General features: G+C 52.7%; 341 protein-coding genes and 6 non-coding genes across 347 annotated transcripts; 186 read left to right on the forward strand and 161 right to left on the reverse strand.

Moving 5' to 3' along the window:
* Positions 1-1,002: 1,002 nt before the first annotated feature.
* Positions 1,003-3,009, forward strand: ATEG_06241 (hAT family dimerization domain-containing protein; the record flags this gene model as incomplete). Its single annotated transcript, XM_001215419.1, has 3 exons — positions 1,003-1,452; positions 1,520-2,324; positions 2,384-3,009. The coding sequence occupies 3 exons, from the start codon at positions 1,003-1,005 to the stop codon at positions 3,007-3,009; spliced, it is 1,881 nt and encodes a 626-aa protein (XP_001215419.1).
* Positions 3,010-10,665: 7,656 nt separating this feature from the next.
* ATEG_06242 (ankyrin repeat domain-containing protein) lies at positions 10,666-11,619 on the forward strand (the record flags this gene model as incomplete). Its single annotated transcript, XM_001215420.1, has 1 exon — positions 10,666-11,619. The coding sequence occupies one exon, from the start codon at positions 10,666-10,668 to the stop codon at positions 11,617-11,619; it is 954 nt and encodes a 317-aa protein (XP_001215420.1).
* A 968-nt stretch (positions 11,620-12,587) lies between these two features.
* ATEG_06243 (uncharacterized protein) lies at positions 12,588-14,446 on the reverse strand (the record flags this gene model as incomplete). The annotated part of the gene is made up of 4 exons (XM_001215421.1): positions 12,588-13,060; positions 13,258-13,882; positions 14,066-14,116; positions 14,183-14,446. 4 exons carry the CDS (start codon positions 14,444-14,446, stop codon positions 12,588-12,590), a joined length of 1,413 nt encoding a protein of 470 aa, XP_001215421.1.
* Positions 14,447-19,476: 5,030 nt separating this feature from the next.
* ATEG_06244 (putative secretory lipase) lies at positions 19,477-20,826 on the forward strand (the record flags this gene model as incomplete). The annotated part of the gene is made up of 1 exon (XM_001215422.1): positions 19,477-20,826. The coding sequence occupies one exon, from the start codon at positions 19,477-19,479 to the stop codon at positions 20,824-20,826; it is 1,350 nt and encodes a 449-aa protein (XP_001215422.1).
* A 519-nt stretch (positions 20,827-21,345) lies between these two features.
* ATEG_06245 (uncharacterized protein) lies at positions 21,346-22,641 on the reverse strand (the record flags this gene model as incomplete). The annotated part of the gene is made up of 3 exons (XM_001215423.1): positions 21,346-21,660; positions 21,726-22,212; positions 22,307-22,641. The coding sequence occupies 3 exons, from the start codon at positions 22,639-22,641 to the stop codon at positions 21,346-21,348; spliced, it is 1,137 nt and encodes a 378-aa protein (XP_001215423.1).
* A 2,064-nt stretch (positions 22,642-24,705) lies between these two features.
* On the forward strand, positions 24,706-26,514 carry ATEG_06246 (GMC family oxidoreductase; the record flags this gene model as incomplete). Its single annotated transcript, XM_001215424.1, has 1 exon — positions 24,706-26,514. One exon carries the CDS (start codon positions 24,706-24,708, stop codon positions 26,512-26,514), a length of 1,809 nt encoding a protein of 602 aa, XP_001215424.1.
* Positions 26,515-27,024: 510 nt separating this feature from the next.
* Positions 27,025-30,209, forward strand: ATEG_06247 (glycoside hydrolase family 71 protein; the record flags this gene model as incomplete). The annotated part of the gene is made up of 4 exons (XM_001215425.1): positions 27,025-27,224; positions 27,296-28,795; positions 29,034-29,330; positions 29,423-30,209. The coding sequence occupies 4 exons, from the start codon at positions 27,025-27,027 to the stop codon at positions 30,207-30,209; spliced, it is 2,784 nt and encodes a 927-aa protein (XP_001215425.1).
* A 737-nt stretch (positions 30,210-30,946) lies between these two features.
* Positions 30,947-32,020, forward strand: ATEG_06248 (uncharacterized protein; the record flags this gene model as incomplete). Its single annotated transcript, XM_001215426.1, has 1 exon — positions 30,947-32,020. One exon carries the CDS (start codon positions 30,947-30,949, stop codon positions 32,018-32,020), a length of 1,074 nt encoding a protein of 357 aa, XP_001215426.1.
* Positions 32,021-33,647: 1,627 nt separating this feature from the next.
* Positions 33,648-34,484, forward strand: ATEG_06249 (uncharacterized protein; the record flags this gene model as incomplete). Its single annotated transcript, XM_001215427.1, has 2 exons — positions 33,648-34,023; positions 34,081-34,484. 2 exons carry the CDS (start codon positions 33,648-33,650, stop codon positions 34,482-34,484), a joined length of 780 nt encoding a protein of 259 aa, XP_001215427.1.
* A 1,172-nt stretch (positions 34,485-35,656) lies between these two features.
* ATEG_06250 (uncharacterized protein) lies at positions 35,657-36,452 on the reverse strand (the record flags this gene model as incomplete). Its single annotated transcript, XM_001215428.1, has 2 exons — positions 35,657-36,073; positions 36,321-36,452. 2 exons carry the CDS (start codon positions 36,450-36,452, stop codon positions 35,657-35,659), a joined length of 549 nt encoding a protein of 182 aa, XP_001215428.1.
* Positions 36,453-37,978: 1,526 nt separating this feature from the next.
* On the reverse strand, positions 37,979-39,016 carry ATEG_06251 (intradiol ring-cleavage dioxygenase; the record flags this gene model as incomplete). The annotated part of the gene is made up of 2 exons (XM_001215429.1): positions 37,979-38,337; positions 38,395-39,016. 2 exons carry the CDS (start codon positions 39,014-39,016, stop codon positions 37,979-37,981), a joined length of 981 nt encoding a protein of 326 aa, XP_001215429.1.
* Positions 39,017-40,603: 1,587 nt separating this feature from the next.
* On the forward strand, positions 40,604-42,127 carry ATEG_06252 (uncharacterized protein; the record flags this gene model as incomplete). Its single annotated transcript, XM_001215430.1, has 5 exons — positions 40,604-40,611; positions 40,780-40,897; positions 41,175-41,373; positions 41,444-41,757; positions 42,065-42,127. 5 exons carry the CDS (start codon positions 40,604-40,606, stop codon positions 42,125-42,127), a joined length of 702 nt encoding a protein of 233 aa, XP_001215430.1.
* Positions 42,128-42,787: 660 nt separating this feature from the next.
* Positions 42,788-42,866, forward strand: ATEG_10469. Its single transcript has one exon. It is a non-coding gene; the product is annotated as a tRNA-Arg (tRNA).
* Positions 42,867-44,086: 1,220 nt separating this feature from the next.
* ATEG_06253 (uncharacterized protein) lies at positions 44,087-45,165 on the forward strand (the record flags this gene model as incomplete). Its single annotated transcript, XM_001215431.1, has 4 exons — positions 44,087-44,136; positions 44,195-44,388; positions 44,569-44,899; positions 44,949-45,165. 4 exons carry the CDS (start codon positions 44,087-44,089, stop codon positions 45,163-45,165), a joined length of 792 nt encoding a protein of 263 aa, XP_001215431.1.
* Positions 45,166-46,938: 1,773 nt separating this feature from the next.
* On the reverse strand, positions 46,939-49,010 carry ATEG_06254 (uncharacterized protein; the record flags this gene model as incomplete). The annotated part of the gene is made up of 5 exons (XM_001215432.1): positions 46,939-46,961; positions 47,073-47,076; positions 47,174-47,179; positions 47,237-47,249; positions 47,662-49,010. The coding sequence occupies 5 exons, from the start codon at positions 49,008-49,010 to the stop codon at positions 46,939-46,941; spliced, it is 1,395 nt and encodes a 464-aa protein (XP_001215432.1).
* Positions 49,011-49,496: 486 nt separating this feature from the next.
* On the reverse strand, positions 49,497-50,863 carry ATEG_06255 (uncharacterized protein; the record flags this gene model as incomplete). The annotated part of the gene is made up of 4 exons (XM_001215433.1): positions 49,497-49,547; positions 49,725-49,814; positions 50,068-50,288; positions 50,350-50,863. The coding sequence occupies 4 exons, from the start codon at positions 50,861-50,863 to the stop codon at positions 49,497-49,499; spliced, it is 876 nt and encodes a 291-aa protein (XP_001215433.1).
* A 315-nt stretch (positions 50,864-51,178) lies between these two features.
* On the forward strand, positions 51,179-51,927 carry ATEG_06256 (uncharacterized protein; the record flags this gene model as incomplete). The annotated part of the gene is made up of 2 exons (XM_001215434.1): positions 51,179-51,611; positions 51,668-51,927. 2 exons carry the CDS (start codon positions 51,179-51,181, stop codon positions 51,925-51,927), a joined length of 693 nt encoding a protein of 230 aa, XP_001215434.1.
* Positions 51,928-52,211: 284 nt separating this feature from the next.
* ATEG_06257 (uncharacterized protein) lies at positions 52,212-52,974 on the reverse strand (the record flags this gene model as incomplete). The annotated part of the gene is made up of 3 exons (XM_001215435.1): positions 52,212-52,377; positions 52,434-52,849; positions 52,918-52,974. The coding sequence occupies 3 exons, from the start codon at positions 52,972-52,974 to the stop codon at positions 52,212-52,214; spliced, it is 639 nt and encodes a 212-aa protein (XP_001215435.1).
* A 495-nt stretch (positions 52,975-53,469) lies between these two features.
* On the forward strand, positions 53,470-54,272 carry ATEG_06258 (uncharacterized protein; the record flags this gene model as incomplete). The annotated part of the gene is made up of 2 exons (XM_001215436.1): positions 53,470-53,888; positions 53,948-54,272. 2 exons carry the CDS (start codon positions 53,470-53,472, stop codon positions 54,270-54,272), a joined length of 744 nt encoding a protein of 247 aa, XP_001215436.1.
* A 1,464-nt stretch (positions 54,273-55,736) lies between these two features.
* On the reverse strand, positions 55,737-57,687 carry ATEG_06259 (Dyp-type peroxidase; the record flags this gene model as incomplete). Its single annotated transcript, XM_001215437.1, has 5 exons — positions 55,737-55,981; positions 56,038-56,391; positions 56,588-56,703; positions 56,914-57,576; positions 57,644-57,687. 5 exons carry the CDS (start codon positions 57,685-57,687, stop codon positions 55,737-55,739), a joined length of 1,422 nt encoding a protein of 473 aa, XP_001215437.1.
* Positions 57,688-58,810: 1,123 nt separating this feature from the next.
* Positions 58,811-61,153, forward strand: ATEG_06260 (putative galactose oxidase; the record flags this gene model as incomplete). The annotated part of the gene is made up of 1 exon (XM_001215438.1): positions 58,811-61,153. One exon carries the CDS (start codon positions 58,811-58,813, stop codon positions 61,151-61,153), a length of 2,343 nt encoding a protein of 780 aa, XP_001215438.1.
* Positions 61,154-61,836: 683 nt separating this feature from the next.
* ATEG_06261 (uncharacterized protein) lies at positions 61,837-63,225 on the forward strand (the record flags this gene model as incomplete). Its single annotated transcript, XM_001215439.1, has 1 exon — positions 61,837-63,225. One exon carries the CDS (start codon positions 61,837-61,839, stop codon positions 63,223-63,225), a length of 1,389 nt encoding a protein of 462 aa, XP_001215439.1.
* Positions 63,226-64,221: 996 nt separating this feature from the next.
* Positions 64,222-67,455, reverse strand: ATEG_06262 (uncharacterized protein; the record flags this gene model as incomplete). Its single annotated transcript, XM_001215440.1, has 4 exons — positions 64,222-65,482; positions 65,558-66,563; positions 66,627-67,148; positions 67,377-67,455. The coding sequence occupies 4 exons, from the start codon at positions 67,453-67,455 to the stop codon at positions 64,222-64,224; spliced, it is 2,868 nt and encodes a 955-aa protein (XP_001215440.1).
* Positions 67,456-68,171: 716 nt separating this feature from the next.
* ATEG_06263 (uncharacterized protein) lies at positions 68,172-68,565 on the reverse strand (the record flags this gene model as incomplete). The annotated part of the gene is made up of 2 exons (XM_001215441.1): positions 68,172-68,322; positions 68,375-68,565. The coding sequence occupies 2 exons, from the start codon at positions 68,563-68,565 to the stop codon at positions 68,172-68,174; spliced, it is 342 nt and encodes a 113-aa protein (XP_001215441.1).
* A 2,594-nt stretch (positions 68,566-71,159) lies between these two features.
* ATEG_06264 (uncharacterized protein) lies at positions 71,160-72,422 on the reverse strand (the record flags this gene model as incomplete). Its single annotated transcript, XM_001215442.1, has 2 exons — positions 71,160-72,144; positions 72,205-72,422. The coding sequence occupies 2 exons, from the start codon at positions 72,420-72,422 to the stop codon at positions 71,160-71,162; spliced, it is 1,203 nt and encodes a 400-aa protein (XP_001215442.1).
* A 1,029-nt stretch (positions 72,423-73,451) lies between these two features.
* Positions 73,452-74,008, forward strand: ATEG_06265 (uncharacterized protein; the record flags this gene model as incomplete). The annotated part of the gene is made up of 2 exons (XM_001215443.1): positions 73,452-73,934; positions 73,970-74,008. The coding sequence occupies 2 exons, from the start codon at positions 73,452-73,454 to the stop codon at positions 74,006-74,008; spliced, it is 522 nt and encodes a 173-aa protein (XP_001215443.1).
* A 540-nt stretch (positions 74,009-74,548) lies between these two features.
* Positions 74,549-75,723, reverse strand: ATEG_06266 (uncharacterized protein; the record flags this gene model as incomplete). Its single annotated transcript, XM_001215444.1, has 5 exons — positions 74,549-74,670; positions 74,705-74,958; positions 75,161-75,327; positions 75,372-75,473; positions 75,535-75,723. 5 exons carry the CDS (start codon positions 75,721-75,723, stop codon positions 74,549-74,551), a joined length of 834 nt encoding a protein of 277 aa, XP_001215444.1.
* Positions 75,724-76,482: 759 nt separating this feature from the next.
* ATEG_06267 (uncharacterized protein) lies at positions 76,483-77,700 on the forward strand (the record flags this gene model as incomplete). Its single annotated transcript, XM_001215445.1, has 3 exons — positions 76,483-76,510; positions 76,578-76,582; positions 77,152-77,700. 3 exons carry the CDS (start codon positions 76,483-76,485, stop codon positions 77,698-77,700), a joined length of 582 nt encoding a protein of 193 aa, XP_001215445.1.
* Positions 77,701-78,230: 530 nt separating this feature from the next.
* On the reverse strand, positions 78,231-80,077 carry ATEG_06268 (uncharacterized protein; the record flags this gene model as incomplete). The annotated part of the gene is made up of 3 exons (XM_001215446.1): positions 78,231-78,315; positions 78,520-78,629; positions 79,241-80,077. The coding sequence occupies 3 exons, from the start codon at positions 80,075-80,077 to the stop codon at positions 78,231-78,233; spliced, it is 1,032 nt and encodes a 343-aa protein (XP_001215446.1).
* Positions 80,078-80,985: 908 nt separating this feature from the next.
* On the reverse strand, positions 80,986-84,793 carry ATEG_06269 (uncharacterized protein; the record flags this gene model as incomplete). Its single annotated transcript, XM_001215447.1, has 9 exons — positions 80,986-81,342; positions 81,403-81,786; positions 81,865-82,489; positions 82,554-82,822; positions 82,882-83,138; positions 83,203-84,164; positions 84,221-84,383; positions 84,442-84,469; positions 84,560-84,793. The coding sequence occupies 9 exons, from the start codon at positions 84,791-84,793 to the stop codon at positions 80,986-80,988; spliced, it is 3,279 nt and encodes a 1,092-aa protein (XP_001215447.1).
* A 1,632-nt stretch (positions 84,794-86,425) lies between these two features.
* On the forward strand, positions 86,426-87,229 carry ATEG_06270 (uncharacterized protein; the record flags this gene model as incomplete). Its single annotated transcript, XM_001215448.1, has 1 exon — positions 86,426-87,229. One exon carries the CDS (start codon positions 86,426-86,428, stop codon positions 87,227-87,229), a length of 804 nt encoding a protein of 267 aa, XP_001215448.1.
* A 625-nt stretch (positions 87,230-87,854) lies between these two features.
* On the forward strand, positions 87,855-88,737 carry ATEG_06271 (LysM peptidoglycan-binding domain-containing protein; the record flags this gene model as incomplete). Its single annotated transcript, XM_001215449.1, has 3 exons — positions 87,855-87,939; positions 88,030-88,263; positions 88,457-88,737. The coding sequence occupies 3 exons, from the start codon at positions 87,855-87,857 to the stop codon at positions 88,735-88,737; spliced, it is 600 nt and encodes a 199-aa protein (XP_001215449.1).
* A 296-nt stretch (positions 88,738-89,033) lies between these two features.
* Positions 89,034-90,438, reverse strand: ATEG_06272 (uncharacterized protein; the record flags this gene model as incomplete). Its single annotated transcript, XM_001215450.1, has 2 exons — positions 89,034-89,516; positions 89,593-90,438. The coding sequence occupies 2 exons, from the start codon at positions 90,436-90,438 to the stop codon at positions 89,034-89,036; spliced, it is 1,329 nt and encodes a 442-aa protein (XP_001215450.1).
* A 767-nt stretch (positions 90,439-91,205) lies between these two features.
* ATEG_06273 (MFS transporter) lies at positions 91,206-93,266 on the forward strand (the record flags this gene model as incomplete). Its single annotated transcript, XM_001215451.1, has 11 exons — positions 91,206-91,437; positions 91,552-91,592; positions 91,650-91,870; positions 91,932-91,988; positions 92,047-92,227; positions 92,281-92,504; positions 92,555-92,701; positions 92,755-92,811; positions 92,870-93,003; positions 93,079-93,151; positions 93,203-93,266. 11 exons carry the CDS (start codon positions 91,206-91,208, stop codon positions 93,264-93,266), a joined length of 1,431 nt encoding a protein of 476 aa, XP_001215451.1.
* Positions 93,267-94,234: 968 nt separating this feature from the next.
* ATEG_06274 (GMC family oxidoreductase) lies at positions 94,235-96,511 on the forward strand (the record flags this gene model as incomplete). The annotated part of the gene is made up of 8 exons (XM_001215452.1): positions 94,235-94,597; positions 94,650-94,702; positions 94,848-95,358; positions 95,415-95,525; positions 95,576-95,723; positions 95,797-96,222; positions 96,283-96,417; positions 96,468-96,511. 8 exons carry the CDS (start codon positions 94,235-94,237, stop codon positions 96,509-96,511), a joined length of 1,791 nt encoding a protein of 596 aa, XP_001215452.1.
* A 996-nt stretch (positions 96,512-97,507) lies between these two features.
* ATEG_06275 (type I polyketide synthase) lies at positions 97,508-102,981 on the reverse strand (the record flags this gene model as incomplete). Its single annotated transcript, XM_001215453.1, has 2 exons — positions 97,508-102,796; positions 102,859-102,981. 2 exons carry the CDS (start codon positions 102,979-102,981, stop codon positions 97,508-97,510), a joined length of 5,412 nt encoding a protein of 1,803 aa, XP_001215453.1.
* Positions 102,982-104,168: 1,187 nt separating this feature from the next.
* On the forward strand, positions 104,169-105,510 carry ATEG_06276 (uncharacterized protein; the record flags this gene model as incomplete). The annotated part of the gene is made up of 3 exons (XM_001215454.1): positions 104,169-104,260; positions 104,496-104,946; positions 105,001-105,510. The coding sequence occupies 3 exons, from the start codon at positions 104,169-104,171 to the stop codon at positions 105,508-105,510; spliced, it is 1,053 nt and encodes a 350-aa protein (XP_001215454.1).
* A 1,103-nt stretch (positions 105,511-106,613) lies between these two features.
* On the forward strand, positions 106,614-108,134 carry ATEG_06277 (cytochrome P450; the record flags this gene model as incomplete). Its single annotated transcript, XM_001215455.1, has 3 exons — positions 106,614-106,989; positions 107,054-107,474; positions 107,528-108,134. The coding sequence occupies 3 exons, from the start codon at positions 106,614-106,616 to the stop codon at positions 108,132-108,134; spliced, it is 1,404 nt and encodes a 467-aa protein (XP_001215455.1).
* Positions 108,135-108,638: 504 nt separating this feature from the next.
* On the reverse strand, positions 108,639-110,671 carry ATEG_06278 (uncharacterized protein; the record flags this gene model as incomplete). Its single annotated transcript, XM_001215456.1, has 2 exons — positions 108,639-108,663; positions 108,705-110,671. The coding sequence occupies 2 exons, from the start codon at positions 110,669-110,671 to the stop codon at positions 108,639-108,641; spliced, it is 1,992 nt and encodes a 663-aa protein (XP_001215456.1).
* A 2,121-nt stretch (positions 110,672-112,792) lies between these two features.
* On the reverse strand, positions 112,793-114,648 carry ATEG_06279 (terpene synthase family protein; the record flags this gene model as incomplete). Its single annotated transcript, XM_001215457.1, has 4 exons — positions 112,793-113,944; positions 114,042-114,130; positions 114,337-114,508; positions 114,559-114,648. 4 exons carry the CDS (start codon positions 114,646-114,648, stop codon positions 112,793-112,795), a joined length of 1,503 nt encoding a protein of 500 aa, XP_001215457.1.
* Positions 114,649-115,637: 989 nt separating this feature from the next.
* ATEG_06280 (uncharacterized protein) lies at positions 115,638-116,126 on the forward strand (the record flags this gene model as incomplete). Its single annotated transcript, XM_001215458.1, has 3 exons — positions 115,638-115,684; positions 115,725-115,895; positions 115,955-116,126. 3 exons carry the CDS (start codon positions 115,638-115,640, stop codon positions 116,124-116,126), a joined length of 390 nt encoding a protein of 129 aa, XP_001215458.1.
* A 1,400-nt stretch (positions 116,127-117,526) lies between these two features.
* On the forward strand, positions 117,527-119,262 carry ATEG_06281 (uncharacterized protein; the record flags this gene model as incomplete). The annotated part of the gene is made up of 5 exons (XM_001215459.1): positions 117,527-117,586; positions 117,804-118,319; positions 118,377-118,619; positions 118,646-118,831; positions 118,939-119,262. The coding sequence occupies 5 exons, from the start codon at positions 117,527-117,529 to the stop codon at positions 119,260-119,262; spliced, it is 1,329 nt and encodes a 442-aa protein (XP_001215459.1).
* Positions 119,263-121,217: 1,955 nt separating this feature from the next.
* Positions 121,218-123,222, forward strand: ATEG_06282 (MFS transporter; the record flags this gene model as incomplete). Its single annotated transcript, XM_001215460.1, has 5 exons — positions 121,218-121,509; positions 121,639-121,738; positions 121,793-121,805; positions 121,856-122,073; positions 122,124-123,222. 5 exons carry the CDS (start codon positions 121,218-121,220, stop codon positions 123,220-123,222), a joined length of 1,722 nt encoding a protein of 573 aa, XP_001215460.1.
* An 891-nt stretch (positions 123,223-124,113) lies between these two features.
* ATEG_06283 (uncharacterized protein) lies at positions 124,114-125,312 on the forward strand (the record flags this gene model as incomplete). Its single annotated transcript, XM_001215461.1, has 4 exons — positions 124,114-124,294; positions 124,520-124,587; positions 124,637-125,010; positions 125,066-125,312. 4 exons carry the CDS (start codon positions 124,114-124,116, stop codon positions 125,310-125,312), a joined length of 870 nt encoding a protein of 289 aa, XP_001215461.1.
* A 1,711-nt stretch (positions 125,313-127,023) lies between these two features.
* Positions 127,024-128,736, forward strand: ATEG_06284 (uncharacterized protein; the record flags this gene model as incomplete). Its single annotated transcript, XM_001215462.1, has 6 exons — positions 127,024-127,172; positions 127,222-127,330; positions 127,360-127,580; positions 127,626-127,810; positions 127,868-128,252; positions 128,304-128,736. The coding sequence occupies 6 exons, from the start codon at positions 127,024-127,026 to the stop codon at positions 128,734-128,736; spliced, it is 1,482 nt and encodes a 493-aa protein (XP_001215462.1).
* Positions 128,737-130,063: 1,327 nt separating this feature from the next.
* Positions 130,064-130,937, forward strand: ATEG_06285 (pectate lyase; the record flags this gene model as incomplete). The annotated part of the gene is made up of 3 exons (XM_001215463.1): positions 130,064-130,421; positions 130,477-130,814; positions 130,872-130,937. The coding sequence occupies 3 exons, from the start codon at positions 130,064-130,066 to the stop codon at positions 130,935-130,937; spliced, it is 762 nt and encodes a 253-aa protein (XP_001215463.1).
* Positions 130,938-131,384: 447 nt separating this feature from the next.
* Positions 131,385-132,288, forward strand: ATEG_06286 (enoyl-CoA hydratase/isomerase family protein; the record flags this gene model as incomplete). Its single annotated transcript, XM_001215464.1, has 4 exons — positions 131,385-131,594; positions 131,661-131,720; positions 131,775-132,127; positions 132,177-132,288. 4 exons carry the CDS (start codon positions 131,385-131,387, stop codon positions 132,286-132,288), a joined length of 735 nt encoding a protein of 244 aa, XP_001215464.1.
* Positions 132,289-132,445: 157 nt separating this feature from the next.
* On the reverse strand, positions 132,446-134,315 carry ATEG_06287 (sugar porter family MFS transporter; the record flags this gene model as incomplete). The annotated part of the gene is made up of 2 exons (XM_001215465.1): positions 132,446-133,638; positions 133,691-134,315. The coding sequence occupies 2 exons, from the start codon at positions 134,313-134,315 to the stop codon at positions 132,446-132,448; spliced, it is 1,818 nt and encodes a 605-aa protein (XP_001215465.1).
* A 2,491-nt stretch (positions 134,316-136,806) lies between these two features.
* ATEG_06288 (uncharacterized protein) lies at positions 136,807-139,151 on the forward strand (the record flags this gene model as incomplete). The annotated part of the gene is made up of 6 exons (XM_001215466.1): positions 136,807-137,612; positions 137,663-138,419; positions 138,471-138,552; positions 138,602-138,742; positions 138,794-138,929; positions 138,995-139,151. The coding sequence occupies 6 exons, from the start codon at positions 136,807-136,809 to the stop codon at positions 139,149-139,151; spliced, it is 2,079 nt and encodes a 692-aa protein (XP_001215466.1).
* A 1,889-nt stretch (positions 139,152-141,040) lies between these two features.
* On the reverse strand, positions 141,041-142,148 carry ATEG_06289 (uncharacterized protein; the record flags this gene model as incomplete). Its single annotated transcript, XM_001215467.1, has 3 exons — positions 141,041-141,380; positions 141,428-141,717; positions 141,771-142,148. 3 exons carry the CDS (start codon positions 142,146-142,148, stop codon positions 141,041-141,043), a joined length of 1,008 nt encoding a protein of 335 aa, XP_001215467.1.
* Positions 142,149-147,125: 4,977 nt separating this feature from the next.
* On the reverse strand, positions 147,126-149,327 carry ATEG_06290 (transcription factor domain-containing protein; the record flags this gene model as incomplete). The annotated part of the gene is made up of 5 exons (XM_001215468.1): positions 147,126-147,485; positions 147,536-147,890; positions 147,950-148,523; positions 148,573-149,123; positions 149,176-149,327. The coding sequence occupies 5 exons, from the start codon at positions 149,325-149,327 to the stop codon at positions 147,126-147,128; spliced, it is 1,992 nt and encodes a 663-aa protein (XP_001215468.1).
* Positions 149,328-149,549: 222 nt separating this feature from the next.
* On the reverse strand, positions 149,550-151,372 carry ATEG_06291 (uncharacterized protein; the record flags this gene model as incomplete). Its single annotated transcript, XM_001215469.1, has 4 exons — positions 149,550-150,632; positions 150,684-150,994; positions 151,041-151,116; positions 151,166-151,372. 4 exons carry the CDS (start codon positions 151,370-151,372, stop codon positions 149,550-149,552), a joined length of 1,677 nt encoding a protein of 558 aa, XP_001215469.1.
* A 604-nt stretch (positions 151,373-151,976) lies between these two features.
* Positions 151,977-153,059, reverse strand: ATEG_06292 (threonine aldolase family protein; the record flags this gene model as incomplete). The annotated part of the gene is made up of 1 exon (XM_001215470.1): positions 151,977-153,059. The coding sequence occupies one exon, from the start codon at positions 153,057-153,059 to the stop codon at positions 151,977-151,979; it is 1,083 nt and encodes a 360-aa protein (XP_001215470.1).
* A 1,224-nt stretch (positions 153,060-154,283) lies between these two features.
* ATEG_06293 (SDR family oxidoreductase) lies at positions 154,284-155,524 on the forward strand (the record flags this gene model as incomplete). Its single annotated transcript, XM_001215471.1, has 2 exons — positions 154,284-154,703; positions 154,757-155,524. The coding sequence occupies 2 exons, from the start codon at positions 154,284-154,286 to the stop codon at positions 155,522-155,524; spliced, it is 1,188 nt and encodes a 395-aa protein (XP_001215471.1).
* A 775-nt stretch (positions 155,525-156,299) lies between these two features.
* Positions 156,300-156,844, forward strand: ATEG_06294 (uncharacterized protein; the record flags this gene model as incomplete). Its single annotated transcript, XM_001215472.1, has 2 exons — positions 156,300-156,708; positions 156,810-156,844. The coding sequence occupies 2 exons, from the start codon at positions 156,300-156,302 to the stop codon at positions 156,842-156,844; spliced, it is 444 nt and encodes a 147-aa protein (XP_001215472.1).
* Positions 156,845-157,694: 850 nt separating this feature from the next.
* ATEG_06295 (uncharacterized protein) lies at positions 157,695-158,741 on the reverse strand (the record flags this gene model as incomplete). Its single annotated transcript, XM_001215473.1, has 4 exons — positions 157,695-157,941; positions 158,142-158,206; positions 158,423-158,646; positions 158,717-158,741. 4 exons carry the CDS (start codon positions 158,739-158,741, stop codon positions 157,695-157,697), a joined length of 561 nt encoding a protein of 186 aa, XP_001215473.1.
* A 2,487-nt stretch (positions 158,742-161,228) lies between these two features.
* Positions 161,229-161,847, forward strand: ATEG_06296 (uncharacterized protein; the record flags this gene model as incomplete). Its single annotated transcript, XM_001215474.1, has 2 exons — positions 161,229-161,549; positions 161,668-161,847. 2 exons carry the CDS (start codon positions 161,229-161,231, stop codon positions 161,845-161,847), a joined length of 501 nt encoding a protein of 166 aa, XP_001215474.1.
* Positions 161,848-162,391: 544 nt separating this feature from the next.
* Positions 162,392-164,862, reverse strand: ATEG_06297 (Zn(II)2Cys6 transcription factor; the record flags this gene model as incomplete). The annotated part of the gene is made up of 7 exons (XM_001215475.1): positions 162,392-162,813; positions 162,937-162,953; positions 163,147-163,327; positions 163,376-163,568; positions 163,620-163,686; positions 164,083-164,616; positions 164,693-164,862. The coding sequence occupies 7 exons, from the start codon at positions 164,860-164,862 to the stop codon at positions 162,392-162,394; spliced, it is 1,584 nt and encodes a 527-aa protein (XP_001215475.1).
* A 658-nt stretch (positions 164,863-165,520) lies between these two features.
* Positions 165,521-166,128, forward strand: ATEG_06298 (uncharacterized protein; the record flags this gene model as incomplete). Its single annotated transcript, XM_001215476.1, has 3 exons — positions 165,521-165,743; positions 165,793-165,978; positions 166,010-166,128. 3 exons carry the CDS (start codon positions 165,521-165,523, stop codon positions 166,126-166,128), a joined length of 528 nt encoding a protein of 175 aa, XP_001215476.1.
* Positions 166,129-166,405: 277 nt separating this feature from the next.
* Positions 166,406-167,650, reverse strand: ATEG_06299 (CaiB/BaiF CoA transferase family protein; the record flags this gene model as incomplete). The annotated part of the gene is made up of 1 exon (XM_001215477.1): positions 166,406-167,650. One exon carries the CDS (start codon positions 167,648-167,650, stop codon positions 166,406-166,408), a length of 1,245 nt encoding a protein of 414 aa, XP_001215477.1.
* Positions 167,651-167,891: 241 nt separating this feature from the next.
* On the forward strand, positions 167,892-169,314 carry ATEG_06300 (acyl-CoA dehydrogenase family protein; the record flags this gene model as incomplete). Its single annotated transcript, XM_001215478.1, has 2 exons — positions 167,892-168,243; positions 168,305-169,314. The coding sequence occupies 2 exons, from the start codon at positions 167,892-167,894 to the stop codon at positions 169,312-169,314; spliced, it is 1,362 nt and encodes a 453-aa protein (XP_001215478.1).
* Positions 169,315-170,196: 882 nt separating this feature from the next.
* On the forward strand, positions 170,197-172,193 carry ATEG_06301 (transcription factor domain-containing protein; the record flags this gene model as incomplete). Its single annotated transcript, XM_001215479.1, has 2 exons — positions 170,197-171,994; positions 172,051-172,193. 2 exons carry the CDS (start codon positions 170,197-170,199, stop codon positions 172,191-172,193), a joined length of 1,941 nt encoding a protein of 646 aa, XP_001215479.1.
* A 529-nt stretch (positions 172,194-172,722) lies between these two features.
* ATEG_06302 (uncharacterized protein) lies at positions 172,723-173,661 on the forward strand (the record flags this gene model as incomplete). The annotated part of the gene is made up of 1 exon (XM_001215480.1): positions 172,723-173,661. One exon carries the CDS (start codon positions 172,723-172,725, stop codon positions 173,659-173,661), a length of 939 nt encoding a protein of 312 aa, XP_001215480.1.
* A 901-nt stretch (positions 173,662-174,562) lies between these two features.
* ATEG_06303 (DUF1349 domain-containing protein) lies at positions 174,563-175,255 on the reverse strand (the record flags this gene model as incomplete). The annotated part of the gene is made up of 1 exon (XM_001215481.1): positions 174,563-175,255. The coding sequence occupies one exon, from the start codon at positions 175,253-175,255 to the stop codon at positions 174,563-174,565; it is 693 nt and encodes a 230-aa protein (XP_001215481.1).
* A 641-nt stretch (positions 175,256-175,896) lies between these two features.
* On the reverse strand, positions 175,897-176,724 carry ATEG_06304 (uncharacterized protein; the record flags this gene model as incomplete). Its single annotated transcript, XM_001215482.1, has 3 exons — positions 175,897-176,227; positions 176,274-176,369; positions 176,420-176,724. The coding sequence occupies 3 exons, from the start codon at positions 176,722-176,724 to the stop codon at positions 175,897-175,899; spliced, it is 732 nt and encodes a 243-aa protein (XP_001215482.1).
* Positions 176,725-178,145: 1,421 nt separating this feature from the next.
* ATEG_06305 (2-deoxyribose-5-phosphate aldolase) lies at positions 178,146-178,931 on the forward strand (the record flags this gene model as incomplete). Its single annotated transcript, XM_001215483.1, has 1 exon — positions 178,146-178,931. The coding sequence occupies one exon, from the start codon at positions 178,146-178,148 to the stop codon at positions 178,929-178,931; it is 786 nt and encodes a 261-aa protein (XP_001215483.1).
* Positions 178,932-179,388: 457 nt separating this feature from the next.
* On the reverse strand, positions 179,389-181,117 carry ATEG_06306 (glycoside hydrolase family 43 protein; the record flags this gene model as incomplete). The annotated part of the gene is made up of 4 exons (XM_001215484.1): positions 179,389-179,948; positions 179,993-180,166; positions 180,212-180,668; positions 180,719-181,117. The coding sequence occupies 4 exons, from the start codon at positions 181,115-181,117 to the stop codon at positions 179,389-179,391; spliced, it is 1,590 nt and encodes a 529-aa protein (XP_001215484.1).
* A 507-nt stretch (positions 181,118-181,624) lies between these two features.
* Positions 181,625-182,757, forward strand: ATEG_06307 (isopenicillin N synthase family dioxygenase; the record flags this gene model as incomplete). Its single annotated transcript, XM_001215485.1, has 3 exons — positions 181,625-181,832; positions 181,883-182,257; positions 182,312-182,757. The coding sequence occupies 3 exons, from the start codon at positions 181,625-181,627 to the stop codon at positions 182,755-182,757; spliced, it is 1,029 nt and encodes a 342-aa protein (XP_001215485.1).
* Positions 182,758-183,570: 813 nt separating this feature from the next.
* On the forward strand, positions 183,571-185,756 carry ATEG_06308 (uncharacterized protein; the record flags this gene model as incomplete). Its single annotated transcript, XM_001215486.1, has 3 exons — positions 183,571-183,936; positions 183,982-185,022; positions 185,082-185,756. The coding sequence occupies 3 exons, from the start codon at positions 183,571-183,573 to the stop codon at positions 185,754-185,756; spliced, it is 2,082 nt and encodes a 693-aa protein (XP_001215486.1).
* Positions 185,757-186,336: 580 nt separating this feature from the next.
* ATEG_06309 (uncharacterized protein) lies at positions 186,337-188,603 on the forward strand (the record flags this gene model as incomplete). Its single annotated transcript, XM_001215487.1, has 3 exons — positions 186,337-186,418; positions 186,493-187,129; positions 187,247-188,603. The coding sequence occupies 3 exons, from the start codon at positions 186,337-186,339 to the stop codon at positions 188,601-188,603; spliced, it is 2,076 nt and encodes a 691-aa protein (XP_001215487.1).
* Positions 188,604-189,455: 852 nt separating this feature from the next.
* Positions 189,456-191,464, forward strand: ATEG_06310 (putative acyl-CoA dehydrogenase; the record flags this gene model as incomplete). The annotated part of the gene is made up of 3 exons (XM_001215488.1): positions 189,456-189,567; positions 189,627-189,906; positions 189,952-191,464. The coding sequence occupies 3 exons, from the start codon at positions 189,456-189,458 to the stop codon at positions 191,462-191,464; spliced, it is 1,905 nt and encodes a 634-aa protein (XP_001215488.1).
* Positions 191,465-192,116: 652 nt separating this feature from the next.
* Positions 192,117-192,899, forward strand: ATEG_06311 (uncharacterized protein; the record flags this gene model as incomplete). The annotated part of the gene is made up of 2 exons (XM_001215489.1): positions 192,117-192,745; positions 192,830-192,899. 2 exons carry the CDS (start codon positions 192,117-192,119, stop codon positions 192,897-192,899), a joined length of 699 nt encoding a protein of 232 aa, XP_001215489.1.
* Positions 192,900-192,989: 90 nt separating this feature from the next.
* Positions 192,990-193,964, reverse strand: ATEG_06312 (uncharacterized protein; the record flags this gene model as incomplete). The annotated part of the gene is made up of 4 exons (XM_001215490.1): positions 192,990-193,018; positions 193,239-193,617; positions 193,651-193,799; positions 193,844-193,964. The coding sequence occupies 4 exons, from the start codon at positions 193,962-193,964 to the stop codon at positions 192,990-192,992; spliced, it is 678 nt and encodes a 225-aa protein (XP_001215490.1).
* A 435-nt stretch (positions 193,965-194,399) lies between these two features.
* On the forward strand, positions 194,400-195,416 carry ATEG_06313 (aldo/keto reductase family protein; the record flags this gene model as incomplete). Its single annotated transcript, XM_001215491.1, has 1 exon — positions 194,400-195,416. The coding sequence occupies one exon, from the start codon at positions 194,400-194,402 to the stop codon at positions 195,414-195,416; it is 1,017 nt and encodes a 338-aa protein (XP_001215491.1).
* Positions 195,417-196,470: 1,054 nt separating this feature from the next.
* Positions 196,471-197,318, forward strand: ATEG_06314 (pectate lyase; the record flags this gene model as incomplete). Its single annotated transcript, XM_001215492.1, has 3 exons — positions 196,471-196,810; positions 196,860-196,942; positions 196,998-197,318. The coding sequence occupies 3 exons, from the start codon at positions 196,471-196,473 to the stop codon at positions 197,316-197,318; spliced, it is 744 nt and encodes a 247-aa protein (XP_001215492.1).
* A 709-nt stretch (positions 197,319-198,027) lies between these two features.
* ATEG_06315 (uncharacterized protein) lies at positions 198,028-199,129 on the forward strand (the record flags this gene model as incomplete). The annotated part of the gene is made up of 2 exons (XM_001215493.1): positions 198,028-198,226; positions 198,357-199,129. 2 exons carry the CDS (start codon positions 198,028-198,030, stop codon positions 199,127-199,129), a joined length of 972 nt encoding a protein of 323 aa, XP_001215493.1.
* Positions 199,130-199,391: 262 nt separating this feature from the next.
* ATEG_06316 (isocitrate lyase/PEP mutase family protein) lies at positions 199,392-200,467 on the reverse strand (the record flags this gene model as incomplete). Its single annotated transcript, XM_001215494.1, has 2 exons — positions 199,392-199,915; positions 199,981-200,467. The coding sequence occupies 2 exons, from the start codon at positions 200,465-200,467 to the stop codon at positions 199,392-199,394; spliced, it is 1,011 nt and encodes a 336-aa protein (XP_001215494.1).
* A 342-nt stretch (positions 200,468-200,809) lies between these two features.
* Positions 200,810-202,648, forward strand: ATEG_06317 (putative MFS transporter; the record flags this gene model as incomplete). The annotated part of the gene is made up of 7 exons (XM_001215495.1): positions 200,810-200,929; positions 200,971-201,037; positions 201,094-201,265; positions 201,319-201,587; positions 201,632-202,292; positions 202,379-202,514; positions 202,631-202,648. The coding sequence occupies 7 exons, from the start codon at positions 200,810-200,812 to the stop codon at positions 202,646-202,648; spliced, it is 1,443 nt and encodes a 480-aa protein (XP_001215495.1).
* An 823-nt stretch (positions 202,649-203,471) lies between these two features.
* ATEG_06318 (transcription factor domain-containing protein) lies at positions 203,472-205,270 on the forward strand (the record flags this gene model as incomplete). Its single annotated transcript, XM_001215496.1, has 3 exons — positions 203,472-204,045; positions 204,073-204,447; positions 204,504-205,270. 3 exons carry the CDS (start codon positions 203,472-203,474, stop codon positions 205,268-205,270), a joined length of 1,716 nt encoding a protein of 571 aa, XP_001215496.1.
* Positions 205,271-205,656: 386 nt separating this feature from the next.
* On the reverse strand, positions 205,657-210,558 carry ATEG_06319 (pleiotropic drug resistance family ABC transporter; the record flags this gene model as incomplete). Its single annotated transcript, XM_001215497.1, has 9 exons — positions 205,657-206,077; positions 206,134-207,223; positions 207,298-207,610; positions 207,662-208,588; positions 208,675-208,918; positions 208,977-209,320; positions 209,374-209,825; positions 209,884-209,966; positions 210,029-210,558. The coding sequence occupies 9 exons, from the start codon at positions 210,556-210,558 to the stop codon at positions 205,657-205,659; spliced, it is 4,404 nt and encodes a 1,467-aa protein (XP_001215497.1).
* Positions 210,559-211,365: 807 nt separating this feature from the next.
* On the forward strand, positions 211,366-213,382 carry ATEG_06320 (fungal specific transcription factor domain-containing protein; the record flags this gene model as incomplete). Its single annotated transcript, XM_001215498.1, has 6 exons — positions 211,366-211,397; positions 211,458-211,597; positions 211,843-212,303; positions 212,365-212,392; positions 212,426-212,525; positions 212,578-213,382. 6 exons carry the CDS (start codon positions 211,366-211,368, stop codon positions 213,380-213,382), a joined length of 1,566 nt encoding a protein of 521 aa, XP_001215498.1.
* A 478-nt stretch (positions 213,383-213,860) lies between these two features.
* ddiA (putative DNA damage-inducible v-SNARE binding protein Ddi1) lies at positions 213,861-215,156 on the reverse strand (the record flags this gene model as incomplete). Its single annotated transcript, XM_001215499.1, has 2 exons — positions 213,861-214,561; positions 214,616-215,156. 2 exons carry the CDS (start codon positions 215,154-215,156, stop codon positions 213,861-213,863), a joined length of 1,242 nt encoding a protein of 413 aa, XP_001215499.1.
* A 764-nt stretch (positions 215,157-215,920) lies between these two features.
* Positions 215,921-217,540, reverse strand: ATEG_06322 (uncharacterized protein; the record flags this gene model as incomplete). Its single annotated transcript, XM_001215500.1, has 1 exon — positions 215,921-217,540. One exon carries the CDS (start codon positions 217,538-217,540, stop codon positions 215,921-215,923), a length of 1,620 nt encoding a protein of 539 aa, XP_001215500.1.
* Positions 217,541-218,783: 1,243 nt separating this feature from the next.
* Positions 218,784-221,090, reverse strand: ATEG_06323 (putative salicylate hydroxylase; the record flags this gene model as incomplete). The annotated part of the gene is made up of 5 exons (XM_001215501.1): positions 218,784-219,727; positions 219,778-220,510; positions 220,659-220,733; positions 220,788-220,913; positions 220,971-221,090. The coding sequence occupies 5 exons, from the start codon at positions 221,088-221,090 to the stop codon at positions 218,784-218,786; spliced, it is 1,998 nt and encodes a 665-aa protein (XP_001215501.1).
* Positions 221,091-221,461: 371 nt separating this feature from the next.
* Positions 221,462-223,398, forward strand: ATEG_06324 (CocE/NonD family hydrolase; the record flags this gene model as incomplete). The annotated part of the gene is made up of 4 exons (XM_001215502.1): positions 221,462-221,658; positions 221,714-222,048; positions 222,099-222,361; positions 222,412-223,398. 4 exons carry the CDS (start codon positions 221,462-221,464, stop codon positions 223,396-223,398), a joined length of 1,782 nt encoding a protein of 593 aa, XP_001215502.1.
* A 529-nt stretch (positions 223,399-223,927) lies between these two features.
* Positions 223,928-224,239, forward strand: ATEG_06325 (cupin domain-containing protein; the record flags this gene model as incomplete). Its single annotated transcript, XM_001215503.1, has 1 exon — positions 223,928-224,239. The coding sequence occupies one exon, from the start codon at positions 223,928-223,930 to the stop codon at positions 224,237-224,239; it is 312 nt and encodes a 103-aa protein (XP_001215503.1).
* Positions 224,240-225,225: 986 nt separating this feature from the next.
* On the forward strand, positions 225,226-226,879 carry ATEG_06326 (uncharacterized protein; the record flags this gene model as incomplete). The annotated part of the gene is made up of 4 exons (XM_001215504.1): positions 225,226-226,187; positions 226,239-226,331; positions 226,384-226,499; positions 226,554-226,879. 4 exons carry the CDS (start codon positions 225,226-225,228, stop codon positions 226,877-226,879), a joined length of 1,497 nt encoding a protein of 498 aa, XP_001215504.1.
* A 479-nt stretch (positions 226,880-227,358) lies between these two features.
* Positions 227,359-228,329, reverse strand: ATEG_06327 (DODA-type extradiol aromatic ring-opening family dioxygenase; the record flags this gene model as incomplete). Its single annotated transcript, XM_001215505.1, has 3 exons — positions 227,359-228,081; positions 228,138-228,268; positions 228,326-228,329. The coding sequence occupies 3 exons, from the start codon at positions 228,327-228,329 to the stop codon at positions 227,359-227,361; spliced, it is 858 nt and encodes a 285-aa protein (XP_001215505.1).
* Positions 228,330-228,873: 544 nt separating this feature from the next.
* Positions 228,874-231,776, forward strand: ATEG_06328 (putative C6 and C2H2 transcription factor RegA-like; the record flags this gene model as incomplete). Its single annotated transcript, XM_001215506.1, has 5 exons — positions 228,874-228,949; positions 229,024-229,126; positions 229,325-229,410; positions 229,465-229,674; positions 229,741-231,776. The coding sequence occupies 5 exons, from the start codon at positions 228,874-228,876 to the stop codon at positions 231,774-231,776; spliced, it is 2,511 nt and encodes an 836-aa protein (XP_001215506.1).
* A 490-nt stretch (positions 231,777-232,266) lies between these two features.
* sit1 (putative siderochrome-iron transporter Sit1) lies at positions 232,267-234,521 on the forward strand (the record flags this gene model as incomplete). The annotated part of the gene is made up of 10 exons (XM_001215507.1): positions 232,267-232,473; positions 232,670-232,741; positions 232,912-233,016; positions 233,063-233,156; positions 233,209-233,531; positions 233,582-233,639; positions 233,687-233,780; positions 233,827-234,014; positions 234,059-234,118; positions 234,169-234,521. 10 exons carry the CDS (start codon positions 232,267-232,269, stop codon positions 234,519-234,521), a joined length of 1,554 nt encoding a protein of 517 aa, XP_001215507.1.
* A 1,435-nt stretch (positions 234,522-235,956) lies between these two features.
* On the reverse strand, positions 235,957-236,612 carry ATEG_06330 (EXPERA domain-containing protein; the record flags this gene model as incomplete). The annotated part of the gene is made up of 4 exons (XM_001215508.1): positions 235,957-236,027; positions 236,075-236,227; positions 236,283-236,477; positions 236,534-236,612. 4 exons carry the CDS (start codon positions 236,610-236,612, stop codon positions 235,957-235,959), a joined length of 498 nt encoding a protein of 165 aa, XP_001215508.1.
* Positions 236,613-240,248: 3,636 nt separating this feature from the next.
* On the forward strand, positions 240,249-241,506 carry ATEG_06331 (TauD/TfdA dioxygenase family protein; the record flags this gene model as incomplete). Its single annotated transcript, XM_001215509.1, has 3 exons — positions 240,249-240,931; positions 241,001-241,335; positions 241,394-241,506. The coding sequence occupies 3 exons, from the start codon at positions 240,249-240,251 to the stop codon at positions 241,504-241,506; spliced, it is 1,131 nt and encodes a 376-aa protein (XP_001215509.1).
* A 552-nt stretch (positions 241,507-242,058) lies between these two features.
* Positions 242,059-246,370, reverse strand: ATEG_06332 (putative non-repetitive nucleoporin; the record flags this gene model as incomplete). Its single annotated transcript, XM_001215510.1, has 5 exons — positions 242,059-242,667; positions 242,725-243,354; positions 243,410-243,498; positions 243,551-246,022; positions 246,085-246,370. 5 exons carry the CDS (start codon positions 246,368-246,370, stop codon positions 242,059-242,061), a joined length of 4,086 nt encoding a protein of 1,361 aa, XP_001215510.1.
* Positions 246,371-246,782: 412 nt separating this feature from the next.
* Positions 246,783-247,394, forward strand: ATEG_06333 (uncharacterized protein; the record flags this gene model as incomplete). The annotated part of the gene is made up of 2 exons (XM_001215511.1): positions 246,783-246,925; positions 246,989-247,394. The coding sequence occupies 2 exons, from the start codon at positions 246,783-246,785 to the stop codon at positions 247,392-247,394; spliced, it is 549 nt and encodes a 182-aa protein (XP_001215511.1).
* Positions 247,395-247,753: 359 nt separating this feature from the next.
* Positions 247,754-248,663, reverse strand: ATEG_06334 (uncharacterized protein; the record flags this gene model as incomplete). Its single annotated transcript, XM_001215512.1, has 4 exons — positions 247,754-248,050; positions 248,106-248,284; positions 248,349-248,463; positions 248,544-248,663. The coding sequence occupies 4 exons, from the start codon at positions 248,661-248,663 to the stop codon at positions 247,754-247,756; spliced, it is 711 nt and encodes a 236-aa protein (XP_001215512.1).
* Positions 248,664-249,339: 676 nt separating this feature from the next.
* ATEG_06335 (5-formyltetrahydrofolate cyclo-ligase) lies at positions 249,340-249,827 on the forward strand (the record flags this gene model as incomplete). The annotated part of the gene is made up of 2 exons (XM_001215513.1): positions 249,340-249,646; positions 249,712-249,827. 2 exons carry the CDS (start codon positions 249,340-249,342, stop codon positions 249,825-249,827), a joined length of 423 nt encoding a protein of 140 aa, XP_001215513.1.
* A 161-nt stretch (positions 249,828-249,988) lies between these two features.
* ATEG_06336 (small nuclear ribonucleoprotein E) lies at positions 249,989-250,399 on the reverse strand (the record flags this gene model as incomplete). Its single annotated transcript, XM_001215514.1, has 3 exons — positions 249,989-250,041; positions 250,111-250,201; positions 250,259-250,399. 3 exons carry the CDS (start codon positions 250,397-250,399, stop codon positions 249,989-249,991), a joined length of 285 nt encoding a protein of 94 aa, XP_001215514.1.
* Positions 250,400-250,885: 486 nt separating this feature from the next.
* On the forward strand, positions 250,886-254,396 carry ATEG_06337 (nuclear import receptor MTR10; the record flags this gene model as incomplete). The annotated part of the gene is made up of 8 exons (XM_001215515.1): positions 250,886-251,017; positions 251,122-251,214; positions 251,273-251,545; positions 251,659-251,749; positions 251,804-253,084; positions 253,135-253,560; positions 253,679-254,089; positions 254,236-254,396. 8 exons carry the CDS (start codon positions 250,886-250,888, stop codon positions 254,394-254,396), a joined length of 2,868 nt encoding a protein of 955 aa, XP_001215515.1.
* A 2,499-nt stretch (positions 254,397-256,895) lies between these two features.
* Positions 256,896-257,210, reverse strand: ATEG_06338 (uncharacterized protein; the record flags this gene model as incomplete). The annotated part of the gene is made up of 1 exon (XM_001215516.1): positions 256,896-257,210. The coding sequence occupies one exon, from the start codon at positions 257,208-257,210 to the stop codon at positions 256,896-256,898; it is 315 nt and encodes a 104-aa protein (XP_001215516.1).
* A 711-nt stretch (positions 257,211-257,921) lies between these two features.
* On the forward strand, positions 257,922-260,438 carry ATEG_06339 (putative C2H2 finger domain protein; the record flags this gene model as incomplete). The annotated part of the gene is made up of 1 exon (XM_001215517.1): positions 257,922-260,438. One exon carries the CDS (start codon positions 257,922-257,924, stop codon positions 260,436-260,438), a length of 2,517 nt encoding a protein of 838 aa, XP_001215517.1.
* Positions 260,439-261,084: 646 nt separating this feature from the next.
* ATEG_06340 (putative cytokinesis EF-hand protein Cdc4) lies at positions 261,085-261,694 on the forward strand (the record flags this gene model as incomplete). The annotated part of the gene is made up of 4 exons (XM_001215518.1): positions 261,085-261,271; positions 261,319-261,459; positions 261,522-261,614; positions 261,666-261,694. The coding sequence occupies 4 exons, from the start codon at positions 261,085-261,087 to the stop codon at positions 261,692-261,694; spliced, it is 450 nt and encodes a 149-aa protein (XP_001215518.1).
* Positions 261,695-262,618: 924 nt separating this feature from the next.
* On the reverse strand, positions 262,619-264,825 carry ATEG_06341 (M3 family metallopeptidase; the record flags this gene model as incomplete). The annotated part of the gene is made up of 2 exons (XM_001215519.1): positions 262,619-262,811; positions 262,865-264,825. 2 exons carry the CDS (start codon positions 264,823-264,825, stop codon positions 262,619-262,621), a joined length of 2,154 nt encoding a protein of 717 aa, XP_001215519.1.
* A 3,314-nt stretch (positions 264,826-268,139) lies between these two features.
* Positions 268,140-269,550, reverse strand: ATEG_06342 (stearoyl-CoA 9-desaturase sdeA; the record flags this gene model as incomplete). Its single annotated transcript, XM_001215520.1, has 2 exons — positions 268,140-269,269; positions 269,325-269,550. The coding sequence occupies 2 exons, from the start codon at positions 269,548-269,550 to the stop codon at positions 268,140-268,142; spliced, it is 1,356 nt and encodes a 451-aa protein (XP_001215520.1).
* A 1,071-nt stretch (positions 269,551-270,621) lies between these two features.
* Positions 270,622-271,374, reverse strand: ATEG_06343 (succinate:quinone oxidoreductase subunit C; the record flags this gene model as incomplete). The annotated part of the gene is made up of 3 exons (XM_001215521.1): positions 270,622-271,087; positions 271,136-271,217; positions 271,326-271,374. 3 exons carry the CDS (start codon positions 271,372-271,374, stop codon positions 270,622-270,624), a joined length of 597 nt encoding a protein of 198 aa, XP_001215521.1.
* Positions 271,375-273,387: 2,013 nt separating this feature from the next.
* On the forward strand, positions 273,388-275,235 carry ATEG_06344 (nucleobase:cation symporter-2 family protein; the record flags this gene model as incomplete). The annotated part of the gene is made up of 3 exons (XM_001215522.1): positions 273,388-273,479; positions 273,535-273,701; positions 273,749-275,235. 3 exons carry the CDS (start codon positions 273,388-273,390, stop codon positions 275,233-275,235), a joined length of 1,746 nt encoding a protein of 581 aa, XP_001215522.1.
* Positions 275,236-275,351: 116 nt separating this feature from the next.
* Positions 275,352-276,805, reverse strand: ATEG_06345 (MOSC domain protein; the record flags this gene model as incomplete). Its single annotated transcript, XM_001215523.1, has 2 exons — positions 275,352-275,452; positions 275,512-276,805. 2 exons carry the CDS (start codon positions 276,803-276,805, stop codon positions 275,352-275,354), a joined length of 1,395 nt encoding a protein of 464 aa, XP_001215523.1.
* Positions 276,806-277,091: 286 nt separating this feature from the next.
* ATEG_06346 (uncharacterized protein) lies at positions 277,092-278,473 on the forward strand (the record flags this gene model as incomplete). Its single annotated transcript, XM_001215524.1, has 5 exons — positions 277,092-277,134; positions 277,208-277,424; positions 277,472-277,530; positions 277,580-278,214; positions 278,282-278,473. 5 exons carry the CDS (start codon positions 277,092-277,094, stop codon positions 278,471-278,473), a joined length of 1,146 nt encoding a protein of 381 aa, XP_001215524.1.
* Positions 278,474-280,384: 1,911 nt separating this feature from the next.
* Positions 280,385-281,460, reverse strand: pre8 (proteasome core particle subunit alpha 2; the record flags this gene model as incomplete). The annotated part of the gene is made up of 5 exons (XM_001215525.1): positions 280,385-280,503; positions 280,560-281,165; positions 281,239-281,289; positions 281,345-281,364; positions 281,417-281,460. 5 exons carry the CDS (start codon positions 281,458-281,460, stop codon positions 280,385-280,387), a joined length of 840 nt encoding a protein of 279 aa, XP_001215525.1.
* A 591-nt stretch (positions 281,461-282,051) lies between these two features.
* On the forward strand, positions 282,052-282,907 carry ATEG_06348 (E3 ubiquitin-protein ligase MARCH; the record flags this gene model as incomplete). The annotated part of the gene is made up of 2 exons (XM_001215526.1): positions 282,052-282,708; positions 282,758-282,907. 2 exons carry the CDS (start codon positions 282,052-282,054, stop codon positions 282,905-282,907), a joined length of 807 nt encoding a protein of 268 aa, XP_001215526.1.
* Positions 282,908-284,048: 1,141 nt separating this feature from the next.
* ATEG_06349 (uncharacterized protein) lies at positions 284,049-285,474 on the forward strand (the record flags this gene model as incomplete). Its single annotated transcript, XM_001215527.1, has 2 exons — positions 284,049-285,418; positions 285,453-285,474. The coding sequence occupies 2 exons, from the start codon at positions 284,049-284,051 to the stop codon at positions 285,472-285,474; spliced, it is 1,392 nt and encodes a 463-aa protein (XP_001215527.1).
* A 590-nt stretch (positions 285,475-286,064) lies between these two features.
* On the reverse strand, positions 286,065-287,134 carry ATEG_06350 (amidohydrolase family protein; the record flags this gene model as incomplete). The annotated part of the gene is made up of 2 exons (XM_001215528.1): positions 286,065-286,779; positions 286,833-287,134. The coding sequence occupies 2 exons, from the start codon at positions 287,132-287,134 to the stop codon at positions 286,065-286,067; spliced, it is 1,017 nt and encodes a 338-aa protein (XP_001215528.1).
* Positions 287,135-289,011: 1,877 nt separating this feature from the next.
* On the forward strand, positions 289,012-290,179 carry ATEG_06351 (uncharacterized protein; the record flags this gene model as incomplete). The annotated part of the gene is made up of 4 exons (XM_001215529.1): positions 289,012-289,051; positions 289,134-289,413; positions 289,460-289,849; positions 289,909-290,179. 4 exons carry the CDS (start codon positions 289,012-289,014, stop codon positions 290,177-290,179), a joined length of 981 nt encoding a protein of 326 aa, XP_001215529.1.
* A 1,136-nt stretch (positions 290,180-291,315) lies between these two features.
* On the forward strand, positions 291,316-293,104 carry ATEG_06352 (bifunctional nucleoside/nucleotide kinase/histidine phosphatase family protein; the record flags this gene model as incomplete). The annotated part of the gene is made up of 4 exons (XM_001215530.1): positions 291,316-291,372; positions 291,696-291,768; positions 291,821-292,407; positions 292,460-293,104. The coding sequence occupies 4 exons, from the start codon at positions 291,316-291,318 to the stop codon at positions 293,102-293,104; spliced, it is 1,362 nt and encodes a 453-aa protein (XP_001215530.1).
* Positions 293,105-294,186: 1,082 nt separating this feature from the next.
* ATEG_06353 (putative vacuolar morphogenesis protein AvaB) lies at positions 294,187-297,491 on the forward strand (the record flags this gene model as incomplete). The annotated part of the gene is made up of 4 exons (XM_001215531.1): positions 294,187-296,698; positions 296,749-296,857; positions 296,905-297,387; positions 297,440-297,491. 4 exons carry the CDS (start codon positions 294,187-294,189, stop codon positions 297,489-297,491), a joined length of 3,156 nt encoding a protein of 1,051 aa, XP_001215531.1.
* A 248-nt stretch (positions 297,492-297,739) lies between these two features.
* ATEG_06354 (uncharacterized protein) lies at positions 297,740-298,048 on the reverse strand (the record flags this gene model as incomplete). The annotated part of the gene is made up of 1 exon (XM_001215532.1): positions 297,740-298,048. One exon carries the CDS (start codon positions 298,046-298,048, stop codon positions 297,740-297,742), a length of 309 nt encoding a protein of 102 aa, XP_001215532.1.
* A 333-nt stretch (positions 298,049-298,381) lies between these two features.
* ATEG_06355 (uncharacterized protein) lies at positions 298,382-300,928 on the forward strand (the record flags this gene model as incomplete). Its single annotated transcript, XM_001215533.1, has 2 exons — positions 298,382-299,630; positions 299,736-300,928. 2 exons carry the CDS (start codon positions 298,382-298,384, stop codon positions 300,926-300,928), a joined length of 2,442 nt encoding a protein of 813 aa, XP_001215533.1.
* Positions 300,929-301,240: 312 nt separating this feature from the next.
* On the reverse strand, positions 301,241-301,959 carry ATEG_06356 (uncharacterized protein; the record flags this gene model as incomplete). The annotated part of the gene is made up of 3 exons (XM_001215534.1): positions 301,241-301,414; positions 301,463-301,807; positions 301,873-301,959. 3 exons carry the CDS (start codon positions 301,957-301,959, stop codon positions 301,241-301,243), a joined length of 606 nt encoding a protein of 201 aa, XP_001215534.1.
* A 1,157-nt stretch (positions 301,960-303,116) lies between these two features.
* Positions 303,117-304,020, forward strand: ATEG_06357 (golgi SNAP receptor complex member 2 family protein; the record flags this gene model as incomplete). The annotated part of the gene is made up of 4 exons (XM_001215535.1): positions 303,117-303,119; positions 303,179-303,278; positions 303,337-303,518; positions 303,577-304,020. The coding sequence occupies 4 exons, from the start codon at positions 303,117-303,119 to the stop codon at positions 304,018-304,020; spliced, it is 729 nt and encodes a 242-aa protein (XP_001215535.1).
* Positions 304,021-304,628: 608 nt separating this feature from the next.
* On the forward strand, positions 304,629-305,995 carry ATEG_06358 (malate dehydrogenase; the record flags this gene model as incomplete). Its single annotated transcript, XM_001215536.1, has 5 exons — positions 304,629-304,694; positions 304,810-304,927; positions 305,002-305,151; positions 305,249-305,343; positions 305,402-305,995. 5 exons carry the CDS (start codon positions 304,629-304,631, stop codon positions 305,993-305,995), a joined length of 1,023 nt encoding a protein of 340 aa, XP_001215536.1.
* A 546-nt stretch (positions 305,996-306,541) lies between these two features.
* ATEG_06359 (ATP-binding protein) lies at positions 306,542-309,967 on the reverse strand (the record flags this gene model as incomplete). The annotated part of the gene is made up of 4 exons (XM_001215537.1): positions 306,542-306,700; positions 306,749-308,652; positions 308,708-309,771; positions 309,900-309,967. The coding sequence occupies 4 exons, from the start codon at positions 309,965-309,967 to the stop codon at positions 306,542-306,544; spliced, it is 3,195 nt and encodes a 1,064-aa protein (XP_001215537.1).
* A 610-nt stretch (positions 309,968-310,577) lies between these two features.
* ATEG_06360 (uncharacterized protein) lies at positions 310,578-311,254 on the reverse strand (the record flags this gene model as incomplete). The annotated part of the gene is made up of 3 exons (XM_001215538.1): positions 310,578-310,611; positions 310,668-311,059; positions 311,204-311,254. 3 exons carry the CDS (start codon positions 311,252-311,254, stop codon positions 310,578-310,580), a joined length of 477 nt encoding a protein of 158 aa, XP_001215538.1.
* Positions 311,255-312,044: 790 nt separating this feature from the next.
* On the reverse strand, positions 312,045-313,728 carry ATEG_06361 (putative pyruvate dehydrogenase complex, dihydrolipoamide acetyltransferase component; the record flags this gene model as incomplete). Its single annotated transcript, XM_001215539.1, has 4 exons — positions 312,045-313,109; positions 313,184-313,407; positions 313,496-313,545; positions 313,622-313,728. The coding sequence occupies 4 exons, from the start codon at positions 313,726-313,728 to the stop codon at positions 312,045-312,047; spliced, it is 1,446 nt and encodes a 481-aa protein (XP_001215539.1).
* Positions 313,729-314,272: 544 nt separating this feature from the next.
* ATEG_06362 (Arf family guanine nucleotide exchange factor SEC7) lies at positions 314,273-320,426 on the forward strand (the record flags this gene model as incomplete). The annotated part of the gene is made up of 6 exons (XM_001215540.1): positions 314,273-315,979; positions 316,030-318,511; positions 318,560-318,923; positions 318,974-320,011; positions 320,065-320,374; positions 320,409-320,426. The coding sequence occupies 6 exons, from the start codon at positions 314,273-314,275 to the stop codon at positions 320,424-320,426; spliced, it is 5,919 nt and encodes a 1,972-aa protein (XP_001215540.1).
* Positions 320,427-320,656: 230 nt separating this feature from the next.
* Positions 320,657-321,475, reverse strand: ATEG_06363 (bifunctional precorrin-2 dehydrogenase/sirohydrochlorin ferrochelatase MET8; the record flags this gene model as incomplete). Its single annotated transcript, XM_001215541.1, has 2 exons — positions 320,657-321,319; positions 321,380-321,475. 2 exons carry the CDS (start codon positions 321,473-321,475, stop codon positions 320,657-320,659), a joined length of 759 nt encoding a protein of 252 aa, XP_001215541.1.
* Positions 321,476-321,767: 292 nt separating this feature from the next.
* On the forward strand, positions 321,768-323,489 carry ATEG_06364 (ribose phosphate diphosphokinase subunit PRS1; the record flags this gene model as incomplete). Its single annotated transcript, XM_001215542.1, has 5 exons — positions 321,768-322,026; positions 322,087-322,096; positions 322,149-322,269; positions 322,347-323,401; positions 323,459-323,489. 5 exons carry the CDS (start codon positions 321,768-321,770, stop codon positions 323,487-323,489), a joined length of 1,476 nt encoding a protein of 491 aa, XP_001215542.1.
* A 4,261-nt stretch (positions 323,490-327,750) lies between these two features.
* On the reverse strand, positions 327,751-328,248 carry ATEG_06365 (uncharacterized protein; the record flags this gene model as incomplete). Its single annotated transcript, XM_001215543.1, has 1 exon — positions 327,751-328,248. One exon carries the CDS (start codon positions 328,246-328,248, stop codon positions 327,751-327,753), a length of 498 nt encoding a protein of 165 aa, XP_001215543.1.
* Positions 328,249-329,841: 1,593 nt separating this feature from the next.
* pldA (putative phospholipase PldA) lies at positions 329,842-332,888 on the reverse strand (the record flags this gene model as incomplete). Its single annotated transcript, XM_001215544.1, has 8 exons — positions 329,842-329,868; positions 330,107-330,655; positions 330,703-331,163; positions 331,208-331,468; positions 331,515-332,136; positions 332,182-332,334; positions 332,382-332,782; positions 332,840-332,888. 8 exons carry the CDS (start codon positions 332,886-332,888, stop codon positions 329,842-329,844), a joined length of 2,523 nt encoding a protein of 840 aa, XP_001215544.1.
* A 1,312-nt stretch (positions 332,889-334,200) lies between these two features.
* On the forward strand, positions 334,201-335,048 carry ATEG_06367 (DUF890 domain protein; the record flags this gene model as incomplete). Its single annotated transcript, XM_001215545.1, has 3 exons — positions 334,201-334,278; positions 334,325-334,588; positions 334,638-335,048. 3 exons carry the CDS (start codon positions 334,201-334,203, stop codon positions 335,046-335,048), a joined length of 753 nt encoding a protein of 250 aa, XP_001215545.1.
* Positions 335,049-336,031: 983 nt separating this feature from the next.
* On the reverse strand, positions 336,032-337,818 carry ATEG_06368 (uncharacterized protein; the record flags this gene model as incomplete). The annotated part of the gene is made up of 8 exons (XM_001215546.1): positions 336,032-336,265; positions 336,318-336,449; positions 336,551-336,750; positions 336,899-336,944; positions 336,997-337,173; positions 337,358-337,540; positions 337,592-337,654; positions 337,738-337,818. 8 exons carry the CDS (start codon positions 337,816-337,818, stop codon positions 336,032-336,034), a joined length of 1,116 nt encoding a protein of 371 aa, XP_001215546.1.
* A 1,438-nt stretch (positions 337,819-339,256) lies between these two features.
* ATEG_06369 (glycoside hydrolase family 5 protein) lies at positions 339,257-340,835 on the reverse strand (the record flags this gene model as incomplete). Its single annotated transcript, XM_001215547.1, has 4 exons — positions 339,257-339,916; positions 339,966-340,346; positions 340,411-340,675; positions 340,732-340,835. 4 exons carry the CDS (start codon positions 340,833-340,835, stop codon positions 339,257-339,259), a joined length of 1,410 nt encoding a protein of 469 aa, XP_001215547.1.
* Positions 340,836-341,500: 665 nt separating this feature from the next.
* ATEG_06370 (putative APSES transcription factor (MbpA)) lies at positions 341,501-343,896 on the reverse strand (the record flags this gene model as incomplete). The annotated part of the gene is made up of 2 exons (XM_001215548.1): positions 341,501-342,186; positions 342,237-343,896. 2 exons carry the CDS (start codon positions 343,894-343,896, stop codon positions 341,501-341,503), a joined length of 2,346 nt encoding a protein of 781 aa, XP_001215548.1.
* A 949-nt stretch (positions 343,897-344,845) lies between these two features.
* On the forward strand, positions 344,846-345,862 carry ATEG_06371 (uncharacterized protein; the record flags this gene model as incomplete). Its single annotated transcript, XM_001215549.1, has 1 exon — positions 344,846-345,862. The coding sequence occupies one exon, from the start codon at positions 344,846-344,848 to the stop codon at positions 345,860-345,862; it is 1,017 nt and encodes a 338-aa protein (XP_001215549.1).
* Positions 345,863-347,151: 1,289 nt separating this feature from the next.
* ATEG_06372 (putative glutamine-serine rich protein MS8) lies at positions 347,152-347,999 on the forward strand (the record flags this gene model as incomplete). Its single annotated transcript, XM_001215550.1, has 3 exons — positions 347,152-347,295; positions 347,452-347,837; positions 347,897-347,999. The coding sequence occupies 3 exons, from the start codon at positions 347,152-347,154 to the stop codon at positions 347,997-347,999; spliced, it is 633 nt and encodes a 210-aa protein (XP_001215550.1).
* A 2,907-nt stretch (positions 348,000-350,906) lies between these two features.
* On the forward strand, positions 350,907-354,277 carry ATEG_06373 (putative translation elongation factor eEF-3; the record flags this gene model as incomplete). The annotated part of the gene is made up of 4 exons (XM_001215551.1): positions 350,907-351,094; positions 351,155-353,892; positions 354,114-354,180; positions 354,235-354,277. The coding sequence occupies 4 exons, from the start codon at positions 350,907-350,909 to the stop codon at positions 354,275-354,277; spliced, it is 3,036 nt and encodes a 1,011-aa protein (XP_001215551.1).
* Positions 354,278-355,240: 963 nt separating this feature from the next.
* Positions 355,241-357,251, reverse strand: ATEG_06374 (uncharacterized protein; the record flags this gene model as incomplete). Its single annotated transcript, XM_001215552.1, has 2 exons — positions 355,241-355,413; positions 355,535-357,251. 2 exons carry the CDS (start codon positions 357,249-357,251, stop codon positions 355,241-355,243), a joined length of 1,890 nt encoding a protein of 629 aa, XP_001215552.1.
* A 1,562-nt stretch (positions 357,252-358,813) lies between these two features.
* On the reverse strand, positions 358,814-359,603 carry ATEG_06375 (uncharacterized protein; the record flags this gene model as incomplete). The annotated part of the gene is made up of 4 exons (XM_001215553.1): positions 358,814-358,855; positions 359,066-359,269; positions 359,324-359,462; positions 359,569-359,603. 4 exons carry the CDS (start codon positions 359,601-359,603, stop codon positions 358,814-358,816), a joined length of 420 nt encoding a protein of 139 aa, XP_001215553.1.
* A 925-nt stretch (positions 359,604-360,528) lies between these two features.
* ATEG_06376 (uncharacterized protein) lies at positions 360,529-361,289 on the forward strand (the record flags this gene model as incomplete). The annotated part of the gene is made up of 3 exons (XM_001215554.1): positions 360,529-360,579; positions 360,797-360,949; positions 361,002-361,289. The coding sequence occupies 3 exons, from the start codon at positions 360,529-360,531 to the stop codon at positions 361,287-361,289; spliced, it is 492 nt and encodes a 163-aa protein (XP_001215554.1).
* Positions 361,290-361,363: 74 nt separating this feature from the next.
* ATEG_06377 (uncharacterized protein) lies at positions 361,364-365,467 on the reverse strand (the record flags this gene model as incomplete). The annotated part of the gene is made up of 4 exons (XM_001215555.1): positions 361,364-361,608; positions 361,671-361,911; positions 361,974-362,074; positions 362,578-365,467. The coding sequence occupies 4 exons, from the start codon at positions 365,465-365,467 to the stop codon at positions 361,364-361,366; spliced, it is 3,477 nt and encodes a 1,158-aa protein (XP_001215555.1).
* A 1,414-nt stretch (positions 365,468-366,881) lies between these two features.
* Positions 366,882-368,192, forward strand: ATEG_06378 (uncharacterized protein; the record flags this gene model as incomplete). Its single annotated transcript, XM_001215556.1, has 5 exons — positions 366,882-367,301; positions 367,328-367,449; positions 367,513-367,802; positions 367,853-367,954; positions 368,002-368,192. The coding sequence occupies 5 exons, from the start codon at positions 366,882-366,884 to the stop codon at positions 368,190-368,192; spliced, it is 1,125 nt and encodes a 374-aa protein (XP_001215556.1).
* A 1,560-nt stretch (positions 368,193-369,752) lies between these two features.
* ATEG_06379 (sugar transporter family protein) lies at positions 369,753-371,378 on the forward strand (the record flags this gene model as incomplete). Its single annotated transcript, XM_001215557.1, has 3 exons — positions 369,753-369,947; positions 369,996-370,670; positions 370,737-371,378. 3 exons carry the CDS (start codon positions 369,753-369,755, stop codon positions 371,376-371,378), a joined length of 1,512 nt encoding a protein of 503 aa, XP_001215557.1.
* Positions 371,379-372,974: 1,596 nt separating this feature from the next.
* Positions 372,975-376,516, forward strand: ATEG_06380 (GPI inositol-deacylase; the record flags this gene model as incomplete). The annotated part of the gene is made up of 5 exons (XM_001215558.1): positions 372,975-373,568; positions 373,617-374,466; positions 374,516-376,098; positions 376,146-376,372; positions 376,432-376,516. The coding sequence occupies 5 exons, from the start codon at positions 372,975-372,977 to the stop codon at positions 376,514-376,516; spliced, it is 3,339 nt and encodes a 1,112-aa protein (XP_001215558.1).
* Positions 376,517-377,074: 558 nt separating this feature from the next.
* ATEG_06381 (DEAD/DEAH box helicase) lies at positions 377,075-379,256 on the reverse strand (the record flags this gene model as incomplete). The annotated part of the gene is made up of 2 exons (XM_001215559.1): positions 377,075-378,946; positions 378,999-379,256. The coding sequence occupies 2 exons, from the start codon at positions 379,254-379,256 to the stop codon at positions 377,075-377,077; spliced, it is 2,130 nt and encodes a 709-aa protein (XP_001215559.1).
* A 2,138-nt stretch (positions 379,257-381,394) lies between these two features.
* On the reverse strand, positions 381,395-381,484 carry ATEG_10477. Its single transcript has one exon. It is a non-coding gene; the product is annotated as a tRNA-Asp (tRNA).
* A 209-nt stretch (positions 381,485-381,693) lies between these two features.
* Positions 381,694-383,671, forward strand: ATEG_06382 (uncharacterized protein; the record flags this gene model as incomplete). Its single annotated transcript, XM_001215560.1, has 2 exons — positions 381,694-383,324; positions 383,461-383,671. 2 exons carry the CDS (start codon positions 381,694-381,696, stop codon positions 383,669-383,671), a joined length of 1,842 nt encoding a protein of 613 aa, XP_001215560.1.
* Positions 383,672-384,224: 553 nt separating this feature from the next.
* rscE (putative RSC complex subunit (RSC8)) lies at positions 384,225-386,372 on the reverse strand (the record flags this gene model as incomplete). Its single annotated transcript, XM_001215561.1, has 3 exons — positions 384,225-385,688; positions 385,735-386,322; positions 386,364-386,372. The coding sequence occupies 3 exons, from the start codon at positions 386,370-386,372 to the stop codon at positions 384,225-384,227; spliced, it is 2,061 nt and encodes a 686-aa protein (XP_001215561.1).
* A 546-nt stretch (positions 386,373-386,918) lies between these two features.
* On the reverse strand, positions 386,919-387,584 carry ATEG_06384 (glutathione S-transferase family protein; the record flags this gene model as incomplete). Its single annotated transcript, XM_001215562.1, has 1 exon — positions 386,919-387,584. One exon carries the CDS (start codon positions 387,582-387,584, stop codon positions 386,919-386,921), a length of 666 nt encoding a protein of 221 aa, XP_001215562.1.
* Positions 387,585-390,503: 2,919 nt separating this feature from the next.
* Positions 390,504-393,376, reverse strand: ATEG_06385 (putative sister chromatid cohesion factor (Chl12); the record flags this gene model as incomplete). Its single annotated transcript, XM_001215563.1, has 2 exons — positions 390,504-390,927; positions 390,981-393,376. 2 exons carry the CDS (start codon positions 393,374-393,376, stop codon positions 390,504-390,506), a joined length of 2,820 nt encoding a protein of 939 aa, XP_001215563.1.
* Positions 393,377-394,154: 778 nt separating this feature from the next.
* ATEG_06386 (electron transfer flavoprotein subunit alpha/FixB family protein) lies at positions 394,155-395,317 on the reverse strand (the record flags this gene model as incomplete). Its single annotated transcript, XM_001215564.1, has 3 exons — positions 394,155-394,735; positions 394,792-394,960; positions 395,024-395,317. 3 exons carry the CDS (start codon positions 395,315-395,317, stop codon positions 394,155-394,157), a joined length of 1,044 nt encoding a protein of 347 aa, XP_001215564.1.
* A 518-nt stretch (positions 395,318-395,835) lies between these two features.
* On the reverse strand, positions 395,836-397,102 carry ATEG_06387 (uncharacterized protein; the record flags this gene model as incomplete). Its single annotated transcript, XM_001215565.1, has 2 exons — positions 395,836-396,945; positions 397,034-397,102. 2 exons carry the CDS (start codon positions 397,100-397,102, stop codon positions 395,836-395,838), a joined length of 1,179 nt encoding a protein of 392 aa, XP_001215565.1.
* A 986-nt stretch (positions 397,103-398,088) lies between these two features.
* Positions 398,089-399,901, forward strand: ATEG_06388 (FAD-dependent oxidoreductase; the record flags this gene model as incomplete). The annotated part of the gene is made up of 2 exons (XM_001215566.1): positions 398,089-398,862; positions 398,915-399,901. The coding sequence occupies 2 exons, from the start codon at positions 398,089-398,091 to the stop codon at positions 399,899-399,901; spliced, it is 1,761 nt and encodes a 586-aa protein (XP_001215566.1).
* Positions 399,902-404,023: 4,122 nt separating this feature from the next.
* Positions 404,024-405,399, forward strand: sun1 (SUN family protein UTH1; the record flags this gene model as incomplete). The annotated part of the gene is made up of 3 exons (XM_001215567.1): positions 404,024-404,858; positions 404,915-405,297; positions 405,358-405,399. 3 exons carry the CDS (start codon positions 404,024-404,026, stop codon positions 405,397-405,399), a joined length of 1,260 nt encoding a protein of 419 aa, XP_001215567.1.
* A 2,309-nt stretch (positions 405,400-407,708) lies between these two features.
* fhdA (putative transcription factor Tos4) lies at positions 407,709-409,314 on the forward strand (the record flags this gene model as incomplete). Its single annotated transcript, XM_001215568.1, has 2 exons — positions 407,709-409,238; positions 409,288-409,314. 2 exons carry the CDS (start codon positions 407,709-407,711, stop codon positions 409,312-409,314), a joined length of 1,557 nt encoding a protein of 518 aa, XP_001215568.1.
* Positions 409,315-410,311: 997 nt separating this feature from the next.
* On the forward strand, positions 410,312-410,695 carry ATEG_06391 (uncharacterized protein; the record flags this gene model as incomplete). Its single annotated transcript, XM_001215569.1, has 1 exon — positions 410,312-410,695. One exon carries the CDS (start codon positions 410,312-410,314, stop codon positions 410,693-410,695), a length of 384 nt encoding a protein of 127 aa, XP_001215569.1.
* A 513-nt stretch (positions 410,696-411,208) lies between these two features.
* ATEG_06392 (regulator of nonsense transcripts 2) lies at positions 411,209-415,018 on the forward strand (the record flags this gene model as incomplete). Its single annotated transcript, XM_001215570.1, has 7 exons — positions 411,209-413,434; positions 413,484-413,775; positions 413,826-413,983; positions 414,031-414,309; positions 414,359-414,667; positions 414,719-414,860; positions 414,915-415,018. 7 exons carry the CDS (start codon positions 411,209-411,211, stop codon positions 415,016-415,018), a joined length of 3,510 nt encoding a protein of 1,169 aa, XP_001215570.1.
* An 826-nt stretch (positions 415,019-415,844) lies between these two features.
* On the reverse strand, positions 415,845-416,812 carry ATEG_06393 (coiled-coil-helix-coiled-coil-helix domain-containing protein; the record flags this gene model as incomplete). The annotated part of the gene is made up of 3 exons (XM_001215571.1): positions 415,845-416,010; positions 416,099-416,488; positions 416,607-416,812. The coding sequence occupies 3 exons, from the start codon at positions 416,810-416,812 to the stop codon at positions 415,845-415,847; spliced, it is 762 nt and encodes a 253-aa protein (XP_001215571.1).
* Positions 416,813-417,866: 1,054 nt separating this feature from the next.
* On the reverse strand, positions 417,867-418,553 carry ATEG_06394 (uncharacterized protein; the record flags this gene model as incomplete). The annotated part of the gene is made up of 3 exons (XM_001215572.1): positions 417,867-418,124; positions 418,221-418,475; positions 418,545-418,553. The coding sequence occupies 3 exons, from the start codon at positions 418,551-418,553 to the stop codon at positions 417,867-417,869; spliced, it is 522 nt and encodes a 173-aa protein (XP_001215572.1).
* Positions 418,554-419,098: 545 nt separating this feature from the next.
* On the reverse strand, positions 419,099-420,222 carry ATEG_06395 (uncharacterized protein; the record flags this gene model as incomplete). Its single annotated transcript, XM_001215573.1, has 5 exons — positions 419,099-419,564; positions 419,616-419,788; positions 419,841-419,987; positions 420,037-420,102; positions 420,160-420,222. The coding sequence occupies 5 exons, from the start codon at positions 420,220-420,222 to the stop codon at positions 419,099-419,101; spliced, it is 915 nt and encodes a 304-aa protein (XP_001215573.1).
* An 820-nt stretch (positions 420,223-421,042) lies between these two features.
* On the reverse strand, positions 421,043-422,569 carry ATEG_06396 (uncharacterized protein; the record flags this gene model as incomplete). The annotated part of the gene is made up of 2 exons (XM_001215574.1): positions 421,043-421,554; positions 421,732-422,569. 2 exons carry the CDS (start codon positions 422,567-422,569, stop codon positions 421,043-421,045), a joined length of 1,350 nt encoding a protein of 449 aa, XP_001215574.1.
* A 3,191-nt stretch (positions 422,570-425,760) lies between these two features.
* On the forward strand, positions 425,761-426,731 carry ATEG_06397 (uncharacterized protein; the record flags this gene model as incomplete). Its single annotated transcript, XM_001215575.1, has 3 exons — positions 425,761-425,788; positions 426,004-426,394; positions 426,455-426,731. The coding sequence occupies 3 exons, from the start codon at positions 425,761-425,763 to the stop codon at positions 426,729-426,731; spliced, it is 696 nt and encodes a 231-aa protein (XP_001215575.1).
* A 585-nt stretch (positions 426,732-427,316) lies between these two features.
* On the reverse strand, positions 427,317-427,788 carry ATEG_06398 (uncharacterized protein; the record flags this gene model as incomplete). Its single annotated transcript, XM_001215576.1, has 2 exons — positions 427,317-427,544; positions 427,711-427,788. The coding sequence occupies 2 exons, from the start codon at positions 427,786-427,788 to the stop codon at positions 427,317-427,319; spliced, it is 306 nt and encodes a 101-aa protein (XP_001215576.1).
* Positions 427,789-429,371: 1,583 nt separating this feature from the next.
* On the reverse strand, positions 429,372-430,786 carry ATEG_06399 (aldehyde dehydrogenase family protein; the record flags this gene model as incomplete). The annotated part of the gene is made up of 2 exons (XM_001215577.1): positions 429,372-429,998; positions 430,049-430,786. The coding sequence occupies 2 exons, from the start codon at positions 430,784-430,786 to the stop codon at positions 429,372-429,374; spliced, it is 1,365 nt and encodes a 454-aa protein (XP_001215577.1).
* Positions 430,787-431,644: 858 nt separating this feature from the next.
* ATEG_06400 (uncharacterized protein) lies at positions 431,645-432,776 on the forward strand (the record flags this gene model as incomplete). Its single annotated transcript, XM_001215578.1, has 3 exons — positions 431,645-432,033; positions 432,083-432,398; positions 432,609-432,776. The coding sequence occupies 3 exons, from the start codon at positions 431,645-431,647 to the stop codon at positions 432,774-432,776; spliced, it is 873 nt and encodes a 290-aa protein (XP_001215578.1).
* A 745-nt stretch (positions 432,777-433,521) lies between these two features.
* Positions 433,522-434,665, reverse strand: ATEG_06401 (uncharacterized protein; the record flags this gene model as incomplete). Its single annotated transcript, XM_001215579.1, has 2 exons — positions 433,522-434,009; positions 434,071-434,665. 2 exons carry the CDS (start codon positions 434,663-434,665, stop codon positions 433,522-433,524), a joined length of 1,083 nt encoding a protein of 360 aa, XP_001215579.1.
* An 807-nt stretch (positions 434,666-435,472) lies between these two features.
* Positions 435,473-437,311, reverse strand: ATEG_06402 (GMC family oxidoreductase; the record flags this gene model as incomplete). Its single annotated transcript, XM_001215580.1, has 1 exon — positions 435,473-437,311. The coding sequence occupies one exon, from the start codon at positions 437,309-437,311 to the stop codon at positions 435,473-435,475; it is 1,839 nt and encodes a 612-aa protein (XP_001215580.1).
* A 636-nt stretch (positions 437,312-437,947) lies between these two features.
* Positions 437,948-439,049, forward strand: ATEG_06403 (FPP/GGPP synthase family protein; the record flags this gene model as incomplete). Its single annotated transcript, XM_001215581.1, has 2 exons — positions 437,948-438,058; positions 438,132-439,049. 2 exons carry the CDS (start codon positions 437,948-437,950, stop codon positions 439,047-439,049), a joined length of 1,029 nt encoding a protein of 342 aa, XP_001215581.1.
* Positions 439,050-439,757: 708 nt separating this feature from the next.
* Positions 439,758-440,804, forward strand: ATEG_06404 (uncharacterized protein; the record flags this gene model as incomplete). Its single annotated transcript, XM_001215582.1, has 4 exons — positions 439,758-439,810; positions 440,036-440,289; positions 440,352-440,475; positions 440,540-440,804. The coding sequence occupies 4 exons, from the start codon at positions 439,758-439,760 to the stop codon at positions 440,802-440,804; spliced, it is 696 nt and encodes a 231-aa protein (XP_001215582.1).
* A 1,697-nt stretch (positions 440,805-442,501) lies between these two features.
* On the reverse strand, positions 442,502-443,562 carry ATEG_06405 (porphobilinogen deaminase; the record flags this gene model as incomplete). Its single annotated transcript, XM_001215583.1, has 2 exons — positions 442,502-443,247; positions 443,295-443,562. The coding sequence occupies 2 exons, from the start codon at positions 443,560-443,562 to the stop codon at positions 442,502-442,504; spliced, it is 1,014 nt and encodes a 337-aa protein (XP_001215583.1).
* A 410-nt stretch (positions 443,563-443,972) lies between these two features.
* Positions 443,973-445,595, reverse strand: cp8 (putative carboxypeptidase Y; the record flags this gene model as incomplete). The annotated part of the gene is made up of 4 exons (XM_001215584.1): positions 443,973-444,044; positions 444,102-444,565; positions 444,622-444,982; positions 445,032-445,595. The coding sequence occupies 4 exons, from the start codon at positions 445,593-445,595 to the stop codon at positions 443,973-443,975; spliced, it is 1,461 nt and encodes a 486-aa protein (XP_001215584.1).
* A 1,325-nt stretch (positions 445,596-446,920) lies between these two features.
* Positions 446,921-448,856, forward strand: ATEG_06407 (uncharacterized protein; the record flags this gene model as incomplete). The annotated part of the gene is made up of 6 exons (XM_001215585.1): positions 446,921-447,144; positions 447,195-447,216; positions 447,264-447,797; positions 447,859-448,218; positions 448,282-448,529; positions 448,598-448,856. The coding sequence occupies 6 exons, from the start codon at positions 446,921-446,923 to the stop codon at positions 448,854-448,856; spliced, it is 1,647 nt and encodes a 548-aa protein (XP_001215585.1).
* Positions 448,857-450,673: 1,817 nt separating this feature from the next.
* Positions 450,674-451,759, reverse strand: ATEG_06408 (uncharacterized protein; the record flags this gene model as incomplete). Its single annotated transcript, XM_001215586.1, has 4 exons — positions 450,674-451,035; positions 451,090-451,159; positions 451,214-451,459; positions 451,643-451,759. The coding sequence occupies 4 exons, from the start codon at positions 451,757-451,759 to the stop codon at positions 450,674-450,676; spliced, it is 795 nt and encodes a 264-aa protein (XP_001215586.1).
* Positions 451,760-453,289: 1,530 nt separating this feature from the next.
* Positions 453,290-455,371, forward strand: ATEG_06409 (threonine synthase THR4; the record flags this gene model as incomplete). Its single annotated transcript, XM_001215587.1, has 9 exons — positions 453,290-453,355; positions 453,405-453,491; positions 453,571-453,856; positions 453,935-453,975; positions 454,024-454,188; positions 454,238-454,493; positions 454,553-454,565; positions 454,631-454,803; positions 454,854-455,371. The coding sequence occupies 9 exons, from the start codon at positions 453,290-453,292 to the stop codon at positions 455,369-455,371; spliced, it is 1,605 nt and encodes a 534-aa protein (XP_001215587.1).
* A 186-nt stretch (positions 455,372-455,557) lies between these two features.
* ATEG_06410 (GNAT family N-acetyltransferase) lies at positions 455,558-456,069 on the reverse strand (the record flags this gene model as incomplete). The annotated part of the gene is made up of 2 exons (XM_001215588.1): positions 455,558-455,622; positions 455,694-456,069. The coding sequence occupies 2 exons, from the start codon at positions 456,067-456,069 to the stop codon at positions 455,558-455,560; spliced, it is 441 nt and encodes a 146-aa protein (XP_001215588.1).
* A 442-nt stretch (positions 456,070-456,511) lies between these two features.
* ATEG_06411 (gamma-glutamylcyclotransferase family protein) lies at positions 456,512-456,868 on the reverse strand (the record flags this gene model as incomplete). Its single annotated transcript, XM_001215589.1, has 1 exon — positions 456,512-456,868. One exon carries the CDS (start codon positions 456,866-456,868, stop codon positions 456,512-456,514), a length of 357 nt encoding a protein of 118 aa, XP_001215589.1.
* Positions 456,869-457,475: 607 nt separating this feature from the next.
* Positions 457,476-460,893, forward strand: ATEG_06412 (uncharacterized protein; the record flags this gene model as incomplete). The annotated part of the gene is made up of 2 exons (XM_001215590.1): positions 457,476-457,994; positions 458,050-460,893. The coding sequence occupies 2 exons, from the start codon at positions 457,476-457,478 to the stop codon at positions 460,891-460,893; spliced, it is 3,363 nt and encodes a 1,120-aa protein (XP_001215590.1).
* Positions 460,894-462,999: 2,106 nt separating this feature from the next.
* ATEG_06413 (uncharacterized protein) lies at positions 463,000-463,695 on the forward strand (the record flags this gene model as incomplete). Its single annotated transcript, XM_001215591.1, has 3 exons — positions 463,000-463,069; positions 463,202-463,483; positions 463,538-463,695. The coding sequence occupies 3 exons, from the start codon at positions 463,000-463,002 to the stop codon at positions 463,693-463,695; spliced, it is 510 nt and encodes a 169-aa protein (XP_001215591.1).
* Positions 463,696-464,542: 847 nt separating this feature from the next.
* Positions 464,543-465,601, forward strand: ATEG_06414 (alpha/beta fold hydrolase; the record flags this gene model as incomplete). Its single annotated transcript, XM_001215592.1, has 2 exons — positions 464,543-465,472; positions 465,572-465,601. 2 exons carry the CDS (start codon positions 464,543-464,545, stop codon positions 465,599-465,601), a joined length of 960 nt encoding a protein of 319 aa, XP_001215592.1.
* A 438-nt stretch (positions 465,602-466,039) lies between these two features.
* ATEG_06415 (uncharacterized protein) lies at positions 466,040-467,977 on the reverse strand (the record flags this gene model as incomplete). Its single annotated transcript, XM_001215593.1, has 3 exons — positions 466,040-466,727; positions 466,853-467,616; positions 467,669-467,977. 3 exons carry the CDS (start codon positions 467,975-467,977, stop codon positions 466,040-466,042), a joined length of 1,761 nt encoding a protein of 586 aa, XP_001215593.1.
* A 647-nt stretch (positions 467,978-468,624) lies between these two features.
* ATEG_06416 (thiamine diphosphokinase) lies at positions 468,625-469,619 on the forward strand (the record flags this gene model as incomplete). Its single annotated transcript, XM_001215594.1, has 3 exons — positions 468,625-468,745; positions 468,802-468,881; positions 468,942-469,619. 3 exons carry the CDS (start codon positions 468,625-468,627, stop codon positions 469,617-469,619), a joined length of 879 nt encoding a protein of 292 aa, XP_001215594.1.
* Positions 469,620-469,924: 305 nt separating this feature from the next.
* Positions 469,925-471,096, reverse strand: ATEG_06417 (uncharacterized protein; the record flags this gene model as incomplete). The annotated part of the gene is made up of 3 exons (XM_001215595.1): positions 469,925-470,627; positions 470,701-470,934; positions 471,017-471,096. 3 exons carry the CDS (start codon positions 471,094-471,096, stop codon positions 469,925-469,927), a joined length of 1,017 nt encoding a protein of 338 aa, XP_001215595.1.
* Positions 471,097-471,683: 587 nt separating this feature from the next.
* Positions 471,684-473,079, reverse strand: ATEG_06418 (putative mitochondrial carrier protein; the record flags this gene model as incomplete). Its single annotated transcript, XM_001215596.1, has 3 exons — positions 471,684-472,429; positions 472,488-472,785; positions 472,867-473,079. 3 exons carry the CDS (start codon positions 473,077-473,079, stop codon positions 471,684-471,686), a joined length of 1,257 nt encoding a protein of 418 aa, XP_001215596.1.
* Positions 473,080-473,829: 750 nt separating this feature from the next.
* ATEG_06419 (uncharacterized protein) lies at positions 473,830-474,933 on the reverse strand (the record flags this gene model as incomplete). The annotated part of the gene is made up of 3 exons (XM_001215597.1): positions 473,830-474,377; positions 474,441-474,664; positions 474,866-474,933. 3 exons carry the CDS (start codon positions 474,931-474,933, stop codon positions 473,830-473,832), a joined length of 840 nt encoding a protein of 279 aa, XP_001215597.1.
* Positions 474,934-475,545: 612 nt separating this feature from the next.
* Positions 475,546-477,227, forward strand: ATEG_06420 (putative C6 transcription factor; the record flags this gene model as incomplete). The annotated part of the gene is made up of 2 exons (XM_001215598.1): positions 475,546-476,018; positions 476,114-477,227. The coding sequence occupies 2 exons, from the start codon at positions 475,546-475,548 to the stop codon at positions 477,225-477,227; spliced, it is 1,587 nt and encodes a 528-aa protein (XP_001215598.1).
* A 590-nt stretch (positions 477,228-477,817) lies between these two features.
* Positions 477,818-478,885, forward strand: ATEG_06421 (aromatic alcohol reductase; the record flags this gene model as incomplete). The annotated part of the gene is made up of 2 exons (XM_001215599.1): positions 477,818-477,880; positions 477,941-478,885. 2 exons carry the CDS (start codon positions 477,818-477,820, stop codon positions 478,883-478,885), a joined length of 1,008 nt encoding a protein of 335 aa, XP_001215599.1.
* Positions 478,886-479,548: 663 nt separating this feature from the next.
* ATEG_06422 (uncharacterized protein) lies at positions 479,549-480,507 on the forward strand (the record flags this gene model as incomplete). The annotated part of the gene is made up of 2 exons (XM_001215600.1): positions 479,549-479,918; positions 479,996-480,507. 2 exons carry the CDS (start codon positions 479,549-479,551, stop codon positions 480,505-480,507), a joined length of 882 nt encoding a protein of 293 aa, XP_001215600.1.
* A 707-nt stretch (positions 480,508-481,214) lies between these two features.
* On the reverse strand, positions 481,215-482,556 carry aspB (septin AspB; the record flags this gene model as incomplete). The annotated part of the gene is made up of 3 exons (XM_001215601.1): positions 481,215-481,850; positions 481,909-482,375; positions 482,442-482,556. 3 exons carry the CDS (start codon positions 482,554-482,556, stop codon positions 481,215-481,217), a joined length of 1,218 nt encoding a protein of 405 aa, XP_001215601.1.
* A 2,466-nt stretch (positions 482,557-485,022) lies between these two features.
* ATEG_06424 (FACT complex subunit POB3) lies at positions 485,023-487,535 on the reverse strand (the record flags this gene model as incomplete). Its single annotated transcript, XM_001215602.1, has 9 exons — positions 485,023-485,313; positions 485,367-485,439; positions 485,489-485,722; positions 485,775-485,906; positions 485,957-486,196; positions 486,250-486,767; positions 486,846-487,068; positions 487,251-487,335; positions 487,499-487,535. 9 exons carry the CDS (start codon positions 487,533-487,535, stop codon positions 485,023-485,025), a joined length of 1,833 nt encoding a protein of 610 aa, XP_001215602.1.
* A 499-nt stretch (positions 487,536-488,034) lies between these two features.
* On the forward strand, positions 488,035-490,215 carry ATEG_06425 (tryptophan synthase; the record flags this gene model as incomplete). The annotated part of the gene is made up of 3 exons (XM_001215603.1): positions 488,035-488,170; positions 488,228-488,531; positions 488,580-490,215. The coding sequence occupies 3 exons, from the start codon at positions 488,035-488,037 to the stop codon at positions 490,213-490,215; spliced, it is 2,076 nt and encodes a 691-aa protein (XP_001215603.1).
* A 663-nt stretch (positions 490,216-490,878) lies between these two features.
* ATEG_06426 (Dyp-type peroxidase) lies at positions 490,879-491,826 on the forward strand (the record flags this gene model as incomplete). Its single annotated transcript, XM_001215604.1, has 1 exon — positions 490,879-491,826. The coding sequence occupies one exon, from the start codon at positions 490,879-490,881 to the stop codon at positions 491,824-491,826; it is 948 nt and encodes a 315-aa protein (XP_001215604.1).
* A 735-nt stretch (positions 491,827-492,561) lies between these two features.
* ATEG_06427 (YjgH family protein) lies at positions 492,562-493,038 on the forward strand (the record flags this gene model as incomplete). The annotated part of the gene is made up of 1 exon (XM_001215605.1): positions 492,562-493,038. The coding sequence occupies one exon, from the start codon at positions 492,562-492,564 to the stop codon at positions 493,036-493,038; it is 477 nt and encodes a 158-aa protein (XP_001215605.1).
* Positions 493,039-494,252: 1,214 nt separating this feature from the next.
* Positions 494,253-497,915, forward strand: ATEG_06428 (putative cellular morphogenesis protein (Rax2); the record flags this gene model as incomplete). The annotated part of the gene is made up of 2 exons (XM_001215606.1): positions 494,253-497,634; positions 497,689-497,915. The coding sequence occupies 2 exons, from the start codon at positions 494,253-494,255 to the stop codon at positions 497,913-497,915; spliced, it is 3,609 nt and encodes a 1,202-aa protein (XP_001215606.1).
* A 1,361-nt stretch (positions 497,916-499,276) lies between these two features.
* Positions 499,277-501,923, forward strand: ATEG_06429 (uncharacterized protein; the record flags this gene model as incomplete). The annotated part of the gene is made up of 6 exons (XM_001215607.1): positions 499,277-499,296; positions 499,347-499,471; positions 499,537-499,746; positions 499,842-500,409; positions 500,468-500,513; positions 500,574-501,923. 6 exons carry the CDS (start codon positions 499,277-499,279, stop codon positions 501,921-501,923), a joined length of 2,319 nt encoding a protein of 772 aa, XP_001215607.1.
* A 1,368-nt stretch (positions 501,924-503,291) lies between these two features.
* ATEG_06430 (flavin-containing monooxygenase) lies at positions 503,292-505,295 on the forward strand (the record flags this gene model as incomplete). The annotated part of the gene is made up of 4 exons (XM_001215608.1): positions 503,292-503,459; positions 503,553-503,931; positions 503,985-504,550; positions 504,618-505,295. 4 exons carry the CDS (start codon positions 503,292-503,294, stop codon positions 505,293-505,295), a joined length of 1,791 nt encoding a protein of 596 aa, XP_001215608.1.
* A 569-nt stretch (positions 505,296-505,864) lies between these two features.
* On the forward strand, positions 505,865-506,947 carry rrp3 (RNA-dependent ATPase RRP3; the record flags this gene model as incomplete). Its single annotated transcript, XM_001215609.1, has 1 exon — positions 505,865-506,947. The coding sequence occupies one exon, from the start codon at positions 505,865-505,867 to the stop codon at positions 506,945-506,947; it is 1,083 nt and encodes a 360-aa protein (XP_001215609.1).
* A 448-nt stretch (positions 506,948-507,395) lies between these two features.
* Positions 507,396-508,761, reverse strand: ATEG_06432 (8-oxoguanine glycosylase OGG1; the record flags this gene model as incomplete). The annotated part of the gene is made up of 2 exons (XM_001215610.1): positions 507,396-508,614; positions 508,667-508,761. The coding sequence occupies 2 exons, from the start codon at positions 508,759-508,761 to the stop codon at positions 507,396-507,398; spliced, it is 1,314 nt and encodes a 437-aa protein (XP_001215610.1).
* An 810-nt stretch (positions 508,762-509,571) lies between these two features.
* On the forward strand, positions 509,572-511,014 carry ATEG_06433 (splicing factor u2af large subunit; the record flags this gene model as incomplete). The annotated part of the gene is made up of 5 exons (XM_001215611.1): positions 509,572-509,713; positions 509,784-510,397; positions 510,447-510,708; positions 510,760-510,971; positions 511,003-511,014. The coding sequence occupies 5 exons, from the start codon at positions 509,572-509,574 to the stop codon at positions 511,012-511,014; spliced, it is 1,242 nt and encodes a 413-aa protein (XP_001215611.1).
* Positions 511,015-511,776: 762 nt separating this feature from the next.
* ATEG_06434 (uncharacterized protein) lies at positions 511,777-512,449 on the forward strand (the record flags this gene model as incomplete). The annotated part of the gene is made up of 2 exons (XM_001215612.1): positions 511,777-512,045; positions 512,143-512,449. 2 exons carry the CDS (start codon positions 511,777-511,779, stop codon positions 512,447-512,449), a joined length of 576 nt encoding a protein of 191 aa, XP_001215612.1.
* An 847-nt stretch (positions 512,450-513,296) lies between these two features.
* On the forward strand, positions 513,297-515,840 carry ATEG_06435 (bifunctional terpene synthase/polyprenyl synthetase family protein; the record flags this gene model as incomplete). The annotated part of the gene is made up of 8 exons (XM_001215613.1): positions 513,297-513,452; positions 513,535-513,585; positions 513,742-514,004; positions 514,071-514,677; positions 514,724-514,878; positions 514,931-515,094; positions 515,180-515,427; positions 515,523-515,840. 8 exons carry the CDS (start codon positions 513,297-513,299, stop codon positions 515,838-515,840), a joined length of 1,962 nt encoding a protein of 653 aa, XP_001215613.1.
* A 261-nt stretch (positions 515,841-516,101) lies between these two features.
* Positions 516,102-517,582, reverse strand: ATEG_06436 (NAD-dependent epimerase/dehydratase family protein; the record flags this gene model as incomplete). Its single annotated transcript, XM_001215614.1, has 5 exons — positions 516,102-516,173; positions 516,398-517,039; positions 517,075-517,132; positions 517,384-517,444; positions 517,501-517,582. The coding sequence occupies 5 exons, from the start codon at positions 517,580-517,582 to the stop codon at positions 516,102-516,104; spliced, it is 915 nt and encodes a 304-aa protein (XP_001215614.1).
* Positions 517,583-518,830: 1,248 nt separating this feature from the next.
* Positions 518,831-519,167, reverse strand: ATEG_06437 (translocon subunit SSS1; the record flags this gene model as incomplete). Its single annotated transcript, XM_001215615.1, has 3 exons — positions 518,831-518,871; positions 518,926-519,012; positions 519,083-519,167. The coding sequence occupies 3 exons, from the start codon at positions 519,165-519,167 to the stop codon at positions 518,831-518,833; spliced, it is 213 nt and encodes a 70-aa protein (XP_001215615.1).
* Positions 519,168-521,094: 1,927 nt separating this feature from the next.
* Positions 521,095-522,133, reverse strand: ATEG_06438 (S-formylglutathione hydrolase; the record flags this gene model as incomplete). Its single annotated transcript, XM_001215616.1, has 4 exons — positions 521,095-521,280; positions 521,341-521,535; positions 521,590-521,810; positions 521,875-522,133. 4 exons carry the CDS (start codon positions 522,131-522,133, stop codon positions 521,095-521,097), a joined length of 861 nt encoding a protein of 286 aa, XP_001215616.1.
* A 318-nt stretch (positions 522,134-522,451) lies between these two features.
* ATEG_06439 (uncharacterized protein) lies at positions 522,452-524,056 on the reverse strand (the record flags this gene model as incomplete). Its single annotated transcript, XM_001215617.1, has 1 exon — positions 522,452-524,056. The coding sequence occupies one exon, from the start codon at positions 524,054-524,056 to the stop codon at positions 522,452-522,454; it is 1,605 nt and encodes a 534-aa protein (XP_001215617.1).
* A 1,010-nt stretch (positions 524,057-525,066) lies between these two features.
* ATEG_06440 (C50 family peptidase) lies at positions 525,067-531,417 on the reverse strand (the record flags this gene model as incomplete). Its single annotated transcript, XM_001215618.1, has 2 exons — positions 525,067-526,649; positions 526,698-531,417. 2 exons carry the CDS (start codon positions 531,415-531,417, stop codon positions 525,067-525,069), a joined length of 6,303 nt encoding a protein of 2,100 aa, XP_001215618.1.
* Positions 531,418-531,844: 427 nt separating this feature from the next.
* On the forward strand, positions 531,845-532,430 carry ATEG_06441 (DUF5321 domain-containing protein; the record flags this gene model as incomplete). Its single annotated transcript, XM_001215619.1, has 2 exons — positions 531,845-532,172; positions 532,237-532,430. 2 exons carry the CDS (start codon positions 531,845-531,847, stop codon positions 532,428-532,430), a joined length of 522 nt encoding a protein of 173 aa, XP_001215619.1.
* A 745-nt stretch (positions 532,431-533,175) lies between these two features.
* On the reverse strand, positions 533,176-535,512 carry ATEG_06442 (citrin; the record flags this gene model as incomplete). The annotated part of the gene is made up of 4 exons (XM_001215620.1): positions 533,176-533,726; positions 533,791-533,953; positions 534,020-535,222; positions 535,333-535,512. The coding sequence occupies 4 exons, from the start codon at positions 535,510-535,512 to the stop codon at positions 533,176-533,178; spliced, it is 2,097 nt and encodes a 698-aa protein (XP_001215620.1).
* A 1,627-nt stretch (positions 535,513-537,139) lies between these two features.
* ATEG_06443 (putative MFS alpha-glucoside transporter) lies at positions 537,140-539,177 on the reverse strand (the record flags this gene model as incomplete). Its single annotated transcript, XM_001215621.1, has 6 exons — positions 537,140-537,171; positions 537,358-537,570; positions 537,612-538,074; positions 538,131-538,556; positions 538,612-538,911; positions 538,974-539,177. 6 exons carry the CDS (start codon positions 539,175-539,177, stop codon positions 537,140-537,142), a joined length of 1,638 nt encoding a protein of 545 aa, XP_001215621.1.
* Positions 539,178-540,026: 849 nt separating this feature from the next.
* Positions 540,027-541,934, forward strand: ATEG_06444 (glycoside hydrolase family 127 protein; the record flags this gene model as incomplete). The annotated part of the gene is made up of 1 exon (XM_001215622.1): positions 540,027-541,934. The coding sequence occupies one exon, from the start codon at positions 540,027-540,029 to the stop codon at positions 541,932-541,934; it is 1,908 nt and encodes a 635-aa protein (XP_001215622.1).
* A 1,625-nt stretch (positions 541,935-543,559) lies between these two features.
* Positions 543,560-544,647, reverse strand: ATEG_06445 (phosphotransferase family protein; the record flags this gene model as incomplete). The annotated part of the gene is made up of 2 exons (XM_001215623.1): positions 543,560-544,233; positions 544,281-544,647. The coding sequence occupies 2 exons, from the start codon at positions 544,645-544,647 to the stop codon at positions 543,560-543,562; spliced, it is 1,041 nt and encodes a 346-aa protein (XP_001215623.1).
* An 820-nt stretch (positions 544,648-545,467) lies between these two features.
* On the reverse strand, positions 545,468-546,560 carry ATEG_06446 (phosphatase PAP2 family protein; the record flags this gene model as incomplete). The annotated part of the gene is made up of 2 exons (XM_001215624.1): positions 545,468-546,462; positions 546,527-546,560. 2 exons carry the CDS (start codon positions 546,558-546,560, stop codon positions 545,468-545,470), a joined length of 1,029 nt encoding a protein of 342 aa, XP_001215624.1.
* Positions 546,561-548,044: 1,484 nt separating this feature from the next.
* On the forward strand, positions 548,045-550,119 carry ATEG_06447 (uncharacterized protein; the record flags this gene model as incomplete). Its single annotated transcript, XM_001215625.1, has 8 exons — positions 548,045-548,348; positions 548,403-548,455; positions 548,508-548,545; positions 548,606-548,805; positions 548,856-549,208; positions 549,268-549,615; positions 549,665-549,859; positions 549,925-550,119. The coding sequence occupies 8 exons, from the start codon at positions 548,045-548,047 to the stop codon at positions 550,117-550,119; spliced, it is 1,686 nt and encodes a 561-aa protein (XP_001215625.1).
* A 1,346-nt stretch (positions 550,120-551,465) lies between these two features.
* ATEG_06448 (N(6)-L-threonylcarbamoyladenine synthase family protein) lies at positions 551,466-553,768 on the forward strand (the record flags this gene model as incomplete). The annotated part of the gene is made up of 2 exons (XM_001215626.1): positions 551,466-551,816; positions 552,446-553,768. 2 exons carry the CDS (start codon positions 551,466-551,468, stop codon positions 553,766-553,768), a joined length of 1,674 nt encoding a protein of 557 aa, XP_001215626.1.
* Positions 553,769-554,191: 423 nt separating this feature from the next.
* On the reverse strand, positions 554,192-554,707 carry ATEG_06449 (uncharacterized protein; the record flags this gene model as incomplete). The annotated part of the gene is made up of 3 exons (XM_001215627.1): positions 554,192-554,283; positions 554,347-554,526; positions 554,566-554,707. The coding sequence occupies 3 exons, from the start codon at positions 554,705-554,707 to the stop codon at positions 554,192-554,194; spliced, it is 414 nt and encodes a 137-aa protein (XP_001215627.1).
* A 581-nt stretch (positions 554,708-555,288) lies between these two features.
* Positions 555,289-558,885, forward strand: ATEG_06450 (putative PHD finger domain protein; the record flags this gene model as incomplete). The annotated part of the gene is made up of 2 exons (XM_001215628.1): positions 555,289-557,750; positions 557,808-558,885. 2 exons carry the CDS (start codon positions 555,289-555,291, stop codon positions 558,883-558,885), a joined length of 3,540 nt encoding a protein of 1,179 aa, XP_001215628.1.
* Positions 558,886-559,480: 595 nt separating this feature from the next.
* ATEG_06451 (RNA recognition motif domain-containing protein) lies at positions 559,481-560,653 on the forward strand (the record flags this gene model as incomplete). Its single annotated transcript, XM_001215629.1, has 3 exons — positions 559,481-559,603; positions 559,807-560,134; positions 560,184-560,653. 3 exons carry the CDS (start codon positions 559,481-559,483, stop codon positions 560,651-560,653), a joined length of 921 nt encoding a protein of 306 aa, XP_001215629.1.
* A 2,911-nt stretch (positions 560,654-563,564) lies between these two features.
* On the forward strand, positions 563,565-564,150 carry ATEG_06452 (uncharacterized protein; the record flags this gene model as incomplete). Its single annotated transcript, XM_001215630.1, has 3 exons — positions 563,565-563,884; positions 563,936-564,012; positions 564,092-564,150. The coding sequence occupies 3 exons, from the start codon at positions 563,565-563,567 to the stop codon at positions 564,148-564,150; spliced, it is 456 nt and encodes a 151-aa protein (XP_001215630.1).
* Positions 564,151-564,384: 234 nt separating this feature from the next.
* Positions 564,385-566,150, reverse strand: ATEG_06453 (sugar porter family MFS transporter; the record flags this gene model as incomplete). Its single annotated transcript, XM_001215631.1, has 4 exons — positions 564,385-564,990; positions 565,051-565,563; positions 565,614-565,783; positions 565,829-566,150. The coding sequence occupies 4 exons, from the start codon at positions 566,148-566,150 to the stop codon at positions 564,385-564,387; spliced, it is 1,611 nt and encodes a 536-aa protein (XP_001215631.1).
* A 479-nt stretch (positions 566,151-566,629) lies between these two features.
* Positions 566,630-568,378, reverse strand: ATEG_06454 (cytochrome P450; the record flags this gene model as incomplete). Its single annotated transcript, XM_001215632.1, has 4 exons — positions 566,630-567,630; positions 567,687-567,939; positions 567,989-568,161; positions 568,225-568,378. The coding sequence occupies 4 exons, from the start codon at positions 568,376-568,378 to the stop codon at positions 566,630-566,632; spliced, it is 1,581 nt and encodes a 526-aa protein (XP_001215632.1).
* Positions 568,379-569,070: 692 nt separating this feature from the next.
* On the forward strand, positions 569,071-569,965 carry ATEG_06455 (uncharacterized protein; the record flags this gene model as incomplete). The annotated part of the gene is made up of 4 exons (XM_001215633.1): positions 569,071-569,217; positions 569,275-569,638; positions 569,701-569,818; positions 569,869-569,965. 4 exons carry the CDS (start codon positions 569,071-569,073, stop codon positions 569,963-569,965), a joined length of 726 nt encoding a protein of 241 aa, XP_001215633.1.
* A 1,478-nt stretch (positions 569,966-571,443) lies between these two features.
* On the reverse strand, positions 571,444-572,616 carry ATEG_06456 (NAD(P)-dependent alcohol dehydrogenase; the record flags this gene model as incomplete). The annotated part of the gene is made up of 3 exons (XM_001215634.1): positions 571,444-571,719; positions 571,768-572,300; positions 572,349-572,616. The coding sequence occupies 3 exons, from the start codon at positions 572,614-572,616 to the stop codon at positions 571,444-571,446; spliced, it is 1,077 nt and encodes a 358-aa protein (XP_001215634.1).
* A 1,736-nt stretch (positions 572,617-574,352) lies between these two features.
* On the forward strand, positions 574,353-576,865 carry ATEG_06457 (fanconi-associated nuclease 1; the record flags this gene model as incomplete). Its single annotated transcript, XM_001215635.1, has 3 exons — positions 574,353-574,807; positions 574,851-576,297; positions 576,350-576,865. The coding sequence occupies 3 exons, from the start codon at positions 574,353-574,355 to the stop codon at positions 576,863-576,865; spliced, it is 2,418 nt and encodes an 805-aa protein (XP_001215635.1).
* A 200-nt stretch (positions 576,866-577,065) lies between these two features.
* Positions 577,066-577,862, reverse strand: ATEG_06458 (40S ribosomal protein uS15; the record flags this gene model as incomplete). Its single annotated transcript, XM_001215636.1, has 4 exons — positions 577,066-577,286; positions 577,529-577,561; positions 577,612-577,682; positions 577,732-577,862. The coding sequence occupies 4 exons, from the start codon at positions 577,860-577,862 to the stop codon at positions 577,066-577,068; spliced, it is 456 nt and encodes a 151-aa protein (XP_001215636.1).
* Positions 577,863-582,663: 4,801 nt separating this feature from the next.
* Positions 582,664-584,382, forward strand: gprM (the record flags this gene model as incomplete). The annotated part of the gene is made up of 5 exons (XM_001215637.1): positions 582,664-582,739; positions 582,792-582,887; positions 582,934-583,088; positions 583,136-583,274; positions 583,322-584,382. The coding sequence occupies 5 exons, from the start codon at positions 582,664-582,666 to the stop codon at positions 584,380-584,382; spliced, it is 1,527 nt and encodes a 508-aa protein (XP_001215637.1).
* A 232-nt stretch (positions 584,383-584,614) lies between these two features.
* On the reverse strand, positions 584,615-585,856 carry ATEG_06460 (uncharacterized protein; the record flags this gene model as incomplete). The annotated part of the gene is made up of 2 exons (XM_001215638.1): positions 584,615-584,698; positions 585,569-585,856. The coding sequence occupies 2 exons, from the start codon at positions 585,854-585,856 to the stop codon at positions 584,615-584,617; spliced, it is 372 nt and encodes a 123-aa protein (XP_001215638.1).
* Positions 585,857-586,334: 478 nt separating this feature from the next.
* Positions 586,335-587,856, reverse strand: ATEG_06461 (uncharacterized protein; the record flags this gene model as incomplete). The annotated part of the gene is made up of 3 exons (XM_001215639.1): positions 586,335-587,135; positions 587,180-587,292; positions 587,340-587,856. 3 exons carry the CDS (start codon positions 587,854-587,856, stop codon positions 586,335-586,337), a joined length of 1,431 nt encoding a protein of 476 aa, XP_001215639.1.
* A 513-nt stretch (positions 587,857-588,369) lies between these two features.
* On the reverse strand, positions 588,370-589,796 carry ATEG_06462 (LysM peptidoglycan-binding domain-containing protein; the record flags this gene model as incomplete). The annotated part of the gene is made up of 2 exons (XM_001215640.1): positions 588,370-589,280; positions 589,328-589,796. The coding sequence occupies 2 exons, from the start codon at positions 589,794-589,796 to the stop codon at positions 588,370-588,372; spliced, it is 1,380 nt and encodes a 459-aa protein (XP_001215640.1).
* A 699-nt stretch (positions 589,797-590,495) lies between these two features.
* On the forward strand, positions 590,496-591,893 carry ATEG_06463 (glycoside hydrolase family 18 protein; the record flags this gene model as incomplete). Its single annotated transcript, XM_001215641.1, has 1 exon — positions 590,496-591,893. The coding sequence occupies one exon, from the start codon at positions 590,496-590,498 to the stop codon at positions 591,891-591,893; it is 1,398 nt and encodes a 465-aa protein (XP_001215641.1).
* Positions 591,894-591,926: 33 nt separating this feature from the next.
* ATEG_06464 (uncharacterized protein) lies at positions 591,927-593,032 on the reverse strand (the record flags this gene model as incomplete). The annotated part of the gene is made up of 2 exons (XM_001215642.1): positions 591,927-592,290; positions 592,341-593,032. The coding sequence occupies 2 exons, from the start codon at positions 593,030-593,032 to the stop codon at positions 591,927-591,929; spliced, it is 1,056 nt and encodes a 351-aa protein (XP_001215642.1).
* A 1,161-nt stretch (positions 593,033-594,193) lies between these two features.
* On the forward strand, positions 594,194-595,925 carry ATEG_06465 (sugar transporter family protein; the record flags this gene model as incomplete). The annotated part of the gene is made up of 4 exons (XM_001215643.1): positions 594,194-594,274; positions 594,327-594,500; positions 594,554-594,746; positions 594,802-595,925. 4 exons carry the CDS (start codon positions 594,194-594,196, stop codon positions 595,923-595,925), a joined length of 1,572 nt encoding a protein of 523 aa, XP_001215643.1.
* Positions 595,926-596,428: 503 nt separating this feature from the next.
* On the forward strand, positions 596,429-597,807 carry ATEG_06466 (uncharacterized protein; the record flags this gene model as incomplete). Its single annotated transcript, XM_001215644.1, has 3 exons — positions 596,429-597,142; positions 597,222-597,552; positions 597,737-597,807. 3 exons carry the CDS (start codon positions 596,429-596,431, stop codon positions 597,805-597,807), a joined length of 1,116 nt encoding a protein of 371 aa, XP_001215644.1.
* A 1,748-nt stretch (positions 597,808-599,555) lies between these two features.
* Positions 599,556-601,730, reverse strand: ATEG_06467 (uncharacterized protein; the record flags this gene model as incomplete). The annotated part of the gene is made up of 3 exons (XM_001215645.1): positions 599,556-600,493; positions 600,640-600,702; positions 600,752-601,730. 3 exons carry the CDS (start codon positions 601,728-601,730, stop codon positions 599,556-599,558), a joined length of 1,980 nt encoding a protein of 659 aa, XP_001215645.1.
* Positions 601,731-602,358: 628 nt separating this feature from the next.
* ATEG_06468 (uncharacterized protein) lies at positions 602,359-603,766 on the reverse strand (the record flags this gene model as incomplete). The annotated part of the gene is made up of 5 exons (XM_001215646.1): positions 602,359-602,409; positions 602,551-602,911; positions 602,965-603,372; positions 603,462-603,628; positions 603,698-603,766. 5 exons carry the CDS (start codon positions 603,764-603,766, stop codon positions 602,359-602,361), a joined length of 1,056 nt encoding a protein of 351 aa, XP_001215646.1.
* Positions 603,767-604,720: 954 nt separating this feature from the next.
* Positions 604,721-606,597, reverse strand: ATEG_06469 (uncharacterized protein; the record flags this gene model as incomplete). The annotated part of the gene is made up of 5 exons (XM_001215647.1): positions 604,721-604,782; positions 605,032-605,099; positions 605,154-605,549; positions 605,982-606,022; positions 606,235-606,597. The coding sequence occupies 5 exons, from the start codon at positions 606,595-606,597 to the stop codon at positions 604,721-604,723; spliced, it is 930 nt and encodes a 309-aa protein (XP_001215647.1).
* Positions 606,598-607,108: 511 nt separating this feature from the next.
* On the forward strand, positions 607,109-609,611 carry ATEG_06470 (uncharacterized protein; the record flags this gene model as incomplete). The annotated part of the gene is made up of 4 exons (XM_001215648.1): positions 607,109-607,409; positions 607,454-607,711; positions 607,760-609,410; positions 609,455-609,611. The coding sequence occupies 4 exons, from the start codon at positions 607,109-607,111 to the stop codon at positions 609,609-609,611; spliced, it is 2,367 nt and encodes a 788-aa protein (XP_001215648.1).
* A 607-nt stretch (positions 609,612-610,218) lies between these two features.
* On the reverse strand, positions 610,219-613,633 carry ATEG_06471 (Ran GTPase-binding protein LOS1; the record flags this gene model as incomplete). The annotated part of the gene is made up of 5 exons (XM_001215649.1): positions 610,219-610,245; positions 610,302-610,756; positions 610,802-611,821; positions 611,875-613,465; positions 613,622-613,633. The coding sequence occupies 5 exons, from the start codon at positions 613,631-613,633 to the stop codon at positions 610,219-610,221; spliced, it is 3,105 nt and encodes a 1,034-aa protein (XP_001215649.1).
* A 455-nt stretch (positions 613,634-614,088) lies between these two features.
* ATEG_06472 (xylulokinase) lies at positions 614,089-615,871 on the reverse strand (the record flags this gene model as incomplete). Its single annotated transcript, XM_001215650.1, has 2 exons — positions 614,089-615,300; positions 615,362-615,871. The coding sequence occupies 2 exons, from the start codon at positions 615,869-615,871 to the stop codon at positions 614,089-614,091; spliced, it is 1,722 nt and encodes a 573-aa protein (XP_001215650.1).
* An 839-nt stretch (positions 615,872-616,710) lies between these two features.
* ATEG_06473 (cation diffusion facilitator family transporter) lies at positions 616,711-618,201 on the reverse strand (the record flags this gene model as incomplete). The annotated part of the gene is made up of 2 exons (XM_001215651.1): positions 616,711-617,324; positions 617,388-618,201. 2 exons carry the CDS (start codon positions 618,199-618,201, stop codon positions 616,711-616,713), a joined length of 1,428 nt encoding a protein of 475 aa, XP_001215651.1.
* Positions 618,202-619,354: 1,153 nt separating this feature from the next.
* Positions 619,355-620,842, forward strand: ATEG_06474 (cytochrome P450; the record flags this gene model as incomplete). The annotated part of the gene is made up of 1 exon (XM_001215652.1): positions 619,355-620,842. One exon carries the CDS (start codon positions 619,355-619,357, stop codon positions 620,840-620,842), a length of 1,488 nt encoding a protein of 495 aa, XP_001215652.1.
* A 508-nt stretch (positions 620,843-621,350) lies between these two features.
* On the reverse strand, positions 621,351-621,551 carry ATEG_06475 (uncharacterized protein; the record flags this gene model as incomplete). Its single annotated transcript, XM_001215653.1, has 1 exon — positions 621,351-621,551. The coding sequence occupies one exon, from the start codon at positions 621,549-621,551 to the stop codon at positions 621,351-621,353; it is 201 nt and encodes a 66-aa protein (XP_001215653.1).
* Positions 621,552-622,245: 694 nt separating this feature from the next.
* ATEG_06476 (phosphotransferase family protein) lies at positions 622,246-624,315 on the forward strand (the record flags this gene model as incomplete). Its single annotated transcript, XM_001215654.1, has 6 exons — positions 622,246-622,400; positions 622,447-622,544; positions 622,600-622,751; positions 622,803-623,208; positions 623,261-624,069; positions 624,289-624,315. 6 exons carry the CDS (start codon positions 622,246-622,248, stop codon positions 624,313-624,315), a joined length of 1,647 nt encoding a protein of 548 aa, XP_001215654.1.
* Positions 624,316-624,437: 122 nt separating this feature from the next.
* On the reverse strand, positions 624,438-624,508 carry ATEG_10476. The gene has a single exon. It is a non-coding gene; the product is annotated as a tRNA-His (tRNA).
* A 138-nt stretch (positions 624,509-624,646) lies between these two features.
* Positions 624,647-625,312, reverse strand: ATEG_06477 (uncharacterized protein; the record flags this gene model as incomplete). The annotated part of the gene is made up of 3 exons (XM_001215655.1): positions 624,647-624,695; positions 624,777-625,078; positions 625,178-625,312. The coding sequence occupies 3 exons, from the start codon at positions 625,310-625,312 to the stop codon at positions 624,647-624,649; spliced, it is 486 nt and encodes a 161-aa protein (XP_001215655.1).
* A 633-nt stretch (positions 625,313-625,945) lies between these two features.
* Positions 625,946-628,003, forward strand: ATEG_06478 (HET domain-containing protein; the record flags this gene model as incomplete). Its single annotated transcript, XM_001215656.1, has 2 exons — positions 625,946-626,240; positions 626,304-628,003. The coding sequence occupies 2 exons, from the start codon at positions 625,946-625,948 to the stop codon at positions 628,001-628,003; spliced, it is 1,995 nt and encodes a 664-aa protein (XP_001215656.1).
* Positions 628,004-628,556: 553 nt separating this feature from the next.
* On the reverse strand, positions 628,557-629,208 carry ATEG_06479 (uncharacterized protein; the record flags this gene model as incomplete). The annotated part of the gene is made up of 3 exons (XM_001215657.1): positions 628,557-628,825; positions 628,880-628,988; positions 629,041-629,208. The coding sequence occupies 3 exons, from the start codon at positions 629,206-629,208 to the stop codon at positions 628,557-628,559; spliced, it is 546 nt and encodes a 181-aa protein (XP_001215657.1).
* A 921-nt stretch (positions 629,209-630,129) lies between these two features.
* ATEG_06480 (succinate dehydrogenase cytochrome b560 subunit) lies at positions 630,130-630,937 on the forward strand (the record flags this gene model as incomplete). Its single annotated transcript, XM_001215658.1, has 3 exons — positions 630,130-630,169; positions 630,227-630,317; positions 630,502-630,937. 3 exons carry the CDS (start codon positions 630,130-630,132, stop codon positions 630,935-630,937), a joined length of 567 nt encoding a protein of 188 aa, XP_001215658.1.
* A 2,922-nt stretch (positions 630,938-633,859) lies between these two features.
* On the forward strand, positions 633,860-634,797 carry ATEG_06481 (mitochondrial 54S ribosomal protein mL57; the record flags this gene model as incomplete). The annotated part of the gene is made up of 3 exons (XM_001215659.1): positions 633,860-634,268; positions 634,350-634,579; positions 634,642-634,797. The coding sequence occupies 3 exons, from the start codon at positions 633,860-633,862 to the stop codon at positions 634,795-634,797; spliced, it is 795 nt and encodes a 264-aa protein (XP_001215659.1).
* Positions 634,798-636,296: 1,499 nt separating this feature from the next.
* ATEG_10475 lies at positions 636,297-636,384 on the reverse strand. The gene has a single exon. It is a non-coding gene; the product is annotated as a tRNA-Val (tRNA).
* Positions 636,385-637,221: 837 nt separating this feature from the next.
* On the forward strand, positions 637,222-638,852 carry ATEG_06482 (AP-1 complex subunit mu; the record flags this gene model as incomplete). The annotated part of the gene is made up of 5 exons (XM_001215660.1): positions 637,222-637,260; positions 637,314-637,442; positions 637,608-637,837; positions 637,899-638,403; positions 638,454-638,852. 5 exons carry the CDS (start codon positions 637,222-637,224, stop codon positions 638,850-638,852), a joined length of 1,302 nt encoding a protein of 433 aa, XP_001215660.1.
* A 502-nt stretch (positions 638,853-639,354) lies between these two features.
* On the reverse strand, positions 639,355-640,414 carry ATEG_06483 (Rag GTPase GTR1; the record flags this gene model as incomplete). Its single annotated transcript, XM_001215661.1, has 2 exons — positions 639,355-640,162; positions 640,221-640,414. The coding sequence occupies 2 exons, from the start codon at positions 640,412-640,414 to the stop codon at positions 639,355-639,357; spliced, it is 1,002 nt and encodes a 333-aa protein (XP_001215661.1).
* A 1,042-nt stretch (positions 640,415-641,456) lies between these two features.
* ATEG_06484 (uncharacterized protein) lies at positions 641,457-641,768 on the reverse strand (the record flags this gene model as incomplete). The annotated part of the gene is made up of 1 exon (XM_001215662.1): positions 641,457-641,768. The coding sequence occupies one exon, from the start codon at positions 641,766-641,768 to the stop codon at positions 641,457-641,459; it is 312 nt and encodes a 103-aa protein (XP_001215662.1).
* Positions 641,769-643,562: 1,794 nt separating this feature from the next.
* Positions 643,563-644,264, forward strand: ATEG_06485 (uncharacterized protein; the record flags this gene model as incomplete). Its single annotated transcript, XM_001215663.1, has 1 exon — positions 643,563-644,264. One exon carries the CDS (start codon positions 643,563-643,565, stop codon positions 644,262-644,264), a length of 702 nt encoding a protein of 233 aa, XP_001215663.1.
* Positions 644,265-646,889: 2,625 nt separating this feature from the next.
* On the forward strand, positions 646,890-647,204 carry ATEG_06486 (uncharacterized protein; the record flags this gene model as incomplete). Its single annotated transcript, XM_001215664.1, has 1 exon — positions 646,890-647,204. One exon carries the CDS (start codon positions 646,890-646,892, stop codon positions 647,202-647,204), a length of 315 nt encoding a protein of 104 aa, XP_001215664.1.
* Positions 647,205-648,406: 1,202 nt separating this feature from the next.
* ATEG_06487 (URC4/urg3 family protein) lies at positions 648,407-650,012 on the reverse strand (the record flags this gene model as incomplete). The annotated part of the gene is made up of 3 exons (XM_001215665.1): positions 648,407-649,041; positions 649,115-649,604; positions 649,674-650,012. 3 exons carry the CDS (start codon positions 650,010-650,012, stop codon positions 648,407-648,409), a joined length of 1,464 nt encoding a protein of 487 aa, XP_001215665.1.
* A 2,414-nt stretch (positions 650,013-652,426) lies between these two features.
* On the forward strand, positions 652,427-655,118 carry ATEG_06488 (UBA/TS-N domain protein; the record flags this gene model as incomplete). The annotated part of the gene is made up of 2 exons (XM_001215666.1): positions 652,427-654,967; positions 655,017-655,118. The coding sequence occupies 2 exons, from the start codon at positions 652,427-652,429 to the stop codon at positions 655,116-655,118; spliced, it is 2,643 nt and encodes an 880-aa protein (XP_001215666.1).
* Positions 655,119-655,696: 578 nt separating this feature from the next.
* trm61 (tRNA 1-methyladenosine methyltransferase subunit GCD14) lies at positions 655,697-656,676 on the reverse strand (the record flags this gene model as incomplete). Its single annotated transcript, XM_001215667.1, has 2 exons — positions 655,697-655,716; positions 655,794-656,676. 2 exons carry the CDS (start codon positions 656,674-656,676, stop codon positions 655,697-655,699), a joined length of 903 nt encoding a protein of 300 aa, XP_001215667.1.
* A 604-nt stretch (positions 656,677-657,280) lies between these two features.
* On the forward strand, positions 657,281-658,437 carry ATEG_06490 (NAD(P)H-dependent flavin oxidoreductase; the record flags this gene model as incomplete). The annotated part of the gene is made up of 4 exons (XM_001215668.1): positions 657,281-657,323; positions 657,379-657,461; positions 657,515-658,243; positions 658,297-658,437. 4 exons carry the CDS (start codon positions 657,281-657,283, stop codon positions 658,435-658,437), a joined length of 996 nt encoding a protein of 331 aa, XP_001215668.1.
* Positions 658,438-659,010: 573 nt separating this feature from the next.
* On the forward strand, positions 659,011-659,659 carry ATEG_06491 (uncharacterized protein; the record flags this gene model as incomplete). Its single annotated transcript, XM_001215669.1, has 2 exons — positions 659,011-659,578; positions 659,646-659,659. 2 exons carry the CDS (start codon positions 659,011-659,013, stop codon positions 659,657-659,659), a joined length of 582 nt encoding a protein of 193 aa, XP_001215669.1.
* A 502-nt stretch (positions 659,660-660,161) lies between these two features.
* On the reverse strand, positions 660,162-660,739 carry ATEG_06492 (hydrophobin family protein; the record flags this gene model as incomplete). Its single annotated transcript, XM_001215670.1, has 2 exons — positions 660,162-660,286; positions 660,337-660,739. 2 exons carry the CDS (start codon positions 660,737-660,739, stop codon positions 660,162-660,164), a joined length of 528 nt encoding a protein of 175 aa, XP_001215670.1.
* A 4,108-nt stretch (positions 660,740-664,847) lies between these two features.
* ATEG_06493 (uncharacterized protein) lies at positions 664,848-665,759 on the forward strand (the record flags this gene model as incomplete). Its single annotated transcript, XM_001215671.1, has 3 exons — positions 664,848-664,937; positions 665,109-665,205; positions 665,260-665,759. The coding sequence occupies 3 exons, from the start codon at positions 664,848-664,850 to the stop codon at positions 665,757-665,759; spliced, it is 687 nt and encodes a 228-aa protein (XP_001215671.1).
* Positions 665,760-666,373: 614 nt separating this feature from the next.
* Positions 666,374-667,246, forward strand: ATEG_06494 (WW domain-containing protein; the record flags this gene model as incomplete). Its single annotated transcript, XM_001215672.1, has 1 exon — positions 666,374-667,246. The coding sequence occupies one exon, from the start codon at positions 666,374-666,376 to the stop codon at positions 667,244-667,246; it is 873 nt and encodes a 290-aa protein (XP_001215672.1).
* A 562-nt stretch (positions 667,247-667,808) lies between these two features.
* Positions 667,809-668,518, forward strand: ATEG_06495 (ankyrin repeat domain-containing protein; the record flags this gene model as incomplete). The annotated part of the gene is made up of 2 exons (XM_001215673.1): positions 667,809-668,031; positions 668,094-668,518. The coding sequence occupies 2 exons, from the start codon at positions 667,809-667,811 to the stop codon at positions 668,516-668,518; spliced, it is 648 nt and encodes a 215-aa protein (XP_001215673.1).
* A 183-nt stretch (positions 668,519-668,701) lies between these two features.
* ATEG_06496 (putative ceramide glucosyltransferase) lies at positions 668,702-669,940 on the reverse strand (the record flags this gene model as incomplete). The annotated part of the gene is made up of 1 exon (XM_001215674.1): positions 668,702-669,940. One exon carries the CDS (start codon positions 669,938-669,940, stop codon positions 668,702-668,704), a length of 1,239 nt encoding a protein of 412 aa, XP_001215674.1.
* Positions 669,941-670,825: 885 nt separating this feature from the next.
* On the reverse strand, positions 670,826-673,912 carry ATEG_06497 (H3 histone acetyltransferase RTT109; the record flags this gene model as incomplete). The annotated part of the gene is made up of 7 exons (XM_001215675.1): positions 670,826-672,392; positions 672,519-672,656; positions 672,876-673,214; positions 673,264-673,388; positions 673,434-673,575; positions 673,643-673,662; positions 673,754-673,912. 7 exons carry the CDS (start codon positions 673,910-673,912, stop codon positions 670,826-670,828), a joined length of 2,490 nt encoding a protein of 829 aa, XP_001215675.1.
* A 517-nt stretch (positions 673,913-674,429) lies between these two features.
* Positions 674,430-678,804, reverse strand: ATEG_06498 (uncharacterized protein; the record flags this gene model as incomplete). The annotated part of the gene is made up of 9 exons (XM_001215676.1): positions 674,430-674,942; positions 674,997-675,511; positions 675,564-675,807; positions 675,859-676,212; positions 676,273-676,515; positions 676,570-676,667; positions 676,717-677,335; positions 678,012-678,513; positions 678,587-678,804. 9 exons carry the CDS (start codon positions 678,802-678,804, stop codon positions 674,430-674,432), a joined length of 3,306 nt encoding a protein of 1,101 aa, XP_001215676.1.
* Positions 678,805-679,441: 637 nt separating this feature from the next.
* ATEG_06499 (uncharacterized protein) lies at positions 679,442-681,294 on the forward strand (the record flags this gene model as incomplete). The annotated part of the gene is made up of 4 exons (XM_001215677.1): positions 679,442-679,982; positions 680,043-680,431; positions 680,480-681,145; positions 681,202-681,294. 4 exons carry the CDS (start codon positions 679,442-679,444, stop codon positions 681,292-681,294), a joined length of 1,689 nt encoding a protein of 562 aa, XP_001215677.1.
* Positions 681,295-681,564: 270 nt separating this feature from the next.
* On the reverse strand, positions 681,565-682,710 carry ATEG_06500 (uncharacterized protein; the record flags this gene model as incomplete). Its single annotated transcript, XM_001215678.1, has 2 exons — positions 681,565-682,547; positions 682,608-682,710. 2 exons carry the CDS (start codon positions 682,708-682,710, stop codon positions 681,565-681,567), a joined length of 1,086 nt encoding a protein of 361 aa, XP_001215678.1.
* Positions 682,711-683,027: 317 nt separating this feature from the next.
* ATEG_06501 (mitochondrial 54S ribosomal protein bL19m) lies at positions 683,028-683,855 on the forward strand (the record flags this gene model as incomplete). The annotated part of the gene is made up of 3 exons (XM_001215679.1): positions 683,028-683,214; positions 683,282-683,490; positions 683,589-683,855. The coding sequence occupies 3 exons, from the start codon at positions 683,028-683,030 to the stop codon at positions 683,853-683,855; spliced, it is 663 nt and encodes a 220-aa protein (XP_001215679.1).
* Positions 683,856-684,631: 776 nt separating this feature from the next.
* ATEG_06502 (putative ABC transporter) lies at positions 684,632-689,553 on the forward strand (the record flags this gene model as incomplete). The annotated part of the gene is made up of 4 exons (XM_001215680.1): positions 684,632-684,759; positions 684,815-685,301; positions 685,351-688,585; positions 688,706-689,553. 4 exons carry the CDS (start codon positions 684,632-684,634, stop codon positions 689,551-689,553), a joined length of 4,698 nt encoding a protein of 1,565 aa, XP_001215680.1.
* A 322-nt stretch (positions 689,554-689,875) lies between these two features.
* Positions 689,876-691,870, reverse strand: ATEG_06503 (putative MFS allantoate transporter; the record flags this gene model as incomplete). The annotated part of the gene is made up of 9 exons (XM_001215681.1): positions 689,876-689,894; positions 689,950-690,135; positions 690,197-690,290; positions 690,345-690,892; positions 690,946-691,212; positions 691,266-691,296; positions 691,346-691,391; positions 691,443-691,544; positions 691,595-691,870. 9 exons carry the CDS (start codon positions 691,868-691,870, stop codon positions 689,876-689,878), a joined length of 1,569 nt encoding a protein of 522 aa, XP_001215681.1.
* Positions 691,871-692,659: 789 nt separating this feature from the next.
* Positions 692,660-697,194, reverse strand: ATEG_06504 (putative ABC transporter; the record flags this gene model as incomplete). Its single annotated transcript, XM_001215682.1, has 3 exons — positions 692,660-692,689; positions 692,749-696,773; positions 696,828-697,194. 3 exons carry the CDS (start codon positions 697,192-697,194, stop codon positions 692,660-692,662), a joined length of 4,422 nt encoding a protein of 1,473 aa, XP_001215682.1.
* A 4,151-nt stretch (positions 697,195-701,345) lies between these two features.
* ATEG_06505 (aromatic alcohol reductase) lies at positions 701,346-702,629 on the forward strand (the record flags this gene model as incomplete). Its single annotated transcript, XM_001215683.1, has 3 exons — positions 701,346-701,432; positions 701,505-701,789; positions 701,856-702,629. The coding sequence occupies 3 exons, from the start codon at positions 701,346-701,348 to the stop codon at positions 702,627-702,629; spliced, it is 1,146 nt and encodes a 381-aa protein (XP_001215683.1).
* A 630-nt stretch (positions 702,630-703,259) lies between these two features.
* ATEG_06506 (putative amino acid permease) lies at positions 703,260-704,927 on the forward strand (the record flags this gene model as incomplete). The annotated part of the gene is made up of 3 exons (XM_001215684.1): positions 703,260-703,272; positions 703,383-703,539; positions 703,598-704,927. The coding sequence occupies 3 exons, from the start codon at positions 703,260-703,262 to the stop codon at positions 704,925-704,927; spliced, it is 1,500 nt and encodes a 499-aa protein (XP_001215684.1).
* A 779-nt stretch (positions 704,928-705,706) lies between these two features.
* Positions 705,707-709,564, forward strand: ATEG_06507 (RNA dependent RNA polymerase; the record flags this gene model as incomplete). Its single annotated transcript, XM_001215685.1, has 1 exon — positions 705,707-709,564. The coding sequence occupies one exon, from the start codon at positions 705,707-705,709 to the stop codon at positions 709,562-709,564; it is 3,858 nt and encodes a 1,285-aa protein (XP_001215685.1).
* An 855-nt stretch (positions 709,565-710,419) lies between these two features.
* ATEG_06508 (putative clock controled protein (Ccg-8)) lies at positions 710,420-712,009 on the forward strand (the record flags this gene model as incomplete). Its single annotated transcript, XM_001215686.1, has 2 exons — positions 710,420-710,759; positions 710,811-712,009. The coding sequence occupies 2 exons, from the start codon at positions 710,420-710,422 to the stop codon at positions 712,007-712,009; spliced, it is 1,539 nt and encodes a 512-aa protein (XP_001215686.1).
* Positions 712,010-712,512: 503 nt separating this feature from the next.
* Positions 712,513-713,187, reverse strand: ATEG_06509 (uncharacterized protein; the record flags this gene model as incomplete). Its single annotated transcript, XM_001215687.1, has 3 exons — positions 712,513-712,573; positions 712,617-713,113; positions 713,164-713,187. 3 exons carry the CDS (start codon positions 713,185-713,187, stop codon positions 712,513-712,515), a joined length of 582 nt encoding a protein of 193 aa, XP_001215687.1.
* Positions 713,188-713,434: 247 nt separating this feature from the next.
* Positions 713,435-713,901, forward strand: ATEG_06510 (uncharacterized protein; the record flags this gene model as incomplete). Its single annotated transcript, XM_001215688.1, has 2 exons — positions 713,435-713,601; positions 713,676-713,901. The coding sequence occupies 2 exons, from the start codon at positions 713,435-713,437 to the stop codon at positions 713,899-713,901; spliced, it is 393 nt and encodes a 130-aa protein (XP_001215688.1).
* A 293-nt stretch (positions 713,902-714,194) lies between these two features.
* ATEG_06511 (putative carbonyl reductase) lies at positions 714,195-715,202 on the reverse strand (the record flags this gene model as incomplete). The annotated part of the gene is made up of 3 exons (XM_001215689.1): positions 714,195-714,442; positions 714,507-714,890; positions 714,950-715,202. 3 exons carry the CDS (start codon positions 715,200-715,202, stop codon positions 714,195-714,197), a joined length of 885 nt encoding a protein of 294 aa, XP_001215689.1.
* Positions 715,203-716,570: 1,368 nt separating this feature from the next.
* On the forward strand, positions 716,571-719,111 carry ATEG_06512 (uncharacterized protein; the record flags this gene model as incomplete). The annotated part of the gene is made up of 1 exon (XM_001215690.1): positions 716,571-719,111. One exon carries the CDS (start codon positions 716,571-716,573, stop codon positions 719,109-719,111), a length of 2,541 nt encoding a protein of 846 aa, XP_001215690.1.
* Positions 719,112-719,417: 306 nt separating this feature from the next.
* Positions 719,418-720,375, reverse strand: ATEG_06513 (Voldacs domain-containing protein; the record flags this gene model as incomplete). The annotated part of the gene is made up of 2 exons (XM_001215691.1): positions 719,418-720,033; positions 720,107-720,375. 2 exons carry the CDS (start codon positions 720,373-720,375, stop codon positions 719,418-719,420), a joined length of 885 nt encoding a protein of 294 aa, XP_001215691.1.
* A 454-nt stretch (positions 720,376-720,829) lies between these two features.
* ATEG_06514 (uncharacterized protein) lies at positions 720,830-721,421 on the reverse strand (the record flags this gene model as incomplete). The annotated part of the gene is made up of 2 exons (XM_001215692.1): positions 720,830-721,359; positions 721,406-721,421. The coding sequence occupies 2 exons, from the start codon at positions 721,419-721,421 to the stop codon at positions 720,830-720,832; spliced, it is 546 nt and encodes a 181-aa protein (XP_001215692.1).
* A 620-nt stretch (positions 721,422-722,041) lies between these two features.
* ATEG_06515 (serine/threonine-protein phosphatase 2B catalytic subunit) lies at positions 722,042-723,936 on the forward strand (the record flags this gene model as incomplete). Its single annotated transcript, XM_001215693.1, has 5 exons — positions 722,042-722,150; positions 722,222-722,553; positions 722,605-722,862; positions 722,921-723,825; positions 723,873-723,936. The coding sequence occupies 5 exons, from the start codon at positions 722,042-722,044 to the stop codon at positions 723,934-723,936; spliced, it is 1,668 nt and encodes a 555-aa protein (XP_001215693.1).
* Positions 723,937-725,274: 1,338 nt separating this feature from the next.
* ATEG_06516 (uncharacterized protein) lies at positions 725,275-725,634 on the forward strand (the record flags this gene model as incomplete). Its single annotated transcript, XM_001215694.1, has 2 exons — positions 725,275-725,490; positions 725,593-725,634. The coding sequence occupies 2 exons, from the start codon at positions 725,275-725,277 to the stop codon at positions 725,632-725,634; spliced, it is 258 nt and encodes an 85-aa protein (XP_001215694.1).
* A 338-nt stretch (positions 725,635-725,972) lies between these two features.
* ATEG_06517 (DUF3176 domain-containing protein) lies at positions 725,973-727,765 on the reverse strand (the record flags this gene model as incomplete). The annotated part of the gene is made up of 2 exons (XM_001215695.1): positions 725,973-727,263; positions 727,314-727,765. 2 exons carry the CDS (start codon positions 727,763-727,765, stop codon positions 725,973-725,975), a joined length of 1,743 nt encoding a protein of 580 aa, XP_001215695.1.
* A 1,752-nt stretch (positions 727,766-729,517) lies between these two features.
* Positions 729,518-730,734, reverse strand: ATEG_06518 (NAD(P)-dependent alcohol dehydrogenase; the record flags this gene model as incomplete). The annotated part of the gene is made up of 3 exons (XM_001215696.1): positions 729,518-729,664; positions 729,717-730,489; positions 730,593-730,734. The coding sequence occupies 3 exons, from the start codon at positions 730,732-730,734 to the stop codon at positions 729,518-729,520; spliced, it is 1,062 nt and encodes a 353-aa protein (XP_001215696.1).
* A 645-nt stretch (positions 730,735-731,379) lies between these two features.
* On the forward strand, positions 731,380-733,002 carry ATEG_06519 (aldehyde dehydrogenase; the record flags this gene model as incomplete). Its single annotated transcript, XM_001215697.1, has 4 exons — positions 731,380-731,855; positions 731,905-732,298; positions 732,353-732,795; positions 732,852-733,002. 4 exons carry the CDS (start codon positions 731,380-731,382, stop codon positions 733,000-733,002), a joined length of 1,464 nt encoding a protein of 487 aa, XP_001215697.1.
* Positions 733,003-733,582: 580 nt separating this feature from the next.
* Positions 733,583-735,606, forward strand: ATEG_06520 (uncharacterized protein; the record flags this gene model as incomplete). The annotated part of the gene is made up of 3 exons (XM_001215698.1): positions 733,583-733,925; positions 733,990-734,125; positions 734,172-735,606. The coding sequence occupies 3 exons, from the start codon at positions 733,583-733,585 to the stop codon at positions 735,604-735,606; spliced, it is 1,914 nt and encodes a 637-aa protein (XP_001215698.1).
* A 2,464-nt stretch (positions 735,607-738,070) lies between these two features.
* ATEG_06521 (DUF3759 domain-containing protein) lies at positions 738,071-738,665 on the forward strand (the record flags this gene model as incomplete). The annotated part of the gene is made up of 3 exons (XM_001215699.1): positions 738,071-738,086; positions 738,242-738,373; positions 738,433-738,665. 3 exons carry the CDS (start codon positions 738,071-738,073, stop codon positions 738,663-738,665), a joined length of 381 nt encoding a protein of 126 aa, XP_001215699.1.
* Positions 738,666-739,626: 961 nt separating this feature from the next.
* ATEG_06522 (uncharacterized protein) lies at positions 739,627-742,848 on the forward strand (the record flags this gene model as incomplete). The annotated part of the gene is made up of 6 exons (XM_001215700.1): positions 739,627-739,640; positions 739,700-739,754; positions 739,819-741,312; positions 741,476-741,506; positions 741,585-741,730; positions 741,778-742,848. The coding sequence occupies 6 exons, from the start codon at positions 739,627-739,629 to the stop codon at positions 742,846-742,848; spliced, it is 2,811 nt and encodes a 936-aa protein (XP_001215700.1).
* A 307-nt stretch (positions 742,849-743,155) lies between these two features.
* On the forward strand, positions 743,156-743,243 carry ATEG_10470. Its single transcript has one exon. It is a non-coding gene; the product is annotated as a tRNA-Gly (tRNA).
* Positions 743,244-743,691: 448 nt separating this feature from the next.
* ATEG_06523 (NmrA/HSCARG family protein) lies at positions 743,692-744,721 on the forward strand (the record flags this gene model as incomplete). Its single annotated transcript, XM_001215701.1, has 3 exons — positions 743,692-743,865; positions 743,923-744,334; positions 744,390-744,721. The coding sequence occupies 3 exons, from the start codon at positions 743,692-743,694 to the stop codon at positions 744,719-744,721; spliced, it is 918 nt and encodes a 305-aa protein (XP_001215701.1).
* Positions 744,722-744,999: 278 nt separating this feature from the next.
* On the reverse strand, positions 745,000-745,806 carry ATEG_06524 (uncharacterized protein; the record flags this gene model as incomplete). The annotated part of the gene is made up of 1 exon (XM_001215702.1): positions 745,000-745,806. The coding sequence occupies one exon, from the start codon at positions 745,804-745,806 to the stop codon at positions 745,000-745,002; it is 807 nt and encodes a 268-aa protein (XP_001215702.1).
* A 1,095-nt stretch (positions 745,807-746,901) lies between these two features.
* On the forward strand, positions 746,902-747,347 carry ATEG_06525 (uncharacterized protein; the record flags this gene model as incomplete). Its single annotated transcript, XM_001215703.1, has 2 exons — positions 746,902-747,266; positions 747,320-747,347. The coding sequence occupies 2 exons, from the start codon at positions 746,902-746,904 to the stop codon at positions 747,345-747,347; spliced, it is 393 nt and encodes a 130-aa protein (XP_001215703.1).
* A 1,989-nt stretch (positions 747,348-749,336) lies between these two features.
* On the forward strand, positions 749,337-750,149 carry ATEG_06526 (Bax inhibitor-1 family protein; the record flags this gene model as incomplete). Its single annotated transcript, XM_001215704.1, has 1 exon — positions 749,337-750,149. One exon carries the CDS (start codon positions 749,337-749,339, stop codon positions 750,147-750,149), a length of 813 nt encoding a protein of 270 aa, XP_001215704.1.
* A 499-nt stretch (positions 750,150-750,648) lies between these two features.
* ATEG_06527 (uncharacterized protein) lies at positions 750,649-752,643 on the reverse strand (the record flags this gene model as incomplete). The annotated part of the gene is made up of 2 exons (XM_001215705.1): positions 750,649-752,089; positions 752,153-752,643. The coding sequence occupies 2 exons, from the start codon at positions 752,641-752,643 to the stop codon at positions 750,649-750,651; spliced, it is 1,932 nt and encodes a 643-aa protein (XP_001215705.1).
* Positions 752,644-753,235: 592 nt separating this feature from the next.
* On the forward strand, positions 753,236-754,082 carry ATEG_06528 (glutathione S-transferase; the record flags this gene model as incomplete). The annotated part of the gene is made up of 5 exons (XM_001215706.1): positions 753,236-753,303; positions 753,353-753,506; positions 753,588-753,698; positions 753,745-753,936; positions 753,993-754,082. 5 exons carry the CDS (start codon positions 753,236-753,238, stop codon positions 754,080-754,082), a joined length of 615 nt encoding a protein of 204 aa, XP_001215706.1.
* Positions 754,083-754,716: 634 nt separating this feature from the next.
* Positions 754,717-755,430, forward strand: ATEG_06529 (seipin co-factor family protein; the record flags this gene model as incomplete). Its single annotated transcript, XM_001215707.1, has 1 exon — positions 754,717-755,430. One exon carries the CDS (start codon positions 754,717-754,719, stop codon positions 755,428-755,430), a length of 714 nt encoding a protein of 237 aa, XP_001215707.1.
* A 466-nt stretch (positions 755,431-755,896) lies between these two features.
* ATEG_06530 (uncharacterized protein) lies at positions 755,897-757,180 on the forward strand (the record flags this gene model as incomplete). Its single annotated transcript, XM_001215708.1, has 3 exons — positions 755,897-756,107; positions 756,165-756,596; positions 756,675-757,180. The coding sequence occupies 3 exons, from the start codon at positions 755,897-755,899 to the stop codon at positions 757,178-757,180; spliced, it is 1,149 nt and encodes a 382-aa protein (XP_001215708.1).
* A 264-nt stretch (positions 757,181-757,444) lies between these two features.
* ATEG_06531 (uncharacterized protein) lies at positions 757,445-758,159 on the reverse strand (the record flags this gene model as incomplete). Its single annotated transcript, XM_001215709.1, has 2 exons — positions 757,445-757,451; positions 757,513-758,159. The coding sequence occupies 2 exons, from the start codon at positions 758,157-758,159 to the stop codon at positions 757,445-757,447; spliced, it is 654 nt and encodes a 217-aa protein (XP_001215709.1).
* Positions 758,160-758,654: 495 nt separating this feature from the next.
* On the forward strand, positions 758,655-759,187 carry ATEG_06532 (uncharacterized protein; the record flags this gene model as incomplete). Its single annotated transcript, XM_001215710.1, has 2 exons — positions 758,655-759,132; positions 759,174-759,187. 2 exons carry the CDS (start codon positions 758,655-758,657, stop codon positions 759,185-759,187), a joined length of 492 nt encoding a protein of 163 aa, XP_001215710.1.
* Positions 759,188-760,126: 939 nt separating this feature from the next.
* ATEG_06533 (DUF3659 domain-containing protein) lies at positions 760,127-762,508 on the forward strand (the record flags this gene model as incomplete). Its single annotated transcript, XM_001215711.1, has 2 exons — positions 760,127-762,335; positions 762,390-762,508. 2 exons carry the CDS (start codon positions 760,127-760,129, stop codon positions 762,506-762,508), a joined length of 2,328 nt encoding a protein of 775 aa, XP_001215711.1.
* A 540-nt stretch (positions 762,509-763,048) lies between these two features.
* On the reverse strand, positions 763,049-764,512 carry ATEG_06534 (putative amino acid transporter; the record flags this gene model as incomplete). Its single annotated transcript, XM_001215712.1, has 3 exons — positions 763,049-763,837; positions 763,891-764,119; positions 764,181-764,512. The coding sequence occupies 3 exons, from the start codon at positions 764,510-764,512 to the stop codon at positions 763,049-763,051; spliced, it is 1,350 nt and encodes a 449-aa protein (XP_001215712.1).
* A 1,336-nt stretch (positions 764,513-765,848) lies between these two features.
* On the reverse strand, positions 765,849-767,989 carry ATEG_06535 (putative short chain dehydrogenase/reductase family oxidoreductase; the record flags this gene model as incomplete). Its single annotated transcript, XM_001215713.1, has 4 exons — positions 765,849-766,685; positions 766,933-767,457; positions 767,511-767,781; positions 767,817-767,989. The coding sequence occupies 4 exons, from the start codon at positions 767,987-767,989 to the stop codon at positions 765,849-765,851; spliced, it is 1,806 nt and encodes a 601-aa protein (XP_001215713.1).
* Positions 767,990-768,938: 949 nt separating this feature from the next.
* On the forward strand, positions 768,939-770,426 carry ATEG_06536 (DUF1479 domain-containing protein; the record flags this gene model as incomplete). The annotated part of the gene is made up of 3 exons (XM_001215714.1): positions 768,939-769,202; positions 769,256-769,737; positions 769,829-770,426. The coding sequence occupies 3 exons, from the start codon at positions 768,939-768,941 to the stop codon at positions 770,424-770,426; spliced, it is 1,344 nt and encodes a 447-aa protein (XP_001215714.1).
* A 288-nt stretch (positions 770,427-770,714) lies between these two features.
* Positions 770,715-773,683, forward strand: ATEG_06537 (uncharacterized protein; the record flags this gene model as incomplete). Its single annotated transcript, XM_001215715.1, has 4 exons — positions 770,715-771,274; positions 771,335-771,738; positions 771,770-773,580; positions 773,642-773,683. The coding sequence occupies 4 exons, from the start codon at positions 770,715-770,717 to the stop codon at positions 773,681-773,683; spliced, it is 2,817 nt and encodes a 938-aa protein (XP_001215715.1).
* Positions 773,684-774,199: 516 nt separating this feature from the next.
* On the reverse strand, positions 774,200-775,732 carry ATEG_06538 (SEC14 family lipid-binding protein; the record flags this gene model as incomplete). Its single annotated transcript, XM_001215716.1, has 4 exons — positions 774,200-774,733; positions 774,799-775,179; positions 775,267-775,408; positions 775,473-775,732. The coding sequence occupies 4 exons, from the start codon at positions 775,730-775,732 to the stop codon at positions 774,200-774,202; spliced, it is 1,317 nt and encodes a 438-aa protein (XP_001215716.1).
* A 624-nt stretch (positions 775,733-776,356) lies between these two features.
* ATEG_06539 (NAD(P)/FAD-dependent oxidoreductase) lies at positions 776,357-777,717 on the reverse strand (the record flags this gene model as incomplete). The annotated part of the gene is made up of 3 exons (XM_001215717.1): positions 776,357-776,491; positions 776,541-776,849; positions 776,902-777,717. 3 exons carry the CDS (start codon positions 777,715-777,717, stop codon positions 776,357-776,359), a joined length of 1,260 nt encoding a protein of 419 aa, XP_001215717.1.
* Positions 777,718-778,001: 284 nt separating this feature from the next.
* Positions 778,002-779,547, forward strand: ATEG_06540 (uncharacterized protein; the record flags this gene model as incomplete). Its single annotated transcript, XM_001215718.1, has 5 exons — positions 778,002-778,284; positions 778,343-778,548; positions 778,606-778,900; positions 778,984-779,050; positions 779,115-779,547. The coding sequence occupies 5 exons, from the start codon at positions 778,002-778,004 to the stop codon at positions 779,545-779,547; spliced, it is 1,284 nt and encodes a 427-aa protein (XP_001215718.1).
* A 109-nt stretch (positions 779,548-779,656) lies between these two features.
* On the reverse strand, positions 779,657-781,295 carry ATEG_06541 (fungal specific transcription factor domain-containing protein; the record flags this gene model as incomplete). The annotated part of the gene is made up of 2 exons (XM_001215719.1): positions 779,657-780,872; positions 780,937-781,295. 2 exons carry the CDS (start codon positions 781,293-781,295, stop codon positions 779,657-779,659), a joined length of 1,575 nt encoding a protein of 524 aa, XP_001215719.1.
* A 1,294-nt stretch (positions 781,296-782,589) lies between these two features.
* ATEG_06542 (putative transcription factor (Snd1/p100)) lies at positions 782,590-785,447 on the reverse strand (the record flags this gene model as incomplete). The annotated part of the gene is made up of 2 exons (XM_001215720.1): positions 782,590-785,103; positions 785,310-785,447. 2 exons carry the CDS (start codon positions 785,445-785,447, stop codon positions 782,590-782,592), a joined length of 2,652 nt encoding a protein of 883 aa, XP_001215720.1.
* A 540-nt stretch (positions 785,448-785,987) lies between these two features.
* Positions 785,988-786,785, reverse strand: sod1 (superoxide dismutase SOD1; the record flags this gene model as incomplete). Its single annotated transcript, XM_001215721.1, has 5 exons — positions 785,988-786,010; positions 786,064-786,160; positions 786,219-786,370; positions 786,422-786,601; positions 786,746-786,785. The coding sequence occupies 5 exons, from the start codon at positions 786,783-786,785 to the stop codon at positions 785,988-785,990; spliced, it is 492 nt and encodes a 163-aa protein (XP_001215721.1).
* Positions 786,786-787,764: 979 nt separating this feature from the next.
* Positions 787,765-789,066, reverse strand: ATEG_06544 (sedoheptulose-7-phosphate:D-glyceraldehyde-3-phosphate transaldolase TAL1; the record flags this gene model as incomplete). Its single annotated transcript, XM_001215722.1, has 5 exons — positions 787,765-788,385; positions 788,447-788,611; positions 788,686-788,804; positions 788,948-788,966; positions 789,028-789,066. 5 exons carry the CDS (start codon positions 789,064-789,066, stop codon positions 787,765-787,767), a joined length of 963 nt encoding a protein of 320 aa, XP_001215722.1.
* Positions 789,067-790,025: 959 nt separating this feature from the next.
* On the reverse strand, positions 790,026-797,878 carry ATEG_06545 (Beige/BEACH domain protein; the record flags this gene model as incomplete). The annotated part of the gene is made up of 7 exons (XM_001215723.1): positions 790,026-790,211; positions 790,279-790,491; positions 790,543-790,848; positions 790,903-791,057; positions 791,119-794,908; positions 794,967-795,325; positions 795,388-797,878. 7 exons carry the CDS (start codon positions 797,876-797,878, stop codon positions 790,026-790,028), a joined length of 7,500 nt encoding a protein of 2,499 aa, XP_001215723.1.
* Positions 797,879-799,360: 1,482 nt separating this feature from the next.
* Positions 799,361-800,975, forward strand: ATEG_06546 (S8 family peptidase; the record flags this gene model as incomplete). Its single annotated transcript, XM_001215724.1, has 3 exons — positions 799,361-799,729; positions 799,795-800,730; positions 800,793-800,975. The coding sequence occupies 3 exons, from the start codon at positions 799,361-799,363 to the stop codon at positions 800,973-800,975; spliced, it is 1,488 nt and encodes a 495-aa protein (XP_001215724.1).
* Positions 800,976-801,764: 789 nt separating this feature from the next.
* Positions 801,765-802,606, reverse strand: ATEG_06547 (putative ubiquitin conjugating enzyme (UbcC); the record flags this gene model as incomplete). Its single annotated transcript, XM_001215725.1, has 3 exons — positions 801,765-802,246; positions 802,329-802,455; positions 802,541-802,606. The coding sequence occupies 3 exons, from the start codon at positions 802,604-802,606 to the stop codon at positions 801,765-801,767; spliced, it is 675 nt and encodes a 224-aa protein (XP_001215725.1).
* Positions 802,607-804,930: 2,324 nt separating this feature from the next.
* ATEG_06548 (uncharacterized protein) lies at positions 804,931-807,614 on the forward strand (the record flags this gene model as incomplete). Its single annotated transcript, XM_001215726.1, has 7 exons — positions 804,931-804,993; positions 805,056-806,044; positions 806,100-806,169; positions 806,220-806,308; positions 806,367-806,545; positions 806,608-806,777; positions 806,838-807,614. 7 exons carry the CDS (start codon positions 804,931-804,933, stop codon positions 807,612-807,614), a joined length of 2,337 nt encoding a protein of 778 aa, XP_001215726.1.
* A 1,114-nt stretch (positions 807,615-808,728) lies between these two features.
* ATEG_06549 (putative ABC bile acid transporter) lies at positions 808,729-814,331 on the forward strand (the record flags this gene model as incomplete). The annotated part of the gene is made up of 2 exons (XM_001215727.1): positions 808,729-809,237; positions 809,396-814,331. The coding sequence occupies 2 exons, from the start codon at positions 808,729-808,731 to the stop codon at positions 814,329-814,331; spliced, it is 5,445 nt and encodes a 1,814-aa protein (XP_001215727.1).
* Positions 814,332-815,127: 796 nt separating this feature from the next.
* Positions 815,128-815,794, forward strand: ATEG_06550 (uncharacterized protein; the record flags this gene model as incomplete). Its single annotated transcript, XM_001215728.1, has 2 exons — positions 815,128-815,476; positions 815,547-815,794. 2 exons carry the CDS (start codon positions 815,128-815,130, stop codon positions 815,792-815,794), a joined length of 597 nt encoding a protein of 198 aa, XP_001215728.1.
* A 919-nt stretch (positions 815,795-816,713) lies between these two features.
* On the forward strand, positions 816,714-817,451 carry ATEG_06551 (ferritin-like domain-containing protein; the record flags this gene model as incomplete). Its single annotated transcript, XM_001215729.1, has 1 exon — positions 816,714-817,451. The coding sequence occupies one exon, from the start codon at positions 816,714-816,716 to the stop codon at positions 817,449-817,451; it is 738 nt and encodes a 245-aa protein (XP_001215729.1).
* Positions 817,452-818,144: 693 nt separating this feature from the next.
* Positions 818,145-820,364, reverse strand: ATEG_06552 (uncharacterized protein; the record flags this gene model as incomplete). The annotated part of the gene is made up of 4 exons (XM_001215730.1): positions 818,145-818,739; positions 818,792-819,806; positions 819,858-820,142; positions 820,193-820,364. 4 exons carry the CDS (start codon positions 820,362-820,364, stop codon positions 818,145-818,147), a joined length of 2,067 nt encoding a protein of 688 aa, XP_001215730.1.
* Positions 820,365-821,128: 764 nt separating this feature from the next.
* Positions 821,129-821,809, forward strand: ATEG_06553 (SDR family NAD(P)-dependent oxidoreductase; the record flags this gene model as incomplete). The annotated part of the gene is made up of 3 exons (XM_001215731.1): positions 821,129-821,186; positions 821,242-821,728; positions 821,761-821,809. The coding sequence occupies 3 exons, from the start codon at positions 821,129-821,131 to the stop codon at positions 821,807-821,809; spliced, it is 594 nt and encodes a 197-aa protein (XP_001215731.1).
* Positions 821,810-824,291: 2,482 nt separating this feature from the next.
* Positions 824,292-824,807, reverse strand: ATEG_06554 (uncharacterized protein; the record flags this gene model as incomplete). Its single annotated transcript, XM_001215732.1, has 1 exon — positions 824,292-824,807. The coding sequence occupies one exon, from the start codon at positions 824,805-824,807 to the stop codon at positions 824,292-824,294; it is 516 nt and encodes a 171-aa protein (XP_001215732.1).
* A 988-nt stretch (positions 824,808-825,795) lies between these two features.
* On the forward strand, positions 825,796-826,276 carry ATEG_06555 (uncharacterized protein; the record flags this gene model as incomplete). The annotated part of the gene is made up of 2 exons (XM_001215733.1): positions 825,796-826,034; positions 826,102-826,276. The coding sequence occupies 2 exons, from the start codon at positions 825,796-825,798 to the stop codon at positions 826,274-826,276; spliced, it is 414 nt and encodes a 137-aa protein (XP_001215733.1).
* Positions 826,277-827,649: 1,373 nt separating this feature from the next.
* On the reverse strand, positions 827,650-827,721 carry ATEG_10474. Its single transcript has one exon. It is a non-coding gene; the product is annotated as a tRNA-Arg (tRNA).
* Positions 827,722-828,442: 721 nt separating this feature from the next.
* Positions 828,443-829,974, forward strand: ATEG_06556 (putative neutral amino acid permease; the record flags this gene model as incomplete). Its single annotated transcript, XM_001215734.1, has 3 exons — positions 828,443-828,635; positions 828,695-829,124; positions 829,179-829,974. The coding sequence occupies 3 exons, from the start codon at positions 828,443-828,445 to the stop codon at positions 829,972-829,974; spliced, it is 1,419 nt and encodes a 472-aa protein (XP_001215734.1).
* A 1,004-nt stretch (positions 829,975-830,978) lies between these two features.
* On the reverse strand, positions 830,979-832,432 carry mpkC (mitogen-activated protein kinase mpkC; the record flags this gene model as incomplete). Its single annotated transcript, XM_001215735.1, has 6 exons — positions 830,979-831,096; positions 831,148-831,767; positions 831,817-831,916; positions 831,981-832,024; positions 832,078-832,324; positions 832,380-832,432. The coding sequence occupies 6 exons, from the start codon at positions 832,430-832,432 to the stop codon at positions 830,979-830,981; spliced, it is 1,182 nt and encodes a 393-aa protein (XP_001215735.1).
* Positions 832,433-833,782: 1,350 nt separating this feature from the next.
* Positions 833,783-836,474, reverse strand: ATEG_06558 (putative DEAD box helicase involved in nonsense mediated decay; the record flags this gene model as incomplete). The annotated part of the gene is made up of 3 exons (XM_001215736.1): positions 833,783-833,822; positions 833,891-835,597; positions 835,666-836,474. 3 exons carry the CDS (start codon positions 836,472-836,474, stop codon positions 833,783-833,785), a joined length of 2,556 nt encoding a protein of 851 aa, XP_001215736.1.
* Positions 836,475-837,289: 815 nt separating this feature from the next.
* ATEG_06559 (WD40 repeat domain-containing protein) lies at positions 837,290-839,059 on the forward strand (the record flags this gene model as incomplete). Its single annotated transcript, XM_001215737.1, has 2 exons — positions 837,290-837,329; positions 837,393-839,059. The coding sequence occupies 2 exons, from the start codon at positions 837,290-837,292 to the stop codon at positions 839,057-839,059; spliced, it is 1,707 nt and encodes a 568-aa protein (XP_001215737.1).
* Positions 839,060-839,693: 634 nt separating this feature from the next.
* On the reverse strand, positions 839,694-840,734 carry ATEG_06560 (uncharacterized protein; the record flags this gene model as incomplete). Its single annotated transcript, XM_001215738.1, has 1 exon — positions 839,694-840,734. The coding sequence occupies one exon, from the start codon at positions 840,732-840,734 to the stop codon at positions 839,694-839,696; it is 1,041 nt and encodes a 346-aa protein (XP_001215738.1).
* Positions 840,735-841,123: 389 nt separating this feature from the next.
* Positions 841,124-841,879, forward strand: ATEG_06561 (PRP38 family protein; the record flags this gene model as incomplete). The annotated part of the gene is made up of 1 exon (XM_001215739.1): positions 841,124-841,879. The coding sequence occupies one exon, from the start codon at positions 841,124-841,126 to the stop codon at positions 841,877-841,879; it is 756 nt and encodes a 251-aa protein (XP_001215739.1).
* Positions 841,880-842,737: 858 nt separating this feature from the next.
* On the reverse strand, positions 842,738-843,844 carry ATEG_06562 (heme-dependent oxidative N-demethylase family protein; the record flags this gene model as incomplete). Its single annotated transcript, XM_001215740.1, has 2 exons — positions 842,738-843,255; positions 843,310-843,844. The coding sequence occupies 2 exons, from the start codon at positions 843,842-843,844 to the stop codon at positions 842,738-842,740; spliced, it is 1,053 nt and encodes a 350-aa protein (XP_001215740.1).
* Positions 843,845-845,776: 1,932 nt separating this feature from the next.
* On the reverse strand, positions 845,777-846,873 carry ATEG_06563 (uncharacterized protein; the record flags this gene model as incomplete). The annotated part of the gene is made up of 4 exons (XM_001215741.1): positions 845,777-845,794; positions 845,849-846,364; positions 846,432-846,712; positions 846,762-846,873. The coding sequence occupies 4 exons, from the start codon at positions 846,871-846,873 to the stop codon at positions 845,777-845,779; spliced, it is 927 nt and encodes a 308-aa protein (XP_001215741.1).
* Positions 846,874-848,757: 1,884 nt separating this feature from the next.
* Positions 848,758-849,171, forward strand: ATEG_06564 (uncharacterized protein; the record flags this gene model as incomplete). The annotated part of the gene is made up of 1 exon (XM_001215742.1): positions 848,758-849,171. The coding sequence occupies one exon, from the start codon at positions 848,758-848,760 to the stop codon at positions 849,169-849,171; it is 414 nt and encodes a 137-aa protein (XP_001215742.1).
* Positions 849,172-851,973: 2,802 nt separating this feature from the next.
* ATEG_06565 (uncharacterized protein) lies at positions 851,974-853,900 on the reverse strand (the record flags this gene model as incomplete). The annotated part of the gene is made up of 3 exons (XM_001215743.1): positions 851,974-852,201; positions 852,253-852,806; positions 853,003-853,900. 3 exons carry the CDS (start codon positions 853,898-853,900, stop codon positions 851,974-851,976), a joined length of 1,680 nt encoding a protein of 559 aa, XP_001215743.1.
* Positions 853,901-854,557: 657 nt separating this feature from the next.
* ATEG_06566 (DNA-directed DNA polymerase eta) lies at positions 854,558-858,314 on the forward strand (the record flags this gene model as incomplete). The annotated part of the gene is made up of 3 exons (XM_001215744.1): positions 854,558-854,638; positions 854,840-855,946; positions 856,269-858,314. 3 exons carry the CDS (start codon positions 854,558-854,560, stop codon positions 858,312-858,314), a joined length of 3,234 nt encoding a protein of 1,077 aa, XP_001215744.1.
* Positions 858,315-862,388: 4,074 nt separating this feature from the next.
* Positions 862,389-863,383, forward strand: ATEG_06567 (putative transcription factor RfeG; the record flags this gene model as incomplete). The annotated part of the gene is made up of 3 exons (XM_001215745.1): positions 862,389-862,502; positions 862,627-862,671; positions 862,730-863,383. The coding sequence occupies 3 exons, from the start codon at positions 862,389-862,391 to the stop codon at positions 863,381-863,383; spliced, it is 813 nt and encodes a 270-aa protein (XP_001215745.1).
* A 1,361-nt stretch (positions 863,384-864,744) lies between these two features.
* Positions 864,745-865,735, forward strand: ATEG_06568 (uncharacterized protein; the record flags this gene model as incomplete). The annotated part of the gene is made up of 2 exons (XM_001215746.1): positions 864,745-864,969; positions 865,025-865,735. 2 exons carry the CDS (start codon positions 864,745-864,747, stop codon positions 865,733-865,735), a joined length of 936 nt encoding a protein of 311 aa, XP_001215746.1.
* A 901-nt stretch (positions 865,736-866,636) lies between these two features.
* ATEG_06569 (NADH:ubiquinone oxidoreductase subunit NDUFA3) lies at positions 866,637-866,977 on the reverse strand (the record flags this gene model as incomplete). Its single annotated transcript, XM_001215747.1, has 2 exons — positions 866,637-866,683; positions 866,794-866,977. 2 exons carry the CDS (start codon positions 866,975-866,977, stop codon positions 866,637-866,639), a joined length of 231 nt encoding a protein of 76 aa, XP_001215747.1.
* Positions 866,978-867,434: 457 nt separating this feature from the next.
* Positions 867,435-869,528, forward strand: ATEG_06570 (dolichyl-diphosphooligosaccharide-protein glycotransferase; the record flags this gene model as incomplete). The annotated part of the gene is made up of 5 exons (XM_001215748.1): positions 867,435-867,576; positions 867,629-867,739; positions 867,805-868,511; positions 868,570-868,994; positions 869,132-869,528. The coding sequence occupies 5 exons, from the start codon at positions 867,435-867,437 to the stop codon at positions 869,526-869,528; spliced, it is 1,782 nt and encodes a 593-aa protein (XP_001215748.1).
* Positions 869,529-870,057: 529 nt separating this feature from the next.
* On the forward strand, positions 870,058-871,562 carry ATEG_06571 (sterol esterase; the record flags this gene model as incomplete). Its single annotated transcript, XM_001215749.1, has 2 exons — positions 870,058-870,172; positions 870,259-871,562. The coding sequence occupies 2 exons, from the start codon at positions 870,058-870,060 to the stop codon at positions 871,560-871,562; spliced, it is 1,419 nt and encodes a 472-aa protein (XP_001215749.1).
* A 1,488-nt stretch (positions 871,563-873,050) lies between these two features.
* Positions 873,051-874,135, forward strand: ATEG_06572 (putative RAS small monomeric GTPase (Rsr1); the record flags this gene model as incomplete). Its single annotated transcript, XM_001215750.1, has 6 exons — positions 873,051-873,061; positions 873,140-873,171; positions 873,326-873,405; positions 873,460-873,482; positions 873,540-873,568; positions 873,750-874,135. 6 exons carry the CDS (start codon positions 873,051-873,053, stop codon positions 874,133-874,135), a joined length of 561 nt encoding a protein of 186 aa, XP_001215750.1.
* A 623-nt stretch (positions 874,136-874,758) lies between these two features.
* Positions 874,759-876,542, reverse strand: ATEG_06573 (putative 3-methylcrotonyl-CoA carboxylase, beta subunit (MccB); the record flags this gene model as incomplete). Its single annotated transcript, XM_001215751.1, has 2 exons — positions 874,759-875,050; positions 875,110-876,542. 2 exons carry the CDS (start codon positions 876,540-876,542, stop codon positions 874,759-874,761), a joined length of 1,725 nt encoding a protein of 574 aa, XP_001215751.1.
* Positions 876,543-876,890: 348 nt separating this feature from the next.
* ATEG_06574 (isovaleryl-CoA dehydrogenase) lies at positions 876,891-878,479 on the forward strand (the record flags this gene model as incomplete). The annotated part of the gene is made up of 6 exons (XM_001215752.1): positions 876,891-877,077; positions 877,149-877,236; positions 877,292-877,386; positions 877,452-877,687; positions 877,743-878,020; positions 878,071-878,479. The coding sequence occupies 6 exons, from the start codon at positions 876,891-876,893 to the stop codon at positions 878,477-878,479; spliced, it is 1,293 nt and encodes a 430-aa protein (XP_001215752.1).
* Positions 878,480-879,213: 734 nt separating this feature from the next.
* ATEG_06575 (uncharacterized protein) lies at positions 879,214-879,672 on the reverse strand (the record flags this gene model as incomplete). Its single annotated transcript, XM_001215753.1, has 2 exons — positions 879,214-879,528; positions 879,598-879,672. 2 exons carry the CDS (start codon positions 879,670-879,672, stop codon positions 879,214-879,216), a joined length of 390 nt encoding a protein of 129 aa, XP_001215753.1.
* A 505-nt stretch (positions 879,673-880,177) lies between these two features.
* Positions 880,178-882,511, forward strand: ATEG_06576 (acetyl/propionyl/methylcrotonyl-CoA carboxylase subunit alpha; the record flags this gene model as incomplete). Its single annotated transcript, XM_001215754.1, has 4 exons — positions 880,178-880,332; positions 880,396-880,594; positions 880,650-880,747; positions 880,801-882,511. The coding sequence occupies 4 exons, from the start codon at positions 880,178-880,180 to the stop codon at positions 882,509-882,511; spliced, it is 2,163 nt and encodes a 720-aa protein (XP_001215754.1).
* Positions 882,512-885,092: 2,581 nt separating this feature from the next.
* ATEG_06577 (putative D-arabinitol dehydrogenase ArbD) lies at positions 885,093-886,382 on the forward strand (the record flags this gene model as incomplete). The annotated part of the gene is made up of 4 exons (XM_001215755.1): positions 885,093-885,537; positions 885,601-885,670; positions 885,723-886,148; positions 886,202-886,382. 4 exons carry the CDS (start codon positions 885,093-885,095, stop codon positions 886,380-886,382), a joined length of 1,122 nt encoding a protein of 373 aa, XP_001215755.1.
* A 1,190-nt stretch (positions 886,383-887,572) lies between these two features.
* Positions 887,573-889,158, forward strand: ATEG_06578 (GATA-like domain-containing protein; the record flags this gene model as incomplete). The annotated part of the gene is made up of 4 exons (XM_001215756.1): positions 887,573-887,678; positions 887,734-887,906; positions 888,137-888,416; positions 888,467-889,158. The coding sequence occupies 4 exons, from the start codon at positions 887,573-887,575 to the stop codon at positions 889,156-889,158; spliced, it is 1,251 nt and encodes a 416-aa protein (XP_001215756.1).
* Positions 889,159-890,766: 1,608 nt separating this feature from the next.
* On the reverse strand, positions 890,767-892,672 carry ATEG_06579 (uncharacterized protein; the record flags this gene model as incomplete). Its single annotated transcript, XM_001215757.1, has 2 exons — positions 890,767-892,538; positions 892,657-892,672. 2 exons carry the CDS (start codon positions 892,670-892,672, stop codon positions 890,767-890,769), a joined length of 1,788 nt encoding a protein of 595 aa, XP_001215757.1.
* Positions 892,673-894,937: 2,265 nt separating this feature from the next.
* On the forward strand, positions 894,938-897,120 carry ATEG_06580 (putative transcriptional regulator (Cti6); the record flags this gene model as incomplete). The annotated part of the gene is made up of 4 exons (XM_001215758.1): positions 894,938-895,548; positions 895,739-896,017; positions 896,095-896,348; positions 896,411-897,120. The coding sequence occupies 4 exons, from the start codon at positions 894,938-894,940 to the stop codon at positions 897,118-897,120; spliced, it is 1,854 nt and encodes a 617-aa protein (XP_001215758.1).
* A 1,089-nt stretch (positions 897,121-898,209) lies between these two features.
* On the reverse strand, positions 898,210-900,474 carry hexA (putative Woronin body protein HexA; the record flags this gene model as incomplete). Its single annotated transcript, XM_001215759.1, has 3 exons — positions 898,210-899,245; positions 899,677-900,041; positions 900,469-900,474. 3 exons carry the CDS (start codon positions 900,472-900,474, stop codon positions 898,210-898,212), a joined length of 1,407 nt encoding a protein of 468 aa, XP_001215759.1.
* Between the last annotated feature and the right edge of the window lie 276 nt (positions 900,475-900,750).

The following is a 900,750-nucleotide window of genomic DNA, read 5'->3' on the forward strand; positions in this document are numbered from 1 at the left end:
ATTTTCTTATTACTCTAACTTCTTAATTTTTCTCCCCCTTTAGTAGGATATTATTACTTCTTCTCCTTACTCTTACTCCTTTACAGGTAAATATTAAGATGTCATCTTGTGAACGGGGTTCTAGTACCCTACCAGAGTCACAACAGTCTCTACCTTCATCTTCTGTTTATCCTTCTTCTCCCATAATCGAACCTGCTTTACTGCAGGAGGATCATATCAACAATTCGATTCCATCTGAGCTTGTTATTCTGCTTTCAGATACACGAAAAGAAGTGGTAAAATTTCCAGTTACTGCGGATTTTCCTCAATATGCTGGTGATTTAAAGCCAATAATTGAGCGTTTCTACTCATGGTGGAAGAATACTGAATGGGCTCAAAATCCTGCCAACAAAGTCTCTTTACGTCTTTGGGATCGCAAGGAAACTTCTTCAGAGATATGGCAGTATTGTGATGAGGTTGCATTAATCTCAGGACAACCACAGGTTCGATGCCGCCATTGTCATCGATGTCTAGGCCATCCAAGGCATAGACGAACAGGAACATCAACGTTATCAGCCCATCTACGTTCACAAAAATGTGGAGCTTTATCTACAGAACAGACACCCAACTCCGAAGCAATCAATCAAAAATTGGCTAGATACAGGACGAGTGAGTGTTTTTATTTCTATCCCAAAGTTAGATTTGGATCTAATTATCAGTATAATAGATTGGGGAATAATACTCTCGAGTACTCTCCGAAAGCTTTCCAAGAACAAATCCTTCGATTTATTATTGCTGGTCGCCTTCCTTTTCGAACTGTTGAGCATCACCACTTTCGCCGTCTTCTTCATATGATCGCTAGCCCTGCCTATCATCTGCAAATACCTTCGCGAAATACAATTACATCGCTCTTATTCGAGAAAGCTGGGGAAGCATACGAGAGAATTCTTCAGATGATTCCCCAGAATCGAAAGGTATCTATTGCATTGGATTGTTGGGACTAGTCCGGATCAGAAGCCATTTATGGCTATTTTGGGTTATTTTATCGATGACGATTTCCGTTATCATGAGGTCTTACTTGGTTTCCCTCCACTTCCTGGGTCTCATACTGGTTCTCAGCTCGCGTTAGTTGTCCAAGAGCTACTTCAAAAATATGGATTATCCCACCGTATTTTAGGTCTTACCACGGACAACGCAAGCAATAACGGAACTATGTTTGACGCGATGACTGCTCGCTTAAAGTCAGGGTTAGATGAGCCGTTACTTCTTGATGAGGCATTTGACGATGATTTCGCACGGGTGTTAATGAATAGCTTGCATCATTTCCCCTGTCTCACCCATGTTATCCAACTATCGGTTACGGCGTTTCTAAAACAACTCAAGATTACCCCGAAAAACGATGATCCAAGTCATGTCTGGGATGAGAAAGACGTGGAGTTTACCGAGCAGGGGATCCTTCGGACTCTGGAAAAGGTAAGTTTTCTTAATACTAATTCAAACCATGGGTAGATTGGCTAACATTATTGTAATATTATCTAAGGTACGAAGAATCACGCGTTACATCAATGCCAGTCCTCAGCGCCTACAAGCATTTCGCAAGGAACAGGAGCGATTTCATGGAAAGATTCTAAGTCTTTCAATCGATTGCCGGACACGATGGAACTCAACCTACAAAATGTTGCTCCGTGTTTACCAATTCAAAAGCGCTATTGAATGGTTTATCAAGCAGCAAACGAATGAGAAAATCAAATCCGCCTTGACTTTCCAGAAGTACGAATGGCGACATGTAGAGTATCTACTTGAGATACTCTATGAGTTTTCATTGTATACCACTGGTCTTTCAACACATACTGGGGTTACAGTCCATCAGGTTTATGATGTTTACGATATTCTATTCAACCATCTCGAAGAACACATGACCAAGATTGAACAAAAGCGAAGAATATGGAAGAAACAAATCTATCGCGGTCTCCAAGAAGCACATTCAAAACTCCGGAAATATTATGCTGATACCTACGGGTCTCACGGCATTATCTACGGTATTGCAATTATCTTAAACCCTTGTCGGAAGTTACAGGCTTTCAGAGGTCCAGCATGGGAGGAAAATGATGATCAGTGGGTGGACATTTATCGTGATTATCTGAAGAGAGTATTCGTCTACTACTCCTCGAAATATCCCGACACCAATGTTCCAGCAGAGGAAGAGGCTTCTACTCTCCAGGGACTAGATCGTCTTATTGATCGTGCTACGAAGCGCCGTCGGCTATTCTCTTATTCAAGTCGATCTTCTGGAGCAGAATCAGCACAGAGTCGTTTCGCTGAACTTGATAATTATCTCGATACTCGTGAGTTTATTCCGCGATCATTTCCTAAGTATACAATCTAACCATGGGTATCTTTTTAGCGGTTCTACATGCTCGGCGATGCCCTGACATATTGGCTTTCTGGAAAGATCATTCTCTTCAGTACCCTATTCTTTCTCGAATGGCACTTGATTTTCTTTCCGTGCCTGTGAGTGGGGTGGGTCCTGAAAACCTCTTCTCGGTCGCGCGGGATGTGTGCCATTATCGTCGCAATCGCTTAAGTGACCACACAATTGAGGCAATTATGGTTCAATTATGTGCGGATCGTTCTGTGATTGATGAAGAGTATCAGCAACTCCGTGAAGAGATAGATGGGATAGACGATCAACTATTATCTTATGATGATGATAAAGATCTAGATACTCTGCCAGAGGCCGGATATATTAGCGATGAAGAAGATGTGGTTGGAGACGATGAAGATGTTGAAGAAGATTATTTCAGATCAACACTTGATCCGGAATTATCTTTCCCTTCTCAACCTACTACAGTTGCACGAAGTTTGACACCTCCCTCACCCCCAGTTGCGAGTCAGCCTCAGGTATCAGTTACAGTTCCGATCTCTTATCCTCAAGATATTGAGCTGGAACATACTGCCGCCTACAGCACGCGCAACAAGAGACATCAGCTACCTGCTGGTTATTATCGGGATTTGCATAATGGCGCATAGATACAATATTAGTTTTAGTGTTAATGGATGCTATATTCAGTCTGATAAAATTACCCATGGATAGATACTATACTAAGTAGACAGAATAAGATATTATAGCTATTCTATAATGCTGGCAGCTAGGTTCTATACTCTGTATAGAATAAATGTAATTAGTTTGTATTATACACGGAATATCTATATTCCTAATAGTAGAACCCGCGCGGTGGCCCGCAAACCCGCGCGGGTCCTAGTATTAGAACCCGCAGCCCGCGCGGACTGTAGCTTTTACAACCCGCACCGCACCGCTGCGGTGTGGTGCGGTGGCCCGCTGCGGGTTGCGGTGCGGGTTGACATCCCTATATAGGACGAACAGAGATAGATCTTTCTATCTAAGCGTGCTGTATAAATAAGAAGGAATAGCTAAAGAGCGGGAAATCAAGTAGCGGTTAGATATTAATAAATAAGGGGAGTAAGGCGGTATATAATAGCAGAATATCTACAAGATTCTGCCGAGCTCTAGCCTACGGGTTATATAAGGCCTATAGGACCTATAAGGCCTGTAGAGCCTATAAAGCCGGTAGAATCTATAATAGGTAGGACTTCGCTGGAATCTATAGCCCTATAGGCTAAGTGTTTATTCTGCTATTATATACCGTCTTTTTCTTTTATTTGTTGATACCTGACCGCTGCTTAACTTCCGGCTCTTTAACTATTTCTTTTTATCTATACGGTATGCTTAGATAGGAAGATCTATCTCTGATTGTTCTATAATAATGGAGGTCCTTAACCTGGCCTTATGTTGCCATTAGGGCAGGACCTACTGTAGATAGGTAGATAGTCTTGTGACGTTCGGTAAGGTCTGACGTCAGGATTGCGAAACTGGTCGCCGGCGACTACCGTACCGTTCCGGTCAGATCAACCGTTCGAGCTCCACACCTTCTTCCTAATCAACTATCTCATTCCACACCGTTGTACGACAACACTTACCTGGCTATTGCCTATTCTAAATATAACTGTTATTAATAACTATATCGTTGTTACTGCTAGTATGTTTTATCTATATTTTTATTATATACAGATATATCTATCCTCTTAATCTTATTTCTATTTTTATTATTTTAGATATTAGAATTATTATATTAGTTCTTTTAAATTTTATTATTGTTATAGTAGCCGTATTACTTCTAGAATAAATATTGATTACTTCTCGGACTAGTAGACTCTAGTCACTCTTAAGCTTAAACTATAACACTAGCAGTTCGCGCAGCTTAGACGGATCCTAGGTAGAGTGGGCATGGTTAACCGTTTTATTAACCGTTTTAGCTAAAACGGTTAAAAAATACCGCCTCAGGTATAAAGTTTATAGCTTGAATATTAGGTATAATTAAATTTAAAATTGAAATTTATATATATATAATATTATTATATAATATATATAGAACTATATTACGTAATACATATATAATACCGTATAATACTCAACGGTTAAAAAATACACTATAAAAAAGGGTCTAAAATTGATTAGTCATGTATTATTTACCAATATAGTGTAATAGTGGTATTTTATTACGTAATTAAATATTGTATAGCACGTGATATCTGATTTCTTTATTATAACACTATATTACATAATTTTAGTGGGTTAAATACATATTATAAAAGCTCGGTAATTAACCTGAACGGTTAAGAATGCCCACTCTAATCCTAGGGTTTGACACTTATAATTAGTATTATATTTATTAGCGGAATTTAAAGTCGATTATCTTGAAATTTTATAGAGAATACTATAATAGCTAGAAAATAAATAGATAAGATTTTAGCGCGAAGTACTGCTGAAAAGTCTGGAAATATTAGATAGTAAAATATAAATCCGCCCTTTAACAGACCCTAAACCCTAGCGCTATATAAATATCCTAAACCTAGGGATGTCAACCCGCACCGCAACCCGCAGCGGGCCACCGCACCGCACCGCAGCGGTGCGGTGCGGGTTATAAATCCTTCAACCCGCGCGGGTTGCGGGTTCCAATAGTAGGACCCGCGCGGGTTTGCGGGCCACCGCGCGGGTTTTATTAATAAAAATATAGATATTTTATATTTATTATAAGTTAATTATATTTGTATTAGTTAGTGTATAGTACTGCATTAATTTAAACTAAAAAATAGTATAAAGTAGTGGTATTATTAGGGTTTTTTTTAATTAAAAAAACTACTAAAAATAGAATAAAAGTGCGGATTATCCGTAGTACGGACAATCCGCACCGCATATAGATAAAATCTAACTATAGTTAGTTTAGTGGCTGACATAATATCGCTATATTAGGTATAGTTCTATAAAATGCGGGTTGTACGGTGCGGATTATTCTAAATCTTTGCGGGTTGCGGTGCGGTGCGGGTTATTTATCTAGAACCCGCAAACCCGCGCGGGTTGAATTTTGACCCTGCGGGTTGTACCCAACCCGCACCGAGTGCATCCCTACCTAAACCCGATATTCGCTGCTCGAACTGGCCCGTGGGGCTTCTGGGGTAGATCCGAGCATACTAGCGACGGTAAACTAGAGAGATAACAGAAATCTAGTTGTGAGACTTACGTAGCTTACTCTTGCCTAAGAGGCAGCTATTAAAAACAACGGTAAGGGTTCGAATCTAGATAATCTAGCCTTCTTAGCATTAGTTAAGGTAAATCTTATAAAAGTAGTTTGTAAATTTATCTGACGCGTGTCCGCTAAGGCGCCTTCCTACATTAAAAGCTGCTTTAAGTTAGAGCTGGACCCAAAGAAGCCTATAATCCCTAGGGTAGCGGGGACAGAGTCGGTGGAATTAAAATCTTAGTAGGTAGTGGCTATTACTTAGATATAACGCTAAAAGATATGTCCTATTTATAGAGATATTCTTGCCAATGGCTGCGGGTTAAGGAAGACCCTAACTATACTAATCTATATCTATCTAGCACCGGCGCTGTTATCTACGGGCTAAACCTGCTGGCTAATTTTAATTGTATATTTCTCCGGCGTGTTAATTATTTAGGCTAAAGAGATTCTCCGCCGCTTTAGCAATGCTCTATCTCTGATTATTTTTTACAGCTGTAAGGTAATAACAGTCGATGTAGCGCTTAAGAGTTTTATTATAGATATGGCAGAAGCTCTCTAAGAGCGCCTCGCCGCCCTACTGTAAAATTAAAATAAAACAGTGCGGACGGTCGTGCTATTATCTTATATAATCTAGAGACTCTAAACTATTACAAAAGGCTTACTTAAGTTACCCTTTACAACTCATAATTGTTTCAGTTCCAAAATTTGGTTCTCATGCCGAGCTTATATCCCCAACAAGTATATTTTTACTAAAGGAACTAACATATAAAAGACGGTGCTTGAGTAAATTAATAACAGATTAAGTTAGTGTACTCGGTAGGGCAGTCACCTGTATGGCCAATATCGGATGAGAGGGCCCAATAGGAAGCGACTGCAGAAGAATCCACTACAGGGTAGGAACAGACTGTGGAGTGGACAACTACTACAAAGTGAAGATCCGCCACAGGGAAGGGCCAAATTGGATCACTCAAGTCTGAGTAGTAGGGATCGACTACAGTATGCTTGGCTAGTAGGAACGCCTGCAAAAGAAGGCCTGAAAACTGATCAGATGAGGGATAGACTGAATGGCAGAGACAAGGTCCGAATAGGGTGGATTAGGAGAAGGCTGAGGCATCCTCATTTGGGTCCCTGCTTCCAGAAGTGCTTACAACCCATTTTGGAGCCTGCTTTATCTCTCTATCTACGTGGCAATCTAGCTTCAGGTATATATGGTATAGCATGGCCAAATTGCATTTCATGATTGAGGTCGGGGAGCCACGTTCTCATATCTAAGGAAGATTTATCGGACTTATCGGTTTTTTAGTATTCATCTACTTATAAAGGGAACGTTGTTAAGTAAAGGGTCCCCGGAGCTCGTCCTCTACGAGGAAATTAAAAAAAAAAAAAAAAAAAAAAAAACCGAAAAGTTGTCACTTTGACAGCCGGCGATCCATGCGGGTTATCATAACGTCACGCAAAATGAGGGGTTGAAACCAATCATGCCAACGTAAACTTTCATACAGTTGATAAGGGCTCTAGTATTTAGCCATAGGCAGAATATTGGCGGGCGGCGACTCCCACTTGATTATGTTGACTCACTCGCTAGTATTGGTTGGAAGTACAATATGACTCATCGTTCTAATACTGCAAATATTATATAGAACTGCATAGAATTTCAGCGAAGTCGCCAACGAAGCAGGGTTTCTAAATGCCTCGCTTCACGCAGCTGTGCCCATTATTACTTTCACTACACCTTGCACCTGTGCAGCTCTCTCACTCTAAGTCTTCAGTGCCTGTGTTGCATTCTAATGGACAAAGATGGAGACTCCTTTTTCGGACAATCCTTCAATATTACCCTGGGAAAATCACGCTGCCTCTTGGGATGAACAGATGGGTGACAATGGAAACGATTATTTCTCTGCGCTTGAACTACCAGTGCTAAAAAGGCTGATTTCTCCACAGCCAGGGAACCGCGCCTTGGACCTAGCAACGGGCAACGGTCTCGTTGCTCGGTGGCTAGCCCATGAGGGCGCCTTAGTGTTTGCAACTGACGGCTCAAGGGCTATGATAGAACGAGCACGTGCCCGAACCCTTACTTGGTGCCAACAAGGGCGATTGTCTGAGGACAGAGTCTCATTTCATGTTTTGGATGTGACAGATCGATCTTCCTGGGAACAGTTCATCTCGAGGACTTGTCAAACAGTGAGTAGCTATGCCATTAATTTGCCTATTTGAGAGTCCACCCCACTTATGCGTCTGGGTCTTGTTCGCAACACAGGTGGATGGATTTGACATAGTAACAATGAACATGGCCTTAATGGACATTCACGATCTCGAGCCTCTAGCGGTATCAATAAAACAAGTGTTACGGTCAGGTGGTTGGTAAGTGTTGTCTCATTATATACTGTTATGATCTTTCATATGGCTGAATTCTCTACTATTAGCTTCGTTGCCACCCTTCTTCATCCGCTCTTCTTCACTTCTGGCGCGGATCGTCAAATAGTAGTCCGTGAAGATTCTGTGACTGGGGAACGTCATATAGATCAGTCCCTCATTCTAAGGCGCTACCTAAAAGTTCCACCGGCAAGACAATTGCTCTTCTCTGGGGACCTGGGATCAGAATCGCCGGTATGGAAATTGCATTTTCCTTTGTTCTCAGTAAAAGATCATTCATTTACATGAACGAAAACTAGTTCTGCTTCCACCGCCCATTACACGAGCTCTTGGCACCCTTTTTCCGTGCAGGATTGGTTGTTGACGCACTAGAAGAGGTGAACTTTGATGAAAATTTCAGAGATCCCATGCGCGATTATGCGGCAAGGAATTATTCACAGTTTCCCAAAATACTAGCTTTCAGAATGAGGTCCGCTCCTCTGAAATTTGAATGAATGATCCTATTTCGCTTGGACAGAGCAAGATCAATTATACGACTTGTGATACAGACCGCTGAAGCCCGTTGTAACAGGTGTCTGGCGAACTCGCAAGAGACAAGGACTGAACGCGACAGCAGCAACCCACATTTACACTACGGGATCATTGCGTCTAGGAATATGGTCATCAAACATGGGTAGACTCAGGAGAAGCCTAAGACACAAAACTCTATATGGGAAAATAGAGGTAATAGTAACAATGTAATAAAATACATTCCCAAAGCCTAAAATTTTTGTTACCAATGAAAGAAAGTAAAAAAAAAAAAAAAAAAAAAAAAAAAAAGAGAAAGAAAGAAAAGAAAAATTTTATCTGCGACTACTTATCCCTAAAGATAAAATATAGATATAATCTCACCAGGTCCTTTGTTAGAAACGAGTGTGGGACCGGCGGAGCCGTCCGTTCGGAGCACGTACGCAAGGCAACGGGAACACGGCGAAATATCAAAGCCGCTGAGTTCGTTCTCAGCAACAGACTTCTAGTAGAATAGAGATATATTAGGAGCGAGAAACTATTAGATTAGATTGAATAGAAGAGATGCCGTCGCTGCTAACAATTTAGCTGTCTTACCTAGTCTTATAAGGAGCGAGTTCGCTACAAACACTAAGCTAGGCCCCATAACCAACACTACTATTTCCCGGGGGTAAAACCCCGGTGCTCAGACTGCAACAAGGAACATCCTACAAAAAATCAGAGATGCTAGAAGCCTCTTAACCTAGAGTTCTCTTAGTAACCTTACCCAATCTCCGTGTCCTTAACTTAAATACTATAAGATGTAGAGCAGGAATAGAAGCTCTTATAAACAAGTCCCAAACAGCAAATCTCAACCTCCTCTCAATCTAAAAGCCCTCTATCTCCGCATACTATACGCATATCAACCACACCACCTAGTGGCTCTACCGCCTTACCCACACCTAGAAGGCCACGTGACGCGCGGTCTCCTTTACATGAATAAACAGACATCAACATCGTCGCACCTAGCTATAGATATACATTTGACAGAGGCTACTCTAAGGAACTACATCTGAAACATGCCATTATGAAGATTCCACTTTTCTATAGACATTAAACCACCACATCCATTCAGATAGGCGATCCTGTTGTTGGTTGGGAGAGCTTGCTTAATAGCTACTCCAAGAAAAACCAACACAGGTATGTCCAACGTCTCGTCACATTTCCTGCTCAACCCGTGATATTAGGTAAAAGAATGCGTAGAGTGCTACTAATTGCATTAGTCCCCATCATGGGATAACTAGTTAGATAGCCCAGAACCGCTTAAGATGTAACAACCCTAGATTGAGGTTGGTAACCTTAGGGATATGTGCAGCAAAGTTCTGCTAAACTCATCATCGGCCAACAAGGTCAATATTACGTATATAGGCTACGACAAAGTAAATAACACTGTACTCAGCTGTATTCCATGCATCGGTCTTTATGTCATCTTTTATGGGCACTTCGAAAGCGGAGGGTCGCAAGGCAGTATTGCGTACCCTCTACAACGATGCTACATAAATATGATTCTGGACTACAACACAGGCCCGGTGTTTGTAACCATATATTCCTATGACATATTGCAAATACCTTTGAGATGGATATTTCCATACTGATGGACGTATCCACCAGATGATCAGATCGTGTCTCACGGTTACAGCAACGCTTAAGTACGGCTCTTATGACCCGAATGCAGGGTCACCACGCACCTCCGATCCGGTAGAGGATGATGGTATAGAATCCACTTCAGCCAGCCTGGCATGCTGTGACATCTACGACTGACGATTTTGGACATGGGAGACAGTGTCTTTGGCAGAAATGGAGCCTAGGCTTTCATAAGGCTGTAACCTTAGATGTGCGTCAGACTTGAGGCACGCTAAATGTACTATCTAGTCCGCCATCTCCATTGCACCAATGCTGGGACATTACTTGCTGTTACCGTAGCAGTTAAGCTCCTGTGGCTGTCTTTAACTACAATGATACAGTTGCATTTGAATAAGAATGGAGACTACAGCGTCACTGATACCACAGTCTAGATACGAACTACCTAATAGCGCAGAGGGCGGAAGGACGACTATATAAAGAGTCCTCTTAGGCCCCAGAGGCAAATTCCATCAGCACGAAAGAAGTCTCGAATACCATTTAATTAAGGAAAAATCCAATCAACTTCTGAAAGTCTTATTTCAAAATGCGTTCCGTCTTCAGAAAAGGAGAACCAACTATTGTCGGAGAGTCTTCCAACAGTGCGGATGCCAATGAGAACGTCGACGCTTGCGGTGACCTGTTCAAAGCAGCAAAAGCAGGTAATGTGCCGAAGATCAGGGAGCTACTGGATGCAAACCCAGAAGATGTCGACAATAGATGCAAGGCATGTCGCAATGTTACTCCCGTGATTGTCGCCGCTGTCTCCGGCCAGCAACGGGCCGTGGAGGAGCTCTGTAACCGCGGCGCAAATGTCGAACTTCGGGACATCGACGGCTACACAATTATCAAATTGGCCCTTGACGCCGGACAGAGAGATATTGCCGAATATCTCGTCTGTCGTTACCCGGACATGACTATCACGGACCCTCGTCTCCCCAAGGGCGCACTATGGCTGGAAAAGGAATTTTGGAAAATGTCCAACAATATCTCGGACAAATCGAGCAAGCCTCCAAAGAATGTTCTGGATTACCTCCTTACTGGCGATGAAAAGCGGTACAAGCCTATCAAGGACCGGAACGTCTCCGAGATCTACTGGGAGCATATTCTACTTCGCTATATCGGCGACGTTCCATGTGATATTCGACGGAACTACTCTGACGAGCTAAAGATGGCATTCGTCGGGACATTTGATCGACTATTATACAAGCACTGCGGTATTAAAGAGTCCGCGAGACTACTAAACTGCGTGCTACCTACCACTGCATATGATGTTTACGGCACACATGTGGCTTCGGAACAGGGTTGGGTGACAGAACGTTGGAGGTATAATGACGAAAAGACCAAAATAACTGTTCCTGACGGCATAGATACTTTCTTGATCAATCCACAGGAAGGGAAAATCGTGGTGATGTTGATTAATTACAGGGTCTACAAGGATGGGGTATTCCTCGATAACCCAGACCACTGCAGACTCAACAGACCATGCGAAAGGGTCTGAGCGCACATCTTGGATCTACTTGCAATTGTCGACAAAAGTTGTGGAGCAAGGGGAAGTGGGCGTTAAGGAGGATAAGTTGGCATTGTGATTGTGCTTTTTAGTTCGGTCTTTGATTTTTGATTTAATCCTCTTTGAATATCGGCCCTGGTCCGTGTAATGTTTAATCAGAATTGTTTAATCAGAAATGTTCAATATGGAATGTATAATTAAAGAAAGGGTTGAGGTTGTCCCATAGACTTTGCGCTTAAAAAGTCACTATGAGTCAGGCTTTAGCAGGGTTGGCCATGTTAAAAAATTCTAGTAGGCAAGTATCTGGAACTTGACCTCCCACCAACCACCCCTCTCTACTTTCTAAATAGTACTATTGGATAGAGCTCGTTCTGCTGAATCTAACGATACTACTCTTCTTTTATATACTTGCTATAATAGAAGGTTATAACTATTTATCTATTATATAATTTTCGATTACAGCTTACATCAGCCTACAAAATTAAAAATCTAAATTAGATTAGTGTATCCAACGGCTTTTATATTAGTCTATCTTCCTCTCCTACCTAATCTAACCGTTTATATTAAATATATATCTCTATAACTACCAGCAATATCTATATATATCTAGAGTGGGTTAACCTCACCGTTGTACCTCACCATAACCTGACCATAACCGGCCAGGTTAGGTTAAGGTATAAAGAACCCAATAACCGGACCGGTACAATCAGGTTAAAGGTAAAGGTTCTACCTCACCGGATTAACCGGCCGGTGAGGTAGGGGAGGTTAATCCGGTGAGGGTACTAACCGCAGGTTAAACGGTAATTAATACATCTTGATTACCTTCATGGTTTACTGTATTTTTTTATTTCGGTATTAATACTCTTGTGATCCCGTGATGTAATTTACTACTTAGAATAAACTGATCGAAATATTCTGCTTCGAGGACACGTTAAAAAAAAATATCTATTATCTACTCTCTATTCTTTATACTGTCCCGGGCGTCGTTCATAATGTCGAAGGGATCGTGTCTCTTTAACAGTCCGGGTAGTATGCGGAGGTTCTGGCAACAATCCATCCTCCGGATCCTCATCCATATCATCCATATCCTCATTGTCACTAATATACAAAGGCGCTTCGGTTGTATCATCGTCTTCTTCCTTGTGTACAAAGACAATGGAGTCGGGGTTAACCTCATCAAGAATCTGCTGATATTCCTCATTGATGGTAAAGCGATCGGTACACATCTGCAGCATAATCGCCTCAATAGTATCGGGATATAACCGACTCCGGCGATAGTGACAGATATCTCGGGAGCTGTTGAAGAGGCGTTTAACACTGACACCGTTGGTTGCGACCGTAAGGAAGTCTCTTGCCATAGAGTAGAGGATCGGGAACTGGTTGCAGACGAGATTTCCAGTAGGCAATAATATCAGTTTAACCCAGTAGTGCCCTTATCGACAGTAAGCCAGAGTGTAGGCCTATTCAAAGTACGACTTACCCTTCTATATCAAGATAGGCCCTTAAGCTCCTCAAAGGTCTCTGATGAAGTGGCAAGTCTTCGTCGTTTCGAGAGATGGTAAAATGCCTTGTTCAGTCCAGATAATGGGTCTGAAACAGTCGATGGCGTGTTGACACTTGGATTCTGACTGCGGTAGAAGTGGAACACCTTCTCAAAAACAGTGCGATATTTTTGATACCAATCAGTGTCATCGTCCAGCCACGTAGCTGTTTTGAACTTCTCAAGCTTGGAGGTAGGATCAAGAATCGTTGCAATAGCATAGATATAACCCTCTGCTTGGTATGTTCGCCGATAGTATTTCCGGAGTTTCTTGTGGGCTTCTTCTAAGCCTTCAAGAATCTGTTGTTTCCACGAGGCTCGTTTGTTCCGAAGACGATTGATGGCAAGATCCAGATGGTCGAACAGATCGTTGTAGATATCATATACCCTATGGACGGTAGGGCCGGTGTTCTCCGAGAGGCAGGACGTGAAGATGTAAAACGGATATAGAAGCTCCAGAAGATATTCCAACTGTTTCCATTCTACCGGTGTAGGCCGCAGGTAGTCAAGCTTCTGACTATCCCAGTGCTGGATAAAGCTCTCGATTGGTTGGCGGAGCTTCAGTGCGCGTCGAATCATCAGGTAGGAAGAGTTCCAGCGGGTTTTGCAGTCGAGAAGAAGATAGTATACAGATCCAGATTCCAGACGCTGAGTAAGTTGAAATCTTTCACGACGTTGAGGGCTAGCGTTCACGAATTTAGTGATTTTTCGAATCTAGGGACATAATAGATATTAGTAAATGCTGGACACTTGTTTGAGCTATCTAGGAGGAGGTTGAGGAAGGCTTCCTCAGCATCCCCCTAGATAGCTAGATCTAAGCAATCTTTTCGGTCATGACCGAAAGGAAGCTGAGGAAGCCTTCCTCAGCATCCTCCTAGGTAGCTAGATCTAAGCAACCTTCTCGGTTATGACCGAAAGGAAGCTGAGGAAGCCTTCCTCAGCATCCTCCTAGGTAGCTAGATCTGAGCAACCTTCTCGGTTATGACCGAAATCTCGGCCAGCTGGCGTACATACCTTTTCAATGGCTCGTGAAATACTACCAGACGCTTTGAGCGTTTCATCGCTGTTCTCCCATATGTAGGAGACAGTGTTATTCTCCGCTGCGATCCGCAATTTATTCATAAAGGAGGTAACACAGAGTTGGATAACATGAGCAAGACATGGGATGTAATGCTGATTTCGAAGGATTTTGGAAAGCTCCGGGTCGGCGATAGTATCCTGAATCTGGATATTCGTATCAAGTTCATCGCGAAGTTGCTCTGTAAGGGAGGAGAACATAGTACTGTTGTTGCTCGCGTTGTCGGTTGTCACCCCTAGTAGACGATGGCATAGATTATGCTTATGAAGAACCGACAGAATAATGGCAGCAAGGGTTTCACCTGTATGCGAACCGGATACCGGTCGGAAGCCCAGAATAATCTCATGATAATCAAGATCGTCCGTCAAGAAATAGCCAGTAAGTGCAAGAAATGCTTTCTAATCCGGGCTTGTCCAACAGTCAAGTGCAATTGACATTCTGCCGGTCGCCGGGAACCGTGAGAGTAGCTGTGTGTGGATTTCATCCGATAACTCGATTAATCGTTCCTGGATTTGCTTTCGATTCGGAATGTGCGGTCTGCGAGATGATCCGACAGCGGCGAGATTGATCATTCGTTTAAATTGGACATGCTCGACAGTTCGAAAAGGTAGACGGCAGGCAACGATAAATCGCAGGACTTGGTCAAGGAATTCTTGTTCGGTGTAGATGGTTGTCGGGCCCTAAGAAATCGAAGCTCTTAGTATAAGATAAATAGAAGAAGGACAGACACCCTACCGGTTTTTCACTTAGCATCTGAGCTACTGTTCGTTTGGAAGGCACCGAAGACGACTTCTTAGGGCAGCCTTTTCGGACATGATAGGCCATTGAACTAGTCCCAGTGTGCTCTGTTGACGGATGTTGGAGCAGATGAGAATATGAGACACAAAAGACATAGGGGGTCCCATCCGGGAATTGGGCGCCTTCGTGGAATTTGTCCCATACAGATGAGTGTCTTTTAGGATTGAATCGAACTAATGGCTTTTTGGCTTCTCTCCGTTTCTCGGCCCAGGTAGTAGTATTCCACCATTCTTCAAAGATATGAATCTTTTCTTGCTCGGTCGGATACTGAATAATTTTGCGGCCTTTGGAGAGACGCAGAGAATCAAGCTCAGGGGGTGGAGAGAAAATAGAACAGGTATTAACCTCTGTCTGATTATCGCCATCAGTAAAGACTTGGGAGATAGAGGAGGATGGTGCAATAGTATCTTGTGAACATAGATCGAGGGGGTAGGATTGGTGTGCCATAATGAATAGCAAGGCTTCATTAATGGCATGGACACTGGAAGATAGAAAAGAGAAATTTTTAGAAGACATGATGTTGGTGGGTTGACAAAGAGAACGCGTCGTGTTACTACCAAAATATGATAGATCTAATAAAGGTTAGTGGTGGTTGGGATAGAACCCGTGATAATCTGGCTACCATCAGTGTCTATTACTATAAGAACACTAGAAATAAGGAATATTTTATAAGAAATATAGCATTTCTGTTGATAATAAAGATGTAGATAAGGATACTATTGCTCTAAATGATTAATATAATGGCTACAATAGAGATAATCTCTAAAATCTACTATTAATGCTGGTAATAGGAAACAAGGTATGTATTAATATATATTTCCATGCCGTATCTCTGGGTAACACCAACTTTTATAGAAAAATGAGAATTCTGCCAGCCACACTAGAGTCTAGGTATTTTTATAAAGATAATTTGAATAAGAGATATAGTTATTTATTTTTTAATATTTTTTTAAAAATTAAATAACGCTTCTATTATAGATTTTTAGAAGGGTTGGGTTAGAAACGGTGAGGTTAATGCGGTTAACCTGACCGGAACCTTAACCGGACTAGGCCTAATTAGGCAAGGCATATTGCTTTTAGCGCCAAGAACGGTTAATCAGGTTAACCTAACCTCTTTTTTTTATACCGCGGTCAGGTAAAAATAAGGTACTTAACCTCACCGTTAACCTGCGGTCAGGTTATGCTGGAGGTCCTTAACCTCCCCTCACCTGGCCATTGCCCACTCTATATATATCTCTCTCTTACTATTCTAATCTATTTTAATTATCTAATATATCTAACGCCTAGGCTATTATACGATTAAATAAATAATAGCTGCTCTACTAGATCTGCTAAACACCTATAATCGTCGAATTATTTTAGATAATGTTCGGATCGCCTCGAAGCTCGACCAGGGTCTACAGAGAACGTCTTTCTAAATAAAGGAGCCATCCGGTTTGCGCCAACCACACAGAGTAATCGCCTCCTTCCCGGGGAGCACCATCCCCAGGCGCTGCATCCCCCGGGGCTCTAGTTCCAGTCTCGGCGGTAGAACGGAGGGGGATATCGCGGGCCGACCGGTGCTAGTATCCTTGGTGTCATGGCTCGTTGGCGTTGGAGATGACGGGGGCGGGGTCGGCAAACACGGGCGATCTAGGGACACTAGTGTATGCGCCACACCTTCCTCTCTATCGCAAACCAGCCAAGCCTCGGGTGGGCTCGACATACGACTATCCCCCAAGAGGTCTTCTGCACGATTTTCTGGCTGTGTCCACACACTTCCCCCTTTGCACCACCAGTGGCACCGTCCCCGTTACCCGCACGCCGCCCACGACCAGTGAGGCCTCGTTAAAGCGCCCGGCTCGATGGACGACTGCAATATTTGCTGCATGTTCACCGTCTTCTTTTCTTGCCGCTATGCATACCCCCACGACGGCTGCACGCAGCCCACTTGTCTTGGTATGTATCATCTTGTGGCGCACGCAGAAGTACACGGACGTGCTGGTTGAGGTTTCAGGTCCGCCATGGAGAGCCCCACGCGCTTGTCAAAAGCGATGGCATAGCGCTATTCCAAACTTATTACGACTCGCCATCGTAGTGTCGGCGCGCGCGAATGACGCCTTTAAGCAATAGACACCGCGACAGGAAAAGCGCGTATTGAGTGTGCCTTGAGACCCTGGGCTACCATTCGCTTTACCAGCTCACCCGCGGCGGCGAGTCCTGCTCTCACTCTTCTAATGGATCCTTCAGATCATACCATTGTTCACAGAGCTCCTTCGTGAGCAGCGTCGTTTTGCGCCGATGATCCCGGGACTGTAAACGATGGCCGTGCATCTTCTACAGGAGCCTTAGTGAGCGGGCGATTGGGGAGAACGAGCGATTCAGGCGGTGGGCTGATGCTTGAATGCGGAACAGAAATTTCACATAGGTTGGCGCCGGTCGTGAAAGGCTGTTCTCATTCTCTTAATGACTGTAGGACACGTTGTAGGCAGTCATGGCTATGACCAAAGCAATGGATTTTGCAGATCTTCGAGCTGATGCAAGTAGATGTGTGATGTGAAGGCACTACTTCTATAATGCTGGGAACCAACTGAGGAGGAATAATTAGAATGCAGACATGCCATTTATGGGAACCGTTGGTATGGTTGACGACAGACGCTCGAGGTTTGACCGGTAGCCCATCAATTCCCCCTCCTTTGATTTCATCGTCTGCAGGCATTGACCCCCAACAGAAGATAGCCTGTCAGCCTAGATAATGACAACAACACGAAGGATCGGGGATGGCGAAAGAGAAGCGATAGCTTTGAGACGCTATTCCGCTGGTAACCGGAGCATACTCTTGCAATCTACCGCCCACCTCGCTCTGAAAGGCCAGCTAAGAATGGCCACGAGCCCCCACAGTCAATATCCAATGGTCCACTTGTGGTATTTCTGCCACTTAATCATCAGTTCCACGCCCTTCAGGTGTAGATGTGAAACTGAATTACCACGGGATCAGGTCATATTAAATTGATAGCCGATTCCCACATCCTTCTGATTCAACCATGGACGTAGTTTTGCTTGTGCCCTCCACCACCCGCTGGGTATGTCCGACGCTGATCATCCGTTTTGACTATCTGCCGAGGTCGTTTCTAACCTGCAGCTACTGGCTTCTCCCTCCGTTTAAAGACGATTTGACTTAACGTGGGCAAGTAAGAGAGAGTCTGTATTGAGATATTCCCATCACCTAATGTGCCAGCTATTGGCCAGTCGCACGGAACTTCTTGCTTTTTAACTATGTCGCGGTTGGTGCAAGACGACGGAGTTTTCGGTTGCTCAGAGACTAGGCGAGAAAATAGTAATGGCAGGGTGTGGAAACCATCGAAGAACCTACGCCCTGGACCGGTGCGAAGCACAGCGTAGCAGCCACGTGAAGGAATGGATGGAACAGTAAGTAAATATATAGTGGGGTACTTGCTATGTTGACCGGACGAGAAGTAAGCTCCGTGGGAGCCAATGCCAAGACCTGAAGGTGGGTCTATTTTGTTGCCAAAGAGCGAGGCAGTCAGCAACTGGAACCTCCTTGGACATTATGAACTTTTCGCACTTTTCGGCAACATATTCACCAAGCTAGGGCAAACAATGTTAAGTCTTAGTTCCAGTTACAACATTGACCGAAACATACCGCACAGCAAAAAGCTTGCGCCCCCGAACCCAGACAAGGACTGGTATAGAACTAGGGCGGGAGGTCGGGGAACGTAAGCAGTTGCTGTGTCCTGGAATATAGCACCACATACGTAAAAGTCAATACACAAGACAGACTTGTGACCGTGCAGTAGGATATTCTTCGTCAATTATGAGTCATTACAATTAAACAAACTCCACTGTGAATTCATCTGTAAACTTTTATCCCTGGTCGAATATAGTTACTCTTCCAGGTAAGAAGGCGTGTGAGCGCTAAGGATCGAATACGACGCCAACATCCGTAAGCTCCGCTTCAAACCACCAAGGCGTGGCTAGTACTTTCCGATAAACTTCCGGAACGTGCTATGGGAACAGCCGTAGGTAATCGGTAGCCGTGTGTACTTGTTGTTCTTTCTAGCTAGAAAACATGCGTGATTTAACTAGTTGTCACATCTGCCAGCCGAGGTTAAGCTGGCTGAATCCCGAATCTTCTGAACAGAGCTTGTTGCCGCAGTTTCAGCGAAATCCTCCCCAGAACGCATATTGTCTGTGTCCAATCAGACGAACAACACCATCATTTCATGTACTAGACCATGTTTTTCATAGTAGTTCTTGACTACTGCGCAAGGACAACTCAAGCCGAGGCAGGAATGCTGAAATAAGTCATACAGCAAGGTGCTGATTGCGGTAGCCGAAATAAATATATAAGGGTGTCGCCAGATGAGATCTGGATACGATTCGAAATCATAATCACCTTCAATCATATTGATTCTTTCACCCATTCTCCAACATGGCGAAGGAAGCCTTCATTCTTTTCCATTTTCTCCTCTTGACTCCGCTGTTTGTGTGGGCCATGCCCGCTTCCAGCAATGCCCCTCTCAGGCCAACTGAAGACGCGTTCTACAGTCCACCATCTGGGTTCGAGAGCATGGCGCCAGGAGCTATCTTACGTTATCGTACCCCGCCGTCGCCAATTGCAGCGTTCGGATTTGCTAGATCCAACCTCCGGTCTGCGTACCAAGTCCTGTACCGAACGACGGACAGTTTCGGCAACCCAATTGCAACAGTCACTACTATCCTGATACCTCATAATGCGGACTTCAATAAGCTTCACTCATACCAGGTTGCCCAGGATGCTGCCGACGCCGATTGTTCCCCCTCCTTTGCCCTGCAGCAACAGTCCACTGTCAGTGGTTCTCTTGCCTTGGCTATGCCCCAGATGGAGTATGTTTTCATAACAAGCGCTCTGGACAAGGGTTGGGTTGTCACGATTCCAGACCATCTGGGACCCAGTGCTGCGTTCTTGGCCAATACTTTGTCAGGAAAGGCCGTGCTGGACAATATTCGTGCGGCATTAGCGTCTGGGAACTTCACACAGATTGAGCCGACTGCGCGAGTCACTATGTGGGGGTATTCTGGAGGTAGTTTGGCTACTGGATTCGCCGCGGAACTCCAGCCGACGTATGCTCCAGAATTAACAATTGCAGGGGCAGCCCTTGGTGGTACAGTACCTAAGATCTTGTCCGTTATAAACACCGTCAACAAAGGGGTCTTTACTGGACTAGTTCCCGCAGGGATCCTTGGGCTCACAAACGAATATCCGGCCGCACGGGAAATCGTTCGTGATATAATCCTGCCAGAAAAGGCAGCTGAGTTTAACAAGGCAAAGCGTCTCTGCCTTACTGGGGCCTTGCGAGAGTACTTTGGCCAGGATATCTATAACTATGTCAACAGCCGCAATGCGTTTTCGAGTTCTGCGGCCCGAGCTGTACTGGACCCGAACTCCATGGGCCAGAATACTCCGAATATCCCGCTATTTATCTACAAGTCGATCAGCGATGAAGTCAGTCCTATTGCAGACAGTGATGAGCTAGTCGCGAAGTACTGCGAAGGCGGAGCCAATGTCGAGTACAAGCGAGATAGGCTATCGGAGCATGCAAGCCTAGAAGTCATAGGTGCTCCAGATGCATTTCTTTGGCTTATTGACCGCATGGCAGGGAAGCCTATCCACGCAGGCTGCACAAACACGACTGTGCTTACTTCTCTGGATAGCCCTAGGGCACTTGCTGTGTTTGGTGCCAGTGGTGTGAATGTTCTGCTGTCCATGTTATCTCTACCTATTGGCCCGCTTATTCCATAGGCCTTGTGTGTATCATGTCACGAATCATTCTCATCAGCCGACTCGCTTGTTACCTGAGTTATTGATCTTGAGTTTTCGATTTTTGGCATTCTCTATAATCCTGCGCTGCGTTTAGCAATTTAGCGAAATTATTGTAGTATCCTATTTTGTTATCATTCCAGGCGTATATATAATACTTCAGAATATATATTTCTGGTGTACCACAATATTAGGAGGTTTAGTTCGAAAGGTCAGAAGTCTGCATAATAGCGTTAACGCATCTTGATGATATCTAGTGGAATCGCGTGACCACTCCGCTATCTTTATAGTCTGTTTTGCGGGGTTGCTCATGTTTTTGTGCCTAGTCAATAATACTGGTCTTGACGATGTACTGGCCATTCTCACTAGACTACTTATCTCTCTTATTTGGAGCATTTTCTCCATTTATCTTTGCTCTCCCGCAGATATGGTTAGTGGGGTGTACCCCAGTCTCTAATAAAACATTAACCTAAGCAGACATGACCTAGAAGTCTTAGGCTTTCAAAACGCCCACACCACAGCAGGAATTTCTCCATCAAGTTCCTTCTCCGTCAGTAGCGAACCAAGAGTATCATCCATCTTGTTCCACTTGACTACCGATACCTTGTGGCTGTTCTGGTGTGCTATCACCACCATTCCTTCTTCCGCGGAAATATCGAACTGGCGCGGGAAAGACCCAAAAGATGGGTATAATCCCACGAAGGAGGTGGCGGAGGTTTGTGCCTGACTGCTGAGGGAGAACATCGCTATAGAGTCATTTCCTGGCCCAAAAGTGTTATCGTTACGATTCGATATCACGACATGATCATTGCCCGGCTATGGGGGAAAAGGGATGTTAGCACGTCTGGGATATTGACAATGATGAACAAAGATAGACTCACCGAGATAGCAATCTCTGCGGCCTTTGAGCCAGCTGGAGGGGTTGATCCGCCGTACGTGCTCCCTTCATAGAATTTCGAGAATACGATCGTGCCATTATTTGAATACGTCACGTCGTACCCCCTCAGGGAATTGTCAAGCTCTGTCACCAGATAGAATCGGACGTTCTTTGGTCGAATCAGGCCTGCCTTTCTAGGAACCCAGAAGACAGCATGTCTTGGACCAGAACCCGGAGACACAACCAGTGGCAGCTGCTCCTCTAGATGGCCTGTGGTTGGGCATATGCGAAAGATGCGGACAAGGTCAGCTCCTAGGTCCGGAACAAGGACAAACTGCCCGGACGGGTCGATTACGACTCCATGGGGATGTGGCGCGTCTTGTCGCCCAGGGACTGGTCCTGGGGCGGGCATGGTGAATGTGAACGATTGAGAGTGGTTGAAGTGACCGCTGGCAGGATCAACAGAGTAGGTCGTGACTGCAGACCCTGAGCTAAACGATGAATTTTAGTAACATGATCGATGAGTGACAAAGCCTTCCAGGCAAAGGAACTTGCTAGAAAGCAAGAAGATCAGAGGTTACTCACTAGTGTGCGACTGCAAAGAATCTCTGGTCTGGTTGTTGGACCGGTGTATAAAACGCAGACGCAACAGATCCTACCAAAGTCTGGAGTTGCTCAACCTTTGTGAAAGAGCCATCCGAGTTGAGCTTGAAGGATGACAGCGTGGAATTAGGGTGATCAATGCCTTCATCCAAACAATACAAAAAATCATTCTCCCTATCCAGCATCAACCACGAAGGGCTCGTGCCGCAGTGAGTTGTCTCAGAGAGCTTCGTCAATTGATAGCTTTCGCCGGACGCTGCCAGGCTTAGCGATGTCACTTTGCCCGCATATGACGCTGCGTAGAGTCGCGACGCCATGACATCGTTCTTAAATAGGAGAGCAGCTACCAGTAAAAACTTCATTGCAGCGGTCTCAAGTGTGCGCAGTTATGCTGATTGTCCAAGTCAAACGATACCGGTCCGTCCGGGGAATGGTGCCTGACGCGTTAAGTGAATTAAATAGCTGGCGGTCATCCTGTCAGGCACTCCACGGGAACAAAAAGAGTTCGCACCTTTGGTGCAGCGGAAATTATTGGGGCGAAGCTCCGATCCTCACAACTCTAATAAGCACTAGATTAAATGGGCCAAGACCATGCAGGATAGAGATCATGGTGGATCCCAGAGTTGAACAAAGACATAGATGGGAATTATATTGTCATATCTTCCATGGCACTAGCTTAGAAATGTAGTGAAATTTGTTTCTTTCGTATTTTCGACCGGCCAAAATCTGTTGGCTGCGGTCTGTCGGCTGCAAATACGGCCGAAAATATCACCAGATTCGGTATACGCCGAATAAAAGGTCCGACCGGGAATTTGTGCGTTCGCATGTAGTAATTGCTAGCACTTGGGATGGGTATTATTCCCTGAACAGAGGGTCCTCCGAATTTTGATGGACCAGCTGCCAGGTTCAGGCGTCACTAGGACATAGCATGGACAACCATCACGCCACATTGATATGCTTCAGCCGTGAACACGAGGGCTAAGGTTAATCACAGATACAACACTGACCTATCAATTAACTCCGTGCGTCCACGTTGGAAGGCTCAGGAGGTCCTCAGTTTCTGGTGGCTCATTAGATACGGTAAATGAGGTTATAGGTCCTCGGGACGCCTAGAGTGGGGCGGCTTCTCGGCATGCCGAGAATAGATGTCTATATCGGCGGAACACCCTAGAAATGATGGCGTGTAGAAAGACGAGCCAGGGCTTGGCGAGGGTTGTGTCTGATCCGACACTTGTACTAGCCGTTTCTTTGCCATATTGACGAGGGTTGATCCGAATTTCTCAGCATCTCGGTCTCGATCTCTTGATGACGATCTACGTGGGAAGAGCTCTGCAGAGTGCAATCGGAACGGAGCGTATGACGGTAAAAAGACGGCGTTTGAGATGACGGTAGGGGAGTGGTCATCTAGGAACTGGTCTATCAGCATTTACTGGTAGTGATGTCCTTTGGTTTTCATTTCCGCAACTGTTATTCAAGGTCGGATGTGGACTTGCCATTTCCCTTCCGCATACAATGTAGTCCATACCCCAGCCAACATGGCAATCAAGGCAATCCATCCCAGTCAGCATCCCGTCCCGTGAGGATAACTGGTAGGACATCACATTTGAGATATGTGCCTTACAGAAATCTCGGCCTTGGCTCCTGTGGACAACAGGACAGTCCACAGTCCCCATGCGCCAGTCAAACGTAACCTTTCATTACACTTAAGCCGAGCATCAAGCCTAGTCAGCTTCACCGGATACCAGACGCAATTAGCAAGGGGTCAGAGCTAGGTCGAGTGAGTTTGTTGCGTGGGGTTCTGCTATAATCGGGTCTCGAACGTCGATTGCTTCTCGCTTATAGCACGTTCTATTAAGAACGTGCTTTGGATAATGGAGCAGAATGTTAGCTCCTCCCAGATAACGCCCGTTCCGGGACCGGTGAGGGTAATCCTTACTTGTCGGCGCAAGGATAGTCGGGGTACGTAAACACGAGAACCAGAAAGCTTACAGTGTGTTCCGGTCCGTGGTCTACGAAGGATCTGCGCCGGTTCGCATGTTGGGTCTTATCATTGTGGAAGGCAAACAAGGTCGCGAACAGCTAATAGTACTCAGAGCGGTGGTAGTTTTGACCAACTCGACAATCTTCTTGTATTACATGTATGAAGACAGCCCAATAACATGTGCACCACTACGGCCAGGACGGTAATTAGATCTGGAAGTGGAGTAGTATCGCTGTAAATGTAGGTAGAACCTACCACAGTATATTCATGCTATAAATTGTCCCTCCCTCACCCCTGGCGATTAGGGGACGATAGCTGAAAACGCTGTGGTCATTTGTCATTGCCCTTCGTTCGTTTCATTTCCTTACCGGCCTCTCGCCTCCTTAAGACTATCATCGCGATGAGACATATTGGTTACTTTCTTTTGCCTCTGGCAACGGTCTGCGCTTACCTGGTGTCCGAGCAGGTTGACGTTCAAGCCAGTCTACTCACCAACCCGGAAGAGGTCGCCGACAAGAACTTCGATTACATTATCGCGGGTGGTGGTTTGACTGGTCTAACTGTGGCCGCCAAACTGACAGAGAACCCTAACATCGAGGTCCTGGTTATCGAAAAGGGCTTCTATGAGTCCAACGACGGGCCAATTATCGAGGACCCAAACGCGTACGGTCAAATCTTCGGCACGACTGTGGACCAGAACTACCTCACTGTGCCCCTTATCAACAACCGCACCGACAACATCAAGTCCGGAAAGGGCCTCGGAGGATCTACGTTAATTAATGGCGATTCATGGACTCGCCCTGATAAGGTCCAGATCGATTCGTGGGAAACGGTTTTTGGCAACGAGGGTTGGAACTGGGACAACGTATTCAAATATATGAACCAGGCTGAACGTGCCCGTGCCCCGAATGCTACCCAGATCGCCGCCGGCCATCACTTTGACCCTGCTTGTCATGGATTCAACGGCACCGTCCACGCTGGGCCCCGTGACAACGGCCAGCGTTGGTCTCCTCTGATGAAAGCGCTTATGAACACTACTTCTGCCCTTGGCGTTCCAACTCAGGTGGATTTCCACTGTGGCCACCCTCGTGGTGTTTCCATGATCCCTAATAACCTGTTGGAGGATCAGGTGCGCGCGGATGCAGCCCATGAATGGCTCCTTCCCAACTACCGCCGGAAAAACCTAAAGGTCTTGACGGGACAGCTTGTGGGAAAGGTCATCTTTGATCAGGATGCTCCCGGCCTGAAGGCGATTGGAGTGAACTTCGGCACCAACAAGGCTGTTAACTTCAATGTCTACGCCAATCATGAAGTTTTGTTGGCTGCCGGCTCTGCGATCTCGCCTTTGATCTTGGAGTACTCCGGTATTGGCCTGAGATCCGTCCTTGAGAAGGCCAACGTTCCGCAGCTTCTTGAATTGCCAGTCGGAATCAATATGCAGGATCAGACTACAACTACTGTCCGCGCGCGTAGCACTCCCGCTGGTTTCGGCCAGGGTCAGGCTGTCTATTTTGCCAACTTTACAGAGACCTTCGAGGAAGACGCTCCGTATGCTGCTGAGCTACTCAAGACGCAGCTTGACCAATGGGCCGAGGAAACTGTCGCACGCGGTGGCTTCCACAATGTCACTGCACTCAAAGTCCAATACGAAAACTACCGTGACTGGCTACTTAATGAGGACGTAGCATATGCCGAGCTGTTCCTTGACACCTCAGGACAGATCAACTTCGACCTATGGGACCTTATTCCCTTTACTCGCGGTTCTACCCACATCCTTAGCAGTGATCCTTATCTCTGGCAATTTGCCAATGATCCTAAGTTCTTCTTCAATGAACTGGATCTTCTGGGCCAGGCCGCCGCGTCCAGGCTTGCTCGCAAGCTCCAGAACAGTGGAGCGATGGCCAACTATTTTGACGGGGAGATAATCCCTGGCTCTGAATTACCCAACGAAGCAAGTCTGGAGCAGTGGGCCGAGTACGTCAAGGATAACTTCCGCGCTAACTGGCATGCTGTGGGTACCTGCTCAATGATGTCGAAGGATCTTGGTGGTGTTGTTGATGCATCTGCTAAGGTTTACGACACCCAGCGCCTTCGCGTTATTGACGGCTCTATCCCTCCCACTCAAGTGTCTTCTCACGTCATGACAATCTTCTACGGCATGGCTCTGCGCATTGCTGAATCCATCCTGGAGGACTATGCCAAGGCTTAAACGCGTCTCAATACATATCAAATTTCTTGATTGACAATTGCGCGTGGGCTTGGTGTGATGACCCGTTCCTCTCTGCTCATACCTTTGTAAATGGTCTATCGTCGACGTCTGGAGTCGGGTACTAGTGTTGCGCTAGGAGATAAAGGCTATCCAGCGGCATCGGCCGACGTTTTGTATCGTTTGTCATTCTGGGTTTGAGCTGGCAGCTGGCATGTTGTATTGGTCCATTTAGTCAAGATTAATTTGCCAAATATATGGATTCAGAAGTCCTTACGTATTTGATCTACTACTATTCCCTACGGCGTCGGTGACATTCGGCTTACATACAGTGCAGCTACAAGTACAGGCCGCGGCCGTCTTTGCGCATTTTATGGTTGGCACTCCGTATGTTCCGTCGCCGGATCCTCGCTAACGGGACAGGTCACCAACACGACCAACTATACTTCTGATGACTGGGAAAACGATATTCGTCTAGCGCAGGATGCGCACATCGATGCCTTCGCCCTCAACATGGCGTATGCCGACCCGACCAACCCGGATGCCCTCGCGGCGGCGTTTTCCGCCGCCGACAGTCTCGGCTTCAAAATCTTCTTCTCCTTTGACTACGCGGGCAACGGCGCCTGGCCCAAGGCAGACATGCTTGCCCTCATCCAGCAGTACAGTGCGCACGTGTCCTACGACTTCTACAAGGGACAGGCCTTTGTCTCGACGTTTGAAGGCCCCGCACGCGCCGACGACTGCCCCGAGATCAAGGCGGCCACCGACTGCTTCTTCATCCCAGTTGGTCCTCGCAGGGAGCCAAGCCGGCCGTGGCGACGGGGGTCATGGATGGGCTATTCAGCTGGGCGGGCTGGCCCTGGGGCCCCCAGGACGTGGACGCCTCGTATCTCCAGTATCTGGAGTCGCGGCCGTGCATGATGCCGGTCTCGCTGTGGTTCTTCACCAACCTGCCCGGGTACAAAAAAATCTGGATGTGGCACGGGGACCATCTGTGGCATGATCAATGGCAGGAGGTCCTGTATGTGCAACCGGAGTTTGTCCAGATCATCTCGTGGAACGACTACGGGGAGAGCCACTACATCGGCCCGCTATACGACCATGCCATGGAGGCCTTTGACATTGGCGCGGCCCCCTTCAACTACGCCACGGACATGCCCCACGACGGCTGGCGCGCGACGATCCCCTTCTGGGCCGACATGTATAAGCATGGAATGGCCGAGGTGACCGAGGAGACCATCATCGCCTGGTATCGGCTCACCCCCGGCGCGGCCTGTGCCAGCGGCCGCACCAGCAGCAACACGGCCTCCCAGCTGCAGGTCGAGTTCCCCCCGGCCGAGATGGCCCAGGATCGCATCTTCTTCTCCGTGGTGCTGGGCTCGTTCTCAGGCGCCGTCGTGTCGATTGGTGACTGGTCCCAGACGGTGGGCTGGTCCGATGTGCCGGATGATGATGTCGGCGTGTACCACGGCGATGTCGCCATCGGCGCCCATCGGGGCCCGGTGACTGTGTCTCTGGTGCGGGATAATGTGATTATTGCGACGATCGAGGGCAAGGCCGTCTCGTCGACCTGTGCATATGGCGTGCAAAATTGGAATGCCTGGGTCGGAAGTGCGTCGACAGGGGAGAGTGTGTCGGCACGACCCACCCGTCTGCTATCCGAGCAGGTCTGCATGAACGGCACCGGTGCGAATAACTTTGCCGGTCTGTGTGGATTTGCCTGTCGATATGGATACTGTCCGCTAGGTGCCTGCACCTGCACGCGCATGGGCATCGGCTACGAGCCGCCTAACGCCACGGGCGTTATCGGATACCCGATTGCGGGCGAAGACGCTAGTTACAGCGGGCTGTGCGCCTTTGACTGCAACCTGGGCTACTGCCCCGAGAATGCCTGCGGTACGGTCGAGGTCCCGCTGAGCACGCCGACCGTCTCGCCCTTCCTGCCCCCGGCCTGTGTGTCTGGCGCAGGCGAGGGCAACCTGGCTGGGCTGTGCGACTTTGGCTGTGTCCATGGCTTCTGTCCTATGAATGCCTGCACCTGCACGGGGCAGGGGGGCGCTGAATGTCATGGACCCCACGAGCGATGCCGTTGGGGCCGCTGCACCGGGCTTGGACGCCACCGTCTACGGTCCTCTGTGCGAGTACACTTGTGCCTGCGGATACTGTCCCGAAGGCGCCTGTGTCGTCGTCGAGGATGCGGGCTCTGGGTCTGGAAATGGACCGGGCGATGGCGAGGTCTACGAAGCCCCGTCGATCTGGAATATGCCCTCACCCGTCGTGCAATGTGAGCCTCCATGCTCGCTGATCATGCCGCCGCTGCAGCTGGACAGTCCATCTGTGATATCCATCCCTCCCTGGGAGAGCCCCGTCGAGCAGAGTTACTTGACCACCAGAACGACCACCTATGACGATGGAGTCGTCGAAACATACCATGGCTATGCGGTGGCTACCACCACTATTACGCTATCCTTCCCTCCTGCTACGTGTTGAGTCCCTCCTCGCTAATCCACCCTCACTGACAGTCCATCATCAGCGGTCGTCACTGAGATCCCTGTGTGGGGAGTGACCATCAATGCCAGCCAGGCGCAGCCCACAGAGTTGGAAATGACGAGCAGTATCACCCTGCCTTATATGGTGTTGTCGCTGCCCCCGTTCGACGAAGATCCCAACGCAACCAGCATGACGGGCACGGTCCTCCCACCCCGGTATCCATGGTCCCAGACCACCAAGGACCCCAAGCTCAATACTGCGACTACCACCTGGTCGTCCGGCAGTGCGACTCCAACGGCCAATAGTGATGACCCGGACGTCGGCATCCCGTGTGTGCCATTCTGCCATCAATGTCTCTGGTGCCCCCCGACTGGAGCACCGGCGGCGGCGGCGGCAGTGGTGGGGGCTCTGACGATGGCAGCAACAACAACAACAACAACAACAACAACGAGGACGAGGAGTGCAGCACGCGAGAGGCGGATATTTGCTCCAGGGTGTGTGTTGCCGGGTCCGGGTGTGAATTCGACTGCTCCACGACCACGGGCTGTTCCGTCACGGCCTCGGCCAACAGCACCGTGGGCACGCCCGCGCTCGCCGTGGCCATCACGCTGGAGCAATGGCCTGAAGCGACTGACGAACCCGGTGCAGAGGTGACCAGCATCGCCCGGTCTCTGGACTCCCGGCTCTCCTCCCTGTACGGAGACCTCACCGTCCTGACGGGATACGGGGATGGCGCCGCCACGCCCACCAGCACCAGTCGCGCGACCACGACGACCAGCGCGCCCCCGGACCTCCCCACCTCCCTCTCCAGCCTCCAGTTCGTGGTCTTCCTGCGCAAACCCGTCGACTCCCTGGACGACTGGACCTGGTCTGGCTACCTCCTCCCGTTGTACTACGACGAGGCGTACGTGTGCAACAACGCGTACGAGGTGGTCACAAGCACCAATTATCTCCCCGATCAGACACATGTGGACTCAGACTACGGGTATCCAACGTATCTGGGTCCGTTTGAGGTGCAGGATTTGAACTGCGGGTATGTGTCTGAAGGCCTGACGCCCGGCGACGTGCACTGCGGCACCCAGGTGGTGACGTGTCTCGAGCTGGATGCGCTGCATGCCCTGGGATACCGGGGTATACTTGGGCGGATACGGAGTTTTATATGCAGGCTTGGTGTCCGATGGGCTAAGGGCGGCGATTTTGTACCATAAGACTGAATATGATTTGTATCATCCGAGGCGTGTAGCGTAGGAAATTCGGCCTTATGTAAGGATTTCGCGAGGGAGCGGCCATATTGGCTGCGACAGATCGCAGCGAGAAGATACAAAGTCAGTAGTATGAAGATCAAGCTAGCCAAGCAAGGTTAGCTCCCATCAGATACCCACCCTGAGCGAGCGCAAGGCCAACTATAAAAAGGGCCGATCCCTCTGTACTTCATCTCCATCCTTTTTCTTCCCTGCCACCCCGAGTAAAGGACAACAGTCACCCATGTCGGCCGATCCGTATCTTTCCAGACAGGATGAGCGGAATTGAGAAGTGTCCTGCCGAGAGACTTGACAGTATCCTCTCGTTCCTCCAATTGCGCGATATTTGCAATCTCCGCCTCACGAGCCGCGACCTGGCACTCCGAGTCTCCGCAGCCCCTTCGCTCGCATCCCACCTGGCGCAAAGACAGGTCGACGTGACAGAACGCAGTCTCCGGGCCGTAGTCGAGACGACAGCAAAGCCAGGCCGACTAGGCTGCTTCATTGACGACTTGGTCCTGGTCGGCGTGGTGAACAACACCAAATTCCTCACGCAAGAGGTCAAATATGCTTCCGAGGGCACCGGGTCCCGCACAAAGGCACAGCAGGACCTTGAGATCCTGACTCGACGGCAAACAGAATATAACACCTGGCATGCGTCTCGCGGTGATGTTCTCCTGCTGAGTCAGATCTTTCGCAACCTCATGGCCCATGGGAGGCGCCGCGGTCTCCGCTCCCTTTCCCTGGCCGTCGTGGTCTATCGCGAGGACGCGCAGACGAGACAGTCCCCCGCCGATGGGGGCGGCTGGACGCTGATCTGGCAAGCGGCCGCCGACACGTTCCGGACGGCGCTGGCGGCGGTCGCAGCGAGTGGGATCGCGGTGCAGCGCCTCGACGTCTACAACAGTGTAGAGCGGTGTAGCCTGGCGTGCAATGTACCCAGTTCCGTGAACTTTGAATTCAACGCGCTAGCCACGTCCCTCGCGTCGCTGAAAACACTCGCCGTGAGCTTCTCGGATCGGATTATCAATCCACGGACAGAGGATTTCGGCCTGACGGGCGACTCAGCGGACGAGTGGGACGAGCGTTGGGAAGATAAGTTGAGGGAAACTGAGGATATAGAGCAGGAGGTGTATCAAGATTCAACGTTTAGTGGTCTTCCCGCCTTGATAAAACGTTGCCGGGGACTCGAGAGTCTCGAACTCCATCATTATCAACTTCAGGATCTGATCGTCTCGGAACTCAACCGGTACCGTGAACGGTTCTTCCCATCCATAGCTGAGATGGATCCGCTACCTCCGTTGAAGCGCCTCGTCCTCCGCGGATTACGGGTGAGATCAGCAGATATACTCGCCTTTCTACAAAGGCTACAGCCAACGCTGAGAGAGCTCTCGCTACGGAATCTGATTCTCCTCGACGGGGCAAAGTACGAGACCATCTTCGGTTACTGCACGTCGGAGGAGGCGGCCTTGGAGCGGTTGTACTTGGACCATTTGCTGGAGCCGGTAGTGACTGCCAGTGGCGCGTACAGCTGCCGCCGACTGGTCTATTTTACCGGGGAACCGAACCAGGAGCCTAAGCTCCGGCGCAAGGATCTCCCACGCCGCGGTAGTAACACGGTAGAAAGGATCGGTGCAGCACAGACCAGGCAGCCGATTCCGTACTTCTCAGTCTCGGTCCCGTTGAGAGAAAGGGGCAGTAGGCCTGCCTTTTCCCCGAACGTCAGGGCTCCCTATTCTCTGTGTCTTTATGGGCCGCATGATTATGGACCCCCATGAGTCGGGACAGTGGTGTGGCATGTGTGTGTGTGTGTGACTTATTAATATAGACTGCGGAGGAGGTTCCAATTATATTAGATAGGGTAAATATTAAAATTAGGAAGTAATAGTAGACAGTTAGCGCCCGTCACTTCCTACAGAAAAAATAACGTATAGAGGCAGCGATAGGCAGTATAAGAAAGCATATAATTAGAATATAGTATAAAAAGTAATAGGAGCAATACTAAGGTAGTTTAGAGAATGTTCTATACGGGGAATAGATAAATCAGGCTAGCGACGGGTAAAGTGCGCGACTCTAGCACTCTGTGTAGCTGGAGTTTGTATAGGCAGTGACGGTGACTTTGCGATGTCTATATGTTGGACCGCGTAGCTTTCTATGACCGCACCAACTCGAACTCGCTGGACGAAAGCCTGGAGCAGATTCATCTGGCTGAGTGCGGGAGGGATGGGAGGGAAAGCAGAGGTAAACAGCGGCCACAGAGTCAAAGGAATGCTCGCTCAGGAGGCGGCGCAATCGCCGCGCTGACCAGTTCTGCGTACATGTCATGAATGCGGTGGGGTTTAAGACGCCACAAGCTCACGGTCGCTGAATTGGTCGCGGGCTTGCACGAAATGGACCTGGCGTCATGTCATTGATCAGGAAGGCGAGACCTTCGAGTTTCGTGCCACCCGTCTTGTCGCCGTCGTTGGCACCCGGATATTTCTAAAGTCGAGTTCATGCCTAACGCGAAATCAAGTGTCAAATTAACGAGTCACGCGAGTTAACGGCATCCTGACTATAAGGTGTTACTCCTCTCTTCAGCCTATACTAAACTGAAATCAGTACATAACTGTTCCAGAAGATATGACGGCTCGAAGGCATTCAGGTGCAGTCAGTGAAACCCCCTGGTCTAGCCGCTCCCTCATGCGTGATCATAGCACAGTAAGACCAAACCATCGGCGCATCGCCAGGTGGGTCATAAGCCGCAACAATAATGCGATCATCGCCAGCCCTCCTGTTCCCTTGTGATCCAAAGACATTGCCGCTCCGCAGAATAGGCCACTCGTAGTTGATCGCATCTGGTTCGGCGCAGAGACCCGTCTCCAGAAGACTGACTTCAGGGTCTCCATTTGAGTCTCGATTCAAAAAGCGATGCGGATATCGGTCTGGTATGAGTGAGTTCATGCCCGGGTTTGGTGTAGGTAGGGTAGATGAGCCTTACTGCCCTCGCGGCTTCCCACCGTTGTGCCACCGATGATCTGAGCGACGGCCTCGTTTAGGGCTGCGTTTTGGTCATCTTCGGAGTACTGGTCTAAGCACAATTAGTGTTGGCGACCAAGGTAGGCAGAAATCAACTAAACGGGATGCATACGTCCGGCACAGTTTCGGCCATCAACACGGCGGAACAACTGTTCCTCGTTGCCATCTGGGCTGCGAGTGGCAAGAGACGCGCTAGGATACGCTGAACCAGAGCAATTATAGATTGATCCTGCTGGCTGGACGACATGCAGGCTGGGCTGATGCAAGTGAGCTAGCTACCTTTGACCGTGTCCCAGACGCCAGCAAATGACGTAATCTCAAGAGCACGCCTTAAATACTCCAACAGTCAGTCACCCTAACATCCGCATCAACAGGGATTCACGAGAAATGGACGACTGGGCAAAAAACTATCTTCGAACCTGGCAGTCTGATTTCGCCGACGAACCTCATGCCGAGCTCTACTTTCGTTTTTCAGAAAATGTCCTCTCCGACTTGCAGCGCCTTCCTCAGGAGGGGCCGACCAACGCAGACGCCATCTACGACAAAGTCTCGAACCCAATTATAGCCGCCATCACGTCGCTGCCACATCCCGATCTGGGACTGGAATACGTCCAAGACGTTCTCTTCGATGCGGCTATATCCTCCCCGGCTGGAACTAGCGCCCTAGCAAATGTCACGCGACTGCTAATAGATAACCTCCCGGCGCCTTCAAAGGAGAAGCTTGAGAAGGGAATCGCGTCGAATACGCGCGAACGATGGAATGGTATGTCAACTTTTTACCATGCGCGATTTAAAAAGGTACAGAAGTGACCGAAGAAAGGACCCGATAAACCCGATCTCGGAACGAAGATAACCGAATGTATCGAAAAATGGGTCTCTCTGAACATGTTTGTTGCGCATCTAACGCGACTGCATGCACCGCTGTGGGACTACGGGGTATGGACCCTGGATCGGGCATTCAACCCACAAGCTGGGGGTTACCGCGAGGATGAACGGGTGTATCATGTCCCGGCCGCGGCGGCTTGGATTCACGTTTTGGGTGCCGAGATCTATCGATGGTCACTGCAGGGAGATCCTTCAGGGGAGAAATGGGAGAAGTGGAAGTTGGGTTTTGAAGCGGTCTCCCAGTCTTCTGATGTATTTCCAGCGGATACGAGAGAGAAGGCACAGATGGCATTCAATAGCATGAGGGATATGGAGGGATCAATTGGGCCTGAAATATAACGAGGACTGTTGTTGGATGCCGCGTTGTTTGCGCTGTTAGTGACATGGTTTTGAGATTGTTCTACATACTGAGCAAAAATGGTCACTGACAGCCGCGAACCTACTACCTTGTCCGTATCAGACCTGCTTGGCCTCCAACTGCCAAGGTTCAACCAAAGTCAATCTCCCGGAGATACGATCTGACCTGCATTCGAGTAGATAGCTTGATAGGAATCTCGTACGTCTCAGCTCCATGACCATCCAGCGACTAAGCGCCCGGGCACGATATGATGGTGAGGGAGTCACCGCCCGGTGTGGTCGCCTGCTGAAGAGGGATATTCACGCGAGTAATTAATGTACTGGAATATAGACTTTCCAGCATTCTTTCGGAATATATAACGCGGGAAACTTCAGAGATCCAAGCCTACTCCCTAGGCTTAATTCCACCCTACCTTGGATGGATTTTCTCGCTAGCTGATTGGTCTATTTTTGCTTTCCGCTGTTTTCCCGCTACCTTTAGATACCGGTTCGAAGCAGATTGCTTTAGTTAAGGTCTCTCCCTTTTTAGATATAACAACTAAATATAATAGGTTTTCTATTGGGATAATTCGGAGAATAGCTATAGGGAGGCGCGTGGGAGCACATAAGAAATATTAAATCTTTACCAATTAGCGAGCATGAAAACGGAGATAGATCGACTCTATTTAACTTTATAGAATAGGGGTTCCAATCTTGTTCACCGTTAGACTAGACGGTTGATTGCCAGGCATCCTGACATAAAGAAGGACACGGAAGCTCTTCGCATACCCGAAGTCCTTCATGTTCACTAATTAGGGCAGTCGTTCTATTATTTGCGACATAACATGAAGTTTGTACTTTAATTTTTGTACACCCGAGGCCTATGTCGTCAGATTATTATGTGCAACACCTTAATTACAATTTTGTAGATCAATGGGAAGTTCTATATATATATATTTCTTATTTCTTTCCAGCAAAGCTAACGACCTTTCTACGTTGTATGTATATATTAGCGAAGATTCCTTTCGTTCATAGGATGACTTACGTCTCTTCTCTTCTCTTACCCCTGCTACTTGTATGTAAGCGGTGGAGAGTCCTCTGGAAGGATACCAAAGCCACAAGAGTAAATCTTCATGATCATCTCAGTTGCCTGAGCTCAGTAGGGAAGACCTTCCCTAGCTAGGTGAAAACATTGCCTTTAGCATCTGCGCCCGCTGATACCTCTTCAGCTCCCCGTCCTGACCCATGCGATATTCCCCACGAGCGCCATGTGCCCGCTGAACCAATGCGCCGATCGCATCGCACACCCCACGCCCCGTTTTAGGCGACACATGGACGAAGAGACCGCCCCGCTGGTTCGCAAACGCCTCGGCTTCGGCTGCCGACACCATGGGAGCGTCACCTTCCCCTCTAGCATGACCATCACTCCCACCTCCTATCGCAACAATCATCACTGCCGTAAATGGGTAAGGTGCCAGCACCGCATCTTCCCTGCGTCCTCGCAACCTCTCACAACCCGCGACCAATTCCTCCCACGACTCGCTTGTCCCCGAACTCGATGATGCATCGTATGTCAAAACAAGACAAACATGCTGCATTATCGTAAGCAACGCCAGATTCGGAGCCCACGGCCCTGTGGCGCTCGGAACGGGCGTGAAGCGGACATTGTACACGTGTCCATCACACACGTAGTCCGTTTCAAAGTCACCTGTCGGGTCGAACTCGCTGCCGTGCTTCGTTTCGCGCTGGAGGAGCTATATATATAGCTTATTGACATTGATTCTAATCCTGCTAGGCCGAGGGATGGATACACTGATGAACAGATGGACGAGTACATACCGAATAAAGCCCTAAGTAATCTGTTGCTCCCTTCGCATGCGCAACCATGACGGTGATGGACTGGGGTTCGACATTGGCCCGGCGTATGGTTGATCCCCGGTACGGCGACCGCTTCACCTCGCTGATGTGCATGGCGCGTGGGGGTGTGGAAGACGACAGTGAGGCGTTTATGGTGTTGCATTCATCATCCTCGGATGCTTCCCTGGCCGGCGCTGAGGTTGAGGAGGAGACGGCAGGCTCGCTGCCACCGGCCCGGCTACTCACCTTATTCCGGAGCTTGCGGAATATATTCATACTATCTCCAAGAGTATAAGTGACGGGGTCGGGTGTGGTAAGGCGATATGGGCCAAATGAGTGGATATAACTAAAGCTCGCAAGATGTCTTACATTAAGCCGAGGCACTACACCGTGGACGGTAAGGTGTGCACAAATAGTCCAGGCTGTAAGATTGCCAGACCAGAATTCTCCGCAATCCAACACCGGGAGCGGAGGTTACGGAGCCGATAAGTGATATTGTCTCACCGCCTTGACGGTTCGATCTGACAGGGGCCTTGGGCCGGGGAGCGGAGAGACCGAGACACGGAGACGGCGTTCAAATCCACTACGCTCGCTAAGAGGCATCGGGCGCCACTAGCTCTCGCCCGTTGAATCCGTCGCGTGCCTCAGAAAAGCTATGTTCGTCTGCACGTTGCCGACATTGAATGCTACCCTAGCATCGAACGGTCCAGTGTGAAGTCGCCGAAGGTGGCAAGATAAGCGGAGCTGCATGGGAGCAAGTATGTGAATACGCGACGACTGAGAGGGGCGAAGCAATGATAGGCAGCGGGGAGGCGTGCTTAATCCATCAGTTAGTAGAGCAATCGCAGAGTCTGTTTCCATCCAGGCCCTGGCACCAGGACATATGTTGACAGAGCAAGTGAAACTGAAAAGATATAAGAATTAGTGAGTTCAGAAAAAATAAATAGATTGGGGATGTTGACGTGCGCGAAAACGGCAAGTATGGGAGGCGAGAAGCAGGAAAACAACAACACATGGCACGTCTGGAGGAAGAATAGGGGTCGGTCGGCCTGGTAAGTCAGATTAAGTATAGAGCACATTATGACTCCTGGGAAGCCATTTTTGGCTCCCACCCTTCGGACAAGGCTGTTTCAGATCGACGCGCAGAGGATGCTGTGGCGCTGCGTGCACCGAAGTTCCGGAGGCCGTGGGAATTAGTATACGGGACGCCAAGGCGGAGGTTGGTTAGACGGCCGCGTAAAACGGCACCGAGTGTGGCCAAAAATGGCGCCCGGCTAACCGTCACATCATTAAATAGAGTTAAAGTTTTAATCTCCGCTAAATTTATATAGCTGGTTATTATAGAGCTCTCTAGGATATCTGTCGCCCCGCTCGCTAAAAAGTCGGATTTTCCATAATATTATAGATTCATTAACTGCTAAGTATCCTCTTTCTCCTACCGCATGTGCTGTAGGAATAAACAGTAACTTGTCTAGTTAATATCACGGACCCAACACCTCTGTCAAGATAGGCAATTCACAGGCAAGAGACTCAGGCAAGCCATAACATGTAGAATACAGTCCAAAGCCTATACACAATTTTTGTACTCCACCAGGAGCTCATTCTATAATAAAGACTATCCCGCCTCAACAGCAGGCCACTTAAGAGACACCGACGTAGTTGTCACCATACTCAAGAGCAGTGGTGTCAACACCCAGGGTAACGTATCCAATCATACCCTTAGTGACATCCTTGCCGTCAACGGGAACAACATCAACGATGGGGCTGTAGCCACCAGCGGTGTCGTAAGGGAAAACGGAGTCCTCGGCGTTCGTGGTGCGGTTGATTGCGGTGTGGGAAGCATAGGGCTCCAGAGCCATGATCTTCTCCTCGAGAGCTTCCTCAAAGTAGAGCTGGCCGGTGCTGACCTTGTTACCGGTGATGATGGTGCCGTTCTCACGTAGAGTCCAGTCAGAGTACACCTGGACATGGATGTGAATGGAACGTTGAACGTAGAAGCCTGGGGTATGTTAGCGGTTCACCCAATAATGAATGAGTGGGTATATATTAATCTTACCAGGGAAGATGGTCTTCATCTCCATTATACCGTTCTTGTCGGTGGGCCACATGCCACGCAAGAAAGTTGTCTTGTCGGTGTGCAGATCAGTAACACCGACCTGGAAGTCGGACTCATTGATATGCAGCTGCTTGAGAAGCTCCGGGAAGGGGGTGTCGGGAGAAAGACCTGTGAAACTGGAGTAAGATCCTGTAGCGTTGCAGTGCCACATATTGATTAGGACATCTTCTAGAGGCTCGCAGGTGGCCATGTTAAGGACACCAATATCCAACCACAGAGGAACACCCTCCTGGCCCTCGGTCATGTCCTGGCGCAGAGTCTGCGAGGGAGGGTAGACATAAGGTCCCTGAGTGACCTCGGGAGTCAGAACACAGGTGTCATTTTGAATGGTCTCGTAGAAAGGGGCTTCAGTGTGAATAGACCAGGTGGTGTTGTGTCCATGCCAGCGACGTTCAACGTTACGCTTGATGCGTCGTTCGTGGAACTTCGCAACGTTGTCACGGCACTGAAGGCCCATGAGTGAGCGACGACTGATCTCGCGACGGCTGATGTGTCCGCCGGCGTGGGCCAGAACAGAAGTACCCAGAGCCAGAAATGACAAAACTGCAGAAGAGAAACGCATTGTGGGTAACCGATGCAATTAAGATATACCTTTTCAACAGACAATGGCGGTGTAATAAAGGCATTGACATTTAACAGAGGGATAGCAATATTTATAGACCATTCTTCAGAATTCCAGAGTAGTTCTTTAGCGGAGACCCAGACGAGCCCGATAAATCCACATCACCCAGCGATTAAGCCAAGAACACGAAGTCAGAACCAGCAAACATAAGGGAACGGGTATTGAGGCTATATCCACTATACTCACTAGTACTACGCCTGGCCCGGAATTGCTATCTTTGGGGGTAGGACAATCTTCAAGCGGGCTTCTCGGTTGCCAGCCTATCAATGGGTCGGATTCTCAAACACGTTTGCCCCGATATCGACATGCGGGACCATTAAACCGAAGCCAAGCGTTGTAATTCCGATTATTGTGGAACTTGGCCTATGATATCTGCCATAAAAGTGCTTAACGACGGGGGAGTACGTGGCTACCGTGGATGTCACCATCTACGTTACTTTAGAACATTTCAAGAAAAACTCCCCCAGTTCACTCATGTGGAGATGATATTATGCGGAGGTCCGAGGACTGGACTTTTGACGAAGCACTCAAGTACACACCAACACTAGCTTTGGAATGGGGCTTATTAACTAGCCAGATTGATAATTACAGTACATGAAAGCATCAAACACTCGCTCACTCTTGTCTATTTGAAATGGCCAATTTTCCTTCGAATCCTCTCGAATTCTTTTTAAAGTTACTTGGCCTACTTGTGTTAAACCCACACCCTCTGATGGGGACGTCTTCCGCTGACCCAATGGGTGTCGGGGGGCGTGGGTGTCTTCCGCTGACTCGACGGGTGTTGGGGGTGGGCGTCTTCCGCTGACTCAACGGGTGTCGGAGGGCGTGGGCGTCTTCCGCCAACTTTAACGGGGTGTGTCGGGTTGGCAGGGCGCGTAGATATGTCAAGTTTCCCACGTGCTATGGCAAGCCATTGCGGCCACTCTGCAATAATTCACAACGCGTTTTTTTTTTTTTTTTTTTTTTTTTTTTTTCTGTCAACAGTATTTATTCAGAGATTCTATAGAAAATTATTCTAAAAGCTATGTTAAAGCTATACATCTCACTTGTCATGGGTGATCGACAAATACAGGAAAATTAGATTACTTATCCGTGTGGACCACTCACCTGTTGAAAACATTAGTTAGTTAGTTAAAGCTGCTTATGTAGCCACCAGAGCATAAAAAGTTGCGCCAGGTTAGGCTAATTTCTTAACTGGTACCCAAGTTATATACTTAGGAGGGAAAGAACATAGGGTACATATAGGTATATCTAGGTTATTCGCCTGTTTTCGTAATTCTCTTGCTGTCGAGATTTCATCGTAAGGTAGAACGGTGATCCTCGGTCAGCTACCTTCTAAATGCGAATTAATGTCGTGCAATGCATCTCGGAGGAACCGGTAATCGGCCTTTTGCTCTTTTACAAGACCGCCATTCGGACCATAAACGAGGACTTTCAATGCTTTCAAGTTAGTACACTGTGCCGCAACATCTTCCGCTCCACGGCCAGAAAGAACAGACATCCTGCATTCATTGATCTGATGCAGAGATGAGGGGGTAAGACACCCCATCGTTCACTGCGGCCCGTCCCCACAATAACCGCCCAGGTACTCTGGAGTTAGAAAGAAGGGAAGTAATAAAGGATGATAGATATGCTGATGAAATCTAGGTGAAGACTCTGATATAGAATAATGAAGGTATATACCTGTGTGCTTGATTGATTAGGAATACAAAAGGAGTGTGTGAGGGTCGGAATGGTCACGTGACTATGGCAAATTCAGGCCGCTTTGGGCACTTAAGGCGTCTATATATGCCTCAGGCACAAGTCCTTGCTGAGAGGAAGGTAAGTCCTAAAGGGGACTACCTACGTAGTTAACTACCAGGTACCTAGGTGATGTTTGTATCTTGTCATCCAAGCCAAGCCACATTGTTTCCTACCAATCCACCCACTACCATGACGCACTCATTATTGACTGTGCCTAAATTTCGCTGACCCTTCAATCGTGAGAGTCATACCCTACTTCTCTAGCTCACTGTTCACAAGATCTTAGCCTATCTGCTGTTAACCTCGCATCTCCCCGATTATTGCCATATACAAGCTTCTGCTTAATTTTAGGAAGATGTTCAACCCCGAGAAGATCTATCAATATTATGGCAAGCTTAACCATAGGACTAACTACTGTCCTAATGCCACTTTCTGCATTTACTGCAACAGAGAAGGCCACGGTATTATCTGTTGTAGGAGAGTCAAATGCAGACGGTGTGGAGCCAAAGGCCACCATCAGAGTATCTGCAAGGCTCCTCAGGTCTATAACTCTAGTAAGTTATTGCAAAGCAAGCTACCGTTAATACTATTAGGATACATCTTAATTGTATTGACTATCTACAGATATTGGCTGGGCTCCGTCTCCAGCGCCCGGTCCTTCCACTATAACCCATTTGTCAAGACTATCGCATTCTCAGGGCACGACATATCCTGTCCGTTCGTCTGGCCAGTCTCCGAACGTGAACACCTCTGTCGAATCGCGTAGACAGAATGCCAAAAGGCGTAAAATACAACCTTTCTCTGTCGAATCGCCTAGACTGAATGCCAAGTGGCGTAAAATGCAACCCTTCTCTGCGTCACGGAACCTGAACGTTACTGTTTACTCCTCTGAACACAACGAGGCCAAATGGCTAGCAACTGAACAAGATGTGCGGGATGTACGCAAAAGTTTTTCCTAAGCTATATCGGTGTATATCTCTAATATAGAAGCAGGATATTTCCCTCCAACCATCTTTTACCTTACCATGCCTGAAACCCTTTTTTAGCAAAATAATTAACTAAATTATTCGCGGTTAACTTCCTGGGTCTTTGTCGCCCTATTTCAATTATCCCGAGGCTATTTAGAACCACGGAGGCGTTAACAAGGTCACTAATAATCTTATCTAATGGATAAACCCTAGCCTCCGTCGGCTTGAAGGTAAGGAGATTACAAAAAGTATACTAGATGCTATCTAGGTTAAACAGCTTGATAGCGACAAACCTTGGAATATGCCTCTAGACTATACAGGTATTGTCGGCGATAATTGAGATCTTCTATAGTAGAGACTTTGCGTCGGGCAATGCTCTTTAGCCTAGAGAAGGGTAATCTGTCAACATGCCCAGAAGATTATAAAAGGCTCTATCGAGTCTCTTTTCTATTATATTCTTTAGCTTGGGAACGGACACCGATCAGCGGGTTTTATTAAACTTTAGGGCTGTCTTAAAGACATTTAAATTAATAACCGCTGGAAGACTATCTGTAATAACTTTCTTAAGGCTCTATTCTGTAGAGTCTATAGAATGTATTTTAGGTTAGTAAGTTGCTATAAGAAATAGGAAGACGGAAGAATGCTGCCTTTGAGCTTAGAATAGAGCTTTAATATTATGTCGCCGCTTGTACAGGGCAACTATGCCCTTACTTTAGAGGTGACTAATAGTGTGTCCCAATGGAACATGCGACCAGGAACCACAAGGATATATATATCTGTGGATCTCCCAGGTCTTCTACTCCTTTTCTTTTTCTTCTTCACATCTATTTCCATCTTCTTGTAGATCGTCGATACGGAAGTCCAAAATAGGGCATTAATTAAATTAGGACATCGCGTCCTCGCTTGTGAGAGGTCTAAGAGCCCCAGGTGACGGCTGCTGTTGGTGTGGATATTACTTTTCGATGTTAAGACAGTTGTCTTCGCAGCGAATTAACCGACGGCCCGGCTAGCTCAATGGCAGAGCGTAAGACTTCTATGTTGAAATCTTAAGGTTGCGGGTTCGACCCCCGCGTTGGGCTCTCACTTTTTGTTTTTTAGAGCAAATCTCCTAAGAATAAGGGAGAGGATTATAGCTGTAGTATTGTTTTGGAAGCCCGACTGCAGTAGTCCCCCCACGATTCAATGTCAGAAGGACCAGGAGGAATGCTTGCTCGATTGCTTGCTTGACTAGGAGGAAGATGATAATCAACTCTATCATACAAAACACTGTGGGGCGATCCCTTATCAACCCCTTATCGGCGTACTCACGTGGAAACCACGTGACATTCCCGCTCCCAGCCTCCCAGCAGTCAATATGTCAATTATGCAGATGTCTGAATTACTGCGTAATCTACCACCTGAATGGGACTGTAGCAAGGACTCTGATTGCGCTAAATCTACTAGAAAAGCGTCTCTATTTATGATCAATCTTGACCGCCATTTAGGGGTCATTTCCGGAGCTTTGCGGTCCGGTTGGAGGTCTAGGAGCGAGGTGCAGGGACTGTCTGACTAAGGCAATTTGTATGGGCGGTGAGGTCTCAGCACCCGATACGAGACGCCCTGGTTTGACACAATAACACCTGTACGGTGCTGCTACAGCTAAGCGATGTTATCCCAAAGGAGGACTTTCTTTTAAAGTGTATCACCGCAGTGCATGAGTCCGCCACCCTTCAAAGATCCTACTTATGGGAGCCAGGTGGTTTATCACAGGGTGGATGGACTCAGAGCAGAAAAATCAATACTTGGAGATTCCGGTAACCCGCTTTCAAAACAATTGACTAGCACAAGTGTGTCAGACCAGGGTTACCCAGGAAGCCTACAATTGTTAATCATCTGGAATAATTAACCCCAGAGAAGGGGGTAAATAACAGGTGCTAATCGCAAGTTATGTGTTTGCCTTTGCCCATCATGACAGCTAGTTGAAGCCGCATGCATGCATGCGGAATCTTTACGGCGTCAAGCATTTAGGCATACTGATTGCGCAATTTTGATGCGCTTGGGGCATTCTTACGCAATCCTTTCTACCCGTGCATCCTTGAGCCGGGAATTTTGCCCCTTCTGTAGTGGGTGAAATTGGATTCCTTGCGGATTGGTGGTTATATGGGGTATGAGCATGTTCCACTGTACTTCCGACGAGTAAGTATAATACAAGCGTTCACCTCGGTGAATCTCTCTTTTCTGCTCGCAGTAGTGCCCTAGGGACTAGGACGACCCTTAGAAACGTATCCATGGTATCTTCCATATCCAAACCACCGTCACCATGCGTTTGCGCACAGCGCCCTATAACGATGCCATGAGACTTGGCTCAGGGTGGGTACTTTGAAGTATCACCCAAACTCGAAGAATAAACGCTAATAAAAAGTCCTAGATTCAATTCTTATACCCAGCAGGTTTATGTCAATGATGCAGTGATCAAGGATAACAAATCTACGGCAAGTGAGAAAGACTTGCGCCCAAAAATGTCAGGTCCCCACAACGACAATGGGGTCAGCCAGCAGGTCACCTTTACATCCAGATTTATGGAGCATGCGAGTGATATCACAGATACAATGAGTATTAGCGGTTCGTCTCACCTCCGTCACTATCCAGCTGCGTTTTCTCCCATAGAAGAACTAAATTTTACCTACGCTCCATGCTTCAGGGTCCCTTAAAATCAAGTACAATGGTATCGGGGTGAAAGACTCCGGATGTAAAAGTCTGGCTTTCCAGGGCCAGTAATCGCTGGCTAATAAACACACGCAGCATACATCGACTCATCAAAGATCAAAGAGAACGACATCAACTTTTTCGTTCAAGTCAAGGTTGTCAACCAGCTACTAGTAGCCGAGGATATGACCCAGTTCAACGCAATCCCCAATTTGTCGGCCAAGGCCCAAAGCCCCTTCACCGAGGTCTATAGAGATAGTTTCATCTCTAGCTTTCTGAAAGGAAGCGAGTTTAATGCCCTCCTCTCCGTAAAGGTGATGGACAAAACAAAGATCAGCGACATCAAAGGACAACTGTCCCTAAATCTTTCAAAGGCAGGATCCGTGACGAAGGAGGAGCTATTGAGAAACACAGAGTCGTCAATCAGGTAAGCTACCGTACCCTCGCTAAAGCGAAAATGCTCACTGGCTTCGAAGTGTCTCCTGGACTGGTGGCGGGGATATTCAGTCTGACATCACGAGTGTCGCTTCCGGCAACGAAGATGCGACAAACGCTACCCCAGCTAAGACGAATTACCCTAATACTGGGGTCATTACCAACTCCAACAAGTCTAGACAGACAATTAAAACCATGGCAAAGGCAGCATTTTACTTCGCAGACAAAGTGCGCGTCTATCCACAGAGGACCCAGTAAGTCATATCCCATTAGATAAAAATCTGGAACCTCCTACCTTAACACATTGGACCGAGCCAGTGCGATTTTAACCAAATATACGGCTCTTCGGTCGTACCAGCTGCTGAGCAACAAAGGGACTCCACTAAACTACGAAAGCGCCGGAGTGTACACAAACGCTTTGCTGGAGAGCTATATGGAATATAAGGCAATCTGGAGAGAGATCCAACCCAGTAACACATCCCACTGAAGCGCAAGTTCCGACGGCGACTGACCCGGCTTAGTGGCCCAACAGATGTCGGAAGCGGCAACGACGCTGATTCCAAAACCTGAACAAGCGGAGGAGGAAATAAAAAGGATGAAGGAGGAATATGCAAAAATCATCAGTGAAGGCAACCTGAATCTCCCGGACCTGACCAAGAATGACTTTCCGCATATACCGGATAGCGTGTATGATGCAACCCTCTTAGGCTTGGAAAGAGCTCGTCTTCACTGTCGGCTTCAGATGGTTCGCATAGTCCAAGACGTAGTTGTCTTTCAGCGCTCACTCATATCCCTTAGCCTCTCCTAATTTTGTGTTCTCAGGTCGATGCCGTCGCGGAAGATCCACGGGTCGCCGTGGATCCGTACAGAGTCGGACAGTTTCTGAACCCTCTGATCTTCAAGCAACTTTTGCCGGTATGTGCCTAATATGCACACATCAAGATCAGAATCTGATAACCCCTCAGAGCCCTGCCCAAGATGAAAAACGATTGAACAATTAGTAGGTCGTCCATCAGGGTCGAGGAGTCTGATTTGAGATTCCTAACGGGTTTGCAGCTGCTGGAAACTCTTCTACATGAAGCACGAAAAGAATCTATGTTGCTACAAAACAGAGAAGCAGGAGTTTTGTTTGTTAGAAATAACCGTCTATTTTGTATTAGACAGGTAATGCTAACGAACGCAGTTCGAACAACCGAATGAAAGCTGTCCTGTGGGTAAATTGTGAAGAGCGATACTAAGTATCAGTATCACTTCAAAGATGTGACTACAGGTTGCTACCTCCGACGGGCTCTTGCACCAGGTTAAAATTTCTTGATCTAATGTTTGAAGTCTACTTCTAATCTCTACATAGGGAGCAATTCATCATCTGGCGGCCGCGCTTGTTGTGATCAACGCGATGTCTCTTCAGATGCATATTTTTCCATTACTCAAGAGCCCTACACTCACCTGTTTAGGTTCGTGTCCCTGAAGTATTTCTAAGGTCTCTTAGCTGGTCAATATATAACAATCGGGAGTTTCCAAAAAGAACATTTGGCACTAGAGCGTCAAGAGGGCAGTATTGGTTTTCGATCCCATTATTTGGCACCTGGGCCTTGTACATGGAACCTTGTGCCAGTGATAAAGTTATAAGACGTTGGCAAATGGTGTATAAGATATGAGGTTGACAACTATTGACGGGAGCCTATATACCTTATTTTGGCGATAGAGGACCCTATCAGACCTTAGGATCCATCTAAGCAGCGTGACCTGCTAGTGTTGTAGTTCAAGCATAAGGGTGACTAAAATCTACTAGCCCAAGGAGATAGCAATATTTATTTGGAAAAAACAATAACTTTGATATAGAACCAATTTTTGAAATTTCTTACTTTTACTATCTCTGTTTAATCTTAAATAGAGTAGGTAATGGTCAGGGGCCAGGGTAGGCCAGGTTAAAGACTTTCTTTATAATCTAACCGCAGGTTAACGGTAAGATTAAATACTTTATTTTTTTCCTAACTAAGATATAAAAAAGATTAAGTTAGATTACTTTGATTAACTGTTCTCAGCGCTAAGATCTATATATTTTATTTATTTAGGCTTAGTTTAGTTAAGTTTTTAGTTAGATTAACTATAGTTAACCTTACTATTAGAGTTGCATAACCTAACCGCTGTACCTTAACTATAACCTAACTATAACCACTCAGTTAGGTTAAAGTATAAAAATCCTATTAACCTACGCTACCGGCAGTTAACCGGCAGGTAGATTAGGTTATTAGATTCTTTATACCTTAATCTATCTAACCGGTTAAGGTTAGGTTATAGATAAGGTACAACGGTTAGGTTAACCTACTCTAGATGCAGATCTAGTTAGAAAACAAATAAGATAATGATTAACAATGCCTAAGTTACGTCAAGAAAATAAATCAAATGTCTTCGGACAGGTGGCCCGAGCATCTGCACTATAATCTGCCAACGAATCAATAGCCCGTAGCTGAGCATGCGTGAGTAACACCCGACTCTCTGTATCTGGGGGCGAAATAATCGGTGTCTGCACTATCTGAGCCTGGATAGCTTGAAAGGACATCTCGTCCAGCTTATCCGCAGAAAACGTTTCCCGGAAGGCGCCGCCCATTATGGCCTGACCAAGGACACGGACGGACAACTTGACACCTCTGACCTGAGACATAGAAGACGCTGGTAACTTGTCACCGAAGTATTCTGGCCTTGGATGGGTGAGCTGGATCAGGAAGGATAGGGGTAGAGGAGGCAACTTACGAAAGCACAAAGATAGGCAATGCCTCCGTCGCACGTGCGTAAGACTTGCGCTGGTCAATAAAATAAGACCTTTCAACGTAGCGAATCTGGTCGTCGGTGCTCTCATACAGAGAGTACAAATGGCAGTATAGGCTCTTCAGCTTTTTCCTCATGGGCTCAAGTACCAATGCAGGAAGGGCTGTCATCAATGTCTCGACAACTGGACGTGATTGTTCCCCGAGCGGTAGCTCCTGGTCTGTTATCGGGTCGAATACATGCGGCGTGACATAGAAGCGCACGAGAGGTTGGATGTCTTGAAAGAGCTTCGGTATATCTTCCACGTTGGTTAACGAGTCTACGAGAGCATACAAAAGACACATCAGTTGAGAACTCAGCTTAGAATGAGCAATGAGGAAATCTGGAGCTGTGCTGACTCCCAGGGGCTGCTTAGCGTCCACCTTTACGAGTAGCGATACAGCTTCAAGATATTCTGCGAGGCCAGCGTTGGCTCCAAGTCCCGGCAGCTTCGGCAGGACGCCAGTAAAGAGCGGGTCAAGGAATGGGGTCACCGTTGAGTCGCTGCCCTTCTTTCCAAGGATGTACTCATTAAGAAGCCTCGCTGCTGTACGTCTAACTGTCGGTGTCCAGTCTGGCATGGGCACAGTAGGGTTGCGAGAGAACAAGGGTATGATCAAGTGTTCCTGTCGCCACAGATCCATTTGAGCTTCATCATCCCAGATCAGACCAGCGCCTTCTGCGTTGGCTGGGTCAGCGCCAGACCATACCGCGCCGAAGCAAAACACTGGTACCGTAGTCTGGAGTGACTTGGGCAAGTAAAGCAGACATGCTTCGCGCGGGACATTCGTGATAACTGGCGTAAGAGAGGAGACAGGCCATAGAAACGCTAAGTAGAGAAACCACGCATAGCATACGCTAAGTGGAAGATAATAGCCATCGAATGTTAATTTCTCAGCCCCTGGAGCTGGCGTCGCAAAGCTGAAGACGTAGCCCAGTGCACTAGGAGCATCGACGATGGGAAGAGTTGCGTTCTGGGGTCCGAACTGAACTTCAACGGGGACTATCTGCCGCAGGGACGCAGGAAACCCTTGGCGAGAGTTGATTCGGCGTGGCTGAACTGGCTGACCTTCAGCTGGCACTGGTAAGAATACGTCCAGTACCTTCTGCACATCGTTGATCCGTTCAAGTGGAATGCCATAGTCCGCTGGAGATTGTCGTAAGTCGCGGATCCACTGACTGAATCTTCGAACCGCGGCTGGGTAATCGACATTGCCAACTGAGTCTAGAGCAGGCTTCAGCAGAGATGGGTTCAACTTTCCACTAAACGCCGAAAATGAGTCCCATGATGCCATTGTGATTGCGAATGGGGCCGATACTGGAAGCAGGTTCGATAGTGGTGACTGATGATGCAGCTAAGCTGGCTAAATAGGAAAGAGAACCGGATCACAACCTAGTGGCTGCGTGATAGGTCTGGTAGGATGAGCCAGACCTACGAGACTTTTGAAATAGGTGCACCGCCTAGACTGTGGGAACGTAATCCTAAGCCGCAGCTCAATGACGTTTCGCGGAGGGCCGATTTAACTGCAAAGTTAAGTTTACTGCAAAAATCATACGATATTGCTCATAACCAATCCGACCATAACACGAGATTGAAGACTGAAGAACAGGGATCCTCAGGAGTTACTCTCCGCCAAATACGGGGTAGAGGGTCTGGAGCTTATGCACGCAAGGGCCACGGCAATTCCAAGCGACCCACTTAACGGCTCAGATCGCTAGCAAACACTTGAATATACTGAGCCCTCCACCACGGACTGCTCATATCTCGATGACCGAACAGATCATGCATATCCATTGCTGTCGCTAGCCTTTTCCGCCTGAGATGGCATTCTCTATCCATTGTCATACACCTGTTAAGCACAATGGACCATCTACCAGACAACGTCACGAGAGAAGGAGATACGAACAAATCGAATCCTCCTGCACCTTTGCCAATTCCTGTTGCTGTTGACCTTCCAAAATATTGCACCTGGACCAACGACGCCACGGAGCTCGAATTGACCACTTACTTCGACCCAAATAAGCCGAACTTGGCAACCGACTTCGGGCTTGACTCTCTCCGTCCAGTCATACGAGATACTGAAGGAGACATATTTCTGCTACAAGATGGATCAGGCCGTTTCTACGAATGGAACTCCTGGTCCGGCGAGATGTGGTGGCTGCAAGAAGCTATCGACACTCAAGAGATTGTGACAGCAATAATGAGAGACAGTGGGATTATGAAGAAAGCACAGATTTGGAATTTGACGACGAACGAAAAGGTTAAACCGGATGTCAGAGTTTCGAAGGATTAGCAGATCCGGGGGTAGGATCCCGGTCCACTATCTCGATCACGTTGCTCTCATTATGTACTAGTTGAACATGTGGCAGGCGCATAGTAAAGTCAATTTCATACGCAGTTCGAAGATCCGTAGCAGTCCTTGGGGCGTTGACTTCCGTTCGTTCAGGCACAACGTAGAATGTTTTGCTGGGCCAGATCTGATATGTTGTCCGCGGAACTGGAGTGAAGGAAGCGTAGAGACCAACAAGTTCGTGTCCGGAGGAGCTGAGGCCGAGGCCGAGGATGAAGTTTTCTATGTCCAATTAGCCTCATCATTATATTTGGAAGGGTAGGAGATAAGTGCTTGAACTCACTGGCGGCAGCTTGCTCATACGTGAAATCCGCTCCGGTCTCGATGCAGAACGCGCCAACCTCTCCACGATCATCTGCTGCCCCCCCCCATAGGTCGAAGGAAGGGGTGGCTGAAGTCACTTGAGTCACACAGGTCGTGCCATGGCGCAGTGTGTCGGATGAGCCTGTTCCCAGGGAAACTTGACGGCGATCTAAGACACGAACTTGTACAGATCCATCCATGTAATTCGTGCCGCAGAGAGCGTAGAGCTCGGTGCGAGGCAGGGCGAGAAATGCTGTGCCAGACCCAGATGCAACTCCGTGTGCAACGAGAACAGCGTGCGAGACGAGTCCATGTGCGGGGGGATGGACAGCTGGTTCTTTGCAGAATATCGCGTAGCTCTGGCTGACACCGGACTGGTTCACAATGGTGAACGAGTAGGTTTCGGCGGGATCACCTTCCCGGGTCGTGCTGTTCACGGTGGAAGAAATGGTCGTGGCTGATGCTGCTGGAGAGACTTGCCGAGTTACGGTCATGATTTCTATGAATCGTTGGTGGGAGTCGAGGTTGGGGGAAGATGAATTCCAAAGCAAAAGAGGAGACCACACCGAGATGCATGTAAGCCAGCTCAGCTCGCTTGAAACTACCACAGTTTATCGTGTATCAGCCAGCCATTCCACTACAGTGTGCCAGAGGGGTTTTACTGTCCCATTCTGCCTCTTCTTGCTATGATCTCGACTTGGTTATATAAAGGACCTTGTCGTCTCTCATATCAGTAACCTCAGTCATCAGGTCTTTGAATTCAAGTCTATCAACAAATACTCTCAATTCGCAATCCCTTCATCTCCAAGATGCCTAACCAATACAAGATCACCATCGTGAACAACACCGGGGCTCCCCAGAACTACTGCTTCTTCTCTGCTTCCCCAATCGTCTCCGGTGGCTCCTCGGGCGAGATCTGGAGCAACATCCTCAAGGCAGCCAACAATACCCCAAATGGCGCAAGAGCGTCCCTAGACATCTGGGCAAACTACTACGCCATCTGCGGTAACTATGAGGGAAAGCCCGAGCAAGGCGTCCGCGTCTCCGTGAGCAAGTCGGTCCCTGTCACCCTGGGCTCTAAGAACTCCGGCATTGTCATGATGGGATCCACCGTTGCTCTCAATGTTATCGAGAAGGAGACCTGCGATCTCGGTCCTCCCAGCAACCCCGGTGGCGGCAAGATCGGCAACTTCCAGATGACTACCGCATCCAACCAATTTACCTACCAGGATGCTGTCAACAGTAAGCTAGAAACCTGTCCATAGCTAGATTAGGGATCAGGATATAACAGATGATAGGCAATCTCATGGTTGGTATCGCCAACTCGAAAGATGGCGACATCTTCCACGCCATGGGAACCTTCACCCCGTACCCCAGCTCGACCTACCAGATCCAGCCCCAGATGATCTACCATGTTGCCACTGGCTCAAAATTTGATGCTGGCCAGCTCGTCAAGGTGGAACAGCAAGGCTCCACCATGGCGGTTGATTTCAACCAGCGTGGTACCAACAACGTTGTTCTCGTTCACAATGAGCAGATGCAGTTCGAATTCGCTTAAAGTTCCTGATGTGCGATGGAACTAGAGCAAGGATACGAGCACAGAATGCTTGTTGTTGTTGCCTTCCTTAGTTTGTATTGAATTCGAATCAGATTGTTTGCTATATATAATATCTCGCCCCCATGTCCTTCCTTAAGCCCTCCACATCGAAACTCAATCGACAGTCCATAGACGACCTATTGTATTTACTCTTAGATAAGACGCCACCAATTGGGCTGGACCAAACCACATCGGATACGAGCACCCCCAGCTCTTCAGGCTGGCAAATGTGCAGAATATTCACATCAAACTGATCCAATCGCTACTGACGACCGTTTTATCAGATTACTAAGCGCTCTTTTCAGCACCAAACCCAGGGAGGCTACAGCCACAGGCGCTCCTTCTGTCTCGGAGCCAGCCACTTTCCAATGATTTGCCTTGTTGTGGTTCGTAGGCTGTGAATCAAACTTTCTGTCTACTCGTAAGGCAACTAGCAACTCCATCATTCCTAGCAATTATGGACTCACAGCTCAAGCCCCAACGCAGCCGCTTCACGCACTTCATCGAACCCAGCCGCGCCGATTTCCACTGCAACAGGAATCAGATTCATTTCGTGCGGCTCCAATCTCACCATCTCCAGTTCTCGTCCATCTACATTCCCCGGTTCCGACCGCGCATATAAGACCGTCCCGTCGCCGCTCTTGGTACGACGATCGATCACGATGAACTGCAGGGGCGAGAGGGCGCACCCGTCACCACAGTGCAGGTGCAGGAAGCGCGAGATGTCCTCCGGGCTGTACGGCACGAAGGGGTATCTGAGTAGTGGAACAGTCTCGGTTGGTGGGGTGTCGGGCGAAGGCAGGTCCAGGGATTGGATCACGTATAGGGCGTGCTGCTCTCGAGGGAGGTCCTGATATGCCTGTTGTAGGAGATGATTCATGTCCTGTTTGTTCAGTTGTAGGTGTTATTAGCGACGAGCTGCTTCCGCGAAACGTACATAGACATGCATACCGTCTCTGTGAACAGGAGAGTGGTCACGAATACGCCAACGAGGGGATCGAGGATCATAATGGCTGGTGGGTTGGTCCGGTAATTCTTGTACAATGTACCAGGCAGTTGACCTGAAAAAAAGTTCTATCTATTCAATCAGAATGATGACGGCGTAGACTCCAGTCCGGGCGAAAGTTGCATTAGAGCGACAGGTATTTTATATCAGAAGTATCGTCTGGGAACTACCATGCGCATCTCTCTGCTCGGCTGAACAAGCTGGGTGCCACTTCAGTCGGACTCACCAATGGAAGCAAGGCATGATCATCGGCATAAGTTGCCATCTCGCAGCTACATCCTTAACAACTAACTCCCCTGCCAGACGTGGGGATTTCACGCCAACAACGCAAGAAGAGTAAACCTAAGCGAAGTACTTTTGCAGCTGCTCACTCAGCCCAGCCCCTCTAGTCTAAGCTACAGAGCTCCAATGGCGAAGAAACTTAGAATAAATACCTAGTCGGTGTGTGCACCCACTGCCCCGGACAACTACGTTCGCAGGTCACTCCGCCTACTAGTATGGTTTCACTATTTCTACTCCTATCCTTAGCAATCCTCGTGCACTGCCAGGCCAACTTTGCCTGGAACTGTGCCAACAGCCGACAAGCGTGCATTAACGCCTGTTTCGCAGTGCAATGCGGCAATGCAAACCCCATCCAGACGCGCGGCCCACCTGGTAGCTCAACAGCCCAACGCAAGCGAGCTGGCTGCGCAGGCTCAATCTGCAATGCGTTGACTGCACCACACCCTGTTATCGGACCATCGTGCGACGAGTTCCCCTTCGCGAGCTCAACAGAGGGTGGTGACGGCGCATATCTGCGGTGTATCCCCGCGGCCGACAACTACTCGCAGGGGGGCCAGCTGTCAGGGTTCTTCGTTGTAAACGGAGTCGTGGCAGGGGGCCAGTATTATACTTTCATAACGAATTCTGTCGGGCTGTAAGAGTGATTATCCCTCCTTTATCAGTTTCTGAATCTAATACCGATGGCTCCCGCAGGCGTTATTGCGATGCTGCTGTGCCTGGCGGCTGCGCCAACGACGGTCAGCAATTCCACACGGTTCGCCTATTGAATAAGCGGGGAGTAGAGACGGAGATTCCAATGCTTGTTCCTGATCCGGTCGAAGTCGGGGTCCATGATGGGGAAGAACAAGCCTTTAATGTGACTCAGCCTTCTCCTATGCGCAAGTTCGTCACTTCGAATAATATTGAGATATGGCTGCTGGGTAGGGATGTGAAGGAGGATTTTATCGGAAAAGATATTTGGTTTGCGGCTGCTGAGAGGCCTGTTAAGATCCAGCGGGAGATACCTCCGAAGCCATGAGTTTCTGTTAACGGTCCCTCAGGAAGTGGGGAGGGTCATGATAAGAACTCCCTCTTACAACTCCCTCGTCCAGTCTGCACTTAGGATAAAATGACTAAATATTATACTGTGGTCCTGCCCATCGGGTCTTAGATTCCTAGTGCAAGTAGGCCTCGAAATGATCCGATTCAGGTTCCAAAGATCGGAACCTTGAACCTAAGCCTGAGGTTCTCAGGTTCTGATGTTAGGAACCTAAGTCGGGTCGCGGTTCTATCAGGTTCGACTCAGGTTCAAACCGGATGGAACCTAATTTGCATAATCTTGCCAAGTTTTTGCTAATTTGGATGAATAAAGTGATGATTCATCTAGCTTGTGTACTATAATTGACTGCTGTTCTAGTCACAATATGAATAAATATCGCAATACCACTGTGTATAGAGTATCAAGTCTAGGTAAATTATATAGAATCATGTTTAGCGGTATTCGGCTCCTCCGGCCCTTATTATCTAATTCTAGCAGAGGTTATGGTTGATATGGTATATAAAGTACAAAATATATATTCTTGAGCTTATACGGTACCATTGTCCTAATCAACATTTCCTTGAATATATTCCTCAACGTAAATTTGCTTATGTAGGCTGCCGGGAATACCATCATAGGCTTCAAGTACCCGCCTTTCTCGACATATCCAACGAGGCTCATTGACTGATGTATTCTTAATTTACAGTGACTCCTCCCCACCAGATCTTCCTAGCAATATTGACCGTCATGGCAGCAGAGCGGTGTAGGACAGCTCATTATCTTATATATACCTCCCGCCAAATCGAGGGTTGTACCGAGGTGTCTTCTGCGTCAAGTTGCGCGTATCCATCGGCGAGCATGCGTTTTGTAACCGTGGTATTTCCTCTTATTATTCAAGACCCAGACCAGAAAGGCTCCTCCTTAGCGCATCTACTTGTCGCGGCGCCCTATCGGCCATGATAGGTGGGTAGCTATCTACCACCTGGCATGCAAGCCAAGCTCTTTTTACGACGGCCTGGGCGATGCCCAACCAGGACTGACAGCCTCCTGACGTGGCTCCGTCAATTTGGAAATCATTATGTACCGACCGACATGACACGCGCGCGTACAGGACCTGCTTAACACATGGTAGTTGAGCAAGGAGGAGGCGGATCGAACAAAGCCGTCTGGTCCATCGTGTACGACAGCGCAACTATCACCCCCCAATACAAAACCCTGACCTACTCGAGAATGGCACCAGACAGCAGCGACGGCAGCGGCAGCAGCGTAACCTTCTCAGGAATAATAGGGGCTTCCAACTCGGAGTCAATCGAGGAACGATCGGCTACATCCTCTTCAACTTCAAGGACGCAAACGACAAGTGCTTGAATATCCGATCCCTGCGGGGGTAACTAGTTCTAATTCTGATGCTGAGATTTAGTTGATTGAATATGTACTCCTAAAGACTTGGTATGGCCGTATGGCCTACTCCGGCTCTTCCACCAACACTCCCCGCAATGCCTCCATTGACGGCGTGAAGAAATACTCTCCCCCGCGCTGGTCGATCCACGGCAGATAGCCCAATTTCAGCACACTGGGCTTGTCGCCGTCGTAGATGCCGAACGTGGGCTCCGGATGTTCGGGGCGGTTGCGTTGGCTGACGATGGGGTCCTGGCCAGGGCGCATCTCCCACCCCTTCTTTCCCGAAAAGACCTCGTTGCTGGCCCAGCCTGATGTTGTTAGGGCCGGACGAGCAGGCCAGGGGGGTGGGGCTAGGTGAACTTACGACTGGTTAGGAAGTTGAAGCCATTCCGGAGGTCGCCCTGGTAGCACAGGAAGTAAATGCCTCGCTTGGGGCGCTTTGAGGGGTCCAGCTTCTCTTCGCCCGACTGGACTTCTGGACCAAACGTGACGCTGCGACGCAGGATCACATTTGTGTTGTTCCAGTAGTTTTCCTGCGCAGAGACCTCCCCGCCATCTTTCGAGATATAGAGGTCGGCGCGAGGACGCATCTTCCGAATGTGCGCGGCAATCGGACACTTAATCTCACTTGGGTGGGAATATTGGTTCTTGAACTCGAAGTTGTTGGCAAAGGGATGTTGAGCCACCGAGTTCTCGGTGTCCAGTGCCACAGGGGACCCTGCACAGGCACCGTTAAACTTGCCCTCCTAGATGGGGGATAGCACCATTCTTACCGTTCTTCCATCGTCCAATCATATGAGCGGCCAGTTTCTCGCCGGTGCCGTCGTTAAAGGTGGTCATCTTCTTGGACTCCGCCTTCACGAATCTGTAGGGACCGTATCAGCCTAACGCTCACGCAGGGGACCAGAGCAAACTGTACTCGTTGAACTCGTGCACTCTCTCCTCGATCTCGCGGAAGACTAAAAAACTGCCATCTGTGGCCCAAGCCGGCGACCTGGTGTTGTCCCCACGGCGGTTGAGGAATATCACACTGGCAACGCGTCAGTACCCTATCTTTGATGGATGGAAAAGACTTCAACTTACCCGGGGGCAATAGCCTGGGGCTCGCCATCCTTGGGCGCTGGGTCCAGGCCCTCGATGGCAGGCTGCGAAATGTGGTCTTCGAATCCAAAACTGAGCAGAAGCAAGCCGAAAGGTCAGAGAGAAGGTGGTCTGCAAGATTTCCCAGGGAAAGACTCACTGTTCCTTGCCCCGGAGGTTCTCCAGGCGTTTCTTTGAGGGGTCCTTCTCATCGGGAATCAACCTCCGCTGCGCTTTGCCATCGGCATTGCGAACGTGTCCCTTCTTGATCAGCGTGATCTTCGCGCTGGCCTCCTTGGCGTCAACGGTATGATCGTCGGCGATGTGGAAGTAGCTCTTGAGGTCCTTGACCGTGGCCTCCAGGTCCTCTTCACGCTGGGCGCCGATGATGAACATCCCGTCGCACCGCCAGTCGTCGTTTTTAGCCGGCCAGCCCGGGGGCGGCCGGTATTCGGGGGCCAGGGATTCGGTCTCGTCGGGCCCTTCGTTGACCATATCCTGGTACATACCGCGCTCATGCAGCAGGTCCCGGAGCTTCAGGTGGTCATACCCCCCAAGGAGCTTGCTCGTACCCTTGCCGGAGAAGGTAATGTTGATCGCATTGAACGTTTCGCGATCCTCGGGACGAGTGTCCACCCTTTCCCGGGCCTCATTAACGCCGTCATGTCTCTCGAAATACTCCTTGCACTGGCTGCCAGTGGTGATCTTGCCGTCATCCACCAGCTTCTTCAAGTGTTCTTTGAACGCGGTGTAGTAGCCATCATCTTCGAGGTCTTTGATCTTAAAAAACAGGAAGCTTTCATAGTACCGTGGGAGACGGGGCCTGTCGATCACCAGTGAGCATGGGATGTAATTGTATGAGAGCTCGAGGGCATATGTGCTAAACTGACCAGATACTGCCCTGGATGTTGGCGGGGTTGACTTCAGAGGGCATGCTGGAGGTGAATGCCGTTCAAGATTGAGTCAGATTGTTGGATCTGTCGGGCAGAGACCCTGGCCTGGCCGGACAGAGGACTTCTTATGGCCGTCTCCTCTCGTTGCTGTGATGGACCAGCACAGCGCAGGCCAATTAGCACCATACATTGCTAATAGCTGAAACTCACATGAGGAACGGAGTACTCCGTATGCATGCCCGAGTGGACGCGACGCAGGAGGCGATATAATTTCTCAAGCCAGGTGTGGCAGATCGCGGTGCGAGGGCCCCCAGTGCACGCACTATTGGCTTTGCAGTGGTTCGCCAGAGGAGGTGTGGCTCCGCAGACTCCGCAGAGAGGCCCATGGTTTCCCGCGAATCTCAGCACGGTGGAGTCATCACCATGCAGGAATCTCGATCGAGCGTTCGCGCTCCACTCCCTCCTGGAGCGGAAGAAAGGGTCCACTGGCGGATCATCGTCAGATGATAGGAGCTACGGGCCCCGAGTAAGTACCAGAACGGAGCGTGATGAGGAGTCATGAAGCGCTTTTCAGCTTGAGAACTGGGGTGGAGAGGAGTGCACGGCCGGTAGATGACGAGATGCCTCACATTGCGACCATCGACGCCCGGTTGGAGCGCATGTCTGTCCTGCGTAGTGTCTGTAGTGTGCCAGTTTCGCAGTCTCCATCCTCATGCATGCCAGTTCGCTTCGATGGATGATATCTCTGGAAACGTCAACGTCAAGGAACGCCCCTCCCGCGGCCGGGTCGGATCTCCCGCTGGAACCGCAGCTCGGCAGTGTGAACCATGATCGACAGGATGATACTAATCGCTTTGTTCTTGTTGATGCTAGGAGGCCCGGTGGGTCCTGCGTGGGGACGCTACGCAGATCGCAATCTTGGATGGCTACCGGAGGGCATCCCAAGCTCCCAAGAATGGGACTAATGGACCACTTCAGCTGAACTACCTACGTCACAATATCTGCTAACGAATTCCAAATCTTCTGCATCATGCCCTGGCCTGTGCGAACGTCCTGCGGGAGGTGCTGGGGGTGGCCAGGCTGAGACGCCCGCCTGGTATTTCTATGGCCCATCCGCGCTGTCTCCCTCCAGACAGCCATCTTTATTTCATAGTTCTGTTGAGAATGAAGCTCCATTGGGCCTCGTGCCTCCTCCTGGGGCTGACCGCCTGCTCTGTGGATGTCAAAGCGGAGTCTCATAAGTCTCACATCCCATTTTCCACGGATTCGAGTCACATCGAGCCCGAGACCAAAGGGCCTATCGACCCCGAGGCCTACCTCTGGCAGGCCCGGCCTCATGGCGGCAAGCTGCTCCCCCGCAACCAGTTCACGACGCTCTGCTCTACTATAGCCGCGGGCAGCAGGTGCGAGTATGCCAACGACGGTCTCGCAGAAACCCACTGGGTCAGCGAGTCCCACCCTGTTCATAAGCAGGACGACCTCACCCTGGACCTGCACACAGTGCGCAACGTGAACGGTATCTCCATCCGTCCTCTCATGGGCGAGAAGGACCGCGGCCAGATCGCCAAGCACGAGGTCTATGTCAGCGAGGATAAGTCCGCTTGGACGAAGGTTGCGTACGGCACCTGGGGTTGGAACAAGAGCCCCAAGCTGTCCGCATTCGAAGCTATCAAAGCCAGATATGTCAAGCTTGTGGCCTTAAGCGAGGCACCACCGCCCAAGAATACTAGCCACAAGTATTCCGATGCCGTCACCAAGATCGTCGACGTCAACGTCTACACCACCAACGCGGTACTCCCCCACGAGCCCTCCAAGGGCGTCTGGGGCCCGACCCTGGACCTGCCCATCACGCCCGCGGCGGGCGCCCATGGCTTTGGTAGTAACGGACACCACAATATAATTCTCTGGTCGGCCTGGACCGATGACCGCTTCTTTGCGTCGCCCGGGGGCAAGACCTTCACGGCCACATGGGACCCGTACCTGCGGGATATTGTGCAGACCAACGTCACCAACACCTACCACGACATGTTCTGCCCGGGTATCTCGATGGACATTGATGGCAACATCGTCGTGTCCGGCGGTGCCGACTCGCAGAAGACTAGCATCTACGACGGCTCGGACTGGATCCCCGGCGGCGACATGAACCTGCACCGCGGGTACCACGCGTCGACCACGCTGTCCGACGGCAAAATCTTCACTATCGGCGGCTCGTGGAGCGGCGGCTCCAACATGCCCAAGGACGGCGAGGTCTATGACCCGGCGACCAAGCGCTGGCGCATCCTGTCCAACATCAAGGCTGATGTCATTCACACGGGTGACGTCCCATTGCGCAACGACAACCACGCCTGGCTGTTTGGCTGGAAGAATGGCACCGTCTTCCATGCCGGCCCGAGCAAGATGATGTTCTGGTTCGACACTCACGGTGACGGCATCGCAAAGAGGGCCAGGCTCCGCCGCAACGACCAGGACTCGACCTCGGGGAATGCCGTCATGTTCGACGCCGTGCGCGGCAAGATCTTGACCTTTGGCGGCCAGGCTCTCTACGACGGCTCGTTTGGCCACCGCAATGCCCATCTCATTACCATCAAGGAGCCCTTCGGGAAGGTGCGAGTTGATGTGGCCGGCCTGAACGGCACCTCGGGCATCACAGGCGCCGGCGGCATGTACAACCAACGCGTTTACCACACGTCGGTCGTGCTCCCGGACGGCACGGTGTTCATTACCGGTGGTGAGATCTTCGGCGTGCCCTTCAACGAGGACGAGCGTGACGTCCAGTTGACGCCCGAGATCTATCACCCCGAGTGGGACATTTTCCTGCCCCTGAAGCAGAACAACATTATCCGTGTCTACCACAGTCTGTCCATCCTGTTACCAGACGCCACTGTGCTCAACGGTGGCAGCGGGCTCTGCGGCAACTGCACAGCCAACCATTACGATGCGCAGATCTTCACGCCACCGTACTTGCTCCGCGAGGATGGCACCCCGGCCGAGCGCCCAAGCACACCGGAGATTGTCGGCAACTTCCACGTGCAGGTCGGGGCCAAGCTGGCCTTCCACGCGGATGAAGATATCAGAAACGCCTCGTTGATCCGCCTGGGAACAGTCTCGCATACGGTCAACACCGACCAGCGCCGCATTCCGCTGTCATTCACCCGGTCAAATGAGCCCGAAAATGGCCGTGCTATCTTCCATGCAGACATCCCGGATGATGCCGGCATTGCGCTCCCTGGGTACTACATGCTCTTTGTCCTGAACGACAAAGGCGTTCCAAGTCACGCGGCCACCGTCAAGGTCGAGTTGCCCACGACCTCGCACACCTCGACGGAGGCAGAGCACCTCGTCACTGGGGAGGAGGAGGATGAGGATGTTGCGGATGTCGAAAAGCCGGAGGCCGACTGCGGCATGAATATGGACGGGGAGGAGGCCCAAGGCATGATGAATGCGCTGTTTGCGGCCACTCGCAAACTCTGGAGCTGGCCCAAGTCGGGGCTGGTGCATCAGGCTTAGATGAGCTTGAGTCGAGTTCCGTAAATATAGTTGAGGACTGCAAAATATTGTTCCTCTAGTTGATTGAATGCTATCTATTAGTGGCATTGAAAACTCTGATATGATTAGTTTGTCCCCTGGTTGTCAGTTCTCCATATGGACTTTGATAGGCATTCGAGTATGCCTTGCCGAGGTATAGCAGCGCCGACTCCCCCCCATAGTTAAGGGTACGCGGCGCTTTTTAATTGGTGAAACTGCTAGTTATTTCTAATTCTTTCTATTTCTATCTAGTTAAATTTGAAGAGATTCGGCCTATAAATTCGAGAGCTTTTATAAAGGCTGGTTTTCTAGGGTAGTTTTTGTTATGGTACGCCTAGGGAACCTGTTGCCTAAGGCGTTAATTTTGCATAGTCCTGAGGCAGACAAGCAGGGAGGCAGGTCGTCTTCTCGCCGATGTGCATAATCTTCTCCACTGCCGCGGGTGATAGGCAGGCAGATAGATTGGTAGGTCGGCACTAGATCTTTTAGCGGGTACTCTGAGTTTTTTCCTCAATCACTTATTTCTAGTTATACACTAGGCCCTCAGCGGTATATATTAAAGAAAGCTATTATTGTCACCGACCCTGGGTGAGTCCCGTGCTGGACCATTAACCCAAGAGGCCAACACCCGCACTTCACTTCATCCTTCCTACGCCCAAGCCATCATGTCCAAGCAAGGCTGGCAACAAGTACGCAGCTACCCTGACCATCTTGGTCACCCCGTGGTGCTTGAACAGTTCATCGAGCCTGACTTTACTCCGGATCCCAGCGACCTACTCCCTATCCAAGTCTACAGCCTAGTGTCCTTGGACGAAGACCACCAGCAGCTCCGGCAGTACCTAATGCACAGTTTCATGCATGAAGAATCCAAGCCTTTGTTTGAGATTTATTCGTACTGCCCATCCGATGCCTTCGCGTGTATCGAACATAATCGCCGCGAAATCGCCTACCGCAAGCAGCAATACCGCTCGGGCGTCCAGAATCTACCCCCATTGATCCCTCAATTCTTCCGCCCTAGCGACGACATACCTGCTGGCTTTTGTGTTCTGCTGCGATCGTACAGTTACCGACTGGGCTACGTTGAGGACTGGGATGAGCTTGCCGAGGCGGGTGAAGGCCCAGACCTCCTCTACTTCAACCGCTCGTTTCCCAGCACGTATAGCGTTGTCGACAATATGCAGCGCTTGTCTGATTTTGGCGATCCCTCGCCGTATATATTTGAGTTATCCATTGAGCGCGTCATATGCCAGATCGACATCGGCCAGATTATCATGAACGATGTCTTCCTCAACGCTCAGCGCCCTTGGTTGCAATATGCCATGGAGGTTGACGAAGGCGAGCCTCCTGACTTGAATCCGCCATCAGAAGAGCAGATCCATAATCAGCTAGGTCATGAAATTGCCGTTAGCGGGTTCTCTCTCGGTCGGGCATTCCAGATTTCTCGAGATGCGGACATCGTGACAGTCACCAATGCCCCAGAGGGAACCAGTGCCGATATTCAATACCTCGTCTATGCGCTGTTTCTCAGCCATATCCGCGACACAGCAGGGCCCTCCTTGTTAGAACGCACAGCATGGTTCTTTACAGCGGCCATTGTCTCCCATCTCCCTGTCAGCACAACCCTTACTCTCAAGTTCGCTATCCCGGGCTCTTTGTCCTCCATCCGCCAGACCCAAACCGAGATCCTATCCCACCAAACGGAGGGCAGAGCCCCAGGGGTTTCCTTCACCATCGGTGCTCTGCACATATTTTCTGCAGGCGACGGACAGCCTCCCCTCGCACACCGCGTCACCCCCCAACAACCCAAAGACACTCTGATAGCAGTACAAAGAACACTTTGCACACCTTTTCGTGTCTTTGCAGTTGTGCTTGATCGCGTAAGATTTATCTCTGAGGCCGGTGTTTACTTTTATATGGCGGACTGGGATTCGTCCGGGGATCTGGATCCTGACCTAGAGGTTTGTCCTGATGATGCCCAGGTTTGGCGAGGGGGTGCCATCGGTGAGATTGCGCGACGGTTAGGGATGGTTGTTCTTGATGGACTGTCTAGCTAATGGGATTCTATTTTCACATCTATAGCCTACGCAGACTGTAGCTTTTGCAACCTATACTGCATCGCTGCGGTACGGTGCAGTAGCCCGCTGCTGGTTGTGGCGCGGGTTGACATCCCTAGCTTCGCGTAGGATTTTCGGCTTTAGCTTTCCGGAATAGTTAGAACCCTAGCATAGTATTGAACAGATGTTGTGAGAAAGTGGCTATGCACCAGCAGCGGCCACCAACTCCCTAAACCGACTGCCATCGAGCCCTTTCAGGGCCGTCGGATTCCCAACCTCCACCACCTCTCCGCGATCCATCACCACCACCCGGTCAAAGTCCATAATCATCTCCAGCCGATGATTCACCGCAATGATCGTGTAGTGTCTGAGCTCCGCCCGAATGATCTCTTGCATAATCCTCTCAGTTTCCGGGCCCCCACTGGAGCTGACTTTGTCCAGGAGAAGGATCCCCCCTGATCTTGATTGTCAGACCCCTCGTAAGGTGGGCAGGACGTGGAACGCTGGCGGGTTATTGCACGGAGAACCGCCCGCCCCAGTGAGAAGAGCTGCCTCTGCCCGGCACTCAAGATCCCTGCCGTGACAGGCTCATGCAGCCTCTGTGCCTGTTCCTGGACAAAGTCCCACAAACGGACCGCTTGGAGGACCCACTGGCACTCCACTGGGGTCGCCGTGTTGGTCGGGTCGAGGTTCGCACAGAAGGATGAGCCGTCGGGCAAGAAGACGGGGTCCTGGGGGACAGCGATGAGACGTTGGCGGAGGGTCGCGCGGTGAATGCGGTGCAGCGGGATGTTGTCGATCAAGACTGGAGGGTCCTGGTCCTAATTGCGGTCGGTTGAAGGCAGCGGCTCGAGCAGTTTCAGCAGGAGAGCGAGGGGTGGATTTGCCGCTACCGGTGCGGCCGCATATGGCGATCTTTCCCCGGGGTGAATGCTTAGAGTGATGCTCTTGAGGGGTAGGGGCGTTCCTGAACCAGGAACTACGGTTTCATCATAATCAAACCATATCATCCCAGTTATCCCGCGCATTACCACCAACTTCCTCCCAGTACGCAGCCATATTATCCCACGTAATGAGTTCCACAACCCGCCGTCTATCCTCTAATTTCGAACCAGATTCCATCACGTCCTCAAACATACGCTGCATCTTACGCCTCGCAAAACAACACATCATCGCGACATCATCCACGCTCAGATCTCGCCCATCCTCACGCACTGCCCACACATTCCCAATGTCACTATTCCAATCCAGAGAAGCCCAGCCCCATGATTCTCTGGAAGGATCCGTCTCAACCATCATAAACGCAGCGTTTGGGTTACTATCCGCCGTCATGTTCTCCTTCCATCCGGCCGGATCACGAGTAAACTCGCCATCATAATCCTTCCAGAACCTTATCGGCATCCCTAGACAGACCGATATCGGCGAGATAGATCCCTTGCCAAGGGCTATCCTATTTGAGCGGGTGACATTGACCCCTACGAAGGCATCCGACCCATGGAGGTTCACCTCTCCGTAGCAGCAGATCTTTACCCCGCGCACAGTGGTGTTGGCATGGTGGTGCAGGTCTGGGACGCTTTCACGAATATGGGTGTTTCGGTAGCTGACGAGGTAATCCATCATGTGGCGTAAGTCGGCGAGAGTGATATCGACGTAATCTTCGTGATGGATTTCCCGGAGGGCGATCATCGACCCACGGTATTCATGTGCCGGGATGGAAGTGCAGGAGGCTCGTACGCAGGCAGATATGCTGCGGTTCGTAGGCGATCCGTCTATAAGATAGGCTTCACGGTGGAGAACGGATATGCAGTGGCCTTGCTTGTGTGGAGCCCAGGCTGCGAACCCCGAGCCTAGGTTACGGCTTCGAACAGGGTTGTGTTCGATACGCATGGTCCCTTTTCGCGGTGAGTCTGGGCCAAGGTATGGGTGGTGATCGACTTCTGTCCACGGCCTAAGGTCGTCGTCGTCGCATTGGCGTCGACAGGGGACCCAGATCAAGCGTGGCTGGTCTTCGTCGACTGGGAAGAAGATAGCCCGTTTGTGTTCGGGAGAGGGTCGAGAGGGTTCAGTAGAGAGTTGTCGGCACAGATGCTTATGGGAAGCGTAGTCACTGCGCTGACAGTCTCGGGAACAGTAGTATGTGCTTCGACAGCGTTTACACAGACGTCCTGGGATAGTATGGCACATGACGCAACAGTCTTCGGGCTCGAAATTGTCCACCGGGCGGGGTCTGGGTGTTGTCCTTGGGGCGATTCCTTCACTTTTCGCCATACCATAGGCAGTTAGCTAGTCAATCGTGCAGTATGGCCTAGAAGACACAAGAAGCCAGCCTCACCGAATCATCAACTCGTTCCGATGAGCGTCCTGTTTATACTTGAAGGACTGTAGATCCTTCTCTCTCTTTTGCAGTTCCTCTAGAGTCGAGCGCGAAAGGTCGGACAGTAGGCCAGATTGCACAGTATTCACAGCTTGGCCTTTCTGCCTAGGGCGCACTAAATCGTCAAGGAACCCCTTTATGCGGCCTATGAGACTGCTCTCTAAGCGCTGAACTGCGAGCTGGATCGTATCTGCCGTCGAATCCGGCACGCCCCAGGCACGATAACAAACACCGTGTCTCCCACGTGTGGAAACCTGGTTTGGCAGAGCGTCCAGAACGGTCTCACAGAGCAAGCAGGTTTTTTTACTGCACCCGAAGTAATCCAGGGTAGGTGGTGGTGCACGTCTCTCTTCATAGTGTAGCACTAGCTGCATCTCAGCATGCAGAGAATATGCTTCTGCACAGGCCTTTTCGAATTTCCCGTTAAAGTGGTCGAGCTTCTGGATCACGCACTTAGGCGGCGATCCCAGACCTAGTTGTTCCCACGCTGTGAATATTCCTATGACGTATTTGGGATCTAGGGTCGTCTTCGGTTGGGAAGCGATTCGCACGATCTTGCACTGTCGAAGGTGTGGTTCCCGCGTCGCTATTAATGCCAGTAATCGGCAGTCAGCTAGAGGTCTTGCGAGAAAGTTCAACTTGTTCCAGAGCTTTGCAGCGGTCTGCCCTCCGAAGATGTCTGATAATGTTTGTCGTAACTCTGGTGTGTTGACACATTCATAGGCCTGCTGGACCATGAGGACTCTATATTTGGTGACACTCTGATCGGGATGGGGTTGTAGTATAAGATCCCGAAACATCGTCCAAGTACTCGCAACTTCCCGCCCAGGGGAAGACTGGGGAAGAGGGTGATGCTCAAGAACCGTACGTAGATCTTTAATCCAATGATCGACCCGACGGCCCGCGAAGTTTATCGCCTTCCGCTCGAATCTTTCCGGTGAAGTCGCAGTCACTCCCGTGGTACCTAGCAGTCACATTCACTCTGTAAAATCTCAAACCACCATCAACACACCAGTCGCGTACATACCTTCATTGCAACCAGCCAGATACCGCTCCAACCTTGTACAGTAACGACCCTCACGAGAAAGGAATTCATCATTACTGGCAACATCCACCTCAACCCCATCCTCTCCTTCCCGTATCGCTGTTGCAGTAACCCCATCCCACCCCTTACACGGCGACAGCAGCTGCGCAATACAGTCGAGAAATTTCTCACGAATGGACGCCCGAGGACTGGATAGAATCACTGTTCTTTCTGTCTCATAGTCGGTCTCATTGTCACTTGACTCATCTGTATCTCCGTCGTCGCATCCTGCGTTGTTTTTGGTGTCCTGGGGCTGCTTATTATGGCTTTGGGTCTTGGTGAGATAGAATAGGATGTGGGCCGCCCACATAATGCGTGCGATGCGTTCATCGTGAGAATGACTTGCTATTTTGAGGGAGGCGGACATCTCGTGAAGTAGAAGGTGGGTGTCGATGTGGAGAGCAGCGCTGATAATTCGAAATGACACCGAATCGTCCACATCGAAGTTGGGCACGAAAGGATCCCCTGCCATTAGCCACGTCCAAACGCCACTATGAATTACTGGGAGACATTGATTAGTAACCATCCCTAATGTTGACTGGTAGCTGGGTTCCTCTGTGGTTTGGATCATCTCTCTCATATTGGCTAAATCTAGGTAATGCACTAGCCCGCCACTGCTACGAGGTATATTTAGTTCCTGCTCTTGGATCAGAGATAGCCGACTTTTACTTCTCTCCGAATAATGCCTCTCACCAGCGAGGGTGAACACTGGACCACCACTAATACCGCCGTATTCGGACTTACGTATATTAGGCCCGCTTTCCTCGAGCATTGCGACATGGCTTTGTTGTTCTCCAGCTATATATCACGAGAACGTGAGATATGCCTCCAATTCTGCCACAGTTGACGTCCGAAGGTGGGTGACCGCGGTTGTATTTAATGGGTAAAGGTACGACAGGAAGCTTCATATCGGCGAGCTCGTCCATGGCCAGGCTCTCGTGAAGGGTTATTATTGCTCAAGTCGGTATTGGGTTGCGCAAAGAGTTGACGATCTCGAATTTACCAGCGGCTGGAACAAAGGAGTGAGGGGTAATTATCCGCTGGGAAGGTCACGTTCCCTGGTCTCGCCTGGCTCCGCGTCTTTCTTGAAATTTTGCAGATCTCACGCTGATATGGAAACATCGGGATGCACGATACGAGTACGGCGCCAATGTATGACCGAATGTGCCAATATTGTAGAGCCCGAGACTGCCGTATAGTGCACACTAGTATCTCAGGTAGGAAAGCAAGCAAACCTCAGTCGCCCTCCTATTCTACAAGTCTTACCATTGCACCTTCTTCACACCAACCTGTCATCCCGCTCTTTAAGCCTCACTAAATGTAAGACGTCCACCATAACGACATGTCTAACATAGTTGAATCACATAGCTCTTTTCTTGTTTATTACTCCCTAAGTAAACCACGTCTCGTGCTAACAACGCAGTTCATTTCAGTTTATAGCATCCAGCTATACGGCCAAGGACCCCTCTTCATATTTTCGCACTTCCATCAAGTCGTCCTATCGCTGACCTGGATTTCCACCGTCGGCTCAATTTTTAGGTGCAGGGAGTCTTGAATGTCCATAGCCTGCTCAAAAATATGTGCTATATCGAGAAGCTTCTGGTCTTCCCACCTCCTTGCCACCATCACAATGCTAAATCTGGTTGTCATCAGTCGTGTGGACTCTTTCCATATCACGCTTTGAGACTTACGGAACTCCAGGGGCTTTCTGAACGAGACCGCTAGCGGGTCTCTTTTGCACTGGGGTGTCTGGTGGAAATGTGCCGATGGGAATTGAGACCGTAGGATAGCCGCCGACCATACCCGGGTGCCATCCTGAGGCAGAACACAGGAAGATATCCGATTGGTATCGGTCAAGGAGCTCCTTTGTCTGAGCGCCCATGGCTAATCTGCGTGCTAAAGATATAGCATACTCCTGTGAGTCCGCACTGTAGCTTTGTCCCGTCTTTTCTGCCGCCAGCCAATCTTCCACGCCATAGTGTCTTCACCGTGTTCTTCAGGGTCCGTCATTGTGTAATTTATGAGATCGGAGAGGTTTTGCATGTTGTTGGAGATTAAATCGAGCGAACCTAGAAATTTGGCGATATCTAGTTCGCACAAGACACATTAGCTCAGGCTAGGCTATATCGATATGAGACACTTACTTTCCCTTAGCTGCACTCGAAAAGCAATGTTCCCGCACCCCTCTGTTCGTCAGTTTCCCATTCAAGAAACTTGGCATCTTCGACTATGGTAGCACCAAGGCCACGCATCACCTCAATTGCTTGTTGTGTGGCATTCCGTCTTACTTTATCCGCCTCCAAAAGGACTTCGGGAACCTGGTCCCAGTCAGTATTGCCCTTTTGTAGCCTTTTAGTGGCCTATACCGCAATTCGAACTCCTTCCAAATCGCGAAGCCCCATGGTAGAGCTAAAATCCGTTCCCTCCTTCGGACGATCTGCGTTCTTACCATCAAGAGGATCAACAAGGGTGAAACGATCGTTGGGATCCACTCCTAAGTAATATCAGCTGAGTTGGTAAACACGGTACAAGTATTCGGGAACAAACCAGCAATAGCAGTTAGGGCAATTGCGCAATCCTCGACCGTTCGACCATGGACACCGACCGAATCCTGATATTCGCTGATCGTATAACTCCCATGTCGCGAAGTGAGCCCTGACGTAGGTTTAAAGCCTATAACGGCTGACTTTTGGGCGGGATTTGTGATACTTCCCTCGGTCTATTCGGGCCTGGTAATCAGCACCGGGCCTGGATCACCAAGCAGGTGATAGAACTCACCTCCGTACCGAGCCCAAATGCGCAGAGACCAAGCCTTACAGAGACAGCGCTGCCAGAGGAAGAACCAGAAGGGTCTTGGTAATCGGCGTAAGCTGCTATGCATTGACCGTTGGATGAAGACCATCCATTCGGCGCAGTCTGCGCACTCCGACCATTTGACCACTGTGTCAATGCACTCTTTCCGAGGAGAATTGCTCCCTGTTCTCGGAGTTTCCTTATGACGGTCGCTTCGAATTTCGGCTTCGCTCCCTGTAACGCCTTGCACCCCGCTGCGTTTTTTTATATATATGTATTAGCATTTATCCAAAATCCCCTGGTCCAAATACTTTAATCTCTTTCCATACCGGTTGTTTGCAGGCGATCAGTTGTCAAGAACACATCCTTGGAGAGAAATGGAATGCCATGTAATATCCCTCTGGCCTGGCCAACGCGTCGCTCTTCATCCCGTTCACGGGCGATCTCAATGGCATCGGGATTGATTTCGCTGACTGCTCTGACGACCCCGTTGACCTCTTGTATACGGCAACATACGCCTGCACGCAACATTTCTCAGCTCAATTGTACCGGATAGTCGAAATTGACTTACTTCCACAAGAGGGACACTCGTGAACTCGCCACGTTGCAGTCCATCAGCTAACTCTTTAATCGACATGTTGATGAGCCTCATGTTCTTCGTTTGCACTTGTGGTACACCCGCTCTCAAGAGATTGCTGCGAGTGAGGAGTTGCTGCACAGCTAAGAGCCAGAGAGCGCCGTAAAAACCCGCGAGTATAAAGATAGAAGTTGTAGAATATTTTCTGTGAACTTCGCGTGGAAACGGCGACTATCCGATCAAGACTAAAGTGATGGAGACTTGAGGGCGGTTGGTGGGGGAATGAACGTCGGTGACTCGATGCCAATGTGCACGGGCTGCCTAGGATTACCCCTTAGCCGTCTATACTATTGGGCTGCACACTGCGTCCGAACAGCCCAACTCAACGGCCTCGTCCCCATAATGCTTGTAGCATATGGCGTGTCGTGTTCCAGGATACAAATGCCCGCATAACTTTACACAGCAGAATCTGATCCAATTTTACTTTTTCGTGAAATTAGGTCACCTGCACCAATTTGCAGCTGCTCAGTCGAGCATGATAAAACTGCCGGGTCTATTTAATATTTTGCTATTATCTAGTCCAAAGTAGTACTGCGGTCCATTGATAATTGGGGGCATCATAGCAAACTCATAGTGAAATTCCAGAAAGTGGGATAACAACACCAGGCCCAGGGTATAAAAGCATCTTGTGGCCATCTTCAAATCTCGTCTTCCAGGGATATATAAGTATTAACCGGTTAAGCTCTATGAATGATATGCAAAAACAAGGGATCTTAGCACCACCAAGTATGCGGGTGTTCATGATCCCAGACTTTTACGTCCTATTAACAACAACTGCTTGGAATCAGGAAGTCGTTATGTAACATTCTAACGATCTCTCCTCGACCTATACATAGACGGCCCGTAGAAACCCAGGACCAGCATTGACTCATGATTTCCGCCGTAGTCATTAAGAGCAGAGGCGCTCACATGCGCCTTATCCACAATATCCAGCTGGTGACAGTCTGTGCTTCCCCTGACTCCGTTGTTCGCGTTCCGAGTCCGCTTGCTCCGTCTTGAGCTCCTAGACACGTGGATTACAACGCAGTTATAGTCGAGAGATCCACCTAAAACTCCAGCAGAACTTGGGCCTCAGATGCTTCCAAAAAAAGGCGCCCACTATCAACAAAACCGCCGACAGAGCGCAGGAGAATATCTGGCGGAGTGCCTAGTAGTCCTGGTTGCCTTAATGATGGCCTCAGACTAATCTTGGCCCCGGGTTGCTGGAAAATGAAACAGTGACGCAAATCGGGAGGTGTTGAATCCGGAAGAGAGGATGATTTCAGCACTGCTTCTGCCATCTGAATGAGATGGCGGTCCTTTGTTTCGACAAGTGGGTAGCTCAGAATCCGCTGGCTCAGAAGAGTGTTCCCGTCGGACTGTAGCGCGACAGCGGCTTTCGTAAAAGGCTGAATGCCAGTCGCGTAATCTTTGCATGGGCTGAGAATCACATCTGTGCCTAACCTGAGTATATTGACGCGACTGCTATCAGACCCAGAAAAGGTGAACGAAAACGTCTGAATAATGATAAAGTCCCTCACTGCCTTGGCATGGTCTTCCCAGGGCTGTACAGCATCACCTAGCCGGACGCGTGCTGGCACTGATTTGATTGAAAACTGGTTAAAAGCCCGATGGACCAGTATGTTTCGATCAGAGAAATGGGTTGGCCCGCCATCAAACTGGAAGAGGAGTTGGCCGTTTTCACCGTTCAGAATCGAAATCGTCCCCGTTCCAACCCACCTCTCATTATCACTTAGCATCACAAGCTCATGCTGTTCACTTATACGTAAGAGTTTTCTGCAGTACCTATTATGGGCCCAGTTCCTCGGCCCAACGGCGGATGATTCGTAAATAACAGTAGGTTTGCTGGCTCGGAAGTCGATCCCAACAAGATCAAAAGTCTCACGGTTTGAGCCGCGTCTCGCGCAATGCAGTACTCTCCTCCCTATTAGGATCGGAGTGAGCTCGCCCGGAACACCATATCTCGGGTTGCTGTGCCTATGATCTTGCCGCCAAACAGTTTTGGCATCAGTGGGCGAATAGACAGCACTTCTGATCAACATCGAGAGTATTAGCTGGTCCGTGTTGTACTAGACAAATTTCCCCACATACCTAGCACGATCCTTCCCTTTCTCCTTGAGGCGCAGTAGTAGGATCCCCTCCTGGTTCATCTCAAGCAGCATCAGGTCGACAGGGACCCTCCAGATCTTCTTTAACGGAACTGTTTTGGTATCCACAACTGCGCCTCCGGGGGTAGCAAGTTTATGCCAGCATAGGGTGGGTTCTTCATGTTTTGTCAGACCAGCTACAAAATTCCCCACCATTGTCATGTTGTAGGGACTGTGGAAGTTGAATTCTTGTATTGACAATGGTTTCCCTGACTGAATGCAATGTTCTTGACGGACTATGAGTGAGGAGAGGCGAAAAAGAAATTAGTACGCGTTGACTTTAAGATGGTATGGACGCATCAGAGGACGCATCGGAATGTATGTGTAATAGACCAAACAAATACCCACCTTGGACTTTGAACGCCTCCCAGATTGCGCTGGTAGGCACTTGCGAGATGTCCCGTAATATATGCGGAAAATGGACCCGGAATCCAAATGCTGCTACCCACCAGTGTATGATCTCTCTCCAGCCTTTGCACACGCACTCACACCATGTAAGATCTCGAGGCGAGAGATAATGTAAGATGAGATTCACGACATCTCTATTCATACGCGCCAGAGGATCCAGACTGGGACTGTTTGGGGTGCGAGTACTGGAACAGCTATCATCGACAGCCATTCGCTTTGACCGGCCGATTCTCCCAACCTGTCCTGCTTCAGCTCTGGACTTCCTTTTCTGAGGCATGGTAGTGTATCTCAATTTCAAAAGAGTACAATATGCAATCGAGTGCCTTTTGTAGCCCTTTTCGATCCCACGGCTGTAAGGTGTCGTCGTTGGCTTCTTCTCAGTGACTCCCCTCAAAGTAAAAGCCCCTGAATGACCGACCTGGTTACTTTAAGGACATGCAGACCTTTGTTCCGTTCTTGGCACTCGTGTTCGGTTCTTGGCATCTCTTGCATGATGTTTATGCATAATAAGGTTTTGCTCCGTCTTTTCCACTGGTCATGTCTCTCGTCTTGTCAAGCATTCCGTGTTTCACTTGGATTAGTCTAAGAATGCCTCGTTTCTCCATCAATAATATATTCTGCCTTATACTAGCTCTCCTCTCCGTTTAGCCGGTTTTGCTAGGGCGTCGCGGATATACACCGTGGATAAAGTGGATTTTAACCATTTTGAGGGGTATAAGAGGGACACACGGAGCGCAACCCCAGTATGTCACAAATTCATCCACCGTCGGGCCAAAATCCACAATGCTGGCATCGTTCGTGGCCGTGGCGCTGAGCACTGCGTTAGCTGTGCAAGGCCAGAGCTTCTCAAACCCCATAATCTATGAGGATTTCCCCGACAACGACATTTTCCGGGGTCCAGATGGATCTTACTACTTCTCGGCATCGAGTTTTCACTACTCGCCGGGGGCGCCCATCTTGCAATCATGGGATCTTGTCAATTGGGAATTGATCGGACACTCAGTTCCCACCCTTGATTTTGGCTCCAATTACGATAGCCAGTCTGCATATAATCTGGGGACATGGGCGTCGACACTCCGATACCGTGAAAGCAATGATCAGTGGTACTGGATTGGGTGTGCCAACTTCTGGACCACCTATGTCTATACCTCTCCATCCGCCACGGGGCCATGGAAACAGTCATCCAGTTTCCAACCCTGCTTTTATGATTGCGGCTTGTTGATCGACGACGACGATACGATGTATGTGGCGTATGGAAGCAACAATGTTAGCGTGGCCCAGCTCTCTGCCGACGGTCTTAGCGTGGTGCGGACTCAGCAGGTATTTTCGTTTCCGTCTGAATGCCACAGCATTGAGGGCAACCGCATGTATAAGATCAATGGGTCCTATTATATTCTGGACGATTGTCCAAGCGACGGAATCACCGAAGTGTGGAAAGCCGCCAGCCCATTTGGTCCATATACTAGAAGGATCCTCAACAGCGGGGTTGCGTCGCCAGTGCCTGGCACCGGCACGCCTGTTCAAGGGAGTCTGGTCGAAACAGAAGCGGGAGATTGGTACTTCATGTCGTTTGCATGGAACTATCCCCTTGGCCGTGTTCCGGTCCTCGCTCCCATTACCTGGGACGAAGACATGTTTCCGATCCTAACGACTGTCAACGGCACATGGGGAGAATCGTACCCTTACCCTTTGCCGGAGCATCCAACACCCGCTTGGACTGGGGTGGATAAATTCGCCGGGGAGACGCTTGGCCCTGCCTGGCAATGGAACCACAACCCGGACACGACCAAATTCACCGTCAACAATCCCGGATTGACTCTGCACACCGCAACAGTGACAGATGATCTTTATGCAGCGAGAAACACGCTTACGCACCGTCTTCATGGTGCAAATCCGTATGGAATAGTGGAAATCGACTTCAGCAAAATGGCGGATGGAGACCATGCCGGTCTAGCGGCTCTCAAGGACGCGAGTGCTTGGATCGGAATAGTCCGTAATGGGACTGAGTATCGTGTGGTTGTCACCCACGGACTTACTATGGGAACCTACGGAGGAACGACAAGCACAGGCACGACTGTAGCAACGGTTCCGATTACCCAGACAAAGGTGTGGTTGAAGGTGAGTCTGGGTGCCGCCGCTGTGGGGTCTCACGAGGCGCACTTCTCCTACAGCTTGGATGGAAGCTCGTTTACCGAGCTGGGAGGCGCCTATACCCTTACCACCGACTATCTTTTCTTTATGGGATACCGCTATGGAATCTTCAACTACGCGACCCGGGCCCTGGGTGGTTCTGTTGAGGTGCTTAGTTTTGCAAGTGAGTCTAGCTAGGGGCCATTCGGAAGCTTCAGTCGGGATATGCAACTACCATTACGTTCTGTTATTCTCATCTATAAGACTAAATACTATGATGTCATATTGATATGAGAGCAAATTAAGACTGATAGCCGTGACATTACATCATTGTACGGTGTACATGAAATGGTTATACACACAAGGACGCCGTCAAGGTGACCGGCTGGGGACAGCCGTAGACCTTCTTCTGGGACGGGGTACTGTAGCAGCTGGCATCGTTGGCCGCGCAGTCGAATTCCTCGCAGCCTTCTCCGGGGCTCAGGGTGTTGTGGTTTGCCGCAAAGGGGTTACCCCATTCAGTGCTAAACTCATCTTGAACGCCGTTAATGGAAGAATTTCTAGAGAACAGACTGACATGATATACTCACAGTACGCATAGTCCGGGTTGGAAGAGAATGAATAGCCAAAGAATAGAGGCGTAGTCAGCGTTTTGGTCTTGGCGATCTTGATGGTCTGTCCATTTGGTTTTGTCAGTCTCTCTTGTTACCCCGGCCGGACAATGGGAGAAACATACCGATCCAGAGGTTCTGAACTTCTCGGAAAAGGTTCCCCCCGAGGGAACGGTGGTGAGAGGGCCGGGGGTGCTGCCATCGTAGGGGAACGACTGCACGTACACAGTGGTGCTACAGTCGTTATTGACGATGGCGTTCTGGGCAGAGGCCAGGCCGAGGACGGCGCTGAATGCGATCAGAGAGGCCTTCATGGTTAATATCTGTCTAGAGCTTCGCAAGGAACAATTAAAGTACCTGTTTCACCCCCGATGAGAGGAGGGGATGACCGGGCTTCATATATGTCTCCTTCTCAGACACCGCAGTACCCATGACTTACCGTCGAAAGACATCCAAAAGAAACATCCAAGACATTGCAGCGTCCTGGCCCATTCAACGCCCTGGATGGTCAGGCCACCGCTCAGGTATCCGTTTCCCCGCCAATCAACACGGGTGGCAGGTGAGACATGCGCATCATAGCCTCTGCATGTACTCCGCATCAAAGGCATTGCACAGGATACCGTTGCATTCAGGCCGCCTGTTTCTCAACATTGGATGGGCTTCCTGTCGATGGTGATCCACGTCAAGTAAGGATGATCTCAGCGGTGTGGAGAGTCTCCCGAATCAAGGAATCTGTCAGTCTAGAATCTCGGATCTGACGGGTATCTCCACTCGTGGCGGGGGCCAAGGGATTACTGAAGTCATCCGTCCGTTCCCCGCGCGAATACGATATTGTCGCCGTCAGACCCGCGGTTCCACGGGTATGCCACAAGGGATGCTTGTACTACAGTGTATAGAGTGCGGGAAGCTTTTTTGGGGATCAGGCATAACAATTAGGCCCCTGATCCATACGAAGGAGACCATACCAGTCATGTGGTCAACCTGCGTAGTTTGGTTTGTATAGTCCCTGGTGAGACAAGCTCGTATTAGAGAACAGGCCACCAGTGTCTGCAGGGGTGAAGGTGGATTTAACGATGGGGTCACTGCAGATACTCACTACCCGTAAGGCCGAATTTCTATCCGAGTTGAAGTCAATGAGTCGTGATATATATATATATATATCTAATAGTAAGTGTTTGAGAGAAACATATAAGCTTCCAAGAGCAGGAATGTGTTGACCCAGCGATCCAAAACCTTGCACCTCTAGACTGGCGATCTAAGAGGAATATATATTGTTGACCTCGCAATACAAACTGGGGGGTTTCTCATAAGTTGAGAATATGACTAATTCCTCTATATTTCGATGCTCTCCGACTTCACAAATCTACTTTTCCCCTACTGCTTGGCTACAGATGATACAATACATGCCAGTCCTTGTAGATCAAGCATAACCATAGAATTACCTAGGTAGTCGAGTTATACCACCTGTGTATAGCCGACTAGATAAGATTGCGGGAGAGTCCGATGGGACGGCCATGTCCGACCGATAAGTCATCCCCCCTCTCCAGATCGGTGATTTTAAAGATTGTGTTTGCCCACCGAATGATTCTTCCATGATCTATACTACTTCCAATAATAATCTAAGCCACCAGCCACCATGACAGACGCATTGACACTGCATCCGCCCACTCGGCTTCTGGACGCCCTGTGCCGCTGCATCGAGGAGGATATCCACCCACTCTCCGCAGTCGCGGTGGCCGCAGGTTCCAAGCTCTTTGGGAGCCGCCATTCTGCGCAAATCGGACCTGAGTGTGGTCTACGCCGACACCAACCAGGAACGCGGATCACCCCTATGGCATGGCGAGACCTGGACGCTGAAACAATTCTTTGAGATTCCTGCCGACCAACGGCCCCCCGTCCAGGACTGCCTCTTCTTGACCACCCATGAGCCGTGTTCCTTGTGCCTGTCGGCAATTCTCTGGAGCGGATTCGACAACTTCATCTATATGTATACGTATGAGGAAACCCACCATATCTTCGAGTGCCATGGGGATCTGGATATCTTCAACGACGTGTTTAACGTCCGCGAAGGGGAAGAGGCGCGACAGGCTAGCGTGGACGGCACGCAGGGCCAGGTGCGGCCGCAATATAAGTTGCGCAGCAAGCGACTGGTGGCGTTGAGCTTCGCTGAGCTTGTGGCAGCGATTGGCGATAAGTCGGAGCAGGAGCAGTACGTGGCCAAGGTCGAGGGGGTCAAACGGAGCTATGGACGATTGTCGGAGGCATATCGGCGGAATCTGGGGGTGGCTTAGAAGAGCGACAAAGCCTAACCAGAGATTGATTGACCGGATAAAGCCTCGATAAGCACCCTGCAATCAAGAGACACGTTTAAAGATCATTCAATTGTTTTGTTGCGGGGTGGCGGCAACTGCTTGCCGTAACCCTCGAGCAAACTTTTTAAAAAGATATAGACAGCAAACATTGAATCACCCCGTTCTCTTTTCCGCTCTGGGCCGTTGATGGTCACGCGAACACATTTGCGCACAACACCAGGGATCTCAAGTCACTCTTGCCTGCGGCGTACTAGGTACTGTACCGTGACCAGTGAATCTGTGGCCCCAGCAGGTCGAATCGCGGCCTACCTCGCTACGGGGCTTGACCTACAAACGCTAACCAACCTGGCCAATATAACTTTGATTATACAGGGTCCAGCGGATGAGTGATTATCGTCTAGATCTGAGAAATTCATAATGCTTCCCAGTAAGTAGGATTATGGGTAGCTCTATGCATTATTCCCTCCGCACAAAGAAAGTTTCGATAGTTATAATTAATGTCACGGCCCCTAACGGTACCCATACCTTTCACAGATGACAGCATTGTTTGGTATTTTCGGGTCGTAGGCTACCTGTCCTGCTCGGATAGCCAAACTAATTTTGTCATATAGGTATATCGCGCTGCATATGAGTGCGTATGCTATGAAGAAACACCCATACAAACAGCGTATCCTACCCATAAACCCTCACAATCTGATCCAATAGCCGGGTTCCACTTGTACAGCTCTGCGAACGTAATGCTATACAGGCTCTCGAGGTTCGTACACGAGTCACTGGCCAGAACAGTATAGCACTTACCGCAATTGGACGCGATGCCCGTCTGTGTCGGGATAGCACTTGTCATGGTGGTCGCGCACGCTGGGCCCTTGACGCAGTATGCTTCCTGAAGCCAGAGGTTTGTGCATGCACTGCCGACTGTTCACATCAGACAATGTCTTTTTCTCGTTTCGTCTGTCATAAAAATAGGGAGGGGGTTTCAGGGGGCATCCGGGAGAAAGTGGACGTACTGCTCGGATTCTATCAATAGAGCTCCACAAGGGTTATTCCGAACTTGGCCGTGATAGTCGGACAATCATCCCAGACAGCGATGCAGAATACCTGGCAGCCTGGCAGGGTGTCGCTGGGAGTTGGAGCTGCCGAGGTGCTCGGGCTAGTAGTCGTTGCAGTGTCAATCCCGACCTATCTGTTACGTTGGGAGTTAGTAGCTAGTCAAGCAAGTAGTAAAGTAAGCAGGTAAGCAGGTAGATAGGTAGTCAAGTAGTATGCGTATAGAGCTACCCGGATACATCTTGGCCCCCTATTGCATTACTCCTCATTGGCCCTCAACGCAAGCCGTTAAGCGTAGGAATACAACTTGTCGAATAATAATATCAGAAGACAGCTCCAAATAGAACAAGCATCAGATCAGTAGTTAAAACCCGAAGAAACCGATCTCAGGAGGACGTCTATATTCCCGCGACCAGTCAAAGCTATTGCCCATATGGGCGGAGCCTACGAGCTGAGCCTGGCCATAGCCTACCTTCATCCAGCCTACATCCTCCAGCGTGCACCCATGAAGTGGCTCAAAATCATCATCCTCTATCGGTTCGTCGAATTCCTCCCCACCCTGCAGCTCGGCCACTTGCCTGCCATTAACCAGAATCACAAACCCAGTGTGACTATATCCGTCCAATTCCTCACGTGGAATGTCCAGAACGGACCGCAAGGCCTCCTCATCCACCATGATACAGAGTCCGTACCGTGCCGTCGGCGACCACCGGGCCCGAGTAAACGGAACCCCTTGCTCAGCTTCACACGCCGTAGATGCCCACTCATTGAAATGATCCCGAACACTATACGGTGTTACCCCATCAAACTGCGTCTTGTTGTCCATCACAGTCGGCACGAATGAATCAAGCATGTCTAGGCCGTCGAGAGGTTCGAGTCTGCTCCGAACCTGATAAAGAACACGAGACATAAATTCCTCCCAGTCTGGATCACTCTTGTAGGTGCATCGATAGGTGACGAGGCCCCAGGTCCGGAACCCGCTATCGAGCATGTTCTGTTCGATTACATCGGCTTCATTGTAATTGAAGGGCATCCAGGGGGTACGCTTAGAATCTTGGTGACCCCTGGCATATGATGATGATGATGATGATGATGATGATAACGATAGCCATCTAGCAGGATATTGAAGTATTTTGTTCTTCACGTTGAGTTGTGACGTAATGTTGTGTGGTGATGGGAGGTGCATATTGCGGATGAGCCGTTGAGAGAAGAATAGGAGGGGTTTTATTGGGGTCCGGTTGGTGGTATGTTGTAATTGATATGTTTGCCGTTTGAGGCAATTCCTGGCACCCGGAGCGAATAGAGGCATGTTCATGCTCTTGAATTATAAGTTTTCTTCCAGCTTAGCTGGGATGAGTAGAGAGACTGTTATAGGAAACACAGGAGGTCGGAAGTTAATCAAAGTATGATAGGCCGTAGGGAGGAGTTCTGGAGGCTACGCTGGCCTGCGTAAATTGCATTCCTTACGTCCAATAGAAAAATTGACTAAGCGGACCCACCCTTTTTCTTATTTGTTTATATATACAGTGTACATACAAGAATGTCTAGCTAACGGATATATACAGACTGGTTAATTGGCCCTGCCCCCTGGCTAAATGACCGTGGGAGTCGGCCGCTTCTGCTGCCATATGAGGTATCATGTCTCTGTCTATTCTCCGGAGAGAATGGAAGGCCTAATAATGCCTAAATGTACTAATTGCTTCGTATACTTCAGTTAGAAGCCAAGCTGTCTCCTTAAACAAACCTCCGATAAATAAAACCCTAGATTATCCGCGTAGCGGAAGTAGTTCTTCTACAAGGCAATGATCTTTGCTGTGTATATCTTCTCTGATCTGCGCGGTAGCAGTAGCATCTGTAACCTAGACGGAGACTGGGCGGCTAGATAGCTAGTCATAGATCCGGGTGATTAAGCTCTTATCCCACCCCTAAAGGTGTAGATGCGAGAAAAGCCGCTGAGGATCCAGCGTCGAAAACCCCTTTGACATCCAAAGTGACGGTAACAGTCCTCAGTAGGTAGGCTTTGCCGTGTACACGGTGCATATTACGTGACTATCGACCGTCTTCCAAGAGGTTCATTTATAGCCAAAACAACAATAAATTTAGTATTTTGAAGTACAATACGAAAAAAACCGTCCCCACGGACCGAAATCTGCTATATGTATAACTCAAGTTTGTACATACTATACGCATGTCTAATGTGCTTTACACAATACGGGCTCAATCCGTAATTGTGGTCTTATCCGCGTTTATAGGGGGCATTTTCATCATGCTGACTTTGCTCTGGAACTCGCTCAGGGCCGCAACCACCACGTCGTTCGTCTTGAGATTGCGCCCTGCCGTGCGAGCCTCTGTGTAAGCTCCAGCTGCCGCCCTGATCGCTTCAGTAGTCCAGCCCTGTGCCGTTTTCTCGACGACCTGAAAGAAGTCCGGCGCCCAGACCCACCACCATTTTTGCAGATCGTTCACGCCAGTCACTTGTTCGACATGCGCCCATTGTAGGCCAACTTGCTGGAGCACGTTGTTCCATTGTCTGATGACCCGATAGTCGCGGAAGTACTCGAAAACGGCGAAAGGCTAGTATGTTGTCAGCCATCTCATCCTATACCTCTCCCAGTGGCGAAAAGAAAAACTCACGATTCGAACGGGCGTGAGTAATTTGTTAACTGCCTCGTCACTATCGGCTTCTACCGCCGCGGCGGCAAATTTTTCGATCGTTGCAATGCTGAAGGGAGCATTAAGCCCCATGATTTTTCCCTTGGCACCGTTAATAGCAGCGGCGGTGGCCAGGAAAGGCGCAGGAAATTTGGTTGAACCGAAGGCCTCCATTATTCGGGCGTTAGGAGTATTGGGCGAGGCACCGTCCGCACCCCCGACAGGAGGCATTGCCCCAAGAGCAGAATTTGCAGCGTGCCACACGGTTGTCCAGAATGTCTCCGATACGGGCAAGAGTCCGGCAGAATTTCCGGACTCGAGATAACCGGTTAGCGCAGCCTTGATAAAGGAGTTAATGACTTGTCTCTACACCTTGGTCAGCTGCCGTCATATATGCACATACACAAGTCGATAGGAGCCCAGGACAGGGAACAACAGGCGTACATCAATAATATGCTCAGAGTTCAAACCAGAGTAGAGAGCTTTGGCGACATTCCCAACGGGAAGAGGCGTCACCGACATGGCGCTGCTGGTGCAGTAGTCTTGATTAAGACGAAAGGCCCAGCGGGCAATCTGTCCGGCATTGGCGACCGTGAAAAGTCTTCCGATACTGGGGTAGGCCGCTGCAATGGTCTTAACGACCACATTCCGCACAGCAACTTCATACGTGTGTGAATTTCCCCTTTTATCGAACGAATTGAGATCGCTTCGTTTGCGGTATGAAACAGAGCTTTCATCGCTGCTATCGTCAGGACACCAGCCGGGAAACAGCCCGCACAGGTCAACCCCGCAAGTCGCCGGCTCACGAGCTGCCTTTTTCACGGTGCAACAGGCGACTCTCTCTCTTGCCCAGTCGCAGGCCGAGAATGAGTCACCGTACGTCGCCCTATCGATGGCTAGTTCTGTGGAGGCGCACTTGGCGTTTGCACAGTCATTTCCAGAGCTTCCACCAACCCAGTGGCAGTCAGTAAGATCAGCAGGAGTCGAACAACAGTACTTCTGGCCCTTAGACCAGCAGGTGTCGACTTTGACGAACATCTCCGTGCTGCCACTGGGGCAATCGCTGCCACTATAACCAAATCAGCACACTAGGACCGAGTGTCTACAGTTCTTCTATACAAGGGCTGACATACCAATCAGCATAAGCGCATCCGTCAATAACCTCATTATACTCAGGATCAGGACAGCAAAATACTTTATATCCCCGACCACACTTATCCGTGCTGCCGTCATTCGTGAAGCCGCCGCCCCAGGATGACTTGATGCCGGCGATGTTGATCTCTCCTGCTTGACATTGCGCACTGCAATCAGATCTTACGCCGGCATCACCGGTGTTATCACCCCGCCACATGCAGTTTTTGGGCGCGCTACTTGTTGGACAGCACACTGGCTTTCCACAGTGCTGACCATCATGTCAGATTGGGAGTAAATGTACAAGTCAGAGGGAAGAAGAGAACGTACACAATTCTTCTTGCCACATCCAGCATCGTCCCAGCCCACCACGGTGTATCCGCTGCCACAGGCATTGGCCATTGCGCTGTTATCGTTAAGGTTCACACAACTCCCTTCATATTTAAAACAGTTCTGACCATTGAAGCTGGCCAGGTCGTCGATGACAGATTTGGGGTTGGATAAAGCCTTATCAATAGTCTGCAGGGTAGGGTTGGTTAGAATAGTTTTGTTGATCAGGCCAGAGTGAGCTGAGTATTTATCGTCATCTATTATGTAGGTTGCAGCGTTAGTTTGAACACAGTATAGCTTCCAAGTAGTTCATTTACCTACCTAGATCAGAAGCCCAGATCATGGCTCCTCCCAGGCCAACCTCGTTCGCCCACGCGACCTTCTGTGCAAAGGTCGTTGCATCATCATAAGAAACCCATTGATCATTATCAAATGTGAAGTAGTTTACCGCATCTGTCTTGTCATGGACATATGTGATGGTGGTCGACCGTTTAGACGAAGTGCGTGCGTCATTCAAAACGTCCATAATCTCGTAATAAGCCAGAATACCACCTGTATTTGAGCAAGGGCCGGGACTCGACGCACCCTTGAACGGACATCCGGGCTTTGTACACGATTTATCAGCCAAGGTAAACGAGCGTCCGTAAAAGCCAAATCCCATAACAATCTTTTCTGGTGGAATATTCACTCTCCAGAATAGATCTGCCGCGAGCTTAATCTCCGTGAGGTTGGTATGTGCCTGGACAATACTTCCAATAGGATCTGTCGAGTCCCATACACCGTGAAGATCATAGGTCATTAAGTTAATCCAGTCTGCATATTTGATCATATTCGGAAGGTCAAACCAACGCAAATACCAGTAAGAGGAAGGGGCAGTGAAAGTAAGACCGAACTTGCTTCCGCTAGCGTTGAATGTCTCGCGCAGGGTCTTCAGAAGGAGAACATAGTTCTCTGTGTCTTTAGGACTACCGCCTCGGTCACCAGCTCCTGGGTATTCCCAGTCGATATCTAGTCCGTCAAATCCGTACTGCTGCAGAAAGTGGACAACGTTGTCTGCGAATTTCTGTCGCTTCGTTGCATCCGCCGCAATCTCGCCGTAGACAGGCTGTGTCGCGGTGTTGTTATCGGAGAAGGTCCAGCCGCCCACACTCACAAAGACCTTGATATCGGACTTGATTGACTTTACATTCGTTGTGTCCTGGAACAAGCTGGATGGTGTATCACTGTCCATTGTCACGATCTGGTACGATTCTGGATCGATATACGCAAACGCAAAGTTGATACTGTAAGGTGGTAAGTACGATCGATGCTGGAGTCCAATATGTGTTACAATACTTACTGCGTCAGCGCATCCAACGGTAGGTCGGTGGGAGTCACTTTATGGCAGCTTTTCCGAGCCATCCAAGATTCATAATATCCAATGACTTTATTATCTAGAATACCTACTGAAGCAGCACCAGCTGGAGGCTCGGGATCCAAGACACAGTTGCTCTGACACCCGGCTGGTTGAGGTTAGCTGTCGCCAGGAGATGTAATGGGTAAATACATAGGGATACTTACTCCCGCAAAAGTCCTTAGTAGTACCACACTAAGGCAGGTTAGTATACTTAAACGGAAATCGAATATGCATCTTTAAAGGGGCGGAGAAGAACAGAGAGGCTCACAAATCCGAACTCACTGCAGCAGACATTAAGGGGACATGCTTGACCAGGTGTGGCAGCATACTGGCCACACTGAGCTGTCGCATCACAGTTCGACAAGCAGCCGGTACCACAGTAGGTCGGGCCATAACCACAGTAGCCGCTCGCACCACAGCACGCTCCATTGGTACATGGATGCTCAGCGTCGCATGAGTAGCTATCTCGACGACCGAAAATGTGGGAGCTCCTGTCCTCGGGGAGAGTCCTCGCATGTTTAGCATGATGTTCAATATTTTTGTCATGCAGGAGGCGTCCATGCAAGGATGCGGCGGTGATGGGGGCAAAGGCAACGACAATCAGGAATGCTGTAAGAGCCAGACTGAAAAGCCTTCCAGTCGGATGTCCGGGAAAACCATCTATCAGTGCCATAATGCAAGCGCCGTCTCACCGCAACTAACTGCAGAGAAAAGCGCGGGAATTACTACAGGAGAAATAAGAGGACACAGCGGCTACTACTTAACTTCATATAATTGCCTACTAGCATAGTCTTAGTACTACTAATTCGGAGAATCTACAAGCTGTGACTCGCATGACACAGAGTTCAGTATACAAGGACCCCCGTGTCCACCCGACAGTGCATCGCCCTAAGGAAAGGTGGAAATGAGGTTTTGTCTGCCTAGGCGTGTTGTCCTCGCTTCTATATTCCCTCATTGCCGACTGAGGATGTAGCCTTGGGGCAGTATACTCGGTTGGCGCTTTGCTAGCTGCAGGTTGGGCCAGGCTTGGTATGGTCAAGCCTCTGCCCAGCCGGCGATTGGTCTTTAATCTGAGACATGGCGTCTATCTCGTTAAATTGGTGGCGTTTTGAGAATTCTTTGCCTACATTTTAGGAAAGTTCTGTCCGCGGGCATTTTGTACTCTGTATACTTCGGGAAAACTCCGGTATTGATTTCCTCCAATTCTCTGATGCCAGTGGACCCTAGTCAATAATGATGAAGGGGTGCGAATCCATAGTGCCTGACTACGGGATCCGGCACGATCCGGAAATTCTATCTAAAGGCACTAGTTGAGCACAGAAGTAGCGCATCACACCATCCATACATCAAGGTGACTGAGCAAACACCTCGATGCCCCATCACGATCCCATCAGGCATGTGTTATTCAAGAGGACCCCGAAACTGCGCACCATACAGTTAGACGACAGTTCACTCAGGGGTTCCATCTGGCTCCGGAATCCTCGTTACGGTAGTCCCTCGGTTGAGTCAACAAACCCAATCTTGCTCCCGTCTCGTGCAATTTCCCTGGGTGCACCAAGGCTAGCTAAATACTAGTGCTGCCCACCACACATCTCCCAGCTGGCCACGCAACTGAATTCCATTTTTCTGTCGTTTTCTTTCCTCTGAGCAGCAGCCTTCGGACTCAGTAAATCGTAATGGCAACATTGCGGATGGTCTTGAATGCTATCTTGGCAGTTCATTTGCCTCTATCATGGGCGCAGCAGTTCACCGGCACCCATATGTTTACTAACTATACCGGGCTGAGTATATTGTGTCAAGACGCTTTGAGGACTAATGTCACCTGCTCACCGTATCTCGGCATTGTTTCTGAGAGGTAGGTTCGCATGAAAGAGATGTGAATTCTTGAAAATAAAAATCACTGACTATCCTGGTAGCGATGGGGTGATGACAACAGATCAGGTTACCTCAGTGTGTCTCGACAGTTGCTACGCATCTCTACAAGCCGCTAGAGCCATTATCGCGGCTGCGTGTACTCTAAGCACCGACGTCATTGTGGTGCAGACGGTAGCGTATCCAGCTACGTTCATCGTTGACAAGTACCTTTACACATATCAGCTGTCTTGTAGAAAAGACAGTATCACTGGCGAATACTGTGATCCTTTAATCATGTCATGGTCAAACCGCACTCTAACCACTGACCAGCAGTGCTCCGACTGCTGGCTCGGTGGCCTTGCCTTGGAACTGGCTAGTCCCTTTGGCTACGATGACGTCCTTGCAAGCAACTATGCATCCTTGACCTCCAGCTGTAACGCCACCGCGTACACATACACCACTCCCACACAGTACGCAATCAATGCGACTGCAACAACCATCCCAACAAGTGTGACAGCAACCCTTGCGCCGACTTGCACTGGTTCCTATGCAGTTGGAGCTGATGATGACTGTAACTCAGTGGCACTAGCCTGGAATGTGTCCACGTACAGTCTGCTCTATATGAACAACCTGGATCTCTACTGCCAGAACTGGGCCAGCGTTTTGAATTCAACCCTGTGTATCCCACCACAGTGTGAAACCTACATTTGGCAAATGCAAGACTCCTGTGACAGCGTTGTCAGTGGGCTTGCCAACGTAACTGTTCCGCAATTCCTTGCATGGAACCCGAACTTCAATTCCCTCTGTCAGAACGCAGTGAACTACATTGGCTATGTTGTTTGCATAGGGTATGGGACCGTTCCTTCCTTCTCCAGACCTCTCTTGGAAGCCAAACGTGCTGATGTCATATGTAGCCCACCTGGAGGGTATCTCAACCACACCATAGACACGCCCGGTAATTCTACGTCCCCTGACCCAAGCATTATCACTACTGCAGCCCCAGTCCCCACAAATGCACTCAATGGATCTACCGCAGAGTGTGGAAAGTGGTACACTGTAAGTTCATTGCGCCAACATTATAGCATACCTATCCAATAGTGACATACAACAACCATCAGGTCGTGGAAGGTGACACCTGCAGCCTGGTATCTGTTGCCAATTCAATTTCTCTAACGGACTTCTACTTCCTGAACCCCGAGATCGATGCGAATTGCACAAACCTCGAGCTTGGCGAGGCCTATTGCATCGCCGCGGTAGGCGACATAAGCAGCTACTCCGGCTATCCAGTAACAACACCCTGGATCACCGTGCCAGTCGCCAGTTTCCCGGCAGTTGATACTTCGATTCCCACCGCAACCAGCGACCCCGGGTTCATCTACACGCCCAGGTACCTCCCTACTGCACCGGGGACCACTAAGGGCTGCACATCATATGTGAACTACGATAATACCACATATAATCTCAATTCCTGTCGATTTATCGCATACGCGTACGATGTCACGACCGACGACTTCCTAGCGTGGAACCCTAGTCTCGACACCAATTTGACCACATGTTCTTTGCAGTCGGGTTATAGCTACTGCGCCCTCCTAAATAGTAGTTACAGTGAGTTTCACTTGTTTATATGAATGATCCTTTTGACGTGTGGCATTTACTTATCTGGCAAACCCCCGAAATAATAGTAATCGGCAGCGGCAGCTACAGCAGCAGTGATAACAACCCAATGTGTTTGCCAATAAATGCCACCGAGTCCACCACAGTCTCGAACTGCAACTGTTTTACACAGGTCTATGGTTACATGAATGGCGGTATGTCACAGGGAACAATGAGGGGAGAAAAGAAAGAGGGGGGACACTACACGACTGTATACTGCTGAGCATACACTAATTCATATTTAGACTATCAATGTGACGATATCGAGTCCGACTGCGGTATCACGGCAACGGAACTGACGGCGTGGAACCCATGGCTTGCAGGCGATTGCGATGCAGCCCTTTACGCAAACATCACTGATAACGACAGCCGCGCCGTCTGCATTGGGGTAGGCTCTGAAACGTCTACTACTACTACGACCGCTGCCACGACTGGCTCTGCAACCACTACCACCTCCGCAGCCCCAACTCAAACTGGGGGTAATTGCTGGATGCCAGGAGTTCTTCACCGTCGAATCCGGAGACGATTGTTCGACCATAGAGGCTGAATTCGGAGTCTCTCTTACCGAACTATACGAGTGGAACCCAAGCAGTCCGTCCCCCTCCCTCTTATTTGCCAACTCCATATCGAGAAATCTGGAATCTAAAGACTAACATATCGGAATGGTATTAGTTGGCCCCACCTGTACGAATCTCTGGCTTGGATACGCGTACTGCGTCAAGGGGCCAGCGACAACAAAAACTACAAGCATAACAAGCGTTGGCCCAACGCAGACCGGAACGGCCGCAAACTGCGACAAGTACCATATGGTGGTCGACGGGGACTCATGTTCGGCCATTGAGAGCGAGTATGATATTACGTTCGCACAGCTTTATACGTGGAATCCGGCGATTGGGTCGGACTGCAATGCTCTTGTTATTGGATATGCTGTCTGTGTTGGTGTTTCTTCATAAACTCCATTTCTGGGGGGGTGCACTTGAAGACCTTAATATCATACTGGAGCGCCTGCTCGGACATCTAGATTGAATGATTACAGAGGGCTATGGCAGACTACAGAACTTAGCAGTTCGGCCTCTGGAAACCTTATTGGATACAACAGAATGAAAATTTCAGGATCCACTGCCCCAAGGGCATCACAAAAATGCCGATTTGTTGTATCGAGACGAAGTTGTTTGCTCCTTTAAGACTCTTCTGGAAGCTTTATGGGCCCTGCCAACAATTTGCGAGAGTGGACGCCCGAATACATGATTCAAACAGTAGATGTTGCCACAGGGAAGGGGACGGGCCCAAATTTGGGCATTGTCTCCCTAGCAGACGATTGCTTCTCAACAATGTCCGCAAAAAGGTTGACTGCATCCCTGTTCTGTTTCTCCAAATCCATTCCCCATAGCCAATCCATGCGGCCGTTCCACACCTCTCTCCAGCGCTGCGCGTCTCCGTCCACATAGCGGTCGTTGAAACAGAACAATCTCAGTGCATCGCGACTGGTGGCGACAACCTTCTGAGTCCGGCGTAGTCTGACATTGTTGTACGCGGCCAAGGCAGGCCTCACCAGTCCGGAGTGGGTGACCCGCTGAAAGAGGGTCGATAAGACCAATGCATCCTCGATTGCCTGCCCCGCACCAGCACCCTGGAACGGAGTGGTTGCATGTGCGGCGTCCCCCATTATCGCGACGTTGCCGGAATAGTAGTAGGGCGCTGGATAATGGTCCAGGATGGCCCACATCGTTGGCTGTTTCAGGAGCTAGATATATTCAACATGGTAGTTAACTAAGTCTGGCCGGTAAATAGGGTCAGCTGAGTTATACCTGAATGACTTTGCTAGGGATCTCTCCCCAGCCCATAAAATCGTTCCGCACTGTTTCCTCGTCCACAGGCCTGGTGTAGGGGGGACCGTCCCATCTTCCCTTGTCATTTCGGGTTCCAACCACATTCAGGGTCTCGCCGTGATCAATGGGATAGGTCATGACCATGCCCCCGTCCCCGCACCACATATACGAATTATCGGCAAATTCGCCAATGGCGTCGCGGGCGACATCCATCGGTATAAGGCCACGATAAACCACAGTTCCGGTGAACACTGGGGTGGCAGCAGGATGGCTTTCTCCGAGCAAATGCTTCCTGACCGAACTGTGGATTCCATCAGCGCCAATGACACAGTCGGCAGAGGCCGTCGTTCCATCTTCAAAGAAGAGCTTGTACTGAGCACCCCCGGACACAGGATCTTTCTGGATGTGGATGAGTCGCTTGCCGAAGTGGGCGATTTCCCGCGGAATGAGCTTAACGAGCTCGTCGAGGAATTTCGCCCGATGGACCGTTTGCTGGCCGGTCTCATTCTCGACTTTGCTGAGGACCTCACCGTCTTTTTCCCCGGCGTTGCCGTTCCGGAAATCAAACCAGACGTGTTCGAATTCCGGCGAGAGACTAGTCGTTGCGTGGATTCGAAATGCGTGCTCGGCGGCGGGGGAAATCAGGGCGAGAGCGTGTTGGGCATTTGGGCCCAAGGCAACGCCGGCCCCGATTTCGGCGAACTTGGGTGCGGTTTCGTAGATGGCGACATCCAGGTTTTTGTTCTGAAGCAGGCCGATGGCGAGGCTGAGCCCACCGATACCACCTCCAATGATGGCAACCGAAACCCGATTAGAGAAAGTCATTGTTGCTAAAAGTCGACTTAAGTGTTTGAAGGGAGCAAGCCCGACATGCGTTCTGATTCTATTATAGGTCACACACAAGACACTGCACTTTCACCAGGGATAGGTTGTATCGTATGAGCCCAGAGTCAGTTGCACCTCCTTAGGAAGGCTGTCGACCAATCCTGCATCAATGCAACATGTATACTACCTAGGTGCCTTGCCTAGGCAGCTCCAGTAGAAAGTGGTCCCGAAGGCGTTGCTCTTTTTCTCCTTGGGGCCTCCGCATCCCACGATTCCAGTAAAACCAGGAGTTTCTCGGCTAAACTCAACCGTCCATGTGCATCAGAAAGCGTTTTACGCCATATGCCAAGGACAGATTGCCATGTTGTTTCGATAAGGGTCCCAGAACATCGAAGTCAACATATCAGATTGTCATTGTTGGGTCCTTGATCTAGCCAATAACATACCAGCCAGTCACGCTAAACCGTTTTAGGAAATATCGGAGTGCTCCTTGGGGAAATGGTCTCAGGATTGCCTTTTTCGGTAATGATCGAGATCCTAACAGTGCGCTTGTTCGGAGAATCCGAGAGGGGAAGGACCCTGGAACCTCCATTAAGAACAGATTATTAACTGCCAGCTGCTGCGATGAATCTTCCCCAGCTAGGGCACTGGCCGAGTTCCGAAAGCTAAATCCTTTTTATTCACTCGTAGCCTTTACGTTTATCACCACGCCCAGGATCGCGATATCATTGTGAAAGCAAATCTTGAGCAATATCACCTACCGTGTAATGGCACCACAGCTGGCTGGAAGCAGCCATTCGAGCTCTGCCAGCGACCAAGCGCACAGGCAATCCTCGGATCCCGCGTTGGAGAGTGGATCCGACACGCATGTTGGATCTATAGCACCCAAGACCGAAACCGACTTTCTTGTGTCATTCACGGGCGATGATGATCCGCGCAGTCCTAAGCACATGTCGTCCGCGAGAAAGTGGCTGATTGTAGCCATTGTTTCCTCGACAAGTCTGTGTGTCGCCTGTACCAGCTCGCTCTACACGGGGACCTATACACAGGTTGAGAAGGACCTTCATGCGAGCGAAATCGTCGTAACTCTGGGGCTGAGTATGTTCGTGGTAGGACTAGGCCTGAGCCCGATGATTCTCGCCCCGCTGAGTGAGGTAAGCTACGATTCCACAGTCATTGACATGCGGCGATAGAGAGCTCACACTCTTCAGTTCTACGGGCGAAAGCCAGTTTACGTCGTGTCGATGTTCTTCTTCGTGGTCTGGATCATCCCTTGTGCCGTGGCCCGTAACATAGAGACCCTGATCGTGGCGCGTTTCTTCAATGGGTTTGCTGGGGCTGCGTTCTTGAGTGTTGCAGGTGGTACAGTCGGGGATCTGTTTCCGAAGAATAAGCTCCAGGCACCGATGATGGTCTATACAGCAAGTCCTTTGTGAGTACAGCCACCACTTGCAGGCTGCGCAGAACAACACTGATATATAGATAATCTGCAGCCTCGGCCCGGAATTGGGACCTGTGATAGGAAACTTTATCAACTCCTACCTGGATTGGTGAGTCCACAACGTTCCAGCTATGTGATATGTCGTGTAGTGCTAATGTATATTCTAGGCGATGGTCTTTCTATATTCTTCTGATATGGGCCTTTGCTCAATGGGTCTCCATCAGTCTTCTGGTTCCAGAGACGTATCACCCGGTTCTTCTCCGGCGAGAAGCGCAACGGCTACGAAAGGAGACGGGGGATGATAGATATTACGCTCCTATTGAAAAAATGGATCGGTCGATAGCTCAGGTGAGTCGTCGGTTCATTAGTGCCCTAGGATTGCCATACTGACACTGCAACAGACCATAATACGCTCCTGCTATAGGCCCTTTTTGCTTCTGACCCTCGAGCCCATGTGTCTGCTCCTCTGCCTCTTCTGCTCGGTGTTGCTAGGTGTCCTGTACCTTTTCTTTGGTGCTTTCAGTCTTGTATTCAAGGACAATCACGGCTTCAACTTGTGGCAGGTGGGCTTGAGCTTCCTCGGGATTACAGTGGGCATGATCATCGGCATCAGCACTAATCCTTTGTACGCGCCACCCTTCCTGGTCAATTACCAATAACTAACTCATGATGCAGCTGGCATCGGAACTTTATGAGACTGCTCCAAAATCACGAAGCCAAGACCGGTACTGTGGGCTCATCGGAACCGGAATTCCGCCTCCCTCCTGCTGTTGGAGGAGCTCCTCTAGTCACGATCGGCCTCCTTTGGTTTGCTTGGACGACGTGAGAAACCCTGGGATGTGCGGGTTGACAGACCTGATTGCTGATGACAATAGATATCCTTCTGTCCATTGGATTGTCCCGATCATCGGGAGTGGTATCTTTGGAGCTGGGTGAGCTAGGTGTTCTGGCCTCTGGCTGACCGACTTAGGCTAACGGGATACCCTGCAGTGTGATCATGATCTTCTCCGGCGTTTTTACATTCCTTGTTGATGCGTACCCGCTCTACGCCGCTAGTGCACTTGCAGCAAACAGCTTCTCAAGAAGCATGTTCGCTGCGGCTTTTCCTCTCTTCGGGCAAGCAAGTGAGTGTGCACTGTTTTTGGAACCCTCGATCTCATCGGTTATGATTTTGATGGCCGGACTAACACAGTACCTAGTGTTTCGGAACCTTGGATACCAATGGGCCGGGTTTCTGCTCGCCATGATCACCCTTTTGCTGGCACCATTTCCGTAAGTTGTACCTCATTCGTCCCATTCCAATAGGGTTGCTAATGTGCATAGGTATATTTTCTACCGATGGGGCGCAAAGATCCGCCAACATAGTAGATACGCCGGGGCCAAGTAAGGATCGCCGGAGTTGTTGATGGCCGAGGGCTTGAGGGGGCAGCGTTACGACGCTCAAGTTAGAAAACGCATAGGGAACCGGTTAATTAGAAGTCTTCAAATATCGCATAATCTCATTATATCAATCTAGCAGCAGAAACGCGAGCCATGTTTCATAAGCTTGTTACATAGTCATTTTATAACCAATGCATTGCCACGTCGTTGGTGTATTTCCATCACCATGCTGCGATAGATGACCAGAGAGTCCCGACTTTGTTGTCGAAGTAACTAGTCTATAAGTCCATGCATCTATATCCAAGGCTATAACCCCATAGTTCGCTGAATAGGCTCTAGGCTGTTCCTGGTCCCACCCCGACGGCAGCTTTCTAGAAGGAGACCCTGGTTTCCTTCCGAGCCGCGAAAAAGCAATCTCCACAACTCTGATACTCCTTCTGGAAATATTTCTCCCTCCGAAATAAGTACTAGCCAAATACGAGCAGTAATCCCTCACATCAAACACCATCTCTTGTAAAGAATCCACTGTTGGCCCTCTCCATCCCAAAAACACAACCCGTCAACATGACCTTGCGGAATACACGGCCATCCGGGGACTAGGTATACTATTGTTATGATGATGTGAGTAGCCTCTTTAGTGGTCATACCGCGGAGATCCGCCGAGCTCATCAGCAATGTGGTCGGAGTGTGCCCTCTTTTGTAAGATTATGGCAATCACCAGCTAATTCCGGCCTAACAAAGTGGCTTGCGTTCTTGGCTCCTCAGAGGACGAAGCGAAGGAGCTAGGCTGAAAGGCTGTCTTGGCCGTTTCGTGGAATGGATTTAGGTGAGAAAAAGAAAGGTGCAAAGTCCGCGCCGCGCCGTTTGTCTGAGGCATAAAAGGCCGCCCGCGCCCTCGAGAATGCCCATGGGCGAATAATCAAGGGAAAGACGAGTTCTCCATACTGGGACTCATTCAGTCGTCAATTGAACAGAATGCGCGTGTTTCCCACATACATTGCTGTCTCGGGCCTATTTGGTGGCGCCTTTGCAGCTTTTGGCGCCACCAACATCAAAGGCCAGACGAAGCTGTTTGGTACCTCTTTCGGGATTCTTGCAAAGAATGCCTCGTATGACTATGTCATTGTTGGAGGAGGCACTGCAGGCTTGACCGTTGCGGCCCGACTGGCCGCACAGCCGAATGTCTCTGTTGCAGTGATTGAGGCTGGAAGCTTCTATGAAATCGACAATGGAAACATCAGCCAGGTACCTGGATATGGAGCTAACTACTTGTCATTCAATGACCTGACGCCGAGCCCTGTGTTGGTGGATTGGGGATTGATCACAGAGCCGCAGGACGTAAGGACACCTCTGATTCATCGTGCGTATTCCTTAACTGACAGATTCCAAGGGCCTCAACAACCGTCAAATTCATTACTCCGCTGGCAAGACCCTTGGGGGGAGGTTGGTCAACACACCTGGATGTTTCGTTGGGAGGAAACTAACCGATTGACTTCCAAGCTCTGCTCTGAACGACATGATCTTCCACAGGTAGGATCTTCCTATTCATCAATCCATGGTTGGTCACTTTGCTTACGGAGATGGTTAGGGCTACAAAGGGTTCTTATCAGCGGTGGGCGGAGCTTGTCGACGACGACACCTACACGTGGGACAAACTACTTCCTTATCTGAAGAAGAGTGTGGACTTTACCAAGCCTAAGGATGCCGCCACTTATCCTTATGATGCCTCCGTCTACAGCCCAGAGGGCGGTCCTCTCCAAGTCTCGTTCCCCAATTACCGAGCCCCCTGTGATGACTTCATGGAGACGGCTTTCACCAAGTCAGGGCTCAAACCTATCAAAGGCCTTAACAGCGGGCATCTAGATGGCTTCGCACCGACTACATTTGTGATCAACCCTGCGGACCAAACAAGAAGCTCCTCCGAGGCAGCGTTCCTCCAGGAAGCTCTGGATACCACTGCCATGACCCTTTATCTGCGGACTTTAGCGAAGAAGATCCTTTTTGATACCAACAAGACTGCAAATGGGGTCCTTGTGGAGACTAACGGAGCAGAGTACACCATCTCTGCGAAGAAGGAAGTCATTTTGTCGGCTGGAGTGGTATGTGAACAAACCGAGGCCCCGACAGACTTCTCAGCTAAAGGAGTATCAAACAGTTCCATTCCCCTCAACTTCTTCTCCTCTCAGGAATTGGTCAAGCAGATAGCCTCGAGAAGTTTGGAATTCCTGTAATCTCTGATCTGGCGGGCGTTGGGCAGAACTTGTGGGTAAGTTGTTTGGAGACTCATTCTCAGCGCTAGACTAAAATCACCACTAGGATCACCTCTTCATCTTCACCAGTCATGAGATGAATATCACCACCAATTCAGGGGTTCTGGTCGACCCCGAACTGCTCGCGGAAGCCGTCGAATCGTATCTCAACCAGCAGACCGGTCCACTTACGGGCATTGGCGGTGGCGTTGTTGGTGAGTTACCTGCTCCACACGCCATTGTTTAAAGGGGTGTCGGCCTTGCTAACTGGATGATGGTAATGTATAGGATGGGAAAAACTCCCCAACCGGGTCAGCTTTTCCAACTCGACAAATGAAACCCTGGCCAGTTTCCCAGATGATTTCCCCGAAGTGGAATATGTGGCCCTGGCTCCTGGCTCCAACCCCGCATCCGATCCGCTTGCAAATCACTTTGCCTCCGTCACCGCTGCCGTCCAGAGCACCAGCTCTCGAGGGTATGTGAAGCTGCGCAGCGCCGATCCCCATGACGCACCCATCATCAACATCAATGCTTTAAGCCACCCTGCGGATGCCGATCTGGCTGTCGGGGCTATCAAGCGACTGAGACAGATTGCAGAGGCAACTGGAGTCCGCGTCAAGGAGGTTCTGCCTGGTCCAGAAGTCGTAAGCGACGCTGAGATCTTGGAGTGGGTGAGGAACAACGCCGTGAATGGGTATCACGCCAGCTCAACATGTATGGCTTTCCACCGAACCACTACACGCAGCAGGCTGTGGGCTGATCAAACATTTCTAGGTGCAATGGGCAATTCTTCGAATCCGGACGCCGTCGTCGATACTCGCGCCAAGGTATACGGTGTTTCGAACCTGAGAGTCGTGGATGCGAGTGCTTTGCCGTATCTCCCTCCGGGCCATCCGATGAGCTCCATCTGTAAGATGCCCTAAGGCTGTTCGATGAGTGTGGCTAACTCCACTATTTAGATGCATTTGCCGAATTGATTGCAGAGGATATCTTGAGTAAGTGAACTTATGGGGCTTTCTGAGGTGATGGGCTACTGCTGTACTGGAGCGTACACTCCGGGCTTGGGAGTGCAAATATAAGTGTTTATCCTGTCAGGTTATTATAAGCAAGCTCCGGTTTTACATGATCTTGTTCATTGTCACGATGTTTTATACTGGATCCGAGACTATCTCTGGCACACGTCACATGTACTGCCTGAAGAAGCTTACAGATAATGTACTAGACTGTCCACGCCTTAGTCGATGAATGTAACGTAGCAGTGGGAAGTTGTCCAGGCACCAGAAGATAGGACAGCCTGACTCGGTGAAAACTGCCTCTTGCAGTTCTCATCTCAGATTAACTTTCAGTGAGTGTGATATCTTTGCATGCTACAGTATTTAGCGAAGCATACGCATAGTTGATGCGAGCTGTTTAATACGACTATCTCAGTAACTAGAACCTATGTCTTCTTGATGGTATTCACGTTGGTATGATATATATAACACACACGATGCTCTACGGATGATGTTGAGATACGTCCGAATTATATCAATTGACGAGCCAATTTCTACAATACTGCGGTATGCGCATGTTCAAGAAACTAAATCGACTATTCTTTATTGCACAAGACAAAGCTCTCCGTCCCCAACACCCTTGGCTTGATGGGGGAACAATTGGGAACGCAGGAGCCTCAGGCCGTGAGCCTGCCCGTTTAGGCCTAGCGCATCCCCTGCTCCAGAGGCGTCTGCAGAAGGCCTATCCAATTCATCGCCTCTTCTCCAGCTTCATTCCTGCCTCCTTTCGCGCAAGGAGAGTATATATATATCCAAAAACATGACTCGTATATTGCTAATGGTCTCATACAAATTAATTCCAGTGACATATACAATCTCGTCAGGTTCAGTTGGCATAACAGTCTTGGCAAATTGATTCAGGGGAACACGCAAAGGGGGAAAGCAGAGACAAAAACAACAAATCTATATCAAATGAAGAACACATAAGGAGAAACCGTCAGCTCTACTCAATTTCCCATCTTTTCCAAAAACCATCCCACCAGATGTGACACCGTCGGGCAACTCCAGGTCAGTGTGGGTGGCACCTTGACCCCCAACGTCTTCTGCAGCTGACCTCTCAAGCTAACGGTCATGACACTGTCGACTCCCAGGTCACTCAGAGCGGCCTTGGAATCAACCTCGTCGCTGCTCCCCAGCTGAAGCACGCGGGCCACACAATCACGGATTCGCTCATCCAACCAGGTACGACGCTCCGGGATCGATTCCGGCATTTCGTTCGTCTCTTTCGGTGCAGCAGAGGGAGCATCCGCGGAGGAGGCGGAGCCAGCCTTGCGGACGGCAATATCCGTAAGGATAGGGGTGGGGAGGGGTTCATCGGCCTCGAAGGCCAGACTGCGCAAGACCGCGGCCTGGTCGATATCATATTTGGAAATATGCATCCATGCGCGGAATCCCTCGTCGCGCGTGATGTCAGTGATGCCCTTGCTGGCCAGCTCAGCGTTGATGAAGTCGGTACTGGCTGCCATGCCGAGGGAGCGCCAGCTGGTCCACTGCACGGCGACAGCGTTGTCTCCTTGGTGTCGGCGCGAGGTTGCGAATGCATCAAGGAACGCGTTTCCGGACGCGTAGGATGCTTGACCCGGGAAGCCTAGTAGCTGTCCGCACGAGGAGAATAGCATGAAGAAATCGAGGGCCTTGGGGGGGAAGACGGTGCCAAGGACCAGCGCTCCGGTGATCTTGGGCGCCAGCACGCGCTCGACAGAGTCTGACGTGGCGGAGAGGACCAGCTGGCTGTCCAGAACGCCTGCTGCGTGGACCACGCCGCGGACTGGGGGTAGCGACAGAGAATCAATGGCGACAGCCAGTTGAGGCGCTGCGTCAGGAGAGGAAATGTCCACTGCAAGAGTGTGGACAGTGGCTCCCTGTGCTTCAAGGGCCTGGATTGTCTCCAGCGCCGGCGCCAGCGAGGATGATGCATCAGCAAGGATGTCTGCCCACTCCCGGCGCGGAGGCAAGGCACGCCGAGAAACGAGGATCAATCGACGAGCACCCTTTTCCACCAGGAACTGTGCGACCTCCAACCCCAGAGCGCCCAGTCCACCCGTAATCAAGTAGGTACTTTCGGGTCGGGGGAGCAGGGAAGTCTGCTTGCTAGGCGGTAGGAGCTTGTCGCGAGGAAGCGGGCGCAGACGAGCAATTCTGGGTATGCCATCCGAGATGCGGATGTTGTCCGCCTCCTGCACATACTTCATCGTCTCGAGTGGGAACTGGCCCGGCGTTTCGACGTCAATCAGTCCGCCCCATTGATCTGGGTGCTCCGCAGCAATGATACGGGAGACACCGTGGATCGGAGACTGAGCGAGAGCCGTAGCAGACTCACTCTCGCAGACGCGGTCCGTAAGGACAAAGACCTTGGTGGGCAAAGAGCCATTGACAATGATTTTGACCAGGAGGAGCAATTCCATGAGGAAAGAATGGGCCGCAGTCGGGATAGAATCCGCGCTGTGGAGGGGACCGGGCACGTACACCACCGCTGTATCTTTTGCTTGCAAGACACTGCTGGAATCCTGCGAAAGGGAAAGCAGGTCGGCAGCAGCATCCAGCACCGTGATAGATGACACACGATCTTTCAAGGACCCACAGTAGAGATCTGCGACGTTCTTATCCCGGGAAACGAGGACGACATTGTTGATTGTCAGCGGCTTCTCGCTGTAGATCGCGGGAGGCCATGCGAGCTGATGGACAAGACTCTCCTCGCTGCCGTTACTGCCCGGCGTGCCTTCGATCTCGGAAAAGCGCATGGATTCGAATCGAGCTAAGACGGTTCCGAGCTCGTCGCAGACACTGACATGCACCGCCAGATCCCGATCGCCAGCCTTTTCCACGTACAGGTAACCCACCTTGAGAGGCGGCTGCGTGGTGTAGACTTGAACCCCGTGAATGTGAGCCGGCATGCGCAGGCGAGGCTGATCGAAAAAGAGAGTGGATCCCACTGAGGTGGCCGCATCGAGGATCGGGGCCCAAGAGGCAGCATCCCAGGGGAGTGGACTGGTCGCGGGGACGTCTGGCGCGACATCAACGCGAGCGATCATCTCCTGCAGGGTGCCGTAGTGCTCTGTAACTGCCCAAGGAAAGCCCATTGCTGAAACGCCAACCTTGTCCAAATAGTCGATGGAGAAGTTGTCCGCCAATTTGTTATTAGCGAGACGAGCCTTGATAGCAGCAATATCGAGTTGCGCCGGGGCGTTCTTGCTTCCACCAGCCTCCCACTGACCCGTAGTGTGTGTCAGCCAGGAACCTTCGTCTGCCCCAGAACCCGCCTTCTGAGTGAGACGGGAGCAGATCTTGATTTGATTCTGTGACACCACCACCTGGATGTCGCGCGGCTGGCTGATGGCCACTGGCACGCGAAGGGTAATGTTGGAAAGGGTGGTAGCCCCGGTGGCATGCAGGAAAGTGTTGACAAGGGCAGCAGCCGGAACAATCTCAGAGCCGTGCAGTGGATGGCTTCCTGGGAAAGGCTTGGTCTGGTCATCCATCTGGGTGGTGAACACCATAGTTGTTTCTCCCGCAACGGGAACGCGCTGACCCAACAGCGTGTGTTTGTCCACATCGTGCAAAGTCGAGGCACTGATAGGGCCAGTGTGAATATGCCGCCAGTAGGGCTTGTGGTCCCAGGTCGTCAAGGGCACATCCAGCGCCCAAGGGCCCGGCAGCTGCTTCTTCCAATTGACGACGGCGCCCCGACAGTGAAGCTGCGCAATGCTGGACAGAATGGTCTTGTCGGCAGGCTTATTGCGAGCCATGGTGTTGGTCACGGTGAAGTCCTCCACACCCAGGTCCAACATGGTCTCTCGGACAGAGTGGGACACAATGGGATGAGAAGAGACTTCAAGGAACAATCGCAGGCCATCGTCCACTGCTGCCTGCACTGCGGCCGTCAACCGGACCGGGTTGACCATGTTGCTGGTCCAGTAATATATATCCCGAGCAACCATACTGCGTGGGTCTTCTGCCGACGTCGAGTAAAGACGGACTCTGGGCTTGCGTGGCGACAGGGACCCTGCCATGGCCTCTCGCAAGGGCTCGGACAGTTGATCCAGCATCGGGTGGTGGAAGGGAATATCCGTCTTGACCCGGAAAGCGTTGACACCACGAGACTTGAGGTCTTCCACGAGTGCCAGGACAGCCTCAGTGGCACCGGAAACAACACATGAAGATGGCGAGGAGTCAATGGCGGCCACGAGGTCCGTCCGGCCTTGAAGCTCTTTCTCCATGTCGACAAATGGAATGTTGACGAGAACCATTGCGCCCGCGCCCATCACACGCCGATAGAGGTTTGCTCTGCGGGTGACAATCAGGGCGCCTTCTTCTGCAGTCAGACAGCCAGCCGCGACTGAGGCGGCAATTTCGCCAACTGAATGACCGATGACAGCCTGGGGCTCCAATCCCTTCGAGCGCAAGATGGCAGCCAGTCCCACCTGTACGAGATAGGTGAGCACTTGCACCTTGATGGACGATTCGAAATCGCCACTTGCAAGGGAATGCAATGCCGAGAAGCCCATTTCGCGCTCCACAATCGGGTCCAGACGGCTGATTGTTTGATAGAACACAATGTCTTTGAGGAGATCCGTAGCCATTGCAGTCCATTGTGCGCCATGACCGGAGAAAACCCACACCACGTCCTTGGAGCAACTGGCATCGAGAACACGACTCGACGTCGTCCATTCGGCTGCTTTACCATTGACAATGTCAGACAGTTTCTGAACAGCGTCATCATGGTTCTCTGCGATGATGGCAGCCCGGTAGTCATGGTGCCCACGACGAGTGCTCAAGGTGGTTGCAATCGACTCCAGGGTTCTATTTCTGCCCTCCGCGGCAATCCAGGAGGCCTGTGTCCGTGCCTGCAAAGCAAGGCGTCTCTCTTGAGGTGCCGACAGGAGAAGAATCCGAGGCAGAGGGTCTTCATCGGTTGTGTTGGTAGTCGGCCGCTGGAGCTGTTGCGCAAACTCCTCGATGATTGCATGGGAGACCGTACCACCATATCCGTAAGAGCAAACACCGGCTCGGCGGACGTCATCCTCATTGCCAGGCCATTCCAGTGTCTCCTGGACGACCTTCACTCCGGCTTGGCCCCAGTCAATGCGAGAATTGAGTCTCTTCAGGTTGGTTTGTGGGGGGAAAATGGCCTTTTCAACTGCCATGACTGCTTTGATGAAACCGACGGCGCCAGCGCCCGCTTCCAAATGGCCCACGTTGGGTTTGACAGAGCCAATGAAGCAAGGATTCCCTTCCGGTCTGCCTTTGCCGTAGACTGCTGAGACGGCGCTGACCTCGGTAGGATCGCCAAGAGGGGTTGACGTTGCGTGAGCTTCCACATACCCAACCGTCAGAGGGTCGACTCCGGCTGTCCGAAGCGCATTCCACGCCACAAGCTCTTGTGCCTTGGCGTTGGGAGCCATGATGCCGTTGGTTTTGCCATCCTGTGCTACGGCACTGCCCTTGATGATGGCGCGAATGTGGTCTCCGTCCCGGATGGCGGTGGACAGCCGTTTCAAGATCACCACCGCAGCTCCTTCACCACGGCCGTAGCCCTTCGCATCTTCGTCGAAAGAGAGACAGCGACCTTCCGTGGAGGTCGCTCCTGCCTTGTCGAGTACGCGAGTCAGTCCTGGCCCGCAGAGGGCGTTGACTCCTCCGACAATAGCGACTTCGCTCTCCCCTTGCAGGATGGCTTGTCGTCCGTGATGGATGGCAACGAGAGAGGAGGCACAGGCGGCATCAACGGCAGTGCTGGGTCCCATGAGGTTCAGGTGGTAGGAGATGCGGTTCGGGACTCCGCAGTACGCAGTGCCGATGCCCATCCAGGCCTCCACGTTCGGAATATCTTCCAGTAAGAGCTTGGAATAATCATCCGAATTGACTCCCATAAACACGGCTGTTTCTGAGCCGGACAAACTCTGCGGTGGGATTCCTGCGTCTTCCAGGGCCTCCCAAGTCACCTCAAGTGACAACCGCTGCTGGGGGTCCATCTGCTCGGCCTCTTTGGGGGAAACGCCAAAGAACGCGGCATCAAAATTCTCGACGTGGTCCAAGAAGTAGCCGCGCTTTGTCGTTTGATCTAGGATCTTGGGGTTGCGAATATCCCGACGGTAATACGGCTCCCAGCGCATGCTTGGGATCTCGCCAGAGGCATCCTTCCTGTTTAGAATGGACTGCCACAGTTCTTCCGGAGAATTATTGCCCCCGGCAAGCCGGCAGGCCATTCCAACAACGGCAACCTCATTCTGAGGGTTCTGAATGGTTCCCAAAGGTCAGATACAGTGCATAGAACGGTGGGGGAGCTAGCAAGACCCACAAGATTGAGATTCCCGATTTCTGTTCCGGGGGTCTCTAGTGGCCTCCGAAATCCACTTCCTGTCGACGGGGGAGTTGAGACGCCAGAGTCGACTGACAACACTTCATCTCCATGTACCTCCATGGCTGCTCTTGCTGATATTGGCTGCCTATGCGAGAGAAGCCGGTAAAAGATTTTGTCAATGGAGCATCAACTGATAGAGAAGAGAATTCTATAATGCCTGAAGAGGAGAGATGGTATGATAGGGAATTTCTTTGATTGCCAGTCCGCAAAATCTTTGGCGTCGCCTCTACATCTTATACTCGGCGGTATATGATGCACGCTGATATTACTTCAGTTTTCTGAATATCGCAAGGGATTTGACTCCTTCTGTCTTGATTCGCTTGATCACCATCTTCAGCAGTCCCACGCGAGGTATGGTGGATAGTGTTTCGAATCAGAATTTCCAGTGCACCTGCCATGTGCAAACAAGTCTTGGTGGATCTTCGTCAACACTTGCATCCCGCGAACAATTCGGGCATCCAGTCCCACGGAATCATCCCGGGACGTGCAGATAGGAGACTAGCGCCAGGAATTGGCGCCTGTCTCTCGGAGCCATGCACCACAGAACCCCTTTAGGTAAAAGGAATGATTAATCTGTGATGGCTTCTGGCGCTAAAACGTTGCAAAGTCGCATCAAGCAAGTGTGGAAGTCTCGGCGTCAGCGATGGTGAGAATTGGCATTCTTGGTATTCTTGGAATGGTGGTCTCGCTATGGGTCCTCATTCGCGGTTAGAGAATGATAGCCGAAGACAGTCTGTCACAGTGGGAACTGTGGATCTGTTTCGCGCCGTTTCCCCTAGCGCTTTGAGACCAAGGGACACCGTGCAGTAGCTCCCCCTAGCGACAGCCTCTTGCGTGTGCCGTGGTATGCTCCGTCCATCGTTATTGGTAGAGTTGGAGGTGCCAATCTGCTTGTCAGATTCTACTATTCCGTATATTCACGGAGCATAACTATCATCCGCTTAGGTCAATGTGCAGGGTCTTTTGCCTTTTTGGGTAATTGGGGCTCAGAATCTGCAGGTCTAGAATTTATCCCCGCCCTCTCCATCTTATCTATGTTTCTATCGCGCTACGTGTGCTCCATAGTATGACTCCTTTGAGTAGTCCGATGCGTGTAGATTAGATCTCGAAATCCACTGCTCCTTTTAGACATCCGATCACTAAGGGGAGAGATAGGCGTATGCACGCGAGGTGGATGTTGTGGCTGAGCCCATGGACACGCTACGTGCTTAGGCCATCCTTCGGGGTGGTGCCATCCGGCCTACTATATGTCTTCGTCCTCTATGGGTCATGGATGGTATAGCTCTGCCACGTTCTGGACTCTTTGGGACCTTGTTCGTTCTCGAACAGAGGACGACCGGTATATACATCAACCTACCTTCGACCGTGAAGCCCTAAAGGCGCGCAAAGTATTCCAACTTCGACGATTGACCACGAAGACATTGTCAAAATGGGTGAACTGTTCAAGTGGCCGAGCTTCTCGCCGTTCGTACCGTTTCACGTGTCTGCTGGGCAGACGGTGATCAGAAAGTGGGCATAGAAAGACAACCGTGCAATTCCTTAGTTAACAGATCAACTAATGAACAATGCGCTAGATTCGGCGGTCTGCTCACCTGCGAATTCCTCCCTCCCCCTCCGGGGCGGAGTTTCATGATGCGACAAACCTACCGCCACAGCGTTGAGGGTCCGATCCCGGAGAATCTACGCAAGCTGATCGAGAGCGACCACCGTCCGGATGGTCCGCCGATGCACTTCCACCAGTGGCAGACAGAATACTTCAAGGTCGAAGAGGGTATCTGTGTTGTGGAAGTGAACGGCAAGCAGACGATGCTGACCCCCGACGACGAAGAGATCTCATGCAAAGCCGGCAACATCCACCGGTTCTTCATCCATCCGGATTCTCGCGAGAGAATGACGGTGATTCTGAGCGCCTCGGATTCCGGCGTGGACTACCAGCTGGACAGAGTCTTCTTCGAGAACTGGTATGGATATTGGCATGACGCGTTGCTGTACCAGGGCGGCTTGGATTTTATTCAGACCCTTTGCGTAAGCCCAGATTTTCTCTACTTTCAGCTCTCGCTTGCTAACCAATCTATTTAGATCCACGATGCGGGTGACCACTACACGCCCGGGCCCGCCTGGCTGCCATTCCGCCGCTTCATCGGGTACTGGATGTGCGTGGTGATCGGCCGCTGGATTGGCGGCTTGCTTGGCTACAAGCCGTTTTTCCGGGAGTACACTACCGACTGGGACTTTGCCGTAACCAAGATGAAGGCTAATCCCTGGACGCGTCGGCTGGTGAACGACTCATACGCGAACAAGAAGTCCTGGGACGAGCAGGTGGAGCTGTCCTCGCGCCCCAAGGCCCAGAACGCGGACTACGAGCTGCTGGTGACTGACATAACCGAGGAGAACCGACGGAAGAAGGCCCAATGGAGCTACGAATGGACATGCGAAATTGGCGAATGGCACCGCTACCGGTGTGGCAGTCGAGGTGAAGGAGAATGGGGAGGAGCTCCGAAAGCGCTCCTAAGGGGTGAAGGGCTGTTATTATCTTATGTGCTGCTTGTCTGCTTGTTCCTTTTGTCTGCTTACTGTGATATGCGATGATATACGAATCTGGTTCTATATAGCCAAATGGATTGAGTGTGTGTATGCCTTCGAGAATATACTACCCTCGAGTAGGATATGTGGATTCAATGTACTTAAGTCTAGGTTAATAGTGCCAGAAATTCTGCTTGGAGTATCCTACCATGGTGCTACTGTGGCCACTGAACACTCCATATCCACAGTTAACATGCAGGATATACTAGGAGAGCATAGCTAGACTACTTGCCCACGCGAGAACGCAGGTACCAAGTCCTCCCACAGTCAGGCATCGATAAGATTCTATCACCCCACTGTAGCCTATCTATCGAGACCCTTAGTTCTGCAGTCGCTCTGCCAATGAAGGGGGGATTTTTAATCCGAATGCCCGGTTTCTGCTTGCATAACAACACGAGTTTGACGCAACTGGCCACTTCGTATACATCGGAGACGCCTAAAGAGGTAAATGAGACGGAGGTCTCCTTAGGGAAATGCACCACCGCGGACGAGCGGGGAAGACGCAGGCCACCTTTACCAAGAACAAGGATAAGGAGGGGCAAGTGTACATCCTTAGGAGCCTGGACCAGTCGTTCATATCGGGATTTCTGTCGGAATATTATCCGAGAGACCCAAGTTGGCTACCATACAACTCGGATTGTAATGCTTATGTAGTGCTTACAATCGCTGAGGGCAATATATATGCATACATGTATACATCTGGGCATGTTTCTCTGCTCATTCATACTGTACTTTCTCTTTGCAAGACTGATCGTGCTGCTGAATTAAGCCACAATAGACATGGCAACTCTTCCCATTCTGGACCTGTGGTCCACCAACAAGGCCCTCGTATCCTTGACCATAAGCGCAAGTCTTCTGCTCGTCTCACTTCTCGTGTCCTTGTTCCAGGTGGGACGTCGGGAACGCGGTCTTCCGCCAGGTTAGCTCATGGGCCCCAGAATACAGACCAAACGCACTGGCTGAAACAGCAGAAAAAATTGCAGGCCCTCCGACTCGACTCGTGCTGGGAAATGAACACGAGATTCCGAAAGCTGATAGCCACTTCCTGTATGCAAGGCACCGCATCTTTCGTGCGTGAATCGCGTCTAACCATGCTCTCTTTGTGCAGGATGTCCAAATGGGCCAAGCAATACGGCGGTATCTTTTCTCTGAAACGCTTCCGGAACACCACCATCGTTTTGACGGACTGGAAGATCATGAAGGAGCTGGTTGACAAGAAAAGCACCAACTTCAGCCACCGCCCCCCGTCCAAGGTAGCCGATCTCATCACTCGCGGCAACCACATCCTCATGATGCAATATGGCGAGACATGGCGGACAATGCGCAAGCTCATCCACCAGTACCTCATGGAATCCCAGTGCGAGAAGGAGCACTGGAAGGTCCAGGAGGCGGAGGCCGCCCAGATGCTGCATGATTTTCTGGTTGACCCAGAGAACCATATGAAGCATCCTAAGCGGTACAGCAACAGCATTACCATGTCTTTAGGTACGTTGCGTTCATCCCTTTTTCTAGCTCCTCGCCATCTGCAGCTGCTGAGCTGGATATGCAGTCTTCGGAATCCGCGCCAAGAGCGTCAATGACGAATACATGACCCGGCTGTACAGCCTCATGGAGAAGTGGTCTCTGGTGCTCGAGACCGGCGCCACGCCTCCGGTTGACTCCTGGCCACTCCTCCAATGGATCCCTGAGAGATTCATGGGCTACTGGCGGCGACGGGCGACCGAGGTGGGCGACCTGATGACGGGTCTGTACACGGAGGTGCTGCATGTCATCGAGAACCGACGAAAGGCGGGCATCTACAAGGACTCCCTCATGGACCGGGTGCTGGACAAGAAAGACAAGTACCGATTCGACGAGCACCAACTAGCATTCCTCGGAGGCACATTGATGGAGGGAGGATCAGATACATCTTCGTCACTGATCTTGGCCATTGTGCAGGCGATGACTCAATACCCTGAGGTTCAGAAGAAGTATGTCCCCAATTTCCATATCCCATTTCCGTTACTGATATAGACCCGTGTAGAGCACACGCTGAAATCGACTCTGTGATCGGCACGGATCGGTCCCCGGCCTGGTCCGACTTCCGCAAGCTGCCTTACATCAATATGATGATCAAAGAGGCGCACCGCTGGCGGCCAGTCCTGCCACTGGGGGTCGTCCATGGGCTAGCCACAGACGACTCGTACAATGGGATGCATCTCCCGAAGCACTCTACCGTGATCCTCAACGTGTGGGGCATGCACATGGACCCGGACCGATTCGAAAATCCCGACGCCTTCATTCCGGAACGCTATGCCAACTTTCCGGAGCTGGCGCCTCACTATGCCGCACTCGCAGACGGTGCGGCGCGAGACCACTTCGGCTATGGCGCAGGCCGTCGTATCTGTCCCGGCATCCACCTTGCGGAACGGAATCTGTTTATCGCCGTGGCGAAGCTGCTGTGGGCGTTTGAGTTCAAGAACAACCCCGCCGGGAAGAATGATGCGAGCGCGGAGACTGGGAGCAGCCAGGGATTCATGCATTGTGTAAAGGACTACGACGCGATCGTCACGGTCCGGGGGGAGGAGAGAAGACAGACTATTCTCAGGGAATTGGAGCAGGCGCAGACTGTTTTTGCCAAGTATGATTGATGAGTCGATTCAGATAGATATACTGAGTTGGGTGGAAGATTGAGATGCAGAAGCATTCCTCTATGTAAGTAATTTCAGCTGTAAGACTCAATTGCCGTATAAGAATAACTCAGATATCTAGATGTTGAACATGGCTCATATACAGGGTATCCCTCACTGTATTTCCTTCATCTCCCTATTCATGGCATCATTCCCGTCTCCCAGTCATTGTGAACCCACGATTGGTCGATCATGCCCTCCATCAGGTCTGTAGGCGAGGTCATGGGTATGATCGCCGGGTGTTCGTTCAAGAAAAACGGCGGCTGGATCTCAGGCGACTTATGGGTGCTTTCGGGTGACGTGCTGCCCGGCGGAAGACTGAACGGCTGCGGTAGATTGTCCAGAGCCTGCTGGAAGAGTTGCAGAGAATTTGATCCTTGCATGGGCTGCGATACCAGGATCGGCTGCTTCTGAGATGGTTGCGATAAGAACGACACTTGTGGCGGGGTGGCGAGATTTTGTCCGTCATCCAGGCTCCCTGGAGACGGCCCTTGACTCGGTTGTAAACTGCTGCGTAGGGACTGCACTAACAGATCGATCGAGCGATCGAGCTCTCTGGTCACTGTCATTGCCTGCGCGGCCCCTGAATATCCATATTGAGAGAAGATCTTGAACGATTCATTGGCAATGGCCGTGGCTCGTCGAGCAGAGAACGAGTGAGGGCACCCCGGGTGTACTAAGCGAAATCCGAGGACCGTCAGGGTGGCATCCCATGTATATTGAAAGGCTCGATTCCACGAGTTCAGGATATCTGTCTCTGTGAGCACCTGGTAGACGATGTTGATGGTCGCCATGGCATGGTTCAGGGCGCAGAGTGAGCTGCTGTCGGACGTATGCGACGCGGTCGGCCCGATGGCATGGGAGGTCACTGCTGATTGATCGGCGACTCTAATATACGGACGATATAATCCCATCACGAGGTTGTGATAGAGCAGTTCCAGGAGGACCCGCTGCCGTTGCAGCCAGAGGGGGGCATAGACATCATTCTCCAGCGGACAGCGTGCAGTGGAGAAGGGACTGACGTTTCCTTTGCGTGCCAGTTTGAGCGACGTTGGAACCTCCCGGGACCAAGCCTGCAATGCCTCCATGGACTTGTGCAGATATGAGACGCCTTTCTCAAGGGCACTGGGGTTCTCGTATATGGATGTTCCGCTGTGGCGAGACATGGCCTCACTACTCTTTTCGAATGCCACGTTGGAGATATGGCGCACCTTCGACGTAAGCTTGAGGCACTCGTCGTGGTAGCGGAGCCAGGTGATATCCCCAAAGGTGGAGACGGAGCGGCAATTCTCGATAATCCGGAGTTCCAGGGACCCAGACAGATCGACTGTGCCGTGGTATTCCGGCATTAGGTACGGCTGACCCAGCTCGAAGCTCATCTTAGAGTCCAGAAAGAAGAGCGTCCACCATATACGCTGTCGGAGGGCATGCTGAGGGCCCCGGGGATGTCCTTCGGGGCTGTGTGGCAGACCCAAACTAGTGGCGGTATGGATGGCGATACTGAGGACACGGTGCGAGGCGTTCAGGCATGAGGCGTTCATCAGATAGACCGCGGAGTGAATGTAAGTCTGCAACGTCGCCAGGGACAGCGTATCCTGGTCTTTCAAGAGCAGCCGCTGACATCTCTGGTATAGCCAATGGCCCGAGGCGTTGGTATCGTTGGACTCGAGATCCATGAGCTCGATATCTCCCGACGCCATCAGGGCGGCGCTGTATTGCATACAGAGGGCCAGGACGATATCCACCAAGGCCGATGGTCGCCGAGTGGCGCCCTGACCCGGCTCCCAGAGGGAACGATAGTGGGCGCAAAAGTCGTCTGCATCCACAATGGGGATGATGGTATGGTAGGACTGCCAGTACAGACTGAGCAGGTACTCCTCTTGCTGGCGCGTCAAAGTGCCTTCCGTCAAGTCGGCATCATCCATGGCGTTGGGAGACGGGGACGAGACCCGACTGCAGGTAAATGACAGCAGCGCATTTCCCAGCTGTGGTTGACCGAGTGACTCGTCGAGATAGATGCGCAACCGGTTGGTGAAATGGAGAAAGGAGCTGGGGCCGTAATACCGCGGTTCACTGTTCGTATGCACCGAGTCCACAATCCAAGCACCGGGCCAGCGCCACTGAGACGGCGATGGCGACGATGGCGACGACGAGGGGGTACGAGAATTCCTGCGCGAAGTGGTGGCTGCTTTCTCGCGTTCCTCTGCCCTTGCATTCCCTTGATTCGGCTCCATTTGCGCCCCTTGCGATCGGGCCCTCTCCGAAGCCGCCGCTGACGAGGAGGGCCTATTGTGCTCGCCCGATTTGCTCCCCTTGCGGCATCGCACTCCGCGAGTCCGGCAGTTCTTGCAAGGTTGGCCGTCGTCGCATTTGACCCGGTTCAGCCGGCACCAGTCACAGGCACGGGCCACCGTAGTCCGCTTGGGCCGCGACGACGGGGCGACCGGCGAGTTGGCGCTGCTCCGGTTGTCCATGGAGCTGTTGAAGGTGGCAAACATGGCTGGTTGAACAATAGCAGTCTGCTTGGCGAGGGAGAAGATGGAATGGAATAATGCAGCAAGTCCAAGGGCCGTCTGGCGCGCAACGGAAGAGAAAAGGGTTAACGGACAGTTCTTTGCATCGAGGAGGACCGGCCATTTAATCCTATATGGATTAATCCTGCCCTTGTCTTTCAACTCCTAGCTCCGATGGGGTCTTTTGCAGAGCTGTGCAGGACACGATGTTGCATCAGAGGACAACAGGTGGATATCATCGAGCGTCAAGCCGGTCTTGTCAATCTGGAGGGATCTGACGTGAGCACGTGCAGTGTCTAGTGTATTACTAGTGCTTACTCCACTGAAAATCTTCACAGCATCGCATTCACGAGGCTTCAAACCGGTCGTTTCATGAATGCTGTACTACTCCGTCCCTCACTGGCACCATCCAGGCGATCGGCGAGCCGATTCTGAAAGGACGGACAAGCACCGAGGCTACCAAGTGGAGGCCGGTCTCCATCCGTCAACTTTATCTTCATCGGCGCTGCTGCACCCACGGGCCGGTGAAGTTGCCACCGTCAGGGTCTGGATTTTCATCACCTCCGGTAGTGCATCACCGGTGCATGCATTCCTTCAATTTGTCGAGCTACGGTTCGCCGAGGATGGGATTCTATGGGGACCAACTCGGAGTAGTGGATACTCTCGCCTGCAGATATATATTAAGACCAGGGTTGAGGATAAATAATATCAACTTGGCATTAATGCGCAGCCTACACTTCTGGCTAAATGTCGGAGGATGACTGAAGACCCTGTGTTCCTGCCAAGCAAGCACGAAGCCACCATGATACCTATGGATGGATGTGTATTAACTACCGGTATGTATGTATGCCAGCGCAAGATAAGATCATCCGTAAGATCATCCACTCGCCATATGCCGATAAGAACAGAGTTTCTTCATGCACGGCTAGGTTCTCAGCACCTAATTCCTTTGGATGACTCGCCGTCCATTCTTAACCAATCGGTCATGTCGCTTGTGGTGACTCTCGGACGGGAGGAGGGTCAGATACTACTCCTAAGTAGTCTAGTTAGCCAGCCCGCCGAAGCCGAGGTAATGATGCTGGCGGGAGCACCCGAGTCTTTGGCGGACCGTCCGACTAGTGATCGGCAGGATGGTCTGAAACGATCTCCTTTTTGGCGCTGCTAAGCGAGAATCTTGAGGCTTCTCTCCACCAGCTCGGAACGCTGCTGTCTCGACAACGCCCACGATCACCTTCTATGGTATATACTATAGGCTGTCTCTGTGTGATTAGATGTGACACGAAGAATACGGCAGCCTATTTCCTCATTGATACCGACTGGAGCCGGCTTCGGCTGCTCCCCGGGCTGAGCATTCGGTCTCATCTATAGTGCCACAAGTCGAAACTCTATACAGAAAGTCTATCCCGACGAGATCCTGGGTTTAACCGGCCATCTTATGGGCTGCTGATTTCTGCACAAGTCGCACTACTGCAGCTATTACTCACACCGTCCGTCCCCATTTGTAAACATCGACGACGCCTGCAGTCAGCAAAGGGATGATCGCAGTTTGTTCAGCAGTTGAGCCGGCATCCAGGGGGGAGGACGGAACTCGGAAGTATACTCCGTACCGTCCCGTCGTACTGCATCGTACTTTGTGATTTTCCCGAACGTTCGATGCCGACATGCGTGATGCGGCCTCATTATTGACTCGGAGTGCATGTTGCCGGCCATCCGACAAGGGGCGGTTTGGGGCGGATTCAAACTCGCATGTCTCCCGATAATTCTCCTGCAGCTAGTTAGTTGGGCCACTTGCTAACAATAGCTCCTGGGCCGAGATTCTCGCGTGGAGTGGAGGGGGATTAAGATTCCCCACGTAGTTACTTCACAGGACGATCAATGGCTGATCCTCGAACATCCCAAAGTACCTAAGGTATTGTACAATTAATCAATCACTATAGGAACCCACCAGAGCTTTGAATAGGCATTGGAGGACCAGTCCCGGATTGGCATATGGGCGTATTACAATGTGCAGCTTACTCAGCTCTCGTATCTATGTTATACCCTCCATAATTCACAGCTAGACACGAACTAATTCAGCCGTCCAACCCAACCCCTGGCGCCGTCATCTCAGCCCGAACAAGAGATATCCCTCATAACATAAACATCGTTATAAATATCCGTCAGAAACAGATAGAATTCCAGCATCGTCAACACCTCCTCGCAGCCAGGGGACTTGTGTTCGGCCTGCAGCTCCCGTAGGGTCTCGATGCCGGCCACGCAACACTTCCGCTCATAATCGACAATTGGAGCCAGATGGGTCTTTCGGTCATCTTCCGAACTGACATGTCGAAACTCGGGGAAATCCAGTGAGTTCAAATCCCCCTCTCTCTTGTCTCGGGCGTACGAAGCCCGGTCATTCTCCAGTCGCGCTTTGTGACCAAGATGCATGCAGATATATTGAACCACGTAAGTCTCCTCTGGCATGAGTGCCTGCTTCTGCTCCCTGGACATGAGACAGAGGAGATAGGCCAGCGATAATAGCGCACATCTATGGCTGGATCCGGTGGTACGTAACCAGGTGTGGTATGAGGTTTGTGGGAGCCAGTCTCTGTCTTGGTCCGGCTGCGTGGCCTGTCGACTGTCCATGATTTGGGTGACATGGGCCAGCAGACATTCGCGGAGCTCGTAATGGAGCTGCTGCTTGTCGTAGGCGGTTGCCACGAGGACCCGCGGGTGATGGACAATGCTTGACATTAAGCTTTGCAGTCGATCCTTGAGAGACGAGAGAGCCGCTGGGAAAGTGGTTTTGTGAACAAGAATCGGCTCCGCAGCGCCGTTGACGTGGCCGTTCCCGGCTCCATTATGGTGTCCGTTCGACTGTGGATGCGGATCCTCGTTGGAGGGCTGAGCTGAGTTTCCCTTCCAATGCCCGTTTGTGTGGCCCTCGCTAGTGTGGACAGATCCCTTGGCCTGTGCTACCGCTCTCTTCACATTCCTCTTGAACCCATCGGGCTTGAAGATCCCCCTGATCACTTCCTTGACTTCGGACAAATTGCTCACGAGCTCCTTAGCCACGTCATGCTCCATGTACTCATCCCACTGGTACACACGCATGATCAACACCATGAAGTCGTGCAAAATGTCTGTTTTGATGAAGGCGCGTTGGAGGTTATTCGCACAGCAGACCGCCGACGGGGTGAACGCCAGATAATTGTCCTTCTTCATGCCCTTGCGATCAAACATGGCGGTGCGAGCTCTTTTGAGTCCACCAAGAAAACACTGCGCCTCAATGAGGAAGCCAAGAACCTCTCATGAAGGCAAGTCCTTCAGAGTCTTGAACGACGTGAAGACAGCCACGGACTGCTTCAGCACAAACTCCGGTACGTAAATTGTTCTGATCCTGTCGCCCATCGTATACTTGGGGTTTTTGGCCTTCAGCCCAGCCAACACATAGGCTTTGGAGATCTGTAGCGGTGAATACGTCGTTTTGGCAATGCATATGTACTCCACTTCGGACGCATCGCTTGCACTGCGGATATATGCTCGCGCCTGCTTGATCGCAGAGTCGACTTGGTCTCTTATCTGGGGAACAAGTGGCAAGGAGGCAAGATTGGAGAGCGCGATAATCGCGTACGATGTGATCTCACGTCACGGCGTTTCCCCATACGAACCATTATGGTTCTGCCTCTGGAGCGTCTGCATTAATGCTTGCCAGAGGACGAGTGGCACCTTTTCGGTGATGAGCTCCTCAGATATGTGCAGGAGGTGACCTTGGTCCCAGTGGTAAAGCAGCCGGACAAGACAGTCACACATCAGCATGATGGGGTAGAATTCCGACACGTTCTACGGTGCGTCAGACTATCTATTCGATATTGATGTATCGAGGTACTTACCCATTTATCGGCAAAGACAAGATCGCGGTCACACCAGGCAGCGGTAATATATCGCACTAATTTCTCGATTTGCGGGCCGTACGAGGTCATGTCTGGTGCCTCGAGGATGGCAGTCAATGAGTTGCAATGGTAGTCACACTGGGCTGTCGCTCAAACATGTGGGTCAGAAAGTGATTGGGGCCTTCGAACGTCGAGATAAGGCGCTCGGGCGTTGTTGATACCCCCAAGAGGTTACGGATAAAAATGCTCCTTGCTGCGGCGTCGGCGTCGCCGACGCTCTTTCTTGCTGGAAGAACGGTAAGACCTTATGGTGGCAGAAATATGGTACAGGACCTACAGGACCCGCTGACCAACCCCCGAGTGATCCATAGACCTCGTCAATAATGTCAATCATCGATCGAACACCTTTGAGTGTATCAACGTCGAACCCGTTGTCGAGAAGGGTGCAGGCAATCTGGATCAGTCTTAGCCGCTATAGTGCAATGCGCTAGGCCAGGCGACCCTCACCTACAAAACCTCAAATCCTGTCGTAGGATACATTCCCGGCAACCCCGGGAGACCCGCTCTCTGGCGCGAGCTGACCAGATTACGCAGGTATTCTTTGGCATCCTCACTCTACCCCGGAGTGTACATCAAGTACGCTGCGGTGGAAGAGGGTGAACTGCCCATTGCACCAAAGACCAGCTGATCAGCGAGCTCCGTGAAATTCATGTTGCCAGCGAAGGCCTCAAGCGAGTGGGTAATGGTCGTCTGGATCTTGCCAGACAGTCCTGGATAGCACGCATTTCTCCCCATCGGGAAATTGCTGCATGGTACTTTTGACCCATGTCTCCGCGCCATGCTGTCCAATGGCACGCCAAGTTTGCCTTCTGCAGACAGATTTTTCTAAGCGAGAAACGGTTCCTGAAACTAATGCACCTCCCTCGTGTTGGCCGTGCGATGTAACCTCGGCTATCATCTCGATCTGCCTACACTAGACCAGGGGATGATCTCATCCGTTCCATATCGGGAAAGACAGAGTATTGGCGGAATCCGGTCTTGTCCCCATTCTCCGGCCAGTAGCCGCTTCCCAAGGGTCAATGACAGCGCTCCAACAGTTTTCCAGGGATGGGACGTTCCTATCGGAGTAAGTACCCCATCGGCTGATTAGACCATAGCTGACGCAGAGCCCTGCAGACCCCGATTAGTATGAACATCTGGAACACGCACTACAACAAGGATTTCTTCCCTGGCCCCACCGAATTCTGGCCGGAGCGCTGGATGGGCGAAGGAACTCGGGAGCTAGAGAAGTATCTAGTTCCATTTGGCAGTGGATCCAGAATGTGTACCGGTCAGAAGTAAGAAACCCACTCCCATGCCAGAATACAGCGGAAGGGGGCTCACAAACGACAAACAGTCTATCCATCGCCGAGCAGGTTCTCACCATCGCCACGCTCTTCCGCAACTACGAGCTTGAGCTGTACCAGACCACCAAGAAAAACGTTGTGATGGCGTCATACTGCATGATCTCGCTGCCTGGATCTGAGTCGCCTGGTATTCAAGTGAAAGTCCGCAAGACGGTGCAATAGATAGACGTGCCAAACTGTGACGGCATGGGCCACAGGTAATAGGCGGGGTAGGAGGGGCAAACGGCTTGGTACGAGATTGTTTTCGTATTGAATTGGGATCATGTCTTCTAGTTCTTAGTGCAATCAACAACGAACATGGAGTTATGGTTCATCGCTTGAATATTCCTCCTGAGGCGGCATGTACTAGGTAGTATGCGGTGCGTAATCAGCTCGTTTACCCCTGTTGGGTGTTCCCGAGATTTGACCGAGTGTTGACCGTGCTTTGGTGGCGTCCTGCCACGAGTTATCAACATCTAGATTGGAAATAGCAGGGATCTTGCGCACAGGCATCAAAAGCCGAAGGATGTAACCGCCTAATCGATGCGGCACGCGCTGGCAAGGGTACGCTGCAGCCTGTATTTCACGATACCTTCATCGCCACGTGTGCTACAGGCAGATGCACGCCATTCGCTTATTCGAGTCTGCATGCGTAGGCGATGGACGAGCCGCCAAGCTACGGAGGACCGCTAGTGCATCTACAAGGCAAACAACACTACTGACAGGGGGGGAGATAGCGCACCAACGGCAGGAAGAACATGTCGTGCAGGACGCTGGGCCAAGAGTAACTAGAATTGGAGTCGAATGCAAAACACTAGCTACCTTCTTTTCGTGCTGAGGTTGGGGCTAGATTACCTGGTCAGATACTAGATTCATGTAATCATCCCTCACCTGGAAGTATCGTCCCAGGAGGATCAAGAGCGATTCAAGGCTTTGGACGCTATCGGGCCGTTAGTATGGCGCAAACGCGAGAGTACAGTTGCGGAACTGACAATGGGGAAGTCGACTCAGCAGCAATCAACGCATGGGCAATGCAAAACAGCTCTCCTGTCTCTGGAAACAGTAAGAAGCGGATATTTTGTCTTGTGATATGGAATTGGCCAAATACTGTAGTCAATCATCTTAGAGTACTCCTCGAATGTCGGGCACTCGCCCAAATACGTGGAACAGAGATCCATGCCCTGTCCTTGTAACATGACCGATACCCTCTGCTCGGTCAGAAAGGCCGCCCCATTTGGAAATGGGAATTCACGAGTAACAATGGACACCGCTCGCTTACTTTGCAGCTTGGAAGCCTCGTTAATCGACGCAATCAACACGTACGTGGACTAATTGATCGTCTGCGCAACCCCAAACACCCTATGCGTCGGACTGAGTTGTCTTCAATGTCATCAAACCTGATTGATCATTAACACACTATCCAAGGTGGTCGTGTGGGTTGTACATGAGAGAGGACGTGTGCAACAGGTCATCAACATTCTGGATGATCTCCAGTTCCGGCTGAGGGACCTTGAACCACTAGTTGAGCGCATCGATCAGCTTCTCCCAGACACCTTTGGAGGGCATCGATTTGATGTACTTGAATGGGGCGAGCACGATATGAGACTATCAAGTTATTAGACACGAGGGACCACAGGGAACTCGTTGGATACGCACGCTGTCGTTTTTGCCGTCAATGAGAGGCGTTTTCTCGCTGGCCAAGGCAAATCCATAGACCTTTAACCCGCCCAAATTGGGTCTATTGGAAGCCAACTCGAGGGGCGATTTGTACAACGTATTTGAGTCTCTCTCACTGCCATTGAGGCCAATATCCCTCCCCCTCGCACTTCCTAATGACCGACATACTTACTCTGGCTACAGGCAATCACGGTGTACCTTGGTTCAGTCGTGTATGCGTTATACCTTCACCCATTGAACAAGGTACCAGGCCCAAAGCTCTATGCTATCTTCCGCATCCCATGGATCCGAGATTGGCTTTCAAGACGGTTGCATGTCTCTGTGCAGCGACTGCACGAGAAGTACGGTCCTATCGTCCGAGTCGCGCCGGACGAGGTGTCATTCATCACTGCCGCTGCATGGAACGACGTGTATGGGCAGAAAGTGGCCAAGTCCCTTATCCGAGACGGCAAGTGGTATGCGAACCTCACCGAAGGGCAGGAAGTCATCATCGTCGCCTCGGAGGCGGATCACATGCGCTTTCGCAAGATCTTCGGGCCAGCGTTTGGCGAGAAGGTCTTGCACGAAAGCAGGTCGGTGATTATGAGCAATATCGATCTGCTGATTGCCCAGTTGAAGCACGAGCTCAAGAAGACGGAAGGGGTTGCCGACATGGTGAAGTGGTACAACTGGACCACGTTCGACATCATTGGCAGTCTGGTATATGGCGAGTGATTTGGATGTCTGCAGGGTGCTGAATATCACCCTGGGCTGAAGGTGGTGCTCCAGAACATCCGACTCAGCTCATATGGCGCGCTGATGGAGAGATATTCGATTTTCAAACGGCTGGTGATGGGCCTTCTGCCCCGTCATCTGCTGGAGATGCGAAATTTCCATCTGACGGTGATCCGGGACAAGATTGCGTGGCGGTCGGAGAAGCCACGTCTCATACCTGACGAGAGCGACCTCCCCTTGAGAGCGACCTCCCCTTATCGCCGGGGGAGTTGGAGGCCAACCTCGGTCTGCTGACCATGGCAGGCAGCCAGACATCCGCAACGGCGTTGTCTGCGGCGAGCTACTACCTCTGTCGCAACCAGGCCGCGGCGCAGAAGCTGCGAGAGGAGATTACCACCGCGTTCCAGAGCGAAAGTGACATGTGCCATGACACGGCGGTGATCCGAGAGGCACTGCGTCTCTACCCACCGACGCCGGTTGGGCTCCCTCGACGGGTGGTGAGCAAGGGGATTTTGTGGAGGATCTGTTCATTCCCAACAATGTAGGCCATTCATCCTTCCCTCTCCATATTCATGATTCATCATTAAATACGGTTGTATTATAGACGGTCGTGTATATCACTCAGTACAGTGCCTATCACTCAGCGCTGAATCTTCGAGAACGCAACGAGTTCCGGCCGGAGCTGTGGTTGGGGGATCCCTCGTACGCCTCGGACAATCTGTCTGTCGTGCAGACCTTTATTACGGGGCCGTATAGCTGCATTGGGAAGAGTCTGGCCTATATGGAGATCGGTGTGGTACTTGCCAAGATGGTGTGGCATTTTGAATGGGAGCTGTCGTCCTCGTGTTGTTTTGAAAAGGAAAAGGTGTATGCTCTGTGGCAAAAGTCGCCGATGGAACTCCGGCTGCGTGATCTGGTTTCGCAGTAGCCTGGAGGAATGCGTAGATGTTAGTGCACATGTCATGACTGTCGTATTCGTCTAGAGGACGTAGAATGATGAAATCGGTGGGCATGTCTGCTGGGCTTTAGGCGCTAAAGTTACCTCTTTAGGCCTGGTGCTAGCTGGCTTCTTAACCTCTTAACCAGTATCATTGCTTTCATCAATTTCCTAGTAATGTCATATATGGCCTATTATTTCCTCCGTATATGCTTTCAACTTCTGTGAAGTCTTAAGTCCTTAGGACCATTCTGACTGACAATGGTACCGTTTGTGCTTAAAGCCGACCACTACCCCGGTACGAAATATATATTTTGCATTGACATCATCAACAGACTTGTGCGGCCGCTAAAGACTTTCAAATTTCTCGGCTATCTTTCCTCCTTGCCGGGATATCGTCTAGCTAACTAGTTATCCAGTGGACAAGAAACAGAGTCATGAATGGATGGATGGTCTGATGGTCTTGGGGTGGTCCTAATGCCAAGACCGGGGTTCCACCGAGTGAGACCGGCCAGGAGGGTGACATATACAGAGGACAGAGTAGAGGATGGTTTACTCGGAAAGGAGTGCCTTAGACGATAATAATACCATTTACATAGAAGTAGCTTAAATCAAGATCATAAAACATATCTCAGAAGTACGGAGTACGGCGGAAAAAGAAGGGATGGCGGCAACATACCAGACAGGAGGAAAACTTTTCCCGTGCTGGCCAAACAAGAAATGGCCGGTGGGCCGATGCATTCGCTCGGCAGCTCGGGGTGGGGGTATTTTTTTCTTTTCTTTTTTTCTTTCGGCTCCGGCCGATTGTGCACACCAACACTCCTGTAGAAATTGATATATTAGTATAGTTTTTATAGTTTTCATCTTCACCTACTGCATCAGCCTATATAGTAATGTCTCTTCATAGACACAGGAACACAGGAACACTTACGTAGGACCAACCCTGATAGTTAGTTAACTAAGGCGTGATTATGTCATATGCGCCACCCGAAGAGAATCCGGTTGGACTCAGGGTCCACTGAATCTTGACCATTCAGGGCCGTTTATTATGATTACTCCTTGGCGAGCCCCATCGGCACAACGACTCCGATTGGCCGTGGGAGCCTCCATCTCGTGTGCCGGCCGGGAAGCTCAAGCCCGAGCCGACGGTGGGGCAGTCAGTGCCTGGAGGGACGGAGTACAGAGTATGGGAGTATACCATTATGGAAGAATACAGGTAGATAAAAGGACAGAAATTATTAGAATGTATATGTATAATCGGGAATCATCAGCAGAGAGAGTCATCATATTGTAAGTGTAGGGAGTAGGCAAATACCGTTGTGGTGATGGTGACAGTGACAGTGACGGTGATGGTGGATTGCCCGATCCGGAATCCCCAGTGGCAGCCTCATGGTTGGCCACCACCAACCCATTACTTAATACTCCGTCCCACGAGACTCCATTCTTTTTGAACGACTTCTCTCCCCCCCTCCTCATACTCCTCATCCTCCCTCACTCCTCCTCATACCCTCCCCTCGACATCCACATCGCCCCAACGTCGCAGGCTTCCAACTGCCCAGGCGATTCACTCACCATCCTCTTGTCATACCTCCGTTCGACGCCAACATCTCCCTGCCTACTAACCTCGCCATTGTCATATATAGACCCCAGAGTCAATAAAACTTATCCAGCCTCAACCCACCACCAATCGTCCACGTTTTGAGCGGAAGTAGCAGCATTTAGTTCCGTTGTTTCCGTCCTCACACCCGTGCGCCATCGCCCGATTGATCTCTCGCTGCCCCAGTGCGCAACACTTCCATCCGCAGTCACGACCGTCCAACAGCCACTTGCGCCTATAGCAGTTCCATTGCGCCAACCCCCCGGAACCATCCGTTTGCATGCCATCGCAGTAACGACACACTAAACCGCCCAAGCACCGGTAGCCCGAGCCCACTGCAGTCTTCACCATGGCCAACTGGAACTGGAAGGATCTCCTCACCAACCGAGACCGCCGCCAATTCCCAGAGGTGGTCGTGCCCCTCGCCAATGCCCCTGCGCCTGAAAAGCCGATTCCCGAACCCTATGCGGAAAAGAAAGCCATTTCCGACGATGACTCGAGCTCCAGCCTGGACCGAGCCTCTTCCCAAGAGCAAGGCACCGTCGCCGTGCCCACTACGTATACTACACTGACCCTGGAAGCCCTGCGTGCACAGGTCGAATCCGACGTCGCTGCTTCCGGTCATGACTCCGTCTATGACCGTACGTTTCTATCTCATCTGAGGCTCCCATTGATCTAGATCGGCCTTGTCCCTTCTGAGGGATGGCTCTATTCATTCAGACTGACCCTGGGCGTCTGTCGTAAGGATTGCACTTCTGACCGTCCTCTAGGTAAAGCCAAGGTGATCAACAAGGCCATTCAGGATATCGGAATGGGCCGCTACCAATGGGAACTGTTTGTTCTCTGCGGATTTGGCTGGATTGCCGACAAGTAAGCACCCCAACCAGAAGGATACAGACACCGACGCTAACATGCACTCAATAGCCTCTGGTTGCAGGTAAGGGCTTTGGCTCATCTATGCACTGTCGCATCAACTAACAGGAGTAGGGAGTGGCCCTGACGCTCACTCCGCTGTCCATGGAATTCGGTGTCTCGGAAACCAATTCTCGCTTTGCCACATGTGCCTTGTTCGTCGGTCTGATTATCGGTGCGTCCTTCTGGGGTATTGCCTCGGATGCCATCGGACGTCGCCCGGCCTTCAACATGACGCTCTTCCTTTGTGGCACGTTCGGCCTGGCGGCTGGCGGTGGATCTAGCTGGGTCGGGTACGTGCTCGCCCATCCCTAAGCCTTTCGCTAGTACTAATTCATCGCAGCACCTGTGCGTTGTATTCCTGCCTTGGTCTGGGCGTTGGTGGAAACCTTCCCGTGGATGCTGCAGTCTTCCTGGAATGTCTGCCGCCCGATTCGGCCAGTCTGTTGAGCGGTCTGGCCACCTGGTGGTCGGTTGGTACGCTGATCGCCAGTATGCTGGCCTGGGCCTACATCCCCAACTTCTCGTGTGAGAGCTACGCCACGTGCACCAAGGCCAACAACTGGGGCTGGCGATACCTCGTGCTCACGTTGGGGGCCATCACCTTTGCCATGTTCCTCTGCCGGTTCCTCCTGTTCACCCTGTACGAGTCGCCCAAGTTCCTGGTGTCGCGCGGACGGCAAGATGAGGCCGTCGCGGCGGTGCAGGGCATCGCCCACAAGAACAAGACCAAGACCTGGCTCACCGAGGAGATCCTGAACGAGATCGGTGGTTATCCCGAGGAGAACCCGAAGCAGGCTCTCTCTTACGGCGAGATCATCAAGCGGTCTCTGGAACGCTTCTCCTACCAACAGATTGCCCCTCTGTTTGCCAACAAGCGTCTGGGGATTTCCACCGTCCTGATCTGGTTCTGCTGGACCACCATCGGAATGGGCTACACGCTGTTCAACGCCTTCCTGCCGCAGTACCTGAGCGCCAACTCGTCCACCTACATCACCTACCGCAACTACGCCATCACGGCCGTCTGCGGTATTCCCGGACCCCTGGTCGCCTGGTACACGGTCAACCTGCCGTACGTCGGCCGCAAGGGTACGATGGCCATCTCCACCCTGGTCACGGGCGTTTTGCTGTTCTGTTTCACCGCCTCCAAGGATCCCAACGTCCAGCTGGTGTGTTCCGCACTGGAGTCCTTCTTCCAGATGGCCATGTACGGTGTCCTGTACGCCTACACGCCCGAGGTCTTCCCGGCGCCCAACCGCGGCACTGGGTCTGGCATTGCCAGCTGCTTGAACCGGATTGCGGGCTTGATGGCTCCCATTATTGGCGTCTACGCGAGCACCAACCCGGTCGCGCCGATTTATGCATCGGGCGCGTTGATTCTGGCGGCCTTTGTGGCGATGTGCCTGCTGCCGATCGAGACTCGGGGCAGGCAAGCTCTGTAGACAGCTGAACCAAACGCTGTCACTGGGTGTTGGTTGAGATGCGTCTGCGCAGACTACCGCATGTGCATGGACGCGATTGCCGGTCCAGACGGTTCGATTCAAATAAAAAGTGCCACCGCGTTTAGCTGTTGTCGGTTTCGAGATATCCACGTCTGTTGTGTTCTTTTTCATACCCAAAAACCCTATCGAGACGAGTGATGTACATATGAATGCTATATAGAATGACATTGTTGCATGCACAAAGGGCCTAAAATGAGGATATCGATGTCGCAGTCCAATTTCAGCTTGAGTGAAACATTATCGCTGCAGGGCTTATGGTCTGCTGCACTCCCCTGTGTCTCCTGAATTGCTAGCTTTTACTTCATACACTTCTGGAACGACTCCACCGCAAACTTTCTACGTGTATACTAGAAGCCTGCGAGTCCTTCCAATGGCGCAAACACAAAAAGGGGTGAGCAATAATGCTTCAGCCACGTTCGAATCTCCCTGTCCCATCCACACGTTTTCGAGAAGACCAGCAGATCAGGTCGATCCTGATGCGCCACAGCCCATTGCGAGTGCTGTGTGGGTAGTTGGAACGCCTGTCATCAACTAGTCCGTTGGTGGCTGCAGCCATGAGCCCAATCATCTCCCATTCCCATCACATTCGCGAGCCTTGTACTACGGGGGAACTCTATCGGGAACTAGAGAGCAGCCGATCTGTTGTGCTATCCCCATCCTGGCCGCCAACTCGTTTTCTTTGTCTACGTACGGCCGCCCCCAGACCACCGCAATGACCGACCGGTATATTTTGTCTCGCACATTCTTCCAACCCAGCCGGGAGGTTGTCTTTACATGTCTTCGGCCACCGAACTCGTGCCCGACGGGCAGTGTTAACCCCAGGGTCAAACCATGGCCCAGCATTATCTCCCACCGCCGCCCGGGGTGCATCCCAACCATGTCAACCCCAGCACCCAAGCTTCGTGGAGTTTATGGCTGAATATCTTCTTTTTGGTGCTGACCACGGTAGCTACTTGCCTGCGTCTGTATACCCGGCTGCGCATCTGCCGATTCCCGTGGGGAGCCGATGATTGTGAGTAAGCCCCTGCGTCGAGTGTGCGATATCGTTCAGAGCCACTGACTCTTCTGCAGTTTTCTGCACTCTGTCATATGTATGTGTTGATTTGGTTCTTGGGAGAGTGATCCGTCCGCTTACGCTGTGGCAGTTGTTCTTTGTGGCATACATAGCCCTCTTACTGAAAAGTATGAACGGCCTCCCATCCATTCGCACGCCACGACTAACTCCTGCGTCCATCAGTGCCATCTGCCGGAATCGGGCTTCATATGTGGGAAGTGCCAATTTCCAGCCTCTCCCAAGGTGCCGCCGTACGTATTTTGCCATCCTCCACAGTGGCCCAGCACTAACTGGTGATAGTACCTGGGCGTCGCCGATTTCATCCATCTCGCGCTGCTATCGTCCATCAAAATGACCTTCCTATGCTATTACTACCACTACTTCTGGCTGCATACGCCGTGTCGCCGGATGGTGATTGTCGGGATGGTCGTTGTCTGTGTTGCAGCCGCCGCCTTCACTACGACAGCTGCGGTGACCGCCATGCCCTCGCTGTCCCCGGCGGACAGTCGCACCGGCGAAAAGGGGATTCCGCACGCTGCACCATTGGCCTATGGAGCGGTGGACACAGCTACTAACATCTACATCCTCTTGGTCCCAATTCCGTGTCTGCGACAACTCCAGCTGGGGCCTCGAGAGAAGGTGAAGGTGGCAGTGCTCTTCTTTCTCGGAATCTGGTGCGTATATTAAATTCATATCCAATCAAGCGAAGGATCCAACTAACCGTCCCAGCGCATGCGCCGCAAGCATCGCCATACCGGCGATGGCGCCAAGGCTCTGGTCTGATCCGGATCTGACCTGGACGGTGGGGATTATGTGTATGCTTGGGTACGTCGATTTATGCACTGTGCGAGACGATCGCGGACGCTCACGGATTGCAGCGCGGTGGAAGCGAATATCGGCCTGCTGTGTGCCTGCTTGCTCCTTCTTCCGGCCTTTTTGGATGGCCACGGCCCAAAACGGATCGTATCCTCGATAACGGGATGCTTCAGACGTGCGCGCAGCGATGATGGCCCTCCGGTGTCTACTGACCATCCGTGTACGACGGAAATTACCTCCGTGACAGAGCTTAACCCTGCACCGCAGAGGGGACGGCACGATAACGGTGAATGCGGCTGATCGATGGAGTGCCCACATGTGCTAGCACCATCCTACACCACTCCCCCGAAGACACTGATCTCGCACGACGCCCCAGGATGATTCTCATATCCCCACTTCAGAGCACTGCCCCTACATACTGCCTCAGGTGGACTCATGTCCCACGGCCTGTCTGTGTGTTAAGTAAGAAGCATTCGGGGTCCCAACGTCCGAGTGGAAGCCAAACTCCGCTATCCGTCGGTATACCTGTATCCGATTGCTGGATAAGATCGGGGTATATCAAGAATCGAGAGCATTCGGAAACTCGAGGCGAATGTCTGTATATACCAGATTGCAGGAATCTCCTCTTTCAAGATTATAGCCACCCCGTGTTTTAGCCTCACCCTGGTGCTTCAGGGGCATGTAATAACCAGGGATCCCCTGCAAGCTGCTAGCATCGACAAGGGTCGTTGTTTGATTGAATTATCCCGGTCTCCCCAGAGATAAGGACTTTCCGCCCTGAAACTATTTCCAGTCCAACAGATCTGTACCTAGACCTAAGCGAATATGAATGCACAATCCACGTGGACTTTTCTACACCGTCAGCAAGTCCTCATCCCAGTCCATCGCCATTCCACACACACCTGGTGCAATCGAAGCTAACGATACCGAGCTAGGCGCTTACTCCCAAGATCTGCCAAGGGCCCTAGCCCCCAGCCAAGAGCGGACTGCGATGAGCGGACGGCCGACGACGTGTCATGTGCTTTTGGCGCTCGCCTAAATCTGCCCCGTCAGTTGGCCGTCAAGAGGAGGTGCAGGATCCCGCTGTTCGCAACCGCCACATTCAAGTTAAGGGAGATTCCTTTGTGGTTCCATCAGCAACACTGGTTCCCAGTCTCTTGATCAATCAAAGAAAGCAAGTCCAAGATCACATCTGTCTGACCGTACAGTCAGCATTATCCTCGCCAAGGAGTACCAAGATTCTGGGCCTGGGGTCCCCGCACTCCGCCCAAGGCACAGCAGGTTGTTGAGAGATGCGATCTCTCTCGGCGGACGCCGGTGGTAGGACCCCGAAGGAGATATCGCAAGCCACGATACGCTCCTCCAATGGCTGCCAGCCGGATGTAGTGCAAGCCCCCCGCTGAGAGAGACACGGCACAAGCCAAGTCCCGCCAGCGACATTGAATTCGGCGAAAATCCGCGTCCCATTGGCATGAACCGATGCTAGCTCGGCGTGCGCGTCCTGGTTCCAGGAGATCGGCCTCAACATGGTTACTCCCGGCGGGCTCTGGCATGAAGCACTGGCTGGGGATATGACACCAAGAAAAGCCCTCTCCCGGTCTAACTTTTTATGATCGTGGAGGAATCCTTTGGGATTTGATGCTCCCTTGAGCCTAAATCCTACTCGGTCCAACGGGGAATCTCAAGGAGTGGGCGTTGTGCTCTGACAGGGGGAGAATCCATAACGTGGCAATTCAGGTGCTGACCGCTGCTGACGGGACGTATAAATCCAGACCCCCTGCCGCTGTCAGTCGATTGAGAGCGGGGAATCTGGGGTCTTCTTGGTTGCGGACTTCTTTCTGCTTACTGTTACTTCTTATCGCATGGTCACTATGGACGACAAGAAGATTCCGTCTGAGAGCGCCAGCACCGCGTCGGAGAGTGGCGGGGTGCAGGCATCAATCTCTGATCCCAAGTTTACGAGAAAGTTGATTCGAAAGATAGACTACGTGCTCATTCCATGGCTTGCCCTTCTCTATTTGTGAGGCCACCAGTCTGCATACACACCGCCCTCCTAACACACTATACAGGCTGAGCTTTCTGGACCGCACAAACATCGGCAATGCCCGACTGGCGGGTCTGGAGGAGGACCTAGGGATGTCGGGTCTCGATTATAATGTATCTCCTCTTAATGACTGCGTATGTTCAGACACGTACTGACGGCTCAGGTCGCCCTTGCCATTTTCTTCCCATTCTACGTCGCCGCCGAGATCCCATCGAACCTGATGATGAAGAAATCCCGTCCTGCGCTCTGGATCCCGATTATCATGGTGGCCTGGGGTATATGCTGTACGCTGATGGGGACTGTGACCAACTACCCTGGGCTCCTGGCAGCTCGCGCTGCGTTGGGTATTGCCGAAGGTGGTCTGTTTCCTGGTGTTACCTTCTAGTAGGATCCCCCTTCCAGGCATCGTTCATAGCTGATCATCAACAGCATCACCATGTGGTATAAACGTCACGAATGCGGCTTGCGCATGGCCATCTTCTTTTCTGCCGCCACGGCTGCGGGTGCCTTTGGAGGCCTGCTGGCTCGCGGCATCGTCGAGATGGACGGCATTGGAGGGAAAGCGGGATGGTCGTGGATTTTCATCATCGAGGGTCTGGTGACTTTTGGAATTGGTATGTCATCATCATGTACTTACCCATACCCTCGAGCAATGTCTGACGCTGTCTCAGCTATCGCTGCATTCTTCGTGATGAACGACTATCCGGATACTGCCAAGTTCCTCACAGCCGAGGAAAAGCTTGTAATCCAGAAGCGATTAGAAGAAGATCGCGGATCCTTGGCGGACGAGTTCCGCATGCAATACTTCTGGGATGCCGTCAAAGATTGGAAGATCTGGGTACACATGTTTATAACTATAGGCATCTACACTCCCCTCTATTCCTTCTCGCTGTTCCTGCCTACGATTGTCAAGACTCTGGGATACACGAACGAGACCGCTCAGCTGATGACCGTCCCGCCGTATGTGGTTGCGTGTGTCTTCTGCATTGGGGGCGGATTCATGGCAGATCGGCAAAAGAGACGTGGAATTTACATGATCTGCTTCAACATCGTCGCGTGAGTCCTCCACAAACTCTGATGTCTGCCCCAAACTAATGGTCCCTCTAGAATCATCGGCTTTGTCATGCTCATTGCATCGGACAACCTGGCAGTCAAGTATGCGGGCACATTCTTTGCCGCAGCCGGCATCTATCCAAACGTCCCACAGGGCGTCGCATGGAACGGCAATAACATTGGAGGATCCGTGAAACGCAGCGTTGGAATTGCTATGCACGTTGGCTTCGGCAACCTAGGCGGTGCCATCTCCGGATTCATCTACCAGACCAAGGACTCGCCTAACTTCTATCCCGGACATGGAACGCTTATCGCGACCCTGTCCATGTCTACGATTCTTTGTATCTTCATGCACATCTACTTGAGACGGGAGAACGCGCGACGTGATAGGGAGTACGCCAAGGCGCCGGAGGATTACACTGATGAGGAGAGAAGATTGGAGCGCGAGAAGGGTGATTATGCCAGCTTTTTCCGATATACCATTTGAGGGTGGGACATGGGGTTAGATTTACGGCCGTTACATGGAGAAGAATTGTCTGTTTACTCTCACGTTCAACATATAGCTGCAGGAAAGCGCTATCGTCTAATCCAATTTGATGGTGTCAATCCCCTAATCAGTAGAGCCTGTCCCTTTGGAGACTGCGACCCCGACAGTCCTCGCCCATGTTCCCCCTTCGGAGTCAGTAATATTGACCTGCAAGTAACCGTACCTGCTTCACCAGACGACGTGTGCTTTGCTAAGCCAAGCCATAGATCGTATGTTTGATGGCTAGACGCACACGTATCTGCGCCAGTGCGACCACCCACCATGTGGCTCGACTGAATATGATGTCTATTAAGTTCAACATTCTCCCTTGCAGCCGGATAAGCACATCGACTATGCGCGGGTTCTGTCTGAATAAAGTCCGTTCCATCCTTGGAAGCACCTCAGGTACTCCACACGGTTGACCTTGTCCGAAGTGGGAAGAGGCACAGCACCCGCGGTACCTGTTTCATATCCCTCCTATATGGCTATAATTTCCCACTAATGAGCATGGTCTGATACACAATTCCTCGACGATCAACAGTGAAAGACATCCTTCTGAAACGCTCCGGCCTTGGCAAGAGGCTTGGCTCGGTGGTTGCTCTGTTGTGCAGTGGTTATTCCATGCTCTAGATGTAGTAGGAAGTCCCATAGACCTTATCAAGCGTCATCCCTGTTGTAGTTTACTGGATTATCTGCCTGCGTTTTATTTGGAACAAAGGTTCGCTGGCCGAAGATTAGCCGGTCTGCAACCCGCAGAATTGGAACCGACGATCTCCCAGGGATTCGTCGACGTGAAGCCGGCACTGTGGGCGATGTTGGAAAGGATCCTATTTTCCACCAGTCCCCCGTTGTTCCAGACTGTCTGTCAGTCTGCTGCAGACCTTGCCAAGCACGGAACTGTTTCTCCTCGAACAGCCTCCTGTCAAGAATTGATTATCCTTGTTGTGGCTGTGATAAGACCAACCCGCCGATCCCATCAAATTCCTTCCGTCTTGGACGACGATCGTGGCATGGTGTCCTTCGTCCATGATATTCGCACAAATCGCCTCCGTCCACTATCCTTGTATGAAAATCTTTCCTCATTCTCTCATCAAAACAAGGTTAAGCTATTGCACCGAATCCCGGGAATGAAACGCCAAGAGCATGTATTCCTCCTGTGTTTCAGCGCCACACAGTCTATCCGGCGGCTGGAAGAAGATATAAGTTGATCAGACGGTACGGCGTGTCGAGCAAGACGAAAGCAACAGACACACGACTTCTCTGATACTGACTTGGTTCACTCATCACCATGCACCACAAGGCCCTCCTTATCTCACTTGCCTCCACGGCACTTGCTCTTCACGGCTCCTCTTCCCACTCTCACTTGGGAAAGCGCTTCACCTTCCCCCTTCCCTCGTCCAAGGGCAGCGTCACCTTTGATGCACCCAAAATCATCAGCGGCAACACCACCTTTGATGGTGGCATGAAGACCTATGGTCGTGGAGTGGAGTGCACCGAGGGTGAAGGCGGCGACAGCGACGCGGTCTTCTGGGTTGAGAATGGAGGCACTCTCAAGAACGCCATCATCGGCGCCGACCAGATCGAGGGCGTCCACTGCATGGGAGCCTGCACGATCGAGAATGTCTGGTGGGAGGCCGTGTGTGAAGGTAGTGTCCCAACAAACGTATTTGATTTCAACTCTAACATATTTTTCTTCCGCAGACGCACTGTCCTTGAAGGAAGGCAGCGGACCTTTCACCGTCATCGGTGGCGGTGCCCAGGGTGCCGAGGATAAAGTGATCCAGCACAACTCGGGTGGCACTGTCAGCATTGACGGCTTCACCGTCTACAACTTCGGCAAGCTGTACCGGTCCTGCGGGAACTGCGATGAGATGTTCGAGCGTCACGTTACTGTGTCGGGCGTCACCGCCGTCCAGGGCAGCACCTTGGTCGGGATTAACAGCAACTACGGCGATACCGCCACCATCAAGGGAGACGTCTGTGCCACGGATGTTGATACCATCTGCCAGGAGTATGAAGGCAACAGCTCTGGAGAAGAGGTACGTCTTATCCATTTTTGCCTAGCTGGAACGAGTCAATCCTAACACCATCCATAGCCGCCGGAGACCGGCTCTGGACCTAGCTCTGCCTGCAAGTATTCGGAGCCTCTGCCCGCATGCTAGGCTGGACGAGAACTATTGCTTCTATGTCTGATGGGTATGAGTGAGGATGTCGGTCTTTTAGGTCCTCCTCCCTGAATGTATTCTACTTCTCTCGATTGCTGTGGTGGCGGGCTATTGAATATATATTTTGCTGTGTACATAGTGACTGGAAGTTGAATTCCCAACGCCACGAAAACATCCTGCAGTTCAGCCCATTCATTTTTGAGCATATATCAAACGGAATTTATAGCTGTCTCGGTGATTATTTTGTGCATCAAATATAAGAAACATAAAATAAACAGCCCTCTGCCTATGCATCATGTAACAAGACATACTCGGCTCGGTACTCGGGGATACCACAATGCGGGGTCAAAATCACCCTGCAATCGAGCTTAGTTTTATATAGCCGAGGAATAGTAGAACCACCTCGTACCCCGAACTTGAGTATTGTTATGCCTCTTCACCAAAATGTCTGAACTACCCAAGTTTCGCAACCTCTCCTTGGACAAACAGGGCAATGTCTTCATCATTACCATGCAGAAGCCGCCAGAGAACCGGCTGAACTCTTGGTATTGCCAGGAGATAATCCGGGCATTCCATACTATCCAAAAGATCTTGGGACCAGATGCAGAGGGTGCTGTGATCACTCGCGGGTGTGATACGAAGTTCTGGTGTACTGTTCGTGGTCCACATACGGAAGGAATCCTGGGGCAATTCTCGTACTCACATGGATTCTTTCGATAGGGATTAGAATTAGACGAAGCAGATACCAACCCCTTCGCAAATACTGATGGATTCTACCCGGTATGCTGCTCATGCATGCAGAAGTTATGGACCGAGACTAATAACACCAACCAGATGCTGCACACTATCCTTGACTTCCCATATCCCACCATCGCCCTGATTACCGGTCATACGTTTGGTGGTGCATGCCCGTTTGCCCTAGCTCACGACTACCGGGTGATGAATTCGAAGCGGGGGTTTTTCTGCATGCCCCCTGTCAATCTAGGATTGCACTTTGACGGCATCGGATCCCTGCCGCGCCTCAAACTTCGACCAACTGTTGCAAGGAAGATGCTACTCGAGGGACATCGTTGGACAGGCCGCGAGGCCTTGCAAGATGGAATTGTCGATGCAATTGCTGAGCCCGACGACATGTTCCGCGTAGCACTCGAATTGGCCAACAAGTGGGCCCCGAAGGCCAAGATGGGGTAGGTTTCTACAATACCCACAACTTGAATATACTAACACATAGAATAGAGTATACGGTCTGCTTCGCTACGAGCTCTGGGGTGACGCCATCCGGCAGTTCCAGCGTATCTCTTATGTCCACAGTCGTCAGACATCGTTGCCTGCGAGGGCTAAAGTGTAATTTTGGGTGTTACAAATGTTATCCATTGAATGGTCCCAAGGAAGTAGTGAATGAATGAAAGAATTCCTTGAGATCTAGTGATAAATATACATTTCCATGTGAAGGAACAGGAATGGGATGTCTACCTAGGTACAGTAGCTCGTTTGTGTTAACCCCCCTACGAAGAAGGAGCTTCAGTATCACTCTGGGAGCCAAAGTATTTGACAAGCTGCGAGTCCAAGTCCTGTCCCGTCAGCCTGGGCATCTTCAGACTTTGTTTCACCGGGTTGAGGCCCTCTGCATGGGCACTGGCAAACACGACATCCATTTCCTCCAGTGACCGTCCCTTCGTCTCTGGGAAGAAGAAGTAGACACAGGGAATGAGAGCCGCATTGAACACGGCAAATATGATATAGGTTTGGTACCCCAGGTTCGCGAAAGCTGGGGGCGTGATCATAACAATCAAGAAATTGGACATCCAGTTTGAACTAGTCGACAACGCGTTGGCCTGGATGCGAATGCGCAAATTGGTGATCTCAGCAGGGTACAACCACGTCATGCCCAGCCAACCAATGGCAAAAAAGGAGTTGAACACGAAGAGGAACACAGTGGCTGTAACACCATATCGCGTCTCCAATATTGGAGCTCCGTTCTCCCCCTCTGCCCCGGTCGACACGGTACCAGCCAAGACGGCCATGGATGTCATCATTCCAAAAGCTCCCAACAACATCAAGTTACGCCGTCCAGTTCGCTCGATCAGCGGCAATGCAACCAGGGAGGCCATGAAGTATTCCGTCCCATTACATGCCGCGAGCAGACGTGACATGGCTGGGCCAAAACCTAGTGAATTTTCAAAGATCATCGTAGCGTAGTAGGTGACAAGGTTGATACCGCAGATCTGTTGGAAGAACTGGGCAACCATTCCCAGCGTTGCACGGCGAAGGTTCTGCTGTGGGCCGTTGGTAAGAAGCTCCCGGTAGCGGAAAGGGCCCCCTTTGCTCTGGGCCTCCAACGCCTCGTTCACGTTGCGCAGTTCTTCTTCAACCTCCGGATGGTTGTCATCCTGGCCCAACAGCCGAGCGGTCACATCGCGAGCTTCCGCGTGCCGGCCCTTCATGATCAGCCACCGCGGCGACTCGGGAAGGTAGAGGAGGCCAATCATGACGATGATGGTGAAAAAGGACTGGAACATCACCGGGAAACGCCAGCGGACGGAGCCTTCCAGGAAGTAGAAGCCATAGTCAACCCAGTATGCGATCATGATACCTCCGGATATCAGCGCTCCTGATAACATGATGAGAACACCCCGCTGATGAGGCCGCGCGCATTCACTCTGCCAGGTTGGGATGGTAGAGGTGACCATTCCATTCCCTAAACACATTAGCCTGACTGTGGTGTTGTGTGTTAAGTGACGATCTCTTACCGATTCCACCCACAACACGCCCAGCCACAAAGAGGCCATACTCGAAACTGGCCGCCTGCATGATGGTGCCGATGATCATGATAAGAGAGCCCCAGAACGTGGAGGATTTCCGTCCCCATTTCTCCCCGTAGGCTAGGATGACAAGGGATCCGAGCCAACACCCAATCTGATAGATGGCAACACCGGCGGCTTGGGTGTTAGCATCGCCCTTACAGTTCGTCGGGTGAGGTCGGCTGCGATCTCCGTCAATCCAGCAGAGGTCATTCGATCTCTCCCGAGGAGTCATCAAAGAGAGAACCTCCTGGAAAGAGTCCAAGGTGAGTAGGGCGCTCAATACCCCCTGGTCGTACCCAAACATCAAAAACCCACAGCTCGCAATGAAGCCGATGGAGTAGTTCAATGTTCGGCCAGCCAGATGTTTGCCACGGACTTTCCATTCCGGCAGCTCACCCATCCAACCAAAGTACCTCAACAGCCTGGTGTCTGGCATGGATTGCTTATGCTCGTGCCGCATGCGTTCTTCTTTGGTCATGGACGGTGGCGACGTACTGGGGGCGTCCTGAACATGATGGGAAGTAGGGAGCACCCGATCATCATTCTTCTCGTTACTAGACCGTGTCGACATGTTGTTGACAGTGGTAGAGCAATGACAGGTATGCGGACAACGTTTTCATCGGATCTGACTGGGCTTCCCTGGGGTAGATCTACTTTTATAACTGGAAGGCCCCGTACAGCCCAGCCCGATGATACCCCGGATAGCGGTCGGGGCGTCGATATACATAGAACGAATTGCCCAGTTCATGGCGCATGATGTCACATCTTTCCTCTCATGCTCCTCGGGCTCGAGCATTACAGTGAGTGTGAGTCTGGTCCAACTGTGCCAAGACTGCGATGGGGGTTCCGCTGACCGATCTTGGCGGCCCCGGGGAGGAATTACTCTTTTGCGTAATTCCGACTTCCGCCAAGCCTTGGGAACTGTTCATTAAACCCAGATTTCCGCCCTGCACCGAGATACGCCCATGGCTGATGTCAACACTATCCCACCCAGGCTTGGCTGCGGTGGTTGATGCAGCGGAGCCTTGAATTGCATGTTCACGTCGCTCCGTCACAAGTCACCATTCGCACCAGCATAGTCTCGGCAGGTCCACCCGCAGCCTTAGTGGACTCGATACGCTGTGAGGCTGGGCACAGTGGTCGCTCCGGGAGTTACCTGGTATTTTGCCCTATGCTCATGATATGACGGATCAGGACGCGGCACACCATAGCGGCAACCTGTCACAATGCATCCCATTAAACTGTTGTGGGCGGTGGTGTTCCGCTCCTGTTATGCCATCCGACAACTGTACACTCTCCGGATGGGCCCGCTCGATGGTAAAACCACTACGTAAGGAACGTGGGAAGAATAGTAAGAATAGGGTTGTAACAGCATTCTTAATCTGGGATTTGACACACTCCAGCCCTGTCCCCAAACATTGCCTTATATGTGATCCATCGACGTCCACCACCTTGGATTTGACTACAGACCATTGTCAGTCCACGCAGGGGGCTCTTATGACAGGTTTTCGTAGGTCATTCGCTTCGGAGTGAAATATTCTAGTTCTGCTTATCGGGTCTCCGTGGCCCGCCTAACGCAATGTATGTGCACGCTCCACTCGGCCAAGGTCATCCAGCCGAATAAATCGGCTTGGGATCCATGCATCGGGCTCAGGCAGCATGAAAATCACTCGGCGCCGATATAGCCAACTTCGGGCAACAACCGGAGCAGCGAATCTGAGACAATCGTGGTTCGTAACTTATTCCGAACATGTTATCTGCCTCTTGTAGTCGTCTGACTTTCTTGCCACGCATACCAGCGACTGATCAAGCTTTGATGACCCTACTACTACTTATCCTTGTATAAAGTCTTCCACAACCGCTACGGTGTTGCAGGTCTAGCTATTGAGGCAATGCCGCAGTCATATGCTTGTCCCTTATTTTGAGACGTGACATTGGCGAATGACCATTGGCTGAGCAGTGCATCACGCTGGAAGCAGGAACATCTCGAAAGAGACTTCCGGGGCCCCTGCCAACCTCCTGAATATTCCCACGGGGAGAGGGACTGGCCAAGCGAAGTGCACATGGCTTAGATATCCCAGAAGAGGATAACCGATCGAGATGGATAACAGATGCCTACATTCCGGAGGTACCCACCACGGATCAATCTGAGCATTGCCCAGAAGCCAATACCCTTGTCTTCAGATTTTAAAGGGTGGACAGGCCTTGGGACTGCCTCAGGAATCAAGTACAGATGTGGTCATCAAAGTCATGTTGTCACAGCCTGACAACAGTCACTCCAATCGTATAGCTGTCCTGAGCGGAGCGATACCTCAATTTTCACGTCTATTAGAGCTCTAAACTGGAAGCTCTATTGCTGGACTTCCAAATCTGAACCTCTGGGTCGTCTAGGTAACTGTTAGGGAAATACTTCGGTCCCAATATTTTCTTCTGTACCTTTCCCGTGGCCGACTTTGGAAATTCACCTTCAACCACACGCAGCAATGTGGGCATCTTGTAGCCAGCCAATTTGCTTCGCAGGTCCTGTCGCAAAGTCGATGAAGATAGAGTTTTGTTCTTAGTATCCTTGAGGGTGACGGCAGCTCCCACTTCTCCACGCTGGTGTCGACGTCGCGAATGGCGATGCACGGCGGAGACCTATTCGCATAGCGTATAAGTTTCTCAATTCAAGGCATATGAGAAAGAATATTGTCTCCCCTATGAGGTGGGACAAGGAAGGCCCGGTCTCCGTTGGTCATCTTGGGCCTAGCTATTCTTGCAAGCTTGCAACAATGGTCCACGTATACCCATGGTCAATACCAAAATATTTAAGATGAACTGACCTTCGTGGAGTTTGCTTGAATGGCCAAAAGTGCACGGTACTCGTGATGTACCTCGCTGCATTCCGACAACCGAACCCCCGCCGGCAGTCGGTAACTCCCATAACGCCTGTACAGCACTCGACTAGACGACGGGCCGAGCTTAAGCAAAACGAGCTTCAGCCGAGAAAAGAACGATAATAAGAGGATCCTCTTCCAGTACTACAGTTGGAAGACATGATACCATCCTCAGGATCAGCGACCATGCGCGACTTCACAGATAACCTTCGTCCCAGCCAGCCAGCAGGGCCCGATATCCTGTCCCAGGAACGAGCGCAATCGGACCTCTCTGTTGAAGAATTAGCACACCATCTCTTGCACCACAATGGATTTCTCGAACGGCAGAGTCGTATCCTTCCAATCGTCCAAAATGAGCCTCTCCTGGACAAATCGCAACAGCAGAACTTGTCTCGACCTGACCTGTACAAACAAGCCCTCGCGCGGGCCAAGTTGCTCCGTCGGTTAGCAGATAAACATAAATGGGATCATGCGGATTACAAAATGGCCGAATACCTCGTGGACGATGTGTCTCCATACATGTTGCATATGGAGATGTTCAGCACGACTATTCGTGAACAGGCCAGCGACGCCCAGCGGGCATATTGGATGCCTCGGATCGAGAAATGGCAGATAATCGGAGCGTACGCGCAGACCGAACTCGGACATGGCAGTAATGTCCGGGGATTGGAGCTAGAGGCACGGTGGGACCATCAGACAAAGCAGTTTATCCTGCACAGTCCTACATTGACTGCGAGTAAATGGTGGAATGGCACACTTGGCCGCACTGCCAACCATGCTATTGTTGTTGCGCAACTTCTTCTGCCTCGGCCGGGCGCTTTCTCTGCCGAGAAGAATGTCGAGTATACTTCCCACGGACCGCATCCATTCATCGTGCAGGTCCGCGACATGAAGAGCCACCAGCCCTTGGATGGAATCGTGATCGGTGATATTGGGCCGAAGTATGGGTATGCAACGATGGACAATGGGTACATGCTATTTGACCATTTCCGGTACGTCAGTTGAACAATGCGCGACCATTCACTCATTGACATATCTACAGCGTCCCGCATTCTGCCCTTCTTTCACGGTATTCAGGCGTGGATCCCGAGACGGGGCATTACATCAAGCCCGAGAAAGCAGCGGTGGTGTATGGGTCATTGACAGCAGTGCGCGCAAATATTGTCCAGCATGCACGACTCGTTCTCGCGCGCGCAGTGACTGTAGCGGTCCGATACACCGCGATTCGTCGTCAGTTCCGGGACCGCGATGGAGATGGTAGTGGCCCTGAGCTAGCTGTGCTCGATTATCCGACCGTCCAAATTCGCATCCTGCCTTTGTTAGCCACTACGTTTGCTTTGCATTATACTGCATTGGCGATGCAGCGCATCTACGAGGGAACGCGGCGGGAGATCGAAGCAGGCAACTTCAACAGTCTGGCACACATGCATAGCATGTCGTCTGGCCTGAAGAGTTTATGCACCACGCTGGTTGCTGATGGAATTGAAACATGTCGCCGAGCTCTAGGGGGGCATGGGTTCGGAGGTGGAAGTGGCCTGATCCAGCTCAACAATGATTATCTATCGAAACCAACGGTAGAGGGAGACAACTGGATGATCAGTCAACAGACTGCGTCTTATATCATCAAGAAAATGACAACAGCTGTTGGGTCTCCCAATAGCCGATACAACGATGAACTTGATGGACAGTTTAAGGAGTATATCAGACACAAACAGGAGGGGAAACAGGAATATGAATTGGGCATCTTGTCCAATGATCAAGATATTGTCCGAAGCTTTCAATTGAGAGCTACTGCCTTGGTAGGTGATCGACTCTGTCTGCACAATCTAGTACGAGGCTGACATGCCTAGGCTTATGATGCCTACCAGGAAAGAGCTGTGAACAAGAAATCTTGGAATTCTCTGTTGATCCAACTGCACCGTCTCAGTCGCAGTAAGATAATTTTCATTGAAAGTGGACCAGCATGCTCTGACAGAACCAGCCCAGTCGCAATCGATCTTGGTCACGAAATTCTTCCAGGCCCTCACTACCGACAGCAGTCTTCCTCCATCCACGAAGGAGATCATGTGGGATCTCTTCCGTCTCTTTGCGCTGTTCACCATGGAGGCCGACAGTTATGAGTGTAAGTGCCCAGATACCACCAAATGGAGACTAGCAACTCACTACCGTATAGTCTTCAGCACAGGTGTAGTCAATCGCGAGCAACTTGACAAGTTGCCCGCGAGTGTTCACGATTTAATGACCCAGATCCGTCCTCATGCCGTCAAGCTGGTGGACTCCTGGATGATTCCGGACTATCTTCTGGACAGGTATGTTTCCTGTTGACCCTGAATATGACTACAATACCGCGATGCTAACGTTTGGTGATTTACAGTGCGCTTGGTCGATACGACGGGCGGGTGTACGAAGATCTCTTCAACAGAGCTCATCGCTTGAATCCCCTGAACAAGTTGACTTTCAATCCGAACTATTGGGAGAACGAAGTCATTATGGGGACTCCAGACCCGCGTCTAGTTTCAGCCAAGCTTTGAGAAGTACATTGCCCATGACGGAAGCTTCCAAAGAAGAAAGTCACGAGTTATCGGTGTTCATACTCCTTGAAGTCAACTGCACGAACTATATGGGCAGCCATGCAATGTGCAGCGTATCACACTCGGGAGCAGCTCTACAGCACGTCACCGCAAGATCCATTCAATATACCCGTAGCTTCCGTGCTGCCACCATTCCACACAATTCCCGCGTCCTAAGCAAGTCCCATTTCAAGCAGCAGATTGCCGAACTGCAAGAAGTAGTAATCGGCATACACCAGTCCGGTATTATTAGACCGACTGGAAGCATACTCATTATTGTTGATTGTCGCATTCATCAGGATGGTCTCCCAACCAACCGGCGAAAAGACCGGGCTGTCATTGTCTATCTCCACCGTAGCAGAATCGGCGAACGAAAGGTCGATAGTCTGCGAGACGATCTCCATTGCCTTGGAATAGTATGGAGACTGACCATGCAGGGCCTGATGGAGTAAGAGTAATCCATTAGCTGCGACCATTCCAGCTGAGGTATCTCGAGGAGGAGGAACCCCTTCCACCGAGGGCGCGTCGAAATCCCACAGTGGAACATAGGGATGGGTGTGTGTCGCCTTTGCGAGTCGTCCTACGAAGTAATCGGCTAGGCCTCGTGCTGTTTCCAAGAATACAGGGTCTTTAGTCCATTGATATGTCTGGGTGTACCCGACAATCCCCCAGGCTTGTCCTCTTGGCCCAGTTAGCGAAGTCGACAGAAGTAAAAAGGTGACTGAGACGTACCTGCTCCATGTCGACCAGTCCTTGTACCCCTGTACAGTCTCCTGGAATTTGATATGATTCGTTTCTGGGTCAATATTGCAACAATGAAACGTCGAGTAATCGTCTCGGACGATATCCTGTAGAACTGTGTGCGCATGTGTTGTTGCGATGTCGATTAACGTCTGGTTGCCAGTATGGTATCCCGCATAGTACAAGAGATCCAAGTCTAGATGATCAGACGATGCGTGCGGAGCTCAGGACAGAAAAAAGACCTACTGCACATGCTGTCTATAATGATCAAGAAATTTGTGTCTTGATCAGTAATATTGTGCCGCTTGTTCACCAAACTGTCCCAACTACGTATGGCGTCCACGCGGGAATCGTAGCGCGAGGCGAGACTGTGGGCAGCAGTGATCACGGATTGAAGAGTTGTGAGATTCCCCGTGAGCTCCCAGCTCCTTCGTAGCGCCGGGAGAATCAAAAATCCCATGTCGTGTGTGTCTGTGCGAAAGGCCTGCCCGTGCAGGGGATCGGACCAGGTCTGCCCGAGACTTCGCAATTGCTTGTATAGCCCTGCGTGCTCCCGCCCGGGAAGTGGAACATGACTGGGATATTTGATGCTGCGCTCTAGGAGTGCGTATAACGAGCCGGGAAAGAAACCACTGGTCCAGGCCGAGATGTCGCTAAACACATATTTGCCAATTCCTTTTCCAGTGCTCGGGACGTTATCTGGAAAACGATCGGGAAGCTTACTACTCAGCAATGGCCGATGATAGACATAGTGAACATTAGAGCCACATACCTGATCAAGAGAGCGAACTGCAGTGCGCCAGATCTTCGCTGTGGCGGTCTCCGAAAAGAGCTCGGGCGGAGGAACCCTCGTCTCTTTAGATCGATCTAAGGCCTTTCCAGAAGTTGTGGCGAAAGCCTGTGAGGCGGAGAGCAGCAATAGGAAGTTTAGATGTGGTAATCTCATCGCGGCAGGTGATTTGTATGTTTAAATCTTTCAGAGGTAGCAACACAGAATACAGAGCATAGCAGCCATATATAACAATGGTTCGGCAAAACAACGTAGCGAGGTTCCCATTTCCACCTATTATAGCTCAGAGATAAGTTCACCATGTAACCCAAGAGGAACGTCAGGCGTCGCTAAACGTCCATGCGGGGAACGCGGGGCTATCATCCTTTGCCGAAAGACCGAGAGAAGCATTCTTGCATCTTCCGGTGTTGGATGCTGAAAACATAACAGCTCCTCGCAGATATAGTTCATCGAGTCTTTTGCCTGCTGTGGTATTGGACACTGCGAGTCGAAGATAGTGCTGGGGATATGGACCCGTGCTATTCCGCCACACGTTGGTCCCGTTAGGATAGACATAGTTATATCCGCCATCATTGCCAAATTTGAAGATCCCACCTTTTCCTTCTACAGCATAGAGCACAGTGAGCGGGTCCCAGGAGTAGCGAGAGTTGTTGTATCCACTGCGGATCATCAGCATCTATATGGGTTCAGACGCCAGCAAACATACTTATACCACGTGTAAGCTGCTGCAGTTGGGTCATCAGAGGGTGCTTCCACCATAAAACGCGCTCCCGAGTACACATTCTCTCCCAGCTCAGCCCCTGAGAACACCATCACCCCGGGCCATGTGTTGACCACATGCCTGGTGGCCGCTGGGTCGTAGCCCCAAAAGTTGAACTCATGACCGGAAGGGTATCCTCCGCCCATAATCACCAGTTCACCGACTTTTGCAGCGACAAGCTCTGGACCGGAAAGAGGCGAGTATTCATCGGCCGAGGAATTAAGTAGGTTAGACAGCTGAGCAAGTTAGCGACACATCCATGGGGACCAAGAGATAAGGTTCGAGTTACATTGTTGAGAAACCCAATGCTGGCGATAGTCACACTTTTGTCAGGCTGCTGCGACAGAACGTGGCGATATAGATCAGTTGGATCCCACGTCTCGCTGACGTCCTTCCACGGAAGAGTAGATTGGTTTCGCCAGTGGTACGCTACCTTGCTGGCATACTCTCCGTGCTCGTAATAGAAATCGTCCAGGTAAGTTGTATCACTGTATGGTCCCGCAAGGCCGATAGGAACATGTGGATGGCCGTAGTGTCCTAGGACACTCGATACTGCCAGTGCCGAGTACGTGGATGGGTAGTTGATATTGACTGCGAGAAGATCCACCCCGGGCAAAGTGCAGGCAAGCAGTAATGCGCCAACATCGCTGTGGTACTTTAGACACATGGTAGAGTAACAGGGTGTGCACAACACTCACTCTACATCGCTGAAGAAATCAGTGTCCACTATGAGTTTCTTCGCGGTACCAGGACAAACTGTTGTCAAACCAACAAAGGCAAAAGCCAGAAGATGTACGCCAGGTAGCATATTCGATATAAACAGGAAGAGCTCCTCTTATTGTTCAGAAATGTAATGAAGAGGACGTAGATCAATTATAACAGCCCATTAGTCAGTGCGGCTGTGACCTCTGACGATACTTAAGGCTGGCTGGGAGAGCGGGGTAGTGGCTGGCTACGGAGATAACGACGATTTCAGACGATAGGCTAGACTTGGGTTGCTTTCTTATGAGACGAGCTCTGGAAAATATAGGATTCTGAACATACACAGAAAAATATGCTACGGTGGCTATTACTACACAGTTAGCTAGTTAAAAAGTAATAATAGATAGATACTATATCGGAGGAAGCGAAGTAGGCGCTACTAGCGCGGGAGATACATTAGAATTATTAGACTATTTTCTTTGCTAGCTTTAAACATAAATCTAAACTCAACTAAAATAGATAAAAATAAGCAAAAAGATATTGTGAAATCATTAAGATATTATTTATTAAGAACCAAAATTTTAAGCTCTAAAACGTATTTTTGCGTTGTTACTCTTTCCTCTATTTTCCCTAATAGACGAGCCAACATCCGAAAGAAGACGAAGCGCGGGCGCGCGCAAAGCGATAGTAACTATCACCTTAGTTCCCTATCTAAGGAGTCCACGGTTTATATGGGACGATGTGTTCCTGCGGGGACATGCGTGGGGAGGTTAAGGCCTCGTCAAAGCCTATTGTGATTATTTGTTCGAGTCTATGGCGCCGATCTGTTTAAGCCGCAGATAGTATCCCAGGCTCTTTCAACACGGCTCTCAATCTATCCAATAAACAATATAGATATTATGTCTTTTTTAGGCGTCCGCGCCTTATGTACGTGACTTCTAATTATTTCGGCTGAGGCTCTCTCTATTTAAAATAGCACAGTGGTGCTGTTTGTAGTCGCGACCTCCCCTTCTATCTGTTTTTCTACGCGTTCGACCTACGGGTAACTGAAGGGTACGAGGATATGTTTTCCGATATACTGATTCTAGATAAGCTTGGTTTTTTTGCTACAGTCTCTGGTCTGAATATGGCTTTTCCTGTTTATGTGGTACCTAGGTGCATGATAAGGCAGTTATTTCTTGCGGCTATGTTCTGATAACCACGCGCAGCTGCCGCGTGGTATAAGTATATTGGTTAACGCGTCTTCTTCCGTGGCAGTAGGATATAGGGTCGACAACTGTTGTTTTATTTCGCAGGATTACTTCGATAATCAGCTCGACTATCTTACTCGAGTAAATCTACAAATCAACAGTACTTGCGTTGTCTTTGTTTCCTTGACCTGAACACACGCTGATGCCTCGCCGAAGTCGGAGATGTCTTTTTGTATACTGTTGTGAGGAAGATGGGTCCCAAGCATGGTTCCACTCTACTTAGGGCATCGTGGTAAAGTCGGTGGAATGAGTACCGACTAACCCGAGATCTCGAAACGGTTATGGAGAGTTGGGAGGATGAAGGCGGGAGGTGAGCATCGTATTGAAGTACGCTAAATATTAATATTAGCTATATAGCATGCTGATTCGCAACCAAGGTTCGTAAAAATGGTGGATCTACCGGCCTGTCTGAAAACATCAATACCCACAGCATCGCCCTCTGCCCTTTTTGTATTAACAATGGAGTAACCTGCATGTTTCTGGGAACAGTCTTTCATCAGTATCAGTAGTAGTAGTAGTAGTAGTAGTAGTAGTAGTAGTAGTAGTAGTAGCAGTAGTCCTGCACCTGCGTCACCGGTTGGTAGCTGTCTACCTGATGCTTAGCCAGCTGTGGCCACAAGCTAAGCCTCTCGGAAGCCTCGGATCATATTTCCTTAGTTAGGATCCCTGATTCTGCTTATTTAAATGCCTTTACCCCCTGTTATTTCGCTTTCTTTGTACTTGGAGCGGGACCACCCGGAACTCTTGCAGGAGGCCCATTTCAAGCACGAAGTTCTTGACTAGCCTCACTATCTTGGGTTCGGAGACCACCCGGTTATAGCCGCACCGGTCAAAATCCTGCGGTAGGCTCTTCACCTGTCCACATTAAAGTAGTGCAGAGAAGCATATTGAAGGACACAAGAGCACTGTCAGTTGAAGCTGCCGAGAGTGATTTCCGCGTGCGTGCTACTGATCTGGCCGAATAGGATAAAGTGGGACTTGCCCCTTATTTTAAGGTAACAAGTAAAGAATACGAGGTCTGGTAGCTATACAATCCAGAAGCCCCTATTGGTAACTCGGCCTGTGATCGGCCTGGAAATAGCGATAGATGAAACGGAGCTATTGAGTTGCCATGAGAGCTATTGAGTTGCCACGAAATCCTCCAAAACCTACGTTAGATAGGCAATTCCTGTTGCAGGCCCCTTTGACGCCGGAGCTGACCAGAGCGGGCCATCGCTTTCCTCCAAGTGTTGTGAATCTTTTACTAGGACATCCAATGTCTATTCAACGCCCATTTGGAACATCAGAATGGTTCCCATACATACCAGAAATCAAGTAAAACGCCGCTTTGTTGTGGATATCTACTCCGCAAAATGGAGAGTTGAGGGTATGCCAACTTTCGACGGTTTGTATATAAACATCAGTAATGTTGTTGTCAATCTTGGTTTAGCACCCTCGTGAAAATACGAGGAAAATGGAGCTAGTCTTGTTGTTCCCTGTCCCTAATCCGCGAATTTTCACACTAAATCGGAGCACGAAAGCATCTCAAAAAAATACGAGGCCGCAACTGCTGTCTTAGATCCCAGAGCAAGCTATATAAACTTGGTCTACATCGCCCATGCCCTTCCCTTGAGTGCTTACTGCCAATTACTTACACAACTTGCGCGTCTGTCACTGTCCAGAATTGTAAGTCACCCCGAATATTCCCACAAATAGGAAGCAGCTCGTACTGATTTTAGAAGCCTCGAATCCAAGCGCCAACATGAAGCTCCCAAGCTATATTGCTGCCTTTGCATTCTTGGCTCTTCCGCTCGGGTCCATGGCCAGTACCTGCTATTACTGCGAAAACTACCCTCATGTCGGATCCGTCGCACCAACATACGATTGTGGGAAGCACTGCGGGCTTCATAACTATGATACAACCATCGATACCTACCACTGCTGGAAGGATAGCAAGGCCACCAAGTCCTGTTTCAAGAATTGTTGCAAAGAGGACGGAAGACGGTTGGGACAGATTTCTGGGCTCTAGATACGTCCACAAGATGATTTGTTGGATAAAACTCTGAAGGGGTGATGCAAGGCTTGTACTCAATCTTATAAGCCCCGAACTGTGTACCAATAGACAAAGAAGAGTTCCATACACATTGCTGTTGTCAATATGCCCCGGCCTCGTGATATGCACGTTAGAAAAGCTTCTGGTTGGGAAGGGGCAAGAAATAGAAAAGAAGTTATTCAGGCGTTCCTCATAGAGATACACAAAGAAGGTAGAGATCTGACAGGAGCGAAGTTCCGACGATTTTGGCAACTTTTTCCCTTGGTGCTCGCTCATTACAATCTGACTGAAGTTACTTATAGAGAATTGTGGTTGAAACGTCCGACTTCAGTAATTCCGGCCCGATCTTGATTTGCACCTCTGACTCACTTCAATTCGCGAGAGTTGTTTGTTCTGGTGGAACCCAGAGACTCCCAGGTTGTGAGACACCGTGATTGACTCATTCTGGCCACGTCGTATAGCACCGCCCTTTTAGCATGGTAGTTGCTTCTAGTCTCCAATGCTTGGGAATCAACGTCGTCATGGACACACTTCCTATGTGTGTGAACTTAGACGGTGTTTCGACTTTCAATGACCTGGAGCGAAGGCTGTGGGAGGCACGAAATTATCGTAACTATGGCTTGCTTTCTGTTCAGAAGAATGATCTCGCTGACAAATAGACAATGAAGCACCCGTAGGTCCGTCCTTTCCGCGTGACCAGGTTTCTTCATACGTGGTGTAGCTTCAGGCCTCACTAGAAGCAGCAGCAAGGTGGCGACAGTGATGTCCGCATCTAAGTCGTCAAGATCTGGAGCAGGTCCGACAGGAGTTATTCTACCGGTAAATATTAAAGGCCATAATGTGCTATGGGTACCAGGTAGCGAAATATGAGGTGACATAAACAACTTCCCATCGAGACTGCTGTGCGCGAGAAGCAGATGGAGCCTATCAGCGGAGGCAAGCGTGGAAGGAAGGTCTCTATGGCAAAATTCCATACTCTCTTGCGTACTGGAAGACGCGCGTCATGCATGCTGGATATGCCAGTGATTTGGTAGTATCATGCATTATCCATACTGCTGCACGAGGACCCGCGGCAGGAACTACACCCAGTCGATGATCCTATAAAGCATCCGGTATAGAGTCATGTATCACCCGTGCGAGATCTGTGCCTTCACGGAGTATAGGATGAAGACATCCGAGACACACGCCCAGTTTTATAACGCGAGGATCGCCATTGGCCTCGCGGGCGCAGGATACTTCGTCGAAGTAGGTAGCGCTGTATCAGAAAAGAACTTCACGCCCGATAGGTCTGCTTTACTGCATCGCGAGTGTATGTGCAAGAAGGCATCTGCGACCACTTTATCGCGAAGTACAAGGCCGCGTTGGACGAGCGAGCCAAGTCGATCGGCGACCCTGACGACCAGAACACCGTCATGGGCCCTCTTTTCAGCAACTCCCAGTTCAAACGGGTGATGGGATGCCTTCTGAAACACAATCGATGCCGCTTAGCGGGAACATGAGCACCGGCACGCATATTTCACATCGCTAAAACAAATCGACAGTCATGCAGAGTGGTCAGCCTCCAGCATATTGACAGAATGGTTCCCTCTCCATCAAGTCATTGACTCAGCGAGTCTCGCACCGGATATACTCAGCGAGATGCTGGGTTGGACTGGGGCATTCAACCTAAGCTCGGCCATGCAGAGTCAAAGCCGGTGTCGAATCCCGACGACCAAGCCTCGCTAATGAATGGCCATTGCAGCATTTCCGTCTCCAGATCATGGTGTTCGAATATTATGTTCTCGTTGGTGGGAAGTGTAGAGGATGGAACAGAATTCCTTCTTCGCGGATGCTGAGGCCCTGGTGTCTCCGAGGTAGATGTTCCATGCCTCGCAGTTAAAGTCTGATGTGCTCGAATATCTCCATATTCATCCAGAGTGCCTCCTAGGGCCAGGGGATTTGCGCCGTCAGATGAGCCAGCATTCTCTTGATTGCCCCTCGCTGTCTCATAGAATCTGTTGGCTTCTTGCACAGTCCGCCACTATTGACAATTAGCATGGCGATGGGGGGATAACATGATACGAGACCTACCCAGTTGTTTCCAACCGGCCATAATTCACAGAGGCGTTCAAGGTAGAAGAAATTGGCACTTTTCTCTTGTTCCGCTTTTTCTTGGCCTCCAGGGTATAGTCGAGGTGACACTGTGCCATACATGTTGATATGCGCAGCAACAAAGACACTAAATCCAGCGTACGGGGTGATGACCGGCGCCCCCGATGTTTCCAACGCAGAGAGAATCCCGCCGATATTTTGAGCTGCCTCAAATAGGTAGGCAATTGCTTTTTCTGCCGATGTTATCTCTTGGATATTTGGTGCCCCTTGCCCATGGTCCTCTGAGTGGACTTTGACACCCGACAACACTCGATCACGATACAAAAAGAGAACACTGGAGGTGTTGTCAGTGGATGACCTGAAGAACTTTTGGGAGTACAGTAAAGCACAAACCTCATAAAATATACAAGGTTGATGTATGCAAACAACTCGCCATGGCCCATGGCCACATGCACCTGCGCGGAGGTGACAGGATATTGCACGGTAGGGTCCTGCAATGACCTCCATTCGTCGAGTTCCTTTTTCAAATTCTGCCACGTCTGTTGTGTCGATGGTGTCACTGTCGGAGTTGAAAAGGCCTGTCCGCGGCGGCTTTCATTGGCGAAACGCAATATTCGCACAAATATATCAAAACCGCGTGTGACAATGGTGAGGCCATGGTCAATAGCTAACGTTGTGAATAACGGAGAGTCTCGACTCATGTCGGCAGGCATCCATCGCCTAGGGGGGACGTGGCCATAATTAAAGTCTCCATCACTGATGGGTAGCGGGACGGATATCTGGCGAAAAGAAAGCGCAAAATGTTGGCGAGCACCTGAGCTCAGTTCGCAATCCTGGGCAAAGCAACACCAATAAGTGCGGACCAGCTGTTCGTACTGGGTTTGGGAGGCATAGAATTCCTCCGGGTTATGCTCCATACTATCATCAGCTGTCTTCAAGAGAGACTGGATCATGTACGTTGCCATTCCTAGCCAGTCAGTCGTCATCAGAGTTCTCCTTTTGGGAGTCAAACGCACCACTGTACATCCAGGCCTTGTACGGTCGACCCGATCCCCACTCATAGAGCGCAATCATGACAAGTGATTGGGCAAGGTACAGGGACGGGCCCTCGAAAACGCGATGAGCCAAGTGATTGCGAGCATACTCGGCATAGGTCTCCCCTGGATGGAGATGATGGTCGGGCAGGAATCGAGCACACAACGAAAGTAACGAAGCCAAAAACACCGGCTCCACGGACGACAAGTTGGACGAAACATCGGTAATGAGCGACGGATAATGAAGGAAATTGGCGACCGGAAACTTTTTCCGATACGTGTCGCACGCACAGATGATGGTGGCTGGGGATAATGTTGCGATTGGGTCGAAGTTCAGCCCGCTAGGAGACGCCTGCGTGTTACTTCTTGGCTGTGATGAAGGCGAAGATCTAGCTGGCGTGCGTAATTGATGCTTCCGCGGCCTCAATGGGGATGATCTTGGGTCTGTAAGCAAACATGAGGCCTGGCGGTTGAGGCGTTGACAGCGACGGCAAGGCGGGTGGCCGTCATGGACGCATTTAACCTTAGCTTGCCTAGTAGAATAGTTAGTCAGACACTCAATATAGATAAGAGTAGTCGACCAACCGACAGCCATCACAGGAGATAGAAAGTCGCATAGTCTCCCGTGGGTAGTGGAGGTAGTATGGAAGGATGAAGTAGTTGGAGAAAGATAGATTCCCGAGCGAGCGTCGGGAAAGGAAAAGAGGGTATAGATGAGTCAGCCATTCATTATCCATCATTTATGCAGCGATATGTACACCAGCATGAGAGGTATGGGAGTATGCGGAGTGAAAACAAACGCAAATTTGGGAGCTTTTATTGAAGTGTGATATAAAATGCTTTGAATATGGAGAGGAGTCTTCTGAATTATTATTACAATCTAGAACTAATATCATGGTCTATAAACGTCGTTATCATTTCACCAGATGCAGAGGAAGACAACATTCCCCAACGCCTTTTTACCGCGTCTCCTTCTCCTCGTCGGTCACCTTTTCGGTCCTCAACCCCTGCTTGGACTCCAAAGCTCTATCAAGGTCATAATGCTCGGTCAGGAAACTCAATAACAGTGCGATACCACACACTCCGCAGCACACTGCCCACACAATGCGCAAGCTATCAGTGTATGCTTCCTTCAGATTCAGTTTGTCAACACCCGCAGGCATTCCTCGAATGACCTGGACCAGTCCCGCCGCATCCTGGCTATAGGCATCTGCCATTGGTGCCAGGCGCGGATATTTCAAGAGGTTCTGTCGCATCTGATTCTGAAAGACGACGCCTCCAATCGCAACACCGATAGCCTGCCCCAGAGCTCGGAAGAAACTGAACATGGCGACGGCGATGGCCAGGTTTTCATTCGTTGACGAGGCTTGCACCGCAAACGCAAGGGACGGGAAGAGGAATCCTAACCCCAGGCCTGCAATAAGGTTGAGGAAAACCCATGCGGGGATCGAGGTGTCGACCTTGATCAGACACATGATGCCCATCCCTAAGGTGGAGAGAGCCCAACCGGACCAGATAGCCCAGCGATAGGTACCCAGCTTCGTGATCGAGAAGCCAACGACCATGGCTGACGGGGCAACCGTGAAGGATTCTGGGAACAATGCAACACCTGAAATGATGGGGGAATACTCTTTGACAGCCAGATAATAGAGCGGAAGGTAGTACAAGGCACACCAGAGGACAAGGCCTTGCAGGACACTTCCAATGAACGAAGTGGTGGCCGTACGGTTCTGAAAGATGGTAGGAGGGATAATGGGGTCCGTCGCCATCCGACTCTCCCAGAAGACGAAGACGCCCAGGCCCACAACGCCGATGAGAAGTGGTACGAGCGTACGCCACGAGGACCAGGAGTAGAGGACACCACCCCAAGTTAAGGGGATGAGGAACGATGAAAGACTGCCGACAAAGATTATGGTTCCAATGTAGTCGATCTGGCGCAGCTTCTGGGTCCAGGATGTCGGGATGATATTCAATTTCAGGAAGAGAATGACGAGAACGATTCCAACCCCGATGAAGGGAAAGTTGATATAGAAGATCCATCTCTGAGGCTTGTTAGCAGCTGTGGTGCATATCTAGAAGATGTAGCGACATACCCATGTGACGTCCTGTGTAAACACGCCCCCAATGACAGGGCCAAGTACGCTCCCAACGCTCCACATTGCGCTAAAAACGCCAAAGTACTGGCCTCGGAGTCTCAGGGGCACAATGTCTGTGATGATTACCTCCGTTAGAGCAATAATACCACCGCCTCCAACGCCTTGGATCGAACGACCGACGAGCATGTAGGTGAAGTTCTTGGCCACTGCGGCAACCACGGCGCCGACGAAGAAGAAGGTTATGGCGGTGATGACCAGAGGGCGTCGTCCAAAGATGTTGGACAGCGAGGCAAAGCTAGGTTGGAAGACTGTGATGGTGAGCTGGTGGACTTGTAGCATCCACGTGGAACGTACCAGTCGAGCAGAGAAGAAAGGCCGTTCCGCTCCAGAACGCCTCAATCGCTGACCCATCGAGATCCTTTGAGATAGCCTAAATAGTGTCAGATATGACACCAGCTAGTGCACATGGTCGTACTCACCGGCAATGCCACCGAAATCGACGTTCCATCAAGTGCTGCCATGAGGGTGAGGACTGCCAGTGTTACGAACACCAGAATGCCTCTCATCCCCAGCTTGAATTCTTCCGTTGGGCTTTCATTCTTGATAGAGGACGATCGCGAGTCATCAGGTGCAGTATCCCTTGCCAGTGCAGCCTCCGGAACCGAATTCTCTGCCATGTCTGACATGGTGGTACTGTTGATTGCTTATAGATCCAAGTTTAGATTGCAATATAGATGTATATATTTCTCGTTGCGCATGCCCTCAACAGTAGAGGAATCCAAGACCGCCTTGAAATCACAAACATACCAAGAGATTCCATTCTTATATACACTAGTATAGCATATAAACCTATGGCGTATACCTTCCAACCGTAAGGTTCCCCCGAAGTGTACAGAAAGAAACATGTTTAGGCTGTGATGGATGTGCCAAGACTCGGGGCAACTTCCGTCCGGCCCGTATATTCGGGCTGATCCGGCCCCGATAAGCCTTTCAGAGCTCACAGACTAGTAGAATCACTGACAGAACGGCCATCAGCCGGTGTGTGAATTCCTCCGCCTTAACGCTGCTTGCATCGGATCATCTCATCCTTCCCGACGCCACCTTCTGACATTGACTCATTGAGTGTTATGATGACGTTACGTTGTTGCCTTACTCTCCTATCTCCTATCCCCTATCTCCTTATGTAGCTAATATGACCGAGAAGGTCTCTTATATTATCATGATTTGATAATTTGATTCTCTGGTAGTGTTATTATTATTATTACTCGCTGAGTAGCTTCTAGGAAAAGCTCAGCTGGTCGTCTCTATCGTCCACTGTTCAATAACAGCATTGAATTTGTCCACCTGCAACGCATCCGTCGCCCATGAAGTCACAATGCGCACAATGCATTCCCCATTCTCCAGCCGCTCCCACACATAGAATCGGTACCGTTCCTCCAACCGTTGGATTAACCGCTCTGGCAGCGTCACAAAGACTTGGTTGGTATCTGTGGTAGCCGCGAGTTGATATCCCAGCTTCTCAAAAGTGGCAGAGATCCGCTGTGCCATCTCGTTGGCATGTCGCGCCAAGTCAAAAAAGAGATTATCTCGAAACAGCTCTCGGAACTGGACTCCCATTACACGACCCTTGGCCAGCAAGGCACCGTGCTGTTTGAGATGAAAAACGAAATCTTCCGCCAGATGCTTCCCAACCACAATCGCCTCACCCAGCAGCGCTCCCATCTTGGTCCCTCCAATCCAGAAGATGTCGGTGAGGTCAACCAGGTCTCTCATGGTCAGATCGTTGCCCGGCGCGCTCAGAGCTACGCCGATCCGGGCACCATCCATGAGGAGCAAGAGTCCCAGCCGACGACATGTCGTGGAAAGCTCGACTAGTTCACGCTTCGTGTAGATCGTTCCCAGCTCTGTGGCGTTGGAGATATACACCAGTCGAGGTTTGGCGGAGTGAGGGAAGAACTGGTTCTGCCGTACGACGCGTTCCAGATTCTCAGGGACCATTTTGCCTCTTACTCCCGGGACTAGGATCGTTTTGTGTCCCGTGGCCTCAATGGCTCCGGCCTCTTTGCTCACAATATGCCCCGAGTCGACTGTCAGAACCGCCTCATATGGACGGAGGCAGCTAGCGATGCAGATCAGATTGGCTGACGTTCCGCTGGGCACAAAGTGAATGGAGACGTCGTCATTTGTGGCAGACAGTTTGGATAGAATGAATTGACGAGCTTCATTGGAGTATTCGTCATTTCCATAGGAGATCTGTTGCGTGGCATTCGTGTGCAACAGAGCTTCCAGTAGTTGGGGATGTGCGCCTTCACTATAGTCATCCATGAAACTGTACTGAGGAATGACCTCAGGCTCGGTGAGGGAGGAGGGCATGGTCAATGGCTATAATTGAGATGGTTTATTAGAGGTAGAAGAGAATTGGAAGGGAAACTATCACGCTGAAGAAGTACAGAAAAGAAGGAAAAATGCCGTGGTGGGTATATAAAACGGGAATATCGGGAATGACTCAACGGAAATAGCTATCGTGCAGAATCTATTCCCGACGAGACACAACAACCTCACCGTCTCCAGTCAATCCATTACCTAACAACCCGTCCATCACGGTCCAGAACCAATTCGACAGAGCCATTGTATCAACATTCACGATAAGGTGGACTCCACACACTGAACTCAAATCGATGGACCGGCGGACGCCTTCGGAGTTGCTCTCAATCCCTTCATTTCCAACCGTTTGACAAGTCCTACGTGCGACGTTATCATGCAAGAAGCAGAGAAGCGATACGCTGCGAACTTATCACTCGTTCCCAGGTATCGACCAGATACTTCCTCGGGGGCGGGTCTCGACTCAGTGGAGCCATCTTTATTCCCACAATGACCAGTCGCGAATAAAGCGAACAGCAATGTATCTGCATATAAGATTGGCGTCGTGCAATTCTCTCGGGTCACATACTGGCAGGCATGTCATCCGGAAAGATTCCCCATGGACTACTGTGTCACCCTGCCAGAACCGCAACACGTGCTCGACAGGTTTGCAATCCGACAAACGGCAATAATCGAGACCATGATTTGCGATGGATATAGAAACGAGATTCACCCCAGTCAAGTGTGATGCATCCGAACGCCAGCACGTACAGCTCGATCGCATAATCTAACCAATGATGCTGTTTTACTTTCATGCACGCATGATGGCGCTAAATATCAGTCCGTTAGCATCTCGGTCGGTTCCATTCGAGCGGGGTTGAAATCAAGACTACTGAACAAAAGACAACTAGTCGGAGGGCATGGGCACACAAGATCAGGATAAGGAAGCATCATTCCGTGTAGCCTACAAGTCAATGTCAGTGGATGAGAGGTAGGTCAACCAGCAGCATGGGAGAAGGCCAAGTATAGCAATGCGAAGCCGTGATCAATGTCCTTTTTGTCGTCTCCACTGATTCAGTACACGGGAAATTTTATAGGCAGATGTCACCCTCATGAACCCCTCTCTGCAGGTGCCCCTCCGTAAATAATAATAGTGTCATCCCTGGCCCTCAGACAGTCCTCCAAACCACTCGACCCTTGGCAACTTCACACGGAATTATCGGGAAAGGAATCACCATGGGGAGCATCGAACAACCCGGCCATGCCCTCGTTTTTGGTGCATCGGGAATTAATGGCTGGGCATTTGTCAACGCCATCCTCAACGACTATCCCACACCGGACAGTTTTGACCGTGTAACGGCGTTTACCAACCGTCCGCTGTCGGCCGAGGCATCGCAGTGGCCGCAATCCTACAAGCTTCACCTGGTATCGGGGCTAGACCTGATCAAGAATGACCAGGAAGCCCTTGAACGAGAACTGGTGCAGAAGGTCCCACAAGTCGACAGGGTAACAGCCCTGTACTTCTGTGCCTATGTGATGGACATCGACCCGGAAAAAGAGATTACTTTGAACATTGGCATGCTCAAGAAAACCATTCTTGCTATCGAGAAGCTGAGTCCCAGCCTTCGGGTTGTCGCGCTTCCCACCGGTGTCAAAGTAATAAATTCTCCAGGACATGGAGACAAAGCAGACACTAACAAGTCGTACAGGCGTATGGAGTACACATGCTGGACAAATTCCCCTTCAAGGATAATCTACCCCTGAAGGAGACACACCCACCAATTCCAGAACCATATCGATCCCAATTGTTCTACACGCACCAGTGGAAGCTGCTCAACTCCCTGTCACAAGGCAAGCAGTGGACATACTTCGACAGTAGACCCGACGTCATCATTGGGTTCGTCCCCAACAACAGTGCACACAACCTGGCCCAGTGGGTTGCGTTGTACCTGAGCTTTTGTCGCAAGCTCTATGGAGAGGGGGCCGAGGTCGTCTTCCCCGGTACCAAGAGTTGGAACATCCTCAGCAACGACAGCTGTCAGGAAACAATTGCCCGTTTCACCATCTACGCCAGTCTGCACCCAGAGGTCAGCGCAGGGAAGAGCCTGAACTGTTCCGATAACTCTAAACCCACCAGTTGGTCAGTGAAGTGGCCTATTCTCTGTGAATACTTTGGCTTGAAGGGTGTGGCGCCGACGAACGGACCAGGCCCCGACCCTGCCAAGTTCCTGCATGAACACCAGGTGGAATGGGCTGCCATGGAGAAGGAATACGGTCTTCAAACGGGACATGTTATTGGTGACAATACCAGCTTGCCACACGTCTCATACTTCCTGATGTCCCAGTTTGACTTTGATCGACAGGTCGACTTGACAGAGATGCATCGCGTCTGGGGCGAGGCTACTGAGGAGAGAGACATTAAGGACGCATGGTATACCGCGTTTGACCGGTTTAGAAAGGCCAAGATTATTCCCTAGGCGGTTGTACTGGTTTTCGCCGCTTTTCAGGCACGTGTACATACATATGTGTTCCAAGGTTGCGCAATGTTGCTTTCCAAAACATTGAGAATAGAATAACGCGCAGCCTGCGTATCATGGGTCTGGGAGACCGATTCATGGCCTGTCCCTTCAAGAATGTGGTACTTGCGAGAGCACTAGACTATGAACGAGGACATTCTACCAAAGCACTTAACATCACGTCAGGCCATCAACCTGACAATTGGAAAATAGACAATGAATTCCGCGTAGCTAAAACAAGTGGTAAGTTGGGTCGGACACTGTTGCGATGGGCCGCAGCAAAGGGACATAAGGATATTTTGTCGAGCTGCTTCAGATGCGCCGCAATCAAGGTAAGGGAACATAGAGATATCCCTCAACCTACTACCTCAGAGGCGGGCGAGAATGAAGATAATTTGGGCCGGGACACACACATGTTCAGGACCGACACACCATAAGAGTCCCGCTGTCAGACAGTTTCTATATTTAATCCGAAGGTGTTCGATACTAGCAATAGAAGGCTCTCCAAGAACAATTGTTGACTTCGGTTCTGACTGCCGAGAAGTCGCACAATGACCGTAGAGCGCATGGTTCCGTGTTCGTCACCCAATCCACAAAGTATAAGTTATGACCTCAACATGACGCCGCCGGCAATATGCTTAACGCCACTACAGCATAAATTAAATGATAATCGAGAGAGATCATGTTGGTTTCTTTGAGACAATCGGAGCCGACACCGTTAAAATGCAAAGAAAAGATGTCTCAGGAAGCTGATGATTATATTCAGTCACACAAGTTGCTGTCCAACTGGAATGACGAGCTGGAGTACTTGGGATATATCCTTGCGGAAATTGTGGATCCACATGGTCTCGATGAGCGAGGCTTCGAGTGGCATCAAGCCGCCGACCTTCCGGCGATCGAAAAGACAGTAAAGCAAGCATCTAAAAAGTCGAATGACCGACTGAGTGCCGTCCTGAGTAAAGCGCGACAGAAAGAGCTTATACGTCTAATGCGGGAATCGAGGGTAATTCGAAATGCCGTGGCTCACCATCACACACCATGCGAACAAGAAATGAGAGAGATGCAGCACACAAAGGACGAGCTCAGTGGTCAGCTGCAATCAACCATTGGCTTGATTGCTTCTAAATTCAACATTGACCATGTCAGTATGCACTGATGTCCAGACGTTCTGGGTTGTGCAGTGAAACCGCCGTCTAACAAACGCTAGAACACATTGACAGTGGTCTTTATATTATTGTATCTATAGCTAACAGCTTCTTGCTACTGATTAGCGGCGCTTAGGACGAGAACCAGATCTACGTGGGCGGTAGTATTTGTGGAAGGTCTTTCCTGGATTAAGTCTGGCCTATGCTCTATACTTGGGACAGTACTATTTACCGCGAATAAAACGGCGGCTATTACCCCTTACCTCTAGTTTTATTAGGTAATTCTCGCACAAGCATGTTTGTGGGAGATATTAATCTTTTCGTCGCTGGGCGAAGTTATCTCTTATATATCTAATGTAGTAGTACTTATCTTTCCGTTTTCTAAGGGCTTTGCTTTTAGTGCGGCCAGTCTCCTTACTGTATTATAAGTAATTACCGCTCACTCATAGATTCTTATCCGGAAGTTTAGTTAAAGGGATATTGTGCTTGCATATCCTATATACAAATTTTCCGTGTTTGACCCACTCTATTAGGGCTTTAGATGGCTTACCACACTTTTCGCAGTTATTAGGCCTTAAGCGCTGTAAGCCCCGCGACGTACTACTGCCGTTGTGAAAAAGAGGAATAGCCTTATTTAGCCGGACTGATTTGGTTGTAAGTCTTAGAGTTTGTAGGAGCTCTTGGATTGCTGTAAGCCCTCCTGGAGGGAGATAGATCTGTTGACTAGGGTCGACGCAGTTGAGAAGGAGCATCATAACGGTCTCCCTAAGAAGTAGCAGTTTCGGAGAAACTGCGTCCTTACGAACGAAAATTACACTTTGGACGGTGTACTTCGCACTCGACAGAATACAGTGAACATATTGGCTGATTCCTTTGCGCTGTATCTCATTGAAATACGTCCAGATTCTGCGGTAAAGTGCCCTTGATGAGCCAATATAGCATGCAATATCAGCGCCCAAAGTACCGATTAGGCCATAGATTCCTTGTTAGTTCCCTTTAGTGGTGACTGTGCGTGGAAGATATCGTGCTAGTAAAGTGGGATCGATCTTGGGCATGCCTAGTAATGCCTGGACTTTGGTATCGAACAGGTCCAGCACGAGTGTAACAAGTTCTCCCTGGGTGTACGATAAGAGCTTCTTGGCGACAGCGGCGCCATCTGAGGTGTCACTGAGAGCAAGCAGTAGCGAACAGATTAATTCGACGATCTTCTGGATGCGGTACGCGAAGGTGATTCTGTATTGCTCTGTTTTACTCTTAGTATCCTATGATAGAAAAGAAATTTGAGCTATAATCGGCCAAGGATTGTTATAGCGCAGTTCCTAAAAACGTGCATACTGTTAATCCAATACACTAAAAGTAAGCGGTTTATTCTAAAAAAAGTATGTGGGAGGTGAATAAAGTACTTCTCTGCTTGGTCCTCTGTGATATCCTACTGTGCCTTATGTTTGAGCCCTTGGGTGGAGGTTGTGCTATCGTTCCCTTTATCAACATTAAAACCCTTATTATGGTTAGTATTGTGATTTCGGGCATTGACCACTGTATACTGGTATATATCTCGTCGTCGGAGTCCGCAAGCTATTTGTCTTCGCTCTGGGGATCTTCGGCATCGTCGCTGTAGAGGTCGAGTTGCTTGTTACCGCCCACTTCGGTTACCGAGTCCTAGTTATCTTTAATGTCATGATTCTTAATACTGAACGTAAGGTTTAGTACCTACCTCTGAGGCGCTGTCTATTGAAATATTCTCTTCGTTCTTAGAGTGTTCGCCAGCTTCAGTTTCACTGGAGGATATGGTACGGTCGATAATGTCCGCGGCGGGGTTATCAAGCATTGCAGAAGTATCGTCTGAGGTAGAGGATAGCATCAACTGGCTTTGTACATTTGTAGCTGAGGAGCTCTGAGAAGCGCGGAAATAGTCTGTGATGGCTTTCTGTCTATATTCTAGTACTCCTGATAATTAGTAATGAGGTGGTTAGCGTATGGGTGCACGGAGCAGTTCAGACATACATACTATTCTTTCCCCGGCGTACAGGCATCTTGGATAACTTTCTGGCTATAGTTACAAAAATGCCTTTAAGTAGATTATTTTAAGGGAGATAGGCAAGAGACTTGGTAGAAGACTATAAGTGCTCTGGACTAAACTATAGGTTATCTAATAGTAAACATGGTCCTACTCTAGACAGACAGACTCTATTTGGCTTCTTAGCTATTATAATGCAGCTGTAGTAGCTATACAATTATATTTATATGAACAGTTATTTAGTAATCCTTAAATCTTTATTGGATATAAAATAAATATGTTATAGAATATGAGGATATATGTAGGGTTGCAATAATAGTACCTTTTACTTGATAGATAACACTAAGGTTGGCCTTACTACTCTCACTTTTTTAAACTTCTATTTTCTTTTACTTAGGACAGCTACTGATCTTAGCTTTATTATTCTCCTTTCTTAAATCTCTTTTTTTTTTTTTTTCGCTTCTTTCGTCTTTTATTGGATTCTTCTTTTTGTCCGCATCTCTTCTGCCTCGCAGCGCTGCCTCTATAGCCAATATAGACCTTAGTAGCGGCGAATTAAGCGAATTGACCTACGATCCTGATGATTTTTATCTCCTTACTGCTCTGCCTTCTCTTATTGAACTGGACTACGATTCTGAGGAATTTCGTCCCCTTACTGTTCTGCCTCCTCTTATTAAACCGAGCTATAATTCTAAGGAATTTCGTCCCAGATGGCCTGTGATTGGAATGCCTCCTATTACTAAACCGCAGCCAGATGATAAGGAGGAAGATAATGAGAAGGAAGGTGATGAGGAGGATGATGAAGACGAAGATGATGAAGACGAAGATGGTGAAGAGAACGATGATGAAGAGGAGGATGACGAAGACGACGAGGGTGCCAACAGCCTACTCTATAATATCCAGGATCTATCTACCGCCACCCTCACCGATGATCAGATCTGTTATTTAATCTATAAGCCGCGGGCTGTATAAAAGACATATCGTTGCTACTACAGAACCACCGGCTATGTAAAAAAGCTGATCCATTACATTCTATTCGAGCGGACTAGGGACGAAAATCTACGCCACCCCGAGCGTGTTCTTAAATCAAACGTCAGGAGATGGCAAGATACACTGAACTATTACGAGAACCTAAATACCTTCAGACAGCGGGGAGGGTCCGTTATCGTACAAAAAAAATAACAAAGCCTAAAAGAGGCGAAGATAGATCTTTTCTCCCTATGCCCCTGTACAAAGCCCGTTATCTCAACAACACTTAATAAAAAAAGAAGATTAAAATACAAGAAAGATAATTATATTAGTTTTTTCTAATATACTATTTAAAAATAAAATATAGAGTTAGATTTACAGCTATTACATAGTAAAGAATTATTTATTTACTTTTACATTTTCTTGCATGGTATGGCTAAAATGGGCGGAGCCTGTGCAGGTAAAAGGGTGCGAAAGAGGAGGATTGATGTGTAAGGCAGACATGACAGGATGGAATGAAATGGAACAGATGGGATGAGACGGGGAAGTTGGAGGCGATGCATAAATCAGGTATCACCGTCGATAGCAGGGGTTCGTGTGAGGCTGCGGCTGAACGAGAGGCTCTTGAAGGAGGGAAGGCTCCCTCAGACTACCTTAGATTCCTATAGTCCACTCTAGCCCCGCCGGCTGGGCTACACGCACGCCCATGCGACTCGTTCACCTTCCTGACGGTTCTTATCACTAACCCCCTTTTGATTTGGCGTTCTTTCATCCTACAGAAAAGCTGCGATGGAAGAAACATAATGCGGGGCTATACTGACCAATACATGGTCGGGAAATCCAAGTTGACCCCGACTTAGTCATGTATAGCATTATGGATCATGGGGTTGACTTCCAGGCTGAGGTTGTTGGTTGGTTTTCACAGGGTGATTCCTCTCGGGGCTTCCTGGCTGCGCTATCGATTGGTCCATGATGATTGAGACGAGCTAAGACAAACAACCAAGATGTATCATGTTCCAAATAAGCCCATCGCATGTGTAAAGACACTTGCTTCTCGGTCTTTTACGAAGTAGTCGAGCCCTTGGATGCTACGCGGGATAGCGCCACCGCTCGGCGTTATCCCATACACGGTAAACTGAAAGGAGTGACATGGAGGGAGTATCTCTATGGTTCTTGTCTCGACTGTAGATCAAGGTACAGGGAGATATTCCTCGTGCTAGCATGCCGCAACCCGCTTACCATCCAGGGTGACCAAAGGCTTGACTTGTCGTTCGGTACGCAGTCCGGCATATCTGGATCGCCGCACCCTAATGGCAGCGCACCTCCGCTACTGCCGAGCCCTTGAAAATACCTAGCCTATCCTAACACTGATCCTGAACAGGAAATTGTCACGCTCTTGGCAGATATTACAGATCACGGCGAGTACGACAGCACAGTACATCATCAATTTATATTAAAATGATATATTATCAATGGAGAAGCCTTAAGGCTCACAAAGGACACATACGACCGGACGCCTCTTTCATGCGCCTCAATGAAGGGATATAAGAATACTGGCCAGCTGGTTCCTGAAAGTGGTGCTGCAATTGAGACAAAGGATCGTTGGGATCGAACACCACTATCACATGCTGCGGAAGTGGGACATTGGATCGTTGCTAAAGTGCTTCTTGATAGAGACGCCGCAATGAAGACAGTGACCATTGGGAACGAACCGCACTCTCACGCGCTGCAAAGATGGGACATGAGAGTTATCAAGCTGCTTCTTGAAAGAGGCGGCGAAAGCGCAGCCGATGGACCCTTTATGAGATTCGATGTGCCTGGGACCGAACAATCCGATTCGAAACGGCCCCGTGTTGTCTGCTGTTGCTATATGTTAACCCGTCGATTCCAGTTTCGTCCCTGTAGCTCATTGAGGAAACAGAAAGTCAAGCGGACTACATGATGAAGCTGATTGACCGCTACCAAACGCACAGTACTTCCTCCTTCGCCCCACAGCCCGAGGCCGTCAGAGACTCCATCTTGTACAAGGACCACTTCATGAAAGGCACCGTCTGGGCCGATGCATGCCGGTCCTGGTACAAGCCCACACCGGACGGGCCTGTGACCGCGCTATGGCCGGGCTCGACATCGCACTATATGGAAGCGATGGATGAGGTGCGCTGGGATGACCGGAACGTGCGGTATCAGGGCAATCTCTTCAACTGGATGGGCAACGGTCGCATCCAGACAGAGGTTGATCCAACCGCAGACTTGGGGTATCGTATCCGGGATAAGGATGATGGTGAGTATATGAGTCGTGGGAAGAGACTCCGTGTTCTTAACAAGTCTGGCTCCAAACAGACACAGGAGTCGTCTTTTAGTGTTTTTGCTTCGAAGATCTGAAGTCCGTATGATACCTGATCCTGTTTCGTCGTTTGGCGGTTATGGAGATAGATTTGTTTTTTTTTTTTTTTTTTTTTTTTTTTTTTTTTTATCTGCATATCTCTTTTTTGGAGTAAATTTCATCATTCATATGTATGACGCATCATGCCGTATAGATTGCTATGTAGATGTTTTCAAAACGTTCCAAGATTAAATAGTCAAGTTTCATGTTTTTTGTGAATTCGGAGAATTGTCCTGTCACAAGAGCATCCTCACGCCTTTAATGCTTTCTGACGACAGTAGGATTCTGAAAGTTACAGGCGCTCCAGATAACCGCTAGAGGAAGCGGTACAGGGATTCTAGATTCTGCAGGTTGAGCGAATCTTGCGTTGGTCCAACCACATCCGATAAGTCATCGGCGAAATTGAACAGTCCGAACAAATCGCCTGGCGCCTCGAGGTCAGAATACGTATTCGAGAGCGTCGGTGTCAACATGCTGAGAGGTGCATCATGGTCCTGGGCTGCCCCTGTTCCATTAGGTGTAACAGCATCATTGTCAGTCTCATGGCTTTCACCACCACCATTTTCTTGCTGTGGTGCTGCATGGCCAGACGATGTCAGTACATCGGTCAGGCGGAGGGTACGAGCAGTTCCATCATCCAGACATCGGAAGAACAGATCCAAGACCCAATTTTCTAGGTCCCAGGATTTTTGGAGCTCCTGAAGCCCAAGGAGACACAATCTCGCACGGTGCTCGGCTAGTTTTCGTGTCGTGCCAGCGGTTCGGCGGCAATGGATAGTATGTATGCATAACGTGGAGAAGGCGTGCGTGATCCTTATAAATTAGCGGGAGGCCCGAGAAGCATGAGGGATTGACTTACAGATGTGTAGGGCCATGCTGTACAAGGTTGTGTGACAGCATATCTTCGATAATTCTTGTGCTTTTCGTGGCGGCTTCGAGTGCAATTCGGCCTAGCTTCTCCATGTGACTATTGGAAGGCCGTAAAAACAATGATCGATAAAGAAGTATATAGAGATTGCTTTATACCCAGGTTAGAAGTGGTATCGTGGGAGGGAGACAAGCAACACACCAGTGGGTCATATGCAGTAGTCCAGTTAAGAATAAACCCCTTGAGGACTCGGCATTGTCAAGCTTCAGTTCATGTGGCAACGCGTATTCCCAATCGCTCAGCTGTCGATGCAACTTCTCCCGGGATGAAGGATCGACGGCAGATTGCATAGGTAGATACTGCGTCGAGACGATTGTGCGTACTGAAACCGTTAGTGCAAAGTTTCGCATTGTTCATGAAGCTGACATACGCAATTTTGCGAGCTTGGCCATTTCAATCGGGTAGAAAACGTCCTCAATTTGTTGTGTGCCAAATATGTCTGGGGTTTCGACGGTTGCTTCATTCTCGCGTATATCGTCAGGTTCCAGCATAGCGACATCACAGTCCTCGTCTCGGATTCGAGGTGGCAGTCCCAGAGCCGCCGCACTTTGCTGGTCCCGGATCTAGAACTTCGTTAGTATGCTTCATTACAAAGCGCTCTGTGTGGTTCTTACATAAAGCGCCCACCATATCCGCTTCCATAGCTTTTCTTCATCCACGGACTGAAAGGAGAATTTTGACCTATAAGCGTCAACAGCTGCTGAGACGAGACTAAGTATAATACTGACATCACATGCATGCCGCGATTCTGGGCGAGGCTGATGGCGACCCCTAACCAGAACCTTGTATCCCTCTCTTCCGAAGGGCCTCCCCGCCAAAAGCTTAGCATAAATAAGGACTGCAGTTTGGTGGTCTTATTTGACTCCCAATCTGCGTCATATATTGCCTTGGCACGGCTGTAAAACAGAAACTTGGCTCGATATCGGACGGTAAACTCTGTTTGTGCAAAAGCTGCGTCCGTGCAGAGACTGACACCAATGAATAGCATGGACTGAAGAAGAAGAGGCGATATGGTTCCTGACGCGTATGACTGCTGGACCGAAGTGCGATCAAGGATTGGAAAGCATGGGGTGGAACCAGGTGAAGTAAGCATTCAGAAGCTTGTTACAGGTATCGGCTGGCGGATAAGAAAAGGCGCCATCTGCATTCAGCTGCATTTCCATCTTGGTTTTGTGTGCCTGCACAGCCTCATCGCGGGAACTATTCGCATCCAGCCGTTCAGGAATTGGGTAATGCAGGCGGGTCTTCTGCATGGCACTGGCGGGCCCCTTCTCGGGAGATCGACGACCTTCATCGACCACGCACGTCAGAGGGCTAGACTCCCCCAGAAAAACAGTCTGTTGAGCAACCCTGGTAGACTCTTGCGGAGACCCCCAGGCGGACCTCGGACTAACGTGCTGGGCCGCTGGCACGCCGCCGGGATGCCGCAGTTGCAGGATCTGCTGAGCTGCCTGTGATGCCTCCGATTGCGCATACGAGCTATCACATGGAGCGAACATGCCGGGACTCGGGGCTATAGATGACCCCGAGATTGGTGACGATGACGGCACTGCACCTTCATGTACCGAAGGGCCGTTGGTGATTTGCCGCAGTGACTTCTTGCGGGGATACCTGTGATAAGGCACGTTGGCATTACTCTATGGCAACAGTCCACAGGACCCATAATCCGTTCGATTGAATAACTTACTTTCCGCGTTTAGAGACCCCCACTTCACAGGGAACACTCATAGTCCGACAATTCTGACAGGGACGCATCTCGAGCACATTACAACGGATGCGGCGCCGATTACAGTGGAGACAGGCCTGACGGGCCCGAGTCCTCATGGGCCGGTGACCGGCATCGGCTTCTGAAGACATTGTATCTCACTGTTAAGGAGGTAACTGCGAGATAGTCGAGGGGGGTTGTGATCGTCCAGAAAACAGGGAAGAAGCCGTTGTTGAGCTTCAGTATATGCGGCAAATCGGCTATATGCTGAATGCGGGGCGGATCGGCGTTTGTGCCGAGTCACATGGTCATATAGCCGCTGGCCCAATCGGGTAAGAGCCACCAAGCCCTTGTTCCCCAAAATATATTTCCTCTTCTGGACAACTTGGAGTACTACGAAGTATGTATATCCTTAGGAAGGAGAGAACGAGTGTCATCCATACGTAGGTAGGTAGTCTCATCTCAAACGTCTTACGCGGTACACTTCTCTTTTGCATCCAAACATCTTTGCCTCGTGAATCCATGGACGTCCCTTTGCATTCATGACTCCATGTCATCTTCTGGACTCGCCCAGTGAAGTCTAAGACTATAGCGTCACTGCATCATAGCAGATGATTCAATACACAAAAGACATCACCGTCAGTCATACCTATCTCTTTTGCAGATATTTAATCTCCCTCTTTTCCCCTTCAACTCCTTGCTGAACATCATCCGCAACAACCATCACTGAAGCCATCAGACCCTGTTATAGCAGGTACCTTGCGCCCTTCAGCATTTTATATTGAAAAAATTGACCCTCATACTGGCAGGATGGCTCCCTTCTACTCCTGGGTCACCGGGGTTCTCGCCCTTTCTTGCTCCTTGGTGACAGCTTCACCTGTCAAGAGAGGCCCAGTCGTCAACGAACCCATCAATGCGGTCTCTACTCCATATGGGGAGGTGTCATACACTGAAATCCCGGACAACAGGAGTCAGCTTGATCTGTACACCGGCGGAGTCTACCAGGGGACGATATTGGCACACGAGAATGGAGGTATTGGATCCCACCCCTTCCACCTGAATGTCACTAAGTGTGTTATCAGCAAATGTCTTCGGTCCGGATGGTGTTGAAATCAACCTCAATACTGACCTCGTCACCATGACGGGGCCCTGGGAGAATTTCCTCCGTGCCATGGGGTGGCTAGCCATCCAGTTCGGAGTGAGTGAAGGCCGTCCGCTGGCTATTCTGCGTCGTGGTCACCAACAAAGCCTACGACTGTCTTCCAAAGGTATGCCTGTCTGTGTCTGTTAGATGAATAGGACTAATGATGCCTGGCTTCCAGTTCACCACATGCGGCCAACAGGGTATCTCTCCATACCAGTGTAAGGCTGGACTCGACTGCGCTGCAGATGCCGTCAACAAGTGTCCTATCTTGTGACCATGGGACAGAGGTACAGGCTCGTTTATGGTCTCTTGATACTGCTGCTATTTATCCCCCCTTGTCCTTCTCGTGGGCTTAATGTGAGCCTAGTCTATAATCTGTTTCGAGCGTTCTTGCTGGCTGTTTCAGCCTGTGGCAAGCATAGGGATACTATCTTAATGCAATAATCTAATGATCAAGCATACTTGTTTTATAAGGTCTAAGTTCAGAAATAGCGAGAGATGATCTCTATAACCCATATCACCTGAACCGACATAAGGTCACCATTTATGTCCTATTTTGACTCCTTCATACCCAGCTCAGCCAGAATCGACTCATTGTGTTCCCCAACAGCGGGAACAGCATCCATACGGGCAGCAAAATTCGCTGACGCATCCATGCCTGGCGGGAAGAGAGCAGGGACCGTACCAGCTGGCGTCTCGATCTCCGTCCAGCGACCCCGAGCTTTGAGTTGAGGGTGTTTCCAAACACCCTGCATGTCGTTGACACTAGCATTGGCAATTGAAGCTCCATCCAGGCGAGCAATCACTTGATCGGCTGTGAGGGAAGAAAACACCTCGCAGATGATGATTTTCAGCTCTTCGCGATTCTGTGAGCGCAAGGAATTGTTGGCGAACCGCGAGTCCGTTGCAAGCTCAGGTTTCCCAAGGACCTTGTCGCAGAAGTTGGTCCACTCTCTTTCGTTCTGAATCCCGAGCATCACTGATCCATCTCCCGTCTCGAAAGGCCCATACGGGTAGATCGCTGCATGGGATGCCCCTGTGGGTGTTGGACCAGGGGCGTTGGCGTAGGTGTAGTACATCGGAAATCCCATCCATTCCACCATACTCTCCAGCATGGAGATATCGATATTGCAACCGCGTCGTTTGGGATCCTTGTCTCGTTGGATCAGCGCGGCAAGGATGTTCGAATACGCATAGCATCCGGCGGAGATATCGGCGATGGAGATGCCAACTTTGGCGGGTTCCTTCCCCGTTCCTGTCACGGAAAGCATACCCGCCTCACTCTGGATCAAAAGATCATAGGCCTTCTTATCGCGATAGGGGCCATCAGGACCATAGCCGGAGATATTGCACACGATGAGTGATGGGTTGGTAGCTTTGAGATCCTCGTGCGACAGGCCCAACCGAGCGCTCGCTCCGGGAGCCAAGTTCTGCACCAGTACATCGGCCTTGCTCAAAAGGCGCATCAATACCTGGTGATCGCGAGGCTTCTTGACATCCAATGCGAGGCTCTCCTTGGAACGGTTTGTCCAGACGAAATGAGATGCTAGCCCATTGACCCGGGTATCATAGTTGCGCGCGAAATCGCCAACACCAGGACGTTCAACTTTGATGACTCGAGCGCCCAGATCTGCCAACTGCCGCGTACAGAACGGTGCAGCGATAGCTTGTTCGAGACTGACGACTGTAATCCCAGTGAGGGGCCCGGTCTTGCCGGCTTGGGTGGAGGTGTGTCTGCGAGTGCTGGGAGCCAGCGTCTGGGCCCACGCTCGCGCTAGGGGTCTTGAGAGCGACATTGCTGTTTATTGTGAGAATGGTTGCAAAATGCAACGGCGTGCAGAGTATTTATCGGTGACATAGGACGGCAGAGCTGGACATCAGATGGACCTCGGTGCTGCACGGTTACTCGACGGGTATATGGACGGCTATATGCAACAAGAGCTCCCCACCGCTACAATCGTACGATATAAGTGACGCATATCTGCCTCTATTCTGGTTGCGTTCGTCAGCACATCCCAGAAAATCCAATTGCTCCACATGTCCCCTGCATATACCAAGCGGAATCTATATCTGCGGCTGAGTCCGGCAGTGGCCCATGTTCGCCGGCGTGTTGCACCCACATCCGGCCCAACATGGCTCGCCGTATCAAAGTCTCGCGCATCACAGTTTTCCACCACGACAAAGCGACCACTCATGGAGCTGACCGGCTTCACTGAGGAGCAGTTGACCGTTCGCGAGGCAATTTCGGCGATTTGTTCCAAATTCCCCAACACATACTGGCAGGAGCACGACCAGACCGAGCAAGACCCTAAGGAATTCCATGCAGCGCTAGCGAAGGACGGATGGCTCGGAATTGCTCTTCCAGAGGAGCTCGGAGGTGCAGGACTAGGTGAGCTCTTCTCGGATATGGCCAAGCCTACACAATATGTACATCCTAACCGTCTATACAGGCATCTCCGAAGCCACCATGATGATGCAGACTATCACGCAATCAGGGGCCGGCATTGCTGGCGCCCAGTCCATCCACGCGAACGTGTATGCCACCCAACCGCTCGCCAAGTTTGGAACGAAAGAGCAACGGGAGGAGACAATCCCCAAGATCATCAACGGCACGTGGCGGACATGCTTCGGCGTGACTGAACCCAACACTGGACTCGAGACTCTGAAGCTCAAGACGCTTGCAAGGAAGAATGCGTCCCAGGACGCGTATTCAGTAACTGGACAGAAGATCTGGATCACTTGCGCACAGGTTGCGTCGAAGATGATTCTCCTCGCTCGGACCACCCCGTTAGAGGATGTAAAGAAAAGTACACAGGGCCTGTCGGTGTTCTGCATCGATCTCGATCGGAACAAGCCCGGTCTCGACATGCGCAGGATCAAGAAGATGGGTGGTCGCGCGGTGGATGCGAATGAGGTGTGGTTCGACAACTACCAGATCCCCGCCAAAACACTTGTCGGACAAGAAGGCGAAGGGTTCCGTATCATCCTGCATGGAATGAACGCTGAACGCTGTCTACTTGCCGGTGAGGCATTGGGTCTGGGGTATGCTGCGCTGGAACGCGCTGCGCAATATGCCAAAGAGCGCGTGGTATTCGGTCGTCCCATCGGCCAGAACCAGGGAATTGCGCATCCGTTGGCCGATGCGTACATGAAGCTCGAGGCAGCCAAGCTGGCTACGTACCATGCTGCTCGCTTGTTTGACGCCTCCAAGTCCGATGGATCCATCCCCGTCCAGTCTGTTGGTGTGGCCTGTAACAGTGCTAAGTACCTGGCTGCCGAGGCGGCCTTCACGGCTTGCGAGCGAGCTGTCCTAAGTCATGGAGGCATGGGCTATGCGATGGAGTACGACGTGGAGAGATACCTGCGCGAGTGTCTGTTGCCGCGCATTGCTCCTGTCAGTCGGGAGATGATTCTGAACTACGTCAGCGAGAAGGTGCTGCAGTTGCCGCGCAGTTATTAGTAGGTGGGATGAGTGGGACCTGTACATATCACTGGAACTTCATGCATCTTCGTACATAGATTACACACAACCGGGACTCGATGTAAAGCTCACTTGCGAATCTGCCTCGGTAATTGCCTGATCGGGCATTAGCAGCCTGATCTATGAGGCAGCAATGGTCTGCAAAAATAATATTCCAGCCCGTCTTTACGCCTGAGGCATGAATCGCCAGCACGCTTTACGAGTTCACAGCCACAAATCAACACACATGTCTTGTTCTGTTTGAGAATCCTTAGATCAGAGGAGAAATACAAATATGGTGGATATAGCTGGCAGAATCCCGTCAAGGAAACGAAAAGTCCCTAACGCCTGCCAACGATGTCGTCGGCAGAAACTCAAGGTGAGAGCTGTCACTTGTGTGCTCCATGCATTCCTCTAGACGCCACTAAACTCCTTCAGTGTGATATAAATCGTCCTTGTGCATTGTGTCAACGTGCAGGCGTAGATTGTCTGTCATGTCCAGAGTCACGGTGGAGGGTCTACCAACCATCACATCTGTGTACAGCCACACAATTGTCAAAACGCGCTCGTACAAACGGTGATGGCCATCAGATACGGCCAGCTACATCTTTAGGACCTGATCCTGGGACAAATGGGGCCGACAATGCTGATCCAGTGCAGCGTCCTCTGCATGGTTCGGCGTGGAACTCCAGCTCAACCATGTCACTGGTAGACGGCGTACGATGAAGAGATCCCACCCCCGTAAAGAGCAGAAACTAAAATTCCAAGGCCTTCCTTCTTCACAATTCTTCAACCGCTTCAGCGACTACTGCAATTCCCGGTGGAAAGCCTGAGTGGGATAGCGTCCGGGACGAATACACAAGAATTCCGACTCGCGCCTCGATGGGAAGGCCTCGCAACACCACCGCACCCAGCATGCAGCCGTTTCCTCAATCATCTCGTTCTACAGTGGGTGAGCTAGTAGAGCTACTCCCACCCTATGAAGCAGCTGCTCTTCTCGTCGACACATATTTTGACAGAGTCCATTGGTTTATGCTCATCTTCCACCAGGATGAATTTCGCCAACGATGGCCAGGACTTTATTGTTCCTCTGGTTCACAGGCACAGGAAGACGTCAGGGATATAGGGTTCCTAAGTACATTCTTGATGGTCATTGGTATTGGTCTGCAATATGCAGGGGGCTACCGCTGGCAGCGCTTATCGGATCTAGGGATTGATCCAGAATCCCTTAAGCAACGCATACTGTCCTCAATTAAGACGAAGCTACTCGATATCGTTTCATTGGGGAGCCTGGAGGTTGTGCAGACATGCATTCTGCTAGGGACTTATTATCTATATCACGGCACCCCAAGGCTTGCATCGCCTGTGTGTGGATGCGGCCTGCGAGTCGCCCAGGCTCTCAACCTCCATCGGCGGATGACCAAGGAACAGCTTTCGTCAGGCCATCAGCCTGACAATTGGCAAATGAAAAACGAATCCCGAAAGCGCAGCTGGTGGGCCATTTATGAGATTGAGACTTTCTCCTCGATGACCTACGGATATCCTCATTCGATCAAGGATTCTGATTACGACGTGGAACCGCTGAACCCCTCGGCCAAATTACAGGGATCCCGTCCACCTACATCGTTCAAGGAACCACTGATGGGTGAAGCGACGCTGTTGTCATACAAATATTACATGTCCAAGCTGTCGGTTCTCACCAAGGAAGCCCTGACTGAGCTCTATGGAATCGGGGGGCCAGCGGAAGCTACAAAGTCGATGCACTCCACCAAGCTGCAAGATACCATCAAAAAGACCACTGACTTAGATACCCGATTACAGGATTGGCACATGGAACTGCCGTCTAAACTCCAATGGAATCAGACTCCGGACGCAACCACTGCCTATTCCTCGCCGGATGAGCTCGACCGCGATGTTGGCGCGACCGGTCCACGCTTCGAAGATCATATCTACGAACTACAAGCATTGGCTTTGAAGCTGGCATACGAAAACGCCCGAATCTTGGTTCATCGTCCTCTGCTCTCATACAAGCTAGTTGCGACACCTTCGAGGTCTGAATCTAGTGCGGAAACAACCCGGCCTGGTCCCTTTTATCACGCGCTGGAGACATGTCGCCGATCAGCTTTACGCATTTCGGAATTAATCGACAGCCCCATCATGGATCTCGTGGGCGCAACCTATGCAGCTGCCTTCGTCAGTATCCATACGTTTGCCGCCGGTGTGCTCTTAGCTATCTTGAGTAGTATGGCTCCGCTTAGTCCCGAGTCTCGCGAGGCTAAGGTTGGCCTTCACCGGCTAATGGGTATACAAGAAAAGCTTCGGGACCGCTGTGTTCTAGCTGCACAAGGACTGGAGATTCTGCAGCGTCTAACAAAGCTTGTCATGGAGAAGGAGCTGAATACCATGCTAGACCTGCCGAAAACATCACAGACGTCAAAGGATGCGCATCCTCCCGATGACCACACGGGTTCCGAAAGTATGCCAGCGCCGGCCTATACTGAGGAAGCTCATCATTCGTTGAACCCCAATCAGGAGAATTCCACATCGCATCCCGATACTTCCCAATCCTCCGAAATTGTCAACCCCACCTACACTATCTCAGATGGCGAGAACCCCGATTCCTCTCTTCAATACATCGAAGATCCTGCTCTATCCGAGGCCCTATTCGATTTCGACCAAGGTATGGTGTTGCGGTTATTCGAAATGATCAATGCATAGCTAACTTAACTGTGTCAGCATTGCTTAATTTTGCCCCACGATCCGATTTCGATCCCAATGAACCTCCCTCTTCTCGCTTCCTAGCCGATGACGGTTTTCCAATGCTGGAACAGACTTGGATATGGGGTCTGGATAACAATCCATCGTTCGGTGGACCCTAGATATTATGCACATAAGATATTCGAAGCATTGGCAGCATATTCTAGAGCCAATTGGCACCATTATCTTAAAGAGATCCAATCCTCAAACCGACATTTCGGACGCTCCGCAGAGCTGGTGCGTAATAGGACTGGTGGAATCGATTCTTTGACTCCTCCCGCGTTATGGACCCAGGGATCTGCCCATGATCTTCGGGTGGGTTATATAAACATTCCGTCACGACCCCACTGACTTTATGCCACTGTAGTCGATATGTTCGGGAATATCAGTAATCATTCTGCCAGTTTTGTGTTGGCCTCGGCTTGCCACTACCTGGTTATCTGCTTATACCAACACTTGGGCTGGGCTTGAAGTTAACTAATCAAGTGACGCCTTCATTCACCTTTAAACCAGTGCCTCGATTTAATGGCCTATCCAAATCCAACGTTAAATAGCTCAGCCCGTCCCGTGCAAATCAATTCTTGTTAAACTCATGGTCTACTCACTCCCTGTTCTTACAAATAAGGGTCAAGGAGACAACTGGCGCTCAGGATGTCTTTTATTTTTCGCCAAAAGGTAACCTATAACCCTGACAAGGACATTCCAGACCTAGGGGGAAAGGTTATCTTGGTAACTGGAGGCAACAATGGTTTAGGTAAAGAAACCATCAAGCAGATGGCGAAGCACAATCCGACCAAAATCTACATGGGCGCGCGCAGCAAGGCCAAGGCTTCTGCTGCAATTGCAGAGCTGAAAGAACAAGTCCCTTCCGCGAACATCATCCATCTCGAAATCGACCTTGCATCGTTCTCTTCCATCAAAAGGGCCGCGGCCACGTTTTTGGCGGAGAATGACCGTCTCCATATCCTCGTGAACAATGCTGGTGTTTTCGCCACTCCGCCAGGGTTGACAGAGGATGGGTACGAAGTCCAGTTTGGCACCAATTACATGGGTCCAGCGCTATTTACCAAATTACTGCTACCCATTATGGAGAAGACCACTACCATTTCCGACGGCGACGTTCGAATTATCAACATCAGCTCCGAAATATATACGTTGGCTCCCAAAGGAGGGCTCCTCCTCGCTCGAGTGAAGACGCCGCTCACGGAGATCAGTACCGTGGCCCGCTATGGCCAGTCCAAACTTGCAAACATTTACTTCACCAAATCTTACGCCAAACGCTATCCCGCCATCAAGTCGGTAGCCTTACATCCGGGCCTCGTCCAGACTAATATCGGTGGTGACCTAAAGGGCTTCTCGATTATGTCCCTTCTTTTCGGCCTTCTCAACAGAGTCGGGTCTGTTGATGTAGCCACAGGGGCCCTAAATCAGCTTTGGGCGAGTACTTCCAATGCAGAAAAGGTCAAAAGTGGCGCATACTACATTCCTTTCTTCAAAGAGAGTAATAGGCGGGATATCTCGAAGGATGAGAAAAAAATCGGGGAGTTGTGGGAATGGACGGAAAAGGAATTCAAGGAGCATGGATTTTAATCATAGTTTACCCTACCTCTTCCCAAAATCAATTTATCGTTCTTTTTGATTGTGTTCTCCCCTCACCAACCCTCTTCTGTTGACCGGATTCGCGGATTTGATGCAGAAAGAAAGTCTTTCCTTTAAGCCCTAGGGGGGCAACGATCGTACATGGCGCCTCCTTATCAATTCAGAGAACCAAGTACCACCTCAAATGGCGGCATATGCTCAGAATAGAACTGCTACTCTTCCAAGCCCTACCGCTGTACATACCTCTCAGGATATTTGTAAGCGACCTTTGTCATTACATGTTGTCGGCAAGACTATTGCTTTGTTAACATTATCCGGATCTGATTAATCTGTCTCTGTGTAGGGTGTCATATACTCATATCTGTAAGCTAATTCTATTGCATCATGACGTTTATATAGTTGACAAAAGGGGTAAAGCCTCAATTAGGCATAGGGATTGAAAGACAGAAATCAATTGGAGCTAACTGTATGCGTCAACCGTTCTCTTAGAGGAAAGGTAAAATCGACCAATGCACTCACTATATTGCCAGGAACCAGTGGCATTGTATGGAGTGACGCATGGATGCTGTAATGGTTGTGGAGCACATGGGAGATAACCCGATTCAATCGAGGTGTGACACTGACATGGTGGAATATCTGCCGGATTTTGCAATATAATTGCAACGTTCACTAATTATCCACTACCAGAGACCTCCAAAATGATGCTGAGCTTATGCCTGTGGATCTACGCTCGACTTCCTCTGGCCAGGTAGTTATATCAGGAGAAACACCATCACAGAGTTCCAATTGACGGCTAGGGTTCAGTATTGAAATCGCAATCATCATCCTCGTGCCAATATAAGTCGCAAGATCATTCAAGACAGGAACATAGTCGAAGAAAGACACCCCAAATTCAGCTCTTCGTTTTCAAGCTGAACGCCTTAAATGTAACAGCAAGAGTATCGAACTCATGACCCTCTCCAGATTCCCGAGTTGGTTTCGCCGCATAAATTCCAACATGCATCTTCTCGGAGCAGCCTTCCCCAAAAGCCCATGTAACCTGCCGCAGAGCCCGGCGCGTGGTTCCCTCTATCGCATACACCCAAGCGTCCGCCCCATCACGAACAATCTCGATACTTGCGGTTCCAGTATCAGCGCCCTGCAGCATTGGGCTTAAGCTCCAGTCGGACAGTCTGTCGGTGCCGACAACGCCGAGGTAGGGCGCTCCGTCCGTAAACTCGACTCCTGCCTTGATCCACTGCAAATAGTTGTGTCCTTGTCGCTCCGGAAAAGTAATGACAAGGCCGCCTTGGTCGAAGAGAGTCTTCCAATCTGCCTGCACGGTGACTTTTACGCTCTCAAAGTTGGCGGTTGGAATGCTAGTGTACAGGTACGGTGCCGTGAAGTTGTCCTTCTCCAACGAAGGCCTCCAAATGTCGGTGTCTGGTGGAGTATGAATAGTGATGACCTCCCCGATGGGAGAGATGGCTGACGCATTGTAGTTAAGCCATTTCCACTGGCTTTCGGCGGATGTTGCGTGGGGTGTGGGAGCAAATGACATGGCCCAGAGGAAGATCTGACACAGCACGAGTCGGACTTGGAACATTTGATAGAAATTGAACAAACGGATTCACAAACAAATTGGCTTTCTGGACCCTCGTTGGGGTCCACAGGTACGGCCTTTATTTGGTCTAGGAAACGGGGCATGCGGTAAGAGGGGTACCAAGACGGACAATTATCGGCCGTTTTGGAAATATATGAGTCACAACCCCAAATCCGTGCATGTTTATTGTTTGTGCGGGTAGATCAAGATTTATGCAGCAAGTACTGCGGTTTTACTGCGAATGATGCCATCGTCAAACGCTCTTGACGAAATGAAGAAGCTCGAGAATTGAGCGTCCCTGTTTGCCTCATAGCCTCCTTTCTCGTTTGATTATAATTCAATTAACACTATCTAGGACAGGATGAATGACTGGATCCAAGAGAGATATACAGATCACGTAGAGCCGATGATGATAGCGGTGATACCTGTCCCCAAATCGTTTTGTCGATGCAAACATATATAACCCGTTACACCTTCCATGTCTTCCTCATTTTACTCAACAAATAAGTCGAGGCCCCAATGCCCAAGGATCCTAAAATAGAGATTGTCGACGCGAAAATCTGTAGCCCTGAGAAATCGGTGCTCCCCTGGCGGTTCAGAATAGCGCCCATTATGGGTAAACCGGTCAAACAGCTGGCTGCATGTTAGATCACTTGCTTTCTTGCAATTCGCTTCTCGAAATAATCATACCTAATGGAGATTACCAACTGGAACGTCCCAAAGCGCTGTCCTAGAGTGTTCAAGTCTCCGATCTTAGCCACACAGGGCATGAGAATAGAAACAACCGTCCCGCTGACGAAACCGTAGACCAAGGCAAAGACGATAATCCCTGCATGAGACGGATGATAGTTAAAAGGAAGCCAGAGGCACAGCATGGATACCCCCGTGCCCATGGCGCAAATGGTAAGCACGTTAAAGTGTCCTATCCGGTCCCCGATATGAGGGGGCAGAATTCGCCCTGCAATAGAGCTCGCGCTGGCACCAGTTAGAATATGCAGTACTTTGTGGTAGCCCGACTTACTTCATAATTGAGATCAAGTAAAGTGCAAGACTCGGAGAGAACCCGGCATTGATGGCCATGCTGCTGAGATAGTCGAAGGGCGCCCACAGCCCCCACCTGATGCTAGTGTCAGTAACGGCCACTCCGACAGTATACAGACCACTTACATAGTAAGGAATGACCCTACTGTGTAAATAGCAAAGGGCGTCTGTTTGAACAGCCTCATATCAATCCAGGCAACGTCACCACTCCACTTTCGCCGGGGCAGACGAGCGCGGACCAGAACACATGCCACCGCCAGAAGGATCCCGATCAACAGGGCCGCATATCGCACAGCTCCAAAGAAGCCCACTTCTTGCATCGTGCGGTTGAGGAAAATTGGAAAAATTACGCCTCCCAGACTGCTTCCGCTGGTTGCGATCCCCGCGGCCAGGCCGCGCCGACGGACGAACCACTGCCCGACGCACACCATGGCGGTGCTAAATACGCCGCCGGCGCCGATTCCGAAGCAGAGTCCCTGCGCCAGAAAGATCTGGTAGTACTGGTCTGCTAAGCTTGTCATGCAGAGACCCAGGATGCAGAGGATGCTGCACGGGTAGAGGATGGGAGCAGGACCGTATGTGTCAATCACTCTGCCATACAGTGGTCCTGGGGCCCACATCAGGGCGACTTGGATAGAAAAGATCCATGAAATATCTGACGGGGAGTAATCCTTTAGGAATGTCTCCTGGTAGGTAGTCTGAAAAACACCGATCCTGTGGCCTTTATCAGCAAGTAGCTATGGAGGAAGGTATTATAACCACCTACGCGTTGAGGAAACCAAAAGAACAAAAGAGGCAGAGAAAGGCGCCTACAACGCAGAGCCACCCTCTGATGCCTTCCTCTGGGGGCAAATCGTCCCCTCTTCTTGCAGGCGCCTCTGCTGACTCTACCGATTCACCCATTGCAAAAGTCCGATGCTTTGGTTCTTAGCTGGGGTCCCTTGCAACGATAGAGAGCGTCCCTGTCGGATTTCTAGAAGTCAAGCTTTTTCTACTCCAGCTGACAGCCGAAGCCGAGAGTGGTTTGTCAGCTTGCGGAGGCGGATGCGCCCAAATGTGACCAGGATGAAGATCCTCGCGATTAAAATACGGGCTGGAAACTATTGGATCAACTCCCGGATGGCTCCGCCCATGTTTTCGGATCAATCGACTGACGACCGGCACAAATCATATTTGCTATCGCCCTCTTATCCCGGCCGTCGAAGCGCAAGATAGGTGTGACAGGGCTTCTGGAGTCGGCGAGTTCCGGATGGTCTGTTGGAGTAGATTTCGTGGTCACCGCTAGTTCCTGGATGATAATTCGATGTCGGAACATCAGGAACCACTGGGGTATGCGGTCAGATATTATACATCATATGCAAAGGAAGATGTCCTGATTCATGCAAACCTTGTGGTAGAGGGCTTGAGATATATAACAACTCACTTGACAGGTGGATCCCACGGTGAGCAGGCAACTAGATTGTTCACATATCGCCTGCTGGTGCAATCTCCACCAGGGCAGGATGCGCATCACATTCCTGGATGTTATTCTGATAAGAGAATGGCAAGGGACATGCGTATAGCATGTTCCAGTAGAGCTACACCAACGCGCCCAGCATGTCCGAATGGTGTTTATTGCCAAACATGGTTAGCCAGTGCTGGACAGTTAGTAAGCAACTCTTAGGAGCAATCAATGCCGGTGGAATGAATTCCCTACTATGGTAATCCACCCGATAGACTGTTTCTCCCGAAAAGGAAATATATCCGCTCGTAAACGCCATATAAAATCACAAACAGGTCAGAGGTAACGAGCTGGATATTCTGCTATCACTCTGAATATTGGTCGGTGAAGTCACATCGAAGAAACTCCAACATGCCAGCCAATACCATCACCGTCTCCATACCTCAGCTCGCGAAGATGATCGATCACTCGTTACTACACCCAACCATGACCGACGCCGATATCATCGCAGGCCTAAAGATTGCAAAGGAACACAATGTTGCCACCGCATGCGTGAAGCCATATACCATCCCCCTAGCCCTGAAGGAGCTCGCTGGATCTGACGTCCTGGTGTGTCCGGTCATTGGATTTCCCCATGGGAACAGCACCACAGAAATTAAAGTCGCAGAAGCTACCGACGCCGCGAAAGCAGGGGGGAAGGAGATCGACATGGTCATCAATATCGGAAAAGCCCTGGGAGGTGACTGGGACTACGTGAGCGAGGAGATCCGGCAAATCAATGACGCAGTCACGGCGAACGACGCCATCCTGAAGGTCATTTTCGAGAATGATTACCTCCAGGCGGAACATATTGTACGACTGTGTGAGATCTGCTCGCAGATTGGTGTTGCTTTTGTGAAGACCTCAACTGGGTACGGATTTGTGAAACAACAGGATGGGTCGTATAACTACCGTGGTGCAACAGTGCAAGACCTTAAGCTGATGAGAGAGGCGTCCGGCGAGAAGGTGCAAATCAAAGCTGCTGGTGGCGTCCGAACTTTAGACGACTTGCTGCATGTCATGTCCCTGGGGGTCACTCGCATTGGCGCAACAGCTACTGTTGCTATTCTGGAAGAGGCGAAGAGACGTGGGATTGGAAACCAGCCTGTTGAAGTTGAGTTTACGCCGATAACAGATGCTAAGGGTGGTGCTTATTAGAGATTATCTGTACATATTGATTGAGCTTTATAAATACTTATTGCTTGTTAAATCTCTGTCACATACACGGTTGTATTGAAATACCGAGCAACCTATGACCCCGGAACCGAGCAGTTGCGTCAGGCAATCCTGACTGGGTTCCCAGACCCTTCCAGACTCAAAGGGCCCAGCCATGTTTGGCAGTGGACGGGATATCCAGCGGGGGCTGGCGAAAGCGTGGGGTGAGGAGCTTGAAAAGATCGGTGCTCTGAGACCGATACTATTGAGTGGCATGGAGGCTCTGGCTCAGATATACTGGTTTATTCAGGACATTGCGCCGTGGCATTTACTTGATCCAGATATCTTAAAGATCCGTCCGGCAGAGAAGTTACAGGAGGCGCGCAAGGAGGCAACAGAAGGTCTTCACAAGTATCTAAAGGACTGGGGGTTTAATGACTGTCCTGGGGGGCTTTTGAGCTTAGACTGACTCTTTAAACTCGGCGTACGAGAAGTCCGCGGGCACTAGACATCGTTGTCTTTCGCCAAACGAATACAATCCCAGCATCATTCCTGTGAATGGAGCTCCCACTGGTAGAGAAGCATTGGTGAAGTCGGTGTTTTTGGCTTCTCCAATCCATCGCACGGTGTCTGTCGGCTCGTCCACCTCCCTATAGCCAAACTTATAGCGATCACCACATTTGATAACGAAGATGACCTCTGATGTAGCACTGGATAGCTGTAAGTCGGTACACTGGCCGTCAGCGGACCGCCACCTCACCACGCGAGGACCACCCCATGCTGAAAGGCTGATACCGATGCTGCTGTAGGTCAAGTAGTTCCACCACACGACGGTCCCGGCCTCTGTATAAGGGGACGACGGGCTGAATGACAGTCGTGTCTCCCACGTACAGACGCGGTGTGTCTGTTTCCGCAAGAACAGCGTCGGACAAGTAGGGACGGAGAGGTTGTATGGTCCCCCATGGAGACGGAGATAGCCTGGGCGCTCTGTGAGAGAGTAATCCTCTTTCACCGGGGTATCTAACCAGTCAGTACACTTCAAGTCGCAGCTTTAAGCGTCTTACTCTTCCGATACCACCCGAGCTGGAGCGTTGGCTGGGAAAACTCGTCTCTCCAGGCGACGGGGTGTTCGAACTGATACAGATGCGGACTGTCGCCCTGGAGCGAGATTCTCTGCCCATTGTTGAACACCGGCCAGTCGTCCTTCCATTCAACAGGAACCAGAAAAGTCTCGCGTCCTGCATGCGTTAGCCCTATCCATCAATGTTGAGGAATATACATACCAAAGACAGACTCCTCCCAACCGGCACCTGTACGCACCGGTCGAACGCCTAGTAACACCGCCCACCATCTCCCCTGCGCATCCTCCACCAGATCGGCATGGCCTGTGTTCTGCACTTCGTCGTTGACTCCATTCCTCCATAGAGGATTGTTCGGACCGGTCTCCCACGGTCCAAACGGGCTCGTTTCACTACGAAACACCCACTCGCAATGGCCGCTCTCGGTGCCGCCCTCGGCGGTAAAGAGATAGTAGTACTTCCCTCGTTTGAAGATATGGGAGCCCTCTGCTACGCCGGAGGTGGATTCGCGGATCAACTTGGGCTCGGAGGTGGAGTTGCCGGTAGCCAGATCGACGGTGACGATGTGGACGGCAAAGTCTTTGAGATTGGCATTGGGGGTGCGATGGAGTTTTCGGTATGTGGATGAGAGGTAGACAGTGCCGTCGTCATCCCAGAATAGCTACAACTATATCAGTATACGCAATGGATAATCACAGTCACGCTACTTACATCCTGATCGAACCCAAGTTCATCAAAGTACACCGGATCGGACCACGAGTCCGAATCCCAGATGTTGGTTGTCTTGACATAGAACCCCCTCGGCCAGACACGATCATCCTGCTGCGGACGATACCGCGCAAAACTCGCAGCAGTGATATAGAACACCCCATCGTGATATCTCAAGGTCGTAGCCCAGACTCCCCCGCCCGGCTCCGGGGTATGGATCTGGATCTGACTGGGACGGGTCAGTGCATGGCCGATCAGGGTCCAGCGGATCAAATCGGAGCTGTGGTAGATGGGGGCGCCGGGGAAGTATTCGAACGAGGAGGTGACCAGGAAGTAGTCCTTGTCCACGCGAATGATGGAGGGATCGGGATTGAACCCGGGGATAACGGGATTATTGTACATGTTCTCGATGCATTTTACACTGACGGATGTGAATGGGCCTTTATAGATGAAGTGTTTGTAGGTGGGTTACGACGATTGGTGGAAAATATACTGCTGGGAGGACTATACGGAGAATACTTAAGAGGGGCACAGCCGAAGGATCATGACATGCCATATTTGAGGGAGTCGTCCTGGAGACATTGCAGTATTCTCAACATATTACCGCTCTAGACAAAGGACCGTATAGTCCCGTCCGTTGCATCCTTCACCTGCTGCAGCAAGACTGCTTATCTATCCCTGTATCCCCTCATCTCGGCCGTTGATTACCCCGCTTCTCCCAGATATCACAATCAACTTCGTCCAGCACATACTTAAGAAACAGACAGATACTCGACTCATGGCTCCCTTGCAGAGCTCGTCTACAGGCCTGCTATTCCTGCTCGTCGTCATCAGTTGCAACCAGCATCATGCCCAGAGCACCCCCCATCATCGATTTCGGAGGTATATCCATCCATCCCTTGAACCTGTATGAGCAGTCTAATGATTGCAGCGTTCTACACCCCCGACCCCAGCAGAAAAGCCGAGTTGATCAACCAAGTGCGCGACGCATGTCGGGACCACGGCTTCTTCCAGATCATCAACCACCGGGTGCCCTCCAGCCTCTGCGACAGTATTCTGCAGCAGGCGCAAGAGCTCTTCAGCCTCCCGCTTGAGATCAAGGAGAAGTATAGCAAGGGTATGCATCTGAACAACCACCATATCTGATCATACTGATAGAAAGTATAGACGCAGGAAAATCCAGCCGCGGGTACGAACGCCTCCGATCGCAGAATTTTGAGAAACGCGGGCCTGGCGATCTGAAGGAAGGGTTCTACTTCGGCAAGCATCTACCCGCGGATCATCCCTCCGTCCTCGCGGGACACTTCTTCCAAGGCCCAAACCAGTATCCGTCGGAGGTGCGGGATCCCCAGGTGTTTCGGGAGGTGATCGATGCGTACCATGCGACCATGACGGAACTAGCACAGGATATTCTGCGCGTGTTAGCGGTGATGCTGGACCTGGAGGAGAATTGGTTTGATGCGTTCAACGAGGAGCCGGTGGCCACTCTCCGACTGCTTCGATATCCGCCACAGACCAGTGACGAATCCAGCTACGAGCGTGGTAGGCCACGTCTACCCTCCACCATACAGCGATAGAACGCAGACTGACGAACAGGCATCGGCGCACACACCGATTTTGGGGCCATCACCATCCTCCTCCAAGACGACCATGGCGGGCTACAAGTGTGGGATCAGGAGTCGTCGGAATGGGCCGACGTGGTGCCGGTGAAGGATGCGCTGGTGGTGAATCTGGGCAACATGATGATGCGCTGGACCAACGACCGGTATCTGTCGAACCTGCACCGCGTGATCAACCGGAGTGGCGAAACGCGCTACAGCGTGCCGTTCTTCTATGATGGCAACGGGGCGTTCCTGGTGGAGTGCATCCCCAGTTGTTGCGGCGAGGGAGCCAAATACCCGGCTGTGACGGTGCAGCAGATCCTGGAGGGACGCTATGCGGACACGTATGGGATGAGTCCGGGGACGAAGCCGGGGGAGACAGGCCATGCGCCGGCAATGGGCGAGCTTTTGAAAGGGGCCGAGAAGGCGATAACCGGGTGAGAGTGGAGCTGGTATTTGATAGTACTATACTAATACTGGTACGCTGGAGATGAGGCCATCTGGATCTCTTCACATGCGAAGGACACCCATGTGATTGTCGAGACACACGTCAATCATAATAGAGCAGCTATAGCTCTGTCATTTAGTGCATGCTAGTTCCTTTAGCAGTAGTCCTTATCCTGATCGTGTCCTACTTTACTTCCCTGCCGGATTAGGGCATAACTGTATGATGACTGTATGATCGGCTGGTAATGGTACATCAGTCACACCAGGAGGCAAATTACAGATACTTGGAAGTGGAGATGCTTACCTGCTCTCCATGGGGAAAGACGCCGTATAAGGGGGTAATTGCAATAACTGGGGAGTCTGGGAGACAGCAATACACGATACTATACAGAAGCCATCAATAAAGGTACATAGACCTCGGCTCAACATCACCGTGATTATCTGATAACCAGCAGTACACTAATTACTAGTGGAAGTCAACCCTGCAGTAAATGCTTAAGAGACGATCTCTGCTGATTCGGCTTATTCGATCCCGACTGCTTCATCGGCCGAGAAACAGCGGGTCGTAATTTTGTCCATCTGTCCATACCTACTTACTGGTACACTGTCCTCCGTATTCGTCTACCATCAGGCACCAAGGCATCATCCCTTGAGCCGAGGCAATTGCTGCTTCAGGAAATCCTCGGCTTCCCCCGGTCCAGCACACCCACTTCTTTCTTATATTCCACTCTTCTCCCTGCTCTGTCTCCTTCCCCATATTCATTCATTCAATCCCCATCTATCTCCATTCTATCACCTCTACTAATCATGCCCCCTCCTCCCCCCGCCTGGGTGCAGGCGCTCAAGCCTGCGGGCCCCCAGGGTTCCGAATTGCTCGAGCAGGAGCGTGCCCAGTCCAATGTCAATGTCGACAAGTTGTCCGAATTGCTGCACACCAAGGAGGCCCTCGAGACGCAGGACCGCCTGGTGCGGATCCTCTCCTCCGAGCCGATCTTTGACAAGTCCGAGAACCACACCTCCGGCCGCACCGAGCGCATCCAGCGCGCCCTCGCCCGTGGCAAACGCCTGCAGCAGCTGCGCGAGCAGCTCCACTGGTCCGAGAAGGAGTACATCATGGCCAATGACCTGATCGGCGAGCCGACGCCGTACGGTCTGCATGCCTCGATGTTTTTGGTATGTCCTGTCGTGACAACAACGGTGATAACGCTAACCCGCTAGGTCACCCTCCGCGAACAAAGCACCCCCGAGCAGAAAAAGCTCTTCCTCGAGCCCGCCGAGAAATACCAGATCATCGGATGCTACGCCCAGACCGAGCTGGGCCACGGATCCAACGTCCGCGGCCTCGAGACCAGAGCCACCTGGAACCCCGACGACAAGACCTTTACCATCCACTCGCCCACGCTGACCGCGTCCAAGTGGTGGATCGGCTCGCTGGGCCGCAACGCCAACCACGCCGTCGTCATGGCGCAGCTGTACGTCGGCGGCAAGAACTACGGACCGCATCCGTTCGTCGTGCAGATCCGCGACCTGCAGACGCACCAGCCGCTGGAGAACATCTACGTGGGCGATATCGGCCCGAAGTTTGGCTACAACACCATGGACAACGGCTTCCTCCTCTTCAACCACGTCAAAATCCCCCACGTCAACATGTTGGCGCGCTTCTCGCGCATCGACAAGGACACCAACAAGTACATGCGCCCGGCGTCGCCGTCGCTGGTGTACGGCACCATGACGTGGGTGCGGTCCAACATCGTCCTCGACGCCGGCGGCGTGCTCGCCCGCGGTGTCACCATCGCCACGCGGTACTGCGCCGTGCGCCGCCAGTTCCAGGACCGCGACGCGACCGGCAACGTCGGCGAGAACCAGGTGCTGAACTATAAGATGGTGCAGATTCGCTTGCTGCCGCTGCTGGCGTCCATGTATGCGCTGCACTTTACCGGCCGCGGCATGATGCGTCTGTACGAGGAGAACCAGAGCCGCATGAAGGCATCGGCTGCGTCGGACCAGGATACTCGTGGTCCTGGACCGGAGCAGCTGCGCGCGGGCGCGGATCTGTTGGCCGATCTGCACGCCACCTCGTGCGGCCTCAAGGCGCTCGCCAGTACGACGGCCGGTGAGGGACTGGAGGTGTGTCGTCGCGCCTGCGGTGGCCATGGATACAGCAGCTTCAGCGGTATTGGCCCGTGGTATGCTGATTATCTGCCCACGCTGACCTGGGAGGGTGACAACTACATGCTCACGCAGCAGGTGGCTCGCTACGTAAGTTCCTACCACTATGATGCCTCCCTTTATAGGTTCATATGTACTGACCATCCTAGCTTCTGAAATCCGCCCGCGCCGTGCTCGAAGGCAAGGGCACCGCCAACGACACCTCGCAGATCCTGCAGGCGTATCTCGCCCGCCGGGAGAAGGGAGCGTCGTTCGACATCCTCGAGAAAGACAGCGACATTGTGGCGGCGTTCGCGTGGCGCACGGCGCACCTCACCTTTGAGGCGCTCAAGCTCCGCGACGTCGAGAAGCGCTCGTGGAACAGCCTGCTGGTCGACTTCTGGCGGCTGTCGACGGCGCACTCGCAGTATCTGGTGGTCAAGAACTTCTACGAGGCGGTGACGTCGGAGCAGATGTCGGCGGCGCTGGACGCGGAGACGCGCACGCTGATGTACAAGCTGTTCCGGCTGTACGCGCTGCACACGATGGAGCGTGAGGGTGCCGAGTTCTTTGCGTCGAGTGCCGTCACGACGCGCCAGCTGCGGCTGACGCAGAACAATGCGGTGATGAAGCTGCTGGACGAGATCCGGCCGCATGCGGTGCGGCTGGTTGATGCATGGAAGATCCCCGACTGGAAGCTGGACAGCAGTCTCGGTCGCTACGACGGCGAGGTGTATCCGGATCTGTTCCGTCGGGCCAGCATGAACCCGGTCAACGACCTGGTGTTCGATCCGTATCCGTGGAACGACGCAGTGCTGAAGAACGGGCCCAAGAGCAAGCTTTGATTTCATTCTTTTGTTTGTATATTGGACAGTATATAAAGGGTATAGAGATAGAATCTAGACTTCTACACTGTATACGGTCGATATCGTGACGTCAGTAGATTATTAATTCTGCCCTTGATCATGACCTCATAGTGGATAGTATGCGATATAAACTGAGTCAATTGATTCTCCTGGACGCCCTCGTACTGTACATACTATCGAAGGAGGTTGATGTACGACATAATGAAGGAGATCATCAACCTCCCCGGCCCAACCGCCCTCCTCCGCGACGCCCCCATCCCCTCGCCCAACGCCGACCAAGTCCTGATCAAGGTCGTCGTCAGCGGCAGCAACCCGAAAGACTGGAAGGTGCCCGAAGTCGCCAAAAACGCCGACAGCCCGCTGTTCGCCCGGTACGCGCATGTGCGCGACGGCGTCAACCAGGGCGACGACATTGCCGGCGTGGTGGAAGCGGTTGGGAAGAATGTGGTGGAGTTTAAGGTGCGTCCCTGCGCTGCCTTATCACTAATAGTTCCAACTGGATACAAGCTAATGTCCCGTATAGCCCGGCGACCGCGTCGGCGCATTCCACGAGATGCTAATGCCGGGCGGTTCGTACGCCGAGTATGCCCTGGCCTGGGCGCATACCACATTCCACCTGCCGAAGGAAACCTCGTTCGAGGGTGCGTCTTGCGTCTTGCGTCTTGCGTCTCCCGATCGAACTCGAGCAAGAACACGCTGACAAAAGCAGAAGCAGCAACAATCCCCCTCGCCGGGCTCACCGCCGTCATCGCGCTGTACCACCACCTCGCCCTGCCCTTCCCCTGGCGGCCCGCGACCACCGCGACCCCCCTGGTAATCTACGGCGGCAGCACGGCCGTCGGCGCGTTCGCCATCAAACTCGCCCGCCGCAGCAACATCCACCCGATCATCGCCGTCGCCGGCAAAGGTGCCTCGTACATCACGCCCCTCCTTGACGCCAGCCGCGGCGACGTCGTCGTGGACTACCGCGCCGGCGGCGAGGCGACGGCCAAGGGCATCCGCGCGGCGCTGGGGGCAGAGCCGCTGGAGCACGTGCTCGACACGATCGTCAGCGACGAGAGCACGCGGGTGTTGCGGGGGGTCATTGCGCCGGGCGGGAATATCAACTCGGTGCTGCCGCAGGAGCGCGATGTGGCGCCGGGCGTCGCTACGAACACGTGGGTGAGCGCGGCGCACGAGGCGGGCGGGCCGGACGACTGTCGCGAGCTGTGTTATCTGTTCTGTCGGTGGTTCTCGCGCGCGCTGCAGCGGGGAGAGTTCTCGGGGCATCCGTTTGAGGTGCGCCCCTGGGGACTGGCGGGCGTGCAGGATGCGCTGCGGGATCTGATGCAGGGGAAGGCTAGTGCGGTCAAGTATGTGTTTCGCATTGGGGATACGCCGGGTATAGTGTAGCAAAGTGAAGACATAAATGCATTCTATAGAGGGCTAATATCTATCGAGCGTAACTCATACCACGTACATACATCCAGTCTAGTCGAAAAGCGAGTCCTTGTACGCCGACGGCTCGATGTACGGGGTGCCTCCGCGGCGCGTGAAGCCCCAGCGGATCTGCGCCGCCATGGCAATCTCCACGTCCAGATGCTGCGCGAACGTCCAGGCGAGCCCCGGGTCCTTCTGGAAGCCACGGCCGACCAGCGCGACATCGAGCCCCTCCTCCTCGAGCAGGCGGTTCGCCTGCTTGCCGTTCGTGATGGCGCCCACCACCGCGACGAGCAGCTTGTCGCCGACGGCCTTCTTGACGGCAATCGAGAACGGCGCCTGGAACGCGGGGCCGGACTTGACCTTCTGCGCGGGGTGCCCGCCGCCGGAGCTGAGATCGATCAGATCGACGGCGCCCTGCTTGACGAGCTCCTGCGCGAAGCGCACCGTGTCGGCGAGGCTCCAGCCCTCCTCGGGCAGGGTGTCCTCGACCCAGTCGGTGGCGGAGATGCGCAGGAAGACGGGGACGGACGGGCCGACGGCGTCGCGGGTGGCCTGGGCGATCTCCAGCGACAGGCGGATGCGGTTCTCGAAGGAGCCGCCGTACTCGTCGGTGCGCGTGTTGGCGCTGGGCGAGAGGAAGCTGGACAGCAGGTATCCGTGGGCGTTGTGGATCTCGATGAAGTCCGCCCCGGCGGCGAGGGCGCGCTTAACGGCGGCCACCCAGGCAGCCTTGAACTCGGCAATGTCCTCCTTGGTCATGGCCTTGGGGGTGGGGAACGAGTCGGCAAAGGGGACGCTGCTGGGCCCCTTGACGTTGTCAGGCCAGCCGCCGACCTTTTCGGTGGCGATGGTGCCGGCGCTGGCCATCCAGGGGGGGATGGTGCTGGCCTTGCGGCCGGCGTGGGCGATCTGGACGCCGATCTTCTGGCCCTGGCTGTGGACGAAGTCGATGACGCGGCGCATGGGGGCGATCTGGGAGTCCTTCCAGAGGCCGACGTCCTGGGGGGTGATGCGGCCCTCGGGCAGCACGGCGGTGGCCTCGATCATCATCAGGCCGGGGCCGCGCTGGGCGATGCCGCCCAGATGGGCGATGTGGTAGTCGGTCATGTGGCCATCCTGGGCCGAGTACTGGCAGAGGGGGGCAAGGCCCAGGCGGTTCTGAAAGGTGACGCCGCGGATGGTCAGCGGTTGATAGAGCTTGGGGATGGGCTTGCCGCTGGTCTGTGGGTTGGCGGCAGTGCCGGCCGGCGGCGACTGCGCGGGCGTGAAGTAGGGGACGCCCTCTGCGGGGGCGATCTCGATGTCAGGGAGGTGCATATTGGTGTTGATGGGATTGATTGGGATGGAGCAGAGGGCGAGAAAAGGGAGGGATGGTATTTATGGAGGCCATATCGAAGGCTGTAGAAGGGATGGTGAAGCTGATTTCAAATCCGCGTGGAGCTCGAGTGGATCGGCTTTGTTAACATCGGGTAGATATTATTAATTCAGTGGAATGTCTCCGGGTCCACTCTTTTATGTATTTATTGCCAGTAGATAAGCTTATTGGAAGTAAAAGGAGAAGTATGCAGTATGTAGATGTAGATGTAGATGTAGGTGTAGGTGTATCGTATAGGCTATAAGTAAGAAGTTAGGGTTGGTAACCATTCTCAGGGTCTGACAAATCCATATTGCCAATCAATGTATCTCTACCTCCTCTACCTCGGAGACAGCTTAGGATTAAGTGAGTATCATCCTCTCTATCCGATATGGCTTTGAAATCCTGCTCGGTCATAAATATATGGGGCTATAGATGTAGAGTGTACATTGATCGGCGACTCTCGGCAGTCCCCGGCACTTTGCGGTGATACCGGGTCTCAATCTGAATAATAGATTACAAATTCTCCAACGGTATGCCTTAAAGAAGTCCTCACTTGTGGTGTATAGAGCAGCTAACGAGTTCTGTCCTAGCACCGTAGAATATCTATCTGTGCGAACAACCAAGACAGGGACCAACTGGGAACCAAGGATATACATACATCGACACCCAAACAGACACCACTCCATTACCCTATAGGACCCCCGGAACCAAGATGAAACCGCAATCAATACTCCATACTTTGTCTATCGGCGATCAAGCTTCCCCGCGTGGCGTCGATCATGCTCGTATAGCGTAGCCGAGGTTGTTCCTACTCATCCGCCTCGGACAATATAACGGCACCTCCAACATCATCCATCTTGATCCCTTACAACACTTCTCACAGCCCAACTGACATCGACATGTCGCCTGTCCGTGTAAATCCAGCGACCGCCCACACCGGCCACTTCACCCGCCCCGAACCCCTCCAGAATACATATACATCCGACGCCAGCCTGCAGCGCCAGCTGTCCTGTAGCTCTAGCCCCATCCTGATCGACCCTGATGCATATCCATAGCTAATAGAATATCAGGGTACATCCCACACGACACCCTCACGCACATCCAATCCCACCTCACCCAACTAGGCGCCGAGGCCATTTCCGACCAGATCCGCGAATGGAGCGCCAACGCCGAGCGACAGCAACCCTACGTCAAGAGCTACAACGTCTGGGGCGAGCGCTACGACTACGACAAGCTCGTCACCAGTGAGGGCTGGAAACAGCTCGGCCGATGGGGTGTGCGACATGGCGTGGTCTCCTTGGGATACGACCAGACCCTAGGCCCGGAACGACGACTGATCCAATATGCAGTGTACGCTCTCCTCCTCCCCTCTCATACGCAACCCTAACTCTCCAGAAACTACCTCTACGCCCCCTCGTCCGGGCTCTACTCCTGCCCCATCAGCATGACCGACGGCGCCGCCCGCGTCCTCACAAACCACCTGTCTGCCCTCCCCGCCGACCACCCCTTCCACGCCGTCTTCCAGAAACTCACTTCGCGTGGCGAAGACTCCTGGACGTCGGGCCAATGGATGACCGAGCGCACGGGGGGCAGCGACGTGCAAGAAACCGAGACATGGGCGACCTACTCCCCAGCCACACACACCTCGCAAGCATCCAACGGCCTCGACGAAGGCGACTACCTCATCAACGGGTTCAAATTCTTCTCCTCGGCCACCGACGCGAACATCGCCCTGCTTCTCGCCAAGACCGCCTCAGGCAAACTCAGCCTCTTCCTCGCGCCGCTACGCAAGACCGTCGTCGGCAGCGACGGCACCCCGCGCGAAGTCACCAACGGCGTGCGCATCCACCGGCTCAAGAACAAGCTCGGCACGAAGGAGCTGCCGACGGCGGAGCTGGAGCTGCGAGACATGCGCGCGCACCTCGTCGGCGCGCTGGACGCCGGCATCCCGACCATCGCGCCGCTGCTGAACATCACGCGCGCGCACACCTTCATCGGGTCGCTGGCCGGGTGGCGCCGCGCCATCAGCATCGCCAAGGCGTTCGCCAAGGCCCGCACCACCGTCGGCGAGCCGCTCTGGCTGATCCCCATGCATCTGAACCTGCTGGCCGACATGGAGATCCGGCACCGCGGCGCGATGAACCTCGGCTTCTTTGCCATTGCTGTCATGGCGATGACGGAGAACCCTGGCGCGGCGCCGGTGGCGCCGCATCTGCCGCGCGCGGGGGATGAGGCGGCCGTGGTGCTGCGCGCGCTGACGGCCATCGGCAAGGCGGTGGTGAGCAAGTCGGCGATCGCGGGGATCCAGGAGTGTCAGGAGGCCATGGGCGGCGTGGGGTATATGGATGAAGCGGATGAGCCGGAGTTCAACATCGCGCGCATCATGCGGAATACGATTGTCAACGCGACGTGGGAGGGGCCGACGGGCGTGCTGGCCAGCGAGCTGATCCGGTTCCTGCTGCTGGGGCGGAAGAATAACCTGGCCACGTTTGCTGGGTGGGTGGAGCGGGTGGTTGGGATGATCAAGACGGCTGAGCTGGCGGACACGCTGAAGGAGATCTGGACGGCGTTTGTGGCGCGGTTGACGGCGACGAAGCAGCCGCGGTTCCTTCTGGCGGAGGGCCATCGCACGATGTTCACGATGGCGTGGATCGTGGAGGGCATCCTGCTGGCGCTGGATGCGGAGCGCGACAACGACGGCGTCGCGATGGAGATTGCCCGGCGGTGGATTCTCATGGGTGAAGGCGGCGTCGGGGATATGGTCTGGAGAGATCTCATCACGAAGGGGAGCCATCCGTCTGGGGGATTGTATACAGAGGAGCATCTGCGCTGGGACTGCCGCATTGCGTGGGGAGTGGAATTGCCCGCGCGAGAGGTCGTCGGACACCGCTCGTTGCAGAGGCTGTGATGGATATGTACAAAGGATGGTTACTGAACATACCGTGATGCGTTCTTTGTTGTGAACAATAGTGCACGGTATCTTCCTCAGCTACAAAGACATTGTCTTGAATGAACAGGGATATCCCGCTGATACTCTCCGTTAACTATACAAAGACACTGTTCAGACAATGTATAAAAGCACGCATTTGCGCCTACACTCACCGTTATCATCTATACCATCACCCACAGCGACCAGCTACAGCCATCATGGACTCCTCTAGGCACCCCTCAGGGCTAACCTGCTTCTCCTGCCACCGCCTGATGGTCACCGACGAAGACCTCAAGTTCGTCCAAGAGCCGATCAACTGGACCTACCAGACCGACAGAAGCGCTGTGTGCAGCACCCACACCTTCGAGCAGCATTACTTCCGCGAACGCTATCTCTGGAGCAGCCCCTGTCGCGCAGGTACGTTCTCTCTCTCATACACTCGCACCCAGCTAACACGTCTCTAGTCTTCACCTTGAACAACTCCCCCAACAAGTTCGAGAACTTCCAGCTCTCCGCCGTCTTCCAACCGGTCCACTGGACCTCCGCTGACGACGGTACCCTCCACATCCCTCTCCCCACAGACATCGTGTACGCTGGCACCCTGCCTGCTGACTATCCCCCCACAGTGCCCATGCCCGCAGAGTCCATCTGGACCTGGAAGCAGAACCCATCCCCCTGGCCACAGTTCTGCGCTCTCTTCCACGAACGCTGCTGGAGCGTGCTGACACAGACTCTCCCAGGGCTATCTCACCATCTCGACGAGTTCATGGCGACACTGCACGCCGTCGAGCGCGAGATCAACTCACCCATCGCGCAGACACCCGAGAACCGCCCGCGCATCGTCCGCTACCACAACTACCTCACAAAACAGCGCGAGCTGGGCGCATTCATGCACTTCGACCCGTGGCGCATCCCCGAAGTCGACATCGCCGTGTCCAAGGCGCGGCTCGCGCGGCAGTGGCTGCGCGCCGAGGGGCCGTACCCGTTTGCCCTGCTCCCGCGCGTGCGTCTGCCGCTGGAGATCCAGATGCTGATTGTGGACCAGCTGCACGATGAGGAGGCGGTGCGCGGCGCGATGACCTCGTTTTACTGGCAGTTCCCCGATGCGTATTGGCGGGCGCGCTTCCCGAAGGTCGTCTTCGAATATGACGGCTTCAAGGACGAAGATTTGCACTGGCCGCTGCTGTACTACCATACGCAGCGGTTGATGCGCGAGTCGCAGGGTTTGTGTGCGCGCCAGCATATTGTCAACTTTGTGGAGTATGTTCGTCCGTGGTATGATGCGCTGGTAGCTAAGAAGAGCGGCAGTGATAACTGATGCTGATGCTTCAGGTTGACATACAGGTACCGTTCATACCGTACAGTACGGCAGTACACCTTCCTGACCCACTATGCCAAGAGCAAGCTCAATTAAGCGTAAGCAGCCTGCATTAGCGCCGGAGATAAGCAGAATGACTTCATTACGATTACGAGGATAGGGAGTTGGGTTGTTCTTCGTTCAGATTCATGTTTCATCCAGATTGATATCATGTACTACATCATCTCGTGTATTCATTCGTCCATGCGCATCACAAATATCGAAATATCAAATTCTCTCCCCGTTCCCTCCGCCATCGATTCGTCGCCTGCAGCAGCGAATGACACCCGCGTAGCGTCCACGGATACTTGCGTAGAAACTCCTCTGTAACCTCCCAATTCGCCGGGTCCGACGGCTCCCCCCAGACCAGCAGCCCGCAGTTCTCCGGTGCCATACTCCAGAACCCCATAATATCCACACACAGCTGCTCATCGTCGAAGCGATCCGCCGCCTCGACGAGGTTGTCCCGCATGCGCGGGTGCGGGAAGAAGTCCAGCCACGGGTGGTGCGGCAGTCTCTGCTGGAGACGGGTTGGACGGAGGGCGACAGGGAGGGCGGAGGGGTCGACGGGGCCGGGCTGGGCGGTGGCCCAGGGGGAGACGGCGTCGTCGTGCATCCATTCCGGGTCGGGGGTCATGCCCATGAGGGCCATGTTTGCGATGAAGGCGCGGAAGACGTTGACTTTGGAGAGGGTAAGGAGGTGGTCTGCTGTCGGGAAGCCGAGGATGTAGCTCTGGTAGGCGGTGGAGCTGAAGTGTTCCAGCAGGCGATGCAGCTCTTCCTGTTTAAGACAGCGACTGCCACATACTCTGAGGTCTGGAGTGGGCGGTGTGTGCCGCACAGCGAGGGCGGTCTCGCTGGGGTCGGAGGGGGCGGTATCATGGTCGGGGTTGGTGTGGTCGGTGGCGGCTTGGATGATACCTAGCAGTTGGGCTCTCTTCCGGTTGCCTAGATACCCTTGGATGAGTGTCGTCCAGCGGTATTGCGATGAGCGCACTCACGGTATGCGCGCTGGTTGATGCGGTTCTGGCGCCGGCGGCGCTCTTTCGGATCGGTCAGCCCTTTCCAGTCATCGGGCACAGATTTCCTCGTGGGAGAGTCCAGAGGGGGCGAGAGATCCATAGCAGCAGTGTTTGAGGGTGAAATGGATGATGAAGATGGAGCATATGGAATGAGACCATGCGAATCCGCTAGAAATGAGGGTCTTCTGCGTTGCTGACAAACCCAGTCGACTCCGGAGTTAAGTGGGGTAACGTTTGGTAATGATGTTCCACATACAGAGAATTACATACTGAGATACATGAAGTAGATCCACACGGTACTTCTATGTAGTATCCATCTATGCTCGAACCAGGCAAGAAGCCGTCAACATCCTAGAGATTAATGGACCAGAGGGACATGCCGCACTGAATATGTGCCATCAATCCCTGCTGCTTGCATACGGAGACCATCCGTGTCGAATGCAGTTAGCAACACTGCTCGGCTTCATAAAAAAGCCCTCTTCCCCATCCTAAACCTATGAGTGGTGCAGTGCCTTATCAATCCATTCACGACAGTATGTCAAAGTCAGCCATAAAAGCCATCTTTGGCTCCATGACCTTCGGCGACGAAGGTCTCGAAGGAATCCGTACCAGCACCGTCCAAGACGCCGAGGCCATCCTCGACGTCTTCCAGGCCCATGGACACGACAAGATCGACGCAGCACGGATATACGGTCTCGGGTCGTGTGAGACACTGCTCGCCCGAGCCAAATGGCAGGAAAGGGGTCTTATCATGCATACGAAGCTCTACCCAACCTACGGCCGAGCCATGGGCGCCGTCGACACATTGTATTACACACATAAGCCTGCAGACCTCCGACGAGGGTTAATGGACAGTTTGGAGGCGCTGGGAACAACCACAGTCGACCTCTGGTATCTGCACGGTCCAGACCGGAAGACACCATTCGAGGACACGCTGCGCGAGATCAACAACCTCCATCAAGAGGGATATTTCGCCCGCTGGGGAATCAGCAACTACATGTCCTGGGAAGTAGCCCAGATGTGCGAAATCTGCGAACGGAACGGCTGGATCAAACCAGCTGTCTACCAGGGGATCTATAATGCCATCCACCGCGGAATTGAGCCGGAGCTGCTACCGTGTTTGCGGAACTACGGCATCGCGTTGTACGTATTCCAGCCCCTGGCTGGCGGATTCCTCACATCCCGCTACCATCGGGACACGAGCGATGATGTCTGCGAGAGCGGGTCACGCTTCGATCCGAACCGGTGGCAGGGGTCGCTGATGCGTGGGAGATATTGGAATGAGGATTACTTTGGGGCGCTGGACATTATCCGGCCCGTCGCGCAGAAACATGGATTGACCGAGGCTGAATGCGCATTCCGCTGGCTGTGTCATCACAGTGGACTGTCGAGTGAGAAAGAAGACGCCATCATTGTTGGGGCAAGCAGTGCCGCGCAGTTGGAAAGCAACCTGGCGGACATGGAGAAAGGGCCTCTACCGGATGATATGGTGCAGGCTCTTGATGCTGCCTGGTTAAGGGTCAAGGGTGTTGTTCCGAAATATTTCCACTAGTCACTGCAGGGGTGTGGACATGCAGAAGACAATTCCATGGCTGCCACTATAAAGGGAAGCGAGGAAGTAGCATCCATTCCAATGTGCATAGGCTTGGCTACAACCGCTTCCATCATTGCTCTCAACAAAGCCTGGCTCCAATGATGTAAAGAGCACCCCGTAGAGCTAAGACCAGTTTCGTCTCTACGCATGTCCTCGGAAATGGCAGACTTTATGGCAATGTACGATGAAACGGGAATCCTTTACGCCAGTCCCACCGTATATCATGGCTAGCTGTACCGAAATGCCGGAAATCAAGTATCGTACCGATCAAATGTGGCGATTGGTGCGTTGGTTCAAACTGGGAGCTTATAGATGCCAGCTTAGTTACGTCTCTTGATTCGTGGACTCGAAGCTCTGCAGATATCTTTCCTGTACATGGCTTATGCAGGGGCTGTCCATGTCGGGTTAGAAACAGCTTCTCTATACCGCTGGTACATGTCCCTTCGTGTATTTGACGGGAGCAAGCTATTTAACATCTGTTGTATATGTACAACCCAGTTACGGCAAAACTTCGGATGGTCACGAAGATCACCCAATCCCGCCAGTCACGAAATTAAGGATACGCTGCGGCAGATATATCCCATCAATCAGGCTAGCCACGCTTGCACCGCCTCGTTCCACCTCATTTTGTCCACGCTGGAACACCGCAGCCAAGATGCCAAGCAGACGACGGAGGAAAACAGGACGTCTTGGCGGTTTTAGGGTGATGGGTGGCTTGTTTAGCTGCCAGTAATCCCGGGATCGTCGAGGGGGTTCCTGTATAGAGAGGGTCATCATTCTCCCTCCCCCAGGCTGTTTCATGTTGATCCTGTATAATTTGCTAAACACAACGGAGAAAAGACCGAAACATGCCAAGCAGATGGGAGTATTTCCACCAGATAAACCCGTCGATGAGGCCCCGTGTTGTCATCAGCTTAGATATATAAGTCGTTAGATGTCGACTGTCGCTGGTCGTTACAATCAGTCCCCTACTCCATCTCTTCCATTTGCTCCTCGGTAACGGCCCATCACCATGGTCCAGAAAAGCCTTCTCTTCTCCCTGCTTGCCTCTACAGCCCTTGGGGCTCTCACCAAGCGCTATAGCTTTCCACTCCCTGAGTCACAAGGTAGCGAGACATTCAGTGAGCCGTATGAGGTTGCTGCCGGCGAGACCTTCGATGGAGGCATGAAGACCTACGGTCGCGGCGTTGAATGCACCGGCCAAGTCGAGGGCGGAGAGGACGATACCGTCTTCATCGTCCAGGAGGGAGGTACCCTCAAGAACGCCATCATCGGCACCGACCAGATCGAGGGTGTTTACTGCCTTGGTTCCTGCACTATTGAAAATGTCTGGTGGGAGAAGGTCTGCGAGGGTAAGCAGCCCCACCATTCGGTTCTCAGTCGCCCCTAACGAGTCATTAGATGCCCTGTCCCTAAAGGAGGGAGATGGTATCTACACCATCAGTGGCGGTGGTGCGCAGGGTGCTGAGGATAAGGTGATCCAGGTAGGTGTCTTCTGGAAAGTGAAAGGTTCTCTAGGCTCATTGCTAACTACTGTAGCACAACACCGGAGGTGAGGTTATCATTGATGGATTCGAGGTCTACGACTTCGGAAAGCTCTATCGCTCCTGTGGCACTTGCGGAGACATCCAGCGGAAGGTGTCTGTCTCCAACGTCGTCGCCGTGTCGGGGTCCCAGCTCGTCGGGATCAACGAGAACTTTGGCGACACTGCCACCATCGACTCCTCTGTTTGTGCGACGGATGTGAATGACATCTGCGCGACTTACAATGGGACCGACGGCGACGAGGAGCCGGAGGAGGTCAGCACTGGCCCTAGCGACTACTGTATCTATACCGAGCCGATTGCGGAATGCGCGTGATGTTCTGGCTGCATGTAGAGGGAAATGTGATGGACGAGAAGGCCATTCCATTATTGCCAAGCTTGTATCTGGTATAACACAATCTCATTCAAAAGCCGACGAGCATCCCAATTTATGCTCCTTGAGAAGCGTCGTCTGTAGAGTCCACCCGCTGTCGTTCAAGCGGGTTACGCAGAATCGGTTCATGGTTGGTATTCGGGCATGATATACCATGGGTTTCGCAATACTGCGTGCGTCGTATCCCTCTTCAGCAGGAGATTCTTGTATGTTTTGTCACTGGTTTAGAAGGCTCTGGAACTAGTGCGATTGGTCCGGAGCGGCACTGGTAAGGGAGTGCAGCTCTCGTGTACGTCTATTTATAAGGTCTAGGGTAGAGCCAAGCTGGGCAGTGGGCTCTGTGAACTCTACTGTATGTTATTGCATCCAAGGCAACCGAGATTGTGCGTGGTCATAGTGAACATGTTTTGAATGAATCATTTGCAGGAGAGTGGATGAGGAATTACTTTCTCTACCTGTCTGTCACAGGGCATGTGCAGGATAGGCTCTTGTAAATCGACTCTCAAACCCCGTCGTGTATAGACTGAATCTGCCATCGAACATGAATGCTCAAAGGAAAGGGCGAGAGAACATGTTCAACTATCATCATTTCATCTTATCTGAATAGATAGCTGGTGTTCATCCAAATAAGCATCCACTCGTTGACTTCATCATGCGTCAATGGCGTTTTGCTGCCTGTGCCTACTCTGACTCCGCCTGTAACCATCACAGCATCCGCATTCTGCACCTTCCTTCTCCTTCTCCTGCGAATACAACCGAGGTAATTCTGATCGAATATGACTCTATTGTTCATTCCCCCCGGACCCGTTTATCCACCGCCACCTTGTCTCTCGAGCGGACACAAACGCGAAGTACGCACCGATCGAGAAGCCAAGTCCCCGAGAATCGTGCACCAGAAAACGATGGCCTCCTCGTCGCGCGCCAGCGGGTCCCATCAGCCGAGCATTCGTGGCTCTGACAGAGATCTTGAACGCACGACAGATCTGAATAAGGCATCCCAGCCTGCGCGCCTGCCAAGTGATTGGAGGTTCGATGACTCACAGCGCCATCCCAGACTGGTTCCTCTCTCTCCGCTTCTAAATGCATTCGAGTGCGAGGTCGCGAGTCTCAGGGCTCAGTTGTGTACTAAGGCCGCGATGGCTGGTAAGAAATTCTCAATGTGCAAACATCAACTCCTACTTTCCGACGTGCTGGATGTTCTTGAGACCGAAATGAAGGCTTTCCGTCTTCGCATTATTCAGCTGTCTACCGTCAACTACGAATCCTCTACGCCGGGAGCGGACTCTCAGGCTATTCCAGCCGAAGACCAGAAATATGTTTTGCTTTACAGTGCTCTAGAAGAATGGGCTTTAGTAGAGGAACATCTTCGCAAACCTATAAGGTCGGATGCACACAACCTATCACCTTTATGCCACGACCATCTTCGACTTGCCACGGTGTTAGACCACATACATGCGTACATGGGACTGTTTGAGCGTGGGATAAACTTTGAGGGTGATTTGGCTTTCAGGTTTCGAGGCCAGGCAAATCCGTCGTCTATCTATCTTAAGGGCAAGAATAGAATAGGCCAAAGCTTTGTGCAGACCAGTGACAATGAGCCACCAAACAGAGGTGCCCCTTATGTCCATCTCAACACGGGAACAAGCGCGGCCAGCCACTGTCACGAGTGGCACCTCACTGGGGCCCTTTCAGATCAGTCACCAACGCTGAGGAGGCGCAAGCCTTATCATCAGGTATCTGCTACGGAAATGTAGTAAACGAACGAACTCAGTTTTACTATGTTTGATTTTGATAGCATTGATACGGCTGGTTTTTTTACCCTTGATGATAAAATACCATTCACGATAATCCCTGGTCGGTATTATCGAACTAGGCAGAGATACCAATGCCTTGCTAGATTTTAGTCGAGACCGACTTCCTCCTACTCTTCGACTCACTTGCATCCATTCTGATCTTTAATATTGAACAGTTCGTTTTCATTGAACTCGTATCTTGTCTCGAGATCCTAATCGTCGGTCAGAAATGCCATTTTCTCCATCCACGTAGGGAACAGCTTACCCAGTACTTATTGAACCCAACACCCTCACACACCTCCGAATACCCCAGGATCATAGGTGGAGCTCCCGTAGTCATACTGCGTTTCAATCCATCCAGAGACTCGCGAACGCTCTTCAATTTGGCGGCTACCAGCGTCCAGGGGTAGGCAACAGCCGCATACCCCATGGCTGCAAGTTCTTTTGCAGAGAGATTCTCCGTCTTACCCCCTTCGATGATGTTGGCAAATATCGGCAGCTGTACTTCCGCGGCACACTTCTTCATAGCTTCGCGGTCAGGCAAGGCCTCGACAAACACAGCGTCGACGCCAATGCGTTTGAACTCTTTGACGCGGGTCATGGCCTCTTCCCACCCGTGAATCAAGGCATCTGTCCGTGCCAGGATAAAGATATCCTGACCCTGGTTACGTGCGTCCACGGCAGCTTGGATGCGCGCGTACGCTTCGCCCCGTGACACGACGGATTTTCCCTTGGTGTGTCCGCACCCTATGCAGGTGAGTAAGTACGGGGCCAAAGATTTTAGCTCTAAGAAAGATGGAAGGATGACATACTCTTCGGCCACGTCTGATCCTCAATCATCACTCCAGCTGCTCCAGCGGCAGCATAGCATTCCACTGTCCGCCTCACATTCATCGGACCACCATACCCCGTGTCACCGTCCGCCATGACGGGGATGCTCGTGACGCGCACCGCCTCCTGGATCTTATGGCATACATCTTCCAAGGCAATGTATCCCGTGTCTGGGAGGCCTTGGGCGCTCGCCATAGCGTACCCTGCGAGGAAGACAATCGGGAAACCCGCTTCCTCAACGAGACGTGACGACAATCCGTCGTAGGTGCAGGCGTGGGCGATGATCTTGTCCGGATCGTTGTGGGCCTCAAGCATCATTGTCCGCAGGCGAGAAGCTTGGGCCGATGGGATCTTCCCGCGCACATTCTTCAAGGCCAGGCTAACATCAGTGGTGGTGCCATCTTCACTCGATGTGGCAATCGGGGGAGTGTCAAACTGGAAGGGGTACGGGGTGCTTCCAACAGTCATGGTGATCAGTGAAGATCAAGTACGGTTAACAGTGGATAATATGATGTTCTGGACGGGTAATTTCAGGGCGTTGTCGCTGTTTATATAGCTTTGCCATCGTTGGTGGTGAACTATTTAGTGCGGATGTTGCGAGTGCGGATAATTGGCACTATCCGCCGTCCAAATATCCGGTAGCCCTCGTGTCGGCATGATCTCCTTTCCACCCACCCCATGGGGAATCTGGGGTAATGCGGAGTAACGAACCATTGCAAAGCTATAAAGACAGGGGGTTGTCCTCCTGTTCACCCTTATGCTCCGTACTGAGCATTGACAGGTCTGCGTTGACTACAGTCTGCTATCATCATGACGGACAAAGACACAAATGAAGCATGCCATATCGAAATGGCGCAGCCCGACCCCGAAGAGAAGACCTCTCAGAGGATGGTTGTTCACGCTGCTGACCAGAGCTCTATTCGTCGGAAAGTAAGTCGCCATCGTTTCGCTTGCAAGCCCACCGCTGACAGACCGAGTTCGATCGACGTGTCTTGCCCATCGTCTGCATTCTCTATACGCTCTCCTATCTCGATCGAGGTTCGTACCTCTCCTACCCTACCTATTTATGCGGTGTCTCATAACATGTCCCACAGGAAACATCGGAAATGCCAAAACAGCCGGGATAGACCGCGATCTTGGCCTGAATGACTACCAATGGTCGTGGGTGCTGTACTCCTTTTACATCTGCTATATCATGTTTGAATGGACCACACTTCTGTGGAAGCTCTTGCCAGCACATATCTATGTTGCCACGCTGTGTGTTTGGTATGTTGGTAGCCAGTCCAGCCCTATCCCAATCGTATACTGAGGCTCTACAGCTGGGGAGCTGCGGCAATGTGCAGTGGTGCCGTCAACAATATGGCAGAGCTGGTGGTCTGCCGCTGTCTTTTGGGCATTTTTGAAGCGGCCTTCGGGGCGGGTGCTCCATACTTCCTCTCGATGTTCTATCAAAGAGAGGAGTTGGGGTTTCGTACATCCATTCTACTGGGGATGTCGCCTGTAGCCAATTGCTTCGCCAGCGCATTGGCGTACGCGATCACCAGAATCAGACATTCGATCGCCCCTTGGAGGTTTCTGTTCATCATTGGTATGTATCCGCTGGTGTCCAGGATGAGAGCACGATCTAACCAGAGACATTCGTCACAACAGAAGGAGCTCCGACCGTGTTATTCGCCCCTATTGTCTTTTTCTTCCTGCCTGACTCTCCCGGATCTGCCAAATTCCTCACTGAGCATGAGCAGACCCAAGCTGTAGAGCGCCTCCACACCATGGACCGAACCGCCAAAAACCGTATGGAATGGAAGCAAGTACTCCGGGGGCTGACAGATTACAAAAACTACATCCACATGTCCATTCATTTCTGCTGCAATTACTCCTTCGCTGGGCTGTCCAATTTCCTCCCGACAATTATCGAGGAGATGGGCTACACTTCCATCAACGCGCAGGGACTCGCAGCACCGCCGTATTTCGCCGCGTTTCTTCTGTGCGTGGTGGCTGCAGTCATATCCGATAAATGGGGCAAGCGAGGTTTAACCATCACTTTCTTTGCGACAATGGGTATGGTTGGGTATTTGATTCTTGCCGCTGTACAATCTGAGACACAGCCGGGAGTCAGATACTTCGGTATTTGGCTCGCAACCTGCGGCATCTTCCCGTCCCTTTGCATCAACATCACCTGGTTGCTCAACAATCAAGGTGGTGACTCGAAGAAGGGAGCTGGAATGGCAATCCTGGCGGTGTTTGGACAGTGCTCCAGCTTTGTCAGTAGTTCGGCGTTCCCGGATGCTGAGGGGTATGTATCTGTTCCCACTCTGCGTGTGTCCTGTTTCCGTCTACTTTCAGAAACAGGTAGATCTACGGAGACTAATTCCTTGACAGGCCTTTCTACGTTCGCGGATGTGCAATTGGGTGTGCCTTGAGTGGAGTTATTGCATTGTTGGCACTGGGCCTCTATGCGAAATTGGCCCACGAGAACCGACGCCGCGACAGACTGTATGGCAAGGTGGATCAGAGTGTGCGTGTGGATGTGACAGAGGAAGGAGACCGTCATAATCAGTTTCGCTATTTGACCTGATTCTGTATGTAGTTGGATGTAGTATCAGAGACATTGAATTTATTGTACCAACATAGGTATTGCTTGCGCCATAGGCACTCCTTATATTCCCTAAGTCGGCCGAAAGCGATGCGTAGCGTATAAATAAGAAAGTTCTTTCGACCCCACATTCCCCGCATTTCCCCTTCAACTCCACATCTTCGGCACTTCGTCCCATTGACGCCGCATAAACCGCAGCTGGGATAAACGCAACATGCCTCGCCCGCCGCGAAGTCGGGCCGCATCAGATTACAGCTATCGTCGTGCATACAAAGCGTGCATCCCGTGTCGTCAGCGAAAGGCCAGATGCCAGATCAACAGTCACGGCGCCCCGTGTTCACGATGTGCCCAGAAACAGCTGGATTGCCGATTCACGGCAAAGAAGCCGTGGGCTCGCGAACGAAAAGGTCATCGATATTTCGTCTTGTTGTTTGATTATGATTAACACATCTCTAGACCAAGATGCATGCAGGATGCAGACATCGGATACTAGATCGGAGCCAGGTTCCCCGAATGGTGAGCTCATTTCTCTAATGCCCGCTCTGCCTAACAGTGCATAGAGTTGCCACATATATGTTATCCAGTTCCGGGAAACCTCGATACATCGGGACTTCATGGCATCATATCAAATACAAACGATGCCCTCGACATTCTGTTCCGCTCCGTACAAAGATCCAGGGATACATACACTCCAGCAACACCCAGCTGGCCGCAAGACGTACTTGCCCATCCAGAAGCCCTCAGGCTATGGAAGGCCTGTCGCTTCGTAAAGATGGGCTGGTTCACAGCGCAGGAGGCGATCAAACTGGTCGATTTGTTCGTACCCCACCCTCCCCCTCGGGACGAACGACTAACATGTACCCCAGCTTCTTCACCAACATGGCGCCCTACACCCCAATCATCACCGATTTCTACGCCCACCATGCAAACCATTACTGGCTCATAACCCAAGAGCCGACTCTCTGCTGCGTGATCCTCCTCATCTCATCCCGCCACAGCGTCCTCTCCAACGCAGGCGGCTCCTCGCGCGAGCAGTCCATCCACAACAGGTTATGGCAGCATTGCCAGCATCTCATTCTTAGGATTATGCTAGGGCAGGAGAAGCTATCCAAAGCCAAAACGCGAAATATCGGGTCCATTGAGGCGCTCATGCTGCTGGCGGAGTGGTATCCACGCGCATTGCATTTCCCACCGGAGAACGATGGCTGGGACTCGGATCTGATCCTTGCCGTTCCGGATGAGAGGGATCCGCCGTTGCCGATGGAAGAGACGGTCATGTTGAAGGAGAGGTGGCGGGAAGATGTGGTTGAGCCTGCTCGACGGGCAGATCGAATGGCGTGGATGGTTCTGAGCTCTGCGTTGGCGTTGAGCCATGAGCTTGGGATCTTTCGATCTACAACGGAGAATGTACCACTGACCAAGGATACTTCATTGGGGAGGACCAGTACAAATGGTTTGCAATTGGGGGATTCTAATCTAGAGTCAGTGGCGAAGACAGCGTCCGGTCCAGACGCAGAGCTCTACCTGGAGCACTTGGAACGCAGAAAGAGGAGACTCCCGCCATTGCTCTTTGTGTTCGTGAATCAGCTGGCTTCGAGAATAGGCTGCACTTCACCCATGGCGGTTGATTTAGGAGCGGAAGTGTGGGCACGCCTGATAAATTCAGCTGAAAACAGGGAATGGGTGGCATTCATGGCATCATGGGTGGAGCTGACCAGGCTGACGATGGGGATAATCAATCAATATTTTCCACTGGCGTCCACCGCTGGGGACCAACCACAGGGAGACGCAGCATCGCTGGGTCAATGGAGAGCAGGGTTAGCACGCTGGCAAGATAGACGACCGCGGCTCTCAGGTAACGTTCCCACAGAGACTTCGATTAACTATATTCAGTAGCTAACATCTACCCAGACAACCCACTAAGCGATATCCTGAACATCGAGTATCAGTACGTCGTTGTGTTTATCAACTCGATCAAACTGCAGTCAAAGGTCACGGAGCTCCTTTCGCATAGTGGACCCGAAGAACGACATCAGCTCAATTCGCGAGACACGGAGCCTGTCGAGCAGATCATGACAAATGCATGCTCCATTCTTCGATGGATCACAAATCTAGAGAAGCACATCCCAAATCCCATTCAGTACCTCCCGATCAGCATCTTTCATCGGGCGATCAGCACATCGGTCTTTCTCCTAAAGGCCCTTGCCTTCGGTGTGCGCACAGTCCAAGTCCAAGAATGCCTTGCTTTGCTGGATGAAGTGTCGGATATCTTGCAAGCCCATGCTCTAGATGATATCCACCTTGTTTCTCGATACGCGACCCTGCTGAAGATCCATCTCGAGAGATTCCGGAAGTCGTTCACCAATGCATACGTTTCTGAGCCTGACACAGGTGCGCCCGTCGCCACGTCACGGGAGAATGGAACTACAACGATGGCTCATGATGTAGACGCTAGTCGTTCTACTCAAGAGGTAGAACACGCTCTACCGGAACACTTGCTTGATCAACATATATTTGGCTGGTCTGACGGGATTGTTCCAGACCCCAGTGACTGGCTCTCGTTTGCGCTGGACCCTCTGATGGCGCCGTTTGGAACCTGGGATGGAACGGGGCAGTTTGACTCGGGCTTAGACTCGACTTACCTGGATCTGGACTTTATTTGGAACTTGCCACCATGATGCGCCGGGTTGCTAGGTGCATTTCCAATCAGACTAGATGGAATGGGAAGGATCCATATCGACTGTACGATACTCCGAGTCAGGATATGGGACTACGAGCTGAAAGAATTCCATATGCACGGCTCTATGCCGTGGTTGGAAACTGTATAAGTGGTTAACAATCACCTTTGCCCATTTAAAGCAATCAATCAATCAAAATTCTATTAAACGGTTGTAATCTATCTAATGAGCGATGAGCAATGCGGGCGTCTCGGCAAAGTAAGGACGAACCCAGTTCACAGTGCCGGAATCGAAGCCCACGACTTGCGGAAAAGAAATAAGAAACATCAAAAAGAGCGAAGAATTAAAACTTCCATCTGGCCTGCTTATCTCACCTTGAAACATCCCTATGCTGACCCTTTTGTCTTGTTCCCCTTTGGGACTCGAGCGAGCCAGTAGATGGAAATTGCGGCAACAATGTTGAATGCAATATACGCCCATATCAACCCGAAATTCCGCCACGCGTCACTCCAGTAACTGCTGACCTCGGCTAGAAAAACATCCGTCGTTGACATCAGGCAGTATTCGCAATTGCTGGTGGCGTTCCAGTTGATGACCGTACCGCCAGTAGCGTTAGCAAATGGACCTAGGTACTGGCCGCACGTTTCGGCGGAGGGAGGATCTAGTTTCAGCCTCTCGATCGTATCGCAGACAACATCAGTGCCGCTCACGGCTGTAGACAGCATCCCAGAGACCAGATAAGTAAACGGTGAGACACGGTACATGAAAATCCAGAATCCGGGCATTGCCTCAGGCGTGGACACGACACTATTTATCTTGTTAGTTGTATCGCCGAAGGACAGGAAACCCCAATGCAACCTTACCCGCAGAATAGTAGCAAGAGGGCAAATAGCAAGTTAGCAATATTTGCTCCTGTTTCCGCATTCTCAATTCCCGCAATGACCATGTGGGCAAAGGTCGATGTGAACCACATGAACCCGACTAAAAATAGGAACATCAATGCGCCACGTTCATGAACAGTGTCAGTTGGCTCCGCGTTCCGATATAGTCCAACCGGGTAATACCAGCAGAAATACATCAAAATCGCAACTAGAAAGTTCCAGGGTAGCTCGACCAGGATGTTCGTTGCCATGAATACACGCCAGGAATACATCTTCGACGGTCGTTCGCGCACTTCATAGATCGAGCGCTGGGTGACGAAATTGGGCAAAATCTGCTGAACCAGGCTGCCGAATATAGTCATCAGCATGAAGATGCTAAACATCTGATTCTGCAATCCTTGTTGGCTGTTCTTCGCGTTGAAAAACGAAAAGCCGTCGAATAGGGCGGTCAAAATCGAAAGAGAAAGCTTCGAGTAGATGTAGGATGGCGTCCGCCAATATTGTGAGAAGACTCGTAATACGCACTCCTTGAGCTGGACAACAGTCGGGGCCGCAAACTCGCCGTAACCATCCTGTGCCCCATTTTCCTTGGGTATATGGGAGAGAGTTGTCTTCAGCTCGGCGAGATGGGCCCGTACTGCTTGCTTCTCTTTGCTGTTATTCCATACTTCAGGCCAATCGATTTCACTGTGTGAACCTGGTGCAGCACCGATGACTTCAAGCATCCATTCCGCCGGGTTTTCACCTTGAGTAAGAGCTTTACCACCATTAGACATGAAGTAGTTGGCTAACGTTGAAGAGTCCTCTCCAATCTCTCCAAAATACACTGTTCTACCGCCCTTCGCCAAGAAGAGCAGTCGATCAAAGCGCTGGAATAACATGGCAGACGGCTGGTGAATGGTACACAGAATTGCCTGGCCATGTTTTGTGAGGGTGTCAATGAGATCAAGGATGGACCACGACGTCTGGCTGTCTAAACCAGACGTGGGTTCATCGAGGAAAAGAAGCAACTGTGGCTTGGCCGCCAGTTCCACTCCAATGGTTAATCGCTTTCGTTGCTCGACATTAAGCCCTGCATCAGGTTAGCACTACTCGTCGATAATTTATGACAATGGCTGCAGAGAGCTTTTATGAAGTAGAGAGTACCTTCCCCGGGAACACCAACAACGGCGTCAGCGTAAAGCTTCATATCGAGAAGGTCAAGGACTTCCTCCACGTAGTCCAACTTTTCTTGGCGGCTAACATGGGCAGGTTGTCTCAGCAGGGCACTAAACTGCAGTGCCTCTCGCACAGTCGCAGTCGGCAGATGCACATCTTGTTGTTGGACATAGCCGGTTTTCCGTTGAAACGAATCGTCCCGCGGTTGGCCATCTACCAGAACTTCACCGGTAACGACTCCCATAGTCACGCGCGTGGCGAGGACATCTAATAGCGTTGTTTTTCCAGCACCAGACACACCCTATCACAAATGAGTATAGATACTCGCCCCAAAGGATAAAGAAACACTTACCATCAATGCTGTTGCCGTTCCCGGTTTCACCCATCCGTCCACATGATCCAAGATGCGACGTTCCTCTCCTTTGATCTTGATATCATAACATAGATCTTGCCAATGGAAAATAGCCGTTTGACGCTGGATGTTGGCAGTGCTTTGTCCTGGAGACTTCTCATCACGGGAAACTGTCTGTGCTGGAGACTCCATGTCTTGAGCATGGTTTGGTTGGTGACCACGACGGAAAATTAGAACCTCTCCTTTGGACATAGCTTCGGAGATGAACTCAGTGCCGATAAGGTACAAGAACATGAAAAAGATGAGGAATGCAATGAGGATCCCAAAATTGCGCCACAAGTGGTTTTTTGAATATGAGTATGCCGTGAGTAGATAGGCGTCGCCATTGATGGTTGAAGAGCCCGGTGTGGAGGAAACCGTGCTGCAGATGCGGTTGATCGGATCCACATTCTCATAGCCTGGTCCGGACGGCACATAGGAAACACAATCAAACTCTCGGCCCTGGAACTCATTGACCATGAAGCTCTCGAAGGCGTATGAAATGGGATCGATGTAGTTTATCCATCGTGACCAGCCCAGCATATCCCTAGTCGGGATGACGAATCCGGTATAGATCACCAGGGCTAGGATCAAAATCGCAGCTGGGACAAGGGCCTGTGCTAGTGTTCGCGAAGCAGCCGCAATAGATCGGAAAATCATCGACATGGTAAGTGTAGTTGAAATCGAAAATAGCCAGAAAGTAAAAAACGCCCCAGGCTCTCGCCGTAGGTTGGACAGGAAATAGAGAGGAATATTGAAAGTGAAAGAGTTGATGATCTTATATGGGAGATCACAAGTCATCGACGCGATTGCTTCTGAAAAGGGATGGTAGAAAGCATATCGTGACTGCTTCTCCACGATAGGCCGTTGTGCATAGAGAGTCAAGATCTATAGAATCGTCGTCAGTTGGCTTGTATCTAAGGGCCATATGGCTATGGAGATGCTATCGAGCGATAGGCGTAGAAGTAACATACCTCAAGGGCACTGCTGAATGCAGCCAGTAGCACCGCATAGAACAGGAGAACACCACGGGAGTAGAAACTTGAAGTGTCCGCTGGGAGGTTGTAGAACACACTGCCGACGATCAACGAGATAAAGAAATTACCAAAGAGCGCTGTCATAGTCAAGCTGGTATCACCCTTCAAGCGTTGGAATCCACGAACGAGACACAGCTTCACCTGCTCAACAACAGAAATGGTATATGGAGACACAGAACGCCTAGGATGGGTCCCAGTTAGTCGGTATAAGCAGACTATCTCGACGTGTGTAGACTCACTGTTGTTTGGATTGTATCTGTCGGCGGGCCTCCTTGAACTCATCATACGCAGAACCTCCGATCGGATATTCCTGATCGAAGTTATCAATTTCTCGCATTAAGCGCGCATATTCCGGACTGCTTTGCCATCTCTTCGCAAATTCCGTCGATGTCCTCGGCACTTTGTCTTCGTAGCCGGGTCTCACCCGACGCTCGGAGGGACTGGTGAGTGATGTCAGGAAATCGCCGGTCGTTTGGCGAGAAGGGCACTCGAAACCCATGTCCACGAAGAATTGGCGAGCTTCTTTGGTCGGGCCAAAGTAAATCTGATGCCCTTCATACAGAACCACAACCTTGTCAAACACCTATAACAATCGTCGTCAGTCGAGGAAGCTAGACACCTAGACCTTAGGCTCACATCATAAGCATTCTGAGACGCTTGATAGATAGCAACACAGGCGGTAGTACCAGCATAGTTGCTCATCAGCCTGAGGTTCTTGCAGAATTCCAGGGCGTTTGCACTGTCCAACCCTCGGGTACTGTTATCCCAGCACTGCAAAGGTGCACCGCTGAGAATGGCCTCCGCTATACTGACGCGTTTACGCTCACCACCGCTGACACCGCGAATAAAATCATTGCCCACACGAGTATTGAAGGTGTGTCGTAGACCCAAAATTGTCATAACCACGTCACGAACGTGACATGCGTATTCCTTACGGCTCAGCCCAGGGAACCGCGTACGCGGTGCTCGCGCTTGAGCTGCGAAGGTTAACGTGTCGCCAACAGTAAGTTGCGGGAAATGCACATCAGTCTCAGCGCTGTAAATTGCCTCGCCCCGAAACCGCTTTCTCATATCTTGGGCAGATACACCTGAGAGACAATGAGTGTGTGCGACGTATGGCATAGAAAGCTATCCAATCAAACGTACCTTGGTAATTCATATAGCTATCGTCACTCACGTATATGCCGTTCATTTCTCCAGAGATTGTTTTGAGCAGTGTCGAACAGCCACTGCACAGGTCAAATATGAGAAACGGTCTTAGCACGGAATAAAGGGCAAGTATTTCACCTACCTCCCCGGGCGACCAAGTACAAGAAGCATCTCACCACTGCGGACGATACCATTAAAATTGTTGAGAATCTGCACTTTCTGAAGGCCAGTGCCGGTGACACGTCGCACAAGACCGCCAATTCCAAGGACTGAATTGAAAACATCTTTCTGATAATCCGTAGGACTGCCGAAACCATGGACATAGAGGTTCTTGAATGCAATGCCTGCAGTGGGTTGTCGGAACCGAGCGGGGTCTTGCGATTGAGCCGCAATTAGAGAACGAATCCAGTCTTTGATCTTAAAGGAAGGGCTATCGGGATGGATGGTGGACGACTTCGTGTCCTCTTCGAAAAAGGGATTCTTCGCGTTGGCGGCAGAGAAATGTGTAGATTGCCGGGTGAGCTGTCGCAACATCTGCTCAACCTCTTCCTCCATCTCCTCGCCCCCATCCTTTTGCTCCAGGGTGGCTTCGGTATCATACTGGCTGTCGGTTTCCGGACCAGGGGTCTTCTCAGCTCCATTTGGGTGTGGGATTCCTCCCGGGACTGACATGGTGAAAACGGCTGAGACAGTAGAGAGAGAGATGAATGAGCGACGTTCTCTGGCGGTCCTCGGGATGTGATTGCTTTCAGATATTCCTTCCAAACATCAGGGGCCTAGCCTACTCAGATCTTATATACCATGCGAATGGTGTGCGTCCCCTCAGGACAGGATCCTGCCCAATAAAGGAGCTTGCCGAGGGCAGCCGCAACTTATCCGTCACTCTGCTCAACATCATTTGTTGCATTAGAACATCCCGATGTCTTAATCGGCACGGCATCTACACAATCCGGCGCTCTCGGCGAAGTAGGAGCCCCCCGGACTTTAGGGCTTCGGATAAGCCCTGATGGGGCCGGTGGACCCCCAAGCAGTCGTTGTGAACTGGACCAGCCAGCTTCGATAAGATAAGGTGTTCCGTACGGTAAATTGTAGGAAACATACGGCCCGGAGGTCTGTCTGCCCGAGTGTAAAATTGTCTGAGCTGAGGAGGGAACGGCACCAGATAGGGTCCGCGTGGCAAATTCGGCAGTGACATGGGTATTAGTTTCCCCAGCTTTCATGTCGAAATACCGCAGCTGTTCTTCCTGTCCCAAGAGAGCATCATTGCGATGAACACGACCGAACGACATGGATCAGTTCCGAGCATATAGCCGGATGCGTGTGGCTAAGGTGAAATGTTTGAATCTTTGGTGCTTGCTCTGACTTACGCGAGATTGTCACCAGGCATGCCTATCATGTCGCCAGCGAAAAGTGAAATGTGACCGAGCCATTGGCGCAAGTAAGTGTAAGGCTTGCCAGAGGCGCCGCACTGAGTGCATCATGTCCGATGAAGCAATCAACCCTTCGAGCAGGTATGTTCCGACAGGGCGTATGTCAGTCGCTGTTCAACTCTCATCCTGGCAATGTGATAGTGCACCCCGGACACAGTCCCCATTGCACTCTGCACAAGGCCTCTCATGGTCCACACAGCGTTCCGAGCATGATGTTCTATCCGGGAGCCGGGATCAATGGATCTCTTCCGTACTCGACCGAGGGCTGGAATCCGACGTTGGTAGTTTCGGCCCAGATTCATTTGTGCTCCCGGAACCACGGGTACGGGTAACATCTCCGTCACACTCCCCATTCAGTAGGGCTTGCGAGCCTCAAATGGCCTTCGATGGCACATTGCAAGCCCAAGATATGCTGTTTGGCTCTCCTTTTTTCTCTCTTCCGCGATGTCTTCTTGGCCAGTCCGATATGGGTAACGCTCCTGACCTGTTCTACCCTCCCCCATAGCTGACACAATGTGCATCGCAGCTCCATCCGAGCTCAATATATTCTCCCCAGCTGGAATTCAATGGCTCCGGGAGAGAATCGGCAGCGCCGAGTTGAATCCGCTGACGTTCCTGGCCGAGGCAAGCCTCAGGAACGATCTCGGACCCCTTGCGGATGCACTCCGAAGGGCACCTTACCAGCCGTTGCCGCCCAAACACATCGCCCTGCGCCTGTTCAACAGATACTTCACGACAGTGAACCCATTGTGCCCATTATTCGACGAGGATGACTTCATGTTCCGCGTGGAGCAACAGTACCCCGTTCAACTACGCTCATCACTTGCATGGTGGACTTGCGTAAATGCTGTACTGGCTCTGGCATGTCTGACCGAGGAAGGATGCTCGTCCAGTGCGTGGAAGTATTGGAAGAATTGCACTATCAGCCTGGATAGCTTCTTCCTGCTGCCACCACAGCTCCTGTCAGCACAAGCGCTTCTCGCTATGGTAAGCTCTTCAATATTGTATTCCCTTACGTGACGCGTCTGGATCTCTCATCGCGAATCAGGCCTTATTTCTGTACGGTAATTTCAGTAGTAAGCCATCCGAAGCGCTGCTATCAATGGCAGCTCGCATTTTGCAGGCACTCGACTTCACAAAAGGTTGTCTTGGGCCGTCCGCGAATCTCAATACACGCATTCGTGTCATCTGCTATACCCCGGAAATTGAGTAAGTGTTACCATATGTATGACGAGCATGGCTCACGTTGTGACTGTAACAGCACCGCATTACTTTCTGGGACGCCACCGGGACAAAAGTTGGACATCACTACTTTGGATGGAAGAGAGGCGCAAGACGACCTCGCTTCACGAGATAAGGACAGTATCACCACCTTCGACATCTTCAACTCACTCCACGAACTTACGGCCATAAAAAGCCGGGTCTATCAGAACCTGTACTCGACATGTGCCAACGGGAAAAGCGACACCGAGGTCATATTGACCGTGGGCCAGCTCGATGATCAACTAGAAAGCTGGAGGAATGCCATCCCCGAGGACTACCGTCCTGGGACTAACAACCTTGTCGGGAACCTGCGGAATGACCCTCATTTTGGAGTGGCATATCTGCATTTCAGCTATTATTACTGTCTTTTGACAATCCACCGACGCGCAATGCCATTCACGACATGGCAGATGGACCTGAGCGGAAGTCAACAACATCTTCGCTCGCCCAACACCAGGACATTTCTCTCTAGACAGATCTCTGTTGCTGCGGCTCGCGCGACGCTGGATCTCGTCCGCCATATACCTGCCGAGAATATGCTGTATCCGGGCATTATAGCGCCATTTGTGACTTTTGCCATGATGAGACTCTCGACTTTGATCGTGGAAAACCCTTCTCTTGCCATGGCGAAGGTCGATATTGAACGCATGAATGGCGTTGACATGTTCTACTATACTGTCTCGATCAGCAGGCCTTATCCAGAGGTGTTCGGGATCCTGGAGTACTGCGCTCATTATCGCACACTCGCCGAACGCGCCATCCAACGCTCATTACGTTCTAAAATGGCTTTGAGACCGCGGTGATGCCTGAATCATGAAGTCAGCTGGAATGTCAGAAGTGTGCGAACGTTGAGTCAGCACTGTGCGCGGCGTCGATGCTTACCAAGCCACAATCACAAACGGGCTGTCTGACGATAGCCTTTTAAATGGGCTGCTGAAACCCACTTATTGTTACGAGGACACAATGGTCTGATCTATCAGGAAAAATCGGCCCATTAAGGCATCTATTGAGTTGTAGTATGTGAACACGACAATGGAGTCGAGATTCGCTGCCCTGCATGAGTGCATCTTTCGCTAATCCGTGATGCATACGCAGGATCGGGTTAGAATAGGCGACCCGATACAGATGGACAAAGCAAGCAGTAAATCGCGGAGAACGCCTTTCCAATGCAGATGTGGGTATCTACCCTCCCATGGGGGCGCGACGAGATGTGCGGTGACCACCTTCTAGTACTAGAACAGCAGTACAGGCATGGGTTTCATTAATGTTGGGCCTAATTGTTCAAATCAAGAATCCAATAGCGCCATCGAGGTCTCCATTCGCGGCATCCAGCGCCCGCATGGCTTCCTCGCGTGTGAATCCTAATTCGGTAATTTTCGCGATCGAGTCCTGCGGCCAACGCGACGACTGCGTTGGTGCTGGGCGAATATTAATGCGAGGGGCGTTGGAGGAAGGGGCTGGGGCTGACGATGGTCCGGCAGAACTGGCGCCACCTTGGTTAGCCTGGTGGGTGACCGCGCCCGTCCGAGCACCGACTTCCGCTCCATCACTGCCTTTCACCATTGGTTCATCCTCGAACTCGTCTTGGAGATGTTTGGGAATGTCGGCCTCCCCGAGGAACGGCACGGCTTGATCCTGGATGATGAGGGCGCCCCGTTTGAGATCGATGCAAGCCTGGTGGCGCCTCAACATGTCCAGGCCTAAAAGCAAATCGATGTGTTTACCTTCCATGACAGTGAAAGAGCAGGGAAGGAACAAACTCCCGATTTTGATCTGCGCGGAATGCACCCGACCAAGGATGTTGGCTGTTCCCACACCCTTTGCAATACCACCATATCGTTGATCGACCAGTCGCATAATATTACAGGCAGTTGCACATTCGGGGGACATGATCGTAACTTGGGCACCGGAATCGACGAAGGCATTGAGTCGGTGGCCATTAACCTCGACAGGGATGTAAAGCATCGTTACGCGACCGAAAGCTACCCAACCTAGTTAGTGCGATCAAGGGGCAACCAGGATCAGGGACCACCCACATTCTGGATGATGTTCCATGGCGTTATGGAGATTTTCCGTTACGGCATTCTGACGAATGATCTCCTCGATCTCCCGCTGGTTCTCTGGGTTGAAAGGATCCGCATTCAGCATGGCAATCCGGGCCTCCTTCTCCGCTTCCAACTGCGCTTCGCGCCGCTGCTGTGCGATCAGGACTTCCCGGAACCGCTGGGGGTCATCTGCAGCATTGGAGAGTTCTGGGTTCTGTCGCCGGACAGCTTCGCGAACTCGGGGGTCTCCTAGGATATGCAGTCGGATGGTCTCAGGATCTGGGCCCATAGCCTGTCGCCGCTGGAGATTCTGCTGCGCTGCGGCGGCACTCGAACCCCCGAGGGCCCGAGCGGGTTGCTGAGGGGTTCGTAGCATAACCTGGACACCCAGCATGTCACCCTCGCCGATGCCGACCTGCTCCAGGGTGCGAGTGTCATCGCCGAGAAGCTGGTTGTTGTAAAGGATCCGCTGGGCGTTCGGGGGAATGGAGGTCTCGCTTTCAACAATGGCCTTGAGGAGGTCGACAGTCATGTCCCCGCCGACTTCCAGGGAAATGATATCGGAGTCGGCCTGATCAGGTCGGATGACATTGACGGTGATACGCCTGGAGACGGTGGCCGGAGATGGGTCAGAGTTCGGGAATTGAGGTAGATCATCAAGGAAAAGATTTCCGCGCGACTTACATTATGGTCTTGTGCGGGGAAGATTTGAGGCTGAGATTAAGTGGTATGTGAGGGTTGAGCACCTAGAGCTAGGTTGCTGCGGGGAACAGAGATCTGGAATGTCGACGGGCGGAGCGAAGCGGGGACGAAGATATTGTACAGGAGGGTTCCGAGGGGGTCAGGAAAAGAAGTTGGAGAATGCAATCGGTCAAGAAACGGGTGATTTGGGTAACGAACAGGTGGTGAACAGAGGTTGTAAGCAAGGTTGGGGGCGTAGAAGAGAGAGACCGAGGGGGGAGAGGGTACGTCACGAGCGTTGCAGGGGGAGTGCGGGAGGTGGAGGGGATGGGGAGATGAGGAGGCTGGATGAAGGGATGAGGGGAACAAAGCAGCGAGAGCAGAAGATGAGAGGAGGGAGAGTGAAGAAGAGAGAGGAAGAGAAGAGAAGAGAAGAAAGAAGAGAAAGACAAGCGTCCAAGGTCGATGATGGTAAGTTAGTCAACCTAGTTAGTTAACGTTTTCCACAATCGAGCCGCGCCTACAACCGAGCCGCGCCCTTTCCACCAAAACTCCTATTTCCTAAGGCTTTTCAACCACCAACGCCATTAAATCTAACTAACTAAATACATGAAATTATAGCCATCTACTAGGGCAATTTCGAATTGTATGTCCGATTGTTCCACACCCACTACAGCGCTGCGGAGCTCGTCGACGAGGCGCTAGAGTAGATTCCGCAGGCTGCTCATTAAGCTGCGTATCAAGCTGCTGAACGCGGTTTTCACCTTCCTGCACATTAAGAAGGCGGTCATTACCTATCTCAGCACGTCTTCTTGCTTTTTTTTGACGTTGTCGTCCATTTTCAGCGCGTATAGCCCTAATTTCTTGCTGCAAAAGAAGGGTAGTTTGCATCGCCATTTGCGCTGCTTTCTCCAGATGTTGAATATGCGCAATAGGACTGCTAGAAAGCTGCCGCTTTCTATTAAGGCTATTCTGCAGGCTTCGAACCTTTCGATTCAGCTGGCGAGTATTCTGCGGAGTCTGAAAAGCAGAGGAAACTGAGCCTTCAACTAGTGGTGGTGTAGGCGTACGCAGTTGAAAGGTAAGCTTGGAAAGAACATGCTCTGGATCAAGCGGCTTAAGCCCTGCTCCTCTAAAGCCGCTGCAGATATTGGCCGAAGTAAAGATTTGCTTGTGGGCGTCCGGATATAGCGATAGGAAGTCTTCTTTATCAATATGGTTGTTGCCAGCAGCCATAAGGTCTTCAAGGAGCTTTCCGTACGCCTCTTTAAGCGGGCCAAAAACGCCCACATCAAGCGGTTGAAGAAGATGTGAAGTATGGGCAGGCATGCAGAGACATATTATTGCATTCTGCTTGCAGAAATCATCGAATTCAGCAGTCAAATGACTACTATGGCCGTCAAGAATAAGCAAGCGCTTTGCACCAGTCATATAGCGCTTAGAAAGCGGTTCAAAGACATTTTTCAGCCAGAGAAGGCCTATTTCATCAGTCGTCCAGCCATTCTGACTAGTAGAAATCCACCAGTCGCGAGGCAGCTTAGGTTCTTGGAACCAGGCAGCCTGTTGAACGCTTGCCTTTAATATAATGACTGGCGGTAGATATACGCCTCTTGACCCGATTGTTTCGATGATTGTAACCCATTCACGATTGCCCTGAATAACTCTGCGCGGTCGCTCGCTTCGCTCTACTGCAGTAATCACTTTTGAAGTAGAGCAGACTCCCATTGCAAAGCCAGTTTCGTCGAAATTCCAGATATCGTCTTCATGTATGCCGTGTTCTTGAATAGTCGCTCGTACGGTCTCAAACCACGGGCCTATAACCTTTGGATCTTCCTGCTTTGCGCGCTGATAGGTAATACGCCTTGTATATCGCGTACGGAGCTGAGGATGGCGTTTAACAAAGTTATAAGGCCAGTTAGTTCCGATAGCTGCGGTAGGGTCTTGTAAACGACTGCGAAGTAAAACCTGGGCCATTCCACGTAGAAATTCGGGTCGAATTGGAAATCCTCGCGTATCTGCATCTAATAATCGCTTTAGAAGTAATTCCTCTTCGAATTCGGTCAGTTTATGACCATTGGCGCGTGTTTCCGACCGTGATTTAGCACCATGAAGCCGGTCGCGTACAGTGCTTTCGGGGACAGCAAAAAGGGCCACAGCGCGTTTAATTGATTTAACCTGGCCTTTCTGATAAGCTGAAATAGCCATCTGAATGCGCGATTCTTTAGAAAGATGCATATTAAATTGTGGTGATGAGAAAAGACGCGTTGAATTTAGGAAGTAGGAGTTTTGGTGGAAAGGGCGCGGCTCGGTTGTAGGCGCGGCTCGATTGTGGAAAACGTTAGTTAGTTAGTGGGTTAGTCAGGATTACTGTCCCGATTGGGAATGAGGTTGGCCGTTTCTAGAACCTCCCACTATCGATTAATAACGTCCGTCACATACCTATTCAGAGGAGCTATGGAGCTCTATATAGGAATGAGCTTATAGACTTAACCGCGATTAAACCAGTACCAGCATTTTCAGTAATTTACAGCGTGTATCCTCCGTATGAACGAAGATGCGAAGACGTAGCGGGATGGTCCGATGGCCTCAGCCTGATATATATCACAACACATGTATGTATATGCAGGTAGCAGGTATACCTCGTCATCTCTCCAGCTTCCACACTCTTACCGAGTCCACTTCCTCTCTTGTCTTACTGCTCAGACCACTATTCAATCCTAGTCTGCTTCCTACCCCTCATGGTCTTTCCCCACTAGATCAATCGAGTGAGGCACATCCGACTACTGTCCGTTAGTGTCCCAACTAGTTCTTCCCAGAAGTACCCCATCGCAAGTCACCATCATCATCCAATAAGACCCCCAGACAATTGGCCTTCGGAATGCCTCAATACGGGTATTTCCGTCATCATGCACGTTTCTTGTGCGGGAAAATCCGGTGTCACCACGTTCCCGTCATCCGTCCGCCAACTTTCCTATACTACCCAGTGCTATATGCCTCCATGATGATCATCCCGGTCCGTCGCCACGAATGGTCTCCACTCCGCCTCAAATTGACGTCTGCAACTAGCCCAGAAGGACTGCGAGGATACTAGCCCCCCGCTTAGTGGCTTGACCTTGGGTCTAATCATGCTCTAGTGCTTAGCTGTGCCCTGTCATAAAATTGGAGATAGTCACATGCAGCCATACGTGTCCAACCATGAACATTATGCATGATAGGTGAATGGCCCTGGAAACCACTTCCTGCCGCTGATATCTGACATGGATGGATGCCGAGTTCAAGCCCTAATCTCTATGCCTCGTCATGGCGCGGAACCCGGAACGAACCTCTATACAAAATCAGATCCCGATGTCCCATGATCCATGCTGTTCCCGGTCTGACTTTCGACGATGGTGTTAGAATGTATAGGAATGATTGATATTTTCACGCCCCTCCTAAACCTACACAAATGCAGTAGTAATAGTCGTGACAATCCTTATCGCTACACGAGGCGTCGAGCCGTCGACACGTCCTGTACCCCCTCCCCATCAACCACCTTCGCCGATACGATCTCATCCACCGGGATCTCCGCGAGCCGTGAAATGACATGATGAAGCGTTGGGAGTAATTGCCAGTTCAGTTCCTCGATGTGAAAGCTGGCTTTGGTAGCCTTGCGCACTCGAGTGACTTTCGACGGCACGACCTTCGACTCCTCCGCAAATGGTACGATGACCGGGTACTCGGCCTCCGGCTGACCCTTGTAGTCCCGTCCGACCTGGGGCATGTATCTGTGGACGAGGACGCCGTCACTGGGTTCTCCGGTAATACTGCCTTGCTCACTCTCCACGTCAACGTCTGCTAGATCCTCCCAATGGAAGCGTCCCCATACAGCCCCTTCCCAGCTCGTCTCCAGATGGTAGGACTGGGACCTTTCATGCCCATGGATGGCACTGTACAACTTGGGCATTCCGAGCTCCTCTCTACCCGAAACGATTGGGTCGGCGAGACTCTCAAACAGAATCGGCATGTAAGTGCCCTTGACCACCTCGCCGTTGCTTTTCTTGCACTGCACTCCCTCGATATACAACCCCAGATGGCGATAGCCTCCACCGCCGAGCCAGTCCATGTTGTGCAGTCTCGTTTGTGAGAACGTTGCATAGGCGACGGTGCTGGGGCTGATGAAGCTGTAGGAATCGCTGGGGAACAGGTTTTGTAGGAGCGTTCGGCTGGTTTTGAAACGGATCGAGGCCGTCTGGAAAGTGGCCTTGAGTGATTTTTGCGCGCGATCATGGCCTTCGTAATCCTGCCGCGGACCAGGCATGGGTCCAAAAGCAATAGGCTGGCGCCAGTACTTGGGGGGCCCCTGACTCCACAGATGCTTTCGTAGAATCTGGGTGGAATAGTCGAACTCGTCGTGGCCGAAGATATAGACCGTCATCGCTTGGGCTGGGCGAGTTAGCATAATGAGTACTATGAAATCTCCAAATATAACTCACCCTGATCAGGCGGAAGGGGGCCGTGAGCCGAATCGCGAGTCATCTGCTGAACGATCGTGGCTCGGGTGTGACGAGCCTTCTCATACAGCTTCAACCGCTCAGGAACATCCTCCGGACGCGCCTTGGAGAGCATCACACCCAGTGACAGGGCGTCCTCGATAGCCATTCCGCCTCCCGAGCCGCGATACGGGAGAAACGGGTGGGCAGCGTCACCCAGGAGAGCCATTCGACCCTCGACCCAGGTGGGCAACGTGTCCATATCCAGCAAAGGCCAGACTTTTAGTGTTTGGGGATCCGCCTTGTCCAGAAGCTTGAGAATATTCGGACTATAGTCCTTGTATACCGCAAGCAACGACTCCTTGCTGATTTCCTGGTTCCAGTCCGCGTACTTGTCAATAGCAGACATGCTATCGGGATGGATGCACACAAAGTTCAGGGCCTCGTTATTCATGCAGGGGTAGATGCAAATTCGACGATCCGGCGTGTCATACATGTCAACGGCACCGCGATCCTGAGCGAGCTCCTGCGTCTCAGGGTCGTCCAAGGCCTGTTGGCGGGACATCAAAAAGCGGAAGGCATTGCGGCCAGAACTGAAAGGGACGATCTTGTTGGCGCCGGGGATTTTTGCCCTCGCAATTGAGTGGACGCCGTCTGCAGCCAACAGTACATCGCCCTCCACGACATCGCCATTTTCGAGGGTCACAGTGGCATTGATGGGATCGACATCGACTACCTTGCTGGAAGTGTGCAGTGTGCAGCCTTGCGCTATCGCCTCCTCCTTCAGAGCTTCGTGGAGATGGGCTCTGTGGACTAAAAGCCAACGCTGTTGTACTGATTAGGACCTGGACCGACGTGAAGCAGCCATTATAGTGTAGACTTACATGGCGCCAAAGCCCAGCGTGCTTCCGGACGTCGATGATGTGCAGGGGCTCCCCAGTCGGTGAGAATGTGCGCACCTAGATTGAGCGTCAGAATGATGTCCAAATAGATAGCATAGGAGAAGACAATACTTGTTCCGTTTCCACGGCCCCAAACTTGGACGCATCGATCCCAAGTCGCAGTAAGCAGGCAGTGGTGTTTGGCGACAGGTGAATGGCTGCACCGATCTCGTTTGCAAAGCGAGATCTCTCAAACAACTGGATGCTTGTGAGTTCATGTCAAAGTACATGGTAAGTATTTGGGAAATGACATACCTGGACGTTATGTCCTTGCTGCCGCAATGCGATGGCCGTAGCCAAACCGCCAATACCAGCACCCGAGATCAGGACTCGAAGACCGCCATGTCTCGATTCGGATGGACTGATGCTGCCCATAGTAAAGAACTTGGAAATGATGCCCGCGGAGAGGAATGTTGTGCACGTGGAGAAGATCAGACCAAGGCTTCCCTTCCAATATCACTAGAATTATAAATATTTAAACACTCTGGCCCCTCCTTCGGACCTCCCCCCATGATGCATAACGGCACGTCTTGGGGTTGTGCTATGCTCCTCGGCTCCAACTCTCCATTTCGGCTCCACGTCGGAACGATTTTAGGGCGCTTTTCGGTAGGAGACATGACGAATCCACCTGAGGGGAAGTCGGTTAGTTAGTTATTTATGATCGCTCATTTTGTCAAAGGGAATAACTTCCCATGATCTACCGTTACTGAATTGGTACGCGCGGTGGTCTATACCAGAACAGCATCATGCCGAACCCCATCCGTGAAGACATCACCATACGTGATGAAACATCTTTCCCCTACATCTTCGAGCAAAATGTGACGATCGCATTGAAGGACCACTCTGGTCTCGTGCGATGCAATGTCTATCGCCCTAAGGGCATCGACAAGGCCCCAGTGCTCGTCACCTACGGACCGTATGGCAAAGACATCCCGTATCGCGAGTATGTGGTCCGGCCGAATTGATCCGCGGGTAATATCCAGCTAACAATGAGTCAGTTTCCATCCGAAATCCTTCAGCGAGGTCAATCCGGAGCACCACTCGGAGCATTCGGCCTGGGAAACACCCGACCCGGGCTTTTGGACCAAGCATGGATACGCCATTGTTCGCGCCGACGAGAGAGGCACCGGCCAGTCGCGTGGAAAGCTCGATACTATGTCCAGGGAGACGAGCGAGGCATTCTTTGATGTTGTTGAATGGGCGGCTGAACAGCCCTGGTCCACCGGAAAGGTTGGCTTGCTGGGAATCAGCTACTACGCAGGAAGCCAGTGGAGAGTTGCTGCGCGTCAGCCCAAGGGTTTGACTTGCATGATTCCCTGGGAGGGAATGTCCGGTTTGTTCTCCCTTGAATTGCTGATTACGAGGGGGTGCTGACGTTTCTAGATTACTACCGCGATAGATGCCGCCATGGTGGAATTCTGAGCAACGCTTTTATCAAGTTCTGGTGGGATCGCCAGGTCGTCTCCAACCAGTATGGCCGACCTGGTCGCGCAGCAAGGAACTGGGGTCCTGACACAATCGAGGGGGACCTCCCCGAAGAGGAATTGGTTGCCAATCGCCAGGACCAGACCATTGACAATGCCAACAATCACTTCCGGGATGATATCTACTACGCCAGCAAGGAATACACCATGAGCGATATTCAGGTATGCGATAATTTCCACTAACTCCTCTGACAAAACTAATTCCTATGCAGGTCCCGTTGCTATCAGTGGCCAACTGGGGCGGCATCCTTCTTCACCTGCGAGGAAACGTGGAAGGCTACACGCAAGCAGGCAGCCAGCTGAAGTATCTGCGATTCATTACTGGCCGTCACGATCTGCCATTCTATTACAAGGAGGAGGTCGAAGTTCAGCGCAGCTTCCTCGATGCCTTTCTCAAAGGCGAAGATCGCGCCGGATGGTCTACTGGACAGGCGCCCAAAGTCGACTTGGTCCTCCGGAAAGGCGACGTGGGCTTCAACAACGCCGAAGCAGAGAAGCAATTTCCTCGGCGCACGGAGACCGAATGGCCCATTGCGCGTACCCAATACACGCGCTTCTACTTGACTCCGGATAAGGGATTGGTAACGGAACAGCCTCAAAATGTTCCCCCGGTGAAGATTACCTATCGCGCGCTGGGGACATTGGACAACCCGCAGCTGGTTCAATTCACCACCGCGCCATTCGAGAAGGAGACTGAAATTACAGGACATATCGTTGCCCATTTGAATGTCTCCATGAGCCCGTATCCCGGCTCTCCGACGCCCCGCGATATTGATCTTTTCATCACGCTTCGCTACATCTCCCCCGAGGGCAAGGAAGTCTACTACACAGGTACAGCCGGTGACCCCGTTCCTCTGTGCAAGGGCTGGCAGCGTGTCAGCCTGCGCAAGGTGAACAAGGAACACGCTCGACATCGCGAGTGGTTGCCGCATCGCGACTACTACTCGACCGATGTCCTCCCGGTGATACCGGGCGAAGTGTACCCCGTCGATGTGGAGGTGTGGCCCACCAACGTGGTGGTAGAGAAAGGAGGCAAACTCATTCTTGAGGTCGCCTCGGGAGATACTCAGGGAAGTGGGGTCTTCCAGCATAATTCCCCTGTGGATCGGTCGCCGGAGAAGCTGGAAGGCCAGAACCATATCAACTTTGGACACGGCGATAACTATGTCACGCTGCCCATTATTCCACCAAGGGAGTAATCCCACATATGAATAGATAGACAGATACTTGTGCAAATGGAAAGGGATTATGCAAGACCTATCTTTTCAGAGCCCACTGGTGACAGTATCCTCTCCTCCACCTCTCCCGATGTGGTCCCGAAGACTCCATGGGCCAGGAATGTACCCCCATACGGGACGCCATCCCCGCACTATAATAATTATCGCAATCTCAATTGCTTCCATAAAGAATTAAGCAACTCGTTGTTCTTGATTGAGATCGAACCCTTCAAAGATGTCATCCACCGAGTTCCCTCCCAAGACTATCCGCCCTCTCTCCCGCTTCATCACCACCCACAACGATGAAGGCAAAGCCATCTTCTCCAACGCCATCTCCGAGGAGATGCCCGTGAAGCAAATTCCAGACAGCGCTCACTTCAGTCTCGCATATACAACCAGTCACTTCCCCGCGAAGCTGAATGGCGACACCGACATCCCGGAATACAACGAATATCTCACCAACCCTCCTGGTCTGGTGATCCACTCCGGGACCGTGTGCCGCATCGTTGATATGCGTCCCTCGGCCGTGAGTCCAATGCACAGAACTACCTCGCTGGACTATGGAGTGGTCTTGGAGGGAGAGGTTGAGCTGATCCTGGATTCCGGGGAGACCCGTCTGATGAAGCGTGGCGACGTCTCTATCCAACGGGGCACGAACCATGCCTGGAGGAATGTGACGCCTCCGGTGAAGGATGAAAATGGGAACTTGGTTCCACAATGGGCACGTATGCTGTATGTTTTGCAGCCGGCGGAGGAGATTGAGATTGGGGGGAAGAAGCTGGGTGAGGAGCTGGGCGATATGGGTGTGAGACCAAGTACATGAAGGTGTTAGAGCTTTGTCTGTGATTCTAGACGTATGTTGTCTGAAAGGGATCAATCCTTGTCATGATATTACCATTGCATTGTAAGCCAGGGAAGCATCGATTCACTGAATTATCTGCGAAGAACGTTCAAGAACAAGACAACTGCTTCATATATCTATGATTCTGTCCGAATACAGTGACAAATTCACCACTCTCCACCCACATCATATCGAAAGATCCGATCGTTTATTCTTCCGCCCGTTGCGCGCCATAATTGAGCGGCCGTCTGACGTGCTGTTAGCATCCTGCCTGCACCCATATAGCAACGTTACTGACCGCATTCAACCACACCCCATGCAACATAACCTGGACAAAAATAAATTCGCCGGTATTGCTTCCCGCTGGTCTCTCATCCCAATTCAGATTGTGATTTATAGGACGGTAAGGCGGCACACGACGATGGTCTCTTGGCCAATTGGCAGGTTGTGCTGAAGATGCGACGTCCGGCGGCTCGCGGGAGACCGAGGATTGGACATCAGGTTCGTTACCGCTGTGATGAAGCTCGTAGTCTGCCAGTACAGACAAACTGCTTGTTTGGGATCGGGTGGTGGTTGTAGTTGACGACATGGTGTGGCCTGAAGGTTGGTAGAACGAGTACAGTCTCTCTGATGAATGCGCTGGAAATCTAGTACAACACGGGTATAAACCGCTAACGGCCTTCTCATCCGTGATCAGAATGATAGCCTCCTGTATCAGCAGACCATCTGATCATCCGGGTGTTTCCTCTCCACATCCCTCGCAGCCGAGATCGGGTGCACTGGGTTCCTCCACATCCCGAGACCATCATCCCCAGCTTCGGGATGTATCTGAGTGGCGGGCTATCACTACACAGCTAGGGGTTAGCTAGATTTTATGAATTAATCAAAAGCTGCGGGTGCTTCCATATCCCCGTTGAAGGCAGTCGTCGCAGGAGCCAACATACCAGGATCGGTATCTCAGTTGAACAATGGTCTCTTCACAACCATTTTCGCGCATCCTCTCTGCGGAGATTGATGGCCGGTGCCAGAATATTCGCTATCGTCAGAATCAGCTGCACCGTCTGCAGTCGGCTCTAGTTCAGCATGTGGAGGACCTCAGGGAGGCTATCCAGAAGGACAGCGACAATTCTACAGAGGAAATTCAGGCGGAGATTTGCCTTGCGCTTTCAGAAATCAGGACGCATTATCTCCCCTTGAGTCTGGAGAAAGACCTTGAGCAAGAATATCGTGTCGCACATGGCAAAGACAACGCTGATGGAAAACGTGGAGCGGGTGTTGTGTACATCGTGCCTTGTTCCCATACCATGTTCTATTCCATAATCTCAGCACTGAGCGCCGCGATTGCAGCAGGCAACTGTGTGATTCTTGAGGTTAGTAGCTCGCACGTCATTCATTCCCTAACGAGATCTGACGCCTCACAGCTGGCTCAAACGACGATGTTTCTGCCCCGTCTTTTGCGAAAAATCCTCACGCAAGCCCTTGACAATGACACCTTTGCTGTTAGCGAGGAGAGACCAGAACCTGCCTTCTTAGACCGCGTGCTCATGGTTGTGCAACATGATTCTGGAACCGCCTCCAATCGCAGTCTTGTCTCGTCCACAGGGCGAACGGTGGCAGTAGTCGATCGCACAGCCCATATCAACGAGGCCGCCGAGGCCCTGGTCACCGCACGATTTGCCTTTGGTGGTCGGTCACCATATGCTCCTGATGTTGTTCTAGTGCAGGAATTTGCTATGAAGCCGTTCGTGGAGTCAGTCATTCAGCATGCCTCGAAACTTCTCGCAGGTCAGAATGGAGAAGCCCGCAAGAAAGCTGTGAACTCAGGGCGATCTAGCCCTGGCGCATCACTTGTTGACCTCGCACGGAAGGATCCTAGTTGCCGGATCTTGGTTTCTGGTACTGGATGGGGGATTATCGAAGTGCAGGACCGGTATGTAGTCTTTTTGTGCGGTCTCATGGCGTCAGATGCTGACTCGAATAGGAAATCACCACTGCTGCAGAGAAAGGTTGACGAGAGAGTCCTTATCCTTCACCCCTCAACCAGCTTGGATGATGCAATTGATTTTAGCAACTGGTGGGTCTTGCATTGCTAAATTTGAAGACATTGCACTGACATTGAATGACAGTATGGGAACATTGACGGCGACATATGCATTCGCCATTCCATCGGCGGCCAAATACCTGACCCAGTTCATCGATGCCCATATTTCCTGGGTGAACCATGTGCCCCTAGACATGCTCAGTAAGCTGCTTTCTGTGGATCGGGTTAGGAAGTGACTAATATACGTTGAACCAGTTGGACCTGCACTGCCGGTGAACAGCGTTCTGAGTGATACGCGATATACCCCCGAGCTCCTGCAGGTTACTCGACCACAGTACATCACACAGAGTAGCAAGACAGCTCTTGTGAAAGCAGTATTAGACACATCAAAGAATGGTGACACGGCCTGGAAAGAAGCAATCTCCCCATTGCCGTCGACTAAGCAGCGCGCTGGTTTCCATATAGGATTCTTCGAACAAGGCATCATCACGGGAGGTCTTATCACTCTTTTCTCTTTACTGGCCACGGTATCAACCATTGGATACTATACATTTGTGGTTGTGAAGAGGGTCCGGTCATAATGGAAGACTCCTTAAAACACATACCTCTTGAGCTTGATCCTTCTTTTGTTGGCAGCTACTGTTAAGAATAAACTTGGCTTCGTCCCTCAATTTTTCTTTGGGAAACACTCCATAGAAGCTAGTTTGTCACTGGGTTACCCCGTATTCCCTGTTTATCACTCCTCGTTCGTTCGCATCAATGTGCCAATGGTTAACAACCGAGGCATTTCTTGGTACCATGCTAATGCTTTGCCATGGGACGAGTGTCATTAAGGTAGGTCCATGTCGCCTCAAGCGCGAGCCAGCCTGGAGCCTGGAGAGAATAGGCTGGGTTTTCCAGCTGGCTAATGGCTTTGGAGATTATGAAGAAAGTAGGGGAGGGATTTGTTACAAGCTCTTATCGCACCGGCCGGCTGGGCCAGTATCGTCGTGTAGGTAGAAATCTTCTAGTATTATCGGAGACAGAATGTACCGGTCAAAATCACAGTATAATTTGATATCTATACTGCCACTGCCTTCCACGAGCCAAGGGTAAACTGTGAGTTGCACATATTTGTCAACTCCCAATCCTCCGCCGGCATGACGGCAGCCGTCCCACTATCTTCAAAATCTCCCATTGCCCCGGCCACAAACATTGCAGCCATGAAATGATCATCCGTGGCATGTGCATCACGGAACCGAGGATGTTTCATCAGACGAGTCATTGCGCGACGCAGCTGCGGACCAGAGGTCTTCAAGATGACATCTTCCACCGCCTGGCGGAATTCCAAGGCCCAGTCCTCGGGCGGCGTCTCCATAGCGAAGTTATCACGGAACCGAAGCATCGGTGCCCACTTGTTACGGTACAAATTATGAACCGAGCCGCCCGTCCCAATGAGTAGATAGTTCTCCTTGCGCAGGGGGCGCAGGGTCGCGCCAACTTTCATGTGGTAGTGTGGATCGTAGCGGGCGTTCATGGAGATGATCGTAGTCGGAGGACAGCCGTTGGGAAACATGTGGATCAGAATCAGATAGACGTCGTGAATCCAGTCAAAGTTGGGATTGCCGTCAACGTTGAATCCCTCCTGCGCCAGCATGTCGATGCATCGCTGTGCTGTCTCCAGATCGGGATTCAGCTCGTAGTCCACATATTTCTTGGGGTCGACATAGGCGACAGGGCTTTTCGCGGGCTTTGGATTGGTTGCAACCTGGATTTTGTCCCCGAGACAATCCCAGTGGGCTCCCTTTGGCGTGGATGTAAGTATTCATCTTTGTCAGAACAAGCTTGTATCTGGCATACCATGATCACCACTCCTTTGATGTTCCTCGCCAGAGCCTCGTCGCCACATTTTCTCCAGTAATCGGCGGAATTGCTCTTCTCCCCGAGCATCATGGTAGACCCATGGGAGAAGAAATGGACTGGCGTGAGACCTGCGTCTTGTCAGATCGGGTTACCATGGTAGATTGGGGCTGACATGAAGTGCATACCCATTTTGTCGGAGGCTTCAATTGACGGTTGCATTGAAGATGGGAGGATATTTTCCGATCTCCATTACGCTCAACATTTATTGATGCAGCGATCCCGACTCATCGGCAACGTTGGCCTCCTTGTTGGACTGGTGTGAGGCGTCAAGGCAGGTTTCGGATACGATGTGGTCCACATGCCGATGATCTGCCTCGGCGGAGGATATGCGGACTTCGGCTGATTCTGGGAGTGGAGACAATTCGCGTATATAATGTCTCTAGGGTGATGGAGTTAGGGTGACGGTAGTTGGAATGAGTGAGAATATACCTTTAGGCCTGGATATCACGGTAGAAACAATACATAGACTGGCGACAGTAAGAGCAGTTCTCCCTAGACATAAAAAGCATAATGAGTACGATCACTAAGCATGGTATCCACCGAAGTAAATCGGCAGCTGCTGATTGGATTCCCCGCATTTTCCCCACAATGCACGCCTTCTCTTCGGGGTCCAGTTCTCGCCATCCGATAATTCCATCTTCCTCTTCATTCTCCCCTCCGGCCATGTCTCGAAATGTTCCATGAGTCTTCATCACATTCCTCCACCTCGTCGCCGCAGAGATCGGTGCGAGAGGGCTACTATCAGTGTAGTAACTGTCGGAAGAGCTACGCCCGTGCCGACCATTTGATCCGCCATGTCCGATCGCGTTAGTACTCCGTACAGAGCTTCGTTCACATCCAGGCGACGAGGCAAATTCGCTGACCATCACAGACACTCGTGAGAAGCCTTATGTCTGTCAAGTTTGCAATAAGGGGTTTGCTCGACCGTGAGTCTTCCTTCGCCTCTATTCAGCCTGATCCCCGCTCACCAAACAAAGAGATCTTATGAAACGACATGCTGCCGGTCATGGCAGTCCCCATAGTGGGAAACGCAAACGGCCCCATCCCAGCAACGGCCGAGTGTCCCAAGCTTGTGGGATGTGCGCCAAGTCCAAACTGAAGTGCGACGAGGAAAAACCATGTAGACGTTGCAGGGAGAAAGGCCTGACCTGCGATTGGCCATTAAGTGGCAATGAAGTGTCTCCCGAATCACCTGCAGAAGGTAGCATGGGTAGATTGCCCCATTCAATGTATCATGTCATCAGTCTCACTAATTATCGCCCAGGATTGATGGCGGACGACGAAGCTCAATACGAACCCCTCGAGTCCACCCAACCGCAAGCACCTTATGCCATTCCTATCGATCAGACACCAGCCTCCCGGTTTTCACAATCTTCACATGAGAATACGCGACTAAATGGGTCGCTACACAGCTACATCGCTGAGGAACGCTCAAACATACCGTCGCAGGAACCAACGTCGGTAGACTTCAATGGTAGGATTCGCCACGCTACCAGTTCCTGTCAAAGCGTACGCTAATCAAGGCACTCCGTAGATGCAGCACTCTCTCCGATGATGGACCGGGAAACTGGCAGCGGCATTTTTAGCGTGGACGGTACCTTCTTTCCGGATTTCATTCCAGACGCGTTGATCCCTACCCTCGCGCGAAACGACATCGACCCTTTTATTGCCCCCCAAGAGTACACGGGCACATTAGACCCAAACGTGACTTTCAACTTCGATTTCACCGATGTCGATTTCGGCCTCATCGACTTCTTCAACACACAGGGAGTTCAGCACAGCCACGCCGCGGACGTCCCAGATGGACTCGAAACCGACAGTGGTATTGCCCTTGGTGCGGAAGCTTACCAACGATCATCTTTGTCTGCGTGGAAGCCCGCTCACTCAGACCATGCGTTCATCGATGAGGAAGGGCTATCGGTGCCGAAATCAATTGACAGCCCGGAGACAAGTATGCGGTCTGAGCGACAGATGCTTTCTGAGCGCCTATCACCGGGCAGTCGGGACCACATCTTTGGTCTGGTGCTACAAACAAGCACGAAAGGAAATTTGACGCGGATAATGAAATCGTTCCCAAGTACAGAACTTCTCGACAGCCTCATTCAGGATTATTTCGAGATTCAAAGCCATCACATTGATTCTTGGATACACCGCCCGACTTTCCATGTAAATGAACAGAGCCCGGACATGCTCGCCATAGTCGCTGCGGCTGGCGCCGTACGATCAACGATCCCAACCCTGCGAAAATTGGGTTACGCCTTGATGGAAATTGTGCGTCTGCGGATGTCCGATAAGTATGAACGCGATAACACCACGACGCGAGACCTACGTGCTTCTCAAACCTATGCTCTTGTCATTGATATTGGGATGTGGAGCGGCGACCGACGCAGAACAGAGATCGCCGAGAGTTTCCAGCAACCTCTAGTCACCATGCTGCGACGCGGACTTCGCTTTCGACGTTCTCGGTATTCGTCCATTCTGCCAAACCCCGAGGATTCTGAAGAAACCTTGAATAGAAAATGGCGAGATTGGGTTGAGCAAGAATCTTTCAAGCGACTGGTCCACCATCTGTTTCTGCATGACGCGCAGTCAGCGATGATGCTGAATGTGAACCCTCTTTTCTCGTACGGCGAGATGGAACTTCCCTTTCCATTTGTCCGGTCGCTATGGGAGGCGCAGACCGCGACCGAATGGAGACACATTTATTTGTCCTCCGGGCTGACATCCCAGAGACTTCCCTCACTGGTTGATACACTGCATGATCTGCCGCAGCTGGCTGTGTTCCAGGGTTGTATCGACTTGCAGTTGTCGGCCTTTGTGCTCCTCCATGGCCTTTGGGCACTGATCAATGAGTACCACCGGCTCAAATTCATCTCCAAGGGCAGTTCCAAGCATTGGAATGCTTTAGTCATAAATTCCCGACATCAAGAACTAGCTCAGACCTTGCAACAGTTTCGCATGGTATCCCATGAGTTCACCACTAGCCCCAGCCCGGAGGTCCTTCTCGTTCACGAGATGATTTCAATGTTCCTGCACATGTCACTGGAAGAGCTGCAACTTTTTGCAGGGAAAGAAGATAAGCGAGAAGCTCGCCGAGTCTACCACAGCGCGCTCGAGTGGATCAATAGCATCGACTCGCGAAGAGCCATTTGGCATGCTGGACAGGTTATTCGGTTCGCAAAAGCCATCTCGCCCGGTTGCTTAACGGGATCCCTCGCCGAGGCTGTCTACTATGCCAGTCTGGCCTTCTGGTCGTACAGTGTCGTGTTCAAAGCGAAGAACGACAAGATGCCCGTGGGGAGTCCCCCTTCGGGGACGTCCTTTGTTGGCCGCTGGCCCACTGTTTTCCTCGACGGGGAAGAGACCACTGATGTACAGAAGTTCATCTCTTTAGGGTGCGGATGTCCTGCCTTGAAGGGGCTCCAGGGACCGGCGACTTTGGACGATCCTGGTGAGATTATGGACGTGGTGCAAAGTGTTCTGCGGGCGGAGGCTGCCCATGACGCCTTACCTCCTCTGGTGCAGACACTCTGGAATCTAATGGGAGGTCTGGGGAATGCTGCGCGTTCGAAGTGAAGAATCTTTGTGTAACGCTTATCTGATGTAACACTAATCACTCCGTCTGCCGGATCCATGGAAACCCTCGAGGTACTAAACCCTACGACTCGAGTAGACGACAGAAGGAATGTCTCACCACCGTCTTGGCATCACCACCTCACAGGACGCAGGAGACGACTTCTCCTCCTGATTGCTGAATACGAGGTCCACCCCCCACCCCAGTACTTGTCCTACACGCTTTACCAATCACCACCGGGCCAAGCGCCACCGGATCGTCTTGGAATTCCCACTTCGGCCAAGTTTAAGACCAATGTTAATCATGGAACCGTTCCCCTGCAATCAGATAAGATGAGGTTCCACGGGCCCATCAGGCGCGGAGCGACTTCTTCCGAGCTCATGATGACCTGCTTCGGAACTGCCAAATTTTCCTCCTTCTTCTTCCCTCTTGTGCTCGGTGTTACATTTCAATCTTTACTAGACAGTCCTCTCTTCGAAGACGAAGCTGATCATGGCTTCCCCGGAGATTAAGCAGCCGATCGCGCACGCAGGGCCTCCCCCTCAGGCACCGAATGCCGTGACTGACAGCCCTGGTGTCAAACGTATCGAGGTCATTTCGGCGCAGTTGCACTGGATTGAGCGTACCGTGCTATTCTTTGGCGTGTTTCTGATTGCCTATGTTTACGGATTGGACGGCCAGGTTCGCATCACTTATCAGGTATGTCATCAACCATCTGAACTGGGCTCTTATGATAACAAGGGATGGCAATCCTAGTCCATGGCAACTGCAGGTTTCGAGAAACATAGTCTCTTGGCGACAATCAATGTCCTCCGATCCGTGATTGCTGCAGCTGCGCAGGTTGGTTCTCACTCATCTTCTAGCGATCACCACAGATTCTGACTTTCCAACCCAGCCTACTGCTGCGAAGATTGCCGATGTCTTCGGTCGTATAGAACTCATCATCCTCTCGGTCGTGTTCTACACCGTAGGTCCGTATAAATTGATCGCCTTTTCTAAACCCTTTATTGACCTTGTCTAGGCACCATCGTGGAAGCCGCATCCACCAATATGCCAACGTTTTGTGCAGGCGCAGTTTTATACCAGGTATTCGATCAGGTTTTCCGTCGCTGAATATAGTAGCTCAAACATGGGTAGATCGGTTACACCGGAATCATCTTGCTGTTGGAGGTCTTGGTCGCTGATGTGACCTCGCTTCGGTCCCGACTGTTGTTCTCATACATCCCAGCGACGCCATTCATTGTGAGGATCTTTTCACCCAATGAATGCACACATGCTAACCCGTCAGATAAATACATGGATCAGCGGAAACGTCACCTCTTCTGTGCTTACCACGACAACATGGCAATGGGGAATCGGGATGTTCGCCATCATCTTCCCAGGTATGCCGCCTATACAGCGTCCATGATGAGACCCAACGGCTGATCGCCATAGTCTGTGCACTTCCTCTCCTTGGAACTCTCCTTTTCGGCCATTTCAAAGCAAAAAGAAACAGTCCCGAGGCCTATCTCAGCTCCCTTCCCAAGGTCGGGGCACTCCAGTTTGCCAATGAGCTGTTTTGGTATCTTGATGTGGTCGGTGTACTGCTGTTAATTGCACTTCTCGCCCTGATTCTCGTACCTTTTACGATCGCCGGAGCATCTGCCGAACAATGGAAAACTGCCAAGGTCATCGCTCCGATAGTCATCGGGCTTTTGCTCGTACCGGCGTGGATATTTTGGGAACGCTACAGCAAGCACCCAATGGTCCCGTTTCACGTAGGTGCTCCTTCGCATCTGTTGCCGAGTGCTTGACTGAGTGTGTGCAGTTGTTGAAAGATAGGGCCGTGTGGGGAGCTTTGGGAATTGCAATTATGCTAAACATGGGTATGTTGCCTGGATGATGACAACGTGCACGGCTGATTGGTATTTAGCATGGGTGATACAGGGCGAGTATCTGTATACTGTCCTTGTGGTCAGCTTCGGAGAAAGCATCACCAGTGCAACTCGTATCACTTCCCTTTACAGGTCGGTGCCGGATCTTCCATTCTGAATGCTTTTCTAATGTCTCTAGTTTCGCCTCCGTCATCACGGGATGCATCCTGGGTGTGATAGTTCTGAAAGTGAAACGGCTGAAACCGTTCATCGTGGCCGGAACGCTCCTGTTCATGGTTGCCTATGGAATTCTCATCTATTTCCGCGGTGGAGCAAGCAGTTCGAGCCATTCAGGTGTTATCGGTGGACAGGTTCTTCTCGGAATTGGTAGGTCGCTTTACCTCATTGAAGCGCTAAACTGACTGTAACAGCGGGCGGTATGTTCCCATATCCCGCCCAAGCCAGTATTCAAGCAGCAACGAAACACGAGCGTAAGTGAACACCTCATATGGCCACATCAGCAACGTTTAACATGGCATAGATCTCGCCGTCATTACTGGAATCTTCCTCGCATCTTACAATGTCGGGAGTGCAATTGGCAACACGATTGCTGGAGCTATCTGGCGACAAACGTTGCTCAAGGAACTCATTAAGAATCTGGGCGATGTAGACACCGCTACGACGGCATTTGGAGATCCCTTCACATACGCTACAGCGCATCCGATGGGGACCCCCGAACGTGACGCGGTCGTGGAGTCCTACAAACACACGCAACGGCTGCTATGCATCACGGGTATCTGCCTGGTGGTGCCGCTGATCGCGTTTGCATGCTGCATTCGTAATCCTCGGTTGACCAAGGATCAAAGCCTGCCTAATGCCGAGGAAAGAGATTGACCATGTGCCATCACAGCAGGATGGGGGGGCGGGGTTGCAGGGAATAAGAGTGAGGTGCAATAGAGTCCCTGGGTGGGGGGAGGAAAGGCGATCCAACGCATTTGTATGCGTACTAGGTAGTCAATCAACTTTATGCGACCAGTCATTATGAAAGAGGATATGCAGGATGTCGGAGCCTCAGGCCCCGCACCTGATATCTAAAGATCTCTTCTTCTTCAGCTCCACCTCTTATACTCTCTCGGACACAGGATTTGCACGCTATATGAGCGTCTGCCTGGTTCAGGACTTTGATACTGGGCGTCCTCATGCCCACCTCGATGTTGGGTGCCGGAGACTGCATGCTTGTGATCGCCTGGCCGTCGTTCTGGAAATTCACGGGGTATTAGGAACGGTCATCCGATGCTGACCAGTACTCTGTTCCATCCGAACGTAGAACGGGCGAAATTCGTCTATGAGGGAGAGAGAGGTATATATATATACCCTTCTACCACTACACAACTAGCGCAGGAAAGTAAAGAACCACAGCAATGAAGCATCCGAAGAGGGAACTGTTGCCCTGTTTATATATTTATATGTTTAGATCGCGAGCAGATTGGAGTAGTATCTTATTGTCTGGGTGTCCAGGTTTAGTTCTGGGACACTATTGATACTCGACGACTTGAGATTTGTTGAGCAACTCAAATCATTCAAGGCATGTAAGATTCATGACAGGTATTCTGGTGTGCTACAATTAACAGAGAGATGTTGAAAACAGATATATTCTGTATTCCCGTCCAGAGTCGGTTATGAGTCGATGTTGCAGCGTAGTAATATCATCACTCAACGTACCTCGATGGGCTCCGGAGGATGAGAGGTTTGGAAGGATGTCAAAGGTCCGGGTAAAATGTTGAGTAATGTTGAAGAATACTGACGGTAACCAGTGTACGTTACTCAGATATAGGTAGCTAGTCTGGTGCCAGGCGATCCGGGCTTTGCTTGTTCTGAATGTGGCAATTATGTCTCAATCATAGGATGCCACACCCTAGATTGTACTACGACTAGCTTGGCCATAGCTAATCTGTTAAAGTTCAAGAAGCGCCACTCCACTAGCGCGATCTTTATCCAAAAGCTCCGAGCATGGTCTTGGATGGATAGAGACCGTTTACCGCCCTGGGCTAGTAGACGCCATGGTTCTAGATTTCTATATGTAAATACCAGGCTGCGTGTGATGGAGAAGAGGTGAGGATGAGGGCCGAGGGAATCCGAGGGGATTAGGCCGGTTGCGCTGTTTGTAAGAAGATCCTTTGCGTGTAGTGGCGTGTGCTACGGTGTATCGAGTTCAACAGGGATTCATCGTATGACCCCATTGACCATGTGGTATGGGACAGAAGCCCTGGAACCCAAAGCAGCCATGGGTGATAGTGGCGTTGTCTGTGTCATATTTCAAGGAACGCGATCACTCCCGCTTGGTTTTCCCAAGAATCTGGCCACGCAGCCGCAAAAACATGTCCAATGCCATGAAGCCCCCTACGCCATATTAGATCGAGCTATATGGCAATTTATTATTGACCTACCGAGAGCGACATAAGGTGCGTACAACGACGTGAGCGTCTGCTTCTGACTTGTGGTGCGATCGTCCCAGGTCCAGACTTCGGCCAGACAAGCGATGGAGGTGACGAAAGACTGGACGCCGAACACGAGGAGATGAGCTGGGACGAGGGGGTGGTCTAGCATGCTCGTTAGCGGTGGCATATCTAAAGCGACTGTTGTAGATCTCCGGACCTCTCCACAATGCGCCGATGGCCCAGACACTCAGCGGGGCGTGGTAGACCAGCTCCATAGCGGTGAACAGGGTGAACCAGGCGGGCGCGGCCTCTTCAAAGAATTTATCATGGTAATTGACAATGTAATATTCGCGGAGAGTATGCGAGAAATCGGTGACGAGCCATGATGGCAAGAGAGGGACGGTATCCACGACTAGAATCAGATAGAAGAGTCAGATTGAGCTGTGATATTTGTCTCGGGGGTCGTACGGAAGATGATAGGGACATGGATGACAAAGAAGATGAAGTAGAGGAGGTCGCGTTTGCGGGTGAGGAGGGAGGAAGCCATGGTGAGATGTCGGCGGTCTTGCTGATGTTGATATTGTTGTTGTCGATGTGATGTTGATGTTGATGTTACTGAATCAGGCAGGTGCAGTCAGGTGACCGCCACCAACAACAGCAGAAAAAGCAAGCAACTCGTCAACGCACTGAACTCCTCTTAGTCTCCCCTCCGACCCGATGGCTTGGAAAGACTGTCGGCGATGCGCCCGCTTAGAGCGATGTTTGCTTTTTCGAACGCACGCGGTCACCTAAACATAGCTTAAGCTTAGCTGCGTGGATCGCGTCGGTTGATGGCTCGGTAAGTTCACGTTAGTCTGGCCTCACTATGGAACGCGAAGCTAATCGCTCTGTTTGCTTTTTCGACTCGGCCGGTCCTTGCATATTTACGATCTTATCATCATCGTCGTCATCCATATTGATCTATACGACTTCCCGCGAGACTAGTCTCACCACCAAGGTGCTTTGGCTGTCCGGAAGCAATCCGGCTGGATCGCCAGCAATAGACCTGGACGACAAACAGCATATGCGTCGTAAACTCGAGAGGCCGATATAGGAGGCCCTCACCGCAACTCTGCCCTCAACCCCCTTGTCCTGATCCCTCGAGGTGTTTGGGGGGTCGGAATCCAATGAAGACCCGAACGACTCCGCCGGCACTCATGACAGCCGCTGATCATTGCTCGGCCTCCTTCCTAGCCTAGGAGTCTGATGATTATCTGACTCATTCCGACATACACCTGCAAGGATGCGCGGGGCGGGCAGATATGGAGATGCTGCCACCTGCAGTAGATTACCACCCGATCCCTCAAGGGGGCTGACAAAGGATCGAGAGTGGAAAAAGTACATAGATTAAACAAGACGAAATTACACAACGCAGCCCAAAGGACCCAATCCAGGAAGTACCTTAAACGCCGGGGCCCATCAACGTGATGTATCTCTTCCTATCTCTTGATTTGGCCCGACGAGTCTCCGTCTCAATCCGTTGGCAAGGATGCAAAGGTTGCTGCATGCTCCAGCGCCAGACCACCGGAAGCCGCAACAATCCATCACACCGTACAGAATCAGATGCACTAGTCAAGGGCTAGAGTCGGCTGTCCCCAGAGAACCCGGATAACACCACCCAGGGGTCCCTCTTGGGATAGGTCATCCTACCCCGGAAGCTGAACCCAAAGTTTGACCGCTGTTAGGTGACCAAATAGTGTTCACTACTCTCAGCCAGCGTCAACCTTACCGATCTTATTGAAGTGGAGATGATTTCGTAATAATTAGCTCCGAGCGAGAGGAAATTTTCTTCCCCAAGGGGAGTGGTGGAGAGAAAATGGCCGGAGGTTTTCTCTGACCGACTCGGACGCCAGGAGAGTGCTACGTCTGATCTTCGCTATCACGTAGTTCACGGTGATAATGGACAATCGCACAACAATTAGGCAATTGCCGGATGCACGGATGAATTGAGGGAGCCGCCTGAATTGCAATTCGGCTTTTCCAGACTCTGTCCCCTGGAGCTTTTCAATGGGGGCTGCATTGGTGGACATGAAGGTGCATTATCAGCGCTCTAGTTGATCCGCTAGTATGGGCGGGTTCGGCCAAAAAGAATCCACCCCGATCTTTCGTTCGAGGCTTCGATCGGCTTTCCAAACACTCTTGGGAACATTCCACGACAGGAGGATTGTCGGATCCATCATCAACCGTTCTCGACGCTAATGTACCTCCTGTGGGGAATCGTGGATGACCACGGGCATTGGACCGCGTTCCCGAAATGAAGAGACCTTCGGAGGGTCTTGGCTCGAAACAAGCGCAATCAACTAACCTCCGGCTCTTACTAGACTCGGCTGAACTATTTCGAGCGAATGGCTGAACGGCTTCGACGAGCCCGCCAGGAGAACCGGCCGAGGAACCATGTGCCACAACCGTGGCCCTACTAAATCACACCGATGCCCGAAGCTTCCAATAGGCGCGAGACGAGGCCGCCGAGCGCCGCCATGAACAGGCACCAAAGAAATACGGAGAAGTCTCACTCGATCAGAAATCGAACGGTGTATCGGGGAAGATGCAGTGGCGTCCTTCGCCCCCCTGTTCCGCCCCTTGTTTCGCATAAACCGAAAAGAGCAGCGTTCGACATTCCGTCCGTATCGAATGAAGTTTATCAGTGTCCAGTCCAAAGGGTATCGTTTGGGTATCGTTCTTGAGAAGGGAAAATCCGACTACGAAGTTCCAGAAATCAAAATAAAATCGAAAATGCTACAAAGGGGGCGGCAAATTGGATGCTCCTGATGTCACACATTGCCGCACTGGCGTTATCAGCATTCAGTGCAATATTCCATCCAGTAAACAATGAGGCCACCTGCAGTGTCGCTTCTCAAACCTGGTCTACCGGCCTCCAATGCATGCAGACATCATAAAAAGAGAAAGGAAAAAGGATCCAATAAATCGGGACCTTACACTTTCCCTAGAATGCAGGGTAGATGGATGCAAGATAGCACCAGCTGCTCGACGATGCAGCTGTGTTGCAGACTACTGCACCATCATCTTCCGCGATCCCTCTCGGCAGGCGATTCTTCCCAGGATCCAAACAGACTCAAAGTTACCGATATTGGCCAACGTGCAGGGTGCATGGTTCCACTTCCTGTAAGCCGCTCGGCTTCCTTATCGTTCGTCCCGGCCTGGCGCCAGATTGAGCGGTGAAACCGCACCAGAAACAAATGGAATGAAAGGCCGCCATGGCGAGAGCCAATCCCCCGGAACACGGCGGGACAAGCGATGACCATCATCATCATCATCATCATCATCACCATCGCGAGGAGAGGGGCACAAGTAGATCTTTAGTGTTGCCAATGTATGGTCCATCGATCGTCGCCGCCATCCAGGATGATGGGCTGGGTCCAAACCGACTATCTGATGTGGGTGCGCGTTGATGCCCCATTTCGGGCACCTTGACCGCTTCTCTTTCTTTTCCACCAGAATTATTGTCTATCCGGACTCAACGGTGTCTCTCTTCTCTTTCACCCTTTTGGATGAGATCTGTCCAGCATGCTCTGCTGTGACTGGTCCATCAATCTGCCGCTGTCCCCTCTCATACACGCATTACTATCGCCCCTTATGACGACGGCAGTTCCGGGCCAATCTGTCGACACCCGCCGTCTGGCACCGACTCCTGTACCCCTGTCGGCGTCGAGGGGAGGGTTTTGTCCGCCATCAGTAGTGGTCTGCTGGCGTATCCCCAGCAGCGCAAGCTCCGGAGATGAAAGGATAGTCCCTAGTCTAGTTCAGGGTTAAGCGAAGACCCGGCTGCATGCCAGATCATTGGTGTCCATATCATCGACGAGTAGGACCGTTATCGCAGCAAGCATGCGATGACGATGTGGTAGCGGAGGCCAATCCCATACTCACGATGTTATTATTTATACTTACTTCTCGTCCTCTGGTCGACTCGTTCTTTTTTTCCCTCTCACGTCCTCCCATCACATCGTATCTTTTATAGTCCTTCCATCTAATAATTCTGATCTACTTGTCTACTTCTATTCCACTTCCTTCTTGACTCCCTCCCTCTTCATATCCCTTTGCGGGTGCTTCGACCTGGTCTACTGGCCTGGCAAAAAATATATACATCCTCCTAACCCACCGCTGAACCATCATCCTCCACGTCAACATGCCTTCCTCCGCTCCTGTATTACGGCCGAAGAAGGCCCAGCCCGTCAATGCCCACAAGGCCGAGGCTCCCATCAGCTACGATATCAACATCCCCTACGTGGATGTCAATTCGGACACCAAGGTCCGCACGCGGTATCCGGAGTATCTGCCCACGTGGGACAAGATGTGGTTTGACCCTTTGCCTCCGTTTGAATACGACGACCCGGCCCTCCGCGTCAAGGACAAGTCCAAGCGCAATCTGTTGACGCCGGACGCCAAGGTGACCGAGATCCAGCCGCAAATCGGCAGCGTCGTCGAGGGCGTCCAGCTCAGCCAGCTGTCCAATGCTGCCAAAGACGAGCTCGCCCTGCTCGTCGCCGAGCGGAAAGTCGTCGCCTTCCCCAACCAGGACCTCATCGATGCGGGCCCCGAGGCCCAGGAGTCCTTTATGCGCTACTTTGGCAAGCCCAACTACCAGCCCGTGTCCGGCACGGTCCGCAACCACCCGGCCTTCCACATCATCCACCGCGATGGTAACCGCGAGGAAATCTCGCGCTTCCTGGAGCAGCGCACCACCACCACCCTCTGGCATCAGGATGTCAGCTACGAGATCCAGCCGCCCGGCTACGTCATGCTGGGACTCCTAGAGGGCCCCGAAGTGGGCGGTGACACCGTCTTCGCCGCGACCGATATGGCGTACAAGTATGTTTTATCCAGCTCTCCAGCCCCCCGGACCTCGTCCCCATTTGAAACGGGAACTAATTCAAGCAGACGCCTCTCACCGACGCTCCGTTCCTGGCTCGATACCCTCCGCGTCACCCATTCTTCCGCCAAGATGATCAACCACGCCCGCCTAACGGGGAGTCTCGTCCGCAAGGACCCAGTCGACACCGTGCATCCGCTGGTCCGGGTGCACCCGGTCACGGGTGAGAAATGCCTCTTCGTCAACGGCGAATTCATCACGAAGATCAACGGCCTGAAGGAGCCCGAGCAGCGCTGGCTCATGGATTTCCTCATGCAGCACATCGTCTCCGGGCACGATTTCCAGGCCCGGGTACGATGGCAGCCCAAGACGATTGTCATGTTTGACAACCGCAGCACGCTCCGTAAGCCCTCTCTCATTCAGAAAAATTCCTGCAAGCTTGACACTAATGCGCCCGCTAGACTCCGCTATCGTCGACTACCTGGACGACGATTACGGTGCGAAATTGCGCCACATTTTCCGACTCATTGCGCTCGGCGAGAAGCCGATCCCCGTTTACGATCAGTTCGAGTAGAGAAAAGAAGTTAAAAGTGCACTTGCTTTTTTTCAGCGGTTCCTCGCCCATGACCTACCTAATATTGCAGCGTCGGTGTTTCTACTGCGATTCGCATTTGTTACGTCCATGTGCTGCAGCTTATTTCGTATTCTTCCTTGTTGCTTTTCTTATCTGCATCGTTTTATTGGTTGGCTGGTTTGATTTGATACCTCGGTTCGGTTGATAGACGCGTTGTTGGACTGACACGATGATGATCTTCCTGTCGGGATTTAGACGTGATGGTTCAATTCTGCTTGCTTGCTTGCTTGCTTGCTTGCTTGTTCTTCTGCACGGCTGTTCGGGTTCCATAGACGTGATTTCTTGTTGTTTGGCTTCTTCATTTTATTGCTACCTTTCGGAGATCATTTAATTAATAGTACAATTCAGAGAACTCCAGTGTCCGCCCCAAAAGGCTCGTACGACAAACAAAACATGCAAGTCAAGTCAAGATATGGGGTCTTGAAGATCTAGAAGCTGTAAGATCTAAAAGATAAGGCAAAGTTGTTTTAATTGCAACCGTCACTGCATGTCCTACCGCAATACATCCTGGATCCTCGTCCGCAGCTCCGTGGCAAGCTGCATCTGTTCCGGAGTGATGCCTCCCTGCTGCAGGAGAAGCAGCGTCTCGGAGATACGTTCCGCAACCACGTCACTCCCGAACACAGTTCCGCCGAGCCGGACGGTGTCATGGAACCAGTGGTCGATCAGATAAAGCAGGTCCTTGGCGATGTATTTCCGGTTGGAGCCATGGAAGGGCGCTTCGTCCGTGTAGTACATCGATTCGAGGATGGTGTAGATGGTCTCGTGCGCAATGCCCAGATCGAGGAACAGGTCCACCACCCATGTCGCCGGTCCCACGCCCCGCTGGTGCTCCAATGCATAGCGCTCGAGCATTGGCAACAGGACGGGGATCGGGAAAATGGTCTCGGACAGCCGCAATCGGCTACCCAGGCTCCTCACCTTGTCGATCACAGCTTCGTAGGGAAGCGGCTCACCCTTCTGGACCGTCTCGTCGTGCAGGTCCTGCAGCAGATGCTGCCACGTCGACCGAATATCTGCAGGATTCCGGTGGTCGGCCAGGTAGAAGATCTGTAAGCAGATATCGTAGTAGCTTGCCGGGTCGGCATATTCATTAAACAGCTAGTCATCGTCAGTACTCTAGCAATTAACAGGGATTGAGCCGTCTGGATTTCTTACCGTGCTGACGTCCTTGATCGGCCCATCGACGTCGCTAAGGACCTGGGCTCTCCGCTCCGGGACAATTCGCTTATCATCCTTCAGACGCTGGAGAAGGTCATCTTGGATGTTAGCGATATCGATCAAGGCGGATATCTCCTGCAATAACCGTTGCCGGGGCTGACGGCCGACATCGGGTGTAAAGGTCGAGGCGTTGGCTCTTGCACGACCCAGATATTCAATCCTACGACTGAGCGGGAGGGCGAAAGCGCTCTGCGCCAGACTGAACTGGACGTTGGCCGCTTTGAAAAATTGCTGTGACTGGGTGTAGTACTTCCACAACAGGTCCGCATGAGCGAGGTCATCTGCCGACTTGCGTTCCAGGTAGGTGACCACGAATGCAGAGCTCGTCTGCAGCAGTCGGTCGCTCCAACCCTGTTCCAAGTACCAATCGTACAGGCTGGTCAGGAAGACCTCGTCAATGGAATCGGAAATGACGCCATAGGCTTCGTTCTTGCGCTTGGCCACAAGGGTGAGCTGCCCATCGACAACGCCAGGATCGTGAGCGGCCAGGTCGTCGACTGCGATGATAACCTTGAAAATGAGGTCATAACACTGCTTTCTGAAGTAGAAGTAGTCCCTGCGAGAGTCCTTTACGGAAATTAATCAGTATCGCGCCGTGAAATATAACAGTGACGTGACTCACCGCCTCAGGACGTCCGTCAACGATCCAGGACAGCGCCATGTTGGCCTTGTCCGACCGAGCAGCAACATTGAGAGCAAGCTGGATGGCACCTGGAAAGAGTTAGATGGCGGCATTTTATCACGCGCGACGGTATGAGCATACCTGCGAAAAACTGGTTGGCAATGTAGCTTTCCACTGCAGAGACCAGGTAGTCCATGGGAAGATTCTCAGAAACCTGCTGGAAAAGATGGAGACTTTCGTTAAGGAGATTGCGACCGAGCTCGGAGCTGGAACCAGCTTCTGTAGCCCGCTTGAGCAGCTCCTGCGCCTTGAAAATGACGACATCTTCAGCACTGCAGAAGCTACCGCAGCGCCGCCTGAGAGCATCGGCCACCGTTTCCACGTTGGATCCCTTCGCAATATTCCGGTTCACAATCCCCTTGACAAGTTCCTTCGCAATGTCGTGGCCTTTGCTCGTGCTGAAGAGCTCCTCAAATGTAAGCTTCAGGAATCGCTGCTTCGACTCATCCGGCAAGGGAGCAACGATCTCATCGACTCGTTCGTCAAACAACACTAGCACAAACGAGATACCTTCAATGGTGTGAGACACTAGCTGTACAAGAGAGTGCAGCGCGCGATGTTCTGCCTGTAGTGCCGTTTCTTCTTGCTTGGTGGACACGCGTGCCAGCGCTTCCGGGCCACTCAGACCTTCGATGAAGCTCTTGTTAACCTTGAAGAAATCCTGAAGGGCAGACAGATCTCGCTGAATCGACTGCAACTTGGACGAGGGAACAGACGCAGAAATGGTCTGGGCTCCATTGGGTGAGCTCGAAACTGATGCGATTTCTTTCTTCCAGATCGAACGGAGCAGTCTAGAGATGTAAAGAGCGATGCCGGCATGTCTTGGCGAAGGAACAACCGTGTCAATCGCAGGCGTAGAGTTATCTGCCACTGCATTCTCATTGATCATGGGACGGCCACCATGGTCGATGAAGACCTTGCGAGCAAACTCCAGCACATCCGGGTCGTTGATTTGGGTGAGGCGAGAGTCAGAAGAAACTTCAACACCTTGGCCACATGCAACAGCCAAAGCTGTCGCAAGGGTCTCACTCCTACCATAAGTGCGGATGAAGTTCTTGACTTCGCCTTCCAGCCCTTCTTCACCGCTACCACCACCGCGAACCAGAGCCGCGAACATGTCTACGAGGCGGCGGCGGCGGATAACGTGAATGCCAGTGTTTGTCAGGATGGCAACTTCAGCAGCCGGGTTGTCAAACTGGATCGCAAGTTCATTGCCAAAACCTCCGGGGGTTGTAGAAGCTGCGGTGGATGGGGAACAGAGGCCAACATCCTCAGCTCTGCTGCCCAGGGAGAGCCAGATACCAGTCTCAGCAGCCTGTCCAGGGACGATATTCTCCTGGGAGGAGCGGGCGACACGGCCGGAGTCCGGGGAGGAAACGAAAAGAGCGTCGGTTTTGCGGCTGGGATCCTTGCATGTAAAGCAGAAGAAGTAGCCGGGTGGGTATCGGACGGTGAATCTCGTGGGATCCAACGTGTGAATGGGAACCTTCGATGCGAGGGATGCCTGGAAACGAGGTTGACCGGGGAATGCGGCGCCAGTTGGACTCGGAGGCGCATTATCAAACGGAGGAGTTTTCACATGATGGGCCTGCATACTGGTCGGGGCATTTTGACCGTTCGACGTCGCAGACCAGCTGTACGAACCAGTAGCACTTAGGTATATACGATATCCGGTGGCAGTAGTGGCCATCAGATGGTACCTGGATGCCTCGGCAGCAGGAATGGGGCTGATGGATACGATCGGAACTTTAGGGTTGAGGGTCTCGTTCGAGGCAATGATATGTCCAATGTTGGCATAGATATCCATGGCATGCTTTGTGATCGCCAAGGCGATAGTACCGTCCGGCTTCATGTGGAATACACGGATCGTAGACAGAGACGAGAGTGTGTAGATCAATCTTCTTGTATCATCGATCTCCATTTGCTCGACGTTCTCGAAGGGCTTGTGGCTGAAGCTCAGTGAGGGCGTGAATGCCGAGAAGCGCGAGCTCGTATGATTGACCTTAGCGCATCGACCCTGGAACCACCGTTCCTCCTGTTGGTAGGTGATTTCGTATACGTCGTTGTCGGCGGTGCTACCGAAGAAGATGCGGCCAGTCGCGTCGGAAGAAGCGAGGACGTGTACTTCTAGACCACGGATCGACGCCGACATGCCGGTTTGGAACAATGAGACCTGTCGCGCTCCATTGGCCGTGGTCTCACAGCCCATTCCTAATAAAATGATCTCGGCGGTAGTTGATATGACCAGCAGATGGGTGATCGACGGCAGGAATACGCCCGGACGCGGTTTGGCCAATTTGACGGCGTTGATGCTGTTCGGTTGGTCTTCGAAGCCCACCAACTGAGGGTTGGGGTGTGTGTAGTCCCAGATATAGAGCGCATTATCTATCGCAACCCAGGCGTGGTTGAGCTCTGCAAACAGACCCATACTCGTGGAGACTTGCGCTCGGTTGTACTGATCAAAGATCTGGTCGGGAATATTGTACATCTTCACTTTCTGGAAAGGGGCCCATGATGGCGAAACGGGAATATCGTAGTCGGACGAAAAGCCCTCTGAAGAAACCGGTCAGTCACACACCAGTCGAGAGGGATCATTCGCGTCATGGGAGACTTACGAGACAGGTAGTTGTCGAGGTCTGGATACCGAGCTTCCTGGGTAAGTGTATCATTTACCGTACGCGCCGCCCTTTCTTCTGTACTCAAGGTCTGACTTTGGGACTTCGAGGCAGCTGGGGGGAGCTTGGGGAGCGACGCCGGTGAAGCTTGCTGCGCGGCGACAGACGTGGTCGGCTTCGGGGCGAACACGGGTTGATTGGGAACATTGTTAGGGGCCGGCGTCTGAAAGAAAGCACCTGGAAGCGGTCTCTGAGGCGTAAGAGTTGGAAGGTTCGGGTAAGACATGATGGCGTCGTGAAGGTGAAGGTCGCGCTCCGCCAGTGTCGTAGGAGCGAACCGGTCAGCGCAGGGGCTGAGTGGGGATGAGCAAGGTGTAATCAATGAGGAGAAAGAGAAAGAGGCCAAATAAAGAGGAGGAGGAGCATCAATGGGAAGAGAAAAGGCCCCTGGGAAGAGGTGGAGGGCAGAAACACTGGGAGGATATGAAGAATAATGAACAGTCCGAACGAAAGAAGCTCAGGCAGGGAAACAAAATTGTGCACGGGCCGGCAGATCGTGGCTCTCCGCCTTTGCGGCTTGTTTTCTTCCTCAGCGCAACTCCGACTCCAATTCATTTCGCGCAATTGTCTCGTTCGGTTTTCTCTAATTATCCTGTACTTCAGCTCTTCAGGTCTATAATTTCGCATATTTCTCTATCATGTTCCGTCCCATGCGATTCCCCGCGCCTCGGAGCCTGCGTTCCATGCGATGGAACTCGACCAGCTCTCCGACTATGCCGCCGCTCATGGCCAAAATCAGAACGGATCTTAAGACGGCCATGAGAGCAAAGGATACTGCTCGGTAGGCGCATCCTACATTCGTGTGAATGGAAAGCCGCAGCCCTAAACCGGTGGAGTAATGCAGATTGAACGTCCTTCGCGCCCTGATCTCGGAAACCAACAACTCCCAAAAGACCTCGTCTCCCATTCAGACCGATCTCCAGCTCCTGTCGCTGATCCGCAAACGGGCTGCGGGCGCAAAGGAAGCCGCGCAACAGTTCGCCGAAGCCGACCGACCTGATCTCAAAGAGAAGGAAGACGAGCAGGCCACGATCCTCGAGGAATATGCGGGCCAGGTGGAGACCATGAGCCTGGATGATGTCCAACAGATTGTCTCCCAGGAGATCTCCAAAATGAAGGAGTCCGGCAAGAAGGTTGAGATTGGATCGTTGCTCAAGGCTCTCTTTGCTCCTGGTGGTGCCCTGGATGGCAAGCCAGCGGAGCGATCGGAGGTCGCGAAGATTGCCAAAGCAGCCGTTTCGGCAGCTTGAGCCTGCAAACTGATCACTGTATATTACTCCCACGTACGATTGTATAATAGATTGACGCTACAAAGGCCTCGACCTGAACACTCCGCGCTCAGTCTTATGGGTACCCACAGGGTAGGACGCGACATGGCTTTCCACAGGTTTTATATTAGAAGTCGCACATGTTGGTATCAGCAGGCAAATGAATACATTTGCACTGGAGCTATGAGAAACCCTTGTCAAGGAATGTTACATCTAAGCCCAAATGCAAGACATCCCATTTCAAGCGATGCGCATGTGTTTAATAGCCATCCGTGTTCAATCAAACGCCCTACATAAAATCAAATTTTCGATGCGCCTAAGCTGCCCACTGGTTCTTCCCTCTATGAGTAGATGAAGGTGAACCCACCAACGGCAGTCATGAATAATCCCAGCCAGAGCCATCGATCGGGGTTGAGGATCTCCTCTCGCTTGACTAGGTCTGTCAGGCGGAACCACCCATGGGTCTCTCGTGTGACATGACGTTTCTTCTTGCTATGAGATACAGGGTTCAAGGTTTCAGTGGGTAGCATCTGAGGTGGCCGGTAGACCAAATACATTGGGTGCATGAAGGAGTCGTCGAATTTCTGGAGGTCGAGTCGTTGGACGTTGTGATATGAGTCCACGTATACTTTGAAAGACTGGAGGGAAGTTAGTCTGCGAGCCGCTTGAGGTTGCTTCACGTATTGCACGCACATTGAACGTTTCCGTCTGGTTGTATCGGGTATAGATGCCCTTATCCGCCGCACATGGGTCTGACAAGAGCTGGCGACCATCCACTTCGATTGGAGTTAATCGAAGAACGCCACCACTGTCGACGACGTAGGAGCCATGTTGCCATTGCATAATTCCCCGTGGACACTCGGGGTTTGTCGCTGAGTTTCGCATCAAGAAGTCAGGTCATCATCCAGAGGCCGCCACGGGAAGGGCAGAACTCACGGTTGGCGAGAGCACGATAGTACGCTTCTTCGTAGTAGCCGTCCGCTGTGAATGAATAAGAAATCCCGGTGAGATTTGGCTCCAGTAGCTTATCCTGGATCGGATCATAGAAGCCCTAGAATTGTAACGCCGCATGAGCTCTCCATCGCAACGCGAACATCGGAAAGTAAACAACGATATCGACCCCAAACATACCGGACCTGTAAGGACATTGCGAGACTTGGTTGACCAAGTGCCCACTAGATCAGCGACATTGTTGACGGCGCTGACCGTCGTGGTCAACAGACCGAGGACGAAGTATCCTGCGTGCACCATGGTGGGACTGTGGTAGACGGAGGAAGAGAGCGACACGATGGCAGAAAGGGAAAATACGGCATCTTGCGAGGGCGCCGACGCGCAATGGCAACGTCGAAGCCCTTGGAAGCATTGTTGACGGGTTGGTTGGAATGTTGAACCATGAAGGTGAGCAATGAAAGGGCGTCGATCAATAATGCGCCAAGGCCGCGGCCATCAGAACTTCCCCCAAAAAGTACATCTCGTGTCTCGTACATCTCGTACACCACTGTCGCTCTTCGTTAGAAACCCTCTCCCGATTACTTCAAACATCTCAATCCTAGACTGAAGGTCTCTTGAGAACCATGATGGCGGGCCTTCAGACGGCGAAGAAAGAGCTTCGCCGAAACATGCGCGATGTTCTCCAACGAATCCCCGCGGAGTCCATCGTCAGCCAATGTCAGACATTCCTCAGCCATGAATGATCTACGGATTCACACTGACGTTACCAGCAAAAACTGCGACCAACAAGTTGTTCTCCTTAGCAGAGTACCAGCATGCCAAACGCATTGGAGTCTACCTCTCCATGCCGTCAGGTGAACTATCTACCACGGCAATCGTCCAGGACGCCTTATCAAAAGGCAAGGAAGTCTTTGTCCCCTATATTCACAGCGTGGAATCGCCATCACCATCGCCTACGCAAAAGAAGATGTCCATCATGGACATGTTAGCATTGGAGTCGATGGAAGAGTTCACATCCCTCGTCCCAGACAAGTGGGGGATTCCGTCACTTAGTGAGGCCCAGGTGACTAACAAGAAGAATTGTCTGGGAGGAGTCGGAGTTTCTAAAGGGAACACTACTCGGGATGATATCCATGGACTAGATATGATTGTGATGCCTGGAATGGCGTTCGACGAGGGGTTTCGAAGACTCGGTCATGGTAAAGGATACTATGATCATTTTCTAAGCCGATACGCCGAGGCGGCTGCCGCGACGACGACGACGAAGAAGATGCCCTTGCTAGGTACGACTAGCCCTTGTCAAATGATTCAATTATTTCCATGAGACCAGAAGCACTAAACCCGACAGTGGCCCTTTCGCTTCGAGAACAACTGGTGGCCGAAGTACCCGTTACGACCCACGACTGGCGAGTAGACGCTCTGATTGTTGGCGACAATCGGTGCCTTGTCCGTCAAGAAGATTGATTGCGCTATTTCCTATCCTGCACGGCCTGTGTGTTTCCCAATGTGTGGATGCCCTCTAGTAGTGACCGTAAATAGTTCTGATTAAAAGGAATCGATAATATCGTAACATGATGAGCGCCTGGAAGGGTAACAAAAGGACTTTTTTGTATTTCATGGAACGATCACTGCACGGCCTGGATGAGCGACACGTTGTCGCCCTTCAGCAATATCTGGCCTGGTAATTTGTTAGGATCATGATCATACGGTCATCGGATGTAGCTAGGGGGTGAGGGCGGTCGCATACCCAGAGGCCTCCGCTTCTCTTCGTCAGTCTTTGTCGCCATTCTCACTTCAACCGCGTCGTCGACAACTAGGTTCATGAATTCATCGAATCCCTATGACGGACAGGTTAGCCAAGACGCGATCGCACTGCCGAAGAAGAGCCAACACACCCTGATTTTTCCTTCTATCCGGAAAGCCAACTGTTCATAAAGCCAGATTGAAACCGTCGATCGCTGTTGAAGAAGCTTGAAGATGAAATGAATGGGCGCAAGCAGGGTCTTGCGAGCAGCTCCACCGCCTCGACCGGTCATGATGGATGCGCGACGTGCGGGAAATGGATAAAAGAGAAACTCAAAGAATCAGGAGGACCGTCGGTCTAGAGAGATTGAGGTCGAGAAAGATGCAAACCGAGCGGCGGAGGTGTTGTCTGAGGGCGTGTGGGTGGTAGATGGTTGCAGGATGAAAGTGAGAGATCCAGAAGAGCTTCGGCGAGGTTTCTCCCGCGCCGGAGCGCCTCACCAACTTTTCCTGCCGAATCGGTCGTCACAGTCACCACCGCCAACATCCCACCTTTCCCCTCCTGCTCCTGACGACATTTCCTCAGCTCCCTCTCTTTCCCTACTCGCGTGTGATCCATATTCTTTTCTCCCTCTTCCTCCGTTGCGCCCCTGCAATCAATCTAGTGAATGACAGTTCATGCTCAGTCTTCCTAGGTGTTAAGCCGTCTGGCCTGGCTAACCCCTCATCCGCCCGATTCTTCTATATCAACACCGAGAAACCAACCCTTCTTCCAGGCAATGGCCACCAAAGATGGAGCTTCTGGACAGGCCTTCGGCCCCGTCCTAGCAGCCGTTGCGACCATGCAGGGAAATGTTTCCCGCAGCGAGAAAACACAGGCTCATGAGTTCCTGGAGAAGTTCCAGAAATCTGTCGGTTCTTCCGCGACCCCTCCCTCCTTTTGCCGATTGATGCTTTTCCCACCCGCACCAGCTCTGACACACAACTCACTGACTGCGGTTATGACGTTCCTTAGGTCGAAGCCTGGACGATTACCCATGACTTATTGCAGTCTCCTGACGTACCCGTGGAAGCCAAGTTGTTCGCCGCAACCACCCTGAAGGGGAAGGTGAATACGCCATTTAGACACGTCGCTAGACACCGTCCTCCATACTGACGCCCATTAGATTATCTTTGACTTGGATCAATTGCCAGCTGAATCAACTGTCGCTTTGAGAGACTCGGTTATGAACCTCCTCGTCGCCTTCGCCTCCGGCCCTCGACCAATCCAGACGCAGCTCTGCGTGTGTCTGGCCAGCTTGGCTATTCAGATGCTTCAGTGGAAGGATGTCCTGGCCACGGTGGGCGCGGCATTGGGCAGTAATGCGGGCGACTGCGTCCTGGAGTTCCTGCGAATTCTCCCCGAGGAAGTCACAGAAGGTCGCAAAATCAATCTCAGTGTACGTTCGGCCGACTCAACCCACCCGTTCACCACCCGTTTCAACCCGATCGGCACTGTCTTCACTTCGGACTACCAGTAACCTCGGAATCTAATATATGTGGGCTTCATTAGGAAGAGGATCTCAACACCAAAACGAAAGAGCTCCTGGAAGACAACGCGGACCAGGTGATGCACCTCCTGATCCAATACGCTCAGTCGTCACGTATGTACAGTCTCTGACTCGGTGATATACAATGTGCTGACTCCCTTCTCTTAGCTTCTGCGGCGACCAACCCTCGTCTCCTGGACTGCATTACCTCGTGGATGCGCGAAATCCCCTCTGCAAAGATCGTCGAGTCGCCCTTGATGGACGTCATTTTGAAGGCTTTGGACGATGATCGCTCCTTCGAGTCTGCCGTGGATAGCATGTGCGCCTTATACAGAGACACTTCGGAGGTGGATGACTCCCTATCACTCATCCAAGCGTTATACCCTCGCGTACTGTCCTTGCGCCCCAAAATTGCGGAGGCTGCAGAGGCGGAAGACACGGACGCATTCCGAGGGATCACCCGACTATTTGCGGAAGCAGGCGAGGCCTGGGTGGTTCTTATTGCCCGCATGCCGGTACAGTTCCGGGGTCTTGTAGAAGCCGTCCTGGAGTGCTGTGCCCGTGACTGGGAACGCGACGCAGTATCTCTGACTTTCGTCTTCTGGTACGAGCTGAAACAATACGTCACGTTGGAGCGATACACAGAGGCACGGGCAAATTTGGCCGATATATTCTCCCAGTTGGTAGATATCATGGTCAAGCACCTCGAATATCCCCGTCCCGAAGAAGGCGAGACGGATCTGTTCGGTGGTGATCGGGAGCAGGAAGAGAAGTTCAGGCATTATCGGCACTCGATGGGAGACGTGCTGAAGGATTGTTGCTCCGTCATTGGCGTGGCGGAATGCCTGAACAAGGCTTACCAGTTGATACAGCAATGGATCTCCAAGTATGCCGCGCAGTCCAGCGATGAGCATGTGCCGAACTGGCAGGAACTTGAAGCGCCTCTCTTTAGCTTGCGAGCTATGGGGCGTATGGTGGACCCTGAAGAGGATTTGGTTCTCCCCCAGGTGATTCCGTTGATTGTGCAGATCCCGAACCAAGAGAAGATTCGCTTCCAAGCTATCATGGCTCTTGCGCGGTATACGGAATGGACGGCGCAACACCCCGAGACTCTCGAGGCTCAGCTGAATTATGTCATCTCGGGCTTCCAACACAGTTCGGCGGAAGTGGTACAGGCTGCGGCGCTAGCTTTCAAGTTCTTGGGGACGGATTGCCAGAAGCTTCTGGGAGGGCACATTGCACAGCTGCACACGTTCTACGAGTCGGTCCTTGATAAGTTGAAGCCGGCAAGTCAGGAAGAGGTGACCGAGGGAGTGGCTGCAGTTGTTGCAGTGCAGCCACTGGACAAGATCTACGAGACTATGAAGATGTTCTGTGATCCCATCATGAACCGCATTATGAACCTGGCGAACAACGCCAAGGATGAACAGGGTCAGCGGGCTGTTGCCGGTACGTGTCCACCTTCCATTCATGAACGCCTGCATACTAACTCGCTTTAGATCACATCCAGTTGATTACGACATTCGTCGTAGTGGTCAATCCCTATGTCGGGCCAAATCAAGAGAACCCCGCCGTCAAGTACTGTGGCGAGATTCTACCAATCATGACGACGATTGCCATGAACTTCACTTCGTCCACGCCCATCTTGGAGCGGGTTTGCCGCTGCTGGAGGAATATGATCATCTCCTACCGCACGGCCATGACCCCTCTCCTCCCCACCTTAGCTCACAGTCTCGCCAGCGGGTTTGAGGCGTCCCGAGAGGGCTGCTTCTTGTGGGCCACGGATGCCGTCGTTCGTGAATTTTCAGAAGGCGCCGAGTTTGTCGACCCAGCCACCAGCCTTGCCGTCTTCCAGTTTTACGAGCAACAGGCGGTTGCATTCTTGCGTACGCTGAATGACCTGCCTCCGGAGAATTTGCCCGACGGTATGTTCTCGGTCGATCCCTGTCTCTGTCCTTCTTTTCTTTTTCTATTGTGGATGGACTCATGCAGAGTGTAATACCAATAATTATCTCGATGAAACATGCTAACTGTGTCTATCAGTGATTGAGGATTTCTATCGCCTTTCTTCGGATGCTATGCGGTACTATCCCAAGGAATGCATCAACTCCTCTTTGGCGGTGCCAATCTTCACTGCCGCCCTCAGCGCCCTCACGTTACAGCAGGTCGATCCCCTCATGGCCACCCTCCATTACTATCATGATCTCCTTAGCTTCGCTTTCGACAAGCCTGCGGTTTCAGGATTCACTAGTTCTAATGGCGATCCATACACGAATCCGCCCGAGATCCGCGAGGCTGTTAAACAGCTCATAGCCTCGCAGGGTCAACTCTTGACGCAGCGGATCCTCACCGGCATGATGTTCTCCTTTCCCGGAGAATGCTTCGCTGACGCGTCAGGCGTGATGATGTCTATGTTCGAATTAATGCCACACGAGGCCGGGTCCTGGCTGCAGAGTACGCTTCAGATGCTCCCCGCCGGCACAATGAAGGCTGGGGAGGCTGAGCGGCTGCTGAAGGGGATCTCGGACAAAGTACAATCGGGCGAGATCCGGAAGGTTCGCGCCCTGCTCCAGGGTAAGTGAATTGCTTGTACTACGCAGGATGTGATATCATTGGGCTAACTCGACGCCACGCGCAGATTTTACGAACTCTTACCGGCGACGAAACGTGGCACCGCGAGAAGGTTTGGGCCGGCTCGAGGCCACGCGGTTCCGGTTTAGCGGATAGGCACGATCAAGAGCACGACCTTGAGGGGAACTGATGGACTGGACCCAGTCAGGAGCCGCTCAGCTGAGGGGGGTTTGGGGCCGGACGATGCCCATTATTCGCCTGTCTGTAGAGCCCTCCGGTGGCGGGTGTGGCCCATCGAGTGCATCATGCGACACATCCGAACCAACCGGGAGAGGAAGCCCGACAGCCACGACGTGTTAGGAGGAAAGCCAATGAAATTACCCAAGGCCGTCATCACCACCGCCCAGTCTTCGCAACGTCCGTCTTGCTCCTCCAGTAGTCGTTTCAGAAACCCACGCCGGTGTGCATGATGGACATGCGCCACCGAAGCAGGGCAACGACCGGGGTGGTTTCTTTTTCTGCTCATCACTTTTCGGCCCCAACTGTAATATTTATAGTTAGCAACCTAGAGTCATGCTTTTGAAGACCCGACGATCCAGGAGCCGTAGGTTTATGGAGAAAGGAGCTCGTCTACGAGTGATATCACGGCCGATATCGGAATCTCGCCCATCTCGGTAGCTACAACGTGCGTCAAATGATTTTATACTTGGGTGGATCGTGCAGTCTCCGGCACATTGACCAAACTGTTTGAGCATGATCGTTGGTTGATTTAGACAAGAGGATCGACGATCAGAGCGAGAAACCAAATCGCCGGGAGGCAGACTTAATTTCCCATGCTCCACCGGGCGATGGACATCAATCAGGCTAGAATAGGCAGAGTCAGGCGGGTGTTTGCACAAAATTACCTACCTAGCTTGGGAGTCATGTCTGGGTGGACAAGATTGCCTTCAATTGATGGAATCTGCCTGGCTGGGCGTTGAACCAGGCAACCGGAACATCTCCTACATGAGGCATTATACTGCAGGCAACATAGGCAATATCGGAAAGACTGAAATTGAGATTTCTGGTTGTTATGAGTGAATATTGGGGCACCTTCTATGCCGAGTCAATGCCACCCGGTGAAGTTGACCTCGTGATGAACGCGGAGGATCGCAACCGACATGGATATTCCACCTGCGGATCGAAAAGATCTTGTAGGTAAAAGTCAGATGTGGTGGAGGTTGATTTGCTTTTTCCGTCTCCTCCTGTTTCCACGGTAGAGCGGATGCTTTGTTTTTCTGGCCTCATCTAATGGACAAGACAGTAGTTGAGAAGAGTCGTCGATAGTAGGACCTTGGCAGAACAAATCATGATCGACGACATACGGGATGGAGAGCGGTTGTCGCGAGTGGCTTCCTCTAGCTGAAGGTCCGCCCCGATGTTAGGTTCGCTCGCTCCTCCAGAATGACGGACCCGGGAGGTCGGTACACGTCGGAGGTGGCCGTTGATATCGCCGTCAATCGATCATGTCATAGGAATAACCTCCGGACAGTTCCTATCAGATGCCTCAGCCGCCACTGGATTTCTTTCTCCCTGGCAAAAGCAAGATAGGCCATCTCCGCGGTTCATGATCTGGGGAACAGCGTCGGGGCCGAGAATGAGGCTGCATGATCATCGAGAAGACAGGAAGGCCGGTTCGACCAGGCGGGCGGTGGCGGTTTGAGGTTTCTCGTTGCTTTTTTTCTCTCATTTTCGTGGCCTGCGGTAGGATCTGCGCGGGAGGCAATCACCATCCCATCCTCACCGTCGTCATGTGTCCTCTGTAGTTCTGAGGGAGTAGTCGGCGGTGGTCCAGTCACAACCAAGATGGTCCCTCGCGGCGATCTTCTCCGCATGGTGCGCATGGACAGGACCAGGCGTTTCGGCCACGAGAGCTGGCATCCAGTGGAGGATTGATTTACCCGCCGCAGCCGCAGTGCAGGAAGGTCTCGACCAGCCATTTGCTCCGAAATTCAGATTATCCCCGACGTGTGTTCGGGATTAACTTTGAGATTCTCGTGCCCATGCAGCCTTCGTTAGTAGTTGGTAGTTAGTTGGTACTAGCTCTTTTCGGGTGGTCATGGCTGGTTTAATTATTCTGGTAGTGTCGCACGCATCGACATTCTAGCTGAATTCCGTCGAGCTTCGGTGCAGGGGGGGCATGTCCACGGGGAGATCTGATTGGCGGCGGAGGAGTGAATGGGAATGTCACTGCAATGCTCGGAGTGGACGAAGCAGCAAACCACCTGGATGGTTGCTTTTTTTTCGGCCGCTCGTGTTGGTGAAGTATACGGAGTATGGAGTACAGGAGGGAGGGAGGATGGGAAGTATACAAAGTCCGAATGGGGAGAAGAAATTCAGGGAAAAAGAAGAAAACGAATGAGGGGAACGAAACGAGGAGAGCCCCACCAGGTTGGCAAAATGAGGACAAGCGCATCTTCATCTTCATTCTCTCACGCTCTTCCTCTTTTCCTCTTCTCTTCTCTTCTCTACTCTTTACCTACTCTCTCGCTCTCTCTTCGCAGACGCCCTCTCATCACCCTATTTAATCCGCCTCCCCCCATGCCGTGACTTCGCTTCGCTGTGGAGAGAGCGGAAGAATTCTACACGGGTGTTCGGTCCCCTCCCGCTTCTGGTCAACCTCTCCGATCAGCCCATCAGCCATACCCATCTATCCTTTTTCACGCTCCTCTCCTTCACAGATCTCATAGTCGCTCGGTTCTCTGAGTCTCTTCCGCGAGGAGACAATATCCAGACTCCCAAACGAATCCCCATCCCGTTCCAGCCCATCCGCAGGTTCCTCCACGTCCTTCCCCACGGGGTTCCTCCGGGTCTCCTCCACCGACGCTCTGACTCCCTCCTGAACCTTCTCGCCACCAGCCAACTTCTCGAGACTGTCTACTTGCCCATGGATTGCTTCCTTGCTCTCCTTTCCATCCTTTGAGTCATCCACAGTTAGCGGCCTGACCTCCCCGCGGAACCACATCCCGCATCTCCACAGTCTGATGCCCACATGCGATAACCCCCAGGTCGTTGCTCGTCCGCTGGGTGTTGGCTAGTATCCGTGGGAAAGAATAACACAACTCAGGAGAGTGACTGGGAGTTCTCGAGACATCCCCGATCACTCACCAATGACCTCCGCGGTCAGTGCAGTCACGGAGCTGGGCCAAGCTCCAAAGTCCGGCTTTATCACCCAAGACCTAGAAATCACCATGGACCACGACCCCCTCCAGTCCACAATAAACGGTGGATCGCGCAAGCGAAAGCGCTCCCGGAAGGTCCAGCCTGATCGGAAGTTCGAATGCACCTTTGAGGGCTGCGGGAAGAGCTACTCCCGTGCCGAACATCTGTACCGCCATCAATTGAACCGTATGTCTATCCGTCCCGTGGCTCCCGTCCGAGTTACTGACTCTGCTCTTGCTCGGTTTTCTCAGACACCCCGAAGCAAATCTACCGGTGTGACTTCCCTGATTGTTACCGCTCCTTCGTGCGACAAGACCTCTGTATTCGTCACCGCGAGCGACACACCACCCAGGGTTCGCAACTGCAGAAGCGCGACCAGTTCGCACATGCAGCATCGACGACGACAAAACCCCAGATCCCGCAGAATGTCTCGCCAATAGGCCATCCCCCGACTACGGCTACCGCGACGTCTCCAACCTCTGTTACACTAAACCATCCCCTTAGCTACCAGCCCATGGTCCCACAACCTGTCTCCGGCGTGCCATTCTCCCAATCCCCTTCGAGCAATCATAGCAAAAGTTCTCCCCCGGGTCAGTCCACGACCTTCAGTCCGCCCAGAATTCCAGATGCGTCCTTTGCTCCGTTCAATGACCGCCGTTCAGCAAATGGCTCAGTCACCTCCAGTGACCTGGGCCACAAACCCCAGTCACGTCACTCCGTTTCCGAAGTGGCTTCGACCCGGTCCCAAGATGATGGGAGAGCGTTTTCAATTTCAGGCGAGATCAACGCATCGTCGCTAGCCAGCACGACACCATACGGGACTCAAGCGGGCCTACAAATCCCCGTGAGCTCATATTCGAATCTTCCGCTCGCTACGGCGACGTCATCGGTCCCGACATCCCTGGACCAGGCCGCGAATCTCGATGCCCTCGATACCTTGTCCGGGATGATGGCTGCGGGGTCTGGAGTTGGCGACCCCGGATTCAGCTCGCTGGGCAATTCCGTATACCCGGTTTTCGGCAGTGACACCTACAACCGATCCCCATTTGCGATGGCCGAAGATTTCACAGCATGGCTCTTCAATGAGCCGATGCCGGGAACGACCGCTTCCGTCGGCTACCCGTCTGCCACCAGCATGGTCCCGAACTACCTGGATCCCGGGCAACTACAAAATCAGTTTTTTATGGGGGATGCCGCGTATGGTGCTTTCTACAGCGGCGTGCTTCCGAATCACCCCATGAGTGTGACCAGTATCCTGGACCCCGGATCCCCCCGCGCAATTTTGTCGGAGGAAAAGCGACAAGAACTCATTCATCTGATGGCGACGCGATTTAACGAAGCGGCCTATTCAGCCGTGGCGAAGCGGAAAGATGCCCTGATGGAAGGGGACATCGACGATGACAACCACGTGCTAAGCCTGCGCATGATGCAGACGTACGTCGGGTCGTACTGGTACCACTTTCACGCACAGCTTCCCATCCTCCATCGGCCGACGTTCGTCGCCGACCAGGCTCCCAATCTCCTCCTCTTAGCCGTTATTGCCATCGGGGCCGCAACCCTAGACCGCATCCATGGACCGGAAATCACAGAGGCCGCGTCGGAGCTGGCCAATTTCATCATCTGGCATCTACGGTGGGAGATCTTCATGGACGCGGACTTCCGGCCGCCCGCCAAGCTCTGGGTCTTCCAAGCCCTGCTGCTGCTAGAGGTGTACGAGAAGATGTACTCCACGCGTGCCATGCATGAGCGCGCCCATATCCACCACGACACCACGCTGACCCTGATGCGACGCGGGAGCTCCCTCATCGGTCGATCCGCTTTTGATTCGCCGGCCAGTATGCGCGATGACCGGCCCGTTCGGTCCGCTTCTGGGTCCGTATCTACACCCGACTTCGCGGCCGATGAGTCGTGGACGCACTGGATTAAGGCTGAGGCGACGCGACGAGTGGCCTTTGCAGCCTTTGTGCTGGACTCCACGCACGCGACGATGTTCGGACACTCGGCCAAGATGGTGGCCCACGAGCTGCGATTGCCGTTGCCGTGCGATGAGGCACTCTGGTCGGCGACCAGCGCGTCGGAGGTGGCTCGAGTCCAGTCCAGTCTACATGCGAATGGGGTGAAGCCGGTGATGTTCCTGGACGGACTCAAACGCACGCTGAACGGACAACGCGTGCGCACCAACGCGTTCGGCCGCACCATCCTTATGGCGGGCCTGCTGAGCGTCAGCTGGCACATGAACCAGCGTGACCTGCAGGTGAGCTCGCTGGGCGTCCCGCAGACACTCGGTGGTCGAGACAAGTGGCGGTCGGCTCTCCTCCGGGCATTTGACAACTGGCGACGGGACTTTGACGAGGCCCTGGGCAGCGGTCAGTCCGGCAGCGCCAGTCCGCCGTTCCCGAATGGCTATCCGGTGCGGCATCTGTTGGATGACGACAATGTGTTCGAGTCCCGCGATGTGCTGCACGGACTGGCCCATATGGCCTCGCATGTGGACGTGGTGGACTGTCAGATCTTTGCGGGAGCCGGCCGACTGATGGGACGGTCGATCACTCCGCGCGACTACAACGCGGCGCGCGAGAAGATGACGGAACGATGGGCGACGAAGGCGTCGGCGCGGGACGCGACGTTCTACGCGCTGCAGTTCCTGTCGGAGTGTCTGCTGAATCACGAGTCGGCGGTGACAGACGAGGGTGAGCTGTATTCGGGGCGCGACGACTACCTCCTCAACCGACCGTGGGTCATCTACGTGGCCGCGCTGGTTGTCTGGTGCTACGGGTTTGCGTTGGAGGGCCCGATTCGCACGCCGGCGGCGCTGGAGACGGTGGCTGAACAGCGACGCGATATGGAACAGTATCTCCGGCGCATGGGGGCCGCCCGATCGCCCAACGACTTGGAGGCGATGAAAGGCCGGAATCAGTGTCTGGGTCTGTTGATGATCCTGCGGGATGGGTTCGTCAACACGCGATGGGAGTTGTTGGCCGAGGCGGCGAATCTGCTAGGGAGTTGCATCGACAAGTTACGAGGGCGGTAACTTTTGTTGCCTGATGTACTTTCTCTGATATATAGCTTTTGTGGATATATTACGATGTATGGTGTCTAGTCTATATAATGTACTGATAGCATTCGTACGGTGTTGTAGGATATATATTCCTAGTACTCTACACCTGACGGAAGCACTCCGGACGGGGACGGTGGTTACCCCAACAACGGGCACATTGACCACGATCGTTTCTTATCTGGGCGGACAACAACCTCACTCCATCCTCATTTCATCTCTCTGCCCTTCAGCCGTTGCATTCTTGCGCCCGCGATTCCAAGTCGATCCCACTTTGACCATTGCATCCAGTCAATCAATCAATCAATCGCCAACTACGTCCTCCCTCTCCGTCCAATTCCATCTTTCCCGTCATCATGGTACGTGGCCTGTCATGTTATTCAGAGTGTCAGGAGGGGAAGATCCAGAAGAGCGAGAAGAGAAGATCACGATAATACCGAGAGCGAGAGGAGAAGCGGTTGGCGGAAGTCTATCGAGGCGACGGCATTCCGCGGTTCTCCAATCCCTTGCCTCTGGTTCATCCCTGGCTCTCCTCACCACTTCGCCGTCTCTCCGTCTCTCCATCTTCCATCTCTCTAGACCGCATATCTTCACTTCCACTCCTCCCAAAACCACTCGCAAAATGCCTCGCTCGCCCGACTCTAACCATGACCAGGCCTCGACCAACTACAAGGAAGCCTTCTCCCTCTTCGACAAGCGCGGCACCGGCAAGGTCGCCCTCGAATCCCTCGGCGACCTCCTCCGCGCCTGTGGTCAGAATCCCACCCTCGCCGAGATTTCCGATCTGGAGAAGAACATCGGCGGAGACTGTACGTGAACTGTCTTTCCCTCGCCTCAGCCCGTCTAACGCTGGCAGTCGATTTCGAGTCGTTCCTGAAGGTCCTCAACCGTCCGGGCGGGTTCCGCGAACCGGGCGAACCCGAGGAATATTGTCGCGGATTTCAGGTGTTTGACAAGGATATGACTGGGTTTATTGGGGTGGGACAGCTTCGTTACAGTGCGTTTGCTTTTTTCCCGATTTCAACAGTGATGTGTACGGATGGATGCTGACGGTCGCAGTTTTGACGAACCTGGGCGAGAAGATGTCGGACGAGGAGGTCGATGAGCTGCTCAAGGCGGTTGATACCAGCTCCGGCGAGATCAACTACACCGGTATGTCTTTGTCACTTCCTATGTTGCATACGCATCCGACTAACGAGATAGACCTCGTCCGCACCATCCTGGCCAACTGATGATTACGATACCCTGATGTTCTACGATCTCGACGAGCGTGAGCCTAGCTTAGGTAGTTAATATGTATATCTTTTTTGCCATTCATGTAATGCGCGACATGATCGTAGAACCAACCGCCCAGCGACTACTCCGTAGACCTAGATTGAATCGCGAACCCATCCACTCCACGCCCCATCCATCGCCTTCATCTTGTCCTCCTCCCCCATCACCCCCGTCTCCATCACCGCCCCAGGAAGCACATACACCACCCGCGCTCCCTCCTCCTCGTCCTCGCGACCAGCACCCGCATCCGCATCCGCGAAATGCACCGGGTCCAGAAAGTACCCCACCACCACGCGACACCGTCCACACCGCAGAAGCAGTCTCTTCTCGAATCCGTCCTCGCGCCGGATCAGCGTCGGCTTGCGCTCCGGGATCGTCGTCGACAGGAGAATCGTGTAGTGTGGTTGTAGCTGTGGTTGTGTTGCGGCGGTCGCCTCTTCCCCTTCCCCTCCCGCCTCGTTGTGCGTTGTCCCGCTCTCGGCCTCGGCCTCGGCCTCTTTTGTGTTGTTTGCCGGTCGGTCGGATTCGGTCTCCGTCTCGTTTGTGTCTTTTGTCGGGAGGGGCAGGATGATCGCGGCGTCTTGCGCGGGGGCTTTTCGGCGCGGTAGAGCGGCGAGGTCGCGGGTTGTGGCTAGGAGGAGGTGGTTGCAGAAGCGGCAGTGGTGGGTGCGCACGGGGAGACGGTCCATTCTGCTCTGTATCTGGGGAGGGGATTTGTTTGGTCCGGTTGAGGAGAGGTTGAGGGTGGATTGGCTAGAGAAAGTACAGTACTGTAGCTAGGCGGTTGCGGTGAAGTCGGTGGCAGAATCGGTCGCTTATCGATAAGGTCATGCTTGTTCTTTTATTGAATGCCTATATCGATCTACTGCTGTATATTACTACTAGGCCAGTCCCATGTCCTTGTAGAACGCATCGGTCTTGGGTGGCCGGCCCAGGAACTCCGTCAGCGTCGTCATCTCGTCCTGGCTGCCGCCCTTCTCCAGCACCTGGTACCGATACCGACGGCCCTCCTTGCCGTTCATCGGGTCCGCCTTGAACACCGTGTAGAACATATCGGTCGAATATACTTGCGAGCTGCAATTTGTTAGTGATAATCATAGAGCTCAGGCAGGAAGGTCGTGTCATACCTCAGATACCCATAGTAGCCCGCGTCATAACCCCCAATCAAATGGCCAAAGGTGGCCTCGCCGTGTCCCCATTCATCTCCCAGGCCAGTGCTCTCAGGCCCTTCCATCTGCGTGATCTGCTTGCGCAGCTGGTTGTATGTGGCCGAGATGGGCAGCTTCTCGATCTCCTCATGGCTGGCGGGCTCGTGCACGGTCATGTCGAAGATACCAAAGTGCAGCTGGCGCAGGTTGAACAGCGCATCGTTGACGTGTTTGGTGCGGATGAGGTTGGCGATGATCTCGTCAGGAATCTGCGCGTCCGGCACCGGCTTATCGGCGCCTGCCTGCTCCTGCCACGCTGCGCGGTACTCGGGCGACAGGCTGGCGTAGTGGTGGCTCAGCGCCTTGAGCTGCGACGGCGTCCAGCACCAGTTCTCCAGCATCTGGCTGGGCGCCTCGACAAAGTCGCGCACCGTGTTGGTGCCGTGGAACCGCGAGTAGATCGTCTTGGAGACGAGGTCGTGGATGCCGTGCCCCAGCTCGTGGAACAGCGTCACCACCTCGTCGTGCTTCAGCAGACTCGGCTTCTTGGGCGTCGGCTTAGTGAAGTTGCACACCAGGGCCGTGGCAGGGTAGCGGCGCTGGCCATTAGCATCGATGAAGCCCGGCTGGAGGTTGAAGTTGGCCGCATGGCCGTACTTGCCGGGGCGCGGGAATAGATCCAGGTAGAGGTATCCGACAAAGCCGTTGCCCTCGGCGGCGTCGTCCCACACGCTGAAGATCTGCACGTCCTCGTGCCAGACGATGTCGCTACCCTTGCCGGTGGGTGCCACCTGCGCCCGGTCGTCACCCGTGATCTCCACGAAAACGAGTCCAAACAGCTCCTCGAAGATCTTCAGCATGCCCTCGATGGTCGTCTGCAGCGGGAAGTACTCGGCGATCTGCTGCTGGTCCAGCGAGTAGTCCTTCTCGAGCATAAGACGATCGTAGAACCGGTGGTCCCAGAGGTAGTAGTGGCCGTCGAAGCTCTCACCCCGCGCCTCGAGGTCGGCCTTCTTCAGCTGCAGCAGGCTCTGGATCTCCTTCTGACCGCCGGCCGTGAGGCGCGAGCGCAGGTCTCCGAGAAAAGTGTCGACAGTCTCCGGCGTCTTGGCCATCTTGTCCTCAATACGGAAGGCTGCGTGGTTCGGGTATCCGAGCAGACGGGCGGCCTCGTCGCGCAGGATGATGGCCTCGCGGAAGAGGGGCACATTCTGGTTGCACTTGTTCTCGTTCTCGATCATGACCTTCTTGCGCGTCTCGGGGTTCTTGGCGTACTTCATCGTAGGGAAAAGGTCCGGGTACTTGAAGGTGAGCCAGAGCTTACCCTCGTGCTCGCCCTCACCCTTCTTGAGGCCCGACAGGACGTCCTCCGGCACGCCCTCCAGCTCGGCCGGGGTGAACCACAGGCCGCCGTTCTCCTCGTTCAGGTTCTTCTGGAACTCAATGCTGATCTGACTGAGCCGCTTCTTGATCTCTTTGAAGCGGTCCCGCTGGGGGCCAGCGGGGAGACCGAGGCCGTTGCGGATGAAGTCCTTGTGCTCCTTCTCGAGGAGCCGACGGGATTCGGGATCGAGAGACTCGTTCTTGGACAGCACAGCGTCGACGAGCTTGAAGACATCCTCGCGCATGGCAGACTCAATGAAGAACTCGTCCATCAGCTCTTCGGCTTTGGAGGAGGCATCGCGCAGCTGCTGTTCGGTCGACACCGCCTGGTAGAAGCCGAGGATGTGGGATTCGAGAGCCATGACGTTCTCATCCTGCGCAAGGGGCTTGAGGACAGAGGCGAAGGAGGCCGTGTCAGGCTTCACGGAGGCAACGACATCGTCCTGGACCTTGCGGGAGGTCTCGATCAGGCGCTTGGCGTCGTCGACGATCGACTGGGCGGTTGCCGTGAAGACGGGCGGGGCCTGCGGGGGCCGACGGAGGTGTTGGGGGGCCATGCTGGCAGTGGTGAGAGACTTGCGGAGGTCAGTTAAGACCGGGGAAAGGGGGTTGACCGGCAGTCGGGAGCCTCGCAGATGGCCCAAGACCGAAGAGAGTCTGAAGGTGGAGGAGGAGAAGCGGAGCGGAGGAGCCACGGTGATGAGGACGACGCCCACGAGGAAGATGAGGGCGTGTAGGAGGAGGGAGCGGAGGGAAAGAATCGTGAGGTTGGAGAGGTCAGTGAAAGGGAGGGTCAATTCGCGAGAGAGATTGGGGAGTGTGAAGCAGTTGTGAAGGTAGTTGGAGTGTGGACAAGTAGAGGGAGATGGAGGAGCAGCAGGTGATGATGAGCTGGCCGAGGCTTAGTCACCTACCCCCGCAACGGGTCTTAGCTGCTCCATCAACTGTACAGTTCGACTGCGGAGTACACTTGGACTACCTGTGTTAGGAGGCATGGTGCCCATCTGATAAAAGGTTTCGTTCAATCTAATGGAATTTTGGCTATTTCTAAGCTTGGGCTGGCCAACTACAGCATCTACAACAGGAGGGTGGACTCGTCAAACATCCAGGTACCAACAGGTACGCGCCGTGATCTAAAGCGAGAACCAACGCCCCCAGAACCCCCTCGAATGCAGCAGAGGGAGAATTCGCACCACTGTCACCCACCAAAGAAGCCAAATACGTATCAATACTTGCCTTGAGCTGTATATCCGAGTGATCAAGTGGTTTTTTGCCTCTCTGAGGTGATGTGACAGCTTATCGATAAACCCGCTTAGACTTGGAGTAGTTCTTTAAGCGCCGTGATCCCCATTGCTTCAGCCGATCTCAAGCATCTCTTCTGGCTGTACCCAAAACGCCACCGAACACCATGGATACTACCTCAAATAGAGACCAAGCTCCCGAACAACCATTACTCCAACCCTCTCCAGTCCGAATTCTGGTCCAAACATTGACACACCTAGTACCATGTGATGACATCTGGCAGGGCAGTCCATACACGAACAGGATAATGACAATGTTCAACCGAGTCTGCCAGCATGTCTGGAATTGCGAATTCGATGAAGACGTACATCGATGGTACACGTGTGGCGATAATTTCGGTTACAACAATCGACGGTGCTTCTTTCTTGTCGATTATGGGACTTCTGCCAACGACGATGGTGTTCCGGTTTTATGCTACGACTGGACAGGTGAAACCTTGTACGTTATCCCGACTTGTGACTGGAGCTGTACAATAATGGTAGATACTGACAACTTACTGCAGCAACCCTCTGCCCCAGCTTCTCCAATCTAAGGAAGTCCAAGACGAGCTGAAAGCCACCCCCTTTACCCCCCGCCCATACGAGCCCAGATCACCGCCTCCTGTTCGGAGAGAAAGTACGAAAGCGGCTTCGAAAAACTCAAAAAATTATGGACAAGGACCTGGAATATATGAAGGAGCATCCAGGAGATATGGAATGGTTGCAAAAGAAAGTGAAACCTCGGTTTTCGAAAGAATTCCTAACCCAAATGGAGTCCCGGCCTAAAGAAAGAGAAGAAGAAGAAAAGAGAAGAGCCATTTTGGGCCCGATTGATGATCCTGCTGAGATTGAGCAGTTCAATCATACTTCATAACCGATCTACCAAGGCTGAGCCAACTTCGAAAACGACAGTCGCAGACTACCTTGCCTTGACTTGTCCTCTTCCGTTACATTCTCCGCAGGTGTGATCTGGATAAGCGGGGTTACGTCGTGACCCTCCACAATCATCACATATTTTATAAACGTCCCTGCGACCGATTCCGTGGCATTGCCAGCAATCGACCTCAGGCTAACTCCATAGGAGGAGCCTTATCTCTACTGGACTCTAGGCAATAGAAGTCAACGAGAAGAAAGAGCTCGCTTGAATCTTCATACACTGCTTTTAATACAACTATCGCGAAGCATATCCAAATACATATACATTTTCGGATCCCCTTGTTTCATAGCCCTATAGAATTGCCTATAGCCCTCCTTAACCAATTCTCTTGGAAGATATCAGTTTCATCGACGTATTCCAGCAAGTAGGTTAGAATGGCCATCCAATAGGGCTCACGGGGGCTATCGCGGTCTCGACAAAGCAGAAGAATTATAGCCTCGCAATACCGGACGGCACTTGGGATCTGTACACCAGAAAGGTCGGGAGGGAAGCGCCCTTGGCCGCGCCCCAGACGTGCAGGGGGAAGTCGAGTGTCGGCTGCCGACATGATATCTGCACACTTTGCATCAATCTCAAGATCAGGAAGATCCCAAAGCGTGTCGTTCTTCTTATGCAGCGATATCACAAGCTCGTCGTTGATATGCAGGTGTGTACCAGTCGCCAAACCCAGGATTTCGTTCGGGCATGGGCATTCTGGACCTTGTGTGCATGGGAGAAAGCCCGCATGGGAGAGAGTAGAGAGGCCAGTCTGGAGAAGTGCATCAGGTACAACAAAGGTAACACCCTAGCAGAGGATCAGACGTCTCTCAAACGATAATATATCTAGGGGAGACCGCTAATATCAACAATAGTGGGGATCCTGTAGACGGTCAATAGATAGTTGCCCCAGAGTAAATTAGGGACGCCAGCAGCGCTCAGAAGAGAAGATATCAATCCAATCCAACGAGATTATTGTCTAGATTGCGGTCACTGAAGATGAAAGTAGACATTATATCTTCGTCAGACTTCACTAAGTTCAGCAGTCAAACAAATGCACAAGCTGGAAGTATTAATTTTCCGGGAAGGAAATTATTACTTAAGTAACCACGTGACTACGCGTGGAGCGGCACATATCGCCGAGTCGACGACCTACATGCCCTATGATCCTTCTAGCAAGCAAGGAGAGCAGATTACCTGACTTATCTGGCTCACGCTCATAAAGCGGCAATGGCAGAAAGAGGAAAGCAAAGTCCCAATAGGTTTTTGAACGATAGAAATCCTGCCTACTCCGTAGATACATAGATCGGCGGGTCAGGTGGCCGCGGCTCAACGCTAAATCGACTCCCTACTATTTCGGCTACTCCAAATTTTCTCCACGATCGACTCAAAAGAATGTGCAGTCTGGATATCATCTGAATTTCGTCAACTACCGTGCATGGCGTCTCTATCTCCCTTCACTTTTTGATAATATCGGCAATGAACAATTTATCGCCATCGGAAAATTCTCAACCAACGCCCGAAACTCCACCATTAGAAGTGATAAAGACAACGTGGGAAACGCCCATAGTGCTAATAGAAACAGGGGGATGCGACGAGGGAGGCAATCACAAGCGAGTCGTACATCAGAAGGGCCTAAAGGCATGAACACAAAAGGAAAAGAAAGACATCGTCACGTTTATGCAGCATCAGCCGTGGGGATGGGCGTCGGGATCTTGGTGACCTGTTCACCCGCACGAATGACGCGCTGACCCTGAGCATCGCGAACGTACTCGCTGCTCTCCTTCTGGGCCCGCTTCCAGATCTCCACCTCACATCCACCACGGATCACACCCACCCGCATGGTGGACAGCAGGTTGTGAGCCGCGTTGGAGTGGTAGTACACCCCACCGTTGAACATGGCCGTGGCATCCTTGCCAATACCCGAGCTGATCATGGCCTTGCCACCGGGGTGGTCCTTGATGAAGTCGGTCACGTCGTGCACCACACCGGCGATGGCCACGAGGCCACGGCCGTTCTTGGCCTGCTCGACATAGTCGTCCCATTCCATGACAGGCAGCTGGTCGAGAGGAACACCCCAGTCGAGCTTGGCACGCTTCTGATCCAGCTTCTTCTGGAGCTGCTGAACACGGCCCTTCTCGATCTCGTTGGCACGGAACTGCTTCAGGTCATAGGCCAGGCCGAGCTGCTTCCAGATCCAGATGGACCACTTGGTGGGGTCGTACTGGTGCCACTCGATGGCGTTGCGGTAGTCAGAGGGGAATTCGTGGTGGAAGTTGTGGTATCCCTCGCCAAGGGTGACCAGGGCGGTAATGACATGGTCACGGGGAGAGTTGCGGTCATCGAAGGGCTGGTCACCGAGCCAGTGGGCCAGAGAGTTGACACAGAAGGTAGCCTGCTGGACGAAGAAGATGCGCAGGATACCGGCATAGACGAAACCACCCCACCAGTCACCCCAGCCAAGACCGGCCACCAGCATAGGCACAACCATGCCCATGAAGATGACGACCTTGAGGTAGTTGCGGTGTTGCCACACGACGACGGGGTCCTCGTTCAGATCGGAGATATCGGTGCGGCCGATGCGCTTGGGGTTCTGCTTCATGACCATCCAGCCGAGATGGGAGTAGAGGAGGCCCTTGCGGACGGAGTACGGGTCCTTCTCGGTGTCCGTGTAGCGGTGGTGAGCCCGGTGGTCACGAGCCCACCAACGGATGGAACCTTCGACGGCACCACCGCCCACAGCGGCGAGCCAAATACGCAGGGGAAGACGAGCGGAGTAGGCACAGTGCGCCCAGAGACGATGGTATCCTGTGGCAAAAGTGGTTAGTCTTGAACCGGGGGCGATGGGAAAGATGATGCTCACCTGCTGTGATACCCAGACCGGTGAAGAAGTAGTAGATGACGGCCCAGATGGCGGTCTTGAGCTGCAGAGGGACCCAGAGGGCCTGGATGCAGCCGTACACGGGGACACCGATGATGAGGGTGACGTTCAACCAGTTGACATGCTTATACCAGTTCTGACGGGTGATGGCGGTATCAGCGATATGGACCTTCTGAGGCCGCGAGGCGTCTGCCGGCTTTGCAGACATGATGATGACGGTCCCTTCTCGATGGACTTGACTCAATGCCAGAGATTGTCGTCGAGAAAAGAGAAGTAGGAGGAGTGGGAGAAGCGAGGGGCGAGTATATCCGGAAGAATGGGAAGAAGAAACGGAAGAAAACCCAGACGGGTGGGGACGGCTTATGAAGATCACAGAGACACAAACAGCAAGAGGGAAACGACGGTAGAAAAGGGACGAGGGAGACAGAGAGAGAAAGAGGAGGAAGGCAAGAAAGAAGAAGAAGAATGAGGATTATTCAACTCTTTCTCACCCCAGGATCCACTGGTTGGGGGGAGATCCGGTAAGGGAAGGGCAGGTTGGCGGGTGGTCCGATAGCAGAGGGCCGACTAAATCATCTGATTCCGAGGTACCAACGGAGATGAGAGGCAAAGGAGACTTTGTGCTTTCTTGTGCCCTGCCTTAGTCGACTGTCTTGAATTCCACAAACGGAAGCATCACTTGTTGGTCATGTCTCTCCGCCAATCAGCATCCGTCCTGGCTATCTGTTGAATCCCCAACGTTTTCGCGGGCGGTCAGACTTCCGCCGTGTCTCGTTGGTCAGCCTTATTTCTCGTGGCGGGATGACTCAGCTGCGGCTTTCTTCTCCGCAAGTATTGGCTGGCGGTATGCATTGCCTGAATGAAGTATGTTATGTACCTACATACGGAGCATGCACATCGAACACTGTAGAAGATCATTTTAATTACATCAGTCTCTCTATGAATAGAAAGGATCTGTACTTCATTATATCACACTGTATATCATACACATCCATATCCCGATCAGTCCTTTGTCCGATCGACTCCAGCCCTATGCTGAAATTGATCAACGTCTAACTAGTCGCCACTCCGGCCGATTCCTTTTCGTGGGTGACATCAACATCATCTCCTCTTGTCATCATCCTCCTCCATCTAACTGATGTCTAATCCATCCCACCTCTGGCCATCGCGACTTGTTGGTCGTGGTGTTACATCCCAACAATTGCATCTGATCGTATAATCCACCGACATGTGATCCGCCGAGGTGCCTCAGGCTGCCCTCTCAGCCACTTACAGTCTTCTATACAAACCACGCCAGCCCGGCCGCCGACACCACCGAACACCCCATCATCGCCCACGCAATTTTCGCCATCTGCTCCCGGTTGTTCAGCGTCCGTGCCGTCGCCGCAACCGTAAACCGCACGCCATTGAAAAAGTGAAAGGTGAACGGCCACGCGGCCGCAAACTTGACCGCGGCTTTGACGGCCCACGGCAGCGCCCCAAACGCCGTCACCAGACTGGCCGACGACAAGTCCCATCCCATCATCGGAGAAACCAGATACGCCGTGGCGAACAGGTACAGCGCGCCGCTCAACATGATCCCCGTGTTACGCTCCATCGCGGAGCTGATCATGTTCATCTCCCACCGGTAGATGGCGAGATGGGGGGAGACGGGCCTTCGCAGACGCTGCCGGGCCAGATGCTGCTGGCCCTGCTCTACCGTCTGGACCTGAAGTCGGACGGGTTTCGTTGATTGACTCTGCGGGCTACGGTGGTCAGTCAATTGTCATCATCGCATTTTGATGTCGTCATACCGGATCTGGGTTGCAACCATCAGCGCCTTGCCAGGGTGAGCTAGGCCTATCTGGAAAGGCAACAGACGTCGCGGTCCGGATACTGTCTCTGTTAGTTGGACTTATCTGGAGGAGCCTAGTTCCCGGTGCGGGAGTGGAGTCTAGGCCGAGTACGGAGTAGGTCGGTCGGCATGCCGATGAGACTACTTACCCATGCGGAAGGCCATCCAAGCACGAGGTGTCGTCATGTTAAGACTCATTGTATATTGGTGATTTCTGATGTTGAAACAGAAAAAGAGGAGGGACCATAACGAAGGGGGAATTTGTAGGGCGTAAGCGGTTATTTGGCAAGACGGCTATATGAAACGCGCCATGCACGACGGCTATATGCCTCAGCGGGTCTTGGTCTCTACGGAGTACTGCTCTACTGAGATGTTGGTGAAACCACAGAAATCGATGAGAAACGTATACTCAGCTACGCTGCAGTAGTTGAAAAACCATGGTTGCTGTTATGGGTGTTGCCGTGGATATTTATCTTGTATTGCGTTCCTGTTGGCTAGGAGTGATGACACAGAAGCAACAATAATTGGAACACTGCGACCCTTTCCACTGGCAACAGCCTCTACACTGCGTTGAAACGCCAAAGGACTGAAGCCGGATCATCGACGGGACGTGTGGGTCGTGGGCAAATCTAACACCCTTAACTTTATCCAACACCTCCACAGTGTACTAATACCAGTGGCCGCATTGGTCGTTAGTATGGAGTAGAGGAAGATACCTTATGGTGAGCGTCAATTCCCATTCTAACATTTGTTAATGGGTGGTACTTGTTGTTGATTTCTGGTTGTCGAAAGCCAAGTGTCTCAATTCAGATCGCAATGGGAGTCTTGACACTTCCGAGTCGGTCTCATGAGAGGTCATGTTCATAGGTACTCATCGAAACGGGGCATAGTGGCACCTTTAAACCAGCCATGTTTGACTGTCTTCCGACCATGTACATACTTCCATGCCCCTGATATATTTCCAATCCTTGAAGTAGGCCATTTCTGTGACCGGCTCGGTAGTGGATCATGGTATCGTTGGCCTATCACTCAACTCTTGTCCAATCGTTGTGCCCACTTTTCATATTACTATGTTAAAGGACTGTAACAGAGTGTATATGATTTAAACTACTGGGTCTCCACGATATTGTACATACATGGTCTATCTTCGCTAGTCTGGATCCATGCATTTGAGTTGTTTGGTCATGATGCAGAGATATAAAATCCAGCAGCGCACCTGCAGCTCTAGTACGTATACAACCGGACAATCGTATAACTCCCAGTGATATATCCTCATGAAACTCCATGCTCCAATTCATATCAATGTCAACAACAAAGACAGACTTGAATCACCTGCAATTATTCCATTGCCTAGGTAAAACGCAGACTACAGTAGGTATGTAACTATAGAAGAAACTGTTAGTCACAATAAACCGTCAAAAGAATCCTTCGGCCAATGGAGGATTTCTATGACTAACATTGTCTCGGGCTAGTCCCAAAGAGGCAACCGTCGCTCTTCTGGAAGACCGGCTTGTCTCCATGTGTCTCCATTATTTCCTCCAACGATAGACTCTTGATGCTCATGTTTAGACAGGGTTCGATAGAGCACATGTTGAATGCTCTGCTCTCTCGTTCAAACCTTCAGTTCACGAGCGTTTTTTTTTTTTTTTCGATATCTTGGCGGCTCAGCCCTGAGCCATCAGCCTCTCCCGCCTCCATACAGGAGTTCGGCGGTGCCCGTCAAGCAGACACAGATAAGACTTTGGGCTGAGTTCGTGGAAATTGGGGGCGTGGACACGCGGAAGCTCTCTTATCAGGGGGTCCACTGGAGTGCCGCCAAGATCCGACCAGCCATGGATCGCGTTCACACTAAACCCCCGCTTAGATGGCGATAGACTCGCCGATAATCGAATTATTCGATTGATTGACGCATCGCTGATAGCCATCGCCAGTCACATTATCGCTTCACCCTCCCGTCTCTGGTACCGACATGGCGTCCTCTTCATATAAAACACTTTCATGTCCTCCAGATCGAAGACCATATCCCCGCATCTCCAGATCCAATCCATTGCAACGTCCGTCGTGACACCGACTCAGATCCCTTGCAGCCGGTCGCCATCGCCGACTTTGTCCGAGTGACCGAATCGCTCTCTGACCTCCTCGTGAGGAGCTATTGTGTTCAAGGCTATACAGTCTTTGGAACTTCGTCTCACGACTTGCAACACTACCACGATGGACGGCCCAGATCAGATTGGCCCGGATTTTCGTCCCAAGCGAACCTTGGCAGACCAGGCTCGTCGAATCAAGAAGACTTTCACCACTCGGTAGGTGATCATTAGTGAATTGACTCCCGTCATGGCCATTGCTAATCCTCTACAGAGAAGGGTTACTCGGAGACTACGACTATGCCTTTCTCTTCACCCCGCGAATTCCTTTCCTGTCCAAAACCCGGAGTACAGCCCCGTTCTTCGGCCTGGAAGACAAGGTCCCGGTGTTCCTGGCCCTGCTCTTAGGCTTACAACATGCCCTGGCCATGTTGGCGGGAGGTGTGTCCTCCATCCATCCATAGCGTTGGTCCCGACTAACGACATAGTCATCGCTCCTCCCATCATCCTCGGCGGTTCTGGTGGTGTCAACTTTGGTGAAGAAGACTACCAGTACCTGGTTTCGGCGTCATTGATTGCCTCCGGACTGCTCTCCGCCCTGCAGATGGCGCGCTTGCACGTTACAAAAACTCGTTACTATATTGGAACGGGCCTTATCTCCGTCGTCGGCACCTCCTTCGCCACCATCACAGTCGCGACAGGCACCTTTGAGCAGATGTACTCGACAGGCTACTGTCCCATGGATGGAGATACGCGGTTGCCTTGTCCCAAAGGCTACGGTGCGCTTCTGGCCACCTCGTGTCTCTGCTCCTTGCTCGAAATCGGCCTCTCCTTCCTCAGCCCTCGCATTCTCAAACGTCTCTTCCCTCCCTTGGTGACTGGCCCGACGGTGCTTCTCATCGGAGTCTCGCTCATTAAGAGTGGGATGATGGACTGGGCTGGCGGCTCAGGAGGCTGTGGGGACGATCCCTCGGCGCGCAACCTGTGTCCCAGCGCGGACGCCCCGCACGCTCTCCCATGGGGCAGTGCCGAGTTCATCGGTCTTGGGTTCCTGGTATTCGTGTCCATCATCTTGTGCGAGCGGTTCGGATCGCCCATTATGAAATCCTGCGCCGTCGTGATCGGTCTGCTGGTCGGATGCATCGTGGCGGCCGCCTGCGGGTACTTTGATCGCTCCGGCATCGACGAGGCCCCCGTCGCCTCCTTCCTCTGGGTCCGGACGTTCCCGCTGCACCTCTACCCGCCGCTGATCCTACCGCTCCTCGCCGTCTACATCGTCATCATGATGGAGTCCATCGGCGACATCACCGCCACCTGCGACGTCTCGCAGGTCGAGGTCGAGGGCCCCAACTTCGACTCGCGCATCCAGGGCGGTGTCCTGGGTAACGGCGTCACCTGTCTGATCGCCGGCCTGGCGACCATCACACCGATGTCCGTGTTCGCGCAGAACAACGGCGTCATCGCGCTGACCAAGTGCGCCAACCGCAAGGCCGGCTACTGCTGCTGCCTCTTCCTCGTCGTCATGGGCATCTTCGCCAAGTTCGCCGCCGCCCTCATCGCCATCCCCAAGCCCGTCCTCGGCGGCATGACCACGTTCCTCTTCTCGTCTGTCGCCATCTCCGGCGTGCGCATCGTCTCCCACATTCCGTTCACCCGGCGGAACCGTTTCATCCTGACCGCCTCGTTTGCCGTGGGGATGGCGGCCACGCTGGTGCCGGAATGGTTCTCGTACTTTTTCACGTACGACGGCGACAACCACGCCCTGGAGGGTCTGCTGCAGGCAGTCGAGCTGGTCATGGAGAACGGGTTTGCTGTGACGGCGTTTCTGGGGTTGATTCTCAACCTGCTGCTGCCGGAAGATCCGGATGAGGAGGCGGCTCTTTTGGGCCTCCCCCGGAGTGATGCGGGTGACTCTACCGAGACCCCCACGCCTTTCAAGACAGACAAGGAGGAGACTCAGGTGCGGGCTGTATAGTTTATTAGTTTAATATCCTCTGCGAGGCAATAAGATACCCATCCATCGTACTCTATCCAGAAGTACTACCAACCAACCAACCAGTACATAGAAGCATACAGGATATAATACACAGGTCACACCCCCTCAACCTTCTCCCCCGGCGCAAGCATCTTGATATAAAAATGCTCCCCAGTCTCCAGCACTTCAACCGCATCCCCCACGCGCAGCGTAAACTCTACAAGCAGGTCAGGTCAGCACGCCACCACAACACAAGGGACCTAGATAGTTACTTACCCCTCGCCACAGGCACAAGCTGCATCCCCAGCGCCGCATTCGAATAATCCCCGGGGTCAATGCGGCGGTAACTCTTCAACGTGCGGTCCGGCTCCGCAGGATGTCTGACCCCGGTATCGGGATCGACATTGGGCAACTTACACCGCATCGTCCGACACGAGGCATAGATCTCGAGGCCCTCACCCGTTCCCACCACCGCCGGCCCACACACCCGAATCCGCTTCCACGCGTCCTCCGCAAACGCCGGCGGCCCCTGCACAAGCACATTCGCGCGAAACCGCCGCACACTCAACCGCGGGATATCACCGACGCAGCGGCGCGCGACGTCGCGCACGCTGGCCAGGTTGAGCAGATGCAGCGGGTATGCATCCGCGAAGGCCGTCACGGGCTGGAAGCCGACATCTTCCTTGCGCGGGGCGCAGCGGAAGATCTCGCGCGGGTGGGCGGGGTGCGCGCGGAAGAGGGTGATGGGGCCGCGGGTGCGGCCTCCGCTGTTGGCGGTGAGGAATGCGCGCAGTGACGGCGGGAGGTGTTCGCCGTAGTCCCAAGCTAGTGGGATGTCTTTCCAGATTTTGACCGCGGTGGAGGGGTAGCGGGTTGGAGACGGGGGTATGAGGGGGACGGTGAAGGATAGCTCCGTGGGGAGGAGGTGTAATGACGCCGCGCAGCGGAGGAGAAGGGCATGTAGGGTATTGCGGGGGACGCGCGGGTAGTGCACGATGAGGACGCCGTGAGAACGTACTTCGTCGAGATCCGGCGCGTAGTCTGGTGCCGTGGGATCGGGGACCCAGATCTCCGGGCGGATGAGGGCGAGCTTGCTGAATTCGCCGTCGCGCATGGTGCGCGCGGTCCAGTAGGGTTGTTGCTGCTGCGACGGCTGCGAGGATGGGGACGGACTCGGGGTAATGTACTCGGCGAAGCAGAATTGGCGGTCGTGCGCGAGTCCGGTTGCAACTACGTCGGCGACGTCGAGCTCAACCTCGGCGCAGCTTTTGATGGGGAAGGTGAAGAGCGCTTTGATGCGCCAGGCGGGACGGCCTTGTTCGTCTCTCTGTGTGGAGGGGACGCCCTGGGTGTATTTGGGGTCGTATTCATCGCGGAGATTGGATTGCGCTGGGGAGAGGCCCAGCTTGCGACAGCCTTGTGGGCGGACCTGCGGACGGTGGAATTGGAGCAGGAGGATGGCGACGGGCAGGATACTCAGCCAGTATATGGCTGGGGGGAAGGAGACGTTTACATGAGGGATGGATATGACGGGCAGTGAGAGATGAAAGGGGATGCTAGAATTGAACATGAAGATCCTGATAGTACCAGGTACCTGGTATGGAGTAGTGCAGGAGAATAAGCTTAGATCTGGCAGGGAAAATTCGATCTGATAAGCCTTCTGGACCCGCCGATTTTCCGAATTCAACTTCGCCTCACAAGTACGGAGTACGCCGTATTTATTATTTACCCTCCTAAGCCCCCCTACCCTCTCTCATTCTTGACCTATCCCATCCTCAAAATGAGGACATGGTCGCGTCGCAGTGCATCCGTCCAGCCATAACATTTTGACGCGACCCGTGGGAGTGAACCCCATCATGATCCGACAGGACTTCCTCGGCCTCTCCAGCCAGGAACCCCGTAAGTGGAGCCTCCGAACACCTTGCGAATTTACAATCAAGCGCCTACTGGATCGAAATGCTAACCAGTGCAGGTCGCGTGGTCTCCTTCCCGGCGTCCCAGTCTCTGCACGCGTCAACCGCGTCAACCCCGGGCGCCATCTCGACGGGGATTCCCCGACTGGACGAGGCGATCTGTCCTCGTTCTACAGATGAGACAGCATCGGACTCTGTCCCTGCGACGAAAGGCATCCCTCGCGGCCATGTGACGGAAGTCTTTGGGCCTCCGGGCGTGGGCAAGACGTCTCTCGCGTAAGCACGGCGCGTCGTAGATCAGATCATCAACTAACCTACCGTAGATTGAGCCTTGCCTGCAATGCACTGCAGGAAGAAGGACCAGGAAAGGTCGTCTGGATTGGTACGACTCAGCCTACACCAACATGTAAACCCCCTCCTAACACCGCCAGATACGGGCTCTCCCCTGCCCCGACCACGACTGCGGGAGATGCTCCTAAAATCCACCAACAAAACGTCATCCAAGCAAACGCCCGACGACCTCGCAAACAACCTGGTCTACCTGCGCGCCCCGACGCTCCCGCATCTCCTAGCTCTCATCCTCCACCCACCACAAGACTTCCCCCCAGAGGAAACCAAACTCCTCATCATCGACTCCGCCTCAGCGCTATTCCCACCCTACTTCCCGAACCCGTCCGAGCTGCGCGCCCGCCTGGCACAGTCCAAAGTCACCGACAAAGCGCAAATCCACTGGCTCACGAACCGCAAATGGAACGTGCTGAGCGAGCTGGCCAGCAGCCTCGTGCGACTGGCGACAACGCGCCGTCTGGCCGTCCTCACCGTGAACCAGGCGCACACCAAGATCCGCGGCCATCCGCGCGCGACGCTGTGTCCTGTTCTTGCGGGCGGAGCCTGGGAAGCGAGCGTGTACACGCGGATCGTGCTCTACTGGGATTTTTCGACGGGAGACGGAGAAGACGCGGATGGAGCGCCGCGTGCGACGCGGTTTGCCGAGGTGACGAAACGAGCTGGGCGGTTGTTGGCTGTTCGGGCGGAGGAGAACATTGTTCCCTTTCGGGTTGAATCGGTGCGTTTTATCTCCCCTTGCGTGATTGATTTGTGGGTTTGGGTAGTGCTTACAAGATGGTGAACAGGACGGCTTGTATGCATTGGACGAGACGCCGGCCCCTTGTGCGGTGGCGGACGAACCGGTTGATGTCCCCTCGGCTAACCAGAGGAAGCGAAAAGTTGACGAAATCGCTGATAGCCAGGATGAAGATGATTCGGACGGGGAGTTCGGGTGGACGGAGGGGGATGATGCCGGGTTGCTTGAGGGAGACGAGTAGCTGCATCTGAGCTTCCTACAACTCGGTCACCACGTGCAGTGAACTGCGGAATCGATCTGTCCAGTCAGGATAGTGATTTGTACTCCGCTTGCTGAATGTATATACATGTATGAATAGTGCAATCCCGCCCGTGTGCTCTATGGCCAGTGGGTATCTCTCGGCCTGACAGACTGCAGGTCCCGTGAAATGGAATACCGCGCTGTCGCCATCGGGATGCATGACTCGGTCTCTAGAGGACAAAGAGCATTTTCGACGACCATTGGCTGTCGGTGTGCCTGCACGACCTCGACGAGCTTGCTCAAGACGGCAAACTCCAGTTTGAGCTTGATGCTGTCGAACGTCGCCATTAGGGTCGTTTTCAAGTACCACAGATTTGCATATTCCAACGATAAAGTCGTCAAATCCATCAGAATCATGAGAGCATTGATCGCAATCAGTCGACGCATGATGCGGTAGCTCGACCGGCTGGGGTTGAGGCAAAGGAGCTTAATCGTTTCCCGGATATAGAGACTCGAAATGACGATCTCCTGTAGCGTAACGCCTGTCGCCGCAATCTTCCCCATCACCTTGTAGAGGCCCAAAAAGTGGGCCTGTCTGTCCGCGTTGGAAGGTGAATGGTTCTTGCTGTAAATATACGCAGATGCAACCACTGTGGCAGGGATCTCGAGCAAAAGGCAGGAGGCGACGATCATCAAGAGCACGCCGCAAAGGATGCATCTATCATATAGCACCAGATGCAGCCGGGAATACAAGACCAGCGACTGACCGGTGATCATGAGTAACATCGCGGGTGCAATAGCGCCATTGAATAGAGTGCTATTGGGGACGAACAGACACGAGGCGTTAGCCAACGCCAGGGGCAACACGCCTAGGCAATTCGAGAGGAGCAGACTCCAGAAATAGAGGCCTCTCCGCTGGCGGAAGGTAGATGAGAGGAGGACTAAGAGTTCGACCGCATTATAGCAGGATATGGCAGTCAGGATGAGGATGATCTCGTGCACAGCTGGCTGGGAAGTAACTGTGTGACTGTGAGGCTTTATGCTCGCGTCACCCACTTGCATCCTTGCAGCGGAAGGGGAGCCGGAAGATGGTTAATATGCCAATTCACCCAAAGTGTCGCCCCAATCGATTAGCAAAATTGAGCACCCCACAACAAGAGCGTTCAAAGTTGGTGTACCTGGTAGCTGATGGGGTGATGATGGCTGACAGAATGACCGCTAGACGAACAGATCTCCCATACTTGCTGTCTGAACAGGGGATCCGAAGGAGACACACATGGTACTTGGATGTAAGTTGAGGTAGGTCCACTGCGCTGCAGCCCGATTTCAGGTTGCACAGCTATCAAATATGATGATCAGCGGGAACCGTTAGTCTAATAAGGGATGTTGCACAAAACTAGTGCTTTCCAGTGCCATCCTTGTTCACTTTGATTGAGCAGTAAAAGGGGAAACCCGCGGACAAGTGTCTGGCGGTATGGATCTGGACTGGGATGGTGGTATCTGCATCAGCGACTCTCTTCGCATCAACCACGAGTAAGCTGTGAGAGAGTGGGGGCGTGCGTTGGGAACCCAATCTTTGGACAAAGATCGAGTCAGAACAAAGAAAATTGAGCCGACAGAGTAGTTAGATCGTCAAGTTCCAACCCCTGGAGCGGGCAGTGCAAAGCCGTACAATACGGTAGTGTCCTAGGTAGTACCGAAATAACAGGGTTCAATTGCATCTAAGACGTTTTCATTGCAGACGGTAATTTATTTATTTCACGAGCATTACTTGGCGAGAAGGGAACCCGCCTCGATAGTCATCATTCACAAGAGCCAAGCCGTGAGGCAAAGCGGCCATGTCGCGAAGCCTCGTCAGACCGCCAACGTCTATCCTGATCGAGGCTCACACATATCGCACATCCGTGCAGGATCACAGGTTGGTCAGGTAGTCCTCAATCTCCTCTTTGGTCAACTTTCTAAACCGGGGTCCCCGGGAGCCTTCGACGCCCTCGTAACCGAGCAGGTGATCGGCAGGAGGACCAACAATACCTAGAGCTGGTAAGTAAACCTTGATCACACAGACAGCAACGTGGACATGAACCTACCGATCTCGATGGTGTCACCATTCATCTCCCCCTCGATGGTCTCCTTCAGCGTGAGCAGAGCGATATGGATCGCGTCTTCCAACTCCAGCCCCTCAGTGTAACGTTTCTCAAGGAAGGTCTTTGCGCTTGTAGCATGCTTGCCAATGGCCGTTGCCTTCCACGGGTAATAGCTGCCGCTAGGGTCGACCTGGTACAAGCTCGGACCACCTTTCAGAATGCCACCAGTCTTTCCGGTTGCCTTTTTCGGTTCATCTTCGCCAGAGCCTCGCTGCGCCTGTTCGGACTCTGGCTCGACACCCTCGTCCCAACCCGCAATGAGCAAACTGACACCGTACGGTCGAACACCACCGGATTGTGTGGCCTCTTGCACAACGCGGGCAACGTCTTGCACTAATATCCGAGTAGGCGGGTACTCGTTGTAGATGCGCTTATAACCGGTGTGAGAGACCTTGCGGGCTTTGTCGACAAGGACGCGGTAGTCGGGGCCCATGCCAGCGTAGACCATACCAATGTCCGGCGTGATGAGGGAGATCTTAGAGAGGGAAGGAGGGTCGATCAGGGGAGAGGAAGACTTCTTTTCGGTGGCCAGAACAATGCCGTTGGTAGCTGATTATCAGGGGGAAGGTGTGAGTTGGACGTCCGTGTAGCTGAGATAGCTAAGGGCGATATGAGCTCATACCTTTGATTCCGAGGGCAGTGACACCCTGGTTGACAGCATTCAAGGCATATTCTATACATGTATTAGCTAAAATAGCTCGAAATACATTCGAGATAGATGGTCCTACCAATCTGGACCAGTTTCCCGCTGCATACAATGTTAGCTGACGTCGGAGAAAGCCGGTGGAGAGCTCTCTTACCTGGGGGAGAAGGTCGTCAGGGAGAAGGAATAACGGTCAGCCATGGAGTCGTCTGTTCAGCTCCAGTAGCTATGAGATAGACGGCAGGTGAGGTGAAAGATGGAGGAAGAGCAATGCGAGATAGAAACAGAGGAAGCGAAGGGAGGGAGCTGTGGAGGAGTTCCAACGTAGCAGGCGACAAGATGTTGACGCCAGCTGCGGTTCGGCCGCCAAGCCGCGGCTAAGGCGGTGACACTTAGACGAGCGGCTAGTGCGGTTCTTTCTCTCTCCTTCTTTTTCTCTCCACCCACACACATCCGGAGTTTTTTTCTCTTCCTATTCTTCCTCAGTCTCATCCTTCTCCCTGCCTCGTCTCATACCTTACCTTGAGGTATCGCTCAGCACTCACCCACCCACCTCTCAGTCACACTCCATTCCTCCAGGTCGCTGGTAGACCTGGTTTGTCCTATTATGACCTCCCCTAGGCAATAGCATTACCCTGCAGAATGGACTTGCACAGTGAGCCACTCTGGCAGTGGCCATCTGAATCTCCCACTACTACCCCAGACCCTGAACCAAGCCTAGAAGACTCAGAGCATCCCAATCACGCTCCGAATGAAGAACCGGAAGCTCCCAGGAAGCATTACCCACCTCGCATGTGTCGGATCTGCCTGGAAACGGTTCTGCCCACAGTGGTCCCTCCCTCCGAAAACCTTCCAGACTTCCTCCAAGCTAAGCTGAGAGTCGTGTACGAGTCGTCCGATCCGGAGCTCGGCCGACTTCTTCGTCCCTGCAAGTGCAAAGGGTCCTCGCGTTATGTCCACGAGGGTTGCCTTCAGGCCTGGCGCCACGCCGATCCCGGCTATGGGAAGAGAAACTACTGGCAATGTCCGACCTGTGGCTTTCAGTATCGACTGGATCGTCTGAAATGGGCGCACTGGATCGGTAGTACTCTCGCCCAGCTCGCCCTGACCGTGGTGATCTTAATTTGTACCGTATTTCTGCTTGGTTTTGTTGCTGACCCGATCCTAAACTATTACCTCGACCCTGTGGGAGCCATCTACTCGGACATTTTGGAACCCGACCCGGTGTTGCCGGCCGACGAGACCTCTTCCTGGGTCGAGCATTTTGCTAAAGGACTAGCCTCCCTAGGCGTATTGTCGTTCATCAAGGCCATGTTTGCCCTTTCTCCCTGGAACTTTTTCAACACTCGAAGCTCTGTCGTCTTCGGCAATGGCAGGACCACTGGCCGGAACCGAGTCGCCTCGATCAGTTGGATGGTCATTTTGGTTGGCGTCGTCACGTTCCTCTGGGTAAGTCATGTCCGTGGCCGAGTGGTGATCAGCGTCTAATGATCCGCAGACTGTATTCAAAGGAGTACGGTCCTGGAGTGGGAGGACGCTGCAACATGCTGGGGAACGCGTCATGGATGTCCCGCTGCCGGACGACGAAGATGAGGATGATGCTACTTCATCGACGGAAGATCCGCAGCAACGTAAAAAGGATGATTGATCTTGTTGTCTGTACTCGTGCTTTATTTGTGGCCGGGTGTCGCACAACTTTGAGTTGTCACGCTCCTTCAATGACGTGCCAATCAGTCAATGTGCGAAGAATGATCTTGACCCTTGCTAACTTCTGGATCTGTCTGAAAAGCCGGGACTTGGGACGGAGCGTTTTGTTCTGTCCTCAGGACCAGCTTTACTTCTCAGGCGAATCCAGAGGGAGGGTCGTGCTGCATAGTTTGATCAGTTTAGGCGCTTCAAGTAGTGAGCGTTTTGGATTGCATGCGGTACATGAAGCTTTAGTATTAGGAATAGGTAATTCAGAATGACCTCGCGATGGCCTTCGCGGTGGTGTAAGTTGAATAGGTTCCATTCCGGGTTGTTTGGTAGTGACGTAGGGTAGCGAAGCATCTGAAATGTTGTTGGCTGTTCCATACACATGCATTTTGATCTGACTATACTATACTGAAGCTATACCCGAGATGTTTTATATACTTCTGATCATGATCACTGATTGAGGCATCTATGCATCATGAGGAAGAGAATGCTTTCCCCTCCTCATGGGAAACTACATGAGGTCGAGAGTATCTTAGGCTGCTCTCATCCATACATCATCATTATGGTATAAGCGAGCAGGCTGACTTCTGACTGTCATCGTCTCCTCTTACAATATATCAAAACCACTGGCATCACCTACAGTCAAAGATAGGGTGGCATTCACGCAGCTTCTATATCCAGTCACGCTCATATCTCTCGTTCACGGCAAGATCCAATCTTTTTTATAGAAAGACCCGTGATCAGGACGTTCTGTTATTCACGGAGAGAGTCTGCGTTGATATCATGCAGGACAAAGACAGGCCCAGGCCACCAACACTGTGAGTGAAGAAGAAATTCGCCACCAATATATGTTGTATAGAGGCAGTCCCCAGCTTGTGAATGCACACTCAAGGTACGTATAGATCAGTGAGAAGATTCCAAATGCTTTATAACGACCCTGCCATGATCGACCTTTCTGTCTTCTTTCTCTCTTTCTCCCTCTTCCTATCTTCTGTTCCGTTACGTTGTCTCTTGCTACGCTCTACGTTGCTTTCGTGCCGTTGTCTCCTTTTGTGTATGTTTGATCTGATACTTGTAACGTGCGAGCTCACACAATGTCTGCGAACATCTACGTCACCGCTGGCAGAGTCCTGGCTGCTGGTGTTCCCAGATCCCCTCTTCCCTCCATTGACCCTCGTGTGAACCTAAAAAACATCCGTCACAATCTATCTAACCTCTACGCGTTCAGTGTGAACTGCCTCAAGGCCCAATCTCGACCTGTCAAAGAGCTCAAGCACGGGGACAGTGATCTTGATATCGGTCTTGGTATCTACCGGACAGATCAGGGAAAACTGGTCGACGCAGTCGCAGAAGCCATGGAGGAAGAGATGAACCGTGCTGAACAGTCTGACTCGGAAGACGAGGATGGATACGTCGCCAAGGGCTTTCCCTCGAGCTTCATCGGCACCTCATCCAGCCGCAGTAGCACTCCCACCCCGGCTCCCACCGCAGACAAGACACATGTCGAAGGCAGCTCCTCCGAGTCCAGCACCACAGAGCCGTTCCCTGACTACTACGAGTCCTGCGAAACGGGGGCCAACTTGCCAGACCCAGACTACGAGCAACAGTATGAATACGCGGTCTTCATGACGGCCCAGGAAGTCAACCGGTTCAGGGCCATCGACGCAAGAATCGCCTGCTGTCCCATCTACCTGCCTGAGTACCTCAAACTCCTCCACGGCGACAACGACATCAACGTCCCCATCTCCACTCTCGAGACAGAGGCCATTGCCCAGGGCGAAACCATCTACAAAGTCTGCAAAGGCACCTCGCCGCCTCCTCTCGTCGCACCCAGAAACAGCCCAAGCAGCGAGAACGACGAAGAAACATCCAACGCAGCAACCTCCTCCAACCCTACGTCCCCTCAGCCCGCGCGCGCCAACAGCCCGCGTAGCTACTTCAAATGGGAACCGAACCAGAACCCCGTGCCCGAAAGCACCAAGATCCAGCGTCTGACCGAGATGCGCCTCGTGCTCTGCCACCAAACTCTGAAGCCCGAGATCAGACTGCGCTTCCTCCAGTACGCCGAGGCCTTCGTGTCCATCGAGCGCACGCTCTTCGCCGACACCGAACTGAACCGCCGCGACTTCCTCGGCGCCGACGTGCTAGCGGAACTCGAAATCCTAACCCAGCCGCTGGTCCGGTACATCACGCACCTCTCGCAGGCGATCTACAAGGAGCACTGTGCAGCCGACCAGAACCGCGAGCAGGTGCGGCGCATCTTCCACGCGGACGCCATCCCCAGCTACCAGCGCTATGCAGACATCGCCGGCATCATGATCCAGTGCGTGCTGCCCCCTCCCCCAGCTCACACAAACACAGACAACACCCCACTAACCCGCACCTCGCACAGAAGCACCAAGGTGCGCCGCGACCCGGACCGCGAGCTGCTCCTGTGCACGCTGCGGCTGTTCGAGGCGCTCGTGTACGACGACTTCCTGATCGTGCGCCAGCACCAGAACCTGCACGACGACGACATGAACGTCTTCCGCGTCGAGCTGTGTCGCATCGTCGTCGGCATCTGGAGCACCCTCGGCCGCATCGTCATGGACTACGAGCGCTGGGTCGATATCCACGAGGACACCCACCGCCGCTACGTGGGCCCTGCCGCGGCGCTGGTGCTCAACCCCCAGCAGATCTGGGACGAGGAGGTCCGTCAGTATGAGTACGAGATGGAGCAGGCGGCGGCGGCGGCGGCGGAGAGGGAGCGCGAGGCGCAGGCGCAGATGGTGCGTGAGCGGGCTTATCTCCAGGCGTGTCGGCAGGTGCGGCGTCGTGCTTGAGGAGTTTGTGATGATGAATGGGCTTGACTGATGGAGGTGCGATATGCTTGGCTATTGATGGATCGAGAGGAACGGAACTATGTGCGCGCTGCCTTTACGATGTCACGAAGGAATGATAGATGATCGATACCCGTGCGCTGTGCATGCATGTATTAGGCAAGATGGAGTTATGGATGTTTACTTGACCATAAGGAGTTTACTTTTGAGTGGAAATGACATGCGTGGCGTGAAGAATACATGGTAAAGTGACAATCGTAGCAACATGAAGAGTAACATGACAACGCCCATCTATGCCTCGCTATCCTTGTACGGCCCCAGCTTGAACAGCTTCTTCGCGTTCTCGCGCCCGATCTTCAACCGATCGGGGATGTTCAGCTCGGCGTTGTCGAACCAGTCGCACGCATCGGAGAACGTCTCGAACGGGTAGTCGATGGAGAAGAGGATGCGGTCGGCGCCGACTTCGGCCATGCAGAAGTTGAGAGTGGTGGTGGAGAAGTGGCCGGAGGTGGTGATCCAGATGTTCTGGGCGAAGTACTCGCGGATAGTCTTCTTGCAGGTCTCCGCCAGGCCGAGGAGCTTCTTGCGGTCCTCGAACCAGTGGTTGATGCGCCACAAGTCAAAGGGGACGTGCTCGCCGAGATGGCCCATGATGATCTGCAGCTTGGGGTTGCGGTCGAAGACGCCGTTGGTGACCATGCCCAGGACGTGCAGCGAGACGCCGGCGGCGAAGGACAGCGGCGGGCCGACGAGCCACTTGCGGTCGGCCCAGAGCCGGTCGTAGATGGTGCCGGTGGGGTTGCGCGGGTGCAGGTAGAAGGGCACGTCGAGCTCGGTGCAGGTCTGCCAGAAGATGTCCCAGTCGGCGTTGTCGTAGAAGATCATTTGGTCGCCGTCGGGACCGGCGCGCTGCGTGTCGTTGACGAGAGCACCCTTGAATCCGTATTTCTCGACGCAGCGACGGAGCTCGTCGGCTGCTTCCTTGGGGTTGTGCATGGAGAGGGTGCTAGAGGAATATGTCAGTGGGTGAGTGGGTGGGAGACGTTGAAAGGTACCTACGCGAATGCGCCAAACCGGTCAGGGTTGGCTTTGACTTGCTCGGCAATATAGTCGTTGATCTCGACGGCCAGCGCCTGAGCCTCAACAGGGTCCCAAATGTCCTGGACACCGGGAGCCGTGTACGAGAGGATCTGGTAGCCGACACCATGCTTGTCGGCATGCTCGATACGGATCTTGTTGATGTCGGTGATTTCGCGGACATGGGTCTCCGCATCGGTCGAGAAGAGACTAGCCCACCAGCGAGTCTTCTCCTCGAAGCGGGGGAGCGCAAAGGCTTCCTCGAGCGCAATCTTTCCGAGCATGATGAGGGAGGTGAAGGTTAGGGAGATATGCAATGTGCGGGGGGTCTTGGGTGTGGGAAGGGAGGAATAGACATCTTGAGTGAGGAGGGAGATGTCCACGCTTTATACACAGCTGAGTGAGAGTGAACCAAGAATCTGGTGCCGTACTTCCGAAGAATCGAGACGTTGATCCGCTTCCTGGCAGGACTGCGGTTGTTGGAACATGGAACCATCACCATCCCCAGTTCCGACGGTGATGTGGGGAACGCAGGTGTCATAGTCCCTCAAACGGAGTACCAACATGGCAGGTTATCCAACAACGAGCAGCGCAGGGGTTTAGAAGAGGAATATTCCACTTATATCCCTTGCAGCTTTTCAGCAGCCTATACAGAGGCACGTAGTACAGACAATCGGAGCATTCTGTCGCATTCGTTGCGTCCCTCTGGCATGCGGGGAAGAAGCACATCACCGATGTTGAGACCGGCCTCGTTCACCAGATCGGGGCCGCAACATCCGACCGGAAGTCGCCCTGAGCCGCTGTCGGAAGATGAATAATAAAGGAGGCTGCACGCGGCCGAAGAGCATTCAGCCAAGTGGTACCAAGGGTGCGTAATCAGAGGTGCTGGATAGTATCCGACGTGCACGGAACGCGATCCGACGGTGGTAGAGGGACCCCGCAACAGAAGAAGTAGTAAGCGACGGCGATGATCTGGGGATGGAACCAATCCATCAGGCGGTTGAAGGGAAAGAATATTTATCATCTGTCATCTGGACAGGAAGGGTTCCATCGATATCCTCATGCGGAACTACAGATGTACTTAGGTGAGTGAGGATCTACTCCAAAGCTCCAAAGGTATAATCCGGCATGATGTCACCAGCAACGTCAAACTGACAAGACTGCAGCTCCCAGGGACAATGATAGCCCCATCCATACAGCCATGACAGCGGATCGATGTCGATGTCACCTTCCTAAAGGCAAGACTTACAGCAGCAGGTTGTGAGAAGTCAAGACATACGTGGGAGAAATTACGCGCAAAGCAAAGTTCGATGAGAATTTTCATTCAAATGCTAGGGTATATTCGATAACAAGAACAGGGAAGGGACACTTCGTCAGACAGCAGTTGGAACGATTGTTGATCCGCACGGTTTAAGCTCGGAACAGGTCTGTGTGAAATCTTGCTTCATCATTCGAAGTGAGAGTGACAAGGGGAAACAAAGGGATGCTATTCGGAGATCGCCATTTGATCTCGCGATAGCTTCAATTGTGTCGTAATATGGCGAAACGCGCAATTCAGAAAGCTACTCAGGGGAATATTGGATATCCTTCTGCTCTTCTAAATCGAGGAGACCATACTCCAGGAGAGTCTTGCAGCATTAAGCAATGACTTCTCCTGGGAAGAGAATGAAGCTGGGAAGAAAAGAGAAAAGGGGAAAAGAAAGAAAAAGAAAGCCGCCTTTTATAGCGGACGGAGAAAAATCGCATTCGCTAATGGACCAACCAGACAGCGGGCCTGTGGTTTGCATGGTTTGCGCGGTTTGCAGCGATAGCCCGCCCAGAAAAAGTAAACGCGCTTTTTTTTCTTCGACGCAGGCATCAGCATCAGTTTCGTGTCCAGAGTTTACTTGAGCGCTGTATTTCGCGATATCGGGGTTCTGGAGCCAGGAGTCAACTATTCATTTCCTCCCTACGTGATCAGTTTCGACTTTCACCACCATCCTCACCCTTAACTACCGCCGAATCGCACGAGGTAATGAACCACTACTAGTCCTGTCAAATTAGGAAACTTGTAAATTCTCCGAGCCAGACTGACCATGACCTTTCTCTGGAACAGTTTCAACCCCTCCGCACCTATCCTTGCCCTCAATTTTATACAGCCATCACCAAGCACATCGACACAATGGGTGACGCTCCGGAGAGTCCCATCCCGCAGCAACAGAGTGTGTACACCTTGGGGCTGCTCAATGGCTCTGGATCCAATATCAAACTTCAAAGCTTCATGAATCACTAATCTGCTGGTAGCACCGGTCAAGACCTTCCAGCAAAATGGTGTCAGAACGACAGGCCGTGCGTTCCATTCTCCCAACTGGCGCGTGAAGGGTGAGGAGAGCCCAAGCACTCCCTCCGCCGGCTCCCCAGGCCCCAAGACCAATACCTCCCGGGTCGCGTTCAGTCGACCCAGCCCACATGTTCCTCAGGCCATCTCCGAAGGACGACGCCTCTACGTCGGCAACATGCCCTACACCGCTAAGTCGGAGGATGTGGAAGCGTTGTTCTCCGCCGCCGAATTCCCTATGTATGGGTGAGAAGATTCCGTGTAGATGTGGCCCAGACTGAGTGCTTCATAGCGAGCGGATCGACATCGCGATCGATCCCTTCACCGGCCGGAACCCTTCCTACTGCTTTGTTGATCTGGAGACAAAAGAACTGGCCGAACGGGCCATGAACGAGCTAGACGGCCGGGACATTCTTGGCCGTCCGGTCAAGATCCGGCCTGGCGTGGTCAAGTCCTCCGCTGAGCGCTCTCAACCGCGGGCAGATGCCTCTCCTCGCAGCGCCACCAAGAACTCACCTCTTGCCTTCGACCGGTGGCGTCGCGATGACGGTCCCGTGTCCTCCCCGCCTCCCAAGGTCAACAGTGACCCCAGCCGTCGCCTGTACGTCGGCGGACTGCCCAAGGTGGTCGAACAAGAGACGCTCAACCAGAACATCACCGACTTCTTCAAGGGCTATAACATGTAGGTCCATTGTTGCCCGGTTACTGGTTGAACTATATCCTGATGGCCATGACCTTTAGTGAAAACATCAGCAAGCAGTTCACTCCCCACCCCGCGAAGCGGTTCGAGCCCGGTGACCACTACTACCTCTTCGTCGACTTCAACAGCGTGGAAGAGGCACAGACAGCAATGGATGCTCTGAATGGCAAGGAGGGTCCTTGGGGTGCCAGTCTGCGTGTGCAGAGAGCTCGCGGCGAGACCAACACCAACTCTGAAGAAAGAAAGGCCCGCTGGGGTAGCGCTCGTCCCACTGGCATCCCATCTACGAACGAGGTTGCGGTGGGTGTCTAAGTCAACAAGAATCTTGACGATATACACCCGTCAACCCCGGATACGCAACAAAAAGGAGAAAAACAACAAACCCCACGGCTCACCACCGGCTGTCCTGGCCAGGTGGGCTTTTTGGGAACGAGCCGAGACATACATGCCTCCGGATACTACCCGCATGTGACTGTGCTTTATCTGATGGGAAGATGATCCCTTGGGACGCCTGTCGACCGGGCGAACCTGGGAACCATCCCGAGAGTCCCATATAGCACGGCTCGAGTTGGATAATAGTTGACCTTTTGTGATTTGCTGGTCAATGGGAGATGAATCGACAGGATGATTAGTAAAATATCTACATAACGAGTATACGACGATAGAAAAAAAACAATACAGACAGGACCATGAATACGGAATGCAAGTACTCGCCGCTCGACCGAAAAAAGAAATTACTATTACTATTATTATTGGGAATCTCTGGTCACCAGAGCAGAAAATTGAGTAAGAAAATCCCTAAACTAAAACGCGGCTGCGATTTTACCCGACGAAAACGTAACCATCACGTGGGAGGATGGAAGGAGGCGTCCGATGGCCCAGCATCTACCGTTTACTTTCCCCAGAGGAATTGGATCGTTCGAGAGTCATTCCAACAACGCCTGAGGATTCCGTTCTGGCAGTCGTCCTGGAAGGCGGTTGTTTTACCCTTCGTCTACTCGGTCTCCTGGATTGCCCCGCGGCATGACGTCTGTGCTGGACTCCCACTTCTTCACCGCATCGCCCGATGTGCTAATCCCGTCACTACTACTGCCACTACCTACTACCGCTGCTATCGTCCCCGGCCAATTCCCCGTGAGTCCGCCGGGTCTGGCTCGCTCGTTCCCGACTAAAGACGCAACGCAGAAAAAGAAAAACGGAAAACAGAGATAATTGATTCTCGAGAAAAAAAACTGAAAAACAAACGAAAAGAAAAGACGCCGATTTTCACGTCTTGAGAATTATTACCCACCTTTTTCCCTCACTGACTCTATTACTTTCTGCCTAAGACTGCCTGCCCGGCTTCAGTCCGGTCCGACCACCCTGGCCGAGGTCTGAGTCCGTCCTTTCGTGCGCAAAAGTCCGATTTGACCAAGAGGGGAAAAAAGTCATTTTTTTAACTGCCCATCATGTCGTCTGGGAGTGCGATTCGGAAGAGTAATGGTGGTTACAACTATTATGCCAGCGTAAGTTGTTGGTTCTTCGATTTTGTGCCCATGACCTATTTGAAGACTGCTCGATTTTGAGGGTTTTCATGTCTGTGGAAGAAAGGAAGTTATGTCTCAACTGAAGTTATATGCTCTCTGTCATGCTCTATGGACATTTCTTTCATAGAGGATTGTGTATTTGTTTGGGGCGATTGAGGATTGCCGGTCTTGAAGCGATGTCGTCATTGCCTCTCTGTTCATACTGGCGGATTGCACCCGTTGATGGCCTCCCTCACCATCTCACATTTTAATGCAACTCAAACATGGATTCGGCGATAAATAACTGACAATGTGGCTTACAGTCAGATTCCACGAAAATATGTGTGGTCATGGTCGGTCTCCCAGCCAGAGGCAAGAGTCTCATCGCTGGAAAGGGTACGTGGTCCTCCCCTAGCTATAATTACTGGTTAACTAAAGTTCTATTTAGCCATGCGCTACCTAGCTTGGGTGGGTATCCCGGCTCGTGTCTTCAATGTGGGCAGCTATCGTCGCCATAACACGCCGCAGCCGACGGCGGCTTTCTTCGACCCCCACAACCCAGAGGGGGAGAAGATGCGACGAGCCGCGGCCGAAGAAGCTATGGCCGATATGCTTCAATGGTTCGCATCCGGAAAGGGAGTCGTGTCCATCCTCGATGCGACCAATTCCACCAGAGAACGCCGGCGTTGGATCTACGAAAGTTGCGCCAACGCCAACATCGAAGCGCTGTTCGTTGAGTCGATATGCGACGACGAGGACTTAATCATGAACAATATTCTCGAGGTGAAGACCACCTCGCCCGACTACAAGGGGCAGGACCCTGAGGTTGCGGCTCTTGATTTCCGCAACCGAATCCGCAATTACGAAAAGGCCTACGAAACCATTGACGATAACGAGAAGCACTATACCTATGTAAAACTCATCAATGTCGGATCCACTGTCATCATCAACCAGATCAAGGACTATCTGTCCAGCCGACTCGTCTACTACATTCAAAACCTCCACATCAAGCCCCGTTCGATTTGGCTTTCTCGCGTGAGTGATCCTAGCATGTGGATGGGGAGACCGCAAATCTAACATGTCACAGCATGGAGAATCGGAATTCAATCTGTCCGGAAAGATTGGTGGCGATTCCAATATTTCGGAACGCGGCGAGGCTTATGCGCGAGCCCTTCCCGGTCTGATGAAGAAATCCGGAGTGCCCCCCGATACGAAGATTGTCATCTGGACCTCGACCTTGAAACGCACGATCCAGACCGCTCGTCATCTTGCCGCAGAAACAGGATTCGAGAAGCTGGAGTGGAAAGCTCTCGATGAACTGGACTCCGGCGTTTGCGATGGGCTCACCTACGAGCAAATTGCGGAGAAATATCCGGAGGACTTTGCTGCCCGGGATGAAGACAAGTACAACTACCGCTACCGCGGCGGTGAATCGTACCGCGATGTCGTCATTCGCCTTGAGCCGATTATCATGGAACTTGAACGAAGTGAAAATGTCATCATCGTCACCCACCAAGCCGTCCTCCGATGCATCTACGCCTACTTCCACAACACGCCCCAAGAACAGAGTCCGTGGATGGAGGTGCCCCTCCATACGCTGATTAAACTCACTCCCCGTGCGTACGGCACGGATGAACAGCGATTCAAGGCCGATATACCCGCTGTCTCGACATGGCGTGCTAAGGGGACATCGGCGAAGCACCAGGATTACCCCACGGGGTTAAAAGCATGAGTTACGGGCTTGACGAACCACGGCGTATTCATATGTTCGGAGATGGGAACTCGCATCCAGGCCGATGGGGTTTTCGGTTTTTCTGCAGCGCGCTGTGCATTTTCTTCCCGCCTGGAGATCTCCGATGGCTCGGTACGCCCTCCACCTCCTGTACGACCAAGCATCAGAGGTGACCAAGAAAAAGTTTCGGGTTCGGTGTGGCTTCGGTGTCCGGTGTTCCTCCAGGTTGCATATCAAAAACTATTATCATGCATGGAAGTCACGGTGGTTGCGTTTGTTGCTGGTTAGGAAGCACTCCATTCACCAACAAACAGTCAAGAGTATCTTCACTCTGGCTGCTTTGCATGTCTGTTGTAGAGTCGATGACATCGAAGAGACAGTCCACCCTTGGGACCTCAGATGATGCCGCGCATAGGTTATTGGTTCTATACACAGACTCGCTCGCTCCAAGTATATAGCTAGTTTCTACTTCTATCTTCTTATTTAAGCAGCCCCGGCACAAGAACCGCTGCGGTGGTGTATGAGACCCTAGAATTCAACTTAGATCATATTAGTTGATGTACTGGACCCCACGACTCTCCAAAAAGGTAGGATATATACGTAGTAAAAGTAATGTAGAACCACAATACCTTCACCAGAAGGGCTGTGCATACCACGTGGTTAGGGATCCTTCCCCCTTGGTCGGACAAGCTGGTTCTCAGCAAACAGATAGTTAGATTACCGCTTCTACTTATACCACATGGCCAAATATAGAGAGATCCCCTTAAATATCCCCTTCCATTTTACTTCTTGATTTGTATACATGTTCTTCCTCTATCAATTGAGGCTGGGCAATCCCACATGTTGTTGGTAGGTGAAGTGAAGCGGCGGCGTCACATGAGGGCGGCAACGGGCGACGACGCAATAGGAAGAGCACCATCGCTTGGCAGCCGGGGAACTCCCTCTGGCGATCACGGCCGCAGCTCCAACCACCATGGGTAGTTGCGCTCTTCAGCTCCTATGATCTTCTCCCCTGGACATGCCTCTATCTGATCCGCTGACGCTGAAGAGGCGTGACCACCACGGAAGCTCGCCGCTAAGCCATGTTATCTGCCTTCACAGCTCGGCCCCTCGTCGAGCTCAAGCCCCGGGACAAATCGAGGATCGAATCCGTGCTCGCGTACGGGGATCGGCTCCTCGCCGGTCTGAACAACGGCAGTCTACGCATCTATCGTGTCAATGAAGTCTCCCACGATCCAAATGACGCTCCTCCCGACTCCAATAACCACCACGCGGCCGAAGGCGAGAATGGAGGAACACTCCGGAACGGGGACCGGGACCACGGGACTCCCGCGACGGCCAACGCAAAGCCCAAGCAGACCGACCTCCTCCGCGAGCTGGAGAAGTTCTCGCGCTACAAGATCGAGCAGCTCGCCCTGATCAAAGAGGCGAAGCTGCTGGTCTCGCTGTCGGGCGGCTACGTCTCCATCCACGACCTACAGACCTACGAGCTGCAGGAGCAGCTGACGCGAACGAAAGGCGCGACGGCCTTTGCGGTGACCTCGAACATCGTCAGCGACCCCGAGACCGGCGTCCCGTCGATTGTGTCCCGCCTGGCCGTTGCGGTCAAGCGGAAGATTCTCCTCTGGTCATGGCGCGACATGGAGCTGGAGAACGATACGGCGGAAATGAGCCTGGTCAGCGGCATCAAGGCCCTGACGTGGGTTTCTGGGACAAAACTAGTGGTCGGACTCGGCTCGAACTTCGTGATGGTGGATATTGAGAACAGCGCGGTGACGGAGCTGTCCGGACCGGGCAGCATTGGCGGTCTTGGAGGCCCCGAGACGGGTCGACTGACCGGCGTCGGGGTCGCTAGCATGAGCTATATCGGGATTGGAGGAGCGGCACCGAAACCGTTGGCGACTCGGCTCAGCGAGGGACAGGTGCTGTTGGCGAAGGATATTAACACGCAGTTTATCGACCTCGACGGCCGCCCTCTTGGACGAAGACAGATCCCTTGGAGTCATGCTCCGGCGGATATCGGATACACTTACCCTTTCCTGCTCGCGCTGCACGACTCATCAAAGGGTGTGTTGGAGGTGAGGAACCCAGAGACTCTGTCGCTACTCCAGTCGATACCATTGCCGTCGGCGAATATCTTGCATATTCCGCAGCCTACAATAAGCCTGGCGCACGCTGGGAAGGGCTTCCTGGTGGCCAGTGACCGTGTGATCTGGCGGATGGAAGCTCTGAGCTACGACACGCAGATCGACTCCCTTGTGGAAAAGGGATATCTCGATGAAGCGATCAGCTTGGCGGGTATGCTGGAAGATGCCCTTCTTAGGGACAAGCAAGGCCGGCTGCGTGATATCAAGCTCGAAAAGGCACAGGGGCTGTTTAGCCAGCGCAAGTATCAAGATTCCATGGACTTATTCACGGAGGTTTCGGCACCGCCAGAGATGGTTATTCAGCTATACCCGAAGACTATCGCCGGCGACCTCTCATCTATCCACGAGGAAGAAGAATCGGAAGACAGCAGCAGCGATAATCAGTCAAAAGCGCAAGACAGCCACACTCAGTTGGATGGTGCAAACTCGGAGGAGCATGCTGCATCGAAGTACGCCCCTTCTGTCAGGTCTTTTCTGCGAACAAAGACCGACGATATGAGTGATGCGGGTAGCGTTCGCGGGAAGCGCACTGAAGACGGCCATTGTGACAAACCGCTCCATGGCAAAGACCTTATTCAGGCCACCCACGAACTGCAGCGGTATCTCGCGGATGTTCGGCGGAGATTCCAGCGCTTCTTGAACCCTGACGGGTCTCTCAAGGTGATTGACCCGGTGAATAACGCGCCGAACGACGAGTTCACGGACTCGGTCATGAAACTGCTAGATGTCACGAAAGAGGGTGGCGACTATGACTTTGGCGAGAGATTACGGGAGAAGGCAAGACTCGTCGATACGACCCTGTTCCGAGCGTATATGTATGCAAAGCCGTTCCTTGCTGGCTCTCTATTCCGGATCGCCAATTTCTGCGACCCAGATGTGGTGATGGAATGGTTGGAGAAGGCCGGCCGCCACAACGACCTGATTGATTTTCTATACGGGAAGAAACTGCATCGCCAGGCCTTGGAGCTTCTCAGGAGATTTGGCCAGGCCGAGTCAGAGGAAGAGAACGGCTCACAGCTCCGTGGCCCGAAACGGACGGTTGGCTACCTGCAGAGCCTGCCGCCGGATAATATCGATCTGATTCTTGAGTTTGCGGAATGGCCCGTCCGCGAGGATCCAGAACTGGGCATGGAGATCTTCCTAGCGGACACTGAAAACGCGGAGACCCTGCCGAGACAACCCGTTTTGGGCTTCCTGCAGAAGATCGACGCAAACCTGGCCGTTCGCTATCTGGAGCATGTTATCGGGGAGTTGAATGATATGACTCCGGATCTCCACCAGAAGCTGCTCACCCTCTACTTGGAACATCTGAAGAAAGACAAGACCAAGGAATGGGAATTCTCCAGTGACGAAGAACGAGTTGAATGGCGAGAAAAATTCCTTGAGATGCTCAAGTCGAGCTCACAGTATTCGCCGGCAAAGCTGCTTGACCAGCTCGATCGGGATGGTAAGTCGACTCTGGAATGAGAATCGATGGGTTAAATTCTGACTTTGTAGACTCGGAATTTTTCGAGGCCAGAGCCATCGTCTTTAGTAAGATGGGACAGCATCGGCAGGCGCTGGAGATCTACGTTTTCAAGCTGGAGGATTATGCAAAGGCCGAAGAGTGTGTACCACTCCGTCTACTGCTGCAATGGGGCTGACCGTACGCAGGTACTGTAACTACGTTCACAAGACTGAGGATGCGGCCACCATCGAGGCGATGGCATCGCACTGTACAGCGACTTTGAATTACGAGGATAAGCCAACCATCTATTTGACACTGCTATCTCTCTATTTGACGCCACCGCATGGGTATAAACCACAGTATGGGCCGGCGATCGAGGTACTGGCAAAGCACGGTTCCCGTCTGCCTCCCAACTCGGCCCTGGACTTGATCCCCGAATCGCTTCCGGTGAAAGAGCTCGAGTTTTACTTCAAAGGCCGTATGCGGGCGGCCAATTCGATCCTCAACGAGACGCGGATCGTGGCGAACCTGCAGAATGCGGAAAATATCAAAACACGAGCGCAGCTCTTGGTGGGCGAGGGCATCGATAGCCGATCATCGCGATCGCGCCATGTCACCATCACCGAGGAGAGGGTCTGTGGCATTTGTCATAAACGGATCGGAGGCAGTGTGATCAATGTGTTTCCAGAGTAAGTGATCCGTCTCGGCTGTTGCATTGATCGCCGTTACTGACTGATACAGCAATACGGTGGTCCATCTTGGCTGTGCCAGTCGCGTTCCCGCGGGTATATGACTTTGATCTTGCAAATAGAATTTTTGCGTTTTTCATGTTCGGTTTTGTGTTGGTTTGCTTCGCGGCTTGTCGTTCTCGATATCTTCGCTCAGTGGTTCTGGTCGGTGTGTTTTATGGCGGTGACGGTGAGATGGTGCGTGCATCTGCGCTTTGATACCCCAGGATAGCGGTATTGTGCCAGGATCCAATAGTATATATGACTTCATTTATATCATGGGCCATTGTAGAAAGGAGCGACGGGGGCGAGATTATGCGTCTTCCTCGACGACCTCTTCTCCATAGTTCGCCTCCTCTTGGTCTTCCTTTTCGGAGATCTTGCGACCCTGGGCTTCTGCGGCCTTCTTATCCTCCTCCATCCGGGCCGTCAGGAAGACATTGATGTCGTTCTGCATGGTCGAGGCGAGTTTCCGCAGTTCTGACAGATAGGCGACCTTAGCTTTGGCGTTTTCTGGAGAAGCCTCGGACGAAACGGGAGGCGGCGAGACGATCTGGAGCTCGAAGGAGCGGGAAGGGGGATCTTGAGGGGAGGTGTAGACGGCGCGCAGAGAAGTAGACATGGTTTTTGTCGAGATATAGAAGCGGTAGACTGGAGAGGATGATCGCAATCGGTGAGGTCGAAGGGAGAAAAGAGAGTGTGGGTTAAAATGCGGCGGGGCGATCGGAAGGCGGCGTGGGAAAAGGATCGACGATGGGGACGAGTTGATCCCTTCAGTATTAGTTTGCCTACCTGTTTACACCGACCACGGCGACTTCTTCGTCTCCAAGGACCCTCAATTCTCTCCTCCGACACATCACCGTCGACATGGGCCTCCAGTCCACGACATGAACGCCGGATCTGTCTTAAATCAATTCCTCCCCGTTCTCCACTCGCCAGTCCTGCCGTCATCGTCATGTTGCGCTCCCCCGTCTCGCCCGACCATCCCTCTCCCTCTCCAGGTCCTCCTCCTCGCCACTCTTTCGACGACGAATTGGACCGTCCCGGCTCCTCTGGAAGTGATGCCTCGTCTATCGCCTCGGTGACCACCATCTCGGCCATCCCACCACCGCTTCAGATCACCAAAGTTTCGTCGGACCACGGCACAGCCTCACCTCGGCCCCCCCGGTCGACCAGTATCAACAGCACCGCCGCCCCGGTCAGCAACGCCATCCATCCCTCCTCCTCTGCGGCCACCTCTTCTTCTTCCATACGACCCGTTGCCTCCTTCATGCCGCATAATGATCCGTCCAGCAGACGACCGTCGGGTCGAGCGCACCCGGCGGATCTGCCTAAGCACCGCCCTCGACACCACTCGCAAGGGTTCTTTGAACCGTCGTTGCCGACCGCTTCCATGACCGATACGACACTGTCTGCCTCGAGGATCGCTGCCCAGGCGGCTATGCAGCAGCAGTCAACCGCGCAACCTGCCCCGAAGCGGTCGCACACCGTCATTCATAACCCCGACGATGGTTCCAAGTCACGCAGGGGCGGCAGCATCTCGCCTCCTCCCCCTCCGCCCTCCGCCAACCCACCGGTACCACCCCCGCCAGGCTCCGGGGGCGCCTCATCAGGTCAAACATATCAGAACGGAGGGCATGCTCATGTAGCGACCACCGCCGCCAACCTCGTCTTTCCCCGCCAGCCTACGTTGCAGCCTACGGGGACGGAACCACCCGCTGACCGTGAACATAAGCCCAAGAGTGAAAAGTCCAAGATGAAACTATTTTCCAAGCCCAAGCACATCGGCATCAGTCGGGATAAGGATCCCTTCGGGAAGGACCGAGGGTTGCCGTCCCCCAGTAAGATGGGGTTCGCGGGCGCCAGCGGGTTGTCACGCATCGTCAGTGCATCGACCACTAGTTTGGCCGAGACCTTTCCATCCAACAACTCGTCCATGTATAACCTGTCCAATGCGTCGGCGACTACAGTTGTCCCGGCGGATAAGCCGGCACCCAGCGAGAAGGAAAAGGAAAAAGAGAAGGACAAGGCCCACAAGCACCACTTTCTTTCGCGGCAGAAGTTGAAGCTGAAAGATCACGCCGACCACTTTAATCTTCCCCTCTCGTCGGCATCGAGTAACTCGAAGCCGTCGGATCCCAATGCTCCTCAATCGCTCTATTCCTTCACCCCCGCTTCCCCCAATGCAGTTGCGACGACCTTCGGTAAGTCAGTCAGTGGACTGGACCTGCTCCACGGCGGGCGCGCCCTACGGGAGAAGAAAAAAGAAGAGAAGGCATTGGCTGAGTCAGAGCAAATTGATTCTACAGGTACGGCAGGGACTCCGGCTGTCTTTCCAGGGCCCTCGTCCCTAGGGTCGACCGGGGTTCTCGCCGAGGCAGCTCTACGAGAGACCCTCCAAGGGTTCGGCCTCAATAACATGACCCCAGAAGACGCATGGGATTTTCTGAAGGCGAAATTGCTGGTGATTTTTGACGGCGAGGATGTTCGCATTGCCATCGAAGACCTCAACAAGTTGGTGTTGATCCACATCCAGCGCTGCGTGCAAAAACGCACGCCGACGGCCATTGTCGACGACCTGCGGGAGCTGCTGGAGACCGGGTTCATGTCCTTGAATCATACCCTGAATGGAGTACCCGACGAGAAACTTGTGCCCCATCTGGTACAGATCTGGATGCTGGTCTTTGGCACGATCTTGCCGTTTATCCAGGCCGTCTTTCTGCCCCTGGACCTGGAGTTCCGCGGATGCGGGTCGGTGATGAACCTGCGGGAGGCCAACGAGTTCTGGGCGTCGGCGTTGGAAGGGGAGTACCCCGGCTGTGAACTGGAGGTGCGCAATCTGGTTCTCATCGCCTTCCGCGACAAGGTCATCCTGCACCGCTACGACGGGCTGAAGGCGACCTTCTCTCGATTGAGTCTGGACAGCATCAATCTTGGCAACGCGGCGCTGAGCGTGACGACCAAAAGCAGTAGTAACAACGGACGCCCGATGACTGCAGCCTCGCTGGACGGTGGCTTTGGCAGTTACGGCTCGCAGTCCTCCACGCTGCTGACCACGGCGGACAGCTATTCGTCCGACTCGCTGAGCTGCAATCGCAGCCGCGCCGCGTCCAACACATCCTCCAACCCGGACCAGCTCATCTTCCAGTCGTTCTCCTCGCCGTCGCAGCGACCGACCATCCTTCATCGGGCCGCGTCGGCCGCGGATACGTCGCACGTCATCACGGAAACGGTCGGGCGGATGCTCCAGTGTGTCAGCGTCCTGGCCAGCGTGCAGACCGGCGATCGGGCGCAGGAGAAGATTGAAGGACTGAGCAAAGCGCTGAAGCACAATTGGCTGGGCCGGGGACGGACGGGTCGTGACCGACGAGGGTTTGTGGGGGCGAAGATCCGGCCGGCGATGATCTCGCGAGCGGACAGTGATGAGTCTGTGAAACATCTTCCGAACGGGGAGTCAAATTGGAGTATACGTGATGGGCGTCAGGAAATGAGCGTTCTGTAGGCGATGGTTGGTCTGTTTTTTCTGTTTGTCTGGTACAATAGATACCTTGGCGTGTATATGGAGGTTCTTTCGATATCCGGATAGCGGGTCTGATGTTTAGGTGGGTTTTCGGGAATGAATGAGAAATGATTATCTTAGTGATAAGCAGACTGTCAGGAAAATGGAGTTGCTCGAATCAAATGGATTCAATAGCTGTGCTATGGCATTTCTAGGTACATTTGCTGGAAGATATTTTCCTGATACCAGCGCTATGAGCGCGTCTTATCCACGAGTAACGAACCAATTCACGAGGCAGCCAATACAAATCGACCCTCACTCCTCAGTAGAGGCAGCGCCATTCTTCGAGAGCTCCTTGTACTTCTTCTGGAGGGTAGCAGTGGGATACTTGTCGCCGCCGTCAGCCTCAATGGCCTCAGCAAGACGGTGCCACTTTTCCTGCTCGAACCTCTCTTCAATGTCCTTTTTGAACTTGAGAAGACGGGCACCCTATACACCATTAGCCATGGAACCCCACGTCAGAAGCCATCTACTTACATCTTCGTCAGAGACAGAAGTGAAGTTGGCCTTCATAGTTGTGTACCGCATACGGAGGGTCGAGCCGCCAACCTGGGTGCCGGTGTACTCGACATAGGCCTTGGTGATTTCACCCCAGTTGCGATTCTCCTGGTCCCTCATGCGCAGTATCATTCGATCAGTCACGCCGGCAGCTTCGAAGCTGGTGGGGATAGGACCGAGGCTCTTCTTGGAGGGAGAAGCCTTGGTCTTCTTGGGGGAGGATTCAGGCTCGGTGTTCTCGTCGGTGGCGGTGGTGGCAGTAGCCTTCTTGCGGCCGCGCTTCTTGGGAGTTTCGACAGGAGTCTCAGCAGGAGAGACGGGCTCCTTGATGCAGTTAGCTCTGCTCGAGGGATAGGGTGGGGGATTGGGATGTGTAGGTTGGGGCTTACCTGAGCGGCCTCGTCTTTGACGACAGTCGCATCGGTGGTCTCAGGGACGATGAGGTCCATGGTGTCTTCGCTGTTGGGAGTGGACATGGCTGCTATGGCTTCTGCGCTGTTGATCGCAATGAAGCCAGGCATGAAATGGTGGGAGACGTAGGATGTCTTCTCTGATGGAAGATGTGAGGGGTAAGAGGGAGAGTGGAAGCGAGGAAGTGAGGAAAAGAGAGGAGGGGATGGGAGGTTTGTTTAAAAGAAGCAGAGGGTGGAAGAAACACTCGGTCAGTGGTTGGATGTGACCGAGTGAATTGAGAGCTTCTGTTACTCTCGGCCAATGCTTGCTGCTGACCCTGTTGTTGGAAATCTTTCGTTCCAGCTGGTCAGTCACGCCCTTCTGAGACTTTGCCTTGCTCCTGTCACTTCAGGCCATGTGGGAGCTTGTCATTTGAGTGAGATGAATTCCTAGTATAGCCTGGATGTGAAGTCCTCCATTGGACTATACTCCGGAGCTGTCTCCCTTGGTATCAGATTTTGAGATCGCAGAGGCCTAATGTCTGCCCCCTGATATGTTATTAGTTCTCCCTGATGCTTTTCAGATATACCTAGGTATGATCATGATGTTATTGTCTTTTAAGTTGAACTGCATGCACCATCTCATCCGCGTAGACCAAATGCATCTTCTGGTATCAGTCATGGTCCTCGCACACATGTTGTGTGACTCGCTTAAGGTAGGCTCGATAGCTTCTAAAGCATCTGTAGGACTGCATGTATCCAGATGCGGGATTGATCCTATATGAGAGACCTTATTTTGCAGTTACCTCTGTCGCGACTGGCTGTCTCCTGGTCATGGTTCTAGCTTGGCTTTGGCCCACAGCCTTCGCATTGAGGTCTCCTCCGAGCTCCTTGAATATCTGGCCTTACTTTTAGTATATAAGGCTCCAACTAGTGAACTAAGATAAGAGACAATATGAACAAGCAAAGTACTGCGCAGCCAGAGGAAGTAGTACTTACGTAGGTAGTGAAAGGCGGAGGCGGTCAGCAACGTCAGAATGGCAAGAACAACATGTGGCCTCGACTGGCGTCATTCAACCCCACGACAACACGTTGCAACTGTGCTCCCAACTGAGGTGCCTGGCGTGGTGTGGGATCCAGAAATATTTTCTATTCTTCCTCTACATCCTAAATAGCTTACATTCCGTACCGCGTCTGCATCCACGCATCTCGTTGCGCTCGAGCCGCGAGCTTCCTCCAAAATGGTATGTTTTTGTCGCACATCTAATCTTGTCATAACACAACCTGACGGCCGACCTTCCAGAATTCCCTTTTCAACTCCGCCCTGAAGCAGTCCTCGGCAATTCGCCGGGACCTCGACACCTTCTCCCAGTCCCCTGCGACGTCCTCCGCAGCTTTGCAAGGTAGGCCAAACGCATACAAACTCCCTAGCCTATAGAATAAAGACTGACAACTGCGCAGGGCAAATCGCCGCCTCCCTCGCCTCCCTCTCCCGAACCATCGACGACTACTCCGCGTTATCGAAGAAGGAACTGATCCCCGAGAAGCAAGAAAAGGCCTTTGAGCGCGTGAAGAATTTCCGATCAGAGCTCTCCGACTATCGACAGCATTTCGACCAGCTCCGCAAGGAGAGAGAGGAAGCGGTGAGTGCCCTGCACAGCACGCTGGATCAGACACCCGGAATCGCTGACGGGATAATAGCAATCGGTCACGAACCGCAACGAGCTGCTTGGTCGCCGTCCGCATCACACCGCGACCCCAGAGAACCCCTACGCACAACCCTCCCAGGCGGCTGCCGCGTTTGGTCCGTCGTCTTCCCGGCCGGGTCTGAGTTTCGGCGCCTCTCCGGCCGACTACAATCGGGAGACGCATGCATTGCGCGAGCAGACGTTCCTGTCCTCTACGAATACGCAGCTGGATGAGTTCATTGAACGGGGACGGGCCGTCCTGGGGGATCTCGGACAACAGCGCGAGATCCTAAAGGGCACACAGCGCCGACTGTACAGCGTGGCCAACACGCTGGGGGTCAGCGGCGAGACCATCCGCAAGGTGGAGCGACGCGCGAAGCAGGATAAGGTGATCTTTTGGGCCGGGGTGGTGATCTTCTTTCTCTTCTGCTGGGCAGTGCTGCACTTTCTGAGGTAGTCTTCTGTATGGCTGGGTCCTGCCGGGTTCGCTTTTTCCTTCGTGATTCTGGTAGATATGGGTTGGGTGTTTTCAAGCGGAGGCGTTCGGATTGCATTACGATATCATTGTTTCTTGGACATGGAACTCATTCATTCAGGTTCGTCTGTATGCTGTTGCATGTGAGTCCTACTTCGGGAGTACTTGGAAGTACCCTAGGGCCCGGGGTGGGTCTGCCCTGGGGAAAAGTACCGTGATGTACTCCATGACCGAGGTATGCATCGCCAGAAATTGGGCTGTCTAGTATAGAAAATAATAACGTCCAGCACATACCAATGTCTGTAGAATTTGTCTCCTCGCAAAGCAGAACCGCCAACTGTCAAAGCACTGCGTGGACTGGAAGATTAAGGTAACTACGTACTTACTCGTCGTCGTGGGGATCGGAAACGGAGCGATTTAGCCGCAGACCGAAACGAGCGGGTTCCTTCCTTCCCTCACCGGCCGCCTTTTCTCCCGCTTCTTCCCTCTTCCTCCTCTTCTTCTCTTCTCTTTTTCTCCCCATCTCCATCTCCCTCCCCAATTGCTTTATCTTATCCATCTCGGATCAGATCCCTTCCACATCTTTCACCATGTTCGCCGCTCGTCAGTCCTTCAACCTCCTCCAGAAGCGCGCCTTCTCCGCCTCTGCCAGCCAGGTGTGTAACTTTCTCGGCCCATCGGAGCTTTCTGGATTCCAGCAAAAAATAGCCTCCATCCATCCATCCTCCTCCCCGTGCGCCTCGCTGACCGTTGTCCTCTCGTTCGTCTCAGGCCTCTAAGGTCGCCGTCCTCGGTGCTGGTGGTGGCATTGGCCAGCCTCTCTCTCTCCTCCTGAAGCTCAACCCCCGTGTCTCCGAGCTCGCTCTCTACGATATCCGCGGTGGTCCCGGTATGTGGTCACACCGAGCGACCGTCGTCGCGCTGCAATCGAATCCTCCCCTTACTGACTGTTCGCTCCCCCAGGTGTCGCTGCTGATCTCAGCCACATCAACACCAACAGCACTGTCACTGGCTTCGACCCGACCGCCTCCGGCCTTCGCGATGCCCTCAAGGGCTCCGAGATCGTCCTCATCCCTGCCGGTGTTCCTCGCAAGCCCGGCATGACCCGTGACGGTATGCAGCACCACCCGATTTTCTCCCCATACGGCGCTAGCTTCCCTTGCCAGCTAGCATCATCGAAGTTCCGTGCGCTGATCGATCTTCTCACTAGACCTCTTCAACACCAACGCCTCCATCGTCCGTGACCTCGCCAAGGCCGCCGCTGAGGCTTCCCCCGAGGCTAACATCCTCGTCATCTCCAACCCTGTACGTTCAACCAGTAATCATCCATTTACTCCCGGGTCCGCTCTAATCCACCCGTCAGGTCAACTCTACCGTCCCCATCGTCTCGGAGGTCTTCAAGTCCAAGGGTGTCTACAACCCCAAGCGTCTCTTCGGTGTCACCACCCTTGACGTTGTCCGTGCCTCCCGCTTCATCTCCCAGGTCCAGAAGACCGACCCCGCCCAGGAGGCCGTCCCCGTCGTTGGCGGTCACTCCGGTGTGACCATCGTCCCCCTCCTCTCCCAGTCCAACCACCCCAGCATTGCCGGCAAGACCCGCGACGAGCTTGTCAACCGCATCCAGTTCGGTGGTGACGAGGTCGTCAAGGCCAAGGACGGTGCCGGTTCCGCCACCCTTTCCATGGCCATGGCTGGTGCTCGCTTCGCTGAGTCCCTCCTCAAGGCCGCTCAGGGTGAGAAGGGCGTCATCGAGCCCACCTTCGTCGACAGCCCTCTCTACAAGGACCAGGGCGTCGACTTCTTCGCCTCCCGCGTCGAGCTTGGCCCCAACGGTGCCGAGAAGATCCTCCCCGTCGGTGAGATCAACGAGTACGAGCAGAAGCTCCTCGAGGCCTGCCTGGGTGACCTCAAGAAGAACATCCAGAAGGGTATTGACTTCGTCAAGGCCAACCCTTAAATGTAACCAATAAATTCCGGCCGCTGCGGGCCGCCCTTCCTCCTTGTATAACAGTCTATTGTGTATCTTGTGCGTCTGTCATTTGGCCTACGTTACCCGCTTCTTGTATGCTTCCACTCCGCATCGACTTTTATATCCGGAGGAATGCCGCCGCAGTGTTTGGAGCATGAACCCCCCGAAGGAGGGTCTCGATAGATGTCATGTATTTTCCTTGACCCAAAACATTAATACATTGATTCCCCTTATGCTGGTTCCGTATTCACCGTGTGCAAATGTGTAATTCATCAACTACTATCCCGTTCTTGGTCTACTTTCCGTTCACCGACCACTATGTCTTTGGCAAGCATCCAGTCCCTATTTCGTCAGATGTCGTAATTCCTCGTCATTCATCAGCCAATAAACCCCAAACGTATCGTAAGTCGCGGAAACAAAGCCCAGGTCATGCACCACATTTGAAAATACCAAAAACGGCGGCAACAAATGCAAATTCGACGGAAACAAAAGTATAGCAAAACTCGCGGTTCAAAGAATAACAAGACGAAGAGGTCATGTGTAGCTTCTCATTGCATCCAGATATCCAGTACCTCCGCGAAGGTCATGGTCGAACGTCTCAGCTACGTCGAGAACTCGTTTGATATGTTCCATCGAGAGAGGCGACTTTTCGTTGACGGCGAGGGCTTGCGCAGTGCGGACCGAGTTTTTGATCTGTGGCATGTTAGTCATGAGTCTATTTCCACTATGTACTCGACTTACCTGACGACCGTTCAGGTTATGCCGCGCTAGAACGTCAAAGTCCTTCTCGGTGAACGTGGCCGTTTGCACGCCCTCCATTGCCTGCACACGCTCCAGGAACATCTTCCAGACGCTCCGCTTCGCCTTGGTGGTGAGGTCACCGTACCCGAAGAGCGACGTGAATTCTGGACTGGAAGGCATCGTCAAAAGGTCTCGACCCCGGTTGGTAGTGAGGAAGAGGATGCCCTGGAAGTATTCGAGGAGACGCAGGAAGATGCTGACCAGAGCATTCCGGTGAATGTCTTGGATAGTCCGCTTCTCGAGGAAAATATCGGCTTCATCCAACAGCAGTACGGCACCCCAGGAGTGGGCGATATCCAGGATTTTGTTAAGCTCTGCTTCTAGCGTCCTTGAATCGGTTCCAAGCTCGCCCGCGCTGACCATGTACAAGGGACGCTTGAGTAACTCGGCAATGCCCTCAGCGGTGAGGGTCTTTCCTGTTCCTGGAGGACCGTGAAGCACCGCAACGAGGCCCTTGCCCTTACCTTGGATGACATCGTCGATGTTTTGTGCGGCACAGAATGTGTGTGATTCGACCAGGGCCTTGACTATGGATTTCTGGTTGTCCGGGAGGACAAGCGAATCAAACGCATCCTCGTTCCACTCGATCTCGCTGATCCCGGAAATGCTGAATTCGAGCCATAGCTTCTCGCTGAATGCGAAACCCAGCACCACTGGGCTAGCGATGAGCAACTCCTCTTCAGTGAAGTCTCGTTGCGAGGGATCTTCGACCTCCTCCATATCTTCCTTCTGAATCTCATTTCCATTCTCATCCAGCTCAACTTCCACGACGTGAGGCTTCCCTTCCTTGTCCCGGACAAGCTTGTACCGGACCAGAGGGACATCTGAGTCGCGACGGTGATGACTGTACCCGTCGGAGTCAGAATCTGACGCGGCACAGCAGCAACCACCATCACTGTCGTCATCATCTGAAGCGTCTAGAAAGTCAGGGTCTTTTGGACGCACGGTGCTGATAGGGTAGTTTGGGTTGATCCGACGATGGATAGCTGGATCAATCATGACTCGTCCATTGATGTTGACCTTAATGACGGAGCGCTTCTTCTTGTAGAATGCCATGCCCTTGTGGAAGCGGTAGTTCATTCCGCGCAAAGAAACAAACTTCTTACCCCTTTCGACAAGTTTCTTCTTGACCTCTTCTGCCTCTCGGTGATACTTCAGCGGGTAGCAACTCAGACTAGTGATCTTGCGGGCGCCTTTGAAGCTTTCTACTTCAGCGGCCATGTTGCCCATCCCGAAAGTTTTCCCGTCATACTCCAAGTAGCGTCCTTCGATGCTGTACCATTGACCTTTCATGAAAGAAGACTCCTTGGTTGCGTATTCAATCTTGAAAGCGCGCGGCTCATCTTGATTTCCGTAGGTGGTGGAGTACGCGATAGTGTTGGGTTTGAACAGTGCCCAGAGAAGATCAAAAGTGATCATATTTGAGTTAAGCAGCGGGTAGAGGGTCTTCTTTGTCTCCGCATAGTCGATGTCCAGATACTTGATGAGAACCTTTAGATGGGCGGCCTTCAGGTTGGCGATCTTCCGGGCCTTTTTCTTCTTCTCGGTCTTCGCCTGCTGTTTGAGATCCTTCATGTATTGGCGGGTCTCTTCCAGGTACAGGAATAGCATGTTTGGGTCGACCACGGCGGTCTCCTGCACTAAGCTGACGCCTTTCACGCCATCCATAACCTTCGCAAGCGCATCGCGCAAATGCTTGCTCTTTAGGTCGACGACCGTCTCCAGATACTTGTTATCCCAGTCAAACTTGCGACGCACGGTGAAGAGGTATTGGTCCCATTCATTGGCTGTAGGGTCATCGACAGTCTCAGTGAGTTTGTAGTTATGAATGGTATTATCCCATACTGTTTCCGAAGTTAGTCGGATCAGCGCTTGAGATGGGGAGAAGAGTAGACAAACATTGGTCAACGCGCTTAAACGCCATCTTAGACGCAGCCCTCTTTCGTTTTCTCTTTTGCGCATCGTTGTTACTATCGGAGTGGCGTTTCCGGCGGTGTTTACCCTGACGACTCAATTTTAGTTTCGCGAGGCGCAGGTCCACGTCGTCCGAGTCTTCGCTCTCGTCATCATCTCCATAGGGGTCTTCGGTAGAATCCTCCTTGGAGCGGTTCTTCTTTGCCTTGCGAAGCTTGAGCATTTGAATCAACTTTTTGAGGGTCTTCTCATCCATGGAGGATTCATCCTCGTCGGCATCGGGGTCCGATTCCAGCTCGGAGTCGGACTGATATCGCGAACTGGACTTCTTCTTGCGACTATGTTTGGAAGCCTTCTTCTTGGCCTTGGACCGCTTCCTGTGATGCTTTCGCTCCACCTCCGAGGCAGAACTCGAGGCCTCGTCGTCGGACTCGTCCTGGTCAGAGGAGTCCGAGGTGCTGGAGCTGGAAGAGCTATCACTACTGGGTGTGGCGATCGATGAGGCCTTGCAGTTCTTCTTCTTTTTCCGAGCACTGGGATCTGATTCTTTGCCCGGGTGTTTCTTACATTGGGACTTCTTGTTCTCCGAGACGGGAACCGGAGGTGTGGAATCTGGTTTGGCGGGATTGTGGTTATTTTCAACGGACGGCTCAGCCTCCAGCTTAGAGTCAGTTGAGGACGAGCTCGTATTCGTGGCTGTGGCCGCGGGGGTGAGCGTAGAGGTTGTAGTTGGGGTAGAATCCGCCATAGTTGGAATATCGTTCCTCTGGGAGGAGGGGGAGGAGGATGGGAGGAAGGGGGAATTGGTCATGGCAGAGAATAGAGGAAGAGAAGCGGAGATGGGGAGGAGAAGAGGAGAAGAGAAGAAATACCAGGAAGAGCAGGGACGACGCAGGCAGGCGAGTGACTGCCTGGTTGTTCGCCTTACTTCCCGAACAGGAAAACCTATTGGCTGACGACGAAGCGCCGACTTCTGGCGGTGAGATGAGTTGGTTGTCTTCGCCTGACAACTTGCCTCGATATGCCTCTCGAGATACTTTTGCTTCACTCTGACAATCTTCTCCTTCAGCTACCCATTCACGCTGGGCAGGCCAGATCCATCCTCCTCTATATCATCCCTCACACCGGACTTCATCCACCTTCTGTCTAGACCTTCCCATGTCGATCTCGGTCTCACCGGATCATCGCCAGCATCACTTTATTGGAGGATTCACAACCCTGTCGCGTCCATGCAGGAGCATCCATGATGCATACGCAGCGATCAGATTTCCTTATAACCCCCCGTGAGCTCTCGGGGTGACTCACTGCACGCTGCCGATCCCAGACGAAATCCTCCCTCAAGACATATTCGCCCTACTTCTTCTCTCGAGCGTAAGTAAAACGAGGCAACAGAAGGCGACAAGAACCAGTCACCCGGATCCACGTCAGCCGCTGTTTGCTTGGGCGAAACACAAGGCCCCCTCAGCCAAGCAGATTGAAATCCGACCAAGACCCTGACCTGGATGTCCGATCTAGCATCCAAGTTGTTTGTCCGGTCTGTATTGTTTGACAGGTAGGTAAACCTTGTTTAGGGTGGAGCCTAGCAGCTTCTGGCCGCCGTATAGCCTCATGTTTCCTGATCTGGAAATGACCACCCTGAGAGCCTTATTTCTTTCCTTCAAGCTACTACATCTTTACTGCATAATGCCCGCAGGTATTCATATGACGGGATAGGTTCTGATACAGAATTAGGTAAATATATCAAATATTAACCCCAGAAGATACAATACAGTCACGTAGCGCCGACATGAAATCTAGGAAAAGTAAACAAGAAACAATCGAAAATCCAAGAAGAGATCGATCGCTGAAGGTCTGTTCACTTAGGAGGGTATTTGTTCTGGAGGAACCACCTGTTCATTGCCCACATTAGCTTATTTCCCTCACGCGCGATGCATCAAAAACTCACTTGCTCACAAAGTAATCAACAGCACCGAACGCGCCCACTGCGCCAGTCCACAGCCCAACCGTCTCCCATGACAGACTACCCTGGGCGTGCTTCTTGTACGCGCCAAAGCCCAGTCCCGCACCGACCAAGCCCAAGAGGACGGCATTGCCAATGAAGACCGGGTTGTCCTTGTTGCGGCTCACGGCGGACGACCTGCGCTTCGCCTTCGCCTTACGCTTCTCCTGTGCCTTACTCTCTTCCTCGGCCTGTGCTTCTCGCTCTAGGCGCTCGGCTTGTGTGGTAGTCTTGACTTCTTGGTTCAGGAAACCGGAATCGACGGACTGGACGTGAGGGGTGTCCACGTCCACTAGGGAAGCGGTGCTCTCGGATTCATCGCGATAGACTCTTTCAACCTGAGGAGCTCGACTGTATGGATTAGATGGTTAGATGATGATCGTGAGGTAAATCGTTGAAGTTTTAGTCGTGACTTACGCCTAGGCAAGGGTTAGCATGTTCCGGGTGTCCAGAAAAGTGCAGGTAGAAAAGAAAATTAATACCTCTTCAGGGGACTGCTTTGGTCCCTTAGCAGCAGCTTCAGCGTAAGACATCTTGTAGGATCGAGATCGGAGCCTTGCTGCGACGAGATCAGTTTGCGATCAAGAAACAGTGATCGGCACTAAAGAGACGAGAGCCAGTCTGGTATTGGATGAGTGCACCACCTACGGGAAAGGAACCACGGAGATGGGATATGAATGGGTAGATATAGTATTGTGTACGGGGGTGCAGGAGAAGAAGGTTTTAAGAGATGGTCATGGGGCTGGTATTTATAGCGAGTGAACCTGGGGGAAGACCTCGAAAGAATGACATCACGTCGCCCGGTAGGGTGGAGGCCATGGCACATGCGACTTGCTTGGCCAAGACCCGCACGAGCATCATTCCACTTCCCTCGTCATTGTGTTCGTTTCCAGCGATGGCCCTGTTGACGTGCTTGTATATTTCACATCGCAATTGAGATCGTCGTCAACAGTGAACGTGGCTTGCAACCAGCCTAGATGCGCGATGAAACCCCCTCTTGTTGGCCTATTCTGCAAACACACCTCCTACTTATATCTGCCATATTTCGACGATACCCGCCTATCCGCTAGCTGTAGTCCGCAGTTCGCAACGGTGTCCGTCCTGCGGTGTCTAGCTGTGGATTCATGCAAGAGATATACATATAACAGTCTTAAGAATAGTCTAAAATGCAGTAGATTTATAGAAAGCTGTACCAACAAAGATCGCAGAAACTAGCGTGGATTTTAATACATATTATCACACAAAGACCAAAGAAACTCCAATCGTAGATAGCGAATACACCGGATGGGTCGGATTAATGCATCAGCCAGCGCAAATCTACATTTACAGGAGCATCTCCAGGGGGTTCTCGACGACCTTCTTCAGCTCCTTGATCCACTCAGCACCAACAGCGCCATCAACGACCTTGTGGTCGAAGCTGCCGGTCACAACGATCTGGTCGTCCCACTCAACGGCAGTGCCCTCCTCGGTCTCGACGGGGACAGCAACCTTGCGGGTGGTACCAACCGCCAGGATACCGGCCTGAGGGGGGTTGATAACAGCGGTGAAGCGCTCCACGGCGGCGTTCATGCCCATGTTGCTGATGGTGAAGGTACCGCCCTGGTACTCCTCGGGCTTGAGCTTGTTGTCACGCGCACGCTTGCCAAGGTCCTTGATCTGGTTCGAGATGTTGGACAGACCAAGGCCGCCAACGTTCTTGACCACGGGAGTGATCAGACCGTTAGGGGTGGCCACAGCAACGCTGATGTCGGCGGTGTTGTGCTGGCGGATAACAACCTGGCCGTTCTCCTCGCGCCAGCTGGAGTTGACAGCGGGCACCTTACGGAGGGCGATGGCGCAGGCCTTGACGAGGAAGTCGTTGACGGAGAGCTTGTACTGGCCGTTGGAAGAGGCGTTAAGGGCCTGGCGAAGCTTCAGAAGCTTGGAGACGGACAGAGTGGTCGAGACGAAGTAGTGGGGGTTCTCGCGCATAGACTGCTGCAGGCGGGTGGCGATAGTCTTGCGCATGGAAGTGAGAGGAATGTCCTCGTAAGGAGCCTCCGCGGCGACAGCGGTGGGCTTGTACTTCTCGACATCCTCCTTGGTGATCTGACCACCCCGTCCGGTACCCTTCAGAGCCTTGATCGGAACACCCTTCTCCAGAGCGAGAGCCTTAGCAGCGGGGCTGATGGAAGGCTCACGGTCCAGACTGGGCTGGAGCTTCTCTCCATTGTACTCGGGCTCCTCAGCGGCCGGCTCGGGGGCGGGAGTGGGCGCGGGAGCAGCCTCACCCTTGGGCTCCTCCTTGCTCTCCTGGGCAGCGGCGGGCTTATCACCGCCAGCATCCTCCAGAGAGAACGACTCGAAGGGGGCGACATCAGTGCCCTCCTCCACAAGGACAGCGATGGGCTGGAAATGATCGGTCAGTAACATGCATCGGACAGAGAACCCAACGGTGAAAATTTTCGCGTGAGGCCACCTACCGAGCCGACCGCAACATCCTTCTCACCGGTCTCCTTCAGGACCTTAGCCAGAACACCTTCCTCCTGGAACTCAAAGTCCATCTGGGCCTTATCGGTCTCGATTTCCACGAGAACATCACCAGGCGCAAGGGTATCACCGGCCTTCTTTTGCCAGGCTCCGATGTTTCCGGCGGACATCGTGGGGGAGAGAGCAGGCATGCTGATGATGGTGTGAGGAGGGAAGGCTGTAAAGATGGCATTGTTAGAATCGGGTTTGCGACAGCGTGTTCGTGTAAGACGAAACGGATAGGAGAGGTCGGGAAAATGTCATACACTTGGAGGCGTAGAAGCGGGAAAGGGCGGAGAAGGCAGGCAATTGAGGTCTGGGACGAGAACAAAACGTATCAGCATATCGAATTCTCGGAGATTGGCTCGCAACATGGATCGGGTGCATCATACTGGATGGTCTCCTTGAATCTGTGAACGGCCTGCGGCCTCCTCAGAGAGGAGGCGCCTTTGAGGAACATAGCGCTGGGAGCGCGCATGCGGACAGCAGAGGCAACCATGGTGCCCAAATGCTGTGAATTCTAATAGAAAGGAAAGGCCCGAGGCACAATCGAGGAGAAAAGAAGAAGGATCGGGGTGGGTTAGAGGGCGTGGAGATGGGACTGGGAGGTGGAAAGGCCCGGTATATCAAACAGTTGAGGAGAACCAGCTCTAGGAAGTTTTCTGTTGAGCTTCCCGGTGAGCCATCGGAACAGTTCTCGCCGGCTGCCGCCGTCGCCCTAATTTGCGCGCTTACGTCAGCTGCGTGCGACGGGAGTGGTCCGTGTCGCCCGCCGTAGGGATGCCAACCGGGCTGAGTCAGCCGTGTGTACCTTTCTGGCATTCTGCCCGTCCGCGGGAGAAGACACGCAGCCATTCCAAAGGCGGCCAGACTAATCTCCATCCATACTGCGGAACTGACACTAGGCTGATACCTATACTCCCTCCCTCTCTCCTGCATTCACCCCTCCTCTCATTCATTCACTTCTTTCTCCTTCTTTTGTCCATGTGGACTCCTCGTCTGTTGCTTCCTTAATCGGTACTCCGCACGGGAGTCTCGCATAGATGGCGGAAGTAGAGAATGGCTCGGTTCATGAGCCATCCCAAACAGAAAACAAGGAGAACAGTGTCGACGTATCCACGCACCCCGAGTCCCCCGAAATTGCTCCCGAGGACAAACCGGCCTTGCCAGATGAATCGGAACGTCAACGAATTGAAGTCAGTGAAGTGACAGACGATACCGAAGCACAGAAGGAATTGGACGCTGCCGGTCTACCTCCGAGTCCTCCGACTGTTGCCGTCGAGCCCGCAGGGTCAGGAAATGAGCCCGAATCCCAGGCGCATGAAACGGAGGGTGATGCCGACAACTCCCCAGAAGCACAGGACCCTGCAGCTGAGAAGGACACGGCAGGCGACAGGACCGATGCGAGCTCCATACCCCCACAAGAAGAGCCTGTCCCAGATGTTCGACTGCGCTCGGATTCGAGATCCACGACAGCTACATTTGCTACGCATCGGTCCGTCACTGTGAGCTCGACAGTTTTCATTGTGACCGCTCTTGATACAATCGGACAATCTAGGGAGGCGAAGAAGAGTAAGGAACTGGATGATGCCGTCAAGAATGCCCTCACAAATGTCAAACAATCGGATCGGGAACCCATTGATCCCGAGATCATCTTCCGTCCTCTTCATCTCGCAACAAAGAGCTTCAGCATTCCACTTCAGGTCACTGCGCTGGACTGTATTGGAAAGCTAATTACCTACTCCTACTTCGCCTTCCCGTCGACTCAGGCTCCGGAGGCCCAGGGCACACCGGAACAGATCCCCTTGATCGAGCGTGCCATCGATGCAATTTGTGACTGTTTTGAAAACGAAGCCACGCCGATTGAAATTCAGCAGCAAATTATCAAATCTCTTCTCGCGGCGGTGCTAAACGACAAGATCGTGGTCCATGGAGCGGGTCTCCTGAAGGCCGTTCGCCAAATTTATAACATCTTCATATACTCCAAATCGAGTCAGAACCAGCAAATTGCCCAGGGATCTCTGACGCAGATGGTCAGCACGGTCTTTGACAGAGTTCGAGTACGGCTGGATCTTAAGGAGCTGCGTCTCCGCGAAGGTGAAAAGGGGCAGGGTGGTTCTTCCGACAATGTGACTCTCGAGCAGGGTGACAACCCCCAGGCAAATGAGGAGGATCCCGCGTCCGATGCTGCCTCTGCTGCAGTGTCAGACCAACCGGTTACGAAAGAGCCTATCGAGAAGCTCACGTTACAGAGCTTCGAGTCCAGCAAGGACGTCGCTTCTGTCCATGACAATGCCCCTACCACCGTTACTCGCGCCAAGTTAGACCAGACTCCGGCACGACCCTCGTCTGGTATCTCCGGAGAGGACACCGATCCTGCGGAAGACGACGACGATGAAGTCTATGTCAAGGATGCTTTTCTGGTTTTCCGAGCTTTGTGCAAGCTGAGCCACAAGATTCTCAGTCATGAGCAGCAGCAGGATCTGAAGTCCCAAAATATGAGGTCCAAACTCTTGTCGTTGCATCTCATCCATAATCTCATCAACAACCATGTCTCCACTTTCACGTCTCCGCTCCTGACGATCAAGCAAAGCTCCAACAGCTCGGAATCCATGACCTTCCTACAAGCTGTTCGCCCACACTTATGTCTCAGTCTCAGCCGGAATGGTTCCAGCTCAGTGCCCCGTGTGTTTGAAGTCTGCTGCGAGATTTTCTGGCTCATGCTCAAACATATGAGAGTCATGATGAAGGTCAGTCCCCCTCTTCTTCATCCAGTTGAATTTGATTTAACACCATGCAGAAAGAGCTCGAAGTGTTCCTGAAGGAGATTTATCTAGCGATTTTGGAGAAGCGGAATGCTCCCGCATTCCAGAAGCAGTATTTCATGGAAGTGCTAGAAAGACTAGCAGACGATCCTCGCGCTCTCGTGGAGATGTATCTCAACTATGACTGCGATCGGACGGCTTTGGAGAATATCTTCCAAAACGTCATCGAACAACTTTCCAGATATGCGAGCATCCCGGTCTCTGTGAATGCAGTGCAGCAACAACAATACCAAGAACATCATACGAAGATCTCACGCACGGGCAGAGATTGGCATCAGCGCGGCACTCTCCCTCCATCCCTCACGACCGCGAATGTTTCCAATATCCAACAAACAATCTTGCAGGGGGTACCTTCAGAATATGTCCTGAAGAATCAAGCGGTTGAGTGCTTGGTGGAGATTCTGCAATCTTTGGATAACTGGGCATCGCAACGCATAGCCGATCAAATGCCGGTTCCTAACATACCGTCGCATAAGTCGATGGATAACTCCAGAGAGTCTCTCGACACGAACGCAGGCATGTATTTGGCCTCGCCGCGCGTTGAAGGCGCTGACAGCACTGGGCGCTCCACCCCCGTGGCCGAAGATGACCCAAGCCAGATGGAGAAGGTCAAGCAAAGAAAGATCGCCCTGACAAATGCTATCCAGCAATTCAATTTCAAGCCTAAACGGGGAATCAAGCTTTTTGTTAAGGAAGGTTTCGTACGCTCGGAGTCGCCCGAAGACCTCGCAGCATTTTTGTTCAGAAACGAACGCTTGGACAAAGCAATGATTGGAGAGTATCTCGGCGAAGGGGACGCTGAAAACATCGCCATCATGCACGCTTTTGTCGACATGATGGACTTTGCCAAGCGACGCTTCGTAGATGCTCTCCGCCAGTTCTTGCAGCATTTCAGATTGCCTGGCGAGGCTCAGAAAATTGATCGTTTCATGCTCAAGTTTGCGGAGCGCTACGTCACTCAGAACCCCAATGCGTTTGCTAACGCTGATACTGCATACGTCCTCGCATACTCCGTCATTATGCTGAACACGGATCAACATAGCTCGAAGGTCAGACGTCGCATGACCAAGGAGGATTTCATTAAAAACAACCGAGGCATCAATGACAACCAGGATTTGCCTGATGAATATCTTGGGTCTATTTTTGATGAGATTGCGTCGAATGAGATCGTTCTCGACACGGAAAGAGAGCAAGCAGCCAACCTTGGAATCCCTACAGCTGCCCCTGTCGGCTTGGCATCCAGGGCTGGTCAGGTTTTCGCAACCGTAGGCAGGGACATCCAAGGCGAGAAGTATGCTCAAGCCTCTGAAGAAATGGCCAACAAGACAGAGCAGCTATATCGCAGTCTAATTCGAGCCCAGCGGAAGACCGCTGTGAAGGAGGCTTTGTCGCGATTTATTCCGGCAACGTCAGTCCGACATGTCGGTTCTATGTTCAACGTCACTTGGATGTCTTTCCTTTCCGGCCTGTCTGCCCCGATGCAAGACACCCAAAACTTGGAGGTCATCAAGCTTTGTATGGAGGGTATGAAGCTTGCCATCCGTATTAGCTGCTCTTTCGACTTGGAGACCCCCCGTGTCGCCTTCGTGACAGCCTTGGCCAAATTCACAAATCTGGGAAATGTCAGAGAGATGGTGGCCAAGAACGTGGAGGCTCTGAAAGTACTGCTCGATGTGGCGCTTTCGGAAGGAAACTACCTCAAGGGCTCTTGGCGAGAAATTCTTACTTGTGTCAGCCAACTTGATCGACTCCAGCTTTTGAGCGACGGTGTCGATGAAGGATCATTACCTGACGTTTCCCGAGCTCGCATCGTCTCCCAGGCATCTTCGGATGGGTCTCGCAGGTCTATCCAGAGTACAAGGCGTCCTCGGCCCCGCTCCGTGAATGGTCCTACTGCCTTCCGCACGGAGGTGGCCATGGAAAGCCGGTCGGCGGAGATGATAAGAGGTGTGGATAGAATCTTCACCAATACAGCCAATCTCTCCCACGAAGCTATCATCGACTTTGTCCGGGCGCTGAGTGAAGTCAGCTGGCAAGAAATTCAATCTTCAGGACAGACCGACTCCCCTCGCACGTACAGTCTGCAAAAGCTGGTGGAGATCAGTTATTACAACATGACGCGAGTCAGGATCGAGTGGTCGAAGATTTGGGAAGTCCTTGGACAACATTTCAACCATGTCGGGTGCCACTCGAATACCACCGTGGTCTTTTTTGCCCTCGACTCTCTGCGACAGCTCTCAATGCGTTTTATGGAGATTGAGGAGCTCCCAGGATTCAAGTTCCAGAAAGACTTCCTCAAGCCGTTTGAGCATGTCATGGCCAACAGTAATGCTGTTACAGTGAAGGACATGATTCTCCGATGCCTCATACAGATGATCCAGGCTCGTGGCGACAACATTCGCTCGGGATGGAAAACTATGTTCGGTGTATTTACTGTGGCTGCTCGCGAACCTTACGGTCAGTCCAACATTTTCCAGTTGTTAAGAGTATACTAATGTACAACAGAGGGTATTGTGAATATGGCTTTTGAACATGTCTCCCAGATCTACAACACCCGGTTCGGGGTTGTAATTACGCAGGGTGCTTTCCCCGATCTTGTCGTGTGCCTCACGGAGTTCTCGAAGAACATGAGGTTCCAGAAGAAGTCGCTGCAAGCGATCGAAACATTGAAATCGACCGTCACAAAAATGCTTCGCACCCCTGAATGCCCCCTTTCCGCTCGTGGAGCATCCGAAGAGGCGTACGAAGAGGCTACGAATCTCGCTAAACAACTTAGTCGACAGTCTAAGGAGGAACAGTTCTGGTATCCAATTCTGATCGCCTTCCAAGATGTGCTGATGACCGGTGATGACCTTGAAGTCCGATCACGGTAGGATCCCTTTACTTGGGATTTAAAGCTCATACTAATCGGTAAATCAGGGCGTTGACCTATCTTTTCGAGACATTAATTCGCTATGGTGGCGACTTCCCTCAAGAGTTCTGGGATGTTCTTTGGAGACAGCTCCTTTATCCTATCTTCGTTGTGCTGCAGTCCAAGTCCGAAATGTCCAAGGTCCCTAATCATGAGGAACTCTCCGTGTGGCTCTCAACCACAATGATCCAAGCGCTGAGAAACATGATCACCCTCTTTACGCATTACTTCGATGCGCTGGAGTACATGCTCGGACGCATCTTGGAGCTTCTCACACTGTGCATTTGCCAAGAAAACGATACTATCGCACGCATTGGTAGCAATTGCTTGCAACAGTTGATTTTGCAGAATGTTATGAAGTTCAAGCAAGAGCACTGGGCCAAGGTTGTCGGTGCGTTTGTTGAGCTTTTCAGCAAAACAACCGCCTACGAACTCTTCACAGCTGCGGCCACCATGTCCAAACAGGTGTCGCCGAAAACAGCGAACGGCGAGTCTGCTGAGGAGGGCACCGAAGAATCTCCTGACGTTTCATCAACTGCCGAAAATTTCGCCGATTCTGCGAAGACGAATGGCCTGCAGAGTATGGCCCAGGAGCACGAGGAAGGAGATATGCCTACTGCTGCGTCACCAGAACTCGAGGATTACCGGCCGCAGGCGGACTTGCAACAGCAGCCAGCGGCTGTCACGGTGGCTCGGCGCCGTTATTTCAACCGCATCATAACGAATTGCGTGCTTCAGCTACTCATGATCGAGACCGTTCACGAACTCTTCTCGAATGATAAAGTTTATGCACAAATCCCCAGCAACGAGCTGCTGCGATTGATGGCGCTTCTCAAGAAGAGCTACCAGTTCGCGAAGAAGTTCAATGAGGACAAGGAGCTTCGCATGCAGCTTTGGCGTCAAGGATTCATGAAGCAGCCACCGAACCTTCTGAAGCAGGAGAGCGGAAGTGCGGCGACTTATGTCCACATCCTCTTCCGCATGTATCATGATGAGCGAGAGGAAAGGAAAAACAGCCGCTCCGAGACAGAGGCTGCCCTCATTCCGTAAGAATACCTTTCGGCAATATTGGAAAAGAACTCGCTAACCAATGACTTAGTCTTTGTGCCGACATTATCCGCAGCTTTGTTCGTCTCGACGAAGACTCGCAACATCGCAACATTGTAGCGTGGCGTCCCGTTGTCGTGGATGTCCTGGAAGGTTATACCAACTTTCCCTCTGAAGGGTTTGATAAGCATGTCGAGACCTTCTATCCCTTGGCTGTTGACTTGTTAAGTCGTGATCTGAACCCTGAGATCCGTATTGCCCTTCAGTCTCTGCTCCGGAGGATCGGTGAGGCAAAACTTGGAGTGCCCGCGCAAGCTTCGAGCACTCCACGGGGCTCCGTTTCTCATCCCCGCAAACAAAGTGTGGGTCGGTGACTACATACTGCGCCTACTTTAGCTTTGCTTTTTGTTCTGAACTTGTTTTGGATATCCTTGCCCTTGAAGAGTTTACGGCAGTGACCAAGTGTAGAGTTAACTGCTTCGCTTCTTCTTTTGTTAGCATTCCGATTATCGTGAGCTGGTCTTTATATATGTACAAAATAGCACAATCATGAGAAGCGCCTATCTTTTCAAACCGGCCCTAGCAAATCGCAGACCAACTAGTCGTATAGTAACAGTGCACACGTTGACTACAAAGCAGACCCCTTAAGTAGACCGGATTTCGTCGAAAGCCGGGATTTTTCCAGATTCGTAATGGGCGAGTAGTTTCGTCATGTCTTCCTCATTCATCCGCACCAGGTCATCCAGACTCCATGACTCGCATACACCAGACATCCTAAACCACTGTTTAGAGTTGAATCGGGGAGAGAGGGCAGCATCGACATACCACTTCATTCGCTTGGGTCCTTCATGCTGATCAGGAGCAATTTCTCGAAGTTTCTTCCGCAACTTGCCCACATTGTCTATCGCCGCGCCCGTGTTGTCGGGAAGAGTCCCGGCGATCTTCTTTCGAATGATACTGGCAAGCTTGGGCCCATTTCCATTGGTGCTGACCATGATCTGCAATGGACCGTCTCGATGCACACTCCCGAAAAAGAAGTCACACTCGGGGGGTACATCGGCGATGTTGGCGGGGATCCGCTTTTCTTTGCACAGCTTCCATACACGCGTTGACGCCTCTGGGTCATCGATGGCGCAGAGAACCATGTCGGCGGTGTCTAGATCCGCCGGCTCGAAATTACGGTCGATGTGGGTGACCTGTCCCTCTGATACCCGAAAGGCCACTTCAGAATTGAGTCCCGAGGCCGGGCAGACGACCGTTACATGGGCATCTGCGTTAAGCGCATGAAGAATGCGGCCTGCAGCTACCTATTGGCACGGTTCAGCAAGAGATGGAATGTATATTTTGGCGTGGTGGTAACGACTTACCTCTCCACCGCCCACGACCAGAACATTTTTATTCTTTACCTGCCAGGCTACAATTAAAGAGCCTCCTCCCTGAACTTCTGGAAATTTCTGCGACATCCTGAGAAACGTATGGGGAGTTGTTAGAAGACCATCGGGACGAGGGGCTTGTGGTCTTATCTATCAGCTGGAGGGGCAGCACAACTACGGCGGCCCACAAAAACCCAAGACGACCTGCGCTTTTTTTCTGTTCCGACATCAACTACTTTTTTTTTTCTTCCCTTATTCCTTTCCCTGTTTTTTTGGCCGTGTGAGATGATTCCCCCAATCTTCTCATCTCCCCCGTAACCCCCCTCCTTTTTCTTCTTCACTCCCTCGTCCATGTCTTCTTTGACCACATAACTTTCTCATCATGCGTGGAATTCAGATCTTTTCTGGGACGTCCCATCCCGTCCTCGCAGAGATGGTCTGTGAGCGACTGGGTACTTCACCGGCCAAGGCAGACCTGGGGAAATTCGCCAACGGCGAGACTAGTGTGAATATTGGAGTTTCTGTAAGAAACCAAGATGTTTACATTGTTCAGAGTGGGAGCTCGAAGATCAACGACAGCGTTATGGAGCTGTTGATTATGATCTCGGCGTGTAAAGGTGGTTCCGCGAAATCCATCACAGGTAAGTTGGACAACCCTTTCTGTCCTCATACTGGATAATAGCTGACCTGGATCTCTCTAGCGGTCATGCCGTATGCTGCCTGCCTAGTTTGATGCCGCACAATTAATACTGACACGATCGAGGTACTTCCCTTACTCTCGCCAATCCAAGAAGAAGAGTCACCGTGGCGCCATCACCGCTCGTATGCTGGCGAACCTGCTTTCAGTTGCTGGGGTGGACCATGTGATAACTCTGGATTTGCATGTGAGTCAAAAGGGTCACCTCATGATGGGTTACATGGCACACATGGTTTGAATCAACTCTTAACCGGATCATTCTAGGCTTCCCAAATGCAGGGGTTCTTCGGAAAGCCCGTGGATAACCTGTTCGCCGAACCCTATATCGCCCGATGGATCCGTATGCACGTCCCGGGTTGGAAGGAAGCCGTTGTCGTGAGTAAGAACGCTGGAGGTACAAAACGGGTCACTTCGTTAGCGGATACGCTGAAGCTCAATTTTGGAATCGTCACAACCGACCGGCGCCGTCCCAAGGTGGCTATGGCTATGTCAGACAGCACTGTCTTCTTTGATTCTATCGAGGATGAGGCCACGCCCGTCCCTAAAGATCATGACCCCTTTGTTGTGCGGGTACAGGAAAGCACCAAAAGCTGCCAGTCCGACGAGACACCCAGCGATTCTGACAAAGCCGAAACTACCAAGATGGTTAACGGTCTCTTCCCTGAAGTCCCCAATGCCCGCCGTCCCTCCGAGCTGGAAGCTGCTCATGAATATACCGACGTGCGGGTTCAGGATGTGATCACCGGACGGCTTGTGCAGGGCCATCTCGTAGATGATGATTACCCGACGGCTGGCCCTACCTCGGCACCTGCGTCTGCCGATGCAGGCTATAGCTCTAATCGGGAGAACTCCGATAGTGTTCCCGATTCAATGGTGAACTCGGTCATCTCCAATACCCCTTCGCTCCCTGGGGATCATGCCCTTGGCGGCTCTTTTGATGCTGCGGAATCCTCTGATGAAGAGGGCAGCCATGGGCACATTGCCGAGCGGGAAAAGACTATCACCTTCGTCGGTGATGTCAAGGACCGCACTGTATTCATCGTCGATGACATGATTGATAAGAGCGGATCATGGATCGCTGCAGCGGAAACCGTTGTTAAGAGGGGCGGGGCAAAGACAGTGTATTGCATCGCCACCCATGGACTGTTTGGCGACGAGTCTCTTGAGCAGATGGAAGCCTGTCGCTGTATTGACTATATCGTCGTGACCAACACCTTCCCCATCTCACCGAAGATGATGCAGAAGTCGAAGAAATTGGTCGTCATTGACATCTCCAGTCTAATTGCGGAGAGCATCCGGCGTCATCATTATGGTGAAAGGTGCGTTTCCGAGTTCTCTTAGACATAACGATCGTGATATAAACTGACTGACGGCAGTGTTTCGACACTATTCCACTTCAATGACTGATGGCCCTTGAACCGGGCTCACCAGTGTGATGTGATTATATGCGACCTTGACGTTAAGAAGATGATGGTTAAAGACTGACGACAAAATTGATGACTCCGATTTTCCTGATAGGCGACCTTTCTGCTTCATTGCAGGCAGCAATTGTATACTGGCCGTACGTGCATTATGATACCTACCATATTAGTTCCAGCCGGCGATCAAATGGGACTTCCTTATGCAATCGCATCCTGCTACCCGATACAGGTAATGCAGTGGAGAACACTACGTGACAAAGTGGCGTTCTGCGCCGTCCTGTCGGGTTAACGGTGAGAGATCAGACAAGAATGAACACCCCTTACACCAGCGATGCAGTCCACTTTGGGTACTGCAGGAGCATCTTGGGAGAAAGGAGACTTGTCTCTGGACTCGCTCAACAAGGTGTTCTTAACGGAGCGTTGGAAGAGCATACATGGACTCTGTCAGTCTCTGTTCCTAGCACCGATTGGCGCGGGAATGGCGGGCTCCAGAGTTCTCGAGGAATGAAGGCATCATTCTCTGAGGGCCAGGTCTCCTGACTTGGCCCTCCGGCTTCGGCTTGTGGGAGTGATGCAAGAGAACATCTCGAACATTCATTATGTAGTGAAATATATTATTACATGTGTTTCTTTGTTTGCGACTGCGGGTCTGTCTCTGCAAGTATCCCTTTTATTTATGTACACGTATGGAGTTGATTGAGATCTTCGCCGGGTCCAAGAGACCAGCCCATCGGGTGACTATCAGACCCTGCGAGGATTGTATCGGTGTAGTGTCAATGTGACCGGGTCCTTGCGTGGTCGATGGGACTGCACAGAAGGTACTCGGTGATCTGCCTCGCGGGTTACCTCAGATACTGTCACATTGACGTCGCACAGCGGAAACGGACTGACAAAACGATGCCGTTGGGTGTTTGCTGTTCCGCGGAAGCTGGATATACGGGAGCATGGATCAATGCCAGTTCGATCGCCTCTGGCGGTGTGCAGCGCAAGGCCGAGTGACTGGCGGAGGAGCTCGAATTGCATGTCGAAGCTCTCGCAGAGACCTTCGGGGAAAGCACGTCGAGTCCGAGGCACCCCATTTATTCGCCGGTCAGAACAATGCACTGGATGCAGAGAATATCGTTGTTCTAGCCCTGGTCCGCCGGGGGGCTCATCTACAGAGCGCCACCAGGAGCCCAAGAAGGTGGACGACATACATCCATGTTTCTCATGCACTGGGAGGCATATCTTCTGCGGAAAATAAAGATGAGGCTTGTGGGGCATGACAGGAGACGAAATGATTTCCAGGATCTTCCTAGGGAAGAAAAGAAAAAGGGAGTGGCTATGCGCCCACACCAGCCGACCTGTCAACCGGCCAAAGTACCAAGTTGAGTTAACCAGCTCGGTGGAAACTTTAGCGGCGCAGAGACAAATGGATGCTTGGGGCAAGACTAGTATCTAGCGAGCCACCAGAACCCACCGTAAGGGGCTGTGACCGAGGGACAGAAATACGTCGCGGAAGGTCGTCCGGTAGATCGGATGCAAAAGTTCCAGTTTCAGCTGTGTCGCGTCGTCATTTCCGAATTAAGATAATGGACACGCGAATGGTGCGATCCCTATTCATACCTCTCTAACAGGGGCTCTATTCTTCCTCAGCATCATCCAAGCAGAAACCCTAGCGGTCGTCGGTCTGCTGCTGCTGCTGGAGACCGCACAGGGTTGATCGTGGATGGAATACGACGGGTCAAGTTACTGCTGCGAGCCGAACAGCCAGTAGAGACCGTCGATGAGACTCTCGCTTAGAGTTTTTTCTTGTCCCATATGACAGCTGAACGAGGAAGGGAGATGGGGCGTCGATTGGAATCCATACCCTTCCAGAGACAGCTGCCATGTGGAGATAATATTGGCCCTAGCGCCTGGGAGTGGACTGCGGGAGGTGGTACATACGGCCAAAAGGGCCCAGCGCGCCGGGCTCCTGTTTAGCTTCCCTGGGACTGGGGGCGTTCTCAGGACACCGGATGCACCGCGTGCTCGTTCTGAGTGGATTGCGAGGATCCATCCATCCTTTACCTAATCGGCGTTCAATCGCCTCGGAAACCGCAGCCAGGAGAGCCGACGAAGATGTGATTTGTTGGTGGATGCCCGATCTACTCTTTAGTGTTTGGACTACTGCGATTTAGTCAACGGAGACAGCTATAGAACCCCCTGTCCGTCTCCTCCGGGGCCTGGATGGAGGTTGTTCCGCTGAGGCACTAACCAGTCACCGTTCCAGAGTCCGCTGGCGCTGGTGAAAGATAGTGACCCGCACCGCCATGATTAGCCGACAGGTCGGCCATGCCCCCATCAAGCTGCGCGGCTTCTCCAGCCGATCCGGTATATCTTCATTGGGCGCTGTCATGCTCGGAAATCCATCATGGCTGACTGGGGGGGGGTGGGCTAGGATGGCCGTCAGGCGCAAACCCAGCCGGGTGAAAGAGAAACAGCCACTTGGGCCACGAACCTAGCTGGCGGATCCTCTGCAAAGTCCCGCCGCGATCGGCCCCAGAACCAAGAGACGGAAGCCGTATAGCCCTCGCCGCTAGTGGGCGAGAGTTTCAGTGGGATTGAAGCGACTAATTCCCAGTCGTGGGCATCACCCCACCGCCCCTCTTCACCCACCTCCCCTAGACTGGTGAAAATGGCGATTTGACATGCAACTGTGACAATAGTACATGATCTGTATGCCGAGTCCTGCACAGACCAGTTGGGATGCCGCGACGGTGAACCCTATGTTCCCCAACCTTCGAGAACGCTGGCCTGCGGCCTTCCTTGCTGGGCGGGATGTCCGGATGTCCCCTGGACAGTGTCCGACGGCAGCAGCAAACAGACGATCTTGGTCTAAGATTGTCATGGGGACCAGACATGACGTCCGATTGGTGTCTGAATGACGAAACTCGGGAGGGTTTCCGGCGTCCTCATTTGTGTCATATGAAACCGACCGCGTCCACAAAGGATAGGTATACCGATAATTTGTCACGGACGAACGCCGCAAGGAAGGCCCCCCCCCCTGGCTAAAATCAGACGCCAGAGGCTGAAGGCTCGTGATGGAGATCCGGGTGTCTATTATTATGATGATTGTTCTTGGACCCAAGGACAAGCGACTGCTGCACGATCTCCATGCCAGATCCCAGGACCGCCGAGTCGGTAAAACACGATGACCAATCGGGGGGCGACGATGGGCTGGATCGTTCCCAGATCCAGAGATCGGGGCTTGGGCTAAAATAATGGTGGACGCAGCGAAGGACGGCGGAATTTGGAAGTAGATAGGTACGGTTGAGCAGTCCAATCTATCTTTCCCAGCCTGAGTGGACAACCCTTATTGGGTGCATTGTGTGAATGTTATTGTTACATTATTGGGATATTATAGATTAGAGGATTATTATAATATTTTATTTTCTATTATTTTCTATTTTCTATTTTATTTATTTTCTTTTCTTTTATTGAAAATTAGGATCAATTGATTGTCGCTCCCCCAGAAGTATCTCCTACTTTTATTTATTTATTTTTCTTGTTTTTATTCCTATTCCTCTCCATCGATTCGGCCATCATCTAGATCAACCTCTAACTATATGGGGCTCTCCTTTCTTTTTCCGTCCCAGCAATCAGTCTCCCCTGGTCCATGTCCCTTCAACCTTACCTTACCTTTGCTTCACTTGCAATTCATCCTCCAGACGACGAGAAAAAAATAAAATCACCTCGAAAATACCTCCAGCTCCATCGTCATCGATCGGGTACGTGCAGTGCGATTGCCCTCGTCTTCCTGGTCTGGACCTCGCACACCCACACTGGGTCTGTACTTCCAGAATCAGCCCTGACTGACCATCATTCCGAAAGCTATGTATCCAATTCCCTGAGGAGCCCGGTGTTTTTGGTACCATTCGAAAGATTTCCCTATATATATACCATATATATATATGCTATGGAGTGTCCTCCCATCGCCTCTTGTTCCCATCTTCATCTTCAACGCTTCTGCCTTCTATACCAACTCGACCACTCCCACACTACATCCCCCAGCACCTCTGCTTCCGTCCTCATTCTTGACCTTCAATTCCTACGCCCTGCGTCTTGCCTCCACCTTCACCGTCCCTCGGGTTTCTCTCCCTTGCGCCAGACAAGGCGGTCGTTGCCCCTCGCCCTTTCCGAGCCAATCCGTGGATCAGTGTGATAGGCAAAGCTTCTTTGTGAACCCACTCAAACTTTTTCTTGACAGATTGAGGCAAGCCCACCCTTCAGACGACGGGCTTTAAAACAAGCCTTCTCTCCCATGGCCGTCCAGCTAACCTCCCTGGAGTAGCGTCAGAATGGCAAACCAGTGTTCCGGCCATGTCTTTGCCATTGTGCAGGCTACCAATGGCAACATCCTCACCTGGCGGTGTTCGGACTGCAACTCGGGGCCGTTTGTAGCCATCTGGCGCTGCAAAATCTGTGGCCATTGTCGCTGCAATGCCTGCCATAACGCCAAAGCATAGCTCGGCGACATTGGGAGTCCGCCGCGGTTGTTGTACACCGTCCGGTAAGTAAGTCGCCAGGTGCCACCGACAAGCCCATTGGTGTGACCTTGCAAGAGCGAAGCTGACGGCCGAGTCGAGCCATGTAGACCGCGCAACTCGCTGGAATGAGTTTCTATCCGAACGCCTCTCTGCAGCCCAATCGGGGCGGTCTGGCAGGATTCGTTCCCCTTCACCTGTCGCTTGGTTTTCCTCTCTCTTTAGACACTTCACATGCATCTTCGAATCGGTCAATCCGGAGTTGGATTTCGTGACATCCTGATCCAACCGGAAGGGCCCTGAGACGCCTTCGCTGGGTATGCGCCCGGGGTAGATATCCTCAGGCCTCGACTCTCTCTCTCTGTCTACTTTCCTTTATCTATTTGTTTAATGACGCACGACCCGGCCGAACGGCCGCATCATCCCGCGATCTGTTGTTTTTGCAGGCATTTCTCGGTGTCAAGGTTGGGACAAAAGTTGTCATTGTCGTGTTCTTTCGGGTATTGTTCTTCATTTTTGGCTTGCTTTTTCCTGGTCTCCCCCTCGCATTGTGTTCACCGTGCAGCGACTGGATAGAATATAGAATCTAATGCGGCAACGCGATATTATCTGTGCGACCCCCGGTTCAACCTGACCTGGCCTGACCATACCTCATTGTAGAACTCTGCTGTAGGGCAAGTTGCATCAGACGTACAATGCCAAGCTTCGGCCTAAACTGCCAGGTCCAGCTGACCGGGATGCGATTGACTCGGACGGTGTCGACGTACCTTGTGTCGGAATTGGCCCGGTCCGCTGCTACGTAAGTACCTGTTGGAAGTACCGATCGTTCCTGTATTGGATTGGACTGGATCCGGGCTTGTGGTATGCGAGCGTCTGTGCGCGACCAAGCGTCATCACATTCGTCTATCAACATTGCTTCAGAACGCACCATTGACGTCCCTCTCGTTTAGTCATAGAGTCAGGCACAAAGAATGCTCGTCAGGATCATGAGCTGGCGGGACGCATCCCACTAGGTACATGCTCTCGCAGCGATATTATCAGCCATCCCCGTTGGCAGACAGACGAAGCGACCAGACTGCGTGAGAAGTTACACCTGGCGACTCTTGCTCGCACACGGCTGTCTGGCAGCCGGACCGTCATGACATGGAAAGTTTGCGGCGGGGAGATAGGTAGGTCCAGGTACCTGTTGGGCAGGCAGGTACTCCATCAGACATCAGCATCAGGTGCCAGGAGGGAGCCGGCATTACCGCTACCGCAACCCCTACCTCCCTCTCTATGTGTGCGTCCATCGCAGGTGGACGTGGTGTAACCGGGGTGTTTCCAGGAATGGGGGAAATGGGAACAACGCATCGGCGGTGCGGAATGAGGTCAAGAGGCATCTGCAAGGACGGAGGCTCCGTGCTGAGACGAGGAATTTTTTCAGGCATAACTATAACCATAATGGCCTGAAGATTATCCCGGCTGGTGACCACTTCTATGTTTAGCGCCTGATATGTATGTCTGGCCCTCTTCACGTACTTCTGCACGAGACGATAGTACAAGACCACTTGGTGACTAGAACCTTCCCTCGTAGTCGCCCTACAGTATCAGCATCCCATGCATCCGATGTGCATACCAGCCAGAACGAACACGTATTCTGCCAGATCTGTCTCGGGATCTACATATCCAGCCGATTGAGTAGTGCCAAACAGCAAGGGATGGCTCCAACAAGCAACTCAGGGCAACGGCGATGATCGTTGCCGGACCGTCCTTCAAGGGATAAGAAGATTTCCCTCATTGACTCCATAACATGCGGATCTTGTCTTACTAGGGAGACAACGCACGCGCGATTTGCTAGAGAGCGAACCCTACATTGCTAATCTGTCGTTAGTTGTACGTCTCATTGGACAACTTGATATTCAACATGCTCTGCATGTTTTGGTTATCTCGCATGGTCTCCGTAACTTCATTTTGAGGCCCGCACACTAGCCCAACATGGCACTAAACAATCCAAATGAACCTAATATCTCCAAGGATGATATCATGCAGATCAGGTATAGATACTCTGCGAGATCCATTAGCATCAGCGTACGCACAACTTCAACGATGGACGCCTCACCTCGGTAATTTGATTCACCTGTAAACCAGGCTCCGCCATTTCGGCGTCTTTCAAAAAGTCCAAGGGCATCCACACCAGATGGCCCTTGATTTGGTCCAACTTTTCACGAACATCCTTGGCAGGCTGGTACGGATCGAACAGATGTCCCATCTTGCGACCCTTTGCGGGCCGGAAGTGATCGTATTCTTCAAAGTTCTTGATGTTGTCGTCCGGGTCTGCCCGGAACAATACCCGGTACATCTCGGTGTTCACGGTGGCCTGGCCGGTCCAGGTGTCCCACAATGCATCATTCAAGGGATCAGTGACGAAGTCGTTCTCCGGGCCCTCGAGAATCTGGTTCATGCAGACGTTAGGAGGCTGCGCGTTTGGATGCTGCGATGCATCGTAGTCTTGCGCAGGCAGCAGTCCAAGGTGTTCTCGCCACAGCTGGCGTCGGAGCGTCGCAGCCAAACGCGCCGCCTTGAACGGTTTGCCGTCCATCGTGCTGTCAATGAGGTCCTGATCTTCGACCACGATAGCCAGCTCGCTATCATGGTAGCCAAGTTGCGACTGTAGAATAGTTAGCTAGCGCAAGATGTTTTGAACACGAAACTTACTCGGTCGTTGATATTTGCGCTACCACAGATGGCGATCCTGTCATCCACGATACACACCTTCCCGTGCACGTAGAGTTCTTCTTGAACGAAGTTATCTTTCTCGGCTTCAGGGTCACCCTCCCAAGGCTCATCAGACATCTTGCCGCCGTTGAGCATAGTGGTGTGAGCGACAGTGTCTTTGCTCTTGTAGCCGTAGTCCTCCTGGTGACGCTCAGACTGCTCCTCATATCGGCGCAATTTGGCAAGGCGTTCCTCTCTTTCCTGTTGGGCGTTGTCGTAGTCAACTTCATTCTTGTCGCCCTCTTTACCTACGGCGGGATGAACACTATCGCTCATGATCGACTCAGCAATCCCGCGTTGGATGTCATTGTAGGTGACTCCGGCTTCTTTTTCCAAAGCCTCCAACGCAGGAGTCTTATTGATGCGGTCGTACGCGCGCAGGTTGAAGACAAAGACGTGTTCTGCAAAGTCAGTACTGGCTATTGATATGGTAAAGCACACTTACGTTTCGGATCCACGCCCTGGGCGGAAATTTGACCAAAGATCGAGTGCTCGCCGCGATTGATGGACTTATACTGGTAATCCATGATAGCTCTGGTGCCGGTAGCTTCATTCTGTCTCAGATCACCAGCAAATCCAGGAATGGCCGGGATGACAATGATGACGCGGAATTTTCTTCCCTCCTTGCCAGCTCTGACACAGGCATCAACAATTGATCGTCCAATAGTGTTGAGGATGGGTCTCTGCTGATCGCCGGTAGCAGTGACTAGTGCTGTTAGTGTATTGCAATGAAAACGCACGACATAACCCACTGAAGAATTGATTCTCAATGTAAACAAAGTGCTCTGCTTTGCTAATGATCTCCTTGTAGGCATTCTGGATGCTATGCTCGGTCAGGATTCCACTGCTCCAGTCGGCGCTGCTGCGGATGATCTGAGCTCGTGCATTGCCTTGTTTCCCAAGAGGCTTCGTGCTCAGCGGCTGGAAGGGGTGCTGGACATAGTCACCACAAGGGTACTTGGGACGCTGCACAGCGACAAGGTCTTCGTCGTCACCAAGGCGGCCCTCAAGAGTAAGCCAATCCACGCCCTTATCACGCTTGTACTTATCCCGCTTGATGAAGTTCCACCGAAGGACGAAGTGCTCCGCAATATCGTAGACACAGTCTCCCATCAAGCCCATGGCTACATCGTGCCAAGGCATCCGGCCATACTCTGCCTTGCTGAGTTCATTCGCTTGCCACTGGCCCACACTCTGGAAATCCATTATGCGGTTGTTATTGAAATCCTGACCGGGGAAGATCTCGTTCTTCATGTTCGAGGGGTGGACATCGGCCAACGGGTGCTGGTTAGCATCCCAGCGGCCAAAGCAAAGGTCGATTCCACCGATAAAAGCCAGGGAGTAATCGATGACGATGAATTTCTCATGGTGGGCCTACAATTGTCAGCAATGATATGCGAATTCGGCAAGCGTACTTACCCAGTACAATGTCATGTCCGCTGCATTCTCGAAGATGTTGTGGTCCGGATGACGCAGTATCTTGATGTTCCCATAGCCGGGACTACCTTCAGGGCAGAGGTTGCGCAAAGCATGTTTCGTATGTGCCGAGTTGCAAGTCAATGCTTGGTTGACCTAACACAGTCAGCGGATGGCTCATTTCAGCGGCGGAACACCCTCACCTCTTTATACACGATCACGTAGATCTTCACACCCGCTTCAGCACGACGCTTGAGCACCTGATCCAGTCGCCATTCCTGCGTCTCGTACGGAGGTCTCCGCAGAAACAATTCCGGAGAAAGCCACCAGTCCTCGATATAGATGACCTCCTTGGCCTGTTCGAGGGCAATAGAGACGGCCCAGAGATAGTCCAAAGCATCGACATACCACTTCACCTTGTTACCCTCGCGAATGGGAGCGAAGGATTGGAAGCGGTGGGATTCGGCGATTTCTGTCCTCTTCCGGTCGGTGGCCTGCTCGTGTTCTTCGTCATGGCGATGGTTGGGGTTGACGATGTTGAAGAACTTGCCAACTTTGTGCTTGAAGTGGTGGGCACCCTCTCTAACATCCTCCAGTTTGGTATCTGTGGCAATTGGCGTCAGGTTCGGCTCATGAGAGCTGGTGGATTGGAGCTACATACCTTTGAAATGCTCCTCCAGGCCACTGATTTTCTCCTTCCACTTGTCCATGCTGGGCGATATTGGTTGAAAGAGCGACGGAGGGACGGTCAATTGGGAAGGATACTAACTGACCGCGTGATGAGAACGGGGAGAGAGGACATTAAAAAAAAAACACAAAAAGGCCGGGACTCGGAAGAAGAAGAAGAGGGGGATCGACGCGTGTGCTCGGGGCCAATGACATCAGAGGGCTTTTTTTAGATTTTCCGATCATTTTTCAGCCTTATGGCCTGAGGTTTTGCTGTTCCCCTCCGATACCGTCACGAACATCAGCCTGATCTCTCCCCTCCTCCGGTTCCTGGCCTTGTTTCCAACGTGGTTGACAGATCTGATTTCCCTTTCCCCCTCATAGCTGGAACTCCGCCATCTGCCCCACTGCGCCCACGGGATACCTATTCAGGTACCATCCGGGTCCAGCCGACTGAAGGCTAAGAGGTCTACGACAATGAGGGCCGCTCGCAACATTTACAAGGATGACGTCGATTTCACAGCCTTAGCGCTGCAGTCGCCTGATTTCGCCAAATAGTGAGTGGTCCAAGACAGTCCGGTGTCATTCCCCGACTAACGGCGAGCCTAGTTTGAAACCGAACGGCCAATTGGATTTTACTGATCCCGATGCTGTTAGGTTGGTTGTATCCCTGTCTTAGCTCGCCGCTGTGGCTGACCTGAACAGGCAACTGACAACGAGTCTCCTAAAACGGGATTTTAACCTACAAGTTGAAATCCCGGACGACCGACTATGCCCACCGGTATGTGAACAATCTCGGTTACTAGAATGTGGCTAAGCATGCGTGATATAGGTCCCAAACAGGTCAGTGAACATTACGGCTGTATCAAATGTCTCTAATGCCTAATCATAGGTTGAATTATATCCTATGGATACAAGATCTCTTGGATACTACAGGCGATGAATATCGCGATGACTACGACCCTGACAGAGCTGTCGTGGGCCTGGACATGTACTCCTCCCAGTCTTCATCTGCGAGACACGAGCTAATTCGCGTAGAGGGACTGGATGTTGCAGCATCTATCCCCTTCTAGGCTGCGCCACACGACCACTGTGGAAGTTCTTCGCAACTGGTGAGATCATCTGTTTTACTATATGATCAGCCAGTGCTCACGACATACAGATATTGATGAGGAAAATGTGAAAAGATCCTCAAAGAACGTCTCTGAGAATGGCCTCAAAGATCGCATCCAAGTAGTCAAAACAGATCCCAGCGATGGCCTGATTCCGTTGCATACAAAACTTGGAATTGAAAGGTATGATGGCCTAACCACTGTCGACACAGCATACGCTAACTGCATAAGTCTCGACTTCACCATGTGCAACCCTCCATTTTATACTTCGCGCGAGGAGATGATTGGCGCTGCGCAAGCTAAAGAGCGGCCTCCATTCTCCGTAAGACACATCTACAGCCTTGTCAACCTACTACTAACAAGTCCAGGCATGTACTGGCGCAGAAGTTGAGATGGTCACTACCGGTGGTGAGGTGGAATTCGTGTCGCGAATGATCGATGAAAGCTTGAACCTTCGTGAAAAAGTCCTCTGGTACACCTCCATGCTTGGAAAACTAAGTAGCGTTTCCGTCCTTGTCGAGAAATTGATCGAATGCGGGAATCACAACTACGCGGTGACGGAATTTGTCCAAGGATCTAAAACGAAGCGGTGGGCAATAGCATGGTCATGGGCCGATCTGCGTCCAACCGTGGTATGTCCCTGTCATTTCACAACCAAAGCTACGATTCTGATGTATGCAGGGAGTCGCACGAAACATTACCCACTTTCCCAAACACCTGCTTCCATTTCCTTCAGAATACACATTTGAGGTCCCCGACGACACCATCGACGGAGTAAGTCAAAGACTCAACGATGAGCTCGTGTCTCTCCCTGTTCAGTGGACGTGGCGCAAAAACTTGGGTACCGGCGTTGGCTTTGCAATGGAGAATGTGTGGTCTCGTCAAGCTCGTCGGAAAATGAGACAAGCGGAACAGATGATCATTCCAATAGATGAAAGCAAGGCCGCTTTGGGTTTCAAAGTGCAAGTGAAGAAAACCGGGGGTCTTGAAGAGAAAGGCACTACAGTGATAATTCGATGGTTCAAGGGGGAAGATTCTGTTCTATTCGAGAGTTTTTGTGGCATGGTGAAAAGGAAGATTGAAGGGAGGTAGTTCCATAGTACTAAGGCACATGAAAGATGCTCACTACAAAAGATATACAACATTGACCTGGCGTAAAAGAGCCAGTTATCCCAATGCAATGGCCTCATCAGCAGGGTCCACATTTGGAGGTTCGGGGCTATTTGAAAGTTTAATAAGTTGAGTAGCAACATCCTGCAAATAGTCCTCGAATTCGGCTTGTATTCTATGAACGGAGAAACGTTGGGATGTTGTCGGGGGTGGTGGATTTGATGAATACCTAACACTTGATACCTAGGTACTTCTTGAATTAGGCGAACAACTGTCAGTTAGGCCAACTGCCAAGCTAGGGCTATCAAGAGGCCTCTTCATTCCTATGTATAGGGAAGCTAGCATCCTAGAATAAGAGCCCCATCTCATCCCCGTATGTACTCGGATCCACGTTTCTCGATCGAGCTTCTCCTTTACCGGACATTCATCCTGGTCTCTTAGATCCATACAAAGCTGCGACGAGAGCCTGCCCAAGTGGTTATCCAAGTCAGCATACATATGTCCATACCTCCTAGAGAGTGTGATATCTTTTGCGTTGCGAACGGTCGGAGCAATAATGATCGACACCGTTGGGACTGATGCGGGTCCCATCTGCCAATAGGAGCCTGTTTCAACCCAACAAAGGCGCGATATGATTGGCTAGCTTTATACTATGGGATTTGCGAGATACCTGACAGGCTATTAACACTTCATAGCAGCTTTAACATTTTGTATAGGGACACGATGGCTCTCGATTGAAACCTAAGTATATCTCAGACTATCCGTTCTCAACGAATTTTGTCCCCATGACACAACCTGCGCGTAAGCAGGTACCAGGTAGCTAAGTCCTTCCCCCGTCCTCGTAGGAACTTTTTCTCTTCCATTCTCCATCATCACCGCACCCTCCCTTCCGCTGCCAAAATCTCCACCATGACTTCTAAGCGCGAGAACAAGACCACCGCCGAGGGGGCCCTCCTTCAAAAGGATCATCCCTTGAAGGCCGAGTCGATCCACTCTATCCTCTGCTCTAGGGCGCCAATTTGTTCTCTTATGGCCTTTTTTTCGGCCTTGAAAGTGGCCTTCTGCCCTTTAACGGCTTGGAGCCGACCCAGAAGCTCATCCCGGTACAATCTCTGTCCCGGGATGAGCTCCTGGGCCGGCTCCGCGGCGGCAGGGGCGAGCTCATCGAGCTCAATATCAAGGTGGAGCTCTTTATAAAACTGCTTATACATTAGCAGCTAATATATATGTATAGTCCATAATACTTCATACTTGTTCGCGAGCTAGATGGTAGATCCTCTCAAATTCCTCCTTAGGGAGGGCGGGCTCGGCGGGCGCGGGGGCAGGACGAGGAGCAGGAGCGGCGGCGGCGGGCTTCTTATTCTTCTTTGTCTTCCGTCTCTTCTATGTTTATTGTGAGCATATTGTCAATACGGGCCTGCTTTCAGCAGTCGTTCTTTTTCCTCCTCATTACAGGTCTTCAGAGCCGACACGTACCACTCTACCCTTTCTTCTAGAGCAAGAATTTGCGCTTTCGGGGCCCGTTTTTCTGCCTTCGGGCTCGCCCTCTGGTCTTTCACTTCCTGGGTCTGCTCCGCGGCGGCAGGATCGGGCTCATCCAGTTCGATGTCTAGATTGAGCTCTCGTGATTCGATGCTCCGGGAGAAGTCCCGGGCAATGGCGCCCACCTTCTTGTCATGCGTGTCTAATGTATCAGCGCCGATGAGGTCGGGGAATGTGACCGATGCCAAACGACTGGAAGCACCGAAAGGTGCCCAGGCGGGAACAAGCTCCTCCTGATGGATTCGCTCTTGATCCGCCTTCGAAGGGCGAGGCACCCGTTTATGATTGACCGAAGGCAACGGAAATGGGTGGGCAGATGCCACAGATTCCGTAGACCTGCTTATACATTAGCAGCCAATATATATGTATAGTCCATAATACTTCATACTTTTTCGCGGACTTCGCGTCGTATTTTTTCAAGGACCTCCTTAGGGAGGGCGGGCTCGGCGGGGGCACGGTGCACGAGCCTTCTTGACCTTGCACTTCTGTAACTTCCTTCTCTTAGCTGCCGCAGTTGCTGGCGGCGCTGCTCAATCTCCATCCATAGTTCTGTTCGCCGCGCACTCTGGCTCCGAGGAGGGCATTAATCTCCTCGAGGCGCGCTTGCAGGTCCCTCTTCTGCTCTTTTATTTCGCGAACTTCAGGGCGCCGGCGGTTGAGTTCCATGCGCAGCTCCGTCCGCAGAAAAAAAGAAACAAAGACACACACAACACAGACAATCACTCCGACAAAGACTTCAACTCGCGCACTACCGCCTGAAATTCCCTCACTCTGGCCTCGAGGAGGGCATTAATCTCCTTGAGGCACTGCTGCAGCTCCTTCTTGTTTTCTTTTATCTGGCGGAGTTCGGGGCGCCGGCGTTCCAGCTCCATCCGGAGCTCTGTTCGCCGCGCACTCTGGGCTGGAGTGAGCTCCGGGGCGGCAGGCGGCACCTATAATATGTTAATATATAAAGCTTTAAACCGAGTTAACTATAGACTTACCAGAGTGCGGGCTTCGGCAGCCACGTTCTCTAGTTGGCGGCGGCGCTTTTGTGCATGAGACAGCTATATAGCTATTAGTTTTGTATGACGATAACATAGTGGCATGTCATATGTGCTGGGCGGGGGCCGGATGACACGCCTGACACCTGCTGCATAGAATGACCAGAGCTCCCCGTTAACTCTGGGTCGCTGGTCTTCCTGCAACAGAGCTCCAGAGCCAAGCTCATTGAAGACCTATATCTTGTTGGTCAATTCAGTCATATAGATAGAGATAAAGGAAGCTTACCTGGGCCTGCGTGTTGGCGGCCGCGGTCTCTATGTGACGACAGTGCTTCTCGCCTCGAGTAAGCTAATGGTCATTTTGGTTGACAGCTCCATATGACAATAGCGTAATGGGCTATTAGACAACTTGCTGCGGCTGCGGCTGTGGTGGAGAAAGATGGATGGGAGATGGATGGGAGGTGGGACGGCCTGCCAGAACCGCATCTATATAGCTCACCCATCAGCATGTGAATGGGACTAAGCAGGTATGAATATCTTGCATTAAGTCCATATAATGAAAGGGAGGTAAATTCTGACGGAATTTACTTACTCATGATCTTTTCACTTCCATACCGTCAGCGAGTGCACTGCTAGATGGTGAATTGTCTCTGCCTTCGCATGGGATGGTCACTCGACCAAGTGATTGGAGTGATTCTGTGTATACTGAAGCCAGCAATGAATAAGAGAATGAAGCACGTAAGTCCGTCAGTGACTCAACCAGATGCTATGCGACTTGGAGGCGAGAAACGGCCGAATCAAGGAGAGGACGGATGCCATGCAGGACAGAAGGGGGTCAACGGCGTTTAGTGTAGGACACCACCACCTTCCAAGACCAGGTCGAAGGAAAAGGAATTTGTACAGTGTAGCTTCCTTCTTTCTTTAGGAAGTTTTGTATAACTTCAAACAACGGTAACCGCCTGGCAGAAGAGCTTAAATGATTGAATGCCCTATCCAAGTAGTTGAACTTCTCTGTTCTGCCTAGCTGACCGATAAGAACATCGAGTCTGCATATATATTGTCTTCTCTTTAATGTTAAAATTTTTAATAGTGCCAATCCACCTTTCTGACCAACTATCAAAATGGCAAGGACTTCTGTCTAAGTTCAACGGGAACGACCGGGTTGGAGAATACATCATTGGCTTCTTCAGTATCGGGATATCACAAAGATCCTGCGTAGTGTCGATGCAAAAAAGATACAATCTCAAGTCTATATCTAGTCGACAGGGCAATGAATTGATTGGATTCCATTCAAGCAAATTGTATCCTTGATTTCTACAAGTGAACGCGATAGGATTAACTAGGTTTGACTATGCGATTCACACGGCACAGTACATCCAGGACATCATGGAAACCGAGCCTGTTGGGCTGGGCTAGGGGCTTACCTCCAAACAGAAGAAGCGCAGGGGAGGGGGTTCGAGGCCGTAAGCCGGCACCCGGAGCGAGATGCTGGCCTAGCAAGTCTGGTCAATTGGAGTAAGACGGACGGTCATCAAGGCCCAGTAGCAGAAGCTGGTGTGACCTGATCGAGGCTGAAGGAAATATAGGAGAAGAGAACGTGTACTTAGGTCGACGTTGGCGTGTTTTTCTGCCTAAGTTCTAGAATACACGAAACTACCCTCACACTCAGTTCTTAGCATGCTGTCGGAGAATCTCGTTAAGTCCTTCCCGCTGAACACATTGATCGAAATGGAAGCTACGCGCCAAAGCCTCCAGCTGTGCATGATCCATTCCACGGAATAACTCAGCAAACTCATCGACAAAGGAGTTGGCAAGGAACGTTTGGAACACATTGCGCAGTAAGTGACGCTCAGTCATCCAGGGAGTAGGGTAGGTCTCCTTGGCCTGAGGACAGACCTTGTCGATCCACTGAACCATAGGCGCCAGCACCGCTTCAGGCTCCTTCGATGGGCGTCTGCCCCAGTTATCAAGCCACAGGCGATGCTTCTTCTCTAGGACGGGTTGGATCGTCTTGTTCCAGGGGCTGTCGGGGTTGGTATAAATCATTCCTTGCAGACCAATATCCTTGTATAGCCAGATGGACCAGTGGATGTTGTATTTGTCGTAGATGTTCAGTTGCTGGCCGAGGAGGCTGTATCTCTCTTGGTTGATCGTCTCAGCATCTTCGTCGACTCGAGGATCAGCATATACGGGCCCAAATTCGCCGTTCCAGGTCGCCGTTCCGTTCTGGGTCATGAATTCCGCCTTCCGGAGGTACTGGCGCTCCAGATATTCATTCTGCTCCGCTGTCCCCTTGTATCTCTGTCCAGTAGGGAAGCCCATCGACTAGGCAGCACGTTAGCCAGATTCTCCATCTGCAGGAACATGAACATACCGCGTAGTCGTGCATAGCATAGACACAGTTTGGAAGAACCTTATCAAACCCCTTCCACTCCATCGCAAACGTATTCCCATCCAGCCACAAGATATGGTCGGGATCCACAGCCCTGATGGCCTTTTCGACGCGGTCGTAGAACGCTGGCAGCCGGATGTGCTCGGGGTCGCACGGTTCGTTGAGAGGGTTATAGCCTGCAACCCACGGGTTTCCTTTATACCGTGCAGCAATCTGTTCCCACAGCCAAACGGTGCGGTCCTGGTGATCCTTAAAATCCCAGAAGGCGGCATAGCTGGTCGGATTGTCAGAATGCCAGTCTCCGTTCTGACCCCCAGGGGCAGTGTGCATGTCCAGGATAGTGTAGATCTTTTCTTTCGCACACTATGAGATGGTTAGCGCACCATGGGGCTGACAAGTATCCTGATACGTGAAGAGAGTGACTAACCAGCTCCACGACCCGATCCAGGTGCTTGAATCCAGATTCCTTCAAGACGCGGGGGTTCATGTCGTCTTCGAAATGGCGGTAGTTGAATGGAATGCGAAGACAATTCAGCCCCAGGCCAGCAAAGAACTTGGCGTCGGCCTCCGTAAAGAAATATTCCAGCCACTTATCGAAGAAGAACTCGTACTTCTCAGGCCCCAGCACCTTGCGCATCGCGGCTCTGTGCTGCTTCTCATGGCCAGGGTATCCAGTAATGAAATTCTCCATGCTAATTTCCCCATCAATATCAGCTGCTGTGGCCATTCTGGAATCAATTGTACATACTTCATCCAGCCTCCAATGGCAGCTCCCCGAAGAAGAACTTCAGTGCCATTGTCGTCGACAACTTTGTTGCCTTCAACTCGAAGAATTCCAGTTCCGGCGGTCATTTTAGCAAGTTCTATCACGAGACTGCTAAGCGGTTGGTAGTACAACTTCCACTTATCGAAGTGGAATAGATTTGGTCCGAGGATCTAGCACCGAGATGAGGGAGATGGCCCTCTTATTAGAGGGTTCAGAGCAGCAGCCGGGAAAATACATCACGTTTTCTGCCCTGAGGGTCCTTGTGAGCAAACTCAGGTGGGGTAGACAGTCTGGATAACAATATCGGATAAAGGAGACATTTAGCCTGATGTTATGGGATGACCAGAAACAGCTAGAAGCCAAGCGCCTATATAGGCGTGGTTGAATCCTTTGCTTGGCTTCGGCGGAGAAAGAGGGGCAAGACGTGTTCAATTACAGAGTAACCGACGTCTCACAGGTGGCAAACATGTTGAAGAAAATGTTTGATACTATGCCATGATAAAGACAACATAATATGAGATTAGGGTATCTGCAAGTACAGACCTCGATGCGCAGAACATCTAACACAGCCCAACTGAAGCAAATGCCAAGATCCAACGATTGTACAGTATAAACAATAATCATCTGCACCAAATCCAAACAGCAGATAAAGACGAAAGAAACTCGCTATGTCGTACTCGAAAAGAATGTTAGGCCGAGCAGCCCAATCGTATGCATGTATGTACCTCTAAATTTCACAATTCGTGCGTCGTCACCAGTCTTGTCCGCGATCCCTCATTAGGATTTCGATGGCTTCATCTTCGGGGACTGGGTTATCATTGAGCTCCTGGACACACTGTGTCAAGCCCTCTGCAGCTTCATCGACTTGTTCTGCCGTCCAGCCCGTACAAGCCATCACCATTCGACGATAGTTCTGGCCCAACACCACGTTCTTGGACTTGAGGCGACCGACCTCCGTCAATATCTCCTCATTAAATTCTTGGTAGCATTGTATCAACTGCTGGAGCGTCTCGGACGGATAAAGCGAGTTTAGGTACGCAACCTGCTTTTCAGAAAAGCCAGACGCAGGGTCAAAGTTGTTCGGGAATAAAGCCTCAAATGCAGCAATGTCGATACCGGATACTTTGTCGGCCTCGCCGACTGTAATTACCTTCGCAGGATCGAATGAGCCGCCATGGAGGTTCTTCAGCGTCGTAAGAAGATCATCTGAAGACCTCTCGAGGTTTTTAAACCGTCTGCTTAGCTCTATACGATCGAAGGATTTGCGCTTCAAGTCGTCTAGTTGCTTCTGTTCGATCTGCCGAGCCTTTGCGGATTCGCGTATCTTCGAGTGCCAGTGTTCGAATTTTTCTTGTTTCTTGGCCAGGTTTGCGGCCAGTTCCTTGTCGATGCCGCTTATCGTCTCTTGCACAATTGAACTAATCTGGGACAGTGTTGCTAGAGCATTGTTAGTGACAGAGACCGTCAATCATTCGTGCGATCCTTACCATCTAAAATTTCCTTCTTTGTCTTGGCCAGCTGGTCCATAAAAGAATCGCTCTTATTTCCTTGGGATTGTGAGCCGCCGTCAACCATGTCCACCCCTACTCCGTAATCTGCAGGCCGAAGGCCTGTATGATTCGGTATGTGCGGATCGGCGCCTACTTCCAGCAGTTGAGGCACGAGCACCGAGCGTGCTCGTCCAGCCAGATTTAGCGCTGTGTCACCTTGATCATCCCTCAGATTTACAATCTCTGAGATGAACCGGCCTAGCGTTATCACTTCCTTGCCTTGAGTATGATTCGCCCCATTTTCCAGTCCATTCGAAGCCTCCTGGGGTACAGAAGAGCCACCATGACGGACTATGAACTCCAACAAAGCTTCAAGGTAGTGTTTTGCAGAAACATGACCACCGCCTCCAGTAGCAGCCATGACTGCGATATGATGAAGTATCGTTCGCCCACTATAGTCAACCATATCAATTGTGGGGGCCAAAACCTGCAATAGCCGCGGAAAACTTCGATAATCAAGATTGTTTCGTGTACCAACAGACTTCTGCAGTGCCGTTTCGCCTGCACCGTTCAGCCGATATATGCTCACACCCTTGGCAACTAGAGCGTGGACAAGAGGCATGCGGGCGAGCATCGCCGCCCAGTGCAAAGCATTGTTGCGGTATTCATCGAGTGGTATCTCCAGATCTTCGCCCGTAAGTTGCATCAATGCAGGGTGTGTAGAGAAGTCTTTCGCCTTTTTGTCAAGGAAAAGGGTCATTATGAGCTTCATTTTTTGGAATCGCTCTGGTGTCGTGGCAGGAGGGAGAGGTTCCACCCCGCGTTTGCTGTCGTCCATCACCGCTGAGGTAGAAATGTCCATATCCTGATAGAAAGAATCATTCGGTTCGGTAGGCGTTGGTTCTTGCATTGACAGTGTTGAAGCTTCATACTGAAGCCCAAATGAATTTGCATGGTTTGAAGAGGACCTGACACGCTTCCGTGGTGGTTCAGCGGGCTCTTCGTGCTCGAAGGCCATTCCATCTTGCCCGAATCGGCCATTGTTGACATTGCTTCCAAACCCACTGTCGGAGGTGACACTGTACATGCTTTGTTGACTGCTCAGGGCCATATGTGACTCTTGGCTGTTCATCTGGGCGGACGGTTTTCGAATAGTGCTCGGTCTTCTACCATCGACGCTTCGCGCGGCAGGGGACTCGAATCGGGCCTTGCTCATGGCGTTAACGGCGGTAGCGGCGGTGCGGGAGATGTTCTGGAAAAAAGTCCCTTGTTGAGGCTGCGACATGCTCCGGTTGTCCATGCTGCTATATAAACGTTTCCTTTGCGCTGCCATCGCCTGTTCCTTCGTCGGGGTGTCCAGAGAGTCTTGCGTAGAATTGGCGGTGCCGTTAGGACCCATATCGTATTCGAGAAGGGGCCTCAACAATTCCTCGACATGATATTCGCGACATAGGTCCACTCCCCTCTGGTAATTCACCCAGGTGCCTTGATACTTGCCGTAGCCTCCCTGCACCTTCTCGTGTTCGCCAGCAGCGATTTCCTTCTCGAGCGTTTTTGTTCGTCTGGCTTTGACAACACCGGCGACCTTCAATATCTGAGTGGCATTCAGCCAGGAATCCGAGCGACGTTTCATGACTGCGACTCCATTGACCTCCATCTCGTAGACTGACACGTTCGAGTAAACGGCCTATGAAGGAATTGAATTAGCGGATTGGCTGAGGCGGCCAGGAAGGGATGACGGACTCTGTAGATCTGAGGTTTGAAATCTTCTTTATATGGAACCATAGTTCCATAACCATTCATATCCTCGAATCCTCCGAAGCTACCCCTTGAGCTATGGTGCAAGCCATTGGTATAATTGAAGGACATAGCGGATTGTTGAGAGCCCTTCGGAGGAGGAGTAGCCCGAGGGGTGGAAGCGACGGACTGGGAGGCATTGAAAGATCCCATTTGCGACTGCGAAAACGCCATTCCATTCGTCGAACCGATGCTGCTTTGGGAGTATGACATCGGTAAGCTGGGACGCGGTGGTTGGTGGTTGTTGGAAGCCATAGCGGAGGTTCGACTTTTAGTGCCGGGGCTCCAACCCAGACACCATATACGCAACTGAAGATGGAAGATTAGCACACTCAATAAAATCGCAAGTAGATGGTATGCTAATCCTCAAGGGCGAGGAGAAAAAGACAAAGCGAAAGGCCGGAAGCATGTGGGGAAAGGCACCTGTTCTAGGATCTGCCGTCGCGCTTGGGGGCGAAGAGGCGCGTGGCTAGCGCACCGATCGCGAAAGGGATGGGTAAGCGGGTCGGGTCAGACAACCACAGGGGTTGAGGGTGTGGACATGAAAATGGAATCGAGAGGTGATGTATATGGAGACAGTCTTTCGTCAGGGGATCTGTCGTCTAACCTGTGTATGCAGAGGATGCAACTGGAGATCACGAAGAAGTCGCGGGGCTCCTGAAGGTCGCGTTTTTGGACTAGCGCTTTCGCGTAACCAAAGTCCAACTGGGTATTTCCCCTTTGGGCCGCCGCCTTCATTTTCCGGTCCGACCACCTTTGCGATCGGACTCGATAGCATGCCAGCTACTTCCCCAACGTGATTTATGACCATGCTTAGCCAGCATCACTTCGGATGGATCCCTTCCCAGCAATGGCTACATCTCTACCGATCCCTACTGCGCGAATGCTCCTACCTGCCGGATCCTATCGCACGTCCTTATATGCGCGAATATGTTGTCGACCGATTTCGACGATATGCTGACGACCGCAGACCCTCGTTCAATAACGATCTGGAGCGGCATTGCAAGCTCTACAAAACTGGACTGGAGAAGTTGAAGCTGTTGGAGCGCGCGAACCAGGGGTATTCGCGACAGCTGGAGAAGGTACTCCGATTAGCATATGGACGGAAAGGAAGGCGGCGAAAAGAGCTGTTGGATGCTCTGGTGCCCCCGGACGTCCCGGCGAACACGGCTGCGGTGGTGGAGCTTATCCAGAAGCCTCGCATGTATGAGGACGGCTGGGAGCCTCCCGCGATTCTTACGGACCTGCTGAAATCTCAGCATAATAATGGGGTGATATCCCAACTCAATCACCGTCAGGTGAAGCATTTGGAACCTGCCATCCCAAAAACCAATGCCTGGGGGCGTCCCGTCAACATGTCTCGCAGAAAAAATATCAGGCAACAATGGTACATGTCCGTACTGGACTCGCTGCTTCCTCCGCTCCCTGATGCTGAACTAGAAGTCCTAGAGGGGCTAGTATCCGGGAGATTGCAATGGAAGCCGCCAAAGAAGAGGTCTACCTCCGTCGTTTCTTCGTCACAGCTCAGTCTTGACACTGAGTTCTTAACAGACGGCCCACGGAAAGACCACACTTTTAGGGTATATGCCAACGGACGGCCTCATAATATCACGCGAAGGTTCATGACACGGCTCTGGAAGCGCGTGTCGTGCCTGGTTCCTCGCATGGTATTAGACCCTACGGGACGAAAGCACTTGTTCATGTGGGATACAATGAGGCCAATCCCGAGTCTTCACGCTGAGGTGAAAGATGAAAAGACCAACATATTTGAAGGAGTCGATCTGAAAGGGAATGCTACAAGGGAGAGAACCAAAGCAACGCTATGAAGTCCTTAACTCGACTTCCGTGGCCTCCATTTTGGTCTTGATAAAGTGGCCCGCAGGCATTATATCACCCACTCTATCACGTATGTACATATGTATGAGTAGCTGGTGTGGATTGATCACACTGATATCAATGTTAATATTAACAAGTAGCAGTAAGGCAAAGAAGAAGCTGATAACATGAAGTTTCTGTTTACCTTTACATTCCGTATGTACCATGCGTTAACTGAGAAAGTAATTCTTATTGTTTATGGGACATGAGATCATCGATGGGCTAGGTCTCGACACGCCGACCTCGATAACCAGAAGTATAGATCAGGAGACCGGCCGTCGTTCTAAGACCGGGAATTCTTACTTTTCCTACCTGTCACTAACATATTTTGGCAAGTATTGAGCCATGTGAGAGCTAGTTCACATAGTCAATAATCCAGGGAATTTTGGGGTTCTGGGAACAAGACTGCAGTTGGAGATCCAGTCAAAACCAATGTACCAGATTCAGAACTCCTGGCCGAATTCAGGTAGCGGCTACTCGGAAGGAGAAGTTCTATACATCGCGACTTGTCGCAAAGAGCCTCCGTACTCCTGATGAGGCGGGGGCAGGACCTAGACATTCCCTTTCGAAACGTGCTAAGGAGTCAGAGATACCACAGGCTGCTTCTGTATCATAAAACGCCTCCTGAATGTGATCACACGGAGTAGGCTCGTATAATTCTGGCGACTTGCACAGCCCCGAGATGATGTGGGATGATTGTGGCTGAGATGGGGCTGACGACCTGGAACACGATCTGGTTATGAATAGAATCCCTAAATGTCATCTCAGTATTATCTGCGTCTCTCTGCTGTGATTGCTCCGACCACACATCCGGGGTGGTCCGAAGGGGCTTGGGCACCCCACCATGTGGCTCATCCGGATGTTCTGCTTCGTCCCACCGTATGGGAAGTCCCTGCAGGATAGGCCAGGCTTGTTCATTCAGCTGAATGGGTATTCTCAGCGTGCGTCAAGTACAGCCACGAGTCGTCAGCGCGTCCCATCCGGGTTAGAGGGCCCTTTAGACTGATCTTCGTTTGATGAGGAGGGTGTTCTTTCAAGCCTTTAATTACCGAGAACCCCTGGAAATGGCGTGTCCACTGCCCCGCAGAGCCAGTCGTTGTTCTTTCTCTTCATCTGTCAGCCGTCCCTGATTGATAGGATTAATCACTTAAAAGCTGATCGTACCCCTCCTGGTCGTCCCCTCAATCTCTCTTGCGACCTTACCTCCATCTCACTCATTCCTATCTCTCACCCACTCATCATGTCTGACCCCTACGCAAACCAGCACTATAACCAATACGGCGGACAGCCCGGCTATGGACATCCCCAGGGCCAGCCTGGTGGTTATCCCCCACAGGGCCAGTATGGCCAGCCTCCGCAGCAGCAGGGCTACTATCCCCCAATGGTACGGACTTGACAAACCTTGTTCTTGCGCTGCTTGGAATGCATAGCTAGTCGCATGCACCCGCGGATAGCTGCAGAAGAGCGCGCACAAGCGCACCGCCCTTTCGATGCATTGTCGTTGTCTTCGGACGAACCGCTAACATGTAGTGTTCTCCAGGGCCAACAGTCTCCCGACCCCGGATACGGCGGTGCCCCTCCCTACGGACAGCAAGGGTATCCTCCCTATGGCGGACCTCCGCAGCACGGTGGATACCCCCAGGATCACAACTACGGACAAGACCGCGGACATTCCCCCTACCCTCCCCAGCAACAATCGCACGGCGGCGAGAGCGCATCGTACTATGGCGGTGCCGCCCCGTCCGGACACGCCCCCCAGTACGGCCAAGAGCCCATGCCTGGCGCGGAAGGCGAACGTGGCCTCGGCTCTACGTTGATCGGCGGTGCTGCAGGCGCGCTTTTGGGAAATAAGCTGGGCCACGGCAAGATGGCGACCGCAGGCGGCGCACTGGCTGGCGCTGTGGGCCTGAACATGGCCAACAAAGCGTATGTGGATTCTCTCCTAGTGGAAGGTATAGTGACTAACGGAGACTGACTCGGAACAGACACAAGAAGCACAAAAAGGGCAAGAAGGAGAAAAAGCACAAGGGCCACAAGCGCGGTGGTTCCAGCTCCAGCTCCAGCTCGTCGAGCTCTGACAGCGATTAGTTGGATGTCTCAACACCGGTTGGTCGACGACTTGTCGGTATGAATGATCACGACTACGATATCAGGATACCCAGTCGCAGGAGATGGTATTGACGTTTCGATTGCTGCATTCTTGTATTCTTAGTTCAGCCGGGTATGTCATCATGATATGAGATCAGATTGCGTTCAATCAGAACTAGGCATAGGACATCGTAGCCTCATGGTTTGTGAGGGATGACTCTGTCCGATGACTCTGTTCATCGTTCGTTGACTGGGGCAAACAAACCACCAGTACGATTCAGTCATTATGACTTGACTACCGGGAACGATAGACAAACGTTTATCCGAACAATATGGCTTCCGAGGTCGATAGGCAGATGTCGGGGTGGCAAATTGCGCCTCTTAGGGCGGCCTCACGGTTGCCTTTACCCGTGCCTAGGATCCACGAGTTGAATCGGATTGTAAGAGTAATGGATAACCTAGTGACATTGTTTTGGAAGATTCATTGGATGGAGTGTCGTCACGGGTGGCGATGGGATTCCCGAAGGGTAAGGCATCAACGAGCAACTGATCGCCGATGCTACTGTTCTCGGGGGATGAGAGTTGTCAATGAATCCAGGCGAGATGACATGAAGTGCATCGGACGAACCGCGGTAATCTCGTGAAACTGAATGTAGTACTAAATCAGAAGCGATGCCGTCCAGCCGACAATCACCGAACTATCGAGATGAAAAGGGGGAGACATGAGAGAGGAGAGGAAGAAAAGTTAATTTGATAGCCATGAACTGAGAAAAGTACGGAGCAAGGGATCCTTCTCGGACCTACAAAAGCAACCGATTTTTTTGGAGAAAAAGAAAAGAAAAAATAAGAAAACAATTTATTGAAGAATGCTTGTGCCCCGAACTCCATACAGTTAATGAATGCATGGTTAGAACTTTGACCCACCAATGAAGGGCTTAAATCCTTTTCGCTCGACTCTTGCCACCATCTCCGGCTTTTTCGCGGGGGATAAGGGGCAATCCGGAGAATTAGACTAGTGAAGCCAACTTGTGAAGGGCCCAACGCCAAAATCTGATGGTCGATAAGAGGATAAGCCCGATAAGGGGGACCAGGCTGGTCGATATCGCCCTGATCAGCAACGTTGCATACCGCGTACAGCCGATTCATGCACCGTCTGATGGAAGTACGACATGATTGAGGGCGCATTTGGCGGTGAGACCAAAAATGGCGGTGATGCGTCCTTCATGCCTCCCTGGACAGCCATCGTTTCAGCCCGGGGCAATGCGACGAGTAATCGCGCAGGTGTCTGGCGGTTGAACCCCGGCAGACATCCCTGTTCTCCCCTTTTTTGTTTTCATCCGGTCGATTTGGCTATCATCCGGGCTTGACGCTCGAACAAGGACACTTCCGGAATTGCCAAATCGGTTCTTGATATGGTGTCTGGAATCCGGGGAGGCCTCCTACCGAGACCCAGACTACGGAGTATGTATATGAACATGACCCCTGGAGATTGTGATCACCTCCGTGGACGAACCTCTCTGGTCGGGGAGTCACTCCCTGCGGCCTGAGCGACCTGATGCCCTGTATAACTAGTCGCATTGTTGCTGACGGCAGATCTTGGGGGACGGGCGAGAACGGAAAGGGATCGATGGTCGGCCATGGAACGTCGCAACTCTAACTTTTATTCGCTTTTCTTTTCTTTTCTGTTCTTTTTGTTTTTCTTATTTTGGAGACGAAAATTGTTTTCTTTGTCATTATTGGGGTTTATTTTTATTTACTCGTCGCTTGTCTTTCTAGACCTCCCAACGGGGGGCTGCGCCACCAGCCTTGGAGGGAACGATCTGACGGTGGCGACAGAAATAGCACTGGAATCTGCATACACGGGGACGGAGACTAAACACGGCGGATTGGCCGTGTTGTTGCATCCCCGGATTCACGCCTGTCAGGGGATAGGACTTATCGATAGTGAAATCAAGGGATGTCCGTCTGTGGACTGGCGATAGATAGGAGGTGAGATTCTGTAACGGCCGAAATGAAGGTCGACTAGGCAGGGATGATTTGAATTCAGAAAAACATGATGATGATGATAATAATTATTATTCATAAAAAATAAATCAAGCCACTCCTAAACAATAATTATCCAAGCGATCAGGGGAAGTTTTTGATGATATCCAACGATAGCCACTCATCACATCGGTAATCGCAGTCGCCTCAGGCCAACAAGTGCTAGGCGTCACTCATATCCAATAACGATCTCAGAAGTCCGTCATCATCACCGAGGCAATCACCACAAGACAACAAAAAGTTTCTTCCGTCGTAGTAGTGTCTTAAAATTTTCTTAGTACCTACTGTCCCTTCGTCACATCCATCTACACCCGACAGACGGACTTCTTTAGGAACATCTTACTAAGAGCAGTTGAAAATCATTTTCAGTTGAAGAACCGCCAATCAGCACTTCCAGATTGATCTAACGCAGCCACAGGCCTCATCGGGTTGGTTGCTTCGACCGCCATCGCCACTAGGCCAATTCCGGAGCTAGCGCGGGGCCAACTGAAGAAGAAAAAAAAATTTTCTTCTGGTTGTCGGGCGGCAAAAAAAAATCCAGGGCCACAAACTGATAAATATCTTTGCCCCCATCCACCTCTTCCCCTCCTTCTCCTTTCTTGTCCCTCCTCCATACTCTCTCCCATCTCTTCTATCCCAAGAGGTTTGGTCCTCTCTTTCTTTTCTTGACTTACCTTTTGTTTCTTTTTTGTCTTCGGTTTAGACAAAAAAAGGATAGAAATTCTCTGGCCAGTCTAGAGCGTCTTCTGCGTGATCATTTCGGACGCAGTTTTCGTGGGCCTTTTCCTCTTGATTGAGATACCCTCCTAGAACGTTCTTCCTTTTCTCTCTTACGGTCTCTTTTTCGACTTTTCCCTGTTCAAAATGCCTGCTGTTGATGTTTCCTCCGTTCCTGCGGTCTCCGGCAAGGAGACTGCCCAGGCCGTCGCCGTCCTCGAGGACCTGCTCAAGAACCTGAGCGTCTCCTCGTCTGCTGACGAGGCCCACGCCGCCAGCGACAACCTGGCTCACTACCTCAGCGGTCCCATCCCTGAGCAGACTCTGCCTCTCAAGTATGTGAATCCCAGCTTCAACGAAATTTTCCGATTTGCAGCCAAACTAACATAACCCAGGGCCGTCGACGCTTTCAAGAAGCAGCTCGCCAACAAGAAGGATGCCACTGCCCGTGAGCGTGCTTGCCAGGGTATCCGGGCCATCGCCTCCCACGCCACCATCGCCCCCGGCGTTGAGCCTCACCTTGTCTCTCTCCTTCGCCCCGTCCTTGCCGCTGTCGGTGACAAGATGGCTCCCGTGAAGCAGGCCGCCGAGGGTGCTGCTATCGCCATCGTCAAGGGCATCAACGGCAACGCCGTCAAGGCTGTCCTCCCCCCCATCCTCGAGTCCGTCACCGAGGCCCAGAAGTGGCAGGAGAAGATGTGCGCTCTTGACTGCATCAACAGCCTGGTCGAGACTGCTCCCGCCCAGCTCTCTTTCCGTGTTCCTGAGCTCATTCCCGTTGTCTCCGAGGCCATGTGGGATACCAAGGCTGAGATCAAGAAGGCTGCCTACTCCACCATGGAGAAGGTTTGCGGTCTGATCGTCAACAAGGATATCGAGAAGTTCATTCCCGAGCTTATCCGCTGTATCGCCAAGCCCGAGAACGTCCCCGAGACCGTTCACCTGCTGGGTGCTACCACTTTCGTTTCCGATGTCACTGGCCCCACCCTGGCTATCATGGTGCCCCTGCTTGACCGTGGTCTCGTTGAGCGTGAGACTGCCATCAAGCGTAAGTCCGCTGTCATCGTCGACAACATGTGTAAGCTCGTGGAGGACCCTCAGATCGTCGCTCCCTTCTTGCCCAAGTTGATGCCCCGTCTCGAGAAGAACTTCCAGACTCTCGCCGATCCTGAGGCCCGTGGCAAGACCAAGCAGGCCTTGGATACCCTCACCCGTGTCGGTGATGTCAAGGATGGCAAGATCCCCGAGATCTCTACCGCCGGTGACATTGCCACCGTTTCCGGTATCCTGAAGGAGATTCTCTCCGCCAAGTACAAGGCCCAGGCTGAGCAGAGCGAGGCCATCATCACCTACGTTGGTGCTATCGGTGGTCAGCTCGTCGATGAGAAGGACTCCGACGTCACCAGCTGGACCCAGAACGCTCTTCCCTACATCACCGCCATCGTCGGCGAGCAGGAGGCCCGCCCTATCGCCGAGGCTCTCCGCAAGAAGGCTTCTCCTGAGGCCGCTGCTGGCGACGACGTTCCCTCCGACGAGGAGGAGGGTGAGGATCTGTGCAACTGCACTTTCTCCCTCGCTTATGGTGCCAAGATTCTGCTTAACCAGACTCACCTTCGTCTGAAGCGTGGTCAGCGCTACGGTCTCCTCGGCCCCAACGGTACCGGTAAGACCACTCTCATGCGTGCCATCAACAACGAGCAGCTTGAGGGCTTCCCCAAGAAGGATGAGGTCAAGACCGTCTACGTCGAGCACGACCTTGACGCTGCCGACACCGAGCAGACTGTCATTGGCTGGACCATGAAGAAGCTCCGCGAAGTCGGTCTGGACCCCAAGCAGGAGGAAGTCGAGGCTAAGCTCGAGGAGTTCGGTTTCCTCCGTGAGCAGTTCGAGGGCCCCATCACCTCTCTGTCTGGTGGTTGGAAGATGAAGCTCGCCCTTGCCCGTGCCGTCTTCGAGGAGCCTGATATCCTTCTCCTTGACGAGCCGACCAACCATCTCGACGTCCGCAATGTCCAGTGGTTGGAGAACTACCTTTGCAACTCTCCCTGCACGTCCATCATTGTGTCCCACGACTCCAAGTTCCTTGACAACGTCATCCAGCACGTCGTCCACTACGAACGCTTCAAGCTCAAGCGTTACCGTGGCTCCCTGAGTGAGTTCGTCAAGAAGGTTCCCTCTGCTCGTTCTTACTACGAGCTGGGTGCCTCTGAGCTCGAGTTCAAGTTCCCCGAGCCCGGTTTCCTTGAGGGTGTCAAGACCAAGGCCAAGGCTATCATCCGTGTTAGCAACATGTCCTTCCAGTACCCCGGCACTCCCCGGCCCCAGATCCAGGACATCTCCTTCCAGGTGTCTCTTGGCTCTCGTATTGCCGTCATTGGTCCCAACGGTGCCGGCAAGTCCACCCTGGTGAACGTTCTCACTGGTGAGCTGATCCCCACCGCTGGTGAGGTCTACCAGCACGAGAACATCCGTATCGCCTACATTAAGCAGCACGCCTTCGCCCACATCGATAACCACCTCGACAAGACTCCCTCCGAATACATCCAGTGGCGTTTCCAGACCGGTGAGGACCGTGAGACCATGGACCGTGCCAACAAGATCGTCACCGACGAGGACGAGAAGGCCATGGACAAGATCTACAAGATCGACGGCACTCCCCGTCGTGTCATCGGTATCCACTCCCGTCGTAAGTTCAAGAACTCTTACGAGTACGAGTGCTCCTTCCTGCTGGGTGAGAACATCGGCATGAAGAGCGAGAAGTGGACTCCCATGATGAGCAACGACAACGCCTGGATTCCTCGTTCCGAGATCATCCAGTCCCACGCCAAGATGGTCGCCGAGGTCGACCAGAAGGAGGCCCTCGCCAGCGGTCAGTTCCGTCCCCTGGTCCGCAAGGAAATCGAGCAGCACTGCGAGCAGTTCGGTCTCGATGCCGAGCTTGTCTCTCACTCCCGCATGCGCGGTCTCTCCGGTGGTCAGCGTGTCAAGGTCGTCCTCGCCGCCTGCTCGTGGCAGCGCCCCCACGTCATCGTCCTGGACGAGCCCACCAACTACCTTGACCGTGACTCCCTCGGTGCTCTCTCCAAGGCCCTCAAGACCTTCGAGGGCGGTGTCGTCATCATTACTCACTCTCGTGAGTTCACTGAGAACCTCACCGAGGAAGTTTGGTCCGTTATGGACGGCCGCATGACCCCTAGTGGCCACAACTGGGTCCAGGGTCAAGGATCTGGTCCTCGTCTTACTGAGAAGAAGGATGATGAGGAGACATTTGACGCATACGGCAATAAAGTGCGTGACTTGCCAAACTCCCCTCCGTTGACGAGATATGCTAACAGCTGTTTCAGGTCGAAAAAGTCGAGAAGAAGAAGAAGCTTACATCTTCCGAAGCGAGAAAGAAGAAGAAAGAACGCATGGCTCGCAAGTCAGTATTCTGTTTTCGGCCGGTTTGATGATCTGAATGCTAACTTGTCTATAGGAAGCGCGGAGAGGAGGTCTTCTCCGACGACGACGACTTCTAAGTTGCAAAAGTTTTCGCTTATGCAGACATGTCTCAGTTGCTTTAACGCTGTTCATAGATTTAATGATCGAATGGATTTCAATTTGTTCAATTCATGCGAGCATTGGTGGTGTAGAAGAGTAAATTGTAGTTCGACATCCCAACGACATGAAGCTATACAGGAGCGGGTGGTTCCCTCGGGTAATTGTTGTTCCGGACCGACCCCCTCTGTTTATGATGACTCCGCCTCACCATCTTCCTCGACTCCCAACTCAACTCTTCCACACATTTCACATATTTCCGTCCACCAACATGTCGAATTTTCCACGATCCCTCGCGCATGTGTCTCTGAATACTCCTACCCTCTATACTGACATGTTGATATAGACTTTTGTCTCGGTCGTTAGACACTGTTAATAGGAAGAAACGCAGCGCGTATTCGTGACAATGGTAGATAGGACAAGGTACGACTACCATGTCTCTCAAAACAAACCATTATCTAACCTAGCGAACAGGGAGAGCTTAGGCAACAGGCAGAGCCCTGAATTAGTTATAGCTTCTGTCCTGTAATGCATTGCCGTCATGTCCACGTTACCTTATTCTGCCTGTTCATATTCTCCCCACAAATACAACTTGTTGACAACCTCATGAACTGATCTTGCATCAAGTAGAATCCCTAGCTTTTTTGGAGCTCATCTTGGTTTTACCATCATTTTTGGCAATTAACACCGGACACCGCGTGAAGGTGTGAGCATGTAGCTAGGACACATCGTCCGGCTGTTGCACCTATCGCACAACATCACTCTTGGTTCTCCTTCAACAGCAAAACCAAGAGTGAGGCGAGGTACGATGCACTCCTGTCCATCCTCAACGTCAAGCTCTTCGAACTCTCAGTTGGACCTCTGTAGCCTGTGGTGACATCTCGTCACCTTACCCATACCTCATCGCTTACCGCTCCGAGGACAGGATATTGGCTGTCCGTTCCCTAAATCTTACAAGACCTAGGTACTGGACGCTGCCCTGGCGCTGGGCAACCTGCGCCTTTGACACTTACTGCATAGAACGACACCGAGCTCCTCGTTAACTCGGTGTCTAGTCGAATTACTCGCATTAGGCGCTTCGACATTCCCGCAATCGCTGTTACCACAGACGATTGGCCTTTTGGCTGCGCGATCAGCAGCTATCTGCTTTCGCGCACGGGCGGCCCTGCAGACTTCGAGACTTCTAACCGCCTTATTCAGGCGATAGTAGGCATCACAGTCCATGCAGAGGAGCATACCAGTTGCACTATTTGCAATATGGTGACGCTGGCCTGCTACCTCTGGGGCCTTGCAGTGTTGATTCTCGCATAAAAGTTCACCACCTGCCTCCCGAATGGCGACAGATGTTTGAACGGCGAGTAACTGCTCTCGCTCCTTGGGTGTTCGCATTCTTCCATTTTTATCGAAGAAAAACCAACAAGCCTCACACAGAAGCTTTCCAGGGAGCTTTCCATGGATCCGGAATGTTCGCTGGTAATGGACTACCCGCCCATCCCTTAGAACACTGCGATGCAGTGGTAGCTGGGACTCCAACCGACCACAGTCTGCACAGGGCACGTCTGAACCCCCTCCCGCAGCCTCCCGAGCAGCCTTGCGTGCTGCAACCTTTGCAAGCACCTCAGCATCTGGGAGTTTCCCCTTGTGCCACTCCCGGTATCTACCGCAAAAGTCGCAGAGATATGGGCCAAGGGGATCGCCCGGATTTCCATTCTGGCGTACGTATTTGGGCGCACCTTCTGGACGCAACGCTTCGGGATAGGTCATCTTATCACAGGCCGGGTTACAGCACTGTGACATGGACCTTGCGACTTCGTTATAGAAACCCTGTCGCAGCGGCCAAGCCGCGTTCATCCCACGCCAAGGAACTGATGGAAGATTCAGAGATTCTCTGATCTCCTTAACCAGTCGATACGACGACCGTGTGGCCCAGGCCGAAACGTATCCAGGATATTGATACGTGTCGAAGAGGATCATAAAGATCCCCTCCAACAACAACAAATATCCCCCCGGAATTGGTGTCCCGAAGGCTGCACACCTCCGGAAATCCACCTCCACTCCCTCTCGACAGATCTGCCGATAATGGAAGCTTCTCTTATGGCGATCAGGCAGAGTCTGAACCGTGTAGTTCTCGGCCAGATTCGTATGACAGCCAGTCCGAGGTTTCAGACGACGCGCTGAACCAACATAGACATCCATGTCTGAAGGCCCACGCAGTGCACCCTTGGCAAAATCACCATAGATGCCCTGGCGTTTATCTGATCCCACCCGTGGAAAGGACGCAAAGTCCTCAAGTGACCATTCGCTTTTCGCAATAAGGTCTTGAACCTGGATAGGTATCGCGGGCAAATATAAGGAGACCAGGAAGTCGACAGACACCCGGCACAGCAGAGTCCAATAACCAAAGGTCATGGGTCTGTCCTTTGGGTCCAACTTATAAAAGTCGTGACCCTTTGCCCATTCCACTAAGCGGGTGACGACGTCGCGCAATATCTGTGCAAATCTGTCATTCACCTGGGTGGGGGGAGTGGGACTAGTCGTTGGAAGTACAACCTCCTCGGAGTCGTCATCACCCTCTTCAATGTCATCGGGACCGGGGATGAATTCATCGTCCCCAACTTCACCGATGTCATCGACAATATCGAGTTGAAAGTCCAGAATGGCATCAATCTCGTCATAGTCATCCAGCCCGAGTTCGTTGCCCTCTACAGAGGGAAGAACTTTATCAACCACCGAAGGACCCTTCAGCATTGACGGGCCGGCCTCTTCTTCGGAGTCGTCATCGGAGTCAACAATGACCCGACGACGTCGTTTCCGAGAAGTCAGGGAATGAATCGGACCAATGTCCTCTTCATTGTCCTGGTCCCTCAATGAGTCTTCATTGAGGCCGGAGGGTTCTCTCTGTGGGCGCTTGCCGCGCTTCACAGCAGAGTCCTGCTCGAGATTAGCCTTGGTCATTCTCGAGCGACACGAAACGAAAGAGGGAGGGAGGCGGGCGCGGAGGTTTGTGCTTCCTATAGAAGCAGCAGAGGAGGTTTGCAGGGACGTTTTTGAAGGACGGGGGGGCGCGGTGGAGGTTCGTGGTTTCGTGTCTGGGGAAGTCTCTCGACGCGAATCGACTGAGGATGCTATACTACAGCTCTCAACTCTCCGGGGGTACCCAATTCGGCCTAGGGCCACCCCACCACTTTTCTTCGCTCACAGCTTCATTCTGCTTCCTTTCACTTTACGGGACTCTTCTGACTTTCTTCATGTCTTTGAGCTACATCCGATTTATCGGTACAAAGCAACTCATTCGATCCAGCTCCAATTGAAGCAATTGGGCGATTCGTGAGAGACCGACGATCACGGACACTTCAGCGACAGTACTCACAGCCAGCCATGCATTCTGCCAGCTAAGACCCTCAAGAATCTTCACCTGCAATTGCGAAACTTGGGAACAGTACTAACTATGAAAATGTGGTACTTAGGATTCGTCTGAATTCAGCGTCAGGGATCATCTACACGTCTCAATGAGGCGAACGCAAGGGAACAAAGACATTATACTGGGGCATTGACGGAAGTTTCGACCTCTTCAGCTTGCAAAATTACTCTACAATGCTGGGATACGTCTTTCGGATCTCCAGCATAACAACATTGATAAATCCCGTTTCTTGTGGGAGATCTCGCCGGACACAATCCTTCACACGATTCTCTCAGAGACCAGATATCATTCAGTTCTAGTTCCTCCGTAGAGGCAATGGCCTATAATATTCGAGTTTCTGTGTCAGGGGCTGGGCTATTGGCGGGTTTCCGAGACTTGAGAGTGATGTCGAACGTATCCAGATGAATAACTTGCTGCCTTTCGTCTTGTTGTCCTCCTCATAACCCCGGGATATTTCAATCGCTTTATTGGCGTCTTTAGAATGCATCAATCTTCATACCTAGGAAACGCCGCTCATTAATCAGGACACGGGAACTGGGTGTTGTACTATGAGTCTCTAGCTGTGAAAAATCCCATCCGCGTGGCATTTGAGTCAGTAAGAGATCAACGACGCAAACGATGGGGATATCTTACCCGATCAGAATGCCTAACGCTCCCAGAGAATAGCCAGAATCGCAATCGAGTACGCATCAAAGTTGGCCACTTCACTCACCTACAATCATCATTGACAGCTCTCTTGTAAAGGTTGTGATGCATTTTAGGACACCATACTTACTAGACACGTTCTTGGAAAGACAAAGTTATCACCCGTCATATACGTTCCCCAACTCTTGGCGTAATGATTGGTGTCAGCCGATGTGAATCGCAGATGTTCATTGGCATGGAGGAATGGTGTCATCGGTGATAGTATATTCAATGAACATGTAAGATAGATGTTAGTACTGAGTATATAAGGCAGGAGTCGAATGGTGGTAATAACAACACTTAAGGACTACGGAGTAAGGCTGTGTTATTGAGGGTGGGTTGTTGCCATATCACGTGATCGACTCCAGCCCTGCTTTCAGCAGTCATTCTTTTTTCCTCCTCATTACAGACCTCAATTGCTGTAATAGCCACTCTGTTGGCTGCTGTAGAATATCTATTTGGAGCTCTATGTAGCTCTCTATCAGCATATATGCGATACAGTCCAAGGTAACAGTAATGTTTAAACGATGTGTCGACAGTCTGCTCCTTGATTGCCCTCTTCTTCCCCTTAAGCGTCGCCTTCTGCTCTTTGATTCTTGGAGCCGACCCTGGAGCTCATCCCTTCCTCCGTCAACTAAATTGACCTCAACTTAGAAACGATGACCTTGTAGTCCTCCTCACAGCCCTTAGTGGCCGAGCTGAACCTCTCTACTCTCTCCTCTAACTCCTGAATTTCTTCCTTGATGGCGCGCTTTTCAGCCTTCAGGTTCTTTCTCCGTTCTTTTACCTCCTGGGTCTGCTCCGCAGCGGCAGGACCAGACTGGGGGGCTTTATCCAGGTCGATGTTCAGGCCCAGCTCGCGGTACACCTACTCTTAGACATTAGCAGCCAATATATATGTACAATCCATAATACTTCATACTTGATTGTGGTCCTCATTGCGGATCCGCTCTACCTCCTCTTTGAGGAGGGGCACCCGCTCCTTCTCGAGGAGGGACCGCTGGGCGGGCGGCGGAGGTAGAGGGCTTTCGCGGGCTGAAGGGCATGATCTTTGGCTTCTTCTGGGTTTATCGTAGGCATATTGTCAATCAGGATTCTTATAGGAGAAGTGCAAGATCACGACAAAGGTCGCACAACAAGGGAGCAGTGGATTAGTGGAGTACTTACAGCGAAAGAGTCTTGTCCTTAAGCTTGGATGTCATGTCGACATTACTCCCTTCTGGGGCTCCTTGGACACGGAAGCTCAGAATGACGCTTCCCATAGAGAAGCAACAAGCTTCTTCTTCGCATATCGCAATGCACTGAGCATGGCTAGGAATGAGATAGATGTATACGGTATTGCCAATGCAAAAATGACCGCTAGGCTACCGAAAGTGTGAACAGACTAATGGGGCCCCTGTATGGTCTATATCTGGTTTGACAAGTATAGACGGGAGATAGATTGGCAGGAGTCAGGACCGCATCTATATACGCGGTCATCAGCATGCGAATAGGACTAAGCAAAGATAGATCTCTTATATTCAATCAGGATAATGCAGGGAAAGTACTAAGTAGTCAAGGATGGAATCTCCTTAACTCATCATCTTTTCACTTCCATCCCTTGAATGAGTCCACTACTTTACGGTCAAATGCTCACTCGACCGAGCAATCGAAGTGATTTGGATATACTTAATAGAGGTACCTAGGTAGTAAAGAACTACGTAATCCCATCAGGCCCTCGCCCAGAGCGACCAACTATAGCTGACCCGGAAAGGTACGATCCGGTGTCGCGGATGGTCGGGGGAATGATCGACACCGTTGGGACATGTGGGCCAATGTTCACCAATAGAAGCCCATATCCACCCACCCTTCCGGAAGTGATGCGATATGATTGGCTATCCTTCTAGTATGGGATTTGCGAGATACCTAGCAGGCTATCAACACTTCATAGCAGCTCTATACATTTTATATAGAAACGCGATGGCTGTCAATAGAAATACAAGTACATCTCAAATTATCTGTACTCAACAGGTTTTGCCACCATGACGCGTTCTACGCGTAGACAGATACTAGATAATAAGGCCCTCCCCCCTCGTTAGAATCTTTCAAGTCTCCTCCATTCTCCATCATCATCACATTCTCTCCACCATGACTCCTAAGCGTGAGAACAAGACCACCGCCGGTGACCCCGGCCGCTTCGTAAGTATTCCTACTACATTTCTTGCAATCTACTGTTCCCTTGTTGTCGTCTCTTGTTGTCGTCTCTTGTTGTCGTCTCTTGTTGTGACCTGAAATGCCTTCTACGAGTTGATCTTCTCTCCCGTGGCCTTATCATCTCAATCTTCTGATTTTACCCTTGCACGACCCGTTTGCGTTATTATCATCACGATTGACAATATGCTTACAATAAACATAGAAGAGACGAAAGAAGAACAAGAACAAGAAGCCCGCTGCCGCCGCTGCCCCCGCGCCCGCCCCTCCTCCTGCTCCTGCTCCGGCCCCCGCGCCCGCCGAGCCCGCCCTCCCTGAGGAGGTACTAGAGAGATTACGACGCGAGGCCCGAGAACAAGTATGAAGTATTATGGACTATACATATATATTAGCTGCTAATGTATAAGCAGGTGTATAAAGAACTCGACCTCGATATCGAAATCGATGAGCCCGCCCCTGCCGCCGCGGAGCCGGCCCAGGAGCTCACCCCGGGACAGAGACTGTGCCGGGATGAGCTCCTGGGTCGGCTCCAGGAGGTGAAAGATCAGAGAGCCAATCTTAAGGCGGAGAAACGGGCGCTCAAAGCCCAAATTCTTGAGCTGGAAGAGAGGGTGGAATGGTATGCGTCGGCTCTAAAAGCCTGCGATGAGAGGTTCAAGACTATTGTCGGGAATTTGAAAGCCCTCGAAAAATTTTAAAAAAAAAAATTTGTATGATAGTTGCCAGTCTGTTTTAATAAGACAGTGTGTCTATGAGCTCTAATCTATTCGTTCTATTGAAAAAGACTCCACTTCCTAGCCATCTCGATACCCTCTGCAAGAGCCACGACCCGCGTTTCAATGGCATACCCCTCATCCTGGAGCGTTTTCGACCGTGAAAAGAGCGATTTCACAGGAATCGTGAAGCACTCGATCAGCTCGTCCTCTTCCAACTGGGGACTGGGATTCTGATTCTCAGGCAGAGTCAGATCCACGCGCACGTAGACAAGATTGAAGTTATTATTACAGAACCCAGGGGCTTCAGTAATCAGCACGTCTCGAACAGAATAGATAGAGATAGAGACGGAATTCCACACTCACAATTGAACAGAATCCCACTCGTGCGATCCACCACCCCGACATACCCCGTTTCCTCCTTGAGCTCACGAAGCGCACACTGCTCGATGGTCTCACCAGGGTCAATCAGACCGCCTGGAATCTCGATGGTCACTTTGTCCAGGGCTGGTCGATATTGCTTCTGCAGGAGAATCTCCGGGCCGGTGTCTTTGTCGATGATTGCGACTATACTGACGCCGTCCACGGGGCTGTCGGCTGGTCTGGTCTGTCCCTGGTCAGAACCATCCTCTATAGGCATCTGAGGATTGCCATGGAAGGGGCGATTACCTGCATCTCTGCAGACTCCCATGTCCGCTGTCTACCCAGCGGGTCTAGATAGACCGTTTTGACTAGTCGTTTCCATTTGGCGTCTTTCGTGTCCTGGTCATCTGTTAGACACGTTGTATAAGGCTGTATGGCTGAGAGAGTACCAGGGGACAGCGGGAGATGATTGTCGGCTTTTGAAATGCAAATTCTGGCATGGTGAAGGTCTATATTGGTGGATTACAAGTCCAGTAACATCTGGACGTGGGGTTCAATTGGTGACGCTGTCGGAGTCGCCAAGGAATGTGGGGCATCAGTAAGCATCTTCTTCGCTTCTCACAGATGCTTCATCTCGATTCTTACTTCCACTTTACAAGTTAACGCCAGGAGTTAGTAGGATTTCCTTCGTCCCTGACCTCACCTCTAGTCTACGTCTTGGTCGTCATGTTACTGGAAGGATGAACGGCTGTTCCTAAGATTGGCTTGATGCTGCGTGCATTATACTCCTGGTTGTGGAAAGCATCATAGCTGGCGATTCAAGAATAATCAACAAAGGAAATACAGCTATACTCCAATTGGCTCATAAACATCAATGCACTGAGGTCTATCTACATTCAAGTCTATGTACTTCCGACTTCCGACTGCAACTCCTTCAATCGACTCCATCCTTCGCTATCCTCCCAGAACTCCTTACCCTTGCCCAGGATGCCACGCACGGCACTGCGAGCCTTGAACCGCCAATCCTTCGCAACAAGCTCCGCGTCACCGTCCGCGTTTTCCTGCCCTTCCTTGTCCATCGGGCCATACTTTGCGTATCCATCCCGAACCAACCGTTCCGTAGCGCGCACCACCTCCATCCATTTCTTCTCGTCGCCCATCTGGAACGCACCCTGCGTGGACGAAGCGACAGTCGCACGCCAGGCCTTCTCATGCGCCTCGAAGGCCTTCGAGGGCCGGCCCCGGAACGATTCCACGCGCGCGACAAGAAGCCACAGCGGAGAGGAGTGAGTGATCAGAGGAACGACGGAGTCGTCAATGAGCGACAGGATCTGTCCGGCGATGGTACCCTTGCGAACGACGTACTCCGGCGCGGTGGGAGAGCCTTCATTGACATTGATGAGAAGCTTGTCGTAGTCGTACGCTCTCACGAGATGATCCACCAGCATTCCCAGGACGGGGAGGTCGACAGCCTTTTCGCCCTTCTTGGGGCCCAGCAGCTCGATGACCTTTCTCTGGGCTGTGATGACATCACGGAACGGCGTGAACGGCGGGGGGATCGACGCCGCCACCGTCAACACATTGTCCCAGATCCGGGCGTCGGTGTTCTTCAGCTGTGCCGCGCGGTGGACCGCCGTGAGGGCCTCACGCTTGCGCTTGTACGGGTCCGCCGGGGCCTTCTCTGCGTCGCCTTCCTCGTCGGCAAGGGGCTCGCTGACCTCGGGGGCGGAGTTTTCGGGCTGAGGGGAGCGGAGGATGGCGGCGGCAAGGTTGCTCCATGCTTCGGCGTCGGTGTCATCCATCTGGACGGTCCGGCTAAACGACTCGATCGCGTCGTCCCAATGCTGGAGCTCAAGCTGCACGCAACCCAGAGCGAACCACGCGCCGTGGTTCAGGCGGTTGATATGCAAGCTCTTTTTGTAGGCCTCCTCGGCCTTATCCAACGCCGGGGGCTTCAGGGTCAGGTAGTGACGGGCCAAAGACCGCATGGCACGCGCATATCTGTTCCCTGAAACCTCCCATGCACGCTCGTACATGGCCGGATCGGTGTCGATATCACCCAAAATGCAAAACAGGCGAGGCGCGTCAGCCGGAAGGGGAGATAGCTCAGGTCCTTCGTACTTGTCGTTCTCATCTTCGACGTCTTTGTTGGTAGGCTCGTATAGTTGCCGGCGGACAATCGATTTGGCCTTTTCTTCCCGTTCTGTCGCGGCGTAGCAGAGCGCAGCCTCAGCCCACATCTGCAGACGCTCGTAGATATCGAGGGCGGTCCGTAGACCTCCCAAGTTCACCCAGCGAGAGGCCAATTCAGCCTCGAGGTCCCACCTGGTCGAAAAGTTGAGGATCCAGATATACTCCAGTCGCTCGGCGGCTGACGCGGACTCCGATTTCTCGGGTCGGGGAAGGAAGGTGGTGGGTTCCGCGACGGAGGCACTAGCCTGCGTATCGAGCGTGGCGGTGTCTGCGATAACCTGATCGACGAGAGCCTGCATCTGCAGGACAGATCGCTCAACGGTTCTGGATCTGAACCCTTCAATCCGGCTTCGAATGAGCAGACCCTGGGTGTAGATTTGCCAGTTGGAGCTACCACCCTCGAGAACGCGCGTGGCATAGGGATGGGTTTCCTCACGTGTCAGACCGTTATCTGGGGAGGTGTTTGTGATGGCGGATGCGATGGATAGGAGGATAGCGGAGTCGACGGGATCAAGCTTGGGTTGGTCGCCAGCGTCTAGAGACGCCAGAGCGGGGGGCAGTGTCGATTCGTCCTGTACAGTGACGGACTTTCCTTGGGATGGTTGGGCATCGTCCTTAGTGAATGAAATAGATTCCAAAAGTGTGTCGTCGTTGAGATCCAAGTTCTTCGGGCCTGAGGGCTGAGAATCTTGTTCTTCCTCCACCTTCTCGGTCGATTCGTTGTCAGCACTCTTGGCCAAGACCACGAGTTGACTGGTATCACGCTCCTGGAACTTAGTTCTCTTTCCTAGTTTTCCGGTAAGAGCAAACTGAAAGTTCCTTTGGATGGAGGCCTGCTCGAGATCCGCCCTCGCCTTGGCATCGAAGCCGTGGTGGGTGTGAATGGTAGCCCGTTCGATCAAAAACCTGCCCTTCTCCTGTGCAGTGGACTTGCCACTGAGGATGACCTTACTAATCTCCTCGAGATCATTGTAAATGGCGTCCTGCAGAGTTCCAGTAGTCTCGGACAGCATCTTCTGGTGGAGAAAGTTGACGCGTGTTCTAGCCGTCCTTGCAGCGAGGGGCCCATCCTCGACCAGAACACCCGCATCGACCAGGATAGCCTTCGCAACGGCAAAAAGCTCAACATTCGGAGTCAGTTTATAAGCAGCTTCACCGTCCACCGAGAGCTCGCGGATGATTTGGGCACGGAGGGCGCGGAGCTTGGCCGCATCGGGCCGCAGGGTAGGAGGGATGATGACCTCCGACGGATTATACGCCAACGGGGGACCCGTAACGTTCGACTGTAAGAAGCCGAAAAGTGCCGCCAGTCCAATATGGAGCAATTGGGAGCGTTTCTGCTCGGGCTTCAGCTCATCTTTGGTACCAGAGACAGCGGCCTTGGTCTGTTCAGCCAGAAACGTGGTGAAGGAGATTTCGCCCCGAGACACGCGATCGAGAGCTGTCTCGTCGGCACCGTGTCCAAATATCGATTGCGCTAAGGGCAGCTGCAATGTTGGGACTATTTCTGCATCGGCTAGCCGGACCGGTTCGAATTGTTCTCTTAGCGAGGGCTCTTCGAACAGAGTATTCAGAGACGCGGGGTAAGTGGGCGATGTTTCGGCCATGGTTGGAGGTATGATTGTCCAGTCGGAGAATTCGTAGGACGGGTACGATGTCAGGAAAGCAAGGATATGTCTATTCCACACCGACTTTCGTGCCGTTTCGGTGAGTTTGGGTATCAGGAGGTTGGTTCAGGCTCGAAAGCATGCAAGGGCGTGTGACATGGAAGTCCAATGCGAAGAACAGTGCAGCGTTAGCTTCACGAGGACATGCTGGATGCTCAATGAGTGTGATAGCAACGTCGGTCGGATCCTAATTGACTGGCTGCTCTTAAAAGGCAGACTGGAAAGAGATGGAGTCAGGAATAGATCTCACGATGCGATTAGATGACGATCAGGAACCCCGCCATTTTTTGAAATTCATTTTTTTCTGCCGTTATCGATAAGGCGGCTAAAAGGGCGGTGGTGGAGGTATCGGTGCGTGGGAATAAATTCGTGGTACAGGGGCTCATTAGTAATGCACATAAATCTGTATGAACACTCACCAATCTTTCAGGAGACAGTCGCATACAAGATCTAGAAATCAACAGTAGAAAACACCGCCGTCTAACCCTCAATCTCCTAGTCATAATGAATTGCGGCTTTACGAATCGCTTCTATCTTATCCTAGGCCCGTAAAATCTGGCCTACATTCTGACATGCATCATAGACTACTTGCAACAATGTCTCACTTATTGCATCCTGCTCTTGTATGTGAGCCTGAAGGACGGCTTGCGCATAACGTGCCGTAAGAAATGTATGTCTCAGATGCTACGCAGAATTTCAATAGACCGACGTAGAGTTCCACCTCAAGATGCATACTTACATAGGCGGCGTAGAACATGCCCACATATGGAGGACTGGGATTTGTTCCTATATACAACTTACCCTGCTCAGATACCAGGTCTGAATCAATGCACACACAATGTGGATTCAAAAGAATATTGAGGCTATTGCCTTCATATCGGGTGTTGTGACTCACATATTCTACTTTCGAAAAGGTGAACACCATCTCTATCCCTTCAGCTACCTCTATACCTATGTCGGGCTTTCTCTTACTGGAGCCGCGCTTCTTCACTATGATGCGGAGGCCTCGGTCATTGAGGCAACCAGACAAAGCATCTCCCTAATTTGCATCCATCTCCTCGGACTATACACTAGTCTTCTAGTATACCGTCTTTTCTTGCATCCCCTTCGACGATTCCCAGGTCCATTTGGTGCGAGAATCTCCGGCTTCTGGATGCCAATGAAGATCCGATATCAGCCTCCATATCAAATCCTCGAGGACCTGCACAGGAAATACGGCGACTTCGTCCGGATAGGACCTTCAGACATATCGGTAACCAACCCAAAGGCAATCACCGCGATTTATGGGTTGAAGTCCCGGTGCATCAAAGGCCCACTCTACGACTTCAATTACCCCGTCCTATCCATGCAGACAATGCGCTCCAAGGAAGATCACCATCAGCGGCGGCGAATCTGGAACCCTGGATTCACGGAGTCAGCGGTCCGCGGATACGAGAAGCGAGTTCGGCCCTATCGACAGCAGTTCATGAGCCATATCGCGTCGGCCAGCGATGACGGAAAGCCTCTAGATATTAGCGAGGTCTGTCAATGGTACAGTTACGATGTGATCAGCGATCTTGCCCTCGGGAAGAGTTACGGCGGCCTACAGAAGGGTGTCCGTGTTCCCATAGCGCAGAGCTTCATTGACGCGAACACGGGGTTGCGGAACATGTACCCTCCATGGTTCTATCGATTGATAGTGACTTCTCCGATGGGAAGCCAGGAATGGAAGGAATTCAATGATCGTATATGGCAGGATTTGATGGCAAGAATGAAGGTAACGTTCTTCGATCTTGTGCGAGGTAATACTGACCCTGGTAGTCGGAGCCGGATGTTCCTGATATTTATTCGTATTTTCTGGCGCCCCTGAAAGGACAGCAGCCAACACCTGACGATATTCCCCGGCTTCTCGGAGATGCACTTCTGCTTATTGGGGCCGGCGGGTAAGTGTCCTGTTCAGATGTCTCGAGTTTATAACTTTATACTCACCAGACCAGCGACACCAGCGGAATGACATTGACGGTTGCTATATACGAATTGGCCCGTCGGCCCGAAGAGGTTAAGAAGCTTCGCGACGAACTAGCTTGCTGCCCTCGGGAATTAGGCGGAGAATACGCTCACGAAAATATCGCCAGTCTGCGACACCTCAATGGGTTCATCAACGAAGTGCAGCGCATGCACGCTGGGGTGCCGTCTCAATTGCCCCGAAAGACGCCACCGGAGGGGCTTGACATCGACGGGACATATGTGCCTGGTGATATGAACATTCTTAGCCCACACAGAGAGATCGGGAGATGTAAGCCGTATTGAAAGAGTGATTGTTGTCCCAACTGACAACCCGTCCAGCCGAGGCCGCTTTCGAGAAGCCGCAGGAGTTCATTCCCGAGCGATGGTATCTATACCCGAACATGGTCAAAGATAAGTCGGCACATGCACCGTTCAGCACAGGTACGTTTTGAAGCCTGCAGCACCACAAAGCCACTAACCAGAACCAGGTTCCTACGGGTGCATCGGCAAGCCGCTTGCCTTGATGAATCTGAGGACCACCCTTGCTCAACTTGTCATGACCTATGAGCTTGAACTAGCGCCTGGAGATGATGGGTTCGCCTTGGAGAGGAACATGGACGAGCTTTTCTCTATTTACGTTCACAACCTTTATGTTGTATTCCGAGAACGGGAGCTATAGATCAGAAAGAAGCCCAAGATGGGAGCACCCTTTCGGTTGAAGACAACTCTGGTTATGTGAACGGGCTGTTGCACAGACGCTCTCGTGTCCTGGTTCAATATTGGGAGTTGAGCAGTCGTAGAGGTTTCCAAGGTTGTCTGGTTTCTTTACTCCAGCAGACTATCGGGCAGAATCGGGTAGAATAGTACCGTACGGTTATGGATATCCGGACTTTCTTTGAGATTCTTCGTGCTGGTTGGACCTTGGTTGGTTTGTGATTTGAGGAAGACCCCTGTAATGTTGTATGCCAAGATTGCGGCGGAGGAGTTGACCTCGTCGATGGAGGAAAACCGGCCCATCATGTGGTCGGATTTCAATACGAGAACACGGTTTCGGCAAATGAGCGAGAAGCTTTCTGGCCGGACGTGGCACCGGAGCCAAGGGAAGTCAAGAGACTCAAGCCTTCTGGGCAAGCCAAGCCGCCCCTCCCGTACATACGGAGTAGATGTACAATAGAGTTGACAACACGGGCGGCCCCAAAGGTTCACGACGGAAAATCTCCGTACTTCTCGCGTGGCACCACTATGAAAGTGTGACCATGAAAGTGTGAGTTATGGGCCCTGAAGTTTGTTCTGTTCGATCAAGTGCCATTCGGGTGGTTCTCTCCGATTCTGTGGGGGATAACACTGAGTCAAGCTCGGCCTTTGTCCGACCGACATCCACACCGATGAGGGTTTAAATTGCTGTGGCGAGAGGGGATGGAGCTCCCCTGAACGCCATTCGCCGACTGGTTAGGCCTTAATTGGATACGATATCGGTTGTTGGTGAGTCTAATGACCGTGCACTAAGTCATTAGCGAGTTACCCCGCGAGAGGACCATGGCTGGGGAATGCGATCATCGGACAGCCCGATCCCAGCTAAAGGATTTAGTCTGTTGACTAGCTGGCGGTCGGAGCATGAAAGGACTCGGGGAGGAGGTAAAGAAGGTGACATGAAGGATGAAGAAGAGTTGGGATCAATGTTGGAAGGATTGGAGTCACGGAGAGCTTGAACGAGTCCACGCGAGAGGAGAAACGCGGATCTGGAGAGAAAGTGGAGCGAAAGAAAGTTGGGTGGAATCTGGAGAAGGCCTTGGCACGTCACGGGGTTATCTCTGTAGTGGTTATAGCCAGATCAAATACTTTCCTCTCCTCATTGTAAAGAGGTATATGAAAGAATGAGAAAGTCAAAACTCTACAGACTTCGACTTCTCGTCCTGTGGATATCAGAGATTCCTGCAATCTGGTTCAGTTCTCTTCGGCCCAAAAAGCCTCATAGTCAGATATCAGCTTCGTCCCGTGGTCGGCCGCGATCGGCATCTACTTCTACTCGCCTTTGCGGGGCCTCCTATCTCGTGTCCGGTTGTGTCTTGATTCCTTGCTGGGGTAAGGGCTGGTGGCTTGCTTTTTCTCGGTCCAGGAGCTCCCCTCCTCACAAGCTTATTTATTCTCCTCCCATCCCCCCATCCCTTCCGCGTCTCCTCTCCCTCTTCCCTCCGCAGGATCTTCTCTATCTTTCTTCACAGCTCCCAGTCGCCGGAAGATGACGGACGCGACCAAGGGAAACGATGCCATGACGGAGCCCATCCGTTCCGTCGATGGGGACGAAACTCACCCCCTCGGGTGGGGAAAATACCTTCTGACGCGCATCCCGACGCTGGTGCCGCCGATGAACCCAGCTCCGAACCCTTTCAAAGCGCTGACCCTGTTGAATCGCCAACAATGGCTCTTCTTCCTGGTACGTTGCGACGGCCTGTACTGTCACATCCCCACTAACCATGTGTAGGTCGCCTTCCTCGGCTGGACCTGGGATGCGTTTGATTTCTTCACGGTCTCCTTGACCACCACCGAATTGGCCGAGCAGTTCGACAAGTCCGTCACGGACATCACCTGGGGCATCACCCTTGTGCTCATGCTTCGATCGGTGGGCGCCATCACATTCGGTATCGCCTCGGATCGCTGGGGCCGCAAATGGCCTTTCGTGGTAAACAATATCTTGTTCATCGTGCTGGAACTGGGAACCGGTTTCTGCAATACATACAAGCAATTCCTTGCCTGTCGCGCGCTCTTCGGTGTCGCCATGGGTGGTCTCTATGGAAATGCTGCGGCAACCGCGCTCGAGGATTGCCCCATGGAGGCGCGTGGTATCGTCTCAGGTCTGCTCCAACAGGGCTATGCGTTCGGCTACCTGTTGGCGACGGCATTCGCCCGCGGTCTCGTGGGCACGACTTCTCACGGTTGGAGACCCCTGTACTGGTTCGCCGCCTGCCCTCCTGTTCTCATCATCCTCTTCCGTCTGTGTCTCCCTGAAACCCAGGCGTTCCGTGAGCGCCAGGCGACTCGTGAGGAGGTGAGAGGTGGGGTGACAGGAACCTTCCTGACGGAGGGTAAGGTCGCGCTGAAGCGACACTGGCTGTTGCTGATTTACCTCGTCTTGCTGATGGCGGGTTTCAACTTTATGGTGAGCATAGCAAAGCCGACGCGACGAGTCCATGGTGGATCTCGCTAACATGCCTTCTTCTTTTAGTCGCACGGATCCCAAGACCTGTACCCGACCATGTTGGAGAATCAATTTGGCTTCTCGAAGACCGCCGTGACGGTAACCCAAGTCGTGGCGAACCTGGGTGCCTTGACCGGTGGTACGCTGTGCGGCTGGGCCAGCCAGATCTTCGGTCGCCGGTTCTCCATTATCGTGATAAGCATTGTCGGCGGCGCGCTCCTCTACCCCTACACCTTCGTGACGTCCGAGAAAGTGATGGCGGCGGCTTTCTTCGAGCAGTTCTGTGTGCAGGGCGCGTGGGGTGTGATTCCCATCCATCTGATGGAGCTGTCGCCGGGCGCGATTCGCACCTTTGCTGTGGGTACCGCCTACCAGCTTGGAAATCTGGTCTCGTCGGCTAGCTCAACGATTGAATCGACGATTGGCGAGCGCTTCCCGCTACCGCCAACGGAGGAGGGCAAGAAGCGCTACCAGTACGGCAAGGTGATTTGCATCTTCATGGGCTGTGTGTATGCGTACGTGATTATTGTCACGTTCTTCGGCCCCGAGCGATTGGGTCGGCAGTTTGATGTCGCGCATGACTCGGACATGGCGGAGGTGACGGCCCACCGCGGTACCGGCAGCAAGTCCGAAGATCCGGAGAAGGGCAGCGTCCAGCATGCACAGTAATAGGATGGTAGTATGACGGATGATGATATGATATATGAGTTGAATAATCAATAGGAATGTCATATATGAAGTGTAGAGTTTGTTGAATTTGGCCGAAGATGTGAATAAGGAGTCTATTTAGGGTTCATAACTGTTGCATAACAAGTAGCGCCATAGCATACAGTTCAGCGACGAATAAACTTATCAGCCTTTTTTCAATCTCATTCTACTGCCCACATGCCATATACTCCGTACACACCCCATTCCGGCTGCTCTCATCCCTTCTCTAAGGGTCTGGGTGAAATCATGTGACGTGTCATTGATTACTAACGCCGTGGAACGGTTGTGCCTGGCACGAGGGAATTAGTACTCCGCGTCAGTTGAATATTGACTGATCATGATCTCAGGAGGGAAAAGCATCTGAATCTGCTTAATTGTACGCGCGATATGCGATTGATGGATGATCATGGTTCTCACACCGAGGGTATCTTCATTGCAAGAGGAGAGAGAGTGAGGAAGAAAGGAAAAGCAACACTTACGGACTTTCCAGGGCGCTTTGAGACATGAACCTTGCTTGTGTTATTGCACCTTTATATACTCTGCGATGGAATGAACCCCGCATTGAGGATCGAATCAGGCGAGTCTTATGGCCGTAACACGCGTCCTAGCGTCTTGTCTTACATATGACATCCGGCGGTTATTTGCAGTTCTTCCTTGGGCGACGCTCATCATCCTCCTTGATTGGGATAGGATGGGCTCAAGATTACGTGCTCTCTATTATCCGCTCAATCAAGATTGTCCGGGATTAACCAACTAGTTCATGGTTCTTTCATAACTATGTAGCCTATCGTGCGATGACGCATGTTGTGTCGCTCAGGTTGAGACTCTTCCGCGTCAAGGGATGTACCTGGTAGCATTCTTATGTCGATATAGAAGATGAGTCGATATATAATGGTTATTCTCAGGATAAAGGGTAATACTCAATAATATGACCGTTTTAATATCTACAGTCGTATGCTTTGTTTTTTGTATACTTCGGGATACACATCCACCACGCCAAGCCATTCCGGGAGCGGTGGGAGGTCAGGGACTTGTCAGCGTCCAATCGACCATCATCAAGTGGGATCTCAACCGCCTTCAACCACACTTGCGTTGACTTCACATCTTCTCTTTTCTCTTCTCTTCTCTTCTCTCCTCCTCTCTCCTCTCCCCTTCTCCTCTCCGTCCCTGTCCACCTCCATCCTCCCTCGTGGTGTCGATCATCCTCCCTCTCCAATCGCTTCCACTTCCCGTCGCGACCGTTCCGTCCGTCGCCCGATCGGTCTGCCGCTCTTTCGTCCCTCTTCGGTCTCGTTTCCTAGGGGCCAGTTTAATTACATCCAGGGCACAAGAAAAAAGAAAAAATTTACGTGGACAGGGATCACACCGAACCCCCCGGTCTCTTCGCTCACCTCTCATCGGTTCCTCCTCCCGGATCAGTCTCTTCCAGTCCAATTCTCGGTCCAGCCATCCTGGTCACCTCCCCCTGATCACTCCCGCCGATTTTCCCTTCTCCGAACTTCGCGATCAACCCGTTCCGTACGTGCTGGATGAGTACTACAACCTGCGCCTCTTCCAATGCACAGACGCTCGTCTGGCTCGCCTGTCGAGGACGACGCTGAAGATCCTTTGATCTCTCGAACTCCATCCGAGCCCAGCGGTCCCAATGCCGTCGAACCGTCCGAAAGAGCGCGTCCGCAGGTAGCCCGCACTGGCACCAGCTTTGACCTGCGTCGAGACCACACCGGTGCCTCGACTCCTCGTTCTCGAAATTCGAGTACGTGGAGGATGCCGTCGTCCGCGACGACCACCCTCCTCCCTCCGGATCCGCGCTCCTCTTCCGCCGCCATGCCCTTGACCTCCCAGCGACTCCTCGCCGAGGCCTCCCCAGACGCTCAGTCTCGATCGCGACCCGCTCGCCTCCGCAGTCCATGGCCATGTTCAATCCTGACCGCACTCACTTCCCTACTCGCTTCCCTTTTTCTATGCGCCATCCTGCGGTCTTTCGCAGCTCGCCAGACGGGTGGAGACGGCTGTGGGATCCCCGTCATGAGTCCGGCTTTCCTCCATATGGCGGGGTTCGACACAGAGCATACGCGCTTCGCCAGTAAATACAACCTTTACCTTTACAGGGAACAGGGTGTGGATCCATTCAACCACGAAAACTTAGGGGTAAGCTGGAATGCGATACAATAGTCTGATTGGAGCTGACGTTCGCAGTTGAATGGTGCGCCAGTGCTTTTCTTACCCGGGAACGCCGGTAGCTATCGACAAGTGCGATCCTTAGCCGCCGAAGCGTCGAGACATTACTTCGAGGTTGTGCGCCATGATCAGGAGCGTCTCCGTAGTGGAACCCGGAGCTTGGACTTTTTCATGATCGATTTCAACGAGGATATGGCTGCCTTTCATGGTCAGACCCTCCTTGACCAAGCCGAATATGTCAATGAAGCGGTCGCATACATCCTGTCGCTCTACCATGACCCTAAGCGGTCCCGAAGGGACCCTGAGCTCCCGGATCCCAGCTCCGTCATCATCATCGGTCATTCCATGGGCGGAATTGTCGCGCGCACCACCTTAACCATGTCGAATTATCAGGCGAATTCCGTCAACACCATCATAACCATGTCCGCACCGCACGCCAAACCACCTGTTTCCTTCGAGTCCGATGTCGTCCACACCTACAAGCAAATCAATGACTATTGGCGCGAGGCTTACTCTCAGACCTGGGCCAACAACAATCCCCTATGGCATGTGACGCTCATCTCTATCGCCGGCGGTTCCCGCGACACCGTCGTGCCGTCAGATTATGCCAGTATTTCGTCCCTCGTTCCGGAGACACATGGCTTCACCGTTTTCACCTCTACGATCCCTGACGTGTGGATCGGAATGGACCATCTCTCTATTACTTGGTGTGATCAATTCCGAAAAGCCATTATCAAATCCCTGTTTGAAATTGTGGACGTCCGGCGTGCCAGCCAAACAAAGCCAAGAGCAGAGAGGATGCGGGTGTTTAAGAAGTGGTACTTGACGGGACTAGAGCCTATTGCCGAAAGAACTCTATCTCAAAAAGGTAAGTTGCTTGAAGACGTTTTTCTAGCCATTCCTAATCACTCGTTCAGAGCCCAACACGCTCCTGACGCTGGAGGACCAATCGAATACTATTCTCCCTCAAGGCCAGCGACTCATCCTCCGTGAATTGGGCCACCGCAGAAGCCCTAATGTTCACCTACTGCCAGTGCCACCCCAGGGTGTGGCGGGAAAGAAGTTCACCCTTCTGACCAACCAGCGGTTCGACAAATCGGGCGAACAGGGAACCCTTGAGGTTCTGTTCTGCAGCGTTTTTCCTTTGCAAAATGGCAAATTTTCGACGGTCTTTACGATGAATATGGACTTCTCCGGGGGCAATGTGGGCTCGACTCGTCTTGCGTGCAAGAATGCCGCCGAAGATGCGATTCATCTGCCAGCGTCTACGCACTTCTCTAAGCATCCCTATGACCGAGCCGAGCCTTTCTCCTATCTCCAATATGATCTGGAAGATCTCGCGGAGCATCAGTTTGTGGCCGTTGTGGACAAGGCTCAATCTCCCACTAAAGGCTGGCTGTTGGCCGAGTTTTCCGACAGTTCAGATGCTGTGATCCGGGCTCGCCTAGGTTTGGGTGGTCTGCTCAGTGCCGGATTGAAGATGAGACTCCCGGCCAACCGTCCCATGCTGACCGAAGTGAAGATTCCCGCTTTGTACTCCAGTCTGTTGGATTACAATCTCAAAATTGTTCGTCGGAACCACGGCAATCAACAGGAGCTTTTCACTCCCCTTTTACGGCAATCCATTCCGGATCCCCACGAGTCCAAGTTTTTCGTCAACGTGAAGGATGTGAATGTGAATCTGCATGGAGTGGCACCGTTCATGCCTCCGCCGCTTCGCGAACAGGCTGCAGTGGGTGGTGTTTCCTTCCAGCTCTGGACGGACCCGAGCTGTGACTCCACGGTTGATATTTCCTTGCATGTGGATATCGCTAGCAGTCTAGGCGAATTGGTGATGCGGTATCGTACTGTTTTCGCTGCCTTCCCGATCCTCGTGGTTGCCCTGGTCCTGCGTAAGCAGTTCCAGGTGTACGACCAGACGGGCTACTTCATCACCTTTACAGAGGGCCTCGATAGTGCGCTACGATCCTCTTTGCCGATGTTGCTGCTTGCCATGTCCCTCTTGGCTTCGTCTCTCGCAACATCTAGCCGGTTACCGCCCAGTGACGATCCATTCCATTGGCCATTAAACTCGACCGAGTCTCCAATTGACTTTACCAAGAACGATCTCCTCCTGGGCTCTCAGGATGCCTTTTTCTGGTTCCTAGTGCCTCTCTTTGGGCTAATCTGCGTGGGTGTCTGCGTGATTCTCAATTACATCGCTCTGGCTCTTTTGTCCGTCCTCGCTTTCTTTTATGGGATTTTCAAGAGCAAGTCGGGCTACATAAAGCGTGATGACAAGAGGTTGGTACCTGGCTTCCATTCGACGAGTGTCACTGTCACTAACGAAGCCAGTAATCTTCCTATCTTCTCCGCCCCGACACCCCGGAAACGTATGATCAACACGGCGATCCTCCTCCTTCTGGTGTCGACAACGATTCCGTATCAGTTCGCCTACCTTGTGGCCTGTATTGTGCATTTAGCAACGTGTGTGCGAGCTCAATGGCACGCAAAGGAAACCGTACGTCCACAAACATCGCCTCATCTAACCGGTACTAACTGCAGCAGAAATCCACGACGCATTACAACTTCTTCAACTATACACACTCCATTTTCATCTTGATGCTGTGGATTCTTCCGATCAACATCCTGGTTCTCTTGGTCTGGGCCCATAACTTGGTCGTCCACTGGTTCATGCCGTTCTCGTCACATCATAATGTTTTGTCTATAATGCCCTTCATCCTTCTCGTGGAAGCCATGACGACGGGGACGATGATCCCCAGGGTCACCACACGGTATGTCGATGCATCTGTTCCATCTTCAAGAGTCACCGCTGACGATCCACAGATTCAAGTACATCACCTCCCTCATCCTCTTCTCCATTGCCATCTACGCGGCCGTCTACGGCGTCTCGTACGCGTATCTCCTCCACCACCTAGCCAACATCTTCGCCGCCTGGCTAGTGGGCGTCTACTTTTTCAGCAGCGGCTTCTCGGTCCGACGGCTGTGGCGGGTCCTAGAAGGGGACGAAGGGACCAGCAATTCCGAACCGGGAAGCATGAAGAAAAAGCCATAGCCTCGATCTCCGTTTTAATGTTCCATTGTTACTATTTATATTTTCTTCTCTGTTGCATTTTCAGCTCGATCAGACATGTCTATACGGAGTTCTGTACTGGCGGTGTTCTGATTTCCTTACCGATGGATGGATCGGTTGTACAGGGTATTTCTTGTGAGTGTTTTGAGTTTCTTCATGTTGAGGATCACCAGTCTTGCATCGGACGGCTATTGTCCCTGTTCGATGACCAGAGCCATGTTTGAAGTTCCGTCTGTATATACGGTTGGATCTGGATATAGATTTGTGCCAGCCATGCCATGTGCGCAGATATAGAGGAGTTACGGATACATAATACATGTTGTCATATCCTACAAGCATATAATACAGCATAATATTACAGACGCACCCAGCCCGCCAGGCACGTCCACACGCATAGTACAACCTACCAACTCACCGGCCCAACCTTCACATCCCGCTTGGCCATACTCCCCGCCGCGCGCGCCTTCTCGTCCCGCATGCGCCGGGCCTTCATCGCCTCGAACCGCTTCTTCCCGCCAAAGATCAACTTGGTGATCATATCGGCGGCCTGGCCCCGGGTCAACTGGTCGAAGCGGATCCACTGCTTCCGCAGCTTCTGCTGGTTGAGGAAGGCGACCTGCGATCTGGAGGCTGGTTGGTGGCGCCAGGACTGGTCGGCGACGACGTAGCGGTTGTCGAACTTGGCGGCGGCGAAGGTGTCCGCGGCGTGGACGGCGGCCTCGAAGTCCGGGGTTGTCGCGATGGAGCGCGCGCGCGTGTACTTGACGGCCTCGGTGGTGGGACACTTGAATTTCGTGACGTGGCGGACGGACCAGGCCGGGGCGGGGGCGGTCGCGTCCGGCGGCTGGTCGGGGCTGTCGGCTTTCTCGATGGTGAGCCAGCCGGTGGCGTCGGAGAGGACGTATTTGTCTGAGCCGACGCGGACCCAGGCGTGGCGGCTGAGGGAGCGGATATGTTTCTCGGACTTGAGGTCGTGGAGGAGGTCGTAGATGGTGTCGTATTTGGTGAAGGTGAGGTTGATGCCGTCGAGGTCGTCTGGGGCGAGTGGCGGGTCGTCGGCGGGGGTGTCGAGCTGGCGCTGCTGGTCGTTTGCTTCCTGTCGCGCGCGCAGGGCGTCTCCGCTGGCGTTGGTGAGGACCTCGTCTGGATGCAGGCCGAAGAGCGTCGGGGTGGACAGCACGCCGGTGTCGAGGGTGGCGACCATGTCGATGATGTGGCAGTCCTTCTTACCGGGGTGCAGGCGCAGGCCGCGGCCGATCATCTGGATGAGCAGGTTGCGCGAGCGGGTGGGGCGGGCGAGCAGCACGCAGTCGATGTTGGGGATGTCGGTGCCCTCGGTGAAGAGGCCGCAGTTCAGGAGGACGGGGAACTGGTGGGCGCGGAAGGCGTGCAGCTGGGCGGCGCGGACGTCGCGCGGCGTCTTGGCGGTGATGTAGCGAGCGTCGATGCCGGCGTCGCGGAACGCCTCGGTCAGTTTGCGGGTGTGGTCGACGTCGACGCAGAAGACGAGGGTGGACTTGCGGCGGAGGGTATTGTCGTCATCGTGCGCGTTGGCCAGCCAGGCGCGGACGGTGATCTCGTTGCTGTGCGGGGTGTTGACGGCGCGGGAGAGCGAGCCCAGGGCGAAGTCGCCGAAGCGGTCTTTGCGAACGCGCGACAGGTCGGCTTCGGAGCGAACGGTGGTGAAGACGGCGTTCGCGAGCCATTTGTCGTCGATCATGTCCATGTAGTCTTTGTGGTAGACGATGTGGTCGATCGCGGCGCCGAGTTGGAGGCCGTCGGCGCGGGAGAAGGTCGCAGAGACGCCAACGAGGACCGGGCGGTCTTTCGGCTGCTCCTCCGGTTCTTCTGCCGGCTCCTGGTTCACGTCCTGTTCTGAATCCAGTTCCGACTGTTGCTGCATCTGCTCGTCGGCGCGCTTGAGTTGGCGTTGGCGTTTCTCCTTGTCATCCAGTCCGAAGTACTCCAACATGGTGCGGTAGGAGGGCGCGACGATATGGTGCGCCTCGTCGACGAGGATAAGCTTGTAACGTGAGGGATCGAAGCGGGCGATGCGGTCCTTGGAGGTGAGACTGCGGATAGAGGCGATGACGATATCAGCTGAGGCGTCGGCCTTGCTGTTCCCCATTTCGATGGCGACGGTGCGGTCCGGATAGGCGCGACGACAGTGTTGCGCGGCTTGGTCGACGAGCTCGCGACGGTGGACGACGATCAGAGTCTTGTCCGCGAATCCATTGCGAGGTGGGATACGTCCGATGAGTTGCGTGAAGATGACCTGGCCGACAGTGATCAGTGGGAGCGCTGGTGTATAGGAAGTTTGTACGAACCGTTTTACCGGCGCCTGTGGCGAGCGATATGCCTAGGCGTTGGTGGCCTTGGGCGATATGGTCCAGCACAGCCTGGATGCATTCTTCCTGGTAGTCGCGGAGAACAATTGGTGGTGAAGTTGGCGTGTGAGTTGGGATTGGAGCGAGTGTGGTGTTTAGTCGGTTCTGAAGCTGGTAGAATGTTGGTCTCCAGGGTATGCGGACGACGCGGGGCCTGGCGATGGTCAGGAAGAGACGCGAAATGGGAGAGAATCCCATTTTGCGCGCGGGGTCATGTAGGTGCCATGAGCGAGGGGTGCAGTTGACTGTACGGATGTTTTGTAGGTACGGAGTAGTAAGAAATAATGAAGTCGGAGTTGATAGAGCTCCAGGCTGCTTAGTAATGATCCTCTATACATGACCATTGTGCATGACAGCAACATATTACCGGCATCTCTTTTCTCAATTTATGGCAATCTACTTGTGTATCTGTAGTCTTATCGTGAGGATTTCTATAAATATATCGGAGTAATGCAGGAATTTGTATATTGTCCGACTAACGCTTCGCTATATATATTTGTAGATGTAGTGCCTTGAATAACCCCCGAAATCCTCACTGTATACTACCCGTCGGCTGGACGTCTTTCGCATTCCGACCCGTCAACCAATAAATCCCGTCAAATAAAAGGTGCCTGATCCCTAGACTGTATCTAAAGATGACATGGCATCTACTAGGTAGTCATTCCATCAGCATCACGCCGACCCTATAGAACACGTCTACTCACAACCGTCTCTAAAACTGCAACACCTGGAAACTCTCGACCCGGGCTTCGGCCGTGACCTTGCTGGAGGTGTCCGTCGAGAACTCCAGCTGCTCGCACTCGTCGTCGGAGAAGAAGAAAGCCCTCTGGCCCGGCAGGAGGCTGTCGACAGTGACGTTCCAGCCCTCGGGAATGGCGGTGGTGTAGCAATCACCAACCTCCGAGCTGGACCAATAGCCGGTCGTGACAGTCCAGGCGGAGGCAAGGGGGAGGAGAGCAAGAGCAGAGAACTTCATCGTGCTTGATTATATCTTTGACGGAAGAAAGGAAGAGTTGGATTGGGTTGATGGTGTAGGACATCGGACTTGGGATGGACTATTGTCCGCTTTATAGACCGAGTAGATGGTCTAGGTGTTCCTATGCAACCAGAGGTATGCCTGTTTCTGGGCAATATACATGTCGTTAGACATTCCGGTACGGAGGCATGTTGCACAGGGGATGTGTTCTGATGAGATTAGAACATCTCATCTGCGTAGAATATTGTTATGCAAGGAGTAGTTCATGCTGGAATGAGGTTGTTATGGACTTGAAGAACAGAAATTAAGGACTCCATGTACTACTGAGTATCATGCGCTGCAAGCATCTGATATATATCAAACAAGATCCCGCTGGTCGAAGGCCCCAACTGATTCAGCTCCGTGATCCCCGTCCCTGAGATGGGAAAAGGGAGCCTGGGATGCGGCAATAAGGACGGATCTCTCATCAGCTTGAGGATGATCACCACTGACTCCATCATCACGATATAGAAGGTACATAGTGAGGATCTGGTAATTGACCAATTCGCCGTCGGCATATATTAATGAGTAAGAGATGAGAATCATCAGACCGGCAGTACCGTACTCAATAATGAGCACCCAGCCGCTTGAATGCACAAGAATCCAACCCGGGAGTCAATACCGGAGACGAAAAAACAACTTGCGAGTAACCAGAGGGAATTTCACGCAATTATACGCCACAGTCTGCTCCGCCAACGGCTGGCGGCGTCCTAGGTAGAGCTGTAGATCAGACAGGGCAAAGACAGGAGTCTGTATCCATTACGATGAGAGCAGAATCCTACTGGGCAGAGGCAGGTACTGAGGAATGGTCGGCGACGGTCTTGCTCAGGCTCAGAGCTCCATCCACAATGCTGATGACGGGGTAAATAATCACGGTCAGAACGTTGATATCGAAACAAGCTTCCCAATCTGGAGGGTCTGGCAGATCTGAACTCGGCGGAGATGGACGGGAGGATGGGAGAATCCAGGAAGCCACTACTCTCCATCCATGGGGATATAAGACATAAATAAAGCTGATCAACCATGCAATGTGAGTCCCCGGCTGACCAGAAAGCTGTGAGGACACCGAACGGATGTATTGAACTTATACAGCGCCTTGTGTAGCGAAGCCATGGTGTGAATGACAGTATATTTGGTCGGCAAAAGATGGACTCATCCGTTAGTTGCCTTGAACTGAGGCTCAAGTGCTGTGTATTTGACCGTATGAGCATTGACAGGAGCACACTTGAAAAAAAAAAAAATAAAATAAAATCTACGAGTATACAAGGCATTGCTATATAGAAAAGACCAAGTGAAAAAAAAAAGTGAGGATAAAAAAAATCTCCCCGACTGGGAGTCGAACCCAGGTCTCCCGCGCTTGTTATCCGGTGGATTGACAAGCGGAAATCATGAACCGTTAGACCATCGAGGACTTGGTTAAGAAAGGCTCTTTATTCTGCTCTATCATCCACAAAACCAATGCAAACCATGCAAACCCTTATCATTTCTGATCCATCCAAAAAAAAAGTTGAGCTTCATCTTATCCAGCCATGACCCGCTAATCCACACCAGAGCTCATAAGGGGGATGTCCTCACTCCTCGTCCCCAATCTATGTCTCTCGTGTGTCTTCCCCTCCGACCATGAGCTCTTCCAGTCTTTACGACCCCGAGGAAGACGACGACGCATCTACATCTAACTCCGACATCGACATCGATCCCAACCAACACCACGCACCGCCAGGCCCGGAGCAACATCCATCCTTTCGCATCCGAAAACGAAAACGAGGCACCCGCGACCAAGCCATCGAACAGCTCTACCAATCCCTCCCGCGCCAATCCGTCGAGGCGTACGCCGCCCTCTTCGCAGAGAACCAAACCGCCTCCGACGATGCGCCGCCCGCACCCGCCGCCGTGCCCGCCACGGGCGAGAGCGAAGCCTGGCACTCCACACAGCACGGCGTCGTGACATGGACGTCGCGCGAGAAGGAAATCCTGCACCAGATCCTCGAGCGGCGGGGCGTCAACGGCGTCGCGGAGATCGCGCGCGCCGTGGGGACCAAATCCGAGCTCGAGGTGCAGGAGTACCTGCGGCTGCTGCACCGGGGCGTGGAGCGGCAGCACCTGCACGACCGGCACAGCCGCACCGTCATCCTGGGCGAGGTGCCGGCGGCGACGGAGATTAGCGCGCGGTGCTGTCGCGCGCTCGATCCGTACGCGACGCTGCTCTCGCTCGCGGACAAGCAGGCCGAGGACGTCGCGGGCCAACGGCGACACCACCACCTGTGGATTGTCGACCATCAGACCGCGGAGAAGGTGGAGGCGCAGCTGGACACGCTGCCTGACGGGGTGGCGGCGGGCGGAGATCTCCCGCCGTCGAGCGTGTACACGAGCGCGCGGCTGCTGAACATGAAAATGTGGGTGCGGCTGTCGGAGCGGTGCTTCATGAACTTCGGCGGCGACCGGCTGGACGACAACTGGGTGAATGTGGCGTATGCGGAGGAGACGCCGTCGCTGACGGCGGACGCGTTGGGCGAGTTCTACGCGCTGGCTGTCAGTCTTACGCGGCGGCTGGTGCATTCGGCGCTGTTCTTTGCCATGGCGCGGCTGCGCAACATGCGCGAGACGGGGAACCCCAAGGCGCAGGTGGTGCGGACGCGGGACGTGCATGCCGCGCTCAACGTGCTGGAGATGCGGCGCGACCGCGCCGACTACTGGGTTGGCCTGGCGCGCCGGTGCAGCCTGGAGGTGGCGGATCTGCGGCATCGGGTCGGGTGGGAGCCCGTGCCGCTGAGCTACGATGAAGTCGAGGGGATTCTCTCCGGGGAGATCCCGTTTGATACGGAGGCCGTGGCCGGGACGAGAAGCGCGTCCAGACAGCGGCGGCCCAGCCAGACAGACGATGAAAACGACGGCGAGGACACCGGCGAGCGTCACAGCGAGGATGAGTCCGAGCCGGGCTCGGAGGCGGCCTCCGTGCTGTCTTCGCCGATTGTATCATCCGACGAGGAGGAACTCCCCGCGGATCTTGAGGAGGAACACGCGGAGCAGGTGGACGAACAGGCCAGCCGGCGCGAAGAGCGACGTCTCTGGGAGATGATGGGAAGACCCGTGCCGGCGTCTGTCGCCGTCGAGATAAAAGATGAAGACGAGCTCGAGTCGAAGCTCCAGAGGCCGACTGGCGAGCGCAAAACGAAAGAGGATCTTGTCAGCTGGCGCGACAGAACCCTCTACCGCAGCGAATGGGAGGAGTACGGCCATGAAGTGTTCGATCTGTACGAGGAGATGTCCCAGGATCGACGCAAGAAGCGACGGGTCGCGGCCCCCGAGACCGCTACGACTGATCCCATCGAAGACTTCAACCCATCGCCGCAAGATCCAAACAAAGCTGATCCAGCCTCAAGAGAGGAGAACGATGGGACCGACGCTCCCGACGATGGCATGGATATCGACCCGCCGGAACCAGAACCGTCCCACGCCCACCCAGGCTGCGAAGACGAGCCGCACCACTCCTCCGCCAGTGCTGCGTCTGCAGTCGACTCGGAAGAGTCGAACCACCCACCCTTACAACCCAAACAACTCAGCAGAGTGCGAAAGACCGGAAACGATAATGAAGAACTGAGTTCCTCCAGTCAGGATGACCTCCTCCCCCCAAATCGAGCGAATATGGTTGTCCGAAGACAAAAACGACGACCAACCGGCAGCTAGTTGACTGGCCTCGTCGATTTCGATTATATGCGCGATACCTGCATTGCTGGCGTTTCATGATGTGACGATATGACTGTCTATACGGATGTTGGATCATCCTTTCCTGTACTATGTTATATAGATTCCTGTAACAAGATCCATTTATCTCAATCAGAACATGAAAGAAACCCGAGAACGACCCCGGCACTAAGAAAGAGATAGACACGTAAATAAGAAAAAGATGACTGAACTAACTCCAAACAATACGCCTTTTCCAGCTGTTCAAACAAGACGAACCCAAACCCCAGCCTGAACATCCATCCAACCGCCGCTCCTTCGGTCTCGTATCTCCGGCGCCTGAGCCTGCAGATAGTGTACAATACATGATGGATATTATAAAAGTAACCAGCTAACTCTCGCCACCTAAGTCGTAAGATGTCTCATTTTCTCTTTTGCACAGTGTAGAACGTGATCGTCTATTGCAGGCCTCACAGGTCAAGAGTCTTGTAGTCGGCACCCGTCTCGGCGCTCAACGGCTGCACATCCGCTCTCATATCGCCGACAGGTTGGAAGTTATAGCGGTTTCCAAGACCAGCAGTGGCGGCGTCGGCAATCATGTTGTTCGTCTCCTCGCCCGGACCTCTCAGGCTGACGCTCTGGAGGGTGTCCTGGACTTCCTTGACCCGCTTCTTGAAGGCCATGCGGTCGAGGAAGAGCTGCTGGCGCGCAAGCTCGAGCTCGCGGCGCTCGGCCTCGATGATCTCCTCCATCTCGTTGAACTGCTGCAGCTTGAGCTCGAACTTCTGGAGCGTGACGTTGACAGCGGCAGAGACCAAGCGAGTCATCTCGCGCTCTTCGTGGGAAGCGAGGGCACCGGCGCGTGCAGCAGAAGCGGCGAGAGCCACGGTGGGCAGAGACGCCTTGGGCTGTTTTTCGGCCTCCACAACCTCACCAGCAGGTTCCTCGCGGGTCGAGGCGTCCACATCCATAGAGTCCTCGGTCTTGACATCCGCAGTGCCTTCCTTCTCCTTGCCCTTCTCCTGACTCTTGTCAGACTCAGGGACCTTGTCGAGTTGCTTTCGAAGCTCCTTGCGGATTTCTTCCACAGAACGGCCAGCCGCCGCCGCAGCCACAGCGGGCTCGGCCATCTGCGCCAGGAAGGCGACCACCGACAGAACCGGGTTCTCGGCTTGGCTGATGGGGTCACGGCCGCCCGCCCGCACATCGGGAATGTCTTCAACATACTTGTCCTCGATTTCGAGTTGCAGGAACTTCATCACACATTCCTCCTTTGTCCGGGTGCCAACGTGGTTGGCAATCTGCTCCCAGTTATCGTCAAAGTTCTCCAGGCCTTCAAGCAGGAGGACGAGTTCGGAATCGGACCAGGGGGCCTCCTTATCGGAAGCGATCGAGTAGCCGCTATCTTCAAGCTTGACGAAGTCGGACGCGTTATGGCTAGAGGGCATCCGGCCCTGCAGGAAACAGTTCGGGCAAAGATCGTATTTCGAATCTGAGGCCGCGTTTGCGGTCGCCGGCGTCGACTTGGCGTAGTGGAAACGAAGGCGGGTGCAGTCGATCCCGCAGGAGAAACAGTTGAACTTCCTCTTAGGTTCCTTGGACGCGCTCTCCATCGCTTTGGTCGCCGATTCACCCGTGGTCCCGTTAGCAGGGGAACCATCTCCGTTCGTCTGCTTTTCCTTGTCCTCGGCGGCAGGGGTGACCTCCTTGCCCTTATCGTCATAGACGTTGCGCCGGATCTCCAGGTTCAGATCAGCCTTGGACGCGGGCGTAGCCGAAGCAGCACGGTCAGTAGCTGCAAGAGGCTTGCCTGGCTTGACGAAATGGTTCGGGCCAGGCTGGAAAGGCTGAAGACCGCGGGGAGTGTCCGCGATAACGCGAAAATGTCCAGTGAAGGGAGGTCCGATGTTGGATGGGCGCGTTTGGGGGTCGACCTAGATGGATTAGCCTTGGACTCGCAGGGAAGGTCAGGTCACCCACCTGATAGTTAATCAGACCCCATTGCTCAAGGAAAGAGTGGACACGCATGATCGCGCAAACATCTCCAGCCAGGTTACGGCGGCACGCCGTTACCGTCAGATACTCGATGGGGTTGAGGCGATAGGTGTTGATCATGAAGTCACGGTAATCTTTGTAGACCGCGGGGGTTTTGCTCCGGTTTCTGCCGTTGAAGAACTCTGCGAGAGCCTTCTTTTCGATGGGGTGGATGGTGTGCATATCGAACCACGTCGAGTAACTGGGCAGGATGATAGCATGTGTTTGCGAAACGAGATGTGAACGCGCGGAGGCTTCGATAGATGACTTTTGCGCGGGCTGGTCCTCGCCAGCTCCTTCTCCACCAGCAGAGGCAGCAGCACCATGGGTCGCCTCTTCACCTTCATTTTCCTTCTTCGTCTCGGTTTCCGTGCCACCCATCTCCTCGTCTTCGGGCTCGCCATCGGTGTTCTGAGGCTTCGGAGACGCAGGAGCATCTAGTGGATTATCAGTTCCCGAAACATTCTCTCCAGGCGTTTCTTGACGCGACTGCGATTCTGGATTTGTGATTGCAAATGTTGGCAAATCCCACGTCTGTCATGTCAGGGGGGAGATGGAAGGAGGTAAGGACCTACCAGGAGCATTCACGATATCACCGGGAGCATCCTGAGTCGTAGACGCCTGAATATCATCGGCAGCGCCGCTCGAGACCACCTGGTTCTCTTCCATTTCGGCGGAGGGATGTGAGCTGGTCGCAGGTGACGGCGAACAAGGGTCTGGGCTGATGGGCGAGGTCAACCTGGGGAAGGGGGTGCACACGCAACCCTCTAGTGATGGAGCTTTCGACAAAAAGAATCAGCGGCGATATCTGCGGGGAGAAAGGAAACGCGCGCGACCAGGAGGGACGCAATGGGATGGCGATGGGATGATGGGCTGGAGAGAGAGACAGACGGAGCGGGAGTCGCGACACGGACGAAAACTCGCGCCAAGAGTCACATGCCACTAACCCGATAGGGTTAGTCTAGTCTAGTCTTTCTCTTCCTCTGTATCTACCTACGAAGTACCTCCTTCCACAGATCTTACGTCGGATTATACAATTTAACCAGTGGATTTGAAATCATCAATTGCTGTCATCATGGCTATTATCGCTAACACAGGTTTCCCCTCGAACTTTCTCCCGAATTGCGTCCTTAGTGCGACTGGTTAGCAATGGCCTCCTCTCTATCTTTCAGAGCCTTCGCAACCGCAGGCCGCGCCTGCACGCGCTGCAACCAGGCGTTCAGGTTGGGGAAATCCTTCTCGAGATCAATTGCATCGCCGGTCAACCTCGGGACAATCTGGTACCAGGGCACGAAGGCAGCGTCGACAAAGCTGTAGCGGCCCCCAACCAGGTACTCGCTCTTGGCGAGGACGCCGTCCAACACACCGGACACACGACGAATCTCATTCAGATAGCGGTCCTTGGCGGACTGGACGGGTTCGGAATGGTACCTGGAGAACCAGACGAACTGGCCGAAATAGGGACCTTGGCCGCTCATCTGGAAGTGCAACCACTGCTTCGCCTGGTAGTATTCGGGCGAGCCGATCTGGAAGCTGATCTTGTTGTCCTTGTCGTAGGTCTCGACTAGGTATTCGACAATGGCGCCGGATTCCCAGAGGGTGATGCCGGTGTTGGGGTCGTGGATGGCGGGGACACGGCCATTGGGGTTGACGGAGATGAAGGGCTCCTTCTTGATCTCGGAGAAGTCGACGAACTTGTGCTCGTAGGGGATGTTGAGGTCTTCAAAGACCATAACCGCCTTCCAGGGGTTGGGGCCGGCGGCATGGCCGTACAGGGTGATGGGCTTCAGAGACATGATGGATGCGGTTGCTAGAGAAACGTGGACGGGGTATCAAAAGGGTATTAAGATTGAGCTTATAAGTAGATAGTGGAAGTTGGGGGTGAGTAGAAGCCGACAGAGGGGCACAGCTGGATGTTATATATCGCGGAAATGCAGTAGTACCATTCCGCATTGTGAGGAGCTTCCCCCACAGACCCATACTACGGAGTAGTTACTTGCCGACGCTGACAAATTGGCTGTCCTCGCTATCTCCGGCGCCGTTGTGTCTTGAGTAAGGAGTTGACCTTGCTGATCTTGTGGGTTGATCGAATGGGTTGGAATTTCGCGGATGTTCTGCTCGGTAATGCTTTGCTTGGTAATCCTCTCCACATGGTCAGTGGGCATTATTTGTACAAGTATGTCAGATATTATTCAGCACGAATATCCTCCGATCCTGCATGAATAATGCTGTCATGAGATGCTCTTGTCTGTTGGTATTTCTGTAGTGTTCTCTGATTCTAACAGGGTAGATTGGTAGTCAGGTTACCCTGTATCCCCGCGTCGGACATAGGGCAGAGCCGATGCTTACTATATATCCTGCGCACATCTGAGATATATAGCTGGTTCACTCCAGGAATGACGAGAAGCAACTTGGAGATGTCTTGGAATTTGCCCTGAAGACCCGACATGATTCATGCAGGTGGATCGTGATCTGGAATATATCTCAGCATGATCGACACATGGGCCGGGGTATGGCCCGGGTATCTCTATGATATATCAAGAGTAAGTATAGAGCGCCTACCATCGGAGTTGAGCATACCGAAATTCTTGCTTCGAGGCTGTGAGGTATTCCCTGGACAGAGTACTCAGAGTACTCAGAGTACAATGGAGTGAACTGACAATTGACTAGGTCCCGCCCTTATAACATCTACTCCGTCTACTCCATTCCGAATTATAAACCCTTCGACGGGACCAGGCATGCCGAGCTTCCTCCCTGTTCTTCGGAGTGCCATCGGGGTTCGGCGTGCGCCTTGGAGTCACCTCGAAATCACCGTCGAGTCAACCTCGGTATGCACTGGAATACTCTGGATACACAGGATGGAATGACCAAGCAATCTTCGCCTTTATCCCGATCAGGCGTTGTTAGCGATGGTGAATGTCGTGCTTCAGACTGGATTAATCAGCCTGTCGTGGCCATTGGCCCATCCACACTTTTCTGTTGCGGGAACCGACTTTGTGAGTCACGCTATAACACGCGCAGATTAATCTTGCCTGAACCGGAAATCCCCCCTCTGAAGGATCTCAGGCAAAACTCTCCAACAGTGGATCTATCTGCTATCTACGGAGCAAGTGCTGTACAGGCTAAAGGAGATGCAGGAGATGTCGTGGCAGCCGTGGGGCATCTATCCCTGCGCCTCCACACCGGGGTCCCAACTCAGTGCCCGTCTTAGAGCCGCCTGACGCAGAAGCCACAGTCACTTAAGGGCGCAGTGTTACGACAACATCTAGAAGCCTTGTCAGGCAGAAGAGCTTTCGTGGCATGTGTTCTGCCTAGCAATCGTGTGCTATTCCGTATAGGAAATGCCGCCAATGACATCCCCGTCGGGGCATCAGATGAACCCCCAGATGACAGACAATGACAGACAATTCCTCATCCACGGATCAAGCTTCGAAGGTCCAGAATTCAAGCAAAAACGAAGAAACCATCCGTTTGGACGAGCGCGGTCCGATGACGCTAGTCGAATCTTCCAGCCCTGATGATTGCAAAGCAGGCTCGTGTTCCCACGCCCTACGCTTCTTGGTATTCCCGCTGTGGCTGCGACACGAGCCCCTATTGCGGTATGGTGACTCGTTTCGCAGGCTCTCCAACGCTCTCTATACTCTTCTGGGACATCGACGGGGATGATTGTTAAGCATATTCTCGCGAGTGACGTATTTGTTGTGTCGAATGCGTGGGTCGTCGTGAAGAATAGTATTTTTTTTTACTCCGAATGCCGTTAGCACGGAGTCGGTGTATGGACGAGGGTACCTGTCCAGAGTCATCGCAATGACTAGGTCTGGATGGAGTCGTCTATATAAGACGTCTGTCGTCCGCTCGAATTGAACTGATCCATCAACTGATTCATTATTGTCTGATACTCTTCTATCCATCATCCCGTGGTCTCATTCCAACTACATACTTCACACTCATACAAACCTTGCAACCTTCCAACTACTCAAACAACCAACTAAACAAACAACCAATTACCTCCTCTCCTCAACAACATTGAAACCCTTCTTCAAACACCAGAATCCAATCTTCAAACCCATCAAAATGCTCTCCAAGTCCACCCCCGCCGACGCAAAGTCCACCTACTCCGTCTCCTCGACGGCAACCACCCTCAAGGGCGCCGAAGCCCCCTCGAAGAAGTGGTCTCTCCTCGCAAAGAAGGAACCCACCACGACGAAGCCCACGTCTCTCAAGACCGAAGCCGCGGCGCGTCATAACGAAGCCATCGCCACGTATCTGGCCTTCCGGTGATCGCATGACGGGTCTTGTCCGCTGCGAGGGAGCTCGCAGCAAGGGATACTCGATAGTGTCGGCGCACCATATACATATCTAATACGACATACTCCATGGACATGATATCACGGTCCCATCGTTATAGATGGTTGTTTGGTTATTTGTTTGGGTTCTTTTCTTTGGCACTGCTTGTTTTGCAGGGATGGAGTTGGGATAATAAAACATCAATGTTCTGGTTTTCTTTGGTTTTTGGTTCTGTGACTTGAATCTTTCATTATAAAATCTAATCTTGCTTCATCTTATTGCTCGTTGTCTTGTCGATTGGCTTCTGCAATTCATGCCAGCAGCTCTACAATATATTTATTAATTTACAAATGAAGTGATGCAAACTTGACTCCTTCACCGTAATTCCAGCGCTAGCATAGTACTCATTAGATAGAAACCATTATATACTAAAACCCAGCCAGTAACTCGCTCATCAAGATCGGCTTGCGCACGGCATTCGAAAACCCATCATGATACGTCACCCACGCCTTCCGGCCCGCCTTCGACGCCTCGCTCTGCACCGGAGTCTCCTGCGAGCTGTCCGGCTGTGGCGCCGGCTCTTGGACGATCCTCCCAAAGAAGTCGCGCTTCACGCCAGCCCCATATTTAGCCGATTTCTTCCCAGTCTCGTCATCCTGGCCATCCGCCGGCTTCCCCTTCGACGTCTTCGCGAGCTTGGACGATCCCAAGGCCTCAGCTTGCTTGCGCACCTTCTCCTTGCGGAACTCCTGGTCCAGGACCTGGCGGACCGCATACCGAACGGGGCCGGAGCTGCTACTGGCCTGTGTGCTTCCTTTCATCTTGGAGAAAGATATAAGGGTGTCTAACGGTCTGTTGCGGGCTATCGTTAGATTGTCTTCTCGCATCTTCTGGGTTCAACTTACGGTTCCATCCGGTACACCCATCCACCGTGCGCGCCCTCGTTTTCAACGCGAACGCGCTCAAACGTGACGCCTAGCTCTGTCATGACCCGCACTGCGGCCAGTACGAGAGCTCGCTCGCTTTCCTTCCGCACGCTCGCCACGCTCCGTTGTTCTCCAGCCCCACGAACAACCACCGGCTTCACATCAGGAGACAACATTCGCATGATGTTAGGAATGAGATCCGTGACGAGGCAGTCGGTTGACCGGAAGAGGCGGAGGAGTGGAGCAGAGAACGAAGACTGGAATCCTGTGAGAATGGCGCGGTTCTGCTTGAGGGACTCATTCGCTGTATATTCCGCTCTTGGTCCAGAGAACGGATGTTCTTCTTCTTCCTCGTCCTCAACTTCGTTGTGATTCCGCTTCCCGTGCGCAGATGCAAACAAATGATGGAATGCAACAACCGACTGACTGAGGTATGGGGTTAGCTCCCATTCCTGGTTCGAATAGACCTTCGACGACACAGAGTCGTGAAAGTGAAGCCATTCATAAGCGGCGTTCGGCTTGGAAAGGAACGTATCGTCTTGGAATGTTTGGAGAGGATACGAGGTAAAGCAATCAGTGATGCAGCGATCATGTTCGCCACTAGCGTCGACCATCTCCCGCAGACGGTTGATAGCATGACGCTTTCTCAGATCTGCGACACCCACTGGAACCTTTCCGCTGCCGTTATCGAAAGGATCAACAAACGTTTCAGTGCCAATGGAGCTGTCGCTGAATCCTGCTCCTTCTGCGAAAACCCTCTCCACAATGTCGCGGACGCCTCCACGGTTCAGCCCCTTGAAGAACGAACCGCTTCCGGTGGTGTCGCTGAGGACGCTTTGTTCTAGCCATCTTCTCGTCAATCGGCACGATTCCGCGCTTTCGTATTTCAGCTTGTGCGCCACCCACTCGGCTGCCACTAGGACGCTTCGAATATCGCCTTCTGCCGTGCCGCTATTTCTGGTGCCGCCTTGCTTCCGACGTGCAAGACCCCAGGAGGCCTCACATAGACGCCTCACTCCGTCATTGTCCGCTGGAATACCTTCCTTGGTGAAGATACTCCTCATGCGCGAAACAACATTCTCCAATGGGGCCTGGCGGACGTGGATCATCTCAGCAACACCAGAAGTCCGCAGCGGCCGTAGACTAGGGTGATAGACATCGTTGCAGACTAACACCAGCGGACGAAGGAATCGGAAATTGTCGCCCCTCTTCCTCCTGCCTGTTGGGTTCTGCTCAGCCGAACGGGACGAGTTCTTCTGATCGAGGAGGACGAGATCAATCAATGCTTTCATGAAACCTCCCTCACCACCACCTCCAGTTCCGCTGACAACCCCGTCAACCTCGTCGACAACCACGCACACAGGCCGGCCTGCTTTTCGCACTTTGCGATCGCCGATCTCCACATTCATGCCCTTGACGTTCTCAGTCCCAAGGGCGTCCCTGATTCTCCCTTTCACGACATCCTTACTCCGTTCGTCGCTAGCATTAATTTCGAGAACTTCGTAGCCGGCCTGCCTGGAACACACGTGCGCCAATGTTGTCTTCCCAAGTCCTGGTGGGCCACACAGCAGGAGGACCTTTTTGTGGATGCGCTCCTCCTCTTCCTGGTTATTGCCAGCCTTCTTTTGCTTCGACCTGGCTAGATTTGGGAAGACAATGGGTTCCCAGCCCTTCAACCAGCGTAAGACAGCCCGGTGCGTGCGTTCGTCCCCAATAAGCTCGGTGAACTTGCGGGCACGGTATTTCTCGGTCCACATTGCCGTGGCATGTTTCTTGCTTTTGCGATCTCCGCTGGTTTGTTCAATCGAAGGCTGCACAGCGGGTACATGAGGTCTGGGATTTGATTGCTGGGAATCCGCAGCAGCTTCGTCCAAGAGTCGATGGATATCGATGCCATAGTAACTTCGTTGAGCTCGTCCTGGGGCGGTGGTAGAGCGACTAGCGACCAGTCTCTCGTAGGAAACCGGCGCGGCAGCCTTCTTCATCTGAACGTTATGTGTCTTGCCCGAGCAGGTCTTTATTGGGATTGATAGGGGCAGCCTCCGCGATGAGCTGGGAAGGGTAGTTGTCGACATATCTGGAGCTGGATTGGATGCACCAGCAGATTGGGACGGGAGCTGCGAGGACTGTGAGAGTCGCGGCGATTCTGCTGGCCTTTGGGCGGCAAAATGTTCGGAGAAGTTGAAGTCGCTTTGTATGTGAGCATCACCGAAAGCCTCCAGTTCATCATCGTCGTCATCTTCATCCAAGAAACCACCCACTATCTTCTGGCGTTTGGGTTCCGAGTCCTGGGGTTGGGCGTCATTCTTGCGCTTCTGAGACTCTGGCGATGGCGCACTGGTCGGGAAGGCCACTGGAGAAGAAATGAACGGCATTCTTGCGATTGGCGGCGAAGAGGGCAGGAAGACCACCGACCGACCGGGGGAGGTGATGTTATCGAGCTTGAGTTGCTGGCCGGGCTTTGTAGGCGTATCTGCTTCAGCGTCAGGACATTCGCGGCTCCCTCTTCCGCGTCCCCAATCCTCGTACCTGGTCTGATATCTTCGTCGCTTCGAAAAACGTCGGACAAATTCCACGCGCGATGCTGGATGACGACTTTGTTACGGAGATTCTCGGCTCGCTGAAGGTGCAGAACCTCGAGTTCGTCCGAGAATGGCTCGGAAGGCGGTTCTGGTAGATCGTTGACTCCCTCGGAGTGCAGGTGGATGGCTGGATCGAACGAGGGAGGAACAGATGGGGGCGAGGTCTTCATTAAATTGGTTGAGAAGATGCTTGCATTTGCCGAAGTGGTATTAGGGAACTGGTGTATAGGTATTCGAGTGCATGTCTGTCATGTAGAGATCAGACTACCAGAGTCCTTCTATCAAACGGTGGACGCGTTGAGACGCGCTGCAGAGGGCGCGCTAGTCCCGATTGGGAGTATAAGGGTTTTAGTGGGGGAAATCACGGGATCTGATAGAGCATCGGCAGTATCAATGCGAGGGAACTGCAGCTCAAAGCTCGAGATTGTACTTGTAGGCTTGATGCCGTCTAATTGACGCTCATAAGATCGAATGTGTGGTATATTGGACCTTCGTCTAACCCCTGAAAATGACATCATATAAGGAATTCATGATACAAAAATGCACAAAAGAAAGATCAGTCAGAGTACATCTACGCCTGGCTCTTCAGCTTCTCAGTCAACTCCGGGACCTTCTCGAACAGATCTCCCACGAGGCCGACATCGGCGACCTGGAAGATCGGCGCATCAGGGTCCTTGTTGATCGCAGCAATGACCTTGCTGTCCTTCATACCAGCAAGATGCTGGATGGCGCCGGAGATACCCGCACAGAGGTAGAGCTGAGGCGCAACGTTCTTACCAGTCTGACCGACCTGCAGACTGTTGTCGGCGAAGCCACTGTCGACGGCGGCACGGGAGGCACCGATGGCGGCGCCCAGCGAGTCAGCCAGCGGCACAATGACGCGGTCGAACTCTTCCTTCGACTTCAGACCACGGCCACCGGAGACGACACGGGAGGCGGTACCCAGGTCAGGGCGTTCCGACTTGGTCAGCTCCTCGGACACCCACTCGGTCAGGGCGGGCGCCTTGGGGTCGACGCCATCCACGATCTCGGCGGAACCGCCCTCGGTCTCGACGCCCTGGAAAGCAGTGCCTCTCACGGTGATGACCTTTGTGGGATCGGTGGACTGGACGGTAAGAATGGCGTTTCCGGCGTAGATGGGACGGACAAAGGCTGTGGATACCATCAGAAACAGGCTCATCGAGTTCAACGGTAGCTGCAATACGTACTGTCCTCGCTCTCAATTGCCGTGATGTCGGAAATCTGCTGCACATCAAGCAGAGCAGCCACCCGGGGCAAAAGACTCTTTCCGAAGGCCGAGTGGGCGCCGACGACATGGGTGTAACCGCCTTGCTTGATGTTCTCGACAAGAAGAGGGGCGTAGTTCTCCGGCAAACCCTAGACGCGGACGTCAGCATCCAATCAGCCTCACCAGCACCCAGCGAGGCCGCGATATCCTACCTTCTCATAGGCCTCACTATCCACAGCCACCACTTTGTCGAGGCCCTTGATCTTCGCCGCCTCAGCGGCCGAGGAGCCCTTGACGGCGTTGCCGGCCACGAAGGCAGTCACGGAGCCTCCGAGCTTCTGCGCGGCGGCAATGGCGGAGAGAGACGAGCCTTGGAGCTTGCCATCACGCTGTTCGAGGACGGCGAGGGTGGAGAGAAGACGGGCGAGCGCGGACTGGTTCAGAGCCCGCGGAGCAAATTGCGAGCGGACCGCCCGCAGAGCGGTGGAGCGAAGCATCGGAATCATGGCGGCGACAAAATATGCGAAGTCGAATTTCAATCGATCAAGAGCGAGAGCGCTGGTTCAGCCGACCGGTCGTGGCGTGGAGGCGGAGGGTTGGAAGCGGACGTTCACGAGGGACCGAGGGAGAGCCAGTTGGGGCTAAAGTAGTCATCAAGACCGGTGTGCTTCGAGCGGGCCGTGGTTATCGTCGGAGCAGCCAAGCACCCGCCGATCCTCGGACAACTCGGTTAATCCGCCAGCGGCTTCTTCAAGTACCTGTACGGAGAAGGCATTCAGCCGGAATGACTGGTGATCTCTATGTACTATCGCATGGTTTCTATAATTCTGGAATGGATTCTTCAGATACTAACTTTTCTTCTATACAAGGGTATTGGAAACACTCCCTGGTCAACTACTATAAATGACACGTGACTGATTGCGCCGCAAAACCCAGAGACTTGCAATGGAACAGATACAATGAATCAAATCAATCCCCGTAGAACACCAAATGGACTTAGTAGTTAGGCTTGTCTTCGAATGCTTTATGAAGTCGACTTTCTCTTCTTCTTGCCGGCGCCTTGTTTGCTGGCGGGTTCCGCTCCGTCTTCCAGCGCCTTGGCCTTCTGCTTCTCCAGCTTCTCTTTTCTGGCCGCGACATCCTCGTCGTCCTCAGTCGCCTTGGCCTTCTTAGTCTTCTTGTTGCCCTCGATCAGCGGCTTCTCTTCGTCGGCGACCTGCTTGCGCTTCTTGTTGCCCTTTCCATCCTCAAGGGCCTTGGTGTCTTCCTCGACCACATCAGCATCCTCCACCCACAATTCACTGGCCAACCAGATGGGCATGGCCATGGTGTTGGCTCCCTTGATGTGGAGAGCCTTGATATTCCTCCATCCCTTCGTAATGAACTTGTCTGTGAGACCCTTGACAACGGCCTCCACGTTCTCCGCAAGCTGTTGAGGCGTGAACTTGGCCGAGCCAACGCGGATCGCCGCGGTGGTTGCGGGGGCCAGCTGCACCGGCGCACAGCCCAAGGCCTTCTCGATCTCCTTGGCGACGATGGCAGGGGAGGCGAACGCGCTATCATCGTCCTTGGACTTCGTCTTGGGGTCCTTTTTCACCTTCTTGCCATCCACCTTTTCGATTTCCGCGATGCGAATCGGGATCGGTCGCTTGCTCGACTTGTAGAACACTTTGCCCAGGGTGTTGACCAAACGCATGATGATGCGATCGTCAGCCAGGAACACATCGTGCTCGGCCAGGAGCTGTCGGCGAGTCTCAAAGCTCTGGTATCTCGCCTTCAGTTTCGAGTAACCGATCACACGGTCGATGCGGGAGGACAAATGTTTGGGGAAGGAGGGGTCGGCGACAATGTTCTTCACCGAGCGCTGGGGGTCGGCGGTGATGAGGCAGATGCTGAGCGACGGAGAGGAATTGAGCGAGTGGGGGATGCTGATCTTCCCAGGCTTCAGGCGGTTCTTGTCCACGACGTGCTTCTTGGTGGTGAGCACGAGCCAGACGGCTTCATTGTGGAGGGGCGCATCGTCGTCGGAGTCGTCATCGTTGTCTCCAATGAGGGTCTTCTTGGTCGCTGTCTTTTCCTTCTCGTCCTGTTTCGTTTTGATGTGCCGGAGGAGGGCCGTAGAAGCTCTGGTGACCTGCGAAAAAAAAAAAGTCAGTTACTACTCAACGGCATGATATTGACGACCACGACAATGCGCGAAGGACTACGGGATTGAGATGTACCTGGTTGTCGTCGAGTTGGTAGGGGGACCCAGAGGTCACCTTCGTAGTGACTGCCGTAGAAGACACCATTTTTGCTGGAATGCTTGGTCTTTGCAGAGTCTGGCAGTTTGTCGTGATAACGGAAATCAAAAAAATTCACGGGAAGGCGGTGGGCAAATTTGTCCGGTCTTGGCGCAAACCTAGACTGCTGAGTCATCGGCCTTGCCGAATGTAGTAACTAACTAGATCTATGGGTATCTACTGCCACTTCTTGGAGGTTTCTATCACCCCGGGGGGAGTATGTGGGATATTGAAGGATGTACCCCTTTGTAGTAGAGGACACAAAGGCGGGCCCTTCTCCGCGACGAGTTGTTGCTCCTCAGGCAGTTGCTATTCAATGACGGGGCGCAAAGACAGAAGTATAGCTCTCCAGGTCTTCCACATTGTTTCTGGACGATCGGTCCGGACCTTGTCTTCAACCAATGACCACGCCAATCTCTGATAACTACCAGGAGAACTCAGAGGATACCTGGGTATTGAAAGTCAGTCAGGTGAGTTTGATATCATGGTTTTGCATGCCTATGGAAATCCTCAGCCCCTGTGCACTGCCCGACGAGGCTCAGCAAAGCACCTAATAGGCAGCCATGCGCCCAAATTCCCCCGGTCAATCACTTTGTGACATTCGGAGCCACTATTGGGCACGGCAAGAGGTGAATACGAGCAATGATGTGAATATGAGGACAGAAACTTAGTCAGACACAATGGCCGTACATTTCGGATACGAGGCAGGCTGTGGCTAACTTTATCGTATCGCCCGAAGCAGTTTTAGTTCCACGTCCAGTAGCTGATGATGATTCATTGAACTAAGCTTATGCGAATTTTCATACCGATCAGATCAGCTGTACCGGTGATCTACCTCGTATGGCCGTAATAGGAATCCAAGCTCGTATGGCCGTAATAGGAAACCGCACAGTTAGTTACTGACTGACGCCCGAGGGCTTATATAAAGGCATATCGTTAACACCAAATTTTAACCCTCACACAAATATCATAGCTCTGCAGAGGCTATTCTCATCATGAAGCTTCACTTTCTACCATTCCTTGCCACTTTGGCATATGCGGGTCCGCACTCGTGTCGGTGTAGACCACATCAGCGCTGCTGGCCCTCACCCCAGGAGTGGAATGCACTGAACCGCTCTATTGACGGAAACCTCGTCCCAGTGCGCCCAGTTGCAGCAGTCTGCCACCCCGCCGAAGCAGACAGCGACGCCTGTAAAATTGTCACCGAGCAATGGACCAACTCGACCTGGCGAGCCTCGCAGCCCGGAGCGGTGCAATGGGAGAACTTCGAGGCATGGCCGGAGCATAACGAAAGCTGCTACATCGAGAGCCCTCCCAACGTTTCCTGCGGTCAGGGACGCATCTCGTTGTACTCCGCTCGGGTCCAATCTGCGGCGCACATCCAGAAAGCCGTCCGTTTCGCCAAACAGCGAAACATACGGCTCGCCGTCAAGAACTCCGGGCATTGTTTCCTCGGCCGTTCGGCTGCTGTGGAGTCACTGCAGATTCTCACCCACGATATCAAGGGGATTGAGCTTGTCGACGACTTTCTCCCCGCGGGGGCCCCGGCGGATGCGCGGGAGGGCCCCGCCGTGACGATCGATGCTGGAGTCAGTCTGCGCGAGATGTATACTGCGGTTGGAGCGGCAAACAGGACCGTCGTAGGCGGGTCGTCATTTACCGTTGGCGCCGCTGGAGGTTACGTTCAAGGCGGCGGACATTCGCTCCTGGGGCCATTGAAAGGCATGGCGTCCGACAATGCACTTGAATTCACCATCGTGACCGCCGAGGTATGTCTGTAACTGCTTGTCTACTGTGCCTTTTCGTCTGACCTGCGTCTAGGGAGATCTAATCACTGCAAACCAGTACCAGAACGGCGATCTCTTCTGGGCCCTGCGCGGCGGCGGCGGAGGCACATTCGGAGTCGTGGTCAATGTCACTCTACGTACCTTCGACGAGGTCCCCGTCATGCTCACCAGCTTCAACATCACCACTGCCCACGGCAATCCCAGCTTCTGGGAAGCGTTGACGCAGTTCCACGCCGCAATCCCGGGACTGAACGACGCCAACGGCTCCGGATACTACTGGATCACCCCAAACGTACCTCTAGGCGGGAACGTCAGCGCCGCAGCGCTAACCGCCGGACTGACCTTCGCCAACGAGACCGACCCAGCCAGAATCGACGAGCTCTTCCGCCCCCTCCTCGACAAACTCAACAGCCTTCCCGGCATCAAAACGGACTACGCGTCGCTCCCACTCCCCAGCGTGCGTACCGTTTTCGACAGATTCTACCTCCTGGGCGACCACGACTCCACCGGCACGATCGGGCTTCTCGGCTCCCGCCTCTTCTCGCGCGACCTCCTCGCCTCCGCAGACGGCGCCGGCAGACTCATCACCGCCCTGCAGCGCCTCGAGTACCAGCCGGGACGCGCGCTGATCGGCCACATGGTCGCAGGGGGTGCCGTCGCCGCCAACGGGGCCACCGTCGAGTCGGCGCTGCACCCGGCGTGGCGGAGGACGGCGGTGCATCTCGTGCTCAGCGCCACATGGGAGGCGACGGCGACGCTTGAGGAGCAGGAGTCTGTCCGCGAGAAGGTGACGCACGTGGAAGTGCCGCTGTTGCGGTCGGTGGAGGGCGCGGATGCGATGGGCTCGTATCTCAACGAGGCGAACGCGTACGAGACGGAGTTCCAGGCGTCGTTCTGGGGGAGCAATTATCCGCGTCTGTATCGAATTAAGCAGAGGTGGGATCCGACGGGGGTGTTTATTGTCCAGCGCGGGGTGGGGAGCGAGGATTGGGATGAGGAGGGGATTTGTCGCAAGCGTTAGGATGTTGTTTGTTGGTTTTCTGCATAGCTGTCGTTTCCGTACCTCGGCGAACCATGGATGTCAGCTCATGGCTCGGCAGTAGCCGAAGAATATACTCCGTAAGAATGTTTATCTCTGTTTATCTGCTGTTGAAGAAAAACTTCCGTCTTGACCCTCGAGTCGCCTGGAGTCACTCCCTCACTTCATACTAGATATGGAGTAGAAATCGTACCATACGCAATCCACCCCGTAGTGTCATCGCGACCCGCACCAGATCCCACCTGGAACACGTCAGGGCTGAGGTGTTGCATCCGTTCACCGCTTGGCAGTGCCAGGAACTCCACCGAAGGAAGCCAGCCCAGAATGGACGCGCGGAACCAAGACTTCTAACGAGGGTAGGTAAAGGTATCTACCAAAGGTTGGCGGTACTATACAACATACCCGGTAGGGCATAGTGCGGGAGCACACCAAGCCAGCCACCTTGCGATCCCATCTCCACTATAGTTTGTACACTCCTAGGCTGCCGTATTCAGTCCCTCGAGTGCATTTTCTCTTTATTTCGCACGGCGCAATCGAACAAGGGCTCTACTTGATACTTTCCGCGTGTAAGTCCCGGGACAACTAGGCGAGATAGAGCCACGCAAGCGCGCAGAGGGGGGTATGGATATGGAGCCGTGATATCCGAGATTGTCTTTGCACTTATTGAGTTGGAGGGTGGATTCGGGTCGAACGGTGGGTCGCTGATACTCCGTATGCGACGACCTGACGACCTGCGCTGTGCGACAGATGCCCTCCAAAGAGCAGTGGGACGTTCATTAAAGAGAGGGGGAATAGGGGTTGGGGTAGGGAGTGGTCCATAAACTGGACTACTCCGGAGTAGGTAGTTAGGTACTATAGAGTCGCAACATGAGTGCTGACTAGTGAAGCTAGTGAACTGAATTATTGCGACATTCGTGATCGGGGAGCTTAGCTCGTGCGATTCCATGGTCCAGACGCGGCGGGAGGAGGAATAGGGGCATAGTCTGTACGGAGTACTCGAGATATGAGTCTGTATTGTTATTTTGGTGTCCTATAATATTTGTCGAGCTTTTATACTTATTAGAACAATTATTACTATTCAGCGGATAGGATAATGTGCAGTCTACTCCAAGTATCTGCTTCGAATCGAATCGAATCGAACAAAGCAGAGTTTGAACGGACCTTTAGCCAAAGCTTGGCCAGATAGCCTGAGGCACTGACCGCCGGCCGCGGTCAACGTCGACCAGCCATTATTGTGCTGTCTTGTTACAGGTACAGCCCAAAGACATGAAACAAACGAGATGACATCACGGGAAATGAAACGACGCAGCCAGAACCAATGAGATAATCCCCGAGAGGCACACAACATTCAGACCTACAGATGTAGGTAGGTACAGCGCAGATGAGAAAGGTGGTTGGTCCAACAGATTTAAAACACCCAGCACATCGTCCGCCGGATACCTTATCGGTCTGTCTTGCCTTGCTCAACGGTGACCCCTTGGCCGCAGCCATGTCTTAAACCGCTGAATCGGCAGGGTTACAGATGGAGGAAGCTGGGAAGAATGAATGTCTAGGATCCCTCGTCAGGCGCAATATCACGAACAAAAGGGATATTCATTTTTCACGGTCCAACCCCTCCAGTTTCCCGCGTTTCCCCCCAGGAGGCTGGATCGGGATTTGCAGGTACAGAGTACTCCTAGAAGCCGTGCAGAACTCCAGTGTCAGCGCCGGATGAATCGTGGGTCTCGGTAATTCGTCCAGGTAGGATGGAGACATGTCAGTAACTTTCTTTCCATGTGACGGAGATTTTTGGTTGTAGCCGCCGGGAGATGGATACGAGATGTCGGTGGCCATTTTGACAACGCCGCAGATTCCCGCTGTTCTGTATCGACTCTGGGAGTATCTGTGTCGAAAACCGAAGACATGATGCACGTCTTACGCCAGGGGCGAGGATCATCCTTGTCCTCTGTAAGTTGGGATGTTCATGATAGACATGGTTAACGGCTGGGTGCTCCGCAATGCAGGTTAGACTTTGAAGAACGCTGGGCAGGTACCAATTGCAAGGCAGAATCGGAGAAAAAGAAGAAAAGGAAAAGAAAAAAGATTTTGCAGCCAGAGTCTGGTTCCAGCGCAGATCTCTGAGGACTTAGTGGACGCTCTCCCGCGGAGGTACATATGGAGTAGGTATCGACGGGCTATGGGAAAGTAACCGGGTTGGGTTAGTAGTGCGATCAAAGTACAGTGGTAATGTTTGTCCTGTACGGAGTACTCCTACTGTACGTGTATGTCTACAGAGTATATGTATACTCCGTACACAGGTACCTAGGTGGGCAGAAAACGCGCAGGAAGGCCATTCCGTTCTGCCCCTCACCCCATCAACCGTTGAAGATTCAGCTGAGCCCCATGAATCCTGCAAACACGAACGGTCTTAACCGAACGAACCGATGGAGCGTCTGGTCCAGTCATCCGACTTAATAACTTAAACGGCGGTATCCTGGTCGACCTCATTGGCATTAGGAGATGGGAGACCGTCCGATTAATTAACGCGACCTCCAAAAAGGAAGACAGAGAGAAAAGAGAGAACGAGGTGAGCGCCAGTCAGGGTGAAGCGTCTGAAATTGCTAATAATACACCGACCAGTTACGGCGGGATGGGAGATGAGACATTCCCCTTGTGGCGAAGAGTGGGCCCATGATCCACGCGTGATTGGTGTGCCTGGGGGGCCCGGGAAAGTTTCGTCCCCATAGCAGACTGCCAAGATGCCCGTGCTGATTGGCCAGACCGGGCTCCGATGTAATTTCGGCAGCCGCCAAGCTCGGGTTCAGGAACAGGAAACAGACAAACAAGGCATAGTCGGTGTTTTCCTCGACAGGGGGGTTATTCAGACAAAAAGAAAAAGATGTTCCACCCACGCTCTGGCCGGAGGTGGACACGTCGTCTTGTCTTTATCTTAGTACAGCGTCGTATTTATTCTGTAGAGAGTAAGTAGTAAGGTATTATGGTGATTCTGCCTACTCCAGCGAATTCATGGGCAACACAGCGGTAATGGGTTCCACGGGCACCTTGGAAATCTACCGAGGGTTCCAGATAACTGGAGTATAGGGTAGGTATCTATATACAAAAGACATACTGAAAGACAGAAAAGAAGGCTGGAGGAAGGGCAACACGTCCACGATAGCGCCTTGTGGGCCTCGAGGGCTTTCGGTGGTGCCTGACATGAAGCAACACTTACGGAGCATTATTATTATTACTATGATTATTATTATTATTATTATTATTCTTTGTTGTCTCCACTAGTCAATCAGAATTCCCATCGGCTGCCTTCCCCACTCCACCTCCTGCTGGAAGGGTCTAACGAGTCACTACTGCACGCTCGCCACGGCTTGTCCCTCTTTAGCCCCTGGACCGTCGCCTCCCTCTCTCCCTCTCGCTCTCTTTTCCTCCCTTTCCCTCTCTTTTTACTCCCTGCGATCTCCCTCCTCCTCCTCCTTCTTCTCCTCCACATTCTCCCCCCCAGAGCGTTTCATTTCTTTGGGCTTTGCTCTTTGAGATTTCCTATCCGACCTGAGGGACCCTGTTCTCTCTCGCACACTCTTTTGGGAACCTCATCCTGTGATTCCGCTCCTTCAATCACTTTCTTATCCCACCCACGCTCTCTCGCCCTGCTGCGACTGCCATTCAATTCCTGTACAGACTTCGAAAACGAGCGCGCGCGACTGGTTTGCCGTCCCGTTGATGTACGTCTTCCTCCCTCGACCGTGTTTCTGCCCTGTTCTATGCCCACATTCCTTCTCCTCTCCCCCCTTGTGGTCGTTATCGTGGTGCCTTGGTATGCATCGGTCATGCCCGTACCACGCCGCTAGGCAGTGGTTGTTGATCTCGTCCCAACCCTAAATACCTGGCCACATGCCGCCGGGGCATGTTGCAGCCTCAGGGGGGACCGATTCATCAACATCGACGACCACACCGACGACGACGACGACGACGACGAACGAGACCGATTCATTGTCCCTGCGAACACCATCCAATACCGTCAATCAATTGAGAGATGTATGCTAATTGCTGAATTTCCGGGTCTAGACCTGGATATAAGCGAAACCAATTCCCAGCTGAACTCCCAACGCCATGAAGCTCAACTCTGTTGCTCTCACCCTGGCCACCGCGGGCTCCCTCGTGGCCGCCCAGGGCCACAAGGGCCACGCCCACCGTCACCACCAGAAGCGTGATGTTCTGACCACCGTCGACGACACCGTCATCAAGTACGTGATGGATGGACAGTCCCTCTCCGCCGCCGAGGTGTGCAAGGGTATCAAGGCCGGTTACTACAAGTACGCCGACGCTGCTCCGGCCGTCGACGCCTGCGCCAGCCTGTCCAGCACCACCTCCTCGACCACTACCCAGGCCCCCACGCCTACCGTGGCTCCCGCCGAGTTCGTCGAGACCTCGTCCTCCTCCACCGTGGCCCCTCCCAGCACCTCGTCCTCCAGCACCCCGGCCTCCACCTCGGCGCCGGCTAGCTCTTCCAGCAGCTCCAGCAGCTCTTCCTCCGCCACCGGCCTCGACGCCTCCTTCCCCGATGGCGAAATCGACTGCGGTACCTTCCCCTCCGACTACGGTGCCGTAGCTCTGGACTACCTGGGCCTCGGCGGCTGGTCTGGTATCCAGTACGTCTCCTGGTTGGACGACCTGATCAGCGACATCGTCACCGCCGTCACCGGCGAGAGCTGTCACGATGGTGCCATGTGCTCCTATGCTTGCCCTCCTGGCTACCAGAAGTCCCAGTGGCCTACCACTCAGGGCTCCACTGGCCAGTCCGTTGGAGGTCTCCAGTGCAAGAACGGCAAGCTCTACAAGACCAACCCCGACCTCTCTGACAAGCTGTGCATTGCGGGTGTCGGTGGCGTGAACGCTCAGAACAACGTTGGCGAGACGATTGCCATCTGCCGTACTGACTACCCTGGTAAGTGGTTTTTCGTGAGGATTGCTCCCGGAACATCATCTAATGAGACGATGCAGGTACCGAATCCGAGACCATCCCTCTTGGCCTGGGCCACTCTGAGCTCCAGCCCCTGACCTGCCCTGACGGTGAGACCTACTACAAGTGGCAGGGCAAGACCACTTCCGCTCAGTACTACGTCAACCCCAAGGGTGTCTCGACCGAGAAGGGTTGCCAGTGGGGTGATGGCAGCGAGGCCATCGGCAACTGGGCTCCCATCAACCTTGGTGTTGGCCAGAACAACGGCAAGTGGCTGTCCATCTTCCAGAACAGCCCGACCACCAACCAGAAGCTCGACTACAGCGTCGAGATCAAGGGTGACAACCTCAGCGGATCCTGCAAGTACGACGCCACCAAGCAGAAGTTCATCTCGGAGTCTGGCGAGAACGACTCTGGCTGCACTGTAAGTATCCTGCGACTGTCCTACATGCATGGTTGGCGACTAACCGTTTCTTTCTCACAGGTCCAAGTCCTGTCTGGCAGCGCTACCTACGTCTTCTACTGAGGAGACTCCCCAACCTAGCTTCCCGTGCAGTGAGCGTGTCTGTGCAGGCCTTTCGATCGGTGAAGGCGGATTTCCATTTAGCAGATATTTGATACCTTTTCTTGCCTTTATGAATCGAAGTTGAGTGTGTTTTCCTTCTTCTGTGTATGTTAGTACATTGCCTTATGTGACTTGGGATTTACATTGTCACATTTGTAGTGTCTCTATCCGCTTTGGTGGGGGCAGTTGTGGTTAGATTTTACTTTCTCTGCTACAAAGTAACATGGTTTCTGTCTTTTATATGCATTGGATTTCGGCGATATCTTAGATATGATGTAATTGCGGTGCAGCGTTCCATGGCTGGTCCGATCCTCGAAGCAAGGTTCAGACAGACATCTGGGCTGAAACGGATGTGGTCCAGACACGGAGTTCATCTCCGTCCGAGTCGCTCATCGCACGAGAAGTGGCTTCGTCAATGCGGTCATCCCCGTCTGCACCAGGCGTGTCAACCATGCAAGGAGTTCGGTCCAATTGAACCTACTTGCCGCTCGGGGCTATACTTTCATTGCGGTTTACCTTTCACCCGTAAGGCGTAAGTAGACCGCTACTCCCGCCAGCACATTGTGACTGAGTTCAAGTATACTCCGTGCTTACGATGTCGGGGGAGTGGTGCACATCTTTTCCACGGACCTGATGACCCATGGTTGTTGCCCGCCCCTTCGAGGCCACGCATTTAAATACGCATTCTAGTATCTATGTTATGCGTGTATGTTTATGTTTATTATTCTTATTCATCACTGTCCTGTCAAGGGCAGAAGATTGTATATCAGGTTGATCCTGGGGCACAGAGCATATCATACGTGGTATGCATAGGTATATATCTCCGCCACCACGTCTGAAAAGTAAACCCACTCATCCACCGGGTGTTACCAATATAAATTTTTTCCCCTCATTACAATTGGTTGCGGCTATAGACGTAACACGTATGGATATGACTAAAGAGTGCTGTTTTCTCCACCTGCGCCCGCATGAAAGCATGTAAACTTTGCTCGAGACCAAACACCAAAACCCACCCATCTAGACCCTGATACTATAAAGCCACAGAGTTTCGTGTTGTCTGATGTCACGGAATGTGAGGACCGTCGGTGAGTTTCTGTACAGTGACGCGAAAGTGGGATGGCGGGAGGTCGCGTCGAGAACCGTCGGATATGCGGTTAATTGGGTGGGTAGGTAATCATAGGTAATCATACCTTAGGCAGGTTAGGTAGGCAGTATTACATGGGTATCTTGACGGGGTATTATTGCAGGCTGTGCAGGCCCGTCCAAGCAGGGTTGGTGACGAGGCATGTAGGGACATCGGGTTACAATGCAGGATCTGCCGTGGAGAATCCAGCGCGGGAGGATCGTGGCGCCTGGGACGTTGACGACGGTCCTCAAGTCTTGGGGAGATATGGAGATTGCCTAGCAGAAGACGCGGCCAACACGACCCTACACAGCAGTGAATCCTACCTAAGTAGTATTGAACATCATCAGGAGAAACGCACATTTGGAAATAGCCTCATCCTGTCACAATCACTGTGCATGGACGTGGTCCAATCAGCGACGAGACACCCCTGCATCGGGCACATGGCTTTGCTATTTTGGGTTAGACCGGTCGGCGCGTGAAATATCACGTGACCAGGAGCGAGTCACGGGACTCGAACCAAAGAACGCGGTTCACATGACTGGAGACGCGGGGACGCGACGTATACTTCATACAGTGTGCAGAAAGAAAGTGAAATTAGCAATATAATACGAATAACAACATCCTTAAAAGCTTTCACCACCATCTACTCGTTCTTCGGTCAGTTCCCACCCTTTTCTGCAGGCAAACGCAGAGACGGCGCGAGGTAAAGGTGGAGGCCTCGTCGGCGCCTATCGAACGCGTCTCGGGTTGGCAAGCGTGCATTTCCGCGCTGGAAGGACGAGACGCTCCGCTCCGGTAGGCATTCCACCACACACCACCACCACCATCTTTCACCCTTTTTTTACCCTTCGTCAATGCTTCCTCGCGCTTTTTTGTAGCCCCGGTTCCTTCCTCCCAACCTCCTTGCTCTTTCTTCGCGAGGTCGTCTCCATGTTCACTCTTTTCTCTTAACCTTGACCCTCGTCTTGTCTTTCTTCTCCCCTTCGCTCCTCGACTCGTGGTGCAGTCCCTATAGAAAAGACTCTGGGACCTGCCCTCGGTCCTGACGCGACCTTTCCATTGAAATCTCTGCCCCTCCCCTATCATTCTAGGTGATCTCGACTGAGCCTGCGGTTGACAGAGGACAGTCCTTCGCGTCATCACCATGGAGTCGTCGCCTCCGAGGAGCGGCCCTGCTGCTCCTGTGGCAGGTGTGAAGCGTCCGGCGTCCTTGTTGCCGGCTTTCGAGCCATTGAGCTCCTCCCCCTCCCTTCCTCGACCACAGAAGCGTGTAGCTCGCGATGACCATGCCATTGCCTCGACGTATCCTACTCCCGTCCCAACTTCGTCGACTCATATCATGTCCTCCTCCCCCCCTCGAATGGCCTTGTCTCGAACGGCCTCGCGTCGTACCTTCGCGTCCACCGCCTCGGAACGGACTCCGCTGTCCGCCGTCCCAACTCTGATGCTCCCAGAAAACGGGGAGCCCCTTCTCATGGGTCGATCGAGCGCGTCGTGCCATCACCAGCTGGCGGCCAACCGCATGATTTCCCGCGTCCACGTCAAGGCGACCTACAAGCCTGCCCCGAATCCCTTTGACCGGGATCGAGTGGAGATTATGTGTATGGGATGGAATGGAATCAAGCTGCATTGTCAGGGAAAGACCTACGACCTGGCCAAAGGAAAGACCTTTACGTCGGACATCAAGGATGCCGACATTATGATTGATGTTCATGATGCACGCGTTCTCGTCCAATGGCCGCGTAACGAAAGAAAGGACTATGCTTCCACAGACTCGGAACAGACATGGGAGGAGAACACGCCCACACGGAACAGCAAGGTCCGCCGGAGTTTGCATGAGAGTCCCAGTGCTGAGCGTCAACGCCTGGCGTCGCCCGTCTCTCCCTCGCCGGCGGTGAAATCGATGATCCCGCCCTCTTCGCCTCTGTTCACCCCGACTCGGACTCGGAACGCCGTGGTCGTCTATGAGGACGAGGCCTCCCCTACGCGTCGCACCCTCCCGTCGGACTCCTTGGGATCGGAGGATGCCCCGAAGTCCTCAAGTGTAGACGATCTGCTGCAGAGCTCCCAGTCCAGTGATCTCAGTGATTTGAGTAAGCCGGATGATTTGTCCGATCACGACGAGGAGAATGATCCGATCATCCACTCGTTCGGACCCTACGGCGAGAACCTTCTTCCCCGGTTGGCCTCCTTCTCTGCGGATGAGTCCCCCCTACGACCCACACGCCCTCCCAACCAGGCCGCCCATCAGCCTCTCCAACCAGCCCAGGCCCCCAAACAACCCACCAAGCCCGTGGAGGCGGAGACCCCAGAGCCCAGCAAGCTGGTGTTTGACGAAAGCTGGGAACGGGTGCAAAACCATGCGGTGAACCAGCTGGCCTTCTCCCGTCTCTCTTCTACTCCCTTCTCTACTATTGTGAGCAATCTTCCCCCGACTCTCTGGAAGCGTGATGGCCACACCAAAGTGGGGCCTTCTCGAGACGAAATCCGAACGATCCTCGACTCGACCAAGTGCATCGGCAAGGTCGCGCGCGAAGGAAAGGATGCGGCAGGCAAGCCACTGGAGAGCGAATATTACTATATCCCCGACTTCGATGACGACGAAATGCGTCGCGAGGCGGTCGTGAATGATCTGAGAAAACCCGGCCTTCGGAACTGCCGAAAGCAGCACAAGGTATGCTGTCTTGCTTCTGATAATACGCATCATTGCTAACCCTCGGCAGCAATACTTCTGGCGTAAACCCAAATAGATGGAGCACGCGGCTTTCTCATCCGATCATTTGAAAAGGATACCGTTCTTAGTAAATAGTTGCATGTCTTGTTCCTTTCGTCTCTTCTCTTGATGGACTCGCATAGCGTGGCGTGGGCATACCCTGTTTGATATCGTTTTGATGCTTCTGTATGTTGTATGATCTATGGTTGGCTGTGGTTATTTTCTTCCTTCTATCCTTTACGCCTTATTCTTTCCCGCCTCTGGAGCGGCGAGGTATCTATTTCTTGTGTCCACATGCGGAGTCTCCTTTTGTTCTGCTGATTGTTCGTCTTGTGAGTGACCTTGACTATGAATGTAGATGCTCACGACCTGTTGAGACCTTGTTGGATTGTCCTCGTCTGTTTCGTCAAGGTTTGGGTGATGCATGCCACCGACTTGAAAATATGATTGTATCTTAGGGTTTACAGATCCAAAAGCTTTGTTCTACTGGTGATTCTATTTCTCTTCAATAGATCTGTAGATATGGTCGTGGATGGCACGTGACAACCACGACAGATTATGTCATTCTATAGCCATCAAGTGTGCCTTTTGGATGCTCTCAAAGGTACGTTACCTATAGTCGTGTTGGCAAGACAGTCTAACAGGCCATTCACTTGCATCAATCTTTGATGGTATACCAAGCTCCTTCCGGGCCGAAGCTGTGATGTTCCATTCGTCCGCTAGATTGGCCGCGAACGAGAGTGTGGGAGTACCACCCGTCATGATCAAACCTAAACGTCAGTGTCGTTCGCCACTGTCTGCAGACGTGGGCTGATGGTCACTATAAGACGGAATCGAGCCCTGGAGGATTGTAGGTTCAGCGCAGGATTAGCACATTAGTCTTTTCGCCATAATCAGAGGGATCTAAATCCTCCGACATTGACCCATCTCGCGCAAACAAAGCAAGCACGCTTGAGCAACGATCATCTCATAAAGAGACCACATCCATCGCGAGTATTGATAATACTCATTACCTTTCGGCGCATACAAACACTATGTCCGCCTCTGACCATCAAAACGTATTCCCAGGGCCTCCCACCGGCTTCTCCGAGTTTCAAACCGTCGTGCGCCCGGGAGACGCATCGCGCCTCCGCAGGAGCGCGACCGACAGGCCCTATCCCTCGTCTTCGTCTTCCACCGACCCCCCCAAGACGGATAACGAGGAGATTGTGGAGCCGTGGAAGACGAACCTAACTCGACGGCAGACTTGGAACGACAAGTCAGATAGCGAGGAGATTGTGAAGGCGTGGAAGCCGACCCCGAATCGTCGGCAGAGTTGGAATGAGCAGGAGATGCGACATCAATTCCAGTCCCATCTGTTCAACCTGGAGGAGGGGAAGAAGACGGGGTTCACGGAGGTGTCGCACGAGGTACAATGAGGCAGCGGGATGAAAAGTGTGTTAATATAATTGTATGGGTGGCTGGTTCATGGGAGATTGTCGATTGTTTTTTTGTAGGAGTTGTCAATAGTTCGTTTTGGAAGTAATGGTTGATGAATGCGATGATGATACTCTTAAGACCGAGACCTGTAGAGGCAAATGGGCTAGTCCGACTAAGCAGCCGCCTTCGGCTCCCACCCTCGCCGCATTTGCTCCGGCTTCCTCGCAACCACCACACACCACTTCACCCTGGACGCACATCGCTGACGCTGACTTGCAAGACGGTGCGCGTCATTCCCCTCTACGCCATTTCACCAATGTGGCGTTCAAGTCACTTGTGCGCTTTCCTTTCCGACTCTTTGAAAGGACCCCACGACAGTTGATTTCTATATCGGGAGGACGAGATGGACCATCAGAGAAAGCGTACGTCTATCCCTCAACCGGGCTCTCACTCCCTCGCCCCCAGCAAGTAAAGCATATCTCTAACTCAAACAGGAGCCCTTCGCGATCTCAATGAGAAAGCATGGGCCGGAGAGAGCGGTAACGAACCCTTCCCTCGCCCCACGCACGGGGCTCCCTCTGAACAGAACAGCGTCTAACCGACTCCCCCGCGGCGAGAAAACAGATATCTTCCCCGTCAGCAAATCGCTCGACTCGGCCCTGAAGAAGAACACCGCCTTCATCAAGCGTCTGCGCACGGGCATCAACGCCGCCTCGCAAGCGACCTTCCTAACCGACATCCGCACCCTGTCGCTGCACAAATACCTGTCGGAGATCATCTCGGCCTGCTACGAGGGGCTGTGCAAGCTCAAGTCCCCGGGCGAGATCGCCACGGGCGTCGAGATCACCAGCGCGCTGCACCAGCGCTTCGGCCCCGCCGAGTTCACCCGCCAGATCGGCTGGCTGCTGGGCCGCGGCCTCAGCACTCCGGACAAGGGCCAGCTGAAGGCGCTGAGCCAGGAGGTGCGCGAGCGCGAAGAGAAGGAGCGCCTGTCGCGGCATCGCGTGCTGCTGCGCGTCGTCACCGAGCTGTGGCTGGTCGGGGTGCTGCGCACGCTGGATGACATCGAGCGACCGGAGGATGTGGGCGCAAAGGGCGTCAAGGACGGCGGCTTGGGTATCGCCGGCAAGGACGGTCCGTCCAAGGTGAAAGCGGCTGCGCCGTCGGCGCCCCGCGACCACGACAAGGACGCTGAGCCGTTTCCGCTCGAGGTGCTCAAGGACCTGCTCGGGCATGACCGCGACCATGCTAACCTGCCGCTGGCTGTGTTGTTTGTGAAGAGCTTCAGCTGGGATATTCTGGGTGTCAAGCCGGCGGACGAGGGCCGGAAGACGGTCGAGGCGGATGGAGCGACGACGTCGACGGACGCGGCGAACGGCGCAGGTGGAGAGGATGCTGCGGATGGGGCGGCAGTTGGTGACAACGACCCCCCGCTCACCCCGGAAAAGACCCAGCTGCGGTTCAAGAGTATCCTCAACCGGTACCTGGAGGATGTCAAGGCGCATGTGGTCCGCGACCAGAGGGCGTTGGCGGCGCAGAGCCGGCGCAACGCGGAGGCGTACGTGAAGAGCGGGGAGATATTCGAGGATCGCCAAGCCAACTTTGAGAAGCAGACCAAATCACTGGAGAAGCTGATCGCCAACACCCAGGTTCTGTGCGAGGCGCTGGGGGCGGAAATGCCCGCCCTCGCCGAACAGGAGTCTGCGGATGCTACGTCGAGCGGAGGGATTGGCCTGGTGAAGACGTCCGAGTATCTGAGAGGTCAGGGCGAGGGCGCTGGGATCTGGGAGGACGAGGAGGAGCGGCGATTCTACGAGAACCTGGTCGACCTTAAGGGTAAAGTCCCTGCGGTGCTGCTGGAGGACGGCAAGAAGAAGAAGGGCGAGGCGGACGAAGGCGCAAAGAAGAAGGACGGCGAGACAGCTGCGGAGCCTGCCGCAGAGAAGACTGAGCCGTCGGACGAGAAAGCGGCCGCAGACGCCGACGATCAATCTACGGCTATTGCGAGCAGGACCGTTGGCGCGCAGGTGGATGCGCTTCTGGCCAAACTGCCCGACCTGCAGACCAAGGACCAAGTCGATCAGCTGGCTCTGGACTTTTGCTTTGTCAATTCGAAGGCGTCGAGGAACAGGCTCATCAAAGCGGTATCGGACGTGCCCAAGGGGCGTATCGACCTTTTGCCTCTGTACTCTCGTCTGGTGGCAACGCTCGGCCAGTATCTTCCCGATATTCCCCAAGGGTTGACTACGTATCTCGACGAGGAGTTCCGCAGCCTGCAGCGCCGCAAGTCCAAGGAATTTCTTGGCCAGGTCCGCATGAGCAACGTCCGCTACCTCGCCGAGCTGACCAAGTTTGGTGTCGTCCCGGAGCATATCATCTTCCACTGCTTCAAGGTCTCGCTTGACGACTTTTCACGGGTGAACATCGAGATCATCGGCCATCTCTTGGAGAACTGCGGACGCTACTTACTCCGCAACCCGGAAACCTCGCCGCGAATGGCCTCGTTCCTCGAGACGCTCGGACGTAAGAAGACCGTGCAGCATCTGAGCCAGCAAGAGCGGATGATCATCGAGAACGCCGTCTACTATGTGGATCCGCCCCCTCGGCCTGCGATCCAGCAGAAGGAGCGCACGCCTATGGAATCCTTCATTCGGAAGTTGATCTATCTGGACATGAACAAGCGCAATTACACGAAAATACTCAAGTCGATCCGGAAGCTTCACTGGGAGGAGCAAGATGTAAGCCAAAGCTAGGCTGTGTCAGTGCACGGTAGCTAACAGTTTCAAGGTTGTCTGCATCCTGGAGCGCGTGTTCAGCAAGCCCGTCAAAGTGAAATACGGCAACATCCACCTGCTTGCAATCCTGGTGAGCGCTCTGTATAGGTATCACCAGAATTTCGTCATCGGTGTTGTGGACAATGTCCTTGAACAGATTACGCTGGGACTGGAGCAGAACGACTTCAAGTTCAACCAGAAACGTATCGCGGAAGTCAAGTACCTTGGAGAGCTCTACAACTACAAGATGATTGATTCTCCTGTGGTCTTTGATACGCTGTACCGCATCGTCACGTTCGGCCATGGTGGGTTGCATACAGGCAGATATGAGTTCGATTTACTGACAATGCTGTAGAAGGTGGAACGCCGATGCCCGGGAAGCTGAACCCGCTGGATCTGCCAGATGACTTTTTCCGTGTTCGACTGGTGTGTACTCTGTTGGACACTTGCGGACATTGCTTCGATCGTGGGTCTGCAAAGAAGAAGTTGGACTTCTTCTTGACTTTCTTCCAGGTATTTGTCAGTCGCCCAGTTGTGAAACTTGACGCTGACTTTTCCAGTACTATATGTTCACCAAGGACCCGTTACCTATGGACATCGATTTCCTCGTCAAGGACACATACTCAATGACTCGTCCACAGTGGAAGTTGGCCACCGATTTGGAAGAAGCCACTGCGTTGTTCAGTGAGGCTGTGGCCCAGAACTTCAAGACGCAAGACTCCGAGCGACCTGTGGAACCCGACGAAGACGACGCTGAGAGCAGTTCATCGGATGATGACCTAGAGGAAGACGCCATGCCCGAGGTAGACGAAGAGCAGGAATCCAGCGACGAGGCTGAGGTCGGTTCTTCTGCCCGGTGGATTAGTATTATGCTAAACTTATCTGCAGGCATCTGCCCCCAACGCCGAGCACAATGACGAGAGCGATTCCGAAGAAGAACAGATCTTCGTCACCCGCCAGGAAGAGGAGCGCGACCCGGAAGCCGAAGCCGAGTTCGATCGGGAGTTTGAGAAGATGATGTCCGAGAGTTTGGAGTCTCGCAAGTTTGAGCGCAAGGGGATTTTCGATATCCCGCTGCCAATGCGGCGCTCTGCCCGTGAGGGTAGCGCCGCCGAGAATCCCGCAAATGAGCAAGCCGAGGCACCTCAGAGGACCATGGCGTTTTCGTTGATGACCAAGAAAGGAAACAAGCAGCAGGTGCGTTTTCTTAACCCCTTCCAACTCACTGGAATGATACTGACTGTGTAGACACGTACCATCGATCTGCCGTCTGACTCCAGCTTTGCGGTTGCGATGCGCAGCCAGCAACAAGCGGATCGCGAAGAGCAGCAGCGCATCAAGAGTCTGGTCCTTAATTACGAGATGACCAACGAGACTGAAACTAGTGATGGTGTGTCCCTCCCCTCCAGAGGCCATCATATCGGACGATCACTAAACTGCTTAGGCCTCGAGAAACGCCCGGCACGGGATGCCCGCCTGGACAAATCTGGCGCCAACCGCTCCGCATTTCGTTCACGGAAACTCCAGCTCAGCGACGTCAACTGGTAGGACTGTTTTAGTGGCTGTGTTCGTTACATGATACCGACAGTATCCAACCTGGGTCAACCATTCGCCCATGGAGATCCGCGGCATTCGTTCTGATCTTGCGGGCTCACGGATAGCCACCAGCGTCCGACATCTGCGAAGTCAATGACACCACTGTTATGGCCGCGGATTATCCTCGCTGATAAAGCCTGCGGTTGCATTGCTATCGCCAGACACCGACAGGTTGAGCACCGCATCTGTGGATGTAGACATGCTCAATTGAAGTGGTGATCCGGACAGTACTGGGCATGAGCTGACCTACTTCACCGACTACGTCGTGGTCCGTTGCATCAACCGCGCGATGTAACGGATGCGGTAGTCCAGCTGGACCAGGATTCCCGATGCCGAATTGTATTGCCGTTAGATTTAGTGATAATGATCAGTTATGCTCTAGATCCATATGGACGACCGTAGTCTGTGACTGCATGGATATTATGATGCGAAAACGGATCTATTTCTATCACGTCTCAATCCACACGACATACACGTACAGGTAGTTACACATGCGATAACAAAGCAACATAAGGCAAGAGTGGGAATGGCTGCTCAAAATCAGACAAAAGAAAAAGAAAGCGTAGGAGATGCCATGAGACACTGTAGCTGTATAGAAGGGCAGGACATTGCCGGCGGGAAAACCAAAAGCAAAGAAAGAGAAGCGGCAAGAAATGGGCATATAAGTCTATAGTACACGGCCCTGCTCATCCATCTCTTCTAACCCGGACTCCGACGACCCCATTCATGAGCTTGCTTTTATAACCGACTGCTTCAGTCGGATCCGCGGGCGCATTATCTAGTTCTCGGACTTGGTCTCAGGCTGCGCCGCGGGGACAGGCTCTGCGGCGGGAGCCGGAGCCGGAGCCTCACCAGCCTCAGCGGGAGCAGCGGCGGCCTCATCATCATCCTCCAGCTCGGCACCGTAGACATCCGGGTACTGGCGGAAGCAATCCTGCATGCCCCTACACATCACACAACATTAGCATCAACCCTCCACACTCCATCATACCTCAACACCGTAAGGGTCAAGGGTCAGGGCTAAACACATACTTGAACTTCTCAATGCAATCCATACCCTTCGGCTCCTCGGTCGAATACACAAAGCAGCTAAACGCAGCCTTGAACTCCTCGCCGCACGGGCCGTGCGCCATGCCGCCCAGACAGGGACAGTCCCAGTTGATCTCGCCGGTTTCCGGGTTGAAGGCGGCTTCCTGGCCGGCCTCGTCCTCAAGCTCCTGCGCGTTGGTCAGGCGCTGTCGGGGGCGGGGGCGGCTTCCGCGGACTCGTGGGGGGGTTGTTGTTGCGCATCGAACTGGGGCTGGGGCTGGGGCTGCGCCGGCGCGGCGGATTCCTTCTGTGGCGGATCTTGGCTTGATGGAGTCGAGGGTTGGAGGGGGGTGTCGTCGACGGGGGCGGATTGGGGGGTGGAGCGGAAGGAGACTAGTAGAGTGTGTCAGTATGGAGGGATCTGTATAGCATTGCGTCTCCTCTGGTCTGTTTGATCGCAGCCAAGGCACAGAACGGTGCGGAAAAAATCATATAGTGTATCGGAGCGGACATACAGGAAGGCTGGTCGGCAAAGACCGGGCTCGTGTTGTAGTAATAGATGACTCCGCCGGCCAGACCCAGACGCAGGAGGCTGCCCTTCCAGCTGCGCGACTTGGTGTGCTCTGCGGGCGAGGTGCTTATCAATCGTCTGGTGGCCGGGCCACGGGCTGCGACGGCCGGGGCGCGGAGGAGAACTCGCGAGGCGGGACGGAACATGGCGGGCGGAAGGGGAGACTGAGGGAGAAAGAGGAATTGAGGACCGGACGGGGGTCACAGGGAGGCGAGACTCATGGACGGGGGAGAAACGAAGATGAGGCGGAGAAGCGAACGAACGTCCGAGATGTTGAAGTTTGCACGCCTGATTTGTCAGGAATCAGGTTTCCTGTTTGGGGATCGCGGTCACGGGGTCCGCAGCCAATAAGAGTGATTTATTTACAACTACCAAGTATACAGGTCTTAGGTACTCAAGTACTTTTCATTCCTCCAGAGAACTATTGGAAACAGTCAATGCTCATTATGGCTGTTTGGTTGCACATCATCCTAGTGATATGTTAGCTAGCTGTTGGCAACTGCATTGTTCAGCGGGCCTGTAGCGCCCTTGAACGCCGGAATAGTCATTGAGCTTCTTGTTTGCACCTGCGATACTGTCCACTTCGTCTTCAGATAGAAAGGCAAAGATGCTCATGTCTTAGGCAGTAAGGCAACAACCTCTATAATCCCAGCAAATTTGAACAAGAAAACTCCAAAATTGAGCGCGGGCCCGGGGATGAGCGAAGTATTGCTCCAGATTATTGAACGTCCACGTCGGTAAGTTAGTTGGTCTGGTAGATGTTGACCTCGTTGCGGTCCAGCGCGAGTCGGCAGTCCGAGCCGACCCAACCCTTGCTGGGACATTGATTGAGCTCCATGATTTCGGCCAGATTGTAGGCTGAATGAGCGTTGATGGCATACAAGAGACACATCGTCTGTTGGAAGAAGATGATAAATCGGGGGGTGGGGGCGCGGCCGACCGGCCGTTAACTCCCGGAACACACCCTCGTCGTCGAGGATCTTGAACAGATACCGCGCTTTCATGCAGTCGCTGAGGAGATACCACGCCTGCGCCAGGCGCGTCATCGGCACGAGATGACTTACCAGAGCCGAGAGATATCCTGATGGATCCTTGTTAATGTAATAACATCAGCTGGAGTGACCCCAAACTGGTTGGGATGTGACAGAATATCGTGTAGGCAGTTGACAATATCGTCAATGATGCTGTGCAGCAAAACGTTTATTCCTTGGAAGGCGGGTTGGTTGAGGACGAGTGATTGTCTGATTCTGTATCCGAAGCCTTGTCTGAGGACTTAGGCATAAGTGACAGAAAACCGGGTTTCCTAGGAGGCGCCTCATCGCTACTATACGTGGTCGAACGGTTGGTTGTCAAGGTCTCCAGATGCTCGTAACAGTTGTCCGGATCGACTTGGTAATCATATATCTTCAAGAGATTGGCAAACTCTTCCAGGAGATTCCGCGCTTCTTCACACTTATCCTATAGTAGGTATTAGTCAGGAGATAAATTTAACTAGGTTGAAATAGCTTACTTTAGTCTTGATTAACGACGCGGCAGTCTTCCCACCTGTCTTACCTTTACTTTAGGCTTCACGGCAGGTGGGAATTCTAGCGTCTGTGTCTTATGCATTGCTTTCTTCAGCTGTTTGTAGACAACAAGGGCAACCACATAGTTAAAATACCTAGTGGTACGTAAAATGTTATACTGAGGCAGCCCATGTCTCACAGGCGCCTCAAGCGGAAACAAAATGAAGGGTTGACTGTCGCTAAGAACATGGACACGATATGTATACTGCTTATAGTCGATGATATAGGCATTGCGATTTGCTGCCTATGTGGAACGTCTGTTAGCTATCTTCCCATGAATAGAAGTAAGACTTTGGTATTGACCCAAACTTACTATGCGCATGCTGTGTCCTCATAAGAACATATATAAATAAGGCTGGAGAATGAGGCAGGAAGGAAAACGAGAGAAGTAAGGCTGGAAGTCACCTCTTTATACCTTGACCTGACCTATTACTACTGAGGGAAGTGAATTAGGCTTTGTGCAGTTAATGATGCTCTCTACTGGCTTTTGGCAAGACAAACGACACATCTGTCGTAGTGTGAATTCTTCATACCCTGTATGCATGTGAATAATAACCATTGACTGAAGCTGGCTCCTACCAATACCTCCTTTATGCCCAAACCGGAGATTCAAGGTCAACTAGTACCTTGCACCACAGCAATTACACTGCCAAAGGAAGTAGGAGGTATACCCGTTGTAGCTGAGAGCACCTGCCTAGCTGGCGTTTACAACCAGCATCATAGTTCAGATCCATGGTACAGTAGCTATTCGGTTTGCTTGGGAGAGAAAGGCACAGAACCATACAGAATAGCGCTTGTCTAGTATCACTGATTGAATTAACTACATGCCATTAAATCTAGTTCTACATAATTCTACTTTGAAACTGTCTATTTACCAGCCCTCCCAAGCAAAACCTGCGCAACCTGTTCATAAACCGAAAAGACAATTCCACCGCTCAGAAGCAGCCGACCAAGTCTCATCGTACTGCCCTTCCAGAAACCTCTGACTCCGAACTCGGTCAAGACACTGGAGATGGCCTCGCCCAGTTTGGCTCCCTGAGCACTCTGCGACCTCGTTTTGACGACGTCAAACGGTTGCGTTGCGTAGACGGTGACCGTCCCGGCAATGGCGCCAATTCCAAAAGTCGTTACCGGGCCGGTAGAGATTTCCCGCGACTTGACTGTCTCTTTGAGGAAGTTGTAGGTGCCCATGCGAACGGCCGACGTCGCAGCCTGCTTCGCAGTCGTGGACACGGCGCCCCGGTACAAGGCCGAGATGCCGGACTCTTGGACCAGGAGCTTCGTGGCATGCAGCGTAGAGCGGAAGCGTTTGGGCCCGTTGGCGTCGTCAATCCTAATGTACGATTAGTCTGTCTTTCAATCCTGTACATAAAAGAGAGCATACAGTGCGGTCTTGACTCGCTCAGTGGGCGTAACAGCGAGAAGCGACTCTGTTGCGCCGGCCACCATGCCGGCCAGAATGCCTCGAGCGGCAGATAAGGAGCCGTCTTCGCGCGCAAGAAGATTCTTGATGGTGTCGAAGGACAGGAATCTCACGGCAGCTTTGGCGGTCGTACCCTGCAGCCCGGATAAGTTACAGGCCTTTTTAGGGGAGCTGTTCTATACATACTACGACAAGGGTGGAGCACCCGGTATAAATAGCGCCAGGGCCCTCATTCTTCACGACCTGGGCAATCAGCACCAGAGGGTTTTTGGGCGTCGGCGCGCCGGCGCGCGAAGAGAGCTGTGCCCGTGTTTTGGCGAATTCAAAGGGATACTGGAAAAGTTAGTGTAAGGCAAGACATGGTTCTGAGAGAGGAACGCACGGTTATCGTCGCTTCAATACCACCGGCAGTACCTCCAGCGATTAGAGACACCCATGGCGGAATGGCCTTTGCGGATACCGGGTTAGTGACGGTTAACGATCGGATAAAGGGGTCCTGCTATACCCGAGCTGGGCGTTTCTTTTCCGTCTCTGATGGAGTGGCTGGTGCGACTTTGACGCTGGCCATGGTGAATTGTGTATAGTAGAGTAAGAATCTTATTTCCTGAAGAGTGACATTGAATTTAATAGATCAATAAAGTCATGTCCATCCTAGCGGGGGATCACATTCCGACACGGGACGAGTTGCTCCGTGGCTTCTCTGAGCCGCGGAACTTTGTGGTGGAGATGCCTACAATACCCGCGGATTCACATTTGGAAGTGAATATGCGCCTGCAGCATCCGGCCATCTTGTATACCGAAAACATGGAGCAATCCGCAATTCTAAATGAATGAACATAGGTCTTCGTAGCTAACCCAAGACCTGGCAACCATGTTGGTTCCCGTTCTACCCATACTGGTTTCATCTTGAAGCAAAACGCAGGCCTGACATTGGGTTCTACAGTTGACATCTATTAGTTCCCGGAGGCACAGTGACCTCTGCTGCTAGGGTTGTCCTGCAATAGGATCAAACGTTTCTCCGTAAGTCCATCTTCAACACACTCTCATTGAAATGCAGCCGCCTGAGTGAATCTCGGCGAATCGTCTCCCACTCAGTATTTAGTTCATCCGAGGAATTATCATAGCGCTTCCGCTGGTTGAACGTCGGCCATTCACTGACGAGGACTAGTGCTTTCTTAAGAGACTGTGTCCAAGGCACAGATATGATTCGGTACAGTATCTAAAGCAGAGAGTAAACGAGGTGGCTCTTGTAGGATGTAGAATAGTTACGTAGAAGGAAGCCGCTTGGATAAGAGAATAGAAAGATTATATCTTTAGGCCCTTGGGATATGTGCAAGGGCTCGATCCTGACGCCTGCCAAAAAGAAGTCCAATGTCAAGCTTGGATGATCAATTTGGCAGCGGCTTAGCCACCAAAACAGCAACCTCATCATTGATCGCATGCGGACGATCCCTAAAATGCAGCTTCAAATGCGGGATTAGCGCCTCCTTCATCTGCACAAAATTTGGATCGTCCCTGAACCAGAAACCCGCCAAAACCTCAGCTGCTTTCTGGCATCTCTCCGTGAGATCTTCTTCAGGAAAGGCACAGTACGCATTGACACGAAAGACCTTAACATCATTAAAGCCGTACTCAGCAAATACTGTTGCCGCGGCGTTCAACAGATACCCCTGATGGTCAATAGCGGTGTTCTGTGCACTAAGGGGTGCACATATGTCATTCAATAAATTGACCACTTCATTATCCGGAGCGCCCTGAACAATGACAATTCGAGAACCTGGCCTGCTGGGGTCAACGACGCGTGCTATCTCCCGTAGTGATTTGTCGAGATCATCTACATAGTGAAGAATCCACATGGCGACGGCAGCGTCGAACGTCCTGTCGCGGAAGGGAATTTCCTCTGCTGAGCCGCTGCAAATTGTAAAACCCTGGGACTGAGCTTGTTGTATCTGTACCCTTTTCCGGTCTAAATTTGGCTCGAGGGAGTATGCTTCAATTCCGAGTTTCGCCATTGCGATTGGGAGTTCCGCGAACTGTTAGCCGGGAGTGTGCGCACATATCGGAAGGTTATACTCACTCCCATAGCCACTCCCAACATCCAAGACCTTCTTACTCCCTTTGATCACTTCCAACACTGCGTCGAACTCATCTCTAACCAGACGCTCTGCGAAAGGAGCCCAGGCAGCCTCACTGAGTGGATGGGGGCCACGATATGACGTCGGGAACGGATATGGCCCCAGAAGCGCGTGATCGACAACTTTCTTAGCGATAATCAAGTAGTGATCTTGGATCTCCTTGTCGTACGGGGGTTTTGCGTTGAAGGTAAAGGATCTTTCGAGCTGGATTATAAAGCCCGCAGCCCGGAACAACTCCCGCCATCCGTCCTTAGTATAAACGGTTCCGAGGAATCTCCTACCCATGAAGAGAAGATCGGCATGGCGGACAACCTTTCCCGAGGCATCATACAGACCCTCATCATCCACCAGGCTGGTGCTGGGTATGGTCCCCAATACGAGCAACCCGCCAGTCTTCAGCCACTCAGAGTACTTGTACATCATTGAGTATGTCTGACTGTGCGAGAGCTGGAACATGGAGAAGATGGTGAAGATAGCGTCATACTGCTTAGAGGGTTGGAAGGTCGTCATGTCTGCTTTCTCAAACCGGCCGATGACTTGGCGGGAGGCAATATTGACCATCTCCTGTGAGATATCGATACCGTGGATCTCATGACCAGCACGGGCGACGCGGGCTGCCACTGGCTTTCCAGTTCCGCAGCCTACATCGAGAACTCGGCTTTTTGGTGGGAGTTCCTTGAGAGCACAGTCAATGACCTCCTCAAGCCCAGCATTGTCGACGTATGACTCCTCGTATTGCTGACCAAGCCCATTGAAGAGCTCCTCCGCACTGACCGTCATTGTATTGATATCGCAATTAATTTGGGAAAAAGAAATGTGTAACTGAGGATTGGATTGTGTGATCAATAGAAAGAGATCCAGACTTAAATAAGGGAGCTCCGGGAGCTCAACTTCTGTTGCTTTGACAAAACCCAGGCCAACGCACTAATAACACCTTTTCGACCAGCCGAGACCAGCTCATCCTTGACCGCTACCCAAGGCTCATGTCTAGAGACTCATCGGCCCTCACTCGGTGCTTCACCCTGCCTTGCAGATGAGGACCATCAATCAATGTCACAAAATAGTCCTTGTATTTCAGGTGCCTTCAGCCCAGCCATTTTTCAGCAGGGCCATGTATGCAAGGGTGGGGGACCACATACCCATAGTCTTGGTACTCGATCTCAAAAAGCCGAATGATATGTGCCAGGCATACATACAGGCCGGCCATGGAAAAACTATCCGCTGCATGAGAGGCTGATGATGCGGTGTGACAGTTTTAAAAAGAGAGATCTGTTACCTGATTGCAGGACATTGCCTTGGGCCCACGGAAAAGGCAAGCTCCCATCTCTGCATCGTTTTGCCTCCTCGGATCCATCTTTCGGGACAGAAGTTATCCGCATCCTCGAATATATTCTCGTCATGATTGGGAAAATAATTACTGCTGTATACCTGTATCTTGTCCAGTTTAGCACTGCGATTCACCTCCAGATCTTGGATACGCAGAACGAAATGGAAGACACACTCCTGCAGGAACATAGATCCCAGCGATTGTCATCCCACTTGCGGGGGTAATGCGTGGGATACTGTACAAAACTCGCGCATTAGGAATATCCCCGCCTTGTTGAATGAATAGACAAAGGGTCCTTACGGCGAGACCACGACCCCTGTCATGCGCAGCGTCTCCTTGATCACGGCTGTCTAGACCCATGTCATCAGTCCACTTTACATAGCCTTCTGCATGCAGCCGGGAAACTCACAAAATACGGCAACCTTTCCAAAACAGACCAAGGTGGGCATTTCTGAGTGTGGTCTGGCCAGCATTCGGCCAACTCTTCCTGTAGTTTGGCCAGGAGCTGCTTATCCCGCATAATGTAATAGGTGGCAACGGTGAGCGTCGTTCCGACAGTATAGGCAGCAGAAAAAAGCATAGTGAAGGTGTCGGACATGATGGCATGGTAACTCAGCAATGGGACCCGACGATCTCTCTCGATAGTGGTTAGTGCTGTAAACAATGGAATGGGGTTTACTTGATCGCCTTTGCTAGGGTCGTCTGCCAAAAGCTTATCCAGAAAACCTTGTAAACCCTACAGGAGGTCGTCAGCATTGCACAAACTCAGAATATGGGGCCACGGACTTCCAGCCGATCGAATAGCACCCGGCTTCGTGGATAGAGAATCCGCAGGCTCCAGGGGCTGAAGTAGTTGGTCAGGCTCCGCAACCAGCTGCAGTGACCCTGCATCCAGAAACCTGCAACCAGAGCATCTACAGCTTTGAGGAAGGGACATCCGAAATCTGCACTTCCCAACGAGTCAAAGGTGAATCCGAATGCGTATTGTGTTGTGATATCAGATGCAAAGCACCGAAGCGCCATGTACATATTGATCGATTGCCCTCGTGATTCTGGCGCATGCAGCAGTTCGCAAAGCCTTTCAGCCTATTGGTCATCAGTGGAAGCTATTTCTAGACTGGGAAAGGAATCAGTCACCTGAGTGATGAGAATCCCCTCATTATTGAGAGTCGCCTTGCGTGAAAACATTTGCAGCATGGGCTTCCTATGTTTCCTGGCTTCTGCGTGGTCCAACGTAGCGAGGGTTCCACCAGGGACAAAGAAAGCATCGTAGAAGTTCGGATCCTTTCGTGTTTCTCTGGAATGGTAGACATTGAAGTATGCATCTGTGCTGGAAAAATGGACCTAACGAAAAGAAACTTTGGGGTCAGAGTAGAGGTGCATCAAGACCCAGATAAAGGGTGGGATATCAAACCTCATTTGGTCCTATTCTTACAGCAGTACCTATCATTGAGATGAGCATATACGTTACGAGTAGGTTCATGCCCATCCCTCACCGTATTTCTTGTGTAGAAACTTGAGGTGGTTGACCACGTCTCCTCTTCGAATCACACTATAGTAGAAGTGATAGAGACTTGTAATAGCCGCCAGCCGAGGTCCTGGTATCGTGGACAGAGGATGAAAAAAAAGACGGTGTATCACAACGCATAGGATCAAGCATATCGAGAATGGGAGAACAATCGTGATAACGGTGACTGGGAAGGCCATGTCGAGCTATCCGTCTCGGAAATGTCGTGTTGGCGAACTAGATCGAAAAATACGCCTAGAGGATATCATGTTCCTTTCAACAGAGCCTGACGCATGTATAGTTTCTGCTTTTTATAAACAGAAAATAGACAAGGCCTGGCCCAAACTACTTGTTATCCAGTCTCGTTCGCACAAGTAAGGAGTCTCTCCGATTCTTGGGTCCCTGGAGTTATGTGGGCTTGTGATGTGATGTGTCGTTTGAAACTACGGTGAGTAAATATCCAGCCACTGTGGATAACAAGACGTCCATAGTATAGATCGTATGTAACCGTGTCGGCATAGAGTGTCGAAGGTAGACGCAAATACCAATGGGGCTTATATATCGTCGTCGACGTCAACTTTCACACCTAAAATCTGCAATCTCAATATTATTGAATCTAGAATATTTCTGTTCCACCCGCGAAACCAATGGCAATCGACCTCAACTTTCTTGCGAGAGTGGAAGCTTTATCCACCCTCATCGCGCAAAATACACCCCGCGTAGCTCGGGATGTTCTACAATCGGGGTCTGGTACCTTGTCGGATAAAGAACAAGCTCGGATTCAGGTCATTGATGCATGTCAGGAGTTGACAGCTCTGTTGACTGAGCCACATGAATGGGTTGCAAACGTTGCATGGGGATATGTTGACAGTGTGGTGCTCTCACTTGTTCTGCAAATGAGAATCCATCATCATGTCCCCCAAGCCCCGGAAGCGATTTCACTCTTACAGCTGAGTGAGAGAACCGGCGGCTCTATAGATCTGATCAGTATTGACGTCCCCGACGCATTGTTCTGGAGTGTACCATACTAACATCCCTCAGAAAGGGTGATGCGGCAATGTGTGAAGCGATTCATTTTTAATGAAGTCGAACCACATGTATACTGCCATAATAGTCGCTCAATACGGCTTTTGAACAATGAATTCTCATCACTTGTTGATTACTTGTAAGTTCCTCAAGATTAAAGCTAAAAGTGAATCTTTCTAAGGTCTAAGGAATAGGACTGATGACGGGTTCACAACCGGAGCTTATCTTTCGCGCAGTCTCGCGCAGTCCAACTTTCAGATACCCGACAATCATCTCCAGGCGGCATTCCAGCTGGCCTTTAGTAGTACGTCAGGATTTCGCATAACTACAGTGCTATACTAATGGGTGATGCAGCTGACAAGACCTTGTACGAGTACTATGACTCTGTAGATATGAGACGAGGGGATCGTTTCGCGACCGCCATGGCTGGACACTACAACACCCCTCTGGACGACCCTATTGAGAGTCTCTACCCCTTCGACACCTTGAAACAAGATACACAGATCGTGGACATCGGAGGCGGCAAAGGGCAGCAATCGATCCGACTGGGAATGAAGTATGCCCGCATGTCCTTCATAGTACAAGACCTTGGCAGCGTTGTGGAAAGCGCGCAGGCCAGTGTGGACATACCCAAATCCGTCGCAGGACGGATCCAATGGCAGGCACATAACATCTTTTCTCCGCAACCGCTTCAGGGCGCCGATGTCTATTTACTGAGCCATGTTATGATGGATCATCCGCTCAGGTAGGAGATGTCTGCCACTTCTGATAATAATCCTAGCTAACAGCTTCTCACTGCTCACAGTGCCTGTGTCACTATGCTTCAGCACGTCGTCAAGGCGATGAAAGCTGATCATTCAAGAATTCTGATCCACGATTTTCTTGATCCCGGGAAGGAAGAATATGTCTCTCAATTCCTGAATGAGCTGGACTTTCACATGATAGCTAGCCTGAACTGCTTCTCAAAGTCCCTCAAAGGCTGGTTAAAGGTGTTTCGCAACGCAGACCCAGCACTTCAGTTGAAGAGAGTATTCAAGGGGTCGAAGAATTCAGTAGTATTTGAGCTTATGCTGGAAGGATGATGGAAAGTATATCTCATAGTCAGAAGATAGCGTGTGTGGGAAATGATGGAGCTGAAAAATATTGTTTGATGCACGTTAATACTATCCTGATGAAGAACCCCGGCAGAGCTCACTGAGCAGGAATGGAAGACGGTGACCGAGAATAACTCACTCTGCTATGGTCTCTCCGTTATTCGCCAGAAGCTAAAAAGCAACAAGGAAGACAATAAAGAGAGGTTTGTTGGTGTGAGCCGAGCATGTTACCCCAGTGAGGCCATCTATCTGTTGGGAGAATGAGGCCACAGGATGTTGACTCTGTCTAAAGCGTTCCATTGTTATTAGACAAACAGAGATGGAACTTTCTAGGTATCTATGCGTACCGTATAAACAAGGAATAGCTAAGGAATAGGAAATTGAGCAGCAGTCAAACTTTAATCAATAAGGAAAAGGCAGTGTGTGGCAGCAGAATAAACCCGTAGCCTAGAGAGGGATCCTACCAAGCTGCAGCCTATGGTTGGTGCAATTGCCTATAGAACCCAAAACAGATCTACAGTGTCTACATGGTTCAAGTCCGTATAAGCATTACATTCAAAGCCCCCTCATCATTCACTCATCGAATAGGAGTTCCAAAGCCGTGGGCCGGTCCTCGGGGCTCCACTGCAAGGCCATGCGGAGCCACCGCAAAAACCCTTCTTTATCTTCCCCTTCCACCTCTTCTCCCAGGCTCTCGAGCGTAATATCTGGAATAGGGGCAACATCTTTCCAGTTCCCCGACTCATCCCAGAAGGCCGAGCTGAGGGGTCTCTGTTCCCGGAATTCGGGGGGGCGGGGGCCCTAGCAGAGCAATCAGCTCTGCCATATGGACCCGATCATCAAATATGCCATCTGGGTTTTTGCCATTGATCAAAGTGCGAGAGCTAACAATATCCCAAGCCTAAGTATACTCTAATATTATTATTTTCAAGACAAGCAAAAAATAGGACAATTCTTAGGTACTTACAACCATGTTCCATATATCCACCTTGTAGTCCCCGCTTGACCTTAAAATCACTTCCGGAGCTCTGTGAACGTTCGACATAATGTCACCATTATGCTTTTCGCCTAATCGAGCTTCCCCGAAATCAGCGAGAATTGGCAGTCCGCCTGGAGAAAGAAAGCCTAAAGACTTATAGATTGTTCGGTCTTTGAGCTTCTTTCGGGGTGTTGGGTTTGCAACTTCACGCTCTTCGAATTGGGAAAGCTGGCTTGTCTCCGGTCCGGGAAGTAGTAAGTTCTTCAGCTGAAGATCTGTGATAACGTTAGGTTTGTGACTTAAGGTCTTCAAAGAAGGTGGTAGGTATATAACCTGTATGGATGACATGGCACTCCGAATGCAGAAAATCTAGAGCGACAAGTAGCTGTCGGATAGCAGGTTTCATAAAATCAAGGGTTTTGTCGTTCCGAGGAGCCATCCTGATTAGAAAGTCTGCAGTCATTCCGAGAGGCTCATGAACAAGACAGATATGACAGCCATGAGGGCTCTGGAGATAAAAATGATCGAGAAGTCTGCGAATAAAGTTTCTCCCGGGATGTTGTGATTTCACTGAATTAATATGCTTGTAAATGTCTAGTTCTCGCTCGAGATCTCGGTTTTGGCCCGTAACATAAACCTTTAGAACCACATATGTCGATGCACTGGTTCGAAGTATACCATTAGAATCTCCACCATTATTAGGGTCATGTTAATCAACTGTACATACACCAAGTCTTTCGCCAGCCAAACTGTGGAGGCGACCCCGTATCCTAGCTTAGCAAGGGTTTGATATCGACCATTAAATACTTCACCCTGGGTGACTGGGTAGTATTTCTCGGGTTGGTAGTTCGGCAGTGTCTCCTCGTCAAGTTCAGCGGACTGGTCCAGCAACTTGACTCCTGAGGTGGGAAACACTCTTGGGGTGCAGGTCCACTGCGCTGACGACATTACTGTTCGACGCGGCACCGCCGTGGGTCTCAGAGAAGACAGTAGGGAAGTTCGGCGACAGCAAGGAGTGGATGGTAGAGACGTAGCAAAACACCTGCGAGGCCCGGTAAGACGAACACTAGTCCAAGCGGCTCGCCCGGCTCGCTTCATGATGAAGTTAGACACAAAGAGAACGCCAAGAGGGATCGGAAGGAGAAGAGAATCCGCTTATTATGCGGCCCCAGGGGGGGAAATACAGCTAAACGGGTATCAGGATTTAGTATACAGGGCTCAGAGCGGCGCCGGAAAAACACCCCAGTAGGGCTTAGAGTGCCAAGATAGTTTCTAAGCCTTGTTACTCAACCTGCTCCACGCATAGCCTACTCTATATAACCCAGCTAGTTATCTACTGAGTGCTAGCTCACGGTAAGGATATCGGCTATAGAGCTTAATGATTTGAAAAGCGTACCTGCCAACCCTTTAACAAGGTTGCTCTTAAAGCCTATATATCTGTTCTCGTCTTACTAGATCATTCACAGGATGCTACTCCCGCAGCTCTTTGCATGAGTTCTAGACTAACAGCACATATTGTCATGCTCTTGGAGAGTCATACGTAGGGCAAAGAAGTTTCTTGTGTCGATATATATCTAGGAACCTAACTGCGTACCCAGATACGTGCATCATCCATACTATGTCCAAGGGCTGAACCCCAGATAAACCCACTAGAAGCACTTCTTCAACCACTGCGTCTGCGAGTTGCAGTATCCCAATAGTCCAGTCAGACCCCATTCAACACCGATGCCACTCTGTTTGTGCCCACCAAACGGCGCTGTAGCCGAAGCATCAAGGTGTGAGTTCACCCAGACCACCCCAGACTCCAATTGGTCTGCAATACGAGTAGCGCGCTCAAAGTCCTTGCTCCAAACAGAGGCACTTAAACCCGTTTCCAGTGCATTAGCCTTTTCGATCACATCCTCCTCATCAGACCACTTCATAACGGGGAGGATAGGGGCAAATGCTTCCTCTTGAACCACACGCGAGGTGTCGGGCGGGTCATCGACGATGGTCGGGTGGATAAAATATCCCTTTGACTCTTTGATCGAGCCGCCAAGGACAGTATGGAGCTTCTCTCTGGAGATAGAATGGAGGAGATCCTCGGCCTTTTCAAACTGCATCTTGTTTTGGACGGGACCGAAGAAAACATCGCCCTCAGTGCCGTCGCCAACCTTGAGAGACTTAACGAATGTCACGAACTTCTCCAAGAACTGGTCGTAGATTTTCTCGTGCACATAGAGTCGCTCTATAATCATGCAGATTTGGGAGCTGCATAAATAGGAGGTAATTCCGACCTAGAGATCACGTTAGTTGTATTCGTGGAATCTGACAGAGCAGGGCTTACTTTAGGGATTATTGCATCCAAATCTACATCGTCACAAATAATCGCCGGGTCATTACCACCCAGTTCAAGTGTCACACGCTTCAGGGTCTTAGAGCAGCTAGCCATGACTCTCCTACCAGTCGCAATCGATCCAGTAAACGAGATCTTATCAATACCAGGGTGCTCAGTCATCATAGGGCCTAGACTATCGTCTCCACTCAGACACTGTACCACACCCGGAGAGAAGAACCGCGTTGCTAGCTCCGCTAACTTCAAGTCGCAGTATGGGGTGAAAGGGGATGGTTTCACAATGACCGTGTTACCAGTATATACGGCAGACACGATCTTCCCGACAGCCAAGAGTACCGGGAAATTCCAAGGTACAATAGCAGCCGCCACTCCTATGGGGGTATAACGTTGAATAACTTTGCAGTCTTCGGTCTCTTCAATAGTGTTTGTAGGAATCTCAATGCTGCTGAGTCCCCGTATCCAGGTGCCCGCCATACGGACCTCAGTGGTAGATTGCGACAGGGGTTTGCCCTGCTCCATGGTGAGAGTCTTCGAGAATCCATCGATATTAGCTTCAATCGCAACAGCATAGGCGTGGAGGGCAGCTCGACGCTCTTCGAAAGAGCTTCTAAACCATGTCTTGAAAGCGGCGCGGGCTGCTTGGACTGCCTTGTCAAGGTCCTCCTGAGTAGCGACGGGGACTGCGGGATTGGGCTCCGCAGTGGCTGGGTTAACACCGCGGCGGGTCATGGCGGTCGAGGTCAATTCATTATTAATGACATTGTGGAATGTCTGCGCGAATGCTAATTAGACTATAGGTTGGAGGTCTGTAAGTTGACTATAAATGTTGTAGAACCTACCGTAAAGTCCAATGGACTATTCTTATCGGAGGTTGCCATTGCAATACTCCTAGCTTCCGAACTGGTTGAATGCGTCGTGAGAAGAATGAGACAAAATGGTGGAGGTAAAATAATGAAGAAAAAAGCGCTAGAGGGTTACGCTTTCAGGCCGCATTGCTATCAGGCAGGCCGCCGACTTTATATACATCCATTCGGCGGCAAGAGTCAGCCCCGGAATCAGCTGCCGTCAGACACTTGATCTAACAATCTCATCCATGGGTCTCTGCAGATCAGAAGCGTGCTTGACCATATCTAGCCACCCGCAGCCGCATATGTACGGAGTACGTCTTAGCATGGAAAACTGAGGAGCAGGGTGGAACGAATGTTGAATTTTAGTTTGGCAACCACGAGTCCGGGATAAATTAGTTTATATCATAGAGTAGCGAACTGAATGCACTGGAGCGACGCGTATCCAGTGAGTGGTATTCGGTGCGAAGAATGTATGTACTTTTCGGTCGACTGCCGGGGCCGTAGCTGACCCCGGCAGTCGTTCATCGTTGCGCCGTAACTTCTTGCCATCGTATCCAGACGTACCAGCGAACAGGAGCAGCTCCTAATGGCTGTGATCTACGTTGGACAGGCAGATATGACGAACGAACGGAGCAGCGGGGTATCTAGCAACAATACAAATAGGCTATTAACCTATAAGTGCACCAGAAAGTAGAAAGGAATCGGCCGGTTCTCATAACAAGCGGTGTCCGACTTAATAATGGCTACCTTGCAAGGAGAGAGTACTATTGGGTATCACGGCCTGGAGACGCAGACCCCTGATGCCGCTAAAATTGCCCAGATTGAACAAGTCAAAATCACCATCAAGAAATTCCTCGATGACATCCAGTTCGATCGGAGCACACCATTCATCAAAGACCGTGGTCTAGAAGCCGCAGTCTGGGACTACTTCTTGAGTTTGTCCATGGGCCAGGATATCGAGAGCAAAGTGCATAAAAGACTCAAGCTCTCCGTTACCCTTATCCACCAGGCATATACTTCACTCCCGTTTGATATCAAAGTCGCCTGTTCCGCTCAAGTTTTGTACATGTTTCTTGTGGATGATATTGCAGAGGACTTTATAGGGGATCTGCAAATCTTTAATCAGAAGTAGGTTGTGATGCCGTCTGTCAGAATATGCCCTAACCAAAACGTCTAGCTTCGTCCTGAACAAAGGCCACCAGCATCCTCTACTTCATCACTTCGACATACATCTCCGCGCGCTCTCTCGCTACTATGGGCCATACTGCCACTCGGCTATCCTGAAGTCGGTCTTCGACTACATCAATGGCCGTATTATCGAGCACAAAATGGAATACTCCTCGTTCCGGTTCCCCACGGATTCTCGCCTGATGCCCATGTTTCTACGCACTAAGGTCGGAGGTGCTGAGATCCTCATCCATATGCTCTGGCCAAAGAAGCTGTTCCCCGAGGAGCAGACTGTAATGCGATACTTCCCTGCCATCGCTGAACTGGTACTGTTCATGACTTTACCAACGATATTCTCTCATATTACAAAGAATTTGTCCTTGATGACGAGAAAGGGAATTTCGTGTCGAACTTCGCTATAACCCATCACATGCAGCACTCTGACGTCTTGAGAAATCTATCAGCGTACACTCCTGAGGTAGGTCTTCCTATGATTGCGTATTCTTACATGTGGTTAATTCTATTTGATACTCCAGGTTTTGCATTGTGCCTACGGGATGTTGGAGGACCACCAGGACCTGCGGAAGTCGGTGGCGCAATTTGTCCAGGGCTGGGTCATGTTGTGTACCGCACATCGACGATACCACCTTGTTGAACTCTTCCAAGAGGAGCAATATTTGCCGCCGTACGACGAGGACTCGTAAGTCACGAAAGGGTATCAGGAAGGGGATCACCGCGGCAATATCAAATGGCAGACCACCCTGCTGGGGTAGGGCTTCCCATATTATCCAGTATAGATGATTGAAACGAGCAGAGACGATTTACCATAGAAATATGTTTTTCTTTGATAGCTGGGGAGGGACCTCAGAAATTGCTGGCATGTTGATTGCGATGAACATGATTACGCTTTGGTGTATCTATTTGCTAATTGTTCTGTAGCTTTAAGCAGTTTATGAATTCCCGGCATCTACAAAGTTCCAATTCTTTGCGAGAACTTCCCGAGCCAAGCTTGTTTCATTCACATTCAGTATAAATGAATTTCTTGACAGTATTCCCTCGTCGATATTGAACATCCAACCTAGAAATGCAGCTGATTGATCAAAATCCAGAGCCTTCTGATGACGCCATAAGCCTGTAGCCTTATATTTAGTGCTTTCAAACTAAGCTCTACTTGCCACGAGTACGGAGTCGAAATGTTACGCTTTGCTCTTTCTGGTATGGACCCCGTTGCATCCAGTAGCAACAGATTGTATACCCAGCGCACAGTAGTTATTGTTCTTTGTCGGAAGCAAAATTGTTTGGCATTCCTATTATGCATACATTGTTGCCCCTGGGGAAAGCAGCAGACCAGATATAAACATATTCCATATTCAGTAGCAAGTGTGGAAGCACACATTCAAAGGTGGTCTTCTTTGCCGTGTAACATACTGGAGCGGTACCCAGTATGTATCAGAGAACGGGTACCTGTTCGCTAAGACAGGGAAGGAGGGAAATATTTGCTTCCAAAAGGAGAGAGTCCAAGAGCAGACCTTCAAGCTGCTTAATAGTTTCTTCCCGTGACCACAATGTCGTTATATTACCAAATTTGAGCTCTGCCAGGCGCTGTAGGTGAACAAGACAGACTGATGTCCACGATACGCTTTTTGCCCATTGAAAAAGCTGCAGAATAACCCCATCCGTATTATGAAAAGTTTGGCCCTCTAGCCCATCCAACAGGACTTTCAGCGGTAGACAAATTGCAGAACATTCGCAGTCGTAGCCGTCATCCGCTTGCTTAGGAAGCAAGGTGGAATTAAATGTATAGTTGTATGGCTCTTGAACATCACCTATTAACGGTTCCAAAGGGTCGGTGGACGAGGTGCTAATAAGAATATCAGAACGGTGATCAGAAGGTGACCCATCTGCTACCCGTGTGTTCTTTTCGTTCGAGGACAATGCTATGGTCGTCAGTATAAATATAGTAATAAACATGGCAATTCTGAAAAGGAGGCAGCATACAAGCAGAAGATCCCGTGGAAGATCTCGTGGAAGACCTTGTAGGAATAGATAAGGATTCAAGAGCACGCCGCACATCACTAGGCATCAGCGTGCGTGTCTGACGAGATCGCCGAGGTCTCTGAGTAATGCTCTCTTCCAGAAGTTCAATTGCCTCTTGCCTGGTTTTATGCTTGCTAAGGATGGCCAGTAAGAAAAGAAGGTGCTTGCTCCACGACTTAGGTGCCATATGCTGCGGCAGCACTTCAGCTACTGGCAATCCCCACTGATGTTGTATTGTCTCCATGCTCGAAAATTTCGCTCGATCTGATTTCTTGAACCTCTCAATAATTGGCCGGATAACTTCTCGGTAACTGATTAATTGGCGGTATTGCTGTAACGAGTCAAACCTGTAGGACCAGAGGTTTAAGCGACAAATATACTCCCAAGAAGTATAGACCAACTCGGCAAATCTGTCATCAACCACGGCGCTGCCGGTAAGAACCTCAGTAAGCAATTCTAACTGCTTTAGCTCGAGGAGGCCACTCAAAGCCTCTTCAAGTCTGTCTCGGATGTCTAGACCTGAATCATCGGTGGTGACGAGGCGGAATAGTTCCATGATGAGACCGGGCAAACGGGAATAGATGAGGACGGTACTAGTGGGAGGAGAAGATAGCTAGTATACCAAGATAAACAATTGAGACGGTCACATAAATCACCATAAAAATGCAAGCAATAGCTCCTAGACCAGGACACCCTAGCTTTTGCAGGCGTCAGAGCGATGAAGGGGCTCTATGTGTCATCCCTCATTGATAAATCGCGCCGTCTATCCTAGTTATAATGCTTTGTGATGACGCATGTCCAGGTAATTTGGCATATTACCAAACCTTTTTTTTTTTTTTTTTTTTGAAATAGTTGAATGAGTGGCATGGACTAATGTGGTTCAACCGAACGGGGCGACAACGACCTGCAACAGAGCTATGCGATCTTCGAATGTGGTCATGATGAAACTTTATACTTAACTTGATCAGATTGTGCGCAGATAGTTATGTATAAATCGACTTGATGAGGTGGTTGCGACATTTGCTTGATAAAGGCTGTTTTCATGCACGGCGCCTAAAAGGGGGAGTTGAGAGATACCAAAGGGAGGCGCCTGCCCTAATTTCGAACCGCTTGGCTGCAGGCTAAGGCGTCACGGAGCAAGCAGACCTCGAACCAAACGACGAAGACGACAGCTACAAGGGATCGTAGGGATAGGGGCAAGGTCTCGTCCTTACCAGTGACGCACGACCTAGGAATGCGGAGAGCATACGGCGAGGTGTCAAAAGGTCTGCCGAGTTTAAGATTGGGGTTCGGATAAATAAGATTCTTCTTCATTCGGCGCAGAGTCTACATAGAACATTGGCTAATCTTCCAGGACAACAAGTCATTCGCTGCAGTTCTGCTTGATGAGATCCGCGGCCCTCTCTGCGACTGCATACAGAGTCGCTTGTATGTTTCCCTGCGGCTCCAGTGGAAAGATACTTGCGTCGACGACCCGCAGATTGCGCGTACCATGCACCCTCAGTTGGTCATCTACAACGCCTCCCATGTCAAGTGGCATCATAGCACAAGTTCCCACTGGGTGGAAGCAAGAGAGTAACCGATCCTGCACTACTTGTTTGGCCGACTCTAAGTCTGTGAGATCCGCTGCGCTGGACTCGGGAAGACAGCATTGGGGCTGCACTACCATCTGAAACGGCTCCGTGTGAACGATCCTCTCAATGTATTGTGTATGTCGAGCAAGCAGTTCCAGATCCATCGGGTGTTCGAGGTAGTTGGGGTCAAAAGTCGGCTTGTCCCTGACGTCCCCTGACTTAATGTGGACTGAACCGCGAGAAAACGGATGGCTGAGCATCGCAACGATGCTGATGTAATTATCCTCAGTTTCGTGCTCAAATATATCTGCCATGGTCATCAGCCCGGGCTTGGTGGCCATCTGGAATGGAAGAAGGATATATTGAATAGTTGATTCTTGGTTGTCAAGGAGCATTTGACGATTGATTTGGGTTTGTTTCTGTCTGCCGGTCTGATGCTGATTCTGGCTATCAGGCAAATATGCCTCCACAAGGCTACGCATCTCATCCATCGGGACTTTGCCTTGATCGTTTACTGGTGGGAGAAATGCAACACTGATCGGAAGTCCCGCTAGAGGACCTGACCTGGTTTTCTCGTAAAGGTTCAGAAAGTCCTGTGCTAAATGCGGATCGCGCATGGCATCTGTAGAAATCTGACCTTTAGCAACTTTGTAGCTGATGGAACTGATACAGTGGTCTTGTAGGTTCTCACCAACCCCAGGCAGGTCGAGCATGACAGGGATATCAAATTGCCGTAACCGCTGCGCATCTCCAATCCCCGAGAGCTCCAGCAGCTGTGGAGAGTGTATACTGCCGGCAGAGAGAACGATCTCACGTCTGGCGGTTGCGGTGCGCTGGACTCCCAGATGATCCGAAATCTGCACCCCAGTCGCCAATAATTCGTTTCTGTTGTTTTTCGTGAGGTGAATCTTCTCAGCGCGTGCCTCAGTCCATACGATCAAATTGGGTCTTTCTGCCGGGCGATAGGAGGTCGCATATCCTCGTACACCGGTGGTTGGATCAACAGATAATTGGCACGTGAAGGAACCCGATTTATTCCCGGAAATAGGGTCATTTTTATCCTGCCAGCCAAGTTCTTCAAATGCTTGATTCCAAGCTTTGTTGAAGGGCCCATAGACTGCTGGGTGTCCGATGGGGACGGGTCCCTGAGAACCGTACTTGCTGGGGTCGGCGTCATGATCCAGGCCCAGGAGGTCCACAGTAGAGGTGGCTGGCTCCTTGTAGGTTTGAAACTTTCGCATATAAGGCGCCATGTGCTCTGCACTCCAGCCTTCGTTTCCTAGGGCAGACCATGCCGCCCAGTCTTGCCGAGATGGGTACACAACCACCGAGAAGTTGAGGGCGGATGAGCCTCCCAGAACTCGTCCTCGAGGCTGAGGGATTTGTCGATCTTTGACATGGGCCTGTGGTTCACTTAGGAAGTCCCAGTCGACGACCGAGTCACCAAATAATGTGGTTACTAGGCCCGGTGTCTCAATGCGAGGGTCCCCTGTTCGATCGGGGCCGGCCTCGATAAGGAGGACGGTTGTTGTAGGGTCCTCGCTTAGGCGAGATGCTACCACCATGCCCCCGATCCCTCCACCGACAACGATGTAATCAAACTGGCTGGACTGAGGTAGTCGCGTCATATTTGAGGAAGCGTGGTCTTCTCTTAGTAATATCCAAGACTAAAAGAACCGAAAGAATCATGCGATCTTAGGTGCACAGTAAGGGGTTTTAAATACTTCACTGGAATGGCTGCGATGTCGTCGAGGGCGGAGCAGTGAGACAAGCTAGATGCCGGCATGTGAGCTACCTACGTCAATGCTGTTTTACCTGCATCGTCTACTATAGACAGAAATTTTCTAACGGGAGTTATTGACGTTATGGGTTTCCCAATAGGGAAACGATTCTACACACGGGAACAAAAGGGAACCGGGTGTCCATCTCCCGTCTGTGGACTTGCTACAAACTCTCTTTATGCGTGTTGAGCTTTTTCCTGGCCTCATCTCCCAACATACACGCGTCGAGGCGGTGCAAAACTCGACCGTAAATAGGGGACATTTATGTACGTAACTATACTGTGAATGGACAGAAGTTACGACAGACTACGACTCTCCTACAAGTTGCAAGGAGACTTTGAAGTGGGGATGGCTGTTATAAGGCTTGTCATCTTTATGTGCACTGAGCAGCGAGCCATATAAATACTGCAATAGGTGGACACATTCACCCGAAACAAATCCATCCTGCTATACATTTGTGTTTCCAATGAACGACTCGCGATTATGGCAAACCATGAAAATTTCAAGAGTGTTCTGGAGGTCCTGGCCAATGAGATACAGGAGGATCTCTCCGAACGAAAAGCACCAAGTGCAATAAGAGATCGACTCCAACAAGTATGTTTGAAAAAAAAAAAAAAAAAAAAAAAAGCAGACTACGCAGCTTTCGTTGCTAACTTAGGCATAACAGTGCCTGCTTGCAAATACCAAAGATGGGAAACTCAACAGAGGGCTCACCGTAGTTGACACAGGCTGTACCTTATTACAACGACCTCCGACCCCTGCAGAGTTTCAAGACCTGAGCATACTCGGGTGGATGGTGGAAATGTTCCAGGCCTCGTACCTGGTATCAGACGACATTATGGATAATTCAGAGTATCGAAGAGGAAAGCTTTGCTGGTATCGTCGGGATGAGGTTGGTTTGACCGCCATCAATGACGCGGCCTTCCTCAAGTCATTGATGTTTAGTCTCCTTAAAAAACATTTTCAACATCACGCGGAATACGTCGGCATCCTTGAGCTTCTTAATGAAGCAAGTCACCGGACGGAATTGGGACAACTTAGCGACGCAGACATGGCAGTTAAAGCCCGTGGTCTGGATCAAATGACTGTGGAGGCATATTCGTTCATCGCCAGAAACAAGACCGCTTTCTACAGTTTTTATTTACCAATTGCACTGGCCCTGCACTATCTCCGGCTAGCAAACGAGAGCAACCTGAAGCAAGTCAAGACCATCATGCTTCCAATGGGCGAATACTTCCAGGTCCAGGATGACTACCTAGACTGTTTTGGGGATCCATCGGTGACTGGAAAAGTCGGTACCGATATAGAGGACCATAAATGCACCTGGCTTATTGTTCGAGCTCTTACGCTCTGCAGTGCCGAGCAACGGCAAGTCCTGGATTTTTCTTATGGCAGGCAGGGCCCTGTACATGATACTGCTGTTCGAACCATATTTCATGATCTTGGCCTCGAAAAGCTCTACCGAGAATACGAAGAAGAAATGGTCCATGAATCACAGAAGGCTATAGATCGACTTAGCGAGCAGAATGGGCTGAAGGACGTCTTTCAGGGCGCGCTTGAGAAGATTGCACGACGGGACAAATGAGCAGCAGATGGTATCTTCTCTTGTTAGAGTCACATTCAATACTTGACGTAAAGCGAGTGATTGTATTGGGGTTACCTCACAATGCATGTAGCCCAACGTGATACCTGCACCGACATTACCGTAGATTATGAAAAGTGCATATTGTTGTATATAGTTATCAACATAAGACACTGAGTTGATTTCACAATCCTGACTTCTGTTGGCATCCCTCCCTATTTGGGCAAGTGGAGACATTGACTTGATCTACATTCCTTCTCGCCATCCATGACTTCCAATGGAGTAGGAGATCTTCAAACAAGCCTTCTGAGGCTGATCGCTACTATATACCAATGGTAAATATACCGCGTGATGTAATCTAGAGGCCTAAACAATAAGCTATCTCCTTCAGGCTCTATGCAGGTATTATCTGGTTCCATGGAAGTAAGATGTAGTTGGAGGGTGGCGATCCTGCTATAAACATACGAAATCGAATATGCATATGGCCTCATTGTTTCTTCACTTGTCTTTCTGCAGATTTGTGCTACACAATGAGTCGATAAATAAGAAAATATTACGAACTCGAGACACTTTTTGCCTAGATGAAATCATCCAAGCAATATTTGTCGCATCCTTCAAGGTTATAAATCCTCCACTACCTTGGGGACTCACTCGACCGCAAATTTGTGAAGGCGCTGTTATCTATCAGATTATTCCAACCAAAAGAAAGACATGGCCGAAGAAGATAACTACATTTTGGGACGAGGCATGGCTGCCTCTATCGGGTTTGTATCCCTTTTTCTCTTCTATATTTCGCAAGTTCAGAAACAGCTTACCAGAATCAGATTGGATGCCCAGCATCTGCTTTGGAAACTCCATACTGGCTATGAGCTTCACCCGCAGATCCCGGTGACAAGCGACATGAAAATAGCGGAAGTTGGATGTGGGACAGCGTATGTATTCCTTCTCTATCAAAACCTCTCCCAGTCTGCTTCATCACTAACGTCTAGGAGGATGTGGCTATTTGACGTTGCAAGACAGCTTCCTCCAACAGTCCAACTGCATGGCTTCGACATATCCAACAGCCAATTTCCTCCAAAGGAGCTATGGCCCAAGAACGTGACGCTGGGCCTGCTAGACTCCTTAGTAGACCCTCCGACGTCGCTAGCTGGTCAATACGATGTGGTCCATCTGGGAATGTGGGCGGGTAACCTGTCTGGAAGTGATGCGTCGTCATTGATTCTCCATGTGAAGCGTCTCTTGAGTGAGTATAGCTGGGCTTTCTCATAATGGCCTCTTTGCCAAAGCTGACTATCGCACTCCTAGAGCCTGGTGGGTATATCCAATGGGAGGACGCGGACGTAGTACACCAGTTCGTCAAAGGCGTCAAGGCAGAAGAGTTTGAGCGCCGCATGGATGAGTTGTTCAAAAGTCTTAGCCTTGACTACAGGTGAGTATACTCTGTCTGGATAACTACGTAGCAGAATCCACAATACTGAGATATGCTTATGTAGCTGGGTATCTGATCTACCCAACCGCCTCCGACAAGACGACGACCTACACGTCCTTGATTTGCAGTGTAGCCGTTTCCAACCGGCCCTGGTACAACTGTGCACAAACACCTACCTTATGGCCCTTCGAGAGATGCTTCAGGGCGTGAAAAGAAGGCTAGCTCAAGGCTTGCTGCTTTCGATTAGTGAGCTTGAGCTTTGGGGAAACACGGATGGAATTATTTATAACTGGACCCCAATTTCACTAGTAGCACAAATGGGGCAGTGAGGACGCGCTTTTCCTGGCCTTGTGTGCTTGAACTATCCAGAATGCCAACGTTTAGTGTTCTGCATTTATTTCTGTCTCTTTGTTTAGCCTGGACACCAGCAGGTCTATGTAGCAATTGATTCCGGTCGCGATCAAAACTAGCTCATATCAATTCCCACTCAATTTTCAAGATTATATAGGATGAAGTGCCTGCTTTGAAATCGTTCGAGCTGGGAAAGATGGGGGCGTATGGAAGTGAAGCGGATGCGGATGAGGTGGACTTTCAACGGTCGTTTTTGGGGTCCAATTATCCGGATTTGTATAGGATTAAGAGATGAGAGATCCATTAGGACTGTTTATTGTTCGCAAGGGAGTGGGAAGTGAAGAGTAGGACGATGGACTTTTTCAGGTCTGATAGTTGTTATTCCTGTGCGTGAAGTCCTCCACCTGCGTGACATCTTCAGCAAACGTAGCCCCATCCTCTCTCGCGATCTGGATCTTCATCTCCGGATTCATCGCTAAACACATTCTGCCCAATCCCCTCGGCAGTGGTCCGGTACTCGCATACATTAACACCAATTTCTTTGATGAGAAAAGAAGAAAGATTGGTCGGAAGTGAGCAGCAATGGTTTGTTGGCAGGGACTTGATACGATGATGGCGACGAGTGTGCTGCTTAACCAGCTAAACCTCATGCTTTTAATAAGACTACAAACAAAGCAAAATACCAATGTCGAAGTGCATGAGCGTGTTCTCAGTGTCAAGCCGATGACCGTGTCCACATGTAGGGATTGATCAGTCGAGGGATGATTCCATCTTTGTCCTCCACACTTCAGTAGATAAAGGAAGCGTGATGATTGTTCATTGTTCCTCCTGCAACACAGCCCTGCTACTATATCTAGTTATTGGAGATATAAGACAATATAGGAGGCCTATTGCGGAAATATTGTTCTTGCTTCTTTGTTGAGGGTGTTTTCAGTGCAGTATAACTAGCTGTTCTTTCCTCCATATAATCTTAGCTCATGAACTTATATATCAAGAGTTAATTGAATTTACCAATATCGAAGAGCCGCAGATTGTGTAACCATGAAGATCTCCATGTTTACTATTCTTTGGGCCGCCAAGTAAGTGCATCAAAATAATTGAATACAGTGGAGGCAGGGGTTACTGATCGATCTAACAGCGCTGCAATTGTACGTGGCTGCAAATGCATGAACTACGATCATACTCCAAACGTCGAGAAAACACAGTACTGCTGCAGTCTCCTAATCGGTATCGGGATGATTGGCGATGATGCAAGTGCCAAGATCTTGATATAGCTCATGAGAAATGCTAATGGCTAGTGCACAGTGCCCTGCGAGTGAAATAAGCCCTTGGATGACTGCATTTGCGAGTTGCTGTTATGTGGCACACACATGCAGTGACTGCAAGCATGGATGTAACAAGAAGCGGAAGAGATGGGAGCTCCTGGACAATTCAACAGATCTCGATGATTCGCCGGATGTTGGCGATTTAGCGGACGTTGAGTAATGCTGTATGGAATGACACGGTGTTCAAGGAGTCTATCGGGTATTCTTTTGTTAGGATTCGTTCAACATTGATCTTATGTTGCCTTATTTAGCCTTGCATAGTTCAACTGATAGGAGAGTTTGGTAGTATACAGGTTCTGAGAAGAACAAATCACAGCGCATACTCATTGATAACTTCTAGAGAGCAGCAATCAGTCCTTGGGAGGCCGATTGGCATTGATGTCGTTTAGAATCTGCCCTGCGCCAGCCTTGACCAGTCTGGCCGCGAGTTCTTCTCCGAACGCCGCCGCTTCATCATCCGTCCCGACTTTCGAAGTGATACTGTCCTCGACGCACTGCGTGCCATCCAAACTGACGACAATACTGTGCATCCTCAAATCCCCAGAAGACAGCCACTCCGTTTCCACCCCAATGGGCACACTGCACCCACCCTCTAGCGTCTTCATAAGCGACCGCTCAGCGAGACACGCAAGAGTAGATTTCCTATCAGCCAGCTGACCCAGCAATTCCAGCATCTGCGCATCTCCCTTCCGAATCTCCAACCCCAGTGCACCCTGCCCGACAGCATGCAGAATACCACCGTCCCTGGAACCCAGGTACTGGTTGATGCGATACTGGAGACCCACGCGCTCGAGACCCGCCGCAGACATGATCATGCATGTGTACTCGCTCTCCGGATCGTCCACCTTCGCAAGACGCGTCTCCACATTGCCGCGGAGATTGGCAAACCGCAGATGCGGGTACAGACGGCGGAGCTGCGCCGAGCGGCGGACGGACGAGGTGCCCACCACCGCGCCCGCGGGGAGGCTCTGCAAGCTGGTGTACGGCAGACTGGCCTTTACGATCAGCGCGTCCCGCGGGTCATCCCGCGGCGGGATCGCGGCGAGCTGGCAGGTGTCGGGGAGAGTTGTCGGCATGTCTGGTGCTGTCAGCTGGTCTGCGATTCGGAGTGATGGCAGTGACAGGAAGAGGGACAGAATTCACCTTTCAGACAATGCACAATGACATCGAGTTCGCCGGATGTGAGCTTCTCCTCCAGCTCAGTCGTCCACAGGTTCTTGGCGCCAAAGTTGTACAGCGCTGTTTGCTTGTCGCGATCGCCCAGTGTGCGGAGCGCGACAATCTCATACGATCGGTCCGGGGCTACCTTTTGCAGGCTATCCCGGATACCCTCCGCCTGGACCATGGCCAGATTGGATCGTCGAGTGCCGATCCGGAGCGGAGGCTGCGGCGTGGGAGAGGTATCCACCATGTTCTCGAGGTGAAGAGGTTAAAGAGAAGAAAGGAGGAGAGAAAGGTGCAAAAATGGAACGTACTGTCCAACAACCCACAAAGCGAACGGCCCGGCTTAAGACATCCACATCCGGCGCTAAACGATTGTAACGCTTACGGAGGAGCGTCAAAGCGATTTACTGTAGTGCTCCATCCAGAACTTCGGCGGGTCCGGCGGCCTTACCCGACAGCTAGTATTAGTGTACCGAAATTACCTGAGGTGGAAGATGGAAGATATTCACAGTAACGTATCATCTGCTATTTACTTTGTCTGGATGGCGAGTATACCACTATTCTCCTCGAGGGCGTACTATTCTAGAGATTGAGTCTAACGAGGATGGACAAGCCGGTGTTACTAGCTGGATTTACTGCCTCATCCAAGGAAATCAGCTATGCAAAAGATGCCCCCGTAATCCACCGTAGCATGACATCAAACGCAACATCAGGCCGATCTTGAGGAAGCTGTGAATATCAAACATTAGTGTCTACCCAAGAACCGAGGTTAAAGATATGTCATACCAGATGGCCGGCCCCGTCCACTGTAACAAGAGCAAACCGCGACGCCTTCTCGCGGCTATCCATATGGCTTCGGACTTCTTTGGTGGTGCCGACAGTCTCATCGTGGCCGGTTACGTTTGAAGTCCAAGGTCGAAGAGGCTGTGCCGTGAACTCCACCTGACCTTTCCAGGGCAGCGAGTTAGCCCATCTCAGGGCTCCGGCTGTGTTACAAGCGAGATCGAGGTTCCCTTGATAGGCCAAATAATCTATCCCTTGGGAAAGCAGGGCCACGATCAGATCAGATGAAGAGGTCATGCCCTCGGCCGTGGTGTCAAAGGCTTGAACTATAGCTTCCGACTCGAAGCTATATTTCTTAACCTCCTTGGGCGGTGCGATGGCGTTCCATACGGCTGGAGTGTTCAGGTACTGTTCAATGCGGGTTACCTGGATATAGCACATCTCATCAAGCTCGCATGGGGCCGTGACTATTATGGAAGCATGTTAGAAATTCAGCACTCTGGCTGTCAGGTCGACGTCTTACTGTCGAAGCGGTTGCGGCCGCCCTTTCCCACTTCATTTTCAAAAAACCCCATCACGGTCTCGTAGCAGACAGAGCTCGCGGCTTGGCAGATAGCAGGATCCGGATGTTGATTGCAGGTCTCGGCGACGTCCATACACCGCGGCATGTTCTCGGCCATGATGTCGCATCGGGTTTTGTTGAACACTGGCGTGGGAACACCGGGGTTCGTGGTGCAGAGGGTCTCCCAGTACCCGTATATTGTGTCTTTAGGGGACATGAAGCCATTGCCTACGAGGCACGATTGCAGGTTGACCTGGGGCTCTGTGGGATATAGCTCGTTCTGGCGCAGGATCTCGGCCGCAAGGTACGGGATGTATTGTCCCTGCGTACGTTAGGCTAGAATATGCGACAAGAAGACAGCACCTGCTCACCGCATATGATTCGCCTGCAAGATGGACAGGAGATGAACGCTTCTGCGGGAAGACCTCGGACACAAACAGCTGCAGGAAACGATGCATGTCTATCCCGGCCTCCGCGGAGTCCACTGGAAGCGCATGACCCTCATCAATATAGGAAAACCCAACATCAACAGGCTGGTCGACAAAAAGCAAGGAGGAGTTCCGGGACCAAGCCCAGGGATTGTGCACAGTGCCATTGCCGTGCTCATTGATCAAGCAGGGACCGACCTCCTGGAACAGACCCAGCATGCTTGAGGCGCCCGGCCCACCAGTCATCCAGAGGGTGAGTGGGTCATTAACTGGATCGTTCTGGCTCTCGAAATACCAGAAGAACAGATGTTTGGGTCCGATGTCCAGCCATCCGGTGTACTGGGCAGAACCTGCGGCACAGACTGTCTCATCCTGTTGGCGGATGCGGACCGAATAAGCAGGCGAATATGAGCTCCGAAATGTTGTTAGAGGCTCTTCTGTCCGTAGAACAGTCTGTGTGGTGGCGTAGGCTACGCCAAATAACCCAGCACACCAGAGGATCTGCATTGTGGACGGGACAGAGGGACTTTGTGCTGGAAACGAGAGATGTTTGTTGTTGTGGCGGTCGTTCTTATATTGCTGGCGGTCTAGACAGTCATGTTACATCGCGCGAGACGCGAATGACAGTGATCCACTTTTGGATGACACACGTTACCTTGTTCTGTGTTCTTTGTTCGATATAAGCACTAACGATTTCGGATCGTTTTAGGCTGCTTCTTAGTTCCATTCGCGATTGCCTAGCTGTAGGCTTCCAACAATACCAGATTACCAGGTGGAAAGCTTGAAACAACCCGAGTTAAATTGTAGAGGTTTGTTCTGGTCATCTCGGAGGCACATATACTGGCGGAATATGGGTTGTCCTATTGGCTGTCTTTCCTTACTGGCTTATAATCCTTATAATCTGAGCAAGGTGCTGTTCGAAGCAGTATTTGGCACTTACATCGGATGTGCTGAGGCCCATCGTGCAGCAAAAGATATCCTTGTAGATGCCGGCTCTGATCGATTTGATCTTCCACCACCGCCCTCCTCGTCGGGGTTCCAATCGTGACGGCTCGACCTTGGATCTCGCCTTCCTTGATGGCTGATGGCATACCCAGAACGCCAGTAAGACCGGCCGTCGTGATCAGATTGCGTCCACAAGAATGTCCCAATACCGGAAGAGTGCCATATCTAAGTAGTCAGTGCTGGCACCAAGAGGTACATGTTGAATAAACATACTCCACGTTAGTTAATCGCAACGGCTCTAGAAGCCTTAATATTCGCTCCATTCTCCGGACCATATAATGCTTCCAACGCAGTTGGGAAATCATCCACTCCCCTCTCTACCCGAAGTCCATACTGCTCGAGGAAGTTGCTCAATGTGTTGTGTTTAATTTCGGGATGATCATGGAACTTGATACATCGTCAAATTAAAATTATGACGGTGTTATCAATAGGAATGGATAAGATAGCATACGTCTAGATTGTTAGTTCGGAGTTTTCGTCGGCGTTTCCAACAGCTTCGTCGGCCACCTTTTGAGATCATGGATTTGCCAATTTTCTTAGAGTTATTTGTTAACAGGAATCTTCCTCCAGTTGACACACCCCCTGATTAAGACAGATGAGCACATGTTTATACGTTTTCGTCCCTTCAGTTTCGAGGGGCGGAAATGCATATTGTTCCTTTCTCGGCGAAAAATCGCCGACACTGTGGAGATGCGGAAGTTTCCTCGGACTTCAACTCCGATAAAGAGCTGGCTGAACTTGGTATATGTGGCTACTGCACTGAATATTTTGTCTGAGAACAGGTTTGTGCCCTCACAGTGCACCACTGATCCAGAGTGATTGACATAATGACCGTAAACGAGGAGGCCGACGTCCCCATGTGGCAGGGGATCGTCGCCAGAAAACGCCGAGAGCAGCAGCAGGCGATCAATGAATTCACTTCCAAGTACACCGCAAGCACTGATAAAATTGATGGCGTGGCAATTTGTGATCTTCCGCATGAAAAACTACGCGAATTGCTGTCCGAGGGAGATCTTCAGGCTGAGACGGTGACCATTGCCTACATCACCCAGTAAGTGCACTCCCCGTCCGCCGTCACCAATCTCTGCTCACAGATCATAGAGCGATAGAGTCTCACAAAAAGGTAAACAGTCCCCTGGAAGTGAAGCAAGTCTAGCCTGACTCCCATAGACAAACTGTTTGACCGAGATATTGTTCGCCGATGCAGTCGAAAGAGCTCGTGAACTTGACAACCACTTTCGAAAGTTCGGCAAACCTATCGGGCCACTACATGGCATCCCCGTTTCCTTGAAAGACCAGTTTGATGTGCGTGGACTTGATTCATCCCTGGGATATGTCGGGCGCGCATTCTCTCCTCGCCGCGAGGATGCTGCGGTTGTGACTATAATGCGCCAACTAGGCGCTGTCATTATTGCGAAGACCAATTTGCCCCAAAGTATCATGGTGAGGCTATACCATGCACTCTTCGATTTATACGGGTCAAGGAGCTGGCTAACGAGAGGCTTCAAGATGGCTGAAACCGACAACCCGCTTTGGGGACTCACCGTCAACCCCCGCGACCCTTCTTTTACTCCGGGAGGCTCATCTGGCGGCGAATCTGCTCTCCTCGCATCGCATGGGTCTCTAGTTGGCTGGGGAACTGATATTGGGGGTTCTATTCGCAGCCCGAGTAGCATGATGGGATTGTATGGCCTCAAACCAAGTGTTCGTCACGATATCGCCGTAAAAGAAAGAAATGGCCAGGCATGTACTGATCGGCAAACAGCACGGACGTCTTCCCTATTACAATGTATCTGTTTCAACCGAAGGACAAGAGCACGTTCCATCGGTAGTCGGTCCCATGACGCGGTCTCTCTTCTCCTTGACAGAGGTCACCAAGTGTGTCATTGACAGCGAACCTTGGAGATTAGATCCTCGCTGTGTGCCTATTCCATGGAGACAAGAAATGTACGAGGACATGCTCTCGCGACCACTGACAGTCGGCCTCATCACTGATGATGGAGTCGTCCGGCCCCATCCACCGATTCGCCGAGCTCTGACTCTCCTCGTCGAGAAGCTCAAGCAGCAAGGCCACGAGATTATTCCTTGGGATACGACCGGTCATGCGGACTTTATCGCCGTTCAAGTACAGCCCCGTCGCTCATACTATCACCCAATGGATTGGGCCGATGAAGACTAACTACCACAGGATCAATACTATACCGCTGATGGAGGCGAAGACATCCGTCGCGACATCGCCGTCTGCAACGAGCCCTTCCTTCCCTACGTCCAGGCTCTCGTGGACAGAGGAGCCCCAATCTACGTCTACCAGTACTGGCAACTCAACCGTCAGAAGGTAGCTCATCAAAGATGTATCTGGACAGGTGGAACAGCACGTGCGGACCTTCTGGACGGAAAGTTGATGTGCTTCTTGCCCCGGTCATGCCACATCCGTCGGTACCTCATAATTCATGCCGGTTTGTTTCAAGAATTTCCATTGCAAGACGTCGACTGACAAGTATTAGATGGGTGGGATACACCAAGGTCTGGAACTTCCTGGACTATTCAGCCATGGCTTTCCCCGTGACCACTATTTCCAAGGAGACGGATGTGGTAGATGTAGGGTATGAGCCCCGAAATGCTACGGACGAGTGGAATTGGAAACTGTATGATCCGGAGAGAATGGATGGACATCCCCTTGGACTGCAGATTATTGCACGGAAGTTGGAGGAGGAGAAGGTTTTGGGTGCAGCGAAGGTGTTTGAAAATGCTTTGACTGCTTAGACATTTATCCTGCTCACGACACCTCATCAGGTTTCGTTCTGTCTTGCTGGTCGATCAGGCTAGCCCTTGGTTCTTAGCTATAATCGACAGGGGTTAGTCCCATGGCGTTTGTCTCTCGTAAGACTATGGTGTGCAGCAGCGCTTGGGATTTTGAGGCTATGTCATTCAACACTCATCAGATATGGCCTTGGTGAAAATGGAACCTCCGGAGTGACGCACAGCTTGTGAACTGTGGAGCTGCATTGTACGTTGGGGTGTCTAGGAATTTGTCCACTTTGTTCTGCTTAGTCGCTTGTAGGTATTCTGGCTGCAGTACATTAGCAAACAGATTCCACATCATGGTCATTCTCTCCTATTAAAGTATCCTCCTCTCCGAGCAGCCTCAGGTAGCTCCTTTGGCCGGTGTTTACCTTCGCCACTCGATCTCCACAGGAGTTGTGCCTGTTCACACCACCGAAAATGTTCCAAAAAGCTGTCTCGCGCATACACTTTATCTCGAGCCTCGAATGCCCATTTCTCGCCCCTACTGCCAATGATATCCTTTTCAAGAGCAAGTTGACACCCGGCACACGAAATTCCGTGTTCGACTATGCCAGTTTGTTCATCATAGTAGGGAAGTGCACACGACCCCATAAAGTTGAATTTTTTAGTTCGTTCTGAGCTAGCTGACTGGGCTTGCACCTGCGCATGCGGTTGCCGCCTGCAAGCCAAAATAGCCTGATGAAGAGAAACGATCGCAATGCGGGATTTTTGTATGGATTCCTCCATTGAATATATTCCAGGTAATGTCTTGAATGACCTCAATCGGTCCAACTCAACTTTAGTCAAGTGGAATTGCTTTCTGACGGCGGCAAGAGTCTGGACTTGGGTTTCTGGAGAGTCCTGGAGGCATTTGAAGCAGCATCGTTTCCAGGTTAGGAGAAATATAAACCCGCCAAATTCGCCGCAAAGAGCACAAGCTTCCGTACATAGTGCGTTGTAAAAGTCGAATAGAGAAATGTCGAGGGCAAGTCGTGTTCGTAACAAGGCGCAGAAAAGATTCAGTCCATTGGAGACTACCAACCAGTACTGTTTGAGAGAGTCCACCACCTGTCTTGACCTGACATTTATTTGTCGAAACTTGAATAGAGAATGCATATCCAAGCAGGACAAGATGTCATGCAAGAGCTCGAGGGGCAACCGATCCAGGGAGCCGAGTCCGGCATTCGAAGCTCGTTGGAAGGGCGTTGCTATTGTCGGGCGAATGTCGACGTGTTCATGTTGCGAGATCCAGATCACGGAGAGACAGTAGTCTTTGCGATGGTAGGCGGCGGTTCGAATAATGGCGTCAGTCTGTTCTTCGCTGAAACGGTATTCCGTGGCAGAGCGATATCTACGGGGCACAAGGGTAGCCATTCTTAGCCATTCTTGACCTTTGTCGGTACGCTGGAGTGGAGGAGGTAGATCTCGGTAGGAATCGCGTCTCTCCACTGTACGGAGTACCTGCCTGAACACCCGTGGACTCCTTAAAAGAGGTCGATGTATTGTATTTCCCGTACTTCAAGCCTAAGGCATTCACAGGAAAATATATCTACCGGTAGCCGTGCTCTGCTGATATTATCTCATGCTATTGCTCCCCCTTTCCGACACGTCGATGGCGGGCAACAGCTCCCCATCTGAACGCAGGAGAAGAGCGCACACAGGCTGAAGAGCGACAATCGACAAACTGTCTTCAAAGAAATTATGCCCCATTGCCACAATCTACTAGCCATTAAGAGTCAAAGCATCATCTCACTCAATTCATACTCTCCCTTGTGCTAGTGATTCGGTAGTTCTTACTAACACTCCCCCGTAGCACTCCCCCCAACACAGGGCGCGCCAGTGCATTCAAAGCCCCTGGGATCCTCCACATTTCCACACAGGTACTCTCCGGCAATCGTTCCATTCGAAAGCGTCAGGTCCGTATGAAAGAGCCCAATGTTGGTGCAGGGAGCAACAGCACTACACTGGAAACTGGCCACACTAGAGACCTTGGTTGTGCCGGTCAAGTTGGCCAGCGTGATGTCCCGAATTTGGAATTGCGAGTTGGTGCAGTTACCCTCTCCTGGGGCGCCGCTGAATCGCGTACACTGCGAAATCGAGATTGCAGACCCGCGAAGGCCACTGGCTCTGAGGTTCTGGAAGACCATGTCCGAAGCATCTAAGAGACGGTGGTTAGTTCGTGCATTGTATTCCTTTCGCCCGAGTGACTTACATCCAAGACCTCCGCCACCGCCGTTAGGGGGATATCCGTTTTGATCATCTGTCCATGTCTTGAAATAGACCTGTGATAGATCCAAGTCAGACAACAATTTCACATGTAATGCTGCCAGGCTTACCGCATGAAGGGTATTATGGTAGTCGATGTTCTTCACAGTGAACCGCTCAATGGTCTCGAATTGATCTTTGTACTGGCCGATGCTGCCCAGCGCAATACCAAGGCCGTTGTAGAAATGGGAGTTGGTGATGGTAATATCTGTGCTATTCCCTTTAAGGGAAATGCTGTCGTCCCCGTTATACACAGTCCAGTTATTGAAGGTAATGTGCGAGGAGCGGATCGTGTCAGCTCCGTCCGTGTTTGCTTCCTTCGTCAGTTTTAAAGCCGTGTTCTCTGTATTTGGATAACCTTACAGCTCGAGACCACATTTCCAGTATTGTTGACAAGGATACTGTCCAATTCCACGTGGTGCGAGTAGATGATTGACATAGTCCTATGGGGTACGTCTTCAGTCTCCCAGCTATTTCATTGTTGAGAGTTGAATACCTACCACATCTGGCTGCGTAAGAAGTTGAGTCCTCGCACGACTGAATTGGTGAGGCCGTTGAACGTGATGGCGTGTGGCCGGCCGGGGTAGTTGGATGTATTCGGTTGCTTTCTGATCCATTGGTACCAGGTATCACCATTACCGTTGAAGGTTCCCACACCATGACCATCAATCCTGACATTATTGCCGCCGAGAATGAATGCCGTAGATTGGTTCTGGTAACCAACAGGCAGCGAATGGTTCAACCAGTATTGGATGTCAGTTCCCCACTAGAACTATATTACTTTCTCTGTTGAAATAGTGGCGCAGGATGGGTGTAATATACCAGAAGCTCCCCTCTGATGTCAATATCAACATCTTCCAGCCCTGTGATGTTCATGACAGAGTTGACATGATACGTGGTTGGCTTGAATACCACTTTTCCTCCACGGCCACACCGCTGAAAGGCGCGGATAATTGCAGGAGCATCATCCGTTGCATTGGATCCGGAAGCAGGGACGACACAAGTATGCCTCGGCTCTGGGCTGGCAGATACGACGACTGTGGCAGCCAAAAGACATAGAACTCGAGGTAGATACATTGTGATAATTGCAATGCTAGTGGATGTCATGACAAAGTCCTTTATCTGAAGTATAAGCAGTTATATAGGGGAGTCTCATGCTATAGACAGGGTATTTCTCCGACTCCTTAAAGGCTTGGAAGGTTTTTGCACGAATAGAATCGTTGTATGCAGTATTCTGAAGCTCGGAGATCGGCATCTCGGCCTTGGCTGTGTGGAGAAATGCAGTAGATGCTGAGGATGCATTCACCTTCGGCATAATTCCCAGCGAGAGTGTTAGAATGGTATGATCATGGATAGACTCTACTAAATGCTTTTTAGTAGTCCACTTGTAGGTGATAAGTGAATTGTCACGAAAGTCGATATCTGCATCGGCCGTTGGGATATGGGGAAAACGAAAGTGATAGAATTACCAGCCTTTCTTAAGTCATCACTGGGGAAGACCTGCGATCGATATCAGGACTGGAATGATCTCGGCTCAGATATAGAACTACCGAGTAGACCGTCGAGCTCATTATATATAACCGTTGCGAGTGCATACTATACTCTACTACGAAACTTTCTCAGATAACCAGTCTTGGACAATGGTTCAATTCAATACAGGAGTCACAAAAACAGGGTAGCCACTGCTATAATCATTATTTCGGATCAATTCGATCACGTAGTCCTTCATTAACCTGGATGTTTCCATGTCATTCTGCCGGCAGATCGCACTGCAGTCGAGCGGTAAGCGCCGCGGGGTTCTGGATTGATAAGATAGGGCAACTTGGGCAGGCGGTGAACGGAGTACAACGTCCCCAACTCCCACTTGATGCCTCTCAAATATTCCTATTAGGGTGGTAATTCAAGAGCAGTATATAGTTAAAAATAAGCGGTTGACCTAAGCAAAATGCCCTTGATTCTACATACAATCATAAAACCAATACTCCCTGGCGAACTCCGATGACGGAGGCGTTTACCCCGGCTCGGCCGGACGATCGATCTTCCGGGCTGAGTAAGTGACTCACGCCGTTCCTTGTCCGAGGGGCAAAAACTTCCACGACAAGAGGGGCGTTAGACTGTCCAAGAATCAACACTACCATTGCAACACCATGGCTGCTGCTACGACTGCTACGGATTCGCAGAAGTACCTCTCTACCCGAGGTGGTGACTATGGCGTGGGTCCCAATTGAGCCTTACTCCCGCACAGCCCGCTGATCTCTATAGCTCTCCTTTGAGAATGTTGTCTTGAAGGGACTCGCCGCAGACGGCGGTCTATTCTTGCCTCATGAAGTCCCAAGCGCACAGGACTGGGTACGTACGCCCGATCTTTCGGCCTGCGGGACCGCCGCACGAGCCCCGATGCCGGACCTAAGCTCATCATACATCGCAGCGGAGTTGGAAAGACCTCTCCTATCCCGACCTTGCTTTCCAGATCCTCAGCCTCTACATCTCGCCCTCCGAAATCCCTCCCCAGGACCTGAAAGCCATCATCGACCGGAGCTACTCGACGTTCCGCGCGGACGACGTGGTGCCATTGACGCATCTGCAGGATAACCTGTACCTCCTGGAGCTGTTCCACGGTCCCAGCTACTCCTTCAAGGACTGCGCTCTCCAATTCCTCGGTAACCTCTTCGAATACTTCCTCGTACGCAAAAACAAAGGAAAGGTTGGAAAAGGTGTGTACACGTCTAGCTACTAGCTTCATACGAACCGGTGGCATCGCATAGTGGGTCATCGGGCTAACGAGTCCATAGACAGACACCACCTGACGGTCGTCGGAGCGACGAGCGGTGATGTAAGTTGACTTGAGCTTTTCTTGTAGAAGCTTGCTAACGAGTTATAGACGGGATCCGCAGCTATTTACGGTCTCCGCGGCAAGAAGGATGTCTCCGTCGTCATCTTGCACCCTAAGGGCCGCGTCAGCCCTATCCAAGAGAAGCAAATGACCACCTGCACAGACCGCAACGTCCACAACTTGGCTGTGACGGGGACGTTCGATGATTGCCAGGTCAGTACTGCGCACGTTGCTTGCAAGACTACTGGCTGACAATGAACAGGATATTGTGAAGGCTCTCTTCGGCGATGCCGACACCAACGCCACCCTGAAGCTCGGTGCTGTGAACTCGATCAACTTTGCCCGTATTCTGGCTCAGATCGTCTTCTACTTCTATGCGTACTTCTCGCTTGTTAGAAAGTCGGACTCGTTCAACCTCGGGGACAAGGTCCGATTTGTGACTCCCACTGGAAACTTTGGCAACATTCTTGCTGGCTACTTTGCCTCTAAAATGGGTCTCCCGGTAGACAAGTTGGTTGGTACGTTTAATCCTTTACTCGATTCTTTTTAACTTCCACTAACATGAAATATCTGATAGTGGCCACGAATGAGTAAGTGACAGAATGCCGTAGTGTCAAATCTTCGGGTCCGATCTACTGTGCTAACTCTCACTAAGGAACGATATCCTTCATCGCTTCTGGACGACCGGCAGATACGAGAAGAACCCCGTCGCTACGGAGACGTCTGATGGAAACGTCAAGGTTGACGCTTGCAAGGAAACCCCCAGCCCGGCCATGGACATCTTGGTTTCTAGCAACTTTGAGAGACTCATGTGGTTCCTTGCCAAGGGTATGTTATCAGATGCATGCAAACTTCGCTTCTTTCGCTGACAAGACCAGAATATGCTGCTGCTGGCGGCAAGGATGACCAATCGAGCAAGAAGCAGGCCGGTGAAGACGTTCTGGGCTGGTATCAGTCCCTGAAGACGACCGGCGGCTTCGGCCCGGTCAACAAGGATCTCCTCGAGAACGGCCGGCGAAGCTTCGAGAGTGACCGTGTGAGCAACACGGAGACCATTGAGACTATCAAGACCTGCTACCAGGAGACCAAGTACGTTCTCGATCCCCACTCGGCGGTGGGAGTCACCGCGGCCAAGAGATCGATTGCGCGCGTGGGCCCGAACAGCCACCACATCTCTCTCTCCACTGCCCACCCGGCCAAGTTCTCCGACGCCGTGGAGTCGGCTCTGAAGGGCGAGGCTGGCTTCAACTTCGAGGAGCAGGTTCTTCCCGATGAGTTCAAGGCATTCTCTTCGATGGAGACCCGCGTAACGACGGTGGAGAACTCGTGGGAGAAGGTGCGCGAGATTGTCAAGAGCAAGGCTGAGGCGGATATGGCTGCTGAGAGCAGTGCTTAGCCGAGATATCAGTGCCAATACGCCTTAAGTAAATAGTTGGAAGCGGTTGAGTTGATATATACGACCGGTTGGGTAAACTATACAAGAAAACCGCTGATAGAAATAGATGCCATATTTGTAACTAGTTTTTGTGATACCGCCTTGAAGAGCATATATTCAGTCGTCAGTACATCATCATGCTAATTCCTATACTGCGGATACCCTCTCCCCTTCCGCATCATCATAGCCATCCCCTCTCCGATTTTCGATTCCTGCACACTCATCCCCAGGATCTTCTCATAAAATGGCACCGACCGCATCCAGTCGCTAGTGAACAACATACTCCGTCGCAAATGCGGCATGGCATCGGTGACTTCGCCCACACACTCGACCAGCCAACTACCCAGGCCGTTGCCGCGGTGGCTCGCGTCGACATAGACATCAGTTATGTAGACGAATGTGGTGTAATCGGTGACGCAGCGGGCGATCCCGATGAAATCGAGGGAGTCGTCCTGCTGAGGGGGGTTGTGATAGAGGCCGAAACAGAGAGAGCTCTGGATTGTCTGCTGTAGGGCATCGAGTGGGAGCGGAGAAGCCCAGTATAGATCGTCGGATGCGAACCAAGCGTTGAGTTTGGGGAGGGAGATGAGGGAGATGTCTGTTGAGATGAGGTAGTCTCCTTTGGTCCAGGTTTGGGGGTGGGATGTTGGGGTTGTCATTGTGATTGTTGGATGTGTGGATATTGTTAATGGTACTTACTACCTGTTAGTGAGAGGGCTTATATATGTAGAAGATGGGTGGAAATGCTATCAGTGAGTCATACGGGATTCAATTGACTCTATGTCCCTTGGCCTGCTCGTATCTGCAATGTTGCATGTGCCTTGATTGGCAAGCATATCTTACTTGGATATTAGCATGGACAGAGTCCTTGGACGAGATTGACGTAGATGTAGACTATGCTGAAGGTCAACATACTAAAATTGATGGAATTGCCTGAAGCATTCGTGGGTAGTATGGCATGAGATGTTCTCATATGTAGCGTGCTTGCTTGTTTGTCTCGAGTCATCAACATTTCATATCATGTCTTCCTTTGGTATGAGTCGGCCGAGAGACTAGTGCATCAAACTCAGAGAGTCCCCTTACTAGTGTTGAGCTGCTTGACTAGTCGTCCGAGGAAGCCTTCCCCATGCGTCTCAGCCAAAGCTCAAGATCAAACACGCCCTCGCTGAGATCACGCCGATCACCAACAAATTTGAACGTGTACCCGTAGTCCTCGGCCGGTTCCTCCCCATCTGTATAGCGAATATGACAAGACTCGGCACGGTAGTGGTTTGTTTCGTATTCGGCAAGTCGTTCGCCCTCTTCCACCGTGCGCACGTTATAGACTGCTCCCTTCACCTCTAACCCCGGTGCATCGAGAAGGGCAGGATACTGTCCCCATAGCTTGCATTCGTAGCCGATCAGATAGGCTGGGCGGAGTTCTGGTTCGCTGTCTAATTCAAGGATATCACGGAGCATAGATGGATCGGCTAGAGTGCCGTAGAAGAAATACGGCCCTGTCGGTGCAGCGAGCAGATCAACCCGTGGAGGAGGGTTAAAGGTCTGGAAGAAGGTGCTTGGAGGGGCTGTTCGGAGCTTCCTCACAAGGGGGGAGATCTTTGAAGATGGGAGCTCACGGGGTGGAGGTGGTGGCGGGGATGTGTTTTCTTGCTTAGTTTGAGGGTTTGACATCTCGATTCAGGTACTTTTAGAAGGAGAAGAATGAAGTATGTGATGAATGCAGATGTAAAGTATGGACAGACTTAATGTGGAGTATGTAGCATGCAAGCGATACACCCCACTTCTATCCATGTATGACATTTTAGGTCTCCATGCCGTGATCTGCAAAGACTCTTTGGAAGGAATGAAAGCACAAAAGGCTGAGAAAAAGATAGATGCTGTACATAGGACTGTAATGGCGCCTAGATAGAACAGTGATTGGCCCATAATGTGATGCTCACGGCGGCTGAGCGCCACGTCACTTGGCCAGGGTTTGAAATAGTGAGCCAGCCCCTCAGTATGTCAGTCTGGTCTTCCAACCTCCTGGGAACGCTGGAGTTAACCTTCAATATTGTGCGCGGACACGATGCCTTCCTTCCGCGTCAAGGCCCGGTTCTGGAAAAGGTCTCGGTCAGATGGAGCGGCGCCTGTGGAGCGGAAAATCAGCCAACACGAGAACACCCATGACCAGCAGAAAGACAGTCATCAGCAGAGCAGCCATGCACTAGAAAAATGTCAGCAGTCGACATCGACTACATCGGACCCCCCAGATCTGTGGTCGGAGGCGGAGAAACGACTGCGCCAGGACGAAAAGATGAGCCGAGTGATGGACGAAGCCGTCGAGATTCTGGAGGAGTTTGGAATGAAAGTCGGATCGTACGCCACAGCGGACCGTCAACAGCTCAGCGAGTTTCTCGACACTAGGGTCGACGAACTGGAGCAGAAGAAATGGATTGTCCGGGTGGGCGGCCACAGCATCGGAGTTCAGGACCAGCTCACCCGGATATTCAAGAATGTTCTGGTGGTCAAGGACATCGTCACGACTGCGGCCGCTGCGAGTCCCCCAGCCGCCATAGTCTGTGCCAGTATGACAGTCAGCATACATGTAAGCTACCTCGCGAATAGCTGCAAACGAGCATAGCATCCTAACTCGCAATCAGCTTTACATCCAGGCGGTTGAGCAGCATGACCAACTTCTGAACGGATTAGAGACAGCGTCAAACCTCATACCCCGTCTCCACGCGATGGAAACCCTCTACTTGCATTCGAATGCCGTCCTGGACAAGAACTTCATGAACAAATTTAGGGAGAGAATGATTATCCTGTACTCCAAGGTGCTGGAGCTTCAGGCGCGGGCGTTGTCCTATCTAAGAAAGCGCTCGGTCTCCCGCATCTCCCGGGATATTCTAAAACAAGATCCATGGCAGGCGTTGTTGCAAGACATGAAAAATCTTGAACGCGAAGCACAGAATTTCACAGCCCTAATTGACAAAGCGGAGCTGAATGAAGCTTATGAGAAAGTCCACCGAAAGCTCCAAACGGCGGTGGATGGCTTCCAGGCGTGGCAGACCAAGTCAAGTCGTGACGAAAAGGTAAAGAAATTGTTCAAAATGCTCTATACCTCTCCGTACCGGGACCGGAAGGATCGAAACGCGAAGAATGTACCGGGGACATGCGGTTGGTTTACCGGCCATCCTCGATTTCGAGCCTGGATTGAAAGTGACCAGCAGAGCCTTTTGTGGGTGTCGGCAGATCCGGGATGTGGAAAGTCGGTCTTAACACGACACCTGGTGGATGAAGCCCTTGTAACCGCCGCCGGGGAGAGAACCATCTGCTACTTTTTCTTCAAAGATGATTTCGAGGATCAGAAAAGCTCGACCAGCGCAATCGCCTCTGTACTGCGGCAACTGTTTTTGGTCAAACCACATCTTCTGCCAGACTCTGTACTGGACCGAATTGATACGGACGGGGAGCGACTGACCCAGTCCTTCGACCAGTTGTGGAGTATTTTTGTATCTGTCGCCGCGAACCCCGATGCTGGAGAGGTTGTCTGCATATTCGACGCGTTGGACGAGTGCCAGGATAATGATCAGCATCCTGACCGGAGTCAATTCATGGAAGCTGTAGCAAAATTTTACGCAGACAGCCACCAAACGTGCAAATTAAAGTTTCTGATGACTAGCAGACCATATTGGGACATACGCGGCGCTTTCCAGGAGCTAGAAGACCGGCTGCCCACTATACATTTGAGCGGCGAAGGAGAGCCTGAGGTGGAGAACATCTCGCGCGAGATCGACCTTGTGATTGCAAGCAGAGTGCAAGATATCAGCAAGAAGAAAAGCCTGGACCTAGAGGAGGGGCAGTTCCTGCAAGAACAGCTCACAGCCAGGCCGAATCGGACATATCTCTGGGTCAGCCTTACCCTGAACTTCATAGAGGGGATTCCTGGGTTCACAAAGGGCAATGTCCGTCGAGCAGTGCATGATGAGATACCTGACACTGTGGACGGTGCTTACAACAAGATCTTGAATAGGAGTCCCGACAAAGCTAAAGCAAGACGGTTATTGCACATCATCACAGCCGCGAAACGGCCGTTAACTTTGCAAGAGCTCTCGCTGTGCATGGCATTGAGGGGAGAAAACCAATCCAAGCAGGACATCATGGACGAGACAGAGCCAGTCCACCGATTTAAGCACACCGTCAGAGACCTCTGCGGTCTGCTGTTGGCGATCGTCGGTGACAAGATTTATCTCCTTCATCAGACCGTAAAGGAGTTCCTGGTCCAGCCCCAGCCGCCACTGTCACAGACACTGTCGCAGAACAGTTGGAAACATGCGCTTGCACCAACAGAATCAGACAAGGTCCTCGCAGAAATCTGTGTTTGGTATCTTCTTGCTCATGTGGATGGGGCCGAAATGTACACGCTCGACGAATATTCGGCGCGCTACTGGCCAGCTCATTTCCGAGAAGCATTGATTGACAGTCAGGACAAGATGACCATACTAGGTGGCCGCCTTTGCACAACAGAGACCAACATCTACCATTTCTGGTCGGAGAAATATAAAGAAGAAATACTCTTTTGGGAAGAGTTCCCCTCTAATGCGACACCCCTTATCGTTGCAGTGGCTTTGAGACTTGAAGCGGTTGCTCGCCTGCTTCTGGAGACAGAACCAGCGAAGGCAGACTACAAGGATGCAGACGAACGGACGGCGCTTTCAAGGGCTTCTCAGTATGGACTTGAATCCACAGTCAATCTCTTGCTCAAGACTGAAAAAGTGGACCTGAACTCAAAGAACTCGTTGAACCGAACACCTCTTCACTTCGCTACATCAAAGGGGCATATATCTGTGACTAAGCTCTTGATTGAAACTGGAAAAGCAGAGGTTGACTCAAAGGATTTAGGCGGATATACACCTCTTCACTTCGCTGCGTCAAACGGGCATGTGTCTGTGGCTAAGCTCTTGATTGAGACTGGAAAGGCAGACGTGAATGTGAAGAATATACGTGGAGAAACACCTCTTCACTTTGCTTCACAAAAAGGGCATGTATCTATGGCTAAGATCTTGATTGAGACTGGAAAGGCAGACGTCAACTTGAAGAATCAACGCGGAGAGACAGCTCTTTTCTATGCTTCGATATACGGGGATGAATCTCTGGTCAAGTTCTTGATTGAGAGTGGAAAGGCAGACGTGAATTTGAAGAACCGATACGGACAAACACCCCTGTTCTATGCTTCGGGAGAGGGAAATGAATCTGTGGTCAAACTGCTGCTTCGCACTGCGGATGTGGAAATCGATTCCCAAGACTCTGAGGGTCAAACGCCCCTCTCGTGGGCCGCAGAGAACGGGCATCAGAGGGTAATCACGTTACTACTGGAGACGGGGGCAGTACAGATGGACGCTGAGGATGAGCTTGGTCAGCGTTTGCTTTCATGGGCTGTGGAGGAGGGACATGAAGCTGTAGCGCAGATGCTGCGGAAAGCAATAAAGACCCAGATTCACTGATATACCGCAAGGCGAATGGAGTTATTGTCATCAGTCACTGTACATGGAGTACGATCTTTATACCTACGGACAGAGTACTTCTAGACCTAATGTATAGGTAGTTGTCTAAACCACTACTAATCGGTCTTCGGCCTGAAACCACCCGGAGCTCTGGATTATGACTTCTAAAAAAGATATATAGCGTCGTGAACTGAAAGCGCCTCATGATATCCGAAGAATACCTAGGATCGTGAACAGAGAGACGAAATAGGCAAGGGAGTTAAATTAATCAGAAATCGGCCTTTCCAAGAGTGACACTGATCATCTTAGGCACCATCCAGTCAGTTGTACCAGGAAACATAAATCATAAGCGCCAGCAATTTGATTCAACTCGGAACATACTTTGTCCGTAAGGGGATTTATATACAAATATTGCCCTTCTTTACGCTACGTCCTCAATTCTTCCCGATACCAAAGATCTAAAGTCGTCGCTCCTGTCACAGATTCTCAAATGGGCCCCGCTACACCGAGCGAACGAGCCACTTGGGCTGCCAGGCGCGTGGCTGGTGCTGGCGAAGATGGAATAGATGTCGTTATAGAGTCCCAAGGGATCGACTTCGTTATTCGCGTTTGCCAACCACTGGCAGTCAAGGACCACGATGTATCCAAAGATGTAGGCCCGGACTATTGCCGCCGATTTGATGAAGTCTACCGGCGCGATGATTTCGAAGAGTGTGAACAACTTCTGGATGAACTCGGGGAACTCATCGTCGACCAATGCCAAGCATTCATTGGCCAACGTGGCCTGCAAAGGAGAACAGGGAGTAACCTTGGATTCTCATGCGTACTTTCCCCAGGCCGTCTTCAACTTGTTTCTGGGTGGGAAGCTCCGAAAAGTCATTGTAATGCCCGATCCTCCACGGCCAAGCATGCTCTGATCACCAAACAGCCCACTTGTTATTCCCATGATGTAAAATGAATGGTACGTACGTGCTTGTGTAACCGCTACTTTGCCCATGTCTGTCAGCAAGAAGCACCACCCCCTTTCTCCTCAGTGCCAGGGCAAGCGAGAAAAAGCCACAATATCCGCCAGATGAACATTCAACTATAGCGAAATGCACCAGAGCAACCATGTTAAAGCGAAAAAGTGTCCGTACTATACTGTACAAGGATATATAGAGAGAGCCCGCATAGACCGGCACGCGATTTCATAGATGAGAATTGGCAGTGAAAAAGGGCAAATATGGACTGAAGTCACACGTCGAATCGGGTAAATGATCTAGCTATTCCTACGGCAAATGGCATCGCTATTCGTGTCTCCATCGCGTAGAGCATGGGTGATATAAGCGCGGCACACTGAGAGACAGCCGAAGAAGTTCATGGAAAGGATTCTCGGTCGAAGCATCTAGTCAGTAAATCGGCCCAGGCCTGTAGTCGTTCTGTGATGCAAAGTGCCCGTAACCACTTTTGATCAGTGACTAGATATCCACAGCGAATTGAGTTCTTGTGGCCTGATAGGCGGTGGTGCAAGACGGGTCTATTCATGGCATGTAACTCTGCTGTGCTGAGGTTGCGTTAGCAATTTAAACCCGGCTAATAAGAGTGCCTTCGTCCAAGCCACCTCCCCGTAAACGGCCGCTGCTGGACACCCAAAGCAGTTGTTGTTCAGATCTGTATGTAGTTACGTCATCCTTCTATTTTAGCGACACTCGAGAGTTTCACAACAAATTCAATTAGAGTTTTATGTAGAGCCTGCGGATCTATTTCCGACATCGCGTGACACACGTCAACTGCGTAGTATTTGTCTAGACCACGGGACCTGCAGTGAGACAGGACCATAGTATATTTTTGTCTAGAACGTGTCTTCCCCCATACGGTCAAGTTCGGACTTGTGAATCGGGGGGTTTTATGACTTAGATCTGATTATCAATGACGCAGAATGATGTTTTTTCATCATGTTTGGAAAACACTATCTTGCTGTTATATTGTTGGTTATAGTCAGCCTGTTGAGTATATAAATAAGGCATTCACCTGCTGCCTGCCATTCAGACCTTTCAGCTATCCCTGAGTACAGCCGTGATAATCCACACTAGCTAAACCATTCTCACTCTGACAGACTATCGCAATATGAAGCCAGCATCGATTAAAACTATTCTCTACACTTCTCTGCTGTGTCTGAGCACTGCTCAGGCACAAAGTACAGCTCATATTACTTTTATTGGCGCAGGTGGCGCTCAGTTTACTAGAGATATTTCTACCAATGGGGCTTTCGTGGACATCTGTTAGGCCGCCCGTTTCATGCGTGGTGAACGATTGCTAATATGACCAGCTGATCCACTGAGCGTTTCGCACATCTCTTCCAGTACACCCAATGTTGCCTGCACCTTCTTCGGTATCGATCATAGTGTTACTACTGTGATCGGGGTAGGAAGTGTGGATGTTGGGCCCCCTCAGACCCAGGTCCGGGGCGCCTGCCGTACTGGAAATGTTCCTCCGACTGAACCAATCCAACCTCAGCCCTCAGAGGGTCGGGTCTTGATTACTTTTATTGGGGCTGCTAATGCCCAATTTGACCAATGGTTCCCTGTCAACGGTGCTAATACTCCAATTTGTGCGTATGCCTGGATTGCGGCTCTGGCTAGTGGACTATACTAATTTCTGTTAGCCAACCCTCTTAGCGTCTCCCATATCATGTCCAACACTGCGAATGTCAGATGCACGTTCAATGGAGTGGACCATAGCGTTACGGTTCTCAATGGCGCAGAGACAGTCGACGTTGGTCCCCCTCAGACCCAAGTCTCTGGGGAATGTCGCACGCCCTAGGGGACTGATGCGAACGGGGCAGAGTTCCGTATAATACAAACATACTGATGATCACAGTGCAGTGATATTTATTAAGATGCGCCTAAGGCTTTGTACGTTAATTTTGGTTGTATCAGTGGCTGGCAAAGTTTCAGAACAAAATAGCAAAGGAAAAACCCAACAATCGGACTCTGGTGGCGACGGGGGGCAAGTATTATGTTTTATTATTTTACTGTAATAGTGTTATATCTCAATCCAATCTCTCTGTTACTATAAAAATATAGATGTACCATATAATAGAATAGATTTCATAGATAATATTAGATATAATAACTTAATAAGTATCGAAAATATATCGATTAAACCTTTTCTGATTGTTTCTATTATTTTATTCCTATTCTAGTATTCTACCAGCTTACTAGCTAGTTTCTAGTTAGAAAATTTATTATTAAATTCGAGTTTTGTAGTACAGTAGCATACCTTTTTTTTTTTTTTTTTTCCAGCTAATTACGTTGGGTTAAACTGTTCCGCGACTGTGGTGCCCTTACCTTCAATGTTAGCCTTGGCGGCACCTGGGGGGGGGGGGGGAGGGGGGGGAGGTGCCGTTGCGACTATAGGTAGGCCGTATGTGCGTTCTGACGGGTTTCGGGGCTAGCCGTTGACCTACTTGTCCGGCATGGACTACTACTTTTATAGCGCAGCGCGGAAAGACCACGCAAGACCATGGTCTTTCTTGCCGTCACCGACAACTACTCCGTACTTATACAGACCCACTGGCACGTGGCGGCTCGACGATAAAAGATAAACCTCTATAAACCTCACTTCCTCCGCATCCAGACAGCACAGTCGCTCCTTTCTATAGTACACCATGACACCCCCATTGATTGTGCTCCCTCGCCCAGGGACCGCACTCACCAACGCACCACCCCTCCCCGCCCCATCCGAAGCCGCCTTCACCTCAACCTTTGGCACCCTTCTCCCCCGAGCATCCTACCTGCACACTCCCCACGGCCGCGCCGCCTACTACACCCTCCCACCCTCATCTCCACGCCCATCCCACCCCAACAAGAGCAAGATCTCCCGCGTCCTCTTCATACACGGTGTCCAAACCCCCGCCATCGGCCTGCACCCACTAGCCTCAGCATTAGCATCGCGCTTCCCACACGCGGAGTGCGTCCTCCTCGACCTCTGGGGCCACGGACTCTCCGAGACGCCAGTCCTCCCACACGAACCGAGCCTCTTCCACGCGCTGATCGAGGCGCTGCTCACAGAGCTGGGGTGGTCCGACGCGCATTTCGTGGGGTACTCATTCGGCGGCTCGACGACGGCAAGCTTTGCGGCTGTGCGGCCGGAGCGCGTAGCGTCCATGGTGCTTGTCGCGCCTGCGGGACTGGTTCGCGCTGCGCAGTTTGATGCTGTGCACCAGAAGTACCTGGCTCTGCGCGATGGGAGCGCAGAGGAAGAGGAGGCGGCGCGCACGTGGATCCTACAGTGGCTGGAGGACGGCGAGCTGGTCGTCCCGGATGATTGGGAGGAGAGGGTGGCGCGCAGGGAGGTCGTGGCTGAGGCGGTGCGGGAGTGGCAGATGCGCGAGCATGCGGGCCATCTGGCGAGTGTGGTGGGGATTGTGAGGGATGGGGGTGTGTTCGATGCGCATGGCGGGTTTGTGGAGGCGGTCAGGATGGGGGTTCCGTGTTTGTGTGTGCTGGGGGAGAGGGATGGGTTGTGTGGTGTGCGGGATTTGGAGGATGTTGGGATGCGGGATGTTGTGGTTGTGAAGGGGGTGGGACATGGGGTTGTGAGAGAGAGGGTGGGGGAGGTTGCAGACTGTATTGAGGGTTTTTGGAGAATGTTATGATGTAGTAAGCAGTTCATAGAGTATATAATCTTGGAATAGAGGAGTGAGGATGTATGTACTTCGATATAGATGTCCCAGAAAGGAAAGGTGCGTCGGTACAGACTAAACCCAAAGTGGTCAATCATCGCGATCTCCACTATCTCTACCTTAGTTTCCAAGTATATCATCAGCCTCAATACGAGACGGCGTCGCCGAAATTTCTGCCAGGGAGGGAGTCAATGAGGGAGAGGAAGGGTATATATAGGGTCAGACTCATGGTCCTCATGTTCATCTCACAGTACTCTCACTGTATTCTGTATTTCACTATCTCTCATCCACCATGTCCATCACTATATCCCCCCAACAACGCAATCTAGCCATCGCTGAAATAGTCCTCTTCTCCCTCATCCAACTCATCCAGTTCATCACCCGGTACCTCCAGGAATGGAAATACTGGCACCACGCCCGACGCAAGTCGCGTTCTCGCTGTATCTTCTACTCCTGGTTCGGACTGATCGGGCTCCTCGCTCAAGGTTGGTGCGGCACTATTCCGAACAGCCATACACCCTCTAACCATAGTACTCTCACAGTCCGCATAGCCGGTGCAGCAGTCGTGCTGTCCGACCCGCACCCCAACAAGTCCAAACTCATCGCCGAGATCTCCCTCCAGAGCATCGGACTCTCGCCGCTTCTCTTTGAAATGAGCCTCGTTCTTCTGCGAAGGTACCCCTCCCCAGCCCTCAACACTTGCAAGACTACATCTAACAAAGTAGTGGCCAAACCGGTCGATGGGGGCCCGGAAACTCGCGATATCCCAAGGCTACCCGCTTCGCGTTGCATTTCTTCCGCTTCCCCGTATTCTTCGGTATCGTACTCTTCATCGTTGCGGCTTGCACGGGCGTGCGCGCATGTGCCATCGCCGGGGCAATCGTGCTGGTGCTCGCCTTTGCGTTTGCGGTATGTCTGACTGCATGGTTGGCCGTCGGATATCGCAAGGTGTTGCCGGCTGCGGGCCGGCGCTGTGTTCTGCTGGTTTTGTGTGCGATTCCATTTTACACAGTCCGCATTGCGTATGTGCTGTTGGCAGATTTTGGCCCGGAAAAGTATAAGATTGGATCTGGGAACGTTGGGGTCATGGTTGGGATGGGATTGTTGATGGAGCTTGGTATCATTGCCTTGTTGTTCGCCGCGCGAGCGGTTGCGGAGCCGTTTTGGACTAGGAAGAGCGTCGAGGGTGAGGTGTTGCCGGAGTGAAGCATCAGACATCGGTTGTGATATGTGAGAAGATAGTGAGGTAATAGCAGTCGTTATATGAAATTCCGCGGTGCCAAAGCGCCATACCGCTGCGACAGCTTCTGTAACCACCCCTCGATCCATGTCTTCGTCGTGGCATCCCCGACTTCATAGGCCACGCGCAGCGGAAACGCCATCCGCGACGGCCCCAGTAGCCCGCGCGCGTTATACTCGACAGTCTTGCAGATCTGGTCGCGAAAGTACACCACATACGCCTCGTGGGTGCCCGGGGGTCCGAACCCGCAGGTACGCAGCAGCTCGTGGACGACGGTCATATAGGCATAGTATGCGGCGAAGACGGAGGCCGTATCCGCGCTGGAGAAGTGGAATACAGTCGGGTAGAGAGGATCGCCGTACGATGAGGGCACCTCGCTGGGAGGCGGGACCAGCTGGGTGAAACGCTCGTACCAGGCGTCGAGGTCGGTGCGCATGACGAGGGCCTCGGCGATGAGCTTGGAGATTTTGAGCCGGGTGATCGGGTCGGACGGGTCTGCGGTGCGGAGCTCGAACATGCCGTGGATCAGCCGTGGGATGGCCGTGAACGAGGCAAAGAGATCCTCGATCTGGTCCTGAACCTCGCCCGGGATGAGGTCGTCAAATTGCTGTCGCATCACGGCGTGCCACTCGTCTGTTGCGAGGAAACACTCTTCTCCCGAGAAAACCGAGTGCATGACGATCAGCCCCCGGGCCGCCTTGAGCAGGTTACACTCAAACTCTCCGCGATAGCGACCCGGCCTACGGAATCTGACCAACTGGCCCAATCCCTTGGCATGCGTCATCCAGGAGACCGAGTCGGAGGAATTTGCAAAAAGCTGCGCCCATTAGCGTAAGCAAGTCCTATTTCAGATCGGAGCGAGAACTCACCTCGTACGTGCATGACACGAGAACAGCACACAGCACCTCCGGACAAACAGACTGCACAGGATCATCCAGCGCCCTCTGCAGTGCCGTCAACGCCTCGACATACGCAGACCGCGCATACCGCACCGCCTGCACATTCTGCGTCATGCCCCCGATATGGTGCGCGACGAAGCAGCGGACGGTGGCATCCAGCGTCTGATTCCGGCCGTAGACTTCCGGCAGGAAGCGCAGCCATCGGGCGGCTGCGTACGCCGAGGTTGTTGAATACGGCCAGGAGAGGTCGTCGATGAGGTTTTGTAAGCTCTGCGCCATGTTTAGGCCGCTTGATGGTGTTGATGAGGGAGTGGGCGGGCTGCAAAGTACTACCGCCTGGCTTGCCTGGCCTCCCGACTGTGCATCCTTAGGACGACGCGGCGTGCGATAGGGCTTTCCAGCCACGAACTTGAACCCGCGTTCATACCCGGGACACTGTTTCCCGTATGTCTCGCATCGTGCGCAGCCGGGGAGCCGCTCATCGCACTGCTTCCGTTAGCGTGTGCTACAAGGTTACTAGTACACTCGTGGGAAGGTACCTTTACGCGGCGTTTCACACAGAGCAGACAGCCTCTGCTTCGACCGGCAGGCATCGCGAACGATGTGCATGATTCTTTTAGGGTGTTAGCAGTGGAATACGAGTAGAGTAGACAGCTGAGTTGATGACTAGACCGGCTAGCTCTTAGTCAGCCATCCCAGCTGGGTTCCCGACATCGTCGCCGTATCTGTTTGTCTGTGCCATTAACTTGAAGGCATTTATTTGCCTTATAGACCAGAGCATCTAGCATGAAGTCCGTGTTCTAAAACATCCAGCGGAATCAGACTTCTACACGAATGCGAACGACATCAGACAACACCCATTTATGCCCCATCAACCCACTATACAAGGCCACTGAATAAGACGGCCCTGACATCCCAACATCAAAATGCAAGACTGGGATCCCACGCAATTCTTCCGCAATGACGGTCCCCCGCACACCCCCTTCGCCCTTGTCATCCTCAACCAGCCCATCAACGAGCGCGCATATGCCGTGCTACGGAAACACGGTGTGCCCCTCCAACCCATGTATCCCCCGCATTCATCCCCACTAACCACCGACTAGCCTGCGCAACAGTCTGCGCCGACGGCGGCGCAAACCGCTTCTACGCAATGATGAAAGCGCACGGGACCGAGTCTACAGAAGTGCGCTCCCCCTTTACCACCATCCCCATCGTCACGCATGTAGCTGACGAAAGGAACTAGCTCCCCTCGCGGATAATCGGCGACCTGGACTCCATCCACGCCGACGTGCGCGCGCACTACGAGCGCCTCGGCGTACCCGTCATCCAGGATGACGATCAGTACAGCACGGATTTTACCAAGTGTCTGACGTATATCCGGCGGCATGCTGGTGATCTCGTCCCCTCAGCTCCTGCTGCTCCTGCTGCTCCTGCTGCTGCTGCTGCTGCTGGCGGTGCAGAGACGTGCCTAGATATCCTTATTCTGGGCGGTCTCGGCGGCCGCGTCGACCAGGCTTTCTCGCAGATCCATCATCTCTATCTCATGGCACAGGCGGAGGATCAGCGCGGGTCGCGCGGACATCTCTACCTTGTTTCTGAGGAGAGTATCACGTTCATTCTGCGTCCTGGGCGGAATGTGATTCGCACGCCGCGGGCGAACCGGCCGAGGGACGACACCCCCGACGGCGTTGGTGGTGAAGGCGGACATCTCCTCGAAGAGAATGTGGGCATCATTCCCCTGTCCGGGCCGGAGTGGATCTCGACGCGCGGGTTCCAGTGGGATGTGCAGGACTGGCGAACAGAGATAGGCGGGCAGATCAGCACGAGTAACCATATCCGCGCGGATGAGCTGGAGATCACAACGCGGGGGGCGATATTGCTGACGCTTGAGTTGGCGTCGAGGTTTAAACGGGATCGATAGCGGTGCCCGAGTTGCAGTGGATTAGTATATGTGTAGATAGATACTCCTAGACGGCTACTGTACGTAGTAGCATAGATTTCAAACAAGCAATAAATCACCGTTAATCGGAAATCAAAATATCCGTCATCACGCCGACCCGAAAGAGAGGATATCAAAGACATGGCTGCAGCCAACACCAAGCATCGCCAGCCGCCGAACGACCCAAGAAACAACCACAGGAATCCATCTACAAACAGAAACCAGCAAAACAAAGCCAACACGCAATTCCAACCCTACCAGTTCACCCTACACACACCCCCCATCCACTACTTCCGGAGAATCGCCTCGTACAAAGTCCCAATCACTCCGATGGCAGACCCGGTCAACATACCAGCCCAGTGACCCGGCACGGCAGCATTGACCTTCGCCACCGAGTACGTGCTATACAAATGCCAAAAGGTGAAGCGGTTCGCATACACCAGGTACGAGACCAGCGCCTTGGTGATGTTGAAGCTGAGCGGGTCAAAAGTCGTCTGCGCGGCGCGACTGCGGCGGGTATGCGCCGCCGGTCCGGAGCCCGTATGCGCCAGGCTGAGGTTGAAAAAGTACGCCGCGGTAAGGGGCACAACCACGCTGGTGAGCAGCCACAGCGAGAACGGCGCCCAGAAGGAGCCGTCAAGGAGCACGAACAGGTCAGGGACCTTCACGGCGAGCTCCGGGGTGTGCAGGACGGCCACGGGCGGGATGGTGGCCAGGTAGCGCAGCGGCAGGATCTGCCGGATGAGACCGTAGGCCTCGAGGGCCAGCACGAGGACTTCGACGGCCTTGACGCTACTCAGGGTCGCGCGCAGCGCGTTCGACTGCTCCTGCACGCCGGAGCCAGTCCACGCGTCGGTGACGCTCTTGCGCCACACGGCAGTTTGGCGGTCGATCGCGTCAGTCACGACGGCGGGCGACGGCGGGAGCGTTGGTCGGATGGCCACCATAGGGCGGAACGGTGTCTGCAGTGCATCCGCGTCGGATTCATCTCTATGTCGTGTTAGAGGGCATATGAAGCGCATTGCGCGCGCAATCCGGTGGGCAAATTTATATGACAACATACGTCGGCTCGACCTCCTCCTTGGCCTTGGTCTGTCTGCGACGCGCCGACCGGGGCGCATCGCTCGCGGGCGTGTCAGTCTTGGGCTCGCGCTTGATGGGAGACGAGCGACGCGGGGTCGCCGAGAGACGCTTGTAGTATTCGGCGAGCTGGTCCTGTTTGGCGAAGATGGAGCGATTTGCCTGGAGATGCTCGTCTAGCGCAGAGGCGAGTTCGGGCTTGTTGTACTCCTCATAGCTGGAGACGGGAGGCGGTTAGTCGCGGGGAGAGTGGAGTGCAGACGGCGGACCCAAGGAACGATTAGATGCGATGAACATACTTGTGCAGATCAGTGGCCTCAGCAAAGTCCGCGAGTTGGGACTTGCGCAGTTTCTGCAAATACGGCAGTGCGTTCGACATGATGCGCGGGAGGATCCACGGGAGACGACCATGCGCGAGACAGGAGCAAGGGGGTGAAAGTAACTTGAGAAGTGTTGACGTATAATCAACACGATCAGAAGATGTAAATAGATAGATAGATAAGCGGTAGATGGTAGATACGAGATGGGAGCGTGCGAACCAGAATGGTATATCGAGAGAAAGAGAGAGAAAGAGAGGTGAAGTCCGGGTGGAGGGTGTTAATGAATGTCTTGTTGTTGTTGGGGGGGCTGCGCGGGAACCCTGCGGGAGCCAATCAGCGGGCGCCCCTCGACCGCTTTGTTTACATTTTCGTTATTTCCATGATTTTCGCGAGTATGAGTTAGTACGAGGGTGGATCGTCATTGTTCTCTTTCGGTCTATTTATACGTACCTTCCCAAGGAAGACCCAAGTCTATCATACATAGAATTAGCCATGTCTAGTCTATCTCTAATCGTACATCCTCCGCAACAGGGTGTGTATACACAGACCAAGAAGTAAAGAAAACAAACACAGCCCTGCCAAAACGCCATTCCACATAGCCATCCATGGGTGCGCATGCTCATGCATATCTACAAGATCCAAAGACCTATAGGGGACCCGTCTCCCCCATCGTCTGCCATGTCTCCAGCTTCTTCAGCAAATACTGGTACATAACCAGCATCGTGCCGCTCTGAATGCTGGTCCACACGCCGCGAGGCCCAACCCCGCGGAACCACCCCGCGATCCCTTCCGTCTGGTAGATCATCTTCAGGCCCGTGAAGAAGGACGATGTGTCCAGACGGGGCGCCCCCGGCGGAGCCACCGATGTCGAAGCCCCAGAGGTCGAGATCGGTCGCGAATGCGTGCGCAGAGTCGACGTCGTCTGCGATGCGCCGTGTGCGCGCGGACTCTCCTTGATCGAGGCCGGTTCCGTCGAGGACTTGGGCGCCGCAGTGTCCGGGTTCTGCTGGGTCTGGATGCGCGTCTTCACCACATCCATGGGGCAGGTAATGACGCCCGCCATGCCACCGGCCGTGGCAGCCGTCAGGATCTCCAGGCCCAGTCCGATATCCCTCGACCCCACCCAGTCGATCGCCATCTTGTGTTCCTGTTCGTAGAATGCGAATTGCAGCGCGGAGAAGGGGAGGTCGCGGAAGATGGTCGCCTTGTAACCGTAAAACAGAGCTGAGAATCCTTCCTGGCGGACAATCGTGCGCAGTGCATCGGTGGTCGAGCGGTAGTTATAGCCCGAATTGAAATGCGGGTTGTTGTAGCGGCCCTGCAGCTGCAGGCGCGTTTTCAGAACTTCGGACGGGACGTAGACGATCGAGGCAGCGAGATCCGCAAAGAATCCTAGAGACCATCCATCAGCTCCTGTCCGATACTCAAATCCTCCTACGAAAAATCTTACCTCCCGACAAGTACGCAATATTGGCATTGATCCCAGCATCCAACATGCGACGTTTCGTAAACTCATACACTCCAAAGAAGATCACTGTGCCCGGGAAGGATCCGAAAAGCGCGGGAGTAACGCCTCCGTATAAGCCTCGGAGAACACCCTCCTGGCGGTATATGGTCGCATATGACGAGGTCATGGACGTATATTTCGGCGGGATGTGGGGGTCGCCCTGTTGTCTCGTCTTGACGGTATCTAGCGAATGCATCAGCATGTCGCCGCATGTCCCGCCGGTACCGCCCGCAAGCATAGCCTAGAAACCCATTCGGTCAACAATGAACGATCCACACAACCCGGTCTGCAGCGGACCGGCCATTTGTTCCGGCAAACATACATGGAGATACGGAGGCCGCGGCTCCTCTTCCTCGTCGATCGATACCGGGGCATTGTGAACGGAGGAGTCGGCGCCGGGCCTTATCGGAGACGGATGAAAGACATGGTCACCGGTGCTGGCGGTCTTGGAGTAGGCAGCGGTCGACGCAGTCGAGTCCACGGGGGAAGAGTCTGTCGTCGAGAACAGGTTGAACACGCGCGTGGTCAAGCTCATTGCAAGAACACCGCAACCCACCAGGACGTGGTGCGGGCCTAACCACGGGGGTTGGGATGCGGCGGAACGGCTGGTTACCGGAAGACCGCCACCGGAGGATGACGGGGAGGGAAGAAGAGAGTGAGAGGAAAGGGGAAATAGAATTAAAGAAGGTCAAGAGATCTATACAGTCGCCAACGAAAGTCGGGAGGGAAAAGGGCACATTGCACCTCTCGATGAGAAGGAAAGGAATTCGGCCAATTCCCAAACGGGCTCAAAATTTCGGTCGGTTTTCGTTTTCTCCGCGTCCGAGACCGAGTGGCCTCAGGCTGCAACGGGTCGCCACAGCACCGCCTACTGGGTCCTACATCTACATCATCAAGAGACTGCTTGGTAATACGGAAATGTTCATAACTAGTACACGTTGTGTCATTCAAAAATCAATAGTCGTGAATGAAGATGCATCTCGCATCTCCAATCTTGTCCTCCGCATTTCTCCCATCCAACGTCGTCCATCATACATCCCGCATCCAACTCCGTCCGTAAAACATACACCCCTTCGTCATGATTTTCCATCTCCCCGTAATGCCGGGAACAATGGTACTGAGGTCGTTATAAGCTTGTGGTAGCCAATGAACCAGAGGGGCCCTGTGATCTTGTCGAAGCGCAGGTCCCGCAAAGACAGCCGCAGTCCATCCAAATCTATCACGCTTTTTCTTGCAGCCGTTCGCCATAGATCCGGGGCGCCATCCCTAGCGAAATCGCCCCCGCTTACTGGGGCTTCTTAGCCGCGCCGGACGTGAAGCGGCTCATGTCCGTGGCCTCGTAACCCTGGCGCACGAAACCCTTGAACGTGTCCCATCCCTGACGCACGGCGGGGGGAGTGCTCTGGTGGGACACCGTGGCGTCCACTCGGGCAGTGAAGTGGCGGACAGCCTGCTGGACGAAGGAGCTCTGGGTGTATCTCGCGCGGAAGAAAGCCAGGTAGATGAACAGGAGCACAATGCTTCCCTTGGAGAAGGTGACGATCGACAACGCCAAGCGGAGCAGGAGGGCCATCTCCAGACCGGCGACAAGGTCCATGCTCGCATCGTAGTACTGCTTCACAAAGCGACCGATGGTCTCCGCCAATGCAGACTGCTTAGGCGCCGGCTTGGGAGAACCGGGGGAGGTCGGAGACGCAGCAGCCTGGGCGGGAGGCTGCAGGGTAGGGATCAGATGAGCGCGAGAGTAGGTCGCAACGTGGAAAACAGAGTACACGCTGAAGGGGAGAAGGGCCAGAGGGATCTGGCGCGAGTAGAGCCAGACCAATGCCATGCCTAGGATGGGGGGTCAGTCCGCTGCCTCCACTAGAGCCCCGATCCAGTCGCACGACCACTTACCGAGGTACTGCACATTCTCATCGCCCGCAAGCTTCAACGCAATGCTGGGGACGCTGCCCTGGAGACGACCGCGAGCAATGTGGCCCTTGTACACCACGATACCATATGTCACAGCGGCGGACAAGAAGGCGAGGCGGTATGATACTTGGGCGGTGGAGGAGTAGTAGTTGAAAGTGACGTAGGAGAGCAGATAGCGAAAGACGGACACCAGCAGGGTGACGTGCCTATTGTAGGTTAACCCGATATCTGTGGCATCACTCTGGTGTGAACCTCGCAATGGCAGAGAAGGTGTGAAGGTGTCAAGTCACAGGGGCTGGGTTGTGAGAATCAAACGGGACGTACCCAACAAACCAGGCGAACCTATGAAGAGCGATCGGTCAGTACTCTATCCAGAAACCAGATCCCATCCGGAGTATAGAACATACTGCAATGTCTGGGCGAGAGCCTTCAGCCTTTCGGCCAAGGGCAGGTTGGATGGAGGAGGGGGCGCCATGGAGCAAGCTGAGGAAGACCTCGGGTGTTGTGGGTAGGCGGAAGTCGGGAGGAGAGGTAAAAGAAGAAGACCCCGAGGTGGTCAATGTCGGGATGAGCGGTAATGTGGGAGAGACAGGAGGTCAACAGAGGAGAGGAGAGTGGAATGGAATGCGAGAAGTGAAGCTACGCTGCTTAGCTGATGGAGGTGAAGGAGGCTGGGCGGGGAAGGAGGCGGTGGACGGATTTTGACCGTCATGACCACCTCCCACAAACTCCCCATCCCGATGACGTCTAGCATTGTCATTCTCAAGAAAGCACTAATTATACCATTGCTAACAGATCACAGGTATGGGTCGCTACAAGGCTCCTAGCTTGGAGGTCCTAAGAATTACTCGCAATGCCTCAGCTAGCTCCTAGCTACATAGCCAGGATTGCATGCTCCATCGGCGCGTTCGTCTGACTATCTGACTAGGCGAACCAGTGGGGGCCACATGCATCTCAAAACATTCTGATATGTCGTCAGATTACTAGGTCTCGGTCTACATCAGGGAGTGTATGGAAGCCGAGGACAACTCGACTCCTGTTCATTCCTACGGCAGTAAGCTCTGAAGCCCATAACTGCCTGCCAGTCATGTCGACAACAAACGCCAAGCGCAAGCGGGCGAGAAAGGCATGCATCCCATGCCATCAGCGCAAGCGAAAATGCGACACCGTGTATCCTTGTGACATGTGCACCACTTACGGATACAACTGCAGGTACACCGACGACAGCACCACTGGTACTGTGGACGGTGGCGAACACCCTCCTCCAACCAAGCGCAGCAGCCTCGGTGAAAGCCGTCTGACGAGCCGGGCCCCCATGGAGCGAGACCGCCGCGAAGGCGACGCTGACACGGGCATCTTCGACGAGCAAATGTTCCGATACTCCGGGGCATCGGCGACCATGGCATTTCCGCACATCTTAGGCATGGCTCTTGGTGCCGACAGCCCTCCCAAGATCCAATCGTTCGCCTACAACTTTGGCATCCGCCCCGAGGAGGCATCAAATGCTCACTGCTTTCTGGGAAACCTGATCTCGGAGGAAGACCTTTGGCTTCTTCTCGCGTGCGTACTTCTCGGGTCTTGGGGCCCATCGTCGACGTGATGGACCCCAGAATCTACGCCCAGCGATGTCAAGATTACTATCATGGTTCGCGCAGCAACGGTGTCGCCTTTGCTGCCGTGGCTGCCGGCGTTTCTGCTCTCGGATCTTTCCTATCTCCCAATAGGCACACACGGGAGTCGGACCTGGTGCAATACGCCAAAGCTATCCTCGACGATCCGGCCTCCATGTGTCGGCATGGTATCGACCACATCGTCGCATGGGGCATGCGAGTGATCTATTTACGGGCAACGACCCGGCCCATCAATGTGTGGGTCGCTTCATGCACGCAAATGCACCTCTGTGAAGCGATAGGGCTGCACGAGGAAGCTAGCATCCAGAAAATGGCGTCCATCGCCGGCGCCGCTGCCCTTGGGCATGATGCAGACCGGCTGAGGAGGATTTTCTGGATCTCCTGGGCAGGACATAACATGCTGTCCTACGAGTACGATCGGTCGCCTGTAGGGCTTCGGGCTGTGACCTGCCAGCCTATCGTCTCTGTGCCAGGGTCCGTTGCTGTTCGATTCGTACAACTGATTCAGATCATTCCATCGCCCAATTCTCCGTTCCAGCTCGAACCGCAGCCGGCAACGCCGAGTGAGGAGCTATTTATGCGTATCAAAGCGCTGGATGAGGTCCATGTTTCCCATCCTTTTCTAGTAGTGACCAAGGCGGAGATTGCGTTTTGCTTCTATCGACGCCTTTACCAGCTTAAGGTCCGCATGCCGGACGATATCATGAAGCTCCTCATTGATAGCGGCAACGCCGCCGTGGAGGCGGCCGAGCAGCAAGCCAGCCAGGGTCGTCTGTTCTGGAACGTGATCGGCAGCGTCTTCCAATATATCTGCATCCTGTTAGCCATGGACAATCCCGCGGCCTCGGCTCACATCGGCTCCGCATTCAAAAGCTTAGAGAACCTTGTCAAGGCGGCCGATACAGGACTGACGCGTGATGCGTTGTCGATGGCGCGGCACTTACTCGGCCTCCGTATGGCAAAGACGCGAAGAGAACTGGCACAGTTAGAAGCTGTCGAAGCGGGCTATGAATACTTTCCGGCACCGCCGGCATCCGAGGCCAACACCGCGGTGCCAGATATGGATTGGGGGTTGGACTGGAATCAGTTCTTCATCGAACCATATTACCCCATGTTCGGTCCTGGCGTCCAGTTATAATGATGCGGGTTCATTGACCTCGATATATGGGTTATCAAACTACGGAGTCTGGTGGTATCTGTGGCGTTTCAATGAACTGCAACTTGTACCTATGATAATATGATACATATTAACGTTGGAAAGTATCATACCTAACATTGGAAGGCAGTTTAACTGCACTTGACTTATGTCCGAAGGGAGATCATTAATGCTATGCGCCTCGCGGCTTTCTGTGCGGTTATTGCGGGTTTATGTTGCGGCAGCAGCGGAGAAGCGCGGGCTTATCAATCTCCGCCCATCGCGATCTTTCGTAACTCCTTTATCTCCGGGCGAGTCCAGTCGATATACCCTAGAATCGGGGAGACTCAATGTCCGACTCTCAAGTACGACCATATGACAAGGAAGTCGAATATACCCCAGGATCGGGGAGACTTAATGCCCGAGACTCTCAAGTATGACCATATGACAAGGCAGTGGGGGAGGCCGCACTCGAGACTAGGTCTGACATGTATAAATAGGCAGACGGGCATCGCCCTCTCTGGAGGGAGAGCCAGACACTTACCTCTCTCACCTCGTTGAACCACCATCGCAGCGAATAGTACCATCCCACAATGCCCAAGTACGCCAAAGATCAGCCCATCGGCTTCAAAAACGCCATCGAAAGAGTGGCCATCGTCGGCGCAAGTACACCCTTCAACAACATCACGCAACCAGCATAACTAACGCTCCCTTAGGCCGGAGGCACCGTTGGATGGCATATTACCAACGCTCTCCTGAACACCGGTCGACACACCGTCACGGCCCTTTCCCGCAAAGACAGCGGCAACAAACTCCCCGCGGGCGTGCGCGTCGCCTCCGTCGACTACGACGACGAGGCCACCCTTGTTGCGGCCCTCAAGGACCAGCAGTTCCTGATCATCACCATGGCCCCTACTGCACCTCGCGACTCCCACAGCAAGCTCGTCCACGCGGCCGCCAAGGCCGGGATTCCCTACGTGATGCCGAACGGGTACGGCATTGACATTGACGACATAAAGTTCGGCGAAGAGACAATGCTGGGGCCCGTGGCCAAGGCCAACCGGGACGAGGTCGAGCGGCTCGGCATGCAGTGGGTCACCGTGTGCTGCGGGTTCTGGTACGAGTACAGCCTGGGGGGCTCGGAGACACGCTTCGGGTTCGACTTCAACACGCGGTCCCTGACTCTCTACGACGACGGGAACACCAAGAACTCGACCTCGACACTGCCGCAGGTTGGGCGCGCCGTGGCCAAGGTCCTCAGTCTGCCTGAGCTGCCTGAGGACGAGCATGATCAGAGCCTGACGCTGGCGCGGTTCCTCGGCCAGGGCGTGTATGTGAAGAGCTTTGTGGTCAGTCAGAACGATATGTTCGAGAGCGTCAAGCGGGTCACTGGCACCACCGACGCCGACTGGAAGATTACCCATGAGGCGTCCAAGAAGCGATACGAGGATGGCCTGGCGCAGGTGAAAGCGGGGAACTTGGCTGGGTTCAGCAAGATGCTGTATGCCAGGGCGTTCTACCCGGATAATCCTAGTAATCTCTCGGTCAAGGCGCAGAATGAGCTGCTGGGATTGCCGGAGGAGAGCCTGGATGAGGCTACGAAGGCTGGAATTGATTTTGTCAAGGGGCTGGAGCTTCGTGTCGAGCGTATGGCGGCCTAGACACGACATATACATATGTCGTATAAGGAACTCGAACTGATTTACGTATGGATATTTGGCAAAGTCGCTATTTTAAGAATCTGATTCTTTGTATGAATACTTCAGTTCAGTCACGTGCATTCGGCCAAGGAGACCTTGTTCGTGGCAGTGAAGATATCAACAACTGTTGGACACGCATCCCCATCGCAGCAATGAGTTCCTCGCCCCCCACACCACCGTCGACGGGCGTAGATGCAACGCGGAGGTTCAATCCGATAACATTACCCTGTGAGTGGGTAGAGGACTACCGCCCAGGTGGTTATCACCCCGTCATCCTCGGCGACGTCTTCAGCAACGGCCAGTACAAGGTCATCCGGAAGCTCGGCGATGGCTCCTACTCGACGGTGTGGCTCGCCCGGGACCTGAAGTACGTTCCTCCACATACGCTGCACGTAATCCTTACTCATCTCCTCCAGAAACAGTAGATACGTCGCCCTAAAGATCCTTGTATCAAAGATCTCCGAATCAACAACCGAGCTAAAAATGCTACGCCACATCTCCCAAGTCGCACCAACAGAAGCAGCCCAGCATATCACGCAACTACTAGACGAGTTCGAGCACCGCGGCCCCAACGGCGTCCACAAGTGCCTGGTCTTTGAGCCCATGGGTCCAAGTGTAAACACCATGGTCGAGGAACTGCCGCAGTTCAACCCTCGAAGGTGGGAAATGAAGGTCCGCTATCCGCCGCCCATGGCAAAGGGCATCCTGAAGCAGTCCTTGCAGGCTCTTGCGTTTCTCCACGAAAACGGCATCGCCCATGGAGACTTCCAGCCGGGGAACATGCTCTTTACTCTGAACGATATCGATTCTATGCCCGAAGACGTGCTCCGGCAGGCGGAAGACGTCCAGGCCCGGTCGATCTCGCCCCCGGTCCAGCGGCTCGACGGTAAAGAGGATAAATGGGCGCCGCGGTATCTCTGCGTTGCGCAGCCGCTGGTGCCCTTTACCTGCTACGCCGAGGGGTTCAAGGTCAAATTATCCGATATGGGCGGCGGTGCGTCCCTCCCGTTTCCTTGCCTGTTTCTTTCTAACGAATATGTGTACCTAACTCATACCTGCTACCCTGAACAGCATATTTCTTTACCGACCCCCCAACAAAGCCCGTTACTCCCCGCGGTCTTCGAGCTCCCGAGTTGATTCTCACCGGAGCCGTCAACAATACCCTTGATGTCTGGAGTTTCGGGTGTCTTGTCTTTGAGCTTATCACTGGACTGCCACTCTTCTGTGTGCCATGGTCCGACTTTGAAGATGACGATCATCTTCTTGCCCTGAATGCCCAGATCGGTCCCCTCCCGGTCGAGCTCTATGGGCATTGGAAGACCTCGTCGCTCTACTTCACGCCCGAGAGGGAGCTCTTTAATTGTCAGCTTGGAGGAGTCGCTCCGGGGAAGGAACCACTTATGTTGGAGCAAACATCCGTGGAAGAGTTATTTGATCAGGCAGGCCCGGATCTTGATGAGGAAGCCCGCACAGTAAAGGCACTCATTCGATGGATTCTGCAATATGATCCTGCCAAGAGGCCTTCCCCTATGGAAATCTTGTCTCATCCGTGGTTCTGCGATTGGAGTCGAAGTGGAATATAGTCTAGACTACACGCGTGGTCGTGCTGTGGGAGACACGGGTCAGATTAATCTATAGCCACTACAAGAGCTGGAGCCACGGGCAGAAGCAACTACCGCAAGAAGGCCAAAGTTTGCGTCTTAACAACTGGCATTGACAAACAAAACAGCAACAAGTCAAAGAGAAAATGAATGATGGTCGGAGGGTGGGGGTTCTGACTAGAATAGATGCAGAAGACGTTCAGACACAAACAGTAAACTATAATCAAGAGTAAAAACCACACGGGGGAATAGGAAACACGCGGGAACAAGGTATAGCGTTCGGCAAAAGTACATAACAAGAAGTGAAAGAGGACAGAAGGTCGCCGGCCATGGCCACCCATCCGGATGTAGCTCTTGTGTCCCAGCACATCTCCTAGTCAACCCCCCAATTGGTATTAATCCGGCTGAGGAAAGAAAACGCGGCATTCTTTTTCTTCCATCCACCCATTAAAAAGAACAGGGACAAGCAGTCATTACTGGAAATCAGATACGAGAAGAAAAGAAGTTGAGGGAGCGTAGGGTGAGGGCACCAATAAACACAGAAGAAGAAATAGAAAAGAAAAAAAGATGGCAAAAGAGCGCTGGGTCAGTCAACAGTCGTGGAGAGTCAAACGTACAACAACCAACGGACCGCCAACGACCGTCCATCCCGCTGGGGGTCCATGGCATTCCCTCCCAAGGAGGCTCCTTTAACGGAGAGAGAATCCCTTTCTCTTTCCCTTTTCTTCGATCGGCCGGCCACTTTCGAGGCGGGCTTTCTTTTCCTCCAGCTCCTGGCGTTGACGTTCGAGCTGATCCTTCATCTCGCGATGTCGAGCGTACAGCTCGTCTTCGCTCTGTTTCAGCTTGCTCTCCTTCTCTGCCACCTTCTGCTGGAAGACCATCTTCATCTCCGCCTCCATCTTGGCGAGCTTCTGCTCGTGGAGGGCGCGCTCCTCCTCCTGCTTGACCGCCGGGTTGACCTCCTTGAACACGCTGGGGTCCTGGGCCACGCCCATCTGGGTAAGCTTGTCGGAGCGGTAGTTCTCGTACAGCATGTTGTTGGTGTGCTCCTTGAGCTCCTCCATGTGGGTGCGGATCAGCATCTGGCGGAGCTTGACGAAGTCGCAGTGTTCCTCGTTGTCGACTTCGATCACACCCCAGGGGTAGCTACGACCGCGCACCTTGCGGCCATCCGGGGTGGTGATCTCGTTGTTGGCGCCCACCACGGCGAAGGGAACCTTGGACATAATCTCCTGGTTCTCGGCAATCGTCTCCTCGTCATCGAGCTCGTAGCGGGGACCCTCGAAGATCTGGATGTTGTGGTGCTGGATATCGGCGAGAATCTTGGAAGGAACAGGGTTAGCATCATCCAGACCGGTCTAGAGGCAGGGCATATCGTACTCTCTGCTTGAAGAGGGAAATCTCCTCATCGGTCAAGGTATCGGCCTTGGCGATGACGGGGATCAGGTTGACCTTGGTGTGCAGGCGGCGCATCACCTCAATGTCGAGGGGCTTGAGCGAGTGGCCAGTGGGCTGAATGAAGTACACACAGGCGTGGATACGGTTATCGATAATGTTGGTGCGGTTGACCTTGTTCTCGGCCTCCAGGTAGGCATCGTATCTCTGCTCGATGTTCTCGACAATCGGACGCCACGAGTCGTCGTTGTTCACAAAGTCACCGAATCCAGGGGTATCGACCACCGTCAGGCGAAGACGCACACCGTTCTCTTCGATATCGGCGCTGATGGACTGGATGGACACGGTCTTGGGAATGATGTCGTGGCTGGGGCCGGTGCGTTCCTTAGGGGGGTAGAGGGAGGTGTTGAAAAGGGTGTTCACGAGGGTAGACTTTCCCAAGCCCGATTCACCTACAATCGTGTCAGTCAATGCCGGGTCCTCTTAACTCTCTGTTCATATCGAAAGAATTGACTTACCAACAACCATCACGTTGAAGTTGAATCCCTTGCGAACACTCTTCCGGTGCCATTGGTTGGGCAGGTTTGCAAAACCGACGTAGCCGGTGAGCTTGCGACGAACGACGTTCTTCATATCTGTAGCGGCCTGAGCCACAGCCTTGGGGTCTTTCGAGCTGACCGTCTGGGCGTTTCCGGAACCCATTGGGTTACTGCGCTCGACAAAAGGGGAACTGGGCTTGCTGCTGTCGGGCGACTCCACGGAAGGAGTGCCATTGGTGGGAGGAGGGGAGGCTACATCGTTGATAGAGTCAGCAACCGTTGAGGAATCTCCGTCCGTTTCGAAGGCGAGGGAGCCTAGGGTAAGCGACTTGGAGGAGGGCAAGGTGGATTCTGTAAGCGTCTCTGGGAGGGACACGTCGCGGGCCTTGGAATCCGACCGCGAGAGACGGTCCAGACTCAGACGTCCAGCACGTAACATGATAGGAGACCAGAGGCGAGAACTCGGGGGTAAGAAAGGCAGACGAAAGGGAAATCGACGAAGAATTGCGGCAGAAGGTTGGGAGAAGGGAGGAACGGGGTGGCACAGGCGACAAGCTTACCCATCGTAAGGTTCGATCTGGAAGCGAGCGTCGAGAAATTCGAGGGTAGCGAGCGTTTGGTCTGGTTGACGAGAAAAATCCCCTGAACAGGCAGAACCTGCTTTGATTAGCCCGGGAGACCCTTACAGGACGGAGTTAAGGAGAGGTTCAGGCAAGCCCATCCAGAACGGGAACCATGTTGTGCAAGGGGAGGATTTGGGTGTGACAGATGCGAAAGATGCCAGGATCCGTTGCATCCAACGGTTCATACCTAGGAATTCGACTGTACGGGATACCTTCGAAAAGGGTGGAAGGTTGAGTCGATCACCGCGCAGGAGACAAGTGAGACACTAAAGGGGGGTCAAGAGGAATCTCAGAGCACGACTGGGGGAGCAGCAGTATGCACGAGATTACAATCGAGACGGGAGAAGGTAGAGGGGGAGAATAGGGATAAAAAAACAGAAGCTAAGAAAAGAAAAAGGGACGTTGAAAGAGAGAAGAAAAGAATTGGGAAGAAGCGACAGGGGAACGACTGGAGCTGCGGAGTTGAGGGAGAGAGAGACGGGGAGAGAGAGGGAAGAGAGCGAGAGAGAAGGTGGTGAGAAAGAAAGGGGGGCTAACCTCTTCAGACCACACCCCAAATGGTATCTTCTTCGTCGGATTTCCTCACCACTCGACCCAGAATCCGTCGGGTCTGGAACTGAACTGTCAGAGATCTTTTGTTTAGAATCAATTGTGTTATTTGGATTTCCTCAATTGAGTCCGGTTGTTGTGACAGTTGTATGCCCCAATACCTACAGGTACCTTTCTACAGGTACCTAACTACAGAGTACCGACCTAGGTACTATACTTTCTTAGTAAGAGACAATCCATGGCTATAGGACTCATAGTAACAGGTTAAACATCATAACCTTCTGCAATCATCATGACGGCTATCCGTATCCTCCTATTCCATCTCCAGTGTTGACAATCTCACGGAAGAGCCCAGTGCTGGATGCATCCATGGATCGTAGGGAACTCCTGACCCATCAAGAGACGATCGTATCCGTGTATCGTACCTTACACCGATCTACACGGGACAAATGGCCTCATAATAGAGACCAGACAATCATGCTGATTTTAATCAATTCAAAAAGAGACTTTTTCGACAAGAATTATCATGAAGAATTCTTCAACTCGTCTTCGCTAACGCCTAGAATCAAGGTGGACCGTCCTGTCATCGATTCAGAGCACGCCACATCATCCATCCATGTATGTACCATACCGAGTCGTACAGTCCTGTCTCTCAGGGGATTCTTTTCGCCGTTCCGTCAGGGGCAGAAAAACAGTCCATCCGTCCAGCCAATTGCCCGATCTAATAGCATGAATAGTATGAATCCAGCAACACAAACACAGATGATTAATCCATCTCACATTAATCGAAATAAAAGACGTATATTGCCTCTATGGAGTCTATTGAGTACATTGTGGATAGGAATGTCAATGACCCTATTCACTGGTGACCATGGCCTTCTCCTGGCGAACACAATATGCCGTCCCCCCAAACCTACAGTAGACTGCATACCGTCGTGACATATAAACGGGTGTCACCCGAGGAATGTACTTAGGAACAGATGGCCAAACCCAGTCCACATCACAACTTATAAGTCAACAGCTTCCCAAACTACCGTAGAGAGAAATAAGTACATGAATTGTCCTCTGCACCGTGCATTCGGATCGACAGCACATATCTACCAACAGACGTACCATAGAACATCGACAGCCGCTAACGACGCCAGCATGATATTCAACTGCATGGAAGATCCGATAGTGCGGTCATTATCAAAGTTAATTCGCATAATGCCAGCCGATACATATGATGCATCAGACGTCCAGTCCCTCAGACAGGTAGAACTTACCCCCATATAGACCTGTGTGGCCTCAGGAATACAGATCGCGTCATACTGCCCTGTTCATTATGCAACTATGATCGTACAATCTCAAAGACCAATTCAGTCCCCTCCAACTGGGACAACGCCAAATCATTTCCCAACCTTCGATTTCTTCTTCGGGCGTTCCTCCTCCGACATGTCGACATCCTCGTCCTCCTCCCCTGCATCCGAAGCATCATCCATCTCCGCATCACTTCCGCTGCCGCTGCTTTCATGGGCAGAGTCATATTCCTCCGCGACGTCCGAGTCCGATTCGGCATGGAAGTCCTCGTCGACCGACTCCTCATCTTCGTCGGCCGAACCCCGGTCCGCACGCCCGCCGTCTTCGTCACTAGAGGCCATATCCTCATTGTCAAGGGCCGCAGCAATAAGCGCGGAAGTCTGATAAAGTTAGCTTGCCATTCAAATCCCCGCCAGTAGTGAAAGAAACGTACATCATCGGACATTTCGTTCTTGATCCGAATGTTCTTCGCCTTGAAGAAGTCTTCCAAAGGCTGTTGTTCCTCACTGTGGGCCGTTAGTACATGATAATTCTCCCCGGACATCTTTTACATACCGGTTGATGTTGCTGAACTGGTGTTCTCCCATTCCACCCTTCAGGCTCACCGTAATATCGAATGTGCGGCTCGCCGACACAGCACCGCCAACACGAGACATCGTGACCACACCGACGTTCTCAAGCTGGATATATGTGGCCGGCTTCGGGACGAAAATCAAGCTCTTATCCAAGAAGTACAAAAGGCCTTCATTTGCCTTGATAGAGCACTTGACACCGCTGTGGCCATGATGGCTATTATGTGGTCAGCACCCAAACAATCGATCGGGAACAGCGCGTAACGAACCTGACAAAGTCTTTAGAGGGCATGATGACCTTCTTGCCCGACAACCCGCGGAAGATCTTCGTAACGACCTGGTGGATAGGCTCTTCATAGCGAGGTTCCAACTTATCCTTGTAGCGAGTTTCCAACAGCTCACTGGACATTGTCAGTAAGGGAAATTAACCACGAAATTTCACTTGACTCACTCGGTCATGTTTAGCTCCAGACTAATCTCCTCGTCCAGCTTGAGCTGCATAACCAGGAAGGGGTACCGAGTCTGACCCTGCCGAAGGGGAGGCTCAAGACCCAGGACAATGAGTGTGTGGGTGTCGTCATTCTTCGGCAGAAGGAAGAACTTCTTGATCGATGCGTATTGAATCTTGTAGTCATATGTCTTACCGCGTAACCGGAAGGAGGATTCGTACATATCGATATCGAACCGACCTCTGCAGCAATGGTTAACGTGGCACAGACGGAGCAATGGGTACAGAATACGGACCTCGGGGTAAGATGGAGAACATCCAAGAAAGTAGCAAAGGTATCACCGGCGACGTCGCCGATCTCGGCCTTGTCCATGAGCGTTTCATAGAAGAGATTGGCCGCATTCTGTTCCTCGCCTTCCTCCTCTCCATTCTCCTGCTCCTCGCCATCCTCTTCCTTCACGCCCTTCTCCGTCTTGACGGCGGTTCCAGGGATGTAAAATCGCATCTCGACCAGCTCATCGGGCCCCGCAGCCGCCTTGCGACCCCTGTTTTTCGTGCTTCCAGCTGGCTGAGCGTTGGAAGTCCCATCGGCGGCCAGGTTAAACTCGACGGCGACTTCGTTCTTTCCCGCAAGGTTCGTGTTGGAGATTTCGGAGTAAGGGATCTCGAACGCTGGTCGGTTCTGGACGTTGAAGGATAACTCGGCTTTCGTGAACTCCGCCTTGCCCCAGTTCCATCCTCGGAGCGCATGTTCCTTGTTCTCTAGGTTGATGCCGTACCAAATCTTGAACGCCTTGCTGAGTCTTTCGAAATCCTACAATCGCGCCACTCTGATTAGCCATCTGCCCTTTATCGAGATCGCATCTTGCGCGAAAACCGGGATAACGCATACCTCTTGGTCAAATCCATCGAGCTGGATGACACCGGATGTGCGCGACAAGATCTTCAATTCATATCCCTTTGCAGCGCGACTCCATTGGGCCGCGGCGACATTGCTGCTATCCAGGGTGAAAGTGTCGCCGCCTCCGGAGGGCTTCCATCCCAGACCACTCTCCGCGAGCTTACATCTTCCGGTCTGCTTTGAGAGGTCGAGGTAAATGTTATCGAAGCTCTCCCTGGACGGGATTGTTAGCTGGGGACACGGAGGAACAGGGACGGAGGAGCTCACATGGCGGAGGAGCTTTAACGGGTGATTTTCGGAAGATGAGAGTGAGATAAGAGCGGAGACGGATTATTGCGATATCTGCGGAGTTCAGGTGGATGATAAGTAAGGTGGATGCGGTTATTGCTGGTGGACAGAAGGACAGTCTGCGGCGAAATGAGCTCTCCTAGTATAGAGCCAATTTTCTGGAGTCTCGCGTTGCGCGTGGCTACGCGGTCCCCTAGTCCTGATCGGGTAAGACCGCTTGAGCCACATTTCCATCCTAATTAGGACTAGTGTGGTATGGTGCCTTATGTGCCTCAGGCATGACAGTGACTTGTTGCATTTCTTCAGCATGTTAATAGAACTCAGCCTCCTGACTGAAGGACATGGACTGAATATACTTGGTACTATGGATGAAAGATAGCATACGGTCGACATGTATGCAATACTGTGTAGATTCAGATGCTAAATCTTACTGTCCAACTGCACACCGATTTCAGACAATATGACGATCCAACTCCAAGGACTTACCTGGGTAACTACCTACCTGATGTCTTCTAATTCAGTATACAGCCACCGACAGTATTAGCCATTGAAGTAGTCGTATGAGTCAGATATGTCTCATGGTCACAACGGTCCCAGTGTTCCAAAGCAGGATGACTTGTAAGCCACCTAATACTGAGGGCGTAGGTGGCTTGAGTACTTGCCGCTCTTACTATGTATGTAGCTTCATCGGTGGGATGGAAGCCTGGTTCGGACGTCCCGTGCCCGGTTTGACCTACTTATCGACCAGCAATTTATTGACTGAATCACACCTAGTAGTCTTCTTCCTTTACACGCTGGCGTACGCCAGTACCACCATATATATAGTTAGAGCAGGGTCAGTCTCTGGCAATGTACTCTTCAAACAGATTCACATACTACAACACCACAAAAAATGGAGCATCTCAAACGAACCTTTGCACAGGACAAACAGGGATCGCGACCTGCGTTGGTCACCTATGTTACAGCTGGCTTTCCGACTCCAGAGGAGACCCCAGGGATCTTACTGGGCATGCAGGCCGGAGGTTCTGGTGAGTTATTCCACCAAACCAAACCCCCAACCCAGAAGGACTGACGATAATATAAAGACATCGTCGAGCTTGGACTCCCTTTCACGGACCCAATTGCGGACGGACCAACTATTCAAAGGTCTAATTCGAAGGCGCTCGAAAATGGAGTCACGGTATCGTCAATGCTGGAGATGGTCAAAGACGCAAGAAGAAGAGGCTTGACGATACCCGTACTGTTCATGGGCTACTATAACCCACTACTTCGCTATGGCGAGTCGGAAATACTAGCTGATTGCAATGAGGCGGGAGTAAACGGGTTCATTATCGTCGACTTGCCGCCAGAGGAAGCAGTCAGGTTCCGCAACGGGTGTACGAGAACAGGGTAAGTAGTGAACAATTCTTCCGTCTGTACTGCTCCTGACATGGACAGCTTATCATATGTGCCGCTGATTGCACCCTCGACTACGGAAGAGCGCATGAAGCTCCTCTGTGGAATGGCCGACTCCTTCATTTACCTTGTTTCGCGGATGGGAGTCACTGGCGCCGCAGGTACATTGAACAATGAGCTGCCCGATCTTATCAAAAAGGTCAAGTATCTCTCAGGAAATGTGCCTATTGCGGTCGGGTTTGGGATTAGTACTCGCGAACAATTCCTCAACGTCACCTCCATGGCCGATGGCGCCGTCATTGGTAGCAAAATCATAACGACTCTTTCTGACGTGCCTTTTAGTCGGTCAGCAGAGGCAGTGGAAGAATACTGCATGGAAATCAAAGCCAGAAAAGCGAGGCAGCTCCCCGAGCCCCCGTTTCATCTGAACGGTGACACTACAGAATGCGCCTCCACAGAGAAGGCAGTCCCAAGCGCCGGGGTGGGCAGATTTGGGGGCTTTGGTGGCCAATATGTCCCCGAGGCGTTGACTACATGCCTAGCGCAACTGGAGAAGGAGTTCGATGCCGCTATCAACGACCCAGAGTTCTGGAACGAGTTTCGCTCGTACTATGAGTATTTGGGCCGTCCATCCAGCTTACACCTAGCAGATCGGCTGACGCAACACACAGGCGGCGCGAACATCTGGCTGAAGCGGGAAGATCTTAACCACACCGGGTCTCATAAGATTAACAACGCACTCGGCCAGGTGTTAATAGCTCGTCGTCTGGGAAAGACTGAGATTATTGCCGAGACGGGGGCAGGCCAGCACGGCGTCGCGACAGCGGCATTATGTGCCAAGTTCGGTATGAAATGCACTGTCTATATGGGCGCGGAAGATGTGCACCTGCAGACTCACAACGTCCTCCGTATTCGTCTGTTAGGGGCAACTGTTGTTCCTGTCGGGACGGGATCCCGTACACTCCGGGATGCGGTTAATGAAGCCTTTCGCGCGACTATCGTCAACCTTGACACAACCTACCATGTGATTGGCTCCGCTATTGGCCCCCATCCATTACCTACTATTGTCCGGACGTTCCAGTCTGTGATTGGGAACGAGACAAGGGCTCAGCTGCAGAGAAAGATCGGCCGACTCCCAGACGCTGTAGTCGCATGTGTCGGAGGTGGTTCGAACGCAGTGGGAATGTTCTCTCCTTTTTCTGGTGATCGATCAGTTGAATTAGTAGGCGTGGAAGCTGCCGGTAAAGGGCTGGATACTCCACGGCATTCGGCGGCGTTGTCTGGAGGCAGCGTGGGAGTCTTACATGGGGGCCGGACATACGCCCTACAGGACCAACACGGGCAGATTTCCGAGACGCATTCTGTGTCAGCTGGGCTAGGTTACCCTGGGGTCGGGCCAGAACTGGCAAGCTGGAAAGACAATGGGAGAGCGACGTACATCGCTGCCACTGATGCTCAGGCATTCGAAGGGTTCAGACTTTTGACTGAACTCGAGGGCATAATACCTGCACTAGAAACCTCCCACGCAGTGTGGGGAGCTGTTGAGACGGCGAGAAGATTAGGCCATGGGAAGGACTTGGTGCTTTGCGTAAGTGGACGAGGGGACAAAGATGTGCAGACTGTAGCGGAGGAGTTGCCCCAGATTGGTTCCCAGATCGGATGGGATCTACGGCTTTAAAATAGAAATCGACTGCATTCTGCATTTCCTAGATTCTCTTCTGTCTATAGTTCAATGACGGGTGTACTATGCGTTATGGTAATGTTGGTTGGGTAAGACTGACGCTATGACTGTGGTTGCCTGTCGGCTGCGGGAAATGTTGGCTGGCTTCACCAGGTTTGGTAACATCCACACAATCATCTGAGGAGTTTTGAAAATTAACAATCTGTATGAATCAAGAGTAAGGTGAAGGAAAGAATCAGGGCTGCAGTCAACACGTGATTGCCGACATACCCGGAAATGGTAGTTCATGATGTCACCATTTCAGGGCATTTGGTCTTTCATAGAAGGGAGTGTGAAATTAAAGTCAATTCATTGGATTCTCCATCTACATCCAGAGGATAACCCATGGATGACGAGTAGACTGCGGGTGGTAGACTACAAATAGGCACACCTATATCGTTGGCGGTGGTCCGACAACACAAAAGTGTCATGAGTGTCAACAGAGCCAGATCTATACTTCACAACATCTGCTTGAGTCGGTCGTTCTCCAGTGGCAGGAGTTCGAGTACTGGGCGAGGACCTGGATGGGTGGCTCGAATCACGGCATTAACACACCCTACACCACTACGCCACCACCAGATAAACACCCCGTTCAACACCAGGAGACAAGTAAGGGCAAATATGAGCGCTCGTGTTCCTATGACTCCCCAGCCTATCGATGCCCCTCTCACAGGATCGGCGACCTTCCTGGTCCTGTCAGTAAAGGACGACCCCGAAGCGATCCGGACGACACGCTCCGCCCTCGCGAGCATTGACGATCTCACGAAGAACGTCTCATTTCGCGACCTGAAGGCCTCGTTCGCATGCACCGTTGGCATCGGCAGCGACATCTGGGATCGCCTCACAGGTCTGCCACGGCCCGCGGAGCTGCATCCCTTCCGTGAGGTCAAGGGCAAAGTGCATACGGCAGTCTCCACGCCCGGAGACCTCCTGTTCCACATCCGCGCGGAGCGAAGAGACCTCTGCTTTGAATTCGAGAAACAGTTGATGGACATTCTCGGGGACGCGGTGACAGTCGTCGACGAGACCAACGGCTTCCGCTATTTCGACGTCCGCGACCTGCTAGGGTTTGTGGATGGCACGGCCAACCCCGTCGGCCAGGCCCTTCCGGTCTCAACTCTGATCGATACTGAAGACGCCTCTGCGACAGGTGGTAGTTATATTGTCGTGCAGAAGTACCTGCATGATATGAAGGGGTGGAGATCGCTGCCCGCCGAACAGCAGGAAGCCATTATCGGCCGCACGAAGCTGGACAACGTGGAACTTGAGGACGCTGAATCTGGCCAGCAGTCGCATAAATCGCTCAACACGATCGAGGATGACGATGGAAACGAGCTGAGTATCTTGCGGGATAACATGCCTTTCGGATCGCCCGGCTCGGGCGAGTTTGGGACTTATTTCATCGGCTACACGCGACGTTTATGGGTGATTGAGAAGATGCTGGAACGGATGTTCGTGGGTGATCCCCCGGGTTTACATGATCGTCTGTTGGATTTTTCAACGGCGAAAACTGGGACGACTTTTTTTGCGCCTTCTGCAAGCACATTGGCTAGCCTCGATCCTGATTGAAGAGCTGGAAGGGTGTTTTTAATGCGCTTAGTATTTATTCGAGCCATATAGAACTGAGTTGTATGATTGGGGTGGTATAGAAACATGGAGAGAAAAAGCGAATTAACTAATTGGCCTCATGCACAGTGATGTGGTCCTCCTTTGTAGGATGGCTGTTGTTACAACTTAATGGAACACAGAACTCGTCAGTCATATCGCCTACGGTAATGACTTCGGCTATACAGCTTAACACGTTAGCCTCTCTGAAGATGCTATACTTGGATTAAATTGAGTACGTCGAAATCACCATGACAGGCCTTTCATTACCACCGCACATGATGCCCTAAATATAGAAATCCGTATCTACGAGATACCCTGACAACTGTACATGCGTCAAGTGTTTATGCTCGATGATCCAATGTAAACACGCACGCTGTAAGGGTTAAACATTGGAGATGCTTTATCCTGCATTTGCATGCATCCAATGCACTCCATTGACCAGACAACAATACATGACGACACTCAGTTGTCTCCAATAATAAATGTACCTTACCTAGGTGGTTAGATTATGCCAAGATATAAACTATAGAAGATGTGGCTGAAGTATAGCTCCACGTCCCTCTATGAGTCACATGAGTCACACACACTTTACCTTTCTACAAATGCAATAGATTCGCATATACGTCGACGGAGTAGGTACCTCTACCACTTACCATCGGTGAGCTCATACCATCCAGGTCACACCGAACCATCACAATGTCCTCCACCGCAACTCCTCCGTTGGGGACAGTCCACTCCGCACCAAGCGGACAAAAGCAGTTCTACGCAACACCGAGTCCATTCGAACAACGAATTGGTTACTACCGAGCGGTCCGACACGGATCGCACATCTTCGTGTCGGGCACGACAGCGGTTGATCCGCAGTCCCCACCGACGGCACCGCAGATTCAGTATCCCGGAGACGCACGGCAACAGACTCGGGTTGCGCTGGAGGAGTGTGTCACGGCCGTGCGCGCCTTAGGAGGAAACAAGGAGAGCATTGTTCGGGTGCGGATGTTCGTGGGCGACCCGGCGGACTGTACGGCGGTGGGGGAGGGATTCCGTGAGGTCTTGGGGAAGCATGATAATGCGGCGGACGTGGGCGCGGCGGCAACGATGATTGTGGTGCGGAATGGGTTTGTGGATGAACAGATGTTGGTGGAAATTGAGGTGGATGCGGTGGTGGATGCATGAGTGGGTAGTCTATTAATAGGAGTCGCTTTCTGTTGTGTGAGGTCTGTCTACTTTGCGTTAGGATAATGTCGTGAGGTGGTTAGATGGTTACCTACCTTGGAGGCTGTGCTTTGATAGGTACGACTAGGTACTAAGGTTGGCGACCACGTTACAGAGTAAGACTTAGGTTATATTTCGGTGCAGATGTGGGCCGATTAGGTGGCAATTAAACGACCCTATTTCGGTGTGCATCTTCTATACCATTCATGGCTGGAAACTAGAAGCCGAGAATCTTCGGCATAGTCGGCTGGGGTAATACCTAGGTGGCTGGGACTTGGTTTCTTAAAATACCTCTGAGATGTATAACTGCATAGGTCCTAAGAAGGAGAGAGTACAAAGGGTAACTAGTAGAAATGAGGCTGGACTAGCGTGTATGGGTACCTACTGGGAATGCGGCAACGCGATCGGACGGGTGAAGTATTTGCAGGAACGCGACGGTGATGTAAGAAGTGCCAGGAGGATACTTAAGCTTGGAATGGAATGTGTCCGCCCGGGCGGGTAATGTGGATGACTATTGTATCATTATTAGTTATTAGAATATAGGTATAATCGGATCATAATTAAGAGAACAATATTGTAGAACAATAAGTAGAATCTAGAATAAGATGGAATAGAAGACTTTGAGTATTTATGAATACTGGCTGGTGCTAATAATAATAATAAGATTAGAGTGGAACCGCGGACGCACGAGTGGCTGGCGAGTCAGTAGCCCGTGCAGCCCGGCGGAACGATAGTCCGGGCCTCTGCTTTGCCGGTACAAACACCCACAGCCCCTGTTGTGCCTCTCTCGACCCATCATCCCGTCCATTCGTTGTCATCGTTGTCTGTTGTCGTTGTCGTTCCTTTTGATTTGTTCTCCAGTCACTCCGTTCGTTCCCAAGGAACGTCGAGTGTCAGTCACTCTTTTTTTCCTCTCTTTCGATCATTTTCTTTTCCGTCCTTCATTCTTCCGCCGGGTCTCCTATTGGAGGTCCTTTGGTTTCCTACATTCTTTCCGCACCTCCTGATTTCTCTCCCGCGCGTCTCTCCACGCTGGAATTCTTACAATAAGACTTTGACTTTTCGCTCTGCATTTTTTCACATTTATATCGCTCGGCTCTTTCCGATCAACTTCCCTCGTTATCTAACCCCAGAGTGTCGCCGTCGCTTTCCGCCTGTCGTCGCGCCCCTGGACAATGAGGTTCCCCTCACTGTTTGGGCCTGCGACGGCTGGCTTGTCGACTCTTATTCATCTCGCCCACGGCTTGTCCTTCACCTCCGTATCCCAGCCGGACCTCGACCTCGGACCCCTCGGCCAGGTCGCCCTTGCTGGTGACTTCGATGCGGCGACCTTCTACGCCTATACCGAACAGGCACACACCCCCTCCCCCGAAAATGACACCCAATCCCTCCTCACGCCTCTTCCCAACGGGATCATGACGACCCTTGCCGATTCCGACGCCGCCATCCGTGCGATGTGCCCTTTCACCAAGAAGGATGGTTCGTTCGCTGGTATCTTCATTGGCGGCAATTTCACTCGCCTGGGTGGAGTTGAATCTCCGGGCGCCGCATTGTTCAATCCGAACACGACCAAGGTGACGGCTCTCCCCGGTCTCACCGGCTCCGTATCCGCTGTTCTGTGCGATCAGGAGACGAACCGCGTCTATGTGGGTGGCCAGTTCCAGTACAAGAACAGTACCAACGCCGCCGTATGGGTGGTGGATCAGGGATGGTCGAGCTTGGAGTTTGAGGGATTCAATGGCGCCGTGACTTCGATTCTGAAGAATGACGATGGCCACATCATCTTCGGCGGTGCGTTTGATGGCATCGGTAATGCAACCTCCTCCGACAAGACCCTGCAGATCGTCAACCTCCCAAGCGCCAACATCTCCTCCGATGCGATCTCCTCGAAAAGCGGTTACGCCGATCCCCGGAACATCCTCTGCCAGACTAGCGGTGCCGACGGCGAAGGCAAGACCTGGCTCCTGGACGACTACTCACCTGGATACTGGAGAGCAGATATGCGGTACGAATTCTACCCCACCAAGCTTCGTTTATACAACACCCATCTGGAGGGAAGGGGCACCAAGTCTTTTCTCTTTAGACGTCTCCCGGACAATGGCATAATGAACTTGACCTACACCGATCCCGATACCGGTGACGATGTCTACTGCGACTCGTCCTGCCCCTTGTCCGACAGCACCGACGAGCTCTACCGCGATTTCAAGTTCGTAAACACCGTCGGCATGTCCGGGTTCATGCTGGAAGTTCTGGGCTGGTACGGGGCTGGAGCGGGCTTGAATGGAATTCAGCTCTACGACAATGAGACCGTCGCATATGCCATCAACGACTTCAACGAGCCAACTTGTGCCGGTATCGAGGAACCGTCTAAATCCTCCAACACTGGCTCATGGACCACCACTGATACGGACGAAAGCCAGTCCGAGTACTTGACAGCCAATGTGACCGACTCTACCACAACTGACACCTCGGTTGTGTTCATGCCAGATGTTAAGCGGTCCGGTAGATATTCGATCTTGCTTTGGACGCCCGGGTGTAGTCAGGATGGCACCTGCGAGTCTCGCGGCGTTGTTAATGTCACTGCGACTGTGTCCAGCAACTCTGATCCCGTCGAGAAGCGAATCTATCAGACAAACCTGTATGAAAAATTTGACGTCATCTACACCGGCCATGTGGACGCTAGCGATGAGTCCTTCCGCCCCAGGGTCACCTTGACCCCCGTGGCTGGCCAGGGTGATATCACCGTCGTCGCGTCCCGAGTCCAGTTCAATTTGATCCACGCTTCGGGAGGTCTGAGTGGGGAGCTGAATGGGTTGTACGACTTCAACCCTAACTCAAACAACACCAATACCGACCTCTCCTCATCTGCCATCAACAATGCTGGAACGAAACTGGATGAGAATGCCTCCGTTGAGAGTCTGGTCAGCCACGATGGCGTTGTCTATGTTGCAGGAAACTTCTCCGGCTCTGGCATCCAAAACATCATGTTCTTGAATGAGGATGGCAACGCCACTGCAATGGCCCAACAGGGCCTCAACTCAAAGGTGGCCTCGATGGCCGTGTTGGACAGTCTCCTCTATGTAGGCGGAAATTTCACGGACACGTCTGACAGTAGCAACAGCAACTTGAAGCATGTGGCGGCCTATTCGTTCAATGACAAGACCTGGACGGCGCTTGGAGGAGGAGTCAACGGCCCTGTTGACCGTGTCTTTGCCCTATCACTGAACGTTTCCGCCGACCTAAATGAGACCACGATCGGGGTGAGCGGCAATTTCGACCAGCTACTTGGATTTGACGATATACCGTCGAGCAGCGTCAACGGGTTTGCCGTCTGGCTGCCATCCCGCAAGAACTGGCTCCAGAATCTTAACATCACCCAGTTTGGATTCAGTGGACATCTGTCCGCCGTGACCAGAGCTGAAAACATCACCATCCTGGCAGGCAACCTTGCGTCGGGGGGTATTTCGGTCGGAAGCTCTGTTAGTCTGCTACACGAAGACGAATTGGGGCTGACGCCCTTGCTCCCCAAGTCGAACACTACCGGTGCAACCTACACTGGTGTCTACGATACCAGTTCCGGCCGCAATCTCACGATTCTCGGTGGCCGTTTCACCACTACTGCCAGCAATGGTTCCCAAATCCACAACCTTGCTATGGTTGATGGCAACGAGGGCACAATCAGCGGTCTGGGATCTGGTGTTGATAGCAACTCGACTTTCTTGACGTTTGTCGTTTCCGGTGACACTCTCTACGCTGGTGGCAATGTCACGGGACACGTGGGAGACTCAGCGCTTGGTGGTTTCGTCGTATATGATCTGGAGAACGGAACATTCGCTGAAACACAGCCCCCGCGCTTCACTGGCGAAACCGTGACTGTAAAGTCGATCGTCACTCGTCCGAACTCCAAGGAGATCTACTTCGCTGGTCAATTTGACAATGCTGGCGCACTTCCTTGCCCAGGCATCTGCTTTTATGATTCGGACGAGCAGCAATGGTCTCGGCCCGGTGCGGCCCTGTCTGGCCATGTGCTCGCGATCCGTTGGACGTCCAATAACAACATGATTGCCGTGGGCGACCTTGAAATTGAGGGGAACAAGTCCGTCGTTGCGACCTACACGACCAAGGGCCAGGTTTGGAAGTCGTTCGACGGAGCGTCGAGTTCTGATATCCCTGGCACTGTCACCGCTTTCACTCCCGCCAGCACGGACGTGTCGAAGTTCTGGCTCGCCGGAGTATCTGACGACGGATCGAGTTTTCTCGTCAATTACGACGGCAGTGGCTTCCGGTTTGCCGACAAGATCTTCGGTGACGGCACGGACATTCGAGGATTGGAAATCCTTCCTATCTCCAAGGATCACGAGAATGTTGACCTCCTGAACGTCGATCAGATGCTTTTGGTCACCGGTAAATTGGTGATCCCGAACTTCGGCCATGCATCTGCTGCTCTCTTCAACGGAACTGCATTGACTCCTTTTATCCTCACGTCGACGTCGGGTGGCCAACACGGTCGAGTGTCGCAGCTGTTCTACGAGAATAAAAATCCTTACACCCGGGAAGGTGAGTTTAAATAGCGATTACTGACGTCAAATGATTATGCTAACTCGACCCTAGGCGATCACCATTCCAACGGAATTGTTGTTTTGGTATCGTTCTGCTGTGCCCTCGGATGCGTGTTCCTGATTGTCATCGCGGGCGTGATCTTCAATAAGATTCAGCGTCGCCGTCAGGGATACGTGCCGGGTCCGCAAACCGACCGGTCGACGAACATGCAGCGTCTGCCTCCGGAGTATCTTTTCAACACGTTGAAGAACCGCAACCCCGCTGCGCCGACGATATAACACGGTCCAGAGCAATCTACGATCTAAAAAGAAGAACATTCGATCTTTGAATCTCCATCTCAGAACGGCGTTCTTGGGAAACAATCTGTCTTATACCCTTTATTAATTCTTCTCTGTTCTTGTTTGCATCTACCGTTCTATACTCCGGTTTGATATCCCAGGAGATCTTTTTTGCTCCATGAGTTTTTGCGCATTGATTCCCATTCTACTGTATGTGACGGGTACTTTCGTGTCGATATCGCCCGTCTTTGTTTATGAAATCCTTCGTTGGATGCGTGTACTATTGTGTATTTTGCGGTTGAGTCGATGACATGTTACCGCGAGGACAGACATGTACATAGCCCGCGCGAGATCGCGGTAATGACAATAATGTTGAATTCCTGACTGTCAGAATTGGTATCATCGTAAGATGGGGAGGATGCTGGTACCACAAGCGAAGCCCCGTCTGCGCCGGAGTGGATCCGATCTATATTAGTCTGGGTTGGCCGTGACTGGAGACTGGGGCCGGAGGGGATCTCGTCCCGAGCGCCTGTGAGATGTCAGGCTGTTCGCAAGCGAATAATGCAATCTGGATGAAGTCGAGGAAATCCACCTGGGAATGATTGTGCCGATCGTGAGGTCATGTTGCGTGGGGAGGGATCGATGGTTGGTGGTGGTCCAGGCTGGAGAGCGAATCCGGAGGAGACTAGTGAGGATCGGGGGGTGGGGAGTTACGGAGAGAGGTGCTCGCGGTGAGGGTATCGTGGATATCGACGGATGCGTGGATTGAGAAAGGGCTCGATAGCCATCTGAGAGAGTCACTGAGATTGAATCTCACCAGCGAAAGAAGTCTGCAGGGGGAAGAAGAGGGTGAGGTTCTCCGGATTTGTTTTCCCCAGAGCGCGCGCGGCTGAGTCAGCCTGCCCAGACTTTCCAACGGAACGGCATTATTTCCCCGCTTTCTCTTTCGGGGTGAACTTTTCGACTTCTCCATCCAGTTTCTCCTTTTCCGCTTTCTGGCGTCTAATCATGAATGCGATCCCGGTCGACGACACCACGCTGTTCGCTTTGATCTCCGATCGCTCTTAATACTTATCCAGCTGGTTTTAGACACGGTGTTCGGGGCCCTTCTGTTCTCCCGTTCTGCGCTCCTCCGCCTTCTTGAATCCCGATTAAACCCCCTCGCCTGTTTGCCCCCCTTCCAAGCATCTAATCATCCCCCCTTTCGTCTTGGTGATACGCTTCTCGGTGATCGGCTGGGGCAATCCCAGTCCCGTCTGCGACTCCTTCCCCTGCCTTTTTGATTCCTTTCGTTCGTTATATTATTGGTCCGAATCCCGCCTTTCGATGCTGCAGCTCAACCGCCATCGTTACCATCCGGTATGCGATCCCGCACAGGCTGGTACGTATTCACCACAACCACCACCACCACGACGGAAATACTCTGGACAGCCATCACCTCTTCTTCTGGACCTCTGTCTTGGTGCCACGACAACAAGGGAAGTATGATTATGGAACAAAACTGACCGTGCGTTTTGAACTACACAGTCTGACGTGCCGCACTCGCAAACTCAAATGTATGTCTATCGACGCCTACCCCACGGAATCTCGCCGAAGGATTATCGCTAAGGCCATCGCATAGGTGACGAGCAAAAACCGGAATGTTCCCAGTGTCGCAAAGGGTCCCGGGTCTGCCGTCCGAGTGAAGGTATCGTCTTTCGGCACCAGCAGAATGCCTCCATGAACAAGGATCTAGACGATCCGGAGAACGGTCGTGGGAGTCTGAAGGGGTTTTATTCGTACAAGAATACCTTCGATAAGGATAGCGTCTGGCTGGACATACCGAAGCACGGTAGGCATCACTCAACCGCCCGCGTGACTGGCGTGCTAGCCGAGGTTGGGCGAACCGGGCCGATGGACTAACGTTTGGGTGTCTCGATTGTGTAGTAATATTCGTCGATAACTCCGATCCGTACGCGGAAGACCTTGAGGCGGCTCTGGGAGAGTCCGAAGCCGCTATTCTCGCTGCCAGCCAAAACCGCGACTGGAGTCTGTCCCGGACTTCCCCCGCCGATGGCAGGACGCACGGCCTCGACGCCTTATCCAACGCGGCCGCTCACGATCGTCTGTCCTATCCCCCTCTGGGTGTCGACCAACAGGCTTTAGGGACCCCAGACAATAGCACGCCCTTTAATAGCATCCCCGCGGCCTCGATCTCATCCGGGCCTTCTCCCAACCAGGCGCGTACTGCGCTCCCCTCTCAGCCTTCCCCCTCAATCTCCGTGACCTCATCCAACAACAACAATAATATCAACTTCCTCCTTAATCCTTCCCAGTCGCTATCGCCCCCAGTCGACCCGAGCATGCAGCCACGCACGGAACGTAGAAGCTCGTCGTTAATGTCTCGGTCAGCCCCCTCCCGTCCCGCCGCGGAGGTCAAGCCCGAGATGCCGGCTGAGACGGATCATGAGGTGATGTTCCTTCTGCGACATTTCTCTCAGTCCCCAGGACTCTGGTACGTTGGGACGATCTCCATGGATACTAAATGACTGGTCCCGCTAATCGACGGATAGGATGGACCTGTTTGACCTAGGTACTTATTTCGCGTCGTACGTTCCGGTGCGTGCAATGTCGAATCCCTTGTTGAAACATGCTGCATGTGCATATGCGGCGAAACAGCTGGGCCGCGTCAAAATTCCCCAACCCCCTGTGACGGAGGCCGGCTTTAAGAAATGCAAGATGGAGACTCGGCCAGACGGGAAGAGCGTGGACTGGACCTATTCCGCCGCCAAGTATTATGAGAAGGCCATCCAACTTTTGATGAAGGAGTTGCAGCCCGACAAAGGACCCGCACCGTTGAGCACACCCGAGGCCTTTGGTCAGTGGCAGGCGGCGGAGCTATGTGAGGAAAATGACAACCCTCGAAAACGCCGACGACGCTATTCGGAGAGTCGCCTTTCCAACGGCGTCCATTCAGATGAAATTCTTGCCGCCACAGCGATCTTGTCGGTGTATGAGTTCCTCGATGCCACGGGTCCTGCGTGGAATCGTCATCTGAGCGGGGTGAAGTCGCTGTTGGATGTCGCTGAGGTAGGTATGATGCCGCTGGAACAACGTCCGTCCCCCGCCGCGACTCCTTTCCCGCCAAGGAAAAAGGGTGGACTGTCCAAGGCGCGGAAAGCCACGTTCTGGAACTTTGCTCGGCAGGATTACCTGGCAGCGTTTATCAACGATTGCCAGACCCGGTTGAATACGGACGACTTGGTGTTGTGGACTGAAGCTGGCCTTCAGATTGATAATATGGGCTTCGTACGCCCCAGTAATACGCATGCGGCGGGGTACCCGGAAGGTGACGATGTCATGAAGGAAGACCTAATCGGCAATGCTTTAATCTGGATCATGTCGAAAATAGTCAACTTCACCACTGCTGGCGATAACCTCCATTTGGAGCACGGTCCTGTCGATCCTGGTCCCATAGGTCTGTCGCAGCAGGTGCTACTCGAGCGGTGGTATCGTCTCGAGACCGAACTCGACGTCTGGTACAACGGATTGCCGGACACGTTTCGACCCTGCGCACGGTTGCCCGTCCCCAAAGAGGGGGAGGCAGATGATGGGTTTGCGTTATCGGAGATCTGGTACAGCCTTCCAGTGTGTTCGTCAGCGATGCAGCACTACCATATGGCGCGCATTCTTCTGCTCATCAATAAGCCACATGAGTCGACCAGTAGACGCAGCACAATCACCAATCGGCTCAACTCGTATCGCTCTATTGAAAGTGAGATCCGATTCCACAGTCGAGAAATTGTGGGCATCTCCATGGCACGTCCGGAGGGATCTGTCCGCATCAACTCTCTGCAACCGCTGTTTGTCAGCGGCCAGTGTCTCACTGATACCCGGGAACGACGGGTGGTTCTCCAATTGCTGCAGGGAATCGAAGACGAGCTGGGCTGGGCGACAGAGTATCGCGTCAAGCAATTGCTCCGTGAATGGGGGTGGAACGAGGGTCCTGCCGATGCGGGTGTTTCTTGACCTCGTGTCTAGGACGGATTCTTCGACGACTGCGTGGTCGAGTGGTCACAGATATGAAGATTTATACCCCGTCAGCCGAGGTAGCTCCATCTGAGCTCATCGCAACGGGACCGGTTCTGGGACGACCAGGACTCTCTTAACTGCCGTGTCTGCTGCGTCGTCTGTTCAGACAGGCCATGTATCCTGGCTATCTGGCGGATGTATCCAGAGAGGGTATGGATGCCCTCCACTGCCTCTGGAAGCTGGCTGCGGCGAACCTGCGCCGAGGCATTGCAGCCTCACCATTAGTTATTGTGATTCCCGATGATACCATGTGGTTTTGTTTTCGGTTTGGGTTGGTTTGCATTTAGCCTGCTCAGCAAGAAGATGATGCGGTCTAATGATGGTTTTATACACTCCTTCACTCGGTCATTGCGTTTGCATTAGCGTTGAATTGGTGTACAGCGAGTAATAGATGCGAAACGAGCTCTCCAGAGAGAATAAAAGAACAAGTGCGTTCTGCAGGAAAACTCGTAGGAAAAGTGCGAGCGAAAACTGGCGCGAGATCTTCATTTTAGGCGTGCAGAAGTTCATCAGGGCTCGGCTGAGTTGCCCGTCGTGGGGAAGCTTCACCCCAGCGCTTCTGCAGTTGTTCTGCACATCCCGGTTCCATCCCTCCCCACCGATGCTCCATCATGTCTATCCGATACGCCATGGCGGGTCTGCCAGCATTCCAGCAGCCACCAGACCCCATCAGACCTGCTGAACATCGTCCTTGATCGGTCGCAGGGCCCCAGTGACATCACAGGGCAAGTATTCCGACCAGCGCATCTTCTGTCCTGCAGATCCAGACGAAAATTTCAGGCTCCGTCGCCGTTCCTCGCCAGTCAGGAAACGTTGCAGATCTTCAGAAAAATGGGGCCGACATGGGTTTGGGCCGTTCTTTTCTCTTATCTTTTAGGGCTTGCTGGCGTGCTTCCTCTGCGGCAATTGTCCCGGTATGGAGTTCCACCCTTGATTGACAGACCGACCGAGTGGGTGGCGGAGTGTGGCTTTCCAAGTCGTGATTGTGACATCCTCGGCAAGATATGCGCATCTCACCCGCTCATGTTTACATGGATTGTTCTACACAGCGCTTCTGGGCATGGTATTGATCTCTCGCGCGAGGACTAGTCGGATTTTCTCCGACACACCACTGCAGGACCCCCGATGGGCTCGAGACGAGTTCAATGAGGGGTTGATTACCAACAGGGCTGGACCGAAGGATCAAATCGTGCTACCCCTCGGGATATGATGGTATAAAAACGCGGGGAGGACAAGTGGTTCGGTGGAAGCTACGGTCGTCTCTACGAAGTACAAACTGACATACCATCGTCCCACCCCATCGCAATGTCTGTTGACTCCGACGTGATCATCATCGGCGCCGGGTTCTCGGGCCTGGGCTTCGCCATCCAACTGCAGAAGCAGTATCCGCAGGCGAGCTTCGAGATCATCGAGAAGACGGACAACGTCGGTGGAACGTGGTGGGTGAATACGTATCCCGGGTGCGGATGTGATGTATGACCTGTCTATCGTCTGTTCGCTGCATTCACTTTCTTCCGGCTATTCTGCTCGGCGGTACACTTGATGCTCACGGTAGCATGCATCTAGGTGGCATCCCATTTCTACTCATTCTCGTTCGCCCTCAACCCGGACTGGTCCCGTAAATTCGCCTTGCAGCCTGAAATCGCCGCGTACTGTCGCACCGTCGCGGACCAGTACAACATCCCGCGTAATGTGCGCTTCCGGTCGACCGTGCAGGAGGCCGCCTTCGACGAGTTGTCCGGCACATGGCTGGTTACCGTGCTGGACCAGCGCAGTGGACGGGTGTACCAGCGCCGCGCGCGGGTGCTCATCTCGGCCGTTGGAGCGCTGTCCGTGCCGCGAGACTGCGAGATCCCCGGTGTGGAAAAGTACCAGGGACGGGTATTCCATTCCGCGCGGTGGGATCACTCCTTCGACTGGGCGGGGAAGGACGTCGTCGTGGTGGGTGAGTATACCACCCTGACGGACTCCACCTTGACACGCTGCTAAAGACGACAGGCAATGGATGCAGCGCGACGCAGTTCGTGCCGATTCTGACGGCCGGCCGGCGCGCCGCGCGACAGGTCGTGCAGTTCAGCCGACAGGCGCACTGGCTGGCCGAGCGCCCGAACCCGGAGTACTCCGCCCTGTTCAAGTGGACGATGCGGTACGTGCCGCTCGCCATGCGCGCGTATCGCTTTTACTTATACTACCTAATGGAGCGCGACTTCGCGGCGTTCTATTCGGCGACGGGGGCCGCCCTGCGCGACGAGCAGAAGCGAGTGCAGACGGAGTATATCCGGCGCACGGCACCGGCACGATACCGTGATGCTCTCGTCCCGACGACGGAGATCGGATGCAAGCGCAAGGTGCTTGACACGGATTACCTTGCGTGTCTGCATCGCCCGAACATGGAGCTGGTCTATGATGATCCCGTGCAGACCCTCACCGAGACCGGGGTGCGCACGGAGTCTGGGAGAGACGTGCGCGCGGACGCAGTCATCCTCGCCAACGGGTTCAAAACGCAGCAGTTGCTGCATCCGCTCGTCATTCGCGGCGAGAAGGGCGTTACCTTGAACGAACACGTACGTTGTTCCCTACTGCGCAATGAGTCTGATGAAGACAGAGGCTGATAAGAGCATGTATACACAGTGGGAGAAGTTCTCCTCCGGCTCGGCGCAGGCATACTACGGCACTTGCGTGTCGGGATTCCCGAATCTGTTCATCCTGATGGGCCCCAACACGACGACGGGCCATCTCTCGGTCATCTACTCGGTCGAATGCCAGACTAACTTTGCCCTGCGCGTTCTCAAACCGATTATGCGCTCGCTGTACCCGTCTCCACTGTCAATCCTGAACCCGTTCGCCGGCCGCTCCCCACCAGACACCGTCTCGGTGACGCCTGAGGCTGAGCAGCAGGACAACGCGTGGATCCAGAGCGAAGCGAGCAAGTTGGTTTGGGCCACCGGCTGCACGAGCTGGTATATTGATGCACGCACCGGCCGCAATACCATGCTCTACCCGGACTGGCAGTTCAAGTTCTGGCTGCGGAGTATCTTCTTCCCGTTCTCACGGGACTTTGTGTTCAAGTCGAGCGCTGTGTGGCTGCCGGGTAAGTCGCAACAAAGGGAGAGACGGAGCGCGGTTGGTACTGTAGTTGCTGTGTCGGTTGGTCTGGGAATGGCAGGTGTGGCAGCGGCAGTCTATGCGCATAAAGTAGATGGAGAGTCTGCTTCGCTTTTCGTCCGTGATGTGGAAGAAAAGGCGCTGGGGGTGCTTCGGTCGGGGGTGGATGGTGTTGTTACTGTGTGGAGAGATGTGATGGGTTGATTCAGGATTATACAGATACTGATCAGGACGCATAATTACGAGGCATATGACAGTTTCGGGGTTGGACATAGCTTTGAGCTCAGATATGGAACGGCGCATACTCTTCCAAGGGAATATCTCTTGCGCATCTGTATACTTCGGCACGGGAAATAGTTAGACCGTGGCTACATATGTAAGCACCCCGGACACCGATAAGCTGATAAGCCCGGATCATCGATTGTTCCGCGCGTCTCTAAATTTTTTGTGCTCGCGACAACAGAGTATTCTTTTGCACTACGTCTGTTGAATTATTTTCGATCCCACCTCTCATAAAGATGAGCAAAAACTCTTCTCGAGATTCCTCACCAGAGGAGGTCTCTCCGGACACCGAAACGCCCTCAACCACAACCGCCCCTAAGACCTTTCGAGAGCTGGGTGTGATAGACTCACTATGTGAAGCCTGTGAGGAGCTGGGCTACACGGCACCGACACCGATTCAAGAGCGCTGCATTCCCATCGCTTTGGAAGGGCGAGACCTAATTGGTCTCGCAGAGACCGGTAGTGGAAAAACAGCAGCGTTCGTGCTCCCGATGCTCCAAGCCCTCATGGACAAACCTCAGCAGTTTCACTCGCTCATTCTCGCGCCGACACGAGAACTGGCGCAGCAGATCGCTCACACGGTGGAAGCGCTGGGCGCCCGGATCTCCGTGCGATGCACGCTCCTCATCGGCGGTATGGATATGATCTCGCAGGCGATCGCCCTGGGGAAGAAGCCGCACGTCATCGTTGCGACCCCGGGACGACTGCTGGACCATCTGGAAAACACAAAGGGCTTCTCGCTGCGAACGCTGAAATACCTGGTCCTCGACGAGGCGGACCGACTGCTCGACCTGGACTTTGGACCCATCCTCGATAAGCTCCTCCGACTCTTGCCGAAGCGGAAGACGTATCTGTTCTCCGCGACCATGTCTAGCAAAGTCGAGTCCCTCCAGCGCGCCTCGCTGTCCGACCCGGTCCGCGTCTCCGTCTCGACAAAGAACCAGACCGCCTCCAAGCTCCTCCAGTCCTACCTCTTCATCCCGCACAAATTCAAGGATTTCTACCTGGTGTACCTGCTCAACGAGCGTGCCGGCCAGATGGGTATCATCTTCACCCGCACCGTCCACGAAACGCAGCGCCTGTCTATCATGCTGCGGAATCTCGGTTTCCCAGCTATCCCTATTCACGGTCAGCTGTCGCAGAGCGCCCGTCTGGCATCGTTGAACAAGTTCCGCGCGCGGTCGCGCAACCTGCTCATCGCCACGGACGTTGCAGCCCGTGGTCTGGATATCCCGGCTGTCGATTACGTTCTAAACTACGATCTCCCGCAAGACAGCAAGACCTACATTCATCGGGTGGGACGGACGGCCCGTGCAGGCAAGAGCGGTATTGCCTTTTCCTTCGTCACACAGTACGAGGTGGAGCTGTGGTTGCGGATTGAAGACGCGCTGGGGAAGAAAGTAGAAGAGTATAAGCCCGAGAAGGACGAGGTCATGATCTTTGCGGAGCGAGTGAACGATGCGCAGCGGGTCGCAGCATTGACGATGAGGGATATGCAGGATAAAGATAACAAGGGTCGCGGTCCCCGGAACCGGAAGCGAACGAGAGATGACCTCGATCAGGATGACGGTTAGAATGCGATACGGCTGCGAGACTTTTAGTGTGCAAAATGACGACTACTACAACGGGATTTGGACCTTGAGCGGCAGAATATGTCACTCTCCAGCGAGGCTGGCAGTCTTCCAGATTGATCTGGGTGACGATGCCAACGACAGCCTATTGACCTAGGGGTAAACTCATCGCCTCTGCGCCGGTCGCCTAGCCCACGTCGCCGGCGTTACTTAGATACTACAGTATGGACTTGACCTAGAAGCTGGTGTAATCCTAGATGGCAATTAGAAAGAAATACTGTCTATCATGCTGCGACGACCATCATTCGCTCCTGTCCACCTCTCTGTTCTAAGCTGGCCGTAATTCACGAGATACTGCCATAAGGCGTTTGTAGTGTATAATAACGGGTATCATTGTACAATGTAGAAGATATTATACATACATATCTATTCTATGCAAAGTAGTGTAAGTCTAGCGCTTCCGAAGACGCTTCGACGATCGCCTCGTCGTTTCAGTCGTCTCGATGATAGCTTTGACTTCGTCCTTCGTTTCATCCTCAGTCTTCACTCCATTCGAAGGCGCAACCCTCTTCACAGCAACGCTAGTCTTCGTCTCAACTTCTTCATCCTCGGTCTTCACCTTCACCTTCACTTCCTTCGACGCGACCAGCCTGTCGGAGAACGTCCTGAGATCCGCCGTGAAAAGCACGCTATGCGCCCAGCCGGCCTCCTTGCCCCAAAGCTTGCGGAAATGGTTCCCGACAGCGTCGTATGTAGCCTTGGTCAAGGACTTGTGCGATCCCTTGCCAAACTTGTAATCCCTCTGAGCGATTTGCCACACTGTCCATGTCAGCACGTCGCGCACATACCCGGCATCGTCAACAAACTCACCATGCGTATCCACCGGCACAGCTTCCCCCCATCCCAGCCCCATCAGACAAACACAATCCGCGACCTTCGGTCCAACCCCCTGCAACTCCAGTAGCTTCTCATGCGCCTCGCGATATCCCTGTCTTCCCTCCGGCCGCATCTCCACCGACTCCTCCGTGCCCTCCCCGGAACCACCCACCCCAAACGCAGGGGCCTCCGGGTTCCGCAGCGAATCCAACCACCCCTTCTCGCGCTGCTGCGCCACAATCACCGCCGTCTGGTAGATGTACTTCGCGCGGTACCCGAAGCCAAGACTGCGCAGACGGGGCTCGACATCGTCGCCGGTCAAGGCCTCCGGCGCAGGGAAGTCGTGGTACGCGCGGCCGTCGAGGGTGGCGATGTGCGGGCCGTAGTGGAGGCAGAGTTTCTCGACCATCTGAGAGATCCGCGCGATGTTGTTGTTGCTACTGCAGATGAAGGATACGAGCGCTTCCCAGGCGTCCTGGCGTAGGATGCGCACGCCTGTGAACTGGGGGGCTTTCTTGCGGAAGTTGGCGTCGTGAGCGGACCATTGCTCGTAGAGGGATGTGAGGTTTGAGGAGAGGTTGAAGTAGTGGGCTAGGAGGGAGAGGGTGGTGGTGTCTTCTTGGGTTGTTGGCTCGGTGGCGGGTTTGTCTGAGGATGGAGGTGTAGGGATGGGGCGTGAGGGTGCGGTGTTGCGGTAGGTTCGGTAGTAGAGATGCAATGGGTCTTGTTTAAGGGAGAGGAGATGTCCGTGGAGGACGCATCGCCATTCATCGGTGTCGGGGACTTTCTGCCATCTGGATATGAAGTTAGTAGGCGCTTCTTGCGCAGCCACGGGGGAGACTGTACCGGAAGGATTGCCCACAGCGGAGGGTGGTGTTGATGCAAAGTTCACTGAGGCTCACGGGCAGTTTTCGCCACTCGGAAAAAGCGCCCACTGTCATGACTCCAGAGAAATGAAGGAATTGTGAAGTATCATTGTCGTCTAGGAATTGTATGTCGGCGGTTTGGGGCGAGGCCCGATTCTGCCGGGCGGCGTTTGAAAGAGAAGGCGGTGGCGCGAGGCCCTGATCGTCTGCGAGTTTTCCCTCCGCGCAGCTTCCTTCATACCTGCAGCTCCTTCGCCATCTTCCTCATTGCGATCAGGGCGCGTTCTTGCTTCCTGTCACTTGCGGAAGTCGAACTGACAGTCGCCATTTATTCTTTTGATACGGGAGACGGAGGCACCAAGCCGATTGAGCCCAGAATGAACGGCGATACGTATTCTTCCAGAGGTGAGCTCACGCCTTGCGTGCAACCCAGGAGCGCCTTTATACTGACCATGTCGCTTCCTAGATTCGGGTCGCTCGAGGGACTACTACGTAAGTAATCAAAATTCTTTGAGCGACGAACCACGCCGAGGCCCAGCTAACACCGCCCAGCGCGACGAGCGACGGGAGCGCGGAGACAGAGGGGACAGAAGAAGGTCTAGATCTCCGCACTACAGTTCCAGAAGTTCCCGTCGCGATATTGAACATGATACTTACTCGTCCAGTCGTGACTACCGCGCTCGCGAACGGGAAGACCGCTACTCCAGCCGGAGGGACGACCGCGAGTGGGACCGAGACCGTGGCGACCGCCGCCGCAGAGAGTACGATGACCGATCTTCGCGCCGCGACCGCGACCGCGACCTACTCGAGGAGAGACCACCTCGCAGAGACAGAGAGCGCGACCGCGACCGGGACCGCGGCGACAGAAGGGAGCGTCGGAGGAGCATGTCCCCTCCGCGCAAGCGCGAGGCCACCCCCGACCTGACAGATGTGGTCTCTGTCCTACATCGGAAACGCCGTCTGACGCAATGGGATATTAAGCCACCCGGATATGAGAATGTTACGGCGGAGCAGGCCAAGTTGTCAGGTGAGATTGGACCCTTGATCCGGCTGTTGATGTTACGTTTTGGTTCTAGGATAGATGGCTCATTGGACAGGCATGTTTCCCCTTCCCGGTGCGCCCCGACAGCAGCCCATGGATCCCAGTCGTCTGCAGGCTTTCATGAACCAATCTACCACTGGGTCTGCAGATGCCGCCTCGCTGAAGCCGTCGCACTCGCGCCAGGCCAAGCGACTGTTTGTCTACAATATCCCCCCGAACGTCACAGGCGAGGCGCTGTTGTCGTTCTTCAACCTTCAGCTAAATGGCCTGAATGTCGTCCAGAGTGTGGATCCCTGCATTTCCGCGCAGGTTTCCGATGACCACTCGTTTGCCCTTTTGGAATTCAAGTCGCCTAACGAGGCTACGGTTGCCCTTGCATTCGACGGAATCACGATGGATGAACATGCTTCTATGGACGGTGCCGGTAAAGGTGAAGTCAAGGGCCTGGAAGTACGTCGTCCGAAGGACTACATCGTCCCCAACGGCAGTGCGGACCAGGAGTACCAGGAAGGAGTTCTGTTGAACGAAGTCCCTGACTCGCCCAACAAGATCTGCGTCTCGAACATCCCCCAGTATATCCAGGAGGAGGCTGTTATCATGCTGTTGAAATCTTTTGGTGAATTGAAGTCGTTCGTTTTGGTCAAGGACGCTTCGACGGAAGAGTCTCGGGTACGTCTATTGCCAGCTACCTGTCCCTGCGCCAGTCTGACTTTTCTAGGGAATTGCTTTCTGCGAATACGCCGATCCTACAGCTACGAGCATTGCGGTTGAAGGTCTGAACGGAATGGAGATCGGCGACCGTCCTCTCAAGGTTGTGCGTGCCAGTATCGGAATGACGCAGGCCGCTGGACTGGACATGGGCGTCAACGCTATGTCCATGTTCGCAAAGACCACGTCTCAAGATCTGGAGACCAGCCGCGTGCTGCAGTTGCTGAATATGGTGACGGCGGAGGAGCTGATTGACAATGATGATTACGAAGGTATGCACAGTGCTTCTGTATTGATGGGGCGTCGTTGGCTAACTTAATTAGAAATTTGCGAGGATGTGCGTGAAGAGTGCTCGAAATACGGTCAGGTCCTTGAGCTCAAGGTGCCGCGTCCCTCTGGTGGTAGCCGTCAGTCTCCTGGTGTTGGCAAGATCTTCGTCAAGTTCGACACGGTAGAATCGGCCACGAAGGCATTGAAGGCGCTTGCAGGCCGGAAGTTTTCCGATCGAACTGTTGTTACGACATACTATGGGGAGGTGAGTTTCCTAACATCCCTGTGATTATCAGTGCAATATCTGACTAGTGCCGCAGGAGAATTTCGACGTGAATGCGTGGTAAGGACGTGTAAATGGCAGGACAGAAAAATTGAGGATGAACTGGCACCTGCTTCATCTATTCCCTATCTCTGATGCTTTGGTTTTGTTCGGACGGTCGATGCTTTTGATTCCATGCGACTGGGTCGTCGTCGTTACTGGGTTTGTGTATCATAGCGATAAATGGACTTCAACTAATATTCCTAGTATGGTATGGTAAAAGGCATTCTTATCTATCATTTTGGTGCTAGAGCAGGCGATGGGTCTCCCACAACCGGGGGAGGTTGTGCATTCGACTTGAGTCTAGTTGCCTGCATAGCCCGTCTTTTTGGTGATGCCGCGTGGTCTACATGAAGGGCACTCTGGACCGAACTAGATCATGATTATCACGTCTGTCTGGGTCAGGATTGGGTAGTCTGGGTTATTCTAATGGGGTCTAGAAAGGCCGGCCATTTTACATACATTCAGCATAGTCACAACTAGTTGTCTGAAAGCCAGCAAACAGTATACCATGTACTGACATTTCAGTCTTCATCGGTGCTGTGCGCACCTTTCTGGCAGTGGCCTTCTTGTGCACAAGGCTCATAATGAAAGTTTCTTTGATCACGTTGGCGGTCATTGTTCTAGCATTGGCATTGCTCAAAGGGTCTGACCGACTTCAACGCCCCATAGCCCCGCAACCCTAACCTTCAAGATCAAAGGAGACTCATCCCATACCCAGCAGAGGTACCAGCTGGCCGTCCCTACTATGGCGCTTCCATGGTACATCCCGCTGTGCATGCACACTCCCCCCGGCAAGCATCACTTTCCGCCACTGGACAAGCCACTCCGAATCCAAATCGAAGGTCCCCTGGTCGCCATACAGAGACTCCTGCCAGACATCTCCTGGCGCCTGGATCTTCCTGACCAGACCTTCCCGCAGCCAGCGGGCCCAGAGCTAGCACGGCTGGCGTATCAGAAGATATACGGACGTGACGTTTGTCTAGAGGTCTCGGGTGATCTGCTGCTGCGGGATGAGTACTTGGGTTGTATGCCTGAGAAGTATCCGGAAAGGCAAGTTCATAGCATTCTTTATAGTGAAGACAACTATATCTGATCCTCATGAAATTGGCAGGGTGATTGACTATTATGGTGTCACATTTGACCATCTCGTCCCAGCGGATGATCCCAACCCTGAGGTGTTGCAGATCAACATCATTGAGATTGGAGATGATCACGGCATCTATGCAAACCAGTGGCTTCTATTTGCTGTCGATCCAGAGGAATTTATCGGGAAGAAGGTCCTCGCAGTGCCGAGATGTTGCCAGAAGAGAAAGGGGACCCAGGACCGCTGGCGAGTGAATGCGTCGGTGGACCAAAGGGTTAATGGGTATGAACAATTGAAGGGACCTGAAGATATCGAACGGTATCTGAAGACTTGAGATTCAGGTGATGGTTAAACAAGTGCTCTTAACTGTTTAAAAGAAGGCTTCTATGAGAAGTCTTCAATGTTGTTCGACACTAGATCTATATATTGGACAACGGTTTGCAATGTGCTTTTGGTAAAGCACAAGGGCTGGGTAGACAAGAATACCCGGCGATCCTAGAATTTCTAGCTTCTTGACATTGGCCATTGCACCAATATTGGGTGGAATGGTCTGTTTACTCTCCATCTCTCAAAGGTCTTCGAGGGGATTTGGTTGTTGTCCTCGCTGACGAGCAACTCTTGCTGTGTGGGTTGGAATGGCTGTCAACCAGCAGGGTCTCCGCATGGCGGTCCCCTGCAGGGCCTTCCTCTAGTGCAACTGTAACTGCTATGAACTAACCGCGTAAACGGTCCCTCGCAGAGATTTCATCTGGTCCAGCAAAGTGGCGCAGAGGAGATGACCAACCCAACGCTGACGATAATCTGCCCAACGAGACTGATATGCAAGCGGTCATCGGCGCCGTACTACGCTTTCCATTGCGACAAACTCCTTGGCTAGGTAGGTAGAGATACCAATGGAAGAGTCCACGACAGCGTACGTTCTCAGATAACGACTCCTCCAATTGGCGTCAGGGCTGCTCCCAGACGATGTTGTTTGCGAAGGACTAGGAACCTCAACCAGAAGAGGTCTTCTAGGATGTGATATCTCAGAGCATTCGTGCATGCCAACACTGAAGGGAACCCCGCTTCATGCACCTCGTATACGCCCGATCTCGTACTTATACAGCCTGCATTCCTGCCCAGGCTGGCAGGCTCCAAACCTTCAGACATCGCATCCTTCTGTAAGACCGTCGATCCTGACAATGTACACGCTCGATGACTACTCCTTCCAGTATTCGCGGGCCCCCGAGTCCAGCGACATTCCGGAAGGATATTTCCACATTCTCCCATTCCGCATCCCACCAGCCGTGGAGGGGATGGAAGCCATCGAACAGGCCAAGGCCGACTTTGGTCGAGCCGTGGGAAAAGAGCCGAATGTGTTCAAACTTGACGGAGAGGATGCAAGGAGTGTGTACTTCGTATGCCCGGAATGTCCTCCAGCGGCGTTCGCCCAGCTTCTTCGTTTTGCAACCATCCTTTCTCTCTGGGATGGTATGTCGCTCATTGGAAATCGGTCCAATTATATTTTCCATCATTACTTCTCTAACGCAAGAGACAGATGAGACGGACACGCTTGAAACTGAAAAGGCATTCTCCTGTGCTTCTGAATTCCACCCAATGTGGGATGACTGCTAACTGCGTCGACAGCACCAAGCACTAGTGGATGACTATGCACTGGCGATTGTGTCTAAGATGAAGCTCAAAAGCCCCATATCATGCGAGTTTGAGATGAACAAGCTCTATTTCGACACACTTATCAAATTACTGGAAGATCATGGCCCGGGGGAGGGCGAGTTTGAAACAACTCTGCAGTCGTTTGTGCAGTGCCTGCGATCCCAAACTGTGCCCCCTCTCAACGAGGTGACATTCGAAGCTTATAAAGACCAACGGACAATCAGTGTTGCCTGGCAGTAGGTTTCTCAAATTTCTATCTGGTCTGCGACGGAAATGCGGCGCTGAAGAACTGACTGTGACAGCATGGTGTTCGCCTTTGCGCCCATCATACACAACCTACGCATTAGCAAAAGCGACCAAGCGTCGGTCGCCTCAATGAGGGATCTTTGTAGCCTGATAATTGGGTTGACGAACGACTTGGAGAGTTTCAACAAGGAGTTCGACGAGCATTCCGGCAGTGGCAGCCTCGACGTGATTCACAATGCGATGGCCGTGTTGATGGCTAACTATGGGTACACTGAAGACGAGGCGCGCAACATCCTAAAGAGCGAAATACTATCCCTTGAGCGACGGCTTCTCGCTGACTACGAGGCGTGGAAAGCCTCCCCGTCCTACAAGTCAGATGACATGCGTCGCTTCATGGCTCTCTGTATCCTGGCCACCGGGGGTGGCTGTTATGCGCAGAGCATATTGACCAAGTATCATGGAGTCAAGCTGAGTACGACTGCGGAAGACAGAGCGCAGCTTGTGGGCCGGAGTAGGAACAGTTGGAGACTCCATGGGTATCCTCCACCCGCGTCGCTTAAGCAGCAGAATCCTCAGGCGACACTCTGCAGAGAGCCTGGCAGCGTCCCACCAAGCGGGCCTGCGGACATTCTGGCGCCATTTGAGAAGGCTGCAGCGGCGGATGTAAGAGCTCTCGTCTGACCTTCTGTATATGCACTGACAAGATCAGTTATGTATGGCCCCGTACAACTACACGAAGTCAATGCCAGGAAAGAAGACAATTGCACAGTTCATTGAGTGCCTTCGCTCTTGGTTTACGTTACCAGATGATTGTGCTTCCGTCATTGAGCGTGTCGCAAGCATGCTCTTCCACTCCACTCTCATGTACTATCAACTCTGATCAGCCAGTCCCACGATGCGTACTAATACGGGGTAGGATTGACGATATTGAGGATGATTCTACCCTCCGTCGCGGGAAGCCAACGGCGTATCTTGTGTTCGGCAAGGCACAGACTGTCAACAGTGCGACATATCTCTACGCAAGAGCAACCCGAGAGCTCGAACAGCTGAAGCATCCAGAGAGCAAGACAGCATTCCTGGGTACGTCTGCGGCTTTCTCCCCTTTTCCTCTCTCCCCCAGAGCATGTTTCTCGTCCTTGTCTCAAACAGTGCTTATGGTGAATAGACGAATTGGAGACGCTCGCGCTCGGGCAGGCCCTGGACCTGTACTGGAAATTCCACAAGACCTGCCCAACGACAAGCGAGTACCTCACCATGGTCGACAATAAGACTGGAGGCTTCTTCAGGATGGCTCTGCGCATCATGGAGCTCGAATCGGGCGCCACTCCGTGCCCCGACCTGACGCACCTCGTCACACTAATGGGGCGATACTACCAGATTCGAGACGATTATCTGAACCTAACATCAGACGAGGTAAGACAGACCGAGCCCTTACCCCGGATGAGACGAAACGGAAAGCAGGGGGGAAGGATCTGGTAAATAATACTAACCTGAAACCTGGCTTGTAGTACACCGGAACAAAAGGCTTCTGCGAGGACCTCTCCGAGGGCAAATTCTCCTTCCCGCTCCTTCACGCGCTCCAAAACAGTGCTTCCGCGGACATGATTCGCGGACTGCTATTCCATCGGGAGAACGGTCGCGAGCTCTCGCCGGATATGAAGGCGTACATTGTCGCTGAGATGAAGAAGGCGGGCAGTCTGGCTCACACGCGCGATACGGTGATGCAGCTGCATGATGCGATGATGGAGACTCTGGACAAAGTCGAGGCGGCTCTCGGTCGTCCAAATAAGCGTTTGAAGGCGTTTTTGCTTTGGTTGAAGCTCTGAGTACCAGTCTCTCTCTCTCTGCTTCCCCTTCGCCCTTCCCGTTCTCTTTGGAAGAATGCGTTTAGCGATGAATATAGAGGAGAGAATACAGATAATAAGAGAGTATAGCGCTACGTTTGTGGAAAATGTTACGCAGGTGGAAAAACCTCAGGGCACGGTTTGAAGATGGGATACTCCCCTCATCTCTTGGTATACACCCCAGTGCTCACAGCGTGATACCCTTTCTTGCCCACCTTAGTAGTTAGCTCACTCCTCCACTGCTCACCACGCGCCAGCCTCTCCAGCGTTTTCCCAAATGTATATTTCGGATTCCACCCTAGCTCTTTCACAGCCCTGCTGGAATCGTAGACTCGATCGATCCGCGCAAGATGCTTCCACCCTTTCTTCTTGAAAATGGCATCGACCTCGGGGAAAGCTTTCGCAATCACCTCAGCGGGATTCCGATTTAAGGCGTCGAGCGTGCTTCCATCGTTGTGGAACGGCGGCGGAGCGCTTATGATATACTTCCCCCACTGGATATCCCTGGCCTTTCTCATTGCGCAAACCGCCGCGCTCACAATATCTTCAATGTCGCATCTGCGGTAGGCGAGTTCCAGCACCTTCAAGTTCTCATCGCTCATGGCCGCACGGCGGTCTTCATCGTCGTCTTCCTCGGGGAAAAAGCGACTTGTCCGAAGCACGAGAACGGGCATTCCGCTTTCCCTCTGTACCAGCGCGCACATATCCTCGGCTGCGACTTTTGTCACTCCGTAGATATTCTTTGGCTCGGGTACGACCGACTCATCGATCCACGCGGCGGGGAAGCCCGGCTTCGGGTTCAAGGCCATGCCAAAGGCGCTGGTTGTGCTGAAAAAGACAAAGCTCTCGATCCTATCCTTGACCTTGGAAGATTCTTCCAGAAGAATCAGAGTGCCCGCAATGTTGGTGGAGATGAAGTCTTCCTTGGTATGGCTGCATACGTGCGGCTTATGCAATGTTGCTGCATGAAGGACGTGTTTAATGGGGTGATTGCGGAAAACAGATGCAATGAAAGCGCGATCGCAGACAGAGCCCACGGCTGTCGTGGTTGGAGAGGAGAGAATGTCGATGCCGAAAGGTTTGAAGCCCATCGAAGGCAGGCAAAGCATTAAAGCCGTACCCAGATGACCGGCTGAGCCAGTGACAAGAACATCATATGCTGAGGACATTTGGAAAGCCTTCTGGAATGATACAGTCCCAATGGGCAGTGACTTACGCCAGATGAGAGCGTAAAACTCGGTATTTGCAGAGAAGGATCTGTTCGGACCAAATCACTGAAGGTGGGTTACTATCAGAAACTTATATGTACGTATAAGCTATCTAGGACGCATCGGAATACGTGAGTCATTCGCAAGCCCTGTTGTGGTCCTAACTAGGACGCCCATAACCACCACCAAAAATACGAAAAAGACGGCCCAAGCGGGACGTCTCGCATATATGCTAAGGGTGAACCCTAAGCGAGAATCATACTGATTTTATGTTAGTAAAGGCATTCTGGAGTGACACGGACAGGAATGTTGCTTACACACTAGACCACCCGGGCAGATATAAATTACGCTGTGCATATTGTGCAACAAGTACCTTTCCTAACGAGACGTAACATTTTGTCATCAGTCTCAACATCTGTATGGAAATTGATTACCATGGTAGGCTAACAATAACTGCAAGCTTGTCCCACCCTTAGGGGTTTCACGCGCTGTGAAAAAGGCGAACAAGTCCTTCATGTTTATAACATTGTAAGAAGTACATCACTCCATTACTCCGGTAGAGATGTGTTACACCGTTTGTTTAGCATATCGAGCATCTGTCTCACCCTTTTTCTCGGAAGTCCTGTCTCCATTTGCTTAAGTACTTACTCTTCTGACGAGCCCCAAACGCAAGATGCGAATCACTTCCCTGCCATATCTGCGAATGGTGATCGTTGAATATTACTATCTCTGACATTACTATTGACCCGTGCATTGTTATTTCCAGTATTTGTTTGCTAGTAGAGAGGACTCTCCACTAGTTCTGGACTTGGGCTGGGCTCTTGTGGACAATAATACCCTCATATGCATCTTTATTATTATTACCGGCAGTAGGAACTGGGGCGTACAGGCGTAAAATGCTTTCACGTAGCGGATGCGCCGTGGAAGTTTGAACTAGATTGCATTTGCTTGCTTTATCAACGACAGGACGTGCCCTGGACCAAAGTATTTCGGTCCCTTTATATAGTTAGTCAAGGTTAGTCTTCAGTTTTAGATCCAGAATAAAGTCGCCTCTGCTCTGGAACACATCGCCAACATCCCCAGAATGGAGGACCTGATTCGGCCAAATTGTTCCCTCTTGTTCCTAGCTCGCAGAGGCAATAGACGAGAACTACATAGATCCTGTTCGAACAAGACTGGCGCTCATGGCGGACAGACGACCGTTCCATAACATCCAGTGCGCCGGGAGATCCTCAGGGATATCTGGCAGGAGAGACATGCCGGTTTAAATGCCGATTGGCAGACCTGTATCGACCGAAGAGGCGGATGGCTTCTATTGACGTAGGAGGGCCATCTCCTGAGAGCGTGTTGAGAAACCATATCAGCTTAATTCGCCTTATTGTTTGGCATCGGCGGGAAGAGGTATCTTGGAACCAGCGTGATTGCATGAATGAACTTGATATACAGAATATCCGGAACAAACTATTCAGGAAAGAACTGGATGTAGGTATCTATCGTCGACTGCCGAAACACCCACTCGGAGCTTGAACGCACATGCATGGAATGAATATTATGCTTCCAGAAAATAAAAGGACCAAGAAGACAAGTCAAAGAAACGAAGAACTCTCCCCGCGCCACTTTTCCAGCCTTTCTCCATCCGCGCGTTCGAAGGAGCTCGTGCTGGGCGATGTGCCGACAGCGGGGTCGGATCTCGAAGGGGGCATTCAAGCAGTCGGGGAGAGAGGGAAGGTGGTATCAATCCGTAACTCCAGAAAAACCCATCGATTATGCAGCGCCGACAAGCACGTTGTTCACGGGGATGTGCACTAGGGCGCAGTTAGTACGTCGACCGTGTCTCGCAGGTCACAGGGAGCGCATACCAAGCTTGACGATGAAGCCAATGCCGCCCATCACAAGGAAACCGACACCGACAGCCTGGCTGATCTTGATGAATTCCCGGCGGTCGGCTATGAAATGGTCAGCATGCGGCCGCAATTGACAATGGCTTTCGCACGAGTGATGCGACGGTGGACTCACGCTTCTGGCTGCGGTTGATGAACTGCATGCCATCCTTGAAGAACTCCCGGGGGATGTTGAGGATCTCTTGTACCTGGTCGGCCATTGTGACGATGTGAATATGGAGAGGAGAGGAATTGAGGTATAGAGTCGAGAGTCGGGGATGAAGGTGGATTATTGGGAAAAGGACAGATCGGAGTCTCCAAAGGCCAGATTGGGCCACCCGCTAGCTGTCCGGGGTGTCACGTGTTGTTACGGAGAAACCCTCCGCCGCTGCCGCCCCTTTCCCGTTTGGGAAGTATACAAGCATCCCACGAAGAGAACATCCATCCGATGCATTAACGATTGGTATACTGAATGTTAACCTCTCGTCCAGAGTACATGGTATTAAAATACAGCCTGGAATTCAAATAAAAGAAAAAAAAAAGTATTGGATACATTGCTTAGTAGCATTAGTTGGTCTGGAAGAAACTGTATAAAATCTATCTAAAAAGCGAATTCCAATTGCCATCAGTTCCACCCGTAGGCTAACATGAAACCCTAAAATGCGACAACCGAAGCTTTAAAACTGTGGCCTATCGCATCCCATTCAAGCCATCCTGCCACACCGTCCCTTATACTCCCCTAACCTTCGACTTCACCACTCGTCTTGCCTGCCGAAAAACCTGACGCACAATACATGCCACCAACCTAAGCCTTCCCAACAGCATCAGCATCGTAGCCCGACTTAATATTAATAAAAGGAGGCAGGGCTTGACATACTCCTTGGTAACAGTGCGCAGGGTCGCGACAGTCATCGTCACTCGAGCAAGGCGCCCTAGTGTTTCCCTCATTTTCATCATTCTCCTCCTGGTCGCCAACGATGACACCGTTGCGAAGCTCTGGTTTGACGACCTCTTTGGCGGAGTCGGGGTTATGGATTGCATGCTTGTCCTGCACAAGCCAAGGCGGGATGCCGACTGCGTGGTCTCGTTAGTACAGCCGCGGAGGGAAACAGCGGGAGTAACGGAACTGGCTCGGTCTAATGGAGTCAATATCATTTGAAATGGGCCAATCTCTGGGGATACTGACGCTGGTCACCGGGTTAGCCCAGAGGGCGAGGGCGAGGATTAGAGGGGTTCATTATTCTTGAGGGCCGGGGAGGGTTGACATAGATATGTCCAGTAGATAAGATCAATTGAGGTATGCACGTGGGAAGTATAGAAGGATTGTGAAAGGTATTTACGGCTTGTAGTAGTGAGGTATCCTATCAATGACTGCTTGATTGATATGCTATTAACTCCTAATCGTTCTATAGAACATCGTTATTCAATGGGATCGTCGGAAAAACCACACGATCTACATCCAAAGAAACAAAGAACCAGCAGGCAAAAATCCCACGACTCCAGCATCAGAACTAGTACGTATGAGGATCGTACGTAGCACAAACACCGCTTCCTCACCATCATTCTGTCTGTATGCTTATGAATCATCAAATCAAGAGGCCCACCGAGCATTGTCACGAATGGGACAAACACCGTTATACCCCGGAGATCTCGTTATCCGAGACCCTTGTGAAAATATGTCCCGTAGTGCACTCGGGTGCTAGAAGTCGTTATTGTTATTATTACCACCCGAGATAGTAAAAACAGCCACCCAGTGCAGGGCGAACCAGTTTCTCGTTTCATCCTGAAGACATCTAATGGATGTATTTTGCTGGAATATCAAATACCTGAGACACTTAAACCTTTATATCTATGGCAGGTACCACAAAAAGCTTGCATCTTTGTCGTGGATAACTAGAGCTGTTCAGATTAGGAATGACGATATGTTCGTTTGTTACATAGTGCCGTTCGCGGCCTCCCTAGGGTCTACGGAGAGAAAGAGATAGCATCGAATTACATATCAAATCTTGGACTTCTCCTGGCTACATAACCATCAGAAAATGCACTACAATGCAATCGCGTACCATGAACAGTGCAAGTTATATTCGTAGCGAGGATATTTTAAACATGAATAAGGGTGGAATATACAAGACTCATAGGAGGAACGCACTATGCAAAGAGATACTTGGCCGCATGCTCGATGTGGTCGTCCGAGAACGTCGCCATAAAGTAGTAGCTGTGGTCGTAGTCGTCGTGATAACGGACCTTGACGCCCTCGACGCCCGCCTCCTTGGCGGCCTTTTCGAAGTTCTCCGGAAGCAGCTGGCCTTGCTTGTAGAAGTTGTCTCCATAGCCCTGTCACATATTAGCCCTCAGTTCTTTCATCGACTTACGATACCCGGAAGCTGAACATACCACATCAATCAATGCATCCAGTGGTCCCTTCCACTTCTTCACCAGCTCCGTGGCGTCATGCTCCGCCCACTTGGGGTTCTTCTCGTCTCCACCAAAGTATCCCCCGAAAGCCTTCTTTCCCCAGGGGCAGTTGATAGGGTTGCAGATGGGCGCGAACGCCGACACAGACTTGTATTTCCCGGGGTTGCGGAGGAACTGCATCTCGTCAACCAATGCTGTAGATATTCAGCCGGAAATAACAGGACATACTAGAGTAAGAGCACCGTGACCACCCATACTATGTCCCGTGATGCTGACCCGGCTGGAGTCGAGCTGCGGGAACGCCTCAAACACGGTCTTGGGCAGTTCCTCGGTGACATAGGTGTACATGTTGTAGCCGTTGTTGAAGGGAGCCTCAGTAGCGTCGACGTAGAAACCGGCACCGGTACCAAAGTCCCACGAGTCGTTTTCACCCTGAATATTCAGACCACCTGTTTGCAAGGTTAGTTGGGTCTGTCGGCAGGTTGATCGTTGGTGTTATCAGTGAGTACGCACGGGGGCTCGTGTCGGGGTACAGCACGGCAATGCCCTTCTTGCTGGCGCCATGCTGGAAGAATCCCTTCTCCGAGCAGTTGTCGGCCGTGCAGGTCAGCCCGGACAGGTAGATGAGAACGGGGACCTTCTGGCCGGAGACAGCCTGCGGAGGGAGGTAGAGGTTGAAAGACATCTCGCATTTGGTGGAAGTCGCGGCATGGCTCAGCTTGAGCAATTTGCCGCCGAAGGAGGCGATGGTAGCCTTTGTGGTGACAGCCATGGTGACGGGGACAAGGACAATGAATCGCGGGAGGATGGTCTGGAAGAGAGAAGGGAGAGACGAGGAAGAAGACGACGAGATATTGACGGATGACGATGGATGGTGGGGGTGGGGAAGAATTTCCTCATGAGGGGAAATGAGGGGCATCCGCTGACTCAGTTGGTCTTCTCCTCATCGGGACTTTTTCTCCCGATTGAGTAATATCACAACAGCGTCTTGGTGTATGAGATAAGGAGAAAGAGAGCAGAGTGATTTCATCTACACGAGCTATCATACATGCTGAGCATCTCCTTCAAGAACACTCCCTATCATCACATTTCATCCCCTCCGTCCTCCCAAATACTGCAACAGCACGAGGGCAAGACCGAGAAGGACGAAACTCATAGCTCCCCACCAAGTCGCCCGCAACGCCTGCACATACAAACCCACCACCTTCTCACGGATATGGCTGTCGAATGACTGGGTGAAAGTTTTGCTGGCGCGAGCATAGGCACCGCCATGCGCGAGTTGAACGCCAACGGACGACCCCAGCTGCGCAACGTGACTGTCAACCGTCTGGTCGAAAATGATGGAAGGAACGGTCACGCCCCAGACCAGCGCAAAGCTGCGGAGATAATTGAAAAGAGCTGTCACGGACCAGACGTCATCGGCCGTAAATTGCGCCTGTAGGGCGGGCAGTAAGGTCGCCATAAGCAATCCGTTCCCGGCAGCTACAATGATCTGCAACACCGCACGGACTGCCGTGGCGGCACTGGCGTCCAACAGTTGAAACAGTCCCAATCCCAGAGCCATCAAGATAAAAGCCAGCAAATTCACTAGAATTGACCACTGTCCAGGGAGCATGGACCCGGCCATCCCACCTAAGATAGAAAAGACGACCATGCCGACAATGGTGGGCATCAGCTCAAACCCGGCACGCTGCGGGGACATCTCCATCACGGCTTGGAAGTAGATTGTCAGGTAGTAGTTCACCCACATGATAATCATACTCTGAATAAAGCTCTGCAATTGAAGAGAAAGTGCTGATATGTTCCGCAGGAGTCGCATGGGGATGAGAGGATGTACACAAAATCGTTCATAGACACCCATGGCGATCAGACCGCATACACCCAGCACCAAAGGCAAGATTATCCGGACAGACGACCACGCGTACATTTTGCCGCCCATGGTCAACGGCAGCAAAATTGCAAGAGTACTCGGTGGAAGAAGCAGGTTACCGACCCAGTCAAAGCGACGAGCGGTAGCGCCCAGCTGAGCGACAGCCTCGCGCTGCTCCTGCGTGCGATGACCCAAGACCGGAAACAGACACAACAAAGAAGCCGCAGCGAGCGGACAGTTGATCCAGAAGATCCAACGCCACGACGCGTGGTCGACGATGACGCCACCCAAGACAGGGCCTATAAGCAGACCCAGACACGAGGTAGCCATCACCATACCTAGCATCTTCGGGCGCTCAGGTAAGGGGACCATGTCGCTGACAATCAACTCGGCCACCAGCGGGATTCCGCCACCACCAATCCCCTGGATCAGCCGGCCGACCAGAATGACAGCCAGCGTGGGCGCTGCTCCTGATATACCGCTGCCGACGCCGAACAACACGATGTTCATCAACAACAGGGGCTTGCGGCCGAACACCTGGGCCAGCCAAGCCGTGAGGGGCTGGAAGACGGTCGAGGCGAAGGTGTAGGCATTGATCACCCAGACATACTCGGTGGTGTGCAGCGAGCGCGAGATGCTGGGTAGGGCTGTCACCACGATAGACCCTTCCATGGTGACGGCCAGGCCGCTGAGACAGAGCGTAGGGAAGACGATCCAGAAGCGCCAGTCCCGGGCTTGTGGTTCGTCTACCTTGTCCTGCTGGGAGCCATCTTCATTCTGTGTGATGTCCTTCTCAACGTCCGTGGTTGGATTTTCTGCAGTCATAGTATGGTTGGAGGGGAATGTAGACGGAGAGCGAAGGTGGACAGAGGCCGGGTGTCCACTCCCTTTATAATGCATATGAATCACGATCTGACAGTAACAACCAGGGAAGCCAACAGGATGAGAACTCGGGGCAACCCGGGAGCTGGCAGTATTTACCTCTCAATCATGAAGATGACAGGGGTGATGCGGTAGTATGCCTGGTCGTTGCATGGGTCTGTAAGTCTCGTGCATGGGGCGCTTACAATGGGACGCTACACTATATACTATCAGTTTACATCGTAGGAGACATACAGACTCTGATATTGCCGACTTTTATATCTTGTACCGTTCTCTGCTCGTTAGGAATAGCTACATCCAGATAGAATGATATAGAATGATCCCAATACAGGTACTATAGACACTTAGGTAGGTATACTTGGCGAGGTTTAGGATACACTCTTGGCAGCTACCACAATGTCTCCGAAATGTCTCCGGGCGAATTCTCGCACCCTACTATGACGCATACATCTCTGATCCTGCCGACTAGCTATGTCATGAGACATATATCCTCGAGAGCTAGTGATGAGCATACATGGAACTATTTCTCCTTCCATCCTACGCTGGTCCAGGTGACCAGGAAACAATCGAGAGCGGAGCGGATAATTTCGTTGGCCTAAGGCTCTAAATGCCATGCCTCTCTCTTGTTTTACATTCCTTTTCTGAAGTACATCGTTAACGCGCTATCGGAGTAGAGAGGTAACCTTGCTTCAAACTAGGATATGCATGTCTCGAGCCCTCCGTTGCCATTGTGTACGAATTTTTATCTAGTCAGACATCTCAAACGAATACTCAATGGTATCATTTTGCGCAGCGCGCCATTTCCACTACACAACATCAAAGCTCAAACCAAAAACAACAAACACCAGGCTATGCAAACCAAACTCCTATCTAACCAAACAACCAGTAGACTCATAATGCAGAGCGCCATCTGCATATATATACTCCCATGAGTGGCGACATGGCAATATTGTCTACTCCAAAAACACCGCAGGGATACCGTAGATCACCGGAGCCGCGCCATTCAAATACTTCAACACACACGCAGACCTCGACTGCGAAACAGCTGCGGCCAGACTCTTCGTCCCGGCCGTCGGCTCCTCCCCAATGAGTCCCCATTTCTCAAACGCCGATTTGGCGAACCGATCAATGTCCTTGTCCGTGACATCCCACAGTGTAGCGACCAATGCAGGACTGCCTGCGTGCAGGTAGTTCATCGGCGTACCGTATGGTTCGTACTCGCCGGCCTCGGTCAATGTACCGCTGCTGCAGCCCATGAGGAATGCGACGGCGCACCGATCCAGACGTTTAATTGTGCGGCCGCGTATGTACTGCGCGCCGCTTCCGTGTCCGAAGTAAAGGAACAGGCTGGACGATTCTAATCCGTCTTTGAATTCTTCCTCAGTCGGGACTCGATTGGAGATACCGTTCCATCCTTGTAGCTGCGAGAGGTCCTTTTCGAAAGTACTCTGGGTCGTTTGCAAATCTCCGGTAGGGTTCAGGATGTAGGTGCCCTTCCTCTTATCTATCCCCAAGCCGGACATAGCACCATCTGTACTGTCGCTGCGGAACTGAAGGATACGGTCGCGGAGACATTCTAGCGACGGTACACGACAAACCGGAAAGCCCTGCAAGCACGGGAGAGACTCCCAGGGGAACAGATGGAGCGATTTATCCAGAACCAGAACAGTGTGGTTGGGAGTTTGCCGGCCGCCGTCATTCTGTACCGACTCATGGTAGCCTCTCAAAGCATCCAAGGTCTCCACAACCATCATGTCGAAGTCAATCTCGTCGTACGCATTGCGTTCACCTTGGAACTGCAAAATATCCACCACGAAGTAGAGAAGGTCCATCAAAGTGTCCTCCGGGTCCTCTTGATTGTCCAAATCTTTCACGCCAATAAACAGCTCTAACACATTCTGGTGAAGTGTGAGCTTGGGACCATCTGCTTTTTTCCCCTTCCGACGAGAGGGGAGGTGCTTGTCCAGAACACCATGGAAGGCCTTTGAAAACCGTGCTAGAGAGGCGGTGTCGTGGGGAACGGGGGAGAAGATCCCTCGAAATCCCCCAAACCACACATTCTCAATATTCTGCAGCAGGGTTTCCATTTGACGGTCGAGGGCCTCGCGGTTTTTCCACCAATTCTTCTTGGACTGTCTGTCCGTTTGAGCTTTTGCGGCGTGTGCGCTCTCGTTAGCCAGCTTGATGAGCTCTTGCATCTCACTCCGTCCGTCCTCAAAGGTAAACTGGTCCTCCTCTTCATCCTCCGCGGATCCTCTTCGTAGGGGCAAACGGAGAAGAAACGGGGAGCGGTCCCGATGCAGCCTCGAGATGATAAACTCGTTGCGATCCGCACTCAGCGACAGGGAAAGAACATTCCAGTTCTCCGGTAGGATATCCACGTATTCCTTGGTAAAGTTGGTGCACAGATCATTGCTCAATTCCGCAGTCGATTTGGACGGAACAGGCCATGATAGGGGATCACAGAAGTCGGCCAGTTCCTTGTCGATCCCGATAGCAATATGTTCACGAGCGAAAGCACCAATGCGTCCAATTTCTAGAACAGTTAGATTATTGGGAGGGAAGGAGATCCTGGTTGACGTACCGTTAACGTTTGCAGGCGGCGGCGAGAGTGAGAGAGAACTTTCTGCGGCAGTTGCATGAGACAGCATGGATATCCGACTCATAAGCCGCGAGGCGGCATGGCTATCGAGTGTAGACCCTAAGGCTGTAGCCGTAGAAAAAACATCACCCAGACAATCAGCGGCCTTGGAGAGCATGGCAGAGAAATCATCGTTTGCCTTTTGACTTCTCGACCGTGCCGTCCTTGGAGCAGCCCTTGTCTTCCTAACAGTTGATGTTTTGCTAGACACCTTAGCCTCACTAGTAGCTTTGCTGGGAGATTGCAAAGATGGCAGTGAGATGGTTGATTCCGGGAGAACGCAGTATACAGCATGAGAAGCAAAATGCCGTATAGCATCCGCCAGAAAGTGCTCACTTTCGCCAATATGCAACGTGATCTTGCTGTCTCGAGAAAGAGCATACTGTCGGGCGTCATTAAGCAGCTCAGAGGCCTTGTCAAATTGACGCAGAGCTCGAGAACAAGCAGCCTGCTGTTGTAGGATATCACCTCTGAGGTGTGACAGAGAAGTGGACTCAGAGGGTGAATCGGAAGTCGTACTGGGCACTTTGGGTGCACTTTTCGTAGAAATGGTCGTCGCACGGGTTCTTCGAGTCGTCATAGTTGAGGTCGAAGCGGTTGGCTGATGTCTTGTACGACGACTGCTGGGACGAATGCGGAGCTTCTCCATCTTGTCTTCAAGGTCAGGAATGCTTGATGCTGTGGTCATCTCCGAGCGTAGGAACTCGCCCATCGTTTTCTCCGCTTGCAGAAGTGCACGGAGCTCCTGACTGTGTTGGCCTTGGGCCCTGTAGAGGGAGGCGAGGCCCATCTGTAATGAAACCATCTCAATGCTATTATCCAACTGTTTGGATGCCATCTCTGCAGCGGCAAGTAGCTCCTGACCTTCAGAGATGTGACCACCATAAATCCAGTGGGACCCGAGTTCCACCTGAGAAGCAACCAGTCTCACGTTGGCATTGAGCGTCTTGTTAATCTTGAGGGCTTGTTCGCCATAATAGATGGCATCTTGGAAGAGACCATGATGAGCAGAGAGACTGGCCAGGTTAAGAAGAGACGTGTGGTGGGAACCAATGTGAGGCCAGAAAGGTGCTCCTTGAGTGTATGAGCTCGATGTTGTCATGACGTGCGTTTGAGATACATCCAGCTTGGCTATTCCCTCAACAACAGTGTCAAGCTCCGAGTTCTCAGCTGCTGGCAATGCCTTGTCCCGGTTTCTGTGTGCAATGCGCTCAACCTTAGCCCAGATCCGGCAGTTGAGCCTCACGCTGAGTTTAGCGAAAAATAAGGCGTCGTTAATTGAGCCCTGCGCGAACGAAAGCCGGGAGCTCATGAAGGCCGCGTCAGCCACGAGTCGTTCCCACGAGATCTTGGTCATGACAGAGCAATTTTGCAAGTCTTGCTTTTTCTGGTTCTTTTCGTAGAGGCTCCTCGCGGCTGAGAGCGTGGCTGCAGCTTTGTCTGTCTCTGCCGTCTCCAGGAAATACCCCACCCAAGCCAACTGATGCGACAAGGTTGCAAGGCAGGTGACTTCTTTTGTGGCGAGGTACTTGTCTGCTTTGTCGAGGAGGCCACGGGCCCTGGTACAATATCCCAAGCGACAATACTGCAGGACCAAGCGAGACAGGATAATAGTGGCCTCAGAAAAGTCCCCAGTGGCTTGGAGTTCCGTAGTACGAAGAATAAGCTCAAGAGTGGAAAGCTGCAGATTCCAGAGTCCATGGATTTCCGTATAGTCGACAACTGCCTTCATCTGCAAAAGACAGTAATCAACATCGCCAACACGCGCCACGAGAGAGTTGCAGTCATTGCACTCGCGCATCATAGTATTCCAGGTAGAAATCACATGGTTCAGGTCGTCTGGTTGCAGGTCACCCTGATGAAGGCCGACGGTAAGCCGTATGGAGTTCTTCAGATGAGGCGCAAAATCAGCAAGGTCGGTGTCTTCGCTTAGTTCCCCGTCCGAGTCCATGCCAAGCACGCCTTCCTCGATCAGTTCCTGCAACAACGCAGGGTCCAGGCAGCCTGGGCGTTCTAATGTAAAGCGTAGACCAATCAAGACCGCCCGCAACCGTCGGACAGGGTGTGACTCGAACGTGTAAATGTCGAATAGCTTAGTCAAGAATGAACTAAATGCTGTCCGGAAAGCCTCATCGCTATGGGCATAGTAGTGTATGTCGGTCAAAATGCCCAGCTGCCACTCCAGAATATGGCCTCGCTGCAGAGCCGACATAGACTCGTCGTCAAAAAGGCCCTGGATCTTGGCAGACTTGCTGCGCAGGGTCATTTTCAAATAAGAAGAGAGAACACGCCCAAGCATGAATGCCCCAGATTTTGGGTCCTGAGAGACTCGATGAGGGAAGAGACTGGGACACTGAGAAATGGCTTCTTCCAAGGCCCCGGCGTCAACATGTTCGGTAATCGACTGGAGAAAAGCCTTCTCCGACTCAGTCACCATATTTGCATCCATGCACACCAGCGCCAGTCGTTCATTCTTCAAGGCGGCAAATCCGGTGATACGTTCACCAGGAGAGCAAGTGGAGAGTAGGTCAGTAGACTGCTTGAGAATGGGTAGGAGTTCACGGGAGCTTTTCCCTGTTTCCTTTTCCTTGAGATAGCGCGACCAGAACAGGTTTGACAACTTGACGAATGCCATGCCGACAGGCTCCACGCCGGATGAATCAAGCACCTCTTCCTCCCCTGCGACGTTCATGACCGTTAGAAGACGCTGGCAATCAGACAGGCACGAAAGAACATCCTCCCAAGCAGGTCTCTGAGACATGACCGATAACTTGCCGACGGCAATAGCGGAGTCGACTCCAGCAAGTACAATGCTCTTCGCAGCATTAACACGCTTAACAAACGACTCGTAGTCCTTTTGCTCGTCCTCATTCGACGGCTCCCTTCCGATGTAACGTCGTAAAAATCGAAGGAATGCACAGAGATATTCATGGATTCGAGACGGGGCGTCTTTCGACTCGCCGGTCTTTTTGCTGTCTTTCCCAATCACTTCACCAAACCAGCCCATAGCCAGTTTCTTGAGTTTGGCTGATTCAACCAGCAGCTCATCGAGATCGCTAGCGGTGCCTCTCAGTGGCATGCCAAGCGCAGCAGTGGCTTCAGAGACCGCGTCTAGTAGACCGGTTCCCGAGAATTTGCTGGAACGTTTCGCGGCTTGAAAGTGCAGTGACGCAATTCTACACCGCAAAGTAGCCAAAGGAAGACCTTGCGTGGCAGAAAGTGGGCTGACTGATTGTGTATAAAGCCGAAGTGCCTCGTCGAAACAGCCGGATTCTTGAGCGACCTGGCCTAGGATAGTTGCAATGCGGGCCACCGAAGGGTTGTCTTTGCTGCTGGAATTTGGATTTTTTGCCAGCTTAGAGACCGCTGACTGGAGACGAAGGATAGTCGTATAGATGGAGGCGAACTCGGTCTTCCCAATGTCTTTGGTTTGGTGAACAAAGTTGGCCAGGTAGCGCGCCAGTGGATCCCACATCTCCTTAACGTCATCACAAACATGGCCGGACATTTTCCAGCTCATGCAGCGGATCTCCATGGTGAGCAATTGCAGCGTCAGCGAGGTGACAGGGTTGAGCCGATCCTTGCCTGTACTGTTGGCAGGCGACGTGTGAACACTCGAGAGCGATAGTACTGTATTCGACAATAATTGGAGCTGAACCGCAGCTTTGTCCTTGGTGAGTGCCCCTGCTTCAAGTGCTGCCATGATAACACTGGCCGGACTACTCGGGTCGGAAACCTGCAGGCATGGAGCGACTTTCTGAATTGTAGGTGCCTTCTTCTCAGCCGCAATAAGACGTAGGGCATTGGACTGGAACGAAACCAATAAGCCAAACAAAGGTTCCGCCTGCGCAAGATTTGTAAAGCTCAACAAATCCGACATGCGTTCCTTCGCAGGCGCATCATCCACAGCTTCATGCGTCGTCCTGCTCTTTGTCGTCTTCTTACGGGCCGTAACCCGACTATCCAGGTACTGCTGAATCCTCCTTCTAAGTCCCCTAAGTTCTTTATATGCCATATCGTAGAGCCCCAGAGAGAGGTATCGTCCTGCGAGTACGCAAGCGCCTTGTTCCAGTTGCATGTTCGGGGCGCCGGATTCCGGACCAGTCTGTTCGGTCTTCAGTGTCCGCAAAGACCCCAGCGCCATTCTTGCGCACTCGGCGACGGCAACAACGCCTTCATCCTGGCCCATCAATTTCGTCTGCGCGCATGGGGAGGGTTTCGTTTTAGTCGGGGACATCGATCGCGGTGAGACGCTTGGTGCTGACCGGGCCCGGGTGTCGTCTCGGTTTGAAGACTGCAGCTTCGCGGCGTCTGACAGGGTCTTTAATGTCGTGTTAAAAACTTCAGTCGCGAGGACAAGGCGTTCCTGGTACGACGGGCGCGCAGCGTCTTGTTCTACCAGTGTGGTCAATGTCGTAGCTTGTGTTGAGGTCTTTGTTTTGGTCGAGCGAGCGGCTCGTGCGCGACTCGCCGCCGTAGTGGAAGACTTTGTTGTCCACGTGGTCTTCTTTGCAGAGATTGTGTCGTCTGAGAATGAGCCATTGGGACTGCGAAAGAGGGTTTGGAGGGACGACACGGTGGCATCGGAGCATGTTGATGTCGAGCGGACGGCCTGTTTCACCGATTCCACTGAGGAATCGGGGAGGAGAGCTGCAACCGTCATGGTGGAGAGGTGTCGTTATTAGATATTAGGGGTGAAATGTCTCTCCATTCGAAAAAGTGACGCGGGGATTGACGTTTTGCAGATAGAGAAGCGGTGATGTTCGATCTGGCATCGGAGTTCAATCACGGGTCTGAAGCGGCTCCGCGTTGTCGCAGCAACGGACAACCCGCTACGCTCTATTGGGAATAGCGGTGCCAAGCCTTCGACTTCCGAGCACCAGGGCGCTTTTCGCCGATAGTGGGCAGAAGTACTTCCTCACGCTGTCGCACCTCAATCCTCCCAAAAACTTATCACATCCTACCTTTAATACTGTCGCATAATGAGCTTCGCCCGGCTCGCCGTCCGCGCCCTCTCGCGGGGCGCTCCAATCCCCCGCACAATCCTTCCCACGCCACAAATCCGTCTCCAATCCACAGCCTCTCGAGCTATGCCACGATTAGCGCAGGCCTCAGTATGGACGTCGATGATTCCGAAATTCCTCCGAAATCGCGGAGCCAAGGGCGCGCAGACCGATACTCCCAAGTCCAAGGAATGGAACCCGGCGAGCTTCTACATTATCATCTTCGTCCTGATCGGATCGCAAGCCATCCGGATGATTGCGCTCAAGAACGATTATGCTGCGTACACGAGGACGACGGATGCTAAGATCCTGCTTCTGCGGGAGATCATCGAGAAGGTGAAGGCCGGTGAGAAGGTAGATGTGGAGCGGTTATTGGGGACGGGCGACGAGGCGAAGGAAAGAGAATGGGAGGAAGGTTCGTTGCTTTCTCTATGTTCTGCGGTTAGGGATCTGATTGCTGACTGTGTTTGCATCTATAGTTCTCCGGGAAATTGAAGAGGAAGACTCGTTGTGGCATAAGAAGTCTAAGGAGTCGGAAACCAAGGAGAATCCAGCGCCTCAGCCGGAGCCGAAGGAGGAACTCAAGAAAGATACGGTGGTTCCCGCAGTTGGATCTGGAACTGAAGAACCTCCCAAAGACGGCAAGACAAAACGCAAACTCAACTTCTTCTGATCGAATGCTCGCCTTGAACGTTGGTGTCTGCCATGGGTCTCATGCCCTCCATTGGGCAAGATGAATACTGGTAAAAGACTACAATCATCCAGGTGGGCTAGTTGCTTTTATAACTTTAGACGCAGACTGACTTGCGTCTAGATTTCCGATGCATATTGGAGTTGCTAGAACCGTCTAAATGTACATTACTTTGGCCATAACTTGTTTGAATATATGATACCCACAAGCCGCATTCACAGCCTGTCCTCTTGTAACATCTGCATCGACTTCCCATTAAAAGTCTAGAGAGATTAACTATGTCACCAATGCTCCTGAACAGCGATAATAATAGACAGAATAATAACACAAATAATGGGACCTGTACAGATATATCACGACCACAGGATTGAACATATGAAGCGACACATTGTACACCTCTAAGAGGACCGTTAGAAAGCACAAGCTCTAGGACGTCAATGCAAAACAGTTGCAACGGTGATCTTCCTCCACAACATCAAGTCTATCCGATTTTGGTACAAAAGGGTAAGAATGCGAGATTGGTTCTGTACGGAGATGGGAAAAAGAAACAGAGAAAAAAGGAGAAAGCGTGATCTTCGTCCCAACCCAACCAGAACCCCGAGAACCAGAAAAGGGGACGGATAAATGAGAATGGAAGGTATTTCCAAGTCAAGCCTGCAAACAAAACAAAAGAAACGTAACAATCAAAAGAAAGCCAACTCATCGCTATGGAACACAAGATGCATATTTATTGCTTCTGGCTTTGGAGGAACTTGGGCCATTGCTCAGTCCGGGGGATCGGAAGTCGGCCGATGTTCTCGTCCAGATCGAGAATCAGCTTCAGCGCGTTTCTCGATCTCAGGTAGGGCAGCGGGGCCTTGGCAACCTGCAGGCCGACGCCAGGCTCGACCTGGCCGCTGGGAGTGATGTCCTCATGAGACCCAGGCATCGGGAGCCACTTCTGCAAAACTTCGTAGGCCGCCAGAGTGAAACCGAACTGTGGAGACGACCGAATAATACGCGCAGGACCACCCTTGAAGAACGCCTTGAAGCCTTCCTCCTTCCAGATAGTTGCGGCGCAGTGGCGGAGGCCCGTGTAGTTGACCTCACCCTTGCGAGCTTCGACCTGCAGACGCGTCTTGATGACATCGCAGGGCGTGGTGAAGTAAGCAGCAGGCATACCGGCAATGGCACCGGCGGTGAGAAGCTGCACAACACCGAGCTTGTGGGTCTGTGATTCGCCGAAGAAGTCGGACTTGAGGTGAGAGTAGGTCGGGAAGTAGATGGCGGAGAAAGGAACTGTCAATGAAGGTTAGAAGGATCGCTTCGGGCAGGTGACACCAGTGCGGAAGTAACAACTTACCATCACGGAGCAGACAGGCGCTCGCTCCCTTGTACAGACCCATCAAACCCAGGTTCTTCACAATCCAGAGAGCAGAACGACGAGGAGCACCCTCGACGGTCTTTGCAATTTCACCTTGTACCTGCAAACGAATCTTGACGATCTCGAGCGGGTTGGTGAAGATCTGAGAGAAGTGCAGTTAGCATCCGCATGTCTCCGCATTACTCGCGACGGGACAAAATCAACTTACAACTTGACAAGCACCGGCGGCACCACCAGCCAAGACCTCGTGCGGGTACCAGATCTTGTGGGTCTCCTTGTTGGTGAAATGACCACGGACCAGGTCGTTCACCGTCAGCTTGATGGCCTTCTCAGGGGCAACACCAATCAGCTGAGGAACAACGCCGGAGTACAATCCGGTGAAACCCTCGTTGCGAATCACCTTCCGGAAGCAGTCGAGGGAGTTGTTGTACAGGCGTTCACCCACGCGGGAGGAGCGTTGGTTCTGCATTCGCGTCTTGACCAGGTCAATAGGGTAGACCATGAACGCGCCAAAGGCACCAGCAAGGGACCCCAGGGCGAAATGGTGCACAGACTCCAACACGTTGTACAAGACCGACTTCGTCTTTTCGGCCGCCTTGTGCGCCGTCCCCGATGCCGACTCGATGGCCTGTCCCGCAGCGGCGAGAGGCATGCGCCACGACGCATCAATGACCTTGGCGAAATCCTTCTGCGACAGTCTGCCGGACGGCGCATCCAAGCCCGCAAAGTGGAACAGGATGTCCGCCTCCATGGGGGTGAACAGGGAGAAGCGAGTGACGCGAGCGGCCTCGTTCAGAAAATCCGCACGGGTGATCTTGCCGTCGTCACTCTTCATGGTCGCCTCGTGCACGATCAGATCGATCATGTCCATCTCGCGCATCACATTCTGGAAGGCCCGAACCGTCGCATACGAGATCTTGGTGCCGGTGGAGATGTTGCAGAGACTGGGCAGGTGCTCGAGGACATAATCCGACAGCTTGTGTTTCGACGTCTCCAGGATGATGCGCTGGAAGTCCTCGGGCTCGATGTAGCCGTCTCCGTCCTTGTCAAAGACGTGGAAGGCCTGACGGATGCGCTCACCCTGGAGACCCCGCAACATCTGCGCAAACTGAGGGTAGGTCATGTCGTGTCGGCTTTTCGTGCGGCCGGTGTACAGGGACGCCCATTCTGAGTTCCAGTCGAAGGGGATGCTGTCCTTCTTCTTGTTCAGGTTATAGATGTTCTTGAAGGTCTCCCACTTGACGGTACCGGTGCCTTCGGTGTCGAACAGCCGGAACGCGATCTCATATTCGGCGTCGGGTTTGGCGAGGAGGTTCTCAAAGGTGGCCCAGTCGGACAGGGTGAGCTTTCCGGTATTGCGACGGTCTGCGACGCGGAAGAGGATCCCGTAGTGTTCCCGCTTAATTTTATGCTGCAGAGACGGAAGAAGAACTGGTTAGCTGGGGTATGAACCACGATGACACATCGGACAACAGCCAGACAACAGTGCCACAAAAGGATTGAATGCGCGCCAGAACTCACATAATCTTCATGTTTAGGGGCCACGGCGTTAATGAAGTCGTCTTCGCTCATGAAAAACTCCCCCGTGGCATCGTCTTTGCGGGCATGACGGAGGAAGTTGGCCTTGACCTGGTGCGAAGCCTGGGGCTCACTGGAGCTTCCCACCAAGGACTCTTTCACGGCATCCTTGACGCTGGTCATTGTGGGGTGTAATGGGAGTACCAGATGGCGATCAAACCAATGCCTCGAGAAAGCAAAGGGAAGGGAAGGAGGAGGGAAGGGGAAGGGGACTGGCTGGAGAGGAGGGATGCGGACTTATGAAGGGGTTGTTGGATGGGATAAGGAAAAATATGTGGAGAAGGGAAATTAAAATAATGGGGGAGGCCGTGACTGATAGAATCGATCGGTCGAGTATATAGTTACTTGGACTGGAAGAATGCATGGAATTGTGGAATCTGATCTTGTCTTCCTACCGATTTTTGCTTATTTTGTTATGTCATTTATCTATTTATTATAATCCATTCTTGTCTGATGGCGTTCTTCCATCAAATTTTTCCATACACAACGCTTGGCCGCCATGGACAGGCAAAATGGAAGAACTCAATCACCCATAAAATACCATGGAAAATACCAAGATTACCACAGGGCCACGAATCCCCGGCCAAGGACAGCCTCACCGCCCCTGATCCTGCGCGATTATTCAATCTTACCCGGTGAGTCTTGTTTGTTGCCATCGGACTTGATGCCGACTGCTCTCCGCATATCTAAAGGGTATCTCGTGAAGCGGATGAATGGATATCCTCTGTAACTCCAGTTGACTCTGAATAGAATCTGGATATCGTGAAAAGACAATACGAACCCTCACCGATTCCGGAAACTCAAGTGGATGTCCCGAGGCACGACCACTCCATAATCGATGTCAACTGGACGAGCCACGCGGTAAACTCCGGAACCCTCGCCATCCGCTCTGATCCCCCCCTGGCGATTGAGGAGAAGGCGACAAAAAAAAACCCCAGACCCCTGTCAGATTCCAGAAGGACATGGAAATTTTTAGATTCGAACACATTGCCACCAACAGGTCCTAAAAACAGGATCCAGAGGTAGTTATGCGACCGCATCACAGTCGAAACCAAGAGACCACGTCTCGTGGGAACGATCGGAACCCCAATGCTAGGCGTCGAATCTTCACATGATCTGACGGTCGCAAAAGAAAACCCAACCCAACCCAGACCAGGCAATCGAATCCAATCCAATCCAGAAGTGTCTGCGACCCCATTCGGGCCGATGGACGCGGGCTGAAGTCTCGTAACTACTCCGTACACCCGCGAATTGCGACGGGCGACTCCGTCTCCGGTGGGGGGTCCAGCGGGTCCAGAATTGGAGAAAATGGATGCTGATGGTGAGGGGAGACGGGCATGTCTCGTCCGTTGATCACGATGTTTGATGGACGCCTCGGGTCTCCTCCGATCTCCTCCGTCGATGAAGTGAGGCTCGGAAGGCTTCTTTCTAGCATTCCGAACGAGAGGACGATCGGTGAGGATTGATCTCGGCGAGTGATCAGTTAGTAGGGCTAGACTCGAAACAACATAACTACTATGGAGGTGGATGGACAATGAGTTCTTACCGCCATACCCCGTATGATGCTGCTTCTAAATAAAGTGTCCGGGTATTATGGTGTGTCACGTGATGTTTATTGAGCACGGCCTGGTCCTCTGGCCACGCACTGTTCAGACTCGAGTCATGATCTTGATTGTATCGAATAATAACCGTGATATAACGAATCAGCTAGATCGGCATTTACGGAGTGTTCAACGTTCTGGTTACGAGCTCAAAGACAGATACGAGGCAGGAGATCCAGTCCTGGACAAGTATCGCAGGCACTACTATGATATATATCTACACCGCTGCTAACAACATCAGACCCTATCATCATACCATCAGAACAACAGAACAGACTACTCCTCCCCACCGTCCTTGGAAATATCCTGATGTGAAAACTCTGCAATGAAGTTAGCGTTGGTCACGCAATCTTCCTACACAACTTACGATCAACGCGGGTATGCTTGAACTTCCTCGCTGGGACACCATTCTCAAACAACAAGTCAATCTCCCCAAAGGTGCGGTCCTTCGTCTCCGGAAGTCGAAACCAGCACCAGATATTACAAGCCAGATTCGTTCCCGCATAGAAAAGTCCCGCTTTGGCGCCCCAGTTCCAGGCTGATCCCGCAAGGGAAACGGACGTGTTAGCTGCATATTCACCTAGAAATCGCCGATGAACGCGTCACACAACATAGACTTACCTGTGGAAGAAAGCATGCGCGGCGTGACGCAGTTCTGGAAGATTCCCGTGAGATTGTAACAAAACCTTCCAATAACGATGGTCTTATATCGCAGTCGACCGGACGGCGTTTCGGCGACAATCGGATAGCACGCGGGCCCGACAGTGATCATATTGCAGAGCGTCGAGATCACCAGTAGAATTCCAATCGCCAGCTGGGCTTGTTTCCCATCCGCCCAGCCCAGCCCTCCGATCACCACCAGACAAACGAACATGAAGGACATCCCTCCCATGTAAATCGTGGCGCGTCCGACATGCGGAAAGAGAAGCCAGCAAATGACACCCCCGATGATATAGCATGCCGAGAGGGCGATATTCAGATCGAATGCCTGCACCTCTGAAAATCCAGCGGCTTCCAAAAACACAACTGCATAACCAAGAAGAGCGTTGCCGCACAGGATCTGCGCGGCCCAGACGACGCAGTTCTAGGATCGCGTTAGTGGGGACTGATTTGAAATGAGACATCGCCAGAGTAACATACGATCTCCGTGCGTCGCAAATTCGTTCCTTTGAAACAATCCAGAAAGCTGGCATTGGCGGTCTCCGACTTTTCCAGCTCCGTAGTGTGCTGGATATACGCCAACGTGGCCTCCACCTCCCGTTGTCTTTCCGGGGTATCCTGACGCAGACGCATCAGGCTGTGCCGAGCCTGCTCTATCTTCCCCCTTCTGACCGCGTTCCAGGGCGACTCGGGAGCGAGATATGCTCCAATGAAGAGAGGAAGTGGCCAGACCCATTGGAGCATGAACGGGAGTTGCCAGCCAAGGTTACCGTCGAGTGTGGTGACGGCGCGAACAACGCCGGAGGAGAGCAGAATCCCGGCGCCCCAGCACATACACACGTACGCTGTGACATACGGGCGAATCACTGTTGGGACAACCTCCGATGCGTACGTTGTGGAAAGAGTCTACGAGCTTTTCGTCAACTGAATAGTTACTCGATGGGCGGCAAGGGTGACAGACCTGGAAAACACCCCATGGGATACCGCACATGGACTCACCCCAGGCCAGGATAGACAGTGACGGCGCAAAAACCGGTATGAAAATAGCAGCGGCCATCCAAACCATGAAGAACATCAAAGTAGGCCGACATCCGAAGCGGTCCTGGGAGTATGCGTTGACGAGGAGCCCCCCAAGTTGTCCGACCAGCGACGAATTCGATAACCCCGATTGCCACGCCGCGGGGATTGCCTTCTCGCCGGTCTTCGGATTGGCGATTCCAAAGCGGTCCTTGAACTGCGTCTGCCCGTAGAAGGAGGTTATCTGATCACAGGAGGGCTCGTTAGCCGGACATCACGGGCAAGTTACAGCAGAGGATGACGGACAATGTTCAAATCATATCCCTCCATGATGAGACTGGTGGAGAGAAACATGGCCCAGAAGACCGCTTTCTTGTACTTTTTCAGGGCCTGTGAGATTGTCAACTGGCGGTCGGCCGTGTCACTCTCCTGCGCCTGCTGGATCAACTCTGCGATGGTGACATGGGTCTCGACCTCCCGTCTTTTGGGGATGACTTTCTCTGGCGACATTATGAGTTCTCAGATGACAGGTATCAAGAAGCAGGAGAGCTGAGCATTCATCACAATACTAGTATATGGATGATCTTATCCCAGGGCTGGACTCCACCGGGACACATCTATATATGAACAAGTCTATCTATTGCGTGAAATGCTTTCCCCGCCATTCGACTTGATTTTACCGAAGGCTTTGCTTAGGGACCAACCACCAGGAGGTCTAAGTTTCTTACATGCTCTACATCGTCGGCCAATATTCCGGCACTTACCCCGGCTTCCTGTGGGGATTTTTGCGGGGGTGGGCCCGTCCATCTGTCAGATTGTATAGACCAACATCTAGGTCTATCCGCAAAGCGTTAGATATGCCGATGGTCCTATTGATCGGCACCTGTTTGAGTTCCTGGAAGGCTTGTATGAACCCCCACGCGAGTCCAAACTCAGCAGCAACCACCGTCACTGGACACCCGGCTCACATTCCAGCGAATGGTAGCTGCAAGTTTTTATCCGTTTAATTACCCGAGACTTGTTATAAACAACCGAGGGAAGACAAGCTTCTCATCTGTGGCCTTAAGTGGTGCTATATGACGCCGGGAAATGCGATTTACTCCACTAGTCAAACCTAAGCTCATCGGCGCTCGACCGATGGACGGAACACAAGAGTGAACAATAATGCTTGTCGTTTTAGAGCAATTATCCGGCGGGCGAAGAGGGGCTCCCATTGCAGGATTGGAGAAAGGACCATGATAACCCTTCCCCGCTCCAACGGCGTTGAGTATATGATACTCCCCTCTCGCGATTCAGCTCATTATCCAACTCCTAGACACACCAAGACCATCCATACTGTCCCTCGCGCCCACCAACACGATGGCATTCACCCCAGGATCCGTCCGCGACGTGGCCATCACCTCGCCGTTTTGGTCTCAGATGCAAGCCTGCTCCCGGAACAACACCATCCCGGCCATTATCAAAGCCCAGAAAGAGACGGGACACTGGTACTGCCTCACATGGAAAGAAGGCCACCCGGTGAAACCACATGCTTTCTGGGACTCGGATGTCTACAAGGTGACGGAGGCAGCCTGTTACTTCCTCATGACACATGAGGATGCGGAGCTACGCGCGGAGGTCGAAGCGGCTGTGGACATGATTCGCAATGCGCAGCATCCCGACGGGTACATCAACTCCTACTACACCGTACGCGGGATTCAGAACCGCTGGACGAACGTCCGCGACATGCACGAGCTGTACTGCATCGGCCATCTCATCGAGGCGTGTGTCGCATACGAGACGCTAACGGGCAGCGGCCGTCTCCTGGAGCCAGTCATGAAGGCCATCCGTCACGTCGACTCCGTGTTCGGTCCCGAGGAGGGCAAAAAGCACGGGTACCCCGGACACCAGGAGATTGAGATCGGACTGCTGCGGCTGAACGAGCTTACCGGGGACGCGCTCCTGCTGAAGCTGGCCGAATATTTCATTCTGGAACGTGGCAAACGCGACGCGCAGGGCGAGAGCTTCTACGACCACGAAGCGAAAGCGCGAGGAGCAGACCCGTATGACGGCATGGGCACGGAAATGAGAGCGACGTACCGGTTCCCGCGCGATTATTCCTACCACCAGGCGCACAAACCACTCGTCGAACAGGATGAGATCATGGGCCACTCCGTGCGCGCGGTCTACTACATGACCGCGGCGACGGACTACGCGCGGCTGACGGGGAACCGCGCTGTGCAGGGGGCCGTTGACCGGCTTTGGAGAGATACCGTCGACACGAAGATCTACGTGACTGGCGGGCTCGGTGCCATGAGACAATGGGAAGGGTTCGGGCCGCGTTACTTTATGGGCGATGCGGAGGAAGGACACACCTGCTATGCGGAAACGTGTGCGTCCTTCGGCCTGATCAACTGGTGTTCGCGCATGCTGCGGTTGAAGCTCCACAGTGAGTACGCCGATGTGATGGAGACGGCGCTCTACAACGGGTTCCTCGGGGCTGTTGGTCTCGACGGAAAGTCGTTCTACTATGAAAACCCGCTGACGACATACACGGGGCATCCGAAGCCGCGGTCGACGTGGTTCGAGGTGGCGTGCTGCCCGCCTAACGTGGGGAAGTTACTGGGTTCGCTGGGGTCGCTGATTTACTCGTACCTGGAGAGTGACGATATTGTGGCGGTCCATTTGTGGATCGCGAGTGAGTTTACGGGCCCCAACTCTGGGACGGTCGTGTCTCAGAAGACGAATATGCCCTGGTCCGGCAAGGTTGAGCTCGCTGTGCGGGGCCCCAAGGCCGTGAAGCTGGCCCTTCGTATTCCGAACTGGGCCATTTCAGGATATACCTGCTCCGTGGCTGGAGGAGAGATGCGAGACGGTTATTTGTACCTCCCTGCGGTGCAGGATTCGACTGTCGAGCTTGACTTCCCCATCGAACCGCGCAAGGTGTACGCCAATCCTCTCACTGGGAAGAACGAGGTGGCGATCATGCTGGGCCCCTTGGTCTACTGCATCGAAGACGTCGATAACGAGTCTGTCGATGTGGATTATGTTGCGTTGACGGACGGACCGGTTGGCAAGGGGCCTCCGAAGAAGATTGCCACGGTGGAAGATGTCATTCCGCTTCACACGCCTGGCAAAGTGCTCGTCAACAAGCAGTGGTCCAGTCTGTACGGGTCGTCTCCGTGGCAATGGAGTAGCGAGACGGTCGATATGGTTCTCGTGCCGTACTTCTTACGAATGAATCGAGGTGGAAACGGGGGAATGAGGGTATGGAATAGGAGGGTGTGAGTATGATAAGGTAGTATAGATTGTCGTCATATTAATGGAGATTACACAAGTTGCTCTCGGAGTGTCTCCCAGGTAGTATAGATGTCGATGCGTCAAAGACGTGCGTGTGGCGCACTACTCCCTCTCCAGTTATGTTCACAACACATTGTATCTAGAGCGCACAACTCGGTGCACGCACTCAACACTGTTCACACAAACCGGCCCCAGTTGCCTACACTAGCGGGTATGCTCTAGCGGCGGAACCGCCCTACAAGCAGTGGAGACGACTGTTCCTGTTCGGGCATGTGCACCCGAAAATTTACTGCCCCGGATTATCCCCTGGGCGTTCCACAGCGCAGAGGCAATACAGCATATACAGAGTACGGAGTACTGCCTGGATATCACGATAGTACCAATTCGATCACCATATAACAGTAGCTTATTCATTATGAGTCGGTTTCATTGTTCCCTGAGGCCACAGTGAAACCTCAACATGCTAGTGAAATTCCCCTGCTTTGTTTCTATAGCAGCGACTGCCTTGAATCCAAATTTGGAATACAGTCGAACCCCAGTAGGCGAGGACATGACAAAAGCATCGAGTTCACTCTCGTCAAGAGTCCGGCAAAACATGTCCATAAGAGCAGACCCAACACCTTGCCGTTGGTAGTTGGGATCTACAGCCATGAAAGTGATTCCTAGCCGATATGAGAATGGCCCGATGTTGTTCAGGTCTACGGAGAAGTGACTTACGGCATATTCGATTTCCTCGGTAGGCCTCAAAGAAACTCTGCCTCTCTTCTCTCAGCCTCTTTGAGATATCGCGCCATGAAGACACGTCCAGGGAAGGAGGTATCTGGACCTTCTTTTTCATATCTACCTCGTCCCCAAGCCTACCTCGCGCATAATCTTGAATAGATTCGCTACCGTCGATCGTCTTTGTAGAGGCATCTGGACTGACAGTCCAGCCTATCAACCCAACAGGTAATCCATCTTCTCCGCAGGATTTGTACAGAATCTCATCCTGTTGTTGAACTGCTTGACGAAAGCCATCAGCTGTCATCTTGTCTCCGCTTCTCTCTCATCCAGCTGCTGTCCAGTTGACAAAGGGAACATCAGGCGATGGAGCGGGCCGCCTTGATGTGCAGGGAGTTCGACCTTTCGTACGAGCACATCCACATCGTCAGCTTGGACGGGCGATATCGAGAGTTTCATTTTTCCGTTGGGTGTTCTTCGAGACAATATGGTTGTAGTACAGTGGCCTGACATCCGCGGTAGAGGAACAAAGGCTGGCGAGGCTGTGTAACGCTCAGCCTGTTGCCCTGGGAGGGAAGCGGTGAGGAACTTGGGCCAAGCAGTTGACAGCACAGCGGTCTGGTTGAGAAGGGGGAGATAATTTGAGTCTGACAAAAGACTGCTCTCTCAGACACCCTTTGGTGGAAAGGGCCATTGCTTCGCAGCTTCTTGCGGTGACAGCTCCTCACTGAGAGTCTCGATGTACATGTCAAAGAGATACTCGTTCATCTTATTCGTCATTTCCCATCGGTCTACCGGGACCCAGCCACTGTCATCAGTGCAGAGCTGGGACTTGGCAATATCCCACAAGTATATCCTGTCTTCATAACGCTGAACCTGGTCGTGGTGTCGTCTTAGCTCTTCCTCGTAAACTTGAACGGACAATGACCAGGTAGGCCGAGAATATGCCAACCAAGGAAGATCCGGACCAAGGAGTCACGCAGTGGGACCAGGCTGCCATCTGAGGAAAGCTGCGAACATGTAAAGGGCTCCCATAGTCGTCGGTCAAGCTTCATTGTATCATAGACATGCTTGTTATATGCAAGACAGGACATCTCATAGTACTTAGACTGCGATGCCAGTTCATTCTCTTCCGTAGCTTTGGCCTTTTCATCCGCGTCTAATTCGTCGAAGTTGTCAGGCAGACTAGGGGCTGTGGCACCGGGGATATAGTTTCTCGGTGGTTGGAGGAATTCGGGAAATCGTGCTTGGATTAGCGTTGGAGCGGCTTGAGCGGACTGCCAGTCAATGATGCCGGAGATTAAGGTCGGCTCCTCATGGGAGACAAAGATATTCCCAAGATGCAAGTCAGTATGCCACAGAACTGAGGTCTGCGCTTGCGTCACGCGTGGGTCTTGCGATAGGACTGGCAAGATCTCCAGGACCTTTTGTAAAAGGTCTACATACTCGTCGACGGACTGATCGTCATTGAAACGAGAGAGTTCCGCCTGGACTTCAGCTCTTGAATGAGCAATGAGACGCAGTGCACGACGTGGCATAGATTCTGCAAATTCCAACATGTACAGCCCTTCAACGAGTCAGCAATTGCAGATAGCAGCGACACAGCAGACTCACAGGGTCCAGCATCTGGCATGCGCACATCAGCAGATCTCCTATTCCACACGCTTCGACTACAGGACGGTCCAATACAGAACAGCCCGTCCGGGTCCAAATCTGCCGGGAGTGCATGCTGACCAGTTCCATCCAGCAGCATCGAGTCTCGTAGATAGAGGCTTCCATAGGCTGGAAACGTCAATCCTGCCAACTTCTTCTCGATGTCCACAATTTGATCGATGAGTTTGTATCTCTCCAAGATGTTCATTTGCCCCCAACGTTCTGCAAGGGGAACTCCTTGTATCTTTTCCATAAGAATATACTCCGCGCCTACCGGGTTTTTCGGCTCTGAGCTCCAAGCGTATACGCCCGGAATTGGCAAAGCCATGCGAGATCGTACTTAGTCACAGCGTCAGTACCGCAGTCTTTAGCGACGCACCGATAACACATACAAAACTGTAAAGTGGCTACTTCGGATGCCGTTGTAAGTGACGGCGGGCTGGCATTTGGACAAGGGATTTTGGCTACCACCTCACTCCCGTTGTCCATAGAAAAGAGGAAAGCCTTATTATAGTTACCCTCTAGTTTGACAATACGCGTACATTGCGTTGCAGGGCTGAAGATGGACGCAGCCTGCGCGCATAGACTTTCAACGTTGAATTTGACCTAGCGTTGCTGGAGTTGGCGTTCCTCATCTACCAGCCATCGGCCGGATGTGTATCTGAACAGATCTTCTTGATGGCGTATCTTGCGCTCTGGTTGTATTAGCGACGTACATGGTGTAAAGAAACAGGCACAGAATGTAAACTGACTGGTCTTTGTATGGAAATACCGGCTCCAGGCCAGAGGGATGCATCGGCCCCTGCGAAGCGCGGTCCGAGCTCTATGTCCGATCAAGGGCTGTAAGGACAGTGGCCTCACATTATACATTTAAGCTAAAGGTCTTCTGGTTGCAAACTGGCGAAGCGCTATGATCTCCCGAAAGAAGGGATGAGAATGGAGACGGAGAGAGACGAACATGAGTTGAGTTGGACAGGGATGATGTGTCGCACGACTAACTACATTCGGCAATCGACCTATATCGATAATACTGAGTGCATGATCGACCTTCTTCTTGATGCACATAATATTTTCTATGGCAATTCATTATAATCTAGTGGTAGCAGAAAGTTCTAAACAAACACAACATTGCAGGCCACATGCCAACTCTACCTATAATACTCCGGCTTTTCAATTCGAAGCAAGCGGAAGAGAACTCGCTCCACCGGCAACAACACCAACATAGCACGGTTGAATCTATACGCCGTAAAAGTGACGCAGGCCCCAACCACAGCGTCGAGGATAAAGTGGTTCGCCGTCGCAAGAATAGTAAAGCCCATCAAAACCGGCCAGATCGGTGCGATCACACGCAGATACCAGTGAGGGCTGAACCTGAGCAGACAAAACGCAATGAACACCGAGTTACCAAAGTGCAGGGACGGCATCGCAGCGATTGTTAGCTGGAATGAGTTCTGTGTCCATGATGAGCCGCCCTTGTTGCTGTGAAGAATATCAGTGAAGCCATCGTCCTCTGGGAGGAGACGCGGTGGTGCGCAGCGCCAGAGGGTGAGGATGACGAAGGCGATGACATTTTCGAATGCCAGCGTTCGTCTAATGGCTTGGTATCTATTTGCTTGGAAGTATGTGTAGGAATAGACCAGGAATACAACCCCAAGCACGATGTGAGAGTAGTATACTCGGGCGAAGAGGGCCATCAGCCACGGCGCTCTATCGAGGACGAGTTTCTGTAACGACAGTTCGACGTCTATGTGTAGGTAGTGTTCTAGCGCGAGGACCGCATGCGCATGGCGTTCGGCTAGTTGGAAGACTTCTTCATTCCCGGCGATTGCTTTGGCGGAGAAAGCTCGTAACCCTTGATAGATCTTGTATACTATTAGAACTCTATACGGCGATGCTCGAGGGGCCACACATACCCAGTAGGTAAGAAGCCAGTACCATATTTCTAGTAGAAATGGATAGTATGCTAGGATGCGAGACAGGATGGTGTTCCGGTTCCGTTGGGTGATCTCGTCATTGTCTTCGTCGTGGTCGTCGGGCTTCTGGATCTCGCGATCATCGTTGAGTAAGGGCGTCTCAACGGATGGACGTCTAGCTGTCTTGCGGCGGTTGATGAGTGTTCCGATTGTGAAAGTGGCAACGATGGCTGGATAAGTTAGTCAATGCCGTGGAGGTTCTCTAGCCGGTGGTATCTGGAACCACGGACGTACCTCCAGGTTCGAGGAGATTCCGAAGGGCGCCCATTATGGTGGCGATGGGACTGCAATATGGATGAGAATCTTCTAGTGAGGATGTGTTTTAAGGTGTCAAAGGGGCGAGGGCAAGAAATTGGACGTTAAACCTTGACGTCAATGCTCAGAACCGTGCATCCGCGTGATGCCGGCATACGTACGTAGTCTTTCTCCACTGGAGGCTTCAGTCTTTCCGGTGGAGGACTGGCGAGACTTAGCGGTCAGAAGTCTACTAAATAGATAGTACCTAGATAGTCGATAGTATAGTACATAGTAAGTAGTAAAACGTAGAAGATGGAGACGTGGTAGAAGAACGATAGAGGACAAACAAATAAGCGCGATAGGGGTCGCCACTCGCCTGATATGCTTGACGATGCCGTAATAACCCCACAACTTCCTAAATCGGGATACTCCCGATGTCACTCGTACCTAGTAGTACTGTAGGTATCTCCTGGAGCCCGTTTAGCAACCAGCTGTATCCCCTTGGTTAATTAACGTATTTCGCTATCGAGTTGGACATATAGACGGCTCGGGCGCCTAATCCTGATCATAACATGAGGATGCTCATGATCATTCCCAGTCGAGTTCGAATGAAATACTTAAATTGCCAGAGATTGCAGATAGTTCAAGGATTCGGTTCCTCATCCATTCGTTGAAAGGCCGGCCGGCACCTTTAGGCGTACCTAGGAGGTACCGACCAACTATAGATATAGGAAATACCTACCGATTAATGCTGGCAATCAACCGGCCTTGAGCCAATCGTGAAGGAGTCTTCGCACAGCCTCGCCCTCCGTTTCTTTTCCTTTTTTTTTTTTTTTTCCCTCCTTTTTTCCCGGCTTAGCTGTGAAAGCACGGGTTCAAAGATGCGATGTGCGCAATACGATCCGGATCCAATGCACTTCTGGGCAGTAGCACTGATATGTGTCTTACAACAAGAGTATTCCTGTGCATGCCGTATGCTTGACTGGGAATTCACCGGGCCAGGACTAAGCGAAGACAATGGTGGTAACATCAATGTCTGCGGTCGTATTGCAGACCATTATGTGTTATGTGGTGATCGGGTGTCTCTCCTGCTGGTCAATATGGCTGAAGGGAGGATCTCGGGACAGCTCGATTGGCAATTGTGGTGGCTGTGCGTGTGCTTCGATCAAACATGGAAACAGAGGCATTGATTGATCAATAGCCAAACGCCACCAAGGCTCGCAACTAAGCACAAGGTAAACCTGGATTGAAGATTGCAAGCTAGAGCCCCATCATCGGACCTAACAGACGGCCCTGTGTCCGCAGCACAGCCAATGCTGAGTACGCCTAGCCACATGCGCCGCAGACGTACCAGCTCTCCATATCCAACATAAAAATCGCTTGGTCCTGTCCATCACCCCCATCGTGCCTTTTCTTGCTTTAACCATCGAGAATCCAGTCGAGCCTTTCATTCTGAACTTAGCCCAACACCCTCGCTCGCAGTCTGATTGTACCGATCAAGAACATCTAAATACCATGGAGCCAGTGGTCCCCGGGCTAGGAGAGGATAGCCAAGGCACAGTGCAGGACCCGATTAGCCTCATCCAAGGTGGCGGCGTGGACCACCATCAAATTCTTCGACAACTAGTGGAGATGGGACACGGAGAAGAAAATACCTCCACCGCTCTCACAATGAAATTACCGAGATCATACATGCCCGAAATTGATACGGGGAGACTTCTGCGGCTAAAGGCTGTGAGGCATTACATCCCTTCACTCCTTGACGGGGGATATAAAAAAGAGTTAATGCAACAAATTTGCTACTCTTTCGATGGACAGAGTAAGTGACTGACCACGCATCATACAATACGCACTAGCTAATCGATGCCCACAGAAACTGCCGAGAGGAGCTTGTTCCCCATGGATCTTTCAGATTGGGACGAAGGAGTAAGTAGCAGTTTCTTTTTCTTCTTGATTGATACACATGATGTTAATCCAGCAAAAGGACTTGGAGATGACGAACGGTATTGAAATATAGTAAGCATCCCATTTGACTGTCATACTTGGATGCTGCTAGTCTGACTGTAACGGCTTTAGTTCCTCTAGTATGGTCTTAGAAGTTCTCGCTGTAGCCAAGGAATTTTCGAAGATTGCCTCATTCCTCGGACTAGCTCCCTGCCTGGATTGGCAGATCGTCGAAAACGGACATTTTGGCCTTGGGAGGCGATTCCTCTCCATAAACAGCGATATCAAGGGGAAGAAAAGGCATGAGCCTAGGAAGAAAATTGAGTGCTACCGTAAGGTCCTTTGAGCACACCGGAAATTCGGAATCTGATTAGCGAGATAGACATTTGGTTTGTTCTGCCGGTCTCAGTGTTACTACGAGACAATGAAGACGAAACGCTGGGCCCTGAAGCACAGAACGCCTTCGACATGCGTTATACCCATTTTCCTATCATTCAATTGACCTTCCAGGACAGAAAGCTCTGCTTCTACATGCGATTCAACCTCCAATCTCGAAGTACGAGAATATTCAATAACATCGGTGACTTGGCAGTTGAAAAATTCTGTGAAGTTTGTCAGCAGGGCGTCCAGGAAGAGGAGTATGATCCATTCACATTTCTGTGCAGCAGTATTTCCGATCTCCTTCATAGTTTGGTGGCGCAAGGGGTATTCTATACCAGGAAAATTCGGGATATAGTAAATAGAGACACCTGCCTCCAGGCGTTTCATGATTTGCTAATACATATATCTGCCAGGAGGCCAAAGTGCTAGCCCTTGGACAAGCCTTTGAACGAAGTGAAAGGCCTGAATCCAAGGAAGCCCGTGAGATAGAGGGAGGCAATCTTGAAAACGCCCGAAAGCTGATGCTGGAGCTCCATGAGTTTCGCTCCTATCAGCTACGCCAGAAACGCAATGTCGAATGTTTATCTAACGTTGCCAACGAATCTGTGAAGGAACACCGTGACATGCGCGAAACACTGGGCATCAGTTCGACCGCATATCTTACGGTTCACAAGAATCTGTGCACACTTGCCTCTTGGCTTGGGAGTACGAAAGAGAACCTTGAGTCGGCTCAGAAAGTCACCGACAGCTGCTTATCCACAGTGAGCCTTATCCTTCAGCTCCAAGGGCATGGTGCTGACGTGACATCAGCTTTCTTTCTTACTGAATATGAGAAATAATCGCTCCGTCGAAGAAAACACGAAATTCCTCGCGACGATGGCAGAACATAGCAACGAAGAAAATCATCAAGTGAAAGACATTGCAGAAGCTAGTCAACGGGATAGCGAGGCTATGAAAACCATTGCCATTATGACTATGTTCTATCTGCCGGCGAGCTTTGTTGCAGTGAGTTGAAAATTACCCGCCAGGACGTAGAAGACAGCGCAAAGCTAATCCTCGGTGTTCTTTAGACACTGTTTAGTATGGGAATCTTTAACTTCGATTTTGAAAATGGGAGAAAGGGCACCATATCTCTGTCCACTTCCTGGTGGATATATGCTGTTGTGACTATACCACTGACCATCAGCACATTCCTTTTCTTTTGGTACATGCATGGGAGAAAGAATATTGAGACCAAGGAGACTGAAGCCAAGAGACTGGGATAGAAGAAGTTGCTTCGACGGACGACCATCGTTTACTGTATCCTTGTTTCCCTATTATTCTTTTGTGATCGATATTGGAGATTACTGCGCTATACAGTAGCCGGGGGTCGATAGGAGACCTCAGGAGATTGTTCCTTTCCTTTTCTACCCTAGTCATGTTGCCTTTCTAGGGCCTAAATTGTCTCTAATCTCGACGAGGCAGGCGCCGGTTAGCAATCAACACTCCTCTCTACTCTCAACGAAGCCCCTACTTTCTTAGCTCTTATAGCTAAGAGGACGCGAGGTGGTAAAACAGTACTTCGTGTTAGAACCGATCTTACAATCACGGGGATATCCTGTCTTATCGTTTCATTGCTTTCCTTACCTGCCAATTTCTCCGTACGTCCACGGCTTGACTCGCTTACCGAATAGGTTAACTGTAACTGATCTAGATCAGTTTTGTCACCAGCCTGCATGTGCGTTTCCATAACTCTGCACGAGCCATCCACCCTCATTTTCCCTCCCCACGAAGTGTACACCATGCATTGTTGGTCACATCATCAAGACTTTCCCTCTACAGCATTAATATACCTAGTTCACGGCCAGAAGAAAGTCCACTAACCATCCTCCAGTGCGACACAATGGGACCTGTGACAGTGTTCTGGTGAATGCGATTGTGCAGCTGCATTAGGTCTGTGATACACGTGCAGGATCGAGTGTCATTGGCATTGAGGATTCCCGTCGAAGTCTATCGTGCCAGCCATGTTTGGTGACAAAACTCTACTCCGTACGCCGTACATCCTGCAGATAGCCATCGGAGGGTCTATCGCCGATGATCATGCTTGATGGATCATAGTGGCTCTCGTGTCCCCTCCATCACACAATACACCAACCACCCTACTGCCGATAGCGGACGACGATTCGTCAGTTGGACCAGGCTAGGATGTGATAGTGCTGGGAGGTGCAGTGGCCGGGCGCTTAGACACATTATTGCACGCTATTGGACCACCCCCCACTGGCCGCCGTTGATGCTCTCGACTATATAGCCGCGCACCTCCTGCCCGGCATTCTTGCTCGTTGCCAGGACATTCCTCGCCTTTTTCTTTCCCTTCTCGTTCTATTTTCGTCTCCGAGTGTTTCGTCTGGCTGGTCCAAACGAGAGCTATTCTTTTGCCTCCTTACTTCTGATTTGTTTCTTGGATCCACCTCCCGACGTCAAGTCAATAATAATAGTATCATTTACACGCCTGGTTGCGCCAAAGGACTTTGTTGACCAACGTCCTGACTCTTCTGATTTCTTCCACCTCGACATCTTTCTTCCAAACCGTAACTTCTTCTTCTCTTCATCACTACGCAAAACGATTGTCATCATGTATCGTTCTGCTGCTCCCAAGCTGTCCCTCAGCATTTCTGCTGCGCAGAATGTCCGTCCTACGCTGTCTCTCAAGTCGCCGGGTCTGCCGCGGACGCCCATCTCCCCGTCCGCCGCCAGCCCGACCGCCAAGCGCTTCTCATCTCTCCAAGTGCCTTCGTACAATTACAGCAATTCTTGCACCTCCAAGAGCATTCTCAAGAAGCAGCCCAATGGACACAATGCGGTCCCGGAGAAGCGCATCCAGTTCAAAGGCACCCCCACGGTCCACTGCGTGACCCCCATCGAGAACCCCGAGGAGTATTACGGCAACTACGTCAAGCTCTCGCGCGAAGAACGTCGCTGGATGGTTCGGGAATGAAGTGATGTCGGATTCAGTCGTCAGTCGCGATGATTAACCCGATCTGTACAAGACTCTGGCTGTGACCGTCAGAATCACCTAAAGCCGGTCATCTCCAGCACACCCCGAGACCACCGGCCCCTCGCGATTCTATCTTAGGGGGAGGACCAGAGTGGCATGCGGATGCATCGAGAGGGAGTGAATGGAATGGATGAATGGTGGAACGGAAATCAGGATCCAATGTGTATATGAACCTATTATGTTTATGACGTGATGATATGACCCGGGTATAGTGGACTAGCACAATACACGCTCGTTACTACCCAATAAACCGATCGACTTGGCAGTCAGTTATCCAGATGTACCAGTACTCCGTAGAGTCAGGGAAATATATTACCGCATTGGGGCGTGCTTAGGGCATCCTTTCAGGGCTGGCTGGTCCGTGCGAGACCAGAGCTTTTCCAGACTGCGGATCGCCTCTCCAACATTCACGAATGCTCTCATCTCCATCCTCCCCAATGTTCACTCCGAGGGTCGCAGGATCGGCATTTCGCAAATCCATATATAGGTCAACACAATGGCGCTTGTTCCGCCAACGCCGTGGTCTCCTGACACTTGCGATCGAAACCTCATGGTAGGTCCAGTCCGATCGGCGACGATACAGCATCACTGACTGTGCCGCCGTGCAAAGCGATGATACGTCGGTCGCCATCGTCGAAAAAAACACCCAGAAGTCATCGGCGCAAATTCATTTCCTCGAGAATGTGACAGCCGACCTGAACGCGTATCGCGGAGTCCATCCGATCCTCGCTCTCGAATCGCATCAAGAAAGCCTCGCGAAACTCGTGAACAAAGCGCTGTCGCATTTGCCCGTCGCGTCGGGCGATACCACCACTGCCCATGGGACGATATCTTTAACAAACTGCTCGCAACCTCGTCGCAAACCAGACTTCATCTCCGTCACCAGAGGCCCCGGCATGCGCGCCAACCTCTTCGTCGGCTTGGACACCGGCAAGGCTCTGTCTGTCGCATGGCAGATCCCTTTCGTCGGCGTCCATCATATGCAGGCTCATCTGTTGACCCCCCGACTGGTGTCCGCGCTGTCGCACAATCAGGACAATACTCCCACTACAACCCCGTCGCCTATAACCCCCGAATTCCCCTTTCTCTCTATTCTCGTTTCTGGCGGACACTCCATCCTCGTCAAATCCGCATCCATCACCGAACATGAAGTCATGGCGTCGAGCGCAGACATCGCCATAGGAGAGTCCCTAGATAAATCAGCCCGGGAGATCCTCCCCGATGATTTACTCGCCAACGCCAAGAACACAATGTACGGCAAGATTCTTGAACAGTTTGCCTTTCGCAACGGCCCCATCGACTACGCCGACTACCAGCCGCCGAAGAAGCGCGGCGACGAGGTCGTCAAGCGTGAAACCCCCTGGGGCTGGTCCCTAACAACCCCCTTCGCCAACACCCGCCACCTCCAGTTCAGCTTTTCCTCGATCGCCAGTGCCGTCACCAAAATCGTCGCCCAGAAACAGAAGGCGGGTGAGACACTATCCCACGACGAGCGGGTGGACGTGGCGCGCGAGTCGATGCGCGTGTGCTTTGAGCATCTCGCCTCCCGCACCGTCATCGCGCTGGAAGCCCTCCGCGCCCAGCCAGAGAGCCAGGAGATCAAGACGCTCGTTGTCAGCGGCGGTGTCGCAGCGAACCGGTTCCTCATGACCGTGCTGCGCTCGTTCCTGGATGTCCGCGGGTTCGGACATGTGGACATTGTCGCGCCACCGCCGTACCTGTGCACCGATAACGCCGCCATGATCGGGTGGGCGGGCATCGAGATGTTCGAGGCGGGCTGGCGGACGGATCTGGGCATCCGAGCGTTGAGGAAATGGAGCCTTGACCCGCAGGCCGACGATGGCGGAGTCTTGGGACCGAATGGGTGGCAGCGGGTGTGAATGTGATGAGCGAATTCTGTACACTACTAGCTATGATCTTGTATATTTGTAAAAACACACTACTCCTGTATATTAATGTAATGCGATCGAAATCCTTTTCGGTTACTTGCTACGGGTACTCGCGTACTTCAGATGGAGCAATTATTTTCATTTCTTGTTACGTCATAGCGGCGAACATTCACGAGAAGCTAGAGGTTTTATACCCTTGGCTGCTTAAAATGCCCCGACTGACACCAGATTATGTTTCAAATCAGGAAGAGGCCGTGCCGTCCAATCGGCCAGCGACCAGGGAAATCGGTCTTCCTCACCACCGATTGTGAAAGCCACCCCCGATAGACCGTCGTCGAATTCGATGAGGAGAACATTTCCGCAGGCTGGCTTTCCGCAAGAATCGCCGCGAGTCATTTTCATGCCCGCGCGAGATCAACCACCCGCGACATTGCCTCCCTGGCGGAGCGCAGTCACCTGCTTCCGCAGCTCGAGGAAGAAATCCTTTCCGTTGGCCATGTTGTTGGCTGCGCTTTGTCAATATGTCGACCTTATGGGGAATTATAGGGCTGTGTTGGCGGATAACGTACGTTTGGAGCCCCAGGGTCCGCCAGCGCGGTTGTTGGCATCTTTGCCGCCGGGTCTGTAGAAGAAGGGCTTTTGCTCTGGAGTAGAATTAGCTGCGCGGTTCGCGTCTCGAATGCGATCGTCCGGAGTTTGGAAGGGATAGTTTACCTCCTGGAGCTGTATCGCAGGAACAATGTCAGTCGCTGTCCATGAACCCATAGCAATAGAAGTAACAAGCTTACCTCTCTTGAGAGCCATCTTCGCCTCAGCAGCGTTGAAACCGCGCACGGGAACATGCTGTTCCTGAGCTGGACCCGGAGAAGACTGTTCACGCGAATCTCCCCATGCGGCCTGTCCACTGCGAGAACCTCCGTGTGCGCTCATTGTTCTGGAAGAAGAGTGTCTCTGGGACGACTGGCGGTTTTGATCGTAACGACCCCCGCGCCACCTGGACGAATGGGTTAGCAAAGGAGTACGCAAAAGCTAAAGAGGCAGGGTCCTAGGCTCATACCGATCATCACCGTGGCCACTCATCCTGTAACTCGTCGAGGGCGTAGAGTTGAAGAAAGACAGGTTGTAGTACCACGGAATAAGTACAGGTGGAAAGGGAATGAATAATCACGGCCGCGGGTGGAGCCTCTCTCCGCCTTTGGCCCAGGGCGGTTAGTGCCGACTCATCTGATATCTCGCACGTCTGCGCGTTGTTGCCCCCTCTCCCCGTCACCTCTCGGCCCTCCTTATCCTCTGACCGGTCCCGTCTCGTGCGCTCTCCGATTTCGAGTCATGGTTGACGGCCCTGTCCACTACGATTTGGCTGGTTTGTGCTTCTCGGCGCAGCTTGGACCACGTTGATCCCGACCTGGAAGGGCTGAGCGGCAAGCTCAACAACAAGACATCTCACGCAACATTGCACTTTTCTACTCCACCCTCATCCTCATCTCGCTCATACTACGTGGACTGTCGAGATGGCTCCATACGCCTCACCCAAACACCGCTCCTCCCCCGCACGCCCCTTAAAGAACACCCCGAAAGCCTCCCTGAAAGGGTCGCGCAACTCAGACCCTGCTCCCATCGAGGGACCTCCTCTCAAGAAACGCAAATATGTTCCTGGTGGACCCGGTGGGGGAGGGAGATACATCGAGCTGGATGTGAGGGAGACGAAACCGCCGAAGCCCAAACCGAAGCCCTCTCCAGCGAGACGCAACTCGACCGCGACTCCTCGCACCCGTCCTCTCCCCGAACCCGCACCTCAGCCCGCACCTCAAACCGCGCCGCAACTCCCCCCTCCTCCCCCCGTCCCAACAACTCCTCCATCAGCGCGCGTGACGAGAGACAAAAGCCAGAGTCGCGGCGGCAGGTTCGGTTCCTCTACCGCGGCGGCCATCGCCCTGCAGCAAGGCGATGGGTATAAGCCCCGCGAAGAACGCGGGTGGGAGGAGTTCCACCCGGACCTGGACATCGACGCAAAGTTCGTGATCTTCCCGTCTGAGGAGGTGGACCGGCCGGCGCCTATGGGCCCGCTGGCGAATATCCTGACGCCGAACGGCGCGCTCGATAAGAACGCGGAGAAGGACCCCTTGGCGGAGCTGATCCGCGCCCATGCCAACGGCACATCACCGACGCCCATCAAGCGTCGTCCTGGACGTCCACCTCGCCGTCCGGAGGCTATTTTGAACGCTCTGGGGATCACGGCGCAACCGAAGGTCGTGCCCCCTCCGGGCCCAAATCCCCGCGAGAAGTTGACCCTGCCGAAGCCGTCGTTTCGCATCCGCGATCCGTTCATCTTCTACGACAAGCCGGGTGTCGGCCAGCAGAACTATGTTGACCGGACGATGGCTAGTGTCGGATACCAGGAAAGCGATTTGTTTGTTCGCCACGAGCGCCAGATGATCCGTATGCCGGAGGGTGCACAGGAGGACGACCTAGATGCGGTGAACCCCGTCGCCATCGAAGGTGAAGTGAACGCGGCTGTGGGGAGGGTAGAGTACGACATGGATGAACAGGATGAGAAGTGGCTGGAAGATTATAACTTGAAGCGCCGGGAGGACCAGCTGGAACCCATTAAACCGGCGGTGTTTGAGATCACAATGACAAAGATTGAAAAGGAATGGCACACCCTGGAGAAGCGCATTCCCAAGCCGAACCCAAAACCCCCGCAAACGCAGCGCCCTCGGTCAAGTTCCGCCGCTGCGGTCAATGGGGAGACATCCGCCCCCGGCGAGGAACAGGACACGAAATGCGCCATTTGTGATGATGGTGACTGCGAGAATGCCAACGCTATTGTGTTCTGTGATGGCTGCGACTTGGCGGTCCATCAAGAGTGTTATGGCGTTCCCTTCATCCCGGAGGGTCAGTGGTTGTGTCGGAAGTGCCAGTTGATCGGACGGGGGTCTGTGAGCTGCATATTCTGTCCTAACACCGAGGGCGCGTTCAAGCAGACTACCACGTCCAAGTGGTCGCATCTGCTGTGCGCTATCTGGATTCCAGAGGTGTCGATCGGTAACCCGTCGCTGATGGAGCCGATAACCGACATCGAGAAAGTTCCTCGCAGTAGATGGAAGCTCCAATGCTACATCTGTCGACAGAGGATGGGCGCTTCCATCCAATGCAGCAACAAGAATTGTTACCTCGCGTTCCATGTTACTTGCGCTCGCAGGGCTCAGCTCTACCTGAAAATGAAGTCCGGACATGGATCCCCCGCGATCATCGACTCACACCTCCTCAAAGCGTTCTGTGACAAGCATGTCCCACCGGAATGGCGACGAGAACACGGGACGGACGCGGCTACAGCAGACGCTATCGAGTATTACCGCGAAAATATGCAAGGGCGACGATGGGGCGACAGTCAGGCAGCTGCGCTGTCGTTGGAGCCGTCCAACCCGCTTGGTGATTATGACGGTGACGGTGCGCGTCCCCTTCACCCGCAGCGCATCACTCTTACAGTCGGTGGGAACAAGCGAAAGCGTCCGACAGCACCCAAGACGATCTGGAAATTGCCATCCGGCGCACCTGTTATCCCCCAAGTGGTTCTCAACTCGGTTGTGGCCTCGCTCCAACGGTTTGGGGTCCGGCAGAGGAAACAGTATGCCGAAGATGCATGCAAATACTGGACATTGAAACGGGAGGCCAGGCGAGGGGCGGCGCTGCTGAAGCGGCTGCAGCTCTCGCTCGAAACGTTCTCGTCGATGGAAATGACACGGAGAGACTACGTTGCTATGGGCGTTGCTGGCGGCAAGCGGCTCCAGCGACGGATTGAGTTTGGCGAACGTCTGTCCTATGACTTGGATCGACTGAGGATGCTCTGTGACGAGGTCAAGAAACGCGAGAGGGAGAAGTTGAAGGATGCGGAGACCCTCCGAAGCATAGTTGATACCGTTTACTTCCCCATCTTCCCTCTTCTCTGGCCCATTTTTGAGAAGGCTCAATTGTATGGACCTCATAATTCTGCAATGCCTTGCTACGATTCAATGCTAACGAGACACAGGTTGGACGGCAAGGGTGTTTTCAGGCAGGGCCTCTTGTCTATTAAGAGTAAGCTGGACGAACGTGCTTACACCTCGATATCGGCATTCTCCGCCGACCTGGCCAGTGTGTTTACCTCGGAAATAGGCGTGCAGCCTGCCGGAGATACCGCTGAACTCCAGATGCAAATCAGCGGCCGCGCCCCAGAGCTCAGTCTCGAGCAGCGCGAGAAGAGAAAACTGGCCAAGCGGATTATCAAGTCCATTCAGCCGGCCCTTGAAGACGCGATAAAGAAGGAAAGCGAATTGAATCGCAAGCCTTTCGAGCAGGAGCTCAAGGAGTTGGATGTCATGCTAGAAAACAGCGTCATGTCGCGACGAGGCTCGGAGGTTGAATACCCTGAGCTGTCTGGACCGGAGACATCAGAACTTCCGAATGGCACCGAGGAGAACGCCGAAATCGCCGCCAAACCAGAGGTTGGTGATGGGACAGAGGGTGTCGCCCCGGCGCCTGAGGCAGATAACGGCGCAACCAGTACAGATGCGCCTCATCGGGATGATAACATGGAGACTTCTACTGCCGAGGCTGTGCCTCCGGAGGCTTCCAACGCTGAGCAACCCGCTCCGACAGCTGAGACTGAAACTGTGTCCGGTGAAACAGACGCCTCTGCTCAACAACCCTCAGCTGAGGCACAACCAGTGATCAACGGCGAGACTAGCAAGACTGAAGGAGACGGCCTGAAACCTTCCAACCCGCTTGTTCAATCACACAAAGGGCCGCTCACACCTCCACCCAGTTTCAAAGGGGATCAACGGCTGCCCTTGGCGCAGGGAGGTATCCAGTGGTACATGCAGCCCTTTGACCCTGTTGGTACCACCATCCATGAGGAACGGTGGACCGGTCGAGATGTCATGCGCGGCATGAGCGAAGAATTAAGTGAACTTGATGAAGAGGAGCTGAAAGATCTGGTTGAGGATGAGCTGGAAACTGGGCCGATGGGGACATCCGACGAGACAAAGTCCAACGGACCGGACGCCTCCATGGGTGACCCAAATGTGAAAGTCCATCGGACTCGGCGACGCTGGCGTGGATTCAAATGAAGGATTACGAATGGTACTTGTTGAGATTGATGCTTTTGTGATGTTTTCTGCGTGGTTGGTAGCTTGGGTCAAGGACGGCGTTATGTGTGTATATGTCGGATAATACTGACGAGCAATTAATCTGGTATCAGTATCCATGCATTGGAGCAGCGCATAGTCGTGACATTGTTGGGAGGAGTTCAGAGTATGTAGACTGTAGTATCCGCGTAGATGGCGAAGCTGCTGAATAAGCCTCCGCCAACAGAAGAGCCGCGTCCCAAAGGGGACATGCGCCGTCGCCTTCTTTCTTCCCGATTTCTCCCCCTTCCTTCATTCAACCTCATCTCCTCCCATCTCCTTCATCTCCTCCTTTCCCTTCTCCTTGCTCGACGCCCTTCTTCCTCCTTTCTCCCTTGATTCTTCTTCACCGCGGTGTGATACCCGCGTCTTTTCACTCTTACCTCTTCTGCGCCGCTGAATTTTCTGAGCTTCAAGCTTTCAGCCTGCGCCTTGTGAACGTGCAATACGCGCGATCATTTTCATCTCGAATTCACTTTCGTCTTCTAATTTCCCTTCTGAAGCTTATCTCAAGCTCTCCTTCTTCAATTCAGCCATCATGTCTGCCGAATATGATCACGAAAATGGCCGCTACGACGGTATGTTTGATGGTTACATCAGCGCCTGCACCTCGACTCCTGGTCACACAATCAACGTGCTAATCTATCCCCGTTCAATCGATGTTAGACCGCGAGGAACCTCGTTACTCCCGCGATCGCAGCGCGTCGCCTCGCGATGAGCCCCGGGGTGATCGCACCCGTAGCCGGTCTCCCAATGGTCGCGCCGATGACCGGTATGTCTTCGCCTCGCGCCTCACCTGGATTTGAATGACCGACTAACGCCATCCGTGTTTTCAATTACAGTGCTCCTATTGACCCCCGTAAGCCCATCGATGATGATGAGGAGGGCGCCATCAACACTGGCTCCAACCTTTTCGTCACGGGTATCCACCCTCGCCTGACCGAGGCCGATATCTCGCGCCTGTTCGAGAAGTACGGTGATGTGGAGAACTGCTCCATCATGGTCGACCCTCACACCAAGGAGTCCCGTGGGTTTGGCTTCGTCAAGATGGTGACGGCGGAGCAAGCCGATGCCGCCAAGGAAGGTCTGCAAGGCGAGGTGATCGAAGGTCGCACTCTCAGCATCGAAAAGGCTCGTCGCAGCCGTCCCCGTACCCCGACTCCCGGCAAGTACTTTGGTCCTCCCAAGCGTGGTTAGTATGCCTTCATCTGAATCAACGTCCGCTCCATCGACTTACACAGCATCTGCAGAATTCCGTGGTGGACATGGCCGCGGCCGTGGTGACCGCTACGATGACCGCCGTGGTCCCTATGGTGGCAGCTGGCGCCGCAATGAGTACGACCGCTATGGCCGCTATGACTCCTACAGTGATCGCCGTGACTATGGCGGCCGCGATTACGGTGACTACCGTCGTCGTGACTACCGTGACGACTATGGTTACCGCGGTGGTGGTGGCAGCGGTGGCAGCGGCAGCGCTGGCGGTATTGACCGCTACGCCTCTGGCCGTGGTGAGGAGCGCTATGGCCGTGAGGACCGCCGGGAAGAGCGCCGCGACGACCGTCGTGGTGGTGGTGGTGGCGGCTACTACGACCGCGACGCCAACCCGCCTAGCTACGGTGGTGCTCCGCCTCGCGAGCCTTATGCCGGCGGCGGTGGCGGCGGCAGTGGCCGCTCTTATGAGCCTCGCGAAGAAAGATACGGTAGCAGGTAAGTGATGACAAGACATTGAAACCTCGTCATCATACACGTTGGTCTTCGTTTATCTCGTTCCTCCCTTTCCCCTTATCGTTTCTTCCACCCTTGTCATTTCTTTCTGCGACAAATCCGCCCGTCTTTCCGTGTCCTCTGGAATGATCTTTAATTCAATACCCACATTCGATTGGAGTCGACACCTCGACGACTCTGTGGGAACCGCATTATGTTGTTCTTTCGAGTGTGCACAAAAGTCATCTTCGCGTCTACATGTCATCTCGGCGAAATCGGCACGCCATCGGTTTGCGACGCGTTCAATGATTCAGCCACCCGCGGTCGCAGACGGGTGTTTTCTTATGTTAATTCGCTCGAAACTCCGGAAAGAAAATTGGCGGCAAGGAAAAGAAAGCAAGATATCTACATTAACGTTGTAATTCCTCGGATTGTCAGATGGATCAGCACACTTTTCAACTCTTCCGGAAATTGGGTCTCGCTAGTCAGCTGTTCGCCTTGTTTCGTCTTATACAACACTTTTCACGTAACGACTCGATTGTATTCGGCCAGATCAAAGCAAAGAAACCAAGCCAAACACTTAAAACCCCCAAGTCTTCCAGTCATCAGGCCTTTTCTCCCTTTCAACCTTGGAGTGGGGACGAGTGAACGGATCCGGACATCACCCGCCAGTCTTCCGCCATGGCACGATTGCTTGCGTGCTTGTAGTATCGCTGGGCACAAGCGATGTTATTGCCGCCATTAGAGCCCGGTTGACGAGACGCCATGCAACGTAATCCCGGACAGGACACGACTCCAAGGACTGCCGCTGACACTTGCGACAATTGAACGTAATGAACGTTCGTCGCTGATAAGGTAGGGTTTGGGGACTTATGTTGCAGGCTAGCCTGCTGCTTGGATGATCATGTATGGCAGATATTCGGCCATCTCTACGATCCTGTGCTTTTTAGTGATGGGTAAGTCTCCTGCTAACTGGCCAGGCACATTATGTACACAAGTATACAGGAACCGTCCCATGGGTCCTACATATGCCTATTACAATGGCAGCGTCATGCAAAGCGATTGTGCCACGGTACCTTGGTTGAGACCAACAAGACTTGATGATATATGACCAATCGTCGGAAGAATCTCCTGATTAGAGATCATCATCAGAACATAATTAATGCCAGTGCTTCACGAATGCATTCTCCCATACAAGGCCTCAAGTCAGTGTGACCCTGGTATGCGTACAGGTGGCAAAGTGCCGGATACTTGCACACACAACCTTGCAATAACCATTCCTCGGAGATACCTGAGTGTTACCACAAGCAGGCCACTCGAGATGAAATGAAGTAAACAATCGCTCAGTCACCCAAGCCAAACGGTCTTCTTGGCACGAGCAAAACAATACAGAATAGCCGAGATTGCTTGCAGCAAAGTCCAGTCGCGAGTCAGTTACTATGCCTTTTTTCAGCTAGTGCTTATGCTGTTGTCAACAACTTGCATTGAAGTTGACCTACGACGTACAACTACCGGAGGGACGACTGGCCTTTATTAGTCTACTCCGCATGGCTGGAGAGCGTCGAGGACAGAGATGACGTTCCATCAAACTCACTCTGCGTAATGATGTGCAGTGTAGATCTGATGGTCAGAGTGATCAACACTAGCCAATGATAATACACGTTGACCAGCGCATGAGCCTCTGATAATCGCAATACAGAGACTTAGGTGTTGCTGATGGTCGAAACCAGTCCAACTTCTTGTTTGGTGGAATACATACTTCTCTCGATTTCCCCGCTCCAAAGCCTCATCCTGGAGTCACCCTTGCCAACACTATTTTCCTCCGCATCTAGACCCATCTCCGCCACAACCAGGAACTGAATGCAATGCTACCTCGTATTCCTAGATGGCTGAGGCTACGTGGGTTCTGCAGGGTTTTCGGACGAGCCTCCGATCTAGGGTTAGCACTGTCAGGTGACTACCCCAGGTTCCAAGAGTGACCATTGTCTCTGATATGCGTCTGCATTTTAAACGTGAATGTTTTCTATGGGTTATACGAGTCTCCTGAAAGGCGTCGAATGTGAAGACGCCATGTATTCACGGCGGACGGCCCGGCCCTGCCGTCGAGATCTCTCTCTACATGCTCGAGCGTCTCTGCAACCCATGCGTGGATACGGTGTCTGCGCAGTGCAGTCCAAGGTCTAGCGTCTTTTACATTTTCATGATATTGTGATTCTCTTGGCTGTCGGGCTTGGAACCTCCGTATGCGGGGTGTTCATGGCCCCGCTGGTAGGATGTCACATTCGCCTCTCTCGGGATATAGAGGTGTCCCTTCTTTACTATTATACTCCAATTTGCTTACATTTCGCGTCATTATCAGCCGCATTTGGTGCCAGTGTAATACATTTATCTTGAGGGCTTCTCCGAGTGATATTATTAGAGCAGCACCTCACCTACTCAATTGTGCCTGATACAACGCCACCCCTTGAGATTGACCCCAACCCTCAATGTATATCATGGTTGTGTTTATCCTGTATGAAGCCAATATCACTACCTTTGCAGATACGAGGTCCGGCTTCCTTCCAGCGCCAACATGAGCTCCGGATGTGCCAATTGGGCGGTGCCTGTATCGTGGCATTGTCCGATATTGACCTGATCACACCTCACAGTGGCTGGACGGGATATCCCACGAACTACATTGTCTATACAGGACAGAACCATTCAGGGGTGCAATATGGCAGTTCGTATTCATCGTGAGTCTTGTGACTGAGCGATTTCAAAGAGGATGCAGCGCAGTCTGGATCAAGTCAAAACACTGTCGGAAACAGAAACTATAAGAAGGCACTTATCTCCCACTGCTATCCCCATTCCAACCTCACGCTCTCACTTCGCAATAATCCAATCCCAAGAACAACTTTGTCCAAATAATCAAGTCCATCATGAAGCTCCAGCTCACCACTCTCGCCGCCCTCCTCCTGCCCCTGGGCGCATGGGCCATCCCAACTGCAGAGGCAGCAGCCGCCCCAGCCCCCGTCGAGGAGGTCGTCTCCGTCCCCGTAGAGGCGCGCGACGTCTCCCCCGAGGCTCTCGGCCTGGTGAAGCGCAGCAGCGTGACCTGCAAGATCGTCAATTCCAGCTCGTCGACTGTGAACTGCCGGTCTGGACCGGGCTTCGACTACGCCACGACCTACGTTGTGAACGTGGGTTCGTCGTATGTGTTTAACTGCTACAAGTCCGGGGATTGCTATGAAGGGAACTGGTGAGTGATCTTCCTGCTGGGATGGGTGGGTAGGAACTGATTTTGGTATAGCACTTGGCAGAGGATCTCGTGGGACGGAAAGTCTTGCTATGTTAATGGGTATTATACTGATAGTCGGTGCACCGCTGGTATGTATCTGATCGAGTTCTGTGAGGGGATGGTTTAGGCTAATGATGATGTGGTTTAGCTGCTCTGGGGAAGTGCTAGAGGGTGGCTCTTGCTCGGCTCTAGCTGCGTCTGTCTCTGGTGTGGAGGTTGTTGCGTGATGGGCTGTTGGCTGGGGATGCGTGGAAGTGGAATGGGAGTGTATGCCAGAGGGTTGCAGGTCATGTTGGCAGGAGGATAGCAATGAAGTTATATGCCATGAACTGGTCTATCCCAATAGCATTAGCTGCAATTGCTGCGACATGCTCCGTATTTAGGTCCTTGGACGTGATAATTTCGAGGCTTGTATGCTAAAGAGCATCCCGCAGGGAGTCCACGAATGTCTCACTCCTGATCTACTCTCCCTCATCATCCTCAGGGTCCTTCGGAATCAAACACCTCGAATCCGCAAAATACCCCTCCAACCCAAACACGCGATTCATCTCCTCCAATGACCGATTCCTGGTCTCCACCAACGCAACCGTCACAAACCACAACGCACCCACGCAGATCCCCGCATACACCACATACAGCCCCCATCCGATGGCCTCAGCCAGCGGCGGCGACGCCTGCGCAACGACATAGCACATGGTCCAGTTCGCGGCGGTGGCGAGCGCATTGCCCCTGGCGCGCATCGACAGCGGGAAGATCTCGGACGGGTACGTCCACGCCGCGACGCCCCAGCTGACGTTGAAGAACACGTAGAACAGATACGGGAAGATGACGATGGCGTAGTTGCCGCGCGCGCCGGGGTGCGCGCCCGCGTGCCACTGCAGCACGGCGATGCCGATCATCGCGCCCGTCATCCCCACCGTGCCGAGTTGCAGCCAGCGCTTGCGGCCGAGGCGGTCGAAGAAGAAGATCGGGATCCACGAGCTGATGAAGAGGGCGATCCCGATGCCGCCTGTCGCGAGGTTCGCGGTGCGGGAGTCTGTGATGCCGCCTTTCTGGAAGAGGGAGGGCTGCGCGAGGGATCAGTTGGCGGTTGCAATGGTAGCCGGGGGAAGGGGGAGGGAGCGCACAGAGTAGTAGAGGATGGAGTTCGTCCCGGTGATCTGCTGGAAGGCCTGGATCCCGCAGCCCAGCAGGGTCAGCCGCAGGATCGGCCGGCGGAACATACCCCTCCACGATGCAGCGGTGTGTCTCTCCAGCCGCATCGTGTCTTGGATCTGCGCCAGCTCGGCGGCGGCGACGTCCGCGCCGTGCAGGCGGGTGAGAACCTCGCGCGCGCAGTCCGGCCGGTTCTGCGCGACGAGCCACCGCGGACTCGGGGGCACCCAGACCCAGCAGCCGAGGCCCAGGACGATGGCCGGGAGGACCTGGATGGCGAGCGGGATGCGCCACCAGTCGTTAGTGGGCAGGTATGAGAAGGCGTAGTTGAGCCAGAAGGCGATGAGCTCGCCGGTGCAGAGGACCATCTGCTCGATGCCGATGAGACGGCCGCGCAGGGTGGATGGGGCGATTTCGGACTGGTAGAGGGGGACGCCGGCGGCGCAGCCTCCGACGCCGTAGCCGAGGACGATACGGCCGATGATCTGGAGGTGTTGGGATTGCACGAGGTCTAGGCTTGGGGGTGGTAGCTTACGATCTGGACGATGGTGTATGATGCGGCTTGCAGGACGGCGCCGATGATGAAGACCGCGCTGGCTATGGCCAGCATGCGCTCGCGGCCGTACCAATCCGCCAGAATGCCCGTGGACATTGCGCCAATGAAGCAGCCGATGTCATACATGGAGACCACGGCTCCGGTTACCCCTATACGCCGTGAGCGACGGTCGATCAATCAGGCGGTGGCCATACACGAGTTCTGCGGCTTCATCAAGTCCTTCCACCGCTGGTCAGCCACGATCATCCCCATCACGCCCTGATCGTAGCCGAATAGCAGCGCTCCCAGCGAGACGAACGCCGCCAGCTTGTACACGTACCAGGGGTCTGTCTGTCGTGGCGCAGGGTCCCCTGTTGCTGTCGGCGGGCGGATGAGTTTTGTCTGTTTCAGGGACCATGTTGTCCAGGTATGGGGCAAGTAGGCCGTCAGAAATGTGACAGCTTCACTGACACGCACGTGGAATACGTCCCTATGCGGGCCCAGAGGGGTGTAGGACGCCCGTGAGGTGTCCTGCATGGTGTTGTCCGGGTTGGAGTGGGAGACGGATTAGAGTGATACAGGTGTAACATGATCTCCGCATTCCACGCGTGGCTGGCCCGAGATCGTCGCTCGGAGCTAAGTCCGGGGTATACTTCTAGATTCTTTACCATCTATATACCCAGAACAAACAAAAAGAGGAGAAAACGGTATAGATATGCCTCCGCTCCGTCCAGCCTAACGGTCCCTCCCAACTCTGGGCAAATATCCTCTATTCCTACCTACGCAAAAATTACCATCACAGTACAGGGAGACCTGCGCGGACTTGAAGCTGCTATTGTTTTGCATTATTTGCCCTGTCACTTCTTGCTTGGGTCCAGGATAATGCTCCAGGTACGGGCGACGAAATACAGTTGAAAACAGCCATTTCATTTATATATATGAACATTAAGCACAACGACAGACCGTGTTGATACCATTCCAGGACCGCTCCTCGGCGAACGTGGATAGAAACACCTTCACTTAGACCGGCGGGACATTCGCACGTACAATCCACTCTGCCGAATGAAAAAGCTGTTGTACGTGCTCCATTCGCGGTCAGGAGAAGCCAGTTCAATATCATAGCGCGATACCAGCGTTGCTAGCACCTTGTAGATCTGCACAAGGGCAAAGTTCTTGCCCAAACACACCCGACTTCCGCCACCAAAGACAAGGTCCGTATTGTTCATTCTTTGCAGGCGCTCCTGGTATTCCGCTTCGCTCTCGTGAGCGGTGTCACGTAGCCATCTTTCCGGACGGAATTCGTCAGGGCATTCGCCCCAGACAGAGCTATTCCGCGCCAGGATGTACGGGTTCATCCCAACAGCGCATCCTCCGGGAATGCGCCGACCGTCGGGAAGGACGAGACCCCCTTCAGGCACATATCTCTCCAGAGTCATCGCAACGCTAGGAAGCATGCGCATGGCTTCGCGGATGACCGCCTCCAGATATGACACGTCGTGGGCGGACTTGAAAGGAAGCACGCAGGCGGTGGCATCTTGTTCAACCTCCTGCATAGCGATCTCTTGCTGTAACCGGGCCCATACAGCTGGGTGCTTTAACGAATAGTACAACACCGCATTGAGTGTGCTGGCCGTTGTGTCCGCGCCCGCAATCATATTGATCATCAGCCAGGAGATGATCTGCCCATGGTCGATCGTGTCAGAGTCGTGCGCGGCAGCGTCAATAAATCTATCGAGGAAATCTTGGCTAGCACCCTGGGAGGTGCCGGCCTCTCTTCGCTGAAGACGGCTCATGAGCTGCTGAATGGAAATGGCGGTGATGTTGCCGAACGACGGAGGTCCGATTCGATAGACGGGGTTTTTGTCCAAGACATAGTCGAGGACCGGCAGCTGCGCCACAAGAGCAAAGTAGTCCATTGCCTGATCTGCTATGCTGATGGTGTTGTCGAAATCACACCCCTTTTGTAGGTAGCCGAAGGGGTTGCTGAACGTGGCTTTGCCGACCACGTCCCATGTGTCTATCAGCGAGGGTTTAGCTCTGACTTGCAAATCTTCGGAGAGTTACAGAACTGACAGTATCGCATCCACTCGCTCAGGTCACAGACAGAACCGCTCTTCGGTTTGGCGACGAATTCCTCCTCCAGCCGTTGGCAAAGGCACTGTATCATTTCGTTGACATGAGGTTCCAGAGTCAGCACTTCCGTCATGGCATAGTATTTAGCGATGGGCCGTTTCTGCCGAAGATGTTGTTCAGGACTCCGCTCGCTGAACAAGTTGTAGATGATCTTGCCGTTTGTCTTGGTGCTGCTGACATGGTAGAACTCCGTCTGGCGGGTGGTCAATTGAGGATGACCAGGAGACCATCGACCGACTCACCTTTCTGAAGTCCCCCTTCGCGTTGTAGATTGTCCTGACCAGATCCGGCAAGTCCAGGTCAAGCACCCCTGGTGCAATGCGGACCACAGGGCCATATTTCTTGTGAAGATTATGGACCACAACATGGATATTTCCTTTTCTCACATGATACATCCGCCAGAGATTCGTCCATCCTGTGAGAATCCGCCATCAGTACAACCCAGAGTCACACCAAAGCCCCTGAGTGAAGAGCTTACCTGCTAAGACTGGTCCGGGGAACTGGCGCAGCGGGGAAATGAGATATGCTGTCAGGTACCAGATTGGGACAGCAAATACGCAGGCCCAAGCGATCAAGCTCCCCATGTGAAAGCACCAATTCATGATTGAATCCATGTAGATCTGCTGTGTCATTTTGCTGCGAAGAGTGAATACGAAGCAGGGAGGACCAGATGATAGAGAAGGTCTCAGCTATATAGCGCGGAGTTGAGCCATCGTCCCGTGTGAGGGGTGGCTGCTCTGGACATGGTTAAAACGACGCCAAAATGTGACCGGCCCGTATTGTTGGAAGCCGGTATAGTGGGTGGCGTCTATTGCAGAGGTTGCCATTGGAAGCCACCGAGAGGGGATCCAGTAAACTTTGGCTCCTTCACGGGTTGGCGTCTACGGATTAGGAGATGGCACAATGCACAGACATGCACAGACGCCTCTTCCTGTCACGGACCTGTAGCTGTCAAAGATAAGCGCAGACGATGGAGCACAGACAAATGCAAAACCATATACCAAATGTCATGAATGTCGAGAGGTCCGATCTCTGCTCGTCTTTTGACATATCATCGCGGGACATCTGCAGTACAACCCGGGTGGTTAGCTAGTGAAATGAGGCTTGCGGTGGATAGCTACGTCGTAACTTAAACGACATTCATTGTATATGTCTTGCTGATCTGAAGAAATTGAACCCATAGGCGAATGTGCATCTATATAGTCTGAAGAACTCACTTGGATCTCGTCGTATCCATCCCGTGTTCTTCTCAGCGCTTGTCTGTTGCACAGATATCTCCTCATCCTCTCCTGTTAACGCGTGACAATAGTCCCACACTGCCAAAATGCTTGCGGGTAAAGGCTCAAGGACAGTCATTGTCATGTGGGTGATGACTGGGCTGGCGTTTATCTTCGTTCCCCTGCGGCTTTATACCAGAATTCGTGTCCTGAAAGCCCTAGGATCAGACGACCATGTGTTTAACTTAGCTTGGGTAAGCCTGAAGACCTTCTCGCATCTTGTTGGGTGTCTGCTAATAAAGCCCTCTCAGTTATGTTTGTTTCTCTACACCCTCTTTCTCACCATCGCTGGCGTGCACGGCTTCGGGCAACCCATTACCACACTTACAATGGACGAGGCAGTCAAGGCTATATATACCGAGATGATCGGTCAGACTTTCGCCGTGCTGGGCATGGCTATTGCCAAAGTCTCCCTTGGCATCTTCCTTCTTCGCATCGTGGTGGTCAAATGGCACCGGGTGACGATTTGGATATCGATCGTCAGTCTGTCCATAGTGTCAGTCATGACTGCTATCATTTTCTGGACCCAACGCATTCCGTCCACGTCCATATATGACCCGCGCGTTCCGGGCCGCACTGTTGTGCGTGTTACCCCATTCTCGATTCTTCTCGGATGTACGTCTCCCCTGCCTTCCTTTGAGAATGCTACATACCTCTAATGCTGCTGACTTGAACAGCTTGGTGCGCCGCCGTGGACTTCTATTTCGCCATACTGCCCTGGATTTTCATCTGGAAACTACAGATGAAGTTCAAAGAAAAGATGATCATTGCGTCCAGCTTGAGCCTTGGCTTCATGTAAGTAACTGGAGACACCCGTCTCGGGCCTGCTAACAGTGATCCCGTAGAGCTGGAATATGCGGTGTCATTCGAACCATCGAGCTAGGAGGCTTGTCCAGCGCCAACTACACAGGTACAGTTGCTCCCAACACCCTGCTTGATTGAAGTGGCAGAACAACCAACTAAGACGCTTTCGACCTTGCAGAAGATACAGTCAATCTTGTAGTCTGGTCGGCGGTCGAGCTCGCAGTGACGCTGATATGTGTTGGTATCCCAACTATACGGCCGCTCTTTCGCCATTTGATCAAGGGCTCAAGCTTCAAGAGCTCTAGCAATAAGTATCCTGCACAGGATACCGGATTCGTTCAGCTGGCCCATCAGCGTATGAACGGGTCCAAATCGGACGGAGGAAGCGAAGTCAACAACCAGTTTACTCCGCCTTGTAGCGCTTCCAAGGCTTATATCACTCGAGGGAAAGGCACAGAACCACTCCTGCCTGCATCTCCAGCATACAAAGAAGGGAATGATGTCGGTATCCATGTCCGCGAGGAAGTCCGTGTGGAAAGGGTCTAGGAAGGCTTGCAGCCTGCGTGGTCAAAAGTGTTGCAGGGGAGTTGTTGCAGAGATTCAAGAGTCTAGTTTAATAGGATGAACAAATTGTGCGCTTTGTCTGTATCTGCCTTTCTAGCAATCCCTGGTCTATGTCAATCCTGTCTGGCAACACAAACCAAGTCTTTAACTAGTCCACGGACAGAACGCGCAAGAGGCTTACTATAGGATGCTGCAAGCTGTGCAATACGAGTTCCTCCGCATTGGCAAAAACTTTACGATGTGACACCCCTCGTAAGCTCACATTAACGTCATGTATGTATAGGTCTACCTCCAGTGCCCGGGCCTCGAACTACGCTGGATTCGAATTAGCCACTCATCCTTTTCTCCAGTCTAGACACGCCTTAGTATCTTTCCTCAGGCCTGTACAGATGGATAGTTAAATAGATAGTGTCAACCAAAATGACCATTACACTACCAAAAATGGACAACCCACTTAGTGGTATGTAAGGTGTAATATATGGCTGTAGATGTGGTTTGACAGATAGGCACCTTAGACCACGCAATCCCCCTCGCCCACACCGTCCGTACCCAGTCCTCGCCGTGACTTCCCACGATCTGCCCCCACTGAGACAATTGCCCTGCAGTGCATGAGATTTCGCGCGTGGGGTCCTCGTTGGCCCGTATGCGGACGATGGAGCGGTTATGCTTGCGCGGCACCCCCCGCGAATGAAGATCTGCTGGCTGACATCTGGGGAGCGGACGTTGATGTGGCAGCTGGGTTGTTAAGCGGGTGGAATGCAGGTTTGTCAGGGTGATTACCAGCTGTTCCTGTTGGGAGGGAGTTGAGGGCAGACGTATTGTGTCATAGGGTCAGGTCTAGTCTGTCACTGTTGGACTGATATCTACGTCTCTCTCTGTCGGTCAAGGCATCATAGATCGAGCTGAGTTTCACGTATGCTGAGTACCCCGTTTCAGTACTAGAAATCATACTGCGCCCAGGTCAGTGTGTCGGCCAAAGAAAGCACTAGAGCAGGCATGGTGAACGAGAATTTCTCTTCAAACAAGTCTATATTGCCTATTTTCTATCTTCATTACTCATCGATGATCTGCACCTTGATCGCCTTGGACGCTGGGTTGCTCGCCGTCTCAAACGCCTTGAGCCCCTCCTCCAGCTTGTACCGGTGCGACACCAGCGGCTTCAGGTCGATCATGCCCGCCGCGACGAGAGCGATGGACTTGGGGTAAATATCGTGGTAGCGGTATTGGAAGCGCAGGTCGATCTCGTTCGCGGAGAGGTGCATGAAAGGGAAGTTCAGCATGTCCTTTCCGACGCCGATGACAAACACGGAGCCGCCAAAGCGGGCAGACTATCTCGTCAGCTATATCGTTCCTATATTCCCGACTTGAGAACTCACGTAGATTCCAGCGTGGATACTCGACTCCACGCCAGTGCACTCGATTACCAGCTTGGCCTGCTGACCGAGCGTCTCGACGATCCGTCCCGCGAAGGTCTTCGCGTCCTCGCCGAGAGACGCCTTCAGCGGCCGCACACGCGGCACGAGCTCCTTCGCCTTCGCCAACCGGGTCTCGTCCAGATCCGTGATGACGATGGGCTCCGCGCCCGCGGCATTAGCGGCCAACAGCGTGACCAGCCCGATGGGCCCGGCACCGCAGATGACAAGAGGGTCGGCGAGACGTAGACCCGACCGGTCGATACCAGCGAGGGCGACGGTGAGCGGCTCAAGCAGCGAGCCTTCCTCGAAGCTGATGTTGTCGGGAATCTTGTGCAGCCAGGCCTCCGGGTGGGCGTGGTAGCGGCGCAGGGTGCCGTGGTGCGGAGGGGTGGAGTAGAAGACCACGTCCGGACAGGCGTTGTACTGGCCGGTGCGGCAGAAGTAGCATGTTGGCTTGGAGCAGGGGATACCGCATTCTAGGGCGACGCGGTCGCCTATCGCTGATTAGCATGGGACGACTTTAACAGTGAGGATGTATGTACCTGGCTTAAACCGAGTGACTTCGCTGCCCACCTTGAGCACAACACCGGCGCTCTCGTGGCCCAGACCGTTGTCACCGGTGACGACCATAGGTCCAATGGCGCCATGCTTCCAGAAATGCACGTCGGAGCCGCAGATGCCCGTGGCACGAACGTGGACGAGACACTCGTGGGGTTGGATCTCCGGGATGTCCGATTCCACCAGCCGGAGGTCGTGGGCGGGACTGGTGTGAACGGCGTGGTTGACGGGTTTGCGCTCGAGAATATCCATTGCGAAGCTGATTTGGGATATGTGAAGAGTTTCTGACGTCGATGAGGGCGCTTCAGTTATATACCCAACCTATCGTGCGGGTGATTGCCCCGCGGCGGGGAGTCGCATTGGGAGATACGACCGTCTGCATAATGTTGGAGCTGATTGACAGCCACCGTGGATCGTCATTGACTGTCGCTTGACGCGGGTTGCATGCATCTCCAAGTCACACAATGCCAGGTCATCTGAACTCGGCTCGGCTGTAGGTCCGAGCTGCGTAGGCGACAGACGAGAGGCGATCGTCTCGCCGATCACAGATCCAGACTGACTGCTCGTCCCTGGGAGCGTCTGTCTCGATAAGCTTACTTGTAGGATTAACGCGGAAATATCATCCCAGGCGGGTTTAGATTGCTGGATTTGAATAGCTAGTGGGTATTATACAGCCACGGTCTCCATCTCGCTCTGTGCTGGAGTGGATCTGCAGCAGACAGTCATCAAAGGTACCTATGCCGCATGTTGGACTCTGTATATGTCCAATTGCACCGTCTTCGCGTCCATGGGCATCATAGTTCATCGGCCATTCGACGATCCAGATCACGTATCTGCCGCGCGCCAAACGATGGATGCTGTCACCCTTGCACGTTGGGTCAAGACAGCCGCACTGATGACAGAACGCGCAAAGTCCAAGCATCACGTTCAAAGGGCGGGCGATGATGTGGATATCCTTGATATTCTCCCTTATCGGTAGGCAATGGTGGAATCCGCCAATCTGGACCTTACTCTGGCGACTTGCCGGATGAACCACCACCTTCAACCTCGTTACTCTTCTGGATCAGAAACTCGCCCAGAGCGCGTAGGGGGTTCGCAGGTCTGACACCATCCATCAGTACAATATTCCGGTCTGGCCTCACAGCCCATGCCCACTTACTGCTCCTTGGTGACGGTCTTCATTCCTTCCAGCAAATACGGCACAATCTTCTCGTTCATGTACGCACGCACAGGCGCACCACCCGGTCGAGAGGAGAGGTTCGATTCGCCGGTAGGAGTGTGAGCGGCGCCGCCAGCGCTGTTGGGAGTGGACTCGTTGCCCATGTTGAAGGCGGATTTGTCGGAGGTTGGATCGAGTGGACGGTTGACTCCTGCGGGAGACTAAGATATGGCGATCGCGTTAGTGGGAGAAGAAGAAGAATTCAGGAATCAATCGATCGATTGAGGTAGAGCTGGGAAGCCGGCAAGCTAGGAGGAGGGAGCAAAGCGCAGGTAAGAGAGTTAACGAAGGCGGAAGCTCCACGTGTGGGGATCTGGAGATACTGCCAGAAGGGAGAGTTCTCACCGGGTGGTCAGCCATGGTCGATGGGGTATTTAAGCAGAGGCCGATTGAAAGCGATAGATGTCAACATACGAAGAAAGCAACGGATTGATTGTCTATGCAAGTATCCCTGCTCGATCGCGTTCTCCCATCTGGTCATGTGATCTGTCTTACCACATTGGGATAAAGTGAATGTCTGCTCTTTCAGTGCACATGTCCATAGCGCAGCGTTCTCTCCAATTGACCAGCTCGAAAGACTGATAACATTTCTTTATCCTCCTTCCACATTCACAATTGACTCAGTTTCCCAGTTATAGGCCCTTGGCGGCAGCAAACTGGCGATAACAATTACGGATGCAAACAGTCCAAACAGTCACCTGATCGCGCGTCGCGATGTCGTCGCGAGATATATATCTTGTCCTGCTTCACTCAATAACATGCATGCACCATGTCCCTCCTGGACTACTGGGATACTCACCGTCCCGCCACGAAGCGCAGGAAAACCACAGATGATGCTACCAGCCGAGATGCACCACCAGAATTATCAGAACAGGCTCTGGATGCGGATACGCCCATCGCAGCCCAGACTGACGAAGTTTCTCCAGACGCGGAACCTCCCAGCAGCCAGACAGAGTTGGAGTCCTCCCTACCAGAATTCCTAACGGATATACAAGCCATCGAGGAGTATGAAAATGCACGCGTATCCGAACTAGAAGAGTCCAGTCCCGGCTTGCATGAGCGCTTGCGAGATGGCAAGTGGCGAAAGGGGAAAAGCTCCATCTACGTGGACGCGTTCAATCTGGCGCTGGAAACAGTGCTAGACGAGGAAGCGCATCTATTCAGCGAGGCGGAGATGGAGGTGTTCAACCAGTGGAGGAAACTATCCTACGAGTCGCAGTACCTGTATGTTTCCCCTCTTCTCCTCTTGCCCCTCTAACGCGGATAGATACGTACGGCTGTTCCTCCGCAAGACGTCCGCGTGGCATCGCATCAACCGACTGGGTTACTACTCAGACATCTCCGATATGTCTGCCGTGGTCGATGAGCTTCAGCGCACCTGGACCCTGCCTCCTCCACCAGAGTCTTCTGCGGAGAACCCAGCTGGCCTGGATTCACCCGAGGAACGGGTACTCGGCGAGAGTTTCCGGTTCGCAGACAAGACGGAAGAAATCACGACATTGGAAGAAGCCTCTTCACTCCTCCTGCTCGAGGAACTAAAAACCCTAGCCAAAGAGGCCAAGGTGCAGGGAAAGACGAAGAAGGAGCTTCTCGTCGCCTTACAGCGCACCAGCCAGTCGCAGACTGGCCTGGACTGGAACACAGCAGCAGGTTCTGCCCAGCCAACGAATAGAGACGGCCACTTTGTACAGAAGATTTTGGACTATACGGGCGATTGCATTCGCCTCGCGGCGGGCCCGCGCGCGCTCTTCGAGCGCGTCCATCTCGTCTTCTACCGCTCGACTGAATGGACCGAAAAGTCCCTCACCACCATCATCCTCGCGAAGATATCGCGCCGGAATTTCCCCGAGTATGTCGTCTGCCGGTCCACCTCGATCTTCCCATCGCGGGCGTTCCTCCTGGAGTTTGAGACCGCGCTGCGGACCCAATTCCAGATCGACAACCTCCTCGAGTTCAACGGGACACCGACTACAGAGCTACTCCAGCAGATCAAGGACATCGCATACAAGGTGTATCCGCGGTGGAAAGCGCTGCTCGAGGAAGAACAGAGCAAGGAAGACTCGATCTACGAGTACGGCGAGGGCGCCTACCTCCGGCGTTTCTCCCCCGCGTGGGTCTACACGCGGATCATCCACAAAGGTCTGCAGCCGCTGGGTCGGTTCAAGGAGCACAGCGAGGAGCACCGGATTCTGTCTGCGCTGCTGGCCCAGCGTCTGTTCCACGCGGCTCGCCGAGGAGCTTGGTACCAACGAAAGGCGTTGTTAGAGGAACACTATATGTGGGCGCTGACGCCGAGTGACGGCCGCAGCGAGGACCAGCAGAAGAAACACTGGAAGCGCATCGCTCTGCGGACCTGCGAGGAGGGATTGGAAGACCCCTACTGCCATCTCATCTACCACTACGATCTCCAGAAGCGGATTACGAAGCTCGAAAGAGCCCTCAAGGTGGTGAAACGGGAGCAGCACGACTTTGGTCATGTCATGCTTGTCAAGCCGCAGGAACGGACCGTGGAGGGAATACGCATCGAGCGCGAGGACACACCTGTCCGCAATGGGTTTGGCCCAGACGAGTCGTCCCGCCGAGGCCGTCCGACGGTGTGGGTGGACGAGAGAGAGGACGGCGCCGAATGCCGAGTTGAGAGTATGTGTTTGAGCTGGTATCGAGATCAAGGGTGGAAGGGCTATCATGCCGAGGGGGGCATTGTGCGGACCTTGGTGCGTCATCCGTTCCTTCACTGCAAACTGCGCATGCACTGACATCGCATAGTTCGGATACCTGTTCTACGACATCCTGTTCACCTACGTGCCGAACGTCTTTCAAACGCCATTCCAGACCTGCCCGTTGGACCTGCACACCGACGCCTTTTACCCGTCGCGCGCGTCCGAGATCAACCACCGTCTTGTAGAAATAACGAACGGCGGCGCCGAGCGCATCATCCGCGCCGTGCATGCCCGCGAGTCCCCGAAGCAGACCTGCGCCATTGGAATCGACTGGTCGTTCGACCTCGAGGACCTGGTGGAAATCGTCCAATGTTTCCGCGGCGAGGCGCTCGCCACTATCTGCAAGGTTCTGACGCAGGAGTACCAGCAACGCGGTGGAGGCATTCCGGACCTCTTCCTGTGGCGGATGGACACGAAAGAGGTCATGTTCGTTGAGGTCAAGTCGGAGAACGACCGACTGAGCGACACGCAGCGACTCTGGATTCACGTTCTGATCGGGGCCGGGTTGCGAGTTGAGCTCTGCAATGCCGTCGCAAAGGAAGTCCGCAGAGTAGATACATAGATACATAGTTCTAGCAACCTGTAGATACTGCCTGCACATACACAACCCATCTACGCATGCACTATCCCGAACAGAAAACTTTTGAGTCGTAATTTTATTGACTATGGCGGCTAAGCACTACAACACCCATTTCAGAGAGTTGCAAACAAACCCTAACCGACAACCAGCCAAACCAACAACCAACACGACCGAAAGACCGCTTAGGCGACCAGGGTGCTGGCGGTGGCGGACTCGTATCTCCAGGTGGGGGGGAGGACACCGACGGACTTGTAGTAGCGGGACAGACGGTGGATACGAGACTCGATCAGAATCAGGCGGAACTTGCTGTCCTTGTCCTTGCGGTTACGCTCGAGGTGCTTGCGGACGGCAACAGCCTTCTTGATAAGGTGGTACAGATCCTCGGGGAGCTCGGGGGCGAGGCCTGAATACGAAAAACATCACTCTGTCAGCCGTTGTTCGACCAAGCAGAGGCATAGCGGGCGTGCAGTGTGCACTCTCCAGAGGAGCGCGCACAGGCTGCGGAGATTTGTATTTCTACAATCGGGCCCAGGGGGCGGCGGATGGGGGTCGGAACGAGGCCCGAGAAGGATTTTCTGGATCGCTCCTTGGGCCTGTTCTTTCGCCCTCATTGCGCGCGGGGTGTGAAGGGGAGGGGAGTCGTACCGCTGGACTTGAGAATACGGAGGATCTTGTTACCTGCGTTGTGTTAGCGGTGTGACAGACTTTGCGCCGCGAAGAGAACATACCAGTGACAGTCTTGACCTGGGCAACACCGTGGCTGTCACGGAGGACAACACCGATCTGAGAGGGGGTAGCACTGTTCGCCGTCAGATTTCGTTCAGACAAGAAGAAGTCGTCCCACGCACCCCTTTCTGGCGAGCTTGCAGATCTGGTCAACAACCTGCTCGGGGGTGGTTTTCACCCAGGGAGCAGGAGTGCGCGAGTAGGGGATGGCGGAGGACGAAATGCCCTTTCCCTTGGAGTGAAGACGACCCATTTTGCAAGGATTGAGGTGGTTGTCGGACGGAGAGGTTGTCGACGGTGGTTGAGCTGCGCGGAATGAAAAGGATCAAGCGGACTTTGACGATGAGGTTTTTTTTTGTGGTGGTGGTTCGGTTGTGGGTGGGGCACGTGTAGTCACGTGATGGATTTTCGCTTAGCTTTTAAGCCGTTTCTTTCGCTGTCTTTTTCTGCGGCGGATCATCACTCACCACTCAACACTCACTACTTTTTCTGCATCGCTCTGAGACGACGAGCTGATGTGCTCGGTTTATACTGACGCCGCGACTGCAGGTATCTTCCAGGTTAGTACTGCCTCTCCTTTCATTCCCTCGACTCAATGATGAAACACAACCTTTTTATTTATTTTCTGGTACCTCTTATGTCAGAAGTTGGCCCTTGTGGTCTTCTTCGATGATCTTAATGGACTTCTGATCCTTTCTCTCACTATGTTCTGCATCAAACATGTTGGGACGCAGTAGCTGACTGCGATCATAGGTGATTACAGACTTAGCGACGACATACCACCGATACAATCCCAGATAGTTACAGATAATGAAGGATTATTTACAATTTTCGTCTTGGTCGATTGGTAGACGCCGAGCGTAGTGTAGGATTCTGGCAGTTTCCTGTCTGTCGACCCATCGCAAATCACATCATGCAAGAGTCCTACGTACTTGATCTCCAGCCCAGCGAAGACAACCTCTCCGCTCCAACCACTAGATCATGCCCCAGACACATCACGCACCCGGTCAGTCCAGTCACTATTGTATACGACAGCTCATCACCGCTATTCAGCTCGGAAATGCCGTCCCGACGGACGGGAATTGGCGGCCCTCTGTACCACACTGGAATGGTACTTCTGCGTCGGGCGCGGCACCCCTCCCCTGCCGATTGTAGTTGGCGATCCTCGCTGGACTGGTGCTCTGTCGCCCTCCGTGGACTGCAGCTCGTCACGGAGCGGGTATCTACTGTTGCAGGGTGCTCATCGGGGAATGCGGACGTTTCCCGGGCGGGTCCAGACCGGAGACCGTGATGACGAATCGATGCTGAATGGTTGCATAGCTAGCGGTCAGCACGAGAGATGATGGGTAGTTATAAATAAGAATAGTAGGTTGAAGTTTGTATCCTGACGGCGAGTTAGGGTGGAGGTTTGAATGAAATGTCAATGCGGGTCTCGCATCGCAGTATCACAATCACACTGTGGCTGATTGTACGCCGTAGGACTCGTCACGTCCAATACCCCTCGCTGTCGTCTTATTGGGCTTCTGTGTGACAGTCGTGGACGAGAGATTGGAGGATGCGGACGGGATCGCAGAGGGACGCAAAGACACCCCCGATCAGCTGATTTGATCGCGGGACGGGTCGGATCAAGAGCAGAGGTCGAATTAAGTTGGACAGAACGTCCAAAGGGCCGTTCTCTGTCGTCATTGAAGCACCGCTGTGATCAGTCGAGAAGGAAAAGAGCCAGTGATCGTCAACGGCTGCAGGTACGAGGCTTCATTGGGCGGCGGCTGGAAGGACGCGCTTATAGACGGTCCACACAGCAGCATCAATTCCACCGCTGCGGTGAACGCCATCAATACCCTCACCTATCACTTCCTGCGGATGTCTGTTGGTCGTGATGTGCGGAGTACGATTCAGCTCCGTCAGATCAGGGCTGGATTCCCCAGCAATCCTCGTGATCCCGCTCTGATCATCCGCATCGGAGACCATGGACCCATTCAATCTATCTCCCACGATAGAGTGGCCAAACTGCCGGCGGATAGGCCATCCCAGGTCCAATGCGGCTCCATCAACCGCAAAGGAGTAATCCCGACCGACCGAATCGCCTTTCTGCGTTGTGGACGTCCGTCAATATCCAAGGATTTAGACAACCCTAGATCCTGGGCGTCCATTACAACCCATGGCCCATTGGCATGGCATCTAGTCGAGAAAAGAATCGACAGCGGCCAAGGATTCCGACCGGTCGAGGCGAGGGTTAGCTCGTGCAGGAAACGGTCAGGGTCACGTCAGAGGGAGCCGATGCTGAGTGCAGAACACTCCACCATTACGAGTTGGTCTTTCGCGTCGGCGTACTCCAAGCGATAACTGCCGTTCGAGGGCAAGAAAACCAGGAATACCCTGTCGTCTCCATGCAGCCGTTCCCAACATGACAGCTCGCTTAAACCCTGGTCAGGGGCCAACGACAGTGGCGAGTGCCTTGGTTGCCCACCACGCGGAGGACGCCGCCGTACTGTTTGTGCCGTGCCATGGTACGGTCTCTCCCTAGGCGAGTTCGCCAGCGACCACGCAGTACTAGTTGGTTGACAGATCGGCACTGATCCTACCGTAGCTCGGGGTGAATTGCGTTGCTCTGATATTGTTGGACCGAGTCGTGCCGCGACTAGTCCTTGGGAGAACTGTTGAGAGCGTCGGTTGTATTACCCGGCTATGCAGGTACTACCGTAAACCAGTGCGTCTGATGCAACCGAAGTAACGTGGCTGGAACAATGTATTGTCATCCTCATCATCATCGTCGTCGTCATCATCAGAGTTTGAATTCTTCGGAAAATAAACATCCGCTATGGGCATAGTGTGAGCGTCTTCTTAAACTATGGACTCCATGGAAAGTTCTACGGCCGGTTAAACTTTGGCGGTTCAGACGATTCCCTGGGACGAGGCGATCGGGGACCGGATGATGCCCAAACCGGAGTATGCTGTTCTTGATGGACAGACAACTGGGTTCGGATATTCACCGGACCAGCCTCGAGGTAAACTCAATTGACCCGACCGAACTTTGCAGGAGTACTACATAAGTCCATGGACGAAGGACAGTTACGCAGTGCTACGGAAGAGACCCAAAGCGTGCAGCCTCCGCGCCATATATAGAAAGGCCCCACGTGTGCTGGGCTGACATGAAACGTGCGGTCTATTCCTGCGATACTTACCGAGTACTAGTATTGTAGGTAGGAGATGCCTTGATAATGAACAATCATGTTGAGAGCATGATTTGGAATTGGAATTTGGATTGTCGAAAACAAGATTTGTTAGAACAGACCACCATCGTCGTGATCGTCGGATTGACTTCAGACAAGCCTTGCAGACTGGACTGGTGGCCTCCATGTCAATCAATACTGGATCGCGAAAGAGCTCGTACTTTCGGCTCTCGATGGGAAGTTCATGGCCGGATGGGGCCGCAGCACCCAACAAGCGACGGCCTCATGTCGATCGATATCTGCCGGAGGACGTAACTGGGAAAGGAAAAGGGAGGACGATGGGACACGGCAACAGGAGAGTGGTAACCCTAAAGCGGGTCTTAGAGCCGCATCGCCCACCACGGTCGAGGGAAAAAACGCAAGAAACTGAGCCCGTGGTGGTCAATGCCCCGAAACATATCGTGCACTGGCGAGCCGATCTCGATGGGCATCGAGGATCGATCTGGAATCGCTGATAGAGCGTGCCGAGTGAGACCTCGGTGGAGTGAGAGGAGTATAAAAAAAGCGACGACATGGAGGTACTGTAGTAGTCTAGACACTGTTTCATTCCTCCACGCCACAATGCCAATGTTCCTGGCATATCATCGAAGGTCAGCGAAAATTCGAATCCATTTCCCTCCTGGTCCAGTCAGGAGTCAGCCTGAATGGACAACCAATATTATTCCACACGAAGATCCATGCACAAAACGCCGGCGACAGGGGGATTCTGGACAAGGTGCAGGACACCGTCAAACTCAAACCCTTGAAAACCCCCTCCTGGACAGACACTGGAGGCCGCCCCTCCCATTGTGCGACTCGAGTTAGCACCACCAGGCCCCGCTGGGGCGCGGCATCTCACGACGAGGCTAGACTAGTTAGTTAGCGGGTGGAATGGATGCTGATCGGGGATTAGCAGGTGGTAGTCACCTTTACGTTCTGGGTATGTTCTCCGGACGAACCATACTTGAGGATTCGGGGTTCATGGTACTCTGTAGCCCGAGAAGATTGAAACGTGGTTATCCTGCATTGCAGCGAGGCTGGTAGAGCTTGAGCTACTCAATAATTGGGAGTGGTAGCCACGAGTGTCATGAGTGCCATGGATAGAAGAGGAGAGAGGAGAGCGTGGGAAGGTAAGATTGTAAGGTTGTACTCCGTAAAATTGTACGACAATACCACGCGGGGACCACTTTCATGGCCCACGTGGAGCGTCGGTAATTGTGGAACCAATCAGCCATTGAGATAGTGGTATCCATACGGTATCAAAGTCTGGGAACCCCCCGCCCTGCATACCATTTTAGGGCAGTCAACCTTCACTCTCTTACTCTCTCTCTCTCTTTCTCACTCTCTCTTACTCCGTACTCGGTCCTCTCCTGCCAAGCGACCTTGACTGCCATCCGGGGTGAACGGGCCTCTCCTCTCACTAACGATCCACTCGCTCACAGCCGACTGGGTCCTTTTCCTGTCGATTGGGATGATTCCCATGGGTTCTCTCCACTAGACCTGCACATCGCGTCGCCAATAATGTATATCTGACTATCCCCCCCAGTATCCCTCCTTCAACTTTCTTTCTCTTCTTCTCCCTCCCTTCCCTCTTCGTCCCTCTTTATGACTAGTTCGGAGTGTCTCTCATTATCAATCGCTCGGTCTGCGCGGTGGTGAGCCTCGCAGTGGGCTGTCACTCTCGGCGACATCCTTTCCTTTCCTTTCCTCTCCAACTGACGTCTCGTCCGGGTCGGGATATGACCGGCGCATCCGACCACACCTCGAAATCGCAATCGCAATCGCAACAGAATCATCAGATCGCAATTCAGTGAGAGTATCGTCCTGTCGTCTCTTCGCAACATGGCGAATTCCACATTACACGGCCTCTGTCCCGAACCCTTTTACCAGGAGTCCCTCTTTCCGTCGACCGGTGGATGTATGCGACCTCCCCATTCGTCCCCTCGTCTGTCGCTAATTGCCTGGTCTAGTCATCGGGGGACGGTATTGCCAAACCGTTCCTTTGGGAAATGAGCGTCTGTCATGCTGTCTCCCTTGTCCGCTGACAGAATGGACCTACGATGATCGTGAGTCATGGCGACGACTCCAACCTTCCAACGCTAACCCTCGCAGAATTGCTTTCCCAGACCAAAGTCGCGAGTTGGCTGGGTGTCGCCGTCCTTCCCCTCTGTATCTTCCTCCTCGTGTCATATGCCGTTCTTCCAGTGAAATACACCCATCGACACTATCTGAGTATCTGCTTCACGCTAGGCATCTGCTTTATGGAGGTGAGATCAGACCCCGTCCACTGCGCCAACTTGGCTGATCATTGCAGATTGCCTTTATCATTCCTCTGGGAGTCAAGCCGGAACAGTGCCACAATGCCATCACTCCCAATGACATGTACACCGACGTGTCGTGCGCCTTTACGGGGGCGTTGCTTCTCTTTGGCGGCTGGATCGTCGTCGTGTGGAGTATGTACAGTCCTCGAGAAACCGAGTCGACCGACTGACCAGACCAGGTTTTATCCGCACCGTCGCATTCCACCTCCAAGTTTGCTGGGAAGTGATTATTGGAAAGAAATTCATGTGGGGATCCTTCATCTGTGGCTGGGGAATCCCCGCTCTGTGCTTGACCCTCATGCTCATCTACACGGGTGTGTCCTACCGATTTGGCAACGTCTGCCACATCAATATCAAAAACAGTACCTCGGACTACTGGGCGCCGGTCATGGCCTTCTCCGCCGCCTCCCTCCTCCTCCACGTGGCCACGCTGGGATACTGTATCCATGTCTACATCCGATCCCTGTTCGATAGCAGCGACTCCACCACCAACAGCTCCGGATTGCCATCTTACACAGGCAGCGTCCGCACCATGACTGCCCGCCAGGCGTACCGACGGATCCGTCGGGTTCTCCAATTGCAATGGCGCGGCATCAGTTTGGTCCTCATTATTATCGGCAACGTGATCTTCTTCGCTGTCGTCTTCATCGATATGAACAATGAGCTGGCACTGACCCCCGAGAACATGGAGAAGGCCATCCCATGGCTCGCCTGCCTCATGGAGACCAAGGGCGAGAAGAATCGCTGCCTCGACCAGGCCGACGCCGTGCGACCGAACAAAGCCACCCTGCTCGCGGTGCTGATCCTTCTTTCGCTGGTTGGATTTTGGAACTTTATTCTCTTTGCCCGCCCGTCGATGTTCGTGGGATGGGTCGACCTCTTCAAGAACGGCTTTGGCGGTGGCGGCCCCCGGCGACACGAATTCGTCTCGGTAGATGCGCGCAACAAACGCCTGCCTGATACACGCACGTACGAAATGCTTACGAGCTCGGGCATCTCCAAAACCCCGGAACCGCTTGTGCGATCGCCCAGTCCGGCGCGCACGGCCGGCACGCTGAGCCCCGTGGGAGGCCACAACCACTACGGACGCGAAGCCCGCTACGTGCGCCCCTCGATGAGTTTCTCCGGCCCTCGACCGCCGGGATCGTCCCAGGGCCAGGGGCGGGACTGGGATCCGCAGGCGACCTTTGCGCGGGGCCAGTCCCCGGAATACCACCACCAACAGAATCTGTCTCGATAATCCCTCAACCAACAAAAAAAGAACAAAAACCAACCAAAAGTGTTGTACATCTATGAAGCATGATTGTATACCCTGTGTTTTCCTTTTGACATTATTTCATATTATAATCTATTCACCATGCGACCGCATGACGAATGTATGAACAATCAACCAGTTATCTTCTTGATACCCATTTATCGTATTGTTTTATTCGTACCTTTCTGCCTTCGTCCCCATTGCGCCACTGGAAACATCAGACCATGGATGCGTCTGGAGTATGGAGCCCCGCATCGTGAGACACAAACTTGGCCGGGGAACAGAATTCGGGGCCGACACGCTAAGCACTATGTAGTTAGTTGCTGATACTTCAGACATTGCGTCTCCAGACTCATCCCCAAGAACCGTCTTCGGCACTTGAGCCGCGGTTCCAAGACGACAATCCATGCCTAGGCAGGCCGTCGCAGCAGATTGATTACGCCTGCACGTGGAGTCGGTAGACGGAGCAAACCAATACGAACCCATCGCGAACCCGTCTTACGAACTAGCGGGAATAGAGTCGCGCTATATGGTATAGCATGTGAATCCCTCGGCCCCTGTCTCGCAGGATCCAGACCCGACCCTAACCTGCAAACTAGTCTACCGTTGGGTACCATAGTTTCGTGTAGTCGCTCGATAGTTGGCGATCAACTCGCCCGCCGCCGAGGATCAGCGGAACTATGGAGTAGGGTACTATCCATATCCTGTCACCACCTAGACTGTCTACAGCGTACTGATGTGGTTAGTGCGTGCGTAAGGTGCATCGGGTTACATCAGTCGAGGAGTTCACCGCAGGATCCGATCCTGGATCAACATTTGGGGTCACACATGCCGGAGGACCCGATATTTCCCCGCAAACCGGGGATCTGCGCGGTGCTGGTGTCATTAGACTGGGTTGAACTACCGAAGTATGGACATGGTGTGTGGCGGTCATCCTTGTCTTTGACCATGTGAACCCCTGGATTGACTTCCAACAAGGCTGGGTGTGTACGGAAGCAGACAGCAGACGGTGAATGCGTATGTGACGAAATGAATATGTATGGATTGCCTTCTATAACGCAGGATAGCACCCCGTTTCTGAAACGAGACGCCCAAGGCCAATACCTGAAACACGGCATTAACACCCATGGCTCCCCTCCTGCCCCGAGCTCTTGCATCCCCCCTTGCACACCTTAGGATGCCCAACAATCCCGGGGTTCTTGCAGTGGAAGAGAACGTTGTTGATATCCTCATTGGCGAGGTCTGTTCCCTTCAGGACGGCCTTGAGGTCGTCTGCCGTGAAGCCTGCATCCGATACAATATTAGCAACGTGGTGCAGCCACAAGTGTGAGGACGGGATGGTACCCTTGTCTTTTGTCAGGTCGCTGGCGCAGTAGTCGAAGCTGGGCGTGCAGGTTTTGTCTGCCAGGCCGGAGGCGGCGAAGGCGAAGATTGTGAGGAGGAGCGTGGAGGGTTTCATGTTGGTGGTAGTGGAGATGGTGTGGAAGTAGTGCAGGTGTAATCAGTGGAGGAGAGAGCGCTTTATATCGTGAGGTTTACATTCCGCGGTGGAACGACGGGGTTATTCACGTAGGAACTCCTGTCTGTGTCGTCGTCATTGGTATGTGGTTCATCCCTTGATCCTTTCTCCCTCTGGATTCATGTGAGCTGAGCAACATCCTTGAGCCATGCTCCTGGCATTCCACAGTGCTTGTCACACATGGATGACGTCGGGCTGCGCAAGCAGTTACTATGAGAGACAACCGATATGAGATCCGCGATGATGGCGCGGCTTTAAAGGTCATGTTAGGCGCTCTGCCACTCAGTCCTGCGTGGTGTTTTGCATCGAAGATAGACAGGTCTTGTCTGACCATGCACTGATCATTCTCTAGTATGAGATTGCATGGATGGACACAGACTACTAAACCCGAGAGACGTCTTATACTGTTGAACAGTGCCTAATCCCGAACAGGAAGATCCTGTCCCTTTCGCTTAGCAATCTCAACGGCCGCATAGTAACACACCTCTTCTCCAATCTCCTCGGCCAAAGCCCTAACATCAACTTCTTTCTCGTCCTTCTCGGCTTCCTCCAGCCCATCCACGATAGCCTCACAGTTCCAACACAGACAGAGATGGTACCGCTCGCCGAACCTCGCATAGAACAACTTCTGCGTCGTGTCGAACCCTGTATCCAGAACATTCTGTCCAAACTGATCGTCGTGCCGAATAAATCGCCCCGTATGCTCAACCATATACGCCTGGTACAGTGCAGCGCTACACTGGTGCGTATGCCAGGCCAGATCGACGTCCAATGTCGGAACGAGAACGGTGCCCGGGTAGAGCTTGAACAGTTGCACGAATTTATCGTACCGATCCACCGCCCGACACAGAGTCCCTGCGACGGCGGGACTGCATATCCAGAGCTGCGCGTGCATCTTGTCAACGAAAGAGGCCTGGCGTTTGACGTTCTCGACCAGAGGCGTGTTCTGCTTGGACTGTAGAGTGGCGGACTCGACGGCTTGGATGAATTCCAGCTCACGAGTATCGATATGGGTGTCGGAGGAGCGGTAGTTGGATAAGCCAGTGTTCGTACTTGCCGTCCCATATCGAGATAGTACAGCCCGCGCTGGGGACTTCGACTGCCCTACCTTCTCCAGGGCCTTGAAAAGATCTGGCTCCATTTTGCATGTCGCTAAGAGCCAGTCTGCGGTGGTGCCGGAGAGACTGTATGACCAGTTCTGAAAATCGATTGCTTCGTGCTGCTTGTTGTCAGCCGGGTCCATCCTCTGCGCTAGCAACTTACGACTTGCTTCCAGGGAAAAGGAATGTTCCTGGCGCATTCTAAACTGTTCGACTTGCAGTACTGTTCAAAATCAAGGGGATTCAGCAGAAACGCATGCCAAACCATCAACACGTCTGCCGAGCATTAACACCCATCTCGCATGCATCAACGACATACATACCAAGGGGAGGCAGAAACTCAATGCCAGAGCCCAGCTCCCCCTTCCACACGCCGTCAACCACCCGAATCCACGAGTCGAACCGTCCGGCCGCAATCTCCAGATAATACGGCCATTTTTCCTTCCTCCGGGCGTCCCACGTTGGGTCTCGGAGCTCAACAGGGTGTTTGCGCTCGCCCCGCCGGATTCGACGATAAACCGTTCGTTTCTTCGGTTCCACCCCGAACGCCGTATCTAGGTCTCGAGAGTGGATGATCCTGTTGCGCAGCATGTGGAACACTTCTAGCAGTTCGAGATGCACTGCGCATTGGCTGGGGGTGGGGAAGCCTCCTGGCTTCTCGATCTCGTTGCTAGCAGAAGATAGTGACTGGAAGAGCGATGGCGATGGGATGGTGGGTTGTTTCTTCGTGGAGGTCCTGTTTGTGTTGTAGCGGGTGGTGCCTTTCTGCAGTAACGCAGTGATCTGGTTATTGCTGGCTTTGTGGAGAGATTCTACATGTGCTATGTTCAAGCACGACATGGTGAGGCTTTGTCAGGGAGTTTTGGGGGTAGACAAGTCTACGCAGACGAGAGTGCAGTTTTGCAAGGCCATATATATGATCTTCGATCATTATCAACACGCTAGCCGCCGAGCCACCATCGTATTCTGTGCCCGGGGCGTAACCAGCCCCATGACGTGAATACGAGATTAGCTTTTGTTCAGATCCTTTTGAACATGGCACTTCATTTCTGCCTGCTATGCGGCTGCTGGAATGAATGAGCCTTGTTGGCCGTGGCTACCCAGTCTTGAGAATGATCGGTTGTTTGGGAGATTGTGAGACCATATCTAAGGAGTACACCCATCTTGCCATGTTCTACTATCTTTTTCTTTGTAATCTTCATTCATGGCAGAAAACAGCTGAGGACCCTAGGAAAGAGATGAATCGTAGAAAGTCAGCTTCACATCTACACAATGTACCTGGGAAATAAAACTAGCATAATGAGCCACAAATGCAGCCTTAAGCCTATCTCAATTACGCTAATGATTCTAGTATCAACCTTCCGCCGTATAATTCCACCCATGCAGAGGTGCAGTACAGTAAGTCACTCCCGGCGTCAGGCTTGCCGTGCAATTCGCAGGATCTAACGACGGGTTCGCAGCCAGAAAAAGAGTGCTAGTAATTTTATGTCGCAGGCAGATCTGAGCGCATGACTCGCCCTCCAGAGCTGTATGCCACTTCCAACACTCTTTCGTAGTGCCTTCTGCGAGTGTGGCATCCCTGGAGGGATCAACCATCCATTTTCCGTATCCATCACTTTCTGTGCCCCATGGATTGTGAGACGTGGCGACAACATCTGTCTCGGTAAGCACCCCTGCCTGATGAGAGAGACACAAGACCCTGCCAAAGGCCCAGGCGGTGCTTTGCAGATTGGTGCAGTACGCATTAATCCAAGGGTTTAACTGGCGCAGAGTTATAATCTTCTTGACTCTGAGGTCAAACAGAGGAAAGCCGTTCGCTCGCTCGATGCTAAAGCAGGTATCGTCTGGCTGCAGGACGTAGGTATGCTCGCAGGATAGCGGGATACACAAGACCTTACCCACGACGACCTGCTGACAGTCTCGGATGAGATCTTGGTTGCCCATGTAGAGGGCTGCGGATGAGACGGAGTACTCGAGAGCAATAGATGTGCAAGTGTCGCCCTCTTTCGTGGTGTACGTTTTACCGGACACGCACAGGGGGTCGTCTTCGGACGCAGTGAGGGCGAGATCTTCGGGAATGGTTGTGCTGGTGATGAAATCGCAGTTTCTCATTACAACCTCAAGGTTGTGCTGAAAGACCTTGTTGTAGTAGGAGTATGGGCTCGACTGCATCATTTGAAGCTTTGTCTTGTAGCAGTAGGAACACATCTCCTCCTTTGGCATGAGCTCAACCCTGGCGACGCGGGTGAAGGTGCTGATAATGTCTGATAGTTGAATTAGCCAATGCGGATGGCTAGGGCATGAGACATACCATTGCAGTATTGACCAGTTTGCGGGTCCTTGTAGCAAGTTTCATTCCAACCAGTCCACATGTTTCCTCCCGGAATAGTTACCGGATGATCGAAGAGTGTAGATCCATCGCAGTTCTTTTCGGCAGTGTTAAACCAATTGGCCAGCGACTTCCCGCAGCTTTGCTCGCAGACCATGTCTGTTAACGTTTCATTTCCCAAGGTGCCATGATATGCAGGCTCTCCAAATCGGAACACGGTAAGATCACAGTCGATAGTAGCAGTTAGTGCAGCAACGCATGCGTCCGAGAAAGTCGAGGGAAGGTCATCGCGCTCGTATATCGTGAAGCCAGGAAACTTGCTCTGATGTGTAGAGTCACTAGAGCCCCACGAGTTTCGAAAGACCCCCTGTACTGTTTCCCTGGTTGAAAGTGCGCCTAGCAATCCGAGGAAGACAAGTATACATGAGAATATCACCAGCGGCCGTATCATGGTGAGGGTATTCGGTGAAATAAATCCCTTCTTTGCCTCAGTCGTTCAGGAGTACATCCAAATAATCCGCTAAAAGACGGCCAACAAAGTAAAATAGAGGCTAGATGACAGTTGCGCAATTGGTTCTAGCTCCTGACTGCCAAGATAAGCTAGAGATGAATCAACCACGGTCCATGCTTTCAGGCTGCTGATAGTCAGATGGAGCTGCTCGGTTGGCATGGACTTATATACCTCATACAAGGACCCAGTAGGTCGTGACTTTGTAGGAATAGAGAAACACCACTGAGCATAGTTTCTCATGGCCCATATAATAATACTCTGGACGTTCAAATCTCGACTGTTGCGCAAATACATCCCGAGATATCCACATTGCTAGTGTATGGCGGACTGAGACAAGTCTAGCTAGCTTAAAGCCGGGGCCCATCGGCTACGCCCTTTTGGGCCTGAAGCGTGCTTAGCGATATTAGATGTCCAGACAGTTCTATCCTTTCTCCATGTTCATCTCGGTCCATGTTACCCTGTGGCGCTCAGTTAGCCTGCATTTGTCATCGGAATATTAATGATGCAAATGTGAGGGTACGGCTATTGGCAATAGGGGCTTTGTGTACAAATGGTACCAATACTCCGAGGAGACCGCTCATTTTGCTTACTTTTGGACTGGACTGAGCCGACTTCAGGGCTCAGAGGTATCTTTTAATCATGGGCATACACTCCTCTCGTCCCCAGAGATGCGCCATATTCTCTGTTTTATTATTGTTGCTTTCTATATCCCACACCGCAGCTCATGGCTATACAAGCAACTCCAATAGCGTCAGCTGTGCCAGAGTCTCGGAGGGTGAACCAGCTCTTACGGTCGACTGGTCGAAGGCATTATTTTGTTCGGAAAATGCTGTCGAACATAAGCGGGAATCCCCTAGAGTCGAGGACATCTATCGACCGTCCTGCAACAAGTCCTCACACAGCCTACAGCGTGTTGTTGGGTATTATGAAACCTGGACTATCCGACGCCGATGCAATGTATTCTGGCCCGAGCGGATCCCCCCAGGCGTTTATACACACATCAATGTGGCTTACGCTGTGATTGACCCCGACACCTTCGAGGTTAGGCCCAGCCTGCTGGCTGACATCAATCTCTTCACAAGACTCACCGATCTCAAGAGAAGTGATCCTGATCTAAAAGTGTTCATTGCCCTGGGCGGTTCGATGTACAGTTCCCCAGGCCCTACCGAACACACATTCACAGACCTAGCGGCCTCTGAAGCAAACCAGACGGCATTTATCAAATCCCTCACGAAATTCATGACTGCCTTCGATTTCGATGGAGTCGATCTTGATTGGCAATATCCAGGGGCAGAGAACCGCGGTGGTCGCCCGCAGGACTTTGCTAATTTCCCCCGGTTCTTGAAGAACCTCAAGGCCGCTCTCAGCCAGACTGGCGGGAGAGATGGTCTGAGCATTACCCTTCCCAGTTCATATCAATATCTCCAACACTATGATATCCAGAGGATAAGAAATCACGTGGACTTCTTCAATGTGATGACGTACGATCTGCATGGTACATATCGCAAGGGAGAAGCGTGGAATGACGAATCTCTCAACGCACATACCAATTTGACCGAGATCCAAGACTCCCTGGACCTGCTGTGGCAGTATGATATCTCGCCCCAGCAAGTCGTTCTGGGGATGGCCTTCTACGGAAGAACATTCCAACTCACGGACCCGTCCTGCAACACGCCTGGGTGCCCGTTCGCTTCTGGCGGAGAGGCACAACGCTGCAGTTACGAGGTTGGGGTATTGATGAATTCCGAAATTGACGATATCGTTGCGCGGAACAATCTCACCCCTATTCTCGACAGTAATGCCGCAGTCAAGATGGCCACCTGGGACAACCAGTGGCTTGCATACGACGATGTCGACACCTTTCAACTAAAGGCAGACTTCGCCCGCAGCCAATGTTTAGGGGGCCTAATGGTCTGGGCCGTGAGCCATGACCACGCCAGCGGAGCATACTCTCAGGCCCTTAAGACCGCAGCTCGGCGCAAGTTCGTCGCTCTAGCAAACGATGCTACGGTAGACGACACTATCTTGCCAACGTGAAGCACGATCATAGAGCGAAATATCAAATAGAATCTAGAGATCAGGCCAAACAGGCTTGTCCAAGTTTGTGAACTGCCAAGCAACAAGTGGTTCGGGCAGATATGTCTGTGTTTCGTTGACTTGGTGGAAATCGCGCCAGATCTCCTTCAGCGTAAATCTCCGTGTCGACATGAATTCGTAGAACCGGAAGAACACCTGGACTGCACTGATCTTGACTCGTCCATCATACCCGTCCTCGTCGGCGCCCTCACGAGTCCAATCCGAGTCGATTGCCCAGAGAAACTTGTCCCGGTTGGCTTGGCTGTACGATAGACGAGCGTCGTCTGTCACGAGGAAAAAGACGTTGGGGAGGACGCCAGGTCTGAGATGGCCTTGGTCACGACGTCTCCGAAAGTCCCTACGTTGGAATCAGCATCATCTGTAATGAGTCGTCTTGCAGCGACTCACTCTCTGAGAAAATTGAGTTCTCCGTGCTCGTTGGCCTCAAATTCAACGAATTCGGCCACTTTGGAATTTCCGATTTGATCCAGTCCGAGAACCAACAAGTCCGTCGCAAGAAGATCATTGAATTGCTTTTGGAACTCCTCCCAGCCTTTCTGTCCCTTGTGGTGATAGAATATGTAGCCCCAGCTCTTATCATCTCTATCAATCACGTTCTGGATCCATTCTGGGGGTAGGTGTCTCGGTCTCTGCGGTCCCCGTCTCCTCTGCCTCTCCTCATAATGCGCCTTTTCAACGAAGTAGGACACGTCTCGCAGGTTCTTTAAAGCGCGTGACTCCTCCAGGGAGAGGACCGCAGCACGGGCTTTTTCCCGTTTGGCCTTTAGATCAGGCCGCTCATGCAACCATATTCCTCGATCATTTTCATATTTAACGCGGTCTAGGATCTTGAGGATACGAAAGTCATCGTTGATGAGGCGACATTCGGAAAAAGTCAGAGAATTGGGGTCGGTGGCGGCTTTGTGGATCAGGCTTTCAACGGATTGCCCGAGGTACTTTTGAGTCGTGGCCTGCATCACATCAAGCGGCGGCCATTCCAGCAGTTGATGTTTTTCCTCTAGGGATATATCCTCTGGGCATTGTATTGCTTTGTCCCAGAGGGGCTCTAATTGAGCAAATTCTTCAATAGTGTCTGCCATTTAGTGAATAATAGAGAAAGCCAGGATGGATGGCGGTTTTAATATCGGTGGGTGCCGGTGCCAATGTTACCGCTAATAATTGGAAACGGCATTCCATTTGTTTTTTCTTACTCTTTTTCGTTTTACTGTAATCTAACTCATTGCATCTTCTAAAGGGGCCATCTCCATCGGCACCATTTCGTTCATCGCGTAGAAGTGATGGCCCAGAGGTCCATCATAAGTACCTACATTTACTTTCAAATAATTGGGTACTAGAGTAGACTTTCACAAGTAATGGTAAGATATGATATTCTCAGTATGTTACTAGGCTGTCATTGTCCTGAACTGTTTGATTTGACTTCCATTCCATGAGGTCTTGGATGAGGCCTGTTCTTCCGCGATGAGTTGTTAAATTATGAAGTTTTGACAACTTAAATCACGATCTGGTGGTAAAATAAAGAGCACAAGCCGAGTCATTGACTGCACCTGGCCAGAATTACACGCTTTGGAGCTGATTAAAGACCCTGGACATTCGGTCGATCTAGGTCCATCGACAATCCCCCGGCTTAGAATCTCCCCCACGCTACCAACCTTCACTCCATGCTTCAACTAGGGACAAACTAAGCCAGCAGAAGTACAAAGCAGCGAACGAGCCTATAGATCCCGTGTCTTTGATGCTATCGAAAGCCATGGAGCGGGGTTGCGGCCAATAGTGCCCTGGAGGTCTGTTCCCAGATATCCCCAGGATCGTCACTTCTCCGCATCTTGTCCCTTCTTCTGCATGCTTATCCTAAGCTTGTTGCGAAGTACATGTCCTTCTTAAATACACTGTACCTTTGGATACTGTGGTGTTCAGCGTCATTGCGGGATAGTTATCTCCATGCGAAACTATGTAGTTGCAGTATGAGGACTTTCACTGGACGGACATTCGCTCATGCCATCAACTCCGGCAATCAAGCATTACCATTAACGCCAAAGGCTTAGCAGCATCCCCAGATCTTGGCATGGGGGTGTTTGCCTCCTCTGGGTTGGTGTGCAGTCCTCTCCCCGCATTCTAGCAAACATCCGCGGTTGTTGAGGAGGTATATATGTAAGAACTGGTCTATCCTCGGGACATCGCTGTTCAGATCTCTTGTGTTAGACAGAATTCAAGCGAACAGACCCATCATAATGAGGAACCATATGGCTCTGGGGTGGTTCTACTCCCCCAGTCAGATCGGCCGGTATATTATCACTCGAGTGACCAGTCTGAAGCCTCCTCGGGTATGTCTTCAGGTAGATCTTCCTGCGAGAGCCATGCTAAGCGTGCCTTAAGCATAAAATCCGGAACCCTGTCGCCGTCCTCCGGGACCTAACGTCCCATCAATGGCTGATGTTCCTTGCCGGTTTTCTGGGCTGGACATGGGATGCCTTTGACTTTTTCACCGTGTCCATGACGGTGACGGAGATTGCGGCTGACTTTAACGAGTCGGTCACTAGTATCACCTGGGTATGTTGGGTGCCTGCGGTGTTCGCGGTGCACGGAGCTAACATGCAAGTTAGGGCATCACCATCACACTCATGCTTCGATCTGTCGGGGCCCTGATTTCAGGCGTCTTCGCGGACCAGTATGGTCGCAAGTGGCCCATGATTGTGTGCCTCGGGCTGTTCATTGTGCTGGAACTGGCCTCGGGGTTTTGCAATACTCTATCCCAGTTCCTAGGAGTTCGCGCGTTGTACGGCATTGCCATGGGAGGTGCGTTTCAATGCCACCAACCAACGTCTGTAGTCGAGATATCTGACATTTCTAGGTCTCTTTGGCCCGGCGGCCGCCACGGCCCTTGAAGACCTTCCACACGACGCCCGTGGAATTCTATCCGGCTGTTTTGAGATGGGCTACGCCGTCGGCTACCTCCTGGCCGCAGCCTTCTATCGCGCTCTCGTACCCACCACCTCCCACGGCTGGCGCAGCTTGTTCTGGTTCGGTGCTGGACCGCCCGTCCTCCTCATCGCGTTCCGCTGGTATCTCCCAGAGACCAACTACTTCCGCGTGATGGTCGCCGAACGCGAAGCACGAGCTCGCAGCGAGGGTCCCTCCTCGTCAGCACCGCCCACCCGCCTGGCGACCTTCAAAGCGTGGCTGCGCGAGTCAGGCTCCGCCCTGAAAGAAAACTGGTTCCTGTTCGTCTACCTAGTCGTCCTGATGACGGGGTTCAACTCCGTCTCGCACGGCTCGCAGGATCTCTACCCCACGTTCCTGAAAGACCAGGTCGGGCTCGACGCCTCCGACACCACGATCATCACCGTCGTCGGCCAGATCGGCGCCTTCATCGGTGCCAACTTCTTCGGCTACATCTCCACCTTCTTCGGCAGACGGCTCACCATGATGGGCACCTGCTTGATTGGCGGCGCGCTCGTGCCGGCATACATCTTCCCCCGGGACATGCGTCTTGTAGCTACTGTGTTCTGGGAGCAGTTCTGCGTCGGCGGCGTCTGGGGCCCCATCCCGATCCATCTCATGGAGGTGAACCCGCCGGTGATGCGGGCGCTGCTCGTCGGGCTGATGTATCAGCTGGGGAACCTGGGGAGCTCGGCCTCCGCCACGATTCAGAGTATCATCGGCGAGCGGTTCCCCCTGCCGCCCAGCGCGGCGGGCAAGAAGCGGTACGACTACGGGAAGGTGATGGGGATCTTCCTCGGCAGCGTGTGGGCGTTCATTCTGTTTTTCCTGTTTTGGGGACCGGAGATGTCGCCCGAGGAGAGGGCAGCCGAGGCCGAGGAGGCGGACCGGCTGGAGAAGCTGAGGCTGGATGGGGCTGATATGGCAACTATCGGGAGGGAGAAGGTCTTGAAGGGAGAGGAGGTGGGTGGTCAAGTTGATGATGGTGATGTCCCGGATGTTGAGAAGGCGAGCACCAAGCACCTCGGCGAGTAGGCAGGATTACGAGGCTCGAGAGTATTAGCTACAACCGGTTTAGCTGGCATGTCTAGTGCCTGGGGCGCAATTCCTTATGACTGTGAATACGAGGCCAGGCTGACATCGTTGATTCCACGCGGCTGGAATTCTCCTGTAGTGATGGATATTTATCTTGCAAAGCCAGGACTGGTGATGCGAAACATGGAGCTACAAGCGTTAGTCTTTGTATAGCGATCTACTTCGAGAACCCAACATGGGTTTGGAGAGCGCACCGTGGGTCTGGCCTCGCATAGCCTGTCTACTCCCCCTCGGGATCTTTGCCGGTATTCGATTGAGCACAAATTCCGACATGAACCCGTTGCTCTTGCAGGCGGGTTATCTCCGCAAGATCAGTAATGGAATGGTATTCCTACACGGAATGAAGACGGTCGATATCACGGTATGGCTTCTCCAAGATAAAGACACTCGACAAATACCAACGGATGTAGGCATATGTGCTTGTCGGTTGGAACGCAGCCACCATGTTCACCTGTCCGGTCCCACGACAGTATATCCTTGTTTTCGGGCTTGTCGACATCGCCTTGTCCATTTCCCTCGCGGTTGGTGTCGTGCTGCAGTCCAGATTTATCCCACACAGCAGGGCTGGCTGCAGGAGCGTTGAGTATTGGAGGCTGGGAGATACTGACACCATCAGTGACTGGTCTCTCCAACGTTCCTGTAGGAGGATGGTAGAGCGCTGGTCATTTGCCATTGCTGTGATGTATGTGAAATCTCCGTCTATCTTTAAATCTCGTCTCACTCGGGGGTACAGAATCATGTACTCCATCTGCGGTATTTTTACCGCTTACTTCGGCTACATTGGCATTTTACGGAAAAGAGACGAGCGTCGTGGCAATTACAACAAGACAAGAATAGGGACCCCCATAGCAGTGTCTCGGTTTGCCTTCCGAACCATCTACAGGATCATCCAGCAGATATTGCAGCGAGGAAGACGCTCAAAGACGTTGCCAAGCTCGATTCATATGAAGCATCGATTCACAATTGGAAAGCAGTCAAGAATCAAGCAGAAACTCCCAGCTGGAGCCTTGGGACGCATCTCTTCCTATCTGCATTACGTGGACCTCGTCCACCTGCAGCAGGCTTTACCGGAGATCTTCGTCACAAATACCAGTGAACAAATCCCACTGGAGAACCTCCAGACTAATGCCTGCAATGAGAACAAAACACAGTGCATGGTGTGCAAAATGATCATATGCGACGTATACATCCCGCGCGCCACCAGGCCCTCCAGACTGACACTAACATTCGAAGCAGGACTGCAGCCAGTCCGTGACTGTTGGTAAATCCGCAGTCCGCACGCACCTTGAACGCTGCGCGCCATATTGCACAAACTGCTTCTACGACCGCCACTGGGCCGTCACTGGGTCCAACAGTAGGTATCATAAGCGGAAGCTGGGCTGCGGCTATGATACCCCAGTTGAAGTAAAGGTTTGCCAGCTGTGTGTAGCCATGGACCAACGGAAACGAGAGAAAGTCCTCGAAGCGCAAGATCAGCTCCAGATAGACCAACTTGTCCGACAGCATCCCTTGGCTTGCACTGGGTGCCAGAAGACGCTTTCATCGTCTGGCCCCTGGTGGTGGGAATGTAAGTCCTGTCGTTCGGCGTGCTATCACTGTTCACATCCTGCTTGGGCTTAGTATATGTATTTGGTATGGATTTGCGTCATGTATATGGAATCACGTTGTTCGAGAGTAATTGTCACATTTCGTTTTGTCATATTATTGACAAGGCTTAACATAATTGGGACATTGCTACCTATTCACAGTAGCTACATGTTGGTATGAGTACGGTGGGTTGCCTGAGAATAGACTGATGGCAACCCAAAGTGACGAGCCGTAGGCAAGGTGGTCAAAGGATTAGAATGAATGTTCTCATAGATTCGAGGAAGATCACATCGGGTTTCCATATTTCAATGCTCGCGCTGTCTCATGGACTTCGGCTGTGGCATTGCAAGAACACTATTCAATAGTAGAAGAAGTCAGCTGTCATAGTACAATGCGTGAATCAACCATGATGTTAAATAAGGGTTGTAGAGTTAATACGTGTGTAAGACAGCCAGGTGAATTATTCTATACTATATACAAACCATTTCACTTAGGAATAGTACAGTCAGTGATCAACTCGGCCTTTGATATTAATAACAACCGTTTTCTAATGAAATCCACAGCCATATATAAAGTCCTCTTGTCTCCGGACTACTTGACCTAAGACCTTATCTTTTCAGATATCGCTTTATACAGCCCCAACAGGACGCTTGATACAAAAAGGAGCGTGAGCTCAAAAGCCTATGAAGTTATTGCAGCAACAGTCGCCAGCTGCAGCAAGATAGAGGCTTGCACAGACAGTCTCGCAGGGACGGAGTTGGTCAGGAAGCACTCTCCCGATTGGGAGACAGCAAGTACTCAAGTTGCAAGGACTACATAGCCCTCCTTTCCAGAACATGAATTTATCTTCATGAGAGTCGCTGCTTGACTGGGTGTTTGACCCGACAAACGGATATGTAACCCAGCCACAACCTTCAGTGGTCGAAGCGGTTTCCAGAATCCCACAGCTTCCAGCATATTGGCACCAATCGTCTTTTCCTTAGAGTACACCGTGAAAGAAATAGACGCACGGAAGTCTGAACTGGAAGGATGTCCGCAAGCAGCTTGATCGGTGCTTTTCAATGCAGCATGCCACTCGGCCAGTGAATGCAAGACCCAAGGCCTCAAGCACTCTTTGTTGTAATAGTCTTGGTCGGCCATCTTCTGCTTCATGTATCGTCACATATTAGCGTCTACCTAAGTGACGCACTGGGCCCAGTATGCGGCCTAGTACATCGGATCCGATTCTTGAGGCAGGCCAGCACCGTCGGGCTGCCCTGCTACTTATGTGGATAACAGTCTAGAACTAGGGCAAGGTTCTTATTAACCAAGTTGCTAGCTTTCATTCTGGTGTTGTTATTTAGACTGACGAACGGGTCACGCGGGTACGTGTGGCATTTCTAGGATATGGTACGTGGAGCTCAGCAGATGGGGCTAGAGTGGGCCAATAAAAATCTGGAGAAGCCAGAGGGAGCCCTCCCTCCTTTAGAGCCTTATGAATCAGAGTTCGCGAAAGAGGGTTATGAGAAATTGTGGGTGTGGAGCGTATGCCATTGCGAACTGTTGATAGTGAGCAAGAAAGAGCGGGAAACAATCGAAATTTCCTGCCTGCATCTGCCTTGATTGCAGCGCTATGGCAACTGTCATACTGTCCCCAGTTGAAAAATTTCGTACTGGCCTAAATCGAGCAGTTCCTCCTGTACAATGTCGTCCCGGCCCTATGCATGAGCACTAGCGTAAGTGTAGTTTAGGCATGAAATTGCGGTTATGAAATCAGGTAGCTTGACAACATCAGATATGGTGTAATGTTGCAAGACAGTCAAATTTCTCTGTGACTCTTATAGGCAATTGTCTTTTCCCATTGATTCCAGTCCTGTCCTCAGAGAAGAGCTCATTCGAGACAGTGCAGGCTCGATCATCCTTAATTTTCACTCATTACTCTAGGTGTCTTAAGACAGGATATACAACCCTCAGGAAATACAAATTAGGAAAGGAGCAGAACTATCACATCTTGGCCGTCCCCCTTTGCGGCCTCAGGATCGTCTTCTGCGTCATACTCGCCAGGAACCGACCATCCTCAGTGAAAACCCTCCCTTCGCTGAGCGCCCTCGCATTCCCTGCCCAAAAGGTCTGTCTCTCACTGACATGCCAATTTTGCAAATCAAATTCATGAGTCAGAATTCGAAGCGCAAAGTCGAGAGTTGCACAGGCACTGGCCTGGAACAAGCTATAACCGGAATGGTTAGCCGGAACGTACGCAAGTCCGCGGTCCATATAGAACGCAAGGGCAGCGATTCGGTTCGCCTCTGTATGAAGAGCTCCCTGAATACGGAACCGATCAGCTGAGACGATATCCGAGACGTCTCTGCCATCCAGGTCGGTACTGTGAGGGTGGACCTCCATCATCGTGTCGAGAATCCTGTAGAGTCCTCGTTCCTGCGTTTTTTCTGTTGCGGTTTCCACCGCTGGCGTTGACGGGACGAGGAGTTTTGGACGAGTAGAATAGTTCACAAGGTCAGCCGGTTCATCGATGTGGAAATCTGCCGTTGCGATCAGACACAGTTGTTCGATTTTTCCTTCGGGCTGGACGATGCGAAGAAGCCTTGTTTGGAACGTGCGTGTGTTGCGGATACGCTCCACGCGGCAGATGAGCTTCTGAAATGGGCTGGCGGGTCGCACGAAGTGGCCACTGATGGAGTACAGGTGCTGGCCTTCTGTGACAGTCGCGTAGGCGGCGTTGACAGCGACAGCTAAAATGTTGCCGCCGTAGGCCCAGTCGGCCAGGTCACCCATGCAGATGGGAGGAACAATGGAGCGGTAGCAGTCGGTGCCGATGGGCTCGATGGCAATCTGGTCTTCCAACTTGAGCGAGGCCATGGTGGCTGTGTGTTTGGTATCACAGTATAAAGGATAGGGATGCTGCCCTAGGACTTGATATCGGCCTAAGGGTACAAAGTATTGTAATCAAGTCCTAACCCAAAGATATTGTAATCGGCCAAAGACCCCGAGGTGCATTTTGGGCATAACCTCAATAACCGACCAGGTTATATATGACGTGGAACTCTCTTTGCCGAAGCTCGCAACGCACGCCTAACGTCCGTCTTCCTGAACCCAGGCGCACGGCCGAGGATGACGAGCCCAGAGAGAAGACCTGGAGTGGTCAGCAGAAGAACTCTCGCTGGAGAAGATGGGGAACTCACGTGAAAAGAATCCCTCAACATCCAAGACATAGGAAGGCCAGGTACTATCACTCTCTGTTTGTCCCCTGGGTATGTGCAGAGCAGGAAACAAACCCCCATCTACCTCCACCCCATGCAGTTTGAGGTAGCCCTCCACGTCACGACAATCAAACCAGTCACCTCCAAGCCCAAAGACTTCCAGAGGATCTCCACCTCCCTTAGTCCCTAGCTCCGCCCACGGCAGCAACCCCAAAATCCGCCGCGGCATCCGACTATTTGCCGGGTATACTGCATTACCTTCCCCGTCAACATCCGGGAAATGCGTGCCCGCGCCACCGATGCTGTAAAATGGCAGACCAGGTACCTCGAGAGAGTCTGTGCATCCGCCCAGCAAGAGTTGCCGGAATCGCGGCTGGGTCTTGTCCGGGTCCCTCACGCAGGGGACGAGGCGGAACACGCGGTAGATCTCACCAGGCTCTGAACTGGATTCTGCAAAGAGGCGATATGCGTGCTCGAGGCTGTATCGCTGTAATCTACGAGCGAAGCGCACTTCTTGGAATGCATATGTGTACTGCCTGGTTGGTAGGGGAGAGGGAAGAGAGTGATGTTTGGGCGGTTGAACTTGCGCATTAAACACCGGCCCACGATGTCGCGGCAAATCTGGAGAGGACTCGGCAGGGGAACCCCTTTCAATGATGATATTACCCTCAGCTAGGATTTCCTGAAGTCTCTTCAATCGTGCATGGAGATCCGGATGAGAGAGCTGCAGCTGCGCCTCTGTGGCGACCTCGGAAAGCCCAGCTGCTTCTTCAATGGCGGTGCGTATTTTCGCTTCGAGCTGTTCTGCCCTGGCAGTCGCATTTCGAAAAATGGCCTCCTTCTTCAGTCGGTATGTGCGCTGTGCGCGACGGACCTGGGTGCGACGATCGTCGGAGAGTATGGCCTCGCTGCTGCCGTCCAGGCGGGGGCGTCCTACTCGTTGTGACCGGCGAGGCGTCATCTTTGGGTATAACTCGGCTTTAAACTCTATAGTTACTGCCGTGCATGATGAACTGTATCGATTTAATCAAAGTTGCGTGAAATGCAAAATCGTGATCTTCAGATATTGTAATCAGTTAAACCTCGGCAATTCAACAAAGGTTGGGTCCACAGATTTGCTGACTCTAATAACAGTGCAGAAATTGCAGCTCCATACCTGTTATGGAGGGACCAATTTCCCAACATCCATACTTATGCATTCCCATCTTCACCCGCGGCCACGATTTATGGAACGGCTGTATGCACAAGATCGATGGAGCTTAATATATAGTTGAGAATCTAGGACCAAGATGGGATATTGTAATCGGAGACATATGACGAGAGAGATATTATTCTACGAGAGCAGACGCCCATTCTCCGTGAGCCAACTGGAGAGTTCACCAATTAAGTCGAGTATTGCAAAGCAGTCCCGCTTTAAATAAACCTATCCTTACACGAGCGTTGCTCTTAGAGCTGCGCTCATTGTTTTGATAATAAGAAGCTGACTGGATAATCCTGAGACCTCACATGCGACAGGAGTTCTACAAAGGTAACCTTTCGGATGATTCCTTTCCTTGCTTTAGCGCTCTAGCGTCCTAGGTATCATTCTATCAGAGGGCATCGGGCTTCTCAAAGGCGCCAGCAAATTCATGGAAAGATATCTACAATCATTTCAGGGCCGCTATCCTCGAACAACCATCATCCCTATAATCCCCAGCTTGGTGAATATTGGACCCTCATCTGAAGCCACCCGACTTTGCCTGGGAAAATGGACATGTGGCAATCCCTCTCGCCTTGATTACCTCAATATCGAGGTTCATCTCTTCCAAACCCTTTCCCTTCTGTCGTTCCGGTCCGATTGTGAGCAAGTTGTATCCTTGTGGCTGATACCGGTCTCCGCGCGACCCCGGCATCTTGCCTCCGAATACTCTAACCAACAACGCCGCGGGTCCCCACTTCGACCAGATGGTAGGTCGGATGTACCATGGTTGCAAGCCCATTCTTTCGAAGTTATACAATTGCGTGGCCGGGTTTGGGGTATCGTGTACGAGCTTGACGGCAAGGAAGGAGGGGCGCGGAAGGGCCAGGTATCGAAGAATTACCTTTCGTGAGTTTCGGATGAGGCTCAACACAAGGGAGAGAAGAACGCCGGGTGATTCAAGACTGGAGCCGTGAGTAAAGCACAGGGGTTACGGTGGAATGTGCGCAGAACTTACCCAAGGCTCGTCCTCATGACTTCATCCAAGTCGGCCCCCAGCATCTGTCGTACCACTGGTTTTATGCAGCTAGGGAGCGCAGAATCAACATAGACGCGGACGTATTGATTGTTTGTTGCCGTTGGTCGCGCGACTTTCTTTTCATAGGAGATTGTCCAAGCTCTCAGTTCTAACGCGAAGTGCAGGCCATCTTTCCAACCTTCTCTATATGAAGGAAGCACGTCAAATGGGATTCCCATATCTTCGCCTAAGTTCTTGTGGAAAACACCAAGGGCACATTTCTCAACGCCCGTAAGTTGTCGCCACTCTTCTCTCTCAACCACATTAAGGATCTCGGCAAGGCCATCGCCTAATGTGTGGAGGAGGTCATCATCGGTAATTTTATTGGCGCGGCGGTAGCGGGCATGGCTGAGCCGATGACAGAGTGGTTAGCAGAATGGAAGACTGCAACTCCCTTCACAATGAGGAAGGCGAAGCTTAAGGTATGTCCAACATACAGATAATTCATTCTCGCCACGGCTGACGCATAACGATCCGAATCTCGAAGCTGGGACTGCGACTCCCGCAAGAGAATTTCCGTGTCAACAGCGCGCTTGCCCGCATTGCGCCTGTTATTCTGGCCCGTAACTGCGAAAAGCTTTGACATTGTCGGGATACCTCCGGCCTGTTTTGGTAGTAAGGTAGAGAATTGTTTAGATTAAGCCAGTCAAATCCACATATGTTTTTATCGTACCTTCAGTAGAGCCATTCGACGAGCCTTGGCAAATGCGTGTGGAAACTCCAGTTCTTGCAATTGCGCCATAATTGCATGAGCTTCTTTGACTGTCATACTAGACAACGGCCTTCTGCCATTAGAAAATGGAGCCACTATGTCTGCCATGCGCCGGTACCGAAGAACCTTCACCAGTGACATATAGCTGATGAGAGCTAAAACTATCATCAAGGAACAATTGTTCCACAGTGTATGGAAAAGGTCAGCGGCGCCGGACATCCTATTACCAATCCAAGAAATTCTCGTTCTGAATCAGTAGAGTGATGAAGCAAGTGTGTGAGGGTTCTGAAATCTGGGTCCCCAAATGCAAAATAAAGGGGCGATGGCTAAAACGTGTTGTGCTCTGGGTTTGCCTTTAAGATGGGTTGCCAGCAAAGTATTCAATGGCAATCGACCTCATTTAATACGATCATGTTTAGGAACCCTGTCCCAACAGAATCTGAATTGCGAATGGTTGGGCTCAGAGCACAGCTACGAAGGGCCCAACTGTGACTAGAACCGAGATATTGTAATCCTGCCCCGGTATGAACCGAGGCGCTGGTCCAAATCTCACCCATCAAAGAACAATTATTCCCAGTGTAGGACATCATAACGATCAAATGCTCATAGTTTGTTAATATTTTTGGTACAATGAAATCCCATCCTGACGAACCTGCATATGTATGTGTCGAGGCTCGTATACACTCAAGCTTCCTGGTATGAGGTTACACGAAATTCCCGAATCTACCGTCGGTGATTGCGTTTCCCACCGTCTTCAATATGCTTGCTGCTACTGGGGGAAGAGACCTAATAGGAGTGCTGGGCTTTAGGGTAGCGTGGCGGGCAAGAGTGGACTACGAGTAGAGAAGCGGGCAGGAGGGTGATCATTAGATGGGCTATAGTTTATTGAGGTTACTCGCTCAGGGCACTCGGTCTCTCGCTCACCCCGTGCTCAGTGATTGCCTCAGGCTGCTCAGGACGTGCGCGGGGCGTGCTCAGGTCTACTCAGTGAGCACAAAGCGACGAAGGGTGAGCACTAAAATGGAAAGAGTAGGCCATCAACGCACCTAGAAAATCAAGTATATATGCGAACGACGCAACAAACTGACATTCAGGACGGGAGATCGGAGGTTCTCACACCTACAGAGGAGGTGGTTGAATTTGAAGAAAGTTAGCTTGCTGTGGCATCGCCTCGACTTCATAACTAACTTCTCTTTCTAGTCTGTAACCTGCTACGTGGTACAGGGACGACAAGTTTCCTGTAAATCAGATTGTCCGAGATGATCCGGTGGGAGAGGTAGATCCTAGGAGCTCACTTTGCGCGTTAGAAGGAATTAGCTCTCCACGGGGGCTTAGATCCTTCTCCAGTCTTGTCTCCTCCATCCTGCTCCTATAATCAATACCTTACTTCCTCCTCCCTCTCCGCCAAAAAACACACCCAACCACCCCCGCCACAAGAACCACTCCCCCACCAAGCCCAATCCCCAAGCCGAGGCCCAACCCCGTCCTCTCGTCCATCCCGCCCTGGTCCCCGGCCACATTCGTATTCGCATCATCGACCGCCTCCCCGGGGACCCAGTACCGGATGGTCTCGGAGGCGCGGAGGATAGGCGGCTGTGGGGAGAGGAGCGCGCGGTCGCCTTCTCTCCAGGTGATATGCCAGGGCGCGTGGAGGGCGATGCCGGATGTGAAGGGGATGGTTGGGCCGGTGCCGTGGGAGCGGGTTGCGGTTATTGTCGAGGATAGGGATGAGTCGGGGAGGATGGTGCGGATGCAGGGTTGGGTCATGTAGGGGAGGAGGGTATAGGCTGGATAGGGTTCCAGGGTGTAGCCGCTATATCCATATCCATATCCATGTATCCATCAGTATCACGGAGTAGCCTGGTGGGGTGACAGGAGAAAGAGTAAGTAGACGCACGTATGGCAGCACCACGCGGTAGTGACCGTCTCGGCTTGGAGCTCGGTTGTGGCGATCGACCATGCCAGCCAGTCCCTGGGACATACGGCGGGACTGTAGGAGAAGCGGCTGGAGGAGGGGGCCGAGGCCCAGTTAGAGGGTTGGCATTCTGTGAAGCGCGGGTCTGCAGGATCCGAGAGGAGGACTGGGACGGTTTCTGCGGTGGAGTACGAGGTTGTTGTGATTGTGGTGAGGTCTTGGATGCTGCAGTCTGGAGGGGGGATAAAGGGCGTTGTGAGTGCCATGGTGGCGGTGGTAACAAGGCCACCACGAGTGGGATTTCTGTTCCATTATCCACTTATGTAGTACTTTGCACTTTGTACTGTAGTATAGTATCTTTGGAGGCTGTGCTGCGGGGTTGCAGTAGACATATCTATATTTCCAGCGCTTCCATAGGTGGAATTTGTATATTACAGCTACATAGATACCTAGGTAGCATCCTTCAACGAGCTTCCTATTGGAGCCCTAAAGTAAAACTAAAACAGCTCTTCATCCTGGATCCAAATCCCCTGCCATTTACCTAGGGAGTATGGTCCTTGTACCACGAGTCTGACACGCGTACGTCGTGAGTGAGGACCGTCCCGTTAGCAAACACGGTTCCATTGCGCAGGACAGACTCCTTCCATGGACGGTAGTTCGCAGGAGGATCATCGAGCACAGTTCCGTTTGCAAAGATGATGCCATTCCATGTCCTCCCTGACGATTGCAGCAGCCCGTTCGTCCGGGTGCTCTCCGCCGTACTCCTAGCCAGAGGGTTCTTGACCGTACGAATGTCGCAATTCTCGCTGACCAGGTAGGGATTCAGCCCAATAGCCAAGGCCTTCAGTTCTACGCCCCAGTACTCCTCGTCGTACTCGCCCTGCAACCGGACACCGGCATAGTCCATGAGCATGACTGTCGGGAATCCGGTCGGGCTCATCTCCATCATGGATGGACCGGAACACAGCTAGTCAAAAGAGTAACTGAATCCAAGATTAGTGCAGGAGCCCGGTGCTTCGTGGCGACCTTACCGGATCAAAGTCGACAGCGTCAACAAGGATTCAAGGCCGGATCTTGACGGCCCTGATAGGCATCACAGATGGACGAAGACGGCGCCTTCCACGTAGAGAGAGGGTAGAAAGGCAATTCGGAACATGCTCTGGATTAATAGGGATGTGGAAGGGGAGCAAGTGTATCCAGCTCCCCGAAAACTGATTTTCATGGCCTTAGTCTATATAAGGGAAGGTAATGCGGCCGCTTTGTCCAACTAATGAAAAGCCAAGTAGATAGGTATAGATCAACACATAACTAGGTAGCATTAGCTGCTGCGCCTCATCCTTCTCCGGGTATGGATCTAGTCTCGGGCACGAGTGCCCCAACACGAGCTCGTCCACCACGTTATATAACACGACGTACAACCTTGTCTGCCTCAACGTCACCAGTCTCAGTCATCCAACATGTACAAACTGAAAGCCTTTAGACACAAGCCCTCGCCTGTTCAGTCTAATCCTGTGCCAGCTCGTCCAGACTCTGCCTGGGAGGCTATCGGACCAGCAAGGCTTCATCTAGAAGAGGAACTGGGAAAGCTGTACTGGGATGGGATCAAGCTCGAAGTGCAAAACATCATCCACACGTTGCATATCTGGCGACAGCCCGAATACGTTAGCATTCATGTGGACAACGACGATCACATCCATGGGTTCGATACTTTTATCGACCATGTAAGTCTGGAGGCGAGACAATACGCCATTGAATATGGTATGTTTTCCGTCGACCAGATTGGATACCACTAATCGTCACAGCAAACGAAAAGCAGAGCGGATCAACGAGCTCCTCCAAGGATCCTTATATCGCCTCTCTAGAGAATGTCATCCGAGACGCGCAGGCCGAGCGCTCCAGGATCAAAGTACGCACTGAACTACGAGAACTGCTACGAACAGACACCCCGAAATACACTGGAGTACACCACCTAGCATGGACGCTCCTCCAAGCAGCTGGCTTCCTGGACATCGACAAACTCATCGAGCATGTCCCATCTAAAGCCCCCAGCACTCCCCAACGTACGTCTCCCAGCGCCTGTCTATGACTCTATCTAACCACCATCTCAGTCAAAATATCCAGCATCAACAAACAGGGCATCCCGACATTCGCCCCCCAAGAATGCACCTCCTGCAACGCCATCATCCAAGGCAGCATGTTCACCAAGCCACCCGTCACAATGATCTGCGAAGACTGCTACTTTGCCCAACACTACGGCGACGCCTCCTTCACCAAGAAACACAAGTACTGCATCCTCGAGACCATCGACGCACCCATGAGCCAGCGTCTCTGCCTCTGCCGCGACGTCGTCCGCGTCGACTCCCAGGGCCGCATGCGCAATCTATTCCCCATCGCCGCGGGCGACAACCATCTCAACGTCGCCGGCGGACTAAGGTGTATGCTGTTGCGGCTGGGTGATCTCGTCACCCAAGCCAAATACGAGGGACTTCTCGCCTTACTGCGCCCCCCGCAGACTCAGACCAAACGCTCTCTATCGCAGCGCATCTCCATCCGCGGGCGTAGGCGTGAACCTGAGCCCTCGCGCCAACCCACGCCAACAGATGCGGACGTCGCCCAGCTGCTCAACGAGATAGAAGAGAGATACCCCGCGCAGAGATCCACGGCGCTTCGCGTCGGTCCAATTCTCGTCGAGATAGCCCACGGCAGGATAGTGATATCGCCGCGCGAGCCAGCAGTCTTCCACGAGAGACTCCCACCGTCCGCGCGACGCTATCTCGCCATCGCTGCGGACAGCACCCTGTCCCAACAGCAGCGGCTAGCGACACCAAAACGCACCCTCGCCGTGCTGAAGCAGGTCATCGGCGCCCCATTCACCAGTCTCGACGACAGCCCTCTAGAGACTGAGATCGTCAACCTCCTCGTCGCAGCCAGCGAGACAGACTCCCCGTCAGAAGACACCATACAAACCCTCCTCGACAGCCTGCACGCCCTGCTCAGCCCCCGACTGACAACCTACCTTGCCAGTCTCACCACCCGACTCACCGAATCCCCATCCCCCAGCGACTCCCTCACCTCCCTCCTCGACGCATCCCTCTTCGCGCCTCTCATCCCAAACACAGAACCAGAACCACCCCTGTACCTCCTCAGCTTCCTCTCCACCCCACCATCCCCCCGCCCCGTCCCGCATACCAAACACGACATCGCCCCAGGCCTCATAGAAACCTACCTCCGCGCCCCGCTCCACCGCTCCACAGACTTCCTCGACGCATCAACAGAATACTGGACAGACTGGGTTGCCCCGGCCCCCGTCCCAGACCCCAAAGCCACAACCCCCCTCTTCCCCTGGGACTGCACAGAAGCACACAACCCCGCCACCACCCGCTGCGGCAGCTGCCCGCTCTCCAAGCACCTCTGGGCATACCCGCTGGACGCATGGTCGACGCTCGCGCACCACCTCATACGCCCACAGTTCCTCTACCCGCCACAAAACAACAGCACAGACTGGGCCGTCAACAGACGCACCCTGCTCGCTGCGTCGGAAACGCTAGTAAAAGGCGCCGTGGCTATGACCCGCTCTCCGCGCTTTTGCGCCGCGACGGCTTGGCTATCGACCCCCGTCGACTGTGAGCATCGTCCTGCGACGCTGGAGCGGATCGCGCCGTACGCGCGGACGGGGGGAATACACTGTGCGCGGCCGCCGTGTCGGCCTGTGTTGCTTGCGCCGTGGGCGGGTCTTGACACCGCGCTGCGGAGGGAGTGGTATGTCCGGCTTCGGGAGCAGATGGTGCGGCGTGTTGATATAGGGCCTGTACTCGGGGAGGATGCTGCAAATGTTTATATGCGGGCTGGGAGGACTGCCACTACAGCTACTGTAGCCACCGCTATAGGAGTTGGTGTTGGGCTAGGGTTAGCGACTGTCACGACGGATGCGCAGATCGGAGTGGTCTGGTGCGAGGTTGATGGCGCCGGGGGTGGTGGTGGCACCGGGGGCACGTCGGCGTCGGCGCCCGCCAACTGCGGCTCGATGGGGTGCGGTTCTTCGTCGGCGTGTGGAGGATGTGGCGGGAGTGGTGATGGGGGCGGAAGCGGAGGGGGTGGATGCGGCGGAGGGTGTGGCGGGGGGAGCGGCGGCGGCGGCGGAGGAGGGAGTGGTGGGGGATAGATAGCATAGTATTTCTATAGTGTATGTTCTACCTCAGGTTACTCCGTAAGTGATGATCTTCTGATGCCTGCATTCTATATCACTCCAACTACCAACTACCTAACATCATCTCTACATCCCTGCCTCGACCAGACCTTTTCCATATCGTAGCGGAGTGAATGCGTCTTCGCTTTTCGTAAGGCAATCCAGTCAATCAATGCGAACGCCCGATCATGCAATGCCTCGCAAACTATATACTTTTCTTCTTTTCCTCTTTTCATTTCTTTTCTCTTCACTTCTTAGGCTTCCTCATCAGGGTGCAGGATCACATGAGAACATCACATCAGTCATAAATCAAACCGTGGGGGAATCTAAGTGAAAACAGCGAGAAGACCGAGAGCACAGGGAACATAAGGAAATTATAAATCATGCGCTCAATCGCTGGATAAAGGACTGCTGCCGTTAGTATATGGTCTCAGACGAATAAGGGGAAAAGGGGGAAGGCGTACTGGGAAGAACTGCCGGAACCCCTTCAGATCCAGCCGGCTTAAAGCACCCACGAACTCTTCCACCAGCTCCGCTCCCATGCCCATGCTGGGTAGTTCCCGGTCCCGGAGGTACTCGATATACTCCATCCCCGTCTTGCCGTAGATCGTGCGCTGCAGGCCACCCGCTTCCGCGAGCACCTGCTTGGCCTGCGCGTCCTTCGAGTTGAAGCTCGGCGTGGCCGGCAGCGCCCAGCACAGCGGCGACATGCGCGTGATCATGAACTGTCCGAAACCCGGGAGCGCCACCTGCTGCGCCGTTGCCCCGTTGGCGCCGTCCGGGGTGATGTCCGGCCCGCCCCACGAGCTGCCCATCTTCGACAGAAGCGAGAACGCCATCTTGGCCGTGGTGTAGTCTTCTACGTCCTTGGCAAAGTGTTCGATCGTGGTGATCACCGTGTCGAACATGGGTTGGTTTCCTACACACGTTAGCTCATCTTCCGTAAAACAATAGACAAACGTACTCTCACTGATGATCACCGCGCCCAGATCATTGTTCAACACCGCCAACAGGAAATTGATATACTCCCGTTTCAACTCCGCCAGATGGATCTCGTCGTCGGTACCAGTCGTGGGATCGGCGATTCCAGAAAACACCCGCTGCAGGAAAGGGGTCAACAGCGCATCCAAAATGCCGTAGATCTCGCCCTTGAAGCCAAAGATCACCTGATCCAACAGACGCAGGAAGAGCGCCATCTCATCCCGAGACGACGTCTGCGTCATCAGACCATCGATCCACCGCGGCAGCTGAGGGAGAATGCGCGAGCCCAGAACGCCGATGAGCCGGGAGAAGGCAAACCGCGCGGCCGTTCGCACGCTGAACGACCCTTTCAACGACTCGAGGGCGACCAGCGTCGCTTCGGACGCTTGGAGGAAGACCTCCGACACTTCAGCCGCGGGAAGAGAGGCGGGCGAATGAGTTCCTGGCACCCAGTCGGAAAATCCCTTGGCCAGCGTCCCCAGGGCCATGATGTCGTGGTGGATTTGCTGCACCGCGCGCTCGTCGTTGGCCTTGGCAGGGGCGAGGTTCTTCTCCATGTCCACAAATACCGGGCTCAAAACGGACTGCGCATACAGGGCTTGCTTGTCCGTTGGCACCGTCGGCGTCGAGCTAATGATGCCGACCGCCTCGAACAGATAAAGCTGGCTGGTAAAGACCGCATCGACGGAGCCTTCATGATCATCCGAGTCGTCGCCGTCCGAACCTTCGGAAGCCAGCTCCGCGCGGATCACCAGTAGGTCGCCCAACGCCCCCACGACATTCTCGGCGACGTTGCCGATATGTGCCCGAAGCTGCTTCACGAGACGCTGGAACAGGTACCACGATCTGGTCTTCACCTTCTTGATCGGGTGGTGGATGAGTTGGAGGAAGCTTTCCAGAACGCCGGGGATCAGCTGGGTGTGGTTGAGGAAGAACGAGCTGTAGCGCACACAGATCTCCATGTATCCAAGCTGCGTGGCGGGGTGGGTGAACGACCTGATATCTTTCGGGGGTTAGAAAGGCTTGACATCGCTATTAAGAAATTTAGCCACCTACCAGATTCGACCATGCGCATCATCATCTCGACGAGGCGCTCCGCTGCCGCGTTGTTGGGAACACCCTTGGTGTAAAGACTACCCGCCTTGACGGCAATATCACCGAAGAGGAACATCTCGTGCAGGGCGAGGTCCAAGTCACGCCAGTCGACCTGCGCGCCCGACTGGCGAAGATTTTCAAACGTAGTCCCCACGACTTCCGACACGGCGTCAATGTAAAGCTGCTCATTGACGGCTGCAATGCTCTGCTGCAACACCCCCAATCGCTTGCGGAGCTCCTGGAACTCAGCCTCGTCGGCTTGGTCGTCCTCATCACCCCAGGACGAGGTCTCGTCGTACCGCATCTTGGCGATGATCGCCTTCAGGATCGGGAGGAGGGTGGAGGAGTGCTGGGCGGCGAGAGCAGGGTTCGACTTGGCGATCTTGCGCAGGTACTGGAGCAGATCACTGACACAGGGGATGACGGTCGAACAGACTTCGTCGTATTCGTCGGAGAAATATCTCAGAATGTGCGGAAGGAAGGCCTGCAGCAAGCCACCAGCCTTCTCCTTGCTCTCGGGGGTGGTCGACTCGTTCTCGAGGGCGCGGATGATATCGCAGACGGTGATGTTGACCAGCTTGGCGACCGTCTCGGCCAGATCGGTGTCGTACTTGAAGGTGAAGCGGTTCTCGTGGAGCGGGGGACTGTTGGAGAGCTGGGAGACGATGGTGTCCAGGTTCAAGAAGATGATCATGTCGACCTTGTCCTCGGCCTTCATTTTCTTGCCGACAATCTCCGTGAAGACGTCGACGGCGGCGTCACGCACCTTGTCCTCCCCGGCACGGAGGTCCGCCTTCTGCGCGCGGGCCAGCTGCTGAAACAGCAGATCCAGCATGGTCTGGTTCACAACAAGCCCAATGTCGATCCAGCTCACCCAACTGCCCACCGCCTTCAGGGCCATCTCGACGATGATGTCGTTCCCATCGCGCCAGTCGGACAGGATCTCCTGCCACGAGCCGGCGATCTTCTGCATATCCCTCATCCGGATCAAGTCCTTGAGCGAGTTCGCCTTGTCCTGTTCGGCGCGGGAGCGGGAAACGAGGACGTCGCCGATTTCGTCGTGGATGGAGTTGATCACGCGAAGGTAGAAGACGATGCCGGGGGCGTTATCACGACCGGTGCTGGAGGGACTCTTGTAGGTGAGGCTGAGGAGGTCGTCGAAGAAGGACTCCCAGCCATTGCCGTACAGCGCGGAGAAGAGGAAGGTGATGGTCTGGGCGATCTTGTTCTGGATGCCGGGGGAGTCGGGCGTGGCAGTCTCCTGGGCGTAGACCTGACGGAGGTAGGCCATCAAGCCATCGCGGACGTACCCCAAGGCCTGGGGATCAATCAGACCGGCCTGCGCGGCACTATTGACAACCTCCAAAGCCACATGGCGCACGACTTCGGAGTGTTGGGGGGTCTTGGTGAAGAGCGCTAGACAGATCTGCCATCCCGAAGGATCGGAGCGGAGTTGGTTGACATAGTCGAAGGCCTGCGCCTTGAGGGCTTGGTCTGCGGAAGGATTCGAGGCGATCTGGATGGCATTTACGACCTGGAAGAGCGGGACCAGCTGTTAGGAACGTTGGAGAAGCATGGATGGGGGGATAATGGGATTGTCTGATGCAGCGGAGGGGCACGAGGGGAATGGTGGGGTGTTTGCTCATTTCTTTTTCCCCCATTCCCTGTCCTCGCTGCGGAGGAAGCTGACGGAAAGATGAAATCTTACCTGCTCTTCCATCTTCGACCAGCCAGAATGCCTTCGGAGCCAAACGGACTCAGAAAGCAGGCAAAGGGGGGTGGTGTAGGGGAGAGGGTCGATCGGTGGACGGGATAAAAATCAAAGGCGGCGGAGGCTCATGGGTATCATGACGAGGCTAGGGACCCGCTCGGTAATGAAACTGTGTGGGCCGCAATCGTCACTGACGAGGGTGGGAGTTTGCTTCAGCGAAGGATAAATGGAGGTCTTGAGATCCAAATAGCAAGATAGGTATGAGAGACGAAAGAAGAGGACGTTGAGAGAGAAAGGATAAAAGAGTTTAATGTTGTGCGTGTCCGAAAAGGGAAAAGCCCGACGTGCCGAGTGGCTGCCACGAGATTCAGGCACACACGACCAGTCTATGTATATTAACTATCAGGTTTTCTATCAATCCGAAGTCACTAGGTAATAACTATCATGACACATTATGTTCGTCATTATTTTTTCTCCTGCTGCAGCACCTGCAGCTCCATCTTCTCGAACCCCTCCACGGCCTGTCCGTACTTTTCAAACACCCCAGGCTGGTATCCATCTGCAATCTTCTCGATGAAGTCCTCCTCCTTCCAGCGCTGGCCGATCAGATCCTCAAACGTCTGGCCGTTGGAGCGCTCCAACGCCCAGACTGCCTTGTACGCCGCTCCCAGCGCACACGCATTGTCGCCAATCTCCAGCTTGTACACGCCCTCGCTGCCACCGAGGATCTCGCCGGCGATCTTGGCGATCGCCTTGTTCTTTGACCCGCCGCCGACGAGGTATACGCGGCGCGGCTGCGGGGGCTTGCCGTCGCCGGGACTGCTGGTCAGACCGCGCGAGCGCAACCGCAGCGACAGCATCTGGCTCTCGATGATGGCCCGCGCCTCATCCAGCGGCTGATCCCAGCCGGCGGTCGTCTCGTGCAGCGACCCATCCGCCGGGTTGTAATCGAAGCGCCACTGTCCCGAGCGCAGGTTCGGCACAATCTCTGGTCGCGGGAAGAACAGACCCATCTTCATGGGGTCAGAGTCGGCCTTCTGGCCCAGCGGCGGGGTCTGCAGCGCGGTGCGGTCAAAGTTCGCCCACACGTCATCGGACGAGCCCAGCTTGTCGTTGACAGCGTCGCGGATCTGTTCGCGGGCCAGCCCGCCGTTCTTGTAGCACAGCATGAACATGTACAGACCCGCCGTGGTGGGGTGGTTGAAGAAATGCGTGGCCGGATGGGGCTGGTAGCTCGGGGTAGACATGAGGAAGGTGGTGGAGGTGCCGAGGGAGACCATGGCGTCGGAGGGCCGCAGCGGCAGGGCTAGGATGGTAGCCGGGTTATCGCCCGTGGCCGGAATAATAGTGCAATCCGGGTTGAAGCCGTAGCGGTCGACGTAGTAGCGGTGGATGGAGCCCAGGTTGAGACCGCCGTCTTCGTAGACGGGCCCAAGCTTGCGCTTGAGGTCGTCGACACCAAACGACCCAGCGCAGAGCTTTAAGAGCTTCTCATCATAGGCTCCTTGCTTGATATTCCACAGGTTCATGCCGCAGACGTCGGAGATATCAAAGGGAGCGAAGCGGCCCAGGAAAAGCGAGGCCAGGAACGAGGAAACCAGCGAGATGCGCTGGGTGTGGCGATAGACGTCGGGGTATTTCCGCTGGAAGCGCAGAATCTGGGGGCCGGTGAAACGCTATATAGGTCAGTTGGATTTTCCTGGACGATCAGGTAGACGATGGGGTCTCGATACGTACGTGGTGCGCCTTACTCCCCGTCGCCTGCGCCAATGCCTCCTGACTCCCCAGGTAAGCGTCGAACTCGTCGCATTCTTTCTGGGTGCTCGCATCCTGCCAATTGGGGCTGTAGGGGTGGGAGAAGGCATCGCTGAGCTGGGCTTCCAGCGACTTGGAGGGATCCAGGTTCTGGAGGAGGTCCTCCGCCCGGTCGCCCCAGTAGACACTGCCATGCTGTTGTCCGGCGCCACTGATGCCCTTTACGCGGGAGAAATCGAGACCCTGCTGGCGCAGCCCGTCGAGGACGGTGTCGAGGGCCTGGAGCCACATGGCGACGGGGGCGTAGACTTCATGTTCGGCTTCATTGGTGATGACGCCCTTCTTGATGGGGAAGCCGCGCGAGTCGGCGTCAAAGTCGAACTTGGAGAGGTAGACGACCTTGAGGTCGGAATTGACGACCAGGCCCTTGAGCTGCTGGGTGGAGAGGTCGAACCCGATGTAGAGGGGGTTCTGGGCTGCACTGATTGCCATTGCAGGACAATTGACGTGAGATGCGAGAGAAGGGGATGAGGAAGAGAAGAAAGGAATGGAGGACAGAACAAAGGATGGGGAAGAGCGGTGGATGCGGGAAGTATATATGGAGAAGGGCGAGAGCTACACCGATCCGGCCATTCCATTTACCCTTCCGTCGGGAAACATCCAGAATCGTTCGAGAATAATATAGTATTAGCAGTAGTAATAATAATACGTCGCAATGAACAAATTCTATCCGCATGACAGCAACAATTACCCGATCGTGCTGGGTATTTTCTGGAGGCAAAAAAGAAACGAGGATGACCGGCCAGTGATGTCAACTGCAGCCATCCTTTGCTCCATAGTTGAAAAATACATTCCCCACCGCCGGGATTTTACCGGTTAAATCAGTTTATCCTAATTCAGTCTGACGGACACTGGATATCTTGTACATACATCACTAGATAGACACCTATCATTTAATAATATCCTCCAGCTATAGATAGATAGTAGATATGGTCTAGATGCATCCCCGTCTGCTAGTCGATCCTTGGCGATTCCAATGCGTTGGTAATTCGTCTGCCCGCACGGGCGGGCGTGTTCAGATGATCATCTCCTGATGAACACTCGTCGTCTCGCCCCTTCAGGCCTTCATTTACGAATCGTGACGAATTCCGCCAATTGCACTGCTGCAGGAAACCTTCCTCCCCTCCATCGCTTCCGCGGCGATGGATGATGCTGCCGGACACAGGGTATCACATGATCTTGGCTCAACGAAATAATACACAAACAAGTATATGTAGGGTGGCGGAGCGAGATCACCAAATCAACCGGCACAAATCCATCAATCATCCAGCTCAACGCCTCTTGCGTGTGGTCGAGTCATGTCCCGCGCTGTCCGCATCTCCGTTCTCCGGCTCCGGACTCGCTCGCGACGTCACCTCCGGGGGGATGAATTCCTCCGAAAAGGTCAACTCCTCCTGCTCCGATGGGATAAAGCGCACCTTCACCCGCTTCACACCCCGGACTTTCCCCCCAATGGCCGCCCGGACGGCTTCCTCGATCTCCCGCGACCGGCGGATGGGCCATGCGCCCGGCACCGCCAGCTCCACGTCCATCAGGTAGTTCTGTCCCGACTTCATGCCCTGGACGTCGCGGATGTGGATAGAGCCCCCGTCCGACATATTAGCGATCGCTTTGGCCGCCGCCTTCTCCACGGACTCCTTGATATCGGCGTCGACGGTAGTGTCGGCCAGTTCCAGCAGCGAGGTCGCCGTGTTGCCCCATCCGGCCTTGATGACCATCAACGAGATGAGCAGACCGCCCACAGGATCCAGCCAGGAGGCGTCTTGGAAGATGTACGTTCCCCCGATGGTAAACAACGCGACAATACTCGTGAGCGAGTCGATGCGGTGGTGGATGGCATTGGAGGCCAGCACGGACGACTTGCGCTCGTTGGCCACTTTCATCGCTGCATGGCATTAGCATGAAGTTTTGGGGGGTACCTAACATGGGATAGGCAAGGGATACGCACTCGCATGGTAGAGCCATTCCTTCACGACAATCGATCCGGCCGCCAGCCAGGCGGCGTGGATACTGGGCCCGAGGGACTCGACCCCATGGCTATGGGAATGACCGTGTCCGATGGCGGCCACATGCGAGAGCGTGGACGCGGCCTCGGGGTAGAACTGATCCAGCAGGACTTGACCGGAATTGAGTCCCATGAAGACGCCGCCGCACAGTAAGAGACTGCTCACTCCTAACGCGCCGATACTCTCGATTTTTCCGTATCCGTTGGGGAAGCGTTCGGTCGGGGGTTTCAGGGACCAGGCAACGGTGCCGAGGGTAAGGAAATCAGAGACAAGATCGGTGAGGGCGTGGTAGGCGTCGGCGATCAAGGCCTGGGAATGAAAGATGTAGCCTCCGATAAATTTCCCAATGGCCATGGCCAGATTGGCAACCAGGCCAATGCGCGTAATGCGGACCCCAGCATCGTCTTTGTTCGTGGAGGTGAGGTAGACATTTCCATGGTGATGGTGGTGGTGGTGGTGATGGTGGCCGTGACCACCGTGGCCTCTAGTTTGGCTGGCCATTTGGGGGACGGTGGTTCTGTGATGCGTGATGGTCGTTGTCTTGGTGGTGGTTATGGAGGAAGGACGCGGGATGACGAATCGGGCATTGGCGGAGGACAAGGTGGAAGGAAAGGTGTTCTTATGGCGGAGGGAGAGGAGAACGACGGAGGAGCGTGAAACACGCCAGCGAGAGGGCGACAGACGAAGCGTCGAGGGCGAAGAGGGTGAAGATGGTACTGGAGGGACCCTGCACCGCAGGGGCTGCGTCAGCGGCATCAGGCCGAGTACGTAAGGTCGCTAGTTCGATAATTAAGGAGGATCTCGCTAGCCAACAAAGAACAGACAAGTGGACACTGTGTTCTCTCGGTCATCACCCATTCTTCTTTGTCGGTTCGTCGAGAAGATGTTCGCTCTCTCTCTCACTCTGGGAATGCGAAGAGAGAAGAGGATTGAATTTGAAGACAGTCGGCAGAGAGAGTGCCGACATGCGCTGACTGACTCCGGCTCCGGATGCCACGCCGAGCCTCGATCCACCCGGGCTGCATATGCCCTATGACGGAAGCGCCATTACGACGCGGTGGGCCAGCATTCTACCAGAAGGATGGATCATAATAATATCGTTCTTGTTAATTTGATTATCTTTGCCTATTAATAAACTGCCTACGGAGCAGTAAGCTAGTAGTCACAGTAGTAATACTACAAGTGCTAAGAGTTTACGGATCATTCCGCGATTGATAATCTTATCGCGCCAAGACTTGTATACGTACTCAATGGCATTTTCCGCCTTCTGTCAGCAGTATGAGACAAAAGCTATAAGGGATTTCCGGTACATGTATTAGCCACGTGACATATACCCGGTATGCTGTAGAGGCATCTCCCGTACTATCAGGACATGGAGACATCCGATGGCATTTCTCTTCCTCTTCAGCACCTCGATATTAGCTTGTTAGCTTCATCGAGCACCATGTAGACAAACATTGTTTCAGCAACTGAGTTCTAATAGATAAGGGAGTTCCCGGTAATTATGCGTGTATCAATAACATAACCACCTAATGTTATGCAGGGACTTGCTTCTTAGAGGCATCCTCCGTGTCATCAGCCGGATATCAGATCATGGAATATACCTCGATAATTCTTGTCTCGTTCAATATGGGTATACCCTCAAGAAACATTCAGACAATGGACTTCTGTCAATGACGAGCTCTATATAGAAGGGAGTTCCCGTATATCTATAGCCTAACCATGGTCCTAATGTATAAGCTGTATGCTGATAGAGGCATGTCCCGTGTTATCGCTTCATCCAGCTCACGGAATATAGCTCCTACAATAACCTCAAAAGCTATATAAATCCAGCAACCTCTCGCGATGTGCTCTCAGCTTCCACTCATCCAAGTCAGTACGACCACTCCCACGGTCTTAAGCTACCAAGATGGCTGTCAACCTCCCAATCCCCTTCATCCTCCTCCTTCTCCTCTTCCTCCCTCTCCTTCTTCCCCTCCTACGTCGGAAGCATGACCTTCCTCTTCCCCTCCTGGGAAACCTGCATCAACAATCTTGGTCTGAGCCCTGGAAGACCTACAGAGAATGGCATGAAATGTATGGCCCGTTGATCTCCTTCAAAATCGGCCCGTACCAGGTCATCTCCGTGGGTAACCATCAAGTCGCAAAGGACCTACTGGAAAGACGCGGTGCCATCTACAGCTCACGTCCCGAGTCTGTCTGGAGTCAATACATGACCAAGGGTCTGCAACCCGTGTTCCAATCGTACACCAACTCCTGGAAACTGATTCATAAGCTGCAGATGCCTCTGTTGAGCACCGTAGCCATCAACGCGTACCTCCCCTTACTCGATCTGGAAACAAGACAACTACTAATCGATCTCCTGCTGCCGCAGTTCATCTCCGGCCCCCTCGCACGGTTCGCATTCAGTACGGCCTCGTGTCTCCTGACCGGCGAGCGCGTCAAATCGGCCGTCGCCGTCTCATTCCACGAGGCCAAGGACGTCATTGACGGTTTCTTCAAGGATATCCACTGGACGTACATCCTCCTGGATCTCATCCCGGGGGTCAAGTACATGCCCAGCTGGCTCATCAAGTTCAAGCAGGTAAGCGACGCCTTCTACCAGAACGCCGTGCGCACCTACAACCGCCTCTTTGGCCGCGCCATCCACCTCCGGGAATGGACCTGGGTGCGCGCCGTCATGAGCCACCGCGACGCGCAAAAGACTACCTGGGAGCAGATCTGTTTCGCGCTGGGCGAGCTGTGGACGGCCATGTCGGTGACCACCCCGGTCATGCTGATGGTCTTCACCCGCCTGAGCCTGCTCAACCGCGATAGATTCCTCCAGCTCCAGCAGGAAATTGACTCCGTGTGCGGGCCCAACCGCCTGCCCAGCCAAGAGCTCGTCGAGCACCTGCCCTACCTCAACGCCTACATCCTGGAGATATTGCGCCTCGACACCCTCATCCCGCTGGGCTTCCTGCGCTCCGTCGACAAGGACGACGAATACATGGGCTACCGCATCCCCGCCAACACCATCATCATCCCCAACACCTGGTGTCTCGACCACGACGAGTCGCTCTACCCGGACCCGTATGGCTTCCACCCTGAGCGTTGGCTGGCTGATCCGGATCTTCCGCTAGGTGCCTTTGGCTTCGGCCGCCGCAAGTGTCCCGGGCGTTTTCTGGCCACTCGGTCGTTACAGCTGGCAATTGCCCGTATTGCCTGGGCGTTCAATCTTGTCTGGAATGCGGGTCCGATCCCGACTTCCCCTCGGTATGCTGGGATGATCCTGCGTCCGCGTGATTTCTTGGGCGTCTTCCAGCCTCGCAGTCTGGAGCGCCGGGCGGTGATTGAGCAGGAATGGAGTGATGGGGAGCGCCTTGAGGATCACTATACCGATTTTCAGATGACCTAGTTTGAGTCTAGATTGCGTTGGATAGACTAGGAATAGACTGTTTTGTTTTTGGGGAGAGCTATTGTCGTAAATCTGTGTAGAGATTCTTCAATATGATTGAAGGATGGAATTTCTAGACAATCGAACCTTCTGGGTAGTACATAACCTCATTCCTATCCTTCTACCGCTTCCGCTGACTACATGAGAGAGAGATACCTGCCATAATGCTAGACTCGGTAGGTCGGATCGGGTCGGCTTTGCATATACTCCACAGTGGCCAACCCGGGGGCGGTCAGATTGCCTAAAGTAGAACCAGACCCCAGGGGCTGTTCTCCGTAGGACCGGGTTTCGCTCCGGCCCTCGCGGCCATCTGTCCGAATCGAAAATATAGTGGTAGTACATACAATCTCTACTCCGTACGACTAAGACACTTTTGAGAGATCTGATTTATGAACGTATGTACAAAAGACCCTACTCCGTAGAAATGAACCCGTCTATTCTATCGCCTTTTCTGTATACCCCTTCCATATTAAGCCGATCCGAGACTGGCCTTCTCCTTGCCGTGCTGGATGTGGTCGAGGGTCTTCAGGACGCGGACGTGTTCTTTCTTCAGGGCCTCGAAGCTGTCGTCGAGCTGTTTGTGCCAGGGATATAGGACGAACACTTGGAAGGCGAGGGCGGACGACGCCACGAAGAAGTTTGTTAACGAGATTCCGCGCGTCACGATCATGATGCTGTCCGGCCAAACTGTTAGATGGGTCTTCTTGCTGATGATATCGACTTACAAATGGGTCTGATGGGGAGGAGAGATTGCCTGAAGCCCAGGAGGGAATAGATAGATCCAAACGAAGGTGTACGGAGTAAGATCGACTAGGCTGTGAAGTGATGATTTTGATGTTGAAGTTTTCCTGGATGACTGGGCAAGGGTGGCATAAATACTGAATCTGTGGGTCCCAAAGTCTGTCTAGGTACCTGATTCATAAGGGTATAATGAGTCAAGTTATGTACTCTGTAAATGCCTCTTCACAGGCAAAAGCCCAAACTAGTATATGGGTATGCGGCCCCGTCGGAGATGGATCGTATCTTTCGGATCCGACGGATGGATTTGGTCTAGCGGGGAAATGGCAGTTGAACGGGTCCACGAGACCTCGGCAATAGATCTATAGTACTTCTATTTGTACCTTCTATACTTCTCACAAGCAACCCACATGAATTATCTCTCTACATCACCTCTATTATTAGAACAAGTCGCACTGGCAATGCTTGGACGGACGAAGTGTTGAACAAGAGAAGCCACTGGCGCATTATACCTTACCGGAAATATAGGTAGCATACGTACCTATGCGCCTCCGGGTTATTGTCTGTCCGGTCCCCAGGCCGCCTTATGTCACCATGCCTCAAGCCGCCTTTGTTGTTCAGCAACAATGAATATCGCACGCGTGGCCCGTCATCTTCAGACACATTCCATTCGGAAAATCCATACGAACCCCGTTGTTCCTCTCTTCAGAGCCACGGAAAATGGATCAGAAGAACCTATTGACGAGGCAGACCTCTATACATACCATCGATACCGGTGGCTGTATGTCACCTGTCCCCGTACCTATGCACCCTACTAATGTCTCCAGAGCCGGGGAAGATGAGAAGCTTGCAAGGCGCAATCGCAGGTTCGATTTGAACGCTCTTCTAGCTGCAGCTCGCCAAGTCACCGGCAACGACAGCAAATGTACGACAACCATCATATCATAGAGCAGTCCGTGTTCCGGCTGACCGAGACTCAGGCGTAAAGCTTGTCAAATGCGTCGAGGGCCAGCATAACAAAGCCTTCGTCCTGTCTATGGACACAGGCGAGCAACTCGTGGCGCGACTCCCGAATCCAAATGCTGGGCCAGCCTTTTTCACCACAGCCTCGGAGGTTGCCACGCGCCGTTTCGTACGCAAGACGTCTTACCGCAGCTTCTCTAGTCCGAGCTAATTTATAAAGCTCGGCGATATTCTGGGCGTGCCTATCCCTCATGTCCACGCATGGTCGTGCGAAACATCGAACCCAGTAGGTGCGGAATACATCATTGAGGAAAAGGCCCCGGGCATCCCGCTGGGCCATGTCTGGAATCAAATCACGAAGACAACACAACTCCGCATCATCGACCAGATCGTGGATATTGAAACGAAATATATCTCCGTCCACTTTCCAGGGCACGGCTGTATCTACTACCGCGCAGATCTGGAACGGAGATCGCAGCACTACATACCGCTGGATGGTCTTTTTATCGATAGTACCTTGCCAACAAGTTCAGACAGCCCTCTATCGTCTTTTGTGCTTGGGCCAATAACTAATCCCAATTTTTGGGGAAACGAGCGCGCGACGATGGAGTTAGACCGCGGTCCATGTACGGCACCCTCTCGTGCAATGGGTCCTCTTATCGTTACTGATTGCTCCAGGGCGAACCGTCACTGATTATGCTGTTGCCATTGTAAAAAACGAACTTGAATGGTCGCGATTACACGCAAAGCCGCGAATGAACTACCACAGATCGCTGGACCACCCCGAGACACCGGACGACTACATATCCCTCCTTGAGCGCTACGTCGCCGTTGCGCCATACATCACATCGCAGACTCAGGACCTACCCAACAGGATCGCGCATCCAGATCTGCATCTGGAGAACATCTTCGTTGATCCCGACACAAATCGCATCACCGGCATCATCGACTGGCAGCGGGCATCTGTTTCTCCGACGTTGTTTCAACGAGTATCCCCGCAGATGCTTGAGGTTCCACGCGGCGAGGCAGACGAGCGCAGACAGCGCGAGAAAGAGCTGCTGGATTATTACTGCCGCGCTGTCAAGGTCGCAGATCCGTTACGATGGGGAGTCGATGATGACCCGTGTGCTAGTCTCAAGCGACGCCTGCTTTCCTTGGTGCCTTGTTGTTGGGAGAATGAAAATATGTTTTCCCTCCGCAATACCCTGATTGAGGCTATTGCTCGTTGGGACGAGATCGCCGGTCACATGGGAGTGTCATGTCCGATACATTTTGCGGACAAGGAATTATTGCAGCATCAGGATGAGATGGAGCTAATAGAGGGTGTTTCGGCCGTCATGCGTCAACTAGACGACGCGGGCCTCATTCCCTTTGGTGGCATGGTACGGCGTGAAGACTACGAGCGTGCTAGACAAGTGAGCAATCACTTCAAGCAGGAGTTTGTCAAGTTGGCGGAGGATGACCGCCAAAAGGAGTTACATGCTAGGGTATGGCCATATTAATGACAGAGCACTGCTTGAGCCACTTTGTAGACAACGATCCCAGGTGCGTTGCCAGTCCTGCCCGTGTGGAAGAGCTAAAAGTGATGCTGAGTCTAGTGCGCTGCCAGTTAATATATCTCTCCCATTTATCATAAAATTCCAACCTCTATATAATTTAGGTCATTTATGCAATATATGCCCGTATGTATTTCTGCTGATACTTAGATGAAGAAAAAAAGGACCAACAATTAAACGAACAAAAAAAAAAAAAAAAAAAAAAAAAAAAAAAAAAAAAAAAAAAAAAAAAGAGAGAGAGAGAGATGAGCCGGTTTTTCCTACGTGAAAAAAAGAGTCCAAAAGATATGTAAAAAATGTGGCGCTGCCCGGAATCGAACCGGGGCTGGCACGGCCACAACGTGACGTCCTACCACTAGACCACAGCACCTGTTATTGACATTTCCTTTCTTTTTTGACTACATGAGGAGAAGTAAACGGCAACTAATGACAATTTATGAATTCATTCAAGCGACTCCACGACACGAACGATGTCCATGATCTTATGATATGACCAAATCGGCATCCTTCATCCACAAAGACACTCAATTCGCAACCCCAATCCCGTTGCGTTCCGACTAGGGATTCCAAATAGTAGGCATGTTACCTGATGCTGTAAGTATACTCACTCCCTCTGCCACATACTAATGGATACATACCGTTTGCGTGATCCGCTCGTGCTCTTGGAGGAACTAGTACCAGTCGAACTCTTCTTAGAGCTACCAGAAGAGCTCTTCTTCGAAGCCTTCGTAGAACTATAGCCCGACGAGCTGGTAGCCTGCTTCGAGCTCCCACCGGAGCTATAAGTCGACGTCGTCACAGTCTTCGAACTCGTACTCTTTGTGCTCGGCTGAGGCGCCGCAGCAACAGAAGGAGGACTTATCTTCGAACTGGCACTCGCAACCGGCTGAGCGGCAGTAGCAGCGCTCTGGTACGCCCTCTTCGCTGCTGTCGGGAAGTTCTGTCTCCGATCTTGCAGGTATTGCTGCTTGACTGCCGGTGAAGCACTGCGGTGCACACGAGCTGTCAGCGAGGTCAGAACCTAGAAGAATGTGGCTACTTGCTTTCCGGTAGCCACGGCGTCGGAGACGGCCAGTTGTCTAGGAGGTGTTCTGGACCTCGCGCCGGCGATGATGGCTTGTGTCTCGGCGTCGAATCTGTTCATCCGGTCGTCCGCGTCGCTTTTTCTGGGCATCTTGATGATAAGGCTGCTTCTAGATGATATTTTTTTTCGCGCTGAGATGTCTTCGTTCGAGCGAGGTCGATTTTCTGGAGATAGTGTCCGTCGTATTTATACTGCAAGTCCAAAAGCCGCATTTTATAACGGCGCCTAGAAAATGGCTATTGCTTCCGTGTGAGCATGAGCCCAGAGAACAATCTGCGTGACCACGGGAGGCTCAGCCACCAATAACATCGACCGTCACAGATTGCGAGCAGTAGAAATGGAGATGTGATGGTGAGGCTAGTTTCTAAAAGCAGGCATATCCATCCTGACGAGGTGGTCCCCGAAACAGAATGAGGCGGCGGCCGCTAGCTTTACGCCGACAGGAACTATACAGCCGCAGGATCAGAATGCCGTCAGAAGCTAGACTCGGGCAGCGCGTGGCACCAATAGGTAACCCAGTGCAAATGACAGCCTCGCGCCAGGGTTGGCAACAGCTGAAAGGCTGACATGGTTTGAGCCATGATAGCCTTGCATATCCGGGGAACTAGGCCTCGGCAGTGAGATAAGCGGGGACGCCCCCGTTCAACGACAGACCGCAATGGATGGAATGTCGAATTAATCATGTTATATCATAGCCAGAAATCACCCCAACCCGGCGATACAATGTCCCAGTCATGCGATGTCTGTCTCGACTTGAAGTATTCCGCTCAACGGGCGGGCAAACGACTCCCACACCTGGGCTTCACTCCTGGCAGGGGAGATGTTAACGTGAGATACCTGAAGGACATTGTGGCCTCACGCGAATGCCGCGTGTGTGTGTTTATCTTGGAATGTCTCCGATATTTTGAGCTTGAACTTGCATCCGACGACTTCGTCCTGCTTTGCATGCAAGAGAATAATGAAACCACGATATTAGACCCATTATCATACAGTACTGTCCAGGTCTACGCACCATTAGGTAAAAATCCATGGATATGCGATGGATATTTTAGCATACCGTTGCGAAGCTGAGGTTTGACAGGACAACCGCCTGCGTGGCAAGGCATCGTGACCGGCCACGCGCTCAGCACCCACCCGGATTCACAGGAAGCATACGACTTTATCGAGACATGCCTCGCAAGGTGCGAGCAACATCCAACATGCAGACCGACCTCCACTTACGTCCCAACGCGTCTGATCGACGTGGGCGTACCTGGAGACACCGAGGTTCGAGTGGTCGAGACGGTGACCTCCTCTCAAGACCGCTATGTTGCGCTCAGTTACTGCTGGGGAGGCCTCGAAACTATCAAGACGACAGCTTCCAATTACGAAGCCATGAAACGAGGTACACCAATCTCAGGTCTCCCACAGACCATCCGAGACGCCATCATCGTGACCCGCAGGCTGAAAGTCCGATACTTCTGGATCGACGCACTGTGCATTATCCAAGACTCGGCGTCTGATTGGGAAATTGAGTCGAGCAACATGGCGTCGATCTACCACAACGCCTATCTTACCATTGCAGCTGCCACCGCTGCATCTGTCACGGAAGGATTTCTTCAACGTGAGCACTTTGCCGCCGAGCAGAAACCTCCCTTGATTATTGAATGGGAGACCCAGACCGGCCAGCGCACGCTCTTGGGTGCACGAATGGTCCCTGCCGTGACAACCCACACGCTTGATCTGATGGACGATGACACCCCGCCGTTATGGTTCCGGGGCTGGACCCTGCAGGAGAGTAACCTCTCTACGAGGGTGCTCACCTACCACCAGGAGGAACTGTGGTGGTCCTGCCTGGGAGGGTCCGCGTGCGAATGCGGGATGCTTGACCGGGTCCGCGATGGAGGCAAGATCTTCTCTTTCCGGTCGTTCTACTCCATTACGGACCCGCAGGAGGCCTACAAAGATTGGCACGAGGTGGTCGACGAGTATACCTCTCGAGAGCTGACGATATCGTCTGACAGACTTCCAGCAATATCGGGCATCGCCCGGGTCGTCCAAGATATTACCAAGTCTAGGTATATTGCTGGCGTTTGGTTGGATAATCTATTAGCTGATTTGACTTGGCGTGCGGCGATGAATGATAACATCGAGGACAGCCACACGGTGATTCCTCTCGTTGAGTACCACGCCCCCACGTTCTCCTGGGCATCAATCGAACATACGGTCGTATATTCTCGTACAGAGGAGTGGGTTTCGGCGCGTTCATGCACGGTCCTCGATGCGGATTCCAAGGTAGCGGGTCAGAACCTCCTGGGCCAGACACTCAGTGCGCATGTGACGCTACAAGGGCTTCTACTCGAAACGACACTGGAAATAGGACCCAGTCCTATGAATTTGCCTGATAGAAAGTCGTATATCGTTGTTCATGGCTCCAAAACGCTCCGACCCAGTGTTGATTTGGCACTGGAGACTTTCCAGTTCACCAACGAAAATGGTGTTGTGGAGCGGTCCGTTCGTCGATCACCATCAGAATCATCGAAGAAACAAGCCGAGTCCAGGACACCTGTCTTCCTATTCTATATCGGGTACTATCGTGGTAGTCGTCTGCCGCAAAGAGAGAATTGCCAATGGGTGGAGCACACTTACCTCCTTCTTGGAAAGTCGCCGAGCGATTCGGCCAAGTACGAGCGGATTGGGATAGTCCCTGAGAGTTTTCTGATGGAGGTTGGAGCTTCGGAGGTATCCGAATGTTCTGAGGCGCTGGAGGATTTCTCGGAAGCGCTCATCACCATAGTGTAGATGTTGGTCTTGATCTGACATGTTGTGTATAATGGATGGCCTCTTTCTTAGAACCTCTGAGAATATGTAGATACATTATCTTATTCCCTATGCTCCACAGACTTGGCAAGTTGGATAAGCTTGTCCTGCATGTCACAAAAGATGTTTACTGCCTGGCTGATATTAGCATTACCCCTCATGATGCATACAATCCGAACAACCTACCTGCGTCAACTTCCCCTCACTCGCCCCGTGCATATCCCTCGAAAATGAGATTCGATAGGCAGATTCATCATTCACAAACGACAAGGGCTCAGATGGGAGCCCCGACGGTAGGCCCAAATCAAACAGTGACTGCATCTCTGGAGCCGAACCGGGCTGCGAGAGCTGTTCCAACAGTCCCGGCGCAATTGTGATATGACTCACACCAGCTAGGGCAAAGATCTCCGCCGTAGAGGTTAGACTTGCTGGAAGGACCAGTGTCTTAGCCTTCACCGACTCGTAGTACTTTTGAATGAGGACACAGAGGGGGAGGAGCTTGTTCGGGTCGGAGAAGCTGTGGTGGTTAGTCGGTCTATTCTTGCTGCTGAAAGAGTGGATAGAGAATGTACCCGGGCTCAAAGTGGACTTTCAGCTGATTGACATAGGGTGCAACATATGTACAGCCGACTTCAGCGGCCAGGACGGCTTGGGTCAGGGTGAAGAGAGTGGTGGCGAGAGTGTGGATGCCGGCTTGTTCAAGGGTGCGACAGGCCATCATTCCCTCCCAAGTACTGGGGATTTTGATGCAGATGCGGGACCGGTCGAAACCGGGTTGGAGATGTTGGAAGAGCTGGACGATTCCTGGTTTATGTGAGGCTTGGTGTATTGACGAAGTGGATGGTGGATTCTACTCACTTAAAGCGTTGATGACCGTCTGGTCGGTGGAGTATGAGTAGTACGGGTTTGTTTGGATGTGAACATGGCCAGAGATATGGGGGGCAATTTTAAGAGCTAGTTTCACCATCTAGTAAGTCCTGTTAGTCTTTAACCGCGCGAGCGTGGGCAGTCCGGAATACCGCAATCTCGACAGCAAGCTCTGATACAGGCATAGATGGAAGTCTGCCCCCAGCCAAGAGTTGTTTGGCTTCAGAGACGGAAGCAGAGAGTAGTTCTCCATGTTCTGGTTTTGAAAGCTCGCCGTATGCAATGGCTTGGTTGGAAGTGCAATCGTGAAAAGGACCCATGGTTTTGGCGACTGCGGTTGACAGTGAGGGATAAGTACATGTTTGTCTACAGGATGAGGTCTCCATTAGGTGTTGTTTGAACGGATAGTACCTTGCTCGTCCAGAGTATCACAGTCGACGACAGTCCTGGTGCGGAGAACATGTAGACCAGTTTGGGGAGCCATATTGACGACCGTGTCGATGGAAATGATGTGTAGGTATGATCCAAGGTGATTGAGGGTGGTTGCAGTTGGAGCTGAAAGGTAGTGAAGGTAAGGATAAGGGTAAGGGTAGGTAGAAGTAGTTGGAGTATAAGAGGATCAGATAAGACCCCTCACTCTCCATTCGGCCTGACATGTTCCGACTGAACTACCACGGAGCATCCCATCCCGAGTATTCGGTCCGATGAAATAGAGTAGATATACCCTCTGGACGAATATCCTCAGAAAGCTATATTTACAATACAAAACCTAGAGCTAAAGCTACTATGTAACCCTGATATGAAACCCTTTCCTTTCATGGACAGAAAGAAATGGGCGATTAACGACGGGCCAACTCCTTCTCGGGGGTCTCATAAAACCTCGGCGGTCGCGACAGAATGCCGAAACCAGTGAGGATAGCTGAGCACGTCAACATCATGAGGTGGTGGAGGACGTGAGCGGGAGTCCCTGGAGAGAAGAAGAAGAAAAGAGGAAGCAGAGGAAGAAGAAGAAAACAGAAAAGGGAAAAGCGAAAATGGAACGGAAGATGAATCTTCCGGATGCTAAATTGCCGGCCGTTGATTGGTTCACGTGACCGGGCCCTCACCCGAGGTAGTCCGTCCCGTGATTCCGAAGCGTTACGAGGATTCGGGAGTTGCTCTGTTCCTTCTGGATATCTTCATTGCGTTGACCCTCTCCTCTCTGCGCGCTCTCTTCTCGTCTGTCCGCCTCATCCGTCGCCATGATCTCTCAGAAGGTTGCTCAGCAGTCGCTGCGACGGCGTACGTCCCTCCACCCTGCGTTCGTTCTCCAATGGACTACCCGCTAATTTGCTACAGTCGCCGTCCAGCAGCCCTACGCCATGCGCTGGTCCATGATGAACGCGGCCTCCCCCGCCGCCATCGCTCTCGGTCGTACCGTGCAGAGGAGGTTAGTGACACCCAGAGATCCACGTTCGGTGGCCCTTGCGACAATCCGCTCCGGAGACATCTCGAGACACCCATACGTCATGGAGGATGGTCTACCGGATTCGACCACGCATTGAGACAACAGACCGACTATTCCACCAACTATCCACAAGATTATCCTCATACTAACTATGGACAATCCCCAGACAAGCCGCAACCTCCGCCAACACGGAAGATCCCACCAAGATCCTTGCGAAGCAGCGTCTCAACCGCCCCGTCTCTCCCCACTTGACCATCTACCGTCCCCAGATCACCTGGTACGCCTCCGCATTCAACCGTATCACCGGTGTCGCCCTCTCCGGTGGTATGTATGTCTTCGCCACTGCCTACCTCGCTGCCCCTCTGTTCGGCTGGCACCTCGAGTCCGCCTCCCTGGCGGCTGCTTTCGCCGCTCTCCCCATCGCCGCCAAGGTCCTCCTCAAGGGTACCATCGCTTTCCCCTTCGCTTTCCACTGCATGAACGGCGTCCGTCACTTGGTCTGGGATATGGGTCGTGGAATCACCAATCAGCAGGTCATCAAGTCCGGCTGGACCGTCGTGGGCTTGAGTGCTCTTAGCGCCGTCGTCCTTGCTCTTCTGTAATTTTCCTGTGTCATACCTTTTGAGTTTTGTGGTTTAAAAACGGTTCATTGTTCAATATATTTTTATACCAGACATGGCTTTCGCTATTTACCTTTCTGTTGTAGAATTGACACTTGCATTCAGATGCACTAACAGGAAGTGCATTGGAGCTATGGTTTCAGGTGAGTTTTGAAACATGGATATTGCCGACTATGGCTAACCCTGACTGCAGTCGTGTTTTCTATGCCGGTGACTTTCTCGTCGCGCAAATGCAGCATGGGAAAAGGGCCCCGGGATTCCTGAAACGGGGCGCCCACTGGGAAAGAAGTGATCTTGGGTATTGCGATGGACAAATCGAAGAGCCCGATGGGCTCCGACTCGCAAATGAGCAAACTGTGAGCGGTACACTAGCCCACGTCACCAACAGTGGTCTCGGAGCAGAACGTGGCAAATGGCGAAAGAAAGCCATTCGGAATTGCACAACTTCAACCGACACACAAATGGATATATTTTGATTCGTCTAGGAATATGCAACTGGTGTTATACAGTCTGTCACCGCCTCCTTCAAAATCGCCTCTGGAACATTCTATGATGGCCTTGTCTAACTCCGGGATATCATGCTCTTCCAAACTCTCATCCGGATATACACCTTTCCGTTCTGCTGTGTGCTCGTTGATATCGTCGTTTACAGGGGATCCCCCAAAGTTCCGTGAAAGCCTATACCAGTCAGCATTCGCTCAGTCTCGAATCGAATTTGATCATCTTACGTATGCGATCAAACTCAGTGAACCGAAGCCAGCCTAAGCAGGGCTCGGAGGTGGGTTAGGAGGGAATGGGCCCGGCGAGGGAGGATCTTGGACGGAACACGCGCTGTAGATGTCGTCTCCGTTTCCATTGCGGCCCTGGAGCAGAGAGTGTGCGGTGTTGAGGTTCATCTGGTTGCGAGTCGACGACATGCTTTCAGAGGTATTGGGAATACTGGTTGCTTGTGAAGGTCAAGCGCGAGCAGTGAGGTATGTTGATCGGCGTCAAGTGAAAGTTGCTTGATAGAAGAAGAGCTGTTATCTTTGGCTTGGCGAACAGGAAATGCACTTCCCAACGGCGGGAATTGTCAGTCTTTTAAAGACACCAACTCTCAGGACCGCACAGCTTCCCGGCATACTCTCCACCACCACGTCGTACATCGTCGCACACTGCCGTCCCGGTTGACGTCCCTTCACGGAAAGCACCCGCGTGGATATGGCCTTTCCGCTCTCCAGCAACGAGCTCCAGGACTGCTTCAGCTGCATTAAGGCCTTCGGACCGTTGCAGGACAGTCCGACGGAAGGTAGGATGTATTGAGGTCTGACAGCGTATGTGCGGTCGATCACGGTGAGTGGCCGTCACCGCTAGATTTGTTGGGCGTCCATCTTAATCCCCCCTTTTCTTTGCTTTGAGGTGCTTAGTGGCGGATAACGGACAGATCTCGATAGACTCCAACGTTCTTGCATTGTCTGAGCGCAGAGTTTCTTCAGCACTGATCTGAGACAACAGACCCATCGCTGGTGACACCCGCGGACTTTAGAAGGCGAAGCTCCGGTTTCTTGCAGCAAACTGAATCAAAGCCCCTACATCGTTGGTCCAGCACCTAAGCTTGAGTGTCAAATCGGATAGTCGACGGGAACATCCAGGTGGTGATGCTGTTCTAAGGAAGCGCGACGGGCAAGGCTCGAACCCCAGCGTATGCCGTCTTTCACGGCTGGACGGAATGGAGCAGGTCAAGATCTATGCAGCGGGATCTTTTATGCTTGAAGCAAACGGCGGAGCGCCAGGGTTCCAAACAGCGGCTCTGTTATTGGCTCAGAATGGGACGCCAGACCTCGAAGCATCGGCCAATTGCACCATCCCGTTTCTGCATTTAACCATGAGGATGTCCTCTACAGGGGTTCTTTTAGGTTGTCGAACGTCCTTCCAACCCTGGAGTTGCTCTGACCTGCTAGGATCCATGTCGACGACGGCTTCCAGAAAATGCGGTCTGACAAGCAAACATTCGAGATGGAGAAGTACCAGGGCAACCTCGCACAGTTCGCCTTGGGATTAAGGCGCTATTCAACAAATCCCAGCACGTGGGCTGCCGGACGGATATCGTCACACATCACTACACCTGTCCGATGAGCTTCGTCATCGAAGCCTCCCGGGGTTCTGTCTGCGGAAGAAATATGCTCGTGGCCAGAGCCAGCAAACCGGCTTTTTGATACCCAAATAACTGCCGACAACCGGATAGTCTCGACAACGAATGGAGTGATTTCCGAAGGCTTCTCAGGGGCAGTATCACGGCGCTTTCCTTGACCAGTCTGTCTCTTCCACGTACTAACTTCTATCTCTTCGTTACTCCTCTCAGGCAGCTGTGTTCGCCCAATCCCCAGAATCCGATGTGCAAGGAGTAATTTCCCGGCCGGGGAAATCCCTTGGCTCTGCTTCATCTATAAAATGAGAGGGCCGCCTGCCTGTGTCACCCAGCGTATACCGGCCGAATATTTGCATGCATAAGCACTTACCGCCAGTCCCATCGACGCAGACACCCATCGACAACGGATCTGCCAGCACTTGGTACGAATAGTTTTGTCTGGTGAGGGTTTGGTGCATGAGACCTTGCAAAGATGTAGTTTTCAGGGCAACACAGAATGGACTGACTCCATCCAAACTTTGACAAATAACCAATTCACCTTTAATAATTACCATAATTACCAAAGAAGAAAACGGTAATTTCCACGCATAAGTCGTAGTAAATAGAATAGAAATCCAGTAGAACTGCGTGATTAATCCTTCCTGAGGCATCAACATGTGGTTAGTCATCCCCAAACACGGACTAGCGCGGAATGCGGAAATTCTTCGCTTCTCCGACGAAGACCAGCAAGAACAGACGACATCGAACCCCCTCCTCCAACGTCTCCTCCCGCAACAATGGCCTCGATGCTCTCGACCCGGGCGCTCCGGAGCACAGTCGCCTGCTCCGCGTGCCGCTCACTCGCCGTCCCCAGCGCAGCGACGGCGACGGCGACTCGCTCCGCAATGCTGCTCCCCCGACGAGGCCTGTCCACATCCCCCGACCAGCCGCCGACTGACTACGCCGACAAGCCGCGATGGTCGTACACGCCGCCGCGCGCAAAGGCGCCCTTCAGCCTGCGCTTCAACTCCAAGAGACGCGAGTACCCCGTGAACGCGGACCCCAAGGTCCTCGACCAGTTCTACGTCCGAATGCTCGGCGCCGACGGCGACAAGGTGCTGTCCGACGAGATCAAGTGGCTGGCCGTCACGCACAAGAGCTTCGACCAGGGCCGGAGAGGGTTTAACGATCGCCTGGCGTTTTTAGGTGTGTATCCCCCGCGGCGCCGCCAAGTGATTGGGCTTGAAGATGCGGTGAGTGAGAAGGCTAATGCGAATGGGACGGCAGGAAAACGCATCGTCCAGCTCCAGGCGTCGCTGGCGCTGGTGCAGAGCCCCGGAGGCAGCGCCGCCAGCTCCGTCGATGCCTTTGGTCGGCGGCCCTTTGAACACCCGGCGCTGGATGGGCTGCCGAATTTGTCGCCGAGCACGAAGGAGCTGCTGCTGAGTAAGGCGAAGCTTGCGGAGCTGGCGCAGAAGTATGAGCTGCAGAAGGTGCTGCGGTGGAGTCCTCGGAAGGTATACCATCCTCTGGTTCATTCTTGTCTTGTGTTCTTGCAGAGCGGCTAATATCGGTGCAGCCCCAGAACCTCGCCAGCTCGGGCTTCGAACTCGTTCTCGCGCATACTATGTACGCTGTCGTTGGGGCTGTTTCGCTGGAGAAGGGCGGACATGTTGCGAATGAGGTGGCCCGGGAGCGGATATTGGCTCCGTTGGGGTTTAAGATGACGGCCTGATTGAGCATCTTTTGCGGGTGATTTTGTGACTTGGCGTTTACCATCTCGTGTTGTTTTTGCATGTGTTCTTTGGATTCGGGGCTGTCTTTGTCCTCCATATTCTGTATGTGTATTTTTACTTCGATCTAGATTTGTGTTATATCCTGGAGGGGATACCCTGAGAACAAAGATTCATGAGTCAAGACGGCCGACCTGCGGTATATAAACTTACGGAACACTTGCTAGATTGTGTGGATTCTCGGTGTGCATTATGCAGGGTTGAGTCTAACCAGGCTGTGATATATATATGTCTAACACAAGAAACCCCAAGAACCAACTATTTAGTCGTCCGATTTTAGGGCGAGGAGGAGGTCATTGGGTGTGCTTCTTTGTCGATGTGATGCCACTGCCATGATGCTCTCCCGCGCTACGTCAGTTGGTGGGAGCCAGACAGTTCATTGCAGCGTTCCCATACTGAGTCCCCCTAGATCTATGAAATCTCCAAGAAGTATAAAGGTGGCCTACCCCCGCAGTCTTCCCCGCAAAAAGGATGAGATGATCTATATTCTGGACCGCTCGGCTGTACAAGATTGCTTCGCCGATGTAATGGCTTTCCTGCTACATCAGGCATGGTAGGAGCTCCAGTACTCACGGTCTACATTTAGCATGTGTACCGTCGACGTTTCCACCAAGATCTACGAATGTGGGGATAGAACTATAAAGATCTCGAACAAATGCGCCTACATCACTGTACCGGTCTGTCCAACATCCTTGTATCACAGCACCGCCAACAAGGCCAACAACTGATGGATAGCTTTTGGAGGCGAAGAGCTCATCTACCCGAGCCTCGTAATCATTCATCTCTTCCATGGAGTTGAACGGTCCAGGAGACTTGTAGGGCCAATGGCCGGTCATGATCGTGTAGAATACCGACCCGAGACTGAAGATGTCCATAGCCTCTGTTGACACCCATGGCCTAGAAGGATTAAAAACCCCCCGAATCCGGGAGATGCCCACCGTCTATCTCCCTATTTGTTGATCTCCTAAAGTCACACAATAAAACATCGAGTTTGTTTTCGGCGTCTGCGTCTATCAGGTTTCTGGCTGGTGGAGAAAACCTTCCTGATGGACGGAGGCACTTTGCGGAGAAAGACGCTAACCGCTCCGTAAATGAAGTATCCTATTGCTGTATGAACAGCTGAGTAACATTTCCACAGGGTTGTCAACATCGTGCTATAGGGATCATTTCAGCAGGAACTTCGTGGTCTACAAAAGGGGGTACAGTGATACTATGTACATGACTGGAGGTCATCCTGATGTGACCCTGTAACAATATCTTTCGTTTCCACCTGTAGTCCCCTCCACCGCAGTCTTGATCCCCGCAAAAAGGACGCACAAGATTGCTTGGCCGGTGTACTCCGTAATAGCTGAGATCATGTTATACAGAACATCGGTCAGGTAAGGACCCACCAGCTAGGTGGTCTTCTATGTACTGTAGACAGAAGCAAAAACAAAAAGAGTAGTCGCGCCCGGGATCGAACCGGGAACCTTCTGAGGATCTAAGATCCACATGTGAATCAGACGTCATGACCATTAGACCACGCAACTCTATACACATCACGTTTCGTATTTAGGACACAAGAAGCAGGACCTAATTTGGCAGAATCATCCTCCACTCTCGAAAGTTTCTTCAATCACGTTGAATGAACACAATCAAGCTTGCATTGCTTTGCAGTTCTTGGGCCAGAATCCTCTGAACGTATGCTCACTCGACCTGACCGCAGCTGATAGTGATAGTGACAAGGTCGAACGAAGATCCTGCTGGCTGAGACGTAGGAGCCATGACTCTCAATGGAGATGGATAAGCATCTCCCACTTGCTCATTCTGTCTACAGTACAGAGTACACAATATAGTAGATAGGTATATCATAGTATGTACGGTTCCTCTGACACCGCCCGAGCAACAGTGCACAATGCCCGGCCAGCTCTTATGGAACCCTCGTAACGATGCCTAGTCTGCGCCCCTCTTTATCGCAAAGGAGTAATTTAAAAACCAGACACTGTCGAACAGAAAGTCCGACAGCGCTAGCAACCACAAGTGGTTAATACTGCATTGCACTGTCTGTTGGGAGCGGAATAAAAAGAAATTCTGAAGAAGAAAAGAAGAAGACGAAGAAAAGTGCGGACGACGAAATTAAATAAGAAACTGACGCATACGCGCTAACCCTATACATACTAGTGTTGCAGCCTCAGGCGCGGCGCAGCTCGAGGAGGGAAAGTTGGCCAGAGCCTCTCCTTACGACATTCTTGGGATCCATACTCCTACTCTCTCTGTATACACTCCGACTGCCTCCTGCGACCTCACCACTATCAACCGCCTCCTTTTTTACCCTCCTCCTCCATCCGCCCCCCTTCTTCTGTCTCCTCCATTTCTCTTCTTCCGACATGGCTTCGGCCGTGTTCTTCCTCGATTTGAAGGGCAAGGTACGTCGTCGGTCGCCGGCGCATGCATCCCTTGGTGCTCACCGTGTCTCTAGACCCTTCTGGCCCGAAACTACCGCGGAGACATTCCCATGTCTGCGGTTGAGAAATTTCCCATCCTCCTCAGCGATGCCGAAGAAGAGAGCTCCGCCGTGCCTCCGTGTTTCTCCCACGAGGGAATCAACGTATGTTGCCCAACCCTCGTCCCGATCCCCCACCGCATTCCCCGCAGCCCAGAGTCCTCCCCTATATCACCAGGGTCCAACCCTACAGAGACCACCATGACAATTGGAAATAAAGACGAATACAAACATCGCGAAGAGCATTGACTGACGAGAACTCTCCAATAGTACCTCTACATCCGTCACAGCAACCTCTACATCCTCGCCCTGACGAAAAAGAACACCAATGCCACCGAAATTCTCCTTTTCCTCCACAAGATCGTCGAGGTCTTCACGGAATACTTCAAGGTCCTGGAGGAGGAGAGTATCCGGGATAACTTCGTCATCATCTACGAATTGCTCGACGAAATGATGGACTTTGGGTACCCACAAACAACGGAAAGCAAGATCCTCCAAGAGTACGACCGCCCTTCGATCCGCACCCAACCACCAATGACCATGCTAATACACCGTGGCTAGATACATCACCCAGGAATCACACAAACTCGAAATCCAAGCCCGGCCCCCCATCGCCGTCACCAACGCCGTCTCGTGGCGAAGCGAAGGCATCCGCTATCGCAAGAACGAAGTCTTCCTGGATGTGGTCGAATCTCTGAATCTCCTCGTGTCGGCATCTGGCAATGTCCTGCGGTCGGAGATTCTCGGCGCGATCAAGATGAAGTGTTACCTGAGCGGCATGCCCGAGCTGCGACTCGGCCTCAATGACAAGGTCATGTTCGAGACGACGGGCCGCGCCACGCGCGGCAAGGCCGTCGAGATGGAGGACGTCAAATTCCACCAATGCGTGCGCCTGTCGCGGTTTGAAAACGACCGCACCATCAGCTTTATACCCCCCGACGGCGAGTTCGAGCTCATGAGCTACCGTCTCAACACGCAGGTCAAGCCGCTCATCTGGGTCGAGTGCCTGGTGGAATCCCACTCCGGGTCTCGGATAGAGTATATGTTGAAGGTCTGTCTCTCCGATGTGTGTCTGCGCATCGCGCGTGGGTGGTATAGCTGACAGAGCGACCCTAGGCCAAAGCACAGTTCAAGCGTCGCAGCACCGCCAACAACGTAGAGATCCTCGTCCCCGTGCCCGAAGACGCAGACTCGCCCCGTTTCCGAACCAATATCGGTACTGTTCATTACGCACCCGAGAAATCGGCCATCATCTGGAAGATCAAGCAGTTCGGCGGTGGGAAGGAGTTCCTCATGCGCGCGGAGCTCGGCCTGCCGTCCGTCAAGGGCGACGACGAGCACGGCGGCGGTATGACCGGTGGGTTTGGCGGCAGTATGGGCGGCGCCGGCCAGGGCAAGGCCAAACGGCCGATTAATGTCAAATTTGAAATCCCCTACTTCACCACAAGTGGTATTCAGGTCCGGTATTTGAAGATCACGGAACCCAAAGTATGTCGAATTCCTTTGGCCATCTGAAAGCAAAATGCTAACCTCGCCAGCTTCAATACCCGTCGCTCCCATGGGTTCGATACATCACCCAGTCAGGTGACATTGCCGTCCGCATGCCAGATGTACAATGATGTAAAGCGGTTTATAGTTCAATAGATTTCGCATGCTTTCGCTGATTCTGCCACTGCACGAGCTGTGTCGCTTGGCTGTCGTATATATATCTAATTCAAGACGAGAGTTTCCATGAGTAATGCTCGATCTAGGCACATCATGGACCACCTCCGACCACTCCGATTCAAACAGTATATGCATTCCTATTGCGCTTGGTTTCCAGGCTGATATTTCCAGTACGACAAGACAGCTGACATAGGCGATGCTAGGGTATCTCACAAATAAGGATAGACAGATGGATGGGAAAAAGTCGCAGTTCTCCGACCGGAACGCCGTCATCGCACGCAAATCCATAGACCGACACTACAAGGTAACCAACCGGACTCGACGGGGAAAAGAGACCAACCCTGGGCTCGTATCAGCCCCGCGCGGTTTGGCCATCGGGAGTGTCCGGCGCGGGGAGCGGAAAGCCGTCGCCGTACCCGGTGGCTGCGGCTTTGGCGAAGCCCTCGCGCGCCAGCATGGTGTTCAACACGGCACAGTTGTAGGCGGCTTCGCCGGGCGGGACGACAAGGAAGATGTACGTGTTGTCGGTGAAGCGGCCGAGGAAGACGTTGAATTGCGGGGTCTTGGTGTGCATGACGACGAAGCCGGCAGAGGCCGGGGTGGTGTGGGTGTTGCGGGCGGCGCAGTGCTTGAAGGCCTTCATGATGTTGGACAAGCGCTCGTGGCGGTCGTAGATGGGGTTCATGTCGCCGATGTCCGAGGCGACCGAGGTGACGGTCAGGAAGGTGGAGCGCTCGAAGAGGATGACTTCCTCGGCGTCGATGCGTTTGGCAAAGGCCTGCAGGAAGCGTTCGATGACGGTCAGGTTGGGGATCAGGCGGTGCACGATGCCCGCCCACGCCTTGTACAGCGACTGGTCCCAGATGCTGCTGCCGAAGGTGTCGATGGCGAAGTGGTCGGAGCGGCTGCGGATCAGCGCGGAGCGTTCCTCGTAGATGCGTTGGCGGTGCTCCGCCTGGATGAGATCCAGCTTGTGCACGAGACAGAAGACGTACGCGTTCGGGCTGTACTCCTTCAGCGCGCCGATGATCAGGTTGTACGTGTCCAGGTCGCGCTCGACCTCGCGGGACTCGATGTCGAAGACGTAGATGAGGACGGCGACGTCGGAGAAGATGTTGCCTCGTTGCGAGGCGAGGTAGGTCTCCATGAAGGCATCCTGTCTGATGGAACTCTGTCAGCTGCGATGTGTTTGTCTGGTCAGAGGAAAGACCGGCTCACCCTCCACAGTCCCACAGGTTCAACGTCAGGTTCCCCATGAACTTGACATGACTGTGCTCCACATCAATCGTAGCGCCCAGTCGGCGGACATCTTTGGCGACGTAGTTGCTGAAGATGATGGAGCGCATGGACGACTTTCCCGACCCGCTCTTCCCCATCAAGAGGACCTTTCTCTTCTTCTTGCGGACGTCCATGGTGATGTGTTACGTGGGTTGATAAGCCGGGCCGGATGGACGGTACCCCGCAGATGCGGGCATTCACAGGACGAACGACGGACAGCGATTCAGCAAGACGCTCACCATGGGGCCTGGGCAATCGTTCGCATTGAGGCCGGATGTTTGCAGGTCGAGACCAGGAATTCGCAGTGAGGTTGGTGGTGGTGGTGGTGGAATTGAGTTGCGGAGAGAAGTCGACGTCTGGAGCTCCAGCCTCGTCATTTCTCAGGGTCAACGATCTTCCGACTGGTCACGTGCCGCACATAGTTTGAGTACGGAGTAAGAGTCCTGTTCCTTCTTCCTCTTACCTTGGATCATTCATTTTGTATTCTGTATGTCTCACGAGGAAAGGCGTCGTCTTGCTATGATGAGGGTGATCATGATGCTCACGTGGAACCGACAACAGACGATAATCAACGGACCAAGGCGATAATCGGGTCCCGGTGTCGCTATATAACGCAATCGTGATGCCAAAGTGCAACAGTCAACAATGACATTGTACTCTGTACCATGTCATGACTTTGTATTGAACAGACTATGGGATATTCGGACTCTCATGATTGTCGTGACAGTTACGGCATAACCCGAGCTCTGTCTTCTCCATGGCTTCACACGATCGATCCACCCCGATAAATAGCTGAAGGCTTCTGAGTCGCCTCTGGAAGGTAGAATGGACACAAGCGGACGCATAGGCCGAAACAATGCCTGGACCTTGATCTCAGTTGATCACATTCCTATCACTCGATCCAGGGAGGCAACTAGCGCTGAGAAACTACACATCCTCGTACCAGCAGGCCGTGTCCACCGCACATATGATATATCGGAGCTAGCAGAAAAGACCCATGAATACGAGATGACTAGTCCGTGGATCGGCTGGAATTCGATCACAAATCTTGATCCTTAGCGTTCATCCACTGATCGCGTCCAAGCCGCTCTCTGCAGACGATCGTCACGCTCATCCTATGAGCTATCCTCGACTGAATCAGTCTCGTCAAGGATTGTAATCCTTCAAAAGGCCCATTTAGCCAGGAACAGCTCTAGGTATCTTGGTATCTGCCACAAGTTTTGCGGGCTTTGGCGCTGTCCGTATACAGACTCGGCAACTGTCCCTTAGACTGCGGGAATAGATATTTCCCTTTGCTTTTCCCGCGGATGTAAGCAGCATCCTCGGCGTGTACTGTTGAATGGCTTGGTATCGTGCTGGTCGGACATTTGTACCTCCCACGGTCTCGCGGAAGCTGGTCCCGGAGCTGGTCTGATGCACCCAAAAATTCCCGCCTCTTTCCGCCCATTCTGTTCCATCGGCAAGGCCGAACAGACATTTCTCGGTCATTGTGTATCGGACGCTAAAAGTGCGAGCTATCAATGCCCTACGAGTGATCAACCAGACGAATCGAACCGTCGGGTCACGAAAATCCTAGCAAAGTCAAAAATTCGGCCGGTTCTCTGGAAAAGTCCCTAAGGTCGTCGGAATTGTCAGCGAAGAGGCGTCGACAAATGCCGACGTCACTGAAGTAAGCTCCACAGCAATTTAATTAGACTTCTCAAGCATGCTGATCTTGCGATCGATCTAGTAGATCCTTTCTCCCGGGGGATCTCGGCGGAAGGGAATTCGTGTCCATTAGTAAGTAGGATTCCTACCAGGGGACGTTGTTGAGAGACATCTACCAGGGGACGTTGACGTCGTTGAGAGGCATAATAGCTGTGATATTGACTTGTCAAAGGTGGAGGTTTGCCCATCACGCAGCAGATAAAAAAAGGGACCTCCTGTCCCTGAATATCTGTCAGCTGGACGGATTATAATTCGCGCAGGAGAGGCCTGAGAAGCTCCATAGCGACAATCAGGATGCCTAGGTGGACCAAGCCTAAGATCACGATCGACAGGAGAGATACTGGGTGAACGCTTTGCTGGACAGCGGCCCCAGCAACAACAAGACCTTGGGAGCTGCGCTAGCTCATGATTAAGCGCAAACCCGAGTTTTAGCAGCAGAAGTAATCTTCCCTATCGACCATTCCGCTGGGTGCCCCGTCCAGGGATCCTATCAGTCTCGGCACCTGAGCAGACGGTCCCGGTGGGCCAGGGATCTTCCCGCGCTAGTTCTTCGGACATTGTCCCACCCTTGGAGCAGTTCATCTGACTGGCAGAGGTGCTCTGGGGACCATCGCCATTCCACCCAGAGTATCCGGCGGAGACAGGGCGAGATGGGATAGGAAACCTCGACGATCTTAGCAGCACCTCGCTGACTCGCTGAGAGCTCTCGAAAAATGGTTACTAGTGGAAATAGGAGATTCATGAACGGTCCACCGCTTGGTTGTCTTCCGGAAAACAGCACGAAGACGGATCGAGAGTCCAGTGTTTCCGGGACCCTCGCATCTTAAGCGGAAATGAGGGAGAAGAATCAAAAGCAACTTGTCTACACGTGTTGCGGTGGAGACAAGCACGCAAGAGCGGACACATACTCCGTACTTCCGGAGTAGGGTCCTGACAGTCCTCCGTACGACAGAACGGTATCCCGAAGTAAGATTGGAAGGTCGATCACTTTCGAATTCAATAATAGTCCACTGACGTTAATGCCGGTGGATATCACTATCTCAGGTTGTCTGCTGCAACGAGGACCGCGCTCCTTGCGTGAGTGTGGCTTCCATGTTGCTTTTCTCCGATGAAGCCGCTGTTAATTCTCCGGATATGGCACGAAGGCGTATACCTCCAGCAAAGGCGTTATGTCGCTGTCTTTATCCATCCCGTCTATGCCTGGGCTGATGGATTAAGCACGTAACGAGTACTCCGTACGGAGGACGTGGTCGACCCCCACCGGTGTATGGGGCGACTATTGCTATACGACCCATCTCTATTGCCTGTTCCTGCGGTGTAAAAACTTTCCGTACGGAGTATGGAGTACGCTGATGGAGCACCTAGGGTCTGGTAGGGCCCTGAACCACACCCCCTGTTGGGTTCCTGCATCTGGCTGCCCTGTCCTGCGATGTATAAAAGGACGCTCCCGGCCCCTCTTCCTGCTGCTTTCTTCTTATCATCCGTCATTCATTCATTCATTCCCTCTTTACAAGACTCTTCCTCACCACCAGTCATTCTTTCGGAGTCTTCCAGACCTCTCCTACACGATCCACAATGAAGTTCGCTTACGTCCTTTCTGCTCTGGCCGGCACTGCCGTTGCCGCCCCTCTCAACCTCCCCGTTGTGAACAAGCTCCCTGTCCTCTCCAACCTGGACGAGCTCCTCGGCAGCAAGCTGCCCATCGTCTCCAACCTTGGTGACCTCAACAGCGTCCTCGGTGGCCTCCTCGGCAACCTCGGTGGTGACAGCAGCCTGCCCCTGGGCAACGTGCTCAGTGGTGTGACTGGCCTCCTGGGCAACCTGGGCGGCAACCTGCCCACTGGCACCTCCTCTGGCGCCGCTGCCACCCCCTCCGCCGCTGTCCCCTCTGGCACTGCCTCTCTGGGCGGCAGCTCCGGCAAGGTCCTCCAGGACCTCGCCCCCAAGCTCAACGACGTTCTGACCGTCACTGGCCCCAACGCTAAGACCCTCCTCCTCAAGCTCTCTCCTGAGGTTGCCGGTCTCGTCTCCGGCCTTGGTCTCCCCCAGCTCGGCGTTCCTCTCGGTGGTGTTGTTGCCTCTGCCTCTTCCGTCGGTGACCTCGTGACTGCTCTTGGCCCCCAGGTCGAGGGCCTCGTCACCGTTGTTGCCCAGGGTGTTGGTGCTCTTGCCATCCAGCTCTCTCCTGAGGTTGCTGGCCTTGTCTCTGGCCTCGGCCTCCCCGGCGTCGGTACCTCCGTCGGTACCATCCTTGCCACCGTTGGCGACAGCCTGTAAATGTACGTTTTGCTTCTGGGGATGCCTTGTGGACGCGGCTAATTTGCTCCAGATATTCTTATGATTAGCCCCTTCTGAATTGCTCCAACTCGATGGACAGAAGCTGTATGGCGATGGCGCTCATGGAGTCTGAAAGGAAATCGAGATGGTCAGCTTTTGTATTTAGAGTCAACTAGAGCTTCTCATTCCGCATGTTGGCACTATTGTCCGCATGATACCAATTATACGTTTAACTCAGGTTAATGATTTGTAATTAGCAAGTTAATTGAGCCTTCTAATGTGTAATTCATTTGCAGATACTCTTTAAGACACCAATACTAAGGACAACGATGGATAGACTTGGAATCGTTTGCTCATTCAATGTGGGTAGTATTCCAGGCTCTGCAAGCTTGGAATTCATTTTCTGGCGTTTGCATTCCCTACAGCAGGGAATGTCGGTGTGAATACTAGTATGAGTTCACTCCCGGTCCTCCATTGCTCTTTGTTCGCAGAAATATTTATATACCCGCCGTTTCCCCCGACAGTTTCTCTCTCGCTCCCCCTTATATCTCCACGTCTTACAGTCAAGGCTATAATATATGTGGGTGATACAACACCCAAAGCAGCAGTCGATGTATATAGGCCTGTCTGGACCCTGACATCCGGTATGATGCCACATTCCAACATGGAGAATCGTACTAACTCATGGGTTTACTCTAGTTTACGTGAGAGTCCATTCCCGTCTCAGGACAGTCCACGATATACTCGGCGGGCCTTCAGCCCCTGAGCCATTGCTTCCGCACAGCCCTGAAGGGTCAAGACCGGAGACGCTGGAACAGGCACTGCTCTTATAATCGGGGCTTTCAGGTGCTCTGACAAGCATATTGATACTCGGTATACAACACGCATAGCGTGGACTGCAGAGTCCTTCGCTGTAGCGATCTTATATTTGCTAGGCCGCCCAACATGTTGCAGGCGTGTATCATGGGCCAATATAGAGGGGGCTAGAAGACGCTGATACGCCAGCCCCAATGATACGGGAGGACTAGTCGAAGATCGACACTCTGAACTGATCGCAGTGGACAAGCAGATCGCCCCATGTATGCTGGAAACGAGCACACAATGGCTCCCAGTCCTTCAGCGCCAACACGACTCTGCCTGGAGGCGCCAGGAAACGATCTGGAGGTCAGGAGATGCCAGGCCTCCATGCTTGCACCTCCATCCGAAACATTGGAATAATCGCTGCTATGGGTTGATGGGTCCTGGTCGAGATGAACGGTGCGTGGATGTCTCTTTCTATCTGTCACGTAGTGAGGCTAATATTGTGAGCAGGACCACCGGGACTCCCTGTTCGACTCGTCGATTACGAGGCTGCAATTGTCCTTTGAGTGAACGCGTTCGCGAAGGGCATGGCGGTGGATCCTCACGGTTCTACATGGCGATATCCCGTACTAGCGTTGGGAGTATGCAAACTATGTACAGCATTGTTGCTGCTGGGGATATTGTTCGTTTCTATACGATGAATTCGCAAAACCCTGGCAACACCCTCGCGCCGTTTACCGGAGGACGACCACCACGCCTGCTGAGCTTTACACTGAACAGGTTTAATTGATGCTATCCTGTGTACCATATCGGCGCAGGTCCGGAGCTCTGCGCCCGGGTTCGCCGCCGATCGGACGAAGATATATAAAACGGTCCAGAAAGGTGCGTACATGTGTACTTCCCATCTGCGTTCTTGCTAACACGTCTAGTCCTAGGGGATGTCTCGTTGACCTCGGTGGGCTAAAGTGTCCTCAACACCCTGGATCCCATTGCGAGGTCCCCTGGGAAGACGATGAGTTCGACAAAGCCATCGCACGATCTATCACGTCCTTATTAGTATTCACCAAATCTGCGGATGCAAAGAGCGTCAGGGCATTCCGAAGCTCACTAAATAACCTTGCCGCGGGGGAATCGTTTAGTATACCTGGGAACTATCCCGACTTCCCTAATTTTCCAGATAGGAAAATTCCCTGTGGACAAAAGAACAAGAAGCAAGGAAAAGCAAGTCACAATTGAAGGTGCAAGTGCCCTCCATAACCAGTTCCCCCTTTTCCAGGTGTCCTCCGCTTCCAACTACCTGTCGTCCATGTCCATTCAGTCCTTCAGAGTCCAATCGGTCTCGGTCAACTAGCCGTCGGTGCAGTGGTCTCCCTGTGAGCGGAGGGTGGCATCAGGAAGGGGCAGCGTACTTATAATTGTAAAACAATGTACTAAATAAAGGAATATGCTCGGCAAAACACTGTAAGTCATGTTGTAGGTCATCGGTTCGTCAAGATAGAAACCTGACCAAAGGATCTAAGCGTAACGGGTAAGGATATCAATCACTCTCTTGTCTCGCTCGGCTTGCTCCTTCAGTTCTTTGTTTTCGGTTTCGAGCTCAGAGACACGGTTAGTAAGATGATCGATTTGCTCAAGAAAGGTCTTAATGTCCTTTTAGTGGTCTTTTTTCAGCTAGAAGACTTCGCGTCGATGGATCCGATCTTGCTCATCCATTTCGGCTCGTAGATGTAAGTGCGACTCCATTGCTTCATCAAGTCGCTGCTGTAACCCGGGCTTTACCGCAGGCTCTCTGATGGGGTTTATTCCGAGGGCAGACTGTCCAAAATGTATGATTTCGAAACTATCTTTCCGATTCCTCAAGATAGTGGTAAATTATATGGAGTTGATGAGGCGGTCGAGGTAAAGATACAGGAGGAGAATACTGCCTTCCATAAAAGCAAGGTAGTATTCACCTATAACCTTAACAGAACCATGTTTTTTGTCCGCGATAATTTGGTCATTACTGGTAATGTCGAAGACGACTTTGACTTCGGTGAAGAGAAGAAACATGAGACTCCGTTCCAGTATTGTATCGCCTCGCCCTCTTACCAGAACGTCGCGAACCGCGGCCAGGACTGTGCGGCATTCGGTGGAGGATGAATGGCCTGCCCAGGGAGTTCTGAGGACATATTCGGAGACGACATACAGCCGGAAGAGGGCGACCATTCAGTAGAGGATGAACACTTGTATTATGCTTGTGCGTGATGTCGCGTTCAGTATTCATTATCATCCCTTTCGGGGCATCCTCTCTTTGGTATGTATATCCAAAGGCAGGAAGTCTTGAAGAGACCTTATAACCAGCGACCTTCGCTATCGCTATGGAATAGGAGTGAATTTGAACAGCACTTCTGGAAGACACCCAATCTCCGAGCCGAACGCAAGGCGACTCAGTGGACAAGATGCTATATATCACCACTATCACCACCATGCCACTTCCCAGCGAACAATGCCGGAGAGAACACAGTCAGTGACAGTCTATAGAGCCGTGCAGGACGCGCTCCCCAATCCGAATAGGGGTATCAATCATACCGTAAGCAGCGGCTTCACGAGGTCGAGTTCATTGCACGCCTGGCACCATGGGCCACATTGGTCGCGACCACCCCCCTGCCCAGAAGTCTTCGGAATAGGACTTAGAGATGCCTCTCTGCCTTAGTGCAAAAGGGCGAGCATTCTTTCAAGTGGAGACTGGGCCTACTATGCGAAACATATCTAGAGAGACTCGACCTGTTTCAGACATATCGTCATATTCCCTAAACGGGCTGTCTAAAGACGTCTCGCTTGGTATTGAAGACCCCAGCAACTGTACAGAGATAGTCCCCGGAAGAGAAGACCCCTGTTATGAGTAATTAAGTGGTATCGCAGCCATCTTCGTGCTTTTGATTCCATTGACAAAGCCCCAAGCCAACCACAAAAATTCAATACTTTTACCCCCGTCCGTGAACGTAAATAAAGAGTATACAAGAATCGAATAGATCATCACATCGCATCACTCCATAGACGAACATGACAGCTCTACATCAAACTAAAAGGTATATCTTTGGAATGACATGTAGTCGACGGAACCAGAAAGAAAAGACATGGGTTATCAACACGTAACGTCGGTCGTGAAAGTCGTAAGGACTGCGCATCCGGCGTCCATTCGGGCCCGAGACGCACAGTCAGGTATCCAAAAAGCGCACAAACGATAGGGTATGTAGGACGGTAGACATTAAAAGACAGTACCATCAGATCGGATCATAATCGGGGGTTCTTTCGTGTTGGGTCGGGAGACCTCGGCGATTTCACGGCCACCCTGCAGATCGTTAGTGAGACAGTCGAAGATCTTGCACATGACGGTAGAATACCTTCCAGGAGCCCGCTTCTAGCATTTGCGCGAGTGTTAGCTCCTCTTCGCCCCGCAGCCCCAGCTGCGAGTTGACCTCGTCCAGCAGGTCGTCCAGGAAGCCCACGGTGACGGCGCGCCATTCGACAATGACATCGTCGTCGGCCGAGAACAGAGGCACCACCTCCACACTCGGCTGGCCCTTGATCTGCGCATTCTCCTTGTACGCGGCGAGGCCCCGCTGCAGATCATCGTCCTTGAGTGTCAGCAGTCCCATGTCGATGAGGAGACCGCCGTTGCGATACTCGGGGAGACCGGTCAGCAGTTCGCTTCCGGCAAAGTGGATCTTCATCAGTCGCGACATGGGAACCATGATCGAGTAGCAGAGCCACTGGGTGAGCTTGTGGAACGGCACGATGGACTCCCATGGCTGCGCGGGCGGCGATTGCGGCATGTCGGAGCAGGGCCAGGCGTCACCAATGGAGAGGCCGTCGATTTGCGTGCGGGAGGGGGGCCAGATCGAGGACAGGCCGTCCATAAGGACGGTCCAGAGCGTAGTGATGGGGACGATAGGGACGGAGGACGCGAGGGTGGAGGGATGCGACAGGAGGTAGTCTAGTCGGTGTTTACATTAGTATGATTGGTCCTGGACTCGGCGAACGTGCAGAAGGTCGACAGGGGTCCTTACCTAGCAAATTCCCCGGGCGGGCATCCACACCAAAGAACTCCTGATTGTTCAGGGCCTCGGACAGACGCATGAGCAGCCCCGCACGACCCTCAATACCCGCCAACTGGTTGGTTTCCGAATGCTGCATGCCCTTGGCCAGCACTTCGACCGTGACCTTCTTGAGTCCAGCGCCGTCCACTTGACACGGCTCGGTGGGGTCGCTGCTGAACAGACCGGTCTTGAACATTTCGAGTGTGGCGACAGCCAGGCCTTCGCTACGGGAGTAGATCTTCCCAGACTCCTTGGACTTGTACGACCAGGTGGTGCCGGCGCCGGCGTCGAGGAGGACGGAGATGACGAAGAGATCGATCAATCGGCGGGTGCGTTCTTGCGCGTCGATGGTGCTGGGCCAGGATTGCAGGAGTTGGTTGACGCGGGGACGACCGCCGACATCGAAGTGTTGCCAGCGACCGTGCGGCGGGATGGACTCGTAGTCGGGAGCATAGTCTCGCTGAGGAAGCCCCCGTTAGTTGTCATCTTTCCTGGTCAATGACTGAAGAAAGAGGGGCGACTGGCTCACCTTGATCATGGACACGATATAGGAGGCCGTGGTGGGGAATTTGGTCATGTCAACGTCGAAATGATTGAGCTCGTTGCGTTTGGCCTTGTCGTAAACGATGCTCGTCCTTTCGCGAATGGCATGGATACTGCGCAGGTAGGCGGCGGGGTCCAAGGCGGGATCAGGAGGTTTTGCGATGGAGATTTCGGGGATCGAGGCCGGCAGGCCACTGCCCTTGTAGCCGGGGGATCTCAGGGAAGCCGAGGAGGTGCGAGCACTGTTGGCGGAGGCGAAGGAGTCCTGTTCATCGCGGTCACTCTGGATGGAGTTCTTGGAGTCTTTGCGTTTGAAGAGGCCCATTGTGGAAGATGGGAGGGAGGGAAGAGGGAAAGAAAGGAGAGGAGTGAGGAGTGAGGAGAGGTGAGAAGAAGAGAGGGGAGAAGTAGAGAGAGAGAGAGGGAGAGGGAGAGGGAGAGGGAGAGAGAAAGAGAGAAAATGAAGCGAAGAGGAAGCTTAGCCCCAAATAATAAATGGATGGATCAACGAATCTGCCACTTTACGGCGGACAATAAGAGTCATCAATAATTATAAATAATAGAATAATAATTATAATAGTAATAATAATAGTAAGGGTAATAATTCTGGTAATATCATGCTACTACTGGTCATAACAGTGATCCCAGTATTGTTTACTATGTACTTAGAGAGGGCTAGTTATCTAGACAATCCCATTATGAAAACATTTCCTCTTTCCAGCTCCTCCGAACCTGCCACCTCCCATCCTTCTCCAGCGCATCCAGCGGGTCCAGAATTAGAGGACCCAGTGCCACCGGTGGAGATGCACAAAAGAGGTCGAGGATGAGTCCACTGCTGACAGGATGCAGTCAATCTGCGTGCGTTCAATTTGCCTTATGACCTGATCCATACAGCTGCAGGACGAGACGTCCCCTGCATGCAATCCATGCCGACATGGATATATTATCTGACATGGACAGAAATTCTGAAAGAGACTGACAGAGAGGCAAACCAAAGCACGGACACGCAGGAGAACCGCGCACCGAACCACCTTTCATCGAAACAATCGATCTAGATTCGTCGGAGCGAGCACCGATCCTACGGTCCGTCTTGGTCTTGGTTCCAGCTAGTTATTCCATTCCTTCAATCGAGACACAGCTTCGGTCGACCTTTATCACCACCGTCACCCGCCGCGAATTTTTGAACACCCTGTCTCCTTGCTGGGAGATAGAGGGAACCCCTCTTCGCCCAACGCGCGGGCGTGCCACTAATGCGGGAGAGACGGTCCTCGCCATTGTGCTGGGACGTGTCTAGGGGGCGCCGTTTCCGACTGGCACTCGCTCGCTGGGTGTATTTTCCAGGCCAGACAGCGCGCTTTCCGTGCGTTCCGATCTCCTAGCTTGCATCAACAGGTCCCCAGTTGTCCTGTGCTCAACCATCTACCGCGCGGCTCGCTTTCCCCGACGCTCCGCTGCCCCTCTCGGCAGAGTCTCCGTGGCATTTCATCAATGTAACTTCACCCGGACCCATCGGGGCGTCCACTGTGCCGTCGCTGATTGATCCGCTCTGAGGCCCGTCCTGGGCAATTTCCCCAATCGACCTGGCCCGGCCATTGAGTTTTGCCGTCATGTTGATCAGAGGGCCCCCCTCTCTTTGGGGTGCAGGAGAGAAAGAGGAAAGCTCAGGAGAACCAGAACACGGGAAGAGGTTGCGAGCACCGTCGTGGAAATGCCTCAAAAATAACCAGCCCGCGATAAATCTCCGACGTTTCGACGATTTCTGCACGATGGAGAGAAACCCTGTCGTTAACACATGCCATCCGCGGCCCCTTGCCACTACAAGTATCTGTCCCGATTGGCGTAGAATTCTCGGTCATGCAAAACGCGTCGACTGACGGCACCCGGAGGTTGTGAGAGAGCGGAATGAAGTTGGGATCATTTTACACAGAGCTCTCCGGGACTTGCAGGTCGAGACTTGCCGGACGGAGATGCTATTGCTCGGACAACCGTCTAACCTCGTAATGCGACTACGAATAAGAATGGCAATAATAATAATAACAATAATAATAATAATAGAAACGATGGCCTCTGACTAGACGATTTAGCAGAGTTTTCTGCCAACACAAGCAATTTCTCGAGCTCCACTGCCTGCCTCTTGTGTGGTCATCCGAATGGAAGAACGCCAGAGGTTTGCCGACGGGATGGAGTAATACGGTAGTGGCATGGGGCTATGGGTGGCGTCTCGTAGTTCTCTGCCAATTTGGACGAGAGGTCCATCATCGAAGGCTTCATGTGAGGAAATCTTGACTATTGAACGACTATGTCACGTGATGCCGTGACATGTGAAGATCACGTGCATAACACGTGTCTATACCGCCACAGCCATAGTCACAGCCACAGCCACAGTACCGCCACAGCACCATGACGGCGTCCACCAAACCACAGCGACAACAGGGGAAGAACATCGCGATTCAACTCAGCTCTCCAACATTCCTTTCTTGTTCATTGCATTTCCTAGACTTCTGTTCTTTTCGCGATGCTGCTTCATTGATCGCATTGATCCTTAGCGACCCTGCCTACTCCCCCTTTATGCTCGTCTCTACCCCACAACGCTCAACTTATCGCCCCGGTGGCCGTTGATGGTGAGATCACATCATGGCAGTCCTCCCCCAACTATCCTAATCCCTCCTACCAGACACTCGCCTCACACTGCCTCTACTACCTCTATTACCTCCGCTACCTACACCCCTCACAATCTCCATGGATGACCTTAACGGTCTGAGTTGGTCCTCCAACTCCGCCAATGAGCCCCAGAAACCCCCGCCCATGAGCTCCGGTCTCTTTCCGACTGTCCGACGCGCTGATTCCTCCGGTCGATCGACTCCCCTGTCTGCCTCTGGTGGCTCGAATCCTCCGCCCACGACCGTCCCATCGGGCAAGGACAGCTTCGCCAACCTCGTTTCCTTTGGCTCCAGCAACTCCAACAAGAACCTCTCCCTTCTCGAACAGCAGAAGCGTCTCCAAGAGGAGAGAGCCAGGAAGGAGGCCGAGAACCGCTCGCGGTATGAGTCGCAATATGGCGGTCAGAACTCGCAGTTTTGGGACACCTTGGAGAAAGGAGGTCCCGGCAGGAGCGTCTCTGTGCAGAATGTGCAGCCCAACGAAGATGAGGAGGACATCCTGGCCGCCTTCAACGCCTCCGCTCCGGTAGACGCCTCCACTCATTTCCCCGTTCCCAGTCCTTCTCCATCGCCGCAGACTACCTCCAATGGCAATGCTTCCGCACCGCAAGACCCCATGGCGTTCCCCGACGACGACGACCCCTTCGGGTTGAACCAGTTGAAGCCGAAACAAGCTCCCACCCCCCAGCCTGCGCCAGCCGATGATGACGACTTTCTCGGATTACTCGGTAAGCCCGTGTCTGAAATCCCACGGCCGGAACCTCCGACGCGGTCACCGGTACCCTCCGAACCTGAACGTCATGCGCCATCCCCGAGACCGTCCAACGGCACTGATCGGGCCGTTGCGGAGCTCGTCGACATGGGATTCCCCGCAGATAAGGCCAGCCAAGCGTTGAAGATGACTCCGTCGGGTTCGGACGTGCAGGCGGCTGTCGGATTGCTCCTCACGCAGGCCCATGAGGAGTCTCGACAGAGATCCCGCAATCGGCCGACCGCTGAAGATCAGTACCCCAGCCCGCCGGGCCGCAGCAGAGATCGAAATGGAACCCCAGAGGGTGACGTTCCGTCGTGGATGCAACGGCCCTCGAGGGGTCGGAGCAATAATCGCTCACCTGCATCTGCAGAGAAGGACCCGTCGCAGGTGGCGGCAGCCTTCGGGAACAACTTGCTGAAGACGGCCAACTCTCTGTGGAAGACCGGGAGTAAGAAAGTCCAGCAGGTGGTGCAGGACCTCAATGCGGACCAGGATCCGAATCAACCACGGTGGCTGAGAGAAGCTGCGCTTCGAGAACAAGCGGCCAGGAGTCGCAGCGAGACCTCTCGGAACGCCCCAGAGCAGTCTTCTTTTACCAACGAAGCTCTCCTTCTTGAACCAGGTGCTGATCCTCGGCCTCAAAGACCAGCGCGGCCGCACGATGCTCTTCCTCCTCGACCCAGCAGTCATAACAGTCTCCGCAGTCAGCCTTCTCCTGCCGGTGATCCCCGGATGCAACAGCCAGCGTTCATGCGGCAACAGGCGCCCAGTCAGCGGGATCCCCGATCCCGGCTGACCAAGGGTGCTGCGGAGGAGCAGTCGGCGCAGGCATATGTAAGTCCAGCACGGAGGAAACGACCCACGGCGCCGTCGCCCGCACCCACCAATGTCGATCTTTTTGAGTCTCCCGCGCCTTCTGCTGAGAACCGTGGGAAAACGTCCCCATCGCCGGCACCGCCCGCACGATCATCGACACCGGCGAAGGCCCTGCCGTCGCGGCCTAAGGCTTCCCCACGGGTGATACCGCAAATATCCCCCCAGGCCCTGGCATCGACGCACCGCCATCGCGAAAAGGCTGCCGAGGCGTACAAACGAGGCGATTATAGCACCGCACACGAAGGCTTCACGTCAGCCCTCAACATGCTCCCGGACACACATCCGATCACCATCATCATTCGCAGCAACCGTGCGATGACGGCCCTGAAGATCGGTGAACCGAAGGTGGCCATCAGCGACGCTGACACCCTCCTGGAGTTGATTGGACCGTCGAAAGGAGATGGGGAGAGTATCGATCTTGGCAACGGCGAACCGAGTAAACCGATGAAGGATTTCTTCGGGAAAGGGTTGATGCGTAAGGCGGAGGCACTCGAACAATTGGAACGATGGGCGGATGCCGCCCAGGCGTGGAAATTGGCCGTAGAGAACGGTCACGGTGGCAGCACGAGTATTCAAGGCCGCAACCGATGCGAGAAAGCGGCTGGGATCAGCAAACCGCCTCCCAAGCCGTCCGCGCCAGCTCGACGCCCCCCAGCCCCGGCACCCAAGAAGACATCGGCTCTCTCTGACCTTCAGGGTGGTTCGGGCTCTGCAGGAGCATCGTCCGAAGCCGTGACGCGGCTCCGTGCGGCCAACCAGGCAGCCGAGCGCGCTGACGAGGAGAAATTCGCCCTCACGGATAGTGTCGACGCGCGACTGGCGGCGTGGAAGAGCGGGAAGCAAGATAACCTGCGGGCGTTGCTCGGCAGTCTGGATACGGTGCTGTGGCCGGAAGCCGGATGGAAGAAGGTCAACATGTCGGAGCTGATCATGCCGAACAAAGTCAAGGTGCAGTACATGAAAGGCATTTCCAAGGTGCACCCAGATAAGGTATGTACATGATCCTGGTATCGCAGAGCCGCGCTGACTGACCTGGAAGATCCCCACGACGGCGACGACGGAGCAACGGATGATTGCGGGCGCGGTATTTGGCGCATTAAATGAGGCGTGGGATAAGTTCAAGAAGGAGAACAATCTATGAGAATAGCTGTCTTCAATCCATGTTTATTACACATATACAATCTAGACCAATTCATATTACATCCACATGGCCACTGTATGGAGCCTTGAGTCCATGCATCATGTATCGGACAATGCACAAAACCAGAGGATCAGGCATCCTGGCGCTCCTCTTCCTCCCTCCGCTCCTTTTCCTCGCGCTTGCGCTGCTTCCTGCCCTTGGGGACCGGCTGCTCGACGACCCGGTTGGACGGCCACTTCTCGCGACACCGTCGCTCATCCTCGTCAGACCATTCCCGCGGCAGCACCGCAAACACCAGATACGACGTATGCGTCTTGAGGTCCATCTCGGAGCGATGCAGCAGCCGGCCCTGCGCATACGACGGCAGATCGGACTCGGCGGATTTCGTCGCGGCCGCATCCACCGGCTCACTCTCGCCTTTCTCCGCCTCCGTCTCCGTCTTGACCTGCTCGCCCTCGTCCGCGGCATCCTGCGCCTTCATCGTCTCGCGAAACAGCCTCGTCCGCTCCTCCAGCATGCGCATCCGCGCCACCGCCTCGTCCACCGTGCGCGGGAACACCACCGCCCCGCGCACCCCCTCATACTCCAGCCCCAGCCGCTCGCGCCGCACATCAATGCGCCGATGATTCACCTCGACCATCTCGATCCCCAGCCACCCCATCTGCCGCAACGTACTGATCGTGCGCTGCGCCTGCTCCAGACACGGCGAAAACGTGCAGATGTACACCGGCGCCGCGGCGTCGAGCGGCGAGTCCGCGCCCCCGCGCACCAGATGCTTCAGCGCCAGCCACGGCGCCGGCAGGTCCAGAAACACCGCGTTCGCCTTGGGCGACGTGCCGCGCCCCGGCTCGCCCAGACAGAACCCGTCCTCGTACACGTCGCGGTGCGTCACCTCCACCAGGCCGGAGAGCCCGTGCGCCTGCACCTCCTCGGCGATGCGGGCCGCGCGCTGCGCGTGGAACTCGAAGCTGCACACTTTGCCCAGCCGGCGGCGCTTGCTGGGCGCGGACGTTTCATTCACTGAAGGCTCGGGGTATCCGTTGAAGACGGCGCGCACGGCGGCGTGCGTGAACGAGCCGCTGCCGGCGCCGGCCTCGATGAGCGTCGTGCCCGGGCGCGCGCGCAGCCGGTGCAGGATGTAGCTGTAGTCCGGGGTGTAGACGACCTGGGTGCGGTGCGGGAGGGAGGCGGTCCAGAGCTCTGGGGTCGGCGCGAGCAGGTGCAGGAAGCCTGAGGCGGCGGTGACGGGGGTCTGGGGTGTCTGGTCGGGGTCGTTGGTGTTGTCGTCGTCATCGTGCGGGGCCTTGCGCTTCTTGCGGCCGCGCGAGCCAGTGTCGACCTTGGAGGCGGCGATTTGCGACCCCCACGGCTGGTGGACGAGGGTGCTGTGGGGGAAGGAGCCGAAGCGGGTGTTGGTGACGGAGCCCTCTTTGTAGCCGGTTTGGGTTGGGTCGGTGGATTGCAGGATGGCGGGGATGGTGTGGTCGCGGCGGAGATGGAGGAGGGCGAGGGAGTTGAGATCGGCGTGGGAGCCGGGGTGGAGGAAGGGGGAAGGCATTGCCTTGACCAGGAAGATGAAGATGTTGAGATGGAGGTATGGATGTATGGATGTCTGTAGAGATGTAGATCCGTTGAAATTTGGAGGGCTAGGCTGTTTTGGGAAGTTGTATAGGGCTTAGGGTTTGTGCCTGAGGAGTCAGGCATCTATCTGGTGATGATGATGATTTTCTATGAAGTATACAGGTGTACACGTTCTTCTGTCATGGATCATGGATCATAGTGCTATTGCCTCTAGTCTTTAGAGATAAACCCCGTGTTGTGCAAGTAGTAAGGTACCATAAGTACCGCGACTCTATATCGGAGTCACATGCTTGTATACAACTGCAACATCTCCTGACCACGTCTGCACACTCTCAACACGTTCCTCATCTCCGAGACTCTCTCCTAACCCCCCGTGATACTCTCTAGGGAATACCTCAGACATATCCAAAGACTGAAGATACCCCTCAGATAGAATAATCGTCCGATCGCCATCCGAGTAAGGCCGCGTGAACCTCGGCAACTCCGCTCCCCACAGCAGCTCCGCGGTAAGCTGCCATCAGTCGGTATAATAGACCGATCTCTCACTCAACTCTTCATCCACTCCATATACTCGAACAAACATGCCTTTCAACACTGCTTTGACGAGAAAACTGGGCATCTCCGGTACCTTCTCTTCCCTCCCCTATCCACCGTCTTCATCTCATACTAACTCCTGCAGTCCCTGTGGTCCAGGGTGGAATGCAATGGGTTGGATACGCCGAGCTGGCCTCTGCCGTGAGCAACGCCGGTGGACTGGGAATTGTACGTGAAGCCCAAACTGACCGAGGCTCATCCCCAGCTAACGAGCCCGCTAGCTCACCGCGCTCACGCAACCCACCCCGGAAGACCTGCGCAAGGAAATCCGCCGCTGCCGCAAGATGACCAACAAGCCGTTCGGCGTCAACCTCACGCTCCTCCCGGCCCTGGTGCCGCCGGACTACGGCGCCTACGCCCAGGTCATCATCGACGAGGGCATCAAGATCGTCGAGACGGCCGGTAACAACCCGGGCCCCGTGATCAACCAGCTCAAGAAGGCCGGCACCATCATCCTGCACAAGTGCACGACCATCCGCCACGCCAAGTCCGCCGTCAAGCTGGGCGTCGATTTCCTCTCCATCGACGGCTTCGAGTGCGCCGGCCACGTCGGCGAGCACGACATCACCAACTTCATCCTGCTCAGCCGCGCGCGTCAGGAGCTGGGCGTGCCCTTTATTGCGTCCGGTGGGTTCGCCGACGGCCAGGGGCTGGCTGCAGCTCTTGCGCTGGGTGCCGAGGGTATCAACATGGGCACTCGGTTCATGTGCACCGTCGAGGCGCCCATCCATACCAAGGTGAAGGAGGCGATCGTCGCCGCCGACGAGACCGATACCGCGCTCGTCCTGCGTCGCTGGAAGAACACCACGCGGCTGTTCGCGAACGAGGTCACCAAGGAGGCCGTCAAGGTGGAGAAGGAGAGCACCACCGGCGAGTTCGCCGAGGTCGCGCCTTTTGTCAGCGGAAAGCGCGGTCGCGAGGTCTTTATCAACGGTGACATTAACTACGGTGTAAGCTCTCCCCCTGTCATTTCCTCCGTCGTATGTGATGCTGATGTATGTAGGTCTGGACCGCCGGTCAGGTCATCGGCCTCATCCACGACATCCCCACCTGCGCGGCGCTGCTCACGCGCATCGAGAAGGAGGCCGTCGAGGCTATGGAGCGCTCTCGCGCGCTGTACTCGGCGCCGCAGAGCAAGCTGTGATGTATTGTGACGTTCGTTTGTTTTGTTGTAGAATTGGTCGGTCAGTTCTAGCTCTAGATGCTGGTGCATGTAAGGTAGATCCGTTTCCTGAGCAATGGACGATGCATGACTAGTTATAGTATGGTGCTAGTGTGGTTCCTTGCATGCGCAAGGAGTGTACTATTGAGCGTAGCGGCACGATGCATATCTATCTCGTGAGAACCGTCTCCCACGATCTATTCATCCCACGTTGTCGGAGTATCGGAGCATAAACACAAGCATAGCTCGTGGCATGTCGTATAGCCTCACTCCATCTCACGTACCAAGCCAATAACTACCAGACCATCCTCCGAGCGGAAGCAAGATACGCCCCTTGCAGCACCCTTGCGCCAAAGCCTATATCAATCACCCGCACGACCTCATCTCCACCACGCCACTCCTGTACCTCGTCCATCACCATCAGCAGCGGCTGTCGACTGCGCATGCTCATCAAACCGCACATAAAACGCGCCTGCACCCATCGCCTCACAATCCACCCACATACACACACACCCCCGCTCAGACGTGCCAAGTCCTCGCAACGTGCAAGCATCCATGGACCGCGTCAAAAGCCTCTTCAGCGGCTGCATGCAAGCCCGCAAACGCTCCAAAGCACAGTACCACGATTCCTGGCTTGCGCCAGCGCCAGCGCCCTGCACGCACCACCAGCCCTCCACCCCACAACAACCCACACAATCAAAAGGCCTATCCAAAACATCCTCCATCCGCATCGTCGAGTCCGACCCCGACGAGTCCTCCGACGGCCCCTCGCGACGACTGCGGCTTAGTCGCTGTGCGCCTGACGAGCCCGCCGACGATACAGACGAGGAGAGCCTGCACCCCGACGACGACGGCATAGACGAACCGCAGGCCCTGCCGCAGCCACAGTCATGGACGAGCCACGCCCTCACGACGGAGGTCAAGCGGCGGATAGAGGATATCCCCGAAGAAGACGAGGGCGATGAGCGTGTAGAGGTGCCCGCGACACCTGCACCTGCACAGCACCCGCGCCGCCGCAAGTCGCTCGTCGAGATTATCCAGCTGCTGCAGGCGACTACCACGGCTATCAAGGGCGCTGCGCATGGCGTACCGGGGAGGCCTCTCCTGCGGGGCCCGGCGGCGGGTGCGGGCAGTCCAACGACCTCCCTACCGTCCCTGGCGTCCAGTCTGAGCACTCATGACACGGATAGTGACGATGAGGTGAAGAGGCAGCGGCGGGTAGGGGCGATTGTGTTTCCGGCGGCGATGCGGCTGCGCGGGTGGACGGAGGGCCTGAAGAAGAGGCCGGTCAGTGTGGCTGCTGGGGCAGATGAGAAGGGTGTTTTTTGCTAGGCGTGGAGTTTGGGGGTCTGGCGTTGTGTTTTCTGGTGTGCTTGGTCTATTTCACGGGGGATTTGGGGAGTTCTCCGGGGTTTCCCGTTTGTTCGGTGGGAGCGGTAGATGGTGAACGTGTACTATACTTGTGTCTTCCCATGAGGAACTACTACTCGTCTGGAAGGAAGATCTAATGCATTAATATATGCCCCGTGGGCCATGCAGAATCAAATCAGATAACAGTCTTCTTGCTCCGAGCTGCCACGCGACACAAAGGTAATATTACACGAACGGTCAACAGGAATCCCATTTGCTCAACAAGATACAGCAGCCCCCGTTTCCTTCTGTTCGTCGGCGGCCACCTCTCCCGAGGAATACCAGCGCCACAGCGCTTAGATGAGGGAGGTGAGAGCAATGCAAGGCAGGTTGAGGCCGATGAGGGAGTTGTCGGCGCTGGAGCCGCTGTCCTGGCAGCAAGCAGCCTTGGCATCGCAGTGCTTGTTGATGAGGTCGCTGACTGTATGCTGTTAGAGAGGGGCTTCACGTCGATGTAGGACGGTGACTTACTGATCGGGATGATATCGAGCTTGCCGCACTGCTCGAGCAGACCGAGACCCTCGGAGCCGGAGCCAGCACCGCCGAGGACACCCTTGAGGGCGTCGGCGAGAGGGCCGTCGGGGATGTCGGTGGTGTCACCGGCAGCGGTCTCCTTGTTGCAGCAGGAGAGCTGCATGTTGTCACCGCACTTCTTGCTGGCCTGCTGGACGGTCATGTCCTCGGGGGCGCGGAAGCGGGTCTGGCTGTTGCCCTGGTTGCCAATGCCGTTGCCGGCACCGTTGCCAGTAGCACCGTTGGCGTTGCCAGTACCGTCACCCTGGGCGCCCTTTTGGACGTGGTCACCACCGTGGCCGATCTGGGGAAGGGCAACAGCCGTGGCGGCGAGGGCGAGGATGGTCGCAGTGAACTTCATTGTGACGGGTGGGTTTGGGTATGAACGAGAGTAGACACTCGGAGTATGTATAGAAGTCTGGGGGGAAGAAGACTGTACTCGGAATGAGAGAGCAGAGAATGAGAGCGGATTGGGATGGAGAAAGAAACGACTCTGAGCCCGACCAAAGCAACCCTTATATAGACGTCGGTGGAGGCCCCCCGACCCTCTGTCGTCCTGCGTGTTTGCCGAAAACAAGAGCCCTCGTCGGCCTTCCCTGGAATGCTATGCGCAAGGACTCATCATCCTTGGGTGCTTTCCGCGGGGCCTCCTGGATATCGCCTTGGGGCTAGAAGCTGCCCGCTGGCTGGCCGTGGTATGGATCAACCGGGTGGAAAATGCGGCCGACCTCAACACACTTTCCCCCGGTATGCCCTGCCTTGACCCTTGGATCTGCCGCCTAGTCGCGCGAGCGTTTTCTGCTCCATTCCAGGATTGCCCCTTTCCGGGAGGAGGACCCTATGCCGCGGTGGATCTTGTCGCTCTCGGGAGGAATTTGGTTACATAGTTCGCGGATACGACTTGCTCACGACGTTAGTCTGGCGTCAGAGACCAGCGGCGAGATGCGTAGTTCGAACCTGAAATTGCCTGCCAGCATAGTTACCGATCTATAGATGCGGGTGTGTCTCTTACTCGACGTCATGTATGGTCCTGATTTCGCCGAGACTTCGTGCGGCATGCAGGTGCAAGCACGGGCTGCATTTCTCCGCCTGGAACGAGCTTCTAAGGGTTGCATTTGCCGCGCATGCTTTGATCTGCAGGAATTCCTGACCTCCTGTTCGAGGGTTGGATCGCCATGTGTCCAAGGGATGGGCAGACGCGGAACAAGGGGCAGGGGCAGGCTCCCTTCTGGATTCCGAATGCAGGACCCTCCACGCAGGAGAACCGTTTACCCACTCAGTTTCAGCAGCACTGTGGATGCCCTGGATAAGGGTCCTCATGGTTGAACCAGGGTGTGGACAGAGCGGACTCTGGTTTCCGTTTTCGCGCAGAGTCGAACCTTGCCTGCACGGTTTTCTGCGACCCGTGCTCGTAGGTAAGGCGCATATGCAATGCACGGTTGCTGGGCACGAGGATGGGTGCCACGCACAAGGTTTCTTGGGTATTTGGGTGGCGTACGGAGTAGCAGCTACCGTTAGGTCAGCGGTTGAGGTGGTTGTGACTTCGCAGGTGTTCCTGTGCCTGTACCGGGGAGTATTATTAAGCATGTAGTATGGCTGATTGAACCAGTATATGGTGGATGATGGTGGATTATGGTAGTATTCGCGTAGGTCACGACTGATTGGGATGCTACTTTGTAATCGGGCAATTCAGAGCTTTCATTTTAAGAGTATCGGATCCATGGTAGATGAAGAGCTTGTGATGCTTAGCGAGCGTGGTACTTGACATCTAGATATGTGTATCATGGGGAGATATATATCTTCACATAACTGCTCTATAGACCTCCAACAATATATAGTATAGACGTTGACTTTCCTCATCGCACATACATACAGACCATATGAGACCGATCTGTATCTGCTGAATATATACAATTCTGCATCTCACTACAATAAATCTTATGGCATCGCCTGTGTTGACATCCAAAGTCACCAGCCGAAAACCCTAACAGCATGTCCGGAATAGGCACTCAAACACCATGGTAGCACTCCGTCTCTTACGCATCGATCCAGCCCAACGTTACAAATATCGCACACACATAATCAATATCATCATCATATCCAATCCAACCAGCCAATTGTCCCACGATTGCGCACGACTACTGGGATTTCCTGCTCCGGTCCTGGTCTACTCCCATCTTGACGAGCACCACAACGACTGGCCCTGTAGTAAGCAGCTCATGCATTCTTACGGAGTAGATCCCCTGTGCTTCGGGGTTCGCAGAGCGTTCTCCCTGGGAAAACGGCGTTTGTGTCTCACCCCTTTAACAGATCCCAAACACCATACTTCCGCAGGCATGCTCGTCACACATGACCTGTTCACTCATTTGCCATTGCCGCGGACATAGGGAGGTATCATTTCCTGTTCCTGAGATTAACCTGGTGCCTAGTAAGGTACCTGCATACCATCCGTCTGGCGTGTTTGCTGTACAGCGTAGGCGGTATGTTGGCAGCTTCCATGGTGGGATTGTCAACGCAGGGTGGGTGAGGATAGGGGCAGGTGGTATGCTGGGTAGCCCTACGTGTGCATCTCGAGGGAGATAATTTGCACGTGGAAGCTGTTTATTGTTTGTTGTGGTTGAGGTGTGTCCTGATGGATTGAGATTCGGGGTTGATTCGATGTCCCTCCAGAGGCTGGTGGCTAGTAAGGTGGGAGTCGATTCTGTGGTGGTTTCTTGCTTACTCAGATGAGTGCTTAGTAGTTATAGCTGTATTGAGAAGGTGGCAGAGACTGGTTCTAGAGTATACCTTCTATACAAGCATGAACAGGAGCTGATGCTAATGTAGTGTATATCTAAAGTAACTTGTGATCGATAGGTCCTGGATACGAGTCCATTTTCAATATCAAGAAGTAAAATCCCAGAAGTAGGTCTCTTCCATCGTCAAAGTGTGTACGCATATATATATATCTCTGTTGCCTGTATACTGATATATATCGGTCTATACTAGTGCCTCTACGGAGACACATGATGTAAAACTGCAGCAAATCTACTCGGATAAAACGTCCAACCAGACACTCTCTTGTTACTTAGACACTAGAAAGAATCTAGCTGCCCATAACAGCCTCATCTAGAGGTTGACAAATTGTCGTTGTTCAGCTGTTGTTGCTTACAGAAGCGAAGGCGAGTCACCGCCACATCCCTTGATAGCCCCTACGCACTGCAATATCAATCAACAGACAGTTCTAAGGCAACTTCTTCCAGTCTGCTCACGCACATGACCTATTTATCTCCGCTTCTATCAACTTATACGTCTTGAATAATCCCAGCTCACTTCAAATGCAACACCAGTGACACCAAGTATTTCACATCGACACCCTACGCCGAAACGCACCACCATCTCCTATTCCCGACTTCAAAACCGCACACTTCTCCATCGATGCAGGTCCTAGCCCAGCGACTTAACGAACATAATGACCCAGTACCTGGTGACCGTCTTCACACGCTGCACATGCCATATTCCAGTCAATGCACATGCGATGTCCAATACTGAACAGGATCAGCAACCGCAGCTACCCGTCGGGAATGAACTCCTCATGATCAGGGCCCAGGTATAGAGTTGTGATGGAGGACGGAATTGGAGATGCAGGTGTCGGTCTGCTCGTATCCAAACTCAAGGTTCAGCGACCGTCTAAGCATGACCCCAGCGCGTGCACCTACACCATCAAGAATGTGAGACTATCTGGGCGCCTGCCGCTGCCGACGCGTCGTCATAGGGGAAAGTGAATATCACGTTCATATGGAAGTTCTCCAGGCGCAGATCATGGTATACGGCAAAACGCTACTAATGTCGGATCGAGTATTCAGTCTCATCCTCCAATGGTGGCCCTAACAAGGGGTCCTTCTTGGACTGCCTCCTTGGTCGGTCAGTCGTGCAGAAAGTGCCAGAGGAACAGACAAGGGTGCCGATTGTTGAATGCGAGCCAGCCCACATATTGACGACATGATCGTTAGCTGCCTGGGTACCGTACTTATGATGAGATCTACGGGCTATTTACAGTACTGCAACGCCTCGGAATTGATCTCCTGCTCCATCAAACTCGCTCGTCTCTGGGTCCTGGGCTTCGAGCAGCCTCTGCATGTCGCCGGAGACGACGGACCTGCCGGCACGCCGTACATTTGAATTCTCCAAGGAATTGCGTGGTTCTGTAATTTAATCAAGACATGGAACCCGGGAAATGGAGATTTCATCGCAACCTCTTTTGCTCGGACATAGTAGACAGCCCCGCAGGAATACTATCGCAAGTACCGAGCTTGAAGATTACCCCACACGGGGTATGTGGGGTGGAATCTCTGGGGTTCAGCAACGCATTGTTGCTTGTTCGGACAGCTCCTAACCTCCTAATCCGTAGCATTTGTCGGGTATAATGAACGAGTACGACACAGAGCCTTCGATCCACGGCGCAACCCACCTAACCGGTTCTTTCAGCCATGAATCAGCGCCGATTCTTCAACGTCTGGACTCCGGAAAACCCCCGAGCCTCAGGACCTCCCCGTTTGATATCACATAGACAGCGTGGGGTTTGTCAGTCCAGCCGGTCGAATGGCAATGGCCTACTCCCGTAGACCTTCGAGGCTAGGGACATGAATAAATAGTCCCGAGATCTGGCCCATCTGGGGTCTGTATTCTCCGCATAACCAGAGAGCTGTCCTAGACCGATTGAAGACACACTAACAATGACACACGTACAGATCCGCCCTTCCCTTCTGAATACTCTGAAGGACAAAGTTGTTGTCCTCACGGGCGGGTCCACCGGCATCGGACGATGCGCCGTTGAGCAGTTCCACGGTCCGCAAACCTATCCTTTGGCGTTATCAGCCATACTAACCTAGAACAACTCAGAACATGGAGCAAGAGTCGTATTTGGCGACGTGTCCTTAGACGCAGGCCGTGAGCTGGCGACACGCCTCGGGCCAGGAGTTCGGTTCCTTCCTTGCGACTCCTCATCGTACACAGATCAACTGGAGCTCTTCCGGGAGGCAGGGCAAGCATTCGGCGGTGTGGACATCGTGGTCGCGAATTCAGGCATCGCCAACCACAAGGATATCTTCGACCCGTCGTGCGATATCAACGTGGAGCCGTCGATGAAAGAGATTGACGTCAACCTGAAGGGCGCATTGTATAGCACCCGCATTGGCCTGCATTACCTCCGGCAACGTAATGGTGGCGATGTGGTACTTGTGAGCAGTATTTCCGGGTTCAAGGAGTGTGTCGGTTTGGGCACGTACACTGCTAGTAAGCATGGGGTGGTTGGGATCGTGAGAGGACTGCACTTGCAGTCGATTCCTGAGAACATCAGGATCAACGTCATCTGTCCTTGGATGACTAGTGAGTGCTTCTAGTGACAACTTTTTGTTCATGGCTGACGCTGTTATCTAGAAACTAGTATGGTCAAGGGAATTGAGAAAGGCTGGTATGAACGACAGCTCCCCGCCAACGAGCCGAGTGATGTCGCAGAGAGCATTCTACTCTGTGCCACCGCCAACCGCGGCGATGGTGAGACACACAAAGGCGCTATGCTTCCCTTTGCAGGCAAGATTCTGTATGTGTCAGGTGGGAAGAGTTACGAGATTGAGGACCAGATCCAGCAACTGGAGCCTGCGTGGCTGGGAGAGGAAAACAGCCGGGTCCTTCAGGCGGGCCAGAAGTATCTAGCTTCGGCTGGTACCAGCTGGGATGTGACAAAGGGAACTTCCTGAGTCTTCTTGAAGGGTTGCTGTGGGTTGTAGTGGATGGAGAGGCGGATGGTTGTAGAAGTAGACGAGAGACCTTCCTGTTTGGGATGCGGAGCGTCTAGTCCCAAAACGGTTAGCCCAACACCCGCCATTCTTTCTATCGATAGAGAAATTACATCGATTCGATTCCACCACTTCCTCCTTCCTTCGCGTCCAGCGCTCCCATTCTCTGTCGTGCTCTCCACAAGGCCCAACAAGCAGCGCTGATTACTGCAAAGAAAATGGCTACGGCTCCTCCCACAGACGCCGCCGCCGATAGCCCGTCCGCATCTCCCCGGCACCCAGCTCCCGCTCAGGACCAACGCGAGGATCTCCAACCCCCCATGACCAACGACCAGCCCAGCAGCGACGACCGACACTCACAAGAAGAGGAGGAAGAGAACAGGACACAGCACCGCGGCGACCGAGACGATCGGAAACCCGGTGCCAGCGACGAGGGTTCGGAAGAAGGAGAAGCGGACGAGTCCGCACCACCACTCCCGGACGAAGTCCCTCCGCCGCTGCCCGACGAGGCACCTCCCGGCGAGGATGACGGCTGGGAACCCGTTTGGGATCCGAACGCCCAGGCGTACTACTTCTACAATCGCTTCACGGGGGTCTCGCAGTGGGAGAATCCGCGCGTGCCGGACGCGCCGGTGGCGGAGGGTAGTGCTCGCGGGGTAGAGGCGGAGGCTGCGGACACGTCGGCAGAGAAAGCTCCGGCAGTGGTTGCTGGTGGATACAACCCGGCCATCCATGGCGACTACGATCCGACTGCACCGTACGCCCAGCAGTACGAGCAGCCAGGCGAGGCGGGCGGGCCTCCTCCCGGAATGGACCCGACTGCGGCATACGCAGCAGTAGGTGCATTCAACCGATTTACAGGGAAATGGCAGACAGGCAACCAGAACCCCGAGTATCACGACGATGCGCACAAGTCATACCGGCAGATGAATGCGTTCTTCGATGTGGATGCCGCGGCCAACAGCCACGACGGCCGGAGTCTGCGGGCGGAGCGCAGTGCCAAGAAACTCAGTCGCAAGGAGGTCAAGATGTTCAAGGAGAAGCGGCGAGAGAAGAAGGAGGAGAAACGGCGAGCTTGGTTGCGGGACTGATGACTATGGGCTGGGTTGGGTACCTAGTTTGGGCTTTTGTTTTCGTTGTGATACCTCTTGAGTTACATCTGAACAGGGAAGGGGCGTTTGTAATTGCTTTGGGATGCATCTGATAGAGCGATAGCAGGTTCTTGAATATAAGCCGGTTTGGTGCTGTACACAGGTGATTGTTACAGGTGAACTTATTCAAAATGAAGGTATTGTATACCGGGGTCTGTAGATGTCGCGACTGATTGGGGTCCACCGGGTCACCTGACCTCCGCGGCATCAAAGTTTCTCGACCAACCATCGTAGATACAGCACTCACGTCTTCACGCACATTTCGCTCTCGACTGTCAATATCAGTAAGTGTGATTTCTTTGCTTGCGTCTATCGCATACTGCTGTATTACTGCACGACCTGTCGTCTCTGTGGGTGGCATCTGGAGACCTCAATGAGGGGCACGAAAAAGATGGACCGAAATAGATGAAATGCATACGCTCGATATGACCAAAACTAACCACCACAGACACACCCACATCACCACCAGTCCACAAAGACTGGCTCAACCCCCACAAACAAAATGTCGTTCCCCGTCCCCCTCACCGCGGACGCAATCGACGACCTGATCTACGACGCCCGCGCCGGCGATCTGGATGCCCTCAAGGCCGACCTGGCCAGCCTGAGCGCCCAGCACAGCTGCCCAGAGGCCTGGATCGTGGCGTCGGCCATCGACGCCGAGCCCGAGGCCGAGGGCGGCACGGGGTCATGTCTGCTGCACTTCCCCGCCGCCAACGGAAACCTAGGTAAGGTCCAATCCAACGTCCGCAGGCGTTGCGCGCAGCGCGGCCAGTGCTAACGACCACAGAAATCCTCTCGCACCTGCTCGCCGTCCTGAAGGATGCGTCGGCGCGGCTGTCGCAGGAGCAGGTCGCGGCCGTGGTGAACCACCGCAACCATTCTGGCAACACGCCGCTGCATTGGGCGGCGCTGAACACGCATCTGGAGTGTGTGAAGGTGCTGGTGGAGGCCGGCGCTGATATCGCGGTCAAGAATGACGCCGGGCTCGATGCGGTGTTCCTGGCTGAGCGCGCGGACTGGTCCGCCGAGGAGGTGAAGGAGGGCCAGGAGGAGGCGGAGGTTGAGGTCGAGGCTGAAGCTTCGACGGATGCCCCTGTGCCTGTGACCAAGGGTCGTCAGGTGGTGGAGTGGCTGTTGGGGTCGGAGAAGGGAGGGGAGCTGGAGAGTGGTGTGGGTGAGAGCGGCGAGGGAGAGGCGGCTGGTGGGAAATGAAGTGCTGAACTGGAGGTTGGTTTATGATTTATGGGTTTCATGGTTTATATTAATAGAGGTTGCGTTCTATGTCTATATTTGGATGATGGTATCTAGACAAAAGTTTCTTGCTTTTATGTTCGCCATGCAATGTGTATATGGGTCTATGATGTGTACGGAGGAGGTGTATGTTCGATATGTGCATTAGTCCTGCCGGACCTTGTCCCGATCTTCATGTCTGCTACCACTGCCCGTGAACTGAGACAGTCCACGGGAGTAAGACCCCTCCGACTGGATCGTCTTGTCGCAGTCGATCTCCCGCACCTTCATGTCGAGTCCGACGCGAAACCGTCGGTCCCGCCAGGTCACCGTCACGCCGCCGTAGAACGCCCACGCCCAGATCGGGAACGCAAGCATCTCGCGCCCCAGCCACGCCGCAAACCACTCGCGGAACGTGTGGCGGGTCGTTGAACCTCGACGTGGGGGCTGAGCGAACACCGGAGTGTCCTGGTCCAGCTCGACCGTCTTGGCCGAATGTAGCTTGATATACAACGTCCAGTCGACCAGGATCCAGGCCACCATGCTGAGAACGAAGAACGCGAAAAAGGCCGACCACGATGTCATGTATTCAGCGACTCCCCATCCCCTCCCGTGGAGATACTGCGCCAGCGAGGTCGTGAAGCCGTACGCTCCGTACAACGAACAAACGATGGACTCGGTACCGGGCTCGACGAGCGTTGCCAGGAGCACCGTGAACTTGCGAACCCGCAGCCACCGCACCCGGCGCGCCGTGTATGCCCGCACGCTCATATTGGCCACCGGCTGAAACGCAAGGTCGCCAAAGACCATGGCATGCTTGCCCAGACGCTCGCCGAGCTCCTTTTCCTCGCGAACACGGTTCTTCCACAGGAGATCGCCGATCAGATGGTCCTCGCAGATGTTGTCGGAGAAGTAGTCGATGCCCGGGCGGTAGTTGTGAGGGTCCCGCGGCGATGCAGTGGTGAGGTAGTCGAGGTGGGAGCGGCGGAACATGTTGGATTTGCCCACGATGCACGGGGCGATGAGCACCGTGTTGATGGCCGTGTACATCTTCGCATGCGACGACGACAGAAACAACTCTTCCAGACGACCTCCCCCGGTCGCCAGCGGGCTCTCGTGCTGTTCTTTGATCCAGAGGGCAGCCTCGTCGCGCGCCGCGGCCGTGCCCGAGGTCGAGTGGGTGTACGCATCCAACAGCGCCTCTCGTTCCTCCCGCAGACTGGCGGCCCCCGTCACATCCACAGCGACCGGGAGGTGGTGCACGAACTTGTATTTCTTTCCGGAACCATTGCCGAACCCGCAGAGCTTGTCGACCATGCGACCGCAGACGCCCTTCCCGACCCAGACGTTGCAGTCCATGATCCAGATGATGTCGCCCTGGGCCTCGCGGTAGGCGCGGCTCATGTTGCGGATTTTGGGATTTGGTCCCATATGTTTGGCGGATTCATTGCCGGCCTGGAGCAGCGGGTCGTCCTCCTCGATGTACAGACGTGCGTTGGCATGGGGAAAGTCAGCAAGAAGCCTCTGCAGGGTCGGATAGCCTGCATCAGTGCGGGACGCCACGCAGAAATGGACGGTGAGTTTGTCGCGCGGGTAATCCTGGAAGAAGGTCGAGGCCAGACATTCGTAAAGATGCGGTTCCAAGCCCTTGACGGGTCGGATCACGGTGACATGGGGCGCATCGGAAGATGAAGAAGAGACGGATTTGCGGGGTCGTTGCAGAAAATAGCGCCATCTAGACCAGCCGACGGTTATTTCCAGTCATTTTCACTCCAGGTCAGAAGGGGTCGAGGACGTACATCTGAAAATATCCCAGAATACACACAGCCACCACGGTGGTATACCAGATCAAGCAGATCCAACCCACCGCGGTCGACCACTGGAGTCCGCCATGGCGAATGGCCGGTCCAAAGCCAAGGGAATCCAAACGTGCCTGAAGCTTTAGCATAGGCGGACACGGCGGGAGAGAAAGGGGAACAGTAAGACGGAGACGGTGGTCGAGGACATTCTCTCCGGTCGAACCGTGGGTTGATTGATTCTATCCGGATGTCGCGGACTCGCGGATTACCTAAATGGAAGTGGAGGACCGCACAGCCTCACCGCGCCACATTCCACCCGATGTATACTATACAATACAACTGCCCAAGTATGTTGTTTTGGTTCCAAAAACAATAGAATATTCAGATTGACGGCATTCCGATACCTACAGAGCCATCCCAACCCAGTCGCTAAATGCAAAGAAGATCCCATCCAACTCCAATGTGCAGCAGACCACCCATTTCATGCTCGTCATGTTTTCTTCTTTTTCCGGATCAAATTCGCCTGAAGGACATTGATCCCCGATGGCTCAGCCGATGAAAGCTTGGGCTCTGGCGTCTGTGCATCCGACCTTGTCTGGCCCACTTCCTGTCTGCTGCCCTCCTCGGTCTCCTTCTTCCTCTTCCGCACGAGTCCGCTGTCTATCAGATTTGTAGTCGTTCCAGTTGAAGGTGCGGACTCGGCGCTGGCCATACTTCCGACCACTTGCTGACCGACCCAGAGCTGGTCAGCCAGAGAAGCGACTTTCTCCCCCCAACCCTTGGTACTGGAGATTGCAGCTTCCTTGTGATCGAAATCCTGTTCGAGGAGGAAATTGATCGCGGTTTTGTAGTCCTCCTCACTGAGGACCGCGTGTCCACGGCCAGTATCAGGCCAGAAGAAAGCATTGGAATCTGTAGATTGCTGAGACTTGGAAGGAGCCTGCGAGGAAGCCTCGTCACGTTGATCTGGTAAGGGCGCGTCGTTGGGTTCTGTGGTCGAGCGTGTCTTCTCCGTCGCAACGCTCTGCTCTTCTGCTGCATTCGACCCCGTCCCTAGCGCCTCCTTCACCGCCGAGGCCGGCGCCGGTCTGGAGCTAGTCATCTGCACCGAGTTCACGAGCCCTGGGGGGTTAATCACAAGCCATAAAAATCCCACTAACCGACCGGCCGAACACTCCTGGCGAAAGGACATCATCTCCCAAAACTGATCCAAAGACTTCACACTGCGCCACTGGCCCGCGTTCTCCGTCGCGCCGCTCGACTCCGTCTGCTCGGGCAGCTCATCGTCGAGGTCGATCAGAAAGCGCGTCTTCGGGTCATCGGGAAACCGAGGGATCAGGCACCGCGGTGGCGCGCTCGGGTTGTCGCACAGCTGGCGCACAGGGTAGCTATTCACCCAGCGCGGACGGTCCTTGTCGTCTGTCTTCGCGGAGGGCGGGAAGAACCCGCGCGTCTCGAACTTATCGCACCCAGGCACGATCAGGAACGCGGTGGCGGAGCTCTTCGCGGACTCGGCGGCCTGGTCGGCGGCGCCCTTGTCGTGCGAGCCCGACTCCGGCTCGTACTCGCGGAGAATGGGGTCGACGGCGCGACACCACCATTTGATCAGGCCGCGGTCGTCCAGGACGTGTTTCTCCGGGTTCTCGATGCTCCCCGGGAACAGGTACTGGTTCTGGGCGCGCGCAAACAGCGACAGCACGAGTCGCACACCCGGCCGCTGGCGCGTCTGCACCAGATACGAGAGAAAGGTGCCGGAGATGCGGCGGAGGACCGACGCTCGCGGGGGCAGCTTGAGTACATGCAGGTAGCCGGTGGAGTCGGCCTTGGAGACAAAGATCGTAGTCAGGTGTGTGGTGCTGTACACCAGCACCTCCATTCCAAAGACAATCACCTCAGCCCCATCGTGCTCATCTGACGCCGCTGACACCGAGAGAAAGTGGTTTTCGCAGAAGGTGGACTCGGACTGTTCGCCCGGCGGAGCGGCGAAGAGCGCTCCGCATGGCGTCGGAGCTGACGAGACATGGCGAATGGTGACCTTGGCCTCGGTGGGGAGCACCCTGGCCAAGAGATCTCCCAGATCAACGTCTGTCTTTGACATTCCGATCTGTGGAGGAGGCGGGTATTATGTTCATGTGAGATCAAGGGACGAGGCCAATTGAGGAGTTGAAGTTCTTTCGCCTTACTTGGAGTCGCGTCCTATTTCGTAAATCACGTGATTATACATAGAAACAACAAGCACATCGCATGTCTCGAGTAGTAGTAGTTTGAAAACTATATGACCAATCCCATTGATATGATCCAATAGAGGCGCATTGGCCCAGCTAGATCAGAAGTAATCCGCCGCCGCCTCGAGATCATCGGCATTCAACAGCGTCACTCCCTCCCGAAGCAGAGTCCTCCAAAGGGCATTTCGGGTTCGAATCGGATAATACGGAGTCCCCCAGTATCGCGCTCCAATTCCTCTTGCCTTTGCGTTCTCGATCTGGGAGCGGAGGGTGTCCAATTGCTTGGCGGTCAAGACATCATCATCTTCACCCAACCTCACTGCGCCAATGGCGCTGGTGAAGCTTGTAGACGCAATCGGGGAGATCAGCGATGTGATGCCAGAGTTCTCTGGGTTATCCAGAGTATCAAGGTGGGCATCGAAAAAGTAGTCCCGGTCTGCGACCGGCCCAACCATCTCAAGCGGCGTGTTTCCCGTCCCGATCACGGTCACGGCACCGTAAGTGATTGTCTTGTTGTCTTTCAGCGTCGTCAGATAGCCGTGATCACGGAGGGGCTGTAGGGCCGCAATGACGGCTTCGAACGTCTCTCGTCCTGCGGTCTTTGCGTCGATGAAAAAGTACAGTGTTTGAGAAGGGTCAGTGTCGAAGACACCGCTGTGGAAGTCAGTTTAAGCGAAGGAATTGAAGAAGCGTGGATCCCTACTTCTTGGTAGGTGATGTGACAAAGGGCGTCTTGGGGTTCTGCCATTTGAGGACATCCAGCATGGGGTTGATGTAGAGAGACTCCAGGGTCCGCTCTTCAGTCAGGGACGACTCGTCATGGCCAACCTAGTTGGGTGAGTACAGTTTTGGAGAGGACGCCTTAGTACTCACGTATAGAGTGCCGTCATACAGCCAGACATCGGCTTCTGTGGAAATGCATCCTTTAGAGAGACCTTGAGCGAGATCAGCAAAGTTCGGAAAGCCTAGGTTACAGGTCATACCGGTATAGAACGGAATGTCTCGCCAGTAATCGCTATCCCAATGTCAGTCGCTTGTTCAATCTGCCATCTAGCTCAGAAACAATGCATTAGGCAACTTACTTGTGAGAATGCACTGGTATCTAACACACGAACGTCAGATCACTCCATAGCACTCGCACTAGGTCTCGGATGGCACTCTGAGATGACCATCGAGAGCTCATTGTCACTCACTGGCATAATTCCGCGCGTAAAATCCGTCGGGTACTTATATTCGTCGCCGCGGTGAGTGTTCTTCAAAACACTCTGGAGCTCGGACGACATGCCAGCGGCGGTCCCCGGCAAAACCAGGGATGCGGCGGATGCCACCACAAGGAGCGATCGTAAGCTCATCAGGAACAATGAAGCGTGAAATGGCCTGTCTAAGGCAATTGAATATCCAGAAGACCTTCGGTCGAGATGTGAGGACTGAATGGCGGGGTGTCCTGCGACAATGTTGCTGTTTATATGCCGTGAAACGAAGTTCGGTGGGAGCCAATAATCGCCTCACGTGGTAAACCTGACATTGACAGCGTAGGTCGTAAAGTACACCCCTAAGGTACTTTGTTCATCCTTAATGATAGTGGGCAATTTCTCTCGATAAACTGGAATGACCATGTTGGAATTAAATCTAGAAACTATGTCTGGACAGGATGCGACTCCTTCGTATCCAGGCAATATATATACCACGAAAACAAACCCTAAAGCGTATACTACAAGGCGAGAGAATTATGCTAGTTAAGGATCGACCTCTTTAGGGGTATCAAGCCTGAGCCTTTAATTAAACATCAAGTGAAGAAAACTAAACGTGTTGCCAAAGCGACAACCGTAAGAGTAACGAACCGGCTCACTAACGGACGATGGACAGACATTACACCTCCCGAATAGAGGCTGGCCGAGAACTGCCCTGCGAATCTTGTGTACTGGTTCGCCGTAGGCTCAGATTCCCAATGCGTTGCACTAGGTTGCTTCCAACCGCATCAACTGCCCCCTTTGGCGCAAGTAACGTTGGTCCCTGCGCAGCAGCTTCTTGCACCTTGAACAGCTTGACCACCGTTCCATTCCAAACCCCGACCGTACCCGGTGTCGCCCCTGAGGCGGATCCGACAACCATCTCACTAGAGAAGATAAATCCCCAGAGCAAGGACTCATACCAGCCCATCGAGAGAGCGGACCATTCGAACGAGTGCACTCGGGGTGCAGAGGGCTCAGAGATAATGTTATGTATTGCGGGATCTTCCGTGAAGGAGGGAAGGTTGGCAATCAACGTGCGCGCTTCAGGCGAAGACGCGCTTCGGAAGGCGGACTCAGGAACATGAGGTGTGATGGCAGAAATGATCGTGAGAATGGTGTGTAACGGTAGCTCCGGGAGCCATGATTCGAGCTGTATGCATGGTTAGTCAACTGCCGACGTGAGGAAGTTTGATTTAGTACTCACCCAGGCGACAGTTGGCGTGAAACCAGAAGGAGACGTCAAGAGCGCCGCCGACATGCTGCTTTGACTTGTCATACTATTTTGCCTGGAGAACGAAGGCTGTCCAGCAGGCATCTTGCCTCGTGCTTTCTCAGACATTCCACGTATCTGAAGGGGCACACTCTCATCAACCATAGATGACATAGAGGGCCTTCGAGAGCTCTGAACGGACTGAGATGCCTGTGAAGGTGCCTTTTGCTCCTCTTCTCTTTCATCCTCAGAATCGTCTCCCCCAATAGAGAAGGGACTATTCTCTTCTGGGATACGCCCCAATGGGGACCGGGCGCCGGAGGAAGCGTGAGGGTCTTCTTCAGACGGAGATAAGACAGGACTGGAGGCAAACTCCTGAGAGTTACCTTCGGCCTTTCGTCTTTCGTTTTGTCGCTCGATCTCTTGCTGCCCGCTCTCAAGAGTGAACTCCCGGACTGCTTCAAAGCGCTTGCGATACTTCAGGATCACGTACACAAGGAACGGATTTTCTGCCCGTTGTCAGCAAAACATATGGCCAATACCCAGGCGCCCTTGACGTACCTGTGAATCTATGTTCCAAGATGGAATTAATAGAGTCAAGCACCGCGGCAAGCAGTAGATGGTTGGACTCGTTAGCTAGCAGGAAACTAGGCGCCGACATTGAGGTAAAAAGCTGAAGGATCTTTGAACATGCAGCTGGTGAGAGGTGCTCGACATAAGCTGCTATGTTGTTCAAGATGGCAAGCAAGGCCGGATACACAGCAGTTAGTGTGCCCTTGCTCGATGTGATCAGAGTGTGGACGGACTAAAGATGGACGTCAGTTGTGTTGTAATTGCACCTTACCAGGGGACGTACCATAATCAGATAATCCGCGTAAGACCCCTTGAAACCGGGAATGCGTATACTCTGCGGCAGAGTATCTTGTGCTTCAAATTCCATGTTCAAGCTCTTTCCGAAATTGGGCTTCACGCTGATTGTCTGCAAAATGAAGATGCACATTCTAACCAGGCCGTGTTTGGATGGGTCGGACTTGTATTCAATGGCGTAGAAAATGCAAAGGATCACAAAATCATGTGAGCGGTTCGAATCGATGATGAATGACCGGAATCGTTTGTTGCATTGCAATGCTTCCCAGAAAAGAATGAGCATCTCCGGCGCCCATTTGACGGTTTTCTGACTCCCGGGAAGGTATGTATTTGTCGCTTGCATCTGATAGTAGGAGCGTTAGAAAAGGTCATTATGGAACTCAAAAGAAGAAAGACGGCATACCGGCTGATTCAGGATCCTCGTCATGCCATCAACTAAGAATTGAAAGTCTTGCGGCCGATGTAGTCGACCGAAGTAGTGGCGGTAGTAGTTCTTCGGTGGGCTTCCTCGACCATCTTCTGGGACCGGGTATAGGAGGAGCACTAGTAAAAACTGCAAGCAATAGATGACCAAGATCTGCTTGGGATCCTTCCATACAACGTGATCGTATGGTACCCTCCAAGAAGCGGGATTGTATTTCACAGCCTATGAAGACGGTTAGCATCAGTTCCGATGACTGAGACCAATTCTCAAACGTACAGTGTTTAACAAAGAGCACAGCAACGTTAACACAGCTTGCTTGTCGGGGCATGTCGCAATGTAAGTGATGGCCTTGACGCCTTGCACGGGCAGCAGACCTGGTGACCGTCAGCTGAGTCCGACCAATCCATAGGCTGCAGCACTTACTCGATGGCATATACATCGCCTTTCCTGTCAGAGTCAACAGCAGCCGAAGTACCTCACAACGGTTGTTCTCCAGCTCCTTATTCGAGCCCATGGACGTGTTGCAGCCAACACCACTCTGCCATATTGAGTAGGAGACTTTGCTCTTTGCGGTCGGGAGTTTCGGAATGGTAAAGTCCGTGAAAAAGAGAAGGTCAAGCAGGGTGTCGATCAACTCCTCCGCTAACGGCTTCACATCCTCGTAGTCGCTGGCTCGGGGTGAGGCTCGGTCGCGACCTTCCGCCTGCGCCTCGTCGAACAACACCTCCGTAGCCACTTGGGCTTCTCTTGTCTTTCGTTTCCGACGAGCCCAAAAGAACTTCTCCTCCCATTCCTCCAGGTGTTCGGCTTCGTATATGAAGGGAAGGACACGGGTGAGAATGCGTATGCAGTTCAGCGCGTCCCGATCGGGGGCCAATTCGGGGTCGGGAAAGGACGGATGATTTTTCAGGACGGTCAAGCGTGATGTTATCGAGAGTAACAAGGTCTCAAAGTTTGATAACGCATGGTCGCGCGTGCGCCGTATATCCGCGGGGGTGAACAAGCTGAACACATCTTCTGTCGTCTCCGGGAGCTCCCAGAACTAACCCAACAGCGTCAGTCAAGGTTCTTCAGTTGTACGATAGAAAGAGAAACGGGGCGACTGACTCTCGCCCAGTAAGGGTCATCTGCAGGAATGTCCTTCTCCTCTGAGAGACGGAAGATTCCTTGCTTGAACACCAACTTTGACTCGGAAGCTCCCATAGTGAAGCCACGGACTGTTCACGGGACTACCGGCCTCATAAAGTGAGCTGACCCTTCAAGCACAGAGCCTGCGAGATGATCTCGTCCTCTTCCAAAAGAGTACTGAAGTGCCCAGCTAGAAAGGGATGCAGTGGTGAGGGAGGACTTGTGGTGATGTTGGCGTTCTGTGGTTGTTGAACGATAGCGGGAACTAGGCCCGCGGAGAGTTGGGGGAGAGAACCAAGATCCAGATCCCGGGGACTTGGCGGGACACAAAGAAATTAGCCCACCTGGACTAGTACGGACTAGAAACTAGGAAACTGAAAGAAATCTAGAATCATCCTGAATTGAAAAACTGGCTAAAATCACAAGTAGAAAAATAACAAAACACCCTAAAAATCATCTCCCACTACCAATGCAACCGAACACCATGAATATGGAGAAAAGAAGGGGCAAAATTCTTAAAGACTAGCATTGCTCGCCGAAAGCCGTCGACTCCGCTCATACAACCACTTGTTGCTTAGGCCGAGGCTCACACGCTTGCCTCCCATAGGAGATGGAGTGGCAGGCCCGATACTTGACTCTCGAAAGGGCGAGCTCCGATCGAACAGCGATGACGACCCGAAGCTGGGTCTCCGACCACTATCTCTTCCTCCGTTGGCAATCGCTTTGTGAAATAACGGGCTACTCGACGGGGAAAAGGACCCGCCGGACGATAACCGGTGCCCGGAAGCGCTGGCGCTTCTGGACAGAGGGGAGCCGGTTTTGCTAGCAGGGCTCGCCGTGCGGGAGGCAGACAACCGATACTTCGGTGGGGTAATGTATGTCGTTCCCGGTGTGACCGGAGGGGTAACAGAGGGATCCAGCCCAAGAAGCGAACGTTGTGTAGGCGTCAGAGGGATATCGGAGAGATCGTCTTTCGGTCGGAAGAGGGGATACAATGCGATGACGATGTTCATGACGAAAATGAGTTGTAGAATGAGCAGCGTCACGTCGGGGTAGGTCGCAACCTTGCTGCTCTTTTGGAGACGAAGTGAACTGTTCAGACGATAGGTCCCTGTTAGACAGATCCCCGCATGTCTCCTTTGGGATTCTCTTCCGCGACACTCACTATGATTTGAAGGAGTTTCCAAACACCCAAGTAGCAAACAGGGCGCCCCCATTCCACACCAATTTCTTGATGTTGCGGTCGCCGAATGTTCCAGCATTCTGTCGCCGGACAATCTCATCCATCTGAGGATGACGCCACTTCCCAGGTGTCCGAGATTCATCGGGCTGGGGGGCGGGCGCAGAGGCCGATTTAGGGGTCGAGGGAAGAGACTGAGCCATTGAGACAACGACAATGACAACGATGATCTCGGGACAACAACACAGAAGGAAAAAGAAACAATCGGACGAATAGCACTTCAAAAGGTTAGAAAATGGCCGAGTCGCATACCCACCGGACAGGGTTTGGGAAGAGACAGACTTACCTCGCTTGACAAAGAACTTCGTGGGACTTACCTTGGAGAGATTGAGAAGCTGGATGAAAGAAGTATTACAAACTCCCAGACAAAACCATGTCCGGAGGGAGAGGGGACGACACGCTCTGAACGAGCGGAAGAGGAAGTTGAGTTGATTGTTTTGGTGACCGAGGCGCCAACGAGGGTGATCACAGCAACCACAAGTGACCGCGGTTGTCAGCGCTTGTTTTGGCGCGAAGTTTTCCGCTAAGGCGGAAGCTCTCCCAATGACCTTGCCCCCACATAGCCGAACTGCCCCCCTCACGTCACTCGAGCTGGTCGATTGTTGTCGCCTGTGCCTTCGCAGCAGCCTACACTGAACTATCCGATTATCTTTCCGATCGGGGTTTGGTCATCACAGACCGATCTTATTTCTTTTCCATCGACGATCAGTTTCTTTCTTCTTTCCGGGTACATGACGACGAGATAGCGGAACCCTTCATCAGAGACCGGGTATACTAGCCATGGCTTCCGAATCGTCAGTACTGGCTCAGATCGACCGCGTAATCGGCGATGTTTTGGCCGACTGGAATACCTATACCACCCTGATCGCGGGCGCCCTCGTTGCATTTGTCATTGTCTCCTTCATTACGTCCAAAGACCCCGATATCCATCCCTTCTTACTGGCTCGCCAGTCCACTGCCTTCCCCGTCCGTCAGCCGGGCGAAACTTCCGCATATCGGAGTCTGGAGACTCCCCACGGTTTCCCGCTTCGCTCGGGATTGAATGTCAAGGATGCTGGTGCTCCGAAATGGACTAGTGGTCGGAGAGGTGACCTGCGTGATATCTGGAGAGCTGCGATGCGTGGACCCCTCGGAGAAGACGGACAACCATCTGGGCCACCAGGCAAGATCTATACGGTCCTTGGTAGGAAGGCTATAGAGCATTCCTTGGATCAGGTCACCCAGGAGATCAACGTCCTCGGACACCATCTGCAAGCTGCCAAGGCCAAGACCGTTGCTGTCTGCCTGACGGACTCGGTCGAACACTTGGCATCTGTCTTCGGTATGCCTATAGACTAGCGTGCTCCCTTTTGTAGGACTGCTGCTAATCAACATGGTGTAGCCGGCGCTTTCTACGGCTTCCGCATCATCATCATCCCCCATAACCTCGAACCGAAGGTGTTGTCGTCGTTATTGCATGATGCCCAAGCCGACGTCCTCATCGCCGAGGCTGGTGCCCTGGATCTGTCTTTTGTGGCTAAGAACAATGAGCAACTCTCTGAAGTTATCTGGGTGGCCAAACTCGGCAGTCGGCACATGGACTGGAATGACGTACCTCAGGATGTTCAGGGGCGTTTGAGTGTGACCGTGTGGCACGAGCTCATCGATGAAAAGAAGGACCTGGCAGGTCTGGATGTGCCTAGTTGGGATCCGACTTCGAGCACTCCATCGGTAAGCACCGTGTGGCTGTCTGCAACAGGCAAGGGTGAATTGGTAGAGTACCAACCGGAGGTATGTGTCCTTCCCTGGATTTGTGATCTAAGCTAACAATCAGAGTAGAATCTAGTTTCGGGTATTGCTGGCTTGATGTATTCACTTCCCCGGAATCAACGATTCAGTCCCAAGGATTTGGTCCTCTCGATCGACTCCCTCTCTCGGTCCTACCCACTTTGTCAGATCATGGCCGCGCTCTACTCAAATGCGTCTGTTGCTCTCAATTCTGTTGCGGGAGAAGGTGTGGATTTCGCACTGGCCACCGTTGGAGTTTCTCCCACTGTGATCATCTCCTCTTCTAGCACCATGACCAACTACCATGACAAATTCATGGCACCCCATTCCGGTTTGCTCCCCGCCCTTGCTCGCTGGGTTCACGCCCGGACGCTGGACGCTGGGCGCATGCCTTCTCATGGCATTTGGAGTCAAATTGCGAGCATTGGCCCGACCGCAGAACTGTCCCTCGATAATCTCCGCCTCCTGTGCATCTCACACCGCGCTGATGCTAACCGGGAAGCCTGTTTGACCTATGATCAGTTAACAGACCTAAGAATCTTCACGGGCGCTCGAGCGGTCTACGCCTTGACGGGTCCTGGAGTCGCCGGTGCTATTACCCAGACCAATGTCTTCGACTACCGCCGCAGCAAGGGTCAGAGCCACTTTGGCGCTCCTTTGAGCAGCGTTGAGATCGTCTTGACGGATGTCTCCGAGGCTAATGATCTGGAAGGCCAGGTATGTGAACAAGTCCCCTTGCCTTTCCCTGATCCGTTCTAATGGATAATCTGTAGATCACGGTGTCCGGCCCTTCTGTTATCTCAGGCAAGACAACCATTCCCGTACGGGCCCGCATCAATGACGATAGCACACTTGCATTGTGCTAGTTCCTCTGTTGGTAAAACACTTCCGAGCGTCGTTAGCGTTTGTTTCGGTATAGTTTGTGTATGTGTCTTTATCTTGGGATGGGATATCTGCAAATCAAATGGCGCTCACGCTACGGTTGCTTGATTGGACGTCTCAGCTGATCTCATTTTGAATGCGGTGGTGGGAAGACGATAGTGTTCATTCCTCAAAACGCAGATAACATACAGCTTCAGAAAATTCTAAATGGTAATATACAATTCATAGACAAGAGGGGTCGACCAGTCAACAGTCTAACCCTGATGGAAAAGCTGGCTTTGCTCCAAGCCCAGCGTTGGGTTTTGCTGCGCCCGTTCTGGCGCGGCCTTCTTCTGGTTTGCGATCAACATGCCCAGCTCGTTTACACGGGTCTTCAAGCCCGGGGCAATAGACTTGTCATTGGAGATTCCATTGACTTGCAGGGCCAGCTTCATGCCGTTGTAGATGGGCACGTTCTCCTGCAGCATGCGGTCGATGCTGACCCAGTCCTTGGCCTCGCGATCAAATGTGCCCAGCTCCCAGCTGCCGAGGAGGCGCCGAGCAAAGAGGCTAACATCACCCGTCTCATCCTTTCCTTCACATACATTGAGGGCCCGCGCAGCACTGAGCTCGAGCAACGTGCCGATGACGAATGGCTTCCGCTTGGGGTCTTGTTCCATATTATGTTCGACGTGCTCAGGCGTCTCCATCAGCGTGACAGCCTGCTTTCCCAGGCTCAGCGCCTTGGAGACGGCCGGGTCCTGGAAATCGCCCCGTTGTGCCTTGCGGTGGAGTTCAAAGAAATAACGCTGCACGACATCAACGTCGTTGAAGCGCAGACCCGTCCGCTCGACCTGCTTCGCGCACTCGAGCACCACGCCCAGAGCGTCGGACTGACCCGCCCGGCGGATCAGCCACTGCCACCGGTCCGACTTGAGGATGCGATGCGACATGCGCAGCCCCGAAAGGAAGGGGATGAGGTTCTGCCAGTCTTTCGTCGTCTTCATCAGGGCGATCAAGTCCACGGCTTCTTTCTTCGTCGGTCTCGATTGGGGGTCCATGGGCCGCAGGAGGAACGGCTCATCCTCGCCAATGGTCACGCTGACGGGCTCTTCGTCCAGTCGGTCGGCGTATTTCTGTCGGAACATCAGCTTCCGCTGCGGCGTGCCCAGCCCAAACGGTATAAAGAGCTCTTCGCGGAAGCGGTTGAGGGCCTGGTCCAGTTCGGGGGAGGACGTGAGGGAGAAACTAGGGATTGCTGGAGGGCGTCAGTTAGTCGAATAGGTGACAATGGGGGTGTAGGGCATTATGGACGCACCATTCTTCGAGTAGCTGCGCTTCTGTGTGAGAGAACCGATGGATTGGCGGAGAGTACAGGAACTCTGGCCGCGGAAGAGCCTGCCGACGGCGTTTTGCGCCATCCTCACGGTGTGGGAGAGTCGAGGGCGGAGGTGAAGACGGAAGAGAATGGATCCAACAGGAGAGAGGATGCGTAATTTAGTGAATTGCCCAGATCTCGCCCAAACAGACCAGCGTACGGAATATCGTCGGGGTTGACGAGGCGCGAAAGCAGAAAAGTTCCCGATGCTGGACGCCCGTCCTAATCGGGTAAGTAGAGGCTTGGCGGAAATTCTGCCGGTCCGAATCTCTCTCCGCCGATGATTTCTCCAAGTTTGTCAATACCCTTTCAACCCTCAATCGTCGCGAGTCCACGCCCTCCCTTTCCTTTCCGCCCGTCATGGCGACCTTCTCCCCGATAATGCGGCAGCTGGGCTGCTTCAGGTCGCTGATTAAACCCCAGCCCTGGCTGCAATCTCGGTCCATCTCGACCGCATACACTCCGAAGCCAGAGCCCGCGCCTCTTCCGACCAGACTGCCGCAATCGTTCCTGTCACAAATACCGTCTCGCCTGCAGCCGAATAATGGTACGTTGGATGTTGTCGATCGTGTCCTGCTTGGGATGGTACAAGAGTCTGACTCGTCATGGTACAGGACGCAAGAAGCTCAAGGTCTACCCTCCGCCGCCGACGGTCCGTTCTACGTGCAAAGACCCCGTGGGAGCAGTGACGGAAGCTCAGTTAGCGACTCTCGACCCCACCGGTGAACGTAAGGCGTTGTTCGACTACCGACGAAACCCCCGCAGTGTCAAGGTTGGCGACATCTTGCGCGTGACGTTCAAGAACGGAGATCCTTTCTCCGGCGTATGTCTGAGCATCCGCCTGCGCGGAATTGATACGGCGTTCTTGATGCGGAATGAACTCACCCGAGTGGGTGTCGAGATGTGGGTGAAGGTGTTCAGCCCGAACGTGGAGAGCGTGGAGATCGTGCAGAGGACGGAGAAGCGGAAGAGAAGAGCAAGATTGTATTACATGCGGTGCGTGAACCCTCATATCTGGCGTCTTTCCCCTATCCACTTCTTGTCGCATCCGCGGATGGAACTGACTTCGCTTCGCTACTCTTTAGGAAGCCCAAGCATGACATGGGCAGCGTGGAGAACATCGTATCCAACTACCTCCGGCAGAAGTCTGCTCTCACTGGCCAGAGAAGACCTGGACAGAAACGGTAATCCGGAATTGGTGCAAAGGCATTTGGTATTCATCTTTGGCGAATGTATTATTATCATCCTATGTATATGGAATTTGACGTCTATGTGTTTCAATGTATCCCCAATAGAAACCGACAGGGCTTATACTATTTCCCTCTGTGTTCATATTCCCATTCTTCCTCTCTGTCATCGTTGTTCTTCTGAAGGACACTGATTTGATATCTAAGGTCTAAGCCCCAACGCATGGCCAAGAATGCAAGCCAGGCCCAGTCTCCGAACCGAACCTCGCTTCGCACCCTGGTCTGCCATGTTTAATCTACGCCGCTAGCCACCATCGACCTGGGCAGTCAACATGACGCGTTGGCTATTGACCTTTTGTCCGATCCACGAGTGATCGCTTGCGCCCTTCAGGCCCAAAGAGAGAAGCGGGGCGGTGCGAAGCGATGGTGTCTGGGCGCCAATCCCTCTGCTCTTAGTCAACCTCGGACAGCCTAAAAATCCTGCTGCAATGGGGCAGTGATTGGTCGCTTGTTGATTACCTGTCACGCTAAAGGAATCGATCTCTTGGGGGATAATGCACCAGCGTAGGAGCCGGGCTATTTATGTGTTTTATGGCCCTTCCAGAAAACACGATGCCTTCCGCTGTATCGCTGTACCAACACGTTGGGGACACACTGAGTCTGACCTGATGCCTTGTCGCACAGCAGATTAACCCAGCTACTTTGTCTGTTATGGTTCTTATGGAATAAGTGCGATTCCTGCTATATCGCGGGCCAGGGTCAACATACAGCCAAAAGATGACGGTGCTTTTCCTAAGACAGGTCTGGACGTTAACCGTTAAGAACCTCCTTGTGGTTCTGGTTCGTCCATTCCTTACTACATTTCTAAGAGCTCTTCTTCTACCAGTGGTATTTATTGCATTCATGTGAGTTTACTCCAGTCTTGAGATTTGCTTCGGATGATGTCTAATGCAAGCACAGTTCCTATGCGCGGAATCTGTTTATCGAACCCGCCGTATATGGCATCGGTGATCCGAATCCACTGCGACCGTTGTCAGAGTCGCTGGGCCTCATGGATTCCACAAGGGAAAAGGTTGTTTTTGTCCATAATGGGCTGACCGGTGGTCCTATCGAACAAGTGATCAATCAAGTCGCGGACCCCGTCAGAGAGAGCCAGAAACAAGCCCACATCGTGTCGTCGGAGAGTGAACTCCGAGAGATATGTCGCTCGACTCTTCTCGGAGTATCGACATGTGTAGCCGGTGCTGTCTTCCACTCGTCGCCTACAGAAGGGCCGCACGGAGTATGGAACTATTCGATTCGGACCGATCTGGCTTTGGCGTCGGGGGTGAATGTCGATAAGGATGACAACACGCAGGAGGTTTATCTCCTTCCATTCCAACATTCAATCGACTGGGCCATTGCACAAACCAACACATCTCTGGATGATAGTCGTCTTCCCAGTGAGGTATACTTGTCGAACCTTGAGAATACCGTATCCCATTAACGTGATGTAGATCTTGGAGTACCCGTTTACATCTCTCACCCGGAAAGGGCGACAGGATCAAATTAGGACGCGATACATGGGAGCCATCATCGACATTATCGCCGTTGCCATTTTCATTGGAATAGTGGGAGTAACCTATCACTTGACCGGTCTGATTGCGATGGAACGTGAGTTGGGTATGAGCCAGCTCATCGACTGTATGATGCCGAATAACTCTCAGTGGCAGTCCCAAGCTGCTCGTTTCATTTCTGCGCACCTGGCTTTGGACATGGTCTACGGGATAGGGTGGATTGTATCTGGCGCGATCCTGAAATATGGAGTATACAGCAAGACCTCTGCCGGAATTACGGTTGTCTATCACATCCTGGCTGGCCTCGCGCTGTCATCCTTCTCTATCTTTGGGGCCTCCTTTTTCAGGAAGGCCCAGTTGAGTGGTATTTCGGTGGTGATCGCCTGTTTGCTCCTGGGTGTCATCGCACAGATGGCGCCCGCATCGTCCAATGGCTCCGTCGCTATTCTTGGACTCTTGTTCCCGTCGATGAATTATGTTTACTTTTCCATCTTCCTTGCACGGTGGGAGAGACAAAACCTAGCGGCGAACTTAACACAGGCCGCACCCAACAACCCATGGAGCCTTCCGGGGATTGTCTTGTGGATCTTGCTCATTGTTCAAATCATCGCATATCCTATCCTGGCTGCAATTGTGGAGCGTGTCCTCTATGGTACGACATCAAAGAGCCGCCAAACCTCAACTTCCGACTCTTCTACGGCTCTTAGCCTGAAAGAGTTTACCAAGTTATACCAGCCCGGTTGGTTTTACAGAAATGTAGCCTCGCGGCTTGGAAGCAATAGACGCACCGTTCTCGCAGTGGACAAACTCTCCATGGATGTTACGAAAGGCCAGATCATGGTTCTTCTTGGTGCGAATGGATCGGGAAAGTCTACGACTTTGGAGGCTATCGCCGGGTTGACGAAAATCTCATCAGGAGAGATTGATATCAGCTATGGAGAAGGCGGTGGGAAGTTTGGCCTCTGCCCTCAAAAGAACGTCCTCTGGCCTACACTCACAGTCAAGGAACACGTGAAGATCTTCAATAGACTCAAATCCACGGGCAAAGCGGATACTCAAGAGGATATCATGAAACTGATTGATGACTGTGATTTGGGCACGAAGGTCAACGCGCTTTCCAGAACACTTTCCGGAGGACAGAAACGCAAAGTTCAACTGGCAATGATGTTTACAGGTGGATCATCGGTGTGCTGTGTGGACGAAGTCTCATCCGGCCTTGACCCAATATCACGCAGGAAGATATGGGACATTCTTCTGGCCGAGCGAGGATCCAGGACTATTCTTCTCACGACCCATTTCTTGGATGAGGCTGACCTCCTTGCCGACCATATTGCTATCCTCTCAAAAGGTGTTCTCAAGGCGCAGGGCTCAAGTGTCGAATTGAAACACCGACTAGGCTCCGGATACAGGATTCATGTTCTCAATGTCCCAGGAAGCGAGACAAAGTTTAGCTCCCAGTTTGACGATGTACCGCACGAGGTGCATTTTGATGGGACAGTGTTTACTGTTCAGGATTCCTCTGAAGCTGCTCGATTTGTCGCCAACCTCGAACGAGAAGGAATATCAGAGTATCGTGTCAGTGGACCGACAATTGAGGATGTCTTTCTCAAGGTGGCCGAAGAAGTGGAACTCAACGCGTCTCAGGAGAGCGCAGAGGACGATCAAACCAATATGCACCCGAAAGGAGCTGGTGATTGGGACGGAAAAGGAGACAGCGGTTCACTACAACTTCTAACAGGTGAACGGATTGGGTTCGCGCTCCAGGCGTGGTATCTGTTCCGCAAGAGGCTGACCATCCTGCGGCGCAATCCTCTTCCATACGTCGCTGCGCTCATTATTCCTGTCATTGCTGCTGGCCTAGTCACCCTGTTCCTACGTGATATGACGAAAGCTGGTTGTTCTGATGAGAGCACATCGCGGACACCAAGGTCTAATTCTCTGGGTGCTCTGGATGATCTTCAAATCGTGCTTGGTCCATCAGATTTGCTGCCACCTTCTGCACTCGAGAGTTTTGCAAACTCCTTACTCGGCCAGAGTGCTTCCAACGAAGGAGTGTCTATTGATGTTCGAGCTCTGTTCCACACGGTGGACAGCCTGGGCCAGTTCGAACAGTACATACAAAACAACTTCGCCAATGTGACACCCGGTGGCTTCTATATTGGGGACTCGTCTTCTCCCACTACATTAGCCTGGTTAGGCGACAATGGCGATTTCCCACTCGCAGCCATCATACAGAATGCGCTCAATCGTGTTCTGACTGGGATGCCGATCAACACGCAATTCCAGTACTTTGACATCCCAATCCAACCCGATGCGGGCAAGTCTCTCCAGCTGATCGTGTACTTTGGGTTGGCCATGTCAATCTACCCTGCGATGTTTGCTCTATACCCAACGGTTGAACGGCTCCGAAACGTGCGGGCCTTGCATTTCAGCAACGGTGTACGGGGCACATCGTTGTGGTTGGCGTATCTAGCATTCGATTTTTGTATCGTTCTGGCTTCCAGTGTCCTCGCCATTGTCATATTCCGAGCTGTGTCCGACATATGGTACCATTCTGGGTATCTCTTTGTGGTATTTTTTACATATGGGCTCTGCGCGACATTAGTCTCCTACCTCGTCTCCTTGTTTTCCAAGTCCCAGCTCGCGGCATTTGCGTTCGCAGCTGGCGGGCAATGCGTCTTGTTCCTCATCTACTTCATTGCATATATGTGCGTATTGACCTACGCTCCCACGGACAAAATCGATTCTTATGTCAACATCGCACATTTTACTATCGGTATCATCGCGCCGTCGGGAAACCTTCTCCGCGCCATGTTTACTTCCCTGAATGTGTTTTCTATTCTATGTCGCGGCAGAGAGGTTGCCTCATATCCCGGCGAGATCACCCTCTACGGAGGGCCCATCTTGTATCTCATTATCCAATCCTTTGTTCTCTTCGGACTACTTCTCTGGTTTGACAGCGGCCCTGTCCTGGCTTTCCTGCGCTTGAGGTCTAAAGCAACCGACGTGGAGGAGAAATATCCCGTTGACAAAGACATAGCGACGGAAGTCGCCCGCGCCACTAATTCCGAGGACGGCCTCCGCGCCATTCACCTCACCAAGACGTTCAAGAAATTCACCGCAGTGGAAGACGTCACCTTTGGTGTCGGCAAGAGCGAGGTGTTCGCTCTCTTGGGTCCCAACGGCGCAGGCAAAACAACCACCATTTCTCTTATCCGCGGCGACATACGACCCTCCAGAAATGGAGGCGACATCTTTGTTGACGACATATCGGTACTGAGAAACCGTGCGTCAGCGCGGTCTCGGCTCGGCGTCTGTCCACAGTTCGACGCCATGGACCAGATGACCGTCCTCGAACACCTCACCTTCTACGCTTGGATCCGGGGTGTTCCTGACGTGCCTCACAACGTCAACGAAGTCATGCGCGCCGTGGGCCTCATCCCCTTCAAGCACCGCATGGCCACCAAGCTCTCCGGCGGCAACAAACGCAAGCTCTCCCTCGGCATCGCGTTAATGGGCAACCCTACCGTGCTCCTGCTCGACGAGCCTTCCTCCGGCATGGACGCCGCCTCCAAGCGAGTCATGTGGAGGACGCTGGCGGCTGTCGCATCCTCACGGTCTATCGTCCTCACGACCCATTCCATGGAGGAAGCCGACGCCCTCGCCCACCGCGCTGGTATCATGGCCAAGCGGATGCTGGCGCTCGGCACGACGGACTTCCTCCGCTCCAAGTACGGAAACATGTACCATGTTCATCTGGTCCATGCGCAGGCGCCACACACAAGCGATGCAGACATGGAACGTATCCGCCACTGGGTTGCAGAGAGCTTCCCCAGCGCTGTCATTGAGCAGAAGACGTATCACGGACAGCTGCGATTCAGCGTCCCGGCAGGGGTTTCGCCTGCAGGCGACGACTCGTCGTCGATTACGGAGGACGAGATCAAGATGCAGTCCGCTGTTGAGTACACGGGGGGTTTGCCTCGTAGCGGTGGTAGTGGAAGCGTCAGCAAGCTGTTCTCGAAACTGGAGCAGAGCAAGCATGCGTTGGGTGTGCAGTATTATTCTGTCAGTCAGACGACGCTGGATCAGGTGTTCCTCACGATTGTTGGACAGCATAATATCAAGGAGGAGAACTCGGGGTAGGTGGATTCTTACTGGGTCATTATCCCTTGCATTTGTTTCTTCAACCGCCCTGTGTTATACGTATAATAGTTTACCGTGGAGCCTAGAATCTTATAATCTTCCGTTCAAGAATAATTGATATAACATGATGGCTATGTATTACTAGGTAGTCAGCCTGGGTGTTGCTGGTTGTTCCTCTTGCTTTCTCGTTGTTGAGTAGATTGTTTGTGGTAACCAGCTCGTTCAACAGTAATATTGAAGTAATCACTAGGTTTATAGAACCGTATAAGATGCCACCATAACGTTTTGAAGCACTCAGCACAGTGACCCAAGGTGCTGGCCGCTAATAAATATACCGAAAACTGCCGACAATTAGCACCAAAACAAACAAGTGGTAATATACTAGTGAAAACGTACTTCAGATTCTCCCTGTCTGTCAAATCCATGAAAGCAGTCGCCCCCAGATCTCTGCCCTCGAGACCCCCCTCCATCTGCGACTGGATGCGGTCTCGCTTCTTGTTCTCCCACCGGAGCAACAAGCCTAGAACACTGATGAGAACGGCCTCGATCAAGTGCGAGACGATCATGGACCAGATTCCAAGACTATAAGTCGGTCTGTACTTCGTTAGACATGCTCCGCGGATTGGTACGCTGTCACACTCACTTCTGATCGTCTTTGTAGAAGAACGGGCCGGCGATGTTCCCGGTACAATATCCCAGGAAGAGGACTGCGTTGGTAACGACCTTCTTGGTGTGACCTACACAAGTTCATCAGAAGTCTACTTGCAGACTCAGAAAGGAGTGCAACATACCAGCCGTATTGGCAACCTGCATACTCAGGATCAAAACAAAGGCGGCGTTATAAGGTCCAGTAAGATAGTAGCAGATCAACCGGCCGACCTTCTGGTCCAGCGGGACGAAGCGCAAGCCAAACGCCCCGGCAATATTAGGAAGGAGGAAGATCAAAATGAAGACGCAGCGTCTGTTCTCGAATCGATCATTCAGGTATACGCAAATCAGGATCGAGATGGCAATCAAGACCCCGTAGGGAACCTGCATGAGGGTAGTCACCAGCGTCGAGAATCCGAAGCCCTTGATGATGATGGTTCCGAAGTTCGAGATACCACCGTTGGGAATATTGCAAACCATGCCCAGGACGAAGAAAAAGTAGAGCTTGTAGTCGCAAAACGCCTCGAGTATCTGCGCCGGCTTCAGATGCTTGTTCTCGACGCCGGTCTGGTTCTCCCGCAGACGCTCGACGGCGATCCGCCGCTCTCTCTTCGTCAAGCCGGGGGCTGTGACGGGTGAGTCGGGGAGGAAGATGAACATGACGATACCCCAGGTCGAACAGAGGGCGCCGCTGCAGACATGTTAATACAGCAGCAGGCCATTTCAAAGACAACGACGGCTTACATGACGATGAACTCGTACTTCCACGACGGAAGGGCGCCCCGGATATGGCCGATGCCGTATCCCAGCAATCCGCCCAGGGCGATGCCAAACCCGTTCGCCGTGTACCACAGGCCCATGCGCACCGGCTGTTCGCGCCGGGTATACCACATACTCGTGATGAGCATGAATGCCGGGTCGGCGCAAGCTTCTGCGGCGCCTCCCAGCGCGCGGAGGACCGCTAACGTAGTGAAGTTGTGGCAGGCTGCTTGGATCATGAGGAAGACGCCCCTACTCGGTCAGTACGCGGTCAGCAGCGCAGGAGGTCCACATGGGGTACATACCACATGAAGATGTTTATCCCGAGATATTTTCCTGCAGTTGATCAGATATACTCTTGTACATAGCATCAAACGGGCCATACCAATTGGAAACCGTTGCAGCATAAAGTTGGTCGGAAAAGCCCACGCCTGCGACCTGTCAATACTTTCCCACAACACAAATTATCTCCGCATACATACAAGAAACCCAAAGTAAAAGATACTACTCAGCCAGCTATACTGCGTCCCATGGAGCTCGAGGTCCTCGACGATGCCAAAAATCGCCGCATAGCTCAGCGTCGTCTGCAGCAATTAGACAAGCCCATGGCCCTCGACCAGAACGAGCACGGCACCTTATCAATATAAAAGAACGCATAGCAAACCGCAAGGTACGGCAGGATCATAAAGTCGATTTTCCACAGAACGCGCCTCGCTTCGGCAGGGTCCACGGGCTCATGGAGCTCGTCGGGGTCATCGAAGAGCGCCATGGCGGTGTCGCCGTCCTTGGACTTGGCCGCCTTCCATGACGGGTCGACGGTGCGATTCTCACTGTGCGAGGCCGTCGGCGTTTCCGTGACCTCGTCGTCCTTGGAGCCGGCAAAGGCTCCCAATCGCGAGCCAAGACCCATGATGGCTGGTGTGCGTTGAATCGGTAGAAAAGAAGCCGCTGTAGATTCGCGTGAATCGCCAGGCTCGACCAGGACAGTCTTTATATAAACACGCAGAGGGGATTACTAGTACGAATCAGGCGATACACACGGCTCAACAATGCGTAGGACAATGTTCAGAGCGCACTTCTCATCAATTACCCTCGTGAACTCCACTGACCCCACGCGGAAAGCCTGGAGGATCGGACGGTTGGTCCACCAACCCCCGGACTCTGGGGTCATGGACTGGAGGAACTGCGGAGAAAAGACGTCGCGGCGTGGGGGCACAAGCATATCCTAACGGGCTGCGGTCAAGGCTTGTGTCGGACTTGCACCGGCGGTTGGCGGCGAATAGGCCATCACGCCTGGTCTGATCGAGCCTTAGCTAGGTTGCACAAGGAAGTTATTGGCCAGCATGGACGATGCATCGGGAGAAGACCGAGTAGTATTGACTTGGGGGTGTCTTCTGCTTGCCTCGGGTGTTGAAAGGATGTAAGGGATGCGGGGAAGAGAGGAGTAGCCAGGGATCTTTACGATCTGCAGCGTGGAGAGACAAGAGGAAATAGCCTATGTGGCCTAGGGCATACAAGGCAATAGCCCGGCAGAGCTTGCATACATCGTCTCATTCATTCAACTGAGGAAATTACAACACTCCATCGCCATATCTATATCCCCTACTTTTGATATCCTCACCTCCGTCATTAGCCCCATACTCGTCGAAAGCATCAAAGCAACCTACCAACAGCAGGTTATTGGTAGTCATAAAGCCGTCTAGCGGCGATTGAAGATCAGGTAGCGGGCCTGTAAACTCATGATTAGCAACCAGCTGCCAACATCAGCTCGAACACGATTGAACTTACCGCCAGGAAGATGATGATCAGGTTCGACCCGATAAAGGCACAGTAGATGCCCAGATCCCGCCAACGTGTATCGAAGGTCATCCCGTACGTGCGATAAAACTGGTCGCCGACTTTATACGCACAAAACTCGCACGCCTGCGAGGCAGTGTCGACCAGATATCCGGCTCCCCCTTTGTCAAAGTACGACTGCATGTACTCGCCACAGGTCTGGTTGGCCGGGGCGTCGAAACGATTGAGCTCGCCCGAGCGACACACTACGGGGCGCTCATGCAACTCGGTCGTGACCATACCGCTGACAATGCGCGTGAACGGATCCAGCTGGTATAGCCATGCGCGCCAGAACCCGGGGATCTGCGGCTTGGGGACCATCACGCCGCAGAAGAGCGAGAACAGAATCGTGATGGGCGGGTTCATCTGCGACGCGATGTAACTGTCCGGGGAGAGGGCCTGGATCATCTGTCCCAGCGTCACGGCGAAGACTTCGGTGATCAGAACCATGAAGAACTGGTACCCCGCTCGAGAGGTGGCAGCCTGGAACCCGGGGATATAATACAGCGGGAGGAAGAAGATCACGGCACAGAGAATGCAGTACGGGATCTCCGCTAGGACCATGGACAACGCAAAGGCAAACTCCCTGTACGTCTTCGACGTGGACTCCCGGTAGAATACTCGTCGAGACATCTCATATCGCGGCTCCACCTGCTGGATAATGATGATCGGGATGACGGTGACGTTGAAGATGACGAACACCCGGTACTGCAACGAGGCGCGAGAATTATCCAACTGTAAAAATGCGAGACCCGTGATGAAGGCAATCGCAAAATGAGTAAAGCAGCGCGTGAACCCGTATCTCCGGGACCGCCAGAATACGATATTTGTCCGGTGGAAGACGGTCTTGATCTGGTGCCACAACGGGGTTGCGTATTCCTTCTGGCTGGCGTGTTGTGAGCTGGTCTCCTGCACCGCCTGTGCACGACTAGCCTTGAGCTCGACAATCTCCTTCTTGACTTTCTCGAGCTCGGGCGATGTCCTCCAGATCTCGCCCCAGTCACGTTCGCCGATCTGCCGGGTCTGTCCAGCGCCGATGGCGTCGAGCATCCATTCTGCTGGGTTGGCGTCGGGTGGGCAATCGGCACCATTACGCCGGAAGTAATCCAATAACACGCTAGAATCGGGCCCAATGTCTCCAAAGTAGACACATTCTCCACCACGCTGCAGGAGAAGCAGACGATCAAAGTTCTCGAACAGAGCGGAGTTCGGCTGGTGGATAGTACAGAGGATAGCTTGGCCGGCAGCGGCTAGCTTCCGTAGGAAGCGCACGATATTAAAGGCAGATTGGCTGTCAAGGCCGGAGGTCGGCTCGTCCAGGAACAGCAGAAGCTCCGGTTTCGCAGCCAGTTCGACCCCAATCGTAACCCGCTTGCGCTCCTCAACTGACAATCCCGTGGCATGATCACCAATGATGGCATCCGCGAGGTTCTCCAGCTCAAGAAGCGAGATAATCTCCTCCACGTAAGCATATTTCTCCTTCTGGGGCGTCTCATAGGGCTGGCGGAGGTCCGCGGAAAACCGCAGGGCTTCTCTGACGGTCTGCATCTCCTCATGCACATCCAGCTGCTCCGCATAGGATGTGCCACGCTGAAACGCCATACCGGGGGGTGCCCCGTCTACCAGGATGTCCCCAGTGATCACACCGATGTTCTTCCGCCGGGCAAGGACGTCCAACAGCGTCGTTTTACCTGCTCCAGACGCACCCATAAGCGCTGTCAGCTTTCCTGGCTGCACATACCCATAGACCGACTTCAGAAGTCGACGGGTACCCGACGGCACAGGGACATCGTAGCAAACGTCTTCCCAGGTGAGGACTGATCGCGACGAGATGTTAATCTCCGATCCTGCGTTCTCTTGTTTCTTTGAGCGCCGGGCCTCCAGCTTCTTCATAAGATCCTCGTTCAACATTTTCCGCTCCGCATTTTCCTTTTGATAGAAGGTGATGGTTTTGCCTCCGGCGTCAAAACGGACCACTTCGCCAAAGTAGACATTCATACCCAAGAACCCGACAATAAGAGCAACCATGATACCAAAGTTTCTCCAGAGGTCTCCAGTATAATAACTGAAGGTAGTGGCGAGGTAATTTGCTCCTGGGACAATCGCAGACCCGGGCTCTCCTCCCGCGAGCGTACATGCCTGATGGGCAATATCGCCATAGCCTGGACCATTGGGAACCAGAGATTCCTGAGTGCAGGTCAGCTGGAGATTTCGGAACTCATTGACCATCAAGCTAGAAAACCCGAGCCCGAAGGGATTGACATAAAAGATCCATCGCAACCACACCTGTCCGTCAGCCCATTGAACGAGGTATCCAGATGTCAAGACGAATAGGGTGATCAGCACCGCGACGAAGTTCATAGCGTGATCAAATCCAGGGCACAAGCAGCCCACGGTGCGGAAGAACACGGTCATGTCGACGTACCCCAGGAATAGGAACAGGACGTATATGAAGAAGGCGCCGGGATCCAACACCAAGCCACACATGAAATACACGATAGCGGCAAACACGACGATTCGTGTTATGGCGAACATGGCGTCAACCAACAACTGAGCAATAAACAGTGCGCTTGGGCGGTAGAAGCAAAACTGGCGGTGTTTATTCACAAGTGATCTCCCCATCATGGTTGATGCGAGCTCTGCGAATGCCTGGAACCCGTTGAACAGAACGCTGGTAAATAGGAGACCGCCACGAGTGAATGCTCCTGCGGATGTCTCGGGGGACTTCAGCCACACAGTCCCGAGAATAATGGCAACACCGGTAGATGTGATCCATGATACCGTCAAGGCGAACTTGTCCTGCCACTTGATCAGGAACTGGCGCTGCATCAGCGCCCTGACCTGCAGGTAGAATGGGACGGAGTAGACCGAGGATTTGGGGGTGAATTTGCGCTTCGCCTCTCGATTCGCGATTTCAAACTCGTCGTAGATATGCTTTTCATCTTGGATTTTGTCGCGGTACTCTTGCATTTCCCGCGTCAGTCTCTCGTTATAGACGGACTTTTCAAATGCCGCAACCAGCGCATCGGGAGTCGACGGGACATCGTCTGCGCTTCTGCCATCCTTAAACTCCCGCTCGAACGGGTCAGTACAGCCGGTAAGATAGTCGGGAGTAGTCTGTCGAGGTTTTTCTTTGAACCCCAGGCCCTCGAAGTAGGCCCGTGCCTCGGACGCTGGGCCAAAGAAGACTTGACGGCCTCCGTCAATGACGAGGACCTTGTCAAACTGCTTGTAGATGTTCTCTGAGGCCTGGTACAGCGACACGAAAGTCGTGGTTTTGTAGATATTGGTCATAATCCGCAGGGATTTGGCAAAATCCAGCGCCGTCGAGGCATCCAGTCCACGAGTACTGTTGTCCCACGCCAGCACTGTAGCAGATGTAATCATCATCTCAGCAATACTGACTCGGCGCTTTTCGCCGCCGGACACACCTCTAATGAACTGGTTTCCGACAACCGTATTGGCAGTGTGCTCAATATTGAACATCTTGAGCAGCAGATTGATCACGCGTTCTTTGAACTCAGCCTTGGAGACTCCCATGGGCCGTTTTCCCGGAGTCTTGGTGTCCAAGGCGAATCCCAGGGTCTGCTTGACGGTGAGGGTCGGCTGGTGGATATCGTCCTCTTGGTTGTAGACTGCCTCTCCGCGATACCGCTTCGCGAAGGTTTCCGCGTCAAACGGTCCGTACAGGACCTCCCCGTCCACACCGGTATAGCCGAAGCGTTGGTTGGTAATGGTTTTCAGGAACGTTGTGCAGCCAGAGCCAGGGCGGCCCAGCACAAGGACCATCTCACCGGGTCGGAGGACACCTCTGAATCCCTTCAGGATGTTCGTTTCCTTGCCTTGCTTCCCATATCCTATCCATTCCATAATCAAGCCGGGGACGTTGAGGAAGTCGATTATGGCATTGGGGAAGGTCTTGATGTAAGTCCGAACACCGCCCATACCACGGACGGTCAGCCCATCCCAATACACACCTACACTTTTGGTTAGGGGGAAGGTCCTCTACCACATATAGTCGAAAGACGTACCAATCTGCTTGTTCTTGATCCCTGCGTCCCTCTCTGCGGTTTGGTTACCACGGAGGGCCGTCTCGAGATCCCAGGGTTCTTCCGAATCGGTCGACGTCCCCGATTTTTCCACGTCCGCAGTCTTGGACGCGCGCGAGGCATGCTTCGATAGTCTATGCGCCTGCTGGGAGATGCTAGAAAACTGACGATTCAACTCGGAGAAATCGTGCTCGGCTTTTTCCACGTCCACACCAGACGGCTGGGATGTGACTCCCTGGGGATTCGAGTTTCTGATCCATTCTCGGCCCTGTTCATAGTTGTCAATGGTGAAGGAGGTGTCCGCATCGGAACTGGTAGGGGAATCGGGGGCGGGTAGCTTGTCGTCCATGGCCGCGGAATCTCTCCGGCTCGCCGCACGACCTGCGTCGTCTGTCCTTAGGTCGAAGCGAGCGAAATGAACCGCGAGATGCTGTTAAGGCTGTGCAGGCCAAACACAACCCGACTATGAGGGAAACACGGTCTTCTTCTTGTCAGGGTCGGGGGCAGCTAGGACATGGTCCAAACCAAAGACTGCAGGTAAGATCAAGTTTAGGGCTCGGCATGGTGAAGACGGGGTGAGCAAAAAACATTTAAGACTCGGCGATCGGGGAGGGGAACCGTTTCCCGGTTAGTCTAGAAGTCGAGTCATCCCTGATCGGGTCGCAAATTAGTGAGGGTTAATGAAACTATTTAGTCCAGGCCCAGATCTCAACGAATCTTTTGGAAGGCTCTTCAACAGCGAGCGACGACGATTGGCGGAGCGGTTCTTTATTGGCATGATACATCATAGATCTCAAGCGATAGAAACCCGCTTCACAGGAAGTATACGCAAGGAGCGAGGGCATACAGGCCCTACCGCGTCGGACACCCGATTTGGCTAAAAGACGAGCAAATAGGTCGAAGGACGCGGTGTGATTCGTTTGCCATGGCTCTTGTTCCTCGGGAGGTCGTTTCTTGGTGGTGTATGGGGCCCAGACAGCGAGACAAACTACTGCGGTTCGGTAGGACCCGCCAATCTGCGCGGCGTCGCTGGTCGAATCGCATCACGAGGAGGCGAGACGCCAAGGGCTGGAAGGATGGACGATGGCGACGTTTCAGCGGTAAAGGCCGACGGCTAGTCTCGTTGTGACTAACACGGGGGTGGAAAGGCTCAACAAAGACTCCTGTGCGGGTGAAATCCGCTGTCGCTTAGAAATCAAGAGTCTTGAATCATTTCAGGGGTTGCATAGTCGTCTTTGTGTCGTGAAAGTGCTCGACATAGGAGTAGTGGATGAGTTGCAGATAGGTTGTTGTGGACGAGATTCCCCACAATAGGATGAATCGTGATATGGGGTGTCCGCTAGGCCCGTAGACAAGGTACCTCCCTATATATACCTAGGTACAGAGGTACCTGTCTACACGACCATGTCCATATCTGATCTCGGTGGGCCATTCGATCGATCCCTACGCCCTTATCGTGATTCTTTCTGCCGGTCTCTCATGAGCTTCTCAAAGACATGAATACGACCTCCATGGTATTCTCTGCGGGATGATTCCGTTACTTCATCTGACCTGTCGCGCCTACTCTATGTCCTCCTACCCATTGGGCTGTCATGATGCCTTAACAGATGACTATTAATGCAGTCGGACAGGGATAGTGTTGAAGACTTCTGCACGACTCGCGAGATGACTCAAACGCAGTCACACGAGCCTGATTACGATGAAATCCCGCCGCCTTGAAATGTGTGAAACGTGTGTGCTTCCTGGAACCGTATACCAATCTGGTGCTGTGCTCAGTTCGCTTCGATGCGCTTTGAGTCACAAATAGCAAAAGCAACACACATGAAAGCGAACAGTCGTCTCTGCTATGACAAAAGAATGTTTCCCATCTCCCTATAATGTCCACGTCCATTGATCATATATTTGTCGACTGTGCATCGGCTTGCAGTCCTGGAGCGCTTACTGACAACTGTGAGGTATAGACCCCCCCAAAAGACATTCGCTTAGGTCGGTGACCAGATTATGACCGCAGGATGTCTTCTGGACTGAGACCCTTTATGCGGAGAGCGCATATTCCATGTGGATGCTGTGGTCTAAATAACAATGGAGGTTGGACGGCAACGACCTCCGTCACACAGCATGCATCCGGTACTGTCATGATTCGAGGCGTTGCTGTACCACGTGGCGGTGGCGCAACACAACCACGAAACCCTCGACCCGGACGGGATTAATTGCCGAAACCAAGGATGGTTCTCATCGAACAAAAACATGGAGTTTAGGAACTTGCCTCCTAGGTACCTGATAGCATGTGTACACGTGACCAGCATGTTGGAGATTCAACTGATGAACCCCTGGGGAGCCACACAAAGGTCATGCAAGGGAGTAGCGAGCCATGATTCTTGAGAGTCTATATATTATACAAGACCATCATGATCGTCTGAAGAAGAAATAGTTGGATCTCTTCACGACTTCACGAGCGATTGGCATTTTCGACCTAGTAGCTACCCCGGGAAAAGGGATCATGCGTTCCTGGTTTACCCGAGGGCGAAGGGACACCACACCGACTTTCTCCATAATAATATCGTTACCATCGCCGTCGCCTGCGTCGAGGGTGTCAACACATCGGGCCGTCATTGGTGGTGAGCCCTCGGATGGGACTGCAGATCAGATCCCCCTATGAGGGGGCCAAAAAGGCGCAAGAATCTCTCACATGTGAGGCGATGGCAAAACCACATTCCTCGTTCTTTTGGAATTCTCCAGTTCGGAGAACCTGCCTTTCGGGCGGATCTCCTCCGCGGTTTCGGCTGGTCACCCCAAACCGCCGTCTGCCCTTGTACGGGCGGCATTCTCGCTTGCGCAGGAAAAGGCTTGTTTTTCAGTCCGGAGTAGAGGGGTCAAGAGCGCGTGAAGGGGCGAAGTTTCTCGGATCCAGATGATCATTGGCTTTGTCTTGGTGAACTATGATCTTAGGTTATCTAGAGCACCGTCGGATCGATACCTCAGTGGTCGGGACCGACGCCAGGAACAACAAGAACTCAACATAGTTACGGAGTACTTACGGCGTACTAAGGTTGCTTGGTCATAGTCCCAGACCCCAGGTTATCGCTGAGCCAGGGAAACCTGCCGGAAAAGTTGGCTGGTTTCATCACTCCCCAAAATTGGGATGCCACCCGATGACAGCAGGCTGAGTTACCTGGCTTACCTAAGGGGAATGAGGATGATGTCAATCCAAGTGTCTCGGAGCGACCGTCTGGTTGAAGAATCGTCGTGTACCGGGTGATTGCCCTCATACGGACGGACCAACTGACTTGATCATATTATTCCCAGTACTTCGTGCTTCGTACTACTTAGTATCAATGATCTGTTTGGTGTCATTGTCCCTCTTCCATCCCCTCTCCGCTGCAGGATTATTAAACGGACGCATGCACCACAACCATGGGCAGTCGGGCCACTCCCAGCGATGGTGGCTCCATCCGACTCCATTTTCAGACAGCCCTCGACGAATGATAGGGAAATCCTTGCGGTCTGAAGCCCCAATGGCGTCACTGTAACCGCAGAGCCTATGAAGGGGATGCCCTGGGCTCTGCACACCCGCCATGCCGATCCGAAGATCTCTGACGTGGGGGGAGGAATGAGAGACGATGATGGCTGGCAGTCCGGGAAGCCATTGGCGACTGGGTTGATTCCGGGGAGGAGTTATGCTGCCCTACTGCCGGATGGTGGTCAATCGTGCCGTATGGGGGATGGGGCGATGACGGGGTGGTCCGAACCATAGGACTCATGTGATGTAGCGTGCGGACATCATGATCATGAAGAGGGAAAGAAGAGATACTACTACTCCGTATACTCCGTAGTACTATGCGGTAGAAGTACAATACTACTGAGACTACTACTACTGATGAGGCGACAGAAAGGACAGAGGCCGGGAAGCCGTGGGCAGAATGACGTAAGGGCAGCGAAAGGGAAAACCGTGCAATCCTTTTCCCGAACCACCGGCCCGTCACCTAATTCTTCACCCTCCGATTCCGTACATTGAGTGAGTGAGTGACTGGATCAGGTAGAATCAGGACGAACAATATACTACCTGTTTATATCTACTCCGTACTCTATAGTAATTGCTCTGCCCAAGAACATCGCCCATCCAATTACCAGGACCATCGCACGCTTAACATCCTGATCCACCGACCCACCCCATGCGACCAGGCCAGGTTGGAGAGCGTGAGAAAGACACAAACCAGAGACGAGGGAGACAAAGTGGGTAAGGGCACGTCGCCATCCGTGGGTGGGACGACTTTGCTGGCCCTTTATAACGTCGACGCTTCCTGTTTCTCACCCGTACGTCACTCTTCCATCTCGCCGTCTTTTCTCTTCTCTTCTCTTCTTCTGTTCTCTTGTTCTCTCCCTCTCTCTCTCTCCCTTCGATCTTTTCCTTCTATACCCCTACCCCTCCGAAGATCTATTGAAGAGCTCTTCAAGAACCACGACCTTTTTCCATTCTCCTTCTCCTCGCCCCGACGCATCATGTCCAAGACCAAGGTTCTTCTGGTTGGCGCAGGTGGTGAGACTGGCGGCTCCATCGCCAACGGTCTCCTTGAGAATCCCATCTTTGTAAGTCCCTCCTCGCCTCCTTCTGTCTCTGCTCATGATGGTCCGACCAGAGACTAACCCGCCTCGTCGCAGGAAGTTCACGCTCTCGTCCGACTGCGATCGGTCCAAAAACCCTCCATTGTCGCTCTGCAGGAACGAGGCGTCAAAATCATCCGATGCGACCTGAAAGCCCCTGAGGAGACCCTTGCGGAGGCTCTGACCGGTATCGATGTCGTCATCAGCTGCGTGGGACCGGCAGAGCAACAGGACCAGATCCCCCTCGCCAAAGCCGCCAAGAGGGCGGGAGTTCAGCGATTCGTGCCATGTGCGTTCATCACGGTCGCTCCGCCCGGTGGGATCATGTGGCTGCGAGACGAGGTAGGTTTCTCGGGCGGAATACAGTTGGGGAGGAAAAGTTGCTGACGATGCTCTCAACCCATCCAGAAAGAGACGGTCTACAACCATATCAAGCAACTGCGACTCCCCTACACCATCATCGACGTCGGTTGGTGGTACCAGCTCTCATACCCGCGTCTGGATTCCGGACGGGCCGACTATGCCATGACCTCCGCCAACAATGAAATCGTCGGCGATGGCAACACTCCGATAGCCTTGACCGATCTCCGCGACATTGGTCGCTATGTGGCTCGCATCATTGTCGACGACCGCACCCTGAACAAGATGGTCTTCGCCTATAACACCGTAACGACCCAGAACCAGATTTATGATCTGCTAGAAGAGATCAGCGAGGAGAAAATCCCTCGGAATTACGTACGTGGAATCAGTCACTTATCCCTAGCATCGCATTGGCTGACCATCGCCTTCCCGCATATGCAGATCCCAGAGGAAACCGTTTACACCCGCGTCCTTGCGGCCAGACAGTCTAGTGAAACTTACCCCTTCGACCCGGTGAAATTTATCCCCCGCTACCTGGCCGAGTACCAGTTGTCGTGGGGCATCCGTGGCGACAACACTCCGGAATACGCCCAGTACCTGGGTTACATCACCGCAAAGGATCTCTATCCCGATTTCCAACCCATCCAGTTCAGAGAGTACCTCGAAACTGTCGTCAGAGGCACGGCCAAGGGCGTCTACACCGATCGCATGGTCTCCAAGGCGTACCAGCGGAGTTTCCCTCGCAGCGAGTCGAGCGACTCGCTGTACACCCGGATATTCCCCCGAACCGAATCCAGCGACTCTCTATACATGTCTCGGTGAAATTCTTCTTACGACAGCATTTGGTTATCGGTTTTCCTTTCGACATGTCATGCGTGGGATATCTTAGACGTTGGCGTTCTGTGTGCGTGTTTCATTGATTTGCTTGAGGGAATGGGCGGACGGGGCCATGATAGAAAGGTCTGCGAAGCAAAGCTGCCATCATTTGTCTTCTACCTCTCCTCTCCATTCCTCTCTTGAGGTTTATACCCATAAATGCTTCTTCAATTCGATTTGCCTCGATGACTCAGTCGTAGTCCCCGAAAGGCAAGCACCGGGCTGCGCTTTCCTTTTACCGTTCCATGTCCATTTTCTGGAGGCCCTGATATCCTCACCGTCATGCACAAACCCGCGCCCATCGGGCTTGTTCCGGACCACTCACGCAACAGAGATGTCTCCAAGTCATCCGAATACAGATTCACCTCGGCTTCCTCCAATCCAACACCCACAACCAGCCACATCCAGCGTGTTCTCGTCTCCGAGTGAAGATATCCTGGGCTCTTACGGGGCCATCAAACGCCGCAAGCTTACTCTGATCGGTCAGTCGACAAGCGCTCCCTTTACGCTGAGTCAATCTGACCGTTCTAGCAATCGGAGGAGCCATCAGTACTGGTTTGATGATTGGAGCTGGCAATGCCCTCGCGAAGTAAGTCTCCTTTCCACAGGTGTCGTCGATATCTGCTGTTGACGTAGGACCAGAGCTGGAGTAAGACCGCAGTCACAGCGTCGCCACTCAGTACTGACCTTTCCAGCCAGCCTCCATCCTGATCACGTATACCGTTGTCGGGATTCTGGTCTACCAGGTTCTCTGTGCGCTTGGGGAAGAAGCCTCTTCCCTACCTGAGCCTTCCACCGTTGCGTGCCATGCTACTCGATGCTATGATCCCGCGCTGGGTTTCACCTTGGGATGGATGTGGGTGTCGCTTTGCTGTCCAGCTGCTATTTGGCGATGTATTAACGTCCTCATTCAGATACTGGCTCAAATACCTCGTGGTAGTCCCCAGCCAGCTGACTGCGGGCGCTCTAGTCATCACATACTGGTTAGAAGCTGGGCCAGCCAACATAGCAATCTGGATGACCGTCTTTCTGGTCTTGATCATTGCAAGCAACTATTGGACCAGCCATCTCCTAGGTCACTATGAGTTCATTTTGGCTTCCTTCAAGGTGATCATCCTGCTGGGGCTTATCATCCTATCGCTCGTCCTCGCCCTCGGAGGAGGGCCTGATCACGACAGAAAAGGCTTCAAGTACTGGAGCAATCCCGGTGCGTTTGCCGGTGATCCCACAGCGTTTGGTCGACTCCGCGCCATCTGCCGGACATTTCCCTCGGCGATGTTCGCCTATTTGGGCAGCGAACTTATCGGCATCAATATCCTCCAAACACGGAATTCACGCAAGGCGGCCGTCCACGGGATCAAGCTGACTTTTTATCGGATCTTGGCTTTCAACATCGTCGCGGTCGCGCTGCTAGGGATGCTTGTCCCCTTTGATACCGATATCTTGAATGTCCCCAGTGACGGCTCCGACCGAGTCCCGGCGTCGGCCTTTATCCTAGCGATTCAGATGGCCAATGTGCCGGTGCTCCCGCATATCTTGAACGCCTGTCTTCTACTATTCGTGCTCTCTTCGGCAAATTACGCCTTGTGCTCGGCGTCCCGCACCATCTACCGGCTTGCCGTAGACAAACACGCGCCCTCTATTCTGTCCCGCACCGATCAGAGAGGGATCCCAATCTACGCGCTAGGTCTTTGCTCTCTTCTCGCCTCCCTGGCATACCTCAGCGTGTCCACCGACTCCAAGGTTCTCTTTAACTACTTTGTCAATCTAGTGACGATGTTCGGACTGCTCACATGGATGTCCATCCTCATCATCCACGTGGCATTTGTGCGCGCCCGCCGAGTTCAGAAGATCCCAGATAAGGCACTTGTCTTCCGAGCGCCATTCGGACCCTATGGTTCATGGGTCGCTCTTGCGTTTTGTATCCTCATCGCCGTGGTCCGCACGTTCGACGTCTTCGACCAGGACGGTTATCCTGGCCGGTTCAACTATTGGGCTTTTCTCACCTCGTACCTCGGGCTACCACTGTATCTGGCACTTATCTTGGGATACAAGATTGCGACCCGGTGCAAGCACCTACGGCCCAGTGAAGTTGATCTGCAGAACATGAAGAGGGAAGACGAGGGGCGGGAGTCGATGGCGCTGGATGGTGTAGGGGAGGAACCACAGGCGCTTTCTGATCAGGAGAAGTTTCGTAAGAGTCGGTTTTGCACATGGCTTAGGGCGATCAAGGTCAAGTACTAACTTCATATGTTATTTGGCCATCGTAAGGGATCAAGTAGGTAGCCGAGCACAAGGTCACTGGGTCAACTAAATACAACAAAAATATCTAATGTTTGAAGGTATCATTCTCGTATGGACACTCTGATCTCATAGAGCAGTTTATGACACGACAGGGAGACCAAAGTACAGTCTTTTACATACCCTCCCCGCAATAATGTATGTATTATAGCAACTAGGATCAGGGTCTTCCTTCGTGCTTGGACTCAAGGCGGTTTGACTGATGACTGACAGAAGCAGACTACAGTATGTGTTCCGTCTAGGTTACTCTGTGACTTTCAAAACATACATCGCACCCTACTCGAGACTTGAGAGCATGCATGCCATGCAAATACTCCTGTCACCGGTCGGTATCCCATTGCAACACCGCTGCTAAAGTCGATATCCAACACTCCGTAAACTGCAAAAATGCCCTACCCTGGTACAAGAAAAAGAAAGGAAACCCAAGCGCTAAGAGATTGGTAGTGATTGTTTGCTCCCAGTGACGAGCTGTGCAGAGGCGCTTTTAGGGCGTTTCGCTGGTTGTCGCGGCTCTCAATAAATATATGTTTGTTGTTCTCCCCCTCCACACCATGGACTCGAAGTGGGCTGCAAGTGAACATGCACTCTGCATACCGTACATACAGACTATCCCTCGAAGTCTATCTATACTTTCAACTTCTTTCACACATGCACATCCTTACGTTTGAGACATCATTCTCACAAAACCCTCAAAGAGTCGCCCGCCCCAAGGGGCAAACAACATGATCTCGACCCCCCGCACGCCGGTCCGGAATGGGAGGGATTTGGAGCTCATAATCGACAATCTGAACCAGCAATTCTCGCTGGACATTCCGAACCCGCGAAATGCCTCACCGTCCCATCTGCCGCGCGCCGAGGGGTCCGCGCGGTGGAGCGTGTATAAGGGCCTGAGGCTGCTTTTCTATAATCGGAATGTCGACCTAGGGAGAGTCATCAACGACTTCGACGACTGGGTGCAGTCGCGGTCGATTGCGCTGCCCCATATGCCTGGCCACGCGGGTGGCGCGCGAAGAGCGGCGTTAATGGATGACGGTCGGAATGACGTCTCCTCGTCGGAAAAGGAGGAACGGCTAGTCTATCTGAAAGATCTGTTGGACAACGAGCTGTATCTCGCGAATGGGTCTTTCAAGTTGACGGAAAGTACTCGTGCCCGCCAAGTCCAGGACGCGACAGAGCTTTCTCGCCCTCTGAAGCGGCCGTATTCGGACGAGGAGGAGGAGGATGGCTTCCATACTGCGCCTACATCCCCTGTCAAGGAGGCTTGTGTCAAGGGGCCCCCATCGCCTGCCAAGTTGACAGATAAAATGACAGGACTACTTGGGAAGCCGTCGTTATGTCAAGAGACAACCTGTGCTGAGCCTGTAAAGGCGCACTCCAAATTCGTCGAGAGGTTGATTGCCCCGAGCACCACTCGGCGCTACGAATCTGTCACGTCTGCATCAAGCCGTCCCGAGTTCAGCTTCCGATCAGACAGCACCTCATTCGACACGCGTACCAGCCGAATGGAAACATCGTTCACCTCGATGGTGACAGACCTTACCGAACCAATGGAAGATACCGATTCGTTGGACGGCGAATCCATCGCGGCCCATATGCTCAACCCGGAAGTGAATGGTATTCTTGATGGACCAAGCTTCTGCGAAGAGGTAGGAGAGGCGCGCTACTCTGTCGAGGGTGAGATCATGAATGAGCTGATGCAGCATGGACCATTCACCATTGAGCACTCCTTATCTGGCTCGGTGCGTCTACGTTACCGATACGAGCTGGAGCGGATCGGCCGTGCCTGGAATGTCCCCTTGAACCGTATGCTGGTAGGAAGCACTATCGGATTTAATAGTCGTGACGAATTCTGGACGTGGATAGAGGGCCATAACCAGCGTAATGGGAAACCGCTACCGGAGAAGCCTTCTATCAAGGCATGGGACGCCGCAGTGGAAGAGTTCAAGACGAGCAAAACCTCGGAAGTAGTTGTTCTCACGGGCGATTTGGACTGGTGCAGTCCGCCTGAACCGGGTATCTTAAAGCTGAAGCTCAATCCCCTCAAGACAGACAGGACTTGTCGGCTCCACCGGCGATTTGGATCAGACCGGTTCCTGAGTTTGACGATACCCGCCCCGACACGGCCTCCCCGTCATCTCCGACTCCCCCAAAATCCTACGTTGTTGCGCGAGAGCATTGGCATATGGCTGACTCAGGGAGTCCATCGCTGCTTGGGTCGCACGTGGAAACCTTTCTTTGTAGAAGAAGCCAAGCCGAAGAACAAGAAAAAAGCCGGGGAGCCGCGGTTTCGAGTTGACTTCTTTGCCATCGATGGGATTGATTTCGACCACCGTAGTCCACGTCCGCCGCTTGTCGCACCGCCCTGTCAAGCAAGCGACAAACATACAGAGATGAGCCTCGAGGCGCTTATTGAATGGCATTTGTGTCTGGATGATAATATGGGACAGTCAAACTGCAAGCTGTTCCAGAGAACATCACTAGGCTTGTCTAAAACATTCGAAACGGTTAAGTTGACTCCGAACCAGATAATCCATCTCAAAGACGAGCCGGGACGTCCGGTGATGAATGACGGTTGCGCACTTATGTCGCGTGGGTTGGCGAAGAAAATCTGTGTTATCCTGGGAATCACCGGGAGTATTCCTAGTGCCTTCCAAGGACGGATTGCCGGGGCCAAAGGGCTCTGGATGGTTGACAAGCATGATTCTGACGTCTCCGAGGAGGATATTTGGCTGCAAATCTCGGATTCACAACTGAAGATCAAACCACATCCCGCCGAGTGGAAAACGCTCATCGACCCGGAGAAACTGACTTTTGAAGTGGTCAAATGGTCGAAGCCACTTCATCCTGTGAGTCTGAATATCCAGCTTTTGGCCATTTTGGAGCGTGGAGGCCCAGTCCGAGAGCGGATCGCCGAGCTCACTCGTGCCGGAATGCAGTCCATATGGAAGGACTTTGCCGAGGTACTCGAACGAAACTGCCCTATTCTTTGTCGCAGTCTTATACAGAAGACCAAGCCACCGGGCGAGCAAGACCGGCGGATGGAAGACTGGGCGGCCAGTAACTCTGAATGCGTAATCCGGCTTTGTGAGGCCGGTTTTAAACCCCGGAGTTTTCGATACCTGCGTCACCGGCTCAGGAATTGCCTTCGCGAGTTGTTGGAGCGATACGAGAATGAATTGCACATTGAGGTCCCCTTGTCTACCTATGCTTTCTGTATTGCCGACCCGTACGGCGTGCTGAAACCGGATGAGGTTCACTTCGGATTCTCGAGCAATTGGCGCGATCCGCAGGGTCAATTCGAGGACAATTTACTGGACGGGATGGATGTCCTGGTGGCTCGAGTGCCCGCGCACTTCCCATCGGACATTCAACGGGTACGAGCGGTATGGAAACCAGAGCTACGCCATTTCAAGGACGTGATCGTGTTCCCCACTACGGGTGATGTGCCCCTGGCACACAAGCTCTCGGGTGGCGACTATGACGGCGATACGCCGTGGGTTTGTTGGGATCAGGAGATCGTGCAGAACTTCCAGAACTCTGATCTGCCTCGGGAGTATCCACCAGAGCATTTCGGCCTAACGAACCACTCGGTGCCAATGCGGGACATCCAGTCCGTGGATGAATTTTTGCAGAGTGCAATTACATACAACTTGACCTTGTCCAGCTTGGGTAAGTGCACCATCGAGCACGAACGGCTGGCATATGATGAGTCGATTGGCTCGCCCAATGCCATGAAGCTTGCTAGTCTTCTGAGTCATCTCGTGGATGCCCGAAAAGCTGGCACGCACCATTCGGAGCAGGCATGGCACGAGTTTCGCAAGCAAGTCAGCCCTCGGGCACGGGAATTGCCTGCTTACAAGAATCCCCAGAGGCGACCCGAACGCAAGAACATCGTGGACTACCTGCTGTTTGAAGTGGTCAAGAAGGAAAAGAGAACGGTCCTCTCACAGTGGGAAAAGGCCTACCCGCAACTGAGTAGTGATCGCGATGACGATCTCTGTCAGCCGTGGATCGAGGCACAGGAGCAGGCCAACCTGGATAAGGAGGTGGGTGGACAGCTCCATACGGTGCTGAAAGAGATCCGAAGTCAAATCGAAGACATCCATCGGCAATGGGGCGGGTGCTTCGATGGCAAATCCGATGAAACTCCAAGCTTCTCTTCCGAGGCCCAGGAGACGGCTGAGCGTGCGAGAGCGATACCGCCACCGACGGGAGATCACCCGTTGATCCATGTGTGGCAACATCAACCCGATACCTGGAAGCAACTCCTGGCATCATGTGCGTACAAGAAGTACCCGTTTTCGAAACTCGCCCTGCATGCCTATGGAGAAGCGATATGTCAGATCAAAACCAGTACGCTGCCGAACCGCATGGTGACGCATGACATCTTAGCGACTTATCGGGTGAACCCGAAGGCGGTTTCCCGGCTGACTGCTACTGACGGTGCGGCGGAGGAGAGTGAAGCGGAAAGCGAGTATGAAGGGCAGGAAGAGATCGAAGCGGTATTATGGTATGGATCGCAGGGGACGGGGGTGAAAGGAGGGTATCTCGACCCGAACGATCGGTGGAGTGTTGAGTAACACATGTGCGACCACATGTCTGAACATATGATAGAAGGATCGAAGCATCTGAGAGAGTCAAATCCGGTACATTGTTTGCAGACTTTAAAGAGAAAGCGGTGAGGCGGCAAAGACACGCACCGTCACATGTCATGCGGGCCGGATTAAGTTTAGCGTCCCATGGAACGACGCTTTGCCCGATCCGGATCTCGTGATGGATTTCATCATCATCTTTTACCTCAACTATGTATGTATCTTGATGCGGTTGATGCCGCAGAGGGGTTTTCTGTAGTACCAGGTAGAACGACGCGATCAGATGGGAGGGAACTTGAGCGGTAACTGCAGCCGTGGATTGATCCATCATCTCCAATTCCCTCATCGGATCCCCCATGCGGCAGATGGCGTTACCCGAACACATGTGAAGAGCGTCTTCAAGCAATAGCAATCCTTTGTAGCATGAGGAGGGGGCGCATCCTTCGTGTTTGCTGGGCAGCATCAGCGTCAATCTGGCATTCAGCCTATATTGTGGTTAATAATCATCGTTTCAATTCCCTACTTTGTATAGTCAGTACTCCCAACTTCCCTCGACGTCTTTGCCGGTCCGCTTTCACGTGCAAAAATTACCACCGCCTCCCCCCATCGTCTTCCTTTTCTCTTCCCTCCTCTTCCTCCATCTCCCCCCAATCCATCCTTTCATTTGCCGGTCACTGGTGATCGTCGGTTCTCAGATCATAATTCCTCCACCCTACTCTCCCCTGACGGTTTCCTCTTTTCGAATTAGGTCGTCGTACTAGTCCCTTAGTCGTTACTCCCGCTCTCTGTCCTTCTTGCAGCCTGACCACTCGGCGTTCGGCGTTCTTTGTCCGGGCCAAAGCCATGGACTCTCGTCCAGGCGCCGTCTCTGCTGCCCCAACGTCCTCGTCGCTCGCTCATCATAAGAATCCTCCTGACCGAGACGCCACTCCGACAGCGTCAGTCTCCGCCTCCAATCCACCCACCGTCTCCTCCTCTTCTTCGTCGTCGTCCACTACTTCAACATCCACTACGCCAGCAACATCTCATCTTCCCCCCAGCTATCCGTCCGTACAGCATGTTGCGACCTCTATGATGGAGGTGGATAGTAATACTGCGCCGGATGAACGATCCCGTCGAGCCACCAGTGTTCTCTCTATGGACGACATTGAAGCCGCCCAGGCTTTGGAGGGCCTCCGTTCTGGTAGGCTTTTGCTTCTCGTTCTCAAGGACATTAAGAACTAACACGTCTCAGAATACGGTCAATCGCCTCGCAACTCCTCCCAACGAACCTCCACCTCCACTAGTTCCGCCGACTCCAAACCCCAACCCGAACCGCTCCTATCCCTTCTAACCTCCACCCACCCCCTCATCTCCTCCGCCATCCAGGGCTCCGTCTCCGCCTACACCAACTCCAAGTCATACTCTCCACGCTTCAAATCGGGGGCCGAGTTTATCGAACGGAACATCGGCTCCCCGGTGGCCAACACCGTCGGAACGGTTGGGCGCAAGACCGGTGTGGAAAGCGGTATTCGTTGGGCCCTGCAGCGACGCACATCCAATTCCGATGCGAAACGTTCGAAGCGCCGTAAAGTGAGTGGGGAGGCGAACCCAGCCGATATGGACCTCGAAAAGGGCGTGGAGTCGGAGATGCCGCATCGGACCCGCAGCACCTCCGACCTGTCCATGACGGAGCCCCTACCGCCTTACGACGAGTATAAATCCCCCAAGTACGAAGAAATCGGACGCGATGGCTCGTCTCGTCAGAATGCCGGATGGCAGAGTCGATTAATGATCTCTACCTCTGGGCTTGGCGTTGCGATGAGTGAGGAATCGCTCCGCAGCTTGCAATATTGTCTCACTTGGCTGCGATGGGCCAATGGACGTCTAGGAAAGGCCATCATCGCCCTGCAGCGGGCCCTACAGGAGTGGGACAATGCGAAGAAGCAGAACGGCGAGGGGGCGGGCCAGGATACCTCGTTGCTGTTCCAACGCATCCAGGCCGTCAAGGAGGACGTCCTCTCTACCTTGAAACAGGTGGTGGACGTGGTCTCCAAGTACGCGGGCGGTGCGCTACCTGAGAACGCACGCAACCTGGTCCGTCGACATCTGACGTCGCTACCTCACCGCTTCCAGGTGGCGTCGACTTCGAACCCGCCGCCCGATTCCACCGCGGCGTCATCCGATGCTACGATTGGTGCGCATCGCATCCTGGTGCTGGCGCAGGAGGGTTTGGATATGATGGCGCAGGTCAGCGGCGTCGTCAATGACACGCTCGTCAGTGCCGAACATTGGTGCGAGCGGTTGGGGAAGAAGCGACCCGAGAAGCAGAACCCGAATGAAGCCCAGCCCGGTGCGCCCAACGGGCCGAACGGGTCATTCCCGGCCGACATCAAGGAACCGATCCGGGAGCCTTCTCAAGATGTTGCCATGACTGGGACCGAGAAGGTTTAGGCCGAGGCCGCTACGATGAGTTGAGATGCTCAGCAGGTACTGAGACGGCTCGATACGCTGTCTGTCTGTTATATCTACCAACTTGATACTGTCGTTTGAGGACAGATGATGCGCCATTCTTTGATTTTCCTTGACATACACACCTCACAGATTTCTTTTTCATGCTTGTTCGTGCTATCCAGCTTTGATTCTCATGAGCATTTGATTGTTTTCTTGATATCCGCATTGTTTAACCTGGGAATGAGGTGGCGTTTCACATGGTACTACTTGACGGAACTTTCAATTCAACCTGAACTGTCTCTCGTTGCCGCTTGTTGACTCCCGATCATCTGTCTTGTCAGTGATACCGCGACGCTCTAGCGCATAATGAAAAGTTCTCTGTAACTGTCTTTCGACAAGACTTACCCCATCCCATCCCTACACTACATACTACATCGCCCACATTTCCCTCCAAGCTTCAATCCACCTCCGCCGTCGATACTCCTCCACAATCAGCGCCCACTTCACGCGCGCCTGCTCAACACGCTCCCGCCGTGCGGCCCACCCCCGTCTCCACAACGACATCTGATACAGCATGAACAGCCCAGCATCGCCCGGCCATCCCCACCTTCGCGGACGCAGACACCGAGCCTCAACCGGGTCCTCCGCCGCAATGAAAACCCTCCACTTCCACTCCCGAAACTCGTGCAGGTCGTCCGCGTTCCGGCACAGGGATAGCATCCCGCGCCGCCACAGGTAGTGCAGGTGGATGTGGTAGTCGATGCGGTAGCGGGCGAAGTCCACGCCGTGGGCTGGGTCGTGCGAAACATAGCTGGCTATTTGGGCGTGGTAGCGGGTTAGCTGGGAAGGAGTCATGAGTGAGCTGTAGCTGGCGGGGGTATGGGGGGTTGTACCAGTGGGAGGGATCGTTTCTGGGGCGACGTCGTCGTCGAAGGGGCTGAGGCTGGAGCTGAGGGGGAGAACCTCAGGGTTGTTGGTGATGGTAAAGGGTGGGTCTTGGAGAGGGTCGTAGAGGCCGTTTTGGAGGTGTTTGAGGTAGGTCGCGCGGGTGAGGTCAGTGAGGGTGCAGGTTGTGCAGGATAGGGCTTCTGTGAGGGCGTCGCTCTGGTTGTGGTTAGCTTTGCTTGCGGGTGGTTGGGTGTGTATATACGTACCTGATCTTGGGAGTGGGAGTCCATTGTGGATGTTGATGTTGATGCGCTCCATTGTGTACAGCCTCGGAGACCTACTTACTTATATATTGTTGATGTCTTTGTCTTGTCTGGTGCGGCGGTTGACAATGATCGAGGAGAGTGCCTTATGAACAAAGATCATTGTAGAAAGCCGTGTTCATTGTGGTTTGGTCATTGTATATCCAGGCCAGTAGTCTGGAGGATTCCATTTCTTCCACAACCAATGCATGTGGTCCAGTCGACTTCTATCGCAATGGCGCAATCAATCCTCGTCCCTCTCATTCCGACCCTCACCTTTGTCTTTTCTGCGCTCCTCATGTTGTATCTTTACCGCGGAAGACTCCTCCAATGCTTCTCTCGCAGCAAGACCGCGGTGTATACGGAAATTCCCTCGGACATTGAATCTGCATCAATCCCAGCGTACGTCTCATGTTCTCTTGTCTACATCTATCTCCATATGACGGCTGCTGACATATACCCCATACTCTGTATAGAATGGAGAACCCCGCATGCGTTGATCCCCCGCCAACGCCAACAACCCAAAACACCCACGCATCCTGGATCGACTCGCTAGTGGAATATGCTGTGCACCAGGTCTGGACAGGACTCGATCTGGATTCCCTGTTCGAACCGGCGCCTCCCGTCCCTCACGGGATTGCTATTAACGGAGATTCCGATAAGCGGTGTGGTTCCCCGGAACGTGCATGCACGTCTGCATGAAGGTCGAATGACAGGTCACAACTTCTGTTCGAGACGCTCGATCCGCCTGCGCCGCCAACAAATCTACCTACCTACCTCCCTACCCTGGGGACGTGGTGCGTGGCGCCACTAGTTGGTCTGCCGTCGTTCAACGTTGCAACATGTATGTCATGAATGGAGGAAGTTACGGTGAGCGAGCGGTTGAGCACGATTCGTCATTCGTCTATCGGGTGTATGTATCTATATCTGTATAGCATCGCCCGTTTATCCAATCCTCCGTCTACCTTGTATCCCATAATCAACGTCTAAACCGTCTAAGGCGCACAGTATCCACCGTCCACCACGAGATCCGCGCCCGTCGTGTAGCTGGACGCATCCGACGCCAGATACAGGTACGCGCCCTTGAGCTCCTCGGCGAGGCCCTCGCGACCCATGGGGATCTTATCGCGCCAGATGTTCTTGGTCGCCTCGGGCACGAAGTTGGAGATTTCCGTGGCGATGTAGCCGGGGGAGATGGTGTTGGCGCGCGCGAACCGCACCCACTCGACGGCGAGGGATTTGCCTGCATGGTTAGCCCGTCCTTCAGCAGCAAAGGAGGGGGATAGATCATGAAAAGGGGCGCATACAGAGATGGATGACCCCAGACTTGGCGGCGTTGTAGGCGGCCTGCATCTGGGGAAAGTTGACAATGTGACCGCTCATCGAAGCGGTCGCCACAAAGCTCCCATACGTAAAGTTGTCGAGGGGCTTGCCGGACAGATCGGTGCCCTGCTCCTTCTGGCGGCGCCAGTGGGCGGCGGCGGCCTTGGCGCAGTAGAAGGTGCCGTTGAGGTCGATGTCGACGACGCTGGAGTAGTGGGCGAGCGGGCCGTCCACCATAGGGCCCTCGGTCCAGGGGATGCCGGCGTTGGCGATGAAGACGTCCAGTCGGCCGTTGAAGTCCTTGACCGCCTGGTCGACGGCTTGTTGGACGGCTTCGGCGCTGGTGACATTGACCTTGTATGCCTTGGCTGTGGGGGAGGGGTGAGCGGATGAATCGATAATAAAGTAGAGAGGCGCCGGAGCTTACTCTGAACGCCATACTTGGAAGCGATCTCGGCCGCCCGCTCGGTACACTTGGGGTTGGAGTTATACCACATGGCGACGTTGGCTCCAGCCTCTGCCAGACCGTGAGCGACAGCCAGACCGATTCCCGCACCGGCACCAGTGACAATGGCGGTCTTCCCCTTGAGCGAGAACATGCTCATCAGGCTGGGATGAGCGGGCGGGGTGGTGTTTCCATGGACGAAATGTCCGCTCTCGTTGACGGGGTTGGCTGCCATCTTGCTTTCCAAGGTTCCGGGCGCGGGGGTAAATGGAGAATGAGAATAAGGAAAGGAAATAGACGATAGGAGATGGGGTATAAGTTAAGGGTTGGAAACGACAGAGGAATGTGCCAGCGTCTTATATAGGAGTTGCACTTGCGCCGGACCCATCAGGCCCGTCTGACTGGACTGATAGGCACCTCATGGCGGGGTTTTGCTCCATAGTCCGATCCTGGATGTTAAAGATGCTTTGTCTGGAGGGGAAGAGGAAACACGACTAGGTTCAGTCGACGCCATCGCGGATCCCCATGAAGTAAACAAAGGGCACGGATTCTTGGACTCATAAGTGGATGGATTATTAGTAGATCGAGAGAGCAGGCAGTTTGTGATGTCTCCAAATCGCCGTAGAAAAGGTCCAACTATGAGTTATGCACAATGCGGGGTCAGTATATACTTGGCATAAATCATAGGCTGACTAATTATTCAAGTATTGTTACAACATCGAACGACGTCCAAATCGACATCAACATCAACATCCTGATCCAACCCATTCCGATATACGGCAATCTTTTGAGTCGACCGAGTATGAAAAGGTGTTTGTGATAGAGTATAATTTTACGTACACACAGTTTACTAGGTGCAGTATACTCCTATTTCCTTAGCAAAAACTCACTGACCATCCCAGCCCTAATTCCTCCGCAAAGCCGGGGATCTTCAACAGCATCAACCTGCCACCCATCATCTGACGATTCTAATGACTATCATGGCATCATCCATTCCTCTGCTCGATCGGCTTTATCATCCTTCCCGGATCCTCCGGGTGACCACCCCACGGCATGACCGACGACTCCGAGCATCATGAGTCCTCCACGCCATCGTCAGCTGTATCTCCAACCTCCTATTGCTCCCACCAAGGAACCGGAACTCTTTTCCTCGCAATTTCAACTCGGGTTGCATCCTCCTCTATGTCTCCTTCTTCACATTGCTCCAAAGAGGTTATCAGTGTGGCATTCCTCGCGTAATCACCGCAATGTGCACCCACATTCCAACGCTGCCTCAAATGTCCACTTTCATAACAACAGTCTGTCGCCCTTTCTTCCTCCAAATGGCCACCCTCCCCTTTTCCCATTCCTTGCTCTTGTTTGTCGCTTGTTTCGCGCCTCCCACCTGGCATCACGATCTTTGGCTGCGGTTGTGTTTCACGTTCTTGGAGGAGGCATACCCTTCCCTTGACGGTGAACGTTGACGCCGCTCACCCAGCCTAGATAACCACATCAACAAGACAGACACCGGTAAACACCACGTTTGCATGGGTCCCACGCGTTGACCTCAACTGCATCCGGGTCGACAGGGGGAAGAAAACGTATTCCACATTCACAGTCAACGATGGTGGCGCTCAGCACCGTCGTCGCCGTGGCCGTGGTTGCCGCGGTGGTCGTCATCGTCGGAACCGTCATCGTCACCGTTGTCTATGTGAAAAAGCGCCAGGACCGACTCTCGCTGGCGGTCGTCAGCGCCGGACAGGGCTATGCCCATGGGCTACAGAACTTCCCGACAGGAACACTCACCTCGCTTACGCGCGAAGAAGGTTCCTGTCTGCGACAGCATGGACAACTTCCCTACGGCCGACATCCAAGCGAATGGGGTCTCTTGACATCGCATGAGACCCTCCCGTCGCCCATTGAATCGGAGCCGCTCTCCGAGAAACGCGCCCTCCGTCGCTCCTTTTCGTGGTCCCGGTCGAAACGGCAGCCCAAAAGACCTCGCCGAGGAAGCTCACTTACCCCATTAAAGGAGTCCAACAAGGAACTAGTGCCTCCTACAGGCGTCCGCGGTCCCAAGGAGGAGGTTTCGGTGTCGGCGGTGGAAGGCGTGCTCGAGTTGCCCACCGAGACTACTCCACGACAAACCCCCGAACGAGATGATGATACTCCCGCGGTTGATGCCACCATTCGCCCCATCTCCGCCGATGGCCAGATGTATAATAAGCGAGAGCGCTCCAGCGGTCTCTTTCCCCTATTCGAAGACAGCTTCGAGGGACATGACGAGCGTCGATCTCGAGGAGGGAGTATCACAATGCAAACCCCGGGGGCTGCGCCAGAACAGCCTGCTCCGCCTCCACCGGTGGCCTACCCTCCCAACCGCTTCCGTCTGTCTAAAAACGACTCCGCGCGCTTCTCCACACTAAGTCTCGAGACGGCCGATAGCTCCATCCTAGATGAGACCAGATACCCGTCAGGGGGGCTAGAGAGTGTCTTCGCCTCGCCTGCCCTACCGCCCTGTCCCACGTTCACGCCCTACAGCGCCAACGACGTGGGCCGCATCGAGTATGACGGGCGAAGCTTTGCGCCCCCAGCGGCCTTCCCAGCGCCGTTTACCTTCCCAGCATCCCCATCACGAGACTCTCAACGACAGGACCGGGATCGTGCGGGCTCCCCACGTCGCAGTCAGACAGCACGCAGCCCTTCGCACTCTGTTGAACGAGCCAGTCCTCCTCGTCGCAGCGAGTCATTCTCTACCAGTCACTCCCCACGACACGCCCGATACAGCACGCAGGACTCCCCCCCTATCCACGTTGCGCCGTTGAACGTGCCAAGGCGTAACTCCTCGTTGCTACGGCAGTTCAGCCAGATGCAGCGGCATTCCGTGTATTTCAGCCACCGTCGAGACGGCAGTAATGGCGACCCCTTCTACTCCGGCGGCACATTCACTCATCCGCAGGCCTCAGCCCGACGATCCAACGGCTTCCTCGTGCAGGACGGCCTATCCAAGGCGCCTCTGCCGTCGGCGCTCAAGAACGGCAGCGGTCCTCGCAAGGGCCACAGGCGGCAGAATTGCGTCCGCATCTCCATCCACCCACCCATCACCTTCGGGGGTCCGACCTTCTCGCCCATGGCCGAGGAGCCCGAGGAGCTGGAGGAGCTCGCCACGACAAACCGGGGTAGCCTCGTGCGGCGGTCCGACCTCACGCTCGTCTCGCCTTTGAACTCCAGCGTCTCGTCCGTCTCCGGGGGCCGATACAGCTACCAGGACGCCAGCCAGCAGCGTCACTCCGCCTACCACCTCCCGCCGTACGGCCAGCACCACCGCGCCGCAAGAAACAGCCGACCATCCTCGTCGTACCGCAACCCCTCGTCGCAACGTCGACACCGCCGCACGCAGTCCGCCGACGCAATGCCCACAAGTACAACCAGAGTCCCCAACAGCAACCGCAGCAGCACAAACACCAACCCGCACCATAGTACCACCACCATCAAATCCCTGCCTGACCTCCTGACCAGCCTGCCGCCAACAACGGTCGCCAGCCTGTCCAGCACGCCGTCCCCCGAGAAGAAACCGCCCGTCTGGATGGCCCCGCCGCCGCCGCTCCCAAACAACACCTACGCCAGCTCGCCCACCACCTACGAGAACGCCAGCCCCGGCAGTCCACGCCGCTCGGCCGTCAAGGGCCCGCGCAATCAGCCCGGCAAGTCGACGCCGCGGAGTAGCGTGCGCTCGATACCCCCAGACGACGGGTTCAAGGCGTCGTCTGCCCCGACAGGGGGCGCATGGGGCGCAGACGCCGGCGCCCAGAGCATGAGCCGCGTCTCGGGCATGTCCACTGACTCACTGCACCGCGCGAAATCCGTCGGAGCGTCGACGGCGCCGGGTGAACCCCGGGATCCGCACAGCGGCAGCATGCAGAGCCGGAAGATCATGCCGATCTGGGAAGACGCAAAACTGGAGCGCCATCCCACAACCAAGTCGACGGTGTCAATTGTGTCGCAGGTGGACGGGCCTGCGGAGCTCCAGGGCGATGTGCAGCAGAAGCGGACTCCGGCACGGAAATCGCGGCAGTTTACGACGCCCAAGAAGGCGATCGGGCTGGGGATTGGGGCTGCCACGCCGGGGAGTTTGTATGATGTGGATGGGTTTTTGAAGGAGTAGTTATCGTTTGTACTCTGTGCCGCTGTGTACGTTGTGTGTATAACTGTGGATGTCTATTCACTCTTTGATTCCTTTTCTTGACTGTTTCTTACCATGGCCTTTCTTTCTTTCCCTTCCTTCTCCGTTTCTTTTGTATCTGTTCTCCAGCGTATGACTTTCCTTACTGTCGCATACAGGCTATAGCTTGATATCCATGTACGCGTAATCCGACAATGAAACAAAGTGAACTGATTTTTATCCGTAAGATCATACCTAGCCTATCTATTACCACCGCGCATTCCCAATCCAACCAAACTAGAAAACAACTCAATCCGTCCTCCGCCACTTAGCTTCATCCTCCTGTCCCTCGTCAGCCTCTCCCTCGCGAGCCCGCACGGTCCCCGCCCCAGGACCAAGCGGCAGACTCGGCTCCTCCCCACCAGCAATCCAATTCCCCTCCTCATCAAAATATTCATGCATATTCTCCGCCGTGATCCACCCGGAGCTCCCATCCACCGGCGGTGGCAGTCCGCCGTCCGCACTACCCGCAGCGACAACACCAGACGCGAAGAGCGCGTCGCCGGCATCGCCGTTCTCGTCCTCATCCTCGGACATGGGGTCGGGGTGCAGGTTCGCGCAGGCAGACACGGCGGCGTAGAGCTTCTGCGTGGGGGATTCGGTTTCCTTGTCGCCGTCGGCTTCGGCGTCGGCGGGCGTCGCCTCCACGGCCGGCGCGGGCGGCGGGACGACCGTCATCGTAAGACACTCTTCCTCCTCGTCGGCTGAGCTGGGCGCGCAGGGCGTCGCGATCTGCATGTACAGCCCCTGGACCTCTGTGTCCGGGGCGTCGGGGAGGCGGAGACGCTGGATGGCGTGCAAGGAGATGGAGGGGTAGGGGATGGAGACGCCAGCAGCGAGGGTGGGGTTGTATAGGAGGAATTTACTGTTGTTTATCAATTAGTTTTGGTTGTTGATGGGGGAAGGGCGAACTGCGGGCTGGGAGGGGGGTGACGTACTCGGATGTCACCCACACGTCGACGCCGTCGACGACCACCTCGCGGGGCTCATCATCGGTGGATCCATTGGCGGTGTTCGCGGCGGTAGCTGGACGGAGCGCGCTCAGCGGCGACGCGGCCAGGTCGGTTTCGAGGATGGACAGCTTGCATTGCTTGCTGTGGTAGTGGAGCACGGCGGGACCGTCGTGGAAGGAGGCGGGCGTGCGCGCCTGGTGGTCGGCGAGGAGGACGAACGAGGAGGATTCGGGGGCTGTTCGGAGGGGTTCCATGGTGGTTGTCTGTGTGTTTGGAGAAGAGAGTGGGAGGTAGGAGGGGAGGGAGTGTCGAGAGGAGTGGATATGAGGTGTTGTTGCGGTTCCAGGGATTTTTTTCGGGAGGAGCTGCGGCGGAGCTCCCGATGCGGGGAGTCTGATAGCATATGTCATACTAAATTAGGGATTGGGATTTTGAGAGAATCTATGATCATATTTATTTGACTTAATTCTCATTTCTCGTACTAATATGGTGAACATTCTACTATCGTAACTTCGTGGTGTGGTATACAGAGCTATATAGCTCGGTGCGTGTAGTGGCGCGAGTGGACGCTCTCCGTCAATGTGTCAATGTCACAGGCCACAAGGCCCCATGTATTGACAACATCCGCGTCGTGTAGGGTATCATGTCGGGTTACTGCTTCAGGCAACCCTGTAGGTATGGATGAAAGCCGTTTCCTCCACTCGAACCTCATTTCACATCGAGTCCACCAAACGCGCGATCCAGTTCCTCCCCCTCGTCGTGCGGTTTCATCGACGGCAAACTGGACACGGCCGAATCGGCCGCAGAGCTGTCCAACAAACTGGCCGGTTCCCCCAATCCCATCCCGGAACTGGGGCTGGTGGTGGCTCGACTCGGCTGGAGGAGCTTCTCTTCGCGATCTAACCAACCCGGCGCAACCCGTCGCTTCTCCGCGAGCTCCCGTTCGGCGATGGACCGTTCCCAGTCTTGGATGGCTTGGAGGGAATCGTTGCGGGCCTTGGTGAGATGTTCCTCGAGGGACTTGCAGGACGCGAGGATCTCTTCGGGGGAGGCGGCGTGTTCGCCACTGGCGGAGACGACGTAGCGGGCTTTCACGCTGGGATTATTGGGGTCGACCGTGACGGACTGAGGAAGGGTGGAGGGGACAGATTTGTAGGTGTAGGGGAGCGTGACGGAGGTGGGGAGATTGATAAAGGGAGAGACGGTGAGAGGGACCTGGGCGAGGAGGGGATGGGGGCCTGTACAGTTAGCGGGGAGACGAGACAGGGGAGAGGGGAGACGTACGGAATGATTCATACATGGTGAAGTAGAGGAGTGAGTATGAGTGTTGTAGAGAGTATAAAGAGTAAGTGGTAGAGGTTCACTAGGCACATAAGATGCTGAGATAATCTGTAGAATCATCTGATCTGATTACCAGTTCAGGTACGATTGGGCTCTTTCAGCCGCAAACTCCATCTCGCAACTACTAGTCTACCTTACTTCCCTAGCTGTCTATCCAAGTACTGCAAGTACTTCCTTCTCGTCTGCAATTCATCGTGTGTTGGTCTCTTCTCCCAGACTAGATCGAAGGTCAACCGATCAAGTCGCTGTCCCTGATCGAACCGAGATCCCACGCGACCCCACGTTATCTTCGTTTCTCCGTCGCTGCACGAGAGATTCCCTGTTTTACTCTCTCCACACCAGCAGAATATTCTTCCGTCGATCTCTCGCAAAATATCCAGCCTCATAGAAGGAGAAGGAAAAGGGTGGTGACATCGCCTGTTCTCTTGTCGCTCCCGCGCTTAAACCCCACCAACAAACCATCTCCGCGCCGTCTCGTTTTCTCCTCTCGTTCTCAACGTCTCTTTCCTTCCCACCACTCCCCCTTTTCACCCCCATCCCCTTCTCCTCCTTCCCATCCCACGGTCGCCCTCTGCCACGATGGATCGGACAATAGCGCGTGCGGTCACCGATAAGAAGCCGGTCCCGGAGATCGACTTCACGTTACATACAATGGGAGGATGGCACCCAGGTGTCCACGCAGGAACGAGTAATCAAAGGTACGAGTGGCGTCGAGCGACATTCCCGTCGAAAAATTCTGTCTGACTGACCACGACGCAGAGGTGCAAGCGCCGGCGTTGAACACCCCGTCGGATGATCAGTTCTGGTCCCCTGAAGACCCCTCCAAACCGAACCTCCAGTTCCTCAAAAACCACTTCTATCGCGAAGGCCGCCTGACCGAAGACCAAGCACTATGGATTATACATGCCGGTACCCAGATCCTCAAGTCTGAACCCAATTTGCTGGAGATGGATGCTCCCATCACCGTTTGTGGCGATGTCCACGGCCAGTATTATGACTTGATGAAGCTCTTTGAAGTGGGCGGGGATCCCGCCGAGACTCGGTATCTGTTTCTGGGCGATTACGTGGATCGCGGTTACTTTAGCATTGAGGTATGGCGCACACCCACGGGACAGCAGCGTTGCGGAATCTGACTCTCCCAGTGCGTGCTCTATCTCTGGTCCCTGAAGATCTGGTACCCGAACACTCTCTGGCTGCTGCGGGGCAACCATGAATGCCGACATCTCACGGATTACTTCACCTTCAAGCTGGAATGCAAGCACAAATATAGCGAGCGCATCTACGAGGCCTGCATCGAGTCGTTCTGCTCGTTGCCGTTGGCGGCGGTCATGAACAAACAGTTCCTGTGCATCCACGGTGGTCTCAGCCCCGAACTGCACACCCTGGAGGATATCAAGGCGGTAGGTAGTTCCATAGACAGTTGGAGTATCGCACGCACGATGGCTGACAGGCAAATAGATCGATCGCTTCCGGGAACCTCCGACGCACGGTCTCATGTGTGACATTCTGTGGGCCGATCCGCTGGAGGAGTTTGGACAGGAGAAAACCGGCGACTACTTTGTCCACAACAGCGTTCGAGGCTGCTCGTATTTCTTTTCCTACCCGGCGGCCTGCGCGTTCTTGGAGAAGAACAACTTGCTCTCCATCATTCGTGCCCACGAGGCGCAGGATGCGGGATACCGCATGTACCGCAAGACGAGAACGACTGGATTCCCCAGTGTGATGACTATCTTCAGTGCACCCAACTATCTCGACGTGTACAACAACAAGGCGGCCGTGCTGAAATACGAAAACAATGTCATGAACATTCGCCAATTCAACTGCACTCCCCACCCCTACTGGCTGCCGAATTTCATGGATGTGTTCACCTGGTCTCTCCCCTTCGTTGGTGAGAAGATCACTGATATGCTCATCTCCATCCTCAACACCTGCTCCAAGGAAGAGCTCGAAGAAGAGACCCCCACCTCGGTGTCTCCCCCGGGCCCGTCTCCCACGACGCCCATGGACGTTGAGAGCACTGAATTCAAGCGTCGTGCCATCAAGAACAAGATCCTTGCCATTGGCCGTATCTCGCGTGTGTTCCAGGTCCTGCGTGAAGAGTCGGAACGTGTCACCGAACTCAAGACCGCCGCCGGAGGTCGCCTGCCGGCAGGTACCCTGATGCTGGGCGCCGAGGGCATCAAGCAGGCCATCACGAACTTTGAAGATGCACGCAAGGTCGATCTGCAGAATGAGCGTCTGCCGCCCAGCCAAGAGGAGGTCTACCGTCGGAGCGAGGAAGAAAGACAGGCTGCTTTGGAACGTGCCCAGCGGGAGGCTGAGAACGATACTGGGTTGGCTACCGTGGCTCGGCGCATTAGCATGTAAGCGTCGGTCCCCAGATTGTAGGGGCGCTGCTAACAAAGGACAGGTCGGCGGGCTCGGGTAAATCTCGTCGACAGCGGGATGCCACCCGTGAAGCTCGGGAGGCATAACTGATGCAGCAATCCAGCGATACACGGATTGAGCCGGCGATTTCCTCAGGCGGGCTGTCGGGAGGGAAGCGCCGTCACTGTATTGAATAACGGAGATGCAATCCGGGAGGCTTACTGTAATTCCTGCACAGAATGTGAGACGTCCGCGACGTCTTACTGTCTACATGAGTTGATGAATTGATACACCATGATTATCCAGCGTTACTCCGTACATCTCTGTAGTTTGTATACATGTACCTACGCGGAGACTTATCCAGGACGCCGCCGCTTTGGTGGACACCACCCCCTGGCTCTAGTGCCTACTCAGTAAGTAGTCCCCGTCATGCATTCTCCCTCCTCATTAATGATTAACAGTGTCTCCTGATCGACGCAGTAAGCCTATTCCCCGCGAGACCAAGCCACCAGGTGCATCGATGCAGGCCAGACTACAACAGCAGACCGGGGGCGATGTCAGGTGTGTATATACAGGCAAGGGGTTTGGTATAGCTCTCCCAGCGCCCTTCCAATCTTCAGTAACCACGTACTACATCCTGTCAGCGTCTCCTCACAGGCCGTCAGCAGTCCGGTCTGTGAAACAACTCCCAAGTCTCGTTGACTACCATGCATACTTGGCAGTCAGAATGTCTCTGACCCTAGTCCTGAAGCCCCTCAGCCATAAAGCAAGGGAGATTCAGGCATCACGAATACACGGTAGAGTATGAGAACAACAGAGCCCCAACTTGAAGGGCAGCTCTTCTGTATTGACATATCGCTCAGAGCACTTCCCGCACACAGTCCCCAATTGTCCATTCTCTTTCTGTGCGAATCCTCAAGTCGATGTACCATCAACCGAATGTAGCCCTCGGCCTGCAGCTTACTTCGAGGAACGGTGCCCGTTTATACATGCTTGGCAAGGGTCCAACAGGGGGAGTCATTGGTTCGCCTCATGCTCCAGATGTAACCGTCCTGGTCTGGATCGCCAGGTTTCGGCCAGGTTCCGGTAAGTAGGCCAGCATAGGGGTAAATGTAAGGGTCTAGCGGCTCTGCTTCCTGTTGTTGCTACATAGTCCACCGGACTACCTGCACCGGTATACCAACAATAAGCCGCCACAAACATGTTTGTCGCGGGGTGCTCGACTTGTGGCATCATATGATTGATGGCCAATTTGGAATTGGTCTAGACATGAACGGAGATCCCATGGTCCTGCCGGAACGAAGACCAAGTCCTGCGGAGAAAGCGGGCTCGCGGTACGGCAAGACGACTATATAAACCCCCAAGACGAGGACTCTTCCACCTCTCATCACCAACTCAAGCTCACTATCTGAGACTTCTAACATCTGTGCAAAAATTCTTACAAAATGCGGTCCTTCACTGTGTCCATCCTCGCTCTCCTCGCGACCAGCGCCGTCGCTATGCCTGAAGCATCGCCCAACATGCTCGAGGCACGCGTGGACTGCAAGCAGATCCACCCAGCCTGCAACGGCGGCCGTGTCGTCGGACAGACCAACTGTCGTTGCTCGGGCCAGAAGGAGAGATGTGATCTCTGGTCGTGCCCCGGCGGGCCTCCCAACGTTGTAAGTTGACTTTGCTGTCTCTGTGTCGGTGTTTGCCGTGCCAGTGGCATGGACCATATGAGGACGAAGATCGTTTGCTGATCAATGTTGTTTTATGTGCAGATGGTGTGTGGTCAGGCAGGCACTGGATGCGTCTGGATCTAGTCTGTTGAATGGGCTTGGAGGAATAATCTCCGGGGGTAACGGGGTATACGCCTCGAGGGTAACTTGGTCGTGTCGTTCTTTTGTTGCAAGCATTGAATGTATCGAGGTCTATAGTCGCTCTTTAACCGAGTTGCCAGGAAGCACTGCCGGATTTGAGTAATATGTAGTTATCTGACTTGGCCATAACTATAATCCTGCCTACGGCTAGATACTGAGAAGCAAGGGTATAGTTCAATTAACCAGACGGTCCGTACGGTGAAAACAAGAATAGACATTAACATTAGTGCCAGTTGGCTATATGCAAGTAATATACAATGGACATATTCAATCTCCCCAGCCTACCTGGGCACAGCTTTCAACCTCACGCCCTCAGCCGACGTCTCCAACCACACCTCCATCTTCCTCGACGTATCCTCCATCCCCTTCAGCGTCGGGGCCGCCTTCAGCGGTCCAGGCGCATCAACATTCAAATCCGAAAACAACAGCGCCAAAGGCGACGACTTCCAGATATACTGATGACGCGTGTGCAGGATGGTAATAAACAGGAAGGCACCGCTCAGCAGAACCAACCCGCCCGGCAGGATCAACCACAGCCAGCGCACATGCACATATGACTGGACGGTCCAGGTAGTCCCGTTAACGGTTGCGCCGCAGACTTTCGATCGCGCGTGGAGTGTTAGCGAGGATGCGAGCGAGTCGAACATGGAGGCGATATCGGTGTAGTTCCCTGACAAGCCGTAGACGGCATTGAGGGTTTCTGGTTTCCAGCTGGGGCGGTTGCTGACGAAGAGAGAGCCTTTGCCTCGGAGTAATGGGGAGAGGGAATTCAACATGGCCAGACGGCTCAGCCAGTTGACGTTGTAGACGCAGTCTTTTGCGAGGCTCGTGTATGGCTTTTCGTGGCGGGTCCCATTGACGTAGCAGACATCTGGTGTAAGGGCAAAGTCCTCCAAGACCGCCATGTAGGAGGTTGAGTAATTAGAGGCAGTGGAGACTGCCGTGCGCTTTTCTGAGAATTCACCTTCTCGCACGGCCGCCTCGTACGTCTGGACGCAGAAGTAAAGCGCGCATTCTGTTGCGCTGATCGCGGTTGTGCCGTAGCCGGATGAGCTGATGGCGGTGAAGTTGAGGATGAGCGGTAGGTTTGATGCATCCAAGTCGATGAAGTCCAGTCCCGTCGTGGCGTTCATCAAATACATCATGTTCTCGGAGGTGATGAATGATAAGCCGTTCGGTAACGTGTAGTTATACTTGGTCGATGATCCAAACGGTGATTTGGATAGCTGAAGGGAGTCGGTGATGTTGCTGCAGCGACTACAGAACCCGAGAGACTGGTACGGTGCGAACGTGCAGTTCCCCGTCGGGCAGCTCGCGAGGACGGCATTGCTGTTGGGACTTTGGTTCTGGTAAATGCCCGAATAGATTGCGCCCGCCGTTCCCAGCGGCACCGTGTTCATTCCCGGGCCTGCGCCCTCACTGTAATCCGTGTACAGGCTGGCGTTGCACACTTGAACAGACGAGTGGCCTGGGGCGTGCACTGAACGCATGGAGATGCCGATGACTTGCTGGACGAACGGGTCTGTCGCGGCTGCGATGACGAGGACGAGACACCCGAGTGAGACAAGATGGCTAGGCTGGGTTCAGTGTCAGGTCAAAGAGGAAACCGGGGCAGCACCCACCGAGGTAGGAATCGGAATAGAACGACGATAGCACCCACGACGCCGCGACTGGCAGCATCGAGCAGCGGAAGATCACTCAGCTTTCTTCCGTCGCGAAACCAGGACCATTTCAGTTGAGAGAGAGACTCGGTCAGGATGAAGACCATGGCAGCTTTCATGACCGTGCTGAGAACAGAAACAAGGGCGTTGAGAGTGATCCCGTACGGCCATTGGGGCATTGGTCTGCCATTGTAGTAGAACAGTACCATGATGATACCAACGAGGAAGACAATCGAGGTGAGACATCCCAGGATCTCCAAGGTCCAGCTTGTTCCCCAGAACTCCGGCGTCTGTGACTGCAAGAGAGCTTGTTCGGCCGATGATAGTGGTCGTTTGTGCCCTGATTCTGACGCCGCTGGTGTGTCGTCCAGTCGGACGTAGGAGAGTTGGTATCCATCTTTTGTTTGTTCCATCCTCGCAACTGACAAGACCTCAAGAGAGGTGAAAAGTAGGGAGTTCGATATCAAAACGAGCCAGGGACACTGCCAGAAATAAGAATGGTCGTCCGAGTGAACTACAGGTTGGTTCCCTCATTGAGTGCTGCGGCAACTGAAACTAGGGCCGTGAAGCGTGGAGAGACACCACGAGGATATCTGAGGTCCGAGTAAATCTATTTCCCGGCCCGGTATAGTGTCAAAGACGTTAAGGGGCAATGACCCACGCAATGCTGTCCATCGTCATACCAAGATAGGCTATCCAAACTTCCGGTGGGCTAGAGAACGGACGGGTCTTGCAGATCCTGTGGTTTTTTCACTCCGAGCAGCTAGCCACAACTCTTGCTGGACAACTCAATGCCAGCCCACGGTAACATGGATCGACATGAAATTCCCGAGAAATCCGGCATGAGGTACGGTAATTAGGTATTTGGACTAGGGATTTCTCGACTGCATCGGACCGGATTGATGGTGATGCGCTTGATCCGAGAGCTAATCATCGATGGAACTTTCTCAGATGGCACCATGAACCTCCTCTCGTTTGGCGTCCAGACAGCTTTTAGGGACCGTTGCGTGTTGATTTACGCAGCAGGTCCGTGGAAGCGTTGTGTTCGGCGTGGCATTCAGCGCTCGCGCTGATCGACTTGATCTGCCATCAGGTGTTCTCCACATTCGGGCACCAGGGAAACATTCGGAACTTCGCCGTATACTGACATGAACGGTTCAGCAGCACTTTGTAAACCATCTCTCGAGAGCGGCTCGGATATCGTTGAACCGGCTAGAGGCAACAGTGACCAGGGACAGCTGCCTTGGTGGCCTCGAACCCCAGCAAGGCCCACAGATTCCTCGACAAGCTTTTCACTGATTGACAGAGCCCATTCTTGTTTTGTTTGTGACGACCTCGTCATCTGCTCCGTAAATACTAAGTGTTGTATAGTATATAAATCGGTTGTAAGTTCCTCGTCCTTCCGGGGGTTAAGCCATACCTATACAAACTTTTTCTCAGAGCTCGATCAACCCAAAGTGGAGGATGGGACGAAGAAAATCATACCGAGCCCTGGTAAGTTGGTTTATTACACCACACACATCCTGCACTACCCAGTTCTATTCTCAAGGGCGCTTTGGACGCGAGAGACGTCATCGTGCAATAGACGGGAGAGAGATGCCATAGTACTATACGCTATATATCTTATGGGACTCGACCTCCTTCCGCTTCTAAGGCTATCTCGGCTTTCCTCTCCATAAGGCAGACAATTTTCTCTCTTGTTCATGAACCTCTGCTATCGGCAGACGTTATGTTAAAACGCGGAAATCACTTGCATACAACCTTTCTTTTGTACTTCTTGCCGAGCCTCACAACCGAACGGGTTTCACTGCCGCAGCTTAGGGCATAGAAGTCCTGCGATTTAAAGGTTTAAAGCCGCTAGTGAAGTCGGTTGCGACTCAGAATACACGCATCCTATTACCGAATATGTGCCGTACAGAGGTCGGAGTATGTACTCTAGCGACAACACAAAATGATAACAGATGCTGCAATGTCTAGAGCTCCACCATTCCTCCATGCTAGAGAACTTACCTGGAGAAGGTGTCCAGAGCTTGTAGGTATGAAAACAGAAAAAGGGGGTTTATATACAGTGTACCAGGAAAAGCCAGGAATAGTTGTCGAGAAAAGATAATAGGAAATGATATCCAAATAACTAACCGCAGTAATCAAAGTGCCTGTTTCTGTTCCTATTTCCATAGAAGAACAGCCTTCAGAGCCTTGCCGTCTTTGACATCCTTGAAAGCGGTTTCGTATTGATCCACCGGATAGAATGAAACTATTTGGTCGAGAGGAAATTGGCCTTTGGCATGTTGGTCAATGAGGTAGGGCAGCATCTATAAAATTAGCCGTTTGCTACCTAGGTATAAGAAAAGACACGATACTCACCGTCTGAGGAACACTGTCGCCCTCGCAACAGCCAATGTACTGACGCCCGTTGACCAGATGAGAAAAGACATCCACTCCTGCACGTTGTCCAGGTGATGGTGCGCCGACAGTGGCTGCCTTTCCACGCGTACCGAGACAATCGAGTGCCTTTTCAACCACCTGAGGTACACCAGCACAGTCGACGGAATAGTCCACCCCATTAGTTCCAGTGATGTTTTGTATCTGGGTAACGATGTCATGGTCAGAGCCAATAACACCATGAGTTGCCCCCAGTTTCTTGGCCAACTCCAATCTTTGAGGCTGCAGATCTACTGCAATGATAATCCTGGCCCCTCGCATCTTTGCTGCCATCACTGCACTCATCCCCACGGAGCCAACACCAAAGATAGCCACCGTCTTTCCCGGCTGCACGTCCAGTGTATTCAAGATAGCTCCAGCTCCCGTTTGAACGCCACACCCGAGGGGAGAGAAAAGACCCAGAGGTGTTGTTGATAGGACCTTGACCACCGATCTACCACTGACGATAGCATGTCGAGCGAAGGAGCTCTGCCCAAAGAAGTTACCGTGCACTTTGGTCCCATCTGCTGTGGACAATGAGAGACTCCCATCCATACGCTTCTGTCCGAAGTTCCGTCGAGTCCACTCCACACAGTATGCTGGGTGATCGGATGTGCACTGAATGCAGGAGCCGCAACAATCAAAGCTGAGCAAGACTTTGTCGTTCTCCTCAATGTGCTGAACATTTACCCCGACTTGGAGGACCACCCCCGCGCCTATTTCACAGATTAGTAGACGCTTTTGTAGGGAGCTTAAAGAAATTGCTACCTTCGTGTCCAAATACACATGGAAAGGTCGCCGGTATAGTTCCGTTCATACAAGAAAAGTCTGTGTGACAGACTCCAGTGGCATGAACCTCGACCAGAACCTCATCTGCACGTAAAGCATCGAGCACGATATCTTCCAGCTTCGCAGGCGAGCCGGGCCCTCTTGAGACAAGAGCTTGTGTGGTGAATGACATGTTCAGTTACGGAAGCTTGGAGGAAGCCAGGGTTGCAGAGTTATATGGCTGTTGGTTCTCACTGACCGGAAATCTTCCATGCTTTTAACTCTTTGGACATGTCCCTGGGACAATAGCTATAGATCCGGCAAGTCGGTATAGTCCTAAAGCCCCGGCTTGGAGATCGCGGGAAACTGGAAGAGCACCTACCGACGATTGAGTTGCAAGTTGCCGCGTGCTCATAGACCCTACTGACCATGGACTCAATGTTGAGACTATTCGGTTATTGTTAAACCTTCGTTGCCACTTATGAGATGCCGATGCGTTCGTGATCTGCTCTCGGGATCGCGAGTCGGCAGTCTTTCTCGGGGCCTCCCCGCTTCTCCGCATCTGCGTGCTCCGCATCCCCAGGTTTTGGCTTCGGTACCCCGATCTGCCCCCTGCAGCTTTCGATCTACGGAGTATACTGCGGCGCTGTAAGCATTGAGTGTGTGAACAGGGCCCAATTGTTCGGCAAATTTTTCGGTAAAGGCATAATCAGATGGATCGTCAAATCAACTATAAAACAGACGCAAAGATCAATGCTCTCTTCAAGTACATTCCGCTCTTCATAATACAGATCTCGTCTTCGGATCTTCTTCGTTCGGCGTCATAATTCTCCTTGAAATGGCGGCTTCAGCTGCATCAGATGTTCGTGTGCCAGGTCGGACGGTGCCCCTTATAATTGACAATAAGGACATCACTACCACAACCACGCTGGACGTGAATAACCCTGGGAAAAGCTACCTTGAGCATAAATGCAGCTCTGCCTCTGTCGAGGACGCCACTCAGGCCGTTGATTCGGCTCAAAGGGCTTTCCCTGCTTGGTCAAAGACGAGACCTGCAGCTCGAAGGGAGATTCTATTGAAGGCAGCCGACGTCTTCTTGGCTCGAAAAGATGAATTCATCGGCTATATGTGCGAAGAAACCGGCGCGCAGGTTCCATATGCTGACTTCATTCTCATGCTTGGTGTGAACTTGTTGAGGGACGTCGCCGGTAAGGTATCGAATATCGAAGCTACTTCTCCTGTCCTTGCCCAGGAGGGCACAAGTGCCATGGTCTATAAGCAGCCCTATGGAGTCGTCCTTGGCATTGCACCATGGTACGTGGCCATTGTGTCAGACGTGATCAGTTCGCTAATGCATGAACAGGAATGCCCCGTATATCTTGGGCACTCGGGCGGTAGCACTTCCCCTTGCAGCAGGCAACACCACCGTCCTGAAGGGCTCGGAATTATCTCCGAAATGCTTTTGGGCTATTGGAGAGGCATTTCGCCAAGCCGGACTTCCAGATGGCTGTCTCAATGTTCTCTATGCACGTCCTGAGGATGCGGCGGAGGTCACTACTGCCCTGATAGCTCATCCAGCGGTGAAGAAGCTGAGCTTCACTGGGAGCACTGCAATTGGTCGCAAGGTTGCGCAGATTGCCGCAAATTACATCAAGCCTGTGATTCTCGAGCTTGGAGGAAAGGCACCCACCGTTGTTCTTGACGACGCCGATATTGAAAAGGCCGCTTTGGGCGCTGCGATTGGCTCATTCATGCACGTCAGTCTTCCATCAGTCTCTCTCAGGACGAACAGACAGCTAACATACATACAGACTGGGCAAGTCTGCATGTGCACGGAGCGAATTATTGTGCACAGAAGCATCGCTGATAAGTTCCGCGAGGCCTTGAAAGCCGCGATAAATAATGTTCTTGGCGGGCCGAACGCTGAGCTGGTGGCAATCAATGCCGGTGCTATTGCTAAGAACAAGGCTCTGGTTCGAGACGCAATATCGAAGGGTGGCAGAGTCCTCCTCGGGGATCCAGATGCCCAGGGGGCTTCCGATACTCGCATGAGCGCGGTCATTGTGGAGAACGTGACCAAGGACATGGACATCTACGAGGACGAATCGTTTGGTCCTACCGCTTCGCTTTTCGTGGTTGACAGCGATGAAGAGGCGATCAAGCTTGCTAATGATACGGAGTACGGCCTGAGTGCTGCTGTGTACACCGAAAACCTGGCGAGAGGGTTGTATGTAGCGGGACAAATTGAGTCTGGGTAAGTAACCCGCTCTATCTTTTATTTGCCGTGTCAGTTCTAATGAACAATCACAGTGCGGTGCATATCAACTCCATGACTGTCCATGATGAGGCAGCTCTTCCTCACGGAGGTGTCAAGAGAAGCGGCTATGGACGGTTTGGAACCAAACTGCTGGATGAATTCTTATGGACTAAATCAGTGACATGGATGGATTATGGCTATTAAGTGATGATTGATGAGGAGATTCTTGAACTTGTCATTCTCGACCCATGTATTGCACAGTCAACGTCTAGCTTCGTGGAATGTCTTGTTCTTAGCTATTAGTACCATCCTATGCCTAACGCTCTTGTCTGCAGCCATCACCTACCGGATATCAGTACGACCTACAGCCATAATAGGGCTTGAAGATAATCTCTCTGTCACAGTATTACCGTATAAGGTCTGCATGTAAACAATTAATGACAACCGAGGACAAATAAAAGATCAAAGATGGTGTTGTATAGGCCAGACCTGCAGGGAAACAACGGAAAGGCTATAAAGAAAGAGGTAGTATAGAATCTAACCTTGGAACAAATTCTACATGAAGCTCAAGGAATGAGGATAATTAGATCAAACTACATAACAAAGAATCAATGGGTATATCCTCTTATTCTAGTGTTCTATACTACCTAGGTAGTACAGGTATACCTTCCAGGTACTACAAGTATTCTTCTAGTCACGGGCGCCAAGAATCCAACACTTCCGCCCTTGTCCCTCCGTCCCGAACAGTCTGACCCTCTCGACGACATTCCCGCCATCCTCATCAATGCCTCCCAAACTGCGTGGCTCCCTGTCCAAGGGCCTGTCGCGCGCCCGGGACACCGGCAGTGCAGTGTTCTACTGCCCATCCTGCGCCATCTGGCGACGCACCCTCACAACGCGTCCGAGCCCTCCCTCAGACGGAAAACGGCCCTTCTCGTGGACATCCAATCGCTCCCTCGCAACCTCGTCGGTAGTCCACGGATTACGCCATGTACCGCCTCGTCTGCGAGAATTGTACGATGCCTTAGGCCAGGTGAAAGACGTGGCGCCGGAGCAGGTCAATCTCAGCCGGCTGCAACTGGCCTTGCGGGGACTGGAATCGGAGGCCCCTCTCATCCGCGTTGCTGGTACGCTCACCTCACAGCTTCCTTTCCTAGGTCAGGCTTGTCTAACTACGTTCGTTTCATTTAGTCTTGGGACTCAATGACGCGACGGCCGCGCGCAAGCTCGTCCACTTACTCCTCGCCGATCCCCTCACACCTCGCGAGGCCTGGGAAGATGCGCTAGAAGCCTACGACGCAGATACCTCTCGCGGACTACTGATTCGGTGAGTACGCCATTCCCCAAATCAAAAGCCATAGCTAACCCCGCAGATACGGCGATACCTCCGAGTCGATCCCCAACGACCTCCTCCCGACCATCACGGTCCCGTCCCAGGTCCTCAAGAACGGCAACCTGGAGATCCTCGTGTCCAGTTTAGGCGCCGAATCCATCCCATCAACTACCACATTTACAGCCGAGACATTCCTCGTCCCGACGGTCACGATCCAGACCTCGTACACAGGCCGCCACAACGTCGTCCGATATCCCGTGCACAAGACGATCGTCTGCGGCCGCGGCGTCGACGACCTCCTCGCTTACAGCAGTCTCCTGGCGCGGACGGACCTGCAGAACGAGACGGAGTCGGTGTACGGCGCAATCGAGCTCGGCGGTGCTGTCGCGTCGGAGACCAAAACGCGCAGCGACCGCATCGCTTTCGTGGACGTCGCCCAGGCGGCGAACGCCCTAGCCAAGTTCCGTGAGTCCGTGCAGAATGCCTCGTTGTACGAACGCGGCTGGAATAGCAGCGGCGTGCAGCCGGTGATAGACTGGTTGGCGTCTCCGCGGGCCGAGGACGGTGCCCTGGATCCGTCGCTGCGGAGCCTGGTCACGTCGTTGATTGATGCGGCGGAGACGGGCGTCGTCGCGGAGGAGGAACGGAAGTTGCGGGAGGTGCAGGAAGAGTCTGTGCCGGACCGGGTGCGAGACGACCTCGGTCGTATGGTGGGCGAGTGGGCCGAGAGAGGGCACACGGAGCTGCGGGGCGCGCTGGAGGAAGGCTTTGCCAGCAAGCGGTGGAGGGGGCTTGCGTGGTGGAAGCTGTTCTGGCGGGTTGATGATGTCGGGATGATTACGTCGGAGATCCTGGAGCGGAAGTACCTGCGTCGGGCGGAGCAGGAGGTTGTCTGGACGGCCGGACGGTTCCAGCAAGCCGGCCTGCTTGACGTCGGCAAGACCAACAATGAAGCTACGGCTGCAGCGGTGGCTGCGGACACGACGGCGACGCCTGTCCCCGAGTCGGCGGAGCAGACCGCCGCGAACGACGCTGAGAAGCCCGCAGAGTCAGCCCCGTGGCCGACGCAAATCACTACGAGTCGCACCCGGCTTCTCCAAACGACGGTCCCCTCTCTACAGGCGTTGGCCCAACGACTAGTTCTCTTCAGCATGTCGACGACGACGCTGACCTGGGCACTGTCAGCACTGACGTACGTCTCGATCCCGTCTGCGTCCGTCTACGAGGCGTGCAGCGTGGCAGCCGTGGGACTGGTCTACTCGCTGCACCGCCAGCAGCGGAAATGGGAGGCGGCGCGTCACTTCTGGGAAGACGAGGTGCGCGAAGACGGACGCATGGCGCTGCTCGAGACGGAGGCATATCTGCGGCAGGTGGTGCGGGACGGCGGCCGACGCGTCACGGATGTGTCGGACACCAGCGCTCGACAGACCGTCCAGCGCGCGCGACAAGCTCTGGAGGAAGTGAATGCTAGCTAGCTACCAAGATAGACAGCATGTACATGTACATTATCAACTTTTTCCTTCTTTTTTTATCCTTCTATCCCATCCGTACCCGTAATGCAAAACCTAGGTAATCTCCACACTCCCCGCCGGCACACCCTGCCAACTGCGCAGCCGCCGCGCAAAGAACTGCATCACGGGGAGCATCTCGTCGCGACTCTGCGGCATCCCGTCGCCGCGGCGCGCATACCGCTGCACCTCGACAAACTCAAACACCTCCTTCGTCCGGCGCACGGCGGCATCACTCACCGCGCGGGACTCCCGCCCCGCGACCAGCAGCACCGGCGTGCGATTCTTCCCGCCAACCACCTTCCCGGACAGCGGATACGGCGCCCCAATCGACACCACCCCGGCCAGGGCATCCTCCTGCGCCGTGCCCAGCTCCCGCGCACACACCAACCCGGCCATGCCGCCCTGCCCGAACCCGAAGACGAGGATGTCGCGCAGGGCGTACCCGCATTTGCGCACAAGCACGCCGCGCACGACCTCGTCGACGAGCAGGCGCGCGGCGCGGTCGAACCCGGCGTCCATGTCGAGGCTGCCCGTTGCGGAGTCGAAGGTCACATCGTCGCCCCAGTGGAAGCCGGGGAGGTCGAAGGGGAGCGGGGCCGGGGCTTGCAGCGTCAGCACGGTGGTTTCGGGGAGGTTGAGCGCGCGCGCGAAGGAGGTGAAGGAGGCGGATGTGTCGCCGAGGCCGTGGAGGAGGAGGAGGAGGTTCGGTGGGGTGCGGTGCGGGCTTTGTGGTGGTGGTTGTTGGGGTGGGGTGATGGTGAGGGTGAGAGAGGGGGGGAAGTCGGATTGGGAGGGGAGTTTCGTTGGCATTTTGTGTTGGTTATGCCATGAGTTGGGATGAGTATGAGTCGATTGAGGTCGATTGAGGTTTAATGATGTATATTGCTGCATATCTGGTGCAGAAGATGTACGATGTAGTTAGTTATGTCGGTAGCTTACATAATGGCATAACTTTGTGACGATATTCAGCACAAGATTTATGCCTAGACAGGCACGGATAAGACAATGGCATTGTATTAACTTGAGTATCTACAATACTCCGTACAGGTGCTCCAAATACGGAGTAGTCTGTACTCAAGTCTGATCATATTCTGCTACCACTACAGGTACTCAGCTGTGAGCCACTGTATTCTACTCCGTACCGGAGTAGTCCATCTCCATCCTCCTACAAAACATGGTTGCCTAATCACCGCCACATGAGGGGTCTATTATTATCGATTACTCCGTACGGTGCGATTATCGACGGCACTAACAACCTCCACCAGAACCGCAAGTCGGCCCCGGTGCGGATTCACATTGGGTAAAGAAATGAGACCAGTCCCTCCGTACCAGACGAACTCACCTCCGACTCGGCAGTACGTTCCCATTAACACAGTCCTACGTTCTCTTACTTACATTCCATTGTGACGGTCTCAGTGTGTTATGCGCCACTTCCATTGCGATGTGCTCGCAGATCCGTAGGGCGTAGGGCAGAGAGACAAGCCTTGGACAAGAGAAGCTTGGCGAGCGTTGGCCTCGGTTGCGCCGGCCCTATCGTGCTAGTACCACGACCCGCACTGAGTGGCTGAGTCGTGCTCAACCAGTAAGGCTGAGTCCCAGGCCCATCCACTTACTAGTAACTATTATTATGGAGGGTTTACGGAGTACGGAGTATTAGCGGCCCAGCCGATCAGCAGGAGCTTCGGACGGTCGACACGTATGTTGTCCGCCGATCCTCACCGTCTGTTTTGGACATCCCATGCGGTACTCAGTACAGGTACATACTCCGTACTTCGTAGATATCGGAAGGCATCCGCTGCAGTGGGGAGTTGGGAGTGTAGGGAGTACGGAATCTCTTCGGTAGGATGCTCGGGATTATCGGGCTGCATTGCGTCTTCATGCACGGTCTCCCATGTATCATCCTCAGCTCAAGCCACTCCCAGCCAATTGCCGCTGGGCCGTGGCTGAACGCGTACGCCGCGCCAGATTATGACCCCTCAAGCTAACGCTCCTTCAGCCGTGGCTGAGTGGGAGACCGGCTCGCGGTGGAGGGTCCCGGTGATCATCCCATGCGCGTGTTTCACACGATGCCCTCTACGGTCAATGTGGCGGTAAGTCCTCCTCAGCCACGGGATGACATGGCCAATCGATCCATCTCGGCCGGTGGAGGACGATGCTGACCGCCAGAGACCAGGGCCCGGCGATTCCACGAGATGAGACGGTGGGGCAGATGGTGTGTGGTAGATGGAGGGGTAGGAGACGCTGAGGGTAGGAGTAGACCGAGGGGTTGTCCGAGGGGTCGTCCGAGGGGTAGTGCTGGAAGGGTTATAATAAGGTCGTCCTCTCCTCTGAATTGAGCATCTTCATCTTCATCTCATCTTCACTCAACACATCTTCACCACTCTCTCATCTTTCTCTTTCTTACCTCTTCTCATCACATATCTTCACAATGGCTTGGGGCTGGGGTACGTATCCCCCTTTCGTTCATATCATCCTCCCTACATCTCAAAGGGAAGGGATCCCTGTCTGGCACACGTGCGGTGTCAACTGCAGCAGACATCCGTGCAGATGCCAGCAGGGTCGGTGCATATGCCAAGAACAAGGCTAACCTCTCATGCAGGCGAATCCGAAGAAGCTCACCGTGAGGTTTACGGTCAGGAGAAGCACGAGAGCAAGCTCTCCCACGAGCTGGTTGCCGGTGCTGCGTCCTTTGCCGGCATGAAGGCCTGGGAGGACCACCAGCGCAAGGAAGGTATGCATTTTGATCCGCTTCCGGTCCTGACACGAACTCTTGCTGACTGATGCAATCAGGCAAGCCTGTCAGCCACGCCTTCGCTAAGGAGGCCCTCGCCGCCGTTGTCGGCGCTGAGGTCGACAAGCTGGCCGAGACCAAGGGCTTGGACGAGGTCGACAAGTTCAAGGCCCACGAGCACGCCAAGAAGAACGCCGAGCGCATGTACGACGAGCACTACGTTGAGGGCCAGGGTGCCGACCAGTACGACCCCAACCGCTATGAGCGCCACGAGAGCTTCAACCGCTGGTAGAGTGCTGTGATCCTCTGATCAGAAACCGAGTATTGGATGATGGGTTGGAATCTTCTGTACCTACCATTGGACATGACTATACTTGACACGATATGCAATGAAATCATTGATCCTGGAACTGTATTCCGCATTAGGCACGATATATGCGAGCCCCCGATTCCACACGAGGCCACACGAGGTCCTGCAGCCCCGATCAAAACAAACAATCCCCGTTCGTCACCTACCGGGGTGGTGATGTCGCCATGCAGTTCCTTGGCAAGGCTATCCATCGCATGTAGGGGGTGCCCAGTTATGTAGAATTCCGTGACCTCTGCCCTGTAAGGAAATCTCCGGACTATCATCTGCAGGGCGACTGCGTCGGGCATACGTGTTCTGGTATGCGTCTGTCCTACGGGGGTTTGGGCGGGAGCAACTGGTAAGGCCTCACGCGAGCAGGAGATCGATCGGTCGATGGAGGATATGTAACTTGATACATCGCATGGAGGTACCTCGTGCATAGTAACCGGGGCGGAGTGGTACTTCTTGGCGATGGCGTCGTGCAGACGCAAATTCCTGCGGGTTGTCGCCCAACCAGTGAGCTCTCCTCGGGCCGCACGTGCATCCCCCAGCGTTTTTATTAGTTCGCTGCGACTCATTCGTTTTGACCTCGTTTTACAGTGTTTTCTTCCGCCTGTTCTTCTTCTCCTTCATCCGCCTCTCATCTTCTTCACACCCCGGTCCATACTAGCCATGTCGTGGCTGACTTCCTGCAGCCCCTAATCACACCCCAGTCCCGTGCATCGCGTGCTTATCAGCCTCTGCATATCGATACCCTCCGCGGAGTATTCTTCCACCACCGGCATTCTTATATCCCATTCATTCTCTCTCTGTCCTCCTGATGTGCTCCTCGCCGAATTCCGCGTGGCCGCCACTGTGATCTCGTCCTTCTGGTCATGCCGGCTCGTGTTCCCTCCGCCGCAGGATGAAATTCGCCAAGTAAGTTGGCTCTCTTATCTCCGTCGATCACACGTGCCTCTAACCATCCGACCTCATAGAGAATTGGAACACGACCTGGTTCCAGAATGGCGTGCAAAGTATCTGGACTACAAGGTACTTTTCTCCCTTATCAGCCCAGTCGCATTTGTCTCTCTCAACCGTCTAACCGTCGACTCAGCAAGGGAAGAAAAAGCTCAAAGCCATTTCACGCGCACTTCAGAAATCCACCCGCAGTCCGAGCCATACCTCGCTTCGACGAGACGAGACGTTTAGTTCCCTTCACGGTCCTCAATCTCCGCCTTCGCATCCCCCCGGCAAACCTCTCGAAGCCACCGACCCCGCCTACAATGCATCAACACCGCCGAGAAGCCGTGCTCTCACCTCACCGTCTCCGGGCCCGCGCAACGAACGCCAACCATTACGGGTCCCTGGTTCTCGGTTCTCGGCCAGCAACGTAGGAACATACGGGAGCATTGTTGCGACGCCGCCTGGTCATCCCGCCTCATCAGACGTGGCATCCCTCCAACTGCCCGATCCTGCCATTGACCCGAAAGACCCAAGCTACTCCCCCCGCCCCAACTCTGAGCGGAGCCATGCGCCGCAAACCCCCTCCCCTGTTGTTTCCCGGCAGGACAGCACACGAACGGTGCCCCCAGGGACCCCGTACCGGAGTCTCTCATCAAGACAGTCGGATACAGACCGGAGAACCAAACGGAATACCATCTCCGGTTCGTCGACGAAGCGCACCTCGCAGCTGTTGAAGCGCGTCTTCTCGCACACGGATGCGGATTCTCCCGAGAAGCGGGACCCAACGGCCCAACCTCTGTCGGAATTCGAGCGACGGCAGGATGAGTTCTTTTCTTTTCTCGACAGCGAACTCAATAAGATCGAGACCTTCTACCAGATGAAAGAGGAGGAAGCCGCCGAGCGGTTGAAAGTTTTGCGGCAACAGTTACACATCATGCGGGACCAACGGATCCAGGAGGTCATAGGCCGCAAGAAGCTTCGTCCGCAGGACCGAAAGTCCCAACACACTGACGGTCTCGGTGGGATCACTGGTGCTCGTTTGAAGGAGACGTTCCTCGGGCGTCGATTCGGAAAGAACTCCGAGGCGATGGCACAATTGGGGACACCCGGCCCGCCTCAGGGAAACGACGCCAACATCGTGAATCGCCGGGACTTCAGCCGCCGACCAGACGAACCTACCAACTCGGACGTGCCGTACCGCTCCGCCAAGAAGAAACTCAAGCATGCACTCCAGGAGTTTTACCGCGGGCTGGAACTGCTCAAGGCGTACGCCTATCTCAACCGGACGGCGTTTCGAAAGATCAATAAGAAGTATGACAAGGTGGTCAATGCCCGTCCTCCTATGAGGTACATGTCCGAGAAGGTCAACAAGGCGTGGTTCGTGCAGAGCGAAGTGGTCGAGAACCTGATGTCGGCGGCGGAAGACTTGTATGCTCGGTATTTCGAACGGGGAAACCGCAAGATCGCCGTTTCGAAGCTCCGCAACACCATCAACAAGTCTGGGGACTATTCTCAGAACACCTTCCGCGCTGGCCTGCTGCTGATGGCTGGCGTTCTTTTTGGCATTCAAGCGTTGATTTACGCGGCACAGCATTTCCATCATCCTGATCCGGCCGTACGTGTCCATACCAGCTATCTACTTCAGGTTTGTTTTTGTCTTTCTCTCTCCTCGCTCACAGTAACTGACAGACCTAGATATACGGCGGATATTTCTTGATCGTGTTCCATTTCCTTTTATTTTGCTTGGACTGCATCGTTTGGACAAAGACCAAAATAAACTATATCTTTGTTTTTGAATATGACACTAGACATGCCCTGGACTGCCGGCAGTTGACCGAGGTGAGTGATAGTCTGATTGTTACTCACAGGGTCGTCTCTGACTAGGGTAGTTCCCTTGTTTCTTCTTGTTCATATTAGGTCTCTTCATGTGGCTCAATTTCCTGTCGGTCAATGCCATGTATGTTTATTGGCCCGTGGTCCTGATAGGATTGACGGTGATAATTCTGTTTCTCCCGGCCCGTGTCTTGTATCATCGCAGCCGGAAGTGGTGGGCCTATTCCAATGTAGGTGATCTTGTCCCGTTTCTGAAACGATTTACTGACCCAAACAGTGGCGTCTCCTGCTGGCGGGACTGTATCCCGTTGAATTTCGGGATTTCTTCCTCGGGGATATGTACTGTTCCCAGACATACGCCATGGGCAACATCGCGCTGTTCTTCTGCCTTTATGCCAAGCACTGGACAGAGAGCCCCAAGTGCAATTCGTCCCATTCCCGGCTTCTAGGGTTCTTCACTACCCTCCCATCTATTTGGAGAGCGCTGCAGTGCATCCGACGATACGCAGACACGAAGAATGTTTTTCCTCATCTCTTGAATTTTGGCAAGTACATGTTCGGTGTGCTGTACTATGCAACCCTGAGTATGTACCGCATCGACCGCGTGACCCGGTTCGAGGCGCCTTTCATCACCTTCGCCCTACTGAACGCGGTTTATACTTCCGTGTGGGATCTGGCCATGGACTGGAGTCTGGGGAACCCTTATGCCAAGCATCCCCTTCTCCGCGATGCACTGGCCTTTCGCAAAGCCTGGGTCTACTACGCAGCCATGGTGATCGATGTCGTCGTGCGTTTCAACTGGATCTTCTACGCCATCTTCGCCCATGACATTCAACACTCGGCCGTGTTGAGCTTCGTGGTTTCGCTCTCGGAGATCTGCCGCCGAGGCATCTGGACCATTTTCCGGGTTGAGAACGAACATTGTACAAATGTCCTTCTCTTTCGCGCCTCGAGAGATGTCCCTCTACCGTATGCCATTTCCGAACCGCACATGGAACCCGAGTACCCCGTTGCCGATGTACAGCTGCAAGACCAACAGGCCCCCACACCTCAGGCCACCGCGGTTGATATCGAACACGGCACGCCTCCCACACCTGGTGCGTCTCTTCGCGCCCGCGGTCTGTCCCGGGTCGGAAACATCATGGCCGCTGCGCATGCACAGGACTTCCAGCGCAGGAAACAACCTGGTCAGATCAATGGCGCTGTCGCGCAGATGCCGACGGATACACCCGATGATTCAAGCGACGATGACGATGACACTGGTGTACCGAGGGGGTACAGCAGTGATACGAATAATGCCATTGATGAAGAGCTCCCGTATAGAGATTCGCATAGCAATTCTGATTAATACCGCTTTGGATGGCATATTTTGGCTATATATTGCTGCTTGTTTTGCTATGTACATATTGATTAATAGAGAATACATACGACCATCGTGTTGTTGATATTGAAGATATTGTTTGTTTTTCATTCCAGGAAGACGGTAAAGACTTTCGATCTCCTCGTTCCACCCCAAGATTAGATTTTGAATTGGCCTTGATGGGAGGGGAGGTATTGACACAGCCCACTTGTCTACTGACGTTTAAGTAGCCACTTCATTCGAGACTAGGCCGCTGGTACATTATCCTATTAAGCAGAGTCATTTCGCAACAACGGCATTGATGGTCTAGTGGTTATGATTGCCGCCTTCCATTTCGGAAGAATTGAAAGCGGCAGAGCGGGGTTCGATTCCCCGTCAATGCATTTTGCCTCCTTTATTTATTTTATCTTTATTTTTTGTTTCTATACTTTTTGGCCAGGCCAACGAAATAACTATGTATGTATCTATCTATCTATATACATAATATCGTTTTGCGAAACCCAAACAAACCTACTTCTCTGCATAGTATTTCGAGTATGTTCTCCATGGTTACGAGGTAATCCTGATTACAGAGCTCGGCCCTTCGCAACCCCGACGTTAGTCACCCCGGCCGAGCCTGAATAATCCATCCGCTGACGTACAATGTAGTAAGTACTCCGTATATCCGACCTCAACATGCTGTGGACGAACAGAGGTATAAATATGTTCTCAAGCATGTCCCGGTCAACTCAAAGAACATCATCGTCTTCCACAGCAGCAGCAACAGCTTCAGAGTCACATTCTTAAAAATCTACATCCTTTCTCCATCCCAATCTCCAGCAACTATCCATCATGTCCAAGATACTCACTGTCTTCGGAGCCACAGGCAACCAGGGCGGCTCCGTCATCAAATCCATCCTCGCCGACCCGGTCTTGTCAAAGGAATGGAAGATTCGCGGCGTCACGCGCGACACCAGCAAGCCCGCTGCCCAGAAACTAGCGCAGCAGGGCGTAGAACTCGTCTCGGTAGGCAGGCCCACTCCGTCATGTACACGAGTGAGATCCACTAACACTACCCTACAGGCCGACATGTCCTCTGCGGAGGCTGCTCGCCCCGCCGTCACCGGCGCGCACACGGTGTTCCTGGTCACCAACTTCTGGGAGAGCATGAGCCGGGAGACCGAAGTGGCGCAAGGAAAGGCCGTGACCGACGCCTGCAAGGAAGCGGGCGTGAAACACATCGTCTTCTCCTCGCTGCGGAATGTGACCGAGATTACGAATGGCCGGCTGCCGAACGTCAGCCACTTCGACGGCAAGGCCGAGATTGAAGAGTATATCCGGGCGAGTGGCGTCCCTGCGTCTTTCGTGCTGCCGGGCTTCTATATGAGCAATTTCTTCCAGATGCTGAGCAAGCAGGATGGCGTGTATACGCTGGCCTGGCCTGTGGATCTGGATAAAGCGCAGGCGCCGCTGTACGATGTGGCTGAGGATACTGGTATGTGTTTTTGCCTAGCTGATCAGGAATGTGGGAGGTACTGACGCGCAGACAGGTAAATTCGTAAAGGCTGCGATTAAGCACTACCCATCGACTGTCAACCAGCGCATCCTCGCTGCCACTGACTACTACTCGCCTCGGAGGATTGTCGAGGAGTTTGCCGAGGTTACTGGATACAAGGCTCAGGCCGTCAACGTGCCCCCGGAGGTGTTCAAATCGTTCTTGCCGCCGCCTGTTGCGCAAGAGATGCTTGAGAATATCTTGCTGCTCGAGGAGCCGGGATACTACGCGGGAGAGTCTCTGGCTCCGTCTCATGAGTTGCTCGATGCGGATGATAAACCTGTTCAGTGGAAGGAGTTTGTGTCGCGTAACCAGGAGAAGTTCTGATTAGCTCTTCCGAGCAGATTGGCCATGGAAAGAAGTCTTTTTTCTTTTGGAGCTGTGTTGTTTATTGTAAGTTAGTATAGCTTTGTGCAGACTGCCATACTTGTGGGTAAATGGGGCGTTTCTCATCTTGCTCACTGAATCTAATTACGAACCGTTATCTGAGATCCTGGCTGTTTTCTCTCTTTTCATACCCGCACTATCGTAGAGTAAGATGGAGAAGAAACGAAGGAAATCGAGCAGACAATCTGGGTCAATTGCGTCCTAATAGTCCAGGTCCACTAAAACCTGAACCCTTCAACACGTCCGCGTAGCCAGCACCTCATTTCCTCCAGAGCATCCAAATCATTGCTTGGCTTGGCTTCCATGATGTTGCTGTCGTGCCATTCGTATGTCCTCCCAACCATACCGATATGATGGCCTATCGGCCTGCAGGAGCCGAAATCAATTATAACCGGGGTATCGCCATCGAACATAATGTTGGAGGGATTGATGTCATTATGGACGATTCCGAGCGTATGAAGGTGCCGGATGCCGCTCTCAATGCTGTCGAACCATCGCTCCGTGTGCGGCGAGAGGACACCACCACCTACTTTCATCGGGAAGAGCTGTTTGCTGAGTTTCATCGGGTTCACTCTTTCCATCAGGGTTTCACCATATTTTTGAAAGCAAAGCCCTGTTATTTTGCCTTCCTTCACTTCGCACCCGTGATACACCGCAATGTTAGGGTGAGGACTTTCTTTGAGATATTCACAGGTTTTCACTTCCTCAATCGTCTGATCTTTGAGTCGATCCGGGTTTTGGGGGTCGTAATGTGATAAGCTCTGGCGCTTGACGTACCACTCGATGGGATCTAGATAATTGCACGCTTTGGTGAAGCTGCTTTCAAAATCCGGATGGAGATTTTCAACTGGAATGGAGGTGGTTTCATATAGTTCCTGTTCTTTGATCTCTGACTTTGAACGATACCGACTGGCTGAACGACCTTCATAGAGGAGACCATCGCGTTGGAATATGATTCGCGAGTATTGAAATGCAACGGGCTCATTTCTTTTCCCAAAATATTCAGAACACTGAATCACTTCCATGATAAGACGTGCAATGTGAAATTGTGGAAGGCCCTGTGAGCTGCAGATGGGGAGAGGAACGAGAAAGATGTCTTTTCCTTTTAAATTCCATCTTACGCCACTCGAAAGCTGCGTAGATATATATCGGAGTATATAGTCTAGACCGTACGTTGGGCGTCTGCTGAATGTGCTATTTCAGCACTCTGGTGTCTGACCGCAACTTCATGTTAGGCACCCTTACTTTCAGAAAGTTCCCTCTAAGCTTGGTGCGAGAGAGAAATAGTTCGGTTTTTCATGAATATTATTAAAAGTACGCCAAAGCACAAAACTAGTTGGTATGGACTAGATGTCGATGTCAATCGCAGGTATATAGAGACATAGCCAAATTCTACTATAGTACAGATAGTCCATCTTATTCGGACGTGGATGGACCTCAGGTGCCTAATACCGCATGGCTGAGTACCTAGCCAGCATAAAATCTTCGCTTTTTTGACACACCAACTTTAAGACCAATATCCTTTACGCCTGGCTTTGGAGATTCCAATCTAATTTGATTTGATTGCAGAAGACGAGGGGCACTGTACGAGTCCAGTGTGGGAACTCTAGTCAGTACGCTATGCTGCTGTTGCCTGACTGCTGTATTTCCCAGCTCCGCCACGAGCATGCATGCGATATTTTGGGTTCTCCGCTGTCCGCCAAAGCCTCAACATTGTTTTTACCGAAAGTAGTCATTTTAATGCATCTGCAATGTTGATCGATGCAGGTAATCATTCCAGCCTTGTTCCGACGTAAGCGCGTCGTTGCGCCGAGATCAGGCCCCCGGTCGATCTCCCTTGGCAGGATCATCACCTGCCGATATAGGCTATTCTTTGGCAGACGATCAAGGCTCATATTCATGTTGGACATAGAATGGTGTGTATAGAGGCGAGATCTTTTAGCTTCGCAGCGAGGCTGTGGCTCGGAAGGGCGGCCTGATGCTCTCACAGAACGGTATAAAACCCTCTCTACAGACTCACTCTCTGCCATCCATACTCACTTCTTCATCTGTTAGAAAACAGGCAAAGTCTTTATCTGCATTTCTATACCGAAAGGAACATCTTCAACCAAACTCCCAACATGCGTTTCCAAGCCATTCCCGTCCTCGCCGCCGTGCTGGCCCTGCCTCACGCTGTCTTCGGCGAGGTCAAATGCTACGGCACAGGTTCTGCTCCGTGGGGCGATTATGAGGGCAGGAGTGCCGCCGCGCATGGGATCGACGACTGGTGCAATGATATCGCCCCGTCCACATTCTCGGGCGGCCAACAGGTCAAGCAGTGTCTTGAGGTCGACTACATCATCCCGAATGTCATGCTGCGGATGAAGAATGGGAAGTCGGGCGACGCGGTCCTTGATGTAGACACGTGCAAGAAGTTGCTCAAGGACATCGTCGACACTTGTGATGGTGGCGGTGCGGATGACGACTCTGATGGCTGGCGCCCCAGGTGAGTGTTTTGCGGAAATCCAGAGAGGACAGAGGCTGATTTGTTTGATCTAGAGCGGACCCTGGCGTTGGTTGTGATTAGGTACTAGATGGCTGCATTTAGTACTGGCGGTGTATATTGTGGTGAGAGGGCTGCTCCGGGTGCTTTGGAAGGAAACTGCGTGCTGGAAGATGGTGGATTGTGTAAGGGATGGTCATGTATGGGGAGCCTATAGCTCTATATCAGATCATTTTCTCTACTCTACCACCTATACAAGATGGACTGGGAATGAATAAATCAACACGTCTCAAGACAAAAAACTATACAGTATACTGGTGTCTCGAAAGAGGATAGTAAGTAGGCTAGGCCTAACCATAAACAGACTAGTCTCTCGATGGGATCTACATATTTCAACCCCATTCCCATCACAACTCAACTCGTCGACCACAGCGAATATTTCATCGCAAGATCCCCAGTATGGCCTCACCTGGGTCCAAAAATCTTTCAGCCTTGAATCCCGGTGGAACTTTGAACCTAGTATCGAAGCTATCAAACAGACAGTACAATCCATTCGACCATCCGCTACAATCGAGGTAGCTTTCCTCACACAGGGCGCTTTCAACAAGATATATGACGTCCGAATAGACAATGAAATGCTCGTCATGCGAATCTCGTTGCCCGTCGACCCATATTACAAAACTGCAAGTGAAGTGGCCACATTGGACTGGGTGCATCGCACGACAAACATCCCAGTTCCCCTTATTGTTGCCCACCAGTCTTCCCGAGACAGCCCGGTCGGATTCGAATGGATCCTGATGGCCAAATTGCCTGGGAGTCCTTTGTCCGAAAAAAACATGGATGTCTCTCCCACTCTCCACCAAATCACGTCTGGTTAAGGAGCTTGCGGTGCACTCAGCGTGTGTGTTTCGAAATCAAGTTCGAGGAATTGGGAACCTTTATAGAATGTCGTGTTCCTCTGAATACACTGCGTTGACGGAGGAAGATTCGGTAACTCAAGGGCAGGTGGATGCCGTGGAGTCAGTTCTGCCCAGGGCTTCCATGTCTGATCGGGATACTGCACCAACCAAGGAGAAAGCTGTTTTCCTACATCCTCCGCCCGACACGGGGAATTCAGCACTGAGTTCGTCTACTGTGGGCCGGATTGTTTCTATGGAGTTTCTTCTGGGGGTCACGTATCCACCAAGATATCTATCGCGGTCCGTTTCGTTCAAGTAAAGAGTGGATCACGGCTCGTCTACTACTCAGCGAGAACGAAAACCGTTCAATCTTGGCCAAATATTCGGCTGTAGATGAACTTGATAGCGATAATGAAGCGAAGTTGACGATGCGACAAGACATTGCAGATTATCGCCAAACTTAAACCTCTTGTTCCTGTTGTCTTTCCGACAAGTCACAACGAGCCAGAACCGTCGGTCATATTCCACGATGACCTCTCACGACATAACATTCTTGTTAGTAAAGACGGAAATTTGACCGGTATCCTAGATTGGGAGTGTGTTTCTGCCTTGCCTCTGTGGAAGGCCTGTTGCTACCCTTACTTCCTAGAGGAAAAGCCACGCCATTCAAAGCCGGATGTTGGCAATTATCATCATGACGCCAATGGAGAAATCTCCGGGCTTTATTGGGAGCACGTGTGGGAGTACGAGGCTACTATCTTACGTGCCACGTTCATTGACGTGATGAAACGAATAGAGCCCGGATGGGTGGAAGTGTTCAACAAAAGCCAGCTACAAAGAGACTTTGACTTTGCGCTGCGAAACTGCGACAACGAATTCCTTGCCCGGGATATCAAACAATGGATTGAGGATGTAAGTTGTGGAATAGAGGGTCCGAAAAGTTTGCGCTTTACGGAGTAGAATCGACCAAGGCTGAGCTCAAGCTTCTATATAGTTCCATCGATGAGTGCCTAAAGAGGAGGCGCCCCACACGTGACCCCGCCGACGTCACGTTCCCCGGAGCTTTTAAAGCCGCCGCCGATCATCGATCATCCCGTCTCATCATCTCCCCTGACAGTGAGTCTTCATTTCTTCACCCCGCATCTCTACGACCTCTCTCACACCATCAGAGCAGATGGCTGCCAATACCAGATATCAGCCCGCGCCGCAACGGGACTCCCTCGAGGAGCCCGCGTACCCCCAGGCCCCGCCGTCTTATCAAGCCACCGAATCGTCGCAGCAGCCGCGCAGCGAGGATGACAACGTCCCCGATGACTTCAAGTTTGGCGGCACCGTCGCCGAAGGCACACTGCCGATCCGCATGCAGTTCATCCGCAAAGTCTACGCCATCCTCACGGTCCAGCTGCTCCTAACGACAGTCATGAGCTCCCTCTCCTTCTTCAGCGAGGGCTACCGCCACTGGATCCAGGGCAATTTTTGGCTGATGATGGTGTCCGTGTTTGGCGCACTCGGCTTCATGCTCGTCACCTACTGGAAGCGCAAGAGCTACCCGGCCAACCTCCTCTTCCTGTCGGCCTTCACGATCCTGGAGGCCTACTCCATCAGCGTGGTCGTGTCGTTCTACGACGCCCGCGTCGTCGTCCAGGCCCTCGTCCTCACCCTCGGCATGTTTGTCGCCCTGACGCTCTTCGCCTGCCAGACCAAGTACGACTTCACCAACTGGATGCCGTATCTCTTCGGCGCCCTGTGGTTCCTCATCCTGTTCGGCTTCGTCGCCGCCTTCATGCCCCGCAGCAGCACCGTCGAGCTCATCTACGGCGCAGTCGCAGCGCTAATCTTCTCTGGGTATATTCTCGTCGACACGCAGTTGATCATGCGCCACTACCATGTCGAGGAGGAGATCGCGGCGTCCATCTCGCTCTACCTTGACATTCTGAACTTGTTCTTGGCCATCCTGCGCATCCTCAACAACCAGAACAACAACTAAGTCTGCTGTCAGAACGGTTCGTCCGGGGATTCGTCCGCAAAGGAATGATTTTAGTGCGTTTCATGTCCTTGCAAACGTTCCTGATATGCTATCTGTCTTGCAGTTCTTTTCCTTGCATGTACTCTGTCTATTCTCTTGATTATTCGTCAAATTAAACACAGTTGCTAGAACTTCCCTATACCAAGTCTGCGATAATCAAGAAGCCCAGTGTGGTTCTGACCAAGACAGAGCCTGGCTTTCATTCTGATTATATCTGTGATTCGCAAGCGCATCCAATTAATATCTTCTCCATGAGGCCAGATCATTAGCTCCAGCTCCATGAAATCTAGCTTATCTCTGTTCCCCTCAGTTACCATGCTGCCAAATAGAAGCCGAAATATGGAATGAAACCTTGACTCCCGGCTTCGGAAAAAGCTCGTCTCTGAGAAGCGGAAACTGGCTTCGAGCATGCTTATAGTCAAAACAGACGGATTAGTACCTGGACGTCAACTTGTGTAAACTAATAGAACCCCTCCCTCTGAATCTTCTCATGTCGGACGCCAGCAGTCCGCAACCCATCCATGGCCGCATCTCCAAATGAGGTTGGTCCACATATAAACACGTCTTGATCTTTGGTGGTTGTTTTCCAGTACTCCGGCCCAATTCGACCTTCGTATAGCGAGATGTGTACGTTTTCCTGGTTGAATCTGACGGGATCCAACTCGGTGGACCGGCTGGTGAATAAATCCAGCTGGAAGTTGACGGTTGAGGGGACGTTTCCCAGAGCCCTTTTGACCAGGTTGAGCATGATACCCGGCTCCCTTGTTGATAGTGCAAGTACGACGTTGCCTCGAGCTGCGTCCCTGCGCGCACTCAGTGCACCCAACATAGCGAGGAAGGGTGTAATCCCGATTCCTCCAGCAATAAATAGCGTGTTAACCTCCATTCTGGGTAAAGTGAAGTCCCCTGTCACACCAACAATCTCGACTTCGACCTTCTCTTCAATCTGAACAGGACATCCTCGTCGATTCGACCGAGACTTCTCCAGGGCATTAAACAGAGCCCCCGTCACTATACCACCCTTCATCTTCCGCATTGTTAATTCAAACCATGTGATGTCTATACCCTCGTGGGCACTAGATACCGTCCATGTTCGTACGCGGTCGTCATTTATTGAGCCCGGAGCCGAATCCGCCATATGCTGATACTCTGGCGGACCTACCCACTTCATGAAATCTAGCGCTAGTGCTTGACCTGGTCGGACCTTCAATGGCGGAGCGCCGTCTTTGGACAAGACATTGAACCTGAAGACGGCCAGGTCATCAGAAAGCTGGATTCCGGTCACGAGAACGGCCTTGTGCGCATCTGAACCACCCGTGTCGGCCTCTGCTTCTTCGACCAAATACTTGATCTTGGGACTGTAAGGGCTCCGCTGTACCTCGGAGCCAGGCGTTTGTCTCACAGGAAGCGCGTTGCGAACGAATGTGAAGCCCGTAGTTTCCAACACCGTAATACTAGCATGTCTAGACATGATTTCTAAAGCAGATGGCCCGATATGGTTCTTCGCTTTACCGGTTAAGTAGACGATGTCGCCGGTTGTGAACGAGACGATCGTGAGCCCCGCTAACCCGCTTGACTCGATATTGCCCAGACTCGACATGAATCTGTTTCCGGAGTAGTCAGGGATGACAATGGTTCGTCTATCGGACGGCTTCACTCGGATAAATCCCGGTAAGCCGCTGCGCGCGTTCATCCCCGCGTGAGGGGGGTATTTTGCCGCGGTAGCAGGGTCTGATATGTATATAGATGCTATGAAGGCCGTGTCGGCGGACGTTATCATGTCGACGACTTCGTCCGGTAGCTTTTCTGTTGGCGCCATATGCAACGACTGGGATGCGATCTGTGGTTTCGTGCAAGGGTATGGCTCCAGTTGGCGGACGTTAATATACTTCGGGCAATTCCTGTAGCCCCTGTTAGTACCGAACTCGTTATGAGGACCGTTTGTTGTGTGGATTCACACTCACCCCAATGCCTCGGTAATCCCAACTTCGAACACATAGTCCTGTTCTGTAATGGCCTTGACCCGCTCGAGTCTGCCCGCGAACTTATTCCTCCTCCTCGTCGAGAACTCAATCCCCAGCCCAGCAGTCAGATACCTCTCCTCTGTTGCGGTCTCTCCGTGACTACTCCGAGAGGATTTCCGCTTCCTCAATGTCTCTAACAGCGGGTCCCCATCCCACAATCTTGCCCTGAAAACCAATGTCTTCAGACCTGGACTCTCCACAAACCCGACTTGCCCCGTTGAGCCGGCTGCGATCCCAGCCCAGGGCCGTCCATCGTCATCCGTCGTTGTGAGTGGAATGAACGATAGATTCGAAGTGTGGAAGATCTGATGTTGTTCGCGGAGTTGGTTCTCGACGGCAGTCCAGCGGGAGGACACGGCAGCAGCGTAGCCTAGTTGGCGTTGGATGGAGACTTCGCCAGGATGCCAGCCTTGGAGCGTGGATATCGGCATTTTTGTATTTCTTAGCTCTTGATATTGTTCAATGTAGCGTTGACTATATGGGTTGCTATCGGCCTTTTTACTTCGTGATTTGCTTGGCGAACTATATATTCGTCGGTAGAAATCCCGTCAAACCCCGGCCAACACGAGCTGACAAATGCGCACGATTCTTTTGTATTCTCAGCAGCTTTGCTACATTGTCTCTCGTGTTTAGCAATCTTAAGGATGCGGGACGACGTCATGGAGATCCGGATCCAGAGCTAGGTCACGGGGATGGCAGAGCTTGAGGCTGACTAGAGGCAATACATTCGATTGTATCATGAACATCATTGCATCCTAAATACGTGGATCTTACTGCAGGTGGGATAAGAGATTGGGATCTGGGTCGTATGAGCATGAAATGAGGGCTTCTGGTTCTTGATCCGCGGAGTAATTCCATTTCCAGCTACATTGGCGGACATAGGCTGATTTATAAGCATACGTCACGTCTCCTAGTAGACTGAAAAGTATATTAGAGTGGCTCGCTGAGATACGACACTATTTTCAACATTTAATTCCCGAGTCAGTCAATTCCCAGAGCCTAGTGCAACAGAAGCTACGAACAATGTCTACCCAACAAGTAGTGTACCACTACTTCGATCTCGGCAGACTCGGCCGCGGGGAGGTCGTCAAGTAGGTTGATATCTCCCAGTAAACTCTTGCACGATTACTGACTCTAAAGCCTACTATTGAAAGACGCAGGCATCAATGTGAAAGAAGTCCGGTATCCCTACGATGACACCTGGAAGCAGACCAGCGAGAAATTACAGCAGCAAGGTATCACCAGAACAGGTAAACTACCTGCTCTAGAATACAAGGGATCCATTATCACCCAAGTGAGTAATCAATCAATGCTTTCCTGATATTCTATATACTACTCCGTAAGGAGACGAATAGTGCACTGACTCGCGCGCTAGCATATCCCTATTCTTCGCTATCTCGCCCGCGAACTAGATGCGTACGACGCGGAGACTAGTTACGACAAGTATATCGTCGATGCTGTGGCGGATATCTATATTGACTGGAGGGTTCGTGGGCCCCTTTACTCATACTTGGTTGTGCTAATCCATGCAGTCCAAATGGGTCGCCAACCTCGATGGAGCGACACCCGAGTACAAGAACGACTTTGTCCCGAAGTACTACCGTCTTGTCGGGAAATATTATTCTGATCGCGAGGGACCGTATTTGCTGGGCGATCGAATTACTTATACTGATTTTGCCATCTATCAGTCTATCGACAATGACCGGAGAACTGGGACTTTGCCTGTGAGTATCCTGCAGTCTGTAAACGGTGACGACTGGTACTGACGGTGTCATGATAGCCCACGCTTCCAGACTCCCTTGTCGCATTGGAGAATGCTATCGAAGCCCGGCCAAATATTGCAGAGTATATCAAGGCGAGCAAGCCGTAACCTCTTTGTTAGCCTCTTTGTGGGAAACTGCTACAATAAGTTGTAGCTGCTTTCAGCGCAGGTTGCAACGGGCACTATATTTTCCGAAAGCGCTCTAGGAGCTGTACAGGTACCCAACATCGACCATTTTCAAATTACGTGATATTTCAACACATTTGACATTTGTGATAGCCCATTCTATTCAAACGATCTTAGCTTAGCTGGCCGATCTTGTCATCTTGGTAACGCTCAACTTATAAGGATATGATTTCCTGGGTAAAACCTCTGTGGATCACGAATGCATGACGTTGAAAAGGCCATATTGATTCTTCCCGCTACAAGTTACTACCCCGGTCACATTTGAAGGCGAATGAAATTGCTCTTATCATTTGGATATTTGTATTGTTGAACATGGTTCACAACCTATAGTAAACCACGTTAAATCATGTGGCAGTGTCCAGATTAAAGCAGAGCCGGGGGTGGCAAGAGGCGTGACGGCTGTTATCAGGGGAGCCCACGCGTCATCAGAACGCAATGCTCTCCTGACACAATACTAAAAGGAACGAGGGGTCGAACGCCCATGATATCCTCCCGCACGTTCTAAACCATTTTTATCTTATTCCCCGAGAGTCTACGCTTTACCGAGACTCATAAGATGTCGCTTCATACAGTTTCTGAGGGCGTCAACAGCACCATCAATGATAATGCCCCAGCAGTCCCTGGTGAGGGGAACCTTCCTACTCAACAGCTAGACCCTCGGCTGGATAAAACAGCCACTGGTCTAGTCGATACACACGTCCCCGGGGATTTTCCAGGGGAGGGCGCCCCAGCTCACGAGCAAAACGAGGAGATCCCCTTCCCACCGCTGTCATCTATCCCATCACGACTCTGGAAATGGGCCAAAAGCACCGTGCCTACATTGGGTGACGTATTCGAGTCACGCGTCCGACAACTTGTCTTGCAAACTTTTCCTCCTCATCGTCAGATGCAGGCGTATGAGGCTGCACTTTCGCATCCCATCACCGCAACGTTCCTTGTCTGCCAGTTCATCTGCTGTGGAGTCCCCATACTTGTGTTCCTGGCCGGAACGTTCCTTTTTCTGGCCGTAGCTATCCTGTTATGGGCACTTCTATCGTCTCTGCTACTTGGTCCCATTCTTTTGGTTGCGAGCATCACAGGGGTGTCCGTTTGGGGTTGGGGTTGGGTCCTATACGGTTTCATACGACTGACGGACAAGATATTCCTCAATGGGATGTTGAGGAGATTTTGGCTCTCGCAGTTGAACGAGTATAAAGAGGAGCTTGAGCCATCACCTGAAAACGAACAGAGCGAGAAGACACCTGTGTCACCCGAAACACAACGCGAATGAAGTATCCAGAAGTGCAAATAGATCTATTCGATATGGTATGTCAGGAGAATGGTGTTTAGTTTGTTACCAATGATGCAAGTCGAATGGATATATGCGGGTGAATAAATCGACCGATCTTTCGCAATATACTCAAGCCCAACTATATTGTTGGCTTAGTAGCCTGGCTTCCATGGGACTATCCAGGTGGCTTTTTCTCAGCCATGTATAGGCTTTCTCCTTCCCTGGTAGTATTTGGCTAGACCACCCGAGCGGGATTCTATTTCCACTCGAGCTATAAGAAACGCGTCATGATAGAAATGAAGTAAATCCATGCAACCGATTCCCCTCAGTACCGTAGTATTATGTGAACTCATGTTTGTTAACATTCTACAGCCATATGTAATATAAGTCAACCACCCACCGCTTGGATTTACCCAAAACAGGCAACGCATCAAAACTCCCCACACCGTCTACCATTCGAAGACTTATGGCTAGCTTTGTGTCTTTTTCCTCCAACACAGCACGGCTGTGCATTACCTCGGAGAGAGGAGCGTGTGACCGTGGGTTCTTGCGTAATTGCGAGGAAGAAGGCTTCGATGTCACCTACATCCCTTTCACGAAGGATACATCACTGTTTGTACAAGAGCTGAACAAAATCGTCCAGGGGCTGGGTGCGGGCGAGTCATATGCTGTAGTTGGTAAGTAATGGACTGTGGTGTGGTTCTAAAAATTTCACAGCCAACGTATTATTGCAGGTTTTGGCGCTGCAGCGGCCTTCTGCTTGGAATACTATGTGAAGCCCCAAAATACTCGCAAGATACGCGCCCTTGTGGCCTACTATCCCACTCGTATTCCCGGACAAGAATTAAGCTATCCATCGTCGATGCGCGTCCTTCTGCATCTGGCAAACGAGGACGTCGACGTCTTCCATGACTGCCAGAGTGCCAAGAGGCATCACCACCGAGAAATACAGCATCTGAGCTCTGGCTTAGGCGTCGGAGACCGGCTTCCGCTGCGATATAGCGCGTTTGTATACTCTGCGGCTCTCCCAGGCTTCGCGGAGCGAAGTCGGGATAGCTACGAATACGTCTCTGCCAGTTTGGCGTGGAGTAGGACTCTGGGCCTTCTCCAAGAGGAGTTTGGGAAACATTACGACCTGGAAGAAACGTGGGATAAGATCCAAGAAAGTATCATCTCCCCCTTAACGGGCCCCTTCGCTTTTAGAAAAGAACGCTCGCCAGAACATCTGACTCGTATGCTATTAGACAGATACTTTGCGCCCAGCATGAAGGATCCCCTAGCAAGCTATGTGAGACAAGGGACTCCTTCGATTACATTTGTCCCAACACTGCAAGGGGCCACTGGCCGAGAAGCCCTCCGCAGGTTCTACGCAAATGCGTTCCCTCAAGGAAAGCCCCCGTCAATGAAGATGCGGCTAATATCCCGTACCATTGGTGCGGACAGAGTGGTGGATGAGATCTTCCTTTATTTCAAGCACACTCAGGAAATGCCGTGGATTCTCCCACACATCCCACCCACTCATAGAGAAGTACGCATTATCATCATCAACATCGTATGCGTACGCGGTGGGTTGCTTTATTCTGAGCACGTCTACTGGGACCAGGCAAGCGTACTTGTTCAGGTGGGTCTTTTGGATCCCAAAAGCCTCCGAGGACATGAAAACCTGGCAAAGACTCCAATTGTCGGCGGCGAAGCAGCCAAAGCAGTCTTGATGAACGACCGGCAAGATATCGCTGATCCTGGTGGTTGATTGCAGTAACAGGTTGACCACGTTACACAAACACATGAACTGGACATATTCAACATAATACAGGAAAATAATCCAGCTTCGGGTGGACAGTTCGACTCTGCGAAATTGTCATATGATAGTTTGGTCGTTGTTAAATGAACAGATCTTCGACAACGAGAGGTCTTCATCAAGACAAAGGAGGGTGTACTTTTCAAAGAAGAGATTAACATGCACATATAACACCCACAGCGAGAAGCTAATGTAAATGGTCCACCGGGAACTGTACTAATTTCTAGTATTTCCACATGTCAGTAACACGCAGGATTTCACATTCACCTAAGTCTGACACTTACAGCAACTGTAGGGTGAGGTCACCGTGGATCTTGGCCTTGAGCTGAACTTCAATATCCAGGTTCAAATCCAACCGTAACCTCAGTTGCTCCTCCTTGCCCTTCTCCTCACCTCCCTGGGATGCCACCGCATCCGACGTAACTTTGCCGAGCGTACTCCCAACGGAACGAACTGCTTTCGAACCCACGTCCTGGGCCGCATCGACTGCCCCATTCACGGTCTTCCCAACCTCGCCAACGCCGCCTAACGGGACAAGGTCCTGATTCTGGTTCCCTCTCCTACCGCGTGTCCGCCTTTGCCAGTTTCCAACAGGGGCAGTCTTCGGTCGATCCATTACGGACGTCGGCCTCGCGGCAGGCTGTTCGGTCCTCGGAGGGCCAACTTCCTCTTCTGCTTCAGATGCTGGAGGCTCGGGCTGACTATGATAGCTCTCTGCCTCACCGGATTCGCTGCCAGTGGGTGAAATATCGCCGTCAGGAGCACGGGATTCCTCGGAATAGGTAGGCTCTTTGTTTGTTTCATTGCTTTCTGCGGTGGGTTCAGTAGCGGGGTCCGCGCGCCTTCTCAGCTTGGGCGGTCTTCTCTTGGTGCGTTCAGCGTCGTTATTGCCTGTATCGGTCTCCGGAGCTTTCTCCACGGTATCGGCCATCTTGAGAGCAAATCTGGTATCTGATTGATGGATAGTGCGTAAACTCGCGTATGGCAGGTATGTATAGACACGGGAGTATACTACTGAGGAAAAGGGATCCTGGATTTCCCTCGAGCAACCAGGTCCCAAGATATTGGTATTGCTGTGATGTCAGCGTGGCAACCTCACTAGCTGTGTAGGCTTTATCTTCCGAGTAGAGGATACTGGAACCCAGAGAACGTGTGGTCACCAGATATACTGAGATGACGCAGGGCTGAATGTGGCGAGGGCAGTCCAGGCACTGATGGCCTTCGTTGCCTGACCCGTAGGACTGTGCAGGCTCATTCAAATGCCGTAGGTGGCGATCAGAGAGGAAGCTTCGCAGAGTAGTGTCTATATGAAGCTACCTTACCACCGGTGCCGTATCGGATGGTGTAATCAGTGGTCCATGTAAACTGCAGAAAGATTAACTATGTGATAATTCTTTCTTTGCCTTTATGTCAGTTTTATCCCGACATGGCTACAACTTCTGCACCTACGAAAGAGCGCAGCACTCGTTTTGAGGACAGTGTTGGCATGGATCGTCCAAGTTCTCCAGACTACGACTACGAGAGCAGTCCTGAACCTGAACCTCGACAAAACCAGGAAGAAACAGCAAAGCAGCCGCAGCGACTGCAAGTCAACCGTCGGTTAAATAAGTTCGACACAGCGACGGATCGCGATAATGAAGCCCAATCCACCGCCCTACGACGATATGAGGGTGGCGACCTCGAGCAAACGAGGTACTCTGGGGATTTATCGCGCACGAGGGACCCCTCAACAGAAGAGGTCAGTCGGAACGACGAGGATGAGGACCTCCAAGTTCAGAAACAGGAAGACTCCGGACTTAAACTGCGCTTGGACTTGAACCTCGACGTGGAAGTCGAGTTGAAAGCCAAGATCCACGGAGACATCACGTTATCTCTGCTGTATGTGCTTCCCCCTGATAATTGTGGTATGCATCTGACTTGGAAGCTCTTGATGACTTATGTTTAGAAAGTGAGGAGTGAAAGGGTGGCAGGTTTCATGGACACGCCGACAATAGAACGCTCCTCACTGTAATAAGCTCCTTATGCTGTCTATGTAAATTCCCGTTATATGCCAAATTCGAAGGTGCATCCCGATACTCTTTAATGTACAATCAATAACATTTTGTAACACATTCCAACTCATAAGTGAGCCGCAATGGAGCTTCAGTCAGTCCACTACCTCTCATCTGCTCATGCAAGAGGTCGTCTCGCTTAGAGCAGATCGATCTTTTGGTAAAAAGCATATCGGGCTCCCTCCCGCCAATCAGTCCAGAACAATGCCGCCACCGAGTCATGCAGAGTGAAGCTGGATTCTAGAAAGAGGCGAATATACTTACTGTCCGTCTGGCTGGGTCTGTGCTCATATAAAGGAGTGGTAATGGCTTGAATCCTGTTTATATATATCTGGTATGCAACGCGACTGGCCGACTGGCTATGGCTCGAACTCGCCCTTGTGACAGACATCCCATGGCTCGGTCGCTGAGAACCCCTGGACCGCAACAGCTCAGCTTTACCTCCAAGGTCCAGCTCCCGTTGCTTTAGTATGCGCCCAGTCCATGGTGACGTAGCAAGAATGACGAAAGGTGTCAACTGATCGACGAGATTTCTTCACTCATGTAGTGCTCTTCAATATAGTTGCGATCGTTCGGCGTCCAGGTATCTCATAATAATTATACTGTTCATCTGCACCTACCATTGTTCTAATCACCTGAAAACATTGTGTTCTGCGGAGAAACTTCCCTACTTGTTACATAGCAACAAAACATAGTACCTTTCAAGGTAGGCCCGTTGGCCAGACAACATCCTTTCCCTCATTCATGAGGCATGCTCATTAACAGGCGTACAGGTTATTACAAAGCTCAGACGCATAGCTCCCAGCTATCTGGACAAGCTCCACTGTTGGCATTATCTTCGGGCAAAATGAGCACCCCACAACTTGGTGAGCAGAGGGTTGGTGCTGCTCAGGGTCGAGCTGGAGATAAAGCATCGGGATCTGGAGGACCTGTATCCTCGGGCCTTGACCAAGCAAAGAGAGGTGCTTCGAAGCTCTCGGGACTTGCGAAAGGAGCCGCTGATGCGGGTGGCCAGTCCATTGGCGATGAAGCACAGAAGGCCACAAAAAAGGCCTCTGGGGACGTTGTCAACGCCCACCTAAACGATAGTTTTCTTGATATATCAAACCTAGAGGGGCTCAAAGTTGCCGAAGGGGGAAAAATCCTGGATAAAATGGGCCGACAGATCGGCCAGGTCACCGAAGGCGACCCCCAGGACCTTGTCGGCCAGATCGTTGATAGCCGTGGAGAGATCCTGGATGAAGACGGTGATCTTATCGGGAAAGTCGATGTTGTTTCCCCCGAGCTCGGACAAGAGCCTACAAAGACAGCGCAAAAAGGCGACGCGGTTGATGATACAACCAAGGCTGCCGGCACAGCCGCTAATGATGCTGCGCAAAAGCTGCAGAAGCAAAGCGATGAAGCGACAGCCGGAGCTGGACAAGCCACTGCTCCACAATTACCTGACGTTTCCACACTCGAGGGCCTGACCTGTGACAAGCTTGGCAACATCGTGAACCAAAACGGGCTGCCCGTTGGCCAGCTCGTTGATGGGGACGCCAAGAAGCTCAGCAGAGACGGTTTGCAGCTGGACAGCGAAGGACAGTTCTGGGACAGTGGAGGCCGCCTTGTTGGGAAAGCCAAACCGATTCCAGAGGAGCAAGAAGAAGCAGGTGCATTCGCTAACTTCGGGGAGGTTATTGTTGCCGATGACGGTTATGTCCAGGATGAAAACAGCAAGCGAGTGGGTAGAATCGTTGAAGGTGATGCTAAGAAGCTTGTTGGTCGTCCAGTCGATGATGATGGAGACATCCTGGATAAGAGAGGTAACGTCATCGGTCGAGCTGAGCCATTGCAGCCCTCGGAGATGGATGAATCAGAGAGCAGGAGTTCCGGGGGAGCGGGCTCGGAAGAGGAAGACGGAGAGGAAGAGGAAGAGGATCAAGATCTATCAATTCTTGATGGAAAAGTGGTGAACAAGATGGGAAATGTGGTGGACGATACTGGGGCTGTTTTCGGCCATATTGTCGCCGGAATCCCCAAGAAGATGGCTGGCAAGAAGGTGGATGCCAAGGGACAGGTCTGGAACGACACTGGCGAAGTGATCGGTATGGCTGAGCTCATTCCGAGCGAAGAACGTGAGCAGCCGGAAGGGCCCTTCTTCGGCTTAGACGGCCTTGTTGTCAGCAAGGATGGAGCGGTTACCGATTCCACTGGTCAGGTCGTTGGACGGTTGGTGGAAGGCGATGAGACTCGCCTCCTCGGACGGGCTGTTGATGAAGACGGTGAGATCCTGGACAAGTCAGGCAACGTGATCGGACGCGCACAGCGCGGCGGGCCTGAAGAACAGTCACAGGAGGCCGAAGAGCCCCAGTTGTCCCCCGAAGAGATTGAAAAGCAACAACAGGAAGAAAAAGAGCGAGATATAGCCAAGAAGATGAGCAGCATCCTTCGGCAAACCCTTGACAGTGTCAGTGCGGATTGCAGGCAGATTGCACAGGTCAGTAAATGCGTTCTCCCTCAGCGCACACGGCGGAAGACTAACGTACATGGGGATCCCCAGAATATCGAAAAGGCCAACCGTACGCCAAAGGAAGAGCTGGATGAGGAGCAGCTGGTGAAGGACGTCAAGCCTTTGATCGAAAAGGCAAGCGGCGACTTGCAGGAATGCAAGGGCGCACTGCGGTCTTTAGATCCGGATGGACAGATTGCCTCCACAGCCAAATCCCACAGTTCCTCCCGTGAAGCGACTCCGGAAGAATACGAACTGGCCGACCTCCTCAAGGAACTGACCGAGACAGTTGTGACGACGATCGACAACGGACGAAAGATGCTAGAGGACATGCCTCATGCCAGAAAGCAAATCAATCCCCTATGGGCTCTCCTTTCCGAGCCGCTGTTCCAAATCATTGCTGCTGTCGGCCTTCTGCTTAGCGGCGTGCTGGGCCTCGTCGGTAACCTCCTGAATCAATTGGGGCTTGGAGGGCTCCTGAATAGTCTTCTTGGTGGCCTTGGGATTGACAAGCTGCTCGAAGGGTTCGGATTGGGCACAGTGTCGGATTCACTGGGGCTAGGTGGTAAGAAGTAGCTGGTCTTCGGGTGCCTAAAAGCGAATGTTCTGATACTTCTAGGCGGCTTCTCCTTGCGTGCTCACTTGGTGTATCTCTTTTTCCTAGTCCACCAGTTTGTGTTTATCGTATTCAAGGCTGCATTTGGATCTGATGGACTCATCCCTAACGTCTGTCCTTAAGGCAAAAACACAATGACTCATGGTGTAGTCAGAATCGTCCATCATTAATCCAGCATGCGTCTTGACGGCGTTTGGATGCGACTGTACAGTTGGAAATGATATGCTCTGTAGTTGTCTGAATGGTATGTGGAGACCTGCTTATGTAGAAAGATGGCGATATCGTCTCCTGTTCATACTCGCTAGGCCTTAATGATAAGAAACACCCAGTGAGCAGGTCATATTAATTTTAAATAACAGGTCTGTACAGAAGATTATATTTGCAGAGAAACAAGAGAAGTCTTCGAAAAGAAAAAAGAGTCTGTAAACCAGCTGAACATAGAAACGGTGTCATGAATAAGCCGACAGATCCCCAACGCCGGTGCAATGGTATAGAAAGACGCCATCATCAGGGCTACTTGACCCTGATATAATCAAGACGCATAATAAATGAAAGGAAAGATTAGAATGAGCGAAGATGTATGAAAGGTCAGGCTAGACCATATATCTTACATGTCCGGTGTCTCCGACCATCTGATGTGATGTGGATCTAGGACAAGATGTCTAATGAGACGCGATGAACAGAGAATTCGTCACCAAACAGACAATCATAACAACGACACCGTAGATCGAAAGGGCCAGACTGAGCTTCCGCAGCAGGGTCCTGCGCCAATGGCGAGTGCTGCGCCGAAGAATGCCGCTCTCTGTTAAGGGACGGGACTGGGAGGCCTCGTTGTCGTCATCATCGTTACTGTCATCCGCAAGCATGTCCTCGGCCGCTTCATCGTCCTCCTTCATCAGACGCTGATGAGTGGGAGAATCGGGGGAGGAGATCTTGTAGTAAAAAAGACCGGGAAGGATGAAGCTGATGCTGGTGCTTCCGGTGCTGCCGACGTAGGCCAGGACCGCTTCGAGCGAGGACACGGTCATCGCAACAATATAGCTAAGCACCAGGATGGTGGTGGTGATCACGGAGAAACGGAGGTCACTCATTTCTGGGGCACGGCTGCCTCGCGGTCCCAGTAGAGGGTGTCGATGGGGCGAATTGTCGTTGCCGGCGGAAGATGGTTTCGGCCTCCAGCGCAGCACGGCATCAACGGAGGCACGACAAGGATGGCACTGAAGAGGGTAGGAGAACATCACCAGGATGACGATCGCAGCCCGTCCGATCGTCGCCCACAGGCCGGGAGGGTACATGCCAACAATGTTTCCGCCAACATTGTTACCAAAAGAGAGGTACCCGGTGATAGCGACAAGAATGTATGTCGCCGCTGCGCTTCCGATACTGGAAAAGACAACAGCAGTCGTCCTGAGATGGCTGTTGTTTTCAATCTCATTAAGAATAGAGAACATCTGTTTCGGTAGTTAGTGCTAGCAGCAGGTGGAGAGGGGTGCAGGAAACGGACATTTTGATGGCAAGTAAAAGCAAAGACAATAACTGGTAGACTGCTGAGGGTAGGAACGGGACCTGCCCAGTGGATGACACGGATGGGGCCTCGATCGGCCATCGTATCCCCCTCCACGAAATGATATACCACCAAAACCACCAGATATGCCATGGATACTAACGCCGCGATACTCGTATACTTCAAGGAATCCAAGCGACGAAGATATGACAAGGGGATGACAATCAGCCTGACAGAAGATCAGCGTTAGTATGGTCCGACACCACAGCCGACTTGGAGCGATCACTCACATGAACGCAGTCACCCAGAAATGCCTGTCAACCAAGAAGTCGTAGACGGGAGAACCGCCTACAAAACCCTGGACTACTCCCGGCATCAAGTCACCAATGATAATGAGGTAGCTGACACCGACACCAAAACACTTGATCGCGATCGCGGCATCGAAGACGACGGCCGCATTAGGGTAGGTCAATTGCGAAAGGGCGAAGAAGGAAGCAGTTCCGCGATCGAGGTACTGCGCGCAGCGAGATTGAAGGTAAAGGCCGAAACCTGCTGTCACTCCGGACCATAGGATCACTATCACACCTAGGACGATGCCCATGTGTGAGATGGCCAAAGGCATGGCAAGGACTCCGGCGCCAACGACTAACGGAAGACGATAGTGTCAGAAATGCACCTAGGCAGACAAACGAAATAATGAGATCCATAGCTTACTCGTATTGACCAAATTAATCACACAGCTAATCCAGGTGGCTTGTCCATGAAAGCCAGAGTCTCGTTTTCCTCGCAGTCCACGTCTGATGCGGTTATCAGGAGTCAGCCGAGGGTTACATTGCGACACCAAGGGGATCCTAGGAAAGCGCAGGAGAGCGTCGAGAGCATTTCATTACCTTCGTGATGCATTTTGAAGACCGCCAGCGGGTCCAACCCCGATAGAAGCCTCATCGTCCAACATTGTGTGAGGGTGCACGCTGGCCGACGGAGTGGATAGATAAGGATGTGGCCACACGACCTCGTAAAGGCCCCAAAAAAGTGATTTAACCCAGTGTCGTTCGGGTGACAGTGACCAGCATAATAGCCACTCGAGCCAGCGAAGCAGCCGGTGTAGAAGTCGAGGAGGAGAAAGAGAGAAAGCGAGAGACTAAGGTGGGAGGAAGATAAGGGCGGTTGAATTGATCGGAGATGTCAGAAAGAGGAGGCGGAAATCACGATAAATCGACGGCCGATGATGCCAGCCTCAGGCAGCCGGGGGTGGGCGGCAACTAGTCCTGTTTTGGTAATCGGACCCGGGACACCTGACATATGGGATCTGGTTGGCCAGCCTTGCCGACAGCCACGAACGCCTGTTGAACTATGGTTAATGGGCATATCAACTTTATCAAGAACATCCAAGTCTTGTGCCAGTCAATGTCTTTGGCTGTTCTCTGATACAGTATACATACCAAGTTAATCTAATATGAACGGTTTAGTCCTAACTGGTGATCTATACTCAGCTTGGAACCAACAGCTAAGGGAGATTTTCATGGCCAGACTAGATCTCGACTGATCTATTGTAGCTAATCATCTGTTCCTCAATGACACGGTTCCAGCAAGATATTGTGCAACATTCTGGATTAACCCATCACCAATCATGGCTAGACCGCAACATAGGCTCGGGCTTGATCATAAGTGTAAAGCGTGCTAAGGATCAGTTTCAGTAATTTAAGACAGCCTCGCCCAGATCGATCTGGACTCATGGACGCTTTAGAGCCCTCTTCAGGCCCTGTTTGAGGGAATTCCAGCAGCTTTTCACCTACCTGAATATTCTTCACTTATACTACCAGATTTTTATATTTGAATATCCGTAAGCCCTTTCGAACTTAAGACTGTTCGGTCGTATCTGATCCATAGTCCTTCTTGCTTCAGACTCTTGGTATACCATAAACCTGGCGCAGACTCACTTCATCGAAACAGCACAGCTACTCCACTGATTCATCGTTGACTGGGTCTGGAAGGCGGATTCCTTTCCAGGGATCAAAGAGGGCTTCATTATCGCGAGGCGCCGAGCATTCCTGCAACTCATACCGACCCTGCAAAAGCGCATCTCTAATGCCACGTTGGTGGTTTCTAAAAGGTAAAGTTGATGAGGCCATCCCAGCAAGCACGTCGAAATGGAATTGGCGATGCTCATATTTCATCTGGTCGGCAAACGATCGCTCTTTAAGTGCTGGCACGTATCCGTACAGATAGTTAAAATAAATTGCCAGGCGAAGCAATAATGCGTCGTCCTCAGTGGGACCAACCAACCAGCTTTCAATCAGGGCATCGAGTAATCCTGGCAATAGGGGGAACGACAGCTTTGAAGGGGAATGGTCGTTCACAGGAACCCTCTCGAGAGGTGGGTCAGCCGCGAGTGGGAACCTCCAGTCTGAGGCGAGGAGAAGGACTGTCTTTGTCTTCTGGTCGGGGGAGATCAGCGGTGTTTGCGGAATTGTCACGACTGAATCCCCAATCCGATGAGGGTTTTGGGTATCAACGACCCATCCAGCTTTAATAAGAGCGTCGGCAGCGGTATCAATGTCTAAGACAAGGACATATAAATCGAAGACTATCGTGGGAACCCCATAGTGTGCCAGAGCATCTTCAAACCAGATGACATAGGGGATGCCAATATTCTCCAATACGAGACAAGAACTGTATCTTATCTCCGGCCCATACTCTGCAGGATTCCAAAGAGGCTCTGACATGGTGTATGATGACCCATAAATTGATCTAACAGAAGGATGTTGTACGGAGTAGGTCGGCGCGGACGCAATCTACTCCGTAACAGTGTGTGTCAGCTGACCACTAAACTATATACGGACTAGTGCAATAGCCAGGCTCCATCATAAGATCTTCTTAATGACTGGCAAGACGTTAAACCCGAGCCTATAGCTTAGACTTTCCCCACCACTTCTGCGATAGTAGATCATACACCTCATCCTCCAGAACATTCATATCTGACACCGTGTTCCCAGCCCGATTTGATGGCCCTGGGTCGTTAAATGGACTGACAGAGCGTACCGTCTTGGATACCTCTAGAACAGTTCCACCACTAACTCGGAATTGCGGCCCTTTGCCGGACTTGTCACCGATGATTTCACCGACAGAGTCCTGTTGAATCAAAGCCAGCATCACCTCGGCGACTTCTTCCGGCGTCACCCACTCGTCCGCCTTATCGTCGACAATCTTCATCTTCTCGGGGTGGTCGGTCCACAACGGCGTCTTGATCACACCCGGAGCGACGGCAGTTACACGGATGCCAAATTTGTCGTCAAGCTTAGCCATGGAGCGGACAAGGCCGTTAATTGCGTGCTTCGTGGCCACGTAGATGGGTGCGGCTAGAGCCGCGTTCTGTCCAGCAATACTGGAGATGTGGATGATATGCTTGCGACGTTGAGGCGTTCCGCGATTGCGGAAGTGGGACAAGGCCAGCTGCGTGGTGCGGATCGGATGGGTCAAGTTGATGTCCAGCAAGGCATACCGACCGCCATACTGTGCATCTCGACTCTCTGGAGTACCCGGTGGGCGCCAGAAATTGCTCCAATGCTGCCAAGGTCAGAAAAATGAACGGTCTGTGCATGATGATCATTTAAACGTACTGGTTCGTAAATACCAGCTCCTGGACACACGATGTCGACCTCTCCAAACTCCCGTTCGGCGACTTCGAACATCTGCTCTAGCTGTTTCCAATCGATCACATCGGTTTTCTGGAACACAGCCCGAGGACGACTAGATGCAGTTGAGTATTTGTCAACGACCACCTGCGCCTCTGGACGAAGGGCAAGGTCCGCAATCAGAACATTGCAGCCATTTTCCAACAAGAGTTTGGCAAATGCCAGGTTAATCCCTACAGCAAAGACTTTAGTCAGGCTATACAGATTTTCCATTCATTACTGCCAACGCACCAGATCCCGCTCCGGTCACGATGGCCGACCTTCCTTGGACAGAGAACGACATGGTGGTTGGTGGGGGGTTTTTGAATAGATGGGAGTGAATGATCTTTTTCACAGGGGACAGGATACGCGGTAGTTGAAATAGCGGGGACCCTCGGGGAGGGCAGAAGGCCCTCGGGCCACATTGCTGCGCCATCGGTGGTTAGAATATCCATATAGGGAAGTGATGAGGGGATTCGCGGGGCTGCATTGGACCGAGAAGATGTGGTCCTCTCGGGGAGAATACCGAGCCAGCCGTCTTACACCCACCAGCCGGACACGACATTACCAATGGCCAGACATCCTAGGCGGTTCCAGACACTCTGTCGTGCTTCCAACTGTCCTGAAAGATCTTGCACGTCGGTGGCCTATGTTGAACGGGGCCCCATACTTGCGGGGTCAACCAACATAGTAATATCCCGAGAGGATTATTGGCGGCCGATGGAAGTCTCGACCTAATTCCACAGACGGACCCAATGCATCACAGTGCATTATAATTTGTGCAGGACCAAAGAAATATGGGCCAGATGGGCCACCCACCTCATCTACTGAAGGCCAACGTTAAGCCCGATACCAAACCGGGGAAGCCAATACCCCGATGGCGCCAGAGATATGCGAAGTTACCGCGCAATGATCTTCTCTGTGGCTGATAGCGGGAGGCAGGAGCAGCGTGGACCTATGCTAAGTATCACTGACGAATATAATCCAACTAGAATTGTGAAATTGAGGGATAGTCTGAATGTCTGGAACAAGTCCCTTGGGAAAGGCTTGCTGGGTAAGAAGTTATGTCCTCTAGCCACAGTTTCCGAAAAGACCATAGCCCTCGTCTCCGAAAGAGAACCATCGATTGGTACTCCTTCGTCAAATATAATGACAGCCTGCAGATGCCAGGTGACGTCCTACTTCCGCCATGGACGGGCGGATGTTTTCCGTTATAGGAAACCGTGCCGCATTCCGTTTTGGGAATACCGCTATGTCTCCGCATACTATGCGCCCATCTGAGACGATCACAGCGCATATAAAAGCCAGGAAACCCTGGATTCTGCAGATGAAGACAGCTAGCGCATATGAACAGACTCACATAATCCCGCAAATATGTCCATGTCACGGTTTCTTCCAAAATCAGCCATTCGGGCGGCTTCTACCTCCTCCGCAACTCAGACCAAGGCGGCGGGTGATATCTCGAGCGTTTTCCCCAGCTTGAGACCCGATTACAAGCCAGAGCCTCTGCCTCCTCGGTTCAGGGATCTGAAGTTGCAGTACTTTGAGAAACACGAGAAGGCTCTGACAGACAGCTGGAACCGGCTGCTTCCCAGCTTGGAGGAGGAAGTGCAGAAAATCAAGACGAAAGGAAGTGACGTAAGTTGCGCAACGCGCATTGTTTTATGACATTCAAGCCTAACTTATTATAGATTATCCCATCTGTGGAATATTCAGATGTTGTCGCTGGCACCGTGCCGGATAAAGTTCTAGCAGAAGTCCGTCACCGTGGATCCGTGGTGATCAGAAATGTACTCCCGCGCAAAGAGGCGAGGGCGTACAAAGACCGCATCGAGGAGTACGTGGCGGCAAACCAGGAGCGTGTGAAAGCGTTTCCTCCCGACGCGCCTTCAGTGTATGAGCTCTACTGGACGCCTTCTCAGGCAGAAGCACGAGCCCATCCCAACATGCTTGGTACCCAGCGCTTCCTGCAGCGTCTCTGGCACTCCTCCGATCCTCGCACGGCAATCTCCACTCGGAACCCTCTTACCTACGCTGATCGTCTGCGGATCAGACAGCCTGGTGATGCAAAGTTCACTCTGGGCCCTCATATCGATGGCGGTTCGCTCGAGCGCTGGGAAGACCCTGAGTACTCCCGCGTCTATTCGAAGATCCTCGAGGGCAAGTGGGAGGAGTACGATCCTTGGGATGCGAAACATCGGGTCAGTGCGAAGATGGACCTGTACAACGGGGCTGGTGCATGCTCCATGCTCAGGTTCTTCCAGGGGCTGGATGTCGATGTCCCATACTGCTCCTGGTGAAGGTTCTCTGCACGTTTGCCCCATGCTGATCCACAGTACGGCGTATACCATCCTGCGCCCCTTCTTTGACCCCAAGACCTCGAAGCCTCTTCTTGACAACACCTTCCCTGGCGCCGTCCCTGGCACTTGCCAGGAGTACAATCCCGTCACGCATCCTCACATGGATCTTGAGACAACCATGGTATCAGTTCCTGAGGTTGAGCCAGGTGACTACGTCGCCTGGCACTGCGACTCGCTCCACTCAGTCGACAAGGAGCACCGGGGCAAGGGCGACTCGAGTGTGCTGTATATTCCCGCCACTCCTATGTGCGACATGAACGTCGAGTACCTGATTAAGCAGCGTAAAGCCGCCTTGGAGTACTCCCCACCATGGGACTTCCCCGGCGCTGGTGGTCCGGGTGAGTCTGGCTTCAAGGGGGCGCTGGATTGGAACTTGATCAACCCCGATGGCCAGCGCGCCATGGGCTTGGGTAGCAAACTTTGGGAGGTCACTCCGGATATGAGCGAAGGTGAAAAACGGGTTGTCGAAGCTGCCAACAAGGCATGCTTCGGACAGGCTTGAAGCGCTGTTCTTTCCTGTTCATTTTGGACCTATTCTGGATACCAGCTAAAAGTAGCATTGAATTTCAATCGAGTATATAGCGTTTCGCATATCAATGCCAAAGGATCTCGCAGATACAGTGTTGTGTAAAGAATTGGAGGATGATGTTTGGTGATGTAGTCTCTCCGCAATTTGGCGCTAACCCCATCACCGCCCGAACCACCAACTCCAGAACAACACCGTCCTCCGACCTTCTCTCATTTCACCCCTTTGCGCCCCCATGACCGATATAGCATACAGCTCATAAGCATGCGGCTACAGGCGACGCTCCTTCTGCTCGCCTCGTGCGTTCCCTCGGCATTGGCCATCTACCCCGACGAGATCGGCCACGTTGATTTCCACCATGCCCTTGTTGGAGTCCCCTCGTCTCACTCGACCTTCTTCCTTCGGCCCTCTTCCTCGTCTCCTGCTTCCTTACTCTACACCCTATCGGAAAAGTCCCTCCTTGGCGCCATAAACCCTCGAGATGGCTCGGTAGTATGGCGACAAAACGTGTCCCGCTCCTCGCTTCCGGCTGCCCAGAGCTCCGGCCACGACGGCATCCTACGCGCATCCGACGAAACAAACGCCGTTGTCAGCGGTCTAGGCGATTATGTCTCGTCGTGGAGTGCGCTAGATGGTAAATTGATCTGGGAGAACTGGTTTGCGGGCGGATCCGTGGCCGACCTCGAGCTCCTGGAGCTGGAAGATGCCGCTACTCCGGCTTCCGCGGCCAAGGACGCGATTGTGCTCTTCGGAGGCAAGACTGGCGTTGTGCGCAGGTTGGACGGCGATTCCGGAGATGTGAAGTGGGAGCATAAGGATGAAAGGTTTGAGTTGCTTCACAATCGGTTTTGATGCATAGCTAACTAATGGGATCCCGCTTTCAGCAACGACCTTCCGTTCCAAGTTTCATCCTCTGCCACAGATGTATTCTACATTTCGCTTCAACCCGCGCTGTTGAAGGGCCACAAGATCAAGGTTACCTCCCTGGATCCCGTCACTGGAAGACAAGGCCACCAATCGATCCTCAACTCCGAGAGCGACGTGTCCGGCCCCGAGTCTGTCCTTTTCGTTGGTGCGAACACCGCCGCGCCGTTGATCGTCTGGGCAGACAAGTCAAACAAGACTCTGAAGTTCAATGTGATCGGAACGAAACAAGTGAGCAGCGTCAACATCGAAAATACCAGCGGCGAGGATATCCGCTCCATTACTGTCCACGCCGCGAAGAAGCTTAATTCGCTGCCTCATGTCCTGGTTCATTACGAGACGGAATCCGGCTCCTGGGCCCGAAGTGTATCATATTGACCTCAAGTCTGGAGTAGTGTCGAAAGCCTATGATCTGCCCTTTATTCGCGGCTGGTCTGTATTTGCAACAAGCACCAAGGACGCGAATGTGTACTTCACCCGCATCACCGAGTCCGAGATGATCGTTGTCTCGTCTGCCTCCCACGGTGTCCTCGGGAGATGGCCTCTTGCGACACCTCCCACCGAGCGCGGTCTGCATGCTGTTTCGGAGGTAGTCACAAAGGGCGATTCCGTTGCCGTTCGGTCGGCCACTGTCCTCAGTTCGGGTGATTGGCAACTCATCCGTAATGGCCAGACCGAGTGGACCAGATACGAAGCCCTTGGTGACGTCTTGGCCGCGAACTGGGTGGAAGATGATGACCAGGAAGACCTAGCCCATCAGCTGGAGGTTGAGGGACACGAGAGTCTTTTGAAGGCGTATGTCCATCGTGTCAAGCGTCATCTCAACGACCTTCAGCATCTTCCCGAATGGCTTCAGGGTCTCCCGAAACGCATCGCCACCAGCTTTCTCACCGACGAAGTCTCTAATCTCGACGGGTTCGGTGTCTCCAAGCCTGTCATCGTGGCCACCAAGAACGGACGGGTGTACGCGCTCGATACCGGAAAGCAAGGCACTGTTGCCTGGAGCGTGAAGGCCGCGGAGGGGGACTCGTGGAACGTGAAAGCTATTGTTCCTCATCCCGGCTCTGCGACCATCTACGTTGATGATGGCAGCTCGGTCACCTTGAACACCACGTCTGGAGCAATCCTCAAGCGCAGTCCGGCTACGACTCAGATCCGTTCCATCGCCGTCATCAACGACGACGAATCCCCCATCACCATCGGCATCAAACCTGATGGATCTCCAGTGGAGTCGGTCGACCGGCCAGGATTCTTCGTCACCCTCAGCGACGATGGTCGCGTGCTCGGATGGAGCGCGAAAGACTCCAGGACCCCTGTATGGGACTTCTTCCCCGCCCCGGGACAGAAGATCATTCACGCGACGGCCCGGCCCTCCCACGACCCTGTCGCATCTATCGGCAAGGTCCTCGGCAACCGCTCCGTGCTGTACAAGTATCTGAACCCCAACCTCGCCCTGATCACCGCTGTGGGCGACAAAACCGCCAGCTTCTACCTCCTAGACGCCGTATCAGGCAAGATCCTTCACGTCAGCACACAGGAGAACGTCGACACGACGCAGCCCATCGCATCCGCCATCTCGGAGAACTGGTTCGCCTATTCCTTCTGGGGCGATGCCGCAGATCCCTCCGACGCGAAGGGTTACCAACTCGTGGTCTCGGAGCTGTACGAGTCGCCGCTTCCTAATGACCGCGGCCCTCTCGACTCCGCAGCCAACTACTCCAGCATCGACCCGCTGCCTCTCCCGCACGTTGTCTCGCAATCCTTCATCATCCCCGAACCCATCTCCCACATGGCAGTCACCCAAACCCGCCAGGGAATCACCACCCGACAACTCCTCTGTACCCTACCATCCTCGAACTCCCTCATTGGCATCCCCCGTCCCGTTCTGGACCCCCGCCGCCCCGTCGGCCGCGACGCGACCGCCACCGAGGCTGAGGAGGGCCTCTTCAAGTACAACCCGTTCCTCGAATTCGACGGCAAATGGTACCTCTCGCACGCGCGGGATGTCGCCGGCATCCGCACCGTGTTGTCCGCTCCGACTCTGCTAGAGAGTACGAGTCTGATCTTCGCCTTTGGTGGGGACGTCTTCGCCACGCGTGCAACACCCAGCCAGGCATTCGATATCCTCGGTAAAGGATTCTCCAAGTTGCAGCTGTTGTTGACGATTGTGGCGTTGGCGGTGGGAGTTGTTATTTTGTCGCCGATGGTAAGTCTACCGTTTTCTTCAATCTTCTTATGTTGTGTTACGCGTACTAACCCGAACTCAGGCCCAGAAGAAACGAGTAAACCAACTGTGGAAATCAGCATGATGAAACGATACTGGGTTATATGGATGGGAAGTTAGCAATAGAAAACAAGATCTGTCTGTTGTATAGTTATATCTATCAGTTTAATTGGCTTTTTTCTGAATGTACCTGTATGCATTGGTGAGGTACGCAACTTCTGCTGTAAAAGAAATGTATGCCCTTCGACCCGGATCATAGTCTACGAATGGACAATATCAAACAACGATCTCATCTATGCACAATTGGTATTATTAGTATGCTCTGGATATATCACCTAAACAGCATAGAAGTAACAAGCCTGATGATGAAAGAAGACAACAGGTCTAGTGCAGACCAAACATAACTGCGAGAATGAGCTGACAAAACCGAAATGACCAAGAAATGGGGAATATGTCATCTAATAGTGACAATGCGATGCTATCTAGTCTCTTTTAAACCAGGGCGCCCTCGAACGCAATCAATCCGAAAGGTAAATCAATTCAACAATGGAGTAATCAACCAACCAAGAGACGGACGTCAACATGCAAATGCAAGAATTTTCTAAGCAGACACAGACTGCTGTTGCTGAGGAGCAGAGTCTCCATTGGCTACCTTCTCAGCGTTCAACTCAAGTTTCTCGTTCTCAGCGGGCATGGTTCCCTCTGAAGACGAGCCCGTCTCAGCCGCGGCCTCAGGTGTGGCCTCGGCGGCGTTAGGAGAGGTCTCCCCTACGGCAGGAACGGGGATGCTTTTCTTCCTGCTTTCGCCGTTGACCTTGCCGAGGATCTCGATCCTGTCGCCCTTGAACAGGACCGGACCCTTGGTGAAGCTCGGACGAGTCTCACCCTCCGCTGGTGGAGTCTCCAGGGCGCCTACAAATTTGCGCGCCTCGTCGTCCAGAAAGGGCATGTCACCCCATTTCCAGTCGAGGTCGCCGCCGTACTGCTTGGGAATGCTGGACGGATCCATGAACGAGGTCAGGGTGGGCTTCACCTCTGCGGCGGAGAGGATGAAGATCTTCGAGGTGGTGACAGGGTCGAACCAGCGCTTGATCCATCCCCACACCGTAGGAAAGAACGCCGGTGCGCCGATGATCTGCATCCGAGTTAGTTGACTACATATCGGCCCGAACCCCTGGCGGGATGGAGGAAGGGACATACGAAAATGCGATCCAGGGTCTCTGGGTAATGAGCGGTAGCCAGGACACTGGCGTCCTGCATGTGACCCTTCAGGTTCCAAAACTGCTTCAGGCCGACGCCGCTAACGTCGACGATGTTTGTGGAGGTGACAATGGGGGTCTCGGGATTGGGGCGAGACAGAAGGGAGCACAGGGGCATGACGAAGTTGAGGAGGTTCTCATAGAGGGCGAAAAGGCGGAGCAGGCGCTGCGGGACCTTGGACGACTGGTGCGTTTCCGCGGTGGCGGCGGAATCGGACATGGTGGAGTTGTAAGCCGCCATGTTCTTGCTGTTCAGGTGTTTGATCTCAAACACATAGACGGGGATACCGCGGCGGTCTCGGCGGCCCGTCCATTGGGGGTACTAGGATCCGCGTTAGCTTGAAGCTGGCTGGGCCCGTGCAGACCCAACGATCTGGATCTGAATCTGGATATCGGTTGTGCGACTAACCATCCTCCGAGCGGCGTCGTAAGACTCCACCTCGATATTCTCGTACAGTTCTTCGATAGCGTTCTCCTTGCGCCAATCCTCCGTATCCTTGAACTGGCCCCATGCGCCATTGATATCGAACTTGCGCGCGCGCAAGAAACGCCTGTAGCGGATCCATCAGCACCGGTCGGAGGCCGTTAGGGAGTAGGGACCACAAGGAAACATACAGCATTGTCGCATCATCGTGCGAGGGCCTCTGGCCGTCGATCTCGGGCTTGTAGTAACCTTCCTTCTCGCATAATTTCTTGAACTCCTCCAGCTTCTTCTCCTGGTCCTCAGTGAGGTGGTTCAGATGACCGGCCAACCAGGCGGTACCGGCGGCTTGGGACGCGGATGCCACGGGATCGTTCTTGGGTTCAGATTCGGCGACTGACTTGGCGTCGCTTTCCGGCTCCGCAGGCTGAGGCTCAGAGCGCCAGAAAGGCATGATGAAGAGGAGCGTTGATGATTCTTTGTTATACTTTAGGGTTGGGAAAGAACGTGGATTGTCGAAGCCGGAGTGTGGGGGATTAGCGGTTGTTGTCGGACGATCTGACTCCCGCGCGCTAGACCGTAGAGAGAGAACGAGAGAGGGAGAATGGGATGGTGTAAAGACAGGAATGGTGGTATGTACAGAGGAAGAAAAAGAGAGCGCCAGCAGTAGGAATAGTAGGAGGAGAAAGGAGAGGGAATGAATGGAAAATGAGTTGATAAGATTGAAAGCAATCTTCAATCCCCGTCGTCTTATGTCATTCTGCACAATTTTTATGCTCGGCTCCTGCCGATCGAAATTTCCATCGGCTGACTCACCCGATCGGAATAACTACGTAGTACGGAGGTACAAGGGAAGTATACCAGAGACATGTCGGCATAATTATGAGAAGGACTAGCCCGTGCCAGATTCCACATGATATAGAGATGGCCCTCCCAGACTGCAGCTCATCTATACGATTGCCCTACTAGCTTTGTTATTGAAGCCAAATCTCCTCGTGTCCTCGGACAACACGTATTCGCAGATTAGACATTGAAGACAAGTAACGGACTTGCATATACAGGCGGAGATTCTCACGCTCTATGCCATGTTAGGCTCAAACTTCACACCCAGCTCCTCCCAGATGTGTTGAACCTTGAGGTTTTCGCCTTGGTCAGACCCCGCCAGCGACATCTCTTTTCCGTTTTCATCCTGGCCGTAGAAGACCCAACGATTCTGCAGACCAGAATCAGTGGGAAAACGCACAATACGGGGATCTCCTTACCTTTCCCAGAGTCAGCTTGATGGCACTTTCGTAAGTCTGCGGAGCATAGCTAGTCGATGCCTGCCCCTGATGGATCATAGACAGGATATTGGACGTTACAACATCGGCCTGAGCGCGCGCAGCGCGTGCCATCTGGGGGCCATTCGTTTTGGCCACGTCCCCCAAGGCGAAGATGCGGGGATTGAGATTGGATGGGTCTGCGATCTGTAGCGTCGGGCGTACTAATATCTGCCGAGTGGTTGGGCAGACTGCAGCAGGGACGAGTGCGTCGAGCAATCCCGAGTTCGGACGTTGTCCAGTACACGGGATCTGTGAACTTGGTTAGCTTTTCTGTCGTCTTCGCGAGACTAACAAGACGCACCACTAAATCGTACTGGATCGTCCGGCCGTCCTTCAAAGACAGCGTTCCCGGTCCTGCATCGCCGCCATTGCCGTCCAACTGTGGCCGTTCCCCCAGAATCACGTTGATCTTAAGCTGCTGCATCGCCTTGTATGCATGTTCGTGCAACCGGGGACTGAAGTTGGGCAGCAGTTGAGCCCGCGAATGGATCAACGTCACCGACTTCTCGGGGAAATAACTCGCAATATCGGTTGCGATCTGGATGCCCACCGGGCCGCCTCCAATCACGGCGATACGGTTGGCATGCTGGATCCGCTTCTGCGCGCCTCTCAGCTCCGCACAGGCTTCGGCCTTCTCGGTCGACGATGCCTTCGATGGTGGTGGCTGCCACGTTCCCGTCGCAATGGCAAGGTACTCATAGTCGATAGATTCCCCGGACGCGAGCCGTACCTGCGTCGGGGTGAGGCTGCTCACGGAACCGCGAACGTGGCGGAGGATCCCTCGAGGCCCAAAGCTGGGAATGCCATCGTAGGGGACGAACGCTGTCTGCTCTCGGCCAGGCACGACGCCGAATCGAGGAAAGACGAACAGATGGTTGAAATGGCTGTTCCGTTCGACGAGGACGGCCCGGTAGCCCGTTGGGAGCGTCTCGCTCAGTCGCCGAGCGAGGTGTATTCCCGCGTACGAGCCGCCTATGATCACCACGTTTTTGGCGTTTTCAATGTTGCGCCACGTCCAACGATGGCCGGCTGCTTGGATCTGTTGTGCCGCTCGTTGAACGCCCAAGCCGAGCATCGCTCGGAGAGCTTTGCCGTAGAACTCCCACGATTCCGACATAGGTTCTCTATCCCTTGCCGGTAATGAAGTCTAGAGTAGAAAGAAAAGAATGGAGGAAATGAAGGTAGCAAGTTCCCGCTGACTTGTGACTGTGCTTAAGTGTTTTTGGTCTGCATTTTCCATGGAGAGCGCCGCGGAGCCCTCCACGGAGCCTCCGTGGATCCCTCCGCGGGGCCCCTGGTATGAACTATATATGAAAATACCTCTCCCTACTCGCCATGAAATGCACACATGCACACCATTGTGCCTCGGAACACTTTGCTCTAGGACAGTAGACAAACATCATGGCAGTTTCTCACGAAGTCGTGACCGACTCAACGCTGGAAAAAGGGCACAATCCCGAAGAAACCAGCGACTCATTGGCAAACGATACAACCCAGAAGGCTCGCGAGCCAGAACCCCCCGAGGGCGGCCGGAAGGCATGGCTCAGTCTCGTCGGATCGTCGCTCGCCATGTTCGTGTCCTTTGGCTGGGTGAACTGCATTGCGCTCTTCCAGGCCGAGTACGAGACCAACCAACTCAAGCAATACAACCAGTCGACGGTCTCCTGGATCACGTCGACGGAGTGTGAGCCAGCTCTTCTGTCTCTTAAGATGCAATGTGAACAAGCTAATCGAGTCTCGAGTTTTCTTCATGTTGTTCATATCTCCCCTGGCTGGCAGGCTGTTTGATAACTACGGCCCTCGGCTGCCCGTCGCCATTGGGACGTTTCTGCACGTATTCGGCCTTCTGATGACCAGCCTCTCCAAGCAGTACTATCAGTTTGCACTGAGCCAGTCGGTCTGCTCTGGTATTGGCGCTTCCCTTGTTTTTACCCCCAGTATGACTGCAGTAAGTGGTATCTCGACACATCTGTAGAAGTATATCAATGACTGACTACATCGATAGCCCATGACATTTTTCCGCAGGAAGCGTGCTCTCGCCGGCGGCTTAACAATTGCCGGCTCATCCCTCGGCGGCGTCATCTTCCCCCTGATGGTTGTCCGCCTGATTCCCAAGATCGGCTTCCCATGGACGATGCGTGTCTGTGCTTTTATGATCTTCGGCCTGCTGCTCATCACCAACGTAACCATCTCCTCCAATCTGGACCACCACCCAAGACCGTTTAAGATCGCGCAGTATCTTGGCCCATTACAGGAAACCAACTATGTCCTCATGTGCTTTTGCAGTTTCTTCTTCTACTGTATGTCAAATTCCCTGCATCTGATTGCCTCGATTCTGACCATCAAGGGGGAATGTTCGTACCCTTCGACTATATCGTTTCAGCCGGCATCCACTACGGCATGTCTACAAGCATGGCCTTTAATATGATTCCTATTCTGAACGGGGCAAGGTGAGAAAACGAACCGCGTCCCTGCCGATAATGTATCCCTGGCTGATGGTACTACACTATAAAGCTTCTTCGGACGAACAGTCCCCAACATCGTGGCCGACAGATTCGGCCGCTTCAACGTCATGATCATCATGCTGCTCTTCAGTATGATCCTTGTTTTCGCGCTCTGGCTGCCGGGTCGCAGTGCGGCGACCATGATTGTCTTTGCTGCTTTGTTTGGCGTCGGCTCCGGCGCGGGTATTGGTCTCGGCCCGGTGCTCATCATGGGGATATCTCCGATGAAAGAAGTTGGCTATCGGATGGGCACAATCTTCTCCATTGCAGGCATTGGCGCTTTGACGAGCCCGCCGATTGGAGGCGCCATCGTTGGAAGGACAAAGAATGGTGACTTTGACTACGCGTGCGTGTTCAGTGGCGTGAGCTACTTCTTCGCGTTGGTTTTCATTGTCATTCTTCGCGCAAGACTTGTGGGATGGAAGGTGATGGCGAAGGGCTAGCTTGTTGGAAGAAAAGGGCGAACGGGATAAGGTCAAGTCTTGGGTTGGGGATTGGGGATTCAATGCAAATCTTCGCTCAATCGGTATAATTTCCTAGACGGTGGCATCACTAGATTCCGCCTATTTGTTCTCCTGCATCAAGCAAGAACGTATCCCAGTCTGCGTCGTTGAATGTTGAGCCAACCGTAAAGAACTCGTCCCACAGCTCGTCCACTATAAGCTCACCAGGAACGGGTGCCTCCTCGAGCTCGCGGGACAGCTGCTGATTGTAAGCCGGTTGATTTGCGCCCTCTGGAGCCTGCTCAGAGCCAGGTCTCTGCGGGGTGGCCCAAAAGGCTTCGTTGACGATCATCTGTCTGGACGACGTTTCGCGCGGTGCAGCAGAACCAGCTCTCCCTCGCCGCTTGCCGCCAGAGATTGCGGTCTCTGGCGCTAATGCCTCCATTGTCGCTGCACTCTCTGTTTCGTCTTCGTTCATCCTCTTTCTTAGGAGTCCTCGCAGATTCTGTACCGCCCTCTGGAATGATCTCACCATAAGTTGGCCGTTAGATGTGTTTTCGTTTGTTATTCCATCATTTGGTGGGATAGTTTTCGCATTCAGCTCTGCTTCCAATGCACGGCACGCTTGCAGCACATATTGCTTGCGCTGGGAAACGGGAATCTGTATCTTGTCTGGGTTGAAGCAGACATCCATCGCCAAGATGATAGCCGCCATTAGGAAGTGCTGAAGAACAAAGGTAAATGCCCCAACACTATGATTGCCTATGGCATGGTTCTGGATCTCGATGACGGTCTCTGCGGATTTAATGCACTGCTTGCGAGAGTACGCGAATTTCTGCTTCATGGAGCCACGGATTAGGAATGGTCGATGGAGTCGCGCCAAGTGCGTATGAACCACGAAGTTAATGAGGTAACGCTGCCATTCTAGATATGGGTGTTCTCCAAGAAGAGCTTGGTAACTCATCTGGTCCTGAATGGTGAGCTGGAAAAACGGAGGCAGGGACTGAAGAAATTGCTGATATTTTTGATCCTGTGTGATGATTTTGTTGTACACCTCGTCGCAACACTCGGTGCCTGGCGAGGCAAAGAATGACGGGGGTAGGCAGTCGACAACCTCGCGGGCCAGGGTGGCCACTTGAATCCTGCAGAGGAAATATGTCATCGAGGTCGGACTGGTGAGCGGCAAGCTGTAAGATTCTTCCGATATTTGCGAGGTGCCTGGAGGGATTTTATTGTCCTCGACGTTGCTGGGGTGAATGATTTCCATCTGTCGGGGATGGAGTGTATACGTCCCTTCATTTGGACCGGGGACGTACGACAAAAGCCTACAACTCGTGGGTTAGAAGGCGAAGAGCCTGAACGGCAGCCCAGAGGCAACTAGAAGCTCACCAGTCGGAGGCGACCATATGCCACCAGATCCGTCGCTTGACCTCCAGCTCTACCATATCTGCGCCGTGCTGGCGACGCTCCTCGCAGTAAGGAGCCGAATCCAACCGGTGGATTTTCATGGACCTTGCCATCCGAAGGCCAGTCGCGCTCAGAAGACCAAAACTTCCACTCAAGCCTTCAATCTGGATGCACAGATGCGCTAGGGTCACGCATGTCTGTAGCGCTCGTACTGAGGGCGGAACAGGCGGGTTTGTCAGTAATATGACTGCCTGTTTCACCCACCGTTCCGCGAGCACCTGTTGTGGATAGCTTCCTAGAGAACCAGTCTCAAACTGAAAGCCGTTTTTCGAGACATACATACTGCCTGCGAATACACTTAGGAAGAAAGAAATGTCAGTCACAGAAGGAGGACAATTGTTGCTAAGATCGTTATAGAATTCTCTGAGCGATTGCCATGTTGTCGGAATGTGCAACGTGCGATAACTTGCATCGATGGTTTTCGTGAAATAGTCGAGGAGCACTTCTGCGTCATTATAGGTGGGAAAGGCACTTAAAATGGTCGCCAATTCGAATGAAGTCGTCGCGGCTTTTGCTGTCACGTTCTGAATAAACGAAGTCAGTCATGCGAAATGCAGCCGGTCCCGGACCTGCATCATACCGTCGTTAAGAGACCCTCCAGCCATTGCGACGTCCTCTGCTGCTCCTCGTCTTGGTTGGACAGCCTCGAATTCGACGTTGCTGGATCCATCCTGCCAGTGGGAGAGTCCTCGTGGGCTACTTCCGCTTCTCCTGCTGCAAACACTGCCCGCTCCAGCCGCTGTATCCGTTCCACGAGCTCCACACAGTGTCTATCATGATGAACAAAGACAAAAGCTGACTGTCAGTTGAGGGTGCCCGATATGCTTTCGGCTGGATATCAATCACATACAGGGTGCAAACATGACTGTCTGTCAGCTGACTCCCCGCCGTTTGGAGAGGTGTATGTGCTGGTTGCCTCTGGCCTGTGTGGGACTGTCAGTTCCGCCGCTCTTCGTGCTCGGTCGAGGGACTCGCCTGATTCGTAGACACATTCATGTTTCCGCGACACACAGTTGAAACAAGGACGTCCTCTGTCGCATTTGAGTTTCCGTGTTCGACAAAATCGGCATGAGACAGGTTGCTGGGAGGACATTCTGTCCGAAGGTCCTGTTACCAGTGAAGCTGATCGCTTCATAGTGTTACTCTCGCCTATGATATGATGATGTCTAAATTATGAACTGGAATTGTATATGAGATTTCGGTCAGGCGATGAGGGGTTGTCGGAGAAGGTACGGAGTTAGGGCTGCACACGATAAGCCCCGAGATATTTATCTCTTTGTCTAGACGGATAACCACAGTGGACCAGGTAAGCCCTCTGCCAACTACACCAAATGAACTTAACTACTAAGAGGTAGTGGTCTTGATAGCATTCATGCCCTCAGCATGTTTCACAGCCCATCATATTCGACTAGGTGGCAATAAAAACCCAGATCCTGTCGGCTCATGTCAAGCAAAAAAGATTAAAAAACCCAACCATTGCCCATATCACTCTGCGCAGCGGTTGGGAATCAATAAGATACTAAAGTAAGATATATCTGTACAGAAAAAGCCCAATTTCTTTCATCCTCCGCCCTTTTAATCCTCAGTCAGATCTCCGTACTCCCACATTCCCCGTCGCTCCTGCTTGGCCTCGTCCTCCAGGCTCCGCAGGTGCGACAAGGTCTCTGTCGCAGACCGCTCCCAGGCCTTCAGCTTCCGTGGCACCATCGCCAATCCCTCGCGGATGATCTCGGCGTTGATGCTGTGATCCAAGTTCTTCGACTCAGTGGGATCCATAAGCGTGATGTGCAGGGTGCCTTCGGGAGACACATAGTCCACGTTGGCCACCAGCTCACGATTGTAGACCTGCTCCTCGACGAACGAAACCGCATCCTGGAGGTAGTCGGGCGTCGTTGGGAACTGGATCAAAGACAGCACGGCATCAATCGCCTGCGGGCGCAGCTTCTGGGTCGAGAACTGCGGCTGGGTCAAGGGCCGCAGACGGGACCAAGGGAGGACTTCCGAGTTACCAAAGTCGATGTACATCACTTCCGCCTGCTTGTTGTCCCGATCGTTGCGGCGGATCTTAGCGCGGTACCAGTCGTTGTCCTCGGTGAACTTGGCAGCAACAAGCTCGCCCACCTTGGGGGGTCCGGGCAGAGGGGTGTCGTTGGCCTTGTTGAGGTGGAAGGAACGGAAGGCATCCATGAGCTCCATCAGCGCAGAACTGTCTCTGCCAATCTGCTGGAACCTCACGCGGCCATTGCTGGGATCAACGTGGGTGACCATCACGTCACGGTAATCCTTGCCACGCTGAGCTCCCTCATTGTCCGCACCGGTGTTTCCGTTGGCCACCTCGCTCTCCTCCTCTTCGGCATCCTTGCTGGGGTCCCAATCGTGCCACAGTCCCTTGCGCGACTCCTTTGCTCTCTGTTCCGCGGCGAAGTACTCGGTGGCGTGTCCCGATTGCTCAGCCGAATACGCGTGAACGGTGGCCAGACCCTCCTCGAGGAGGACCTTGGTGAAGTTCTCCTTATTCACGTAAAGCGTACCGATGAAACCGCCAACCTTGTCGATCGTCTCGACATCGATTTCGACGTCCCGCTGCATGCAGCGCCGGTTCGCCAGGTCATGCGCCTCCTGGCCAAAGGGCTCGGACGCCTCACCGGGGTTGCGGGCAGACCGCGGAGCACGAATACCGGACAAGACGAGGGTCAACTTGGCGTTTTCACGGGGAACAAGGACGGTGAAGCGAGAGCCTGACTTGACAAAATCCACGATGGCAGGAACCCGCTTCTGACGCTGAAGGATGGAGACCGCCATCTTGGCCTTCTGCACGCTCTCGGAGTAATCCTGGTACTGATTCTGTTTGGGCGGTTTGGGAGACCACATTCCTTTGCCGTCCTTCTGGGCGTCGGCCTCGGCGATCATCAAGTTGTCGTAGTCGGGAGAGCGGTCGTCGTCATCCTGACGGTGGCGGATCACGGACGCGTATCCAGCCTGCACGAGAGCAAGGGCAACATTGGTGTTACCGTGCATGACTGTAGCGACATCTCTGGCCTCATAGCCCTCGTTGGCCGGCTTCTTGCCATTGATGGTGACCTTGACGTGCTTTCCGATAATTCGCTTGCGGAGGAACTCCTTGGCATCCGCAGCGAACGGAGCCTGCTTCGGATCTGACGGCTTGGGCTGACGGATGCTGCTGAGACTGATCTTCTTCTCCTCGCCGGCCTTGTTGCGTAGGAACAGCGTGTCCGCGTTCAGCACGCGGCTGACGATGTAGTCTTCGGCCCCGCCTGCAGGACCCTGGGGGGCAACCAGCCCAGTGAAGATACCGTTCCGGGCATCCTTGGCAGCCTTCTCCGCGCGGCGGAAAGTAGCCATGTTAGCACCCAGGAGGGCGGAGTGGAGGTCATGGCAGCGGGCCAGACCAGCTTCGAGGAGGAACTTGGCAACATTGCCGTTGGGATGGAGAACGGTGGCGATGAGTTGGCCCTGTGGTGTGACTCCCAGCAGGGAGACCTGCACCTTGCGTTGCAGGATGCGGGACTCAACAAACTGCTGTGCTTCGTCACCGTAGGGCTCGGCAGGCTGTTCCTTACCATCAGCATTCACCCGTCGGGCAGCGGGAGCCCGCACACCGGCAAGTGCGGCAACCACTTGGAGATGTTCGTGGGGAGTCAGCAGCAAACGAAGCACCAGTCGGTCTCCATTCAGCACGCGCTCGACAATACCCTCGAGGTCCTTCGATTTGTACTCATCTACCAGGGCCTTGGCGTCAGACAGCTCGTAGCTGGTCTCTGTCCGGCCCTTCTCTGCTCCAGCCCAGATACCCTTATCCTCCGACTTGGCATGGTCCTCCAAGGCGCGGAGCCGTTCGAGATACGCGGCGGTCTCTTCGGATTCGTCGGCGCGCTTACCGGCCTCCTCGCGGACCCGAGTCCATCCTTCCTGGACGCTGATGTCGGGCAATTGGACGTCAAAGGTGGGAAGCTTGATGGTGCCGTAGTCGCGTTTGGCGCCGGTCGGGATTGTGTAAAGGACGTTGAAGTAAACGACCTTTCCTACCAGGAGCTCACGGAGGAATTCACGGGATTGGAAGGAGTAAGGCTGGAGACGGTTAGATACAAGGGAGCAACAGAGAACGTCAATTGAGTATGGTGCACAAAGAGGGGGCTAGATTAGAGTAGGGGCACGCAGGGGTGAGGCCAAAGTGACATGATTCGCTGAGCAATGGAGCTCAACGCTGAGGCCACCTATCCAGAGCGTGTCACGTAGCGACGGGGAAGGAGAGCAAACGGACGTAGGAAACATACCTCTTCCTCCTCCCGACGGAGTCTAGGAGCCGAGACATAAGCCAAGCTGAGAATGCGTTCCTGGGCCGGGTTGGAGACGTGGGACAGCACGACGGTGTCGCCGGACAGGACAGATTTCACACGAGCTTCCAAAGGCATCCTGGGAAGCGGCCAGAAAGAAAAGGGGGAGAGGAATAAAGAGTGAACGGGGGTGGTGAAGGTCCGGAAGCAAACAGACAGTGGGGAGTGAGGTCCGGAACAAAGAAACAGAGGTCAGAGAAGGAAGAGAGTGAGAGACTGAAGGTGAATGACTGGAGATGGAGGAATGGAATGTCGATGGGAAACGTGGTTGAACCGGCCATTCACCGCGGCCGGGATGGTGTGGGGGAGCCAATCAGCTGCAGCAGAGCGCTCACCGCCCAGACCTGGCCAGACTGGGACAAGCACCTATACACAACCAGCACTACTACGAGTACATCCATTGCACAACATCACAGCTCATATCATAAGACATTCATCATTCTTGTACATTATCTAGAGCAGAATTCACCTCGGTCAGGACTTCACCCGCCCGAATCCACAGATCCATAGTATCCTCCAGACAATTTCAGAGTACCGCTAATTCTCAGTGAACTTTTCAGACCATCCGTCTCTGACCAGGCAATTTCCCTTCCTAGACGGGGAATATTAAGAATGAGTTTAGGCGGCAATACCGATGACACCTGGAATAGTAATCAGCATCTACTCCATCCCCATCAGCAACAGCAGCACTTACCGCAGGCAGGGCGGGCACCGGCGTTACCAGTCTTCTTGGACTCCTCGTTGCCACCACGGCCGAGATCATCAGTGCCGGCGTGGACGACAAGGGTACGCTAGACGATGAAGATGTCAGTGGGAAACTTGTCACTCTCCGTGACGAGGGTAACTTACGCCCAGAACGCTCTCGGCACCGATCAGCTTGACCAGCTTGTCCTGCTTGGAGCCGACGGCGTTGCCCTCTGCATCGGTCTTGAAGTTACCGAGGTCACCGACGTGGCGCACCTCATCCTCAGGGGCACCGTGGGTCTTGGAGAAGGGGTTGACTGTTTTGGTCAGTATCTGGGGGTGCTCTTGGGGGCGACGGCAGCGCTTACAGTGAGGGCCGGCGGAGGTGCAGCCGTTGGTGTTGTCACCGAACTGGTGGACATGGAAACCACGCTCGGCGTTGGGGTCGTTGCCGGTGATGTTCCAGGAGATGGTGGTGAGGGAGTTGGCATCGGCCTGCTCGAAGGTGACAGTGCCGGAGACCTTGGAGTCACCACGGACGACAGCGACTGTGGAGAGATTGGTTAGCTGTCAGAGCACGTCATGTGTGAAGATCGATATGATAAGATCTAGTCAGGTATGGAATAAGGTTCTGAAGATGATCCATCATCCCCAGGGCCATTGAAATGGACATGACGGCAGCAGCCAGCTACCAGCTACCAACCTCAAACAGGCAAAACCACAACAGCCCATGGATCCAACCCCAGGAACTTCGTCCAGGGATCTCGATCTAAAGTGAGTTCCCAGGACGCAGGCTGGGGCGGAATGGCCGTGATAGGTCAGGTAGCTTGAGGGGAATCACAAGGTGCTCAAATCTGCTCACTCAAGGTCCTCCAGCCACGGTCGATCGTGGAACCCCGGAGCCAATAACACGAGGGAATGGGTATCAGACGAGGAGAGACGGGGCTACCTACCAGCCTTAACCATTGTGACGGGAGATGGATTGATTCTGGGGAAGGATGGGATACAACAGTTGAATTGATGGGAGAGATCAGAGAAGAAGAGGGTTATGACGATGGAGGGAGGGAGAAGAGGAGAGAAGGGAGGGAATATATTACCAGCATTAGACGAGGGAACGAGGGGTAATACCACTGTCGTACAGACTTTTCCATGATGGCAGGCTGTGGCAGAGCTGGACAGAGCTGGACAGAGCTGGGAGAGCGTAATTACGGCGTACAGTCCCCCCACTCTGGCGGGGCGGCCGGAATGACGTTGGTCGGATGTTGGGCGACGTGCTCCGCCAATTCCTAAGCAATCATGGTCCAGATCCGGCGGAGATCATTTCCTTCACAGGCCTTCTACCTTGTACTATGGTCGACTTGAGCATTGAGTACTGATGCATCTGGCAATTCGATAGAATGACATCGAACGTCTGCAAGCGTTGCAGACGTCCAACCAGATGTCCAACCTCGGTTACATCAAGACCCCACCATCACCTCGTCCAGCTCCGTTCCGAACACCCTTCCGATGAACGTCATCCGGATGATTCGTGGTTTGCGGATGCTACAAAGAAAAGAGAGTGGATAGGAAAAATTCAATTCGTGATTCGTATCTACCAAACCGATTTTTTTCGTGTCGCCAATCTTACATATGAAATAACAACTATAGGGAATTTTCATCATGAACCGAAAGAAACCATGACCCAACACGAATGCGAGTACCAGTCTCCCATTTATGCCTGGATCTTCTGCTTGAGCAGGTCCTTCAGAGTGACAGCATCCGCGGCGAACTTGGAGATACCCTCCCGGAGCTTCTCCACAGCCATGGCCTCCTCGTTGAAGTCGAAGCGGAACAGAGCCTCGTCGTTGATGTAGCTGCGCTTGGGGATGTCCTGGGAAGCGGCGGCGGCGGCATCGAGCTTCTTGGGGACGGCAGCCGTCGAGTTGTACAGGTCCTCCAGGAGGTTGGGGGAGATGGTCAGGTAGTCGCAACCCGCCAGCTCGGTGATCTCACCGGTGTTACGGAAAGAGGCGCCCATGACGATGGTCTTGTAGCCGTACTTCTTGTAGTAGTTGAAGATGGCCTGCACGGACTTGACACCGGGGTCCTCCTGGGCGGTGTAGTCGCGCTTGTGGGCAGCCTTGTACCAGTCAAGGATACGGCCCACGAAGGGAGAGATGAGGTAGGCACCGGCCTCGGCAGCAGCGATGGCCTGGACGGTGGAGAACATGAGGGTCAGGTTGCAGTTGATGCCGTGCTGGGACTGGAGGACCTGGGCGGCCTTGATACCCTCCCAGGTGGAGGCGATCTTGATGAGGATGCGGTCCTTGGGGATACCAATCTCCTCGTAGAGCTGAGGGCGCGTCAGTCACCTCCGACCATACAACTCATTTGCCAGGGATGTAAAACCATACCTTGATAATGTGAAGGGCCTTGTCGATGGAGGCCTGGGTATCGAAAGAGAAGCGAGCGTCAACCTCAGTGGAGACCTTGCCGGGGATGATCTTGAGGATCTCCTTGCCGAACTCGACAAGGAGACGGTCCAGAGTGGCGTCAACCTGCTCATCGACGGTCTTGCCCTGTTGTCAAACAACTATCAGCAATTGCCCTGGGAAATCCGAGAGTCCGAAAGCTCCGAGACAGGGAATCGTACGTGCTGCTTGCCGTAGGCGACGGCGGCATCGATGAGGGCGGCATACTCGGGCTTCTTGGAAGCCGCAAGGATCAGGGAAGGGTTGGTGGTAGCATCCTGAGGCTTGTACTTGCCGATGGCTATGAAGGGTTAGCGTTTGACCATGCTTGTCATACCTGCAGGGAGGCGGGGCACACATACTGGCAAAGTCACCTTGACACGGAGGAATGTCAGCGGGATCGATTCCTCTACACGATTGCGATGGTGGCAAACAGGAACTTACCAGAGTCGCAGACGACAACCTAGATGCGATTAGCAACCATTCCCGAAAACAATCTTTTCTGGTGATGAGGGAACACGTACGGTGCCAGTGGCCTTGAGCTGCTCGAGAGAGGAAGACATGATGGATGGAGATGAGTGACGGATAGAATAGATGTCGATGTAGATCCAAAGAGGAGGAGTGATCAGGGGAGATGGATGATGAGTGACAGGAGGAGGAGGCGGGACGGAAAGGCAATTATACTTAAAAGAGGACGACGTGGCGATCGAAGGCGGAAGAAAGCAGTGAAGCGCAACCCAAAGTGGGATGAGGAGGGGAGGTGGGATGGTGGGGCCAATGACGCTATATGTCCAGCAGCCCTTTCCGATCACCACCGAGAGCTCATTCTACAGTATCCGGAGTGCCTGGTACCTTTACTCTGATAGATAACTTGGAACTCTTCTCGATATTCCCCCATACCGTCTCACCGTCTCTTCCAATCTGACCTCTTGTTCTCTTCCTCCCATGCACTCATCGATCACAGTCTCCCTTCGTGCTCCTCCGGAGCTCCCAGCTCCAGGGCCGTGGTTCTCCCGGTGCAGTGTGCTCCGGCACCTCGCCAACCCACTTTTCCCAGCTTCGGACTAATCAGATCCGTATCACCACCGGTGCCTTCATCGCCGTCTCTTCACCGGGCGACTGGCTGGGCAGTTATGGAGTATCTAGCTGTAAACAATTCTTCCCCAGGCTCCGTCAATTCTCGTGGTCAGGCCTAGGCATGCTTCTTACGATGAACCGGAGGACTCCGTTAGTTTCAATATTTTTTTTTTTATAAAATCCTTTTTAACCCCTCATGGACCCTGATCCCATGAACTCAGCCTGATCGCTCGGCTCGTCCCACCGGAACCCGGTCCCCTTCCTGTTGGGGGCATCCTAGCCGCTACTCATGTTGCATCGATGCACTATTCCATCCCCTCACTCACAACAACCGCACGCTGGGTTCCTTCCCGCGTCCTCATGTGGAAAGTAGAGAACTCCTCATCGCCGCTGGACACAACTCCATTCATACTATCACGTCCTGTCAGCCTTCGCCTCAAACATCCTATACAATGTGCGAACTCACCACTCGGCCGGCCTCATCCCCGGTGTACACCACATGGGGCAGTGCCAGAATACAGCTGATGCCCGCGGAGATGTTCGCTCCGTTGTCACGGCTATTATCAATATGATGGAGTTGGCGAATCAACTCCAGCTCAAATCGCCCGTGCCGGATGATCTTACTCCATATCTGCAGTGTCATCAGCATCGCAATGATGAAGGGAACGAAACTTTCAGGTCAATTATCGCAAACTTACATTAACAACGCCTCTTCGGTGGCCGGTGAAGAGGAGCGCCCGCTCCTGCCACTCATTGCTCACCCCCTCGTAGAACACACACGAGATGATCTGATCATCTGTAGAGTCGCACACGGCCTGATCCAGTAATAGCGCTCCGTTCAGCGTGAAGAGGCTGACGCGGTTACCTCGGCAGACCATGATCTCGCCGGTTACATCGTTGATGCGAGCACACTAGACACATCAGTACAAGGTCAAAGAGTCTACGCTGATGCTGTAACTTACGTCCACCGGCCCCTTGGACGGGAGTTCTCGGACAAAACACTGCCGGTTGAGGTCCCATAGCAGAATCTGTCCATCGGTTGATGCAGAGAGAAGCGTGCTGAAGGACCGTGAGACTGCCAGAACGGTCACGGGGGACCGATGGCCAAACAGAGATCCCGCTGGCTGAAGATCCACAGACTTGCTGGTGGAAGTAAACAGCCATGTCGACACCGTGCAATCAGTTCCAGAGGTGACCAGCGTTCGGGAGTCCGCAAATATCGCGCAGGATAGTTGGCCAATATGCAGGTGCTCGTAGTGACCCAGAAGCTGTACAAATCAGTCAGTACACCTCAACTAACGGAAACACCATTGCATCTGTACCTTTCGGTTATCAGCCGAGTAGAACCGGACGCTACCATCGAAAAATCCCCATTCCATGTACTTGTCGTATGTAGGCGGGATGTTCAGCCGGAGGGGAGCAGCACATAGTAGCCGATCCTGCTTCATTGACAATGAAGATACTTGTTCACCGATATCTGTCATCGCGTTAGCTTGTACGCACGTCTGAAAAATTGAGATAGGAGGTCCAAGGCTCACCTAGGAGCGAGAGAGGCAGCTGGGTGAGCGACTCAGCGAGCCGATCCAATCTCGGCATCCTGTACCGTATATCCTCCCTCTGTGCATGAGGGCGGGTGAAGATTTGATGGGGCGTCTGTCCAAAGTTGTGTATGATGCCAATTGTAGCTAAGCGTTCAACAGGATCATCGATAGTATCGACATCCTTGGCGCCTTGATAAGACAGGTGATGGAAGACATTGACCGCCTCGACAGCTGCCTCGCCTTTCTGTTTGCATCCAAACACAAGATCAATCCAATGGTGCAAGTTCTGCGTCACATACGGACTCTCTAGGGCTTCGCGGTGTTTGGCAATGAAGATCTTCGGGTCACCCTTGGCCCATGGTGGGAGCTCAACCGAATCGATTGCTGTGGTCATGTTCTGAAGGAACCCAAAGTCATACTTGTTTGAATTAACCAGAAACTCCGGAAGGTAAAAGAACTCTGGAATCAGTTCTCTGACATCTGACATGTTTCCACGCGAAGCCGACTCCCATGCCTTGGCAATGGAGTAGAAAAGGCGATCAGCGTGGTCAAATGTCCCTCCTTGTAGAAGAAGGTATGACTTGACGAACGGCTGCAGGCGAATCAGGTAGGAGCTGACAATCATGGCGGAAGAATAATGAGTGCCATAGTGGAATGGCGGGGAGTCGCCTGCACCCATCTCAGCAAAGGCCTTATACCGTTCTCGGAGCTCAGCTTCCCGCTCTGGGGTCTGACAGCCCATGGGCCTCGACAAGTCACGGAAGGTCTTTGGGTTGGTCAGATCCAACTCATCGCTCGTATAATCCGCAAGGACCCATGGAAAGACCGGATATTGTGTCAGATCGTTGAATGTTCGCCCAGCGAGAGTGTTGATCAGCATCAAATAATGGAAATTGGAGATCTCGCCTTTGACCCATTTCCGCGTTGCAGGGTGAGCGGGCGAATGTCCAAAGACACTGGCAAATTTAGACCCTAAAGTCTGGGGAGCATCCTCCGGACTGCGCAGCGTCTCAAATCGCCAAATATCCTCGGGACGTGAGTGGCCAACGCTCCCTGTAACCTGGGGCGCCTTGCTAGCGAGCTGACTCGAGAGATTGTCCCGAGCTCGCGAAGATATAAGCGTTAACAGATAGCTTGTTCCATCAGTGAAGAAGATTTCCAGGGCGACATCTCGGAACAGGAATCGTCTCTTGGAGACACTGATCAGGTCGGACCACTTCCAGCTTCTGGTTTCATGTTCCTGTGACTTGCGCTCATTGGACTCTCTGCCAGTAATCATACGGACATAGGGGTCCCGCTCTTCGGGAGGTGCTTGCCAGACATTGACGATTTCGCCATCAGATCTCTGGAAGAAGTTATCCAGAATATAGATATTGTCTTTGCCAAGGATCAAGAGACCCTCTGTTGCCTCCAATCCAATAATACGAGACATATTGCACACACTGTCCACCTGATCGCCGCGGTGCAGACTCCTCATAACCTTTCTGTTCTTGTCTTCGTAGTCTTCAAATTCGACTTTCGGGTCGTCGATCATCTCAAAGCTCTCTTCAAGCATGCTGCGACTATCTGGGCGAATTTCTTGGGCGTTGTCAGGAACGTCAACGTTGGGTACAGTAGGTGTTAGACCAACGGGGTCACCCCCGGAGGAAGATGGTGCTACTTGCGTGTCAATCTTCATCGCGGGGGGCTCCGACGCCTTTCGCTTCGGTTGGTAGTCCTGTCGTTCACCAGAGTCATCTGGAACAATGCGCAGACGCATGCGACTTCGGCCTTCCGTCTGATCAAGGACCCATTTTTTCTCCTTGTTCTCCGCTAGAATGCCACCAGAGCGCCGCAGATCCATGGTCAGGTGAGATAGTGCAGTCCACATGAATGCAGAGTTATCCTGTTGGTCTTGGAGGGCTCTCTGAAGCTTCAGAAATTCGGAGGCAGATATATTCGACACCCAGTGCGGCAAAGTGGCCTCGTGTTTGCGCAACACCTCCTCCCCTATTTCTTCCGTCTGCCTCCATTGCTTCAGCTTTTCCTTTCGCTTGTTGATGCGGCTCCGCCAAGTATTTTCGATATTCAAGTTCTCTTCGTGCACAAAGGCTTCCCAGGTCTTGGACAGAACACCGAAAAACAAAGCATCCAAGTCGTCTGATTGCTGGTCAACCCATTGCAAGAAAGCCTCGTCTTCCATGCTCACAAGGGTCTCGAAGCCTCCCTGGAGACGCTGTTGCAGGGGTACAGTAGCTTGGCCCAGAATTGAAGACATCTCAACTGGCTTCTGCACCAGTAAAACGCGGAACAAGCTGGCAGCTGCAAGACGGACATTTTCATTCGTGTCGATCAACTTTGTATATAGAAGGTAGCATAGTAGTTGAAGATAGTCGGGCTGAGCTTCATTAGGGTTGAGAAGGACGACTTGCCAATAAGACAGACGGCTCAAAAACGCGAACGCCTCGTCGCCTTCAACTTCGGACAAATTGAGAAGAACCATACGGAACACCACGGATCGGACTGTTGCAACCGCCTGGCTACAAAGTCTTGTGCTCTTCAGACGTGACACGTCAGGCCTTTGGAGGTATTCCAGGATGGTCCCAGCAAACTCGAGGCCCACAGTCGCACCATCAATGAACCACCCTTCATAGACTGCTTCTCCTAGGTGTGTTGTGAAACGGCCCAAGTTGGTAAGCACGCGTGGTTCTGTTAAAAGTTCGATCTTCGAAAACAGAACATCCTGCAGCGTGGGGAGGAGGCATCGAAGTATCCATGAGTTAAAGTATGCTTGTTGTTCTGGAAATCCTGGTGGCGTCTTCCAATAGATACCCAGTCCGGTGAAGTCTTTTCGTTCAAGGAGCTGTTCAGAAAAGACCAGGAGAACCAAGTTCAAGATACTGGTAATGAGTGGGTATTCTGTGGATCCCGGATGTTGTATATTGTTCGGTCGAAAAGCATGTCGTATGCGCGCAGTTGACGGAGAACGGTTTCCCCCATCGGATGAAACCAAGACGAATGAGGACCCACGACCGACCGAATCTCCCCGATCATCCTGAGAGCCCGGTTGTTCCACGGTAGTAGTCCTCAATTCTGTCGGCCTACTCGAACGTGGGCGGATCACCAAGTGTTGTTCACTGAACTCAAGACCACGTCGTGATTGGGAGTTCAGTTCAACCTCTGTGCTAACAGAATCAGAACCAACAACTACCGGAAACAACACCGCCAGTAACCCTTGAACATATTCAGGGCACATTGTGAATTCCCGGAAGGTTTGGGATTTCACTTGGACCCCCGCCAGGAAATCGATAACTGCAGCCAACAATGACACTGCTTCGGTGGCTGAGCTGACAGGTACTTGGGAAGCCATGGTAGACTTCGGGGCTTGTCTTAATCGATCACGAATCTCATCGGAGGTTTGATCGTTGAATTCCAGTGATTCATCACACAATATTGCTCTCTTCAGCGCAGTCTGCAGCATTCCAGTGAGTACTGAAAGCATTTCGGGATACAGAACATCGGCGCTGCCACCAGAGCAGAAGAGGTCCAGGAGGCCCAGTTCATCAAATGCCCTATCGAGTTTCATCTTTGCAATGTCCATGCCGAAGAATATGGAGAAGCAGATTGGCCATAAAGCGGGAACGTTCCACCACCTTTTTAGGTAATGTCGCATGATGATGTAGCCTCCGGTCTTGTCATGAAGCTTCTTGCTGTAGCTGCTGCCATGAGTGTATATCAAGCGAGCTAGGATCTTGGTGGCCATAGTAACAATCTCAGGTTCATCCTCACACATGAGGTAGAGAAGCCACTTTGTAGTAGTCAGTATTGGAATTAAGTGCGTCTTTGGGGTCCGTTTTCCAACCAACCTTGTTTGTCACTGCTTTTGCAAACTTCTTGATTGGTCCAAGATCATGAGGGTTACAGAGCAACGAACAATACATTCGAAGCATTTCCGTTGCCATTGTCACGCCGGGCACAAACTTCTTGCCCGCAGAGCTTTGCTGGTTCAGTGTATTTGTATTGAACCGGAGGCTCTTCTTTTTCTGTAACCTACTCGGCTCTTTGGGCTTGTGAATTGAATATGTGATGAAGAGGGCCAGCGATCGAAGCAAATCTGCCGACATGCAGCTTTCCATCAGCGACTTGAAAGCAGTTATGAACAGTTGTAGGGCTTCTGAGGTAAAATCTTCCACCTTCAGAGCCTCAAGTAATTTCTTGTTGACGCCTGTTGACAGTCAGACCTGCATCCAAATACGTGTGGTAGGTGTGTAATCGTTGGAGTCTTACGCATTCGAGCGAGACGCTTTGCATTAAACCGGCGAAACTGGCTTCCACTTGCAAACGTGCAGAACTGAGAATAATATAGGTCAAGGAGAGGTTGCTCTCCGGATCTCCATATCTCTAGATCCACAAGCAATACCCGATAGGCCAACGGGTTCGTGATGATTGACCGGTTCGGCTGCTCAAAATCATATCCAACGAATCGAAGCGTTGATCGAAGAAGCTCAAGTGCCAACGTAGACCGTTCGTCAACGCTAGAACAAACGCCTGATGTTTTGGAACCAGCGTTCGAGCTTCCGGCAGGCGACCCAAGCTTTTCACGTAACAAGGCGGCGAGAACTCCGTAGCCATTTTCTTTCTCCATTGCCTCGCTGTTTCGCCAGCTGTCCTGGACAGCCTCGTAAAGCGCCAGTACGGCAAGTCGCGTAGCCTCTGCTGTCGTAGATGCATGAACCAAACTTAGGTGCACCGCTGCGCAACCGCCAATCCGCCAACTCACATCATCGAGCGAATGCGGCACTGTGACCACAGGGTCACCGGTCAACACTCCAATACCATGCGCCTGGGTCAAGGCGTCATTGATGGAGGGTGTTGCTCCATTGACTGCTATCGCATTGCCCCCAGCCTTTGTCAATTGATGTAGATTCTTAGCAGCCTGTTTCGAAAGACACTTGATAAGTCTCGTCTCGTCCACGTTGTTACTATCGTCATCGTCTAAAACCGCCAGCGGTGAGACATTAATCAATATAGAGCCTTCGCGAATTAACAGGCTAGCTTTCCGGCGAACTGCAGTGACGATGTCGGACTGTTCTTCTTTACCAGGATGCAAGTGCTCATTACGTAGGTTCAAGGACGCGGATGCTTTGTAGGTCTGAAAGGAGCCTAAACAATCTTGGAAGTTACCATAATATCGCGGTCCAAGATTATAGAATACCGCAATCATATCGTCGCTCAGAGCATCTTCCAGTAGAACAGCGTTCGCTAATGACCACCGTGACATGGACACACCCTTCCCAAGTTTCATGGCCAAATCTTGGGGAGTGCCGAAAAAAGCTTGGACCCGAGGAACACGGTTTGGGGTGGTTGCAAGCGGCACGCAAGGATATTCGATCCTCGTCTGTTCCACGAATTCGCCATCTATGAATAACGATGCACGTGCATATGACGGTGGTTTCGGCTTTTTATGCACCACGCAGATATGATACCACCGATCGGGCTCAAAGGCGATAGACTTGAAGCGAACACTTGGACGAGGACCCCGTATCGACGACTGCAAAATAAAATTCCGAGTGTCTTTTTCCAGATATGCCAAGAGAAAACAAGTCTGGCTGGAATCAAAGGCACCGAAAATCGTTGTGTGCGTGGTGGAATCGAATTTATCAAAGCGTGCCCATACAGCTAGAGTATATCCGGACGTTGTGGTTGGCGGAAATGGACGGCCCATTGTCGAGAATTCGAGTGAGCAGAAGCCATGCGTCGAGAGGTCAAATTGGATCGACGGAGGTTCCTTGGATTGCTTCATCACACTAACAAGGAATTGCAGAATCTTGGGCGAACCGTGTGCCTTCCGATAGAGCGTCACTGCGTCGTCTAAATGACTGATTCCGTGGGCGCATAAAAGCTTTGCCAGTTCCTGGTAGAGCAATCTCTCCGGCTCTGAACGATCATCGGCAAACAAAATTGGTAAGATCAGGGAGAGTACACCAGTCCCATGCAAGGTGGTGACATTTCTTTGAGACTGCGAAGCAAGCTGACAGAGGCATGCGGGTAGAGCTAGCCTCTGGACTCTGTGATGAAACTCCGAGGACGAAGATTGCATCAACCATACTCGCACAAACGGTCCCAGAAGCTCCGGTACCTCAACAGTTTCCGAGGTCCCTACGCATCGATCCACTTCGGCTCTAACGTCATCGGTGGACAAGTCCTGTACAGCTTCATATTTCGTGCTCAGGCTGGTGAATATATTGGCGATCGTCTCCTGGCATAAGGCTGCTGCCAATATGCCACCGTAAAATTGCTCCGTATCGGCTTGGATCGCGTCTATTTTCTTGGCCAGAATCGAAAAGGCCCCTTCCAAGGCTCGTTCACCTCCACCTGCAATTCGGTTGGCAAAGTGTCGCTTGTTTCCGAAGTGTCCCTTCAGCCCCTCGGCCAGTACGGCCAGCGTGTCTTTGTGGAGGCCCAAGAGCGACTTCCTCTCGTCCCTTGAGGAATCTCGCGGCTCATAGGTATCGGCAATCTTCCGGAGCAGACCTAGGAGGATCTGGAAGCCATTGAGGTGTCGGAAGGCCTCTTTGGCCTCGCTCGGACGGTCGCTATCGATGAATGTGTGACGAAGACGGAGCAAACACTCCGTTGCCGTGAGGGCAGTCTGGGAGTTGATTGTATCCTCCTCGCAGATGAATCTCAGATCCTCGACGACTGGGGCCAATTCTGTGCTCGACCATTGGGATGACGACGATGGGGAGGGCGAGAGGACGGAGGTGGCCCGGTTCATTGCGGCGCTGGATCCTAACTCCGATTCCTTATCTGATGGCCAGGGACCACCAGACACCATGAACCAGCTCTTAGCGTGACTGTGAAGGCGGTCTGCATTGGTATGCGTGACGGGGATTAGTTGCGGCACTCAGGGCTCAACCACGCACATTTGGGCATGGGAGGGGAGAGCTTCGACAGTGAGGGGAGGGGTTTGACACCGGGTCCGAAGATCAGCAATTGACCGGAAGAATGGTCGCCTCAGGAAAGGAGTGATCGGGGGAAGGGTCCACGAGAGAAGAGGGAGGGAGAGACAACAATGGTGCGGGGTGTTGATCCTCTCTGTCTGTCGAAAACACCATCACCAGCTGAGCTGACAGGCCAACGAACGTCACTTGAGGCTGTGCGGGCAAGCGGGGACGGTCGGAACGGGAAACTGTTTGGGCCATGTCAGGTGATCCGGCGATCATTGGTCCAGCCGGGCGTATCGATAAGGCTCTTATCTCGGCCATTGAAATCCTTCAGAAGCTCTCGGTATCAGGATTACATACCGTACATACACCCCTACCCGAAATGGGGTGTTCACGTAATCGAGGAGTCAGCCGAACAGCCTTTGGGTGCACGCGACTTGATGTTGCCTGCTTCCCAGCCCGAGAGCTGACCTGTGCCTAGAGTCTGTCCTGTGGCGGGTTACATGCCATCCAGGGACCTTCGTTGAACAACAGGAAGCTAGCTTCATCATGTGTACCTGGATAAATGCACTCCCAATGATAAGGACTGCCTATTTTTTGGACTCAAGTTGACTCACACCCCCTTTGGGAAACCATCTTCAAGTGTACTATCTATCACATCTGTCTCCACTTGGTTCGCCTCATTCTGAAAGATAGCCTGGTATTTGGTGTAGGTACCTCTCGGGATACTTGCTGGGTGGGTTCCGTCATCCATGGTCATAAGCGGTATTCGTGTACTCATGTACAAGTACCTCCTACCAGGTAGGTACTAAGCATGTTATATCCTCAGTAATCTACGTACTTTCCTAAAGCTCCTAGAATACTAGCTAGCTCAGGTATTCATCTTCCTCGATATACTCCCCAATTGCTATGGTGACCTGAACATACCGTACCTCCAGTCCCGCTGACCGCCGATACCCCAGGTCACGCTAATCTCGATAGATCGACGGCCAGGGCTCCGTCCGACGTGTAACCGCCCGTATCAGGTATCGCCCCATACTGGGTCCGGATGGTCACCTGCCGTATCGTACCGTATCCCGGTTGCATCATCCTCCTGGGCCCTTGCCTGCTGCTCCTGGGGTTAGTTAAGGTACTCGTCACTCCTCCTCCTCATCTCCTCTTCTCTTCATCCTCCATCCTCCCCTCTCCCTTCATCCTTATCTTCCCATCTTCCATCTCTCTCCGCTGCATATTTCCATCCCTCTTCCCCCTTTTCATCAACCTACTTCCTCTCTTTGCTGTCGATTCTCCTGTTCCTCCCCTAGTTGCCCAGCATGAAGGGCTTCCTCGGCCTCACCCTGTTGCCGTTGCTGACAGCGGCCAACCCCATCGGCGTTGGCTCCATTCACAATGAAGCAGCCCCTATTCTCTCTGCTGCAAATGCTAAGGAGGTTCCCGACTCCTATATCGTCGTTTTCAAGAAGCATGTCAAGGATGATGCCGCCACGGCTCATCACATGTGGGTGCAGGACATCCACGACTCTCAGTTCGCCCGCACCGAGCTGAAGAAGCGGTCGCTCCTTGGCTTGGGTGACGAGATGTACCTCGGCCTCAAGAACACTTTCAATATCGCTGGATCGTTGATGGGTTATTCGGGTCACTTCCACGAAGACGTGATCGAGCAGGTCCGGAGACATCCTGATGTAAGTGCCTCACTACGCCACTTCTCATCCGTTTCCTCGTTATCGCTCTAACATCCAGCTTCCAGGTCGAATACATCGAGAAGGACTCCGAAGTCCACACCATGGAGGAGGTCACCGAGAAGAACGCCCCTTGGGGTCTGGCTCGTATCTCGCACCGTGACAGCCTCTCCTTCGGTACCTTCAACAAGTACCTCTATGCCTCCGAAGGCGGTGAGGGTGTTGACGCTTACACTATTGATACTGGTATCAACATCGACCATGTCGACTTTGAAGGTCGTGCCACCTGGGGCAAGACTATCCCCAGCAATGATGAGGATGCCGATGGTAACGGCCACGGCACTCACTGCTCCGGAACCATCGCTGGCAAGAAGTATGGTGTCGCCAAGAAGGCCAACCTCTATGCCGTCAAGGTTCTCCGCTCCAGTGGCTCTGGCACGATGTCCGATGTCGTTCAGGGTGTCGAGTGGGCCGTGCAGTCGCACCTTAAGAAGGCCAAAGATGCTAAGGACGGCAAGGTGAAGGGATTCAAGGGCAGTGTTGCCAACATGAGTCTCGGTGGTGGCAAGTCCAAGACCCTCGAGGATGCTGTCAACGCAGGCGTGGAAGCCGGTCTTCACTTCGCCGTTGCCGCTGGAAATGACAACGCTGACGCTTGCGATTACTCCCCGGCCGCTGCTGAGAATGCCGTGACCGTGGGTGCCTCCACCCTGGCGGATGAGCGTGCGTACTTCTCCAACTACGGCAAGTGCACCGACATCTTCGCCCCTGGTCTTAACATCCAGTCCACCTGGATTGGAAGCAAGCATGCCGTCAACACCATTTCGGGCACTTCGATGGCCTCTCCTCACATTGCTGGCTTGTTGGCCTACTTCGTGTCTCTCCAGCCTTCGCAGGACTCTGCCTTTGCTGTGTCTGAGCTTACTCCCGCCAAGCTCAAGAAGAATATCATCTCTATTGCCACCCAGGGTGCTCTGTCTGACATCCCCGCCGATACCCCCAACGTAAGCTGCTCCATACCTCTGTCTTCTACAATAAGAGAAAAGATACTAACTGAAAGCTTCAGCTCCTTGCCTGGAACGGTGGTGGCTCTGGCAACTACTCTGAGATCATCGCCAACGGTGGCTACAAGGCCGGCTCCGACTCCATCAAGAACCGCTTCGACGGCCTGGTGGACAAGGCTGAGAAGCTGCTTTCTGAGGAGCTCGGCGCTATCTACAGCGAGATCCAGGATGCTGTTGTTGCATAGATCAGGTTCATTATCATGGCACGGCACAGGATATGAGAGGATGGACATCGGCGCTGGTTTGACTTTGCTTTTACTGATACTTTGCAGATGCGAATCAATGCATTGACTGCATTGCATGTATCTTGCTAGTGTTTTTGATTGGTTTATTCATATCGTAGTATACATCCTCAACGAATGGGCAGCATCCTATCTAGAAGCTTTTGTGTTCACTATCAGAATGTCAATGTGATGTGGTTTTATGCTAAACCATCTGAAGAGACCTCAAATCATGTGACAGGGGCCGATGATCACAAGAAATACGCATGCTCTTAGGCTGTTACTGGAAGTGGAAGCTATCAGCTATCTAGTTGCGCATCATCTCTCTTTTCGCAACCCACATGAGTCATCTGGACGAGGACTAGGCACACGACCCCTCGATGTGATACATGCCTGGTGGCTCCGCTATGAGGGACTGTCAAGGTGATCCTAATACACATCTTACGAGCTTGATCAAGGGCAACGAGACTAGAAATAATATGCCAGTAGCTCGTTCCAAGTATCGACATCCGCGAGATTCCTGTCCATATTCTCGTCAAATAAACAAATGATACACACAAAATGCATGAATAGTAATGCCAGAAATGCCAAATGACTGCGGGTAGATAGATCGTATGCACTCAGCCGCCTTCCACCCGATGCGCCTGCGCTATGCCCTGAATGTAAGCCGCTGAGCTCCTATGCGCCAAGATCGTGATAAAAAAAGAAGAAAGAAAAAGCATAAATGTTCCGTCGTCTCGCGACGATGCAGCATCAGGCCTTCTCGTCGTCATCATCCTCATCACTGCCGCTATCCTGATCGTCGACATTCAAGTCCTCGTCCGAGTCGCTCCCACCAAACACATCGTCGTCAATATCGCTCTCCGCCCAGAAATCCGAGTCGTCCTTTTCGACCGGCTTGACGGCCGCCGTGGACTGGTGGGTGGGCATGACGAACCCCTCGGGGATATCCCGCTTCGACTCTTCGACGTTGTTGCGCACGATGGCCTTGTAGCGCTCGGGCTCCTTGCGCAGCATGACGCCGGCGTCGACGTTGGCGGGCGACGAGACCTCGGCATCATCGAGGAGGGACAGGATGGAGATGAGGACGGACTCGACGCGCTGCGCGGGCGACCAGCGCTCCGAGGCAAGCTCGCCGGACATCTCGTCTTCGCCGGGGGCGTGCAGGATCGAGATGCAGAGTTTGCCGTCTTGGTAGATGTTGGGGTGGTAGAGGGGGCGCAGGAAGCGGAACTCTATCGGGGAATAGGGGTGTTAGCTAGCGCTGTCCCGCGGGTGTTGGAGCCTTGGTTCGGTGAGCCCTGAGCGTGAACTTACCAGGAGGCGAATAGGGGTAGTTCTTTGGGAACTTCATCGACGCTTTGAAGTAGCCGCCGTAGTAGAGGGAGTCTGGGTTGAGGACGATCAGGCCGATGGTCCAGTTGAAAATGTCTTCTTCGTTCAGCTGGGGTAGGTTGGTTAGTAAAGTGCTCTGTTTCTGGAGGAACTGGGGCCTGAGATCGGGGTGGCAGGATCGTAGAGGGTCATACCTCGATGTTCACCCAGGGCTCCTTGGCCAGGCTCTTGTATTCGTTTAGCAGGATGCGTTCCGCCATGGTGAGGGGGCGAGTGGTGAGCGGATGTGGATGTGCGGCGTCGGGAGAGAGGAGGCAGTCTCAGCCTGGAGACACTGTACAGGGGCGATAAAGATAGGCGGGAGTTGGAGAGGAGTGGAAGGCGCCTGGGTGAGGAGGAGAAGTCTGATGAGGTGATGGGCGTGACTGATCGCCCTCTTGGGCGAGTGGATTCCGCCTTGCAAACACACTAGTGGCAATCCACGCGGAAGGTTCCGGGGTGGCGCTTCATCGGACCGGCTGGCGACTTCGGGTTACCGTTGGGTGACGTGGAGACGGACTCTGTTCTGTTTTCTGTTCCTGGTGAGAATTTTTACTGCGCCTATTGATTGGTTCTCTTGGCGATTTTCTTTTATCTCAAAAGCTTCATGCAGGGCAATCCGTTGGTAAAATAATTGGGTTCGTGGATTATCTCAGGTTAGCCCTCCAAGACAGTGTTACTGGTCTAAAGGACCATCCTGGGACTGCTTGGCCCAGAATATCGGGGTCTTTGAAGTCTATATATTCTTATTGCCTTCGTGCGCCTAAGTAGTATACAAGTGTAAGTGAGAGATGATGGAAAGAATCTCCAATGAATGACCTCTATATATATTGTTGAATTTCTCTTCCTAGGTATTACGTATGTGGCGTCGTGTTTTTGCTCTTATACTGTCCATACACAGCATATACTTATAGGATAAATATAGTTCAATACTAATGATTCTAATAGAATATAGACTGCATGTCTTAGGATTGTTTATGAAACTGCCAACCCCGTGGTCTCCTTAAGCTCATCGACCTGCTAGTGCATAGAGATCGAGGGAGTCTGGAAAGGGGGTTCAGTCACTCAGAACTGACGCTGAATGCTGAAAACTGAGGTAAAGAGGGTGAGAGACACGGTGTTCTAGCAGGATACCTACCCAAGATTTACGAGCTCCCCGCATGCCGCCTGGTTTCACTTCTCTTCCCCTCCCCTTCTTCAGGGCGGTATTCCCCAGCCTCATGTCATCACTTTGTGGAACAATAACATGTAACGCGCACTTGTCACACGGAGGACACGGTTCTCGAGTTGTGACGAATACCGCCAACTACGAGTGCGTTGCGACGCCCTCAGCCAGAATGATCCCAATAGTCGCTCATCTGTTTCCTGTACCCGATGTTCGAAACGGTGTCGGCAATGCACATCCGAGGTACCAATATCCTGACGGTCGGGCGTTTAGAGATCTACTGACTAACTTTATCGCGACGGTAGATAAGGATACTAAGCGTCATAGGAAGAAAAACTCGCTCCTGAGCAAGGGCAGTCGTAGTCGTCGTCGTCTTCGCCGCCGTACAGAGTCCTCCACAGCGACTAGTGCCATATCACCTCTGCAGGGTGGTAAGTCTTTCGCCCATCCCACGGTAATCGCCTCAACAAAATATTGATTTGACGAAGCTGGGTCCGACGACAGTCGGGTGCTAGAAGGATGGACAAGACGGTCCATTCCGCCGTCCCAAGCGGGGGCGGCGTATTCAATTAGGAAGGTAGTTATCGGATCCGGAGTTGTATGAACGGCCTCCGGGGTATTAGTATTAGTATATCGGAGCCGAGGTCAACACCGTCCCGCCCTCAGGCAGGCAGCACCATTGGTGCAAAGGTGCTGATCTCGTCTTTACGGAGTAGGTACTTGAGAGCAACAAGTGACTCCGAGGGTTACCTATACATGTATTCGGTTGACTGGCCACCACCAGTATTGGATGCTAATCTTCGGCCCCAGTCATCGGCAGATCAGACTAGCGAGGACTACGTACAATTGAAACCAACGCTGTACGAGTTCCTCCAGTCGACGTCTGTCATCACCGCTGCATACATAGACAGGCACAATGCCTTTGATCGCTCGGGCAGTTGTCGGCGAAACCCTAGCTTTGTCCCTCGACCGCTAAACTTTCAGCCCCGCATTGTGTCCCTTTCATATACCGAGTGGAGTATACGCCACTGGGGATTGTGACGTCTAATCGGCTCGACGGGATGAAGACTCTTTGGTACCGGTTTTTCTTACTTGGATCAACGTCGTGGATCGCCCCGAATTGGATGAGCGACGTAGTTGTGCTAGGTACCCAAGGACGGCATCTAGTTATACTCCGCATACTCGGTATATATCACCTGCAGCAGACCCACCCCCACGTTCAGGAGTCTTCGTCTTCGTTATAGCTACTTATAACCCACAGTGCTCACTAAGAAGCGGTTACATGATAAAATACTTGACTCAATCCCTGTCCCAGCTCTCCTATTTCTCGACTGCCAACATCCAATTTCCGTTATCCAGCTCCTTGCCGCAGAGTCCAACATGCGGCGGTCCTCGCTATTCGGCGCCCTCGGGACTATATTCGTGGCCTCCGCGACTTGCCGGGTGAGCTACTACTTTTCCAGGCACATATGTCATTATCTATCCCAAAGTGCTAACGCCGTTAGGCGGTTCATGATAATACCGTTAATGGCCATTTGCCCAACGTCCAATCTGTCCCTGCTACCAGTAGCAATGAGACCGGCGTCTGCACCAGGAGAGAGAGGACCCTTACTCTGAGCGACCCTCCTTATAATAACTACTTTTACTCAGACTGCAACGTGGATGCTCAGGTTGTTGTTACCTCTCCTCTCCCTGACAGTGATCTATCTGTAATAGGCCCTAGGCTCATAATTGCCTGGCCTAGCGGAAATAGTGGGGTCTGCACATACTTCGCTCCCCAGAATGGAGACAACGGGACTCTCGGGATTGAACTCGTGAACTCTACCCTTGGAAAACCTTTAGCGCCGATCTACTCCGCCGCTTCTTCAGATTCAGCTTCCAATGTACCTCAAGTTGGAGTAACCGGGGTGTTGCGCTTCAACTCCTCTGCTGAATTGACCGTTCCCATTTTGGGCAGCATTAGGACCATCAGGGACTTTGTTGAAGGACCGAGCTTACTTTATCCGGAGATTCAGGATGCGATTCTCTACTCTCAGCTCCCAACCGGAGGGGTTTCGCTACAGAGGTTGTGGTTGGATAACGTTACCACGACCAATCTCACTTTTTCACCACTTCCCGGTTCGAATGGTCAGGTCAAGCTGTCTGGCAAGACTGTGAATTTCACAGCTGGAGACTACGTCTTCTCCGCATCGTACAACTACCCACAGCTGACGCAGTTGACACCTTCGGAAGTGTTCAAGGGAAACTCCTCGGCAATTGTTTCTCAGCAGCCTGATCAAGCATATTCCCTCTCCTTCCTGTCCTATAAGGACAAACTACTGGCCGGCGCTTGGAGGTTCTTAACATATTTCGGCCGAGACTCCATGATATCTGCCCTGCTGTTAGAGCCTGTTCTCAGCGTTGGCAATGGTAGTGCCATGGAAGCGGTAATTGGCGCAGTGCTGGAACGAGTAAATCGAACCGACGGGAGTGTCTGTCATGAGGAGACCATCGGGTGGGTGTAGGGATTGCGTGGCTGTCGATCTGTCTGACTGACGAGACTTTAACAGAGATTATGCCACTTGGTCGAACATGAAGAAGAATATCACGAGCACCGCTATGATCTGTGACTACAATATGGTATGGCATTTTGGCACGGGAGGTCAGGATATGAGGCTGACGGATTCCAGGTTGACTCAGATTATTTCCTCCCCGTGCTCATGAAGAAATACTTTGTCGATAATCCTGTTGGCAGACACAGATACCAAGCGTTCTCGAGGTCCTAACCCTCTATCTTTTGCCATGGCTATACGATCAAACTGACTATGGGTTCACAGCACAACCGCAGGAAAGTTCAATGCCGCAAATCAAAACCTCACCTGGGGTCAATTGGGCGTTAAAAATGCAGAGCGAGTAATACGCCTGGCTACTCCATTTGTCCAGAACCGAAGGAAAGAGGACCTGATTCACCTTCACGATGGTCAGGTTGTCGGTCAGTGGAGGGACAGCACATTTGGTATGTCTCATCTACCACATACAAACAAAACATTCTGGCTTGGAGCTAACAGATGTATAAAGGTATTGGTGGCGGTCGTATTCCTTTCGATGTAAATACTGCGCTGATGCCGGCTGCTCTGCGCTCAATTGCCGCCCTCGCGCGAAACCGCGTATTTGCAGAGAGGGACTGGGCGACACTTGCCGACAAATATGCCCAGATCTGGGAAGACGAGACTCTGAAATTCTTCCAGGTTTGGGACAGCAAATCATCCCACTTGGTCTTCCATACTGACCACGCTTGATTACAACAGGTCACCGTGCCCGAAAATGAGGCTAGGAAGCGAGTGGACGAGTACACCAAAGCCTCGCACTTTGCCGGTCCAAACCAAACGAATACAATAGACTCGGACGTCCAATTCTACGCCCTCGCTCTTGACGGCTACAATAACCTCAGTAAAGTCGAAGTTATGAACACCGATGATGGCTTTCGCCATTTTCTTCTCAACACTACTGAACAGGGGCAATTAACTTCCTTTATCAACCAGACTGCAAACAACGTCCGCCGGACCTTCCCAGCTGGCCTCATGACTGATGTTGGCCTCCTCGTTGCCAATCCCGCCTATGGTGCTAATCCCGTCTATGCGCGGAACTTCACCACTGGCGCTTATCATGGCACTGTGGTTTGGTCATGGCAGCTTGCTCTCATGGCTAAAGGACTAGAGAATCAATTGGGACGCTGCGCTTCAGAAGGATCGCTTAAAAGTGATGCTGTTCCAGACTTTTGCTGGGACAATGTAGTCCATAACAATGCTCGGGAAGCCTACCACTTGCTCTGGGATGTTATCGAGCAGAATCAAAGCCTCCTGTCTATGGAGGTGTGGTCCTGGATTTTCACGGATGGGAAATTCAAAGCTACGCCGCTGGGCACATTGCCGCCTCCTCCTGGTGTTAGCGGCGGAACCGGTGAGTTCGTCCGTCCATCATTCTGGACTTCGCTGACCCGAGGGGCGCTATTCTATTCAGAGTCAAATATCAGACAGCTGTGGTCTCTGGCGTTTTTGGCTGTCGCCAGGAACAAGTCACTCTAGATTTTGTGGCGTTGTGCATACTGCCCATCGTGGTTTACTATACTGCTTAAGCTCACTGGCACGGACACAGTGGGGGTTCAAAATATTTCAATTGAAAAAAGCGCTGAAATTGACTAAGATTAGCCTTTCCATTAGTGCCCATGGTAATTTAGCTGATCTCAGGACACCTTCACTTACCACGAAAATGATGTCCCGTTTCCTATTGAAAACCACTATCCCCATCTCTACTAGAAGTATATCTACGGGGCATTGCGTATGGATATCCACCTGCAAGCATTCGCGACGATCTTTGAATGGTTTCATCCACTTGGAGATGCAAAGGTGGGGGCGTCATAAGTATCCAAGTGGGGATCTTATCGTGGCGGGCTACTTTTTCAACGTCCTAATGACTCTTTTCTTATCTTCGACGTTGTCTCTGATATGTACTTGATCACTGCGGTCTGATACCTCAATGTCTCGAATGCGTCCCGCTTCCTGACGGGTTGAGTCATAGCGCCGAGCATGTATGGGCCGTGCTACTGCAGTCATAATATGTCGCCATAAGTTCGTGACTACGGGAGTAGCGGTGACTGTTCCGCCATCCCTGTCTCCAGGGATCGGTGTGACTGGACTGGCAGGCTCGTCTGGTGACGCGGTCGGATATCTTTGCTTCGATTGTGTTCTAGCCTTATCAGCATTGATTTCCCCGATCCGTTAGGAAAGACATTATTGTGCCTAGGGATTTGGATTCCCTATGCCCCCTGATCCAAATATTTTGATGGTACTGCCCATAGATACGCATGCTTTTTGCCTTTCGGAGTGTGTGCTATTCAGGCTTGTCGAATGTAGAAAGTGCGAATAGAACGATTCCAGGCCATCTGTGAAGATGTTTGCAAGGAGCGTTCTGACATGCATCCACCGTGGAGGTCATGCAGCCATCTGATAAATGAGATCGGTTCCTCATCTCCGTCTTGGGGAGCGTTTTGTTGGCGAATAGTGACGGAAGAAGCGGCGGCCAATAATGTCTATTGTACTCCCTCCTTGACGCGACAGCCACTTCAAGAACAATGGCTGGTCTCACAAACAACAAGTGGGATTCAGAATCGGTTCAGACATTTACCGGATGCAGAGTATGATGGCGGCAGGATGCGCCAGTGGTTCTGGAACCGAGAGGGCGGTGGGCAACGGCGGCCGGAGTCCCGATGGGGGAAAATGCGAGGCGTGCATGGTAGTAACCTGCTATGTAATCGCAGTCCCACTCTTCTTCTGCTCTTCTCCAGTATTCCATCCTCTCCTCCTCTCCTCTCTCTCTCCTCTTTTCTCTTTCTTCCTCTCCGATGAGCTTCTCACGCCGTCGGATTACACGATATTCACCCCTTTGACTCATTCGACCGATCCGTCATTCATCCCTGATTCCCTACCTACTTACCGCCTGCCTCTATCATCCCGCGTCCTTCTCCCGCTCCATCTCGGCGGGCGATGGCAGGTTCGTCATAAACTTTGCTCGAGCGCTGGACGACTCCCGGTAACGACGGAGCGAATCTTTTGCTGCAGCCACCCTCGCCCTCTTAAGAGCTTACTTCGAGGGCCCCGGACCGTGGCGGAACGACGGATGCTGTTCGAGAGCTGTCATTCCTGCTGCTCGTATCTCAACTCCGCTTATCAGAAATGATACCGGAGTGTCATGGCCCGATTTGGGCTGTCGACGATGTCTCCATTTGCTTCCAGCGCAAGTATGAAACCCTCACTGTCCTTGTATTTTCCATCTGCGAGAACTCCGACTGATATTGGCTGAATTCTAGTTATCTGCAAACAATATTCCCGCTTGCAGCATGCGCGATCTCCCTGGTCTTGATTATCTCCCGGCTTGTCCACCGCTTTATCGTCGCCCGCAAGAACCCCTCGTATCAGATTCTCGTGGACACCCCCTCCGAAGATGACACGAGAAATGCGATCTTCGTGGAGGAACAACCGGGCGAGGAAACCGACCCAATGTTGCTGAAAGCCACCCAAACCGAATCACTCCGTTTCGAGATCGATCGTCCCCGGGGCGAAATTGTGACCGTGGAGTTGGAAGCCCTCGCTCTCTCCGCCCAAGTCGGCATCTTCATTGCGATTCTCTTGACGGATGGCTGGGGTCACCGAGGGACCCTTCCGGCGGTGGCAAGACTGATTTCCTGGAGCTACGTTCTCTTCTTGACTCTAATTCGATTGGTTCTTTCCATCCGAGGCCTGCATTCATCTCCGCGACTCTGGGACCATACGGCTGCTTTGTATGGGTTGCAATGGCTGTTTACCATTTTTGTCTTCCGGTCTGCCATCATTCACCCGGTATCGAAACGCGCGATGATTTTCAGTGCGACCGAATTTGCTCTATCGTCGCTCCTAGTGCTCATCGCTTTCTCCACCCGTAGAGGGAATAAAGCGGTGTTGGTTCCACACGAGGATGGATTGCAGCCGGCCAAGTACCCTACTGCCAGCATATTCTCACTCCTCAGCTTTTCCTGGCTGGATCCGCTTATCCTCAAGGGCTATAGGCAGCCACTTGAGCTTGAGGACGTCTGGAATGTGACTTCTTCCCAAAAGGCCGCCGCCGTTCTGGAAGACTTTCGCCGCCGACGGTACAAAGGCGGCCTCATGTGGAGGCTGGGATGCTATTTCTTCCCCACGATTCTGCTTCAAGGCGCATGGACCATCTTTTCGAACATGTTCACGTATCTACCCACCATTCTCCTCCGAGCGATCTTGCAATATGTTGAAGATCCAAGATCAACCACAGCAAACGCTGCTTGGATGTACGCGACGTTGCTCTTCTGCTCGGGCGCTATTCAAGGTATCGCCGATGGGCAGGCTCTGTGGATTGGCCGAAAAATGGGCCTGAAGCTTCGCGCTATCATCATCGGCGAAATTTACGCCAAGGCCCTGCGGCGGAAGGCTGGCGCGGCGGTGGATTCTACCGCAAAGAACGCTGATGCCCCGGAGGCCAAGAAAAAGAAGAAACTCTTCTCCTTTGGTCGCAAGAAGAAGGATCAAAAGCCCTCCGCTGATCCAGAGTCTGCCCAGAACAATACCAAGGCGGAAGAGGATGATCCTAACGAGCTGGCGAACATTGGGACCATCATCAACCTCATGGCCATTGACTCCTTCAAAGTTAGTGAGGTGGGCGCTTATCTCCATTTCCTGTGGGCGAGCGTGCCCGTACAGATAGTTATCGCTGTCACTCTCCTTTACCGTCTATTGGGGTTCAGCTCGTTTGCTGGTATTGTCATCATGGTTCTTATGTTGCCAGTGAATCTCTTAATCGCCAAGCAGTTCACCAAGGTGCAGAAGCAGATTTTGAAAGGAACAGATGCTCGAATTCATGCCACAAATGAGATTCTGCAGAACATCCGAATCATCAAATACTTTGCTTGGGAGCATCGTTTTCAAGATATTGTGAACGAAAAGCGGAGGGCTGAGCTCAAGGCCTTGCGCTTCCGCTACATAATTTGGTCCACGGCAGCTACGGTCTGGTATGGCACACCAATCTTTATCACGTTCGCTTCATTCTTCCTGTATACGGTGGTCGAGAAAAAGCAATTAACCCCGTCGATTGCTTTCCCTGCCCTGTCGATGTTTTCGCTTCTTCGAGTTCCCCTGGACCAGCTGGCCGATATGGTGGCACACGTTCAAGAATCGAAAGTTTCTCTGGACCGAGTGGACAAATATCTTAACGAGGAAGAGACTGAAAAGTATATCCAATTGGACCCAGGCGAGGCTGATGGACAGCCACCCAGAATTGCCCTGGAGAAGGCAACCCTCGCATGGGGCAGCCCCAAAGGGAGCTACCAGGATGATCTCTCGAAAGATACCGATGCCTTCCGCCTCATCAACATTGATGTGTCCTTCCAAGTCGGGGCGCTGAACATCATCACCGGCCCAACCGGTTCGGGCAAAACGTCGCTTTTGATGGCTCTCTTGGGTGAAATGAAGCTGTTGGAAGGACGGGTACATTTGCCTGGGGGTACAGTGAGCAGGTCAGATCTTCCCGTGGATCCCCAAACGGGCCTCATAGAAAGTGTGGCATACTGTGCGCAAGAAGCGTGGCTGGTCAATGATACCGTCAAAGAAAACATCGTCTTCGCCTCTCCCTTTGATCAGCGCCGATATGATGCTGTCATCAAGGCTTGTGCCCTGGAGCGAGATCTGGCGATTCTCGATGCGGGCGACCAGACCCTTGTTGGAGAAAAAGGCATTAGTCTTTCCGGTGGACAAAAGCAGCGCATCTCACTTGCTCGTGCGATTTACAGCAGAGCTCGGCACCTTTTGTTGGATGACTGCTTGAGCGCCGTGGATTCTCACACTGCCAAACACATTTTCCGCGAGGCGCTCACGGGTCCCTTCATGATGAACCGCACCTGCATTTTGGTAACCCACAATATTGCTTTGACCGTTCCCCAGGCAAAACATGTCGTCGTTCTTGAAAACGGCAAGGTTGCTATTCAGGGCCATCCTACGGATGTGGCTGTCACAGGACTCCTTGGCGAGGAGCTACTGAAGTCAGGGCCAGTGTCCAGGGCGAGCTCCCAACGGCCTTCTCGCATGCCGTCCGACTTCGATGGTAGTAAACCAGGCCCGGAGGAAACGCCAACACCCAATGGTGAGGCGAATGGCTCGACGTCAAAGGATAAAAAGGAAGATGTACGGCCGAACATGGTGGAATCTAAGGCAGTCGGCAGCATCAAATGGTCGACGGTCATCATGTACCTCAAGTCCATGGGGTCTTGGTATTACTGGATTGGTGCTTTGATTGTCTTCTGCCTGCAACAATTGGGATCCGTATCAACAAACATTTGGATCAGACAGTGGGCAAACTCTTATCAGACCCAAAATGTCCGCACCGATGATGTTGGTAACTACGCTGCGATGACTGGCCTCAAATTCCCATCCTTCAATGCAGGTGGTGTTCCACGTACCTCCCCTGTTGGCACTTCTCACTTCAATACTCAAGCGAACACCTCAGCGGGGAGCGACGTGAACGTCTCCTATTATCTCGGTGTATATGCTCTCCTAGGCATCGCTTACATTCTGATTTCGTTGATCAGAGAGGGTTTCCTTTTCTGGGGATCGCTGCACGCCTCTTTCAACATCCATAAACGTCTTCTGAACGCGGTGATGCACGCGAAGTTCAAATTCTTCGACTCTACGCCGCTTGGCCAGCTTATGAACAGGTTCTCCAAGGACGTCGAGGCTGTCGACCAAGAGGTCGCGCCAGTGGCAATTGGCATGCTCCACTGCTTAGCTTCGGTGTTGATGATCGTGATTCTGATTTCCGTGATCACTCCCGGGTTCTTGATTGCAGGCATCTTCATCACGCTGGTATACTTTGCTTTGGGCGCTGTCTACCTCAATTCTTCGCGTGACCTGAAGAGACTAGAATCTGTGCAACGTAGTCCTCTGTACCAGCAGTTTGGAGAGACTCTGAACGGCATCGTCACGATTCGAGCATATGGCGACGGACCAAGATTTATCGTGGACAATCATCGTCGTATCAATAACTATAATCGTCCCCACATCTATCTTTGGGCCAGCAATCGATGGCTAGCATTCCGGGTTGACGTTACCGGTGCTTTGGTGTCCTTCTTCACAGCGGTTTTCGTCATCACCAATATTGGCAGAATCGATGCAGGTGCAGCTGGACTTTCGTTGACCTACGCCGTCACCTTTACTGAGAACGTTCTGTGGTTAGTCCGTCTCTACTCAGAGGTTCAACAGAACATGAACTGTGTTGAGCGTGTGAAGGAGTACCTGGAGGTTGAGCAGGAGGCAGACGCGGTCATTCCTGACTCTCGACCCCCGGCGGATTGGCCTAGCGGTGGAGCAGTGGAGTTCGACAACTATACCACCCGCTATAGGCCTGACCTCGACCCTGTTCTCCGCAGTGTATCTTTCTCCGTTCAGCCCGGCGAGAAAGTTGGTATTGTGGGTCGGACTGGAGCCGGAAAGAGCTCGCTGGCTCTGGCTCTCTTCCGCGGTCTTGAGGCAGAAAAGGGACGCATCATCATTGACGGAGTGGATATCGGCACTATTGGCTTACGCGACTTGCGAGAGGCCATCACAATAGTGCCTCAAGATCCTACCCTCTTTACCGGAACTATTCGAAGCAATCTTGATCCGTTCAGCTTGTTCAGTGACCAGCAGATCTTCACGGCCCTCCGCCGAGTGCACTTGATCGGCTCGGAGGCCTCTGGAGTCGCCACTCCCATGACCAGCAGCACTCTCTCCGTTGCTGAGGCAGGGTCCACGCCGGAAATCAACGGGTCAGCCCTTCTGGACAATAAGAACATTTTCCTCAACTTGAATACGCCGATTTCGGAGTCCGGGTCCAACCTCTCCCAGGGCCAACGACAACTCTTGTGTCTTGCGCGCGCTCTTCTCAAGAACCCGAAGGTCTTGCTTATGGATGAAGCTACAGCTTCCATCGATTACACCACCGATAGCAAGATCCAGGAAACGCTGCGAGAACTGCGAGAAAGCACCATCATCACCATCGCTCACCGCCTGCAAACCATCATTGACTATGACAAGGTGTTGGTACTGGACCATGGCCGCGTGATTGAGTATGATCATCCTTATACCCTCATTAAGCGTGAGGGCGGGCTCTTCCAAAGCATGTGTGAAAATAGCGGAAATATGGAAGGGCTTCTGGAAGGAGCCAAGAAAGCTTGGGACCAGAAGCGTCTTGTGGATGACTCCTAATACCTATACATACGCACTCTGTCTATACTATTCTCGTTACTAATTATTTCTTTCCTTCTATACGTCTGTCTCTGGCTCGTCATTTTGTTGAAAAGTTCAAGGGGCTTTTGCCCCTCTCTCTTGTCAGATATGTTTGCAAGACACGGCGCTGGAAGGCTTTTTGATTTATTTTGATGAGATCTTGTCATTCCTGCCTAGGTCCATTGTTGTCCATCGTTTCAGATAGCACAATAGATTAGGAAAGATCTACTGAAATAACTTGTCCCATTGTAGAAACTACGAAATTCTCGCAGTACTCAAGTCTCTTGTTGTTTTCTACAGCTGTACGCCGCCCCAAAACTCCGACCAACATCCATTCCTTCTATCGCATTTCTTATCCCCATCCTCTCGTTATTTGATTCCAATTTACGGCGAACGAATGTCCTACCGCGACGCTGCCGTTCAGGCAGAGCCTGCATGGCTTGACGCGCCGAAGGGCGTCGAGAACACAGTCCAGCTCATCCGTGAAGCCAAGGCCAACGGCGCACATTTGATCGCATTTCCCGTATGCTGGATACCAGGACATCCTCTGTGGCTAAGGTATCCTGTCTAAAAGCTAGCGAGATTCACGGTAACTAAACGAAGACAGCTACCCCAACAAGACCACCTTCGATGACTTGAAAGAACGTTTTATCATGAACTCGATCGGCTACCGCTCTACGGAGATGGCAAGACTCCGCGAGGCAGCACGGCAATCCGAGATAAACGTCATACTGGGGTTCGCGGAGAGGCAGGGCGCGCAGATCTCCATGGTACAATGTCTTATCACACAGTCTGGAGGGATTCATATACTGTGCCGAGAGGTAAGAGCCACTCTGCTGCGAGGAAGTTGGTCACACCGAGGTTGACTAATATCTCTCTGCATCAGCCTATGCCGGAGTTCTCGGATTGCCCGGTACCCGAGCTGCACTGGTGGCCTTCTGCTCATTCTAGGGTGGAAACGACAGGGATCGGGCGCGTGGGTGTGTTATGCGGCCATGAACATGCCGACCCGGTGTTCAAGCGTCGAACCATTCAGAAGCGCGAGGACCTTCACATATCCACTTGGGCACCCCTGTTTAAAAATGATCCTCAAACGAAGGCTCCATGGTTCCAAACAACCGAGGGTATGTTAGAACCTGGCCTGAATAGGTGAAGAGTGATGAGTGGCCCGATTGACATGCAGGATTTTACTAGCCTCCCACGCGCTGTCTCGCGTGTACGCACTTGAATCATCAACTTGTGTCCTCCACACGACTTCCTACATTTCAGGGGACGTTTGCGCCCAGTGGGGCATCCCTCCCGATGTGAATTGTCTCCTAAACGATGCTCGGGCTGCGATCTATGGTCCAGAAGGAGATAACCTCACAGAAAATCCATCCGCAACCCATGAGAAAATAAAGTATGCCAACATTGTGAGGAGACCGCCTGTTCCTGCTGAATGAGCTGTATTCGAGGGTGCGCAAGATTGGGTTTTGGAGACTCTTCAATGTTGAAGATATTATTATCATCTTGGAAGTACTACGGAGTAGTTAGTCCCTATACATCATGATGAGGATCGGCAGGGCGTGGTGATGACTCAGCAGCCAAGCTTTTGTTGCCGAGATCCGGGAGCTTATTCTTGATGCTTTCTTTTTTTAGTTCGATGAACATGACTATCATCCGTCCTCCTTCCGCTCCGGCGAACTGCTCTAGTACGAATTATAACTCACTATGGTCTGGGATAGATGATGGCTCGACCCTTATCCCGCCCTCCTCCATCCTCCTGCTCCACCCGGGCCGATCCTGTCTTACAAATAGTAGGAGCCATCGTCATCACCGGTTCATGATATCACCGAAGCCACCGACTGAAAATCCTGACATCTTCGTCACCTCCCTTCAACTACCGACAAAGCCGTGCAAGCCCCTGCAATGGTGTCCTCATGCATGCGAAGAAGGTTCATTGTCCAAAGTCAATCGCGCGGCCATCGGCGGGCAGCAACCTTGAATAGGGTTTGTGGGCCCCATGTCATGATGCAAAGCAGTTGGCGATAAGCTTTCCGCGCCTGTAAGCGGCAGACAACCTGATTTCTGATGCCCTCCATCCTGGACGCCCTGTCCACGGTCTTCCATTTCATCATATGGTTGCAGTAGTCCGATGATTGTTCCGCAATCTAGATTTGAGCCTGCTGCCTCCGGGTCCATAGAAAGCTATAAGAGTTGGCTCCCGGTTGCCCGGCCCCCTCGTACTCCTGAATCTATAGTCAATCTGCAACCCCTGCCACTTACCCAGGCCTAGACGAGCAAGAGAAGCCCGCCGCGACTCGCACAACTACCACTAGAATATACATCCTCCACTTCATCACTTAACCCCCCACCCCAACCATGCGCTTCTTCTCCGCTCTGAGCAGCGCTCTCCTTGTCAGCGCCGCCGCGGCGCAGAGCTGCTCGCCCAGCTCCAGCGACGCCCAGGTCGTGGAGTTCGGCTGGGCCCTCCAGTACCTACTGGAGCGCTACTACTCGTCGCAGCCGCTGAACTCGACCTTCCTCAACAGCGCCGACAACAGCTCCACCGCCAACTACTACACCAACTTCCAGGGCATCCAGCGCCAGAACCGCCTCGGCGTGCGCGCCGTCCAGCAGCTCGGCTCCAAGGTGCCCGGCTTCACCGCCCCGCGCTGCAACTTCACCTTCCCCGACGCCAAGGACGGCGAGACCTGGGTCAAGAACGCCCAGAAGCTCGAGCAGAACGTCTGCGGCGCCTACATCGGCCTCGCCGCCTACACCCAGGCCCCAGAGGTCTCCTTCCTCATGGCCCGCCTCGCCGCCCAGCACTCCGCCCACGCCTACTACATCACCAGCAACGTCCAGGAGCCCGTCTTCCCCACAAACTCCTCCTCCCTGATCCCCGCCTACCCGCCCGACTACGTCCTCCAGTCCGGTAACCAGCCCGGCAAGCTCGGCGAGTACCTCAACGGCTGTGTCTCCGCCCCCTCCCCGCCCTGCGGCCAGAAGCTCACCTTCGGCCCGCTCATCGCCTCCACCGGCGGCGCCAACGCCTCCTCCAGCTCCGCGTCGCCTTCCGGCACCGCCACGGCCTTTGCCAAGCGTCTCTTCTACTAGAGCGGATGGTAGGGGTGTGTCGGACGCTCGCACGCAGCTGCTCGTCCCATTGTGAATGTCCGGGACGGGCGTGGTGTGCGGGTTGCGCCGTGCGTGCAAGATTACGGTGAATATAGGCGTTCCTTTTCATGTCCAGTTTGGTTTCGTTGCTTCGACCATCTCCTGTAATCATTAATAATGGCCGATTGCTTAATAGTGTAATTTGAGACCCTTGAACAAATGCCATGTCTTGGACGTCTATCCTCCTCTTCCGCGCTCTTCCTTGGTAGAAAGGGGTTTGAGTCAAGCAGAGCCCGAACAGCAAATGCCTGTTCTGTACAAACTTTAAGCGGATGCTTCGGGTAGGATGATCTCCTGCAGGAACGTACAGGGGCGATGGTAGTGACATCTTGATGGGGGGTGAAAAACTCAATTCGGAAAACTCAGTCCTTAACGTCACCCTCCGGGCGTTCCGTACCGCAACCTGCACCCTACCTATGTCGTCTTTAACTCGATTCTGGTTACGGGTGGCGTTGGATTCCTCGACCCTCTGGTGCGTAACGATTCGTAGGATTAATGCGCGCATATCGCCGGACTATGTACATCTACTCTAACTAGATCGGATTATGTCCAGGTATCTTTCTAAGCTCTCCCCCATCACGTTGATGAACGGCCACTGCGTATTTTTCTTGAACAGACGGGCCCAGAGCTTGATCACGGCGATCCCAAGACTGCCGGGATCCAGTCCCGGGGGAGATTCGCCTTCCTCCAAGTCCATCGAGGAATATGCTTCTTCCACGATGCAGCGGGTCCAGTGTAGTATTCTACTTTCGTTGTCTGCACAATGCAAAAATCAGTATGTAGATTGGTGCGTGTGTAGAGGGGATCCGTACCGCTCAGGGCTTGATTACTTCCGGCCTCCGCGAGGGACAGCAGCCATTTGCTCAGAAGGACCGCGCATTCCAGACTTGCGATCGAATGACGTACACTCCAGAAGAAGGCTTGGCTGCGCGCGACATGGTCGATGCCCAATCGGACGGGAATACTCAACGCGTGCGCAGAATAAATCAGCGCTGGTGTTAGCCGGTAACTCCGTCCAGGTCGGGGTGACTTGTATAATGAGGTGGCGATGCGGTAAGGATCGCGTGTCTCCAGCTGGCGATAAGGCCCCAGATTAAGAGATAGGCGAACGTAGGCAAGGCCTAAAAGCGAACTGGAGGTGAACGGGATTGGTCCGTTCTCATTGTGAGGATCAAGACTGGACTCTGGGGCCTGTTGCCAAACAGAAGTCCACGATCGAAGCGCCCGCCTTTTGTTTTGTTAGTGACGCATGATATAGGCTTAATTTTGGCTAAACTTACTCGAGTTTATTCAACTCCTCTGTGGGAAGCGAGAGAGACTGGTCCCCATTCGGTATAGATAGTTCACTGACTAGATGGATACGTTGGAGAAGGCCATGGAGAAGGATGTAGTTCCCTAACGGCGCCGGGATGGGGTCCAGAAGAACTGTGCTTCGAGAAGGCTGGAGGAGGATTGATAGCGCATCCTGGAAGAACAATTGCTGGGAGCCAACCTCCCTCTGGGCGCTCTCCCACTCACTAGCCGTCGTTGCCTTCCACTCCTTGGTGGAACATGGAAGACGCAGATGGACTTCACTGCTGCGAAGCACGGGATAGACATTGTATGCAATGCTGTGGACATGGACGAAGCAGAACGAGATGAATCTTGTGCGCCTGATGGATTCCTCTTCTGCCCACTCGTGCCACTGCAAAGGGGAATTTCTTGGAGCAACTGCGATGTTTTCTGTTAAGCCAAACTCGCGCAAGCATCGCACCAGAAGGCTCTGAAGCCCAAAGGCTTCCTGAACCAGTTCTGCCCCCTCCCAAGTAGCATAGCCCATCAGGGTTAGCAGTGTCCGGATATTCTCGATTTGCCGCCACGCATTCATTCCTATGGCATTTTCTGATGGCGAAAGTGCCGATGTCTGGCTATCGATCGGGATCTGAATGATGGAATTGTACGCTGCGATTGGGGGGTATGTCTCTTTTGAGAGCCGATGAAGGACGATTGCTTTTGCGGCATGGAAGAGCCTTTCAGCATTATGATGCTCGAAGCGGTACTGGGCTCCTATCGTCATGAAAGCTAGGATAAGTTCCGGAGCACGCTCATTGATCCTCAATGTTGGAACATGTATGAAAGGGAGATGGGGGTGGAATCCGTCGAAGAACGAGGTCAGATATCTCGTTAATGTATGTCGGGAAGGGAGAACAAAGTCCGGAATGAGGTGTCGAAACTCTTCGAGCGAAGCCGCAAGCCGAAGACGTTGTTCTTCACTAACCTTCAACGGCGACGACTTCTTCGATATCTGAGGAGGTTCTAAGGCAGGGTATTAGACAGAGGTTAGAAATAAACAAATTCATCACACACCATAGTCAGAAACGGTCCCTAAACTCTGGTCACCTGGGGGTACAGAGGGTAACCAGGATCGAAATGGCGAGTCTGCCCGTGAGCCCTCGGGTTGAGTACGACGGGACGGTTGCTGTTCTCGAGCATTTCTCCCAGATTCGGTCATATCAGCAGGTACTGCACTCTGAACCTGCGAGACCTCTCCTACGGCAGGGACCCACTCGGAGGGCAACCCGATGGAATCCAAGAAATGAGTGAACTCTTGGAAATGATTCAGCTCCTCGGGCAGGTATGAAAGAGGCTGGGCTAGAGAGAGGTTAGTCGAAGTCTGCGGAGAGATAGCGACAGGATCATACCTGGTGGTTGCGGATCCCGGAAGTTACCAGGGAGAAGGAGCTGTGCCGCCTGAAGGATATCTGCATCGTGTGTGACGGCTGGGTGTAGATTGGCATTGTTGTCGGCTGCGTTAAGCAAAGGTTGGGGCTGTTCTAGATACGGAGCCGGTTGCGTGCCCGTCCACTGCTCCATACCCGGCTGTACTGACAGGGGGACTTCGGGCCGAGGAGCAGACGACACATCGTATCGTCGCTGCGACGTTGACGCTGGGTCGGATGTCGGCCGCGCCGCAGCCTGGTCGGCACCATCGCGGTCGGGCTGAGAATTCGGCGATATCAAGCCATTGTTTTCGTGGGTGATGCGAGTATGTCGCTTGAGGAGATCGCGCCGGGTAAAGGCTGCTCCACAGAAGCATACATATGGCTTCTCTTTGGTATCTGAGAAAGACACTTAGCCCTTTGACTTGAAGTAAGGGGAGTCGACATGTAAGACCATGGTGTATACATGCGCAAGGGCCTAAATCGGACAGGATCTCCAGAAAGACTCACGGGTGCGGACATGGCGTTCCAAATGCTCCGTTCTCCGAAAGCTCCGACCACAATGCTCGCAGACGCGGGCTTTTGCTCCAACGCTGGAGCGACGACTGCTCCGGGGGTGGTGTGACGATTGGGACAGCATCAAGACATTTGGGGAAGGGCCGATACAGAGAATAGTCAATGCGAGGCTGAGCAGATGGATGCGCTCCACCGGGGATTTGGAGACGAGGGCGTGGATGCAGAGAAGAGCGGAGAGAAAAAGAGGGGAAGGAGGAGAGACGGCCGAAATGACCCCAACGCCACTTTGGGAATCTCCCCACTTTTCCGCCGATAAGAACCTCCCGTCTCCAAATCGGGTATAAGTATCCGCCGCAGATTATCTCGACAGAGTATAGTAGTATAGCATCTCACACCTACGCCATGTCCCGTGTGTACTCGTTCCCCGGTGTTGCCCTCGTCACTGGTGCCGGGGGAACCGGTATGCGCCGCTCGACCATCCCATCATATGTCAACAACTAACCGGCAGACTCTAGGCATCGGAGCCGCAGTCGCCAAGGCATTTGCCGCCGCAGGATGTGAGAGAATCGCAATCACCGACATCAATCAGACCTCACTGGAAGAAACGAAGAAATCTATTCTTGCCTCCTACCCTGCAACTCGTCTTGTTGCGGAAGCAGGCAACGTCGCAGATGAGCCGTTTGTCGAAGCGTTCTTGGGCCATGTAGTTCGCGACCTAGGACGCATCGACTATGCCGTGAACTGCGCCGGTGTGCTCGGGGATGGTGTCCGATCGACAGAGACAACGACAGATGCATTTGACCGTATCAATAACATCAACTATCGCGGTTGTTGGCTATGCTCCAGGGCCGAGTTAAAACATATGCTCGAACAAGAACCCCTTCCCAGTCATGATCCAAATCGCGCACCCCAGCGAGGGGCAATTGTCAATATAGCCAGTCAGCTGGGAATTGTTGGACGTCCTGCTGCCCGTACGTTATATGTTCTGAAGTCCTCTTGGTGGTATGTGTGGCTGACACTAACAACGTTTGCAGCCTCATATTGTGGCTCCAAAGCCGCCGTCATAGCCTTAACACGCTCTGATGCAATAGATTACTCTAAGGATGGCATAAGAGTGAATTGTGTCTGTCCAGGGATTATCGAGACACCGATGACAACGTATAGCGAGGAAGTCCGTGAACGATTACGGCCTGCCATTGACATTGCTCCGATGCGGAGGATGGGAAAACCAGAGGAAGTTGCCGATACCGTTCTTTTTCTCTGTTCTACATTTGCATCTTTTGTGCAGGGCCATGCTCTTGTTGTGGACGGGGGCTACATCATAAATTAACGCTGGCGAAATGAAGGCCACTGTGGTCTCTGGCAAGTGACAAAACTCCGTATCTTGGAACCAATCCGATATCGTTTGATATCAACCAAAAACACCTACCACATATTCCGGCCTGTCTTTTTACTACCTCAAATGGTGTCTACACTTTCATAGGTACAATTTGAATTGTACTGCAGTATCTGCACTCGTTTTCTATTACAATCCTTGTCTTGTAAATTGTAATGATGTGATTTTCGGAAAGAACAGCATATTTTGGTGCTGAAAGCGTTCCAACGCAATTCTCACAGCTCAATTACATGGAAAACAAATCAGAGGTACGTTTCAATAAGAATAATCCCCGATAGGTCCACTCCATCTAGTTGTGAGATCTCCATGTTCTCCATCTGTGTCGAGTCTTCTCCAACTGCCAAGGCCAGGCCTTATCGACGGTGTTGGAGTACCTAGTATGCACACACACTGGGTCCACAGTGGGCGAGCTATCTGCGAAACTGCAGCAGATCAATGATTTAAATATAAGCTGGTTGAAGGCACTTGCTCGGCACCTGGAAGGCTTTGCTGACATACACAATGAGGACATTGAGTCTGCAGGTTGTTCCAAATATCCAATTTCTCAACCGCCCCCACCAATGGCAAGTAGATACGAACTGTTGTTGTCTCTTGAGCCTGACGTCGACATTGAGAGTCCACATACCGCTCTCCAGATACATTGCAGGGATCTGGAAATCTATCAATATGTCACAGCGGCCGCTACTAGGTAGGTAATCAACCTGACTGCCATTGAAATCGCGAATGACGCGATGGGCTGCATCGTTGATGTAAATCGCTTTCAAGGGCATTGCAAGTGACCTTGGCTCTATGTAGCTACCGTCCGGGTGGACAACAAAGCCACTCACACAGTGTCGCATCAATGAGGCCCCAATCAAAAGCACTAGTTCCTTCTTTTTGGATTCAGGTAGCTCGCCGCGCTGGTAGACAAAAACAGCGCAGCCGTTCTAGGATGTCAAGAGTCAGAACATCACCGATAAGGTAAATACCGACGAGGAGATCTTACGCGAGGACAAGAGTCGGTGCAACCTCAAGGAACTCGACGTCCGAGAGCTGGTCTTCTTTTGGCACTATAGAGGATCGTTATGCCCAGGAACCTTGTCTTCTGACCATAACGGCCACCCCGACAAGAGACTTTTGCTGTCCCCCGTTTAGCGATGCTAAACAGCCAGTGCGGGAGATTCGACGTTCTCATCTACCTGTATTAGTGATAGAAAATAGGAACATAATTAGGCAGCAGCAAGCAAGTGCTGATTTTACACCAAAGGACTGCTCACTATGCCCTTAAGGTGATTTGAATAGTTTCCAGTCGAGACCCAGGGGTCCCGAGATATTAGGAACTGCACAGGCCTATACCCGGTGTAGAGAAGGTCGCTTAGCGAGATTATGAAAAGGCGCCACAGTGTCCATTTGAGAAGATAACCCGGTCTATCGGTGCATACCACTTTGGCCGAGCGCACGCGTAGTGACCATCACAACTCTGATTCGGTTAGGATTTCTAACCGACTTCGCCCCTGTTCCCGCGCTGCGTGCCGCGGAACACGCACCCTGGTCATCCGGATAGTGTAGCAACCCTCGTCGCCCATATCTGAGAAAGACTAGCGCCATGGAACTAGGCAAGAATATCCAGCAATCCTAGCCGAGTGCAAATTTCGCAGCATTCGCCCATATCGGGGGAAACGGGGAATAGCTAATTGCAGGCCTGGCCAACGGTTGAGTGGTCAAAAACTGTCTAAGAACCAAGATCGTTGTATTTTTGCCCATGGAATTAGAAGCGAGAGTATTAGCTACAACTTAGCTTTGAACTAGATGCACAGCTCATTTACTTTGCCATTTACCCGGTACCGACCGTTGGTCTACTTCGGCTCTGATATCTTGCAGTCGCTTAGACGTGGAATCACGAAGAAAAACACTAGAGCGCTACTTCATGACAGAGCGGTCAGAAAAGTGTTTGAACACAGTCGGTTCACCTGCTAATTCAGAATTTAAGTCCTTAGGTTGCTACAGTCCTGATCTGGCCGTATCGTGCCCAGCAATTCAAACAGCAATCAATTCAATCTCACTTCCACACCATGAAGGGCCAAAATGGCTATGACTTTCAGTGAACTGGGCTGCGGTAGCTCCATCCAGTACTGCGTATAGCGTACAGAAATGTTTTTCCACACGGACCCATCTCAAGACCAGTATTTCTCAAACCGTATCCTGAAGTTCCTCCACCTGCGTAACATCTTCCACAAACGTAGCGCCATACTCTTTCATTATCTGTATTTTCTCCTCCATATTCATCGCTAAACGTATTCTCCCAAAATCCCTTGGTAGTTGATTAGCACTCGCAAACCTCAACACCCATACGCCCAGTCCATCTGTCGGCCAACCAAACACCACCACCTTTTCTTCTTCTTCCGTTATCTCTCTCATGCCGATTTGCACCTCGATCCAATCCTCCTTACTCGGCCATAAAGTCGCACCAGTCCATTTTAGCAGATTACAGAATCTGTCTTCTTCGTCGGGACTAGATGAGCGTTGCGATACATGAGAGCGGGAAAGCGATAGGAAAAGCATGTCGAGAAGGTCAGCCTCTTTGACGAGAACCCCACCAGTGGAGGGGTAGCCATAGACAAGACATCCTCGGGTACCGAACTCAGTCCGGTTACTCGTCGATTCCGGAGGTATTGTAGGGCACGAGCAGTCCTGCGCGTTGTCCATGGCTGTTCGTTGACGAGAGATCGGGGAGAGGCTGATGGGGAGGCAGCAGCCAATGGTTTCTTGGCAGAAGGTTGATAGAAAGTGAGAGATGATGGTGACGAGCCTGCCGCTAGACCTCGTGCTCTTAGCAAGGCTAAAGACACAGGAAAGACCGATGTTGGTTATCATGTGACTTGGTGTCGAAGCTCATGGGCGTGTCCTCGCGGTCAAGCAGGTGACCACTGTAATATGTAGGTTTAAGTGCAGTCAACATGATCGTGCGGAGCCTGCTATACGCGCAGGTCTTCGGCGGCTTCCGAATATCAGCCGTATTTGTTTAGAGCTTCGAGTTCAGGACTATGGATAAATATGGGGGCTAAATTAGAAATCCATACGTGGGTCGACATTAAATGGGAATTATTAGCCGAAAACTTCCGACAGCCATTTGCGAGGCTCTGTGGATTTCGTGGCTTGATCCTAGCGTAGCCGCTTGACATTCTCGTGGCATTGGTCGACCGTACGTTAGTGCTTTATATCAATCTATATCTTGTACTATACTATCTTTTTCGCTAATTGCTAGTACACGACATTCCTTGAAGCTAGACCTTGACATGCAATATACATACCGAAGCGAAGCGGAGTTCCACGCTAGCATCGCCAAGAACTTCTAATATCCAACTACACTATGGCTATACAGGTTAGACTGAATATGAATGGATGTAACCCTTCGAGACAATACTGTGGCTAGCCACTGTGTGTAAAGGTATTTAATCTAGATATTAAGGGTATTAGGTAGTATTCAACAATATCCCACGGGGGCAAGACTAGGCGCCTGGCTTCTGTGGTCATGATGTTTCCTCTATTTGCGCGTTGAGCCCGTCTTGAGCATTGACCCAGCGGGATTCCTAGGTATAAGGGGTCGGTTATATTATATTGTTGCTTCTGTTAAATTTCCTCCAAAGTTCACTCTTTATTTCGCCCTCGATTTCACTCTACACACACCGTCAGAATGATGTTCCTCGCAGCTCTTATAACGTTATTCTTGCTGCTACGCTATACTTCAGCTGCACCGCCTGCCGGGTTTCCAGGCGACGAGACTCCTTACCGAGTGATCCCAACGGGCACTGTGTTGCCTGATAATATCCTTGGAACATGGCTCTATGGTTATAACGGCTGCAAAAAGAACTTCGGCGAAGGAGCCAAGGGCAAAATTGACGACGCCTATTATGATGCATGGCTGATATCCAAGTAAGTCAACCGCTCGTGATCATCATGTCTAGAAGAAATAGACTGACTCCATCAACTTGCTCTCCAGCACCGCAGGAGTAGCATCAGATATCGATTGGAACAGTGCTGCTGCACTGGAGTTTCTGGGTGTACCAGGGCTGAACAAACCTCAGCAATCTCAGATTCAGGCGGTCTTAGCAAATACGGCAACGATCATCTATGGCTCCCGCTTAAATTTGTTCCCGCATTATATCAAGGTCTGATGTGATGATCCTAAAAACAGATGCCAAAATCGGCCCGATCAAGATCCATGTCAGCCGAAGTACATACCGCCACCCTGTCTTTCTGTTATTTAGAATGAGTAGCAAGTGACTTTACTGACTATTGCAGCCCACCAAATCCAGGCGATCCGCCAAAGCCAACCCCACTTGCATATGCGTTGAACTCTGACCCTGATCCCGATGATTCCGCATATCCGATGATCAATTTTTGCGCCGGCTTTTTTGTTCGCAGAAGTCTGGCAGACGCAATCACATACGCAAAGGACCTAGCTAGCCCAAACAACTTAAAACTTGCAAACTATGATAACAGAGCACAAACATTTTTGGTGAGATTGACCACGAGTCTCGATCCTATAAATCTGTTGCACTAACGAAAATTGATTCAGCATGAGTTGTACCATTTAGATCTGGTGGCTGACTCCCCAAAGCCTAATCCTCGTGTTAGCGATCTCCAGATCGACATTAAATTGGGTGCTACAGGCAAAACAAAAACGATTCCCGCATACGGTCCTTTTGCTACGAAAATATTAGCTCGTTGGCAAGGTGAAGGAACAGGAGTGGGCTCCGTCGGATACTATGTTCAGCGAAACTCCGACAATCTGGCATATTATGCGTTGGCCAAGTACGTGATGTCGCAAAATGGCAATGTCTATCCCCACCTACCTATTGTTACATGGGACATCGCCCGGCCCCCATATCCGGGTTCACTCGCCGCATTTGTTTCAAAAGGCAGCAACTTTTACCTGGATACTAGCCAAGATCTCACCATTTGGGATTCCTCCCCTGGCGGAGACTATCCAGGTTGTTCTGACAATGAAAACGAATGCGAACTCGACTCTCCCCTGGCCATTGACGGATTTGCTCCAGCTTCTGCGTACCCAGATGATTATAACAGCCAAGTGTCGGCCTGGATAGCGGCCCTTCGAACGACAGATAGGGGTTTGGATTCGTTCGAAGGGCCGCTATCCAGGCCGACACTTGGCTGTTATAATCATAATTCGAGGGAAAGACGAACGAGAGCTGGTTTGAATATGAGGCTAGCTGCAATGACGGTAGGTTCATAATTTCTATCCTGTGAACGCCATAGGGTAGCGGAACACCTTTGGGTGCCTGTGGATTTGTCGAGTCCTGCACATCATCCATTTCTTTTGTAGATGTAGTTGTTCATCTCTTCAGCAGGCGAGCTGTTCAATCCTAGTTGTTGATCCTTAACTTCACTTGCCAAGGTTCTCGTTCCCATGGCTGTGCTCCGGCTACTGATCTCTGAAAATTAAGTTTTGAACGTGTAGAGAGTAACTAATTAGTAACTATCTTCGAGGCCCGACCAAGTCGAGTATAAGAAAAGGACAAAAAAATGACCTACGCAGGATTCGAACCTGCAATCTTCTGATCCGTAGTCAGACGCCTTACCATTGGGCCAGCAGGCCTGGTTGTTGAAATGGTGTGGTTTAATTTGCTATATAAGACATGACTAAATTTTGACCCACAACCTGGATACGGATAGACACCTTTACGGCATGCCTACTTCTTGTCCATTGCAGATGCTGAACGATACCCGATAAAAGCTATGGCCGCAATATCTTCTACATATTGACAGATTGAGGCGTCGTCATCTTCTGGTTTGTTACGTTGCCAACCATGTAGGATAGCTGGTGGATATATGTTCCGAATGGCGTTTTTGATAAGGTTCGGCACTCGAAAGCAATTCGACCAGAAACCGCCTGAGCCACCGGAACATACCAGATATACTCCAGACACATCTAGTATAGTCATGGCTATATACATAAAGTTCTTTGTCCACCTCTGATATACCGATCTCTACCCCAACTCTCCAACACCACGACAACGTCTACTCCAAGTCGGGGTCCTCCAACGGAACAAGACCTGCACCATTTTGAATCTAAGTACTCCAACACTGAGCTAGTGCCAGTGTTATCAGTTGTGATCGACTGCGGTGGATCCACCCAAGACCGCTATCAGGATGCATTATCGCTGCATATGTGCCAAATAGATCAGGGATATGCAAGGGCTTAGTAGGAAATTAACAGAGCCCCAGGTCACCTAAAAGGCGATCATCCCAGCAACTCATGCGGGGGTTCCAAACGCAAGGATTCCTCCTTCTACGCCCAGAATTGGGATCCATCCACTATGGCATCGTATTCCAACGAGAGCAAAGACATAAAAATCAGTGACAGCGGACCGTCCAGCGAGGACATCGGAGTCGCCCATGCCCACGAGCTGAAAGCCGGCGATGATCGCTACGAGGTCTTCAAGAAAGGCGATGGCCAGGTTGATTTCCGCACCGTGAGCTGGATTCGGGCGTCAGCCATCTTCCTCAAGAGTGCGTACCTCCAACAGATCAACCGACGAGTTCATAGACGCCGCCTCTAACTCCCACAGTGCTGTTTGCCACCGGCATCCTCTCCATCCCCTCCGTCATGTACGACCTGGGCGCCTTCCCAGGCGCCGTGAACCTTGTCGGCTGGAGCGTCATCAACGCCTATGGCGCCCTCATCCTGGGAGATTTCCGCAACCGCCACCCGCAATGCCACTCGGTCGCAGACATGGCGCAGGTCGTCGGCGGCCCCGTCTTCAAGGAGATTGTCGGGTTCATGTTCATTGTGACGTACGTGATCACCGCGGCGTCCGGCGTCATTGGCGTGTCTGCCGCGTTCAACGCCCTATCCCTGCACGCCATGTGCACCGTCTACTGGTCGATCGTTTCAACCGCCATCATCGCCGTGTTCGCCAGCGTGCGCAAATTCTCCCACATCGGCTGGCTGACGTGGGTGGGATTTGTTAGCGTTTTTGGCGCCGTCTTCATCATAGTGTGCGTCCCCATCCACAACCCCCAAGTAGATACCAGCTAAAACCATATGCATAGTATTGGCGTCACAGTCCGGGACCGCCCTGCCGCCGCCCCCCAAACCGGCCCCTTCGACCTCGGGTACCGCGTAATCGGCAAACCGACCTTTGCCGCCGGCATCACCGCCGCGGCGACCATCTTCGTCTCCAGCTCCGCGACGTCGGCCTTCCTGCCCGTGATCTCGGAGATGCGCCGCCCGAGGGACTACCCGAAGGCCGTGTACACGAGCATGGGCTTCGTGGCGGCGTCGTACCTGGCCTTCAGCCTGGTGATCTACCGGTGGTGCGGGAAGTGGATTGCGTCGCCGGCGCTGGGTAGCGCGGGAGAGACGGTCAAGCGGGTGTCGTACGGGGTCGCGCTGCCGGGGCTGGTTATCAGCGGTTCGCTGTATGTGCATGTCGCGGCGAAGTATCTGTTTGTGCGGATTCTGCGCGAGTCGAAGCACCTGCAGGCGAACACGGTCGTGCATTGGGGGACGTGGTTGGCGTGTACGGTAGGATTGGCGGCTGTTTCGTTTGTGCTAGCGTCTGCTATCCCGATCTTTACGTATGTGCTGGCGCTGGTGGGGAGTTTGTGCTTTGCGCCGCTGGCGATTAGTTTTCCGGGGTTGTTGTGGGTGTATAGTCATGGGGAGTATAGGAGAGGAGGGATATATCGTGGCGTTGTTTATGGGCTGCATGTTTTGCAGATTCTGCTGGGGTTCTTCATGATGGTTGGGGGTACGTATGGTGTGATTGTGCAGATCTTGAATGCGTATAAGAGTGGGAAGATCGATAAGGTGTTTTCCTGTGTGGATAATAGCGGTTCTGTTTGATTAGTCTATGCACTTTGGGTATATACTGACGCATTTGATGATAACGACAAACATCAACGACTTGTTATTCCAAAAATCAGTAGTATGTCTATCTGTTGACAGGGGAGAATGCTTTCACTCCCAGAAACTCAGCACCTCACATAAAAACTGCGAATATATTCACCCATCTTGACCTTCGGCACGGGAAGACAAGTCGACTCCGCTTGAGCCCCGACAGCCCTGATCGTGCTGTTCGGGGCGCAGTGTCCATCGCTAAAGAAATGAATCTTGCAATAGGGATCGGCGACCCTGGGAATATATGCCAGAGCTCCGCCGTTGTAGATTGTATCCTGACAATTCGTGCTGTGAGATCCCGAAGATAGACTGGCCTCTCCAGCGCAACGCGAGTTCTGATACAGCGAGAATTCCCAGGTGGCGTCGGAGTCATCGGCCTGCTTCTGATAGGAGGGGTGGCTGTGGACAAGCCTGGCGAGAACAGCGATAATAGTGACAACGGTTGGCATGAAGACCATATTCGCGGTTCAGTGTATGTTGAATGGGGTGTTTCCGAGTCTCGAGGATTAGGCAAATGACGGATGTAGGACCGACCCTGTCGAGTCAGTGATGATCTCGATTACTAGTATTTCCACCGCTGGTTTAGCAAGTCATGCGGTACCTGTCTTTTCCCGGACCCAACCCGTTCTTCAACGCGAGCTCACCCGGTAAACGTCGATCGATCGAAGGCCTACCCTGACAAGACCGTGGGGGAAGGAGGAGAGGGGACGAGGAAAACAAGGATCCTTGACTCAAGTTTGTTTATTATGGATCTGTCTGGTTATCGAGCGTTAAGGGGTGTCTACCTCAACATGCAAGTCAAGAGAGTCGCTAATTCACGATACGCCCGCTGACCTCGACATCGATGGATTCCAAAAGCTCCGTTCTCCCGAACAGGACTGACATTCGTTCTTCATGCTGATTCCGCGTATCCGTCTGTTAAGTGTATGTAGCAGTCGTCATTCGTTATTTCAAGTTTCCGCAAACTGATTCTGGTCAACAAACTCCAGGACACTGGCGAAGTCATCCTGCGTCATATAACCCGACGAGTGGGCCTCCATGCTGTGGAAATCTAAGACTTCGGAATAACTGAATGTGACCCCGTCAGCGTGCTCTATGCAAGAGAAGCAAGTAGCTTACATCATGTATTTCCACGATTCCTTGGGAAGATCCGCATCGTTGAATGACCAGTCGAATTTCTCTTCGGCTACCGGCTCATCGGTAGGATCGTGATATGGAGCCAGATAAGGGTGCTCGAGGGACTCGGCGGCGGAGATTCTCTTAGATTGGTCGAACAGGAGCATCTTTTCTAGAAGATCCACGGCTTCCGCGTCCTCCTCGTTGAATATAGTCTTGAGTTGCCGCGGCTCCTTGTGCGGTAATGAGTCGACAATATGGCGAGTGTTCTTGCTCGTGATCTTCTCGATAACCTCCAGGGGAGGATTGCCGATCATGTCGGTGATGAGATAGAACTGGTTAATATGATCCTTCCCTGGGAACAACGGCACTCCCCGCAGCATCTCCGCGAGGATGCACCCGGCGCTCCAGATATCCACCTCGACGCCGTATCTCTGCCATGTCAACATGATCTCCGGGGCTCGATAATATCTGGTCGAGACGTATCCGGTCATGCGAGGTTCCTGCACACGCGCCAGTCCAAAATCGCAAATCTTCAGGTCGCAGTTTTCGTTAATCAGGAGGTTGCTCGGCTTGAGATCTCGGTGGATGACGCCCGCGGAGTGTATGTACTTCAATCCACGCTATGCAAAATTAGACCAACACATAGGGCAGCGTCAGGAGACGGCATACCATCAGCTGATACATGAAGAACTGGGCAAATTTGTTTTCCAACGGTTTCGATCGGAGGAGACGGCTGAGATCGGTCCCCAACAGCTCGGTCACCAGATATCTGGGATGAAGTTAGCACGATAGTGTCTTCTTTCCTGGCCTGGCGGCCATGTAGAGATGCACACATGTCTTCTAGGGGAGAAATGAAGATATCGCACAATCCAATCAGCTGTCTGACGTTAGCCTAGAGCAGCAAAATGGATGACGTTGACGGGGTCGCACGTTCTCGTGGCGTAGTTTCTTCAACAGCTTGACTTCTCGGTAGGTTCGTTTCGCTATGGCGGATGAGGCAAACGGGCTCATCATCTTCTTAATCGCCACGGATTGTTGAGTGATCTGATCGTACGCCGAGCTAAGGTGAAAGGTTAGCTCGCGCAACCAGGTCATTCCCGGCGTAGTGATGGGATGAGGGAGAGAATACCAGACGAGCCCGAACGCCCCGAGGCCAACTGGCCGTACGTTGGCATACCTGGACGGATGTTACCTCCAAGTCTGAATAGGAACACGCGCCATAGGATAGATACCTGATGGTCGTCTCAAACTTCGTGCCTAGGATCTCGGAGCGGATGAAATCCATGATGGAAAGAAGCGGCAATGGCCACCAGAATCATCCACGGGGTGAAAAGTGAAGTGGAACGAGTGAGTCGGCGGTGCGTAGTATTTGTGGCTTGCAATTGCCAAGCACCCCAGGTACTACCAGGAGGAGGGAGGATGGAGACTGACGGGACTAAACCGGAAGCAGGATGTCGCATATGACAGATGAGAAGACGTCTTCACAACTCAGAGGAGTAGTAGTAGTAGACGGCGGGGAGGAGAAGCGACTGTCCCACGTCGATGGAAGAGAATAGTATGGAGGGACTTCGTGAGGATTGAAAGGTGGTGGCGGTGGTAAACATACCCAAGTAGCTATATGTGGTTTGCGGCACTCCTATTGGCGGGATGGGATCCCAGTACCTGGGAAGAAAACAAGGCAGAGAGAACCGCTCTGCTCCCCTGGCCCATGTTTCTCTTCTCCCTACTCCCTCCTACTTTCGCCTACGTATCCACCTTAGCGAACGCCATTCTCAATTTTTAGATTAACAACCACTTCGTGAGCCCCAGACGCAAATCCCGGTCGGAAAAGTCTTCACGGAGCCCTCTCGTTGGTCAACTCGAGCAGGATACTACCTAGGCACTGATCTACTGAAAAACCAGATCTCCCCCACCACCAGATGCCACGCTTCCAAACCCTTAAAGTCGCCCTGGAATGCCCGGAGTCTTTTTCCCACCGGAAAAACGGATTTTGGTTTGCCGATGACCTCCCCAGCTAGGCAAGAGATCCACTGACCCATTCCTCTGGGTTCGACTGTCCGTCTCGGAAAAAGGATCAAGGTGGAGAGAAACATCCGTCACGACCATCAAACTCAATTAACATTCTCGGGTTGCTCAGGGTCTAGAATCTTCCATGAGCCAGAAGACCGCCGGGACTCAGTACAGCAACAGTCGATCGATTTCGATCAACTCCATCGCTTGCTCCTCGGCAACAGGACACTTGCAGATGCACGTGTGCTCTTTGGAACATGGCTGGGAGCAGAAGTGGCCGCACCGCATCGGTCTGTCGCACCTCTTGTCGCACTGGACCCGATCGTGCGAGAAACCGTGACAAAGCATTGGGCATCGGTGGCCGCACTCCAAGGTCTCCTCGCATGGCACACTGCAGCCACCATTCGTATCGGACCAGTCCGACGGGTCTTTTTTGTAGATAGTGTTCCCATGGCTACTGCAGGTCAGTGGTAGTTGAGTCGATACTAGAGGCTGCGGTGAACGTTGAGACTCCAAGAGCCTCAGGACTTCGCGCCACAAGGGATTCGCAGACGCCACCGTTCTGGCATTTCCGAAGATGAAAAATCCGCTTCTGGCTCGGGAAAGCGCCACGCAGACTCGATTTTCAACTGCCAGGAACCCGATGCTCTTCTGGCCACTCCGCACTAGCGAAAGGATGACAATTTCGTTCTCTTCCCCCTGGTAGGAGTCTACCGTAACCACTTTCACATACTGCCCCTGCAGGTATGAATTACTTCGCAGCAACTTGAGCAGCTTCTTCCGCTGGCCGTTGTAAAAGGTCAAGATGGTGATATCTTTGTCAGGAACGCCACTGAGCACGAGGTGAATATAGAACCCGACAATCATCTCTGCTTCCGTCTCATTCATCTTTGATGATAGACTGTCGCTGGTCTCGGGCCAGTCATGACAGAAGAAAAACGACCGCACATTTCCCATACCTGGAATACCAGGCCGGTGGTGCACCGATTCGTGGTCCTGGAGTTCGCTGTAGATTGGAGTCAACAGACGACTGATCTCAGGAGCCATCCGTCTTTGTTTCCTCAAGGTGACATATTCAAGTCCGTTCCGTACAAGGCGCTCGAACATAGACATGTCAAGGAAAAAGGGCTCACCACCCAGTTCCTCCACAGCGCAATGTCCTTTGAGCTGTTGATGATCGCCTACCAAGATCATGTGTTGCACCGACTCCAAGCAAGCAGCAGCGATGGGCGCTTCAATAACTTCCGCAGCCTCTTCAATAAGGACGATTCTCGGATTCAAACTGGAGATCAACCCCCGGTACTTGCTGAGACCGGTTGCAGTCACTCCGATGACTTTGGCGGTTTGTAAGACAACATTGTCTCTTTCCCACTTTCCAATCTGAATACTTTTGCAGTTTCGCATATACTCAGAGACAAATTGCCGAAACTGGCCTAGGATTCTCTCTTTTGCCAGGTTTCGGAGAACGTTGTACACAGCGCCCCGTTCCTTGACAGGAATTCTCCACAAGTCGGAATATTTGTGGTACTCGAGAGCTCCTCTGTCGTTGCCTCTGAATCCTTGGAAGACCTCCCCGATGTGGATGTAGTCCCCTCTCAGCGTGTCGAAGTCGTCTTCCTCCACCCCATGTTCGGCCTCGAGCTCCTTCAGCTGCTCGTACTCAAGGTCGATCTCATCTTCAACAAACCCAAAGTTATCAGCCGCATAAGTGACTCTGAACCTCACTAACTGGTCTCCGAGCCAAGCAGAAATAGGGTCAGCATCGTCCCGATCACCCGGTCGAATCCAGTCTTTTGCTCCTTTGGAAAGGGAGTCGTATTGGGCCTGCGTCAGCAACCCATAGTTGAAGAAAAGAGAAGAAGGGATAGGAGCATTAGAGCTTTTCAAGTCAAAAGGCTTAAGGAGCGCCATGATGCTTTGTTGAAGGGATCGCTGTTTGCCTCGCGCGGACCCTAGAATGCTCCCATGAACAGGAACGGTAGGTTGACTCTTCCTCACATTGAAGAGGGTGCGCTTTTTGACCTCAAGGTCACTGCTTCTCGAACCCAATCGGATGTAACTGGGCTCGAATCGCGAGATATGGACCAGAAGTTGATCAAGGGCATGGTTAGTCTGCGAAGATACGATAATTGGAGGATCACCTGGCTTCATGTTGGCAATCAGGACTTTGAGGGCCATGACCGAGACAAATGTCTTTCCGGTCCCTGGAGGACCCTGTACAATAGTGAGGCTTTTCGTGAGCACCTGATGCAATGCTTCCCACTGCGTGCTATCGAGGTCACCCGTCAGAGAATGTGGCCACCCATCCAAGACGTTGACCTTGCCATCCAATTCATTCTCATCGATAGCTGACTGTAATTCAAGCACTGGGTTCTGCTGAATGTACGGGGGCGGCTCGACATTCTGCATGAGAAAGCAAATATTGTCAGCAAGAGGGAATCTATCTCACTAGTTAGTAGTGTTCCTGAAGCATAGTACTAAGCAACTTCGCTCCCAGGGAGAGCTCACTTTTCTCGACTCATCTTTTGTAGCGCTGTCATTGTGTGTCTTGAGGCTTCGTAGTAGCCGGTCTTCGCCTCGACCATGATCCATTCCTGATGGGGATCGAAATCTGCCTCGTCTGGCCGAGCGAAATAAATGTCGATCATCGGAGGCTGTCGCTGTACAGTTTCCAGGGGTCTAGCAGCCACGAGAGCGAGAACGCACTTAGTCTGAAAGGCATCTGCCGCAGGAGATAGAGCGACGACGGTCCCACTAATCAATCGCTTGGTGTACTCCCAAAGGATCCGTTTACCCGATCTCTGAGTCGAAAACTGGATGCGAAAACCCAGTCCTTGCTGCGCGAAAGTGAGTCCTACAACGTAGACCTTAGGTGCGTTAGTGTATGGCCAAAGGCATTCGATATTCAGGACGAAATATGAACGAACCTTATCATAAATCGAGACATCTTTCGAATCCATCATGTGTGGTCTCTCTCTCACATATGCCACAGCGTCGCGTAGGGGAGCCACTGAATCTTCCCTCAGTAGATTGTAATGCGTCCGAAGGTAAGCTTCTTTCGAGATCCAAGGGCCGTCTATGTTGTTTGGTGCTAGGTCAACAGTATCTCCCGAGTCAGTACCGAGAATCTCTTCTTCCGATGGTATCTCGGGCTTCAGAACCCATGGTTCCACGGCTTCAAGATCAGGCTGATCGTAGTAGGTTTGAATATCCTTGTTTGCCAGTGCGATTGGGCCGGTATTCAGGGATACCGTTCTCTTCCGGGTCTGATACTCCCCAACATGAGCCCAGCCGCCTATGTTAGAGTCCCCCGACATGTTTCCTCTCGAGGGAAAATCGTCAGTGGTCTGGGGGAGTGACACGGAAGAGAGAAGAGGGTGTGGGTGGAAGAGAGGAAACGGGAAGACGAGGAGAGAGGGCGGCGTTTGCAGTCCCTATAGGGAAACAACAAAAAACAACAAAAGCAACAGACCTGTGGGTTTCCGATTTCTGGAGTGACAGAATAAACAACCCAACGTCTTAGTGAGTTGCGGTCATTCATATTATTTCTACTCCTGGAGGCATAGTGAAGGTAGACGTCCCTAAGGTTCAGCTTTGTATTACGATGGTTATACCATCCTTACATTTTAGTTTCCCAATTTCTTCCATTTCATTCAATTAAACATGATATCTGAGGGCATCAAAGTCACTTTCAGTGCTTGATATACTTGGTGCAGTCGACGCTAACCGAATCAGGACAGCCGGAGATCCGCTGCTGCCTCAGGCTGCAACGGCGGCAACGTGACCCGGGGAAAAGACGATAGAGCGCATCGATGGGGTCGGAATTGCGATCTTCTCCAGACCTACCGGTGGCAGCCTGCGTTTCTCGACCTCGATCATCTACTCAATGCGCTGACGGTTCCAGGCTGCTCCGTCCCCCAGCCCTTCGACGACCCGAAGTCAATGACTGTATGATTAATCAGGAGATGCATCCGTGAGCTGCAGCTGTTCGTGCCTTGTCCGGATTAAGACCCTGTCGCGCACCCCTCAGCTTCCAGGCACCCAGACCTGTCGCTATAAATATTCACATCAAATCTGTATACTACTGTGCTTTGCGACTCGGGCGCTCTGAATTGCAGTCCCCGTTTAAGCAATGGCCTCGATTGAAGAAGACGACGATCGCGATCTGGCAGGTGAGCTCCCTTCCGCAACACCCTAATACAACCATTGGTCGCTGAACTCGGGTTGTCTTCCAGGCTCGCAGGATGGTAGCTCCGACAATGAGATAGACGAGATGCGAGATGTGGATGATGGAGGCAACGACAACGAACCCGATGCCGATGCCGACGCCGACGCCGACGCCGATGCGGACGGAGACCCAGACGCGGAGAGCCAGTCGAACGCCAGCGAGGGCGGTGGCGCAGCGTCCCAACCCCATCCCGATGTTGAGATGACCTCCCAAGGTCCCGAAAATACAACGACTGATCCGGTATCTGCCTTTCACCCCTCCGTGCGTCCGGAATGCCTCACAGCCTCGACCTATGACATTGTGCCGACGACCGCGGCCCCTCACAGCACTTCGATCAACGCTGTGACTGCCACGGCGGATATGAGATGGGTGTTCAGCGGAGGTTCGGATGGATACGTGCGGAAGTTCAACTGGGTGGATTCGATCAACAGCAAGTTGATGTTGACTGTGGCCCAGCGACACCCGTTTGTGGACAGCGTTGTGAAGGCCGGCGTGGTGATGACCTATTGGGAGAATATGGATGGAAACTCCGTATCGCCGGTATACTCGCTCGCGAGCCACAGCGAGGGTCTGTGGCTGCTATCTGGCCTGGAATCCGGCGCAATCCGTCTACAATCGGTCCGCCACGACGAAGGCAGGGAGCTGGCGCTCCTCCAGCAACATACGTCGGCTGTATCCGTATTAAGTCTGACCTCGGATGAGAAGACATTGTTATCTGGAGGATGGGATAAGAGGGTGTTCGACTGGGATTTGAACACGGGCCAGACGAGACGAACGTTTGGTGGCAGTGCCGGCCAAATCTCGTCAATGGAGATCCGCCCAGAGTCTAGTCTACCGGTTCCGAAGGATTCGACAGAGATCCCACAAACTAATGGGACATATTCGTCGAACAACCAAGCCAGTGTCAACAACAGCTTTAACTTTACGGACGGCGCAAACGACCAAACCGACGCTGGTGATGCGTCCAACCAACAAGCGGGCTCGCCGGCGGACTCGCTTTTTGGTGGCGCCGATTCGCTGTTTGGAGATGCAGATGGCACAGGAGGGGATGGTGCAGGGGGCGCGGGCAATGAATTTGGCATGTATGAAGACGATGAATTCGGGAAAGCCCTTGCTAACGGTGTTCTTCCTGACGCCGATGCCCCCGGCGAGCCTGACACGATGGACGAGCAGAATGGCATCCCTGAAGTCCCCACGTCCCAAATGGATCTCAATGATTCAAATACGGATGCAAACGCAGCTACGCAGCAATCAGAATCACAAGCAACGGCGATGCCAAACGGGACATCGCAGCCAGTCGTCAATGGGCTACCTCATGCTGAAGAATTGGAGCCCCCTATTCAGAACCAGGACGCCTCTCAGTCTGAGTCAAGCACTTCTTCGGATAACGTTTTTCTCGCTGCGTCTATCGATGGTACCATTCGGGTATGGGACCGGCGACAACCCGAGCCTGTCTCTCGCATCACACCGTACAACTCCCCTCCGTGGTGCATGAATGCCTGCTGGTCCCCAGATGGAAACTACATCTATGCTGGTCGTCGAAACGGCACTGTTGAAGAGTTTAGTCTTCACAAGGGGCTACGGGATCCCACACGAGTCTTCAAGTTCCCCCAGGGCAGTGGGCCTGTGACGGCGCTCAAGGCCATGCCCAACGGGCGACATCTTGTCTGGTAATATTCCCTAGTTTCAGTGCAGTGAACTCGTGTTGTACAATGACTAACCTATTTGTCCTTCAGTGCATCTCATGATATCCTTCGGCTTTATGATCTGCAACACGAGCAACATGCGCGCCATTCCACAGTGCCTTTCCTGATTATCCCGGGTCATCGAACCGGCACGGTTTCTCAGTTATATGTCGACCAAGCATGTCGGTTTATGGTGTCGACGAGTGGTAACCGAGGATGGGAGGGCAACACTACGGAAGTGTTGCTGGGGTATGAGATTGGAGTCCCTCGTTGAACCATTGCACGTTGTGTATTATACCCGGAGCATGAGCGGTGTCTGTTGTCTGTTAATGGGGCTGGTTAATACTCTGTATGCTTTATGATAATGTTTGAGGATGATATCCCTACTGGCACACTGATTGCCTTCTCTTAAAGATCTTCTACATATTTCACCGTTCAGCCGTATGACATATATGCGTACAATATGTGAGTTCATAAAAGTGTCTGATTGCTAATATGCGCGAACAGAAGCAACATGATAGGCAAATATAACCACCCAGCCCAATTAACGCCACTGATACCAGTCACCCGGATACATACCCAGGATACTCCGTCCAAAATAAACAAAACAAAACAAAAAGCCGCTACACATCATTATACGTCACATAATCCAAGTCCAGGCCTTCGCATACTTCATACTGCTGAGCTCTCCAGGAGCCGAACAGTGGATTATCCGCCCACCGAACATGGCCCTCCTCATCACGCTCAAAATACACATAACCTGGCAGCTCCGTGGACCCATCGCCCGCTTCCGACGAGGGAACTCCCCACGGCCCGGTCACAAGCCCCCCAAAGCCAGGGACCGCGACATTGGGTATATGACCGCGCGCTTCGATATGGCCATGTTCCACATTATTAACGGTAATCAGATAGACAGGCGGGAGGTCCGCATCTCGCGCCGGCTTCAGTGGCATGGGGATCCACGCCTCGTTATTGAACGACTCCGGTCTGGTCTTGTCGTGTCTCCCTGGCAGCGGACGGGAGAGAAGCACCTGGTCCAGCTTGCCCGTGTCCAGCAGGAGCCCGGGGGCGCGCACATACAGCACGCTGTCGTACTGCATGAACTGGATCTGGCCGAGACGGAGGAGCTTGGTGTCGGTGGGAGCGTAGCCGGCGGAGGTGGCGGCCGTCATGTCGATGGGCAGGAGCCAGATGCCGTACTTGAGGCTTGCGGCGCGGAGGTAGGCGAGCGCCGTGGCAACGGGTTCCGCGAGCTTCTCCGACGGCACCAGATCCCATTCTTGCGGGTACATGAAGAGGCGGTCTTGGATGGCGGTGCCGTTGGTGGAGAGCTGTTTGAAGAAGAGAATCGCTGAGCAGATGTCGGACGGGTTTGGGGTGGAGAGGAGTTGGAGATATGCGTAGTTCCCTTCTGTCTGGGATGTGGGTGATTGCGTATCGGGGACTATCTCAGAGAGGAGAGTTTGATCTCTTTTCTGGTGTGACGATCCTGAAGATCCGTGCCCTGCGATGGGGTCATGGTGCTGAGGTCGCAGTGCATGTTGGATGTTTCGGACGGACTGTTGTTGTAAGACGTAGCCGGATAGGAAGAGGACAATAGTAAACAGGGCAACCACGCTTGTGGATACGATGACGGACACGGTGGAGGATGTGAGAAGGACCATTGTCAGGTCATTTGAAGCTTTGCACCGGTATGTGAAGTGTACTGTGCATGGTCCCTTGGCGCTGCGACGGACAGATGCAAACACGAGCCCCACGCAATGTATAGGCTTCTCTAACAACACAGCTGCTGTCTTTATATACTCAGAATCGACAAGTATCCGAAGTGGATTCACATAACAAGTGTACAATGTATTGTGAGGGGAGACAAGATGACGTTTCAGCTTGCTTGGTTTACCTGCAGATGGTTGTCGGTGCGACTATCGATAAGAAAGTCTTGGCACCTGGTATCGCGCCAAGAACCTAGCTTGACTTCTTTCTCGCGCGACTTCAGCCCGCCGCCACAGCTAGGCCAGGTATCCATTCACACCACTGCGATCCTCCGTCAGACACAATGTCCACCCATCGCGCAGATGCAAGCACGCTACTCGACAATCGAGGGTACAAAGGACCTCTAGTCCGCGGCGTCAACCCAGCCACGCTCTTCGAAAAAGCAGTCCGCGATCGCATCACAGACTCCTACTACTGGAAGGAACAATGCTTCGGCTTGAACGCCGCAACGTTATGCGATCGGGCCGCCGAACTCACCGCGCTCGGAGGCACCTACGGCGTCGCCGAGAAGCCCACCCCGTTCCTCTGTCTCGCGTTCAAGCTCCTCCAGCTCAACCCCGAGCGTGAAATCATCCTCGAATACCTGAATTTCACCGACCCCGGCAGCGACGACGAAGACGAACAGACCGCGGAGGAGCAGGCTCAGAACGGGGTGGTCAAGCAGCGGGGCGACTTCAAATACTTGCGAGCGCTGGCAGCGTTCTACGTGCGGTTGACCTTCGATGCGGTCGACGTGTACAAGACGCTGGAGCCGCTCCTGCTGGACTATCGGAAATTGAGGCGCCGCGTGCGCGACTCCGTCGTGTTGACCTATATGGATCAGTTTGTTGATGATCTCCTGACGAAGGATCGGGTCTGTGGTACGAGTTTGTGGAAGCTGCCTCCGCGGCAACAGCTGGAGGATCTGGATCTGCTCGATGAGCGTGTGAGTCCGTTGGCGGCGGAGCTGGAGGAAATGGATGACGATAACGGAAGTGAGGGAAACAATGATGATGGAGCGAGTGAGGCTCGGTCGTCGAGAAGTGCGGGTGAAGACTGAATCTAGGCCGTCTGCATGCTATCCCTTTCGACTTGGATGTCGTCTGATCACAGCCATGGTCATCTGGTCGATTAGTCCACTGACTTGACCCCTTGTGTCAACTTTTTCACGGTTGTCAAATGGACGTCCCGCCGCCAGTCCGGCTAGCGAGCCGCGCTACCGGAACCTATACCCTCGGCGCCGGATTTGAAGCCAGTGTGTCTCGTCCTGAAAACACGTCAACGCAGTATAGAGCTGTATAAAGACGGAACTCAGGATGATGCTACTGTCATGGTCGTCCTCGTCCTTGTATCCTGCAAGGAATGTGTGATTTTATTATGTACATATTTGCGACAACTCATGACTGAATACTATCATGCCAATATACCCAAATGACACTAAAACCCCTGTTGACGGTGCCATTTCTCCTGCCAATTCTTGAACCACGGCGAATCATCCAAGGTAGCAACCTCCCAGCCGTGTGGAACAAGACCGTTTTCTTCCTGCTCCTTTGCCCATTTCTCTAGATTCGGCAGAACAACATGTTCCACATGCCAGGTGTTCTTGTACTCCATCAAGTTCCTCTTCCCCTCTTTCATGATCTTCACCAGCAACGCCGGAATACACGGCTCGTCCCGGAACTCAGCCACTGGTGTGAAAAGCGCCTTGAAATTGAACACGATGCCCGCCGATAAGGGTAGCCGGCGAAGCGTCTGCCAGTCCACTCGTAGGTGACAGTCTTCCAGCGCAAGACCGGGGTTTTGCGACAGCCGGAGAGTCTCGTGGGGATCTCCCTTGGGCATGTACAAGGGCTTCCCGATCTCTAGACCCCATGATCCGCGCTGGATGGGCTTGTCGCACGGCATCTTCGTGAAAAACCTATATGCGTCTGTAAGACGTGCTGTACGGGTATTCCGAGGAAGAAACGTACCGATCCATGGAGAATTGCATCTTCTCTTTGTAATCCGGGATTGGCTCGTGGATTTCATGAAGCTGAAGCCCTATCTTTGTGCCAACGTTCCATCCCAACGCTGAGCAGATCACCCCCGCGCGTAAAAAATAGCACCCCGTCTTGTCGTCGCGCATCATAATTGCGAAATCCTCCGGCACATTGTCCATGAGAATCTCGAGGGGGTGTTTCGATCGGACGTCCTCCGCCGTTCCCAAGATCCGATTGTGGAGGATGTATCTATCCGCCAAGGAGAAATATTGAGGATAGCGAGCGCACAGGAACTGGATGACCATTTCCATGAGCTCCTTGCAAGCCAGCTGGGAGCCCGGGAGATAAGCAAGCACTGCGCTTCCGTACTTCGCATAGAGTTCCTTGCGCTGTGCGATCCGCTCCTTGTAGTTATTCTCGAGCTCGATCCACCAGTCTGTCTCTAGTTTCGTAAGGGCTGGAAAGACCCCGCGTTAGTCTGTCCACTGGTATGGTGATGCGCGGAGCTTACACATTGTCTGGTGATAGGACCATCTGAAGGGCCGATACGGCCTCGGCAATGCTTTGTCGATGTCGAATTCATGATAAGCCCGAGGCAGTGGGACTCCACTGAGCGCTGCATAGTCTGGGAAGTCACCTAGATCTTTTATTTCCGCGACTGAGAACCCCGTCGGAGTGTAAGTCCCATCCTGGGCAGTCCTGTAATCTGCCGTCATTGGTAGGATGTTCTCGCAAATGTGGCTTGCCGGAATGTCCCTGCATGACGCTTCGTCCTTCAGTGAAGCAAGAGCTTGACGACGCGGAGGTGGTAAGGTATCTGTATACCCACAGGGGCTCTTTTCTGGAGATAACGAACGAGGCGGCGTCGCGCTTGTTGATGTCCTGCGACTTCGGAAGTATAGCCTGCGCAGGAGGGGTTCAGCCCATACTATGAACAGGCCACTCAGCCCGACCGCAAAAAGACCCAAAAGCCATATGGTGTCCATCATCAATTCCGTGTTATTATGATGCGTGGGTGAAAGGGTGTACCGCCCTGACTTGGACATAGTGCGGAGGAAGTCTTTAAAGGGTGGATAGAAGACAGCCTCGCAATTAATACCCCAACCACGTTAAAGCGTGAGGATGGGATAAGCACCAAATGACTCCAAGCCTCGGTTCTGGCTTCTCAGATAGGCCTCTCTCGAAAGCTTTTACCTGATCGGTGCACAGTTGCAGATGACACCACAGATAAGCCGTTCCCCGCATCTCTGGGGTGCGATATGGGCATGATAACCATGGTTATCTCGATCGTCCCTCCATTCCCTGGGGTTTTCCGAAGACCGCAATTGGGAGACACAGACGTATTTGGAAGAGTTCCATAGCAGCTGTTATGATCTTCAAAGGCATCCAAGAAAAGACCTGGTAGGCTGTAAATCAACCGCATCGCATTCGATGGAGATATCTTTCTCTTGGGTGCTCGGGGGTTGCAGTGTGTGACTTTGCACGGATCGAAAGATCTCCCTCGAAATTACCAGAAGGCACCATATGAGACGTGAAAAGAGATCCTGAGCTGAAGTAACTATTCCATGAACAAGTCATCTTGGACACCTTCCCTCACGGATGTCGAGAAACAAGATCCTCGATATGGGATCGCATGGACCGAACAGGTAAGAGTGTCACAAGAGAACGTTACCCAAAAGGGGAAAACTGTCCCAGAAGTCATGTGCTGTCATGTGTCTCCTACCATAAACCGAGGATACTACCCCGTTATCCATACTTAAATGCTAAATGATGGTTCCAACCTGGATGTTTGCTTTCCTCAGGACGACTTGAAAAGACTTGGGCTCATACATCTATTTCCGCAAATCCTTGAAACGACCCGATGGGATGCCACAGCCAGGAAGAGCCTACGTTTCTAGTCTGCCTTTCAGACGAGAGAACACCTGCGGATATTGCGCGGTGCCGGAGTTGATATGAACTACCACCCTTACTGCAACGATACTGTTGGCATATGTATGCTGCGCTTGATGGTCTGGATCTTAGTCAAGCGTGACTGCTGGCATGGTTGGTTGCCCGATTGGGTGGAACAGTATGGTGTTGTGTGCATGACGCTGTACAGGTCGGGGACAAAGACCTTGTCATGTTTACTAGGTATGTATGAAATAGCTGTCTATAGAAGCATTCTCTCAATTGTGCGTCGCTGGCTGAAAGTCAGGTACCGATATCCGCTGTAGATCCAGCCGGAAGGTGGCCATGGAAGAGACGAATACTATCTTCTGGAGCTCAAGAGCTGGGGCACGTTATGCTGACAGGTGAGGGTATTGTTGTATTGCTCTCATAATGAGATCGGACGTCCATTGTCCTGCAGCATGGATCAGAAACTAAAATGGGTGTGACCACGATGTCATGAAATCCTCTTCATGATATTGACTTCGAAAGAGGCCTAATTAACACGTAGATGATAGACAGTAACCCTCCCTTGAATGCACTGCTGTTCAATATGTTATCAATTTCACCATTATAGAATTAAAGATTGAAAATTCCCTTCTGATGACAACATCCGTCACCAATCTATTCCATGCTATTTAATGCATCATATGACCCTCGCAATTAGAATAAAATAAACCTGATGCAATCACACAACCACACTAACATATGTACTTGAGCTGCAGCGCAGCTGGTGAGACCCCAATGGCGCAACTGCCTTGGGTGATGGCAGTGAACAAGCGTGAATGTAACACCATCCACCAATGGAGGCTAGGAACCAATGCACGAGCTAGCAACGTCGGTTGAATATGCCCAGCACCGTGCGCCTCAGTCGGCATAGGGCATGTCCTGAGAGTCCTCCGGACAATTCGCGTCTCTCGAGGCGTAAGGTAAGAAAAAGAATATTATGCGACAAATGGATATGGGTATCATAAGACCGCTAGAATCGCCGAACGCGCAGATCAAGAAGACATAGGAGATTCGAGACGCAAAGAAAGGCCAGGATGGTAGACTTAGTCGGGGTTTGTAAGCTAGTTAGGTGTCAGTCACAGGCAGATGTTCGATTGATACAGGACATTACTTACCCGTAGGACTGGTCGTGAGTAGTCTTCGTTGTCCTGAAGGGATACGTCGCTAGCACGACGGCCGGTGGGGAAAAGCACGGTGTCCGTTTTCATGCGGTTATCGGTGAACGTTGGAAGGCGCCCACCGATTGATGACCCTGCCGATAAGGTGTGGCTGTGATTGTCCGAGACGCCCCTCATGAAACTCATTTGCGAGCTCTTGCTGTTCCGGCCGTCAACCAGCATGTTTTGGACGCTCCCGTCGGGACTGGGGGATCGCTGGCGGCGTCGTGCGAGAATGACGAGGAAGATAATAGCGGCAATGGCAGCACAGCCACCCACAGAACCAACCACCACACCCGCAATGGCTCCTCCACTTAAGCTTGAGCTATCATCGTTGTTGGATGATCCGGTCGATGATGATGTGGGCTGAGAGTTTGGAACAGTGATCGTTTTCACCACGCCGCCGTGTGTTTCAACGGAGGTTTTCCCCGTGGTGGTCGTTGTAGCATCTCCAGTGGAGCTGTCGGAGGTTTTCTACCAAGAGTCAGTACCCTGCCTGCGAAACAAACTCGAGTGTCACGGGATTGACGTGATTACATACCGAGGTTTTGGTGGATGTACTGGAGGACGTAGGGGCGGTTGCCGTGCCGGAAGGGTTGTGACCATCCATTGCGATATAACCATAGAGGCCATCGGTTGTGCTACCGCAGCTATCGTCCGGATATCCGGGACAGTCCTGGTCGCACTTCGAGATGTTGACATTCGTTGCTTTGTTTGGAGCAATGTTAGAACACCAACATTCGCTTCCCTGTACGATTCCGAATGCATAATCCGAGGAGCATTGTGTCGTGCAGAGACCGTTGGACTGGTAGATACTAGAGTCTAGAACGAATGTCAGATCGAATCTCGTCGAAGGCAGCTTGTAACATACTGCCAGCGTTCTTCGAACCGGTGTTCACCGTAGAACAATACTGGAGGGTCGAGAAGACGGGAGTCGAGCATGCCAGCAGGGCAATCAACGAGACGGGGAGCTCGAGTCTCATGGCGAAAGGCCGATCCAGCGCGGTCAGTTTGTGGATGGAACGTCGCGGCGTCTAAGTTCGTCTCTGGGTGGCCCAGGCTCAAGTAACAGGATCAGGCGTGCAATCAGGCGGTATGAATTAGAGTATCGAGAGTACGGCGCTGTAGACCAACCACCCGAGCCACCAAAGTCCGGTCGGAAGAGGGTGAAGTGTACAGGAGTCGGCTGCGAGGGTTGTCAATTCATTGATGGGTGGTGAAGTAGCGTCGGGTCGATTGGGATCCGATCCAGGTAACAGTCGGGTGATTGACAGTTGTTCTGCGTCCCGCGGAGGGTCCTTCTAAACGCCCGAGTTAGTTAGACGATAGCTGATGTCGATCAACGATGGACCCGACTGTAGTCCTACAATTGGGGGATTGGACTGAGCAAAGCGCGAGAGGAATGATGTATCACATACCAGGCGACTCGTAAACCCCCAAAGGACAAATACACAAGCAACAGTTTAAATTCCTTACCACGTCCAATACAGGCAAGACCGGTCACTCAGGAACGATGGATCAAATTAGGTTACGATCGCATCATCAGTCGAGGCTGGGAGGATTTGGTGGCAGGGATGGGAATTTGGCCGAGGGCGACAAGGAATGAGAAGAGACGGGAGAAAGGGAAGACGCCGAGAGAATGACTCTAGACTTTGGACTGAGCCAGGGCGACCGGGAGGAGGAGGAGGAGGAGAGGAAGAGGAAGAGGAAGAGGAAGAGGGAGAGATCTTTGAGGGAGAGAGAGAAGAGAGAAGAGAGAGAGAGAGGAGGTAGTTGTACGGAGTAGGTGGTGGTATCAACAAGAAAGAGCGGGTTTTAGACCCGACACTGTTCCACCACCGCGGCCAGTAGCCGTTCTAGAAGCATGCACCAAGAATTCGAGTGTCTCTTGGGAGGGGACGAATGACGAGGGAGGTTACGATGGATCCGGTATTATACGGAGTACATAGTAATATCGGCGGAAGAAATCGAGCTGGGTGGATTGCTTCATTACTAGTCGAATGGTCGGATACAAATAGAAATGATTTGCTACTAACGATAAAACAACAACAAACGAAAATTGGTTACCGGCATACCCGCTCGATGGAGGAAAAGTGGAGATTCCTTTTCGTGTACGACCAGCCGTTGGGATGGGTTTTATTATTTCCACGGGATTTGCTGAACGGTCACAAAAAAGTCCATAGGACTCTGACAGGTGACGGCGGATTATAATTGTTGGACAGAGGATCGGAAAAGCGTCCATTCCATGGAGACACCAGTCTTTACATAGGATATCCTGTGAAGCCCAAAGGGCCTCGGTCCTCACTCACCCCGAGAAATACCAGGATCCAATAATAACTCAAACGCGAGGAGCAGGGCCAAGTACGTATGCCTGCTGACGGGGGTGGCGCCACCACAGGGAGGTAAAAAAGAAAAGGAAAAAAGAAAACAACAGCCAACATCCCCAATCTGAGAACAGGAGGACTACATAGATAGAAAGTACAGAGTAGGACAGTGTTAAAGTAGGATCGCACAGCTCTTCCCGCCTCTAACTATCCAGGTAGAACTAGATCCTGGCTTCTAGAGACAGGTACCTAACTAAATAATACTATGCATGAAACGACAAACGAACAGCCCATGGTGTCTCCCCATCGACCGCGTCACTCTGTCTGACACCAACACGGCCGGGCATGCGCCATACAGACTTACAGCGTACGTATCATCCACCATTGTTATTATTATTACCACCATCACCAAATGCCAGAGCTGGACACCAGAATCCCGAATCCCTCCCTGGACAAGCCCCGATTGCCAATCACGCCCGGGAAAAGCGATCTACGGAGTACGGCTTCAGCCACTCGATACCCGAGGATTTCAGTGTTTGAAACATGGCCACCAGCGCAGATCGCACCCCCTTGATTGGCCTTGGCTGGCGAGGAAATGAAAGGCCTCTGGCTGAACGGATCATCCTTAATTACCGTCCTCACCAGGCTGCACTCGCCACCGCACAGGACAACGGCTGGCTTGGCCCGTCCAGGCTCGGGGTGGAGTTGACACGGTGCGGAATACACGGCTGCTTTCGCTTGGAAAGGACGGGTCTAGACGGGTACGGAGTCGCAAACACAGGGCAAATATGGAGTCCTTGTAAGATGTTGATTAATCTTCGCTATCCGTCCTATTTTCTCTTTGGGGGTGTTGTTGATTATTCCTTGGCTGCGGCTGAAGCGATGGAGACGGATATCGTCCCATCTAACCACGGAACCAGCATGTCTTTCGATCTGGTCTTGCCGTACCTGCGATAACATAGTACTCCGTAGTTACGTACTACTCCATACGTACGGGGTGGATCGGTGGTTTCAGCCCGGCCATCCCGTTGATTAGTCCAAGGTTAAGGTACACACCGGATCCACGGGCAACAAAAAAATCTAAATCGATCCACGACAAATCATGCTTTTTGTCTTGGGGATGCTCCCATGGTCGGAGCTATCGGCGCCCACCTGCCAGGTTATGGATTCGTCTCCCTCGCAAGCTCATAGAGTATAGTACAAGGGCCAGTATGTGCGACCGGCACTAAGGTACTAGCTCGCTTCCAAGATTGGCATCTCCAGACGAAGTACATCATACTGACGTGACGATCGCACATATCACCGTGCTGAGGTCGCCGGTCCCCCCACTGATTATACAGGTACAAAACCCGACAGTCAATAATATAACGGAGTCTGGGAAATACTCCGAGTAGAAGCCAGATGGGTGTAAAATACAAGGGACCTCGTCTCCGATCGAGATCGACGTTGTGTGGATGTCGAACCATGGGAGAGCGTGGCTCGCGAGTAATAAAGAACGATGACTATATCAACAAACCCGCGTCCCTGCGTTGCATTTGTTTCCAAATTTCCTTTCTTGTCAGCTCTACTGATCCCACCGACCTTACGTGCAGAACATCGTCCAACCATCGTCCAGCCAACATAGTAGGCTCGCACGCCATGCCAAAGAATGCGCCACGGTGAACCAAGTGAGAGGTTCATGATGCTGGACGGTCGCATTTTACTATCGCTTCATCCCCGCTCTACCTAGTCAGTGGCAGGACGCTACTCGATAGCAACATAGGTACCCCACATGCTGGTGTGATAACATGCACGCTATTCTATCTTCCTTGGATAAAAACATCAAAGCGAGGAACTAAGCTCGCGGGGATTACCTTCCCGGGTCACTTGCAACCTCTCCGACCAATAAAGCCGACCAAAACTGCGAACTAAAAGAACGGAGACTGGTGACGCCAACGACCGTAAGACACGGGCGTAATCAGCTTGCAAGCCAAAGAAGCGAACCCCGCCTTTCCATCTGGTTCCAAGTTTGACGGGGACAGCGGACGTCGCTCGGCCGGACAAATGGACAATACCATTGTCCATTGTCCAATACCAAGGGGCGAGGATGCGAATCTGATCGTCTCGATTCCATGGAAGAGATTATGGAGAGAGCACCTTCGGAGTATTTATCCTGAGAGGCCCAAATAGTGAACCAGCCAAACAGCTCGTCCGGATATCCGGTTGAGCCGATCGGTATGCGGAAAGCCTCCGCAACGGTCCAGCCTCGAGGCCAAGAATGATAATAACGACAAGGGTTTATCCAGGTAGTTTTCTCTATGTACAAACTATACCCCCTGGCTTCGTTCACAAATTTCACTACAATTGTAGAAATCGGTCGGAAGTGGGATTTTTGCCGAAAGCCGTGGAAGGTTAAATCACCAGCGGGTAGACATTGTGTCGATCTATCAGCAGCTATCAACAACTGCAAAGAGAATCCCTATTGGGTGATTCGCTTCACAATGCTTCATACTTACCTTCCCATTGACGAACGCTCCTATTATTGTTAGCACCTATACCACTCCCACTTCCATAAGCTAATTGTCGTTGTCTAGCTACTTCTAGTGACGATGCCGTCAAGGACAACGAGCCTTGCAAAGCTCACAAAGCCATCATGCTTCAGCTTCAGACCCCGACACTCCCGCAAGTGGATTTACCCATCGTCTGCTACACCCTCATCCTACCATGATGGAATATCCACAGAGTACGGTTAGTATATAGGTCCCTAGATAGTACATTCGGTGGATGAATATAAACACGCATTGTACATTACACACCCTATTTTATAATCATGCCTAAGGTTTGGTTCTACTTTTGTTCAGAAGCCTCATCAATCGCGACAAAGATTACAAAGGCCAAACTGTCGATGATTATTAATGTGGCTCGTCTCACAAGCGAAGTAAGGTCATGCTGGGTTCTGACGACCCCTTGCACTGGAGGGATCATTATTAAATCTCGTCCTTACGCAGTCACAGATCCTCTACTAGGTCCCATCTCCAGGATGTGACTGTGACTCCATCCCCAAGGGAAAAGGAGAGGGTATAAATAGTAGCAATATATTGCCGTCCCGAGTGGAACCGACTTGTATTGTGGCGTTTTGCTGAGGTTGTAATTTCCATTGTTCCTATATTTGGACTATACGAGCTTGACTTGAAGTATCGATCTGTGAAGGTATAAAAGACATGGCCCATGGACGGTACCATGGGACAGTCAGCCCCATCTGCTGAAAGCTACCTAAGTCTAGGCTTATTGATGACGAATGTCTCGAGGACAAAGTTTATCGTCTACCTGAGTTCTCGGCCGTGGAGATAATTCCCGAGTATATGACTGGTTGGTATTCCTATGAACAATACAATGCTCTGTAGAGAAAGAGATAGAATGTAAATAGAACATGAAGGGATAGCCACATGATCACAATCCTTGTCTTGAATGAAACAGTTGCAATGGCCGTGTCGCAGCTGACAACCCTGATACCTAGGGCCCAAGGTCTGGAAGCAAAATAGTACATGCATTTAGATTGCTTTCGTCAGATGTCTTAGATCTGAGCCTGTGTCCTTGTTCTATTTGGCTCTCATAATGTAATGTGCTCCGCGTGTATTTCCATTCGTGACATAACGTATGTATGTACTTGATCAATGCTCCGTCACGACATGTTCGTCTCCAGACATCCATCACATTACAGAAGGAAAAGAACGATTTAGTGTCGGGGTCCAATTGTGCATGTGTCCATCTCGCAGAGTCTTACTGTCTTTCGTACTCGCGCCTCCCCGGGCTATCATCTCTGATCTCCCGGTCCTTCGGCCTCTTTCCATCCCGATGTCGGCGCCGAGAAGGTTCCATAGATACTAACGGTTCATCTCGCAGAGGCATCGGAGGTACAGAACCTCTCCTCCGGTCCAGTTCTTGAATGCGTCGGCGACGCGCAGCCCGAATATCCTCCGACAGTTCAACCAAAGCCGAGACGTCGTCCTATCCATCATTGTCAGCCGTACTGATATAGTCAATAGGGGGCGCACGCACATATTGAAGGTACGAGAAGATAAAGTAAGAGGTCACCGTTTCCTCATACTCAAACCCCATCCTCTCGATTGCCTCTTTCACGACCAAATCTTTCGTGATTTCAGTCCAGAGCCGTTCCTTTTTCTCCTTCACCCCGACATATCGGCGCGCTACTCGTGCACGACCATAGTCCGTGTCATCTCCCGAGTGTCGCTCATCGTTCGCAGTGAACTTCATCTTCCGTTCTCGATGGCGCGAGGGTGGAGCTTCCTGGCTGGTGCTGCGGTCTCTGGCGGAGCTTTGAGATTTTGGCGCAGCGTTCACAATCGCCCAATGATCTGCTGCTTCTTTTGCGGTAATCTCGTCGGCGATTTGCTCAGCGATGCTATTGTCGCTGTGCCGGGACTCCCGAGCCATGGTGTCGGGTCCACGACTTGGAGATTCCACCCTCGAGCGAGGTATAGAAATTTTCTCTTTCATTCGACGGCCGGGGATATCGGGCGATGGGTTGCGTAGTGGAGATGGGATGCCGGTCTCTTCCCGTGGCTCAATGAGTATTTCCCTCTTGAGGTCTTCTCTTTCCTTCCTGTAGACATGTCAGCACGCGCTGCTATCGACCGGAAACGACGACATAGAGTGACTACCGAAGTTGTATCCTTGGACCCTCGAAACTGACTTCAGGGCTAGGTGCACGAGGCGGTCGTGGAGCAGCAAAAGCTTGTAGTGCATGAGTATCCGTACTGATCATCTCAGGTGTAGACGACAACTTACCTTCGGGAACACGCAAGTGTTGTGAACTCCGACCCGGAGGCATAGGGGGCATAGGAGCCCCCGAGAATTCTGCAGAGTCTTCAGATTCGGGGGACGATAGCTCTTCATGGTTTCTTGGTTCGAATCTATCACTGTGTTTTTCAAACGGTCGTCTGTGTCCCCGAGATATTGATTCTGGACTGTCGATATTTCCAAAGGTCCTGTTGTCCCCTGGCCACAAGTCGGCCCTTCCTTTGACTATCGTGCTCCGGGAGGGAGGAAAAGCTATGCCATGGTCGTCTTCGTCTTCAAGGTCTGTGTGATAACCAGGCTTCGGTCGTCTTCGCGAGATTGGAGGATACCGGAGGCCACTCCGAGCGCGTCTATGGCCCTCAGGTGTCATCTCATCCCCTCCAGAGTATATCTCATCTGCTTGATGTTTGGGTGCTCGTGTCCGTCTGCGGCGCCGTGTGTACACATCTCTCCTTCGGGGTGGTGCGTCTCTCTCAGACCCCGTATCTGTAAGTCTGCCATCTGAATCCTGCGGAGGAAGCAAATCCTCCTCCGGGACAACCACACGCGGAGGGCGTCGTGCATAGGATCTGCGGCCAGAGCCTCTGGGAGTCTCAAGGTCACTCAGCAAATCCTCAGGTGGGACCTCAATGTCGTCCACTTCACTCGTTTCAGCCAGTCCGTCGTCAAGATAGTCTCGAGTCCTGTCAGGCGGCGGGTGATCACGAACACGGAGCCTTTCCATCTTTTCTATCGGAGGGGGTATCGAATTCCGACGAACATAGCTCCGATCTTTCACATAATGGCGATCGCGACTGCGTCGGGGTCGAGAGCGATATGGATCTCGCTCCCCGCTGTATATATCATCTTCGTCTTCGTAGTCATGAGTGCGGGCTCCCCGGGCCATATTGGGACTGTCCTTTTTCGAAAAGTGGACAAACGATCGCTCTGTCCGTGCTCACCGTAGAGCTGTATGGCGTTGACAGACTCGATATATTGCCTGCCGTGCGCATTGGAAGCCTAGATTCTGCCTGCTACACTCACTGCGGGGTCGATCTCAAGTCTAACGAGGTGGTTCAATATTGCGAAACTCGGCAAATCCAAGTCGAAGCAACTTGGGCGCTGAAGGGTCTGGAGTATTCAAATAATTCAGAGGATCGCATGTGAGATGGGGAACAGCCTTGTGCTGAAGAAGAGGAAGAAGTCGGAGTGCGCCTCGCTCGTGTAGAGCGAAAACAACGAGCCCCGCGGCTGTGTTTGCTGATGTCACGCCGCATATCGGGCCCCAAACAAACTTGTCTACACCTGCAAGAAGGCATTTATCCGTCAGAGTTATATACTCTACCGGGCAGGGGTTTTTGGCAGCCTGGAGCTCAGTTTCTCCTTGAAGCGCTAAAATTGTTGTTCAATGAAGATAGAGCCAGATATCGTCCATCGCGACATTCTCTATTGAAGGGGCGCAGCAGTAATTAACTACTTTAGGCATAGACTTGTCCTGCATCTCAATACTGTAGACCCTCTTTCTTAAACAGAATATCCATTACAGATGCTCAAGGCTTGCAAAATGGATCGATTGCCAGTTGAGATCGTTCTTACCATCATCCATGAGATTCCCGACTTACACGACCGACTACACCTACTTCAGGTATGTCAACGATGGCGTGCACTTTTCCTTGCGACTGCTTTCCGCTCGATCCACATCGCATGGTCTCAGCTTCGGTGTCTAGTCGGGGCGGCCATAGCCAACCTGGCGATAAGGTCCTCGATTCGGGAGGTTTCAGTCGACATTTCTGTGCCGAAAGTCAAGCAATTGGATGCACAATTCGCATTAGGACCGGCAGTCCAGGACCTCGTAGATCTGCTCAGCGAGTCGCCGGTAGAATGGGAAGCGTGGCGCTACCAGTTATCGAGAAACCGGATCGAGGCGTGGATTGCTCTTTTGCTTGCCCTCCTCCCCAGCCTGACCGCGATTTCGGCGCGTCATAATCGCCCTGAAGGTTGGATCAGCAGGATTGTTGCAAAGACCGCGTGGAAGCAACCGCCGTTTGATACCAGCACTCTCTCGGCCTTACAGCGTTTGGAGAGCCTCGACCTCACATGGCGCGATCTCTCTGTCGTTATGAATCACCGTGAATACCTTCCCTTTTTCCATTTGCCTTCCCTTCGCACGCTGCGACTTGGGCCAGTGCAGGAACCTCAAACGCTCTACAAAGTGGCTGATCATCCAGCCTTCCTCCCCGCCCCTGGTACGTCGCCGGTCGAGTCCCTCGTGCTGGACTACTTCTGTAACGGAAGATATGGAATGGCCGATTTTATTGCGTCTTGCGCCAACCTCAAGTGTTTCGTTTACCAGCACACCAACGACATGATCTGGGTATCGAACGAGGAGGCACAGCATTTCGCTGATTTAGACCCCAGTTTTCGGCCTTGGTGTTTCCACACAGCACTCCTGACGCAGAAGCACAGCCTGGAAGTTCTTCATCTAAACCACCTGGGTCATGCCTCCATCCCCATCCAAGACGGCCGCGATTACAGAGACATTACTGATGTCAATTCCCATGATCGGTGGTTCGGTTCATTAGCAGACCTCTCCAAGCTGTGGGATTTGCGTATTCGCGCGAGAAACCTCCTCAACCTCCAGCCCATGGAGAGAGACGATGTCGTTATGCTAAAGGATATCCTGCCCCGGAGCTTGAAGCATTTGCACTTGGCGGACTGTCACGAGAACGACTGTGCTTTGCTTGTCCCCAACCTCGAGGATCTGCTTGCTCAGCGGGCGGAACGATTTCCCAACTTGCAATCCTTACTCATCTCTCCTGCGTCGAGGGAGCCATACGATTCCTTTGTTAGCCTTCAGCAGTCGTTCATAAAGCAATGGACAGGCCTTCAGCAGACGTGCGAAAGGGCTGGGGTTTACTTCTCTCTTGGAGAAGGAGAGAAGATGATCTCGGATGTAAATAATTGGCGGCCGGGAGATATCGTGGACATAAAATTATCTGATTAATGCGTCCTATTTTCTCCTCCGCTCTAAATATCACATGAAAGTGAAGTTTAGTCATAATGTGAACCTTCAGAAGTAGCGCAGCATTGGATAGTATACCTACAGAGACAGGAAGAACACGCTAATCCTAAATTAGTAGCTTCGGTTTACGTCACGTGAATGCGATAATATCCATCCCAGCTAGACTACCTAGTACCTACGGATCCTCAGGACAGGCAATACAGAGACAGCCTCGCGCATATGTCATCAAAGAATAGACGGGAAGTTGTGCCAGTTCCCCGCGGTATTCCCAACCAGCCATGACGACATCACCGACACCCTCAACATGCCGAGCTCCCCAGAACCGTTCGCCGCGTCGTCGTCGCCCAGCGATTCCGTGAAGCACCACTCCTGCTACACCTACCGCCAATTCCAGCTCCTCCGCCAGGGAAGCACGGCCTCTCCCCTCCGGGTGATTGCCCATATCGATCTTGATGCCTTCTATGCACAGTGTGAGATGGTGCGGCTGCAGACGCCGCGGGAACAGCCGCTGGCGGTGCGACAATGGGACTCCCTCATCGCCATCAACTACCCTGCTCGCGCCTTTGGGATTACGCGCATGATTACCGCGGCGGAAGCCAAGAAGCTGTGTCCCGAGATTGTGTTACAGCACGTTGCCACCTTCCGCGAGGGCGAGGGCGGAAAATGGGCCTACAGGGAGGACGCGTTCAGGAATATCGGGACGGATAAGGTGTGTTTGGACCCGTACCGGATGGAATCTCGGAAGATCCTGCAGGTTATGAAAGAGGAGCTGTCGAGATGGCATGCGGATCTGCTGGACGACGAGCGAGGGCTAGGGTCGCAGTTCCAGGTTGAGCAGGCAGCCCTCGAAAAGGCCAGTATTGACGAGGTCTTCATTGACTTATCACCCCTGGTTTATGGTGTCTTGCTCCAACGGTACCCTGAATTGCGTGCTGCGCCACAGGGCGATGACAAGTTTGCATCTCTGCCTCGTCCACCGACCACCGCCTTGGAGTGGAACGCCGAAGACTGCCTGGTGGATCTGGACAAGACGGAGACGGAGGTCGATGACCCAGATTGGGATGATATTGCAATGCTCGTTGGGTCTGAAGTGGTACGATCACTCCGGACGGCTCTTTGGAATAAACTCCAATATACTTGCTCCGCGGGGATCGCGAGGAACAAAATGATGGCGAAATTGGGGAGCTCGAGTAACAAACCGAACAAACAGACCATTGTACGGAATCGTGCAGTCCAAAACTTCCTCGGTGGATTCAAGTTTACCAAAATCAGAATGCTGGGAGGTAAGCTGGGCGATCAGGTTACTGCTCTTTTCGGCACCGAACAAGTGGGGGATCTCCTCCAAGTTCCGCTTGAGCAGCTGCGAGCCAAGCTTGACGATGACACCGCTCTGTGGTTGTATGGCATCATCCGCGGAGAGGACAGAAGTGAGGTCAACCCCAGAACACAGATCAAATCTATGCTTTCGGCAAAGTCATTCCGGCCGAGCATCAATTCAGTTGAGCAGGCGGAAAAATGGCTGCGTATCTTTGCTGCTGATATCTATGGGCGACTTGTTGAGGATGGCGTGCTTGAGAATAGACGCCGTCCAAGAACAATTGCCTTGCATCACAGACAGAACGCCCAGGTCCGTTCACGCCAACACCCAATCCCGGGATCAATGCCTATCGATGAGACGATGCTTTTTGAACTTGGCAAGACACTACTCCGCCAGGTTGTGGGAGATGGCCGTGCTTGGCCTTGCGCCAACCTATCCCTGAGTGTTGGCGGTTTTGAAGATGGTGCTGGGAAAAATCAAGCAATAGACGCGTTTTTGTTGCGAGGCGAGCAGGCCAAGATTTCTGGGGCATCTACACGGACTCTCGAATCTGATGGGTCATTAGAAGGACAGCCTCGTGATAAACGGCGAAAGGTAAACGATGATGGAATACGCCGGTTCTTCACAAAATCTCCGGGCGAAGATGAACCGAAAGATGTCTCGCCGGAAGAAGCCATTGCGGACAGCACAAACGTTGCAAGTCTGCCTGAACAGTCTCAACTGGACGCTCAGTCGCCGGCCGCATTGGAACATTACACGTGCGATCGGTGTGGAAAGTTGCTTCCACCGCATGAAAAAGATGAGCATAATGACTGGCACTTTGCGAAAGACCTTGAGGTTGAGGAAAGGCAAGCAGTCAGAAGCTCTCAGCTGGCAGAGCGCTCCTTAAACAACACAGGCGCATCCAATTCACGTGGCAGATCGGGTCGCGGTAATCGCAGCAAAACAGAGAAGGGCCAGACTCGACTGCCTTTTGGCTGAATTAGTGTTGGATAAGAAAAATATTACGAACATAATCTGAAATGCTACCAAAACATCTTGCGATTCCATCTTATGAATTTCCCGCGAAGAAAATGTTTCATATCACGCAAAGGCATCATTTGAGGGAATGAACCTTGCTTCTACCAAGCGATTAAATATTCTGCAATGACCCTGACCACCAGCAAATTCCTCTATTGATTCTGTGCCGGTGCTGTGGACGTACTTGTATAATGCAAAACAAAGTCCCAGCGGTTCGACGGAAGTCATAGTAGTGACGTTTGAGTTGAGGATTGACCACCATCTTGTCCATGTGTTTGGACACATCGACAGCGTAATTCTAGAAGCCGTCCGGATTCGCGGTGGAACAGGAGCTTCGCGGGGTCATAGAATCTCCAGAACACACTTCTCTTTTGCCAGTGACAAAAAAAAGAGAACCCTTGACTATTGCAAACATGCACTCGATGTTACACTGGGCCATTATAAAGAAACTGTAACATGGTGGTCAAGTCGATCCCGGGCTAGAGATCAGACCATTGCGTAAATTTCCATGTACAGATATATATATATAGGGGATGTGGAAAACATGAGAAAGTTCGACGAATAATATAGGATTGCACGTATTCACACCGAGCCTAGAGTGTCCAATCGATCTTGATTTAGCCTGTCAATCTTTATGTTCGCTATAGGAAACTACGCAAGTATTCGTGCCATGGGGTACGTGCCATGGGGTACCCAAGCTGGATATGAAAGTGTCGGCAGGCCACTTGGTCCCCGATCACCGTTCTACCAGAGTTGAAATACGCACGCCCTCTTCACAGTCATTGCAACAAGAACCTCGAGGCGTGATACGTGTTGAATGTCGAGTCGGTCAGGGAAGATCTATCTCCGAAGCGAAGGGACATTGAGATGATGTCGGGGCGGCGACCAGACGTGATCGTCCATCTCTCGTAGCTCGTAGACGGTCACACGTGTCATCGGTCTCGTGTGTACAGTGCTGTAGCGAGTAGGCAAGGCTGGATATACGCAATCTTGTCGTAAGGACATACGACTTCGAGTAGTGTAGTGGTTTGACGGGGAGATGCCTCTGGTCAGACCGAGTACCTGTACAGTGCTGCACAGGGATTGACTTTGACTCCCGAAAGGTGTTATCATGCAACCATCGCAAGGGGTGGTTTAATTCCAAATGACAGGCTTACCGGGCATTATGTGAGAAAAGGGCCACAATGGGGGAGGCAACATAAGACAACCAGTGAGCACATAGACTTATGTTACCCTATCTTACAGCCAATTTGAAGAAGACCGGTTCAGGGCCATTCGATCGAATATCGATGGACGATAGGGTGCCACTATTCAGACTCAGGAGCTCTGCAGTGACCCAAATGAACCATATGCATCAAAGACGGAGCTGTGGAGATGAGATCACCCTGGGTACTGCATCCAGCGTGGAGCGATCCTGTACGCGCGAAATGCAGGTTGAGTCTACTCCTACAGTAAGAGAGGGCCAGACAGGAAGGCGTCTGACAAGGGGGAAATCGTACAGATTCGTAGCGTTGTCCGATCGATTTTTGGAAAGTCTTCAGCAGGGACGGGTATGTTAGGTGCAGGCTGCAGCTCTACTGGAGCCGGTGCAGCGCCATCGAAGACACCTGTACAACTGTCATTCGAGTAGGGGATGGAGACTCCGCCAGACGCGCCAGAGACCTGGGGCGCTTGACCGCCATTCGAGCCCTGTGGAAGCGCCTAGTGATGCGGTCTTGAGGAATGAGATCTTGCCAGGCAGATGGGGCATCGGGGCATGACGGACGAACGATGAGACGATTGGACCCTGGAGAGACGAGAGTCACGCCTCAGAGACACGGGGAGAAAAACGATTTGGCAGGAGACTATCTAAGGAGTATACATCCTGAGGGCACTTTGCACATGCATCCATTATCACACTCTCAACCATGGTTCATTGCAGTCTGGTTGGAGCTGGGGCGGGCTGGAGCCTTGAAACTGGAGATCATTTGCTTTGGAGATATACATTGTAACTATTTGACGAAAAAATAAATAATAAAAACTAGTCACTACTGCTGGATGCTTCTCTGCCCAAACCGCCACGTAAGGTCAGAATGGATTTTCTGCCCAACCTGCATCGGTTCCCCCTCCACTCCTTGGCTGCCCCGCCATTGCCTTCAGGTACCAACCATCTACTTAACTAGTTACTTAGTTACCTAAGGACTTACCGACTAACTACAATAGTTAGTTACCTTCTGTTGAGGTTGCAGATGTAGAAAATTCTTCTGCGTCTTCCGTGCTCTTGTTGACGATTGGGTTTCTTCATTTTTCTTATGTATACTTAATTAATTGGGACTGGCTCTGTCCAGGTCTGGATTGGGTTTCAGGAACCTCATCGTCGTATTCTCTGTCATCCATGCACCCACCGTTCAACCTCCTGGTGGGTTTGTCCTACTCGACACCCCCTTCCTGTTCCCGATGACGGAGTCTCTGGCTGAGTCATCGCATGAGGTGGTGAATCTCTTTCAGTCTGGTGAGTTGTGAAGAATCTTCCCAGCATAAGGCAGAAACGCCATCAGGGCAATAGATGGGCAGATCCATCCCGCCACTGACCTCTCCACCTGATGGTCACCTTCCTCCGTACATAGCTAAGTATCTGTGACTTATGTGACTCTGTAGGTACTTAGCTACTGGTTCGGGCCTCCTCGGTGCATGTTGTCCGTATGATCTGCTGTGAATTCTCCACATATAGTAGATATACTTGTAGTATATTTCTCGGTCACTGTCGGCCCCAAAAGAAACACCGACGAGAATTCTGAGCCGAAAGAAAAACCCACAATAATAATATTATTATTATCACAGAAAAGAAAAGAACAGAAAAAGAAAGCTCTCCGGCGGCAACAGACAGGCACTAAACCTGGCTGGGAGGTGCATGCTGCTGCTGTCTAATCGCCGGGCCGGTGGAGTCAATGCTGGTCGTGGCACCAGACAACACCAGCAGCCCAAAAGGCCCCGGCCCAACCGCCCAACCATGCTCGTTATTGTTGTTATTATTCCTTTCCGGCTAACTTTTTTAGGCCCCGCGGTCATACCAGTCAGCAGCCGTCCTTCATCGTCAGTCCACCATCCTTCTTTCGGCCTGTCAATCGTGGATTCAATCAATCAGCCCTCGTTCTGCTGCCCACACCACAGACTAACATCACTGGCGGCTTCTTTGCCCCCCTCCTCCTTCTTCTGCTGCCTCCCCTCGGCCTTATCTTCCCACTCTCCTCTCCGCTTCTTATTTTCCTCCCTCTTCCCGCTCTCTCGTCCGTCTTCTTCCTCTTCCTCTTCCCTCTCTCCTCTCTTCTTCCCTTTCTCTCTTCTTCCCCCCATCCATACTCTGGCATTTCTCGCCAGCACAAAGGCAAATAAAGGATCCTTCCCCCCAGGTACACTACAGCCGTGTTGAACAGAGGACCCTCAACAGCTAGAGAGACTTGACGCGGATCGTCTCCCAACACCTCTTCCCGATATCCTCTATCCTGGTCGATTTCTCTCTCTCTCTCTCTCTCTCTCTCTTCCTCTCCCGCCTCCCTCTGCTTCTCTGTCAACTATATATTCCTCCGGCCTACGATCTCACCAGTTCCTCCCCATTCGGATTTCTACTGGAAAGACCAGTCCGTGTTCAGGAGAGCCAGATTTCGAAACCCGCACAACTCCAGGACAAAAAGACCTGCTTTCCCAGGATTTCGGATTCATTGATTCTCCACTGGTGATTGCCACGTGAAAGGCCCTATTTAGAACAAACTATTGGGATTGCCTTTTTTACATCGTGGGGTGCCAGTGACTCACAAGAGAAGGTCGACTTGCTGCCGTCACCGCATCAGCCTTGGACTTTTCTCCCTTGGACACAGTTTGATTTGACTGTACTTTTCTTCTCTCTCCCAGCCGGCTCCCCAAGGGTTTCATCGGCCTTGATCTCCCGTTTCTGGACCCGTCGGCTACCCATAACTTGACCGGATTTTCCCTGGAGCCCACTTGGACCCGTTGGTGATAATTACCTTAATACCGGACCTCCCTGTTTCCCTGGAAAAAATGACTGGATATGCACGCCCGGAGCGGCAGAATGAGTACTTTATTCCCGGTGATGGGATCAGCCGGGAAGTTATCCAAGCAGACATATGCCGTTACCTTGGAAATGATGCGCTCGTAAGACCCGGAAACCATAATGTCCGTATCCCGATGTTTCCTTAGTGTATAAATCACGACAGTGTCCAGCGATTCATCAACCAGATCCTCCTGCGAAACGGTGTCACTGACTTTCCATGAACAGGGTCGCCAGGGCTATTTTATTCGGGCTTATCGGAACCTCACCAGTGTAGGTTTTTCTTTCCTCCCACCGGACTCCCCGCGGAAGCTAACGATAATGTGATTAGGAAATGATTGCTGATCTCAAGGCCGACTCTGCAAGATGGGAACAAGATGTTTTACATCGGGCTAATCAGGGTTATCCAAGAGGTAGCTACATTCACGACTACTCAATGTCCCATGCACCTAACAGGCCTCCAGCCAGTTATGCTTCATCGTCAATTCATGAAGGACGGCAACAAGGAGGACCTTCTCCCCCACCGGTCTATTCGGCCCCTCCTTCTCAGACCTATGGGGTAGATCCTTACGCACAGTCGGGGTACTCCCAGACCCAGAGTCCCCCGTATCCAAACCCATCTTCATACCCTCCTAACCCTTCCAATCACTCGCCGTTTGCTGGCCAGAACCCCTATCCCGCCGCTCAGGTCCCTTATACCGGCGCAAGCCAGCCTCCAGTGACGGCGGACATGCACCCCACTTATACATACGCCAGTACCCCTGGCTATGGTTATGAAGGAAGAAGCAATGCCCCTCGGTACGCGGGTTACGACCCTGAGTCCGATTATTCGCCAGTGACTTCCGGGATAGCCTACCCCCCCACTACCGCCCCAGACCCGCGGATAGGAATGGATACAAGATACACCCCGGAGTCAGCATACTCGGACCGTGGCAGGCCACAGCCAACAAGGGAACGGGGCGATGCTCCGCGTCGACCCCGGTGAAGAGGAAATCAAAAATCAAGAACAGGGCGACCAAAGCATGCCAGGAACGAAGCCAGTCTTCTATCTCAAATCACCTTTGCATAATGCCTGTGGACCATGAAAGGTTGATCCTTGCCTCTCCGCAACGTGGAATTTGCTTGTCTTGAGAATGTGAACAGTACCACATTTTCCAAATTTCATGTCGTCGCCTACGCCTCAGACTCATGGGACACCGAAACGGATGGAACTTTACATTTGAAAGCCTGAATTGCAAATCTCCATGATACCCAAAGATGCCTGGATTAATGTGTATTCCACAAAAATGAACCCAGGTTATGTCTCCCTTGGATCCCCGCCGGTATCCCCCGACCCGGATGGCGCTCCTTGGCTGTTGAGACGTGACTTGACCTAATGATATTGAGAACCGACGATCTTGGAGCTCGTGATGGAGTACGCAATGGTGGCTACTTGGCTTTCTTTGTTTCTCTGTTCTTTTGTTGTAATGCCGAGTCCTGGTTTTTGTTCCACTGCATCACATTGCTTGCTCTGCCGGAAAATTCTGACGTTTCTAACTGCTTTGGTGTACTGGACGTGGTATTCTGCTTCCGTTGCAATCGTCTGTTTTCTTCCCAAGAGGTATTTTGGATCATTTCTTACAGTTTGCGGAGTCCGATGGGAGCATCCAACTGATTTGGAAGCTATCAGCTAGGAGCGTCGGCGATACACAGTGATGCTGTTCATGACCTACATGTAGATATGAGCATATATGGCGTTGTATTTGGATACTTGATCTCAACGCTGTGGGTTGAAGCTTGTTCTATTAATTGAATCATCTTCTCTTCAACTATCTGGATGCCTTGCCTTTGATTCCCGCTTCATACGTACTAACAGTGCAGTCATCAGTGTTGGATGCCGTTGCAGACAGCCCATAAAGAGACAAGGCCCAAGTTGTTCAATGTGAACTCCATCACATGTTTATTTGCAAATGTGTTTCTTCGTGCAGTAATCCGGCTGGGTTCATTGTCCTGCCTAACCATGATGATGCGATAGACCCGCTATCGCATCGCTCGCCGAGCTACTCACAGGAGGTTGGCCGCCAACTTTTGGACCTTCATCGCCAACTATCATCGCCAACGACATCAACATGAAGTTTCCGGCCCATTCTTCACCCAGTCTACCACACAAGAAGTGTTTCAAACAGAAAATTGTTGATCTCGCCATCCCATCTTTTCTTCCACCTTCTCCCATCCATCTCCCAACCTTCTCATCTGCAACTTCCATTTCCTATATCAACTTGACAAACCAAACCAAACGTGTACCAGACGCACTTTCGCATCCATTCTTCTGCAATATCAAACTCATCGCTCCATCCCTGGGACAAAATGGCTTTCCCGTTTCCGATCTTTCCCAATGGAGACGTCCACATCACTGTGGGTGGTGAAGAATATCAGCTGCACGCTGGATTGCTCATGGACCGCTCCCCGATGATGAAGCTTCTCCTGGCTCCGTTGCTATCGGAGAGAACCAGTCCCGAGGACCATATCCACCTCGCGGTTGTCGTGCAGGGAAGAAGAGACGAAGTCCGATATTTGGCGGTTGTGGATCAAGTATGTTCAGGCGAGATCGTGTGAGGGGTTGTATTGCTAACTCGGACCGAACCAGGCTTCGACTGCTCATGATTCTGGATCCGAGGGTCACGAGTCTGAGAACGACGCAACTCAGGAACAGGAACAGGACGGTGCCAATGAAGAGGACAGCGACGACGAGGGACTGTCGCAGCCAACCTGCGAGGCCTGGGGCAATGCCTTTAGGTGCGTGTACGACCTCCGCGTGGATCTTCGCTCCCTGGACGATGAGGAACTTCTCGACCACTGCTGGGCCATCCTCAACATTACCAGCCACCTCGGCATCAAGACAGAGATCGTGACGTGGTGTATCAGCTGCGGCCTCGCACAGCGACAGGGGGACGTGTCTCGCGTCATCTCCGAAGATCCTGTGAGCTGGGTGATCCTGAGCCGCCACATGCGCCTTGCATGGGTATTTGTGGAGTCCGTGACCCGTCTCGTCGAACAGTGGAGGACCATCCCGGCGGAAAGACTCCAAGACGTCACGATGGACACTCTCAACCTCTGTAGAACCTTGCGCCGCAGCCTTCTGCGCGGAACGTTCACCGGCGTGGAGGAGGATGACTGCCCGTGGTACGCGTTTCCCGACTCGAGCGAAGGAGACGTGCCCATCTTGGACGAAGTGGACGATCTGCGACCTCTTCTGCCCGAGTTCATCGCACTGGTCAACCACTGGGGTATGGAAGACCGTGGTGCCCAGCAGCCTCGCCTCAGTCACGGTAAGATTCACCCTGAGCTTGGTCTGTAGTATGTGATCTGACGCGATAGAGATAGCTGAGCTCCCCGTCGCTTCCTCGGTGGAGGAGACCAGCCAGGCGCCCCAGACCGATACTACCACCAGGCCTGACAGTCAAGCAACAGATCAGCTTCCTGAGGGGGACGTGGAAGTGGTCCGCGCTGTCTTACAGGCCTGGTGAGTAGATATTGATCTGGGGACGCCTGGTGGCTCCACCACCTCAGCAGACGAAGGGCGTTGACGATTCCGAGACGACTCTGTGCTGTGGTGGGGGGTTGGGGGCAGTGGCTATGGTCTGTGAAGATGGGGGCGTGAGTGAGAGGAGAAAGAAAGTGAGGCGTGAGTGCGTTTGTTTCCTTTATATGTGTTTCGCTTGTCACGTGCCTCGCTTGTTCTGTTGTTTTCTGTTGTCCAGAGGTCGATATCCTCCCCTCTACGTCACTGCAAGTCTCTTTCTGTTGCTTCATGGGGGGTAATGTCAGTTTGTTCTGTGCAAAGGTTCATTCCATTCATTCCACTTCGCAATCAGTAAGCCAGCCAGTAGCATGCTGATTCGGTAACTGTTTACCACGGCATATCCTTATGTGTAAGGAGAATAAAGTTGGAATAAGCATTGCTCTTCTCTAGCCATATACAATACACTGTACTCACGCCCTTAAGACTCACCACGCCACCAGGGTATAGAAACACCTAGCTGGAGGAGACTGTGCCACGGTTGGATCTGAGATGTAAACAGCCAGATTCACCATTCGCCCCATAAAAGAACCCTCTACCCTTCCGAACAAGAACGTAGAACGTATCTGCCTGAAGAAAAAGGCGGGGCTTTCAATTGTCTCAAACAAACCCAGCTAAATACACAAGACGAAACAAAATCTAAGAACGAATCAACTCCTCGCGTTATTCCACGGCGAGTTTACTCGTCATCGTAGCCTTGCGGAATTACCCGGGGACCCGAGGGGACTATCAAGTTACCGTTAGTCAAGAAGATATAACGAGGATAGGGCGCTGCAAGATCCGGAAAGGCATATAGATTCGAACACAGTATGCCGAATGCAGAGGGAGAGTCTTACTGGGATATGTGAGAGGGATGGGTTCCGGGTCGACGTCGCCGAGAGCCCGTCTGATCGGAGGCAGAGCGACCAGGGAGACCGGGCCCATAGAGCCAATGATGATGGAGTAGAAAATGGCGGGCTTTTCGTGGGAAGCCCAGCGCAGGTAGCGCAGAGGCGTCGACCAGAACTGAGGAGTAGCCATTATGGATGTTGGATGGGTGGTTGCGGGAGGTTCAAAGAAACTTTTCGCCGGAGATCCGATCGGGGGACGAGGGAGTAACGGTCCGAACGGGTTCAATTGCGACGGTTCGAACGGAATTCAATGACCAATGGACCGGCGGGAGAGGTTTGGAAGCGAGGGCGACAGGCCGAGGGTGGGTTGCGACGGGGGATGAGGTCGGATACGGAGGAGGGGAGATGAGGAGTCGAGGTTGGAAGTTGAAGTGACGTTCCGAGCGGCGAGCAATTTCTTGGCGCTCCGTCCAAACACGTCGCCCGTTTATAGTCTTTCCCCCATCGTATGGAGCCAACCATTACCCCATTCTGATCTCTCTTTCAGCGTTGCGTGTTTCGTTCTTTCATTGCTCCTCAGGATCGGCCCATTGACCTTCCGCTGATCCTCCGCTCCGCTGTGCGGAATCTTGAAAACAACACGAACCATGCGGTGGCTGCTTTCCTTCGTGCTGTTCGGCTTCTTGGCCGCCGTGCATGCCCTGAGCAGTTCGGGCACTCGTCTGTTGGTTGTCCTCGAGGACGCCGCCGAGAAGGATGAGTATTCGATGTTCTGGGGCGACTTAGAAGGTAGATTTGCTTTGCGATGATGTCCAATCCATGCTGATGGTTTCCTCTCCAGCCCGAGGCTATACGCTCGACTTCCAATCGCCCAAGAGTGACCAGCTTTCGTTGTTCGAGCTCGGAGAACGGGCTTACGATCACCTCCTCATTCTCCCTCCCCGATCAAAAGGTGCGGTTTGGCTTCAATGCGGTGTTTATCTAGTGCCATTGCACAGGCGAGTTGACCAGAGACAGGTTTGGGACCGGCTCTCAGCCCCAAGAATGTCATCGAGTTCCTCAACAAGGATGGCAATGTCATCCTCGCTCTCTCCGGAAAGTCCACGACCCCCAGCGCCATCAGCTCCCTCCTTCTAGAGCTCGATTTTCACCTTTCCCCGGACCGCTCCTCTGTCGCCGTTGACCATTTCAACTACGACACCATCTCCGCAGCCGAGAAGCATGACGTTCTACTTCTCCAGCAACCCGGCCAACTGAAGAAGGGCCTCAAGTCTTTCTTCGGCGGTGAAGGCGTCCTGGCCTTCCCCAGAGCCGAGCCTCATACCCTCGGCTATGACAGCCCTCTCCTGGCGCCCATCCTGCGCGCACCCGCGACGGCATACAGCTATAACCCCAAGGAGGACTCTGCGTCCGTGGAGGATGCTGCAGCGACTGGCTCCCAGCTGGCCCTTGTCTCGGCCATGCAGGCTCGGAACTCTGCCCGGTTTGTTCTCCTCGGCTCCGTGGAGGCCCTTCAGGACAAGTGGTTCTCCGCCACGGTCAAGGCTCCTGGCGGAAAGGAGACCACGACCGCCAACCGGGAGTTCGCCAAGCAGCTCACCTCGTGGGCCTTCAAGGAAACAGGAGTCCTCAAGGTTGGCAAGATTGAGCATCATTTGGCTCCTACGCCCGAGGCTCCTGATGTCGAGCTGAACCCTACCATCTACCGGATCAAGAACGAAACCGTATGTGGCAGCCGTTCTGGCGGGACGATGAAATATATTGCTAACGCTGTTTCTGTAGGTCTTCAGTATCGAGGTTTCCGAATACAGCCATGATCAGTGGATCCCGTTTGAGGTCCCCGCCGACGACGCTCTTCAGCTCGAATTCACCATGCTTTCTCCGTTCCATCGCCTTGATCTGCAGCCCGCCCGCCGCACCGAGAACAGCACCATCTACAGCACTCAATTCACAACTCCTGATCAGCACGGTATCTTCTCGTTCCGTGTAAACTACAAGCGCCCCTTCCTCACGAACATCGAAGAGAAGCACGAGGTGACGGTCCGTCACTACGCCCACAACGAGTACCCTCGCAGCTGGAAGATCACCGGAGGATGGGTGTGGATCGCCGGTTTGTGGTCGGTGATCGGTGGGTTCCTGGCGTTCGTCATCATGTGGCTGTACTCGGCGCCCGCTCCGACTGCGGCGGCCACCAGCAAGAAGACGCAGTAAATAATGTATTATCGATGATTTGGAATGAAACTGTCCTTCGCCCAGCCCGTGACTCTGCGTGCAGCTTTGTAACATTGCATGATTTGACTGGAGAGTGCCTCGATATGTACAATGTAGTTGACCCGAACCCTAGAACAACTCCGACCCATGCCAAGAGGGGAAAAGACTCGAAACTCCGGTCATCGCGGATGATGACACTTGTATATGATGTGGCAGCGGATCCCGGCGCCTTCTCAAAGTCCGCGGGTCTTCTCCGGGTCCATCTTCACCTCGTCGCCGCTGATCTCCTTGACGGTTTCAAAGGCGGGCTTGCCGGCATAGAGCTGTTCCGACTTGGTGTTCTTCCCGTCGAGTTCCTTGGTCATCTGAAGGGGCTGGTTTCCACGGAATCGTTTGCGCATATCGATCATCCCGCGTCTAAAGGGGACTTGAGGTTAGACGAATGGTATTGTACGTATGTTGGAACGTACTGGGTCGACTCACTTGCACTCGCTAAAGCCTTTCCGGAGCTGCTGACACCGCATGGGTAACTCATCCACGAGCGGCGCACTGAGACATTCCCGGGGAGTATGGCGCTGGACCATGATACAGTCCGATTCCTGGAGACATTGCGCCAGCGCGTCTCCTGCATGAGGAGCGGAACGTTAGAACTGGGGGCACCGCATTGGGATGGGTGAGGGTGTTGCCGGACGCGACCGGTCGTCCGGCAACCGGCCATGGCCGGAGTGGATCAATCCCCGTCTATGTAGAGATTCAAAGTACTCACTTATATCATTGCACGAGCTGGGCATCTTGAACACGTCTAACAGAGAAGACTGCGGGCTGAAAGACGGAGTGCTTGTTCTGCGGCAAAAATTAGGCTTCGTGGATTCCCCGGATTAGATAAGCATCACATGAATGCGATGGACGCATGACGTCTGAGGAACAGCTCTACAACTGCTAAATATTTAGGGGCTCTGTGCTCTGCAATCATGGCTGCGCGTTTCTCGCCTCTTCATATCACTTCGCCCCGTCTGCTATAGATCGTTGAAGCTGCTGCAATATCAATAGACGCTTATCATGGCGCGCGTGCCGGTCATCGGGAGACTCTTCTGGTTTGAGTACCTGGCTCTCTTTGCCTCGTTGATTCTGGTGCTGCTGGAGTGGATCATTCATATCATCACCTTCTGTCTACGTGAGTATACTTGGCTAGTTGACGTTCATTTGATTATCTGCTTGTTTCCTTCCAAGTTAAGTGTGCAATGGACTGACTCGTACCAGCCGAGACAATCATCAGGTTCTGTTACGACCGGTCGAAAACGCTGTTCAACCTTTTCATCTCCCCTGAAAGTGCAGGCAAACGCAGTAAAGAGGAGCAGTTCGCGAACTCGGTCGCACAGGCGTCGGACTTTGTCGATATCTGCGCGTTGTTTGGCTACGAACCCGAAGAGCACATCGTCCAGACCAAGGATGGGTATCTCCTTGGCCTTCATCGGTTGCCCTACCGGAAAGGGGAGGAGGGAACACGGGTCAACCAGGGCAAAGGAAGCACACAAAAGAAGGTGGTGTACCTGCACCACGGACTGCTGATGTGCAGCGAGGTGTGGGTGTGCTTGACGGAAGAGCAACGCTGTCTCCCCTTTCAATTGGTTGAGCGCGGGTACGATGTGTGGCTCGGAAACAATCGCGGCAACAAATACTCCAAGAAGTCGGTGCGACGGTCGCCGTCGACCAATGAGTTCTGGGACTTTTCGATTGATCAATTCGCTTTCCACGACATCCCCGACAGCATTACCTACATCCTGGAGGTGACGGGCCAGCCTTCCCTGTCGTATGTCGGGTTTTCGCAGGGGACGGCGCAGGCCTTTGCCACGCTCTCCATCCACCCGGTCCTGAACCAGAAAGTCGATGTCTTTGTTGCGCTTGCGCCCGCGATGGCGCCGACGGGGCTGCCGAACCACTTTGTCGATTCGCTGATGAAGGCCTCACCGAATTTCCTGTTTCTGCTCTTTGGTCGGCGCAGCATTCTGAGTTCGACCACCATGTGGCAGACCGTCCTTTATCCGCCCATCTTTGTGCGCATCATCGACCGGTCGCTCTCGATCCTGTTCAACTGGAAGTGCGCCAACATCAGCCGCTGGCAGAAGCTGGCGGGCTACCTGCATTTGTTTTCTTTCACCAGCACCAAGTCTGTAGTGCACTGGTTTCAGATCATCCGGCACAAGAACTTCCAGTTCTACGATGACGAGGTCCACGCGCCATTCAGCGTGGTCGCCAGCGAGCGATTCTACAAGCCGGTCAAGTATCCGACCAAGAACATCAAAACGCCTATCGTGCTGCTGTATGGCGGCAGTGACAGTCTGGTCGACATCGACGTCATGCTGAAGGAATTGCCGCGGGGGACCACGGCCAAGAAGATCCCCAAATATGAGCACCTAGATTTCTTGTGGGCGAGCGACGTGGAGAAGCTGGTTTTCGGCCATGTGTTTGAGGCCCTGGAACGGTATGGGTCCTCCAGGGATGATGCCACGGCGGCGGTCGAGAAGAAGATACAGGTTGACCATGACACGATGAATGGTTGTTAGATAATGTGTACATACGTGACGCCACGTTGACAATGATTCATGTTGTTATTGACCAGGGGACTCTTTGCTAAGTTCTATATATAGTTAGGCACCTGGCAGACAGTTCATCCATGCACGGTCCAAGCAGCAAGGTCTGCAGATGGGCGCTCTCTGCCGTAGATCCTCGGCATTCGATCTGGCGATGCATATGTCTATCTGGTCATGTCATATTCGTCCAGCTCAACCTGTCCATACGCTGTACATCCGAGAAAATTCTCAGGGGTCGACCGTCACATGTAGATGGCTAAGGAGTCTGCCGGAACCAGCCAGACACTGTCGTTCTTCGATCCGAGAAGACTGGTACCGGGGATCTGTAACGGCGATGAGGATTCTGGACCACAACACACTTGATCTATCAGAAGTCGGATTGCATGATAGGCGAGGACAAAGTACACGACGCCGGGGACCTTATACCGTCATTCCCCGACCGAAAGCACACCCATGTATCATCTAGCAGTGATGATGGGTTGGGAGGAAGAAGGAGGATTGTTTCAGGCACGGATTCCAAGCCCCGGGGATGATGTCGTTGTCCCAGCGCCCCGTGTATAAATTCTACACGAGGCAGATCATCATCCTCGCTGTCGCCGGCATTCCACGTCCAACTCTATCACCCATCGTGACATCGTACACGACCGACGCTTGGATTTCGAGTCTAAGACGAATTAAGTTTCCTGCTAAGGGTTTTGGTGGTCTGCGGATCGGGACTGCGACTAAACCTGGAGAGAACCAGACCGCACAACAATTCTGCGCTCTTTCTCTCCGACTCACCGCCGCCGCAGTGGACGGACGACAACACGAGCTACAATCATCAGTCCTCAATATCCTTACTCTCCATCACTCCTTGTTCAGACTCGTTTGTTCTTCCCTCGCCTGCCCCCTAGCCCTGACCCGGCGAGCGAAGAAAGTCACTAGACACCTTTAGTCTAGCCCTTCCTTCGCCTGTTGACATCAATTCTCCGCTTCTTCCCTCCTCGTCTCCTCCCTTCCTCCCGACCATCTGCGATCCTTTCCGACCCTCCTCCTCAAAACCGACCCTGACCGATTGCGCCCCGACGATTCTCGCTGGCAATTGGCATTGAGACCGATGTAACAGATCGCGTGTCGCTGCCCTGACTCTCCCAGCGCAAACCTCCCCGCCGCGTTCCTCCACCCTCCCACGACCAGCCGTTGCTCAGTACAGACCCAAGGAATCAGTCTTTATATACCAGCCACCCCGATTTCGCTTGTTGCCCCTGCAAGACGAGCGATTACGATTGGACCGGAGTTAAGTCGGTCATCGAACTACCCGAGCTAGAGAGATCAGACGATCGGTGCCATTGGAAGCCTCAAACCATACCAAACCATACCCAGTCGCCCCATTCGATCCTCTTCCTCCAAAGAGGAATTGAAACGGTGTCGCAAAGAAGATCGTGACCAGTCCCGGAAAGAAGGCTACCATCTGCAATTCCAATGCGACCGCAGTAAGTGCTGTCGATCTCCATCGCCAGATGCAACCCGCATTGGCGCTTCACGGACACGGCTGACTGACTTTTTCCCAGACGCGAATACCATATCGTCGTTTTAGGCGCTGGTAGGCATTATTCTCTAGTCACAATAGAGCCTTCAAGCTCCCCCGCTGACATCCACTGTCCCCGCGATTAGGTGGAGTGGGAAAGAGCTGTCTTACTGGTAACTCTTCAAGATCGATGTATTGGGCCTATGCGCCAGTCGCTGACGCGCCACAGCTCAATTTGTCCAGAATGTCTGGATTGAGAGTTACGACCCGACGATCGAAGATTCGTATCGGAAGCAGATCGAGGTAGATGTGAGTTAATGAATTTCGTCTCCGGGTTCCGCGAGCGAATGCTGACCAGTACAGGGCCGACAATGCATCTTAGAAATGTGTGTTCGTTCCATCTTCTTGGAGTTGCGTTCGAGCTGACTTATATGGTTCTCCAGCCTTGACACAGCGGGAACAGAACAATTCAGTAAGTCTGCCCATCCAGAGCCGTCGCTCCATGCACCCTGATTAACATTTGTACAGCCGCCATGAGGTAAACCCCCCTATTCACCTACGCCAGCTGGAGCGTTTCCAGCCATAATAGACCACCGCGCCAGCCATTTGGATGACAAAGCTAACCTTATCCAGAGAATTATACATGAAACAAGGCCAGGGATTCCTCCTCGTCTTTTCTATCACTAGCATGTCCTCGTTGAACGAATTGTCCGAACTGCGGGAACAAATCATCCGCATCAAAGACGACGAGAAAGTCCCCATCGTCATCGTGGGGAACAAATCGGACCTCGAAGAGGACCGTGCCGTGCCGCGTGCCCGCGCATTCGCCCTCTCCCAGAGCTGGGGCAACGCCCCTTACTACGAGACCTCGGCTCGTCGACGAGCCAATGTGAACGAGGTCTTCATCGATCTCTGCCGCCAGATCATCCGAAAGGACACGCAAGGCAGCTCGAAAGCCCCGGAGGCCCAACCCCGCCTCGACAGAAAGAAAGAGAAGCGGCGACAGGCCCGGCGAAAGGGGCCGTGTGTGATCCTATAGCGTTTACGAATACCGAATCGAGAACGAACGAAATTTACCAAACCAAAAAGAAAGAAAAAAAAGTTCAAACGAAAATGAGACAATGACCGATATCGTCCGATCACATCTTTTCTCTCCGATGATGCCGGTCTCCGCTGCCTACCGGTGTCTCTTGTCCTCAATCAAGATTATATAGCCTTCTGGATGGGCTCGTCTGTCGGACTCGGGATAGGATTATTTTCTGCTGTGCACATACCCTTCATCTGCTAGATTAATGTCGCATCCTTCATACGATTCAACGTCCATACGCTTCAACGATAGATATGTGTTGATCGATTACCCACTTGTGTTTTTCTTGCTTGCTTGTGGTTTCTGGTGCATCCTGAATCGTTATCTATGGCAAGGAACGGAAAAGTGATTCGTTTATTGGCTCCTTTTAAGTGGTAGACAGCTGTTGTATACTGATCCGTTACAATGGTATAGATGCTTTTTGGAACGACCCACGGTGCCTGTAGTACGTCTCGACACATGACCATTGTGTACTGAAACACCGTCCCTAAACGTTGCTGTATGTTTTATTTAATGGTTTTCATCTATGACAGACTAGGCAAACCCGGGTAAACGACCAACATCCTCCTTTCCCCTTACATCCGGAACACTCCAAAGCGCGTCTGTACATCTTCTACCTTTCCACCCAAGGCCGCCGCCAATCCCAGGCCGAGAACCTGTCTTGTCTGCGCCGGCGGGATGACTCCGTCGTCCCACAAACGAGCCGACGAGAAGACCGCCTCTGATTCACGGTCGATCCGAGCCTTCAGCTCGGGGTCCGCGGTGCGTCCAACCGCCTCCATGACGGCGGAGAGCTGCTCGGAGCCCATGACGCCGATTTTGGCGTTGGGCCACATGAACAGCAGACGCGGGGAATACGCACGGCCACTGTGATCCAAGTTATTAGCGAAATGTATTCTCTCCAGCTGACACAATGTAGCACTTACCACATTCCGTAGTTGCCAGCGCCGGCACTCGAACCAAACACAACGGTGAACTTGGGAACATCGGCGCACGCCACCGCCGTGACCAGCTTGGCACCGTTCTTCGCGATGCCGCCCTTTTCGGCGTCGGCGCCGACCATGAAGCCGGAGATGTTCTGCAGGAAGACTAGGGGGATTTTGCGCTGGGCGCAGAGCTCAATAAAGTGTGCGCCCTTCAGGGAGGACTCGGAGAAGAGGATGCCGTTGTTGGCAACGATGCCCACCTGGTGCCCGAAGATGCGCGCAAAGCCTGTCACCAGCGTGGAGCCGTAGTCGCGCTTGAACTCGGCGAACTCGCTGCCGTCGACGATGCGGGCGATGACTTCGTGCACGGGGATCTGTCGGCGGAGGTTGGTGCCCACGATGCCGTTGAGTTCGTTCGGGTCGTAGAGCGGCTCTTTGATGGTGTCCGCGGAGAGCTGCAGCGGCACGCTGGTCTTCGGGTAGTTGAGGTTGGCGACGGATCTGCGCGCGAGGATAATGGCGTGTGCGTCGTCCACGGCCAGATAGTCCGTCACGCCGGAGATGGTGCTGTGCAGCTGGCCGCCGCCGAGGTCCTCGGCGGAGACCTCTTCGCCGGTAGCTGCCTTGACGAGCGGCGGGCCCGCAAGGAAGATGGTGCCCTGGTTCTCGACGATGATGGTCTCGTCGCTCATGGCGGGGACGTAGGCGCCTCCCGCGGTGCAGGGCCCCATGACGACGGAGATCTGGGGTATGCCGAGGGAACTCATCCGCGCCTGGTTGAAGAATATACGGCCGAAGTGTTCCTTGTCCGGGAAGACGTCGGCCTGGTGGGGGAGGTTTGCGCCGCCGGAGTCGACGAGGTAGAGACAAGGGAGCTTGTTCTCTTGGGCGATTGCCTGGGCCCGCAGGTGCTTCTTCACCGTGATCGGGTAGTACGTGCCACCCTTGACGGTACTGTCGTTGGCCACAATCATGCAGGTGACCCCTTCTACTGTCCCGATGCCGGTGATGATGCCTCCGGCGGGCACGTCTTCCTCATACACCCCCTGGCCGGCGAGCGGAGACAGCTCGAGGAACGACGTGCCCGGGTCGATGAGCGCGGTAACGCGGTCGCGGGGAAGCATCTTCCCACGAGCTATGTGCTTATCTTTGGCTTTTTGGGGACCCCCCTGTGCAATGGTGGTGTGAAGAGTGGTCATGCGGTCCACGAGTTGCTTCATCTGCTCGGCGTTCTCCTTGAAGTCCGGCGATGACGTATCCACCGCCGTCGGGAGAACCGATATAGCAGAGGCATGATGAGGGTGGGTATAGTTGGCGATGGTCCTGACGTGCAATGAGACAGAAGGCCGCTGTGCAAGTCGGAGCCGTCTGGAACAGGACAGCGCTGTTGGTCTGGAGCTCAAGCTCCGTATAAGCGGAGACGGAGCGCGCATTGCGGGGGTTGAACGTGGGGACGTCGAGACTGACGAGACGAGAGACAGAGAGAGTGGTTCGTACTAGGAATTCATAATACTGAAAGACTTGAAGAGGTGGGAGTTGAGTGAGGGAAATAGAAGTGCAGAAGGCAAACGAGAGTGACGATGATGGTGGTGGTGGTGCCTGTGCGGGATCCCCAGAATGCTCCCTGCGGAGAACCCAGAGCGGTGATTGCCGCGTTTAACCGCTGCCTCGGCGGTTACTCTCGATACCTCCAAGCCTCATCGACCTCCAACTCCCTGCATTCTCCCGCTCTTCCTCTCCGTCCACTCTCTTTTTCTCGAATACCCGTGTAGCGACTCATCATGGCGACCAACCTTCCTCGTCTGGCTTCACTCTTTCGTTCTGCCCCCAGAACCCTCGGCGGAGTGAGGAAACCCCTCATCTGCACCCCCGCATTACGGACCCTCGCGACAAAACATCCCAATGGCTTCGTTCCACCTACAGAGGACGAGCTGCTAGAGCTCCGAGAGCGCGTGCAAGAGTTTACCAGTCAGCACTTCCCGGAAGATGAATTATGTGCTCATCAGTTTGTGCGTTACGCTGACAATTACTTCATCCAGGACGTGAAATCCCGGAAGAAGTCGCTGCCCGCACAGACGCCCAGAATGAGTTTCCCGCAGACATGTGGAAGAAATTAGGGGACGCAGGGTATTCACAGCCACCAGTAGATGTTTTGCTACGCAATGTCTCTAATCCGGCTTAGGTTCCTCGGGGTGACCGCGAATGAGGAGTACGGAGGTCTGGGAATGGGTTACCAAGCCCATTGTGTAGTCATGGAGGAGATCAGCCGCGCATCAGGTAATCCTTGCGTTATAAACATAACATTCGCATAAGTTCTCGTCCTTTCTAACGGTCTTGTCTAGGCAGCATAGCATTGTCATATGCCGCTCACTCCCAGCTCTGCGTGAATCAACTTTCCCTCAATGGATCCCCCGACCAGAAAGCGCGATTCCTCCCTGGCCTTCTATCCGGTGACAAGATTGGTGCTCTGGCAATGTCGGAGCATTCCGCTGGTTCTGATGTCGTGAGTATGAAGACCAACGCGAAGGCAGTCGATGGGGGCTATGTGTTGAACGGGACAAAGATGTGGATTACGAATGTAGGTCTACCTCTATCTTCGAGTGTAGGAAGCTTCTCGATGCTAATTCCACCAGGGCCCTGATGCGGATTACATTGTGGTCTATGCCAAGACAGAACCGGAGAAAGGTTCAAAGGGGATCACCGCCTTTGTTGTCGAGAAGACATTCGACGGCTTCTCCTGTGCGCGGAAGTTGGACAAGCTCGGAATGCGTGGCTCGAATACTGGAGAACTTATCTTTGATAATGTGTTCGTACCCAAGGAGAACATTCTCGGAGAAGTAAACCGGGGTGTCAAGGTCTTGATGGAGGGACTCGACCTGGAGCGTCTGGTTCTCAGTGCTGGTCCACTGGGGTAAGTACCAGGTCCTCTTCAAAGAAAGACCACAGGCTAACATAATTCAGAATCATGCAAGCCGCTCTCGATCTCGTGCTTCCTTATACGCACGTTCGCAAGCAGTTTGGAACGCCCATCGCCCATAACCAGCTGATTCAGGGTAAGTTGGCAGACATGTACACAAAGCTTGCGGCGTCGCGGGCATACACATATGCTACAGCGCGCCAAATCGATAACTCGGCCTCGTCCGGAGTCGTCATCCGTACCCAGGACTGTGCAGGGGCTATCCTGTACGCTGCCGAGAGGGCGACGGAATGCGCTCTCGATGCCATCCAGCTGATGGGCGGAAACGGCTACATCAATGAGATCCCCGCGGGAAGACTCCTCAGAGATGCGAAGTTGTACGAAATCGGTGCCGGAACCAGCGAGATCAGACGGATGGTAATCGGGCGTGCGTTCAATAAAGAATATGCATAGCGCTGTCTCATGTATTGTATTTACAATCTATATCATTTCAAAACTCGGGTCACTATTTTGTTCATATCATGCCTTCGTAAATGCGCGGTTATTTTCTGTTTCTTGTTGACCGTCGAACAGCGGGAGGCCCTTCAGAAGCCTCAAAGTTCTTTGAGGTGCTCCGTTTCGACCTCGATGCAGATGCCGTTTTCGCGCTACTTTTGCTCTGCTTTGCCTCCGGTTGCCCTTCTGAAACAGAGGCCTTGCGTTTACGTCCTCTCGCAGGAGACGCAGCGGCAGTGCCATTAGCTCTTGTCCGTCGCTTGGAAGGCGACACCTCCGAGGAATGTTCCAAGGCTCCCATCGGATCATCGTACGTCTCGTGACCTTCAATCGGGTACTCATGCTCCGCCATCTTGGAGTTGACCGGCAAATCCTCCGGCGACTTGACGACCCTGTACGCATGCACCGGGGAAGCGACTTGCTCAGCCGAACCCGCATCCCCTCCATCCAACCCATCCACCGCCGACACCTCGGACACGACGTCCGAGCCGTGCTCCTCCGCTTTGCGCTTCCTGCCGCGCGACGCGCGCGGCACATGCACACCATCCACCGCATCAGCCTTGATCGCGGCCAGTTTCCGCATGCGCAGCCGCTCCGTCGTCGCCGGATGCGCAGAGCGGAACACCTCGCGCCAGTTCTTGAGCAGGGCGACCTTCTCGCCGTCGCCGGGCTTGTGGAGCGCGGTCCGACTCTCATCGGCGTCGTCCTTCCAGACGACGCTGCGGAAGGAGGAGAGGTCCGTGCCCGGGTGGAATTTCGTGCAGATGGCAGTGGAGAGGACGCGGTTGGCTCGTTCGGCTTCGTGCTCGAGCTGCTCGGCGTCGGCGTCGGGCCCGGCGTCGCTTGTTTGGCCATTTGGCCATCACGCGCTGTCGGCGCGCGGCCGTTGAGTCTTCGTCGTAGTAGTCGTCGGAGAGCTCGTCCCAGTCGCTGTAGAAGTCTTCGACGTCTAGGGAGGGGTCGTCGAAGAAGAGGGCGTCGTAAGTTGCGGTTGCGGCGAGGTCATCCTACGGGCTAGGGTTAGTTGCTGCGTTTGAATATTACTTCAAACGGCTGTCTGGGGTGGTAAGGCTTACGGCGACGGTGGGATCGGGCTCCTCGATCCAGAAATATTCATCGTCGTACTCCTCGTAGAATTCGTCATCCGACATGATGGCGGAATTGGTGAGGCCAGCGAAAAGAGTGAATGGAGCTGGGGAAGTTGGACTCCGTTGAAGCAAGCGAAAGATGTATATAACGGAGCAAAAGCAAAGAGTGAGACAAAGAAGAGCCGTGAGACAGTGTTTACTTTGAGAAACAAAACTCCCGATCGGGTAATGGGAGGAGGCTGCTGCTGCGCTGCGCTGTAACTGCACCGGCGCAAAACACCGCGGCTGAAAGAAAAGAGCCAGATATGCGCTTAGTCATCCGAGCGTCAGATCCCGTGATCGACGGAGGCGTCGGTGGCACGTGCACGGGGCTTCCCCGCAGCCTCGCTTTGCGTCGGCTCAAGGGGGCGTGGAGGCGCCTCTAAAGTAGCTGGTCGGGCTTCCAGTCTGTGGCCGGAGGTTCTCCAGAGCTCTCTACCTACCGTCAACAGAACTATGCAAACTGCCTATCTGCGTCCTCTACGGTGTTAAGTCAATCTTGTGGCTGTCTACGCCGGCGTTCGTGACAATGCCTCTCTCATCGCTTCTCCGCACTTCCGCCCGTCTGGGGCCGACAGCCGCTCGCAGGGCGAGAAGGGCGGCGTCGACGGTGTCTGGGAACACCGCTCAGTCTCAGAAGTCACTGGACTCTATTCTTATTGCGAATCGGGGCGAGATTGCGCTGTATGTTGGATACGATCACTGTACAAGAGGTTGCATTTGCTAATGGCGTCATTACTGTTCTAGACGGGTTGGACGCACCGCCGCTCAGCACGGCATCCGCGTTACTACGCTCTACACCGACCCCGATAGCCGCGCGCAGCATGCTCTGAGCTCGCCCTTTGCCTTTAACTTGGGCTCCGTTTCGGCGTATCTAGACGGCGACCGGATTATCGAGATTGCAAAGCGAGAGGGTTGCCAGGGAATTCATCCGGGTTATGGTTTTGTATGGACTGCCCACGTGCCGTTGATAGAGCTACGCTGATACTGCTCCTGCTTAGTTGAGTGAGAATTCCGCCTTTGCGCGGAAATGCACAGAGGCAGGGTTGGTCTTCATCGGACCGCCTTGGAAGGCGATTGAAGACATGGGTGACAAGAGGTAAGACGGTCGTGTCGTGTGTGAATTGGGGTGTCAGTGCTGAAACATTGTAGCCAGTCGAAACACATCATGACTGCGGCGGGCGTGCCCTGCGTCCCCGGCTACCACGGCGAGAACCAAGATCCCCACTTTCTCGAGGCCGAGGCCGACAAAATTAAGTACCCTGTTCTTATTAAGGCAATCAAAGGAGGCGGTGGCAAGGGCATGCGCATTGCGCAGTCCAAGGAGGAGTTCCAGGCGCAACTCCAATCCGCGAAATCGGAGGCTATGAACTCGTTCGGCGACGACCATGTGCTGGTTGAGAAGTACATCACCACCCCACGTCACATCGAGGTGCAGGTCTTCGCAGACAAGCATGGCAATTGCGTTGCCCTGGGGGAACGGGACTGCAGTATTCAGCGACGTCACCAGAAGATCCTCGAGGAATCTCCTGCTCCTCACCTCCCCGATGCAACGAGGAAGGATCTCTGGGCCAAAGCTCGAGCTGCTGCCTTAGCCGTAGGTTACGAGGGGGCCGGAACCGTCGAGTTCATTTTCGACAACGACACCGGCGAGTTCTTCTTCATGGAGATGAACACTAGGCTCCAGGTGGAGCATCCCGTGACGGAGATGGTCACCGGCCAGGATCTGGTTTACTGGCAGCTCAAGGTCGCGGAGGGTGCTAAGCTCCCGTTGACTCAAGAGGAGGTAGAAACCCACATGGAAACTAGGGGACATGCAATCGAGGCCCGAATCTACGCCGAGAATCCCAACCAGGGCTTCATCCCGGATTCGGGAACTCTCCTGCATGTGCGCACCCCTGCAGCCACCGAAGATACGCGGATTGATGCAGGCTTCATCGAGGGGGACGAGGTCTCGGCACATTACGACCCCATGATTGCAAAACTTATTGTCCGTGGCGAGACTCGCGAAGACGCAATCCGCAAGCTCGCTACAGCGCTGGAGGAGTATGAAGTTGCCGGCCCCATAACAAATATTGAGTTCCTGAAGACCATCTGCAAAAGCCCGGATTTCATCGCAGGCGAGGTCGAGACGGGGTATATCGCGAAACACCATGATGAACTGTTCGCACAGGAGCCAATGGAGCCGGAGTTACTTGCACAGGTGGCGTTGGCCTGCCTGCATCACAACACGGTCCAATCCTCATCGCGGGATCAGGCCAGTTTTGAAGGATCTGCAGTAGGATTCAGCCCCAGCTACCAGGCGCGGCAGATGACGCTCGCGGACTCGACCCCCGGAATTAAGGAGCCGGCTAAATTCAACGTGCGAGTCCAGCAAACCGGAGACAACACGTTCAATGTCGAAGCTGGCGGACAATTGTTTGAACAAGTGGTCAGCCACAGCGACCGCGGGTCAAACATTGTCACCTCCTTTTTCCCGCACACCCGGCTCGACACGACAGTCATTCGCGACGAGGACTCGATCATCGCATTCCAAAGGGGCAAGCAATACCGCTTGACGACACCCCGCGCGCCATGGATGGAGAAAGCGCTGGGTCTTAAGGACGCGACGAACAGCGTGCTGGCACCGATGCCGTGCAAGGTGCTGCGCGTGGAAGTCCAGGCGGGCGACGCGGTGGAAAAGGACCAGCCGCTGGTGGTGATTGAGAGCATGAAGATGGAGACGGTGATCCGCAGCCCACAGAAGGGGACGATTGCCAAGGTGGTCCACCAACAAGGAGTAAGTCATGTGCCCCCTACCCCGGTCAAATTGCATGATGCAGACCCCATTTATTTCCCGATTCTCTGGGGCTATTGCGGCTAGATCCTGGGACAAGAGGAGCTATCTGAAACGGGCTGGCCTTACCGCCCTTTCTACCCCCTGGCTGCAGTTTAAGGCTTGTTTCGTTCAGGGGTCGAGAGGCCTAGCTAGCCTGAAGTTCCGGCTGCCGCGGTCCCATGCACGGACTGACCGGCGAGCTTCCACGGGCTTTCCATCTGAGCTCCCAGGATCCGCACGCACTAATTATGTTTTTAAAGCCGATGACTAACCTCTGGATGTGCCTTACAGGACCAATGCAAAAGTGGCACGCCGCTCGTCGAATTTGCCGAAGAGGGTAGTGAGTGAGGGTATCAGACAGCGGAACGGGAAAAGCAAATCCGAAAGGAAGAAGCAAAATGCATTCATAGAGAGACGGGGAAGGACGAAGGAGAGAAGTCCATGCAATTGTGCCATGGCTATTACAGATGGTGGCAGCAGACGAGCTGTAATTTAGCTGGAGGATGAGAACCACCGAATACATTTTAGAGTACTCCGTAAGGCAACGAAAGTCGGCCATGGGACACCGCATGCTCTCACCCACCCTTACTGTAGTTTGTGACCTCACATTACCAGTAGCCACCTAATCAATATTGGCAGAAGTGAGATCTGAAGCAAATCCTTCTCAGATTCTGGTCCGTCGGCAAGGAATATTGATTCCGGGCCACACGCCTCACAAGCAATGACATTACGCTGATCGGAAGTTAGAAGCTACCAAAACCGTCCTACATCCACCGATAACAGCATTCAACATAAGAAGATAAGGGCAGAGCTCATGGAGGCGTCCAAGCTTTCTAGTGGTGACGTTGCAGACAGCTACAAAGAGTGTATTAATTCATATAAGTAGATATTTCTATTATTGTCTGGGAAGTGGATGGATGGATCCGGTGGGATTACAGTTGGCCCCAATCTCGTAGCTTCCTCCGCTGCCCCACCCTTATCCCCGGCCGCGCACGGGATGGCCGGACTGAGCGGAGACCCAAACGGGAGTCGGAGTCCGGAGGTGTGATAGGAGCTGTTTAGGAGATTAGTCAGAGACGAGTGGCGAAAGGATTCTTCCGTCGCTGCGACAGAGGACAAGTGTTGCGGGATCAGCGCGATCAGAGCTTCGCAGCGGAAAAGAGGGGGGAAGGATGGTGGAATTCTTGGATCTTATATGCCGGTGACAAAGTACATGCAGCTGGTTGCGGTCCGTGGGATTCCATCCGGAAGTGAAGTGAATTGAATTGAATTTGAGCATCCATGGATTGCATGCATGGGATGCAAGTGTTTGATGGGATGTCGGCGGCAAGGTACTGCAATTATTCAGATAATACGTCGTCAGGATGATCACATGAGCCAGGACAGGTCAGCGACGTGAGACAGGTCAAATCATGATGGGTTGGGTGGAGGGTCGGGGGGAGGGTGGTTCTAGAAAACGGGAGAATGATAAGTGATCAGATTGTAGTCATTGATATGGAGTTATGGTTTGATTGAAAGAAAGATGCTATAGATAGTGGTACACTATCCTGGGAAAAACTTAGAGGGTCACTTGACCCGATGGCCGTGGGGGAGGCTTATGGTTTGCTATAGATCAGATGGTTATTCCTGGATTTATTGCAGATTTGCATCGAGTGTACCATAATCCGAACTCGATGATCATTTACAAGAATCGGAATTATTAGCAGTTGGGATGATAGAACAAGACAGGATGAGAGGAACAAGATAAAGAAAAATAGATGCCAACCATGGTTGTGACTCTGGCTAACCACAGATCGCATCCATGATATTTATCGCTGGCCCGATCACGCGGGAGGCAAAAAAGCCAGCTGGGAGCGGATCCACTCGGGGGCAGATCGCTGCATGGCGGTTGGGGCCTGGCCAGGGTGTTCCTCCGCCTGACATCACTTTCTTTCTCCGTCACTTCTCCAGGATTGAGTCCCAGTAGTACAAACTACTTGGAAGTACAATGAGGATGAGTCGGACCTTCTCGAATGATCGCGATCAGCGCCACTGGCCACTGGTCAATGGCAATGGAATGCACTGGCGAGCAGTCCTGTGCTCACACCGTCCATCCTGCCTCTCTGACTGGCAGAGATCTGGTGCTTGGCGATTTTCACCGCAATTGCTCCTAGCTCCAAGTTGTACATTCCCCAGCTACCCTTCCGTCATCCCCATATTTCTTTTTTCGGTCAATTCTTTGATTAATTTGATTCGATTTTAATATTTAATGAAATAATATTATTTTTTCCTTTCTTTCTTTTTTACGGGGTGCAGTCATTGATTGTTTTTGCTGCCGTGTGGACACCTTACCTGGTCACTCCTCCGCCTCTCGTCCTTTTAATTCTCCTCTACCAGCTCGGGGGCAACAAACTCCATTTGATTTTCTTGTCTCCCTCCTTCCCCTCCCTTGTCAATTACGTAGGTAGACGAGGCCCTCCCTATACACCCCCTTTATCTGCGATTCATCCATTCTCCCTCGTCTGATCCTCTTCTCGCTGCTACCTACCAGTTCAATCAGAGCTCCTCGAGACAGACTCAATTGCCCGATCGGACCTCTCAATTCCCTTCTATCATCTATTTCCAGGCTTATCGAGTCTCACTCATCATGTTCAGACCAACGGTCGCTCGTCAGGCCGTCAAGGCTCTGAACAAAACCGCTCGTCCCGCGGCATTGGTTGCGCCCGCCTCGCGAACCACCTTCCGCGGACTCTCTTCTACCGCTCCCCGTGCCAACGATGAAAGTGATAAGGCCAAGAAGGATCCCCTGCTAGCTGCCACCGATAAAGCTCCCAAAGGCGCTCTCGGTGAACAGGAAGGTCGGTTTGCCCGAACGGATGAGAGTCTTCAGATTGAGTACCCCGATGACGAGCACATGCCTCGCACGGCGGTCGTGCAGGGCCGTGGTGGAATGCACTTCAAGCGCACCCTCGCGCAGTTTTCGCTCGAAAACAAGGTCAGCTTGGTGACGGGAGGCGCTCGAGGTCTGGGTCTGGTCATGTCCCAGGCTCTGGTAGCTTCGGGTTCAGACCTGGCCATTGTTGACTTGAACAGTACGTTTTTGGTTCAAGCTATCACTTGACGCGTTGAAGCACCAGCACTGACCAATCTCATAGAGGCGGAGGCAGAAGAGCAGGCTCAGAAGCTGGTGGAGCAGTTCCGAAAGGAAAACCCGGGGTTAGAGGAGTATGTCTCTCAATCCCCGCACGGTGCCAAAATACTAACTTGTTGTATTCAGAATGCCGAATGTTACCGCCCACTATGCCGACGTCGCGAACCCTGATTCCGTCAATGCCGCCCTGGAGGAGGTCATTTCGAAGCACGGTCGGATCGACAACCTCGTCACTTCGGCCGGTTTTACCGAGAACTTTGACGCCATCTCCTACCCCTACGACCGTATGCAGAAGCTGTGGGGAGTGAACGTGGACGGCACCTATCTCTTTGCGACCGGAGTTGCGAAGCACCTGATGGAGCGCAAGGTTCCCGGCAGCATTGTTATGATCGGTAGCATGTCGGGTGCAATTGTCAACGTCCCGCAGCCCCAGGCGCCCTACAACGCTGCTAAGGCGGCCGTTCGTCACCTTGCCGCGTCTCTCGCGGTTGAATGGGCGAGTTACGACATCCGGGTGAACTGCATTAGTCCTGGATACATGCTGACGGCCTTGTAAGTGTGGGTTTTGCTTGCAATGGAACTTCTTGCTAATGGTTGACGTCCAGGACCCGCAAGATCCTCGAGGAGAACCCGGAATTGCGGGACAAGTGGATCTCCCTGATCCCCGCCGGTAAGATGGGAACGCCGGAGGATCTCATGGGCGCCGTTACCTTCCTGCTCAGTGATGCCGCCAAGTACATCACCGGCGCGGACCTGCGGGTGGATGGCGGCTACACCCTGACCTAATCGAGCAAAAGTTGTACCTTTTTAATATGTGGCATGATGTACGGGGCTTATTTGGCATAGATCGGGCTTTTTTTTTCTGTTGCCTTTAATTCTGGGCTGTGTTGATTTGAGCTGCATTCTGACGAGCTTGTTGATTCTGCTGCTGGGACTGTTTAAAAGCGAGCGAAGTGTATTTGTTGCCGCGAGTATAGACTGGAGTGGATCTGTCACTATTCACCATTGATGAACATCTATTCCACGGACTGATCCCACATCAATCTCATTACCAGGTATAACTATCTCAGGTACTTATTGCGGAATTATGGACAGCCGATGTTGCCGCCTGCGCAATGGTTGCTTTTTCTGGATTAATCTTCTGGAAGGGAGCGTGACTCGGCAGGATGGGGCTGATGATGTATTTCCGGCAAGGATCTAGTGTGGTATGCAGGTGGCATTCTGCACCAGATCTCTCTCTCTGTCTGTCTGTCTCTCTTTCTTTTCTCTCTCCATCCATCTTCTGCATTTCCCCAACCTCTCTCTTCCCTCCCCCCGCTTGCGTCTCGCTGTCTTTGCAGAATCTCCATGGCGATCCGTTGAAAGATACTCAATCCCCCCAGCCCAGGCTGCAATCAAGATGAAGACACCGCATGCCACACCCACTCTCCCTCTGGAGGATGATCGGTCCCCCCTTTGAGGCCACCCTTTGTGCCCCGTGGGCTCCCCGCGGAACCAGTAGGAGTCGAGGGAATCTCCATCCCCGGTCTGTTACGGTGGATTCACTGCTGCGGCCAGTCCGTGTGATTGATGATGACGAGTAAGGGCATTATACTTTTCTCTTCTCTTTCATCGCCGTTCTCCCTCCATCCCCCCATCCGCCGTCTTTCATTCTTTTCCCCGGATTCCTCAAGGTCCACCCTCGTGGGGATGCCCTCCTGAAGACTTGTATGGTCCCTCGATTGTTTGCCTGTCCGACCAATGACCGCAGACGCCCTTCTTCCTTGAAGGGCTGATGTTGTTCATTCACCGCTAGTCGCATCATTCGGAGTGATTCCCTCCTTCACTCTCTCGCTCACTGTCCCACTCTCACCCTTTTTCCTTCTCTTTTCCTCTCACCCTCTCTTGGTTTCCCTCGTCGCCTCTCACCTCTTCCTCGACCATGTAGTGTTCCACAACCATCCTCGTCTGAAGCTCCTATTCGCCTGTCTCTCAGCATGGAAGATCTTCCCAAGGGTCTCTTGGCGACTGCAACTCAGGTGTCCTCGGAGCTGGATTCCTTGGACGTCATTGACCTGGCGCAAATCATCCAACTCTGGAAGAGTTCGTTCTCGTCTGTTTCGCTCCATCCAGCAGCTTCTGATCTGTCCTTCTACAGTTTACAACGCCAACCCTTCCGTGCATGAAGGCCACACTGGCCATCGGCTCGAGAACTTCTTCTGGCGCACTTGGAGCAGTGAGCAACTGCGCGGTTCCATAGGAGGTTCCAGACTCGCCAGCTTGTTCATGCGCATCTCGGAGCCCACTCCGTTCTCCATGCAGCAATTCAAGGTGTGTAGAGCCTTTGACGTGGCCCAGCGATAAGTGGACATAACCATCGCTAGTCTCGAAAGAAGAAGTCCACGCGGTCTAAGAAGCAACCGGACGCGAAACCGCAGGAACAAGAACAACCCCCTGCCCATGCTCCCACCTCCAGCCGCGCGCCACTTCATCCTATTCTGAAGAAATCAAGCACCTCTGGAGAATCTCATAAGACCACCCGCTTGCTCCTCACCGGCCAGGAAGGTCAGAGTATCACCCGCAAGCCAGATAACCCTCCCACTCCGGTTCCCCCGCCGCTGTTCACCGCAGCTACTCAGAATCGTCCTACTCCGAAGAAATCGCATTATGTCGCGCCGAAAACCAGGAACATCAAGCGTCGGCCGGTGGTGATGCGCCGCAAGTCGTCGCAAAACTCCGCCGCAAGCACCCGCAACCACAGTCCTCAGCTCTCACCGTTGACAGCAGAGTCGCCTCCCCCTTTTCAGGGACAAACTAGTGTGTTCGAAGAACCTGTTGAAGGTGAGACTACACCCGCAGCCACATGCCAGGCGCTAATGTCCCCGTGCTAGAAACTCTCATACCCACGCCAGAACCTGCACCTGCCGAAGTCCTGATACCGGCGATATCCACAGCTGCGGAAATCAACCCTCCCGTCGAAGCGGACGATGACCTGGACAACAAACCAATCCAGCTCCCACCAGCCTTTCTCTCTGAGCTCAAAACTATTCTCCGTAAAAAAAAATCCTCGCCACCACACAGCGCCAAATCCACACCCTCAAAATGGGGCTTCGTTACCACCGACGACTGGACCCATTACGACGTGCGCTACGTATGTCCCGAGAACTATGAGCAGCCGTCAGCACAGTCCCTCATCGACAAGGGCTTCCGCTCGCGCTTCTCCGAGCGTCTTCACCAGGAGCAGGAGTTCTACTCGTCTTCGCTGGCCGCTGCCAACGCCGCCGGCATGAATCTCGCAGAGTATCTTGAGGCAACGTCGGCTGGGAGCAGTCGCACGGCGGACGCTGCGCCCTCGCCCTTGAAAACGGAGTCTCATATTGCGGAGGTGGAGACTTCCACCACGGCGACGAGCGTGCCTATCATGACGCCCTCGCGCATCGACAGCTCGTCCCCGTGCTCGCGGCGGGCCAGCGTGTTGCCGTTAACGCCGTTTTCTCTCTCACGAGGCCGCAGTCAGCTCAGTCTTCTCATCGAGGAGAGTCGGAAGAAGGACGAAAAGGACTTGGATACCGAAGAAAAGTAGCATTAGCTGTGAGACCGTACAATAACATAACATCACACCAACCACACCAGTGTCCACCACTATAGTCCGTAATACCTCCCACCAACACAACTTAAACCCCAAGTCTATAGACCCACCAGTAGCCATCTAGACCTTCTCCCCCATCTCCAATCCCTCCACAGCCCGATCACTCCGATTCCCCCTCCACCACCGCAGCCCCGCCCACGCCGCCGTCCCTATCCACAACAGCAGCGTCGTCAAATCCACCCAAACCGCCCTCCGCATCTTGGTCACATCCACCCCCTCCCGCTCCCCGTAGACCCCAATAAACATCTCCCCAAAGATCCCAAACAGCACCAGCAGCAACACACACAGGATACTCTCCCACGCGCAAATCGGCAGTGCCAGGTTCACCCGACTCGTCACCGGCACCCCGCCGCGCTTCACCGCCATCCCCAGCACGCCCAGCTGCACCAGCGCCGTCGTCCCCGTCAGGAACCCCACCACCACGGCGTACACCCATTTTGCCGGCGCTGCGGCGTGCTTCTCGCGCGCGGTGTTCACCGCCCCGCCGTACAGCCCGATGATTGCCATCCCCAGCGCGAACTGGACAAGGCGCAGGAGCAGCTGCGCCAGGGTCTTGGGCGTGCTGTGTTTTGGGGCTGGTGGGGGTGGCATCGGGATCGGGGGCTGCTCGGCTGCCGGGTAGCGGTAGGCGTTGTTGGCGTCGGGGTGCGCTTCGGGCCAGGCGGCGGCGGCGGCTTTGTTGGCCTTGTGCTTTTTGGCTTGTTTTACGCCAATGCGGAAGACTTTCAGCAGGAGGAACCACATTTATGCGAGGTTTTTGTTGGGAGTGGGTGGTGTGGTGTTTGGTTGGATGTAGTAGAAGGTAAGGTAGTTGCGCCAGCGCAAGTCTGAAGGTATAGATAGATAAACAGAGAAGAGAAAAGAATGAATGGAAGGGAATGGATGATGAGGATGAGAATCCAGCCGACGACTCTGCTTTATATCTTATCTTGTGTTCTACAAACTGCATTGTAGTCTATAAATAAAGAGCCGCCGGTGTATACTTACTTCAAAGACGCCGGAGCCAATCATCCCTCTTGCGGGGTCGACAATGAAACGCTCTCGGCGCGCGCGTATGCGTCGATGATTCAGCAGGCGCCGACGCACGTCTCGTTCTGCAACATCTATTTTAAACGTCAAAGGATGCAGACTCCTAGACTCATTGGTTGTCATTCATTCTTCGTTCCTGACCTACCGGCAACCTAGTTAGTGTAGCTATGTACGTGTCCATGCGTCTCATCCAGTACATTTCCACACTATCAACATTGTACGACTCTCCATCCCATGCAAAATATCATGCTACCCGTTCCATACCTATGCGATCCGTCTGATACCATCCTAACCAAGGAACAATGCGTAATGCGGACATGATGCTCGTCAAATCGGAGTGGGGATTCACTGATGCAACCGGCGAAACAATGGCTAAATACGGGGTCCATGCAACACCAAGAACAAACAAACAACGCAGAACAAAGGAAACTGGAGAAAGCTGAGTCCACGGCATAGACAGGGATCGTCATCCCGCGGTGGGAGACGACCCCCTATGCTAGCCGTGGACCACTCTCAGGGCGGGCGGTTCACGCCTCGGTCGGTGGCTCCTTTGGCGCCCCCCGGATGCGCCGCTGCTGTTGGCTGGCTTCCCGGCGGCAACGGAGGTTTGAAGGCCGCGGGGGGTGCAGATGGGGGCGCCGAGTCAGGCTCCTCTTCCTCGTACTCGTGCGCCAGGTACTCATCGTCATGCACGGCTGAAGCCTGATCAACAGACGCCCGATCATAGCCCTGGTCATATGCCGTTGGGTGAGCCGCCGCGTGCTTCGATGCGTTCTTCGTCGCTTTCTTGTTCTTGCGGCCCTTCATCTTCGCTTTCTCCAACAGTCGTTTCTTCTCCGCTAGTCGCTTGCGCTCTTTGCGGTCTTTGATCTCGTATTGTCGGATGAGGGCCTCCGGGGGGTGTCCAAAGATGCTCTCATACTCGCAGAACTCGCAAATCCAGATGTCCTCCATGCTCGGCGGGTGATGTAGATTTGCGTATTGTTGTTGGATCTTGCGCTGACGTGCAGCTAACGTGTAGATACTTCCTGGCGAACGCTTCTTTTTACGGCCTGTCGGCGCATCTGCGCCATTCACCGCTGCCGCATTCGTACCTCCTGTCGCCGTCGTGTTCCCGACATTCCCCAACGAGTTCGTTGCTGTGTTTGTGGTCATCGTGGCGGCGGCTCGGTTCTGGGACGGATGGCCCTGCGGGCTCAAAGGTGAACCGGGACTCATTTCCCTCGCCTGTGACCCATAGCGGTTCGCGCGGTGGTGAGACGAGTATGCGGTCTGCGCCTGCAATGCCATGCCTTTCGACGAGTCCGATTCGCACGTGAAGGTAAACTGTGTCTTGGTGGGAGTGGTTGGTTGTTGGTCGAGCATACTGACGCTCCCCGAGGCCGGAGGCGGTGACGTGAACGCGGATGCAGCAGCATTGGCGATGGCGGCGGAGATAATCCCCTGGTCAGATTTTCCAGGAGAGTCACCTGAAACGAATGAGCTTGCCGCACGAAAGGAGACGAGACCAAAATGTGACATACCTGGTCCGGCTTCACGACGACCCGCCTGTCTGCCATGGGACCAACCGAACTGGGTCTGAACCGACAACGGTCCCCGCCCTGAGCTGTTGCGAGCTGTGTTACGTCCTAGACGGCCTCTTCCAGCACCGGACATGCCACTAGCCACTGGAGATGCTGGACTCCCCGTACCGTAGAACGTACTTACATGACTTCCGTCACCCGCTGCTGAAGGGCTCTGAGCCGAGTTGGCCAAGCCCATGGTGGAGAATTCAGGTGACAGAGTGGAGTGGTGACCCCCCAGGTTTCCGGGAGTAGGGATTTTGCGCTTCTTCTTGTTGTTGGTGTTTTCGAAGGCATCATATCCGTCGGGCCCGGCCGCAGATGACTTGGCCTGAGACCCGTCCCCGTTGCTCAGATGCGGTGCGCTGGAGGGAGCCGGTGACAGCGATGATCCCCTGAACCCGGCACTACGTCGAACTACGACAGGACCATCCTCGTCACCGCTCTCCAGGTCAACCCCGTTCTCGTAATGCACATCGGCATCCAAGGGTTGTTCCGGACCTTCACTCTGCTGCACATACACCTTGGACTCGTTCACAGCATCTCCATTATCAGCACAGGACCCGTAGAAGAGTTGGGTCGCCGGAGGCGCCGGAGGGTAGAGGATCGTGTCTGCGGCGTCGGAGGACAGTCGCGAGCGAAGAGTACGCTTGGGAAGGGGACGAATCAACCTATCCGGGTAGACAGGGGACGGAGTATCTGGGGCCGAGTTATACATCCCATCTGCGGGTGACAGCATCAGTAACTGAGCAACCAGCAGATACCTCCATCAGGAGAGGCTGCCTTTATCCGACCGGACCGCAGCCAGACAGGAGAACAATCCTCGGTGAGAAGGACATACTCAACGTAGCGGTCATTATGCAAAATTATCGGCACTCTCAACCTCCACGACCACAGCCGACCGGCTATCCAAGCGGTGGTTACCCAGCTCGATCGTGATGTGGAAGGTACGTCTTGGCTTTTTTTGTCACGGCAAAATGTCTCCTTCAGGTTGTCGTTGAATTTTCGTCGACCTCTCCCTCTTTTCTTCTTGTTTCTGAGTTCCAGCGATTCCGGATATCTTTCGCGAATATGTCCGAGAGAATAGCGAGGAAGGGTTGCTGTGCGAAAGAAAAGACGGGATACGGAGGTGGTCCTGAAAACCGCAGTATCGGTTAGTCCGTCTGTCATAATTGTCAATGCGGCCATCGGGTACTCAGAGCCACACACCACACCGACCAGGAGGGAGACGACAAGAATCCAACCCAAAGAACGTCCAGAGCACACCTGAGAACACCGGAGAAAAGAGCAACGAGAAGACCTTCACTGCGGAGACTAACCGGCCCAGTCTACCAACGCAGACTTTTTGACCAAGTAGCCCAATGAGTTGTCGGGAAGGGAACGGGCCAAGCCGAACCGGACTCGCACACAACGAACGAAATGAAGGGATGGGTAGGAAAAGAAGTCCAAGGGGGCCAAAAGAAACAAAGGCGAAGAAATCCAAGGACCAAATCCAAGGGGATCGAACAGGAGAAGGAGAAGAATAAGAGGGGGATAGCGGTATAGGGGAGAAGGAAAGGCGGAGGGGTCACGGACTGCCTCTCTCACCAAATAATAATCCCGATTAATCACACTGCCGTATGGCTTAGTCATGTCTGCTTAAGACAGTTATTCACTATGCGCAATATGCGGAATACTCATCATAATCACAGGAGGAACTCGGTAAGCTACCTATGTCGTTCTAAATGCTGATCAATTTTTCTATTCTTTTGCAGAGCTTGATCTTGTCTATCTTGTCTTGCTTCAACTCCCCCAACCGCTCTAGGAGTCTACATCCTTCTATTTCACTCCTCGGCAATTCAGTTCCTGCAAGTTCAGCAGCTCCCGGACCACCTTGCGTAGATCGTCCCAGCAATCTGCCGGTAATAGAATTTACATCAGGAGCTCTCTAGATCCTGTCCATCCGCGGCGTTCATCCTCTTTTACGTTTCATGTTCCTTTCCAGAGTGAACCCACCAAGCCAGGGCTCAAAAACACAGCGGTAGGACGACGGAAACCCAGCGAGAAGGGGTTCAAGACCAGACGCTGCCAGATGAACCTCGCTGGTCATGACGCAACGATTGATCCTGGGAGATAGCTTCGTCCCGAGAAGCTGTCTACTACTGCAGCTGGGGTGATGCTCCAGCCCAACTTCTCCCAAGGACCATAATATGCGTCGCAACTTTGGACAGTCCTACCGCTGTTCTTGTCTCTGGCGACATTCCCCCGCTGATTTAGCTGAAGTATGCTGACTGAACCACTGTGGAAGGACATCGGTCTCGTCGGAGGGCCTGATCGTCGCGACTCTGGTTTCGCAATGCAGCGCATTGTGATAAAGAAGTGGAAATTGCATTTGTGAATAAGGAACTGTACTTCAGGTTTAGGACTGTCACTTCGGCTTGAGCGGGAAAGGTGGGAGGGATGCAGAGGACCAGGGTGTCGTGGTAAGCGGGGTTTGCGGGAATCGGATCATTGCAACAACCACCGAATGCAATCTGGAATCGGTCAGATATTTTCACGAGAGAAATTTCAACGGGAGAGCAAAATATCGTCACCTATTTTATGGGACGTTCTCACAACGTCGGAAGAGGGAATTGTGGGAGAGGGTAATGGGAGAGGAGGAGAGAGGGAAGCAGAGCGGGGAAAAAAGGCGGACGATCCCCAACCAGTTGACGGGAACAGACCCAAAGCAGCAACAGCCGGCAACTCCTCCTCTGCCGCTCTTCTTTTCCTTCGCTCGCTCGCTCGCTCGCTCTTTTCTCCCCACCCTCTCACCACCACCACCAGTTCCTCCAAGACTATGTAGTGTCCCGGCTCTCCTTCGAGCTCTTGGACGCGATTTTTGTTTCCTCCCACTCTTTCGTCTCAATTGCTGTCTTCCATTTCCTTCCCTTCGCCCGTTTTTCCCCTCTGCGTTTTCCTCCTCCCCTTCAACCGCTACGAATTCTGCTCCAGCTTTTCTCTCCTCCATCCGCGTGCGACAGCTCGCCTACGGGCTAGCGCTCGCTCTACGCCATCGGTGATCGAAGTTCTGCAGCTTAATTCTCCTCCTGTCTTTCTCTGCTTCCTCTCATTATCCGAAGCCCACCGCAATAACGTTCACCATGACGCCTCGCCGCTCCTCCCGTGCCCGCACCTCCCAGCCGTCCCCGGCCCTCCTCCAACACACAAACTCGTCGAGTTCCTCGAATTCATTGACTCGCGAGCGAAGTACTCGCTCGAATCACAAGATTTCTTCTCCTCAGAGATCCTCGACCCACCGGTCCCAGTCCATCGACGATGCCGACGCGGCCTCGAAGAACGACCTCCCACACACCCGCCAGCGCCAGCGCACTCGAGGGGACGATGACAATGACGGACTGGGCAACGGAGAGGAGGAAGATCCTGAGGATGAGGAAGAGGACGAAGAGGAAGAGGTGACCCGGTGTCTCTGTGGCCAGCAGGACTACCCTGGTCTTCCCCCTTCTCGGCGGGAGGCTCTCGGTCGCAATGGGGTCCATCCCAGAATCAAGGATGAGTCCGCCATGAACTTATCCGCAGACTCGTCGGACTTGATGTCCGATGACATCGGCAGTATGTTTATCCAATGTGATAAATGCAAAGTGTGGCAGCATGGTGGCTGCGTGGGCATCATGGATGAGGCGATGAGCCCCGACGAGTATTTCTGTGAAGAGTGCCGCAAGGATCTTCATAGAATTCGAAATGAACCAAATGGGTAAGATTCTTCCTTCAATTCTGATTTTGTTATCCGAACGATTTTTTTTTTTTTTCGTTTCCCGTGCGCTGGTGCAGAGCGACGGCCCATTCCACATCCTCTTTCCATTCAATTCCGTCACATACTTCGCGATCCCCGATTACCACCGCTTCTATCTGATAATCCGGGACACACACTTACGATTATCCAGTCAACACTCCTCCCAGTATCTCCCAGTTGCTCCCCCCTCCGCAGCCTCCTCCCGCGCATCGTCCCAAGATGACTCCAAACGTGCGAAAGACACAAAATCTCGTCCGGCCGATTCCCTCTCCAACCCGAAACGCCGGTCGACCATGAATAGTCGCGATGCCGCTTATGACGAAGAAGAACAGCTTCGTCGGGCCATCGAGGAAAGTAAGGAGGACACAAAATCTATCGGGGACGATATTGCAATGCGGAGAGGCAAGCGAAGTCGAAGCGATAGCGAAGCGTAAGTTTGCACTCGGCCGTGCGCCGGCCACCCGTGGCGGTAGACAAGAAGTTTATACTAACAGATCGATTATCTAGCAATAAGCAAGCGACCAAACGACAACGCACAAGTTCTCCATCCCCCGGGGCCATATCGAAACAAAGCAACCCTCCATCTCAGCCAGCATCGGAAGATGAGGAAAAGACGAAAGCTCCTACCAACGGTGCGCGGAGGCAGCGGGCTGCATCGCGTAGTCAGCGCGATAAGGATGCCAAGGAGCCTGAAGAGCCCGAGGGTGAACAATCCGAGGCCAATCGAAAGAAGGGGAAGAATGATAAGCGGAAAGGGGATGGTATGTCTTTATACCCAAACCGCTAACTTTTGTTTTTTCGTGAGCGCTAACTAAAAATTCAGACCCCGAGTCTGGTCATGAGGCAGAGTCACCGGTCAAGCCCGCTACAACAGAACCGGAACCCTCTCAACCAAGCCCCGACACGCCTGCGCCTGCCCAGGAGGCTCCGCCATCTCGTCCGTCCACGCGCAAATCTGGTCGGCCGCCTGCGCGTCGCGGTGGCCGGGTCGGACGCAACCAATACACGCGGGACCGGGACTCCCATACAAATGGCGGGGAGTACAACATGGCCAATTCGCCGCGTCGAGGGCAGTCGCATGATACTGGTGGGGACTCTCCGAGGATCGGCGGTCCCAATGGCGCACATATCAACGGGGGTGATACCGGGAAACCCAGTCGGCCGCGTTACGTGAACCAGCGGACCACGATGAACGAGATGAAGCGACGGGTCGCGGGAATTCTGGAATTTATATCCAGGATGCAGGTCGAGATGGCGGTTGCGGGTGAAAGCTCCACGAGCCCCCCGAACGGGGATCAGCCAAACGGCATCCCGATGAAAGTCGTGAACGAACTGCTAGAGGTTAATGCGCCATCAACGACCAGTGAGGCAGAATCCGGTGCCACGGCCACGGATGGTGAAACTGGTGGTGCGGTGCAACCACCCTCAACTGAAAAGGACTTTAAAGACCTGAGCAGTGTTGAGATGATGGACGTGCTGACGCGTCATCTCCTCAAATGGCAACAGGAGTATGGTAAATTTGGTGAGAGGTGACAGGGTGCCAATCTTTTCGACCTGTCTTTGCCGTCTCAACTCTCCCATTGAAATTTGTTCGATGCTCCTGGGGAACCCGAGTTGGACCAGGAAGCCTTTTTGATGCGCACGATACCCTGTTCGTCTCTTCTCAGCATGTGATTATGTATAATATGGCTATGGCTACCGGAGCAGCGTTGATGCTTGGATTGGAAATCGGTCGCGGCGTTCTGGGAAACTGACGACTCTCATTTAAGTACCTTGTTCTGTGTGTTGATTTAATGTGACATTTTCTGGGTGTCCCAGACATGGTGTTGATGCTTTCTTTCTTCTGTCCTATGGGTCAGGTTCGCTGCGGTATATTGCACGGTGGATATGGATGGGTGTTTACTCGGACGGTATATTTCCTTTGTTCATTGACTGGCTTGCTCTTGTCTTTGGTTTCTATTTCCTCATCCAGGCGCGACATGGACCCGGTGTTGGCGTACACTCCCTGTTCTTTTGGTTGTTGAATGTCTCCAGCTGTCTGAATCTAGTGTTTTCTTTGTGTGTAGTAGTAGATGTGGCTATTTCTGAATCTGAATGCTCAGATATATACCTTTCGCAACTATGTAGGAGAGTCAGCTCATAGTGATCTAGATATATAACGCAACAGTCGTAGGCCTGACCAGCCAAGGTATGTATTATATGTAGCACCTAGTCAACGATGGAGACGATTGAAATATTTATCACAAGATCCAATGCAGGTGTGATGGAAAGCAAAGGTCAAATTACGTTGCAACTTGAAAGCGTGATCTACTCAACAAACTACAACACTTAAGGGTAGCATATCTCATCAATTACGAGCTAAGTACAAGGTGTGCATCATACATATTGTCAATCAAAGCAACAAAACAAAGACGTTTTCTCAAGGGTCATTCCAATAATCCGTCCAAATTGAATCCATCACATCGAGATCATCAGCGGAGAAGAAAGGCGCTTGCACGATGACACCAGAGCGAACCATGGTTGATTGGCCGAGAACCTGGGACCAGGAACGGGAGACCGAAACTTAATCGTGCAAGACCGGTTGCATCTCCGCGTACTAAACCGAACACGGAATAGTGGTGTTTACAGACGGGAAGCGTGGATCACCTTGTAGTCGACGACGAGCTCGCGACCGCCGTCGTTGATGACGAGAGCGCGCACGCTGCCGCGACCCTCCTCGAAGGCCTCGCGGATGCGACGGAAGAGGTGGCCCTGAGGGACGACGGGAAGACCCTGCTTGACATCGCCGGTCTCGGTCATGGCGACGATCTTACCGTCATCGCGGAGGTCGAGGATGCGGTAGGTCTTGTAGACAGGGCCCAGCATGGTCTGGACGACGACAGAGGGCGAGGGGTTGGAGACAAAGCTGGACTCCTCCTGCAGCTGGCGGGTGAAGAGGTCGACACCCAGGTAGCGGTGCTGGCCGGTCTGGGGCGACACGGAGATCCGGATGACCTGGCAGGGGCGGCCCTGGAGGATCAGGATGTCGCCGATGCGAACAAAGTGGCAGGGGATGGGGACCGTCTCGGCGGTGGCGCCACCACGGGGCTCAACGATGCGGACATCCTCGCGGACACCGTCCCGGTAACGAACTGGACCGCGTTCGTCAGCGACGACAACTTCTTCACGGTCCGAGTGGTGGTGATGATGGTGCTGGTGATCGAAGGGGTGAAGGATGCGGTCGGCAGCGCGTTCCACGCCACGACGGAAGGAGTGGTAGTTACCGTCGTCGTCGTAGTAACCCATCTTGCGAGCGGGGGGTTGATCAACTACAGTAGAAGTCTTAAGGACCTTGACGTTGGAGGTGGCCGGGCTCACTGGCTCGACGTTGAGGGAACGGGGGGCGGATCCGCGGTAAGCTTCGACGGGCTGGGGCTGGTAGGCGCGGTCGTAGGAGACGTCGAGATCGGCCTTGGGGGAACCGTAGACGTCGGCGGTGTACTGACGAGCGCTGGCGTACTCTACAGGAGCCTGGTAGGAGCGGTCGTAGGTGTTGACGTCGTAGGTCGGCTGGTTGACACGACGACGATATTCACGCTCAGTGACGTCAAGCTGGGACTCAAGAGCCTGGTCGTAGACTTGCTGACGGTCGTGGACACGGACAGAAGGCTCGCGGTAACTGCAGAGCGTTAGAGGGGAATTGATCAAAGGGATCAAGTAAAAGATAAGGTGATTGGGTAAGGTATATTGAAGTGAGGGAGAGGAATGTGGGAGAGAAAGTATATGGGAGTGTGTCAGGGGGAGAGGAATGGAAGAGAGAAAGAGAAAAATTGGGGCCGATCGGATCGTGATGGACGGAGAAGACCCATGCACCCACCAGCCTCCCCGTGGGATAAGCCGGTGTTATTGTTATTGTTTTGTTTTGATTTGGTTTGTTTTGGTGCCACGTAATTTAGCGGAGGACTAGATCCCTCTAGTCCCGGAGCGAGCTGAAGCCACCGAGTGACACCGCCAGTTTGTCGTCTCCACACCGCGTGGAAATCAAAACAAACCGGAAAACAAAAGGAAAACAAACGGTAACCAGACGGTAAAAAAAGGAACGGAACTTACCGCTCACGAGCAAGGTCTACTTCGGGGTAACGGGCAGACTGCACACGCTCCTGGGAGTAGGCAAACTGCTGGTCGTGCTGGGGAAGGGGACGGCGAGAATCGCGCTCAATGTGGATATCGACTTCTTCCTTGCCGTAGACACGGGGATCCGGAAGCCGAGCAGAGGTTCGAGTATCTTCCCGTTCGACGTGCGAAGTGCGATCGAGATTGACTTCTCCCTCTACTCTTTCAGTGGCAGTAAGAGTAGTCTCAGGAACAGCGTCACTCCGGTACGACGACGGGAAGACACTGAAGGGGATGGGGACGCGGGCGTCAAAGTCCAGATTGGCTGTCCTTTGGGCGTCTCTTCTCGAATGCCTTTCGAACTGTTGGAAACAACTCGAAAGGCTAGACAAGAAAAGACTTTGTTCACGGGGAAGTCTTTCTCGTGGAAGAGAGAGGGTGAGAGGAGCTAGATGGGATCAAATCCGACTTGATCTCCAGATCTAGGAATGTGGGGGTATAATAGAGGAATGTGAGATATGCTTAAGGACGATAAGGGAGAATGGAATGGGAAGGAAAAGAAAAGGGGAGGAGGAGGGAGAAGATGGTGAGAGTGAGGACGATGAGGAGATACAAATAAGACCGCTCCTTGTCACGGGGTTGTTTACGCCTTGCCGCTTTGGGGGTTCCCAGCCTTCTGTTTGTTTCCTATTATTATTGTGCCTGTGCCTGTGCGGGTGGTTATCTACACTTTCTCCAGGATGGAGTACACCATTCTCTCTCTGCACATCCGAGGTTCATCATCCGAACCTCCATTCCTACAGAATCCTGACATTATCATTCTTCAAGACATCATCAGTGACCCCCCGGTATTATGTATCCCTCACCACAAACCCATGCATCCACCTCGCCAGGCAACTACTTCCTTACACACAGTAGTCTATCTGCAGACCGCCAGGTGATGAGTCCACACAGCAACCACAATCATTCACAGCTTCACATGCATGCGTCCACAATCCTGATTCCAAATGGAGCACACTTGAAACCACGGATCCAATCCCGCGATCTTCAGCTCTCCAAAAACGAAGTGGG

This window comes from Aspergillus terreus, genomic scaffold (assembly GCF_000149615.1).
Source record: "Aspergillus terreus NIH2624 scaffold_9 genomic scaffold, whole genome shotgun sequence".
NCBI lineage: Eukaryota > Fungi > Ascomycota > Eurotiomycetes > Eurotiales > Aspergillaceae > Aspergillus > Aspergillus terreus.